This window comes from Schistocerca gregaria, chromosome 4 (genome assembly GCF_023897955.1).
Source record: "Schistocerca gregaria isolate iqSchGreg1 chromosome 4, iqSchGreg1.2, whole genome shotgun sequence".
Classification (NCBI taxonomy): domain Eukaryota; kingdom Metazoa; phylum Arthropoda; class Insecta; order Orthoptera; family Acrididae; genus Schistocerca; species Schistocerca gregaria.
In genome coordinates this window covers 49,003,814-50,157,246 of record NC_064923.1, presented here as the reverse complement: position 1 = coordinate 50,157,246, position 1,153,433 = coordinate 49,003,814, and the positions used below count along the sequence as shown (strand labels likewise).

Here is a 1,153,433-nt window from a genome sequence, read left to right as displayed (position 1 = left end):
TAGCTCTACTTGCAACAATCTGCCCACAGGCAAATATTTGTGTGTCTTTAGTCAAATAACAAGTAGCTTAGATGGACGCCGGCTCGGTAGCTCAGCGTGTTCGGTCAGAGAGCTGGTTGGTCTCTGCAATAAAAAAACTAAGTGAAAAGATCAACATCGAACTTGAATGGATGTCATGTGACTTTCGCAACGACCAACAACGACCAAAATTCAAAAAAAGAAAAACAAGAGATGGTAGAGCACCTGCCGCGAAAGGCAAAGGTCTCGAGATCGAGTCTCGGTCCGGCACAAAGTTTTAATTTGCGAGGAAGTTTCAAATAACAAGTTGCTCGCTCCTTGTATGTACCATGGTATTAAGTGATCTACAGGAAAGGTTTGGTGTTAAAACTACTGTCCAAAAATAATCCAGAATCTCCCATTACTTTTGTTTCGTAGTATGATGTATTTATGGATCGCCAATTCAATGCTTTTTCTAAAAATATCAAATAGTGTTCCAAGTATCACGTCAAATTTGTTTAATTTCCTGTTTTCCAGTTTTCTTCGTTTACTGTTTGTCCTTCGTTTACTGTTTTTTGCTGTTTCTAATGCGAACTCATCAATTTTCTTGTCTTCTCAACTCATGTCTTCTGTTTTCCCTGAAAAGTACATTTTAAGGGTTCTAATAATGTTTTTAAAATATCCGAATCCCTATTTCAGAACAGTAACTCGGAGTTTATCTTATTTTCGTGAATTCTCCTAAATACCGAATATCCACCGGACTTTCAGCCGTAATTTATTTATTCTAATGAAGGTAAATTTCCTTGCAGTTGCATTATTAATTTTATTTCAACCACGTAATACCAAGGATGACGAGCTATTGGTACCTTATGCCCCCTTCTGAAAATATCGTAATCTAGACAGTTACTATATATTTCAAAATTTAGAAAATAATTTATTGTTTTTAATTTGATTCTTCTAACAGATTCCATAAAAGTTTTAAATTTTTCAGTTAAACTTAACTCAGTAATTTAAGTTTTATTACCAGATGTCACTTACCCCTAGTGAAGCTCATAATCAATATCTTCAGGTTCAGGACCTTATTTACACAATAATATCTCTTTAAAAAGTACATTCTGAGTAAAAGCCAAGAAGAATTAACGAAATCTGCATTTTCCATTTTTTTATTTTTTGTGTGGGCATATAGTACCTCCTCCACCCTATGTAGTAGATATTATTGAAAGTGTGTTGTTAAAGCTACGTGTACGTCTAGATGGGTACTCTGCAAATCACAGTTAATTGTCTGGCAGAGGGTTCATCGAACCATCTTCACAACAATGCTCTCTTATGCCAATCTAGAACAGAGCGTTGAGGAAACGAACACCTGTAGCTTTCTGTGCAAGCGCTAATTCCCTTATTTTATTATGATGATGGTTCCTCCCTACGTAGGTCGGCGTCAACAAAATATTTTCGCATTGGTAGGAGAAAGCTAGTGATAAGAATTTCGTGAGAGGATCCCGCCGCAACAAAAAACGCCTTTGTATTTATGATGTCCACCCCAAATCCTGCATCGTGTCAGTGACACACTCTCCCCTATTTAGCGATGGTACAAAACGTGCTGCTCTTCTTTGAACTTTCTGGATGTAATCCGTTACTCCTATCTGGTAAGGATTCCACACCGCGCAAAAAAAAAAAAAAAAAAAAAAAAAAAAAAAATACTCTGAGCACTATGGGGCTTAACATCTGTGGTCATCAGTCCCTTAGAACTTAGAACTACTTAAACCTAACTAACCTAAGGACATCACACACATCCATGCCCGAGGCAGGATTCGAACCTGCGAGTTTAGCGGTCACACGGTTCCAGACTGAAGCGCCTAGATCCGCACTGCCACATCGGCCTGCTCCACACCGCGCAGCAGTACTCCAAAAAGAGATGGACAAGCGTAGTGCAGGACTTAACTGCTGAGGTCATCAGTCCCCTAGAACTTAGAACTACTTAAACCTAACTAACCTAAGGACATCACACACATCCATGCCCGAGGCAGGATTCGAACCTGCGACCGTAGCGGTCGCGCGGCTCCAGACTGTAGCGCCTAGAACCGCTCGGCCACTCTGGCCGGCACTGATTTATCGTGTAATCGAAGTTTAACGGATTCCTTTTAGCACTCATGTGGATGACCTCACACTTTTCTTTGGGTCAACTGCCAATTTTTCCACTATACAGATATCTTCTCTCAATCGTTTTGTAATTTTTTATCTTCTGACGACTTTACTAGTCGATAAACGACAGCTTCATCCGTAAACAATCTAAGACGGCTGCTCAGATTGTCTCCTAAATCGTTTATATAGATAAGGAACAGCAAAGGGTCTATAATACTACCTTGGGGAACGCCAGATATCACTTCTGTTTCACTCGATGACTATCCGTCAATTACTATTTTGACCTCTGAGAGGAAATCTCGAAACTAGCCACATAACTGATACGATATTCCACAAGCACGCAATTTCACTACAATCCACTTACGTGGTACAGTGTCAGAAGCATTCTGGGAATCTAGAAATGTGGAATCAATTTCAAATCCCTTGTCAATAGCATTCATCACTTCGTGTGAGTAAAGAGCTAGTTGTGTTTCACAAGAACAATATTTCCTAAATCCGTGCTGACTGAGGGTCAATAGACCGTTCTCTGCGAGATACTGTAAAAATATTTGTTCCATAATCCTTCTGATAAGTGTGTTAAAATACAGGGTGTACATAAAGTCTGGAAACACTTTCAAATAATTATTGAACAAGAACTAAATATTGTACAGATGTCATTCATATTGCATTTTGAAGAGAAACGCTGAAAGTCTTCTCCTTTTTTTTTTTTTTTTCAAACATTCGGTATGCGAACCATGTGTGACCCGGCAAACGTCAATATGGTAATCGAATTCTTGCCATACCCGTCCGAGCATGGCATCATAGACTGTGGCAGTCGCTTCCCTTACACTCTCCCTCTCTCCTGGAGCTCTGCTACGCCGGCCGCGGTGGTCTCGCGGTTCTAGGCGCGCAGTCCGGAACCGTGTGACTGCTACGGTCGCAGGTTCGAATCCTGCCTCGGGCATGGATGTGTGTGGTGTCCTTAAGTTAGTTAGGTTTAAGCAGTTTTAAGTTCTAGAGGACTAATGACCACAGCAGTTGAGTCCCATAGTGCTCAGAGCCATTTGAACCATTTTTGAGCCCATAGTGCTCAGAGCCATTTGAACCCTTTTTGAGCTCTGCTACATCACGTGGTAGAGGCTGTACATACACCAGATCTTTAATGTGCCAGCGAGAAGAAAGTCACACGGAGTGAGATCTGGTCATCGGGGAGGCCATTTCATGAAAGAGCTGTCCCCTTCTGTAGCACGGCCGATCCATCGATGTGGCAGATCCGTGTTTAGGTACCCACGAACTTCACCATGAAAATGGGGTGGAGTCCTGTTATTGGAGCCATTTAGAGTTCACAGGATGCACGACCCACCGATTACTTTGGAGTCCCTAAGAATGTCTCTCGTACGCGCTCCACATTCACTTCACTCGCACTGGGACGTCCTCTTCTCTTTGCTGGGCACAAGCAACCCGTCGTAACGAATTTGTTATGCCAATAGTAAATGGTCTCCTTGTTGGTGGCTTTTTACCGTACTTGGTTCTAAACATCCGTTGAACAGCTGTAGCACACTTGTTTTTGTCGAACTCCAACACACAGAAAGCTCGCTCCGAACCTCAACTCGCCATGTTTGCTACTAGCGCTGACTATCGGCAAATTACCAAACTACGCTGTGGCGGTATACATTAAAAAATTTTTTTTTCAGGGTTTCTCTTAAAAATTACATATGTATGATACGTGTACAATGTTTGGTTCTTGTGCAATAAATAACTAAAAGTATTTCCGGACTTTATGTACACCCTGTACATTTCAACGTTCTGGACACTACTGACACATCGGTATCCCTTTAAAAATTAAGTTGTTAATGTAAGTCAACAACAATTTCGTGAATTTTGTTTTAATTTTTAGGGTGGCCATATAATACCCTTCCGCCACAACCGCCGTTGGTAATGCACATTGCGGATAATGCGTTGATGTTTCTAGGGTTAATGTTTATCTCATGTACGTACAATCGATGTGGTACAAGATGCAACACAAAGCACACATGTGATTACCACAGACGTTAGTCAAGTGCTCATCAAAGACCATACATATATGTAAAATATAACATAGCAATCTAAAAAAATAGTTCTAGAAAAAATAGCTGTGGGATTTCCATAACTTTTGTCAGTTGTATGATTTTTATCCTATACGATAAGTAGGACGTTGTACAACAGAATTGCAATATTTTAAGCAAATGCCAATGCTATTGTTTTCCGTAATTATTTTATTTCAGTACTGCATGAATTTTTACATGTATGTGTATTAATTTACAAATACTTGACTAGTATCTGTATGAAAATGAAGAATCTAGTGTAGATTACCACATATATGTTTTTTTGTTGCGTAAGGACCTGTTGTCTCTAGCACAAACATGAGATAAACGTAGAAATAAAATAAAAAATAACATCTGTAAGGGAACTGTCTTTCATTTGAACACCAAAATTAGACATTATCATTAATGGAAACAGCAAAAGGAGGCTTCTTAATCTTTATTTGCAATGGAAAAAAGTTATTTATTGCTGCAAAAGAAATTCAGAGTAAATTATTATTTAATGTTACAGAGGATGACTCTCATCAGTACAGCCACACTTTAAAATATTCTTGCGCTAATAAATGCAATTACAGACTACCTTAATTGCTTTCGCACAGCTCCGTATCCCATCCTTTCTACTGATCGTAAGTGCCACACTCGTGTGCATTTCTTAATTAGTCTGATTATAATGTGCAACACGCAAGTGAATAGTTTCTAGTTAACATGCTCTTAGCTCCACAAGCTTCGTAGCGTAACATATTGACCACCACAGGCATCATCCTAAAAACATTAAGGATATGTACAAACAAAAAATTCTCATTGCCGATGATACAAACACCACGATGACGTCATTCAGAAACGCAGCTGAATGAAATTTGATAAGTGTCATTTTTGTATAAAATTGACTATCGTGATACGAAATGTTAAGATCATAGAAATTTGTGCAATTCGTTTGTATATTAGATAGTAAGCAAACATAAAGCGAATAATGAAACCAGAATGTTTGATTTGTGTGTATTTATTCGTATGTCAATATAGCTTTATTTATTTGTCTCTAGTTACAAATAATTTTATCATGTAGGCTGCTAGTATGGCTTTTAACTAATTTCTTGTGACATGGTTCGTTTTATGTTAGCCGCAGCCACTTGTTTTGATACATAAATTTCTTGGCTATACTCGTAGACTGTTTGAACCATATGTCCTGAACTTAAATAGGACATGCTCATTAAGGCGTTATTTGTTCGAACCAGAAGAGCAGTCTTGTTTTTAAATCAATGACGCAAAATACGATTTGAGGAAAGAAATACTCCAATTTAGGTGACTGTAATATAAGATGTTGCCCCTGTGTAAAATTTTGCATACCTCAAATAGGAGTATCTTTTGACGGCATTCAGAGATCGATGTCACGTATGTTTCAATAAAACAGCTTCTGGTTCTCAATTTTAAAATTTGCTTATAAGTAAGGACCATACCAATCCATTTGGACAAAGTTGAAGCACCTTAAATTGTTAGTAATTTTTTTAAAGAATTACACACATTAACTGTTAAATGACCAAATTGATTTCTGTAACAAAGCTTTCTATCGAAGTAATTTTTGATCTGTTGTGATGTCTCCAGTCACCATTTTCTTCCTTCGTTGGCGTTGTTTTTCCCGCTGGCTCATATCTGTGTAGTAGTAGCCTGATTCAGCAGTTCTTTCACTTGAGGATCGTGTCTGACGGCGAACTTCATTTCGCGCTCTTCTGGTGTACGACCATCTTATTGACACGAATACACTGGTGTGTAAAAATAATGCCGACTATTCATACAGAGAACAACTCTCAGTATAGAACAGAAGGTAACTGAACGAAATACAATGAGATGAACAGAAATTCAAGAATAGTAATTACACTGAAGTCATCGCGGTTTATGAAGACCTTCTCGACATTATACAAGGAGGGGCAAAGTTCTCAATAGGGTGTGAGATCACCATGGGCAGCAGTGCAAATCCTGTAAGGAGCTCACTTACTGGTCTCAAGGTGGATAAGGAGTTCTTGCTGTAGGGCGTACGATTCTTCCACCAGCGGGGTTGATGGTTCATAGATGGTCGTTGGTAAATGGGAACGTTCTACATAAATATCCGCAACGCATCGCACGCTTCCTCGAAGAGATTTTAATCGGAAGGGCGAGCAGGCCAGTGCATTCACCGAATATCCTGCCATTCCAGGAACCTTTCCATCAGTGCAGTTCGAGGCGGTCTCGCATTGCCATCCATTAAAATGAAGTCATGGCCGAATGCACTCCTGAAGAGAAGCACGCGGAGAAGAAGTAGCAGTGTCACAGTAACTTTTATCGGTGAGTGTACCGGGTTCGAAAATTTGGAGGTCAGTACGCCACGAAAAAATAAGCCTCAACACACCATAGCACGATGACCAACAAAACGATCGTGTTCGAAAATGTTATCAGGTACATTACGTATTCCCACCTCCCGCCATATGGTCGTACGTCCAGCATTGTCGAACACGATACTTCGTTGGTCCAGGTGTTACAGTGTGAGGAGGAATAATGTTCCACGGGCGCACTGACCTCCAAACCTTTATAAATCTACATAGATAGTCCAAAAGCCCCTTAACGGCGCGTGGCGGAGAACATCTTGTACCACTACCAGTCATTTCCTTTCCTGTTCCACTCCCATAGAGAGGGAGGGAAAAACGTCTATCTGTATGCCCCCGTATGAACCCTTATTTCTCGTATCTTATATTTGTTCCCCTTATGCCCAATGTGTGTTGACGGTAATAGAACCGTTTGGCAGTAAACTTCAATTGCCGATTCTATAAATTTCTTCAATAGAGGTCCTAGAAAATAATGCCGCCTTCTCGCCAGGGATCCAGATTTGAGTTCTCGAAACGGTTTCTTAACACTTTGGTGCTGCTCGAATCTATCGGTAACAAATCTAGGAGCCCGCCTCTGAATTGCTTCGATGTCTTTGTTTAATCCGACCTGGCACGGACCCAAATACTCGAGCACTATTCAAGAGTAGGTCGCATCAGCGTCCTATATCCGTTCTCCTTTACAGATGAATCACACTTCCCTAAAATACACCCAATAATCAGAAGTCGACCATTCGCCTTCCCTGCCAGAGTCCTCGCATGCTCATTCCATTTCACGTAGCTTTGCAGCGTTACGTCCAGATACAAACGACGTGACGTTGTCAAGCAGGACTCTACCAATGCTGTATCCGAACATCACGGGTTTGTTTTTCCTACTCGTCTACATTAACTTACGTTTTTGGACATTTAGCGCCAGTTACCCTTCATCACACCACCTGGATATTTTGTCTAAGAAGTTTTGAACACAGTACACTCACGTTCACCGTTGTCGTGATACTACTCGTTTCCAATGTGCGTCTTCTGACCGGTGCACTCGGCTATGACGTCACTTTTAAGGACGACAATGCGTGACTGCACATAGAGCAGCTCTTGGAATGGGAGGATATCTGACGAACGCAATGGCCTCCCGTTCCGCCGACTTAAATCCCCTCGAGGACCTGTAGGACGCGCTGGGTAGAGATACTGCGCCACGTCTGCATGCACCAACGACCATCTACAAGTTGTCAACCGCGATGATAGAAGGAAAAGAAGCGCCCCATAACAAGAGTTCCTTACCGACTTTGTTCAAATGGTTCAAATGGCTCTGAGCACTATGGGACTTAATATCTGAGATCATCAGTCCCCTAAAACTTACAACTCCTTAAACCTAACTAACCTAAGGACATCACACACATCCATGCTCGAGGCAGGATTCGAACCTGCGACCGTAGCGGTCGCACGGTTCCAGACTGAAGCGCCTAGAACCGCACGGCCACACCTGCCGGCTACCGTCTTTGTGACCAATATGGTAACACGTTACAGAGTGTGAACTGCTTCTATGGTGATCACACGCCTGTTCAGAACGTATGTCCCGCATTTTGTAATATCCATAAAAATCATCATAAATCGTGTTGTCTTCAGTGTAATTACTGTCATTCAATAAAAGTGTCATTTCTGTTCGTCTCATTGTGCATTTCTTTCAGTTATCTTCTGTGTGTATTATAGCGGTACTTTGTACGAATGGACCAACTTTCATCGAGCTATGTTACTTGGCAGTGATATAGTTTGGGAAACTTTTGCATACCAGTGTAGCTACGTAAATTTTTTACAAGAGCCGAATTTGAGAATGGTGTATGTCAAATGATTTTAATATTATAATTTTTAATTATATGTTTCCGATTCAAAAATTGTCATACCACTAGTTCACTTTAGTCTTCAATCACAAAGATCATAACACAGGTTGTTTACATTGACAGCACCGCGCCTGACTTGTTCAGCTGTACTTTGAAGAGTTACCATGTAACGCGTTCATCAACATCATGGAGCTCTTCCAGCAGACCAGTTAGGGTGTTTTTGAACAATTTGCCTCCATTTGTGTGTGATAGATTTCCTCCTTCCTCCCCTCCTTTCTTTTCTAGGTCTTTCTCAAATTTAATCCGTCCACCTTTTCTTGGACGTAAACTGATCTTCGCCGTGGCACGTTCCCTTCCAAGCACTGCCGATGAATTCGGTAGCGCTGCATCCGATGCACGTGACCAATCGACTCCAGTCTCACTGTGTTTAGCCCTTCTTCTCGTGGTCAGAGCCACTTGCAGGTCTCTCCTCATGAGCTCTCATCCTGCCTGTCCTCGTCTTTTGTAGAGGAAACCAAAGCAATTTCTTTTCACAAGTTCTAGTATCTCTTAGTTGCGATCCAGCTCCCCAGACTAAATGACATGATGGCCAGAAGGCCATCATGTCATTGAACGCGGTCTGCGTAACTCGTGAAGGAAAGGTGCAATAATTTGATTCCTTTGTTTACCCCGTTCAGAAGCTCATGATTGGCACGCAGACCTCTTGCCACAACACTACCAAGTTATGTGAAAATATTCATACTACCGAGATTCTTCCCCTCCAAAGATAGGTTGCGTGGTAATTATTCAAAGCTCATTTTGAGTTTGCTCAGTCCACCCGATTTGTTTGAACTTGGTATTCCACAGAAACAGTTTCCACTGTAACTCCATACAGGTTTCCCGCAAAATAGCAACAACATCTGTGAATTAAAGAGCATCTAGAGTTTTTCTACTTCCTTGATGTCCTCCATTACGGTATCCTTAAGTACGGTGAAGAGTAATGTGACCTCTGTTGCACACCTCTCTTTGTCGTAAACTACTTTCACCTGCCACCTCCTTTTTTGGACAATGCTGTCGTAATTATCATAAAATGTATAAATTTTTGTAACTAGTGAGTTTAGGAGATTCCCTTTTTCCAAGCAACAACATTTTCGAGTGTGTGTATTTGTGTGTAAAAGTTAGTTCTATTTTCTAATTGAGTTCCCTAGTACTTCATCATCCCCTTTTTTCTCTTGTTAATGAGATTATGTGATGATAGCTTGGTAAGAAATCGGAGCTAGCAATTATACTGTTTCTGTGACATGACGAAAAAACATATGTAACAACAAAACAAATGAGACTGTTTCGACATCAGCAAAATGATAGCTGTCAATAGTGCTTTTACACATTATCGCATCAAAGAGCCATTCCACGCCGCTGTATAGCTGCAACACAGTATTTCTATGCGCATATGTATGTGCGTAATTCCGGTGAGGCTGTGGCGTACACCGCATCAATGTTCCACGCGGACAAAGAACTATGCAGTCTAACGAAAGAACCAGCGTCCCCAAGCCCGCTTTAATTTAATTCCAATTGATACATACGTTTGAATATCAGAGCTTCTGTTCTGTCCACAATTTTCATCATCGTACAATGAGCATGAGGGCATCGATTTGTCCAGAATATGCAAGCACTCGTTTTGGTTCATTTTACGTCAACTGAATTCTAGTCGTAGCGATCCAACAAAACAATAGTTGGGAACAATGCGGGCATCGGAACGAATGCGTGTGTGCTGATGCGAGAAGTGTATACGGTGCGAATCACTATCTGATTTACGGTGCGAATCACTATCTGATTGCGAATTAAAATATACGAAAGGTGTCATTCGCACCCACAACAAGGTAATTCCTCCACTATCGTACCTCTTCAGCTAACATACCAACTACAGCGCAAACACGAATCACGAGAAGATTGCGCAGTGAGAAAAAGGAATACAACAACACCAGAACAGTAAATAAAAATAAGGATTCCTAACAGCAGCGTGTGTTATGAATTTTTCGAGGTTTATAAGATTCCCATACTAGTCGTACCGGCAACGTTGCAGTGAATTCATTAATTCTCTGTTACCACTAAAGCAAAGAAACGGCAGCAGGAAATGGTTTTGGAGTAGAATTCGTTAGGCTTAGAAAGGTAGGGCAATAACGGAGTTGCTGTGAACAATTGAGTGACTGGATATTTCTCATCAGAATTACCAGAAAACTAAGGCCGACAACAATAGTTCAGGTACACATGATTATATCACAGGCAGAATATGAAAAAATAGAGAAATTATGATTTTACTGAACAGATAAATCGGTATGTCAAGAGCTATGAAATTGTAATCATGGAGGATTGGAAAGCTACAGCAGGAGAAGAAATAAAAGATGGAGTTGCTAAGAAGGATGACAGTGGAGAAAGACTATTTGAATTCACCAACATACTTCAGCTATTAATAATGAATACACTGTTTGAGACATGAAAGAGGAGATGGTATGCATGCAAAAGGCTTCGAGACATGGGAAGATTCCAGTTGCATTACAAAATGGTGAGACAGGTATTCTGAAATGAATACTGGATTGCAAGGCATATCCAACAGCAGATTGAGCCGTGCACGGCTCGTGTTCATGCCATTTATTGTTTGTTCTCTTCTATTACAGAATGCAGCCTCGTTTTCTCATTCCATTTAGTGGCGTCACTGACTCCCTGTCTTACTTGTCTGTGAGTGGCAGCAGTAGCGCGTATCGATAAGTGCACTGAAGTACCGTCTGTGGAGAGACCGATAGTATTTTCGTGTGTCTAGCAGTCAGTTGGCGATGGACCAGCAGTGCAGTCAGGACGCAGCAGCAGTGAAGTCGGGGACCCAGCGCCGGTGAGGCGCCGACAGCCGGTGCTCGCCGACCGCTGGCGACACCAAGCCCCTACCACGCTGCAGCGGAGAAGCGAGGCAACTCTCCCCCAATTGAAGCAGCTGATCGCCGCCATTTGTAGGTATGAATCCTAGTACTGGGGTTGGGATATGAGACGCAACAAGAGCAAATTGAAACACAAATTAAACACATGTTTGTTTTAAAAAAATACTGAGTATTCGTGTCTATTTTGAAAGTATACTTAAATGAATCAAGTTCCCTAATTTCCGAAATACGTCTGCATAGTGAAGCGAAACTTAAGAATGTAAGGCCTTTTCCTGACAAGGTGGAACGAGTTTACATCGAGCTATTTGCATTAGATAATCACATGAAACTTTTAAAGTAGCAGACAGTATGATTATTATTTAATTCACATAATTTTCCTGTCAGGTACTGTCTGCTTTTTGCCGACTACTATGTACATTTTGCACGCTTACTTTTGTTTAGCACAGTATTGTCTACACTCGAATTTTGCTATGATTAATTGTAATAACCCATATGACTTTAAATACCGTAGGAATTTCATTCGCACATTAGTTTTTAACACTGATAGCACCTCTGAAAGTGGTTGAGTTTGCAACATTTTATCGAATATTTGACCATTTACGAAGTATAATCACCACCTGACAACACATGTTAAGTAACTAAACGCAATTATTAAAAAAAATGGTTCAAATGTCTCTGAGCACTATGGGACTTAGCAGCTGTGGTCGTCAGTCCCCTAGAACTTAGAACTACTTAAACCTAACTAACCTAAGGACATCACACACATCCATGCCCGAGGCAGGAATCGAACCTGCGACCGTAGCAGTCGCACGGTTCCGGACTGCGCGCCTAGAACCGCGAGACCACCGCGGCCGGAGCAATTATTCGACCTACTTCTGATTAATACTTAATATATATTTGATTAAAAATCTAAATACCTATCGTGTGCCTAGTTCTCCATTCAGTTCAAGTTAGTACATTAACCCTGTTAGTATTTTATATGTAAATACAATATAAGTACTTGACATGCATCAAAGTACCTTTGTATGTAATCTAACACTGCAACTTTTTCCCTATGTAACTTGCAATTTTTGTTGCAGAAAGTTTATTAGATACAGTATAAGGTGTAAATATAAACATAAGGTTAGGCTATATTACAATCTGCTGTCACCTACATTTAGCATTTGCATTAATTAGCTTTGCAAACCCAATACCTTTTCAAATGAGTTGGAAATCCAAATGCTGTCGGTATAGCATCGTCCTTCAGTTGCCATCTATTTACATAATATTCCATGTAACAATTCTCTTCAAAATGAAGAGAGCACAGTAAATGATTTGCTGTCGGTTGGAAGTTCTCTCTCCGAGTAGCAACAATCCATTTCTGATTTAGAAAATCATTTGTAAGGGGAAACCTAAGCCAAAGCAAACGCTCATGATGTATTATTTCTCCATGAAAATACTATATACAAGTAATAGAAAGTAACAAACAACCAAAAATGACTGACCTGTGAAATGTAACATTGTTTCCGTCTTCGTCTTTGCTTCCATTCTTACTGTTACAATTAAAAGCAGCACATGAACGAACCATGTTTACGCTCTGTTTCCCTGTAAACGGCGGCTTCAATCACGTTCAATGTGGGGACGCGACACTAGCGCCAATGCGCGGTCTAGTTTTTATTTAGTAAGTCTATGGGCGACACATACGAACTGGCCGACGGAGGGACGTAGGAACGGGACGACCGTTGGCTGGTCGTGCGGTTGGTCGTCTCATCGGCCGACGTATATTTGGTCCTTTCACCGTTTCCGGACCTGGGAGTCGGTCGGTTGGCGTGGAGCAGCGAGGAAATCTCCGTCACGCTTACTCTGGCCGGGGCTGCTGGCGGTGTGCACGCGCGGTTGCAGTGTGAGGTGCTGCTTGCGAGTGCTACGAAGTTCGTCGCCCACCAATTTTGGACATAAATGTTGAGTCCTCACTTAACCTACTATCGAGCCTGAACTGTTTACATTTCATCGTTTGATCCTGGTTGTCGCTTTTCGGTCATTCCCGTGAGCAACAATGTGCGTGTATTCAATTCGGCTAAGATTTCACCCGTGTTCCTGTGGAGTTTCACTTAATTTATTCCCTGTTATGGAAGTTGACCAGCGGTATCTTCTGCCTTGTGGCCGTTGACGTTCCGGTTACCCGCCCTGGTCGTTGACGTAATTTTCGACAGTGTATTTTCCTCGTCGTGTTGTTGCTGTCCAGCGCGGCGTGTAGTTGGACAGCTGAGGTGTTGTTGGTCGTTGTGGGCACCAATATTCTGTGTGCCGTTGTACTGAAATCTTGTTGTCGTTTTGCTGGTTGCGTGGAGCGGAAATGATTTTGTTGATTGGTCGGTCGGCTGTCAGCCGGTTGGGTTGCCTTCGGATTAACAAGTCGGACAGGCTGCCTGTCTCACCTAAATGGGCGTTAGAGTTACAATCTCAGGCCGATCCCTGGAAACTTCTGAGCGCCATTTCTTGTGAGTTACATAGTAATTTCCCTATGTGGGTTTTAGTTATTTGGTTAATGTGTGGCCTTCAGCGGAGTATTAATATCCCTTAAATTAGTGCTCTTGTCTGCTCTGGTAGAGCACTTGCCTGCGAAAGGCAAAGGTCCCGAGTTCGAGTCTCGGTCCGGCACACAGTTTTAATCTGCTAGGAAGATTCATATCGGCGCACCCTCCACTGCAGAGTGAAAATCTCATTCTGGATATTTTGTTGATATGTGGCCTTCACCTAAGTCTTAATATCTCTGAAATTAATGTTCTTGTTCAAAATGGCTCTGAGCACTATGGGACTTAACATCTGAGGTCATCAGTCCCCTAGAACTTAGAACTACTTAAACCTAACTAACCTAAGGACTTCACACACATCCATGCCCGAGGCAGGATTCGAACACGCGACCGTAGCAATCGCACGGTTACGGACTGAAGCGCCTAGAACCGCTCGGCCACTACGGCCGGCAATGTTCTTGTCTTGCCTTTAAGGCTGAGACTGTTATTCTTTATAGGAACCTTCAGCCGAATTTTATATGAAATGCCTTTCAAAATCGAAACTTTTCCTCTAGGGCTTAAGCCGTTAAATTAATTGCTGATGTGCGGCCTTCAGCCGAGTTTTATTATCTCTTGAATTAATGTTCTTGTCTTGCTCTTAAAGCATAAGATTGTTATGCTTGTGTATAGGGCCTTCAGCCGAATTTTGCATGAAATATTTTAAGATAAGGCCCTCTGCCTTTTGATTGAAACTCTTCTTATTGCTTAATATGTGGCCTCCAGCCAAGTTCCATTAAAATTAAATTGCTAAGGCATTCAGCCTATTTAGATTGAAGATTTAAAAAATATTTTTGGGTGAAACCTCCAGAAGAAACTTCAATTTCCTGCCTAGGCCTTGACTCTTGGATTTTGAATGTGGCCTTCAGTCGATCTAAAGTTAATCAAAGGAGGTCGATTAAAGTTTTGAGTGGTTTGCATCCTTGTTGTAATATTTTATGTTGATAAATAAAGTCTGTACGAGGGCTATCCACAAAGTACATTACGTTTTCGTTTGTGTCCGTTAGGGGCGCGGCTGGCGCGGCCATCTTGGTGTCATGGCATTCCGCCGCTCAGTCGGCATCCTGCCGTGCTAGTGAGAGCTTCGTGATGTACTCCGTTGAGTTACTGTGACAGTTTGAAATGTCACCGTTAGTTGAAAATGCCGGGAAGTGTGAACTGCGTGCTGTAATAAGGTTTCTGACTGCAAAAAACTGAACACCGATAGAAATCTATCGGCAGCTTTGTGAAGTGTATGGGGACAACATAATCAGTGAAGGTGAAGTGCGTCAATGGGTCATAAAATTTAAAAATGGCCGAACTAACGTTCACGACGAAGAGCGAAGTGGAAGACCCAGCATAGTGACTGCCGAACTTGTCGAAAAAGTCGATGCCGGGTCCGTGAAAACCGTAATTTCACAATAACAGAACTCTCTATGAGTTTTCCACAAATTTCACGAAGTTTGTTGCACGAAATCATTACCGAAAAGCTTGGTTACCACAAGTTTTGTGCAAGATGGATACCAAAAATCTTGACAGAGATTCACAGAAATCAGCGAATGGCTGCAGCGTTAACGTTTTTGGACGATTACGTGAAAGATGGGGACTCATTACACGATCGCATCGTTACTGGTGACGAAACATGGGTTAAGCATGTGAATTGCGAGACAAAATTGTACTCAATGCAGTGGGGGCACACAAATTCCCCCCAAAAACCCAAGAAATGCATGCAGACAATGTCGGCAAGGAAGGTGATGGCGGCTGTCTTTTGGGACAGAAAAGGTGCGATTTTTGTGGATTTCCTGGAATGAGGCACTACAATAAACTCTCAAAGGTATTGCCAAACTCTGCACAACCTCAGAAGAGCAATACAAAACAAGCGCAGGGGAAAGTTGGGCTCAAACATCTAGCTGATTCACGACAACGCCTGGGCCCACATGGCAAATGCCACTCGTAAAGTTTCGAATCTTTTAAGTGGGGGTTGTTTCCTCATCCGTCATACAGTCCCGACCTGGCATCGAGCGACTTCCACTTATTCCTAGCAATGAAGAAGTGGTTGGCTATGCAGCGTTTTGATGACGACGCACAGCTTCAAGAAGAGGTAACCACGTGGTTGAAGGCGCAGGCGGCCGAATTTTACGACGAAGGAATTTCCAAGCTCGTCCATCGCTACGATAAGTGCCTTAATTTAATTGGCAACTATGTAGAAAAATAGTATTTAAGTGTGGCTTTCATCTGTATATAATAAAAAAATTTCCAATACTTTATTTATTTTTAATTCCAAAACGTAATGTACTTTGTGGATAGCCCTCGTATATTGAGTGCAACTGACAGCAGCTTATTTTGGCCTCTTTCCGCAGCCTAATTCGCTCTGCACTGCTAACCGAGGCATTTAACAGATATACACCGATGAACCAAAACATCACCACCACCACCCGTTTCATAGCGTATTGTTCCAGTTTTGAAGCGCAGTACTACAGATTTTCTGCTTAGCAGGAACTCTACAAGTCTTTGACAGAATTCCGGAAGTATGTGGCAACGGATGTCTACGCACGGGGTCAAGCAATTCCTACAAATTACAGGATGGTGGTTTACAGGCATGCAGCTGGTGTCCGATGTTTTCCAATGGGTACAGGTCAGGCAGATTTGCTGGTCAGGACATCTACGTCAGTACACTGTAATGCCCCTCAAACCATTGTAGCACGATTCTGACCTTGCAACACGTATTGTTATCCTACAGGAAGATATCATCGCCATAGGGGGAGTTGCTCACTGTTGTCGCTTTCGATTACCTCATGGAAGCCCAACTCGATGTACCCCAAAGCATGATTCTGCCCTCACCGGCCTGCAGCTGTGGCGCAATGCAAGTTTCGTGCAGTCATTCGCCTCGATGACAGCGTGTAAGGACCAACCATCGACCTGGTGTTACAAGAAATGCGATTCATAAGAGAGGCGACAAGTTTCTATTGATCCACGGTGAAAACTCAGTGATGGTGTGCCCACTGCAAGCATAACTGACTACCTGACTATGTCGTTGGGTCAACACAGGAACCAGTAGAAAGAAAGATCCTTTATCATTTAGCTACAATATGGCAGGTCAGCAAATGGAAGCAGTTAATTCCATAAATTATCTGGGAGTATGCAATAGGAGTGATTTAAAATGGAATGATCATATGAAGTTGATCGTCGGTAAAGCAGATGCCAGACTGAGATCCATTGAAAGAATCCTAAGGACATGCAATCCGAAAACAAAGGAAGTAGGTTACAGTACACTTGTGCGCCCACTGCTTGAATATTGCTCACCAGTGTGGGATCTGTACCAGGTAGGGCTGATAGAAGAGATAGAGAAGATCCAACAGTGAGCAGCGCGCTTCGTTACAGGATCATTTAGTAATCGCGAAAGTGTTGTGGAAATGATAAACTCCAGTGGAAGACTATGCAGGAGAGACGCTCAGTAGCTTGGTGCGGGCGTTAGTTGAATTTTCGTGAACATACCCTCACCGAGGAGTCAAGCAGTATATTGCTCCCTCCTATGCAAAGAGACCATGAGGATAAAATCAAGGAGATTAGAGCCCACACAGAGGCATACCGAGAATCCTTCTTTCCACAAACAATACGAGACTGGAATAGAAGGGAGAACCGATAGAGGTACTCAAAGTACCCTCCGCCACACACCGTCAGGTGGCTTCCGGAGTGTGGATGTAGATGTAGATGTAGATCGTGTCACATGGAGCTTTATGATCAACAATGGCCTTTGAATGGTGTAGTCCGAAACATTTGCGTCTGCTCCAACATTGTGCATTGTCGTCGGATTTGCCACTGATCGCTGCCTATCCTGGATTACAGAGTGGGGGATCCTCTGATCTCTAAGTTTTGTGGTGAGAGGTGATGGTCCAGTGCCATACAGGCTACTCGTTATTTGACCTTCCTTCAACAATTTTTATAGGTGCTCACGACAGTAGTACATCAACAGGTGACCAGCTTCACCACTTCAGAGATTCTCATTTCCAGCTGCAGCGACAAAACAATGTGCCCTTTGTCAAAACCGCTTGTATCAGTGGATTTCCACATTTGCGGCCCGTATCTTCACTATAATGACTGCCCATTCGTCTCTCAATTACATTCCTTCCTTACTGCGTCATGTGCCTGCAGCGTCACCAGGAGGAAAAATTGGAAATTTGTGGTAAGTTCTATGGGACTGATGAGGTCATCAGTACCTAAGCTTACACACTACTTAATCTAACTTACGCAAAGGGCAACACATACACCCATGCCCGAGGGGGGACTTGAACCTCCGACTGGTACAGCCATGCGGACCGTGACAAGGCGCCTTGGACTGCACGGCACCACGAGGAGGAATTCAAGCTGTGGTGGGCAGTGGTCATAATGTTTTGGAGCATCATAATTTAGTAATGATACAGTGTTGACACACCACGAACAGCTAAAGTGGGATAAAGTGGAATACTGAAGTGCTGAGGAATCTGATGTTCATCTGAAGTTCTCTAAGGCTGTAGACACTGCGATAACGATTAGCACAGCAGGTAGTTCAGTTAAAGACAAACAAACATCTCGAAAAAGGACTGTCAGAGAAGCTGGGCAGAGAAACACAGGTACAAGGAAAACAACTGTGAAGAAAGGTTGTGTAACAGAATAAATACTTCTGCTGATCCATGAAGGAAAGAAGTACAAAAATGTTCAGGGAAATACAGGAGTACTATACTGAGGGAACCAAGATAAAATGTATGCAGGAAAAATGGGAAGAAATTTAAAAAGATATTGTACTTGAAAGGACTGGTTCAGCATATAGAAAGTTAAACAAACTTCCGTGAAATTAAAAGCTAGGGTGTCAACACTGAGTGTGAAATAAGGATTCCACTGTTAAACACAGAGGAGAGACTGGATAGGTGGAAAGAGTTCACTGAATGACTTATATTTTGTTGGAAATCCTATAAGAATGGGACTGTGACGAACTGTTAATCACTTTCCTTCGCCAAAAAATTTTACACTGAAGAATTGTTTGCTGTCAGCGTTCCACCACACCGAAGATCGATTTTGACATACCACCATTTCATCATTTATCATGTTCTGACTAAACAATTTCCAGTTTCAGAGAACACATGTGGTGACCTACTGTTGTGTCAAAAGTAGATTTGTCAAACTACATTCTAACTGTAAATTTTCAAGTTACCACCGTGGCTGACTTGCGTACTTCTTTTTGATTGCTTTTTGCCCATTATTTGGTTATATTCATTGTGCATTTTTAGCTTAATTGATACATCTGGCTCCAATTGTATTTAATTTGTTTGTGCCTTATCGACCCCCAGACATGGTCATCAACCATCTTACTACACTACTGGTCATTAAAATTGCTACACCAAGAAGAAATACAGACGATAAACGGGTATTCATTAGACAAATATATTATAGTATAACTGACATGTGATTACATTTTCACGCGCCCGCATCTCGTGGATGTGCGGTAGCGTTCTCGCTTCCCATGCCCGGGTTCCCGGGTTCGATTCACGGCGGGGTCAGGGATTTTCTCTGCCTTGTGATGGTTGGGTGTTGTGTGATGTCCTTAGGTTAGTTAGGTTTAAGTAGTTCTAAGTTCTATGGGACTGATGACCATAGATCTTATGTCCCATAGTGCTCAGAGCCATTTGAACCATTTTTGAACATTTTCACGCATTTTCGGTGCATAGATCCTGAGAAATCAGTACCCAGAACAACCACCTCTGGCCGTAATAACGGCCTTGATACTCCTGGCCATAGATTCAAACAGAGCTTGGATGGCGTGTACAGGTACAGCTCCCCATGCAGCATCAGCACTATACCACAGTTCATCAAGAGTAGTGACTGGTGTATTGTGATGAGCCAGTTGCACGGCCACCATTGACCAGACGTTTTCAGTTGGTGAGAGATCTGGAGAATGTGCTGGCCAGGGCAGCAGTCGAACATTTTCTGTATCCAGAAGGGTCTGTACAAGCCCTTCAACATGCTGTCGTGCATTGTCGTTGTTGTTGTTGTTCTGGTTTTCAGTCCTGGGACTGGTTTGATGCAGCTCTCCATGCTACCCTATCCTATGCAAGTTTATTCATCTCCCAGTGCCTACTGCAACCTACACCCTTCTGAATCTGCTTAGTGTATTCATCTCTTGGTCTCCCTCTACGATTTTTACCCTCCACGCTGGCCTGCAATGCTAAATTTATGATCCCTTGATGCCTCAGAACATGTCCTACCAACCGGTCCCTTCTTCTCGTCAAGTTGTGCCACAAACTCCTCTTCTTCCCAATTCTATTCAATACCTCCTCATTAATTATTTGATCTACCCATCTAATCTTCAGCATTCTTCTGTAGCACCAAATTTCGAAAGCTTCTATTCTTTTCCTGTCCAAACTATTTATCGTCCATGTATCACTTCCATACATGGCTACACTCCACACAAATACTTTCAGAAACGACTTATCCTGCTGAAATGTAGGGTTTAGCAGGGATCGAATGAAGGGTAGAGCCACGGGTCGTAACACACCTTAAATGTAACGTCCACTGTTCAAAGTGCCGTCAGTGCGAACAAGAGGTGACCGAGACGTGTAACCAATGGCACCCCATACCATCACGCAGGGAGATACGTCAGTATGGCAATGACGAATACACGCTTCCAATGTGAATTCACCGCGATGTCTCCAAACACAGATGCTATCATCATGATGCTGTTAACAGAACCTGGATTCATCCGAAAAAATGACGTTTTGCCATTTGTGCACCCAGGTTCGTCGTTGAGTACACCATCGCAGTCCGTCCTGTCTGCGATGCAGCGTCAAGGGTAACCGCAGCCATGGTCTCCGAGCTGAAAGTCCATGCTGCTGCAATCGTCGTCGAACTGTTCGTGCAGATGGTTGTTGTCTTCGAAACGTCCCCATCTGTTGACTCATGGATCGAGACGTGGCTGCACGATCCGTTACAGCCATACGGATAAGATGCCTGTCATCTCGACTGCTAGTGATACGAAGCCATTGCGATACAGCACGGGGTTCCGTATTACCCTCCTGAACCCACCGATTCCATATTCTGCTAGCAGTCATTGGATCTCGACCAACGCGAGCAGCAATGTCGCGATACGATAAACCGCAATCGCGCTAGGATGCTATCCGACCTTTATCAACGTCGGAAACGTGATGGTACTCATTTCTCTTCCATACACAAGGCATCACAACAACGTTTCATCAGGCAACACCAGTCAACTGCTGTTTGTGTATGAGAAATCGTTCGGAAACTTTCCTCATGTCAGCACGTTGTAGATGTCGCCACCGGCGCTAACCTTGTGTAAATGCTCTGGGAAGCTAATCATTTGCATATCGCAGCATCTTCTTGCCGTCGGTTAAATTTCGCGTCTGTAGCACGTCATCCTCATAGTGTAACAATTTTAATGGCCAGTAGTGTATTCAAGAAACTTAGAATAGTCAGGAATTTCGCTTTACAGTTGTGAACAACCAATATCAATATTTTACCATCCTGTACGTATTAAAAGTATGACTGATATGTCATAAAATCATACTTAGAGTAAAAAATAAAGCTCAATAACGAAAGTCTAATATTTTTATTTTTGCTAACACATAGCTACGCCTGAACTCGTACACTAAGTTCTATTACCGATAACGTTTCTTCTACAGGAATGGTAGTGGAACCGACATTGAGATCCTTGTCTGGTTACATCGCTGTCCATACTGCTGCACTCTTCTGAACTCTGCATGCGTGAGATGGTATCTTCCTACCTTGCAGGATGTAGGTTCAACAACAAATACCTAAAACACTCGCAGAGCGTCCTTGCCCAACCGTGGTAAGAAGATACATCAGAACCAGTCTCTCACATGTTAGAAGTTAAAACAAAATAAAAATAAAAATTATCAGAAGAACGTTAAGAATAACCATCACAATGTTCTTCCTTGTGATAATAGAACAGTAACAGAAAAGTAATACTAATAGACATGAATCAACTCTTTTGTATACGAAACAAGAATTACATTAGTGAATTCAGTTATGAAAGGGAAGAAGTCTTATTCAACGAAATCACGGTACGGGTATCTAATATTTGCGTAGAAATGGGGAACAGATTTCTGAATCTAAATATTTGACTTATAGCCCACTGCCTCGCCGCAGAACTCACACAAGTTCCCGTCGCATCACAGAAGTTGAGCATTTGTATTGGTGACCGCCGGGTGTGCCGACCGCTGTTGGCAAAGCCGGGTGTACTCAGACCTTGCGAGGTAAATTGAGGAGCTACTTGACTGAGAAGTAGCGGCTCCGGTCACGAAAACTGACAACGGCCGGGAGAGTGGTGTGTTGACCACATGCCCCTCCAAACCCGCATCCAGTGAGACCTAAAGTCTGAGGATGACACGGTGGTCGGACAGGGCGGTTAGGGTCTTCCGGAAGGAGTTTAGTGGTGTACGTGTGAATTATGGCGAGAAATGAGAGCGAGCAGTGCACAATAGCAGAACTGAAACAGATGTAGATTGAACCGTTTGTAATGTTGGGAATTAGCTGAAGTCATTAGGAAATTCAGCAATACTGGGAAGTATAAACCAAAAAAATAATTCATCATCGTTTGCTTTCGAAGCTTTAACAGCAGCTGTGTTTGCAAATTAGGTTATGGAAGTTCGGGTCCGCCTAAAATGCAGACAAATATTCTTTTTAATTTCCAGTCCAGTTTCTGCACAATTATGCCATTATCAGTGCCTACGTTTACTCAGGTCTGTAAACCGCAAACATGTTTTAAGCAATAATTTTGGAACGAAAGTTAAGCTTAAAAACCATTGTGTCTATTAGGGTTACGACCTTTTTGTCTAGAATATCAGGCTCTGTAGGACCTTCATTACACTATCACAGAATGTGGCGTCTGCAGCGAATTGACCATCTCATAACAACATAATTTTTATGTAGGACCTTCTTTACATTATTACATATGCAACGAAATGACCTCACAGTAACAACAGTATTATTTCGTTGCACCTGGAAATCTATATCATAATCTAAAGGAAGCCCTTCAGAACGTAACATTTTACAGAATAAAGTAATAATACGATTTACTACACACCCACACACACACACACACACACACACACACACACACACACACACACGCCCGAGAGAGGACTCGAACCTCCGGCGATAGGGACCGCGCCGTCAATGACATGGCGACTCTAACCGCGCGGCCAATCCCCACTATTATTACTTAACACGTGTATGCCTTTTAAAGGCTTAAATGAAACTATCCACTACGTTGCCAAAAATTTATCGAAATATTTATTTATTTATTTATTTATTTAACCTGGCAAGATTAGGGCCATCAGGCCCTCTCTTACATCTAACCAGGCATTCTACTTATTTTACAGTCATATGTTTTAGTAGGCATGTTGAACTACATCTAATACAAAAAGTGAGATAAACAATTAGAAAGGTACACCTCGAAAAATACATTATTGAAGAGAAAGATTTTAGATAGGAGTGCTGGCAGCAGGGAGTATGAGGGAGACTCATGGTGAAGGGAGGAGAAGAATAGAGAGACATGGTGAAACATGATTAAGGAAAATATAAAGGAAAAGAAGACTGCGTGGCTAATAGAGATAGATGAAGTGGAAGGCATCTCAGGAGCAAGATAGGAGACGCTAGCTTTGCTATTTGACAGATGAGAGGATTGGCCTTGCACATTAATTTTGTGGAGAATGTTATGCGGATGATAGTAGGAAATGCTTCAACTTCTTCTTAAAAGCAACAGGAGATTGAATTTTCCTCGAGGTAAGGGGCAGTTTGTTCCAGAGGCGGACAGCGGCAACTGAGAAGGAGTTTGCAAAAGTTTTTGTTTTGTGAGTGGGCACAGTTAGGATACCAGATAAGAGTGACCTCGTGTTTCGATTATGATGGCATGACAGGTTTTTAATCTCTGAAGCAAGGTACTGGGGTGCTTGCGCGACGAGGGGTCGGTGAAGTAGACATATAGTGTGGTAGTCACGCAGTTTGTCCGGCCGCAGCCACCCTAGCTCGGAGTATGAAGCACTAACATGATCATATCGGCGAATGTTGCAGGTGTAACGCACACAGGCATTCATGGTTAGCTCTAGCCGTCTTTTGTTTTCACTACTCATGCCTTGTTGAATCACATCACAGTAGTGGAGGTTCGGTAGAACGAGTGCTTGCACGAGCTGGCGTTTCACGTCCTGTGGGAATATGTTCCGAAACTTTTTGAGAGCATAGAGACAAGCAGACGTCTTTCGGCACACTGCGACTGTATTCTCCACCCAGTTGAGATGCTCGTCCAAAGTTACACCCAAGTTCTTCACTGTTTTCTGATATGGTATTGGAGTACCTTCGAGCAGAATAGGAGGTAGCCGTTCGCGGAAATCTGAACTTATTAATTTCTGATGGGCTATTAAGATTACTTGCGTCTTTTTTGCATTTAATTTAAGCCCCAGGTTTTTCGCCCATGTCACTACTGAAGACAGATCATCATTCATCAGAGCGATTGCAGTGTTTACGTCTTCAGGTCTGACGCTTAGGTAGAGCTGGAGGTCGTCGGCATAGAAATGATATTTACAGGAGGACAAAACCGACGAAATATCGTTGACATATAAAGAAAACAAAAGTCGTCCAAAGACTGATCCTTGTGGCACTCCCGAAGAAACATGTTTCCAGGAAGATTTTTCATTTGCGCAGACAACACATTGCTGTCTGTCTTTTAAGTAGCTTTCAAACCATCTCATTGCATTATCAGAGAAGTTAAGCTGTTGCATTTTTCTGAGTAATATGTCAAAGTTAACAGTGTCAAAAGCTTTGCTGAAGTCCAGTAGCGTCAATATTGTTGCCTTTCAATTGTCGATGGCATATTTCAGGTCATCAGTTACTTTAATTAGAGCAGTGTTTGTGCTGTGATGTTTACGGAAACCGGATTGAAATTTGTCATATAGACTGAATTCATGCAAGTGTTCAGCGATTTGGTCATGAACAATATATTCAAGTGCTTTGGAAACAGCAGACAGTATGCTAATTGGTCGGTAATCACTAGGCAGTTGTGGGTTTTCGATCTTAGGGATGGGTCGAATTATGCTTCTTTTCCATTCAGTGAGGTATATTCCTTGCACAAGGGAAAAATTAAATATGTCAGTTAAGACAGGTACTAAGATATCAGCAACATTCTAAATCATGGTTATACCGATACTGTCGTTGCCTATTGCATCAGAAGAGATTCTCATTATTGCTTTTCTTGCCGTATTTGTTGTTACATGTTTTAGATGGAAGGTAACGTTGTTAATTACCCTGATTGGGGATTCTTGTGGACGGTAATTATCAGCCGTGCTGGTATTCAGAGGTGCAGAGAAGAATTCATTTAATTCGTTAGCTGACACATGAAAAGTAGTTTCCGATTTTGCCTTTCCGACCCCCAAGCTACGGAGATTCTTCCATAGAGTCTTGGGTGTCAGATCGCTGCATACAAGGGAGCGAGCGTGCCTGATTTTGGCATTGCAAATGCATTGTTTCACTCTGTTCCATAGCTTTTTATATTCTTCGAAACGCTCGGGTTTCGGATCTGCCTTGAAACGCCTGTGGGCAGCATCCCTATTAGTCATCATTTGACGTAATTCAGCTGTCAGCCATGGAGAAGGAGATTTTCTTACACGGACTGTGCGCACAGGTGCATGTTTGTCATAGAGGGCAGTGAGTTTATCACCAAGTTGATTAATTTTGCCGTCGATTGTAGGTTCTCTGATTATTTGATGCCATGAGATTTCTGAGCAATCGTCTGTTAGAGCGTCAAGGTCAATACGTTTCATGTTCCTACAAGTTATGTAACGCGATTTGATCCTTGGGGGCTGCACAGAGTAGGCCAGGAATATTACATCATGTGCTGAGAGGCCAGGGGCCGATGATTGACCAACATCTCTTACTTTGTCAGTCTGTTTCGTTGCGATCACGTCTATAAGAGTATGACTGTGCGCCGTATGGTGTGTAGGTTGTAATGGAAGAATGTTCATGCTATTGCAACTAAACAATCTTCTTAGGTTTATTGCGGAGGGAGTGTCTCTTAGCAGGTCTATGTTCAAGTCACCCATTACGATGACATGTTCGTATTGACACTGAAGTGAATGTAATTCCGACTGGAAGGAACTCATTGAGCTTATTTTTGGCGGCTTGTACACGACTCCAGTCAAGAATTTCCGACTTTGTATATTTATTTCAATGAACATGAATTCAGCCTCTTTTTCTTCAGCAGGATTTGACGTACATAAGACTTTCGCTTTGAGATCTGTTCGTATATATGCGCCGACCCCGCCACCTCGCTTTTTTGATCTGTCTGCCCTAAGAAATGTGTACCCTGGGAGATGAATAGATGCAGAGGATATGTGTGGTTTCAACCACGTTTCGGATAAGAGGATTACGTGGTAGTTTAGTTGATTGAAGAGGAGGCTAAGTTCTTCGTAATGCGCAGGTAAAGACTGGATGTTGCAGTAAGCTGCTAAAAGCTCGGACGCGTTCCGCTGAGCAGCCTGGAGTAGGGTGGCAGACTGGTTTGTCCCTTTGTTAGGCACTACCTGCCGCGAGGGACACTGGCCGGTGCTTCCGCCAAGTGACATATTACAGGGGTGTCCGAGATTTTGCGCGCCCTGTTTGTGACTCCGCGAGTGCCGAAAGAAAGGCGACTGCAAGAGATTTCCTGAGGTTGCGGGAGTATAGAAAATATGTTTGAGTATTAAAAGGCATAGTTGTTCGAGTGATAGCCGCACCCGAATTCACGACTGAAACAGTAAATCCATGAAAACTCTTGACATAAGAAACAAATAGGGGTGATGCGTGCTAAGGTCAGGAGGGGCAGTTAACTTGGCACTGAAGGAGGGGGTGAAATGTACAGAGAAGGAAATATTAGGATGTGTAATATACGCTACTTGACGCAAAAGTGACTCTCACAAAAGACAAGGCTGGATGTCATTGTAGCTCTAACACGTAGACACCATAGGCGGCTGTGTAAATGATTAGAGATTGATTTCTTTTGTGACGGACAGAACGATCACCAAAATGCATTGGTATGGTTCTTGTCTGGTGCCGTTTCCAGGATTGGCAGGGTATACAGGGTGATGCCGCCACGATGTAACATCTTGCAGGGATGATGAAGGGTAAATGTACCACTTTGAGGTGAGGGACCTCGGTCAGGAAACGATCGAGAGTTAAAAGCAAAAATCGTTGTGATATCTCTGACAGTGGAACACATGTACTGGCACTGTTGTTGGTAGGACTGTATGGTAGGCAACCAAAACGAGAAAAATATATCTGGCGGAAATGCATATCTTAAGAGCTACGAGCACTTCTTCGTCTTCGATACTGTGAAACACCTCTCATCTACTGCGAGCTCTCTCATTTGCATATTTTTGGAGGACGTAACATGTGCCAATATAAGAAAATAGTCAAGTAGACATGCGCTCCATGGTCACTTGTCGGGCAGAGGAGATATTTCACGAAGATGAAAAAGTTAATAGCCATTAAGGTATGCATTTTACTGCCAATGTTTACGAGTCCTTTTTTCCTTGTTTTGGTCCATACTACCAGCTCTGAAGGTTGCCTGCCCCACAATCTTAGCAACAACAGTACTGGTACATATATTCCAGTATCAGCACGATTTTAACTTACACCTTGCGACTCGGTAGTCTCCGGACCAGCATCCCTTACCTCAAATTGAAACATTTACCCTTCTCCATCGCCCCTGTAAGTCTGTAACATCACCGAGGAGTCACCATGTAAAACAGGCATTAACACCATCATATGTTACGTGATCAGTGTGAAGGACGTCGAGATGCCACTTACACGCGTGAGTCAGCGTTATCAGAACGTGGCAGAGTTCGAAATCGGCCTCGTTGTGCGTCACCATTTGCTCGTCTGGCCGGACCCAGCAAAATTAGGATTTGTGCGGCATTCTGATGTGACAGTAGCCCGATATTAGACTGCATGGGAACTTTGAGAGCAGCTATACGCGTTGTCGAGGATACAATCTTGGTTCTTCCATTTCTCCAGGCGTATTTTATGACGAAATAAATCTCTTCTGAACAGCCTGGTATGAGTGTGCATAGGACACAATATTTCGCCAATCGACCACGTTGCCATCATCAGGTGCGATTGTCCTATTATACTTGGCCCCGGCCCACCGCCGGTCAGTACATCAGCGCACCTGATGATGGCAACGTGGTCGATTGCCGAAATGCACACTCATACCAGGCTGTTCACCCGAGATTTATTTCGTCAAGGACACAGTTGACCACATCTGACCACCAGAAGTTTTCTTGGTCAAGCATATCGTAATCTCTTCACGTCTGCTCCTGCCATCCGAGAACAAGTAATGGACTGCCTGCAACATTCTGAGCCATCCCATGCCACTGACTGGAGACTAAGATGACTACCGTCCGTTGAGTACGCTGCCATTAATACCACAGTACAAATCACAGAGTTTTGAGTAGTGCCGTGACCGAGAAGCATTGGCAGCAGGTGAGCGGCGTCACATTGTGTTCAGCGCTGAATCACAGTTCTGCGCTATCACCGTTGACAGTCGTCGGGGTCCAGTGGTTTGGTGAGTCACCGCGGCGGTGTTCCTGATCACGCGGTGTGGGCAGCGGAGCCAAGGAAATAAACGCCGGCCGATGTGGCCGTGCGGTTCTAGGTGCTCCAGTCTGGAACCGCGTGACCGCTACGGTCGCAGGTTCGAATCCTGCCTCTTGCATGGATGTGTGTGATGTCCTTAGATTAGTTAGGTTTAAGTAGTTCTTAGTTCTAGGAGACTGATGACCTCAGAAGTTCAGTCCCACAGTGCTCAGAGCCAATTGAACATTTTTTGAACAAGGAAATAAACGGCCCTCGCAACGAACTTGCGACGTCAAACTGGTCGACTTGTCCGTGCTTGGCGAATGCTTGGTTCCGACGGGACCCACGGAAATGAATACGTGACTGGAAAAGTAACCACTAGAGGTCTGAACTTCGTCGCGTGCTATCGAGAGCTTTCCTGTATGTAACCGCGCAGTCAAGAATTACTAAAATCGGCTGAAATAGTTACCCGCTCCTCGCCGGAGGCGGCTGCTGGAACTTGAAAGACCCACGGCCTGTCTTTCCCATGGGCATCAGTGAAGTATATGATGACATGGTCTGACTTGAGGTCACGGCTAGTAGTGAATGAGGGAACTCTGACGACGTCACAGACATCTTGCGTACTATTATGGCCAGAAAGATCCCCCGATCTGTCTCCGATATAAGATGCATGGCAGCACTGCTAAGTGCAACTCCGTCCCAGAGCCGGAGTCCAGGATATCAAGAACGAAGTTACATCAGTTGCTGGACAGCTTGCGTAACAACACGCGATCTAGTGTATATCAGAGGTGGTGCAACATCATACTGATAAGTAGGCTCCTCATGCTGCCAAGTTCTCTGTAAATCTGGTTAGATTTCTTCTTCTTTCTTGGCTGTACAGCTCAAAATGCGCGTTGGCCTCTTCTACAATTTCCTTCCATTTCTCTCTGTCCTTTGCCAGTACTCTTACCTATCGCCCATCTTCCTAAGATCTTCGATTACTCCATCTTCCCATCCGGCTCTTAGTCGACCACGTCCTCTCAGCCTTCCTGGCTTTCCTTGTAATATTCATTTTGGTACTTCTGTATCATTCATGCGAGCCACATGTCCCGCCCACCTCACTCTGGATGATTTCACTATCCTTCTGATGGGTTGGTCTTTGTATATGGTATACAACTCATCGTTGTATCTCCTCCTCCATCTTCTTCTTTCACAGATTGGGCCGATAATTCGTCTAAGTACCTTTCTTTCAAGTGCATCCAGTGTTTCAATACCTTTAGTTGTTAATGTCCAGGCGTCAGAGGCATATGTAAGTACTGGTCGTATAAGTGATTTATACATAGTTAATTTCGTGGTACGAGTCAGGAGCCTCAAGTCTTGTTAGGGCAAAATAGGCTCTGTAGGCCAGTATTAATATATGCTTAAGTTCATAGGAGGTGTCACTTAGATGTGTAACTGTCGAGCCCAGACACTTGAAACGTTCAATTGCCCATTGCTATTGCATTTGGCATATTTTCTCTACGTGCTTTTCCAGCTGCCATATATTTTGTTTTTTATTCATTAATAATTAACCCCATGTTCCTACTGGCCTGTTCAAGAGCTGTAAATGTCTCTTCCATGACGTTTTGGGTTTTTGTATTATATCTATGTCATCTGCATAGGCCAGTAACTGCACTGATTTTCTTTGTAGAAGTTTCTCAACAATTGTTTTTTACAGAGCGGCCTGTCAACCCTGCGTCGAACCCCTACCAGAGGACGGGTGATTTTTAATCAGGGGTTTCTTCCCTTAACCTTTGGAGACCCAACTGCAAGGCAGCAGCTATTGTTTTGCTAGTTTTGGTCCGCCCCGGGTATTTTATTTCCCCGGAGTCCTCCACATGTGGTGAACATTCCCCAATCCGCCACCTGGGGAGGCGCCCGATGGGAGACTAGTAAATTCACACGGGGGTTAGATTTTTTAGTCACTGCAACAACGTCACATGGCCTATCAACCCGTGATATTTCATTGCCTCCTTGTCTTCTGCATATATCAGTAATACTCAGTACGTCTGGGACATTATTCAGTCAGCAGCAAAGTAGCGCACAGTTTTAAATAGTTCGAAATTATGTCCTATAGCAAACTGCGCTCCACAGTTTTTGTTAGGCAGTGTGCAATACGCTGTAGATACGCAGGTCTCGAACGACTGGCAGAAGTTGGAAATATTCAAGAAGGTATGCTACCAGTAGAAGGACTAGAGACTATTATAGTAGTAATAATAAAAATAATAATATAAAAATTATAACATAAAAATAATAAAATAATCATTTGTCGTTGTTTTTTGTTTTTAGTAATTCGTTATACGTGCCAGATGGTCCAGTCATTATATTCTTGTTCTGTGACTGACGGCTACTTAGGAAGAAACGAACTACAGATGGTATTAATGAATGTTAGTGAAGAGACCAGTCTAAGAGGCCCTCGCGCAGAATCTTCCCATTGTGATTAGGGAATATTCATCTGTTTCTCCCTGGGTCCCGTTGTTGTTCCAGAACACGTCGTGAGAGCTATGGAATACGTCTATGTTACTTCTCGCCACTCCCGCCCCTTCATGTACAGTACCTTCCCCAACACGACTATTCATAACACATCTACATAGCGCTGGTACGCTTTGAACAAGGTTGAGATAAATGCCATTAATAGTGTAGGACCCAATGTTTTGCAAATATCAGTAATACTCAAGACTTGTGGGACATGATCCAATGTGCAACGATCTAACGCACAATTTTAAATAATATTATGTCCTTCAGAAAACTGTCACACTAACATGTTATCGCAAGTGGGAAATGGAAGGACCAGGCGACGCTGCGGTTGTTTCGTCCGATGAGTTTGCTCTGACCAGTCGCCGAGTTCTGCTTCTGTAAGGGCTTGCTAACTTGTCACGGGCACAGCACATTCTTCAGCATAGGCGGCTACGTTCAGTGTCGCGTCATCAGGAGAACAGACCAATGCCCTGGAGTAGCGTGGGTCGCTGCAGATGGAGGAGACAGCACTTTTCTTCTACAGCTATCCTCAGCGTCCAGTTCATGAAATTGAAGTCGACGCACCTGTAGACCTGATTCCTGGTGTCACACACATTTACAGTATTAGCCAGCTTCTAATTATTAGAATTCAATCGACTGTCCATACTGTTTACATTGCAAGTGAGTTTCGTGGTGGTAAAAGTCTGTCATTAACAGATAGCCGCCATTGGTGAAGAGTCCAGGCTAGTCCAGTGTAACCCAGCGTCCATTTGGAATTTTCTGAATTTTTTCGTCGTTTACAATGGAAAAAAAATGTAGAAGAGTCTGATGATAATGACAGGTCGATTAAATCCATTTTGGTAACCTATAAAATTCATCTATCATCATCAAATTTCATACATTTTATTTTAACTAATTGCCAGAGACTGATTTCCTCAAAAAAAAAAAAACTCTCCCATTAATGTTTGAAATCTCTGATTTACTGCTGTAATCCATCCTGCATTCATAGATTTTTATGTTGACCCAAGCGATTATGTTCTCTGTATTGCAACCTTCACTTTGCAGGCAAAGATTTAGAGTAATTCCGATTGCAGCTATTACCAATGTCAATTCAAAAATGAAACTAAAACTAATCTAACCTATGTACTTGTAATTTCTGCTACCAGTCACTATTTTATTTTTTGTTTTATGTTTAATGTAACATAATGCAACGCGTTTTGAACATATTCTGTTCATCTTCAGGAGTTTATACATTCATACAGAGAAATGTTACTTAAAAATATCCTTAACCTAGATTAACCTAGAACTTTTTGTCCATTGTTGGTTACTGTAGTGGGTGATGTGGCATTTGGGGGGAGGGGGCGTGGATGGCCAGAAATCGATGTCAGTGAAGTCTTCTACTGGATTTTCTTGTGGTTGATTATGTATGATATCACAGCGATTTCATCGCCTTGTAGTTTCACTTGCATCACTGGTGTAATGGCGGAGCTGTTGAGTAACATTACACTACTGCACTTTGTATTTTGTCACTGATTTCCGACGTTATTCACTGCACAAATTGTTTCGATATACATGTAAACATTATGCACGTAACACAAGAAGTCCGCCATCTTGTTTATTTTAGTTCAGTTACCTTACAGAAGCGTCTAGCGGTGTTTCTAGGTTTCAAGTGATTTTTGATTTTAATTAGACTCTTGCCTTCCGTTTCGACGTTACGGACTCGCCTATCCGATCACCAGTATTTTATAGCAGTGGGCAATAACGAGTAGAAAAGCATGTTCAACCAGTTATCTTTGCATTGAGAAACAAAATATTGCTTTTGCAAACTATGGGAGCATCTCACCATTTAGGCAAAGAGATCATGGGCATCCCCTAGGCTTCTTCTACGCCACAACTTGGATAATGGGAAGGGTAAAAATAATCCTCTCAGTGCGAAATCACCTCAAAATTAAATTATGTGCAACGTGTCAGAATGTTGTTGCTCTCCCCCAAGTCGCATTCCTACGCTTGCTCACTAATAAGTCGTTATTCCTTTGTAGTTGCTTCATCCTAAAAGTCGCTGTACCTCTCTGGAACTGCTTGTACCTCTTTGGAACTCACGAGTGGTTCCTTCCGCTGCTTCCATGCGACATTTTGCAGCCACCCTCCTCAATGCTCTACAGATCCTGTCTGTCAGCACATGAAATCAACCTGGTCCTTGGTATAGCTTGGCGTTTCCACTTCACAATCACGTCACCAACAGCTGACCCGGGCCGCTTCAGAAGAGCTGAAATGTCTGCGATGGATTTTGTTGTGTCTAGGAAGACTGCATCCTCGGTTCGCTAAACAAACGTTAAAACAAATCGTATTAATGAGATTTATTACAAAAAGAAAATTACAATGTTTAACTTTTGCAATTACACAGATGTGTCACAAACAAAGAGCGACATACAGAATAATCAATCTTCTTCAGTATAACAATCCCAAATCCATGCTTCACAGAGAGTACAAGCAAAGTGACCAGAGTTGAAGGTGCTATAGAACTGGGCCGTCACCAGCCGGCGTTCATACGCTCTTCACATAGGGGCCGGTGCTGTTGCGTTGTCGTCCTGGAGAGAGGTCAGTCAGCGTGTAATTGGCTGACCTCTTCTCACAGCCGTCTCTTCTCTTTCGTTCCCGACTGGCGTGCCGGCGCTTTACTTTACGCCGAAACAGATTTGTTACTCATACGAGGGGAGTCCAATAAGTAATGCAACACTTTTTTCTGAAAGCAGGTTGCTTGTATTCAGGGTTCCATAACACCACATAATCGTAAACTCTTTTGGCTACAAACCCTATTTTTAGACAGAAGCTCCATTCAATGCAACGACCTTATGCCTTCTTACTGGCTGGGTCCGTGTGGTGTGCGTACTGTAAGGCCCTCGGTACACACACCATCAGATTATTTGACTTGTCGCTCTAACGAAGAAGGCAAGTGTCAGCAATATGTCTCGTGGTCTTATCGTGGCGTGTTTACCTTCTGCCGTTGGGCCAGACGATAGAAATGCCACTTGCACACTTAGAGTAGCAGATTGACGCTGACCAACTTTAAAGAGAACTTGATTAATTTTCACACACATTTATTAAAATAATAAAAGCATAGACATTACGTAACTTGATTCTGGATGCTGTTTACAATTGATAACCTGAAGTTCCTTTGGTCTTGGAACGTTAATCTTCTTCTCACATATTTCTGTTACTTGACAAAGTGTCTATTCATTTATCTTCATGGCTATGTACAGGAAAATGGTAATATTAGGCGCAGACTGAAACTTGACTATAGACTGGTACAGACTAATGTAGACTCTTACAGACAGGTGCAGATAAATGCAGACAAACGCAGACTGGCTAATCGGAGGTCTGTACATAGGTTATAACGTCTTCCTGCGTCAATAACCTCTCCATCATCCACATACGCTTCTTGCAGTGTGCACTCTTTATTGGGAATAAACAGATGGAAGTCGGTAGTTTCGATATCCGGACTGTAGGGTAGATGAGGAAGAACAGTCAAACGAAGTTCTGTGAGCTCTTTTCGGTTGCGCAGACTTGTGAGGCCTTCTGTTGTCATACAGAAGTAGAAGTTCGTTTTCATTTTTGTGGCGACGAACACGATGAAGTCGTTTCCTTAGGCTCCTTACGGTAGCAGAATACACTTTAGAGTTGATTGTTGCTCCATGAGGGAGGTCATCAAACAGAATAATCTCTTCAGGGTCCAAGAAGACCGTCACATTAATCTGCCCGACTGAGGGTGCTGTTTCGAACTTTTTCTTCCGAGAGGAAGTAAGGTGCCGCCATTCCATGGATTGTTGTTTTGTTTCCGATTCGAGGTGGAAAGCCCATGTTTCATTGCCTGTGGATGTTCGACAAGAAAGTGTTACATGCAGCCTCGTGACGCACAAGCATCTTCACTCCGACGCTCCTTCGTTACTCTTTATGGTCTTCTTTAGGCGGCGTGGAACCCAATTTGGCACACACCTTTGAATACCCTAACTGGTGGACGAGTGTGTCAGCACTGCCACCAGAGACGTCCAGTTGAGCAGCGAGATGTTTGAGTGTGATCCGTCGAAAACCTCGAATGAGTATGTGCTCAACGGCACGTTGCATACGGACGTCCGGATAGGTTGAATGATACACAATTGTACGGAATCAACCCATAAGGTGGATCAACGTGGGGTTGTGGTAGAATGGCAGAAAGCCCAATTGTGTCTGCACTCGCCATTATCACACCGCGGATAAAGCTAGGCTATTTGTTTATTTATCACGACGAACTCTCTAACATGGGTGCAAAGAATGATACAATACTCAGTCCTACAACAAGGCGTTAAATACCTCTCTCTCAAAAATATCTTGCAAGGGGAGGATCAGAACTTTTAATTACCAGTTTTCCTGGGTCTTCGATATGTTGGAGAGTGCCTGTCCTTAGCACTTGGCTGCGGGGTTTTTCTGCGACGACCCCGAGTTTCCGTGAAGCTCAGTTTTTGTTAAGTTTTACGCGTGCCACATGCATCCGTAACTTACGTAGACTCTGATCAAGCGAGTGTAGAGCAGCGGTTAAAGTTCATGGCTATCGTGCTAGTGGAACTGGTTCAAATGTTCCCCACGTACTTCATTTTTTTTCTTCAATTTCTTCTTACAAAATATTGTTAAATTACATATTTCATGTAAAACTGTTAAAAAATAGTCATTTTCGCCGTAGTAATTTCGTTAACGAACCTGAAATTACATTAAATTTCCTTGAAATGTATATTCCGTTTGTGATTTGTAGTTAAAATTCCAATTATTTGGACTGCTCCGAATATTTCGCAGTTGAACTGTGGTGTAGTGACCCTGAAGCAGCTTAAAGCGCTGTTGAGCGGTAGGGCTGGGCCAGAGGGAAAGAATGCAGCGTTAACAGCTGAAGACAGGCGTAACATTTTATTTAAATGAATTGCAACAACCGTGTGACGACTGTAAAATAGCTTTCAAAAACAAGTAAGAAATTCAACAACTTGTCGAATATTAACGAAGAAATGAGATTAGTAATTGATGTCGGCAAAAAATCCTTTAAACAGTTAAGAAACCAAGCAGTCTGCCAAACATTAACAGGTATCTATGGTCAGCCAAGCTGCATATTAATAATCAAAACCTTAATATTTAGAATATTTTTCGACTGGCTTTTAAGTATAGAATCTCACATCATTGCAGCAGTTTCGTAACAATTAACAGAAGCCACACAATCGACGTCCGTTGGTGACGTAAGTTCAGAACCACGAGAACTTACACAGGTACAATTCAGCCCCGCGGTAGGCGGGATAATCCGACGGATAGGGTGGCCGGTGTGAGCTCACCACCCACGTGGATGTAGGTGGATGGGGCAGTTCCCGTACAACGTGAACCAAAGCTGACTAAGCACTAATGTTAGAAAACTAGTAACAGTGCACTACTTTTCAAAGGGCGGCTAATATTTCATTATATTACTATTTCAGAGCCGAGCATAAATAAATAAAAAGTAAGCATCTGCCGAATCAGCGAATACTGTAATAAGCAACTATGCCCTTAACAACTGAGTAGCACCCTGATTAAAGGAATGAGAGAACGAATAAAGTTTACGTGTCTCTTCCACTTCCACCCGCCCCCCAACGAAAAAAAATTACAATGAGTTATTTATACTAATTATGCATCAGCAACAGTCGTGAAACACTATTTTGAACCAGAAGAAAATTTAAATTCGCTGACTTCTAACGTCTTCTCCAGTAAGACACTAGCTATAAGTAATGAATCGGCCAGTGCCCACTAACGTAAAGTCCACTACTTATAATTGCTAAACAACCGAATCTCAGATGCCGTAACAACTACAGTGGAAAGTTAGATTCTTATTTTAACACAGTTTACCATAGAAGATCTCAGGGCATGTCAACTAAACCCTCAACAATTTCATTTTTACAAAGTCTTCAGTAAAATTAGAGTGAAAGGCACTCTGATTAAATTCGACCCCACTGTATTTAAAAGGAAGAACGATATACCGTTCAGCCCTCGAAATGATCAACGTTAGCCATTCGAAAGACGGCCAATGTAAAGAGGCTGTTTTGATTAATGTACCTCCTCTAGCTCTGTAACACAGACCACGCAACGTCAACACATTTCACATTCAGTTGAGACTAACGTCTGTAATGAAACGGAATCGCTTCAGTGGAGGTAAACTTCAGTCTTTTCAGAGAGAACCCTCATAAAACAACAAACACGGCAGACCTTCCGAGGAGGAGAAACTAGCCCCAGCACTACGAATTTAATAAAACAAGGCGCAGACGCCACAGAAAGAGTTTCATCAAATTTGTGATGAAACGCTAGCGAAGTGGCACTCAGAATCTGCACACGCTCGGCACAGGCAGATTTCTAGAACCCCACCGCCGTCACAGCCAGTTCAAAACACGGTCTCCGCAGGGTGATCTCTGTGCTCCGCAAAAACCTTTTACTGCCCGCTCCAGACAGCGGAGTTAAACCGGCCTCGCGCCCCTCGAGTGCTCCTTCCAAGTCGGGTGCCGGACAAAGCTCCTTGCGTGGAGAACCACCAAAGATCGCGCCACCACTACCGCGATCTAGCGATCGATTGATCGATGCGAGCCAGCACGGCTGAGGTACCGTAGGCCTTTGCGGAGCAAGGAACGCACACCGTCATTCGTCATTCCTTCAAAGCGCGGTGTGCTGTAACTGCGCCAGGAAAAATATTCCCTTAAGTTTTCCTATGTGCGCACGAACCAATCGGAAAACTTGGTCCGACTGTTCAAAAGAGAGTTCACGAGTTGACTCAATTGCGACCTATGAGAAACTGGGAAAGTTAACAAAAGTGCTGTACTTCCATGAATCAGCTGTCATTCAGCCGTACGCGGGACAAGAAAAATCCATTACATTATTCATTCATGGGCAGGGGGACTGATCACTTTACTATCAAATATTTGTAGATATAAGAAAAGAACTCAGGTACACCGTAATAGATATCGGGCGACAATTTACTCTACTTTGGCGACCCCATGATGTTTATTTTTAGAGAGACGTTAAAATGTTCACGAAAAAGTTCATAATGCTCGTGACTAGCTAAAAGCTAACAGACAAATCGCTTCGAGGGAATATTCCATTAAAACAGATTCTTCAATTCTGCATCACTTTAGTGCACCTGCTTGCACAGGAATGGTCAGATACGCGGGGCTGATGGTAGAAAGAATAATTATTTTGAATTAAAACGAACTGTGTTCTCCGATATCGCTTCTGAGAGACCCGTGTGCCTCGAAGGCAGTATCTTCCGTTAATTGTGCATGGTGCTCAATCAATTTGTTTTTTTTTTCTTTGCTTCTATGAAAAATACCATTGGGCATTCTGATCTAGCACAGCAAGCGATATCGAGGGAGAAGATTATGTAATCTATTCTGTAACAAACGGAATATACACTTGAAAATGTTTGCTATAATGACTGATTTATTTACGAAATTGCTACGGTGACTACCTTTCAGTAATTTTGTAGAGATATATTATACTCTACTGGCCATTAAAATTACTACACCACCAAGATGACGTGCTACAGACTCTAAATTTAACCGACAGGAAGAAGAAGCTGTGATATGCAAATGATTAGCTTTTCAGAGCATTCACACAAGGTTGGCGCTGGTGGCGACACCTACAACGTGCTGACATGAGGAAAGTACCCAACCGATTTCTCATTCACAAACAGCAGTTGACCGGCGTTGCCTGGTGAAGCGTCGTTCTGATGCCTCGTGTAAGTAGGACAAATGCGTACCATCACGTTTCCGACTTCGGTAATGGTCGGATTGTAGCCTATCGCGATTGCGGTTTATCGTATCGCGACATTGCTGCTCGCGTTGGTCCAGATCCAATGACTGTTAGCAGAATATGGAATCGGTGGGTTCAGGAGGGTAATACTGAATGCGGTGCTGGATCCCAACGGCCTGGTAGCACTAGCAGTCGAAATGACAGGCATCTTATCCGCATGGCTGTAACGGATCATGCAACCACGTCTAGATCCCTGAGGTAACAGATGGGGACGTTTGCAAGACAACAACCATCTGCACGAACAGTTCGACGTCGTTTGCAGCAGCATGGACTATCAGCCCGGAGACGATGGCTGCGGTTACCCTTGACGCTGCATCACAGACAAGAGCGCCGGCCGCGGTGGTCTCGCGGTTCTAGGCCCGCAGTCCGGAACCGTGCGACTGCTACGGTCGCAGGTTCGAATCCTGCCTCGGGCATGGATCTGTGTGATGACCTTGGTTAGTTAGGTTTAAGTAGTTCTAAGTTATAGGGGACTGATGACCACAGCAGTTGAGTCCCATAGTGCTCAGAGCCATTTGAACAGACAAGAGCGCCTGCGATGGTATACTCAACGACGAACCTGGGCGCACGAATATCAAAACGTCGGTTTTTCGGATGAATCCAGGTTCTGTTTACAGGATCATGATGGTCGCATCCGTGTTTGACGATATCGCGGTGAACGCACATTGGAAGCGTGTATTCGTCATCGCCATACTGGCGTATCACCCGGCGTGACGGTAAGGGGTGCCATTGGTTACGCGTCTCGGTCACCTCTTGTTCGCATTGACGGCACTTTGAACAGTGGACGTTACATTTTAGATGTGTTACGACCCGTGGCTCTACCCTTCATTCGGTCCCTGCGAAACCCTACCTTTCAGCAGGATAATGCACGACCGCATGTTGTAGGTCCCGTACGGGTCTTTCTGGATACAGAAAATGTTCGACTGCTGTCCTGGCCAGCACATTCTCCAGATCTCTCACCAATTGAAAACGTCTGGTCAATGGTGGCCGAGCAACTGGCTCGTCACAATACGCCAGTCACTACTCTTGATGAACTGTGGTATCGTGTTGAAGTTGGAAGGGCAGCTGTACCTGTACACGCCATCCAAGCTCTGTTTGACTCAATGGCCAGGCGTATCAAGGACGTTATTACGGCCAGAGACGGTTGTTCTAGGTACTGATTTCTCACGATGTATGCACTCAAATTGCGTGAAAATGTAATCACATGTCAGTTCTAGTATAATATATTTGTCCAATGAATCCATTTATCATCTACATTTCTTCTTGGTGTAGCAATTTTAATGGTCAGTAGCGTAGTATTCTATATAACGGAACTGAAAGAAAAAGGAAAGTACAGGGGCAGCATTTGAACCAATACCACCAGTTCGGCAGTCATGAATCTCAGCAGGAGCGCTACGCTCGCTTTGTCGTGCTCCGAGTAACTTTACGGATGGAGGTGTACTCGTAAAATTTAAAAATCAATTTTCTCGGAAGCTAGGGGGCGTCGTAAGAAAACCTGCTAGCCTGGTACTCAGAATAGGCCCCTATACAACATACCTAAAACGTATAAAAATCGGTGATAAAGAGTTCTGATTGTCCCCTTGTTAGCCGCCACAAAATGGACACCAGTGACAATCATTTCAAATCAGACAGGAATAGTTGCTGCCAGCTAACGCACGGCCGCCTCTACCATATGCCAGGCGCACCTTGCTAAGGGAACTGCGTATTTAGGAAATCTGTCACATGAAAAGACCCACTGTCCTCAGTAGCACATGAAGGTGCATGTCATCAGTGGGCCAATCCACATAGAAGCAATGCAGTCACAAACAGGAGGGGTGTAGTGTAGTGTAGTGTGGTCTGGTGGGACACAGTTCGCCTGTTTTGAAATGCAAGGCAATAAGGGTACTCACAGCAGTAGAATAAAAAGGAGAGTACAGACCGACCTTGACCTTGACCTTGAGTATCAGGTAGCACTGATATCCTAGATGGCCGCTCCCCCCCCCCCCCCCCCCCGCCCCCCTCCCTGCAGGAATTGACCAAGATCATCCATAGTAACGCCCTCTCCCTTCCCAATCCTCTGGACCCATGAGGATCAAGTTCTGCTTTCGTAACCGCGACGCTTGAGTTACCCCAGAGCTGGAGTGCATAGGAAGCAGTTACAGGCGGTGTCCATTTGTTCATAACAAATTATGTTAGGTGTCGTCATTTCAGCTGCATTTGTTAACTGCAGTTTAGTATTAAATCATTCGAGGTGCCAGCAGGGAGCCGACCCAGGAGGATATGCGAGTACTCTTATTTTTATGTATTTCCCAGATTTTTCGTACTTTCGCCAATTTTAAGTATTGTTCACCAATTTTTGAATTTCGCTTGGTTTTCCGCAATTTTACGTATGTATGTTGTCCAATTACAAAAGACGCACATCTCTGTCGCTTGGCATCGTGTCGACATCATTATGCTCTCAACCAATCACAATCCATCATTGTCGTACTTTATTTATCATTGATAATCCACCACTCCATACGTTCCATGTGTGTGATGCCGCAGTGCTAGAAATGGACACAACGCTAGAAATAATAACGTCATGCCATTGATGACGACACTGGAAAAGGGCACAGGTCATCCCCGTTTTCAAGAAGGTACGTCGAACAGATGTGCGGAACTATAGACCTATATCTCTAACGTCGATCAGTTGTAGAATTTTGGAACACGTATTATTTTCGATTATAATTACTTTTCTGGAAACTAGAAATCTACTCTGTAGATGCCGTGTTTATTGAGTTCCGCAAGGCGTTCGATATAGTTCCCCACAGTCGTTTGTTGAACAAAGTAAGATTATATGGACTATCAGAGCAATTGTGTGATTGAATTGAAGAGTTCCTAGATAACAGAACGCAGCGTGTCATTCTCAGTGGAGAGAAGTCTTCTGAAGTAAGAGTGATTTCAGGTGTGCCGCAGGGGAGTGTCGTAGGACCGTTGCTATTCATAATTTACCTAAATGACCTTGTGGATAATATCGGAAGTTCACTGAGGCTTTTTGCGGATAATGCTGTGATATATCGAGAGGTTGTAACAATTGAAAATTGTACTGAAATGCAGGCGGATCTGCAGCGAATTGACGCTTGGTGCAGGGAATGGCAATTGAATATCTATGTACACAAGTGTATGTGCTGCGAATACACAGATAGACCCCTTATCATTTAGCTGCAATATAGCAGATCAGCAACTGAAAGTAGTTAATTCCATAAATTATCTGGGAGTACGCATTAGGAGTGATTTAAAATGGAATGATCGTCGGTAAAGCAGATGCCAGACTGAGATTCATTGGAAGAATTCTAAGGAAATGCAATCCGAAAACAAAGGCAGTAGGCTACAGTACACTTGTTCGCCCACTGCTTGAATATTGCTCAGCTGTGTGGGATCCGTACCAGATAGGGTTGATAGAAGAGAGAGAAGATCCAACGGAGAGCAGCACGCTTCGTTACAGGATCATTTAGTAATTGCGAAAGAGTTACGGAGATGATAGATAAACTCCAGTGGAAGACTCTGCAGGAGAGGCGCTCAGTAGCTCGGTACGGGCTTTTGTTGAAGTTTCGAGAACATGCCTTCACGGAGGAGTCAAGTAATATATTGCTCCCTCCTACGTATATCTCGCGAAGAGACCATGAGGATAAAATCAGAGAGATTAGAGCCCACTCAGAGGCATAGCGACACTCTTTCTTTCCACGAACAATACGAGACTGGAATAGAAGGGAGAACCGATAGAGGTACTCAAGGTACCCTCCGCCACACACCGTCAGGTGGCTTGTGGAGTGTGGATGTAGATGTAGATGTCATTGAGAATTCTATAAACACTACAAACTTCTTACCGAATGTATTGTTATTTTAAAAAATACCACAACACAGCAGATAAGTCACCACTACATTACTAGACTGTGTCATATCATAGTAAAATTCTGATATGCCCAACCAAAGAAGCTGAATTTGTAGCACAGCGCTAGAAAATACGCACCTAGACCAGTAACTGTAACCACCCCAGAGATAAACATATCGCTGCAGGTTAGGCCGCCCCTCAAACTCTGTGGTGTGGTGGCGTAGCCGCGAATACCGATGCTTGGAGGATGTTTGTGGACACACTACCCAGCAATTACCGAAAAAGCTGCTGTTCAGTCATTTCTAGGCTGATTGCTGGCACTGCTGCTAAATCAGTTCTGGACGAGAGATCTCTTAGCCGCGGTAATAATAGCAAAGATATCTCAATACCCATTCCCTACAGCCCAAATAGGCGTTTAACTTGAAGTGAGTGGAGGATGTTGTTCAGGGTGGAGGAGCTTGTGTGCCACTCATACAAGTTATTCTGAACATGAACCGCATGTCTACTTCAGCACATCTCGGTGACCAAGTTTTGCCCTTTTTGTGCTTGCTAATGATGAGTATGCAGTGGACACTCCTGTCTTCCAAGGTGATGACAATCGCCCTCACGGAGTTGTACATATGCACTCCTGGTTTGACGAACACTCAGGCAAGCTATGGTCTCTCCTCTTGCTGGCTCGATTATTCGATCTTAATGGCACAGAAGATTTCTGGGACTGTTTTGAAAAGTTGACAAAACATCGAATTCAACATTTCCACAGTTTGGTAGCTCTCCCCTTTTTCTCGTGCCTTTGCCCCGCATCGTTGCAGGGTCGACGTGGCCAGTAAAGGACTTGGCACAGTGAGTGTCACCACTCGGCTAACCCCAGAGCAGAAAATGTGTACCCTAACTGTCTGTGTGTAGTGTTATCAATGTGAAAGTGAGTGACCGTTTTTTAAATGTTTGCGACTCATGTAACTGAGGTGGGACTGGGTTACTAGTCCAGTATTTACCTAGTGGAGTGTGGGAAACCGCCTAAAAACCACATAAAGGCTGGCCGCAACACAACCCTATTACTTAAACCCTTAAGTGACTGAATTAATTAAAATTTCACACATTATTGTAAAAATCCGTTTCCTGTTTTTTGAATCGGACACTGTATCAGGCAGTGTTCCTATATTTCGATTGTTGTTTACAGATTTATCATTATTTTACGTGGCAAAAATATGTATCCCTCAAGTCGAGGAGGAATAAATGGTTGTCGAAATTTATTCCTTCTCGAGTTCAGTGGGACACACATGTCCCACATAAATTTTACCAGAGTTCACGATCTGTAAAAAGAAGAACGTAAGTACCATTATTATGTCAAACAAATTTATATTTAGCTGTTGAATATTTTTATGAAATTCTGCAAAACATGGCTGAATAAATACTTTTAGCTTGCAGTAGTTGCATATGAAAATACTCCTTACCGCGGTGGCCGAGCGGTTCTATGCGCTCAGTCCGGAACCGAGCGACTGCTATGGTCGCAGGTTCGAATCCTACCTCGGGCATAGATGTGTGTGATGTCCTTAGGTTAGTTGGGTTTAAGTATTTCTAAGTTCTAGGGGACTGATGTCCACAGTCGGCGTTTGGGTGTTGGCAAGATAACCTGCACTTCTTGGACTCAGCCCCAAAAATCATATGGTAGCATAGTGCTCAGAGCCTGCCTTACCTCTTGCTTCTGTGTGGTGCATTGTCCCCATCGTCTACTTGTGCTCCATGATGGAAAATGTTTTCCAACCACATTTGAGCACTCGCCATCACCCATACAACAGGGCGTGTATCTACATTAAACGGCAAGATAATAAGCCAGTTATACCACCCGAAAGATGTGAGATTTCTCAAGAGACAAAATAGAGATGGTGCAACCTCTTCTATGTCCTCTCATGCATCCATAGTAGGGTACATAGCTGTAATTAGAGCTGTAGACAGGTTCTAACAGCGTTAGGGATAATACGTGTTGCCAGAAGCTCATTGCAATGGCGGCATCATCTTTTTTATTTCCTTTTGGACGTTGCCGTAGTAAGCAGTTTCACCATGTGGAACTGTAATAATAGAGGAAAATGTGACCAACTTTCTTTTCGCCTTGCTCTGGTAAGGCAGCTTTCAACTTGGGGAAACGCAAACAAAATTGGAATGCAAGCATTCATCACAGGAAACAGATAAAGAGTTCACGCAGATTTCTGTTTCATGTCAAATCAAGGGAAAGAAAAAAGATTACAACACTGAAAAAACGGTACAACTATAAAAATGTAGTCACAGATACGGACAAAAGGCACAAATAGAAATTCTATACACACATTGATCATAAGGCAGAATGACTAAACGGATTTAAATCTTTTATCAATAAATGTGTGTACAAATCTGTATATTTATAGCAAACAATGTAAAAGAGCCAACGACCTTGCAGCAGTGATAACATCGATTCCCGTCAGCCCACCAATGTTTAGCGCTGTCCGCCTGGACTATCACTTGGATGTGTAACCATTCGTCCTACTGAGCGCTGTTGGCAAGCGGGGTGCACTCAGCCCTTGTGAGGTAGACTGAGGAGCTACTTGAATGAGAAGTCGGGTCTAGTAAATTGACGTACTGCGGGGAGAGCGGTGTGCTGACCACATGCCCCTCCACATCCGCATCCATTGACGCCTGAAGGCTGAGGAGAACACGGCGGCCCGTCGATGCCGTTGGGTCTTCATGGCCTGTTCACGCACAGTTCGTCATTTTAATGTAAAAAACACAATAAATACCTTTTTTGAGATTTCCTGTCACAGGAAAAAACATTACATAAAACCAACAAAACTCGAGGCACAAAATGCGCAACTCAAACAATTACGCGATGTCTCGTGCATTATGTGCCAAAATATGGCTCCAAACAATTGATATATTCTAAGTTAGATCGCAGCACCATACATATATGGGACGCTCATATACTTGCAAACTCAGGGAAATAAACTGCTATGTGTGACACTTACGTTCTGCTGGTCACGATACGGAGCTGGCGCACCAACCCGTCCTGGTAAAAGCACACCGTCCTCAGGCCACAAGTGGCCCTTCGGAACCATCCGACCGCCGTGTCATCTTCAGTTGACGATACGGACTGGAGGAGCGTGAAGTCAGCACACCGCTCTCCCGGTTGTTGCGATGGTTTTCTTTGAGCGACCCGTCCTGGAAGAGGCTGTTTAACAGGCACAGTTATCTGGACGGGTCTCACAGTTTGGTAACTCTACGGAATTTAATCATCAATGACTGCCTCCCACTGAATGTGGCTTGCCTGGAGAAACTTATCGACGATCTTCCTCGCCGAAATGAGACCACAATTACGTAGATATGGGTATTTATATGGTGTCAGCCTGATGCATCCTACAGCTGACTAATTTTTGGCCCGATCGCTTATCAATGTTTGAACAAGTAATGGGTTCGTATAGCCAATAACTCTGAAATTTCTGTGGAATTTGTTGTGAGATATGGTGGAAAATTACCGCTTCAACCCTTATAATTTCATGAAGTTCCGATGCGTGGCGGAGCTATACGTACCCTTTAAATTGGCGTCAGTAAGAGAGATGCATTCCAAGCAGAGAGCTGCCATTGCATTTTTTTTTTTGTTGCGGAAAATCAGAGCGTCGCAGATATTTACAGGCGCTTGCAGAACGTCTACGGAGACCTGACAGTGAACAAAAGCACGTCGAGTCGTTGGGCGAGGCGACTGCAACCGTCAAAACAAGATCGCCCAATCCTGTGCGATCTCCCGCGTACTGACCGGCCTCACGCAGCTGAGACTCCTGCATAGTTCGAAGGTGGAGACACCCCTCATTCGATTTGATCGACGGATCAGATGCAAACATCTCGCTGCTCAACTGGACGTCTATGTTGGTACTGCTGACTCACTCGGCCGCCAGTTGGGTACTCAAAGGTATGTGCCCCCTGGGTTCATCGCTGGCTAACAGAATACAGTAAACAACAACGAATAAACATTTCCATGACAACATAAGGCGTCGCACAAGTAAACGCACCTGAGATGAGCTCACACAACTTCATTGTGCTGTTCTTCCTCATCCAGCCTACATACCGCATCTCACGCTTTTCGACTCGCATCTCTTTGGTCCAATAAATGACGCGGTACACGGTTGATGGGGAGCTTACTGAGGCAGCAAGACGTTGGCTACGACGGCGATGATTGGAGTCGTATATTGCAGGCACGCAGACCTTGCCAGAGAGGTGGCGTGAGATGGTCGCATGGGATGGAGATTATGACGAAACATAGAGTTTTGTAGCCAAGAAAGTGTGGAATAATATGATGTATTGGAGTCCTGGATAAAACCAACATGTTTTCAGAGAAAAATGTGTTGCATTATTGAATACCCCTCTAACTAGGGAGAATCCAGACTATTGCAACAGATTCGCAGTCGTGACCGGGTCGTTTCACGCTGGAGCGGGGACGGTGACCGCAGCCGCAGAGGTCATACGTCACGGCCGCCATTTTGCTGACCCGTCGCTGTGCCAGAGGCGTGTTTCTTATCGACGCAGACCTCAGCGGGCTCTTACCCCATGAAACGCACCGGGCGGCCTGTATCTTTTCATCAACGAATGGTGTAAACCGCCAGTAGATATTTGTTATGGAAGAATTTTTAATACAAGATTCTGTCTGGGGCTCATTTTTTTCACATCTCCCTGAGTTTTTAACACATTTTATTGTAATGCAGCATCATAAATGAGAATGTAGTAAAAATATACACAGTATTACATGAGTCTCATATTACATACATTTGTGTTTATCTATCTACTGACTGGTTTCATGAGGCCCGCCAAGAATTCCTTTACTGTACAACCTTTTCATTGCAGATTAGCACTTGCGACCTATGTCCTCAGTTATTTGTATTCCCCACAAATTTTTCTTTTTACAATCCCTCCTACAACAATGGAAGCTACTATCTGATGTTTTAACATATTTCCTACCACAGTCTCAGTCACTGCTGTTAGTGTTTTGTAAATCTTCCTTCTTCGCTGAATCTGCGGAGAACCTCCTCATTCCTTGCCTCATCAGTCCAGTTAATTTGTAACAACCTTTTGTAACACCACGTCTCAAACGCTTCGATTCCTTTCTCCTTCAGTCCCCCTACAGTGCACGAGTCCCTCCCATGCGATGCTGGGCTCCATATATACTCAAATGTAGGCTACTGTTTGAATCCAGAAGTCCATTTTGGCCAGGAATGCCCACTTTGCGTGTGCTAATCTGCGTTTTATATCCTTCGCGCATCCTCCGTCATGTGCTACTTTGCCTCGAAGGTAACACCATTCATGCACTTCATATACTGTTTGGTCACTGATTTCTATGTTCAGTTAATCTCGTTTCTACAGTTCATCACTTTCATCTATCTTAGGTTTTCCCTGAATCCTTAATCTGTACTCACTGGACTGTTCGTCCAATTCAACAAATCCTGTAGTTCTCCTTCACTTTCACTGAGCATGTATTGTGAAACTGACTTGGTACTGTGTCTCTACTTTACTTTAACGATGAAAGCCGTAAAAAGCTTGTATATTATTAGAAATATGATGTCAGCCAGATATAACCTTGTATTAGAAATATAACTATTTGCAAGTGGCATTCTCTATATGTTCAAAGTGTTAGCGAGATGGGACGTATCTCAAGCACAAACTTGTTCAGGCTTTCGTAGGCACTAGTTGTATTGCCTGCTTGGCTTTCATCTCAGGACCTCCGGCAGACATTAGTTTAACGATTTCTTTTGTTTCGCCTGCAGGAATGGCTGGGATTATCAAAAAGTCATCGTTGATTGTTGGTGGCAGTGGAGGGTGAATCTGTCATAATGCCAGCCACTTGTTCTGGCAGAACGACAGAGAAATCGTTAAACAAACGTTGGCCGAAGACCCTGAGGTGAAAGTCAAGCAGGCAATACTTCATTCCTAAAATAACATTAACGTTGTCAAGAAATGGTTCAAATGACTCTGAGCAATATGGACCTTCACATCTGAGGTCATCAGTCCCCTAGAACTTGGAACTACTTAAACCTAACTAACCTAAGGACATCACCACATCCATGCCTGAGGCAGGATTCGAATCTGCGACCTTAGCAGTCGCGTGGTTCCGGATTGAAGCGTGTAGAACAGCTCGTCCACAGCGGCGGGCTCTTTGTCAACAGAGTTCATGCTTTTGTTATTTACTCAGAAGTGATGAAAGGGAAAACTGAAGTGCGATTGTCACTCAATATAGATTGTTTTATTTGGTCAGCAGTTGAATATCAACGTATGTGATGCAATATAAATCAAAATGTTGAAACACAATAATTTCCTTAAATTAACGATTTCGTCAAAACAGCAATAACATGGGAAACGAAACAACCATTGACGTACAAGTTCAGTGTAGTATTGCTTTAATGTGTTGGAACTCGACTTACCGCCATTCAGCAGGCTGTAGTGCTGCGCTGCCGTATGAAAATCAGCTGCCCTGCAGTCCACACGTAAGCAGCAGCGAAGTGTACGCTTGAGCCCACAAAGAGACACTGCTGCGCGAAAAATATATAGCCAATGTAGGCAGCTTTGTCTAATGACGTCGAAGTATCAGTTCATGGGCCAACTGCGATGGACAGCAATTGCATCTCAAATTCATATTAAACTGTCCTCATCGTTAGTCCTTCTGCTGTTTGTAGACCTCCCAACGAATTCTGAACATAGGTTCAAAGTCCATACAAGGATGGCTCCCAGGAGCTAAATTTGCGTCAATATTTACTCTCACGGACTCGAATGAATAGGACAGCAATCCCAACGAACTAGAATCGGCAGTTGCTAAAGCCACCAGCAATTTATAACCGTTACCATAGAGTGCTTTGCGTAAAACACTTGTTAAGGCCTACACACACTCATGAACAGTTTCATTAGAGGCACCTACGTAGTAACGTGAAGCAGCTGTTTTCGTCGTAGCTACGGCAGCGACGTGTTGTGAAACGGAATCCAAGAGATAGTCAAACTGTTGTACATGCATGAGGGACGGCGTCACGACTAACAGCGCCAGCTCGAGCGGATTGTCAAGGTGGCATTTCTGTTTACCTTGGCTCCGCCTACAGCCAAGGAGCGTAAAACAGATGCGCGAAGATGAAAGGCAAGCGAGCAGTGCAACGAAGTGAACGCGATAAGCCGGCGATGGCTCAGTGTGTGACGACAGCTTACACCCAAAGTGCCAGATGTCAGGCATTCAGATCGGTACCAAACGTTCTATGTTGATAGTATCAACGGAAAGACCGATTTAGTTCGTGCTATGTGATGTGCAGTAGAACATGCGTAAACGGTAATTAAAAGTAACACGAGAGCGACGGAGGACGGGAAAAGCGTATCTGTGAATTATCCCTTTGTATATCTCGAGTGGGTGTGTTGCTAGTGTGTGAGGTGATTCTTCGTTTAAACCCCCCTTATGAACAGTTTTGTAATTGTTTACGTGTGAAACTGTTGTTTGGGAGAACATTTTTCCTGGTATGTGAAAGGACTTCTCGGATTTTGTGGCAATGTTCTTTTGGCAGTGTGCTTTCGCTTCGTTAGTTGAAAGTAGGAAACCTATAGAGTACATCTGCATAGAAGGTGCGATGTTCTGTCGGGAATGTACGACATAATAGACACCACTCTTGATGAAGCTGCTAGTGCGTTTGTAGTTTCACAGAATAAACGTAAACAATCGTAACAGTACAATAAAGAAACTGCTGCATCACACGTACGGAAATGTTATTGGTCGCATATAACATTTTGACGCATAATAAAACTGGGTTTGAACCCACGACCATCGGTACGACAGTCTAAAGCTCCACATCGACATACACGTTTGGTAACGATCTGAGTGTCTGACACCAGGTGGTTTTGGTGTTAGTACCCAGTAACCACGGAGACGAGGCTAGCACGAGGAAAACAGCTACAGACTGCACTCGTATCTTCGCAGTCAGCAAGCACACGACCGAGCTATCCAGTTGCAGAGCCGTGCATCAGGAAGGGTCTGGAGCAGTATGGACCTTAACATCTGAGGTCATCAGTCCCCTAGAACTTAGAACTACTTAAACCTAACTAAACTAAGGACATTCGTAACCGACCGAGCGGCCCGAAGACGGCCGTGTACGGCGATACGGTGTGTTCTGCGTGTGTCGTTATTGCGTGGCTCTATGGCAGTGGTCGCCAAACTGTTCTGCGAATCAAACATTCGTGCGACCAGCGGTTCTCTGTCGTATTTTATTGTAATATACGTTCAGTGATTAACTGCAGAATCAAAAAGTCAACTAACGTTATAAGCTTCTTAAGACTTAGGCTTTCGTGCTCGGTAACAAACAGAAGTACTTTAGGAGACGTTATATTTGAAGGTGTGTTTGATTTTGTGTGAAGGCAGTGAATGCGGCCAACGGCCTTGCCGCGGTAGTAACACTAGATCACCGAACTGCTAACGGTCTTGTCTAGCATTTGAATGGCTGTCCGTCCGATTTGCCCAGAGCTGTTTGCGAATGGAGTGTATTAAATCCTCGTGAGACCAACTGAGGAGCTAGTTGGCTCAGAAGTAGCGGCTCCGGTCACGAAAATTGAAAACGGCCGACCACACGCATCTCCATATCCCTGTGCATTGGCGCCTATCGACTGACGACAACACGGCGGTTGGGTTAGTACCGTAGGGCGTTCCGAGGCTTGTTTGGACGGTGGCATCGGTGAATTCGCCATTGAGCTAAGTAAAGTTGGCCGTTTATCCTAGAGGCAGAGGGATGAGCAGCAGGGCCACTGAAGTTTTCGAGAGTATGGTCCAGAAATGTTTACTAATAACCCATGGGAATGCTTTACTCGTGCCGATAACCTGCTATGTTAATAAATTTTGACACAGAAGTAACATGGATTCCTGAATGCGCATTACAGAGACGATTATCTTCAAATCTAGTACGCTAGTGGCCATTAAAATTGCTGCCTACGAAGATGACGAGCGACAGACGTGAGATTTAACTGACAGGAAGATGATCCTGTGATATGCAAATGATTAGCTTTTCAGAGCATTCACATAAGGTTGGCGCCGGTGGCAACACCCCTACAACGTGCTGACATGAGGAAAGTTTCCAACCGATTTCTCGTACACAAACAGCACTTGTCCGGCATTGCCTGGTGAAACGTTGTTGTGATGCCTTGTGTAAGGAGGAGAAATGCGTACCATCACGTTTCCGGCTTTGATACAGGTCGGATTGTAGCCTATCGCGATTGCGGTTTATCGTATCGCGACATTGCTGCTCACGTTGGTCGAGATCCAATGACTCAGCAGAATATGGAATCTGTGGATTGAGGAGGGTAACACGGAAGGCCGTGCTGGATCCCAACGGCCTCGTATCACTAGCAGTCAAGATGAGCCGCATCTTATCCTTAAGGCTGTAACGGATCGTGCAGCTACGTCTCGATCCCTGAGTCAATAGATGGGGACGTTTGCAAGACAACAACCATCTGCACGAACAGTTCGACGACGTTTACAGCAGCATGGACTGTCAGCTCGGAGACCATGGCTGGGGTTACCCTTGACGCTCCATCACAGACAGGAGCGCCTGCGATGGTGTACTCAACGACGAACCTAGGTGCACGAATGGCAGAACGTCATTTTTTTCGGATGAATCCAGGTTCTGTTTCCAGCATCATGATGGTTGCATCCGTGTTTGGCGACATCGCTGTGAACGCACATTGGAAGCGTGTATTCGTCATCGCCATACTGGCGTATCACCCGGCTTGATGGTATAGGGAGCCATTGGTTACCCGTCTCGGTCACCTCTTGTTCGCATTGACGGCACTTTGAACAGTGGACGTTACATTTCAGATGCGTTACGACCCGTGGCTCTGCCCTTCATTCGGTCCCTGCGAAACCCTACATTTCAGCAGGATAATGCACGACCGCATGTTGCATGTCCTGTACGAGCCTTTCTGGGTACAGTAAATGTTCGATTGCTGCCCTGGTCAACACATTCCCCAGATCTCACACCAATTAAAAACGTCTGGTCAATGGTGGCCGAGCAACTGGCTCGTCACAATACACCAGTCACTACTCTTGATGAACTGTCGTATCATGCTGAAGCTGCATGGGCTGCTGTACCTGTACACGCCATCCAAGCTCTGTTTGACTCAATGCCCAGGCGTATCAAGGCCGTTATTATGGCCAGAGGTGGTTGTTCTGGGTACTGATTTCTTAGGATCTATGCACCCAATTGCGTGAAAATGTAATCACATGTCAGTTCTGGTATAATATATTTGTCCAATGAATAACCGTTTATTATCTGCATTTCTTCTTGGTGTAGCAATTTTAATAGCCAGTATTGTACTTACTTCTAGAGAGGAATATATAATTGAGTCCTGTTTAATACATTGGAATGACTAGTCGAAAAATTACATTCAAGACACTTGGAAAACATCTGTGATAGTGACTCATACTGCATAATTCATTTAAATATAAACTCAATCAGTGTTAATAATTAATCATCCGCTCACTCAGACAACACAGCGACAGTTCTACAGGCAATTACAACACTGAGTGTGGCAGAAATCTGAAACGCGCAAGTCTCGACACGAGGTATTGCGCATGGTGCCGACCTAGAACGATCTGTAGTCTGGGGCCGGTGGCCAATTTATGTCTGTCTTACTATAGCTAGTGTATCGGTTTTCATAATGCACTTATTTACCAGTGAATAATATGATCAGTAAACATGCGGCGCGAAGTGCTGCCAGACACTGTCAGTATTGGCTCTTGAGCAGTTATGTGTGCCAGTCACCGCAGCGTGGTGTCGAGGTGCAGGCATTTGATATGAGCAGGTGCTTGCGCCACATCTATTGCAGCCGTCACAATCATGGCTGCTGTAGTTACCGTGCTGGATCCGTGCGTCAAAGGACAGTGGGCGTCTGATCTCTACCTGTTCACAGGCGACAGCTGCTGTTTGAATTATTTTGTAATCGTTGTGTGGTGACTTTTAGAGCTGTTGTTCGAGTCTTTTGTCGTCGCTGTCATTGTCTGGTCACTTTTGCGCAGAGCTTGTCGTAGCCTTGGGTAATGACACACAGAATAATGGGGTGCATTTTTCAAAGAAATTTTAAGGTAGTTAAATTCTTTTATGTTGCAACGTTTAAGTTTCTGCCAGAGAACGGAGGTTGCCGAAAGACTAATCTGGAAGTTTATGGTGCTTAAAAGGCACGACGGTAGTGCGTTGAATTGTCTCATTAAGTAACTGAATATTGTTAAGCTGTGCTCAGACCAATTGCCTTTTAGTCAAATTTGAAATAAAACTATTTGTTAATAATCTTAACGGTGTAATTTATTGCTGGTTCTCAAGTGTTTAACGTTTTTATTGGATTTAAGTGCTAGGGTACTCAACAACTGTTATTGCGAATTACACATGTAACAACATTACATTTTCAATATTTTGTATTTTGAAAGAATAATTGGGAGTAACCTTACTTGTAACTCTGAAGCCGTGAACAGGTAATTAGAGCTTCTTAAAAAATAATTGTTATTTTAGTGAACACAGCCATCAAAAAGCAGCACTTCCTACTTAACTCGTCCTCTGCCACCGTCCCACAAAAGCAAAGCGTGGTGCACTGCGCACACATCTTTGTCGATGCTGTCCCACTTGTGCTGAATAGTATCGAGCTCTCGTTTGACTGTGTGTGGAGGCTACACAAACATCCGCGTGGGGCCGTTCCTCAAACCATTCTGACGCAGTACCGGAGCGAAAACGTAATGTATCGATTAGGTATAGGTTGCGTATTGGATAGTTCAAGCGAAACAACGGAAACAGTACTAGGAAGCTGCAACGTTCGCGGTGAGAGAACATGGCAGTGCATTAGTGGCTTCGTAAACAGAATATACATCAGAGTAATCCGCATCACCAGTGTAAGAAGCGCACAGTTCACAAGCGTTATGCGACGACTCACGTGGCTCCCTCAGCCTGCAGTCGAAGTGTACCCATGTAGTCCGCAACTATTGTAGGACGAAGTATCTTTAAATGTGCACACCGATCTTTAAGTGGAACTGTGACGTTGCAGTTCTGTACAGATGACGTCTTTGATGCTTACGTACGTCATTACACCAGTGCGAAAGCGGACGATTTTGTAAGTTACTCAGCTATCTTCTGATATGTACGAGGGTTGGAACTTTAATAGTGGCAAATATTTATTTACAGCTCGTGCAAAATAGATACGTGTTTCAATGTGTTACTAACCTTCAAAGTAGTCACCAGCATTGGTTATATCCCGTTGCCAGCGATATGGAAGCCGTAAGATACTCTTTAGCACTGCCAATTGTGTTGACAGTTCGATCGGCGCGGTCTATTGCCCTACGAATTTGTGGCAGTTCTCAAGCGAATGCCGTGAAGTGTTTCCTTCAGTTTAGGAATCGAGTTGAACTGACGAGGGCTTAAGTCAGGGGAGAGCTGTAGGTGGTATAGCACTTAGCAGCCCCATCAGTCAAACAAATTAGTAACAGCTTGCACTGTACGCCCTCGAGCATTGTTCAGCAAAATGATGATCAGGTCCTGCAGAAAGTGTCATCACTTCTGTCTCTAGGCTGTTCATTTTTGGAAAACAACCTACGACCAGCTGCTTTGTTTGACTGATGGAGCTGCTAAGTGCCATACCTACTGCACTCCTCTGGCTTAAGCCCTCGTGAGTTCAACTCGATTTCTAAACTGAATGAAACACTTCACAGCAGTCGCTTCAGAACTGGTATAAATTCGTCGGGCAATAGACCGCGGCGCTATAACTGCCAACACAACTGGCTGTGCTAAGAGCATCCTACGACTACCACATCGCTGGCAACGGGTTATACACAATGCTGGTGACTACTTTGAAGGTCAGTAAAACTCTGAAACAAACATCTATTTTGTACGAGCTGTAAATAAATAGTTACCACTATTAAAGTTCCAACCCTCGTACTAACGTTCGTGCCAAGTGACTTGCACACTTCATACCTTGAAATCTACTCCTTGACACTGAATGAATGATAAAGTGTCAGACTTTTGATTAATGATGGAAGTTAGCAAGCTCAAGCAAAGTGCAAAGAAGCGCGAGAGCAGTTACTCGGAAGTAACACAATCTAATATTGAACACATACATGAAAAAGAGTGCTAACCACACACTGCGGAGCCTCCAAATATGATAAATCGGTTCTAGGCGCCTAAGTCTGGAACCGCGCGACCGCTACGGTCGCAGGTTCGAATCCTGCCTCGGGAATGGAGGTGTGAATGTCCTTAGGTTAGTTAAGTTTAAGTATTTCTAAGTTCTAGGGGACTGATGACCTCAGGTGTTAAATTCCATAGTGCTCTGAGCCATTTGAACCATTTTTTTTTGTGATAAATCGTATCTTACAGATCCTATTTGTGCAAGGACAATTTTTTTCGTCTGTTACTTACTTTGCCTAATAACCAGTGAACACTTAGCATGTGCGGTGAATGCAGTGATCTGCAGTTACGTAGTCTCAGCAACAGGAAATCTCGAGTGAGTGCATCAGCACCTGCTCCCTCCTGTCGACAATCTTTTACGCAACAAGAATTTCTAACAGGGAACGCATGTGGAATGTAACACTGAAGCAAGTTCAGTACAAATGCAAATAACACACAGCCCCATGAAAATATGTAAATGTTTCTTACGCAGAGGCAAATACACGCGGCGCAAATTGATAATTCCATGAAAAAGGTGTGAATTAATCAACTGCCGTAGTTCAAATGTAACAGATGAACAGTAAAATTTACCAGTAGTATATTCATACAACTTCGCCACGGTGGCGATGAATAAACAGTTGCAGCATCGCACATTCCTTCTAGCATCATCTCAGAACCACAAAATAAATGACTTTACAGGGCTATCGCCGCTCTCTGGTTATCGATCCTTGACATAAGTGTATGATTTGCCCACGGGGCCGTGGTAGACTGGTGTTCGCGTTGTCTGACGGCGGTTGGTGAAAGGGGGGTAGGGGTGTGAAGGGGGTGTGGGAGCTAAAAGTTAGGCTCGCCAGGATGAAGAGGAGAGTTGGCAGTCGGCACAGAGGGGAAGCCGAGCGCTCCGTCGTGAATCAAGCAGCGTAGCTTGTGCAATTGGCACCTTACGTCACTGAAAGACTGCTGTTGATTTCAATAATATTGCTACTCGTGGAGCCAAAGTAACACGTTTAGATGATGGTGATTGCTTCTGTTGCGGCCACATGTAGTAAGTGTTGTTTCATGCAGTGGAGAATGGCAAAACAGAGGCACGCCGGTGACCGAGGCATTGAGAAGTAGGAAAACACAGATAGCCTCGCTGATGCAAGGAAGCACACAGACCGAGCGCCGAGAGAAGCTTGGAGAGTGCTGAGTAAGGGGAAGTGGGGCCATCACACTATGTTACGCTGCAATATACTGCGGGAGCAATAACAAAACGTTACCACCGAGGGTAAAAAGCTTCCTCCTGCCAGATATAAATAGTGGAGCGCAGGCAGCAACAGACAGTAGCCATTAGGAAGCAGTTCAGATCTGAGAACGGACGTGGTCCGTGCCCGAATGTTCAATCTTCGTAGGTGACGATTCCGGAAGTCTTTTGCAGCTTGCAGGAATCATCAGTTCGCCGCCAGGTGTCAACTTCAGCTCTGGAGGTCGGCCCGAGTTCGGTCGGCACCATGGCTGACTAACTACAGCGAGAACTTCCAGCTACAGCGAGAACTTCCAGCAGGACCGGCCACAGCGCGGTCTTGGTCACAGGCGCCGCCGGGGACTGACGCCCGGACTCCACGGCAACCCGGCCCCACGACGCGAGGTCCGTCCAAGACGGGACCTCGCGGACATAGCGACTGACGGCTTCCCAGCCGCCGGTGCAGCAGGCGTCGGCAGCTGACTTCACGGCGACGCGGCTCCGTGGGCGTGCCCGTACTGGGGCGCCGAGCGGCGACGAGTTCGCCTCAACCTCAGGGCATCCTGGCTTCAGCGGAGCACTGGTGGCCTGAGGCTCCCCAGTGCCATCAGCGGCTGCGTTGCACGCGTTGTCGGAGAATCTGCACAGCAGCAGCTAGTCGGAGGGATCCGCAGGGCTGGGCAGCGACGACGAGGGAGAAATTCTAAAGAAAGCTCAATAAATGATTATAAAACTCCACTCAGTGTCAGACTCTGGCGCAGCCACTGTGTCTGCTGCTAACAAGTGGTGCAGAAGTCGTAACACTTCTGTTTCTTATGACATATGTTCTCGCCTCCGTGCATAAACCGTAGTGGACCTGTCTAACATAACCACAACATTTTGAATAGTCCGTTAGTTGCAAGTTACGACGGGAACACAAAAGTAATTGATCCTTTACCCCATTCCCTGTTCCCGAGCAGGTGATGTATTTGTTAATCAATTTCGCTTGCTCAGAAGCTTAAAATATTTGACTGTGAACTCTCCCCTTGTGGACAATTGTTGCATGTAACATTTAATATAACAGTTTAAGTGCTGTATACATTCAATTACTCCAGATTCATAAATGTTGGCATTCGTGTGGCTCTGCAGTACGCCAGAATAATAATCTAATCTGGTCTTTTAACTGTTTTAAAGTTTGGTTGTGCGGTATCGCATTGTCCTTCTGGAATTGCCAAGTCCGTCGGAATGCACAATTGACACGAATGGACGCAGGCGATCATACAGGATGCATACGTACGTGTCACCTGTCAGTCATATCTATACTTAACGGGGGTACAATTCCAACTGCTCACGCCCCAAACTATAATAGAGTCTCCACCAGCTTGAACACTCGTCTGCTGACATGCAGGGTCCATGGATTCATGAAGTTGTGTCCAAACCCGTACACATCCATCCGCTCGATACAATTTGAAACGAGATCCGTCCGACCGGGCAACATGTTTCCAGTCATCAGAGGTCCTATCTGGATGTTGGCGGGCAGAGGCGAGGCGTAAAGCTTTGCGTCGTGCAGTCATAAAGGGTACACGAGTGGGCCTTCGGCTCAGAAAGCCCATATCGATGATGTTTCGTTGAATGGTTCACTCGCTGACATTTGTTGATGGTCCAGCGTTGAAATCTGCAGCAATTTGCGGAAGGGTTACACTTCTGTCACGTTGAACGGTTCTCTTCAGTCATCGTTGGTCCCGTTCTTGCAGGATCTTTTCCCAACCGCAGTGATATCGGAGACTGGATGTTTTAACGGATTCGTGATATTTACGGTGCACTCCTGAAATGGTTGTACGGGAAACTCCCTACTTCATCGCTACCTCGGAGATGCTTTGCCCTATAGCTAGTGTGCCGACAATGACGCCACGCTCAGACTCACTTAAATCCTTAAATCTTGGTAACGTGCCATTGTACCACCAGTAACCGACCTAAGAACTGTGCCAGACGCTTGTTGTCTTATACAGGCGTTTCATTGTACGTACATCATTTTGTTGTATGCGCATTCATTATTAGTTACACCAATGCAATAGAAGTCATGTACGTGTTGGTCCGTCTTTGTCTCGAATACAGCGATAACATAGATTGAAAATTTTCTTTAGGAAACATAAACGTTAGATAAAGCTAAGAAGGTAGTAGCTTCACAGCGGCGAAGCGACCTTTTCCGTATAGACTAGCGCGGAGAGCTGCATCAGACCAGTTTTGTGACTGAAGACAACAGCAACAACTTACAATTCAGATGACACAGTTAAATAAATAATCGGGAAATGATTCATACGTCTTTTGTACAACACTGATTATTCAGGCAAATTATTTTAAGAGTTAAGATTTAGTGGTTACAAGTAGAGTTTCAACGACGGCTTATCAGTGTGATACAAAATATCAAATTACTGGAAATTAGCAAAATAAATACACTGAGGAAAAAACTGGCAGCACCGAAAATTTTTACTGTAGAGTAATGAAATTTCGGGAATAAGTTTTTCTAGGTAACGTATTTAAATGATTCACATTGCGAGATCACAGGTTAATGCAAGGGCGGGAGAAGCCATTGCAAATCTGGTACATTAGTAAGTGGTGCATTAGTAAGTGGCGTAGCCACCAGAATGTTGAATGGAAACAAAGTGAATAAATTATGTTGGACAGGGCTTGATGTCAGTTTGTGCGATGCAGTTCCATGCCTGTTGCACTTGGTCGGTCAATACGGGGACTGTTAATGCTGTTCGTGGACGACGCTGGAGTTGTCTTTCGATGACGTCCCATGCGTGCTCTATTGGAGACACATCTAAGAGGGCAAGGTAACATATCGACACTCTGTAGGGCATGTTGCAGTTCAGCGACAGTATATGGGCGAGCGTTATCCTGTTGGAAAACACCCCCATGCAATGCTTTTCGCCAGTGGCTGCACAAATGGCGGTAGTTTGGGGTCAGTAGAATGTATGCTACAGGGCGTCTGGCTTGAAGGTGTCCTTGAAGTAACAGATTTGTAACAGTTCATTGTGTCACCGATGCCAGCTGCTGGTCAAATTGGTGCTGCAAATTCAGTGCGATGCAGCAGAGACGTATGTCGAACGCGATGGTCTTCGGAAGTGCCATGTGTCGTCCATAACCCGGTCTTCTTACGACCGTAGATTCTCCTGACCCCACTGCTAGCAATCACACACAGTGGCTACATCCTGCCAAGTCTTTCTGCAGTATCGAGGAAGGAAAATCTATCTTATAGTAGCCCAATACCACGACCTCGCTCAACTCATCGAAGTGCTGATAAGGGCCTGTTCGTCGTCTTAAAGGTATTAGTAACTAACAGCAACTCACGACGTTGTTGTCGTTGTTGTCGTCTTCAGTCCTGAGCTGGTTTGATGCAGCTCTCCGCGCTACTCTCTCCTGTGCAAGCTTCTTCATCTCCCAGTACCTACTGCAACCTACATCCTTTCGAATCTGCTTAGTGTATTCATCTCCTGGTCTCCCTCTACGATTTTTACCCTCCACGCTGCCCTCCAGTACTAAATTGGTGATCCCTTGATGTCTCAGAACATGTCCTACCAACCGATCCCTTCTTCTGGCCAAGTTGTGCCACGAACTCCTCCCCAGTTCTATTCAATACCTCCTCATTGGTTACGTGATCTACCCATCTAATCTTCAGCATTCTTCTGTAGCACCACATTTCGAAAGCTTGTATTCTCTTCTTGTCTAAACTGTTTATCGCGCATGTTTCACTTCCATACTTTGAGAAACGACTTCCTGACACTTAAATCTATACTCGATATTAACAAATTTCTCTTCTTCAGATACGCTTTTCTTGCCATTGCCAGTCTACATTTTATATTCACTCTACTTCGACCATCATCAGTTATTTTGTTCCCCAAATAGCAAAACTCATTTACTACTTTAAGCGAGCATCACCCTACTTAATTCGACTACATTCCGTTATCCTAGTTTTGCTTTTGTTCATCTTATACCCTCCTTTCAAGACACTGTCCATTCCGTTCAACTGCTCTTCCAAGTCCTTTGCTGTCTCTGACAGAATTACAATGTCATCGGCGAACCTCAAAGTTTTTATTTCTTCTCCATGTATTTTAACACTTTCTCTGAACTTTTCGTTTGTTTCCTTCACTGCTTGCTCAATATACGGATTGATTAGCATGGGGGAGAGGCTACAACCCTGTCTTACTCCCTTCCCAACCACTGCTTCCCTTTCATCCCCCTCGACTCTTATAATTGCCATCTGGTTACTGTACAAATTGTAAACAGCCTTTCGCTCTCTGTATTTTACTGCTGCCACCTTCAGAATTTGAAAGAGAGTATTCCAGTCAACATTGTCAAAACTTGCTCTAAGTCTACAAATGCTAGAAACGTAGGTTTGCGTTTCCTTAATCTTTCTTCTAAGATAAGTCGTAGGGTCAGTATTGCCTCACGTGTTCCAACATTTCTACGGAATCCAAACTGATCTTCCCCGAGGTCGGCTTCTACCAGTTTTTCCATTCGTTTGTAAAGATTTCGCGTTAGTATTTTGCAGCTGTGATTTATTAAACTGATAGTTCGGTAATTTTCACATCTGTCAACACCTGCTTTCTTTGGGATAGGAATTATTATATTCTTCTCGAAGTCTGAGGGTATTTCGCCTGTCTCATACATCTTGCTCACCAGATGGTAGAGGTTTGTCAGGACTGGCTCTCCCAAGGCTGTCAGCAGTTCTAATGGAATGTTGTCTACTCCTGGGGCCTTGTTTCGACTTAGGTCTTTCAGTGGTCTGTCAAACTCTTCACGCAGTATCGTATCTCCCATTTCATCTTCATCTACATTTCTATAATATTGTCCTCAAGTACATCGCCCTTGTATAGACCCTCTATATACTCCTTCCACCTTTCTGCTCTCCCTTCTTTGCTTAGAACTGGCTTTCCATCTGAGCTTTTGATATTCATACATGTAGCTCTCTTTTCTCCAAAGGTCTCTTTAATTTTCCTGTAGGCTGTATCTATCTTACCCCTAGTGAGATAAGCCTCTACGTCCTTACATTTGTCCTCTAGCCATGCCTGCTTAGCCATTTTGCACTTCCTGTCGATCTCATTTTTGAGACGTTTGTATTCCTTTTTGCCTGCTTCATTTACTGTTTTTTTTTTTTGTATTTTCTCTTTTCATCCATTAAAAGCAGTATTTCTTCTGTTACCCAAGGATTTCTACTATCCCTCGTGTTTTTACCTACTTGATCCCTGTTGTCTTTAGCATTTCATTCCTCAAAGCTACCCATTCTTCTTCTACTGTATTTCTTTCCCCCATTCCTGCCATTTGTTCCCTTATGCTCTCCCTGAAACTCTGTACAACCTCTGGTTCTTTCACTTTATCCAGGTCCCATCTCCCTAAAATCCCACCTTTTTGCAGTTTCTTCAATTGTAATCGACAGTTCATAACCAATAGATTGTGGTCAGAGTCCACATCTGCCCCTGCAAATGACTTACAATTTAAAACCTGGTTCCTAAATCTCTGTCTTACCATTATGTAATGTATCTGAAACCTTGTGGTATGTCCAGGATTTTCCCATGTATACAGCCTTCTCACCACGTCCAACCTCAAAGGTAACTAGCGCTCACGACCGCTACAGTGCGCATTTGAAGCAAACCTGATTTGCATCCTCATAAAATGACCATCTTTCAAATGTAGAAACACGCCTCCCAACTTCCGTTTATGTCGCACAACCCCTTGTTGGTTGTGCGATACTTTTTCCGTCGGTATATATATTCGAATATGGACCAAATTTCAAAGATGGATTCAGGAAAACTCATACGATTTAGACATATTTAGTGAAATACTTGTGTCTCAGTGACGTGTTAGGTAACTTTGGGAATAACAAAAGAGTGGAAAAGTTGTAGAATTATGTAAGATCAGGGATTAAGGTACCTTCGCGAATAGTTCATAAGAGACGACCACAGGCTCGGATTGAGAAATGATGAGGAAGGCAGTCGGCCATCTCGTATGTATAGGATCCATCTCGGAATTTTCTTCGAGCCGTCTATGGAAATCAGGGAACAAGTAAATCAAAATTAGTTGACGGAGTTTGAATCGCCATCATCCCGAATGTGATTCCAGGTTCTCACCGTTGCACCACACAACTCGGTAAAAGTTGTACACATGGAAAAAATCAGGGTATTTAAATCGGGTAAACGAAAACAACGTGAATTTAAGAAGTACGCAGAGATGAGATAGTATCAAGATATAAAAGTCAGCATAAGCAGTTATTTTGAAAGTATTTAATGGACAGCTCCTTTTTTAAAATTAAGCAACTCTTTTCTTTTTGGCTTGCATCCGCCATGAACCTGTTCAGGGTAAAAACTATGTTTCTGTCCATAAATACAATTTATTTGTACATATTGACAGATTAGTTTCGACCTTGCAAGATTCAGTCGTCAAGTGAAATGCAATGAACGCGAATAATTTATTTGTAGATGTAGCAGTATTGCAGACAGTACAAATATCTGTTCTATACCCTTCTCATTCATAACACATTATCCACATTTTTTTATATTTATGACTTGCATCTTACGAACAAGTTGAGGAGCAAGTCTCCATGATCATGGAATGAGTCAGTACATGAAATTATAACAGAAATTTAATAGATAAAATGAGATGTATACGAATCCTATGCAGACATGCCGTAAGTTTAAATAAATATAATCTACAACCTAATGCAGGAATTAGGTTTTTTTTTTTTTTGTTTTTCCTGGCGTTCCTCAACAGAATAGCAGTGAGCCATGTCGAAATTCTTCAGTTCAGACTTGCAAGTGCGTGGATTACTGCAGAGATTTTTGAGTTATTGTGGCACTTTATTCAAATGCATGCCTCTCTGCGCATGAGTCAGAGGTGCCTTCCAAAAGCAGATTCGATTTCTGCCTAGTATTGAGTGAAAGCAACTGATTCTTGGGAATAATCTGATATTGTTAACATCAAACGACATTAAAGAAAATATGAAGGAAATACGTATTGAGAAACCAGTGTCAGTATTCCCACAGTATTGAACAGGGGTCGACAATATGGTCGCAAACTTACATAAGATACTGCTTGAACCCTCCCCCCCCCCCCCTTTCCTGAGTCAAAAATACCAGCTTTGAATCAGAAGAGTTACCTCAAATAATAAAGCTATACGTCATAAGTGTTGGACTCACTTACTTCATACACTATCCTAATGATACATAAAGCAGCATTTAGTTTTTGAACAAGATCCTGAAAATGGGTTTTCCACGACAGCTTACCAGTTACCTGACCACCTAGAAATGCGACCTGTTGAGTCTCATTAATCATACACAGTTCCTGCATAATCAAAATGTCAGATTTTTGTCAAATTGTGTGTCATAAACTGTAAAAACTGAGTCTTACTATGATTTAGCATCAATTTATTTTCTACAAGCCAGGAACTTATGTCTCAAAAAAAGTAACGGCCTCAGCACCGACCCCTGAGGCACGCCCACCTAATGTGCCCCACTGGGTCTGCATTTTGTAACCGTTCACTGTACTGCCGTGAATGACATTCTGCTGTACTGCCGGGAATGACCTTCTGCTGTATGTTCTTAAAGTAAGAGGCGAACCAACTGCAAGCTACTCCCCCTTGTTCCATAATGGTCCAATGTCTGCACTAATCCAACTTTTGCAGCAATGCTTTGTGATCGACGCAATCAAATGCCTTAGTTAAATCAAAGAAGATGCCTAGCTTTCGCAACCTTTTATTTAACTCGTCCTGATTCTCACAGAGAAAAGAGAAGATAGAATTTTCAGTTGTTAAACCACTTCTAAAAACCAACCTGCACATTCGACAGCAAATTATGTGAATTGAAGTGAACAATGACCCTTGTACGTGCAACGTTTTCAGTAACTTAAGCAAACACCGATGAAATAGAAATAGTTCTAAAACTGTCTACATTATCCCTTTCTCCTTTTTATACAGTGGTTTGACTACTGAACGATTGTTTTTTCTTTGACTGCAACATAACGCAAGTTACAATAAAACAGTCACAGTCAGTACCTCCTGTACCGCTTATTACAGCCATTCTCGCGATTTTATTCCATGGGCACAGAGTTCAGTATAGATCCATAATAGGTAACGTTTACTCGTTGTGTTGGCAGCGATTGACAGCAAAAGTTTTGTTAAAATTCCAAGAAGGGGCAAGCTATGTAGAATTTTCTCACCATTTCAGTACGTCTTGCAGACACTTTCCCAATAATGTCGAAGCCAGAGCGCTCAGTTTTCGCAGACGTGCAGCGATATTAAATTCCTGGAATAGTCGGTTTACGGATCTGCTGGCTGCGGATATGGATTCTCGGAAACGTCTATTTATAGCTGACCCGCAGCAGCGCCTCTGCGGATCCAGCGTAGTGTATTTCCCGTTGTTCAATAAACATCAATTTTCCTCGATTCAATACATAACAGTTACTTTAGTTTGACAATGAAAACATTCCATTTACTGCGTGTATATTTTCTCAACGGTCTTGCAAGTATGTCCTCGTTAAGAAAAAGCAACGCTTTCATATGGCCACACCTTTTCCCTGTCTGTACTACAACAACTGTATCTTATTCGATGTCTGTCACCTACCAGGAAAACATATTGAACTTGCGACGTGAACAGTGAAACAGCTACTAAAATAACTGTATTGAAATTACCAACTGCATACACTAAATAGTCCGTCGTTACATTGTACATTTGACCTCTTTTTGTTCTATGTTTCTCATCCGAAAGACTTGTGTTAAACATATGTTCTTCAGGTCCAGCAACTCTAAAATTCACTTAGCGTCTCTTTCATTAGATACACACAATAATTCAACTATAGACACTTAATTTTATTCATTTCTATTCTCTTCCCCTGCCTTGTCATCGTACCTGTTTCCTTCATTTACGGTCGTATTTCACTGTAGCTTCATGCTTCTGTATTTTAATAAAAACATGTATTTTTCGTCTTGAACTGTGTCTCTAAAAATGCATATTTGAGACTGGATATTCTGAAGGTTGCACGTGTAAAATACAGGGAGCGAAAGTCTATTAATAATTTGTACAGAAACCAGACATCAGTTACAAGAGTCGAGCACATTGAAAGGGAAGCAGTGGTTGAGAATGGAGCGAGACAGGGTTGTAGCCTACCCCTGATGTTATTCAAGCAGTAAAGGACACAAAAAATTTGGAATAGGAATTAAAATCCATGGAGAAGAAATAAAAACTATGAGGTTTCCTGGCGATGTTGTAATTCTATCAGAGACAGCAAAGGACCTGGAAGAGCAGCTGAACGAAATGGACAGTGTCTTGAAAGGAGGGTATATGATGAACATCAACAAAAGCAAAAGGAGGATAATGGAATGTAGTCGAATTAAATCGGGTGATGCTGAAGGAATTAGATTATAATATGAGACACTGAAAGTAGTAAATGAGTTTTGCTATTTCGGGAGCTAAGTAACTGATGATGGTCGAAGTAGAAAGGATGTAAAATGTAGACTGGCTATGGAAAGGAAAGCGTTTCTGAAGAAGAGAAATTTGTTAACATCGGGAAGTCTTTTCTGAAAGAATTTGTATGGGGTATAGACAAGTATGGCAGTGAAACATGGACGATGAACACTGTAGACAAGGAAACAAGATGTAAGTGGCTGTTTAGGTTTTTATGTTGGTAACGCCACCTAGCGCTCAGTATGAAAATCACTGACTGTGCTGTGTGCAGTCTGTGGCTGATTTGCATTTTTGGAATATTTGATATTGTAGTGTTGGGTAGCTGGATGTGAACAGCGCGTAGCGTTGCGCAGTTTGAGGTGAGCCGCCAGAAGTGGTGGATGTGAGGATAGAGATAGCAGAATTTAGAGAGCGGACGATCTGAACGTGTGTCCGCCAGAAAAAGGAAATTTGTAAGACTGGATATCATGAACTGATATATAATGAATTTGAACACTATTAAAGTAAATACATTGTTCTCCATCAAAATCTTTCATTTGCTAACTATGCCTATCAGTAGTTAGTGTAAAATCCTTCATTTAGCTGGTAGTTTTGACGCTCACTGTACTGCAGTAGTTCGAGTAACGAAGATTTTTGTGAGGTAAGTGATTCATGAAAGGTATGGGCTATTGTTAGTCAGGGCCATTCTTTTGTAGGGATTATTGGAAGTCAGATTGCGTTGCGCTAAAATATTGTGTCAGTTTAGTGATGATCAGAATAAGTAAAGAGAAAACTGTTTGAGTACATTGACTTTTGCTCAGCTGTTTGAAAATCAAATAACGGAAGTAGTTTACGAGTATTGTCATTCTTAATTTTTCAAACGGGACGTTTCAAATAGAACCTTTCGAAATGTGGTGCTACAGCAGAATGCTCAAGATCAGATGGGACGATCACGTAACTAATAAGGAGGTATAGAATAACGTTGGAGAGAAGAATAATTTGCCAGTCGCTATGGCCGAGTGGTTGTAGAGGCTTCAGTCCGCTACCACGCTGCTGCAACGGTCGCAGGTTCGAATCCTGCCTCGGACATGGATGTGTGTGATGTCCTTAGGTTAGTTAGGTTTAAGTAGTTCTAATTCTAGGGCTGATGACCTCAGATGTTAAGTCCCTTAGTGCTCAGAGCCATTTGAACCATTTTTTGAAGAATAATTTGTGGCACAACTTGATTAAGAGGAGGGGTCGTTTGGTATGATGCATTCTAAGGCATCAAAGTATCAACAATTTAGTATTGGAGGGAAGCGTGGAGGGTAAAAATAGTAGAGGGAGACCAAGAGATGAATACACTAAGCAGATTCAGAAGGATGCTGGTTGCAGTAGTGACTGGTAGATGAAGTGTCTTGCACAGGATAAAGTAGCATGGAGAGCGGCATCAAACCAGTTTCTGGATTAAAGATAACAACAACAAGAAGACTGAAATAAGTGTCCATCTTAAAAATACACCATTCAACAGATATTAATATGACAATCTTCTTGGTGGCTTCAATTCCTATAATTAGATTTTGCTCGCTGGAGGGTAAGTAATAGACGTGAAAACTTGACACACGTCCTATGTAGCAACCGACAAGCCGTTAGTGGGTGAGGTGGGTGGGGGGGGGGAGGGGGGTGGGGGGGAAGAGTTGGACAGGTGGAGGAGAGAGACTTGGTGGAGGTGATGTAGAGGGTGAAGAGGAGGCAGAGAATGGGAGGAGTAGGGGGGAGAGAGTGATGGTTGGGGGGAAGGGAGGAGAGTTGGGTAGGTGGTGGGATGTTGAGAGGGGTAAGGGTAGTTTCCAGTGCTTTATCTTCAATAGTACAATCGAAAAGTAGTGTGTTCTTTGCCATTTCTGTACAGTGTGACGCATTTATTTTTAAACGGGGTCAAATTTCCAGTGGCTGCGCTAATCGTCGATCCTCTGCCGATTAAATGCCGGAAATGTAATTCAACTGTATTTCGTTATCCTTGATCCGTTCCTACACAGGTGGCAGAAGTCAGACATGCAGGAATATCTTAAGCCACAATCATTTCATTTCCTACCTTCTCTCTTTCAATTTTCCTTTTTTCCCTCTTACGCTTAATTGTTTTCACTCTACTACTCCATCTCATGAATCAGCTGTCAGATGCCTGTAGGGCACTCTAATAGGAGAGAAACCATTGTGAGTGGCACAGACGTATGCATAACCATGAATGAACACTCCGTGGAGTGGTAGATAAGTTCACGTAATTAAGATATGCCACAAGCGGTAATCGGCAGGGCCAGCATTGCAAGAGCTGCGGCTACTGTGGGTGGATACAGGGAACGCATTTGCGACAGTAGCTTGCTAACATAAAATACCAAATGTTGATTGTAGAGTGTGCGCGTTGTCGGCACGCTTACTTGCGACAGTGAAACTTGGACAATCGGGACAAGACTACAGGTTGAAGACTTTTCATATTCGCCGTCCCCGACATTCTCCAGATTTCACGGAGGAACAAAATCCTGAATACCAATGTTCTGGGACGAGGAGATATGTTTAGCATGTACAGCTTATAATGCTATGACTTCAGTGTCTACGCCACGACAAAGCATCGTATGCGAATACCTAAAGCCCTGCCATACGGAAATATTTCTGAGCGTGGACGGTTACCTGGCTGGTCTCATCTTCAGAAAGGTGTGTAAAAGGAATCTAAAGGGAGCCGTCCTTCATGCAGTTTCTAGGGATTACTATAGTCAAAGGGCCTGCAACGTACTGCGAATTAAAAATTAGGTGTGTAACTAGACAGCAGTTGATCAGACTTTAATCCAAGAGCATTCTCAGTGTCTTCTGCAGCAGTCTTACTGATCTGTGTGCCTCCGGAGTTCTTTGGCTTTCCGAAGGTAGGTACCAGGACTTCGATCTGGATACTTGACATATTTACACACCTGCCAAAACTTTATGGTTACAGAGTACGTCAACCGATAGGACGTTAAGAATTCTCAGAGTATAGAACAACATACAACACTGACTGGAGAAGTCGGAGAAACGTGTGATTATATTCCTTGTAGCAATGGCATTAGGACAGCTCTGTAACTTTAAAGTCATCCATCGAATCGATGACTGCTCCTCTTTTAGCTTCCGTCTTCAAATACAACCCTTATAGTATTTTATGAATCTTATTTCATAGCAAGTATACTATCCTCCAATGTTCGTTTAACTAACATCGTTGTGAGCGATGTACTTCATTATTTTCGGATTTGAACTACTCCGTGCTCTTAGTAACGTATTTTTTCTGTACTGTTTAGAACATTAAAAAATGGTGACAGCAGATCCAGTCTGACCGAAAGCATGTGGTTACGTACCAGACAACTCTGGAGAGCGACAATGGTGTCCACCCCTTACTGCCTGTCTGGCTCTGTCGGCTGCTGACAGACCACGACGTTATTCTAAGGAGTGCCTTGGCTGTGTCCGTTGACGACCACGCCACGTGTAAGTGTGTCTAAATTGATTCGCGCACTCGAAAACAGACTAAGTTCGAACTCAGCTAGTTCTGCTAAGTAAAGTAGGCAGGAGCGTTCTACCTTGGTACACTTATGAGACTATCGTCTCTAGCCAGCCTTGAAACACAAGTTTAATAGATATTTTACTCTATTTTTAAATGACAACAGTCCCTGTACGTGCTGCAGTTTTTCTCTGAAATTACAAAAAATATTCTGAAAAATTAAGATTTTTCTACAAGTACAAACATGTTTACTGAATATAACAAGATCATGTACATAGGATCAAATATTCTATTGAAATTTAAAAGCGTTGCAGTCAAAGACGTTTTCATGCTGTATTTAGCCATCTATCTTCTGCATTATTAGTCTAGTAAGTATATCAGAAACCAGATACATGTTAAATATATTTTGAAATCGAAGCCATTGTCCATTACCAGGATTGGTAAAATAGTGTAAACATTAACGAAACAGTTAATACGCAAATATCACACGTTCTATCCTAAAATGTCTTTTGTTTCAATGCACAAGATGGCTTAAACGTCCATACGTTGTATAATTGTAGAACAACATAGAATTTTAGTTGTCATAACAATCTGTAACTGAAGAATTTATAATACACGCGAAAGGCAAAGGTCCCGAGTTCGAGTCTCGGTCGGCCACACAGTTTTAATCTGCCAGGAAGTTTCAAAGCAAAAGCTGTTCTTATGTTGAATTTCTTTCCCTTTTGCCTTCAATTTTTTGCTTATTTGCAAAAAGGTGGGAATTTAAGGAGATGGGACCTGGATAAACTGACTAAACCAGAGGTTGTACAGAGTTTCAGGGACAGCATAAGGGAACAATTGACAGGAATGGGGGAAAGAAATACAGTAGAAGACGAATGGGTAGCTCTGAGGGATGAAGTAGTGAAGGCAGCAGAGGATCAAGTAGGTAAAAAGACGAGGGCTAGTAGAAATCCTTGGGTAACAGAAGAAATATTGCATTTAATTGATGAAAGGAGAAAATATAAAAATGCAGTAAATGAAGCAGGCAAAAAGGAAATGAGATCGACAGGAAGTGCAAAATGGCTAAGCAGGGATGAATAGTGGACAAATGTAAGCATGTAGAGGCTTATCTCACTAGGGGTAAGATAGATACTGCCTACAGGAAAATTAAAGAGACCTTTGGAGAAAAGAGAGCCACTTGTATGAATATCAAGAGATCAGATGGAAAACCAGTTCTAAGCAAAGAAGGGAGAGCAGAAAGGTGGAAGGAGTATATAGAGGGTCTATACAAGGGCGATGTACTTGAGGACAATATTTTAATCTGCCAGGAAGTTTCATATCAGCGCACACTCCGCTGCAGAGTGAAAATCTCATTCTGGACACTTTTGCTTTGTTACAGCTGTGGCTATAATTTTGTAATGTAAATGCTTACAACACATAGCATTTACGAAAGGTGTTCGGAATTTGCATTGTTTGCTTAACTGTAAGTATTGCATCCTGAGTCATCCCTTCACGTACGCATGTGCACTTGCGGCGAGGTAAGTCACCTGGTGACATCAGATAATCAATATCTGTCATCCATTTCTGGGGTATTTTCCCACATATGCGGCACTGTGTTTTATATTAAATTACATGTCTCAGCGATGTCTAATTCACTTCGTGGGTTTTTAAACATTAGTAAGAATCACCCTGTACCTCCCGAATACGTCTAACATTTTATAATGCACTTTAATATGAAGTACTCGAGATATTTAAAATTGCTGCACAAAATACGTCATGTGTAACAACAAAAATTGTGGAAAGTGTCGAATACGGTTTATGGCATTCTTTAGTGTGCATTCCTCTGTGTAATTCTAAAATTAGTCTTTACTCGCATGAAGTGCCGAGTGCTATTAACAAGAGAGTTCAAACTGATTCTGTATTTCTGGATTTCCGAAAGGCTTTTGTGACTGTACAACACACGCCGCTTGTAGTGAAACTGCGTGCATATGGTATATCGCCTCAGTCATGTGAATGTATTTGGGATCCCTTTTCATAGTAATTAACGGAAAGTTATAGAGTAAAACAGAAGTGATTTTTGGCGTTCCCCAAGATTGTCTTATACGCTCTTTACTGTTAGTTGCCTACACACATCAAAAAAAGGTTTGCATCACTCCAGTTACCAGTACTCTTGAAGATAGACGTTGACCGTAGATACTGTATCACAAACACAGTCCCTTTGACTGTTCAGGGATTCACTAAACCCGCCCAAAGGTGTAAACAACTACGCATGAGCAGCGCCTATTAGACGGAGGGGACATGACGGCCCATCAGTTCCAGCCATTCTACCAGGAAGGAGGTACACGGCTCGTGTTGTCTGTAGTTCAACCATGCCTAGACGGTCAATACCGCGGTTCGATCGCGTCCGCACTGTTACTTTGTGCCAGGAAGGGCTCTCAACAAGGTAAGTGTGCAGACATCTCGGAGTGAACCAAATCAATGTTGTTCGGACGTGCAGGAGATACAGAGAGGCAAGAACTGTCAACGATATGCGTCGCTCAGGCCGCCCAAAGGCTGCTGCTACAGTGGATGACCGCTACCTACAGGTTATGTCTCGGAGGAGCCCTCACAGCAACGCCTCCATGTTGTATAATGCTTTTCGTGCAGACACAGGACGTCGTGTTAAGACTAAAACTGTGCGCAATAGGCTGCATGATGTGCAACTTCACTCCCGAGCCGCCCGGTGTGGCCTAGAGGTTCTAGGCACTTCAGCCTGGAACCGCGTTACCGCTACAGTCGCAGGCTCGAATCCTGCCTAGGGCATGGACTTGTGTGATGTCCATAGGGTAGTTAGGTTTAAGTGGTTCTAGGTTCTAGGGGACTGATGACCTTAGATATTAAGTCCCATTTTGCTCAGAGCCATTTTTTTTTCACTCCCGCTGTGCATGGCGAGGTCAATCTTTGCAACCACGACACCACGCAGCGCGGTACAGATGGGCCTAACAACTTGCCCAATGGACCGCTCAGGATTGGCATCACGTTCTCTTCACCCATGAGTGTCGCATATCCCTTCAACCAGACAATCGTCGTAGACGTGTTTGGAGGCCACCCGGTCATGTTGAACGCCTTAGACACACTGTCCAGGGAGTGCAGCAAGGTGGAGGTTCCGTCCTGTTTTGGGTGCCATTACGTGGGGCGACGTAGCCGCTGGTGGTCATGGAAGGCGCCGTAACGGTTGTACGATACGTGCATGGCGTCCTCCGATCGATAGTGCAATCATATCGGCACCATATTGGCAAGGCATTCGTCTTCATGGACGACAATTAGCGTCCCTCGTGCACACCTTCAGGATAAGGACATCGCTCGACTAGACTGGCCAACATGTTCTCCAGACATGAACACTATCAAACATGCCGGGGATAGATAAGGGCTGTTTATGGACGACGTGATTAACCAATCACTCTGACGGATCTACGCCGAATCGCCGTTTCGGAGTGGAACAATGAGGACCAAAAGTGCCTTGATAAACTTGTGGATATTATGACACGACGAATACAGGCATGCATCAATGCAAGAGGACGCTGCCACTGGGTATTAGAAGTACGGGTATGTACTGCAATCTGGACCACTTCCTCTGAAGGTCTCGCTGTATGATGGTACAACATGCAATGCGTGGTTTTTATGAGCAATAAGAAGGGCGAAAATGTTGTTTATGTTGATCTCTATTCCAGTTTTCTGTAAAGGTTCCGTAACTCTCGGAACCGACGTGATGAGAAACTTTTTTTGATGTGTGTATATGAAAGATTTGGGAGACAATCTGAGCAGCCGTCATAGGTTGTTTGCAGATGACGCTGCCGTTTATCGACTAATAAAATCATCAGAGATCAAAACAAATCGCAAAACGCTTTAGAAAAGATATATGTAAGTTGAAAAAATTGGCAATTTACCCTAAATAATGTCAAATGTGAGGCCATCCACATGAGTACTAAAAGGAATCCGTTAAACTGGGGTTACACGATAAATCAGTTAAATCTGAAGGCAGTAAATACAACTAAAATCTAGGAACTACAATTACGATCAAATTGGAAGGAACACATAGAAAATGTTGTGGGGATGGCTAACCAAAAACTGCATTGTATTGGCAGGACATGTAGAAAATGTAATATATCCACTATGGAGACTGCCTGCACTACGCTCGCCCGTCCTCTTTTAGATTACCAGAAAGGACTGACGAAGTACATCGAAAAAGTTCAAAGAAGGGCAGCATATTTTGTATTATCGCGAAATAGGGGAGGGTGTGTCTCTGAAATGAAATGATAGGGGACTTGGGGTGGACATCATTAAAACAAAGGCGTTTTTCGTTTCAGAGGAATGTTCTCTCGAAATTCCAGTCACCAACTTTCTCCTCCGAATGCGAAAATATTTTTGTGACGCCGACCTACATAGGGAGAAACGATCACCATGATAAAATAAGAGAAATCAGAGCTCGTACGGAGAGATGTAGGTGTTCATTCTTTCCACGCGTTATACGAGACTGGAAGAGTAGCCAATTGTGAAGGTGGTTCGATGAACCCTCTGCCAATCACTTGAGATGTGATTTGCAGAGTATCGATGTGGATGTAGTCACGAAGTACCGACTAAGAAACATCAAGTGCCTACTTATTTCTTCCAGATATCCTGGTGGCACTGGTGTATATAGTGGCTACAAACGGCTGTAACTATTTCCCGCTTAGCGATACATCGATAAGAATTAAAGAGAATGGGTGATACGGTTCATAAATTAAGGATAATTGCAGAATGTGGTGCCACACAACGTGGCACCACACAATACTGGCGCTAATGGCATAGGCACATAGGGAACACACACGACACATATCTGTAAGTCCACGGTATTGGCGGTGTTGAGAAAACCGTCCCGAAACCCATGTGCTACAAAACGCCACTGTTTCCTGCGCATGTGCCCCGACATCAGTATGGGATATGATCACCATGCACATGTACATAGGCCGCACAACGGGTTGGCGTACTCTGGATCAGGTGGTCGAGCAGCTGCTGGGGTATAGCCTCCCATTCTTGCACCAGTGTCTGTCGGAGCTCCTGAAGTAGTCACAGGGGTTTGAAGATGTGCAGCGATACGTCGACCGAGAGTATCCCAGACGTGCTCGATGGGGTTTAGGTCTGGCTGGCTCTGAGCACTATGCGACTTAACTTCTGAGGTTATCAGTCGCCTAGAACTTAGAACTAATTAAACCTAACCAACCTAAGGACATCACACACATCCACGCTCGAAGCAGGACTCGAACCTCCGACCTTAGCGGTCTCGCGGTTCCAGACTGACGCGCCTAGAACAGCACGGCCACATCGGCCGGCGGTTTAGGTCTGGAGAACAAGCAGACCACTCCATTCGCCTGGTACCTTCTGTTTCAAGGTACCCCCCACGATGGCAGCTCGGTGGGGCCGTGCGTTATCATCCATCAGGAGGAAGGTGCAACACACTGCACCCCTGAAAAGGCGGACATGCTGGTGCAAAATGGCGTCCCGATACACCTGACCAGTTACAGTTCTTCTGTAAAAGCCATGCAGGAGTGTACGTGGTACCGATCGTAAACCCACTCCACACCATCAAACCACTACCCCCATATAGGTATCTTTCAAGGACATTAAGTGGTTTGTATCTGGTTCGTGGTTCACGCCAGATGAAAACCCGGCGAGAATCACGGTTCAGACTATACCTGGACTCGTCCGTGAACATAACCTGGGACCACTGTTCCAATGACCATGTACTATGTTCTTGACACAAGCTTTACGGGCTCTCCTATGACCAGGGGTCAGTGGAATGCACCTTGCAGGTCTCCAGGCGAATAAACCGTATCTCTTCCGTCGTCTGTAGGCTGTGTGTCTGGAGACAACTGTGCCAGTGGTTGCGCTAAGGTCTCGAGCAAGGCTACCTGCAGCACTCCGTGGCTGTCTGCGGGCACTGATGGTGAGATATCGGTCTTCTTGTGGTGTTGAACACTGTAGCGCCTGGACAATTTTACTGTCTGCTGGAATCATTGCCATAATCTTGAGATCATACATTGTGGCACACGGAGTGCCCGTGCTACGACCTGCTGTGTTAGCCAGCCCCCAGTCGCCCTAGTATTCTACCTTTCATAATATCATTATGTGTTCTTTGAGCCATTTTCAATACACAGTCACCATTAGCACGTCCGGAAAAGTCTGCACACTTACTCGCTGCACTGTACTCTGACATGCACCAACACACCTCTGCGTATGTGTACTGCTGCCAGCGCCACCGTGGGACGACCGCAGGTCAAATGCACCACATGGTCATACCCCGAGGTGATGTAGCCCGCAACTCGCCCACCAGAGCGTTGTTTCACCATGTATCAGCATTAATTTATGAACATGAGTGTACTTTACATTGGGATATGGAAGTTCGCATATTTTTAAAACTTTTTTCGAAGGGTTGGCTCGGGCGTATTAGGCATGACGCAGTGTTCTGCACTTGACCGTCTCGATATGTAGATCTGACAACAAAGAATTTCTTTCTATGGGGCTATGTGAAAGGACTGGTGTATGTGCCACCTTCGCCGAAAATATTTCCAGAACACAAAACGCGCGTTACTAATGCGCACTCGTGTGTCACCTCCCATATACTTCTGAATGTATGGTGTGAAAGGGATTATCGCCTAGATGTTGTCGCTGTGGCGAAGGCAAGGCATGTATGTGAAAAGTATGTAAAGTTCTTTTTATCTTCACTATAAATTCGCTGTAGTTCTTACTGATGTCTCACTATGTATTAAATAGTTAAAACTGTTTATAATCACCTTATTTATTTTGAATGCCCTGCATTTCTTATAATTTTTCGAGACTGTGGTGAACACTCAGAAGAAATCAGTTACATAACCGCTCTCGCGAATTGAGAACAGAACGTGGTTTAAACATGACTAGCAAGGTGCATTTGCGGTAGAAGGCGAACGCAACCTCTGATCATATTGACTGAGTCTGTCATCTTCGCTTCGAGTGTTTGAGCTGAGGGAATCCAACATAGGGGAACTGGTACCGATCGAGTGCGGTTTGCACCTTCCTAGTCGTAAAAAGAGTAGGAGTAGCTGAATATTCAAGACACACTTAAGAGCACGAATCTGTAGAATCTGTAACACCCTGCGGTAGTGAGCCACGGCCGTTCAAATGGTTTACATCTACATCTACATTTATACTCCGCAAGCCACCCAACGGTGTGTGGCGGAGGGCACTTTACGTGCCACTGTCATAACCTCTCTTCCTGTTGCAGTCGCACATGGTTCGCGGAAGAACGACTGCCAAAAAGCCTCCGTCTGCGCTCGAATCTCTCTAATTTTACATTCGTGATCTCCTCGGGAAGTATAAGTAGGGGGAAGCAATATATTCGATACCTCACCCAGAAACGCACCCTCTCGAAACCTGGACAGCAAGCTACACCCCGACGCAGAGCGCCTCTCTTGCAGAGTCTGCCACTTGAGTTTGCTAAACATCTCCGTAACGCTATCACGCTTACCAAATAACCCTGTCACGAAACGCGTCGCTCTTCTTTGGATCTTTTCTATCACCTCTGTCAACCCGACCTGGTACGAATACCACACTGATAAGCAATACCCAAGTATAGGTCGAACGAGTGTTTTGTAAGCAACCTCCTTTGTTGATGGACTACATTTTCTAAGGACTTTCCCAATGAATCTCAACCTGGCACCCGCCTTACCAACAATTATTCAACTCCCTACACAGAAATCCCCTTAGTGCCTCATTATCTGCGATCCGTCGAATGTTTACAAAGACTGAAACTTAATAAATTCAGCTTTAGTGTGAGCGGCAGTGCCCTTGTATCCCCTCCGCTCTACAGTCTCGGGACGTTGTCGACAACGACTTCCAACCTTTCAATAGCGCGTCCTCCTTTTTAAGTAAGACAACCCCGCCTTTCTTGTGACACCGTTCAGTTAGTGAAAACGAGATGCACTACCTGCATGAGAGCCATCTACTGCCATTTCCCTGGTCAGCCTAACGTTGCTGGTTTGAGATATACACTGAAGAGCCAAAGACACTGGTACACCTGCACAATACCGCGTAGGGCCGAAGCAAGCAAGCGCAGGTATCGCAGTACGACGTGGCATTGACTCAAATAATGTCTGAGGTGATATGCAGGCAACTGACAGCATGAATCGTGCAGGGCTGTCCATAAATCTTTAAGAGTGCGAGGAGGTGTTGACTTCTTCTGAACAGCACGTTGCAATGCATCTCAGATATGCACAATGATCATTATTGAGTTTGGTGGCCAGCGGAAGTGTTTACTCAGAAGAGCTTCTCTGTAGCAATTCTGGACGTGTGGGGTGTCGCACTGTCCTGCTGGAATTGCCAAAGCCCGTCGGAATGCACAATGGACGTGAATGGATGCAGATGATCAGACAATGCTTGCGTACGTGTCACCTGTCAGAGTCCCACATCACTCAAAGTGTACACGCCCCACGACAGCTTGAACAGTCACCTGCTGACATGCAGGGTCCACGGATTCATGAGGTTGTCTCCATACCCGTACACGTTCATCCGCTCGGTACAATTTGAAACGAGACTCATCCCACCAGGCAATATTCCGTTGTCAGTGTTGACGGGCCCAGGAGAGGCGTAAAGATCAGTGTCGTGCAGTCATCAAGGGTACACGAGTGGGCCTTCGGCTCAGAAAGCCTATATCGATGATGTCTCATTGAATGGTCCGTGTGCTGGCACTTGTTGATGGCTGCAGCGATGTCGGTGCTTTTACCTGTTTCCCGATATTCGAGGTACGCTCGTGAAATGATCGTACGGGAAAATCCCCACTTCATCGCTACCTCGCTGATGCTGTGTCTCATGGCTCGTGCGCCGGCTATAACACCACGTTCAGAGTCAATCAACTTTGATTACCTGCAATTTTAGCAGCAGTAACCGAGCTAACGATTAGGCCAGACACTTGCCTTGTATAGGCGCTGCCGACCGCAGCGCCGTATTTTGCGGTTGACATGTGTCAGTATTTGAATACGAATGCCTGCACCAGTTTCTTTGGCGCTTCAGTGTAGATGACAAAAACTTCCTGGCCATTCCGATCATTCCAGATGCATCAATCTGTAGAAATTTCCCTTCGTTTTCAATTCTTTAAGAACAACTTATAACACAACGCTACACAGTAACATTGGCACAGCCTGAGAACAAGAGATATCTAAATACTGTTAATTCATTAGAATAGACACGTGGATGATAAAGTTTAAAGATAAACATAATACAGAAAAAAATATAAATGTGACAAAACGCAGATTGCCAAAACAGTTTAGCTAAACAACAAACTTTCCATCCCTGCAGCTCCCATACAATACTGCGCGAAAGTTCCACAAAACGCAGAATAATTTTCGAATAACAGAATGTAAAAGCAGCAGTTACAACTAATACATATTAAAACCATATACTCGAGAAAGGGCGAGCATCAAAATATCTTACATAGACATCTCACGGGTTCTCAGCGTCTGCACACTGCAATACAAGAGATATGTTGAACACATAAATACGTGGAAGAACATAACATATTCCTCTGTCTGCAAACCGCAAACGATAAATAAATAGAGCATACACATATCAACATCAAAATAAAACTTTTAAAACTCGTGTGAACTGAAATTTTCTCTGATGCATGAATAGTCACAGCCTCTCCGAACCAGAAATTCGTATCTGGTTTTATGTTGTTTACGGCAAACTGAACTGCCAATATAGGAGGTTCGCACACAGAATCATCGTGATCCAACAGATGTAAAATACCAGGTTTGTTTTTCGAAACGCTTCTTGAAATAAATATGGAAAATCTCAGGTGTCGCGGGATTTTTTTATAACAGCAGTAAGAATGAATTGAAATCGGGGAGAGGGTACTTTGAAAATGTGTCGTACCAGTTGGGTTTCTGTGTAGTGTGCTTCCGTGAAGGAGCTGTGAATATCCGTAACTGCAGGGACTGAGCGCGCTGCAGTAGCGAGGTAATGATTTTTCGGTGGAACTGATACAATGCATCACACTCAACAAACATGGAGCATGGAATGCTCACGGTAATTTGACAACAGCTTTAAAATATCTGCCACATCTCTCTCTCTCCCTTCGCTGGCAGCTCTACAGGAATATTCAGCGAGACAGGTGGCGCTGTGATAAAAGACAAGACTCATACACCAGACGACGGCACTTCAAATTTAGTTTTTCCGCGATTTCCGTAAAGCGCTTCAGATGAATACCGAGGTGGTTCCTTTCAAAGGGCACAGCCAATTTCCTCTCCTGTCATTTCCCACTCCACACTGTGACGCGTCTCTAATGACATCGTCGGAGGCGCATCGTTAAACCCCAATCTGCCTTTTTTTTCCTCACTGTTGTTGAGAAACTCTTCGGCGTACTGCTCTCTGAAAAGATATTGTTAAAAATTACTTTATTGGCTCTATGTGAATGAGAACAATTACAAAAAAATGTATATTTTTAAAGCATTTGTCTATTGAGAATAAACTATTCACACGTAGTTCTTAATGTATGCACAAATGTACCAGGAGGTTCAATGAAATTATTCTGTCTCAAAGTTATTTCAAGGTTTATATCAGGCCAACAGTGAGTGAAAAGAATTATTCGTCTGTCTTACACGTCAAACTGTGGCAAGAAGTATATATCCACCGCTAAGATAGTATTAAACAGTTTAATACGCCTTGAGAACAATGGATCATGTAACTCAAAGTACTTAGTCCTGAGATCCATCGTTAAATTCAGATCAATGTGTGAAATTAAATTCATCGCGCCGGCCGGAGTGGCCGAGCTGTTCCTAGGCGCTTCAGTCTGGAACCGCGCTGCTGCTACGGTCGCAGGTTCGAATCCTGCCTCGGGCATGGATGTGTGATGTCCTTAGGTTAGTTAGGTTTAATTAGTTGTAAGTTCTAGGGGACTGATGACCTCAGATGTTAAGTCCTACCGTGCTCAGAGCCATTTGAATCTTTTTTTTTTTAAATTCATCGCGATAAAGTGAAAAGATTTGTGCCTGAGGCATCAACTAAAACCAAGTTTCCTCCTCACACTCTCCAGATGGTTGTAATCCATCAGAGTGGCACTAGACTTCTCAGTAAAGAATAAATTATATCATTTCTCTTGGTCCTATTGTTCGTATCGCGTGTGTTCCTGTGTCCAAGACGCCACCGTACTAGTGTAACGGGACTGGCGTTCTTGTCAAAAGGCAGCAGTCTAAATAGTTCCATCAGTTCGTCAGAAAAGCATCATCGTTACATTACCAACGATGTCCCATGCCAATAAATGTGAAAACAATCGGACTATTTGACAAGGAATGCTCGAATACCGGAGTAATATACAGGAGAATAAAAAGAAAAGTTCTAGATGTACCGAACGAAACTCATCTTTGCTTAAAGACTGAATAAACACCATAAAATCAATTCTGGTATTGAAATTTGCTGGAAGATTAAAACTGTGCGCCGGACCGAGATTCTAACTCGGCACCTTTGCCTTTCGCGGGCAGAATTGAGGTTGTGAGGACGGGTGGTGAGTCGTGCAAGGGTAGCTCAGTCGGTTGCCGGCACAGTAGCTCAGCGTGTTCGATCAGAGGCTTAGCTACCCTCTGAAATAAAAGAACTGAGTGAACGGCTCAACGAAGAACCTGAACGGGGGTCATGGGACTGCATCCCGAACAAATACAACAAACAATCTAGAACAAAATGAGATAAAAAAGGCGGTAGAGCACTTGTCCGCGAAAGGCAAATGTCCAGAATTAAAGTCTCGGTCCGGCAACACGGTGCCCACTCCGCTGCAGAGTGAAAATCTCATTCTGGAATTCTGGTATTGTTGGTTAGTAACAGAAAGCAGACTGAAGAAAAAAAAGAAGTAAACCTTCCTAGCCTTTGCGGAGCTAGAAGAAGCGTTCGCAATTTAAGGTGAAATCAGATGTTCACAGGCATTAAAACATTCGGGCCAAAATAGAGACAACAATAATCTACAAAACTTGTCAGTCTTAAAGTCGAAGTTAACGAGGACGAGTTCACGTAAAGTAGAATGCTTAGCATCACAGTGATTCTCTTTGTAAACTAAAGAATCGTTGAAGGAAGTGGGCGTGCATACTGTATTGCCGATTCCTTGATGCCTCGGGATGTTTCCTCATCAGCCAATCCCTTCTTTTAGTCAAGTTGTGCTCCGAATTAGTTATCCGACCTACTCGTATAATATTAAGCATTCTTCTGCAGCACTGCATTTCAAAACTTTCTATTCCCTTCTTGTCTGAACTCCAGAAAAACACATTTGGAGAAGATTTCCTCACACTTCAGTTTATATTCAACTACTTTATAAAACATTTTAAAAACTGGAAATAAACTAGTCAAACACTTTTCAAGATTTATGATAACAAGGTATTTACTTTATACATCACATATATTTCTATATTATGTTAAAATATATAGTTTGTCCGTCCAAATGTTTATAAGAGCATCGCATAAAAAATCTGGAACTTTTGAGATTCTTGGTAACAACGTTAATGTCTTGTCCTTACATAGTGAAATAAGTGTTATTAAATTCCTCTTTTTCGGAACTGATATTCTTTCTCTTGCCAGCCTCTCATTCATCAGCTGTTTTGCTACCAGTAACAGAATTTATAGACTGCTTTCGGTGTTTCATTTCCTAATCTAATTACGTTACTAACGTCTCATTTAATTGCAATGCATTTCATAACCGTAGTTTTACTTTTGCTGATACTCATCTTAAAATCTCTTTTCTCAGTTCCGTTCAATTGCTCTTCCAGCTCCTAAAAAGTGTGAAATGAAACGTGGGTGTGGCTTTCTTCGCCGGGAGCCCCCTTCTGGGTTCCTGGTGCAAGTCTCTACTTCGCCGACTTGGGCGTCGATGATAATGAGATGGTGATGACAATAAACACACACAGTTCCGTGTGAAGAAAATCCCCGACCCAGTCGGGAGTCGATCCCAGAGCCCCGTGTTCAAGAGTCAGCAACAATAATCATAAAACCACTAGGTGCTGACTCTGACTCTCAGAATTACAATACCGCCAGCAAAGGATTCTGGTTCTTCACGCACATCTTCCTCCTTGGTTTCGTTTACTGCTTGGGGAATGTATAGTCGAACTAACATTGGGGACTGACTACAACCTCGTCTCGCTTCTTTCTCAAGTACTGCTTGTCTTTCATATCCTTTGACTTTTTAAACTACAGCCTTCTTTCGGTACTAGTTGTAAATAACCTTCCGTTGCTTGTATTTTATCCCTGTCACCTTGGCAATTTCCAAGTGTGTATACCTGTTAAATAATCGAAAGCTTCCTCTAGATCTACAAATGCTATAAACGTAAACTTGTCTCTCGTCAAACTGGCTCGCGTGCTCTTCGCCGGGGTCGGTTTCTATTAGTCTTTTCCATTATTCTGTAGATAATTCGTGTCAGTATTTTACAACCACGATGTAGTAAACTGATGATTCGGTAGTACTCGGGCCTGCCAGCCTCTGCATGCTTTGGTATAGGAATTATTACAGTCTACTTGAGTAAAGTATTAAACCTAAAAGACGAGGAAAGATACCTATGGCAGACCAGCATCAGAGGAGGTGAGTGGGATATCGAGTAAACAGTTAGTTAGGGGGAGAGGGGTAAGGGAGAAAGGGCGGGGGGGGGGGGGGTTGTAGCGGTGGAAGTAGCAGGGATTCGCGGAGGGGGAGGCTGCAGGGAATTGTCACGTCGGGAAGAAGAAACGATCAAAACACAGGGAAGGGTGGAGTCGACATACAGACGACTCAACACCAGAACCGATGCTGGATCACTCGTGATCCCTTCTTACTTATTTCATTCGTCACTCTTTTGCATAATTGCCTAGAGTGCTGAATTTCTGTGACTTTTATGAAATAAGGTAATTAATTACTATACTTAATTTTACATTTTATGGCAAAATCTTAAAGGAGAAACATGAAGATTCACCTAGAACCAGGGACGGGTCAGATCTGACCCCTCTGCTGCAGCCCTATAACAATCGCTTTTTCGAATAGCTTCATACTTATGATCAGATTGTATTTGATTAATAATCACGAAACTCCCTTTTAGCTCACCGCCTGATGGCGTTGCAGTTTTCCCACGGGAAGAAGATGGAGCGCAGGTTGAAATATGTCTGACCATGTATGCAAGTACTGTGCAGCCTGAGCTTTGTTCCATGAAATACGTTTTTACTAGTGAACTCTGTGTAAAAAGTACTTGCAACATGCAAAAATTTATTATGGCCAGACGAACCGAATAGGACGTTAAAAATTTGCTAAATGAGATTTTGGATCATGAAACTGAGGGCGTGCCGCTGGAATCTTCATCTGAGGAAGAATTACCACAACCTGTAGTTCCAGATTTTTCATCAGAAGATGATGTTACTCCTCAGGATGTTGTAAATATTGACGCGGAAAGTATGCATGTTTATGTGTTTGTTTTTATAATTCTTGTTGAATACATATGTTTTAGATAAACACAGATTTCAATTGTAATACTTGTGTGTATCATTGTTGCTTCCTTGAGTTTCTACAAGTCTAACATTACACTTATGAAGGTACTTTTTTCACATATTCCACGATATATTGAACACCAATGCGTGTTGTAATACTGCTTACTACTATTATATGAACTACTACCAAGAAGGCTAGACCAACTCGTGCTCGTGGGGGTCGTGGACAACGAGGTGGCCAAGGCAGCGTATTATTTGAGTTTCCTTCAGGTAGAGATATGGCGGCACCAGGTGGCACGACCCAGGAAGTTGAGGTTAGAGGTGAGTGTTCAGCTGACAACTATGGACCACAGAATGTTTTCAAAGACCATGCAGGACTATCTCGGCACGCAAAACGAAACGTGAATGAGACCTGCTACAGTGCTTGGCCTCTTACGATAACGGACAATATTTTGAAACACATTGTAAAACGCACTGAGACCGAAGCACATAGTGTTGGGCCCAGATGATTGGACTGAATGTCGAAAAACTGGGAGCTTTTATAGCTTTAATTTTATCTTGGAACTTTTCCATTTGGTCCGTGGTTGTATAGAAAAACAACAATATGGGAATCGTCAGACCGCTTTAATGCAAAACATATTTTGTTACATATTTATTCCCCAAAACAGTTCCAGTGACAAATATAACCATCATCAGTGGGTTCTTTAAATCTAAAACATGCAGGAAGTAGCATAGTTATAAAACACTGTAAAACTTTATTACATTTGTACTATTTGTTTTTAAAGTGAATACTTTCACACTTCATTATTTATTATCCGTTAGAGCATGGTTGTAAGATTATTGTCGCTTTTTGCAGCATGTTTTCTGCGTTTTTCTGTTGCCGTTTTTCTCGGCATACATCATGTCATTCGCAACTGTGCGTGCATCTGCTACTGAAGAAAAGCTAATTTTATACACAGAAAGAGAAAACTTTTGCACTTCGTCCATAAACCAAAACATTACGCCATCTTGCTGTTCGCGAGTGTCGCGAGTAATGTATCGCATGCTGCGAGACGGCTATGAAAACTGCAGCGGAAATTGTTACGATTTTTGTTCCTTGTTTATGTCTATGTGTATGGTGGGGGAGTGGCTCTTTAATGTGTGTGTGCTTTCTCTTCCGTGTCCCGGGTCAGTTGTCTAACAGCAGTGATGTTTCGAAGTGTCGTGTTTTCGTTTATTACGTTTTTTCCTTCCACAATAGCCTTTTGCACGCAGTAATTTTCTTCTATTGTTAGTTGTCGCTATAAACTGTTTCTGAGTTTCAGGATGTGCCGATCATTTTAGCCATTAGTAGGATTTGGTTTTTGTTCTCTTAAGCATCACACACAACCTCACGCACAACCAGATAAAAAGAGACACACACAAAAGAATCCTAAAGCTCCACTCTTAACACGCCACAAGCCTCTCAAAGGTTCGCAAAGCTCTCATTCTGGTCAGGTCAGTGATGGACTCCACAAAAGCCCCATCTTAATTATTTGGGAGATACCTGCACACATTCCTGCAGAAAACACACACATACACAAACTACAGAAGCCTCAAGAACACAGGAGACTTAATAGAGAAAATTAAGAATGTAAGCATCCCCCCCAATAGAAAAACTGGGTGTCTTGATATTACATCCATGTACGCACACGTACCCACAGAAGGAACTATTAACATTATAGAACAACAGCTAAAATGCAAAGAATTCCCACACATTCGTAAAAATGGAATCTCATCCATTCTTGGGCTAATAATACACTCCTGGAAATGGGAAAAAGAACACATTGACACCGGTGTGTCAGACCCACCATACTTGCTCCGGACACTGCGAGAGGGCTGTACAAGCAATGATCACACGCACGGCACAGCGGACACACAAGGAACCGCGGTGTTGGCCGTCGAATGGCGCTAGCTGCGCAGCATTTGTGCACCGCCGCCGTCACTGTCAGCCAGTTTGCCGTGGCATACGGAGCTCCATCGCAGTCTTTAATACTGGTAGCATGCCGCGACAGCGTGGACGTGAACCGTATGTGCAGTTGACGGACTTTGAGCGAGGGCGTATAGTGGGCATGCGGGAGGCCGGGTGGACGTACCGCCGAATTGCTCAACATGTGGGGCGTGAGGTCTCCACAGTACATCGATGTTGTCGCCAGTGGTCGGCGGAAGGTGCACGTGCCCGTCGACCTGGGACCGGACCGCAGCGACGCACGAATGCACGCCAAGACCGTAGGATCCTACGCAGTGCCGTAGGGGACCGCACCGCCACTTCCCAGCAAATTAGGGACACTGTTGCTCCTGGGGTATCGGCGAGGACCATTCGCAACCGTCTCCATGAAGCTGGGCTACGGTCCTGCACACCGTTAGGCCGTCTTCCGCTCACGCCCCAACATCGTGCAGCCCGCCTCCAGTGGTGTCGCGACAGGCGTGAATGGAGGGACGAATGGAGACGTGTCGTCTTCAGCGATGAGAGTCGCTTCTGCCTTGGTGCCAATGATGGTCGTATGCGTGTTTGGCGCCGTGCAGGTGAGCGCCACAAATAGGACTGCATACGACCGAGGCACACAGGGCCAACACACGGCATCATGGTGTGGGGAGCGATCTCCTACAGTGGTCGTACACCTCTGGTGATCGTCGAGGGGACACTGAATAGTGCACAGTACATCCAAACCGTCATCGAACCCATCGTTCTACCATTCCTAGACCGGCAAGGGAACTTGCTGTTCCAACAGGACAATGCACGTCCGCATGTATCCCGTGCCACCCAACGTGCTCTAGAAGGTGTAAGTCAACTACCCTGGCCAGCAAGATCTCCGGATCTGTCCCCCATTGAGCATGTTTGGGACTGGATGAAGTGTCGTCTCACGCGGTCTGCACGTCCAGCACGAACGCTGGTCCAACTGAGGCGCCAGGTGGAAATGGCATGGCAAGCCGTTCCACAGGACTACATCCAGCATCTCTACGATCGTCTCCATGGGAGAATAGCAGCCTGCATTGCTGCGAAAGGTGGATATACACTGTACTAGTGCCGACATTGTGCATGCTCCTTTGCCTGTGTCTATGTGCCTGTGGTTCTGTCAGTGTGATCATGTGATGTATCTAACCCCAGGAATGTGTCAATAAAGTTTCCCCTTCCTGGGACAATGAATTCACGGTGTTCTTATTTTTCAATTTCCAGGAGTGTAGAACAACACTACTTCACTTTCAACAAAAAGTTCTATTTTCAACAGGAGGGGCTATCCATGGGGTCTCCCATCAATAGAACTTCAACCAACAGTTTCTTGGGTCATATAAAGAACATAATATTCAGAAACATTGTGAAACAAGAAGGATACTGAATAATCTATTAGTACTGATATGTGGATGACATAATCGGCCTTTTAGATGAAATAGAAAGTAGGATAGAAGAACTACCCAGTACACCTACAAATCCACTTCACAATGGATTTAACATCAGATACACAGTATCAGAGAGACTGAAAGAAGGCAAGTTTGCTATGTTATCAGAATTCTGCTACGAGCTCATTGGAAATGCACAATGTAGCTACATATCGGGCCCGTATATAAAAATCAACGAACAACTTTTTCCTTCAAAGTGCCAGTGCGGATTCACATAGTTGATGCCTCAAACCGGGTCAAATACGGAAAAACCTATTGAATGCCAGTAGATAAAGATTCCAAATACACAGGTTGTACAAAAGAATCATCCAGTTTAAAAAATCATAATTTATGTTGTTAGAGATATATGCGTCAACAACGTACTGTTGGAAAGAGCAAACTCGCCCGTAGGTATCAGCAGTGTGCGCCCACTTCAGTTCTCGTAAAAATGGCGTCGGAACAACAGAAGAGCATTTTGTGTTCTACGTTTTGTGCAGTGCGGGTCAGTAATAACTGATCAGCGTGACTTTTCTACTAGATATGGTGTGGATCCTTAGACGATGCCATGAATAATTCCGAGAAACAGGTTCCTTGTGTAAAGGTAAATGGCCGGGTCATCCCCGAGTTCTGACACAGAAATCGAACGCACCACCATAGGTTCACAATGTGTCTGCAGAAATCCGTTCGCTGTGCAGCTCGACAGCTAAACATGCCCCAGATGTTCGTTTGGCGTGTGTTTCGCCGGCGTTTGCACATGAAACCATACAAAATTCAGCTACTGCAAGACCATTGTAAAGTTGAGAAACAAAACAGTGAGGAGTTCAGTAATTTCGTTCTTGGCAAGAAGGAGGTTGACAGTTTTATTCCACGTTTACTGTTTAGTGGTAAGGCAACATGCCATTTAAATGAAAAGATGAACCGCTGTAATGTGCGAATATGGGGTGCGGAACAACCACGTGAAGCAGTAAAAACCTGATACGAAGAATCAGTGATGTATTTCCTTCCAAAGATGGACAAACAAGCTATTTTGCTGGTGGTCACAATGTTTTCACTCATCATTTCAGCTCCTCAACACCAAATTAAAACGTTGCATTAGGAGGTGTCTGCTTCGTGCAAAAGGTCTTGAGTTCATATTGACGACAACAAGTAATTCTTCATTACAGACGTTTATTTACAAACAGAACTGACAGACTTCACAGACTCAACAACTGACTCTCAGAGCTAACCGCACTGCATATCCGAACTGGCAACTGACAACTCCTAGGTGTATTAATATCTTTCCAAACAATGAGAGTCTTTGACAATGTTTTGTTTACAATACGATAGCAATTCACGACTTAAAACTAAATTAGACATTACAGAATTTTAGTACAGATTAAAGTAAGTAAAAGGATCAGTACATATAAATTCTTACAAGCATAATTTCCAAATAGATTTTATAACATATTTCTACCAGCTTCTGGATAATCTTCACCAGATTTGTACCGATGTTTCCAGAAATATCTTGACATTTGATTCTGGATATTTCTTGAGTGATTTAGAACAACTATCTATATGTAAAATGATTTAAATGTGTTTCCAAACGCAAACAAATCTTTTTAGCAATATTTAATGATACAAATCGTCTTTCGAAATTAGATTATGAAACAGTTTTCACAAGTTTTCGTATTTTTGCGAACATAATATAGAATTTCTCCATAGAAAGTTCCAGAAGTGTGCATTAAAAGATCATTCACAGACTTTATCTTTAGCTGGTGAGTTTTTAAAAGTATCTTGTCCATATTATACGAAATAATTTAGCTCAAAACTGATAATTTATACAATTAATCAGAACTACAGCAAACAGTGAGTCTTTCTTTTACAAAATGAAATATAATTACAAAATTGAATGAAAATAGGTTACTAACACTAATATATATTTACATTAATTCTATTTTTGTTCTTTCTGTGCAAAATGTCCTAATATTGACACAGTACAATATTTAAACATCACCAAAGTTTCCCTTTACATTTTGCATATCTGTATCGACATCCCCTAAAAGTCTACAGTATCGAATACTTCAATATGTCCCAATATGTCCTGTAATGTCACAAGAGGCACAGGAGGACATAAAGAATATAGATATAAAATGTTAATAACCGTTGACTTGATTAAAGAGCTTTAAGAGTTTTCACAGAGACTTCGGAGACATTGCTTCTCAGCACACCCTGGTTACAAGTCAAGGCAGCACGTTTTACTAGGATAATCATTCGCAGCACCTGAAGAAAACTCTCTGCGAAAAATTTCGCACAATAACAAAATCGTCAACTCGGCTGAAAGTCCGGAAAGGTGCCATTACCTTTCGTGATAACGTGAGCGGTTGTTCTATATGGCTGAAACAACGGGACAGCGAATGCCTCTGGGACACGCCACCTATGTTCGTAGCTGTAGAACAGAAGTTCCTTTGTGCCTCGAGGAATCCTCCGCTGCTTGCACCATAAGGGGCAGCACTATCTTTACTGCTGGAGTCATTGTCCTTCATCGCACTTACAGATTTTTGAATGCGGACTACTTGCGTACTTCGCTATGGCCGTTCGCGATCAACGCGAGCTGACGACGGCTGGCCAGCACTTGCAGTTATCAGCTGCCCAGAGAATCCTTTACGGAGGCAACAGGATTTTATGAAGCCACCTACTTTTTTCTTAACACTAGGACCGCTGATACCTGGACGTACCTAGAACCGCGTCTGGGTCACTAATAACCCGCATATCTTTTACTTTTGTTATCCTGTGTCATGGGTTATTGTTGCTACTAATGAATCTGTTCTTTGAAGTGCTGGAAATTTTTCTATGAGATCAACGAAAACAAATGTTTTCGTAAATTATCATTTACTTTTGTCGGGCGCCTTTACCGGCTACCATCACATAATGAGCACAAATAATACTCTTTTGATGTACATTTGTTTCAGACAGTTTTCTTGCACATAAGACACTTAAATGATTTTTTTTTTCCCTTCACAGACTTTTCAAGGTAACGTGTTCACTTTTCCTGTCCGTCAGCAATGTGTTCGGGTCTGACGGAAGTGACGGCCGCGGTGGTCTAGCGGTTCTAGGCGCTCAGTCCGGAACCGCGTGACTGCTACAGTCGCAGGTTCGAATCCTGCCTCGGGCATGGATGTGTGTGATGTCCTTAGCTTAGTCAGGTTTAAGTAGTTCTAAGTTCTAGGGGACTGATGACCACAGATGTTAAGTCCCAGAGTGCTCAGAGCCATTTGAACCATTTTGAATCTGACGGAAGTGCTAGCTTTCCTGGTTGATACATACATCTCAGCAAGCTCCTCCCCAGCTGCAGCATAAAATCTCTGCATTTCAACTTTTTCTCGTTTAGAGCATTGTACAATACCCAGGCGTTTATCCCATCCAAATATAGCAAGTTGTAAAGTTTGTGAGCAGGCCAACGTCACGATGGTGCTTTGACAGTGTATTTGCGAGCCACTTGGTCGGAAAAGTTTACTCCATACTTCGAGCCGTTATAAAATGTTACTCGATCTAGCTTCTTTTTTGAACCATCTTAAATTTTAACAAAAGGATGCATAGTGCTGAGAATCAGGTCATTATTGTTGCTCTTTCCTGGTAAACAGTGTGATATCATTCTTCTTCAACAATACTGCCCTGCTTAACACTTCTTTTGCCCACTTGCTTCCAAGCCTTCAGAGAGACCCAAGGAGGTGAAAAATTGCCACATGTGAATTCATTCCTTTACTTACGTAAGGTTACATCAATTTTTTCACAACAAAATCGCCAACACGTCACTCGGCCTAGTGTGATGATTTCCTGGATAAGGAAAAGGATTGCCAATACACGGTGTATCCCTGAAACTAATAAACATATACAATGAATTTTCTTTTTTGATGAACGGGAAACACAAAGTGTTTTTCATACCTTTTCATAGGTGTTCAATATGCCCCCGCTTAAGATGCATGACCTATGCTAAAGCGGTATTCAAATTGTTCCCACATTGCAGCGAGTATGTTTTGAATTACAGCTTCCACAGCTGCTATTCAGATGGTTCAAATGGCTCTAAGCCCTATCGGACTTAACATATGAGGTCATCAGTCCCTAGAACTTAGAACTACTTAAATCTAACTAACCTAAAGACATCACACACATCCATGCCCGAGGCATGATTCTAACCTGCGACACAGCTGCTGTTATGCACTGTCTCAGTCTATTCACTGTTGCTGCTAACGGAGGGTCATAAGCAGAGTGTTTTATAAACTCCACAAGAAATAATTACATAAATTCAGGTCCGGTGACCTTTGAGTCCAGTATTGGAAGGCTGAATCATTTGGTCCATGGCGAGCGATGTATCGCTCATTAATCCTTTGATTTAAAAATTCCCGCTCTTCCAGCTGCCAGTATGGCAGCGCCCCATCCTGTTGGCAAATGAAGTCATTCGAATCAGCCTCCAACTGTGGGAAAAGAAAGTTCTCAAGTATATCGATATATGTGCTTCCTGTAACAGTGTTCTCAGCAAACAAAAATGGACCATACACCTTTTCCCACGAAACTGCTCCAAACACATTAAATTTTCACTTCGTCAGGCTTGGGACCCTGCACTCAGCCTGGAGAGAAAGGTGCGGTCCCAGAGATCGAGGACCGACCCCGAGGGCGGCAGCAGGGAGACTGCAGACCCCAGTTCAGACCCAGGCGCCACTTCCCCACCACCTCCAGTAGCCGCTGCGCCGTCCGGAACGGTGCAGGGGGTAACGGCTAGTATATATAGGGCGCCGAGAGGAACAACACGTGGGGCGTGAGGTCTCCACAGTACATCGATGTTGTCGCCAGTGGTCGGCGGAAGGTGCACGTGCCCGTCGACCTGGGACCGGACCGCAGCGACGCACGGATGCACGCCAAGACCGTAGGATCCTACGCAGTGCCGTAGGGGACCGCACCGCCACTTCCCAGCAAATTAGGGACACTGTTGCTCCTGGGGTATCGGCGAGGACCATTCGCAACCGTCTCCATGAATCTGGGCTACGGTCCCGCACACCGTTAGGCCGTCTTCCGCTCACGCCCCAACATTGTGCAGCCCGCCTCCAGTGGTGTCGCGACAGGCGTGAATGGAGGGACGAATGGAGACGTGTCGTCTTCAGCGATGAGAGTCGCTTCTGCCTTGGTGCCAATGATGGTCGTATGCGTGTTTGGCGCCGTGCAGGTGAGCGCCACAATCAGGACTGCATACGACCGAGGAACACAGGGCCAACACCCGGCATCATGGTGTGGGGAGCGATCTCCTACACTGGGCGTACACCTCTGGTGATCGTCGAGGGGACACTGAATAGTGCACGGTACATCCAAACCGTCATCGAACCCATCGTTCTACCATTCCTAGACCGGCAAGGGAACTTGCTGTTCCAACAGGACAATGCACGTCCGCATGTATCCCGTGCCACCCAACGTGCTCTAGAAGGTGTAAGTCAACTACCCTGGCCAGCAAGATCTCCGGATCTGTCCCCCATTGTGCATGTTTGGGACTGGATGAAGCGTCGTCTCACGCGGTCTGTACGTCCAGCACGAACGCTGGTCCAACTGAGGCGCCAGGTGGAAATGGCATGGCAAGCCGTTCCACAGGACTACATGCAGCATCTCTACGATCGTCTCCATGGGAGAATAGCAGCCTGCATTGCTGCAAAAGGTGGATATACACTGTACTAGTGCCGACATTGTGCCTGTGGTTCTGTCAGTGTGATCATGTGATGTATCTAACCCCAGGAATGTGTCAATAAAGTTTCCCCTTCCTGGGACAATGAATTCACGGTGTTCTTATTTCAATTTCCAGGAGTGTATTTCCTTAATTATGTTTCATCATGTCTCTCTATTCTTCTCCTCCCTTCACCATGAGTCTCCCTCATACTCCCTGCTGCCAGCACTCCTATCTAAAATCTTTCTCTTCAATAATGTATTTTTCCAGATTTACCTTTCTAATTGTTTATTTCACTTTTTGTACTAGATGTAGTTTAACATGCCTACTAAAACATATCAATGTAAAATAAGTAGAATACCTGGTTAGATGTAACAGAGGGCCTGATGGTCCTAATCTTGCCAGGTTAAATAAATAAATAAATAAAGCCTGGTGTTAAGAACACAATACTTGGTTTTTGGAACAGTGGTCCCAGGTTATGATCATGGACGTGTCCCGGTATAGTCTGAACAGTGGTTCTCTCCGGGTTTTCATCTGGAGTGAACCAGGAACCATACCAACCCCTTAATATCCTTGAAAGGGACCTGTATGGAGGATGTGGTTTGACGGTGTGGGGTGGGATTATGGTTGGTGCACGTACATCCCAGCATGTCTTTGACAGAGGAGCTGCTAAACAGGTCAGGTATATTGGGACATCATATTACACTAGTCTATCCATCTTTTCAGGGGAGCAGTGGGTCCCACCTTCCTCCTGATGGGTGATAACGCACGGCCTCACCAAACTGCCATCGTGGAGGAGTAACCTGAAACAGAAGGTATCAGGCGAATGGAGTGGCTTGCCTGTTCTCCAGACCTAAACCCTATCCAGCACGTCTAGGATGCTCTCCGTCGAAGTATCGACACTTCAGGATCTCCGACAGGCACTGGTGCAAGAAAGGGAGGCTATACCCCAGCAGCTGCTCGACGACCAGATCCAGAGTATGCCAAACTATCGTGCGGCCTGTGTATGTGTGCATGGTGAGCATATCCCATGTTGATGTCGGGGCACATGAGCAGGAAACAGTGGTGTTTTGTAGCACATGTGTTTCGGGACGGCTTTTTCAACTTATCACTATTACCGTGGACTTACAGATCTGCGTCGTGTGTGTTCCCTATGTGCCTATGCTGTTAGCGCCAGTTTTGTGTAGTGCCATGTTGTGCGGCACTACATTCTGCAATTATTCTTAATTTATGAGCATGAGTGTAGATAGTCATTCTGTTAGGAAAAGGGTGATTGATCTTTGAGACCATGATGCACAAATTTTAACATTAAAAAGCTAATGTACTCAAACAAATGTCACATACAGTCACAAACTACGTAGGAAAGCTACTCCAAGGGCAATAGTTTTTTAAACCACGTTAAGAAACACGAGTGGCAGGATGTTTATAGTCCCGATGACAAATACAATGCTTTCCTTCTCACATTTCGCACGCTTTTTGAGAGTTGATTTCCATTAGAATGTTCTAATCGGGGTACTAGCAGTAAAAGAGAGCCTGGGTGGCTTACTAATGTCATAAGGATATCATGTAGAACAAAATGGGAATCATATCAAAGTGCTAGAAGTAGTCACAATCAAGCTGCAGTAGCTCATTACAATCAGTATTGTAAGGTGCTTAAAATGTTATTAGGAATGCGAAGACTATGTGGTATGCAAACAGAATAGCTAATTCACAGGATAAAATTAAAACCATATCGTCAGTTTTGAACAATGTGTCTGGTCAGCAGCACAATATCGACGATATAAAGCCAGTTCGTAGTAAAAATATTTCTGTTACCGGTAAATCAGATATATGTACAGTATTTAACAATCATTCTCTGGGCATTGCTGGTGAATTAAATAAAAATTTAGTTTTTAGAGAGAATCATATAACTGCCTTGCAAAATGCCTTTCACAGACTCTGTGATACTGGCAAGGGGGAGACTGAGTCAATAATTAAATCACTGAAGACTAAGGACTCTCATGGTTATGGTAGAGCGCCTAGCAGTATATTAAAGTACTGTGCTGCACATGTCAGCCCCGGACTTACCCATATTTGTAATTTTTCCTTTAAGAATGGTCAGTCTCCTGAACGATATAAGTACTCAGTAGTGAAGCCGCTTTATAAAAAAGGAGAAAGGGATAAAGTAGACAATTTTAGATCTATTCCTATGCCATCAGTGTTTCCTATATTGAAGGGGCTGTGTATGTAAGGATAATTGATCATTTATATCACATAATTTGCTGTCAAATGTACAGTTTGGCTTTAGAAGTCGTTTAACAACTGAAAATGCTGTATTCTCTTTCTTCTATGGGGTAATGGATGAGTTGAACAAAAGCTTTCGAACGCTAGGCATATTTTTTGATTTAACTAAGGCGTTTGATTGTGTGGACCACAAAATATTGCTCAGAAGTCGGAGCATTACGGAATACTTGGAGTAGCTCACAATTGGTTCACCTCTTACATTAAGAACAGACAGCAAAAGATCATCATTCACGGTGTTGAGAATGGCTGTGATGTGGGGTTTGAGTGGGGTAAAGTCAAATGGGGGGGGGGGGGGGGAGGTGCCCCAGGGATCGGTATTGTGGCCACTCCCTTTCCTCCTTTATATATATGATATGCCCTTTAGTATTACAGGCAATTCTAAAATACAGTGTAAAGGAAAAGAAAATTGTGTGGCTAATAGAGATAGATGAAGAGGAAGGCATCTCAGGAGCAAGATAGGAGACGCTAGCTTTCCTATTTGACAGATGAGAGGATTGGCGTTGTACATTAATTCTGTGGAGAACTTTATGAGGATGATAGTAGGAAATGCTTCAACTTCTTCTTGAAAGCAGCAGGAGATTGAATTTTCCTCAAGGTAAGGGGCAGTTTGTCCCAGAGGCGGAGAGCAGTAACTGAGAAGGAGTTTGCAAAAGTTTTTGTTTTGTGAGTGGGCACAGTTAGGATACCAAATAAGAGTGACCTCGTGTTTCGATTATGATGGCATGACAGGTTTTTAATCTCTGAAGCAAGGTACTGGGGTGCTTGCGCGACGAGGAGTCGGTGAAGTAGACATAGAGTGTGGTAGTCACGCAATTTGTCCTGCCGCAGCCACCCTAGCTCGGAGTATGAAGCACTAACATGATCATATCAGCGAATGTTGCAGGTGTAACGCACACAGGCATTCATGGTTAGCTCTAGCCGTCTTTTGTTTTCACTACTCATGCCTTGTTGAATCACATCAAAATAGTGGAGGTTCGGTAGAACGACTGCTTGCACGAGCTGGCGTTTCAAGTCCTGTGGAAACATGTTCCGAAACCTTTTGAGAGCGTAGAGACAAGCAGACGTCTTTCGACACACTGCTACTGTATTCTCCGCCCAAGTTCTTCACTGTTTTCTGATATGGTATTGGAGTACATTCGAGCAGAATAGGAGGTAGCCTTTCGCGGAAATCTGAACTAATTAATTTCTGATGGGCTATTAAGATAACTTGCGTCTTTTTTGCATTTAGTTTAAGCCCCAAGTTTTTCGCCCATGTCACTACTGAAGACAGATCATCATTCATCAGAGCGATTGCAGTGTTTACATCTTCAGGTCTGACGCTTAGGTAGAGCTGGAGGTCGTCGGCATAGAAATGATATTTACAGGAGGACAGAACCGACGAAATATCGTTGACATATAAAGAAAACAAAAGTGGTCCTAAAACTGATCCTTGTGGCACACCCGAGGAAACATGTTTCCAGGAAGATTTTTCGTTTACGCAGACAACACATTGCTTCTGTCTTTTATGTAGCTTTCAAACCATCTCATTGCACTATCAGAGAAATTAAGCTGTTGCATTTTTCTGAGCAATATGTCAAAGTTAACAGTGTCAAAAGCTTTGCTGAAGTCCAGTAGCGTCAATATTGTTGCCTTTCGATTGTCGATGGCATATTTTAGGTCATCAGTTACTTTAATTATAGCAGTGTTTGTGCTGTGATGTTTACGGAAACTGGCTTTACGGGCTCTCCTGTGACCAGTGTTCAGTGAAATGCACCTTGCAGGTCTCTGGGTGAATAAACCATGTCTGTTCAGTCGTCTGTAGACTGTGTGTTTGGAGACAACTGTTCCAGTGGCTGTGGTAAGGTCCTGAGCAAGGCTAGCCGCAGTACTCCGTGGCTGACTGCGGGCACTGATGGTGAGATATCGTTCTTCTTGTGGTGTTGTACACTGTGGACGTCCCGTACTGTAGCGCCTGGACAAGTTTCCTGTCTGCTGGAATCGTTGCCATAATCTTGAGATCACACTTTCTGGTACACGTAGGGCCCGTGCTACGACCTGTAGTGTTTGACCAGTCTCCCGTCACCCTAGTATTCTGCCCCTCATAACGCCGTCAATATGTGTTCTTTGAGCCATTTTCAACACACAGACACCATTAGCACGTCTGAAAACATCTGCACACTTACTCGCTACACTGTACTCTAACATGCACCAATACACCTCTGTGGACAGCTGACAGCGCCACCGTGCGACGACGGCAGGTCAAATGCACCGCATGGTCATATCCCGAGCTGATTTAACCCCCGAACTACCCACCAGAGCGTTGTTTCACCATGTATGATCATTATCCTTAATTTATGAGCAAGGCTGTGCTACTGTTCCCCTACATCGTAGTTGCAAAAAGGTTTGCATCAGGTCATATGAGCTTAGGATATCTAACAGCATCCTTTTTTTGCACAGTCACATACAAAATTAGTTTTGAAGTCACCACATATAACTAATTTCTGATATTTCCTATAAAATGAATCAAGAACACTCTCTAGCTTGAGCAGAAATGCTCTGAAGTCAGATTTAGGGGACCTATAAACAACAATAATTAGAAGTTCAGTTTCACTAAATTCAACTGCCTCTGCACAACATTAAAATACCTATTCAGTGCAGTGCCGTGATACGTCTATGGACTGAAACGGAATAGTATTTTTAACGTACATGGCCACTCACCCACTCTGCCAGGAACTCCTTGAAAAACAGTCACCTAATCTTTATCCTGGTAAAGGAAGCGTCTGAATTGTCAAATTATTATACCAATAATTTCAGAGTCAACATCTTTAAGCAGTTCACTAACTTTATTTCTAATGCCTCTTATATTTTGATGGACTATGGTAACTCCTTCTCTACTTAGGTACCTGACCTCATCTGAAGGTGATTCCTTAGTTAGATGATGTTTGGTTTGTGCGGTACTCAACTGCGTGGTCATCAGCGCCTGTACATAGTCCGAATTTTTACAAGTTCAATTTTTATGCGATCCTATCTAGCTGCTGTCGCGAATGACGATGATAATGCTGGAATGGTGAGGGCAACACCCAGTCGCTAGGCAGAGAAAATCCCCAACCCGGCCGTGAATCGAACCTGGGACCCCGTGATCCAGAGGCAGCAATGCTAGCCACCGGACCACGAGCTGCGGACTTCCTTAGATAGAGGGAATTTCTTTAAGCTGGTATGCCTATCAGCTGACTTCAATCTAAAAGAGGTGCAGCTCTAACACGAGCTACTGCAGGAATTTTTCCATGAGTGATCCCACCACCAGCAACTACACTGTTACCTATAACCTTTGCCAGCCTCCCTTCCCATACCTATTGTGGTTCGGGCCATGCCTAGTGAAACCCGATCTAGTGGTAGACTCAGGTGGCACCACTGCAATGTGACCCATGCCCTCCGTCACCAGCGCCTTCTCTAGCCCCATCTTAACATGTCTAACAGCCGCATTAAGATGCCGATGGTGATGCTGAAACAGTTGCATGAAATGCACATTAGTGCCGCCAGTTTGAATAGCTATATTTACCAGGTCACCACCTTCATCATATTCCCTGTCCCTATCAAGCATGTTCCTTCCTCCTCCTCCCAGAATCAATACCTAATCCTTTTTCGTAGAATTCCTACGTAACTCCCCTACCTGAGTCAACCCTGCACTAGGCTTCACAATGCTGGTACTCGCTCCCCAACATTTCCTGCAACTGCTGGCTCACACCTCTACTTTGCCAACTACCTAGCAGCAGAACCTCCTTCTTTCTGTTAGTCTTTGCGACCAACCTCCTAAGAGCTGAAGACTGCTGTGTGTTTTCTGCACCTACAGCTACAAGAGACTCCTCTCCACTGAACTCTGACAGTTGGTTAAATCTATTGCATAAACGCAAACAGTCTGAATACTTCCTCCTCTTCCTAGCTGACTTCTTGCCAACTGCCAATTACTATTACCAGAACCCTTTAACCTCCTCAACCTATCTGTTTCCTCCTTTGCGAATTGTAATTGCACCTAATAGGCACAGATCTTACGCTCCTGCTCCTCTATCAACTTATTTCTACTACAGATTCTGCATTCGCAGGAGAGCATCTCGCTAGAATGCATACCGGCTTCCCCTGTGCATTCCCCCACCCCCCTCCCCCCAAATGAAAACACTCAAAGAAGTTAAAACAGAAAATGAAAACTTTACTGAAATAGTTCACTAGAAGCAATACGATACGTCAGCTGAAAACTACCGCACGAAATTTAGTAAACGATTTCATCGCACAAAAACTAAGAAACACAATGAGCCTAAGTTTCCATAAGTTTGTTAAACCGCCACAAATAGCACGAGACAGCATTGAAAACTACTAAATTTAACAGCTGTGTAACAATGCACAAACAACTTTGTCAGAACTTAAGAAACACAACAGCTGCAACTGCACTCCGCGAAATGTAAACACACTGCTAATATTTGGATGAACGATTGAAAACTACTAAATTTAATATTCGAAAACAGTGCACAAACAGTTTTGATAGTACTTGCCTTTATGACCAGTACAACTGGAACCGCGCGCAGCGAAATGTAAACACACTGCTGACACGTGAGGCTTGGACGAACGACGTGAGCACACTCACGAATAATAAACAGACCGTTCGAATCAATAACACAGGAAGGAAGACTAAGATTAATGAAAATTCACTGATGACCTTACTTTTGCAGCAATTTCTTCGGCTCTTCTGTGTATTTATATCATAGTAACGGGCTGTAAATTTGTAATAAAAGTATGAAATTACCTTTACATAAGTTCTTAAGTAAATATATAAAGTCTACTCTATGCCTAAGATAAGATTACCTCTTGATGGAAAGAGAGTAAAACATTAAAAAATATATAACCGTGTTCTCACTCCGGTGTGCCAATATAAAGAAGAGTCATAGGTGCCTGAGTTGACAGCAAGCTACATACTGCCGGACAGTGGGAAAACAATACAATCTCAGTCATATCGAATTGAAAATAAAATAGATAAGTTTTAGTCAGCTTTTAAGATCGGAAAAACTTATTCAAATAAGTCAGTTAAGATGAAACATTTGTTAAAGGCTGAATGAAAGACGTCAAGCGGGAAGAATACAGATAGCAGTATGAGAATCTTATGGCAGAATGGGTACTTTTACAAAGTGCAATATAATGTATTATAGTTTTCGTCTCACAGTGGACATATTGAAATTTCCGAATATAGTGCTGTTTTACATACTTGTTAAAGTGCGGTTTATCGCGCAGAATTATTTCATAACGTGTACACTGAGTGTATGTCAAAGAGAACATACGTGAAGTAGTTAATTTACAATTCCAGCCACAACGGTGTAATATTTTTGTAATTTTTGTAACCTTGGCGATCTGAAGATGGCACCTTAGCCCCACCGAAACTAGTAATCCAGTGTACGTACGTGCGACTAAGAAAATAAAAACTTCATATGTGAAGCTTTCTATACATTAAAAAGACTTGTGCTAAGCGGTCAAAAAATTCCATAACGGGGCTCCTGGCCATACGATCATCCAACAGGGTATGTGACACTGTTGGTGACCCGTTCGTCAGATGGGGCGTTGAACTCGTCGGTGACTTTACTCTTTTCCAAGAGGGCTAGGCAACAGGGCCATACGACTCTCTCTCTCGTAATTAACTCTTCATTCTGTTCATAAACTACAATAAATTACCTATAAATTCATTTTCTTCAGTGTCGACATTACGACAGAGGAACAGAATATATGACAACAGCTCTTCTCGAGCTTGAAGTCAGTCAATCAGTGGCTTTAAGAACGAATAGCGAACAATTTTCCAGATTTGTAATAGACAGGATATATCCTCGAAACTGGTCGTAAACTCACACGATGTGAGGAGCATCCGAGGGCTTTACGAATGCCTTTACGGCTACAAATACTAGAACGTGCTTGAAAGTAATGCCTCCGAAGTTTTTGTCTGAAAAGTCTTGCCTCGTGATGACTGGGTGTTGTGTGCTGTCCTTAGGTTAGTTAGGTTTAAGTAGTTCTAAGTTCTAGGGGACTGATGAGCATAGATGTTAAGTCCCATAGTGCTCAGAGCCATTTTTTGAAAAGTCTTAAAGGTTTTTAAATAAAACAAACGTTTTTAGCGTCCTATATCTTTATCATTCATGTCTACATATTTATTTCTCAACATAGTCATCCTGGCAACGAATACATTTCTCCCAACGACAGACCAATTTGTTGATACCGTCACTGTAGAATGATTGACTTCGTTGATTAGCCACAATCTCATCTCTGCTTGCACGGATTCATCACTAACAAAGTGAAGTCCTCAGAGGTGTTATTTACGTCATAGGAACATCAAAATCGAATGCGGACAAGTCGGGACTGTATGGAGGACGGTAGATCACAGTGAGCCCAAGCAGTCGGAATGTAGCAGATGCAGTGCTCGTAAGTGGTATGGAATTGTCATGCTGAAAGTTAGGGTGCTTCTAATTCGAAACTCGATTACTGTGCGCTGTGTCTCACCCACCGATATACACTGATGCGCCAAAACATTATGATCAATGCGATCTGAAGTTTTCCCGGCGTATTTCCAATTTGAACAGTTCTCTAGTATCCGATCGGGTAGCGTCGTAATTTCTCCACAATATTTCGGCAGAGGTACACGCTACCATCTTCAGGTGGTTCCTGACGAATGCTGTGCTGTTCCTCTCGGCGCCCTATATATACTAGCAGTTACCCCCTCCACCGTTCCTCTCTTGAGTGTTTGGTGAGGACGGCGCGGCGGCTACTGGAGGTGGTGGGGAAGTGGCGCCTGGGTCTGAACTGGGGTCTGCAGTCTCCCTGCTGCCGCCGTCGGGGTCGGTCCTCGATCTCTGGGAGCGCATCTTTCTCCCCAGGCTGAGTGCAGGGTTCCAAGCCTGACTAAGTCGAAAATTTAATGTGTTTGGAGCAGTTTCATGGGAAAAGGTGTATGGTCCATTTTTGTTTGCTGAGAACACTGTTACAGTAAGCACATATATCGATATACTTGAGAACTTTCTTTTCCCACAGTTGGAGACTGATTCGAATGTGAGCTTTCCACAACAGTTTACCGTCTATCTGAACACCTAGAAATTTGAACTGTTCAGTTTCACTAACCATATGCCCATTCTGTGAAATTAAAACGTCATGTTTTGTTGAATTGTGAGTTAGAAACTGTAAAAACTGAGTCTTACTGTGATTTAGCGTCAGTTTATTTTCTACAAGACATGCACTTAACGTCATGAACTGCACTATTTGAAACAGGACCATCGTTGCACACAACATCCTTTAGAACCAAGATAGTGTTCAGCAAACAGAAATACACTCCTGGAAATGGAAAAAAGAACAGATTGACACCGGTGTGTCAGACCCACCATACTTGCTCCGGACACTGCGAGAGGGCTGTACAAGCAATGATCACACGCACGGCACAGCGGACACATCAGGATCCGCGGTGTTGGCCGTCGAATGGCGCTAGCTGCGCACCATTTGTGCACCGCCGCCGTCAGTGTCAGCCAGTTTGCCGTGGCATACGGAGCTCCATCGCAGTCTTTAACACTGGTAGCATGCCGCGACAGCGTGGACGTGAACCGTATGTGCAGTTGACGGACTTTGAGCGAGGGCGTATAGTGGGCATGCGGGAGGCCGGGTGGACGAACCGCCGAATTGCTCAACACGTGGGGCGTGAGGTCTCCACAGTACATCGATGTTGTCGCCAGTGGTCGGCGGAAGATGCACGTGCCCGTCGACCAGGGACCGGACTGCAGCGACGCACGGATGCACGCCAAGACCGTAGGATCCTACGCAGTGCCATAGGGGACCGCACCGCCACTTCCCAGCAAATTAGGGACACTGTTGCTCCTGGGGTATCGGCGAGGACCATTCGCAACCGTCTCCATGAAGCTGGGCTACGGTCCCGCACACCGTTAGGCCGTCTTCCGCTCACGCCCCAACATCGTGCAGCCGCCTCCAGTGGTGTCGCGACAGGCGTGAATGGAGGGACGAATGGAGACGTGTCGTCTTCAGCGATGAGAGTCGCTTCTGCCTTGGTGCCAATGATGGTCGTATGGGTGTTTGGCGCCATGCAGGTGAGCGCCACAATCAGGACTGCATACGACCGAGGCACACAGGGCCAACACCCGGCATCATGGTGTGGGGAGCGATCTCCTACACTGGCCGTACACCTCTGGTGATCGTCGAGGGGACACTGAATAGTGCACGGTACATCCAAACCGTCATCGAACCCATCGTTCTACCATTCCTAGACCAGCAAGGGAACTTGCTGTTCCAACAGGACAATGCACGTCCGCATGTATCCCGTGCCACCCAACGTGCTCTAGGAGGTGTAAGTCAACTACCCTGGCCGGCAAGATCTCCGGATCTGTCCCCCATTGTGAATGTTTGAGACTGGATGAGGCGTCGTCTCACGCGGTCTGCACGTCCAGCACGAACGCTGGTCCAACTGAGGCGCCAGGTGGAAATGGCATGGCAAGCCGTTCCACAGGACTACATCCAGCATCTCTACGATCGTCTCCATGGGAGAATAGCAGCCTGCATTGCTGCGAAAGGTGGATATACACTGTACTAGTGCCGACATTGTGCATGCTCTGTTGCCTGTGTCTATGTGCCTGTGGGTCTGTCAGTGTGATCATGTGATGTATCTGACCCCAGGTATGTGTCAATAAAGTTTCCCCTTCCTGGGACAATGAATTTACGGTGTTCTTATTTCAATTTCCAGGAGTGTATTTCCTTAATTATGTTTCATCATGTCTCTCTATTCTTCTCCTCCCTTCACCATGAGTCTCCCTCATACTCCCTGCTGCCAGCACTCCTATCTAAAATCTTACTCTTCAATAATGTATTTTTCCAGTTGTACCTTTCTAATTGTTTATTTCACTTTTTGTACTAGATGTAGTTTAACATGCCTACTAAAACATATGAATGTAAAATAAGTAGAATGCCTGGTTAGATGTAAGAGAGGGCCTGATGGCCCTAATCTTGCCAGGTTAAATAAATAAATAAATAAAGCCTGGTGTTAAGAACACAATACATGGTTTTTGGAACAGTGGTCCCAGGTTATGTTCATGGACGTGTCCCAGTATAGTCTGAACATTGGTTCTCTCCGGGTTTTCATCTGGAGTGAACCAGGAACCATACCAACCCCTTAATATCCTTGAAAGGGACCTGTATGGAGGATGTGGTTTGACGGTGTGGGGTGGGATTATGGTTGGTGCACGTACATCCCAGCATGTCTTTGACAGAGGAGTTGCTAAACAGGTCAGGTATATTGGGACGTCATATTACACTAGTCTATCCATCTTTTCAGGGGAGCAGTGGGTCCCACCTTCCTCCTGATGGGTGATAACGCATGGCCTCACCAAGCTGCCATCGTGGAGGAGTAACCTGAAACAGAAGGTATCAGGCGAATGGAGTGGCCTGCCTGTTCTCCAGACCTAAACCCTATCCAGCACGTCTAGGATGCTCTCCGTCGAAGTATCGACACTTCAGGATCTCCGACAGGCACTGGTGCAAGAAAGGGAGGCTATACCCCAGCAGCAGCTCGACGACCGGATCCAGAGTATGCCAAACCGTCGTGCGGCCTGTGTATGTGTGCATGGTGAGCATATCCCACGTTGATGTCGGGGCACATGAGGAGGAAACAGTGGTGTTTTGTAGCACATGTGTCTCGGGACGGCTTTTTCAACTTATCACCATTACCGTGGACTTACAGATCTGTGTCGTGTGTGTTCCCTATGTGCCTATGCTATTAGCGCCAGTTTTGTGTAGTGCCACGTTGTGTGGCACTACATTCTGCAATTACCCTTAATTTATGAGCATGAGTGTAGATGGTCATTCTGTTAGGAAAAGGGTGATTGATCTTTGAGACCATGATGCACAAATTTTAACATTAAAAAGCTAATGTACTCAAACAAATGTCACATACAGTCACAAACCACGTAGGAAAGCTACTCCAAGGGCAATAGTTTTTTAAACCACGTTAAGAACCACGAGTGGCAGGATGTTTATAGTCCCGATGACAAATACAATGCTTTCCTTCTCACATTTCGCACGCTTTTTGAGAGTTGATTTCCATTAGAATGTTCTAATCGGGGTACTAGCAGTAAAAGAGAGCCTGGGTGGCTTACTAATGTCATAAGGATGTCATGTAGAACAAAATGGGAATCATATCAAAGTGCTAGAAGTAGTCACAATCAAGCTGCAGTAGCTCATTACAATCAGTATTGTAAGGTGCTTAAAATGTTATTAGGAAGGCAAAGACTATGTGGTATGCAAACAGAATAGCTAATTCACAGGATAAAATTAAAACCATATCGTCAGTTTTGAACAAAGTGTCTGGTCAGCAGCACAAGATCGACGATATAAAGCCAGTTCGTAGTAAAAATATTTCTGTTACTGGTAAATCAGATATATGTACAGTATTTAACAATCATTCTCTGGGCATTGCTGGTGAATTAAATAAAAATTTAGTTTTTAGAGGGAATCATATAACTCCCTTTCAAAATGCCTTTCACAGACTCTGTGATACTGGCAAGGGGGAGACTGAGTCAATAATTAAATCACTGAAGACTAAGGACTCTCATGGTTATGGTAGAGCGCCTAGCAGTATATTAAAGTACTGTGCTGCACATGTCAGCCCCGGACTTACCCATATTTGTAAATTTTCCTTTAAGAATGGTCAGTCTCCTGAACGATTTAAGTACTCAGTAGTGAAGCCGCTTTATAAAAAAGGAGAAAGGGATAAAGTAGACAATTTTAGATCTATTCCTATGCCATCAGTGTTTCCTATATTGAAGGGGCTGTGTATGTAAGGATAATTGATCATTTTATATCACATAATTTGCTGTCAAATGTACAGTTTGGCTTTAGAAGTCGTTTAACAACTGAAAATGCTGTATTCTCTTTCCTCTATGGGGTAATGGATGAGTTGAACAAAAGCTTTCGAACGCTAGGCATATTTTTTGATTTAACTAAGGCGTTTGATTGTGTGGACCACAAAATATTGCTCAAAAGTCGGAGCATTACGGAATACTTGGAGTAGCTCACAATTGGTTCACCTCTTACATTAAGAACAGACAGCAAAAGATCATCATTCACGGTGTTGAGAATGGCTGTGATGTGGGGTTTGAGTGGGGTAAAGTCAAATGGGGGGGGGGAGGGGCCCCATGGATCAGTATTGTGGCCACTCCCTTTCCTCCTTTATATAAATGATATGCCCTCTAGTATTACAGGCAATTCTAAAATATTTCTGTTTGCTGAACACTATCTTGGTTCTAAAGGATGTTGTGTGCAACGATGGTCCTGTTTCAAATAGTGCAGTTCATGACGTTAAGTGCATGTCTTGTAGAAAATAAACTGACGCTAAATCACAGTAAGACTCAGTTTTTACAGTTTCTAACTCACAATTCAACAAAACATGACGTTTTAATTTCACAGAATGGGCATATGGTTAGTGAAACGGAACAGTTCAAATTTCTAGGTGTTCAGATAGACGGTAAACTGTTGTGGAAAGCTCACATTCAGAATCTCGATCGCACTTCCCTAACTCTTGTGCAGAATGGTGTGCAGTATACTGCCGCATTCATTTTCAATAAGCTACCACAAGAATTCAAAAATCTTAACACTAATTCATGCGCTTTCAAATCGAAACTGAAGAGTTTCCTCATGGGTTGTTCGTATTGTGTTGAGGAGTTCCTTGAAAAATTAGTCTGATTCTTATGTTATATTGTTCATTGAGTTTACTTAAAATTACGGCTTGACTTTTTGGGTTCATAAACATTTTATTTTACCTGTTATTACTTTTATGTTCACGTTTTGACACGTTCCATGACCTAGGGGATTTGCTCCTCAATTTGGTCCTACGGAACTAGATGTGTAAAAACTGGTACACCTGCGTAATATCGTGTAGGGCCCCTGCGAGCACGCAAAAATGCCGCAACACCACGTGGTATGGACTCGACTAATGTCTGAAGCACTGCTTGTGGGAACTGACACCATGAATCCTGCAAGGGCTGCCCATAAATCCGTAAGAGTACGAGATCTCTTGTGAACAGCACGTTGCAAAGCATCCCAAAAGTCCTCAATAATGTTCATGTCTTGGTGGTCAGCGGAAGTGTTTAAACTTAGAAGAGTGTTCATGAAGCAATTCTGAAATCGTTGCCCAAGTTTGTTGAAATTCACAATTGACTTGAATGGATGCAGGTGATCAGACAGGATGTTTACGTACATATCATCTGTCACAGTCATATCTAGATGGATCAGGGTTCCCATGTCACTCCAACTGCACACGCCCAACACCATTACGGAACCTCACCAGATTGAATAGTGCCCTGCTGATATGCAGGGCCCATGGATTCATGGGGTTGCCTCTATACCCGTACACGTCCATCCGCTCGATACAATTTGAAACGAGACTCGTCCCACCAGGCAACATGTTTCCAGTCATCAACAGTCCAATGTCGGTGTTGACAGCTCCAGGCGAGGCGTCAGGCTTTACGTCGTGCAGTTGTCAAGGGTACACGAGTGGGCCTTCGGCTCCATAAGCCTTTATCGACGATGTTTCGTTGAATGGTCCACACTGTGACACTTGTTGATGGCCAAGCTTTGATATCTGCAGCAGTTTGCGGAAGGGTTGCACTTCTGTCACTTTGAGCGATTCTCTTCAGTCGTAATTGGTCACGTTCAAACAGGATGTTTTTCTGGCTGCAGCGATGTCGGATATTTGATGTTTTACCGGATTTCTGATATACACGGTACTCTCGTGAAATAGTCGTACGGTGAAAGTCCCCACTTCATCGCTACCTCGAAGATTCTGTGCCCCACCATTCGTTCGCCGACTACAATACCACGTTCAAACTCAATTAAATGTTGATAATCTACCTTTGTAGCAACAGTGACCGATCTAGCGACTGCTCCAGACACTTACTGTCTTACATAGGCGTTGCAGACAGCGGCGCCGCATTCTGCCTGTTTACATATCTCTGAATGCGCATGCCTGTACTAGTTTCTTTGGTGTTTCAGAGTATAAACGTGCGATTTAGGGCGCGGCATGATCTCATAATCTGTACACCGAGGGTATGTGAAAAAGACCATATGTATGAACCTTAATTTACGATTACAACCACAAAAATGTAATATTTTTGTAGTTTTTGCAACCTTGCAGATCTTAAAATGGCATATTAGTACTGCCGAGACTAATTATCCATTGTACCTGCAGGCGATCAAGGCAATAAGGAGCTCCAAACTGAAGCTTTCTTCACACTGAATTCGTGTCACACTCCAGCTGACTTTGTTAGGTATTTATAACAAGTCTTTTTATATGACGCTACTTCGGCGATCTGCGTGTTGATGATAATGAAATCATGACGAGGAAGACACAACACACCGTCTCCGAGTGGATAAAATCGGCCCAGCTGGGAAACGTACCCGCGAACACGCGATCTCGAAAAACGCCCACCGCGAGATCAAAAGCTGCAAAAACATCACGCGCTGTGACAGACCACAGAGAGGGTTGGATCTTAATCCCCGAGAATGGCGTAAAGTGCCAGGATAAGGACTACGGCTACATAAACGTAAACTTGCGTCTACTCCGTCCACACCCGTGGTGGCCCTGTTGGTTCCGACCGACCACCGTGTCATCCTCCACCAAGGGCGACATTGGATGGAATATGGAGGGACGTGTGGCTTAGCAAACAGCGCTCCCAGCCGGATGTTGAGTGCACCCCATTCCAGTCCTGACACCAAAGTCAAATCCCTGGCAGGACCAGGAGTCGAACTGGGGCCCTCGGCATGATAGTCAGCAGCGCTCACCAGTCAGCTTCGGAGGTGGTCGACCGAGGCTACAGAGTGGGATAAGAGTTAAGAACACTAACATCCTGCAGAGGAATTGCTGCACGAATGCAGGAACACTGCATGAAATCTAACGACACCTCAAATGACATTCTTCAATTATTCTTTGTACCGAAGCTGTGTGTCCCTCAACAGCGTGTTAACAACCATTTGGTTGTTCGTTTCTCACTTAGACAACTGAAAAATGTCTTGTTTCCAGAAGCGTAACTGGTGAAGGAAATTACATTATACTCAGAAATATTAGACTTTAATAAAGTTACGTTACCTCTTTCATATCTTAGCTTTGTAAGCTAGGATTTTTTTAGCAATTGGTGTGAGGTTTTTCAATTCGCGATAATATCCAATTATTTGCTTTTGTGTGACTTATAATATCAGAGCTAAAAACGCAGTATATAAATTTTAAAACCTGACTCACAGAGCACATTGAGAAATAGGAATCGAGACAGTAAAGACGAAAGTACAGAAAATTTCTAAGCACAGATCCAAGTGCTCTGACCGTAGAAAGCTGTATGAACGATTTATAATGTCAAAGTATACTAAATGTATACAATACACTAAGCGAAATGATCGCATACAGGCGGTTCTAGTCGCTTCAGTCCGGAACCGACCTGCTGCTACGGTCGCAGGTTCGAGTCCCGCCTCGGACATGGATGTGTGTAATGTCCCTAGGTTAGTTAGGTTTAAGTAGTTCTAAGTCTAGGGGACGGATGACCTCAGATGTTAAGTCTTAGAGCCATTTGAACTATTTAGAGCCATTTGATCGCAAAAACATATTTATAAGTGTAATTTTTATCGGGTCACTCGTAATCCTTTTAGAAGTTAAACGCGACTTGGAATGAACACCGATTTTTCATTTGCATTATTAACGAGAATTGAAATTGTAAGATATTTACAGGGGCAGATGTGGACTCTGACCACAGTTTATCGATTGTAAACTGTAGATTAAAACTGAAGAAATTGTAAGAACGCAGGAATTTAAAGAGATGGCATCTGGATAAACTGAACTTTCCTCTTCCAGCATCCTGCAGCCTACCTTCGAAATGTGAGCGGGCGAGGTGGTTCAGTGGACAGACGTACACTGGACTCGCATTCAGGAGGACTGCGGTTCAAGTCCCTCCCCAGCTATCCACCTTCAGCTATACCGTGGTTGTCCTGAAACGCTAAAACAAATCAAATTAGGAGGAAGGGCAGCGTTGGCCGTAGTTTGATGACTTTTTCTATAAGTAATAGGTGTGGTAGTGGAGGTTTCTACTAGGTTAGCGTATTTCGTACACTTGTGTCTCTCGCCAACATATCACTAATTCTTTGCAATTTGTAACAGTAGCTCTCTCATGAATGCTCTATACGATCTCTGTACCCACAACGTGCTTTTATATCATTCTGCTTTTCATAATTACGATGATTTTGTAATTAAGGCTCAGAAATAGTTATAATGTGGTAACATGTCCCAACGGGGCGAATGAGATGTGTGTATCATCATGTCTTGGGTCTTTGGTGTGACGTCACGTGTGCTGCACTGTTGTTGAAATAGCTCGTTAATATTTTGTAAATTTTAGACTCCATTTACTTATTTTAAAGTTTATTTGTTTTAATATTTGCAGTAAAAGTAACTTATTAGGGGATTTTCATTAATCTCAGTCTTTCTTCCTGTGTTATTGACTCGAGTGGTCTGTTATTTGTGAGTCTGCTTTCGTTGTTCGTCTAAGCCTCGCGCCTCAGTAGCGTGTTTACATTTTGCGGCGTGCACTGCAGCTGTAGCGGTTATAAGCTAAGTACTGGCAAACTTATTTGTGCTCTGTAATACAGTTATTACATTTAATAGAGTTCAGCGGTGTTGTGTTCCGTTTTTGGCGAAATAACGACTTAATAAACTTTTGTAATCGTTCGCTCACTGTTTTAGATAGTTTTCCGTGTGTTGAAGTCGTTAGTAATTTTCGTGCTTTAGTTTTCAACTGACGTTTATTGTTCTTTCTACTGAAATATTTCAGTAAAATTTTCATATAGTGTTTTAACTGCGGTTAGTGTTACAGTGGTAGTTGTAATTTTTTGGTTGTAGCTAATAATTTTGTGAAGTTTTGCTGGTATTGGTATCGGCTGTATTGTAGTAGTATTAATACAAATAGCTTTCTTAGTAGGCAGAGAATTTCGAGACCATTAGTGTTAGTTCTTAAATAGTTCTACTGGTGTAACTGAACTTTGGTAACGTAGACGTATAGTTTTTTTCAGTAACTGTAAACTTTACCATGAGTGAAAAGTGTGGGGTCTGTCGTAGGTTTGTGAGTAGTGGATTACGGTGTGGGATTTGTTCAACGTATTTTCATTGGGGGGGAATGCAGTGGGGAAGCCAGTGGTCATTTTAGGGAGATCCTCTCCTGGTAATGTAGAATCTGTAGTAGAAACAAGTTAATAGAGGAGCAGGAGCGTAAGATCTGTGCCCTTCAGGTGCAGTTACAATGCGCAAAGGAGGAACTAGATAGGTTGAGGAGGGTGAAGGGTGGTGGGGAATGGGAACTGGCAGTTAGCAAGAAGGCAGCTAGGAGGAGGAGGTACTCAGTTTTACTTTGCATACATGCAATAGATACGACCAACTGTCAGAGTTGAGTGGGGAGGAGCCTCGTGTAGCTGTAGATGCAGGTAACTTGCAGCAGTCCTCAGCAATTAGGAGGCCTAGGTTAGTTGCAAAGTCTAGCAGAAAGAAGGTCCTGCTGCTAGGTAGTTCCCACGGTAGAGGTGTGGGCCAGCAGTTGCAGGAAGTGTTGGGGAGTGAGTACCAGGTCACCAGCATTGTGGAAGCCTAGTGTAGGGTTGGCTCAGGTGACTGTAAGCATAGGGAAGTTACGTAAGAATTTTACGGAGAAGGATCAGGTAGTGATAGTGGGTGGAGCAGGGAACAGTCTGGATAGGGACGGGGAATATGATGCCAGTGGTGACTTGGTTAAGATAGCCACTCAAACTGGTAGTACTAATGTGTATTTCGAGCAACTGTTTCAGCGTCATGATCGGCCTCAACTTAATGCGGCTGTTAGGCGCGTTAATGTGGAGCTGGGGAGGGCACTGATGGCGGAGTGGTGGTATCACTCATGGAAAAATTCCTGTAGTAGTTGGTGTTAGAGCTGCACCTTTTTTAGACTGAAGTCAGCTGATAAGTATACGTGCTTAAAGGAAGTGCCTGTAACGGCTCATCTCCAGAGGATGCAATGTTTCAAAGTAGAGAAGGAATTAGCATATTTCATCAAAATATCACAGGTATTAAAGATAAAGTTAGTGAACTGCTCATAGATGTTAAATCTGAAATAATTGGTATATCAGAGCACCACTGAAATAATTTGATAATTCAGAGGCTTCCTTTACCAGGCTACAGATTACTGGCTGTTTCTCAAGGAGTTCCTTGCGGGGTGGGGGAGTGGCTCTGTACGTGAAAAACTATTTCATTTGAGTCCATAGACGTATCACGACACTGCACTGAACAGATATGTGAAAGTTGTGCAGCATTAGTTGAATTTAGTGAAACTAAACTTCTAATTGCTGTTGTTTATAGGTCCCCTAACTCCGACTTCAGAGCATTTTTGCTTAAACTAGAGGGCTCTTGTTTCACTTTCTAGGAAGTACCAGAAAGTAGTTCTATGTGGTGACTTCAGTTTTAATTTTGTATATGATTGTGCAAGAAAAAGGATGTTGTTAGATCTCCTAAATTCATATGATCTGATGCAAACTGTTTCTTCCAACTAGGGTGCAGGGGAACAGTAGCACAGTCATATACAATATTTTTATTCATTCTTCATTACTAGATGGACATTCTGTTAGCAAAAGCGTGAATGGCCTTTCAGACCATGATGCACAAATTTTAACACTAAAAGGTTTTTGTACTCTAACCAATGTAGTATTTAATTACAAAGTACGTAGGAAAAATTAGTCCAACACCAATAGAGTTTTTCAAAACTTGTCAAGGAACAAGAGTGGCAAGATGTTTATAGCGCCGATAACATAGATAAATACAATATTTCCATAACGCATTTCTCATGCTCTTTGAGAGTTGCTTTCCATTAGAACATTCTAAATGGGTTACTAGCAGTAATGGACAGCCCGGTTGGCTGACTAGTGGGATAAGGATATCATGTAGAACAAAGCAGGAACTATATCAAAATGTTAGAAGTAGTCACAATCAAGCCCATTACAAACAGTATTGTAAGGTGCTTAAAAATGTTATTAGCAAGGCAAAAAGTATGTGGTATGCAAATAGAATAGCTAATTCACAGGATAAAATTAAAGCCATATGGTCGGTTGTGAAGGAAGTGTCTGGTCAGCAGCACAAGGTTGACGATATAAAGTCAGTTTGTAGTAATATTTCTGTTACTGATAAATCAGATACATGTACAGTATTTAACAACCATTTTCTGAGCATTGCTGGTGAATTAAATAAAAATTTCGGATCTACAGGAAATCATATAAATTTCTTAACAAATGCCTTTCCAAGATTGACGTCTGAAATAATCCTGTGATACAGACAAGAGGGAGATTGAGACAATAATCAAATCACTGAAGACTGACTCTCATGGCTATGATGGAGTGCCTAGCAGAATATTAAAGTACTGTGCTGCGCATGTTAGCCCTGCATTTAGCCATATTTGTAATTTTTCCTTTAGGAATGATCAGTTTCTGAGCGGTTAAAGTACTCAGCAGTAAAGCCGCTGTATAAAAAGGGAGAAAGGGATAATGTAGATAATTTTAGACCTATTTCTATGCCATCAGTGTTTGCAAAAGTTATCGAAAAGACTGTGTATGTAAGGTTAATTGATCATTTTATATCACACGATTTGCTATCAAATGTACAGTTCGGCTTTAGAAGTCGTTTGACAACTGACAATGGTATATTCTGTTTTCTGTGAGGCACTGAATGGGTTAAACAAAAAGTTTCGAACGCTTTGGCGTATTATTTGATTTAACAAATACATTTGACTATTGATCACACAATATTGCTCCAGAAGTTGGACCATTACGGAATAAGGGGAGTAGCTCACAATTGGTTCACCTCTTACTTTAGCAACAGGCAGCAAAAGGTCATTATTCACAATGTTGATAACGGCTGTGATGTGGGATCTGAGTGGGGTACTGTCAAGTGGGGGGTGCCCCAGGGATCAGTGTTAGGGCCGCTCCTGTTCCTTATTTATTGATATTCCCTCTAGTATTATGGGTAACTCTAAAATATTTCTGTTTCCTGATGACACTAGCTTGGTAGTAAAGAATTTTGTGTGCAACATTGACTCGGTTTCAGGTAGAGCAGTACATGACCTCAGTTCATGGCTTGTAGAAAATAACTAACGTTAAATCACAGTATGACTCAGTTTTTACAGTTTCTAACCCACAATTCAACAAAACCTGACCCTTTTAATCTCACAGAACAGGTATATTATTAGTGAAACTGAACAGTTCAAATTCCAAGGTGTTCAGATAGTAAGCTGTCGTGGAAAGCCTACGTTCAGGATCCTGTTCAAAGACTTAATACTGCCATTTTCATTATTCGAACGATATCGAAAGTGAATGCTATTTCGACACGTAAATTAGTCTACTTTGCCTGTTTTCATTCACTAATGTCGTATGGTATTATGTTTTGGGGTAACTCTTCCCATTCTAGAAGGACATGTTTGGCTCAGAAACGGGCGGTTCGGGCAATAAGTGGTGAGAGTTCACGAACCTCTTTTCGGTCTCTTTTCACGAGTTGGGGTATTTTGACATTGGCCTCTCAATATGTATATTCCTTATTGTCGTTTCTTGTTACCAATACTAGTTTATTTCCAAGAATAAGCAGCCTTCACTCGGTTAATACTCGGCAGAAATCAAACCTCCATTTGGATCGGACTTTCTTAACTCTTGTGCAAAAAGGTGTGCAGTATACTGCTGCATCCATTTTCAATAAGCTGCCACTCGAATTCAAAAATCTTAGCAGTACTCCACGCGCTTTCAAATCGAAGCTGAAGAGTTTCCTCATGGGTCACTATTTCTATTCTGTCGAGGAGTTCCATGAAAAATTAAGATGAGTCTCATTGTATTGCTGATAGCGTTTGCTTAAACTTATGGACTGGTCTTTTATTACTTTTTACATTGTAATTTCATGTACTGCCACGTTCTATGACCTTGGAGATTTTCTCCTCAATTTGGTCCTACGGAACTTGACATTTAAATAAAATAAGTAAATGGTATGAAATACGATGGAAAAAAGGTTATTCTGCACCCTAATTTTTTTTATAAAGTATGACATACTGACCTGTTAAATCGTGTCATATATTGTACGATCACCATTATTTATGTATCTGACTTCTTGGTTTCAACGTAATATTTTACGTAAATTAAGAACTTTCCACCTCTAACTTCCACGCCAGATGGCAGTTAATGTGCTATAATATATTGTTATATTTTATGTCATGTAATTTGTATATTTTTCTTTTTTACTAGTCCTGTAATCTGAAAGCTTATAATTTTACCTGTTTCTTATTCTTGCATGTTTAAGTTGTTTTGAAAATAACACGCCAGCGTATGTTGGCAAGATGTGCATTTCCCCTTCTTTTGCTATGCATTTTTAATGTACAATTTTAAATTTGAAATATTCAATCAGTGATTTGAAAGTGCACGTTTGGCACTTTGTGGTAATCTCCTGCCGAACTGAGTAATGTTTTCATGTGACACATGCCACATACAGGGTGTTCCAAGCCCCTGCCACACCGAGGTCTGCTGTATATGTGAATGTAAACAGCGGCTTCAGTTATTGTGATCGTTTCATAGCTTCTATTAACTGCTAATAACTAGACACCACTGCATACGAGCTTTAATTGGTACGCTAAAGGTTGCTGTTACCAACAATTCGTTTAGTCAGGTGTATTTGTGGACATTTCTTTCTTATTCACTGATCGCTACGTAAAATTTTTTATCTTCCAACTCTGAAGATGATCATTATATGATCGAAAATCGATTTTTTTGTTGATAAATCAAACTTACGGCCAACGCTGACCTTCCTTCTAAATTTATTAATCCAATGGTCGTTGTGCACACATCACTCTGAGTCCCCAATCGCTTAAAACGTGTGCTGGAATGTAACAATGCAGAGTCTCGCGGCGGTAAAATACACTAGTGGCCATTAACATTGCTACACCACGAAGATGACGTGCTACGGACGCGAAATTTAACCGACAGGAAGATGATGCTGTGATACACAAACAGTTCACCGGCGTTGCCTGGTGTAAGGAGGATAAATGCGTACTATCACGTTTCCGACTTTGAGAAAGGTCAAATTGTAGCCTATCGAGATTACGGTTTATCGTATCGCGACATTGCTGGTCGCGTTGGTCGAGATCCAATGACTGTTAGCAGAATATGGACTCGGTGGGTTCAGGGGGGTTACACGGAACGCCGTGCTGTATCCCGACGGCCTCGTATCACTAGCAGTCGAAGTGACAGGCATCTTATCCGCATGGCTGTAACGGATCGTGCAGCCACTTCTCGATCCCTGAGTCAACAGACGGACGTTTGCAAGACAACAACCATCTGCACGAACAGTTTGACGACGTTTACAGCAGCATGGACTATCAGCTCGGAGACGATGGCTGCGGTTACCCTTGACGATGTACCACAGACAGGAGCGCCTGCGACGTTGTACTCAACGACGAACCTGGGTGCACCAATGGCAAAACCTCACATTTTCGGATGAATCCTGGTTCTGTTAACAGCATCATGATGGTCGCATCCGTGTTTGGCGACATCACGGTGAACGCACATTGGAAGCGTGTATTCGTCATCGCCATACTGACTTATCACCCGGCGTGATGTTATGGGGTGCCTTTGGTTAGACGTTTCGCTCACCTCTTGTTCGCGTTGACGGCACTTTGAATGGTAGTCGTTACATTTCAGATGTGTTACGACCCGTGGCTCTACCCTTCATTCGATCCCAGCGATACCTTACATTTCAGCAAGATAGTGCCCGCCCGCATGTTGCAGGTCCTGTACGGGTCTTTCTGGATACAGAAAATGTTCGACTGCTCTCCTGGCCAGCAAATTCTCCAGATCTCTCTCCAATTGAAAACGTCTGGTCAATGGTGATGAACTGTGGTATCGTGTTGAAGCTGCACGGGCACTGGTCAAGGTGGCCGAGCAACTGGTTCGTCACAATACGCCAGTCACTACTCTTGATCAATTGTGGTATCGTGCTGAAGCTGCAGGGGCAGCTGTACCTGTACACGGCATCCAAGCTCTGTTTGACTCAATGCCCTGGTGCATCAAGGCCGTTATTACGGCCAGAGGTGGTTGTTCTGGTTTCTCAGGATCTATGCACCCAAATTGCGTGAAAATGTAATCACATGTCAGTTCTAGTATAATATATTTGCCCAAAGAATACCCGTCTATCATCTGCATTTCTTCTTGTTGTTGTTGTTGTTGTTGTTGTTGTTGTTGTTGTGGTCGTGGTCTTCAGTCCTGAGAGTGGTTTGATGCAACTCTCCATGCTACTCTATCCTGTGCAAGCTTCATCTCCCAGTACCGACTGCAACCTACATCCTTCTTCTAGTCAAGTTGTGCCACAAACTTCTCCTCTCTCCAATCCTATTCAATACCTCCTCATTAGTAACGTGATCTACCCAGCTAATCTTCAGCATTTTTCTGTAGCACCACATTTCGAAAGCTTCTATTCTCTTCCTTTCCAAACTATTTATCGTCCATGTTTCACTTCCATACATGGCTACACTCCATACAAATACTTTCAGAAATGACTTCCTGACACTTAAATCTATACTCGATGTTAACAAATTTCTCTTCTTCAGAAACACTTTCCTTGCCATTGCCAGTCTACATTTTATATCCTCTCTATTTCGACCATCATCAGTTATTTTGCTCCCCAAATAGCGAAACTCCTTTACTACTTTAACTGTCTCATTTCCTAATCTAATACCCTCAGCATCTCCCGACTAAATTCGGCTACATTCCATTATCCTCGTTGCTAGAAACGTAGGATTGCCTTTCCTTAATCTAGCTTCCAAGATAAGTCGTAGGGTCAGTATTACCTCACGTGTTTCAATATTTCTACGGAATCCAAACTGATCTTCCCCGAGGTCGGCTTCAACTAGTTTTTCCATTCGTCTGTAAAGAATCTGCGTTAGTATTTTGCAGCCGTGACTTATTAAACTGATAGTTCGGTAATTTTCACATCTGTCAGCACCTGCTTTCTTTGGGATTGGAATTATTCTATTCTTATTGAAGTCTGAGGGTATTTCGCCTGTCTCATACATCTTGCTCACCAGATGGTAGAGTTTTGTCATGACTGGCTCTCCCAAGGCTGTCAGTAATTCTAATGGAATGTTGTCAACTCCCGGGGCCTTGTTTTAACTCAGGTCTTTCAGTGCTCTGTCAAACTCTTCACGCAGTATTATATCTCCCATTTCATCTTCATCCTCTTCCATCTCCATAATATTGTCCTCAGGTACATAGGCCGTCTGTGTACTCCTTCCACCTTTCTGCTTTCCCTTCTTTGCTTAGAACTTGGTTTCCATCTGAGTTTTGATATTCATACAAGTGGTTCTCTTTTCTCCAAAGGTCTCTTTAATTTTCCTCTAGGCTGTATCTATCTTACCTCTAGTGAGATAAGCCTCTACGTCCTTACATTTGTCCTCTAGCCATGCCTGCTTAAGCATTTTGCACTTCCTGTCGACCTCGTTTTTGAGACGTTTGTATTCCTTTTTGCCTTCCTCATTTACTGCATTTTTATATTTTTTCCTTTCATCTATTAAATTCAATATTTCTTCTATTACCCAAGGATTTCTACTAGCCTTCGTCTTTTTACCTACTTGATCCTCTGCTGCCTTCATTACTTCATCCCTCAAAGCTACCCATTCTTCTTCTACTGTATTTCTTTCCCCAAATACAGTCAATTGTTCCCTTATGCTGTCCCTGAAACTCTGTAAAACCTCTGGTTTATTCAGTTTACCAGCTACTCTCTCCTTAAATTCCCACCTTTTTGCACTTTCTTCTATTTTAACCTACAGGTCATAACCAATAGATGGTGGTCAGCATCCACATCTGCCCCTGGAAATGTCTTACAATTTAAAAACCTGGTTCCTAAATCTGTATTACCATTATATAATCTATCTGATACCTTCTAGTATCTTCAGGATTCCTCCATGTATACAACCTTCTTCTTGGTGTAGCAGTTTTAATGGCCAGTAGTGTAAAATAAAAACTTCTTGGGTTTCCAGCCGCGTCAAGTGACTAAAGTTACACGTGCTTTAGGCCAAGCGCTCCTTAGCCATTGTAAAGCGGAAAAAACACTGAAAGATCACCGATAACACCATATTGATAGATAGCCGCCTGCAGTTTAGTGCGCTGCTGAAGAGGACACGTCGGACGCCGAGTCGTCATACGCCCATATACTGTATGGCGATGCCGCGAGCACCAGTGACGTCACAGCTCGAAGCTAGTGTATAAAATGACGTACGAGCAGTCATTCCGCTCGTCAGTGGCCAATTAGTGCTTTGCCGAACGCTCGTGTAATTTTAGTCAATTCACAAGACTGGAACCCGAGAACTTCTTACTAAATGCTGGGATGGTCGTTTCTGAAGAGCACGTCCTATTTCTTTCCTCATCCATCTACACGGCGAGTTCTGGCTACGTTTCTGATAACCTCGTTGTCCGCTAGACGTTCCACCGTAATTTTTCGCCTTCTAGACATTTATCCGTACTCGGTAGTTACACTGCACATCATGTGCATTTAAGATACCGTATTTAGGCGATTTCAGATTGCCATGCTGGTGACTAAAATCACATTTCCGTTTCCGACGATGAACGAAAAGAATTACGAACCACATTAACAAGAACTCTGCGTGATGTGGGTCAAGTAGGACGTTAACGGACGGAGGATACTTTGAGGAGTAAAACTTACCTAGCGGTTCCAAATTACAACACAACACGTTAATCTAAATAGAAGGCACGGGAACTGATCCACGGAACGTCCGGCAGTCATCACACACCTCTATTTGTCAGAGTATCACAATGAACAAGGCTTGGAAATATTAGTGGGCTGCGTTCACAACTGCAGGATCTCTGTGGATCTCTGGTGGAGGTAGGTGGGCACGGACAACTCGAATCCTTTATTTGCCAATAGTTTATTACACAAGATCCGTACCCACGTGATAAGGGGGATGGGTAGTGGGCGTCGTGCGTACAGTCGCCAATAGGGAAGGGTAGTCGTGAGGGTGCCTGCAGACCGCAACACAGTGTGAGGCCCAGTGGCGTGGCGACCTTGCATTGTAGACTTCCAGGAAGGCAGCGGCCCTGTCCAGCCGTGGCCAGTAGGGAGCGCACACATCTGGGGCGCTAATCCCGGCCTCTGCATCTATCTCAGGGCATGTGACGTTTTCGGACGTCCAGTGGACCGGCAGTTAGGACGGCCTCGGGGTTCGACCTTCGCACCATCGCTACTGCAGATCCGCCCCCAAGTAGGCGGACCTCTCGCGATTACGGCTGAGCGATGGCGGCCCCACAGAGGACATCCACGCTACAGCAGATTTCAACTCTGTAAGTCACCGATTCGATGCCTCACCAATTCGATGAACAAGCCAGGACAGGTGGCTGGTATCTGCACAGACCAGGGCGAGGTTGTTTTGACAGGACGCCTCAGGTGCCACGTACACCTCTTACAACGGCAGTGGACAATCCTGGCTAATGTAACCGCCGTTGATCAGAAACGAGATGTGCAGGGTGACGAAACGCTATGTCCGCTGGCTACGACAAGCAGCGCAATTACAGAAACTAACCCATGTCTTTGCTTACGCCACTACGCTACTAACTACACTATAGGACAAAAAATGTAAGACTCAAAGACAAGGGCAGTTTCATGCAGCGTTTATTAGCCGGTCTGTCAGCAGTAGCAGAACTTGTATCTAGCGACTAATTTCAAACTTCACTTTTTTTCTTGTTTATCCACCAGACTTATGATTGGTTTGATGCGGCCCGCCACGAATTCCTCTCCCGTTCTAACCTCTTCATCTCAGAGTAGCACTTGCAACGTTCGTCTTCAATTATTTGCTGGATGTATTCCAATCTCTGCTACTCATGGTTTCTTCGCAGTTACCTTCTTTGTACCTGTGTTCTTTCCAGCTTCTGTGATTGCCCTTTTTAGAGATATCCAGTCCTCTTTATTCTACACTGCCTACTGAGCTATTCCTTATTGGTGTATCTATAGCCTTAGAGAAATTAAGGCGTATCTCGTCACTCCTCAGTACTTCCACATCGCACTGCTTTGCATATTGATTCTTCCTGACTAACCTCTTAAGCTTCAGCCTTCTCTTCATCACTGCTACTTTCTGATCTGAATCTAGATCTGCGCCTTGGTACACCTTACAATCTAGTATCTGATTTCGGAATCTCTGTTTCACCATATTGTAATCTGACAGGTTCCCTTATCATCCGGCCTTTTCCAGGTATGCCTTCTCATCTTGTGTTTCTTGAATTTAGTATTCGCTATTACTAGTTGAAACTTATTACAGAACTCAGTCTTTCTCCTTTCTCAATCATTGTTCCAAGCCCACATTCTGCTCTACCCTTTCCTTCTACTCCTTCCGTTACAACTGAATTCAAGTCCCCCGTGACTATTAGTTTCATCTCCCGGTATGTACTGCATTAACCTTGAAATATCCTCATATACACTATGTGATTAAAAGTATTCGGAACACGGCTGAAAATGACGTAACATTTCTTGGCGCCCTCCATCGGTAATGCTCGAATTCAGTATGGTGTTAGCCCACCCTCAGCCTTGATGACCGCTTTTACTCTCGCAGGCATACGTTCAACTAGGTACTGGAAGGTTTCTTAGGGAATGGCAGCCCATTCGTGAAGGACAGGTGCACTCAGGAGAGGTATCGATGGCGGTCGGTGAGGCCTGGCACGAAGTCGGCGTTCCAGAACATCCCAAAGGTGTTCTGTAGAATTCAGGTCATGACTCTGTGCAGACCAGTCTATTACAGGGATGTTATTGTCGTGTAACCACTACGCCATTGGCCTTGCATAATGAACAGGTGCTCGATCGTGTTCAACGATGCAATCGCCATCCCCGAAATGCTCTTCAACAGTGGGAAGCAAGAAGGTGCTTAAAACCTCAATGTAGGCCTGTGCTGTGACAGTGCCACTCAAAACAACAAGGGGTGCAAGCCCCTTCCATGAAAAACACGACCAGTGAATCACGATACGGTTTGGAGTTCCTGTGCGGATACAGTGACCTAGGGATGTTTAGGAGTGTGAATATCTCATGTACAGACGTATGACACGAGTGACATCCAATCACCTGACCACGTTCGAAGTCTCCGAGTTCCACGGAGCGCCCCATTCTGCCTGGCGATAAGTGGCAACACAATGCACCTAATATGAAAAACGTACGTTTTCGGGGGTGTCCCGATACTTTTAATCATGTAGTGCACCTGCTCTATATCGTCAGCTTGTGACGTCAGAATGTATACTTGAACTATTGTTGTCAGTTTTGGTTTGATGTCGATTCTGATAACAACCCTGTCCCTGAACTGTTCACAGTAACACACCCTCTGCCCTACCTTCCTATTCATAATGATTCCTACTCTAGTTATACCGTTTTTTGCTGCTGTTGGTATTACCTTATACTCATCTGACCTGAAATCCTTCTATTCTTTCGATTTCACTTAACTGACCCTTACTAGATCTATATTGAGCCTTTGCATTTCCATTTTCAGATTTTCTAGTTTCCCTACCGTGTTAAAAGTTCTGAAATTCCTTTTCCCAACTCGTAGAATGTTATCCTCTCATTGGTTGTTCAATCTTCTTCTCATAGTCACCTCCCGCTTGGCAGCCTCCTTCAGGAGATCCGAATGGGGCACTATTCCGGAATCTCTTCCCAGTGGAGAGATCATCCTGACACTTCCAATTGCAGGGCACATGTCCTATGGGTAAGCGTTAGGTGTATTTGATGCTGTAGTTTCCGTTGCTTTCTGCATCCTCATGCAGTTGATCATAGCTGATTCTTCCGCCTTTATGGACAGTTTCCCACGCCATGGACAAGGGACTCAGAGCTTGTTTCACTTGCTAAGGGGCACATAAAGGAGCCATAAAGATGACGAATGGCGTCTTGTGATATTGTGGTGGATTCTCGCAAGCATCTCAATTTTTAATTGCAGTAATGAATAAATGAATAAATTGCCGCTTCACTATTTCCTGTTGTCAACTGGCGAGAGATCTGCTGTTATTTCTGGCCAGGGCAGTAGTTAACAAACGATGAAGTGCTCGCTCCGGCGCAGCAGCCGTAGACAGTGGTGCGCTGTCCTGCTGAAATGCTGAAAAAGAGCATCACCTTCCTGTCGAAGAAAGAGCAGCTACTCCGGGATGTAACCTAGGGGCACTAGTTACTTTACACTGTAGAAACACCAAGTGTGACAGATAATCTAAAATAAACTTTAAACCCAAATTAGAAATAACCTTTATAACACGAAAAATCTCATAACCAACGATCATGTCTGCCGCTGGCAGCAAATAAAGAATTTTCCTGTGGCCAGGTTACAATAGTCACCACAACAACGCCAAGCACAGCTACTCTATCGTGAAAAAGTCTACCAGATGGGTAATGGCCGCTCTGTTGTCTTCAGTGATGAGATTAGGTTGTCATGTGAGTGGTGGACGTACATGGTACGGCGGAGGCTCAATAGCACACTTACGAGATTCAGGTCCCATCCCAGGATTTGTGGTGCGGAGAGTGGGGGGGGGGGGGGGGTGAATCAGCTACATCAGCTACAACTCACATTCTGACAAACTACTTGTTGTGTACATAGTTCCGCGTAGTCAGCGCGTACACAACTTTCCCCACTAGAGCGCGCCGCGCTAAGAACAACAGCGCAGGCGCAGCACTCGTCCGTCTCCGCACAATGAGAAGGCGTTGCCTTAGAGACGGGCCAAATTCTGCTTCCGCCGACCCGCGTATTAATATGTCACGCAGCCAATGAGATTTCTGCTAACGTCGAACCTTTTCTCCTCGCGTATCACACACGGGCAGTGATACCTGAACGTGCGAGGTATTATAACGAGTGTACATACCTCCGAATACTGAGACTGCATTTATCTGCACCTGTGTGTACCAGTCTGCATTAGTCTGTACCAGTCTGTATGAGTTCTACATTTATCTGTACCAGTCTATAGTCCAGATTCAGTCTGTGCCTAATAAGATTACCATATTCCTGTACATAGCTATGAAGATAAATGGATAGACACTGTTGTCGAGTATCAGAGATATATGTGAGACTAAGATTAACGTACCAATACCAAAGGAACTTCAGACTGTCAATTCTAAATAGCATCCAGAACCAAGTTCAGTAATTTTTATGCTAGTTATTATTTTAATAAATGTGTGTGAAAATTAATCAAGTTCTGTTTAAAGTTGGTCACCGTCAATCAGCTACTCGAAACGTGCAAGTGGCATTTCTATCGTCTCACCTAACGGCAGAAGATAAACGCGCCACGATAAGACCACGAGACATATTGCTGACACTCGCCTGCTTCGTTAGAGCGACAAGTCAAATAATCTGATGGTGTGTGTACCGAAGGTATTACAGTATGCACACCACTCTAATCTCATCAATGAAGACAACAGAGCGGCCATTACCCATCTGGTAGACTTTTTCAACGCGGTCGCTCTCGTATTGCAAACAGACGGTTCCCAGCGGCGCTTGGCGACGCTACAGATTTTCACCCTCGATGATGTTCGGTTGGCCACTGATATCCTATCTCGGTGTGCGTCTGTAATACGCAGTCGTCCAGAACCTGGTTTACAGGTGAGCTAATGTTCCACACAACCTATAAAGTGTGTCCAAAATGAGCAGCAATCCGTCGGTACACCCTCTCAGCTTCCCGCATGTCAACAATGCGAGCGTCGGCAGGTCATGGTCGATTCCTGGAATGCACTCACTGTTTACCACGAAACTCAGCACAGTTAGTGCAGCAGAGTCAAAACTGAGGGCCCACAGGCTGGCCTCCAGAACGCCATTTGGTCGCCGATCGCTCTGACAAACGAATCACTAAGACGACATGCTCTCAGTACGCACGTAACATACCCTGGCGCCACTGAACACAGTCCGACATGGTGTTGCATTTTTTCGACAGTGTGTTTATCGCAACCTCTATATTGAGCAAACATTAAGAAAGCAAGGACAGATCTAGTAAGTGAATTAAATTTCAGGAAGAATTCCCCCCCCCCACACACACACAAGTTATTAGGGAAAAGATAATATACTGTACTCATATGATTTTATTTCAAGAAAATTGTATTATGTACGTTATTAATATGGCCGAAATTGGATCTCTCATAGCAAGTTGTCACCACTCTTCTTCCAAAATTCTTGATACCGCTATCTTGCCGGCGCCCCTCCCCTCAAACTCTCATCTGGACGCCCTTTAAGGAATGGTAAAGGGGTTACATCTTGGATTCGTAATCAAAACGTCTTCGGTTCAGCATTCGAATCCCACAGCTGCTTAAAATTTGATAATTAATCAGCATTGCCGGCCGAGGAATTCCGCCATAAGAAGTCAGCCTCATTCTGCCAACGGTCTTGTCGAAGGGGGCGGAGGAGCGGACAGAGGTTCAGGGCACTCTCTTGTCCTAAGGGAGGGGAAACTGCCCATAAAGGTGGAAGAATCAGCAGTGATGAGGGGGCTGCCAAGGGAGAGGTTACCACGAGAAAATCAACGGAGGGATAACGTTCTACAAGTCGCCGCATGGACGTGGTAGGGAAACGAGAAAACCTGAAAACTGATACGTAAAGGCTTAGTCTAGATAGGGTCAGTGAAGTAAACTGGAAAAAAGAGATTTCTGGCCAGAAGAGTACAGGGTAATATCAACAGCAACAGAAAATGATACAACAGGAGTAGGATTCGTTATGAATAGGTAGGTAGGCCAGAGAGTTTGTTACTGTGAACAGTTCAGTGACAGGGTTGTTCTTATCAGAATCGACAGAAAACCGACACCGATAACGATAGTTCAGGTATACATTCTGACGTCACAAGCTGCAGATGAAGAGATAGAGGTGTATGAGGATATTGAAAGGTAATACAGTATGAAAAGGCGAAGGAAAATCTAATAGTCATAGATACTGTAATGCAGTTGAAGAGGAAGAAGAAAAAAATCTAGGAGAATATGGGCTTGGGACAAAGAATAAGAGAGGAGAAAGACTGAGTTCCGTAACAAGTTTCAGCTAGTAACAGCAAATACTTTGTTCAAGAATCACAAGAGGAGGAGGTACACTTGGAAAAGGCCAGGTTGTAAGGCAATATTTCAGTTGGATTACATCAGGGTCAGACAGAGATTCCAAAATCAGATGATTGTAAGGCGTACCCAAGAGCACATATAGACTCAGATCACAATATAGTAGTGATGAAGAGCAGGCTGAAGTTTGACATTAGTCAGGAAGAATCAATACACAAGGTAGTGGGATACGGAAGTACTAAGGAATAACGAGATATGCTTTAAGTTCTCTAAGGGTATAGATACAGTAATAAGGAATACCTCAGTAGCCAGTAAAGCTAAAGAAGAATGGACATCTCAAAAAAGGGCCATAACAGAAGTTGGAAAGGAGAACATAGGTACAAAGAAGCTTACTGCGAAGAAACCGTGGATAACAGAAGAAACTGATCGATGAAAGGATGAAGTACAAAAATGTTCTGGAAAACTGTAGAATACAGAAATTAAAGCCACTGAGGAATGACATAAATTGGAAGTTCAGGGAAGCTAAGCTTAAATGGCTGCAGGAAAAATGTGAAGACATCGCATCGCAAGGACAGACTCAGCATACAGGAAAGACATTAAAAGCAAGGGTGATAAAATTAAGAGTGCAACGGGAATTCCACTGTTAAATGCAGAGGAGAGCGGATAGGTGGAAAGAATACGTTGAAAGCCTCTATGAGGGGGAAGATTTCTCTGACGTGATAGAAGAAGAAACAGGAGTCGATGGAGAAGAGATAGGGGCTGCAGTATTAGAATCTGAATTTAAAAGAGCTTTGGATGACTTAAGATCAAATAAGGCAGAAAGGATAGACAATATTCCAGCAGAATTTCTAAAATTATTGGCGGAAGTGGCAAGAAAAAGACTGTTCACGTTGGTGTGTAGGATGTGTGTGTCTGGCGACATACCATCTGACTTTCGGAAAAGCATCATCCACACAATTCCGAAGACGGCAAGAGCTGACAAGTGCGAGAATTATATACAAGAATAATATACAGAAGAATGGAAACGAAAACTGAGAATGCGCTAGATGACGATCAGTTTGGCTTTAGGAAAAGTAAAGGCATGAGAGAGGCAATTCTGACGTTGCGGTTAATAATGGAAGCAAGACTGAAGAAAAATCAAGACACGTTCATAGGATTTGTCGACCTGGAAAAAGCGTTCGACAATGTAAGATGGTGCAAGCTGTTCGAAATTCTGGAAAAAGCAGGAGTAAGCTATAGGGAGAGACGGGTCATATACGATATGTCCAACAGCCAAGAGGGAATAGTAAGAGTGGACGATCAAGAACGAAGTGCTCGTATTAAGAAGGGAGTAAGACAAGACTGTAGCCTTTCGCCCCTACTCTTCAATCTGTACATCGAGGAAGCAATGATGGAAATAAAAGAACGGGTCAGGATTGGAATTAAAATTCAAAGTGAAAGGATATCAGTGATAAGATTCGCTCATGACATTGCAATCCTGACTGGAAGTGAACAAGAATTACATGATCTGATGAACGGAATGAACTGTCTAATGAGCACAGAGTATGTATTCAGAGTAATTCGAAGAAAGGAGAAGGTAATGAGAAGTAGCAGATATGAGAATAGCGAGAAAGTTATCAGGATTGATGGTCACGAAGTAGATGAAGTTAAGGAAATCTTGGCGGTAAAATAATCAGTGACGGACGGGGCAAGGGGCATATGAACAGCAGAGTATCAATGGAAAAAAGGACATTCCTGGCCAAAAGAAGTTTACTTATATTGAAAGGTTACACTGATGGGATTATATAATTGACTGAGAGTGTTGGCAAACTTTAGTGTACTAGCAACATTTATTTTCTCAAACCAGACATAAATTATGCTAAACAAGTTATCGATAGAACACCCTAAACAACTAACAGGTTATTTACTACTACACCGGATGGATCCTGGTTGGCACAGACAGTTTAAATAGGTGATCCTTAAGTCAAGCACTCTGGCCCTAAAATTGTGCATAACGCAAGCTGAATATATCTGACACTGAGCAGACTTTGGTTGATCGAATCTAAAGAAATGTTCAAATGTGTGTGAAATTTTATGGGACTTAACTGCTAAGGTCATCAGTCCCTAAGCTTACTCACTACTTAACCTAAATTATCCTAAGAACAAACACACACAGCCCCATGCCCGAGGGAGAACTCGAACCTCCGCCAGGACCAGCCGCACAGTCCATGACTGCAGCGCCCTCGACCGCTCGACTAATCCCGCGTGGCGATCAAATCTACTGACGTTTTTCTACATAGGTCTAGCTAAGAGCAAGTGGCGATTGAGATCTGTACAATGAGAATGCCAGAGCGGCAGTACGTTACCCTTTGTACTTCGTGAGGCGACGAGACTTGCAGCTGGCGAGATGTGTGCAGCGGAGGTGGTGAAACGTGGAGGCGGCACCTGTAGATCGATCTCGGCCACGAAAGATATGCAAAAATCTCACGGTCTATAGATCAGGCAGACGGATCGCAATTTACTCTCTACCAAATACCAGCCAGTGTCCCATGTACTTCACTTAGCAAACAAAGGCCATAAACTCAACCTGCTGGAAGCCCTGGAAATTAACAAACATCTTGCTCACAGTCCAGATCTCATCGTAATTGACCAGACACAGCTCAACACCTCCCCTCTCCTAAACTTCATATTGTTGTTCATTACTTCCCACACTCTCTCTTCCAACATATTCCGATTTTCCTGTATTCATTGAGTTGTTTTGTTGAAGTTGTCTTTGTATTCCACATAGACTGTAGTTTCAATAGTTAACGCTTTCTTTTAACTGGTACTTGTATCACTGTCCATGTTTCACACCCCTTGTAGTCGTCTCATCAAATACTGTTCATATTTTACTTTGCTCATTTATTTAATGAAAATTGTTACACAGCCACTGCTCTGATTATAATGTTAAATGCAATACCACCACACTCTCAAACTGTAGGTTCCATCAAAGACCTCCATGTTCCTGCATTTATTTATTTCTGTTTATCTTATTGATACTGTTTAAGTTCCTTATGTATTCTGTAGTTACATAGATAACTGTCTCTTCTTTTAATTGGTCGTGTATCACTATCCATGTTTCATACCTCCTGATGCAGCCTTGTCTAGTACTAATTTTATTTTATTAGTTTTATTTATTAATTGAAACTGTTATGTAGGCATGCTATTCCTATTTTGTGCTAAAGGTTTTCCTGTCTACTCCATTGTTTATGTACTGTTCAGTTTTTACTTTTTCATTGCAAAGATGTTACTTGCTGTATGTTTCTACTTCAGTCTAGATGTGTTACTTCTCTTCCAAAGTTGTTTGGTAACATTTAACTTCTTTGGTGATAATAGTAAATGTCTGAAGATAGCCTTGTAAGCCGAAAACCGGTTAACAATGAAAGTAATATTGTAGAACAAAAGCAAACTTGTGCTTTTCATTTATTATAATGCTGTTGTACCAAGAACCGACGGAAGATTCTGTTAATATTGTAATAAAGTCTTTAATAATTTTACGTATGCGAAAAATATGTGAGAGAGTAACTTGTCCCCTCACAATATCAGATATCGGCCTTAATTTGAGGAAGAAATTTTTGAGAATGTATGTCTGGAGTACAGCATTATATGATAGTGAAACACGGACTGTGGGAAACCGGAACAGAAGAGAATCGGAGCATTTGAGATGTGGTGCTACAGACGAATGTTGAAAATTAGTTGGACTGATAAGGTAAGGAATGAGGAGATTCTGCGTAGAATCGGAGAGGAAAGGAATTTGTTGAAAACATTGACAAGGAGAAGGGACAGGGTGACAGGAAATCTGTTAAGACATGGTGGAATGACATCCATGGTGCTAGAGAGAGCTGTAGAGGGCAAAAATTGTGGAGGAAGAGATTGGAATACATCCAGCAAATAATTGAGGATGTAGGTTGCAAGTGCTACACTGAGGAGAAATTAGCAAAGGAGAGGAATTCGTGGTGGGCCGCATCAAACCAGTGAGAAGACTGAAGAACAGAAGAAAGGGAAAAAGAGTATATTGAAATAACCTTTTGGCATTACTAATGTAAGTGAAACATGGGGAAAGAAGTGTATTCGAACAGAACCTGCCGATACTGAGAGAATTACATTAGGAAGTAAGACATTAAATAAGTAATTGAACACATTTTTTCTGGAAGCAGGTTCATTTTATTCAGAATTCCTATCCACCGTATTATACCTCACATTCTGGCTACAAACTCTATTTTTCAACTTGATCTCCGTTCAATGTGACTGCCTTACGCCACTTCACTGGGAGGGCGTGCATGGCCCCATGGTACTACCCCAATCGTCGACGTCGGCGCAAACGTCGCCCTGCATCAATAACCTCCCAGTCATGCATGTATTCCTTCACGCAGAGTGCAGTCTTGACTGGGCCAGGCAGATTGATGTCAGAAGGTGCGGGATCTGGGCTGAAGGATAGATGAGGTGCTCAGACTTTGCTGACGCCTTGCGTTGCCATAAAGGAAAAGTTAGTATGCATTTTGTCGGGGATGACCACGCTGAAGTTGTTTCTTCAATTTCCTGCTGGTAGCACAACACATTAACAGTTGATCGTTTCGCCATGAGGGATGACATCAAACAAAATAACCCCTTGAGAGTCCCAGAAGATCATCTCCACGACTTTACCAGCTCAGGGTGCGGCTTTGAACTCTTCCTGTAGAGTGTAGATTGAGTGGCGCCACTCCATGGATTGTCGTTTTTTTCTGGTTGGAAATTATGAACCCAAGTTTCACAGCCTGTTCGACAAAAACTATCACGGTCATCCTCGTAATACGTAAATAATTCCGCACAAATAATCCTTTGTTACTATTTATGGTCTTCTATTAGGTATCGAGGAAATCAAAGGGCATGCACTTTCGAGTACTCTAACTGGTGGACGAGTGTGTCGGCACTACCAACAGAGGTGCCCAGTTGGGCAGCGAGGTGTTTCAAACGTCGTTCAGCTGCAGTGAGGGCGTCAACAGGTTTCAACGATGCAGGAGTCACAGCTGTGTTGCCGGTCGGTGCGCGGGAGATCGGACAGGGTTGCGCGACCTTGTTGCGATGATTTCAGGCACCTCGCCCGTCGACTCGCCGTGCTTTTGTTCACTGTCGGTCTACGTAGACATTCTGTAAGCGTCTATGAATATCTGCGATGGTGTGGATTTCGGCCAAAAGAAACTCAGTGACAGCTCTCTGCTTGGAATGCATCTGCGTTACAAACAGCATTTGAAGGCCACATTTAGCCCCTCCACCTATCGAAACTTCATTAAACATAGGGGCTGAATCGGGTGTAGTCCACCATTTCCCACAACAAATTCTGCATTTTCTCAACCGAAACTGCCCGAGGAAAAAAATGCACTACTTTTGAACGGCCCTCGTATTCAACTTGAAAGGGCACGCCTCATTTCCTTCCTCGTCTTTCTCCAATGCGAATCTCTCGTATATCTCTAAGGACTTAGTCGCCGACGGGACATTAAATAGCAATATGTCCTTCTGTACTTAACACTCAAGTGATCTCAAGCAACGGATGTGTGTATTCGGCTGCAATTTCTGTACAACACGCGCATTGCCGCCTCCACATACAGGCGACTACAGACTGACACGCTGGCACGTACGGCTAAACTCTGTTTTCACCTACATGTACATTTATACTCTGCAAGCCACCCAACGGTGTGTGGCGGAGGGCACTTCACGTGACACTGTCATTAGCTCCCTTTTCTGTTCCAGTCGCGTATGGTTCGCGGGAAGGACGACTGTCTGAAAGCCTCCGTGCGCGCTCGAATCTCTCTAATTTTACATTCGTGATCTCCTCGGGAGGTGTACTGTAAGTAGGGGGAAGCAATATATTAGATATCTCGTCCAGAAACGCACCCTCTCGAAACCTGGACAGCAAGCTACACCGCGATGCAGAGCGCCTCTCTTGCAGAGTCTGCCACTCGAGTTTGCTAAACATCTCCGTAACGTTATCACGCTTACCACATAACCCTGTGACAAAACGCGCCACTCTCCTTTGGATCTTCTCTATCTCCTCCGTCAACCCGACCTGGTACGGATCCCACACTGATGAACAGTACTCAAGTACAGGTCGGACGAGTGTTTTGTAAGCCACCTCCTATGTTGATAGACAACATTTGCTAAAGACTCTCCCAATGAATCTCAACCTGGCACCCGCCTTACCAACAATTAATTTTATATGATCATTCCACTTCAAATCGTTCCGTACGCATACTCCCAGATATTTTACAGAAGTGACTGCTACCAGTGTTTGTTACACTATCATATAATCATACAGTAAAGGATCCTTCTTTGTATGTCGATCAGAGCAGACTAGGAGACTCGCAAACAAGAAGCCCGGGCGGCGTGGCTCTGGAGGGGCGCCTTGTTTGTGCTCAGCTCCGGCCCGGGGCGCCGCCTTTGTGGCGTTAATTACGGAGTGAGGTGCGGCGCGCGTTTTATGGCCGCCAAATGAAATCTATTGTTTCCCGGGCCAGGCAGGGCCGCCACCACAGCGGCGCCACGCTGCGTGCGACGCGTCCAAAATTTACCGCAGCGTGTTGACCTTTTCCCTTTTCCCGCCGCAGTCCCACTCGCTTGCCGGATCGCTTTGAATATTTCGCCGTCAACTCTCTCCGCGGTCGCTGCGACGTCAGCGGGCACTGTGGACAACACGGGCCGGCGGGCAGACGGCCTCAGCTGCAGAGCACGGCACGGCAGAGCGTGGCGCGGGCTGCCCTGAGTGCTTTCCGTGCGACCAGCAGTTCCACAAAAGTCACTTCGCCTCCGCAGAGTCAGAGCAAACCAGGAAGGAAAGGCTCTGTCTTTTAACAGATATACACTCCTGGAAATTGACATAAGAACACCGTGAATTCATTGTCCCAGGAAGGGGAAACTTTATTGACACATTCCTGGGTTCAGATACATCACATGATCACACTGACAGAACCACAGCCACATAGACACAGGCAACAGAGCATGCACAATGTCGGCACTAGTACAGTGTATATCCACCTTTCGCAGCAATGCAGGCTGCTATTCTCCCATGGAGACGATCGTAGAGATGCTGGATGTAGTCCTGTGCAACGGCTTGCCATGCCATTTCCACCTGGCGCCTCAGTTGGACCAGCGTTCGTGCTGGACGTGCAGACCGCGTGAGACGACGCTTCATCCAGTCCCAAACATGCTCAATGGGGGACAGATCCGGAGATCTTGCTGGCCAGGGTAGTTGACTTACACCTTCTAGAGCACGTTGGGTGGCACAGGATACATGCGGACATGCATTGTCCTGTTGGAACAGCAAGTTCCCTTGCCGGTCTAGGAATGGTAGTGCGATGGGTTCGATGACGGTTTGGATGTACCGTGCACTATTCAGTGTCCCCTCGACGATCACCAGAGGTGTACGGCCAGTGTAGGAGATCGCTCCCCACACCATGATGCCGGGTGTTGGCCCTGTGTGCCTCGGTCGTATGCAATCCTGATCGTGGCGCTCACCTGCACGGCGCCAAACACGCATACGACCATCATTGGCACCAAGGCAGAAGCGACTCTCATCGCTGAAGACGACACGTCTCCATTCGTCCCTCCATTCACGCCTGTCGCGACACCACTGGAGGCGGGCTACACGATGTTGGGGCGTGAGCGGAAGACGGCCTAACGGTGTGCGGGACCGTAGCCCAGCTTCATGGAGACGGTTGCGAATGGTCCTCGCCGATACCCCAGGAGCAACAGTGTCCCTAATTTGCTGGGAAGTGGCGGTGCGGTCCCCTACGGCACTGCGTAGGATCCTACGGTCTTGGCGTGCATCCGTGCGTCGCTGCGGTCCGGTCCCAGGTCGACGGGCACGTGCACCTTCCGCCGACCACTGGCGACAACATCGATGTACTGTGGAGACCTCACGCCCCACGTGTTGAGCAATTCGGCGGTACGTCCACCCGGCCTCCCGTATGCCCACTATACACCCTCGCTAAAAGTCCGTCAACTGCACATACGGTTCACGTCCACGCTTTCGCGGCATCCTACCAGTGTTAAAGACTGCGATGGAGCTCCGTATGCCACGGCAAAGTGGCTGACACTGACGGCGACGGTGCACAAATGCTGCGCAGCTAGCGCCATTCGACGGCCAACACCGCGGTTCCTGGTCTGTCCGCTGTGCCGTGCGTGTGATCATTGCTTGTACAGCCCTCTCGCAGTGTCCAGAGCAAGTATGGTGGGTCTGACACACCGGTGTCAATGTGTTCTTTTTTCCATTTCCAGGAGTGTATATACAATATCGTATAACAGAGGTTTCCTTTGTACAGCTGTAACAAATTTTGCCACAAAGTTCGTGAAGTTTTTTTTGGGTGAATGACAGTCCAGTTTGTCAACATCCACCACCAGATATCCAGCGAAGCACCCTCCACCGCCTTCTGTGAATTTCATTTCTCTCGAGCTTCTGTACTGACTGTGAAATCACTCATGTAGATAATTTTACAAAGAGGATGTTAATAATTTTTGATGCTTTCTTCAGTCAAGATTACTATTTCATTCTGTTTCATTTAATTTTTCTCACAGTTACGTTGCAGAGCACGTCAGGTTAGTGAGGTATTCCTTTCAGGAAAGGGCCTTGTTAATCAAGTGTCTGAGGAAATAAATCCTACCTCTAGCTTCATAATTATGTACATTCTAGGGCTGAAACTGAAGATTCATTGACATAAAATTTCTGTGTATAGTCAGAGCCACATGGGTTAATGCAGGCCACGCATAATAAAAAATCACTGAGTTATTTTATACGAGTGGTGGTCTGCAAATAACGCAACGCATTTTTTAGTCTGCCAATTTCGGTTGCAAAAATGCAGAATTTGTGGGATATCGTGGAATATCCCGGCTTCAGCCCATATAGTGTTACGACGCTCCGATAGGTTTCGCCGATGTACGTAGTTTTCAAAATGGCATCTGTAACGGAGGTTCACTCCAAACAGTGAGCTGTCGAGTTCCTTATGGTAAAAAACCAGACTATTACAGATACTCATAAGTGCTTGCACAATAACCACGGACACTTGGAGGGCCGGTCGGGGTCGCCGAGCGGTTCTAGGCGCTACAGTCTGGAACCGCGCGACCGCTACGGCCGCAGGCTCGAATCCTGCCTCGGGCATGGATGTGTGTGATGTCCTTAGTTTAGTCACGTTTAAGTAGTTCTAAGTTCTAGTGGACTGATGACCTCACAAGTTAAGTCCCATAGTGCTCATAGCCATTTGAACCATTTTTGAACACTTCGCCGTGAACAAAACAATGGTGAGTCGCTGGACGAGGTGTCTGTCATAATCGAAACAAGGTCGCACAAACCTCTCCGATCTGAGGCGTGCGGGCCCGCCGCCTGCAGCTGTGGCTCCTGCAGTGTTGTAACGTGTGGACACTCTCATTCGAGGTAATGGACGGGTCACAGTCGAACCCCTCGCTGCTCAAATGGACGTGTCTGCTGACAGTACTGATATACTCGTCCATCCGAAAAGGATACGCAAAGGCGTGTGCCTGCTGGGTTCCTAGCTGCCTTATAGAAGACCATAAAGAGCAACGAAACACCATCTGTGCGGAATTACTTGCACCTTACAAGCCTGATCGTGACAATTTTTTGTCTAATATCATCACAGGGGATGAAACTTGATTTCATCACTTCGAACTGGAAACAAAACGGCAGTCCATGTGTAAGGTGTCGAGCAAATCCAACACCTTCTATGAAAACCCTGACATAATAAGCAAATCTCGTAATATGTCACATAGCTCCGAATAAATCGTGACATTAAATTAACCAAAGTAATACGAGTAACGAGTGAGCAAATGGAATACCACAGACTAACACAATACCTAAATGCATGTCGTACCTTCCCACCGAGAGACCGACACAGTTCCGAGGGGAGAAACGAGAACAGAAGCCGAGAGCAGAACCGTGTTAAGCTAGAAGGCCCTACGATAAGGGACAGACTGGACACCCACGTCGCCAGCTAACCACTAGGGCCACACAACCCGCACGTTTTAGTGTGAATTTTTCGCGTCTCTGTTGCGTCAAGGACCACCCCCCAACCCATGTTAAAAGCTAGAGCCCTCCAGAAAACAGTATAGATCTTACGATAACACAAAAAGGGCCACTACCACCCGCAAGTTTTAGCATCAGCCTTTTCGCGTGTCTGTTACATTAGGACCACTCCCCAGCCCATGTTAAAAGATAGAGCCCTCCACAAGAACAGTATAGATCTTACGATATCGCTAAAAGCACCACACCAGCTGCAGGTTTTAGCGTGAGACTTTTTAGCGTCTCTGTTACGTTGCAAACTTTAAAAACATTGCCCCACCACGAAAAGTATAACGTTTCTCGTTGGATAGACAGAATTTTTGTAGGCGGAGCTTAAGGTTAACATTGAGACCCTGATTGGTCAGATGAAAACACAGCCAAATAGTTTTTTTTAACCAACTTCGGTAAATCGTAGTAAGGAGAAGTTAGGACAGAGTTGCTTCCGAGATTGCGAGGTGAGCGGAGTTGTGCTGCCCGCCGCTGCCCTGGCGCTGCCTAAACACCGACAAGGTAATGAACGGACGCGATGCCGCATTTTTGAGCGCATAAGGCTTCACTCAGAACTGCAGAAGTCTCATCTGTTACAACCCCTTTTTGCGTAATACTAGTGTCGATTGTTAATTAAAACTCATGGTGTTCACATTTGCCAGTTGAAGAAAAGATCTGAAACGCGATGATTTTTCTTTTATATAGTTATTGAGAAGCCACATCAGCCACTGTAATTTACGACAAGTTAAATAAGTAATTAAAGATAATTGAGGGTCACTGTAGACCATTTTGATAGTTTTCTCTTTTGTGAAACTTAATTTAAACCTAGATTATAGATGTGATATGGCATAGGTCATCCTTCGATCGATTGTAGAACTTGGAAACCCATTCAGGGAATATTCGTTCACATTTTGTTGAACGCAGTTGGTTTTTACCATCCTGTATTAAAACATTTCCATTTATCAATAGTGCAATTTATAAACGATGTTTTGTGAGTAGAATCAAATTTCCAATGGTAAATGTAACTGCTTTTTCGAATGTTATTTTACCAGCTAACTAAAAATAGGAAAGCCTTGAACCCCTTCCACTAAATTTAGTTAGTATTAAGATTCTTTTACAGGGAGTGCAGTGGAGCTGACGCTGAGATCATTAAGTATTTGGTTATATCATCGTTAGTCTCACTGAACTCTTCTGAATTCTACATGTCATGTGTGGTCTGGCGTCTCCTTACCAGCAACAGGTCCCAGGTTCAAACTAGTTAATTCCCTAAAAAACACGCTCAGAGCGTCGTTGCGCGGAAGTGGTAGGGAGACACGATATATAACAGACACCACCATGAATGTTTAGACATGCAGTGGCGCCATACCACCTCTCCTAGGAAGAAAAGTTGAAAACCATAACCTCAGCTGGGACTCTGAAGGGGTTATTCTGTTTGATGACCTTGCTCATGATGCAGTGATCAACTCTGAAGTGTTCTATGCTATCCTGAGGAAACTGAAGAAATAACTTCAGCATTTTCGTTCCCAAAAACACGCAAACGAACCCCGCCTCCTCATCGACAACCCACAACCTTGCACAAGTCCTACTTGCCGGAGGGGAGCTCCCAAAGCTTCTTTGGGCTGTTCTTCCTCATCTACCCTACTGCCCAGGTCTTGCACCTTCCGGGTTCCATCTGTTTGGCTCAATGAAGGACGCACTCCGCAGGAAGTTGGACGTCGATGGTGGGGAGATTGTTGATGCAGCAAGACCTTCACTCTGACGTCGACCAGTACAGTACGGGGACACACGCCCTCCCAGTAAGATAGCGCAAGGCTGTCGCATTGGATACTATATATGAGGGCGAGTGAAACGAAAACCTTAAATATTTTTAAAAATATTATTTACTGTGCGGAAGTGGTACAAAGCTGTATCACTTTACAACACAATCTCCCCCACGCTCAATGCAAGTACTCCAGCGCTTACAAAGTGCATAAATTCCTTTAGACGAAAATTCCTTTAGTAGTCCGCGCAACCACTCATGTACCGTGTGGCGCACCTCTTCATCAGAACGGAACTTCTTTCCTCCCACTGCGTCTTTGACTGGTCCAGACATGGAAATCACATGAGGCAAGGTCTGGTGAGTACGGTGGATGAGGAAGACACTCCAAATGCAGGTCTGTGATTGTTGCAACTGTTGTACGGGCAGGATGGGGCCTTGCTTTGTCATGCTGCAAAAGGACACCTGCTGACAGCAATCCACTTCGCTTTGATCTGATTGCACGCCGCAGATGATTTTTTAGGAGATGTGTGTGTGATGCACTGGTGACAGTGGTCCCTCTAAGCCTGTAATGCTGCAAAATTACGCCATTTTCGTCCCAAATGAGTCAGCAGAACCTTCCCTGCTGATGGTTCTGTTCGAAACTTCTTTGGTTTTGGTGATGAGGAATGGCGCCTTCTTTCCTTGCTCGCTCTCTTCGTTTCCGGTTGGTGGAAGTGAACCCAGGTTTCGTTCCCAGTAAAGATTCTTGCAAGGAAGCCATCACCTTCTCATTTAAAGCGCCGAATAAGTTCTTCACAAGCATCAACACGTCGTTCTCTCATTTCAGGAGTCAGTTGTCGTGGCATCCATCTCGCAGACACTTCGTGAAACTGGAGCACATCATGCACAATGTGATGTGCTGACCCACGACTAATCTGTAAACATGCTGCAATGTCATTCAGTGTCACTCGGCGGTTTTCCTTCACTATGGCTTCAACTGCTGCAGTGTTCTGTGGAGTTACACCTCGTTGTGCCCGACCTGGACAAGGAGCATCTTCCACTGAAGTCACACCGTTTGCGAACTTCCTACTCCATTCGTAGACTTGCTGCTGTGACAAACATGCATCACCGTATTGAACCTTCATTCGGCGATGGATTTCAATAGGTTTCACACCTTCACTACACGAAAACCGAGCAACAGAAAGCTGTTCTTCCCTATTGGAAGTCGCAAGTGGGGTGTCCATCTTTATACTGATACTGCGACAGTATGTGTGCATCTGCACTATGCTGCCATCTAAAGGCCATTCTGCACGCTGTTTTTATCACGCTTACCAACTTACAGGATAACGACGCTGAAATTTCTATTTGTTATTACAAATTTCAGGTTTTCATTTGACTCACACTCGTAGAAAAATAGTTTCTTGTAGCCAGAAGAGTGTTGAATAGGACGGTGTATTGGAATCGTGAATAAAACCAACTCGCTTTCAGAAAAAAATGTCTGCTGAACGCCCCTCCCACAAAGAGGTAACTGTCTGTATACACACTTCCCAATGCTACAGTTACTACCAGATATTAATAACTGTTGATACTTTCTTTGGCCCCGATAGATATTTAATTTGTTTTTAAGTTTTCAAGCAAAGCACCAACGACCACTTAAAGTTAATGAAGCAAACTTTTCCCGTATAGGTCCTTGCTAATCAAGTGCCTTTAACTTCATCATTGTGTACTTCGCTACACCTTAAGATAGATAATGTCAGCTCCAAAAGCGGAGAGTGGGCGCAGAAATCCCTTACCGCTCCATTACACTATCGATGAAAACTCATTGGAAATAGCAAAAACCGTAAAGTGCCCAGCACTAACTGTCCGGAGCTGCCTTAAGTCGAATGACCACATAAAAAAGTGTGCGAAAACCATAAGCCACACTGAGATTTTTTGGAAGCATATCAACTAAGGGTAATTCCTACACTTGTAAAACACTTGTTGGACCTATTCTTGAGTATTGTTCATCGATGTGGGCCAGTTACGAAATAGGATTAACGAAACACGTGAAGATACAACGAAGAGCGGCGCGTTTCGCGAGCGGATCGATAGCAGGCCTGAGAACGTCACGGAGATAGATGCTCAAAAAACTCGATTGGCAGTCGCTGCAAGAGGCGGTGTGCATCTAGGAGGAGGTTACTGTTGAAATTTCGAGAACAAGCTGTAAAGAATCGGGGAGCATATTACTTACCGAGCGAGGTGGAGCACTGGTTAGCACACTGGACTCGCATTCAGGAGGACGAGGTTCAATCCCGCGTCCGGCCATCCTGATTTAGGTTTCCCGTGATTTTCCTAAATCTCTCCAGGCAAACGCCGGGATGGATCCTTCGAAAGGGCACGGCCGACTTCCTTCCCCGTCCTTCCCTAATCCGATGTGACCGATGACCTCGCTGTCTGGTCTCCTCGTCCAAAACAACCCCAACATATTACTTATGGTTAAAATGGCTCTAAGCACTATGGGACTCAACCTCTGAGGTCATCAGTCCCCTAGACTTAGAACTACTTGAATCTAACTAACCTGATGACATCACACACATACATACCCGAGGCAGGATTCAAACCTGTGAGCGTAGGACTGAAGCATCTAGAACCGCTCGACCACAGCGGCCGGCCAACATATTACTTCCTACTATACATACATGTGGGGTACAACGGATATGCAATAGTTCGTACGTGCCGTAAGTTAAAAGCTATACCTTTGTAAAAGTAAGGTTCTTTTAAAAACAACTACTTCGGAGTCTCAAGCATAAGTTAAGATTTACGCAAAGTTTCTATCTTCATTAATGTAGCTGATGAAGTCCTGACAAATCGGATTAACCTATTAGAAGCTCCCTGTATATCTCGATCAAGAGGCCTGGCTACAAAATTAGAGCGATTCGGGTTCACACACACGTGTACCGACAATGTACTGTGTATTACCGGTGAACGGAATAGGACTGCAGGGAAGTGAGACTGATACTGTGTGTGTGTGTGCTCTCCGCCATACCCCAGTTCGATGACTTCCCGAGTACAGAAGTACATGACTTGTATGTGCAGGTTTGAATCCTGCATCGGGCATGGATGTGTGTGATGTCCTCAGGTTAGTTAGGTTCAAGTAGTTCTAAGTCTAGGGGACTGATGACCTCAGATGTTGAGTCCCATAGTGCTTAGAGCCATTTTAACCGTAAGTAATATGTTGGGGTTGTTTTGGACGAGGAGACCAGACAGCGAGGTCATCGTTCACATCGGATTAGGGAAGGACGGGGAAGGAAGTCGGCCGTGCCCTTTCGAAGGATCCATCCCGGCGTTTGCCTGGAGAGATATAGGGAAATGACGAGAAACCTAAATCAGGATGGCCGGACGCGGGATTGAACCGTCGTCCTCCTGAATGCGAGTCCAGTGTGCTAACCAGTGCCCCACCTCGCTCGGTAAGTAACTGAATTTCCGCCTCACAGAGCGACGACTCTACTTTGTCTAGACCGTCTTGTCCGACAGTTGCTGGCATGCAGATAACTCGCATGCTTCAGAAGAATTCAATGCTGAATTCAACATTTTGTACGGTGAAAGAAAAACAGATAAATACACACTACTTTATTGTGGAAAATCATATGCCATGTCAGAGGTACATGCTTGTCACATTTTTTACGAAGTTTAGTAAATTAAAATTTAGAAAATCGATATTACGCGAAAAAATCTAATAATTTGTATGCAATTACGCGTAAGTGAAATCATATCGAATGCTGATGACCTTGTAGTATATTGCAAAAATTCAAATTAAATTTTTATTATTTGATGTTAAAGAATGTATGGAGAGTCCAGTACAAAAGCGTTACGTTACAAGTAAACGAAACATGGAGTAGCAACGCATTGCACCGCCTGAACATTCGGTTGTTCTGTTATCTTATCCAGAGGTTGGTAATTTGTTCAGTGAACTAAATATGGTTGACGAGCCTTGAAATACGCTAGATAATAGTTCACCAGCAGCTTCCTAACTATATTGTATTTTTTGATTTTTTACATATATTTTTACAGGCGTGACTTTTTTCTTAGGCAGTTCTGCCTTATAAGATTTGGAGTCTGTAATATTTTTATCCCAAGTAAAGCTTCAATAAAAACAGTTAGCGTGCGCAGTGTTTCGAAGTTCCCAAACATCCATTAACATGTCTTAAGATTTGCTGCTCTAAAACACGTCAACGACAGCCTTGTGAAGTTTTCATAGTTCAGCGTCGACTTTTCATCTGATAAAACATCCCATCAACTATGCCTATAATGCGACTTTGATGTTGCCATTCCTCTGTAGCGTTTCTTATGAAATACCCGCTTCTTTCATCACATCAAAAATGTTCATCTCGCACCTGCCCCCGCTGTATAAAGTTTCATTTCCGCACAGGCGTAAATGCCGGTAATTTGGAAACTGAGCTGCGCTTCGAAATACGAACCAGCCCCTCTCTTCGTGGAATTTTCACTCGCCAGCAGGCCCTGTGCTGCCCGAGCAACGACGCCTCTAACACAGTACACATTTTTCTGTTCCCTGCTTGTTTTTGTGACTAACAGTTTTGTTTATAATAAACAATTAACATTAAAACTGAGCAGAGAAATATTATTTTTGGTATATAGTGCGCTAACCGCCCAAATAAACATGATATACTGACCAGAAACAATCATTTTAGATTACTCTAATTATACAAATATATAAAAGTTGCTTTGGCAGCTTACACGTGACGAGAGTATCACTTCAAACATTTCTAACTGAAACCTTCCAGTCTCCTCCACATCTCTTTTGTTACGCAACCTACCCTTCTACAATAACCTATTTCCCTTAGGATTTCTATCTCTTGCTTAATAATAACAAATGAAATCTTCCCTTTGAATTTAATTCTTTCTCAATCTTCGCATACAGATTTAAATGCTGCATATTAAAAATTATTTTCTGATTATTTCGACGAAACATAGAATGTGTTGTCGTCGTGGCCCTCAGTCGTTACCTACAATAACCCAAAACTGTTCCTTGCCTTTTTTACTATTACTGGATCGCCATCTGACTGCTACATAGAACTGCGACATGAATATACTTATTCTGTTTTACTATACGCTATTAGCTGCTGGTGGTCTGTCATAATAAGTGCCTGTACTTATTACCAAAGCTGACGTTATTCTTTAATTAATTAGACTGAAGTTACGTAATTCATAGTTAAACTTTTTCTTGACAACAATACAATTTTGCAAAGTTTTACGTTGATGGTTATTGGGATGGATTATAATCAGTAATGCAATATTGCTGGCAAAAATTAATTATATTCTGAATGAAATGATTTTACGAACGTTCAAATGGGACTCTCTTTTTACAATAATCTTACAAATAGCATTGCGCAAACATACTTCAGTAGTCTTGATTTCTCAAAAAAATAATTCAATAATATTAGTTCCACTTATGATAATAGTTAGCTGGTGTCTCTGTACATCCGTTTATAATCTCTTGTAAATCATAGCTGGTTGCTGGCAGGGTTACCGCTCCTCTCAACCTCTCGCTTCAGACCGGCTACCAACTCGCTTCACATTTCGCTTACTAGTGACTTCCTACGAACGCTAAAGTGCGGTCTCTCCCCCCAACAATGCTTTATGGTGCAGACAATCCCTGATATTATTACAAAATGTATCAATGCGTGATCTTTCCCGCTATTTTCTTAAAAGGTATCCATTCGCGGTCTCTGCCACCCTTTTTAAAATTATATCAATGTGCGTTCTCTCCTGCCAACAATACTTTGGTGCAGATGTTCCTAGCTACCACAACTATTACCCACATGACAAATATTAATTATTCATACTTAATCCTATTAATAAAATATAAACATCTTTCATAAATTGTGGTTTGACAATAGACAATACAAATATACACGTCTTACATAACGTATTGGGAGATGTACCGCTACTGTTGCATCAGGAAATGAACTAGTTCGTAGTAGCATGTGACTGTGACTGACTGACTTCGTCAGACGTTAAGACTGCTCACTTCAGTGACAGCCCCCTTCAAACCTCCCTCCCTCCCTCCCTCCCTCCCTCCCTCCCTCCCTCCCTCCCTTTCCAGTCATACAAAAAATAGATACGTCACTGGTAGAAATATACCTTCACGTGAATACCTACATCTCCAAGCGTCTTAGAGGCCACCCAATCGACTTTGCGCTAGACGCAGTCAATGTTCTGCTCAACAACTGTAGAGTAGCTCGGACGGGAGGGTCACATTGAAGCATTTAATTCTGATTGCCCGTGTGCAGCGCTGAATTGCTGTCTTAGCAGTAATTTGCGTTTTTGTTTTTGCAGAGGAGTTAAATGTTGTTGTTGTTGTTGTTGTTGTGATCTTCAGTCCTGAGACTGGTTTGATGCAGCTCTCAATGCTACTCTATCCTGTGCAAGCTTCTTCGTCTCCCAGTACCTACTGCAACCTACACCCTTCTGAATCTGTTTAGTGTATTCATCTCTTGGTCTCCCTCTACGATTTTTACCCTCGACGCTGCCCTCCAATACTAAATTGGTGATCCCCTGATGCCTGAGAATATATCCTACCAATCGATCCCTTCTTCTAGTGAAGTTGTGTCACAAGCTCGTCCCCAGTACAATACCTCCTCATTAGTTATGTGATCTACCCATCTAATCTTCATCAACCTTCTGTAGCACCACATTTCGAAAGCTTCTATTCTCTTCTTGTCTAAACTATTTATCGTCCACATTTCACTTCTATACATGGCTACACGCCATACAAATACTTCCAGAAACGACTTCCTGACACTTAAATCTATATTCGATGTTAACAAATTTCTCTTCTTCAGAAACGCTTTCTTCGCCATTGGCAGTCTACATTTTATATCCTCTCTACTTCAACCATCATCAGTTATTTTGCTCCCCACATAGCAAAACTCCTTTACTACTTTAAGCGTCTCATTTCCTAATCTAACACCCTCAGCATCACCTGATTTAATTCTACTACATTCCGTTATCCTCGTTTTGCTTTTGTTGATGTTCATCTTATATCCTCCTCTCAAGACGCTGTCCATTCCGTTCAACTACTGTTCCAGGTCCTTTGCTGTCTCTGACAGAATTACAATGTCATCGGCGAACCTTAAAGTTTATATTTCGCCTCCATCGATATTAATTCCTACTCCGAATTTTTCTTTTGCTCCCTTTACTGCTTGCTCAATATACAGATTGGATAACATCGGGGAGAGACTACAACCCTGTCTCACTCCCTTCCCAACCACTGCTTCCCTTTCATGTCCCTCGACTCTTATAGTTACCATCTTGTTTCTGTACAAACTGTAAATGGCCTTTCGCTCGCTGTTTTTTAACCATACAGTAAAGCTGCATGCCCTCGGGAAAAATTACGGCTGTAGTTTCCCCTTGCTTTCAGCCGTTTGCAGTACCAGCACAGCAAGTTGAACGTTATCGTCGTCTAAAAAACTTCAGGGCAAGTTGCCGTTTACTGTGTTTTTATCGACTGTCGTACGTGATTTTAGAGGCATTGAGTGGCCTGCAACGCCGTGGTCACAGCACTCCAAAATATCGTCAGCGAAAGGTCTCGGTGCGGTGGGACAGTGGGAGGTCGCCGGGCTCCGCCGGGACGCCACGCGATGAGGTTACGGCCGCAATTTCTCCGGGCGCACAGCCGCCGAGGGTCCTTCGCCAGGACCCAGTTCCGCTCCATAGCCTGTGCTCGCGGGAACTTCCCCAGAGTCCGGAGGGTTGAAAAAATTGTTACGATGCTTCCGATATTGTCGCCTACCAGTGGTCGATCAAAAATACCCTGACCGAAATGGAAAGGGTGCGAGGTGCCGGGGCTAGCAGTGTATTTAACACTAAATTTTTTTAGAATCTTCGTATGGAAATAATGCTCTAAGCCCCCCTTTTCTAACTCCGACATCTGCTGTTGCACATGTATTAAGAAGAAACGCGAACTGACTATAATCGACCCTGCAAGTGGAGTAGAAAAGAGTTTGGCAACTGCCATAATTTAATTTGATAAAGGAAAAATTCATTAACGTAGTGAGAAATGAAAGGGTTGCTTTACCGATCCACAGAGCGAAAACTCTGTCCAAAATAACAATTTGATTTATTATGACTAAACTCAAAATAACAAACAAAACACATGAAACATTTACAATACATCAAATTGGATACTCAAATAAATGCTGTGAAGGTGAAGTTGTCTATAAACTAGCTTGTGACGTTTATGACCAAGTGGTATGTGGAGCCAATTCCTTGCAACTCAAATCTTAAGAGAAACACCCAGCCAACCCAACATTAATTGCTGCTACAGTAGTGAGAACTCAGGCAATGAACATCCAAGACAGAACAACGTAAGAAAAGAGGGGAACAGGCGCGCTCTGCTGAGCTCTGATTATTACAGAGCAAATTCTCTAATCTGCCGGTGCTGCGGACATACGTTACCAAGCTGTCTTCTTAACTGCAAGGACACAATCTGGCGTACCGGAAGCGATGGCTGGTTGCTTCGATGTCCTATCATGGTGATAACAAGTTGTCCTGGTCAGGCTGTTTCAGACTAAAGACTTCCTAGGAGTACAAATGCGCCTCTAAGGGAGACGAAGAAGGCTCGCCACACAATCACTGACCGTACAGGGACTGATTTTAACAAGCTAAGTCACACAGTAACTCCGATACAGTCAACTTTAGCCAAAACTGCTCAAGACGAACAACATAGGCCGCTTGTACGCAGAACGCTCAATTGCCAACTGTACTCGGAAAGTTACGTTGAAGTCGGAACTTCAGCAACTTCGTCAAACAGTTACATTTAAATGAAAGTATATTAGACAGCCAATGGGAGGCAGGCTGACCAGAGCAGCGAGAGCTCAATCTTGTAACCTACTCCGACCGAAAGGCGAGAGCCGACCCTCACAAGAGCACCCGTACAGACCGAACACAGAACATTCCCGCCCCCACGACAGTGGCCGTGGTTAAACGTTCCAATCAGCAACTCGAAAACCGTCGGAAAATTCCACTCTATTGCCGAATCACTACCTTTCCACCAATGGAGATCCTTGGCGCCAATTTCTGCTCCGATTTTGCTACGTCACGGGGCTATGCCCTGAGCAAGCCAATCAGTTACGATTTTGCAGAAAGCGCGGGAATTTGCCCGCCAAGACTGCCTGGGAACACAAGTCATTCCCACACCTCGCTGGTAGCCCGCCAGAAAGTGTTTTTCACTCAGTTTCTGCGAAGTAACGGAATCTCTAACCCAGCCGCCCCTTCTGGCCCCTCTGGGCGTGTCGCTCCCTCTCTTATGACAATGTCGGCGTCTGGAAAGTATGCACTCGACTCCCTCACAGCCGTCGGCTTACCCCTTCATGGTCAGCAGAACTCGCCTGTCACCGGACCACCCGTGTAACAAGAGACGCTGCGTGTGAAGGAACAGCAACTTTTCAACGCATGTAACTAGAGAGGAAAATCGAATTACTCAGAACAAGATAGAAATATAAGAGGGGGCTCATGCCACCTCTCAAGGGATAAATCATCAGGCGCTGGTTAGGCATTTACCAAACTTTGTGGACATGTTCATCACAAAGGTTATCAAATGATAAAACTTCGATTCCATTTAGAACTGGTGTCCGTTAACTGCATCAGTAAGAGATGCGACACTAAGACGCAGGAATACACTCCTGTGTTTGTTGTGATGCAGACATTGTCTGAATGTCATCTTGAGGGATTTATTGAAATGTCTGAACCATATGCTGTGTCCATTCGTGAAGACTGATGACTTTTATAAAACTATACATCTTCCAATCGCATCCAGAACGTGCTGACAAATCGAGGGACCGAGCAGGCCACTGAAGGATCCGTACATTGTTAAAGGTGACTTCTATCCATAATGGATGCTGTCGAACTCTGTGACTTCCTTTATAGGGTGTAGAAAAATATCGGCTACCAGTCACAAAAAAGGTTATTTATCTGTCACACGACCGGTTTCGGGCTTGCGCCCATCCTCAGGTGTTTATACATCTAGATCCATACTCCGCAAGCCACATGACGGTGTGTGGCAGAGGGTACCTTGAGTACGTCTATCGGTTCTCCCTTCTATTCCAGCCTCGTATTGTTCGTGGAAAGAAGGATTGTCGGTATGCTTCTGTGTGGGCTCTAATCTCTCTGATTTTATCCTCATGGTCTCTTCGCGAGATAAACATAGGAGGGATCAATATACTGCTTGACTCTTCGGTGAAGAAATGTTCTCGAAATTTTAACAAAAGCCCATACCGAGCTACTGAGCGTCTCTCCTGCAGTCTTACACTGGAGTTTATCTATCATCTCTGTAACGCTTTCGCGATTACTAAATGATCCTGTAACGAAGCGCGCTGCTCTCCGTTGGATCTTCTCTCTCTTCTATCAACCCTATCTGGTACGGATCCCACACTGCTGAGCAGTATTCAAGCAGTGGGCCAACAAGTGTACTGTAACCTAGTTCCTTTGCTCTCGGATTGCATTTCTTTAGGATTCTTCCAATGAATCTGTCTGGCATCTGCTTTACCGACGATCAACTTTATATGATCATTCCATTTTAAATCACTCCTAATGCGTACTCCCAGATAATTTATGGAATTAACTGCTTCCCGTTGCTGACCAGCTATTTTGTAGTTAAATGATAAGGGATCTATCTTTCTATGTATTCGCAGCACATTCCACTAGTCTACATTGAGAATCAATTGCCATTTCCTGCACCATGCTTCAATTCTCTGCAGATCCTCCTGCATTTCAGTACAATTTTCAATTGTTACAAACTCTCGATACACCACAGCATCGTCTGGAAAAAGCCTCAGTGAACTTCCGATGTCATCCACCAGGTCATTTATGTACATTGTGAATAGCAACGGTCCTATGACACTCCCCTGCGGCATACCTGAAATGACTCTTACTTCGGAAGACTTCTCTCCATTGAGAATGACATGCTGCGTTCTGTTATCTAGGAACTCTTTAATCCAATCACACAATTGGTCTGATAGTCCATATGCTCATACTTCGTTCATTTACATGTTTATACTGTTGGAGACCAGTGTATAAATGCAAAAAAAAATTATTTGCTGGTGACTACACAGATACAAGTGGGACAATTGTAAGTGGTAAGGCAGCATGTGACGAAAATATATCTGCACTTACATAAAAATGAAGCACCATTATTATAGTTATGCTGTGGTGGTAATTTTGCCATGTAATTACACACTTACTGTCATTTTCACGTCCATATTTGTTTTATCAAGTACAGCTTCATATTTCACTATTATGATGTGCGCTCGTGAAATACACTGTGTTTACATACAAACATGTGGGCTGTGGTCAAAGAACTTAGATGTAAAGATGTTGCTCATACAGAAACTTCTAGGTTATGGTCAGAGAACATGGCCACAGGAAGTGCAAGGGTGTTGCATATATAGAAATTTAAAAAGCTATTATAGACTGCGACGTTTTCGATACACATTTTGCAATTTTTTGATTCACATTTTAGTTGGAGAACTTAGATCTAGGAAGTGCAATGATGTTACATATATGATATTACTCAAAGGTATTAGAAATTAAAAAATGAGAACTAGGACTGTTTTGAGCCACACTGTTGTCAGAGAACTTAAATCTAGGAGGTACAACAATGTTACACACATGAAATTTTGAACGCTATTACACATGATATAATGACAGTTACAGCTTGTGTTTGCAATATGACTATTACAAATTACGATAATGACACTTGGACTCTTGTATGACTGCTACATAGAATTTCTATAGCATATTACTTTGTTATTATATCAGAGGATAATTAGTGTTTTTGAATATTTCATGAAATATCTGAAGATAGGATTTGTTTGCAAACTACACTTGTTCGTTGAGAATAAGGTCTGGTGAGTTAGAGCTGTGGATATAATTTTCTAGCTCTTCAAGCAGATTCATTTTCTTTCCTTTGTTCACAGTGTGTAGTATTTGTAGGTTTTCTGCAATGGCTGTGGCTGTGTAACCATGGTGCATTGCAAAGGGGGATTTATCAAAACGATTTAGCCGGAAGGCATCCATCTGAGTAGACACCAGCAAATACTTTTTTGTATTTATACAGTGGTTTCCAACAGTATAAACACGTAAATGAATGTATAAACACCTCAGGATGGACGCAAGCCCGAAACCGGTCATGTGGCAAATAAATAACCTTTTGTACACCCTATTCTTCAAGGTGTTTCTTCTGATGTGGACTATAGGGTCTTGCATTTTCCTGTTGAAATATGCTGTTTGGCGAACTGGTCATGAAGTGTATGTATGGAACAGTCTACCATTCTTGCCACATACTGACTATCATTCAGCCATCCTTGATCAATTGCCGAATCAGCTCCGTCGTCACGCCCAGCGCTATGATTACGGGAGTAGCTGTAGTCCGCAACCCGAGGATCGCTCCTCTCAACAGATCTGTCGACCACCACCACCACAAACAAAAGCGACGCTCATCGCTCAACACCTCAAAACGTCACTCAGTGTCCCAGCTGACTCTGGCTGTACTACACTACTGGCTATTGAAATTGCTACACGACGTGCTACAGACGCGAAATTTAACCGACAGGAAGAAGATGCTCTGATATCCAAATGATTAGCTTTTCAGAGCATTCACACAAGTTGGCGACACCTACAACGTGTAACCGATTTCTCATACACAAACAGCAGTTGATCGGCGTTGCCTGGTGAAACGTTGTTGTGATACCTCGCGTAAAGAGGAGAAATGCGTACCATCACGTTTCCGACTTTGATAAACGTCAGATTGTAGCCCACCGCGATTGCGGTTTATCGTATCCCGAAATTGCTTCTCGCGTTGGTCAAGATCCAATGACTGTTAGCAGAATATCGAATCGGAGGGTTCAGGAGGGTAATACGGAACGCCATGCTGGATCCCAACGGCCTCGTATCACTAGCAGTCGAGATGACAGGCATCTAATCCGCATGGCCGTAACGGATCGTGGAGCCACGTCTCGATTCCTCAGTCAACAGATGGGGACGTTTGCAAGACAACAACCGTCTGCACGAACAGTTCGAAAACGTTTGCATTAGCAGGGACTATTAGCTCGGAGACCATGGCTGCGGTTACCCTTGCCTCTGCATCAGACAGGAGAGCCTGCGATGGTGTACTCAACGACGAACCTGGGTGCGCGAATGGCAAAACTTCATATTTTCGGATGAATCCAGGTTCTGTTTACAGCATCATGATGGTCGCATCCGTGTTTGGCGACATCGCGCTGAACCCACATTGGAACCGTGTCTTCGTCATCGCCATAATGGCGTATCACCTGGTGTGATGATATGGGGTGCCATTTGTTACACGTCTCTGTCACCTCTTGTTCACATTGACGGCACTTTCAACAATGGACGTTACGTTTCAGATTTGTTACCACCCGTGGCTCTACCCTTCATTCGATCCCTGCGAAACCCTACATCTCAGCAGGATAATGCACGATAGCATGTTGCAGTTCCTGTACGGGCCTTTCTGGATACAGAAAATGTTCGACTGCTGCCCTGGCCAGCACGTTCTCCAGATCTCTCACCAACTGTAAACGTCTGGTCAATGGTGTCAGAGCAACTGGCTCGTCACAATACGCCAGTCAGTACTCTGGATGAACTGTAGTATCGTGTTGAAGCTGCATGGGCAGCTATACCTGTACATGCCACCCAAGTCCCGTTTGACAGTGCCCAGGCGTATCAAGGTCTTTATTACGGCCAGAGGTGGTTGTTCTGGGTACTGATTCCTCAGGCTCTATGAACCCAAATTGCGTGGAAATGCAGTCACATGTAAGGTTCTAGTATAATATATTTGTCCAATGAATACCCGTTTATTATCTGCATTTCTTCTTAGTGTAGCAATTTTAATGGCCAGTAGTGTATATGTAAGCCTTTCTTGTCGATGTTACGGCGTTACCGCTAAACAATGCATCGCAACTCGAGATCCCAACGTTGCTGCCAAGAGTGTGTTCTTGACGATTCGTAGTGACGTACTGCCTGCATGTAACCTCTGCCGCGATTTCACCTGTTGTCATCGATTTATTCGTCAGAGCCAGCCGAACCATTCTGTGGCCTTCTCGTGGCGTAGTCCTTACGGGGCGACCCGTGCTCGCTCTAATTGGCATACCTTGTCCTCAGCCCGTCATCAATCGTGCTGCAGTTATTACACTACAACCAAACGTCTGTCGAATCTGCCTGTGCGGTGCTCCTCCGTCCCTAAGATTCAGATAGAGTTGAGCTGCACGTGCGAGTCCTCTGCTCATCATATGCTGTGATCTCTACCAGAGACGTCCCATCAACATTAAAAAGCAGATACGCCTTATAGCCGGCGAGTACTCAAACAATTCTTCATCCATAGCAAAGATTTTTATGCTGAAAATAAATTCTATAAGTATGAAGTTTTAATCAACGTGTCCCCCAGAAATTGAAATACTGGAGTATACGTTTGGTAGCATTCAGCAGAGAACTCACAAATGACAAGAAGTGCAACGTCCATATTACGATACGGAAACAGAACGACGATAGCGCCTCTAGTAGCCTGGCAGCGAACTCAGAATACTGGAAAATATAACGCTAGTGCTTTGCGACATAGGAGTATTAGATCATAACTATTTTCATCTATGCTTTATGGGTCGGCTTAGTAGTCGGGTAGTAAAGTGTGAAACTGAAAACATTTTTGTTACATGGTAAAGTAATATACTCGACGAATCTAAAATTAACTTCTCGTAGCCGAGGTTAAATTTTGTGAATGACGTCGTGGCCGCCTTTTCACTGTAAAATTCTACATTTATATATCACAGCACTACAGTATCGTCTGTGTGGCCATTATCAAGTGGAAAAAATTGTACTGCAGCGCATGTCAAAATCTGAAAATCATCTGATATGACCTAAAAGGACACAGAAGGTGAATTCATAGTACAGTATTCCGTTTAATTTTTGCTTGCATTCGTAATACTGGACAGGGTAAATTATTCCATATTTGTTTTTGCTTCATATGAAACAGAAGCTGGTTTCGTCGCGTAATATTCCGTGCACGCAGGTCTATTTGTCACTGATCACTGCTTGATTTCAAAGCATTGTAAGTATACTACCGGTATTCTAAGTTACTTATCTCCGCATTTGTTTTTCGTACTTCCTCGCATTTAATGGAGATCTCGGCAATTTTCACTAGAGAAGATTATTCTAGTACATTGATTTCTGCTGAAATTTATTGCCTGTTGTGCTTGATGATAACGTCTGAACACATCTATGTAACTACGGTACTTATAGCTTTTTTCAGGAACGCTGTAGTCAACAAGGCTACAAAGTATACTCATCGACTCCTACATCCGTACTTTGCACTCCACCATGAAATGCTTAGCAGAGTTACATACTCGTACTCATTCCGTGACAAAGTGCAGTAAAGTTAAATACCAATTCTGTCAAATGCGCTAATATGAAATTTTCCGTAACGTGTGATACAGTACAGACGGATGCAAACAAAAATAAAGTCAATGACAATATATTTACAATAGACTTACATCGAGCAGTTCACACAGGGATTCGTAAGCAGTAATAAATACGCGCGAGTCGACAGAACTCCAGCTTCTACTTTATATGACACAAAAACAAATATAGAACCATTTACTCCCCCCAGTATTACGAATGCGAGCAAACATCGAGCTGAATAAGATCAACATATTCACAACGCCATTCAAAGCGCACAGTACACACACGAAGTTGTAATCAAGTACAGAATACAATGCTACGGAAACAGTTACAATTTTGAAAATAAAAAAATCGCAAAGTTCGTACTAATTGACGGAAAGTCAGACTAAAATGAAAATGATTTCTAGTGTTCTCCATGGTAGAGGTATAAGTCCTCTGCTGTTCCTGATCTATACAGAAGGTTTAGGATATAATATGAGCAGCCGTTTTAGGTTGTTTACACATAATATTGCCATTTATCATCCAGTAAAGTCATAACATGGTCAAAACAAATTACAAAACGATTTATAAAAAGATGCGAAAATTGTCAATTGAACCTAAACAATGAAAAGTGTGGGGTCACACAAATGAGTGCTAAAAGGCATCCCTTAAACTTTGGTTACATGATAAATCAGCCAAATCTAAAAAACATTAATTGAACTAAATATCAAGGAATTAAAATTACAAACAACTCAAACTGGAAAGAACACACAGAAAATGCTGATGCAACAGATCTAAAAACTAGACTGACTACAGTAGGCTTGTCCGTCCTCTTTTGGAGTACTGCTGCGCGGTGTGGGATCCTTACCAGACAAAATTAACGGAGCACGTCAGAAAAATTCAAAGATGAGCAGCACGTTCCGTATTATCAGGAAACAGGGAACGAGTGTCATGACACGATACAGGCTTTGTCGTGGACATCGTTAAAACAAAGGCATTTCCTGTTGCGGTGGAATCTTCTCACGAAATGTGTCACCAACTTACACCTCCGAATGCGAAAATATTTTGTCGACGCCGACCTGCGTAGGGAGAAACGTTCATCATAATAAATGAGGGAAATAAGAGCTCTCATGGAAAGATACAGGTTTTTTCAAAGAAAATTCCGCACTGGCTGTATGAATGATTTTTATTAAATCTGCGACCGGTTTCGCAGCACTTATGACTTAACCGATATTGTCTTCCTTCGGGAAGAGAAACGGTTATTGGATGAGGGTTTATCCTATAATACAGCACACAAAATGCCGCTGCAGCAACTGGATCGGTTGGTCTGCCGTACTGATTCTGCTTTGGATGGAAAACTGATGACGACGGCTCAAAGTAATGAAGTGACTATAGGGGTAAACGAAATAGTAGAGAATTACTCTTACAGCTTAGGTTATCCTAGTCGTAGTTCTCTTATAGGATCTGAGTAGAATATTACAGTATATAGTGTGAGTGTGTGGGTTTCATTTTGTCAAGTTGCTCAATGGATTGAGCCAACAAGTACCCTTTGGCTCCTGCAAGAAATAATTTCCACCACACACTACTACAGAAGTCAGAGACGCTCCTAGTGTCCCAACAAGAACTGCAAAAAACATTCAGCAACAAATATCTTCTGGAGTCGTCCGCTGTAAGGAAAAGACACAAAAATATTCTGTATTCTTACGTAACTAGTGGATTACTTGGGTACTGGAGTAGTGCTAGTTCATGTAAGAAATATATTAAACGAACGAAAATATTATTTATTGCAAAAAAATTCTGAGAAATCAAGTGAAACATTTTCTTATAAATTAATAAAGTTCTGGGTTCTTTTCGGAACAGTAGATTGCCTCTTATGGAAAGGAATGCTATTAATTTACGAAGTATGGAAAAGTTTTTACTCCCTTTTCTTTAAGAATGTTATTTACTCGGCAAAATGGCTGAGAGCCGCGCCTACACAACTTGAATAACTTTTCTACGTATGGTCAAGGCTGTCGCGTGAGAAATGTAATGGAGTGTACTGGAGGAAAGATGGCGCTCACATACGCTGTAGCGCACAATACCGTGAGCTGCGACGACTTCTGCCTGCGTCGCTTGCTGCTGACAAATAACACAACTGTCTCTTTCTATCTGGGTTGACCTTCGCCAATCAAACTCTCCCTACGCCTTGATGAAGTCAAGGACTCCTATCTGCCCCTAGTCTAACTACTGGCGCGGTACACCGGTCAGTCCACGACGATGCCATTCAATATTCGCTCACAGGCGTTTAACTAGTACTCTGTCCGTGTTCACACTGCACAATAAATGTGGCGGGCAACACAGTGAACAACACTTAATTGTGAGCGACTCAATATAGAGTATCACTCCGATTCGCTAACGACAGAGGTGCTCTCCCAGTGAAGTACTGAGGAGAGACTTTGTTCCTCATTCTTTGCGTACATGTACCAGTACACTCGCTCTCGTTACGTATTCCCACTCCAAGAGCGACAACAGAACGGCCCCTTTTTCTGGAAAAGTTGTAAGGGTATATCTTGTCTCACTCCTCTGGCTCTTTGCATCAGAAATATTCCGCCAATCATCGTTGCTCTTTTAAGTAGGAGAATATCGTTTCGTTTAAGTCGACCAATGCAGAAAGATGGAGCATCTCCGTTAGGCGTATACTGACCCACCCCTCTGAAGGGACAGGCCTCCCAGCGGGCCAGCCGCCTCCCTAGAACGAAAATTCCTGTGGCCGTCGTGTTGTGTATGCCAGCCTCAGTATGCACTTGCGATTTACTTATTAGATTTCCATATCGCTTACATGAATTCATTCAAAATTGACTCTACCTTACCGAGTCTGGGTTCGAATGAAGCGTCTTGATGTGCAGAATACGATTGTGAGGACGGAATTTGTAAGAAATGTAGGTCAGGAGATCTCGCCACCATACAGTAGCTCCAGGAAAATGGTGCGATTATAGTGCAAGCGGATAGGTCTAAATCGATTGTAGTTATTTCGGAGGAACAGTACGTTGAGAAGATCCAGCATTTTATTGACACCAACCACATAGAGAAAAGTAGGTATGCAAACATCCCAACTGATCAGCTCCACGAAGTAATTAGTGAAAATTTAAAGAAAAATAGTGGCGTACCATTAGAAGAGAGAGAAGAGGTATTGCAGCTTCTCACATTGGTATTAGAGTATAAATATTTTAAATTTGGGGATAGTGCATACATGCAAAAACAGGGCTTGACAATGGAATCTCCAGTCTTATTGCCTTGCCAACATTTTTATGAGCATAATATGATGGTCTACTTTTGCAGGTACTGCGAAAGGACTTTTTTGGGCTAGATATGTGGATGATATAACGGTTCTTTCCAGGACTGTACCGCTTTCTTGGTGAACTAAACAAAATGACAGGCTCCAATTTACTATGGAACAGAGCGTTAATGGCACCCTTCCCTTCTTAGATCTTTCGGTCAAAATCATTGGCAACTCGGTTAATTTTGATATTTTCAGAAAGCCCGCCACTTCTGACGTCGCGATACATAGATCTTCTAATCATCCTTTGCAATTCAAAAAGGCCACATTCAGGGCTTTACTACACAGGATGCGTACGGTCCCATTATCTCAAGAAGCCAGGGATCGGTAATTTAAAGTAATACAGTTTATCGCCTTTTCGCGTGGATACGACGCGGATTTTGTTGCAAAGATTAGCAGGCGTGTATTACGGAAGATAAACATGAAACATAATACTGCTCGCACCCTACTCACACCCGGAACATTCACTTCCCTACAGCCAGCAAATAGCGGATTAGCTATTGGGCCTAAATTCCACAGGATACCCTTCTATGGTAACATTTCAAGCAGAATCGGCAAATGTTCAAGTTCTAAGGGAATAAATCCGGCGTTTTATATTCCTAAAAACAATGGACAGAAGTTCAGCCACAAGGAGGGTGCGACATGGAATAGTTTCAAGTCGTCAGGGGTATACAGTATCGCCTGAGATAATTGTGATGCTGAGTACTGTAGGCCAGACAATAAGAAGTTTCGAGACCTGCTTTAAGAAGCACATCAGCGACCCAGGCTCAAAATATGCCGTAGGTGCGCATCTGCGGGAAACGGTCACCATATCACCGATATCCAGAACAACATGCACGTGTTACACTTGGAAAGTATGAGTAACACCCTTAATGTTTTGGAAGAGGTTGAAATCTTCATGAGTTCTGAAGAAATCCTCTCGCTCCTCACTTAATGCCGAGACCGATCTGAGGCACAAGGGTCTTTTCTAAAAGTTTGATTACTTAAACAGGTAGCCTTACCCCTATAGCTTACTTGTTAGTAGGTTCTGTCCAATACATTTTTATGCGGACTCCGGGCCTTACGCATTCAGAACCACCACATTTATTATTCTTATGGTTTTAAATAACTGTGCATTTCTTGTATTGACCACCTAGTATGGTATTAAACTTTTTTAAAAAAAATTGACATAGGAACTGTTTATCAAATGTTCGGCACCCTCCACTCTTCACACCTTGTACACATCATCCGGCCTCTGGCGATTCTCGCGCCACTGCGTGTGTGCTTTCCGTGTTTCGGCCAGTCAGACCGTGTTCGCCGCCGCGCGGTTTCTCTCAACTTGCACGGTATGTTCTGATATGTTTACATGGCCATAATTCCGCTGTTTGTTCGTGTTAAGGTTGCCTACACTGGCTTTGTCCGTCCTCTGCTAGAGTACTGCCGTGCTGTGTGGGATACTTGCCAGATGGGATTGACGGAGGACACCGATAAAGCTCAAAGAAGACCGTTTTGTATTATCCCGATATAAGGGGGAGAGTGTCACAAACTTCATACATGAACTCCATATCATTAAAACATACAGGTGTTATTCCTTGTGGCGAGATCTTTTCACGAAATTTGCATCACCATCTTTCTACTCTGATATGAAAAAAAGTTGTCACCAACATACATAGTGAGAAATGATCGTCGTAATAAAATAAGATAAATCACAGCTCGTGCAGAAAGATTTAAGTGTTGCTTTTTCCCGTGCGCTGTTAGAGAGTGGAACGCTAGACAGAGAGTCTGAAGGTGGTTCGATGAACGCTCTGCCAGGCACTTAGGCGTGAATTGCAAACCAGTGATGCAGATGAACACAGTGCTCGTACATTCTGAAAAACACTTCTGCAGTCGCAGTCGATTACATTTATGATTGTTATTTGTTACCTTCAGTAAGCTCCGTCGGAGTCGTATAAAAGTGATAAAAAGTTTTTCAGGGCGTTGAAATGACGAAACTGAAGATGACAATGTCAGATTTGCTCGGATAGACAAATGTGACATTTATACTAGCCACGAGGCAACAGCTGTTTAGAGTTTGCAGTATCACAACTTCACTACAAATAATTTTCTACTCGGTTGCAATTTTGTCGATGGGTAAGTGCTAGAGTTGCACTCGACCAAAACAAGTACCAGGTTCGGTACTTTTCGTACAGCAGATATTTGACATAGTACATGGTAGAATTACCGGTAGTGTTGGTTGCATTGGAAGGAAAACAAACATAAACGAGTCAGTAAGGAACTGAGAGCGGACGATTTCTTTGTTTTTCTGTTTGGTTGTTCGATTTGCACATAATTAGTTACACGCCATTCAGTCTTAGTCCACTGAGTATTTTATATCCTGAGGAGTATAAGTTTTTTTTAAAAGGAATGAAAATTAGCTGCTTGCGTAAGTTCTGCGCTTTAATGTAACCAAAACAATTACTTTTCATGCAAGTACAGCTTACATGCAGTAACATAAAAAGATATATATATATATATATATATATATATATATATATATATATATATATATTGTCCCCAGAAAGGACAAGGTCCCGAGTTCGAGTCTCGGTCGGGCACACAGTTTTAATCTGCCAGGAAGTTTCATAATTATTGTCATTTCGTACTCAACAGAATGTTCTTCTCCATGATCAAAGCAAGAGTTACCTGTGAGACCTTAACTTTTCCCGGCGAATTGAATGTTCAAATAACTTACGGGTTTGCTGCCGGGTGACGTCGACCACCGCCGATATTTCGACAGGAGCACACCGCAACGCACGTTTAATCTGCCTCTCACTAAAACCATTCTGACGAAAGGTGACTTCGAGATGTGATAGCTCAGCCGCCAAACTTGGGCCCTGTGAACCAAGGTACGAAGTACCCCTTCACGCTGAGCTGGATGGTGACAACTATCAGCTCGCAGATACAAGTCAGTGTGGGTGGGCTTCCTATGAACAGAATGTCCCAACGTACCATCAGTCTTCCTTCTGACCAAAACATCAAGGAAGGGAAGGCATCCATTCTTCTCCACCTCCATAGTAAATTCAATATTTGGGTGGATTGAATTCAGGTGTTCCAAGAACCGGTTTAAATTCTCACTACCATGAGGCCAAACAACGAAAGTATCATCTACATATCTGAAAAAGCACCCAGGTTTCAAGACTGCTGACTCCAATGCACGTTCCTCAAAGTCCTCCATGAACAAATTGGCCACAATAGGTGACAATGGACTTCCCATTGCAACTCCGTTAGTCTGTTCGTAGTACTGACCATTGAATAAAAAGTGGAAGTCAGCACATGCCGAAAAAAATTTGTGCTGACCCTACTAAGAGTGTTGAGAGAGAGACTAATAACCTCCTGAAGAAAAGTTCTTTGTCACAGGAGACCATCAAGAGTCTTAATTCTTACTGTGCTGTACCACCTAGATTATATGGCCTTCCTGAGGTCCATAAAGAGGCTGTCCCGTTGAGGCCTATTGTTTCTAATATTGGTGCTCCTACATATCGTGTAGCTAAACATCTTGCTAGTTTGTTGATTCCACTAGTAGGTAGGTGTGAACACCACATTAAAAACTCTGCAGATTTCTTACGTCGTTTGCAGGGATTGCGCGTGAAAGACTCTGATATTTTAGTCAGTGTTGATGTGGTTTCTCTTTTCACTCGCGTTCCTCTCTCTGATTCGTTGCAGATAATTAAGGTTAAGTTTGGTGTCGAGTTTACAAATTTGTTTCGACATGTGCTGACTTCCACTCACTTTTTATTCAATGGTCAGTACTACGAACAGACTGATGGAGTTACAATGGGAAGCCCGTTGTCACCTGTTGTGGCTAATTTGTTTATGGAGGACTTTGAGCAACGTGCATTGGAGTCAGCAGTCTTGTAACCGGGGTGCTTTTTCAGATATGTAGATGATACTTTCGTTGTTTGGCCTCATGGTAGTGAGAATTTAAACCGGTTCTTGGAACACCTGAATTCAATCCACCCAAATATTGAATTTACTATGGAGGTGGAGAAGAATGGATGCCTTCCCTTCCTTGATGTTTTGGTCAGAAGGAAGACTGATGGTACATTGGGACATTCTGTTCATAGGAAGCCCACCCACACTGACTTGTATCTGCGAGCTGATAGTTGTCACCATCCAGCTCAGCGTGAATGAGTACTTCGTACCTTGGTTCACAGGGCCCACGTTATCTCAGACCCTGAAAGTTTGGCGGCTGAGCTATCACATCTCGAAGGCACCTTTCGTCAGAATGGTTTTAGTGAGAGGCAGATTAAACGTGCGTTGCGCAATCAGCCTTCTGTGCAACGGGTGAGTGATGATAGCAACGAAGTGGCACCTAAGTCTACGGCCTTTTTGCCTTACGCAGAAGCATTTCTAACAGGATTGGCCGTATTTTGCGGAAATTTGATGTGAAGTGTGTTTTTCGACCACCTTCTAAGATTAAGGCCCTGTTGGCGTCCGTAAAAGATGATCTTGGTTTGCCTAAGGCGGGTGTCTATCGTATTCCTTGCAGCTGTGGAATGTCATATATTGATCAATCAGGACTGTGGAAGACCGGTGTGTTGAACATAAGCGTCACACACGCTTACAACAGCCGAGCAAATCCGCTATTGCAGAACATTGCCTCGACACCGGTCATCCTATGGAATACAACAACACGGAGATTCTGGCTTGCACGTCCAGCTATTGGGATAGTGTTATTAAGGAAGCGGTTGAAATCAAACTATCAAGCAACCTTATCAACAGAGGTAGTGGATTTTGTCTAAATGCTGCTTGGAATCCGTCTCTGTCTCTCATCAAAAAACAGAGGGACAGAATTAGGGCTTACCTCACCTGTTGAATAATAGTAACTATCGACATTTCTGATGGTGGTTATCTTTGATTTGTTTACTTTGCGGTTACTGTGTTTGGTATCTTCCTTGTTTCTCCTCTGTGAACCGAGGTATTAAATTTCCTTGCACATTGCTTCCTTTTTGCATTTGTGCCTTGAGAATGGCAGGGTGTGCTCCTGTCGAAATATCGGCGGTGGTCGACGACGTCACCCGGCAGCAAACCCGTAAGTTATTTGAACAAGAGTTATTTGTTATTATCGATAAATGCGAAAGTTGTTTATGAGTAACTGAAGTATGTTTTATATAAGCTCGACGAAATATTGAAGTGATGTTTCGCGTCTTTATGTATTGCGTTTTTTTTATTTTATCCTTTCTTTGAGGAAATTGTGTTCTTGTGCTGTATGATAAATTTTTAATTTTTTTTGTCTTGATTATATCATCTGTTTCACGTTACAAACCTACAATTTTCGAAGAAAACCTGAATAAAAACCGAAAATTTCAATTTTGCTAGAAATACCGTTTGTTTTTTTAAGTAACAGACAGTAACTTCATAGAACAAAAATATGTCGTAGGTTATACAGCCTTTTATATAAATGCACTTAGTTTCTAAACAGTTCACTGCTTCCGGTTTCTAGGGGAATGCAGGAAAACAATGATCGGATAAGTAAACAAAGCGATCGAGATGAGGTTAAACCCGATAGGTATGCGACACATCTAATGTACGGATTATACGGGTACGATCTTAACTGACCAAGTCTAAAAATGGCTCTGAGCACTATGGGACTTAACATCTGTGGTCATCAGTCCCCTAGAACTTAGATCTACTTAAATCTGACTAACCTAAGGACATGACACACATTCATGCCCGACACAGGATTCGAACCTGCGACCGTAGCAGTCACGCGGCTCCGGACTGAGCGCCTAGAACCGCGAGACCACCGCCGCCGGCGGACCAAGTCTAGTAAGAAAACTATCGACGCCTTACTTACGATCTACTTGAGTCTATGTAGTTTCACAACAGTAATAACTGCTAATGACTCTCAGTTCCATAAATAGCGTTATCTGATAAAGTGGTCTTAACCTTAATAGCTCGACAACTCTCGTACGAATCTTCATTACATTCTTAACACATATTTTGAAAAGACTTGTAGTGTTATAACAGACAGTAAACCGTGTGTACGAATACATGCTGTGGAACTGCGATACAGAGATTATGCCGACTTTCTGCAAAATTAGCTCTCACTGGTTTTGAAAGAAGATTCTTTCAGCAAACGACAGTGAATGGTCTTCCTGTATCCTCTTAACATTTCAGCCACAAGCTGTCATGTGGGTCAACAATATCATTCTCTGAACGATGTGTTTTACCGCGTCATTTACGTTCCTTTACGGATTATATTCGATCGAATTTGTGGAAAGGCGCATGAAAAGAAGCTATTTAGTAATACTTGTCGGGGATAAAACTGCTTGTATTGCAAACATTATTGTGCAAACAAATTGGAAATAACAATACCACACTTACTGTTGTGAGCAAGGGTTGAATCGCGCAATAAAGATGTCTCCAGGAATTATGTTGAAAATTTTATTCAAGTTCTTTGAAGCAGTTTGCATCGTTAACCCATTTGTACGCTCTAGATCGTCCGACTAAGTTTCTTGTTAAATAAATTAATATACAGGCAGCTGTAGCATTACGTATTCCAACTGGAACGACGAACTTAGGTACATCCTATTTTACATCCTCTGTTTACATAGACTGATCCTCTCAAAGATTTTGGTATAGAAAGTAACGCGTTTTGTTAAGTAAGTTCTGCAACATTTACAATATTCATTAGCCAGTAAATTAGCAACTTGCATGACGTATACGGTATTGTAATATTGTATACTGCATAATTTTTAAAAGTTGATACCTCTATCTCTCTCCTAGAGAGAGCCCTTTGTAGCTTTTAAACTGAAAACTGCTGTGTACGCACTCATTTACATGCGGGGCACATATTTGTTTTGAATAACTTCTTTCTCAGTTCGAGGTTTAGGTTACGACACTCCTGAACTAATGCCAATTTCTTCTTCGGCCTTCCTATCACCAGTTCTGGAACACACATCATGGCCACTGCTTGCAATCTATTTTCTGTCATTTGTTTTTGTGTTACTTGGGAGTGGCTCTACATGGAGGTTTTGTATGGCATCAACGTTTCACTTCCTGCCTAACAACGAGCATCGGCACGTGTGCCTCAAAACCTGCAATGTGTCGTGTGCGTCCCTGTCTTATTTTATTCACAGTCGACCTTCACTTCAGTAGGCGAGAACCGGAACGGCAACAGAGTATAAAAAATGTGCCTGCCTTTAACTGTTTTATATTGTTCCATTTTTTGTAAATATTTCGACAAGTACTTCAATAATATATTCTGCGTTCATCCAGGTCTGTAGCCTCCTCAAACGAAACATAAAGTCCTAATATTTGAAATCATTTACTTGCTTTGCAATTTATTTAAAAAACTGATTATAGTTGTAGACTATACTCTCGCTCCAGTCATTTGTCTAGGAGCCTGTTGTGTTAAATTTCCATCTATTTTTTAACAAAAATAATTAAATAACGCCTAGTAATGGCGTCTTTTTGCGACGTTTAACTACTTTCCTGCTCGTATGTATACGAAACAAGTAGAAACGTCCCTTCAAGGCGAATGAACCCACATTCTCGTAAAGTATGGACAGTTTTCGGTCTTTGATATGACATAAGCTGCTAAAATAAATTTAGGCACTGACATCTCTGGCTTAATCGAGTGCGGACGTATTCCCGTGTCGCCCTCTGATGTTAGACAGAGCACACGGCAGCCACTACGCTATAAGGCACCCGATCCATGTAGGTGCTGATACGGCTGTGTAAGCACTCCGGAATGCAATACACTATTGATTAAACAGCTACTTTGGAAAAACATTTCACGGTCGAGATAGCCATAAATTTTCAAGCGGCGAGTCATTCAAACCACGACAAGAACAGAAATCCTCAGTTTTAAATGCATTTACATTCACATAATTTTTTGCAATATATATTGAAATAATCGAATTTGTCGTATAGAGAATGGCACATCTCCCTCAGTGTTTGCGACTTCATTATTCTAGAATTCGACTGTTTGCTAATTTACTGGCGCATATTTAACATCTGCAGAGAGGAACTGTAAGAAATGAAATGGGAAGATTTTGTTAGTAACTGAAAATTTGTCTAAAAGAACGGAGATTTCAGTTTTCTTTTAGTAAAAAGTAGTAGATCCGGGAATGTCACTATAGTTTCCCATCACGAAGTTCTCCAAAACTTTTAATATTAATTTTGTAATTCAGTTGTAGCTTTTGCATCATCAAATAAAGTGCAGTGTCTGACAGCCATAGGGTGCACACAATCTAAAAAAGGTAAAGCATGTCTGTAATTTAAACAACAAAACCTGAGTAAACTATTACCAATCCTCCTAAAATCTGTACGTGAATATTTCAGGAACAATTTAAAAAAAATGCTGCGGATGTCACAACGCTGATGAAAACGTGTTTGGGTATAAAACAACACAGTACTTGGGTTCTTGAAGAAAGCCGGACCTTCTGCAATTCATTGTTAAAAGACATTTCCTGTGTCGAACCTGCACTTTTTGAAATGTAGCTATAGTTACTTATTTCTCATCTCAAGTACTACCATTTTGCTTCCCTTTTTTTAAATTGTATATTACAACCGTCAATGGAAACAAGTTTTTCCCTTAGTCACCCTCATCCCATCCCGCTCCACCCTCTCGACGCTAAAACGAATCGTTTGGGCGCCCCCTGAGGACGTTTACACTTCATTTGGAACAGGAGTCACTCAGTTTCCTCGTGTTGCAACGAACGTGGTAATGGCTTCGCTTCGATACATCCTGCATACAGAATGCTACCTGTCGCCAAATTACCGTTACGTAAGCCTCGCCTTCGCAACGAAAGTTCCGGTCGGCCGCGCCAAAGCAGTCTTCAGCACGCGAGAGAAGCGCCGCGGGCTTTCCCTACCGCTTTCCCCAGCCTGCCGTGCCTCTGCTCCCAAATGTTGCTTACTCGAAAGTGTTCTACGACGTCACGGCCACTTGTTGCCAGCGCAACCAATGGCGATGTGCCCCGTGACCGAGTAGCAGTGTGGCCAACGTCGACGCCGGCAGCCGCAGTCGACGTCACTGCGCATGCGCGGGCGACAGCTCATCGAGCCGTACGCCTGCGGGCCGCCTCTCCACGTACGCAACTAATTCGCTCGTGCTTTCACCGCACGATGATGACGCACGAACGATGACTTTTCGCCCCGCCACTGGGATTACAGCTGTCGATTTCTCCTTGCCCGTTTCTGTTCACACGAAATGGCTCTGAGCAGTATGGAATTTAACATCTGAGGTCATCAGGCCCCTAGAACTTGGAACTACTTAAACCCAACTAACCTAAGGACATCACACACATCCATGCCCGAGGCAGGATTCGAACCTGCGACCGTAGCAGTCGCTGCTGCGTCACAGCTGGGACAATTGTTACCTACCAGGATATCGTTACCGTTTCCAAAAACATCGATCATGAGAGACAATAATAATCCCCAAATGCCACCAACAGAGGTAACTAGGCGATATCGCATTTCTTGATTTTTTAAAAAAAGTTTTGATCAGCATCACATCGAAGTCTACTGAAGTCAATACTTTCGCGTGAAATATGAAAATGTACACTGAGGTAGGATAGAGATATGCACATGTACAGATGGGGCAGTATAGAGTACACAAGGTATAAAAGGCCAATGCATTGGCGGAGCTTTCATTTGTATTGTGGTAATTCGTGTGAGATACGAGGGTAATCCCAAAAGTAAGGTCTCCTATTTTTTATAAGCACGTAGACCTATTTATTTCTGCGATGGTTTACATCAGTTTATAGCTTGAACATTTAGCTATTTTTTGATCAGCATCACATCGAAGACTACTAAAGTAAAGTAAAGAATATTTTCATACAATTCGTAACACTGAGGCATGTACGCTCAATCGGTTGCATCCATACAGTTTTATGTTAGCAGCACATCATCAAGAACAAATGCAGGTGACTAGAAAGCTTTTTTTAATCAAACTTGTTTTAAATACACCTCCATATTACAGCATACACTAAGTAAAGAGACTGTACAGATCGATCGATAGATACAGAAGTAACACACTTTCCTTTCACAATTTTCATTCGATTCTTCTGTGAAGAAATTACATTAACTTCATCTTCCAGTTTCTGAATACCTTTATATGTTCTTTTTAAATGCCCTTTATAGCTGGCTGCACTAATCTTGGAGCTTTCCTGCAGTACTGCTGCGTCCATCGAGCTTTATCTTCTGGTCCCCCTCTGTATGGTCATACAGCCGGAGACAGGTAGGCTAGACATATCAGAAAAACGCCTGGCACGTCATTTGTACTCAGCCGTGATTGTGAAAAAGCAGAAGTTCCGATTTCTCTATCTGTAGCAAATGCTTCCCGGATAATGCACCTAGCTCTGAGATTTCTGTGGCACACCTGAAAAATGGACAGTAAAATGCGTTAATCGTAATACGAGGCGTGAATTTTTAAAGTAAGTACCGTTTTGAAATTATAAAAAGACGTGCTAAGATAATTATTTTATTTTTACATTAAAGCCTGTACCTTAATCTACGCACTGACGCCATTACAGTCTGATTCTTCCTTGTTTACGTTGTGTACAGTGTGTCCAAGATGCCTCCGATAGCCTTGAGTCCCGCCGACTGTGAAGTACGGTCTGTTATAAGATTTCTTAGTGCTAAAGGCCTAAAAGTGATCGATATTCATGTTAAGATCTGTGCAGTTTACGGAGAAAACATTGAGTGATGGAATGGTAAGAAAGCACTTAAAGATGGCCGCACAAATGTGCATGATGAACAACTGAGTGGGCGTCCTTAGGTCGCTAATGAAAGTTTGGTGCAGGAAGTGAACAATAAAATGAGAGACAACGATTTCCTCCTTGCGTGATGACTTTCGTAATGTTTCTCGTAGTGTTTTGTATGGCACTGTGACCGAACACTTGAATTACCGAAAATTGTGCACTCGTCGGGTACCGAAAATGTTTTCGGATGTGCACAAAACCAAACGTTTAGACAGTGCATTGACTTTCCTTGAGGTATCGCAACGCCGGTGATGATTTCTTAAACCAAATTGTTACGGGCAATGAAACATGAGTGGCCTACGTCACACCAGAATGAAAGCAACAGTCCATGGAAGTTGAGCAAGGGCATCGTTTTGCTGCAAGACAATGCCCGTCCGCATGTGGCGAATCAGACCAAAGATCTCATCACATCTTTTCGATGAGAAACTCTAGATCATCATCCGTACAGCCCTGATCTTGCGCCCAGTGACTACCATCTGTTCCTGCACTTGAAGAAACACCTGGGCGGCGAGCGTCTTCAAGACGATGATGAAGTCAAAACAGTGGTGATGCAGTGGCAGTCAGGCGGCAGACTTCTATTAGGAGGGTATTCAAAAACTAGTACAACGTTATGACAAGTGCCTCAATATTGACGGAAACTATGTAGAAAAGTGGATTAAGTTACAGGCTTTCATGTAAAAATAAAATTATTGCGATATCTTAGCACGTCTTTGTTTAATTTCAAAACGGGACTTAAAAAACACGCCTCGTATATTCAAGGCAAGTGATCCGGAAAACAATACAGTATACTATAATCTAAAACATGATTACTAAATTACATTCAAAACAGGAATTACCACCGAATAATTAGTATCTACGAGAGCCTACCTTGTAATCGCGCTAGATCTGTCTCGTTACATCGTCTTTAGGAAATTTGAAGGCGTGGCCCTTATTTCCTACTGCGTAATTTATATTATCTTTTGGTACGCAACACTTCATAACCATAATGAGGATGAAACTGCATAAATGTATATTATGTTGCATTAAACTCACACAAATACAACTTAGAAACATTCAGTACGATTCTTGTTTACTAAAATAACAATTTTGTAAAGATCACATAGCACAATGGGTTTTAACACGTTCTTCATGCAAAGCAAGACAGCTGTTGACTATCGCCCCCTTCTCGCTTACGTCACAACTTCGAGTTTCCGCAGTTGTTCAGCCTTTCCGTCTACTCGGTGGTGTTGACTGCGAGTCCATCCGACCGAAGTCATTCACGCTAATCATTTTTTCCGGTTATTTTTACTCGACTTACCGTTTTCTCGCCAGTAGTTCTGTGCGGATGTCGCATGACATTTTTCAATCTGTGTGAACTTCACTGCGTGTCTTTACTTTTATTTTATTTTTTTCCCCTCTCCAGAGGTTGACCTGTCGTTTGCAGAAGGCGTCGAGAAATCATCGTACGTAATAAAATGAAAAGTGCCCTCTGCCACACACTTTGTAGTGAGAGACAGAGTAGAGGTGTAGAAGCAGACAGCTTCGCACAACAAACATGATCGGTTTTGATATTATGTTGGTAGAACTATAGTATATTTCCGATTTCAGAATACTGTTGCAGAAGCAACGAAAAAAGCCTGCCAGATTCACAGTAAAAGACTGCAGAGACTCGATACTGGCGATGTTTTACAGACGCTCCAAACTTAGTGCCGACTTCAATGTGAAACTGGATATTTGTGGCAAGTTCTACGGGACCAAACTGCCAAGGTCATCGGTCCCTAGGCTTACACACTACTCAATCTAACTTAAACTAACTTACGCTAAGGAGAACACACACACGTCCGTGGGAGGACTTCCCCGCGCGGCCTTCAATGCGAGATACTTTTAATTGTTGCGGTATTGCTTGCTTGTACGAAGGGACTTTGCATCGTACTGCTGAACAACGCAGGCACAACAATATCTTATTTATCCGTCGACACCGGGCAAGCGACTTTCAATTAAAATGTCTCTACTGTAAAGGAATATGCATAATAGATTTACGAGTGCACGTTGCAGACATATGATTGACGACAAATGAAAGTATGGGTCTGGCAGTGAAGCGTGCTCGGATAGCCTAATGGTAACGTGACCGCGAGATGCAGGGAATCTGGGTTCGAGACCTGCGCTGACACAAAGTTTCGTTGTCATTCCACTATATAGTTGATGGCTGTCCATATTCATAAGTACAAATACTATTCATGCTTTTAAAAGTTTCCACAACGAAACTGTCTCGACATTTAGCAGAAAACACAACGAGTTTCTGGTCGTATGTAAAGTACATGTGTGGCAAGAGACAATCGCTGGCTACACTGCCCGATAGCAGTGATAATGGTGCCGATGACAGCGCCACTAAAGCTGAGTTGCTAACCGCGGTTTTCCTAAACTCCTTCACCAAAGAATTCGAATCAAGGACAGCTGCAAACACGAGAAACGTAGAAGTCGATATCCTCAATGTAGCAACGTAAATCACTTAATGTAGGTAAGTCTTCTGGTTCAGATACTATATCAATTAGGCTCCTTTCGGAATATGTTGATATACAACTCCATACTATATGCAGACGTGCTCAACAAATCCGTACCTAAGAACTGAAAAATAGTACAGGCCACTCCAGAAAGGAATAAGACTAATCACTGAATTACCGACGCATATCATAGACGCGCTTCAGTCCGGAACCGCGCTGCTGCTCCAGTTGCAGGTTCGAAATCTGCCTCGGGCATGGATGTGTGTGATGTCCTTATGTTAGTTAAGTTTAAGTAGTTCTAAGTCTATGGGACTGATGACCTCAGACGTGAAGTCCCATAATGCTTAGAGCCATCTGAACCATTTTATTATGGACTCCGGTATACTTTAACATATACTGTGTTCGAACATTATGAACTACCTCGGAGAAAACGATCTATTGATACATAGCACGGATTCAGAAGCTACCGTTATTGTTAAACACAACCATCTCTATATTCACAGGCAGAAATGAATACTATGGGTAGGGATTCTCAAATCGATCCAATGTTTCTAGATTTCCAGAACGCTTTTATCATCGTTCCTCTAAAGCAGCTTCTGATGAAACTGCGTGTCTATGAACCATCGTCTCAGTTGTGTGACTGTATTCGTGATTTCCTGTCAGAGAAGCCACGGTTCATAGTAACTGACGAAAAGTCGTAGAGTAAAACAGAAGTGATTTCTGGCTATCCCCAAGGAAGTGTTACAGGCCCTCCGATGGCCCTAATTTAGATAAACGATTTAGGAGATTGTTTGCAGATGATGCTGCCGTTTACCGCCTAGAAGTCACCTGAAGGTCTAAGCCAATTGCAAAATGATGTAGACAGGGTAACTGCATGGTGTGAAAAGTGATAATTGATCTAAATAGAGAAAAGTGTGAGGTCATGAATATGAGTACTAAAAGGAAGCCGTTAAATTTATATTACACAATGTCATACAATCTAAAGGCTAAGAGGTCAACTAACCTACAGTAACCAAACAACATCAATTAGGAAGATCACAAAGAAAATGTCGCGAGGAAGGCGAACTAAAGACTGCGTTTTGTTGGCCGAACACAGTTCTACTAAAGAGACTGCTTACACTACTCTTGTCCGTCCTCTTCTGGAGTATTGCTGCACGGTATGCGGTCCTTACCAAGTAGTATTGACGGAGGAGAGCGAAAGAGACCAAAGAAGGGCAGTTCGTTTTGTACTATCGCGAAATAGGAAAGAATGTATTAGAAATATTGACAAGTGAGATGGCGTAGTAAACGTTAAAACAAAGCGTTTTTCGGTACGGAGAAATCTTTTCGTGTAATTTCAATCATCGACTTTCTCTTTCGAATTCGAAAATATTTTGCTTACGCTTACCGACATAGGGAGAACCGATCGTCGTAATAAAATAATACAAATCAGAGCGCGCACGGAAAGATTTTGGTTTTTCCCGTGCGCTATTCGGGAATGGAACGGTGGAAAAATATTCTGAAGGTGGTTCGATTTATCCTCTGCCAGGCACTTAAGTGTAAACTGGAAAGTAGCCACGTTAGACGTAGATGTAGTTGTTCATACCTATTTCTCGCCTACGTTCCAACTTTTAATACGTGGAGGGGATCTTCCCTCTTATACTACCATAAATGGATGTCTCTTCTAGGATAACACAAAGCACTGTTTAAGAAGCTAAGACGTATGTCTCAGAAGTCCAATATTTGCTTTGGTTTAGACTTTAAATAGTGATAACAAATAGAAGATGACGGTGTCCGAGATAATATTAAACAAAACAGACTGCATCAAAAAATGCCAGGAATGCACATGTTCCACATTATTGTAGTGGCCTTCAATCCGTAGGTTGCCCTGATATGTGTCTCCACACCAGTCTACCCATTACCTCTACCTAACTGCTGAATCCCATATCCAACTGAACCTCCTGACTGTTGCAGAGCCTTGGTCTTACTCTACAATTTTTATCCCCACCCACCACATTTACCACGCCAATACGTTCAGAAAAGACGTTGTAAAACTTAAATTTATATTCGGCGTTAACAATTTTTTCTCTTAAGGTTTCTTGCTATATCCATCTATATTTTATATCCACTTTACTTAAATCATCAGCAGTTACTTCTCTGCCCAGATATCAATACTCGTCTAACACTTTTAGTGTCTCATTTCCTAATCACATCTCCACAGCATCGCCTAATTTAAGTCACACTCCATTAAATTTATTTTTTTCTGATGTTTAGCGTATAAGATCGTTTCAAGACACTATCGATTTCGTTGGACTGATGTCTCTAGTCTTTTTTTCTGTCTCTGGTAGAATTATAATTAATCGCTTTTGTATTTTGCAGTCACAACTTACTAAAATTGATGGTTCGCTTATATACGCACCTGGCATACCTATGCAGCTCTTTACAGTATATTTTCGGGTGTTGGTTTCCACCTACATTTTGCACAACGCAAACAAACGCTCGTTGATGGTTAAGCTCTGTGTATATACTGTTCTAATCTATCACTGTGTCTCTGGGGTATGGTCTCAGATGTGCGACCAGGATTCATGATGTTCTGTCAGAAAGGTCACAGTTCATAGTAATTGAAGGAAAGTCGTCGGGTAAAACAGAAGCGATATCTGGCGTTCCCCGAGGAAGTGTTACAGGGCCTCCCTCATTCCTAATACGGACTATAAAAGATTTGTAAGTCAATTTGAGCAGCCCTCTCAGACTGCAGATGATCTACGCCTGGAGCAAAACACCAAAAGCGCATCAATATTACCTTCAGTAAACTGTGCCAGCCATCTCAGTGCTGGTTATTATTTACTCTGCCCCCTGGTTTTCTCGGTACTCGTCACAGGTTATTCAGCATAAATTGTTACAAACCAGACATTTACTGCTATTATTGCAAACGAGAATACTGAATTGGCTCGCAACATCAGGACTACTCACTTTGTTTAACTTCGGAGTGTTAAACTCGCGATCCTAAATTTCTTTCTCTGTTACGTAGACGTATTTGAGCAAACACCCGAGAGCTTCGAAATAACTCATCTGGCTGAATTTAGGAAAAGTGATGAGAAATAAAACTCATTTAGCTATTAGCGGGTTTTAACTTGGGAGATCAGTAAATCTGGTTGCGAACATATTTTTAGGTCTCAAGTTATAAACTGAACATTCAACTAACACACTTTTCATATATTCAAGATCAGTTTTTTTATTTCTTTCTTTCTTTTATCTCGGTTTAATTCGTCACCGTATTTAATTTATTAACTTTTCTCCCATTGTATAATTTTAATGTACTCAATTACTTAATTGTTCAGACAGAGTAAAAGATTTGTTAATTGCCTTCAGCTCACATATTTTCTGGGATTTTAATTACAACGGCACGACGATATTTTGTTTCAACAAAATGAAAAGATGTTTCAGATCTCGCTTATTAGTGTGGTATAGCGTTCTGTCCACGACAGTTAAAACAAACTTCCTTTTCGCTTCACATATTGCCTTTGCGTCGACGACTGGCTACAAAAAATAATGTAAAAACATTTTATTCGAAGGCACCACTTTATTCCTGCCAAACATAAATTACATTTGCTCCGTCACATATGCGATCTGGATACTCTGCTCTCATCCCAAAGTCCACAACTCGTCTTTAAAAATCAAATAACTCTGACGTTATTCACTCAAATTACGCAAGAAAATAAGCTCTGTTGTTGGTTATACTTCACCGTTATACCAGTAAAAGCGTGTTTTTTTCTGAAAATCCGTCTGTTCTGGACGGTAACTCCTAGTGTAATTAAAAAGGCAAAGGAACGCCGCTTTTCTCACTTTGCAATAACGCCAGACGTTGCCGTATATGCATAGACGGTTATCTTTTGTTGGCCACCTTTATTATATTTTCAGAGCAAGGCAGATTACACTCTGACTCACAACCTGGAGTAATTGCGACGGGTCCGCCCCCCTCCCCCCTCCCCCCTCCCCCCCCCCCCTCCCCCCGCAGGTGCCACAACCATCTCTTTCATGGTAAAGCTCTGTCTAGAGAGATGCAGTGCCTTACCTCATTGCTGTGGCTGATCCGGAAACATCTCTGACATCTCCGTCGCATCGTCGCTTATGCAACATCAAAAACTTACATATTTATACGAAAAGTGACATTAATTAAGCTTTACGCATGCCAGTTGGTTACGACTGATGTGAAAATACCCTAAAGAACCTTCAAATGAAAATGGGACTTTACATGTTCCCAGCCAAAGGTGGGGTATTGTTCCTCAGAACGGCACATGTGATCCCTTTTCTTCGTGGAGGCGTCCTTCCACGACGCCTCACTGGCGAGGCATATGAACACTTCCCCGGAATTCTCAACCATCCCTGCTTGTACAAGCGTACGCTTTTGATGGCGCGAAGTATTATGTGGACGCCATCTGACAGAATATGTGGCGAATTTTTGATGTGCAAAAGTAACTTTTAACGTTTAATGCGCCGATTATGTTTCTCTTTTTAAACGAAATAATGTACGTTTTCTGCGGTACTTTGTGGAAGAGGACATGAGACACACATGTGTTCAACTTGATCAAATAGTAACAAAGTAGCAGAGTAACGAAGTACTGTCCCAGTGTCAGGAGAGGTGCCCTATTGTACCAAATGTAAGCAAACATGTATTCCAGGAATTGTTTTCAATATACCTGTAAAATCAAGTGCTCAAACTGTTGGCCTTGACTACTGATACATGTAAGCATTGGCGTAAGACATGGTTAGCTGGGAAATTTCTTAATTGAGAAGGCTTTTCTTTCCTTCGACTGAAGTTGCTCAAATGTTTGCATACCACCTTCAGAGACACTGGGGTGGTGGTAAGGGGACATCTTGAGATGACAATCTAACGGGAAGTATAAGAAGTGTGCCTCAGGGGTCTTTATATGGTTGTGTATTCTGGTACGTAGTGATCGAGCCACTTCTGTAAATGATAAGAGTGCAATGGTCGGTAGCGACATTGTTCTTTCCTGTGATCACAGGATTGTACAGCTCAGGTAGAGCAAACAAGTAATGCATCTCTTTCGATGATTCAGCATTGGTGTGTACAAAGAGAACTGGCGACTTTCTACATGTTGCTGAAGGGTAAGTTGTCAGAAATGGTAATCAGATACATCATTAGGGTTGAAAATACAATTTCTACTTTTCCAAGGTCTTTAGGAAAGTCTCTCAGTTCATCCATAAAATACCCGCTACTGTAACAAATAATTTTAGGTCAGTATTGAATCTCGACAACTCTGCGTCATGCCATACACAGCTACGGTGCAGGTGTGTGGGCGTTGAGACTTCAGCAAGGGGAACGCAACGTGACATCCTTACATCTCTGGTGCCTGGCGGACGTCATCAATAGATGAGCTCATAGTGATACTTCGAATGTATCCGATCGATCAACATATCAGCAGAAGGGGTGTCGAATATTGGCTCAGAAAAGAGAAATATGATAAGTAATGAAACTTAATAACTGTGCTAAGGGCAACGGTAATGGATGTGGAACACTAGCGATACAAGAAGAGGAACATACAGTTCTCTACACAACGGCCGGCCGGAGTGGCCGAGCGGTTCTAGGCGATACAGTCTGGAACCGCGCGACTGCTACGGTCGCAGGTTCGAATCCTGCCTCGGGCATGGATGTATGTGATGTCCTTATGTTAATTAGGTTTAAATAGTTCTAAGTTCTAGGGGACTGATGACCTCAGATGTTAAGTCCCATAGTGCTCAGAGCCATTTGAACCATTTTTCTACACAACGCTAGTGAACGTGCAATAACGAGCCGTCCAGTTCTTTCGAATGGGGCGATCCACATGCTGATGGACACATGCCTTATCCCCATTATTTATACAACATTGTCATAAGAAGCAACGACAGATGCCTCTGTGGAGAAACTGGAAAACCAGGAAATGTAGTGGTAGAGTGGCTCGAAGAAAGGCTCACAGAGACATAAAGTTTAAGAGGTCTTAGTTTGTATGATATGAAACAGGACAGGGAAGTAGGCGCTGTTCTCAACAAAGCATCACACACTCATTCCAGGAGGTAAGAGACCTACACAAAAATCTCAATCTTGGGAGATGAACATAAAGCTCAATACTGTCCAGCTGCATTGCATCACTGCAGACCCAGCATCAGAGGAGACAGCGTAAAGAAACGATGACTGACGTGAGCACTTGGCATGGAGCGCATGACGTTCCCAGGATATCATGATTGCTCAGTTCCTAGTGATACGAACGGTTCTAGCTCAGTGCGCACACCAACGGAGGAAGAAAAGACAACACGTAACGTAAACAGGAGAGGACCTCATTCATACCCAGTGAATGACACCATACTTGTGAAAAGCATGAAGATCAGTGAGAACATTTGGCAGAATGGAGAAGGGCGCGTTTTACGAATCCCACACAGTGTGTCGGGGGTGCAGCAACACACTAGATACGGAATTATGGACTGCGAGTAGTAAACTGCTCTTCATCAAGTGTGAGTAAAACAATAATAAAATTATGAACAATTTCTGCTTATGCTTAGCAGTCTGAGCCGTGCACAGCTCGCGATCATGCCGTTTATTGCTCGTCATCTTGTTTTGGTGGCTCTGTCGCCTCGTTTTCTGTTATTCGATTTACTGATGTCACTAAGTTGCTGGTTTGCTTGCCGGGTGGGGGGGGGGATACTATCTCTACCGATAGTATTTCCTGGTGTCTGAAAGTTCAGTCGGGACGCAGCAACTGTGAAGTCGGGGACGGAGCGCCAATGAGGTGCGGACAACCAATGCTTGCCGACCGCTCGCGACACATGTGAACTGTTCCGACGGAAGAAGATTGGAGCGGGACAACCGTTGGTTGGTTGGTCGTTCGTTTGGTCGTCTCATCGGGCGACGTGTATTTGGTCGCCGACCGCTTGTGGAAACTCTCTGTGTGTCGAATTGGTTCGTCCTTGTTGTTCCACAGTGATTGCTTTTACGGTTGTTCGAGTTCTTGTGTAAGTGTGTTTACGTGGAACCGTGTGCAGCTTCTGTAATTTCCACTGAACAGATGAATGCTCTCTGCGTATTGGCGTAGACAGTCGGTCAGTTGAAATAGAGCAGCGAGTGTGTCGTGTGGAAGGGAACTGATTAGGCTGTAGGTTGGTTCTTCAGCCGTCCCTAGGTCGTGTTGCCACCCGATTGTTTAGTGTTACACTTGGCTGTCTGTCTCACCTAAACTGTGTCTGGAGTTTTCTCCGCAGGCCGACCCATCTAACACTCCTGAGCACCACCGTTTGTTGTTTGTGATTGTCATTTTATTTGGTCGCAGGTACTGTGCCAGGCTTTCAGCCATGTATTAATATTGTCTGTTTTATGTTTGGTATATGGCTTTCAGTCGAACCACATGTCAACTGTTTTGAGATTAGACCTTCAGCCGTGATCCATTTAAAATTCTTGTTGCTCTGCATTTAGGCCTTCGGCCGAGTTTGTTTCAGAATCTGTGGCTTTAATATGTAAATCCTTGCCTGTAAGGTTTCTGTTTAATTATCTTGAAGTCTTGAAACGACCTTCAGCCGTTTTCTGTAAATGTTTATCTTAAGGTTGCCTTTAATTATTCTTGAGTAATTGTTTGGGCTTTCAGCCGACAAGATACCTCAGGTTTTCTTAAGATGTTTTTTCTGTTGTACTGTGTAAAAGCTTATCTTTAAAGTCTCTCTTTTATTATATAAAGAATTTTTTTTAACTGGGCTTTCAGCCAAAGAATTAACTTGAATTTTACTTAATTTGGCCTTTAGCCGGAATTTGTAAATGCTTGGCTTTTGAAGAATTTCCTTAGCTGATATGAAATATTATTTCGGCCTTAAGCCGAGAATATATTGTAATTTTACTTACTTAAGGCCTTCAGCTGTTACTCTAAATCCTGGTGTTTTAAAAGCAATCATTTAAACTTATTCTGGAGAAGTTACTTGGGCCGTCAGCCGTAAATTGATGGTTGTCGTTTTAAAGAGAAAACTGTGCATTGGTTTGAGGAATAAAGTTGTGTGTGTTCTTGTATAACTAACAGTAATTAACCTTGGATCCTTTCCACAACTTGATCCGCTCTGTTTTGCGATAACCAGATTTCACAATCTAACGTAGTTACCCTTGTTTTTCCATTACTGGTAATATCTTTCCTTTATGTCTAACATCTGATTTTACTTATACAGTCCCTTGCTTCTCTCAGTATCATTGTTTTATGTCGTCTCGTTGTCTGTGTAGAGCTCTACCATGGGAGCAAGGAGAGGATATTGTTCGGTGGCCGCTATCCTCTTGCTATAACACAAACTGCACGCAGTTCTTAATTGAGTTCTTGTTAGCAAAGAGCTACTTAAAATAAGCTGAACACTATGGCGGGACACCTGCATCCCATGATGCCTGACGTCTTCCCTGACGACGGCAAAATCTTCCAACAAGTTAAGTATCCGTACCACAAGGCCATAATCGTGCTACAGTTGCTTGAGGAGAATCCTGGTGTATTCGTGTTGATGGGTTTGTGAGCGAATTCGCCTATACCGAACCGATGGAACACGTCTTGGACGCTGTCAATTGTCAGCTCCGCAATTACAAACCACAGGCTGCGTGACCCGTGTACTGTCGTAATGAGTTATAAACCACTAACGTAACTTGTGGCGGACTGCCTATCGAGAGGTGAATATTTAGTATTCTTACACTATCTATTTTCACACCTCCAATTCTGGACGCACAAAGATTCTTAAGTCTGGTCCAGGTGAGATCAACCGAAATGGGGACGTAAGACAAATCGCCAGTGAATGCACAATGGTTGATCAACATCAACATCTACATCCATACTCCGCAAGCCACCTGACGATGTGTGGCGGAGGGTACCTTGAGTACCTCTATCGGTTCTCCCTTCTATTCCATTCTCGTATAGTTCGTGGAAAGGAGGATTGTCGGTATGCTTCTGTGTGGGCTCTAATGTCTCCGATTTTATCCTCGTGGTTTCGTCGCGAGATATACGTAGGAGGGAGCAATATACTGCTTGACTCCTCGGTGAAGGTATGTTCTCGAAACTTCAACAAAAGCCCGTACCGAGCTACTGAGCGTCTCCCTGCAGTCTTCCACTGGAGTTTATCTATCATCTCTGTAACGCTTCCGCGATTACTAAATGACACTGCAACTAACCGCGCTGCTCTCCGTTGGATCTTCTCTATCTCTTCTGTCAACCCTATCTGGTACGGATCCCACACTAGTGAGCAATATTCAAGCAGTGTAACCTACCTCCTTTGTTTTCGGACTGCATTTCCTTAAGATTCTTCCACTGAATCTGTCTGGCATCTCCTTTACCGACGATCAACTTTATGTGATCATTCCATTTTAAATCACTCCTAATGCCTACTCCCAGATAATTTCTGGAATTAACTGCTTCTAATTGCTGACCTGCTATATTGTAGCTAAATGATAAAGAATCTTTCTTTCTATGTATTTGCAGCACATTACACTTATCTACATTGAGATTCAATTGCCATTCCCTGCACCATGTGTGAATTCGTTGCAGATCCTCTTGCATTTCAGTACAATTTTCCATTGTTACAACGTCTTGATAAAAAATGTCCTGAAACTAACTTCATTCCTGCATATAGAATCCAAAAGCCTCAATTTCCTAAGAATTCTTAGAGTTTTCGAGGATTAAGCGTTTTACACCGTTCATAATTATATTCCACACTTTACATGATTATGGTCGTGATCTAAATACACTCAAAAAAACGAAGCAAACACAAAGGAATTACCCGAATGGGACGGAAACTGGCAGATGTGATGTACATGTAGAGAAAAACAAATGACAACAATTCCAGAAAAAATTTGATGATTTATTCAAGAGCAAGAGTTTCACAAACTGAGCGAATCAATAACACGGTGGTCCACCTCTGCCCCTTATGCAAACAGTTATTCGGCTTCGCACTGATTGAAAGAGTTGTTGGATCTACTTCAGAGGAATATTGTGCCAACTTCTGTCCAATTGGAACGTTAGACCATCAAAATCTCGAGCTGGCTGGAGGGTCCTGTCCATAATGCTCCAAATGTTATCAGTTGGGGCAGGATCTGGCGACCTTTCTGCTCAAGGGCGTGTATGGTAAGCATGAAAACAAGCAGTAGGAACCCTCGCCGCGTGCGGATTGGCATTCTCTTGTTGAAATGTACGCCCAGGACTGCTTGCCATGAAGGGCAACAAAACGCGGCGTGGAATGTCTCGGCCTACTTCTGTGCTGCAAGGGTAACGTGGGTGACAACCAAAAGGGTCCTGCTATGAAAGGAATGGCACCCTAGACCATGAGACTGTCGGGCCGTATAGCTGGCGACAATCAGGTTGATATGCCACCGCCGTCTGCGCATGTCGACACCTATTCGGCTTGGAATCTCATTGACTGAAGAAGATTTATCTTCAGTGATGAATACCACTTACAACTGAACCTCGATGGCATGCGGAGGCGATTAGCGGTGGGATACCAACGTGACTATCGCCCACCGCAGGGCACGACAACCAGGCTTGGTGGTCTCGGGTGCCACTCGTTTTCATAGCAGGACCCCTTTGGTTGCCATTCGCGGTACCCTTACTGCACAGCCGTAACTCGACGATATTCTATGCCCCGTTCTGTTGCCATTGTTGGCAAGCCGTCGTGAACTTACACTGCAGCAGGATGATGCGCAATTTCATATGGAGAGTGTTTCTACTGCTTCAAAATGATTCAAATGGCTCTGAGCACTATGGGACTTAACAACTGAGGTCATCAGTCCCCTAGGCCGTATTTCGTGGTCGTGCGGTAGCGTTCTCGCTTCCCTCGCCCGGGTTCCCGGGTTCGATTCCCGGCGGGGCCAGGGATTTTCTCTGCCTCGTGATGGCTGGGTGTTGTGTGATGTCCTTAGGTTAGTTAGGTTTAAGTAGTTCTAAGTTCTAGGGGACTGATGACCTAAGATGTTAAGTCCCATAGTGCTCAGAGCCATTTGAACCATCATCAGTCTCCTAGAACTTAGAACTATTTAAGCCTAACTAACCTAAGGACATCACACACATCCATGCCCGAGGGAGAACCGCTCGGCCACTCCGGCCTGCTCTACTACTTCCCTTCGTGCTTGCTAAATCATATCTTGGTCAGCAAAGTCGCCGGATATCTCGCCAGTTCAGAACATTTATAGTATTAGGGGCAGGGCTTCCTAAGCAGGTGGGCCTATTGACGATCTAACGCGCCAATTGGACATAATTTGTCACGTTATCCCTCAGGAGGGTATCCAACAGCTGTGTCAATGGCGAACCGAAGAACAGCTTGCGTAAAGCCCGGACGTGGACCAACGTGTTGTTGACTTGGTTAGTTTGTGAAGCTCTTTTTCTTGAATAAATGATACCGTTTTTCTGAAACTGTCATCATTTGCTTGTCTCTATATCTACATCACATCTACCGATTTGCGTCCCATTCCTTCATCGTGGGTCGTTTTCTTGTTTTTATTTTCTTGTCTTAAAGTGTTAGATGGTTTAGACTTCATATTTTTTAATTCCATAGGCTGGCTCTGAGAACCATGGGACTTAACATTTATGGTCATCAGTCCCCTAGCACTTAGAACTACTTAAACCTAACTAAGGACAGCACACAACACCCAGTCATCACGAGGCAGAGAAAATCCCTGACCCCGCCGGGAATCGAACCTGGGCGCGGGAAGCGAGAACGCTGCCCCACGACCACGAGCTGCGGACTCCATAGGCTCAATTGAAGAAACAATTCATCCCTAAACTTCAGTCAAACTCACTGGGAAATACCGCCACTTCAATAAATTCGAACTTAAAATCACAAATACACTACTGGCCATTAAGATTGCTACACCAGGAAGAAATGCAGATGATAAACGGGTATTCATTGGACAAATATATTATACTAGAACTGACATGTGATCACATTTTCACGCAGTTTGGGTGCATAGATCCTAAGAAATCAGTACCGAGAACCACCATCTCTGGCTGTAGTAACGGCCTTGATACGCCTGGGCATTGAGTCAAACAGAGCTTGGATGGCGTGTACAGGTACAGCTGCCCGTATTTTGACGAGCTAGTTGCTCGGCCACCATTGAGCAGACATTTACAATTGGTCAGAGATTTGGAGAATGTGCTGGCCAGGGCGACAATATGGCGATGACGAATACACGCTTCCAATGTGCGTTCACCGCTATGTCGCCAAACACGGATGCGACCACCATTATGCTGTAAACATAACCTGGATTCATCCGAAAAAGTGACGTTTGGCCATTCGTGCACCTAGGTTCGTCGTTGAGTACACCATCGCAGGGGTTTCTGTCTGTGATACAGCCTCAAGGGTAACCGCAGCCATGGTCTCAGAGCTGATAGTCTGTGCTGCTGCAAACGTCGTCGAACTGTTCGTGCAGATGGTTGTTGTCTTGCAAACGTCCCCTCAGGGATCGAGAGGTGGCTGCATGATGCGTTACAGCCATGCGGATAAGATGCCTGTCATCTCGACTGCTAGTGATACGATGCCGTTGGGATCCAGCACGGCGTTCCGTATTACCCTCCTTAACCCACCGATTCCATATTCTGCTAGCAGTCATTGGATCTCAACCAACGCGAGCAGCAATGTCGCGATACGATAAACCGCAATCGCGATAGGCTACAATCCTACCTTTATCAAAGTCGGAAAACCTGATGGTACGCATTTCTCCTTCTTACACGAGGCATCACAACTACGTTGCACCAGGCAACGCCGGTCAACTTCTGTTTGTGTATAAGAAATCGGTTGGAAACTTTCCTCATGTCAGCACGTTGAAGGTGTCGCCACCGGCGCCAACCTTGTGTGAATTCTCTGAAAAACTAATCATTTGCATATCACATCATCTTCTTCCTGTCGGTTAAATTTCGCGTCTGTAGCACGTCATCTTCGTGGTGTAGCAGTTTTAATGGCCAGTAGTGTATCATTAACGCTGTAAAGAATTCTTGCACGCATTTTTAATAAAAAGATAAATGTCGTGCTCTGTATTTCTCCCGTAAAGTAATTCAGATGACTCCGAGCTAATTTCAGATCGACCCGTTATCAAGCCTGTCCCGGCGCAAAAAATAGGAGAACGTCAGTCGATTGCGAAGATATGAGCAAGACTGGCGTGCGACGATATTAATACCATTTTCGCGTTCAGCAGTGGTGGCATTCCGACATTTGTATGCTGTCGGTATGGTTCTCCTGCTGTCGCTGCCCACGCAGCCGGGTGCCAGGCAATTTCATCTTCCTAATTACCTCTAGGTACTGCGTGGCTCTTTACAATAAACAGCTTGTGCGGCATATTTTCGTTTGGCCTCTCAGCAAAATAGACCGATAAAATTTCCTTTCTTTATAATGTATACGAAGAAGAAAGGAAGCTTAGGGTGTAACATCCGTCAACATCGAGATCATTAGAGACAGAGCACAAACTCTTAATGTTTCAAGCACAGGGAAGGAAATCGGCCGTCCCCCTTCAAGGGCACCATCCCGGAATTCGCTGGTAGCGATGTAGGGTGTAAAATTATGGGCAAAGGACTTAGAAATAAAGGAAATATTGTTTCAAGGGTTAAATGATTTTTAATATTATTCTGGAATATATTGTCGGATAAAGGATGGATTTTGGCTGTCTGAGCAGTCACCGTAACTAATGACTAAAATGGAATAATAAGATTTTGTTCTGAATACATAGATATAAAAATTAAAGATGTTCTTAGGTACCTTCTTCAACGCTACGGTTACACGTTGGTGTTTCCTTCCTTTACTACTAGAGTCCTTGCGGGTCCTCACGATCGTCCAAACATTTGTTATAATGTGCTTTCATGGATTAGTAAATAAATATTCAAAGAACTTTTTAAAACTGTCCCGAATAATTTTCACACACAGCCTTTACGTAATACATTCACAGGGTTAGTAATATTTGGCGTGCGTACATTTTTTAAACAGGTAATCATATGCGTCTAGTGTCCTTCAAATCTCAACACAGATAGACAGCCACTAATTAATTAGGGCGCGCTGGATTGCTCATTAATAATCATCTCTGTCCCGCTATCTTTCATCGTTGTCACAGGAATTAACGCTGACTAGCTGTCAGAGGGCGCATATTTTAATCAGCTTAAAAATTACCGCCACAAGAGAAATCACGGCGAACATAAACCAGGATTGCCGGAGACGGATTTGAACCATGGTCCCGCCGAATGCAACAACAGTGTTCAAAACACCACGCCATTTCAGTCGGTGATGTAAACGAGGATTTAAATTGCGTACTTACGGTCGTCATAGGCGAAATGTCACGAACTTGTAATAATTTTATCACTGCCCTTTCGGCGCAGCTGATATAACTAGAGCTATATATTTGGTCTGTACATTTTGACTTAATTATTTCACAATGATGGGCAGCTTTAACTGCGCTTAGCCTTTGATAGCTTCCCCTTGCTCGATAAGCACATTTGGTAAATTATGCAGCCATAATGTTGTATCTTAAAGTGGCAATAACCTGTTACCTGGCTGAACTTCAAAAATTAGTCACTAAAAAAACGTTCTGTTGGTGCCTACAGAGAGGTGTGTTCCACTCTTCGGAGTAAATTCAGATAATTGTAATACATCCTTGACTTGCTCTGATAGTCATTCAATAATTTTATTTCCCTTATATCTTCTTGCCTAACAAGAATTCTTAACGTTAAAAAATGAGTGTCTACCTATCTCTCAAGGGCTAGCCCTTAGCACAAGACGAACTCCGTGCAGTGCTTGTAAATCATATATCATAATCACAGGACAAAATGTAGTCCTATTCAAGACTTAAACAAAAGGGTTGGTACCTTCTTTGCAATGGAGGACCGTAATAGTGGGACGAGTGAATTAGGAATGTGGGGGCTTTCTTTATTTTTATAGGTTCGCCTAGCGAGGATCCGTTGTAAAGCAATAGTTTAGTTCAGAGATTAAAATCACGTCTGAAATTAATATGTCATTCATTTATTTAAGATCTTGACGTACACTATATTAAAGTGACAGAGTTACCAACAAAATGAAAAAAATCATAGTGTTGACTAAGAAATCCAACGAAAAGAGCGCGAAGTCTTCTAAAATATTGAAACATAAAACCCTGTATAAGCTCAATTTAATAGTGAATGTCTCGCTAACAATGTGCGAGGTAGCTCAGCTAGGTGGAAAACTGCCATGGAAACGCTACAAACTTTCCAAATTTATGCAACTCGCAAACGCAAAGTAAACGAGTTCAAGAATCACAAAACAGTACAATTAATCTGGCAACTCAAGCTGCGTAGCAAATCCCGCAACTTTTAAGCAGCTCAGAAAGTGATCAGCGCTAACGCGAAACTTAGTGAAAACACAGCAAACGTGCGCCAGAGCGCTCCAGTCAGCCACGGATTAAGACAGCCGAGATGGCGGCAGGAAAGGGCAGCCACCGACGTCCGCTAGACCACGAGTGACCCAGACGGCTTCCCCACAAAAAGCGCTCAAAATTCCCCTCCTCTGAGCCTGTCTCCCGGCTCTACGAAAAGCTTTACATGGAGTGCGGGACACCCAACCACTGCCACAGTGGCCCGCGAGAATTTCGCTTTACTTAATTAATAAAAGAAACACAGCACAAATTTCCCATTTTTGGCTACTATATACACGGGATAGGCAAAAATAATGTGAACAGTGATAGTAATGGAATGGTTGTGTTTGACGACCAACAACGCAGGTGAGCCACGTGTTGCGCTGGACTGTGCGTGTTCAGTTCGGAGTAGGTATCAGTGCAGGTTGTTTACGAGTAGTGCACATTTCGTGTTTGCATTCAGAGGCCAATGTCGACGTGCAACGAAAGACCTAACTGAGTCCTAAAGAGGGCTGACTGTGAGGTCCCTATTAACTGGAGCACCAGTAACCAAGACAGCCAACTTATTGAATGCTTCAAGAGCAACTACATTACTGGCCATTAAAATTGCTACACCACGAAGATGAGGTGCTACAGACGCGAAATTTAACCGACAGGAAGAAGATGCTGTGATACGCAAATGATTAGTTTCTCAGAGCTTTCACACAAGGTTGTCTCGGTGGCGACACCTACAACCGGCTGACACGAGGAAAGTTTCCAACCGATTTCTCATACACAAACAGCAGTTGACCGGCGTTGCCTGGGGAAACGTTGTTCTGATGCCTCGTGTGAGGAGGAGAAATGCGTACCGTCACGTTTACGACTTTGATAAAGGTCGGATTGTAGCCTATCGCGATTTCAGTTTATCGTATCGCGACATTGCGGCTCACGTTGGTCGAGATCCAATGACTTAGCAGTATATGGAATCGGTGGGTTGAGAAGGGTAATACGGAACGCCGTGCTGGATCCCAACGGCCTCGTATCACTAGCAGTCAAGATGGGCGGCATCTTATCCGCAAGGCTGTAATGGATCGTGCAGCCATGTCTCGATCCCTGAGTCAATAGATGGGGACGTTTGCAAGACAACCACCATCTGCACGAACAGTTCGACGACGTTTGCAGCAGCATGGTCTATCACCTTGGAGACCATGGCTGGGGTTACCCTTGACGCTCCATCACAGACAGGAGCGCCTGCGATGGTGTACTCAACGACCAACCTAGGTGCACGAATGGCAGAATGTCATTTTTTCGGATGAATCCAGGTTCTGTTTCCAGCATCATGATGGTTGCATCCGTGTTTGGCGACATCGCGGTGAACGCACATTGGAAGCGTGAATTCGTCATCGCCATACTGGTGTATTATCCGGCGTGATGGTATAAGGTGCCATTGGTTACCAGTCTCGGTCACCTCTTGTTCGCAAAAAAAAAAAAAAAAAAAGGCTCTGAACACTATGGGACTCAACTGCTGTGGTCATCAGTCCCCTAGAACTTAGAACTACTTAAACCTAACTAGCCTAAGGACATCACACACATCCATGCCCAAGGCAGGATTCGAACCTGCGACCGTAGCAGTCGCACGGTTCCGGACTGCGCGCCTAGAACCGCGAGACCACCGCGGCCGGCTCTTGTTCGCATTGACGGCACTTCGAACAGTGGACGTTACACTTCAGATGGGTTACGACCCGTGGCTCTACCCTTCATTCGGTCCCTGCGAAACCCTACCTTTCAGCAGGATAATGCACGACCGCATGTTGCAGGTCCAGTACGGGCCTTTCTGGATACAGAATATGTTAGACAGCTGCCCTGGGCAGCACATTCTCCAGATCTCTCACAAAGTGAAAACGTCTGGTCACGGTGGCAGAGTAACTGGCACGTCACAATACGCCAGTCGCTACTCTTGATGAACTGTGGTATCGTGTTGAAGCTGCATGGGCTGCTGTATCTGTACACGCCATCCAAGCTCTGTTTCACTCAATGCCCTGGTGTATCAAGGCCGTTATTACGGCCGGAGGTGGTTGTTCTGGGTTCTGGTTTCTCAGGATCTGTGCACCCAAATTGCGTGAAATGTAATTACATGTCAGTTCTAGTATTATGTATTTGTCCAATCAATACCAGTTTATCATGTGCATTTCTTCTTGGTGTAGCAATTTTAATGGCCTGTAGTGTATTTGAACAGTTATGACAGCCTACTCAAAACATGGAAAGACATCGTGCAAACGTAATAGTGGGCGGAAATCAAAAGTAAATGGCAGAGATCGTCGTACGTCAAAACTACACAAAACTACGGCGGCTAAAATGACTGCAGAGCTCAATAGCCATCTTCGAGACCCCGTATATATCGATACTGTCCACCGAGAGCTCCATAAATCAAATATTCATGGACGAGATTCTATACCGAAACCATTAGTGACTACAACCAACGCAAAGAAGCGTAAAACATGCTGTATGGAGCGTAAATCCTGGACGCCTGTTAAGTAGAAACACGTCACACGGTCCGACGAGTCAATGCTTTCGTTATTTCCAACAACTGGCAGAATTTACGTCCTACAATCCAGATTGCTTTATTCCAACGGTTAAGCATGTGATGGCGTAGGCAGCCATATCATGGTATTCTGCTGGTCCTATCATTGCTTTCAAAGGCCGTATTACAGCCAACGATTATGTGAACATTTTAGGTGATTAGGTGCTCCCCATGATTCACTTGATTCAAATGTTGTTCCCCAGCCAGGGCAGCACAATCAAGGTATAAGAAGCATGCAACTGTACTGGAGCTTCTTCCCTGGCCAGCACAGCCCAAGACTTCAACATTATCGAACTCTTGTGGGCGGTATTGGAGTGCAGACTCCGGAGCAGATTTCCTCCTCCCTCGTCACTGTCGGAGTTAGAAGACGTTCTGATCAAAGATAACCAGATCTGGAGGAATTAGCAACGCAGTTTCTCACATTGAGCGAACGACACAGTGTCGGGTCATTTAAATCTGTGTCTAGGGAAGTGAATTCGTGATGGGCTGTTATGCTCTAGGGGCTTTCAGTGGCTTAGCGGCAGCTGCCTTCAGTGGAGAAAGCCGCCTTCGCCGCCAAGGCGAGTGGCGAGGGGCTTATCGCTGAAGTTCCCTGGGGAGCCTCTGACCCCCTCTAGAAACCTGTGACAGGCTTGTGGTCCAGTTAGACCACCGGATGGACACCTGGTCCGCTCCTTTAACAACGAGATAACATGAAGCATTCCTCCAGTGTTAGCAAGCCTTGTACTCCCCTCAAAAAATGAGCGAAATAGTAATCAGCTATTACTGAATCACATCACACTGTACTCCATGGTGATTTTAGCAACAACGCTGCACCATTTACGTTTTTTCGCACACAGCACAATGAACAAAATCGTATTGCAATACTATGAAATGAGCAACAGCAGAACAGTGAAAAACACAAATGAATTCATAAGACAGATAGAATACTTACCCATTCCAAAAACAGCATCACTCATCCCTTTTGACATAGGAGATGTACACCTCGACACCCACTGCAGATGCAGCAAAATTAATTGAAGGAATCTTACTGACATGCAAGAAACTACATCTCAAAGTTACTTACAATTTGAAAAGGATTATTTAATAAAAGGTGGCCTTCCTGTGCGATCACTCATATTAGGAACATTGGCAGCTTTATTCATCAACCACATAGAAAACACAACCTTCGATACAATCATTACAAAGAAAGGGTAAAAAATTGTTGACTGGTACAGATGTGGATGATGTAATCTGTGTAATAGTTGAACCATCACAGAAATTAACAGTTAAACTTCATATAGACACAAACAGTCTGTATAAAATCATTCAGTTCACCGTGGAAAAGAAACACAAAAGAAAATACTTATATATAGTAATAAAGAGAGACAGCAATAAGCACATATTTGATGTCTTCAGAAAACCAACAGCCACAAACACAATTATATACACCACGTCCAACACTCACAAATAAAAATTGGCGGCCGTACAACACATGTTTCACAGACTAAATAATATCCCACTCAGCAAAGAAACCTATGAAAAAGAATTACAAGCAGTACAACTCGCTGCCACAAAAATAATTATAACATCCTTACGGTACAAAAATAAACCAGAAAATCAAACTACGGCTGAAGAAAACTGAAAACAAGCAGAAAATGCAAACACCACAGAAACCCACAAACAATACAGACACTACAGAATCTCTCTCTCTCTCTCTCTCTCTCTCTCTCTCTCTCTCTCTCTCTCTCACACACACACACACACACACACACACACACACACACACACACACACGAATAAATACCAAACCACACATGAACAAGAGACGAAAGAGAACAGCAACAGTTGGCAACGCAGACACACTGTAAACACATGTTCAACAAACAGTGAAAAGTGCGAGTGAAATGATGTAATAAATATGGGCGAGAAAACGCCGAAAACCGGTCATCTAGAGTATGGAGACTGAGTAAGCATGAATTACCAACTCTGGAAATCGTAAGTAACGCAAACAATATGAAACTTCCTGGCAAAAACTGTGGGCCGAGACCTTAGTCGTTCGTGGGCAAGTGCTCTACCAGCTGAGATACCCACGCACTACTCACGACCTGTCCTCACAGCTTCAGTTCTGCCAGTACCTCGTCTCCTACCTTCCAAACTTCACAGAAGTTCTTCTGTGACGACAACTGAGGCATGCTGGGCATGTCGTTGCTACGGGAGGTACGCAACCCAGTTAATTTTGGCCTGCTGAATACGCTTCTGTTCATTGCGCATGAAAACAGTTGTAGATGGCAGGTTGCATTCAGGGCTTGAAGATGACACCAAGTGGTGTCGAAACTGGTAGCACCTCAGAAAGGGAATAAACGACGTTGCATTCAAGTACAACCGCTGGTCTTGTCATCATTATTCAAGTACTAAGTGGCCGGCTGCAGTCCCACCTCATGGATTACCAGAGTCTTCTCACTTCAAAGTCGTACACAACGTAAGGAATAACAGAAAACGAAAACATGAAGACATTGTACCGTGTTATGGCTTTACATAAAGCGAACAGTATGAATGATGGTTTTAATTAGTGCACATTTCTGTGTTGTGAAGGGAGTACAATACTGCAAGAAAAGGGACGCAGAACAACACAACACAGATGCACACATCTCTTCCAATACTCGTGTAAACCCCCACTGCACCTGAAAACAGGAATGAATTCCCGGAGCGCGTCGTGCTACGCCCGAAAAAACGTAACTGGTGCAGTGTTTGATTATTCAGCTCATTACTGGCACTGCTGCAGGCTTTCGGAAAACATCGCATATGATGAAGGAAATTAATTATTCGTAGGTACTGTTGCCTGAAACATTTATATGCGTAAACATGCAAAAGGTAATAAATCAAAAAATTGTTAGTATTGTGTTTTATTATGAGTTTTTGCTCACACTTGTCACCTCTACACTGTAGATTAATTTATGGAGAGAGAGAGAGAGAGAGAGAGAGAGAGAGAGAGAGAGAGAGAGAGAGAGAGAGCAGTTTGCATCTCATATTAGGGTAGGGATGCTTTGCTGCTCATAAGCACACTGGACAAAATATTTGTAATTCCCAGGTGACATGACACAAGTACCCAACACCACCTGCAGCCTTGATCGTGGCCTCAATAGGCGAAAAAGGGAGTTGGCAAGTTTCTTCCAGTCATGCGATTTCCGTCCGTCCCCATAGTTGAGTGGTCCTTGTAGACGTCTGCCACGTGTAAGACCCGGCTTCGATTGCCAGTACTGTCAACGATTTTCCGTTGGTGGGAGGAGTGGACTGTAGTGCAACTCTGGAGGTACCTGACTGAGAGGTAGCGGCTCCGAAGTCTAGGCGTCGACAACGGCCAGCAGAGCGGCGTGCTGACCACATGGCCCTCCATACCACGTCTGTATCTTACCACGTGCCAAGGGCGACACGGCGGCCGGCCAACATAGCGTAGTCTTCAGGGCCCTACCACGGAGTTTCGTTTTGATTTTTTCTCATGTCACATCCAGTTGAAGCCACTCATTGTTGATTATGTCTCCATAGAGCTAAAAACTGAGGGATTGTGGGTTAGTACACTTCATCCGCTTTGCAAATAGTCCTATGGGATTGAGATTGAGTGATTTAGCGGGCCAGTAGTGGCGCGAGAGGTTGAGTATTCGTCAGTGTGCGCACAGCCTTGTGAACATGGCGGTGGTAATCTTCGAAGACTACAGTGTCCACCAGGATTAATGTAGACATGATGTCTTGATGATGTATAACAAGGGCCACCGTTGGTCACTGAGAATGTTGAAATACACAAACTAGTACATATGCACGTTGACCTGAGAGACTGGGCCGCAGATGCCAAAACACCCCGCAAAACGTTACAGAACAAACTCCGTCGCTACCTACATACTCCACACTGATCAAACGTCTAGACGCCAAGAATCGTTAGAAAAAGGGCAAAATCTCGACTCGTCGGACCATACTACAAGCCCCCATTGAGATATTGTTCAGTTTTTGTGTTGAAGACGTGCAGAAGTTATTCAATTCCATGACGGTTTATTTACGATGTGTATATGTGTACAGTGTCTGCTAGTATTGTCCGGAGATTGAATAGGAGTTTCCAAGTCCTCGAAATCCGAATCGTAACGCAGTTCACAAGTTTCGTGAAACGTAAGTGTTCATGACAAGAAGCGTAAACAACGACGTAGTGTGTTCACAGAAGCTGATGTCGATGACATTGCACATCACTTGGAAAAATTCCTCTAAAAGTCTGTCAGACGTCTTTCACACTAAACACAAATTTCCTGTACCTCACACAAAGAGCTGCTGAGTTACTTAGGCTGAAGTAACAACAATGCAAGGACTTAAACCTGGTGATCTTGCATACAGGATCAGGTTTTACGAACATTGTTTGAAACAAATGGATGACGGTGAAACAGATCCTTAATTCATTCCGTTTTCAGACGAGGCTTGGTTCCATTTGCACAGGTATGCTACTTCCCAAACCCGTCGACATTAGAGCGCCGATAGACCTATTCTGCTTCATGATCACAAAATAGGAGCCCCAGTATGGTGAAAGTTATGGTGATCCTCGTGTGCAACTGCAATGGTGTTATCCTAACGTATTACGTTCCTCCACGGCAGATCGTCAGTGTACAGTATTACTGTTCGTTTTTGGAGCATAACCTGCGACCAGCTTTGCGAAATAAGCGAGGACGCGTTCTGCGCAACCCACCCATCATTTTGCACGACAAAGCGTCGACACATACAGCGCAAGCTGTGGCTGCTCTATTCAGTCTATGGGACTAGGACGTACTGTGCCATCCACCATATTACCCTGACTTATGTCTTTGTGACTTTGATTTGATTACGAAGATGAAAAACCACTTCGTGGTTTTGCTTCAAAACTGTTCCAGAGATTCGACAGGCAGTAGATCGCTCCATCCGCACCATCCACAGAACAGGCTCTGCTAACGGTATACTACGCCTTCCACATCGCTGGCAACGGGTTCTACACACCGCTGGTGACTGCTTTGAAGGACAGTAACAGGTGCAAACACGTAACTCTTTTGCATCTGTTGTGAATAAATAGTTGGCACTACTTAAGTTTCAACCCTCATATAAAACATGTTTCTGTTATCAGTTATAACAGATAACTCCTATCTTCGATCTCGATCTTGATGAAGAACTTTCTATCGACTACAAAATAACAACAATAATTATACAGATTTTTTTGTCTTTGTGTTTGTAAGCTCTACTTCCATAAAAAGTAATATTTTTGGTTACGTTGAAACGTCCCCTTCGAACAATTATACATGATTGTGCTTAAACTGACACACAATATTTTTAGCGCAACGCAATCTGACTTTCAAAAATCCCTACAAAAGAATGGCCCTGACTAACATTAACCTATACGTTTCACATATCACTTACCTCACAAAAATCTTGGTTACTCGAACTACTGCAATACAGCGAGCACCACTACTGCCAGCTAAATAAAAGATTCAAACTACGGAAGGCGCTAACTACTGATACATATAGTTAGCAAATGAAAGATTTTAATAGAGAACAAACAATGTATTTATCTTAATAGTCACAATATATATATATCAGTTCATGACTTCCATTCTTACAAATTTCAAAACTCCGCCATCTCTCTCCCCACATCCACCACTGCTGGCGGCTCAACTCCAACTGCGCAACGCTACGCGCTGTTAACATCCAGCTGCCCAACACTACAATGGCAGACAACAATGCAAACCAGCCACAGACTGCACACAGCACAGCCAGTGATTTTCAAACAGAGCGCTACGTGGCGGCGGCGTTACCAATATAAGAACCTAAACAGCCTACTTAAACGTCAAAGCTCAGAAGTTACGTGAGCAGCTAACTTTCTTACTTATAAAATGCAATAGATTAATACTGAATCAGGTGCGGTTCTAATTACACGCAATACAAATAAGCAACATAAAGAGAACTCGTCACCTCCCAGTTTGTATGACACATTCATTTATGTTTCTTGCCCCACCAGTACTACCTGTAATCTTAACATTTACTAGGTCGTTTACGTACGGTAGCAAAACTACCGAACCGTAGTTTTGTTAGAGCGTAGCTGTGTAGGGGATCTTAGACGTGTTCGGAGAAGCTTCGCCTCGTGGCAAACCTCCAGACTGGACTGTGGCAGGGCGGCACGGAAACAGAACCCAATAGAAGCGAGAGGGCAACGGTTCTGCCTCTCAGACCTGGACATCACGCAAAGCGCCCATCTGAAACAATTATTAAACCATTCCATAGAAACAGCGGTGTAAGAAAGACGAGATTAAGTTATCCAAGTTACTCGTATAATTTATTACGAGTAGCATATCACCTTTCCTAACAGAAAAGATGTTAGCAGACTGCTCATTACAGAACACGGGTGCCCATCGCTTGTGAGGTACTGTCCTTTTGCTGCTATTGGGATCGCTGGTCGTCCTCCCTTCGACATCGGGAAGAGCCCCACTTTCCTCTCTCATCGACTGCCTTTATTTCCTTTATTATTATCGAACTGACTACCAGCCAGTTCGGTCAGGGATTTTCACCTGCCTCGAGATGACTCTGTGTTTGTGTAGTCCTCATCATTTCATCATCCTTCATGAAAACGGCGAGATTGGACTGAGCAAAAGTTGGGTGTATGTACGGGCGCTGATACCCGCGCAGTTGAGCGCCCCACAAACCAAACATCGTCATCTGCCAGTCAGTTCAGTGAGCCAACTTCAGATACTGAATCTACGTCACCTGATAAACACAATTCTTGAGCGCAAACCAAGCAATATTTATTGCACTAAGACTATTTTGTTCCCAGCCAGTATCGGCATCTGAAACTGAAAGATCGTGTAGCGCTTCGTAAAGATTGAAGAACGATCTACAGTGACGCAAAATAGAATACTTCAAGAAGCAGTACTTGTTACGCAATCGACTTTGAAAAGTCAATTAAATTTGAGCGACACTTATGTCTGAACAAATCAAGGAAAGCTGTTATATTCGCTTAATGATCCATTCGTGGCAGATAGCACGCTCAAAGGCCCCCAGGAAAAGATTAGCAGATATAGAGTACTGTTCGACGTCATGTCAGAGAGGTTGACGAGACCTGCCTCACAGTCCGTACTGTCTCTACACGCCTGCTCAGAAACTTTTAGCGAACACGACATGTCCGTACGAAAATAATAATAATAATCATAATAATAATAATATAATAATAATAATAATAATAAACTTTTGTTCAGAAACAGTTTTAGTTTATTATTATACAGGATGCGGCAGCGTTCATAGCCTAATTTGACTGGCGTAGTACAGTGACGTTCTGTGGGAATGCGCGCCAGCTAGTGCCGAATTCGTGTACTAATGAGCTGCCATTTTGAGTGTGACAGTGATATGGAGCGGTGGAGTGCACAGCATCATGCCTTTGCTGTTCAAAGTTATTTCAAGGATAACGACTCTGTTATTGCTACCCAACGTCTACTTCGGCAACATTTCAACTTGGGACGTCACAGGAAAGATCCAGATGGGCGGAGCATTGTTAGGTGGGTACGTGCATTTCGAACAACAGGTTATGTTTGCAGTGGCAAACTGGAAAGAAGTGAAAGAACTGTGCTGATACCAGAAGCCGTGGAAAATGTTCGTGCTGCACTACTGCATAGCTCAAAAAGATCGGCTCCTCGTCATGCGTAAACTGTGAAAATGTCCGATCGTTCATTCAGGAGAATATTGCGTGACCTCCATTTTAACCCATATAAACTGAAGATTGAAGAGGAAATTAGGCCTCGCGATTTGGTTTCACGCGAAACATTCCGCTTAATCGTGCGTGATCTCCAACAAGACCCATAAATGTTGCACACCATCCTGATGTCAGGTGAAGCTCATTTCGAGTTACGTGGTTCAGTGAACGCGTTATTGGAGCGATGTAAACGCGCATGAAGTGCACATCAAGCCCTTGCACAGTTCTTGTGTCTCAGTGTGGTGTGGAGTTGCGTCCTGTGGGATTATTGGCCCTTACTTCTTTGAAGATGACAGCAACGTCTCTGTAACTGTCACCAGTGAACGCTACCTAAAGATGCTGCAAGACTTCGATGTGGATGTGGAACAATTGTGGTTTCAACAAGACTGAGCGCCCTCGTATACAACCGGAATTTGTATAGATTTCTTGCGACAGACATTTTCCAGTAGAGTAATTTCCCGTTTTGGTAACATTTCCTGGCCGCCTCGCTCACCTGACCTTTCATGTGCAGACTGTTTCCTTTTGGGCTACCTGAAGCAAGAAGTGTTCCGGACAAGTTGTGCCACCATTCCTGAGTTGAAGGATCGCATCAGAACACCGCCAGCAATGCCGAGTTACGGGAAACTTCCAACGCCGCTTAGATGAATGTGTCGTTCAGAGGGGACATCATTTGACAGGAGTCATATTCAAAAAGTAATCCACGCAATGGACAATGACTTACACATTAGTAAATGGCATACCTTTAACTATTAATTGACATAAGAGGTAATAAGTAAATTACAGTTACTGCCTACAATGAACGCTGCCGCCACCTGTATAAAGCACGAGCTAAAACGCTGTGATTCACAGCGACTTTGTAGGTCGGCTTTTACGTGACGAAACGGTGATACCTTGGCAGATGCAAACAGACGCTTTCGATGACACGGCAGCGGCGGACGTGGGTCAGCGTAATTCTCCTGCTACCGCTTGGCGAGACTTACGCGGACCGCCGCTAAACTGTTACAGTGATTCACTCTACTTGAACATGTAACATGTGTGTACAGTAGAACAAATAACAGCCAGGTATCCTATTGTTTCTGAATGCAGCTGAAGTTGTTACCTGTCCGAAGACCTGTTTGCTATGCTAGACAGCCTCACGTACTCATTGTTACTGAAGATTATGTTGTTCGAGAGTCTATTAGTTTTGAAAGTTCAGTACTTATAAAATATGAGAACGTACTCCTGTTAATAACTACTCTTAAACGTTTAAAGAACTTCACTCGCCACAACCATATTTCAACGGATTCTGGTCTTGCTCGGATTTCTTTTGCGACGTTTTTGCTGATAATACACTGAGAGGCGTTCTAGGGACGTGATCAGCTTGCCTTCTGCGTTTCTCAAATGCCCATCCTCGAGCTGCCACACCCGTATCGTGAGCTTGTATCAAATGCCGGACTTCTGAATTCCTTCGCTGCTCTATGGTACACACACAGCCTGACTGAAACCGTAAAGCACCCAAAAAGAGAGAAGAAACATAATCAGACTTGACGGGTTGAGAAAATATGTGATGTTATTTCGGTGATTACAATATAATTAAATTTACAAAGAACTTGACAGCATGAGCACGTATATCAATATGACGTTCGCCCTCGCTGACTCAGATGCATGTACTGACTCTGTTTCGAAGGGTGACATAAAGCCGTTGTTTCATCTCTTGAGGCAAGCGCTGTAACTGGTCGTTGATATCCTGAATACCAGCAGTGGGACGGAATTAGCGTCAGAGCTGGTTCCGCACACGTTCTATTGGCGACAGATCTAGGGGCCTAGCTGGCCATGAGACTACGTCAAAATCAAGCGGACAGTTCGCAGAGACGCGTGCCATGTGTGAGCGAGTATTGTCCTGTTGGAAAGTGGCATCACAACACTGTCATATCAGAGGTAACGTATGAAAACGCAGAATGTCTGTGAGGTATCGCTGTACCATCACAGTTCCCTCAATCATCTTAAACCATAGACGGTGGCTCTGCAAAACATTGGAAGAATAGGACCTTGCGGGACCCCCGCTACGCTACCCAATGATGGCCATCCGGCGTAGTGCAGTACCGAAAGTCATCGCTGAACACAATGCGATGCCATTCAGCAGCACCACCACAGACTCCGCTGTCAGTGTTGCAGCAGCCCTTACGTGGTACGGTAATTCCCTGGGCAAGCTGCTGCTGGTCTCCGACAAGTGGTGCAGGATAACACAGAACGTTTCAGGGACGCCATTACTTGTTTTCGTACGTCCGGCACAGAAGGGGTGTGGATGTGCTTGGTGCATAACACGGCAATCCTCCCTGGTGGTGATCAGACGCGGTCAATTAAAACTTTTCCGACGGGTATGCGAGCCCTCACGTCCCATGTCGTCCAACATCAGGTCTGTGCACATCTGGATGCCCCACAAACCTCGACACTGCACAATTTGACTGCCCGCCAAAGGTGTACACAGTGAAGCCCCTTAGATGTTGGTAACACTGTCTCACACTAAACGCATCGTCTGCGTGTGCTTTACAGCGATCACTCAGCGTCCGGCGCTGTTCACTCCTCCCTCTAGCAGGTCTGGTAACTACACTAGACTCGAACAACATTAATGCACTCTGGTGGCCGTTCTGTCACTGAGAATTGCATCTCTAATCACTTCGAAACCCGCCGATGATATGTAGATGTACGAAGTTATATTGATATCCCATCACGTCTTCTGGTTGGTTTACGTTTTTTCTCAGTCAGTGTATATTACAAAACAATGACGCAAATACGTTTAGCAAGCCAGTGCATAATTTTGGATTTGTCCATTGATTGGTTTTATTCTGAAGGGTAACGTAGACGCGTCTGTTTTACACGATTCATTGAATGATAGTCGTCATCTCGTAGCCTCTTGTTGGTTGATATACTTCAAAGGCAAGGAGCTTGAGGTCATAAGCGGCACAGATTAATGAAAGCATTTCTTCTGAAATTTTTATAGATGTCCTCTGGTATCTGGGTTAGTATAGAACTTGTCCGCAACATAATCTCACAGGTCTGACACCAGTTCGTTCTTGAGTAACTCCCACTTGGCTCCTTTCCTGGCTTGATCAGAGCGATGCCTCTTCTTCAAATCTTACAGAATTGTATGGTAGCGATAGCATTGTCCATAACCAGAGAATTGTATGGTAGCGATACCATTTCCATCACCTTCATGATCCACATGATTGTCTCTGACCTAAACTCGTTGACTTGTTCCATGCGCGGGTCATGTAACTTGGCCACCTTATCATTCATCTGTTTTGTTGCATTGTGTAACCCTTCATTAATGAATAGGCTGCCTAATGAATGGTTCATTTCCTCCTCATCTGTTTCATTATTTGTGTGCAGAATCCTTAATGTGGCTTTTCCGGTCATTACCAGTTGGTGGACTGCCTGGTCAGGTATGATGCCTCTTAAGAAATGCTGTAGAGTGGATCTCCTTGACACCTGCTCTACTTCATGACCAGATCTTCTAGTAGGTTGCACCACGTTTGTCTTTTGAGACTGCCAATGCGCCGAAGTTGACCAATTAACACCGGAGCGCTTAGAACTCTGATGACGTTGTAACAGAAAAGGTGCCATGCTTTGTTTTTGAAATTATTAATGAGCATACAACGCACTGAGAAGTGGACTGCCACCGGTTACTATACCGTAGAGGCAAATTGTAAATCTTTGGAGGTAGGAGTTCCGTCCTTTGAAAATCGCTTTCTGGTTAACTTAAAAAACAAACGCATAAAAATCGCGCAATAAAATTAAACTTCACATAACATTAACAGTAGTCAATCAGCATATTGTAATAAGCACATTCCGATTCCAGACGGGAGCTGACTAACCGGAACATTTCTCCTAACTGACTAAAAACGGATATGATTTTAAAGCAGAACCGAGACACTTCTCAAGATTAAAGAGGTGAATTAATTACTGGAAATAATTTTTGGGGTTTGAGATTACTATTGTTCGTAGATATACAAAAATAACGGATCTTCGAAAGATCATCGCCTATTTGTTAGACTATGTCGCTTGCTAACACTAATTTCACAATTGCTATTGATTTCGTTCTTCCTAACGTCACTTTTTTCCCTGCTTCGGAATCATTAAAAACTTTGGAGCTTGGCGTAGAATTACAGACCGCCGATTTGAAATACATGTTTCACGTTGTGACGGTACATTACTAACTCTTCTGCTGTTACTAATTTGTTCTCTGTAAAGTAATGAATGTCCATTTTTTGAATCGTATGCACAGTATACGTTTGATTTACGCTTTATGCTAACTAAATGGTCCTTAATATCTGCTGCTTCCCCTTGTTCAGTGCATACATAACATACTTCCTGCTTCAGTCACTTCTCCCTTGTTTTATGAAGGCCAATTCTCCTTATTAGTTTTCTTGGAATGGACTCTTCCTCTTTGGCATTTTGAATATACAGGGTGTTTCAAAAATACCCGGTATATTTGAAACGGCAATAAAAACTAAACGAGCAGCGATAGAAATACACCGTTTGTTGCAATATGCTTGGGGCAACAGTACATTTTCAGGCGGACAAACTTTCGAAATTACAGTAGTTACAATTTTCAACAACAGATGGCGCTGCAAGTGATGTGAAAGATATAGGAGACAACGCAGTCTGTGGGTGCGCCATTCTGTACGTCGTCTTTCTGCTGTAAGCGTGTGCTGTTCACAACGTGCAAGTGTGCTGCGGACAACATGGTTTATTCCTTAGAGCAGACGATTTTTCTGGTGTTGGAATTCCACCGCCTAGAACACAGTGTTGTTGCAACAAGACGAAGTTTTCAACGGAGGTTTAATGTAACCAAAGGACCGAAAAGCGATACAATAAAGGATCTGTTTGAAAAATTTAAACGGACTGGGAACGTGACGGATGAACGTGCTGGAAAGGTAGGGCGACCGCGTACGGCAACCACAGAGGGCAACGTGGAGCTAGTGCAGCAGGTGATCCAACAGCGGCCTCGGGTTTCCGTTCGCCGTGTTGCAGCTGCGGTCCAAATGACGCCAACGTCCACGTATCGTCTCATGCGCCAGAGTTTACACCTCTATCCATACAAAATTCAAACGCGGCAACCCCTCAGCGCCGCTACCATTGCGGCACGAGAGACATTCGCTAACGATATCGTGCACAGGATTGATGACGGCGATATGCATGTGGGCAGCATTTGGTTTACTGACGAAGCTTATTTTTACCTGGACGGCTTCGTCAATAAGCAGAACTGGCGCATATGGGGAACCGAAAAGCCCCATGTTGCAGTCCCATCGTCCCTGCATCCTCAAAAAGTGCTTGTCTGGGCCGCCATTTCTTCCAAAGGAATCATTGGCCCATTTTTCAGATCCGAAACGATTACTGCATCACGCTATCTGGACATTCTTCGTGAATTTGTGGCGGTACAAACTGCCTTAGACGACACTGCGAACACCTCGTGGTTTATACAAGATGGTGCCCGGCCACATCGCACGGCCGACGTCTTTAATTTCCTGAATGAATATTTCGATGATCGTGTGATTGCTTTGGGCTATCCGAAACATACAGGAGGCGGCGTGGATTGGCCTCCCTATTCGCCAGAAATGAACCCCAGTTACTTCTTTCTGTGGGGATACTTGAAAGACAAGGTGTACCGCCAGAATCCAGAAACAATTGAACAGCTGAAGCAGTACATCTCATCTGCATGTGAAGCCATTCCGCCAGACACGTTGTCTAAGGTTTCGGGTAATTTCATTCAGAGACTACGCCATATTATTACTACGCATGGTGGATATGTGGAAAATATCGTACTATAGAGTTTCCCAGACCGCAGCGCCATCTGTTGTTGACAATTGTAACTGTAATTTCGAAAGTTTGTCTGCCTGAAAATGTACTGTTGTCCCAAGCATATCGCAACAAACGGTGTATTTCTATCGCTGCTCGTTTAGTTTGTATTGCCGTTTCAAATATACCGGTCATTTTTGAAACACCCTGTACTTGAAATAAGCAAACAATTTAATAATAAATTAATCGCGGTCCTACCAGACAGAGAAAAAGAGAACCACGTTGGTGCAAAGCTTAAAGTGAACAGAGACGAAAGACAGTAATGGAGAGTCAGCAGTCTTGCCGTGCAATAATACTCCTTAAGGAACTCAGTCAGCTGCAATAATAAGAATTTTCATTATTTAGCACAAGAGCTGGAGTTGGAATATAGATCCAAGCAAGAATTTCGAGGAAAAATATATTTATAGAATGAGAATATTTCCCTGAAATCCGAAATCCGCGACGAACTGTCTCCCCAAAAAAGTATTTATCGGGACGTCGGTTTCCCTAATCTGAAAGCGGGACTGTCCGTAAAACCAGGACTTCTGGCATCCCTAGGCATGCCTTCTTCGTATGATGATGCCCTTTAAGGCAATGCCCAACAAATCGGCAATAAACCGTTCACTAAGTAGTGACTACTGCCGTAGCAGTTACAAAGAGTCACGAAAACATTCGAATAACCACCGATCAAAATACGGCCAGCGTCGAAGGAGTATGACTCACTTCCGCCTGTGGCAGCAACGACTGATGAAGAGAGCAGGGGGTAGGATACTACTCGACGCTCCTGTGGCCTGCATACAGTCAGAAACAAACATTCTGCAGGAAATGCATTTTCTTTAACATTTTACTGAATTAACAGACGCTACTTTTATCAATGAGCTTTCCCACTATCATTCTACTTTATAAGTAAAGTAACGTCAGAGAATATATTTCTTGTATCAGTACGTGTTCTGTTTATTTGTACGTGTATCACTTAAAATGTACCACCTTTGGGAACCCCTGCCTTCGAGGCATCTGTGGGCGCCGTAATTCGTCTAATCTCGTGTACGCAATCCCTATGGGAGCGATCCCTTAAAATCGGTACTTTCGCAAAATTAGGTTGGATTTCACAGCACAGCTTGCGTGTGTCTGTCAGTTCCTCTCTTTAAGCATCTCCGTTACGCTCTCCTATGGCTCAAAGAAAACTGTGACCCTTCGCGCTCCTCTTCTTAGAACACCTTCAATATCCCCTGCTATTCCTCTCGACACTGGGCTCCACAGATCTGAGCAACATCACTAGCCAACGCCCATTTTGCATCTGGGATGTGATTCATCAACTAGAATGTATTTTGATGTGTCGAATCCGAATATACCTTTCAAACTGTTCTAGCACGTACCATTTTTGAGTTTTTAGGGGTTTTTATTTCGTATTCACTATTTCGCTTTTTGCTGTTCTTCTGTTTCAATGTTCAGTTGTTTGTTTTTGATTTGCAGAGGAGAGCTAGAAGATCTACAAATCGTCAGTAAATGGTTGGTGCGGTAATCCAGTGGTGTGAAAGAGATCCTCAGTGAGTGTTTCCTGTGAAAGATAGTGCATACTTTTTCCGTTTAAAACTTACACTAAGAAAAATGGCAACTACTAAATCTCGTTGCTATCTAAACCAGCCCGACAACTTTTGTTATGTGTGCGGGAAATCACACCAAAAGCCCAAAGAAAACCAATCACTGATTTGGTTAAGAAAGCATATAAATTGTATTTTGATTGTCCTGTCGGTGATCAAGATAACAATTTTGCACCTCATATTGCCTGCATAACCTGTACTACAACCTTAAACGAGTGGTTGAAAGGAAAACGCCGAGGCATGCCATTCGCTGTTCCGATGGTGTGGTCAGAGGCTAATAACTATTACTCAGACTGTTACTTCTGTCTTACAAATATTTCGGGATATTCAAGCAAAACCAGACAAAGTATCCAAATTCATCTTCAGTGCATGTGCCTGTGCCCAATGAAGAGGGGTTGCCTGTTGCTGTCTGTAACTTCAAAGCCACGGAACCAGACACCATGTCAAGTGAATCAAAAAGTATTGAATATATAGAAGAGTACTGTACTCAGTATCATGACACATTGCCTCAGCTCTTTAATAAAAAGGAATTGAACGATTTGGTTATCGATCTAAAAACCTTCGAAACAGCAAGCTGAACTCTTGGGGTCGATACTGCAACAAGGAAACCTTCTAGCTCCAGGAAAAAAATTTCCTATTTCAGATCAAGAGGTGATTCCTTCGCTCACTATTTCCATATGCAGAATTCAGTGTGTGTATGTAAAGATGTCAATGGTCTTATGATGCAGCTATGTGTACAACATAATCCACAAGAGTGGCGACTATTTAGTGACTCCAGTAAAACCAGCTTGAAACGAATACTACTGCATAATGACAATGCCTTATCTTTGCCTTACGCAGTGGACATGAGAGACACTTATGAAACCTTGGCTTTGCTGCAAGAGGTAGTCAAATATATGGATCATGAATGGAAGCTTTGCTGTGATGTAAGAGTTGTTGCACTCCTTACAGGTTCACAAAATACTGCTGCTTTTTGTGCTTTTGGGACAGCCGTGACACCAAGAACCACTATACAGTCAAGGAATGGCCTATAAGGAAGTCATTTGTTCCTGGAAACGTAAGTGTGGACAACACCCAATTGGTTGAGCCCGATAAAATCGTTTTGCCTCCGCTTCATATCAAGTTGGGCCTTGTCAAGAACTTTGGAAAAGCTTTGTATAAAGAAGGTGAGGCATTCAATCACTTAAAAGTTTTCCAAATCAAGTGAGGCAAAGCTGAAAGAGGGTATATTCGTTGGACCACAAAATGTTCAAACGTGTATGAATTCTTAAGGGACAAACAGCTGAGGTCATCGGTCCCTAGACTTACACACCACTTAAACTAACTTATACTAATCACACACACACACACACACACACACACACACACACGCACGCACGCACGCACGCACGCACGCACGCACGCCCGAGGGTGTTTAGCAAGAGTAATAGAAGGCAGATTTCAGACTACCTAACATACCAAAACTAAAATTTTTGTTCCGACACTGACAATGTTGAGTGTTTATGGAAAAAGTTCAAGGCAATCGTAAAATGCGTTTTAGACAGGTACGTGCCGAGTAAAACTGTGCGGGACGGGAAAAACCCACCATGGTACAACAACAAAGTTAGGAAACTATTGCGAAAGCAAAGAGAGCTTCACTCCATGTTTAAACGCAGCCAAAACCTCTCAGACAAACAGAAGCTAAACGATGTCAAAGTTAGCGTAAGGAGCGTTATTCGTGAAGCGTTTAGTGAATTCAAAAGTGAAATTCTATGTGCCGACTTGACAGAAAATCCTAGGAAGTTCTGATCTTACGTTAAATCAGTAAGTGGCTCTAAACAGAATATCCAGACATTCCGGGATGATGATGGCATTGAAACAGAGAATGACACGCTTAAAGCTGAAATACTAAACACCTTTTTCCAAAGCTGTTTCACAGAGGAAGACCGCACTGCAGTTCCTTCTCTAAATCCTCGCACAAACGAAAAAAATGGCTGACATCGAAATAAGTGTCCAAGGAATAGAAAAGCAACTGGAATAACTCAACAGAGGAAAGTCCACTGGACCTGACGGGATACCAATTCTATTTTACACAGAGTACGCGAAAGAACTTGCCCCCCTTCTAACAGCCGTGTACCGCAAATCTCTAGAGGAACGGAAGGTTCCAAATAATTGGAAAAGAGCACAGGTAGTCCCAGTCTTCAAGAAGGGTCGTCGAGCAGATGCGCAAAACTATAGACCTATATCTCTGATGTCGATCTGTTCTAGAATTTAGAACATGTTTTTTGCTCGCGTATCATGTTGTTTTTGGAAACCCAGAAACTGTAGGAACCAACATGGATTCCAAAACCAGCGATCGTGTGAGACCCAACTCGCTTTATTTGTTCATGAGACCCAGAAAATATTAGATACAGGCTCCCAGGTAGATGCTATTTTCCTTGACTTCCGGTGAAACCTTCCCGTCTAATATTGGATGAACGTTTGCTTGCTGACTGAACGCTGCGTCTCTTAAAATCTTTTAACTGCTGCTCTGTCAAGACTACCTGCTGATTATTACGACGAAACATAAAATGTGTTGTCGCCGTGGCCCTCAGTCGTTACCTGAAATTATTAAGACTGATTCTTACCTTTAATTATTTATACTGGATCGCCATCTGACTGCTACAGCAAACTGTGGAATGAATATACTTACTTCTCTTTAACATAATTATAAGCTCCTGGTGGAGTTTCATAATACTTTGTGACTGGAATTCTTTAAGTTAAAGTTAATTTAGATTTGATAAAAGCTGAAGCTCAGTTTAGACTTTTCTTTTAAGATAACAATAAATTCCGTAAAGCATTTACGTGAATGATTTTGGGATAGAAAATTCTTAATGCATTTAATCTGGTAGAAGTTAACTATATTCTGAGAACGATCTTGACAAACAATTACAAGGGGTATAGTTCTTTACAAAAATTCTTAAAAAGTAGCGTTGCGCTACATACCTAATTTTCCATCAAAATTACATAACTATATTCTGAGAACGATCTTGACAAACAATTACAAGGGGCATAGTTCTTTACAAAAATTCTTAAAAACTAGCATTGCGCTACATATAGCGAGTGGCTGGCGAGCACACCGCTTCTTTTAAAGTGTTAATTCATACCTCGCTTACAGCGACCTCCTCTCATGTCTCGCTAGCTACGACTGCCTCGTCTCACATCTTACTCGCAACTGCTCGCTTCCAACGCTCAATGCTACAAAAGTGCGGTCTCGCCGCCAACAATGGTTTTTGGTGCAGACAATCCCTGCTACCATTACAGATGTATTACTGCGCGCTGTTTCCCGCTCTTTCTCAAAATGTATCTATGCGCGATTTCCCGCTCTTTCTCAATAATACACAATGCAATTTAATTAACAAAACAATTTAAATAAGAAACAGTTCAGATAATTACATGCTAAAACAGTTTAAATACGCCTATTACATAGTTACACCGGAAGGCGTTCGATACAGTTCAGCACTGTCACCTGATAAACAAAGCAAGAGCCTACGGAATATCAGACCAGCTGCGTGGCTGGATTGAAGAGTATTCAGCAAACAGAACACAGCATGTTGTTCTCAATGAAGAGATGTCTACAGACGTTAAAGTAACCTCTGGCGTGCCACAGGGGAGTGTTATGGGATCATTGCTTTTCACAATATATATAAATGACCTAGTAGATAGTGTCGGAAGTTACAAGCGGCTTTTCGCGGATTATGCTGTAGTACACAGAGAAGTTGCAGCATTAGAAAATTGCAGCGAAATGCAGGAATATCTGCAACGGATAGGCACTTGATGCAGGGAGTGGCAACTGACCCTTAACATAGACAAATGTAACGTATTGCGAATACATAGAAAGAAGGATCCTTTATTGTATGATTATATGATAGCAGAACAAACACTGGTATGTGGGAGTATGCGTGCGGAATGATTTGAAGTGGAATGATCATATAAAATTAATTGTTAAGGCGGATACCAGGTTGAGATTCATTGGGAGAGTCCTTAGAAAACGTAGCCCATCAACAAAGGAGGTGGCTTACAAAACACTCGTTCGACCTATACTTGAGTACTGCTCATTAGTGTGGGATCCGTACCAGATCGGGTTGACGGAGGAGATAGAGAATATCCAAAGAAGAGCGGCGCGTATCTTCACAGGGCTATTTCGTAACCGTGATAGCGTTACGGAGATGTTTAGCAAACTCAATTGGCAGACTCTGCAAGAGAGGCGCTGTGGATCGCGGTGTAGCTTGCTCGCCAGGTTTCGACAGGGTGCGTTTCTGGATGAGATACCGAATATATTGCTTCCCCCTATTTATACCTCCCAAGGAGATCACGAATGTAAAATTAGAGAGATTCGAGCCCGCACAGAGGCGTATGGTTCTTCCCGCGAACCATACGCGACTGGACCGGTAAAAAGGGAGGTAATGACAGTGGCACGTAAAGTGCCCTCCGCCACACACCGTTGGGTGGCTTGCGGAGTATAAATGTAGATGTAGAAGACTCGAACCTCATACGGGAGTTGGACCACAAATAATAAAATTTCTGAAAGATCTAACCTTTGATACAAAACTCTGATATCCAATTAGCTGCTTGGTCTTCTTTTAAAGCAATTGTGATGGGATTTTTGGGTGACAAAAGAGACATTTAGTGTGGTACTACCTCGCCTCCTGAGCTATGAACGGGTTGTTTAACAGGCTAACGTCTGGAGAATCTGTAAATTACCGTGGAAGCCGTTACCGACACCTCCTACCGTCTCTAATGACCTCGATGTCGACGGGACGTTAAACCAAATCTTACTTTCTTTTTTACCACCTACCATTTTTTACACTCGCAAGGCATTAAAATTGCAAAACTCTAGAGATGTCGATTTGCGTTTCTTTTTGATGGGATTAGCAGTCATCTGAAAAAGGAAAGGGCGATAGGTTTTCCCCCTTGTGTTTCCGCCAAATGCCAGGTGAAAGACGTTAGACTGGATGTGAAGGCTACTCAGGCCTATGTGCTGGCAGAGTGACTGCAGCCAGGACATGGCTGCTGTGTTTTTTTTTTTTTTCTCGGGGTGCCGCGCAGGCAGTTTCCTCGCGGCGACCGATACGCAGTGTTGGAGCGTGCCGAGGCTGCGCGATAGGCCGGTCAGGTTGTGCCCCTCTGGAAGGCATACCAAGTGGAGCGCGCCGGACAGCGGGGAAGGGATTTGTGTTCCAGCGTAGCAGAGTACTGGAGTTCAAGTAACTTACGCAAACGCAAGCGGCAGACATCCTCGATAGCCGCCGATATTGTGATAGGCGAACTCCCTCTCACAGATGAAGCACGAGATGGCTGTGAATTTCCATCGTTGATGCTCCGTTAATCAGAAAGCCCCGTACGCAGAAAGACAAGAGCAAACTGTCAACAACTAGTGCCATCACGGAACCGAAGATAAATCTCCTCAGACGTTATCGATAGTCAAACAGTGCGTAAACAAGTGACACTAACTCTGTCCTTAATACCAAGGCGGGAGCAGGATTCCAGGCAGAATTTAAACAAAAACCTCCATCTAGACTTATAAGGCCACCTCTAGTTCAATTGCAACAGCTTCCTTAGTAACACTATCCCAGTAACTGGAAGAGTGCGTCAGTATCTCTGTTATTATACACATAAGTGCCAGAGAAAAGGGTATAGCTATGCGTCTTCAAATACAGACGTATGTAAAAGGGCAGAATACGGCGCTGCTGTCGGCAACGTCTATATAAGACAAGTGTCTCGTGCAGTTGTTAGAACGTTTGCTACGCTACAATGGCAGGTTATCAAGATTCAAGTGAGTCTGAACGTGGTGTTATGGTCGGCGCACGGGTGATGGGACAGAGTATCTCTGACGCACAACCATTTCACGAGTGTACCCTGAATATCACGAATCCGGTAAAACCTCAAATATCCGACATCGCTGCGGCCGGAAAAATATATTGCAAGAACGGGATCAACGGCGATTGAAGAGAATCGTTCAACGTGACAGAAGTGCAACCCTCCTGCATGTTGCTGCAGATTTCAGTGCTGGGCCATCAACAAGTGTCAGCGTGCGAACCATTCACAGAAACATCATCGATATGGGCTTTCGGAGCGACAGGCCCTGCCGTGTACCCTTGATGAGTGCACAAGACGAACCCCGCCAGGGCCCGTCAACAGCGCCGGCCGGAGTGACCGAGCGGTTCTAGGCGCTACAGTCTGGAACCGCACGACCGCTACGGTCGCAGGTTCGAATCCTGCCTCGGGCATGGAAGTGTGTGTTGTCTGTAGGTTAGTTAGGTTTGAGTAGTTCTAAGTTCTAGGGGACTGATGACAGAAGTTAAGTCCCATAGTGCTCAGAGCCATTTGAACCATTTTGGTCCGTCAACACCGACATTGGACTGTTGATGACTGGGAACATGTTGCCTGGTCGGACGAGTCTCGTCTCAAATTGTATCGAGCGGATGGACGTGTACTGGTACGGGACAACCTCATGATTCCATGGACCCTGCATGTCAGCAGAGGACTGTTCAAGCTGGTGGAGGCTCTGTAATGGTGTGGGGCGTGTGCAGTTGGAGTGATATGGGATCCTGATACGCTAGATACGACTCTGACAGGTGACACGTACGTAAGCATCCTGTCTGATAACCTGCGTCCACTCATATCCATTGCGCATTCCAACGGACTTGGGCAATTCCAGTTGGATAGTACGACACCCCACACGACCAGAACTGCTACAGAGTGGCTCCAGAAAGACTCTTCTGTGTTTAGACACTCCCGCTGACCACACCAGACTCCGGACACATGATCATTATTGAGCATATCTGGGATACCTTCCAATATACTGTTCAGAAGAGATCTCCACCCCCTCTTACGGATTTCTAGACAGTCCTGCAGGATTCATGATGCCATTTTCCATCAGCACTTCTTCGGACATTAGTCGAGTCCATGCCACGTCGTGTTGCGGCACTTCTGCGTACTCGTGGGGGCCTTACTCAATATTAAACAGGTATACCAGTTTTTTTTGCCCCTTCAGTGAATTGAATCGGATGATCTGTAACAGCGCACTGTTCTGCAACTGCAAATTATCTCTAATGTTATACCCAAGGTGAATCGGTTATTGTCAATACAGTAGTCATCCGCAAGCTCGATGGCTTCACCGATCTACAACATGGCACAACCGAACATGATACGGTCGATACGCGCCTTATGCAATCAAGTACCATCCTTTATGGACACTAAAGTAGCCCTAATCATAGCTGGCGGTCGAAAAACACACTTCACGTAATTTCCCTCAGAATAAGACCAGTTGTATTGGAAATAACACCTGAATAAGGCAGGAAAGCCGTAGACTTTGGCGTCTCATCGTTATTCACATCAATCATCGACTTTACTGTTGGTCGATAGCTCCACGTACGTCTGATTTCTCTCTTATCGCTTGTGCGGAATTTTTGAAAAATATTTTGAAAGCGTATCCTTAGCATCTGACTGCAAATAATAAATTGTCCAAGTCACAGTTAGAGTTTCTTCTGGGTTGTGATATAGAGAAAGCTGTTTGCACGTACAGTAAGAATGAACTTATTTCATTAGATAAGAAATTTTAGGCTACTGGCATTTTCTGTGACGTGTCAAAAGCCTTTGACTGTTTGAATTATAGCATTCTCTTAAGTAAATTAGAATCTTACAGAGTCACTGTTAGTGCTGAAAAATGATTTCAGTCTTATATAACTAACAGGAAACAAAGGCTGTCTTTGCGAAATACGTGTGCAGTAAGCAGTCAGTCTTCATCTGATTGGGAATTAATTTCAAGTGGTGTTCCTCAAGGTTCCATCTTGGGTCTGTTGCTTTTTCTTGTGTACATTGAGCTCTCCTCTGTTACATTACCAGATGCTAAGTATGTTTTGTTTGCAGATGATATAAGCATTGCAAAAGTAGTGAGTCAAGTAAAGTTCTAGGAATAGTTGCTAATCAAGTTTTGACTGACAGTAATAGTTTAAAGGTGTAGTGTCTAGGAATCCAACATACTCGGATCGCAAGTCAGTCAATCAGACCAGTCGTATTAATGAGTGTTATTACAAAGAGAAATGATGTAATACTTTTACAGTTACACAGACATGTCGCAAGCAAGACCAGTATAAAAAATAATCCATCTTCTTCAGTATAAACAATTTCAGGTCTGTGCCACATAGAGAGTACAAGCGAAGTGACTAGCTTTGGCGCTGCTATCCAAGTCGCTAATCTTGAAGCTGCTATTCAACTGGGGCGTCACCAGTCGGTCGCGGCGCTTGTGTCCTCTCCACATAGGGGCCGCTGCTGTCGCGTTGTCGTTCTGGAGGGAGGTCTGATCAGCATGCGATTGGCTGACTTCTTCTCACAGCCTTCTCTTCCCTGTCATTCCCAACTGGCGTAACGGCTGTTGACTTTACGCCGTAACAAAAGGTAATTCGCTGTCATTAAACTTTGAAAAGACTTACTATATGCAATTCAGAATCCGTAAGAGATTTCCTTACAGCATGTTTTATAACATATGAAGACCTGCAGCTTGAAAAGGTTGACAATGTTAAATTTCTGGGATTACAACTCAATAATAAATTCAGTTGGGAATGGCTTACCATAGAATTGCTGAAGCGCCTAAACAAGTACGTATTTGCAGTGGGAATGATGTAAGATGCAGGAGATATAAGTATAAAAATACTTGCATACTTTGTTTGTATTGTATTGTATGTTAACTGGGGACCTAGAAACGACGCAGAGATTCCGTCCCGACATAGTGTAGCTGAGGCGGAATAAGGGGAACCAGCCTGCATTCGCAAGGGCAGACGGGAAACCGCCTAAAAACTATCCACATACTGGCCGGCTCACCGGACCTCGCCACAAGTCTGCCGGACGGATTCGTACCGGGGACCAGGCACTCCTTCCCACTCCAGAAAGCCGTGCGTTAGATCGATTGGCTAACTGGGCGCGCTATACTTTGTTTACTTTCATTCTATTATGTCATACAGGATCATATTCTGGGATAAATCATCAAACTGAACAAAAGTTTTTAATTTTCCAAAGTGTGTAATAAGAATTACTTGTGATGCAAATTCAAGAACATCATGTAGAAACCAGTTCAAGGAACTTTGTATTCTAACCACTTGTTCTAGGTATGGTCATTTCTTAATGAAATTTGTTGCAAGTAATAAATCTCTATTTCTAACAAATAGCTCAATACTAGGAATAAGAACAGTCTACATAAAGACCTAAAATCATTTTTCTTGGGCCACAAAGGGGTCCAATACTGAGGAAGGCACATTTTCGATAAATTGCCAGCAACCATTAAAAAAACGTGAAGAATTTTTTGATAGGCAACACCTTCTAGTCTGCAAATGAATAACACGGAATGTCAGACAGCATTGGGTCACAACAATCAACATTAGGTATTTTGTGTATGATGAACTTACTATAAGTGCATAACTATGTTTCATTGTGACAGAGTATTAAATCTGTATATATTTGCAGTTCCAGTTTTGCTATAATGATTCATCTACTATGACAATCTCCTGAAAAATGATGAGCGTAATGAATATTATATTCAGATGTTATTTTATATTATACTTTCTGACCTGCTCCACACCCACGAGAATCATCTCATTTCTGGGTCTATGAAACGAAAACTGAATCTAACCTCATAACGACTCGGTTGAAAGGCGACTTCGAGGTGGATATACTCAGCTGACAAACTGTCGTGGTCACAAACGGTGTGCCCCTTGTGAACTAAGATACCTCTTCATACTGACACAGACGGCGAGAACTTTCAGCCTGAAGATAAGAGTCAGTGCCAGTTGGCTTCCTATAAACGACATGTCCCAACGTGCCACCATCTTACCTCATGAACAGCACATCACTCAAATTCTGAATCTTCCTTTTCCACATTGTTCTCTCTGGCCAGTAGTCATAAATGCAACTTTAACGAAAACTACGTTGCTGACGATTAAAATTGCTGTACCACGTAGATCTGATCTCACAGACATCAAATTGGCGTTAATTGTCTACTATTCGGTTGTGCTAATGATTAGCGGTCAGGTCAGCCGTAGAAGTACGTAAGACAAATATCATCTGCGTTCTCTACATTAGGAATGTTAGGAAATATTACGCGTAGAGTTTCTCATTCAAAATTCGCATTTAAATCGTGGTTGTGTGTGCAAATCTACTCTAAGACAAAAAAAAGAGGCCCCATGAAAGAATTATTCGAAAGAGACTGAAATCAGTAGGTATTTATAAGTGTACAGACGAATGATCACACTTTCAGAAAAAAGAGAGACGAAAGAGTTCCAGAAATTGAGGTATTTTCTGTTAAAAAAGATAAACATCAACAACCATATTCACACACACACACACACACACACACACACACACACACACACACACACACACACACACACACACACTCACACCGAAAAACTGTTTTGTGGAGAGGACAAGTCTTCCCCGATCTTTAACGCTATAATCCACTCGTAAGTGGACGCATTGTCAACCAGCGGATTCACAGCCAGTAGTCCGTTTTCTGTTGAGACTACTGATGCAACATGTGCAAATACGGTGACCTTTGTAATTTCCGCGTTATTCTTTCAAGCCACGTATCACAGTCTGCTCTTTGTCATACTTGTTCCATTTGTCTGGATCTATCATCTCTACGGATGCGATCCTTTTATCCCCGGCAATGCTACACACATTCCGTACGTTGTCATACACTCTCCATTTGACCTTAGCTGACCAGTATAGAAGGTCAGTCCCAATGCACTAAAATGAAACTAAAACAACGTCGGCTTCAAGAAATTCCCCTCCCTTCACAAAATCAACGTGATCTTTTGACGAATACTGGTGATCCTCATTACTTCACACGAGCTGGCTCGTACATAAACCACGATGATTCCTGGCTATGGAACATACAGCGCAGCTGTTCAGGGCAGAAATGTGCTTGTTATACAGATAGCCAAATGAGTGTGATTGGAATGGTTGTTACAGAGAAAACACGAATTTCTGTGTCCACCCTTGTAATGAGTGGCTCGCTAGCTCATTATGGTGCATTTCTAATGAGTCGCAGTGAGAAGGTACGGGTGGGACCCATTCCATCACTTTTCCAATGATGTAATAGTTACTAAATTATCTTCATCATCATCGTCATCTCATCATTTAAGACTGATTATGCCTTTCAGCGTTCAGTCTGGAGCATAGCCCACTTATAAAATTCCTCCATGATCCCCTATTCAGTGCTAACATTGGTGCCTCTTCTGATGTTAAGCCTATTACTTCAAAATCATTCTTAACAGAATCCAGGTACGTTCTCCTTGGTCTGCCCCGACTCCTCCTACCCTCTGCTACTGAACCCATGAGTCTCTTGGGTAACCTTGCTTCTTCCATGCGCGTAACATGACCCCACCATCTAAGTCTGTTCGCCCTGACTGCTACATCTATAGAGTTCATACCCAGTTTTTCTTTGATTTCCTCATTGTGGACACCCTCCTGCCATTGTTCCCATCTACTAGTACCTGCAATCATCCTAGCTACTTTCATATCCGTAACCTCAACCTTGTTGATAAGGTAACCTGAATGCACCCAGCTTTCGCTCCCATACAACAAAGTTGATCGAAAGATTGAACGGTGCACAGATAACTTAGTCTTGGTACTGACTTCCTTCTTGCAGAAGAGAGTAGATCGTAGCTGAGCGCTCATTGCATTAGCTATGCTACACCTCGCTGCCAGTTCTTTCACTATGTTGCCATCCTGTGAGAATATGCATCCTAAGTACTTGAAACCGTCCACCTGTTCTTTGTTCCTCCTATTTGGCACTCAATCAGTTTCTATCACTTACCCACTGACATTACTTTCGTTTTAGAGATGCTAATCTTCATACCATAGTCCTTACATTTCTGATCTAGCTCTCAAATATTACTTTACAAACTTTCAATCGAATATGAGATCTCAACGAAGTCATCCGCATATGCAAGACTGCTTCTTTTGTGTTCACGTATCTTAATCTCACCCAGCCAGTCTATTGTTTTCAACATATGATCCATAAATAATATGAACAACAGTGGAGACAAGTTGCAGCCTTGTCTTACCCCTGAAACTACTCTGAACCATGAACTCAATTTATCGTCAACTCTAACTGCTGCCTTACTATGTAAAGAAATTTAATTGCTTGCAAAAGTTTGCCTCCTATTCCATAATCTCGTAGAACAGACAATAACTTCCTCCTAGGAACCCGGTCACATGCCTTTTCTATATCTATAAAGCACACTTCTCCATCATTTGCCGTAAGCTAAAAATCTGGTTCTGACAACCTGTAAGAGGCCTAAACCCACACTGATTTCCATTCAATTTGTCCTCAACTAATACTCGCACTTTCCTGCAACAATACCTGAGAAGATTTTACCCACAACACTGATTAAAGAGATACCTCTGTAGTTGTTACAATCTTTTCTGTTTCCATGTTTAAAGATTGGTGTGATTACTGCTTTCTTCCAGTCTGATGGAACGTGTCCCGACTCCCACGCCATTTCAATTATCCTGTGTAGTCATTTAAGACCTGACATTCCGCTGTATTTGATGAGTTCCAACTTAATTTCACCCACCCCAGCCGCTTTATTGCACTGCAGTCTATTGACCATTTTCTCCACTTCCTCAAATGTGATCCTATTTCCATCATCATTCATATCCCATTGTACATCGAAATCTGAAACATTACTGATCGTATTTTCACATACATTAAGCAACTCTTCAAAATATTCCATCTGCCCAAGGCATCAACAGGTTTCACTAGCAGTTTTCCTGACCTGTCCAAAATGCAATTATCTGTTTGGCTTTGTTTCTTTCTTCAACATAACTTTCTCTGTCAACCTGAGTTCTAGTATGTAGCCATTTTTGATATGCCTTCTTTTTCCTTTTACAGGCTGCCTTGACTGTGTCATTCCACCAAGCCGTTTGCTTCATCCTACCTTTACACACTACTGTTCCAAGACATTATTTAGCCACTTCTAGTACTGTGTCCCTGTACCTTGTCCATTCCTTTTCCAATGACTGTAACTTACTACACCCAACTAACTGGTACCTTTCTGAGATCACTGTTTTGTACTTGTGCCTGATTTCCTTATCCTGAAGTTTCTCCACTCTTATCCTCCTGCATATGGACCTGACCTCCTGCACTTTCATCCTCACACTACCAATTTCACTGCAGATTAAATAGTGATTAGTGTCATCAAAGAATCCCTTGAATACACGTGTGTCCCTCACAGCCTTCCTGAATTCCTTATCTGTTATTATATGGTCAATGACAGATCTGGTTCACCTTCCTTCCCAAGTACACCGGTGAACGTTCTTATGTTTAAAAAAGGAGTTAGTGATTACTAAGCCCATACTGGCAAAGAGATCCAAGAGTTTTTTCCCGTTCCTGTTGGCCTCCATATCCTCTCCAAATTTACCCATAATCTTTCCATATCCTTCTGTTCGATTTCCAATCGTGGCATTAAAATCACCCATGAGCAGAACACTGTCCTTGTCCTTTACTCTTACAACTACATCACTGAGTGTGTCATAAAAATTATCCATCTTATCTTAATCTGTCCCTTCACTATGCGAATATACTGACACAACCCTAATTTTTTTGCTAGACACTGTAAAATCTATCCACATCAGTCGTTCGTTTACATACCTTACTGCAACTACGCTGGGTTCCATATCTATCCTGATGTAAAGCCCTACACTCCATTGTGTTGATCCTGCTTTGACTCCTGACAGGTAGACCTTGTTTTCTCCCACTTCCTCTTCTATCTCACCCCTCACCCGAATGTCACTAACAGCTAAAACGTCCAACCCCATCTTACTTGCAGCCTCTGCAAGCTCTTCCTTCTTCCCATAGTAGCCCCCATTGATATTAATAGCCCCCCCCCCCCCCCCATCTCGTTACCATTCGTTTACCGAGTCGTATCTTAGGAGTCTCTGGTTTGTCAATTACAGGTGAGACTCCGTCACCTCCAAAGGTCCGAGGCATTTTGCTTTAATTGTTGCCAGCATCATATTTAAAGTACCGGGGAAGCAGGTTGCTAGCCTTACCTGCCGCGGGTTCCATTGAGTTTTACCCCTAGCAGTTGAGGGACTAACCGTTGGATTTGGTAGTCTTCACCGTCTGAGCACAAAGGTGACCACGACTCAGAATATGTCCGAGATGCCCAGCCTTACTCCAAAGTAACTGTTATCCCGACTGTCATGACCACTTACTTGCCCGCTCATACATTGCCCGTTGTTCATTAACTAGGAAATGACAACAGGAACCCACACCATGAACCACGATTTCCTCTGTCATGCTGGGTTTTTTTTCGTAGCCATTAATTCGCAGGCGAAATAGAAAATTACGTTAACATCTCGCTCTGTAAGGAACATTATTATTTAACTCTACGTCATTAGAAACGGGTCAGTGGATGCCAAAGTGCATTTAACGGTTAACTTCGGAAATGGTCAAGGGCTACTTATGTATTTGGTTGATTATTCACATTTCTAACACCTATTTAAGTAATGTGAAATGTAATCACCTGCTTTCAGGACTTACAAATGTGAAGTCTTGGGCAGAACCGAATGTTCCTACATACCACACAGACTAAATAGGGTATCACTGAGAACGAAATCGAACAAGTTCAACAAATTCATTTCAGACAAATTTACGTAAACAGCTAAAAATTGATAATGATTAGAGGACAAAAAGAAAACGTAGCTATGGTGCAATCATTTTGTGCCAGCTGCCTGTTTCTTTGCCGCTAATATGACTTGCTTTTCTTTTCATGTGGATATCGTCTCTTAGACTAGATGAAAAGCTTTTGAACTATATTGAATAAGACGTTCCTTTTTGTTTCTGAAGCGATCCACCAGATCCAGAAGATGTTTCACAAATGAATGAGAAGCAGAGAATAAAAAGTGAAACGCATACAGCAGATAGCGAAAGAGAAGATTAGTGTTTAACGTGTCAACAGTTATTCACTGGAGACGGAGCACGAGCTAGTATTGTTGGACAAGCCGGCCGCTGTGGCCGTGCGGTTCTACACGCTTCAGTCCGGAGCCGCGCTGCTGCTACGGTAGTAGGTTCGAATCCTGCCTCGGGCATGGATGTTTGTGATGTCCTTAGGTTAGGTTCTTAAAGGTACATATTCACTTGTATAGAAAGTCAAGTGATTGTCTATAGACAAACTAGATGAGCGATAGGACTGTCTACATGCATTATCTCAATCACAACTTGAATGTCTTGTTCGGCAATATTTGCTAAATATGGGTGATTTCGTTGGTATTGTGACTTGTGCATTGATAATGGAGAGTGAAAGAAATAGAGAGAGGGTTGTGGAAATGTGAACTGTTTGTGGAGGCCCTCATGTCGTTTGTAATTTACTTTCGACTTCGAAAGTAGAAGCACCTTTGTTTTCTCAACATCGCTTAATCATGCTTATTAAGTTTTCGGCCAGCTCTTCGATAACGAACTACTTCTTTTTGCGATTCCGACACACATGATGCCACGTGAGAATCTTCAATCAGCTGCAACACTCTGCCACATCTTAATAAGTAATGTTTAACCATAGGGAAAACAAAAATAATTTTAAAAATGAGGAATCGTTTTTCATGGCGCAGAGAAAATAACTAGAGGCCACATTTACAAACGCGTCCAAATTACGAAATGTTGCGCAACATTGTCTAAGAAATGTCTCATGCCTCGTATTTCAAAAAGAAGTCAAAACTTTTGCAAAAGTGCGTCTGTGGACAAGAAATGTGTCTCAATCATCTATATACAAAATCGCTCGAATGCCTACAGACTCTCTCTAGGTACAAATTATCGCTGGACTTTGTATACTAGAGTATGCAAGGCATTAGGTAAGGGTATGCCACCACTGATAAAGAGCACGCCTACTGAAGCTGTGTGGTATCCATACAAACCTTCACGTACACGGCATTTTTACCTACATATAATGACCTGTCAATAGAACTCAAGTGCCTCAGTCCATTATGACACGATCTCTCTTACTAACAAGTTTAATGCACCCAAAAGCTACTTAAATTTGAAACAATTTTTAGTAATTTTGAGTGGCAATGTACATGCAAATCTAATTTTACCTCCGTTTCACGACTGAATTCTTGAAGCTCGTTCACGAATTTCAGCGTTTTGGACACTTCCTTAATTTTAAAATAAAAATTGTTCGTTGATGAATACTTGTTGGTGTTATTAGCCAACTTTGTCAATGCGACCAGACCACAGATGAAGGGTCACTAACAGAGTCCCAACGATGTTACATTATGTAACTACACGTTTTAGCATGCCTTGGCAGTCTCAAATCCTGTGTAGTCTCCTGGCGTTTTATGAATGATTATAGACTCTCTTAATGCCATCTTCAATTTTAGTCATATGTGCTTTCTGCTGCTTCGAATCACAGATTAATAATTCCAGGATACCTTAACACATACGACACTATTCTGACCCACCTCCACATATTTGTCATTTCGCTCCATCCCTTTACTTTCAGTGACCCCTTCATTTCCTATTTTAGCTGTCCATTTACCTTTTAGCACACTTATGCAGCTCCAAATTACAAATTCTTTCAGTTTCCTCTTCACTAGTTTCCTTCCATTTCACTTCTTCCGCAGTGCTTTGTCACTGTTTGGTAAGACTGAAAATGTTTCGTTTGAAGGAAGTTTGTTTCACCTACTCCTCCCTGATTGCCTGTTCCTCACTCTGACTGTCTTCTCTAGTACTGCCTCCTAGCTAGCACAGTTCGTTTCTTTGACAATTTAATATCCAATACGTAGCAGGGAAGTACGAAACAGACAGAGCCACATTAATGAATTTATTTATCAGACTCGGAGTTTCATTCTCTTATTACACACTATTTTATCAAGTTTCAAATTAGTGCATATTTAGAAAGAAAGACGAGACCCACAATAGATGATTCATTGGTATCGAAATATCTCTTAGTAGATAAGAATAAAACAGAAAAAGTTTATTTTGCAGGAGGCGGTTTTTTAATTTACTTATTTACATTTTTCATTTAAGACACAAAAGACTCATGAAGGACACAGTTACAGTAAAATGCCATCATTATCTTTAACGGCATTGTGCCTGCTGGCAGGTCCGTAAATGGCCAAGAGAGCTCCTGCTGATTTCATTTTCGATACTTCTGAAGACAGGTTCATTTCGACAAAGAGGATGTTTACGATGTCTTACCACTCAACATTAACCTTATTTTATAAAGTCATGCAAAACCTTGGCATACTGGTCTGCTAAATTAGTCATGAATAAAGAAGTCTTCTACTGAACAGTAGCACATGAATTGCACCCAGTTTTCCTGTCAGTAATTCCATCCCTTGACAGTTTTCCGGTTTTATTCTTTATGTGAATTTCCATTCGAGGTATCGCGGAGTCTGGGCATAGTTTTAATCTGTAGCCAGACGTCCTCGTACTTCAGTATATACCTTAGTATTTGTTTTTAAGGACTCCACAATTGTATTTCCTTTATTCCTAGTATTGTAAGTAATTCACAAATGATTTTCTTCAAATAATTAAAGTTACTATCCATATACCGTTAAAAAAACGTTGAAGTAAGTTAGATCTCCAGATTGATCAACATGAGTCTCTTGGTTTTTGATTATTAATTGTTATATTTTTGACTTCACAATTTTTTCACTAATGATAATTTCATTCTTTAGTAGCTTAAGTAGCTGTGTTTCACTGTTCATCGCGTACCTAGGTCATATCATCGTTGCAAATGTCAGACTCTGCTAATTATGTTCTTAGAATTGTGTGTGTAAGACAGCGTATCGCTAATAACGTAACAGAATTTGCTGCCGTATTGAACTAGATCCATACAGAACACAGCTGCCCGGGACGAGCATCGCCCGTCAGCGAATGTGTCCCGATGACGAGGAGCAAACGCGCATCGTATATGACGTCACGCGTTCGGAGCAATCAATATTCGCACAGTGTGCAGCGGTGCGATGCAGACTGGATCGTTCATATCGGAGCGTTCGTCGTAGAAAACGGGCACTATTTCGACAGGTGCGCACCCTGTCATTTTCAAGGCGAACTTGCAGCAACTAAGCGCTGTGCAAGTGAATATAAAACGCCATTACTGTGCAAACCGAGGTTTTAATTTCACTTTCACAGAGCTTATTTGCTGCACTTTTGCCTTGAAAATGACAGGGCTTGCACCTGTCGAAATACTGACGGATTGCTATGACTTCAATCGGGCGATTCCCATAAGTTATTTCTGCTTTTACAGAAGACTTGCAGCAGAATTACCGATATACAAAAAAACTCTGATTTATAGTTAGAGTTAAGACAACATAAATATGAGCGCTAATCAAATTCCGAATGTCAAATAATATTTAAAATACAAACTCTCGTAATTTTGTTGTATTATTCGATTATAATTTTTTAAATATAACTCATTGTAATTTTCAGCAGACACAGAGAGGAATGAAGCTCAGAGCACAGCGCTCATTGAAAATTCGGTGGCATCAGTCATATTAACCAGTAGACATGTAACAGGGGGTCTGATTATTCTTTTGCAATGAAATATGAGAATAATTTACAAAATTTTATTTTTTGTGAGGAATTAATACTTCGGTGGAATTTGGTAAGTTACGTATCCTCTCAAAATGGTGCTAACATTTGAAAAAAACAGTAGTGAATCACTACATAATCGGCAGATGTGGTGCATGTCCATCAAGAGATTCCATGAGCTGAGACTGGCAATGGGCAGTTGAACTGCAATCTTTTAACACACATCGTGCATCGCGAAGAGGTTTACTCTTGAAATTTCGAGAGTGCTTTTACGTGAAGAGTAGGACAATACATTACTTGCTCCCATTTATTACTCTCAAAATGACCACAACGTGAAAATTAGAGATATTATAACTAATACACAGACTTACCGCCAATAATTCTCTCCACTCGCCGTTCGCTAACGGAACAGTGGAGGGGAAATCAGTTAGTAATAGTAGAAATACCCCCGGCCACACACCGGCAGGTGGTTAGCTGAGTATTAGTGTTGATGTAGCATTTCGTTCGCATGCCCACTACGTCGACCCAGAAAGCGAATCATTCTCATCTTCCAAACGCATCACATTTGTTGCATCTAAGACTGTAAGACCAAACTTTGTAGACAGTCAGAATTTTCCAGACTTGTCCAGTATTTCGATACTAAGTTTTGGAATGATCATATTTTTAAGTGAATGCGCACTTTTCCGACACATGCTGCTGATGGAAATGGTGATGTGTATGACAGTGTGAAACAGCGCGGCCGGCCGCGGTGGTCTCGCGGTTCTAGGCGCGCAGTCCGGAACCGTGTGACTGCTACGGTCGCAGGTTCGAATCCTGCCTCGGGCATGGATGTGTGTGATGTCCTTAGGTTAATTAGGTTTAAGTAGTTCTAAGTTCTAAGGGACTGATGACCACAGCAGTTGAGTCCCATAGTGCTCAGAGCCATTTGAACCATTTGAAACATCGCGGAATTACGTCAGTGCTACCCTGCTGGAAACGGAGCGCTTTGCATCAGAATTAGAGATCTGTTCAAACTTCACCAGTTCCTGGTTTTATCACTGAGAAATAAATTAATATGGCACTATTTCTACTAAGGCTATTATCTATTAAATGTTTCTTTTCTTTCACAACCGATTTCGGATTATGCATCCATTGTCTAGTGGTTATCTATGTGGAAACAAACACTGCGTTACCGATAAGAAACGAGAACATAATGGTGTGAAGGTAATTTAGCGGAAAAATTGTTATCTTTAAATTTGCCTAATGTCTAAATTGGCAAGGTCTTCGCAGTTTGTGTCTCCATTCATATAAGCCTACAAAAAGCAACTGTACGTGGTGTTTTGACAGTTTTGACATTTGGTTTGTGCACAGAAAAAATGAAAGATCAAATAAATAAGTCAAAGTACAAAAAAGTCCTATTCATCCATATATCAATGATAAAACTAGGAACTGTTCAAGTTAGAAGTCCGATGCAAAGCGCTTGGGCTTCAGCCAGGTAGCAGTGGTGTAATATCGTGATGTTTGATTGTCATACTCCACATCTTTCCTATCAGCAGCATATGTCCGTAAAGTTTGCATTCACTTAGCATTGTAATCATTCCAAAATTTAGTACTGGTCCAATAAATGTCTGGCTGTGGTATTCTCAATGAAAAATATTGTAGGCGTACGACGTTCTTATTTGGTCAAGAGTTCCAAAACCAGAATCCCAAGAAACACTATTACTTTAGCAGAAAATTTCAAATCAGTTAAACTAATGTAGAAACCAGTTAATTTTACAGAAAAGCGCCTCGCAACAAAATTTAATATTTATAGTATATTACTAGCAGTAACATAAACTGCTTAATTCATTTTTCTAATTATTTAAATTTTGTCTAAATGCATTTTATGTGTAATTTTTGCTTGCTTATATATCGTGCCCCAGTGTTGCGTTAGAGCACCATTCCACATACTAAAAATATTGTCAGTAAGATGCAAAGGACATTAATAGAGGAAATTCAATGATTTTCATTCGAATACTTCATGATTAAAAACTATGCACATAAAGACCATTGTGAGGCAACACTTTGTCATTCATAAAGTTTGCGAGTGCGAATATGAATTTTATTAATATCTGCATTACTCCAATATCAGAGACTTTAACACTTTTGCATAAAATCAAACTTTTTCTAGATTTCATGTGAACTCTGCTTGCCGTACACTGCACGTATTTCATTCAGAGTTCTTTAATACATGAATAAGCAATTCTCTCGGGTTATCAAAATCTTCTGTTTTTTCTCTGCACATTATCAGTTAAGTGTCGCGGACCCTTTTAATTAACCTCCTTTTTATTCGTGTGTTAGTTAAAAGTTTTCATTTTTAATTAACTTAAAATTCACCATTGGCTGTACAATACTCTTTATCGCTATTTCGAACTTTTGGTCATTTTCAACTGGGTGCAGGTGGTTATTATATCGAACGTACTGTCAGTGGCGAATATGAAGACATTAAAAAAATTCTGCAGCACTGTGAGCTGCTAACAAATACAACTGCGGAAAATTAATAGTTTAATGACTTGTTATATATTTTACCCTCCGACCCAATTTCGTAGTTCCGGAACTGACTGTGTAATTTTTGGATTTGCGAGTTGACTGAAAATGAAAAAAGAGTAGGGAATGGGAGGCGATATCTTCTGATAGTAGAAGCTTGATATCACTTGATGTCTTCATTCGTTAGAGTCCATATGACATATATGTTAAAAGAAATGTGGGCAAAAATAAAGGCACAAAATTCATTGTAAAGAGAAAAGAAAGAACTGTTGAAGACTCAATAAAGAAGACTATCACATGTAATGAATATTACACGTCGCAAAATATAATAATAAAAACGAACATATATAACATAAGGATGGAAAAGCCCTCCTAAACGAAAATACTATGTTTCTGTATTCAGTGAGTATAACAGAAATAATACACGCAATCACTAAACTAAAAATAATAGTCGTTTGGTCGTATAGAATCCCAGTCATTAATCACAGTGTAAGTAAACAGGTCCTCAACTTGCGAATGTTTCTGTTAGTAAAGTAATAGTCCCAATAGATCTTAAGCATTGACATGGTTACCTCATTTTTGAGGTTCAACGATTGCAAGGTATTTTTAACAAAAATACTTTGCAATCGGGAGCTATGGTTTTTAAATTTCTGACGGGTCTAAAACAATCAATCATAAAGTCACTTCACCAAGCGGATTACAATCATATATAAATAACGACAAGCCAGTCTCACCCTTATCTGATTTCTCTGAGAGTCAATCATGGAAGGTTATTCTTTTTATTAAAAATTTAATATTACCAGGAGTAAAGTTGAAAATGGTATCAGTAAAAAATCTGCTGAGACAACTGTATTAAACTTCTTTCAAGAAGTCCTCAGTACTAAAGACCAAGATGAATTACACAGTGAGCTCTCTCTAGATATCTCTAAAGCTTGGTATCTGATGTATCACAAAGAGCTGCTCAGGAAATTATACAAATATGGTACCCATAGAGTTGTCTACAAGTAATTATATACTTCAGGCATGTAATGGATTGTAGAAATATGACACAAAAATTAAAAATACTTTCCAGAACACGGTTTAGTTAGTCACGGAGTACTTGAAGGTTCGGTGTTAGCCATCTGTTAATCTTGTTTTTTGTTAGTATTTTACGATACCACGTGTCAGCTGCAGAGCCAGTATTGTCTGCAAATGATACCAGCGTTTTTGTTAAATGACACTGTGAAGTTCGCTAATGGACGATGGTTTCCGTGATAACAGAAGCATAAAGACTGTTTTCTAGACAATCAATACTGTAAATGAGATGAAAACAGTACGGATGAACCTGAGACATGTGAGAATAAAAACTAAAGCAATATAAAGCTAGAACTACAGCTTTGAACATCCCACACGAAGTATCTTTAAGTGTCTTTAGATGATAACAAAAGGTTGAGTATATACTTTTAGGCCTTGAGAATTCTTAGGGACTTCTATAACAGCATCATGCACTTACTAAGGAAATGGGTACTTCCAGTCATGGTGTGGTTTGCTGTTTGGGGAAATGCAACTTTCATAAAATTATCATTTAAAATTCAGAAACGAGCAAAAATGTTGACGAAACGGTTACAAATTAATCATGCAAGGACATTTTTAAAGTGTTAAAATTTATAACCCTTCGAAGATTATATCAACATAAAAGTATGGATAAATATATACAGGAAAGTGTTACCTGAAACTATATAGGTAGGTTTTTTTCCATAAAACAGTGAAGTTCACAGGTATGAAACGGAAGTAGGAATGATTTTCATAGACAAGTACCCACAGGATTCTACAAGGGTCATTCCATAAGTCATGGCACCTACGGTAAATCAACGTAATGGCCATAAATACATTCGAAAGCCCGCCGCTAGCATTACTGAAATCGACAGAGCCGGCCAGAGTGGCCGAGCGGTTCTAGGCGCTACAGTCTGGAACCGCGCGACCGCTACGGTCGCAGGTTCGAATCCTGCCTGGGGCATGGATGTGTGTGATGTCCTTAGGTTAGTTAGGTTTAAGTAGTTCTAAGTTCCAGGGGACTGATGACCTCCGAAGTTAAGTCCCATAGTGCTCAGAGCCATTTGAACCTTTTCAACAGACAGATTGCAACGGCGTACGAACATGTCACGGTACCAAAGCCTGAAACATTCAGTGTGAGATTGGCCATGCTACAAGATGGATTCCCCTTCCACCTCATTCCATAACTGAAGAAACCATTGCGTGATAGGCGCTTTGCAAACAGTGCGAATGATCTCACGTCATTTCGGCGACAGGTGGCACACATTGATGGCGATACCACTAGCATTCATCGCTTCCTCATCTTTGGCAAAGCTGCGTGTATGCAATGCGATACTATTTTGAAGCACGGTAGTTGATTTTAGTTTATCTTTGCTCCATTTTTTCTCGTGCACAATACATCTGCACCGAGTTCCAGTGCACATGTTTCATTTCCGGCTTAACCCTGACCTCAAACATTCTGCCCTACCAGTTCAGCACACATATTGGAATTTTCACGTTGCCGCATTATCGTAAGATTTACCATAGTTGCCGTGTCTTACAGGATGACCTCATATGTCAGAAAAGTTAATAAACCGATCTAAAAATGTCTTATGTGCACTACTGCATTAACAAGTAATACAGAAATTTTAGATTCATTTACGAAACGTATGATAAGAACTGAAACTTTCTATAGCATTCTGAAATCTATAACTTATTCCCACTGACACAGGTTATAACACTCCTGTCTGTCTGCTGCTGTACCATAACCTTAAAGCAGGTTGTGAAATAAAACAATCTTATTAAAGCAATTATGGTATAACGCAACAGAGCATTGTTACCTTCTGAGAGGAATTTTGTTGTGTTGACCGTGTTGTACCTAACGGAGGTGGCTTATCGCAAGTGAAAGTCAAAATTACGGAAATATTTGAACAGTAACAAACAAAATTTTGCCTATCTGCACTGTTTAACGGGTAAAGAAAACGGTCGCCAGCCTGACTAGGCAAGAGAATGATTAACATTCTCGTTCAAGAAAATAGTTATTAGTAACTTTAATGGATAAACACAACCTATATTTTGTCACACGCGAGTGCAGTGAACTCTTGACACATACGTATGTTTTAAGATTGAAGCTAACAACTGGAGCAGCACAAACTATTTGCAAAATTATAACAGATACCGAAACACACTATTACTTTCAGGGCTTACACAAACTGGATGGTCTTTATAACGTTATTATTCCTATTCACTGCAGAATCATTAATTGGATATTGGTTAAGTCTCTCTCAGTTAAATACTTTACTATTTAAATGAAAGTTAATTGGAATCCACTAACAGGTTGCTTCTCACTATCATTTCAATAAAGAAATTATGGTTTTCATAATTAATGGTCTTTCCGTTACTTGTTACCGAGCATTAACACAATAGACAAACTGTGGATCCTGGTATACTATTCATATGCACTTCTAATACACAAGAGAGACAAACACTTAGCAAACATGAGTATATAACGTTTCATACTGCAGTTTTCCACTCTTACTACATTGAGAGACAAAATTAACATATATGTAAGATACTGACTCACCTTCTGTGATTTACAACAGGCAGTAATGCGATCATTTAAGAAGCAAAACTTTATAAGACTCAGTCTTAAGAACTTTTAATTTGAAGTTTGCAACAATACATTAATAAGCAGTTTTACTAGGAAAATTATTGTCAGCAAGCATCATTAACTATAACTCACTCTCTTGCCACATTAACTTTTACTTTCATTTAACGATGGTCAAGAGGCATCAATTAGCAAAACACTGGGCTTTAACGTTCTTTCAGTAAGGACACTCGGAAATCACTTTAGTTCAAACGGAGAGGAACCTGAGAAGTGTTATGATAAGGAGAAAAATCAAAGTAGGTACATAAATTCAGTTATAAGTTACCTTATATTTGAGCACACTAACTCATCCATTTAGCTGATCCTTCACTGTACATTACTATAGTGCTCCATTACAGTAATTGCGCAATATGGTGGCGATTGCATGTTGGTATTGAAATTGCAGGTAGAATTGCTCGACTCTGTCATTTCTTGGTGGCGATGACACATACAAATTCCAGAATAGTTCCAGCTATTTATCCATCCATCCGAGGCATTGGAAAGTAGCAGAAAAAGCCTCTCTCGGGACCAGCACAATATGCAGCATTTACATGGCCGTGCACAGTTTGATAGTTCGTCGCCGATTCGTAGCTCGTCCCCGATTGGTACCTCGCCCCCGACTAACTCTTGTTCCACCTTTTCTACATGGGCCAATCACAATTTGCGCGCGCTACACAGTTTCGTTCCCGAGGGGAACCACTACTCCTTTTACATACAAACTAACTAAGAACCCTAAGTGAGGATCAGCAGTTTACATAACAGCAAACAAATACAATAAATAAAACAGAACATTTGCACATATTGACATTTCCACCAAAAATTATTCACACAAAATTACAATTATATACAGTAAGTTTTGTTCCCTCCAAATAGGACAAAGAATTTAAATGACAGATACACTACATTGCATAGAATCATATCATGACATCGAAGTTATTACAATGAAAGGTGTATACAATTTTATGTTATCGATTCAAACAAACACATTTACAGAAGCTCAATGATGTAACATTAAATAAAAGACAAGTAAACTAAATCAGTACAGCATTAGAGCTATGGTGTTACAAGGTCTTCGACTTTTTTAATAAAAAGTGTGTCGCGTTTTCATAACATGAACATTTCCGCTGCTGTTATTTTGTTTTGATTGTTTCTGTGTAGTGATCTACCTAAAAACATCAAAAAACGTTTAGCATCACCTGAACCTGTACAGAAAATTGGAACAGAGATCAACATAAACATCACGTCCGTCCTTTTCATTGCTTATGAAACCCACAACATTGCACGCTGTAACACCATACAGCGAGACCTTCGGCTTTGGTGGTCCAGATTGCTGTACACACCAGTGCCTCTAATACCCAGCAGCACGTCCTCTTGCATTGATGCATGCCTGTATTCGTCGTGGCATACTATGCACAAGTTCATCAAGCCACTGTTGGTCCAGATTGTCCCACACCTCAACGGCGAATCGGTGTAGATTCCTCAGTGGTTGGTGGGTCACATCGTCCATAAACAGTCCTTTGAAATATATCCCAGGCATGTTCGATAGGATTAATGTCTGGAGAGCATGCTGACCACTCTAGTCGAGCGATGTCGTCATCCTGAAGGAAGCCACTTACAAGATGTGCGCGATGAGGGCGCGAACTGTCGTCCATAAAGACGAATGCCCCGCTAACATTCTGCCGATATGGTTGCACTATCGGTCGGAGGACGGCATTCACGTATCGTACCGGCGGCGTACGTCGGCCACACATAATGCCGTCCCAACACAATGCCGTCCCAACACAGCAGGGAACCTCCACCTTGTTGCACTCGCTGGACAGTGTGTCTAAGGCGTTCAGCCTGACTGGCTTGCCTCCAAACACGTCTCCGACGATTGTCTCGTTAAAGGCATATGCGACACTCATCGGTGAAGAGAACGTGATGCCAATCCTGAGCGGTCCATTCTGCATGATGTTGGGCCCATCTGTACCACACTGCAAGGTGTCGTGGTTGTGAAGATGGACCTCGCCATGGACGTCGGGACTGAAATTGCTCATCATACAGCCTATCGCGCACAGTTTCAGTCGTAACAGGACGTCCTGTGGCTACACGGAAACCATTATTCAACATGGTGGCGTTGCTGTCATGGTTTCTACGACTCATAATCCGCAGGGAGCGGTCATCCACTGCAATAGTAGCCCTTAGGTGGCCTTAGCGAGGCATGTCATCAACAGTTCTTGTCTTTCTGTATCTCCTTCATGTCCGAACAACATCGCTTTGGTTCACTCCGAGATGGCTGGACACTTTTCAGAGCCCACAATGTGGACGCGATCGAACCGCGGTATTGACCGTCTAGACATGGTTGAACTACAGACAACAGGAGCCGAGTACCTCCTTCCTGGTGGAATGACTGGAACTCGTCCCCGTCCGTCTAATAGGAGCTGCTCATGCATGGTTGTTTACATCTTTGGGCGGGTTTAGTGACATCTCTGACCAGTCAAAAGAACTGTGTAATACAATATCCACAGTCAACGTCTATCATCAGTTCTGGGAACTGGGGTGAAACAAAATTTTTTCGAAGTGTGTCTAACCCTATCAACGTCAGGTTGGCGAAGAGTGATGACTGTGTGAGTGAAGTGCGTAAAGCGATGTTAGTGACATGGTATAAAGAGTAATGAGCTACGTGTAAGAACTGTAACATAAGATTGTCAGTCTTTTTGTATCTAATTAAGAGATACAAATCTGGTTACAGATTACAGAAGGTGGGCAAATATGTGGAAAGACCAAAAACAGAATAAAGTACCGTGTCTAATACGATGTAGAAGAACCGTTGGTAATCAAAACAGCTTCCAGTTGTCTCAGAATGGATAAATACAGGTCCTGCATGGTTTTAAAGGGAATCTTACGTTACTCTTTCTTCAAAATAGTGGCAAGTTCACTTAACGATGATGGAGATGGACGGCGATCACGCACGCTTCTCTCCAAAGCAGACCATAGAAGCTCAATAATTTTGTAATATGGTGATGCTGAGGGAATTACATTACAAAATGAGACACTTAAAGTAGTAAAGGAGTTTTGCTATTTGGGGAGCAAAATAACTGATGATGGTGGAAATAGAGAGGATATAAAATGTAGACCGGCAATGGCAAGGAAAGCGTTTCTGAAGAAGAGAAATTTGTTAACATCGAGTATAGATTTAAGTGTCAGGAAGTCATTTCTGAAAGTATTTGTATGGAGCGTAGCCACGTATGGAAGTGAAACATGGACGATAAATAGTGTAGACAAGAAGAGAATAGAAGCTTTCGAAATGTGGCGCTACAGAAGAATGCTGAAGATAAAATGGGTAGATCACGTAACTAATGAGGAGGTATTGAATAGAATTGGGGAGAAGAGCAGTTTGTGCCACAATTTGAAGAAGGGATCGGTTGGTAGGACATGTTCTGAGGCATCAAGGGATCACCAATTTAGTACTGGAGGGCAGCATGGAGGGTAAAAATCTTAGAGGGAGACCAAGAGATGAATACACTAAACAGAATCAGAAGGATGTAGGTTGCAGTATGTACTGGGAGATGAAGAAGCTTGCACAGGATAGAGTAGCATAGAGAGCTGCATCAAACCAGACTCAGGACTGAAGACCACAGAAACTATGGTGGCCAGGGAGGTGCGACAGTTCATCCTCCTATTCACGAAACCAGTCGTAGACGATGCTAACTTTGGTGTTGGAAAATAGCGTCACCTTGTGGCTTTGCCCGTCTGGATGAGGAGAAGGTTGTATGATACGGGGTGGCCGAGCGGTTCTAGGCGCTTCAGTCTGGAACCGCGCGACCGCTACGGTCTCACGTTCGAATCCTGCCTCGGCCATGGATGTGTGTGATGTCGTTAGGTTGGTTAGGTTTATGTAGTTCTAAGTTCTAGGGAACTGATGACCACAGCAGTTAAGTCCCACAGTGCTCAGAGACATTTGAATTATTTGTGTGGTAGGTGGGTGACAGGTTTCCTCTCACTGCAACGCAAAATGCCCACATAACTAGAATACACTTTATTACAGGGACCAATTGAGTACTTAACTTCAGTGATGTCCAGTCTGAAGTTCTGTGGTTTACAGCAATTAAACAACATGTGCTAATTCTAGAATCTTGTGCAAGTCCACCTCACGACTATATACGATGGCTAACGTTCCCCCACAGACAGCTAAGGAGCGAGCAAGTCCACTATCACTGTGGGAGACTAGAGGAGAGAGCGACGTATTGAGGTGCAGTGCGAACTGAGTCCCGAAGCGACGTAATGAGGTACTGAGATTGAGAGACTGGGACAGATCGGTCGCGGCGGCGGCGGCGGCGGCGGCGGCCCATGTGTGCGCTGCCCAGGGGGCTTTAGAGGCGCGTAGCCTGGTCTTCTTTTGCCATAGGCGCGCAGTTCACCGCCTGCTATACAATGTTTCCTAGTGCCGACTGGTGTAACAGCCGCATTACACGAGACAACGCGAGATGTATTAATTTGTTGTAAAAACTAAAGGAAACCTCCCGTTTTTGTCATTTGTTTTCGTACTGACGTAGTGCCGGAACATCACATTGCTCGCCTTTCTCTCGGGAAAGTTTACATTTATCGGCTGGAAATTTATGTCACGTATTGAGGTATCCAGTCTCTTCGTTCTGTACAAAATAGAAGTTTCTAAGTTAACGCACACGGCTAATCATCCTTACTTCTTGACAAGAACACGACCTTGCAGAATAACCAATGGGCACGTGCGATACCACTATATGTCCGTCTGAATCATGAGCGGACTCTCACCATGTTTGACTTTTGGGACGTAAGCTCGTCCAGAAGTGGGATACGGTGTGGAATGAGACCCATCCCCCATTGATGCACAATCTAGGTTTCGTGGCCTCGGCACCACGTTTCCCTGTTACCGGGCATTTGCATCACTCATGAGCAGTTTTCGAATTCCGGCTCGCCCTGCAATTGCCTACTTGAGGAGCTCACTTTCTGTTGTTTTGAGGCTGCCAAGATCCGCGGGTGTGACATTAGTTCTGCAAAGACTTTTCCAGCTGTCATTCACTTATTTTTTGTCACAATACTCATCAATGACAGTCCGTCATGATCAGTAAACACGCACTTTTGTCCGCCTGGTAACTTAACGGAAGGTGGTGTCCTACCTTTCCTGTGCTCTGTATAACTCTCGATACGATACCTCTTCAAACACGAAACACTTCGTCTACATTGGTTACTTACACGCCCACCACACAAGCACCAACATTTTGCCCACATTCGAATTCACCTACGTGTGATGTGATGCACTCACAACTGCGCAAAACACAGTTCGGGCAACGAGTGACACTCGCAACGCCGAGATGGAGTTGTGCGATATAAACGGAAGTCGGTAGACTTGTTTCCGCATCATCTTTGTTTCGGTTTCGCTCCATCCATATATGTGTGGCACTAGTAGCGCCACCTTGGCGATGCAGATCAGGTTCGCTTTAAATGCACGTTGCAACGGTCGTGAGCGTTATTTGCCTTGAAACGTCCCCTTTGAAAAATTAATACAAGACTGTGCTTAAACTGACACACAATATTTTAAGCACAACGCAATCTGACTTTCAAAAATCCCTACAAAAGAATGGCCCTGACTAACATTAACCTATACGTTTCACATATCACTTACCTCACAAAAATCTTGGTTACTCGAACTACTGCAATACAGCGAGCACCACTACTGCCAGCTATATAAAAGATTCAAACTACGGAAGGCACTAACTACTGATACATATAGTTAGCAAATGAAAGATTTTAATAGAGAACAAACAATGTATTTACCTTAATAGTCATGATATATATATATATCAGTTCATGACATCCATTCTTACAAATTTCAGAACTCCGCCATCTCTCTCCCCACGTCCACCACTGCTGGCGCCTCACCTCCAACTGCGCAACGCTACGCGCTGTTAAAATCCAGCCGCCCAACACTACAATGGCAGACAACAATGCAAACCAGCCACAGACTGCACACGGCACAGCCAGTGATTTTTCATAAAGAGCGCTACATGGCGTTACCAATAAGAAAACGTAAACAGCTTACTTTCATAGCCCCCATGCTCCCCACAAAAAATTTTTACAAATTGTTTTGGGCAGTGGCCAATACAGATTTGAAATTTTTTTTTTATAATTATGATTACAATAGCAAAGAAATCAAATGCACACACTTATTGATACAATGTTGGTCAAAAACTAAAATTTTCTCACAGTCCATAAAGACAGTCCTGATCATTCATCAAAGTAAAATTGCAGTGTTTTTCTCAAAGTCTGAGTAGTAAAAGAAAATGCACACAGAGGAAGTGGATTTCCATGCAGTCTTGAAGAAGTAGTGTTGTCCTTCCAACAGAAAGACAGTGCTGACTCTCGACATGCACACAGGTAATGGGCCACAACAGAGCAAACCCACAGCAGAGTCAGTCGACGTTGAAGACTATCGGTAGTTAGGTCATCACAGAGCAGACCCACTGTAGTCCTGGTAGAGATTATGTTATTGGTGGGCCACCAGAGGTGCAGACCCACTGCTGTCCTTGTAGAAAAAATGGTATTGGTGAGTCATCAAAGGTGTAGACCCACTTTAGTCCTTGTAGAGATGGCTAGCAGCCAACTGTTGCAACTGTGCAGGTGCACAATCACCATCGAAGAGTCTTGCGGACAATATAGCAAGTCCATGAACCACCACTTGTCGACTCACAAAGAATTTGTTTGAAATGTCCTTACAACCAGCAATGCTGTTATCCAATCCCTTACTGAATTATCAACACACTTGCAAACACTATCAATTCTTCTTCTCACATATTGTCCATATACTATGACCAACAGAAACGTGTGCAGTGAAATGTAATTTACAAGTTACTTAATTTGATGAACTGGTGTCAATTACAATTTTATAACACGAGAATACAATAACAAAGGTACAAAATATATCATTAAAGAACATAATAGTACAGATAACATTTGCAGTAATATAGGCTTTACAAAAGAATCGAAATAGCAAATACATCAGTTGTAAGTAGGCTGTTTAGGTTTTCTTATTGGTAGCGCCGCTTAGCGCTCGGTATAAAAGATCACTGGCTGTGCTGTGCGCAGTCTGTGTTTAGTTTGCATTGTTGTCTGCCATTGTAGTGTCGGGCAGCGGCAGCTGGATGCTAACAGCGCGTGGCGTTGCGCAGTTGGAGGTGAGCCGCCAGCAGAGGTGGATGTGGGGAGAGAGATGGCGGAGTTTTGAAATTTGCAAGAATTGGTGTCACGAACTGATATAATATATTATGACTATAAAGGTAAATACATTGTTTGTTCTGTATTAAAATCTTTCATTTGCTAACTATGCCTATCAGTAGTTAGTGCCTTCAGTAGTTTGAATCTTTTATTTAGCTGGCAGTAGTAGCGCTCGCTGTATTGCAGTAGCTTGAGTAACGAAGATTTTTGTGAGGTAAGTGATTTGTGAAACGTATAGGTTAATGTTAGTCAGGGCCATTCTTTCGTAGGTATTTTTGGAAGTCAGATTGCGTTGCGCTAAAAACATTGTGTGTCAGTTTAAGCACAGTCGTGTATAATTGTTCAAAGAGGACGTTTCACATAGACCAGTCTTATATAATTGTTCTGAGGGGACGTTTCATATGTCGACCCTTAGCCAAGGATATCTCACTGGAATCTTCTGATTTTTTCTTGTAGTTTGTGTAATTAATGTAGATTTTTTTATTGCTAGCGCGTAATCATAGAGGGAATTTACTTTGTAGTTGTAGTCTTTCATTGTTGTACAGTACAACAGTTGTGGCATGCATGTAGAGTTGCACCAAGTATTTCGCAGCTGCGCCTGCAATTAACTAGATATTATTTTCAGTGCTATGTTAATGTGTTCTCTTACTTTTGCTCTTCAAATTGTGCTTTTATGTGTTATCGTGTGAAATATTGTGACAATAATGGCGTGTGAAAAACGTAACACTAGGCTCCAAAGTAAACTGAGAAATAATAGTGACGACGAGCGTCGCTTATCAGCACCACTGTGTAGTGAATTAACAGACATTCGAAGTAGTAATTTGGTAATTGTGCATAGGGAAATGGAGCGGGCGGCAAACAATGGTGTAGACAATGAAACAAGTAGTGAACACGGAACAATTATCGATCGATAAGTCGGCAACAGCTCGCCTCAGGAATCCGAAATGACAGAACACAATATTGCAAATACTGTAGACTTAGGTTATGGGTCCTCACCGTTTTCTCAAATGAGTCAAGACACATTTTCTGCCTGTCAAAATGTAAATGTTGCCGGTGAAAATGCACTGGCAAAAAGCATAGAAAAACAGATTCCAGACACTAATACATTATTATTGCAATTAATGCAACAAATGGAACAAAATCAGAAACAAATGGGACAAAATCTTCATAAGATAGACACAATGGAACAAAATCTTCAAAAGTTACACACAATGGAACAAAATCAGAGACAGACACAGCAAAAGGTAGACGCAATGGAGCAAAAGCTTCCAAAGTTGGACTCAGTGGAACATATGCTTAAACAAACACTTGAAGATTTAACTACTGAATTACATAAAATCGAATCGAAACGTCAAAAAGTCTGTAATGACGTAAAAACACAAATTTGTGAGCTATTTTCCGCGGCATGAAAATGCATTACAGAATCATGAAGCAGCCATAAAAGAGCTGCAAACTATTGTTCACGAAAATCATGAAACCTTGCAAGCTGAAATTGACTCAGTTGCATCTACCGATTCGGTTACACAACTTGCAAAAACTCAAGCGAACTTAAAGGACACAGTAAATACTCCGAAAATTGGTTCAGAAAGACACATGGAGGACATTAGTTCATTATCAGTGAAAGTAGTTGAACTTTCGGATCAGCTAAATAATTTATCTACGAAGGTAGATGATAATCTGAATGACACAAAACCGGTAGTCTTTAATGACACAGAAGAGTTAGAACAAATTAGGAAATTCAAACAAAATCAAAATCAAATTAATACGCAACACCAAAGAGAAATCCGGGAAGTACAAGATCAGCTGACACAGGTAATACAAGAATTACGTATTTCAGAGGACTCTCGCACACCAATACGGGAAGAGGGACATAAAAATACCGAACTGCCACAAAATAATAACACAGGGCACTTTGGAGATTATGAAAGAAATTGGCAAAGTACACCGAATTTTGAGATGGAACCGCCGAAACGACGTAACAACGACCGACATGCGACCCGCCGACACGATGATTTTGACTATAAGCTGTTCATTACTACACGTAAATTCAAAACATTTAAGAATTCTGGCAACGACATTCATCCACAAGCGTGGCTTCATCAATTCCCCCCCAACTGGTCATTAGAGCACAGATTAGAATTTATGTGTGGCAATTTAGAGAATGAACCAGCTGTAAGAATGCGATCGGTCATTCACGATTGCCACAGTGAAGGAGAATTTTACCATGCCTTCCTCTCAGCATATTGGTCTCAAGCCACACAAGACCGAGTAAAACATGCCATCATAATGATGAAAAATTTCGAACAATCTGAATTTTCATATCTTGTGAAATATTTTGAAGACATGTTACATAAGAATCAGTATCTTTCAAATCTATACAGTCCGTCAGAACTAATCCGCATTTGCTTAATCAAATTGCCTGAACATTTACGGCATATTATCTTGGCAGGCCGTTGCAAAGACGACATTGAAGCTTTTCAGGGACTCTTACAAGAATTAGAAATTGACACTGACAATCGCGGAACGCGAAAACAGGAACACAACAATTACAGGTCACTTCCGTCGCAATTTCGCGATGAAATAAATAATAACTGGACACGACAAGGCTATTCTCACAACACAAATCGTGACCAAAACAGACACCACCCGTATGACAACCGTTGGCAGAGAAGTAATAATTACAGGGAAAGACCACCTCTCCGCAGTAGTGACTATCACAGAGACAATCAGAGAAACAGACAATATGGGAACCAAAATAATTATTATAAAGGGAGACAGAATAACTTAAGACGCAACGGTCTAGCGCGCAGTTACGATTCAGAGAGAAATTCTCGACCACGTGACCGACAAGAAAGAAACTATGGAAACTACCGACATGACGACAGACGATATGATCGTAACGACAGACCTGAATTTCATCAGAACTGGCGGGATTCAAACAGAGCAGGGCCCTCTCGACAAGGTGAATTAGGTGAATTTGTAGAAGTTAGTTCTCCTAATCCCAATAACGGCGCGCGCCAACAAAGAGACAGACAATGACTTGCACCGCAGGCAGCCACGAGCGCCGGCTGGCTTAGCGAAAAATAACATAGACGCTAACCTTGAGAAAAGTTCCAGTATTCTTTACCGACATACACCGCATGATAATTGCGTTCAAGTTGAAACTTTGAGTACTACAAAGAGTAATGGTTTACACCACATTTCACATATAAAACCGTTTATTGAAATATAATCTGCTTTTTAACTTTGTCTTTGCCATAAAACATTTCATTTCACATTTCTAGTATGCTTTGTCACACTGAGAAACTGTTAACATGCAACAATGTTTTGAAGTTAACTATCCAGTATAGAACCCAGGGAACATTTTTAAACAGAAATTATGAATGCATTGTTATAGTGAACAGCCAACACAGTGTTGTTATTTGTACATTCTTGCTTGTTAATTGCACGATTACGTAACGACTATAAGGCTTACATCCTTCGAACATATACTGTTAATGAGGTTTTAATGCAACATTTTGGTTCTGTTGAAAAGACATTCTTTATTTGAAGTACTTTCTGTGAGATTAAAGATGACTTGACGTTTGGTTTCTTTGATAGCTACACGATTATATCACGACGCTACTAATGTGTGACACAATTTACATTGTGCTTTTGCGGTGTATCTGTTTTATATCTGCACAGTTTTTCTGAATTTTTCTAGAAAGTAAAACATGTTTTAGTAGTAACGTCTGTGGTATAGCTACAATGAGACAGCCTTTTCTGTAGCACAACAATACGTACAGTACAGTACTTACTTCATCACGGCAATAAGCGTAATAACTAAGATATCTATACGCAAAGCATTTCAATTTCGTTTATCATGAGGTAAGTACATTGACTTCTGCAGAACTTAGCTTTCGGAGGACAATAACTACGACACTTCCACAGAGATTGTCTTACAGCAAGACGCACATTTAGCGCTACAGGACACGCATTAAACTATTTATTTTTCAACATATTTGAATTGCAAGGAAAGTTTTCCGTGATACATTTCATTCCATTGCTGTAATCTGTAACACATGAGGATATAATTACATTATTCCTCAGGGGGGTACACACTTACTTTGTGTACCATGTGTTTGGCAAGCACAAGGAGCCCTAGCTAATATGGTATTTGTTTATACAACTTTACACATCGGTACCATGTTTCTCTAACACACAAATTACACAGCTATCTGATCATTTAACTGAGAGAGACAAACATATACTTTACTACATCAGTGACAGATGTTTACGTAATTACACCATTGGATAACTTCACACTTACGAAGTTGTATTTTGTCTGTACTTTGTGAACTGTTCATATTTTTTCGGAACCATTGTGATACTATGAGAGCTTTGAATGACATATTTGGTATGGGATCACGATTTTTAAAGTACGTTTGAGGCAGATGACACTTTTGACATGAGCTGAGAACTTTTTTATTGGAGGAAGCTACGGAGATTTTGAGAATTTGACTGTGGTGTTATGATGTTATTATTACGACGACGATGTGAATTATGCTGCTGAAGTATGCTTAAGCTGATGCTATATGAGTTATTTGGTTATGCTATGTATCTGTTATGATGAAATATTGAAGAAGTGTCGACGAATAAGGTAAGGAATAAAGAGTACTGGTTAGGGACTCTGATTTGTGAAAAAGGTTGTTGGAAACCAGGAATCGTACTTTAAGAGTTATGAAAACTATGTATATGCGTAAATGTATCACTACGCTGTCAAAATTTTTGGACACTATTATTTTTAAATGATTTTATTTCTACAGATGTGTAACGCAAATTCTTGACCTGTGAAATTTTTTGCATGAGACTGCCACTGTAGCGGAAACTGGTGTCGTAAATATTTCGTTAAGACTGTTAAGTGACCACCTGCACGTAATGCGTCGTGGGCACCCAGCTGCGCGACAACCACCTGACAAAAGAAAGCCATTAGTGTGTGCCTTTCAGAGGCACAGGTAAAAAAAAGGCCATTATCCTCTCTATTGACATTCCTTTGTAGAAAGCACCGCAAATACGACACGCTCATTACTGAGAAAGATACTTACATCTGACACCTCATTATAACAAACGTCTTTCTACGATATTTTTATGCTTTGTCCATAGTTGCTTATTTCATTTGATATCTGTTTTCCAGCTGTGTTGCAGCTTTGGTTTTATAAAATTAAATGCATTTGCTAATGTGAACACTTTCTGTCGACAGATCTATTAAATAATTATTTTATGATCCACATTCTGCGAAAAAGGAGCTCTTGGAATGGGAAGAGCAATAAGAAGCGACTAATAACAGTAACTGTATATATAATTTTCTTTTCAAGTACTTGGTAATTTATTTCATTGAATAAGTAGTGGTGCACCATTTTAATTACATAGACATTAAGATGTGAATATACATTGTCCTTATCTGCATTGTTGTCTATAGTGTACTATTTTTTCTGCTTGTGGGTTTGTCATGTTCAGGTATAAGTTATTACATTTATTGCTGCTTGCTATGCTTACTTGCATTTTTTATTCATTGCTGTTTGTGTTAATCGTTTTGTGCTGCTGCATTGCGTCGTCCCTTAGTTTAGCATCTGAGCTCAGTAGATTTTAAGTTAGCTTAAGAGGGGGTAGACTATATAAGAAACTAACTATGATGAATTGGAAGAGAAGCATTGAGAAGCTATATGAAAATGATTTGGCCAAAAAAAGTAGTGTATAGTGGAGAAAAACTATTTTTGAAAGAGGATGAGAAAAGTACAGAAAGCAGGTATAGATAGGACTTTTTGGGAATAATGAAGAACGAAGGGAGATCTCCGAGAAGTAAAGAAAGTTTTGTTTGCAAAATACTGCAGTAAAACAAACCCTGCCCTTTCCTTGTGTTATCCCACTATGTGTTTGTGTACCCTTGTGTATTTATGTTCTTCCTATCTTTAAATGTTTATCTGATAAGACTTATGTTGCAGAATTTTTGTAATACTAAGCTACATTCACTATGATGAGGAATACTGTTATCCTCAAACATAATTTGCATTAATAACATGTTATTTACTTTGTAAAGATGTTTACACATTATTTATTCTGTTTTGTTCTAATGCTCATGTGTAACGTTGATGTTTCAAAAGTTATTCTGATCTTTTATGTATGTACTTATGTCATAATTTTTGTAACACTGATGTATTTGCTATTTCGATTCTATTGTAAAGCCTGTACTACTGCAAATGATATCTGTAGTCTTATGTTCTTTAAAGATGTATTTTGTACCTTTGTTATTGTATTCTTATGTTATAAAATTGTAATTGACACCATTTCAACAAATTAAGTAACTTGTAAATTACGTTTCACTGCACACGTTTCTGTTGGTCATAGTATATGGACAATATGTGAGAAGTACGGACTGATAGTGTTTGCACGTGTGTTAATAACTACAGTAAGGGACTGGATAACAGCATTGCTGGTTCTAAGGACTTTTCAAAAACAATTTTTGTGAGTGCACAAGTGGTGGTTGTGGACTTGCTATATTATCCGCAAGACTCTTCAATGGTGATTGTGCGCCTTCGCAGTCAAACAGATGGCTGCTGGCCATCTCTACAAGGACTACAGTGTGTCTGCACCTTCGATTGCCCACCAATACCATTATTTCTACAAGGACTGCAGTGGGTCTGCATCTCTGGTGGCCCACCAATACCCTAATCTCTACCAGGACTACAATAGGTCTGCTCTGTGATGACCTAAGTACTGATAGTCTTCTACTTCGACTGACTCTGCTGTGGGTTTGCTCTGTTGTTATTTCTACAAGGACTGCAGTGGGTCTGCATCTCTGGTGGCCCACCAATATCCTAATCTCTACCAGGACTACAATGGGTCTGCTCTGTGATGACCTGAGTACTGATAGTCTTCTACTTCGACTGACTCTGCTGTGGGTTTGCTCTGTTGTGGCCCATTACCTGTCAGCATGTCAAGAGTCAGCACTGTCTTCTGTTGGAAGGACAACACTACTTCTTCAAGACTGCATGGAAATCCACTTCCTCTGTGTGCATTTTGTTTTACTGCATAGACATTGATCAAAAACACTGCTATTTTACTATGATGAACGATCAGGACTGTTTTTATGGACTGTGAGAGAATTTTAGCTTCTGACCAACATTGTATCAATAAGTGTGTGCATTTGATATCTTTGTTATAGTAATTATGAAAAATTTTATCAAATCATTATTGGCCACTGCCCAGAACAATTTGTAAAAAATTTTTGTGGGGAGCATGGGGGCTATGTTAGTAGGCTGTTTAGGTTTTCTTATTGGTAGCGCCGCTTAGCGCTCGGTATAAAAAATCACTGGCTGTGCTGTGCGCAGTCTGTGTTTAGTTTGCATTGTTGTCTGCCATTGTAGTGTCGGGCAGTGGCAGCTGGATGCTAACAGCGCGTAGCGTTGCGCAGTTGGAGGTGAGCCGCCAGCAGTGGTGGACGTGGGGAGAGAGATGGCGGAGTTTTGAAATTTGTAAGAATTGGTGTCACGAACTGATATATATATTATGACTATAAAGGTAAATACATTGTTTGTTCTGTATTAAAATCTTTCATTTGCTAACTATGCCTATGAGTAGTTAGTGCCTTTAGTAGTTTGAATCTTTTATTTAGCTGGCAGTAGTAGCGCTCGCTGTATTGCAGTAGCTTGTGTAACGAAGATTTTTGTGAGGTAAGTGATTTGTGAAACGTATAGGTTAATGTTAGTCAGGGCCATTCTTTCGTAGGTATTTTTGGAAGTCAGATTGCGTTGCGCTAAAAATATTGTGTGTCAGTTTAAGCACAGTCGTGTATAATTTTTCTAAGGGGACGTTTCCCAGTGTTACAAAAATTATGACATAAGTACATACATAAAAGATCAGAATAACTTTTGAAACATCAACTTCACACATGAGCATTAGAACAAAACAGAATAAATAATGTGTAAACATCTTTACAAAGTAAATAACATGTTATTAATGCAAATTATATTTGAGGATAACAGTATTCCTCATCATAGTGAATGTAGCTTAGTATTACAAAAATTCTGCAACATAAGTCTTATCAGATAAACATATAAAGACAGGAAGAACATAGATACACAAGGGTACACAAACACATAGTGGGATAACACAAGGAAAGGGAAGGGTTTGTTTTACTGCAGTATTTTGCAAACAAAACTTTCTTTACTTCTCGGAGATCTCCCTTCGTTCTTCATTATTTCCAAAAAGTCCTATCTATACCTGCTTTCTGTACTTTTCTCATATAACCTCTCAGTGCATTTCTTCAAATCCATCGCAACTCATTCTCTTATATAGGCTACCCCCTCTTAAGCTAACTTAAATCTGCTGAGCTCAGATGCTTAACTAAGGGACGAGGCAATGCAGCAGCACAAAACAATTAATACAAACAGCAATGAAAAAAAAGGTGCAGGTAAGCAAAGCAAGCAGCAATAAATGTTATAACTTATATCTAAACATGGCAAAGCTGAAGCAGAAAAAATATTACAGTAAAAATGTTTAATACCTATGTCACATCTTAACACTAGAGTGATGCATCACGAGAACATACGCTAGCAGATAAGTTACCAAATCGTAAAAAAATTATTTTTGCAATTCCTGTGAAGGAAATGTCTATTTGTGCTCTCTGTTCCAAGAAAGTACATCATAAAATAATTCTTTGCCGGGTCTGCAGACAGAAAATAGTGATATTAGTACATCTATTAAATTTTATTTTAACCAATGCTGCAGTGCTGATAGAAACTGGATATTAAACAAAATGAGCAATCTCTCAGCTAGAAAGACAATAGATATAAAATGTTTCTCATCATTTCATTTCAGTAAATATCATAAATTAAGAACTCTACAGTGTAATCATGTTTTCAAGTTTGAGGGTGTCGTATTTACGATGCTTTTTACAAAGGAATGTCAATAGCGAGGATAATGGCCTCTTTTTTTTTCTCCACCTGTGCCTCTGACAGGCACACACTAACGGCTTTCTTTTGTCAGGTGGTTGTCGCGCAGCTGGGTGCCCACGACGCATTACGTGCAGGTGGTCACTTAACTGTCTTATCGAAATATTTACGACACCAGTTTCCGCTACAGCGGCAGTCTCATTTAAAAAAAAAATTCACAAGTCAAGAATTTGCGTTACCAATCTGTAGAAATAAAATCATTTAAATATAATAGTGTCCAAAAATTTTCGCCAGCATAGTGATACATTCACGCATACACACATTTCATAACTCTTAAAGTACGATTCTCGGTTTCCAACATCCTTTTTCACAAATCAGAGTCCCTAACCACTACTCATTATTCCTTACCTTATTACACATATAAATATTCATAGATACTTCTTCAATATTTCATCATAATAAATAGTAGCATAATCAAGTTCCTCATATAGCATCAGCTTATTGATCATAAACATACCACAACAGCGTAATACACATCCTCATCATAACATCATAAAATCTCAGCCAAATCTCAAAATCGTCGTAGCTTCCTCCAATAATTTCAAAACCAAAAAAAAAAAAATTCTCTGCTCATGTCAAGTGTCATCTGCCTCAAACGTACTTTAAAAATTATGATCCCATACCAAATACATCATTCAAAGCTCTCATATTATCACAATGGTTCCGAAAAAATATGAACAGTTCACAAAGTACACACAAAATACAATTTCGTAAGTGTGAAGTTATCCAACTGTGTAATTACGTAAACATCTGTCACTGATGTAGTAAAATGAATGTTTATCTCTCGCAGTTAAATGATCAGATAGCTGTGTAATTAATGTGTTAGAGAAATATGGTACCGATGTGTAAAGTTGTATAAGCAAATACCATATTAGCTAGGGCTCCTTGTGCTTGCCAAACACATTGTACACAAAGTAAGCGTGTACCCCCCTGAGGATTAATGTAATTATATCCTCAGATGTTACAAAGGTTTTCTGTGATACATTTCATTCCATTGCTGTAACCTGTATCATTGTATTTCAAATATCTTTAAAAATAAATGTTTTAAGTACAAAATTAATCACTCAAACACGTGTACTGTAGCGCTAAACTGTGCGTCATGTTGTAAGATAATCTCTGTGGAAGTGTCGTAGCTATCGTCCTCCGATAGCTAAGTTCTGCAGAAGTCAATGTACTGACCTCATGATAAACAAAAGTGAAATACTTTGGGTATAGATATCTTATTTATTACGCTTATTGCCGTGATGATGAAAGTACTGTGCTGTAACGTATTGTTGTGCTACGGAAAAGACTGTCTCCTTGTAGCTATACCACAAAAGTTACTACTAAAACATGTTTTACTTTCCAGAAAAATTCAGAAAAACTGTGCAGATATAAAACAGATAAACTGCAAAAGCAACATTGTAAATTGTCACTCATTAGTAGCGTTGTGATAAAATCGTGTAGCTGTCACATAAACTAACCACTGTGTCATCTGGTATCTCACAGAAAGTACTTTAAATCCAGAATGTATTTTCAAGTAAACCAAAATGTTGCATTAAAATCTCATTAGCAATACTGATAAATGTTAAGTATGTGAGCCTTACAGTCGTTACGTAATCGTGCAACTAACAAGCAAGAATGTACACATGCAATAACACTGTGATGTCTGTACACTATAACAATGCACTCGTAAATACTGTCTAAATATGTTCCGTAGGTTCTAGACTGGATAGTAAACTTCAAACATTGTTGCATGTTAACAGTTTCTCAGTGTGACAAAGCATACTAGAAATGTGATGTGAACAGCTTTATGGCAAAGACAAAGTTAAAAAGCAGATTATCTTTCAATAAACGGTTTTACATGTGAAATGTGGTGTAAAACTTTACTCTTCCTAGTACGCAGAGTTTCAACTTCAACGCAATTATCATGTGGTATACGTCGGTGAGGAATGCTGGAATTTTTCTCAAGGTTAGCGCCTATGTTGTTTTTCGCCTAGCCAGCCGGCGCAGGTGGCTGCCTGCGGTGCGAGTCATTGTCTGTCTCTTTGTTGGCGCGCGCCGTTATTGGGATTAGGAGACCTAACTTCTACAAATTCACCTTGCCGAGAGGGCCCAGCTCTGTTTGAATCCCGCCAGTTCTGATGAAATTCCGGTCTGTCGTTATGATTATATCGTCTGTCGTCATGTCGGCAGTTCCTGTAGTTCCTTTCCTGTCGGTTAAGTGGTGGAGAATTTCTCCCTGAGCGGTGGACCCTTGTGTCTGAAATTATTCTGTCTCCCGTGATAATAATTATTTCCGTGATAATAATTATTTTGGTTTCCATATTGCCTGTTTCTATCATTGTCTGTGTAATATTCATTACTACGGAAATGTGATCTCTCTTTGTAACTATTACTACTCTGCCAACGGTTGTCATACGGTTGGTGTCTCTTTTGGTCACGATTTGTGTTGTGAGAATGGCCTTGTCGTGTCCAGTTATTGTTTCTTTCACCGCGGAATTGCGACGGATGTGACCAGTACTGATTGTTTTCCTGTTTTCGCATCCCGCGACTGTCTGTGTTAATTTCTAATTCTTGTAAGAGTCCCTGAAAAGCTTCAATGTCGTCTTTGCAACGTCCTGCTAAAACAATATTCCTTAAATGTTCCGGCAATTTCATTAAGCAAATGCGGATGAGTTCTGACGGACTGTATGGGTTTGAAAGATACTGATTCTTATGTAACATGTCTTCAAAATATTTCACAAGACTTGAAAATTCAGATTGTTCGAAATTTTTCATCATTATGATGCCATGTTTTACTCGGTCTTGTGTGGCTTGAGACCAATATGCTGAGAGGAAGGCATGGTAAAATTCTCCTTCACTGTGGCAATCGTGAATGACCGATCGCATTCTTACAGCTGGTTCATTCTCCAAGTAGCCACACTAAATTCTAATCTGTGCTCTAATGACCAGTTGGGAGGAAAACAATGAGAGAATTGATGAAGCCACGCTTGTGGATGAATTTCGTTGCCAGAATTCTTAAATGTTTTGAATTTACGTGTAGTAATGAACAGCTTATAGTCAAAATCATCATGTCGGCGGGTCGCATGTCGGTCGTTGTTACGTCATTTCGGCGGTTCCATCTCAAAATTCGGTGTACTTTGCCAATTTCTTTCATAATATCCAACGTCCTGTGTTATTATTTTGTGGCAGTTCGGTATTTTTATGTCCCTCTTCCCGTATTGGCGTGCAAGTGTCCTCTGAAATACGTAATTCTTGTATTACCTGTGTTAGCTGATCTTGTACTTCCCGGATTTCTCTTTGTTGTTGCGTATTATTTTGATTCTGATTTTTGTTTGAATTTCCTAATTTGTTCGAACTCTTCTGTGTCATTAAAGACTACCGGTTTTGTGTCATTCAGATTATCATCTACCTTCGTAGATAAATTATTTAGCTGATCCGAAAGTTCAACTACTTTCACTGATAATGAACTAATGTCCTCCATGTGTCTTTCTGAACCAATTTTCAGAGTATTTACTGTGTCCTTTAAGTTCGCTTGAGTTTTTGCAAGTTGCGTAACCGAATCGGTAGATGCAACTGAGTCAATTTTAGCTTGCAAGGTTTCATGATTTTCGTGAACAATAGTTTGCAGCTCTTTTATGGCTGCTTCGTGATTCTGTAATGCATTATCATGCCGCGAAAAAATAGGTTGGAAATGCTCACAAATTTGTGTTTTTACATCATTACAGACTTTTTGACATTTCGATAGGATTTTATGTAATTCAGTAGTTAAATCTTCAAGTGTTTGTTCAAGCATATGTTTCACTGAGTCTAACTTTTGAAGCTTTTGTCCCATTTGTTGCATTAATTGTAATAACAGTGCACTGGTGTCTGAAACACGTTCCTCAGTGCTAGTCGGCAATGCATTGGAACCGGCAATATTTGCAGTTTGAAAAACAGAAAATGTGTCTTGACTTATTTGAGAAAACGGTGAGGACGCAAAACCTGAATCTACAGTATTTGCAAGAATGTGTCCTGTCATTTCGGAATCCTGAGGCGAGCTGTTGCCGACCGATCGATCGATACTTGTTCCCTGTTCACTACTTATTTCACTGTCTACACCATTGTTTGCAGCCCCCTCCATTTCCCTATGTACAATTACCAAATTACTACTTTGAACATTAGTTAATTCATTACTCAGTGGCGCTAACACACTGCTTTCGTCTTCACTGTCATTTCTCAATTTACTTTGGAGCCTAGTATTACGTTTTTCACACGCCATTATTGTCACAATATTTCACATGACAACACAGAAAAGCACAATTTGAAGAGCAAAAATAAGAGAACACTTTAACATAGCACTGAAAATAACATCTAGTCAATTGCAAGCGCAGCTGCGAAATACTTGGTGCAACTCTACATGCATGCCACAACTGTTGTACTCTACAACAATGAAAGATTACAACTATAAAGGAGATTCTCTCTACAATTACGCGCTAGCAATAAACAAAATCTATATTAATTACACAAACTACAAGAAAAAATCAGAAGATTCCAGTGAGGTATCCTTGGCTAAGGGTCGACATATGAAACGTCGCCTTTGAAAAATTACTACAAGACTGTGCTTAAACTGACACACAATAGTTTTTAGCGCAACGCAATCTGACTTTCAATAATCCCTACAAAAGTAATGTCCCTGACTAACATTAACCTATACGTTTCACAAGTCACTTACCTCACAAAAATCTTCGTTACTCAATCTATTGCAATACCGCGAGCACCACTACTGCCAGCTAAATAAAAGATTCAAACTACAGAAGGCACTAACTACTGATAGGCACAGTTAGCAAATGAAAGATTTTAATAGAGAACAAACCATGTATTTACCTTAATAGTCATAATATATATATTAGTTCATGACACCAATTCTTACAAATTTCAAAACTCCGCCATCTCTCTCCCCACGTCCTCCACTGCTGGCGGCTCACCTCCAACTGCGCAACGCTACGCGATGTTAACATCCAGCAGCCCAACACTACAATGGCAGACAACAATGCAAACCAGCCACAGACTGCACACGGCACAGCCAGTGATTTTTCATAAAGAGCGCTACGTGGCGTTACCAATAAGAAAACGTAAACAGCCTACTTACAGCCTTACAGACTGGACGCGGCGTGTTGATGTTAGTCAAGAATGCCTTTAAGGCGACAAAGACGCCATTATAAACACAACACTGATGCTGAATGTGTTTTCCAATACGACAGGGCCTTGTTCATACAGCTCACATCGTCCACGAATGGTTCTGCGACACTGAAGAAAGATTTCGCAGGACACTGTGCATGACTGTTGGCAGCAGTGACAGAGAGAATGTACGGTCGCCAGAAGACCAGGTTCCGGATGAGCACGTGGCACTACAGACAGGGAAGACTATAGTGTTCGCCGTATGGCTCTGGCGCGTAGTATTGCATCTGTAGCAGCCGTTGGCACTACGAACTCTTAAAAATCTGTTGCTTCATGGACAGCTCCAAGACAGACGCCCTGTAGCGTGCCTTCCACTGACCCCAAACTACGCCGTTTGCAACTTCAAGCAAAAGCTCACTGGAGTGCAGCATGGAGGTATGTTGTGTTTTCGTTGAGAGCTGGTTCTGCCTCGGTGGCGTGGTAGCCGTGTGTTGGTTACAGGCTGGCCAGTTGAGGACCTATAACCAACCTGCCTGTGTGCTGTACACGGCCTACACTCAGAGCTATTGTATGAGGTGCGACTTCGTATGACAGAAGGAGCACTCTCTTGGTTACTGCGCATACTCTGACTGCGCATACTCTGACTGCGCGTCAGTCTGGTCATTCGACCTGTTGTGCTGAACATCATCTACATCTACATCCATACTTCACAACCCACCTGACGGTGTGTGGCGGAGGGTACTTTGAGTACCTCTATCGGTTCTCCCTTCTATTCCAGTCTCGTATTGTTCGTAGAAAGGAGGATTGTCGGTATGCCTCTGTGTGGGCTCTAATCTCTGTGATTGTATCCTCATGCTCTCTTCGCGAGATATATGTAGGAGGAACCAACATTCTGCTTGACTCCTAGGTGAAGGTATATTCTCGAAAACTTCAACAAAAGCCCGTACCGAGCTACTGGGCGTCTCTCCTTCAAAGTCTTCCACTGGAGTTTATCTATCATCTCCGTAACGCTTTCGTGATCACTAAATGATCCTGTAACGAAGCGCTCTGCTCTCCGTTGGATCTTCTCTATCTCTTCTATCAACCCTGTCTGGTACGCATCCCACAATGGTGGGCAATGTTCAAGCAGTCGGCGAACAAGTGTACTGTAACCTCCTTCCTTTGTTTTCGGATTGCATTTCCTTAGGATTCTTCCAATGAATCTCAGTCTGGCATCTGCTTCACCGACGATCAACTTTATACGGTCATTCCATTTTAAATCACTCCTAATGCATACTCCCAGATAATTTATGGAATTAATTGCTTCCACTTGCTGACCTGCTATATTGTAGCTAAATGATAAAAGATCTTTTGTATTCGCAGCACATCACACTTGTCTACATTGAGATTCAATTGCCATTCCCTGCACCATGCGTCAATTCGTTGCAGATCCTCCTACATTTCAGTACAATTTTCCTTTGTTACAGCCTCTCGATATACTACATCATCATCGGCAAAAAGCCTCAGTGAACTTTCGATGTAATCCACAAGGTCATTTATGTATATTGTGAATAACGACGCTCCTACGACACTCCCCTGCGGCACAACTGAAGACACTTCGGAAGACTTCTCTCCATTGAGAATGACATGCTACGTTCTGTTATCTAGGAACTCTGAAATCCAATCATACAATTGGTCTGATAGTCTATATGCTCTTACATTGTACATTAAGCGACTGTGGGGAACTGTGTCGAACGCCTTGCGGAAGTCAAGAAACACGGCATCTACCTGGGAACCCGTGTCTATGGCCCTCTGGGCGAACAGCGCGAGCTGGGTTTCACAAGATCACATTCCAGGCGTTTTGTTCCAACAGGATAATGCTCGGCCACATACCGCTGTGGTCCAACCCATCATGCTCTACAGAGAGACGACAGGTAGGCTTGATCTACTTAATCGCCAGATCTGTCTCCAGTCGAGCACATATGGACGACAACTCTACCGTCATCCACAAAGAACATTAACCGTCCCTGTACTGGCAGACCAAGTGCAAAGGGTATGGAACTCCATCACACACACTAACATGCGGTGCCTGTACAACAGAATGCATGCCCATCTGCATGCTTGCATTCAACATTCTGGCGGCTACACCGGTTATTAATGTACCAGTACGTCACGTTTACGATGGCTTATGTCACGCTTACATTAATCTGCGACCCTGAAATGTTAATCACTTAAATTTGTTACCTAGAGAACTGTATACCCAGTATTTACTTACTCTACACTAATTATTTTTTGATGTTGCGATTTGTTTTTATCAGTATATATCAATATACAGTTCGTTGATTCTACTTTCACCGGCACAGTCCCAATTACTATCTGTCCATATTTTTACTTTTTGCAAATCTCATAAAAACCACGAACTCTTAGTATACGTTCATTTCCAACTCGCAGTCCCAATGTCAACTGTCTCTGCCTCCCACCTTCGCTTACAACACAGTGTGTCGCTATTCGAAATGTATTCGTTTCATGGACAGCTTATTTTTCCATTTATCGTTTTTTGTCCTTGGACTGTGGGTAGAAAGAGAATCTTTGCTCCCGGCTGGCGGGCACAGAGATGGCTGAGGGTCCTATTGTAGCGACAGAGTGTCGTCGTAAATCTCATTGCGCTAACCACACCCACATTGGGGTGGCCGAGACTTGCCGTCTGTTAGTGAGTTCGTTAATCAGGCTTCTCTGTCCCTGTGTCTTGAGGGCAACTGCACCGGCGTAAGTGGAACCGTTGGCAACGACGCCTCTGTTTTTCGCTCGAAAACTTTGATTCGCCCAATGACTTTACGTCAGTTCACCTAGCGCAGGTGCAGACGAACTGACCAGTGGTAAAAAACTGGGTATCAGTCCACTACCAATTTCGTGGAGGTTAAATGCGCTATTTCCCCGATTGTTCGAATTTTTATGGCATTTATCGGCTGCATGTTGGAAATAGTGTAGGGTTATCACGTCCACCTGTGATTTTTGAGAAGCTGGAAGCTGGCCAGGAAGAAGGAATTTTCCGGAGAGTCGGGAACGGATATTCTAGAGGCTTAGACTCTTAACGGTCAGAAACATGAGTCGGCGGCCATCTGTGGCTGTTTCGCAGCACACTGCTGACTTGGAGCAGAGGTAAGTTTTCGGAATCTGCGGTACCTGGGTCCGCAGTCTTTTTATGTACAGCCCATGTCGTTCACTTAACTCCAGTTTTAATTTAAGGTGTTTACTGCTGTATCAGCGAGCTGCACAGATAAAGATATCGTGGTGCTATGTCGTTCCCCCAGTTTTCCCCGCATATAGTTCGTCCCACAGTGTTAATCTCATCCACTTACTTAACCTGATTCGAAGTCGGATTACCTTAATTTCACTGCTTGCATTTGTTTCCTTCATTTTGGAACGTATAAGATTAATTGTGGTATACCCCAATGTCATTAACCCAATATCATTTAAAGTAACAAATTAAAAATTCTGTTCAAATCAAATAAAATTTGACAAGTCTAGTTCAACTCGAAATAAATACAAGTTTTGTTAAAAGCAGATTTGACCTCCATTACAAGATTCTTATTCTTCAACTTTCCTGGTTGGGTAGGACAGAGATAATCTTGTACGCTGTCAGTGTGCAAGTGAGCAATAGCCTGCAGCAAGAAAACGTGCCCGTGCTGCACTTGTGCGTTTTGTTTTTTCTGTAAGTTATCGGTGTATGTAGTCGTATTATGGGTGTTTTCATTGAAGATTAACTTACAAATTAAGATTTCTTTTGCGTGTTTCGAATGGTGATTCATTGCACTGTGTGTGATCACTTTTTCTTGTGTGTTGATTCATTTGCCTGAGCTGAATTTCGTGAAATATTTTTTTTTAATTCTTGTATACATGGACAGGATCAGCCGAGCGCAGCCGATATCAACGAGAAAGGTTTCAGCATGCGACGCACGGGCTGTATCGGAATGTCCATGTGGTGTGGATGACGAAATAAAATACAGTATCTCTCATCAAGTCGCCGAAAATTTAAGTTCTAAACTGTTCACGAGTTTTATATCAGCTCGGAGCCCCCACGTGCTACTCCACGAAAAGGTTTACCCGCAAATGCATGTTTATTTCCAATAAGAATACAGGAAAATTCGAAAGTTACACTCACAGCGAATTAATTTCAGAGCCTGACCGAGTCTCTTAAGATCTCGTAGACGGTTGAATAAACCACCATTGATTGCGTGAGTTACCTTTAGAGAACCGTTAAAGGGTCCACATATCTCAAATTCCACAATGGTTACACACGGAAATCTTCTAAGCGCGGCTTGTATCACACGCAACACGAAGAATAACAAGTCCATAAGAAGCCGAAAAATTTCTATATACAAAAGCAGGAACTCAGAATAATTCACACGCGCGGACTACGGGCTATTTTACCGCTACCGGTAATACTTTCTTCAGACCAGACTAACACAGCCTGATCGCCTCCAACGGCGTCCGAACATAGACTGCCCTCCAAAATTCCGCTCTTCACCCAGGAAACCTCGGTCAAGTACCAGTGAAGTCCTTAAACCACTGAAAATGAAAATTGCTGAAATTCATAATTTTAACCTTTTATACATATTCGATACATCAAATCACACAGAAGTTTTCCAAGAAATATTATGCTGTTATTAGTTTTCTTATATCTACCATAGTTTACTTATAAACAATAATTTACTTATAAACAATAATTTATATAGTCTTCTTCCGTTTTCGAATTTATAAGCGTAAATATCAACAAACAATTCAAATTACACATTAAAAAATTTCCTATATATCTGAAGTTTACAGTAGTGTCGCTACTTTTAAGGTATCTCTATTTATTTAGTAAGCAAAAGCGTTCTAGTTGCGCGAAATCCACTTTTTGGACTCTCATTTCAATAGGTGTATAATTTCACTAAATTTACTATCACAGTGCGATACAGTTCTACGAAATTTATCCGTAGACACATGGTTTGTTGCTGTAGCATAATGCGTTGCGAAGATATTCTCTTTTGCCGTTCAGGAATTATTTATAACATTTAACTTACAGTAACTTATAAACTAATGCAGATATCGAAGGCACGATTTCACGCGCATGATCGTGCATTATTTCAGCTTCAAATGAGCCTACTGGCTCTTCAGTAACGCATATGGTTCAATATTTATTAATTTTTGGGGCAAGCTTTAATTTTGCACCGGACGCAATAAGCGACCATGAGAAACTGGCAGCCATTGGGCTGCCCTACGGAAAGGTTTTCTCGGTCACGCTGTCACCTTAGCGCCCGGTGGAGCATAGCGTGAAACTGGGCCTCCACGTGCTCCTGTCAAGCTGATTTCAGCTGTCAATACGAATATGATCAGACCTTAGCAGCGGACCGTGCGTCTGCGATCGCATGATTGTGAATGAATAAAGTGTCACAATAGACGGCATAGGAATTTTCTACAGGATGGGCGTCCACTACACCTGCGTTGTCTGAAATCTAGGATACGGAGGCGACAGTCGAATTTAGCGGAAGTAACGAAATTCATGCGACAGAATCGTCAGTAGCGCATGGCAGCATGAACACTGCAAACATGGGAGATATTCCCCTATGGGTAACGAGAATGCCAGATATAGCAGAACCAGAGAGAAAAAAGACAGAAGACGTAAAAATGATAGAAGACATGAAAAGGATAGAAGAGAGATAGGAGAGCCGAAGAAGACAGGAAAAACGCTCCAGCGGATAGAAAGAGAGAGCAGATGAGAGATGTAAAGGCCGAAACAGAATATTAGCTAGAGAAGAGTTGGCGTCTCTGTGCGAAGAATTTAATGGCTGAATCAAGTCCTTTGACGAGAGGATGGCCGAGGTTTCAAAGACTGCCGACAACAAGTTGACCAGACGGGTGCAGGCTGAGGCAAGTCTGAAGAAAGTAAAGGAAAATATGCTTCGCTTGCGCTGATAATTTAGAGTACAAGAAGCCAACGTCTCACCGACCAAGAGAATACGAGCTCTGCAGGAACGAACTGAGTGCGAGGGCACAAAACCAGTGCGATTTTCCGAAACGAGAGGAATTTGTGTCACTAAAACAGTGTGTGGATATCATAAAAAAATAAATAGTGCGGCCGCGAGTCGTGACGCCATTAATGCCTCTAGTAGAGAGTAGCATACACCTGGCGGCACAACTGACCGAATTCAGAATCCAATGGCGCGCCGTCAGAGACTGAGGGACCACACCATTACGAGAGGGTCGTACCAGTCAATAAGATGTCAACGGACAAAACTTTATGAGAACTTTTTTTTTCAATTACGGAATTCCTCAAGTACCTGCAGGTGGAAGACTGCACAGCAAAACCAGGATAGCACAATGAACCGTGCTTGGCTCTCGTTCGTGCACTATCTCATTTAACATCCTGTTTTTACTGTTCTACCACCTCGTTATGTTAATTTCAGTTGCTAATGTCACCGAGTTGCCGCCTTGCTGACCTGTGAGCGGCAGCTGCGGCGCTTATCGATATAAGCCCTGGCGTATTATCTTTGCTGAGTGCTATTACTTCCTAGTTGTCGTGTGTTCGGAGTTAGTTCGGATCTGCCAGTGCGTTGTGAGGCGCTAGCAGTGCAGTTCGGACCTGGCAGTGTTTGACTTTGGGCGCGGCAGAAGTTCAGTCGGGGCGCGGCTGCAGTGAATTCCGGACAGCCATGACTCGCCCAACGGTTGCCGATACATATCACTTGAGTGCGGACAATTGTGGTTCGTCGTCGGTCGGTCGTCTTGTCGGACGACGTGTATGTTGAAACTTCCTGGCAGATTAAAACTGTGTGCCGGACCGAGACTCGAACTCGGGACCTTTGCCTTTCGCGGGCTAGCGCTCTACCGACTGAGCTACCGAAGCACGACTCACACCCCATGCTCACAGTTTTATTTCCGCCAGTAATTCGCCTCCTACCCTCTAAACTTTACAGAAGCTCTCCTGCGAACCTTGCACAACTAGCACTCCTGAAAGAAAGGATATTGCGGAGACATGGCTTAGCCACAGCCTGCGGGATGTTTCCAGAATGAGATTTTCACTCTGCAGCGGAGTGTGCGCTGATATGAAACTTCCTGGCAGATTAAAACTGGGCACAGGGCATGGGGCGTAGTTCGGCCGGGCCCGGGTCTCTTCGCAGTGTCGGAGTGTGTGGGGCTGTTCCCATTGCTACGAGGACCGTGGCTCACCGACCCTGGAGACGAAAGTTGAGATTGGATTTAATTTACCAGCAAGTCAAGACTGTTCACATTGTGCCGTTTGGTTCTCGTTGTTGGCTGTTGGGACATTCCCGTGAGGAACAACATGTGTGTTCCGATTTGGCGAAGGTTTAGCCACCGTCTGGTGGAGTCTAACTGTATTTGATTATTTGCAGTTGAAGTGCACCAGCGGAATTTTCTGATTTGTGGCCGTTAACGTTCCGGTTACCCCCCCCCCCCCCCCCCCTGGCCGTTGACTTAAATTTAGCCAGAGGAAACACACCGTGTTGTCGCTGTCCAGCATGGTGTGTAGTTCGACAGCTTAATGTATGCTTGGTTGTGGGTGTCCATACCTTTTACGTTTGCATTGAACTACCGGTTGTGTGCTGTTCGAGTGGAGCGCAAGTTATATTGTCGGTGGTTCCGTTGACTGTCTGTTGGTTGGGTCGTCGTCGGATCGAGAATGGTTGGGCCGACTGCCAGTCTTACCTAAGCGAACGTTAGTGTTGGAATTGCAGGCCGAGCCCCGAAACTTCTGAGCTCCGTTAGCTGCACTGCCTTTACTTATTTTCTGTTGTGTGTATTTGTATGGCCCATAGCCGATGGTTTTGCATTAAAGTTCAATTGATTTTAGTGGTGTCATGGGCCTTCAGCCGTTTCAAAACTGAAGCTCCTTACTTGTCAAGTGTTAGACGGTTTGGGGCCCTAAGCGTAATTTAAGATAAGGCTTCGTTGTTTAAATTTATTTTACCTCGAGTTTTAAGTCATGGGGCCTTCAGTTGTTTTTAAATTATGGATCTTTGTCTTTCGAGCATCAGACTGTTCGGGGCCTTCAGCCTAATTGAAGATAAGGCCTTCTGCCTTGTGTTTTTTTATTTAATTTTACCTTGGGTCTTAAATCAATGGCCTTCAGCCGTCTTCAAATTAAGGTTGTTGCTTTTCAAGTGTCAGATTTTTGGGCCTTCAGCCAAATTATAGAACTTAACGTGAGACCCTCTGACTTCTGAATATTCTTTTTGGCGTCTGAATTTTGAGTTAATGGCTTTTATCCGTTTTTTTCTTTCTTTAAAATTAAAGTGGTTGTGCCCTTAAGGCATAAGATAGTGTGATGTATTCAGCCGATAACTAAGTTCAAGAATTTGTACTGCAATGTTTGGTTAAATAACTAAAGTTATATGCATTCTAGTGTAACTGACAGACCCCCATTTTGGCGCCTTTCCACAATTGCAACTACCTGTTCTGTCCTGTGGGTTTAACAGGGCGTATCACACAACTTGGAAACAGCCTGCTGAACTCTTGACCAATCCAGAGAATATCAGTTTGTCTAGTTATGAGAGAAGAAGTTACTGCGGAAGTTTTTACTTATCGCGAAATTCGAGGCAGAAATAATGAAAATTTTCTCTAAGCAAACCAAGGAGGAAGCACCACGAAGGAATTGTTCGAAATCGGTAGATGTTTACAGGCAAACAAATTATGACAATTTCAGAAAAATTCGATGATTTATTCAAGAGAATGAGCTTCATAAACTAAGCAATTCAGGAACTCGTTGGTCCACTTCTGGCCCTTATGCCAGCAGCTGTTTGGTTTCACACTGATTGACAGATATGTACGATGTCCTCCTGAGGGATATAGCGTCAAATAATGTCCACCGGGGGGCGATAGACCGTCAAAATCACAGCTGGTTCGAGGGTTCAGCCCATAACGCTCTAAATCGTGGAGAAATCCGGAGACCTTGCTGGACAAAGCAGGGTTTGGCAAGCACGAAAACAAGCAGCAGAAAATAGTCCCGTGTGCGGGCGGGCTTTATCTTGCAGAAATGTAAGCGTAGGATGGTTAGCCATGAAGGACAACGAAACGGTTGACAAATAAAAGGTTCCTGCTATGAGAAGAAATAGCATCCCAGACCATCACTCCTGCCGAAGTATAAGGCCCCTTTCCGGGGCGTCTCCAAACTCCTCTTCGACCTAAAATCTCACTGACTCAGTAGAATTGTTTTCGACGACAAGTCCCGCACAGAACTGACCCCCCAGTCACCAGTAAAGCCGTGTCTGGAGACGGCCCAGTCATCAGTGAGATACCAACCTAACTGTCGCCCGCAATACGGCCTGGCAGCCCGGAGAAATGGCCCAGGGTGGCCTTTCATTTCGCAGCAGGATCGCTTCGGTTGTCATCTGATGCACCCTCAAAGAACAGCGGCACGCCGGAGAAATTCTACGCCCCGTTTTGTTACCCTTCATGATAAGCCATCCTAGGCTTACATTTTAGCAGGACAATGCCCTCCAGCCCACGGTGAGTGCTTCCTCTGTTTGTCTTTGGGCTTGCCAAACTCAACCTTGACCAGCATGTACGCCAGATCTCATCGCAGTTGAGAGGGTCTGGAGCGTTACAGGCGGGTCCCCGAACCAGCTCGAGGTTTTGACGATTTAACGCGTCAGTTCGACATAATACGCCACGATATCCCTTAGGAGGAGATCCACCATCTCGACCAATCAAAGCCAAGCCGATAAACTGTTTACGGAATGGCCAGAGGTGGACCAAAGTGTTATTGACTTGCTCATTTGTAAAGCTCTTTGTCTTGAAGAAATTTACCAATTTTCTTGGAATCTAAATCATTTTTCTTTCTGTACATGTATATCACATCTACCGATTTCCGTCCTATTCGGATAATTCCTTCGTTGTGTGAAGTTTTTTTTTTCTTAGAGTGTTTATTGTCGGAAACAAAACAAATCGGGATGCTATAAGCATAATAAAATTCGCACTACTAGCAGCAATAAACCTCCCTTCATATTTCCAGTATTTTGACAAGATTGTGAAGAGGAACCACCACCTCCATCATACGTACAGTCCTGGAGAACCGATCCAGGTTTTCATCATCACAATTCTAAATGAGCACAAAAGATGGCTGCTTTGTCCTGAGAAGAGTGACCTGGAGTTGTTTAACCTGGTCTCTCGATGCAGATGTACGTGAAGGTAAGGAAATGAGGTCTGTACCCCAGGCCGGCCGTTGTGGCCGAGCGGTTCTAGGCGCTTCAGTCCGGAACCGCGCTGCTACTACGGTCGCAGCTTCGACTCCTGCCTGGGACATGGATTTGTGTGATGTCGTTAGGTTAGTTAGGTTTAAGTAGTTCTAAGTCTAGGGGACTGACGACCTCAGATGTTGTCCCATAGTACTCAGAGCCATTTGAACCATTTCTGTTTCAGACAGGAATCAATACATAAATTCACGAAAGAAGCAGTGGACAAATGGGAACTTTGGAGAGAACAATGATGGCAGCTGGCAGCAAGAACAGAGTAATATTTGGAATATAATCAAGTACTACGACAGTAGGCCCTATCGAGTAAGTGATGTGCAGAGACTGTGGTGTCACCGCCAGACACCACACTTGCCAGGTGGTAGCCTTTAAATCGGCCGCGGTCCGGTAGTATACGTCGGACCCGCGTGTGGCCACTATCAGTGATTGCAGACCAAGCACCGCCACACGGCAGATCTAGAGAGACTTCCTAGCACTCGCCCCAGTTGGACAGCCGACTTTGCTAGCGATGGTTCACTGACTTCGACGCTCTCACTTGCCGAGACGATAGTTATCATAGCCTTCAGTTACGTTATTTGCTACGACCTAGCAAGGCGCCCATATCAGTTACTATTGATATTATGAATCCTGTACCGTCAAGAGCGACGTTCGTCATTAATGGATTAAAGTTGAGTATTCCAACAGCTACGTCCGTTTTTCTAAATTCTAATTTCCTTGTCCTGTTCCAGACCTCACGACAGCCTGCGTGAGCTAAAACGCGTGCCTTTCGGCCTCGTCTAGTAACGCGGTGTTGGCTCTGCAGCCAACCGCAACAGAGACCACCTGAGGAGCGAAATGACAGGGGAGTAGAAATTACTGAAATAAGAAAACTTGCCACTGATCGTAAGCAAGCAGCTTAGCTACGTAACGAGGAGGATGCGGGTGCAGGCTGAGGCTACGTCTTCACTTTGATCTAATGAAGTAGTATTAATAATTAACATTAAATAAGGGCTAATTTGGTATTTCTTGTGTGCATTTGTCAGCCTTCCTGTGGTTACGGCACCTTTGTGCAGATATTTGTCACGTTATTTGTGGCAGACCATGTGAATCTGTTGCGTAGGGCATCGGTGACAGACGCACCTACCTACACGATTTTTTGTAAGGCAAGGGGGCAGACCCCAGGTCCACCCACCACAAACCTCCACAGCGTAACAATACTACACGGCGTGAGCCTGTCGGAAGAAGTTTTTAGGCAAGGTGAAATGTACTGTATCTTTTCTCCAAGATCTTTTTGTGTAGCGTGGCTCGTCTTTTCTTTTTTTTTTACTTCTGCTCCATGTCCTGTGTAATTCTAACTTAAGTGGTAAGATATTAAATTTTCCTCGACAATAAACTTCCGGTTTACGTGGGCGTTGCGATGTATCATGCGAAGTTGAATAATTTTGAGTATGACATGAGGAGGAAATACTTTTTCTGTGGTTCAGCATGGGCAGTACGACCCCGGATGCTATGTAGTGTTGTTCAGCCTACGGACAGCTTCTTGGATTACTCTGCTGTATTGCTGAGGTGTTTAGGGTTCGTAGGATGCCAGTCTTGACGAGAGAGCGCTCAGGGATGTTGACATTCTGTCTGTTACCTGTTGCCGGCCTGAGTGACCGAGCGGTTCTAGGCGCTGCAGTCTGGAACCACGCGACCACTACGGTCACAGGTTCGAATCCTGCCTTGGGCATTGACGTGTGTGGTATCCTTAGGTTAGTCGGGTTTAAGTAGTTCTAAGTTCTAGGGGACTGATGACCTCAGAAGTTAAGTCCCATAGTGAGCAGAGCCATTTTTTCGTTACCTGTTGTCTCCTCCTCAGCGTCAGTTTTCGTGTGTGTGTGTGTGTGTGTGTGTGTGTGTGTGTGTGTGTTTGTGTGTGTAGGGGGGCGGGTCTGATAATGCTGATCATTTGCAACATGCAAGCCTCTTTTAACTTAAAAAGGTATAACTCAAATCTCACGTTGGAGAGTGTAGTGTGCACTAATATGTCAGAATTAAGACATTTTGGGGGAAATAGAACGTTCAGTATTGGGGCGATGAAAGCTTACTCAGTTCCATTCAGGCCCTGAGCGGGTCCTGGAGCTCAGTCCGCAGCCCACCCTGAATGTCGCGCCAGCTGTCGGCGGACCCCTGGCGTCTGGTGTCGACGGATGACGGCGTCGCGTGCAGTCATCCCAGTGACTCGGGATCCGATCAACCACATCGCCACTGGGGTTGCTGCCTCTACCAGGCGGCTTTGCCGGGTCCTAGAAATCTTCTGTAACCGAGTCGTTCTTCATAGGGAAGCAACCTTCCCGTTGTCAGTGGGCAAAAGACTATGCGAATACCCCGAGTTGTTACGTCAGTTTCTCGCAATCATCGTTTTTAGAACAGATGCTTACTATTAAGTATTCGATAAGGAAAACAAAAGGAACTGATTGCCAATTTCTCTGAATTCCTTTCTGTCTCATACACACGTACCATTTAGAAAGATGTGATGTTATTTTATTAAGACAATGTAACGAGTCATTGGACCCAGGCTATAGTACAAAGAAAATTCTGTAAACATCTGCTTTATGGATCACTGGGGCCTACTATTAATTTTTCATTGAGAAAAATAAAAGTTTCGGTGTTTCCAGCGTGCTGGATGAATTCGATAAGTGACAGTAAAGCAACCTGTGTCAATCAGTTTCGTGAACAAAACAGCCAAATTTTTCTTTAATTGGTGACCAGTTTTGGATTTAAGAACCCATTCTCATATCATTGAAACAAAAAGAATGGTGTAGTCCCTGATAGCAAGCAAACCATGTCAATATTGTCTAATTCAAATTTTTCAGTGACCACTGGCAGGACAAAAATACACCTGCCAATGGTAACTGAAAAACATAACTTACACAAGTATTTCAATATTAACACTTTGCGCGCTTTAACGGAATGAACTGTTTTTTTTTTTTCAGTGTGAATGATCTGAGAATGGTTTCTGATAACCGAAACCGATCATCAGCTACATAAAAGGTGCTGAATTTCACAGCTCTCGCTATTTTCTAGATCAAAAGCAAAAGTAGTTGACATACAAATTTCACTTCTTGTTTCATACACGTGTTCGACTTGGTCAGACTGGGGATATTTTTTATTAATTCCATCAAGCGAGCCTGCACTGTACCTTAGCTAAAGTATTTTTTTTTTTTTTGTAATCACCTATTTTTGAACACACGTTCCTACTATGTGAAGTTAACCTTGTTTTGCAGACGTCCAAGCTACATGCAACACGTTCTCACATTAATCGAGAAATTATCAAGCAGGCAAGGCAACACAATATTACCATGCTCCTTATCGTAAAGAAAGACTCTGGAAGACCATTTTGTAAGTTCAATGACCAGACGGGTTACGAAATTTTCTGGGGTGCCAAGCACATGCGACGTACAGAGATTGCCATTTGCGAGTTCTCTTCTTCATTTCGAAGGCGCGTTGGTGATGTGACAGTACTGTCCCACACCGCTTTGTGACGTGTATCCATTTCAGGGACAGCATGTTTTTTCCACTTTTCGTTATTGGTCTCTGGACTGCGTGTTGGAAGAAAAGTTTCGCACCGGGCTGGTGGACAAAAGGGGGGTTGAGGGTCCTATTGTAGGGACAGAGAGCCGTCTGTAAATGTCATTGCATCAACTACGCCCCCACCGTGGGTGGACAAGACTTGGCGTCAGTCTGAGAGCCTCACACCATCGCCTCTTGTGTGTTGGCGAGTCGCACCAAGGGGGCCCGTTTCGTACCTGCCTTGCTGTCCCGTGAAGGTCAGTGAGTTCTATAATGTGGCTTCTCTGTGCTTTAGTCTTGAGGACGTCTCTGTTTTTTGCTTCAGACGTTTCATTCAGTCAATGAGTTTCCACGTGTTTACCTGGCACAGCGCACGGACGAACTGATCAATCGAAAACAACTTGGTTTCAGTCCAGTACCAACGTCGTGAAGTTTAAACATGCTTGGTGTATGCAAAGAGGGGAAAGTTTGCTGTGTATTTCCTGATTTTTAGAAAAAATAGCCTTATTTCTCGGCCATCGTGTTGTTAATAGTATAGAGTTAGCCCTTCCAGCTATGATTTTTGAATGGCTGGAAGTTGGGCAGGAGGAAGGAAATTTTTGAATAGTCGGGAACGGAGTTTCGAGAGCCAGGGGCGCTGATCGTCAGAGGCAGCAGCTGCACGGCACCTGAGGCTGTTTCCTAGCACTCTCCGGACTTGGAGCGGGGATAAATTTTCCAAGGGCACATACCGTGATCTGCTTTGTGCTTTCTCTCATATCGTTTGAATGTACGACCCAAGTTGCTGACTTGACTTCAGTTTTAAATTAGGTTGTTTCTACTTTGCTGTACCGGTGTAATCCTTTGAGTACAGTGGCCAGATTAGATGTTAGGATACTGTTACTTCACTTGCTGCAGTAGAAGCAGCGTCAGCATAGATGCAGTACCACAAACTAATACCATTAAATTTATGACAACCCTCCTTCAACAGATTAATTGTTATTAGGCATAACACTTGAATCGATTTACAATAAACTCCCACCAAGAAAATATTCATAACAGTTTTATGTGTGAAGATACAATCACAAATTAACCACCTCTATCTGAACAGAAATACCTCAATGAATAAGAAATATATTTCACACTTGCAACTAAATGCATTAATTAATCAATAAGCACTGTCTAATGCAGACTAGGAAATTATAAGTTAATAAAACTTCCGTCTCAGACACGCCTGTAACACTGAGCAAAGTTATTAAACGATGAATAACAATAATGACAATTTTTAATTATTATCATCATCATCTTTATTGTTATTATACAAGCATGATATTGTAAATCAAGAAGCACCGGCTTTTAAGCTTGGTGTTCAGATTGAATGACCCAGAAAATGATGTAGTATTTTCATGTGCACTGACGAAAAGACATTGAAACACCAAAAAATAATTAATGTAAAGTAATAAAATTTCTGGAATACATTTGTCTAGGTAACATACTTAAGTCATTAACATTACGAGATGACCCACTGTAGATGTGAAATGCCGGTACGTTAATAACCGCTGTAGCCGCCAGAACGATGAATGTAAGCGAGCAAACATGTATGCATGGTGCTGTAGAGGTGCCGAATGTCAGTTTGTGGGATGGAGGTCTAAGCCTGTTCCACTGGGTCGGTCAGTACAGGGATGGTTTATGCTGTTTGTGGATGACGCCGCAGTGATCGTCCTATGATGTCCCATACGTGCTCGACTGGATAGACATCTGGTGATAGAGCTGGCCAAAGCAACATGTCGATACTCTGGTGGGCTACAACAGTGATATGTGAACGAATGCTACCTTGTTGGAAAGCAACGCGAATGTGGGAGGTGGAGACAGTTAACAGTGTACTGTGAGTCGGAAATGAAAATAAGCTAGAATTAGTGGTTTTCATGAGATTTGGAAATAGGAAAAGGAGACAAATAATAATTTGGACTGCGTCTGTAAAAGGAGTATCGAACAAAGTGTATACTGACACACAAAACGGTTCAAATGGCTCTGAATACTATCGGACTTAACATCTGAGGTCATCAGTCCCCTAGCACTTAGAACTACTGAAACCTAACTAATCTAAGGACATCACACACATCCATGCCGGTCGCGCTGTTCTAGACTGAAGCTTCTAGAACCGCTCGGCCACTGCAGCCTGCAACACTGACATACACTGACCGAAAAAAATCGCATCACTAAAAGATATTTAAATGTAGAATAATGAAATTTCGCGAATACATTTGGTTCAGATGTCTCGGAGGACTATGGGACTTAACATCTGAGGTCATCAGTCCCCTAGAACTTAGAACTACTTAAACCTAACTAACCTAAGGACAGCACACACATCCATGCCCGAGGCAGGATTGAAGCTGCGACCGCAGCAGTCGCGTGGTTCCGGGCTTAAGCGCCTAGAACCGCTCGGCCACCTCGGCCGGCCAATACATTTGTCTAGATAACATTTTTAAATGATTAACATTACAAGATCACAGTTTAATGTAAGCGCGAGATGAACCCTCTGAAATGTGAAATACTGGTACATTAATAACCGGTGTAACCGTCAGAATATCGAAGCAAGCGTGAAAACGTGCGTGCGTTGTCTTGTACATATACCGCACGTCAGTTTGTCGGACGGAGTCCCATACCTCTTGCACTTTGTCAGCCCGTACAGAAACGGTTAATGTTCATTGTGCATGACACTGGAGGTGTCGCCCGATGGTGTCCCATATGTGATCCACCGCATACAGATAAGGTCACTTAGTGGGCCAAGCCTACCAAGCCTACATGTCGATTGTAGAGCATGTTGGAAGACACCCCTTGGAGTGCTGTTCATAAATGGAGGTGCAACAGGTCGAATCACCAGACTGACGAATAAATTTGCAGCCAGGATGCGGGGGACTACCACGACAGAGCTCATGCTGTCCCACGAAATCACACCCCAAACGGTAACTCCAGGTGTAAGTCCAGTGTGTCCAGCACGCAGACAGCTTGGTTGCAGGAGCTCAACTGACCACCTCATAACCTACATACGGCCATTACTGCTATCGAGGCAGATCCAGCTTTCATCAGACCTACTCCCTGCCCTGTAAAGAGCTCTCGCGTGACAACACTGTAGTCGCAAGTGGGGTTGATTTGGAGTCAGTGGAATGCAAGCTACAGGGCGTCTGGCTCGGAGCTGTCCTTTGCGCCACTGTGGTGCCAACTGCTGTTCAGACTGCTGCTGCAGACGTAGTACAATGCGCCGGTACCATACCCCAATTACGGTGGTTCTCCCTGTCGGCAGTGCCACGTGGCCGTCAGAAGCTCGGTCTTCTTGAGACCATACATTCACTGCTTCCAGCAGTCATGTGCTGTGGCTGCATTCCTTCCAAGTCTTTCTGCAATATCGCAGAAGAAACGTCCAGCTTTTCATACACCTATTACACGACCTCGTTTGAACCCAGTGAGATATTGATAATGGCGTTGTTGTCGCCTCGGAGGCATTCTTGACTAACTTCATCTTGAAACTTCCTGACAGGTTAAAACTGTGTGCCGGACCGAGACTCGAACTTGGGACCTTTGCCCGCGAAAGGCAAAGGTCCAGAGTTCGAGTCTCGGTCCAGCAGACAGTTTTAATTGCCAGGAAGTTTCATATCAGCGCACACTCCGCTGCAGAGTGAAAATTCATTCTGGAAACATTTCCCAGGCTGTGGCTAAGCCATGTCTCTGCAATATCCCTTCTTTCAGGAGTGCTAGTTCTGCAGGTTCGCTGGAGAGCTTCTGTAAGGTTTGGAAGGTAGGAGACGAGATACTGGCAGATGTAAAGCTGTGAGGACGGGGCGTGAGTCGTGCTTGGGTAGATCAGGTGGTACAGTTCGGCGCTAGCGGCCGTGCGAAGCGGAGGTCCGAGACTTCCGCCTGTGCGGCGTGTGCGAGTGTTTGTTTACTTGTGGACTTAGTCTGCGCGCGGGCTAGTAACAACGATCATGGCGAACAAGTACAGAAAAACTACATTACGATTCAATTTCTGCAAAGACTATGAACGACCAAAGGCTTTAGCAGTGGAACGATTCATTCGAGAGTAAGTCAAGATACCGCTAAACGATATTGTCGGAATTCACCTGTCCATCATCAGTCCCACGGTGTATGTTAAGATGGTAAATGACGCGGCCTGTGAGAGAATTCTACAGGCGACAAAAGCAGGTCTCCGATTTTGCCATGGTAACGGTAATGTCGACACGGTTGCTGCAGAACATGCTGGTCTGGGTGTACGGACAATAAGTGTTTTTGAGCTGCCATTTGAGCTCTCGGCTGACGAAGTTATCGAGGCTTTTAAGTCATTCGGCACGGTACATGGTCATGGACACAATTCACCACGTACCCCGTTCTTAACGGAGTGCGACAGATCACTATTGATCTTCAGAAGCACGTATCGTCCTATCTGACAATCGGTGGTTGTCAGGCGATGGTGATTTATGATGGTCAACCACGTACAGGTTGTGACTGACGCCAGGAGGGACACCTCAGGTCGACCTGTATGCAACGGCGGATTACGCAACTGCCTTCAGATCTGCGGGAGCCGTCGCCGGCGATGACAGTACTACCGACAAACTATGCCAAAGCCCTCACTGCGTCCGCTGATGACCGAAAGGACACAGCCCCTATGGCAGATCAAGATGGCACTCTCCGAAACCTTGTAACAGACGTCGGGATGAAGAGATGCTGATCCATCGAGCATACAATCTACGGCGACATCATCACTTTAGACCGAACTCCCACCAAGCACAACGATAGTACACGAAGCAGTTCCAGCTACTACGGATGATGTTCCATCTGGAACGCACTCTGTGACGACAACATCAGTTTCGACCGAACTCCCGCCAAGTACAACGATGGGACTCGAAACACTTCCAGTTCCTACGGATGCTTTTCTGTCGGCCAGACGTGATTCCCTAAAATCTGAGAACACGGAAGGAAGGCACGCAAACAAAGTTCCCCGAAAAGGAGGAAACGGCGGCGTCGCACGACATCTCCTCGGGATGACTCCCCTTGCCCCAACGACGATGTGCCTGTGTACCAAGGCGACACAAAAGCCTCAACGCAACAGGATGAGGGAATGGAAACTGTTCGATTAGACCGGCAGCAGTCTGTCATATTGACGGTACAGGGACATGGTGATTCCGAAGAGGAATCACAGCCAGATGGCTTTCAGACGCAGATGCTGTGGCTATGGACACGAATATATCACTGCCTGAAAAGTCGTGGTATGATGATATTGAGGAGGTGCCGGACGTCATACAGAGGCAGCCGGCACTCACGAAGATGGCCTAATAATTGTTGTAGGTGAAGAGAGAGGGGCGGACGAACGTCTTCTAACTCAGCCCCGGTGCCGATGCAGGGAGATGTTGCGCCTCGACAGAGTGGGATTCAACGCCATGCGTACCGTATTGCGACATTAAATATAAATGACGTGCGTTCACCGGCCAAAATACACCTACTGAAGGAAACTATTTGGGCATCTGATGTGGATTTTGCTTTGCTGCAGGAAGTCCACATAGCGGCACTCTCATACATCGCAGGCTACCAATCCTATTCGTCACATGGAGATCACAATGGGAGTGAGGTGGCAGTTTACGTGCGAGATTGATTCCCAGTGGAAAACGTGTGTTATCTTCCGTCGGCCAGGTTCAAATGGTTCAAATGGTTCAAATGGTTCTGAGCACTATGGGACTTAATATAGGAGGTCATCAGTCCGCTAGAACTTAGAACTACTTAAACCTAACTAACCTAAGGACATCACACACATCCATGCCCGAAGCAGGATTCGAACCTGCGAACGTAGCAGTCGCGCGGTTCCGGACTGAAGTGCCTAGAACCGCTCGGCCACCGAGGCCGGCGTCGGCCAGGGGAATGGCTTTTACGGCGTTTGGGACAAGCATCATCAATCTTTATGCACCGTCGGGAAATAATCGGCGACGGGAAAGGGCGTGATTTTATGCAGAAGACATTGTCCCACTATTCCATGCATGTTATGAATGTGAGATTTTAACTGTGTTCTCAGCCAGAAAGACCAATGGCCGCAAGTAAACATCAGCCAGGAGTTGCGAATCGTTGTCAACGGCCTTGTACTTAGTGACACGTGGGAATTACGGCACGGAGATGCACTGGGATACACCTATTCGGCGAGCACATTAGATCGCATTTATATCTCACGGTCTCATGCAAATCGTGTCCAGGCCGCGGAACGCTGGCCATTGGCAGTTTTAGATCACAGCGCTTACATGTGTTCGGTGCTTCTTCCCCGTAGAGAGGTGTGGAAACTTAACATTCAACATCTACATGATCCTTAATGCCGTCAACGGATCCTTGAGACATGGACGATGTGCGCTGCCGGAAGGTATGCGACGATGCTTGATTGGTGGCTGATTTGTGCTAAACCGGCGCTTCGCCGTACGTTCGTCTCATATAGCAGAGAGATGGAATGGCGTACGACCGACTTATATTTCGCAGCACTGCGCGACCTGGATGATGGTCCGCCGGGATAGGACGTCTGGATCGAACGCAAAAGGATACAAGCTAAACTAGTGGCTTTAGCTCGGAAACATCTTCAGGGAACCATGGTGCGCGCCAGATCTCACGATACGATAAGGCACGAGATTCCTTCGATGCACCACGTCGTGAATGAACGAAAGCACCGACGACGCGTATTGGGACGAGAAATAATTACCCGCGAAGACCGAAGAGTGACGCGTCAAGCGAACATAGTCTCAGCAATTGTCGACCATTACCAACACATCTATCGGGAAGAAGCAGCCCCTGTCGATGATCTCGACCATATAGCCACGCACGTCTCCCGTACACTGACGGTGCAAGCCGCGGGAGCCTTACTGGAAGCCATTAGCTGTGAGGAAGAACATGATGCGATCGCACGAGGTGCGTTGAATCGGTCCCCAGGTATTGATGGGCTTCCTGCTGAATTTTACAGAGAATTTCGCAACTAAATGGCACCGCGATGGACGGAAATGTACAACGAGATGTTAAATTCCGATGCGCCTATTCCAACGGCTTTTATGAAAGGCCTCTTGGTGCCAGTACATAAAACTATGCCAGGGATTACGGTCACACATTATCGCCACATCACGCTGCTTAATGCTGACTATAAGGTCTTTGCACGGTTGCTAGCATCCCGATGTCGTGTGTTAATTCGTAGCGTTCTCTCTCCAGAACAGACGACACCGGGTGAATCGGTGAATGTGCAAACAGCTACTGGCGAATGCCGTGATGGGATAGCGCTTGGAGTACCGGCTTAAAGCGGCGATGGTGGTAGTTGATTTTGACAGTGCTTTTGATAAGGTGCGCCACAACTATCTCTACGATATAATATAACAAATGGGATTTCCAGACCGTTTTACTGGTCTCATTAGAAGGATTTATGGGGGCGCACAATCCTTGGTACAGGTTAATGGGCGTATAGTAGGGACCATTCAAATTCGAAGGTCCATTCGCCCTCTTTCGATGCTGACGTTTGCGATAGCGCTGGAACGATTGATTGGGAGGCTCACAAATTCTCTTTCTGTGATGGAACTACGGGGCTACACCTTCAAATAGCGTGCCTATGCGGACGACCTCCTGCTGCTCGTTCGTTCTGAGGAAGAGGTGAAGACGGTCCTTGAACTGTTGTTGGACCACAGTGTGACGACGAGTAGTGCAGTGAACGTGAACAAATCGGCGGCAATGCCGGTAGGAACGGTCCTTACGCCGGAAGAAATCAGTTCGTTTCCTTATGTGCAACGATTCCGCTATCTCGGCATAGACTTTACCTCATCTGTGAAACATACTGCAGTAGTTAACTACCGACGTACACTGCTGGAAATGGAAAAAAGAACACATTGACACCGGTGTGTCAGACCCACCATACTTGCTCCGGACACTGCGAGAGTGCTGTACAAGCAATGATCACATGCACGGCACAGCGGACACACCAAGAACCGCGGTGTTGGCCGTCGAATGGCGCTAGCTGCACAGCATTTGTGCACCGCCGCCGTCAGTGTCCGCCAGTTTGCCGTGGCATACGGAGCTCCATCGCAGTCTTTAACACTGGTAGCACGCCGCGATATCGTGGACGTGAACCGTATGTGCAGTTGACGGACTTTGAGCGAGGGCGTATAGTGGGCATGCGGGAGGCCGGGTGGACGTACCGCCGAATTGCTCAACACGTGGGGCGTGAGGTCTCCACAGTACATCGATGTTGTCGCCAGTGGTCGGCGGAAGGTGCACGTGCCCGTCGACCTGGGACCGGACCGCAGCGACGCACGGATGCACGCCAAGACTGTAGGATCCTACGCAGTGCTGTAAGGGACCGCACTGCCACTTCCCAGCAAATTAGGGACACTGTTGCTCCTGGGGTATCGGCGAGGACCATTCGCAACCGTCTCCATGAAGCTGGGCTACGGTCCTGAACACCGTTAGGCCGTCTTCCGCTCACGCCCCAACATCGTGCAGCCCGCCTCCAGTGGTGTCGCGACAGGCGTGAATGGAGGGACGAATGGAGACGTGTCGTCTTCAGCGATGAGAGTCGCTTCTGCCTTGGTGCCAACTATGGTCGTATGCGTGTTTGGCGCCGTGCAGGTGAGCGCCACAATCAGGACTGCATACGACCGAGGCACACAGGGCCAACACCCGGCATCATGGTGTGGGGAGCGATCTCCTACACTGGCCGTACACCTCTGGTGATCGTCGAGGGGACACTGAATAGTGCACGGTACATCCAAACCGTCATCGAACCCATCGTTCTACCATTCCTAGACCGGCAAGGGAACTTGCTGTTCCAATACGACAATGCACGTCCGCATATATCCCGTGCCACCCAACGTGCTCTAGAAGGTGTAGGTCAACTACCCTGGCCTGCAAGATCTCCGGATCTGTCCCCCATTGAGCATGTTTGGGACTGGATGAAGCGTCGTCTCACGCGGTCTGCACGTCCAGCACGAACGCTGGTCCAACTGAGGCGCCAGGTGGAAATGGCATGGCAAGCCGTTCCACAGGACTACATCCAGCATCTCTACGATCGTCTCCATGGGAGAACAGCAGCCTGCATTGCTGCGAAAGGTGGATATACACTGTACTAGTGCCGACACTGTGCATGCTCTGTTGCCTGTGTCTATGTGCATGCTCTGTTGCCTGTGTCTATGTGCTTGTGGTTCTGTCAGTGTGATCATGTGATGTATCTGACCCCAGGAATGTGTCAATAAAGTTTCCCCTTCCTGGGACAATGAATTCACGGTGTTCTTATTTCAATTTCCAGGAGTGTATTTTACAGACAACACATACCAACGTCCGACAACATCTCCTACGGCGCCTTGATCCTTTGCAGCGAGTCGAGTATCTGAACATTTATGTGGTTTCTCGAATGGTACACATTTCGCAGATCCTGCCCCTACCACTCACGCTCGGACGTCGACTTCAATCCGCACTAGGCTATTTTGTGATGATTGGATCGCCCATCAAGGTCCGATAGGCAACGCTCAAGGGGGGGACTCGGACTTACGAAAGTTCACTGCCGAGTGACGGCGCTCCTTCTAGCCACGATGTACAAGCAATGGCGTAGCGGGGTTTATTCCCTTACATTCCGCTTACTGGATCTCCTGGTTCCAGCGTCCCTGACACCTCCGGTGGCGGTGGGCAACATTACGCCACATTTTGCGCATGTATCAACATTTATCGTGGAATTTAGTTATATCAGAGACGAGCTTCGGCACACGAGACTGCCATGCGCGAAGGATTTTTATGTTTGGCTGTTACGACGGATAAGTGGTAATGTCATTGAACTCAAACACCCCAGGTTGCATTGGCCGAAGATTTGGAGACATGTGCACCAAAAATTCCTTCCTACCTTCGTACGGGCACTGTGGTTCTCGCCTGTGGCAAGTTCAACACCAACCAACGGCTCCATGCAACTGGACTGGTTGACACTTCCCTATGCCTCCCCCTGCGGGTCCGGGGTAAGAATAGGCCCGAGTTAATTCCTGCCTGTCGTAAGAGGCGACTAAAAGGAGATTCAACTGTTTCGGCCTTCCATGTGATGGTCCCCCTTGGGGTTTGACCTCCATGTTTCAAAATTCTACAGAAGTACGAGCCTTTTGGGGAAGGACGCCTTACGTGGTGTATCACTGGTCCTCAGTGCACTAAGACCTTGGCACTTAGCATTGTAACGGCGTTGTAACCGCACCCACTATTCCGCAAATTGGGTCTAAACGCCTGATGGGTTGCACAAGTTACGCCCAATGTGCGTCCCCATCTGCACCTACGATCATGATGGACTTTCCATGGCACCCGAAATCCAGTACGGTAGCCAGCCCGTTGTGGTGGGGTTGTCATCTACCCTCTTGGTTGTAGCCCCCTGACAACACTGGGATCGTACTGCCGATACCTGAGCTGCACCCTCCCCACTTCGGCCAAGAAGTAGATGCCCGTCTCCTTGGGGCATCAGGACTCCCGGCAACGGTCATCCTGCCAGGTGGCCCTTGCTGAGGCTGGGTGGCGCCCGTGGGGAGAGCCCCTAGTCGGAGAGGGTGGTATTGGGGCGGACGTTTCGCAGATGAAACGTCAACATGTATCAGGCCGATCTGCGGCCGAGTCTTTTAAAAGGAAGGTACTGTCTCTGGTTCTGGTTCTCCTGCCTTTCCCCCTTGGCCACTCTTTTGGAGGAAGGACAGGCCCGCCGGCTTGGGGCGAAGTACTTCCCCCGCTATTTAGTCTGTTCTGGGACCGATGGGGGACGTTCGCCACCTCCAAGCCCATGTTCTATGTCCAGTACATCGAGGACATCTTCGGGGAAATTGAGGCTCTCAGTAAAATGCGTTTGGGGTCCGTTCTTATAAAGACCACCTCCATCTCACAGTCGGCGGCGCTCCAGGCGTGCGACCGACTAGGGGACGTCCCAGTGTCCATTGTCCCGCATCTGGCACTGAATAGGACGCAGGGGGTTATTTTTCATCCAGACCTCCTGCTGCAATCTGAAGAGGAGCTCAGGGCTAACCTGGAGCGCCACAGCGTGCATTTCGTCAGGCGAGTCCAGCGCGGCCCCAAAGACCGTCGCATCGACACCGGGACCTCTATCCTCGCCTTCGAGGGCGACCTTCTCCCTGAGAAGGTTAAGGTGATGTGCTACCGGTGCGACGTGCGACCTTACGTCCCGCCTCCTATGCGCTGCTTTCGGTGTTTGCGCTTCGGGCACATGTCGTCACGGTGTGAGGCTGAGCCCCTTTGTGGCGATTGTGGAACCCTCTTTGTGAGGAAGATACATGCACCCCACCACCTCAGTGCGTCAATTGTCCTGGCCTCCACTCGCCTAGATCTTTAGACTGCCCCGTATATCAGAAGGAGAAAAAGATTCAAGAATTAAAAACTTTGGACCGTCTCTCTTATTCTGAGGCCAGGAAGAAGTATGACCGCCTCCATCCCGTGACGTTGACAACTTCGTTTGCCTCAGTCATGTCCACTCCTTCCACAGTATCCTCACCCCTATCCCGTCCCCCCTCCACCTCCTCACCCCATCCGGGGTCTATGCCTCCACCTCCCAAATCCTTCCCCTCCAAATCCTCCTCCCTCGTGGCCCCGGCCCCTCTGCCCCAGGGGCCACCCTTCCTCCTCCTCCTCCTCCTCCTCCTCCTCCTCCCCCTCCTCCCCCCTCCTCCCCCCCTCCGCCGCCTGAGAAGCGATCCTCTTCTCAGGCATCCATCAGGGAAACGTTCCGGACCCCAGCTTCGAGGTCCGGCGTTCCAAAACGGACCCCGCGCGTGAGGATCTTCTTCGGGTCCAGCCCACCATCCCTGTGCCTCATCAGACTTCCAAGAAGGCCTCCAAGAAGAAGTCTTTATCCCCCTCTCCACCCCGGCGCATTGCGTCAGACGCTCCATCCGTGAGTCGCTGCTGCCGGCCGTCCTCAATTTCGCCGGGACGCTCTGCTGCCAGGCGCTCAGCTGGCCTGTCGTCGGCGAATGATGCTGCCCCTCCTACGCAACCCAGGAATGCGGCAGCAGCTGTCGACGACTCGGTGGCACAGGATCCGCCTCCCGCCAGTCGTAGCGTTGTTCCCTCGAAACCTGGCCCTCCGCGGCCGTCGAGGTGACCAGCTCTTCACCCGTTTCGTTCCCCCCTTTTTTCTGACGAGCGATGGCTTTGTTACATTGGAAGAGGTATTCGATCTAATCGGGAGGAATTACAACTGCTCCTCCGCCTGCACTGTCCGCTCGTCCTTGGTCTCCAGGAAACCAAGTTGGGCCCAACTGACCGTATTGCTTTTACCCACTATACCTCGGAGCGGTCTGACCTCACGTCGCGTTTCTGTCCCCTGGTGGAATGAGGCTTGTACGCTATCCGTGCTCGACGACGTGATTTACGCACCTTTCGTCGCCATCCTACATTGGCGAATTGTATTGGATACAAACGACTCCGAGCGCAATGCCGTAGAGTCATCAAAGACAGCAAAAAAAGCTTGTTGGGCCTCTTTCACCAGCTCCTTTAACAGTTTTACTCCCTCTTCTGTCGTCTGGGGTGGCCTGTGCCGGTTGTCGGGCATTAAGGCCCACTCCTCGGTACCTGGCCTGACTTCATGTAATGAGGTACTTGTTGATCCTGTGGATGTCTCCAATGCCTTCGGCCGCTTTTTCGGCCTTCCTTCCCAGAAAAGAGACAGAAGAGGCAGAAGAGGCTTGGCGACCTTCCTTCCACTCGCTGAATCTGGAAAATTATAATTCCCCCTTTACTATGCGGGAAGTCGAACGTGCACTTGCACTGCCCCAGTCCTCTGCTCCGGGTCCAGATGCAATTCACGTTCAGATGCTGACACACCTTTCTCCGGCAGGCAAAAGCTTTCTTCTTGGTACCTACAATCGCGTCTGGTCAAGTCCCCATACGTTGGCGTGACGCCGTCGTTGTTCCTATACCCAAACCCGGGAAGGATAGACACCTTCCTTCTAGTTGCCGCCCCATTTCTTTTACAAGCTGTGTCTGTAAGGTGATGGAGCGCATTGTTAACCCTCGGTTAGTTTGGATTCTTGAATCTCGACGGCTGCTTACCAATGTTCAATGCTGCTTTCGTCGCCGCCGCTCCACTATTGACCACCTTGTGACCTTGTCGACATTCATCATGACCAACTTTTTGCGAAAGCGCCAAACGGTAGCCGTGTTCTTCGATTTGGAGAAGGCTTATGATACCTCCGCACTATGCACAGGTGGGGTCTACGCGGTCGCCTGCCCCCTTTTTATTGATTCCTTTTTAACAGATCGAAAGTTTAGGGTACGTGTGGGTTCCGTATTGTCCGACGTCTTCTTCCAAGAGAACAGAGTGCCTCAGGGCTCCGTCTTGAGCGTAGCCCTTTTTGCCATAGCGATCAATCCAATTATGGATTGTATTCCACCTAATGTCTCAGGCTCTCTTTTTGTCGATGACTTCGCGATCTACTGCAGTGCCCAGAGAACATGCCTCCTGGAGCACTGCCTTCAGCGTTGTCTTGACAGCCTATACTCATGGAGTGTGGCTAATGGCTTCCGGTTCTCTGACGAGAAGACGGTTTGCATCAACTTTTGGGGATATAAAGCGTTCCTTCCGCCATCCTTACATCTCAGTCCCATTGTTCTCCCATTCGTGGAAACATCTAAGTTTCTAGGGCTCACACTGGACAGGAAACTTTGTTGGTCTCCGCACGTCTCTTATTTGGCTGCCCGTTGTACACGTTCCCTTAATGTCCTCAGAGTTCTTAGTGGTTCATCCTGGGGAGCGGATCGTACTGTCCTGCTTCGCTTGTACCGGTCCATAGTCCGATCAAAGCTGGATTATGGAAGCCTCGTCTACTCGTCTGCTCAGCCATCCCTCTTACGTTGTCTCAACTCCATCCACCATTGGGGGGTTACGTCTTGCGACCGGAGCATTCTACACTAGTCCCATCGAGAGTCTTTATGCTGAAGCTGCCGAATTATCATTGACCTACCGGCGCGGCGTACTGCTTTGTCGGTATGCCTGCCGGCTGTTGTCAATGCCCGACCACCCCTCTTATCAGTCCTTCTTCGCCGATTCTCTCGACCCGACCGTCAGTATGGGTTGTACGTGTCTGCCCTGCTGCCCCCTGGAGTCCGCTTTCGTCGCCTGCTTCGACAATTGGATTTTGCCTCCCTACCACCATCAGAGAGGGTGAGAGCCCGACACCACCTTGGCTCCAGGCTCCGGTTCATATTCATCTCGACCTCAGCTCGCTCCCGAAGGAGGGTACTCCGGCTGCAGTGTATTGCTCACAGTTTGTCGAACTTCGTGCGCGACTTGCCAGTCACACCTTTATTTACACTTATGGCTCCAAAACTGACGATGGTATCGACTGTGCCTTTGTCGTCGGGGCCGTCACCTTTAAATACCGGCTCCTCGACCAGTGTTCCAGCTTTACGGCCGAGCTTTTTGCTCTCCATCAGGCCGTTCAGTATGCCCGCCGCCACCGCCATTCGTCGTATGTACTCTGCTCTGATTCACTCAGTGCTCTTCAGAGCCTTGGAGCTCCATATCTGGTCCATCCCTTGGTGCAACAGATCCAGCAGTCCCTCCATTCTTTTGCTGATGATGGCTCTCCTGTCAGCTTTCTGTGGGTTCCCGGCCATTTAGGAGTGCCTGGGAATGAGGCTGCTGATGCTACAGCCAAGGCTGCAGTCCTCCTGCCTCGGCCAGCCTCCCATTGTGTCCCGTCATCTGACATTCGTGGGGTTGTTTGTAAGAGGCTTGTGTCATTGTGGTGGGATACTTGGTCATCACTTCAAGGCAACAAGCTCCGGGCCGTAAAACCGTTCCCAACTGCTTGGACAACCTCCTCCCGACCATCGCGGCGAGCTCAGGTCCTTCTGACCAGGTTGCGGATTGGGCATCGCCGGTTTAGCCACCGCTACCTGCTCTCCGGTGACCCAGCCCCGCAGTGCCCTTGTGGTCGTGCATTGACAGTGCGCCATGTTTTATTGTCGTGTACCCGTTTTAGTCAATCTCGTGTTGTCCTGTCTCTGCCATCTACTTTACTGGATATTTTAGGTGATGACGCTCGAGCAGCTGCTCGTGTTCTTCGTTTTATTACTTTGACTGGCTTGTCCAAAGACATCTAACTCTTTCACCTATTTTATCTGCATCTTTGTAAGAACTTTCTGGTGTCCCCCCCCCCCCTTGAGTTTTACTAGATTCTACGTGCTCTTACAATTGTGACTGGGCGCTAATGACCTCAGTAGTTGAGTGCCCTTAAACCCTAAACAAAAAATCCCCTATGCCCGAAATGGATGACGACCATCACCGCTTAACTTGTATCGCGATGGAGGACGTCTGGCTCCTAGGAAGACAGATGGTAGCTTGCTACCTCCGTGTACAGAAATGGTTCAAATGGCTCTGAGCACTATGGGACTTAACATCCACGGTCATCAGTCCCCTAGAACGTAGAACTACTTAAACCTAACTAGCCTAAGGACATCACACAACACCCAGTCATTACGTCCTCCGTGTGACCCCGCAACATATTACACCAACTTTCTCCTTACAACCGGAGAGTGGCTATTTTCCGGTGACTAAATTACAGTCGATCACCTGGGTCAAAGGTTGGACGATCGAGTACCTCTATGGGGATGCTGCCAAGTCGCAACTTGACTTTTGGTATTTCTTGCAGCAAGCCCACAATGAGGTTCTTCCTCGACCCGTCACGCAGTTGGGGGTGTGCCGGGTGCAGTCGGTGTGCACATTTGACAGCTGATAATGAACCTCACGCTTCCCACACCACTCAATATCTAATGCACATTCTATACCATGAAATGATCTACATGTCCTTTTTAACAGAGTGATCTTTATTGTCAATAAATAAATAAAAGTGGAAAAAAAGGTGGTAGAGCACTTGCCCGCGAAAGGCAAAACCCCGAGTTCGAGTCTCGGTCCGGCACACAGTTTTAATCTGCCAGGAAGTTTCATATATGTGCACACTCCGCTGCAGAGTGAAAATCTCATTCTGGTAACTTCATCTTACCACGTACAATCTCAAAGGTAACTAACGCACCCTCAGCCACTAGCGCGACTGACGCGAAATTTGAATAGACATGATCTTTCAGATGAGAAACACGCCTACCAACTATCGTCCGCGTCACACAACTCCTTCTTGATACTGCGGTTTTTTTTCGACAGTGTAGCTCCGTGGTATATGTGGATAGCACACACTGTATCTAGGAAAACGAATCTGTTAGCACTTACGCAGTTCATATCTTCAGATATATATAATGGCAGTATTTTATTTTAATTTGTGATCGGTAAGAGGTCATTAGAAATGAGGTCTTGTTACGGATTCGACAAAAGAACAGAATATAGCGGTGATGTGGTTTAAAACCATAATGACGATGAATATGGCAACTGTAGCATGACAAGAACAGTGTTTAAATCAGCTTAGAGCCATACATGCTAGTGGTATTTATAAGATGCATTCGACAGCCGAGTCGACAGATAAATTGAAACTACAGGTGCAAGAACGTATTTCAAAGTCTGGAACAGGATTCGGAACCAGAGTTAAAATGGAGCAGCAGTTCTTCCATTAGCGGTAATTGCTAATGTGGAGCAGTGGCCCGTAGCGTCGCAGTGAAAGCAAAGCGCTAATTGAAACGAAGCCCGTGTAAAGCAGGGGATAATCACCGAACCTCGCTCTTCACTCTCCGGCAGTTAGAGGCGGCCTAGTTAACAACATTAGCCCTAATCGTGGGAGGTTTAACTTTTAATGACATATGATCACCTACACTGCTGGCCATTCAAACTGCAACAGCAAGAAGACGGCTTGAACAGTTGTCTACAAAGTGTACGTCGTACATGCTTGCATACGCCTGTCATTAACATTTCACTGCAGCCATATATACCTGTTATCGCTGAAACAACCGGTTTTTGGTTACACGGGTTTTTTCATCTCGAGCTTAACCTGGCTGTAAAAACCGTTCTAATATCTGATTTTCCGTTTTTTGTTGCCGTTATTTCCAACAATAAACGTAGACATCTAACAAAAATTGAAAATTTCTGCAATTTCCTCAGACTTCTGCATTGAACGTTTCTAGATGCGTAGCATCAAAACATCAAATAAAATGGGTAAACAAAAGAAGGATAATGCCGTCCATCGTTTGTTGCTTCTCTCGAAAAATAATGAAGGTTTGAAAACTAAAAAAATTCATAACTATTCTCCTGCTGATGGTAATTTTTATATATTTATTTTAGAAAACCATTAAATTGTAATCGAGGTTCATTCCGTTATTGTTAGAATAGTCAATGCTAAAGGGTAAAAACAGACAGGAGAAGTAAAACTGTGTTAAGTTGTCCGTTCCGTATTATGTAGACACAGGAAGCACACCTGCTAATTTCTATTTTTATTACAAACTATGAAAGAATTGTTAAGTTTCTAATTTGTTACTGTTGCCATAACTTCCGTTCTTTTTTATTATTTCATAGAAATTGTAGACAACTGATAAGATTTTGTGTAAAATTTGGAATGTTCTTTACTTTTTAACGTGAATTTGAATATAATAGTTTTTTGCTGACAAAACCAAGAATTCTCTTTCAAATATTTCAGATTGGCTTTTTAAACAGAGGGCATTTACCGAGAACAAGTACATGACAACAGTTCAAATTTGGGTGATGAATTAATCCTGTAGCGAATATTTATTGTTCAATTCGTTCATGAATACTCGTTCTATAATCCGTTGATCTGTAAATCGTGTTCTTTCATCAGAGGCAATACCATTCAAAGACGATATCAGTCTATCAGAAATAACAGAACATCCTGCAAAACTTGTTTTTACAAAATGTTTAATCCTAAATCAAAAAAAATTTGGACCACTGCTATGGCAGATTGATACATCGATTTTATTCCCGGTAAACATTGAAAAGACCTTGCAACAGAGATAAAACAAATACCGAGGAATACCGGTTATTCAGAACTAACATGTCGATATCGGTTTTAACCGACCAGTTTTTCCAACCCCCAGCACATACAGCAGATAGGACTAATGCCGTTCACATTCTCTATGTAAGAAAAGATTACGCAACGGTTTATCATTCAGAAGTGGCATTCGAATGTTGGTTGTCTGTGAGAAGAACGTCTTATGTCTCAATGTAAGATGGCGAAACGCCTGACGATGTATGTCACAAATCTACAGAGGCAGGGCCGTGCCTTGTAGAGACTGTGGTCTATGGCTCTGTAGTCCTGCTGTTCGCATTGGTTGGGATCCGATGACTGTGATAGGAGTACTGAATGCATACTCAACTCGACATCGTGCGGGATCTCAGCCAACAGCGGGCGACGAGGGACCATTGCTGCGGCTTCCTTTGACGATGGCCGAATCCGAATTGGAAGCTCCGAGGAGAAAGGAAGCTGCCACGCTCGCCTGGTCTGACCCACATATTGCGATGAGTACTCAGTACAGTACTTGAGGCAAACCAGACGAAGCATCCGAACTAGATTTAAGGAACATATGAACGCATGTAGCGGCAATGGCCTTGCCGCCGTGGCTGCGCCGGTTCCCATGCTATCACCGAACTTTAGCGCTGTCGGGCGTGGCCGGCACTTTGATGGGTCACCATCCAGAAAGAATATATTAAAAACAGTAAATAAACATAAATAAATAAATAAATAAAAATTCCCGCAACAGATTTTCCCTTACCTCCCTTGATTCCCAGACGGGCGACGGGGACACTGTGACCAGGCCTCGGGTTACAACCCCTGATCACTCTGCCCTCCCCGCACTCCTAAAAATAAAATAAAAGTGGTAGAGAAAAAAAAGGCCGCCATGTGCTTTTGCCATTTTTCGGGACGCACTCAGCCTCGTGATGCCAATTGACCAGCTACTAGACCGAATAGTAGTGGCTTCGATCAAGAATACCATCTTAAGACGGGGAGAGCGGTGTGCTGACCCCACGTCCCTCCTATCCGCATCCTCCATCGAGGATGACACGGCGGTCGGATGGTCCCGGTGGGCCACTCGTGGCCTGAAAACGGAGTGCTCTTTTTATATCTTATAAACGCATGTAGGTACAATTCTCCTAATAAACGGAGAACGTGCTGTGAACAACGCATACATTCTAAGACAAAAAAGAAAAAGACGCCAAACTGAGCAAGCCAATAAGGCGTTGTGGCATCTCTGGCCCTTATACAAGCAGTTATTCGGCATGTCATTGATTAGTAGAGTTTGTGGATGTCCCCCTGAAGTATATCGTGCCAAACTGTCCATCTGCTGCATTCGAGAATCAAAACCCGGAGTTGATTGGACGGCCCTAGACACAATGCGCCAAACATTCCCAGTTAGGGAGAGATATGACAACCTCACTGGCCAAGCCAGAGTTTGGCAAGCACGAATTCAAGTAGTAGAAACTCTCGTCGTGCACGGAAAACCGTTATCTTGCTGAAATAGAATCCCAGGGTGGTTTACCATTAAAGTCAACAAAACGGGGCGTAGAAAATCGTCGACGTACCGCAGTTCTCTAGAGGTGCCACGGATGACAACCAAAGAAATGGCATCGAGACAATCGCAGCTGGCTGTCGGGACATTTGGCATTTGGCAATTGGCAGTCAGGCAGGTATACCACCGCTCTGCGAGAGTTCTTCAGGCACATCTTCGGCCGGAAATCTCACTGACTGGAGCGGAATTGCGTTCAGTGATGAGTCCTATTCCGAATGACCAGCGAAGACGTGCCTAGAGAAGTACCAGACAGCAGAGGGGTACCAACTTCACTGTCACCTGCCATATGGCCCGACAACCAGTAGTGATGGTGAATGGTGCCATTTGATTTCATAGCAGGACCCCTTTAGATGTCATTGGCAGCACCCTTACAGCACTGCGGTACGTCAACGATACTGCATTAATGGCAAGCAATCTTGGCCTTTCATGTCAGAAAGACAATGCCCTTTCGCCCACGGAGAGTGTTTTATCAAATCCTGCCTTGGCCAGCAATGTCGTCAGAACTCTGCCCAACTCAGAGCATTTAAGAGCTGTGACAATAAAGTAAGGAGACTGATGTGAAAAAATGTTGCTTACCGTTTTAGTCAAGTTTAGTGTTGTCTCCTTCAAAGTAGTTCCCTTCTGCACACACTTTTCCCAACGCTTCTGCCATTGATGGTAACATTTCTGGAACTCATCTTCTGTAATATCCTCCAAGACCCTCGTCACAGCTTGTTGGACATCTTGTTTGAAAATAATCTCCCTTGACCGCCGTTTCGACTCTTGGAAATAGAAAAAAGCCGCTCTGAGCGATATCTGGTGAATAAGATGGCTGCGGTAGTATTGAAATTTGTTTTGAGGTTAAAAATTGTTGTACTGACAGAGAAGTATAGGATGGCGCATTATCGTGATGCAGAATCCAACTATCAGCAATGTTGGCATAGACACGAAGAACTCTTTTATGAAGTCTTTCTAAAATTTCTTTGTAGTGACATTGGTTAACTGTTTGTCCAGGAGGCACCCACTCTTTATGAACAACTCCCTTGGAATCAAAGCAGCACACATGCTTGCATTTCACTTTTGACTTTGACATGCGCCTTTTTTTTTTTGTTTATTTTTGTCTGCGTGATCTCCTCGAGCCCTTGCCATAACCTCCTCTCCAAAAGCCTTCTGAAGCTTACCGTAAGTTGTCGTCGCGTTTTCACCCAATTTGACGCAAAAAGAAATGGCTTACCGTTGTGCAATACTGTGCGCTTCCATTTCCGTGACGAGAGACACAAACACAGCAAAACTCACGACTGAGCAGTTGCATCGATGTGCCACTTGGACTAGAAGCAGCTTATAGACCAAGGTCAAAGATATTGTGCCTACGCAGCCCTGCAGGGTTGCCACATCTTCCAAAGAAAGTCAGTCTCAATACTTTATTGTTACACCCCGTAAAATACACTGAAAAGCCAAATAAACTGGCACACCTGCCTAATATCGTGTAGGGCCCCGCGAGCACGCAGAAGCTCCGCAACACGACGTGGCCTGGACTCGACTAATGTCGGAAGTCGTGCTGGAGGGAACTGACACCATGAATTCTGGAGGGCTTCCATAAATTCATGAGAGTGTGGGGGAGTGATCTCCTGAACAGCACTTTGCAAGATCCCAGATATGATCAATAATGTTCATGTCTGGGAATGTTGTGAGCAGCGGAAGTGTTTAAACTCAGAAGAGTGTTCCTGGAGCCACTCTGTAGCAATTCTGGACATGTGGGGTGTCGCATTGTCTTGCTGCAATTGCCCTAGTCCACCGTTCTGCATAACGGACATGAAAGAATGGAGATGAGCAGACAGGATGCTTACATACGTCTCACCTATCAGAATCATATCTAGAAGTTTCAGGGTCCCTCATCACTCAAATGTACACACCGCTCCTCATTATAGAGCCCGCACTAGCTTGAGCAGTTCCGTGCTGACATGTAGTGTCCATGGATTTATGAGGTTGTCTCCATACCAGTACGCGTCCATCTGCTCGCTATAATTTGAAACGAGACCCGTCTGACCAGGCAACATGTTTCCAGTCATCAACAGTCCAATGTCGGTGTTGATGGCCCCGGGCGGGGCGTAAAGCTTTGTGTTGTGCAGTCATCAAGGGCACACGAGTTTGCCTTCTGCTCCGAAAGCCCATGTCGATGATGTTTCGTTGAACGATCCGCATACTCAAACTTGTTGAGGGCCGAGCATTGAAATGTGCAGCAGTTTGCCGAAGGGTTGCACTTCTGTCACGTTGAACGATTCTCTTCAATCGTCGCTGGTCCCATTCTAGCAGGATCTTTTTCAGGCCACAGCGATGGAGATTTTATGTTTTACCGGATTCCTAATACTCACGGTTGTCTTAATTAGGCGTTGCCGACCGCAGAGCCGTATTATGCCTGTTTACAGACAACTGTTTCTGAATACGTTTGCCTATATCAGCTTCTATGGCGCTTTAGTGTAACTTGCTTTTGCTTGATCACTGGTCTACACATAAAAATCATACTCCTTTAGAGCGAACTATCTCTCCTGAAAAGTGTGTGACATTACATTTTGTACTACTTGAAACCAATGGATAAATTCAACCTCTGCATGTTTGCTTTTTTCCGTATCTGTAAAAGATATTCTCGCACTATCTGCAGCTACGCATTAAAGGATAGCCAGTTTTACGATAACCTGCACATAGACTGTTTGGTTGTATGCCATTATATATATATATATATATATATATATATATATATATATATATATCAATTTTCATCACCTGGTTACACGAATATGATCTTATATGCATCCCGTAAGAGTGGATACCTAGCTGAACGTCATGGACCGTTTGTAACTCCCAAGGAGTTCGCCTTCGATCTTGATAGTACAAACCTTTGTGATCAGTATGGAGCGCCAGTTTTCATGCGGTCCTCATGGCTTCTTTTGAACATTTCTTGAATATTTCTTGAATATCAACGTTGTCCATCTTGTGAAGCGTAATACGTACATGATATATAAGGTTGATCTCTGCACCTCCTGAACACTCATTTTCTGTCGGGCTCCTTGTGCACATGGTGAGTCATTAGCAGCTAACCTTTTTTCTGTCATAATTGTTAACCCAATTCTTTTAAATGAACCTTACTAAAGACTGAACTTGAGAACTCGCAAAGGGTTCCTTATTAGTACAGCCACTGAAAATAAGCGGCGCAGTCATTTGACTACAGGTGTCGCGTTTTTGTGCGGCAATCCTCGATCACACTAACCGACAAAAACGACAGAGTTGGGTCAGTTTCAATCGGACGTTGCTTAACACAATCCTTAATAGCCTATCGATTTTAAACTTTTAATGCACATAAAAAAATGATGTTTGAGTCCCATCGATTTGAGTCCCACGAAGAATTTATGCAGATGGGTAGGAGATATACGTTTAAATATGACCGATGATTATGCGGAGAAATAAGACAGAGGTGTAGTTTGCTTTACAAATACTTCAACTTCTCCGGTATTTTATTTATACTTACACGAATGTCAGTATGAGGAGGGACCCCGTATTTGTTCGACATGTTATTGACGTACAGCACTACATCAAAACTCGAAATGTAAACAGTGAAATTCACGAGCCATTATGGGTGCTGCACGGAGAGGAAAATGAAATGTAGTAAGCAAATTTGTAGAAGTCGAAATGACGGAATGTAGTGCATGAGAAAATGAAACTTTTAGAAAACAAAGTGAGAAACAGACTGGGGAATTCCTTGAAATAACACTGTTTAACTAACTGAAATTGAACATCCAGTCTGGTCAAAATTTCCGCGATACGAAAGAATTCCATTTCGTCTGGCGTTTGTGAAGCAGTTACAAAGCAACAGAGCGAGTCGTTCCTGCTGACCGTGAAAAAGATGCTACATCGACCTGAAGGAAGTGTGCTGCGTTATCGTTTTCTCAGGGCTATTAAGAGTGTAACGAGGCGTAGTAATTCGCTGGCTGCTATCTCGTGCGCCAGACGAATTCTTATCAGTCAAGCTGCGGCGTCTCCAAGACGGATCTAGTGACCTTCACTGTGCCAGATAACGCAGCCACACGCACAGCTGTAAGACGAGTTTCGGGTCCCTTGTAATAGTTGAAAAGTAATTTAGACAGATGAGATTCATTTATCCTTGCTGTGACACCAACGGCGTTATACTCAGTACAAGTAAATGTATACTCCCAGAGAGGCCGTACGTTACGCGAGGAAAAAACGAGTGCCTGTACGCATGAACACTACTACCTCAATATTTTCATGGTGGCCCTCATGCCTGCTTATGTCCCTCGCCTCGTCTCCGATATGCCCTTATGGGAGGGCTATTTTTTGAAACTGGGCTGGTACTCCCGAGAAGTTTCCCTAGTAGTTCTTATTGTTTTTAGGTTGGATTTCACAGTACTTTCAGTTTTCTTGTAAGGTGACATTATTTCCGCTGGTACAGTATATTTGCATAGAACTGTGGTTATTAACATCACAATTCGTCAATTTTCGCTATACAAACATTTTTAACAAGTGTATACATGGTAAGCCCCCCCCCCCCCCGAACCATGGACCTTGCCGTTGGTGGGGAGGCTTGCGTGCCTCAGCGATACAGATAGCCGTACCGTTGGTACAACCACAACGGAGGGGTATCTGTTGAGAGGTCAGACAAACGTGTGGTTCCTGAAGAGGGGCAGCAGCCTTTTCAGTAGTTGCAAGGGCAACAGTCTGGATGATTGACTGTTCTGGCCTTGTAACAATAACCAAAACGGCCTTGGTGTGCTGGTACTGCGAACGGCTGAAAGCAAGGGGAAACTACGGCCGTAATTTTTCCCGAGGGCATGCAGCTTTACTGTATGGAGAGCTGCATCAAACCAGTCTCAGGACTGAAGACAACAACAACAACAACAACAACAACAACAACAACAACAACAACAACATGGTAAACTTTAATAAAACCGACAAACTGCAGGAACGGTTAGCTGACTGGAAATGTCCTATGACCTTGTGTCCGGAAATGGGCGGTGTGCGTGTATCGACCACAAATCGTCCCGGAACACAGCATGGATCTGCATCGCATCCACGTCACAACAGATGATCAAAGTGGCCTCCACAGGATTGCACGTGAAAGGGATAGTAGCGGTAATCGTGCAGCATTCTCATAAATGTACTTTGGCTTCACCATGTTGGCGAGACACTTACCTGGAGCTTGTACTAGGCATCATCTCAATACCTTATAGAACCCGGTCATCCAAATCTGGTGTACGCACAGGCCGCCGCCTCCATCCACGTCCGTCCGTCTGAAAGGACCCGTGATCAGACAAACGCCCAAAAAGGGCTTGAAATGTCGTGTGATGTGGTCGGTATCTCTGAGGATACTTTTTTTGTATAGCCATGCTGCCTCTCGACCGTTTCCATCCGCGTGGCCGTACACAAACACCATCTCGGCTTGTTTCCGCCATAAATACTGGACCATGCTGCTGCTTAAAATACACTGCGTCAATCACACAGCTTGCAACACACGGCACCTAGTCAGAGGAACTTTCATTCGTCAGCGCCACCTACCGTGGCAACGATGCTTTTCCGACCACATAATCACAGGACCATTTTTCCCTCCATTTCCAGTCAGCAATCCGTCCCTGCAGTTTCTCGGTTTCATTAATGCTCACCCTGTATAAATATAAGTCATCTGGCATTCAAACAACCACCAGGCCGTCTAATCGTGCGGTTATGTTTGTAAAATCACACAAAATTATTGGGAAGCGTGCTAAAACAATATAATTTGCGTGGAAAATAATAACTAATGCTTTTTCACACAATATCATGTACACGACACATCATGAAATGCTAGTTACCGCATAGTCGATAAACCTGTAAGCAGAGCTTTGACGTTACTTGGGCCACTCGTGGATCAACTGAGGGGATAATTACTTCCTGTGTATCTCAGCACGTACCCTAACCACTGTTGTGTTGTTTTTATGAGTTTTTCGTCATTGAAGGCTATTGCATCTTATACCGATTTTCTCTCAAATATATTTTTTTTTATTTAACCAAGAACGTACTCTTTCCTTCACAGATTACAGTGCAATATTCCCGTGTATCTTACTGAGTTGGTCGTGCACGCTTTCCATTGTAGCTCCCTTTTGCAATAAAAGTTTAAAAATAAGGTTTGCAACCCGAGCTAAAATTTAAAGTACTGAGAATGTTACGCACTATTTGTCAGGTGTGTGATTTACGACATGTTTCCGAACTACGTTATCTCATTACAAAGTGATACAAAACAAGGAAACAAATCAATGCATCCTAATACTACACATGCTGACAACTTTGTAAATATTTACATCCTCCTGTAGTGTTACATACCTTAGAGCTTCTACGCCACTAAGCAACATCGAAAGTAAAAAGCCAGCAGCAAACACGAATTGTCAAACATAAAACTCTTCCTTGAACACGTATTGGCATGTCATACACTCACAAGGCTCACTTGTGAACTGAAAACAGATGCCTTGACCTCCCAAAGACAGGACTATCCTACAACTACGTATCATAGCCCCCAATGATGCTACTGTCGATCGTAAAATCTGTGGACGTCATATGTCAAGTCCTAGTAAATTCTAAAAACCAATAGTACATCTGTGTTGCAATGTGTGCGTCCATATGAACAACTGAATTTTAACGATGTCCTCCTTGAGAAGCAGCCTGTTTGTTTTTGTTTTTGGTTGGTCATTCTCAATGGATGCAATGTTGGTTTCTAGAATTTGCTATGACCTGTTATATAACGTCCAAACATTTTATGATCGATAGTAGCATCGATTGGAGCTGTGATACAAGCGTTACAGGATAGTGGTATCTTTGATAGATTGTAACACCGAAAATGCAGGATGCATGGCACCTGCTACCGAGGTATAATATTTTTTTTGTATGTAAATATTTGTAATTTAAATGCTTTCTTTTAATAAGTAAGGGCATCGCTTCACTGTTTGTGTACAATTAGAAGTCTGTTGGCGTAACATTGTGTTTATCTGTGTTTTACTGTGGAGCTTATGAGCTCTGTGAAAAAGCCAAGGGAATTGTTATTTACATCGACTAGCAACAATAATAACAGTGCTTGTGCGTTGTAAAATCTTTGGGTAGGGAGTTGCGCAGAGCGCGCGGGGAGAGCGGGAGACGTGTTCCAGCGCTGGTAGTGTGCGGAGGTGTGGTGCTAAAGCTCTCGCAGTGGAGAGTTCCATTTTCGGCGGCATCATGTAGGCGCGCCGGCCAGATGTCTAGAGCAGGAGTACGGGCAGTGGACGGGCGGAAGAGGCTGCATTAATTACGATTGCCCGTTCCTGTAATTAGCTGTGGCCCCACGAGATGCTACCGTCTTCAACAACAGCAGCAGTTCCAGCAACACAGATTCGTCGTCGGCTCCGAGTTTCGTCGTCCACACAGCACTGAAGTAAGACTGTTCATTGGTAGAAAGTATTAACGGCTAACCTCAGCAGCACAGCTGAATGTGATTTGATTAATGAACTTTATTTAAAAAATAATCAGGTTAATTCAGGGCGATTGTGTCCTCATTGCCTCCAGATATTGTTACCAAGCAGGGTTCTTGTTCCCTTTTTTTTCTTGTATGCTAACCGAAGTTTGAGAATCTAACACTGGAAAAAATCCACATCTAAAGAAAATGCACAAATTAAGAGTGCGGAAGTTTTGTTTATTTCGCATATATCTTGGAGCACATGGCTGTTTGGTTTTGTACGTATTCTAGTATTTAATTCTGTTCAAGTGAGTAAAAAAGGCTCCGTTGTTCAGTCAATACTATGAAATCCAATTTGAAAATTAAGTACCTGCAAAGTAAAAAATCCTTTCCTTTCTCTAAATTTCTCTGATGACGTTATGTTGAGGTGTCTGAAAGTCACTGTTCACGTGACGAAGTCCAATACTAACATACAATTTAAGAGAATATTTTCAAATCATTACTCGATTGCCTTTTTCAAAGTTTAATGACAAACTTAAAGTGACTTCTCAGTTTTCTTTATCATTACATACTTTAAAAAAATGGGAATTTAAGGACATGGGACGTGGATAAACTGAAAGAATCAGAGGTTGTACAGAGTTTCTGGGAGAGCATAAGGGAACAATTGTCAGGAATGGGGGAAAGAAATACATTAGAAGAAGAATGGGTAGCTTTGAGGGATGAAGTAGTGAAGGCAGCAGACGATCAAGTAGGTAAAAAGACGAGGGCTAGTAGAAATCCTGGAGTAACAGAAGAAATACTGAATTTAACTGATGAAAGGAGAAAATATAAAAATGCAGTAAATGAAGCAGGCAAAAAGGAAATGAAATCGACAGTAAGTGCAAAATGGCTAAGCAGCGATTGATAGTGGATAAATGTAAGGATGTAGAGGCTTATCTCACTAGGGTAAGATAGATACTGCCTACAGGAAAATTAAAGAGGCCTTTGAAGAAAAGAGAACCACTTGTATGAATATCAAGAGCTCAGATGGAAACCCAGTTCTAAGCAAAGAAGGGAAAGCAGAAAGGTGGAAGGAGTATATAGAGGGTCTATACAAGGGCGAAGTACTTGAGGACAATATTATGGAAATGGAAGAGGATGTAGATGAAGATGAAATGGGAGATATGATACTGCGTGAAGAGTTTGACAGAGCACTGAAAGACCTGAGTCTTAGAACTACTGACGGCCTTGGGAGTGCCAGTGTAAGGTGTCAGGCAAATCCAACACCTTCCATGAAAACCCTGACATAATAAGCAAACCTAGTAGTATGTCACATAGCTCTGAATAAATCGTGACATTAAATTAACCAAAGTAATACGAGTAACGAGTGAGCAAATGGAATACCACAGACTAACACAAGAATGCCTAAATGCATGTCGTACCTTCCCACCGTGAGACCGACGCAGTTCCAAGGGGAGAAACGAGAACAGAAGCCAAGAGCAGAACCGTGTTAAGCTAGAAGGCCCTACGATAAGGGACGGACTAGACACCCACGTCGCCAGCTAACCACTAGGGCTCACCATCCGCACGTTTTAGCGTGAGAGTTTTTCGCATCTCTGTTACATCAAGGACCACCCCCCCAGCCCATGTTAAAAGATAGAGCCCTCCAGAAAAACAGTATAGATCTTACGATAACACAAAAAGGGCCACTACCGCCCGCAAGTTTTAGCATGAGACTTTTTCGCGTCTCAGGTACGTCAAGGACCATCCCCCAGCCCATGTTAAAAGATAGAGCCCTCCAGAAAACAGTATAGATCTTACGACAACGCTCTGTTACGTTGCAAACTTTAGAAACATTGCCCCACCACGAAAAGTATAACGTTTCTCATTGGATAGACAGAATTTTTGTAGGGGGAGCTTAAGGTTAACATTGAGACCCTGATTGGTCAGATGAAAAACAGCCAGATAGTTTTTTTTAAACCAACTTCGGTAAATTGTAGTAAGGAGAAGTTAGGAGAGTTAGTTCCGAGACGGCGAGCTGGATGGCTGGTGCGCCGGCCGCTGTCGCCCTGACGCTGCCTAAACACCGACAAGGTAATGAATGCATGCGATGCCACATTTTTGAGCGCATAAGGCTTCACTCAGAACTGCAGAAGACTCGTCTGTTACACCCCTTTTTTGCGTAATACTAGTGTCGATCGTTAATTAAAACTCATGGTGTTCACATTTGCCACTTGAAGAAAAGATCTGAAACGCGATGATTTTTCTTTTATATACACTCCTGGAAATTGAAATAAGAACACCGTGAATTCATTGTCCCAGGAAGGGGAAACTTTATTGACACATTCCTGGGATCAGATACATCACATGATCACACTGACAGAACCACAGGCACATAGACATAGGCAACAGAGCATGCACAATGTCGGCACTAATACAGTGTATATCCACCTTTCGCAGCAATTCAGGCTGCTATTCTCCCATGGAGACGATCGTAGAGATGCTGGATGTAGTCCTGTGGAACGGCTTGCCATGCCATTTCCACCTGGCGCCTCAGTTGGACCAGCGTTCGTGCTGGACGTGCAGACCGCGTGAGACGACGCTTCATCCAGTCCCCAACATGCTCAATGGGGAACAGATCCGGAGATCTTGCTGGCCAGGGTAGTTGACTTACACCTTCTAGTACACGTTGGGTGACACGGTATACATGCGGACGTGCATTGTCCTGTTGGAACAGCAAGTTCCCTTGCCGGTCTAGGAATGGTAGAACGATGGGTTCGAAGACGGTTTGGATGTACCGTGCACTATTCAGTGTCCCCTCGACGATCACCAGAGGTGTACGGCCAGTGAGGAGATCGCGCCCCACACCATGATGCCGGGTGTTGGCCCTGTGTGCCTCGGTCGTATGCAGTCCTGATTGTGGCGCTCACCTGCACGGCGCCAAACACGCATACGACCTTCATTGGCACCAAGGCAGAAGCGACTCTCATCGCTGAAGACGACACGTCTCCATTCGTCCCTCCATTCACGCCTGTCGCGACACCACTTGAGGTGGGCTGCACGATGTTGGGGCGTGAGCGGAAGACGGCCTAACGGTGTGCGGGACCGTAGCCCAGCTTCATGGAGACGGTTGCGAATGGTCCTCGCCGATACCCCAGGGGCAAGAGTGTCCTTAATTTGCTGGGAAGTGGCGGTGCGGTCCCCTACGGCACTGCGTAGGATCCTACGGTCTTGGCGTCGCTGCGGTCCGGTCCCAGGTCGACGGGCACGTGCACCTTCCGCCGACCACTGGCGACAACATCGATGTACTGTGGAGACCTCACGCCCCACGTGTTGAGCAATTCGGCGGTACGTCCACCCGGCCTCCCGCATGCCCACTATACGCCCTCGCTCAAAGTCCGTCAACTGGACGTACGGTTCACGTCCACGCTGTCGCGGCATGCTACCAGTGTTAAAGACTGCGATGGAGCTCCGTATGCCACGGCAAACTGGCTGACACTGACGGCGGCGGTGCACAAATGCTGCGCAGCTAGCGCCATTCGACGGGCAACACCGCGGTTCCTGTTGTGTCCGCTGTGCCGTGCGTGTGATCATTACTTGTACAGCCCTCTCGCAAGGTCCGGAGCAAGTATGGTGGGTCTGAGAAACCGGTGTCAATGTGTTCTTTTTTCCATTTCCAGGAGTGTAGTTATTGAGAAGCCACATCAGCCACTGTAATTTACGACAAGTTAAATAAGTAATTGAAGATAATTGAGGGTCACTGTAGACCATTTTGATAGTTTTCTCTTTTGTGAAACTTAAATTAAACCTAGATTATAGATGTGATATGGCTTAGGTCATCCTTCGATCGATTGTAGAACTTGGAAACCCATTCAGGGAATATTCGTTCACATTTTTGTTGAACGCAGTTGGTTTTTACCATCCTGTATTAAAACATCTCCTTTTGTCAATAGTGCAATTTATAAACAATGTTTTGTGAGTAGAATAATTTTTTTTTAAAGTTTACCATTGGAATTTTTATTCTACTCACAAAACATCATTTATAAATTTCACTATTGATAAAAGGAAATGTTTTAATACAGGATGGTAAAAACCAACTGCGTTCAACAAAAATGTGAACTAATATTCCCTGAATGGGTTTCCAAGTTCTACAATCGGTCGAAGGATGACCTATGCCATATCACATCTATAATCTAGGTTTAATTTAAGTTTCACAAAAGAGAAAACTATCAAAATGGTCTACAGTGACCCTCAATTATCTTCCATTACTTATTTAACTTGTCGTAAATTACAGTGGCTGATGTGGCTTCTCAATAACTATATAAAAGAAAAATCATCGCGTTTCAGATCTTTTCTTCAAGTGGCAAATGTGAACACCATGAGTTTTAATTAACGATCGACACTAGTATTACGCAAAAAAGGGGTGTAACAGACGAGTCTTCTGCAGTTCTGAGTGAAGCCTTATGCGCTCAAAAATGTGGCATCGCATGCATTCATTACCTTGTCGGTGTTTAGGCAGCGTCAGGGCGACAGCGGCCGGCGCACCAGCCATCCAGCTCGCCGTCTCGGAACTAACTCTCCTAACTTCTCCTTACTACAATTTACTGAAGTTGGTTTAAAAAAACTATCTGGCTGTGTTTTCATCTGACCAATCAGGGTCTCAATGTTAACCTTAAGCTCCGCCTACAAAAATTCTGTCTATCCAATGATAATCGTTATACTTTTCGTGGTGGGGCAATGTTTTTAAAGTTTGCAACGTAACAGAGATGCTAAAAAGTTTCACGCTAAAACCTGCAGCTGGTGTGGTCCTTTTAGCGTTATCATAAGATCTATACTGTTCTTCTGGAGGGCTCTATCTTTAACATGGGCTGGGGAGGGGGGTGGTGGTCCTTGACGTACCTGAGACGCGAAAAAGTCTCATGCTAAAACTTGCGGGCGGTAGTGGCCCTTTTTGTGTTATCGTAAGATCTATACTGTTTTTCTGGAGGGCTCTAGCTTTTAACATGGGCTGGGGGGTGGTCCTTAATGTAACAGAGACGCGAAAAAGTCTCACGCTAAAATGTGTGGATGGGGAGCCCTAGTGGTTAGCTGGCAACGTGGGTGTCAAGTCCGTCCCTTATTGTAGGGCCTTCTAGCTTAACACGGTTCTGCTCTTGGCTTCTGTTCTCGTTTTTCCCCTTGGAACTGCGTCGGTCTCACGGTGGAAAGGTATGAAATGGTTCAAATGGCTCTGAGCATTATGGGACTCAACTGCTGTGGTCATTAGTCCCATAGAAATTAGAAGTATTTAAACCTAACTAACCTAAGGACATCACACACATCCATGCTGGAGGCAGGATTCGAACCTGCGACTGTAGCAGTCGCACGGTTCCGGACTGCGCGCCTAGAACTGCGAGACCACCGCGGCCGGCTGGGAAGGTACGACATGCGTTTAGGCATTCTTGTGTTAGTCTGTGGTATTCCATTTGCTCACTCGTTACTCGTATTACTTTGGTTAATTTAATGTCACGATTTATTCGGAGCTATGTGACGTACTACTAGATTTGCTTATTATGTCAGGGTTTTCATGGAAGGTGTTGGATTTGCCTGACACCTTACACCAGTCCTGACAAAACTCTGCCATCTGGTGAGCAAGATGTATGAGACAGGCGAAATACCCTCAGACTTGAAGAAGAATATAATAATTCCAATCCCAAAGAAAGCAGGTGTTGACAGAAGTGAAAATTAATGAAATAACAGTTTAATAAGGCACAGCTGCAAAATACTAACGCGAATTCTTTACAGACGAATGGAAAAACAAGTAGAAGCCGACTTTGGGGAAGATAAGTTTGGATTCCGTAGAAATATTGGAACACGTGAGGCAATACTGACCCTACGGCTTATCTTAGAAAGTAGATTAAGGAAAGGCAAACCTACGTTCCTAGCATTTGTAGACTTAGAGAAAGCTTTTGACATGTTGACTGGAATACTCTCTTTCAAATTCTGAAGGTGGCAGGGGTAAAATACAGGGAGCGAAAGGCTATTTACAATTTGTATAGGAACCAAATGGCAGGTATAAGAGTTGAGGTGCATGAAAGGGAAGCAGTGGTTGGGAAGGGAGGAGACAGGGTTGTAGCCTCTCCCAGATGTTATTCAGTCTGTATATTGAGCAAGTAGTGTAGGAAAGAAAAGAAAAATTCGGAGTAGGTATTAAAATCCATGGAGAAGAAATAAAAACTTTGAGATTCGCCGATGACATTGTAATTCTGTCAGAGACAGCAAAGGACTTGGAAGAGAAGTTGAACGGATTGGATAGTGTCATGAAAGGAGGATATAAGATGAACAAAATCAAATCGTGGATAATGGAATGTAGTCGAATTAAGTCGGGTGATGTTGACAGTATTAGATTAGGAAATGAGAAACTTAAAGTAGTAAAGGAGTTTTGCTATTTGGGGAACAAAATAACTGATGATGGTCGAAGGAGAGAGGATGTAAAATGTAGACTGGCAATGGCAAGGAAAGCGTTTCTGAAGAAGAGATATTTGTTAACATCGAGTATAGATTTAAGCGTCAGGAAGTCGTTTCTGTAAGTATTTGTATGGAGTGTATTTGAATGGAAATGAAACAGGGATGATAAATAGTTTAGACAAGAAGAGAATAGAAGCTTTCGAAATGTGGTGCTACAGAAGAATGCTGAAGATAATATGGGTAGATCACATAACTAATGGGGAGGTGTTGAATAGGGTTGGGAGAAGAGACGTTTGTGGCACAACTTGACTAGAAGACAAGGCATCAAGGGATCACTAATTTAGTATTGGAGGGCAGCGTGGAGGGTAAACATCGTAGAGGGAGACCAAGAGATGAATACACCAAGCAGATTCAGAAGGATGTAGTTTGCAGTATGTACTGGGAGATGAAGAAGCTTGCACAGGATAGAGTAGCATGGATAGCTGCATCAAACCAGTCTCAGGACTGAAGAACACAACAAGAACTTAAAATTAGTGTCGAAAAACGTGCCAACCTTCAGTTGCCACGTCAGTGTTTAATGATAATTGTTTTTGTTTCCCATCATCTTGTACAGGATTTTGGATGTAAATCGTCCTAGTGGGCTGGCGACCGTAGTTATTTCCTTTTCGTTTATTAGTGTAACTCTTGGATTGACGATCAGTGGTATCTCTTTTATGTCCAGTGTTGTTTGTGAGTGAATGCACAAAATAACTTTCATTGTTCCAATTTGTAGCCCTGTTTGGTTTAATTACTTATTTATTTTTAGTAGACTTTTCTATCAGAAAGATCCGTTGTGCACTTTCGCCGGCCTATGTGTCCGAGCGGTTGTAGGCGCTTCAGTCTGGAACCGTGCGACCGCTACGGTCGCAGGTTCGAATCCTGCCTCGGGCATGGAAGTGTGTGATGTCTTTAGGTTAGTTAGGTTTAAGTAGTTCTAAGTTATAGGGGACTCTTGTCCTCCGTTGTTAAGTCCCATGGTGCTCAGAGCCATCTGAACAATTTTTGTACACTTTTCCCCTACTTACCGGTATCACTCCTTCGGGAAAGATAGCCTTATCCAATTAGAAAAATTCCATTAGGTACACACGCGATCCACAGTCATATTTTATATCGCAAGCAAAATAGGCCGATTAGTAAGGGGGAGGTTACAAGATGAAGGCAACTTCCTTTTAGTTTACATCTGACATTGAGCTTTCTGAGTATATGATGCTCCGACGTGATATGTTGAAGGAAGGGTTTTATGTTTGACAGTGCTAATTTGCTGCCAGCGTTTTACTTTTGACGGTTCCTAAACCACAGAAGTTTCAACAAATGTTATCCTACAGGACGATACAAATATTTGCAAAGTTAGCAGTATGTGTAGTATGGCGGTGTACTGATTCGCTTCCATATTCTATAGCACTTGCAAACTGGATAACGAAGTCTCGAAACATATTGAGGTAAATACATTACACGTTTGACAACTACTGCGTGACATTCTCTCTACTGATTCATGAGACAGTTGTACGTTGGCTTGAGGTGGTCCGTTCCAGTATTAGCGGTGATGGCGTATACCACAGAATGTGTACTCTCTCCACTGACATAAAATGGATAATTAAATGCCTTTCTGTCTTCAGTAGCACACAGAGCCAGTTAGTTGTAAAATGAAATGGCTCTGAGCACTATGGGACTTAACATCTATGGTCATCAGTCCCCTAGAACTTAGAACTACTTAAACCTATCTAACCTAAGGACGACACACAACACCCAGCCATCACGAGGCAGAGAAAATCCCTGACCCCGCCGGGAATTGACCCCGGGAACCCGGGCGCGGGAAGCGAGAACGCTACCGTACGACCACGAGATGCGGGCAGGACAGTTAGTTGTACTTTGATATAGTAAGACTTGGTATTCTTTCTTCAGGTGTTATAGATTAATTAATATTGTTCAAATGGCTTCTTTTCTTGATGTAAATGACAGTGTTAACCGGTGGGACCACACGTCTTATAAATTTCTTCGTAATTACTTTATATCTGTGTTAATGGAAAGTGTATTTCAATTTCTTCTTATATACAGCAGAATCGTAGAGCCTGCCTAGTCGAGAAGAGACTGCCGCTAAAATTTCATGTAAATCGTCGTCGTCGTCGTCGTCGTCGTGAAGAATTGCTTTCTCCGTTTCACCAAAAACAATGATACGTTTTTTTCGTGAACTTCGATCAGCCACAGACACTACTTAAAGATTCTGTCGTGTAACATCCTAACATAACACTTTAAACTGTTTTTATATGAAACTTCCAATTAATATCTTTGATGAGAATTTAAGATTTGTTACTGTTTAAATCGTATGTCCACTTAAACGTTGTACACGCGTCTAAAATAAAACTGTCATCAAGTAAGCATCACGGGTTCCATTACTCGAAGTAAAGATTACCTATTGACTTATCATCAAAATCAAATTTCGACTCAAACAATTAAATGAAATTTTTTCGCTGTATTATTCAAAATTAGTTTAAAACAAGTTTTTTCCTTTCCTAATTTTACAAAATTCTGATTCAGACATTTTTTCAGAAATAGGTGTGCTTTTTGCACATATACCGACGTATCTAAATGTTTCACAAAAAAAACTTTACGATTAATATGTTTCACAGCACCTTCAACTAGCCAACATACGATTAAATTTTGAGTAATTTCCTTCCGTTGAATAGTCTAACATTGACAGGCTTTTCAAAGTTAACCACAGGTCAGTGAAACTGAAATAATTTCTGTATTGCTCGTTGGTATCACTACGGTACCCAATAGACGTAGTCACCAGACATTTAAAATAAGACACTTTTTATTCACAAAACGTTGAAATAACTCACAGTGGCCATTACAAGTTCGAGACATTTTGTAACATATTTACATAGATTCATTCTACAGGCTTCTCTTCCGCTGCTCCGGTTTGCCAACTAGCACTCAACTTGAACAGTTTCAGTTGGCGCAATATACACTCCTGGAAATTGAAATAAGAACACCGTGAATTCATTGTCCCAGGAAGGGGAAACTTTATTGACACATTCCTGGGGTCAGATACATCACATGATCACACTGACAGAACCACAGGCACATAGACACAGGCAACAGAGCATGCACAATGTCGGCACTAGTACAGTGTATATCCACCTTTCGCAGCAATGCAGGCTGCTATTCTCCCATGGAGACGATCGTAGAGATGCTGGATGTAGTCCTGTGGAACGGCTTGCCATGCCATTTCCACCTGGCGCCTCAGTTGGACCAGCGTTCGTGCTGGACGTGCAGACCGCGTGAGACGACGCTTCATCCAGTCCCAAACATGCTCAATGGGGGACAGATCCGGAGATCTTGCTGCCCAGGGTAGTTGATCTGCACCTTCTAGAGCACGTTGGGTGGCACTGGATACATGCGGACGTGCATTGTCCTGTTGGAACAGCAAGTGCCCTTGCCGGTCTAGGAATGGTAGAACGATGGCTTCGATGACGGTTTGGATGTACCTTGCACTATTCAGTGTCCCCTCGACGATCACCAGAGGTGTACGGCTAGTGTAGGAGATCGCTCCCCACACCATGATGCCGGGTGTTGGCCCTGTGTGCCTCGGTCGTATGCAGTCCTGATTGTGGCGCTCACCTGCACGGCGCCAAACACGCATACGACCATCATTGGCACCAAGGCAGAAGCGACTCTCATCGCTGAGGACGACACGTCTCCATTCGTCCCTCCATTCACGCCTGTCGCGACACCACTGGAGACGGGCTGCACGATGTTGGGGCGTGAGCGGAAGACGGCCTAACGGTGTGCGTGACCGTAGCACAGCTTCATGGAGACGGTTGCGAATGGTCCTCGCCGATACCCCAGGAGCAACAGTGTCCCTAATTTGCTGGGAAGTGGCGGTGCGGTCCCCTACGGCACTGCGTAGGATCCTACGGTCTTGGCGTGCATCCGTGCGTCGCTGCCGTCCGGTCCCAGGTCGACGGGCACGTGCACCTTCCGCCGACCACTGGCGACAACATCGATGTACTGTGGAGACCTCACGCCCCACGTGTTGAGCAATTCGGCGGTACGTCCACCCGGCCTCCCGCATGCCCACTATACGCCCTCGCTCAAAGTCCGTCAACTGCACATACGGTTCACGTCCACACTGTCGCGGCATGCTACCAGTGTTAAAGACTGCGATGGAGCTCCGTATGCCATGGCAAACTGGCTGACACTGACGGCGGCGGTGCACAAATGCTGCGCAGCTAGCGCCATTCGACGGCCAACACCGCGGTTCCTGGTGTGTCCGCTGTGCCGTTCGTGTGATCATTGCTTGTACAGCCCTCTCGCAGTGTCCGGAGCAAGTATGGTGGGTCTGACACACCGGTGTCAATGTGTTCTTTTTTCCATTTCCAGGAGTATAGTTGTGCTTATGTTTGTACATAATACTTTCACATTTGACATGCTGATCTGTAGAGAACTTCATGTTAGTGGGGTGTACATTTGCAGTGTGAAGTGATCTGTAACACTGATACACTGGATAATTCAAAAGCATACGATCCGATGGTGACAGCATAGCTCTGTCGGAACTGGTCATCCAATAAAATGCTTTTTTTAATTATCTTGGCTCCAGAAGATATCTTCAGTTATGACACAATGCAGATCGCCTCCACACTGCATTTCAGAAATACATAAAAATTCTTTAAAGAAAATTACAGGACCTGCTCCTCGCAGTATTGAACCTCTAGATGTTTAGAAAACTAATGAAAAATAACTGCGACCGTTGGCATACACAGACACATGTCGGTCAGTGCAAAACGGATACCTAACAAAGACTGACGAACAGATTTTATTAGTTTTTTCTTGTCTTCGGCTCGGCAACAGCAAGTTATGGATTAAGTACTGTGCCGTGTCTCCACCATTTTTGCACCTGTCGTTCGGTTTATTGCCAGAACTCAAAGCCACCCTGCGGTTCTGAAGCTCGTTTATGACTATATGAAACAGATTTCGTTCCACGAATATTAATAAAAAGATTTTTCCCCACTTGCTGTTCTTCTTCCTTTACGCATTAACAATTCGAAATCAATATCTTTCATCATTTATATCTGAAATTAATATTTTGCCCGAAAATAAAGACAACGTATGTAGCGAACTGTTATAATAGTAACACCCTTCACAATTGCTTCAATTTCTTCCGTTATTCATCCTCACAAGGATTCAAAATACCCAGATTTAGTGAAATATCATAGATTTAAAAGCAATTTTTATCGTATATGATCAATCATAACTCTCTTGATGATGCACATACTGGGTATTTTTCCCCTCATTATAAAAGAAAACCGTTGTTTCCATCTTCATTAGCTATAGATGGCCACCCTTTGATATCTGATTATTACGGCAAGGTGAGTTAGTCCCCACCCGCATAATTACACGATATCAGAATGTTTCACTTGTTTATTACATTTGGGAAAGCTATCTACCACCTCGGGATTCTACCTCGCATCTCTGTCTTTGGCGTGAAATGTGTTACTAGTTACGTTGTCGCAGCAACCCTACTGCATCCAATCGAAGCCATCACTTCTCAAGAGATCCTCCTCTTAATCGCAAGTCTGTCATTGTTTTTTACGCTGCATTTGTTTAGATGGGAGCTTTTACTTTCTGAGCCGGTTATGATTGTCTAAGTCTTCCATGGTTTCGTAATTTTACTTTCGCAGCATTGCTTACTCGTGACTGTAACTACAGTCGACAAGCACTGTTAGAAAATCAGTTACATCTCCCGTCGGAGTGGCCGACATTGTGTTCATCTCCGACCAGATCTCCGCACTCCGAGTGAAACAATGAATTCCTATTGTTTATAAATGCACACAGTACACACTTTGTTTTATAAATGACAATGTGGTACCCGGCCAAAGGGTTTCTGGAAGTCAGAATACATAGCAAATAATGCATACTTTGTATAATTCCCAGCAAAAAACTGCCTCATGAATTTTGTGCTAAGTCTCAGTTGTGAAACTTCCCATCAACGAATACTGACCACGCACTTAAAGGGCTTCATGTTGCAGATCCTCTGGAACTCCACAATCTGAATGTTGGTAATAATTAAGTAGTACAAAGAATACAGCGATACTGGCAGTACATAAGAGAAACTGGAATATTCATCAATGAATACGAAATCGTTATTGCTGAAATTGAGCCTGCAGGGATAATATTTTCTTATGAGCTTTATATCTGTTACTAGTTTTAAAATATCATAGGGAGCATCCTGGTACCTTGACAGTGCTTCTCGATGTAAATAGTCCTTCATGTCCTGTGCCATTACCAGTAACATTAGTAGAGAAGGTAAACACGTATAGAACTATCCCCCAGGTCATATCAAAGGTCTTGCTGGTATTGCAGCTCCTAAAGAGAGCTAGATGGCTTCTTAGTAGTTGCAGGAGCATCGATCTGAATGACTGGCCGATCTGGCCCAGTAACATAAACCAACATGACCCTCTATTGGTTTTGCGAACGGCAAAAACCAAGGGGAAACTACAGGAGCTATTGTATAGTTCCTCAACATTGCATAGCATAATACAGGAAACACTAAAAAACATGTTTTAAATTACATAATAACTAAATTATCTCTGTAATACAATAATATTTAATAATGTTAAATCATTTCATGGCACTGTACTCTAATAAAATGCGCATCTTTCCCTTCCTTCCGTATCCCAGTGACTTCTCTCCGCGAGATCTGCGGAAAACGCCTAATTTATTGAAATTTTTGTGACAAGTGGAACGCATCCCGCACTTGAAGAGCTTATCGACACAGACAGTCTCTGTATCTAGGGACTCAAAACCCCGACGACGTTCACTATTGACCGTTAAAACTGTAGCGCAATGAAAACGGAAAGTATTATTCTCGAGCGGCGCGTTATGAGGCGCCTTGCCACGGTTCGCCCGGCTGCCTCCCTTCGGAGGTTCGAGTCCTCCCTCGGGTATGTGTGTGTGTGTTTTAAATTAAGTAGTGTGTAAACCTAGGGACCTATGACCTCAGCAGTTTAGATCCATAAGAACTTACCACAAAATACAAATTTTCCAACATTCTCGAAACCAGCTCAGTGCTAAGTCGCTCCCATGCGGATTCAAGAGGTATCACTCCACAATCGATAGCCAGATCCTGCTAGTAGTAGCAATTCGCAATTCTTCTTACGTAAGGAACTCTTAGTCAATGTATTCTATGACTTGTAAAAGGCTTACGATACTACCGCACCTGCAGGCATAGTATTTTGTTGCAGCTCTACAACCGCTGTTTCCGTCGACGACTCTCATCTTCCATAGAGTCATTCCTCTCTCAGATGTGCTTTACTCGTAGATACAGAGTAGGGAATGTCCCGTCAGACCGTTATAAGTGAAGGGCATCCCTCAAGGCCAATGGATGTTTTAAGTGTAACGGCTTTCGCCATCAGGATAAACAGTATTTCCGTAGTAAGGACGTTCCTTCTTCGTGGACGACCCCTCCATCCTCTGTGCGTCCCGTAACCTTGCAAAAGCTAACCGGCGGCTAAATTTGACGATCAGGTTGTAACGTATTACAATGTTTACTACGTTTCTCATCGAGCCATATACGTTATCTCGCATTTCTAGCCGCTTCTCTCACACACTTAATGATAAAAATTCAGAAATTCAGGATCGCCACCAGCCCAAGCCCCTCCTAACCATTTAGAAAAAACCGAGCTAGAAAATTATTAGTTTAATTACCTTAATAATTTAATTACAAGTACGCAAATTTCTTTAAGCAGCCAGATAAATAGCACTCCATGTCGTGCATGAAGCAACTTGATTAATTCAGGAATGGAAATCAGAGTAAGGGGGTAAGATCGACACCAAAGAATTTATCTTTCACGTAAATTATTTATTGTAACTAAATATTCGGTTGTACACCCTAACTACACATAACTGGTGCCTGACTCTAAATATTTAAGTAAGAATTACGTGAGGATGAAACAGAGCACAATTTAACTACAGCAAGAAGAAACACAGAAGTCGGAGGTGGGAGACAATTATCTCAGTGAGATTTGCATTACTATTCTAAGCGTGCTCTATTCTGGACAGAGGTTTAACCAGTACACAAGGCTGTGCGGTAATTATTCAACATACTAACTGCGTCTGCTTCTTGCAAACGGCCGAACTAGAGCACGTGGTGCATTCTGACTCAAACTATTGTGCTCCTTTATAGAAAGCGCACGAAAGAACAGATGTTCTTGCAAAATTGTAGCTTATTAAACAAGCAAACTATTAAAATAAAGCCTACTGCGATGTCGTGGTGAACCAGAGGGGTCACTGATTACCAAACACGTGGCACAAAATCGACACGGAAAGACAAAACCAATTGCCACAAAATGTAAGATTAAAAATCATTAAAAAAATAACTCGCTTCACACGATTCAGATACGCTAAAGTTCTTAAGTATTTCAACAGTTAAACATAACGAAGTCCTAACTGAATCTTATTCCTATCACCTGAAACCCCCTTAAGAGCTACGATCCGTACTCACCAAGCCTTCACCGAAGAGTGCGTCTTTCTCTTTCCAGATTACCTAGCTCCCCGTGCAGCGGAAGCTACCAGAGGGGTAGCCCTCCGTCACCAACCTCACACACAAAAACAGCCTTCGACACAGCCCTCGACTAAGACGGGTAAACCTCTCTGTTCCGGTATTGGAAACCTAAGTTGGTCATCCTGTTCTCTCCTTTGAACTAGAAGCAACATCGTCTGCTCCCAACAGACGATGACCACTTCAGCGAGTCCCACAAAACAAAACCGTTTTAAATGTGTTTATACTAGTAGCGATATTTTGTATTTGACTAGCTCAGCGACCGCTACACATATTTTTTTTAGTTTTTCTGTATTCTAATTTTGTTGTTGTTCACAAATTGCAGCATCTTCATTTTTTACGCTAAGGCCAAGGAAGCAGGTCTTTTCCGGCCAAAAAGCGATTCTGGTAGCTGGAGTCGAAGGTCTTTCTTATTCCTGCCTTTTGAGTTCTTGTGGTGATATTTCCACAAAAACTTTCACCCCTAACACATATTTCTTTAGAAGAGAAATACCAATTTTCGTAGATTCAGCTTTTAAATATGTTTAATGTAACGAAATATTTTCATAAAAATTCTCATCTCCTATTTCATCCCCTTAGGGGTTGAATTTCCACATACCACTGAAACACGTACCTCTTATTTCTAACCGATAAACCAAGTACAAATTTTGTAATAAATATTCTTATAAACATTTTCATTCCCTGTTTCACTTACCAAAATCATTGAAAGGCTTTTTTTTATTTCTGACCGAGAAACCAAATACCAGTTGTTGCAGTTGTAGCTTCTAAATTGATTTAATAGCAATTCATCCCTTACTTCAAAAAAATTATAAAATTATAAAATAGATGTTAATGCCGAAACTCACTATTCACGCATATGCACTATCAGAAAAGCCAATCCTTGTTATATCTTTAAAAGTACATTGTAGTTAAAGCTTATTTACAAAATCATCTACATACAGGTATACGAAGGGAATTCAAAAAGTAGAGGCACATTTGTGAAAAACTGTACTTATTCTGATGATAGAAAACTGAAACATATTAATAGTATTAATACTAAGACTTATTAAAAACTTTGTGTTCGGCTCCACAAATTTAAATTATATGTAAAGTTTTACTCCAGTGCGTGGGAAATAAACATCCCAGGTTGGGATGCATAAACTAAAACCAGAGTAGGGGATGGTCTGATGCAGACGGGGGGGGGGGGGGGGGGGGAATCCCCCCATCGCCCCCTGCAAATCGCACACTGTTTCAAACCCTTAGGGATGAAATTCCGAACAATCCTCTATTAAACAACGCCAATAGTATAAGGTCAACATCCCCTCCAAATTTCAAATTTCTGCCATCAGCGACTTCCCTTGGGCGACAATGAGTCAGTGAATCAGTCAGCCACTATTTCAACCCCTTAAGGGTTTAATTTCCAAAAACAATGAAGCACGCATTTTTTTATTTGTAACAGAGAAGTTAAACACCAATTTTTATAGAAGTAGCTTTAAAAATGACTTATTTTGAAAAACGTTTCCACCCACTAGTTCACCCTCATAACGGTTAAATTCCCGAAATTCCCGAAAATGCTGAAATACCTATTTCTTTATTTTTGACCTAGATACCAAACGAAAATTTGGTAGTTTTTGCCTCAAAATTGCCTTAGTAGTAAATTATTATCAAAAATCATTTCAGCCCCTATGTCACCCCATTAGGACCGGGATTTCGAAAAGTAGTTCTTATACGACACGTACATTATAAGATCAATCCCCTCACCAAATTTCAAGTTTCTATCCTTACCTGTTTGTGCTGGGCGATGGGGAATCAGTCAGTCAGAATATTTTCTTTCGTATATAGAGATTTTATCTGGTTATTCTTTTGTGTTGTATATTTATTTTATGGATGCTCTTGTATGAATCTCCTCACCTCAGTGTTGCGTTTTACAGGCTTGACAGTCTATACAGCTTGCTTTTAAAATTTATTTTTTAATATATTTTCGCCACTCTCGTCCCTATTTATTTCATGCAAAAGCGCCCTAGAACACCAGTCACACTAAATCACATTTCTGACTACGGCGTTGCGCCCCAGAGTAATATTCTGGGCGGATATTAAAAACTGTTAAAGGTCTTCCCCGCCAACGCCAGAAGCAGAGCAAAATTAGTCAACGACCAAGCAGAATGCCTCCGAAACAGAAACGCTGATGAAACAGCAGCAAACACGGAAGCTACTGCAATAACCTGCGGAAACTGAGAGCTTAAGCAAGCAACCCAGCAAAATGACAACATGGCGACAGGAGGATATCGTCATAATGATGACTTCGCGAAGTGTTTCAAGAAAGCTCAAATCGAATTCAACAGTAACTATTCAGGAAACTGTCTGAAAGGCGAAGTTGCGACATCCTGAAGCGATCACAGTCCTGCCGAACTTAGAAAACTAGAAATTTGACGAGGACAGGGTCCACAGACTTCGTGAAATTTCTGAGTGTAGTCATTCCGCCTTAGACTGTTAAAATATTGCTTACTGCGATTGCAGTTCCGACACATAGTCACTGTCAAGCATTCCTAAAATAATCAGTCACTAAATAAAATACATGTAATTACAAAATTGACAGACGTTGAAAAATGAAAATTTTCAAATGTACTTGCGTGTGACGTTGTTACCTGTTCAATATCATAAAGTTGTGACATGCTGGAACATAGTTCCCTACAGTGTAAAAGCAAATGCATGCATCTGCTATTCCATACACCATGCGAGCACACGGTTAGAGTGTTGGTGAAATAACACTAGATATGATAAACGCTTAAGACAAAGTCTCGTGAAGCAGGCGTAGCAGATGGATCGAAATTGCGGCAAACATAAAAAGCGCATGAGTTGATAGATGTTAGTATACAGAGTCAATAAGTTTGTGAAATGTGTGCGCAGGAAGGAGAAAAGTGACCGAAATATGTGTTAAATAAAAACGGAATCGACAAATGATACTGACAATGTAAATTAAGAGTGGGTAAAAAGAAATTACCATAAAGCCAAAATAAACAACACTCATAAAATACAAGAATAGAATAGGGTCTAAAATCTCTTGAATATTTGCAGCCGGCCGCGGTGGTCTCGCGGTTCTAGGCGCGTAGTCCGGAACCGTGCGACTGCTACGGTCGCAGGTTCGAATCCTGCCTCGGGCATGGATGTGTGTGATGTCCTTAGGTTAGTTAGGTTTAAGTAGTTCTAAGTTCTAGGGGACTGATGACCACAGCAGTTTAGTCCCATAGTGCTCAGAGCCATTTGAACCATTTTGAATATTTGCATAATGGAGCTCCAGATGGATGGAGTTCGAAACATTTTACGTAAATCAACTACGCCATCAATTTCGAAGTATTGTTCCAATGTTTGCGATCAGTACCAGGAGGATTTTGGTAAGAGGGAACATAAACACACGCAACCCTAAGGCAACACGGTTCTGCACTTAAAGCAGGCTATAATGTAAGATCGCTTCAGTTTTTCGACCTATCAGTCATGTGGAATGCAGTGCTGTTATCATTACAATTTAAGAAATATATTTCCATCACATGACATACATCCTTCCTTCAGGTTTCTCTGCGATAAACTATGGTAACAAACTGTAAAATTGAAAAACCACTTCCTTAAAGTATCGAATCTGTGTGATACGTGCACATTGTAGCTTTCCCGAGATGTATAACGTCCACTGTTCACATCCAATCACGGTTCAGAAATTATTCTATGCTCGCATCAGTCCTATATAAAATGACCGTTAGTCACGGAGAATACCTCTTACAAGGAAACAGATAAACGTATAGCAGCGGCGTGCGACATGTGAAATTACACGTCATGCCACAACTAATTCTGTAAACAGGACATCTGTAAAGCAGATGTATACATGGGGATTGCAGTGTCCCACAAGCACCTATCGTTAGCTTAGAACCATATTAGTTACGAAACTGAGGTATCGATTTTATACCCAAGATGCGACAAGGGAATGGAGTACATCACGTAAATCTCCTTTCATTTAGAGGAATGTTTCTAAACAGGTTGGTCAAGTTTCATCACACATGAGATGGTAGTCCTCTGATGACGAAGAGGTTTGCTGTTAACGATCGCAAGTAGACAGTGCTCGAAGTCAAATATAGAACACGTGATTGTATACGAGTCGAACACAGACTATATGACGCGACTGATGCACCGTGACAGAACAGCGGAAACAATGGTCAAATGACGTGTGCCAACATCTCCCTCCGTCTCTAGATGCCTCATCAGTCTGCCATTAAATCGTACCTCGTTACACCTCCATCTCAATCTATCACCCCATCCACTCTCTGTGCATAAGCATGTAAGGTTAGAGGCAGACGGTTCTCTGTTTTCCTGAAAAGCGTCAAATACAGTAGCCAACTCGCTTGTATCACAGTTAACTCAATAGACACACAATAGAACGCTGCCTCAACCGAAAAAAAGTTACTATTTCCCTGGCCCCCTTCGCTTCCATGTCGAAGTTTTCTGGGATTTCTATTGCTGTCGCATGCTTGTTCCCATGTACAAGAATTGTTCTGTTCCAATTAGAAGACACGCAATTACTTCCACAATTTCCCCGCATTTCAGCGTATTTTCCCTCAATTTATAGGTATTTTCCATAATTTTTCGCAATTCTACCCCTTTGATTATGACATAACCCCTCATTCCGTGTTCTAAAACTGCTTTTAAATGTAGTACAGCTGCCAACACCTAGCGCAAATTCGCTTATTTTTCTGATCGGGAGGCGTAGTATAGCACTGTACCCGATTGCAGCCAGTCGCCTCCATCAGCATATTCCGCATTTGCAGTGCTCTTGCCCCGTTTTCTGTATGTCTGTGTATGTGCATGTGTCGCGGGCGGCTCCCAGGACCCAGTCCCACCGCTGGCGGACCAAACTTTGGACATAGAACACGTCTTCGGATGTAACGCGTGGTTGGTCCACCTGCGAGCCCTATCCAAAATGTGACGTGTGGTGGATCCGCCTCCAACATATATAGTGCGCGGTAGACCCACACTCGAACGCTAGAGCCGAAGAGAACTCACCGATTGACGGTACGGTTCGCGCGTACTTTGCAAGGCATCCTGCACTTCTGTTCAAGTCACACTGATGCATTACATTAGGTTTCGATCGACAACGAAAGTAGCGGGCACATGTCACCGGTAGGTACTGTTGCGTCGCGATATCGATCTTGACCGTGAACCCGACATGGTTCAAATGCTAATCATTTCTGCCAACATACTAATATACATGTCCTGTGAATATGAACGTCCTACCTCTAGTCGCTCAAGGGGATCTGATTTTTTATTAACGTGAGTGTAAATGTATATTTTTTATCTACCAGTTTGCAAAGAATCAGTTATTAATCCATAGCTCTATTAACAATCCAGTCAACAGATATTTGATGTACAGATAACTCTGAGCGCTATACAGACCTTCATTTAAAGCGAAAATACACTCCTGGAAATTGAAATAAGAACACCGTGAATTCGTTGTCCCAGGAAGGGGAAACTTTATTGACACATTCCTGGGGTCAGATACATCACATGATCACACTGACCTAACCACAGGCACATAGACACAGGCAACAAAGCATGCACAATGTCGGCACTAGTACAGTGTATATCCACCTTTCGCAGCAATGCAGGCTGCTATTCTCCCATGGAGACGATAGTAGAGATGCTGGATGTAGTCCAGTGGAACGGCTTGCCATGCCATTTCCACCTGGCGCCTCAGTTGGACCAGCGTTCGTGCTGGACGTGCAGACCGCGTGAGACGACGCTTCATCCAGTCCCAAACATGCTCAATGGGGGACAGATCCGGAGATCTTGCTGGCCAGGGTAGTTGACTTACACCTTCTAGAGCACGTTGTGTGGCACGGGATACATGCGGACGTGCATTGTCCTGTTGGAACAGCAAGTTCCCTTGCCGGTCTAGGAATGGTAGAACGATGGCTTCGATGACGGTTTGGATGTACCTTGCACTATTCAGTGTCCCCTCGACAATCACCAGAGGTGTACGGCCAGTGTAGGAGATCACTCCCCACACCATGATGCCGGGTGTTAGCCCTGTGTGCCTCGGTCATATGCAGTCCTGATTGTGGCGCTCACCTGCACGGCGCCAAACACGCATACGACCATCATTGGCACCAAGGCAGAAGCGACTCTCATCGCTGAAGACGACACGTCTCCATTCGTCCCTCCATTCACGCCTGTCGCGACACCACTGGAGACGGGCTGCACGATGTTGGGGCGTGAGCGGAAGACGGCCTAACGGTGTGCGAGACCATAGCCCAGCTTCATGGAGACGGTTGTGAATGGTCCTCGCCGATACCCCAGGAGCAACAGTGTCCCGAATTTGCTGGGAAGTGGCGGTGCGGTCCCCTACGGCACTGCGTAGGATCCTACGGTCTTGGCGTGCATCCGTGCGTCGCTGCCGTCCGGTCCCAGGTCGACGGGCACGTGCACCTTCCGCCGACCACTGGCGACAACATCGATGTACTGTGGAGACCTCACGCCCCACGTGTTGAGCAGTTCGGCGGTACGTCCACCCGGCCTCCCGCATGCCCACTATACGCCCTCGCTCAAAGTCCGTCAACTGCACATACGGTTCACGTCCACGCTGTCGCGGCATGCTACCAGTGTTAAAGACTGCGATGGAGCTCCGTATGCCACGGCAAACTGGCTGACACTGACGGCGGCGGTGCACAAATGCTGCGCAGCTAGCGCCATTCGACGGCCAACACCGCAGTTCCTGGTGTGTCCGCTGTGCCGTGCGTGTGATCATTGCTTGTACAGCCCTCTCGCAGTGTCCGGAGCAAGTATGGTGGGTCTGACACACCGGTGTCAATGTGTTCTTTTTTCCATTTCCAGGAGTGTAGTTTGGACAAGAAGAGAATGTGGTGCTACAGAAGAATGCTGAAGATTAGAGGGGTAGATCACATAACTAATGAGGAAGTATTGAATAGGATTGGGGAGGAGAGCAGTTTGTGGCACAACTTGACCAGAAGAAGGGATCGGTTGGTACGACATGTTCTGAGGCATCAAGGGAGCACCAATTTAGTATAGGAGGGCAGCGTGGAGGGTAAAAATCGTAGGGGGATACCAAGAGATGAATACACTAAACAGATTCAGAAGGATGTAGGTTGCAGTAGGTACTGGTAGATGAAGAAGCTTGCACAGGATAGAGTAGCAAGGAGAGCTGCATGAAACCAGTCTCAGGACTGAAGACCACAACAACAACAACTCACTTCATTTAAGAATATACCTTCACTATATAATATTAAAACGCTATTTATAATTACCTTCGATTTTTCCATCCCCTGCATTGCGGAAGCTATTGGTCCTACGGAAAAAATGAACACGTGCAATTGGAAGAAAAACAGCCCTTGGTCATTATTTTTAACAAATTAACCTGGTTTTAACACTGCTAGGAGTGTCTTCTTCAGAATTTAAAACAAAGAATGGTCTATATTCTATAACATGGTCACAGAATGCTCGAATTGAGCCGGCCGCGGTGGTCTCGCGGTTCTAGGCTCGCAGTCCGGAACCGTGCGACTGCTACGGTCGCAGGTTCGAATCCTGCCTCGGGCATGGATGTGTGTGATGCCCTTAGGTTACTTAGGTTTAAGTAGTTCTAAGTTCTAGGGGACTGATGACCACAGCAGTTGAGTCCCATAGTGCTCAGAGCCATCTGAACCATTTTTTTTTGCTCGAATTAATAGCCTCATCCTTAACGAACAGCTACAGTTGCGTAACAAACATTTTTTCAGCGGTATAAAGCCGTTACTCGATATCTGGCTTCGGGTCTCCTTATGCAGGTTGCCGAAATGTTCTTTTCCTTCTAAGGTAGTCCTATGTTTTTCAACTATCAAACTTTTCTTGGCTGCATTTCACGTCAATATTGCTTTCTACAAGTTGTCATTCAGTCCTATCTACATTTTCATAATGATGGTTTCATTTTTTATCTTAGTGTTATAAGCTTTGATGTAGTCAAAATGTTACGTTGTATGCAACTATCAAACAAACATTTGCTTTCCATTATGCACCAACTACTGTTTATTTATAATCATTTCTGCCTATATTTCAATGTGAAGTAGCCTAATTGCATCTACGGCTACTAGGTGCCGCGCTCGTTGCAGTGCGATGTTCACCTGGCCGCATTTGTTAACGCGGGCACCTCCGTCCGTTTTGCAACCTGCACCACGTAAGTAATGAGCAGCCCTTAGTGGCTCGCCATCACAGTTTTCTTTATCTTAAATATCTTTGTGACTAATGCCGTTTTGGCATATTTATTATTTTATAAATGACATATAAGTACTGTCAGTCTTTTACGATGATTCCGTACTTATACCCTACATACGTTTTTAGTCATTATTCTGTGACCATGTTATAGAATACAGACCATTCTTTGTTTTAAATTCTGAAGAAGACACTCCTAGCAGTGTTGAAACCAGGTTAATTTGTTAAAAATAGTGACCGAGGGCTGCTTTTCTTTCACTTGTAACTATTCACGGTCTCTGAACGTGCAGCCATGGACAAAATTTTGTGAAAATGAACAGGGTTTTGTTTGTATTAAATCTGACGTAGTTTACTCTTTTCGCCAGAAGCCGAGTATTCGAGTTATTCAAGAAAAACATGCCCCGCCTCCCCCCTTCTTCACATTCACATCCTGTGGGTCAGGATTCTTACTATGTTGTTCACGACATACCCCTCCCATACGAATTTTTCCCTTTTTCGACCTCTGTTGGTTTTGGTTGGCTGGGCTAAGAACTGAGATAACCCTCACGGCATAATGGGACATCACGTACACCTTTCATGGTGCAGTACTGTGTTGCAAATTTTGAACAAGACAATGTTCGTCCACACACTGCATATAGCACTATGAAATGCGAATGTGATGATGAGGCAGCTCCATGACCAGCAAGATGCCGAGATCTGTCCCCGGCAGAATGTGACTGTGTGGGACCAGCTCAGACATCAACCCTGTCCCAGTGCAGATATCCAGGACATCAGAGGACAGTTACAACAGCGGAGAGGGTACAACCGAATCAGAGCATGCGTCCAAGCCAGAGGGGGGGTGCTATATGATGCTGATATATGGGCTCATACTACAAACTTCTTTGTAAATTTGAGTCGATTTTTTTAATCAGTGAAACAACATTTCACACCCTCTCAACCCGTGAATTTTCATTTCCTCCTGTCCTATTGGGTGCTTCACTAATTTTGACAGGCAGTGTATTTCATGAATATATTCGCTGGTTAACTTTCGGTGTAATATAAGGATGATTTAATAACTATTTTTGTTAATATGTTTGTATTATTTGATACTTCACGTACTTTGAAAGGAAAAAAAAAACAGAAGCTTAGTTTCTCGCGTCCTGTCGTCAATGAGAATATTAGAGAAGGAACACGAGCTCTGATTAGTGAAGGATGAAAAGGAAAAGGGAGTGTCCTTTTCAAGGAAACTATGCCTTAACTGATTTAGGGAAATTACGAATGGTCGGACCGTGATCTGGACCGAATACTTGTCCAGTGAGCTACCCATAACCACTGCGTTGTCTCGCTCCATGTATACACTTCAGCATTTTGTTAGTTTGTTGTTGCGGCCTTCAGTCCGAAGACTGATTCGATGCAAGCTCCCCACGATACTCTGTGAAATCCCTTCACCTCTGCCTAACTCCTGCACCCTACATCCAGTATTCAAGCTTTGGTCTCCGTCCACAACTTTTAATTTGCAAAACTTAAGACACAAATATCACACTTCGAGAGGGAAAAACCCCATTTATGCCCGGAGAAAGAAAACCCTTCCAATTAGTCGATTGTACCTCACAGCCGCTACGAAACGAGTGCTTTCAGAGGTAGCTACACTGAACTTGTAGGATTTTTGTCTGAAGTGTATTGCCCTGAAATAAAAAATTGTCCAAGTGGGAATAAGACCCGCGCACTGACGGTTCCGTACGAACTTAATTGTGTGCGTAGACAATTCATCCACTCTGGGAATCCGGTCTCGATATCGATACTGGCGAGATAGCGATCCCGGAAATTCCAAGACTGTATCGAAATGTCAACTGTGGTTGTTGATGATAGCCTGGACATACAAAAAGAAGCGAACAGGAGCTTCAGTAGAGAGAAAAAGAAGATTTAATGAAATATTTTTATGTACAGACTGAAAGACAACTGCAACTTAGATTTTCTGTTTGGATGCGGTACTATTTTTCTGTTACGCTTTTGACGGATGACGAACGCAATGTAAGCTCTAATGGCAAAAATATCCTTTTTATGTGATATAATTCCAATTTAAAAATTTTCAGATTTTTTCTTTACTCGTTCTGTGAAACCTTGTTTCTTGCCAAATTTCTTCATTCTAGGTCAACGTGACGTAACCTATGGTTTTTAATAGGTGAATTTGCGAGTATCAAAATATGTCAGACAACGCGCTAAGCTTTTGAGATTATTGATTCAAATGGTTCAAATGGCTCTGAGCACTATGGGACTTAACATTTCCGGTCATCAGTCCCCTAGACTTAGAACTACTTAAACCTAACTTACCTAAGGACATCACATACATCCATGCCCGAGGCAGGATTCGAACCTCCGACCGTAGCACAGATGTTTTACACTGCCAAGGAACGGTAGACTTTAGTATGTGACATAAATTTGAACCTGATACACCCATCTGTTCCTGAGAAAAATAAGGTCTTAAGAGACAGGCAGACCGACAGGCGGATAATAAATGAAAAAAAAAATGTTCGTGTGATGTAATCACAAATTAAGAATTTTCGACTTTTTCTTTGCTTTTACTGTGAAATCTTGTTTAGTGCCAAATTTCATGATTTTAGGTCAACGGGAAGTAATTAACAGCTTTTCATGTTTGAGTTTTCGAGTATTGAAATACACCGAGGGGACAAAACCCATGGGGTAGCGATATTCACATACACACATAGAGGCAGTATCGCGTGCACAAGGCATAAAAGGGCAGTGCAATTGCGGATGTATCATTTGTACTCAGGTGATTCATGTAGAAAGGTTTCCCTCGAGATTATAGCCGCATGACAGATATTAAGAGACTTTCAACGAGGAATGGTAGCTGGAGCAAGACACATAGGACATTCCATTTCGGAAACCGGTAAGGAATTCAGTACTCAGAGTTCCACAGTGTGAAGAGTGTGTAGCGAATGCCAAATTTCGGGCACAACCTCTCATCACAGACAAGGCAGTGACCGTTGGCCTTAACGACCGAGAGCATCGGCGTTTGACGGGGATTGTCAGCTCAAGCAGACAAGTAACACTGCGTGAAATAACAGCAGAAATCGATGTGGGACGTAGGACGAACGTTTCAGTTAGGACAGTGCGACGAAATTTGGCGTTAATGGGCTGTGGCAGCAGGCGACCGCCGTCAGTTCGTTTGCTAAGAGCTCGACGCTGCCTACAGCGGCACTTCTGGGCTCCTGACCACATCGGTTCGAACCTAGATGCTCGAAAACCGTGGCCTGGTTGGGTGAGTCCCAAGTTCAGTTGGTAACGCCGGCCGCGGTGGTCTCGCGGTTCTAGGCGCGCAGTCCGGAACCGCGCGACTGCTACGGTCGCCGGTTCGAATCCTGCCTCGGGCATGGATGTGTGTGATGTCCTTAGGTTAGTAAGGTTTAAGTAGTTCTAAGTTCTAGGGAACTAATGACCACAGCAGTTGAGTCCCATAGTGCTCAGAGCCATTTGAACCATTTTCAATTGGTAACAGCTGATGATAGGGCTCGATGTGGCGCAAGGCCTACAAAGCCGTGGACCCAGATTGTCAACAAGGCACTGTGCAACCCGGTGGTGGCTCCATAATAGCGTGAGCAGAGTGGATCCTCTGGTCCAACTGAACCGATCATTGACTGGAAATCGTTATGTTCGGCATCTTGGTGACCATCTCTTCCCGTCAGATCACCGAAGTTAAGTGCTGTCGGGCTGGGCTAGCACTTGCATGGGTGACCGATCGCTGTTCGCAAGCATGGTGCAGTCAGCCTTCGTGAGGCAAACTGAGGAGCTACTTGATTGAGAAGTAGCGGCTCCGGTCTCGTAAACTGACATACGGCCGGGAGAGCGACTCTTAGCAGTGCCAGTTATGTTGACCGTTCGAGCGGCGCTGTCTATTGCCTGACGAATTTGTAGCACTTCTGAAGCGAATGCCGTGACGTGTTTCCTTGTTTGTAATACCAGGACATATTCCTGTAAATGTGGTCTACAGATGAGCACAGCTATTGTCACTACTTCGAAATCCCGTCATCAAAAAAGGCCTAAAGGGACGCGGAACAAGGTAGTCAGTACATGAGTATGCGGAAGCACCAGCTGCAGCGGTGATCTACTCACACTGATAATTAAATGAATTACTTCTATACATGTTCATGTATATATATTTTTTAAAATCTTCTTTTCCCTTTTACCACTCAACTGCTGGTTTTTTATCAAACAAAGCATATCTGTAAATATTTAAATTTCCCATTTTGATCGAACGCGGGAACGCAGTCGTATGACAGGTTGAGATTAGGAAAAAATGTGCCTCTGACCGCAAAAATGATCAGTCTCTTCGCGAAAAATGAAAAAGAAGTTGCAGTTCTATTAGTAGACAAAAGCAAATTTATTACTATCCCAGCAGTTGCATAACTTTAGACACACCGCTGTCAGCTGTCTAGAGAGAGAGTGAGACAGCTAAGGCAGTCCAAACACACATATCCAGAATAGATAAATAAATCGAGCTTTGGTTCCCAAGTTGCAGTTCTATTAGTAGACAAAAGCAAATTTATTACTATCCCAGCAGTTGTATAACTTTAGACACACCGCTGTCAGCTGTCTAGAGAGAGAGTGAGACAGCTAAGGCAGTCCAAACACGCATATCCAGAATAGATAAATAAATCGAGCTGTGGTTCCCAATAACGAGGAAGAGACGGCAAGTGCCATAACCCGATTTCCCAGAAACTTTGCTCAGTGGAAGAGTGGTCAAAATAAGCGAACACGTGTCTAGGCTTACGTGTTGCACTCGACCGTTTCTGAGAAAATGACGGTCGAAGTTTTCGAGGTACCTGATGCACCCTTTAGGGAGTAAATAGTGTAACCCAATCGGTGGCAGAGTGGCTAGCGTTCCAGATCCGTACTTTTCTGCCCCGTGTTCAAAACCCGATTATCACTTTTAATTTTTGTTCCGTTTGTCTACCCAAGTCCATAGAAGATCACTATACGAATGTGTTCCAATGTATACCGAAATAATGTTGTCTTTACTCGTCTACTAATTGTATGACTGGTGAATTAATTTTAAGAAAGCAATAAATGAACGAGAAAATTATTTGAAATTGTTTTCGGTGAAATTCCTGTAGTGTATCTCGAGTCATAATCAGGTTTTAGGAAAAGTGATCCGTTATGGGTGATTTGTCGTGGAATTATTGCCAACACGTGAAATCTTCAGGATTTTTATTGACGTTTCTTGCTCGAGTGAGATTCACACGAGGAAATGCCTTCGCCAGACGCTCGTGGTGTTCGGAATTTCTACGTATCGAGTGTTTCTACGGTGGGTATCGTCCAAGGGAATGCACCAAATCTTCCTGAAGAACAAACGTAAGAATAAACTATAAGAATTAATATAAGACTCGATATAAGAATCAAATGTGACGTAACACATATATTATACACAGTGAACCTACAGGGGTGGATTACTGACTGGAAATGGAGGAGAGAAGGACCTGTGAACATGAACATGTGTCCGGAAATACATCGTTGCTACTGTATATGGTGCTGGCGAATAAAAGCTCCTCTGACTACGTACCGTGCCTGCAGGCCACAGATGCCGATTAGGCAGATTGAAGAAGCAAGTTCTGGTATGCTTCGTCGGTATAGAGGACTGATGACAGAAATCTCATATCTGTGACGGTCTGGTGCAAGAACCGTCGACATAATCCTTCTCGTAGAGGTAAATCCGCTACTGATAATCCTGGCACTAGTTGCACGTGATAGGGATAGTAGTGGTTGTCACGCAGGATATACGTGATCGTCCTTTGCTCTTACACAATGTTGATCTGGCCGCTTGGCTGGAGCTGGTATTAGGGTTCGTCTCAACTCCTTGTAGAACCCGGTCCTCCAAATCTGGTGTACGCACAATCCACTGCCCCCCCCCCCCCCCCCATTTGTCATTCTGAAAGGACTCATGATCACACACACACACGTCAAAAAAGGGCCTGAAATGTTGTGTGCTGTGATTCGTGTCTGTTTGGCTACTAGTTTTGGGACCGAGCGAGGTGGCGCAGTAGCTAGTACACTGGACTCGCATTCGGGAAGACGACGGTTCAATCCCGCGTCCGGCCATCCTGATTTTGGTTTTCCGTGATTTCCCTAAAATCACTCCAGGCAAATGCTGGGATGGATCCTTCGTAACGGCACGGCCAACTTCCTTTTCTAATCCGACAAGACCGATGAACACGCTGTCTGGTCTCCTCCCTCAAAACAACCCAACTAGTTTTGGAATAGCCGTGATGCCTCTCGACCGTTTCCATCTGCTTGAGTGTACACAAACACCATATCGGCTTGTTCCCGACATGAACAGCGGACCATTCTGCTGCTTGCAGTATGCCGCGTCAGTCAGCAAGCCTGCAACCTACAAGAAACACACCGCACATCGGCAGAGGAACTTTTGCTCCTCAGTGCCATCTAGCATGGCAACAATGCATTTTCGGTCAGGAATCCGTCCCTGCTGTTTGTCAGTTTTATTAATGTTCACACTGTATAAAAACGCATGACATGGTGAAAACAAGTTGCAGTTTTACAGTTAATAAGACGCCCTTGTATCCCCTGACTTGATATGACACATTCGTGTAGTAACATTCTACGGACACGGGGTAGATAAATGAAAAAATAGGAAATTAAATAAATATAAACAACAATAGAGTTTTGAAGATGGGGCGGAAAAGTGAGAGGCCGCGACAGTGGCCACTGTGCTACCACTACCGCTGAGAAGCCTACGCTCATAAAGGCGGCTAAGTTACGTCGGAAAATGTGATCGTCGCCGCCCGGAGTGGCCGAACGGTTCTAGGCACTACAGTCTGGGAACAGTGCGACCGCTACGGTCGCAGGTTCCAGTCCTGCTTCGGGCATGGATGTTTGTGATGTCCTTAGGTTAGTTAGGTTTAAGCAGTTCTAAGATCTAGGGGACTGATGACCTCAGAAGTTAAGTCCCATAGTGCTCAGAGTCATTTGAACCATTTTTGTGATCGTCGCTGCAGTCATGGACTGTGCGGCTGGTCCCGGCGGAGGTTCGAGTACTCCCTCGGCCATGTGTGTGTGTGTGTGTGTGTGTGTGTGTGTGTGTGTGTGTGTGTGTGTGTGTGTGTGTCCTTTAGGGACCTTGGCAGTTAAGTCCCGTAAGATTTCGCACACATTTGAACATTTTTGTGATCGTCGTTTTCTCAGAAACGGTGCAGTATCTACGAACAAGCAGAAACCCGTGTTCGCTTATTTTGACTCCCCTTCCACTGAGCGAAGTTTCGGGGAAATCGGGTTATGGTACTTTCCGTGTTCTCCTCGTATGATATAGTTGACAATGTGTCGAACGAGCGAGTAATTTTTAACATTTACAGCTGTCAAATTGTTACACCGACCTTTTCATTTGAATGATATACGTTTTCCTGTGGCATAGGACAGAGCCATCGAAGAGGACTTCAGCGACATAACACGGATGAAGCTTCACCAAACGGTAACACGATAACAGCGGCGCAGAGCACCGTGCGACCGTCAGAAGAAGACGTCTCACGAATTTGTCTACGCTATTGCACCAAACTGAAGGAAACGCATAGCTCAGATATGGTGCATTTACCTCTGCACTAGAATCCCCTTAGGTTGTGCGATCAGATAACCTGCTCGTGAGACTTTCTCACTTCCGCAATGTATGCGAGAACCACACCCGAAAAAGTAAATACGATCTCCGTTCATAGTGAATGTCGCCAGACTCTTACAGTAATGAACTGAGAGATTCTTTATTTATTTATCTACATTATTATCTGCTGGGTTTGCATACGTCCTTCCTCCTACACTCAATTACAGGTGCGTTTCACAGCTACTGTTATTATTAAAATCCACACTGTATTAATAAATCAGAGAAATTGTAGCTCATATAGAGCTATATAGACAGTCATTCTTCCCAACCCCACTGGTGAAGAAACAGTAAAGCGAGTAAAATCTGTCTCGCGTGTGTTTCCGTCCGCCACGCAGCCTATGCTGGCTTGTAAAGTGTAGATGAAGGTACAGGTACCCTGATCGTGCCAAGCCCTCACTGTCTGCCTGTTAAAAAGCTGGAAGAATTAAAAATTAAAATACCCCAACCAAAAAGAACAGTGACTAATGAGGGAAGTACAACTAACATTTACAACGGTAACGCGTAATTCACATGTCCCTTCAAACCTGCTTGAATATGCGAATGGGACCAGCCGAAAGAGTGTTCTGGGAATATTACATTCCAACTCATTCCATCCTTTCCACATTTCGTTACGTCAACAGCTTCGTGGCAAGGACCTTCAGAATTGGTTATAGTTGTCCGAATGATACTTGCGAAAACTGTAAAATGTTGCAGCGATTCTACTAGGGGCCTTCAACAAATAATGCAACACATTTTTTCTCCGCCAATTCCGATTGAAAAATGGGGCCGTTTCAGCCCCTATATTTTCATGAAGTTCCGATATCCTGGTAGAGCTTTACGTAGGCTTCAAAATGGTATCTGTATCGAAGATGTAAAGCAAATGACAGTTCTTCTTCACGTTGAGGAGAGGGCAGTTGATTTGGCAGAACTTAAATCAAAAGTCTTTTGGTGGTATGTGGGTGACACTTTTGTGGTGTGGGCCCACGGTGAAGAAGAACCGTCACTCTTTTTGCAGCATCTGAATTCTATCCACGAGGATATCATATTTACGAAGGAAGAGGAGAAGGGCGGCTGTCTGCCATTTGTCGACGTTTTGGTCAGATGGAATGTGAATGGATCATAGTGGCATTCCCTTTACCGTGACCCCCCCCCCCCCCCCTCACACACACACACGTATTTGCAGGCGTCTATCTGCCACCATCCGTCACAAACTATGGAGGTCTTTGGAACGTTGGTTCGCTGGGCACATGTTGTGTCTGATGAAGATAGCATTGCACAGGAGCTGAAGCACCTGCAGTCAGTGTTCAACGATAATCGATATTCTCCACATCAAATCATCACAGCTTTTAGCAAGATAAAACGTGACCACCGACGCGATGAAGAGGACAGGAGCGGTTCAAGTCCAGGGCATTCCTGCCGAACGTCGGCAATATTTCTTCGAAATTAGGCAGAATACTAACAAAACAAGTAATTTTCTGCCCACCTTCAGAGACATGTGCTGTTATCGGTCCGGCAAAGGACGATCTGGGATTGCGGAAGGTTGGAATCTACAGAATTCCTCGCCAGTATGGCAGAGCCTTCACTGTTCAGACGAAGCGCAACTCGACATAGATCGCACTTCTAGCGGCGGTCTTCGGGGCTGCCTTTTCACGCCAGTTTCTTGTAGAAAGGTAGAGATGTGAAGTGCAAATCTCCAGTGCAGTGCACTCACCTGAAGATGGCTGAATAATTGTCAGCCGAAGTATCGCGTCAAGAAGTCGAGTTATCCGGCTACAATCCAGAAATTTCATGTAATAGGTCAGGCATTGTTTACAAACCAAGGACAAAAAAATCTTCAAAATATGCGCTACTACTCTATTGAAAATCCACTGTAGCTGAGAGAAATGGTTAAAAAACGCCTCTTCGTAGAGTATATTATGTACCGAACATCCATCAAGGCATTACCTCTTATTTATTCATTTCAATGAAAGTCAGTCTCCTTAAAGCTGTATTTTTCATTTCCTTGTGAGATTTGTCTCATGTACACACAATCGATTTCAAGTAAAGACCGGAAGATAAGAGAATATTGTCTTCAGATCCACTGTACATCGATTAGATAAACATCGCAGTAAAATGAAATATTGAGCTGTAAGGAGACTGACTTCCCTGGGAATAAACACTGACATTGGTCTGTCAACATCTGATGCGTACTTTTCAAGAATCGCATCTCTCGTCCCTGATTTATTGTTCTAAACAGCCGAAGGTACCTCCACTTCCTAAGAGATTTGACGCCCAAGTGATTGGGAGACTCACTCGACATAAGGCAATATAAATAGTACCAACTTCATGGATGTCCCGCCCACTCCACACAGATAATTACATATCCGCTTAGCATAACATTTGGAGGTCGTTCGAGAAATACAAATCGGCCTCAAGGCTCTCCAGTAATTAACAGTACAGAATTTTTAATTATGGAAAAAATTAAAACAAGAGCTCTACAAGCAAACGCAAATAAGGACTCTAGCACGCATGTGTCGTTCTTCATAGCACTCACGACTCCTAAGCCCAAATATATGAGGGTGAACAAAAACATTACGACCATCATCTTTATAGCGTGTTGGCCCACATTTGGAACGGAATATAGTTGCAGTTCTACGTGACATGTACTCGACAAGTCCTTGATAGGTTTCCAGAGGTATATGGTGCAAGACGTCTACGCAAAAGCAAAGCAATCCACGTGAATTACGATTGTGGTCAGGGGAGGCGAGCTAGCGCCCCACAGTGTCCGAGATGTGCTCCATCGGATTCAGATCAGGCGAATTTGGTGCCCAAGACATCAAGGTGAGTGAACACCATGCTCCTCAGGATTATTCTCGCCTTGCGACATGGGCATTTATCGTACTGGAAGATGCAATCATGTTGGAAAACATATCAAGCATGAAGCGACTGCCCGCTGGGGTGGCCGAGCGGTTCTAACTGCTACAGTCTGGAACCGCCGACCGCTACGGTCGCTGATTCGAATCCTACCTCGGGCATGGATGTGTGTAATGTCCTTAGGTTAATTAGGTTTAAGTAGTTCTAAGTTCAAAGGGACTGATGACCTCAGCAGCTAAGTCCCATAGTGCTCAGAGCCATTTGAACCATGAAGAGACTCAGGTTGTCCGGAATGATGTTCACGTAAACCACAACCGTTATGAAGTGTCCCATTAACACCACAGGTGCCATAGATGCTAAGGTGAATGTTCCCAGTAGGATAATACTTCCTCCACCGTCCTCCGTTACGTAGCGTCGTGCCCGTTTCGAGCAGCCAACGCCTGGATGACGGCGTATCTGGACACGGCCATCGATCTAGTATAAAAAGAAACGTGAGTCTCCTGACCAGGCGACATGTCTCCACTGATCCAATGCCCGATGTTTACAATCCCGTGCTCGTGGGAACACTTCACGTATTAAAAGAGGCGAATATATGACGACATGATGTATTCATTGCCATATTTTATAAGATATCAAGATAGTCAGATTGCGTAACTGTGCACTGACCAAGTGATAATTGCTTAACTGGAATTTTTATATGTCTTGATGAAGCTGTTAGCAGATCAATCACATATGAAGACCAAGATAATATATAACTCGAAAATTTTAGGTACCCATCTCCATCCCCTAACGTCAAAGGGTCACCAAGGTGGTGGAATGTGCCTTCAAGGTCAACCCCCCTCCATACACCCCTCTAATTGATAATCGAGATCCCATCAAGACCTCTGCCCATTGTTAGTTATGCAATGTATAGTAATATTACAGCTCGTCATTTACCTTAGCAATAATGATTTCATACATTGGTTAGTATGTTTTGAATAATGTCTTTAGATTAAACAGGGCATAGAGCACGCATTGACGCATCTTCTACAATCATTAAGGACGAAATATCGTGACTGACGTCCGCTTTGGGAGAAACAGCGTCTACCTCATGTGGAAGGACGTGTAAAATACTGTGGGGAAGACCAACCACATACTGCAGTTTCATGGGAGAACACTTAAATGATGCAACTACTAAAAGATCTTCGTCCTGTTCTAGAGTATTGCAGCATAGTAAGGGATCGCTACCAGATAGTGGACATTAAAAAAGTTCAAAGGAGGATAGCTAATTTGCATAATCTTGAAACTGACGAGACAGTGTCACGAACATGCTGCGTGACGGGATGACAATCTTTTCCCATGTAGGCCTACATGCCAATCAGTGGATGATTTGCTTGATCGTACTGGACTGTTTAGCGAACAATAATACACGCTTTGGGTCAGATATATGAACTGATTCGCTAACTTTCTAGTAGACAGAGAGAGCAGATAGATGAGTCATCCTTATATATACAATTCTCGCGTCACAGTGCTAGTTGCCATACTCCTCCGAAACGGCTCGATCGATTCTGATGAAATTTTACATGTATATTCGGTAGGTCTGAGAATCGGTCGTAATCTATTTTTCATACCCCTAAGTGATAAGGGTGGTCCACTCCAAAAATTATTTCTTATTTTTTGGACAGAACTTTTTATTTTTATTTTTTTATGATGTGGCATTACAAAATACACGCAACCCTAAATTTTCACCCTTCTACCACCAACCTCTATTTTCAATAGCGATTTTAGTAATTTAATAATTTTCAACCCCAGCTGATAATTGATCAATTATCACTTGGTCAGTTATCCCCGCCAGGTGTCTACCGGTGATAGTCTTTCACTATTCCATAGGTAGATAATTGAAGAAAACGTACCAAAAGCAACTACTCGAATATCTCTCTTTGAATCGACGTAACTAAACCGAGAAGTTTAACTACGTAGCACGCCAAACCGACATTTAGGTCTAGCGCACACGCATCGATTTTTATTGTACGGAAATATATCGTACAATCAAATTCGTTTAGTAAACAAAGAAGTTCCTATGCTCTCCTTTGTTCCTCTAAAAGAATTTAATCCTACAATATTTTTGCGTACGATAAAAATCGATGCGTGTGCGCTTGGCGTTATTCATAACGCTGGTGAATATGTTTCGACACAAAATTGTCATTATGTTGGTATGCACATGGACGAGCCGTGTATCGGCTACAATTGTAGAATCCGCGCGATCTACCGTAGAAACGCTGGAACTAACAGTGGCCGATACTGCCGGACTTCTCCCTAACCCTTTTTCTCACCCCCTGCACAGTTTTCGGCCATTATTATGTGTCAGGATCTCCCGCCAATAACGGCTATTATGTTACACGTATAGATTGTGTTACACGTATGCAGTATTCTTATTGACTAGAGATAGTTTATATGGCAAAACGTTTACCGGTCAGCTATAACATGTAAAGATTTTCAGAGGCGGAATGAACTTCACCGCGTATAGCTAGTATACTTCGAGGCGAAGTACTGTTGTAGGCTTCGTTACTGTTTACCATACGGCCTTCCCAGACAATACTCTTGTTTATACAAAGACTGTATCGAAAGGCAGTTGCACAACACAGATTTCATCCATTCCATTAAGAGTTCAGTATATCCCCTTGTCACTCGTGGATTGTGTAGTTAATACTAATTATACATCACTCAGGGTTTTTCACAGTCAATTTTTAAACAACAATGACACACGGATAGGAAGCATGTCACTCAGTAACCCTCGTGATGCTACAGTACCATCCCATTGGACAGAAAGCTGTCTCGACCTCATCCTAGCATTGACTATGTAGGTCACTATCACAGCGCGAAAGTACACTGCTAAAACTACATGTACAAAAGTCACAGCCACAGTCACACAGTTCTGTAAACACAACGCACATGCACATGCCGACAGGCAACCAATAAAAAGATAGAGGCTAAACAAACACCTATACTTCGAGAATAATGTATAACGAGTAAAACCAAGTAAAAATACAAACTTTTTTCATCGTGCAGTTGCTGTACTTCAAAGAATAGGATGGTGTATACGATGTAGGAGTAATTAGTACCACTATAATAACAACCACACAATCGCATGAGTATTTCTATAACATGCACGTTGCAACATTTAGGGGCTACAGAAATGTATGAAGGAAGTAACACACCCAGTGGCTTCCACCTCACCCCTACGTGTCTCTACCATAAAGGAACCGTTGACTGACTGGCGATGTGCCTGGAGATATTGCGATATGCATGCCGTGTGGAATTTTGGCTCACAGACCCGTGTTCTGAGCTATGTAGCACATTTATAAACGGGTGCTGTGGAATGCTTCTTCCTTACAAGAATCACTGTAAACCATTCCCACTTTGACATTTATGGACTATTGGCACCCTGCCAATAATTCTTTTCATATAAAAGCAGTAATAACTCTGTCTTTTAAAGGAAGATGATGACGTTGAGTTGTTTCTTTCAAATTCATGCACTTACCGTTCCTATGTAGTTTCCAGGCAACATACAACAACGGAATTGTAATTTGCAAGGTTATAGCATTCTACGACCGTAGGAGATCTGCAGAATTTCCAGACAAGTTATGGTAAATGTCGATGGAGCTACTTCAGCACAATTTCGATGCTTGTAGGCGTTTAATACACGTGAACAGCCTTCCAAAGCGTTACAAAAAACTTCTTTCTTCTGTAGAGTAATATCCTTAAGACATTTTAGGACGGTAAAAGTGCCTAGCGATACGGTATATTCCACATACATATGACTTGTACCTCGCTGGGATTCATAAAGAATACTGCAGCATTTAGAACCTAATTAAAACGTATCTGACAGCTTGTACACTTCAAATCAGAATCCACTAACAGCGGCAAGAAAATGACTTGAGGGGAATAGGCCATGGGTCAATTTGTTAGAATTTTGCTATAAACAGGTGACGTACGGGTCAAAATGACATGTAGTCTCCTCTGTACGACAGTGTAAATTAGCAGAAGATGACAAACGTTTTATTCTGCAAGACAATTTTTTTTTACCTTGGCATGGAGGTCACTACAACATATGGCTGACTTTGATGTCGTTTTTAACCGAACTAAGACGAGTTTTTGACAAATAATATAGAGAATGTAGATTTGGTAATAACCTTCTCTTACTTTGCTACGAATATCAAACTATCCTCATGCACAGGTGCACTTTACGCTGCAAGTTGGATCAACATTACTGCCACGATTTGTGTATTTTGTATTGCTACAAAGAAATCTTTATGTGTTCTCATAAATAATACAAAGAATTTCTTCATTTCTTTAATGTGTCATTCACAGATCAAACTACGGTCAAAAACAATTGTGGCTTAACCTGTAACTTGTACCAGTAGTGTCAATATGTGAGTCATGTGTAGTTTTTTACTGTTATAGAACAAGTAAGTTACAACAGTAGTGCTACACGTGTGTTTTGTACTAAAAATCTTACATATTTTGATAAATAATACAAACAATTTTTATTTTGGATGCAGGACTGAATTTTTTTCGGTTGTAATCATAAATCTATAATCGTACTTGCATATCAGATAAGTAACCAGCATGTGTTTTGTATGTACACTGTTCCTCTTTACTCCAAAACATCTACATAGGAGGCATTTAGGATTTACTTATCTACATTTTTTATATTTATTCAAGCGCCGGGAAGTTCAGCTGCTGCGAGGGCGAAGGCGTTGTGCTTTTATTTGTTAACTGTGTAGAACTAGGGACAGTACACGGCAGCCTTCTAAATTTGTGAGACTTAGGTGGAAGTGACATGAACACATGACCAAAAGTGCCCTTATCCCGGACCATAAAGTATGTGAGAAGACTTGACAGATGCTCTCAAAGTCTGCGATCGAACTGTACCCGACCAGCAACGTGCAGATGGTTAAGTCAGCGTTGACAGTGGCGCGAGGGGGGGGGGGGGAGCTGAATTCTGTCTTCCTAGCGGTGTGCCGCTGCCCGCTCTTTCCATTGGCGCATGGGTCAGTGCCTCGTTGATGCCGTTTCGCGGCTGTAGAACTGCACATCCCTCTCCGCCCCCCCCCCTCTCCCCTCAAAATTCCGCACTTTTGCAGTGTAGGGAGCGATCTTGCGACGATGGGGCAGAAGGAGGGAGGGAAGGCAGGAAGCTGTGTGGCGTGATGAGCCAGGAGCCGCAATTGGGACCGATGCCGAGCCTCCATCTACGCCCCGACATCTCTCCTGCACTCCGAGGGGAACATCTCGAAAGGCGCCCACACTCTTCCTGAGCCGGTTCGACGAAAAATGGAGAGGGGCGACGGGGATGACGACGATGCCGGCGATGGAGACGGTTCGAGCGCCGGAAGTTCAGCTGCTGCGGGGGCGAAGGCGATGTGTCCAGCTCCATCGGTTCCATAGGCGGTGCGGTGGAGGTATCCGGGGGCGCCCAGGCCGGCCACAAGATATCGGGAAAATGCGAATATGGGGACAGAAAATCTGCCGAAGAATCTCGCAATCGACAAACTCGAATCCTGTTCTGGTGGTGGCGCAGCAATCCGGCAAGAATTTGAATTAAATACATCCAAGCGCTCAAATTTCGAAGAATCGTTCCGATCTTCCATCGCCTGGTGCGTCCAAAAACTCTGAAAAGAATAGAAACATTGGGTGCAAAGCGGAGCGGGGGAGGCGACGTGCGCTGCGATGGGTGCAGCAACTGGAGCAGCGGGCGGTGGCGCCGACCATGGACGAGTAGCAGCTCCGCCAGGATGGACCGTCGAGGGGGTGTCCGCAGTAAGTTGCGAGGAAGGGCAGCAGTGCTTGCTCTCGTGTGTGCGACGCAAGTTGTTTATTCATCTGTTGCTTGAGCGTCCACACGCATCGTTGAGCTTCTCCTTTGGACTGAAGATGAAAGGTAAGGCTGTAAGTAGGCTGTTTAGGTTTTTATGTTCGTAACGTCACGTAGCGCCTGTATGAAAATCACTGGCTGTGCTGTGTGCACTCTGTGGCTGGTTGGCATTGTTGGAATATTTGCTATTGTAGTGTTGGGCAGTTTTATGTGACCAGCGCGTAGCGTTGAGCAGTTGGAGGTGAGCCGCCAGCAGTGGTGGATGTGTGGAGAGAAATGGCAGAATTTTGAGAGCGGACGATCTGGACGTGTGTCCATCAGAAAAAGTAAATTTGTAATATATAATGACTTTTGAACATTATTAAGGTAAATACATTGTTTGTTCTGTATCAAAATCTTTCATTTGCTAACTATGCCTGTCAGTAGTTAGCGCCTTCAGTAGTTAGAATATTTTGTTTAGCTGGCGCTCCCTGTATTGCAGTACTTCGAGTAACGAAGATTTTTGTGAGGTAAGTGATTCGTGAAAAGTATAGGTTAATGTTAGTCAGGGCCATTATTTTGTAGGGATTATTGAAAGTCAGGTTGCGTTGCGCTAAAAATATTGTGTGTCTGTTTAGTGTTGATCAGAATAGGTAAAGAGCGAAATGTCTGAGTACGTTCACTTCTGGTCAGCTGTTTGAAAATCAAATAATGTAAGAGGTTTATCAGCACAATCATTCATTAATTTTTCAAAGTGGAGGTTTCAAGGTGAGTGATACTATTGGCTGTACAAAACTGTTCAACGTCCTGACCGTAAACTGTGGGCTGTTGTCTGTCACGAACACTTCATGAAAACCTTCAATACTTCCAGGAAAAAAATACATGACAAAACCTGAGTGGTACCACTTGACATACTCGAGTTCATGGGCGCTAAAACGGATATTTGCTACAAGAGTCCACAATAAGAAATCGACTAATGTTGCAAAAGGGACCAGCGAAGTCAGTATGCTCTCATTGCACACGGTGATTGAGACTTTGGTCTTGATGAAAACGTTTGCGGCGGAGGCGATAGATTTTCAGCAGCTGCAGGACACGGTGACGTTCTCTGTCCAATGTGAGCGTCCGTGCCCGACTAAGTACACAGCAGACGCACTAACTGTTTTGTGCGTACAGTCCCCCAATGACCTTGGTGTAGCAATCGCAACAAATCTTTTTGCAACACTTTAGGAATAAGCAAACGCCATTGTCCAGAGTCATTTTGCAATAAAATCACACCGTGCTGGACGGAGAGACTATGCCGACGGTGCACAAAAAAATTCTGAATATTTTTCACTGAACGAGGCCAAGTAGTAAGGATGTAGTGCAACAAAAGGTTCAAATCGGGGTTTCATTCCGCGGCCTGCGGTATTTTTCTATAGACACTTCAGTGTCCTGCGCATCGGTCTGGCAACAAGATGTGGCAGCAGCATCGAATTCAGAATCGGGATCAGAAGGAAGGCGAGAAAGGGCGACAGCATTTGCATGCTTCGACGTAGGCCGGTAGAATATTTCGTACCGATACTGGGACAATAGCAAAGCCGTGTGTTGCAGCTTCTGAGGCGTGCTTGGCGGAACAGGTTTGAAAGATGAAACAAAGACTGAAGTGACTTGTGGTATGTCACTAGTTAAAACTTCCGGCCAAACAAATAGTGGTGATACTTCTTTAAGCCACAGGTAATAGCGAGAATCCTTCTCGATTTGGAAATAACTACATTGAGGCGTGGTCAATAACTTGGAAGCGAAAACAATCGGCCTGTCCGGTGAACCAAATCTGTGAAAGAACACAGCTGCGATTCCGTACGAAGAAGCGTCCACTGCCAAAACCCCAGGCTTAGCGGGATCGAAATGAAAAAGGCACCTGTCACCCAGCAAGGCATTTTTAAGAATCTGGAATGCACCCTTACACTCTTCGTTCCACACAAAAACGACATTCGCCCGGCGCAGACGATGCAACGGAACTGCGACCTCGTCTGCGTTGGGTATAAACCGGATGTAATACGTCAACTTTCTGAGAAGTGACTGCAATTCCGTCACGTTCCGCGGGGCCGAGAGATCCCGGCTGGCCAGCACTTGTGAGTAAAGGGGATGAACACCTTGGTTATTAAGAACATGGCCTAGGTACTGATATCCAAACTGAAAATAGGCGCATTTATCCAGGCGACGCTTCAGTACTGCAGCTGAAAGTACTCGATAAAGCGTACGAAAGCTACTGATATTTTTCTCCGCTGTACATCCTGACACCACAATATCGTACAAGAAATTTGAACAGAATGGAACTTATGCAGTAAGCCGTTCTAAATAGCGTTGGAATATGGCAGGCATGAAAGCGCTGCCAAAGGGTAAGCGGAAAGATTTAAACAACCCCAAATGTGTGTTGACCACAAACACTGCAAGAGGTCGCTTCCTTTATCATAAATATATGTCCAAGTGATGCTAAATGTTGTTATCTTCATATGTAGAAAAGTATTATCTTCTCTAAAATCTTCAAAGCGTGAGCTTCATCCTCAATTATTATGTATGAAATTAGTGAATTTATATATGGCACTTTTGTTGACATTGTCTGCGGTCACTTTCAGAACTCAAATTAATCATCAAGTTAAGTAATTTAGTAGAAGTGCATTCTAAACTGCCAATGTGTCCAAGTATCACCACAATAAAATAAAAACAGTGAATAGCTGGGCGAGTGTGAACGAGAAGAGAGGCGTATTTCTACATCTACATGTACATGGATACTCTGCAAATCATATTTAAGTGCCTGGCAGAGGGTTCATCGAACCACCTTCACAATTCTCTATTATTCCAATCTCGTATAGCGCGCGGGAGAAGAATGGACACCTATATCTTTCCGTACGAGCTCTGATTTCCCTTATTTTATCGTGCTGATCGTTCCTCCCTATTTAGGTCGGTGTCAACAAAATATTTTCGCATTCGAAGGAGAAAGCTGGTGATTGGAATTTCGTGAGAAGGTTCCGTCGGAATGAAAAACGCCTTTCTTTTAATGATTTCCAGCCCAAATCCTGTATCATTTCTGTGACACTCTCTCCCATATTTCGCGATAATACAAAACGTGCTGCCTTTCTTTGAACTTTTTCGATGTACTTCGTCAGTCCTATCTGGTAAGGATCCCACACCGAACAGCAGTATTCTAAAAGAGGACGGACAAGCGTAGTGTAGGCAGTCTTCTTAGTAGGTCTGTTACACTTTCTGTCCCGCCAATAAAACGCAGCCTTTGGTTTGCCTTCCCCACAACATTTTCTATGTGTTCTTTCCAATTTAAGTTGTTCGTGATTGTAATATCTAGGTATTTAGTTGAATTTACGGCTTTTAGATTAGACTGATTTATCGTGTAACAGAAGTTTAACGAGTTCCTTTTAGCAGTCATGTGGATGACCTCACACTTTTCGTTATTTAGGGTTAACTGCCACTTTTCGCACCATTCAGAAATTAAGTTTACAAAAATAGTGATAAGTTTTCATTCATCCTTTTATAACTACAAGCGATCTGATAAACCTTTAAAAAATGAGAAACGTAAATCAGGAAAGGAATAGTGCATGAATTGGGGTGGAAACTGTACAAGCTTTCCCCTTGATTAATCCAACGCAATCAGACTTGATTTACATGAGTGAGGCCAAATTCTATTCAAATGGAAAGAACTACAACCAGGCACACCACAAACTATGGTTCACGCTGAACAGGGAGCTGTGAATATCATTTAACATCCCTACGCCGCGCCGGCGCAGGTATACGTTGCCCTTTCACCTTGATTCCGGTGTCAGCAGAAAACAGCACACTGTGGGCAAGAGACGGAGCATAGCGGCAGCTGTAATGTACTGACACGTCCACGAAAACTACACGCACTGGCGTTCCTACTATTGGACAGCAGGAAACTTGCCTATCAGAGCTCAGAAATCGCGGTAGATGTCAATGTGAGGGGCACCAGTTCGTTGGTCTGACCAAATCAATTCGACTCGCAGGCAAGATGGCACATGCTGGAACTGTCAAACGTCAGACGGCCGTCTCAGGTGTAATAAGTTCACCATGACACGCAACGTGTCCAAGATGATATGCAGCCGGCCGGTGTGGCCGAGCGGTTCTAGGCTCTTCAGTCTGGAAACGCGCGACCGCTACGGTCGCAGGTTCGAATCCCGCCTCGGGCATGGATATGTGTGATGTCCGTAGGTTAGTTAGGTTTAAGTAGTTCTAAGTTCTAGGGGACTGATGACATCGATGTTAAGTACCATAGTGTTTAGAGCCATTTGAATCATTTTTTTCCACTTCCAAAAAGAATCTGGTGACTTCCTGGCATCAGAGTAGTCTTGTCTCCACTAAACACGAACACCAGCCACTCTCATCGTATCGGCCAGCATCCTAACACGAGAATGCTTCTCGTTTTATGACTGTCCTGCCATTTGCACAAAAAAAAGGTTCAAATGGCTCTGAGGACTATGGGACTTAACTTCTGAGGTCATCAGTCCCCTAGAACTTAGAACTACTTAAACCTAACTAACCTAAGGACAGCAGACACATCCATGCCCGAGGCACGATTCGAACTTGCGACCGTAGCGGTCGCTCGGTTCCAGACTGTAGCGCCTAGAACCGCTCGGACACACCGGCCGGCCCATTTGCACAATAGCTCAGATTACAGCAGTCCCTCTTCAATGGCTTCCTCCACCTACTTTCTACCATCTGACCACGTTTGCAGTGGGCTGTCACCTCGCACAAGTAAAATGTTTTGCGAGCCGAAACTGCAGCAGTTTGCTGCAACGCTACACATGCGCTCCGGTATTAATACTTCCAGGTATCCACAAACAAATTCCAAAATGTATACTGGTAGCAATGCCTCGTGTAGTACTGTACTGTACTGAACAACCCATGACTTCAGATGTAATGAGCTGCAGTTTTCTTTGTAAACTTGAAATTTCTGAATTGAGAGAAAAATATTTTACGTCAAACTATTCGTAATATTGTACCCCTGGACTTTCTCTAAATTCCGGCACCCATGCGCCAACCAATCACTGTCTGCTGTTGTACCGTCACTTCGTGTCATCAGAATCATGTGGCAATGTTTCCGTACGTCTGGGTCGTGCGGAATTCTGGTCTCGAGCTCACGGCGACGAGCTGTTGCTCCCGGCAGAATTTCTACATGAGAGTCCCGTTCGCACATTCGTCTCATCTCATCTGCCAGCTTATTCTACTGGGTAGCGAGACGTATTTGCTCGTCTTTGATTTTTAACATTTCTTCCTGTGACTTTTCAGCTACTCTCTGTCCCTGTTTTTTTAGGGCAGAAATAGCCTCCTTGGTTGTGCTCGCTTCGATCTTTGCTAGCACTGCCAGATCTCGCGCAATTTGAGCATTTTCCCGCACGTCTCATACTACTTGCTGTCTTAGCCTCACGTCTGAAATTTACCGCTATTTCTCGCATCTCATCTGAAGTTATCCAAATGCCTTCACCCTCTGCTTTTACACCCTTAACTTCATTTCTGACCTGATGTATGGTTTTGGTAAACCAATCAGCCCTCGCTTGAATTTCCTAAATTTGCTTCATTACTTCGTCCTGCCTCTCTTCCTCCGTGTCTTGTCGCTTCTGAATTTCCTTAATCTCATTCATGACGATCTTTTCTTCCCTTTCCTGTCTCTGTTTTTCGTCCTCTTGGCCTCTTCTCTGCCTCTTGTATACACTGAATGATCGATTCTAGAGAAAAGCGCCAAAGAAACTGGTAGAGAAATGCATATTCAAATGCAGAGATATGTAAACAGTCAGAATACGGCGCTACGGTCGGCAACGCCTATATAGGACAACAAGTGTCTGGCACAGTTATTAGATCGGTTACTGCTGCTACAAATGGCCCTGAGCACTATGGGACTTAATACCTGAGGTCTTCAGTTTCCTAGAACTTAGAACTACTTAAACCTAACTAACCTAAGGACATCACACACAACCGTGCCCGAGGCAGGATTCGAACCTGCGACCGTAGCTGTCGCGCGGTTCCGGACTGAAGCGCCTAGAACCGCTCGGCCACAGCGGCCGACACTGCTGTTACAGTGACAGGTTATCAAGATTTAAGTGAGTTTGAACGTGGTGTTATAGTCGGCGCATGAACACTGGGACACAGCATCTCCGAGGTAGCGATGAAGTAGGGATTTTCCCGTACAACCATTTCCCGAGTCTACCTTGAATATCAGGAATCGACATCGCTGCGGCCGGAAAAAGATCCTTAAAAACGGGACCAACGACCACTGAACAGAATCATTCGACGTGACAGAAGCGCAACCCTTCTGCAAATTGCTGCAGATTTCAGTGCTGGACCGTTAACAAGTATCAGTATACAGACCATTCAACGAAACATCATCGACGTGGGCCTTTGAAGCCTAAGGCCCACTCGTGTACCCTTGATGGCTGCACGACACAGTTTTACGCCTCGCCTGGGCCTGTCAACAGTGACTGGAAATATGTTGCCTGGTCGGAAGAATCTCCTTTCTAATTGTATAGAGCGGATGGACGTGAATACATACATGCATATCAGCAGGGATTGTTCAAGCTGGTGAAGGCGTGTGCAGTCTGAGTTATATGGGACGCCTGATAAGTCTAGATACGACTCTGACAGGTGACACGTACGTAAGCATCCTGTCTCATCACCTGCAGCCATTCATGTCCATTGTGCATTCCGACGGAGTTGGGCATTTCCAGCAGGACAATGCGACACCTCAGACGTCCAGAATCGCTACAGAGTGGGTCCAAAAACACTCTTCTGAGTTTAAACACTTCCGCTGGCCACCAAACTCCTCAGACATGAACATTATTGAGCCAATCTGGGATGCCTTCAACGTGCTGTTCAGAAGCGATCTCTTACGGACGTATGGACCACCCTGCATGATTGATGGTGTCGGTTTCCTCCAGCACTACTTCAGACATTAGTCAAGTCTATGCCATGTCATGATGCGGCACTTCTGCGTGCTCGCGGGGGCCCTACACGATATTAGGTAGGTATACCAGTTTCGTTGGTTCTTAAGTGTAATTGTGCGCTTCCAGTAACGTCCCCAGGACTAGACACTCGCGACTCAAGTGCTCTGTGGCGCACTGCCTATGAAATCGGACTGTTACTTTCCCTGACTGTACTTCTCTCCGTATCTACACACCCTAAACGACTTGCAAGCTTGGCATCGTTAACACTTTCATTTCCTGATTGAACTGACCTCTCGTCATTTGAATATCCGGCATTTGACATTTGAATCCCATTTGCAGAGTGATTTAAATGAACTTCTTTTGTCTTCCTGTCTTGTTCTGCATCAATGACTGGCTTGTGTTCCACTTTTGACAGTAGTGCACAGTCTTTCTAACTACGCTCACAGGCTTTGCCTCTTGTTAGCATTCAGATCAATTGTTATTTCTGCAAGTTTCCGACTCAAATGCATCACGTGCCACAATTCTACTTTGACCCTTTTTCAAATAATGCACACATTTATGCCTAATCCCATGAAATAAAACCTACTCTTAAATATAGTACACCTTCCTATGAACAAATTTGTTCCACAAAAGCTTGCACAATGCTTTTACCAATGACGACATCGGACAAGAAGCACAGAAGTCACAGACAAGACACAATGAAAAACGAAATAGATGATGCAGACAATACATATACTGAAATAAAAAGCACTCCGTCTTCAGGCCACAAGTGGCCCATCGGGACCATCCGACTGCCGTGTCATCCTCAGAGAGGATGCGGATAGGAGGGGCATGTGGTCAGCACACCGCTCTCCCGGTCGTTATGATGGTTTTCTGTGACCGGAGCCGCTACTATTCGGTCGAGTAGCTCATCAATTGGCATCACGAGGCTGAGTGCACCCCGAAAAATGGCAAAAGCACATGGCGGCTGGATGGTCACCCATCCAAGTACCGGCCACTCCCGACAGCGCTTAACTTCGGTGATCTCACGGGAACCGGTGTATCCACTGCGGGAAGGCCATTGTCTGAAATAAAAAGACTACATCACAATACAAATTACTGAGGTACAACACATAGCGCCAAAATCCAGTCTAAATGTTATCAGTGCCTCATAGTTTCACTTTGAAAAAATGAAAAATACGCACCTGTTCTGCAAGATAACGCGCTAACTGCCTCACAAAAGTGCCATGAATCGAGATACTGGCAGGGTCGCCAGTTGCAACTGGTAACTTGCTTTATCATAAATATATGTCCACGTGATGCTAAATGTTATTATCTTTACCTACAGATAGGTATTGTATTCTCAACAGTCTTCAAATGACAGGCTGCACCCTCAATTTTTATGTCTGAAATGAGTGAATTTACTCATGGCACGTTTGTTGCCATTGTCTGAAGTGACTTTCAGGTCTCAAATTAATCATCAAGTTATGTAATTAAGTAGGAGTGCATTCTGAATTGCTGGTTTATCCATGTGTCACCACAATAAAATGAAAACCCTAAATAGCTGGGGTAGTATGAATAAGAACAATGGTGTTGGTGTATTTAAGTTTACAAAAATAGTGATAAGGTTTCATTCATCATTTTATAACTACAAATGAGCTGATAAACCTTTAAAAAATGACAAACAAATGAGGAAAAGAATAGTGCATTCATCGGGGTGGAAACTATACAAGTTCTCCCCTGAATTAATCCCTTTTACTACGCAATCAGTCTTCGTTTACATGTATCCACTGTGAGGCCAAATTCTATTCAAATGGAATCGACTACGACCAGGTACACTACAAACTATGGTTCACGGAGAACAGGGGCTGTGAATATTATTTAACAATCCTACGCCTGTGCAGGAATACTTTAACCTTTCGTCTTGATTCAGGCAGCAGCAGAAAACAGCATGCTCTGTGCGATGGGCGGAGCGCGGCCGCTGTAATGTTCTGAGACGTGCATGAAAACTTGCAAACTACGCAGACTGGTTATCAGACACCTCCAATCCCAACAGATATCAGGACGATGTGCACCCGTTTCTTGTTCTGGCCAACCATTCGACTCACAACCATCATGGCACATGCTGCAATTGTCATACGTTAGATGGCTGGCTCTTAGGCCACCACAAGTTGCATGCAACAATTCTCACCCACTAGGGAAACACCTGAAGTTCTCCACCAGGGGAGGACCAGAAGACGAAGAAGGCAAAGAATCACAATCACTTTCCACCAAGCCTCTTACAGGAGCCGAATTAGCAGAAAAAACCTGCCTCCATGTTGTACAAACCAATCGAACTATCCTCCACTCATTGAACTCCCCTCTTGACTGTTCTTGTGGGCTGGTAGCCAATCCAGACACAGACCGGGTTTACCACGCTAGGGGAGCAAGTGTCTGCTTTGCATATCCTGAGGGAAGCCATCAGCGACTCAAATCTCTCTTATCTGGAAAAAGACTTTACGTGAGGGAGGTGTCGTTCTGATGGTAAGCATGGCTACTTTTCGGCAAAAAGCATCTACCTAGACGGGACCACAGTCCCTCATTTTCATAGAGATTTAATATTTCCAGACCGACCATTTCCAGTTCCTGAAAGAAGGCTGTTAAGCTTCCCAGACAGTTGTGCCTGTGAAATATGTTTTTCTTTTTCCCGTTCGTTACAAGAGCCTGGCGACCTCCTGGCATCAGGGAAGTTACAGTCTTGTATCCATTAAACATGTGCACCAGCCCTCTGCTTCTAACATGAGAATGCGTATAGTTTTATGAGTGTCCTGCCTTTTGCACAAAAGCTCAGATTGCAGCAGTCTCTCTTAAATGGCTTCCTCCACCTAGTTTCCGTCATCTGGCCGCCTTCGCGACAGACTTCTTTCTCCGTGTTCCCCGTCGCCTCCACTACGACCCCTCGGGTACAAGTTCTCTACAGGCTACACAGGCAGAAGCCACACATACCAAGTGTAATATTGGGGAATACGAAGACAAAAGACAAAACTCTACCATCTGGTGAGCAAGATGTACTAGACAGGCGAAATACCCTCAGACTTCAAGAAGAATATAATAATTCCAATCCCAAAGAAAGCAGGTGTTGACAGATGTGAAAATTACCGAACAATCAGTTTAATAAGTCACATGCCGCAAAACACTAACGGGAATTATTTACAGACGAATGAAAAAACTGGTCGAAGCCGACCTCGGGGAAGATCAGTTTGGATTCCGTAGAAATGTTGGAACACGTGAGGCAATACTGACCTTAGAACTTATCTTAGAAGCTAGATTAAGATAAGGCACACCTACGTTTCTAGCATTTGTAGACTTAGAGAAAGCTTTTGACAATGTTGACTGGAATACTCTCTTTCAAATTCTAAAGATGGCAGGGGTAAAATACAGGGAGCGAAAGGCTATTTACAATTTGTACAGAGGCTTGCGTGCCTCAGCGATACAGATAGCCGTACCGTAGGTACAACCACAACGGAGGGGTATCTGTTGAGAGGCCAGACAAACGTGTGGTTCCTGAAGAGGGGCAGCAGTCTTTTCAGTAGTTGCAAGGGCAACAGTCTGGATGATTGACTGATCTGGCCTTGTAACAATAACCAAAACGGCCTTGCTGTGCTGGTACTGCGAACGGCTGAAAGCAAGGGGAAACTACGGCCGTAATTTTTCCGAGAGCGTGCAGCTTGACTGTATGATTAAATGATGATGGCGTCCTCTTGGGTAAAATATTCCGGAGGTAAAATAGTCCCCCATTCGGATCTCCGGGTGGGGACTATTCAAGAGGATGCCGTTATCAGGAGAAAGAAAACTGGCGTTCTACGGATCGGAGCGTGGAATGTCAGATGCCTTAATCGGGCAGGTAGGTTACAAAATTTAAAAAGGGAAATGGATACATTAAAGTTAGATATAGTGGGAACTAGTGAAGTTCGGTGGCAGGAGGAACAAGACTTCTGGTCAGGTGAATACAGGGTTATAAACACAAAATCAAATAGGGGTAACGCAGGAGTAGGTTTAATAATGAATAGGAAAATAGGAATGCGGGTAAGCTACTACAAACAGCATAGTAAACGCATTATTGTGGCCAAGATAGATACGAAGCCCACACCTACTACAGTAGTACAAGTTTATATGCCAACTAGCTCTGCATATGACGAAGAAATTGTAGAAATGTATGATGAAATAAAAGAAATTCAGATAGTGAAGGGAGACGAAAATTTAATAGTCATGGGTGACTGGAATTCGAGTGTAGGAAAAGGGAGAGAAGGAAACGTAGTAGGGGAATATGGATTGGGGCTAAGAAATGAAAGAGGAAGCCGCCTGATAGAATTTTGCACAGAGCACAACTTAATCATAACTAACACTTGGTTTCAGAATCATGAAAGGAGGTTGTATACATGGAAGAACCCTGGAGATACTAAAAGGTATCATTTAGATTATATAATGGTAAGACAGAGATTTAGGAACCAGGTTTTAAATTGTAAGACATTTCCAGGGGTAGATGTGGACTCTGACAACAATCTATTGGTTATAAACTGTAGATTAAAACTGAAGAAACTGCAAAAAGGTGGGAATTTAAGGAGATGGGACCTGGATAAACTGAAAGAACCAGAGGTTGTACAGAGTTTCAGGGAGAGCATAAGGGAACAATTAACAGGAATGGTGGAAAGAAATACAGTAGAAGAAGAATGGGTAGCTCTGAGGGATGAAGTAGTGAAGGCAGCAGAAGATCAAGTAGGTAAAAAGACGAGGGCTAGTAGAAATCCTTGGGTAACAGAAGAAATATTGAATTTAATTGATGAAAGGAGAAAATACAAAAATGTAGTAAATGAAGCAGGCAAAAAGGAATAAAAACGTCTCAAAAATGAGATCGACAGTAAGTGCAAAATGGCTAAGCAGGGATGGCTAGAGGGCAAATGTTAAGGATGTAGAGGCTTATCTCACTAGGGGTAAAATTAAAGAGACCTTTGGAGAAAAGAGAAACACTTGTATGAATATCAAGTGCTCAGATGGATACCCAGTTCTAAGCAAAGAAGGGAAAGCAGAAAGGTGGAAGGAGTATATAGAGGGTCTATACAAGGGCGATGTACTTGAGGACAATATTATGGAAATGGAAGAGGATGTAGATGAAGATGAAATGGGAGATACGATACTGCGTGAAGAGTTTGACAGAGCACTGAAAGACCTGAGTCGAAACAAGGCCTCCGGAGTAGACAACATTCCATTGGAACTACTGACAGCCTTGGGAGAGCCAGTCCTGACAAAACTGTATCATCTGGTGAGCAAGATGTATGAAACAGGCGAAATACCCTAAGACTTCAAGAAGAATATAATAATTCCAATCCCAAAGAAAGCAGGTGTTGACAGATGTGAAAATTACCGAACAATCAGTTTAATAAGCCACAGCTGCAAAATACTAACTCGAATTCCTTACAGACGAATGGAAAAACTAGTAGAAGCCGACCTCGGGGAAGATCAGCTTGGATTCCGTAGAAATACTGGAACACGTTAGGCAATACTGACCTTACGGCTTATCTTAGAAGAAAGATTAAGGAAAGGCAAACCTACGTTTCTAGCATTTGTAGACTAAGAGAAAGCTTTTAACAATGTTGACTGGAATACCCTCTTTCAAATTTTAAAGGTGGCAGGGGTAAAATACAGGGAGCGAAAGGCTATTTACAATTTGTACAGAAACCAGATGGCAGTTATAAGAGTGGAGGGACATGAAAGGGAAGCAGTGGTTGGGAAGGGAGTGAGACAGGGTTAAAGCCTCTCCCCGACGTGATTCAATCTGTATATTGAGTAAGCAGTAAAGGAAACAAAAGAAAAATTCGGAGTAGGTATTAAAATCCAGGGAGAAGACATAAAAACTTTGAGATTCACCGATGACATTGTAATTCTGTCAGAGACAGCAAAGGATTTGGAAGAGCAGTTGAACGGAATGAACAGTGTCTTGAAAAGAGGATATTAGATGAACGCCAACAAAAGCAAAACGAGGATAATGGAATGTAGTCGAATTAAGTCGGATGATGCTGAGTTAATTAGATTAGGAAATGAGACACTTAAAGTAGTAAAGGAGTTTTGCTATTTGAGGAGCAAAATAACTAATGATGGTAGAAGTAAAGAGGATATAAAATGTAGACTGGCAATGGCAAGGAAAGCGTTTCTGAAGAAGAGAAATTTGTTAACATCGAGTATAGATTTAAGTGTCAGGAAGTCGTTTCTGAAGGTTTTTGTATGGAGTGCAGCCATGTATGGAAGTGAAACATGGACAGTAAATAGTTAAATAGCGTGGAGGGTAAAAATCGTAGAGGGAGACCAAGAGATGAATACACCAAGCAAATTCAGAAGGATGTAGGTTGCAGTAGGTACTGGGAGATGAAGGAGCTTGCACAGGATAGATTAGCATGGAGAGCTGCACCAAACCAGTCTCCGGACTGAAGACCACAAAAATAACAACACGAAGATGGTGACCTAAATACGAATATTAATCTGACCAAAGAGCGACTGGCTTGCCACCTTTCAACTCTTTCTGAGATTTCTCATATAGCCTAAGTTGCGATTTACATCACATATGTCAGTTTTTGAAAAACACCCACCTGCACCAAGCCTGTTCATTAATTTCTCAGGACGAGGGAACGGATAGGTATCAATTATTGTTTGTGCATTCACAGTGTATTTAAAGTCAACACAAAGACTAAGTCTTGCAGAAGGCTTTGGTAAGGTTAAAGCGAGAACCCCATTGACTATCCTGCATAGGAGCAATAACACCATTGTCTTGCCGTTCGTTAAGTTCACTTGTAAGTTTGTCTCTAAGTCCATGTTGGAGGTGACGTGCCAGAGAAAACTAGGGCGCACATTCTCTTTCATTGCCATGTGCGCCACAACATTATTTGCTTTGCCGGTTCCTTCAGAAAATAAATCAGCAAGCTCCTCAGTCAGTTGAGTAACACTGTACTTTAGGTTGAAAGACAAAACAGAAAGTACATTGTCCTGAATACTAAGACCAAACGAATAAAAATAATCTAACCTAAAAATATTTTTACAGTGTCGCGAACTCAAAATTATAAATATCATTGTTCTGATGTGAGACTGGAATGTGGCAGGCAAACTACAAGTACCAAGCGTTGGAATTTCCTGACCGTTACACACAGTAAGTTGAGTGCAAGATCTTGTCAACTGTGGTAAGCCCAGTTGTTTGTAAGTGGCATGATTAAGCAACGTAACAGAGGAACCAGCGTCTATCCCAAGTCGCAGAGAGCGAAGTTGACGAACAGTTTGTTTGACTGTCATCACACAGCACTCGGGCGGGGTGGAGGCACGTCCTGGATTTGGTCATTACTGGTACCGGTAGCCGGTTAAAATAAAGAACTACATTCACTGTGTTGAGAAGGTGCTCTACGCTTACGAGAGCCAACGTGGGTACAGTTCTTTTACTGTTGCAAGCACACAGATTGTACATGAGCTGGTTTTCCACAAGCAAGGCAGGTCGCATTCCGCGAAAGGCAGTGTTGTCTTTTATGCATGGAAAAACAGTGGGGACATGATTTCGCAGCGGACACACGCGTTGACACTGTTTACTCTGGCCACGGTACAGCAACGGTGGTGGGTCACAAGGCGGTACTGTTTGTCGCTTTGCGTTCACTGCAAATGGGAGCTACTTTTAAGTTTCCTGCGGCGCCATCAAACGAGCCCTGAAGTTGAGTTATTTATAACACTTACTTCAAGGTCGTATCACAATGTTTGAGAATTTGTTCACGGATCCTACTGTCTGATACACCGTACGTAATTGCATCAAGGATCATTGCGTCACCATAGCACTGTCCATAGCTACATTGAAACGACACTGTCGTGTCAGACCCTAAAGTCCAGTCACCCCCTGACGGTATCTGTGTTCTTGCTTTTTCCGCGGTCAAAGAACTTTTAACAGGCTGTAGCAACGTGTACCTGTTCCTCGTAATACTTAGTGAGGGCGGAAAGTAAATCTTCAAAATCTAACAACTCAGGCTGTAAGTAGGCTGTTTAGGTTTTTGGGGGTAACGCCACGTAATGCTCTGTATGAAAATCGCTAACTGCACTGTGGGCAGTCTGTGGCTGGTTGGACACATTGTTGGAATATTCGCTTGTGTAGTGTTGGGCAGTTAGAAGTGAACAGCGCGTAGCGTTGTGCAGTTGGAGGTGAGCCGCCAGCAGTGGTGGTGGTGGATGTGTAGAGAGAGAGAGAGATAGAGAGAGAGAGAGAGAGAGAGAGAGAGAGAGAGAGAGAGAGATGCCAGAGTTTCAAGAACGGGCGATCTGGACGTGTGTCGCCAATATATATATATATATATATATATATATATATATATATATATATATATATATATGATGACTTTTGAATACTATTAAGGTAAATACATTGCTACATTGTTTGTTGTTTGTTCTCTATCAAAATCTTTCATTTGCTAACTATGCCTATCAGTACACAGCGGCTTCAGTAGTTAGTCTTTCATTTAGCTGGCAGTATTGGCGCTCGCTGTATTGCAGTAGTTCGAGTAACGAAGATTTTTGTGAGGTAATTGACTTATGAAAGGTATCTATTAGTCAAGGCCATTCTTTTGTAAGGATAGTTGAAAGTCAGATTGTGTTGCGCTAATAAATTATTGTGTGTCAGTTTAGTGATGATCAGAATAAGTAAAGAGAGAAATGTCTGAGTACGTTCAGTTTTGCTCAGCTGCTTGAAAAACAAATAACGTCAGAGGTTTATCAGCACAGTCATTTGCAATTTTTTCAAGGGAACGTTTCATAAGGCCTACTAGTCGCAAATAACGTCTGAGCGAGGCGGTAAACTCCAGTGCTGGCCGTTGACAAGAAATAAGAAAGCTTCCACTTGACGTGTAGCACAATAAGCGTCGAACTGAGCTCGTTCCACTCCGCTTGTTGTTCATCGAAAGCTCGGAAAGATGTCCTGCCGTGTATGTGTTTGGCGGTTGTGGCGGAGTCAATGCAGCAGCGGCTTGTGCGTTACCGACCTGATGGACTGCCGTCATCAACTGCGACATTTTGTGGTTCTGAAAATGAATAAACTGCGTTACAGCAAAACCATCAGCAACCGCAGGCTTAGGCGCAGGTGGTGTAGGAGGCGGGTTAGAGGTCATTTTAATGAGAGGAGCGCCCCAACAAAGGAATTAGACACAAATAGCGAAAGTGTTGCGGCTACTCTGCAATAAAGAACACAATCAGTAGGAATGGGCCTCTGAAAGAAAAAAAGAGAAATATTAGTGACGCACTGTGACGGAGGGCCCAAAGAGTGAAGCAGCGTTGGTTCTGGACTCCACGGCCAATGGTTGCGTCGGCTAATGTGGGAATCAGCATCGAAACAAACAAGGAAAGAGAGAAGGTACGATGGCCGGTGGCAGGAATCCAAAATCATCTGTACAAGACACTTTCTAATTAACAGAAAATTTTATTTCAAGTAAGGGAAAAACATTAAGTTGAATCCTATGCTTTCTGTGCCGCCAGCATGCAATTCCTTTATTCTATATTGCTACTCGCAGAATGCAGACTAAGTAACGTCTTCCTATTACTCAATACTGATGCTCTCTGCGACCGAAGTGGGTCTGTCCAGCGATGGGCGGCTGGTTAAGTCACCGCTGAGAGGGAGCGCTGAACTCTTGTCTTCCTGGAGGTGTGGTGCTGCCCGCTCTCTCCATTGGCGCGCGGGTCAGCGCCTTCTCGATATCATTTTGCAGCACTGCGCTGGTCGGTATGCAATCGGTGCTTCAGGACTGCTTAGTGTCTTCTACTAGGTGTCCAGATACTTTGAGACATACAGTGCGTGCATGATGTCGATCACACAGTGCACTAACTGCAGATGAAAGGAGAGCAACTTCATTGTTACTGGAGTACTGACGACTCTAGGTATCAGTGGATTCTACGCTGTAAATCAAAACACAAATGTCCCCTTTCTGGAATTAATTTATGCACCAGTAACAGATTAAAACTCTGCTCACAAAGACATCATCATTGGAATGAAATGTAAATAACTGGCTTGTTAATAAAATGACTTTTATGTTACTTCCTCTCATACACATCTCGAGAAATAGCCACGATGGAAAACAAAAGTTAATATACGGGTTTACAGTCAGATATTCTTCCCATCCATCATTCACAAAAGGAAAAGGGATGGATGTTGAACTCTACACTGGGGAACTTTTTCAGGGATTGTATGTCAGGGTGATGGAATGTTGTGCATCTAAAGCAACTGCCATGTACTGTGCTCCACTAAGATAAAGTGGAAGACTTGCTCTGCAACTCAAAATTGTTTTTGCGGCAGGTGCCCTTCAATGTTTATTTGTTTAATACGTATTCACTTTAGGTGAGTTGCGAGCTACATAAGACAGTCTTCGAAGCCAGTGCGTACCTGACTATACCACAACGACATTGGCATAACAATCATTACTTATTTAAATGTACAACATCTGACGTTAAAATGTATTCTGTGCAGGAAGAAAATATGTCACTGTGTTGGAATGTTAATAATGTCTCATTTCTGGAAATATTTCCAACAGTTAAGAAGCCGAGCTTTAAAATTATGGTGTGTTTATGATTCAAGCCCACTAACTATGAATCCATACAGTGTTCAAACTGGACACTGCCTCGACTAGCGGGAAGTGGGCAGGAATAAGTGTTATCTAGTCTCTGGTGTTGGAGTGGGGGCTTAACTGTTTGTACACACGTGGTCCCCCGCCTGCTCCTGCATGTACTGGGCCACTGTACGCTGGTTGCAACATGACTTAGGAGCCTAGATATCTTCTTCACATAGTGTACGAAGAATGCAGATCAAGCTAAAAGCTGCTACGAAGAAAACAACTTCGCACAGCACACTGCTCAAATAAGTAATTAGAAATGGTTTTGTTATATGTCATACTGTAAGTACCAGCCTTCGTTTAGATACTGCCCTGGGCAGTACTGTGGCCTAGGTTAACGGGCTATCTGTTGTAACTATTGCTGGATGGAGTGAGGCAACGTATTTCTTTACTCATCATGTGTCTGCCAACACATGCCTTTCGGCATGCATATATTTCCACCGGTAGTTGTATAATAGTGCTTGTACCAGAAGGATAAGGGCCATAGCACGGAGGAGCTATGGCGCCATGCACATAGAAAGCACGTAGCTTATCATGGAGGAAACTTTCGCTCAAATTTTTGGTTGTTTGTAGTAATGATGTTATTCGTGTCCTGTGTCAATGGTGGTGGTGATGGTGGTGGTAGCACAGCTATGGAAATTTGTTTAAAATATGTGATATTAATATTAATTGTACATAGACAGATTATATTGTTCAACATTAAAATTCTCATATTTATGTGCATTTAAATGTCGATCCTGAGAAGTGGGTATTGGACTATTTGGGGAAAATTGACAAATTGGCAACACAGTGCCCCAAAATTGTAACTAATTCCCCCAAAACTGTATATATAGCAATGGAAAGTTGTCATACATTGGAAAGCGAGATAAAATCGTCAAAATTGCAACACATCGCCCCAGAATTGTGACTAATTGCCCCAAAACTGTAAATATAGAAATGGAATGTAGTCATATGTTGGAGTGCCAGAAAAAAATCAGCAAAACTGCAACACATTTCCCAGTATTGTAACTAACTGCCCAAAAACTTTAAATACAGAAATGAAAGGTGCTCATACAATGCAGAAAATGTCGATGCGTAGTCACAACATTATTTTGGGGTTATAAATTATAATAATTAATATAAGAGTGATTTAAATACAAAGGTATCCATATTTTGATAGTTGTCATAAATAATATTAAAATAATATTAAGATAAGTAGAATAACATACTGGGTCACAATCTACCGTGATAAACTACATTAATTGACCCAATAAGATAATGCTCCACCATTTTTCACAAATCCACTGTACTTTAAAAGTGTCTGACGTCGTAACTCATAGTAACTCAGGCCACCAAGTCATTTCTACGCCACCCAAATGTCCTACTGAAGTGGTGACAGGGGGTAGGCTGGGGGATCGGGGTGGGGTGGGGGGTTGGGAAGGAGAAGGAGAAGGAGAAGGAGGAGACAGCAACTTGAAAGGCCTCAGACAGAAAAACATCTGGGACTTCAATAAATAAGCAGTGAGAGCCGAAGTGGATGGTTTGTTTATATTGTCATAAATTACGCTTGCAGAAACATAAGTGACGTCATTTTTTATATTAGGAAGAGCATACATGTAATTTGTTTCCATAAGGGCCAAGGCCAAGTGATATTAATGTTTATTTGTTCTTCTTTTTGTTTTGCTAAAAAAAAAAAAAAACATGTAATAGCTTTGACCTCAAAATTAATCAACTAGGTGTAAACTCGCGTTACTCAGATATTGATTTTTAACAATACCAGACCATGTACACTGGACTAACATATCAATTGACCTGCAGTTACGTCATATCCCAAGCTAGTTGTGACTGGCAAAATACTGGAAATTATGCCTCATATTTACTGCTCTTGAGATGTTATTGGAATGCTGACTGTGTATGGGGTTCGTAGTACACTGTATCTGTGGTGAATGTTAGAGCTCTGAATACGTGCTGTAATATCGATGACTGGTTTGTTGAATACATGTGAGAATGGTGGAGCAGCTCTGGAAAAAGAAAGTTACAACAGCGGTGCAAAAATATTCTTGAGTTGATACATCTTTTTAGAGTTTTACGCCTTATTGTTTTCTTTTTTGTTTCCAGGTGCCTTTAATGTGTCAACTTCATTAAGTGGATGGCTATGTAGAGGTGCCTGCGTAGTTGAGCTTTGTGTGTCCAATGTGGTGCGTCGCATTTCGTTCAAAAAGAAAAATTATGCGCATGTATCGTGATACGGGATTCAATAAGATAGTTTTGGAGTGGGTGTACGATCGCATCCATTGTGAACCGAATGCTACAGGACCACATCGAAGAGAGAGCAATGATACATAGTCCTAGGACACTCAGGAGATTTAGAAACTACACTGTCTGAAGGGCTATTCTGATTCTTGGCGTACCTCCAGGCTGTGAGATTCATTGCTATGGCGAAAAGACATTAACAGGTTCTACGAAATTACTGATTCTAGAATCATGGAAGAAGGAAGCTTAAGACTCTAAAGTTAGACCGTGAAATATATTCATCAGTGTACAAAACTACATGCAGAGTTTCCAAAATACAGCCCATAACTTCCTTTCTTAATTCTTGACAGTGTTATACGTTTGTTTACATCTGTTATCTGAATGTATTTGTTTGTTTTACATAGTTATAAGTAGGATCTACAATGTAGTACTTGAATTAGAATGTCGGCAGTATACACGGGTTTACGAAGACTCGCGCCAGAATACACGGAGTTGATTAGATGCAGCATAGTCAGATAGGCTAGGATGCAATTAGCAAGACTCATTGCCTCTCCGAGATAGCCATGCAACCTGTAACATATATGGAATAGAAACAAAGCAGTAGTATACAGTTGAAAGTTAGTTCCATATCTTTAGTTGATAGTCGGTTATACCACTTTGGTTTTACTCTGTTTTCCTCTAGTCATTATGCTACGTTAGACATTTTGTTTTTGTACAAGTAACTATATCATTGTTATTTTAACAATAGTGCCACTTGTGAGTAAGGCGGACCAGGGTGGCAGGCTTCGATTAAATAGCAATAAATGATTGCCATGTCTAGCCTCCTATAGCAAATCTTGCACTCTGAGTGCGAATTAGAGGGGGAGGACTGACAAGAGCGATCTGCAACACGGCTCTGTCAGCCGGCCAAAGGAAGGCCGCCACGCTGCCCTGCTTCCTCCTGTGCCCTGAGCGTCATTGGTTGCTGGTATCAGAGGGGAATGTGGTTAGCAAAACGTCCTCACGGCTGTTACTGTCGGCTTTCGAAACCGCCGCCGCTATTTCTCCTCTACGTAGCTTGTCGGTTGTTCTAATTAGGTTGCGAGACTGAGAGCACGCCCTCTCCTATAGACATGCCCAGGATCCAACCAGGGTCCTCCTTGTGCCAAGAAGACACGGTGACATTTCAGCCTGTAGCTGTAACTAAAGAATATTGGCTGTAGAGTTCTTGAAACGTTATTAGAACTCCATAGGGACGAAGAACACAAGCATTATACTCTTCTTTTCATCAAACAGTAGTGGAACATATGATCTCAGTTATCCTTAATGTACTGCATAGTAATAATGAATTATCGTTGAAAATAGCTACAATTCGTTAATTACAAATACTTGCAGCTAGTTGACAATCCACTTGAATCATTAAAATTACATCCTCTTCTAGCTTAATGATTTGTTTATATCCTTTGAAATCGTCTGCTAGCTTAAACGGTTTTCAGTATTGGTTAAAAACAGTCTTGATTGCAATTTTAGTCTTTTATTTTATTTTTCAACGACTCGTTACGCCTTATTTAGGCATCTTCATGTTGTCTACATAGAAAACAGAGAACAAATACATCTATTTAAGAATCGTGATCGCGTTGTGCAGGCTTGGGTAACTTATAAGCATGTACAAACAGATCACCTATTGAAAGAGCAAATACCTTAATTTGGTATTTCTTAGGAGAATCCTTTAGTCAGTGTAGCCAAAGGGCATCGTCAAATGTGTCAGGCCAACATCGCCTTCCTTGAACTCAGTGAAAACTAGAAATATAAAATAGTAAAATCATTACCTTTTCTAGATGGACGCCAGAGGCACCAAGATCTGCATAACGCGTTCCTGTTCACAGGAGCGAGTAACAGAGTCAGATGGGGGCTGAGGTAGTAAGCATAATGTTCCATAGCGTCGTGTGTCAGTACTGAAGCCTAATACAGAATCAGCTCAAGAGGTGGCGCTGCGACACAGCAGTGATGAAATGAGAAATGGCAAACTGGATAACATACCCACTAAAACTTTATAAATGTAATGCACATAAACATTGATAAGATGGAATTACTAGGGGCAACAAAAGTTCAAATGTGTGTGAAATCTTATGGGACAACTGCTAAGGTCATCAGTCCCTAAGCTGACACACTACTTAACCTAAATTATCCTAAGGACAAACACACACACATGCCCGAGGGAGGACTCGAACCTCCGCCGGGACCAGCCGCACAGTCCATGACTGCAGCGCCTCAGACCGCTCGGCTAATCCCGCGCGGCACTAGGGGTGACACCTGTGCATAACTTATCCTAAAATTCTGACGAAGCAAAATATAAATGAAGGCGTTAAATTCAAAATGAGAATACCAGGTGTATAATGCAACACACAGATGCAGTACATAAACGGATTTTTCGTATCGTATACCACTAGAACGAGAACATTGAAAACACAGGACTATAATTTCAGATAAAGAGGCCGCCCATATAACACTCAATAGTGCGTTATTTGAAGCTAGAACTTCTAGCAAGAAAACTTTTTTTATATAATACAAGTAAAATTATTAGGCTTAAATATACACAACAAAGTGGAAGACGGACGTTATGTGGGTAAACTCCCCGCCCCAAACGAGGACTGGAAGAATTTCTAAACGGTTTTAGTTTGGTGCATGTTTACACATCTACTTCCAATTTATTATGGCCACATAAAATATACACATCATCAACGCTCCGTCTTTCATGGTTGAAAGATGGTGATTCATGAGACAGTTCTCTTGTCAGTCTGTCTCCATTTTTTCTGCTCTTCTGTATCTCGGAGTAGCTGACCCATGTGTCTTTTCCTTTACCTGAGCTGCCCATTGTGTCGGGGTCTTCCCTGCAATCTTTTCCCTTTAACCTTGCCTCGGATTATCAACTTTTCCAAGTTATCCTCGTGTCGTCGAACTGTGTGGCCTGAGAACAGCAGGATTCGCTAGAAACAAATACTGGACAACCTCTTCTCCACCCTGAGTTCTTTTAGGATTGATTTGTTGGTCCGTTTGTCCAACCATGATATTCCCAGCAACCTCCCACACACTGAGGTGACAGAAGTCACGGGATGCCTCCTCATACCGTGTCGTACCTACGTTTGCCCATCCATGATATTCCCAGCAACCTCCCACACACTGAGGTGACAGAAGTCACGGGATGCCTCCTCATACCGTGTCGTACCTACGTTTGCCCATCCATGATATCCCCAGCAACCTCCCACACACTGAGGTGACGGAAGTCACGGGATGCCTCCTCATACCGTGTCGTACCTACGTTTGTCCATCCATGATATCCCCAGCAACCTCCCACACACTGAGGTGACAGAAGTCACGGGATGCCTCCTCATACCGTGTCGTACCTACGTTTGTCCATCCATGATATCCCCAGCAACCTCCCACACACTGAGGTGACAGAAGTCACGGGATGCCTCCTCATACCGTGTCGTACCTACGTTTGTCCGACGTAGTGCAGCAACTCGACGTGGCATGCACGCAACAAGTCCAATGACAAAATACTGGGCCATGCTGCCTCCATAGACGTCCGTCGCGAAAGAATTGTCGGTGCAGGATTTGTGTACCAACTGACTAGTTGATTATGTCCCATAAACGTTCGATGGGACTCATGTCGCGCGATCTGTGTGGCCAAATCATTCGCTCGAACTGTCGAAAATATTCTTCAAACCAATCACGCACAATTGTGGCCCAGTGACATGGTGCATTTTCATGCATAAAATTTCCAGCGTTTTTTGGGAACATGAAGTTCATGAATAGCCGCAAATGGTCTCCAAGTAGCCGAACACAGTCATTTACAGGTAATGAGCGGTTCAGTTGGACCAGAGGATCCAGTCCGTCCCATGTAATCATAGCCCACACCATTATAGGGGCAGCGACAGCCTGCACAGTGCCTTGTTGACAACTTGGGTCCATGGCTTCACGAGGTCTGCGGCACACTCCAACTGAAATAGCCACTCGTCTGACCAGGCCAGGATATTCCTGTCACCCAGGGTCCAACAGATATGGTCACGAGCCCAGGAGAGGCGCTGTTAGCAGACGCACTTGCGTCGGTCGACTACTACCATAGCCCATTAAGTCGAAATTTCGCCGCACTGTCCTAAAGAATAGGTTCGTCATACGTCTGACATTGATTTCTGCGATTATTTCACTCACTGTCGCTGTCCGTTACCACTGACAACTCTTCGCAAACACCGCTGCTCTCGGCTGTGATATAAAATGATCAATTAACCTTACATACACAGCCGTTTCGATAACTTTTGCAAACACTGATGGCATAGAAATAGGTCTAAAATTATCTACATTATCCCTTTCTCCCTTTTTATACAGTGGCTTTACTACTGAGAACTTTAATCGCTCAGGAAACTGACCATTCCTAAAGGAAAAATTACGAATATGGCTAAATACAGGGCTAACATGTGCAGCACAGTAATTTAATATTCTGCTAGACACTCCATCATAGCCATGAGAGTCCTTAGTCTTCAGTGATTTAATTATTGACTCATTCTCCCTCTTGTCTGTATCACAGAGGAATATTTCAGACGTCAATCTCGGAAAGGCATCTGCTAAGAAATTTATATGATTTCCTGTAGAAACTAAATTTTTATTTAATTCACCAGCAATGCTCAGAAAATGATTGTTAAATACTGTACATATATTTGATTTATCAGTAACAGAAATATTATTACTGCGAACTGACTTTATATCATCGACCCGCATCTCGTGGTCGTGCGGTAGCATTCTCGCTTCCCACGCCCGGGTTCCCGGGTTCGATTCCCGGCGGGGTCAGGGATTTTCTCTGCCTCGTGATGGCAGGGTGTTGCGTGCTGTCCTTAGGTTAGTTAGGTTTAAGTAGTTCTAAGTTCTAGGGGACTGATGACCATAGATGTTAAGTCCCATAGTGCTCAGAGCCATTTTTTTTAAGACCGTCGGCTACTGTGTTGTCTGTGGGTGAGAGGTAATGCCTTAAATTTGGATTCTCGACAGACTTGACGCCGTAGATCTTAGAATGTTGAATTCTCTAATGATTTCCGAAATGGAATGTGTTATGATCGGCCTCACCTTAATGCGGCTGTTAGACCCGTTAATGTGGGGCTGGGGAGGGCATTGATGGCGGAGAGCATGGATCACATCTCAGTGGTGCCAGTTGGGTCTATCAGTAGATGGGGTTTCACTAGTCATGGCCTGCACCTCAATAGGTATGGGAAGGGGAGGCTGGCTAAGCTTATAGGTGACAGTGTAGTGGGTGGTGGCGGCGGTAGTGGTGTCACTCATGGAAAAATTCCTGTAGTAGTTGGTGTTAGAGCTGCACCTTTTTTAGACTGAAGTCAGCTGATAGGTATACCTGCTTAAAGGAAGTGCCTCTAAGGTCTCACCTCAAAAGGATGTAATGTTTCCAAGTAGAAAAGGAATTAGTATATTTCATCAAAATATAAGAGGTATTAGAGATAAAGTTAGTGAACTGTTAATAGGTGTTAACTCTTAATTATTGGTATATCAGAGCACCACTTAAATAATTTGATAATTCAGAGGCTTCCTTTACCAGGCTACAGATTAGCTGGATGTTTCTCAAGGAGTTCCTTGCGGGGTGGGGGAGTGGCTCTGTACGTAAAAAACAGTATTTCATTTGAATCCAAAGACGTATCACGACACTGCACTGAACAGATATTTAAAAGTTGTGCAGCATTAGTCGAATTTAGTGAAACTAAACTTCTAATTGCTGTTGTTTATAGGTCCCCTAACTCCGACTTCAGAGCATTTTTGCTTAAGCTATAGAGAGTTCTTGATTCACTTTGTACGAAGTTCCAGAAAGTAGTTATATGTGGTGACTTCAGTATTAATTTTGTACATGATTGTGCAAGAAAAAGGATGTTGTTAGATCTCCTAAATTCATATGATCTGATGCAAACTGTGTTTTTTCCAACTAGGGTGCAGAGGAACAGTAGCACAGTCATAGACAATATTTTTTTCATTCTTCATTACTAGATGGGCATTCTATTAGTAAAAAGGTGAATGGCCTTTCAGACCATCATGCACAAATTTTAACACTAAAACGTTTTTGTACTCAAACCTACGTCATATTTAATTACAAACTATGTAGGAAAGTTGATCCAACAACAATAGAGAGTTTTTTAAAACTTGTCAAGGAACAAGAGTGGCAAGATGTTTATAGTGCCGATAATATAGATGATAAATACAATGCTTTCCATAACACATTTCTCATACTCTTTGAGAGTTGCTTTCCATTAGAACATTCTAAACGGGGTACTAGCAGTAATGGACAGCCCGGTTGGCTGACTAGTTGGATAAGGATATCATGTAGGACAAAGCGGGACTTACATCAAAATAACACAATCAAGCTACAGTAGCCCATTACAAACAGTATCGTAAGGTACTTAAAAATGTTATTAGCAAGGCAAAAAGTATGTGGTATGCAAATGGAATAGCTAATTCACAGGATAAAATTAAAGCCATATGGTCAGTTGAGAAGGAAGTGTCTGGTCAGCAGCACAAGGTCGATGATATAAAGTCAGTTCGCAGTAATAATATTTCTGTTACTGATAAATCAAATATATGTACAGTATTTAACAATCATTTTCTGAGCATTGCTGGTGAATTAAATAAAAATTTAGTTTCTACAGGAAATCATATAAATTTCTTAGCAAATGCCTTTCCGAGATTGACGTCTGAAATACTTCTCTGTGGTACAGACAAGAGGGAGAATGAGTCAATAATTAAATCACTGAAGACTAAGGACTCTCATGGCTATGATGGAGTGTCTAGCAGAATATTAAATTACTGTGCTGCACATGTTAGCCCTGTATTTAGCCATATTCGTAATTTTTCCTTTAGGAATGGTCAGTTTCCTGAGCGATTAAAGTTCTCAGTAGTAAAGCCGCTGTATGAAAAGGGAGAAAGGGATAATGTAGATAATTTTAGACCTATTTCTATGCCATCAGTGTTTGCAAAAGTTATCGAAACGGCTGTGTATGTAAGGTTAATTGATCATTTTATATCACACGATTTGGTATCAAATGTACAGTTGGGCTTTAGAAGTCGTTTGACAACTGAAAATGCTATATTCTCTTTTCTCTGTGAGGTACTGGATGGGCTAAACAAAAAGTTTCGAACGCTTGGCGTATTTTTTATTTAACAAAAGCATTTGACTGTGTTGATCTCACAATATCGCTCCAGAAGTTGGACCATTACGGAATAAGGGAGTAGCTCACAATTGGTTCACCTCTTACTTTAGCAACAGGCAGCAAAAGGTCATTATTCACAATGTTGATAACGGCTGTGATGTGGGATCTGGGTGGGGTACTGTCAAGTGGGGGGTGCCCCAGATATCAGTGTTGGGGCCGTTCCTGTTCCTTATTTATATAAATGATATGCCCTCTACTGTTATGGGTAACTCTAAAATATTTCTGTTTGCTGATGACACCAGCTTGGTAGTAAAGGATGTTGTGTGCCACATTGACTCGGTTTCAAGTAGTGTAGTACATGACCTCAGTTTATGGCTTGTAGAAAATAACTAACGTTAAATCACAGTAAGACTCAGTTTTTACAGTTTCTAACACACACTTCAACAAAACCTGACGTTTTAATCTCACAGAACGGGAATATGATTAGTGAAACTGAACAGTTGAAATTTCTAGGTGTTGAGATAGATAGTAAGCTGTCGTGGAAAGCCCATGTTCAGGATCTTGTTCAAAGACTTAATACTGCCATTTTCACTATTCGAACGGCATCAAAAGTGAGTGATACTTCGACACGTAAATTAGTCTACTTTTCATATTTTCATTCACTTATGTCGTATGGTGTTATGTTTTGGGGTAACTCTTCTCATTCTAGAAGGATATTTTTGACTCAGAAACGGGCGGTTCGGGCAATAAGTGATGTGAGCTCACGAACCTATTGTCGACCTCTGTTCACGAGTCTGGGTATTTTGACATTGGTCTCTCAATATGTATATTCCTTATTGTCGTTTTTTGTTACCAATATTAGTTTATTTCCAAGAATAAGCAGCTTTCACTCGGTTAATACTCGGCAGAAATCAAACCTCCATTTGGATCGGACTTCCTTAACTCTTGTGCAAAAAGATGTGCAGTATACTACTGCATCCATTTTCAATAAGCTGCCACTCGAATTCAAAATCTTAGCAGTAATCCACGCGCTTTCAAATCGAAACTGAAGTTTGCTCATGGGTCATTCCTTCTATTCTGTCGAGGAGTTCCTTGAAAAATTAAGTTGATTCTTATTGTATTGCTGATAGCGTTTGCTTAAACTTACGGACTGAATTTTCTTCAGGTTCATAACATTTATTTTTATCAGTTATTCTTTTATGTTGTAAGTTCATGTACTGACACGTTCCATGACCTTGGAGATTTGCTCCTCAATTTGGTCCTACTGAACTTGACGTGTAAATAAATAAATAAATAAATAAATAAATCAATGTGTCCAGCTCCAACTACTATTCCACATTCAGATCCTGTTAATTACCCTTGACGTCGGAAACCTGCTGAACATCTCCGCCAACGCACAACCCTCATATACCTTATACACGCGATATTACCGCCATCTGTGTATACGCATATGGCTGGCTCATGATTCTTGTCACCTCAGTGTATGTTCACAACTGTTTTGCGGTCCCATTCAGTTGTTGTCCATGTTTCACATGTTTCAGCGCCGTTCAGGAAAACTGGAGATACCGGAGATTTTAGCACCCTCAATTCAGTATGCCTGATTAGGACTCGGTCTTTCCAAGTCACTGACAGCTTCGATGCAGCATCCCTACCCAGAAGAATTCTACGTCATATTTCCTGTGTAGGTCCACCGTCTTGCTGTCACTGAACCCAGGTAGACAAAGTGCTCAACTTCTTCATATTCTGATAGTACTTCAGTAGATGGTAGTGACTCATCTCTGACTCTTATCATGATCTCGGTCTTTTTATTATTAAATGGCAATCCACGTTTCTGGCTTTCTGCCTTGAGTCTATCCAGTAGTTCCTTAATTTCCACTTGTGATTCTGCACACAGTATGGTGTTAGCAGCGAAGCTGAAATTACTGGTTCTTCGACCGCCATTTGGGGCCCCATTAGTCCAGTCATGAAGACTTTTTCTGATCACATATTCTACATAGATATTAAATAGAACCGGTGATGGAATGCATCCCTGTCTAACTCCTTTACATGGTTCAGAAGGACTTGAAATAGTTTTGTCTAGTCTGGTTATTCCCTTAATATCAGAATAGAGATTTCTGATAAGATAAACTGGAACGCCTATTTCTGCTAGCGGCCTCCGCAGTTCTTTCCATCCACCGCAGTAGAAATCCTAATTATAGTCCAAGAAAAGAAGAACTAATGAGGTACTGAATTAGCTATATTTTTCAGTTAGCTATCTGATTGATAAATGAAAAGCGCTAGTTTGCTTTTGTTCTACAGTAATAATTCATGGTGTTAACGGGTTTTCAGCTTACAAGGACATCATCAAACATTTATTATAATGTTGTTCTACCAAGGACCGACGGAAGATTCAAATGGTTCAAATGGCTCTGAGCACTATGGGACTTAACATCTGTGGTCATCAGTCCCCTAGAACGTAGAACTACTTAAACCTAACTAACCTAAGGACATCACACACATCCATGCCCGAGGCAGGATTCGAACCTGCGACCGTAGCAGTCGCGCGGTTCCGGACTGAGTGCCTAGAATCGCGAGACCACGGCGGCCGGCACCGACGGAAGATTCGGTTAGCTGTCTGACACTGTGGATCTACTCCAGTGTACCAGTATTATGCACAAAAGTAGCTTACTCTGGTGGTGTTTCTTTATCTAAGTAAGTTATCAGGCATTCATGGACGACATTTAGAAGAATCCAGCTGGCAAGTGAAGTTAGTGAAATCGTTCTGCAGTTATCACAACGCTGTGTGTATCCTTTCTTATGAAGCGGTCTCCTTACCGACATGGTCCAGTCCTCTATCCATGTTCCACTATTCCACATACTGTTACATATCTCGTTCATGATTTCCAAACCAAAATCTGTCGATGCTTTGATCATTTCAGCGGTAATAATTATTTTTCAATTTACGTATTGCTTTGCGGATTTCTTCTTTTAAGATATTAGATTCCTTCTCTACTGGAATGTTTGCACGACCAAGTTTTGCATTTTTACACGCAACTTGTTGCAGTATGTTCTCCATCGGACGGACCACAGTCGCTTTCACCCCTGTGATATTATTGAAACTACAAACTTTTTTCGATATTTGCTCTTAAGAAGTATTAAACGAGCGATGATGTTTTCCCTTTTTATCATTTGATAAACTAGACTAAACTCCGTCCGAACAGTCCTCGGTTCGCCCAACGATAGTGAGCGAACGCCGTGTCGTCCTGAGCCTATAGCCGTCACTGAATGCGGGCATGGAGAGACATGCGGTCAACGCATCACTCTCCCGGCCGTTACCAGTTTACGAGACCGGAGTCGCTACTTTTCAGTCAAGTAGCTCCTGAATTTGCCTGAATGCCAACGGCGCTCGGCAGGCCAAATAGTCACCCACCCAAGTGATAGCCATACCCGACGACACTTAAGTTCTATATTCTGACGGAAACCGAAGTTACCAGTGTAGCAAGACCGTTGCCCTTTCCCGTCTGATGCCCATGAACAATTAACATAACTGAGCCATGTTTTTCTTATTGCTTACTAAGAGGTATCACGCTTCTGGTGTTCAACACGCATCGCATTTCTGAAATCAGCAGAAACCGTCACGGCCAGGTTTATTAGAGCCGTGTGGACACAATAGACGACTTTGGCCTTTACGGCTACTCAGTTCTTAACACAACTGTGTGCTAAACATAGAGTGGAAAGTATAATTCGCATGCTGTGTCACAGCCAAGTAACACAGCTCGTTGAAACTTGGACCATACGTAGAAAGAACTGCTACATTATAGTGCTGAAGGTAGTTGAAAGAAACTCGCAATGAGGCGAACAGAAATGACTCATTTTTTTTAAAGATCATAATTATACCTATGTCACCGCGATTCCTGATGCTCCCCTGGACGTTACAAAACGAGGACCACTGTTCTTAACAGGGTGTGTCATCACGGCTCACAGCAACTTCTGTCAGCACGGCTGCAAGGTTGGAAACGTGTTCTTGTGGTAAGGAGCTCCGTTCCTACATCAGCACGGTTGACAACTGTTAGACGGTCGTTGGTGTCTGTGGACGTTTTGCAAAACGTCTGCACAACGACGCGTCGTGCGGGCAGGCGAGATGATTCGCCGAGTATTCTCCCGTTCCGCTCCTTCGCATTTAAGCCCTACAGAGAAAGCGATTTCAATTTCAATAATAATGTGTGACATCACCAGCAGCTTTAATCTTACTACAATTAAGAGCACCTTTAACCCATGCTGACGCTGACTCGGACTCATTTAGAGCATCGACACACAGATGGCATGCCACGTTGTTATAGGAGGAGAAGGCGTTCGCGCCCGACATTGTATACAGCTGTCGATAATGTTGCCCAAGTGATTTTGCATGGCCCTTCAGTGTTTCGCGGATGTGTACGCTTACGAACGCAGACGCGAATCGACATGGTAATGGGTGTGTTATTGTGGCTGTAGTACGTGGTACTAAAGTAGACATTGTAGCAAGGATTGAGACTTTTAACAGTCGAGAAATTATTGCTTATCGGACATTTCGGATTTGTGAGGTGTGCAACAGAGATATGGGTACATCTTATTATATATCTACAATGCCGTTGGTTCTTAGGATGAGGAATGGTCGCAAAATAAATGAATCCGAGTCTGTCTCAGTATGGGTTAAAGGTGCTCTTAATTGTAGTAAGATTAAAGCTGTTAGTGATGTCATCCATTATTATAGAAATTGAAATCGCTCCCTGTGTAGGGCTTAAAAGTATTTTAAAAGACAAATTATATTAAAATAATAGCATACAACAGAAAAAGAGCCCTTTTGGGTCGTGGTTAAAGACCCATCCCAAACATCCCATTCCTGATTCATCAGAACATACTGATTGATAGACAAATACAGGGGGAGAACCCATCACAGAGAAGGGGTGGGCTTGGCCCCGTCTTCGATATATGTGTGTGTGTGTGTGTTATATATAATCTTCGATAAAATTGTATACTATGTACACGTATCATATGTTAAAATATATTAGTTTCCGATGCGGTTGCACATGGCCGCCCGTAAAAATAAAGTCAAGGATGAATGTACCCACGAAAGGCGCACACGTAGAAGGAGTACAGTGTCACAATAACGTTGTCCGATGAGCGTACCGTGTTCAAAGATTTGGAGGTCAGTATACCAAATGACACATTATGCCTCCCCACACCATAGCACTTGGACGACAAAAACGATTACGTTCCACGATGTTCCTGGGTGCGTTACGTGTTCCCACCTCTCGGTATGTGAGGGAGGTTGAAATGGTGACAGTGAAGGTCGTTGCAAACATTGTAGCATAGGACGGGTCTCGAGTTGTCAGCCATACCAAGAAGGTAGTCATGAAGGACTATAATCAATTTCGAGTAATATGTAACATTTCCTGTTGCCATGTTAAAAATTGCTTCTTTCGCATAGCAGTGTTTACAAATATTCATCACATTAATATCCTAATGCAGTAGAAATTGCTATAAAATCCGGAAACACTGTCTTATTAAACTAGCAACTGAGGGCAAGAAAGCCGCTCGGGATTAGCCGAGCGGTCTCAGGGGCTGCAGTCATAGACTGTGCGGGTGGTCCCGGCGGGGGTTCGAGTCCTCCCTCGGGCATGGGTGTGTGTGTTTGTCCGGAGGATAATTTAGATTAAGTAGTGTGTAAGCTTAGGGGCTGATGACCTTAGCAGTTAAGTCCCATAGGATGTCACACACATATGAACATTTTGAGGACAAGAAAGGTCAATTGTTCACGAAAAAGTCCATTCGAGGGAATAAAAGCAAACGTGTAACTTCCCTCATAGTATCGCAATACGCACATAAATTCTCGTTTCATCAGCTATCGATAATCCATAAAAACAGCATTATTTCAGTGGAAAAAAGTAGATGCTTGAATATCCCGGTAGATAACGAAGTTTAGCATATTAATCATATGGCAAAAGACTCTCATCTTTGTGCGCTATCATTGGCCAACATTTTGTTTCAGTACCTCAAATCATTTACGAGAACGAGGGTTCAAATGGCTCTGAACACTATGGGACTTAACGTCTGAGGTTATCAGCCCCTTGAACTTAGAACTACTAAACCTAACTAGCCTAAGGGCAACACACACATCCATGCCCGAGGCAGGATTCGAACCTGTGACCGTAGCGGTCGCGTGCTTCCAGACTGAAGCGCCTAGAACCGCTCAGCCACACCGGCCGGCAGAGAACGAGGGATTCATGAACATTTCATACTGGCTTTTTCCCTGGCGCGTCATCTTGTGATTGAGAGCCTTACAGATATTCCATTTTCTCGAGATCAAAGACAGATAGCGATATCCTTCCAAGTTTAAAGCATAATTCAGTATGTCACCTACATTTTATAAGCACAACAAATGACTAGCATGCATCAAAGGCAAACGCATTGCGACCCCTGTTTTTCACTGCAAGCTTTAAGCATTTCTTGAAGTAGTTGACAGAATACGGAAATATCAAGGTAACTATGACAATTAAGGAAATGGTAGGCAATTTATCACGATGCTGACTAATTAAGCTAAAACATGTGCGGGAATCAAAGTTTATTAGTGAGTTGTTTCTTTAAAATCATTTGAGAAAGATTGTAGACTTGCGCGACTTGCATTTCACGCAGACAAGCACACCTGCCAGGTAGGCGGCATTATCGTCACCTGATGACGCGCTCAACACACGCTGGCAACTCCGCTTCCTTCCACTCACTTCGGAATGAACTGTCAAAAGTCGCAACTAATTTTCAGCGCACTATAAATCCTAACGAGTGCGTGTGGCATGAGTTGGGGAGACGGACTGCAGCACGTCCACATGTGCCAACGATTTATCCAGCGCCGATGGAGGAATGGAACGCTCTACCACGAGACCTCCCCTTTCCCCCCTACCCCCCCCCCCCCCCCGAACTTTATAGATATCATTCATGGGAGCACTTTGCAGAGCGTGCGCTGCTGCCACGGCCTAAACCATGTTCCACCTTTTGTAATGTCCAGGGGACTTCATGAATCGCGGTGACTTCAACCTATTTATTGCCTTCCAATAAAAGAGTCACTTCAGTTCCTCTCGTCGAGTGTTTCTATCAGTTACGTTCTGTCCTATACTGTAGCAGTTCTTTCTGTTTGTCTTCAGTTTCATCGAGCTATGTTACTTGGCAGTAACACATCACGTGAAAGTTACTTTCCTACTTAAGTGTTGCACACCAGTGAATAGCACTGACGGTAACTGTACAGCGAATGGCTTTTGACTAGAGTTAAATAATTACAGTGTGTACGAAACCAGTGGCGTTAAGGTGTGCTCCACCGAAAATCGAGACAATCAAGTTCTCTTTCTGTCTAGATTGCATCTTTCACTGTTCTTGACTATTTGTAGATCAGAGCAGAACAGCAATCGTCCAACGTATTTGCTCAAGAGCGGACGCCGATATCGGACGGTTTGCAGAGGGGGAGGGCGGGGGATGAGCACATAGAGCCGCATGTCTTCCGATCTCATTATTACTTGTTAAACTACACAAATTCGTGTTTTATGAGCTCTCAATAGACCAGCTATAGTAAAGAAGTGATAAAGATGGCCGCCGGTTCCCTAGTACTGATCGTTACAAAGTCGGCACCGTTCGGAACACTTGGTGGCGGCTGTTGTGTTTCAGAATGCGGCCTCACTCGGCGACTTCAAAGTTGTGAGACTGTAACTGCCTGAAGAAGTGCTGTGTTGTCTGTGTGAGCGGACGATTGACTGATTAATAACAGTTCTTGTACTTATATGTAAATACATTAAGCGATACAACAAACGATCTCAAATGTCTATTAAATGTTTTGAATGTGAGTTTTGTTTTATTCATTGCGTTTTACTACAGCTGCTGTAGTGTAGTTTCGTTTTTCGCGCTACAAATATGTATCGCATTTGAACATGACTGTGTCTGTAGTGCGTATTCACGGATCAAAATTATTACCGTTTGAAGTTTATACTACAGCATGTGATCTGCACGAGTCGCGCACGCCTTTGAATTGCCAGTACTAGAAGACTGACTACGAAATATTAGCCCTCTCACATCCTCTAATCCCCTCAAGTACGCACAACTCACCCCTCTGCCCCTGAGGTAAGAAGCACCATACATAATTCACGGCCGTATCACCAAAGTCAATTAAAATTAAGCGCATCTTTAAGTATTACTCTCTCTGTAAGTATTTTTGTCTTTTACTGACCAGGAAAACAAAATTCTAAAGACGCTGTTGACGATAGTTGACGTTTTCCTATTTGACTGTTAGTTGTCAGATGCATATTATTGTAAAATACGGATGAGAACCGAGGGCCCCACAAGTACACTACTGGCAATTAAAATTGCAACACCAAGAAGGAATACAGATGATAAACGGGTAATCATTGGACAAATATATTATACTATAACTATTTGATTACATTTCCACTCAATTTGGGTGCATAGATCCTGAGAAATCAGTACCCAGAACAACAACCTCTGGCCGTAATAACGGCCTTGATACGCCTGGGCATTGAGTCAAAAAGAGCTTGAATGGCGTGTACAGGTACAGGTGCCCAGAGTTCAACACGATACCGCAGTTCATCTAGAGTAGTGACTGGCGTATTGTGACGAGCCAGTTGCTCGGCCACCATTGACGAAACATTCTCAATTGGTGAGAGATACGAAGAATATGCTGGCCAGGGCAGAAGTCAAACATTTTCTGTATCCAGAAAGGCCCGTTCAGGACCTGCAACATGCGGTCGTTCATTATCCTGCTGAAATGTAGAGTTTCGCAGGGATCGAATGAAGGGTAGATTCACGGGTCGTAACACATCTGAAATGTAACGTCCACTGTTCAAAGTGCCGTCAATGCGAACAAGAGGTGACCGAGACGTGTAACCAATGGCACCCCATACCATCACGACGGATGATACGCCAGTAGGGGGATGACGAATACACACTTCCAATGTGCGTTCACCGCGATGTCGCCAAACACGGATGCGACCATCATGATGCTGTAAACAGAACCTGGATTCATCCGAAAAAATGACGTTTTGCCATTCGTGCACTCAGCTTCGTCGTTGATGCAGCGTCGAGGGTAACCGCAGCCATGGTCTCCGAGCTGATAGTCCATGCTGCTGCAAACGTCGTCGAACTGTTCGTGCAGATGGTTGTTGTCTTGCAAACGTCCCCATCTGTTGACTTAGGGATCGAGACGTGGCTGCACGATCCGTCACAGCCATGCGGATAAGATGCCTGTGATCGCGAGTGCTAGTGATACGAGGCCGTTGGGATCCAGCACGGCTTTCCGTATTACCCTCCTGAACCCACCGATTCCATATTCTGCTAACAGTCATTGGATCTCGTCCAGCAGGATCAGCAATGGCGCGATACTATAAACCGCAATCGCGATAGGCTAAAATCCGACTTTTATCAAAGTCGGAAACGTTATTGTACGCATTTCTCTTCCTTACACGAAGCAACAAAACAACGTTTCACCAGGCAACGCCGGTCAACTGCTGTTTGTGTACGAGAAATCTGTTGGAAACTTTCCCCATGCCAGCACGTTGTAGGTATCGCCACCGGCGCCAACCTTGTGTGAATGCTCTGAAAAGCTAATTATTTGCATATCACAGCATCTTCGTCCTGTCGGTTAAATTTCGCGTCTGTAGCACGTAATCTTCGTGGTGTAGCAATTTTAATGGCCAGTAGTGTACTTGAATCGGGGCGCCCGGCAGCAGTTCGACGGCCACTGGAGTAGAAGAATCCAGTAAGTAAAGGCGTTTAAAATGACTGTATCCCCGTCTGAAACTTACCTACTACATGGACGACTTCCATTAGAACATTGTGGAACAATATCTAATAGAGGCTTTTTATTCCGCTCATCATTAGGGTCGTCCTCTTTATTTCTTCATTACGCTAATGTTTTCGACTGCACATGACCAAGTCCCCAACTCGTGTCTCGCGGTCGCTTTCTCGCTTTCTGAGCAGGGGTCACGGGTTCGATTGCCGGCGGGGTCAGGGATTTTCATCTGCCTCGAGATGACTAGGTGTTGGTATTGTCATCATCATTTTTGAAGGGGACGAGATTGGGCTGAGCCAAGGCTGGGAATTTGTAACGGCGCTGATAAAAACGCGGTTGAGCGCCCCACAAACCAAACATCATCATCATCATCATCTACATGCCCAAGCTACCTAACGCTCTTATTTTTCTATATTCGTCTTTATCTACCCTTACAATTCCCCCTTCCCCCCCCCCCCCTCTCCCCACCTTTATTAATTGCTCCTAAATCTCTATGCCCGATTACTCTGCCTCTTCGTGTGGCCAAAACAGTGGAAACATGTCATTCTTCTTCTGTTTCCTGATACCACATTCAAAACTTAGTGAATGGTTCATCCCACCGAAAAATTCTTTGAAGCCTTCCACACTTTCAGTCACTTCTATGTCACCTGTTAAGTTTACCATTGACATCTGGTTAGTGTTCTGGATTTTTCTTTCACGTGCTTTATTGTTTCTTCGAAATTCATGATAAACGGCAGTGTTGACAAATAACAACTCTTCCTTGCAGCTCTATTAAGAACTCATTATCATTCATTTAACATTGTTTTAATGTAGATTATTTTTTGTGTCTACATTTCATTCCTATTTCTTGTTGGAATTTTGAACATCTAACGCCACCTTACATCGTTAAGTGCTCTCTGTAGGCCCGTAAATACCATTAAGGTGTCTTCGGTTTTCGTTATCCGTACATCTACAAGAGTACAGAAGGATAAAAACGCCCATCCAGAACCTTTACTTTTCTAGGAGTAACTAATCTTCACGCGGTTATCATAGGGAACAACATTTTGTCTTGTGCAGAAAACTAATGCGATATTTTTTTTTTCATTATCACACGTTACATTGTTGATGACATCTAGGATTATCACTCCAGTGGTAATGTCATTTTGTAGTGAGTTTTCCACTCGTCATTTTCAAGATAAGACGATGAGCAGGAAATTCATTCGAAAGCATCTTTAAGCCAACACTGCCAGTGGGCTAATAACGTGAGAAGATTTCATCAGTGAAATTCTCCGAGAATCGTACCTAGACTGCTGCGACGTTTATTAAGATCATTACACTTTTTTGTCTTCCATGAACAAACATCGGTAAATAAATCTTACCATTGTGACTCCTGTAGACTTGCAACGAAGTGATTTCGACATGATAGAATGTTGGCTTAGAGAGCCAGAGATGGTTTTATTGACAAATCACAGAGAGATCGAGCGGAAAACCGCCAGGGTTTGATAGTCCAAGGAGAGTGTGAACCAGGCTAAATAGGATAAGAACGAACCACAGAAGATGTGCGGACTCCAAGTGTAAATGGCACATAGTGGCTTCTCCTGAGTGATTGTGGTGCTGAAAGACATCCCTTATTAGAAAGCCACTCTAACTGCCGATTTTCTGAAGGGGACCGAAGAGGACAGCGATTATGTTAGTAATCTGGACATATGTTTGTGATGTGCATCTTATATTTATAGACTAAGGCCTGTATCTTTATATGTATATTTATATCTTTGGGTTAGGTAGATCAGCAATCAGTCGTAGAATTAAGCTGCTTTAATATGACATTGTTAGTCACAACGCAGATCAGATTTCGACCTGTGTCAGGTCATTATCAATGCTAAAAATAAGTACAAGAGTATATATTACAATGTGATTTACAAAAGTTATAAGTCCATCACATCGTTGTCTTTTAAAGTTAATATACCAGTGCGGAATTGTAGCAGTTGTTCGCGCTCAAGTGAATGCTTACACAGTTCAACGATTACTGTCGTAAAATTATATGTTGGTCTCACAGTACACATCGGTTTCGCGTATGGCGCCCTCTTTGAGCTGCGCCTGAAGTTTACAGTTTTGGCGACATTTTTTGTAATATTTATGTTGTATAGTAACTAAGTCGTAACATGAAATTATTATGAGTAAAACTATGTAGAATTACAATTCTTACTTTTTCTCATGTCTGTAATGTGCTAGATGTTTAAAATTACTATAGCACGTAACAGTGACAGTTTACGACTCATGGGCTAAAATTAATTATAAAACTGATATGCCTACGTAAAGTACGTTATAGGAAGTATTGCATATTTTGTCGTGTTGGGACCTGTCTTAACTTAATTAGTTGTTACTTGGCAAAAGATACAACGTGAACTTTATTTACAAAATGCACTTTGTTGGCGCTAGTAGCGCTTGTAAGCATTATTTCAACATGTCGCACTTAGTGGCCGATAAATAAGAGCAATATGATAAAGCGTGATCTTTTGAACACTTATTTTGAAAAATGACAGTTTTACATATTAATTGTTGCTAATAGTTACCCTCATGAGTTTGTGTGTTATTGTAATACAATAAGTTATGTAAATATAGTGTTATGAAAGTGGTACTCGTGTAGATCTTATGCAAGTGGCTGCTACATAATGGCGTGAGGTTGCGACTGATCTTTGAGACTTTTTCACTGCTTCCAAGTACACAGTTTTCATTATGAGCTGATTATCGTTCAGGTTACACCTGGCATTTCTTTGGTGGCAAAAGGTTTCCATCTCCTCGTCTATAAGTAGCAACCTTACATATGACGTTAACATTGGCAATCTATGTTTAGATGGCAATAAATGTCATATTAAAGCAACTTAATTCTACGACTGATTGCTGCTCTACCTAACCCAATATAACCACAGTCGTTGCGTACACGCACCCCATGAAAGGCAACCTGATTCATACCTTTATTTATACTTATGTTTATATTTTTCTTTGTATATTTGTGATCTGTTTGTAACTTTTATTTGTATTCTTCTTGGCTATTTACGAAATTATGTACTTTTCCACTGCCCTTTATAAACTGTGGTTTGTGCTATACACTAAATAAATAAAATAAATATTTTCTATTCACGTATCCAGTGATGTATTTTCTGGGAGTTTTGCTCACAGCAACGTCGAAGCAACAAATGTAGTACGTTTGCGTTTACCCGCTCTATCATAACAAGTATTAGCAACTATGGAATAAGAACAAGAGGTTGTAATTTCCCCGCGGCGCGTATACCTTCACAAGTTTCTTTAGCCAGTGTAAATATTACTGAGCACTACGAGTAACTGCGCCAGGGAGAGGTTCCGGTTGTGAAACAGCTGAAGGAAAGCGGCGCCCGACGCAGGAGAAATCTTTCTGGGAAGCGGCGTGTCGCCTGCTAGGGAGTTTGGGCGCGCGCAGTTGGCAGCAGCGGGGCGCGGCTGGAGGCCGCGTGGCAGCAGGGATCGCTGGCGCCTCGTGTCTCAGTCTTCCGGCGACATGCAGCGAGTGAGCGTGCTGAGTTTTGCGTTGCTGGGAGCGCTGCTGGCCGCGGGCTGCCACGCCAAGGAGTCGGACTTCAAAGTGGAGAAACTGTTCGTGCCCGATGAGTGCACCGAGAAGTCCAAGACGGGCGACATGCTCACCATGCACTACCGCGGCACGCTGGACGACGGCAAGCAGTTCGACTCCAGGTCAGTTCTCGTCCCAACATATGCGCTAAGCCGTCGGTCGTATCTCTGAAGCGTCAATGAGCAACGCAGAGGCCATCACGCTTACAGGATAGCAGTACTTTCATTTACCTCTTAACAGCCACAATTTGTTGTGTTTCTCGAAACGGGCATAAAAAAAGAGGGTTTACTTGTTTTAGTTTAGTCAATTCAATGTCAAATTTGTTTTAGGAAGAGCAATCTGAAGTACTGTCTGAAGCTACGCCTGAAGCTACAAGTGTGGAACACATATCTTTGAAATAGAATGAAGTACTCGCGCGATCGCTGCGAACAGCTACCTGTAGCACCTTTTTTCAACGTCACAAATGGTTTCGATCCATGGCGGATTATTGCTTTCACACACGTCATAAGGTTCATACTTATTTCCTCGTACGGCGCGTTGTTCATTAATTTATCCTCAGGTTTAATACTTCGACCATATAACTTCATAGGTCCAGGTTAGTATTTGCACGTGGTGATGTTTTCGTGCAATATGACAGTTTTAGAATCGTAACAGTGGAGAGGCTCGTGTGCCGATAGCTAACTTAATTAGAAATAAATTTTGTGATATGTGTTGAACATACATTCACGAGTGAAAACTTGTTGTCGGCGCGCAAATAATGCGAACAAGTGCCGTAGGTGTGTTAATACCACACTATCAGCGTCTCTGTTCATCAACGGATCTAAGATAGCAAACGAAAACGCGCCCATTGACATCTTATTGTTGTCGATTCCTGACGACCAAATCGACGATCTGAAACAACGAAGGAGCTTCAGTAGTGACATGTTCAATTCGATGCACGTGAGTGCATGTCCAACTTGAATACGAAAATGTTTAAAGTGATGCCTTCTCTTATTCTCAGCAGGCGTACCTGACTGTGTAAACTCGACCGCAGTCGTTCGTGACTTCTCTTGTGTGTTTTAGTTGCAGCATAGGTGGGAAGTACGAGAACCGGAAATGCAACTAAAATGTTATTGTTTTGGGATTCAGTGCATGTACACGTATTTCATTGTTAGGTGGTCATTGTTGCACGCTGCCATTGCTTCGGAACTTCAGTGGAACATGCTGTTTGCCGGCCGAACGGTTCTAGGCGCTACAGTCCGGAACCGCGCGACTGCTACGGTCGTAGGTTCGAATCCTGCCTCGGTCACTGATGTGTGTGATGTCCTTAGGTTAGTTAGGTTTAAGTGGTTCTAGGGGACTGATGACGTCAGATGTGTTAAGTCCCATAGTGCTCAGAGCCATTTAAACATCCTATTTGAGAGGTACAGAACCTTCATTTCACGATAGTGTCAGTGTTAATATTTTACGAATGTCTCAGAAAGTAAAGAGTACCACACTAAAGCCGTCCCATTTCATTTCCGCATATTTCAGGTTAGAACAAAATATAATTCCGCAGCATATAGCTGAGGTAGTAATAGTCGAGCATTGTTGACTGCATCACGTCTGTTGCGAAAGGTACCGCTGGAACATAACAGTATTGTCAAGCCACTTACAAATTAATGTTGTCAGATTTTTTAACCCTGTAACGGACAAATGTTGAGTTGGGCAAAAAAGGAATTTCTTTTTTTACCCGGGACAAATGAAACCCTTTGTGATTTATTGGTCTTTATTATATTTTAATGAAGAATGTGTCAGTTTTAATATGCTTTAATTTTTACATTCTCAATGTAGTTATAATTGTAGTTGAAATTGGTCATTAACTTACTTTTTATCAAATTCGGGGTACATTTATTTAGTGCATCAGTCCATTTTAATGCCAACTGTGAAGTTATTATTTATTATAAAACAGTTGGAACTAGAGGTACTAAAGACGCACTATAAGACATGAAAAATGTTAATTTCACTATTGGAAAACCCTTCCATTTCTTAATCGCACTCTTATTTTTGACATCAAAACTCCGTGCCATGTCCAGCCTTGTTTTAATTATTTGATATTCTTCGTATAAGGAGTCCACATCCACTTGATCGATTCTTAGAACCATTTTGAAAATGGTTGTAATGTAGTGGTGATTTTAAGTTGGGACAGGTTGTTATTTGCTGAGAAATCTTATAGCGGTAACAAATATCCTACATAATTGGGGGAGAATTCGACCCGAATAGATCTTTTTAATTAGTGTTTATTCACCCATTATTTCTCTTGTCTTACTTTCGAAAAAGTTCTTTTATTCTGTGCTCAGTCTTCTCGCGAATCCAGTGCATTTCAGCATGCATCTCAACAACTGACAGAATCTGATTCAGTTTTGTTTATTCTTGTTTCTACCGAAAACATTACGTTCTGCAGAAACGACAAATACGCCAAAGTTTTTTTCTCTGCTTCTCCACATGGGATTAATTTTTCTAGCACGCGAAGACATTCATTGTTGAAATCCAGAAAATGAGGTATAAGCGCGGGCCATATTTGTAATACTCTTTAAACAGCCGTACCAAAAAATAATAATCTCGTGACAGTATGTTTTATTTTTTCGCATTGCATCTCATTCGCTTCAATTTGGAGTTGCAAGTCCTCCCTTCGTTTCCCAGGTCTCCTGAAGTGACTGCATATTTTTAGTATCATAATTTCAACAACCGCTTCTAGTTTTAACAGTAGGCCTACTGTATTTTGCAGCATTGTGGAGAATATGGACGGGGCAACTAGCTTTGACATTCTTATCATTTTCAGGTAATAGAAATGTATAAATGGGATGGTTTCTGCCGAAATTTACAAAAGCCCTTAACTCACGAGGTGTGGTCTCAAACAGCGCGATAATGTTCCAACTCGCTCTCCAAGGCCTGCTGTGGTGGAGTGCTGCTGTACTCCCCCTATCCATCTTAAATTGCCAAGCCTACGATGTTTAGTTGTCGGTTGCGTTATCGCCTTCTGTGCTTATTGTTGATACGTGTGATTGACAGGTGTTGGAGTCTCCTAGACCGCGCCTCGTGAACGACGTACCTGTTTTCCTCAGTACGGTACCGTAAGGCTCAAACTGTCGGCACGAATGTGTCATTATTTAACCTTCCGGAGTTGGATGAAATTGTTGGTCGGTTTATGGAGGAAGGTGTCAGTGGTAAAGATTTTACAGTAGCTAGTGATCACAGTTCTGCCATCGAACAAGAGTATCATTCAGAGGAACAACTTCAGGAAAGTTGTGATGGGATTTGCCTCTTTCATCAATGAAATACTTAAGTGTCTGTTAAAATCTAACGTGTTCTGATTGGTGGTAAAAATGTAGTTCCCAACAATCAATGTGAATCTGACATAGAGTAAAATGCTGCAGGCTTTTTTTAGTGTCATAAAATAAACGAGAAGCCTTTAAAAACACTTAAATAATTCTACAAATAAATGTTATATAGCATAAATTAAAAATTTCAAATTATTTTTGCCTTAAATCTCGGTTTAAACACCACGCTACCGAGAAGTCACCTCGTGTTAGTGTTAACAGCTACGAATGTCGAGACTTCATTTAAAGACAATCTTATTATTCTCCAATTTGTCTATTAATAACTTCGAAACTTGATATGCACACTCATCGTTACATTCAGCAAAGAATCTCAAGAAAATTGGAAACATTTTTCCGTTTTTTTTTTTTATTACTTGCATCTGCCGCTACAGAAAAGTATGGATTTTTTCCTTGGATCGTCTTTATAATACTTCTAGCAAATTCTTTGGCCAATACTTCGCATAGCGTAGTTTCCTCTTTTGCTCTTCCGCAGTTAAAACTTTGCAGTGATTTAAGTCACTGCAGATACATGGTAATAATTGGCGTGAACAATCCATTCCATTGTAAGTAAGAGAATGCTCTGCCGTGTAATAAACAGATGAGAGTTCTCAAGCGTAATCTTGTCTGTCTCCTAGGCAGATGGTTCAGGCTTACAGAAATATTTCAATAAGGTACTTGGTGTTCTGTTGCTAACAGTCACGTGAGACTTGGCAGATGCTTGTTTTACTTAAGGAACCTCTCCATGAGCACGAGAGAAATATTCATTGCGCAGGTGTCAGTAGTACGTCTTATGAGAGTTGTTTTATGTGTCTCAGCCAGGAATAACTATTTTCCCAGTTCAGATTATACTAAAGTCTTTTGGCTTTCTTAGAAGGTATTCCGCCACTTGTAGACGAATTGTCTGTATCACTATCATTTTGTCAATAGTTTTAGAAATAATTCGCAAGCATTACACGTTCAAAACTCAGCAGTTCTCGCAAAACAATGAAACTAGAATGATGATCAAGAAAGAATTTAATGCTACCAGTTTAACAGGCATTGACCTACCATATAAACCAGTTACCAAACGAACGTAAATGTAACACACAAAATTGTAGAAAGGAAGTGAGATGGACAGTAAACAAATAGAAGAATGTAAAACAAACACAGAGCAGCGCCGTGCGAGAGGGTGGGAATCGGTTAATATGGGCCCCGTCCGGCACTGTGATAAGACAGACAGCCGTGAGTCGTATCTTCGTGCGTCGGTAATAGCTGTGGCGCGACAGACTGCGTAGTGATGGTCGAACAGGGTTGAAGTACGGGACAGAGGGTATTTCGGTGGGACATTTAAAATTATGCTGGAAATACTGGACGTCTGGCAACAATAGTCAAATATCAAAACATTTCAGCGTTCCTAGAATTCGTCTGTGAAATAAAAAAGTTCGTGAGTAGCACATAAGTGTTTTTTTTGTAAATATCATTGCTCTGCGTTAAGAAGATACCAGTATTACAATACTGGATATAACGCCGCAATGGTTTTTCGGCATTTGGGCTGGATAAACATTTCTGCAGTATTTTCTTGCCCATATCGACCAATATTAAGTAAATAGTGTGCGGCTTGGTTTTCTTAGGCCGTATTGTATCACGTCTACATGTCTCCATTGGATAAACTGCAGACGTACTTGTTGCCTGATGTAGCAACCTTGTAAAGTTTCTTCTCGTCTGTAACATGCTTATAAAACTCTTGACCAGTTCGTATTCTGCTTTAACAAGAAATCATTGCGCTTTCCTAGCAGGAATAGAAAACACAAATTTCAGCATCCTTTATAAGTTAGGGACTGCAGTTTTAACCCATTTTTGGTCTGTTGCAATATCGAAACTTTAAGTGACACTTCTTAACACTGTGAACCCTGTCATTCAACAATTCGTAAATTTTTTTACTACGGTCATTTACATTATCTACAAGGCTATGAGAGGTCATCTCATATTTAATGCTCAGGACAGCGAAATCCTTAAAAAGGGAAGGTTTCGGAATTAAACCACTGATTTACATATGAATCAGGCTTCAGAAAGCTGTACTCCACTCGACCACTCCATAAATACAACTGCCTTTTCTACATTAACTATTACGAAAACAAGGCGACGAAATAATTAACTTTTAAACTTTTTGTTTTCGTAACATTTTGGCTTTGTCTATCAAGAATGACATGATGAACTTAATTATGTGAAATTAAAGTTATGCAGTATGATATAAAAAAGTAAAACTCTTTAATTAAACCAAGAAAGTATGGGTTTGAGGGTGTCCCGTTATACTCACGTTGGGAGACAGGACAATTATATAAAAGTAGGAACGGTTCCGGTAAAATGGGGATAGCTGGCAACCGTAGATGCAGATATTTCTGTTTGACGCCATTTTGGTGATTTGGGCATCGTAGTGATGGATATGAGATGCAATGAAGACAGCACAAACACCCAGAAGGAAAATTGACCCCGTCGTGAATGGAATATGGAACCACCAGCCGTGGACATTGTGGGGCTGGATACTGTATGATGGTACCAGGGTACTGGAAATATTTGTCTTCTGCCATGTCGTCGCTGTTTGGCATTGTAACGAAAAAGATCTGGTAAAGACAAACATCAAAACTGTTGTACATTGTGGGTTGATGTCCACAGTATCAGATACGTATGATTTGCTGTAGAGGCTTGAGGTGTGGTGGTTTCATCAAGGTTGGTGTGAACTAAAATCTCAATCTCAAATGTAAGGAGGTTTTTCAAAAAACTCAGGTTTAAACATTAGCAGCTTTTTATGAATGTTTTATTGTTATATACCTGACCGGTGCCTGCGTTTTACACGCATTGATCAAAAGTATCTGGATAACGACCCAGTTCGGTTTGGTTGCAGAGTGGCGATTCTTCTGGAAAACCTGGAATTCTCCGTTTATTACATTTTACCTGGAATTAACGTTGCACTGAAACTGAATTTTGACTTTTACAAATCATAAGTTTTGAAGTACGTAACGTTCCTTATAAAACAGTCTAGTTACTTTAGCGAACGTAGTGGTAATCAGATAGCGAAAGTTTTCTCACTTCCTTTGTCGAGTCACGTAGACATCGTTTTGATGTGGTTCTGTATGGCCTGGCCCAATCTGTCTACAAACGTTCAGTCGGTGCCAGAACCAGGCTCCGAGCAAGAAGCTCGTTACTGGCACGTTTGACGCGAAACCACTTCTCAGCAGACCCTAACCGCCATTGGATTGCCGCGTTGCCATGTTCAATCAAGCATTTCTCTACGGTAGTGGCTCCCAATCTGGGGGTTATTACCACTGAGGGTTAAAATGAAATTTTCTAAGGGAAAAAAAGTGTAGTAATGTCAGTCTCGAAACTGAACATTTAAAAAATCATCACTATTTCGTAAAACTGTAATACTGATTACGTAAGTTTCCAAATTTACATTTTTTTTATTTCAAATACTAGCGTTAACGCGTGAAACAATGTGGTGTAGGTGTTATGAACACCTACCTTGTTCCTCACATAGTCCAGCTACTGCACATATACTTAATATCACCCACCTGTGACAGTAAAATTAATACATATATGCTTAAATATCTCGTGAAAATACCTTCTCAGAGTTGTATGTAGTTCCCACAGCGGAGCAGAAACTGCTTCATGCATTATCCACTTCGCTACAATAAGCGATCTAACTGAAATCATAGCACAGCAGTAATTATGTAATGGCTACATTGATATGCGACAGTGGGCAGACGCAGAGGATTGGCAGCCTGAAGTCTTGAGATTTGTACCATTTCAGGGGCAAGAGGTCCAGGAAGTAGTGGTAGAGAAGCAGTAGGAATAGTGTTCACCGTTTGACTTGGCTGATTTTGAAGTGGGGTTGTAGGGTGTAAGAGGAGCAAATGTCACTAGGGAGAGGAGCGTTGCAGAGGAACTACATTTTGTAATAAAGATCTATATCATCAATGTGGATAATTAGCTTTCTTTTCCGGGGAGGAGCTGTAGGTAGTACTCGCGATGCACTGAGAATTGCTTGTCTTTTTTATAAATAGAATGTTGTTAGAATTCAGCTGTATCAGTTGCCTCATTGACTTATTTTAAACAAGGGAAAATACAGGATGGACTGTAACAATATTATGAAAAGGATAGTTCCTACTGACCATTTATGGAACACCAATAATTATTCATATCCCTGGCAACAATAGTTAACCTCAGCAACAACAGTCAAAATATACAGTATGATGCTGCATCAGTTGAAACTTGAATTCGGTTAGTGTTGGCATGGACTTAACGATTACTATCTATCGACTTGCGTACCACCTTGTTAGCCGCGTCGCTGCTTTATCAGAACGGATTTTTGCAAAATAAAGTCATGCTGAACGTTGAAGAGGGGACGTGTTTTTTACAGAACTCCAGCACGAATGCAGTAATAGTATAGATCCATGTCATATGCGAGCGGCTACTGACAAAAGGAAACCACGACATCTCCGGGAAACAGCAACTACACAACTTTGTAACCTCCTAGCCCACCATTGTCTATTATCAAGAGTAACAATAAACGCTAGCGGTGTGAGAGATCGCACCTGGGACATTAAGTGTTAAAGGAAACTGGTTTTCGTTACTTTTTGCATGCTGCATGCATACGACATTGTTGTAATAGCCATCTTACCTTCGTACACTATCAGTTGGAGTGGGTGATAGAATATTCATTGAGGACAATGCCGAGCCATTGTGTCCTTACAGGACCTAAAGGAACATGCGTTCCAGTTTCATGGTTACTGATGAAAACTGCTCCTGATCGTAACCTATTATCGGTCATGCCGTGATTTTGGCCCTTTAAACTCTCGTTGCTCGCATGAATGATACAGAAGTACCAAAAATAATATTACAAGGAAGGCCAGGAGGGCAGAGAGGACGTGGTCGACCAAGAGCCAGATGGGTATATGGAGTAATCGAAGATCTTAGGAAGATGGGCTATAGAAAGTGGAGAGTATTGGCAAAGGGCCGAGAGAGATGGAAGGAAATTGTAGAAGAGGCCAAGGCTCATCATGAGCTGTAGAGCCAAGAAGGAAGAAGAAGAAGAAGAAGAAGAAGAAACTCTCATTGAACCAAAATTGGGAAACATGCGGCCCCTGAAAGAACTTCCAGTTGCCTGAATGATTGTGGAGCACGAGGAACGCACGCAGTCTGCGGCCGTTGGTGTGCAGCCTGCGATAAGCCAGATAAGGCTATCAGCGGGAGCGGAAGCTCTGGAGTAGCAGTAAGATGAGGTGGCTCATCACGGCTTTTGAAGGAGCCTAGCGACCGAGCACCTGGTTTGGCTTGGGGGACTTTACGCAGTGCTACGCTGTTTTCCTGAATTGTGTTACATAACTCATTTGCAGTTTTAATTACCCAATATGTCCATATTTCACCAAAAGTTAGTTACTGGAAATTTGTAATAATCACACAACCAGAACTTTGCTTTGGTGTGGTCAGTGTAAGCTCCTCTCCAACGTAGGTCAACCCATCGTAATCAGGTTAGAGAGAAGACATTCACATCCCACACTAGATTGTCAGTTAATGGGCTTGCTTCAGTTAGCCATCGAATTAACTTGTAGAGAAGAGCTGGAATGGCCAGTTATAAAGTTGAAGAAGTAGTTACATGGGAGACTGCGAGAAATAGTCCGCCCTCCTCATACGAACGATTCCTTTACACGCACGCGTGAGTTCACCTTACTTTTGCCAAATATTGTTTCCAATTAGGGCTCTTTAACGAAGATCACTGTTAATAATTCGTGTGTTGTGGGGTATGTGCTAACGAAGGTGTGGGAGAAGGTAAAACTTGGTACCGCCATGGAGCTCCGTATACATATTTTGAAATGTCGTTACTAGGATGTCTCCTGTTTGGGGGAGCTTAGGTTTCCTTCTCATAGGACAGTGTGTACCAGTCGCGGTTTTCAGACATCTAGCTGTTTTAACGGTTCGCAGCAGCATTGGCTTGTTCAAGATGTTCGAGAGGGAACTCCGGTATATAAGTCTTATTGAATCATGATTTTTCTGCTCTTAATTTAGATTGCTCCACTGCAGTTGCACTCCGAAAAAATTCCTCGCATTTTAAATAATTGTCCATTTAGGCATACATGCTGTCAAGAAGCTAATTTCATTTCATCTCAAATCTTATTCGAGCTCGGAAACGCCCCTGAAAGATTCCTAAACATTTGTAATAAACGTGCTTGTTGTTAATTTTAAACTTGAGTGCCGCTGTACACCAAAACAAGATATAAGCGAGCCATAGTACTAGTGTACAGTTATAAAAGGTAAGTTTTTTTCGCATGAATGAAGAAGGAACCTTGTTAAGGTGTCAGTAAAATCGAAATAGAACGACGAGGAAAGACTTTCTCAGATTGGCAGTGAAAGACTTGTTTCTTTAAGATCAAACAAAGCATATTTCGACGTAGTATGGAAGACACTTCGTTCAGTGTTTTTTCTACGAGTAGATTCCATCCCTGAATTAAGATTTTGGGAGATATTCTAAGTAGCCATCTACAGTTGCCTTAAACTTGCTTAGCTCAGAACGTTCGCTAACAACAAATTCGTTTAGGTATGGAAATTGGTGGAACTCGTTGTCAGATCCGGAACCGCGCTGCTGCTACGGTCGCAGGTTCGAATCCTGTCTCGGGCATGGATGTGGGTGTGATGTCCTTAGATTAGTTAGGTTTAAATACTTCTAAGTCTAGGGGACTGATGACCTCAGATGTCAAGTCCCATAGTGCTTACAGCTATTTGAACAGTCATTGTCAGATCCGGCCAATTAGAAGGAATGCTGCAACAGTTATATTTAAAAGATACCTTTGTTTTCTCATTGCCAAAGTACATTGTTGCAAGTGTTTCGTCCTGGTAAAAAATAAACCCTTTGCGAATCTTGAATCCATTTGCGTATGTAAGAATCACTAGTTATTGGTCTGACCTGGCTTAATTTATGCCGTAGTATTGGACTTACGTCTAATTTGCATTAACACGCCCGGTAGTTGCATTCTAGCCGTTGGTAGAGCGATCGTCACAATGAAAAGATGCAGCATGGCTTACGGCCGTTTGAGTTGTCTGATGAATGTCTAGTTAGCAACCGGTTGTAGCTGTGCATGTACATTAAGTGTGGCTGTGGTTCAGTACAGTCCGTTGTTGATGTTCGCAAAGTATAGCAAAAACTAAGAGAAAAGAAGGGGAGGTGACGGTTTAATGTCCCATCGACGATCTAATACAGAATCGGATTGGGGAAAATGATGGAAAGGAACCGCCGTGTCCTTTCCAAAGGAACCTCCTGGGCATGTGCCGCAAGAGATTAGCGAAAGTGCTGAAAATACGAAGTCAAGAGCTGTAGTCCTTGAGCAAAAAGTTCTAATTTTTTGATAAGTGGTTTCTCGTTTCATGGCCGTACAACCAACCACAGTTTGTGCAGATTAGTAAGAACTGTCAGTTTTGACTATTATTTGCGTACAGAATTGAAATCAATTTATACCAGAAAAGCATAAGTTTTACAAAATTTGTGAATGTACACTCTACTAATCTATGCACAAAAATTAAATTACGTTGTTATAACAGACGGATTATTATTTTCGGGAAACTAACATATTTACTAAACACTATCGGATGGGTGTTCTCACGTCTTTGGCAGTTAGAGTCGGGAAGAAAAGTTATCTGTTTAGCTGTTGCGTCAGATTGCGGCTAAACAGCAAGCATTGAACGATAACTTGCATTTTCCTCTTCAGGACCGAAGTCTCACTCGAATGCCGAGTGAGATTTAACTGCAGACGACGAGGACGAAGGTAATACTTGAAATCTGACGCGGAAAGTTATCGAAATCTGGATCGCCAGATGGGAATTAGAACCGCCGGCATCACCACGTCACCTCGCTTGGTAGATACGAACAAAGCAGAATGTCGTAATAAAAAAAATAATAGTCACTGTCCTCCGGTCGGGACGATTGGCGAGTCTGGCACACTGGACCACCTCTTGATTGAAAGGGCTAGGCGTAAAACGAATCCAAATCACCCAGAAACAGAAGGTTCATTACAAATTATGCCCATGGCGCACGAAACAAGTGAGACAAAATTGTACGGATTGTCGTTTGGGACTAAGTGATGTTTGCGACGCCGCACGTGGGACGTCCTTGGGGTGCAGCTGGCCGGGCTGCTGGAGATCCGGCAGAGAAGGAACAGAACAGCTGCCGATCGCTGGCCGTCCTTGTGGAAGGTCGGCGAGAGGCGCCGAGGTCAGCGGGTCTCACCAGGGGAAAGCTGCTCCCCTTCTGCCCGCGCCACGCTTTCCAAACTCGACGGTATACTGCTGGAGAAGACACTAATAACCCCGCGCGGTCCAAATCTCTACTTCGCAAGGCAAAAGGCAAAGGCGGAGGGTTTTCCATCTACCACTATCACTTCTCGATTCCTCTTCCAGCATAGATTAGTGCGCGGTAAGAACGACTACTGGTAAGACTCCTTATGAAGTCGGCCTCACTGATTCTGCAGACACCAGAAATTCTTTCCAACATATTCTTAACTTTGTTGAAGTTTTGGGACGAATTCCACCTCTGAAAGTTTTGTCGGAATTCCGATTCACCCTAGATTTACGGAAGAATAGAAAAGTTGACAAACTGATTTCGGGGAAGATCGGTTCAGTTTCCGGAGAGTTGTAGAAACACGAGCGGTAGTGCTGACCCCGTCATCTTACAAGACAGGTGAAGAATGGCAAAACTACACGCATAACGTTTGTAGGTTTACAGAGAGCTTTTGGTAATGTTGGATAATTCTTTCAAATTCAGAACGCAGTAAGAATAAAATACAGGGAGTGAAAGCTTATTTGCAACTTGTTGAGAAACCAAACTGCAGTTTTAAGAATTATCATGAAAGGAAGCGGTAGCTGAGAAGGGAGTCAGGAATACAGCCTGCCCCGGTTTTATTCAGTATGTACACTGAGCAAGCAGCGAAGGAAACCATGGAGGAATGTGAATCAAAGATCACGGAGAGGAAGTAACAAAATGGTTCAAATATCTCTGAGCACTATGGGACTTAACATCTTAGGTCATCAGTCCCCTAGAACTTGAACAACTTAAACCTAACTAAGGACATCACACACATCCATGCCCGAGGCAGGATTCGAACCTGCGACCGTAGCAGTTCCGCGGTTCCGGACTGCAGCGTCTGGAACCGCACGGCCACCGCGGCCGGCAGGAAAGAACAACTCGCGATTTGCCGATGATATTGTAATTCTGTTAAAGATGACTATAACACAATAAATCAAAAGGCTGCTATGCACAAGAAATCAAGAGCCGTTTTTCTCCCCCTAGAGATGGAATAACGGTAGCCATCAAACGAGACACTATAAAACCCTAACATCCGTACATGGCTGGCCGGGGTGGCCGAGCGGTTTGAACCATTCGCACCTGTTATTCTTTCATATTGCATGGTACTACAGTCCTGATTTGTAATCATGTAACGCTAGGAATTTTTACTTCATAATAAATGTCACTCTCCCATGCGCATACTACTTGAAAACAACCCTGATTTGTATCAGCCAATGCTAGGAATTCGTGCTTGTTATATCTAGATAAGACACATAACAGAGTAAAACGGGGTGACAAAATTATGGAAATTCTAAAACTGAAGTTGATCTGGAAGGAGACTAATTGAAGCAGTTGCAGAGCAACCATGAACCTAAGAAATCGTAAATGGAAGAGGAGTAAGACAGTTGTGTTTCAGCAATTCTGTTTATAGACAAGATATGAAAGTGAAAAGATCAAATTTAACACGTTGCACGGTACATATATTTGGGGAGCGTGTTAAGTGATAACTGGACTGCTGAAACAGAAATAAGATCAAGGTTTGGCAACCTACTCTGCAGAAAAATAAATGCTTATTATGAAAAAATGGCGTTGGAGTTAAGATAGTTTAGATGCTTCGTATAGCGTGTTTTTGTGTGCTGCTGTGAAAGCTGGATATTGAAGAAAACAGGGAGAACTGAAGCATCCGAGAGGTCGGTTTCGAGAAAAATGGAGGAAATAAAATAGGCTGTTGAAATGAAGAACGGTGGATTGCTGGGAAGTGTAAAGTAGCAAAGAATTTGCTTAAACCTTGTTAAGAAAATACCAGAATCTGATCGAGAACGCAATGATATCACGACCCAGCCAACAGACAGAACACCTTAAGAAGTTGAGCGCTGGGAAGATACGGGGAACATTCAGAAAACTTACGGGCCTCACGTTGCCGATAGTGAGTGTACAGTTTCGTGATTTGTGAGCCGAACGCGGAAAGAGTGGTTGCTCTTTGGTGTAAGGAAAACAGTTGTTTACAACACGACCAAGTCTCGCCGCTTTTTCCTCCGGTCTTACATAAGCGCACCGCAGCACTCGAAAGTTCTGTTTCTAGATTCCAAAAAGCGCATTTGCATTGTAGGAAGTTTTGCGTTTATAGCTCGCTGTTAAAAATGCACAAGTTTACTCGCCATAGGTGTTGACGATGGCAACTCGGAGGCATGCAGCCGCATTGTATAGAAAAATTGGTGCACAATTTTTTTTAGTTTGACTCACGTGTGTTGTATATATGACTACGGTGTAAACGTCAGAAACTCTGCGAGGCTATATGCAATTCACACTGCTGTATTATCTAAGATGCTGCAACCACAGTAAACCATAGCGAAATGCTGGAAGACCAGCAGGGAGTGACCCTCATCATAAATTAATGTATTGCAAACAAATAGATGAAAGAGCGGTTAGCGTTATTTGTGCTGATGTCGTCGCCAGTGAAGGCTGGTTTGCTGCAGCTCTCAGCAAGCCTTTTCATCTCTGCGTATGTCAGTCTATATTCATTCGTAACTGCCTAGTGCAATCATGTTTTCTGTCCTCTGTAGTATATACTAGTCAGTTACGCAGTTGCCAAGTTGTCAATTCCTTGACGTCTCAGAAAGTGTCCTGTCAACCAAGACCTTTTAGTCAAATTGTGCCATGAATATCATTTCTCCCTAGTGCGATTCACTAAGTACACAATAAATCATTGGAAACAGTCACAACCGTAAAGTAATGGGTACCTAACTGTATCGATCTAAAGTGGAACTGCTACATAAAACTAACTGTAGGAAAGGCAGATGAAAGACAGATTCAGTGGAAGATATCGAAGAAAATAAGTGCCCTTTTAACCAATAATGTGCGAAGTTGTTGTTGTTGTTGTTGTTGTTGTTGTTGTTGTTGTTGTCTTCAGTCCTGACACTGGTTTGATGCAGCTCTCCATGCTACTCTATCCTGTGCAAGCTTCATCTCCCAGTACCTACTGCAACCTACATCCTTCTGAATCTGCTTAGTGTAGTCATCTCTTGGTCTCCCTCTACGATTTTTACCCTCCACACTGCCCTCCAATACGAAAATGGTGATCCCTTGATGCCTCAGAACATTTCCTACCAACCGATCCCTTCTTCTGGTCAAGTTGTGCCACAAACTTCTCTTCTCCCCAATCCGATTCAATACTTCCTCATTAGTTATGTGATCTACCCATCTAATCTTCAGCATTCTTCTGTAGCACCACATTTCGGAAGCTTCTATTCTCTTCTTGTCCAAACTATTTATTGTCCATGTTTCACTTCCATACATGGCTACACTCCATACAAATACTTTCAGAAATGACTTCCTGACACTTAAATCTATACTCGATGTTAACAAACTTCTCTTCTTCAGAAACGCTTTCCTTGCCATTGCCAGTCTACATTTTATATCCTCTCTACTTCGACCATCTTATATCCTCCTTTCATGACACTATCCAATCCGTTCAACTGCTCTTCTAAGTCCTTTGCTGTCTCTGACAGAATTACGATGTCATCGGCGAACCTCAAAGTTTTTATTTCTTTTCCATGGATTTTAATACCTACTCCGAATTTTTCTTTTGTTTCCTTCACTGCTTGCTCAACATACAGATTGAATAACATTGGGGAGTGACTACAACCCTGTCTCACTCCCTTCCCAACCACTGCTTCCCTTTCATGTCCCTCGACTCTTGAAACTGCCATCTGATTTCTGTACAAATTGTAAATAGCCTTTGGCACCCTGTATTTTACCCCTGCCACCTTCAGAATTTGCAAGAGAGGATTCCAGTCGACATTGTCAAAAGCTTTCTCTAAGTCTACAATTGCTAGAAACGTGGGTTTGCCTTTTCTTAATCTTTCTTCTAAGATAAGTCGTAAGGTCAGTATTGCCTCACGTGTTCCAACATTTCTACGGAATCCAAATTGATCCTCCCCGAGGTCCGCATCTATCAGTTTTTCCATTCGTCTGTAAAGAATTCGCGTTAGTATTTTGCAGCTGTGACTTATTAAACTGATAGTTCGGTAATTGTCGCATCTGTCAACACCTGCTTTCTTTGGTATTGGAATTATTATATTCTTCTTGAAGTCTGAGGGTATTTCGCCTGTCTCATACATCTTGCTCGCCAGATTCCAGAGTTTTGTCAGGACTGGCTCTCCCAAGGCCGTCAGTAGTTTCAATGGAATGTTGTCTACTCCGGGGGCCTTGTTTCGACTCAGGTCTTACAGTTCTGTCAAACTCCTCACGCAGTATCTTACCTCCCATTTCGTCTTCATCTACATCCTCTTCCATTTCCATAATATTGTCCTCAAGTACATCGCCCTTGTATAAACCTTCTATATACTCCTTCCACCTTTCTGCTTTCCCTTCTTTGCTTAGAACTGGATTGCCATCTGAGCTCTTGATATTAATATACGTGGTTCTCTTCTCTCCAACGGTCTCTTTAATTTTCCTGTAGGCAGTATCTAACTTAACCCTAGTGAGATAAGCTTCTACACCCTTACATTTGTCCTCTAGCCATACCTGCTTAGCCATTTTGCACTTCCTGTCGATCTCATTTTTGAGACGTTTGTATTCCTTTTTGCCCGCTTTATTTACTGCACTTTTATATTTTCTCCTTTCATCGATTAAATTAAATATTTCTTCTGTTACCCAAGGATTTCTACTAACCCTCGTCTTTTTACCTACCTGATCCTCTGCTGCCTTCACTACTTCATCCCTCAAAGCTACGCATTCTTCTTCTGTTGTATTTCTTTCCCCCATTCCTGTCAATTGTTCCCTTATGATCTCCTTGAATCTCCGTTCAACCTCTGGTTCTTTTAGTTTATCCAGGCCCCATCTCCTTAAATTCCCACCTTTTTGCAGTTTCTTCAGTTTTAATCAACTGGTCATAACCAACAGATTGTGGTCAGAGTCCACATCTGCTCCTGGAAATGTCTTACAATTTAAAACCTGGTTCCTAAATCTCTGTCGTACCATTATGTAATGACCTGTCAGTATCTCTGGGCTTCTTCCATGTATACAGCCTTCTTTTATGATTCTTGAACCAAGTGTTAGCTATGATTAAGTTGTGCTCTGTGCAAAATTCTATCAGGCGGCTTCCTCTTTCATTTCTTTGCTCCAGTTCATATTCACCTATTACGTTTCCTTCTCTCCCTCTTCCTACTACCGAATTCGTCACCCATGACTTATAAATTTTCGTCACCCTTCACTATCTGAATAATTTCTTTTATTTGATCATACATTTTTTTCAATTTCTTCGTCATCTGCAGAGCTAGTTGGCATATAAACTTGTACTACTGTAGTAGGTGTGGGCTTCGTATCTATCTTGGCCACAATCATGCGCTATCCTAAAAGTGAAGTATTAAAAGAAAAAGTTTCAAAAATAACTGTATTGTGTTCTAATGCCTAAGTTATAAATGAAGAAACAATCAACCGCTGCCTCCTTAGAGTCAGGTAATAGAAATGTGCTAGGAACCGTGTGGTTTCTTACACATAACCAAGATGGTCAACTTTGAGATTGTAACAAAACCGAAGTGGAGTCCCTTTTCTTTCGTTTTCAATGTCTCAATGCATTTCGTTCATATAGAGAGATTTATCTGCAGGTGAGACATTGATAACGTATTTGTATGTGCCTTGTCAGTTTAGCCTGTAATTTAAAGTCAATTCTTGCACTGAAAGACTATAGATACGGAAATGACAAATTTGTCAGATGTACGTGAATTAGCGCACTTCTGATAGTATCAGTCATTAACCAGTGTGGCGTGCTGCCCATATAAAATTTCCAACAGTCTCACTCGTTACACTGTACGGAATGTGTGAACGGTACGGGTCGCAGACAGTTTGTGCGGAGCCTTCATCCCAATCAATACCTGTACAGACATCTTCGTTTTATGCAGACGCGTTTGTTCATATTTCATTATGGTTGTTGCCCGCTGTGTTCGATTTATGCGTCACGTTGTGCGCGCGCTCTCTCTCGCTCTCACACAACACACACACACACACACACACACACACACACACACACACACACACACGTATATATGCACGTCCTACATCTCACGAAGGGGGGGGGGGGAGCTCTTTAGACCATGGTGAACTAAGCGTCACTTTATGCGAAAATAATTATTGCAGCTAAATTATCCTTTGTAAAAAAACCGCAAATATGAAAAAACTGGTATTATTATTCGATGAAAGTACCAAAAAATTAAGTTAGCTCGTATGTAATAAACATCCTGAGGTACGGAAAATCGACAATGATGAAACACAAAATTGGAGCTCTGGGTTTTTATGACGTTGTAAATGCGCAAATATTTTGCAATAGTTTAATTTATATAATCGTAAAATCGTAACTTAGTATTTCCTATCCAACCAAAAATAATTTCTGTGATACCCGGAACTGAGTCTAGCACAAAACACATGAGAATCGTATTGTCTGTTAAATACTAGCGTCAAAACGTTGTTCTTGGCGAAAATTTGCTTCGACCGGCAACCTGTGCTGGACGATTTCTGCCATGGACGTTGACCTAAAAATTGGACAGTTTTCTCAATCTTCCTTCGCACATTGTCGGCATTTTCGTCCCTTATAACGTTGTGGGTTCTATCAGCTTAAGACTCTTAGGTCACTAACACGGTTATAAAGAAAAGACTGAATGATAAAATGGTTCAGTTGACTGTATGGTAAGATACGGAATTGAATTCTAAAATTTTGTGAGAATGTATCCGCCCGTCCCCATCCATGATTTAGGAGCTGTAGAATTGTTTTGCAGTTACCTACGCGAGCGTCGTGCTCACTTCTAGAAACACGTCATTTTTTTACCAACCATCTCCGTTAACACTCGCGCGTTGATCGAATCTACCGGTAACAAATATAGCAGCACTCTTCAGAATTGGTTTGAGTAATGCTTCAATCCTATCTGGTGATGATCCCAAACACTCCATGGGTCGCAGAAGTGGTCTGTAAGCGATGTCCATTGTAGATGAGCTGTACTGGCCTAAAACTGGTCCATAAACCGAAGTCGACCATGAGCTGTGTTCTCTCTCTTATGTGCTCGTTCCATTTCATATCGCTTTGCAACGCCTCACCTAGGTATTAAAAGTGACGTCACTTTTCCAAGTTGCACACTACTAATATACTACTCATGTGCGTTGTTTTACTTCTACATTTAGAGAAAGCTATCATTCGTCACACTAAATAGAAATTCTAAGTCGTCCTGTATCGTCCGGCAGTCACTCAGTAACGGTACTTTTCTGTGTACATTCACTAGAATACCATGCCGCAACGTTGTACGAATTCAGTGTTAAACTGTAGCCCCCCCCCCCCCCTCCCTCACTAAAGCTCTGTAACTAACGAAGCTCGAAGTACAACGTATAAGTGAGCAACAGCCATACTTTTTGTGCCACGTATTATTTGTATTCCGTGAGTGTAACCCTAACGTTGTGCTGATATTAGTCCTCTTCTGGCATACTGAACACACACGTAAAAATAACGTTCCACGTAGTAATAAGTAACTTGGAAAAGAAAGCTTCAGATTTTTTGCAGATTTTATAGGACAGCCACAGACCTCAACGACGTTGCATAGAATCCAGCGTAATTTCCGATACTTTTCCTATGAGTGCTGCACTCATGTTAGATAAGATACGTGAATGAAAAGTGGGCAGATTGTCCGTTGGAGAAAACCGGTACTCCTGAATTATCGATATTTTATTATTATTCCAGTGATAACCGGTCTCGTATAACATGTTTGATCAATAGAACCGGTAGTTTCAGAGCCAGTAGTGGATTTCGGGTATTACACTCGGCGTTAATAAATCGCCAAGGTGTAGCACCTGAAACGAACTAGCTGCTGCGGAACTACTGTAACGGAACTTGTTTTTATTGCGGAAAAGCTGACTGAAATATGGTATAACGAGAAACATGAAAACCTGAAATGTGTCCAGCCCTATGGATACGGCATCGAGCGAAAAGTATCGACATATTAGCCATAAATACACTCCTGGAAATGGAAAAAAGAACACATTGACACCGGTGTGTCAGACCCACCATACTTGCTCCGGACACTGCGAGAGGGCTTTACAAGCAATGATCACACGCACGGCACAGCGGACACACCAGGAACCGCGGTGTTGGCCGTCGAATGGCGCTAGCTGCGCAGCATTCGTGCACCGCCGCCGTCAGTGTCAGCCAGTTTGCCGTGGCATACGGAGCTCCATCGCAGTCTTTAACACTGGTAGCATGCCGCGACAGCGTGGACGTGAACCGTATGTGCAGTTGACGGACTTTGAGCGAGGGCGTATAGAGGGCATGCGGGAGGCCGGGTGGACGTACCGCCGAATTGCTCAACACGTGGGGCGTGAGGTCTCCACAGTACATCTATGTTGTCGCCAGTGATCGGCGGAAGGTGCACGTGCCCGTCGACCTGGGACCGGACCGCAGCGACGCACGGATGCACGCCAAGACCGTAGGATCCTACGCAGTGCCATAGGGGACCGCACCGCCACTTCCCAGCAAATTAGGGACACTGTTGCTCCTGGGGTATCGGCGAGGACCATTCGCAACCGTCTCCATGAAGCTGGGCTACCGTCCCGCACACCGTTAGGCCGTCTTCCGCTCACGCCCCAATATCGTGCAGCCCGCCTCCAGTGGTGCCGCGACAGGCGTGAATGGAGGGACGAATGGAGACGTGTCGTCTTCAGCGATGAGAGTCGCTTCTGCCTTGGTGCCAATGATGGTCGTATGCGTGTTTGGCGCCGTGCAGGTGAGCGCCACAATCAGGACTGCATACGACCGAGGCACACAGGGCCAACACCCGGTATCATGGTGTGGGGAACGATCTCCTACACTGGCCGTACACCTCTGGTGATCGTCGAGGGGACACTGAATAGTGCACGGTACATCCAAACCGTCATTGAACCCATCGTTCTACCATTCCTAGACCGGCAAGGGAACTTGCTGTTCCAACAGGACAATGCACGTCCGCATGTATCCCGTGCCACCCAACGTGCTCTAGATGGTGTAAGTCAACTACCCTGGCCAGCAAGATGTCCGGATCTGTCCCCCATTGAGCATGTTTGAGACTGGATGAAGCGTCGTCTCACGCGGTCTGCACGTCCAGCACGAACGCTGGTCCAACTGAGGCGCCAGGTGGAAATGGCATGGCAAGCCGTCCCACAGGACTACATCCAGCATCTCTACGATCGTCTCCATGGGAGAATAGCAGCGTGCATTGCTGCGAAAGGTGGATATACACTGTACTAGTGCCGACATTGTGCATGCTCTGTTGCCTGTGTCTATGTGCCTGTGGTTCTGTCAGTGTGATCATGTGATGTATCTGACCCCAGGAATGTGTCAATAAAGTTTCCCCTTCCTGGGACAATGAATTCACGGTGTTCTTATTTCAATTTCCAGGAGTGTAGTAAGAAAAGTACCGATAACTTAATGTATTGTTGCGGCCCCTTTTTCTGTCTTAACTTGTTAGGTAAATAATTTTACCTTGCTGTTGTGGTGGGGTGTTTTCTTAAATGATCTTGTGTTTGGTGCTTTTCTCGAAGACTTCGGCAGTTTTTTTAAACCGGTGTTGCATCTCACGTCATTTACAGCCAAGTTTCACTTTTGGCAGGCGCCGTTCCGTCAGCTGATGAAGGAAAACAAAGATAAAAGAGTCAGTCGCGTAAACAAAGGGATCCAGATGAACGAACTGCGAACGAAACGTTGCCATAGTTGACGAAGCGTGGCAAGTGGTTTTTATGTTCTGTCACTCGTAAACACAGTAGTGCTCGTCCAGTTGTTGATAGCGTTGGAACTGGGCTGCCCAAATTTTGGGGTAAACGATAAAAATGCAATGAATCGTTAGTAGGCTCGTTCGTATGATACTTTGTACAAAGTATTGAGATACTTACTGCAAAGGACTGCTTACTAGTGACAGTTGAAACGTGTAGAGTATAAAAGTATGTGTATCGAAATTAAATTACTCGATACCAAGAAGTATCGTTATTTTTTCTCTGTTCTTACGCGGTACGTTAAGACTGTTGTATGGATATTATTAGACTAATGAAAACAGTTTTTCAGCCATTTTATAGTCAGGCTTTAGCTTCGAACATTTGAGCTCGACGTAATGTTACAGAATCGCCGTCGTACGCGGTACATCTCGGATCATTTGCAGGCGGTAACTGAATTACACGGCTCTGCTGCATGAAAACCAGTTGTAGGAGTGAAGCTGGAGCTGGAGGCACAAGCTCCGGACAGCGAGGCGAGGAAACCGAGCACCACTTTGCGGCCGGCACAGCGGAAACAAGTGGCGCGGCCGCTTTGATCTCCCCAGCGGAAGGGGTGGCTGTGTGTGTGTGTGGGGGGGGGGGGGGGGGGTTTGATGGCCAGACGAGGTCGCGCCGCACCCTATCCCCACACTCCCGCCGGTCGCTCCTGGAAAGGGCTCCCACTCTGAAGCACCCAGGGTGCGTTTCTTCACCTCTGCTTTTTGTTTTAGTTACACGTCTCAAACCTACGGACAGGTAGCGGGAGGTGCATCTGTTCCTGGCTCCAAGGTAGTTAGCGGAGTTAACACAAGTTTTAAACGTTTCACATAATTGAGTGGAAATTCGGGAAAAAATCCCACTGTGAAATCTCGTTTTTGGCTCAGCGGTTGAAATTGTCTACCGAGACGCCACGCTTCGTCGCCGGCACACAACTTAGCTGTTTATTTACCCTTCAGTTCATAAATTTTGTAAATTTGCTGTTTTGAAATTAGTTAAAGGCACTTTCAGAAATACAGAAGTCCTTATATTTATCAACAGCTGTTACTTACCCTTCAGTTCTCAAAATTGGCCAAGGAAATTAGGGAACTGTAAGACAACTTCACTGTGAGGAACTTGTAGCAGTCTGTGTATCGTAGAAGATACACGGAATTTGTTGAGTAAATAGACCGACGATGGGAGCTACCCCTATATTGACCTGAAAGGTCTTAGGATACCACCGAAAACTTAGATCTAGTCGCCGGAACGGGGATTCGAACCCTTCTCCTACCGCTTAAAAGGCTAGTGCTTTCACCAGTCTACCCTGGCAGGAAACAAGTATTTTTAATTTTTTACTTCTGTGGCTTAGCATTAAAGTGCCAAATTACGGATCCGAAGGTCAATGGTTCAGTCTGCGGTCTCCCCAGGTTATTTCCCTATTATTTCTGTCACGTCTGGTAAAGTGGACAATGCCGACTTGGACTGTGATTGGTAATTCACGTTAAACTTACCCTTCTAACTGGCTTGGTAAGTCAGTTCAGGGCCTATCATTTCTGAACCTAGCAGATAGTCGGCGAAAGTAGGTCGCTGACAGTTGTAATGGGCTTGTCACCGGCGGCTTACCGCCTCTACCTCAATCGTACACTTAACGCGATTTTACACAGTCTATGGCAACACCTCAGTGCTAGGAGCTGTCAGGGATCTCCTCAAAAAAATTGGATCCAATAGTATCCACCGCTTTTACCAAAAGAAAATATACACTAGACTCCCGCTAATCCTGCTCTCAGTAATCCGGCGCACATCCAAAACCACGTCCACAATGAATTATCGTGCACAACAATGCTTAGTTAAACTATGCTTTACATACTGTATTTGAAATTGTAGCTTTCTTTACAGTTTGGAATCATGGCTTCTAAAAGGAAACTCGTTACGCTAGACCTCAAGCAGAAACTCGAAATTCTAGATACGTTAAATCTGGGATCTTCGCAGAAAGCCATTGCTGCCGGGTTCAGTGTTGGACGAGCAACTGTTTATGACATCAAAAAGAAAGATGTTATTAGACAGTGAGTTGAGAAAACGGAAGGTTATGCGAAAGGGTGAGAGAATGGAGAACTGGACGTAGCTGTTTATAGGTGGTTCTTACAACAACGCAGTAAAAGAATTCGTCAGTGGTCCGATTATAAAAAAAAAGCTGCATTTAAAAAAAAAAAACTTGGCGGTTGTAACTCGTTTGCAGCGAGCGAAGGTTGGCTGTCAAACTGGAAAAAATGACTTGGCATTGGGCAACTGACAGTCACTGGGGATAGTCGCTCAGCTAACGATAAGAATGCTGATGAGTTTGTAAGCAAGATGCGAAAGGTAATAGAGGAAGATTTAACTGCTGATGTATAATGCTGATGAAAAAGGACTCTCTTACAAGTTGCTTCCTTTAGCTGCCAAGAACGAGAAGGAAGCTTGTGGTTACAAGCAACAGAAGCAGCGCGTAACATTAATGGCGTGTTGTAATGCAAATGGGAGTCATAATCTACCGCTTATGGTGAACGGAAAATCCCAACACCCACGTTGTTTTCAACACACTGACATAAATAATCTACCAGTGCAGTATTGCGCTCAGAAGAAAGCGTGGATGGACAGAAAAAATATTCTCTCGGTGGTTCCATGAAACGCTTGTACCAGCAGTGAGAAAAGAGCTAAAGAATAATTCCCATAATTTACAGTGCTCCCAGTCATCCTTCAGATGTTTCTCTAAAGTCCGATGGTATACGTGTAGAAGCACTTTGTCGCACGCAATGTGTCAGCCCTAATTCAGCCCGTAGACCAGGGAATTTTGGAATCAATTAAACATAATTATCGACATTCACTTCTCCTTCCCTTGCTGAACGAAAGTGAAAACGAATCTATCGAAACTATGTTGAAGGCGTAGAAAGCAATTAACATACGTGATGTTGTTTTCCAAGCAGCCGAAGCATCTGATAAAGTGGAGAGCGGTACCATAATGAAGAGCTGGAGGAAATTGTGGCCATCCTTTGATGAGTTGGATCCAGTAGTAAGTGACAATTACTTTGTACACTGACATGTTCTACAACCTTCCAAGAGGAGAAGAAATTGATGGTGAAGATTTTACTAAGTGGCTGAATGAGGAAATTGTGATAAGGACCAAACTTTAACAGACGAAGAAATATGTAATCAAAAGCGTGCAACAAAGTAATGATGAAAGTGATGAAGAAGACACGGTAGGAGAGAGCATGAAGATCTGCTGGTACTGAAGCTGCCGAGGTCTTCCTGGAGTATATTGCGCAACAACCAGATACATGCAGTATCGATTTAATGCGTGTAAAGAGGTTGCGTGATAAAGCACATCGTGTATCATCATTGCGACAATTAAAAATATGGGACGTGTTAGAGAGAGTGATACGACTGTATAATTATGTATAGTATACACTCAAGGACTAACTTTTATTTGAAAATAAATGTATTTCTGGATTTAATAAAATTATATCCTGTTTTAAAATTGTATGATTCGGTTTTTTATTAAAGTACCCCTACGTTTACAAAATAAATGAATTAAATAAATTATAGACACTCAGTAATCCGGCACTTCCGCTAATCTGGCACCCATAGGACGGAAACGAGAAATGAATGTCGCTACCTTAAGGTAATTTTGTGTGGAATACGTTTTAATTTCCTTTGACATCGTGTCCGTAAATACGCCTACTAGCTCCACTTCTGAGGAAAAAGTCATCTTGTGATATCTGAGGAAAAAGTCATCTTGTGATATAACGAAATTCCTGTTCTGAGAGCACACACAAATACAGACGTATTAATATAATTTTCTAGGAACATGCAACATTTCAGTTAGTGAATCGCTTTAAAACAATACATTGTTTACTAACCAGAACAATGGGTAATTTCATCCTCGGTGAACATGGCATAGAATATGTGGAATGACCTTCAGGGAGTAGATTCCCTGGTGCGCCTTTTCTCAGTATTTTAGCAGATCCAACAGTCATCCGTCACGCAGTCTTTCAGGTAACAACCCACCACAATATATAGGTATTGGGCGAGAAGTACCGTTACAGCATGAAGCTAGAGAATGGTATTCGCCGGGTTTTCTAATTTCTGGGAGAAACTCAACGCTTTTCCCCCAGCTGCAGAAGACATACGCAGTTGGTCAGGGTGTAAGTCAGACCTTCATAGTAGCTACCATCCCATGGGGATGAAATCTTGGGGCTCTTAAAGAAATTCTTTCGACCACAACATAATAACCCAGAGTAGTAAAACAAGTGTGACTTCTGGTACTATTGTTACTTCTTCCGGCCCCTATTAATTGACGAATGGTGTGTGCAGTGAAAAACTGAACTAACTTTAATATCTCAAGATTTTCTTCTCGTCATTTTGCAAGACGTGCGTGGCTGGAGGAAGTATGCTGGAAGAATCTTTTCATCAGTGTAGGCTAGCTCTTTCATCAGTTCACCATAGCGAGGGTTTCATGCTGACGAGCAGTACTCACAATCGGTCCAATAGTACACTCCTGGCAATTGAAATTGCTACTCCAAGAAGAAATGCAGATGATAAACGGGTATTCATTGGACAAATATATTATACTAGAACTGATATGTGATTACATTTTCACGCAATTTGGGTGCATAGATCCTGAGAAATCAGTACCCAGAACAACCACCTCTGGCCGTAATAACGGCCTTGATACGCCTGGGCATTGGGTCAAACAGAGCTTGGGTGGCGTGTACAGGTACAACTGCCCGTGCAGCTTCAACACGATACCGCAGTTCATCAAGAGTAGTGACTGGCGTATTGTGGGAACCAATTGCTCGGCCACTATTGACCAAACGTTTTAAATTTGTGAGCGATCTGGAGAATGTGCTGGCCAAGGCAGCAGTCGAACATTTTCTGTATCCAGAAAGGCCCGTACAGGACCTATAACGTGCGTTCGTGCGTTATCCTGCTGAAATGTAAGGTTTCGCAGCGATCGAATGAAGGGTAGAGCCACGGGAAGTAAGACATTTGAAATGTAACGTCCACTGTTCAAAGTGCCGTCAATGCGAACAAGAGGTGACAGAGACGTGTAACCAGTGGCACCCCATACCATCTCGCCGGGTGATACGCCAGTATGGCGATGACGAACACACGCTTCCAATGTGCGTTCACCGCGATGTCGCCAAACGCGGATGTGACCATCATGATGCTGTAAACAGAACCTGGATTCATCCGAAAAAATGACGTTTTGCCATTCGTGCACCCAGGTTCGTCGTCGAGTACACCATCGCAGGAGCTCCTGTCTGTGATGCAGCGTCAAGGGTAACCTGAGCCATGGCCTCAGAGCTGATAATCCATGCTGCTGCAAACGTCTTCGAACTGTTCGTGCTGATGGTTGTTGTCTTGCAAACGTCCCCATCTGTTGACTCAGGCATCGAGGCTTGGCTGCACGATCGGTTACAGCCATGCGGATAAGATTCCTGTCATCTCGACTGCTAGTGATAAGAGGCCGTTGGGATCCAGCATGACGTTCCGTATTACCCTCCTGAACCCACCGATTCCATATCATCCTAACAGTCACTGGATCTCGACCAACGCGAGCAGCAACTTCGCGATACGATAAAACTCAATCGCGATAGGCTACAATCCGACCTTTATTAAAGTCGGAAACGTGATGGTACGCATTCCTCCTCCTCACACGAGGCATCACAACAACGTTTCACCAGGCAACGCCGGTCAGCTGTGTGTTTGTGTATGAGAAATCGGTTGGAAAGTTTCCTCATGTCAGCACGTTGTAGGTGTCGCCACCGGCGCCAACCTTGTGTGACAGCATCTTCTTGCTGTCGGTTACATTTCGCGTCTGTAGCACGTCATCTTAGTGGTGTAGCAAGTTTAATGGCCAGTAGTGTATTTAGTAAGCATTTAATTCGTAGATGAATTACATTTATTGGAGATTCTTTCGACCAGTCTCAACCTGTTTTCTGTAGCTAGTTTTATGTCCACTCGAGCATTAGTTTTGCGTCCCGTGATTGTAGGGCTGATATAGCGAAGCTTCATGCCGTACTTAGCTCACCAGTGGTGGAGAACGGCTGTTGTAGCCTGTCGGTGACTGCGAACCGCAGAAAAAACCGCAGGGTCGTGGCTGCGCGGCGCCACCACCCAGACACGGCCCGGCCACGGCCACTGAACACGGCGCTCAGAGCGGAACCACCAGCCACCGGAATGCGCTGGCGGAGGGGACGACAACCTGCTCTCGTGCATTTATTTTTCCCTCCACTTCGAGGAGTAGAGCAGGCTGTTAGAGATCCAGCCCATTGAGTCGCGGGTCCCTTCAGCCACCACCAGACATGATAGTGGAACAGATGTGTTCCAGTCGGGAACAGACAGGTGTTCCACCTGACAACCAGTGGCAAATTGAAACGATTTTATTTCTGTAACAGATCTCCTTCATTGTCCCAGAGAAAAATTAAAATGTTGTGAGTATGTATTTTGTGAATGTATACTGTCGTGTTACTGCGTGGGTTGGTGACTCATACTGCACAGTCCAGCTGTAAAAACACACATATCGAGCTGAGTGGCTACTGGTCATCATTCAGTGTTGAGAATGGCTGTGATGTGGGGGAGTGCCGCAGGGATCAATGTTAGGGCGACTCCTGTTCCTTAATGATATGCCCTGTAGTATTACGGGTAACTAAAATATTTCTGTGTGCTGATGACACTAGCTTTATAGTAAAGGATGTTATGTGCAACATTGGCTCGGTTTCAGATGGTGCATTTCATGAGCTAAGTTCATGGCTTGTGGAAAATAAACTAACGCTAAATCACAGTAAGACTCAGTTTTTACAGTTTCTAACACACAATTCAACAAAACCTGACGTTTCAATTTCACAGAATGGGCATATTGTTAGTGAAACTGAACTGTTCAAATTTCTAGGTGTTCAGATTGATAGTAAACTGTCGTGGAAAGGCCACGTTCAGGATCTTGTTCAGACTTAACGCTGCATTTTTACTATTCGAACGGTATCTGAAGTGAGAGATCGTTCGACACGAAAATTAGTCTACTTTGCTTATTTTCATTCGGTTATGTTGTATAGTATTATATTTCGGGGTACCTGTTCCATTCTAAAAGGAAATTTTTCGCTCAGAAAGGGCGGTTCCGGCGATAAGTGGTGTAAGTACACGAACCCCTTGTCGACCTCTAAGATATTTTGACACTGGCCTCTCTCTCTCTCTCTCTCTCTCTCTCTCTCTCTCTCTCTCTCTCTCTCTCTCTCTCAATACTCGGCAGAAACCAAACCTGTGTTTGCATCGGACTTCCTTAACTCTTGTACAGAAAGGTGTGCAGCATACTACTGCATCCATTTTCAATAAGCTACCACTAAAATTCAGAAGTCTTAGCAGTGATCCACGCGCTTTCAAATGGAAACTGAAGTTTCCTTATGAGTCACACCTATTCTGTCGAGGAGTTTCTTGAAAAATTAAGCTGATTTGTGTTGTATTGTTGATTGCGTTTACTTAAACTTATGGCTTAACTTTTTTCGGATTCATAAATATTTTATTTTGATCTGTTGTTACTTTTATGTTGTAATTTCGTATACTAAGACGTTCCATGACCTTGGAGGTTTGCTCCTCAGTTTGGTCGTAAGGAACTTGACATGTAAATAAATATAAGTAAACTGGGTTAAAAAAATCGGTCAACAGAGGAAGGGCAGACTTCGTGTGACAACCTATACTACACTACATGAAGGGCTACCTATGATTCATCGCTCGTGCTATTTTCTTATAACTGCATTCTGCAATGCTCGACGCTCCTGTCGGTCTGCCTGTCTGGTCTTTGTTTTGCAGTGGGTGTTCCTTCGATTCTCACTTCAGTCACATCACCAACAGCTGACTTGGACAGCTTTAGAAAGGCTGCATCCAGTGGCTAGTCCACGTTCCCCATAAATGCAAATAAATAAATGTAAATAAATAACAAACATTGCGAAAAAATTGTTTGTTGAAGCTCACTCCAAAATTACAAATGCTCATGTAACTTCAAAATTGTTCAGCTTACCATTCATCAGCTATTCTTGGGCCTCATTTTCTAAAGCGGTAGTCTCTCTATCCGCAATTCTATCCTCGACGCTGCTCTAGAACGAGAGTGGTTCCGAAAGTTTGAGACGCTTCTTGGCCCTTTTCGTAGCGAATGATAAAGATATGGTGTGGGTAATGGTGTGGGTAACGACTCAGTTTCATGTTATACAGGACACCCTAATAACCGCCGTTAAAAATGACGCACGCTTGTTAGCAATTTGGACGACTTTTACACTCGAAAATGTGTCTTTTTAGATCGTAAGTCCAAATTAATGTATTCAGTGTTCCATTGTTCTGCGTATCGACTTTGGCACCTCTCCACCAAATTATCGTCAGTCAGATGTTTGTGCACATCCGCAAAAGCTTGAGTTATTTCACTTCAGTCATGGCTTATGATCAGAAGTATCCAGTGCCCGTTCATCTCAGCTTGCTTCCATTTACATCAACTTTCTGAACAGCAACCGTGCTACAGATTCATTCGTTGAACTCATTTGAAGTGTTGCTATAATTGCTTTTTTCAGCTCACTTTTATCGAAAGCGTCTACCTGAGACATATCGATGTTTTCTTCAGCCTAGAACGTTAAAATAGCTCTACACAGAAAAATATAATATAAGTCGCAAACTGTACAAGCGCCGAGAGCGGCTAGAGTGGCCTATGCACTCTTCCGTTGAAACGTGATTTTCAGTTATAAAGAATTGTTCCGCAACAAAATGCTTAGATCACATATTCTTCAGACTATACGGAATCAAAAGATGCCAAGGAAACGAGTTTTTGAAACATCGAGACCGGAACAATCCCCACAGTTAACTTACTTCCTCCGCATATCTCGCGAGAAGACCATGACTTCACCCTAACGTGGCTGTTAGAGTACGGAGTATAGATGATGATCTTAGGCAGTGTAGTGTTGGGTCGACAGTATATTATAGGCCTAGGTGATAATGGGAATGAAAGGAAGGGGAAGAAACTCGTTCCCTAAAGCACCAACCTGAACTTGATGTTCCAAAAGGATTGATTACCCCCACCAGTATCAAACACACACCATGAGTACCATAATGGGAGCGAAAGTAGTAGCGTGTACAGTCAGATGATTTGGGATTTGCATGACTTTTATTTGTACATAGATAGTACCTTTTTTCACAAGGATTTTATTTGATCGACTAACACGTTAGGGGCATGACGATGCGGGTATTGGTGACATCTACATCTACATCCTTACTCCGCAAGCCACCTGACGGTGTGTGGCGGAGGGTACCCTGAGTACCTCTATCGGTTCTCCCTTCTATTCCAGTCTCGTATTGTACGTGGAAAGAAGGATTGACGGTATGCTTCTGTGTGGGCTCTAATCTCTCTGATTTTATCCTCATGGTCTCTTCGCGAGATATACGTAGGAGGAAGCAATATACTGCATGACTCTTCGGTGAAGGTATGTTCTCGAAACTTTAACAAAAGCCCGTACCGAGCTACTGAGCGTCTCTCCTGCAGAGTCTTCCACTGGAGTTTATCTATCATCTCCGTAACGCTTTCGCAATTACTAAATGATCCTGTAACGAAGCGCGCTGCTCTCCGTTGGATCTTCTCTATCTCTTCTATCAACCCTACCTGGTGCGGATCCCACACTGCTGGGCAGTATTCAAGCATTGGGCGAACAAGCGTACTGTACCCTACTTCCTTTGTTGTCAGATTGCATTTCCTTAGGATTCTTCCAATGAATCTGTCTGGCATCTGCTTTACCGACGATCAACTTTATATGATCATTCCATTTTAAATCACTCCTAATGCGCACTCCCAGATAATTTATGGAATTAACTGCTTCCAGTTGCTGACCTGCTATTTTGTAGCTAAATGATAAGGGACCTATTTTTCTATGTATTCGCATCGCATTACACTTCGCTACATTGAGATTCAATTGCCATTCCGTGCACCATGCGTCAATTCGCTGCAGATCCTCCTGCATTTCAGTACAATTTTCCATTGTTGCAACCTCTCGATACACCACAGCATCATCTGCAAAAAGCCTCAGTGAACTTCCGATGTCATCCACCAGGTCATTTATGTATATTGTGAATAGCAACGGTCCTATGACACTCCCCTGCGGCACACCTGAAATCACTCTTACTTCGGAAGACTTTTCTCCATTGAGAATGACATGCTGCGTTCTGTTATCTAGGAACTCCTCAATCCAATCACACAATTGATCTGATAGTCCGTATGCTCTTACTTTGTTCATTAAACGACTGTGGGGAACTGTGTCAAACGCCTCGCGGAAGTCAAGAAACACGGCATCTACCTGTGAACCCGTGTCTAAGGCCCTCTGAGTCTCGTGGACGAATAGCGCGAGCTGGGTTTCACACGACCGTCTTTTTCGAAACCCATGCTGATTCCTACAGAGTAGATTTCTAGTCTCCAGAAAAGACATTATACTCGAACGTAATACGTGTTCCAAAATTCTACAACTGTCGACGTTAGAGATACAGGTCTATAGTTCTGCACATACCTGCGTAAAAGAAGTCGTCGACCCTAAAGGAAAAGTCTCCATATCCATGATAGAGATATCCGATGCTTGTGATTAAAGTAGTGGAACATTTTTTACTGCTCTTGGCTTTCTAGTGGATGAGCAGGGTTATGGAGCACGCCCATCGCGCCATTCCTGCACGAACGGCCCTGTAGTGCACACTTCGCAGATTTAAATATCCTGGTCTTATTTCCCGGCAGGAATTCCCGAGTTGTGAACCAGCGGCTGGCGGCGTTTGTCAGCTGTCGCTGTGCCCCTGGGAAATCACGTCAGCCGGCGCGCCGCTATACTGCACTTCCCAGGGATATGAAGCCCAACTCGGGAAGGTGTAAACGCTGCCCAACGACTCGGCAAAGCCACTGTCCAGGCGGCACCAGCGAGACGCTAAATGCAGAAAAACTGAAGTCTGTAGCTGTCAGGAAGTAAAGAGAGGAAAGTGCGGCGTTTAGCACGGGTAGTTTACTTACAGCTTGAAGAAGAATTGTGATTACCGTTACACTGATGGAATACCACATGCTACAGATTTCATGCGTCGCGATTAAAACTTACTAACTATATCATAAAGGGTGTTTCAAAACCCACTTTGACTTTGGAAATTCATATAAATTACTTCGTAGTATCTACAGAGGTGATTGTAGTGCATGGTCTAGCGGTTCTAGGCGCTCAGTCAGGAACCGCGCGACTCCTACGGTCGCAGGTTCGAATCATGCCTCGGGCGTGATGTCCTTAGGTTAGTTAGGTTTAAGTAGTTCTAAGTTCTAGGGGACTGATGACCACAGATGTTAAGTCCCATAGTGCTCAGAGCCATTTGATTGTAGTGCCAGTTTGTAGGGAAATGGCATCAAGTTTTGTCTCGCGTGGTTCGCTAATGCCGAATCGCACCGTAAGGAGCGCTATCGACAGTTGCGTTAAAGATGGCTGCCTTCGCCGGACCCGAGCGTGCTATCTGTGTTTTGGTTTGAAGAATCGAAATCGGCGACAACAGTTAAGCGTAATTTCTGTACCAAGTAAGTTAAAGATCCTCCTAGTATGACTACAATTTACGAATGAATGGCATAATGTTTTGTAGAAACTGGGTGCTCGGTAAGAAATGGGAAATCAGGTCGTCTAAGCACACAGTCGACGTTGTTAAACGAGTGAGACAACGTTTTGTCAACATCCGTGCTAAATCGGTCGCGGCGTGCACCTCGCAAACTACAAATCCCACACACGGTTGTTTGGCGTGTGTTAAGAAACGGTTTTCATTTGAAACCGTACAGACTGACGATCGTACAAGCAATATACACTAATAAAATTGCTCGCAAGAACTTCTGTGCAGATATTTTAAATCGATTACATAAGGATAAACATTTGTTGGACAAAATCATCCTTTCTGACGAATCGACTTATCACTTTTTTTTTAAGTGGCAAGGTTAATACAACTGTTTGATTTCGGGCAGTGAAAATCCACATAAAAAATTGCAACATGTTAGAGAGTGCCCAAAGCTGAACGTTTTCGTATTTGTGCATTGGCAAGAACAAAGTGTAGGGCCTTTCTTTTCTTTTTTTCCGTGAGAGGACGATCAATGTGGTAGTGTACCTATGTTACAACCATTGAAGAAAGAGTGAGGAACTTGTTAGACATTCCGGACTTAGAGGAAGCAGCGCCTTGATGGGTGTAGAACTGTGAATACGCGCTAAACGTAGATAGGCGAGTACTCTAAAACCTGTTTCACAAAAAGTAACAACCAACTGTGGTCAAAAAATGTAGAACAATTGTAAACTAACAATAGTTTCACTTCCTGCTGATCATTCTGCATGTAGGAGCGTTGAAAACAATGACGAAAGTAAAATTAAGGGCATTCGAACCCCGAGGGAAATCTGAGTATGTGGTAGTAATCTTAAGAATCGCGTGCATTAAATTTTAAAAGTACCAATGAAAGAATAAATTCAGTGGAAAGCTACTAGTCAAAACTGGGAAATACGGGGGATAGTGAAAGTAATAAAGGAGTGGTGCAAATTGGAGAACAAAAGTACGATGGTTTCTATAGGAATTAAAGCTTAATCAGTTGGGTCACACATACAGCGTTCTTCGATGAGCTGTTGTGAATAACATCTGAGAGACCATGTCGCCGAATACAAGTGACAAGTGGAAACAAGAAAAAACCGATGAAGAAGTATTAATATAAATAAAATGAAAGGATTAATTAAGAAATAAAGGTAAGAGAAGAAATTTGCTCTAATAATAGCAATTAATTGGTGGGGAATTTGCTGAGTTGTGAAGGCATTAAGCTGAACGGCGTAAATTGACCGTTCTCTTATTGAAGGATTTGTTTTAGCGCACATGGTATAAAAATGGTGAAAAAACAAGTTTCATGTAAATTTTATGTACTAAGATAAACGGCAGTTATCCACTCAAGGCACATGGGTATCGAGACAAAGAACTCCACTGGGCACGCCCCCTGTTCACTTTTCTACGACAAGGTGGCGACGGATTGTCTTGGAGCTCCACAGTGACATTTTGTTTTCCTTACTCGTGTGGTTTCCTGCTCAGATGAATTTTTGTGTGCTAATTCTGTTTACACTTCTCCATAGATGAAGAGGTACTTAAAAACCACTGGTCATTTCCGATGGGGTTGGTTTGTTTTGGGGAAGGAGACCAGACAGCGAGGTTATCGTTCTCATCGGATTAGGGAAGGAAGTCGGCCGTGCCCTTTCAAAGGAACTATCCCGGCATTTGCCTGGAGCGATTTAGGGAAATCACGGAAAACCTAAATCAGGATGGCCGGACGCGGGATTGAACCGTCGTCCTCCCGAATGCGAGTCAAGTGTCTACCCACTGGGCCACCTGGCTCGGTTCATTTCTGATATATCCATTACGTAACAAAGATAGCAGGGAGAAGTTTCATTCCACAATACGGATCATTTAGATTTTACATTGAGGCTGCCACCATTGAACTGTTGAATAAGTCGCCGGGGCGTAAATAACCGTGAGACGCCATGGAATAATTATTTAGTAAAAGAAAAACGGACAGTAAACAATTAACCAATGTGGTCATAATCCGACCTGAAAGCGCTGTGACGTCCTTGTTCTGGTGCTGAGAGAATGATTCTCGAGGCCTAACCTCCAATTGGCACAATATTTCGCCAAACGATCACATTGTACTGCAGAAATTACTAATGAAGAGGGGACGCACGTGTCTTTCGGAAACACGGTTAGAGGTGTAGGGACCTTCTATTGTTGCGCCGTCGGATGGTTGCACCCGGGAATGCGTCCAGTTCATAATGTGGTGCACTACCTTCGTTAGCAGCCAGTTCGTTGAGCCTCTGCTGTCTTTTTTTGCTTGTTAATTAATCAAGGTGCGGGCTCCAATGCCTTGCTATGTTTATAACTTGTTCCTGACTCGTATTCCAATCGATTCTTTTGACACAGTTCCAATTGTTCGCAGTCCGTGCCAGATTTTCTTGGCTGTTGGGGCCGACTATGCTGCTGGTGTTGGTGGCAGCTATCTTCAGCTGTGCGTGCCGTCTGCCCTACATTCGTCATTTTTTGTGGCAGCAGCTGGGCTTTTGAAAATCAAAGGACTTTTAGGCAGTGGTAGTCTTGAACACAATGAAGTAGATCCTGTGTTTTCGTAGCTCGCAGAAAAGCTTTGAGCGTTTTTTCTTTAGAATTCGTCCCCTCTTTTTGTTTTATATACGTACGGAATTAACCCGGAGAGGACCGCATTGTTCAGAGTCTGGTACTGAACGTAAATGAAAAAACCTTCATTACTTTATTTGAACGTCATTGAACAGTATAAACATCGGCTTTCGCGCTCATTATCACATGGGTGTATTTGTTAAAAAAAATTGAATGTCATTGAACAATGTTTCAATATGCAGCGGGAAATAGTTATTTTTGCGACGTGCTTTTTTTAATAACTTTTTTCTTTTTTAAGTATAGCTGGTAACTAGAGCTCAGATTTCATTTCCATAAATAAATAGTGAACTAATTTTCTATTTGTTTACTTACTCACGCCGTTTTTCAGAGACTTCAGTGTCAGGAACTTCTGCAGAGCGACGTGTGCACAATCATTCATGTATTACAGCTTTAAAAGCGTAGCGCGATCCTGCATTGAGACAGTCATGGCGAACATCGCAGACGCCAAAGGAAGAAAAACAGTGTATGCGGCGTCTTTATATCAACTTCAATGGACCGTGCGCATGACAGGTGTTTTCATTTACATACAGCACCATCTACTGACAAATTTTCACAACTTTTTCTCTTCTGCCATATGTTTTCCCCCCTTCTCCCATAATATTCCGTTGCAATTCGACATGATTCTGACCAGTGGTGTTATCCCTACAGCGTTTTGGAAGTTTAACTTATATTAATCACCCTATATATATATATATATATATATATATATATATATATATATATATATATATATATATATATATATATATATATACCACGGAATTTCTCAGCTCGTACACACCAAAACCTAACAAAATGCCTATGATTATAAAACAGTACGTTATGAGAACCAGCCCAGGGAAGGAGAGAAACTCCAGTAACTTGAAATCTAAAAATAATTCTTACAGTTAATTACAATGGTGGTTTTCGCCTCCCACAAGAATACATGTTAGATGCATCGTTTTTTCTCATTTCATTATTCTTTGACACAGATAAATGCACTTATGCATTTTTAAAATATGCGCTTCTTATGTCGTAATTCCCTCTCGTGGCAACCCTTTGAAGATTTACCTTGGTGATTGATCAGCGTCTCTCGCGGCGCGTACAAAGTAGCAGCACAGAAAGGCATTTCTGCCGTATTAAATACGGGCCGTAGTAGAAAACTGTATGTTCGTGTTCTTTCTTGTCAGCTGAGGTACACGTTGTAATGTTATAATATTCCAAAATACAGCAATGAAACTGAAGTTGGGTATCCATTCAAATGTATCCGCCAGCAATCGAAACAGAGAAATTACAGTATAATGAGGAATAATAAATATACAAACTCCAACGGAAAGGCAAAGTAAAACCTCCAGTATGTTAAAAATCTGCTTACTGTCGTGGTACAGCGGTTCATTACTGCGTCTCAATATCCGCGCCTCTACAATATCACAGAGATGAAAGCATGCGAATCTGATACTGTAAATGAGAACACAGATGATGCAAAAAGCTGGGGCTGGATTTCATTTTGAACCGAGTCACTTGGAGACGTATTACCAGCCAGCAACAACCTGACACTGCTGGTATTAAAGGTATGCGGCTCGCACTCCTGCTCAATATCGCCGAAGTAGCAGCACCATTTTCGAGATGCGGAAGCGTTAGTTAAACGCTTGTCGAAAGTGAGGTCAACCGATTTCTTCATTTCATGCAGAACATGTGTGGAAGTGAATTTATTGCAGTAGCTTTTATTTTGGAGATGTTTACAGGATAGGAACGTGGCTACTTTCAGTAAGATCCATGTTTGCAGTTCGACTTCATCTGCTACAGCCAGATACTAGGACACTGAGGCTAGTTGGTTGAAAAGTTGGGTAATGGGAGTTAACGTACTTAAGTTGTCCTGTGCAACTACAAAGTAGTTAGAAGGTTGGTATTTGTGAGGTTAATGGTGCCCAGAGGTCGTTTCAATTAACGACTGCCAAGGATAATTAAGTATGCCGTAAACTGTTCTCCCAGGTAAATGGATTCTTAGCTATTGGTTAAAGCAAAATTACTTGGGAGATGCAGATACTTAAATTCTGCCACGTTGATTGCTCCACAGAACGGGTAATTCGGATTGATGGCGACAGATAATATATTCGTAAACGTGCAACGCCCACCTCGTCTTAACGTCATCTGAAGTAGTGCATTTGGACATTTATGCAGACGTTACAGAAAGCCGTAAATATGATAGCAATATCCTCACTAAAACAAACGAGGTAAGATGCGGCCATCGAAGTTAAGTAAATCACGTTGCCCAAATAAAACTGCCGAATGAGTTGTAAAAATTAGTTCGGCACGAATTGGCAATAGTGCAAGTGATCCTCTGACGGCACCAGTCCAGCCATGCCAAGTCGTTACTGTGGCATGAATGGAAGACGAGCTAGAGGTGTGCGTGGCCATAATCCCACTGCTTGTAACCGGTTCGCAACAGTTCGTGTTGATACGTCTGGGCTCACAGGCCCCCTTATCTTTGCTGTGGTAGCTGTACGATGCAGTGTTCTTGTGACACGACGGTCCTAGCAGGCGTCTGTGCTGCGTGGACAACCAGAGCCTCGTGTACGGGTGTGGCCACTGATAACAGCATCGTTTCACAACAGACGCAACACGTCCGACTGGGGTGGCAATTCTCAGAAGGCCACATTTCAGATTCGCTCGGTTGGCGGTAGGAAGCACTAGTGAATGTCCGCGGCACGGTTGTCTGCTCGCTTCACATGTTTGTATCACACTGAGCCTTCCCTGTTAAAGAGTAGACACAGATGGCGCTCTATAGCCGTGCCAGTACGCCATCTGTTCGCGGACGACCTTAAAACCATTACCATTATATCTACTGTCTCCCAGGTTGCATATGCCACCATCGGGTCAAAATCAATGTCGTGTTTCCATGGGTAACAATATTTTTTGGGCAGTGTGTATTGTGAAAAGTAATGGTCCACGCTAGTGGGGTGTAACAAAATGTATTCCCTGTTGGGAAAAGCTCTGGCGTTGCGCTCGTAGTCATGTCTTCACTTTGATTTAAGCTCTCAGAATCTGAAAAGCGTGACCCGTGTAGAGAATCCGTAAGTATTCCTAACAGATGCAATTCAAAGGACGCCAGTTCTGGGCAGTAAGGTGAATGAACCAGTGGCGTCCAACCCAATTTGGTGATGTGTTCCCCACTCTTGAGACTTGTATGTTGCCATGCATGGATTCTTGTCACACCGAACATGCCGGAATTGGTTATCTAGTTTTTCACATGTACCTCCGAACTGATGGTGGAGGATTTTGGCAAGCCATCCCCGAGAATGAAACAATCACTGTCGCTATGACTTGAACAGCGCAGGGAGCTGCCTTCCATTTCTTCCTTTTTGGTGATTGCTGTTGGTGCATATCCAGTGACTGCCCTTTCTTCCCACCAAAAGTGATGCATGCACGCTCCGTCTGCTGCAACGATTCGTGACAGAAAGGCCAACATTTCATATCAGTCCTGCCTGTTGTCTGTGGTTAGCATTTTGAGCATACCTTTGTGTATCCAAGTGTCTTGTCTTGCACACTGTGTCGTACAATGATACATTTGTGGAGGTACATTGAGTGTCATAATTATGTGGATACTGTCTGCGAAATATGTTGCGAATATATGTTGTAAAGAAATAATGCATGAAACGGCTATTTCTTGCGCACCTCAGAGTTTGACGCCATATCTTCTGACTGTGATAGGTGCTTCTTACCCCACAGTGATTGTCACCTAGCAGTAAGCGATGTGTGTACCAAGATTGCTTAAATTCCCTCCACTGGTTTACGACGACATATTAACGGCTGTGAGAAATGGGCCAGCCGGCCGGAGTGGCCGAGCGGTTCTAGGCACTTCAGTCTGGTACCGCACGACCTCTACGGTCGCAGGTTCGAGTCCTGCCTCGGGCATGGATGTGTGTGATGTCCTTAGGTTAATTAGGTTTAAGTAGTTCTAAGTTCTAGGGGACTGATGACCTCAGAAGTTATCAGAGCCATTTGAAGCCAAGAAATGGGCCATTATTTATCAATCGACACCACGTAAAAAATCTAAACAACTGTTTCCCCAATCTCGTATATCCTCTTTAACCCTTTCAGACCTGAATTTTTTTGGAGGAAGTATAATTTTTCTTTGTGCTCTTATGTGATTTTTTAATGATTTTAGATGCAAAATTTGTGCAAATATATGTACTCATTTTCAATATGTATTTTGTGTACTTGGTTCTCTTTATGGACTAAAATAATTTTGAAATATTCAGCGTTGTAATAAATACTCCGATAATTCAAAAGTTGCCATGCAAAATAACAAGAATAATAATATTTAGTTATACAGTGGAGTATAACTAACCAACAACTTCCGTGAATTCTGGCGGTCTTAAGCTGCTGCTGCACTGTTAAATTCACTTACTGATATTTTTACAGTGATGCCAAACACCTGGGAGCGCTTATGCTTGAAAGATTGAATCTTCACAGATGTGTACATGAGATTTTCACTGAGGAAAAATGTTTGTTGCAGCCAACACGCTCTAAAATTTAATGTACACAATTGTAGCCAGAGGGTCTGAAAGGGTCAAGTCCGTTCTTAAGCTACTTTCTCCTTAGCAGCAGCCAACCACACCGCGAGCGTGCCTATGACGTCAGCGATCTATAGACTGTGGCGAGTGTGGAGTTCAAAATTTTCCAATTTCCGAGCAAACTGCGCATTGTACATGGGATTCTGACGGCGACTGTTAATATCGGAGGTTAACCTATTCTGGCGAAGGTCACTTCCATTATAGAAATGAATTTCCTGCTTTTCGTGTCTTCTTAATGTTTGTGTAATTCGCTTTGATTTTGTGACGCACTGAGGAGATTATATGGAGCCCTCTCATGTTTCCAACTAGTTCTCTCCCACAAAAAAGACAAAATACCTGGTTTTAATGGAAATTTTTCCCCATCGGTGGAAAGGTCAGCATTAATTGACGAGAAATGTAATTTTTGAAGTTATTTGCAACAAAGATTTTCGAAGTTATTTGCAACAAAGCAAAAAAAAAACGCGATACAAAGGCACTGTTCATTGCGTTCTAAATAATGTTTCATATGTTCGCTTGGATATATTTTCTCACGCAAATATATGTTTTGAAACATATGGACGACACTTTTCTATTCTTTCGGCGTATTGGGAGTGTAAGGAATATACCACACGACGTCTGACAAGAACTTCATTATTAATTCTACTTTTTCTTTACTCTTTAATAAAGGCTGTTACCATTGCTTGTTGCTTGTTGCTTGGTTGATTGGTTTGTGGGATTGAAGGGACCAGACTACAATGGCCATAGGTTCCATTGCTTGTGCCCATATCTCGTTATTATTCACTGAAGAGGCAAAGAAACTGGTGCACCTGCCTAACAGCGTGTAGGGCCTCCGTGAGCACGCAGAGGTGCAGCAACACGACGTGACATTAACTCGACAAATGTCTGAAGTAGTGCTGACTCGACTAACGTCTGAAGCAGTGCTGGAGGGAGCTGACACCATGAATCCTGCAGCACTGTCCACAAATACGTAAGAATAAGAGGGGGTGGAGATCTCTTCTGAACAGCACGTTGAAAGGCATACTAGATATAATGTTCATCTGTTTAAACTCGGCCACTCTGCAGCAATTACGGGCGTGTGAGTTGTCACATACTTCTGCTAGAATCGCCCACATACGTCGAAATGGACATGAATGGATGCAGGTGATCAGACAGGATGATTACGTACGTGTCACCTTTCAGTGGTATCTAGACGTATCAGGGATTCCATATGACTTCAATTGCACACGTCCGATACCATTACATAGCCTCCTCGAGCTTCAACAGTCCCCTGATGATATGCAGGGTTCATGAATTCATGAGGTTGTCTCCATACCCGTACACGTCCATCCGCTCGACACAATTTGAAGAGAGACTCGTCCGACCAGACAACATGTTTCCAGTCATAAACAGTCCAATATCGGTGTTAATGGGGCCAAGCGAGGCCTAAAGCTTTGTGTCGTGCAGTCATCAAGGGTACACGAGTGGGTATTCGGCTCGATGATGTTTCGTTGTGTTCACTGCGGCCCAGCATTGAAATCTGCACTAATATGCCGAAGGGTTGCACTCTTGTGAGCCGACCGGTGTGGCCGTGCGTTTCTAGGCGATGCTACGTGCTCTCTGTGATAATAAAAAACTGAGTTAAACGATCACCAACGTACTTAAACGGGTGTCTTACGACGCCCGCCCAGAGCAGATGATGCGAACATAACGAGATAAAAAAAAGCGCTTAGTATGGAACCGCGTGACCGCTACGGTCGCTGGTTCGAATCCTGCCTCGGGCATGGATGTGTGTGATGTCTTCAGGTTAGTTAGGTTTAAGCAGTTCTAAGTTCTAGGGGACTGATGACCACAGATGTTAAGTCCCATAGTGCTCAGAGCCATGTGAACCATTTTTTTGCACTCTTGTCACGTCGAATGTTCTCTTCAGTCATCGTTGGTCCCGTTCTTGCTGAAACTTTTTCCGGCCGCGGCGATGTCGGAATTTGATGTTTCACCGGATTCCTGATATTTACGTCCAGTCGTGAAATGGTCATACTGGAAAATCCCCACTTCATAGCTATCTCTGAGATGTCGTGTCCCATCGCTCGCGCGTCGACTATAACACAACGTTGAAACTCAAATCTTGAAAACCTCCCATTGTAGCAGCAGTGACCGATCTAACAACGGTGCCAGACCGGCCTTCGTGGCCGAACGGTTCTAGGCGCTTCAGTTCGGAACCGCGCTGCTACTGCGGTCGCAGGTTCGAATCCTGCCTCGGCGATGGATGTGTGTGATGTCCTTACAGGGTGTATACGACCCGGTAGATCCGGAATTTAACGTTGTTTCAGTTTTCAGTTACATTTTTGTAATTTTGACTGGTAAGAACGGATACTCTAACGAAGGATATTACTGTATCCCGCTACTGCAGAATAATACTGCAGTATTAAAACATGAACGAGAAGAAAAAAACGAAAATAAGACTTAAATTGCAAAGGAAATGTGCCATGTGAAATACCGCAGTCCTCGTACAAGCGTCTGTCAAAGGCTTTCGGAAGACTATACGATGCTTCATAACAACAAATTGCCTTCGATGAGCGTGACGTCACAATTGTTTACATTTGATTCATTTAATCAGTTGCGAGCGGGCTCATGCACACACGCAGTTGAGTCGCGTATGAGTAGTAGACTACCTTCTCCCGCTTCCGGCTACAGGAATGTGACTGTTGGCTTTGTAAGCAGCACTTGCAGCAACCAACCACATGGTTCAAATTCAAATGGTTCAAATGGCTCTGAGCACTATGGGACTTAACATCTGTGGTCATCAGTCCCCTAGAACTTAAAACTACTTAAACCTAACTAACCTAAGGACACCACACACATCCATGCCTGAGGCAGGATTCGAACCTGCGACCGTAGCAGTCGCGCGGTTCCGGAGTGAGCGCCTAGAACCGCAAGACCACCGCGGCCGGCAACCACATGGTATTCGGAAAAATTTTGCTGGCGCGCCCAAGCTGCCAGATTCACGGTTGTGCGGCAGGCCCGGATCTAGTGGGGTGTGGTGGCAAACCAGGGTACCTGAACCAGGTGGCAATTTCGGTGCGAGGGGGCAAATTCATATTCTCGAGGAAAAAAACCGTGTTTCACAAAGCACCTAGCATCCAGCTCACATCCGTCTATCGATTATTCATATGATATTTCAAACGCACCCCTGCTGGTTTTGAACACATTCTAAGTTGATTCCTGAATGAATTATATGTTGATTTTTGAATGCGTGCATAGTGTACGCGATGTCTCTCCCAGATGAATCTTCGTCACGTCTGGAAATAAACTTTCATGCAGACAAAATGGGGCGGGGCTATTGGAGATAAACGGAATAAAGCCGAACCGGTGAACGCAAACTGCTGCTTGTGTATGTGGTTGATTCGGTTTGCGAATGTTCAGCGTTGTTATAATTACTAGCGAAATCCATAGATTTAGACTACCAGAGTGGAAATAAACGATTAACAGAAATAACACGCAAGAAAGATTACGTATTATGTTCTCGGTGTATCCAAGAAAGTGAAATTTTCACAGAAAATTTTTGGCCAGATCGCTACACTACACAGGGCGGAGAATAATCGCTGGATAACTAAACCGGTGATTGTGGCAGGATTAGTAAAGTTAACCGGAGAATCAGTTTTGTCAGTGGTAGGAATAGTTAACAGAATTAGTGATGAAAAGACTATTTGTTAGAACGAGGAAGGAGCAGAAACGGGGACATCACACAAATTATGGAAGAATTGACGATTCCAGATTTATACAAAAATTTCGTTCTACTGCTTTTCCGTTTCGTGCGTGAGAAACTGGAGCATATGAATGAAATGTGAAACTATTTCCGAACGTAAAGATTTTTGCTTGTAGTAGGCCAAATAGGTATTTCGTATTGGTACTTCGTGAATTATATTTTGTCGTATTATAAAAATGACCATTATTGCCAAAACAGTCTCTTATTTGGTGTGTGTTACAATTGCTGCAATATTAGAAAGTCCTATTTTGTTTTATCCAGCACACAGTGACAAAGTAGACGTAATCAGATCGAGAAACCACACCAGTCTTGGGTACTATTTGTATTAACAGCTTCTCAGTATTAGACAACGTCATTTCTATTTTTCATGTAGCAAAACGTTTGACGAAATTTGATAAGGTAATAATAGTTCTTTCGCAGAAGGAAAGCACGCCATCTAAAGCTATAGCAAGATTAGAGAGAGAATTCACTAGGACCTAAGGGTTGAAGAAATGTGTACTGTCTTGCATTCGTCTTGTCTTTACTGGTTTTAAGTATCCTATATTTAATTTTGTCACTTCTCCTGGTTACAAATAATCTTATCCAGTATTAATTGCGAGCGTTAAAAAGAAATAAAAAATAAATAAAAAAGAGGGGGGGGGGGGGGGGGGCAGGATGTCAAACCGGCAGACTGGGAGCAGGAGAGGCCCTACAGGATATTTTCCACTGTCCTAGCTTGATGGCATCCATCACAAAATGTACACGTTTTTTTTTTTTTTTTTTTTTTTTTTTCCACAGAGCGAAATACAGTGACTTGCGGTGTAACAATGTTGTTTGAAGATACGTGGTACTGCCTTGCACACTTAAGACCAAATAACGTGTCTTATATTTCCTCGAAGGTATATGTTTTATGTATCATACTCTTCAGAAAGATGTGCCCTACAAAATGAACTTATTTTTGAAAAGTTTTTTTTTTGTAAATTTTTGACGTTCTGATGCACAGAGCTGTCTGAATTATAGTGGGAGTGGGGGGGGTTCCACGTGACCCTTTTTTACATGTAGTGATTTTTCTGTTTCCTCTTCGTTTACTGCTCTCACGTCAAATGAAAACAAAACGGATTGCTGTGGCTGGGAGCAATCGAGTTAATTAAAATACGTTTACATAATTACGGAAGGCTAAAATATGTTGCTAGTTTCAGATTTTTTATTTCCACCTTTGACAGTCAAGCACTAATCGCCTTGTAGAGCAATAAAGTTATTTTTGTCGGTTTGCAAAATAAATTTAAATTTTATTGAGCTTTCCTGCTGAGGCAGTCAATTTATTCCACACTGCTGGCTAGTTTCAACTGTTAGCTGCCTTTCAGGTGCGCGTTTTCATCTTCTAGCACGTATGGCATTGTGCCATAAAGAGTCAAACATGAGAATACAGTACTGGTACTCCAACAAAATGTACGTCCCGAAAACCACACTGAAAAGCTTCAATCAGGTCGAGGCCTACGTCATTGAGAATCTGGACATACGGATGTGCACCGTAAGGCCAACTATGCATTTTAGTATGGTTCACGAAATTCTGATGTCTTGTTTCTTTTATGGCATAATGTAAGATCTTTTAATGTTTAACACGTACGAACATACGGACTTCCTACGTCACCGTAGCTGCACGGGAAAATATTGCGAATTGTTCGAAAAGCATTAATTTCAAAGTAATGTTAAAAATTATAAATTTCATTTTACGCAAGATGAACTGTTGCGGGAATGTACGACGAATTTCTTAAATCACAGAGCGTTTGCTCTTTTAAAAATCAACTCTTTGATGACGAGCCATTTAGAAGAATGTCTAGCCCAGATCAGAGATTTATGTCGGTATTAAAAATTTTGCTGGCGTATTTGTGTGCTGTATCTTAAGTGGAGACGGAGGCAGAAATAATGAAAAAATTACAATTATTTTTATTTGCTTATTTGATAGTACATATAATTGAGATTACTATCCCAAATTTTTTCCTTGAAACTCGAACTACAAATGGAATAAAAAAAATTAAAACCCTAAGCAGCGTAATGCGCCAAGCCCGCTTTTCAATGTACCAAATGGATGAAAAATTTTACTGCAGAATTTGGCCTGTGAAACTAGAAAATATAGCTTCAGAAGGCTGTGATTTTTGTATATATAACAGCAGTGTTGTAAAGAAGGCTGTGGAGCCATTTTCTGGTCCAATCAGTGTGGTATAGAAGGCTGTGGAGTGTTGTAAACAAGTTTTTTGCTGGTCAGTGGAATTCTAGTGATGCTTGATTTATTGTGCCATTCTTTGTGTGCAAGGTTGAATCTGTTGATCCCTTTTTACAATGCCAAGGCCTGGTAAAGTATTTAAAAAATAGAGTAAGTCCCATATTTCCAATATAAAGCGAAAAACTGACACTGAGGTTAGGGTCAGGCCTGCAGACGCAAACATTAACTTGTCTCCAAAATTGCAAAGATATGGATTTACAAAAATATCAGTGCAAGACTGCCACCATCTCCCCTTAGTGTTAACATGCGCTAAACAGATCAACATATGTGAAGCTTAGCTTCTCTTGTCGCTTACTATCTTAGAGACAAATATTATATGCGAAAGCTTTTCTTTTAGCAATACTAATATGTCTAGGGGACCCATGACCTCAGATGTTAAGTTCAGTAGTGCTCAGAGCCATTTGACCATTTTTGAACTGCACCAGACACTTGTTGCGTTACGTAGCCGTTGCCGACTGCGGCACCGTATTCTGCGTGTATTCTCTCTGTATTTGAATGCGCATGCCTGTCTATACCAGTTTGGCGCTTCAGTGTATTTTGATTTTTTCGCAACGAGGATAGCCGTTCATAACCTCACTTACACAGCTCAGGTGCCAAACTGTACAAGATACCGCGCTCAATACGACCATTCGCAACAGGCGAGACTTAGTATCGGAATAAAACGCCAGGGGCGCTGCAGTAGACCCGCTTGCCCTCGTCTCGGATAGTCAATTGGGACAGACAGCCGATCGGTGCTGCAGATAGGACGGCCGTTGCTTGCTGGCGGCGGCATCGGCTCGGTGGCTGCCTGCACGCCGAGGTCAGGGCCGCGGGCACGTGTTTGCCGGCGGCGCGCACGCCGGCTGCAGGCGTAATTAAATCTGCGCGCCGCCGTAATGAAACGCGGTGCAGCCGGCCTCCTGTAATTCGCGCGAAATTGGCGCGCCCACGTCACGCTGGACCAATCGCCAACGCCTGCTGTACGCGAATCCCACTGCAGTCGTCAGGCTACGTACCGTTGGCGTTACAAACAGCTTCCAGTCGTCCCGGAATGAATGAATGAATGAGTCCTGTGCGATTTTCGAGGGAATAGAACACCATTATTCCTGCAAAATAGTGGCAACTATAGGTAACGACGACGGTAGATAGCGATCTCGCAACCTGTCTCCGAAGTAGACCACTGAGGCTCAGTAATTTTGATTGTTGTGAGCGTAGAAAATTGTAATTTTTATTCTTACTTTTGTGACCATAATAAGAGGCCAGGCTCCATAGGCAAACAGCCAGCCGACATTAAGAATAGTTCACCAGGACGTAGGAACACAATAAGCGACGGAGGCATTAACATGCGGGATGTACTTGTGTGGAACCAAATTAAGTTGTGTGCAGCTAGGAACGAAAGAGTCGTGTGAAACCGAAGGCATCCTTGCGCAAGCCGACCAATTAGAAATGAAATGGTTGTGTGAAACAAACTCGCGTGCACCCAAGTACATGAGAAACGAAATAAAAGGCCAGGCAGCGGAATAGCTAAAGGCAGAGATTCAGATGCAGATTCAGAACCAGTGCCAGCAGTTTGGAGATTTCGCAGCGAGACCCCAGCGGGGCCGAGTAGGCCCATAACAGCCGATACAGCTGATAAAGACTTCAACTGCGAGAAGACGGTGCTACTTTGGTGGACACACAGGAACTGCAGGTCAAATAGGATTTTTAGAGTTTCATTGGAACAGTGTTGAACAGAGGCAGTCAGTCTTTGTCTCAATTACTTAGAGATTTCAGTGCTAACGAAGAACGAGTGCTTTGTACTTGTTTCTTATATGTACCGTCAATTAGCTTTGAAGTAGCAAGTACGAATACATAGACCGAATCTTAATAAGGAGTTTATGGTCCAACACCCAAGTATATGTGGGGATAAACGTGATAGAAACTAACCAACCTTTTCTGCGTATTGCAATTCTGTAACCTATTTTCAGGAAACTTATTTGTTTCAAACTGATGAGTTTCTCTCCCTCTCATCTCCGATATAAAGGTTGACAGCAATTTGTAACTAACCCATTGTCGTTAACGTCCCGATTGCACTACGCAGTTCGCACTTACTCCATTGTGGTGTAGTGAGGCTGTGCCGGAGCGCGACACGATATCCGATCACTAGCGGCCACGGAAGATGCGACAATTCATCCTCGCGCTCGCAGTACGACTCCTCATGCGACCTTTGTAAACAGCGGACACGTCGTCTTGGGACACTGCATCACCATTGGGAACAAGCATTGTACTGTAGTATGGATCTAATCTACCAAAACGAACAACATAATCTTAGGTTGTATTGCGGCCTTACAGAAACCGTAGAATACCACGATGTGCCTGCCCAAATAACAACCGATCCCTCGCCATGTTTCACTCTTGGTAGGAAGCAGCCTGCTTCGGACAGCGTGTCAGACTAAGACCAAGCTTAGGAAACAGTGTGGAACAAGAGTCGTCCAACGAAATGGCCCTTCCATTGCTCCACAGTTCAGGTTTTGTTGCTTCGGTGCCACGTTTTCCTGTTAGCTTGTTGGGGGCATTTAATCAGTGATATGCCCTCAAAGGCATTGTAGCTAGAAGGAAGTGCTTCTCTGGGCGGTATAACTGGACTACTCCTTTATATTCGACCCTTCTCACCCATTAACACAGTTTTCTGACTTTACATCATGATAGACACTGTTCACGACAAGTGGCTTTCTCATTACTAATAACTTCACTTCCGAGCTTGTTTAACAGCTGAGATATGCACTCGCGACCGTTCTTTTAGAGCCGCTCCGGTTACTCGACCGTGCGTTCCGAGTGGCTCCTCGCGACTAACTCGCCCTGTCGACCCGAAGGACAAGAGAGAACCCCCCTTTCTCCCTCATCCAATAAGGACAATTCTCTCGTTTCATACATTATATATAATCTCCAAACTTTCAGCCAATAGGATTTCAGATCGGTGTTGCTAGGCAGATCTGAAGTCACGTTTGCGGACATTGTGACGGACGTTTGTCTCGGAACACTGTCTCAGAGTGTAAGATCCTACTCCCAAATAGTCGGATCTTGTCCCTACTAAGGTTGCACAACATTGCCTCGTATGATTTCATCACTAATGCTCCTTGCTGACGCTTTATTGTGAAACGTACATGTAACCTAGCTAGCTGCTAGTGAGCATTCCCGATCACATAAATATGCATAATACTTGGCTTAAACACGTGAAGGGAATGGAATGCACATATGCATTACAATATACGCTTTCGGAATTTCAGCTCGTCCTGCAGTTCCCATCTTATGGAGCACCTGTTATGATGCGAGTCGGCAATCGTTATGTTCCGAGGAGCAAAATTTTACGTGCTCGCTGCCAATGATAAATGGGTGGAAGTTGTCCAAAGGATCCGTCACCGTAGGAATCCGAACAGGCAAGCAAAAGACTAATTGACAGAAGTGCACATTAAATAAATATAATGTACTCGACTTTGCGAAAGAAGTGCCCACACTGTTGACAACTTGTGGCAGACGCAGCTAGCTAAAAGTAGAGGTCCAACACGTGTGTGGGTCTAAATACACTGAACGTTCGCTGACACAGCTAATGGTCAACATCCCACATAACGTTGGCCACCAACAAGCGACAGGCTGCTAATCTCGACTAGCAGACAGATGCCCAATGCCGCCGCTTAGAACACCGCCCTGGCAGTCGCCATTGGTCGGCGGGCTGTATCGATAAGATATATACTACGTTGTTTTGGTGCGGCAACATTCAGTTCTGCAGTGACATTTACATTTGCAGCTGACGTCCCTCTTCGATGACCTTTTTCCACTGTACCCCTGAGCGCACACAGTCGTCCATGCTGTGACGCAGCGAATGACGTTTCTTCGCTTTCCATGCATTCGGTATAAATCTTCGATACGGTGCCTCCCGAAGCACCAAACACGTCGTCTACCTCAGTTACGGAAGTACCCACCATAGAAGCACCAGTTATGTGCCCTCTCTCGAATTAGCCTGCTTAATGCACTGAAGCCTTTGCTTCCCTCTACCTCCCCCTCCTCCAATTCCTCTCCATTTCTTGATGCCGAAGGATGTGTCCTGTTAACCTATCCCTTCCTTTAGTCATGTTGTACTCTGAATTATTATCCATTCCGTTCAATTTCCTTTTTCATGTGCTTTACCGTTTGTCATCGGAAAGCCTTAAAGCTTTTATTTCTTCTCCTAGAACTGTAATTCCCTACTTAAAGTTCTCCTTGGTAAACGTCACATCTTGCTCATTGTTCTGACTGATTGACATTGGGGTAGCCTACAACCTTGCCTCACTCTTATCAGCTACCTTCTACCTTTCACGTCCTTCCACTCTTAATGACTGCGTCCGGTTTGAAAAACTTTTCCTTCCTCGTATTTAGCACCCCTCTCCCGCCCCCGCCACTTACATTCTGAATTTCAGAGAGTATATTCCATTAAACATTGTCAAGAACGTAAAACTTTGAACATAGCTGCTAAGGTTCAGTGACCGTGTCAGAATTATATAAGAACAAATAAGCCCTCGGTCACAAATATATAGTCAAAATTGACCAGGTTTCGACGCTACTATGAGCGTCGTCTTCGGAATTAGATTAACTGTTCTAAAACAAATTAGGTATATAATACATTAATAAAATTGTTTGTACTGACTGGGGAAAGATGCAATACTTAAGTCACATATTAAAAAAGACCTAAGCCGGAAAGGCGACGTCATGAATAGTTGCAAGTGAGATGGCGAGCTGCCAAGGGCTGCTCGTTCTGTGAACAAGGGTTTCGGTGTCAGTTCTAAACATGCGAAAACCATTTTTGCAATGGTTAGTACACTTCATAGCTGAGCAGCCACCCATAGTTATAATGAATTCTTCAATAAAGTTGGAAATTTCCACTCGCATCGTGACTCGTGTGTAAACAAGAATGAATATCCTATAATTTGGGGAAAACATGGTGGAACGGGTGGCTTAGTCTGACGCAAAGGCGCCTTAAAGCTAACAGCCCACAGTGCGGTTTCCGGTGCGAGGTTTTGGGGCAGACATGTATACCGTCCCATGTTGAGCATTTAACACATACATTACGCTATAGAGTGACTGGGAAGGGAGGAGAATATTGCATCAACATAGCTTCAAGGCGGTTACTTGCTTCATTTTCGAGCCTTTTCGAGATTTGCAGTCTTTGAGCTTGATGCAATGTAAAAAAAAAAAATAGCTTTTGTACCACGTGGTACAGGAAAATCGTCGGCCGGGACGGAGAATAGTAAGGAAAAGACAAATCGTTATACAGAAATATGCATATGTCTTAAAAATGTAAGTAAATTCCATTTACTGTTGTTTACATGGTGGGCTGCTTCTTATTTTAGAACAACTTAAAAAAAATATTTCTCACTTGTTTTTTTTAACTCATTCTGTTAATATCTCTACCACAGATACATTTACCAGAAAAGCGAGTAGTCAGCCGTAATTTTCACACCATGTCTCAGTATTTCCCTGTGATTCTCGCTGCTTAAGAAGAAACAAATAAGATACATATGTTTGAAACAACTGGTGTCCTCCGACTGTTTGACATATTAAATTTGGTGTTTTCTTAAGTCACCTCCGCACAGATTCAGTAAATACGAATTCATATCGCTGTTTAACCTACTTGCATTTGTTGCATCCATTTATCAATTTTTAATGAACAGTGCGACATGTAACCTCCTGTGTACTCGTTGAAGACTAAATTTACGTCATTCTGAGAGGTTGCAGTTTTACTTGTTCATGAACGCACACTAGATGCCTAATAAACATTTGTTCACCAAGATTTTCTAAATATTCCAGTGTCAGGACGTTATTACAAGAGCCTTCAAACACCGAAAACCCCATTTTTAATACACATTTATTTTCAGTATGTAGTATGTAGTAGAACAGTATGAAGTATGTAGTAGAAAAAACAAGATGTGAAACTTCTTGGCAGATTAAAACTGTGAGCCGGACTGAGACTCTAACTCGAGACATTTGCCTTTCGCGGGCAAGTGCTCTACCAACTGAGCGACCCAAGTACGACTCACGCCCCATCCTCACAGCTTTACTTTTGCCAGTACCTCGTCTCCTGCCTTCCAAACTTGAGAGCACTTGCCCGCGAAAGGCAAAGGTCCCTATTTCGAGTCTCTGTCCGTCACACAGTTTTAATCTGCCAGGAAGTTTCGTATCAGCGCACACTCCGCTGTAGAGTGAAAATCTCATTCTGAAAACAAGACGTATCAGGATAAGTCTTCCAGGACGTTCAGAGGAAGGTACAGGTACCACCAAACCATGAATTGCATTACGAACTTCACAGAATTTGTCAAGTTATAAAGAATGTCATGAGCACTATGAATAGGTTCTTAACAACGGTTGTTGGAGGCAACAAGTCTGAGGAAGAAAAACGTTCAAAACGTTCGACCATGAAATAATAATTTCAATAACTATGCGCTGTCTACTATACGGCGCTCTTCGAAAAATAAATGCGAAGATAACGCAGTTTTTCTCATAAAAAAGACGCAATATCAGTCAATCATCGTGATTTTGAATCGTTTATTGAAATAATGGGCGTCCACTATCGTATGTTTTTTTTTTTTTTTCCTCCATCAGTCTACTTACTGGTTTGATGCGGCCCGCCACGAATTCCTTTCCTGTGCTAATCTCTTCATCTCAGAGTAGCACTTGCAACCTGCGTCCTCAATTATTTGCTTGACGTATTCCAATCTCTGTCTTCCTCTACAGTTTTTGCCCTCTACAGCTCCCTCTAGTCTTAGCAGATGTCCTATCATCCTGTCCCTTCTCCTTATCAGTGTTTTCCACATATTCCTTTCCTCTCCGATTCTGCGTAGAACCTCCTCATTCCTTACCTTATCAGTCTACCTAATTTTCAACATTCGTCTATAGCACCACATCTCAAATGCTTCGATTCTCTTCTGTTCCGGTTTTCCCACAGTCCATGTTTCATTACCATACAATGCTGTACTCCAGACGTACATCCTCAGAAATTTCTTCCTCAAATTAAGGCCGGTATTTGATATTAGTAGACTTCTCTTGGCCAAAAATGCCTTTTTTGCCATAGCGAGTCTGCTTTTGATGTCCTCCTTGCTCCGTCCGTCATTAGTTATTTTACTGCCTAGGTAGCGGAATTCCTTAACTTCATTGACTGCGTGACCATCAATCCTGATGTTAGGTTTCTCGCTGTTATCATTTCTACTACTTCTCATTACCTTCGTCTTTCGCCGATTTACTCTCAAACCATACTGTGTACTCATTAGACTGTTAATTCCGTTCAGCAGATCATTTAATTCTTCTTCACTTCCACTCAGGATAGCAATGTCATCATCGAATCGTACCATTGATATCCTTTCTCCTTGTATTTTAATTCCACTCCTGACCCTTTCTTTTATTTCCATCATTGCTTCCTCGATGTACAGATTGAAGAGTAGGGGCGAAAGGCTACAGCCTTGTCTTACTCCCTTCTTAATACGAGCACTTCGTTCTTGATCGTCCTCTCTTATTATTCCGTCTTGGTTGTTGTACATATTGTATATGACCCGTCTATCCCTATAGCTTACCCCTAATTTTTTCAGAATCTTGAACAGCTTGCACCATTTTATATTCTCGAACGCTTTTTCCAGGTCGACAAATCCTATGAACGTGTCTTGATTTTTCTTTAGCCTTGCTTCCATTATTAGCCGCAACGTCAAAATTGCCTCTCTCGTGCCTTACTTTTCCTAAAACCAAACTGATCGTCACCTAGTGCATTCTCAATTTTCTTTTCCATTCTTCTGTATATTATTCTTGTAAGCAGCTTCGATGAATGAGCTGTTAAGCTGATTGTGCGATAATTCTCGCACTTGCAAGCTCTTGCCGTATGGGGTCAGAACTCGGACTTACAGCTGTTAACTGCGTGAGGGGTTTTCTTTAAAAATTTGTATCCTCTTCCCCTCTTGTTGAGATGTTATTGGATAACCCCCCCGCCGCGCCCCTATATTTCCTACAAGTGAGGTTTACCCGATAGTCTGCGAAAATTGAAATTTTGAAAATTTGTTTTGAACATTGATTAAAATATTTTAATGAAAACTGTTTTAACACGTGATTAAAAACAGTTTTAAATATGCCAATGCTGAGTTTATTCGGATATACAGATACGGACAAAAAGGCTCCCTAAAAAATTGAACTTTTAACCTTTAGTTACTTTGCAAATGAAAGACATTGTTCGTACCTTCCTTTAAACCGTATGAATACGTCCCTTGGATTTTGTGATGACTGCTGTCTTTGAACTTTAGCTTAGCTTCGTTCCGCAAACGATTAACTTCTTGCTCGCACACGTATTTCGGCATGTCGGTATGCCGCTGAACAAACGCATTGTAAAAGTTTTTATACAAATTCGTGTCAAACATAGCATCAGCTTCATACGCGTAGCAAAATATCACGACTTACTGACACGCAGTGATTTCGAACAGCCTGGGAGAGGCCTCCCCGAATGAAATCTGACACTTGTGCGGCACTTGTTTCAGATCGCGGAATCCTGGGCATGTACACATGAAAAGCATTCAGTTAGGCCATGAAGATTTGTGGGCACTTTAGTATTGTCTATACTCGGGATTAATTATGTAAAACATAATGTTACCGTTATGTAAGTGTACATTCTCTGAAATAAAAAGTTGATGTGGGGTTTTCGTAGCCCGCTTCCATAAATGAGACTTGTTGAGAGATTGGCGGACCTGCCCATTATGAGCTCGCGTAATTAGTGGACGTCCTGTGTCCCCTTGGCGCGGCAGCGGCTCGGTGACGTCACGCGGGCTACCTGTCAGCTGTCGCAGGCCTTGGGAGACGAGGGCAGGGAGCAGCCAGCTATAGCTCGCTCGCAGCGGCCGTGGCCAGTGTAGCTCTCATCTCCGCGGTCAGCCGAGGCGGAGGCGAGAACAACGCCTGCGTATCGACCCACTTTCTGCAGCCGCCGTAGCGTGATACACCCACACAGCACGTGACGCGCCAGCAAGCACGCGTTTTAATAATTGCTCAGGTGTTGCGCCAGAACGGTACGAAAACATCTCACCTGCAAAAACACCTTTTTCTAATCGCCGTATTTGACTTCTCACGTTCTGTGTTACCTGCTGTTCGTGCCTCTGAATTACCGACAGGGCAGACTAAAGTTCCGACCAGAGTGGCTGCACGCACAACCCACAAAGAGAGTCACGCACGCAGCGACAGCGTACGCCCCCAGTAATCTTGTACACAGATCGGTCACGTGCAAAATGACGCGACGTTCCAACGTAAATTGTCGGCCAGAGTGGCCGTGCGGTTCTAGGCGCTACAGTCTCTATCCGAGCGACCGCTACGGTCGCAGGTTCGAATCCTGCCTCGGGCATGGATGTGTGTGTGCTGTCCTTAGGTCAGTTAGGTTTAATTAGTTCTAGTTATAGTTTAATTAGTTCTAGGCGACTAATAACCTCTGAAGTTAAGTCGCATACTGCTCAGAGGCATTAGCCATCCAACGTCATTTATTTACGACATCACGCCGCACACTCCATTACTTCGCAGATTTGCACTACTGGCCATTAAAATTGCTACACCAAGAAGAAATGCAGATGATAAACGGGTATTCATTGGACAAATATATTATACTTGAACTTTCATGTGATTACATTTTCACGCAATTTGAGTGCATGGATCCTGCGAAATCAGTACCCAGAACAATCACCTCTGGCCATAATAACGGTCTTGATACGCCTGGGCATTGAGTCAAACAGAGCTTGGATGGCGTGTACAGGTACAGCTGCCCATACAGCTTCAACACAGTACCACAGTTCACCAAGAGTAGTGTCTGGCGTATTGTGACGAGCCAGTTGCTCGGCCACCATTGACCAGAAGTTTTCAGTTGGTAAGAGATCTGGAGAATGTGCTGGCCAGGGCAGCAGTCGAACAATTTCTGTATCCAGAAAGGCCTGTGCATTATCCTGCAACATGCGGTCGTGCATTATCCTGCTGAGATGTAGGGTTTCGCAGGGATCGAATGGAGGGTAGAGTCACGTTCGTAACACATCTGAAATGTAACGTCCACTGCGAACAAGAGGTGCCAGACGTGTAACCAATGGTACCCCATACTATCACGCCGGGCGATATGCCAGTATGGCGATGACAAATTCACGCTTCCAATGTGCGTGCATCGCGATGTCGCCAAACACGGATGTGACCATGATGTTGTAAACACAACCTGAATTCATCCGAAAAAAATGACTGTCATTCGCGCACCCAGGTTCGTCCCTGAGTACACGGTCGCAGGCGCTCCTGTCTGTGATGCAGCGTCAAGGGTAACCGCAGCCATGGTCTCCGAAGTGACAGTCCATGCTGCTGCAAACGTCGTCGAACTGTTCGTGCAGATGGTTGTCCTGCAAACGTCCCCATCTGTTGACTCAGCGATCGAGACGCGGCTGCACGATCCGTTACAGCCATGCGGATGAGATGCCTGTGATCTCGACTGCTAGTGATACGAGGCCGTTGGGATCCAGCACGGCGTTCTCTATTACCCTCATGAACCCACCGATTCCATATTCTGCTAAGTCATTGGATCTCGACCAAGGTGAGCCGCAATGTCGCGATACGATAAACTGAAATAGCGATAGGCCACAATCCGACCTTTATCAAAGTCGGAAATGTGATGGCACGCATTTCTCCTCCTTGCACGAGGCATCACAACGTTTCACCAGCCAACGTTGGTCAACTGCTATTTGTGTATGAGAAAAACTTTCCTCATGTCAGCACGTTGTAGGTGTCGCCACCGGCGCCAACCTTGTGTGAATGCTCTAAAAAGCTAATCATTTGCATATCAGAGCATCTTCTCCTGTCAGTTAAATTTCGCGTCTGTAGCACATCTTCGTGGTGTAGCAATTGTAATGGCCAATAGTGTAGTTATACTGCAAAGTAATGTAATGGAAGTAAGTATTCATACACTAAAGCGTAGAAAAGTAAACTGCCTTTATTGACAATACGAAACCAAAAACACTAACTAGATATGCACTATACACATTGGCCAGTCGCCAATGCAGCTATGCTGGTATATAGAACGACAGTGAACAAGCCTTTACAAAACATAATACAAAAACGTCGCCAAGGTCTGTACTGTGCTGGGAATTATTCATACATCAACAGAAAATGACACTTCTAACAAAGCCAGAACATGTTTAATACTTCGTATGCATACCCTTCCTATGTATTACTTCTTGCAACCTCCGTGGCATGGAATGGAACAATTTTCCTGTAGTTTCCGACGTGATACCTTCCCATTCTCGAAGGAGAGCCTCTTTCAAAGAGGCCTTACTACGGATGTCGTGTTTTCTCACTCGTGTTTCCAGCTCACTCCACAAGTGTTCCATGGGATTCAGATCCGGACTCTGAGCTGGTGTTTTAAGAGTGTGTGGCCGCCACACGACTGCACAAGTGTGGCATGCCCTCCAGGGCTGCGTCAGCCGTTTGTTTGGTTGAAAGTAGTCCGCTGTATGAACACATTTTGCCCTGTCGTAGACCGTCGGAGTGTAGCATATTTTATTTTCCCGGAATAAGATTTATGTCATACGGCAAGCTTCATTACCAAGAACGTGGTTATCTGACGCTACATCATCGTACTTGTTAGTATCGCCGCTGTGGGTGATTTACTACCCCATCGTAGTTCATCATCTACTGTATGAGTACTTATTTCCATGACTGTATGTGGATCTACATAATTAATTAACTTGGCACTTGAATTCCGACGGATGATTTCTTCACGAAAAGACCAGAGTAATGTGCGCTATTTTATGATTCTCGCCGCTCTTTCGATTTAACACATTTCAACACGAAATTCCCTATAATGTTTATTTCCTGGAGCGTTTCCTTGCCGATCAGTTGTGCCAGAATTAGTGTATTCTCCTTACAGCGTTTGCAGTGTCGCAAGAAATTCCTTCGTAATAAGTCAGTGCATGCTAGGGTGAAAACTCTGAGCACAGTATCCTTTCAAGCAAACAAGACAGTTCTCGTGAAGAGAGAAAGTAAAAACAAAAAATTGATAGACACAATATGTGGAAATACTGGCCTGGTAACGAAGCATGTGCTGGGTGGAAGCAGCCCACAGTGGTGGCGCTGTCGGTACTCGCTTAGTGGCTTCGTTACGCTCGGCTTCCGTCGCTGACTCACCAGGAGCATTCCACGGTATTTTCCTCCAGACAGGGCGCACCTGCTTCTCGCTCGCGAGTCCGGTGTTGCTTACTTTCACGATGTTGCATTAGGCAGGGCTATCCTCTTACACAGGACTGAAATTAGATACCGATGGGCAGCTAGGCATATTCCAGAATTCAAGATCCTGGCGTAGCTCCTAGCGAGACATACCGCAGTTACTGACAGTATACGTGTTCTGCATGTGTTCGTTGTTTGCGTACTGTTCGTTAGGTGCAGATAGGAAACCAGATCAGCATCTACCTAGACAAATGACGGAAATGTAAAAATCATCGAACAAGTCTGGCGTTTCAGCCGTCTGGTTTTCCTCCCTGACTCAAAAGGCAAGGTTTTACAGAATATATTGCCTAATTTGACCTAAACGGTATTACCAGTTGAACAAAACATGACGGAGACTTGCTAGCAACACAGTAAAACGTCTGGCCATCCTCTACCACAAAGTGCCGCCTTGCATGGCGAAAGGAAGGGAAATTCCGGTCTAATGTGCCGTCGATGCCAAGGTCATTAGAGATACATTGCACGCTCGTATTACAAATGGAAAAGGACGGAAATGGGTTCATATGGTTGAAATGGTTCTCAGCACTATGGGACTTAACATCTGAGGTCATCAGTCCCCTAGAACGTAGAACTACGTAAACCTAACTAACCTAAGGACATCACACACATCCATGCCCGATGTGGGATTCGAACCTGCGGCCGTAGCAGTCGCGCGGTTCCGGACTGAAGAAGCTCCTAGAACCGCTCGGCCACCGGGACGGAAATGGCCCTTAAAAGGACATACCGGCCTTCACCTTAAGCTATTTAGATAAATAATGCAGAATCTAATTCCAGGGGATTTCAACCACCGTTCTCCCGAATGGGAATGCCGTGCCTTGCGACTCCGACATGTTGCTCGGTTTTTTCGTCCGATGAGAACAGGTAATGTAGTCCGATGAAGTAGTTTCCTGTCTAAAGATATGCTCCTGTAGAGAAAGCGTATATAAAGACTTGCCGTCTGTGAAACGTGGTAAGTTACGTAATATTTTGGCTCCCGCGAATGGATTGTAGGGCCACAGTGAAAGAAAAGTTAACTTGTAAGGCCTATAAAATTTGCTCAGAGGCTAAAATTCGAAGACTGAAAGTCAGATTGGTTCGGCTATGGAATAAGGAGCATTCTGTCGCTTTCAGAATCTCCAGATTTTAATTTGACCAGGACCTCATGTACTCGCCCTCATTTGTTTCCTCCATAATTGTAGGATTTGTAATTTAGTGCTCGGAAATGTCCCCGAAACAGTACGACGCAGTTATGCAAAAAAGTGAAGAAATCGCCCTTGAAAATCGGGTTTGCATCTGCTGCTGACTAAACATTTAATGAATATTAAGTTTCTGGTACTTACGTAGCGTAAAAGTCTAGTTCTCACAGTCATTGGTTCTAATCTCGTGGGTAGAAACTTTTTTTCTTTTGGTTAAAAGTTCATAGTTTATTTTTAACAAATAGAGAAGTTAATTTAAAATATTGAATCATACATTTTGATAAAAATACCTTTCTATGAAACTTACGGGTATTCACAAAAAACTGCTCCCTGCAATGGGCGGCATTTGCATGAATGTTGTATGTTCCACATTGAATTACCGTGTGGTGTGAGGTGTCGTGACAATGATGGGAGTACATTGTAATGTAAATACTGTTTAGTGTAATAGCGCGCGCGCAGCCCACCCACCCATCGGAGGCTTGGTGGGGTGGCAGAACAAAAGAGAAAATAAGGAAAAGGACGCGTGATGTGCGTGTCTAGCTCGTGCTGCAGCACGCTTCTTGTGCAGCTTGGCACCGTCAGTGGTGATGCGTTCTTTGCCTTGGACCCTTGATGGCACACTTCTTCGCCGCGCAACACGTTTGACTAAACGAAGGCAGAAAGCTGAAACCTACCTGCTGCACTGTTCAAAGAATACTGCATGTAAACGAGACAGTTACTGAAGTAGCTTTCTGGAAAACGTTCTGCTTGTTGCCTAAAGCCGGCCCGTGTGGCCGAGAGGTTCTAGGTGCTTCAGTCCGGAACCGCGGTGCTGCTACGGTCGCAGGTTCGAATCCTGTCTCAGGCATGGTTGTGTGTGATGTACTTAGGTTAGTTAGGTTTAAGCAGTTCTAAGTCTAGGGGACTGATGACCTCATATGTTAAGTCCCATAGAGCTTAGAGCCATTTTGTTGGCTAAAAAAAAAAAAAAAATTCGATTAGCATGTTTTTTTGCTACGCTGTAATTGTTGTCAAACGATTGCTTAAAAATGGTTCAAATGGCTCTGAGAGCACTGTGGGACTTAACATCTGAGGTCATCAGTCCCCTAGAACTAAGAACTACTTAAGCCCAATAACCTAAGGATATCGCACACATCCGTGCCTGAGGCACGATTTGAACCTGCGACCGTAGCGGTCGCGCGGTTCCAGACTGAAGCGCCTAGAACCGCTCGACCACACAGGCCGGCACGATTGCTTAAAAATATTAGATTATTTCAGATTGTAAGTCTCACATCTCAGCCTGATGATGTGATTATCTTTCCGTTGTTGGTCCTATTTATTACGAAACTTCAAAGTTGAGTAAATCAGTGCCCGACGTTCGAAGAATTATCAGGTAATGAGTGTTGATTTCTATTACTAATCTGAGGTCAGTAGAAATTGAGTCATATTTCGTAATGCGTATGTGCATTGAGGTGAATGCTATGTCAAAAAGCACCACATCGTAGAGGGGAATGCTAGGTTAAAAGGCAGAGTGGAAAAAAATGACCCGGACGGGATTTGATGCCAAACTCCAGCCACAATTTATACCTCTAAATAGATCACCAGAACAGATGCGAAATACATTCCATTACTACGTTCTCGTGGTACAGGTGCTATCTCGACTTGCGTCGGCTGTTCGCTAGATGGCAGTGGTATCGTTTTCACAACTTAAATTCGGCGTATTCAGACAGTTTGTACGAAATATTTATAAATCATGTAAAAGACCCATCCCCGTGAATCAATGAATCTACGAAACAATTAACAGTCGAATGATAGCAGATTTAACTCTTAAAAAACGTAGGCGCGTTCCGAGTAATGTATATAAAATATTATTCCCTCATTTACATCCATCACCAAAAGCGTACAGCTATGTTAAAGAGCTGTAAATGTTTTGTTCGTAATAGAGGTTGGCATTAAAAAACAAAAACAAACGCGTCTTGCAGCTTCAGTGAATTGATATCAGAGCGCAGACCTTCAAATCGTTTGAATATGAATGAGAACGGAGAAGGTAGAGCATTCCTTACGGTCCCGTTCAGTGTTGGACAGTGGTCTGGATCATAGTGATCGCGCCGCGGAATGGCTGTGACAGTTCTTTCGGCGCGGATGTCTGCTCGTTCTGGGACACGTGGCGTCGCCAGCCTGCTTGCCGCGCGCGCCCGGGTCGCAGCTGCTGCGTGGGCCCGGGGTGTTGTCTCGCCGCACCGCACTCAGCTTAGCGGCTTCGGCTTAGCTCAGCAGCAGGGACTGCTTAGCGCGAGGTCGCACTCACCTGCGTCTCGCAGACACCCCAACGTGGCGTTCCCCGACCACGAGGAGCCTGTTACCCACACCCGTAAAAGCGCGCAGGGAAAACACAGCATCGCAAACAATACCTCTCCATATTTCTCTGTTGCATTCGGCCATTTACGCTGATCAGGTAGGGCCTCCAGGCTTCATATTACACCTAGTTAGACACTGTAATACTATTGTGATTGAAATGGATCTGAGCACTGTGGGACACAACATCTGAAGTCACCAGTTCCCTAGAATTTGTGACTACTTAAACTTAACTAACCTAAGGACATCACACACATCCATGCCCGAGGCAGGATTCGAACCTGCGACCGTAGTGGTCGCACGGTTCCAGATTGAAGCGCCTAGAACCTCTCGGTCACACCAGCCGGCTATTAATATCGTGAGATACTACCTACAGTCGTCCTTACGATTTTATTTCTTTAGTTTTCAATCGGTTTCGGCGCTTTAGTGCGCTATCTTCAGGCTGTAATTGATGCGGAAGGGGGTGACACTATCCCTGTGTACATTGCATCAGTGGCCAGCATAATTGGGTACGCAGTTTACCTGAAAACTTAGGAGCCCGCCAGGGTAGCCGAGAGCGCTAGCGCGCTGCTTCCTGGACTCGGATAGGCGCCCCGGCCCCGGATCGAAACCGCCCGGCAGATTAACGACGAGGGCCGATGTGCCGGCCAGCCTGGATCTGGGTTTTAGGCGGTTTTCCACATCCCGCTAGGTGAATACCGGGCTGGTCCCCGTGTTCCGCTTCAGTTACACGGCTCGCAGACATCTGAACACTTTATCGCACTATTCCATCGATTACACTCGACGCAGACAGTTGGAGTGCAATAATGAGTAATAGGAGGATGACAGGCAAGTGAGTAAGGATTGTGAGTAGGAAATTCGGTTGAAACTTACCGGCAGAGTGAAACTGTTTGCCTGAAACCCTTGCCTTTCGCGGGAAAGCCCTCTACCGACTCAGGGATTCAAGCACGACTCAAGACTCGCCCTACAGATTTACGTCTGACAGTATCACATCTCCCCAGATCCCACGTTCGAGTCCCGGTCCGGCACACAGTTTTAATCTACCAGAAAATTCCAAAATAGCGCGTCCTCCACCGAAGAATGGAAATTCATTCAGGAAATTAAGGGATTCGAGTCAGTGATCTACAGGTACTTAGTGGGTAGGCAGCTGCTGTTAATTCCAGAAGCAGGCCTGGTTGGAATTTGACTAAAACTAAGAATGTACTACGTTACCCTTCTGGGACAACGTAGCTTGCGGACTACGGATAAAATGGAAACACATATATGGAGGCCAGAGTGAATTTAAATGTAGAAAATCGTAGAGCTGACCTTTGAAAATTGATACAATAAATAAACTTTTTCTATACCTCCGAAAGACGTGCAGCTTTCGCCAGTTCAAGATATGTTCTTAATCTAGACGGTCATGACAAGATTGGTTGCTATTGCGTGTAGTTAGAAATGAATCCTTTCCAACACCAAGGGTATTAGAGCCTTTGGTCGTGTGCAAAGATTTTTTTCATCAAACTCTGGGATCTACAGTCTTTCGCATAAGTTTGTAGTCTCTTTAACTCAAGTACCACGTGCAAACATAGGCATAAACAGACAACCTTCTTTCTTTTCTGTTTTGCTGGGTCCCTACGGGGTTGCCATTGCTATACATCGGTTTTGGTAGTTTCACCAGCTCCCCCCGGAAGGAATGTCTACCACATTTTTTTCTGCATCTAATGTAGAGCTCACGTTCAGGCGTAGCGCGAAATATGGAGCACACAATACAGTGGCTTGAGAGAGAGTAAGATTTTGGCTCTTTTTTTGGGGTGGGGATGGGGGGGCGGGGGGCGGGCGAACAGTTAGCATGAACGTTTCGCTGACAGTAGCGAGAATGATACGCGCCTCCGTGTAGTATGACAGAGTCGATAAGCGGCACGGCTGTCAGTGTTCGTGTGCGCGGCCGCGGGTGTACATCACTTATTTACGGCTACAGCCAGCCTGTGGCGCATCCGTCAGCGTTGTCACCGGCCTCCCACAGACCGGTAAACGCTCACCTGTTGACGGCGCTCGTCAATCTTTCACGTCCACCTACTGTTCTTCAGTAACCAGGCGACGCACATCAGACGCTAGCGTCCTTGTTTATTTCGCGTGTCCTGTCCTGAAGGGGGTCTGGAACTCTGGTCAGGCGTACTAAAATTGGTACTTCAGCGTTGAATCTGAAGATCTGAAGCAACCTGCTGACAAGGCGAGAAACATGTCACGGGTAGACGAATACCAAACTACTTCATTAGAAATAAAGTAAGAGAAACTTTCCGTTAGACCACAGGAGCTGCAGTGAATTAGTTCAAATGGCTCTGAGCACTATGGGACTTAACATCTGAGGTCAAAAGTCCCCTAGAACTTAAAACTACTTAAACCTAACTAACCTAAGGACAGCACACAAATCGATGCCCGAGGCAGGACTCGAAGCTGCGACCGCAGCGGATAGCTACATAATCAGTTACGTGTGTGAAATTAAACGTTAGTAGTGGAACATATCACTGTGAACCTAATACGCCAGTACGGTATATATTCTCTCTCTATACGGACGACTGTTAGGATGGCTGTCCAAAATTCACCATCACAGCAGTCAGAGACGATGTGGTTAGGGTTGGAAAAAGCGGTATATCTCCGGACGGATTTCATTGTTGGGGAGTCGGAGTTGGTTAAAATTCCGGTGGGAGAGGATGGGTAGGTGGACCATGGATGTAGTCGCGCAGTACGGTAACTGAACTGGTTATTCGTGGTTGGGAAATTGGATCTTGGGACTGGGTTTTGCGGTGAATGTATCGGATCCTAAGATGAATTAGGAGGAGGTGCAGGAAATGGATGAGTTGGTACAGGACGCGAGTTGGGGAAGGTAGACGGACGCGGAAGGTAAGCTGCAGTGCATGTCTTTCCAAGATTTTAAAGGAATTACAGAATTTAGCTGAGGCAGAGATCCATGCAACGCTGGCGTAGGTTAGGATGGGGCAGATGAGGGATGTGTTGGGTAGCGCGGGGGTGGGGGGGGTGGGTTAAGTTGTCCATTGACAACGAGCTGTTCTTGTTGTCATATTGCGGTTTTTTCTTCTTCTTCTTCTTCTTCTTCTTCTTCTTCTTCTTCTTCCTCCTCACAATGCCGTGGCACCTTAGTTAATACCCGCTACCAACGCACACTTCTGTGTCGGCGATCGACGCAGAAAGTTGCCGGTTCTAATCCTGGTGATGGGTGAAATTTTCGAACATTTTGTGAGAGCAGGTACGACCAGGTCTCAAACACAGGTACGCCCTCTTCGCTGGCAGTGCAGGTGATTTTGACAGAAACCAGTGACCAGTTGAAGATAGTGCTGCAGTTTGTCAGATACATTCTTGATATCCACTTGTTCATGAAAAGTGCACTGTAACTTTCTGACATTATATCTAAGACGACAGCTATTTCTTACACCTTCATTCGACGATAGTGCAATATCGTATTTTGCATTCCCTCGATGTTTCCATTTGTGACTGTAGCTCCGGGCTCAACTGGATTATCATAAAGAGAAGCACTACATGTTTAAATCAAGTTTCATAATGTTGAAAATGTAGAATCAGGTCGTCTTGTGTAACTTCACTAACTTTGGTAGTATTTCATTTGGCGATTTTTCTTATCTGAACGGCATAGAATTTTATCCATTTGGACTAAAACACACAAGACAACTCTGAATGCCTACAAAGAAAACTATTCCACTTATCAAAATTGTTAGTAACGAAGTTGTCGAGTGCTCCAAACTCAACAACAAAAAATCATTTTAACGCTTGACTTGTGTTATAGCACTCAGATATCAACAAAATTTCATTGATATCCAACACGTACTCCGTCAGGGAAAGAAATTTTCACTGCCCAGTCAGTAGCCAGCTGTGTTAAACTTCTTACCATCAGGAGTCAATTGCCTAAAGCGTTATTTTGTGCAAATAATTTCAAAGGCTTTGCATAGTAAAACCAAAGTAGATACAACCTGTTGGCAGCGTTCGGTTAGACTTAAAAGTAGACATTGGATACTCGCTTTCGGCCCTGTTTGGCTAGTGCAGCAACAGCGCCCCCACAAACAAGCGACTGCTCAAATTTTTCGCTGAGGTGGTCTGTTGCTCCATATATTGCCGGTCGCTACGTCCTCCACAAAGCAGGATGCAAAGTAATCGGGAAATCATTTGCAAATCAGTACATGGAGGCCTTTTGCTTCGTGTAAAAGGAAACCGTCATGCTATCTTGTACAAGCAAACGCTGCGTCATTAAAATATAAACTTTGGTTTCCCGCCATCACTCGGATGCTTTAATGTAGTCACCCCCTCCCCTCCCGCTTGTTAAAAATTATATCCTTGAATTTGGGATTCTGATTTCGTTTCCAGTTGCATGTCCATTAAGTGCTGTAAGACTTACGTTGTATTGCTGACGTCGTGCAAGGTGTATGTAATTTATGGCATATTGTTGGTTGTAACTGTGTCTCTAATTTCTACTTTTACTGCTGTGTGTCTTCTTTTGACCATTTAGCGTTCATGTTGTATATTAATGTCCTTGCAGACAGTATTAATGATAACTTCGGACTGTTTGCAGATGATGCAGTCATAATAAGAGTACTGTCTGGGAAATCAGCACAAATATCGAGTCAGTTCCTGAAAAGAGTCAAGCTTGTGCAAAGATAGGCAACTTTCTTGTAAATGTATTCAAATTTAGAATTGTGCAGTTCTTAAAATTCAGAAAAGTAGTGGGTACAAGACCAATAAATCAAAATTGGAGTCAACTCAACTCGTACAAATCCGGGGTGACGATTATTGGACTACATGAAATCGTCATAACTTCTGAATGAATGGTTTGCGTTAGGACATACAAACTGCACGGGTAGTCGCGGAGCATTCATGATTTGGTTTAGCGACGAAGCCCACTTTCATTTGGATGGATACGTCAATAAGCAAAATTGGCGCATTTGGGGGACTGAGAATCTGCATTTCGCGATCGAGAAGTCTCTTCGCCCTGGAAGAATGACTCTGTGGTGTGCAATGTCCAGTCACGGAATAGTCGGTATGATATGTCTTGATGACACAATGACTGCCGAACGATACGTGAAGGTTTTGGAATATGTGACCTGATTTCGACGAGATGTGGTTCATGCAAGACGGAGCTCGACCCCATCGAAGCAGGAGAGTGTTTGATGTCCTGGAGGAGCTCTTTGGGGAGTGCACTCTGGCTCTGGGGTAACCAGATGCCACTGGAACGAGCCTCGATTGGTCGCCATATTCTCCGGATCTGTATACATGCGACTCCTTTTTGTGGAGCTATATTGAATACAAGGTGTATAGCACAACACCAAAACCATTGCTGAGCTGAAAACAGCCATTCAGGAGGTCATAGACAGCATCGATGTTCCAAAACTTCAGCGGGCCATGCAGAATATCGGTATTCGTCTGCGCCATATCATCGCCAACAATGTCAGGCACATCGAACATGTCACAACCTAAATCCGAATACTTTTAGTGACATTTGCATGTTGAATAAAGTGTGTGCACGCTGTGGTTTCTATATAATTTACATTTTTTTTTCATATAGTTCAATAATGGTCACCGTGTACTTGGTGTAACAAATTGTAGAGATACGAAATGATCACATGATCAGTCGTAGGTGAGGTGATGCAGGTGACACTTCATTTCTTTGGCAGGACACTAAAAATGCGGGTACAGTGAGTCTGCAAAGTAGACTGTCTAAGAAAGACACGTGTGGTTTCCGTCTTAAAGTAGCGCTGGTGCCAAACTCGAACCAAATACTACCAGCAGGCTAGACTGATATTGGTGCCGTAAGGGACGCGGAAACAAGATAGACGAATTACAGCACACTCGAAGCTTTTTAAAGCGTTCGTTCTTCCCGCACTAGATACGCGCGTGGAACGGGAAGTAACCGTAACATCTGATAAAATTCTGATTATCCGCTACCGTGCGTCTTGCTATGGTTTGCAGAGGAAGTGCGCAGGTGTACTGCCTCGAACCGGCACGTGTCCATCCCGTTCGACATCACCTCCCGTGCTACACTTTAGACACCCCGGAGTCTCGTTATAAACGGCCAACCGTTTAAACGCGCTGGTCTGCTATCTTACGGCTACTTAACTTGCAAATGTGAAACTAGTGATTTAGAGACATAATAATAAAAGTAATTTATGGAAATACAAGGAAATTCTGTTCCAGTTCCGATAAAGAAACAATTTTCATCGTAGTTCAGCTCACAAGCCGGTTTAAGATAGAAATCTTCATGTGGATTGCAATTACTACCAATGTTTGCTATCTAACAGTGTCGTAATTGTTACCTACATTACATACATACTCCACAATTAACCGTACGGTGCGTGGCAGAGGGTACGCTTTACCACAAGTAGCAATGTACTTTCCTGTTAACACTTGCAGACAGAGCGAGGGAAAAACGACTGTCTACATGCCTCCTCAAGACCCTCGTATCTTTTCTTCGTGGGCTCTATGCAAAATGTATGTTGGTGGCAGTAGAATCGTTGGGCAGTCAGCTTCAAATGCCAATTCTCTAAACTTTCTCAGTGTTCTTGGAAATAAATGTTTTCTTTCCTCCATGTATTCCGACTTGAGCTCCCGAAGCATATCCATAACACTTGTATGCTGATCAAACCTATCGGTATCAAATCCAGCAGTTCGCCTTTGAATTGCTTCGATATCTTCTTTCAGTCCTACCTGATACGGATCCAATATACTCGAGCAGTACTCACGAAGAGGTATCACTTGCTGTCTCTTCTACAGATGCACCACACTTAACTACAATTCTCCCAATAAACCGAAGTCGGCCACGTGCCTTCCCTACCACAATCCTCACATACTTGTTCCATTTCATATCGCTTCGCAACGTTACCCCCAGATATTTAAACGACGTGACTGTGTCAAGCAGGACACTGATAAAGCTGTAACCTAACATAACGGGTTTATTTTTCCTACTCATCCGTATTACCTTACATTTTTCTACATTAAGAGCCAGCTGCCACTCATCCCACCGACTACAAATATAACTAGTTTAATTTGATACCATATACATTGCTAAAAGTAAGAACATTTGAACATGGCCGTCTCTATAATGGGGCTCCACGAAATCTTGTTACTTTCTACCATAGCGGCTGATTGGTACAAATCAAGATGTGTTAGTACCAGACGCTAGGGCGGAAGCAGCTTCCCTTGCCCTTCGTCTCCCCGCAGCGGTCATTGTGCTCATTCCGTTCACACCCCACCCGCAGCACAGGAAGTTCTTTATAACGTGGTGGTGCTGTACTGTCTGGCCGCAACAACTTGGCCCACGGCTCTGGCCGGCACTTGTAGGCGTCGAAATCATTGTCCTGGAAATACTGTCAATCGATGTGAACTAACAGTAGATAGCGGCGCATTATTAACAGCGTGTTTTATTAAATTGTGACTGAAGATAAGAAACCACAAGTGAAGGTCAGTCGCTATCTGTAACTTCAATGAGGTCTCATACGCCTTTTATTCACAGCTAGGCCCTTAAAGTAATACAGAATGTGGCAAAATATTGCGGCAAGAAAAAAAATTTAGAGCATTGCAATCGTTTACACAGCGTATGGTAGAATACACTGAATGTATGTAGCAGCAAAATGTAATAAAGTATTCAGCAGTGTCACCTGGCAAGAAGAGACGAGATTTTTAAGTTTTCTCAGTCAACTTCTCCAATATCCTTCTTAGCATCTTCATTTTTCACTCTCTCTCTCGTCTTCCCTAGCATACTTCTCAGAAACTTCATTTCACTGGATTTTATCCTACTCTACTCTACTCTCTTCCAGTCATAGTCAGTCTCTGACTGTAAGTTAGTATGGGTGTGAAGTAAGTCTTGTATAGCACAAGCTTGCACCTCATTGGCACTTCCCCTCCCCACAACAAGCCTCTCATACACTGGTAAAATGTACTACTGTCTTGTATTCTTTTGCTAATTTCTATCTCCAAACGAGCATTCCCGATTAATAAACTTCACAAATATTTAAAGTTGTCTATCTCAATATCCCGTCCCTTAATATGAATTTGTCCCTTGCCCTCTCTATCCCCTCTGGTTACCAACATGGTCTTCCTTTTCTCCCCACTAAATTTCATTCCATATTTCTCGACCTTATCTTTTAGGATGTCTCTTTGTTTTTGTACCGCCTTACTGCTTGTTTCCTACACCACAATATCAGCAGCAAATAGTAACAACTTCATCTCCCTTCCTCTGTGAGCTTCTTTTGTCTCCTTTATTCCATCCATCACTATTATAAATAGTAGTGGTGATATCATACTTCGTCGGCCTGTGTGGCCGAGCGGTTCTAGCCGCTACAGTCTGGAACCGCGCGACCGCTACGGTCGCAGGTTCGAATCCTGCCTCGGGCATGAATGTGTGTAATGTCCTTAGGTTAGTTAGGTTTAAGTAGTTCTAGAGGACTGATGACCTTAGACGTTGTCCCATAGTGCTCAGAGCCATTTGATATCACACTTCCTTGTCTTAGTCCCGTAACGTTCTAAATCCATTCAGTTCTTCCAACTGGTGTCTGCACACAACTAGAGCTTTTTTCATACATTGGCTGGATGAATATAAGTGTCGTTCGACATTGCAACCTGGTATTGTTACATTTGTTTCCCAAATTCAGTCAAATGTTACATTAATTCTGCGATTTGTAATTATTTATATTCATAATTATTAATGGAATCTCAAATATAACGACAAATAAATTCCATCTTGCTTTTTTTAGAATAATGAATCAGGAATTCCAAACTATTAAAATTTTTGGTAAATATCTACGCCCGACGGTCCTTACTTTATTTTTCAGTGTTAAGTATTTTATGTGGAGCCCAAAAATACTATTCTTGTTCCAATGTGGCCTAAGTAAGCGTAAATGTGGGACACCTTTGGTCTGGAATTAAGTCCAATAAAGTGCATTTCTATTCCTGAGTAAAGCGTGCGAGGTGTCACTGTGAAGAAGACAGAATGAGCAATAGACGCTGGTTCACTGAAGAATTCAGTGCCACAGTTTCTCCGTCTTCCCCTAGTCTAAACTAGAATTGAACGCTAAGACGCCACTGTCGGCTGGATATTATCCGCTAAAACATTTCATTGTTTTGGAAACAAAGCTGCTTTTTCCTTCCTTTCATAATTAACTGTACATGATTTGCCTTCTGCCCATAAATAATAATCTTTATTTGTGGGAAAGAAAATAAATACTTGGTTTAGACAAGCCACCTGACGCTGAAAAACGTCTTCTGGGCAATGTTGTTGTTACCGAAGCTAAAGTTTTCGTGTCGGCTTGAGGAGTGGTTTTGGAGTCGACGTGACGTCAGATAACAAACGACGACTGTTGTGGACTAGGAAGCGGTCTGGCGTACGTGGACTGTCATCCTTTGTGCCCTGCTCTCGTAGAGTGGCGTGGACAGTTCTTTTCTGTACGTCATCAGTTACTGAACATTTTGATGCAGGTTCGTCTTCCGCAGTACGCAGGCTTTACTCCGGCCTGTTGTTCAACCAGACTGTTCAGTAGACCAAAAGTTTAGAAATGGTTGATAACCAGAGAATCGACAGCTAAAAGGATACCAATTTACTGTGTTGCTAATGCGTCACATGCAAGTTACCTTTTTTAAAAAAATCAAAATTCGTGCCCATGTTTTTACGGCATAATTTTTACATTCATTTTAATTTAGCAGGATAATACGGTCTGTCAGAGCTGATTCTGTGCCACCGTTGTCGCCATTTTCACGGAAACCGAGCGGTAAGTGAATTACGATGACTCCAGCGTTGTCAACTCTAGCGCGCGACCGTAATGTTAGCATATTTACCCAGAGAGAACTCCAGAATAATTCTCGAATAATCCCGTTGTTTAGAAAATTATGGACGCTGCATCTGAAATGTTTCTGGTCACCATCGGTTACGCGTCTGTTCATCTGATTGCCGGAAGTTTAACGATCCCTCTGGCATCGATTGAATCGCACACATTTCGTATTACCGCTAAAGGTCGCACGCTGCTAACGGATGTTTGTCTGCTGTGGAGAACGGAATTCAGCATACACATTCGGTGTTTATACAGTGTGATATCGTCTCCAGTAGTGTTTCGTTACACTTGAATTCATAATGACGTTTGATTGATTGTGGAACAGATATCTGCTTTGCAGTGCTCTTTCTCCAGTTGACAGAGCGAAACGAGTGTACTTCAGCGTGGTTGGACAAAGCGTAGAACATTGACGAGGAGGTGATTTACAAAGTTCAAGTGAAGAGGTGGCAACATACTGCCAACCAAGCTATTAGTCCTTCTTCGTCTGATTTAGAAATATCTAAAGAGTTGACGTAGAGCTAAATATTAGTGATCCGGTGCATTAGTCGGAGGATATTAGAACGAAGCAGTAGCTCACTCAAGAACAAGGCAATGGCACAAATGTGAGAATTCTGTATTTTTATGCAGTTGTCACACATTTGGAACGCTGTCAGCCGCCATCTCCGCACCCACAAACTGCCGATGCGTAGTATACGGGAATACAATCAAATATCGACGTAATTTTGGTCCCGTTGCAAGGGTACAGAGTCAAATCCGGCATTCGAGGGGTCGTATCTGCCCGTTCACGCCATTTCCTCCAGTTCAGTGCGCTTGTTTGCTACGGCGCAGCGGCATAGCTGACGGGATGCCTCATAGTTGTGGAAGGTGCGAGTTGGCGCCCAGAACTCAGTCGGCGGGAGGCAGTGAGTAAGTCGCACTGTAGCCGTGCCCGGAGCTATGACGTGTGCCGGACCGAATATGTAGAGCGCGGTCGCGGGAATTGTGTTAAAAATATTAATTTGTCGATTATGAAAAGTTTCATGTTGGATAGGGGACCGTACAGGAGGAAGTCAATGGCTAATTCATTTTATATGATGAATAATGAAGTTATGTAAATGTGGTGAGTGCGCTTAGAAACGGTGTTAAGTAATTTATAACGTAACCCACTTTCATAACATTTGGATGGGATTGTTTTGTGTTAGTATGAAATGAAATTGTTTTGCGTTAGTATGAACGGAGTAGTTGGGACATCTGTCGTAGGCTACACGGTTGAGAGACTAATTACGGATGCATGTAAGAGGGTGGTCCCATGGTATCCGAACCAACAAAGAAAACACAAAAATTAGGGAAAAAATTATTTATTTTTCAACATAATCTGCTTTCAGCTTGATAGTTTTTCCCAGCGATGTTCAATAACTTCGATACCCCCTTTTTATAATGAGAACTGTTAAACCTCTCGTAAAGCCATTAACTGCCGACATCACGTCTTCACTTGTTGCAAATCTTCGACACCTAGCAATTTTTTCGTTTTTGGGAACAGAAAATAATCAGAAGGCTAAATCTGGCGAATAAGGTGCGTGATGTAGCAATTCAAACTTTAATTCGTTAATTTTGGCCATCGCAATGACGGACTTGTAAGCTGGTGCATTGTCCTGAAGAAACACTTTCTTCTAGGTCCAAATGCGGCTGTTTTTGATTGATTTCTTCGCCCAAACGTTGCAATAAGTTCCGCATAATACTCTCCGTTGATAGTTTTTCCTTCTTCAAGGTAGTCAGTGCGGTAGAACATGCGCATCCCAAAAAATCGACGTCATGACCTTGCCTGCAGATGAAACGGCCTTTGCCTTCTTTGGAGTCGGTTCTCCAATTTGTGTTCGTTTTGATTGTGCTTTTGTCTCGGAAGTGAAGTGGTGAACCCATGTTCCATCCGTGGCTGTGAAACGGCGCAAAAAGTCAGCTTCGTTGCTGCGAAACTTCGTTAAACACTCAATCTTCACGACACTGTTTTTGCTAGGGTGAGCAAACGCGTCACAAACCTTGCACACAGTTTCCTCATGTCCAAATTTTCAGATAATATGCGATGTCCCGCACTTTTTAAAAATGAAATGCCTAGTATGCGTGCTAGCTAGCGCACTTTCAGTCAACGGTCACCCAGCACCGCTTTGTGGGTTTTCTTCACCATTTCTGGAGTAGGTCACCTCATTTGGTCGACCACTGCGATGCTCGTCTTGTCAGCTCGTACGGCCCAGTTTAAAGTGAGCTACTCAATATTTTACTGTTAACGAAGGAGCAGACTCTCCCAAAGCAGAATCTAGCTCAGCTGCGCTGAGGCCTTAAGAAAAATTGTATCACATAACAATGACCAGCTTTATCCATTTTCACAAGTTCACTCACAGCGTTCACTATTGATTGCTGCCAAACAAATGCTAAACAATGTAGCGTCTTCAAACTTGAGACATATGCTCCATTGATCGAATGCTTTCTAATCCAGAGATACTTTTCGACGACGACTGTCATCTCTCGGTCAGGCCGGGTACTTACGGGACCACCGGCGTACCGTGGGAATAAATTTCCCCCTCGAGGAATTGGCTAATCTAGTTGTCCGATGTCTTTAAAAATAACAAACGGCCATACTGAAACATTTCCAAGGGACGCTGCTCACACGTTTTACTGTTGGTATTAGATGAAACACGACACGGAAAACTACTCCTTTTGTTCGGCTGCTTGGAGAACATTTGCAGCCATTCGTGGACTTCTGTTCCCAAAGGATGGAATTTTTATGGACGACAGTGCGGCATGTCACAGGGCTATAGTTGATCCAGACTGAAGTATATTCTGGAAAGTTCGTGCGAATTTTTTGGTCACAAAAATCGCCCGATACGTATCCCATTGAACATTCATGGAACATAATAGAGAGGTCAGTTCGGCAGAGTCTTCTCAATTATGAATGGCTAAAGGGCAGTATGGCTCAGCATTTCTCCAGGGGTTTCCAACAACTTCGTGAGTCCATGCCGCGTCGAGTTTGCTGCAATATGCCACTCTGAGATCCAACACGATATTAGGTCTCCCATGACTTTTTCAATTCTGTACTTTGATATGCTGCTAATGAGTATTAAATTTCTAAGTATTTGTCACGTTTCTCTAATTTGGATTGAAGTGGCGTCATCTTGGTGTTGTTTGTTCCTAATCATATTAACATGAACTAATGTAGTTGCTGCTCAGTGTGGTTCGTACAGTGTGTTAGCTGTGTGCAGCATTGTAGGCTACTGTGAGGTATCATTGAACTGGTTAAGATGTTCAGTTTAATAACAACGTCGCAATTACAAAATTATTTATTCCAAATTCATGAACCAGAGTCGTGTCTCGAGTATGAATAACCTAAAACTTGCACCTCAAATACGTGGAAATGGAAGGTACTATTGACGTGCGGTTTTCACAGAATGGATTGATAGTCAGTGGCTTGTACTGTTAGCCAATCGAATTGTAATAAAACTTAAAAAAATATATTTTTTGTGCAAACAAAAACCTTTTTAATACAGAAATGGCTATTGAAATTAATGGTAAAAGTAGGGTAAATTAGAACGTCAGTGGTGTTTGTTGTAGGATTCCAGTGCGAGTCGTTTACAAGATGGTATTTTTAGAACACACTAGTACAATACCTGTGGTAGCACTCACTAAAGAAAAGGTGTATACGTTGGTTATGTGGATTGTGAACAGTGACGAGACAGTTGACCATCACAGATTGTGTTTAGAATGACCACCGGCAGCGACAATACACGCTCCCAGTCTCGTATGGAACGACTGCTACAGATACGCTAACGTGCATTTCAGCGGAGATGTCCGAGCAGGCTGCAGTAATACGTAGTTATGATCGGGTGTAGTTATGTCCTTGTAGACAGCGTCTTTCAGCATCCTCCTGAGAAAAGTCTGCAGTCACATCCGGGAAACGGGCCGACCAAGGCACAGGTCCTCTGCGTCGAATCCAACGATTTGAAGACTTGCTGTAGTATTTGTGCGGTGTGGTCTGAATAGCCATCATGTTTATACCACAGGTTCCTGCTATTCTGCAAAGGAACGTTGTCTTCTAGCATCTATGGACGATGGTTTGTTAGGAGGGCCTATGAGAATGTGTAGGACACTTGCCCGACTCATGCCACTCCCTCGTGGTTGCGCGGGAGCTGACGTGCGGATCAACTGTAACAGCACCAAGAACATTTATTTCTCCCTCTTGTGTACACACTTGTTCTTCTGTTCGTCGTCTGGGTGTTGCACTATCGGTTTCACTAACTACTTGAATTGAATTGAATTGTTGTCTTCAGTCCTAAGACTGGTTTGATGCAGCTCTCCATGCTACTCTATCCTGTGCAAGCTGCTTCATCTCCCAGTAACTACTGCAACCTACATCCTTCTGAATCTGCTTAGTGTACTCATCTCTCGGTCTCCCTCTACGATTTTTACCCTCCACGCTGCCCTCCAATGCTAAATTTGTGATCCCTTGATGCCTCAAAACATGTCCTACCAACCGATCCCTTCTTCTAGTCAAGTTGTGCCACAAACTTCTCTTCTCCCCAATCCTATTCAATACCTCCTCATTAGTTACGTGATCTATCCACCTTATCTTCAGTATTCTTCTGTAGCACCACATTTCGAAAGCTTCTATTCTCTTCTTGTCCAAACTAGTTATCATCCATGTTTCACTTCCATACATGGCTACACTCCAAACAAATACTTTCAGAAACGACTTCCTGATACATAAATCTATATTCGATGTTTACAAATTTCTCTTCTTCAGAAACGCTTTCCTTGCCATTGCCAGTCTACATTTTATATCCTCTCTACTTCGACCATCATCATTTATTTTACTTCCTAAATAGCAAAACTCCTTTACTACTTGAAGTGTCTCATTTCCTAATCTAATTCCCTCAGCATCACCCGATTTAATTTGACTACATTCCATTATCCTCGTTTTGCTTTTGTTAATGTTCATCTTATATCCTCCTTTCAAGACACTGTCCATTCCGTTCAACTGCTCTTCCAAGTCCTTTGCAGTCTCTGACAGAATTACAATGTCATCGGCGAACCTCAAAGTTTTTACTTCGTCTCCATGAATTTTAATACCTACTCCAAATTTTTCTTTTGTTTCCTTTACTGCTTGCTCAATATACAGATTGAATAACATCGGGGAGAGGCTACAACCCTGTCTCACTCCTTTCCCAACCACTGCTTCCCTTTCATGCCCCTCGACTCTTATTACTGCCATCTGGTTTCTGTACAAATTATAAATAGCCTTTCGCTCCCTGTATTTTACCCCTGCCACCTTTAGAATTTGAAAAAGAGTATTCCAGTCAACATTGTCAAAAGCTTTCTCTAAGTCTACAAATGCTAGAAACGTAGGTTTGCCTTTTCTTAATCTTTCTTCTAAGATAAGTCGTAAGGTCAGTATTGCCTCACGTGTTCCAACATTTCGACGGAATCCAAACTGATCCTCCCCGAGGTCTGCATCTACCAGTTTTTCCATTCGTCTGTAAAGAATTCGCGTTAGTATTTTGCAGCCGTGGCTTATTAAACTGATAGTTCGGTAATTTTCACATCTGTCAACACCTGCTTTCTTTGGGATTGGAATTATTATATTCTTCTTGAAGTCTGAGGGTATTTCGCCTGTCTCATACATCTTGCTCACCAGCTGGTAGAGTTTTGTCATGACTGGCTCTCCCAAGGCCGTCAGTAGTTCTAATGGAATGTTGTCTGCTCCGGGGGCCTTGTTTCGACTCAGGTCTTTCAGTGCTCTGTCAAACTCTTCACGCAGTATCGTATCTCCCATTTCGTCTTCATCTACATCCTCTTCTATTTCCATAATATTGTCCTCAAGTACATCGCCCTTGTATAAACCTTCTATATACTCCTTCCACCTTTCTGCCTTCCCTTCTTTGCTTAGAACTGGGCTGCCATCTGAGCTCTTGATATTCATACACGTGGTTCTCTTCTCTCCAAAGGTCTCTTTAATTTTCCTGTAGGCAGTATCTATCTTCCCCCTAGTGAGATAAGCTTCTACATCCTTACATTTGTCCTCTAGCCATCCCTGTTTAGCCATTTTGCACTTCCTGTCGATCTCATTTTTGAGACGTTTGTATTCCTTTTTGCCTGCTTCATGTACTGCATTTTTATATTTTCTCCTTTCATCAATTAAATTCAATATTTCTTCTGTTACCCAAGGATTTCTAGCAGCCCTCGTCTTTGTACCTACTTTATCCTCTGCTGCCTTCACTACTACGTCCCTCAGAGCTACCCATTCTTCTTCTACTGTATTTCTTTCCCCTATTCCTGTCAATTGTTCCCTTATGCTCTCTCTGAAACTCTGTACAACCTCTGGTTCTTTCAGTTTATCCAGGTCCCATCTCCTTAATTTCTCACATTTTTGCAGTTTCTTCAGTTTTAATCTACAGGTCATAACCAATAGATTGTGGTCAGAGTCCACATCTGCCCCTGGAAATGTCTTACAACTTAAAACCTGGTTCCTAAATCTCTGTCTTACCATTATATAATCTATCTGATACCTTTTAGTATCTCCAGGGTTCTTCCACGTATACAACCTTCTTTCATGATTCTTAAACCAAGTGTTAGCTATGATTAAGTTGTGCTCTGTGCAAAATTCTACTAGGCGGCTTCCTCTTTCATTTCTTAGCCCCAATCCATATTCACCTACTATGTTTCCTTCTCTCCCTTTTCCTACACTCGAATTCCAGTCACCCATTACTATTAAATTTTCGTCTCCTTTCACTATCTGAATAATTTCTTTTATTTCATCGTACATTTCTTCAATTTCTTCATCATCTGCAGAGCTAGTTGGCATATAAACTTGTACTACTGTAGTAGGTGTGGGCTTCGTATCTATCTTGGCCACAATAATGCGTTCACTATGCTGTTTGTAGTAGCTTACCCGCATTCCTATTTTCCTATTCATTATTAAACCTACTCCTGCATTACCCCTATTTGATTTTGTGTTTATAACCCTGTAGTCACCTGACCAGAAGTCTTGTTCCTCCTGCCACCGAACTTCACTAATCCCCACTATATCTAACTTTAACCTATCCATTTCCCTTTTTAAATTTTCTAACCTACCTGCCCGATTAAGGCATCTGACATTCCACGCTCCGATCCGTAGAATGCCAGTTTTCTTTCTCCTGATAACGACATCCTCCTGAGTAGTCCCCGCCCGGAGATCCGAATGGGGGACTATTTTACCTCCGGAATATTTTACCCAAGAGGATGCCATCATCATTTAATCATACAGTGAAGCTGCATGTCCTCGGGAAAAATTACGGCTGTAGTTTCCCCTTGCTTTCAGCCGTTCGCAGTACCAGCACAGCAAGGCCGTTTTGGTTAATGTTGGAAGGCCAGATCAGTCAATCATCCAGACTGTTGCCCCTGCAACTACTGAAAAGGCTGCTGCCCCTCTTCAGGAACCACACGTTTGTCTGGCCTCTCAACAGATACCCCTCCGTTGTGGTTGCACCTACGGTACGGCCATCTGTATCGCTGAGGCACGCAAGCCTCCCCACCAACGGCAAGGTCCATGGTTCATGGGGGGAGGACTACTTGAATAGGAAAACAAATAAGTGTCGAGATGGTCGCACATGTTGGGATATCTTCCTCATATACCGTGCAAGAACAAACTGTGTTCTTCCTACACTCTTCATACACCATGAGAATGTTGGTTTTTTTCTGCATTGGTACATCACATCGTCCACTCACGACCTACCGCTTGGACTGTTACACTGACCAGCAAGTCGCAGTGCACTCTAGGATCACGCAAGCACATTCTAAGCAAACGTAACTGCATCGTGCCTAGCAACTACGCAGGTTAAATGACACAATTATCGGGGTGGAAACTCTGCACAATACGATAGCTCGTACACCCAAATAGCTAACAGATTGCACAGTACAGTGGACTCCTGTGTAATATCGCTAAACTCCCTTGCATCACGCCAAGAAGTAAGGTCTACCGAACATACAAGACAGAACCGTTGCCGGCCTTGGTGGACGAGTGGTTCTACGGGCTACAGTCTGGAACCGCGCTACCGCTACGGTCGCAGGTTCGAATACTTCCTCGGGCACGGATGTGTGTGATGTCCTTAGGTTTAAGTAGTTCTAAGTTATAGGGGACTGATGACCTCAAAAGTTAAGTCCCGTAGAGCTCAGAGCCATTTGAACGATTTTTGAACAGAACTATTCCCAACCCAGGCTGGCCAATCTACGAGCACGATAAGGCACAAACACATTGAACAAAAGACCCGCCATGGAAGACATCTCCACGAATCACATCACCGACGAAAACCCAAATTGATGTGTATAAATATAATCAATTGAACCAACACACACAGTACCACGACCCTCTCAAGGAGCTCTGCTAGCTCTTTGTAACAGCAAATTGTAAATAGTAATTAAGACTCTACTCGTCAATCACGCCAAGTTCACCTCAGCCTTCCCTCTGCCTATCGCTATTCCTCCTCTCAAATCTAAAATGTTATCCAAATGTAAGATGCAATTGTAATAGCTAAATAAAATATGCACTTAAAAAAACGGCTCTCACCAGAATCCTGCAACAAACACCATTGACACGCTAATTTTCACTACTTTGTTTGTTAATGTCAATAGGCATTGTTCCATTTAAAAAGTATACGTTTGAACAACAAATACACTATTATTACAATCTGTTGATTATCAAACAATAAGAGCTCCTGACTACCGATCCATTTCCATAATATTTGCGGTGCAAGTGTGTGTGTGTATATATAATTTGGACTGGCGATCGGTCATTTGACATAGGGGCTGACTGAAATACGTGCCAGAATTTTTGTTGATTGTGTTTGAGTGTTCAGCCTTGAGTTGCACTTAACATTTAGGTAAAATCACGATTAAATAAAAACACAGTAGGGTTAAACAGAAAGAGTAAGGAGCATTACGAAGAATGACAGCCGGCTACGGTTACCATCTTCGGATCTCTACGCCAACGGCTTACTTCGCCCTCCTAAACGTTGTCATTGCCAGATACACTGAGAAAGGTGTTGTGAGATCGCAATCTTCGTCGCATGACACTGTTTCTGCGGAAAGGCTTGGTACATTAAAGGCGCACCATCATATTCATCGCCTTAAAGTATATCAACCGCCTTAAAGTATCATACCGTAACTTCGTTTTTGTAGCAGATCCCTGCATTCTTACGGGTTCAGGAGCGTTTTTCAGTTGGATGATTGTTGGAGAAGACTAGGCAATTGTTCTTTGAGAAATCTTTTTGCCCCTTTTCTGTTGGTGATATTTTACCACTCACGGCGCCTTTCGGTCATTTTGTTACTCTAATTGCACGACAAAATTCCTGCGCATTTAAGACGAGCTTTTTGTGCAAGTTAGTTCATGCACTATAATAGCTTTATCGTTGTGCTAATGATGTTTCTTTATTTGCAGGTAAGGAAACGGAACCATCTTGTCTGCACGAGACAGCAGCGGCGGCAGCGTAAGGTTAGTAGCAAACGAGTGCGCCGAAATTCCAGTGTGAGGGGAGATTTTGGGCTCGACATGCGCCAAGACATACATCTAAAACCACGAGGAGTTAAAAAATGTTAAGCAATATGAAAGGTAAAAACTAACTTAAGACGCTGTACTGAAATACCGAGGTACGTTTGCGACACTCATGTGTGGCCGGCCGAAGTGTCCGAGCGGTTCTAGGCGCTTCAGTCTGGAACCGCGCGATCGCTACGGTCGCAGATTCGAATCCTGCCTCGGGCATGGATGTGTGTGATGTCCTTAGGTTAGTTAGGTTTCAGTAGTTCTAAGTTCTAAGGGACTGATGACCTCAGACGTTAAGTACCATAGTGCTCAGAGCCATTTAAGTGAAATACACTCTTACACAATCGACTGCTTGCTCAGCAATATATGGCGGGCGGGGCTGTGGCGTGGTGCATGTGATCTTAGACTGTTTGTTTGATGTCAGTACAGAAGTATGGAAAATACGTGTATTGGAAAGCGTATAAGCGCGGTTTGATGCTTCTTTTTTTAAATATAAAACGAACGGAACTCCCAACACGCCAATCCTCATGTAGTGAATTTTAAACTCCGTCCGAACAGGCCTTGGAAGGCCCAACGGTATCGACCGGGCGCCGTGTCATCCTCAGCCCACAGGCGTCACTACATGTGGATACGGAGAGGCATGTGGTCAGCACACCGCTCACTCGGCCGTATGTCAGTTTACGCGACCGGAGACGAAACTTTTCAATCAAGTAGCTCCTCCGTTTGCTTCAAAAGGGCTGACTGCATCCCGCTTGCCAGCAGCGCCCGGCAGACCGGTTGGTCACCAATCCAAGTGCTAGCCCAGCCCGGCAGCGCGTAACTTCGGTGATCTGAACGGATCCGGTGTTACCACTGCGGCAAGGCCGTTGCCAGGGAATTTTAACTCAGATTTATTAAAACCTAGTTCCAATCCATTGCGTTTCTCCAGGCACAAAAAATGTAAGTGTTTATCCCAGCCGTTTGTATAAACTCTCTCCCGTAGGACAACCACAAAACTAAGGCAAATCCGGGGAGACACAGACAATACGGCAGCCCTACCCAAAACTCTAAACTATAGACACCTAACAAACTTGGTGACTCCCGGCAGACTCTTCATAATGGCATCAGTCCGCCGAGAAAGATTCCAAAGGTTTCTACAAGTATTATGCCAATTGTAGGCATTCGTTATCATCAGGTCCCGTACAGCTACTATACTGGAGGATTTAAGTTGCTACATTTCGCCAGCTGTTGCAAATACTGAAATTTTCTCTAGGATTAAGATTGATTTAGCGGGGCAGTGAAGGTACGATACGGTGCCTGAAGGTCCGTCAAACCAAGAACGTGTAGTGCAGCCCAATGGCTGTGGCTTGTGTGTGATTGTTAGTTTAATTCCTCGGGCCGCAGGTTAAATGTCACAATGGATCGCCACTGCACTCGACGCCCTGAATCCTGTGAAAAGATGCAAAATCGCTTCTCATCGGACAAAAATTCACGCCCCTTCAGCTACTGACCTATGCAGCAGTACATCTTGTGTGCTGCTGTGAGCAGAAGCCTTTTGCGAGGCACCAAATGTCCCCTTCTGAATGTTTGCTTGGATAATGGTTGAGATGGGCCTGCATTCACTGACAGCATGTCCTGTTGGGTCTGAAATCGGCTGGCATTGCACTCGTCTCCGGCCCCTGTCGATGACGACCTTGTTACGACCAGTTCTTAGTTTTTGTTACATGGCTACAAGTGGTACACAGTCCACAGAGTGATCACAAAGTCCCGTGATCCCATATAGCGTGTCCAAATACTCGTAGAGGGTCGCGTTGTATTGATGTGGGAACATGGCAGAGGTCAACTGTGACTGTTCTTTATTATTTATTTCAGAGTGTCTGTGCGTACACCGTAGTTTCCATAACGGAGTATGACTTTCCTCTATGTACGACGAAATTTTTCTCAACGTTGGCGCACGTGGAATAGTGTAACCAGCTGTCTTATAACGTGCGACAGCAACCTTTTGTTTAATGGACCCCCATCATGCATTGCATATGCAGATAAGATTTCGGGGTGGCAGTTCCACATTTATTAGGAAATGCGTCATTGAGATTTCTCTTACGGTAATAGGATAATGAGCTGGTGTTACATCCTGGTGGAACATACACGACCGAGCAGTCACGGAACTTGCAGATGTGGAATAAATAACGTAACGTGGTGAAATACGCAGTGTGGCTTCACAGCAACGTCAAAGACTTGTGGATCTACCATATTGGTTTAACGTAAATTATACTAAGGACAAACACACACACACACACACACACACACACACACACACACACACACACACACACACACACACACGCCCGAGGGACGACTCGAACCTCCGCCGGGACCAGCCGCCCGATTGCAACATGTGGTGGGTCGTGTTAGTCATCCTTTTTACTCCTGAAGTAAGTTTGTCGCTTTTGTATTGCGATATGGTGCACTGTCGTTCGAGAAAACCACGTTTCTGCTAGAAGGAAGAGTTCTAAAGAAATCGAGCTTTCCGCCCACAATCCTGATGTTTTTGCATGTGATTATCACTCAGTTCAGGTACAAACGAAAGTTTAAATGCCTTTAAGTCGGTCATTCTTCGTGTGGTTTTGTAATGTTGAGTATGGAAGTTCCTGTGACTGCTTACGAATGGACATTCTTGACAAATTTCTGCACATCCGCCCGTATTAAATAGGAAGAAATACTACAGCCGATAGGAATATTACAATTTTGAGCACTACCGTCAGCTTTACTTTCTTTATCAGTTCATTGGCAATCAGTTTCTACGATACACTTCCATCATAGTTGGAAATGAAAACCCATGCTTCTTGACAGAGCGTAGGGAAACGATATGGAAGACCTGCACCGCCGTACTAAGCAAGGTGCAGGCCAAAGACACGACCACAACGTGATGAAGGTGGTTTCCCCGTTGCCTTCCTCCGACCGTAATGGTGATGAATGATGAGTACGACACAACACCCAGTCATCTCGGGGCAGGTGAAAATACCTGACCCCGGGGTTCGAACCGAGGACCCCGTGCTCGGGAAGCCAAAACGCTACCGCGAGACCACGAGCTGCGGACCTCCGTCATCATTAGTCCTTTTAAATAGGTACTGGCTGAATTTTCCGAAAGTCATCAATCTTCTAGCCCAACATGAATGTAGCGTGTACATGTTTGCCGTCTCACCGTGTGTGGTTGCCTACAAGAACTGATATGGATCCCGGTTATTTTCACATGGAACTTTCTGATCTCTTTCGGCATAATTCAGCCACTATGTACTTAAAAGGCCTGATGATGAAGTGTACCGTCGAAACTGGTTACTAATAAATTGACAATAACATTATTTCAAATGGTAGTGTTGAAAATTGTAATCTTTTTTGGCCTACTTTCGACACACTACAGCCTCCACGTTTCCAGTCGTCTTCGTGGTAGGCTTGAGCGGTGTTTATCTTTTGTGTAGTGAGTTGCAAAGAGTTTTTTCTCCCACTGCAAAGTAATTGGTTTTGGTGGGGTTTCTGAAAACGTACAGTGAAATAGTTTAGTAATGATTGATAATTTGCTCGGCTGTTTGTATACGCTGTATCCAACGCAACTCTGTCGTCTTCAGGAACTAGCATAATTCGGATGGGGCATGAGAATGGGTCAGACAAAGGCTGTTCGGTTGTGAAATTCCTTTTTGCTTGCACCACCGAGCATCACTACCCCAAAATTTTACAGAGTATTTCCTCGCGTCAGAGTATCAAATTTGCAGTGATACAACTCATTTATCCACTCGGCAAGAAATAAATGTAGAGGCACCTGGAACACGAGGATTTCAGTGCTGTTGCGGCAGTTGAGACGGCGCGGCAGGTTCACGCTGCGCCGCCTAGGTGAGCGATATTAGAGCGCCCACGTAGCCTCTCTAAGCGATATGTGAAGACCGCGCCACGCGCGGGCGTGAAGTAAACTCCCAGGAGTCGTGCGATTCAAACGGCCACAACAGTAGCATAAAAATCACCATATTCAACGTATACTTTCTTGCCAGGTCGATTAAGGAGTTATATGACTGAAATTGCCGTCTGCATATTGATAGCTTAAGAGCTAGGAAGTACAGACTCTTGTTTTGGCGTCTTTTCTCACAAGTCCATTATTTAACCATCAGTAAATGCTCCATTCCTTAACGAATCGAACTCCCGTATATAAAACAGCTTCAGACGCCTGCTTACTATAGGATGAATTACTGTTTAAAATATTTGCACTTAAGTGTGTGAGCGGGAGGAAGGTTAAAGGTTTGAAATCACTAAATAGAACTGGGCAATACCCGTTCCACAGGCTTACAAGCTAGTAGAAGACCAGAATGCTGTTCAGTATCCCTAGTGTTATGTTTCGTAATAAAAGTTCTTGTCATAAGCTGTCTGCGCTGTTTCTATTTGTCTTGTGACTTAATCTTTGGCTAAAAAAACTACTTCCATAAGCACAGCGCATTTCTACTATAGTTCTGGTCACAGATTAAAGTTACCAAAATCGTCAAATATAAGAAAAGTGTATTAATATACGGAACATACCCCATTGCTGTAAGTAAATAGAAGACGCAATATCAACTCTTAGTGTTAACTTAAACGCTGTCGGTTTTATTGGCATGTCATACTGAGTTGATACGTCCTTGCATCCTAACAGTATGCCCTTGCCTACTGACAACTTTTTGACCGACTGTGCTGCAGCTTGCCACTCAACACATACACATGTCGTTTCCAGAGGTGAATGAGGCATTAAGCGTAAGAAAAAAAAATCTTACGCTCCATTTAATAACTGTTCGTCTATGGTTTCATTAAGGTGTGTGACTGTATGATAAGTCGTGTATCGCAACCGTGTGAATATTTTGATTGAGAGTAGCTATTGTTTTATAGGTTGTTACATATGAAGTAATTAGCATTCATCAGAATAATTTTCTTAAATTTCTTTACTTTCGAAGAACGTGGCTGCGTTTCAGCAACGATTAGAGACCGTAAATGAATCCAAAGCAGCCAGTCTGTTGCAATAAAAGGTGCTTTTAATCAACCTTTGACCATGGTTTCTACGGACGTAAACCCGTCAAGTCACTTCATTATTTGTTGTTTTTCCAATATGAATTTTTAGTTACAGGGGTTCCTTGAGAAGGCGGCTTTCAATTCGTTGAAACCGGGTCAAAAGTTGAATAAAACCACTTTTTTCCCAACTGGTTGGCTGCTTTCGATCCATTTAGTTTCTTATCACTGTCATCTAAGCAGATCTGTTAAAATTAATGTAAAGGGAAAAATATAGTTTGTCTGCTTATTACACTGTAAAATATTCTCCGTTTAGGCGAACGTATTGAATTAAAATTTTATCGCTAAATTTGTTTCACGCGACTTCGGTCATAAAGCGACAAAAGAATATACCGAACTGGTCATTGGGCAAATGACGAACTACAAGTTTAGCAGACGTATTTTTGTCTTTGACTGTAATGGAATTATAAAGAATTTACATATTTAGTTGCAGTTCACTAAATCATGATCGAAGATCCAAAAACCGTAGTGGTGACGGTTTTTAGTGGGTGACTTGATGCGTGTCGTTTCAGTTAAAGTTAATTTTCTGTCTGTCAGTGATACTACAGTATCAGTATCAGTATCGCAGCAAATTTGGTATGGTTTCCTCCTATAAATTTGCCTAACTTAGTCTCGTCCGTAACTGCCTACGACAAACATAAGTGTGTTATAAAGTATTTCCCTTATAAGCATTCTTTGGCGGGAGAAATTCACGATAACTGGTAGGTGTGGAGTATGTAAGTACTCTTCACTGATTTCGATGCCTTCCGTGATTATTTTACGCATAACCTTCAGGGTGTACATTTCTTGTCGACCGTGTTTGTGCGAACCAAATCGGAAAACGTGACTCAATTGCCAGCGTACATCATACTAGCTAAAGGAGACTTGGGACTTCCCAGATCGGCTTCAGCAAAATTCGTGTTTTATCATGTGCTTGCCTAATAAGAGCCTCGATACAAAATTTTTAATATAACACGTTTTTAAAATAGGACTAAAATAGTTTTACTTAGTCCCGTATTGATTCCTAACCGCATACATAATCCTGAAAATTTATGATTGCGTATTTTAATAGCTATGACAACCGTTGACAGCAGTTGTAAGTATGCAATACATAATTGATGCAAGAATAGTTCACCTTGTGGCTATCGTCTGTTGCGTTCACCCCACGTTTTTCGTTATAAATCTTAAAAGTATTTGCCATAGCTGTTAATAATTCGCAAGCACAGATTTTGAGGACCACCCGCATGGGGTTAGGAATCTGTATATGGCGCTAGGATAAATTATTTTATACTTTTTACTAAAATTTAAAAATGCTTATTTAAACAATTTATGCTTTTTTTAAATGTTCTGTGTGTGTGGAAATTTCTAAATGAATCTTACACATTTTGAGATTATATTCAATAACTTCTTATCCACAGCGTCTTCTCTGGATGCGTGTCACAAAATGTTGCACACATCTTCCTCCCACCGCCTCTGGGTTCATCTCCTCTTCCGCCCTATACCTACTCAGCTGTGTCCATCCACATCCACATTCTCATACCGCCTGGAACATATTCCGATACTACCCACACAGCACAACGGTCCTGCAGTGCAACTAAAGTGTGGGGTACTACTAACCTTTTTCACCCTGTCTCACCTATAGGACACAGAGCGACAAAAAAGAGAGATAACATTTCATTGTCATATAGTTCTGAGCTCTGTTTAAAATTTAGGGTCTCTTGCTCATCAGGAAATTAGCACAAAATCAGTTGCAAAATTCATGCCGATCAGACTAATAAAAACGTGTTAAAAATGTCACCATACACTGCTGAAGGAAGAGGGGACTTTCAGATAGCCGCTTTGATCAACGCACAACCAGCTATCACTGCTTCACCCTCGTAAAGCACAAATTTAATGAAAGGAAGAGATGTAGAACATACAGGTCCAGGGGTTCCCCATTACACAGGTGTCTCTTGGTATTGTTTACCATTGGTGTAGTTATTACGCTGTAGAACTACCAACAGCAACTGAGCAGCTGTAAGGCGGTGTATTCTTGGAAGTCAAGAGAGTGAGGGGAAGGTAATATTTGCATTATGGCTTCAGCACTTAACTCTGGGAGCGCCATTTAATTGGAAAAGGAACTCTGGGAGCGCCATTTAATTGGAAAAGCAGCCCTGATACCTAGTGGCTAGAGTAGCTGCCGGAGTATTCAATCTCACATCTCAGCTTGTTTCTTCGAGCGGATCTCTCTCATTATGTACAAAGAAATTGTCATAACTCCATATTCAGAACTGTGTTAACTTTCAGTACACATTATTCGGTGGAACCAAAAGACTTCAGGGCGTGGTAGCAGTTTTTACCGCTCACAGCATAGGGAATTACATTTTACGTGGAAAAAGCAGGGAATTTCATAACATCACAGGGAATTCTGAGTTTCAAACGTAGCTTTGAAACTCTAGTTTTGTAGATCACATATTTTGAAATAATGTTTCAAAGAGTGCTAATTTTAATTATTATTCCATGTAAACCACCGATGTTTAAAAGCTGTGGTTAAACTACTACCTATGATTGGTATATAGCTCAGGTGAGAGGAAAGGAAAGTCATTATTACGTATGCTACCTCCACCCCTGAACATTAATTTCCATTCACACCATCTCCCTCCTCACACCAGGAATTCTCGGGGTTTTTTCTTGTTTTCTTCCAAATTTGAGTACCCACCCTGGTGTATGAAAATGTTCTTAAAATGACTGCAAACATCTTCGGCTACTGAATTGGGTGCTTCCCCGTTAATCGCGCCACGGGGGGCAGTGTAAATATTGCACATATGAACACCAGTCGTGTAGCGACATTCCAAATGTTCCGTTCCGGCTCTGTAAATCAGCTCACACTAGTCCAGCCATTATCGACAGGAGGTTGAGATTTCGAATCCTACTCTGGAGAAATATTTGACTGCTAAAGAGAGATGTCAGTATTTGACTGCTTAGAAGTGTCAGCGTGCAGTTTGATAAAACCCCTGTGCAGTGCTTCATGTGGCGCTCTAAATCTATCTGGCATGAGTATATTTATGAATTCCTTCTCCATTTCGTTCATCTACAACCACACTCCGCAAGGTGATTGCAGAGATTACTTTACAGTGCGCCATTTATTAAGGCTTCCTCCATTCGTGTATTGGGCGCAGGATGTTCATACGTCTCTATACGCGCTGTAATGCCCTCGAGAAGCCTGCAGGAGCGATACGTAGAGGTTGTTTCATCGCATAAAACTGGTTCGTGTAACCTATGGCAGTTCGTGTCCACTTCTCTATACGTTATCACCCGTTTGCCCGTCCGCCCCTGGTAGCGGAGTGGTCAGCGCGACGGAATGTCATGCCTAACGGTCCGGGATCGATTCCCGGCTGGGTCGCTCGGGGACTGGGTGCTGTGTTGTCCTTATTATTTCATCCCCATCGACACGCAAGTCGCCGAAGTGGTGTCAATTCGAAAGGCTTTCATCAGGGGAACGGTCTACGCGAAAGGAGCCCTAGCCACAAGGCATTTCCACTTACCTGTTCCTCCTGTTTGGTACATTCACACCCTTCAGCAATATTCTAGAATGGGTCGTACGACTGTTTTGGAAGCAATCCAGTCTGCCACCTGTCGTCGCTACCATTGAGCCTATGCGATCGTCACGTTTAAAATGGTTCAAATGGCTCTGAGCACTATAGGGCTTAACATCGGAGGTCATCAGTCCCCTAGACTTCGAACTACTTGCACCTAACTAACCTAAGGACATCACACACACACAGCCATGACCAAAGCAGGATTCGAACCTGCGACCGCAACATCCGCGTAGTTTCGCACCGTAGGTCACGTTTAAAATCCCTACAAATTGTTACATAGGAGTATTTGCAAGAGTTAAGAGTCCCACTTTGAGTCGTTGACATTGTAGTCATGCAATACTGTTTGTGAAGTGAAGTGTACATTGCCATTTTCACACAAAGATGAGCAAAACCATTATGACCACCTGCTTAATAGCTTGTTTGTCCATCTGTGGAACCCATCACTGATCCGTCCTTTTGTTGGTAGGTTTGTCGACTATAAGGCATTAGATGTCTACGCAAAGGTCATTAATTCACGTATGTAATAATTCCATAGGAGTTACATCATGCGAACTTGGTCGCTGAGACATCAACGTGAGTTGACTATAATGCTCGTCAAACCACAGTAGCACGGTTCTGGCTCAGAGCCAGGAACTGTTACACTGCCGAAAGATGACGTTTGTCGTTTCACATGATGGCAACACCACCAGGGCGGCATCCAACGTGGCAGAGGTCATAATATTTTTTCTGATCAGTGTACCTTGACAGTGCTTGACACTTCTGAAACGAAGTGCTGTGTGATTAAAGTGACATGCGGCCAACAGTAGTACGGCGCCATTAAAAAATAAAACCACTTGTGTTCAGATCGACCTACGGGTCGATGATATCAGTTCTATATTTTAATGTACTCCCTTTGCCTGAAAAGTTCCAGGACAGTTTCTTTCCTTGTTTTAAGTTTCTGATCTTGCAGTACTACAAAGGAACAAATGTTTTTTTTATGTTACCTAATATGTGTGCTTCCTTGAAATGACTGGTCATGTTTCCGCACAAACTCACTAGGTGGCAGGGTTGTGCGTAGCAGCATACTGTTTTGGGTTCTTGGCGCATTAGTTACGATGGCACAATGTATGCTGATTGTGAAGAGTGAGTTGACATTTAGTTTTGCGTTAAGCTTGGAAAAGCCGCTAGTGGAACGTGGACAAGGATTAAGCAGGCATATGCAGGTGAGGCACTTTCAAGAAGTAGACACAAAAGGTGTCGTGAAGGCAGAGCTTACGTGCGAGATGTTGCCAGAGCTGGTCGCCCGTCTATAGTGCATACCGATGCGAATGTGGAGCGTGTTGATTTGAACACTGATGTGTGTGTCATAAGATTTTACGCGAAGATTTAGGGAAACGGAAGTTAATGTCTCCCACACACTAACAGACGGACAGAAAGACGAAAGCCGAAGAATTTGATCACACATTTCTGTCAAATATTGCTGGGAATGAACGTTGGTGCTACTAGTATGACTTCCACAAGAAGTGTCAAAATACTGACTGGCGGAGTCCTCTGCCACTAGGCTCAAAAAATCACACGACATCCTTCGAGAAAAAGGACAGTGTTCATCACATTCCTTGATAGCAAACGATTAGTTCGCCATGAGTATGTTCCTGTAGGTCAGTGAACCATTCTCTTTACATGTAAGTCTTGAAACGTTTGCGACAAGCAACTAGTCGCCGGCTGGATTTGTCGTATTCTCAGGACTGGCTCTTATTGCATGACAATGCAAGACCCCATATTGCTTTATCTGTCACCGAGTATGTGGCCACACATTCTGTTATTCCCATCCTACATCCATCATATTTGCCCGACCTCTCGTCTGGCGATTTTTTCTTGTTTCCGCGAGTGAAAATGCGATTGAGAGGTAAGCTTAACAGAGATATTGCAAACATCCAACAGGCTGTGACATATGACCTCCAGGAACGTCGGTAACTGTGCGCAGACAGCGAAGGGGCTACTTCGATAGGAGGATTACTTTTGAAGTAACATTTTGTATTTTTTTCCTTCAAAGAAACTTTCCTGGGAACTTTCTGACAAAGATGGTATTAACGTCTCATACAGACGCACACAAAACTGGCCCGAACCTGAATGCGAACGAGCGTGAGTAGCATTACTAGCTTGTCAGTTTCTTTGCCACCTTCCAACAGCAGTAGCGTGTGAGTAGTTCATACGGAAAGTAGTAGTCATAAACCGTATACTTCATTGTTGAAGAATATGTGCTGCCTGAATCCATTAAAGTTGTTCGTGACACTTCATCAAAAGTTTCCTGAAAGTAATATTCCTGCAAAATCAACGATTGAGGATCTAGTGACGTTCGACAGGCAGTGTTGTTAATTCAAAGAGAAATGAGGCGCAGACTCTACATACACCTTAAGTTGTGGCGAACGTGACGACACACATCGAAAGAAGTCCCTACAAGTCTTCACAGTAATGTGGAATATCTCGCTGGTCATACAAACGCGTCCTTCATGCCTTAAAAATAAAACTTTACCATGTGAGTGTTGCTCAGCAAATAAAAGTGGACTAGGTTCAAATGGCTCTGAACACTATGGGACTTAGTGTCTGAGGTCATCAGTCCCCTAGAACTTAGAACTACTTAAACCTAACTAACCTAAGGACATCACACACATCAATGCCCAAGGCAAGATTCGAACCTGCGATCGTAGCGGTCGCGCGGTTCCAGACTGTAGCGCCTAGAACCGATCGGTCACCCCGGACGGCGAAGTGGACAAGGGTAAGCGTACACATTACTGTAATTGGTTGCTGGAAAATGTCGCTGTGGGGGACATCTTGATCAGTTCCTCTTCTGGGATTTCTAAAGGCTATAGTCTACCGCCACAATCCCACAACACTTGACACATTAAAAAACAACATATGTGAAGAAATGTCGAACATTCCTCAAAGAGTACTGGAAAGTGTTTTCCTTAACATACTTCGACGTGCACAACTTTGCTTGAATGTTGGCGGAGAACATGCTTTCTAAAATATGCTTATTAAACTAATAAACGTCAATCTGTTACTTAAACTGTTAATTACATAGTTAATACTGAAACTGTACAGTAAAAATGTAAGAAAGCGATGATATACGTTGCTTTTCTTCATTCGTATTCATTTCAGCGCAGGGACCGGTTTTATGTGCGCCACTCTGTATAAATTGAAGTGTTACGAAGACTTCTTTGAAAGTATTTGGCTGTGGTGTAATGGCATGTGTTAGTTAAAAGGAAGGATCGATCTATGGGACACAGCCCGAGGCATCAAGGAATAGCCAGTCTGCTTATGGAACAGAGTGTGAGGGATAAAAAGCGTGGAGAAACGAAGATACGAATACAGTAAGTAGGTTCAAAATATGTCGGTTGCAGTAGCTACTCAGAGGTTAAGAGGCACCCAAGTATAGATTAACTTGTGAGGTGCATCAAACTAGTCTTAGGATTGAAGACAACGACGGAAAATAGTACCGTGTATGCGAGAGCTTTGGGCGCGTCTGAAACTCGAGCGAAGCACCGCGCCGTCCAATTGAAGAAAGCAAATATTTGTCCCTGCGAGACGCGCACCAGCTGTGTTCCACAGCTTAGTCGTTTCTGTTTCCTCGCCTACAAGAGAACGTGGAAGGAGGGCATCCATTCGCTTGAAATCAGAACCAAAATTGCACCATTCAGTCGCTCCACCAACCAGCTAACAGCTCTGCTGGAAACTTAAGTACCCTAGTGAGGAAGTATACACACAATCTATTTGACTTAGTGGTGATGTAAATTGCAAGACGATGAAATCTGTTTTCTGGAATGAATTTACTAGTAAATCTGAAGAAAAATTCAGCTATTTCGATGATTTTTTCCTGAGTTGAAATGATCAAAGTTGTCCACTGAAAAGATGAATCTGATAGCACATTATCCAGTCAATATTGATAAGGTTTTGAATAAAACTGGTACAGAAGAGAACTCGGAAAGTAGTCAGTGGTAATATTCAGCCTGTATCCAGCATTCCCGTGTGAAGTTTGTGCTGCTATTTAGAACACCATGCAGCGAACTGAAGTAAGTGTGGCAACGCGTTGTCTCGCCGCGACAGACCTCCTTTTAACGAATTTTCTCTCACAACCCCTCCTCAGAGTTATCTGATAAACGGCGCATGGTACGCAATAGAGCACTGGTAATCTTGAGTGTGGCGCGTCATCAGCTGAAGCCTAAGGCGGTTGCATCGTCGTTCCCATATGTCAATCTCTTTGACAAAGAATAGCTTCGAAACAAAATATATATCATGTCTATGGGGGTTCTCAGTGGTGTGATGGACACAGTGCTGTCAACTCTACACCACTGTTAGATGACCAGATCTCTTGTATACATAGGTCGTAGCGAAATGTTGCCACAGTTTTGCTTGTTGAAGTTTGGTACAGCACCAATCTAGTAAACACACAAAACTTTCAACATCCACACACACATCCTTTCTGCAAGCTACCTGAACTATCCAGGTACCAGTTTCAACTTCTTCCTTTCGCAAGTTGTACACAGGAACGATAAAGTATCGCCCTGTGTGCCCCAAGGGCGTCAAACCAACGAATCATAACCAAGAACTGGTCGAATGAAGAATTTTCTGTCATTAGTGAGGATTCGTATTCGTTTCACTCTGCCAAGCAGCTATATCTTCTATGGTTACTGTTCCTTTGTTTTGTCTTTTCAGCCATCAGCGAAGCACATTATTTCAGCTGTAGTGCTCAGTGTTCTTTGCCCGGGCATTAACTTACGCCGAGTATTACCGCATTCGTTTCCTCTTCTGTTCCTTCCACGCATCAGTCACGTTTTGCTATTATTTCGTTTTCGCTTTTGTTGCAAACTAAGGTGCTCCAGGAGTTAACGCTTTAGATAAATGCTATTCGGAGACCCTCCCGTCTTCGTCTCCATTTCTGGTATGTCTTCGTCTCCATTTCTGGTATGTCTTCGTCTCCATTTCTGGTATGTCTTCGTCTCCATTTCTGGTATGTCTTCTTCTCCATTTCTGGTATGTCTTCGTCTCCATTTCTGGTATGTCTTCTTCTCCATTTCTGGTATGTCTTCTTCTCCATTTCTGGTATGTCTTCTTCTCCATTTCTGGTATGTCTTCTTCTCCATTTCTGGTATGTCTTCTTCTCCATTTCTGGTATGTCTTCTTCTCCATTTCTGGTATGTCTTCTTCTCCATTTCTGGTATGTCTTCTTCTCCATTTCTGGTATGTCTTCTTCTCCATTTCTGGTATGTCTTCTTCTCCATTTCTGGTATGTCTTCTTCTCCATTTCTGGTATGTCTTCTTCTCCATTTCTGGTATGTCTTCTTCTCCATTTCTGGTATGTCTTCTTCTCCATTTCTGGTATGTCTTCTTCTCCATTTCTGGTATGTCTTCTTCTCCATTTCTGGTATGTCTTCTTCTCCATTTCTGGTATGTCTTCTTCTCCATTTCTGGTATGTCTTCTTCTCCATTTCTGGTATGTCTTCTTCTCCATTTCTGGTATGTCTTCTTCTCCATTTCTGGTATGTCTTCTTCTCCATTTCTGGTATGTCTTCTTCTCCATTTCTGGTATGTCTTCTTCTCCATTTCTGGTATGTCTTCTTCTCCATTTCTGGTATGTCTTCTTCTCCATTTCTGGTATGTCTTCTTCTCCATTTCTGGTATGTCTTCTTCTCCATTTCTGGTATGTCTTCTTCTCCATTTCTGGTATGTCTTCTTCTCCATTTCTGGTATGTCTTCTTCTCCATTTCTGGTATGTCTTCTTCTCCATTTCTGGTATGTCTTCTTCTCCATTTCTGGTATGTCTTCTTCTCCATTTCTGGTATGTCTTCTTCTCCATTTCTGGTATGTCTTCTTCTCCATTTCTGGTATGTCTTCTTCTCCATTTCTGGTATGTCTTCTCCTCCATTTCTGGTATGTCTTCTCCTCCATTTCTGGTATGTCTTCTCCTCCATTTCTGGTATGTCTTCTCCTCCATTTCTGGTATGTCTTCTCCTCCATTTCTGGTATGTCTTCTCCTCCATTTCTGGTATGTCTTCTCCTCCATTTCTGGTATGTCTTCTCCTCCATTTCTGGTATGTCTTCTCCTCCATTTCTGGTATGTCTTCTCCTCCATTTCTGGTATGTCTTCTCCTCCATTTCTGGTATGTCTTCTCCTCCATTTCTGGTATGTCTTCTCCTCCATTTCTGGTATGTCTTCTCCTCCATTTCTGGTATGTCTTCTCCTCCATTTCTGGTATGTCTTCTCCTCCATTTCTGGTATGTCTTCTCCTCCATTTCTGGTATGTCTTCTCCTCCATTTCTGGTATGTCTTCTCCTCCATTTCTGGTATGTCTTCTCCTCCATTTCTGGTATGTCTTCTCCTCCATTTCTGGTATGTCTTCTCCTCCATTTCTGGTATGTCTTCTCCTCCATTTCTGGTATGTCTTCTCCTCCATTTCTGGTATGTCTTCTCCTCCATTTCTGGTATGTCTTCTCCTCCATTTCTGGTATGTCTTCTCCTCCATTTCTGGTATGTCTTCTCCTCCATTTCTGGTATGTCTTCTCCTCCATTTCTGGTATGTCTTCTCCTCCATTTCTGGTACGTCTTCTCCTCCATTTCTGGTACGTCTTCTCCTCCATTTCTGGTACGTCTTCTCCTCCATTTCTGGTACGTCTTCTCCTCCATTTCTGGTACGTCTTCTCCTCCATTTCTGGTACGTCTTCTCCTCCATTTCTGGTACGTCTTCTCCTCCATTTCTGGTACGTCTTCTCCTCCATTTCTGGTACGTCTTCTCCTCCATTTCTGGTACGTCTTCTCCTCCATTTCTGGTACGTCTTCTCCTCCATTTCTGGTACGTCTTCTCCTCCATTTCTGGTACGTCTTCTCCTCCATTTCTGGTACGTCTTCTCCTCCATTTCTGGTACGTCTTCTCCTCCATTTCTGGTACGTCTTCTCCTCCATTTCTGGTACGTCTTCTCCTCCATTTCTGGTACGTCTTCTCCTCCATTTCTGGTACGTCTTCTCCTCCATTTCTGGTACGTCTTCTCCTCCATTTCTGGTACGTCTTCTCCTCCATTTCTGGTACGTCTTCTCCTCCATTTCTGGTACGTCTTCTCCTCCATTTCTGGTACGTCTTCTCCTCCATTTCTGGTACGTCTTCTCCTCCATTTCTGGTACGTCTTCTCCTCCATTTCTGGTACGTCTTCTCCTCCATTTCTGGTACGTCTTCTCCTCCATTTCTGGTACGTCTTCTCCTCCATTTCTGGTACGTCTTCTCCTCCATTTCTGGTACGTCTTCTCCTCCATTTCTGGTACGTCTTCTCCTCCATTTCTGGTACGTCTTCTCCTCCATTTCTGGTACGTCTTCTCCTCCATTTCTGGTACGTCTTCTCCTCCATTTCTGGTACGTCTTCTCCTCCATTTCTGGTACGTCTTCTCCTCCATTTCTGGTACGTCTTCTCCTCCATTTCTGGTACGTCTTCTCCTCCATTTCTGGTACGTCTTCTCCTCCATTTCTGGTACGTCTTCTCCTCCATTTCTGGTACGTCTTCTCCTCCATTTCTGGTACGTCTTCTCCTCCATTTCTGGTACGTCTTCTCCTCCATTTCTGGTACGTCTTCTCCTCCATTTCTGGTACGTCTTCTCCTCCATTTCTGGTACGTCTTCTCCTCCATTTCTGGTACGTCTTCTCCTCCATTTCTGGTACGTCTTCTCCTCCATTTCTGGTACGTCTTCTCCTCCATTTCTGGTACGTCTTCTCCTCCATTTCTGGTACGTCTTCTCCTCCATTTCTGGTACGTCTTCTCCTCCATTTCTGGTACGTCTTCTCCTCCATTTCTGGTACGTCTTCTCCTCCATTTCTGGTACGTCTTCTCCTCCATTTCTGGTACGTCTTCTCCTCCATTTCTGGTACGTCTTCTCCTCCATTTCTGGTACGTCTTCTCCTCCATTTCTGGTACGTCTTCTCCTCCATTTCTGGTACGTCTTCTCCTCCATTTCTGGTACGTCTTCTCCTCCATTTCTGGTACGTCTTCTCCTCCATTTCTGGTACGTCTTCTCCTCCATTTCTGGTACGTCTTCTCCTCCATTTCTGGTACGTCTTCTCCTCCATTTCTGGTACGTCTTCTCCTCCATTTCTGGTACGTCTTCTCCTCCATTTCTGGTACGTCTTCTCCTCCATTTCTGGTACGTCTTCTCCTCCATTTCTGGTACGTCTTCTCCTCCATTTCTGGTACGTCTTCTCCTCCATTTCTGGTACGTCTTCTCCTCCATTTCTGGTACGTCTTCTCCTCCATTTCTGGTACGTCTTCTCCTCCATTTCTGGTACGTCTTCTCCTCCATTTCTGGTACGTCTTCTCCTCCATTTCTGGTACGTCTTCTCCTCCATTTCTGGTACGTCTTCTCCTCCATTTCTGGTACGTCTTCTCCTCCATTTCTGGTACGTCTTCTCCTCCATTTCTGGTACGTCTTCTCCTCCATTTCTGGTACGTCTTCTCCTCCATTTCTGGTACGTCTTCTCCTCCATTTCTGGTACGTCTTCTCCTCCATTTCTGGTACGTCTTCTCCTCCATTTCTGGTACGTCTTCTCCTCCATTTCTGGTACGTCTTCTCCTCCATTTCTGGTACGTCTTCTCCTCCATTTCTGGTACGTCTTCTCCTCCATTTCTGGTACGTCTTCTCCTCCATTTCTGGTACGTCTTCTCCTCCATTTCTGGTACGTCTTCTCCTCCATTTCTGGTACGTCTTCTCCTCCATTTCTGGTACGTCTTCTCCTCCATTTCTGGTACGTCTTCTCCTCCATTTCTGGTACGTCTTCTCCTCCATTTCTGGTACGTCTTCTCCTCCATTTCTGGTACGTCTTCTCCTCCATTTCTGGTACGTCTTCTCCTCCATTTCTGGTACGTCTTCTCCTCCATTTCTGGTACGTCTTCTCCTCCATTTCTGGTACGTCTTCTCCTCCATTTCTGGTACGTCTTCTCCTCCATTTCTGGTACGTCTTCTCCTCCATTTCTGGTACGTCTTCTCCTCCATTTCTGGTACGTCTTCTCCTCCATTTCTGGTACGTCTTCTCCTCCATTTCTGGTACGTCTTCTCCTCCATTTCTGGTACGTCTTCTCCTCCATTTCTGGTACGTCTTCTCCTCCATTTCTGGTACGTCTTCTCCTCCATTTCTGGTACGTCTTCTCCTCCATTTCTGGTACGTCTTCTCCTCCATTTCTGGTACGTCTTCTCCTCCATTTCTGGTACGTCTTCTCCTCCATTTCTGGTACGTCTTCTCCTCCATTTCTGGTACGTCTTCTCCTCCATTTCTGGTACGTCTTCTCCTCCATTTCTGGTACGTCTTCTTTTATGTTGGTGCATCACGCCGCCTTAGCATCGTCGTTGAGAAAGTAGTGGAGGCTCAGATCGCTCAGCTCTGTAGGACTCGTCGTACGATCAACGTGGCCATGGAAAACAATGCTGCTATGAACGGTGTACACTTTCAAATGGTTCAAAGGGCTCTGAGCACTATGCGACTTAACTTCTCAGGTCATCAGTCCCCTAGAACTTGGAACTACTTAAACCTAACTAACCTAAGGACATCACACGTATCCATGCCCGAGGCAGGATTCGAACCTGCGACCGTAGCGGTCACACGGTTTCAGACTGTAGCGCCGAGAACCGCACGTCCACTACGGCCGTCGTGTACACTTTTCACGTCATCTGGACTTCTGGATTAACCATTTTATTTGACTTTATGACAGATTTTTTGAAGATACTTCTAAATTCTAGATCAGCTATCTGGAATTAAGGTGTTCGTTCTTTTTTTCCTCAAATTATGAAAACCATTCCTCTACCTTGTTTCGCATTCGTGACAAACCAAGGCGTGCTGAAAAGTAATTCCTTAGAATTTTTTATGTGAAAACTCTCTTCAAATAACACAAATGTTATTGTTCATGTCTCCGTGTGCATTATTCAACAGTCACCCTGGCAATGAAAACATTTCCTCCAACGAGAGACCAGTTTGTTGCTTGCACCGCTCCATTACTATCGAAATAAAGTCCTCGAAGGTGGTTTGGGAAGCCATGAACAGTAAGATTGGGCCAGACGGGACTGTATCGAGAATGATCGAAGACAGTGGATTAAAGGCACCATATTGTTGCCGATGTCTGGGCCGGCACTGTCATTCTGATGGACAGGGTGCTCCACGTGCGGACGGACCCTTCCGTATACTCGATTACAGCACGCTGCTTCTCACGCTGCGACGTAGTTCCGCCAAAACTATACAATTCGGAGCCCTTTAGCTGCTTGAGTCTTTGTATTAAAAATTCGGAGGTATTCATTACTTCTCAGCAAACCGTAACAGTTGTGGCAGAGTTGGAGTGCCATTTCTGTACTGAATGTCGTCACTCGTAAGTGATCGATTTGGACCCCTCCACGAACCTGACCTCGGAGGCTGTAGCCAGTCGCAGTCGGTAAGGACACGGCGCAACGATGCGTGTCCACGGACAGCGCGTGGGCGTCTGTTGGGGCCGGCCTTGGAGGAACACCCCAGCCAGACGGTCCAGTTGGGCGCGCAGCCTAGGAATACCAGTTTTCGGTTTTTCAACGCCTGTTTAACCTTAATGTTTAAACTTCTCAAAATAGCCGGTTTCTGAAGTAACCGATTTTTGAAGAAGTATTGAAAAATTTTTACTCCCTCAATTTCAGGATACGTAGTATCTAAATATTAAATAGGCACATAAAAGAAAACTTAATACGTTCACTATTCACTGCTTTTCTCGAAAAGAGAGAAGTGTTGAATACTATAAAAAAAATGTATTCTACTGACTCTAATGTTTTGAAACTCAGTTCAAAAATCACGGTGCAGTAGAGGAACATACCGCTGTTTGGGCATTATGAATTGTCAGTGCTAAAGGGCGGCAGCTAAGGTTGAACAATTGTGTTTTCGTATTAAATTGCCCATTTTCAGGGGTTACAAGCAGATACAGGCATATTATGTGCACAAAGGCAGCAGGTCAGCTGTTTTCTCTTTTTATCGTAAGTTATGAACGAATGTTAGAAGTTTCATGTTTTTCTCTCATGACGTCGCAAGTTTGTAGTGCCTCATCCCGTTCGGCCTGCCGCGGTGGACTCGCGGTTCTAGGAGCTCAGTCCGGAGCCGCGCGACTGCTACGGTCGCAGGTTCGAATCCTGCCTCGGGCATGGATGTGTGCGATGTCCTTAGGTTAGTTAGGTTTAAGTAGTTCTGAGTTCTAGGGGACTGATGACCTAAGATGTTAAGTCCCATAGTGTTCAGAACCATTTAAACCTCATCCCGTTCACTTCGTAAAATAGTTGCAGACTGTGGATGGTGCCATTTGTGATACAACCCATGACCACGACGTACCAGATGGGACAAGTCTTGCACACTCAAATGTTCTCGTAGTCTGTCATCTAATAGGCCACGCCACATGGTAATAGGTACATTATTGTCTCAGCAATGCTGTTCCATTTCTTCTGTCATGTGTATGTTACTCGTCTCTGTCTGCATTATTATTAAAATTCCATTGACTACTTCCTACTTCTTATTATAACACATTTCAAAGCAGTAGAAATTTTACGTATAGAACATAAATGTTTTGTAAAGAAGCTTTACTCAAAACCAAATATCTTGGCTCTGCTGCTACTCGCTGATTAGTAAAAATTAAAGAATATCTATTACTAACTGCTGCCAAACAAATACCGAAAAATACCTGTTGTTCAGAACTAAAATACCGGCATCAGTGTGGACCGCTCTGTTTTCTTCCCATCCCTAACACAGCTGCGCGGCGGGACGGCACGCTACAGGCACACACCCCTCCCTTCTTCCCTCCCGCCCCTCCACACACACACACACACACACACACACACACACACACACACACACACTTGGTTTACACTTCGCCTCGCCCACCCCCTGCGTGTAATGGAAATTCCGTCGCGCTTTCTCCTCACCTCTCGGCGTGCAACGGTTCCAACTTGATGTACTCTTTTTAGATCGTAGGTAGGGGAAGGAGGACGGCGTTGCTTTAAAGCTACTGCTTTTGAGGCTATGGAAAATCTATGCAAATAAGGCTATGGATAAATTATTACATCAGATTTGAAAACTTAAGGCTATTGCGGGCATCTACCAGGTGACACTCCTATGGGTCTTCAGGCGCATTTTCTCCAATGTTTGGGCAGATAGTTGCAGTTCCGTTGTTACAATGTGTGTTTGAATCAGCCCAAACAAATACCGCACGGTGAGTGTCTCGTGGGAGGCCCATTTTCGGTGGAAAGCGTCCATGTATGTCCCGTTACAATCTAAATTATTTTTAAATCGTAATTTTACATATTCATTCGACAAAGAGGTCCCAAGTTAGTCTAGTGGGCAGTAAAACACGAAGAAAAGCTGAAACTCCAGCAGCGATGGAGGAGCTCAGCTGCAGTGCTGGTTATCCTTCGTGTTTGGCTATTCACGTATCGATAAAACGAATATCGCACAAGCCTAATTTGCGACCGCTCTCTCGATGGGCATGTAACTTCAGATTCAGATACGGCTTTTTGTAACGGGCAACACACCGACGTGTTCCGTTGGCATTGAGCGTCGCATGAAAGACTGGTCTGACTCCAACTACACTTCGCAAAAACGAAACTTCATATTCCTGCCGAAATGCCAGGTACAGTATACCTGACGACTCCTAGTTAAGACAGGCTGTGTTACAGAGAGCAGTGTTGGCAAATACACACATCAACAACAGTTTTGCATCACCCCATTATTTCTAAATTCATGGCACAGGAAACAAAAAATGCCGGTGAATCATGCGTATACGGAAGGATCCAAAAAATGTATCCACTGTTTAAAAATCCGGAAGTGGCAAACTAATTGACGGAGCTGTCTCATCTTTGGTAGTGTAATAGTTTGTAGTTCCGGCAATCGCCACACAAGCGTTGTATTGCGTTGTTTTGTTTTGTCAGATGACAGTCGCCAGATAGTCAGTGTTTTGTTCGTAGCTGTACCTAGTTACTGGAGTAAACATGGCTGGCGCAAGGCTTACATTCGAAGTCAGTTTTGAAGTAGTTTTTAAGTACGAAAACATTAATGAGGTTCAATGGCAATGGCGAAATGAGTATAAGAGCCACCGACACGTTTAACGATTCGTCGCATTCGAGACAAATTTAAAGCCGAAGGCTGTGTTAAAGATATACACAAACAACGATCTGGACGACCTGTAACAGTAACAAGTCCAGCTAACTCCTGTCATGTGTTAATATTCATTCGCTCACCACCGAAGTCTGTGAGACAGTGTGCCCGTTAAATACTGGAGTGTCGCTCAAGTGTTCGGCAAATTTTGAATACAACAAAGTGGAAGTGCTACATCCAACGATTGCTACACGCAATGAACGAGGACGACCCAGATCGTAGAATGAAATACAGCGAATGGTTTACTAACATGGTGCGCAATGATGAAAGAGTTTGCAGAGATGATTGTATGGGCTGAGTCCAAACTCAATGGTGGAGTAAAACGCCACAATTGCATATACTGGGCTGCCGAAAATCCGAACGTCCATGTAGACAAAGCCGTAAATTTGCCAGGAGTAAATATGCGTCTTACCGGGGCTTGATTGGGCCATTCTTCATCGACGGCACAGTTACCGGTGACGTGTACCTTCAGAATCTTCAGACATCCATTTTACCTGCCATCCGAGACTTGTATGGAGACGGAAGAGTTTACTTTCAACAAGATGCTGCCCCCCCAGCTCACTACCAGAATCGTGTTAGGGCGTATCTCGACGAAAATAAACCAGGAAGATGGAAAGGCCGTAGAGGTGCTGTGGAGTATCCACCACGTTCCCCAGACCTACTCCTGTGGACTTTTACCTGTGGGGATACTAAAGGACGTCGTTTATCGACAAAAGCCACGAACATTGGATGAACTTCGAGAATCCATTGTACATTAATGTGCAAGTGTCTGGGAAACAGACAGACCACTCCGTTCTCGTGATCCTGATATGCTGAAGGAATGTGTTCACAAGAACACCACAAACCGCATGAGTTATCGTCCATCAAAATGACAGCGCAATTTTATCCCCGTTTCCCAGAGGAGTGAGATTGCCGTCAACAATCTCGGGAGCTGTAAAAGCCCCATGTAATGCCACACCTTAACACCACTGCACCACCACCACCACTTTCTTGCACATATGGGACGCGGTGTTGGAGGCGTTAGATATTAAAGGGTTGTCTCCAAACACGTTGTCTGCGATTATCAGGGTACAAACAGACTGGAGTGTCGTCCGTAAGCAATGTGGCTCAAATCCGGATGGTTTACTGCTCAAATTTAACGGAGCTCATGTTGTTCTGGTAATCGCATCATGCAATCGTTTGATGTAATACGGGACGTCCTGCGTAACTCCTTCGAACGTCGAACACAGTTTTGGAACAGTCAGCTCACGGTTCCTTAGACTGACTCAAATTGTAGATACCGATTGTCCTGTACATCAGTAGAGCGTAAACGGCTGTGAGGTCTAAGTCCTCAACACTACAAGTCAATTGGAACCGATTCCATGTCCGCACCACACCACTTTTTCTCCTGTACACGCCATTGGACAACTTCCCTGGTTGCCAAGCCGCCTTCGCGTAACGTGATGAATTGCACTGAATAAATAATCGCGATTGTACTTCGTGACGTGGTAGATATTCACTCCACTGTTCCAGATGCTCTAATACGTCTCTGCTGGTGCCTTACTTTCAACTGAAATCAGAACTGTTGCATTCTACCCATAGGTGGCGGTCGCGGTAACTGTTTGTGTGTTTACAGTCAATGTCAGGAGTACACGATCGTGACAGGAACATTCGCAATAGCAACACACCTGCGCGACGTAAAGAGATGATACAGCCCTTTTCGTAATGTGTGTATTTTGGCCGCAATCCAGAATTGATCGCTGAAACTGATGTCGTTGATACGATGATATGAGATTTAGAATTGTAGTCAGTAAATTCGTGCCTCTTTTCTTGGGATTACTCCTATAATATTGCAGGTTCCGATTCTTTTCTTCTGTTGGGGACGCCTCGAGTGACATCTTCGCGAATGTCAGTCTCGGAGCAGCTCATGAGCAGAGTAGAGACAGCAGTTGCACGCATGCTGCTATTTTTGAATGTCGGTCACATGAGCAGACACGCCATTGTGATGTCGAGATGCATAGCGCTTGAGTGCACTGCAGTCGACCTTTGTGCATCGTTTTGACAGTAGAAGCGTGTTAGTTTACTGTTACTGCTAAATCAGATCGATGCGATCACATAATTCCGTGTGGTAGCATGCTTTCTCATTTCTGAGCTCATTCGGAAGTGACTATTGAACTCAGTTCACGGAATTTTCATGTCCCTTAGCTGGAACGCGGTCGCACTACGTATGTATAGAAACGACGACAGAGCTAGGTACTGCAGTGTTAGCACGTTGGACTCGGATTCGGGAGGACGACGGTTCAAACCCGCTTCCGGCCATCCTGATTTAGGTTCTGCGTGATTTTCATAAATAGCATTCAAGTAAATGCTGGGATGGTTCCTTTGAAAGAGCACGGCCGATTTCCTTCCACATCCCTCCCTGATCGGAGTACGTGCTCCGCCTCTCTGTCGACGGAACATTAAACAGTAATAGCCTTTTTCAGAAACGACGATAATAGATTGGGTAATATTTCGCAGAGGCTGGAGACATGTGTTCCAATATTTGTATGACTTACGCAAACACTGCCTAAAATAAACTTAAGCCTCGAGTGGGCGCTCAGATTTTCGTAAGACGAGCGTGCGCGCGGCGTACTTTGTGCACACGTAAGGAACAGTTGGGGGGTTGTTTGGGGAAGGATACCAGACAGCGAGGTCATCGGATTAGGGAAGGACTGGGAAGGAAGTCGGTCGCGCCCTTTGAACGCGACCATCCCGGCATTTGCCAGTAGCGATTTAGGGAAATCACGTATAACCTAAGTCAGGATGGCCGGACGCGGGATTGAACCGTCTTCCTTCCTAACACGTAAAGAACAGCTGTCTTTAATATGTTACCAAGATAAACGTGTGAGAGCAAAATCATAGTTTAGTCTTCGGTTAATCAAACAACGATAAAATAAACTTTCATGGGATAAGGTAAAGTTCTGTTTAATTAAACAGTAATGAAATACAACGTTCATTATATCACAAATGTTGCCACGGACACTTGCTACCCACAGTAATGACCTGCTCGAAGCATTAAAAAGGAAAGTTGCATCAGATCCCAGCCAACCGCTTATTCAGTTACTCATTATCTCGTCGACAAAAATTCATGAAACCATAGACAACGCTCTGGACGCTCTGCACCGTTATACGACACTGATTCATTCAAGCGGGAGCGTCGGAACTAACAGTGTTAGGCGGGAGTAGAACTTGAAGAATTGCTGTACTCAGTGCTTCCCGTTATTTACCGTTCTACAGTGACGGGTGAGTGAGCGCGGAGCTGGCGTCCGATGGCGTCCCACGTGTGTTCCCACTGTCTCAGATCAGGCTAATTTGGTGCCAAAGACCGAAAATGTGAATTTTATCATCATGCACCTCAAACTACTACTGGTCGATTCTGGCTTTTGTCACACGAATAGTTTCCTGCTGAAAGATGACATAAACAGCGGGCAAAACAACCGTCACGAATGGGTGCAGGTGGTCCGCAATAATGCTTACCTAATCCGCATCTGCCATAGTGTCTTAGGTTACTGCCATGCGTCCCACGGAAGTAATATAAATACTGCTCCCATTGTGTGCATGCGTACGACGACGTTGGGTTGTCTACTGCACAACCTCGTGTTTAAAATCGTGCCTGAGATGTGTGTTCGGAAACACTTCTTCGTGCTGCAGCATTGTACTGTCGCCAAGTGTACCGTGTGTCTACAACTAACTTTCATTACAGACGAACCAGTCTGAGAGCTGGGCGTTGTGCGATTCAGTGTGCTCATCAAACCCCTTTCACCATCATTCAGCCATTGTACATACACAATGTGATCAAAAGCATCCGGACACCCCCGAAAACATATGTTTTTCATCTTAGGTGCATTGTGCTGCCAGGTACTCCATATCAGCGACCTCAGTAAGTCATTACATATCGTGAGAGAGTAGAATCGAGTGCTCCGCGGAACTCAAGGACTTCCAACGTGGTTAGGTGATTGGGTGTCACTTGTCATGTCTGTACGCTAGATTTCCACACTCCTTAACATCCCTAGGTACACTGCTTCCGATGTGATAGCGAAGTGGATACGAGAACGGATACGCACAACATAAAAGCGTACCCGCCGACCTCGTCTGTTGACTGAGAGAGATCGACAATTGAAGAGGGTCGTAACGTATAATAGACATCTATCCAGACCATCACACAGGAATTCCAAACTGCTTCATGATCCACTGCAAGTACTATGACAGTTACGCGGGAGGTGAGAAAACTTGAATTTCATGATCGAGCGGCTGCTCATAAGCCACACATCATACCGGTAAATGCCAAACGACGCCTCGCTTGGTGTAAAGAGCGTAAACATAGCACGATTGAACAGTGGAGAAACGTTGTGTGGAGTGACGAATCACGGTACCCAATGTGACGATCCGATGGCGAATGCCCGGTCAAAGTCACCTGCCAGCGTGTGCAGAGACAACATTAAAATTCGGAGGCGGTAGTGTTACGGTTTGGTCGTGGTTTTCATTGAGGGGGCTTGCACCCCTTGTTGTTCTGCGTGTCACTATCACAGCACAGGCATACATTGTTTTAAGCCCCTTTATGCTTCCCACTGTTGAAGAGCAATTCGGGGATGGCGATTGCATCTTTCAACACGATTGGGTATCTGTTCAGAATCCCCGGCCTGTAATGGACAAGCCTGCACGGAGTAATGAACTAAATCCTGTAGCACACCTTTGGGATGTTTCGGAACGCCGACTTCGTGCCTGGCCTCCCATCGACATCGTTACCTCTCCTCAGTGCAGCACCCCGTGTAGAATGGGCTGCCATTCCCCAAGAAACATTCCAGCACCTGATTGAACATGTATCTGCGAGAGTGGAAACTGTCATGAAGGCTAAGGGTGAGCCAACACCATATTGAATTTCAGCATTACCGATGTAGGGCGCCACGTACTTGTAAGTCGTTTTCAGCCATGTGTCTGGATACTTTTGATCACATAGTGAAAGATCGACGTTCCCCTTCCTAGGCAACAGGCCATAACAGTTTGACCTATGTCAAAATTACTTAAGTCTGTGGGTTTTCCGATTAGCTGCCCTTATCGTCGCTGGTGTGATTGGTCATTTGCCTCTGCTCCGCTTCTGTACTTTCCTTAACGCGTCACGTGCTACCAGAGACGGCCTTCAGTATCGTGATAAGAGGTCCTGTTCTGTCCCACCGGTGTATGTATTACGGGAGCGTACCGCACTCAAAACGCTTGTTGATTTCTACATTTGTTAGATCTGGTGATCCTCTGGCTGATTCTTTTAATAACTTCCCGCAGTCTCATTGCTAAGTCTATCTTCCAGCCTATAAGGAGCAGTCAAGACAGGTAGTTGAAGAAAAATTAAGTAAACTTGTTTATTGTTTCAAAAGTAATAGCTGTAACTATTCGTACCTTTATCCCATTTTGAGACAAGACGGTCAGTTCCTTTGCGGAAAAAAGATCGGGACTATCTGGAGGATGTGTAAGGACGTTCAGTGAACTTCTACGCCGTAGTCCAAACAACCCTGGCAACATGTGAGCGTGCCTAATTTCTCCCCAAGCGATTTCTGTATCTTTAAAGCTCTAACAAAGACTCATTTTACTAGGGTTTGAAGCTCCCCATGATGTTTTTCCGTGTTTGCGATTTAAAAATTGTTGTTTTGAAAATCAGCCAATTGCAAACACAATTTCTTTATTTTCATATTTACCCAGAGATGTTTCCACATATGTGTCATCTTATGTGGGTCAATTTTTTTATTTCTGTAAAATATAGTATCAAATTTATAATTATTTATCTATTGTAGGCCTAAGAATTCCAATATGTGCATTTTGCTTAGTTTTGTTTAGACGCCCGGAATTACCACACACAAAAAGCAATAGCACAAGGAAAAAATAGTGCTGAATGAAAATAACACTGCAACCAAACAATGTATAACACAAAGGCACCTCCCCACATAAAACATAACATTCAAACAACTCTCTTTTCCAGCGCTCTCTCTCTCTCTCTCTCTCTCTCTCTCTCTCTCTCTCACACACACACACACACACACACACACACACACACACCTCCCAGCAGCCACACCACACTAGTTGTGACAAAACGTTCAAAATGAAAGCCACAACAAACACAAGACAAGCGATGAACAGGTTAGCAGCGACAATAACGTAACACTTCTCACTGCACTGAGTATGTAGTCAGGAGTACCTGCTCAGAACAGAACCCTAGATTCACGCCTTCCACATAACGTTGCAGCACTTATCAGTGGGATTAATCGCTGTGGACCACATATGATTTTATATCACTGCAGGGTATAGATCCTCCAGTTAGTGTCCGCGGCTCGTGATCTTGCGGTCGCGTTCCCGCTTCCCGAGCACGGGATCCCGGGTTCGATTCACGGCGGGTGTCAGGGATTTTCACCTGCTTCGAGACGACTGCGTGTTTGTCTTGTCCTCATCATTTCATCATCGTCCTTAAGGTGGCGAGATTGGACTGAGCAAAGGTTGGGAATATGTACGGGTGCTGATAACTGTGCAGTTGAGCGCCCCACAAACCAAACATCATCATCCAGTTGCAGAAGCGATCATTTATCCAGATCCTCTTGAGGAGGTGGACAGAAATGTTGTAGGACTGAAGGGTTTCTCGTATGGCAAGCGAGACGGGAATCCGCGAGACACGGTCCACACACTCCAGACTGGGTTGCGACGCCGTGATTACGTCCCCGGCGTGTGTATTATTCACGGGCTGGCGCTCTGCGCCATGGCGCTTGCCGACGCCCCGAATAAAAAGTAGCTTTGATTCCACTGGAAGCGACGTAGTTGCAACCCGCGACAGACATCGGGATAGGGGGCTATGTAGCAGCTTATTGCGGCAGCTGCTTTCCCCGTCTGTATTCCGTTAACCTAGTCAAGAAATATTTGTCCCCCGCCCACAGTACCTCCCCGTTCACCGCTTCCTGTTCCATTAACTGGCGATAGACGGGAAGGAGGAATGTCGGTAATGTAACGTTAGAGGAAAGTCCCAAACGACCGCTAAGGTCGCAGGTTCGAATCCTGCCTCGGGCATGGATGTGTGTGATGTCCTTAGGTTACTTAGGTTCAAGTAGTTCTAAGTTCTTGGGGATTGATGACTTCAGATGTTGTCTCATAGTGCTCAGAGCCATTCGAACTAAATTGGTGATCCCTTGATGCCTCAGAATATGCCCTACCAACTGATCCCACCTGCTACTCAAGTTGTGCCACAAATTTATCTTCTCTCCAATTCTATTCAATACCTCCTCATTAGTTAAATGATCTATCCATCTAATCTTCAGCATTCTTCTGTAGCACTACATTTCAAAAGCTTCTATTCTCTTCTTGTCCAAACTAGTTATCGTCCATGTTTCACTTTCATACACTCCATAAAAATACTTTCACAAACGACTTCCTGACACTTAAATCTATGCTCTATGTTAACAAATTTCTCTTCTTTAGAAACAATTTCCTTGCCATTGCCAGTCTACATTTTATATCATCTCTGCTTTGACCATCATCAGTTATTTTGCTCCCCTAAAAGCAAAACTCCTTTACTACTTTAAGTGTCTCATTTCCTAATCTAATTCTCTCAGCATCACCTAATTTAATTCTACTACATTCCATTATCCTCGTTTTTTCTTTTGTTGATGTTCATTTTATACCCTCCTTTCATGACACTGTCCATTCCATTCAACTGCTCTTCCAAGTCCTTTGCTGTCAGACAGAATTAACAGTATCATCGGCGAATCTCGGTTATTATTTCTTCTCCTCGGATTTTAATACCTACTCCGAACTTTTCTTTTGTTTTCTTTACTGCTTGCTCAATATACAGATTGAATAGCATCGGGGAGAGGCTACAACCCTGTCTCACTCCCTTCCCAACCACTGCTTCCCTTTCATGTCCCTCGACTCTAACTGCCATCTGGTTTCTGTACAAATTGTAAATAGCCTTTCGCTCCCTGTATTTTACCCCCGCCACCTTTAGAATTTGAAAGAAAGTATTCCAGTCAACATTGTCAAAAGCTTTCTCTAAGTCTACAAATGCTAGAAACGTGGGTTTGCCTTTCCTTAATCTATTTCCTAAGATAAGTCGTAGGGTCAGTATTGCCTCACGTGTTCCAACATTACTGCGGAATCCAATCTGATTTTCCCCGAGGTCGGCTTCTACCAGTCTTTCCATTCGTCTGTAAAGAATTCATGTTAGTATTTTGCTGCCGTGGGTCTGCCAACACCTGCTTTCTTTGGGATTGGAATTATTATTTATTGAAGTCTGAGGCTATTTCGCCTGTCTCATACATCTTGCTCACTAAATGGTAGAGTTTTGTTAGGCCTGGCTCTCCCAAGGCTGTCATTACTTCTAATGGGATGTTTTCTACTCCTGGGGCGTTGTTTCGACTCAGGTGTTTCAGTGCTCTGTCAAACTCTTCACGCAGTGTCATATCTCCCATTTCATCTTCATCGGCGTTCTTTTCCATTTCTATAATTTTGTCTTCAAGAACATCACCCTTGTATATAGACCCTCTATATACTCCTTCCACATTTCTGCTTTCCCTTCTTTGCTTAGTACTGGGTTTCCATCTGTGCTCTTGATATTCATGCAAGTCGTCCTCTTTTCTCCAAAGATCTTTTTAATTTTCCTGTAGGCACTATCTGTCTTACCCTTCGTGGTATGTGCCTCTACATCCTTACATTTGTCCTCTAGCCATCCCTGCTTAGCCATTTGAACTTCCTGTCGATCTAATTTTCGAGACTTTTGTATTCCTTTTTGCCTGCTTCATTTAATGCGTTTTTGTATTTTCTCCTTTCATCAATTAAATTCAATATGTCTTCTATTACCCAAGGATTTCTATTAGCCTTCGTGTTTTTACCTACTTGATGATCTGCCACCTTCACTATTTCATCTCTCAAAGCTACCCATTCTTCTTCTAGTGTATTTATTTCCCCCATTCTAAAGTTTTGTGCTTTAATGACTTCAGGTTGGCATCCCTGGGATAAACTGGAAACAGCTGACAGGCTCGCGAAAAATATTTAAATGCAGGTAGAATAGTTCAAGAACAGTCGAACGACAGTGACTGAAGGGCGACGACCTGGCCGACCTGTCAAAATAGCAACCCCTTCGCTTGAAACCCGCATTGACGACATTAGCGTGAAGACCTACGTGTTATAGTTAAATATTTTGGCAAAACAGTTGTAGTAAGTACTGGCACAGTAAAAAAGCTGAAGCACAGCAGAACAAGTGCAGGGTGTGACTCGAAAGACTTACCGTAACATCGTCTGGAAACAAGACCCATAGTGTATACACACTTGAAAGAAGGGAAGGCGGCCCTTTGCTAAACCAGATTTTAACTTGTGATGAAACTTGAGTTCACCATTTTGAAACAGAGCCCAAACGACAATGCATGGAATGGAAGCACACCATTACACCTGTCCGAAAGAAATTCAGAACGCAATAATCAACGTGAAAAGTAGCGTTGATCGTCTTTTGGTATGCCCAAGGTGCCGTCTCTTGTGATTGTTTGGAAGACCAGAGTACAATAAACAGTGCCTGCTAGTCGCTCATGGTGATCAACAAAGTAAACCGAGCAATGAGAGAGAGAGGTCTCGAAATCCAAAGAAAAGACGTGGCATTGTGATATTGCTTGCCACGCAATGCTGTCAGTATCTAGACGTATCAGGGGTCGTATATCATTGAAACGAGACTCGTCCGACCCCGAAACATATTTCCAGTCATAAACATTCCAATGTCGCTGTTGGCGGGCCCAGGCGAAGCGTAGAGCTTTGTGTCGCGCACTCATCAAGTGTACACGAGTGGGTCTTCGGCTCCGAAAGCCCATATCGCTGATGTTTTGTTGAATGGTTCGCACGCACACACTTGGTGATTGCCCAGCATTGACATCTGCAGCTATTTACGGAAGAACCGCAATTCTGTCGCGTTGAACGATTCTCTTCAGTCGTCGTTGGTCCCGTTCTTGCATGAAATTTTTCTGGCCGCAGCGATGTCGGAGATTTGATGTTTTACCGGATTCCTGATATTCACGGCAAGCTCGTGAAATGGTCGTACGGGAAAATCCCCACTTCATCGCTACTTCGGAGATGGTGTGTCCCATCGCTCGTGCGCCGACTGCAACACCACGTTCAGACTCACTTAAATCTTGATAACCTGCTGTTGTAGCAGCAGTGACAGATCTAACAACGGCGCCAGACACTTGTCTTGCATACGCGTTGCCGACCGCAACTCCTTATTCTGCCTGTTTACATGTATCTGTATTTGAATACGCATGCCTATACCAGTTTCTGTGGCGCTTCAGCGTACATTATCAAGTGACAAAAGATGAAGCGACGTCATAAAGAAATATATTAAGCGATCTAGATGGATTTATTCACAAAATATCCACAACAATCGCGGACTGATAAAGGAAATAACTTTTCATGCTGTAACTAAATGACTGTTTCCAGAATGAAATGTCAGTTGCTTTCGCAGAATAATTCCTCAGCTTACGTTGTTGTTGAAGGATGATGGAGTCCTGTGCTATCCGTTTCAGCCATTCACTGCGTAATTTACGGTTAAATGTATCTCAGATACAGATGGAAGGGCTGTTTCTTCCATTATTAGAAACAATCCTGTTTATCGTGCTGTCAAAGAAAGTCTGCGGAACGCGCCAGCTTGCTGGTCGTTATGCGCCGGTAAAGGTATCTAAACATCTCAATTGGGAATTTTGTAGGCAGGTGTGAGGGCATCATAAGCATTGCTTGTGGGCATGAGACAGAAGTTGCCGAACTGTTGCCACTGCACCAACTCCGCAACATTAAAATATTTTATTGGTTAAGGAGACAAGTGAACGGTGTAAACTTAATAGGTGGCATTCAGTGGAACAGTGTGCAGGAGTGTTTGCTCACCTTGTAAGTACACGGGGCTTCAAAAAAATCATCCGCTTACACAACTCTTAAATAGTCCACAAAAAGTAGCAATCTTAACTTCATTAATAAATAGGTTCGGCCATTGCTGTCATGGTTCTGTTAAAAAATAGAATAAAACATTAGAAAAAACTAGATAACATTAAGAAACAACTGGATATGTAGATTACAATATACCAACTTTACGGGTGCTTCTTTGAATAATTGGCATCCAGCTAGATCTACAAACCATGCAGAAGTGCTGTCTGAGATAGAAGACCCATAGTTTAATGGAATGTGGCTGCCACTTCGAGGTGCGTTTGGTCGGGCAATCACAGTGTTATCTTTAGCATATGATTACACTGAAGAGTCAGACAAGCTGGTACAGGCATGCGTATTCAAATACGGAGAACTTAAAACAGGCAGAATACAGCGCTACGGTCGGCAACACCTATGTAAGACAGCAAGTGTCTGGCGCAGTTGTTAGATCGGTTACTGCTGCTACAATGGCAGATTATCGAGATTTAACTAAGTTTTAACGTGGTATTACAGTTGACGCACGAGCTATGGGACACATTATCTCTGACGTATCGATGAAGTGGGGACTTTCTCGCACGACCATTTCACGAGTGTACCGTGAACATCAGGAATCAGATAAAACATCGAATCTCCAACATCGCTGCGTCCGAAAAAAGATTCTTAAAGAATGTGACCAACGAGGTCTGAAGAGAAGTGTTGGAACGTGACAGAAGTGCAACCAACCCTTCCACAAATTTCTGCAGATTTCAGTTCCGGGCTATCAGCAAATGTCAGCGTTTGAACCATTCAACGAAACATCATCGATATCTGATTTCGAAGCCAAAGACCCGTTCGTGTGCCCTTCATGACTGCACGACACTAAGCTTTACGCCTCGCCAGGGCCCGTCAACACCGACACTGGGCTGTTGAATCCATGGAGCCTGCATGTCAGCAGGGGACTGTTAAAGATGGTGGAGGCTCTGTAATGGTGTGGGGGGTGTGTAGTTGGGATCATATGGGACCCCTGATACGTCTAGATACGACTCTTGACAGGTGACACGTACATAAGCATCCTGACCTGCATCCATTCTTAGACTATTGTGCGTTCCAACGGATTTGGGCAATTCCAGCAGAACAATGCGACACCCCACACGTCCAGAATTGCTATAGTGGCTCCAGGAACACACTTCAGAGTTTAAACACATCCGCTTGACTCTCAGACAAGAACATTATTGAGAATATCTGGGATACCTTGTAACGTGCTGTTCAGAAGAGATCTCCACCCCCCCCCCCCCCCTCCCCGTACTATTACGAATTTATGGACAGCTGGTAGGATTCATGCTGCCAATTCCCTCCAGCACTACTTCAGGCATTAGTAGAGTCCATGCCACGTCGTGTTGCGGCACTTCTGCGTACTCGCGGGGGCCCTACACGATGTTAGACAAGTGTACCAGTTTCTTTGGCTCTTCAGAGTAAAACAATTAGGTAGCTGTTGTAATATCATTAAGTACAGAACAGTGAATATTAAAATAAGTATGTAATAATGCTACCAACGACCTTGTCACAATCGTAACATCGGTTCACTTTGGTCTCCCAAGTGCTGTCGGGCTTAACTAGTACTAGAATGGGTGACCGTCCGGGCCTGTTAAGCGCTATTGGCAAGTGGGGTGGACTCAGGCCTTGTGAGGCCAATTCAGGAGCTACGTGACTGAGAATAGCGGATCCGTTCTCGAAAACTGACTTTGGTCGGGAGAGCTGTGTGCTGACCACATGCGCCTTTCGATTGAGGTTGACACGGCGGTCGGTCGGTACCGTAGCGCCTTCCGAGCCCTGTTCGGAGGCGTGCAGAAGTGACTTTCTGAACACACAATCATTCGACAGAAAGTGTACAGCAAATGAATAAAGTTGTAAATAAAACCATTAAACTTCACTGTATATTAGTAGGCATTTCCACGAATAATTTGTCCCGCATTAATTTGCAATGTTTCTGCCCTAGTATCTTCTCCCTTTTGTTTGTATACAAACTAAGAAATAAAGGAAAAGAGAGACGAGGCAGTACGATCAGGTTAATGGGAGGTTATCTGGTACAGCACTACATTTACCCAATACTTGGCGCCTTCAAAATTAACGCTGTACGCACGAGATGGAAAGAGAATGGTTGATGGTCGCTATAAAGGGAATCATACAGCAGCCTCGTAGAGATACCAACCACCCCTCAGGTCCAGGTGGCTCCTCCACAAGTTCCCGCCCGTCTGCGGAATTCTTTGTCGTATATTTATATGTTCTGTGTTAGAAATCTCCAGGGTAAGTGTAAGTTGAGTCATTTTTGGCTTAATTACCATTCTGACGCTAAAAAATTAACTGTGAGCTAAGTTAACGACTAACATTTTCGCGTCAAGTGTGCAAACAGAAAAACCAACAAATATTTTGTAGTGATTCGTAAATGACAATAACACAAAATTGATAACCTCCATTAAAATAGAAGTTTGCTATATAGGTAGAATCACGTAACCGCTATTTAGCCGTTCCATGCTGGGGCACTGGCACTTCGATGAACAGCAGCCAATCGGAGAACGCAGCCGTCCTGTACCTTTCAGGACTGTTGATATTTTTTGTAAAAAAAAAAATAAAATAAAATAAAAAAAGAAACGGAAGTCCGATATAATTACATTTAAAAAGTATTATCATCGGTCCTAACCATCGTAGAAGGTATCGATATATCGATCGAAAAAATATCGACGCACATGCCTGTAAAAAAATAAGGCCACACATTGTAAATATACTGCCATTTTTAGAGCTGTATATTTCAGTATTGATTTATAATTAGATCAACAGGCTAGCAGCCTGCTGTGTCCCCCTAATAGCAATAATTAAAAGGAAAACGATGCACTATCACGCTTGGCGACAATCATACTGCTAACAGGTGTCCAGTAAGTCGGCCGTTCGGTTTCTTCACGCATCTCATTTGTCCGGAACACTCAATGTCGCCTTCCAATGTTTTCATTTCTGCCAACGACAGTGACGTCGCAGTTGTAGTGTGAAAATTGCATAGTGAACTAAACGTTGCAGTTTGTGTCGGTAGCGCCGATTACGTCAGCATTTCCCCTTACATACTTCGCTCACCGCAAAGATCAATCTTGTCACACACAGTTTTGTTCATAATTTTCAGAGACTGTTTTTGAAGAATTTCGATGTGAAGAAATAGCAAAATGGTTCAAATGTCTCTGAACACTATGGGACTTAACATCTGAGGCCATCAGTCTCCTAGAAGTTGTTGTTGTTGTTGTTGTTGTTGTCTTCAGTCCTGAGACTGGTTTGATGCAGCTCTCCATGCTACTCTATCCTGTGCAAGCTTCTTCATCTCCCAGTACCTACTGCAACCTACATCCTTCTGAATCTGCTTAGTGTATTCATCTCTTGGTCTCCCTCTACGATTTTTACCCTCCACACTGCCCTCCAATGCTAAATTGGTGATCCCGTGATGCCTCAGAACATGTCCTACCAACCGATCCCTTCTTCTGGTAAAGTTGTGCCACAAGCTCCTCTTCTCCCCAATCCTATTCAATACCTCCTCATTAGTTATGTGATCTACCCATCTAATCTTCAGCATTCTTCTGTAGCACCACATTTCGAAAGCTTCTATTCTCTTCTTGTCCAAACTATTTATCGTCCATGTTTCACTCCCATACATGGCTACACTCCATACAAATACTTTCAGAAATGACTTCCTGACACTTAAATCTATACTCGATGTTAACAAATTTCTCTTCTTCAGAAACGCTTTCCTTGCCATTGCCAGTCTACATTTTATATCCTCTCTACTTCGACCATCATCAGTTATTTTGCTCCCCAAATAGCAAAACTCCTTTACTACTTTAAGTGTCTCATTTCCTAATCTAATTCCCTAAGCATCACCCGACTTAATTCGACTACATTCCATTATCCTCGTTTTGCTTTTGTTAATGTTCATCTTATATCCTCCTTTCAGGACACTGTCCATTCCATTCAACTGCTCTTCCAAGTCCTTTGCTGTCTCTGACAGAATTACAATGTCATCGGCGAACCTCAAAGTTTTTATTTCTTCTCCATGGACTTTGATACCTACTCCGAAATTTTCTTTTGTTTCCTTTACTGCTTGCTCAATATACAGATTGAATAACATCGGGGAGAGGTTACAACCCTGTCTCACTCCCTTCCCAACCACTGCCTCCCTTTCATGTCCCTCGACTCTTATAACTGCCAACTTAGAACTACTTAAACATAACCAACCTAAGAACATCACACACATCCATGCCTGAGGCAGGATTCGAACCTGCGACCGTACCAGTCGCGCGGCTCCGTACGGAAGCGCCTAGAACCGCTCGGTCACAAGGGCCGGCGAAGAAATAGCACACCAGTTTCGTTAATAATTGCTTTTTAACGCCACTGGTATGCTGTTTCTTCACTTCGGAAATAGTGTTATGCCATTTACATAGCCATCGGACTTCTTTTGTGCCACATATACTTGGTTCACACAGTCAAACTGAAAGACTGGACGTGATGAAAGCTCAAAGTAGCTAGTCTCCTGCACACCTTTCAACGAAACATCATCGATGTGGTCCTTCGGAACCCAAGGCCCACTTGTGTACCCTTGATGACTGCACAACACAAAGCTTTATGCCTCGCCTGGTCCCATCAACACCGACATTGGACTGTTGATGACTAAAAACATGTTGCTAGGTGGGACGAGTCCCGTTTCAAATTATATCAAGCCGATGGATGTGTACGGGTATAGAGACAAAACCTCATGAATCAATGGACCCTGCATGTCAGCAGACGAGTGTTCAAGCTGGTGGAGGCTCTGTAATGGTGTGTGGCGTGTTCAGTTGGAGTGATATGGGCCCCTTGAACTTCTAGATACGACTCTGACAGGTGACACGTACGTATGCATCCTGTCTGATCGCCTGCATCCATTCATGTCCATTGTGCATTCCGACGGACCTTGAGAATTCCAGCAGGACGATGCGACACCCCCACACCTCCAGAATTACTACAGAGTAGCTCCAGGAACACTCTTCTGAGTTTATACACTTCCGCTGACCACCAAACTCACAGGACACGAACATTGTTGGGCATATCTGGGAGGCCTTGCAACGTGCTGTTCAGAAGAGATAGTCTCCCCATCGTACTCTTACGTATTTATGGACAGTCCTGCAGTATTGAGGGTGTCAATTCTCTCCAGCACTACTCCATACATTAGTCGAGTCCATGCCAAGTCGTATTGCGGCGCTTCTGCATGCTCGCGGACCTGTACAATCAGAGCTGAGGGTACGGCTCCGTGAACATAGTCAAACATTCTGCAGTGACAATATCAATAAACTGGTTTCTTGTTGGGAGAAACGTGTTCGTTGCTAGGGTGACTATTTGAGAAATAAGTGTGTAGACACGAAGAATACAGATGTAGAATGTTAACGTTTGTTTTACTTTAAAAGTTTTAAGAGTTTTCCTATTAAAAATTCGAAGTCATAATTCAATGGTCGCACCTCGAAATTTTCTGATAGTAGTGGGGTAGCTACATGGCTTTCGACTATTCGTTTTGAAGTTGTGAAGTTTAACACGGTCAAAGCTAGGCTGGCGAACAATATGGTGATTTCATAGCGTAGACGAGCAGAGAAGTAATCCGGGTTCGGCAGTAAAAGTTTCCAACCAAATACGGGGAGCATGAAGTTCCGGAACTTCTCTCGCGCGCCACATTGCTCTGAGTGTTGTGTTTTCTGGCCATAGCCGCGGCCGTGGATGTGACTACACGCGACGCTCGCCGGTGAAGCTCCTAGCCACAGACGAAAGTGACGTTTCAGAGACAGCCGGCATTTCATTCTGCAACTAGTCGTGCAATTATTTGAAGAAAACAAGACACTCCTCGCCTATATACGAGGATGGTTTATAAGAGATCTAATAAAAAAGAAAAAGAAATCTTTGTTTGGTAAACAACCCACTTTACTTCTCTATGTAGACCCCTTTGAGGGATGTACATTTGGTCCAGTGATCCTCCAGCGTTTTCATTCCATCGTAAAAATAGGTTCTGTAGAACTCTGCAAAATACTTATTGACTGCAATCATCTCCTCCCACTTGATGAAAATTTCTTCCGAGCAAGCCAAAGCTTCAAGTTACGGATCAGGAAGAAGTCATTTGGGGTTAAGTCTGGTGAATAGGGTGCTTGAGGAACCAATTTAAAGCCCAGTTCCCGCACTCTGCTGTTATCGCTGATGTGGTAGGATGATGCATTATCCTGTTGAAAGAGCACTTTTTTGCGTGCCAGCTATATTTCTTCAGCCATCGCAAGTCACAAACGGTCCAACAATGAAGCATAATAAGGTCTAGTCATGGTCCTGCGTTTTTCCCCTTCAAGTATGAGGATTACTCCTTGGGATTCATACAAAAAACTTATACATTGTTTTGACTGCCTTTACAACTCTAGTGTGTAATGATGGATCCAGGTTTCATCCGAGTCACAGATCGGGGCAAAAATTCTTGCAGATTGCGGCTTTCGCGCTTGTTGAGATGCTTACACTCAGTAACCTCAGGAATTTTTATTCAGAGGTCTTGCATTGCCGGTCCTAATTGACATGGTGAGTCCAGCAAAATTTTGAAGGTTGTTTTGGGATATTTTCTTTGTATTTTGGTATGAGGGACTCGTGTTCACTGGCGGCTCACTAGTGTAGTTATGTAATTATGATTAAGTTGTTACCCCAGATTACCATTTTTTGTGAAAACACCTCCTCAATAGTGAATAAACCTATAACGTAAAGGATGTTGCAGGAGGAATACAGACTAAGTCGAGTAAAACAATGCAAGAAACGTGTTCAGTTTTTATTGCTTACAGCAATACAGTTGTTAGAACGAAAGCCAAACAAATACTCACAGATAAGTGAAGGCGAATGATTTAAGTTCAGAATTGATATTTCATAAATTCCAAATAAAAATGCGCTTCTGAATTCACTTGAGAACACCACATGCAACCTCTTCTGAGGTCGGCTTGGCGTTTTTTAATGAGTGCAGGGCTATTTTTAATCCAGACGACAAATTTTTCTTTTGCGTTTACCTCCTTGTAGGTTTCGCAATTAAACAATCCCCTGAGACAAAAATTTAAATGGGGTGAGGTCCACAGACCTGGGTGGCCAAAAACTTGTCAATTTGTCGTTATCCATATTCCAGGGAATGTTAGGTTTCGATTATGTATCACCTGATGAATAAAATGGGCTGGAAGAACATGCCATTCTTGTCTCCAAGGGAATTGCTTGCAGTAATGGTAGCAGCACGTTTTAAGTCTACATAACGAGGCCCTGGAAGAGGGTCTGGTAACACCAACAGGTTCCATCAAATGTAATATCATACCATACCACACTCCTACAAACAAGTGTTCCTGGAAATGACTGCATAAATGCATGTGGGTTTTTGTTGGACTACTGATGCGAGTTAAGGCTGTTACTGGTACACGAAATGTATTCGCAGTTAACGAATTTGGGCAACCATCAGGTTTATAATGGAATGAAAATAATTTGCGCCAGACGGAGACTCTAACCAGGATCTGCCGCTTATCACGAGCTGTCGCCTTACCATTAGGCAATCCCAGCTCGTGAGAAGCGGGAAATCTGGGTTAGAGTTTCTGTCCGGCACAAATTTGTATTGACGTCATTCCATTATACAGTCGATGGTTGTCCTTATTTGCAACTGCCAGTATATACCTCTTTCATAACAGCTGCACCCGCTGCAGTACCTGTTCCTTCAGGCATGCATGCACAGCAAACAACAAAATTCCTGATCATTTGCCTTCATCTACTCCTCAAATGTGTTGCATCCCGTGAAAATTATTAGAATAGAGGCCATGCATACCTAATAATGTCCACTGTTGCCTTGTATGTGAAACCGTGTTACTTCCAAACCCTGTTCTTTTACGTGTTCAGTTAAAATATGACTTCTGGGCACTACACCAGTCCTGAGCAGTTTTATGAAGACATTAGGGCATTGTCTAGCAAACTATCTGCAAGACGCTGCATTTCCATTCCAAAACCTGTACACCATACCATGTCGGCATCTCACCACTTGTAAACACTATATTATTGGTTTGGTGAATAAGTTCGCAGTATTTTTCCGTAAGTTTAATAAGCACAACAGATGTACACAACAGATACTTCAGTCATCAATTATATATTCTCATTCACTATTTACAACAGTCTGCCAACACTAGTGTAACTTTTCGACTCTGCTAATGTAGAAATCACGTGGTTTTGAAGTGAAGAACTTGTCAAGCCATATTCGAGGTGCATTTTCATCCGGAAAGGAAGTTCTTTGCAGACATTGTTTGAGTGTGGAAAAGCTGAAATCAGCTGAAAGTCAGATGAATGAGGTGGGTGCAGAATGACTTCCCAAACCAACTCCTGCATAGTTTTCCTTGTCAATCTAGCAGAATGCGAGTGGGGAGTGGGCATTATCATTGAGTAACATTACTGTCTTCCTGGTCATTGTTCTTGGTTTGTGTCTGAAAGATGTTTCAGTTGTTAACAATAAAATAATGTCAGCAGTGATGGTTACACCTTGGGGAAACAGTTTGAAGTACACAACACCATCACTGTTGCATGAGATGCGTAATATTCTTTTTCGTGGATGCGCCCAAGTTTTTGTAAGGGAGTTGCTGCTTTGTTTGGGCTCAACTATTTTATTTCTTTTCCATATGTTAGTTCAAAGACACAATTTCTTTTTACCAGAGTGAATAGGAGATTAGGAATGGTCACTGGTGTTCACGAGCCAATTGATGATGACCAAGCAGATGTGCACATATGGCAACCTGCTGATTTTTGTGATTTTGACTTAAAGCATGCGATACCCGTGTACCTGATTTTGGAGTCTTACCCATTGCATGCAAATTTCGGACAATGGTGGAATGATCACAGTTCCACATATTTGACAGTTCTCGAGTACATTCTTGTGGATGATTGAGGATTAATGATAAAATTCTCCCTGAATTTGCAAAAACGATCCTCATTAAAATGAGAAAACAATTTTCTTTCGTGCTCTGCCCAATGGCATTATCCCCATAATGGCACAAATGTTTCTGGCTGGCTCTGTTGCTGTCATCCCTCTATTGAACTCAAACAGAAGAACGTGTCAGATTCTTCCTCATGGCCCTCCATTTTCTATCGTCCACAGCCCCACACACTATGTACAAATGAGAAAATGACAGTATATAAAATCAAATAACAATAGTAAATCAAACACGAAAAATGACAACTGGTAAACAAGCGTGCAGCAACCGGAGTACAAGCTCGCAAAACAAAAATGCAACCAACATATGCACTAATCAAATATAAAATTATACTACAAATGACAATCACAGTTGTATAATACAGTAATATAAACTGAAGCACAACCTGATATCAAAATAAATCTGACAGTCAGTAAATAAATCCACAGAAACTGGAGTACCACCTCACGAAACACTCTACCTACATAACTAGCTGTATCTGTGTAACCAGTTAAAATTGGACACATGCTATATGGAACTCCTCCTGAAGCAATCTGTTTAGTTATCAAATCATACAAGGTAAGTGTTTCGTAAAATGAGTGCACATTGCTGAATAGGCCCCCACAGTACATCCCTGCTGCAGATCCCATGCCATCTTAACCTCCCCCCCTCCCCCTCCCCCTTCCCCACCGCCTCCCACAGCACGATCCATGTAAGATGGCAGTAAGTGAGAATGTCTGGGATTTCTGTATGTTGCAGCCACGACCGGGACCAGCCGTTCTCGTTCCAGCTGGGCGTGGGGCAGGTGATCAAGGGCTGGGACCAGGGCCTGGTGGACATGTGCGTTGGCGAGCGCCGCCGCCTCGTTATCCCACCTGAGCTGGCGTACGGCGACCGTGGGGCGGGTGCAGTCATCCCAGGAGGTGAGTGCTCTTCCACTTTTGGCATACCACCTTTAACGGCATGCTGCTTCCAGACAGCTGCGAGAACGAGATGTGGTGACAAAATACCATGCAGTAATGCCTCTACAGTCATTCCTTTTCCTGAAAAGATACTCTGCTCGAAAGAATTGAGGGAACATTACTTTTGCCATCTCCAATACTCCACTCGGCAATAATTGAAGACTGCGTATGTTACCGAATTATACCTTTATCTTTCACAAAGTAAGTACACAACAAAATGTGATTACATTCTCTATCATTTGGATAAAATAAACTGAAATGTGAGACTGATGTCGAAAACAAAGTGGAAACAATCATCCCACCATCTTGTCTGCTTTTCATTGGACTTAAGAGAGCTTTAATAACATATGTGCCTTCTATGAGCAATTTATCACTGCCCGATTCCTACATGGCGTACTCTGTATAAGTCTATGGCGCCAGGGCCACCCCCGTATATATCTGCTCTGGGGTATCTGTACAACGCCACAACACAGAAGTGTCCAGATGGTTTTCCCATAGGGCTGTAATGCATCAGCAAACTCTTCCACATCAACTTGTGTATTGTCCTGTCTGTGTGTCCACAACTTATGGGTGACAAATGGAGAGGGATTGACATAAGCAGCAACATGACTGAAAGTCTATCCTTTTTGGCTCAAACACATAGCGTTCGGCACTTGCATTGCATTAAGACATAGCATTCCATGTGCTTGGTTGAAAACGACATCCAAAAAATGACAACTGACATCAGAGTACCTCATAGAAAACACTGGGACATGGTTACTCATGTCCATCTGAGGGGTCATCTGGCAATATATTGCATAACCTAGCAAATAGATGGCAAATGATTTTAATTGTTGTCTGTGTTGAAAGTAGAGATCTCAAGCTATGCAATAAGACTACAGGTATCGCCTCTATCAAAATAATTGACCAACTGGGCTTTGATACATCTTTCGATTATTTTTAACAGTGTATCTACGGCCATTTTGACACTGAAGAAGAATGAGGATCCAGGTCATGATGGAATAAAAGCAGAGGTTCTGAGACATAGTCGGGCCATACCTCACAGTTACATAACGAGTACCTACTTTAAAGAAAAGTACCAGGTCTTTCGAAGACAGTGGATGTGGTCCATCTGAAAATCTGAGAGGATAATGATCAAGTAAGAGAGAAGCCATGTCAGCCAATACGCCTCCAAAATGCAATCGGGAATATTACAGAATAATTTTTCACTCTGTAACAGTGTGTGCACTGATTCTTAACATGGTCCGGGAGTGAGACACAGCTTAAGTCTGTCAGGAACTTCATAATGGGGAACTTTAAAGAAAACTTTGGTGTGAACAATTGGTAATTTTAAGGACTCTTTCAGGCATAGACTCCAAGCAGTATGGATTTTGAAATGGAAAGATAGACAGAGGACACCAGTAATTATTGGAATTTTGGTAGACTTGCAGTAGCATTTGATAATTTATAGTTCCCTGTCTTATCAAAAGTGAGGGTCATTAGTTGAATAATGGCCCCCTTTAATTGCCTATGATATTTCTGTTGTGACAGGAGAGCCAAATTGACTTCCCAGAAAGCGAATAAAGAAAGAGCTTATCAAATTATGTCTGCAAGGCTTTGTTTGCAGCCCTGTCTCTTCGAATCTTGCCCTCGAGCTGCTGATGAAGGACATTGAAAATGCAAACCAGAAATAATGGCAAACTAACTCTACAAACGCTTTCAGAATGATATGGAGAGAATAAATTTGTGATTGCCACACAAGATATTTTTCCTAGTGCCTAGAGGGAAGTTGTGAGAGCAGAAATCTGAGGGGGAAAAAAATAAAAAATAATAAAAGAAAAGTAGCCACAATGACAAGAGGCCATCAGATAACTGGGGTTGCTGTTACATGAGAAATAAAATTTCTCTTCCCCTTCAGCATGTCTGGGGAAAAAAGAAACAACTTTATATAATTAACAAATTAGCAAATATGACAGAAGAGATCTAACTCAGATTATTAAGTATCACAAAATTAGAAGACCATTCTCGAGCCATTGCAGGTTATGGATCCAATCTGCAAGTTTGGCTGTAGAAGGGAGACATCCAAATAATTATGGAAATCCTAGAAGAATCTGTGAGAACTAAACAAGAAATAAAAGTGCAGCCTCTACAAGAATTTCACCATTCTTGGGACACATCAACAACAGGTAGAAGTCTGAGGGAAATGATATTCTAATTGACAGAACATGGAACTGCATCTGCATGAACATCTATATTCCAATCGAAATCCCTGTGGCATATGGTGGAGGTTAATTTGTGTACCAATGTCATTTTCCCCTTCCCCTTTTCCTGTTCCAGTCACAAATACCTCCCGGTAAGAACAGTTGATGGTAAGCCTCTGTGTGAGTTCGTCTGTATTTTTATCTTCATGGACTTTTCATGAGATATACAAAGGAAGAAGCGATATATTGGCTGTCTCATCTAGGGTCTTACTCTGTGGAAACAGCAACAGTAAAAAACACCACGATGCAGAATGCCTCTTGTAGCATCTGCCACTGGAATTGGCTAAACATCTCCATGACACTTTACAGATTTTGGATTTTTTCTGTTTCCTCTGAATCCTGTCTAATATGGATCCCAGACTGGGAATCAGTATTAAATTATTGGTTGAACAAGTGTTTACCAAGCTACTTCATTTGTGATGGACTACATTTCTGAGGATTCTGCCAGTGAATCTGTCCGCAATCTGCAGCATCCACTATTAATTTTGTGTGTTTGTTCTCCTTCAAATCACTCTGTAAGCCTGCATTTGGAAGTAAGTGCATCCACTGGTTGCAATCACATAATCACACAATGAGTCTTTCTGTCTATGTATTTGCAATATGTTAAATTTATTTATGTTGAGTGTTAATTTCCACTCCCTGCAAAAGTGTCAATCCTCTACAGGTTTTCCTGAATTTTGCTTCAATTTTTTAGCATTTGGAACTTCTCTGTATACAACAGAATCATCCATAAAAAGCCTTACGGAACTTCTGAGGTTATTCGTTAGGTCATTTATAATTCCTGTGAAAAGGAATGGTCCTCTTGACACTTCCCTGTGCCATGCCCAATGTTACTTTGAAGTCTGGACATTTCTTTTCAGTGAGACATATTTTGTCCTCTTTGCTAGAAACCCTTCAGTCCAGTCAAAAGGTCAGTGTGATATTCCTACTCGAGCTGTTTGGAATAAACGAAAGTCAGTAGGAGTAATAGAATGCCACATAAGGTGGAAGGGGAATGCATTAGACAGTAGCTACGGATAGAGGGTGACAGGAATTTCTTCCAGTATAATACAGTCTCACTAATATTAAGAGAAAAGGCTGTTGAACAAATTTAACACAATGACAAAGGATGTTTTTTTATTGAATTAGAAATCACACAGGAGGAAAGCAGTGTTGTAGTAGCCACAGCAGTAATACATGCAGGACACTCATAGGGGTTGGCCAACCAAAACCAACAAAAGTGTGGGAAGATGATACAGTAGTGGCTCTATCACAATAAATGAGGAACACCAACAAAACAGGATACTATGCGAGGACTTCAGAGACATGTTACTTCTGATTTGCTGCAATGAGGGCCTCTTGTGGAAAGTCATGAAATTGTGGTTCCAGATACCCTGAGTGGCCTTAGCAAGGACTGGGATGAGTGCTGGAGTTTTGTGTGCAGCACCTAAGTAGATCAAATCAGCCACATACAGCCCATCTTTGTGTGACTGTCTGTCTCCATCTCCGGATTCCACTTCATGTGCCAGAAATGAGTACACATGCAGGGTGTGGTGCAGCTGTAAGGTGGGGAGGGATTTTGAAAACACCTCACATACTGTAGCCAGATTGAAACTTCTGTATGTTCCTGAGAACCAGATGGTAAGAGGTCTGGTTAATAAGCACCAGCTAGCAGGCAACATGCATAATTAGAAACACGGGTTTTGCCATTCTGTTTGTACTCAATGCATTTAATGCAGTGATTCTGAACCTTTCTGAGACTGTTATTCTCTGAACGAGATACATCATCCAATTTCGTCAAGAACATTTTAACACATGAACTAATTTCAGAAGGGAAAAAAGGAAACAACTGAACACACCAACTTTTAAAATGAAATGTAATCAGTATTGTTAGGACTCCTGTTCTGTAAAAAATCTTTTGCGTCTTTATGGAGTTCAAGAAGTTGTAGTTTGGCCTCACTTTTTCTGTATGAAAGTTGGAAAATAATTGCAATCTCTGCTGACAAATGCTACAGGATGGACAGTAAAATAAGTAAAGAAACCAGTAAAAATGGGCTGTAATGCTTTTGGCAAACAAAACCTTTTGCAGAATGACATTTTCAGCATATCTGAAACAGAAAGTCCAGACTCAGTGTATATTATCAGTTTTTATTTATGATAGTGCCCCAGATTATCAGTGTGGAAACTACACAAAAGACCACTCAGCGAGCAGTTAAGAGATGGGAAAACCAGTGGATTGAGGTAAATAAGACTCCTATGAAAATAAGTGAGTGATATATGTAGTTAGGTAAGTTGCGTACTGATGGGAGTCATAATATTTCAGTTATCACTTCCAGAAATAGTTAAACAATTAATTTTGTGTTTGCAGATACAGGTCAGTATTGAGCAAATTGAAATCCCTGTGACACAGTACCATCACAATCCACTACACAAGCCAAAGCAAAATGGGCACTGAATAGAGTCGAAGCATGACAATATAATTACTTATCTGCATTTGAAGGCTAATCAGCACTGCAAATGGAATTGGGTGGACATGCATTATTGGATGACACAGTGGTTGGTTTGTGTAGACGCTTCTTGCATAGTAGTGCAAGGCTAAATAGCCAACAATGTAGAAGCAGACCATCTGTCTGTGAACTGGGAATCGTAAAAGAAGTGGAGGCCATGTTGATACTGGAAAATTGTAAAACATCCTTGAATTGCACAATGTTACAACATCATGAAGCTCGCCACCTGCTGGGTTCCACAACAGCTCACACCTACTTATAAAGCCCACTATAGCAGTGTGCAGTTGAACCTTTGCAGTTGTGTCGTGCCACTCCAGGTGATTTCTTTAACCATTTGATCATCTTGGAAGATTGCTGGGTGTTTCGTTATGACTCAGAGACAAAGGAGTGAGTGGTGGGCAAATGTGAATTCACTGCTGCCAAAAACACCCAGATCATCAGGCTATGGCACGATGCTAACAGACGGTCCTTGTAAGCCGAAAATCGCCAGACGAGCATGCTTCTGAAATACCGAGACAGTGCCGTAGGAGGTTGTGTAGATGTAGTGTCATGGGAAGCTGACCAAGGCAGTGTTTTAGCTCCACGACAGTACCCCATGTCATTTTGCACAGGATTCAGTCGCAGATGGTGCTCCTCTGGGCTGTCAGATTTTGTCTCACCCTCTCATTTTACTTGCATGGCAGCCAGTGGCCCCCTTATCCTCTTTCCTCTGGTGAAGAACCATTGTATTACACAGACATTTAAAGTATGATGATGACGACATTTTAGAGGTGGATAGTTTCCCTAACAGACAAAATGCTGGCTTTTACACTAGCTCTCTGCCAAGTCATTTGTTTCTGTGAAAAATGTCTCAGTGAAGTCTGAATATGTAGAGGAGGATTAATGTTGCCAAATTTCATGGTCACAGCCTGACTTTTCTATTTTTATTTATTTGTTGATTGAGATTATAATTAAAGCTTTGGCTACTTCTCATAGAATCATGGGTCAATAGCGACATAAAATGTGCAAATATGGCTGAATAGAGCCAACACAATTCCAAAATTTTTTAGTTATATTTTGTGTTCTTCTTGGGTATTTCAGTGACTTTTTTTCCCCCTTCTCTAATCTTATGTTGAACCCCAACTGCCCTAATTCAAAGCAGAAAGATTTAACTGTTCAGTGATTTCTACAAGATTGCCTGTGATGACCATGAATTGAATTTGTTGGTGCAGTTTTGTTTATACCTTCGGAGTCTTAATCTCTTAAATTTAAAATAGAAGTAATTTTTACTAAATTGAAAGATATGCATTTTAATTTTCGGTGATTTTTTTTTTTTTTTTTTTTTAAACGAGTGAGAAACCTGCCAACAAAACAATTTTATCTGTAATAATTTGGCTGTAGTTCCTTAAAAACGTATCTGTATTTTTTAGTAAAGTGAGATTTGACTGTGCAGTCTTCATCTGAAGAAACTATGAGAAACATTTCAGATTCAAAACTCCAGAAACAAAATAAATTAATAATGATAAATAACAGTGTACCTCACATTACAAATGTTAAAATGGGAATAACAAGAGGAAAGGTTTCGAACATAGCATATTCATGGGCACCGTAATGGCTTTTCCTCGGATCGTTTGGAATATGCACTGTCCATCACAAAGTTCTGAGACCAGTTTTATTCCTGGCATACAAAGAACATTATCACCTTAATAGTGTTGCTAACAGCTTGTTCAAAAGTATTTTAAACTTAATTTTTGAGTTTGTAAAAGTTTGGTGGAGGTCTGTCTCATTTCTTGTATCACTGTCACAATCCACAGTAAATTATTGTTCTTGACTCTTTACTGTTTTATTCCTATTTAATTTGTAGCATCTGACATTCTTATACTCCACAAGAGTTTAAAAGAGAGCAAAAAATAAATTAGGCAATGAAATTATGAAGCAATAGGCAACACTATTGTGACCCATTGATCTTGAGTGCTGCTAGTGTTTGTTATCCTTACCACACACTATTAAAAGAGGACAGCGAAACAATTCAGAAGTTTGGTGCTATATTTGTTAAGCCAAAACACAGATATTACAGAGATGGTTCATCAACTCAAATGGGAATCCCTGAAGGAAAGATGATGTTGCTTTCATGAAACACTATTGCAAAAATTTTAAAAACATTTGCATTTTCCTGTCTCCATTTGCGAGTGGAACAGGAGAGGGAATAACGGGGAGGGGGGGGGGGGGGGGGAGGGATTGGTGGTGGTGGTGGTACAAGTTACCTTTCACCATGGCTTGCAGGTTATATATTTCAATGTAGAAAGCAAGGACCACACCAGTTTAATGCCTTTGCCTGTAAGGTTTATAAAGGAACATAAAAGCAAAACAATTATTGATGAGATGTTTGGCATAATAAAGTAGGGAGAAAAGTGAGAAAATAGACCAATTTAGAAAAAATGTTAGTATTATTTTTCTGTTCAAGTGAAGGGAAACTGCCTTTGATCCATTCAGTTAAAATTACTGCCTCCTTTCTCTTTGTCTCAGATGCTTACAGTAATTTAAAAAAAAAAATCCTGACTGTCAACTTCACTCCATTAAATTTACAAATTCTATCTAAAGCTACATAGGGAAGTCAGATGGGAACTCTAACTTTGATTTCCCACTTACCACAAGCGATCACGTTACCGTATCAGAGCTCACTCTCTGAACTGACCCAAACTTCTGTGTCGCACACCTATCTATTTCTTCTCATACATTCATCATCATTCATTTCTGTGTTTCAGGTGCAACACTGACATTTGAAGTGGAGCTTCTGAGCATTGGAGATTCACCACCGCCAGTGAATGTTTTCAAAGAAATTGATGCAGACAAGGACCAGAATCTTTCAAGGGATGAAGTAAGTAACAAAACAACAAAACTTAAAATCTGTAAAGACTGCATGTGATTATATGGGCAAGGGATTAACAGAATTCAGAAAATAGATACTGCATGTAGGTACACAGTAAAAGATTTTTTGAAGCTTTACTAACATTGGAACTAACAGTGCTGGCTTGATACAAGTTTGTTTTAAGGGATGAACTTGTGTAATAAACAAATAACATGAGTGGGACCTCAAAATTAGCAACTCTATCAAACCCTAGGGGCAGCAGAACAATGCTGATGCAGGTCACGCTGTGAATATCTTCAGGGAAATAGATGCTGATAAAGACGACAATCTTTCAAAAGATGAGGTAAGTGATACTGCAAGCTATGATCCCTTCTTGTTAAGGCACATGAGAAAATGAACTGCTAATCAGTGTAGTTTTGCCACAGTTCATTTTCTGTTTGCATTATGTAATTTTGGATGTAGATACATACATAGATATGAAATTAGAGATTGCATACAATGTGTGTTCAGCAGTTTTTTACGCATCTGCAAAATATAAGTGGTCTACCTTCTTGTGCAGATAGTATTTGGTTGTGATGATTATGATGATTATGATGATTATGATGATTATGATGATTATGATGATTATGATGATTATGATGATTATGATGATGATGATGATGATGGTTGCTCAAGACTTACCTCTGTTTTAGTCAGAGGAACTTGAAACTATTTATTCGAAATAAGCATAATAGCTGATTCTTGTACCAAAGCAGTTCTTCGGCTCACTTGTTCAAAAGTTGTAAAGATCCCAAACTATGAGGGTAAGTCAATTATTACCTGCAAAGCAGTTATAAATTTTATTGTAATCAAATAGGAAACTTACAAGAACATCATTTTTCGACATAGTCTCCTTGTGTTTCAATGGTCTTGGTCCATCATAGTACAAGCTTCCTGATGCCCTCCGAAAAGAAGGTTCTCGGTTGAGGTGCGAGCCAGGATTGCACCACTTCTTTCACTGCTTCGTCAGAGGCAAATCGACGGCCCGTTGATGCCTGTTTGAGTGAACCAAACAAGTGATAGTCAGAAGGGGCAAGATTGAGAACACTATGGAGGATTTCAAATTCTTCAAATTTGAGTTTCTGGGGCGTTTCAGCAGTGTGGGCAGCAGTATGTGGACGGGCATTGTCGTGCACCAACACAATACCTTTTGACAGCAATCCTGGACATTTGTGTCAAATTACAGGCTTTAGCCTGGCAGTAAGCAGCTCACTGTAATGTACACTGTTTATTGTTGTGCGCCTTTCCCCATAATGTTCCATTACTGGACCTTATGTGTCCCAAAAAACTGTAAGCATCAGTTTTCCTGCGGATGGTTGGGTCTTGGAAGTTTTTCTTGCACGGCATATTTGGATGTTTCCATTCCATACTCTGCCATTTACTCTCCGGCTCATAATGATGGATCCGTGTTTTGTCACCAGTAATGATCCTGTCTAAGTAATTGTCCCCTTCGTCACCATAGAGATCCAAGTGTATTTTGCAGATTTCGAAGCACGTTTGTTTATGCAACTTTGCGAGTTGTTTTGGGACCCATCTTGCACAAACTTTATGAAACACAAGCCTGTTGAGGATGATTTTGTAGGCAGAACCGTGACTAATTTGCAGACGATGTGCTACTTTGTCAAAAGTTAATTGTCCATCCAAAAGAATCATTTCACATGAACGCTCAATGGTTTTTTCATTTGTGGCAGTAAACGATCGTTTGGCTCCTTCATCGTGCATAACACTTGTGTGACCATTTCGGAATTTTCAATCCATTAGTAGAAACTCGGTTGTGACAAAGCACTGTTCCTGTGCTGTACTAAAAGTCTTCAATGATTTTTGGCACCTGATATGCCTTCTGACCACAAAAAATGGATCACTGAACATTGCTTTTCTTTGGTACAAATAGACAGCAGAGCAGCCATGATCAACAGCACAGCAGCGATAACAAAACCAACCTAGGAGCTTGAAAATTGCAAAGATATGACAACAAATAAACAAAGCATGTGTCATCAATGTAAAATGACAGTAATAACAAAATTAACAAAAATATAACCAAATTGCAGATAATAGTTGACTTAACCCTTGTATATGTAGTTTGGTAGGCTGGAGGTATGAACTTAGTGCAAGTTTCTCTGGAAAGTAAAAAAGGGAAAGATTTAATCTTTCAACAAATAAACACTTGCTGGATAGAATAACCAGGGAAGTAGTTTTCAACATTAAGACAGATATTTTGAAAATTCAGGATGATGTCTCACAATCAGATATATAGTAGTAACAAGCAGTATATGTAAAAGGAAAATAGTTCTCTGTGGAATTCAACCTTATGCCACGATGAGATGATGATGATGATGATGATGATGATGATGATGATGATGATGATGATGATGATGATGATGATGATGATGATGCATTGCAAAATTTGAGGTATATAGATCCAAGTTTTTATTAGAAGATAACTTTCTCTAATTTCAAATCAATGAGTTTGAAATTGGAAACTGGGAAATGCAAAAAGTCACTTTTTACGTCAAACAGTCCAAATATCAGGTAGAATTGCGGAATATTAGATACCCATTTGCAGTAGATACGTAGACAAGTTTAATAATGTAAACTTACACACTTTTATTTTTTCTTTGCTTTTGACTGCTTGGCTTATTTACTAATTTTTATTAATGTTTCTTCTGCAACTAGTGTTTCACTTTGTCTTCATTTAATATATTATACGTGGCTTTGTTGTAGGTCAGCGAATACCTGAAGAAACAAATGGTAGCAGCTGAAGAAGGAGGAGACAGTGAAGAAGTGAAACGCATGCTAGAGGACCATGACAAACTTGTTGATGAAATATTCCAACACGAAGACAAGGACAAGAATGGCCTCATATCTCATGATGAGTTCTCTGGTCCAAAACATGATGAACTGTAACACTGTGTGAATCTTTGTGCAAATACACGTTTACTGAAAAGACTACTGTGTGTGTGTGTGTGTGTGTGTGTGTGTGTGTGTGTGTGTGTGTGTGTGTGTGTGTGTGTGTCAAACCTTAAAAGTACATTGCTGTTTAAGAAAGGAAGATATTGTGTGTATGTGTCCTTTCCACATTACTACTACAGAAATTTTTCGATATTAAATTATTGTTCAGTGGTTTATCAGTACAGACAATTTTCAAAAATTAAATTGAGCATTGCGAGAGGTTTTTTTATATAAATATGAGAATATGTTAAAGATATGTGATGGTTAATAAAAATTGTGGAAAAATAACTTTTTTACTCTTTTACCTTAAGATGTTTGAGATATGTCTCACATCCTGGGTTCATTCCTGAAAGTTTTGTAACAGTAAAGATCATGCAAATGATATGAAGTCTATATTCAGTTTCAGGACACTTTTTAGATTACTATTGACTTGTGACCTAAGATTATCCTTCCATGTAGATATTTTCTGCTTGTTATTTTTGTTCTTATGTTAGTCAAGTTAGCAAATGCCATACTGGTTTCTTTAGTCCACTATGAAAGTGTTTTTAGAGATATTAAGGAAAGTTACTTAAACTGTAAGAACTTTGAAAGCACCACAATTAAAATACGCCAAACAAAACACTTTGGGGATCAATATTAGTAAAGTGATTTAAATTGTATTTATTGTATTTTTTTCGTATTCATCTTTGGCACCAGGTATTAAATCTATAATTTATATACAAGGCAATGCACACATATAGATAAAAGTAAGATAATACAAATCATGTTAATACAATCCACATTTGTCTGTGTACAAATTTAAATTATTATATGGTATTAAATTAGGAAGCAACACATGCATACTCCACATTTGTGAACATTGCTGCAGCAGCAGCAGATAATCTACGTAGGTGATCTTACGTGTACAATTAGTTTTGCAGTTTTGTAATACACTTCATGCTTCTGCCTGTTCAGAAGTGTTTGCCTTTGACACCAGGAAAGGTCATGGTATTAGTAAAGTGTAAGTTTTTGTTAGATCTTGTTGTGTAACAGTGTTTGCATGTCTTTAGTGCCCCCAAGAGATATAATTTTTATTCGTAGAATTATGGTTTCATCAGAAAATCTGGTTATCAGCATCCATGTTTAGCCTTAGACTATTAATTTAAATAATTCTGTTATTGAGCCTTTAGACACACCACATTTAATAAAATTATGTTCTGGTAAATATTATATAACTATTTTAAAATTATCATCAATGTGCTTCATGCTTACTGCTTGGTTACAATTACTCTGGAAGGAGATGATCCAATTATTTGACAGCCTGGAATACTGTACATTTAAAGTCCAGGGCCAGTTATTGAGGAGCCAAAGGCAGAAAGTACTTGGGGATGCCAGAATCTTAAATCTTAACATGGTCTCAGAAGGATAAATAACAAGGCAAAGAAACTTTTTACATAAATGAAGTGTGAGAATAGTTGGAAATACAAATCAATCAAAAAGAAATCTAGTGTCTTACCAAAAATTATGTGAGAAGATGTGTAACAGATGACAAATAAAGCTCTGGATTTGGTCACCTTGGGTGCATCTTTCAAAGTAACAAAGCTTGCTAGAGACAGTGCTGCCAGTTCAGTGTCTACCATACACCTCACAACACTTGAAATGTACCTACAGTGGAACTCCAATTATCTGGAGACTCAAGACTCTAACCATCCAGATATTAAGACATTTGGATAATCAGATAAATCATGAAAATAGGTCATTTCTTTAAAATAAGAGACAGAGACTAAATTTGTGTATACATACTAGTATAATATTAATTTAATTACTACATAACAATGTGGTTTAGATTTTGTACAGTACTGCACTTACATAGTGTCCGTTATTGAACATACTGGTCATTTAGTTGGTTTACTGTCTTCAGTCATTTTTGTGCAGACAAGTCTCGCAACCCCTTGACAGTTAGCAACCGTATATGGTCACATTGAAGCTATTGCTACATTCATGTGAGTGCCAGTGTCAAGACATGCAAACATCTCACCAGTTGGTCTTGTGTCCTGTTCAGTGACAGTGTCATTCTCATGGCCATCAGTTTCTTCTTCTCACAATTTGAATGGTTTCATCACCAATGAGAGTTTATGAACTAAGATTAAAGAATCACAAGCAAGCCACAAGAAATCTCCCATCTTGTAAAAGATGGGAAGTATTTTAAACATTTTTGAAAGCATGGGTTTTTTATTTTCCTGTCAACAGAAGGGGTATTTTTTTTTGAGCTGTCTTCATAGCTTTCCTCAACAAACTCCTATCTTCATTCTTGGGAGTGCACACAGTCACACAGTACAAATCTCTTTTCCTCAAAGCAATTTGGATAATTGGTGATCTGGATAGTTGGATTTCAGATAGTTGGAGTGCTACTGAATGTCTCTTTGAAAGCCCTTACAGAAACGAAAGACTTTAAAATAAATAAATAAATAAAGACAAATGTCGATAGCTGATGGCCTAACAGTTACTGTGCAACAACCTTCAATAACTTCATCAACATAGCTGAGAAAACACTAAAATAAATACATAAACAATAAGTAAAATATGAACCATAAATGCTTCACTTCTGTTTCAAAGCCAGGTGTTCCATACCTGGCTCTGGTCTTAGATATACACATGTCTGAAAGAGATGTAAGTGCGATATGTGAAAATGTCATGGATGAATGGCTTTGTGATAAACGATGACTATGCCTGAAAACGCAAGGTGAAAAAGGGGGGGGGGGGGGTTGCACTTCAAATTTATGATTCACTGTGTTAGACTTCTGATATGTCAAGATATCTCTTTTGGTGTTTGCTGTATGTTGTGCTTGGTATAAATTTACTACTCTTATCTTCTGGAAGTGGGGCGCCGTTAAGGGAGAGGGTAAGGAGTCATTCCAATCCCGGAAGCAGAAAGACTTACCTTAGGGGGGAAAAAGGATAGGTATATACACGCATTCATCCATACATATGCAGACACAAGCAGACATGGGATTGGAATGACTCCTTACCCTCTCCCTTAAAACCCACATTGTTTCGTATTTCCCTCTCCTTCCCTCTTTCCGGAAGAAGCAACCGTTGGTTGCGAAAGCTAGAAATTTTGTTTGTGTGTTATTTTATTGTGCCTGTCTACTGGCGCTTTCCCGCTTGGTAAGTCTTGGAATCTTTGACTAACAGGTAAGAAAGATTACATATTATCTTCTCGGTGTATCCAAGAAAATGAGATTTAGGCAGAAAATTTTTTGGCCAGATCGCTATACTAGCAAGGGCCAGTCGTACAGTCTCTGGCTAGCAGCCTCTTTAAGGTCTGTTCTGGAAGTAGGGAAAAAAAAAGCGTTGTACGAACATGTAACGATGCCTAACCGGAGAATAATCGCGGGATAACTAAAGTGGTGACTGGCAGTTAGTGAAGCTAACCGGTGAATAAGCTTTGACATTGGCAGGAATAGATACAGAATTAGTGATGACAACATCGTTTGTTAGAATGAGGAAGGGGAAGAAACGGGGAAATCACACAAATTATGGAAGAATAAGACTATTCCAAATTTATATAAAAATTTCGCACTACTATTTTTCGATCTCATGCTTGAGAAACTGGAGCATATGAATGAAGTGTAAAACTATTTCCTAACTTAAAGCTTTTTGCTTGTGGTAGGCCTATTAGGCATTGATATTGATACTTTGTGAATTATATTCCGCCGTGTTATAAAAATGACCATTTCTGCCGAAACAGTCTCGTTTATTTGGCGTGTGTTAAAATTGCTGCAGTACTGTAAAGGCCTATTTAATTTTATCTCGCAGACAGTGGCAAAATATAGGTAATCAGTTCGAGAAACCACACCAGTCTTGGGCCTTTTTGTAATTAAAGCTTTTTCAGTATTAGACAACGACATTCGATTTTTCATGTAGCAAAACGTGTGATGAACTTTGATGAGGTAAGAGATCCTTTTGCAGAAAGGAAAGCATGTCATGTAAAGCTGTAGCAAGATTAGAGAGAGAAAAATTCTACGAGCTAAGAACTGAAGAAATGTGTGCTGTCTTGCTTGTCTCTTCTCTTTACTGGCTTTATGTATCCTATACTTAATTTTATGTCACACAAAGAAGCAAGTTGATAGTTAATAGGGAATAAAGAGCGCAAATTTCCTGAAGAGCTTAAAAAAAAAAAAAAAAAAAAAAAAAAAAGAGAGAGAGAGAGAGAGAGAGAGAGAGGGGGGGGGGGGGGGGGGGGGGGGCAGGATGTCAAACCGGCCGACTGGAAGCAGGAGAGGCACCATAGGACATTTTAATTTCTGCTGTCCTGAATATAGTTTGATGGCATCCGGTACAAAATATACAATTTTCAATTCCACAGGCTGAAATACAGTGACGTGCGATAGAAGAATGCTGTGTGAAGAGGTGTGACACTGCACTTTGGCACACTTAAGATCAGATAACATGTCTTACAATTCCTCGGACATGTATGTTTTATGTATCCCAAGTCTTCAGAAAGATGTGCGCTACAAAATGAACGTATACCATTGCCCCGGGTCGGAAATATAGCTAAGGGTCTGATATGCAGAGCAGTCTTGAGTTATAATAGGGAAGCGGGTAGTCTCCTTGTGACCCGTGTTTGCATTTAGTGATTTTGCTGTATCCTCTGTCTACTGCAGTCTCGTCAAATGAAAACAAAATTGATTTCTTTGGCCGGGAGCTATCATGTGAATTAAAATACAGTCACATAATTACGGAAGGCTAAAATACGTTATTAGTTTCAGATTTTATTTTATTTCCACCTTTCTGACAGTCAAGCATTAATTGCCATGCAGAACAATGAAGTTATTTTTATCGGTTTGCTGAAGAAATTTTCTTTTATTAATCTTTTCCGCTGAGGCAGTCAATATATTTGAAATATATTTCAAGTGTACGTTTTCATCTTCTAGCACGTATGGCATTATGCCATAACAAAGAACCAGACATGAGATAACAGAGTGCTCGTAGCCACGGAAATTTACATCCCGAAATCACATTGAAAAACTTAATATCAGTTCGATGCCTACTTCACTGGGAATTTGGGACTCGTTTAAAAATCTGCTCTTTGATGACGAGCCACTTAGAAGAATTTATAGCCCAGAAGATCACACTTTTATGTCGTCATTAAAAAATTTACTGCCACATTTGTCTGATATATCTTAAAATGTAATACGTGCATAAAAGACCAACATTATATGTGAAAGCTTAGCTTCTCTTGCAGCGTATTGGCCTTAGAGACCAATATTATATGGGAAAGTTTTGTTTTTCTTGTAGCAACATTATATATATTAATTTAAACTTTTCCTGTTTGTGTGTTCGCACTACTTAACAGTGATGTTGCTATTGACTGACTACACCACGTGTCCGAAGCTTTCAATATTCGCAGTCATCGGCTGGCGATATCACGTGACTTGAGCTACAAAAACGCATTGCAATCTAGATTTCAATGCTTCGGAAAGTAACATGCGGTGTTTGGTGGAATTCGAATTTATACTTATGTAATACGAAAATATGCAGCGTACATGTTACTGCACATCAGACATCTTTCCAAAAGGTGTTTCGTCCTCTAAAGTGCCAGTAAATTCTACACCCATGTATAAATCCATAACCATTCAAAGGATTGATAAGTTATACTGTCAATTGATAAGTTATACTGTCAATTAACGGGGGAAAAACTATGTTTCCACCCGGGAGAAAGTGTATATTTAACCGGGAAACCCGAAAAAAAAAATTTTCTTGTCCATGTATACACCCTGTGTTGATGAGTTGTCCCAACCTATTCCACTCAGGCTTGATTGGAGACAAGTCCAGAGATTGTTCTGGCCAGGGAAGTAGCTGCACGCCTTGTAGAGCACGCTGAGTTTCACAAGCAGTGTCGGCAAGCATTATCCTGTTGAACAACACATCACCATTCCTGTTGCAAGAATGGCAAAATAATGTGTCCACCAACATTTGCATGTACCATATACTGCTTAGCGTCCCCTCCAGAAACTCAGGAGGTGAAGGGGCGTTGTAGGTTATTGCACCTATTGCACCCCAAACCATAAAGCTCAGGTTGGAGCAAGTTTGTCTTGAACGAATGCACTCTTACGTGACAGTGCTCACCAGGTATGTCCTATGCATCAAAGACCAACACTTGCAGACAAGCAGAATCTTCTTTCATTGCTGAAGACCACAGTGTGCCATTCTGTCTTCAAAGTGATTCTCTGCTGACACCAGTCCAGCCATGCAGGTCTATGCTATGGTGTGAATGGAGGTCAGACTACAGGTGTGAGTGTCCATAGACCCGCTGCTAACAACTGATTTGCAACAATTCGTGTTGACACATCTGCTGTTGTAAGCCCCTTATCTGGGCTGTTGTGGCTGATCTGTCACTGCTGCCCTTACAGTACGATAATCCTAGCTGTCATCTGTGCTGTGTGGTCATCCAGAACCTCGCCTATGGGTGAGAGAATGTTCACATGACCGCTGATATTATCAGCAATGCATAACTGACACAGCACGAGTGCATCTACACGGCATGGTCACATGCTTGCTCAACACATTTGCACTACTCTGAGCCCTCTGTCTGCGAGCACCCCCTATTACAGGCAAGACACAGATGGTGTTCTGCAGCTATGCCACTATGCTACCTTGACAGACAATGTCGAAAACATTATCAGCACTTATAATGTCTCCTAGGTGGCATCTGTTGTCATCACATCAAAACTGATATCATCTTTTCAGGTGTACTAATTTTTTTTCAGCAGTGTATTTCTTCATCCAAATTATTTTGCAATTAGAATTTCAAATTACCTTGATAGAAATTATCAAGTTCTCTAAAAGCTAAAACATCTTCTACTCTCCCTGTTGGACTATTTACTACTGAACATCTGCTGTATTATCTCCACAAACTGCAACCTTCGGATATGGGAGAGGGAGGCATGCGGTCACCACATTGACACACTGCTGTCCTGCCTGTAGTCAACTTCCCAGATCTTCAAGCCACTATTTCTCACTCGAGCAGCTCCTCTTGGCATCTGGAGACTGAGTGCACCCCATTCCAGCCCTACCACCAAGGAAAATTCGTATCAGTACTGGAAATCATGCCTGGGTCCTCTGCTTCAATAGATACATCAATATGTCTGACTGCTATGCAGACTATAAAGTTCTCTGTGGCAATAAATCCACCATCACAATTGGCATCTAATCTAATATTGTTATGTATAATACAACCAGAATTAGGTGGATGTGTGTGTGTGTGTGTGGGGGGGGGGGGGGGGGGGGGGGGGGGCTCGCGGGCATATACCTGTCCTTTTTTTCCCCCTAAGGTAAGTTTTTCTGCTCCCGGGATTGTAATGACTCCTTACCCTCCCCCTTAAAACGCACATCCTTTCATCTTTCCTTTTCCTTCCCTCTTTCCTGATGAAGCAGCCGCCGGTTGCTAAAGCTCAAATTCTGTGTGTGTGTTTGTGTTTTTTCATTGTGCCTATCTACCGGCGCTTTCCCGCTTGGTAAGTCTTGGAATCTTTGTTTTTAATATATTTTTCCCATGTGGAAGTTTCTTTCTATTTTATTTTGAACATGAAACAAATTATTTAGGAATAAAGGAGACAACTTGCCGAAAGCCAGAAGTGCTATGTTCTCGGTAGAAAAACAAACAAAGGATAAGGACCTTGGCTAGCTTTCAGAATGAACCTAGCTGTAGGAAACACACACACACACACACACACACACACACACACACACACACACACACACACACACACACACACGTCTCACCACATTGTGCTCAGTCGAATGCCAGCTCCCGTGGGGACAACTGGCACCATGTACCTCTGGAAACCTATTAAGGACTTCTTAATCCATGTCCTGAATAATTACTGCTTTATTATGGTCCAAAGGTGGAGCAACATAGTATTAAGCAGAAGCTAGCAGTTGACTGAGTAGAATGTAGGGAGACAGGGATGTGCAGTGAGTGTGGGTGAGTGTGGGTGAGTGTGGGTGAGTGTGGGTGAGTGTGGGTGGGTGTGGGTGGGTGGGTGGGTGTGGGTGGGTGGGTGGGTGGGTGGCTGAGTGTGGGTGGGTTCCCTACAGCTAGTAAAAGGAAAGTGCTTTCCAAAAGCTGGCGGGGTTTGTACCTTTTGTTTGTATTCCGATCAACAATATATTGCTTCTGCCTTTCGGAGAGTTGTCTCCTTTATTTCTAAATAATTTGTAACTTTTAACTAGTATTTTCCCTACATTATTGAATGTGTAACAAGAAACTGTTATGTAAATATTAATTTAGAGTTGAAATGGTATCTCAGTGTACATATGTATATTCTCTGGATATTTTTGGAAGTTAGGGTCTGGTAGGAAATATTTGATCTGTTTAACAAAAACTTGTGTTCAAGAAAGAAGCAGTTGACAAGTGTAATAGTTCAGTGTAGGAGTCAGTGGAGTTATAAGATAGCCAGTTCTAGCATGTTTAATTATTGGTAGAAAAGAAGTGTGATTTTGTAAGGAGATGTGTGTTATCAGAAGTAACGAGCTACAGGTGATGTTTGGCAGAAGGGTCATGCAATTTCGAAAAATGAAAGTTCAGAACAGGACCTGAGCATGTTAAGGTTGTTGGCTACAAGAGCGAACTAATGTTGTGAAAAATTAATTACTTTGTGACTAGAATAGTGTTGTGGTTGGCAGGAAAGCCAACACTGTGTTACTAGAGGAGGCCGAAAGGCACGCGATTTAGCTCAAGCAGGCTGGTATGAGGTCTGGAACAGGACAAGGAAATTAGAATTTAGAAAAACGGATGTAGCTGGTGGAATACTCAACTTTAATCGATTAATAATGAACATCGCTCTTGACATTACATGATTCACAGTATCAATAGTAACTGATAATGGCGCCTTGCTAGGTCGTAGCAAATGACGTAGCTGAAGGCTATGCTAAACTATCGTCTCGGCAAATGAGAGTGTATTTGGTCAGTGAACCATCGCTACCAAAGTCGGTTGTACAACTGGGGTGAGTGCTAGGAAGTCTCTCTAGACTAGACCTGCCGTGTGGCGGCGCTCGGTCTGCAATCATTGATAGTGGCGACACGTGAGTCCGACATATATTACCGGACTGCGGCTGATTTAAAGGCTACCACCTAGCAAGTGTGGTGTCTGGCGGTGACACCACAAATAGTTTCAGTACTAGCGGAAGGAAGAGAAATTTCGAAGATATCAGGGATAAAGACGAATACTGCACTGTTGTTGTTATAATTACTAATACTTTGGGGTAAAAGATTTTATTTCGAAGATACACATAAGTGCAAGTAGGTAAGATAATGGAGAAGAGTCAAGGACCACAAAAAATGAAGATCTATTTTCAAGATCATCACAGAAAATGTTGGGGGAAGAAGAAACTGAGTATTCCAGAACCAGCAGTGATCACACAAGGGGAGCACAATTGCAATGCAAATTTATTCACACTTTCTTTGTTAGAATAGATAGTGTGAAGGTCTAAGCTTCCAGGCATGGTATAACCTCACTAGTGCAAACTCACTTCAGATGAACTTGTGATTAACGGGAAGAAAGCTATTGGCCCCAGCAGGAATACTTAAGTTATTATGGGACGTATTATCAGTTAGCACAAATTTTGGTTAAGGCACATTACAAACTCTTTTACACTCCCTAGCATTTTTAAATTTCAATGTTACACAAACTTCTGATGTTACAGTATTTTAAGCATTATTTTTTTTAAGTGAATGCAAGAAATGTAACTACAAAGCAGACTATGCATTGCTTAACTACAAAGTTAACTACCCATTGTTAATCATTTCTAACATATTGTATATTAGTAGCCACAGTTGTCACCTCAATTAACAGTGTGTGGGTGTGTGTTACATTTAAATTAATTTAATGATATCTACATTAACATTTAGAAACATATTCAATGCCAGGTGTTCTTTTAGTCATAGCTAAATCAAGTTAGAATACTAAATAAAAATCTGTGAATGGTAGCACGTGAAACATGGCAAAGAGGAAACAGATAGCTCTAAGTGTACAGGTAAAGCTTAAGATTCTAGATGAAGTTGACTGTGGTACAAAGAAAACAGCAATAGTTTCTTGTGTTTAGCTTTGTGGTGAAACAAATAAAGGCTATAAAGAAAATGTGAATGGCTGGTTGCATGAATTCAACCTAGTGAGGGAAAAGCGTGCCTCATATGATGTGTTCAATATGGATGAAACTGGACTTTTCTACAAACTTTTTCCAAATGAAAGGTAAGTGTAACAGTGGAGAACACAGCAAACAACGTGTAACTTTTGCACTTGCATGTAATGCAGACAGCAGTGAGAAGTTTCGTCCCTGGGTTATCTGTAAATCTGAGAAACCATGTTGTTTTAAAATCTTATATATACTTTACATAGCATCTATTCTCACCATAAGAAAACTTGGATTGATGACACATTTTGCAAGTAGCTTCTAATTTTCAACAATCAAATAATTGCTCAAAACAGATATGTTGTTTTTAATATTGGACAGATGTACTGCCCATCAGAACCTAACCAACAGAAAGGTTCCGTTTTTTCCATCGAACGTGACCTGCTGAAAACAATACTGTAACCCCAAATTGGAATCTGCTTGCTGTAGAAACGCCATTGCAGCAGCCTGAACTCTGTGTGTCTGCATCATATACTGAAGTGCTTTAACAGAACTTGGAGATAGAGCAACACTGAACATGTACACGAGCTAGACAGTGCCTGGTGTATGGAGAGCCCTGCAAGATGTTGCAAATCCTGGCATTAGTTTTGAGGAATTTGTTAGTGCAGATAACAGTGTTGCTGTATGTACTTCTGCGGAATCTGATATGCCAAAAGCTGTGGCTGAAGTTCAAGATGGGTCATCAAAAGAAAGTGAGGAGGATTGGAATACAAATAACACTCCACCTATGTGCCAGGAGATGTTTACTATATTGGACAATTTAGAATGATTTGCTGGGTTGATGGATGCTGTAGTTGCAGTTGGTTGTGAAATTACAAGATGTTTTTATTCCCGTGAACCTCAGCGAACAATGCTTGAATCATTTCCAAGAAAATGGTGTAATTTGAGAGTACTCATGCTTTTACATTTACTTGATAGCATTACAAGGCTATTGTAATGTAAAGTGATAGATACTGTAATGTATTATACATTACTGTACATGTACATGTATTAAAATTCGTGTTTTTCATTTAAAACAAATTTTTTAAACACGAACTCTTGATTTTTGTTTTGGTCCCCTCGAATTCGTGTAGACAAGGTTACATTGGATTTTTGTTTTGAGTAAATTACTAAGAATGGTCTGCCAATTAAGACTCAGTTATGCAGACATTATTGCTGTAAATATAAAATTTACTAATCCAACATGTCCAGTCCCACATCTCAGTTGGAAACAGTTGCAAATTTTATTTGCAGTATAGTTTACTATTAAATGGCACATTGAGGCAACACCCAAGATTTATTTCAGTTTTGATAATTAATTCTGGCAAGATCATCATCTTGCAGCAGTTCAGCGATCTTCAAGAACAGCAGTGTCACCTGTAGCGAACTTCCTTTATGCAATGCTGACACAACTCGGACAAGTTAATGTATCAGCGACTTCAAACCCACCACCGTCATTGTTTATATGGTGTTAAAACAGAATCTTTCCACAAAAAATAATTAAATGTGGGCAGTTTACATGAATAGTGATACAATTCCTTTAAGAAGTAATTATCAATGTTACTCTAAACATCAATTAAATAACCAGTACTTAAATTTCTCACACAGTGCAAACTTCACGAACAGGTGTTACAAGCGAGTGGTGCTAGGACTTAACATTAGAGTTTATGGTCACAGCAACCCAGCACTTTAATTTAGTGAAATAATTTTGTACGCTACATCTGAGAAATTTTACATGCAATTAAAATGACAGTAGTTTGTGTTTGAACATAGTTTACAAACAGGGCTTGTGAAGTATAACAGAAACTTGCATTTAACTGACACCAATCTACAAATTAGAAACCATACAGAAATGGCTATCCCATTAACTATGTTAATTGCTTATCATTTCTTGTTGTTGCTGCTCTCCATGCTACTCTATCCTGTACAAGCCTCTTCATCTCCCAGTACCTACCGCAACCTACATCCTTCTGAATCTGCTTAGTGTATTCATCTCTTGGTCTCCCTCTATGATTTTTACCCTCAACGCTGCCCTCCAATACTAAATTGGTGATCCCTTGATGCCCCAGATCATGTCCTACCAACCGATCCCTTCTTATAGTCAAGTTCTGCCACAAACTTCTCTTCTCCCCAATCCTATTCAATACTTCCTCATTAGATATGTGATCTACCCATCTAATCTTCAGCATTTTTCTGTAGCACCACATTTCAAATGTTCTATTCTCTTCTTGTCCAGACTATTTATCGTCCATGTTTCACTTCCATACATGGCTACACTCCATACAAATACTTTCAGAAATGACTTCCCGCCACTTAAATCTATACTGGATGTTAACAAGTTTCTCTTCTTCAGAAACGCTTTCCTTGCCATTGCAAGTATACATTTTATATCCTCTCTACTTTGACCATCATCAGTTATTTTGCTCCTCACATAGCAAAACTCCTTTACTACTTTTAAGTGTCTCATTTCCTAATGCAATTCCCTCAGCATCGCCCGACTTAATTCGACTACATTCCATTATCCTCGTTTTGCTTCTGTTGATGGTCATCTTATATCCTCCTCTCAAGACACTATGCATTCCGTTCAACTGCTCTTCCAAGTCTTTTGCTGTCTCTGATACAATTTCAATGTCACTCGTGAACCTCAAAGTTTTTATTTCTTCTCCATGGATTTTAATACCTACTCCGAATTTTTCTTTTGTTTCCTTCACTGCTTGCTCAATTTACAGATTGAATAACATCAGGGATAGGCTACAGCCCTGTCTCACTCCCTTCTCAACCACTGCTTCCCTTTCATGGCCCTCGATTCTTATAACTGCCATCTGGTTTCTGTACAAATTGTAAATAGCCTTTCGCTCCCTGTATTTTACCCCTACCACCTTCAGAATTTGAAAGAGAGTATTCCAGTCAACATTGTCAAAAGCTTTCTCTATGTCTACAAATGCTAGAAACGTAGGTTTGCCTTCCTTAATTTAGCTTCTACGATGAGTCGTAGGGTCAGTATTGCCTCACATGTTCCAACATTTCTACGGAATCCAAACTGATCTTCATCTACATCCTCTTCCATGTGCATAATATTGTCCTCAAGTACATCGCCCTTGTATAGACCTTCCATATACTCCTTCCACCTTTCTGCTTTCCCTTCTTTGCTTATAACTGGGTTTCCATCTGAGCTGTTGATGTTCATGCAAGTGGTTCTCTTATCTCCAAAAGTCTCTTTAATTTTCCTGTAGGCAATATCTATCTTACCTCTAGTGAGATAAGCCTCTACATCCTTACATATGTCCTCTACCCATCCCTGCTTAGCCATTTTACACTTCCTGTCGATCTCATTTTTGAGTTGTTTGTATTCCTTTTTGCCTGCTTCATTTACTGTATTTTTATATTTTCTCCTTTTATCAGTTAAATTCAATATATCTTCTGTTACCCAAGGATTTCTGCTAGCCCTCGTCTTTTTACCTACTTGATCCTCTGCTGCCTTCACTACTTCATCCCTCAATGCTACCCATTCTTCTTCTACTGTATTTCTTTCCTCCATCCCTGTCAATTGTTCCTTTGTGCTCTCCTTGAAACTCTGTACAACCTCTGGTTCTCGTTCGTTTTGCCTTTACAAATGTCTGCTTGTGTCTGTGTATGTGCGGATGGATATGTGTGTGTGTGCGTGCGTGAGTGTATACCTGTCCTTCTTTCCCCCTAAGGTAAGTCTTTCTGCTCCCGGGATTGGAATGACTCCTTACCCTCTCCCTTAAAACCCTCATCCTTTCATCTTTCCCTCTCCTTCCCTCTTTCCTGATGAAGCAACTGTTGCTTGCGAAAGCTTGAATTTTTTGTGTATGTGTGTGTTTGTTTGTGTGTCTATCGACCTGCCAGCGCTTTCGTCTTCTTTGTTTTCTGAGAGTAAATTCTAATGTATGAATGTGTTACCTTGCTCATGTCTGCTTGCCGGGGGGTCTCATCAGAGATGTGGAGGAGGCCCTGCCAGCGGCGATAGAGAGCACTGGGTGCACACGACTGCAAATTGTTGCTCATGTAGACACCAATGACTCCTGCCATCTGGGTTCAGAGGTCATACTTAGTTCATACAGGCGGTTGGCACAGTTCGTGAAGGCAGAAAGCCTCTCTCGCGGGGTGGAATCTGAGCTAACTATTTGTAGTATCGTTCCCAGAACCGATCGCGGTCCTTTGGTTTGGAGCTGAGTGGGAGGCTTAAACCAGAGGCTCAGACGATTCTGCGGAGATCTGGGATGCAAATTTCTCGAACTCCGCTATCGGGTGGAGAAATATAGTGTCCCCCTGAATAGGTCAGGCGTGCACTACATGCAGGAAGCGGCTACAAGGGTAGCGGAATAAGTGTGGAGAGCACATGTGGGTTTTTTAGGTTAGAGAATTCCCTCCCTAGGCCCGACAAGACGCCTCCTGAGACGCGGCAAGGTAGGAGTAGGCAAAATGCAACAGGAAATAACAATATTAATCTGCTAATAGTAAACTGCAGCAGTGTCTATAGAAATGTACCAGAACTGCTCTCATTAAGAAACGGTCACAATGGCCACATAGTACTAGGGACATAAAGTTGGTTGAAACCACATGTAAACTGTAATGAAATTCTAAATTCAGATTGGGATGCATACTGCAGAGACAGGCTGTACAGTGAAGGGGGAGGCGTGTCTATAGTGATAAGAAGTGCTATAGTATAGAAGGAAATTGACGGAGATCCGAAATGTGAAATAATTTGGGTGAAAGTCATGGCTAAACCAGGCTGAGACGTGGTAATTGCATGTCTCTATGGGCCCCCTGGCTCAGCAGCTGTTGTGGCTGAGCACCTAAGGATAATTTGGAAAATATTTAGAGTAGATTTCCCCACCATGTTACAGTTCTGGGTGGAGACTTTAATTTGCCGGATATAGACTGGGAGACTCAAACGCTCATAATGGATGGCAGGGACAAAGAATCCAGTGAAATTTTTTTAAGTGCTTTATCTGAAAACTACCATGAGCAGTTAAACAGAGAACCGACTCGTGGTGATAACGTATTAGACCTTCTGGTGACAAACAGACCCGAACTATTTGAAACAGTTAACGCAGAACAGAGAATCAGTGATCAAAAAGCGGTTACTGCAGCGATGATTTCAGCCGTAAATAGAAATGTTAAAAAAGGTAGGAAGATTTTTCTGTTTAGCAAAAGTGACAAAAAGGAGATTTCAGAGTACTTAATGGCTCAACACAAAAGCTTTGTCTCAAGTACAGATAATGTTGAGGATCAGTGGACAAAGTTCAAAACCACTGTACAATATGTTTTGGATGAGTATGTGCCAAGCAAGATCGTAAGAGATGGAGAAAAGCCACCGTGGTACAACAACCAAGTTAGAAAACTGCTGCAGAAGCAAGGGGAACTTCACAGCAAACATAAACATAGCCAAAGCCTTGCAGACAAACAAAAATTACCCGAAGCGAAATGTAGTGTGAGAAGTGCTATGCGAGAGGTGTTCAATGAATTCGAAAGTAAAGTTATATGTGCTGACTTGGCAGAAAATCCTAAGAAATTTTGTTCTGATGTCAAAGCAATAGGTGGATCAAAACAAAATGTCCAGACACTCTGTGACCAAAATGGTACTGAAACAGAGGATGACAGACTAAAGGCCGAAATACTAAATGTATTTTTCCAAAGCTGTTTCACAGAGGAAGACTGCACTGTAGTTCCTTCTCTAGATTGTTGCACAGATGACAAAATGGTAGATATCGAAATAGACGACAGAGGAATAGAGAAACAATTAAAATCGCTCAAAAGAGGAAAGGCCACTGGTCCTGATGGGATACCAGTTCGATTTTACACAGAGTACGCGAAGGAACTTGCCTCTTCTTGCAGCGGTGTACCGTAGGTCTCTAGAAGAGTGAAGCGTTCCAAAGGATTGGAGAAGGGCACAGGTCATTCCCGTTTTCAAGAAGGGACGTTGAACAGATGTGCAGAACTATAGGCCTATATCTCTAACGTCTATCAGTTGTAGAATTGTGAAATATGTATTATGTTTGAGTATAATGACTTTTCTGGAGACTATAAATCTACTCTGTAGGAATCAGCATGGGTTTTGAAAAAGGCGATCGTGTGAAACCCAGCTCGCGCTATTAGTCCACGAGACTCAAGAGGGTCATAGACACGGGTTCACAGGTAGATGCCATGTTTCTTGACTTCCGCAAGGTGTTCGATACAGTTCCCACCAGTCATTTAATGAACGAAGTAAGAGCATATGGACTATCAGACCAATTGTGTGATTCGATTGAAGAGTTTCTAGATAACAGAACGCAGCATGTCATTCTCAATGGAGAGAAGTGTTACGAAATAAGAGTGATTTCAGGTGTGGCGCAGGGGAGTGTTGTAGGTCCGTTGCTATTCACAATATTTCACAATATACATAAATGACCTTGTGGATGACATCGTACGTTCACTATGGCTTTTTGCGGATGATGCTGTGGTATATCGAGAGGTTGTAACAATGGAAAATTGTACTGAAATGCAGGAGGATCTGCAGTGAATTGATGCATGGTGCAGGGAATGGAAATTGAATCTCAATGTAGACAAGTGTAATGTGCTATGAATACATGGAAAGAAAGATCCCTTATCATTTAGCTACAATATAGCAGATCAGCAACTGGAAGTAGTTAATTCCATAAATTTTCGGGGAGTACGCATTAGGAGTGATTTAAAATGGAATGATCATATAAAGTTGACAGTCGATAAAGCAGATGTCAGACTGAGATTCATTGGTAGAATCCTAAGGAAATGCAATCCGAAAACAAAGGAAGTAGGTTACAGTACACTTGTTCGACCACTGCTTGAATACTGCTGAGCAGTGTGGGATCCGTACCAGATAGGGTTGATAGAAGAGATAGAGAAGATCCAACAGAGAGCAGCGTGCTTCGTTACAGGATCATTTAGTAATCGCGAGGGCGTTATGGAGATGATAGATAAACTCCAGTGGAAGACTCTGCAGGAGAGATGCTAAGTAGCTCGGTACGGGCTTTTGTTGAAGTTTCGAGAACATACCTTCACCGAGACCTCAAGCAGTATATTGCTCCCTCCTACATATATCTTGCGAAGAGACCATGAGGATAAAATCAGAGAGATTAGAGCCCACACAGAGGCATATTGGCAATCCTTCTTTCCACGAACAATATGACACTGGAATAGAAGGGAGAACCGATAGAGGTACTCAATGTACCCTCCACCACACACCGTCAGGTGGCTTGCAGAATATGGATGTAGATGTAGATGTAGAAAGGAAGCCTCAAGATGATTTCAGAGATTTGGCCGAATTTGAAGCATCCTTTGTTAAGCTGAATCTGTCAAGGATCTGTTGCACTTAGAATTTATTTTGGTCAATAAGATGATATGTAGGCCATGTCATACACTAAGATATTTCATATTCGTGATTATACTGAACGCTTGTTATGAGAACGTGGAAGAATACTGAGTTCACTCACACTTCTTAATTACAATCAGAGCTATCGAAGATTATGTCAGTGAGTTACAAGCTCCATGATCCTTTGTAAAACTGCCTCAACCAAACCAGTAACAGTTGTAATAGTCAGGAAGCAGGTGACAATAAAGAAAGTAGTTATGGCCATTTTAGGGTGTATATCAGTGTTTGTTAGAATCTGCAAGTGACAAATTTATTCCCAAAATTTTTACCAATTGTCAGAAGAATATGCATGACTTGATTTCATGTGAACTGACATTTAACAACTGATTCCATATTTCTTCAGCTGTTAATAACTGCCAGGAAACATAAGCGTAACCAGGAAATAAAAGAGCATAGTTGCAAATAGCATGCACTGGTTTTGTAATGGAAAAATCAGCCATGAATAAACAAGTTAGCTGTAGAAAACAGTACAAGACATGTTGTTTTGTGGTCTTCAGTCCTGAGACTGGTTTGATGCAGCTCTCCGTGCTACTCTATTCTGTGCAAGGTTCTTCATCTCCCAGTACGTACTGCAACCTACATCCTTCTGAATCTGCTTAGTGTATTCATCTCTTGGTCGCCCTCTAGGATCTTTACCCTCCACGCTGCCCTCCAGTACTAAATTGGTGATCCCTTGATGCCTCAGAACATGTCCTATTAACCGATCCCTTCTCGTCAAGTTGTGCCACAAACTCCTCTTTCCCCAATTCTATTTAATACCCCCTCATTAGTTATGTGATCTACCCATCTAATCTTCAGCATTCTTCTGTAGCACCACATTTTGAAAGCTTCTACTCTTTTCTTGTCCAAACTATTTACTGTCCATGTTTCACTTCCATACATGGCTACACTCCATACAAATTCTTTCAGAAATGACTTCCTGACACTCGATGTTAGCGAATTTCTCTTCTTCAGAAATGCTTTCCTTGCCATTCCCAGTCTACATTTTACATCCTCTCTACTTCGACCATCATCAGTTATTTTGCTCCCCACATAGCAAAACTCCTTTACTACTTTAAGTGTCTCATTTGCTAATCTAATTCACTCAGCATCACCCAACTTAATTAGACTACATTCCATTATCCACGTTTTGCTTTTGTTGATGTTCATCTTACATCCTCCTCTCAAGATTCAACTGCTTTTCCAAGTCCTTTGCTGTCTCTGACAGAATTACAATGTCATTGGCGAACCTCTAAGTTTTTATTTCTTCTCCATGGATTTTAATACCTACTCCGAATGTTTTCTTTTGTTTCCCTTAGTGCTTGCTCAATATACAGATTGAATAACATTAGGGAGAGGCTACAACCCTGTCTCACTCCCTTCCCAACCACTGCTTCCCTTTCGTGCCCCTCGACTCTTATCACTGCCATCTGGTTTCTGTACAAATTGTAAATAGCCTTTCGCTCCCTGTATTTTACCCCTGTGCATAAGACATATACACATTATATTTTTGTCTTTGCAGCTGAGATCTCATCAATGGTGACGACAAATAGTAGCACAGCATTTAACACCAAAGTATTGAAAATATATTCTGCGAACAGTGCTGCGTGGCTGCAACATGCTTAAGGAATAGTATGAATTTGACAAAAGAAAATGCAATGTCATGGTTTAATTCAAATGGTCTCCTATTAAATGGGAAAATACCTAGAATATGTGCTCCAGTCTATTAAAGACTGTAAAAGTAGAAAAATAAAATACAAAAATTTTAGGTATCTTACTTGACAATAAACTAACGTGGAACTCTCAGTTGTACACACAGTGGTTAGGCTGTCAAGAGTTATGTATGCTGAAGAGACTGTTGTGTTGCATGGCATTTGAATATGTAAAGACAGTGTACTTTGCATTTTTTCAATCTGTTTTAAGGTGTGCATCAATACTTTTGGGAAACAGCGAAAAAAATAAGTGAAATTCTGGTGATCCAGAAGAAAGCAATTAGAGTAACGGCAAAGTTTGACATTACTACACATTGTAAACCATTGTTCATTAAATATAGAATATTAACATTTATTAATCTATATATTCTTGATAGCATTAACTGTAAACTTGCTGAACTATCAAATTTAGGTGTAATGAATCAAAGGCATGATTGCAATACAAGAGTCTGTACTTCTCTGCTCTGGCCACAAAATAGATTATCAAAAACGAACAATAGTCACAAGAACACGGCAATTAAAATATCTACATCTACATGATTACTCTGCAATTCACATTTAAGTGCTTGGCAAAGGGTTCACTGAACCACAATCATAGTATCTCCCTACTATTCCACTCCCGAACAGTGCGCGGGAAAAATGAACACCTAAACCTTTCTGTTCGAGCTCTCATTTCTCTTATTTTATTTTGACGATCATTCCTACCTATGTAGGTTGGGCTCAACAAAATATTTTTGCATTCGGAAGAGAAAGTTGGTGACTGAAATTTCATAAATAGATCTTTGCGCGCCGAAAAACGTCTTTGCCTTAATGACTTCCATCCAAACTCGCGTATCATATCTGCCACACTCTCTCCCCTATTACGTGATAATACAAAACGAGGTGCCCTTTTTTGCACGCTTTCGATGTCCTCCGTCAATCCCACCTGGTAAGGATCCCACGCTGCACAGCAATATTCTAACAGAGGACGAACGAGTGTAGTGTAAGTTGTCTCTTTAGTGGACTTGTTGCATCTTCTAAGTGTCCTGCCAATGAAACGCAACCTTTGGCTCGCCTTCCCCGCAATATTATCTATGTGGTCTTTCCAACTGAAGTTGTTCATAATTTTAACACCCAGGTACTTAGTTGAATTGACAGCCTTGAGAATTCTACTATTTATCGAGTAATCGAATTCCAACGGATTTCTTTTGGAACTCATGTGGATCACCTCACACTTTTCGTTATTTAGCGTCAACTGCTACCTGCCACACCATACAGCAATCTTTTCTAAATCGCTTTGCAACTGATACTGGTCTTTGGATGACCTTACTAGACGGTAAATTACAGCATCATCTGCAAACAACCTAAGAGAACTGCTCAGATTGTCACCCAGGTCATTTATATAGATCAGGAACAGCAGAGGTCCCAGGACGCTTCCCTGGGGAACACCTGATATCACTTCAGTTTTACTCAATGATTTGCCATCTACTACTACGAACTGCCCCCTTCCAGACAGGAAATCATGAATCCAGTCGCACAGCTGAGACGATACTCCATAGGCCCGCAGCTTGATTAGAAGTCACTTGTGAGGAACAGTGTCAAAAGCTTTCCGGAAATCTAGAAATACGGAATCAACTTGAGATCGCCTGTCGATAGCGGCCATTACTTCGTGCGAATAAAGAGCTAGCTGCGTTGCACAAGAATGATGTTTTCTGAAACCATGCTGATTAAGTATCAATAGATCGTTCCCTTTGAGGTGATTCATAATGTTTGAATACAGTATATGCTCCAAAACCCTACTGCAAACTGACGTCAATGATGTAGGTCTGTAGTTCGATGGATTACTCCTACTACCCTTCTTAAACACTGGTGCGACCTGCGCAATTTTCCAATCTGTAGGTACAGATCTATCGGTGAGCGAGCGATTGTATATGATTGCTAAGTAGGGAGCTATTGTATCAGCGTAATCTGAAAGTAACCTAATCGGTATACAATCTGGACCTGAAGACTTGCCCGTATCAAGTGATTTGAGTTGCTTCGCAATCCCTAAGGTATCTACTTCTAAGAAACTGATGCTAGCAGCTGTTCGTGTTTCAAATTCTGGAATATTCCATTCGTCTTCACTGGTGAAGGAATTTCGGAAAACTGCATTCAGTAACTCCGCTTTAGGGGCACAGTCATCGGTAACAGTGCCATCGGCACTGCGCAGCGATGGTTTTGACTGCGTCTTGCTACTTGCATACTTTACTACCAAATTTCAAGACAATGTTTTGTTGTGTAACCTATTAAAGGCATCTTGCATTGAAGTCCGTGCCAAATTTCACGCGTCTGTAAATTTTACCCAATCTTTGGAATTTCGCGTTCTTCTGAACTTCGCATGCTTTTTCCATTGCCTCTGCAACAGCGTTCGGACCTGTTTTGTGTACCACGGGGGATCCGTTCCATCTCTTACCAATTTATGAGGTATGAATCTGTCAATTGCTGCTGCTACTATATCTTTGAATTTGAGCCACATCTCGTCTACATTTGCATAATCAGTTTGGAAGGAATGGAGACTGTCTCTTAGGAAGGCTTCTAGTGACACTTTATCCGCTTTTTTAAATAAAATTATTTTGCGTTTGTTTCTGGTGGATTTAGAAGAAACGATATTGAACCTAGTTACAACGGTCTTGTGATCACTAATCCCTGCATCAGTCATGATGCTCTTTATTAGCTCTGGATTGTTTGTGGCTAAGAGGTCAAGTGTGTTTTCGCAACCATTTACAATTCGCATGGGTTCGTGGACTAACTGCTCGAAATAATTTTCAGAGGAAGCATTTAGGACAATCTCGGAAGATGTTTTCTGCCTACCACAGGTTTTGAACAAGTTTTTTTGCCAACATATTGAGGGAAGGTTGAAGTCCCCACCAACTATAACCGTATTAGTGGGGTATTTATTTGCTACGAGACTCAAACTTTCTCTGAACTGTTCCGCAACTATATCATCGGAGTCCGGGGGTCGGTAGAAGGAGCCAATTATTAACTTAGTTTGGCTGTTAAGTATAACCTCCACCCATGCCAATTCGCATGGAGTATCTACTTCGACTTCACTACAAGGTAAACCACTACTGACAGACACAAACACTCCACCACCAATTCTGCCTGATATATAACAAATTGTTTAAATATCCTCAAGCATGCCAATCGAAGTATTCAGGAGAAAGTTAGATGACTTCTTGTTAACTAAGCGATTGTATTCCTTAGAAGAATTGTTAGAAATGCCCAGTAGCAACTTAATAATGTAAAAATGACATGTTGCAGCTGAGTTCAATTATGTACTGGACTTAAGCCTGATATAATGATATGTTACAACCCAGAAATGGTCACCAATGACTTGTCTTTGTTTATTTGTTAAAAATCGAGTGTGGAAAGAGCACGATTTGAAGACAATTATCTGAGCAGCTCTGTCAAGTAATTACAGATTTTATTGAGCAGGGGACCCAACCAGAAACGACTGAGTGTGAGGCTCCAGGGCCTGCTCACAGTCCTCTACGTCAGTCACCATTGTGAAACATGACAGACTTTTGTGTACCTTGGAGAACAGGTATCTTGCTTAGTCATACTGATAATGACAATGACAATGGCAGAGTCAAAATATAAAGAAAAAGGAAGCATCTCAGCTGTATAGTAAATTGCATGCTGATGTAACACATGGATGTAGATTAAAGAAAATATTAGCAGCAATGTTTGGGGGACTTGATGCACCCCAGATTTTCAAAGTTATCCAAGCAACAGATAAATATTTTCCTAGTATCTTGCAGAACCAAGTATTGGTTATGCAAATGAACTCTTGGCAGTGTACAAAGTTATATTAACACCCAACCATGTCCTCTTATGGCTTCACTTTTGTGTTTTGTCAGGTAGTGCATATAGTCACGAGCAGAGGGGGCTGGGATAGTTGAAAAGTCTCATTATATGTACTCATAAATAACACTTGGGAAAGTACTGTGATGAGGAGATTGAAATCCGTCAATGCCCCCCACCCCCGCCCACTTTTTTTTTTTTTTTGAGAAAGTGCTATATTTCAGCAGGTGATCACACTTTTGCACACCAAGAATCTGAACCAATATTTTACAGTAGTGGATACTATAGGCAAGGCTTTGGAGTGAACTGATGGCACTCACATCAGTATGCTTGAACACTTCACAGATCTGAAACCCACTTTCCTCTACACCTGCTTTCTTACTGCCTGTTGCAAAAACGCTGTCGAAACACACACATTACTTGACATGATTAATACACAGTGAACTATGATGGGAATAAAATTGGAGGTTTTCTAATTAGCCTGTATACAATGTCCAGACAAAAGCTGGTACATATGCAATTTATTTTTTAAGCTTAGAATCTTTCATACCATTCTGAAAATATATTTGATGCTCTCTGTGTGACACCTTACCAAAGAAAGGAGAAACTGAACCATAAAATATAAACAAAACACTGCCCAACTCATTGTATAAGATGTTACAGGGCCAATGGAAAATTATTCTTGCAGATGTAAGCCTTAGGCCCTGATCACATAAGGGTACTCAAATTAGGTCTCCAGCTACCTAACAACCAAGAGACTGGATGACTCGAGCAGCCAATCATAGTCACACAGGCACTAAATAAGTTTCATTGGCTGTGGGCAAAGGACGTATGTAGCGTGCTGTTTTGTGTGCCATGGTCCCAGTAGTACAATGTTAGGTGACTATTAGTGATGATGATAATATTATACGCTGAAGAGCCAAAGAAAATGGTACACCTGCCCAATATTGTGTAGGACCCGGCAAGCATGCAGAATTGCCGCAACACGACTTTGCGTGGGCTCAACTAATGTCTGAAGTAGTGGTGGAGGGAACTGACACCATGAATACTGCTGGGCTGCCCATAAATCCATAAAAATACGAGAGGACAAAGATCTCTTCTGAACAGCAAATTGCAAGGTATCCCAGATATGCCAAATAATTTTCATGTCTGGGGAGTTTGGTGGCCAGCAGAAGTGTTTAAACTCAGGAAAGTGTTCCTGGAGCCTCTCTGTAGCAATTCTGGACGTATGGTGTGTTGCAGGGTCCTGATGGAATTGCCGAGGTCTGTCGGAATGCACAATGGACACAAATTGATGCAGGTAATTAAACAGGATGCTTACATATGTGTTACTTGCCAAGAGTCATATCTAGACGTATCATGGGTACCATATCACTCCAGCTGCATACGCACCACACCATTACAAAGTCCCCACCAGCTTGAACAGTCCCCTGCTCACGTTCAGGGTCCACGAACTCATGAGGTTGTCTCCATACCTGTACACGTCCATCCGCTCGATACAATTTGAAACAAGACTCGTCTGACCAGGCAACATGGTTCCAGTAACGAACAGTCCAATGTTGGTGTTGACAGACCCAGGCGAGGCATAAAACTCCGAAAGCCCATGTCAATGATGTTTTGTTCAATTGTTAACTTTGGTCCAACATTGACATCTGCAGCAATTTGTGGAAGGGTTGCACTTCTATCATATTGAATGATTCTCTTCAGCCGTTGTTGGTTCCGTTTTTGCAGGTTCTTTTTCCAGATGCATCAATGTCAGAGGTTTGATATTTTACTGTATTCCTGGTATTTAAAGTACACTTGTGAAATGGTCATATAGGAAAATCCCCACTTCATCACTACCTGGTAGATTGTGTGTCCCATCGCTCATGCATTGACTATAACGCTGCGTTCAAACTCAATTAAATCTTGATAACCTGCCATTGTAGCAGCAGTAACAGACATAACAGCTTTGCCTGACACTTCTTGTCTTATATAATCATTGCCGACTGCATGCCATATTCTGCCTGTTTATACATCTCTGTATTTGAATACACATGCCTGTAGCAGTTTCTTTGTCGCTTCAGTGTTATACAATATTATTATTGCTGAAAGTACAGAAGGAGAAAAGTGAGAAAATCGTGGGTTCACCCCTACACTGAGAATAATATAAATTGTAGGTTACGTGTTGCCTAATTGCTTGTGTGCATAGGACAGGAAACATATCTGTGTTGAAAAATACCTGGGATGGACTAACTTCAGTTATAAACAGTACCACTACACAGTACTGTTGGCATGCATTGATGCTGACCGTTTATTCATTATAATCAAAACTCATTATGCAGGTAGAAATTGTGAAGGGAAGGATATTTAGTGCTCAAGGAAGATTGAACTTGCCATTGCTTCGAGATTACCAGATGATGAAAATGAATATAATTTCCCTTATTACTCTGTAGAATTTGGGGAGCAAAATAAGTAATGATGCTTGAAGTAGAGAGGATATAAAATGTAGACTGGCAATGGCAAGGAAAGTGTTTCTGAAGAAGAGAAACTTGTTAACATCGAGTATAGATTTAAGTGTCAAGAAGTCATTTCTGAAAGTATTTGTGTGGAGCGTAGCCATGTATGGAAGTCAAACATGGACGATAAATAGTTTGGACGAGAAGAGAATAGAAGCTTTCTAATTGTGGTGCTACAGAAGAATGTTGAAGATTACATGGGTACATCACATAACTAATGAGGAGGTATTGAATAGAATTGGGGAGAAGAGGAGTTTGTGGCACAACTTGATGAGAAGAAGGGACCAGTTGGTAGGACATGTTCTGAGGAGTCAAGGGATCACCAATTTGGCATTGGAGGGCAGCGTGGAGGGTAAAAATCGTAAAGGGAGACTTAGAGATGAATACACTAAGCAGATTCAGAAGGATGTAGGTTGCAGTAAGTACTGGGAGATGAAGAAGCTTGCACAGGATAGAGTAGCATGAAGAGCTGCATCAAACCAGTCTCTGGACTGAACATCCTACTAACAACAACTACTTTGTAGAGTATGAAGTGTTTCCATTGTCACGCTACTTGATGTGACCATACCCATGAAAAATACTTGATAGTGTGAAGAGAATTTAGCATCATAGATTTAGCAGAGGAAGAAAATCTGAGGTGTCCAGAAGCAAAATACAGTGAGTGCACTAGAACATTTTTTTCAGGAAATGCAAAAAACTTCTTAATTACTTCATATGGCAGATATTCGAAATTATTTTTCATCATAGATTTATACTTACTTAAGGAGTATATTTCTGACAATCCCTGGAATATTCGGCATTTATTTTGCTAATTATTACCTAAAATAATTTTGATTTACCGAGTTTTGCCTCTGTTCCAGAGATCTACAGAGTTTTCCTTCTATGGAGATGGATGTGCACATATTATCATTACATAAAAATAAAAAGACATCTCAATACTGTTACAAAAGATTTAATGACTAAAACTGAATGTGATTACAAAGTATGTGACATTATACAATAGTTTGAAAGCAGTTAATACGCCAGAAGCTTTCAAGTCCTGTCCTGTCCCCCTCTAAATTACACTGACACCTCATTGTCCTCTGGATGAATTTCGAAGTCTGAATCTTCATCTGCATAGTTCCCAGTTGTCTGACAATGGATTACATTCTTGTAGAAAGCAAGATCTTCCTTTTCTTCCCAACTGTGCCCGAAATGTTTTTGAGCAGGAAATCAATATCCCTCACTTTAGCTTCCTTTAAGGCTCTTCCAATTCTGATACATTTGGCTCCATGGACAAGTAGGTTTTGCCTCGTCTGCATATTCCTCTTCCTTCACCAGTGTCCATTCTATAATCCACTTCACCTCTTACTAGTGCATTTCTTTGTTTACTTCTGGTGATCGAAACCCGTTTTACAGGGGCAAATCTGAAGTGCCATTGATGAGGTGGCTTAATGACATCAGCAACTGCATCCTTCCAACACAGATTGTTGACACCTACTCCTAATTGCAAAACTATTCTGTTATCCTCAAACACTTCATTGTACTCACTCTGTGAGGTAATTGTGACTTTAGACCTGAGAACCTTTTCTATTCAGCCAAAAACTCTGTTGGGTGGTAGAAACAAATGTCCAACTGTTGGATAGAATATCTTCACTAGTTACACATTGAGAGGAGCTTCTTGTGTTAGCCAATAGCACAGCATATTCAACATCATCTGGTTTTTGCTTTGCCGTCCACAACTGTCTGCATCAGACGGATGGTATGAATGTCAAGTTGTAGATGTTAACCTGTGATGTACCCAAGACACATTTTCATTGGATCCCTTTGCAAAACCTGTTTCTTTCCATGTGTATATAAATGTGTTCTCCTTGTTTTGCTGTGAACCAGATGGTCCTTGACAAATTGTAAAATTATACATGTACATTTGATGTATATAATAAGCACTTTAATCTTGCAGTTCAGGCACTGGAAGGTTTTTCTGGCAGTCAGATGTCAGGGTTATTTCACCATTGTCCTCAACTTTCAGTATATTATAAAAAGCCTTGTGTTAAGCAAGTTGAGTGGTCAATTCCTGTTTCTACACCTCATCTCCAGTTGTTTGGGTTAATTGCTTTATTTGTTGTTCTAAACTGATGCACACTGAGCAACAGTCAGTTGCTGGGGAAGCAAAACTGATATTATAATCAGATACAAAAATAGATTCGAAAAACTCGTACGTAACCTTATCCACAGTTTTCTCTGGATCCGCATTAAACATTTTCCAAAGCTTTACAATCAATAATTCACTGGACATAAAGATTCTACTGATGTTTTTTCCACGGCAGTAGTGTGATTACACTGGTTTCAGATTCTCAGTAAACTCCTTAACTGCACCTCGTTTTCCTTGATAAACATTCGTCATTCAGTCTCCACCTTGTCTTTCAATTGGAGCTTCTCCTGTCTGTAAGTACCGTCTACAGACTCTTTGTATTCTTACTGTTGATATGCCAAGAACACTAGTAAACATCTTTTGGCACACACACAATTGCTGAGTTTGTTTTACTGCTTTCAGATGGGGCAAATAGTATCTGACTGAAGTATTTATGTTTTTCCTGGAATCTGCTACTTCAGTCCGACAGCTCCTCGGAGATTTGACTGATGTGTGTATAATTATAAACTCGTCCTGTTTGATTTAGTCTGCAACTTTATAAAAGGCCTGATGTGATCTCCTTATATCCTGCAGTGATACTCTTGCACACTAATATACTGATGAAGCTGTATGCTTGCAGTTGGGACAAACTGGGAACCCACTTGTGGAATATCTACCAAAGAACAGTACTAATAAGGAGAAAGCAAGGATAATGCACTAAAAATCATATGATGTACTATGTTTTCCTAAAAAAATTATTATAAAATAAATGATGTACTGCTCATTTAAGGAAATTGTTCCTGACTGCAGCCATATGAAATGATCATAATTTATATTAACATAAATCTAACACATCAAAGTGTAACTCACTGTTTACAGAAATGTTGGTAATGAAGTTCTTATTATTTTCATGCAGTGAAATAGCACAAAATACTAGGGTTGAGGACTAAATCTTACCTCATGCGTTTTTGCTTTGTTCCTCTCCCAGTAAGAAGGATGCCAATTTTTTACAGCCTTCTTCTTTTGAAACTGATTGTACATGTCTTCCATCAGTAACATCTATGATTACAGAGGAAATGATAAAGCACGCTTCATATTTTATCCAACAACAATACCACAAATGCTCTCCATGCGCTCACAAACAAGCCAAGCCAAGAAAAACGTGCTACAGTAAAGTTTATGAAGCAATAAACTGGGAAGGCTGCATTATTCGGACAAAATACATAATGTGTACAAAGCGAGTTTTGCATCTTCAAACCTTTTTAATAATGGCACATGCTCAGGATACACCAAGTTCTGCTTCTTTATCATACAATGAATTCACTCAGTTTTGCTTTGCAACCAGAAATGGAAAGACAGAGTTTTGCATCTGTAGACAGTTTTTGAGGTACATTTTTCGGGCAGAAAAAATCTGTTTTGTTCATGTTTGAAGAGCGTAATCGATAGATGACAGGACAGAACAAAATGGTGACGCCAACTCATTTTTGAGAAAAAGTGGATTTACAGCAGTTTGCATCTGGACGCCTCATCTATGGTATGCACAGTTGGAATGCTGACACACAAGTTCCAAGTCCTGAACAGTCCTATTCATTCTTGAATTACAGAAAGAGTGGTGATATAATAAAATCTGTGTGCATACTGCATAATTTCATTCGAAAACATGAAGGTATTCAATACAGTTGTGGTGAATAACAATGCAACAACTCCGAAATGCCAACAGTCAGAAAACAGCCAAGGAAAGACATTGCACTGCATCCTCAGACTGCTGCTTATGAATTAAAGAGTTATTTAGCCAACTACTTTCTGACACATCGAGCTTCCCTCCCATGCCACTGGAAGTACTGCATCAGCAATAATCAGGATCTACTATAACTGTCCTTCGTTACAAAATTTTTTATGTTTAGTATGTATTTCTGTAACACATATAAATAAATTTCTGTACTTTTTTATCTATGTATTAATATGCCATTAAAAACATTTTCGTTATGTATTTATTACATATTTTATGTTAAAATTTCAATTACTGAAAATGCATTTGGAGACTTAAGTATCCCCGTATGAAGAGGGCCTTACACACTCCAGAGTTTGCACATTGCTTTAGAGTGCTTAAAGGTACTTAATTTTTATGTTGTGCAGTAAAAGTCCTTATAAGTGCTTATTTTGCCCTTTTTTAAATTATGATCATTATAAATCCTTATTTTTGTGCTGTCAGTTATATTCAAACTTAAAAATCGAAGTTAAAAAGCTTAAAAAAAATACTGCATGTATAGGTCGAAGGCCAAAGCAGTTATGAGGCTTGCTCAGCTATCTGATGTTTATGGCAAGAAGGGCAAAGGGGCCCTTACACATTTGATAATACTGTCAAACTGTCAATATACTGACCATCTGAAGGTTTGTATTGACGTATTGTCAGTACTATAAATATTGACAGGCTTCAAAATATTCTTAGTATTGTCAATACATAAGGTGAGCGTGTGAGGTCAGCAATTAACCATTAAACAGCGTTTTGCATTCAGATGTTGACAGAGCTTCAGGAAACAGCCATGCGACATTAGTGTGCACTGTTTATTTTTTCAATTCGCTGTCATGTATATGATACCTCAGATTCCATTTTTAAGGAGTGTTTTAACACAAGAATTTTAAGAGGCCTCTGCAAGGATAATCTATATCTATACTTTGCAAACAAACATGAGATGCATGGCAGAGGATACATCCTATTGTACCAGTTATTATTCTTCTTTTATGTAGGGTTCCTTCCTGTACCATTCTCGTATGGAGTGTGGTAAGAATGATTGTTTGAATGCCTATGTACATGCAGTGATTATTCTAATCTTATGCTTATGATACCTATGTGAGTGATATGTAGGGGGTTGTAGTATATCTCTGGAGTAACCATTTAAAACCGGTTCTTGGAACTTTGCTAATAGACTTTCTCGAGGTAGTTTACGTCAGTCTTCAAGAGACTGCCAGATCAGTTCCTTCAGTATCTCAGTGAAACACTCCTGCCGATTAAACAAACCTTTGCCCATTCATGTTGCCCTTCTCTGTGTACATTCAATAACTCCTGTTCGTCCTATCTGGTTTGGGTCCCACACACTTGAGCAATATTCTAGAACTGGGCACACAAATGATTTGTAACCAAGCTGTACACTGATTGTACTTCCCCAGCATTCTACTAATAAACAGAAATCTACCACCTGCTTTACCCATGACTGAACCTGTGTGATCATTCCATTTCATGCCCCTACAAAGTGTTAACCCAGGTATTTGTAAGAGTTGGCCAATTTCAATAGTGATTCACTGATATTATAGCCATATGATACAACATTTTTCCATTTGGTGAAGTGCAAAATTTTACATTTTTGAACATTTGAGCAAGTTTCCAATCTTTGCACAGTGTTGAAATCTTATCAAGATCTGACTGAATATTTATAAAGCTTCTCTCAGATAGTACTTCATCGTAGATAACTGCATCATGTGCAAAAAACCTGATTGTACTATTAATATTGTCTGCAAGATCATTAATATAAACATGAACATTGTGTGTCCCAACTTGGGCTGTTGATAAAATATCGGTAGTTTTTCCAAGAAATTAGATATGTATATCAGTTATACAATTGATTTGGTTAGCAAGATGTATGAGACAGCCGAAATACATTCAGACTTCAAGAAGAATATAATAATTCCAATCCCACAGAAAGCAGGTGTTGACAGATGTGAAAATTACCGAACTATCAGTTTAATAAGTCACAGCTGCAAAATACTAACGCGAATTCTTTACAGACGAATGGAAAAACTGGTAGAAGCTGACCTCGGCGAAGATCAGTTTAGATTCCGCAGAAATGTTGGAACACGTGAGGCAATACTGACCCTATGACTTATCTTAGAAAATAGATTAAGGAAAGGCAAACCTACATCCTAGCATTTGTAGACTTAGAGAAAGCTTTTGACAATGTTGACTGGAATACTCTCCTTCAAATTCTAAAGGTGGCAGGGGTAAAATACAGGGAGCAAAAGGCTATTTACAATTTGTACAGAAAGCAGATGGCAGTTATAAGAGTCGAGGGGCATGAAAGGGAATCAGTGGTTGGGAAGGGAGTAAGACAGGGTCGTAGCCTCTCCCTGATGTTATTCAATCTGTATATTAAGCAAGCAGTAAAGGAAACAAAAGAAAAATTCGGAGTATGTGTTAAAGTCCATGGAGAAGAAATAAAAACTTTGAGGTTCGCCGATGACATCGTAATTCTGTCAGAGACAGCAAAGGACTTGGAAGAGCAGTTGAACGGAATGGATAGTGTCTTGAAAGGTGGATATGAGATGACCATCAACAGAAGCAAAACGAGGATAATGGAATGTAGTCGAATTAAGTCGGGTGATGCTGAGGGAATTAGATTAGGAAGTGAGACACTTAAAGTAGTAAAGGAGTTTTGCTATTTGGGGAGCAAAATAACTGATGATGGTCGAAGTAGAGAGGATATAAAATGTAGACTGGCAATGGCAAGGAAAGTGTTTCTGAAGAAGAGAAGTTTGTTAACATCGAGTATAGATTTAAGTGTCATTTCTGAAAGTATTTGTATGGAGTGTAGCCATGTTTGGAAGTGAATCATGGACGATGAATAGTTTGAACAAGAAGAGAATAGAAGCTTTCGAAATGTGGTGCTACAGAAGAATGCTGAAGATTAGATGGTAGATCACATAACTAATGAGGAGGTATTGAATAGAATTGGGGAGAAGAGGAGTTTGTGGTACAACTTGACAAGAAGAAGGGACCGGTTGGTAGGACATGTTCTGAGGCATCAAGGGATCACCAATTTAGCATTGGAGGGCAGCGTGGAGGGTAAAAATATTAGAAGGACACCAAGAGATGAATACACCAAGCAGATTCAGAAGGATGTAGGTTGCAGTAGGTACTGGGAGATGAAGAAGCTTGCACAGGATAGAGTAGCATGGAGAGCTGCATCAAACCAGTCTCAGGACTGAAGACAACAACTATCGATATCAAAATGGTAATAATGAGTACAAAAATTTTTATTTTATATTATATTTTTTCACAATTTTTGGTAGCTATTTGAAGTTGTTCTTTTGAAATTGTAGTACACTCCTGGAAATTGAAATAAGAACACCGTGAATTCATTGTCCCAGGAAGGGGAAACTTTATTGACACATTCCTGGGGTCAGATACATCACATTATCACACTGACAGAACCACAGGCACATAGACACAGGCAACAGAGCATGCACAATGTCGGCACTAGTACAGTGTATATCCACCTTTCGCAGCAATGCAGGCTGCTATTCTCCCATGGAGACGATGGTAGAGATGCTGGATGTAGTCCTGTGGAACGGCTTGCCATGCCATTTCCACCTGGCGCCTCAGTTGGACCTGCGTTCGTGCTGGACGTGCAGACCGCGTGAGACGACGCTTCATCCAGTCCCAAACATGCTCAATGGGGGACAGATCCAGAGATCTTGCTGGCCAGGGTAGTTGACTTACACCTTCTAGAGCACGTTGGGTGGCACGGGATACATGCGGACGTGCATTGTCCTGTTGGAACAGCAAGTTCCCTTGCCGGTCTAGGAATGGTAGACCGATGGGTTCGATGACGGTTTGGATGTACCGTGCACTATTCAGTGTCCCCTCGACGATCACCAGAGGTGTACGGCCAGTGTAGGAGATCGCACCCCACACCATGATGCCGGGTGTTGGCCCTGTGTGCCTCGGTCATATGCAATCCTGATTGTGGCGCTCACCTGCACGGCGCCAAACACGCATACGACCATCATTGGCACCAAGGCAGAAGCGACTCTCATCGCTGAAGACGACACGTCTCCATTCGTCCCTCCATTCACGCCTGTCGCGACACCACTGGAGGCGGGCTGCACGATGTTGGGGCGTGAGCAGAAGATGGCCTAACGGTGTGCGGGACCGTAGCCCAGCTTCATGGAGACGGTTGCGAATGGTCCTCGCCGATACCCCAGGAGCAACAGTGTCCCTAATTTGCTAGGAAGTGGCGGTGCGGTCCCCTACGGCACTGCGTAGGATCCTACGGTCTTGGCGTGCATCTGTGTGTCGCTGCGGACCGGTCCCAGGTCAACGGGCACGTGCACCTTCCGCCGACCACTGGCGACAACATCGATGTACTGTGGAGACCTCACGCCCCACGAGTTGAGCAATTCGGCGGTATGTCCACCCGGCCTCCCGCATGCCCACTATACGCCCTCGCTCAAATTCCGTGAACTGCACATACGGTTCACGTCCACGCTGTCGCGGCGTGCTACCAGTGTTGAAGACTGCGATGGAGTTTCGTATGCCACGGCAAACTGGCTGACACTGATGGCGGCGGTGCACAAATGCTGCGCAGCTAGCGCCATTCAACGGCCAACACCGCGGTTCCTGGTGTGTCCGCTGTGCCTTGTGTGTGATCATTGCTTGTACAGCCCTCTCGCAGTGTCCAGAGCAAGTATGGTGTGTCTGACACACCGGTGTCAATGTGTTCTTTTTTCCATTTCCAGGAGTGTAGAATATAATTTTACTTTCACTGAGCTAAGAAGGAATCCTACTACTTTTTGAGCATTCATCACATCCACTCATTCTCTTTGAAAGCAACTATATGTGGTACAAAAGAAATGCACTGGGAGATAGTGGTGTGAACGGAATAGCAAGATTTCAGATGTGACAAAACAGCATAGCAGTTGTGTTAAGAAACAAGAAATGTGTGTTGTTTCTCCACATTGGCATTCTTCAGAAACCGATGATAACAATTATGAATAGATATCAAAATGACAATATCGCTCTTTACGGTGGGCAGAGGCGTGTAATGGGGAATGGAATATGCTGACATAATCAGTGCAACAGAAACTGCACCATTTAACTTCACCATACAATTTCGACACTACAGCCACTAGGTTGATGTTTGCAGGAATGAAAAAAAGGAGAAACAATATTAAATGTTCTGAACAAATGCGATGTGATGAAACTGAATGACTGACCCATCAGACACATTTCATTTTACCACTTATGAGCAATTGCCACTGTTAGCAAATTGGTTATCACCAAGCATGAACGTGCATCGATTGTCTTTCAATAGGGGGGTAGGCAGGCTGCTAGCCTTTTGATGTACAGAATCTCTAATAACAAATCAGTACTCAAATATATGGCTCTAAAACTGGTGGTATACGTACAATGTGCAGCCCATATTTTTTAGGCATGTTGTCGATATTTCTTTCATCGATATATCGACACTTTTTCTCGATATACCTAGAGTTCACTATGGCATTGTGTTAAATATCGATATATAGGATTCCTGTTATTTTTAAAAATATCAACAGTCCTACTCCCAACACATTTCTCTGGGGCACACCCAAAGTTAACTCTGCATCTGATGATGACTCTCCATCCAAGATAACGTGCTGTGTCATTGTATAAGCTGCTTTAGGATGGTTAACAGAGTATTCTCTATGACACAGCTTACGTCATTAATTTGATAATGTAGTATAGATTGTGGTGTTAGACAGCAGTTTTGAAAAATACTCCCATTTTGCAAAAATGCATCATATATGTGCAATGATTAGTAAGAGGCTTGCCCAATGCATGTCCATTCACTAAATTATCACAAAGTGTTAAAAAGTGTTTTACGTTAATTGCCTGACAAGGTCCTTATCATATGGATTTAATTGCTTGACAGGTTTTCATATAATTTTACTAACTTTACTTGCTAAGAGGACACTTAACTTTGAGCATTAGAATGACCTGTCTGCGCCAGACATCTAGAAGTTACTCCTAAACTATTGTCGAAAGCAATTGCCTCTCTCATTAACGTATTTTCCTTCCCTCTTTTATCTCATATCAACATTAATAATTTGTTGTACAGGGCAGATCTCATTGGATAATAATTTTTAAAATTTTTCTGGTCGTGATTCTGATTTCAGTCAGTAAATTAACATGTGTCAAATTGCCCCTCTTTTCAACCAATCCCAGACCCATTGTCTCTTTTTCATTATTTTCTGTTGCTTTCAAGCTATAGCTAATGAAATGCAGTAGTACACACTTTGTTTTGAGTGTTCTACATGTCGTTATTGTTGTGTTGGCAGAAGAGCCAACATCGTGTTACTAGGGGAGGCCGGAATGCACGCGTTTTAGCTCACGCAGGCTGGCGTGAGGAGGGAACGACTATACTGACGTGAGGTCTGGAACATGACAAGGAATTAGAATTCAGAAAGCGGATGTAATTAGTTTGATACTTAACTTTAATCCATTAATAATGAATGTTGCTCTTGATGGTACATGATTCACAATATTGTCAGTTCAGAATTCATTCTAATTACTGAATATGGCGCCTTGCTATGTAGTAGCAAATGACATAGCTGAAGGCTATGCTAAACTATCGTCTCTCCAAAATGAGAGTGTATGTAAGCAGTGAACCATTGCTAGCAAAGTCGGCTGTACAACTGGAGCGACTGCTAGGGAGTCTCTCTAGACTAGACCTGTCGTGCGGCGGCACTCGGTCTGCAATCACTGATAGTGGTGACATGCGGGTCCGACGTATACTAACGGACCGCGGCTAATTTAAAGGCTACCACCTAGCAAGTGTGGTGTCTGGCAGTGACATGACATTTATCATGTAGGGTTAGTTGAGAGATAACACACACTAAGTATTCAATACACATTTATTAATAACTCGTATACAACAAATAGGGCAGCTGAACATGTTACGCTACGAAAGTTTACACTGGAACAAAACTGTCCAAAGAAGCAAAGTCACTGTAGGTGATGGCCGGTGTGGGAAGTGGGGGCATTGGTGTCAGCAGTGCAGCAGCGCCGTGGTTCCAATGGCTGCACAGGCAGAGACAAATCAGCTGAAGGCAGGTGGGCTGCATCGGGCGGTAGATCGGTGAGTGACCATGCTGGTGTCAGTCGATTAACAGACACTGCCTGTGGCTGTCCATGGAGGTGAATGACAAATGTGTTTGTACCACAACGTAGCATGCAGTGAGGGCCCGAATAAGGTGGCTGTTCGCACAGTGCTGTCCTACAGCATAACAGAGTTGCACGTAGCTAGGTTCTTGTGGACGAACACAGGTGGACTGGTGTGGGGGCAGGGCAAGGGTGGTGTGGAGGTGTGTGACGTGTGTGTACCCACTCTACCAGTGCAGGGAGATCCTCGGATGTGGTGAAGGTGAATCCTTGACAAACTCAGTGGGGAGAAGGAGAGGCCTGCCATATAGAACCACGGTGAGCGAGACGTTAAGATTTTCTTTATGGGCTGAGCAAATACCTAGCGGGACCCACAGAAGGGTTTCTGACCATAGGCCTCTGTGGCACATTAGGGCAACATTGAGTGTGCGGTGTCTACCCCAATAGCTGAGTGGTCAGCGTGACGGATTGCCATCCTACGGGCCCGTGTTCGATTCCCGGCTGGGTCGGGGATTTTCTCTGCTCAGAGGCTGGGTGTTTTGTTACCTTCATCATCATTTCATCCCCATCTGGCGCACAGGTTGCCCAATGTGGCATCGAATGTAATAAGACATGCACCTAGGCAGCCAGACTTGCCCCACAAGGGACCTCCCCGCCAATGGCACTAACACTCATTTCCATGTCAGTGTGCGGTGCCACTGCTTGACTAGGCCATTTGCCTGTGGGAGGTAGTCTGTGGTATGAAATTTGGCGACACTGCAAAGTTCGCAGAGGTGTGCGAATAGGGTGGACTCAAACTGGCTACCCTGGTTGGTCATGAGACATAGAGGACAGCCAAAGGGAGCAACCCATGCTGAGATGAAGGAGCGGGCAACTGCCATGACCCAGCAGGTCATATGGTCGATGATCGATAAGATGTATCTGTAACACTCGGAAGGGGAAGGGAAGCGGCAATGTTGATAAGGACGTGCGGAAACGCCCCTTCGTAATGTCAAACTTTCCCAATGCAGGTTGAGTGTGCCTGCCAACCTTGCTGCGCTGGCACGGGATGTACGCACAGCTCCAAGTGTGACAGTCATGCTTTATGCCAGGCCAGATGCGCTCCATAACCAGCCACATTTTGGCTCATGCCCCAGGGTGAGCTAAGCCTAGCAAGGCAGTAAAGACCCTATGACAGAGGTTGGCAGGGACCAGGGGGCAGAGTGTGCCCATTGATGTGTAACATAAGACAGGGATCTTTGAACCAGATAGTATATGGGACTGGACAGAGAGCAATGAATCATTGTCTGTTATTATTCGCTATATATCATTGTCATCAGCTTGTAATAGGGTGAGCTCCTCCAGATTCAGCAATGCAGTTAAAATGCAGATGTGGATAGGTTGTCTGCCACAATGTTCTCCTCACCATGGATACAGCATGCGTCAGAAGAGTGCTGACAGATGTAGTTCATATGGTGGAAACGCCTCGACAGAAGGTCCTTAGCCGGATTACAAATAGCGTCCACGAGTGGCTTGTGATCTATATAGATTGTGAAGGGTTGCCCCTCGAGGTCACTATAGAAATGTTTAACTGCCTCATACACAGCGATGAGCTCAGTTGAAAGCCAACTACTTGCACTGGCTCTTAGTCAGTTTCCTGGAAATGAAGGGAGGGGTCGGTTAGAGTCACCGGTGTGCTGTTGTTGAACAGTGCCCACAGGTGATCACTGGAATCAGTCGTGATCGAGACATGGACCTCAGGGTCTGGGTGGGTGAGCATGACGGCTTTGGTGAGGGCAATTTTAAGGTTACCAAAAGCATCAAGCATTAGTTTGGTCCACTCCAACATGTGTTTTCCAGTGGTGTTTTTGCCAGAGAGAGCATTGGTTGGGGTCATTTGGACAGAGGCAGCTTGAGAAATATGGTGGTGGTAAAAGTTTGCCATAACCAGACAACGATGCAGCTGAGCATAGTCCACAGAAAGAGAGGAAGGCTAAGTATGGTTTTGACATGAGAACTCGGTCTGAAGCCATTGGCAGAGACAGTAGGCCCAAGGAAGGTAATGGTTGTGGAACACAGTTGAGATTTATTGTGGTTGATCATCACCTCATTGGTAGGGAGGGCCAAATGCACTGCATTGAGGTGAACTTGATGCTCCTCAGTGAGGAGGAAAAGATAAGTATATCATCTGAGTAAGCATAGGCAAATGACAGAGGGAGCAAATTGGAATCAATGAACCACTGCCACGAGTGCACAGAATTTTTCAATCTATGAGGCATGTAACAATATTCAAATAGGCAAAAAGGGTGTGGTGATGGCTGTCTTCGGATTATTTGGTGAATGGATGGGAATCTGGTGATATGTCTTCAAACAATCTAAAACGGAGAAAAAGGTAGAACCATGCAATAATTGCGTGAAATCCTGGATATGTGGCATGTGATAGTTATCAATAATGGTGCGAACATTAAGGGACCTGTAGTCCCAGCACATGCGTAAGGTGTCGTCCTTTTTGGGAAAAAGGTTAATAGGTGAAGACCAGTTGCAATCGGAAGCCAACAGATCCTGAATGATCTCCTTGGCACAGACGTTTGGAAGCGTTAAGACGCCTGGCCTTATAACGAACAGGCAGATCATCAGTGACGCAAATCCTATAACAAGTGGCATTACTGATGGCCGATCCTCGAGTAGGAGGGTCAGCGGGAAGGGTCAAGCAGTTATCTGCTGGCAACATCAGGTCATTGACCTTGGTGAACCGTAGTGTCATAGGCGAAGTATCAGCTGTAGTCAGCGATGGAAGGCATGATGCAGGAGTGAAGTGGCGTGAAGGATCTGGAGGGGTGCACGCAGGTGCATCTTGTAGATCTGCAGCGGTGTGGAAAAAACAGCAGGCAGTGGAATGCTCAAAACAGGAGCAGGCTGGTGAGTAGATGCTTTATAGGCGTGTGATGGTCTGCTTCGCTGCAGGGCTGCAGATAGGCAATCTATGGTACGCCATGAATGTGAGAATTTGGCAGAGGTGATGTGGGTGCAAAAGGCCTTATTCTGGGTACGGAGTTCATCGATTTGTGAGCGCATATGCAACAGATCAGAGACCTGTGTTATGCACTTGACCAGGGATACACACATGGAAATTAAAATCAAGGAGGCGGAGAGGGAAGTCTTGCTGAACTTGTGTGAGCATGGAACTGTAGACCCAGATGCACGGCGGAGCACAGCAGCCTGCCGGTCTGGTGAAAGTTAGTAATGGTGTAGAAAATACAACCTGATCACAGCAGTCAGCAGTGTGGAATGTCCAAGGGAAGGTGTGAACCGCTGATAGGTGAAGCAACATCTTGATGGAGCCATGGACCACTATATGAGAATGATTGGTGGCGATCAAGGTGAGGGTAGAAGGGGATAGTGCGTTGACAGCATGCTTGGCTGGGATGATGCGGACATCAGCACCAGTGTCAACAAGAAAACGGATGCCCATCAATAGGTCTGTGGCATAGAGGTGTTGCATCGCAGAAGCAAATAGTGCAGCATTGGACGATAGGTACCATGAAGGTACATGGCAGGATGTGAGGTCTAAACATGCCCGCTGGTCTGGTCTGGGTAGCACAAGGCACGTGGCGGTTGCAAGCGGCATCCCTGTAAGTAGCATGGAACCAGAACAGTGGATAGGCCAGTTGGCATGGCGGTGGGGTACAGGAAGGGGTTGCAGCTAACTGGTTCAGAGCCGGTAGCCGATCGGGTTGCTGCTCGGGAGAGGTCGGCAGTTGTCAGGAGCCTGCAGGAAGTACATCCTGTAGGCTGCTAGGTGGCAGCTCCTGACAGGCAGCTGGAGCACCGATGCAAGCGCGATGGTGACAGGGCGCAGAACCAGAGGTGCAGGTGTGCCAACTGAGGATGATGGAGGAGACATTCGTGACAGGCGGTAGCAGTGATGAATGATAGTGCAAGCTTGATCTGCCATGCGTAACTGAACCTCAAGTGGGTTGGCAACGTGAGGCAGTAGATGAAGTTGCAGATCTGAAGTCATTTTGACCACCCACAATGTCCAAAGTGCAGTGTTAGGTAAAGTTCGATCATTGATTAATGCACGTAGGTGCCGCCAAAGCTGCAAGGGGGTATGGTTGTCGAGAGGCTCCTCTTGAATAATGTGATGAGTGGTCTCTTCTGCTGTGCAATGAAGGTGCTTGGTAAGCAGTGCTTTGGCCATCGATAATTTGTGCAAGACGGGCAGTGAGAGAAGCAAGTTGCTGATCAGATCCTTATGTGTGTAGGTGGCTCACCGGGCAGACAAAATGGGCGTCATCATCCAAAATGCTGTAGAAGTCCAGTAGGTGGTCAACTAATGTAAACCGACTTTTTGGATTGTTTTTTTGTAATGTAGGTAGTTTAGGGAACCTGACAGGTAACACATGTTGAGACAGCACTGGCCGATGGGGATCGGTGCATGCAGAGCAGGACACCTCCGACGCCGGAAGTGTGGTAGTGGTGTTGCCCGAGGTCCGCATGGGGCGGTGGCTGCATGCAGCATACAGTGCGGAGTGAGTGAGTGGGTGTATTAGTCAGTGCGGTGTGTCCAATCTTCAAGCCTGACGAAGTACTCGGTGCCAGTGTAATGGCCAGTGCCATTGCATCAGTGGGTGGAGACGGTTGCGGTGGAGCCATGTTGTGGCTGACCTGGTAACCACATGGGTGGAATGGCTGGCGCCATTATGAAGGTGGTCATGGTGCAACCAGAGCGCAACAGTCGCAGAAACCAGCGCGGTCAAAGTGACCGGCATTCGGCGGGGTTGCTGCAACACCATTTATATTAGAATGTGCTAAACCGCGCATAGAAATGTACAATTTACAGTTCTTGAACTTTGTGGCAAGTCAAGCCATTTGGAAGGTAACAATGTACATGAGGATAAACCACAATGTCTTTAACTAGAAGGTCATCCATGTTGTGATTAGGCGGCAGGCACTGTCCATGTTCTGGCTGCCGTTGTGCGGCCACGCTTGCCGTGGCTGTGTGTAAATAATTGTTTGTTTTTAACCAAATTTGAGGTAGGTACACTTGTCCACTCATGTTTGCAAGTGGCATAGTTAATGGGGGCCCATTACACTTGCACTGAAAGACCTTGGTAGATCCATTGTGGCAGAAACAAAGTGGGGTGGCAGACAAAGTTCGTAAATGACGAAAACAAGGACAAAATAACTTGCGATGAGACGATGATGGTGTCGGGGTCAACACTGTGGTTATCATGTAGGATTAGTTGAGAGATAGCACACACTAAGTATTCAATACACATTTATTAATAACTCGTATATAACAAATATGGCAGTTGAACATGTTACGTGCTGAAAGTTTGCACTGGAACAAAGCAGTCCAAAGAAGTAAAAGTCTCAAAGACAGGGCACTCTGCACTAGAAGTGCCACATATATATTAACCTTGGACAATCACATTGTCAATTGATAATTTTTGGCAGTGTTGTTGACAGTGTGAGGTCGCTTCAGTATATATTGATGGTTTCACAAACTAGTACTATCAATAAATATAGAATGTTTCCAGATCTATTTAGGTTCTTCTCGCCTCAGGCATGCAGAATAGAATGGGAGTGTGATTACAAGCAATACTGGCAAGTGACACCATTTTCTGTATGTAAACTCATTACTGCAGTGCCGCTCATGGGAGATACTACAGGTTGGCGGTAAAGGCAAGGGGCGCGGAAACCTTAACTAAACAGTACATCCACAGTCTTAACATAACAGTCTCGATACTCAATCTCATTTTTATTACCCATTTAGATAGCAGTCTGTCATGACTCAGAGTGAGACTTCTGAGTGCGATATCAGATGAGTGCTAATACTATGAGTTATACTGATTTGCAAAATAGTTTTTACAATAGAGAGTGTGCCATATCGACAATAACTACAAAATGACATTACATTTGTCATTCTTTAGTTTCTTAAGGATCCTGGGAGGCATGAAACTGTAGATTACAGGACTGTTCCTTTATGATTGTATGTAATGTTATGGATACTTGTTGAAGAAAGTCATAGACCTAGCCAACAACTTCCAGCTAAATCTGTGAGTATGGAACATAGTAAACCGGTATGAAAGGTAATACCTACATTATTTAATGTAGGCCCTACCAAATAAGCCACCACGCATATAGCTGAATGGAAAACCACGTAGACCTCATAATAAAACATCAAAAAGCAATAAAACTTTTTAGCAACAGGGAAGAAACCAATTCCAAGTTGTTGCTACATCTGAGCCACAAACAGCAAGAATTTTCAACATATTTGTGTTTGAAGCAAAAATAAATACATGTACAAAACTATTTGCGTATCACAAAGTCAGATGAAGCCCAAGAACGAGCAACCATTCTACTCCATAAAAGAATTTTTATATGTCAACAGATGTGCCTGTCACAATAGAACACACAACAACAGAAATATTTGCTTGTTGGGTGTGAAATATGTATTTATATTCTCTTGTTAGCGAAATAAGCTGCAATTATTCACAAATTCAAAGGTATTTCTTCATGAACAAGTTGCAGCTTACATCACTGAATCGATGAAATTTGGCTGTTTTTAGATTTATTTAACGATAATCAATATCCCTTGGTAATTTAATAATGCATGGAACCCAAAAATATAACAATTATTTCCTTTCATTACTCAGAAAAATAAATGAAACGTACATTATCCTTGATGCATGTCACTGTCTGGTTTCTGAATGCTTGGAGCGCTGGTGTTGATCAAGCTGTCAAATGATAGCAACTTTCACACCAGCAAGTGTCACAGCTATATGTTTTAGACAGTGGAACACCTGTAACAAGAAAATATATCTGTTTTGCTATTTATAGGCCATCCCTAACATGGAAGTAAAAAAAGAAGGGAGGTGGCATTACATCACAAACTTGAAGCCAATATCCGCCATCTTAACTAGCCCAAAGCATTAGGTTCACTACATTCATACCCCCATAGTTCACTGTGGTGACACTTTCCCATGACATCACGCTGACTGTATCATATTACTAGTGTTGTGTCTAGGAAACCTGCATACTCTGTTCGCTAGCCAAAAATCAAACAACTTGTATTAATGAGTTTTATTACAAGACAAGTACAAATTCTGAACTTTTATCTAAGAATTCTTGTAGTCCTTTATTCACGATCATTCATAAGTGCGATTACACACATGTGTTGCAAGCAAAGGGGGACATACAGAATAATCAGTCTTCTTCAGAACAGACAAACACAAGTACACTTCCTGCAACCGCTACTTACAAAAGTATGTCAACTGAACTGCAGTGACTGCTGACCTCTAACTATGTTACATAAAGATTGCCAATGAAGAGGTTACTTTGTGTTGGCTAACGAAGTGGCTAATGTTGAAGCTACTATCAAAGTGAGCAGCCACCAGTCGGGCATGGTACTTATGTCGTCTCCACCTAGGGGCTGCTGCTGTTGCATTGTCATCCTGGAGGGAGGTCAGTCATTGAGCAATTGGCTCACCTCTTGTCACAGCCTACTGTTCTCTGTCATTCCTGACTGGCTTGCTGGCACTGACTCTACACCATAAAAACTAGAGCAAATATGCATTTGTGAACAGAGAAACATTCGAAATTGCCCTCCTGACACTATGTTATTTGCATAAGCTTTATAATTTTTAGTATTTATAACAGTTGTTGCTTCTCTGTGACTGGCACAGGATGCAGAAATTGCTTTAACCCATACCCATTACATGCAATGGAATATTTAAAGTGTCTACATGGAAGAAAAGGAAGTAACTGCCTATGCAAGCACTGTTATTGTACTGCAATTGACAATAAACATGTGTTTCTGCAGTCTCCCTGATTTTGAGTGGACTTAATCTGAAATGTGATTGATTTGGATATGAAGTTGAATCTAATTTGCATATAAAATGTGGCTAATTTGCATAATAACGTATCACTAGAATGGAAAGGTGAGATTATTTATAGCCCAGCACCAGAGTTATCACGCCTCTTGCACAATTGGAAATGAATTTTTCTCCATAATCGGTCTAAGTAATACTAGAGACAGTAACCAGTTTATGGCTCACAGAGACGCACACATTCACAGAGACACACAGAGACACAGGGGTATTGCAGATGACACAGAGAGCATCCCAGAGTGCCCCAGGGAGCTACAACAACAAGAAAAATCGCTTCTCAGCTTTAGGCAAGATCAATGTGTAGAGTTTTTATTCAAGGTCAACACTTTATTTACAATACTACAGAGTTAAGTCACCAACAAGTGATATATTTTCACAACAACCATGTCCTTTACACCAAAAATATATAGCCTTATTGTAATCTACCTTCCTGCAACTATGAGCCATTTCTAAAACTTTGTGGCATATATTGTATTAAAAGAAATTGGTGTGCCCTCATTTCTTCTGTGCATGACCAACGCCCCTTGCACTGTGGGAGGCCATAAGAAATGAGCGACATAGACTGAAAGCTTCAGATGTCATTAAACCAGTATCTGCAAGTGAGTGGGCAACACCTTTGGTTATTGTGGGAAAAAAAGTCGGGGAAACTACACCTGTGTGGAAACTTGATAGTCAGTTCCCAGTCAGAGATCTTTACATATCCCCTTCTGAAATCAGATGCACTTTTCTGTGCACTCACAAGAAGCCAGTATTTTTGAAAGTCAATCTTTCCAAAGCTTTCTTACAACTGTCGCTGGATGAGGAATCACAGAAAGTCCTGGTAGTTAACATGTCACACGGATTACAGCTGGAGGCAGTGTTAATGGCCTCTGACCACACAGCTTGCAAAGAATGCTACAGTGTCAACTCTGGTGAAAGTGCATAAACAGCACCTATGTTACAAACAGCTGCAAATAGTGAAAATTTAACCTACTTTGCTATACTCTGGTTCACTATGCACCACAAACTGTTTCCTGATAAATTTATTAAGTGTACTTAGAAAGTATGAGACACAAATCGGAGAACAGAATGTTTATTCAATACTTCCAAGCCATAATGAGAAGAAAAGAAACCAGTGACACAGATTCTTGTACTGCGGAATGGCTTCTATAATAAACAGTACCTTAAAGAACACATTACTCCTTTAGTTGCCTTTTACTTTATTAACAAAATGATGAAAGAATCATGTCTAAAATATCCACAGCATGATGAACAGCATTTTAAACTACATTGAATCGTAGTTAGAATAGCAAGATAAATAAAATTTCCATTACAGAACATAAAATGCTCTGAACTACTTTCTACTATAATTAAATGTGTCCTTTGAGACTCCCGTCTCGTTATTATCTCACGATAATGATCAAATATGATCGAAGCAGACTAAATGAGAAGAAAAGAAACCAGTGACACAGATTCTTGTACTGCGGAATGGCTTCTATAATAAACAGCACCTTAAAGAACACATTACTCCTTTAGTTGCCTTTTACTTTATTAACAAAATGATGAAAGAATCATGTCTACTTTCTACTAAATAGACTGCTTGTCAAAAGGTTGATGTTCCATGAAAATTACAAAATAAATTTAGATTTCATTCACTTATCTTTTTATTTGGATGTTTCACTGTCACTGCCTTCAGAACTGGAGTAACTGGACGTGGATGGCAGATTAACAATTAACTAATCCATTATGTTATCTCCAACAGCTCCACTCTGGTAATTGTCTTCTTACAGTTTATCAGTGTGACATATGCAAGCTTCCCAATCAGCAATGGTGAAGTTGTCTATTGCTTCATGGATCAGCCTTTCAGTGTCGGCTACTTTAAACATAGTATTTTATTTGCCACATATCTCTTCACTTGTCCCACACCAGTTCTATTGGATTTAATGGCAGTGATAAGTACTATCAGCCTGTGATCATGTCACAGAGCTATGGAATCAGTTTCATATTTTTCACCATTGCCTTTTGAAATCTTAACCAGCTCCAACAGTTCTGCTCTTGTTTGTGTTTCAGTATGTCATATATTATTACTTTGCACCCATGAAAGAAAATCAATATTTGTTATATTTGTAGTGGGAAGCCTGTTGGAATAACAGAGCTGTAGCTAGCATTGTACATAACAGTGACAGAGCCTCAATGCAAATAAGATAACAATTGATTCTGAAACCATTCTGAACTGTTTTTCCATTCATTTTGGAATGGTAGACAGAGTTAGTTTCTGATTTTGATCACACTGCAAGTTTACTTTGAGACACAAATCCCATAGCAGCTGAACCAGCATGACACATTATAAGATGCCCTCCTTTCCCCAGTGGAACTTCCATGCCACCTTGTCCCACTGTTGTTTGCCAAATAAAATTTGTAGTGCAGTTTTGACGTACCCAAGTTTCATCCAAGTAACACACAGTTGAAATTTCTTTTGATCTGACTTCCTGTATTGTTCTTAGAAATGTCACTTTTCTTCATTAAAATTTTACCTAATTTGGCACACTATCCTTCTCCCTGGAAACTGAAATTCTACATTTCCACTTGCCTGCTAAGAAAGCCTGACCTCCTGCACAATTCATCTCTCAGTTCACACATCAACATTGCCACTGGCTGCTGCAGTGCTTTCTTGCTTCTTGGCAACCTTGCAGACTGACTTCACCTGAATCTACCTCACAAAACTTAAAAAATAAGATCTCTTGCCTGTTTGTGAAACTCTTGACACTTTCTAGGTGTTTCAGGTATTATGAGAAAGCTTATAGAACACACAGAATACCACAGAAATCAGTCAACTGTATTTGACACACATAAAACATGATAGAATGCTCAAATATGATGGAAGTTCACGCAGTACAGAGCGGGGACAGTGACTGTGTGCTGCATGGCTATATGGGCAGCTGTCTGTTGCACATCCTGGCACAGAGACCTTCAACACTGTTGTGGACTGCAGTTTGTTTCAAATGCATAGTTTTTGGGGTGGACAGTGTCCCAAAAGTCTTTCCAAGGTTCCTTGAGTATCTGTTGCAGGATGTTCCTGGCTGCATAAATTATCTAGACAACATTGTGATGATGGGGCCAATGATGGAAGAACACTTAGGAAACTAGTAACAGAAGGTGAAGGTATTAAGCCTGCACAGATGCTTCCTTGTCCAACAAATTTAAAGGGACTCCACTCCTTCTTGGGGAAAAATAACTTACTACTGAGAATTTATCGCAGGTGTGACGTTGATTGTGCACCTGTTCAGCAACCTGCAGAGGAAGAGAATGCCTTTTTATGGTCACAGAGGCATGTGAACAAGTGTAGAACATCAAACAGGCCCTCCTATCAACACTATGTCTCTCCATATTTCAGTTGGGCAGACAGTTACCAGTTGCAGCAGATGCCTCTGAACAGGGCCTGGAGGCCATCCTGGCACATAGGGACACAGACAGCTCTGAAAATCTCATCACATTTGTTCTGAATGCACTTAATGCCATGCAGAAGAGGTATTCACTACTAAAAAAAGAAGCACTCATGGTTATCTTTGTGCTGGAGAAATTTCATGTATTCCTAGATGGAACAAAGTTTCAACTTATTGTAAATCATAAGTGTTTGATCTCCCTCTTTGGTCCTGCAGCAAAGCTACCTTAGAGGTCTGTCCACCAGCTCCAGTGCTGGGCACTCTTTCTCAGCAGGTACATTTATGAAATCCACTACTACAGTACCACTCACTACACCGATGTGCACGTTCCATCCCATGTCCCAATGTGTCTTCACCTGGAGTTTGACCAAGTCTTGTAGTCCTAGTTGGACAAAGAGGTTCAACAGGCAGTGGATGCTTTTCCCATTGGGGGGGGGGGGGGGGGGGGAGGAGCATGTGACTATAGTCATGTCCAGGGACACCATCTTACAACAGGTATGTTGCTACGTACAATGGTGTTGACTGGACCACATTTCTGGTTGGGACTCCAATCCATTATGGCCTTACTTCCAACTCCACCACTGGCTGGTCATGGTGGACAGAGCTATCCTACTGACCACCAATTGGTGATCTCCCTGATTAGTCCTGACAGAACCCCTGTGCTGACACCCTTAATGGCTATTGCACCAAGGCCACCGGCACACCTCAGGGAAAAAAACTGCTGTCCAGTGGCATGTGTACGGGCCAGATATACACTGGCAGGTTGAACATCTTGTCTGCTCCCTGCCACATGTTCTCTCTCTGTATGATGACCTTGGGAGCATGTTTGCGTTGACTTCATGGGTCCCTTCCTGGATACTACCTAGTTCATTGTCTTCTATGTATACTCTAACTTTCTGTACATGGTTGCCAGTTGGTACACAAGAGCAGAGATAGGCTACAATCACAGTGCTACTGAAGAACTTCCTCTCATATTGGTGTTAGACAATCAACCACAATTTTGGTCACAGGTTTTCAGCGAGTTCTGTTGCAGAAATGGTCCTGAAGACCAGCTGTTTCTGCCTTTCCACCCCAGTCAAATGGTGAGACCAAAATACTCATTTAAACTTTTAAAATATAGATGAAGAAATATATACCCAACGCTTCTACAGAGAAGGTGCTAACACTTTCTTTGATTTCCTACAGTTTGACACTGATAGGGGAGAAGAGTCCAGTGAAACTCCTCCATGGCTGCCAGCCCTACATGCTCCTCCATCTCATGCAGCCAATGCCTGCGGTGTCCCCAAACTTTCAGCTAGGTGCTCGCATGTGGGTGTCAGGCTTCAAACATCAGGACAAGTAGATTTGGTGGTTGTCCACCAGTAGTGGGGACACCACGTGTTCAGTCAGGCATGGGGAATTAGACAATGAGACGCCATTAAAATTAGCTCCATCTGTGGCAGGGGATCCAACCACTGCCGCCTGCAGGCCCTCCAGTAGACACACATTGTGGTGATGCCACCTTTTGTTTCTCTTTCACCAGACCCTCTCCTACACCTCCTCCTGGTCCTGAGCTGTTCCTGAACTCTGCTTCTGAGCCTTATTTGCAAGTCCCCCTGTTTGTAGGTAACCTGTAATGGACAGGATGTCAGAAGAAGATCAGGCTGCAGTACAGGTGTGACCCTCACCACTGAAGCTCCCTTCCATGCCAAGTCTTGATGTTGAGATGGTGTGGTCTCCACTACCAGCATCAGAGCAATAAAGACTCCAAATGCGCCACTGAGCAGTTACCTTCCAGCCACACACTCCCATCTGCACTGATCGGGAGCTGGTAAAACCTGAGGGGCTGTTGGACGCTTCCGAAGACATTGCCCTGGTTTGGAGTGGGGCTTAGGTGCCCAACTGAGTATGGGACAACTCGCTGAGATGCTGCTCACTGCTTAGTGATGGAAGAAGGGATGCTGTAACCCACTGATCTACCATCTAGGTGTTTAGCACCAACCAGTGTCTCCAACTTCGGCCATTGTCACACGACTGGCACATTCAATGCAACAGTCACTCCACATCCACTATTGTGAGGCAGGCCACCAGTGGCAGATATCACAGCTGAATGAACATGCATGAGAGCTGTGCCATCTCAGAGGCACCTGCAACATGCTGTCTACATACGCATTTACTGCCTGGCAATAGCCCTCAGTCTACTCTTGTTCATCGTGCTATTTACTACACAAGCCAGATCTGTACTGTATCTATTTTGGCATGTAGCTATTCAACACATTGTATTAGTTGTGAACTGTTATTCTGTGAAATCGTTAAATATACTGTTCTGGAGGTGTTGTCTTGTGTTTTTTTATGTTGTGAATTACAACAATTTATTTCAATTAGAAACATACATTCCCACTTAGTAAAAATTAGACCTGTGTTCCATGAGGCTCTGTCCTTGCCTCCTTTTTCATTGTGGCTATGAATGAACTGCCCCATTGTATGCCACAGTCTGTAACCTCCTATGCTGATGGCATAACTTTACTTATTTTGCATCACAACACCATAGCTATTCATAAGATTATGCAAGAAACTCTTGTCTTGGTATAAAATAGGTTGCAACCAATAAATTTGTTTATAATCCAGACAGAAACCAAAATCTGATGCTAGGGGTTCTAATAATAGAGAAAAAAATGTGTCACACTCTTAGGAATGTATATTGATGCCAAATTCAATTGGGAAGAGCATTTCAACTGAGTTTGTAAAAAGATCTCATGAGTGTCATGGACCATGTGAAAACTGGGATGTATGGTCAGTAATTATTATCTCTGTATAACCTATTTTGGGCTCTTCCCGTCACTTATCTCATATGGATACATTCTTTTCATATCAGTAACATCTTAAAAGTACAACAAAATTGTTCTCGTACTATGCAAGGCTGGACCTATAGAGCATTGTTACCCTCTTTTTTACTAGGCTTAGGATATTAACAGTTGTGAATCTATGTATCTGTGTGTCTGCACTCTTTGTGAGGGATTGTATTAAACAATGTGTTATGAGGGGGGCAATTCACAAACAAAATATTACAAATAAGACAAACACTGACATATCAAGACATAGGCTAGCAATAACATGAAACTCCCATGGAGCAAATGGTCTCAAAATTTCCTCTTGCTGTTTGATTTTTGCCTTTAAAAAAATTCAAAATAAAGTTATATGATTGGTTAACAAAATATCAATGTTGCAGTATGAAAGAGTTCTATGATATGGATGATGTTGAATTTAAAATTTAAGTTAATAGCTGTACATCTTCACTTGATATGTATGATGATGATTTTAGTACTTAAGGCCATAGGTGTACCATGTAATTTGATTACACAACTGTTATTTACAACTAAGTGATGCAGTGTATGAAAAATGTGTAAGGTTGGCCCCAAAGAACAATGCCATTCTTCCTTCACTGTCACCTTAGGCACAGACTGACAAACACAGGGAAATTTCACAAAATGAACTCCCTGAAGTTTGTTAATGAATTGTCACATTCTGGTCTAAACACATCTTTAAACAATTTTAACAGGTTCATTAACAATCGATTATACGGCATGAGAGAATTCTTTGACATATTTAATGATGAAACAGATATTTAAGGTTCTAATTTAAGATCTGCGTAACTCAGTAATATGTGATATTTAATTTGTATATGTAATGTGAACATTAACTAGAATATTTTGTCTGTAACTTGTAACGTTCCCTCTTTCTGTTTATTTAGGTTTGATTTGTTTGATTGTTATTCTTTATTTCTATTATTCGGAATCTTTTTTTTTTTTTATTAAATTGAGCCTGAAACTTACGTAATAAATACTTCGCGTGAAGTACGATTTGCAGCATAAACAAAAATTAATTTCGGAAAGGTAATCCACTGAATATTAAAAGTAAAGCTTTTGAACAACGCGCGTGACTGACTAGATACATTCAGAGGGTACGTACATTTGCGTGCGAGTGGTTGCGGTCTGATGAGAAATTTTCATTGTGAAATAATTTCGTCGTAACACACTCGGAGATTGCGAACGTACATTCAGAGTAGAGGCACGTACGTTCTATCATTCCCCATGGCCTGGGTAAAAGAATGGCAATTATTTAAATCTAAGAGTATTTCTTTTGCATCGGACTAGTATTTTTATAAGAAAAAGAAGATTGCAGGTTCTGAATGTCTCGGCAAAACGAATCGGAAGTAATTTTAGTGGCCACGAAAGGAAAGTAGAGAGCACAATCACGTACCTCTATTGTTGAGCAGCACCGTTTTGAAGATCTTCAGTTCCATCTAAAACTCGCCTTCTCTGCTTAACATAAATGCTCCATAGGCATGGGAATAAGGCTTGTTGTGCGATGAAAATAATATAAAACACATCTTGCGTCTTTTAACTCATTCATTTACCACACACACACACACACACACACACACACTAGTAATTAGACAGTACGACATCCCACCAGCCCATCAGAACAAAAAATAGTCGTTCATACAAGAAATAAAAAACAAAGGGCGAAATTGTTCCTATGTCTCTCAAAGATAAAAAGTTTACCAGATATTTCTCTGGTGTGTCACTGGAACAATTTTTCAGCACCTCTGCGATTAAATCACAATATTTTCAGTTCCTTTACAAACTGTAACATGCTATCACTGAGAAAGCCTTGTCTATTGCATCTGATAAATAATGTATGATCAATGGCAATTAAAGAATAAAGAGAGAATAAAGAATATGGGGGAATAAGGAATAATGGAAAAATTTTAGAAACATAGGTGCGGTGAACTGTACACCAACCAAATTTCAAGTTTTGTTAAGGGATATTTCCAGAGTATTTTCTAACAAGGTGTCCATGGCCTCTGGCAGTTTATTATAGAATAATAATGTAAAAATGGTTTATTCCATTTGTTTACTTTTCTTTCTCTGAAAATACCTTCATCATAGTGATAAATCCATTACTATTCAATATCAGAATGTACAACACAAGATACAGTAATGCAACAACCTTCAGAAAGATGCAAACATTATGTGATGTGGCTGCTGTTGTTGCAGGAACAGCTCAGCTCAGAATCAATGAGTTGCTCTCTTGTTAAATGTAGAAGTAAGACTGCCACAAAAATAAACCTGAAACAGAACCAAGCAGAACCAGGCTTGAGTTTGAAGATAAAAGTAGCTGTTATCAACAACAAGTGCCCAAGTGAATGAAAAATGTTTGTTTCCAAATCAGACACACAGTGCATACTGTCAACATTGTACTAATGTGTAGATATTTTTAGTGCAATATAGATGCAAAGATAAGTGGAGGTAAGAAATAGAACAAAATGAAATATCCCTACAATGAGCCACAGGAGACCACAGGCCTCTTACTCCAAAAATATCTCCAAGCAACCTCTGAGGTTTTGCAGCAAAGTTCAGTTTCAGCCTGCGTGTACAGGGTGGGGAAAAACTGTGTCACGAAATTTTAACCGTGGGTAGCTGACACCAGTTTGAACCAAAATTACTAATGTTGTATAGGTCAACAATGCACCATTTTTAAATTATGGAAACTTAGCACTATGGGCTCTGATTGGCTATGGGATTGCCCTGTTGCCACCGGTTGGTTGACAGGCAGAGCTATGGTTGTCGATTCACACATACAAACGTCCCTCACCCCATCATATCACGATCTCCAGAAAGGAAAGCATTCACAGTCATGCGATATCCAGAGCTTCTGGCAATGGGACAATCCCACAGCCAACCAGAGCATGTGGTGCAAGTTTCCGTAGTTTAAAAATTTTGCATTGTCGACCTACACAACATCAGTAATTTTGTTTCCTACCAGCATCAGCTATCTAGGGTTAAAATTTCGTGATACAATTTTTCTCCACCCTGTTTAATGATTAAAAAACTACATGTTCCCTGAATGGACTATAGTGTAGATAGTTAGTGTGAAAACTAATACATTTATGACACAGTGCTGATGGACTGTTGTGTATACAAACAACAACCACTCCTCAACTAGAACAGAAACTGAGCATGAATGAATAACAGGTGATGGGCCTTAATGCCAAGTGTGCTGCAGAGTTATTATTTCCACATATTCTGTTTATTTTGTCAGAGTTTGTGTCCACAAATCTGACAAAATAAGGGTATCTGATAATGATACTTTCTTTTGACACTTAACATTTGCTGGCTCATATTGGGAGGTCTAAAATAGGGCATTGGGCTATCCTTCTTTTCATCATCTTTTTTTCCAAGCAACCTAGAATACGCGCATACCAATATCCTTTTCTTGATAGGTTTCAGGAACAGGAAAATCATTTGTTGCTAGATGTTTTGAGATTGGTGATTGTCATTGGGTAGGTCATTTTGTTAAAGATATGTTGTTATTAAGTTTTACTTCTGCAATACTTCAATAAACACACTCAGCTGAAAAACAAATAAATTTATAGTTAGTTAGTTTTAGTTTGAGTTTGAACTTTATTTTACAATTAAATCCTATACATTACTGTGTAATTGATCAAAGAAATTTGTAGTCGAATACCTGTTGTGTGCCACCCTAAAGCTGACAATGAGTGATGGGTAATGTGAGTCATTCCTCCTTACATTACAATTATTTTTGAACTGTTATTAATGTTGACAACAAATTTCATAATGAAATTAATGTCCTGTGAGGCTGTTGTCAGTATGAGCAGCTACATATAAAAAAGGAAAGTGACCACTGATGTCCTCTTCCATGCCTTTCACAGAAGTCCATATTAAAGAGTCAGTCTCTTTTTCCCCTAGAGAGAGAAAGTACGACCAAATAGCTTCCCAGTGTCTTATTAAACTTGCAAGAGCTGGCAACATGGGCAACCACCAAATAGGAGTATGCCATAAAATTGTTGAATGTTCTTCTAAAAAATCAAACATTTTTTTGAGTTGATGAGTTTTCTTACCAGAAGATAAGAACTCATTGTAGACTTTCAGAACTAGACTCTCAACACTGAATTTAATCATTTTCATACATTTTTGGCCATATTATGAATAACATGACAGTTATAATTAGCTTCAAGTATATTGCTATTTAAAGATTTACAATTTTGAAAAATTAGGTGATTTTTCCAAAGTTCACTGCTGCATCGTCTACACTGAAATTTGATGTATTAAAAAGTTCCAAACTGCATTCATATAAAATAAACTTACACTTTCTGAAATTAGCTTCATATGTTTCACTGCTACCATCATAGAACCTTAGTAATTTCTGATTCACCCCAGATACACTACGTGATTAAAAGTATCCAGACACCTGGCTGAAAATGACTTACAAGTTCATGGTGCTCTCCATCAGTAATACTGGAATTGATGACAGCTTCCACTCTCACAGGCACATGCTCAATCAGGTGCTGGAAGGTTTCTTGGCGAATGGCAGCCCATTCCTCACATAGTGTTGCACTGAGGAGAGGTAACAATGTCAGTCGCTGAGGCCTGGCACGAAGTCAGTGCTCCAAAACATCCCAAAGGTGTTCTTTAGGATTCAGGTCAGGACTCTGTGCAGACCAGCCTATTATAGGGATGTTATTTTTGTATAACCACTCTGCCACAGGCCGTGCATTATCAACAGGTACTAAATCGTGTTGAAAGATGCAATCACCATCCCCGAATTGCTCTTCAACAGTGAGTAGCAAGAAAGTGCTTAAAACATCAATGTAGTGCCACACAAAACAACAAGGGGATCAGGCCCCCTCCATGAAAAACACGTCCACTTCATAACATCACCGCCTCCAAATTTTACTGTTGGCACTACATATGCTGGTCTATGATGCTCACCAGGCATTCACCATACCCACACCCTGCCATCAGATTGCTACATTGTGTAGCATGATTCGTCACTCCATACAACATTTTTCCATTGTTCAATCATCCAATTTTACACTCCTTACACCAAGCGAGGTGTTATTTGGTATTTACCGGCATGATGTGTGGCTTATGGGCAGTCACTCAACCATGAAATCCAAGTTTTCTCACCTCCTGCGTAATTGTCATAGTGGATCCTGATGCAGTTTGGAATTCCTGTGTGATGATATGGATTGATGTCTGCCTATTACACATTACAACCCTCTAACTGCTGGCGATCTCTGTCAGTCAACAGATGAGGTTGACCTTTACACTTTTGTGCTGTACGTATCCCTTGACATTTCCACTTCACTATCACATCAGGGAACAGTGGACCTAGGGATGTTTAGGAGTGTGGAAATTTTGCATAAAGACATATGACGCAAGTGACACCCAATCATCTGACCCCATTCAAAGTCCATGTGTTCTGCGGAGCACCCCATTCTGCTCTCTCATGATGTCTAATGACTACTGAGGTTGCTGATATGGACTACCTGGCAGTAGGTGGCAGCACAATGCATCTAATATGAAAAACCTACATCTTTGGGGGTGTTTGGATACTTTTGATCACACAGTGTATGTCAGAAAAATACTTTATTGACATATCTGTCAAAACAGACCAGACCCTGCCTGATTCACTCCACCCCCTCCCCACTTAACATTCCAGAGTTTCCTAGCCTTTAACATTGCCTCACAATCATTCCCAAAATGCAAGCTAACCTTACATCCACAGAATGAACCACAATCCACTACCTAATAACTGATCCTGACCTTATAACCCTGCCTGCTGACAAAGACTCCAAAATGAACTGCAAGCATTACCTGGCAGAAGGTCTATTAGCTGTAAGAGTTGACCAGCACAAACCCTGCCACAGGGACCGCATACCAAAAAACCAGCAGGATCTCCAGTCTCTCATCAAATCCTTGGGCCCATCCCAGAGTCTCTCCACTGATCTACCTCTCTCCACACCTCTATCACGTCCCACATTCCTATCTTTTACATGCTTCCTGCAGTCCATAAAACCAATCACCCAGGCCACCCCATAGTGACCAGTCACAGTGCCCCTACTGAGAGAATCTCTGCTTTCATAGACCAACAGCTTCAGCCTATTACTCGCTACCTACTCCATTACCCCATATATAAAAGGCAGCAACCATTTTCCCCACCCACTCTCCACTCTTCCTGTTCCTTTACCACACAATGTGATGCCACTCTTTTTTAAACTCACATCATTAATGCCCAGTGCCTTGCCACTGAACACTACCTTTGCCAATGCTTGGTGGGTTCCAAACCTACAACCCCTTTCCTGGTCACCCACAATTAATTCATCATTGAGAGCACAATCTAAAAACAAATTCATGGAATGGAAATGGCACCATCATATGGCAACCTATGCACTGGCAATCTCAAAGAATCCTTCCTAGCCACCCAGGATTGCAAACGGGTCAACTTGTTCAGATTCACTGATGAGATGTTAGTGATCTGGATTAAGGATGAGGACACCCTATCCACATTTCTCCAGAACCTCAACACATTCTCCCTCATCCATTTCACATGGTCCTTCTCAACACAATAAGTCATCTTCTTCAATGTTATCATCCACCCCAAAGATGGCCGCATCAGTACCTCCATCCACATCAAACATGCCAACCACCAGCTATAATACCACTTTGACAACTGCCGCCCATTCATACCAAGAAGTCCCTCCCATACAGCATAGCCATGTGTGTTGTCACATCTGGAGTGATGAGCAGTCCCTCTCCAAATGTACCATGAGTCTCACTGAGCCTTGCAGATGGAATCTACCCTCCCCACTTTGTACAGGAACAGATCTCACCACCTCCCAAAGTCCTGCTATCAGGCTTCACATAAGCATTCCCCTTCTGACTCAGTACCATCTAGAACTGGAGCAGCTGGATCACATTCTCCACCAGGGTTTTAACTATGTCTTCTCATGCCCTGAAATGAGGAATTTCCTACCCACTAACCTTCCCACCGTTCCCACAGTGGTATTTCACTGCCCACAAAACCTACACAAAATCCTCATTCATTCCTATTCCACCCTTGCTCTCAACCCCTTGCCTCATGACTCGTATCCCTATAATAGACCTAGGTGCAAGGTCTCTCTCATACATCTTCCCATCACCGCCTGCTCTAATCCAGTCACAAGCATCACCTAACCTATCAAAGACAAGGGTACCTGTGAAAGCACTCATGTGATCTACAAGTTAAGCTGCAACCTCTGTGTTGCATTCTACTTGGGCACGACAACCAACAAGCTGTCTGTCCACATGAATGGCCACTGACAAACTGTGGCAAAGAAATAGCTGGATAACCAGGTTACTGAGCACACTGCCCAACACAGTGTGCTTCACTTCAATGGCTTCTTCACATCCTGCACCCTCTGTATCCTTTGTACTAACACCAGCTTTCCAGCATTGTGCAGGTGGGAACACTTCCTGCGATATAACCTACATTCCTGTAACCCTGCTGGCCTCGACTTTTATTAGTCACTGTCCTTCACTCACCTGTCCTTTTCCTTGTTCCCACTCCAGCACTACACAACCTTCTATTCTGTCAACACACCCTCAGTCCTTATATTTCTCTCCATTCCTGCAACCCCCTCATGTCACCTGGCTATAACACCCTCCCCCCCCCTCCCATAGCTGGACTGCTATCCTCCCACTCCTCTCCCCAGCCTCCTCCTTATCACCAACACCACCACCACCACCACCACCACCACCACCTCCGTCTCCACCCAGATTGCTTCTCTCATAATGGGCTGCTTCTCTCACTGGCGCTTCACCGCTTGGGAAGTCTTGGAATCTTTGTTTTTAATTTATTTTTCCCATGTGGAATGTTTCTTTCTATTTTATACATATATAAAATAGAAAGAAACCTCCACATGGGAAAAATATATTAAAAACAAAGACTCCAAGACTTACCAAGCGGGAAAGCGCTGGCAGACAGGCACAACTAACAAAACACACAAACACACACACAGAACTTCCAGCCAGTGCAACCGATGGCCGCATCCTCAGGAAAGAGAGGAAAAGACAAAAGGATGTGGGCTTCAAGGGAGAGGGCAAGGAGCCACTCCAATCACGGGAGCGGAAAGACTTACCTTAGGGGGAAAAAAGGACAGGTATACACTCGCGCGCGCACACACACACACACACACACACATATCCATCCATACTGTGTGTGTGTGTGTGTGTGTGTGTGTGTGTGTGTGTGTGTGTGTGTGTGTGTGCGTGCGAGTGTATACCTGTCCTTTTTTCCCCCTAAGGTAAGCCTTTCCGCTCCCGGGATTGGAGTGGCTCCTTACCCTCTCCCTTGAAGCCCACATCCTTTCGTCTTTCCCTCTCCTTCCCTCTTTCCTGAGGAGGCGGCCGTCAGTTGCGAGGGCTGGAAGTTCTGTGTGTGCGTTTGTGTGTTTTGTTCATTGTGCCTGTTTGCCGGTGCTTTCCCGCTTGGTAAGTCTTGGAGTTTTTAATATATACACTCCTGGCAATTGAAATAAGAACACCGTGAATTCATTGTCCCAGGAAGGGGAAACTTTATTGACACATTCCTGGGGTCAGATACATCACATGATCACACTGACAGAACCACAGGCACATAGACACAGGCAACAGAGCATGCACAATGTCGGCACTAGTACAGTGTATATCCACCTTTCGCAGCAATGCAGGCTGCTATTCTCCCATGGAGATGATCGTAGAGATGCTGGATGTAGTCCTGTGGAACGGCTTGCCATGACATTTCCACCTGGTGCCTCAGTTGGACCAGCGTTCGTGCTGGACATGCAGACCATGTGAGACGTCGCTTCATCCAGTCCAAAACATGCTCAATGGGGGACAGATCCGGAGATCTTGCTGGCCAGGGTAGTTGACTTACACCTTCTAGAGCACGTTGGGTGGCACGGGATACATGTGGACCTGCATTGTCCTGTTGGAACAGCAAGTTCCCTTGCCAGTCTAGGAATGGTAGAACAATGGGTTCGATGACAGTTTGGATGTACCGTGCACTATTCAGTGTCCCCTCGACGATCACCAGAGGTGTACGGCTAGTGTAGGAGATCGCTCCCCACACCATGATGCCGGGTGTTGGCCCTGTGTGCCTCGGTCGTATGCAGTCCTGATTGTGGTGCTTACCTGCACGGCGCCAAACACGCATATGACCATCATTGGCACCAAGGCAGAAGCGACTCTCATCGCTGAAGACGACACGTCTCCATTCGTCCCTCCATTCACGCCTGTCGCGACACCACTGGAGGCGGGCTGCACGATGTTGGGGCGTGAGCGGAAGACGGCCTAACGGTGTGCAGGACCGTAGCTCAGCTTCATGGAGACGGTTGCGAATGGTCCTCGCCGATACCCCAGGAGCAACAGTGTCCCTAATTTGCTGGGAAGTGGCGGTGTGGTCCCCTACGGCACTGTGTAGGATCCTATGGTCTTGGCGTGCATCCGTGCTTCGCTGCGGTCCGGTCCCAGGTCGACGGGCACGTGCACCTTCCGCCGACCACTGGCGACAACATCGATGTACTGTGGAGACCTCACGCCCCACGTGTTGAGCAATTCGGCAGTACATCCACCCGGCCTCCCGCATGCCCACTATACGCCCTCGCTCAAATTCCGTCAACTGCACATACGGTTCACGTCCACGCTGTCGCGGCATGCTACCAGTGTTGAAGACTGCGATGGAGCTCCGTATACCACGGCAAACTGGCCGACACTGACGGCGGTGGTGCACAAATGCTGCGCAGCTAGCGCCATTCAACGGCCAACACCGCGGTTCCTGGTGTGTCCGCTGTGCCGTGCGTGTGATCATTGCTTGTACAGCCCTCTCGCAGTGTCCGGAGCAAGTATGGTGGGTCTGATGCACCGGTGTCAATGTGTTCTTTTTTCAATTTCCAGGAGTGTATATACATATATATGGTGTGTGTGTATATCCCATGTGGAAGTTTCTTTCTATTTTTTTAATATACATATATAAATAAAATGGAAAGAAACTTCCACATGGGAAAAATATATTAAAAACAAAGATTCCAAGGTGTACCAAGTGGTAAAGTGCCAGCAGACAGGCACAATAAAATAACACACAAACACACACAAAAATTTCTAGCTTTCGCAACCAATGGTTGCTTCTTGAGGAAAGAGGGAAGGAGAGGGAAAGACGAAAAGATGCAGGTTTTAAGGGAGAGGGTAAGGAGTCATTCCAATCCCGGGAGCGGAAAGACTTACCTTAGGGGGAAAAAAGGATAGGTATATACTCTCGCACACACACACACACACACACACACACACACACACACACACACACACACACACACACACATATCCATCCATACATATACAGACACAAGGAGACATATTTAAAGGCAAAGAGTTTGGGCAGAGATGTCAGTCGAGGTGGAAGTGCAGAGGCAAAGATAATGTAGAATGACAGGTGAGGTATGAGTGGTGGCAACTTGAAATCAGCGGAGATTGATGCCTGGTGGATAACGAGAAGAGAGTATATATTGAAAGGCAAGTTCCCATCTCCGGAAGTTTGGATAGGTTGGTGTTGGTGGGAAGCATCCAGATAACCCCGACGGTGTAACACTGTGCCAAGATGTGCTGGCCGTGCACCAAGGAATGTTTAGCCACAGGGTGATCCTCATTACCAACAAACACCGTCTGCCTGTGTCCATTCATGCGAATGGACGGTTTGTTGTTGGTCATTCCCACATAGAAAGCGTCACAGTGTAGGCAGGTCAGTTGGTGAATCACATGGGTGCTTTCACACGTGGCTCTGCCTTTGATCGTGTACACCTTCAGGGTTACAGGACTGGAGTAGGTGGTGGTGGGAGGGTGCATAGGACAGGTTTTACACCGGAGGCAGTTACAAGAGTAGGAGCCAGAGGGTAGGGAAGGTGGTATGGGGATTTCATAGGGATGAACCAAGAGGTTACAAAGGTTAGGTGGACGGCGGAAAGACACTTTTGGTGGAGTGGGGAGGATTTCATGAAGGATGGATCTCATTTTGGGGCAGGATTTTAGGAAGTCGTATCCCTGCTGGAGAGCCACATTCAGAGTCTGATCCAGTCCCGGGAAGTATCCTGTCACAAGTGGGGAACTTTGGGGGTTCTTCTGTGAGAGGTTCTGGGTTTGACGGGATGAGGAAGTGGCTCTGGTTATTTGCTTCTGTACCAGGTCGGGAGGGTAGTTGCGAGATGCAAAAGCTGTTTTCAGGTTGTTGGTGTAATGGTTCAGGGATTCAGGACTGGAGCAGATTCGTTTGCCACGAAGGCCTAGGCTGTAGGGAAGGGACTGTTTGTTATGGAATGGGTGGCAGCTGTCATAATGGAGGTACTGTTGCTTGTTGGTGGGTTTTATGTGGACGGATGTGTGAAGCTGGCCATTGGACAGATGGAGGTCAACGTAAGGAAAGTGGCATGGGATTTGGAGTAGGACCAGGTGAATATGATGGAACCAAAGGAGTTGAGGTTGGAGAGGAAATTCTGAAGTTGTTCTTCACTGTGAGTACAGATCATGAAGATGTCATCAATAAATCTGTACCACACTTTGGGTTGGCAGGCTTGGGTAACCAAGAAGGCTTACTCTAAGCGACCCATAAATAGGTTGGCATACGAGGGGGCCATCCTGGTACCCATGGCTGTTCCCTTTATTTGTTGGTATGTCTGGCCTTCAAAAGTGAAGAAGTTGTGGGTCAGGATGAGGGTGATGAGGAAAGAGGTTTTAGGTAGGGTGGCAGGTGGCAGGTGATTGGCGTGAAAGGAAGTGCTCCATTGCAGCGAGGCCCTGGACGTGCAAGATATTTGTGTATAGGGAAGTGGCATCAATGGTTACAAGGATGGTTTCTGGGGGTAACAGACTGGGTAAGGATTCCAGGCGTTCGAGAAAGTGTTTGTTGTCTTTGATGAAGGATGGGAGACTGCATGTAATGGGTTGAAGGTGTTGATCTACGTAGGCAGAGATACATTCTGTGGGAGCTTGGTAACCAGCTACAATGGGGCGGCCAGGATACAACAAGAATACAACAAGAATAAGAGTAGACACAAATGGGTGCCTGTGGTACACCTGTAGTGATTATTCCCCATCCTGAATTTGATGCTTCATTGTGTACACATCCTGGATTCCTTAATTTTGACACTCCACATACTTTTCTTTAGACAGGACAAAAACCAGTCAACAGCTAGATCTCTGATACCATTACATTTTAGCTTTTCTATGAGAATACTGTGAACCTGTACAAACAAAATGCTTTTTGCAATAGATCGTCATTTTAATTTAGTGTAATGTTATTAGTGAACTGAAAAATAGCATGTTCTGTGGAGAAAAGCGTTTGACACACAAATTAAAATGGAAGCTGTCATCAGGACAAAGATTGGTTTGAACACCACAGCTTCACTAGACATGGCCTTGTTACAGGTAATATGCTGTTGCCTTACTCCAGTCTTCAAATTGACTCACTTAACCATTTAAAAGGGAAACTACAATTTAAAGTCAACTCTGAACCATGGTGTATCATGACATTTTTCACATATCAGACATTGGGAGATGAAAGAAGTGATGAGTGATAGATATCCTAGGACTAACTGGGAATCAAACCCAAAAATTTTGGATGCAAAATGAGACTTTTTACCACTGAGCCTAAGTATCTCATTTTGAGATAAATGTGTTATGGTTCCTGCATTTATTATATTTTCCAGTACATTTGAGAAGAAGGTAAATTGTGAAACTGATTGGCAATTAATATCTGTCTTACTACCTTTCCTGTAAAGGGATCTGATAAGCATATTTCAGTCTGTCTGGAAATTAATTCTGTGACAGTGATGTGACAGTATACAGAATTTAAGTATGTTAATTGAGATAATAACAGCTTCATGACAGTTCTTGGTTTTGTTGGAGTTAATACATCCTTAATTTCTTTGACAGAGCTTGAGGTATGCTAATTGCAATTTTCCTGTACAAGTGTGGCACTGCTTCTTAAATACATTCTAATGTTTTATGACCTGTCAATTCCAATCTTCTGAACAACTTCTAGGGAGTGGTTGTTAAATACATTGTCTACATGATAGCTACTATTTATTGTTTGGCTATTGTGTTTAATAACAAAGTCCTCACATTCCTAAACTAATTTCTTGCCCTCTGATATTCAATTTTGTAACTGAATTATTAATTCCAGGCATTATACAAAGGTTTTTATTTTATTTTTAACCACTTTCCTCAAGACAATATTTCTTGTAACATGAAATATGACTTACTTCACTGTTTATCATAAACTTTCATACAGTACAACTTAATTTTCCTTAAATGTGACATTTTGATATGAGATGATTATATTTTTGTACACCAAAAATGAATTATTTGAGGGAAACCATTTTGTCCATTCACATGATACCAGAAACAAAGAAAATTTTATGCTCCCCACCCACCACCTCAGACTGTATGCCCAGGGACCTCAATGCATGGGAATGAAAATTTGTAATAAATTAAAAGGGGACAAGTTGATGCAGATGAATTTAGGTTCACTTAAAAGAAAACTATATGAGGTACTGACCCGGAAGTGTTATTACTCAGTGGATGAATTCAGGCAGGACAAACTGGAAATTTGAGATGGGTACAATGTGTTATCCTTAAAGTGCGGTTATTTATTATAGTGCTATTATTTATTAATGTAAAAATCAATGTAATTGTTTTATAAATTTTTGACATGTCTCCTGTACGCAAACCAAATTGATTGCAAATGTACATCATGAGATGAATAAAACATAATTCACAATTCACATTTCACTTCTCTTGGCCATGAATGCCCTTTTTTCCAGTTCTAGTCTGCTTTTGATGTCCTCCTTGCCCTGTCTATCATGGGTTATTTTGCTGCCTAGATAGCAGAATCCTTCAATTTCATCTACTTTGTGATCACCAATCATGATGTTGAGTTTCTTGATGTTCTCATTTCTGCTACTTCTCAACACTTCCGTGTTTTATCAGTTTACTCTTACCCATATTCTGTACTCATTAAACTGTTCATTCCATTCAGCAGGTTCTGTAATTCTTCTTTTCTTTTAATGAGGACAGTAATGTCATCACCAAAGCTTATTGACATCTTTCACTTTGAATTTTAATTCTACTCTTGAACTTTTATTTTATTTCCACCGTTGCTGCTTTGGTGTACAGATTGAACAGTAGGGGCAAAAGACTACATTCCTGTTTTACATACTTTTTAATTAGAGCGCTTCATTCTTGGTCTTCCATTCTTATTGCTCCCTCTTGGTTCTTGTACATATTTTATATTAACTGTCTTTCCTTATAGCTTACCCCTCCTTTTCTCAGAATTTCGTAGAGCTTGCACTATTCTAGATTCTCAAACGTTTTTTTCCAGGTCAACAAATCGTAAGACTCAGTCTTTATTTTTCTTCATTGTTGTTTCCATTATCAATCGCAATGTTAGAATCACCTCTCTGATGCTTTTACCTTTCCTAAAGTCAAACTAATCCTCATTTTTCTTTTCCATTCTTCTGTATATTATTCTTTTCAGCAGCTTGGATGCATGAGCTGTGCAACTAATTGTGCGACAATTTTCACACATGTCAACTGTTGCAACTTTTGGAACTGTGAGACTGATGTTTTCCTGAAAGTCAGATGCAATATGCCAGGCTCATGTATTACAAACACCAACATGAATAGATGTTTTGTTGCTACTTCCCGCAACAATTTAGAAATTCTGATGGAATGTTATCTATTCCTTCTGCCTAATTTGATCTTAAGTCTTCCAAAGCTCTTTTAAATTCTGATTCTAATACTGGATCCCCTATCTCTCCTTTATTGTTATTATTTATTTTATGGCCTTCATTGGACAACTCCAGTCAAAAATACAAAGTTAAGTTGTAAACAAGTTGTTACACAGTAACTTAATATGATATTTAGGTAATGTAATTATTAGAGTCTATTCTTATATGAACGGTGTTTTGGTCTTCTGTCTGCCCAATATTTCTTCATTCTTTCAGATATTTTCTTTCTTTCTTTATCTGAGACCACTCTTCCTGTAATCCTTTTATTGATTTACATTTGTAGTCTGGTTTGCGGGTCCTGCAGTATTCTGGTTTTCTCTGTCTTGTTTTTTTAAGTAATCTACTGTAATTTGGAGTTCTTTTATATCTTCCTTAATTTCTGTGATCCATTTAATGTCACTCTTGCTATTCCACAATGTTTGTATTATTTATTTTTATGAATTCTGTTTTCTGGAGTTCTCATCATATGTCCAAAGAATGAGATATGTTTCTTCCTGATCGTGCTCATGACTGGTTCTATTTTCTTATATACTGTTTCATTTGATGCTATTCTCCAAAGTCCATTCATTTTATGCTGTTGATTTATACATGTCCTAATTATTCTTCTTTCTATTTTTAGTATTCTGTCAATTTCTGCTGTATTGGTTGTTTCGAAGATAGTTTCAGCTGCATACATTATTTCTGGTTGTGTAACTGTTTTATAGTGTTTATAAAATAGAAAGAAACTTCCACATGGGAAAAATATATTAAAAACAAAGATTCCAAGACTTACCAAGCGGGAAAGCGCCGGTAGACAGGCACAATAAATAAAACACACAAACACACACACAGAATTTCTAGCTTTCGCAACCGACGGTTGCTTCTTCAGGAAAGAGGGAAGGAGAGGGAAAGGCGAAAGGATGTCGGTTTTAAGGGAGAGGGTAAGGAGTCATTCCAATCCCGGGAGTGGAAAGACTTACCTTAGGGGGAAAAAGGGACAGGTGTCCACTCACACACACACACATATCCATCCGCACATACACAGACACAAGCAGACATTTGTAATGGCAAAGAGTTCGGGCAGAGATGTCAGTCGAGGTTGAAGTACAGAGGCAAAGAAGTTGTTGAAAGACAGGTGAGGTATGAGCGGTGGCAACTTGAAATTAGCGGAGGTTGAGGGCTGGCGGATATCGAGAAGAGAGGATATACTGAAGGGCGAGTTCCCATCTCTGGAGTTCGGATAGGTTGGTGTTGGTGAGAAGTATCCACATAACCCGCACGGTGTAACACTGTGCCAAGATGTGCTTGCCGTGCACCAAGGCATGTTTAGCCACAGGGTGATCCTCATTACCAACAAACACTGTCTGCCTGTGTCCATTCATGTGAATGGACAGTTTGTTGCTGGTCATTCCCACATAGAAAGCATCACAGTGTAGGCAGGTCAGTTGGTAAATCACGTGGGTGCTTTCACACGTAGCTCTTCCTTTGATCATGTACACCTTCCGGGTTACAGGACTGGAGTAGGTGGTGGTGGTGGGGTGCATAGGACAGGTTTTACACCGGGGGCGGTTACAAGGGTAGGAGCCAGAGGGTAGGGAAGGTGGTTTGGGGATTTCATAGGGATGACAAACCACCTTTCCCGCTTGTTAAGTCTTGGAATCTTTGTTTTTAATATGTTTTACAGTGTTTTAAATTTGCATATATAGATAGGTTTTTTTGTTGTATGTAGTTTTGGTACTGTATTTTGTGTAGTTCAGTTTTTTAATTTTATTCTGCCATGATGGCTTTTCATTTAGATTGTATGTTATTATTTCACCTAAATATTTAAATTTATCAACAATTTTGATTTCCTGTTCTCCTATTGTAATTTTGTTTGCAAGTGGAGGATCAGTTAGCATAATCTCCGTTTTTTCAAATGATATTCTAAGGCCTACTTTCTCTGCTATTTCTTGTAGTGATTTCACTTGTTGCCTGGCTTCTTGAACAGTGTTGGCTAGGAGAGCAAGATCATTAGTGAATCCCAAGCAGTTTAAACTAATATCATCTTTTGCACTTCCAATTCTTATCATCTTTGGATTGTCCTTGTACCATTCTCTTATTATGTATTCCAGTGCACAGTTAAACAGTAATGGTGATAGGCAGTCACCTTGTCTTAAGCCTGTTTTTATGAGGAATGGTTCCGAAATTTCTCCTCTAAACTTCACTTTTGATTTGGTGTTGGTCAGAGTGAGTTGTATTATTTTAATTAGTTTTGGACGGAGTCCTAGGTTTCTTAAAATTTTTAATAATGAAGGTCTATGGACACAGATCTACAAATATTATTTCCAGAGGTTTGTTCCGGTTCTTGTAGTATGCCATAATCAATTTTAAACTAATTATCTGCTCTGCACAGCTTCTCCATGCTCTGAAACCTCCCTGATATTCCCCTAACTCCTGTTCTAATTGCTCCTTGATTCTTTCATATAGAATATGGGATAGAATTTTGTATGTGCAATCTAGGAGAGAGATTCCTATGTAGTTGTTTGTTTTGCTCTTATCTCCCTTTTTGTGTATGGGTGGATGATAGCTATGGTCCAATGTTTGGGGAATCGTTCTGTTACCCAAATTTTTGTTAGAGCCATGTGTAAGGAGGTCTTGACTGTGTCACTTGCATATGTCCACATTTCAACAAAAAGCTGATCTTCTTCACATGCCTTATAAGTTTTTGTTCTTTAAGAATTTTTTCTACTTCTTGGAAAGTTGGAGGGTCTAGTTTGTTAGGTTTGGTTTTTATTGGGGTATTTATGTTGATTTGTAAGGGTTCTTTGAGTTCTTCACAATTCAGAAGTTTGTTAAATGCTTTTGCCATGATTTCTGCATTTTCCTTGTTACTGTGTGTCATTGTTCCATCTTCATCTTTCAGTATTAGTGTAGGGGCCTCATATTGTTGTAGTTGTTTCTCAAAGATTTTATAGCAGTTCCTGGGGTTGGTTTTATGATAATTACCTTCTACAGAGTTTATAATATCTTTATGGAATCCTCTCTATTTTGCGTGAATTTTTTTCTTTCATTTTTTAGGTTGATGGCATTTTCTTCAGTTTTATGTGTCTGAAACTTCAACCATGCTTGGTGTCTATCTTCATGGAATTTGTCACATTCTGATGTCCACCATTCATATTTCCTTCGTGTGTTCAAGGGAGCTAGATTTTCTTCTTCTTCTTTAAGATTAGGCACTAGTTGTTCTAGATCATCTGTTAATTTGATGGTTTGTGTTATTTGTTGGTATTTATTATTTTTAATCACCTGATGTGGGTCAAACCCCCTTTTTATTTTATTAGTTTTTCTGGTCCTCTTCTTTAATGGAGTGAATTTGATTTTAATTTTAACTATATAATTGTCAGAGCCTGTGTCTACTCCTCTCAGCCCTTTAACGTTGTGGATCTCCTTATGAAAATTTTTGTCCATACAGACATGGTCCATACAGACATGCCATTCCCCCTTCCTCCAGTCTGGATGTTTCCATGTTTTAAGTTTACTTGGCTTCCTCTTAAAGTATGTTGATTTAGATATAAGGTTGTGTTCTCTGCAGAGTTATACAAGTCTTTGACCATTTTTGTTCGTAAATTTATGTGGACTCCATTTTCCAATTATATCTTTATATTGCCTTTCTTTTTCCAACTGAGCATTGAAATCTCCCAATAAGATTTTTACATTCTTTTTATTTACTCTGTTCACAGTTTGTTCTAGAAGGTCCCAAAATTTATCTACTTTTTCCTTTGTTTTTGCTAGACAATTTTTTTCATTTGTTGGGGCATGAGCATTTATTATTGTATAGGTTTTATTCATTGTTTTAAAGCTTAGAGTCGCAATTCTTGGTGATACTGCTTGGAAATCTGGTACTGAATCTATTATTTTTATGTTTACAAAAAACCCTGTTCCAAACTGGGGACATTGTTTCATTGCCATCGGTCCTGGTTTACCATTATAAATTCTGTATCCTTGTGATTTGAATGGGTTTTCTGTGGTGTTTTTCATTTCTTGAAACCCTGTTATTAAATGTTTTTGTTTATTTAGTTCATCTGTGAGCTCGTTGAGTTTTCCGGTCTGAAGTAGTGAGTTTGTGTTGTATGTTGCTATATAATTAATTTGCTCATGTTTAATCTTCTTTTTGTGTTTTAGTATGCATTTTGATGGTTGCAAATGCTCTGATTCATTTCCGTCTTCTAGTTGACTACCCATCGAATTCAATGTTTCCTGCCTTTTTGAGCAGGACAGTGGAATTTCTTTCCAAAAGAGCTTTCCATTTTTGACTTTCAAAGGTTGTCAACCTTAGTTTGAGGAAGCTCCGATTTACAACTATGGTTGTTAGCTGCAGAGGGTGTGTTTGGTTTGTGAGAGCTATTTTATTTAACTCAAGTCCGCTGGTAAACCGATGAGGACTTCCCTATCCACCACCTGGGACACGCCACGTAGGAGTATCACCTCTCCTCCTGCTATGACAGCATAGTAGGTTTGTGGCCCCTATCTCTTCTATATCAATCCCTATTTCTTCTTATATCATGTCATCAGACAAGTCTCCCCCCCTCCACCCCCCCCCCCCCCCGCCCCCCCTCCCACTCTTAGAGGCCTTCAATATACTCTTCACACCTGTCAGCTCTCTCTATGTTTAACAGCAGAATTCTCATTGCATTCTTAATGTTACTGCCTTTGCTTTTAATTTCACCAAAGGTTGTTTCCACCATCCTGTACACTGAGTCAGTCCTTCCAACAATCATTCTTTTTTTCCCCCTTTGCCTTAGCTTCTTTACACTTCCTATTTATTTATTTCTTAAGTGGCTTGTTTTTCTGAATTCATGATTTTTCTTGAACATTTTTGTACTTTCTTCTTTTTGTCGATCAGCTGGAGTATTTCTTCTGTTACCCATGGTTCCCTCGCAATTACCTTCCTTGTAATTTTACTTTTCTTTCCAATTTCTGTGACTGCCCTCTTTAGATATGTCCATTCCTCTTCAGCTGAACAGCCTACTGAGCTATTCCTTATTGCTCTATCTATAGCCTCAGAGAACTTCAAGTGTATCTTTTCATTCCTTAATGCTTCTGTGTCCCACTTCTTTGCATATTGATTCTTCCTGACTACTAGTCTCTTAAACTTCAACCTACTCTTCATCACTACTAAATTGTAATCTGAATCTATATCTGCTCCAGGGTATGCCTCACAAACCAGTATCTGATTTTGGAATCTGCCTGACCATGATGTAATCTAACTGAAATCTCCCCACATCTCCTGGCCTTTTCCAAGAAGAACTTGAACAGCATATTTACTATGCTGCAAGCTAATCTTGTATATGACAATAAAATGGGAAAATTTTTCAAAGTCCCAGAGTGAAGCAATTTTGCTACCTTATGACAAATTCAGCACAAGGCAGCCAAAATGAAAACATTTCGCCATTGAGCCTGGGTCAGGACATAATACGAATCAGTGTTTCTGGTGAGCCAGGCAGCAGACTTCAGGAGACTGTAGTAGGTCAGGGCAGCCAAACAGGGTCATGTCAAGGCTAAGGTGAATGCAACAAATGGTACCAACATCTGTTACAAACCATTTCTGTACTATAACAAACTCATTGAGCAAGCATAGCAGGAGGATAACTCCAGATATCTTCATAACAGGATAATGACAAATGTGTGATAATGACAAATGATGTTGGGTAAACATTAGCTACTACTTCACTCATAGATACCCCAGCAGTTTAGCTCATAAGTCAGTCAGACAGACAGATTGATGGTGTACCTTGTAAGGTAATGGGGGATAATATGGCCACACAGCAACTTTGCTGGCAATGGAAGTATCTGCTATGAAGAAATGGGTGGGATGTGAAAAGCACAAACACAAGTCAATACATTTATATATAGACTCATATTTCCCTGATAAAGAGAAGGCAGCATTCAGCAGTTTCAGATGGTTTAAATTACTTGGTTACATAATTCATATAATTACTGTACATGACTTTGCACTTAAGTAAATAATGTAGGGTGTGCTTGTAATGTGGGTCCTTCGATTTGCTGGATACATAACAATTGAAATAGAAGTCATGCAAGAACAAGCTCTTCCAAGTAGTTTGTAATTTAAATTTAAAGCACAGCAGCAGAAATAAAATGTTGGGCTGGTGTACTTCAATCAAAACGTTTCATAGTAGAATTAAGTTATAAAGATGTTTAGAACAACTGAAAAGTAAGTCATTATGAAGACACCATTCATTTTCGATCTTTGTAGTGCCAGACAAGTATTTTTATGTCTCATATATCATGCAAAGACGTCATTAAATGAAGGGAGAGGGTTGAAACTGTCCCCAAACAAGGAGTTATTCCTAATTATGTAAATCTGTTGGCATGTCAGAAATTAGTATTTATTTTAATTTTCCATGCTTAAGAATAAAATTATGTATTAAATGCAGAGTGAAAATAGTGTAATGCAAAATGGACATGAAAGTACTTGTTTCATGTTTTGATGAGCATTCATAGTCCCATTGCATAGTGTTTTATTTTTTAATTGCTACAAATTATAAAATTATGTGCTGATAAATGTGTGTAAAATTATATAATGTAATTTAGTGTAAGTATTTACAGTAAATCTTATAAAATTGTAAATGAATTGTGGCCATGTTTATGAATTACTTTGATTAATGTAGTGTCCCATGACCCGACTCAGGACTGGGGATATGAGTGTGAAAGGGTGGCTTTTGGTCATTGTCTGTTGTGGTGGTAAGTTCAGAGTGGCAAAGTGCCATGAGTGTGAGCATGGATGCTAGTGTATGCAAATAAACTGTGAAGCAACAACGTGGAAGTGTGTAGGTACGAGACAATAAACCATGTGTACAAATTGTACTGTTTATCATTTATCCAGATCAGATTTATTTGTGAACTTTAATATGCATGGCCACAAAGTTAGAAGTGCTTTTTTTAAATAAATAAGTTTCAATCTGAGCTTGTATAGTGTGTCTCATTTTGCGCAAGGTAGTGTCATAGACAATTGTGTATTCAATTCACTGCTATTCAAACGCTAGCCAATATGTGACTCAGCATTAGGTGTGCAAATGCAACCATTCACTACCAACCCCCTTTGCAGATGAGCCACATGAAAAATAGGTAGTGAATGAGCCCGATTACAGTTGCAACCTCATGTTTGCATTCGGTCCCCTGTTTGCAGCAAAGTGACATCTGGCATAAGTCTGTTATAAGTTTTCTGCATGCTAAAGAGAAACACAGGCACTACTGGGAGATATAGCTACCTTCCCATAATCACCAGGCACAGAGTTTAGCACCACAGCCTGTCTCTGTCACAGATGGGAGGACCTGGAGGTCTTTCTTTCCTACCAGGATCAGGACACCAGTGTTCCTGACATTCCAGTGGGCTGAATAGGGCCTGCTTGGATGGCAGGCCAGTATTGTTGAACTTCACAGCAACCATCATTCCAGTACAATGGATGACAAAGAGTGGTGAGTGAGAGAGGACACAGCACCTCCCAAGTCAGCAATTATGAGTTCAATGCATGTTCTGCCATCACTCACACCCACAGCGTCATAGTACTGCTGGTAGAGGTGTCACCCAGTGCAGCAGTGAGCTGGAACTAAGTGTGCAGTGTCAGCTGCCTCGAGCAGTCTGAAGGCTACTTATGACACAGATCCTCAGCAGACATTGACATTAGTTACCACCCATGAGTCGAGATGCTACCTGTATTTTTATGGAAATAAATAACTAATTCTGAACCTTCTTTCACTGTGCCTACTGGTGACCACAGGTCACTCACTACCAAAAAGAAAAACTGGCAAGGAGTGAACTGGGAGAATGCTTCCTGACACAGAACCAGTTCTACTTACACCCTCACAATAGTCACCTCTTGCAGCTATTATGGCTGAAATTTATTACAGAACTCAATTAGCCTTTCTCCTCTCTCATTCCTACTACCAAGCCTATATTGCCCCATAACCCATTCTTCTTCTCCTTCCCCTACAACTGCTTTCCAGTCCACCATGACTATTAGATTTTCATCTCCCTTTACATACTGAACTGCTCATTTTGTATCCTCATACACTCTCTCTTTCTCATTATCTTCCACTTGGTACTTTGGTGTGTATACCTGAACTATTAATGTTGGTGTTGGTTTGCTGTTGATGCTGATGAGAACAACACTATCACCGAATGCATTCCTATTCATAAAAAAATCCTACCCCCATTATACCATTTTCTGCTGCTGTCTGCTTGTATCTGTGTATGTGAGGATGGATATGTGTGTGTGTGTGTGTGTGTGTGTGTGTGTGTGTGTGTGTGTGTGCGAGTGTACACCTGTTTTTTTTCCCCCAACTGGAAGTCTTTCCGCTCCCGGGATTGGAATGACTCCTTACCCTCTCCCTTAAAACCCACATCCTTTCGTCTTTCCCTCTCCTTCCTGAAGAAGCAACCATCGGTTGCGAAAGCTAGTAATTCTGTGTGTGTGTTTGTGTGTTTTATTCATTGTGCCTGTCTGCCGGCACTTTCCCGCTTGGTAAGTCTTAAAGTCTACAGTCTGGTAAACTTGTTAGCATGAGCAACGATAAATCGGTAAGATATTTTCTTGTTGCAATAAATACATAAGTGATGTATTCATTACCATGTTACTTAATTACAGCTATAGCTTGTGAAGGTTGGGTTTAACATATACTAAAATAAAGTACTTGTTTTAGTTAAATCTGAAAATATTTCATGTGGGTTAAAAATGACCCCTTTTATGCCATTTATGGAGTGTCAGAGATTCCACTGTTCTAGTCAATTCCTTGTTTGATGCAAGTACTGATGGTGTTAAGCTATGTGTCACATCTATAAAACAATGTAATACATCATATTTAAGTGCAGTAAATATCTTATTTGAAAAATGTTTAAAAAATTTTGATATTCCTGGTATTTGATTTGTTGGCATACAGCCATGCTCCAAGGCATAGTTCTCTGACTAGCATTTCATCTTCCAATGATGGAGACTTCATCAGAGGCTTTAACATTTCAGAAAGTTATTACAGACTTAAAACAAGCTCAGTAGACTGAAATCTTTATGTGCATTCATGCAAAGCTCACTTCGTGATGTCATCAGTCCACCACCAAAGACCATGGAGTTTCACCATAAAGTTTACAACAGCCAGGTCACTTCACATGTGATGTATGCAGTGCTGACTATGTGCACTTGTAGGTCCCATGTGCAGCTCCAGAATTTCAGTTGGTCTTCACCATCAGAAAACTTGTTTTCGAGGTGTCTTTGCATTGCAACAAAAAGGTAAGGCTGGCACAAGTATTGCAATAAATAGCATGTCAAGTGTAGTTCTAGAAAGATCTGCTAATGATATTTTCATGGATATTAATAAATGGTTTAAAGCCAACTCACTGACATTAAACTTCGAAAAGACTCACTACATGCAATTCAGAACCTGTAAGAGGTTTCCACCCAGCATATGCATAAAGTACGAAGAAGAGCAGATAGAAGAGGTTGACAGTCTTAAATTCCTGGGATTACAACTTGATAATAAATTCAGTTGGGAGGAGCACACCACAGAACTGCAGAAACGCCTTAACAAATCTGTATTTGCAATTCGAGTGTTAGCAGACATAGGCGACATAAAAGTGAAAAAGCTTGCATACTTTGCCTACTTTCATTCCATAATGTCATATGGTATAATATTTTGGGGTAACTCTTCAAGTCAAACAACAGTTTTCAGAGTCCAAAAGCGTGTAATACGTGTTATTTGTGGAGTAAACTCACGGACGTGTTGTAGAAACCTCTTCAAAGAACTGCCTCTCAGTATATTTACTCCTTAATAAAATTTGTCCTAAATAATATATCTCTTTCTCCAACAAACAGCTCAGTTCATACATACAATACCAGGAACAAAAATGATCTGCACAAGGACTTAAAAGCACTTACTTTAGTTCAAAAAGGGGTTCACTACTTAGGAACACTCATCTTCAATAATTTGCCAGCAAACATAAAAAAATTAGTTACAAATAGAGATCACTTTAAAAGGAGCTTGAAAGACTTACTAGTGGCCAACTCCTTCTACTCCATTGACGAATTTTTTAATAGAAACAAATGATGTGTTGTATATACTTATACTATTAGTATTGTTATTTCAGCTTAAAAAATATATATAAAAAAATAAAAAGATGGTGACATGTTCCACATCCACGAGGATCTCCTCAACACGGATCTATGGAATGAAAAACTAATCTAAATAAACTTTCTTGACATAAAATCCGCACAATTACACTTAATCATACAATGTAGACTTTCACAGCTGGTATTTGTGATATTGCTGACATCTGAGATATGGGCAAAAGGCCGTGAGCCAAGGCATAATTCTCTGCCAAACATTTGATCTTCCACTGCTGGAGATTCACCAGAGCTTTGAAACTGAGATAGCTGTTATAGACTCAAAGCAAGCTCAGCAAACTGAACTATATACATGTATCCATGCAACAGTCAGCTTGTGACATCATCAGCCCGCTGCCTAAAATCACAGAGTTATTTTTCCTCAGAAAATGGAATTTAAACTGAGTGAAATAGAAAAGATAAAAGTTGTCTGTGCACTACAGAATGTATGTGATACGAATACTGAAACATTTTGACTTGGAAACATCGAATCCTGTATCCGTTCCAGTGGATCCAAATGTGAAACTGTACTCAGTGAATGAAAATGTATCAGTTATAGCAAAATTTCCATTCGGCAAAGCTGTTGGTTCACTTTTATTTCTCACAACTGTTAGTTGACCAGACCTGGCTTTGGCAGTGAATGTAGCAAGGAAATACTTGAACAATTATGAGAGTCATTAGCGCCTTCACACGGACATTCCTAATCGAGCAATTTAGGATGTGCCACAAAGTTCCACGCACAAGAATGTCTATGTGAACACAGTGTCATCAAAGGGGCAGGTATGAGGTTAAGCAACCACCACTGCATTTAGACATACATGCCTGATGTACAGTACTGTAATGCATACAGTTTTGTGCTTACTTGCAGATTCTTACATCACCGCATTGACAGCTGCCTGACCAATGTACATGGATGAGCTGCCACTAGACAGAATTTATAAATATGTACAAAGAACAACAGTGCTTGTGGAAAGTGAGATTCAAACACTACATAAATAAAAATGTAAAGAGAGAAGCTTATGATAAATTGGTTGCATCTGGCTAAGCAGTTTTCCTCAAAACGAACTATGATTTTGTTGCAAAAAAATATAATGCTTACAGGGGCCATTTAGAAATGAACTGAAGAAAGTTTGTGACAATAAGCATAAAGGCAGGTATTGTGATTACATTTATTATAAATTTTGTGATGCTATGGCTTGTTTTTATTTACTGTGGACCAAAGGCTGCCAAGGTTTGTGTTATGGCCAGATGAAACTGCAACCATCTGGCCATTACTGTGGGTACTTTGGTTGCTCTGGGAGGTGGCTTTTCAGAATTAGAACATATGAAACATGAAGATGCAGTAAAGTAAAAGATGTAACACATCTTGGAGAAATAAAATACAATGGAGCAAGAAAAGCTGCTTTTTCTTTACAAAACAAATACAAAATATTGGTTCACTTTATTACATGTATGATAAAAAGGTTTACTTAATTTGATACAATCCTTTGCCACAGGAATTCCGTTAATTTGCAGCTGTCATTGACTATTAAAGCATCACTTGATGCATAGAATCACAATCTTCTCTTGAAGTACAGTAATACATTTCCATCTAACAATATTAGAGAAGGAATGTAGCTACTCACCATATAGTGGAGATGCTCAGTCGCGACAGGCACAACAAAAAGATTCACACAATTATAGCTTTCGGCCATTAAGGCCTTTGTCAGCAGTAGACACACACACACACACACACACACACACACACACACACACACATGTCTGCAATCTCAGGCATCTGCAGCTAGACATTGTTAATGTCAGTGGCATTGATGTGCATTGCCAATTTGGTGAGGCAACACAATCTTTGGACAATACCACATTACCCTCCCCCAGAAAACATCTGCATCGCTATCATGTAAGGTGGATGCATGTGATGACAAAAGGGAAGAGGAGCATTGAATGCAGGCACATGATGACCTTACAGTGGCGACTGATCCACATGCATTGGTTTGGGCAGTTGGGCAACTGTTGACAGTGATAGTGGTGGCAGTGGTGGCAATGATAGCTGTGGGCCATCAATATCTATGAGCACTACAGCGGAAAGTGCCAGCTGTGACTGGTGAAGAGATGGCTGTGACCTCAGGTGCAGACTCCAGCAATGTGCTGAGTCTGTGGACAGAATATGTGTTGTGAAGCTGGTTTTGGTGGTACTGCTGAAGCCAAGCAGAACCGAGCACAACATAAGATGAGCATCTGATTACTTTGGTTATGACTCCATGCTCCTAGATCTATTTCTTAGCAATGACTAAAGATTTATTGTTCCTGCAGTGGCCACAGAAGATGTAACAGGATGCAGTCCCTTGGACAATGTAACAATTCTGCCCCTGAATTTCCATCATATGGCAAGAGGTGGTTGGAGGAGAGAAAAATATTCAGTGCCTGCTCCCAAGTATGGGAGGAATGGACTGGCTTTTGAACATTTGAATGAATTGTTCATCCCCACTGTTTGACTGTGGATGAAAAGGTGGACCTATCACTTGATGCAGGCCATTGGCAGCACAAAACTATTGGATATCAAGTAACATGAATTGTGGTCCATTGTCAGTACCAGTGAGTTCTGGGAGACTTTTAAGACAAAAAATAGAAGACAAAGCTGATACAATACTTGCAGTAGTGATGGATGCTTTGGAGACAATAAAAGGAAATTTATTGTAAGCCCCTACCACTAACCAACATTGCATATTCCAGAATGGACCCATGAACTTAATGTCCATGTGTTGCCACAGTCCAGATGGTTCTGGGCAATCAAAAAAATGTTGCAGCGGAACTGACTGATTTTCCACATAAACTTTGCGATGAGCAAACATGTGTTCAATCCAAGCATTGATTCCCTGCCAAGTATAATGATGGCGGTCTTGTTGCTTTGTGCAAACATTGCCCAATGACCTTGATGCAATAAAGACAAGACTTCTGGCTGTGGGGACTGAAGGATTACAACACACGTATCATCATTCTCTGTCCACAACAGCAGAACACCTGATCATGCAAAAAAAGCATGACAATGTAAGAAGTAGCAATGTGCCACTGGGTGGGAAATTTCTTTCAAATTGTGTGGCTACTCATGGTGCATGTATTGTAAAACAAAGTGCAAAGCCATGTCAGAAGCAGTGGCAGTGGAAACACACTGGAAATAAAGAGGAAAATTTTGAGGTCCCTCAAAATCCTGAGAATCAATATGAAAAGATTAATTCCTCAGATGAATCAAACACTGTGTTGGTACTTACTAGTAACTGGGACAATGTGTCAGCATTCGAATGTTGGGCAGTGGGCGGGTACGACAACTCATACTGATGATTAGAGAATATCAGAGCTCAGCATTGTTCCAGCATAACATCAAGCACTGGCATGATGATCGAGAGTGGAAGGGCAGAGAGGGATGTGAGACGATGTCAGCCAATAGTTCACTGATGGACCTCTCTCTAGGATGACACCGACAGGAGTGGCATCTAGTCTAAGAGAATATAAGCAGTGCTCCACCTGGCCATGGTGAGTTGAAGTCATGCTGACCTATGAATGCTACAGCAGTGACTTAGATAATGTATTGGTTCACTTGTATTATGAATTGTATATACTAAAGAGTTTGCTTATGTTTGTCTATCGCCCCTTGCTTGCGACACATCTGTACCTCACAGAGTTAAGTATTGTTATCATTTTCTTTTGTAATACACTTCATTAACATGATTTGCTTGAATTGTTGTCTAGCAATCCAAGAAAGAGGTTTCCTAAGCACCCTATATTAGATGAGTGGGCAGAACACAACACTGGCAACGAGGCGTATGATGAACCATGAGCCGACAGCCACCGCTGCTTCCCTGTTTTGACTTTTAGTGGGCTACGGTTTTGCTGGCTCTATAATTCTCTCTTGTCTTTTCTTTGCAGGGGTGTTTACTTGCTTTAACAGTCTCTTATCGTGTTTTTGCTAATCAGTGTTTTCATGTGGGCATTGCAAAAATTTTCTTTGCTTTTGTACTTAATTTTCTTGCTTTCCTTGTCTGTTTATTGCATTTGTCTCTTCCAACATGCCCACTCCACCTATCCCACCACCTGCTCAGGCACTTCAGCTGCAAGTGTTAGATGCAACACAGCTAATGCAGATGTTTCAGTTCCTAACCCAGCAAATAACTACACTGCTAAACATGGTACACCAACTATTGGCCAATGCTGCGTGCCCAACAGACCAAACTACTAATTCAGGCACAAGCAACACCTACAGCAGCTCCTAGTGCTATACTGCCTTTTTGCCAGTTTTGTGAACAAGAAAAGGAATGTCTCGTGTGGTTGAAACAGTTTGAAGCCCACTTACTTATTTACTGTCCATGGAAGGAAGTGCAGTGTTCCACCTTATTTAAGAACTCCTTCCTAATGTCAATCCTAGTAAACTTCCGTATGATCAGGTTGTGGGTTCGCTAACTAATTATTATGACCAACAAGTGAATATGGTAGCAGCTAGGCACCAATTCTTTAATTGCAAGAAATGTTCAGAACAAACGTATTGTGAGTGGGTAACAAATTTGCAGGGTGCTTGTGGTGCTTTATATTCAGATGTTATGTTGCATGATGTGATCATGTACAATGTAACGGATGTTAAATTCAGTGAACTGATTTTGAAACAGTCCGATCTATCATTTCAACAAGTAGTGCAAATACTAGATCAGTACGATTAAGGTTCCCTGTTGGCCAACAAATTGGAGCAGCCAGGCCAGCAAATTGTCAGGTTGAGTTGTACTTTGCTAGTGACCGGCCCATTAAGCAACAGCTTGCGTGTGCTACGCTCCGTGAACAATTCTCCACGCAGCATAAGCAGCTCACTAACCAGGCAGCTACACAGGCAAACAGAATTAAGTCATGCCCTCAGTATTATTCATGGCACAAACGCCAAGACTGCCCCCACCCCCACACCCACACTCCCACTGTTGTTGTGCTCCCTATACAATGATGGCCTGTCACTTTGGAGGGGGAGGGCTATGAGAAAATGTCAGCCAATAGTACACTGACAGACTCCTCTCTATGATGATACTGAGACAGGAGTGGCATCTAGGCTAAGAGAATATAAGTGCCGCTACACCTGGCTGCAGCATGTTGTAGTTGAGCTGACCTATGAACGCTACAGCAGTGATTTAGAAACTGTATCAATTCACTTGTATTATGAATTGTGTATACTGGAAAGCTCGTTTATGTTTGTCTGTTGCCCCTTGCTTGCGACATGTATATGTCTCACAAAGTTAAGTATTGTACCTATTAAGTAATTGTAATTAATTAAGTATTGTAATTATTTCCTCTTGTAATAAATTAAAAGGTATCAGATAGATTATACAATGGTAAGACAGAGATTTAGGAACCAGGTTTTAAATTGTAAGACTTTTCCAGGGGCAGATGTGGACTCTGACCACAATCTATTGGTTATGACCTGCAGATTAAAACTGAAGAAACTGCAAAAATGTGAGAAATTAAGGAGATGGGACCTGGATAAACTGAAAGAACCAGAGGTTGTACAGAGTTTCAGGGAGAGCATAAGGGTACAATTGACAGGAATGGGGGAAAGAAATACAGTAGAAGACGAATGGGTAGCTTTGAGGGATGAAGTAGTGAAGGCAGCAGAAGATCAAGTAGGTAAAAAGACGAGGGCTAGTAGAAATCCTTGGGAAACAGAAGAAATATTGAATTTAATTGATGAAAGGAGACAATATAATAATGCAGTAAATGAAGCAGGCAAAAAGGAATACAAACGTCTCAAAAATGAGATCGACAGGAAGTGCAAAATGGCTAAGCAGGGATGGCTAGATGACAAATGTAAGGATGTAGAGGCTTATATCACTAGGGGTAAGATAGATACTGCCCAGAGGAAAATTAAAGAGACCTTTGGAGATAAGAGAACCACTTGTATGAACATCAAGAGCTCACATGGAAACCAAGTTCTAAGCAAAGAAGGGAAAGCAGAAAGGTGGAAGGAGTATATAGAGGGTCTATACCAAGGCAAAGCACTTGAGGACAATATTATGGAAATGGAAGAGGATGTAGATGAAGATGAAATGGGAGATATGATATTGCGTGAAGAGTTTGATAGAGCACTGAAAGACCTGAGTCGAAACAAGGCCCCCGGAGTAGACAACATTCCATTGAAACTACTGACGGCCTTGGGAGAGCCAGTCATGACAAAACTCTACCATCTGGTGAGCAAGATGTTTGAAACAGGCGAAATTCCCTCAGACTTCAAGAAGAATATAATAATTCCAATTCCAAAGAAAACAGGTGTTGACAGATGTGAAAATTACCAAACAATCAGTTTAATAAGCCACAGCTGCAAAATACTAACACGAATTATTTACAGACGAATGGAAAAACTAGTAGAAGCCGACCTCGGGGAAGATCAGTTTGTATTCCGTAGAAACACTGGAACATGTGAGGCAATACTGACCCTACGACTTATCTTAGAAGAAAGATTAAGGAAAGGCAAACCTACGTTTCTAGCATTTGTAGACTTAGAGAAAGCTTTTGACAATGTTGACTGGAATACTCTCTTTCAATTTCTAAAGGTGGCAGGGGTAAAATACAGGGAGCGAAAGGCTATTTACAATTTGTACAGAAACCACATGGCAGTTATAAGAGTTGAGGGATGTGAAAGGGAAGCAGTGGTCGGAAAGGGAGTAAGACTGGGTTGTAGCCTCTCCTCGATGTTATTCAATCTGTATATTGAGCCAGCAGTAAAGGAAACAAAAGAAAAATTTGGAGTAGGTGTTAAAATCCACGGAGAAGAAATAAAAACTTTGAGGTTCGCCAATGAGATTGTAATTCTGTCAGAGACAGCAAAGGACTTGGAAGAGCAGTTGAATGGAATGGGCAGTGTCTTGAAAGGAGCATATAAGATGAACATCAACAAAAGCAAAACGAGGATAATGGAATGTAGTCGAATTAAGTCGGGTGATGCTGAGGGAATTAGATTAGGAAATGGGACACTTAAAGTAGTAAAGGAGTTTTGCTATTTGGGGAGCAAAATAACTGATGATGGTCAAAGTAGAGATGATATAAAATGTAGACTGGCAATGGCAAGGAAAGTGTTTCTGAATAAGAGAAATTTGTTAATATCGAGTATAGATTTAAGTGTCAGGAAGTCATTTCTGAAAGTATTTGTATGGAGTGTAGCCATGTATGGAAGTTAAACATGGACAATAAATAGCTTGGACAAGAAGAGAATAGAAGCTTTCGAAATGTGGTGCTACAGAAGAATGCTGAAGATTAGATGGGTAGACCACATAACTAATGAGGAAGTATTTAATAGGATTGGGGAGAAGAGAAGTTTGTGGCACAACTTGACCAGAAGAAGGGATCGGTTGGTAGGACATGTTCTGAGGCCTCAAGGGATTACCAATTTAGTACTGGAGGGCAGTGTGGAGGGTAAAAATCGTAGAGGGAGACCAAGAGATGAATACACTAAGCAGATTCAGAAGGATGTAGGTTGCAGTAGATACTGGGAGATGAAGAAGCTTGCACAGGATAGAGTAGCATGGAGAGCTGCATCAAGCCAGTCTCAGTACTGAAGACCGCAACAACAACAATAAACTCCATTAAGATGATTTGCTTGAATTGTTGTCTAGTGATCTGAGAAAGCAGTTTCACTAGGCATCCTATATTAGATGAGTGGGCAAATCACAACAAGCATTGTAATGTTTGCACTGTCCAAGGTAAGACGGATTTGATAGGATTGAACAAGGCCATTAAAGTATGATGATCTGTCATCAAATAGAACTTCTGGCTATTCAAATACTGGTGGAAGTTCGTAACACCATACATAATGGTGAGAGCCTTTTTTGCAAGCTGACTGTAGTTACACTGCATTTTGTTAAGAGTTTTTTTAGGCAAAAGCAAGAGATCTATCTGAAGAGCCAATCTTATGAGAGAGCAAAATAAACCAAACACCTATGACTTAACAATGCATCTTTCAGTTGCTGAACCACATTTTGGCATTCTTTGGACCACATGAAAGGAACATTTTTGTGTGGCATAGCTGGTGAAGCAGAGCAGTAATTTGCAGAGTGTTTGGAATAAATTTGACATAATAGGTAAGCTGACCCATGAGTGATTGGAGTTCGTTTATGTTGTGGGGTTCTGGCAGATCTCTAATTGAAGCCAAGTGCAAAGCAATGTAATGTATACTCTATGCATTTTCTTACATGGCCCAAATAGTTCAGTTCTTATTGAAAGAAGGAGCACTTTTCCTCGTTGCACTTTTAGCCAACAGCAGAAAGAACTCAAACAAGCAGTCTAACTTTGCTAAATGTTCATCAGGAGTACAACCCAATAGTTTGTACAAGAAGGGGCTATTGCTGTTAACTGTCGAGCTGAACCACTTCCAAATGATAATATTTGAAACTGGAACAAACCTAACTGAGTTTATTTCTAAGTATTGCTTGAACTCTTTGACGAGTGGTAGCTTGCATATACCTCCTGTAAATCTCTTTTTCAAAAAGCATCTGCCCTGGCCCATCCTGTCCATCAATTCTTTCAGACATGGAAGAGGAAAAGAATCCACTGCTGTTTATGGATTTTCTGTTGCCTTAAAGACTGCAAGCAAATGTAAAGCACATGAAACCGTCTTTAGAATGACCAAGGGTGGTGCCCGTTAGCTTGCAGAAATGTCTTGGCTAACCCTACTGTCTTGCCATCTTCCCAATTTTTGAGCAACTTGCTCTTGAAGTGCACGTGAACAGGTTGTGTGTGAGAAAGTCACAGTTATGCATTGTCTTTCACAGTGATATGTGCTTCAAAGTCTTTAGCCCTACCTATACCTGGTTCAAATAGTTCTGTGCACTTACTACACAAGTCAAAAACGTCAGTGTGAGGGACAGAAACACTGATTTGTAACACATTGTTTTGAATTCACAAATCGAACAAATCAAATACATCTAATCCAAAAATGTTTGCACTATTTCTAGAATTAAGTGCATGAAATGAAACAGATTTTGTCATAGCCAGAAACATTGCTGACAAACTATACACACCAAGGAACTGAATTTTGTGTACATTGTAGGCAGACAAAATAAAAGTACACACATCAAGAAGAGTTTTGCACCACTCTGGTTCCCAGAACTCCTGAAGATTGACATTGACTGTGGATATTGTATTACAGACACAGTCCCTCGGACTGATTAGAGATGTCACTAAACCTGCCCAAAGATGTAAACAACCAAGCATGAGCAGCGCCTATTAGACAGAGGGGGTCCAACAGATGATCACTTCCAGTCATTCCACCAGGAAGGACGTACATGGCTCATCTTGTCTGTAGTTCACCATGCCTAGATGGTCAATACCATGGTTCCATCACATCTGCATTGTTACTTTGTGCCAAAGGGCTCTCAACAAGGCGTCTCGGAGTGAACCAAAGCGCAATGTTGTTCGGATATGGAGGAGATACAGAGAGACAGGAACTGTCGATGACATGCCTCGCTCAGACTGCCCAAGGGCTACTACTGCAGTGGATGACCACTACCTACAGATTATGGCTAGGAGAAACCCTGAAAGCAATGCCTCCATGTTGAATAATGCTTTTTGTGCAGCCATACAACATCGTGTTATGACTCAAACTGTGCGCAATAGGCTGCATGATGCGCAACTTCACTCCTGATGTCCACGATACCGTGCAGCGCAAAACAGATGGGCCCAACAACATGCCAAATGGACTGCTCAGGATTGGCATCATGTTCTCTTCACTGATGAGTGTCGCATATGCCTTCAGCCAGACAATCGTCGGAGATGTGTTTGGAGGCAACCCAATCAAGCTGAATGCCTTAGACATACTATCCAGTGAGTGCAGCAAGGTGGAGGTTCCCTGTCGATTTGGGATGGCATTATGTGGGCCAACATACACTGCTGGTGGTCATGGAAGATGCCGTAATGGCTGTACAATATGTGAATGCCGTCCTCCAACAGATAGTGCAACAATATTGGCGAGGCATTCGACTTCATGGACAACAATTCGCGTCTCCTTCTTGCACATCTTGTGAATGACTTCCTTCAGGATAATGACATCACCTGGCTAGAGTGGCCATCATGTTCTCCAGACATGAACCCCGAACATGCCTGGGATAGACTGAAAAGGAATGTTTATGGATGACGTGACCCACCAACCACTCTGAGGAATCTATGTCCAGTCGCCGTTGAGGAGTGGGAGAATCTGAACCAGCAGTGCCTTGATGAACTTGTGGATAGTATTCCACAATGAATACAGGCATGCATCAGTGCAAGAGGACATGCTACTGGGTATTAAAGGTACTGGTGTGTACAGCAGTCTGGACCACCACCTCTGCAGGGCTCGCTGTATGGTAGTACAACATGCAGTGTATGGTTTTCATGAGCAATAAAAAGGGCAGAAATGATGTTTATGTTGATCTCTATTCCAGTTTTCTCTACAGGTTCTGAAACTCTCAGAACTGAGGTGATGCAAAACTGTTTTTGTTGAAGTGTTGGGCTACTGATTCTGTCATAAGTGTCCTTATTTATCAGAGAAATAGAAGCACCATTGCCTAACTGTAACTTAACTGCCTTTTGTTCCACTTTTAAAAGAACAAAAATGTTTGTTCGCCTTCTGGCATACCACAGTGGAAGATTTCTGAAATGAATGGTTTCGTTCACACCGAAGTGAGTGGTGCGGACCGTGCTGATTACACCTGCTGACAGTATAGCTGCGGTTGTTGTACACTTGCTCAACTGCGGCCGTTGTCCTGGCCTTTCTTGCCACATAAACACATTGATTGAATGTGCTCATGTCCACAAATCAGCACGGCTTTGCAAACCATCACTCGTGCAAAAACCTAGCTTGCACTTTTCTCACACAATATATTGTGAACTACGGATGAAGGGCAACAGGCAAATTCCATATTTCTAGGTTTCTGTAAAGTATTCAACACAGTACCTCACTGCAGACTGTTAACAAAGGTACTTGCAAATGGAGCAGACTCCCAGATACATGACTGGCTTCTTAAGTAATAGAACCCAGTATGTTGTCCTCGATGGCGAGTGTTTATCGGAGACAGGGATAACATCAGAAGTGCCCCAGAGAAGTGTGATGAGACCGTTGCCATTTTCTATATATACAAATGATCTGGCAGACAATATGTATAAATGATCTGCAGACTGGGTGGGCAGCAGTAGGCAATTGTTCACTGATGGTGCTGTGGTGTACAGGAAGCTGTCAAAGATAAATGACTTTAGATTGATACAAGATGACCTTGACAAAAAAATTAGTTGGTGTAATGAATGGCAGCTGGCTCTTAATGTAGAAAAATGTAAGTTAATGCCGATGAGTAGGAAAAACAAACCTGTGATGTTCAGATACAGAATTAGTAGTTTCTACTTGACACAATCACATCATGTAAATATCTGTGCATAACGTCAAGTGATATGAAATGGAATGAGCATCTGAGGATTGTGGTAGGGAAGGCAAATGGTCAGCTTTGGTTTAATGAGAGGATTTTAGGAAAGTGTGGTTCATATGTAAAGGAGACCACACATAGGATGCTAGTGTGACCTATTCTTGATTACTGCTCGAGTGTTTGGGATTTGCATCAGGTCAGGTTGGTAGAAGACATTGAAGCAATTCAAAGGCGAGCTGCTAGATTTGTTAGCAGTAGGTTCAGTCAGCATCCAGGTGTTATGGATACACTTTGGGAGCTCAAGTGGGAATTCCTGGAGAGAAGCAGACATTCATTTTGAAGAACAGTGCTGAGAAAGTTTTGAAGACCAGCATTCAAATCTGACTGTCGAACTATCCTACTGCCACCAACATATATTTCAGAAACGGACCACAGAGATAAGATATGAGAAATTAGGACTCTTATGGAGGCATATAGGCACTCATTTTCCCTCACTTTATCTGTGAGTCGAACAGGAAATGAAACAACTAGTTGTGATGTAGGGTACTGTCCACCATGTACCGTATGGTGGTTGGCAAAGTTTGTACATAGATGACCTTCATTTCCACATTGAAAGCAATTATTGTTACAACAGGGACAATCCTGCAATTGTGCCTTGAAAAGCACTGAGGACATGATTTTCTCCCACAGAGTTGTAACATGTTGTGTGCCACGAGACTGAAAGTTTTCACTTCTACTGTTTTTACTGTTCTTACTACTTGTCTGAGCTATATTCTTAATTACCTGAACACTATTCTGCACATGAGAGTGAATGTCTGGCACACTACAAGCTCGTGGAGCAATAAAGTCAACCTCTGTTTAGTCCACAATTATTTGAGATTCCACTATAGACACAAATGTTATTAAGTTACAGCAGTTTTAGAATTGCAGTGCAAATGCTTGCATCTCATATATTATGAGATATAGTTTTGTGTTAGCAGAAGAGCCAAAACCGTGTTACCAGTGGAGGCTGAAATGCACATGTTTTAGCTTATGCAAGCTGGTGTGAGGAGGGAAGAACTATACTGATGTGAGGTCTGGAACATGACAAGGAATGAGAAATCAGAAAGCGGATGTAATTAGTCTGATACTTAACTTTAATCCATTAATGATGAACATCGTTCTTGATGGTACATGATTCACAATATTATCTGTTCAGATTAGTAACTGAATATGGCGCCCTGCTAGGTCGTAGCAAATGACGTAGCGGAAGGCTATGCTAAACTGTCATCTCTCCAAATGAGAGCGTCTGTAGTCAGTGAACCAACGCTAGCAAAGTCGGCTGTACAACTGGGGCGAGAGCTAGGAAGTCTCTCTAGACTAGACATGCCGTGTGGCGACACTCGGTGTGCAATCACTGATAGTGGCGACACGTGGGTCCGACATATACTAAGGGACCGCGGCCGATTTAAAGGCTACCACCTAGCAAGTGTGGTGTCTGGCGGTGACACCACATATAGCATCATGCAATAAGACTTCACTATAGCTAATTCTACATGAATTGCAATGCCTGGCGAGGCCACTGAATTCAGCTACTCACACTTTGGTGAAGTGACCAGGTTGCTGCTTCAGATGAAAAAATTTAAACTGTACAGCTACTACACAGATTTTACTATGAAAATATTCATTCACCAATTTCATGATGTTGTCATACGTGATTTTCTTGGGAACAATTTTGGCAAATGATTTGATAGAGAGGTGATACACATCAGAACCAACAGCAGACTAAAAGTAACCATTGTGCCCCATAGCTGTTATTTTTTAGGCTACAACATGGGTCTCTAATTGTGCTCTATGGTACAACTATTCCTTGCCTCAGCCGAGGTATGGGTGAAATTTTGGAGGAGCTACTGGTGGCAGTATGCTTGCTTGTTCAGTACAGGTATCAACTGGCTGACAGCGAGCAGCAGGTGTTCCATCAGATGCGCCTGAAATTGTGTGAGCTAGGTTGAGACATTTCCTATGGCAGCTCAGACATGGTGAAATACAGTAGGGCACAAACTAATGTAACAGAGTGAAAACAAAGAAGTAGCCAGAAACACATTTTAAAGATCTTTTAAAAATTACTACTTAACTTGTGTTGGCGTGTGGTTCATTGATGTTGTGGATGCTGTGAATAATGAGAACAACACGAAAATTTCAAGCTTGAAAAATTATTTATTGACATCAGCTGATGAACAGAACTGACATAAGTGCAAAACAACTGACAAAACTGAACTGTGTTGACTCCTGAAGTAAACAAAACTTGACTGACTCCCCGCACAGCGTCACTGCGCCGCTTTAAATACCATTTTAACAATCGCTACCATTGTTAATTGTCAAATAACATGATATATTTTATCATCAGCTTGGTTTTATGTTTGAGAATTCATTCACAATCTGATTTCAACAATTATTTTGATTTTACTTCAATTTCGTAATTAATGACTGTATGGATTTTATTGCTAACATTTGTTTGAAGTACACACATCGTGTTTCGTCAGATTACATAAATTAAATACACACATATTTTCTCAAATACCAGGACTTCGTAAATTTGGGTGGTGTAACTAACAAGTGGTAAATATCTGTGTAATTTACAAGTATCATTAATTACAATGGATTATATAAAATTGAATAACAAATGAAATTACATCACTGGATAATGATTATTATTTTCATTAGACTTGTAATGAGGTTTTTGTGTTAGTGAATTTACAAATTGCAATTACCGTAATTAGAGGCATTAGTTATTTATGCTAACATTTCCACAGCCTGTTAATATTTGTTGCCAAACATATAATACTTCAGTTTCATATTCTGATGTTTAATTTGGCATATGTACACATTTTTGTTAGTGATAACACTCTATTAACAATCACAAGAATGTACGTTATTCCAGAATATTCTATATGTATTTACAAAGAAGAATAGGTTTTTGGGCAAACTGAACTGAACAATACCTACAAAAATACACATAAAATGCTCTAGGAAGCACTGAATCACATGATAAATACACGGATGCATATAAAAAAGGTGGTATCAGACAATTCATAAGTGTCACTTGATGCAAATATTTACAACTCTTCTTTTGAAGTACAATTTTCAACATTTACAAAGGTAAATTTTGATCTGAGACTTGAATAACTCTTTAGTCATACTCAATGATGTCAACTGCTTCAGCTGAGGTCACAAACTGGCTAGAGGGTTTCCATGCTGAGCTCTATGTTGAGCTTTGTGCTTGGGTGCTGCTGTGCTGATGGAGAGGACATCTTCTTGAGTCTCTCCCTTTCATTACTGCAGATAGCAGGAAGACATTGCTAATGTCTGTGGTATCGATCTGCATTGCTGACTTTGATGTAGCACCCCAATCTTTGGATGATACTACAGTTTGCTGAAAACTTGGACTACTTAGTCTGAGTTGCATGACAATAATATGTGTAAAGTAAGGCTGTTACCAGCACCATCCCATGTTTCAACAAATTTTTCTCCTTTGTCTCTTTCTAGATATGCAAAATCTCACACTTCCACTGCAGATCAAGGCATTTTTCCAAAGTGTCCCAGATTAGGGCAGTTTCACAGTAAGTCAGTTGATTACGTTCAAAAATCAATTTATTGACAACAATCAGTTTATGTTTACAAATATAAGTTCTGCAATCTGTTAGTACTTCAAAACAAATAAGAAAAATCCTTCTTAAAAATAAAGTGATGACTTCTTTGACAACTTAAAGTTCTTGGAAAACAACACAACTAAATATCTGTGGGCGAGTATCTTCTGAAAAGTTCCCTTGCAAACAAAACAGACTATCTTCTTAGATATCAACAGTAGGCACAAAATTACAGCCCCATCTCACGAGCAGTACAAGGAGTTCCAGCATCAGAGTCCATGGCCGGAGCAGCAGGTTGCAATGCACGGTGGCCCCGTCAACATTGAGTCTGGGAATCACTGTGGTGCTGACAATCTTCTAATTTTGCTGGTAGAGTTGAAAAACTGTCTGCTGCTCACCAGGTGAGGGCAATTATATCTCATGGTGGATGACTACCAGGTAGGGATTGGTCTAGCAATGTGGGCTCAGATTGGCTGAAGAAAATGGCATGGCAGATGTAGCTAAAGATCTTTAGATGTGCTAGCCTTTACTGCTCTTGCACATGCCCTCTGAACTAGCCTGCTTCCTGCAGGTTACATGAAGTTCAGCTGACTTTGGCTGGTGCACCTGTGGAGCTAGAGTAACGACCCACATAGTGACGCAGGTTTGCAGCATTGCAGGGGACCCCAGAAACACGTCAACTTCCCTTAACAAATTATACTATAAATATAGTAACTATATAACCACAGTGTAGTAACAGCAGTGAGTCTTTTTTATAATTTATAAGCAATGGCATCATTAAAAAAATTACTTGGATATCTGTGCGAGTTTTCTTCCATGAAATTTTCAGTAATTTCTTAAATAAAAAATTTTGATATGGTTACCAACATTTTTAATTGCTTATCTTCATGACCTCTGGTTACAGTGCATCATAAAGTACTTACCTTTTCTCAGGAATTATATAGAAAGCAATGATGTGGTAATTCCTGTGGTAAACATTAAATCTTCCAAAAAGTGAGAGTAGCAGTGAAACAACTTTCATTCCTTTAGCACCTTCTTAACCTTGTCTTTTTTCTGGTCTCTTGCATAGACTCCTCTTTCATTATTTCTTTCATTGTCTCATTTATTACTATACCAATTCTAGTTAGTCCTTTGCAGGTTTACTGAAATTTCATCTTGCAAGCCCATGTTATGCTCACTGGTGTTTCTAATGTATATGTGAATATTGGAGCATAACACATTCAGTATAACAATTAAAATAATCAACTTTTGACAGTATAATTTAACTCAATGGATAAATAACTGCATAGATGAAAAATCTACTCACCAAGTGGCAGCAGGATAAAGGTGTATTCGCGTACCTAAAACCTTTTTTCATATGTGTGTTCTCCTGCTGCCACTTGGTGAGCAGGTTTTTATCTGTGCAATTATTCAGTCCAACAGTTGCTTGCTTTTCAGTGGTACATCCTTGCCCCAGACAAAGCTATTTTCTGTCTGATGGCTCCAAGTGTTTGCTTTCCCCTTCCAGAAATCTCTTTATCATTCCGGCCGCTGTCTGCAGTTTCCCTCACTAGGTACTTGAAACTTGCCACATTTTTTACTACTTGCCCTCTGGTACTTACATCCATTGCTACACTCATCATATTCCTTATTGTCAAAATCACTTCACACTTATCAATAATGTTCATATTGACGCCATTTCCTCCTCTATCTTGTACACCCCCACCTCCATTTCACTGCACCATTAAATCATCTTGCTTCAGCCCATTTTTCTCATGTAATGAGTTTGGCTTCTTGATTTCCACTTTAACACAATTCACACTTTCTTGATACATTTCCTTTATTCTCCAATAGTTAGCCTTCCAGTTCCCTTTTTCTGAAGGACTTCCCGAATCTTGCTTCTTTTGAAACCATCATAAATCTTTTTGGTTCCCAGGAACATCACTACTAAGTCCTAAACCATATTTGCAGTGTCTTAATTGTAAATATGCCTCTGAAGTCACATGGAATTTTTGCTGTTGGTAGTCCTCCTGCTTTTGATGGACTTGAGGAACATTTGTTAAAGAAAGTACACAACACTGCAGCAATTTATTTTTGACATCTTCATTTTTTTTATGATCAGTTCTGAAACATTTTGGAGACACAGTGTTTTAGACAGATCAGTAAGCTACACTATTAACTAACTTGTATAAAGTTCATTGGCGGCAGATTAACATATTACTTTACACGACTCTGATAGATATTTCAGCTTCTCATTTTAACTGTTTTGTCACCAACTGACTAAGAAATACATTATGTTTAAGTGACTACTGGCACATCAGTTATCATTTAAATTACCAAGCAGGGACTGCATTAGTGTTAGTGAGCCATGCCTATCTATAGATGCATGTAACGAGAAAAATTACAGTTTGTTGAAATACAGAGGAAAAGTAAAAGCAACAAAGAGACAGCAGGAAGTGATGAAAGTTCGTTTAATTAATATCAATATTACTAGAAAATAGCACAATTATTGATATTGTTTTATATGAGAGCAATTCGTTGTGAGAGAGGTTCCCAAAATTTGCTACAGATTCTTGATAAAATGAAATTATATAACTGGAATAATTAATAAACCAACAAGTTACAAGGGCCCATCTGATATTTGTGAGCAACCCATTGTTAAAATTATAATTCCAACCATGTAACAAAAATGATTGCAGGATTGTAATCTACAGAATATTCACCAGATGTTGCCATATTGTGCCACCATTAGTGTCTGTCACATGATCATAAGCAGTATGTCCAAAATGGCAATATCAGTGCTTGTCTTCAGCAGTGCTGTGTCATTGAATTCCTTGTTAAAGAGGGAAAAAGTTCTACTGAAAGTCACCTCAGACTTCAGCGTAACTATGGAAATGTCTGAATGGGTGCCAACAGTGTTCAAAGGTGGAAACAAGAGTATCCAGGATGAGCCTCATGGTGATCACTCTTGAACTGCCTTCATGGAATGCAACAAGGAAAGATTCTGCCTGATTTTCTTGAACCATAAATGCTGCCCATTATATACAGACACAATTGAAGTTCCATTGTGCTTTTTGCACTAAATCTCTTGTAAGATCACCTGGCAGCAGGATAAGTGTGTCCTTATGCTGCTCGTGTCACTATGGAGAAGATCAGGACACATTCTCCCTACAGTACTGATGTGGCTTTCTCCAACTACCATCTTTCCAGGTCTGTTAATGAACACATGTGAGGTCAGTGCTACAATACAGCAGAGCTCATTCAGCAAGCTGTGTTTCGTGTTTTCCGGAAGCTGGAACAGAGTTCTATCATAAGGATGTTCTCAGACCAGCATAATGATGGGGAAATGTGTGCAAAGAAATGAAGATTATGTTGAAAAGTGACAAAGTATGTGTATCAAGATGATGTACTTGGTTTGTCTAAAAAATTAACATTACAAGTTTTAAAAATTGTTGCTCGTCACATTCAGTATGGCTCTTGTATTTTAGAGGAAATTCGCATTTTTTGAAACAGAAAAGTCAGGGATATAAAAATGTGGTACTGAATTTTGGAAAGAATTGAATATGAATGCCCGGCTGCGGTGGTCTCGGTGCTAGGTGCGCAGTCCGGAACCGTGCGACTGCTACGGTCACAGGTTCAAATCCTGCCTTGGGCATGCATGTGTGTGATGTCCTTAGGTTACTTAGGTTTAAGTAGTTCTAAGTTCTAGGGAACTGATGACTACAGCAGTTTAGTCTCATAGTGCTCAGAGCCATTTGAACCATTTTTTTTGTAAATATGAATAACTTTTGAAATATTGTGTTTTTCGAAAGAGTAAAAGGTTTGTTTAAAAGAGGTGTTCATATGATCTATACTAGTTTAGAAACAAATGACTCTTTGCTCATTGAAAAGTCAGCTTCTCATGGTTTGTATGCATATTAAACCAAATATTTCTTCAAATAAAATATTTCCAGGAAAACTTACTATACACTATTGTCATCAGTAACTGGGAAATTACACAGTGAAAAATAAAGTTTTATGAATTCCTGATTGTACAAGAAATTGGATATTTTGAGTAATTATTGTGTATGTATTATTACTGAAAAGAGATAAGACAAGGAAAAAATGTTGATGTCAGGAGTGGAATAAGAACAAGTAGGATAATCCCACTACGATCTGTTATACCTTGGAGCTGCCTTACGCTAAAATTACATCCACAGTCAACCCTCCTTGTCTAAATCCATATTGTTCCTCTCCCTGTCCTCCTCCTATTATCTTCTGTACTCTCTTTTCCAGGCTCTCCTCAAATCCCTTGTCAATGTGAAACATCAAAGTAACTCCCCTGCAATTCTGTCATAATTTCCTGGAACAATGGTACCTTTTTTTCCAGTCTTCATGGTCCTCCTCCTTTCCATACTGTTCTTATTGACCCAGTAGAGCCACTGCACACTAACAATGCTAGCTACTCCACCATCTCCAGACTTACGAGTATTTCATCCAGTCCAAGTGTTTTTCTCCCATTTCATGGTCTTTATCACTACCTCTAATTCTGTTCAGGTTACGTCCTCCTTGACATCCTCCGCATCCCCCAGCTTCTTATTTTCCTTTTCTATATTGCCTGTATTTAGTAACTCTTCAAAACATTCCTTCGACATCCTCTTGAGTTCCTACACCTTCTCAGCTACCTTTCTTTCTTTACTGGCTATACTAACATTTTCCACCATACCTCTCTTATTTGAAACACAAAATTCCATAAAGGAGTTTATTCTCCTCTTAGGCTTCTTCTTTCATTTTTGTTCACTCTTGCATCCATTTCCTCTTCTTCCCTGCTGCCATTTGCTAGGTCACATTTTTCTTCTCAATGTATTGCTTTTTTGTTTCCTCTGTTCTCTCTTGAAACAATTTTTGCAACTTTCTCTCTTACTCTGTCATTTGATCAGAGTGTTTAATTCCACATTTTTTACTTTTGAAAACTTTTCTGCTGTTTCCATCCCTGTTTTGAGCTTTTCCCATCCCCCCAATACTGGCTATTTGATCTTTTGGAATATTTTCTGAAAGCCTTTGCATTTCCCTTGTTCCAGTTTCCATATGGTAAACAGGAGAGCCAACGGCAGCGCGTCCAGCAGCGGGGAAGTAGCAGGTGTGGCGGGCCTGCTCTCGGCAGAAGGTTTGGCCTTGGCTACCTGTATAGCAGAGTTGGTCCACTCTGAGGTAAACACTGCGCTTCACAATAAATACAATCTCGATCTGATAGCAGGCACTATATCAGATACAGTAACAGCAGCAGTACTGGGTAAAATGAGTGAGACTGTTGAGGCCAATACTGCCAAAATTACAGCATTAAAAAAGTCTGTGTATGAATATGAGAAAATGGCTTGAGAGTTGGAAGTAAAACTATCTGCCGCAACAGATGAGCTAGAAAATTACCAAAGGCTAAATAGTCTATGACTGTTTGGAGTAACAGAAAATAAGGAAGAAGACACAGACAAACTGCTTACACAGGTTGCACGTGAAAAATTAGGTGTTGAAGTGACTAAGGCAGACATTGACAGGAGCCATCGGGTGGGACAAAAACTACCAGGTGCTACCAAACCTCGTCCAATAATAGTTAAATTTGTCTCATAACAAAAAAGGGTAGAGATCTTTACCCAGAAGCAGAGGTTAGCAAGGACAGGGCTTAGAATAAGGGAAGATCTGACACACAATCTTCAGAATGTGTGGACTCAGGACGGCATAGTAATCATTAAGACAGCAGCTGGAAAGAAGACAGTCACAAACATGACAGGACTGAATAGAATTAAGTGAAGCTACTCGAGCCAAAAGTGCAAACTTAACACCATTTGCATATTGTAACATCCAGATATACTGTCTTGTAATTGTATTAACTTTTTAATTATCTCCATATTTGTACCTTTAACTAATTGTTTTTGTATTTGTATTAACTTTGTATTATTTTTTGTACCTGTAGCTGTAACGTTTACTTAATTTTACTTACTGCTAATACTGTCTTTAGTCGCTCAGTTTATTCTCTTCCATTCTGTAATAGAACCATTGCAATTATTAGTCTCTCCCTTAGTTCATTAATCAGCCATCTCTTCTGTTTAAATTGTTCATAACAAAAATCACTATCAGTATCACTTTAGGAAATTTCAATCTAATTGTAGCTTCCTACAATAATCACTAGCAGCATCACATTAGTAAATTTCAATTTCATTCTAGCTTCCTATGATAATCTATTAGTTATTAAGCTTACTTCTTTCTGCTGGCAGCATCGGCCTTTTAAATCACTCCCCTTTTCCTTATTTCCACCCTAAGCTGTTTCAAATAAGTAATTACATCCACCTCTTACGACATAGGATACACAGTGACACACAGCCGTCACTGTTTTGGTCATATTCTTGTTTCACCGAATACCACTACTCCATTTTCTATACCCCTGCAACCCCAGGAAATCTCTTGTGATTGCCTTTCTTTTGGCCCTGGCGGAGTCACAAACAGGGTGCATAAAATCTCGGACACCCCTGTGTTATGTCACTTCGCTGAAGCAGCGGCCAGTGCCTCTCGCAACAGGTAGTGCCTAACAAAGGGACAAACCAGCCTGTCACCCTACTCCAGGCTGCCCAGCAGAATGCATGAGGTTTTAGTAGTGCACTGCAATATCCTGTCTTTACCTGCACATTATGAAGAACTTAGCCTCCTCTTCAACCAACTAAACTACCACGTAATCCTCTTATCCGAAACATTGTTAAACCCACACATATCCTCTGCAACTATTCATCTCCTAGGATACACATTTCTGAGGGCAGACAGATCAAATAAGCAAGGTGGCATGGTCGGCGCGTATATATGAACATATCTCAAAGCGAAAGTCTTATGTACGTCAAACCCTGCTGAAGGAAAAGAGGCTGAATTCATGTTCACTGAAATCAATATACAAAGTCGGAAGTTCTTGACTGGTGTTGTGTACAAGCCGCTAAAAGTAAGCTCAATGAGTTCCTTTCAGTCAGAATTACATTCACTTCAGCGTCAATATGAACATGTCGTCATAATGGGTGACTTGAATATAGACCTGCTGAGAGACACTCCCTCCACAGTAAACCTAAGAAGATTGGTTAGTTGCAATAGCATGAACATTCTTCCATTACAACCTACACACCATATGGCACACATACTCTTATAGACGTAATCACAATGAAACAGACTGACAAAGTAAGCATATGATGTAATATTCCTGGCCTACTCTGTGCAGCCCCAAAGGATCAAATCACGTTACATAACTTGTAGGAACATGAAATGTATTGACGTTGACACTCTAACAGCTGATTGCTCAGAAATCTCATGGCATCAAATAATCAGAGAACCTTCAATCGATGGCAAAACTAATGAACTTGGTGATAAACTCACTGCCCTCTATGACAAATATGAACCTGTAGGAACAATCCGTGTAAGAAAATCTCCTGCTGCATGGCTGACAGCTGAATTACGTCAAATGATGCATAATAGGGATGCTGCCTACAGGCGTTTCAAGGCAGATCTGAAACCCGTGCGTTTCGAAGAATATAGAAAGCTACAGAACAAAGTGAAACGGATCAATTGCAATGCTAAAACCAGCATGCTCACTCCCTTGAATGCAGCGATCTGACGCCCATGACTCTATGGAAGAATCTATGTAGCTTGGGGGGTCGGAAAGGCAAAATCAGAAACAGCTTTTCTTGTCTCAGCTAACGAATTAAATGAATTCTTCTCTGCACCTCTGAATACCCACATGGCTGATAATTACCGTCCACAAGAATCCCCTAACTGGATAACTACCTTCCACCTAAAACACATAGCAATAAATACAGCAAGGAAAGAAATAATGAGAATCTCTTATGACACGACAGACAATGACAGTATCAGTATAACCATGATTAACAATGTTGCCAATATCTTAGTGCATGTCTTAACTGACATATTTAATTTTTTCCTCGTGGACAGAATATAACCACTGCATGGAAAAGAAGCATAATTTGACCCATCCCTAAGATCGAAAACCCGCAATTGCCTAGTGATTACCGACCAATTAGTATACTGCCTGCTGTTTCCAAAGCACTTGAATATAATGTTCATGATCAAATCACTGAACACCTGCATGAATTCAGCCTATATGACAAATTTGAATCCGGTTTCTGTAAACATCACAGCACAAACACTGCTGTAATTAAAGTAACTGATGATCTGAAATATGCCATCGACAGCTGAAAGGCAACAATATTGATGCTACAAGATTTCAGCAAAGCTTTTGATACTGTTCACTTTGACATATTGCTCAGAAAAATGCAACAGCTTAATTTCTCAGATAGTGCAATGAGATGGTTTCAAAATTATTTAAAAGACAGACCGCAATGTGTTGTCTGCGTAAATGAAAAATCTTCCTAGAAACATGTCTCCTCGAGAGTTCCACAAGGATCAGTGTTAGGACTATTTTTGTTTTCTTTATATGTCCACGATATTTCGTCGGTTCTGTCCTCCCGTAAATATCATTTCTATGCCGACGACCTCCAGCTCTACCTAAGCATCAGACCTGAAGATATAAACACTGCAATCGCTCAGATGAATGATGATTTGTCTTCAGTAGTGACATGGACGAAAAACCTGGGGCTTAAACTAAATGCAAAAAAAGGCACAAGTAATCTTAATAGTGCATCAGATTTCCGTGAATGGCTGCCTCCTATTCTGCTTGATTGTATTCCAATACCATATCAGAAAACAGTTAAGAACTTGGGTGTAACTTTGGATGAGCATCTCAACTGGGCGGAGAACACAGTCGCAGTGTGCCGGAAGACGTCCCCTTGTCTCTATGCTCTCAAAACGCTTCAGAATGTATTTCAACAGGACTTGAAATGCCAGCTCGTGCAAGCACTTGTTCTACCGAACCTGCAGTATTGTGATGTAATTCAACAAGGCATGAGTAGTGAAAACAACTGATGGATAGAACTAACTATGAATGCATGTGTACGTTACACCTGCAAGATTCACTGATATGATCATGTTAGTGCTTGATACTCCCAGCTAGGGTGGCTGCAGCCAGACAAATTGCGTGACTTCCACACACTATGTCTACTTCACTGACTACTCGTCGCGCAAGCACCCCAGTATTTTGCTTCAGAGATTAAACACCTTTCATGGCATCATAATTGAAACACGAGGTCACTCTTATTTGGTATCCTAACTGTGCCCCCTCACAAAACAAAAACTTTTGCAGACTCCTTCTCAGTTGTCGCTGTCCACCTCTGGAACAAACTGCCCCTTACCTTGTGCAAAATTCAATCCCCTGCTGTTTTTAAGAAGAAGTTGATTCCTACTATCATCCCCATAACTTTTTCCACAAAATTAATGTACAAGGCCAATCCTCTCCTCTGTCAAATAGGAAAGCTATTGTCTCCTATCTTGCTCCTTTCTCTTTTTGCTCTTCATCTATCTCTATCAACCACAGAATCTTCTTTTCCTTTATATTTCCTTAATTATGTTACATCATGTCTCTATTCTTCTCCTCCCTTCACCATCAGTCTCCCTCATACTCCCTGCTGCTAGCACTCCTATCTAAAATCTCTCTCTTTCATAATGTTTAGTTATAATAGCACTTATCATCTATGAATATAAACTCTATATGTATGTACTTTTTCCAGTGTGCCTTTGTAATTCCTTATTTCAATTTTTTGTACTAGATGTAGTTTAACATGCCTACTAAAACACATGAATGTAAGATAAGTAGAATGCCTGGTTAGATGTAAGAGAGGGCCTGATGGCCCTAATCTTGCCAGATTAAATAAATCAATCGATAAAGAAATAAATATTCTCATTCTTATTTTGTATACTTATGCTTCTCTTTAATCCAGTCTTCACTACCAAAAGATGGTGAGCGTTATCTATGGCTTGATATCATTTGTGTCTCAGTGACATATTATGTAGTCTACTACAGATTTACTCAACACATCATTGCTGTACCAAATTACTTTATGTCTTTCTTTCTTCTTAAAACATGTTAACTGCTGGTACATTCCTTTTACAAAAGTCTCATAATTTTTTTCATCCTTCTCCATTTCTCCCTCCCCTCCCTATACATCCTCATACACTTGCCCACATGTGCATTGATACCTCCCATTTTCATTGACTTTTCTCTGGTTAATTGTCTCTGCATTTCTTCTCCACAGGCCAACTCCTCTTTAGTAGAACATCCAACTCGTGATGCATATACTTGCAGAACTTTGATTCCCTTTCATTTTGATCTGCATCATACTGTCACTCATCTCCTTCACCTCTTCTTTCAATCCTACTCTCAAAAGTACTGTCACTCCATCTCCCTTCTTCCTCTTCCCTCTCTCGAATAGCATAGCTCCACTACTCAATTCCCAGCTTCCTTTTCCCTTCCATCTGGTTTCTGAGTCTCCCAGGATAATAAATATCCTTCTGTTTATAAAGCCGACTGGTTCTTTCACCTTCCGAATCAGTTTTTGTTTATTCAGTGTCCCAAGTCGCTGGGAATAGTTGGGTCATCCTCCTTTATATCTATTGTCTCCATGGCTTGTTCCTTGCCTGAAAATATATAGTCAATATGGAATTTATTTTTACTTCTAATAATATTGTTTGAATTGTACAATTCATCCCAGATCTACTCTTGTTATCAACTACAAATATCATTACAAAGTGTATGATATGCCATGTAAGTGTATGGATCTCTAAGTACTTGAGAAGGATATGCAGTAAGTTTGATCATCAACTTTATTATTATTATTATTATTATTATTGTTATTCCTAAGGGACCAAACTGCTGAGGTCATCGGTCCCTAGACTTACGCACTACTTAAAATAACTTACGTTAACAACACCACACACCCTCGTGCCTGAGGGAGGACTCTAACCTCCGGCGGGAGGGGCCACGCAATCCGTGACATGGCGCCTCATACTGTACGGCCAATCCACATGACGATCATCAACTTTATGCAGTACTCTTACTACATGTTTCTGTAGAATAAATGCTTTTCTATGTAAACCTCACGACCCCAGAATATAATGCTAACAAACTATATTGTCTGAAAGTACACTAACAATCTTGCCTGGAAGTCAAGAGAGATATTTCTGTGTCCAGGCAGAACTGAGCTGTTTGGTTAACTTATCCACGTGCTGATGCCACCTCAGTTTATCGTACATATGAATGCCTAGATCTTCACACATAGAGCCTCATCCAGTGTGCGCCCACTGATCTTCTTACTTCCAGTATCTACAAGTAATTTTTATCTGTCTGAAATAGCTTAATATGAAGCCTTTGAAAGATTGGGCTGTTCACTATGAATGAGTTGTACCCTGTTCAATTATTAACTAGGCTGTATCTGCTATGGATGTGTCTGTGCCCTTTACTGGAATAATTTTGTCATCAGCAAACTTCACAGTCTTTGAATAGTCCTCTAATGTCCATGGTACAGCATTTATGAAGAACAACAGGACTGGGTCAAGCATCAAATTTTGTAGGACACCACATTTAATACATTCTGTTCCAAAGGTAATCTTACTCATTAATGTGATCTTCTGTTTTCTACTGCTAAAATATCACTCTATCAATGCTTTTTATATATCTTTATTGTCATAACAATAGTAGAAAAGTTCTGTCACTAAATTAACAATGTCATCGACAGGAACACGCAAAATAGAATCAAAATTGTTTGTCCAGGCAGCACAGGTGTGTGTGTGTGTGTGTGTGTGTGTGTGTGTGTGTGTGTGTGTGTGTGTGTGTGTGTGTGCGCGCGCTCTATCTCATCATCGGATTTCTTCTGAAAGCTAGCAAGTTTTCATTCTGTTTTGTGTGTGCCTGTCAACAAACATTTTTTTTAATGCCATGCTGTTTTAGTTTAAATTTTATTATCTATGCAGCAAAAGCCATGGCAAAATTACATTAATTTCCTAGAGAGTAATTTTTCTTGTTTATTTATAACAGAACTGAGTTTGAGAGATCACATGCGTTCTTTGTTGAGATATCATTAAATAAACCAAAGTGTGGTGATGTTAAAAGATTACTATTGGAAAAATGGTTCAATGTTCTTTCGCAAACTACCTCTCCAAACATTTTAGAGGAAATGGAAAGATTGGTCCTTAATTCGAGGTGAAATCCTTATCTTCAGTTTATAGATAGGTGTCAGTACCACATAATTCATTTTTTCAGGACATACACATCGACTCACTGACTGCTTACAAAGGCAACAGGAAAGTTCATATTTTTCAATAACTTAAATTTTTTTGTGATTTTTACTAGGGATTCAGCACAACTTTTGTCTACGGGTTGAGTGCACAATGCCTGTGCAAGTAAGTCTAATGGAGCGGCTTTTGAACTTTTATTTTTTTGGTCTCTGTGTTTTCAGTTACTCTTTCGAAGAATTCTTTGAATTTAGATGACAGTTATTTGAATTTAACATCATCTGTCTCAGCCTTAATGTCATCAGAGAGATGGATATCATTTGCCTCAGTGAGTTTATTTGTTTCCTGCGTAATCATGATCCAAATGTGTTTGTTTTGTTCTTGAAATATTGAATTTTACGTGCATAGCACGTGGTTTTATCCTAATTTATGAAATCATGAAGAGTTTTGCAATTCTGTTTGTAGTGCATCTTAATTCTTGATTAGAGCTAGTCCTCTTCATTAAATAAAGCTCTCTCTTCCTGGCATAAGATGCTTCAGTCCCACATATTTGTCTCTCTCTCTCTCTCTCTCATGCTTGCGTTTGACCTATTGTAAAGAAAAATTGTATACATAATGTTCCGAGAATATTTTTAGGAAATAATTAAATTTCTGTGTGTGCCATTGGCAAACTCCTTCACACTGCTCATGCAGTAAATTCTTTCAGATTCACTTTACTGAATCAGCATTCATGATCCTGTGAAACTGTACTTTCCTCTTATTTGCTAAACATGAGTTTTATTGTTGCCATTTGACCACCATTTATTATGGCAGAACATGCATGAAAGACATATTTAGAAATGAGTTATTGATTGCTGTGGCATTATGTCCTTATATTTCTGTTAAGAATATTATGATGAAAAACAACCCATTTCTGAATGTCCTTTAATCTGTATTATTTTAAATGAAATGTCCAAATATGATGAGTTCCCAATTATTTAAATACCCTGTTAGTACCACCTTTAACTGTTCAGTTTAGTTTAATACACTTGCTGTTGGGAGTCTATACACTTTAAGAATTACTATTAAGTATGTTTCTAAACCTTACAAAAGTACACACATAAAGAGGTGTTCTATGCAACCATTAATTAGGACTATGGCCTGGCACTTGATTTTACACTTTATGTATCACTCTGCTATTCCTTATGTCATGCTTAAAGTGAAGTTATACTACCTTTTGTGACATTTTATGAAATTCAAACCAGAAGCAGATTATATAGTTTCATGTGTGTGATTTAGTAGTTTAGTTTCATGAATTTCTGCATGTTAATTTAATATTTAATAGACACAGTTCTCACATTTATGTTTGCATTCAAAAGTAAACCAATTTTGTGATGTATTACAAGTTCCTAAACAGGAACAGATTATTTAGTTTCAACTGAGTGCTTTGGTAGTTTAGTTTTTGAATCTCTGTATGTTAATCTAATTTATTAGACACAGTTCTTGCATTTCTGTCTGTGCCTACAGTAGAGTTCTGGAGTGTGTGTCGATAGTCCTTTGTAGTGTAGTTTTCTACTGTTTTTAGTATGGATAGGGACTGTGATTGTTGTGTGCGGATGCAAGCCAAGTTGGTGATACTCCTCTCAGCTCCAGGCTGTATTGGCTTCAGTTAATTGGCTTGAGGCTGCAATGGATGGGCATCACTGCTGGGGAGTGAGGATCCAGAGGTTGACTTCTCATCCATGATTGAGTGGGAGGCTACCGCAGGGTATGACAGGCAGCAAAAGACTTCCCAAGGGGCCAAACATAAGGCCTCCATGGTTGGTCTGACAAAATGCTCCAGGTGCTGTTTGTGGCTGACACTGTTCCTCAGCCAGATGCAGTCGCTTGTCCTGTTTCAGAGGAAACCACTCAGCCTGCAAGATCAGGCAATCACAGAGGGTGGGGTTATTGGTAGCTGGGAGCTCCAATGTTAAACGCATTATGGAGCCCCTCAGGGACACGGCTGCTAAGGAGGGGAAGAATGCCAATGTGCAACTGGTGTGCATACTGGGTGGAGTCATCCCAGATGTGGACTGGGTGCCAAGAAGAATGCAAGGTGCAGGTCATGGCCCACATCGGTGCCAATGATGTGTGTTGCTTTGGATCAGAAGAGATCCTATCTGGATTTGAGTGGCTATCAGCAGCATAGTTGACAGGGCCAATTGTGGAACTCTGATACAAAGCCAAATGGAGGGTCTTAATCAAAGGCTGAGATGGTTCTGTGAATGAGTAGGCTGAAGATTCCTCAACTTGCACAATAGGGAGGTGCTATTTCGGAATGCACTAAATACATCAGGAGTTCATTACATGCAGGGGGTGGTTACACGAATGCATGGTCTGCATGGCATGGATTAGGCATTTTTTAAAAGTTAGATCTTGGGGAAACACAAAAAGTGCTTGTCTCAAAGGGTGCAGGTTGACCACAGGAAGAATGTAGATTTAGCAATCACTGCTATAACAGCTGCAAATTGTCGTAGCTGTGTTGGGAAAGTACCAGAGCTCCAAGCACTCATAGAAAGCACTGATGCTCAAATTGTTACAGGCACTGAAAGCTAGCTAAAGCCAGGGATAAGGTCAGCCAAAATTTTTGTAAAGGACCTAATGGTGCTCATGAAGGATAGGACACACACAGTTGGTGGTGACATGTTTCTTGCTGTTAGATGTAGTTTATCCTGTAGCAAAATTGAAGCAGATATTTCCTATGGGATAGTCATTCTTGGCAACCAGAATAAAATAATAATTGAATACTTGTACTGACCTCCCAACTCAAATGGTACAATTGCTGAAAGGTTCAAAGAAAACTTGAGTCTAATTTCAAACAAGTATCCGACTCGTAAAATTATAGTTGGTGGTGACTGCAATTTACCATCCACATGATGGCAAAAATACATGTTTAAATCTGGAGGCACACATACAACATCATCCAAAATTGTGCAAAATGCTTTATTTCAAGCAGTTAGTTCAGGAACAAACTTGAATAGTAAATGTTGGTGAAAACACTCTTGACCTCTTGGCAACAAATGATCCTTAGCTAATGAGGAGCATAAAAAAAGATACAGAGATTAGTGAACACAGGGTTGTCATAGCGAGACTAAATACTTTAACTCCCACATCCTCCAAAAATAAACGAAAAATATATCTTTTCAAAAAGACAAATAAAAATTCACTTACTGCCTTTCAGGAGGCAATCTCCACTTCTTCCAAATTAGCAATGTAAGTGTAGACCATATGTAGCTTGAATTCAAAGAAATAAATTGACAGAATTGAGAGATTTATACTGAATAAACTAACAAATGGTGGAGCTGAACCGCCTTGGTATACAAAACGGGTAAGAACACTGTTGCAGAAACAAAGAAAAAGTTTGCCAGGTTTAAACAAATGCAAAATCCCTGTCATTGGCAATCTTACAGAAGTTAGAAATTGAGCGTGGACTTCAATGTGAGGTATGTATAATAGTTTCCATGATGAATGTTGTGACTCGCCGATCTTTCAAAGTGCCGCCGCGCAGTTACGCCCATCCTCTGCATGCGGCGCTGCCTGCCAGCCATGCAGCAGCCGCGCCACCTAAGCGGCCAGCCAGCCAGCGGCCGTTAGACTTGGACTCAGTGCTGATTTGACTGTTACAGTGTACACATGTCTTACTTTGTCTACTTGATCTATGATTTCCATGTATTGTGTCGTCCTAGAAATATATCTGTTCAACTTGACGTAATTACAATTGGTGACGAGGTAGTGAATTTTTCTTTTTCATCGTTGACGCACAGGTTTCCATGGCTACTCTAGAGCAAGTATTGCCAGGTCTGATTGAACAGCAAACACTTCTCACATCTGCGATTTCGTTGCGGCATCCAATGCAGGGCATCTCTCGCCGTTGTCTCTACCTCCTTTTCCTCCTTACGACGAGACAGCAGAAGAATGGTCTGATTACGAAAAACGTCTTCGACAGCACTTCTTGGCATTTCATGTCACAGATGACCAAACATGTAAGTCTCTGTTCCTTTCATGGATTTCACCTCAAATGTATCGGTTGTTGACGCAATTGGTTCCTTTGAAAGATCCTGCGTCTTTGTCTTTTTCTGAAATGTGCTCACTTCTGTCCGTATATTTTTAAAAGCATACGCATGTGGTAGCCTCTCGTGTTACCTTTCATCGTTGTCAAAAACAACCGAATCAATCCTATTGTACTTGGGCTGATGAACTACACGGCCTCAGTCGAAAGTGTCAATTTGTTACTGACGTTCACAAAGAATCCTACGCTGATTCCATGGTACGGGATGCTATTATTGTGTTGGCGCCCGACGAAGAAGTTAGGCAACGTGCCCTTCAGTTGGCAAATCTGACTCTAGATGAAGTCCTATCCATCGCTCAGTCTTTTGAAATTTCTCGCGCCGCTGGAGAGCAAATAGAGGCATGGGGTGGGGAAGTAGAACCTCTGTGTGCTGTTGACGAAGCATGTGGCGTGTCCCCGCCAGCCAACATGGCTGCAGTACACTCCCAAACGCAGCCTCGGCTTAACCGTAAACAAACCTCTAAGAAACTGCAGCAAAACCCATGGCAACTTCCTTCCTGTCCGCAGTGTTTTATGAAACATTCAGGCGAGGATTGTACCAAAAATTGGGCCGTATGTTACAAATGCAAAAAGAAGGGTCATGTGTCATCTGTTTGCAAATCCGACCGCATTCCTGATATTCATGAATGTGACGCTGATTCTGCTTCTGTGTTGTCTGTCAATGGTACTTCTTCCCTTACAGGGAAGTTATTCCTCACTGTCCAAATCCTTGGTCTGGGTGTTTGCATGCAGGTGGATACTGGTTATGCTGCCACTATCATCAATTCTCAGACGTATCTTCAGTTGGGTTCTCCAATCCTATCACCTGTCACTAGGCAATTACAGACGTACAATAAACAGAAGATTTCCCTCTTGGGACAATTTAATGCTGAGGTGTCTTACAAATCCGTCGTTCGCACTGTTCCCGTATTTGTGGTCGACCATAGTAACAGGGACAATCTTTTCTGTTTCAATGCCTTTCACGTTTTTGGGATCTCCATAGACGACTCCGTCAATATCGTCTCTGATGCTATTCCTTATGCTCAATTGGATTCCTTGTTGACTACATTTTCGTCCCTTTTTCTCCTGGGTTAGGCCGTGCAAACTATTTTGAAGCTTATATCATGCTCAAACTCACTGCTCGGCCTAAGTTTTTTCGGGCTCGGCCTATTCCTTTGGCCCTTCGTGATAGGATCAAACGGGAGATGGATCATCTCACTGTTTCAGGGGTCTTGCTTCCTGTCACTTCAAGTCAGTGGTCCTTTCCTGTTGTTGTCGTTGCTAAGCCCAATGGCGATATTCGCCTCTGTGGCGATTTCAAAGCCACTCAATGCCTCATCGACACTTACCCTTTGCCCCGACCTGAAGAATTGTTCGCCAAACTTGCTGGAGGCCAGTATTTTTCTAAACTTGACCTGCCAGAAGCTTATCATCAACTTCCTCTCGACACTGCTTCCCGGCAGTTCCTGGTCTTTAACACGCCTTTCGGCCTCTATCAATACCTATGATTGCCATTTGGTGTTGCCAGCACCCCTGCTCTCTTTGAGCGATTCTTGGAACAATTATTGCTCCCTGTCCCTGGGTATATCAATTACATGGACGTCATTGTTGTCACTGGCTCCACCACTAAAGAACACCTTCAGAATCTCCGCACACTTTTTCATGTCTTACAGACTGCTGGTCTTAAGTGTAATCTTCAGGAATCAAATTTTTTCAGCCATCTATCACGTACTTGGGGTTTCAACTCTCTCAGGATGGTATTCGTCCGCTTCAGCAAACTGTCGCTGCAATTGATGCCCTTCCTCGCCCTACAACAGTTAAGGAACTGCAGGCCTTTTTGGGGAAAATAGGTTTTACCATCTGCGGCTTCGTTGGCTCAGATGTTGCATCACCTGTCGCATAAAAACATGCCCTTTCACTTGTCCGCGTCATGCAATGTGACTTTCCAGAAATTGAAGACTACGCTGAAACACTACCCATGCCTGGCTACTTATCGACCTGGCCAACATCTTGTTCTTGCCACGGACGCCTCTCAATAAGGGTTTGGTGCAGTCCTTGCGCACCGTTTTTCTGACAGTTCTGAACAACCCATTGCTTATGCCTCAAAAACACTCACGGATGCCCAATGAAAATATTCTCAAATTGAAAAAGAAGCTTTGGTTATTATTTATGCTCTTCATAAGTTTGGTGTTTTTCTCTATGGATCCAAATTTCATCTTTTTACAGACCACAAACCACTTGTTTCCTTGTTTCATCCATCAATGTCGCTTCCCGACAAAGCTGCACACCGCCTCCAGCGTTTGGCTCTTTACTTGTCTCGTTTCAATTATGAGATTCATTTTTGGCTGACGGCTCAACACGCGAATGCTGATGCACTGTCTTGCCTTCCCATGGGTCCTGATTTCGTGAACTTTTGTGTTTCCACCTGGATGTTTCGAGCAGCGGGTTGTGGACGGGTTCCCCATCACTGGGAACCGGCTGGCGGCTGCTACAGGTTCTGACCCTACGCTGTATTCAGAAGGGTTGGCCAGATTGTCCGTCCGCTAAGACTTATGATCCATTGCGAAACTACTACGCTTTGCATTACTACCTCATGGCTAGGGATGGTGTTATCCTCCTTTCCACCGAAAATGCTTCGCCAAGTGTTGTGGTACCTGCACCTTTGCATGCTTCGGTCTTGCGCATCCTTAACCAAGGGCACTGGGGTGTCTCTCGCACATAATGTCTGGCGCGCCCTCATGTGTACTAACCCGGCATCGACTCTGCAATTGCACACATGGTTGTTGCGTGTAGCCCTTGTGCGTCACAGGCCGCTGCCCCGAAGTCATCTTTGTCACCGTGGCCTTCGCCTGAGAAGACCTGGGAGCATATTCATACTGACTTCGCAGGACCTTTTTTAGGTACTTATTGGCTTCTTGTTATTGACACCTACTCTAACATTCCTTTCATTGTCCGTTGCACGTTGCCTACCACCGCGGCAGCCACCAATGCTCTAGCTCGCATTTTCTCTTTGGAAGGCCTTCCCTCTACTCTTGTTACTGATAATAGTCCGCAATTTACCTCTTCCAATTTTGTAGATTTTTGTGCCCTTCATGGTGTTATGCATGTCACAGCCCCTCTGTTCCACTCACAGTCAAACGGTGAGGCTGAATGACTGGTCCGCACATTTAAGGCTCAGATGAGGAAACTCCTGACTTCTTCTGCTGCTGATGATGCTCTTCTCCAATTTCTGGCTTCTTACCGTTTCACCCCCATGGGCGACCACAGCCCGGCTGAGCTCCTACATGGCCGACAGCCCCGCACGCTACTTCATCTTCTGCAGCCTTCCACCTCACAGCCGTGGGTGCCTTTGTTAGGCTGGTTCACCGCCGGCGACCTTGTATGGGTACGGGAATATGGCAGGTGGCCAAAATGAAGTCCTGGCTGCATCTTATGACACCGTGGCCGACGCCTGTGTGAAATCCAGACGGACACAGGTGTTGTAGTGCGTCATTCGGACCAGCTTCGGCCTCGTGTGCAAGCAACGCCTGTTCCAAATGCCGCTATACCACCTTCGGCTCCACTTGACGCTCAGAATACTGGACTCTCTCATTACTCACAACACAGTCCATCATATTGGTGCCAGCACAAGAACTGATGCCACCAGGAGACGTGCCCATGCAGGAACCAGATAACCATCGTTTGTCGGAGCAACTCTACTCGCCTCCTTCTCCTACGGACGCCGACACATCGCCCATGTCTCCTGTTATAACAATCGGTCTTGCCGCAATGGGCAGATTGGGGCATGGGGCCCCAGCAGATTCAACCCCCACGTCTCCTGACGTCTAGACCCGTTATCATGGGGGACACTTCCGTCTGTATGGGAAGCCTCCTCCTCGGGACTTTACAGCCAGTCAAACAACACCTCTGGACGTTAGCAATCTACAGGCTGCCTCCACCAAGACCAGTGCAAAAACTTCAAAGGGGGGAAAAGTGTTGTGACTCGCCTATCTTTCAAAGTGCCGCAGTGCACTTACGTGCGTCCTCTACATGCAGCGCTGTCTGCCAGCCATGCAGAAGCCACGCCACCTAAGTGGCCAGCATGCCAGCGGCTGCTAAACTTGGACTCAGTGCTGATTTGACTGTTACAGTGTAGACAGGTCTTACTTTGTTTACTTGATCTGTGACTTCCACGTATTGTGTCATCCTAGAAATATATTTGTTCAACCTGACATTATAACAATGAAATTTTTTGTCTTGAAACTTGGAGGAAAATCCAAAGAGATTCTCATTGTATAAATTATGTTAGCAAGATACAATCAATGCCTTCCCTGCATGATAGAAATGGAAATACTCTCGATGACAGTGCTAATAAGAAGAAGAAACACAGCCCTCCAACATTCCTTCACGAAACAAGACGAAGTAAATATTCTAGAACTTGAATCAAGAACAGCTGCCAACTTGAGTAGCTTCGAAGTAGATATCCTCGGAGTAGTAAAGCAACTAAAAAAAAAAAAAACTTAATGAAAGCAAGGCTTCTGGTCCCAACTGCTTGTCAAATGAAAGATCTGTACCCAAAGACTAGAAAGCTGTACAGGTCACACCAATATTCAAGAAAGGTAATAGGAGTAATCCACTAAATTACTGGACCATATCATCCACTAAATTACAGGCCCATATTATTAATGTCAACATGCAGCAGCATTTTGGGACATATTTAGTTTGAACATTATGAATTACCTCGAAGAGAATGGTCAATTGACACATGGTCAACATGGATTTGCAAAACATCATTATTGTGAAACAAAACTAGCTCTTCACTCACACCAAATGTTGTACCTCAGAAGTGGCTTGTTACCAAATTGCGTGCTTATGGAATATCATCTCAGTTATGTGACTGGATTTGTGATTTCCTGTCAGAGAGGTGACAGTTCACAGTAACTGATGGAAAGTCATTGAATAAGGCAGAAGTAATTTCTGGCATTCCCCAAAATAATGTAATAGGCCCTATGTTGTTCCTCATCTACATAAACAATTTAGGAGGCAATCTGAGCAACCATATTAGGTTGTTTGCAGATGTTGCTGTCATTTACCGTCTAGTAAAGTCATCAGAAGATCAAAACCTATTGCAAAATGATACAGATAAAATACCTATATGACACAAAAAGTGGCAATTGACGTAAAATAATGAAAAGTACAAGGTCATCCACCCAATAGATCAATAAAATCTAGAGGCCATAAATTCAACTAAATATCAAGGAATTGTAATTACACGCAGCTCAAACTGGAAAGAACACACACAAAATGTTGTGGGGAAGATTAACCAAGACTGTGATTTATTAGCAGAGCACTTAGAAGACGAAACATATCTACAAAATACGCTGCCAACACTATGATTGTCCACCCTCTTTTCGAGTACTACTGCCTGGTGTGGGATCCTTATCAGATAGGATAAATGGAGTACATTGAGGAAGTTCAACAAAGAGTAACATGTTTTATATTATTGAGAAAAAGGGAGAGATTGTCACAGACATGATACAGGATTTGGGGTGGACACCATTAAAACAAGCTGGCCACTGTAGCCGAGCGGTTCTAGGTGCGTCAGTCTGGAACCGTGCAACTGCTACGGTCGCAGGTTCGAATCCTGCCTCGGGCATGGATGTGTGTGATGTCATTAGGTTAGTTAGGTTTAACTAGTTCTAAGTTCACCTTGCCGTTGGTGGAAAGGCTTGTGTGCCTTAACGATACAGATAGTCGTACCATAGGTGCAACCACAACGGAGGGGTATCTGTTGAGAGGCGAAACAAACGTGTGGTTCTTGAAGAGGGGCAGCAGCCTTTTCAGTAGTTGCAGGGGCAACAGTCTGGGTGATTGACTGATCTGGCCTTGTAACACTAACCAAAACGGCCTTGCTGTTGTAGTACTGCGAACGGCTGAAAGCAAGGGGAAATTACAGCCGTAATTTTTCCCGAAGGCATGCAGCTTTACTGTAGGATTACCTACACTTGGTTTAAGAACCATGAAAGAAGGTTGTATACATGGAAGGACCCTGGAGATACTAGAAGGTTTCTGATAGATTATATAATGGTAAGACAGAGATTTAGGAACCAGGTTTTAAATTGTAAGACATTTCCAGGGGCCGATGTGGAGTTTGACCACAATCTATTGGTTATGAACTGTTGATTAAAACTGAAGAAACTGCAAAAAGGTGGGAATTTAAGGAGATGGGACCTGGATAAACTGAAAGAACCAGAGGTTGTACACAGTTTCAGGGAGAGCATAAGGGAAGAACTGACAGGAATGGGGGAAAGAAATACAGTAGAAGAAGACTGGGTAGCTCTGAGCGATGAAATAGTGAAGGCAGCAGAGGATCAAGTAGGTGAAAAGACGCGGGCTAGTAGAAATCCTTGTGTAACACAAGAGATAATGAATTTATTTGATGAAAGGAGAAAATACAAAAATGCAGTAAATGAAGCAGGCAAAAAGGAATACAAACGTCTCAAAAATGAGATCGACAGGAAGTGCAAAATGCCTAAGCAGGGATGGCTAGAGGAAAATGTAAGGATGTAGAGGCTTATCTCATGAGGGGTAAGATAGATACTGCCTACAAGAAAATTAAAGAGACCTTTGGAGAAAAGAGTACCACTTGTATGAACATCAAGAGCTCAGATGCAAACCCAGTTCTAAGCAAAGAAGGGAAAGCAGAAAGGTGGAAGGAGGATATAGAGGGTCTATACAGGGGCAATGTTCTTGAGGAGAATATTATGGACATGGAAGAGGATGTAGATGAAGATGAAATGGGGGATATGATACTGTGTGAAGAACTTGACAGAGCACTGATAGACCTAAGTCGAAACAAGGAACCTGGAGTAGACAAAATTCTATTAGAACTACTGATGGCCTTGAGAGAGCCAATCCTGACAAAACTACCATCTGGTGAACAAGATGTATCAGACAGGCGAAATTCCCACAGACTTCAAGAAGAATATAATAATTCCAATCCCAAAGAAAGCAGGTGTTGACAGATGTGAAAATTACCGAACTATCAGTTTAATAAGTCACAGCTGCAAAATACTAACCCGAATTCTTTACAGACAAATGGAAAAATTGGTAGAAGCCAACCTCGGGGGAAGATTAGTTTGGATTCCATAGAAATATTGGAACACGTGAGGCAATACTAACTTTACAACTTATCTTAGAAGAAAGATTAAGGAAAGGCAAACCTACGTTTCTAGCATTTGCAGACTTAGAGAAAGGTTTTGAAAATGTTGACTGGAATACTCTCTTTCAAATTCTGAAGGTGGCAGGGGTAAAATACAGGGAGCAAAAGGCAATTTACAATTTGTACAGAAAGCAGATGGCAGTTATAAGAGTCAAGGGACATGAAAGGGAAGCAGTAGTCGGGAAGGGAGTGAGACAGGGTTGTAGCCTCTCTCCAATGCTATTCAATCTGTATATTGAGCAAGCAGTAAAGGAAACAAAAGAAAAGTTTGGAGTAGGTATTAAAATCCATGGAGAAGAAATAAAAACTTTGAGGTTCGCCAATGAGATTGTAATTCTGTCAGAGACAGCAAAGGACTCGGAAGAGCAGTTAAATGGAATAGACACTGTCTTGAAAGGAGGGTATAAGATGAACATCAACAAAAGCAAAACGAGGATAATGAAATGTAGTCGAATTAAGTCGGGTGATGCTGAGGGAATTAGATTAGGAAATGAGACACTTAAAGTAGTAAAGGAGTTTTGCTATTTGGGGAGCAAAATAACTGATGGTGATTGAAGTAGAGAGGATATAAAATGTAGAATGGCAATGGCAAGGAACCGTTTCTGAAGAAGAGAAATTTGTTAACATCAAGTATAGATTTAAATGTCAGGAAGTCGTTTCTGAAAGTATTTGTATGGAGTGTAGCCACGTATGGAAGTGAAACATGGACGATAAATAGTTTGGACAAGAAGAGAATAGAAGCTTTTGAAATGTGGTGCTACAGAATAATGGTGAAGATTAGAGGGGTAGATCACATAACTAATGAGGAGTTATTGAACAGAATAGTGGAGAAGAGAAATTTGTGGCACAACTTGACTAGAAAAAGGATTGGTTGGTAGGACATGTTACGAGGCATCAAGGGATCACCAATTTAGTACTGGAGGGCAGTGTGGAGGGCAAAAATCGTAGTGGGAGACCAAGAGATGAATACACTAAGCAGATTCAGAAGGATGTAGGCTGCAGTAGGTACTGGGAGATGAAGAAGCTTGCACAGGATAGAGTAGCATGGAGAGCTGCATCAAACCAGTCTCAGTACTGAAGACCACAACAACAACAACAACAACAACAACAACAACAACAAAGTTGTTGATCAGTGCTCAGAGCCATTTGAACCATTTTTTGAACCATTAAAACAAAGGTGTTTCTTGTTGTGGTGTGATCTTCCCAGAAAATTTCAGCCATCAGCTTTCTCCTCCGAATACAAAAATATTTTGTTGATGCTAACTTAGATGGAGAGAAACAATAATCATAATAAAGTAAGGGATTCTACGAAAAGATACAGGAATTCGTTTTTTCCGCATGCTGTTCCAGAGTGGAATAATAGAGAATTCGTTGAACCTTCTGCCAGGCACTTAAATGTGATTTGTAAAGTATCTCTTTTGATGTAGATGTATCCATTCGGATATGCACATGTATTCCTATGACTTCAAAATGAAGTTCTTTAATGCATAGCACCTCTCTAGTAGTGATGTGAAAAGCTCAGATTTCTTAGTCAAAAAGCTTCTTATGTTTTGTAGAAAACTCCAAATTGGGTGTGATGTTTCTCTGTGTACTGTCAAAGGATTTTGTTTGCTCTGGTTGTTTCAACAAGATCAATTGTCATTCAGTGGCTCTGAATTTCTGGAACACTTACCTTAATAGACCAATGACAATATTGGAAATCACAGGGATGGTTTTGACAGACTCTGCTCTGCTTACAATGAATGCTTCAGAAATAAGTTGTGCATGTAACTTCCTCCCCCCATGAACCATGGACCTTGCCGTTGGTGGGGAGGCTTGCGTGCCTCAGCGATACAGATGGCCGTACCGTAGGTGCAACCACAACGGAGGGGTATCTGTTGAGAGGCCAGACAAACGTGTGGTTCCTGAAGAGGGGCAACAGCCTTTTCAGTAGTTGCAGGGGCAACAGTCTGGATGATTGACTGATCTGGCCTTGCAACATTGACCAAAACGGCCTTGCTGTGCTGGTACTGCGAACGGCTGAAAGCAAGGGGAAACTACAGCCGTAATTTTTCCCGAGGACATGCAGCTTTACTGTATGATTAAATGATGATGGCATCCTCTTGGGTAAAATATTCCGGAGGTAAAATAGTCCCCCATTCGGATCTCCGGGCGGGGACTACTCAGGAGGATGTCGTTATCAGGAGAAAGAAAACTGGCGTTCTACGGATCGGAGCGTGGAATGTCAGATCCCTTAATCGGGCAGGTAGGTTAGAAAATTTAAAAAGGGAAATGGATACCAGAATGAGATTTTCACTCTGCAGCGGAGTGTGCGCTGATATGAAACTTCCTGGCAGATTAAAACTGTGTGCCCGACCGAGACTCGAACTCGGGACCTTTGCCTTTCGCGGGCAAGTGCTCTACCAACTGAGCTACCGAAGCACGACTCACGTCCGGTACTCACAGCTTTACTTCTGCCAGTATCCGTCTCCTACCTTCCAAACTTTACAGAAGCTCTTCTGCGAAACTTGCAGAACTAGCACTCCTGAAAGAAAGGATACTGCGGAGACATGGCTTAGCCACAGCCTGGGGGATGTTTCCAGAATGAGATTTTCACTCTGCAGCGGAGTGTGCGCTGATATGAAACTTCCTTCACTATCTGAATAATTTCTTTTATTTCATCGTACATTTCTTCAATTTCTTCATCATCTGCAGAGCTAGTTGGCATATAAACTTGTACTACTGTAGTAGGTGTGGGCTTCGTATCTATCTTGGCCACAATAATGCGTTCACTATGCTGTTTGTAGTAGCTTACCCGCATTCCTATTTTCCTATTCATTATTAAACCTACTCCTGCATTACCCCTATTTGATTTTGTGTTTATAACCCTGTAGTCACCTGACCAGAAGTCTTGTTCCTCCTGCCACCGAACTTCACTAATTCCCACTATATCTAGCTTTAACCTATCCATTTCCCTGAAACTTCCTGGCAGATTAAAACTGTGTGCCCGACCGAGACTCGAACTCGGGACCTTTGCCTTTCGCGGGCAAGTGCTCTACCAACTGAGCTACCGAAGCACGACTCACGTCCGGTACTCACAGCTTTACTTCTGCCAGTATCCGTCTCCTACCTTCCAAACTTTACAGAAGCTCTTCTGCGAAACTTGCAGAACTAGCACTCCTGAAAGAAAGGATACTGCGGAGACATGGCTTAGCCACAGCCTGGGGGATGTTTCCAGAATGAGATTTTCACTCTGCAGCGGAGTTTTAATCTGCCAGGAAGTTTCATATCAGCGCACACTCCGCTGCAGAGTGAAAATCTCATTCTGGAAACATCCCCCAGGCTGTGGCTAAGCCATGTCTCCGCAGTATCCTTTCTTTCAGGAGTGCTAGTTCTGCAAGTTTCGCAGAAGAGCTTCTGTAAAGTTTGGAAGGTAGGAGACGGATACTGGCAGAAGTAAAGCTGTGAGTACCGGACGTGAGTCGTGCTTCGGTAGCTCAGTTGGTAGAGCACTTGCCCGCGAAAGGCAAAGGTCCCGAGTTCGAGTCTCGGTCGGGCACACAGTTTTAATCTGCCAGGAAGTTTCATATCAGCGCACACTCTGCTGCAGAGTGAAAATCTCATTCTGGAAACATCCCCCAGGCTGTGGCTAAGCCATGTCTCCACAGTATCCTTTCTTTCAGGAGTGCTAGTTCTGCAAGTTTCGCAGAAGAGCTTCTGTAAAGTTTGGAAGGTAGGAGACGGATACTGGCAGAAGTAAAGCTGTGAGTACCGGACGTGAGTCGTGCTTCGGTAGCTCAGTTGGTAGAGCACTTGCCCGCGAAAGGCAAAGGTCCCGAGTTCGAGTCTCGGTCGGGCACACAGTTTTAATCTGCCAGGAAGTTTCAGGGAAATGGATAGGTTAAAGCTAGATATAGTGGGAATTAGTGAAGTTCGGTGGCAGGAGGAACAAGACTTCTGGTCAGGTGACTACAGGGTTATAAACACAAAATCAAATAGGGGTAATGCAGGAGTAGGTTTAATAATGAATAGGAAAATAGGAATGCGGGTAAGCTACTACAAACAGCATAGTGAACGCATTATTGTGGCCAAGATAGATACGAAGCCCACACCTACTACAGTAGTACAAGTTTATATGCCAACTAGCTCTGCAGATGATGAAGAAATTGAAGAAATGTACGATGAAATAAAAGAAATTATTCAGATAGTGAAGGGAGACGAAAATTTAATAGTAATGGGTGACTGGAATTCGAGTGTAGGAAAAGGGAGAGAAGGAAACATAGTAGGTGAATATGGATTGGGGCTAAGAAATGAAAGAGGAAGCCGCCTAATAGAATTTTGCACAGAGCACAACTTAATCATAGCTAACACTTGGTTCAAGAATCATGAAAGAAGGTTGTATACGTGGAAGAACCCTGGAGATACTAAAAGGTATCAGATAGATTATATAATGGTAAGACAGAGATTTAGGAACCAGGTTTTAAATTGTAAGACATTTCCAGGGGCAGATGTGGACTCTGACCACAATCTATTGGTTATGACCTGTAGATTAAAACTGAAGAAACTGCAAAAATGTGGGAATTTAAGGAGATGGGACCTGGATAAACTGAAAGAACCAGAGGTTGTACAGAGTTTCAGAGAGAGCATAAGGGAACAAATGACAGGAATAGGGGAAAGAAATACAGTAGAAGAAGAATGGGTAGCTCTGAGGGATGTAGTAGTGAAGGCAGCAGAGGATAAAGTAGGTACAAAGACGAGGGCTGCTAGAAATCCTTGGGTAACAGAAGAAATATTGAATTTAATTGATGAAAGGAGAAAATATAAAAATGCAGTAAATGAAGCAGGCAAAAAGGAATACAAACGTCTCAAAAATGAGATCGACAGGAAGTGCAAAATGGCTAAACTGGGATGGCTAGAGGACAAATGTAAGGATGTAGGGGTAAGATAGATACTGCCTACAGGAAAATTAAAGAGACCTTTGGAGAGAAGAGAACCACGTTTATGAATATCAAGAGCTCAGATGGCAGCCCAGTTCTAAGCAAAGAAGGGAAGGCAGAAAGGTGGAAGGAGTATATAGAAGGTTTATACAAGGGCGATGTACTTGAGGACAGTATTATGGAAATAGAAGAGGATGTAGATGAAGACGAAATGGGAGATACGATACTGCGTGAAGAGTTTGACAGAGCACTGAAAGACCTGAATCGAAACAAGGCCCCCGGAGTAGACAACATTCCATTAGAACTACTGACGGCCTTGGGAGAGCCAGTCATGACAAAACTCTACCAGCTGGTGAGCAAGATGTATGAGACAGGCGAAATACCCTCAGACTTCAAGAAGAATATAATAATTCCTATCCCAAAGAAAGCAGGTGCTGACAGATGTGAAAATTACCGAACTATCAGTTTAATAAGCCACGGCTGCAAAATACTAACGCGAATTCTTTACAGACGAATGGAAAAACTGGTAGATGCAGACCTCGGGGAGGATCAGTTTGGATTCCGTCGAAATGTTGGAGCACGTGAGGCAATACTGACCTTACGACTTATCTTAGAAGAAAGATTAAGAAAAGGCAAACCTACGTTTCTAGCATTTGTAGACTTAGAGAAAGCTTTTGACAATGTTGACTGGAATACTCTTTTTCAAATTCTAAAGGTGGCAGGGGTAAAATACAGGGAGCGAAAGGCTATTTATAATTTGTACAGAAACCAGATGGCAGTAATAAGAGTCGAGGGGCATGAAAGGGAAGCAGTGGTTGGGAAAGGAGTGAGACAGGGTTGTAGCCTCTCCCCGATGTTATTCAATCTGTATATTGAGCAAGCAGTAAAGGAAACAAAAGAAAAATTTGGAGTAGGTATTAAAATTCATGGAGACGAAGTAAAAACCTTTAGGTTCGCCGATGACATTGTAATTCTGTCAGAGACAGCAAAGGACTTGGAAGAGCAGTTGAACGGAATGGACAGTGTCTTGAAAGGAGGATATAAGATGAACATTAACAAAAGCAAAACGAGGATAATGGAATGTAGTCAAATTAAATCGGGTGATGCTGAGGGAATTAGATTAGGAAATGAGACACTTAAAGTAGTAAAGGAGTTTTGCTATTTAGGAAGTAAAATAACTGATGATGGTCGAAGTAGAGAGGATATAAAATGTAGACTGGCAATGGCAAGGAAAGCGTTTCTGAAGAAGAGAAATTTGTTAACATCGAATATAGATTTATGTATCAGGAAGTCGTATTTGTTTGGAGTGTAGCCATGTATGGAAGTGAAACATGGACGATAACTAGTTTGGACAAGAAGAGAATAGAAGCTTTCGAAATGTGGTGGTAGAGAAGAATACTGAAGATAAGGTGGATAGATCACGTAACTAATGAGGAGGTATTGAATAGGATTGGGGAGAAGAGAAGTTTGTGGCACAACTTGACTAGAAGAAGGGATCGGTTGGTAGGACATGTTTTGAGGCATCAAGGGATCACAAATTTAGCATTGGAGGGCAGCGTGGAGGGTAAAAATCGTAGAGGGAGACCGAGAGATGGGTACACTAAGCAGATTCAGAAGGATGTAGGTTGCAGTAGGTACTGGGAGATGAAGCAGCTTGCACAGGATAGAGTAGCATGGAGAGCTGCATCAAACCAGTCTCAGGACTGAAGACAACAACAACAACATGTAACTTCTTACCAAAAATTGTTACTTGTAGTTCATGTTATGTGTGATGTGATTATATCTGGGGTGATGCTTCAGTCCCATCCATATGTGACTGCTGTACTCTATTCAGTGATTCCTCAAGCACTATTTGCAGTCAACAGAACAATTCATTCAGGATTTGCTGTATCATTCAAAGAATGACACTAACTTCATGTCAGTGTGATGAGCATTCCTGGCAATGTGCCCGATGCCAACCTCAATTGGGTAATTGAGCTTACAAGCCAAACTGCTCATGGATTTCCCAATAATCACAATGTGATATTCTTTATGAAGATCTTTCTCCATACACATTAAATCAAGGGTGACATTGCTGAGCCCTAAATTTGGTTTAAAAATTCTAGTTACTTGGAAATCTCTGCCCAAGGAATTCTGCTCTAGTTCAGACCTTCCCCTCCCATGACTACTCCCTAGCAGAAGGAACTTTGGCATCTGATTATTACTAGCCTTAACCTTTTCCAGTAGAATTTTTCTAACCACTGCATTCCCTCCAATTCTTATTTATATTACGCAGACAAGGATTAAGGGGTTGTGGATTGTTACACAAATGTCTTTTTTTTTTTAATTAAATGCTATGTGAGGTCACTTAGCACTTTATTTTCTTTTGCACTAGTTTTTCAAGTTGCATACAGTGCTTTTGTTTATCATTCTCTATAATTTTTTTCTTTCTGATACTGCTTAAAACATTCTCCCAGCTGAAGTCAAGGCTTCCTCTTGTCTATATTGCAGTAGAAAATTGTTTCCCTTCTTCCTCCTTTCATCTTGTGTTTGCTGAAAACTATGCAATCCTTTATTTGTTTCATTTTGCATTTCAAAATACATTTTCCTATTTCATGTCCCCTCAGTGTCACACGATGATGTCTCCTTCTCTTCTTTGAATTTCTCTCATCTGGCCGACTGGCTGTCCGATTAGATTTCTTTTATAGGAAAGGTGAATCTATAGTGGTTTTCCACATTAATTTCTGTCTATTGAGAAAAGAAGATACTGTCCACTACAGCAACTTCAATCAATCCGAGTAACAATTTTTTCTGCCACTCATATGGTTGCCTTGTAAAACCATAACAACCACAGGGCTGATCAGTCCTGTCGCTCGTCCCATAAGTTTCATGTATTCCAAAATAACAATGGGTTTTGGCAACTGCACAGGCTCTTTCTTCCTATAACCAATGATCAATTGGGTCTGAGAACCAATGAATGTACTCAACATTGTCACTAAGCTCTAGCCACGGAATGAAAGACATGATTTTCATCTCACTTTAAGAGGCACATAAGTCTTATTCAGGAAGTTTTGTCTTCAAATCACATGGAAAATCCTTCCTAGAAGGTGTAAGGTTCCTAGAAGGCTGTTGGATGAAATTTCATTTTGTGTAATTAGCGAGAAAGTTAATGGGTTGTGTAGAACCCGTAGATGTGATATCCTGAAGCACTTGCACAAACTAACAATTTATGTGCTAAATTAACCACCATTCGCTTTGCAAAAGGTAAATCAGGACAAACTCTTCTTTCTGGAGTTGCCTTTCCATAATATGGAATTTGAGGAAAAACATAACCGTTTTCTGGATCACACAGACAGAAAACTCATAAACCCCACTTCATAGGCTTCCTTCGATTGTAGCACTTAAATTGAATTCTTCCTTTTAATCCTACTGTGCTCCCATCTATAGCCACATTTCTTTTTGGTATGTAAAGTTCTTTGCATTTCCTGTCAGTATGCTCACTAACATCCTTCACTTTAATCCCTCTGCTGTGTTGGAACCTCTGAGCTGTGACAGGTGGAACTAAATGCAGCATCCAAAATACTGGAAGGGAGGGGGGAGATAGAGATAAGCCAAAACATCCTTGAAGAATGGAGTTTGTGCTAGACAGTGTTCTCTGCCTTCAAATGCAAGGCAATGTTCAGTATTACACCAGGAAAGCCTCCAGTTCTTCTAATGAAACATCCCTACATGAGTGCCACATTGAGTGTGTTGTAAGCGGAGTGACTTTTCTTTATAATACATATTCACAGCATTCACAATTTCGCTAATAAGATTGTCTGTGAAGGGAGGTTGGAAATATTCAAGTTTGGATTTTGGTCAAATATTATGAAGAATGGTGAAACCTAGTTGCTTGACAGAAAAAAGAAACTTCATGAGATCACCATCACAACAAACCTTCCAGGTAATGGCAACAGATTCTGTACCTTTATCACTTTCCACTCCTTCAGTACATTATGATTCACTAGAACTTATATCCCGCAAATGGCAGAAGTTTCTTTCCGAACATTTTTATCACTAAATTTCCCTTCATCATGTCTTGAAGAAGCTACCTGGCAATATCATAATCACTTACTTGTTTTCTACTGCCCATTATGCTACCAGAAACATTTGAGTTGTCAAGTCTTCGTGCTGCCATTTGACTAGCGAATTCCAACAATGAAACGGACAGTAAGCACATTAATGGAAATATGTCATACATCATCTGACATTGGAGGCGTAGTGGATAATCATAATGTTGAACATAGTCTGACAGTTGATCCAAAAGAATTAGCTTGCACTTTTCCTCTCCTGTCAGAGCATTGCCAAACTCTTTGGGTTATTTGAGCACTTTAACCGCAGTTTCCAAAGCAGTGAAGTTGTTGGAGACATCTAGACTTAAGCTACCAGACAGATTTGAAATACATTCACATAGAGCTAGCAGGTTTGATCATAGTCCAATCATATACTGCATTCTTAATCTTACTGCTGGTAACAACAGCTCTCAACTGATGTAATTATGCCTGTGCTACTACCAGATCAACATAAAGTTTTAAAACCAATTTCTCCTTCACCAAAATCAAGGAGGAATAAGCACACCTACAACACTGCCAAAGGCTAGCCACATCTCTATCCAGGCTGATTCCTTTACCAATATCCAACATGAAAAAAAGCAGATGCACTCTTCATACTGTTGATACTTTTTCAAATCACATACCCATTCTACAATATTTTTACAGTCTTCTCCATTGCGTTAAAAGGATTATTTTATGAGAAGGGCCGTAGCCGATGAATTACTTTTCTGGAATCAATAGCTTTACTTTATTTTTCTGCAGCATGTTGAGCACCAAACCTGGCACTACTTAATGATTAACAAAACCAAACTGAGCCATAGTACAAAACTTTTATCATGCTACAGCTGGTTTCATCCTTAGGACACAACAACTGGTTTCACTGTTAGGACATCTTCAGGTTGCTGAATTGTGGTAAAGTCATGATATCAATGCTCTAGTTGTCATGTTGTTGTTGTTGTTGTTGTTGTCCTCAGTCCTGAGACTGGTTTGATGCAGCTCTCCATGCTACTCTATCCTGTGCAAGCTTCTTCATCTCCCAGTACCTACTGCAACCTACATCCTTCTGAATCTGCTTAGTGTACTCATCTCTCGGTCTCCCTCTACGATTTTTACCCTCCACACTGACCTCCAATGCTAAATTTGTGATCCCTTGATGCCTCAAAACATGTCCCACCAACCAATCCCTTCTTCTAGTCAAGTTGTGCCACAAACTTCTCTTCTCCCCAATCCTATTCAATACCTCCTCATTAGTTACGTGATCTATCTTCAGTATTCTTCTGTAGCACCACATTTCGAAAGCTTCCATTCTCTTCTTCTCCAAACTATTTATCGTCCATGTTTCACTTCCATACATGGCTACACTCCAAACAAATACTTTCAGAAACAACTTCCTGATACATAAATCTATATTCGATGTTAACAAATTACTCTTCTTCAGAAACGCTTTCCTTGCCATTGCCAGTCTACATTTTATATCCTCTCTACTTCGACCATCATCAGTTACTTTACTTCCTAAATAGCAAAATTCCTTTACTACTTTAAGTGTCTCATTTCCTAATCTAATTCCCTCAGCATCACCCGATTTAATTTGACTACATTCCATTATCCTAGTTTTGCTTTTGTTGATGTTCATCTTATATCCTCCTTTCACGACACTGTCCATTCCGTTCAACTGCTCTTCCAAGTCCTTTGCCGTCTCTGACAGAATAACAATGTCATCGGCGAACCTCAAAGTTTTTACTTCTTCTCCTTGAATTTTAATACCTACTCCAAATTTTTCTTTTGTTTCCTTTACTGCTTGCTCAATATACAGATTGAATAACATCGGGGAGAGGCTACAACCCTGTCTCACTCCTTTCCCAACCACTGCTTCCCTTTCATGCCCCTCGACTCTTATTACTGCCATCTGGTTTCTGTACAAATTATAAATAGCCTTTCGCTCCCTGTATTTTACCCCTGCCACCTTTAGAATTTGAAAAAGAGTATTCCAGTCAACATTGTCAAAAGCTTTCTCTAAGTCTACAAATGCTAGAAACGTAGGTTTGCCTTTTCTTAATCTTTCTTCTAAGATAAGTCGTAAGGTCAGTATTGCCTCACGTGCTCCAACATTTCGACGGAATCCAAACTGATCCTCCCCGAGGTCTGCATCTACCAGTTTTTCCATTCGTCTGTAAAGAATTCGCGTTAGTATTTTGCAGCCGTGGCTTATTAAACTGATAGTTCGGTAATTTTCACATCTGTCAGCACCTGCTTTCTTTGGGATAGGAATTATTATATTCTTCTTGAAGTCTGAGGGTATTTCGCCTGTCTCATACATCTTGCTCACCAGCTGGTAGAGTTTTGTCATGACTGGCTCTCCCAAGGCCGTCAGTAGTTCTAATGGAATGTTGTCTACTCCGGGGGCCTTGTTTCGACTCAGGTCTTTCAGTGCTCTGTCAAACTCTTCACGCAGTATCGTATCTCCCATTTCGTCTTCATCTACATCCTCTTCTATTTCCATAATACTGTCCTCAAGTACATCGCCCTTGTATAAACCTTCTATATACTCCTTCCACCTTTCTGCCTTCCCTTCTTTGCTTAGAACTGGGCTGCCATCTGAGCTCTTGATATTCATACACGTGGTTCTCTTCTCTCCAAAGGTCTCTTTAATTTTCCTGTAGGCAGTATCTATCTTACCCCTAGTGAGATAAGCTTCTACATCCTTACATTTGTCCTCTAGCCATGCCTGCTTAGGCATTTTGCACTTCCTGTTGATCTCATTTTTGAGCAGTTTGTATTCCTTTTTGCCTGCTTCATTTACTGCATTTTTGTATTTTCTCCTTTCATCAAATAAATTCAGTATCTCTTGTGTTACCCAAGGATTTCTAGCAGCCCTCGTCTTTTTACCTACTTTATCCTCTGCTGCCTTCACTACTTCATCCCTCAGAGCTACCCATTCTTCTTCTACTGTATTTCTTTCCCCTATTCCTGTCAATTGTTCCCTTATGCTCTCCCTGAAACTCTGTACAACCTCTGGTTCCTTCAGTTTATCCAGGTCCCATCTCCTTAAATTCCCACATTTTTGCAGTTTCTTCAGTTTTAATCTACAGGTCATAACCAATAGATTGTGGTCAGAGTCCACATCTGCCCCTGGAAATGTCTTACAATTTAAAACCTGGTTCCTAAATCTCTGTCTTACCATTATATAATCTATCTGATACCTTTTAGTATCTAGAGGGGTTCTTCCATGTATACAACCTTCTTTCATGATTCTTAAACCAAGTGTTAGCTATGATTAAGTTGTGCTCTGTGCAAAATTCTACTAGGTGGCTTCCTCTTTCATTTCTTAGCCCCAATCCATATTCACCTACTATGTTTCCTTCTCTCCCTTTTCTTACACTCGAATTCCAGTCACCCATTACTATTAAATTTTCGTCTCCCTTAACTATCTGAATAATTTCTTTTATTTCATCGTACATTTCTTCAATTTCTTTGTCATCTGCAGAGCTATTTGGCATATAAACTTGTACTACTGTAGTAGGTGTGGGCTTCGTATCTATCTTGGCCACAATAATGCGTTCACTATGCTGTTTGTAGTAGCTTACCCACATTCCTATTTTCCTATTCATTATTGAACCTACCCCTGCATTACCCCATTTGATTTTGAGTTTATAACCCTGTAGTCACCTGACTAGAAGTCTTGTTCCTCCTGCCACCGAACTTCACTAATTCCCACTATATCTAACTTTAACCTATCCATTTCCCTTTTTAAATTTTCTAACCTACCTGCCCGATTAAGGGATTTGACATTCCATGCTCCGATCTGTAGAACGCCAGTATTCTTTCTCCTGATAACGATATCCTCTTGAGTAGTCCCCACCCGTAGATCCGAATGGGGGACTATTTTACCTCCGGAATATTTTATCCAAGAGGACACCATCATCATTTAATCATACAGTAAAGCTGCATGTCCTCGGGAAAAATTACGGCTGTAGTTTCCCCTTGCTTTCAGCCGTTCGCAGTACCAGCACAGCAAGGCCTTTCGTCTTTCCTCTCCTTCCCTCTTTCCTGAAGAAGCAACCATCGGTTGCGAAAGCTAGTAATTCTGTGTGTGTGTTTGTGTGTTTTGTTCATTGTGCCTGTCTGCCGGCACTTTCCCGCTTGGTAAGTCTTGGAATCTTTGTTTTTAATATAAAATATCATATAGTATACATAAACCAGGAAAATATGAAATTACAATGCTCTCTTAACAATTCATAACAACAAATGACACCATCAACCAATCAAGGTATATTTAACAGATGTTACAATATAATACATGTGAAAGAAATGTTACGCTATACATTCGTGTTAACACAGATCTTTGAAGAAACACTAGACAATCACTGAAAAGGAAACTGTACGATAGAAATTTTTGTTATATAATTTCTTTAAAAATGGTTATGGTATCTGCTGAAATTGTACACAGCTGTAGTCTCTAACTCGTTGTACAAAACAAAGAGCTCCAATTGTTTGAGAATAACACTTTCCATAACAAAGTGAGATAACGAACAAATACTTTAATCACAATGTTATTTGTGAACGTTTTTAAAGACACTACTGTTTTATTTCTTGTATAAGAAACTTCCTCCCATATCTATATGTCATATCATCTTTTTGCTCAGTTTTACCCCACTATTAAATTTTTCATGGCACATTGTGCAAAAGGATAAGTGGCAAAAACTGACTGCTGTGGATCAAACAATATGTGAACCACTTTTAACTCATATATGTTATTGTCATGCCATGTCGTGCATCTTACTCTGAATGGATATGCATAGAAACTTCTTTATGACTTCCAAACAACTGCCATATCACTGTAACAGGTAACAACAAAAATGTTACATGATAAACCTATCAGTTCCATTATCTACTATATTTGCATCCCAGAATAGAGTAATTTGTGTTTCTTTCGTATAAGCTATCTTATGTAGTTATATGGAACAAATGCAATAGCAACCCAGAAACACAATAAAATAACAACATCAAAAGTAATATAAATCACATAAATATCAATTGAAAAAGCCAAAAAGAATTTAAAAACTGCTTGTAGGCAGTATTCTTGGCAACATTAAACTGGTTAATTGGCTACTCTCTAAATTTTTCCAAATGTTATTTCTCCACTTTTTTTAAACAGCTTTAAGACTAGTTACTCTTGTGCAATTTTCTGTTACATGAGGTGACAGCTGGCTTGAGGTGATGAGAGGCACATGTCTACATTGGAACAAAAGTAAATTGCTCCACCCAATAAAAATCTGTAAAAGGCATGTGCAAGATTGCACCAGAATAGTTTGCAACTATTTACTTATCACAGGAATCACATTTAACTTATTACATGGAATTTCAGTAATATTAAAATATGGAATACAATCAAACACAAATAAGGCTGAAGAGTGATACGCAAAAGCCATCAACAAATAAATAGAAATAATGGACACATATCAAAGGAAGAATTAACACACAGCATTTGGTTGTGTCACACAGGCATCACAGATGTCGTACGACAGATCCAATTCATCTGTGGAATGTAATGTGATGAGACAGCTCATATTCATATTACTTTTAGTCTTGTCAAAGTTATTTTTTATTTTTATCATTCTTAGATTACTTTCAAATATTATTATAAGTATATTACATATTATATCATAAGTATCACAAAATATAATTAAAGTAACAAAATTACTCCAGTGTATTTCAATCCTATACACTTCACAGAATTTTAAAATTTCTGTTCACTTGTTTTCAGTCTTTACAATCATTCTATAATATACTACCATAACAAAACATTGGGGGGGGGGGGGGGGGAACAAAAATTGGAGTTGTAGCGTGTTAAATCAATATACTTTCAGCAAAAAATGTGAACTAAAATATTCCTCTACTATGCATTTTATCAGTTCCGTTTATAGAAGAAGCAACAATGGTCTTCATATCACTGTCAGATTAAAAAAATTACATTTTATAATGTAATAATTTTTAAAATATAATTTCTGTTTTTTGAAGTGTTGTACTCAATTTGCACTTCACAAATAAATGCCACGAGTTTCAACAAATGTAAATAATAATCTCCTAGAGGGAGGTGAAATAATTTATCAAATATCTCAATGAACTGTAATACATAATGAAATCAACAGTTTTCTAGTGAAGATTTGATATTTGTGAAGGTACAAAATGTGATGCAAAATTTTTTATCCTTTGAGTAACAGACAATTTGTGTACAATACAAAGAAGTGAAAAAATTTGTTGGCTAATATTTGTGAGGCAAACTGTTCACAGAATTCTTGAATAATATATCTGAAGCGCTCATTGCACATACTAGATACATTGCACATACTAGATATCCATGGTGAAAAATATCTGTTTCAGACAATGCAAATTTCTAATACTGACTTTCCACATTTTGCCAAAAAGAGTAACGTTTTCTAGATATGCCACCCACTGAAGTCTGTTAATACAATTTCTAGCAACATTAATGAACTGTGAACAAATCAATCACTTATGCAACACAGTTTGTTATGTTCTGGGCTGAAATCAACTAACAACAGTCTAGAAATACAAACCATGCATGTAATTAGACAGCCTCAGAAATTCCACTGAGTCACATAAATGTTTAGATTTGTTCAGACAAATTGAATTCTCTTTCCTTTTTAAATTTGACTTTACTTTATTCACAATTATATCACTTTATTTCACATAAGACCACTACACAACTCACTGAGATAGGAACTTTCTGGTGGTATATTTGATGGAGGTTCATCTTCTAATAATCTATCAAGCTCCAGAGCCTTTGGTCCATCCATTGGATCAATATTTAATGCACATTGCTGAAAAAAGAAGGTGTAGAAAGTTTACAAATAAATGTGCACACTTGTTTAATAAAATCACGACAATTTTGGCAAGCCATACAGCAAAACTTAATGCCCATGCAAGCTACAAGGAAACACAGTACATGTTGCCTTTTGATTAATCACCATTTCATATTTTGAAAATTAGGCAGTTCTGTGGATTCATGGGAAAATGGATAGTGTGAGTATAGCAGGACAAGAAAATTCAGAGACATATATAAATAAGAAATCAACATAAATGTAGGCAACGAAACTTCACTGAACTGAAGTCATTCCTTTGATGAATTAAAGGCCTGTATGATCTAAAAGGATGAAATAAACAATGCAGCACAAGATGTTTTACACTGAAAAGGTAAGCCTAAAATCTTTAGTTTCAAATCAATTATACAACCAGACATGAAAAATCAATAGTCCAGGAAAAAACTTCCTCGTTAAGCAGGAAATAATATTTCTAGTTTCCTAGATGGAACAAATGTTGTTGCAAGAAATGAAAAACAAGACCTAGTGATCTCACTTAAAAGAAGAGCAAATGAACTTAATACCTTTAAGTTTCACACCATAATGACTTGACAGAAAGGTCCTAAGCCCCCAAAAATGTGAAAAGTGTTAACATTGAGATACAACATGTATGCAGGCGACTTGTAAATGTAACAAAGGGGATCATAGAGCCAAACGATTGAACATCAAATGTTTATTCAAACTTTTATCTACGTTTCGAATGATATATAGCTGTCTTCCTCAGAATAAGTAATAACTCATGTCACATATTTTGTGAAAAGAGAAATGAAGTCATAGGGCTTAGTCAACAATAAAATGATTCGTATAAATGCTGTGGCATGGCCATTTGGATTAGCCAACAGTAAAAATGATTTGCATAAAATATAAGGTAGATGTGCATCATATACACAAACAGACAACTGCGTATATGATGCACCAACCTTAGATTTTACACGCATCATTTTTACTGATGGCTACGCCATACAATTTATATGGATCATTTTATTGTTGACTAAGCCCTAAGACTTTGTTTCTCTTTTCACACAATATATGAAGTGTTATCATGTTTGAGGAAGACAGATTTATATCTATTGAAGCCTATGTAAAGGTTTGCATTAACTCTGACCTGCAACTGGTTGCCTGTATGACTCCCACTATATCCGTAATTCTATAGTTGCTGACTACTGCCACTTTCAAGATTTGAAAATGTAACATTTGAGATACAAGCATTTTGAGAAAAAGATCCCTCACTACATACAGTTTATATCTCAATAGATCAAGGAAAAACTTTGTAACAGAAAATATTTTTAAAATAGTAAATAAGAATATAAATGTGGATTGTGATGTTTCAGAAGTTATTTCTCCAATGATAAAAATTATGTATTACGGAGAGAAGCTAGTGTGAAATGCACTTCCATCCAAATGTGACATTTTGATAGTGTAAGGAAACATCTCCAATGCCAAGTACTTCATACACAAGAACAACAGTAAGAGCATAATTGCCTGAAGTATCTACAACAACAACAGCAGCAGCAGCACCAGCAGCTGCGTCAACATTCAATAACAGTTTATCCACCACTGATCACATATAGCATAATAGGTTTGAACATTAAATATACAATTAACAATAATTTTTACAGTGAAGTTTTTACAGTTTAATTCCATATCTTTCTGTGTTCCTGTGATTTAAATTGGTTCATTATTTTGATTACTTTTTTTATTTTTCAGAATTTCACTGACATGATAAGAATGTCCCCAAAGCAGTATGCCATAGGAAAAGTGAAATAGGTGAAAATATACCACCTTCAGCATCTGTCACTTCCACATGAGACAGTATACTCTTGCAGGCTTGGCTAATATTTTACTTCCAGTTTCACTTGGAATCAGTGTGAAAGCCTAACAATTTACTGACATACTTCCCTCAACTGTAGCTAAACCCAGAATAAGTTCCTGTGTTTTATCAAGCTAACATAGGAATTCTTTGGATGAAAACCAATTCATTGCTGGTTCTAATTTTTCCTGTTCTGCCTGATGCAATTCTGTCATGTCATAGTGTGTATTGAGCAATCATATCACCTGCATAACACACTGTTAAATCTGCTCCTACATTGTATGACACATCATTAATTGCGACTATGAACACAGCAAGGATCCTGGACTGGGCCCGTGACACTCAAGTTCAAACTTCCTTCAAAGAGGAGTATCTATTTTTAACTGATACCAAAGACTGCCTGTTACTTAGCTTCCACTTGATTACAGCTAAAGATGGGTCATGTATGCTGTAACATGCCGGTTTTGCAGGTAACATATTAAACAATATACAGCTGAATGTTTTGCTGAGATCACAAACTACAACTGGTACTAGAGCCTTACGTTTAAATGCAGTCAGCATCTGGATAACAACTTCAGTGACAGCAGCAGCAATATTTTTGCCATGCTGGAATAGAAATTGTCTGTTGTAGAGGAGATTTTGCTTTCTGAAACAGTTATTTTGATGGTTCTACATTAGGTCATCAAAAACTTTGGATAAAATTGGGACAACAGAAATTGGATGATAGTTTTGGGGCAGATGCCAATCTCTTTTTTTTAAAGGCTGGTATTATCATAGGAATTTTGAATGCATGAAGGAAAACTTCACATTCTAAACACATATTAAAAATGAAATGAAGAGGTTAACAGAAAAGATTACGTAGTTAGAGAACCAGTACCAGTCCACAGAGGGCAGGTCTGTCAGCAAATCTGTCACTGCTCTCTGGTCTGAAAATAACACACAGTTTAAAACAAATTGGCACACTGTACACTACGATTCCCGCACACTGGAGTCTCTTCTTGCTACAGCAGAAGCCATGCATCATAGGGCTGTGGCCTACGCCAGGACTAGTAAGGAAAACCTTGTCCCGCCGAAGTGGCTGGAAGGAAGGACGCCCCAGCGGTGCTAAGGGCTTTACTAGATGGAGCTTATTGTCTTTCACTTCCAACAACTCATCCTCCCACCAACACAAGACCCTATATCTCAACAGCGAGGCGATAGCATGCACGTGGATGGCACACCACAATGACTGAGTATTGTGACATGCCTCCTTGGCTTCCATCCTTTCATTCCCTGCAATATCCATGTGCCCTGACACTCAGTGGAAAAATACCTCCCTCATTAGCCTTTGCAGTCAGAAGAGGGTGCCCTAGATATTTTGGACTACTTTACCTTTAGGGTACAAGTGTTATAGAGTGTGAAGGGCGCTCAGAGAATCGGAACAGACAAGGACTTTAGGACTCTAATCATGTTTCATCTGTTCCAGTGCCTGCAAGAACGCATATAATTCCACATCAAGGACAGTTAAGTCTTGAGGCAATTGGACCTTGAGGTCACAATCAGGGAAAACAATGGAGCAATCAATCAAGTCCCACTATTTCAACCCACCTGTAAAGACACCTGGAGAGTTGTGGTGTTCAGTTAAAATGTTCTTGAATAATGTACTGAAAGCATGCGCAGGAGTGCAACTTCTCCTGTTCTCCACCTAATGAATCCAGCACATGCTGCATGCAAATCTCAAAAAGCCTTGTTGCTTGTGGATGACTGGATAAAAGACACTCCAGAGGCAGAGGAGCAACAGTATGGTATGTAGGTGAATTTGGAGATGCGAGGAACTTACAAGCATCTTGAGAATCTGCCGCTGGATTGTAAGTGGCGAGTGATCCATACACTGTGCACCCATAGTCTAGCCGTGAACACACAACTCTATAAAACTGTAGCAGATGCACCCTGTCTGCTTGACCAGATCTGTGACTGACAGACTTCATGGTATTCAGTGGCTTCAGGGTTCTTGCTTTCAGACATCTTAGGTGTGGAACAACACAATTTGCAGTAAAAAATGAGGTCCCTAACCTCCACACTAAGTTCCAATTAATGAGTCACTGGAGGAGGAACAGAAAGCAGAAAAATCACTCACAAGTACGTCAGGGCTCCTTACTGTAGACGTGATACTGTTTATGGCTGTGGCAAAGATGATAATACTTAAAATATTGCCCTGAGGGACACCATTCTCCTGCTCAAAACGATCCAGCAGTGTTTCACCAAGACAGGACTTAAAAACCACTTAGGCAGAGAGAGACCATATGAAGATGGGATTCAAATTGGCTCTGAGCACTATGGGACTTATGAAGATGGGGAGCTTGCCATGAAAGCCCTACTGATGAAGTTGCTCTAGAATACTATGTCTCCAAGTAGTGTTGTATGCCTTACTGATCTCAAAGAATATACCAAGACAGTGATGTTTATGTATGAAAGCTTGCTGAATAGTGCCTCTAGCAGGCCAGGTTGTCAACACTGGATTGAAATCTCTGGAATTCCCACTGAGAACAGCTAAAGAGTGGTCTGGTCTTTAACAACCACGCCAGGGTCTTACTGACCTTGCCTCGTTAAGGTGATACTCTGGTAACTAATGGGACATGTGTGATCCTTTCATGGTTTGAGGAGAGGTTCAAAATTGCCTCTCTCCAGGAGTTGGGAAAGTGACCTGTCTGCCATATCAAATTAAAACATTTGAGGAGGATTTCCTTGGATGTTGTAGGCAAATGTTGATGCATGCAGTACCAGATTTGGTCATGACTAGGAACACTGTCAAGAGTCTCAGACGGGCCAAATCCAGTTCCCACATGGAGAAAAGGTAACTGTAAGGCTCAGAATTGGTGGATATGATGTCCAACGTGCCCTCTCTACAGTTGCATGGTAGTGGATGAAACACCAGATCCTGGCTGGCATTGGTAACAGTCTATGCAAAATGCTTTGCCAGCATCTGAATGGTGTCTGCAGGAATACTTTGCAGACTCCCCTGTTCCAGCACTGCTGCTATTTACATGCACTTACTGGAAATACTCCTGGTGGCTTCCCATACTTTTGTAGAACAAAAAGAACAGTTGATGGAGTCCAGAAACACTTGCCATGACCTTTATTTGCTCTCCTTACGTGTTGAACATTGGCTCTCACAGCCCAAAAGGCTGCGAGATGGCAGAACTTAAACTGACAAAGAGCCACACGCCTCTCCTTGGTTATTGAGTGGCACTCTCTGGACCACTAACATATGGGATGCCCCCTAAGATGACCTGAAGACTTCGGAATGGATAAGTCAGCAGCACGATGTATCACTCGTGTAATGTGGTGTACCCATTCCTGGACATTGCCGCAGTGGTCAAACACAACCAGCTGACTGAACAGTGTCCAGTTAGTCCTGCAGACCATTCATTTAGGTCGCTTCCATTCAGGTAAAGCTCCAGTTCAATAGATGGATCCACAGGGGGAAGTAGTTACTGGAATGAAGTTGCTTCCCATTGGGCTGAGACCACAAGGGTGGGGAGCAGAAAGAGAGTTCAATGTTGGATGACAATCCAGTAGTAGCAGAGCAATGAGTGTGATTGCCCATGTTGAGGACCAACAGTTCCTGAGACATATGTTCTCTGAGATTCGAACCCCAGGGCAAGTACCGTGCGAGGCCCATAATGTAATATGGGCACTGAAATAACCCAATAGGAGAAATGGGTGGGGTAGTTGTTCAATAAGGTCAGTGAGAGGCTCAGAGTTTATTGCATCCTGGGGACGTAAATAAAGGGAGAAGATAGTGATCTTCTGATCCATATGAACTGCAACAGCTACTACTTGTAGGTCAGTAACTAAGGAGACTGCAGAGCAACTCTTCCCTTGGCTCTGTCCCCAGTCAGGTCATCCTTTCAGTAGATGGTATAACACCATAGCACAGAGGCGTAAGTGGCTTTAAAATGTGTTTACAAGAAACACAAGCACAGGGGGTGTGCCTGTGTCAGCAGTTTCAGCTCCTCCACATGTGTGCTGAACCCATTAATGTTCCACTGTTGTACAGGAGCCATTTATCATGTGGGTAGCTCTTTTATCCTGCCTTCCTACCAGTGATGGGAGCCTGTAATGGGTGGAGGCTCAGTCTTGAGATGAGATGATTGCCCTAGTCCAACATCAAGATCTATTAGCACTACAGAAATATGATGAGAGGCATTAGGGAGGATGTTGTTGACATAGTCTGACTGTTTACCAGCCATGATTGTGGTAGAGGCAGCACTGGACATTATACCAGACTGAATCTTAGGAGAGGCAGGTAGCTCTGCAATGTCAGCAACCTCGGCCTTTTCTGAAGGTCTTGGAGAAGGTACAGATGTCGATATAACTGCAACTTGACAACTGCTCTGACAAACGCATATAGTAGTGGTGACACTAGTGACCTCCACTTGTGTAGCAGCATTAGCTTTCTGCACAGTCTGTTTAAGAACCGAAGTAAGGGAGGTGCCGAACATTGGGGGCAGCATGGCCTGTCTTACCACATTTGCCACAAATGACTTCCCTCTTACATTCAAGGGTAGTATGCCCAAAGCATTGGCATTTGAAACAGTACATCAGGTTGGGAGCATAAAGCCACACACTTAGATGAAGGAAACCTGCTGTAACATGCCGAAGAAGTTTCATGTACTGAACATCAGGATAAAGGAGTCAGATTTTACAACATACCCGTCCATGCTCTTCATTATATTTTTGCACGTCGACTACAACTTCTGGAGCTCACTCATCTTTCAGTTCCTCCTTGGAAATGTCCACCAGATTTCTGCACATCACAACACCTTTGATGTAATTTAAGAATGTATGTAGCTTAGTTTTAATGGCATATTCCTCAAGGCATTGAGCTTTCTTTACTTGTTGGGAACTGGAAGTTACTACCAACAGTGCCCCATTTCACAATCACATGACTAATTCTAAGGTACCAGCAATGCCATCTATGCCATTTTGAATAAAGAAAGGTGAAACTTTCTCAAAGCTGTCCTCTTTCCTTTTCACTATTAAAACACATCCTGGCTATTGACATTCATTCTGTTACTTTAAAAAATGCTTTTAGAATGTATTCCAAGGCCAGGAGGACTGGCTACGCAAGCCCTCTTGTTTGATTGGGTGTTGGTACCTATCAGCAGTCCACCCTTTCCACTGGGAGGAGATGGAGAGAATTTCGGGGGGTTTCATATTGGTCCCACAAGCAAATTGGGAAATAAAAGTTCACCTAGACAGAGCCCCACACGCCTAGGTAGACATTATACTATTGAACTGCGACAGGTTCATCAGAGGTTGCCCACTAACAACTGTTCCACCTCGATAGCCATGCATCTCACTGGTGTGCAGCACACCTTGAGGTTGCAGTTTTTTTCGTAGAGGTTTTTACCACCCTCGTGATCCAGGTGGTCAAGCCAAGACCACTGTTCCCTGAGACACACAACATCCCACCTATGTGTCTTACAGAGGCTGCTGAAGCATGCACAGAGCTTATGGTGACAGAGGACTGGTGGTATTTACCAGTCCCCAGTTCAGGGGGCCTTTTTTTTAGGGGTGGGGGGAGCAGAAAATAAGTAAAGTTTGCTTGATTAGTCTACAAGTTCATTTGTGTTACATACCCGTAGAAAGCAAGCACACTTTTCCACATGGCGTCTGTCAGCTTCACATGCAAATACAGTTCATCGTTACGTTGTCTTCTGTACTTGCTGTTCTTTTTTGCTGGAACTAATATCTTTTTCCCATAGAGTCCAACTTATTATTCACAGTTTCATAACATACCACAATGTCCAGAGCCATTGGTAGAATTAATAACAATACTACCTCAGCTTGGCATCAAATAACAATGAATGGACACCTCTACTCACTTGGTATGTCACTACCATCTTCCTGATCCGAGATGTAGAGGCTTCTTGCTCAGTAATGTTCAGTTCAGTTCAATGCGTTGCCCCTGGTACCTGCACTTTTCTGTCATGTCAAATCTCCCCTGGTCTACATGTAAGCTCTCCAGTCATTCAATTAATATTAATTATAAACTCCTTGTTATGACAGCAGACCTGAAGGTCACACTGGTCCTTGTATTTCGAGTTCACTGACTTGTTTTTCAGTTGGTCCTAGGGAATCACATGAGACTGCAATGTTACCAGCAAAAGCTAGGTAGTTCATTGCCAGGTCTACAATGCTCTGGCTAATTCAGACTGCATTTTTGAGCCAAGAATGCTGCTGCTCTGGGCCAAAACAGTAGGGAGAGGTTTGCCCTCTACAATCATTTTGTATAACAAAAAATAAATAAAGGGACTGTTATTGTTTCTTATAATAACAACTCATAGCTATTTTTTTATTGCTAGTTCATCATCTGTGATACAAGATGTAGGGCAGACTGCACAGGTCTAAACAGTACATTCCATAAATATATGGTCCACTGCCAAGGAGCTACCACATTCACATACGAGTTGATCTCCTTGTTTAAGGATAAAATTATAGGTGCACTTGGTGTGGCCAGTGTATCTGCATAACATGATGAATTCTTTCTGCGAGATGCTTTGGCAGGACATGTATGCAGCGGGGGTTCACTTAATCAGTGGTAATTTGCTAAGGGTTGTTGGGACTGTCATTCCTGTTCTAAAACTTTTAAAACTAAATGCCTCAGCCATATTTTTTGTAATATCCTACTTGGTTTTTTGATCAACATGTTCATTTTTTGGATGCTTACATGACAGAGATGCTAACACCATGAATTTCTGCTAGCCAGTACTGGATGTTAGGTGCCAGTGTATTATAAGTGACTATTTGTTGATGATTCATAGGCCTCTCATTGAATCACTTAGTAATAGGAGGCTCATACTCTCCTGAGTTCTGATGTGATGCAGGACCTCCATGATGAGTAGTTCAGTGATAAACATGATATGTGCATTCACCAGAAATCATTTCTCCGAGCCAACAATGTACAAGTGCAACACAGACTTAGTCTTTGATTCAAGAGTTGCCTTTGCATGCAGTTTCTTAGTTGCTGTAGTCTTTGAGAAGTGAGTGACATATTTATCAGAAGGTTGTTAAATCAATGTTATCTTTGAACTCTGGAACAGGTATGGGTGCATCATGAGACAAGTTACTTGCCACAGAGTCACCCGTGTGTATGTTTGGTGTTTTCATTATATTGGGGCATGCAACCTCCAGAGCTTTCTATTCTCTGCAGAGTGCCTGCCTTTTCACTTATGGGCACCTTCCAATAGTACTTCAGTTGGACTTCCCCAACACTCCTGTTCTCCTGTTGTGGAAGTTTCCCGATAAGCCTGGTCCCACTAGGTCCTTCAGCAGTGGGGTCCTTTTTCTCAGCAATGTCCTTGCATGGTTCTCGTTTATCAGGTTTGCTTCTTGCTGATGATGCCACCATCTCTCCCTTGGGAGGGCGTGTGTGTGGGAAGGGGGGGGGGGGGGAGGATGGGGGGGGGGGGGGGAGATGCTGTACCCTTGGCTGTCACCTACATCACATCAGCAGACTTTAAAGTGAGGTGGTTCCAACATCTCCTCTGTAGGTAAGAAGAATGTGGTATCTGTGACTGGCGCCTTTCAATCCAGCCACCAACCGCACAGCAGTGTGTCACAATTGCCCCCACCCCCTCTCCCCCATCCCAACCCAAGCACCTGCAACTCACTGCAACTAATAAAGCCTGTAGCAACCTTTGTGATAGCTGCTGGTGCCACGTCTGCTGAATACAGTTCTTTTATCATCAGCACCAGTTCATCTCCATGAGCCACATTTGGCACGATTCTCTGGTAAATCTCAGCAAAGTGGTTTTATAGGATGTTGACCTACTGCTCTTAAATCAGTTCAACATTGGAAGCTAACACTGTGGTTCTCTGGGCAAAGAGCTGACCGCACAAGCAGTCCCACAATCAGAGTTACTTTTGTCGGAGTGCAGCAGATGTCAGTCGGAGCCTGCGTCTTCATGTATTGTGTCCAATCCTCTGTGGCATCACTAGTGCATCATCGAAGGACTATGCGGACTTTGCCTACATCAGTATTGGTCTACTAGGGCAGACAGTATACTCAGGCTTTGAGATGTACAAACTGTTATTGCGTTGGTGATGAACTCTTATCCTCAGATCCTGATAATCTTTAGTTGTATTACTTCAGTAACTGTTTCAGTTTAACTGCTCAAGGTATTGTGTGATAAAGTTCATTTGTCCTTTTGGCTACCTGGGCACATATATTCATTGGAATGTGCACCACCAAGAATGGGATTTAACAATTCCATTCAGGAGTTCCCATTATTGTTGTAAAACATATACACAGATAACCATGTCTATGGCAATGCAGTTCTTTGCAGACGGGCACAACAGTGCTTCATTTTCATAGTAGTACTATTTAAAACTGTACAATGTGTCTGCCACTCACATGGAGTATCTGGGTTCTGTTCTCAGTAATGTCAAGGACATTTGCTGGTGAGAAGGCAGGAATAGAGTGCATTAAGCCTCATGATGCAACTGCGGAGCTACTTGACAGTAAAGCATCAATTAAAAGGAATGGGAAACTTACAATAGTTTGGAGAGCAGACTGCATCAGAAAGATGTCACTGCTAGAGGATGATACAGCAGCTAGTCAACAGTGAATGGCCCATCAGAACCAGAACGTGGAGTTGGAATTTAAAAATGAAGAGCAGTCTTCAATGATGTGTACAATAACATGTTCAACAATCATATCCTTATGACCATCAAATTACAGACAAACACAACAAGAGAGATGACAGGTACAAGAATAAAGTTCTTCAGCAAAGGAACCATGCTACAATCAGTTATCATTTTTAAATGATAAACAATTAAAAAACAAAGAAAATTATGAAAGTACTGTTTTGGAGCACTGTAGTGTGTAGAAATTAAGGGCATATAATATGAAACTGTATTATTAGCAACTAGAAACACTTTAGATGTGATGCAATGCAATAAGGATAAAAAGAAAGTGAATATATATAGCAAAAAATGAAGTAGTACTGGTTTGTTGTTGTTGTGGTCTTCAGTCCTGAGACTGGTTTGATGCAGCTCTCCATGTTGCCCTATCCTGTGCAAGCTACTTCATCTCCCAGAACCTACTGCAACCTACGTCCTTCTGAATCTGCTTAGTGTATTCATCTCTTGGTCTCCCTCTACAATTTTTACCCTCCACCCTGCCCTCCAATACTAAATTGGTGATCTCTTGATGCCTCAGAACATGTCTTACCAACCGATCCCTTCTTCTAGTCAAGTTGTGCCACAAACTTCTCTTCTCCCGAATCCTATTCAATACTTCCTCATTAGTTATTTGATCTACCCATCCAATCTTCAGCATTCTTCTGTAGCACCACATTTTGAAAGCTTCTATTCTCTTCTTGTCCAAACTATTTATCGTCCATGTTTCACTTCCATACATGGCTACATTCCATACAAATACTTTCAGAAACGACTTCCTGACACTTAAATCTATACTCGATGTCAACAAATTTCTCTTCTTCAGAAACGCTTTCCTTGCCATTGCCAGTCTACATTTTATATCCTCTCTACTACGACCATCATCAGTTATTTTGCTCCCCAAACAGCAAAACTCATTTACTACTTTCAGTGTCTCATTTCCTAATCTAATTCCCTCAGCATCACCTGACTTAATTCGACTACATTTCATTATACTTGTTTTGCTTTTGTTCATGTTTATCTTATATCTTCCTTTCAAGACACTATCCATTCTGTTCAACTGCTCTTCCAAGTCCTTTGCTGTCTCTGACAGAATTACAATGTCATCGACAAACCTCAACGTTTTTATTTCGTCTCCATGGATTTTAATACCTACTCCAAATTTTTCTTTTGTTTCCTTCACTGCTTGCTCAATATAGAGATTGAATAACATCAGGGAGAGGCTACAACCCTGTCTCAGAGGCTACAACCCTGTCTCACTCCCTTCCCAACCACTGCTTCCCTTTCATGCCCTTCGACTCTTATAACTGCCATCTGGTTTCTGTACAAATTGTAAATAGCTTTTTGCTCTCTGTACTTTACCCCTGCCACCTTCAGAATATGAAAGAGAGTATTCCAGTCAACATTGTCAAAAGCTTTCTCTAATTCTACAAATGCTAGAAACGTAGGTTTGCCCTACCTTAACCTAGCTTCTAAGATAAGTCGTAAGGCCAGTATTGCCTCACATGTTCTGATATTTTTACAGAATCCAAACTGATTTTCCCCGAGGTCAACTTCTACTAGTTTTTCCATTTGTCTGTCTTATATAATCTGAAGGGGCAAAATATAAAATAATACATGCTGCACTGGTTACTCTGACAAAAAAGGTGTTAGCATAGGGGAGCAAAATGGAATGGTGCAATCCGATTGGCAAAAATATCACAGACTACTGAAAATGTAAGATATAGCAGGTAGGAAAAAAAATGAAGAGAAGAAGAAATTAAATAACACAAAAAGCCATAATATTGTTATTCATTAGATATAGCATTTTACTTTGAAGTACCAAATACACTAATTCAGAATTGTCCTTACTTTATTTTTAACACAAAACTAACACCTAGCACAAGTAAACTTCCAAGTACTAAAGATACTATCTGTGCTATGGTGCATATTTCGGAGAACCAGCTACTAAGTTTTCTTCAAGGTAAAAAAATATAATAATAATAATAATAATAATAATAATAATATAAATTACAAGAACATCTTCCCAAACAGAATAAAAGTTGCAAAAATATGCTAGTTGCATGTTTAATCAAGAAAAATTCACAAAATTCTAAATTTGAAGAAATTTAGAATCTCAAAGAACCAGGCAATGGGTGAAGTGCACAACACAAATTACTTTGAAGATTTAGAATATTTTGTGTACTCACCAGCTCACTGAGTCTTTTCACATAATTGTTGTAATGTTCAAGAGTCTGGCAATGTTGTTCTGCTTGTTCATACTCCAGGAAAAATTTATGACACATTCTACATCTCAGCCCCAGAGTCCACTTTAGAAGCGACCTGCCTGAGAAAAAGAACCAGTCAGTTTGATTACAGTGAAATATTAACAAATCAGAAACACTGAGTTAAAATCTATGAATTGTTTAGGAATAAAGGAGATGACTCGCCAAAAGGCAGAAGTGCTGCTTTGTTGACAGGTACACAAACAAAAGGTACAGAGCTTTGACCTTTTCTAGCTTTGAATGAAATTCCTTTTTCAATCTGTAGGAGAAACATTTATGTGCGTGCGCCCACACACACACAAACACACACACACACACACACACACACACACACACACACACACACACCTGTCCCTTTGCACTGTGATCGGTCAACTCAACTGCCAGCTTTTTCCTGGTCCACTGTGATAGTATGGATGTTGTGAGGTGAGGGTGCAGGGTGAGTTGGGTGAGGGATGGAGAGAGGCAGTGGGAGGCAGGGAGAGGGTTGGGGAGAAGCGTCTAGTGGCTGGGGGAAAGTGGGGAGCCGTCTGTGGGCTAGCTAGGGGTGCAGATGTAGGAGGCAGGTGGCAGAGGCTGGGAAAGCGATTCCACAGACTAGTATATGAGCTCGCAACACCCAACTAGCTGACATGTATTGGGAGGGCGTACTCACTGTTTGAGAGTAATGAATTATTTAGGAGTGGTTGTGTGCATTTTTCTCCAACAGCTTGAGAATGAAATTTCATTCTAAAAGCTAGCTAAGCTCTGTACCTTTTGTTTGTGTTCCTGTCAATGACGCAGCACCTCTGCCTTTTGGTGAGTCATCTCCTTTATTCCTAAATAATTCATTAGTCTCAACCTGAACTGATCCGAGATAACTGTACTGTTTTTACATTTCTTAGAAAATCATGTAATTTGACTTTATTACACAACTTCAGTGATGAAATGTTACACAATTTTTTTGCTTCATCTGAAGAAAGACTTAATTCTACAATAGGCACATGTGATATATGGATACCCAGAAAAATGCTGAATTTTAAATATCTCGGGAGGTTATAAACAATCAACAGGCACACTTTACTGCTGTTGTCATTACTGTTGCAACTAAAGTTTTCATAAAAACTAGAAAACACACCAATCACACCAAAAATTACACGTCACAAATGATGTGCTAACAAAGAAACACAGTATTCATCGAAAAAACAAGGTGATTATATAATGGAGAAAACAGAAAATAATGCAAACAATGAAATATATTATCGTGCAATATGCAGATAGCTCTTTAAGCCTTTCATCATACTGACATCAGCTTCATAGTACTTGCTACTGCCATACACTTCACAGTGATTTATGGAGTATAGATGAAAAATAGAATTGCGGTATTCAGCCATAACCTACCCAGTGATGTAAAGAAATAAGTAGACAGTAAAATTAACTATAAAAAAAGCTGTAATCATATCTGAATGTGTAGCAGTACTGCTACAAGCCATCTTATTGAATGTGGTGGAGGGTACTTGTGACACCTCTAACTGATACCTCTTTCCCTGTTCCATTCCTGAATGGTGCATAAGAAGAATGAGTATTCTCAAAGTGGTCATTTCTTGTGATGTACACAGCAGGAAGCAATATATTGTGTCACTATTCCCGGTAAGTACTTTCTTTGTAGTTCAATAGTAAACCTCTCTGTGATGCAGAATGCCTCAGGACTAAGGCCAAAAGATGATATATCTATAAGAAAACTCTAAAAGAAGAGATCATTCTGGGGCAGAGAAGGAAAAAAAACTAGGAGAACGCCACAAGAGACACATACATTGCATTAAGCCCCAGTAAATGAGCTGAAACACATTACATCGATATGAAAGAATGGGAGACACACTTTGACAGTGTACTGAACAAGGAAGGACTATAGGTCAGACAGGATGCAATGGTACAAGCAACTGTGGAAAGGATCCAAATGGCCACAGAAGAGGTCAAAGATGCTATTAACAGCACAAAGAACAAAAAGGCTGCAAGCCCTAACAGGCTTTATAGTGAATATTTAAAAGACACTGCCCAAATACTAATGCCAATGTGGACAAAACTTTACAATAGGTGCATAGAAACAGCGTCCATTCCAGAACAGTGGAGACAGTCAATAGTACAAGTGCCATATAAAGGGAATGGAGACCCCATAGACCCTAGCAAATACAGAGGCATATAGCCCTAGACAATTTACCTTTCAAAGTATTCGGAAAAGTAATAACAGAAAGAATAAAGTAAACAATCGATGAATACCTACCCAAAAGCCAAATGGGATTTACGAAAGGAAGATCAGCTCTGACCCAAATAGAACCCCTGCTAAAGAGAGTATGGGAAGCCATTGAAGACGGGTGAAAGTTTTATGTAGTATTTATAGACTTCACTTAAGTCTTTGACTTTATAAACAGAAAATTAGTGGCCAAAAAACTAGAGGAAACCCTAAATGAAAACAACGTATTGACATTAACGATAACTGCAATATTGCGATGGAACGAAATAAGGATCTTGGACAACTTCCCCCTATCAGAGCTGATACTCTAATCAGAATACTTCAGGGAGACTCACTTAGCCCTCTGTTGTTTATCCTTGCCACAGAAGAAATTGTAAGAATACCCTAATGGGAGGGTGTAATCTTGCATGCACATGCAGATGATATTGTAATAGGCGAAAAGGACATTGAAAAAAGTTACAACAAGCAATAACCTGTCAGAAAATGAGGTTTAGGTTGACAAGGCCTTCATAAAACACACACACACATGCACACACCAGAAATGTAACTTACACACTCATGACCACAATCTCTTGCTGCTGAGGCCACACTACGAACAGCAGCTCAGGATGGGAGATGAAACTGGGTGGTGGGGTTAGGGAGGAGGCTAAGGCAGGGATGTGGAGGGTTAGCAGGGTAGGGATGCAGGACAGTAAAGTGATGTCTGTGGAAGCATACAAGGACAAAGTGGAAAGAGGGTAGGGCAGCTAGGTACAGTTGGGATGTTAGACAGAGGGTGAGGGAGGGTTTGTGAAAAAGGAGAGAGATAAAAAGGCTGTGGGTGCATTGGTGGAATAGAGAACAGTACAGTGCTGGAATGGGAACAAGGAAGGGCTACAGGATGAGGACAAAGACAAACAAAGGTTGATGCCAGGAGGGTGTCTTGAAAGTAGGATATATTGCAGGGAGAGGTCCCACCTCTGCAACTCAGAAAAGCTGATGCTCGTGGGAAGGATCCAGCTGGCACAGGCTATGAAGCAATCATTGGAATGAAGAAAACTGTGTTTGGTGGCATGCTCAGCAGTGGGGTCGTCCAGCTGTTTCTTGTCCACAGTTTGTTGGTTACCATCCTTGCAGACAGACAGCTTGTTGGTTGTTATAGCCATGTAGAATGCAGTTCAGTGGTTGCAGCTCAGCTTGTAGATCACATGACTGGTTTCACAGGTAGCTCTACATGATGGGGTAGGTGATACTTTTGACCGGACCAGAGTCAGTGATCGTGGGAGGATGTATGGGACAGGTCTTGCCTATTACAGGGATGTGAGCCATGAGATATGGAGTTGGGAGTAGAAATTGTGTTGGGATGGATGAGGATGTTGTATAAGTATGGTGGGCAGCAGAATACCACTGTGGGAGGTGTGGGAAGAGTAATGGGTAGCACTGTCCTCATTTCAGGGCACAATGAGAGGTAGTCGAAACACTGGAGGAGAATGTGATTCAGTTGCTCCAGTCCTGGGTGCTACAGAGTCACGAAGAGAATGCTCCTCTGTGGCTGGACGGTGGGACTTTGGAGGTGGTGGGAGACTGGAAAGATAAGGCATGGAAGATTTGTTTTTGTACAAGGTTGGGAGGATAATTATGGTCTGTGAAGGCCACAGTGAGGTCCTTGGTGTATTTTGACAGTAAGTGCTCGTCACTACAGATGCAATGACCAGGGTAGCTAGGTTGTGTGGAAGTTACTTCTTTAGTGTGGAATTGGTCGCAGCTTTTGAAGTGAAGTTATTGCTGGTGGTTGGTAGGTTTGATAATGACAGATGTACTGATGTAGCCACCCTTGAGGTGGAGGTCAACAGTGAGGAAGGTAGCTTGTCAGGTTGAGTGAATGGGGGAGAAGGTGTTTAGGGTGTGGAGGAATGCAGATACGATATCCTCACCCTCGACCTAGATCATGAAGATGTTATCAATGAATCTGAACCTGGTGAAAGGTCTGGGTTTCTGGGTGTTTAGGAAGGATTACTCTAGATGGCACATAAATAGGTTGGCATTGGATGGTGCCAAGCAAGTGCCGATAGCCATACCCTGGATTTGTTTGTAGCTAATGCCTTCAAAGGAGAAGTGATTGTGTGTGAGGATCTAGTTGGTCCTGGTGATTAGGAAGGTGGTTGTAGGCTTGAAATCCATTGGACAATGCCACCTCAAAAAAACTTTCCACCCTTTTCATTCCCTGCTCCCGCCTTGGACTACCACTACCCACCTCCAATACGACAGCCTCCAAACCTCCCCCACATCATGTCATAGCTGACAAACAATACCTGCAGACTTACTACATTTACCTCACCCTCAAAAACTCCCTCCCACTACCATACAGAATCTGAAACTGAACAGACCTGAAACATAGTCATGGTCCTTTCCTCCAAAAGCCTTAGCCCTGCAGAAGTATCAATCCTTTCCACAGGCCTTTTCTTTTGCCTCATTCCCAAATTCAATCAAGCAGGACTTGTTAAAGATCTTCTCTCCTCCTTCTGGTCCATACAGTAGAAAAACTTTTTCCCCACCCATCCTACCAATCATGTTCAACCAAAGACCAATTTTGAGCCCTGCCCTGCTCCCGCCTTGGACTACCACTACCCACCTCCAATACGACAGCCTCCAAACCTCCCCCACATCATGTCATAGCTGACAAACAATACCTGCAGACTTACTACATTTACCTCACCCTCAAAAACTCCCTCCCACTACCATACAGAATCTGAAACTGAACAGACCTGAAACATAGTCATGGTCCTTTCCTCCAAAAGCCTTAGCCCTGCAGAAGTATCAATCCTTTCCACAGGCCTTTTCTTTTGCCTCATTCCCAAATTCAATCAAGCAGGACTTGTTAAAGATCTTCTCTCCTCCTTCTGGTCCATACAGTAGAAAAACTTTTTCCCCACCCATCCTACCAATCATGTTCAACCAAAGACCAATTTTGAGCCCTGCCTGAATCAGTTGACTCTGCCATCAAATCGTGATCCACTCCCACAACTCACCAAATCACCCTCTGCTAACTTTCTAGAATTTCTTGACCTCGAACCTTGCCTCATCATCATTTCCCAAATCCCTACACATGCAAACTAAACTTACTTCATGGAAAGAACCACAATTCACCATCTAAAAACTTATCCTAACCTTGTAATCCTACCTGCTGCAAAGGCTCCACCATCCTTGTTTTGAACCGCATGGATAACCTGGTGGAAGGGCTCCACCAGCTGTCAGATTCATCCACCTACAAACCCTGCCAGAGTGACTCCATTCCAGAAATCCAGCAGGACCTCCTTTCTCTCCTCAAATCCATAGGCCCATCCCAGAACCTCAACCCAGAGTCCATATCTCTACTTACCCCTACCACTCCCTGCACCCCCACCTCCTTCATGCTTCCTAAAGTTCATAAACCCAACCACCCAGGATGACCCATTGTGGCCAGTTGTTGTGCTCCATCTGAGAAAATCTCTGTTCTAGTAGACCAACACCTTCAACCTATTACCCAGAACCTATATAAGATACCGACCATTTCCTTGATCGACTCTCCACAGTTCCTGTTCCTTTACCACATGAGACCCTGCTCGTCACTACCAATGCCACCTCCCTTTACACTAACATCCCTAATGCCCCTATCTTTCCCAATTACTGGTGGATTCCGAACCTGAAACCTCCTTCCTAATCACCATGACTGACTCTATCCCCACCCACAATTACTTCTCATTTGAAGGCACTTCAGGGTACAGCTGAGGGCACTCACATGGCACCATCCTATGCCAACCTTTTCATAGGCCATCTACAGGAATCCTTCCTAAACACCCTGAATCCCAGACCCCTCACCTGGTTCAGATTCACTGATGATGTCTTCATGATCTGGATTGAAAGTGAGAACATCCTATCCACATTCCTCCACAGACTCACACCTTCTCCCGCATTTGCTTCAACTGGTCGTATTCAACTCAACAATCCACCTTCCTTGTTGTCGGACTCCACCTCAAAGATGGGTACATCACTATCTCTGTCCATATCAAACCTAACAACTACCAGCAATACCTCCACTTTGACAGCTGCCACCCATTCCATATCAAGAAACCCCCTTCCAACAGCCTAGCCACCTGTGGCCATTGTTGTAATTATGAGTAGTCCCTCTCGAAAATACACCAAGGGTCTCAGTGAGGCCTATACATACTGTAATTATCGTTTAAACTTTGTAGAAAAACAGATCACCCATGCGTTACCTCTCCAGTCACCCTCCACCTCCAAAGGTTGCACCGTCCAGCCACATAAGAGCATTCCTTTTGTGACTCAGTAGCACTGAGGATAGGAGCAACTGAATAATATTGTAGAACAAAAGCAAACTCGTGCTTTTCATTTATTATTATAATGTTGTTCTACCAAGAACCGATGGAAGATTCTGTTAATATGAATCACATTCTTTGCCAGGGTTTTGACTACCTCTCATCGTGCCCTGAAATGAGAAATTTCCTCCTCAATACCCTTCCCACCCCTTCCACAGCGATATTCCACCACCCACTGAACCTACACAATATGCTCATCCATCCCTACACAACTCCTGCTCCCAACCTCTTACCTCATGGCTCACATCCCTGTAGTAGACCAAGATGGAAGACCTGTCCCATACATCCTCTCACCACCACTTACTCCAGTCCGCTCACAGGCATTACCTGCCCCATCATGACAAGGCTACCAATGAAACCATTCATGTGATCTACAAGCTGAGCTGCAGCCACTGTGCTGCATTCTACATGGTTATGACAATCAACAAGCTGTATATCGGCATGAATGACCACAGACAAGCTGTGGACAAGAAACAGCTGGACCATCCTACTGCTGGGCACACTGCCCAACATAACATTCTTCATTCCAGTTACTGCTTCACAGCCTGTGCCATCTGGATCCTTCCCACCAACACCAGCTTTTCTGAAGTGAATAAGTGGAAACTCTCCCTGCAATACATCCTCTGTTCCTGTAACCCTCCTGGTCTCAACTTTCGTTAGTCTTTGTCCTTACCCCTGTAGCCCCTTTCCTGTTCCCATACCAGCACTACACAGTCCTCGATTCCACCAATGCACCCACAGAATTTTTACTTCTTTCCTTTTCCACTAACCCTCCCCTGCCCTCTGTCTAAACTCCTAACTGCATCTAGCTGCCCTACCATCTTTCCATCTCGTCTCTGTATGCTCCCTAACTGCACTTTACCGTCCTCCATCCCAACCCTGCTAAACCTCCTCCTCTCTGCCTCAGCCTTCTCCCTACCCCCACCACCCAATTGCATCTCCCATCATGCACTGCTGCTTGCAATGTGGCCTCAGCAGCCAAACAGCCAGAGACTGTGTGTGTGTGTGTGTGTGTGTGTGTGTGTGTGTGTGTTCTATCTCTGACAAAGGCCTTGTTGGCCAAAAGCTCATTTTGTGGCAGTTTTTTGTTGTGCCTATCTGCGTCTCTGCATCTCCGCTGCATGGTGAATAGCAACTATCCTTTTCATAACATAGTTATACATCCTGTATTTTCCATTGTTGAAGAAACAATAAATGATATGGGCAACTGGTGCATCTAACACAGCCTCAAAACAAATGTGGCAAAAACAGAAATGATGGTGCTCTGAAATAGCGGAAGAGCACCCGCATCAGGTGAGATCTCCATATGGGAGAGAAAACTGAGAATTGTACCAGACGTCAGGTACCTAAGGGTACACTACAAACAACTGCAAAGTGTTTCACAATGGTTGTAACAGAGAAAGCAATGCAGGCGACAATGGCTATCCATGAGAGCCAAAATCTTCCCAATACTGATGTATGACGTAGAAATTATTGGACCACATCTCACAGTGAAAAGGTAATGACACTAGAAAGGGTAAAGGTGACCTATATAAAGAATACAATTGGAGTGTTCAAAACAACACAATCCAGACCTGTGCATCTTCTGGCAAGGGAATCCTTCGTTGAAGACAAACCTGATGCTACCCAGAAGTAGTGCTTCGAAAAGTCTACAAAAAGCACTGAAGGAAAAAAGGGAAGATTTACCTCCAGAATTTTTAAGCACAGACACCATGACTGATGAAACTTGGACAAAGGAAAACTTGGAAATGAGACACATTATAACTAGAATGGTGGTCCACGGTTTCCACCAACTTATTTGGAACAACGCATCATACCATGAACCAAACACAATGTGCACGTGTAAGCTGTGTCGTCAAATATGCAAACGTTACCACATGGAACTCTGTACTTAAAAGGAGATGGTCAATAAGTGACTATGCACACCACAATATATAAAATTTCTAATTTTGTGTGTTATCATCATTGTAAATCAAACTTGTATAGCTATTTGGCTGCAATAAACTTATTATTACAATGCCTCTCTTGTGGCATCTGCCACTGGAGTTTGTTGATCATCTCTGTAACGCTCTCACACTGACCAATGACTCTGTGGTGAAATGCACCACTGTTTGTTGGATCTTCTCTCTCTCTTTTATCAGTCCCACCTGGCAAGACTCCCAGACTGATGAACAGTACTCAAGAATTGGTCAAGTAAGTGGCTTACAAGACACTTCTTTCATGGTTGAGTTACATTTCCTCAAGATACTTCCTATCAATCTCAGTCTGGCACCTGCTTTTACCACTACTTGTTTAAAATGGCCATACTACTTAAGGTCACTCTGGATAGCTACTCCTAGATATTTTACAGTAGATACTGTTTCCAGAAGTTTGTCATCAATAGTGTAGTTGTATAGCAGAGAGAGTTTCTTTTCCTATGTATATGCAGTATGTTACATTTATTCACATTAAGGTCAGCTGACAGAGCCTGCACATTTATCAATTCTCTGCAGGTCATTCTGCAAACTGATACTGTCTTCTATCATTACTACTTTCTTACAGACAATCGTATTATCTGCAAACAGCCTTAAAGGGATTTCAATGGTTCCTACTAGATCATTTATGCACGAGGGGCGCTTGAAAAGTCCGTGCAAAGTCCAAGACATGGTACCACCGGCACATATCAAGGTCATGTTTAGTTAATAGCATCTTTGGAAAAAACACACACCAAGTTTCAGCCATCTGGGCCTATTTCTTTGTGTTTGGCATTCGTGTGAATCAAGGAAGTCAAGTAATTGTAAAAAAATGGACCAAGAAGAATTTCATTTGGTGATTAAACATTACTTTATGAAAGGCAAAACGCCTCAGGAGAGTAAAGAGAAGCTTGATAAACATTACGGTGACTCTGCACCTTCGATTAGAACAATTTATAAATGGTTTCAAAAGTTTCGGAGTGACCATGTGGGCACAAGTGATGCTGAACATTCTGGATGCCAAGTGGAGGTTACAACTCCAGAAATCACTGATAAAATCCTTGATATGGTGATGAATGACAGAAGGGTTAAGGTGCGTGAGATTGCTAGTGCTGTGGCCATCTCAAATGAATGGGTTCGTAACATTTTGCATAAGCATTTGGACATGAGAAAGCTATCAGCAAGATGGGTTCTGCAATTGCTCACGCTTGACCAAAAACAGAATCATGTCAAGTGTTGCAAGGATGATTTGCAGCTGTTCAGAAAGAATCCATAGGACTTTAAGCATCGTTTTGTCACTGTGGATAAAACATAGATAGATTACTATATTGCTGAGACCAAACAACAATCTAAACAAGGGATAATCTGCACCAAAAAGGCAAAGATCAGTTAATTGCCTGGAAAGGTTATGGCGACTGTCTTTTGGGATTCGCAAGGGATAATCCTCATCGACTATCTGGAAAAAAGTAAAACTATTACAGGTGCATATTATTAATTGTTTTTGGACCGTTTGAAATCCGAGGTGCAAGAAAAATGCTGACGATTGGACTGCAGAAGAGTCCTTTTCCATCACAACAATGCACCAGCACACACCTCAGCAGTTGTGGTCACAAAATTAATGTAAAGAGGATTCCAACTTGTTTCACTCCCCCCCCCCCCCTCCCCCACCCTATTCTCCAGACTTGGTTCCCTCGGAATACTGTTTGTTCCCCAATTTGAAGAAATGGCTGGCAGGACAAAGATTTTATTCAAACTAATAGCTATTTTGCACACTTGGACAATTCCTATTATTCGGAAGGGATCAACAAATTAGAACAGCATTGGACAAAGTGTATAAGTCTAAAAGGAGAGTATGTCGAAAAATAAAAAAAGGTTTACCCCAAACACGTAAGTAGTTTTTATTTCTGCACGGACTTTTCAAACACCCCTCATACATTGTATACAGCAACAGTCCTATGACACTCACTAGGTGTACTCCCGAAATTATCTTCACATCTATCAACTTTGTTCCATTAAAAGCGGCATGTTGAGTTCTGTCTGCAAGGAAGATCCAGTCACAAGTCTGATTCGATACTTGATAAGCTCTTATCTTTTCACCAAACAGCCGTGCAGGACAGGGCCAAATGCCTTCCTGAAGGCAAGGAACACAGAAACTACCTGAACGCCATTGTCTACAGCATCATGTATCTCGTGGAGTAATGGAGATTTTTTTATTCTCCAAAATAATTCTTGAACATATAGGCCTCTAATTATGTGCTTCTGTTCTATGACCGTTCTTGAAAACGGGAATTACCTGAGTTTCTTTCCAGTCACTACATATTTTGTTACTCTAGTGAACTACATTAATTGAACTGCTACTGGAAGTGGAGCAAGTTCTTTTGCATAATGTTTGTAGAATCTTACAGGTATATCACCTGGTTCTGATGCCTTTCTGCTACTAAGCGATAGTAGTTGCTTTTCTATTTCATGATCAATTATCTCTGATTCTGCCATTTCAACATTTGTACACTGATTGAAAGCAGAGACCCTATTAAATCTTCCATGGTTAAACAACTTTGGAAGATCAAATTCAGTATTTTGTCCCCCTCTTTGCTATCTCCCTTTTCTGTGCTAGCATGGTCCCTGAGTGACCAAATGATTAATTTTGAAATGCTTGCTGATTTCACTTGAAGAAAAAACCTCTTAGGATTTTTAGTCAGATTAATTGACAAAACTTTACTTTCAAAGTTACTGAATGTTTGTCTCATTGTTCACCTTCCACTCATTTTCATTTCGTTTGGCTTTGGTTTGTCAGATAGGTTTTAACTTCTCTTGGATCTGTGATGAAGCTCTCTTTGCTTATGTAGCAGTTCTCTAACATGGTTATTAAACCATGCCAGGACTTTCCTGTGCCTTAAGACATTGCTCAGTACACACATATCGAAGGTCAATGAACAATCCTTTTAAATTTTTTTTCATTTGTGCTCCACGACTTCGTGATCATCTCTTGACTACTCAAATACTCTGCAGTTTGTTTATCTACATTTTTTAACATTCGTTGTAATACATGTAGTCAGTTGCTATGACAGCTTTCCGATCGCTGATATCTTCCTCTACGTTAACGGATTTGACAAGTTCAGGTCCATTTGATTTTAGGAGGTCTAAGATGTTACCTTCATGAGGTGGTTCTCAATTACCTGCTCAATGTAATTTTTGGACAAGACATTCTGAATAATGTCAAACAAATTGCCTGTCTCTGGAACCAATTTTGATAACATGACTCTCCCAATCTATACCTGGCACATTGAAATCACTCCCCATTAACGGCAACATCAGTTCTCTCTGAAGCGTTCTACCACCACAGCTCCTGATCCAGGCATATTATAAAAGCAATCAATTACTATTTTTGACCAACATTTGTTGATTAATTTCACCCAGATGGATTCACATTTGGAATCCGTGATAACGTCACTAGATATTATTGAATTCTTTACTGCGATAAATATGCTGTCACTGTTGGCAGGTAACCTACTCTTACAACAAATATTCCAAACTGAACTAAGGAGTTCGCTGCTTTTCACTTACAGCCCCAACCACCTTTCTGTTCCTAACACTATGTGGGCATTATAGCCTTCAATAAACGATACTAATTCTTGGACCCTCCCTTGGATGCTCCTGTAGATTAATAATATCATATTAACCTTTTCTGTATCCGATCTGCTAGATAAAGAATTCTCTGAGAGAACTGTGGCTGATGTATCTTCAATTATGGCAGGCAATTCATCTCTTGCTCCCAAGGGGGTGTTCATCTAACTTTAAAAAAAAAAAAAAAAATATTGTGCCCATCACACATACTCAGCTACCATTGTAGCTGCTACCTGTTTGTAGTGCATGCCTGACCTGTCAATGAGAACCCTACAATTCTCCACCTGATAGTGGAGGTCTAGAAATTCACATCTGATACTGTCGCAAAATTATCTGGGACTCTGTTAGATCTTCCACTCCATTCCAAATCAGAGGACTGTGATCAACCTGGGTACGATGCTACAAACAGTAAGCTTATCTTTCACCGCATGTGTGATGCTAGTAAGCTACACCAAATCAGCCACCCACTGAAAGGGATTGAGGAAGACTTCAGGAGCCAAGTGGCAACTGTTATTTGCACCGGTGTGTGCCACTATGTGCAGCTGGTTGCAGTCAGCGCACTTGACAGCCGCCGGCAGTGCCTCCTCCACATATTGGATGGAGATCACCTAGCAAATATTCTGAGTGCACACTGGCATTGTTACCGGCCCTGTTTGCTATTTCCCTAAAGCCATCCTCACACAGGATACGGCAATTAAAGTTAACATAGACAGGGCATCTAATATATGGAGAAAGCATGCCTTCGGCACATGCTGAGGGGTAACATGTCATTCATAGAATGTCAATACAGAAAATACATTGAGTTCAACTTCTCTGCATGTGTTATTCCACAGCAACAAGAAAAGTGTCTTATCATTTTTGACTCAATTGACTGAAATCCATGGAAGAGAAGCTGTGATGCAGTTCAAGGATACTGAACAGAAGGACCCTTGTAACATTGGTATTGTATGGGGAAAAGGAAAAAAAGTACTAATACCCCTATTAGGGAAATAAAGACCATGGAAAAATTCCAACGGGATGGGCTGGTTAACAATGATAATGATCTGTGCTCTCTGCACTCTTCCTTGGCCATGGTTGGTTTTATTTGCCTTGCAAACAGCACAGCTCCTTTACAAGAATCAATGCATGTAAAATAACTGCTATAAGTGACTTTCAAAGAAGAGCGGAGAAAATCATGAAGAAGACTTTGGTCTCATTAATGGCTTGAACAGCAAATTACTGTTTGAAAAACATTGCATAATGCTGTACAGCAATCTGAGATACGTACAAGTTATTTGTTGTTGTTGTTGTTGTTGTTGTTGTCTTCAGTCCTGAGACTGATTTGATGCAGCTCTCCATGCTAATCTATCCTGTGCAAGCACCTTCATCTCCCAGTACTTACTGCAACCTACATCCTTCTGTATTTGCTTAGTGTATTCATCTCTCGGTCTCCATCTCTGATTTTTACCCTCCACGCTGCCCTCCAATGCTAAATTTGTGATCCCTTGACACATCAGGACATGTCCTACCAACCGATCCCTTCTTCTAGTCAAGTTGTGCCACAAACTTCTCTTCTCCCCAATCCTATTCAATACCTCCTCATTAGTTACGTGATCTACCCACCTAACCTTCAACATTCTTCTGTAGCACCACATTTCGAAAGCTTCTATTCTCTTCTTGTCCAAACTATTTATTGTCCATGTTTCACTTCAATACAGGGCTACACTCCATACAAATACTTTCAGAAACGACTTCCTGACACTTAAATCTATACTCGATGTCAACAAATTTCTCTTCTTCAGAAACGCTTTCCTTGCCATTGCCAGTCTACATTTTATATCCTCTCTACTACGACCATCATCAGTTATTTTGCTCCCCAAACAGCAAAACTCATTTACTACTTTAAGTGTCTCATTTCCTAATCTAATTCCCTCAGCATCACCCGACTTAATTCGACTACATTCCATTATCCCCGTTTTGCTTTTGTTGATGTTCATCTTATATCCTCCTTTAAAGACACTGTCCATTCCGTTCAACTGCTCTTCCAAGTCCTTTGCTGTCTCTGACAGAATTACAATGTCATCGGCGAACCTCAAAGGTTTTATTTCTTCTCCATGGATTTTAACACCTACTCCGAATTTTTCTTTTGTTTCCTTGACTGCTTGCTCAATATACAGATTGAATAACTTCGGGGAGAGGCTACAACCCTGTCTCACTCCCTCCCCAACCACTGCTTCCCTTTCATGCCCCTCAACTCATAACTGCTATCTGGTTTCTGTACAAATTGTAAATAGCCTTTCGATCCCTGTATTTTACCTGTGCCACCTTCAGAATTTGAAAGAGAGTATTCCAGTCAACACTGTCAAAAGCTTTCTCTAAGTCTACAAATGCTAGTAACATAGGTTTGCCTTTCCTTAATCTTTCTTCTAGGATAAGTCGTAAGGTCAGTATTGCCTCATGTGTTCCAACATTTCTACAGAATCCAAACTGATCTTCCCCGAGGCTGGCTTCTACCAGTTTTTCCATTCGTCTGTAAAGAATTTGTGTCAGTATTTTGCAGCTGTGACTTATTAAACTGATAGTTCGATAATTTTCACATCTGTCAACACCTGCTTTCTTTGGGATTGGAATTATTACATTCTTCTTGATGTCTCAGGGTATTTCGCTTGTCTCGTATATCTTGCTCACCAGATGGTAGAGTTTTGTCAGGACTGGTTCTCCCAAGGCCGCCAGTAGTTCTAATGGAATGTTGTCTACTCCCGGAGCCTTGTTTCGACTCAGGTCTTTCAGTGCTCTGTCAAACTCTTCACGCAGTATCGTATTTCCCATTTCATCTTCATCTACATCCTCTTCCATTTCAGTAAAATTGTCCTCAAGTACCGCGCCCTTGTATAGACCCTCTATATACTCCTTCCACCTTTCTGCTTTCCCCTCTTTGCTTAGAACTGTGTTTCCATCCAAGCTCTTATTATTCAGACAAGTGGCTCTGTTTTCTCCAAGGGTCTCTTTCATTTTCCTGTAGGCAGTATCTATCTTACCCCTAGTGAGATAAGCCTCTACGTCCTTACATTTGTCCTCTAGCCATGCCTGCTTAGGCATTTTGCACTTCCTGTTGATCTCATTTTTGAGCAGTTTGTATTCCTTTTTGTCTGCTTCATTTACTGCATTTTTATATTGTCTCCTTTCAGCAATTAAATTCAATATTTCTTCTGATACCCAGGGATTTCTACTAGCCATCGTCTTTTTACCTACTTGATCATCTGCTGCCTCCTCTACTTCATCCCTCAGAGCTACCCATTCGTCTTCTACTGTATTTCTTTCCCCCATTCCTGTCAATTGTTCCCTTATGCTGTCCCTGAATCTCTAGTTTAGTCAGTTTATCCAGGTCCCATCTCCTTAAATTCCCACCTTTTTGCAATTTCTTCAGTTTTAATGTAGAGTTCATAACCAATAGATTGTGGTCAGTTATTCATTAACTCACGCAAATGTTCATCCCAAATTTGGTTTTAAATTGAATACAGTTGAGGTCATTTTGTGCATGCACAATATCTATGTTCTCAGTGTTGCAATGACTACCAAAACTGTGAAATAACATACTTCATAAACATATTTAAAGATCGAGATATGTTCTGTAATTTCATGCAAATGGAAGAGCAGATTTTTTTTCAAAACTGCAACCTATAATTGAAAAAATATTTCCTGGCAATATACAAGCATGAGCCAGTGCATAAGCCCACAGGTAGGTATACATATTTTACAGATAGTTTCATAATAGCAAAACTGTACACTGTAATTTGTGTTTACTTTAGGCATAGACTAGCAATCTTGTTGAGACCTATGGCCATGGGGAAACATTCTAATCTTTAGCCTTTCAAATAAGATTTGCAGCAAATACTGCACATTACTTATAAGAAATAACATTGACTACTGAGATAATGTTCCCATTAAATGATTAAAATGGGCCCAGAATCTTTAAGGAAACACACACAAAAAAAGGGAAAGAGATGGATGCAAACCTACTACCTTTTTCATCACAACTGAGCTCATGACACTATCAACTGCGCGACAGCTGCAGCACTGCTACAATGCCCTCATATGTGGAATACAGCGCAGAAAGACTGAATCTAAAGGTGTCATAATTTGATACTTAATATGCTAACTGCACCAAAAAGATGTGCTTTCGATAGGATATCATTGTGCTGTAGGATTGAAATGGTATATTTTTGTAGCAAACAAGTTATAACACTAAGAAGATAAACTACAGAAAGCCTTTACCTACCAATATGTAGCTTCCTGTAATTTTATTATAACAAATTTTATCTAAAATGAAGCATTTTCGAGAAATCCTCAATTTGCTGATGCTCTGATGCAGCTTAAATTCATACTACTTACTCTGCTAGGAAGAAAAAGCCACCAAATAAATATAGTTTAACATAATACATTATGGTGGCTCCTATGTTTTGCTTGTGGTGTAAACAATGTCACATTATATTGGCCATGTTTTCCTTCACGAGGTAAAAAATCTGACATGAAATTCAAAATTTCCTGCTCTACACTTCAGTGGGAAATGGAATTTCACACTGTGACAATACCAGCTCCTTGCCCACCTGTGTTTTCACATTCTGTGGAACAACTTTGGCTCCATCATCTGCCTAATACTGGAGCTCCAAATTACTAGCCTACATGACCTCTGTACTTGTCTGGACTGGGCAGGAAAGTAGGCTACTGGCCAACAGAAGAGGCATTCCCTGCTGGCTCATAAGTATTGTCAGAAGTATGGGTAGCAACTTGTACCTGTTGCTAAGACATAAGGAGCCACCTATGTGGCCCGTTCCCTCTTTTGCCTTCGGCCCAGTGACATTTGAACCCTCCACTGTCCGCCACTCATTCTCGATGGACCAGTCAGATGTTGCACATTGAAAGAAGCAGCAACAAACAGGTCACTAGGGGATTACAATGGTACCAAAGTTATAGTGATTAAAATTCTTCTGGGTATTATGCCGTGTCATTGCTAAAAAGTAACAATAATAATAAACTAAAACCAACATTTCAGCCGAATTGCAATGGCCTTCCTCAGGGCATGGCTGGTTTTGCATGGGGATAGGTGCTTCTATTTAGTACAGACTATCGATGTCTTAAAGAGCCTGCACAAAAATATAAAGTTCACACATGAGACTGAAAACAGTGGCACCTTGCCATTTCTGGATTTGGAAGTATACAGAGCTGCCAAAGGTAAACTGGGACACAAAGTGTACCACAAACCAACACACACTAATCGGTACCTGCATGCGGAGAGCCACCACCACCCAGCTTAAAAGTATTCTGTTCTGCATACGTTAACTGCCCGAGCCTACCGGATAAGTGATGAAAATAACATCAAAGAAGACTTAAAGAAGCTACAACACACATTTCGTGCCAACGGCTATGATGACAGTGGTTGCCACCGCCAACACCACACTTGCTAGATGGTAGCCTTTAAATGGCCGCAGTCCATTAGTATACATCGGACCCGTGTGTCCCCACTATCAGTGATTGCAGACTGAGTGCCGCCACACGGCAGGTCTATTCTAGAGAGACTCCCTAGCAATCACCCCAGTTGTACAGCTGACTTTGCTAGCGATGGTTCACTGACTACATACGCTCTCATTTGCAGAGATGACAGTAGCATAGCCTTCAGCTACGTCATTTGCTGTGACCTAGCAAGGCGCCATATTCAGTTACTAATCTGAACAGATAATATTGTGAATCATGTACCATCAAGAACGATGTTCATCATTAATGGATTAAAGTTAAGTATCAGACTAATTACATCTGCTTTCTGAATTCTAAGTCCTTGTCATGTTTTGGACCTCACGTCGGTATAGTTCTTCCCTCCTCACGCCACCATGCGTAAAGTAAAACGCATGCATTCGGCCTCCTCTAGTATCATAGTGTTGGCTCTTCAGCCAACACAACATTGGCAAATTTTATCGTTTACAGAATCAGCAGACGCAGGCGTTACTGGATGCCCTTGGACAGCTCGTGCAGTGTCAATGTGATGCAGATACTATGGTATGTGATGCAATTGCACAGAACGTTTCTGATGTTTGTATAAGGGAACAGATTTTGAAATTAGTCAATCCCTCCCTTCAAAAAGTGATGGACATATTGGATTGGCAGGACACACTTGACTTTGCTCAGGAATCATTTGAAACTTCACCAGTCGTGTGTCAGGTTAACCGGCCCGCCGGGCAAGCTGCACGGAGCAGTACAGAGCCCTCGCGCCCAGCCACGCCGCTGCCACCAGGCTTTCAGCCAAGTGTGCTGCGCCAGCAAGCAAATGCAATGCTCAAATCATGCCCGCGGTGTGCTACAGAACATTCGCGTGAGAACTGCCTGTCACGCCTAGCCATTTGCTTTCACTGTAATAAAAAAGGACATGTTCAGAGTGTTTGCCAGAAAAAGCTCAGATCGGACACTCAAAACCATTCCAGGCCCTTTGCTTCACGTCGGAATCAGAATCGAACCAAGGATACTCTGGCTAACGAAACTTCGCCCATGGAAATTCATGCCATTCATTCCACTCCGCCCAGTGCTACTCTCTCTAACAGTGACTGTGTTCATCCCACAAATAGTGTGCGTCGACATCGACGGAACTCCCGTCGGGTCGCAAGTGATTTTGTACCAGTGTTAGTTCACAATGCAGGAGACAGTAGCTCTTGTCGTCAGCAGGACAATAAACTTTTTGTAGACTTGGACATTAATGGCAAAGTGATACCATTCCAGCTCGATGCCGGAGCTGCAGTTTCACTGATCAATCAAGACACAAACAGCTCGGCACACCTCCGTTGCGTGCCGCAAATGTTACGTTAACTAGCTATTCAGGTCAAGAGATCCCTGTGTTGGGACAGTGCAGTCTTCTTGCAACATACACAGGACAAACAAAACTTGTGTCATTTTACGTCCTTTGTTCTTCTTCTGCAATTTGGTTTCGATTCATTTCAGTTGTTCAACTTGAATATAGTAAATCAGGTCCTATCAGTGAACCAGACTGTGCCTTCAGACAGTGTTTCTCATCTTTGTGAAGAATTTGAAGACATTTTTGCACTGGGCCTCGGTTGCGCTAAGAACTATAAAGCACATTTGGAACTGAAAGTACCCACGCAACCGAAATTTTTCAGAGTGCGCAATGTTCCTCACGCATTGCGGGATGAGGTCGCAAACACATGACACGATTTGGAATCACAAGGTGTAATTGAAGGTGTGCAGGCTTCTCTCTGGACATCACCCTTAGAAATTTTGCCAAAACCTTTGGGAAAACTGAGACTTTGTGTGGGCTTCAAGGCAACAGTGAATCCACAACTAGTGATTGCAACTTTTCCTTTACCCCGCCCGGAAGATCTTTTTGACAAACTGTGCCCTGGTAAATATTTTTCGAAGTTGGACCTAGCAGATGCGTACTTGCAAATACCGGTGGACGAAGAATCCCAGTGCCTTTTGGTGGTTAACACACATCTTGGTTTGTATCAATTCAAACGACTGCCATTCGGGTCTGCATCCACCCCTGCACTGTTTCAGCTATATCTACAAACAGTTTGTGCATCGGTCCCTACTGCAGCAAACTATCTGGACGATATTGTGGTCTCCGGAAAGACGGAAGAAGAACATTTAGCCAATCTCAGAACATTATTTCAGGTCTTGCGACATAATGGTCTTCGCTTACGGAAGGACAAATGTGTGTTTTTTGCTTGTGACTTGCCATACCTGGGACATTTACTCAATGCCCAAGGCATATATCCCAGTCCCATGCACCTCCGTGCCATAAAAGACTTGCCTTTGCCACAGAATCTGAAGCAGCTACAGAGTGTGTTGGGAAAAATCAACTATTATCACAGATATGTTCCATACGCCTCTTCCATTTCAGCTTCGCTTCATCGCTTATGCCGTAAAGGTGTTCCGTTTGTCTGGACGACGGAATGCGAACGCGCCTTTTGCCGGTTGAAGTCAGCGTTGCTTTCCAATACTTGCCTTACACCATTCGATCCCCAGAAGCCCCTTTTGTTGATGGTGGATGCGTCGGATTTCGAAATCGGTGCTATGCTTGTGCACAAAGATGGCTCACACGACCGCCCTACAGCCTTTGCGTCCAAATTGCTCTCGTCTGCGCAAAGAAATTATTCACAGATCGAGAAAGAAGCATTGGCTCTCGTATTTCGTGTTACAAAGTTTCATAACTTCTTGTATGGTCGTCACTTCACCATAATCACAGACCACAAACCTTTGACATCGCTTTTTCATCCAAACAAGCCTGTACCACCACATACAGTGAAGAAATTCATTCGCTGGTCTATTTTCCTCTCGCAGTACCGCTACGATATCTTGTATCACTCCACTGCTAAGCATGTAAACGCCAATGCGTTGTCCTGTTTACCTGTTGCTGAGGATAGGGCATTCGATTCCTCCGAACTTGCTTGTATGTTCATTGTTTCGGCAACCGATGAATCGTTTTCGATTGATTTTCGTCGTGTAGCTACAGCCACAACTGCCGCCCCTGTCCTTGCTACCGTTCTGCATTTTGTTGCTACGCAATGGCCCTTGTCAAAGTCACAGATCGGGGACCCGTTGGTTCGCCGATGTTTTGCTCACAAGGAGAAACTTTTTGCTCGACGTGGTGTTTTGATGTTGCATTCTGAAAATGATCAGTCCAGGGTCGTGGTCCCACATTCGTTACAGTCCTCTGTCTTAAAGCTTCCCCACCAAGGACATTGGGGTATAGTGAGAATGAAACAACTTGCTCCTCAGCACTATACTTGGTTCGGAATTGATGCTGCAATTACGATTATGTTCTCTTCTTGCATGGTGTGTGCCGAACAACAATCAGCACCACTGTGGAAATTCTTTGCATGGCCAAAAGCCACTTTCCCTTGGCAACGCTTACACATCGATTTTGCTGGTCCATTCTGGAATGCTCGTTGGTTGGTTGTGATAGATTCATTCAGTAATTTTCCTTTTGTTGTCCGGATGACATCATCTGCCACCATCCAAGCGTTATCTGCTATCTTTTGCTTTGAAGATCTTACCCAGACTATTGTTTCCGACAATGGCTCACAATTCATGTCCGCAGAATTTCAGTCATTCTGCAAGGCCAATGGTATTCAACATCTGACGTCCGCGTCGTTTTCGCCACAGTCAAACGGTGCCGCTGAACGATTGGTCAGGACTTTCAAGTCACAGATGTTGAAGTTGAAAGAGTCGCATTCTTGTGAGGGTGTGTTATTGCTCTTTTTGTCCTCGTATCGCTCTCAGCCCCGAGATGGTCGCTCGCCAGCTGAGTTGCTCCATGGTCGCTATCATCGAACCTTGATGTCTTTGCTACATCCGCCACATCAGGTTCCTGTACAGCGGTAGACACCTGCTTTTGCCCCAGGTGACATTGTCTACTACCGCCACTATCGAGGTTTACGGTGTTGGTTTGAAGGATGCAATCTTCGCTGCCTCGGATGCGCTTTGTATCTGGTTTTGGGGGCCTCTGGTGAGGTGCACCAGCATCTCAATCAGCTGCGCCTCTGTCATCGCATGGGATCTGCAGCTCGCAGTCTGCTTTCAACGACGGTGCCATCCAGTCAGCGCCCTGGGGACCCATCTACTGGCTCACCTCAGCCGCAGGTGTTACCGACGCTGCCTTCCATTTTGCCCCATGATGAAGCGCTGCCGCCTGTTCCCCCACTGGCAGGGCCCGCAGTGGACGCACCGCTGCGGCCGCCGGGCGCCCCCCTGAGTCACGCACCGCCGATCGCTCCCCAAGACCAGTTGTCCTCTGACATGGAACTCTTGCCCGCTCCGGACTATATGTTGTCTTCACCCGTCGGGTGTCCTGGCCCGATGGGGGTCGACCCTTCGGCCCCTCCTGTCTCTCTACGGGCGCATACACCGCATGTTGGCGTGCACCCTGGAGTAGATTTCCAGGCGTTCCCTAGCTCCCCACGGTCCTAATGGCAGGGTGCGGGTGGCACAGCCTCGCCTGTTGTTAGGCTCCCCACCTCGTGGCATACGCCAACATGGGGTCGTCTCCATGGCGGACGGAGGCCTTAAACCACAACCGTACGTCGATTTGCAGAGGAGGAATTTGGTGTCACCACCAGACACCACACTTGCTAGGTGATAGCCTTTAAATGGCCGCGGTCTGTTAGTATACGTCGAACCCGCGTGTCGCCAATATCAGTAATTTCAGACCGAGCGCAGCCACATGGCAGGTCTATTCTAGAGAGACTCCCTAGCACTCACCCCAGTTGTACAGCCGACTTTGCTAGCGATGGTTCACTGACTACATACGCTCTCATTTGCAGAGACGACAGTAGCACAGCCTTCAGCTACGTCATTTGCTATGACCTAGCAAGGTGCCATATTCAGTTACTATTCTGAAGAGATAATATTGTGAATCATGTACCGTCAAGAGCGACGTTCATAATTAATGGATTAAAGATAAGTATCAAAGTAATTATGTCCACTTTCTGAATTCTAATTCCTTGTCATGTTTTGGACCTCATGTCAGTATAGTTCTTCTCTCCTCACGCCAGCCTGCATGAGCTAAAACACGTGCATTTCGGCCTCCTCTAGTAACACGGTGTTGGCTCTTCAGCCAACACAACAATGCCAACATCATAAGAAAGGTAGCTAAAATCAAAGGTTGCAGAACACAAGAAGAAGGCAAAGAAGAGAAGCTTACACTGGTACACTTACCATATGTAAAAGGCATCAGTTAACGCCTAAGCAACATCCTCTGCTGATGAGGTTTCAAACCGATTTTTTGAAGCAGTCACAGGATCCACGAAATGATAGGTTCCACCAAGGATGTAGTGAACAATCTTAACACTGTAAGTGTTTATGAGCTACAGTGTGAGTGCAGAGCTGCCTACATAGGAGAAACAGGGAGACCTGTCAGCTTTCGAGTAGCAGAACATGAATGCTATGTACGATTACAACAACATTATAAACCGGCGATAGCGTAACACCACCGTGACTGTAGACAACCTATCAGGGTCCAGGAAGCTCGAGTATTGGTGAATGAATAGTGGATACGAGAATGTAAAATACGGGAGGCGATCGAAATTATTAACCAACCTGACAACATCAACAGAGAAAATAGCTACAAACTCCTAGCGTCCTGGCTGCCGGCCATCACAGTGCAACGGGGGCCATGAGCGATCATGGGGCAGAAGCTACACGCGACACGGACGTATCTGCACAAACAACTGTAGAGCAACTGTCAGTCCACTTCCGCGCACACCAGGAGGAAAACTTGCCGGCCAGAAGCTGAACGCTGATTGGCAGACAGCTACCAATCGTTGACGACATGGACATCTACGAATAGCCTCTTTCCTTCCATATTCCTTTACAGGGCAAATTAAAAGTTTTACAACAGTCATGACAGACATTGATAGTCTGTAATAAATAGAAGCACCTATCCCCATGCAAAACCAGTCGTGCCCTGAGGAAGGCCATTGCAATTCAGCCGAAACGTCTGTTTTAGTTTTGTTATTGTTGTTAGCTTTTAGCAATGACGCAGCATAATACCCACTATCACTATGATACCGGCCGTGGAAGCCTACATTCTTATATCAGTACCAAAGTTGTTGCAGGTCTCATCACTGGTGCCCCAATGATACTGCAGTTTTGAGCAGTAGCCACAAGTTCTGTCGACCATGGCGAAAGTAGCTTCCAGCTCTTTGACTGCAGTCAATTTTCCTTGGGTCTGTTCACAATAAGCAGAGTTCCTATCCATGTCATACTGTGTAAAAAAACTGAAGAATATTTCAAAAAATACAAACGGTGCAGCCAGGAGTAACTGAGAAAGTACAAAGGGACCTCGCAAAAGAGGTAATTACTAGCCTGCAGCACTACAGTCTGTATTGTACACACTATATAAATGAGGAGAATATACCAACATAAAAATCTGCTCTGTAGAGTTCTCACTAAAGCCTAAAATAAATATTAGCTCACTGAATGCACATGGACAGCACACAAACAGACAAACTGAAACTACCAACTGACTTCTCTAGAATGTTCAAACTACTTGGCTGTGGCTTTTCACGCAACAGAACTCTACACTACTAAAACTACGACACACACAAAACAAGAAAACTGAAACTAGCTTTCATTGTCTTTTAGACTACACTGACGGTGTACTAATAATCACTGTTACAAAATGAAACACACAGGCTGCTAGACAGGGTGAGTCTGGAGGAAAGATTGGTTGGTTGAACTGAGGGGGAGGGGGAAACCAAACAGTACCGGTTCCATCGGATTAAGGAAGGGTGGAGAAGGAAGTCGGCCATGCCCTTTCAAAGGGACAATTCCCGCATGTGCCTGAAATGATTTAGACAAATCATGGAAATCCTAAATCAGGATGACTGGACACAGGTTTGGACCATCACCTCCTGAATGCAAGTCCAGTGTGATAACCACTGCACCACCTAACTGGGATGGGGTGCGGGTGTGTGTTCAAGGTGGGGAGGGGGCAAGGGGGGGGGGGGGGGGGGGTGAGGTTATAGTATTAGTGATTCTGAACAAAATGTCATATGTACATATGATTATTCAGATCAGCTTCCAAGATAGAACACATTCAATGTACTTTGGTATTTATTTTTGTATTATTCAAATGTTGTCATTGTTTACAATGTACCACAGTTATGTAGAGGAAGATGAGATGAACAGTTTGGTACTGGACACTTTTGGTCTATCAAGTCAATAAATTACCTCAAATTGACCTATAGAAAGTTCCTAAGCTACAATGCAAGAGTGTCATACGAGATTTGAAATACTCTCATCATGCAAACTATAAGTCCATAGGAAAATACTGAATATGATCTTTTTTATGATATTTAATGCAGTTTAATTTTGTAATACAACATATTTTCACTGAAGGGAGCAGTTTTTGAGTTATTGAATAAAAATGTACAAAAGTGATATTAAATGTGTTCTACCTTAAAGATGCTAGCCACCATATAGTGGAGATGCCGAGTCGCAGATAGGCACAATAAAAAGACTGTCACAAATCGCAACTCACACACACAACTGCAGTCTCAGGCCACGAAGCTGCAGTTGCGTTTGCGTCAGTGTGTATGTTTGTCTCTGTCATCTAATTCTGATGAAGGCCTTACAGGCTGAAAGCTATATTTGTGACAATCTTTACGTTGCACCTTTGTGCGACTTAGCATCTCTGCTACATGGTGAGTAGCAACTTTCTTTTTCATAATATTGTTACATTCCATCCTGGATTTTCTGTCTTGGAAACCATTTTAAATAGGGCATATGTCCACACGAAGCTTTTTATTCAGAATCACCAATACTATCATTGCTCAAAGCATGTATCTTTCCTCCTGACTCATGCTGTTTAAGTGTTAGCTCACTGAACACAAGTGGACAGCACACAGGCAGATAACGAACTGAGGGTAGAAAGATGCTGAAAATATGTAAATAACAAAATAATAAAAAATGGAATGTAATTTAAGAAATAATATAAATGGTCAGCATGTTGCCATACTTTTCACCGAGAATGTGTACTAGAACTGTAAAACTAACGCATTCTGCAACACGTCAAGAGGTCAATATTATGATCCACGATACATACTTCTGTAGCTCCCAATTAGATTACAAAAGTTATTTACTAATGATTGCAGATTATACTGAAACATGAAACAAATGATGCATTGATCATAAATACTGCTGAATTCATGTTGTGCTGCTGCCAACTGTTGTAGTCCTAGACAGTTCACAGATGAATAAGACTTATTATTATCACTTGTAGAATACACTGCAAATAAAATGAATGATTATGCACTATTCATAGGCGTAATTGTCTAGGACTATAAATGAAAACAATCTGTAGTAGCACATGTTGCATTACATCGCTGCAAGGTGGAAAAATATCACGTAGCTGAATGGTATTAATAGCAGTCGGTGGACTTCACAATACCCAGATCCTAAGCAGGCCTGGTCATAACACAAAACTGTCCACAAAATAACTGGCATACAGCAGATTTCTCAACAATACTTCAGTTGGCTGTAGAGATGAACACATTCATTTGTGGACAGAACTGAGGTTGATTTAGTGTCTGCTTGATATTAAATTGTCATGCTGGCAAACTCACTTGACTGCTGGCTAGACACCCTATGTTGTTCTGCCAGACGTAGATGTAGTGAAGCTTATCAATTGTATGTCATCATCCATCAACACATCCAGTGGGATTACAAGATATAGAACTAAATAATTAACTCCTATGAGCTAGGACATTTCAGATCTGAATCAAAGTTATAAGAAAGCAACAGGGAAACGCAAACTCACTGTTATTGCTAACTGTACACATATTTAGAAAATCCACAGAAATACTGTTAAGTCAATGGAGATACAAATACGGAGGATGGAGAGGGGAGTGAGGTGGGGGTGGACGAGAAGAAATAAGATGGATGGAGGGAATGGGACAAGCAATGAGTGGAAATGAGGACATTTGTACATTTTTGTATCATGTCTGAGACACCTTGGGAAAATCATGTTCCCTAAATAGCCAGAAATAAATGAAATTTATTTATACCCAAACTGGATACAATAAAACACACATACAGATTTGAATATACACTATTTGGTTCAATTCCATGGATGTTGCACAGGGAGACTTCTTACAAGGGCAACGTCTGGGCAGTCATATCAGTGGAGAGCAGTAGGTCTTGAGAACAGGCCAGGAGAGAGTTTCTGGCAAGGCGGAAGCTTGTAGCTGGTTGGAGGTAGACATGGCTGCTGCATAGAGATGGTTGCCTTGGACAGACCAATGGCAGAGTAGGGAGCGATGGCAAGCTGCACACAGATGGGCTACAGGTGCAGCAGATGTAGAGGCCAGTGTGGAGAACTTCGATGAGATGCTGAGTGATGACTCGGGCTGGAGGACTGAGTGTAGGCATTGGGGACCAGTGTTGAATGAGATGCAGAGTGAAGGCTCAGAACATAGCCTGGAGTGAAGACATCAGTGACTGATATGGTGAACTTGGATGGTATGTGGAGTGAAGTGCTGGGCAATGGGAGGTATGATTTATGGGCTGGCGATTGCCGTCGGGATTCTGGTCTGAAGTGACCTCTGATATGCAATGGCTCTTGCTGGCTGGGCAGCACCCTTTATAGTAGATGTATGTGTGTGTTTGGATCTGATGGGTGCCCAACGGCTAGGTCATCAGTGCCCTTACACTTATGAAAGCAAACGAATGTGGAGATGAACTAAAGGTGTTTGTACACGCATGCACTCGAAATGACCACACAGTCCCTCTGTATCACATGCTCTCTCACATGCATTAAAACCAATTAGGAGGGAAGAGAGCTAATCAAGGACTTAAAACACAGAGAAAACAAAACACGGAAGAACTAAAAGAAAAGCACAGAGGAATGTGAATGGTTGACCACTTACAAAAAACTAGGCTGAGCCAGCCACCCTTCGACACATTAAGAACACCACCCTAAATGCTAGTTAAAAATGTTGTACAATTCACAAAACTTTAAAACCCTAACCACATTTGTTTGATCATTACATAAAATAGACAGCAGATCCGCTGGCAAATCCATTGCAGTCTGCTGGTCGGCATATGCAGTCCAATAAAAGGTTCTCACCTTGGTCTGCACACCACAAGCACCACACATTGGAGAGTCCTTTTGCCGGAGTAGGAATCCATGTGTCATAGGGCTGTGGCCTATGTGAAGATGAGTAAGAAGCGCCCCATTTTGCCGATGTCGCTGGATGGTAGTAGTCCACGGCTGAGTTGTGGACTTGATGACATGGAGCTTGTTATCAGTCACTGCCAGCCACTTGTCTCCCCATCTACACATGACTTTGTACCTGTACAGCGAGGTGATAGCATGCAGGGGGATAGCACACTGAAATACCAGAGGGTCACGACATGCCTCCTTGACTGCTCGCTCCACCCTTTTATTCCCTGCAATTCCAATGTGCCCAGGTACCCAGCAGAAAGACACCACCTTCCCCAGTCGTTGTAGTTGTAGGAGGGCATCCTGAATATTCTGGGTTACTGTATCTGCTTGGTACAAATGTTGGAGGGAGTATAGGGCACTCAGGGAATCTGAACAGACAAGGAGTCTAACACTGGAAGAATGTCTCATCTGCTCCAGTGCTCACACGATCACATATAATTCTACATTGAAGATGGTAAATTCTGGAGGCAGTCTGATCTTGATGACATGAACCAGGAAAATGACAGAGCAACCAACAGAGTCCCCCTGCTTAGACCCGTCTGTAAAAACAGTTACATGGTCATGATACTCACATAAAATATCAGAGAATATCGCATTAAAACTGGAAGCAGGAGTGCTGTCTCTCCTGTGCTGCACCAAATGTAAAATCACTCTGGGCCTCTCCAGTAACCAGGGTGGCAGACAGTTAAAACCTTGGATTTGGAGTTGTACTGGCAACGCCCTTACTGGGGTTGAGAGAGGTGTGCATCTCAACAACAATATCATAGTCACCAATTTTATGCAATTTCTTAAGGTATACTTGCTTTGACGTGTTAGTTTCAACCAAAAAGAGGTGGCAGAGCTGGCTTGAAAGTGAAGATGCTGCTGCAAAGAGGAGGCAACCTGAGACTGGTGAACCTGTGGTGGCAGCAGCAACAGCAGCAGTTGATAATGAGAGGCAATGCATGATCAACAGTGGTCACTATAGACATGGTGTGCTCACAATCTGTGTTATGTAGCACTGATGCAGCTGACAGGAAGGGGCTGCCCCGATTGGGGATCTGTGCACGGCTGTCATGAAGGAAGCTGGCTAGTCACTGGGAGGCAGCGATGGTGATGAGACCAGATGAGACACAAGGTATAGCATCAAAACTTCCACAAGCACCCTACCATATGCCAGAGGAAAACGATAAGGAATGGGAGCAAAAGTTCAAGCATGGACGATACAACAGGGCAACCATGTAGGAATGGAAGGAGGCGAAAAGAGGACATGATGGTAACTCTGAAAGGGCCAGTGGGAGTACGGTGGCAATGGAGGTGGTGAATCAATGGAGGTTACCAGTGGTGGCATTAGTGGCAGAGGATAGAAAACATTTCTGCAGGCGTCCAAGATGACAACAGTGCAGCAACAGGTGTGGCTGTAATGGAGCCTGCGGTGGCAGAACTGGCTGTACCGGAGAGCACTGTGGTGGCAATAAGCACAGCAGGAGGCTAGGTGGAATCTGCTAGTGGGGTCAAAAAGCCAGCAGAGGAGACGTTGATAATGCAGGTGCTTGACCCAACACCAAGCAGCGGCAGGTAATGGGTTGGTGGGACGTCGGTAGCATGCCAACAGCAGTCTCGGATGGAAAACAACAGGCCAGTGGCATGTTGGCGGGGGAGCAATGGGTTTGGCCAGATGAATGTCAGGCCAGTGTGACACTGGCTGGGAAGAAATGACATTGGCCAGATAAGTGTTGCATTAGTGGGGTGTCAGATAGGAAACAATGGGCCCACATGGACGTTGATGCACCACTAGGATATCACCAATGTGCAGATGGGCTTGGCTGAGAGAGATGGCGAGGGCCTCGCTCAAGGTGATGAGCAACATGCAGATTAGCTTCTGCTGAACATTGTTCCATTGTACGCACTGTAGTAGCAGCAGCAGCAACTGTGCTGGTACAGTTGAAGGCAATGAAGTCATACTAAATGAGACACACACGTGGTGAGAGACAAACATGCAACCATCGTGAATAGTGCACTGAGTTGGATGGCTACACTAAGTGAGCACACAAAAAAGTCTAACTGTCTGTGGTGGGATGAGATAACATATGTGGTTGTCAGATGTGCATTTTGCAAAATAACTACTGGGACAACACCAGTATATTTGAAGTAACAGTTATTTATCTTGTTGGTATACAGCCCAACAAAGCGTCTTATCCTTAAGTGAAATGTGGCATTTATTAAGTACTCACCCTGACAAAAGACATTTGCAGTAGCAGCAGCAAGATCAAGAGTGTCAGCGTGTGGAGGAGTTGGCTGCACTGCAACAGTGACACCAGAGCAGCTACAAATTTGGTTTGAAGGAGAGGGACAACCTACGGTGCAACTCCAAGACTTGCCACAGTCACAGAAACAGGAACACGTGTCTGGCCACCAGCAGACAACACCTGTTCTACCTGTTCCATGGGCATGATTCTAACTGCAGCAGCAAGTCTGGCGAGTCTTACCATCTGCACCCCATCCCCTGGAACTGTCCAAGCAACACAAGTGAACTGTAGGGTATTTAAAGCACCAGGGCTCAGGACAGATTGTCCATCATTTTGGTTCACCCACATAGAAAGCCATTTCAGCAGCTCAAGTATGACGCAAGACTCCACCAAATTGTGGATGTAATGGTACTACTAAACAACCCTTAGCTAGTGAGGTTAGCAATGTCCTCACAAACTTGCCTGCCTCTGGAAAGTAAGAGTTATTAGCAGGCGATTGCGTTTGGTGGTTTTCTCACTCTAGCATACAACTCTTAGGCCAAATGTTGCACAAGAAGGAAACTGGTGACAGGAAGCTTGCACAGATCCTGCAACACCTCCACAGCTCGACTGGTCCAGACATCCTGAACCAACTCCTACTGTCCATATGACTCTCTCACTTGACAGAGATGCATTGCACCCTACTCTCAGTAACTCAAGAGATGAATTTGAGCACCTAGCAGAGATCACAGACAAAGTATCTGAGGTGCCTTCCCACAGGTGTTTACTACAATGCCCACTGTAGAGAGGATGGACTACATCACCTCTCATCTCTATGAACTGACATGCAGTTCACAGTGTATACAAATGACAAAACCATTACAAACAGCCATCTGGGAATCTGCAGTAGAAGGGCATTAGTAATACAGCATTTTTCTTGGCCTGGTATACAGAAGGACAACCATACATGGACTCAGAATTGCATCCATTGCAAGAAGTGCAAAGTAACAAGGCACATATGAGCTCCACTCAAGTTTTGATGTCCTAGGGGTGTGATTCTCACATGTCCATATGGACTTGGTAGCACTGCTCACTGTCACATGTAACTACCAGTATTGCCTCACTGTGATTGGACAGACGTGGACGTGGCCAGAGGTACTCCATTGGCAACACAAACTGCTGAAAATGTGATACAAGCATTCATCTGTAATTGGATTTCATATTTTGGCTGTCTCCAGCAAGTGACTTCTGATCAGCAACAGCAGTGGAATGCAGAAATATTCTGTGGAATGGCTCAGCTGTATGGGACACATGTGACAAGGACTTCACTGTATCATGCAGCCTCAAACAGCATTGTTGAGTGCCTACACCATTCCTTGATGGCCACTACAATATGCCACTTGATATATTTGTGGATTGACACCCTCCCAGTAGTACCCTGGGGATCGTGCAGTGCACTATAAGAAAACTGTAAGCCTTCCCAGTGGAGGTGGCAATGGCAAATCTCTGAGTCTACCATGGCATGTTTTCCAAACAACAACTTGGCCCTCCATGTTCCACTCAAGATTTCCTCTTGGAATTCTGGAGGCAAATGGAGACCATGCAACTGAGTGGCACTACATGACATGGAAAAAAGGCTACTTTTGTTTTCAGAAACCTGCCAATGGCAAAATACGTTTTCCTCCAAAATGGCTCATTTCATCCATCACTGGAGTCACCTTACCAAGCCCATACAGGGCAAAACGATAGGACACTCATGCTCTTCATGAAAGTGGTAGACACAGTATTGTCCACTGGCCACTAAATCCACCTTTCGAAGTGCAGAAGACACTGGCCAAATGCATAGCATCACTGGATACAGAACACACGTAACATCACAGCTGCTGGCAATGCAAAGTTGTCTAGAGTGCAGCAGACCATCCATATGCAGCAGTCACCTTCAAGACCAAACAACCAAACACCAACCAGACACAACAGAAACTCGACATGGATGAAAAATGTGGTTGCATTTTCATCCCACAGACCTTTCTTCACACATTTTACTGTATAAATTAGTATTTACCAAATTACTCTAAGTTTTGCTTTTTCGTAAATCTTACTGTGTATCCTTGTGTGAGGCAGCTTCCTCATGTAATTTTTCCACCAGCAGAAGCAACACATCACCTGACTACATCAAAATCTCATGATAGTATACCGCACATAGTTTAGATCAGAGCATTTGAGTTCACATATTTAATTCCTGCAGTAGCTTTTGCATAAGCAGTTTGTCTAGTAAAACATAACTGTTGATAACTCGATTTTCAGTAGAGAAATTCATTTCTTTCTTAAGAACTTGCATATCTTGCTGTTTCGAGCTACAGTGAAACTTTGCAGAGCTGCTTTTATTGTTGGTTTATTCTCCTTGTAACATTTTGCGTACATTCCAACCTCAGTAGCACCACAGTCTGCTCACTTACTCTTTTGTGGTAAACTGTATCTTTTCAGTTACTCCCCATTGCTTTGCTTGTATTACTCAATTTCTTTACACAGTATGATATGGCTAGACACAGTGCTTGTTGTGAGTGGAAACAGAGAATTAGCTGCTGTCCGTGATCAGCTAGAAGTTGCTTTGGCCACGGTTGACAGGTTTCTGGCTATTGCTAAACCCTGTGGCAACATTGGAGCACCAGTGATGAGACCAGTGACATCTTTGGTGCCCTGGTGGGCTAGTTGTTGCTGCGTCTTCTGATATGCAAAATCAGACCAGTCTATCCTCACTCTAGAGTGAGTGTTGGACAGGTATGAGGGGCTTCCCAGTGTTGATAATACTTCTGAACCAACACAGGATACCTCTTCCAATGGGCCAGTGGCCCACTTTACTGCCCAGTTCGGGTAAGTGCAGAGGGCGAGTATGCTGATCTTGTGGAGCTCCAATGACAGGCAGGTAATGGAATCCCTCAGGGAAACAGCATGCAGTGTGGGAAAGAATGTCAGTGCACACTCAGTATGTTTGGCAGGATGGTGTGGGGGGTCACATTCACAATGAGGAAAAGGCCCACCTCAAGCAAATCAAGCAGACTGGGTGCAACTGGTTGCAAATAGTGACACAGCTTGGCATGTATGATACCTGCCGCTTGGGTTCTGAGGCCATCCTCAGCTCCTTTTGACAGATGGCTGATTTGGTGAAGGCAATTAGTATCACATATGTGGTATCAGCTTTGATTTGTAATCAAAATATCTTCCGTCCTGGGCTCAAAACCCCCCACTGCTTAAATTTTGATTAATAATCAGCATTGGCGACCAAAGACTTATGTCATAATAAATCACCCTCTTTTTGTCAACATACTTGTCAAAGAGGGCAGAGGAGTGGACAGAGGTTCAGGGCACACTCTTGTCCTTGGAGTGGGAAACTGCCCCTAAAGGCAGAAGAATCAACAATGATCAATGGCATGAGGATGCAGAAGGCAATGGAAACCACTGCATTAAAGACACACAATGTGTATCCACAGGTCATGTGGCCTTTAATTGAAAAAGTGTCATGATGATCTCTCCATTGGCAAGAGATTCAAGAATAGTCTCCCATTTAGATCTCTGGGAGGAGACTGCCAAGAGGGAGGTGACAATGAGAAAAAGATTGAACAACCAAGGAAAGGATAATGTTCTACAAGTTGGGGCATGGAATGTCAGAAACTGGAACGTGGTAGGAAAGCTAGAAAATCTGAAAAGCGAAATGCAAAAGCTCAATCTAGGTATAGTAGGGGTCACTGACGCGAAAAGAGTACAAGAATTTCTGGCCAGATGAGTATAGGGCAGTATGTTGTAATGGGAGTAGGATTCATTATGACTAGATGGTAGGGCAGAGAGTATGTTATTGTGAACGGTTCAATGATAGGGTTGTTTTTATCAGAATCGACAGCAAACCAACACCAACAACGATACTTCAGGTATACCTTCTGACGTCGCAAGCTAGAGAGAGAGAGAGAGAGAGAGAGAGAGAGAGAGAGAGAGAGAGAGAGAGAGAATATGTCGATGAGGATACTGGAAGGGCAATACAGTACGTAAAGGAAGTTGAAAATCTAATAGTCATGGGGCACTGGAAAGCAGTTGTAGAGGAAGGAGTTGAAGAAATGATTACAGGATAAATGGCCTTGGGGCAAGCAATTAGAGAGGAAAAAGACTAATTGAGTTCTGTACTAATAAATTTCAGCTAATAATAGTACCCTGTTCAAGAATCACAAGAGGAGGAGGTATACTTGGAAAATGCCATGTGATATGGAAAGATGTCAGTTAGTTCACATCATGGTCAGACAGAGTTTCTGAACTCAGATACTGGATTTCAAGGCATATCTATGAGACGATATACACTCAGATAACAATGTAGTAGTGAAGTTTAAGAGATTAGTCAGGAAGAATCAGTAGGTGAAGAAGTGGGATACAGAAGTAATAAGGAATGACAAGATATGCTTGAAGTTCTCTAAGGCCATAGATACAGCAATAAGGAATTGCACAGTACGCAGTATGGTTGAAGAGGAGTGGGCATCTCTAAAAAGGGCAATGACTTCTGCAGAGCAACATCTGCATGGTCATCATTCTTGTAATACAGCTTTCCAAGCAGAGTGCGGTCCTGCATTGAGACAGTCACGGTGAACATTGCAGATGTGCAAGGAGGAAAAGCCACGTACCCGACGTGTTTTCATTTACGTATTCTTACACATATAGCATCTATTGATCAATTTTCACACTATTTTTTTTTCTTCTGTCATACGTTTTCTCCCTTCTCCGATAACATTCCGTTGCAATTTGATGTCATTCTGACCAGTAGTGTTATTTCTTCAGCATTTTGAAAGTTTAACTTTAATTATAATCGCCCTGTACTTCAAGCACTTGTTTACAGTCTAACTGCACTGTAACGTTATGAGAAATCCAGCCAGAGACAAATATCAAATGTAGTTCTGAGTTTACAGCATAGTTTGTCAATAGAATGATAACCAGCACATGTCTAGCAAGCATGTAGTGATGAATACTAGAATGAATTGCTGTCACTAAGTGGGCAACTGTATTTCGTTCTGGAGACCATGGAATCACATCATGTGTCATGATATGGTGAAGGAGGGCATGTCTCTGCCAGTTCCTGAGCACTCACTGTCTGCTGCAAGTGTATGGGCCCATCGGTTGTGAAGACGAGTGCATAGTTTTGTTCTCTGAGTTGCTGGCTACAGCACAGTCTTTATCATCCATGGCAATAATGAGAGGAGTCTACAAGCAATCATCTCAAAACTTTGAGCTTTGAATGTCTTGTCACGATGATGACATTTCACCTGTGCTGCTAAAAGAATGCAAAAGAAAATCATGCCTTTGGCACACCTAACAAATAACTCACTCTGGCATAAAGAATTCTTTGACATCTTGAAAATCTCTGAAATTCTGCAAATGTATAAAAAAGAGAATAAAAAAAGGACTCAAAAATCACACATCAATATCATTAACTTGGTAGATTGTTAGAGGCAGTAATACTGAATCAAGCTGAGGTGTGTTCCATAAAATTTAATGTATTCAGTAATCTACAGCACTGTTTTAGGAAATGGAGATCTACCTTAACAGTAGTATACTTTTATACATGAAATATTAAAATGGATAAAGGAGGCAAACAACAAGCAATTTTGTGGACATGATGAAAGATGTTTGTATTGTAAATCACAGAATTTTAATGTATGAATTAGAAAAATATGAGATGAGAGGAGTAGACTTAAAAATAGTTAACTGTTATTTAACAGACAGGAAACAGAGTGCTAGGCAAACACACACACACACACACACACACACACACACACACACACACACACACACACAGAGAGAGAGAGAGAGAGAGAGAGAGAGAGAGAGAGAGAGAGAGAGAGAACTTCCAGTGGGATGGGAATCAGTAGATGCGATGTACAGACAAACAAATGATTACAGTTTCAGAAAAAATGGATGATTTATTCAAGAGTAGGAGCTTCACAAATTGAGCAAGTCAGTAATGCACTAAAGCACCTCTGGTTCTTATCTAACCAGTTATTCAGCTTGGTATTGATTGATAAAAAGTTTTTGGATGCCCTCGTGAGCAACATCATGTCAAATTCTGTTCAATTGGCACATTAGGTTGTCAAAAGCCCAAGCTGGTTGGAGGGTCCTGCCTGTAATGCTCCAAACATTCTCAATTGGCAAGAGTTCCAGTAACCTTGATGAAGATATGCAGTAGAAACTCTTGCCATTTGCAGGTGGACATAATCTTGCTTAAATGTAAGATCTGGATGGCTTACCATGAAGGGCAACAAAACAGAGTGTACAATATGGTCACCATACTGCTGCACTGTAAGGGAGCCACAGACAATGACCCAAGGGGCCCTGCCATGAAATGAAACATCACCTCAGACAATCACTGCTGGCTGTCAGACCGTATGGCAGGCAACAGTCAGGTTGGTACCACACCGCTGTATGGGGCATCTCCAGACAAATCTTCGGCCAGGAATCTCACTGACTGGAATACAATTGTCATCAGTGATCAGTTAGCCCAATGCCCAGTGAAGATATGTCTGGAGGTGCTCCAGACAGCAATGGGCAGTGGAATACCAACCTGATGTAGCCTGTCATACGGCTTGACAACCAGACTGAGAGGCTGGGCTGCCATTTCATTTCACAGCAAGATACCTTTGCTTGTCATCTGCAGCACTGTGGTACATGAACGATAGTCTACACCCTATTTTATTGCTGCCCATGGTAAGCCATCCTGAGCTTACATTTCAGCAAGATAATGCCTGGCCACATGTGCTGAAAATGCTCAGAACATTGTGCACAGGACCCTCGAACCACACTGGGATTCTCATAATCTAATGTGCCAGTTTGACAGAATTTAGCACAATATCCCTAAGGAAGACATCCAATAACTCTATCAATCATTGCTAAGCCAAATAACTGTTTTCAGAAGGGTCACAGGTGGACCAACACATTATTGACTTGCTCACTTTGTAAAGCTTTCTCTCTTGAATAAATCATCCAATTTTTCTGAAGTTGTAATCATATGTTCATCTGAATATGTACATTGCATCTACTGATTTCCATCCAATTTGGGTAATTCCTTTATTGTGCATATTCTTCTTTTTTTTTGTTCTTAGAGTGTGTATAAGGAATATGTACATTGCATCTACTGATTTCCATCCAATTTGGGTAATTCCTTTATTGTGCATCTTCTTCTTTTTTTTTTGTTCTTAGAGTGTGCATAAGGAATGAACTGTTGCCAACGACTAAATCATGTGTACCTCAAGGAAATACATTAGGGCCATGGGAACCATGGAATATTTCAGTCTGCATTTAGCTTAGCCTGCACCTCTCAGTGGTATGATTTGCTAGGAATGACATGTGGTTCAAATTCATATTAAAACTACATATCTCCATTCCTCAGGAGGATACTGGTGTGTAGGTTTCAGGAGAGTACCTTTTCAGGATGTACATTGAAGTGGGTGTCCAATACATGTAGGAATAAAACAGCCAGTTCAAGAGATAAAAATACTGTATAATCTGAAATTACTGGTTACAGCAGGTGCACCCTTGGGTCAATGAACAAGTCATTAGTCAATCTCAATGGTAGACAACTGGTGATAGAGTAAAAGCTGAAGGTCAATTGGTGGGGGTGGGGGGATTTCTGTTAAGTCAAGCTGAAAGCTAAGAGCAAAGACACAGATGCCTTCTCAGAAGATGTTCTGCTTGCATATCTACCATCAGCTTAAGATACCTCCTCCACTCATCTTCTCATCTTATTGGCTGCTACAGATATCATGACCTATCTTTAACTAGAAAGAACCCTTTTCCGGCTGAAATGATTGTTGAATCTGCCATGTAGGCTATGGGAGCAAGCACAAAAGTACTGCATGTGAAGAAATATTTTTAAACTGTTAAAAGGATAGCTACTACTCACTATATAGTGGGTATACTGAGTCATAGAAAGGCCTGACAATAAGACAGTCAGAAAGTTAGCTTTTGACCAACTCGGCCTTTGTCAAAAATAGAACACACACACACACACACACACACACACACGCACGCACACGCACACACACACACACATGACCACAGTCTCCGGTAGCTGGAGTCTGGCTCCATCCTGGATTTTCCATTGTTTGAATTGTTAATATATTAGTCCCAGTACCCTCTCTATTGATGATGGCTTCCACACTGGGGCAGGTTCGGTCCAATAGAAGGACTTGCCATTGATCCATATGAAAGTATTATTATTATTATTATTATTATTATTATTATTATTATTATTATCATTATTAAATTATTACTACTACTACTAGTACTATTACTACCATAATTTGTACAGAAGTCCGTGCGAATATATATTTACTAAAATGGGCCACAGTCTTCTTGAACCATGATACTTTATGGCAAATAAGAAGCAATTACGAGTAGTAGCTAAGATACACAACAAATAAGAGGGGTATCTACGATACATAAGACATAGCCTTGTAATAAAGTGATTTACATACGTAACTACAACATATGTGGTAGAGAGAACTTCCACAGAATTACAAATAATAAAAACGGTGCAGAAGGCAGCCTACATGTAATAGGAACTACTACTTTCATTTTCTTTCTTTCTCTTTCTTCTTTTTTATAACAGACTATCATTTGATTTTAAGATAGCTAATTGAAGACATCTTAAAGAAAAGGTTTTATTCAATAGAATATTCCAAACTACTGCGTAACCTTGTAACATTTTAGTGAATACAGCAATAAGCTTCTTTTTGTAACAGAAAACTGATAATTTCTGATCCACTCTTCTTATATCAGTGTATGCATTTGTCTTTTACTGGTAACAGGAGTACAATTAGTACAAATGTGTACATATAAGAGACAAAGCTATGACAATGTCTAAAAACTGATTTTTAGAGAGACAGCAAATAAATAAATATGCTTTGGACCAAGGTGTATACCAAGACAGGTGGTGCAGTGGTTAGCATGATTTCCCTAAATCACTGAAGGCAAATGCTTTGATTGTTCCATTGAAAAGGCACACCCACTTTCTTTTCCTACCCTGGAAACACTCACAACTTGTGTTCCACCTCTAATGACCTTGATATCAATGAGATGTTAAACCCTAATCTTTTTGCTGTCTTTCCAAGCTATAGGGCTCATTCTACGGAGAAGATTTTGACCTTTGCACATGATGTGTTCAGTGGGTTTCCATCATTGCAAGAACATCATTGATTACAATTCTACAAATGATGAAAATATACTTAACTTCTGAACTAAAAAAAGATGAGCTAGCCATTCTATAGCACACTAAAAACCTCCAATCCAAAGATTTAGAGCAGAGACTACACAAAGTTTTAAAAGCTATATCAATTCATCTTGTTGGATTGAAAATATGACCAACAATAAATTTGCTGCTGTTTTCTTGTCCCGACATGAAGTTAAACTGTTAAAATGTGATGTGCAGTATTTTTAATGCTATAGGCATTACATACACAGAGGTTGTTCTACTTAAGTACGAAACTAACAATGAAAACTCCCCATCGACCCCTTTCAGATTTAGTGGTAAGACAGCCCAGTGGATGACTCAGCATAAACTGAACACAGTTCAAGGACAAAAAGAGGAAAAGGTATAATGAACTGTGAAAAAAGAAGCAAAATTTGAAACAGTGAATAGTCCAAGCACAAGATGTGCAACGTTAAAAACAATAGAATACCTATGGTGTCATGGTTCTGTGGTCACCATGTTGGGCTGTGTTCAAATCTCCCTTCTGTGCCACATTTTTTTTCAGACGTACGTGCCTCCTGTTAATTCTACACAAGTACCACATGTTATAACTCTTGTGATCTGTTTTGGAAGTTTGACTCGAATTCCTTTATTGTAATGTAGTTCACACTCATCTATTTGTTGTTTTCATTTCTGTGAGAGGTCTATGTGGGATCTTTTTTGCTCTCACTATTTATTACATTTACTTTTGATGGTAAAATATTCGCACCACATGACTCATTTTCTATAACCGATTTATAGTATGACAATTCCCAAGGCTACAGAAGAAGAGACATGTCAATGGCCAGATGGAAAGTTCATAATTTCGTGGTGAGGAGAGGAAAAAAAAGGAAGAAGAGATGAGAAGAGAAGAGGCATGAGGGAGATTTAAACTAGGATTTTCCACATTGCAGTCCAACATAATAATCACACAACCACAATACCATGATTCCTGCAACTCACTCTATGTTGCAAATCTTGAGCTTGGATCATTCACTGTTTCTATTTGGCTTCCTTTCTCACAGTTCATAAACCTTCTTTCTGTTTTCACGCTTGATCCAAGTTCAGTTTTTGATGGGCTATCAACTGGGCCTTAATACCACTAAATCTGAGGGGTGTGTGATGGGGAGCTTCCCTTGTAAGTGTAAAAGGATAGTGCCCAATTTATAGGCAGATCAGGATGAGATCAACTCTCTGGAGTGATTAGAGTGAGGTATGTTATGGTAGACCAGTCACTTTCACAGGCTGCAGCTACATGTTTACCATCTGTCATTCCTCCTTCCACCTAAAAATAACTCTCTAACTCAATAGTAAGATGACAGCCTGCAAGGGAATGGCACACTGAGACATACTGTGTTTACTGAAGGCTCCTTAGTTGTTTACAACTGATTGCTCTTTTCCTTGTTTGTAATGTGCCATGGTGTTCAGCAGAATAGTATTTGTCATTCAGTGGTTGTAGCAAGAAGGGAATACTATTAATTTTGTATTATTTTTGCTACTAAATATATCTGTTTTGTCACCTTTAAAACATCAATACAAAATTTCTTGCTTCAATAATGCTTTAGCCACTTCAGTTCCTTCAGGATTGCATGTAGTTCAGCACCAAATACTTAAAAAAACATTAAAAATAGGAAGACATACTTGAGGAAAACATCTGAATAGTCAGAGCTATCTTTTGCTTTTAATCATCAGCAGAAATTGCACGACACATTCCTCATACATAGACGAAGATATTATGCTATATGAACATTGGTCTGCAAATGCTTTGTTTCCATATTAAACTAATTTTCTCCAACTCATTAATAACAGGAAACACATAAGAACAGAACATTAGAACCATAGTGAACACTCTTGGTGACATCTGGTTACACAGTTCACTGACGTGACTCACTGTGGTGAGTTGCAACTTTCCTTTCATAATATTGTTACTGGCAATATTTTGTGTTTTATATGTCCCTGTTGCCATGCAACATACGTCATTGTTTATAGGTAACATGAACTGTTCCAGTGATCAGTACGATTGTTGCAAGCCCATAGGTTACTACATTCAGTTAATCACAGACATGGCTCATGCAATGGCAGTGTACACAAACACAGAGGTGGTAGATCCCCATTTGATGTAGGGATTATCTGACAGCAATGATATTCACACCCAATGTTTATACTGGGAGAAATTTCCACAGCAGGATAACATTTGAAGCCATTTATCATCAATTTAGGGAAACTGGGGCATTTAAACCTGATACTCATGACCAGGGGAGACAAGAACGACAAGGACACCGCAAAGAGGGGCAGCAATTCTTCATGCAGTTGACGGTAACCCTAGTGACAGTGCAAGACATGTAGCTGCAACACTGAATGTTGATGACACGACTGTCTGGCAAGTGTTACATGAGGATCAGCTGTATACATACCATTTACTGCATGTGTAGGCACTACCAGCAGCTGATTTTCCTGCACAGGTATTTTTCTGTAAATAGTATATTCAACAAACTGTTGTTTTGGTGCAACCATGCTCTTCACAGATGAGGCATCATTTCAGCGAGATCAGATTGTAAATTTTCACAATCAGCATGTATGTGCAGACGTCAGTCCTCATTCAACTGTTGAACCAAGTCATCAACAAAGATTTTCTATCGGTATTTGAGTGAGCATTGTTGGTGACTGTTTGGTAGGGCCTCACTTTCTTCCACCCAGGTTCAACAGACAAAATTATCACTATATTGTAGAGAATGTTCTACATGATCTGTTAGCAGATGTGCCTTTAGCTGTGGGGAAAAAACACGTACTTCATGCATGATGGAGCAACTCGTTTTTTTAGCATCAATAATAACAAGTTTGGTGAGAGATGTACAGGCAGATGTGCACCAATTGCCCGGCCTCCACCCTCTCTGGACCTAAATGAACTGGACCCAAAAATTTAACAATTTAGCACAAAAGTCAAAGATTCTTCAAACAACAAACACAAACATTTAATGATTTTTAGGAATCATGCAACACAAAAATTTCTGGGGCTTTCAAAGAAACAAATGCAAAAATCTGTTGGCCTAAGTAAAAAGTCGTGCACTGATCTGTCAAATGATTTAATATGTACATTGTCCGAAATGAGAAAAGATTTAAAAAGGGAGTTATTCACAGATCTGTCTCAGGAAATAGAAAAAGAAAGTAGAAAGGTGATGTTGACAAGGCACAAGAGGAAATGGCAGGTAAGTTGAAAAACATGAGCAACATACATATTAAAATGCAGGAGGCTCAATTAGGAATTAATAAAAGTGTGAAGCATATGCAAGATATTATTACTGAGTTGCACACTCTATGTAAAGATTTGCCTGAAGAAGTGCAGGAACTGGCTGTAGAACTGAATAATTTGAAATTGAGCAGTAAGTTCATAAAGAAACCCCAAGAAAGAACTGATAAGGATTAAAGAATTTAATGGAGACAGCTGAAACAGAATTACTAGAAAGGGTATTGATACTAGCACAGAAAGTAGTGCAAGAGCATAAGACCTATGTAGAAGAGGTTGAAGAGGTAGTCAAGGACAAGGAAAATGAACTAATGGCCAGAACTGCATCAGGTTTAAAGGTGGCAGGAAAAAAAATGTGGAACAGTTTAACTAGTGGTACTGATATCACAAAAGAGCCACTAATCATAAAGCAATCAGGTGTAGTCAGGCAGAATAGAGAGCTGCGACTGTTATTTACCACTAGTCCTTCAGGCGGAGAGGAAGGGTACTATAAAATGCAACAGTTGCACCATCATACATGGAGTATACCCATATGCAGTCGAACAATACGATGATAGTATCAGATGGTACCTCCTGCCTGTCTATTCTCCACTTGTCAAAGGGTTACTCTGATACAGACAGTTTCCAATTTTTACTACAGAGGGTAAAAGACCGAACCCTTTGGTGTTCATCAGAGCCTTCCATAATGTGTTACCAAGCAACTGGACCGAGGCACAGATTAGGTTCGTTGTGGGCTACACCTAAGGCATTGCTGTATTGTGGGCAACCAATACGGCTGAGTGGTGCCATACTTATGAACAGTTTGAGTGTGCCTTCTTGGACAAATTCTGCTCATATCAGTCCAAGAGCGGCTATGATGAGAAGTATTTACCCCAGAACCACAATAGTAAAAACGGGGGACTATGAAAGTATTTTGAAAAATACCTGAGAAAAACTAGGTACATGCGGAATACTTTTTATCCATTCCGGATTTGACTGACTTGATTTACGAACAGGAGCAATTGCAACCTCGGAACAATAATGTGCAAAATGAACCTACACGATTCAGTGATTCGCAAAGTAGTAACGGTGGAAGCAACCAACACGGAGGGCACCCACACCACTTGGGTAACAATAATCACACAAGAGGTAACTATCACAGCACGGAAACCAAGGATACAGATGAGTTCTTAAAGATACCATAACACTACTTACAACGGATCAGCATATACCAACAGAGGAGTTTCAGACAAAAAATTCAAAATGTAACCCCAGTGGGCAGTGATAACTAATATAATAACTGGCAAGAGCCGACCTGTAGTAGATGGTCGGGCAATCCTCCTCCTGGTAGCTACAGCCAGCAGAACAACAGCTACAAACTGGCCAGAGGTCAAGAGCAAAGAGAATTTAATTCATGGGCTTCGCAAGACACAGATTGGAGAAGTCAAGACCACTCTGTGCATATAGTGGAGGTTACCCAGAATGAAGAGATTACATTCCCCCCATTACACCTCTCCCCCATCCCCTCCCAATTATTCAGAAAACCAAAACACATCACGATACGCACCCATACGCAGAGCGAGGAAGGGGATGGGGCATACAATTAATTCCTAATTATTTCCTGAGATACGATGAAGAAGTGGATATCAAGTACAACTTGCGTAAGGAAAATGTGGACAGTTTAGAAGAAAATAGAAGGGAGTACACAGCCTTTGTATGTGGGGGCAAAAGCCATATATTTTGTCTTGGTTTTCAGCTTAAATGTGAGTGCAGTTGTCTTCAATTCTGCATCAGACAACGTTTTAGGTCCAGAACAACTTAATGAAGTTACTGTTTATGTGGATGACTTGCTAATAGCAACACTAACCTGGGAAGAGAATTTGCGACTTTTGGGACTAGTACTATACCATTTCTCAGAATATGGGGTTACAGAAAATTTAAAGAAGTCTGAATTTGGGAAGGAGAAGGTCAAATTCCTATAACAAATCATATTACTCCAACGTATTTTGCCAGATCCAGGGAAACTAGACATAATCAGACAATTTCCCCTGCAGCAGAACAAAAAACAACTCAAAGCTTACCTTGGGTTAGTGTCTTTCTTTAGAAATTTCATTCCTGACAAAATGCTGAAAAGCTTGTTACAGAAGAATAACCTCTTTACCTCAGGTTAGTGTGTTTCCTTAGAAAATTTATTCCTGAGATGTTGCTGAAAAGCGAAACCCTGTTAAACTTGTTACAGAAGAATAACTCATGGATATGGGCCAATTAGTGTCAAACCAACTCTGAAAGCATGAATGAAGCTCTACTCACTGCAAATATATTGCATCATCCAGGCATCTCACAAGAGTTTTGTTTAAGCACTGAGGCATCTTAACGGGGTCAGGGGGTACAGAAAGAAGAGAATAACAGTGTAAAAAACTACTGGGTCTTAAAATAGACCAAAGGATGTCATGGGATGACCATATAAGCTATCTGACAGGCAAACTTGCAAGTGTGATATTCCTGCTATATAAACTACGATATTCTGTCAGTGAAAGTTACCCTCTCCCTTAAAAACCAGATCCTTTCATCTTTCCTTCTCCTTCCCTTTTTCCTGACGAAGCAACTGCCGGTTGCGAAAGCTAGTAATGTAGTGTGTGTGTGTGTGTTTTTGTGTGTTATTTTATTGTGCCTGTCTACTGGCGCTTTCCCGCTTGGTAAGTCTTGGAATCTTTGTTTTTAATATAATATATTTTACCCATGTGGAATATATATATATATATATATATATATATATATATATATATATATATATATAGGCACATGAACAAAACACAAACACACACACAGAATTACTAGCTTTCGCAACCGATGGTTGCTTCTTCAGGAAGGAGAGGGAAAGACGAAAGGATGTGGGTTTTAAGGGAGAGGGTAAGGAGTCATTCCAATCCCGGGAGCGGAAAGACTTCCCTTAGGGGAAAAAAAGGACAGGTGTACACTCGCGTACACACACACACACACACACACACACACATATCCATCTGCACATACACAGACACAAGCAGACATATTTAAAGGCAAAGAGTAAGGGCAGAGATGTCAGTCGAGGCGGAAGTACAGAGGCAAAGAAGTTGTTGAAAGACAGGTGAGGTATGAGCGGCGGCAACTTGAAATTAGCGGAGGTTGAGGCCTGGCGGATATCGGGAAGAGAGGATATACTGAAGGGCGAGTTCCAATCTCCGGAGTTCGGATAGGTTGGTGTTGGTGGGAAGTATCCAGATAACTTGGACGGTGTAACACTGTGCCAAGATGTGCTGGCCATGCATCAAGGCATGTTTAGCCACAGGGTGATCCTCATTACCAACAAACACTGTCTGCCTGTGTCCATTCATGCAAATGGACAGTTTGTTGCAGGTCATTCCCACATAGAAAGCGTCACAGTGCAGGCAGGTCAGTTGGTAAATCACGTGGGTGCTTTCACAAGTGGCTCTGCCTTTGATCGTGTACACCTTCCGGGTTACAGGACTGGAGTAAGTGGTGGTGGGAGGTGCATAGGACAGGTTTTACACCGGGGGCGGTTACAAGGGTAGGAGCCAGAGGGTAGGGAAGGTGGTTTGGGGATTTCATAGGGATGAACAAAGAGGTTACGAAGGTTAGGTGGATGGCGGACAGACACTCTTAGTGGAGTGGGGAGGATTTCATGAAGGATAGATCTCATTTCGGGGAAGGATTTTAGGAAGTCGTATCCCTGCTGGAGAGCCACATTCAAAGTCTGATCCAGTCCCGGGATGTACTCTGTCACAAGTGGGGTACTTTTGGGGTTCTTCTGTGCGAGGTTCTGGGTTTCAGGGGATGAGGAAGTGGCTCTGGTTATCTGGTTCTGTACCAGGTCGGGAGGGTAGTTGCGGGATGCAAAAGCTGTTTTCAGGTTGTTGGTGTAATGGTCGAGGGATTCAGGACTGGAACAGATTCGTTTGCCACAAAGGCCTAGGCTGTAGGGAAGGGACCGTTTGATATGGAATGGGTGGCAGCTGTCATAATGGAGGTACTGTTGCTTGTTGGTGGGTTTGATGTGGAAGGATATGTGAAGCTGGCCATTGGACAGATGGAGGTCAACGTCAAGGAAAGTGGCATGGGATTTGGAGTAGGACCAGGTGAATCTGATGGAACCAAAGGAGAAATTCTGGAGTTGTTCTTCACTGTGAGTCCAGATCATGAAGATGTCATCAATAAATCTGTACCAAACTTTGGGTTGGCAGGCTTGGGTAACCAAGAAGGCTTACTCTAAGCGACCCATAAATAGGTTGGCATACGAGGGGGCCATCCTGGTACCCATGGCTGTTCCCTTTAATTGTTGGTATGTCTGGCCTTCAAAAGTGAAGAAATTGTGGGTCAGGATGAAACTGGCTAAGGTGATGAGGAAAGAGGTTTTAGGTAGGGTGGCAGGTGATCGGCGTGAAAGGAAGTGCTCCATTGCAGCGAGGCCCTGGACGTGCGGGATATTTGTGTATAGGGTGTATCAATGGTTACAAGGATGGTTTCCGGAGGTAACAGACTGGGTACGGATTCCAGGCGTTCCAGAAAGTGGTTGGTGTCTTTGATGAAGGATGGGAGACTGCATGTAATGGGTTGAAGGTGTTGATCTACGTAGGCAGAGATACGTTCTGTGGGGGCTTGGTAACCAGCTACAATGGGGCGGCCAGGATGTTTGGGTTTGTGAATTTTAGGAAGTAGGTAGAAGGTAGGAGTGCGAGGTGTCGGTGTGGTCAGGAGTTTGATGGAGTCAGGTGAAAGGTTTTGTAGGGGGCCTAAGGTTCTGAGGATTCCTTGAAGCTCCACCAGGACATCAGGAATGGGATTACCTTGGCAAACTTTGTATGTGGAGTTGTCTGAAAGCTGTCGCAGTCCCTCAGACACATACTCCCGACGATCAAGTACCACGGTCGTGGAACCCTCGTCCGCCGGAAGAATGATGATGGATCGGTCAGCTTTCAGATCACGGATAGCCTGGGCTTCGGCTGTGGTGATGTTGGGAGTAGGATTAAGGTTTTTCAAGAAAGATTGAGAGGCAAGGCTGGAAGTGAGAAATTCCTGGAAGATTTGGAGAGGGTGATTTTGAGGAAGAGGAGGTGGGTCCCGCCGCTGTGATGGAGGACGGAACTGTTCCAGGCAGGGTTCAATTTGGAGAGTGTCTTGGGGAGTTGGATCATTAGGAGTGGGATCAGAATTATTTTTCTTCATGGAAAAGTGATATTTCCAGCAGAGACTACGAGTGTAAGACAGTAAATCTTTGACAAGGGCAGTTTGGTTGATCCTGGGAGTGGGGCTGAAGGTCAGGCCTTTGGATAGGACAGACATTTCGGATTGGGAGAGAGGTTTGGAGGAAAGGTTAACTACTGAATTGGGATGTTGTGGTTCCAGATTGTGTTGACTAGAATTCTGAGGTGTTGGGGGGATTGGAGATGGAAGTGGGAGATTGAGTAGACGGGAGAGACTGGGTCTGTGTGCAATGAGAGGAGGTTGCCTAATTATTCTCAATAATACGTAATTTACTTCCAAACCATAACCTAAAAATTTTTAACACTTTCAACACAACCGCTGCTATAAAATCCACTGCCTCAAGTTTACAAACATTTCGTGTAAACTCGTGAATACTATTTCACCCATTAAACAACCATCTCAGCTATTTCCAACTTCTTTCGTTTTATTTCCATTCCCGTTTTTTCCCACATAACCGATCATTTTTTAGCAGCTTCCCATAGGTTTAAACGTTATTATTTCTTCATCAAACAATTGTGAGCCTCATTCTCATAACCTGCCAGTACACAACCAGTCCTTTGAATACATTTACATGCATATTTTTCGAGATTTTATCTGAAAATTTTTTTCGAAATTTTATTTTTTCGGAAATGTTTTTCGAAACTTTTTTCGAAAAAATTTTTCTTTTTTTCTTTCGAAACTTTTTTCGAAATTTTGCTGAATTTCCCCCACGCATTAATGTATTTTGGAGACAACACAACTACCTAACCTTTGCACCCATTGTTGCTCACCAACCTAAGTTCAGCACAGGATCAACATAGCTCATCTCAAACCAACACTTTTTCGATTTTTTTCACACCTTTATCTCTCCCTATATAAATTTCTATTTATTTTCACTTTAACCTCATATTACCCTTTCCACATTCTCATACCATGTCAACCTCACAACATCCCTACAACGACCCCATTACATTTTATTTACATTCCCTCCGCAAACATGCCTTCACCCTAGCCAGATTACGCTCCCATATTTTATTTACTCAGGCTTGTCTGACATTTGGCATTACCCCCAAAGGCCTCACACTTAAAGTTCCCATCTCTGGCTGCAATCCTTCTTTCCATCAGTCCTTATACCAGTTCCAAACAGCACAATCCATAGCCCTCACCCGCCTAATCCTTCACCTATACCTCGACTCGGCCAATGAACACACTCGTCAACTCCTATGCCAAAACAAAGTCCTCAATCTTTCCTCTCCCACATCCACACCGGCTGTTCATAGCATCCTCCTACAGGCCAACCGAAAATTAGAACAGCATGCCACCCTCCACCTCAAAAAACTATCCAATCTCCTGGTTTCCCACCTCCGGAAAGGCAACTCACTCACCCTCCACAACCTTTCCAACAAACCTCAACCTCATCTCATTGCTCACAGACCCAGTCTCTCCCATCTACTCAATCTCCCACTTCCAGCTCCACTCCCCCCAACACCTCAGAATTCTAGTCAACACAATCTGGAACCACAATGCCCCAATTCAGTAGTTAACCTTTCCTCCAAACCTCTCTCCCAATCCGAAACGTCTGTCCTATACAAAGGCCTCACCTTCAGCCCCACTCCCAGGTTCAAACAAACTGCCCTTGTCAAAGATTTACTGTCTTACACTCGTAGTCTCTGCTGGAAATATCACTTTGGCACGAAGAAAAATACACTAATGGAAATTGAAATAAGAACACCGTGAATTCATTGTCTCAGGAAGGGGAAACTTTATTGACACATTCCTGGGGTCAGATACATCACATGATCACACTGACAGAACCACAGGCACATAGACACAGGCAACAGAGCATGCACAATGTCGGCACTAGTACAGTGTATATCCACCTTTCGCAGCAATGCAGGCTGCTATTCTCCCATGGAGACGATCGTAGAGATGCTGGATGTAGTCCTGTGGAACGGCTTGCCATGCCATTTCCACCTGGCACCTCAGTTGGACCAGCGTTCATGCTGGACGTGCAGACCGCGTGAGACGACGCTTCATCCAGTCCCAAACATGCTCAATGGGGGACAGATCCGGAGATCTTGCTGGCCAGGGTAGTTGACTTACACCTTCTAGAGCACGTTGGGTGGAACGGGATACATGCGGACGTGCATTGTCCTGTTGGAACAGCAAGTTCCCTTGCCGGTCTAGGAATTGTAGAACGATGGGATCGATGACGGTTTGGATGTACCGTGCACTATTCAGTGTCCCTTCGACGATCACCAGAAGTGTACGGCCAGTGTAGGAGATCGCTCCCCACACCATGATGCCGGGTGTTGGCCCTGTGTGCCTCGGTCGTATGCAGTCCTGATTGTGGCGCTCACCTGCACGGCGCCAAACACGCATACGACCATCATTGGCACCAAGGCAGAAGCTACTCTCAGCGCTGAAGACGACACGTCTCCATTCGTCCCTCCATTCACGCCTGTCGCGACACCACTGGAGGCGGGCTGCACGATGTTGGGGCATGAGCGGAAGACGGCCTAACGGTGTGCGGGACCGTAGCCCATCTTCATGGAGACGGTTGGGAATGGTCCTCGCTGATACCCCAGGAGCAACAGTGTCACTAATTTGCTGGGAAGTGACGGTGCGGTCCCCTACGGCACTGGCTAGGATCCTACGGTCTTGGCGTGCATCCGTGCGTCGCTGCGGTCCGGTCCCAGGTCGACGGGCACGTGCACCTTCTGCCGACCACTGGCGACAACATCGATGTACTGTGGAGACCTCACGCCCCACGTGTTGAGCAATTCGGCGGTACGTCCACCCGGCCTCCCGCATGCCCACTATACGCCCTCGCTCAAAGTCCGTCAACTGCACATACGGTTCACGTCCACGCTGTCGCGGCATGCTACCAGTGTTAAAGACTGCGATGGAGCTCCGTATGCCACAGCAAACTGGCTGACACTGACGGCGGCGGTGCACAAATGCTGCGCAGCTAGCGCCATTCGACGGCCAACACTGCGGTTCCTGGTGTGTCCGCTGTGCCGTGCGTGTGATCATTGCTTGTACAGCCCTCTCGCAGTGTCCAGAGCAAGTATGGTGGGTCTGACACACCGGTGTCAATGTGTTCTTTTTTCCATTTCCAGGAGTGTAATCCTGATCCCATACCTAATGATCCAACTCCCCAAGACACTATCCAAATTGAACCCTGCCTGGAACAGTTCCGTCCTCCATCACAGCGGCGGGACCCACCTCCTCTTCCTCAAAATCACCCTCTCCAAACCTTCCAGGAATTTCTAACTTCCAGCCTTGCCTCTCAATCTTTCTTGAAAAACCTTAATCCTACTCCCAACATCACCACAGCCGAAGCCCAGGCTATCCGTGATCTGAAAGCTGACCGATCCATCATCATTCTTCTGGCTGACAAGGGTTCCACGACCGTGGTACTTGATCATCGGGAGTATGTGTCTGAGGGACTGCGACAGCTTTCAGACAACTCCACATACAAAGTTTGCCAAGGTAATCCCATTCCTGATGTCCTGGCGGAGCTTCAAGGAATCCTCAGAACCTTAGGCCCCCTACAAAACCTTTCACCTGACTCCATCAAACTCCTGACCACACCGACACCTCGCACTCCTACCTTCTACCTACTTCCTAAAATTCACAAACCCAAACATCCTGGCCGCCCCATTGTAGCTGGTTACCAAGCCCCCACAGAATGTATCTCTGCCTACGTAGATCAACTCCTTCAACCCATTACATGCAGTCTCCCATCCTTCATCAAAGACACCAATCACTTTCTGGAACGCCTGGAAACCATACCCAGTCTGTTACCCCCGGAAACCATCCTTGTAACCATTGATGCCACTTCCCTATCCACAAATATCCCGCACATCCAGGGCCACGCTGCAATGGAGCACTTCCTTTCACGCCGATCACCTGCCACCCTACCTAAAACCTCTTTCCTCGTCATCTTAGCCAGCTTCATCCTGACCCACAATTTCTTCACTTTTGAAGGCCAGACATACCAACAATTAAAGGGAACAGCCATGGGTACCAGGATGGCCCCCTCGTATGCCAACCTATTTATGGGTCGCTTAGAGTAAGCCTTCTTGGTTACCCAAGCCTGCCAACCCAAAATGTGGTACAGATTTATTGATGACATCTTCATGATCTGTACTCACAGTGAAGAACAACTTCAGAATTTCCTCTCCAACCTCAACTCCTTTGGTTCCATCATATTCACCTGGTCCTACTCCAAATCCCATGCCACTTTCCTTGACGTTGACCTCCATCTGTCCAGTGGCCAGCTTCACACATCCGTCCACATCAAACCCACCAACAAGCAACAGTACCTCCATTATGACAGCTGCCACCCATTCCATATCAAACGGTCCCTTCCCTACAGCCTAGGCCTTCGTGGCAAACGAATCTGCTCCAGTCCTGAATCCCTCGACCATTACACCAACAACCTGAAAACAGCTTTCGCATCCCACAACTACCCTCCCGACCTGGTACAGAACCAGATAACCAGAGCCACTTCCTCATTCCCTCAAACCCAGAACCTCGCACAGAAGAACCCCAAAAGTGCCCCACTTGTGACAGAATACTTCTCGGGACTGGATCAGACTCTGAATGTGGCTCTCCAGCAGGGATATGACTTCCTAAAATCCTGCCTCGAAATGAGATCCATCCTTCATGAAATCCTCCCCACTCCATTAAGAGTGTCTTTCCGCTGTCCACCTAACCTTCGTAACCTCTTGGTTCATCCCTATGAAATCCCCAAACCACCTTCCCTACCCTCTGGCTCCTACCCTTGTAACCGCTCCCGGTGTAAAACCTGTCCTATGCACCCCACCACCACTACCTACCCCAGTCCTGTAACCCGGAAGGTGTACACGATCAAAGGCAGAGCCACTTGTGAAAGCACCCACGTGATTTACCAACTGACCTGCCTACACTGTGATGCTTTCTATGTGGGAATGACCAGCAACAAACTGTCCATTCGTATGAATGGACACAGGCAGACAGTGTTTGTTGGTAATGAGGATCACCCTGTGGCTAAACATGCCTTGGTGCACAGCCAGCACATCTTGGCACAGTGTTACACCATCCGAGTTATCTGGATACTTCCCACCAACACCAACCTATCCGAACTCCGGAGATGGGAACTTGCCCTTCAATATATCCTCTCTTCTCGTTATCCACCAGGCCTCAATCTCCGGTAATTTCAAGTTGCCGCCACTCATACCTCGCCTGTCATTCAACATCATCTTTGCCTCCACACTTCCACCTCGACTTACATCTCTGTCCTTACTCTTTGCCTTTAAATATGTCTGCTTGTGTCTGTGTATGTATGGATGGATATGTGTGTGTTTGTGTGCGTGCAAGTATATACCTATCCTTTTTCCCCCCCCTAAGGTAAGTCTTTCTGCTCCCGGGATTGGAATGACTCCTTACCCTCTCCCTTAAAACCCACATCCTTTCATCTTTCCTTTTCCTTCCCTCTTTCCTGAGGAAGCAGCCACTGGTTGCGGAAGCTCGAAATTCTGTGTGTGTGTTTTATTCATTGTGCCTATCTACCGGCGCTTTCCCGCTTGGTAAGTCTTGGAATCTTTGTTCTTATTATATACAAAGATGATGTGACTTACCAAACAAAAGCGCTGGCAGGTCAATAGACACACAAACAAACACAAACATACACACAAAATTCAAGCTTTCGCAACCAGCGGTTTCTTCTTCAGGAAAGAGGGAAGGAGAGGGAAAGACGAAAGGATGTGGGTTTCAAGGGAGAGGGTAAGGAGTCATTCCAATCCCGGGAGCGGAGAGACTTACCTTAGGAGGAAAAAACGACAGGTGTACACTCGCGCGCGCGTGCGCGCTTGCACACACACATATCCCTCCGCACAAACACAGACACAAGCAGACACTGGCACCTCATCCAGACTACCCCAAAGATTAAATGAATTTTTAGAGCCCACCGAACAGAATTCTAAAATCCGTGTCCTACTTATGCAAGACAAAACACACCAGCCCTATTATGTAAAAATGTGCAATAGCCTGTGGCAACTGCAAGAAGAAGATCCACACTGGGAAATGGTAAGACTCAAACTAGGAGAAGGAGATGATGATAATAACTTTAAAAATGTTATACTATTTATAAAAGAGCATTGTTTCACCAATGTACACCTAACCAAGAACGGTCGTGCATATGTTTACTTCAAAAGTTGGTAGATGAATTCATTCTTTACAGTCACATATGGGGTCATTATGGAGTTTCGAAATGCACCAATAAGGTGAGCACGTACTGCTACTTCCCCATTATGGGGTGCCGAATTCTCCATGTAATTCAAAAATGTATTACTTGTCAGAAGATCAAACACTTCAACAGATCAAAATTAACTGAACTGCATCCAATAGTTTGCACAAAACCTTTAGAATTAGTATCATTGGATGCTGTCAGTCCTTATCCAAAAGGAAAAGGCAGTTTAAGTATTTAACTGCCTTTTATGACATTTTTTTCCAAGTATGTTTGAGTTGTATGCAGTGAGGTCAGTGAGCGCTAGTTCTATTATTATAAGAATTGGAGATGACTATCTCCTGAGAGTAGGGAGTCCCAGATACTGTTAACTGATAATGCATTGTACTTTACAGATGAAAGATGGAAGGAATTATGACCACAAATAAAATAAAACACATACTGTTATCACAATTCTATCCTGAAGGAAGCCCATTGCAAGGGTGTTTATGGAATCTTATAGATTTGTATGCTGCTACACACCACAAAAACATACAAAATGGATCGAGTTTACCTTGCCATTTCAGCAAATCATTAATAACTTGCCACATACTTTGACAAGTTTTACACAAACTGCATTAATGTTTAAGAGACATTAAATGGATGAGTGGGGAAAAAAACAACAACCTATTGTACCCATGGGAGACATGTCATTTAATATATGTTAAGTCTTGATTAATTTAGGAGAAAAGACTGAGTAGAGAGAAAGTTTTATGACAAAAGATTAAGGCGCAATGTACAATTTCATAGAGGACAAGAAGTATTGTTGCAAATGCTGCCAAAGTCTACCAAACATGGAAAACTTAACTGCAAATGGCAGCTCTTATACAGTGGCCCATTTATGATTACGCAAGTCCCTGATTCAAGATCATATAGATTAGCTTACCCTATAAGTGGATAGGTCAAGGGACTTTATCCACACAAGGATGTAAAATAATTTGGAATTTGTACGCTGAATGGGTTGAAAAAAGGTTAAACCAACTCGTGAAGTTATTGCGCTTAAGTATAGCGAAAATATTTCAGTAGAAAATTATGAAAGTTGTTCACTTCGTTCCTCTTTTGTTATTTATTTACGTGTAAATGGAAGCAAGGTAAGTCATTACTTATTTAAGATTTGTTCACTGACAAAAGGATGTTGTGAGATAAGTAATAATTGGAATTTAATTACCATGATGGGAATTCGCTGCTAAAAGATAGACACCTTCCAACCACAAAGTGATAAATGTGATGGGGAATTTGCATCACAGGACAGTGACCTTGGTGCATGTGTGAGGGCAAAATGAATCCAATGTGCTGCTTAACACACCAGACACTCAGCTAAGATTGGTGGCTGTACACCAAGTAGAATATACTCAAAAGATATGGAATACAAATTGATTACTAAAATAAGAATTAAACTAATATAATGAAAAGAGAACTAAGATAAGGACACATTTACATTAGAATATTGCTGCGCGGTGTGGGATCCTTACCAGGTGGGATTGACGGAGGACATCGATAGGGTGCAAAAAAGGGCAGCTCGTTTTGTATTATCACGTTATAGGGGAGAGAGTGTGGCAGATATGATACACGAGTTGGGATGGAAGTCATTACAGCATAGACGTTTTTCGTCGCGGCGAGACCTTTTTACGAAATTTCAGTCACCAACTTTCTCTTCCGAATGCGAAAATATTTTGTTGAGCCCAACCTACATAGGTAGGAATGATCATCAAAATAAAATAAAAGAAATCAGAGCTCGAACAGAAAGGTTTAGGTGCTTGTTTTTCCCGCTCGCTGTTCGGGAGTGGAATAGTAGAGAGATAGTATGATTGTGGTTCGATGAACCCTCTGCCAAGCACTTAAATGTGAATTGCAGAGTAGTCATGTAGATGTAGATGTAGAAGGAAAGAAAATGAACTAATTATGGGAATATATCTACAAACTAGCTTACTATTTGCATTATACACACAAAAATCTACATTACGGCTACATACAAAATATACTGAGCACTGTGGTATAGGAAACCCGTATACACAATGAAAGAATGAATAATTTGCTCTGAATAAGCTACGAGAGGGGGTTTTGATCTGTGCCTCATCTAGGAAGATACCTATTAGTTTTTTGTGCACTCATTGTATGAATATGCAAGAGACGGAAAAGGTAAACTAAAGTAGTAGACATGCTGTTAATATTTGCTGTCTCACAAAAAAGGGTGGAATTCTAACAATCAGTCAGAAAATAATGAACTAAAAACATTCACATACTGGATGAAAATATATTAGTTTATAAGTAACCTTAAGTTTTTAAAAGAGAACAATGCACGGTCATGTCCCAGTAATGAGGAGAAAGAGAATGTAGGTAGCTAAGAAATGGGCTGCACCACAATATGAATAATTACTACATAAATATGTGTATGAATGGATAGTGTGAATGTTATATGTCAATATAAAATAGTTTTAGTACGCAAAATATTGTGAAATGAAGTACCTGTAATGATTGTACTTCAGAGTACTTAATTTATACTTTTCACTCCTCTGTATGATAATAAAGGATAAAAATGGGTCCGACCATACAATGAAGAATACTAGTAACAGATATGAATGCCAAATGCAAGTGTTGAAGACATAATTATACATGATCATAGCTTATCTCAATGTCTTTCTACAAACATTTCCTTTGACACAACTTTTATAGCAAAGTATTTGCATATAGACATATTATCATACAGAGGAGTGAAAAGTATAAATTAAGTACTCTGAAGTACAATCATTACAGGTACTTCTAAGCAAATGACATAAGTAAACTAGTATGACACAATGAGGTTAGCCTTTTATCTATAGTGCCGCAAACACCGAGTGAATAGTTTGTTGCAAAACACACATAGCATTCACAGAGAATTTGCTCAATCATTGTGTGACGTACAGATGAATAATTTCAGCATGAGACGATAAATACTTCTTTATATTCTCCATCACAGCTCCCAGTAAATTCGTAGACCGCCTTAGAATTGAGAGAGGCTTGGCCAAGCATAGTTATGCTTGTTTGTGTTGGAAACACAAGAGTGTATCAGTCTGGAATTACAAATACTTGAGTTAACAGAGATGAGGACAGTAGATCTGCAGGTTACACACACACACACACACACACACACACTTGTATATATAAATGATCTATTAATGATGAGAATTAATATGAAATAATTTGTCAGAGAAATGTTGCCTTATGAATTTTGAAGGTGAAAACGACTTCTTAAATGTTATTCACTTGAGCTTAAATATTGTTAAGCAAACAGTGAAAATGATGTGACAAATTCATATATAAACTTGTATACAAGTGAAACGTATTTGGCCTCGCGTGTCAGCTAATGTCAAAATTACATTTATGTGTAGTTATAAGGAGCAAATTTACATCATGTTTTATAAGGAGCAAATTTACATCATGTTTTAATTTCTTTATGTAAGGCATATAAAATTTTATGCATTTGTACAAAGGCATAGAAGGAAAACTATATATGAAAAGAGTGTTTAACATACTTGAAATGAAAAGGGACATTAGGAAAAACTGTCCACATATCTTACGTTAAGTGTGTGGTGAATGAGGAACACACACTTTTGTGAAGCGGTGACTAAACTTGCGTGTACCTACAATGATAAAAACATTCTTAGTGTTCTTTGCAGTGGCACTGGATGCTGAACTTTACTATGAGGGAGAAACTAAAGTAAGTAATTTATGGACTTGCCTAGAATACACTGAGCTCTCAACATGATGCCAATGATATGAGAAGGCCTTTGGATGGCGAAACATGTGGTAGACGATTTGGTCTATACAACTATGGTCAGAACTTTATGGCTTTTCCATCACAGCATCAAACTCTTTAACCAAACACACATCAATATACACTGATCCTACAGAGTTAACAGACTCTATAACATGCAATTTGTCACTGTTTACAAAGTTACAGACCCAAGGCTAAACTGTTCTCCGTAGTTGCATTAATGGTACTACAAGGCACATGCACAACAAACGCCACTTAGCATATGAAGATGTGGCAAACTATGGGTGGCAGTTACACGTCAGTAACGGAACAAAAGACTCTCATTCAAACATGCCATTTGTCGAGCCATGTTCTGTCAGAAACTGAGCCCTTAATTTTTTGTAAATTTCATGTAAGTTAATTGTAATGAAGCTGACATGTGAAGGGGTTAATAGTACATAAACTTGGCCACAAATGAAGGGATTTGATCCCCAGCCAGACCAGAAAGTAGTTAAGTGGTACTTCCATATGAAATTTGATTACTTATATTATGTATGTTTGTAAAATGCACCACTACTGTGTACTGTTGTCCAGTACTCATGGAAATTGCCAGTATAAAGTACAGGGGCAGTTGTGATAAATCTTATGTTGATTTAGCCATAAAGTATGTCATTCAATAAGTATCACAACACTGTACGGGGGAAAGATGCACTACAAATATGCCTGCACCAGAAAGAGAAAAGTACAAAGCTGATATCAAATGTTTCGCTCGTCAGCTATCTGTCTCTTCCTGTGCGTGATTCTAAGTGTATGTATCAAGTATATACGAGACACAATATATATGTTTGTGTAAAAGTTTTGTAATATATCTTCTGGAATGGGATGTAGTTTCTTTCATTTCTAAATTGCTCCTCCTGAAAATGATACCTGGATAACGTACCCTGCAATCTGGATAGAATGGTGACATTATTTATGATTGTATTATATTCATTCTTTACCATGGAGGTGGACGGTGCATTCTTTTCTTCAAGAAAGAAGAGATAAGTATCACTCTATTTAGAGGAGAATTTTAATATATTAATCGACTTAGACTGCCACAGAGGTAATCGTAACAAGGTACTGTGGAAGTGCGAACTTAGAGGAGTGAATCACTGCTGGTAGAATTATCTGCAAGCCACACACTTTGAAATAATCGAAATTACCCACTCCTCCTTATGGCGCTAGTACCTAAATACTGGTGTAATGTATTTCATCTCCAAATGGTGCAGTTATTGCACCCCTCTGACCATCATGCATATAAGCATTTTGTACAGTGGTTTCTGCGTGGCCAAGATGTATCAAGCTATTGGTTGGAAATAGAGATATATTACTTGCAACAAATTTCATTAAGGAATACATATACTGAGAAGCAGTGGTTAGAATACAAAGTTCCTTGAACAGGTTTCTACATTATGTTCTTGAATTTACACCACAAATGATTTTTATCACATGCTTTTGCATCCTAAAAACTTTTGCTCGGTTTGATGAGTTGCTCCAGAATATGATCCCATATGACATAATAGAATGAAAGTAAGTAAAGTATGTAAGGTTTTTATATATTTATATTTCTTACATTTGACATCATTCTCACAGCAAATACAGACGTGTTTAGGCACTTAAGCAATTCTCTTGTATGCCCTTCCCAACTGAAGTTATTATCGAGTTGTAATCCCAGAATTTTAACACTGTCAAAGTCTTCGATCTGCATGTCTTCTTATATTATACACATGATGGAAGGAAATCTCTTACAGGTTCTGAACTGCATACGGTGGGTCTTCTCAAAGTTTAGTGACAGCGAATTAGCTTTAAACCACTTATTAATGTCAGTGAAAATTTGATTAACAACTATTTCTAAATCTGTACTTAACTTGCTACTTATTGCAATGCTTGTATCATCTGCAAACAAAACAAACTTAGCATCTGGCACTGTAACAAATGAAAGGTCATTAATGTACACAAGAAAAAGCAATGGGCCCAAGATGGAACTGTGAGGAACACCACATGTGATTAATTCCCAGTCAGATGAAGACAGACTGCTTCCTGCACAGGTATTTTGCTACGACACCCTTTGTTTCCTGTTAGATAGTTAAGACTCAAACCATTTTGCAGCATTGCCAGTGACACCAAATATTCTAATTTATTTTTAACAAAATACTATGGTTCACACAGTCAAAGGTTTTCAACAAGTCACAGAAAAAGCCAGTAGCCTCTAATTTATTATCTAATGAATTAACTACATTCTCACTGTAAGTGTAAATAGCTTTCTCTATGTCACAACACTTAAAAAATCCAAACACTGACTTGGAAAATATATTACTTGCAGTCAGATGCTTAAGGAGACACTTGAACATGACCTTTTCAAATATTTTTGAGAAAGCTGGCAAAAGAGAAACTGGTCGATAGTTTGATGGTATCTCTTTATCACCCTTCTTATAAAGAGGTTTAACTTCATCATATTTTAGCCATTTTAATGGATGCAAGACTAAAGAAAATCAAATTGCATTCATGTGGCTGGTCAACCCAGGAACAGAATTTAGTGACATAAAGTGGTAAAAGATGTTCAAAATTCTCAAAAATGTAGGAGTAAGCCATAAGGAAAAAGAGGTAATATACAATATGTACAAGAACCAAGAATTAACGATAAGATTGCAAGACCAAGAACAAAGAGCTCGGGTTAAAAAAGAGTGTAATGCATGGAGGCAGTCTTTCCTCCATAGTTCAATCTTCACGTTGAAGAAGCAATGATGAAAATAAGAGATAGGTTCAGGAGTGAAATTAAAGTTAAGGGAGAAAGAACATCAACAATAAATTCCCCTACAATAATGCTAATCACAGTGAATATGAGGAAGAATTACAGGACATACTCAATGAAATGAACAGTTTACTGAGCAAGTAGTTTTGATTAAGAGTAATTTAGAAAGGCAATAGTATTGAGTTGCAAAAATGAGATAAATAATAAACTTAACATCAAACTTGTGGATCAGAAGTGTGGCTACCTCGGAAACAAAATAGCATATGATGGATGAAGCAAGGAGGATGTAAAATGCTGACCACCACAGGCAAAGAGGTCATTCTTGGCCAAAGTAAGTCAACTAGATTCAAACAATGGCCTTAATTCAAGGAAAAAATTCTGAGAATAAGCATTTCGAGTGCACAGTTGTATGTAAGTGAATCACAGACTGGGAAAACCAGAAAAGAAGAGAATCAAAGTATCTGATATGTGATGTTACAGAAGGATGCTGAACATTATGTGGATTGATAAAATAAAAAATGAGGTTCTCCACAGTACTGGAGAAGAAACCCACATCCTTTCATCTGTCCTTCTCCTTCCCTCTTTCCTGATGAAGCAACTGCCGGTTGCGAAAACTCGTAATTTTGTGTGTGTGTTTGTGTGTTATTTTATTGTGCCTGTCTACCGGCGCTTTCCCGCTTGGTAAGTCTTGGAATCTTTATATATAATGTGTGTTTGGTAATGTCTTGTGAATACTTAAACTACAAAACTTCCGTTTATATTCTCCTCCTGTTCCTCAGGTCATATCACTGGTGATATGTATTAAAACAAAGGGGGACTTCTGGTACACCTGCAGCAAATGTTCCACTTCTTCCTTAAGAATGACAACAACTTAACTGTTAGTAGAAATGTGGCTCATAGTGGCTCAGTTGCCTCCTGAGTCATGTCATATGGCAAATATATCAGTGAACTTGGTCTGCGAAGTTCAGATTTGATAAACAAAGGGTTCTCTAGCTCAAAGCTAGTCAGCACTGTCATTCCTCTATCTTCATAATCTCTGGGTATGTTTTAGTGTACATTCTTCCAGTGACCGGTGATATGTGCTATGGCTTGTATGAATCAGAATGATGTCAATCTTTATTAGTTCATCTCAGCCCCAAAGTGAACTATGTGCCAAAGTGGTTTATAGCTTGTAAGACAAAGCTGTGGTCTGTGGGCAATGTCTAGGGTATCTACTACATCCCCTGTAACATCTTGATGGAGTCATATATAGATTCACACAAATTTAAAAGGAAAAAAAGCCTTAACTGTTTGGGCAGACTGACTGAGAACACTAATATCGCTTGTACAAAGGGGCTTCACAGAAGACATCATGAAAGTTTACTATTACTTGTCGAATACATCAATGTTGAATTAATTTGTCTCAAAGTAAGACTTTATTTATGTATCTGAGAATGTTGTTATTAATGTTTGAATTATGGTCATACTGCATCATTCTGTAAAAGGAAGGAAAAATGTGGGCGATGCAGGAACGATACCCACAGAGTGCAGAAATATGTTTACACTGTTTGGAAGAAGACAGTATACGTGGTAGAAAGTAAGTTACAAAAATGAAAGCAGCAAAATAAATTCTGTGTATTAAAACAAAGATGGAGGCTGCAAAATAAAAACCACTGAAGGGATTGTAAAGCCATTGCCTACAGAAGAAGGTGTAGTGGCTGCAAGAGTGCTGAGGCATCAAACACGTAGCTAGAGAGATGTGGGTGTAATCACACATGATGACAGAGTGGGCACGTGCACAGCTGACCTTCCTCTGCACTCAATCATCCTGAAAACAAAAAAATGGTGACTTCAAAAGAAGAAGAATGGCATATAGGGTGTTATCTGTCAGTGGAAAGAGTGTAGGGAATGGAAATTCATCAAGGAATAGCACATGTGTACAAAGGACACCGCATGTCCATTGCACAGATCAAGGCATGGCACAAGTAGTTCAAGGAAGGAAGAATGTTGTTGGTCAATGTGCATGATCTGGAATGACATACTACATGATTATTACCATTCTCCAGCAGGTGGATGTCCTCATTATTGATAACAGGTGAGATACGGTGGCAGTCATTGCCCCAAAGATCAGACTGAGCTTCGGAATTGCAATGGTCATGCAGTGCTGTCCATACAGTTGTCCCATTCTTTGATGAATTTCCATTCTCCGCACTCCTTCACTGTGAGGAAACACTACACCCCTTTGCTTTTCTTTTGAAGTCTCCATTTCTGCTGTTTTTGGCACTCATGAGTCTAGTGGATGGTGAATGTATGCACATGCTTACTCAGTTGACACAGGGTGTGCGTCCGTGTCCCTCTAGGGTAGAGTTGGGGCCTCAGTGCTCTCATAGGGACCACTACTGCTTCCAGATTAAGACCAATATTAATAACTGATTTTGACCTCTCTCACTAACTGTGACATCTATCTTTTACATTTCTATCTACATTAAAAAAAAGCTTCTCCAAACAAGGAGTCACGGGGACAAAATGTCCATTTCACGAATGTCTTTGGTATTGAAATGTAAGCTCATTATTTTCACAACTCATGCAGAACAACTTAGGTCATTGTGTACCAGAAATTTCAATCATATGCATCCCCCGGAAACCATCCTTGTAACCATAGATGCCACTTCCCTATACACAAATATCCCGCACGCCCAGGGCCTCGCTGCACTGGAGCACTTCCTTTCACGCCGATCACTTGCCACCCTACCTAAAACCTCTTTCCTCGTCACCTTAGCCAGCTTCATCCTGACCCACAACTTCTTCACTTTTGAAGGCCAGACATACCAACAATTAAAGGGAACAGCCATGGGTACCAGGATGGCCCCCTCGTATGCCAACCTATTTATGGGTCGCTTAGAGTAAGCCTTCTTGGTTACCCAAGCCTGCCAACCCAAAGTTTGGTACAGATTTATTGATGACATCTTCATGATCTGGACTCACAGTGAAGAACAACTCCAGAATTTCCTCTCCAACCTCAACTCCTTTGGTTCCATCAGATTCACCTGATCCTACTCCAAATCCCATGCCACTTTCCTTGACGTTGACCTCCATCTGTCCAATGGCCAGCTTCACACATCCATCCACATCAAACCCACCAACAAGCAACAGTACCTCCATTATGACAGCTGCCACCCATTCCATATCAAACGGTCCCTTCCCTACAGCCTAGGCCTTCGTGGCAAACGAATCTGCTCCAGTCCTGAATCCCTCGACCATTACACCAACAACCTGAAAACAGCTTTCGCATCCCGCAACTACCCTCCCGAACTGGTACAGAACCAGATAACCAGAGCCACTTCCTCATCCCCTCAAACCCAGAACCTCGCACAGAAGAACCCCAAAAGTGCCCCACTTGTGACAGAATACTTCCCGGGACTGGATCAGACTCTGAATGTGGCTCTACAGCAGGGATACGACTTCCTAAAATCCTGCCCCGAAATGAGATCCATCCTTCATGAAATCCTCCCCACTCCACCAAGAGTGTCTTTTCGCCGTCCACCTAACCTTCGTAACCTCTTTGTTCATCCCTATGAAATCCCCAAACCACCTTTCCTACCCTCTGGCTCCTACCCGTGCAACCGCCCCTGGTGTAAAACCTGTCCTATGCACCCTCCCACCACTATCTGCCCCAGTCCTGTAACCCGGAAGGTGTACACGATCAAAGGCAGAGCCACTTGTGAAAGCACCCACGTGATTTACCAACTGACCTGCCTACACTGTGACGCTTTCTATGTGGGAATGACCAGCAACAAACTGTCCATTCGCATGAATGGACACAGGCAGACAGTGTTTGTTGGTAATGAGGATCACTCTGTGGCTAAACATGCCTTGGTGCACAGCCAGCACATCTTGGCACAGTGTTACACCGTCCGAGTTATCTGGATACTTCCCACCAACACCAACCTATCCGAACTCCGGAGATGGGAACTTGCCCTTCAATATATCCTCTCTTCTCGTTATCCACCAGGCCTCAAACTCCGCTAATTTCAAGTTGCCGCCACTCATACCTCACCAGTCATTCAATATCATCTTTGCCTCTGTACTTCCGCCTCGACTGACATCTCTGCCCTTACTCTTTGCGTTTAAATATGTCTGCTTGTGTCTGTGTATGTGCAGATGGATATGTGTGTGTGTGTGTGTGTGTGTGTGTGTGTGTGTGTGTGTGTGTGTGTGCGCGCGCGCGAGTGTACACCTGTCCTTTTTTTCCCCTAAGGGAAGTCTTTCCGCTCCCGGGATTGGAATGACTCCTTACCCTCTCCCTTAAAACCCACATCCTTCCATCTTTCCTTTTCCTTCCCTCTTTCCTGAGGAAGCAGCCACCGGTTGCGGAAGCTCGAAATTCTGTGTGTGTGTTTTATTCATTGTGCCTATCTACCGGCGCTTTCCCGCTTGGTAAGTCTTGGAATCTTTGTTCTTATTATATACAAAGATGATGTGACTTACCAAACAAAAGCGCTGGCAGGTCAATAGACACACAAACAAACACAAACATACACACAAAATTCAAGCTTTCGCAACCAGCGGTTTCTTCTTCAGGAAAGAGGGAAGGAGAGGGAAAGACGAAAGGATGTGGGTTTTAAGGGAGAGGGTAAGGAGTCATTCCAATCCCGGGAGCGGAGAGACTTACCTTAGGAGGAAAAAACGACAGGTGTACACTCGCGCGCGCGCGTGCGCGCTTGCACACACACATATCCCTCCGCACAAACACAGACACAAGCAGACACTGGCACCTCATCCAGACTACCCCAAAGATTAAATGAATTTTTAGAGCCCACCGAACAGAATTCTAAAATCCGTGTCCTACTTATGCAAGACAAAACACACCAGCCCTATTATGTAAAAATGTGCAATAGCCTGTGGCAACTGCAAGAAGAAGATCCACACTGGGAAATGGTAAGACTCAAACTAGGAGAAGGAGATGATGATAATAACTTTAAAAATGTTATACTATTTATAAAAGAGCATTGTTTCACCAATGTACACCTAACCAAGAACGGTCGTGCATATGTTTACTTCAAAAGTTGGTAGATGAATTCATTCTTTACAGTCACATATGGGGTCATTATGGAGTTTCGAAATGCACCAATAAGGTGAGCACGTACTGCTACTTCCCCATTATGGGGTGCCGAATTCTCCATGTAATTCAAAAATGTATTACTTGTCAGAAGATCAAACACTTCAACAGATCAAAATTAACTGAACTGCATCCAATAGTTTGCACAAAACCTTTAGAATTAGTATCATTGGATGCTGTCAGTCCTTATCCAAAAGGAAAAGGCAGTTTAAGTATTTAACTGCCTTTTATGACATTTTTTTCCAAGTATGTTTGAGTTGTATGCAGTGAGGTCAGTGAGCCGGTGTGGATGTGGGAGAGGAAAGACTGAGGACTTTGATTTGGAATAGGAGTTGACGGGTGTGTTCATTGGCTGACTTGATGTGTAGGTGAAGGATCAGGTGGGTGAGGGCAATGGATTGTTCACTTTGGAACTGGTATAAGGACTGATGGAAAGAAGGATTGCAGCCAGAGATGGGAACTTTAAGTGCGAGGCCTTTGGTGGTAACGCCAAATGTCAGACAAGCCTGAGAAAATAAAATATGGGAGCATAATCCGGCTAGGGCGAAGGCATGTTTGCGGAGGGAATGTAAATAAAACTTAATGGGGTCGTTGTGGGGGTGTTGTGAGGGTGACATGGTATTAGAAGGGGAAAGTGTAACATGAGACTGAAATGAAAATGAAAATAAAAATATATGGGGAGAGATAAAGGTGAACTAGAAAGCAACTGGAAATCTGGTGTGAAGAAAGGCGAAAAAGTGTTGGTTAAAGTTGGGCTAAGTTGATCCTGTGGTGAACTTGTGTTGGTAGACAACGATGTGCATAAAGGTTAGGTGGTTGTGTTACCACCAAAACACATTAAAGGGTGGAGAAATTTGGGAAAATTTCGAAAAACTACGTGTAAATGTATTAAAAGCCAGAGTCACGTGTGAAAGCACCCACGTGATTTTCCAACTGACCTGCCTACACTATGAAGCTTTCTATGTGGGAATGACCAGCAACAAACTGTCCATTCGCATGAATGGACACAGGCAAACAGTGTTTGTTGGTAATGAGGATCACCCTGTGGCTCAACATGTCTTGTTGCACGGCTAGGACATCTTGGGACAGTGTTACACCATCCGGGTTATCTGGATACTTCCCACTAACACCAACCTGTCAGAACTCCGGAGATGGGAACTTGCCCTTCAGTATATCCTCTCTTCTTGTTAACCGCGATGCCTCAACCTCCGCTAATTTCAAGTTGCTGCTGCTCATACCTCACCTGTCTTTCAACAACATCTTTGCCTCTGTACTTCCGCCTCGACTGGCATCTCTGCCCAAACTCTTTGCCTTTACAAATGCCTGATATATATATATATATATATATATATATGTGTGTGTGTGTGTGTGTGTGTGTGTGTGTGTGTGTATACCTGTAGGTAAGTCTTTCCGCTCCCGGGACTGGAATGACTCCTAACGCTCTCCCTTAAAACCCACATCCTTTCGTCTTTCCCTCTCCTTCCCTCTTTCCTGAAGAAGCAAGCGTTGGTTGCGAAAGCTTGAATTTTGTGTGTATGTTTGTTTGGTAAGTCACATCATCTTTGATTTTAGATATATTTCTCCCACATGGAATGTTTCCCTTATCAACATACCAACGCTTTCATTTGGTCAGTTACAGCAATGAAAAAACATAGGCTCCAATCAGGATGTTATAGAAGTTAAGGGAGACAGCCGGGATCTGAACCATATAACAGAATACATTTGAAAATATTTTTTGAGAATAAGTACATATTTTCCAGACTAAAATAAGATACTACTTTTGCATGCAATTCCATGTTGTATTTTTATAAATTTCTTAATGTGAAACTCCTGTAACATACGTCAATTAAAAAACAATGAGCCACTATTACACCTAAGCTTTGCTTTTATATAGGATATTTTTGCAATGACAAATTAAAACAAATTTTGTTGGAATAATAAATATAGTAAATTAACTAGAGATATTTCAGCCAAAGTATCCCATTATTATAAAGTATGAGCCAACACACTTTCAAAATTATAACTAAGATCTGATAACAAAAGTCAGTCAAATGGCAAAAGTGTGCCTCTAAATTCCACTGAAAAGCAAAGTTAGAAGAAAGGCATTAAGCATTACTTACCTACCGGAACATCAGAGTTATATTCAGGTAAATCGGGTTGCTGCTGTGCTGCTTTTTCATCAGCATGTTTACTATTAGCGTCTTTGGTGCATTCAATATTACCAATACATTCACCTGCTGACTGTTGGTCTGTGTTTATATTGACTTCATGTTCAACACTTCTTGTCTCAACAGCCTTCTCTCTTTGGTCATTGTTGTGAATGCTGCCTTCTCCTTCCTCTCTTTCATCATCATTCTCATGAATGTCACTATCACCATCACTACCACTACCCTCCTCCTCCTCCTCTTCCTCCTCCTCATCCTCCACCATTTTCTCTTCTTCCTCCTCTTCCTCTCGGAAGCTGCGGAGCCTATGATTTCTCTCACCAGCTGCAAATGTTTTACAAATGAAACAGTTCGATTAGTATTTCTTGTAGCCATAATCATTCACAGACTATTAAAACAATAAGGGGCATAAAAATCTGAAAAGTTCTGGAACTTCAAGAGAACATAACTTTTTCAATAATGCTATGCAGTAAGTCCCAAAATAAGTTTATTTCAGTCTGCGATTGAAGTTAATTTTATTATACAGGGTGAGTGACATTGAATGACCTAACATCCCTTTTATTTCGTGAATGATTACACATACTGAAAAGCAGTTTTCAGCAGATGTTTGAGTGTTGAGCAGCACATTTTTTTTTGTTTGGTCAGTGTTTTTAGTGCTGGTATCAATGGAGATACTGAAGCAAGTATGTTTTTTAAACTGAATGTATAATTTTTATAAATACATTCAATAGCTCTAGAGAAGACTATTACAGTGATCTGTTAATGCTGACATTGAAATCTGTAGTAAAAAAAAAACCAGAAATGTCCTAGAATTTGACAGCATGGTGGCTGGAATCAGCATTAGCGGTGCAAACACTGCCAATCAATTGCCTGTCTACTTCTCTGCACTGCAGGCCACTTAATTCTGCTTCAACATTCCTTGTGTGCAGGCATGTAAATCAATGATGATAAGTTTGATATAGTACTTTTCTAGGGTAAATGTAAAAGAAATGCCATAAAAACAACATAGTGGTGTAGAGCTATCTATCCAGTTTGCCTACGTCTCATGTGCCACGCAACTGGACCAGTTATTAAGACACTAGTGCAGACACGCTACTTGAACATCAAAAAGAGGACAAGAAAGAAGGTTGGAACTGACAGAGAACACAAAGAAGTTATTCTGCTTATGATGCTAATGAATCTTAACAGTGGTGCCAAGTGCCATTGCATCCTGCATCTACCCCTATCATCTGTCACTACATCATGCACTTAATGACTGTGATTTCAGACAATGTACAGAATTATGTCAGTTTACCCTTCAGCAACTGAGAGACAACCTATGTTTTTCCAACATGTGCTCTCTACCAACGAAGCAACATTTACTAACCACACTAATGCAAATCTGCATAAAATGCACTGCTGAGCAGCAAAATTCATATTGGTTTCGTCAGGTGTAGCATCAACAGACATGGAGCACAAACACATGGTGCGGCATCATAAGAAAATTGCATTGTGATCTTACTTTATCCCAGGCATTCTAAATGGATATTCATATGCACAGTTTCTGATGAAAATTCTGCTGGTTTTTCTAGATGAGGTATCACTCGATATTCGACAGTGTATGTGGCTGCAACACAACAGTTGTCCAACTCACTCATCCCATGTTGCAATGCAAAGCCTTCCTGGATGTTGGATAGGATGAAATTTGAATTGCCAGAGCATTCACTACCATATCATTCACTGTAATTCCACCTGTTCATCATTCTTTCGAATGGCAGCTGCAAATATGCCTTTCAGTCCATGATCAACAGTTTGAACACATGTTTAAATAAATGATAAAGTTATTTTTTTGGAAGGCAAAATCCATGTTACGTGATCTGAGTGGTTACCAAATCACTGATAGTAAATTATTTACTTCATTTACATGTGTATAAAATTGCATTGTAATGTCAAATAAGTTCGACATCATGTACTGCATGGTAACTCTGTTATTACATGCTTCCGTTTAGCATTAAACCACAAAAGAATATTTATTTTGTGGTGCTAAGGTAATCACCAAAGTATTTTCAATAAAAGTTTTAGGTCAACGAATGTATCCCATATGATATAATTTAGAGCTGCGTAGGTAGAAACAGTTGTCTGACAGGACTACTTTACCTCTACGAAGCACACAGAGTCATGTACAGGAAAACATAGGTCAAATCATCCTTCTGATATTTAGATATTTAATACAGTAGTTTCTTTTTGCAGCATATAAGATCTATTTATTTTTGAAGGGTGAACAGCTGACTTCTCTGTTTCAGCTGACATAAATCTGGGAGGATACACTAATGTGAAATATTTTTCCTAAACCTTTTGTGATGTGCTAGAGTCTCGCATACATCGTATTTTGATATACAACATTTGCAGGGGAATCTGCATCTAGGTCATAAGTTGGTTCAAGGGCCTACCTTGAGATATACAATTACACAGTCAGCTCAGCAGTGTTTGCACTGCAAATGCCATTTCCAACCACTTTGCTCTCACACTCTAGGACATTTCTCTCTCTCTCTCTCTCTCTCTCTCTCTCTCTCTCTCTTTTTATGACAGGTTTCAATGTCAGCATTAACAAATGCTATATAACTGTAATTGTCTTCTCAAGAGCTATTGAATGCAGTTATAAAAAATTATGTGGTTTCATTAAAAAAAATACTGTTTTCTGTATCTCCTTTGATAACAGTGCTAGAAATATTAACCAAACAGAAACCTACATGTCCCTCGACACTACACTCTAATATTTGCTGAAAAATCACATTTCGATATGTGTTAACGTTCACAAAGTAAAAGGCGTGTTACATCTTATGTGTATCACCCTGCACATTAGATTATGCACATCAATGGACACTTGGCCAAAGAGGTTTATGGGTGAATACCTAGCTTCTTTCTTTACCACATTTCGCAATAGTGATTGATAGTGTAAGTCATTTCTCCACTGTGTACTATATCACAAATGTTACTGTTGTTTTGGAACAGTAACTGGCTATGAATTGAAAACACAAATAACTGTAACTAGTCACTAAAATTATACTTTCATCTTTTGGTGAATTTATTTAAATTGACAAGACATAGATGATCTGTATACACATCTTTTCTGAGTAATCCTTGACAATGTCTGACCGTAGAAGACACACAATTACTTTTAAACATAACTGAAAAGTTACATGGTGGCTTTGATTTCATAGATAATGAGTAATATACTACGAATACCTTTAAATGATCACAGGCTGATTCTTGAGTTGTTAAAACTTCAAACAGAAGCTTCTCTAAAGTGGAGCTACAGATAACTGCTAAAGATTGTATGGAAAAGGGACCAATTTTATAAGATACAACCAGAGGTATCAATGAACAGACAATTTGATAATGGAGATAGTGTTTGTAAACAGAAGGTGGGGAAGTTTAAAATTCTAGAGGGAGACTAAAGCTTGACTTCAATAAGCACTAGAAAAGGAAATCAGCAAAGACTGTGTAATGAGCATTAGAAGCTAACAAGTACAGCGAGTGTATTATATTGGGTTGGTGCAAAAGTTCATAGCATTTTTCTGTAAGTTTAATGAACACAACAGATACACATAAAGAAGACTTTAGTCATCAATAATATATTCTCCTTCACTATTTAGAACAGTCTGCTGACACTGGAGTAACTTTCCTACTCTGTGACTGTAGAAATCATGTGGTATTGAGGCAGAGAACTCATTGAGCCATGTTTGGAGCCCATTTCCCTAGAAAAAGGAAATTTGTTGCAGGTTGTTTGATAGAGAGCAGGAAAGATGAAATCTGAGAGTGCAAGATCAGGTAAATAAAGTGAATGCAGAATGACTTCCCAACCCAACTCCTGTATATTGCTCTTTGTCATCTGGCAGATGGGCATTATCATGGAGTAGCATCTCTTCACGCAGTCTTCCTGGTTGGTGTTCTTGGATTGTGTCTGCAAGACATCTCAGTTGTTGACAAGGAAAGCAATTTGTAGTCCACCATTGTCGCTACTCCATCAGATGCAGAACATTACCTGTTGTGGGTGCCAGTGGGTCACTGAATGGGGAGTCGCTACTTTGTTTGGTCCAACCATTTCTTTGTTTTCCTTATGTTAGTATAAAAACACATTCTCTCATTATCAGTAACAATACAGATCAGGAATAGTTGGTCAGGAATGGTAGGTGTTGTTCATGAGCCAACTGATGACAAGCAAACTGAGATGCATATATGGTCACCTGCTGATATTTGTAATATCAGCTTAAAGGATGCAGTACCCATGCACCCAATTTTTTAAACATGTAACACGTCAGCCTCAGTTGCAAATGAGAAACGAAACTTCACCCAGGTTTCAGCCAAAATAATTTGGCCTTCTTCAGAAGCAGTTTATTGTCACTTCTGAAGAAGGCCAAATTATTTTGGCTGAAACCTGGGTAAAGTTTGGATTCTATTTGCAGCTGAGGCTGACATGTTACACGTTCAATTATCACAGTTGCTGACAGGGCTGCACAATGTTAAAAATTCCAATTTTTTAATCTTCCCCATTGCATAGAAATATCACATGGTGGTGGAATGATCACAGTTCATCACATATACCAGTTCTTGAGTACAGCGATATGGATCACTGTGGATTAATATGTTTAAATGATCTTTATCAAATCCCAAAGGTCTTCCTGAATGTAAATAGTCACTAATGTCAAAACGTTCCTCCTTAAAATGAGAAAACCATTTTGTTGCTGTGCTCCGTCCAATTGCTTATCCCCATACATGGCACAAATGCTTCCGGCTACCTCCGCTACTGTCACCTCTCTACTGGACTCGAACAGAAGGATATGCCAGAAATGTTCCAATTTCTCCACTTGGAACTCCATTTGCTACTGTCCACAGCTCTACTGACTATGGCAAAATGACAATATGTAAACTCAGGCAGCAACAGTGAACTACAAATAAAAAATGAAAATTGATAAATAAACACATAGCAAGTGGAATACCAAATTTCTATTTTTTTTTTAAATCTTGTGTTGACTGACTCTCTCTCTCTCTCTCTCTCTCTCTCTCTCTCTGTCTGTCTGTGTGTGTGTGTGTGTGTGTGTGGGGGGGGGGGGGGGGGGAGGGGGGGGGCGAGTAAGCACACATGATGTGTGAGTGTAATTGAGTTTTTCTGTGTGTTTCCTGTGGGGCTGCTACAGTAACTTGCATTGTCAATTTGTTTTATTATTAACTTTATCTGCATATAGTGATCACTGGATGCGTTATAGTGGTTCCACCTGCTTTTATTTTCCTTTTCTTTTTTGTCCTCAGTGTTGATGTACTGGCTAAAAAATGGGTTGCGGAAGTCAAACACTGACTACTTTCAACGATGTAGCCAACAGATGTTCAGTTACGTTTCCCTGTCTTTTCCTTTCACTTTTCACAAGATCCCATACACACATTTATATGGCCAGTGCACTATTGTTTAACTTTTGATAAGCCTCATTAATAGTTTGCACGCAAACCTCCACATACTGCTACAATAGTTTACTACTGAACACCTACGAGCAGTAAAAACATCGTCATTGTTTTTACAATTGGCCTAATTGTTTAACACTTATTCCACAGTTAAGTCGAAGCATTTTTGTTGTCCTAACCAACACAGGTTTCTCATCTGAAACTCGACCGTGGACTGACTGTCTTGCGACTAAAAATCAGGCCTTTATATATCGTCACAATAATAGGCCCAGAAAGTACACATTGTTCGATGTTTAATTTCAGAAATTACAAATAAAACTTAACTCATTCGATTAACTGAATACATTGAAAAAATAGTTCTTTTTAACAGATTCCTCTATTACAGGAGTTAGGCCAAATTATTTGTTTACATCATGAAATTAACAAATATAGTTACGTAAACAATACTTTTGACAAAACTTTGGAATTAATTAAGGGCTGGCTTTGCAAACATGTTTTCAAATAGAGCTAAATAGATACCTTAAGATTACTAGTATTTTGTCTTCCAAAAGTTTATAACTATTACAGAATTTATATTTGTTTATATGTCAACAATAGAATTTAAGTTACGAAACAATTACTGATTTCACCCTATAACAAAATATACTAACTAGGAATAGTCAAAATAAATTAGAAAATCAATTACATACCTAAAACTAAGCACAAAATTAGATCTGGTGCTATAGTCTTTAAAACGAAGTGCTAATCTTTCCCTTTTATGAAAATGCAGAGTATATTCACGTATGTTAATGATAAATAGTTAATCATGAAAAAAGGAATTTAAGGAGACAGATGGTGGGAATTAAAATTACCCCTGCTTGCTTTGTCACAATGTTTATTGAGTTAGTACAAAAATACTGCCTATCTGTGTGCTGGGGATTGCAAGAAGAGTGACAGATAGCAGTGAGAGTCCTTGAGGATCTCTAATAAACTTCAAAATAGGATTTTCTTTATTCTGTAACTAAATACTTATGGGTAGGAAGTCATGTGTTTGGTACTCCAAGGCAAACTTTATATTTTTGTGGAGCTGTTTCGAAGTTTTATGTATTTCAATTAGCAAATCATATTGACCGAAATTGCCAAGCCATCTGTTTGTTTGTAGAACTTGTAGCTGAATTTGAAATATTCTGTCTGACAAAATAGTGAAGCCTCCACAAGGGGAAGAGGAAATGAAATGAAATCAAACATTGCAGTTTGAGAGAGTATGTAATGTTATTTCATTGATTACAAAACCAAGTCAAATTTACACATAACTTGTCAATATGGGTCCACTTATCAGTGTGGAACTGCGCAACCCCTGGTTCAAACACACACACTGATACGGCAGGGGAGGGTGTCATAAGGCCTCTGTATCCTCTCCTGAAGCAAGCTGGCCCACAACTGTTGTAACCCGTACTTGACATCCTCGATACTGGCACTGGGACATAGTTGAGGTCCAAGAGTATCCCACACATTTCTTCAGGGACAAATCTGAGGATCCTGTTGGTTATGCGAGTACCTCAACATCGTGCAAAAGTTCACAGACACATATGTCGTGTGGATGAAAATGCTGAAAAATGGCATCACAACAGAACTGCATGAGGTAACACATGGATGCAGAACATCTGTAAAATATCACTGTGCCAACTATGTTCCCTCAATCACTACTAGTCACATTTGATGATTCCCCACACCATGATGCCACAAATGACAAAGCTATATGTCTACAAAAAAAATTGGAAGAATGGGACCTCTCCCTGGGTCATCATCATGTTAGCAGACGATGGTCATCCTGGACAGTGCAAAACCCTGATTCACTATTCGGCAGCTTCCATGTCACAGCATCATTCCAAACACAGCTGTTTGTGTTTTGATTTTAACGGCACCCTTTGCTTGTTATGGTAGTTCCCTTGTCTGGCTGCAGCTAGTCTCTCACCAAGAGTGCAGATGACACATATGTTGAAAGGAGTTGTCAAATGGCAGATAATGGGAGGGTTTACAATATGCACAATGCACAATATGGTGATCCTCCCTTGTGATGACAGATGTGGTTGACCAGAGCCCTAAAAATGAGTATGACTGTCCCCACATCTCCATGCAGATCACCAATGGGCCACTGTCACATCCTAAAGCCCCACAAATCCAGATACTGCATGATTTCACCAGCTGGTCGTATGAGAACCACAATGAGGCCCTTTTTAAACTGTGTCATGCGATGATATTGCTGTCTCACATGAGTTAATAGCACCTCTGTGTCCTTCAAAGTGATCACTGTTCACGCCCCTATATACCACATCAAGACTGGTAATAACACTAAACATGAACAATGCAAACTCACTCAGGTGTAGCACTAATTATTTACGTACCTGCTGATGGATGAAGAGATTGATGAAATATATGATGAGATAAAAGAAATTATTCAGACAGTGAAGGGAGACAAAAATTTAACAGTCATGGGTGTCTGGAATTTGGTAGTAGGAAAAGGAAGAGAAGGAAACATAGTAGGCGAATATGGAATGGGGGTAAGGAATGAAAGAGGAAGCCGCCTGGTAGAATTTTGCACAGAGCACAACTTAATCATAGCTAACACTTGGTTCAAGAGTCATGAAAGAAGGTTGTTTACATGGAAGAGGCCTGGATATACTAGAAGGTTTCAGATAGATTATCTAATGTTAAGACAGAGATTTAGGAACCAGATTTTAAATTGTAAGACATTTCCAGGGACAGATGTGGATTCTGACCACAATCTATTGGTTATGAACTGTAGATTAAAACTGAAGAAATTGGAAAAAAGGTGGGAATTTAAGAAGATGGGACCTGGATAAACTAACTAAACCAGAGGTTGTACAGAGTTTCAGGGAGAGCATAAGGGAACAAATGACAGGAATGGGGGCAAGAAATACAGAAGGAGAAGAATGGGTAGCTTTAAGAGATGAAATAGTGAAAGCAGCAGAAGATCAAGTAGGTAAAAAAAAAAAAAAAAAAAAAGGGCTAGTAGAAATCCTGGCGTAACAGTAGATACTTTGAATTTAATTGATGGAAGGACAAAATACAAAAATGCAGTAAATGAAGCAGGCAAAAAGAAATACAAACATCTCAAAAATGAGATCGACAGGAAAAGCAAAATGGCTAAGCAGGGATGGTCAGAGGACAAATGTAAGCATGTAGAGGCATATATCACTAGGGGTAAGATAGATACTGCCTACAGCAAAATTAGAGAGACCTTTGGAGACAAGAGAACCACTTGCATGAATATCAAGAGTTCAGACGGAAACACAGTTCTAAGCAAAGGGAAAGCAGAAAGCTGGAAGGAGTATATAGAGGGTCTATACAAGGATGCTGTACTTGAGGACTTTATTAGGGAAGTGGAAGAGAATGTTGATGAAGATGAAATGGGAGATATGATACTGCATGAAGAGTTTGACAGAGCACTGAAAGACCTATGTCGAAACAAGGCCCCGGGAGTAGACAACATTCCATTAGATTTACTGATAGCATTGGGAGAGCCAGCCCTGACAAAACTCTAACATCTGGTTAGTAAGATGTACGAGACACAGCAAAGTACCCTCAGATTTCAAGGAGAACTTAATAATTCCAATCCCAAAGAAAGCAGGTGGTGAAAGATGTGAAAATTACCGAACAATCAGTTTAATAAGTCACGGCTGCAAAATACTAGCACGAATTCTTTACAGATGAATGGAAAAACTAGTAGAATCCGACTTTGTGGAAGATCAGTTTGGATTCCGTAGAAATGTTGGAACACGTGAGGCAATACTGACCTTACGACTTATCTTAGAAGAAAGATTAAGAAAAGGCAAACCTATGTTTCTAGCATTTGTAGACTTAGAGAAAGCTTTTGACAATGTTGACTGGAATACTCTCTTTCAAGTTCTAAAAGTGGCAGGGGTAAAGGGAGCGAAAGGCTATTTACAATCTGTACAGAAACCAGATGGCAGTTATGAGTTGAGGGATGTGAAAGGGAAGCAGTGGTCGGGAAGGGAGTGAGACAGGGTTGTAGCCTCTCCCTGATGTTATTCAATCTGTATGTTGAACAAGCAGTAAAGGAAACAAAAGAAAAATTCAGAGTAGGTATTAAAATTCATGGAGAAGAAATAAAAACTTTGAGGTTCACCAATGACATTGTAATTCTGTCAGAGACGGCAAAGGACTTGGAAGAGCAGTTGAACGGAATGGACAGTGTCTTGAAAGGAGGATATAAGATGAACATCAACAAAAGCAAAACGAGGATAATGGAATGCAGTCAAATTAAATCGGGTGATGCTGAGGGAATTAGATTAGGAAATGAGACACTTAAAGTAGTAAAGGAGTTTTGCTATTTAGGGAGTAAAATAACTGATGATGGTCGAAGTAAAGAGGATATCAAATGTAGACTGGCAATTGGAAGCAAAGCGTATCTAAAGAAGAGAAATGTGTTAACATCGAGTATAGATTTAAGTGTCAGGAAGTTGTTTCTGAAAGTATTTGTATGGAGTGTAGTCATATATGGAAGTGAAACATGGACGATAAATAGTTTGGACATGAAGAGAATAGAAGCTTTCGAAATGTGGTGCTACAGAAGAATGCTGAAGATTAGATGGGTAGATCACATAACTAATGAGGAGGTACTGAATAGTATTGGGGAGAAGTCAAGTTTGTGGCAGAACTTGACTAGAAGAAAGGATCGGTTGGTAAGACATGTTATGAGGCATCAAGGGATCACAAATTTAGCACTGGAGGGCAGCGTGGAAGGTAAAAATTGTAGATGGAGACCAAGAATACTCTAAGCAGATTCAGAAGGATGTAGGTTGCAGTAAGTACTGGGAGATGAAGAAGTTTGCACAGGATAGAGTAGCATGGAGAGCTGCATCCAACCAGTCTCTGGACTGAAGACCACAACAACAAACTGCTGATGGTATATATATGTAAGAAGTTACATTATTTAGGAATAAAGAAGATGACTCACTGAAATACACAGGCACTGTGTTGTTGACAGGTACACAAAGAAAAGGTACAGAGCTTTGCTTTGCTAGCTTTGGAAAGAGAGTCCTCTCTCTCTCTCTCTCTCTCTCTCTCTCTCTCTCACACACACACACACACACACACACACACATTACACACTACACACGCCTGTCTCCTTACATTGAGCTCACTTGACTCACTTGACTGCCAGCTCTTTTCTGGCCCTCAGTGTGAGTACTGGGGTGAGTTGGGGCTGGAGGGTGGGGTGGGGTGGGATGAGGGATGGAGAGAGGCGGGAGGCAGGAATGGGGTTGGGGGGAAGCATGAAGAGGCTCATGGGAGAATTCTATTCAATACCTCCTCATTAGTTATGTGATCTACCCATCTAATCTTCAGCATTCTTCCGTAGCACCACATTTCGAAAGCTTCTATTGTCTTCTTGTCCAAACTATTTGTTTCATTTCCATACATGGCTACACTCCATACAAATACTTTCAGAAACGACTTCCTGACACTTAAATCTATACTCTATGTTAACAAATTTCTATTCTTCAGGAATGCTTTCCTTGCCATTGCCAGTCTACATTTTATATCCTGGAACTGAGGAAGTGGAACTGTTAAAAGAACTAGTAAATGAAAACCAGCTAGCTTCTGTGCTATGCTGAAGAACACGATGACAATGTGCATGCAACTGTTTATAATAAATGCAGCTTGTCATCGTAGGGTGACAGTTAAAATCATGGAGAGCACATCTCTGTGCACGAATTGCATTGCAGCATTCTGTAATGATTCGAGAATGTCTGTGTAAATTCTAGAACCACTCAGCCTTCTACCATCTCAAAGCCACGATATTCTGGATATGTGTGTGGGATGGTAGAATCCTACCTACTGTGCATCACATGTTTGTTTGTGCAGGTTTAAAATCAGTCGAGGGAAGAAAGTAGATGCGGTGGATGAACAGCACTGACAACTACCTGTCGGGCAATCCATAGATGTTTTAGTGAGTGTGTAAGGAAGAACCATGGAGTTTACATGCAGCTATGTGCTTATTGTGTCATTGACTATTGTTATTAAAACAAGGACAGTTGAAAAATAACTCTTGACACAAGCTTGCTATAGGCAAGACTTATTTTCTGATTCCTGTCAAGAAAAGTTACGGTATCTAAGGCAACTTTCTTTTAACTGTAACTCAATTTGTTTCTGACATTCGGCTGTACGAGAGACTTACAGGAAGTTACATATTTATGTGGAAAGTGAGAGTTTTATTGTGTATGGAGGGTAAATACATCGTTAATTGATAAAAAGTAAAGTTTGTATGTCTACTTATTTCATAAGTAGAATGAGTCTAAAAATTCCTGTACCTAGTGTTATTCAATGGAGAAGAAGTTAAGAGAGTTTCCTGCAACCAGCTAGCCAGTAAAGAAGAGTGGCTGCAAATTCCAAGTAAGTTGGACTTGAGGTTGGGTTGGGTTGTTTGGGGAAGGAGAGCAGACAGCGCAGTCATCGGTCTCATCGGATTAGGGAAGGATGAGGAAGGAAGTCAGCCGTGCCCTTTCAAAGGAACCATCCTGGCATTTGCCTGGAGTGATTTAGGGAAATCACGGAAAACCTAAATCAGGATGGCCAGACGCGGGATTGAACCATCGTCCTCCCGAATTCGAGTCCAGTGTCTAACCACGGTGCCAGCTCGCTCGGTTCCAAGTAAGTAACCTCGTAAAGAAGTGGAAGGTGGTTTGGGGGAATAAACCAATATAATCCAGATTCACACTCATACTTTAAGTCATTAGAATGTAGGATGTCTCAGTTCACCAAGGGACCAGGACACGGCATGGTAAAGAGGAAGTGCGAGGAAAGGAAAGTTCTATGGTGGTAAGAATAATGTTTGTAAGATATTCTACCTGGTCATCACAACTGGGGAAATTATGTTTGTTGAAGGTCACCAGGGAGGAGTAATGCCTCCTTTTGGCTTTAGAAAGCTGCCATTTGGGTGTGCAAGCTGGGCAGTGCAGAAGGAGAGGTCCAAATGGAAATACATGCGCCTCCAGTCTGAAAGGAATGTGGGTTCTCCTGTGTTAAGTCAAATGAGGTTAAGTTGATTGAGAAGGACCAACAGGAGGGCACCACTCAGACAGGTTCTGGGAGAGTGCAAAAGGAGATGGTGTGCACTGAAGTCACCTAACAGCAGAAAGGAGTGAGGGAGTAAGCTGGAGGAAGTCTGCCCTGGTGACACCGAATGATGGAGGGATGTAAATAGTATGAAAGGAAAATGTGAAGTGAGGAACGGAAATGCTGACTGCATCAATTTGAAGCTGGGCAGGCAGGGAGATAGTATGAATATACATGTCATCCCGGATAAGCAGCATGACTCCCTCATGAGACAGAATACCATCATCCTTGGAGGGAAGGTGAAGTTGGACCAGAAAGAAATGCGAGATATCAAAGCCAACGTGAGGATGCAATTTTGTTTCCACAAGGCAGAGAACTGCGATTTAAAGTCCTCTTTGTTGGATCTAAGCCACGAACATTCCATTGGAGGAGAGTCATGGCAAGGAAAGGGGAGGAGGGAAAAATTGAGAGGGGTGTTAACTTGGCAGCTGCTGAATGCCAGCCTCTGAAGACACTCTGCTACAGGGCTCAGAGGCTGGAGGATCCTGCTCCACGAGATCTATATAGGCATCAGCATTCTCCTTCTGTCGGTCTGCAGTCCAGGGCAGAAAAACAGTTCGCGGTGCACAGCAGCAACAGGTAGGTTGGCCGGGTGAGAGTATCATGTGGTGACACCATTGAAGATGATCTCCACATCAGTGAAGGAGAAGACCATTTGCCTTTGCCTGATTTCTTAGAGCCCTTCTGGTTGGTGGAGGAAGACTCTGATGTTTGTTGGCTGGACGGATGAAAGAAGGCTTTGTGGGAGTATTCCTGCTTCCTTTCAGCCTGCCAGTTGTGTAGCAGGTGACCTCACCCCTTGAGGCAGAAGTTCATGGCCTGTTGCACAGCTGGAGTGGAAGACAGGGATGCTAATGTGACATTGGGTGACTTTACAAGTGTGTTGCTGAATTTGAGGTTGCATGTCTGCAAGGCCATGTCCTTTGTGGAATGAAATGTAGCAGGAACCGTGCTTTAAGTGCTTGATGGTACAATGCAGGGTTTCAACTAGCCAACACCTTGTGAGTGACTGGGTAAGGCAATTTTTTCTTCACCTGGATCTCCTAAATGGGCCACTCACCGAGATTTATGGGTCAATCTCAGGAGGACGTTGCATGGTCGCATTGCAATTGATGCAGCAGGGAAAAAGAGGCAGACAATCGCCCTCGTGAGCATCCCTACCACAGGTTACACAATTGGCCGGGTGTTAACAGGACATCCCAGTAGCAGTGCATCAGGTTCAGAATGTACAGTCAGACTGTGAAAACTTCATTGCCTGCTTTGACCTTTGACGAAAGCATTGCTCTAGCAAAAGTGAGAAAAAGAGTATGTGTGGGCAGGGATGCATCTACTTTTTTCATCACACAATGGACTGCAATGACACCGGGGTTTGATGAGGGCTGAGGTATGGATGGAGACATCTGAGAGGAGGAGATTGATGTCTAAGAAGATGGTGTGATGGGTGGAGAAGGACCAGGTGAAGTAGATGGGAGAGAAGGCTTTGAGATTGTGGAATAATGAGGATAAGGTGTCGTGGCTTTGGGTCCAGATTATAAACATATCATCAATAAACCTGAACCAGACCGGGGTTTGGGGTAGCTAGGAATGTTTCCTCTAGGTGCCCCATTAAGTGGTTGCCAGGCGTGCCCATGGCTGTGCCAGAAATTTGTTTGTATACCTTCCCGTAAAGGTGGAGTAGTTACGGACTGGGATGTAGTTGGTTAGGTGTACGAGGAATGAACTGGTGTGTTTGGAATACGTAGAGCACTGAGATAGGTATTGTTCAATCGCTGTAAGGCCATGGGCATGAGGGATGTTGGTGTATAAGGAGCTTGCATGTACAGTGACGAGTAAGGACCTGGGAGGTAAGGGTGTGTAGACTGTGGAGAGCCATTGCAGGAGTGGTTGGTATCTTTAATGTGAAAGGCTAGGTTTTGGACAGTTGATTGCAGATATTGGTCAATGAGGGCCAAAATTCTGTTGGTGGGGTCACTGTAACCAGCCACAATTGGGTGCCCAGGATTGTTAGGTTTGAGGATTTTGGGGAGCACGTAGAAGGTGGGTGTGTGGGCTGTTTTTTGGATGAGCAGGAAGATGGATTCAGGGAAGGGGTTCTGGGAAGGACCTACAGATTCCATCAAGGATTGGGGTTATGTTGGGCTTCTGGGATGGAGTCACTTTGGTAGAGCTTGTAGGTGGAGGTGTTGGACAACTGGCAGGGACCCTCTGCCAGGCAGTCACTCCGGTTCATCACAACAGTAGTGGAACTTTTGTCTTCCAGGAGGATGATCAGATCAGGATCTGTTTATAGGCTGTGTAGGACAGTACTTTTTTCTGCTGAAAGGGACCTGGGGAAGGATGGTGAGGCCAGATTGGATGTTAGGAATTCCTGGAAGGTGACCAGGGGAAGGTTACGTGTGAGTGTAGGAGGGTCACGGTTGGATAGTGGTATTAACTGGGACAGGCAGGATTTGAAGTTGGCCCTTGAAATAGCAAACACTTCTTCCACTATGTCAACAATACTTTCATGGTGTGGGAGCATACCAGACAGGCACTGGATGGATTTCTCGATCTCTTTAACAGTACCCACCAAAACATTACATTCGCTGCGCAGGGTAGCCACACAGTCTGAGACGCCTTGTCACAGTCTGTCAGAGGTTCAAGGCTTCCCTCGGGCATGGGTGTGAGTGTTGTCATTAGCGTAAGTTAGATTAAGTAGTGTGTAAGCTTAGGGACCAATGACCTCAGCAGTTTGGTCCCATAAGATCTTACCACATTACATTCAGTATGGAAATATAGGAGAATGGTTGTCTCCCTTTATTACACATACTAATAACGAAGGCAGATGGTACACTAGACCAAGAAATACATAGGAGGAAGACTCACACAGATCTGTACCTGCTACAGCTGTATGCAATGAGCTGTCATCATACAGCACAATGGCACACAGTGCTACCAACAATGTAAAATAGAGCACAAGTCACAGTCGACAAAGACACAAAACACCTGTCAGCCTACAACACTTGCTGAAGAAAGTGTTCTCCAAAAATAAGTGAAACACAGCACAGATTAGTAGGGCATTTGAGAAGAGGAAAGATGCAACAAACCAGGAAAAGTGGAGGGGGTGGGGAGAGGAGAAAGACAAGAGACTCCCTCTCAGTCAAAATTGTGAGGCTGATTGCTGACTGAAAAATCCAACATAAAAACCATCTTCCAGCCACCGCTTATGATAAAAGAGTGCTTTGGCTCTGTGAAGGACTCACTAAAACTAAACGTTTTAGGATATACAGCATCTCATGTGAATCTGGCTATCCATGCATCAGGCAAACACAAGCACGCCAGTGTATCGCTAAACGCAGTAAGGAGCTCATCAAGGCATGTACATATGTGTCGCAAAGAGCAATCAGTGATAACAGACCAAAGCATAAAGTGAGATACCAAGCAACTGGCTGTAGGGAGAGCATTATCAAGATTTCCACTGAAATAAGGATTCATGAATCTGGTCAGTAGGGATGAAGAATACCAAATTAACTTGAGAAGGAATCCTGTGCTGGTGGCAATACAACCAACAACATCCAGCATGCAAGATGTGTCTAGAATGCCTGACAGAGATTCAAACACAGCTTCTGCTGCAACCCCTTGCCTATTTTGTGAGCAGATAGTACCCCACCACCCCCAGACATGTGGAGGGGATGCGTCTCGAGTATAAATATTATGACATCTTGATACTTCATCAGAAAATGAGTAGCATGACTCTCTTCATGCATTATATGTTCTTTGCACTTAGTAGTTTTGAATACAGTAATTTCAGATTATAGAAAGTGTATGTAATGTAAATATGACTCTAAAAACAACATGTAAGCACTGCACAAGTTTAAACTCCGATACCAGACCCTGAGTAATATGAAAGATCCATGAACCAAGTCACCTCGGCTGAAGTAAAGAAAGAAGGCAGCCCAAGAACAAAAGTAACATAGCATTTAGGCAAAGCATTCATCAAGTGGGGTTGTACCATTACAAAAGGATGAAGTTCATTATGACAAAAATTTATTACTGTTCAATCTCTATGTCTTCTATTAGAAAACATAATGACACTTCATTGCATGTCATTGGGTCCTGCATTGGAGGTATGATGCAATCCATGGAAGAAAATGACTGAGATTCACAATGACATCACATGAATAAGAAAGAAACTGTTATTTGTGATATTCAATATGAGTCCGATAGCTTAAACAGGTAGTTTTGGGCATAGTCCATATTTAGGTATTTGTGATGTTCTGAATAACGAGCAAACTTTGTTATACATGGCCTTTGTAAATGAGGGTATAACATACACTGATGAGCCAAAACATTATGACCCCATCACGAGGCTGGATGCTCCATGGTTGCACTGAGGGTACAAGATGTGGTATGAGAAGTATATGAGTGGAGCACAGGTCAATTTGGAATCATTCTAGTGATGACAAGTGGCACAATGCAGAAATCCCCAACTTAAGTGACTTTGACAAAAGCCAGATCATTGTGGCCCAGTGCCTGGGAGTGAGTATCTCACAAATGGCGAAGCTCATCAGCAGTTCACATGCTACTGTCATGAGCATCAATGAATAGTGGTTGAAGAATGGTGAACCCATGAATAGGAGCCAAGAAGTTGAACATCCATACCTCATCACAGAACATAGGGATCAGAGGCTTACCCTCTCCCTAAAGCAGGATAGGCAGCAATTTGTGGTAAATCTTATGACAGAGTCTCATGCTGCTGCAGGTACAAGTGTTTTGGAGCACATTGTTCAGTGCACAGTGTTAAACACAGTGTTCTGCAGCTGACGTCCCTTATGTGTTCCAGCGTTGAAACAACAACTCTGTCAATTATGATTACAGAAGCACATGGTATCATCAAGATTGGACTGCAGATCAATGGAACTGTCACCAGATCAGATGAAACCCATTTATTGTTAAACCAGGTTGATTGTAGTGGCCACATACGTTATCATCCAAGAGAAAGGCTCCTCGAAACATGCACCTGGCCACGGACGCAGGCCAGTGGAACTGTACTATGTTATGGGAGACATTCGCCTGGGCTTCCATAGTCCTGAGCAGGTTTGATGCAGCTCTCCATGCTACAATATCCTGTGAAAGCTTCTTCATCTCTCAGTACCTACTGCAGCCTACATCCTTCTGAATCTGCTTCGTGTATTTATCTCTTGGTCTCCCTCTACAATTTTTACCCTCCACGCTGCCCTCCAATACTAAATTGGTGATCCCTTGATGTCTCAGAACATGTCCTGCCAACCAATCCCTTCTTCTAGTCAAGTTGTGCCACAAGCTCCTCTTCTCCCCAATTCTATTCAATACCTCCTCATTAGTTACGTGATCTACCTATCTAATATTCAGCATTCTTCTATAGCACCACATTTCGAAAGATTCTATTCTCTTCTTGTCCAAACTATTTATTGTCCATGTTTCACTTCCATGCAGGGCTACACTCCATACAAATACTTGCAGAAACGACTTCCTTGCACTTAAATCTATACTCGATGTTAACAAATTTTTCTTCTTCAGAAACGCTTTCTTTGCCACTACCAGTATACATTTTATATCCTCTCTACTTCGATCATCATCAGTTATTTTGCTCCCCAAATACCAAAACTCCTTTACTACTTTCAGTGTCTCATTTCCTAATCTAATTCCCTCAGCATCACCCGACTTAATTCGACTACATTCCATTATCCTGTTGTTGCTCATCAGTGAACCTCAAAGTTTTTATTTCTTGTCTATGGATTTTAATTCCTACTCCACATTTTTCTTTTGTTTCCTTTACTGCTTGTTCAGTATACAGATTGAATAACATCGGGGATAAGCTGCAACCCTGTCTCACTCCCTTCCAAACCACTGCTTCCCTTTCATGCCCCCTTGACTCTTATAACTGCTATCTGTCTTTTGTATAAATTATAAATAGCCTTTCGCACCATGTATTTTACTCCTGTCACCTTTAGAATTTGAAAGAGACTATTCCAGTCAACATTGTCAAAAGCTTTTTCTAAGTCTACTAATGCTAGAAACATAGGTTTGCCTTTCCTTAATCTTTCTTCTAAAATAACTCGTAAGGTCAGTATTGCTTCACGTGTTCCAACATTTCTATAGAATCCAAACTGATGTTCCCCGAGGTCAGCTTCTACCAGTTTTTCTATTCATCTGTAAAGAATTAGTGTTAGAATTTTGCAGCTGTGACTTATTAAACTGTTAGTTTGGTAATTTTCACATCTGTTAACACTTGCTTTCTTTGGGATTGGAATAATTATAATCTTCTTGAAGTCTGAGGGTATTTCGTCTGTCTCATACATCTTGCTCACCAGATGGTAGAGTTTTGTCAGGACTGGCTCTCCCAAGGCTGTCAGTAGTTCTAATAGAATTTTGTCTATTCTCGGGGCCTTGTTTCGACTCGGGTCTTTCAGTGCTCTGTCAAACTTTCCACGCAGTATCATATCTACCATTTCATCTTCATCTATATCCTCTTCCATTTTCATAATATTGTCCTCAAGTACATCACCCTAGTATAGACCCTCTACATACTGCTTCCACCTTCCTGCTTTCCCTTCTTTGCTTAGAACTGGGTTTCCATATGCGCTCTTGATATTCATACAAGTGGTTCTCTTTTCTCCAAAGGTCTCTCTGATTTTTCTGTAGGCAGTTTATATCTTACCCCTCATGAGATAAGCCTCTACATCCCTCCCCCCATTAATCACGGACCTTGGCGTTGGAGGGGAGGCTTGCGTGCCTCAACGATACAGATAGCCGTACCGTAGGTGCAACCACAATGGAGGGGTATCTGTTGAGAAGCCAGACAAACGTGTGGCTCCTGAAGAGGGGCAGCAGCCTCTTCAGTAGTTGCAGGGGCAACAGTCTGGATGATTGACTGATCTGGCTTTGTAACACTAACCAAAATAGCCTTGCTGTTCTGGTACTGCGAACGGCTGAAAGCAAGGGGAAACCACAGCCGTAATTTTTCCTGAGGGCATGCAACTTTACTGTATAATTAAATGATGATGGCGTCCTCTTGGGTAAAATATTCCGGAGGTAAAATAGTCCCCCATTCGGATCTCCGGGTGGGAACTACTCAGGAGGACGTTGTTATCAGGAGAAAGAAAACTGGCATTCTATGGATCGGAGCGTGGAATGTCATATCCCTTAACTGGGCAGGAAGGTTAGAAAATTTGAAAAGGGAAATGGATAGGTTAAAGTTAGATATAGTGGGAATTAGTGAAGTTCGGTGGCAGGAGGAACAAGACTTTTGGTCAGGTGAATACAGAGTTATAAATATAAAATCAAATAGGGGTAATGTAGGAGTAGGTTTAATAATGAATCAAAAAAAATAGGAGTACGGGTAAGCTACTACAAACAGCACAGTGAACGCATTATTGTGGCCAAGATAGACACGAAGCCCATGCCTGCTACAGTAGTACAAGTTTATATGCCAACTAGCTCTGCAGATAATGAAGAAATTGATTAAATGTATGAGGAGATAAAAGAAATTATTCAAATAGTGAAGGGAGATGAAAATTTAATAGTCATGGGTGACTGGAATTCGAGTGTAAGAAAAGGGAGAGAAGGAAACATAGTAGGTGACTATGGATTGGGGCTAAGAAATGAAAGAGGAAGCCGCCTGGCAGAATTTTGCACAGAGCACAACTTAATCATAGCTAACACTTGATTTAAGAATCATGAAAGAAGGTTGTATACATGGAAGAACCCTGGTGATACTATTTCATCTCTTAAAGCTACCCATTCTTCTTCTACTGTATTTCTTTCCCCCATTCCTGTCAATTGTTCCCTTATGGTCTCCCTGAAACTCTGTGCAACCTCTGGTTCTTTCAGTTTATCCAGGTCCCATCTCCTTAAATTCCCACCTTTTTTCAGTTTCTTCAGTTTTAATCTACAGTTCATAACCAATAGATTGTGGTCAGAGTCCACATCTGCCCCTGGGAATGTCTTACAACTTAAAACCTGGTTCCTAAATCTATGTCTTACCATTATATAATCTATCTGATACCTTTTAGTATCACCAGGGTTCTTCCATGTATACAACCAACTTTCATGATTCTTGAACCAAGTGTTAGTTATGATTAAGTTATGCTCTGCACAAAATCTACCAGTTAGCTTCCTCTTTCATTTCTTAGCCCCAATCCATATTCACCTACTATGTTTCCTTCTCTCTTTTTCCTACTCTCGAATTCCTGTAACCCATCACTATTAAAATTTCATCTCCCTTCACTGCCTAAATAATTTCTTTTATCTTATCATACATTTCATCAATTTCTTCATCATCTGCAGAGTTAGTTGGCATATAAACTTGTACTACTGTAGTAGGTGTGGGCTTTGTGTCTATCTTGGCTACAATAATGCGTTCACTATGCTGTTTGTAGCGCTTTAAGTAGGTGGTCCTAATGTTTTGGCTCATCAGTATGTGACTTGTTGTTTCTGAGAAGCATTGTATTTATTTTGAAATTTTGGATACTAGACTGAACTCTCAATTTCCAGCAATAGCTGCAATACTTTGAGAAATGAAGTCTAATTTAGAGGTATTGACAAGTGTGAAGAAATAGGATAAGAAATATCATGAACAACAGGAAACTGCTGATGAATAACAGGAAATCGCAACTCCCCAGCAAATTAAATTGTTGAAGAAGGTTGGTAAATTTATTGTATGAGTATCTACCCGAGTTGACAGCTGTAGCCTTAGCAATGGAGGTCAACAGCCAAGATTACACTCCTGCACAAAAGCAACTGACAGTGCTGCAACTTAACAATACTGAAGAGATTAGAGTACTTGATGAACAATTATTAAATTGTCTGACTGTAATTACAACGAAAAAGAAACTAGCTAGTCCACGAGTCAGAAGAGCTTTGACTACAATTTCAGAGGGCTTCAGAGGTACCATTTGCCCCATAAGTTTGCAGCAGGCATCGTAGATCACAGCTGTGACTTATCAACCTCCAGCAACAGCAATGGCAGCTACACACTCATTCATGACAATGCAATCCAACTGTTACATTGATCCGGCTTCCTGTCAGCATCTTGACAGCAGTGATAAGAGGCATACAGGCACTAGTGTGACAATGGTTTATTACTAATTAAAAACTGGAATAGAAACAAAAAATACTGCACTCTAGCAGCACATCAGCGAGTCCCATCAGGAAAGACAAGAGATTCACATTAAATGTGACACCTTCCAGCTTACCAGAGGAGTTAAATTATGAGGTAGTTAAACAGTGGGATTCAGTTCATAATGAAGCAATTTAGAATTGTGGGCAAGGACTTAAAATCATTAAAACAATTAAATGGGCAGGAGCTTAACGCAGTGCACAAACGAATCTTAGACACACAAAGGAAGTTAAGAGTGCTGGAGCAAAGCAAAGATTTGTTAGCTTGGAGGAGCATATAGTTAACTTGATTTATCATAAAGTACCAGGAAAGATTGAATCCTCTATCAGCACACCTCATCCTAATGTAGAGAAGAAGAGAACAGAGGACAAATTACTCAATCTAAGTATAAATAAAGCAACTAAGGAGATAAATGAGTTAAAAGTTCTACATGTATAAAGGTATGGGTAAAGTTACTGGCTTCCTCTCTCAATCATCCATCGTCGTTTCGTGTCCGTCCTTTCTGTTCATTTGTTTGTTCGCGGGCCGCTCTCTGTTTGGTCCCACTGCACTTTCTTGGCCACCCACATTTTTTGGTGACAAGGTAAACGGTGGTAATTGTTAGCATGGAGGTAAAATTGATCTATCTTCTGGAGCAACAGCAGCAGCTCATGCAGCAGCTCCAGTTAGACATCTTACAACAGTCACTGTGGTTGCTAATGGACAAAGTCGATGCCCGGGACGCGTTACCACAATGGCTTCTGAGTCCTTAGGTGTCCAATGCTTTCCACAGCCGCCATCGTTCCCGCCCTTTAATGACACTAAAGAGGACTGGGAAACCTATTTACATCGGCTGAAACAACATTTAATGGTTTTTCAAGACACAGACGACTCCTCGGAGCGATCGTTATTTTTGTCTTGGGTCTCCCCAGACACATTCTTTCTTCTCCACAAGTTGGCACTGTTGTCCAATCCTGTGGCTCTCTCTCTCTCCAGGAGATATGCCTTTTGCTGACATACTATTATTCCCAACACTACCATGTGGCCAGTCGCCTTTTGGCTGGAGTTCCACCAGTACCATAAACAGCCTGGTCAATCATATCATTCCTGGGTCACGTACTTGCAGGGTCTCAGCTGTCGATGTGATTTTACATGCACCAATCAGCAGTGTAAGGCTTCATATGCAGAGCTCCTTCATGGGCGACAGCCGCGGACGCTGCTCCATTTGATGATGCCATCCCCCTTCCGTCCTCACAGCATTATGCCCCCAGTGTGGCCATGTGGGCCCATGAGTACAGGTGCAAGGTGGGTTGGAAGCCCGCCACAGTCGTCTCGGTCCATGGGCGGCATCTGACGTTGCTGCAGATGTTGAAAGGGTTGGAGCACCGCCATCATAATCAGCTCTGTCCGCGTGCCCCTGCGGGACTCGTGCCGCCGCCTCCTCCCTACCCTCTTTGGGTACAGACGTGGTCGTCGAGTTGCCGCCCCTGCCCTTGGTTGCCGTCTCCCCGTGGACCTGCCGACGGCCCTCCCCATCCCTGGGTGGATCGGCAGCTCCCTCCCCCACCCTGGACTCTGGGCTGGCTGTCATGGATATCTCAGGCGTCCCTTCCTCACTGCCAATAGCGGTTGATGGGCTCGGCTCTTCTTTCCACTGCTGCCCATCTCAGCACTGTCTGGGGCGGGCGTTTCCTCCCCTACGCGCAAGTTCGAGGGGGGATGGATCTGCTACTGCGTGCTGTGGATTTGGGATACGTGCCAGATGGCATGGACGTCAAAGACTCCTAGAGGTCTTTGCACCATCACGCTGTAAGCCATGTCGGCACACGCCTCCTGGCCCACGGTTAAACTTAGGGCGCAGCAGTGGCTCACGTGTTCGCAGCAGCCAATAGTGGCACCCCAATCACGTATTTAAGCGCCTGCCTCTCGCTCAACCAGTGTGTCTAATTGTTGCATGCGTCTTGACATATCGACTTCACAACAGACAGCGTGTTTACCATTCTTTGTTTTCATTACTAGTGGACGTCTTGGATTCATTTGGTTGTCTCTGTCACTCCATTGCTTCTTGCGTGTTGTCATTGTAAGGTCTCTCTCGATCGTCCGTCTTTGTTTCATGTCCGTCCTTTCCGTACGTTTGTTTGTTCGTGGGCCGCTCTCCGTTTGGTCCCACCACGCTTTCTCGGCTACCCTGCGACTGTTCAGGTCGCAGTTACAACACCTTCGATAAGGCATCATACCACATACGGTCCAGGAATAAACAGTACTAACGTGGATGGACCAGGTAGTTTCAATTTCCTACATGGAAAAGGTGCAATTGTATGCTTCTTAGTTGGTCAAAGTGAATACCAAGTTCCTTAAGATTCCCCTCATGCTGCATTGCACGCAACATAAATGTAAACTGTAGTCCACATATGTGCTTGTTTCAACCAAGTTATAAATGCCACAAAGACGTAACAAATTTTTAAATGTTATATATATCTCTTGCCAGTTTTTTGGTGGAACATGAGGTGTTATTGTTATTTTATAGTTCTTATAAGTTATTAAAGACAAAAATCCCTAACAGAGATAATATATTGTGAAGTGGTAGTTGGTTGCTTCCTGACATGTCTACAAGAAGTTTGATGTTAAACAACACATAACACCCATATTACAATATCAGTTCTTGCTTTGTTGCCTTCAGATAGTCATTAACAGAGAGCAAAGAAAGCAAGTTCCATGTCACAGCAGCTCCAAGAAGTGTAAAAGGTAGACAGATATTAACACAAAGCAAAGAAAACAAGTTCCTTAAGATTCCCCTCATGCTGCATTGCACGCAACATAAATGTAAACTGTAGTCCACATATGTGCTTGTTTCAACCAAGTTATAAATGCCACAAAGACGTAACAAATTTTTATATGTTATATATATCTGAAACTAAAATGAATGTTTCAAGAATATGTCATGGTGTTCCTACAATGGACTAGGAATTGCTTCCTTATGCAATTTGCACAAAACACACCAAATGAAATGCTATAAAAGAAATACACAATTAAAAGTTATGTTGTGGCTACATAAAGGCCAGTAAAAATTGATGGCATAAATCACCCAACACATTTCTGTTGATTCAGAAACAGAGAAGTGAGAGATAAACAAATTAAGAGATAGCACATGTTTATGTGCAGAGAGAAACTTATGATTATATGTAGAATTATTACAGTACCTTGTTATAGAAAACAACCATTATTGCTATTTTATTGCTCCTGGTGCATGTACACATGAGCCTCAACTTTTATGTAGTGTGCCTTGTAAGATGCAGTTGTTCATAAATCTGACGCAATTATGCATTTTTCCATTTGAGACTCTTTGAATATGTGATTCTCCTACTCATTATGATTTAATTCCTCTTCGTCCTCCAAAATGACATTCATCAAAATATATTTGAAGATCCTCCAGCCAAGAGCGTGCACTCATTTTGTATCGTCATAACACAACAAAATCGTTGTGGCTCTCCAGCAAGTTCTTATGCTGTTTTCACAACCTCTATGGCTCTTGGCAAACCTCTTATCCTATTCTAACTGATCAAAATAAAGTGTGCAAAACAGCTGTATATATTCTGCTATCAATATCTTAATATGTGGGATTGTCTGAGGAAATAACATAACTTTCATTCTGGAAAATGCCCAAAATGTTTTTCTTTTCATTTCCAATTCTTATATGGTTAGTTGGAGACTTTCTACTAAGCTCAAACTCAATGGAATAAAAATAGGGAAAGTTGGCTTACTTTGTAATATTCTAATTACAAAAGCAAGAAAGCATGCACAATGGAAAAATTAATTAATTTAACCATTTCAGTTCAAGAAAACGTTTACTCAGCTTCAATTCCCTTAATCCTGTTAATTGAATATTACAAATTTTATCTTTTCTGTTAGAAACCATGTTCTTTTTAAGCAAAGGCAGTTTTCATCAACTACAGAATTTGAACAGTCAGATGGATACCAGACCAAAACATTGTGGAATAAAAACATATGCATGAAAAACATTAAACACAAAATACTAATGTTCCAGCCTTCAAAATTAATGAACCAGCTATATCTACCTACTATGAGTATAAGAATCAGTTGAGATTCTCACAACCTAAAAGCATATCACTCTACGACAGTGTTTACCAACTTTGCTGAGACCATAACGCCTGGGTGTAATCAAGTATTAGTTGGTAAACTCCCCCCCACCCCACCCCCCCCCACCCCCCCCCCCCACACCTAAAAAAAAAATCACATCAACATTAGTGCCTAACTAAACTTCAGAATGAAAATGATTTTTATTTGAACATTTATATTTTTAAAATGATGAAAGATAACTGATATTTAGTTTCCATAAGTCTTTTATGAACTAATGAGTAAATGTCAATGTCAGTGTAGCAGTTGTTGCATAGCTGACAGCAAGCACCTGGGATGGTTTCTGTTTTCTATGTAATATTTAGTTTAGTTTCTGCATAGAAACGAATTATACCTGTGATCTCACTCTGTAGTTTGGATGGCTGGTTGTTTTAAAGGAGGGGGAAATGGACCAAACTACGAGGTGATCGGTCCCTTGTTCCTGATAAAACAATGCCACAAGCGTGAGAATAAAACAAATGAGACATATAACACAACACAGAAAGGAAAGACCACAAGAACGAAGGAAAGTCAACGAACACTAAAAGGAACAAAAGGACAAGAAAACAACAGAGAGATGCAAGAAACTTTCAAAAGAGAGTAAAACAAGGAAGCAGATTACAGTGGCTGGCTGAGCACGAAAATAAAAAGGAAAAGCCAGTCATCCTGTAACAAATTAAAACCTCCACCCTAAAAGCACTAGGGTGGAGGACACAGAGGGAGAAAGGACATGTGCTAAAACTTAGATCAAATGATAAAACCTACTCTCACGATTAAAATGTAAAACTATATCAGCCAATGAGGCGTTGGCTGACTTAGTTTTATGTTTTATTTATGAGAGCACGTTTTATCATTTGATTTAAGTGCATACTAACTAACTCTTACTCTAAGTTGTCGTTTTTTTTTCCTTTTTTGAATAAATTTTCCACATATTAGCTTTGTGTGAACTGGCTTTGGAGTGTAGTATGAACTGAATGTAGTCTAACAGGAGAACTAAGATTGCACCCAATGACTTGAGCTGGTAGTACATCACTTGTGATACAGACAAAAACTGTACGAAGATGGTTAGGGACTGTGCCTGCTTGGTATGTGTGCAGGATGAATTGCCAATTGTACATCAACAGCTGAAAGCTGTGTTGGCCACAATCAACAGACTTCAGAGTGCTGCCTTGGGCTGTGATGGCAGTGGGACACCTGAGACAAATGCTTTAGCATTGCCTGGGATTCCTAACATAGCTGTGCCTTCCAATTTGCATGTCCCAGGCACTCAACACTTGCCTGACTCTGACTGGCAAACAGTGGTGGGTTTACGAATCTCTAGACAGAAATGGGTACTGGCAACATGACTGTTCGTTTATACCTTAAAACAAGTCTGAGATGTTGCCCAATGCTGAACTCGCCTGATGGCACTGTGACCAACCTACCAGAGAGATTTGTACAAGTGCCGAGAGTGGAACTGCATGTCACTAGGAGCTCCAATGTTTGGGAGATGCTTAAGTTCTTAGAGGAACAGCAGGCATGTTGGAAAAGGAGGTCAGTGTCTACTCTGTTTACTCGCTGGAAGGTCTTGTTCAAGATGTGGAGGAGGTTCTGATGGCACCCAGTTGCAAACTGCAGCTCATGTCAGCATGAATGATGCCTGTTGCCTGGGTTCAGAGGCAATTCTTGGATCTTACATTGAAAGGTGCGGAGCAAGTAAAATACAAGGTTTACTGTGTGTGCTTAAAAAAAAAGTTCTTAACATCTAAGAGTTTATATAAAAATAAAATATATTTGTAAGGTAGGTTGACATAGTAACATATCAAGTGTGTATAGTTTTTTTTTTTTACTTTGTGTCTAAGGACGTGTGTTATTACATTCACATAAAGTTACAATAAAATTAAGATAAAAATCACAGCAGGTTATGGGCCCAGAGCAATGAGAAAATAGAAAAGCTAAAAACAGAAGACAAGAAAAAGGAAGAAAAATAGTTAAAGATGTTTCAAAAAAATGAAGAATTTCATGATATACAAGTGCTTAAAGATAGTAGTACATTCAATCTGTGGGATGTTTAAATTAGAATATTATTTAATACACAAGACCTGTGTGATATTGTGGATGGAACTGAAACTCTGGAAAACTGCAAAACTTTAGAAAAACAAAAAAAAATGGCAGCAAACATTTTATAATGAGAACAATTGATAAAAAGGTAAAGCCACATGTATTGTGTTGTGAAACTTCGAAGGCAATGTATGATAAACTTAAAACAATTTATGAAAGAGATGTGTTTCAAAGAAATCATCAGTTGCTTCAAGAGTTTTACAGTTTCAAGTATGATAAAGCCAGAGACATAGCAAGTAATATATGTGCACTACAGAATATAATATTTGAACTGAAACGTCTCCAATCAGAAAATATGACAGATATTATGATCATACCCGAGATATAGTCTATTTTGCCAGAAGAATACAAACGCTTTTCTCCGGCATAGGATTCGTCACCCAGTGGTGAGAAGACTATGGAAAATCTAATTGCAAGGCTTATAGGAGAAGAGGAATGACTGAAAAACAATAATCTAGAAGAGAGTATTGCCTTTGATGTTGGGTTTAACAAAAATAAAATAAAAGATATAATTTGTAAAACTTGTGGTGAACATGGACATTTTGCAAGAGAATGCAGGAAGCCTAAGAAGAAAGAACACTGTTCTATATGCAAGAGGAATAATCACAAAGAAGAAGAGCGTTACTTTAAAAATAAAAATAAAATTCAAGAATCAAAATTGAGATCTTTCAAGCCCTGTCCTCATTGCAAAAAGACTAACCACAAAGAAGAAGATTGTTATTTTAAGAACAAAGACAGCGAAAGAATATCATTTTGCACTTTTGAAAACATAGAAGAAGATCTAGTCACTCAAGAAAACAAGAAACAAGACATTGATGAAGAAAAGAAGATGGAAGACACTGCACATATTGCATATGAATGTAACAAAGGAAAGATTCCACAAGAAGCCAATGAGAAAGAAGATATGGTCATGGTTGTTGATTGTGCATGTACAGGACATTTGTGTAATGAAGTGGACCAGTTAACAAATGCGAGACATTATGATAGTATTGTAAAAGTTGCCAAACAAGGTGGATCAATGAAAATAGTTTCAATAGGAAACTTTGTAGGAGATAACTGTGTTCTAAAAGATGTTATGTATGTTTCTGAACTGAGCAGAAATCTGATGTCTGTAAATGCAATCGCTGGAAAAGATTGTACAGTTGTATTTACTAAACATTCTGTTCAAATCTATAAAGGTGAAATACCTGTTCTGAAATAAAAAACAAGAAAGGGTTGTATGGAGTGAACATTAAATCAGAAATGCAATCACTACGGACACAAGAAGAAAAACAAGAATGGCATAATAAACTAAGTCATCCAGGCATATGCTGTACTTCAAAGATCAAGAGAATGTGTGAAGGAGTTCCTAATAGTATATGCTCAGCAAAACAATTGTGCGAAGCATTTTCTACTGTGAGAGAAAGAGCAACAAGACCTCTTGAAATCGTACACACTCAAAAAAATGAAATAGAAGATCATGAAAATCAAGGAGACAAAAATCAAGAAGACAAAAATCAAGAAGTAATAACATGCAATGAAGACAAGAAACTACAACCTTAGGAAAAGATCTAGTTTGAAAAAAACTGTAAAATATAATGATTATGAAACAGCTTTACTTACCTATGAAGAATGTATGAATGGTCCAGACAAAGAAAATTGCTTAAAAGCAATTGAAAAAGAAAGGAGATCTCTTCAACAGAATGAAACATGGTTGGAACTTGGTTTGTCCAGAGGAAGCAAAAGGGAAAGAAATCTTAACAAGTAAATGGATCTTTAAAGTCAAAGATGATAGACAATATAAGGCCAAACGAGTTATCAGAGGTTGTCAACAAGAAAAGGATATAGATTTCAAGGAATTATTCAGCCCAGTACTAGGTTTATGTTCACTGAGACTGTTGTGTGCACTGGCAGCAGAGAAAAGTTTCCATATGAGAGTGTTTGATGTCAAAACAGCAGTTCTCTATGGGAAACTGGACGAAGAAATTTTTATGAAGATACCTGAAGGATACAAAGAAGCTGGAAAAATGTGTGTTTTGAAGAAAGCTGTGTATGGACTTAAACAAGCCCCATCCAGATGGAATAAAACTTTGACAGATTTCTTAAAACCAGAAGGACTAATTCAATTGAAATCCGATCAGTGCATATTTAAAGATGCAACTGAAGAAATGTACAAGGCTGTACATGTTGATGTCGGAATCATAATAGGAAAAAAGTTGGAGAAAATTGAAAATATACTACAGAAACATAAGAAGAAATTTGAAATGGTTGTGGCAGAAAATCCAGATATGTACTTAGGGATACAAATTATGAAGACAAAGGATGGAATATTTTTACACCAAGAACAGTATGCAAAGAAAATACTGGAAAAATTCAATATGACTGACTGTAAGGCCATGAAGATTCCATTAGTTCCAGAGGGAAAGACAAATGAAGAAAATCAAGAAAACGAACACATTGAATTTGCATATCGCGAAGCCATAGGGAAGCGATCTTAATCAAGAAAACGAATACACAGAATTTGCATATCGTGAAGCCATAGGAAGCCTTCTTTATTTGTCAAGTAAAACCACACCAGATCATGGATTTACAGTAAATTAAGAGAGCCACTTCACAGAAGACACAAAGAAAAGAGATTACAAAAATGTAAAAAGAACTCTTAGATATCTACAAGGTTCCAAGAAATATGGTCTTTTCTATAAGAAAAAATAAAGTGAAGAAGATGACAGTATTCATCTAAATGTTTATTGTGATGCTGATTATGCACAAGATTTAAGAGACAGAAAAAGTACAAGTGCATACATAGTTCTTTATAATGGTGCTCCCATTAGCTGGTGTTCCAAGAAGCAAAGTGTGACAGCTACTTCATCAACTGAAGCAGAATACATTTCAGCAGCAGAATGCACCAAAGAAATAAAACACATCAATACCCTAATACAAGAGTTAACCAGAAGAAAAGAGAAAATCATTCTTCATGTAGACAATCAAAGTGCTATCCAAATGATCAAATCAGGGAAATTTTACATCTATATGTTTGCTTTGCCTAACCAACTCTCCTATGTTAGCGAACAATACAGAGAAGGTTTGTTCGAGACAAAATATTGTGATACGGAAGAGCAATTAGCAGACATACTGACCAAAGCCCTACAAAGATAAAAATTTGAGAAATTTAGAAATGCTATTATGAAACAATTACCATGACTGTGTGATAACTAAATTTGTGAAGCTTGTGATTTAGAGTAATTAAAAACAAACATTGTACTTTAAGGGGGGATGTTGAAAGGTGCGGAGCAAGTAAAATAGTAATTAACATCTAAAGCAAGTAAAATAGTAATTAACATCTAAGAGCTCACATAAAAATAAAATATATCTGTAAGGTTGACATAGCAACATATCAAGTGTGTATAGTGTTTTTTTTTTTTTACTTTGTGTCTATGTATGTGTGTTATTACATTCACATAAAGTTACAATAAAATTAAGATAAAAATCACAGCATCTTACAGTGCTGATTTAGTGAAGACAGCTAGCCTCATTCATGGAACTGAAGCAGAGCTATCATTTTGTAGCATCTTTCTCAGAACTGATCATGGTGTTCTTATTTGGAACTGAGTGGAAGGCTTGAACAAGAGGATCAGATGATTCTGTGATGATCTTGGATGTAGATTTCTTGACCTTTGGTACTGTGCAGTTAAATGTGAGGAGCTCTCTTAATAGATCAGACGTGCACTACCCACAGGAAACGGCTACTAGAGCAGTGGAGTATGTGTGGTATGCACTGTGTAAGTTTTAGGATACAGAAATCCCTCAACAGGCCCGCTGAGCTGCATTATGACCACAGACAGGGTTGCATTCATCCTAGTGGTGTAGAAAGAAAATGTTAATATAGTATGAGTTAACTACAGAAATGTTCAGAAACTACTCTTGCTTATAAACATTAACAACACCCACATACTACTAGGGACAGAAATCTGCCCAAAACCAGATGTTATTAATAATGAAATTCTAAACTCTAAGCAGAATGTACGTCAAAAAGATAGGTTGAACACTAGTCGTGAGTGCTTGTTTATAGACATAATAATATGAGATCAGTTCAGATTCAGAATGTAAAATAATTTCGATGAAGATGAGTGATAAAGGTGGATGAAACATATTCACTGGATGCTTTCATAGACCCTCTGCCTCAGCAGCATTGTGGTGAAACGTTTCAGGAGAATCTTGGAGAATACTTTGCATAAATTTCCTGGTTTTACGTGGAGATTTCAACTTACCAGATAGTACTGGGGTACTTGAGTGATTACAGTGGATAAGAGCGTCTAAAAATAGTGTGAAGTTATTCTAAGTGCCTTATCTGAAAATTAACTTGAGCAGCAGATAATCAGATAACTGAGTCATTAAGGTAACATGTTAGACATGCTGATCACAAATAGACCCGAACCTTTTCACTCAGCGCAACAGGAAGTCAATGATTGTCTAAGTCTGTTAGTGTGTCAGTGAATACAGCTGTAAATAGCAATACATAGAAAGGTAGGAAGATCTTCCTGTTTAGCAAAAGTAACAAGAAACAATCTCTTGTTATCAAATAGGTCTATATAAAAAATTTCATCTCCAGCACTGACACAGTTGAGCATCAATGGACAAAGTTGAAGACTATTATACAAGGACTTTAGACAGATACGTGATGAGCAAAGTTGTGAGGAATGGAAAGTGGCTGTTGTGGCTTGACAATCATGTCAGAAAGCTTCTATAAAAACAAAGAGAGTTTTACTACTACTACTACTACTACTACTACTACTACAAATTAAAATGTAAGAAAAAAACTCAGAGATAAGTAAACACTAAACGAAGCCAAAATTAGATTAATGAGGGCCAAGTGTGAGGCATTCAGTGTACTAGAAAATAAAATTCTGTCTTCTGACATGACACAAAATTCTAATAAATTTTGGTCTGATGTTAAATTAGTAATCAAATCAAAGCCGTCTGTTTAGACATTCTGTGACCATAATAGCCCTGAAATGAATGATGACAAAGAAAAGGTCAAAAATGAAATGTTGTTTTCCAAAACTGATCCACAGAGGAAAATCACACTGCAGTTCCTGCCTTAAATCATCACACAAATGATAAAATGACATATCAGAATAAGTGACTATGGAATGGAAAAGCAACTGAAATCCCTAAACAGAGGAAAGACCACTGGACCTTATGGGAAACCAATAGGATTCTATGTAGAGTATGTGAAAAAACATTCGTTTCTCCTCGCAGCACTGTACTTAGGTTCCCAGAGGAGTTATTGGAAAATGTACAGCTCTTCCCATTTTCAAGAAGGTATGTGAAATGGACTCATAAAACTATAGGTCTGTATCTCTGATGTCAGTCAGTTGCAGAATTTTGAAACATGTTTCATGCTCGCTTATCATGACATTTCTGGAGCCCAAAAATTTCCTCTGTAGGAACCCACATGGGTTCTGAAAACAATGATTGTGTGAAACCCAGTTCCCTCTGCTCACCCACCAGATTCAGAAAGTAGCAGATAGAGGTGATAGGTAGATGCTGTCTTTAATTTTTGGAAGGTGGTTCTGCACTACTGCCTAATGAACAAAATAGTATTACGGATTTCAGACCAACTTTGTGACTATACCGAGGAGTTTCTGGCAAACGGAACACAGCATGTCATTCTCAAGGGAGAGAAATCTTCATACATAAAAAGCTATAGGTAAGGAGACCTGCAGAGGATTTATGCTTGGTGCAGGAAGTGGTAAGTGACCCACAACATACAAGATTTAAAAAATTGCATGTACACAGACAGAAAGACTCATTATTGTACGATAACGTGATTGCAGAAAAATTTCTGGAAGCAGTTACCTCCATAGAATATCTAGGAAAGTGCGCACGGAGTGATTTTTAAGTGGTACAACAACATAAAACTAATCACAGGAAAGGCAGATGCAAGACTGAGGTTCATTGGAACAACACCCAGGATATATATATTCCATCAATAAAGGGATTAGTTTACAAGACCCTCGTTTGACCAATATTTGAATATTACTCATCAGTATGGAATACATACCAGACAGTATAGAAAGATGAAGTAGAGAACATACAAGGAAGAACAGTAGTTTAAGTTACAAGTTCATTTCATAAGGGTGAAACTGTCACAGAGATGCTCAGCCAACTCCAGTGGTAAATACTGCAAGAGAGGCATTCTGCATCACTGTGTGGTTTACTGTTAACAGTTCCATGGGTGTACATTCCTGGAAGAGTCAACCAATATACTGCTTCCTCCTACGTACATCTCACAGAAACAGCATGAAAATAAAATCAGAGAGACTTCAGCCAATGTGGAGGCTCACCAGCAATTATTCTTCCCATGAACTGTTTGTGATTGGAATGGGAAAATGGGGAAGTGACATTGGTACACCAAGTACATGCCATAACACATGGCAAGATCACTTGTAGAGTACAGATGTTGACGCAGATGTAGAATTGGTGCTGCTTACTTTTAACATTATTTTTAACAGAATGATGAAGCAATTCTCAGTGCATTGTTAGTGCTACCTACAACTATGTCTCATAGAAGAAAGCTAACTATCCACTCTGAGCATGGACATATGTTACAAAACAATTCTGCATCATGCTCTTCCCCGGTGACACTAGCTTCATCCTGCCCTGCACCCCCATTTAAAATACAGGGTGTCCCATTTATCTTGACCACCCTACATAATTGTTTGTCCAGATGCAAATTACAAAATGTTTCAAGCAAATGTTCTTTAGCCATCAGGGGGACATCAATCAGCATGATTGCCTTCATTGTAACTTTGTTTTTTACAAAGATACATACAGTGGTATTACTTTTTTAAATGGCACCCTGTATTTTTTATTTGGTAGTTGATTTCCTCTCCTAAAGACCTCTTCAAAAATGTATTGCAGTGTACCATTCACTGAAGCACTTATTAATTACATAACACAACAGTGACTTTGAGCCCATGGTCATAAACTCCTCCACTTACTGTAGTTCCTTCTCTAGATTGTCGCACAGATGACAAAATGGTAGATATCGAAATTGATGACAGAAGAATAGAAAAACAATTAAAATTGCTCAAAAGAGGAAAGGCCGCTGGAACTGATGGGATACCAGTTTGATTTTACACAGAGTACATGAAGGAACTTGCCCCCCTTCTTGCAACGGTGTACTGTAGGTCTCTAGAAGAGCGTAGTGTTCCAAAAGATTGGAAAAGGGCACAGGACATCCGCGTTATTAAGAAGGGACATCGAACAGATGTGCAGAACTATAGACATATATCTCTAACATCGATCAGTTGTAGAATTTTGGAACACGTATTATGTTCGAGTATAAAGACTTTTCTGGAGATTAGAAATCTATTCTGTAGGAATCAGCAAGGGTTTTGAAAAAGATGATTGCGTGAAATCCAGCTTGCACTATTCGTCCAAGAGACTCAGAGGGCCGTAGACACGGGTTCCCAGGTAGATGCCATGTTTATTGACTTCTGCAAGGCGTTTGATATAGTTCCCCACAGTTGTTTAATGAACAAAATAAGAACATATGGACTATCAGACCTATTATGTGATTGGATTGAAGAGTTCCTTGATAACAGAACGCACCATGTCATTCTCAATGGAGAGAAGTCTTCCAAAGCAAGAGTGATTTCAGGTGTGCCGCAGGGGACTGTCATAGGACCGATGCTATTCACAATATATATAAATGACCTTGTGGATAACATCTGAAGTTCACTGAGACTTTTTGCGGATGATACTGTAGTATACTGAAAGGTTGTAACAATGGAAAATTGTACTGAAATGCAGGAGGATCTGCAACGAATTGACGCATGATGCAGGGAATGGCAATTGAATCTCAATGTAGACAAGTGTAATGTGCTGTGAATATATAGAAAGAAAGATCCTTTATCATTTAGCTACAATATAGCAGGTCAGCAACTGGAAGTGGTTAACTCCATAAATTATCTGGGAGTAGACATTAGGAGTGATTTAAAATGGAATGACCATATAAAATTAATCGTTGGTAAAGCAGATGCCAGACTAAGATTCATCAGAAGAATCCTAAGGAAATGCAGTCTAAAAACAAAGGAAGTATGTTAAGGTACACTTGTTCACCCACTGCTTGAATACTGCTCACCGGTGTAGGATCCGTACCAGATAGGGTTGATAGAAGAGATAGAGAAGATCCAACAGACAGCAGCACGCTTCACTACAGGATCATTTAGTAATCCCGAAAGCGTTACGGAGATGATAGATAAACTCCAGTGGAAGACTCTGCAAGAGATACTCTCAGTAGCTCGGTACGGGCTTTTGTTGAAGTTTCGAGAACATACCTTCACTGAGGAGTCAAGCAGTATATTACTCCCTTCCACATATATGTTGCGAAGAGACCATGAGGATAAAATCAGAGAGATTACAGCACACACAGAGGCATACCAACAATCTTTCTTTCCACGAACAATACGAGACTACAATAGAAGGGAGAACTGATAGAGGTACTCCAGGTATCCTCCGCCACACATTGTTGGGTGGCTTGTGGAGTATGGACTAGATGTAGATGTAGAAAACAAATGAAAACCAAGTAAAAACATAACACAAAATTGACTTTGACTCTGCTGTACCATTGCTCAGGAGTAGAACATTCAAAGGTGCTCAAAGTGGTGACCCTGGACACCGATACACTGGTGCACTTGTTGAATGAATGAATTATGTACCGCTTCCAGTGTTGCCTCCTGAAGAGAATTATAAGCAAGCACGATACGTTCCTGCATGTCCTCTGGAGTTGTTGGAATATCGTGCTAGACAATGTCTTCAATGCAACCCCAAAGAAAAACGTCTGAAGGATTTAAATCAGGAGACCTAGCAGGCCACGTAACTGTTCTTCCTCGACCAATCCATCTGGCAGGCCAATAATTGTAGTACGAAGCATCCCACACCACTCATGCTGATATTCCACCTGTCTAAGCCATTGTTGGTTGTCGCTGGACCAATAATGCATGTTACTTGTATTTACCTGACCTTTGTTTGAGAAGGAACATTCATCAGTAAACAGAACATGGGAGAAGAAGTTTGGGTTGGCGAGGGTTTGCTGCTATGCCCACTGATATAACTGTACAAAATTCTGTAAATCATTCTCATGCAATTCTTGATGTAGGTGGTCATGTTAAGGATGGAACCAGTGACATGTAAGAATACCATGTACACTGGTTTTAGGAATGTTAATCTCATGTCCAAGATGACGTGTGCTCGCATGTGGATGGATTCATAGCAATGGAAGCAAGAACAGTAACTTCGGTAGCTTCATCTGTGTGAGTGCTACTACAATTGCATTGTCGTGTGTTGAAACTTCCCACTTCCTGAAGTGTCGTAACATGACAAAACGTTCCCGGAAAGGTGGGTTCTTGTCAGGATATTGCTCTCTGTACAGTTCTGCTGCCTGCTTAGCATTTCGCCTACCTTCAACAACGACAGTGAAAGAAACATTATGTTGATGCAGTTTGTAGGAAGGACAGCCTTTACTGTAGGCCTACTCTACACAACAGTATTTAAAAGGAGTAAACTGTTGTACTAAATATACCCGTACATAAGAAAACAGTATTGCAATTACTGTTCTGATAACTTACATTCGCCCCCTAGACGAGTAGCATTTGTACCTTCATTTTGTTGGTGTACATTTCTACTCACATAACTCTTCAACTGATGATGGTTGACGGAATGACGGGTGTGAATTCTACTTATGTTTACATTTGTCCTCTGTCAATGTCAGTGCGTGGACATGTTCCATTACCCCGAGTACCTGCACTAAGCGCTGGAGCGTCAACGTCAGTGTTGTGTTATGTAATTAATAAGTGCTTCAGTGAATAGTACACTGTGATACATTTTTGAATAGGTCTTTAGAAGAGGAAACGAATTACCAAATAAAAAATAAGGATGCCATTTAAAAAAGTCATACAGCTGTTCATATCTTTGGGAAAAGAAAGAGCTACAACGAAGGCAATCATGCTGATTGCTGTCCCCCTGACAACTAAAGAACATTTGCTTGAAACATTTTGTAATTTGCATCTGGACAAACAGTTATTTAGGGTGGTAAAGATAAACAGGACACCCCGTATACCAAGTTAAAATGCATTCACAATACATAGGCCACTGTTTCACTTGACTGTTAAATGCCTTACTATTGAGTGGTGGAAACTGGAAAACTTTAGGCTGCCAATACCTTGTTTATGAACACTGCCATTAATGATAATAATAATAATAATAATAATAATAATACTGTGTTGGCTCTACAGCAGAGTAGTAGCTGTTAAATACTTACTGTTGTGTTGTGCTGTCAATTAGTTCATTTATTATTGTGAAGTAAATAATGAAGCAACGTCTGACATACAGCAGAAACTATTTAAACCTTGGAGAAGGCATTTTCACAAGATATTTAAGCATATCTGATGTACATATCTCAGTTTTTCTGTCAAAGATGCATGGTAGAAAGGATGTGTATAGTTGGTGGTCTACATTAGGAAAATGATGTTTACTCATTTGTTACACATGCTGTAAGCACCACCACACTGTTACATATGTTAATGCTAGTATTCGGAGAAAAAAGTAATTATTGGTAACTTATGTAATCAGTATTATAGTCTTTGAAAATAGTAGTAACAGCAATCATCTGCTAATAATAATTTAGTTTTGTGTGCGAAACACAAATGGATCCTTTCATATTTAACCCCCAGAAAACTGAACTTTAGCTCTCAGGGGATAACTACACCCAGGTTGGGAACCACTGCTTTACAGGATACAAAGGTAGAAATATTCACTTACTGTCCAAGATACATACCTTTATGACCATGTGTTCTCTCTGCATTTGCATTTAACACCGTTCTTGTAATACCACTTAAAGGAGTAAGACTTCTGTTTAATGGTACATCCTCAAGTGGAGTTAACTGCCAATTTCTGCTGGCACTCTGATCATTTCCATTTCTCGTAACAGCTAAAAAGGAAACAGCCTTAGTATAGCATGATAAACTTTTTGAGACAAACACCATCTCCTATATTTCAGGAAGATTGTGTCCCATTGCTCCTAAATATTTGAGAAAAGTCATACTTCAGAACCACTAGTAGCAGCTTACGAACTAAATTTTATCAAACACCAGTTTCAATAAAGCAGTCATCATCAACAGGTACCATAAAATTATTTACACCAGGAAGCATGACAATGATCTTACTGTGGTGTCAAAAATAAAAGACCACCATGCCTCACGGAAACTGCCTTAAATAGAAAAATGCAAGCATATAGTCAACACTAAAATTCAGTGGTATAGTTAAATAACCTTTTGTACACAATGTCATATTCATGTTAGCACTAAATCTTCCTGGGCGCAGTACAATCTGTATACTGATGATTATCTGATTCAAGTATACAACTGGTTTCTGTACACAATTGCATACTGATCAGTATACAGCCTGTCATCCATGAAAAAGACAGAACCTGAGAATAACAATATGTAAGAGACTATTTGATTATACCAACACATTTTACTGTTCACTTTATTTGTGTATTTTACTACTTTACTTCAATTTCAGTGACTCAGGAATCGTTTTTTATTTCATTTTTGGCACCATGATAAGAATGATGCCTTATCAGCTAATTAAACCAATTTTACCGCAATTGTGATGATCTCTTGACCAACACTGATAGTTAATAGAAATTTATTTCATCAGCCCATCTTGGCAGTTCTGAAATATGAATATTTTTAACTTTACTCACTGCAAAACTCACATAACACCTAATCTTTCTGTTTTAAAACACAAGACGTTATTCTGTACGCAGTTTACCACTTGTTCTCAATATTTAAATATTTATGATATTTGATCTATTTCTATATTTTACCTGTTTCATTCCTGCTTCTACATCTACATTTACATCTACATCTATACTCTGCAAACCACCATGAGGCACATGGCAGAGAGTAAGTCGCATTGTACCAGTTATTAAAAGTTTCTTCCTGTTCCATTCACATGTGGAATGTGGTATTAGATTAGATTAGATTAGATTCAGTCTTCATTCCATATGCCCAAAAAATGAGATGATTCTCATGGGTGTGGGACATGTCAGAAAATATAACACAGAACATCTGAATATAATATTTACTACCTTGATCATTTCTCAGGAGATTGTCGAAATAGCTAAATACAATGCGGTAAACTGGAACATCTAATATTTAAGAATTAACAAGCTGTCAGAGTGAAACATGATATGCACTATTAATAAATTTATCATACACAAAATATTTAATCTTGACTGTTGTGACCAAGTGCTGTCAAAACAGAAATCTAACAGATAGTTTTACTTAAGCTGGCTAAACAGTCTCTGTTAAGGCATTCATCTATAAAGTAGAAGGAGTTGCCTATCAAAAAGTCTTTCAAACTCTGTTTAAACCGTGCTTTATCTGAATCCAAGTTTTTAATGGTTGCTGGCAATTTATTGAAAATGTGTGTTCCTGAATACTGGACCCCTTTTTGGACCAAGGTAAGTCATTTTAGATCTTTATGTAGACTGTTCTCATTTCTTGTAGTGATAGTATGTATTGAGCATTGATTAGAAACAGAGATGTATTATTTGCAACAAAATTAATTGAGGAATAAATATGCAGAGAAGCAGTAGTTCACCCGCCAGGTTAGCCGACAGCGATAATGCACTGCTTCCTGGAGTCAGGTAGGCACGCTGGCCCCGGATCGAATCCACCTGGCGGTTTAATGATGAGGGCTGGTGTGCTGGCCAGCGTAGATGTGGTTTTTAGGCAGTTTTCCACATCCCACTAGGTCAATACTGGGCTGATCCCTATGTCCCACCTCAGTTACAAGATTCGCAGACAATTTAAAACGTTTGCACTCTTTCATGGCTTACACTAGATACATACAGCTGGGGTACACTTAATCCTGTCCCGGGGGTACGGGGTGCAACATGGAAAAGCATCCGGCCACCCTCTCATTCTAGCATTGCCAAATCCATAGTAACAGGGTCGACCCCATGTTGAAGTGGGACAAAGGCCAAAGAATACTGAGAAACAGTGGTTAGAATACAAAGTTACAGGTTTCTACATGATGCTCTAGAATATACACCACAAATGATTCTTATCACACACTTTTGCACCCTAAAAACTTTTGCTCAGTGTTGCCCCAGAATATGATCCCATATGACATAATAGAATGAAAGTAAGCAAAGTATGCAAGTTTTTTATATTTATATCTCCTACATCTAACATCATTCTCACGGCAAATACAGACTTGTTGAGGCACTTAAGCAATTCTCTGGTATGCCCTTCACAACTGAATTTATTATTGAATTGTAATCCCAGAAATTTAACACTGTCAAAGTCTTCGATCTGCATATCTTCATATGTTACACAAATGTTGGAAGGAAATCTCTTACAGGTTCCGAACTGCATATAGTGGGTCTTCTCAAAGTTTAATGAATTAGCTTTAAACCACTTATTAATGTCAGTGAAAATTTGATTAACAGCTATTTCTAAATCTGTACTTGACTTGCTACTTATTGCAATGTTTGTATCATCTGCAAACAAAACAAACTTAGCATCTGGCAAAAAAATAGCCAACCACCAAGAACACATTAAAAACTCAGTTTAAAATCGGAGGCTAAAAGCCAGAATCAACACTTCACACAGTCTAAGGCTTTTGACAGGTCACAGAAAACGCCAGTAGCCTGTAATTTATTATCTAATGAATTAAGTACATTCTCACTGTAAGTGTAAATAGCTTTCTCTATATCAGAACCTTTAAGAAATACAAACTATGACTTGGACAATGTATTATTTGCAGTCAGATGCTCAAGGAGACGCTTGAACGCAACATTTTCAAATATTTTTGAGAAAACCAGCAAAAGTGAAACTGGTCTATAGTTTTATGGTATCTCTTTATCTCCTTTCTTGTAAAGAGGCTTACCTTTAGCATATTGTAGCCAGTCTGGAAATGTTCCACTGAATAGAGATTGATTACACAAATAACTTAAGACAGAACTCAATTTGCATGAGCACTCTTTGATTAATTTCATTGATACGTTATCATACCCATTGGAATACTTAAAATTTAAGTATTTTATGATGAAGGCTACTTCTTTTGGAGATGTGTGTGTTGTTTCCGTTTTACTGAAGTTATTTTTAAAGAATGATTGTCCGAATACCTGTGTGCATGCAGTAATTATTCTATCTTTTCCTCATGATCCCTATATGAGTGATATGTAAGGGGTTGTAGTATATCCCTACAGTTATCAATTAAATACAGTTCTTGAAACTTTGTCCATAGACTATCTCTGGATGGTTTACATCTGTCTTCAACAGTTTGCCAGTTCCATCCCTTCAAGATCTGTGAGACACTCTCCCAGGGATTAAACAAATCTGTGACCATTTGTGATGCCCTTCTCTGTATACATTTAATATCCCCTGTTAGTCCTATCTGGTACGGCTTAACAGACTTCAGCAATTCCTAGAACTGGTTGCACAAGTGATTTGTAAGCAATCTCTTTTTCAGACTGATTGCACTTCCCCAGTATTCTACCAATTGACTGAAGACTACCACCTGCTTCACCCACAACTGAACCTATGTGATCATCTCATTTCATTTCCTTACAAAGTGTTACACCCAGGTATTTGTACAAGTTGGCCAATTCCAACGGTGACTCATTGTTTTGTTTAGTGCAAAATTTACATTTCTTATCAAGATCTAACTGAATATTTATGCAGCTGCTCTCAGATAGTACTTCACTATAGATAATTGTATCATTTGCAGGAAGTCTGATAATACTACACACATCAAAAAGAGTTTCGCATCACCACAGTTCCGAGAGTTCCAGAACCTGAGCAGAAAATTGGAACAGAGATCAACATAAACATCATTTCCACCCTTTTTATTGCTGTTGAAAACTAAACATTGCATGTAGTACCACCATACAGCAAAACCTTCAGAGGTGGTGGTCCATACCGGTACCTCTACTACCTGGTAGTACGTCCTCTTGCATTGAAACCTGCCTCAAGATGACTGGGTGTTTGTGTTGTCCTCATGATTTCATCATCACTCATGAAAGTGGCGAGATTGGGCTGATCAAAGATTGGGAATTTGTGGGGCACTGATAACTGTGCAGTTGAGTGCCCCACAAATCAATCATCATCATCATCATCATCATCATCATCATGAATTGATGCATGACTGAATTCGTCGTGGCATACTATCCACAAGTTCATCAAGGCATTGTTGGTCCAGACTGTCCCACTGCTCAACAAAGATTTGGAGTAGATCCCCCAGAGTTGTTGGTTGGTCACATCATTTATAAACAGCACTTTTCACGTCACACTTCATACACCCTCACTGAGAAAAAAGATGTCACATGAGCCATCTTAATCGACTAATTTTAATAACATTATTTACATTTAATGTCCTTTGGACCTGCACAAACTTTTATAATGTTACTACTAAAATAGATAACACTCTAGCTCTTCTCTTTGAATCCCGGTTTTTCTTTCGTTTCTGTCTTTATTAATAGCAGTCTTGTTTACAGAACACCCTTTTTATATTTATCATGTACACTGTCTTTCATCACATTGTTTCACGTATCTCACAATAGCCATAATATCATTTAACATTTCCCTGTACACATGACTGTAACCATAAAACCATCGGGATGGAATGTAACAATATTGTGAAAAGGAAAGTAGCCACTCACCATATAGCAGAGATGCTGAGTCACAGATATGGTTGTTGTTGTTGTTGTTGTTGTTGTTGTGGTGGTGGTGGTGGTGGTGGTGGTGGTGGTCATTGGTCCTGAGACTGGTTTTATGCAGCTCTCCATGCTACTCTACCTGTGCAAGATTCTTCATCTCCCAGTACCTACTGCAGCCTACATCCTTCTGAATCTGCTTAGTGTACTCATCTCTCGGTCTCCCTCTACGATTTTTACCCTCCACACTGCCCTCCAATGCTAAATTTGTGATCCCTTGATGCCTCAAAACATGTCCCACCAATCAATCCCTTCTTCTAGTCAAGTTGTGCCACAAACTTCTCTTCTACCCAATCCTATTCAATACCTCCTCATTAGTTACGTGATCTATCCACCTTATCTTCAGTATTCTTCTGTAGCACCACATTTTGAAAGCTTCCATTCTCTTCTTGTCCAAACTAGTTATCGTCCATGTTTCACTTCCATACATGGCTACACTCCAAACAAATACTTTCAGAAACAACTTCCTGATACATAAATCTATATTCGATGTTAACAAATTACTCTTCTTCAGAAACGCTTTCCTTGCCATGGCCAGTCTACATTTTATATCCTCTCTACTTCGACCATCATCAGTTATTTTACTTCCTAAATAGCAAAATTCCTTTACTACTTTAAGTGTCTCATTTCCTAATCTAATTCCCTCAGCATCACCCGATTTAATTTGACTACATTCCATTATCCTAGTTTTGCTTTTGTTGATCTTCATCTTATACCCTCCTTTCAAGACACTGTCCATTCCGTTCAACTGCTCTTCCAAGTCCTTTCCTGTCTCCGACAGAATTACAATATCTTCGGCAAATCTCAAAGTTTTTATTTCTTCTCCATGGATTTTAATACCTACTCTGAACTTTTCTTTTGTTTCCTTTACTGCTTGCTAAATACACAGACTGAATAGCATCGGGGAGAGGGTACAACCCTCTCTCACTCCCTTCCCAACCACTGCTTCCCTTTCATGTCCCTCGACTCTTGTAACTGCCATCTGATTTCTGTACAAATTGTAAATAGCCTTTTGCTCCCTGTATTTTACCCCTGCCACCTTCAGAATTTGCAAGAGAGGATTCCAGTCAACATTGTCAAAAGCTTTCTCTAAGTCTACAAATGCTAGAAACTTAGGTTTGCCTTTCCTTAATCTTTCTTCTAAGATAAGTCATAGGGTCAGTATTGCCTCACATGTTCCAACATTTCTACGGAATCCAAACTGATCTTCCCCGAGGTCAGCTTCTATCAGTTTTTCCATTCGTTTGTAAAGAATTAGCATTAGTATTTTGCAGCTGTGACTTATTAAACTGGTAGTTTGGTAATTTTCACTTCTGTCAAAACCTGCTTTCTTTGGTATTGGAATTATTATATTCTTCTTGAAGTCTGAGGGAATTTCGCCTGTCTAATACATCTTGCTCACCAGATGGTAGTTTTGTCAGGACTGGGTCACCCAAGGCTTTCAGTAGTTCTAATGGAATGTTGTCTACTCCCAGGGCATTGTTTCGACTTAGGTCTTTCAGTGCTCTGTCAAACTCTTCACGCAGTATCATATCTCCAATTTCATCTTCATCTACCTCCTTCTCCATTTTCATAATATTGTCCTCAAGAACATCACCCCTGTATAGACCCTCTATATACTACTTCCACCTTTCTGCTTTCTCTTCTTTGCTTAGAACTGGTTTTCCATCTGCAAGCGGTTCTCTTTTCTGCAAAGGTCTCTTTAATTTTACTGTAAGCAGTATCTATCTTACCCCTCATGAGAAAAGCCTCTACTTCCTTACATTTGTCCTCTAGCCATCCCTGCTTAGCCGTTTTGCACTTCCAGTCGATCTCAATTTTGAGACGTTTGTATTCCGTTTTGCCTGCTCCAATTATTGCATTTTTGTATTTTCACCTTTCATCAATTAAATTCAATATCTCTTCTGTTACTCAAGGATTTCTACTAGCCCTTGTCTTTTTACCCGCCGGCCGCAGTGGTCTCGCGGTTCTAGGCGCTCAGTCCGGAGCCGCGCGAGTGCTACGGTCGCAGGTTCGAATCTTGCCTCGGGCATGGATGTGTGTGATGTCGTTAGGTTAGTTAGGTTTAAGTAGTTCTAAGTTCTAGGGGACTGATGGCCACAGATGTTAAGTCCCATAGTGCTCAGAGCCATTTGAACCATCTTTTTACCTACTTAATCCTCTGCTGCCTTCACTGTTTCATTCCTCAAAGCTACCCATTCTTCTTCCACTGTATTTCTTCCCCCCATTCCTGTTAATTGTTCCCTTATGCTCTCCCTGAAACTCTGTACAACCTCTGGTTCTTTCAGTTTATCCAGGTCCCATCTCCTTAAATTCCCACCTTTTTGCAGTTTCTTCAGTTTTAATCTACAGTTTATAACCAATAGATTGTTGTCAGAGTCCACATCTGCCCCTGGGAATGTCTTACAATTTAAAACCTGGTTCCTAAATTTCTGTCTTACCATTATATAATCTATCTGATACCTTTTAGTGTCTCCAGGGTACTTCCATGTATACAACCTTCTTTCATGATTCTTGAACCAAGTGTTAGCTAGGGTTAAGTTATGCTCTGTGCAAAATTCTACCAGGCGGCTTCCTCTTTCTTTTCTTAACCCCAATCCATATTCACCTACTACCTTTCCTTCTCTCCCTTTTCCTACACTCAAATTCCAGTCAGCCATGACTATTAAATTTTCGACTCCCTTCACTACTTGAATAATTTCTTTTATCTCAGCACACATTTCATCAATTTCTTCATCATCTGCAGAGCTAGTTGGCATGTAAACTTGTACTACTGTAGTAGGTGTGGGCTTCGTATCTATCTTGGCCACAATAATGCGTTCACTATGTTGTTTGTAGTAGCTTACCCGCATTCCTATTTTCCTATTCATTATTAAACCTACTCCTGCATTACCCCTATTTGATTTTGTGTTTATAACCCTGTAGTCATCTGACCAGAAGTCTTGTTCCTCCCTCACCGAACTTCACTAATTCCCACTACATCTAACTTTAACCTATCCGTTTTCCTTTTTAAATTTTCTAACCTACCTGCCCGATTAAGGGATCTGACATTCCACGCTCCGACCCGTAGAACGCCAGTTTTCTTTCTCCTGATAACGACATCCTCTTGAGTAGTCCCCGCCCGGAGATTCGAATGGGGGACTATTTTACCTCCGGAATATTTTACCCAAGCGGACGCATCATCATTTAATCATACAGTAAAGCTGCATGCCCTCGGGAAAAATTACGGCTGTAGTTTCCCCTTGCTTTCAGCCGTTCACAGTACCAGCACAGCAAGGCTGTTTTGGTTATTGTTACAAGGCCAGATCAGTCAATCATCCAGACTGTTGCCCCTGCAACTACTGAAAAGGCTGCTGCCCCTCTTCAGGAACCACACGTTTGTCTGGTCTCTGAACAGATACTCCTCAGTCGTGGATGCAACTACGGTACAGCTATCTATACCGTTGAGGCACGCAAGCCTCCCCACCAACGGCAAGCTCCATGGTTCATGGGAGGAGAAGAGTGATAGTGTTAGTTAATACTACTTAGTCCTGTACTGTATGTTTTGCAAACTCCTGTTACTGTTCCTACAAATTACATAAACCCTCTGGTTTTCTAAGTATTTCTCCAAATCCTTTGCATTTTTCTATTGCCATAATACTTTTTTACTTTCTTTAAGATTTGATCCTTAAAAGGTTTGAATTCTTCAACAGCAAACTAACTTACATTGTTAATCCTGCAATCTAATTCTTGAAACTGGTCTTCAATTTCCTCTCAAACTAAATTGCTTTGGTTATATATATCATCCTTCTACTTTTTAGTTAACCTTATCAAAGTGTTTTTTAAATTCATTAACTTAGTTTCTATTGCAGTAGTTATTTCTTTCTTAGTGGACTCCAACTTGGTTCTTACTGATTCTACTGTATTTGTTAATTCTTCCTTGGTGGACTCTAACTTAGTGCTTAGATCCTTAATTTGTTGTATCAAGCCCTGTAGCCAGTCGGGAGCCTCTGTGTCCACACTACATGTGAGTACTATCATATAATGCAAACATACACTTTTCTTTTGTTCACCTGTTACTTGGCTAGGTAAATTGTCACCTCACACAGTTTGCATTAACCCAATAACACAAAAACAGTGTCACACTACCTCAACAAAATGTTTTATAGATCTGAATTTTAACAGCTGTTATTGGTGGAAGGTAAAACAATGTTGTTGTTGTTGTGGTCTTCAGTCCTGAGAATGGTTTGATGCAGCTCTCCATGCTACTCTAACCTGTGCAAGCTTCTTCATCTCCCAGTACCTACTGCAACCTACATCCTTCTGAATCTGTTTAGTGTATTCATCTCTTGGTCTCCCTATACAATTTTTACCCTCCACGCTGCCCTTCAATACTAAATTGGTGATCCCTTGATGTCTGGCAACATGTCCTACCAACCCTTCTTCTAGTCAAGTTGTGTCACAAACTCCTCTTCTCCCCAATGCTATTCAGTACCTCCTCATTAGTTACGTGATCTACCCATCTAATCTTCAGCATTCTTCTGTAGCACTACATTTCAAAAGCTTCTATTCTCTTCTTGTCTAAACTATTTATTGTCCATGTTTCACTTCCGTACATGGCTACACTCCATACAAATAATTTCAGAAACGACTTCCTGATACTTAAATCTCTACTTGATGTTAACAAATTTCTCTTCTTCAGAAATGCTTTACTTGCCATTGCCAGTCTACATTTTATCTACTCTAATTATGAAATAAGGTCAACATTTCATCACTCACTGTCTTGTATTTGTTTCTGCGAGTGTACAGATCACAAGCTGAGCAGATACTATTTAATTCAAAAATGTTCAAATGTGTGTGAAATCTTATGGGACTTATCTGCTAAGGTCATCAGTCCCTAAGCTTACACACTACTTAACCTAAATTATCCTAAGGACAAATACTCACACCCATGCCCGAGGGAGGACTTGAACCTCCGCCGGGATCAGCCAGACTGTCCATGACTGCAGTGCCTTAGACCGCTCTGCTAATCCCGCGCGGTATTTAATTCAGACATAACATCCGCCTTGAAGTTTCAACAAAAAGTAGTTCGTAAACAAGTCACATTTTATTTTAGAACTTCCTTTGTTCGTTGCTGTTTACAGTTTTCAAGAGGGTGTCTGCTCCTTGACAGTCAAGTCACCACCATGATGTTGAAACATGAAACACCCTGCCCACAACAGTTAAAGATGTTTACTCAACATTGCATCTTGCTGACTACTCAAAACGCTAACCTGTCGATTAAACTCTGCACAAACGTGAAACAAAACAACCATGCACAGTACAGGCTTTATGACTTATTCCCTATCTAATACTGCTTTATTATTTTGCCATAGTTATCTTTACTTGTCATAAATAGGCAGTGCCACATGTAATTTGCCTAAATGGCATGTAATATTACACTTCAGTGACAAGAAACAGATGTGCTACGCTATTTCTTTTCACTCGTGTGTCAGCACATCACAATCTTCTTTAGCCAATGGATTCCTTAACACATTCCCTCTTTCAGTTGGTGTTGCTAACATGTTTTTAAACAATAAATTCATCATAAGTAATAACAAGTACATTGTTTTTGTTCTAATAATTTTTGTTTATTTCAAACTATCTTTTGGCTTATCAGGCCAACTAGCTTGTCAGTTGTTTCCTGAAGATGGCCTAATGAGCTGAAAACTAGGTTTAAATAAACAAGAACAGAGTACTTATTATTCAGCTTTACATGTGGAATTGTCCCACCAACAAGTAACGGAAAAATCCGTAAATTAGTTCCAGTCATCAGTTTTTATGTCTTTAGGCACTTCCAGTATTTTACCACTGCATAGCTGCCAACTGTGAGAAGATGCTGTCAGTAACCATGTGGCAAGTATGGATGGGACTCTGGGAGCCAACCCTGGAAATTTTTAAAAATTAGAAGCCTGGTTTAGGCCCTTATATGCTATATTTCAGACACTTTCCAATCCTAAATAAAGAAGATTTGCCAGGAATAAAAACTATTGTAAACGAAAAAAATCAGCTTACAGAGAAATACCTAGAACATTATTACATTACTTGGTTTGAAAGTAGTTTTATACCTATCCCTTATTCTGACAAGTGCAGAACGAAAAATTTTCATCTTCACTCAGCATAACCTACCTCAACAAGCTGTACTGACAAATTCATTTGTAGATAGGTTAACTATGTGTTCAGAAAGGAAACCATTACAGTCTATAAAACATTTTAGTACCATATGATTAGCGAAATGTAAACAGTATCTCTTATTATTTTTTTAGAACATCAAATTGTAAAATGCTATTTCTGTAAAAATTATGGTCAAACCACAATAGCTGGAAGCCACGCCACTGACAAAATGATGAGGGTTGCCCAGAAAGTAATACACAACATTTTTTGAACTCAAAAATTCTTTATTGAATATAATGAAAAACACACACACACAAAAGAATGATGTTTTATCTACACACCCTATTTTTCCACGTACTCTTAATCCCGTTCTATGGCCTTCCTCCAGCACAAAACAAGGGCATGTTGGTACCAGTAATGGTCTTGGTGGTGTAACCAGTGCTTCAGTGTGTGAATCACCTCCTCATTGTTCTCAAAATGCTTCCCACAAATTGCATCCTTTAATGACCCAAACAAGTGGAAGTCCAAGGGGACTAGGTCAGGACTGTCAGGTGTGACAGGTGTGGATGGTCTCCCAACCGCTGCAAATCATCGAGCTCTGCCGAGCCGCCTTCTGATGACCTAACCCTCAGTGGCCAGCAACTAACGGCACTTTGGTCAACAGCAGATGCTCCATAGACTACATGTGTTTGTGAATATTTCCCACAGTTTCTTTCTGTGCAGTGAGAAATTCAATGACGGCACATTGCTTGTAATATACATCACCTACAGACATCATTTTGAAACTGTTATACAGTTGCGTTACCTGTCAGAATTGATGGAAACTTCGGACGCTCACTCAGGAGACTTCAAATAAAATATACATAATGTTTCACATTCGTAGCATTGTCTTCAGCTGAGGAAAATAATGCAGTGCATTACTTTATGGGCAACCCTCGTAAGTAAGTATGTGGTGACAAAGCATTTCATCTCTGTCATATGTACTTCTGTACTTGGTGATATAGTATCTAATCTACTATAACTACTTTTATTAATACTTTTCGGTATACCCATAACAATTTAACATTTGTAGTATTCCATTGCATCCAACATCACAGCAGCACTCCATCTTCAGTGATCATCTTTAAACTGCTTAATCTAACAGCTGATTCCTTGTTGCATAGTATAAAATCTCTCCTTTAACTTTAAGGAACCATTAAATAAATAGGTAATAAGGCTACAGAGTCAGAGGTAAGCAATAAAAATAAATGAAATAGTAAAAATTCAATCTACAGCTTTAAAATAAAGCCTAGTCTTTTCTCCAGTTTGACAGCTGGTTAACTTGAGGCATACTCTGCATCAGACCATCCGCTCCTCTGGTTTTAGTTTATGCATCCCAATGTTTATTTCCCACGCACTGGAGTAAAACTTTACATATAATTTAAATTTGTGGAGCCGAACACTGAAAGTTTTTAATAAGTCTTACTATTAATACTATTAATATGTTTCAGTTTTCTATCATCAGAATAAGTACTGCTTTTCACAAATGTGCCTCTACTTTTTGAATTCCCCTCGTATAACTGTATGTAGATGATTTTGTAAATAAGCTTTATCTATAATGTACTTTTAAAGATATCACAAGGGATGGATTTTCTGATAGTGCATACAAGTGAATAGTGAGTTTTGGCATTAACATCTATTTATAAATAGCTGTTTAACCATGCATAATGCCAAGGTCCAAGCTAGTAACATATATAATTCAACTAACCCCCTAAGACATCCCCTCCCCCCCCCCAACCCCCCCCCCCCCCTCTCCCCACTGGTAAAAGCACAAATTGCACCCTGGGCATACTGCATCTGGAAAATCTGTAGGTGCCCTCAACATAACATAGGATACAAGGCGTCGATCATATAATTACACACCTAAAGCCTCTTCCCGCTTCTCTGCTAAACCATCCACTTTGTACGAGTTTATATGTGTGATTACACAGCATATATTACAAACTTCACTCCCCCAATCGGCAGTAATTCACATAATAACTTAAGAAAGACACATCCATAGCTTAAAGCTTCTTTCAAGTACTTGTTGGTGTTTATACTCTTATTACCACAAAATTTAAGTCCAGTGCACAAATGAACCTCCTGTGTACATCAGTGAGCTACAATTTCAAAACTTCATCCGCATTTTCATTACAAGTTAAATATTTATCATATTAGATTTACAATCATTGAAAACTTTAGTAAGTTCAACCAGATAGTTAAATTCTCTCTTTATGGCTCCACTGAACTGACACAATATCTTAAAACTGTTCTGGTATTTGCATCAATCCTAGTTCTTCACATAACTTTTGAAACTCTTTATGATTTTCTGCTATATCACTCACACAATTAGTTGCAACACTGTCAGATTCTACTTTTTCTTGTACTTTCTGCTCCATTAATTCCTGTAGCTGCTACTCCAAACTAGTTCATGTGTTCAGAGGATTGAGTGTTTTGTTAAATTCTCTGCCCTTCTCTAAAATTTCTGCCCATCCTTGCATATTTGAGATTTGGTCATTTAATGTCTTCAGTCCATCATGTACCTCCTTAAATTGCTCATTCACTTCACTTCTTATCAGGTGCCCACTGTTGTTTACATCTTCAGCAGTATAACACAATTAGGACAATGGTGCAGTGTTTTGGGGAGAGGGGGGGAGTGCTGGAATACACCTTCATCAGCACACCGATCAGCACTTCGAAACATTGTATATCAGACACTGAACTAAGCGCGCTTATGACAAGAGAAGACCAAGACACGCCCTCAGGCTACACGCTGATAACGCACCCTGGGCACCATGCACAAAGGCTGCTCCCGCCGACCAAGCTGTCTCATTCTATTAGTCTCTCAATCTCAGTACCTCAGTATGTTGCATCAGGACTCAGTTCCCATTGCACCTCAGTATGTCGCACTGTGCTCTAGTCTTCTATAGTGATAGTCGTTGCCTCGCACCTTAGCCAGCTGTGAGGGAAAATTAGTCATTGTATATAGTTGTGATATGGGCACAGACAACATTCAAGAGTTAGTACATGTTAAATGGTTGCTGTTAATCAAAGAACTTAAGATTGGACATGACTGAAATTAAGTACTCAATCGATTCCTGTGACAAGCGTATTTTAACCACCCATCTAACATACCACCCTCTCCTCAGCCAGCCAGGAATCACAAAACATTACAACAGTTTAGAACTGAACTGAATCAATATAGATATTTGTTTCTTCAAGAATTAAATCAATCAATGGATTGCTAAAAAATAACTGCTATGATTCTAATGGTGAATGGACATTCATTGCACCTCAAGTACTTCAGGCAAATGTATGGTAATTATGTTGTGATGTCTTGTTCGAACACTTTGTGAGAAACAAGCTTTTCTCAATTTAGTTTCTCTGTTCCTTCCTTTATAAAAGTGCATAGGTGATGCACCTGAGTCAGTTACAGGAGTTGTACTTGAATCAATAACAGCATGTGCATCAGTGCTGGCAGAAGGCCGAACATCTTCCTCTTCACCATCACTTATTTCACTGTTACTGTCATTATCACTGTTTATTTCGAAGTCTGGGTTCACAACAGAATCATCTACTTCACTCTCATCATTATCATACAAAATTCTGTAAATCTGACTGTATGAAAGATTTTCTGTTGCCATTTTATACTGTAACTATTGACAACGATAATTCTGTTTTAGGATATCACAAATGGTTTTCAAACTAAAGTGCACTGGCAGAAATTAGTAATGTAAACAGTTGAGCTGTGTCTGCCAGATCCACGAGTTTTATAGAAAATTGCAAAACAGTGGCTAAACAAAGCAAAACCTCATTCACAAAATGTACAAGTTCTCTTGGATGATTTAGGAAGCTAGCAGAGCACTCAAATCAAATTAGCAGCTATAAGAATATAGATTCAGTGAAACACAAACTAGTGGGTCTTACAGATCCAGCCTGAGTGTTTTAGGGGTAAAGTAGCCAAGTGGCCACCTCAAATAGAAACTGAAGCCAAAGAAGCACAGAATACAGTGAAGGAAAATTGACAAAGGATGGTGGAAAAAATATTACAAAAATGCAATGAAAAATCAATTACACCTCCAATCCAAGGTAATGATTTATATAAGTTAATGGTTTCTATCGTAGTTCCATTTCAAAAGGAAACAAGCACATTTTTTCCACATTACATGGGACCCTTTAAGGTGCTGGGTCTACTTCACGTAAAAGCAGTATTTTTAGTAGATAAAGAGACTGGCCAAGAAAATGTGTTGTACAATACTGACATGCTAAATTCATATCCCCATGAGAACTTGTGGTCTTAGCAGATCTGGCAGACTCACAGCCATCAGGTGTCCTAGTAAACTGTTTCAGTAGTTCACATTTTCTTATCTCTGAAGCAGTTTCTTCTTCTCTTGCTGATGATACAACATCTACATCTATAGATGGCAGTTTGTGGCAGAGGGTACCTTGTGTACCATTGTCACTCCCCCACCTTTTCCGGCTTCAGAAAGAAAAATTCACGAGATGAACAACTGCCAAGTTGCCAGCAAGCCTGTGTGGGGGCTTCTCTGTGACATGCACAGGAGGACTGTACTCTCTTGGAACTTTAACTATAAACCACACTGTGAAACAGAATGCCTCTTTTGCAGCATCTGCCACTGGGATTGGCTTATCATCTCTGTGAAATTTTCATGCTAACTAAATGATCCTTTAATGAAACCTGCTGCTCTGTTTTGGGTTTGCTGCTCTTTTTGAATCTTCTCAATTTTCTCTATCAGTCCTATCTGGTATGAATGCCATACTAATGAGCAACATTCAAGTACTGGTCAAACAAGAGTTTTGTAAGATACATCCCCTGATGAAGGACACCATTTCCTGAGGATTCCTCCAATGAATCACAGTCTGGCATCTGTCTTCCTCATCATTAATTTCATGTGGTAATTCCAATTCAAAACACTTTGTACTTATACTCTTAGATATTTTATGAAAATAACTGCTTTCAGTGATTCTGGTCTGGTTTTGTTTTGCTTTCGAGTAAAAAACAACGGGGGTTGTATGCACCCAAATCAAAACTATATTACACGAAGACAGAGAGGAGCTAAAAAAACTACTATACCTCAGTCCCACAGTTAAATAGAGGCACATGGAAAAAGGGCTAAAAAGAAAAATCACCACACAGAAATGGATGTCCAAAACTAGAAATTAAATGGCCTTCGGCATATTGCTTTGGCGGATAGAAAGCAAAACACGGTCGACAGCTCGTGCACCACTTGCTAAAATAGCCGATAACTCAGATGGCAAACCCAAGTGGGAACATAAGCGGTTAAACAATGGGCAGTCCATCAGGAAGTGGTGGACAGTTAAAACTTGGGCACAATGTGTACAGAGTGGTGAGTACCGCCACTTATAAAATGACGATGGCTAGAACGACAAGTGCCCAATACGCAGCCCACTTAAAATGACCTCCCAGTGGGAGGGCCGAGAGAAAGTAGTCCAAGCCACTGGGAGAGGCTTCATAGGCCAGAGCTTATTCCCTTGAAGTGGGGACCAGTGGCGATGCCAAAGGGATAGCACCTCCTGACAGACTGCAGCACACAGATCATCAGAGGGAATATAGGAACTCATGGGCTGAGGTACGAGGACTGCAGCTTTGGCAGCAGCATCAGCAGCCTCGTCTCATGGCAGACCGACATGACCAGGAACCCACAGAAACATCACAATGGCTCCACCAAGAGTGAGCAAGTGACCGTTTTGCTGGACCCAGTGCACTAAGGGTTGGGCGGTGTACAGAGAACATAGACTTTGAAGGGCGCTGAGTGAGTCTGGGCAGAGGACTGAATTGAAAAGGCTGTGTTGCCGGATGTACTCCGTGGCCCGATACAGGGTGAAGAGCTGCTGTAAATACTGAGCAGTGTGCTGGAAGCCGACATCAAAAACCACGGGTGCTAATGATGAAGGCACACCCGACCCCACAGCCAATTTGAGAGCCATCAGTGTATACAAAGGTACTATCACGAAGTTCCACGAGGTGGTCGTGGAACTGAAGGTGATAGAACAAGGCTGGAGTAGTGTCCTCAGGAGGTGAATAAAGGACAAGGTTAACATGGGTCACTTCACGAAGCCAAGGTGGTGAAGGGTTCACACCCACTTGGAAAGGTGCAGGTAGTGTGAAGTTAAGCCGCCATAGCAAGGGCCGAAAGCCGACTCCAGGAGGTAACAGAGAAGAGGGAAGCACCCCATACTGGTGATCAAAGGAATCATGAAAAAAGGAGGCATAGGATGGGTGGTCACTCATGGCAGATAAACGACACGCATACCTGCTGAGAAGAAAGTCACGGCAGTATGACAGTGGTAGTTCAGCAGCTTCAACATACAGACTCTCAGCTGGAATAGTGTAAAAGGTGCCCTTGGCCAAACAAATGCCATGATGGTGGATAGTGTTGAGATGGCGTATGATGGTTGGACGTGCAGATGCATAAACAAAGCATCCATAGTCAAGTTTCGAACGAACAAGGGACCAGTACAAATGAAGGAGGGTGCTTCGATCGCCGGGCTGCCAGATAAGATGCATGGGAAGACCAGGAGAGTTTCCTATCGAGCGTGAGCCCCAGGAATTTTGTACTTTCTGTGAGCGGAAGGGCAACAGACTCAGGATGTAAAGATGGTGGGAGAAACCAATTGCGATGCCAGAAATTCATACAGACGGTTTTGTGAGTGGAAAAGTGAAAGCCATTGCTGAGTTTCCAGGAGTAAAGATGAGCAATACATTGCTGAAGAAGATGCTCACTGAGACAGGTCCGTAGAGAACTGCAAAAGATGGCAACATTGTCAACAAAAAGGAAACCGCCCATTATACGGTAAATGGCGATAGGAAAGACGACGATGTTTAGAATAGAACCCTGAGGCATACTGTTTTCCTGAATAAAGGTGTCTGACAAGGCAGAACCTTCACACTCCTGTAAAACTTGGTCTTTTAAAAATGCCCGAAGAAAACAGAGCAGACAGCCACGGAAGCCCCACATGTAAAGAGTACGAAGGATTCCAGTTCTCCAGCACGTGTCATAGGATTTCTCCAAATCAGAAAACATGGCCACAGTCTGGGATTTCCGCAGAAAACTATTCATGGCATGGGTGGACAAAGTAACGATATGGTCCACTGCAGAACGCCGTGCTCGAAATCCACACTGTGCATTCAACAGTAAATTGTGAGGCTCGATCCACCATACCAACTGGGCATGAAACACACATTCCATCACCTTGCAAATGCAGCTGGTAAGAGAATGGGGCGGTAGCTAGAAGGAAGGTTTTTGTTCTTATATGGGCTTAGACATGGGAATGACAGTGGATTCACACCAGTATCTGGGAAATGTGCTCTCTGCCCAGATACAGTTGTACGTGTTAAGCAGAAAGCGCTTGTCCACAAGAGAAAGGTGCTGCAACATCTGAATGTGGATGGCGTCTGGCCCTGGGGTGGAAGATCAGTATGAATTGAGAGCATGATCCAGTTCCACCATAGTAAAGGTGGCATTGTAGCACTCACGATTTGGAGAGGAGAAGGGCATCCCCCAAGCCTCCACCACTCATATCGAACAGAGGAAGGCAGGGTGATAGTGGGAGAAGCACGAAACTTCCACAAAATGGCGACCCAAGGTGTTGGAGATGGCAACAGGGTCTACAAGGCCATCGTCTGCTGCGGTCAAGCCGAAAACTGGGCAATGTATCTTGGTTCCAGAGAGCCATCGGTGGTTGGCCCACACAACAGAGGAAGTGCTTTTTTGCTGTCCCGAAGAATGCAACAACACTTTGCACACATTTGTTTGTAATGAATGGAGTTTGCCATTGTAGGAAGATGGTTAAAAATGTGAAGAGAATGTCTCTGTGCACGAATTGCGTAGTGGCATGCCTCAGTCCACCAAAGACTGGGACATGACGTGGTAAAGAGGAAGTGTGAGGAATGGAATGTTCAGCAGCAGTAAGGATAACATTTTTTGAGATATTCCAGCTGGTCACCACAACTGGGGAAATCCTGTTCTTTGAAGGTCGCCAAGGAGGAGTAAACCCGCCAGTCAACTTTAGACAGATGCCATTTGAGCATGCATGCGGATGGGGTAGGAGTCAGCAAATGGATAGCACACGGGAAATGGTTGCTCGAGTAGGTGTCAGAAAGAATGGACCACTCAAGACCATGGGCAAGCTGGGCAGTGCCGAAAGATAGGTCTACATGGAAATAAGTGTGCGAGGAGTCAGAAAGGAAAGTGGGTGCTTCAGTGTTATAGCAAAAGAGGTTAAGTAGGTTAAGAAGGTCAGTCAAGAGGGCACATCTCTGACAGGTCTTCGGAGAACCCCAAAGGGGATGAGCATTAAAGTCACCGAGTAGCAGAAATGGGGGAGGTAGCTGTCCAATAAGCTGAAAGATGTTGCCCTGGTGACATCAAATGATGGAGGGATGTAAATGGTAGAGAGGGAAAAAGTCAGGTGGAGAAGGAAAAGGCGAACTGCAACAGCTTGAAGATGGGTAGCCAGGGAGATGGGTTGACTATGAAGGTCATCCTGTATGAGCAGCATGATTCCCCCCATGAGATGGAATGCCAACCTCAGTGGGAGGGTCAAAACTAATTGGTAAGCAATGTGAAAGCTCAAAGCGGTCGCAAGGGCACAATTTCATTTCCTGAAGACAGAGTACAAGGGGATGTTGCAATGTTAAGAGCAGCTGTAAATCCTCTCTGTGGGACCGAATGCCGCGAATGTTCCATTGGAGGACAGCCATGAGGAGGAAAATATGTAGGGGTGTAAACTCGGCGGATGTTGAGTGACAACTGGTGTGGAGATGCCATTACAGAGCAGAGAAGCAGGAGGATTGTGCTCCATGGGGTCCCGAGAAGTATCGGCTTGATTGTGCGGTCGGTCCTTGGAGCCCAACGCTGAAAAACGGTTGGTGGTGCACACTGGCAACATGGAGGATGGCCGGGCTAGGGTATCACGTGGAAATACCGTCAAAGGGGATCTTTGATTTGGCAAAGGAGAAGACCATTTGCCTTTGGTGAACTTCTTTGAGCCTTTCCGTTTAGAGGAAGACTCGGGTATTGTTTGGCTGGAGGTGCGGAGGAAGTCTTCACGGGAGTACTCCTTCTATCCTTTTCAGCCAACTGGTTGTATAGCTGGTGGCTTTTCCAGTTGAGGCGAGAGTTTGATGGCTTGTTGCACAGCTGGACAGATGGGGGGAGGGGGGATGCTAACTTGACACTGGGAGATCTCAAAATCTCAGAACATAATTGGAGGTCACACGTCCTTCATGGAGCAAGGGGTAACAAGAACAGAACCAAAGGTGCCAGACAGGAGAATGCAGTGTTTGCGAATATCCAGTAACTTGTGAGCTACTGGGTAAGGCACTTTTTCCTTTACCCAGCTCTCTTGGACAGCCCGAACATCAAGATACAAAGAAGGAGGAGGGGGACAGTTGCCTTTGTGCACATCCCTATCATAGGTTACACATTTGGTTGGGTGTTGACAAGACTTTCTGGTAGCAGTGCATCAGGTTCGGAACGTACGGCCAGACTGTGGTAATTTCATAGCCTGCTTTGACCTTGGATGGAAGCACCACTCTCACAAAGGTGAGAAAAAGAGTGCAGGTGGGCACTAAGGAAGAATATACTTTTTTCATTTCATGATGGATGGCAGTGAAACCCTGATCAGAGAGATAAGATTGAATTTCGGCCTTGGGTTAGACCGTCAAGAGCCTGGTGTAAATTACACCATGGGAAGAATTCAAAGTTCTATGGGCCTCAACACAAAGAGGGTAACCATGGAAAAGTGGGGCAGCAAGCAGTAGTTGTGCTTGAGAATCAGAAGTAGTCTCCAAAAGCAAAGTGCCATTCCATAAACGAGAGTAGGATCATGGGGCCAGCAATTGCATCAACACCTTTCTGAATAATAAACGATTTACTGTGGTGAAGGACTGACTGTCTTGAGTACATGAGACCATGAGGAACCATGGTGCAACAGGAAGGGTCTTTGAATCATTAGCCTCATTACGTTTATGTTTTGTAGAAGCTGATTGACTCATCATGTGGAAATCCCCCATGATTGCCAATGTCTCCAATGGCGTGTTCGTTCCAACTGGGGCCGTCCTTCACAAGGGGGTGTGCCCGCCTTAGGTGATTGTTCAAACCTCAGGTCACACCTCCTGAACACTTGACAGAGGGACCAATTGGCAATTTGGGAAGGTTGCAGCTCAGGCAATCACCTCCCCTGGGACCTGGCCTGTACCAGGGGTATGTGCGAACCCTACCTGTCGACACGGGGCCTGGAATTACACATTACCCAGTCACCTGTTACACATCAGATGCTTGGGTTGGCCTTCAGGAGGGGACAGGGAGGAAGAAGAGAAAGAGGAACATGGAACACCAAAGCAGAGGAACGAGAGGAGAAGGGAAACAAAGATAGGAAAAGGGTGCAAAAAACAAAGGTGAGACTGTTCTTACGACAGTGACAGACAATGCAGAACATTCCCAATAACATCCCAGATATGTTCCCCAACTGAGGGGAAGAAGAATAGCAGGTGGAGAGACACGCAGCACAGAGGGGGAAAATGCTGCAAATGCTTGAGCCCCGTGGCAGCCAAGTACGACCCCACCAAAGAGTGGCAGTGCAGTGACTGATCTTCATTATGTAATCAAACAATAAAGGGTCTTTCTCGGTGTGTATTTGCAATATATTACATCTGTTTATGTTGTGGATCAATTGCACTCCCAGCAGCACGCATCAATCTTCTATAGGTCTTCCTTCATTTCGCTACAATTCTTTAGTAAGAAAATAACATTACTCCATCTTTTGGCTTATGATACAGCAGCATCTTGAGACGGCCAAGAAATAATAGGTAATCTCGGTTGCAAAATGTTTTTTTTCTTTTTTATTTATTTATTTATTTATTTTTTAATTATTTGTGAGACGTTTCACTCTCACAGTAGCATCATAAGAAATCTGGGGGAAAACTAGTTTCCTCATTACAAATTTATGAGCCAGGAATAAGCTATAAAGTTACATTTTCTTTTAACTAGAGAAACTGGGAAACCATGACCCAAGCTATGAGAAGAGTGTAACCAATGACGAACTCAGTGGGTAAAAATACTTGTGGGTCACTGGCAAGTACACAGAACATCCCATAATCACCCAAAATGGTACGTCATCCAGTAAAATATACAGGAAATATCCACCTACAGTGATAAGTAAGAGTATGTTTCAAGGCGAGGAGTGGTGCTTCCTCATTTTTACTTTTTTTTAAAGGGATCTAAGTTTATAATTAGTCTGTAAACACATACTCAGTTTTTCCATCTGGTGGCACCATCTAGTACATTATTGGTCATTTTGCTTCACAGCTCTGTACTAGGAGCCATAAACGGGTGCAATACCAATGCTTTATACTCCTGGTCTATGCTATAAACATGACCTGTCAAGGGCGAGGATGTGTAAACACAAGTAATGTGTGGCGACTCTTATACAATTTTATTCCTTATATGAATCACATACTCTGTGGGCCAAGGCCGCTTAGCTCTCAATATTTGTTGCTTTATTTCCACCTCTATTTATGTGATTTCTTATGTTTATTCTGTGTACCACTATTTGCCATGAAACATATTCTTATTTATTTCTATAGGTGTGTGTGTCCTGTATATAGCATTGTATGATGTGCCACTTTGGTGATTGTGGGGCTTTCTGTATGCTTGCCAGTGGTCTGAGAATGCTTTTATCCAGTGAGTTCGTCTTTGGTTGGGCTCTTTTCACAACTCGGGTTGTGGTTTCCCAGTTGCTTTATTTAACTGACAATGTAGCTTTATAACTGTTCCCTACCTCATAAATTTGTACCGAGGAAACTTGCGGCAGTATGTTGCATGGGTCACTGAGGTAGCCTTCCATACCAAGCTGTTTTGCAGACAGCAAAGTGGCATCCTCGGCATCGCTGGACCCTGTGACACAGACACAGAACAACACAGCACTGTAAAGGGGAATAATAAAACACTTGAAGATCATGACCGAGTTTTAATATGGCCCATCCTGACAGTTTCCATCCACATCCAACATTCCTCCACCGCACGCCAATATCTACATTTGGCAGTGGCAGCTAGCAGGCGTCATCTGTACAGTATAACGTTCAAGCCCACCACCTGCATTACAGCCACAAATTGTGGTGAGTGTTGACCAGTTTTTCTTTTTGAGTGTTGAGCGTTTTCTTTCTTTGCATTGTCAGAGTAAGTGTTAGTGTGTTTGGGGCAGTAAGATTTTTTTTGTGGCATTTAATTACGTTTGTATTGGAGTGAGTATGATGTTTTATTTATGTCCTCCTATTACATCTACACATCAAATGTAAGAGGAGATACTGAGCTGTAAGAAGTCATTTTATTTTTTTAGTTAAATGTTTTGTTTCTGTGGGATTTTAATAGGTTGAAATGGGGCTAAGTGGGTATGAAAGCAACACAATGGAGAGTCCGGGATGCAAGGTGTGTCAGAACCAGAAGCAGTACGGATTTTGTTGGAAAAGGTAGCACAATTGACAGCGGACAGTACGCAGTTGGGAAGTGAATTAACATCTAGGAGTGCGCTGGAAACTGGATCTGATCAGTCATTGTTGCCTAAGGTGCTGCAGCAAGAGATTGATCCAGCTGCCGTGAGTCTGATTATTCCATTTTCTGACAAGGCATCTGAGGACAGACGTTCACCTGTGGAAAACTTGGAAACTTCAGCTGTGATGAATGGTTGGTCTGATGAACGTTTGTTACGTCTAGCCAAGATTATATTAGCGAGTGAAGCTAAGACATATGTAAGGTGTTCTCAGGACTTAAGGAAGGCAGGAAAGTTTAACCAGTTGAAGGAATGGCTTTTAGAGAGGCACAAGAAACAGAATAGCACTCAGTACTTTAGGGAGAGGTTGAGTACAATGGTGAGGAGACAGAGGGAAACGGTAGAGAAATTTGCAGACAGAATAAGAGAAATTAACAAGTACACATATGAGTTGGGTCAAGGCAACGAAGCGAATGGTGTTCTGTTGCAGGAGGCCGAGCAAAGGGCACTTGATGTATTTTTGACGGGGTTACCAGTGCATGTTGTTGTTGTGGTCTTCAGTCCAGAGACTGGTTTGATGCAGCTCTCCATGCTACTCTATTCTGTGCAAGCTTCTTCATCTCCCGGTACCTACTGCAACCTAAATCCGTCTGAATCTGCTTAGTGTATTCATCTCTTGGTCTCCCTCTACGATTTTTACCCTCCATGCTGCCCTCCAATACTAAATTCATGATCCCCTGATGCCTCAGAACATGTCCTACCAACCAATCCCTTCTTCTAGTCAAGGTGTGCCACAAATTTCTCTTCTCCCTAATTCTATTCAATACCTCCTCACTAGTTATGTGATCTACCCGTCTAATCCTAAGCATTCTTCTGAAACACAACATTTTGAAAGCTTCTATTCTCTTCTTGTCCAAACTATTTATCGTCCACGTTTCACTTCCATACTCCATACGAATACTTTCAGAAACGACTTCCTGACATGAATCTATACTCGATGTTAAAAAATTTCTCTTCTTCAGAAATGATTTCCTTGTCATTGCCAGTCTACATTTTATATCTTCTCTACTTGAATCATCATCAGTTATTTTGCTCCCCAAATAGCAAAACTCAGTGTCAGTGGCTGCTAAGAGTTTAATAGGACGAAAGAAGTTAGACCTACCATGTTATAGGTTGGGTGGAATGGCAGATAAGGAGGTCACACCTTTGGGGTCAGTGCCAGTTGGCTTTCGCATGAGGAAAGTCTGAATTGGTGCATGCATGGAGGTAGTACCATGGGTAAGCGAGAGCTACGACATGATCCTAGGAGTAGATTTCTTGCATCAACGTCATGCCAAAATTGACCTCGGACAACGAATTGTGGAACTTGGTGGAATATTATTTCAGCTAGGGGAAACTGTTGTCAATTCAGAACTGTTGCGAGAGGCGTTCAACGTAATGAACAAACCAACTGAGCTGCGTACGTTAGCATAAGGCTTAATTCGCATGAGTGTGTGTGTGTAGTGGCACCGGAAAGTCGCTTTGGGTAAGGGTAGAGTCAAATCTACCTGTGTTATTGAACCATTGAAGGATAATGAAGCTTTGGATCCATTAGGTTGTTTTGTGAAACATAGTATTGTACGCATGCAAGAAGGAAACAACAGGTGAGTAGTCCCCATGAAAATGTATAATTTTAGCACTGTAGATGCGAATTTGGGAAAAGGAGTTTTAGTAGTGAATTTGGATGTACCAGAGGACGAAGACGTGTCCGAGAGGTAGGCATAGTGATCAACCACTAATTGCCGATATAACTGCATTGCATAGCAGAGTTAAGCATTTGAAAGGAGGAGAAAAAGAGAATATGGAAGAATTATTGTGGGAATTTAAGGATTTGTTTTTTCCGCGAGGGCCATTACCAGCAACTCCATTAGTTCAACACAGGATACCAACAGGGAACGAAGCACCTGTTTACCATAAACCACACAGAATACCGAGGTATTTGCAGCTGACTGTGGAGGATTTCATTTATCAGCAGCTTGCGGACGGTACTATAGAGCATAGTAATAGGAATTACGATATACATGTTCTGTTGTGACTACCGATACCTCAATAATAAGACAGTGATAGACACATACTCTATTACATACCTCAATAATAAGACAGTAACAGACACATACCCTATTCCAAACATATTGGAGACTTTGGGTCACTCAGGACAGTGCCAGTACTTTTCTATGATGGATTTGACAAGTGGTTATCATCAGTTGGAGGTGGCTCCAAAGGATCGTCCAAAACTGCTTTCTCTAGTTCTAGGGGCCATTACTAGTACATCAGAATGTCATTCGGTTTGAAAAACACACCAGCTACATTTCAGAGGTTGCTAGACAGTGTTTTTTTTAACTTTTTTTGTGGTTTTAGGGCGCACAACTACGATGGTCATTAGCGCCCTGACTAAGTTAGGAATGCACCGCGAGGCACAAGGTTAAAACAGCAATTAAAAGGGATGACACTATAAAAGACGTATTAACAGGCATATGGTTAAAAAACAACAGCATAATCAAATGTCCTTATACAGGTGTGTCAAGTTGATAAAACGAAGAATGCGAGCAGCAGCTCCTGGGTCATCTGCTAAAATTGCATCCAGAGTACATGGCAGGCCAAGATCAAGACGCAGTGTAGTAAAATCCAGACAGGACATTAAAATGTGGCGGACAGGCGCCGGCGCAGCCATCAGCAGATGGCGATGGCTGAACCGGCAGTGTCCAATTCGTAGCCGGGCCAAAACGACCTCCTCCCGCCGAGGACGTGAGGAGGACGTCCAAGCCGTGGGAAGAGGTTTCAAGGCCCGAAGCTTGTTGTCTGTAAGTGCAGCCCAATCGGCATGCCACAGCGATAAAATGCGCCAACAAATGACCCTGCTACAATCTGATGAAGGGACACAACAAGAAGCCGTCCGAAGCTGGAGGACCGCAGCCTTAGCTGTGGCATCTGCAACTTCGTTCCCAGGGATACCGACATGGCCAGGAACCAACATAAAGCTAACTGGAGACCCGTCGTCCACCAGCTGCTGAAGAGAGCATTGGATCCGGTGCACGAAAGGGTGAACCGGATATGGATCACAGAGGCTCAGGATGGCGCTCAGAGAATCGGATTAGATGACATAAACAGAATGTCGGTGGCGACAGACGAAAAGAACAGCCTGGTAGAGGGCAAAGAGCTCAGCTATGAAGACCGAACAATGGCCATGTAGCCGGTATTTGAAACTTTGTGCCCCGACAATAAAAGAACACCCGATCCCGTCATTGGTCTTAGAGCCATCTGTATAAATGAAGGTCATATTAATGAACTTCGAACGAAGTTCGACAAAACGGGAGTGGTATACCGAACCGAGGGTAACCTCCTTTGGGAGCAAGTTAAGGTCAAGGTGAACATGAACCTAAGCCTGGAGCCAAGGTAGCGTGTGGCTCTCGCCCACCCTAAAGGTTGCAGGGAGTGAAAAATCAAGATGTTGAAGGAGGCGACGAAAGCAAACTCCAGGGGGTAGCAGAGCAGAGACATACAACCCGTACTGACGGTCGAGAGAGTCGTCAAAAAAGGAACGATACGATGGGTGCTCGGGCATTGACAGTAGCCGACAGGCATAACGGCAAGCAGTATATTGCGCCAGTAGGTGAGTGGCAATTCACCGGCTTCAGCATGAAGACTCTCGTCAGGACTAGTATAAAACGCTCCGATCGCAAGACGTAAATCCCGATGTTGTATGGGGTTGAGGCGGCGTAAGATGGACAGCTGTACAGAGGAGTATACGAAGCTCCCATAATCCAGCTTGGAGCGGACGATCGACCGATATAGGTGAAATAGGACGGTTCGGTCCGCTCCCCACGACATACCACTGAGAACACGGAGGACATTTAGAGAACGGGTACAATGGGCAGCCAAATATGACACATGTGGAGACCAGCTAAGTTTCCTGTCAAATGTAAGACCTAAAGATTTTGTTGTCTCCACAAATGGGAGAGCAACGGGACCGAGTCAAAAGGACGGTGGGAGAAACTCTTTGTAGCACCAGAAGTTAATACAGACTGTCTTCTCGGCAGAAAAACGGAAGCCATTGGCGACACTGCAGGAGTAAAGATGGTCAAGAGAACGCTGAAGACAGCGCCCCAGGAAACATGTACGCTGCGCGCTGCAATAGATGGTAAAATCGTCCATGAAAAGGGAGCCTGATACATCAGCTGGGAGGGAATCCATTATTGGATTGAGCGACGCTCAAAACTGAGCCCTGTGGCATCCCATTCTCCTGGCGAAAGGTGTCTGACAGGACAGAACCCACATGTATCCTGAACTGTCGATCCATTAAAAAGGAACAAATAAAAAGAGGGAGACGACCGCGAAGACCCATGTATGCATGGCGCGGAGAATGCCCGCCCTCCAACAGGTGTCGTAAGCCTTCTCCAAATCAAAGAACACAGCCGCGGTCGGGCACTTCCGCAAGAAGTTATTCATAATGAAGGTCGACAAGGTAACCATATGGTCAACAGCAGAGCGGTGCCTACGAAATTCACATTGTACAGTGATAAGTAGGCATTGAGATTCGAGCAGCCAAACCAAACGAGAGCTAACCATTCGCTCCATCACCTTACATACACAGCTGGTAAGTGAGATGGGTCGATAACTGGAAGGCAAGTGTTGTCCTTCCCCGGTTTAGGAATCGGTACAACAATGGACTCCCGCCAGCATGCAGGAACATGTCCCTTAATCCAGATGCGAATGTCAGTATGAAGAAGGAAACCTTTACCCACAGGAGAAAGGTTCTTCAGCATCTGAAAATGAATAGAATCAGGCCCTGGAGCGCAGGACCGTGACCGGGCAAGTGCATTTTCGAGTTCCATCATGGAGAATGGGGCATTATAACTTTCACGATTCGAGGAGTGGAAGTTAGGTGGCCTTGCCTCCTCTGCCTGTTTTCGGGGGAGGAAGGCAGGGTGGTAATGAGCGGAGCTCGAAACCTCTGCGAAAAAGGGGCCGAAGGCATTGGAGACATCCTCAGGGGCCACAACGACGTCATTCGCAACCGTCAAGCCAGAAAGTGGTGAGTGGACCTTAGTGTCAGATAGCCGGCGCAGGCTCCCCCAGACAACAGAAGAAGGAGTAAAACTGTTGAAGATGCTTGTGAAAGCAGCCCAGCTGGCTTTCTTGCTTTCTTTAATAATACGATGACACTGCACACGTAATCGTTTATAATTGATACGATTCGCCACTGTAGGGTGGCATTTAAAGGTGTGTAAAGGCCGTCGACGAGAACGTAAAGCATCTCTACATGCTGCGGTCCACCAGGGGACCGGTACACGGCGTGGAGAAGAAGTAGTGTGAGAGATGGAATATTCAGCAGCAGTGAGAATGACTTCTGTGAGGTGTGCGGCCTGACTATCGCAGTTTGTGAAGGTTTAATCCTGAAAGGTCACCCTGTAAGAGAAGAGCCCCCAGTCTGCTTTGGAAATGTTCCAACTAGTTGAGTATGGAGAGGGGGTATGATGCAGGAGATGGAGAACACACGGGAAGTGGTCGCTCGAATATGTATCAGAAAGTGCATACCACTCAAACCGGTGTGAAAGTTGGGTAGTACATACAGAGAGGTCTAAATGGGAATAGGTGTGAGATGTGTCTGAAAGAAAAGTAGGGGTGCCAGTATTGAGGCAGACAAGATAGAGCTGGTTGAAAACGTCTGCTGACAGTGAGCCCCTCGGACAGGATGCTGGGGAGCCCCAAAGAGGATGGTGAGCATTGAAGTATCCAGTTAACAAAAATGGTGCAGGTAGCTGAGCAATAATTTGCATCATGTCTGCCCTGGTAACGGCAGACGACGATTGAGTGTAAACGGTACAAATGTAAAATGTAAAAGTGGGGTGAGTAATGCGGACGGCAACTGCCTGCAGGCCGGTGTGCAATGTGATGGGATCATAGTAGATATCATCCCGGACCAGCAACATAACCCCTCCATAAGCCGGAATACCTGCCACAGGAGGTAGGTCAAAACGCACAGAGGTGTAGTGTGCCAAGGCAATGTGTTCGCATGGGCGTAGCTAAGTTTCCTGGAGGGCTACGACGAGCACAAGGTGCAAGCGGAGCAGCAATTTCAAGTCCTCTCGGTTGGAGCGAATGCTGCAAATATTCCAGTGAATAAGTGCCATCGTGAGAAGAAGAAGAAACAAGAAGGGGTCATCTCAAAGGCCGCTGAGGGCCCGGCTTTGAGCGAGCACTGCCGCCGCTAGCAGTAGGCGAACAGTCATCGTCCATTTGTTCTATAGGTTCATCGGCCATCTTGTTAAGATGGCCGGGAGGGGGAGCTTCCTCCGCTGGTGAACGGCCAGATGTTCGGCTACCAGCGGTGCGGCCAGGTGAAACGGATGACGGCCTGGGGCGGTAACCGCTGGGTGGCACAGAAGAAGAAATGCGCCGTGGCGGGGAAGGAGAACTGTGCTTCCTATGAGCCTTCTTGGAAGATCGTTTTGTGGAGGAATTGGTCGATGTCTGAGAGTTCGAGGTACATAGGAGGGCTGCACGAGACGGTTCCTTCTTGAAGGCCCGTGCATCTGACTTCTGGGTCTTCGTCTTGGCAGAAGCTGATAAAGGTGCTTGTGTCTGAGGGGTGATGGGAGGACAAGGAGACGTCGACCGGGGGATCTTATCACTGGCCAAACGGACGACCGTAGTGCTGAACGTCAGATCGCATGTCTGCATCGCCACCTGCCTGGTAGTCAGAGGAGAGGCGAGGACAGTACTGTATTTCCCCGCTGGGAGCAGTGTGGGCTTCCTACTAGCAAATAGCTTGCGAGCAGCCGAGGTGGACACTTTCTCTTTGACCCGAATTTCTTGGATACAGCGTTCTTCCTTGTAGATGGGACAGTCGCGGGAGGACGCTGCATGGTCACCCTGACAGTTCACACAATGAGGAGACAGAGGTGGACAGTCACCCTCATGGGCACCCCTGCCAAAAGTGACACATGTAGCCGCGTTGGAACAAGACTGGCAAGTGTGATTAAAATGCTGACACTGGTAGCAGCGCGTAGGTGTCGGGAAAGAGGGGCGAACAGAAATAACCTCGTAGCCTGCTTTGACGCAGGACGGCAGCTGAACACTATCAAAGGTCAAGAAGTGTGTCCTGGTCGGTACAAGGTCATTGTTGACCTTTTTCATGACCCTATAGACAGCCGTCACGCCCTGCTCAGCGAGGAAAGACTGAATCCCCTCGTCAATCTGTCGAGTGATCTAGTATATACCACACCACGAGACGAATTTAAAGTGCGGTGAGCCTCCACCTGGACAGGGAACGTGTACAGGAGTGTGGCCCGAAGCAGTTTTTGTGCCTGAAAGGCGCTCTCAGTTTCTAGTAACAAGGTACTGTTACGCAACCTGGACAAGACTTGCCGATCCGGCTATGGCATCTACGCCCTTCAGGATAACGAAAGGGTTAACAGAGGAAAAATCCTTTCCGTCCTCAGATCGAGAAACTACGAGGAACTGTGGGGCAGGCGGTAGAACTTTTGTCACTGGTAGCTGGTCAAGTTTCCGTTTGTGGGCATAAGTTGAGAGAGAAGAAGAAGAGAAATCTATTGCGGAGGAATCCCCCATGATTGCCAGCATCTCTGATGGCGCGCTCCTTCCTTGTGGGGACCCTCTCAGAGGGCACTCACGCCTTAGGTGATTGTACACACCTCGGGTCACACCTCCCAAGAAACGGACAGAGGGACCAATCGGCATGGTCGAAAGGTGTCAGCTCAGGCAATCACCCCTCCCTGGGCCTGGCCTTTACCAGGGGGTAAGTGCGTGCCTTACTTGTCTACCCAGGGTGGGGACTTACGCGTTACCCTGTCACCAGCTACGCGTGCGAACGCATGAGTCGGCCCTCAGGCACGCACAGGGAGGAAGGAAGAAGAGGAAAAAGAAAGGAGAGAGGGAAAGAAAGGACAGACTGTCTCAAACACCAAGGTGGAGACCAAAGTAGGCAAGGAGAAGAAGGCAAGGGAAAGAGTAAGTAAGACAGTGAGATGGAGAAGAAGAAAGAAAGGAACCAACCAAAAGAAGGAAGAAACCAGAAGATGTGAACAAACCAAAATGACCACAAATGTAGGTTGTGGAACCGTCCGTCTCTGGACGCAGGCGCTAACTGCCCCCTTGAGGGGGAGGGACTCCTTTTAGTTGCCTCTTACAACAGGCAGGAGTACCTCGGGCCTATTCTAACCCCCAGACCCACAAGGGGGGGGGGGGGGGGGGGGGGGGCTAGGCAGTGTGTTGAGGGGTTTGAAACCACATCAGTGTCTTGTCTATTTTGATGACATTACAGTGTTTTAAAGTAGTATGGAGCAGTATAGACAGCAGTTAAGGGAAGTCTTTATGAGGTCAAGAGCAGCTCATTTCAGTTTGAGCCTGGAGAAGTGTCATTTGGCATTGGAAGATTTCAAATATTTAGGTCATATCATCAGTAAGGGCGGAATGCGAACAGATCCAAGGTTGGTACTGGCTGTAAGGGATTTTCTGGAGCCGAAAACAGTTAAGGAAGTGCAATCATTCATCGGAATTTGCAATTTCTATCGAAAGTTTGTGAAGGATTTTACAGATTTAGCACAGCCATTGACACAATTGTTACAGAGGGGTGTGAAATTTGAGCGGACAGAAGAGTGTCAGAAAGAGTTTGACAAACTGAAAGGACTGTTAACATCAAGTTCAGTTCTTGTCTTTCCAGATTTTGAAAAGGAATTTATTTTAGTATATGATGCATCAAATTAAGCATTAGGGTGTGTTGTTGGTCAGGAAATTGATGGGAAAGAACATCCTGTAGCCTATGTGCATAGGCAATTGAATGCAGCAGAGAGGAATTACTGAAAACAGAGAGGGAGACGCTTAGCGTAATCTATGGAATCACCTATTTTAAATATTAACTGTATGGGAGAAGATTTTGGGTAGTGAAAGATCATGCTGCATTGAAGTGGTTGCTGGGTTTGAAGGATCAGTCCATTAGATTCGCTAGGTGGGCTGTGAGGATTAGTGAATTCAACCACGAGGTGGTGCACACGCCTGGGAAGAAGCACGGTAATGTGGATGCACTGAGTAGAAAGATGGCAAAAGTAGAAGCCATAGGTTATGACCTAGCGGTATGGCAAGAATTAAGGGATGCTGACAACGATTGTAAATTGTATCAGACACAGTGACAATTTAATACATACAACGGTCTTTTGTGCAGGGAAACGAAGTTAGGGCCAAGGGTAGTGGTGCCAGCGAAGATGAGAGATGAGCTTTTAAAGAGAGCACATGATCAAGTGTTATGTGGTCATGGTGGGAGTAGAGTGATGAACAGGAGAGTGGCAAAGAAGTATTGGTGGAGAGGTAGGAAAGTAGATGTGGATCAGTATGTCAAGAATTGTATACCATGTGCACAGACAGCAGATTTGAGTCGGAAACGGATACAGCTACTACGATTGCCGGAACCGACATGTCCATTTTCTATGTTGGGAACTGACGTGTTAGGACTTTTCACTCAAACACCACTGAGGAACAGATACGTTCTGACAACATTAGACCATTTTTCGAGTTATGTGGAGATGGTGACTATGTCAAATCAACAAACAAGCAGCACATAAGCGTTAATAAACAACTGGATTTTGAAGTTTAGTGTACCAGAGACAATAATTACTGACCAAGGGACCAACTTCATGTTGGATTTAATGAAGAAACTGTGTAAATTATTGAACGTAAAGAAATTGAGGACGAGCGCGTTGCATCCACAGGTTAACAGAAGGACAGAACGGGTACACAGAACAACCGGGAAGATGCTGAGTTTTTATGTGGATTCTCATCAGTGTGAGTGGGACGAGTATTTGAAGCATATTGTATGCAAAAATCCATACCAATACTGGTTTGTCTCCGTTTGAGGTAGTGTATGGACAAAAAATTCTGTCACCATTTGAATTAGTAAAGCTAAAGAAAGGAAGGACCAATGAATCTGTACATCAATTTGCAAGGACAATTCAGAATGTTTGGAAATGGGTACAAGAAGCGAATGCAAAGTCTTTGGAAAGGCAGGAAGACACAGTGAAGCGGAAAGGAAGTTTACTGCAGTATAGAGTAGGGCAATGGGTAATGCTATGCAGTCCCTATATGCCAAATCAGAAAACGAAGAAGTTCGCCACGATGTATCAAGGGCCATACCAATTAGTTGAAACCACATCCACTGTTAATGTTAAGCTTCAGGTACCAACTAGATCAACGATAGTACACATTGGGCGGTTGCAGCCATTTAAGCGTTGTCTGGATGTGATTCCAGGTATATCACAGGAAGTAATGAGGAAGAAAGAGAGAGTGGAGAGAGGATTTAAGCGCAGGGAAAACCAGGAAGATAATAATATAGCATGATGTACCGTATTCTTTGTGATCCAGAAAGCAGTAGAGTATTTGCAGTTGTTTGTTTTCTTGTTATGTATCATTGGGTTTGCATAGATTGATTAAGCATTATACTTTCATATGTTGTATGTGTTTTTGAATATTGTGAGCCTGCTGGGGACAGCACTCTTTTTGAAGAGGGAGGAAGGGTGATGGTGATCCCTGTCCTCAGGTCACCAAAAAGGGGAGTGTTGGTTGTAATTCATCTCCTTGGGGTGGATGCCTTGCGGCTGCAGCACCTGGATGGAGGTGTGCTGTGCTCAAGGCAGGAAGATGTGGTGGTGTCAAGTCACCAATGGGCATTAAGGTTGGTATGGAATGTATGGGAAATGCAGAATGAAGTAAGTAGGATTGAGGAACTGTTTGAAGAGCTTAGGCAATGTGCAGAGGGAAAGGGAATGATGGAGGAAGTAGCCAGGGAGTGCAAGAAATTGCATGAGGCTTATGAGACGCTATGGAAGCAGGTAGCATGGACGGAGGAAGCAGTGCCACGGGTAAGACGGGAATGAGGGGGCTGAACACAGGGGGGGAAAATTTTGAAAACAGCCTTTGGAACTGCGGACGAAAATGATATAAAGGAGCTGAACAACATAGCGGAAGCAGTGAGGCAACTTGCAGAGGAGAGGAGAGTGGCAGAAGCTTGGCACACAACCCAGATAGGGACATTTGAAGGGGAAGTCCTGAATCACACATGTTTACTCCACTCATTAGCAGGGCAGGTAGTGGAATACGGTAAGCCGTCCAAAGACGTAATAAATGGTAACCTGGGAACCTTATAGGGGCATCTAAAAGTCCTAGATAACCAGGTGGTGTTAACTAGACTTCTGCAGGGGGTAGCTGACAGTGTGTGGGATGTACAGGGAGTGATAACGAATCTGCAAGAAGCGCTGCATCACACATTGCGAGGCCAGATAAGTACTGATTTGTTACCGCCGAACCAATATTTACGCAGGTTGCGCAAGGTGCAGAAGTAACTACCATCAGGGTTATATTTAATAATGGAGCCCAGCGACCAAAATTTGCCATTTTTCAACAATGTTGCAACAGTAAAGGTAACAACCGACCGCGCATGAGTATATTTTGGTCCAATGCCCAGTTATGGGAAAAAACGCGAGGTTTCAATGTTACACGGTCCACCCGTATCCAGTGAAGTGGGGAGCATTGAGCAAGTTTGTAGAAGTAAAAACTGAGGAGATATTGCTGATATCAACAGTTAACAGCCGGTACACCGAGATGACAAGGGAGGAATTACGGACCTGCCATAGAGGGAAGGTAACAGTATGTCCAGCAAGGGTGATAGACACTAATATGGACATGGGCATGGTACAGTTATGTTTAGCCAAGAGCGAAGAAATAGACTGTCCAAGTGAAATCATGGAGCCAAAATTGAGCTTGCAACGGGTTAGGATGCATTGGATCTTCTCCACCTACGAAAATTTTTTCGAGCAGGGAGTATTTGCAAAAACAAAACGTATAGAGCTCGAGAGGAGAAGAATTTTAATCGATGGAACTGAGTGTAATATAATAGACCAATCTTCCATATGCCAGCATCAATTTCAGGAGTCACACAATTGAATGTTGCACAGCCACAGCTGTACTGGCCAGAAGTAACTTAAAAGTTTTTGCCAAAGCAGAATCTGACCTTGTTAAATCAAACTCTGGAGTCAGGTCTGTTGAGATCCATACACCAGTTCATTTTAGAGCAAGAGGGGCACATATCAGCCAAACAGCTTGTGCAGCATATCACTCAATATAGGGAAAGGCAACGAACCTCTGTGCCAAGTGCCATTGCAGCCTTACTTTGTTGTGTGTTGTTTTCAATATGATCAGGCAAAGAGCCAATTCCAAGAGGGAACCGATGATAGTCCAAATCCCAGTGGATTGGATATCGAGGGCATAAGACGGTGGGTAAGGTGTTGATCGAGCATTAAGTGGAGTGGTCATCCAGTAAGGAATTTTTACGTTTTGTCTCACATCATGCGTTTTAAGAGGACTAGACCCTAGGTTTTCTAATACTAGTAGTAAATATGTCATAAGTATGTGCTGACCCAAACAAGATTAAGAGTAGTAAGAGGTTGACCTGGGGACTGGGTCTTTCTGAAGGGGGGAATAATGCAACAGCACCACCATTTAAGATAGGAAAAGTTAGATTCAGTGCAATATTTATGAGATCACAAGTTACAGCCAGGTGTGAGCCTGTTGACAGTAAGTTACGCTTACCAGTGGTTGTGAAGTAAAATGGAGGCCATAGGGCCGTAGAACTGCTGAAAAGAGTAAACGCAGCAGTTTGCATGGCGCAAGTTACAGGCAGAAGGGGCCCACTGGCCCAACCTAGGTGTTATGAGTACATGACTCAGAGTGGCGCGTTAGCAAAATGGAGACGCACAGCCATGTATAAATAGGTGCCTGTTTTCTAACGAGGGGGATTTAAGTGTTGCAGCTCTCCTGGATGGTGGGGCTTGTCACACCACCAGCTACACACAGCAGCAAATGGAGCGCCAGTGTTCAAGTCCACGGTGGGTCACTGGTTCGACTCTCTGATGCCAATGCGGGGTCCATAGCCAGCCAGCGGTGAGACACTGAACGGCTCGCTACTGCGAGAAGTCTTGTTGGCTCCCAACACACGCCGTGAACCTAGAATTTTCAAAGTTAAATTTCTGTTTATAGAATGATTTTAACAGACTCGCAAATGTGGAGAAAGTACGACAAATCAATATCAAATCACATTTATTCTTGTGGCAATGAAATGTATAAAATACCGTGTATCAGTTTTCAACATAGAATTAAAAATGGGTTTGACATATTCCATACCAATGTTTTCTAAATTATATGAAGTTTTTTTGGTGCATATGCATCCCGATAAATACATCCTTATGTAAAATGAGCAGAGTTACTGCAAGGAATTGTAATGGTTCATAAGACGTCTATGATGTATAAGGAAACTAGGGGAGGCACCCCAAGGCGAGAGCTGCAGATGTGCGTGTCAGATCACAGGCACTTGTTGTCGCCCATAATCTCAACCACAATGGCGAAGAAGCATGCAGCGGAGCGCCCTGCGGCTCCCAGTGGGCAGTGCTGAGGCAATGGGGATGAAGGCTGATGAGTCAGGTGCCAGCACATCCTGATGTCATCAAAACAATGCAGCTGTACACAGCCAGCACGTCGCAGTACGTTGCACGGGTCGTTGAGGTAGCCTTCAGCGCAAAGCTGTTTTGCAGACAGCAAAGTTGTGTCCTAGGCATCGTGGGACCCTCCGACGCAGACAGAGAGGAACGAAGCACTAAAGCAGGGAATAACAAAACACTTTCAGATCACCGCCAAGTTTTAAAGCGGCGCATCCTGACAGTTTCCATCAAGACCAACATTCCTCCACTGCACGCCAACATCTACATTTGGCAGTGACAACTACATGTTGCAACATTTCATTTAAATGGAAAGGTGAAATGTCAAAGTGAGAATATGGGATACGAAACAACCAGATGAAGTTGTACAGCATCAGGGAGACTCTCCAACGATTTGTGTCTTTTGTGTAGTTTCATGGGAAAAGGTGTATGGTCCATTTTTCTTTACTGAGTTCACTGTTATAGGAAACACACATCTCGATATGCTTGAGAACTTTTTTTTCCCCACAGCTGAAGACTGATTCAAATGACTTCATTTACCAACAGGATGGGGCACCACCATACAGACATGCAGAGGTGCAGGAATTTTTAAATCAAAGGATCAGTGAATGAAGGATTGGTCACAATGGACTAAATGATGCAGCCTTACATTACTGGCCTCCAAGGTCACCAGACCTGATTGCGTCTGATTATTTCTTGTGGGGGATTATGTAAGACTCTGTTTATGTGCTTCCATTACCAGCAATAATGAATGAACTGAGAAAGCACATGACGGAAGCTGTAACTCATGACATGTTCGCTGCAGTATGGGCACAAAGTGATTACCACACTGACATATGCCACGCATCTCAAGAGGGGCATATTAAATGAAAAGGTATGAAAAAAAAGCATTTCGAGTTTCCTGTTCATCAAAAAACCAAACTGACTGTATATGTTTATTGGTTTCAGAAATATAGATGTGCCAAATCAGATGATTCTTTTTGATACACCCTGTATTTTCACATTCGGAGAAGAGAAACTGTGGTTGAAAGCTGTTGAGAAGAACCTGCTGCAACAAAAAAATCTTCACTTCAATGATTCATGCCAAATCATATATCACGTTCATCACACACTCTCCCACGATTCTTCATATCACAAAATGTGCTGCCCTTCTTTGAACTTCCTTGATGTACTCGATTAAACCTATCTGGTAAGGGTTGGGTTGGGTTGTTTGGGGGAGGAGGCCAGAGTGCGAGGTCATCAGTCTCATCAGATTAGGGAAGGATCTGGAAGGAAGTTGGCCATGCCCTTTTGAAGGAACGATCCCAACATTTGCCTGGAGCGATTTGGGGAAATCACAGTAAACCTAAATAAGGATGGCTGGACGCAGGATTGAACCATCGTCCTCCCGAATGCGAGTCCAGTGTGCTAACCACTGCGCCATCTCACTTGGTTATCTGGTTAGGATCCCACACAGTATTCAGCAGCATTCCAAAAGAGATGGACAAGCATAGCATAGGCAGTCTCTTTAGTAGATCTGCTGCATCTTCCAAGTGTTCTGCCAATAAAATGAAGTCTTTGGTTTGCCTTCCCCACATTTTCTGTGTGTTGTTTCCAGTTTAATTTGTTTGTAATTGTAATTTCTAGGTGTTTAGTTGTAATTATGACCTTTAGGTTTGACAAATTTATCGTGAAACTGAAGTTTAACAGATTCCTTGTATCACTCATATGGATGACCTCACACTTTTAATTATTTTGGGTCAACCGCCAGTTTTCACACCATACAGATATCTTATCTAAATCATTTTTATGTTGATTTTGATCATCTGATGACTTTGCTAGATGAAAACAACAGCATCATCTGCAAACAACCTAAGATGGCTGCTTAGATTGTCTCCTAAATCATTTATATACACTCCTGGAAATGGAAATAAGAACACATTGACACCGGTGTGTCAGACCCACCATACTTGCTCAGGACACTGCGAGAGGGCTATACAAGCAATGATCACACGCACGGCACAGCGGACAGACCAGGAACCGCGGTGTTGGCCGTCGAATGGCGCTAGCTGCGCAGCATTTGTGCACCGCCGCCGTCAGTGTCAGCCAGTTTTCCGTGGCATACGGAGCTCCATCGCAGTCTTTAACACTGGTAGCATGCCGCGACAGCGTGGACGTGAACCGTATATGCAGTTGACGGACTTTGAGCGAGGGCGTATAGTGGGCATGCGGGAGGCCGGGTGGACGTACCGCCGAATTGCTCAACACGTGGGGCGTGAGGTCTCCACAGTACATCGATGTTGTCGCCAGTGGTCGGCGGAAGGTGCACGTGCCCGTCGACCTGGGACTGGACCGCAGCGACGCATGGATGTACGCTCAGACCGTAGGATCCTACGCAGTGCCATAGGGGACCACACCGCCACTTCCCAGCAAATTAGGGACACTGTTGCTCCTGGGGTATCGGCGAGGACCATTCGCAACCGTCTCCATGAAGCTGGGCTACGGTCCCGCACACCGTTAGACCGTCTTCCGCTCACGCCCCAACATCGTGCCGCCCGCCTCCAGTGGTGTCGCGACAGGCGTGAATGGAGGGACGAATGGAAACGTGTCGTCTTCAGCGATGAGAGTCGCTTCTGCCTTGGTGCCAATGATGGTCGTATGCGTGTTTGGCGCTGTGCAGGTGAGCGCCACAATCAGGACTGCATACGACCGAGGCACACAGGGCCAACACCCGGCATCATGGTGTGGGGAGCGATCTCCTACACTGGCCGTACACCTCTGGTGATCGTCGAAGGGACACTGAATAGTGCACGGTACATCCAAACCGTCATCGAACCCATCGTTCTACCATTCCTAGACCGGCAAGGGAACTTGCTGTTCCAACAGGACAATGCACGTCCGCATGTATCCCGTGCCACCCAAAGTGCTCTAGAAGGTGTAAGTCAACTACCCTGGCCAGCAAGATCTCCGGATCTGTCCCCCACTGAGCATGTTTGGGACTGGATGAAGCGTCGTCTCACGCGGTCTGCACGTCCAGCACGAACGCTGGTCCAACTGAGGTGCCAGGTGGAAATGGCATGGCAAGCCGTTCCACAGGACTACATCCAGCATCTCTACGATCGTCTCCATGGGAGAATAGCAGCCTGCATTGCTGCGAAAGGTGGATATACACTGTACTAGTGCCGACATTTGCATGCTCTGTTGCCTGTGTCTATGTGCCTGTGGTTCTGTCAGTGTGATCATGTGATGTATCTGACCCCAGGAATGTGTCAATAAAGTTTCCCCTTCCTGGGACAATGAATTCACGGTGTTCTTATTTCAATTTCCAGGAGTGTAGATAAGGAACAGCAGAGGGCCTATTACACTAGCTTCAGGGACACCAAAGATCACTCCTTTTTACTCTATGACTTTCTGAGAGTTACTACAAACTGTGACCTCTCTGAAAGGGAATAATGAATTAAGTCATATACTTGAGACAATATTCCATAAGCACACAATCTGATTACAACCTGTGTGTGAGGTACAGTTTCAAAAGCATTCTTGAAATCTAGAAATATGGAATCATTGTCAATAGCACTCAGTACTTTGTGCGAGTAAAGAGCTAGTTGTGTTTCACAAGAAATATGTTTTCTAAATCTGTGTTGACTACGTTTTAATAGATTGTCCTCTTCAAGGTAGCTCACAGTGTTTGAACAGAGTATATGTTCGAAAATCCTGTTTCATATCAACATTAATTATATGAGTCTATAATTTAATGAATTATTCCTACTGCCTTTCTTGTATATTAGTGTGATCTGCACAAGTTTCCAGTCACTGGGTACAGATCTTTCATCGAGTGAGCAATTGTATATGACTGTTTAACATGGAGTTATTGCATCAGTGTACTCGGAAATGAACGTAACTGGTGTACAGTCTGGACGAGAAGACTTGCTTTTGTTAAGTGATTCAAGTTGCTTTACTACTCCGAGGATATCTATTTCTAAGTTACTCCTGTATGCAACTGTTCTTGATTAGAAATCTGCTTTAGTGGCACTGTCATAGATAATATTTCCATTGCTATAGCAAAGAGAAGGCATTAATTGTGTCTTGCCATTTGCATACTTTACATACAACCACAATCTCTGTGGATTTTCTGCCAGGCTTTGAAACAAAGTTTCATTGTGGAAACTATTATCCACATCTTGTACTGAAGCTCACACTAAACTTTGATATTTCCATAAAAGACTATCAATGTTGCAAATTTTGCATTCATTTAAATTTGGCATTGATTTTTTCATTGTTTCTGCAACAGTGTTCTGGTGGGTTTTGTGTAACATGGGGGATCAGTTACATCTTTTGTCAATTTATTTGGTATAAATCTCTTCAATTGCTGTTGATACTATTTGTTGACTTCAAGCCACATCTGGTCTACACCCACACTAAAAAATCTTCTTAGTACTACTTCATTTTGTACTTCACCTGTCCACTTAATTTTTGACGTTCTTTGATAGTACCACTTTCTTCTTCCTCCTCCTCTTCCAGTGGTCCACAAAATGCCATCTGCAGATATACACTTCCAGGAACTTCTTCCTCAATTCCATATCAATATCTGATTTCAGTCGAGCTCATTCAAAGAAGAAAGCTCTCTTATTTACCTGTGCTAATCTGCTTCTGATATCTTCATGCCATGTAATCTTGCTTTCCAATCAGCTTGTGGTAATTTTCACAGTTATTTTGGAGTGCCAGTGAGTATATTTGTCCAGGATCACACTAATTAAGTGTTATATTTGTTGACAGTAATTCCAGTCGCAGAATGCTGGTAAGCATTGTTCAGTTTTCAGAACTCATTTTTCCACTGCTTTGAAAGTCAACAAGTTGCAAGTGATAGCTAAGCACATTGTACAAAAAATTAGTCACATCCAGATGATGTCCTGGTAAAATCCTGTAACAGCACTTCCAGTCTTGATAATGGCCTCAAATAGGTGAGAAAGAGTGTCCACAATTTTCTTCAGATATTCCACATCCAGCTGAAGCCACACTTTAATGTTTATCCACAAATTGTGGGGACATTGACAGATAATTTCACTTGCTGCTCCAAGTAGTTCCAAACTTTTTTATGGTATGGGTTTAAGGTAATTTGTGTCCAGTCAAGATATGGCAGCACATGGTCACTGATGTGTGGAAACAAGCACCCTGGTTCAGTTTGTTGGTAATTTGAAAGAGTGGGTCCAAGTCATGGTATGAAAAACAACTCAAAACATCACAGAACCACATCTGACCAAAACTACAACCTTCACGAATTGCAAGTTAAACACCTAATTACGAATTGGTGCATCTGGCACTTCATATGACTGAAAAGAAAGAAAATTTTGACTTGTCAGACCACACTAAGGGCTTTTGGACTACTGCCGTCCACTTTTTGTCTTGGTTGGCTCCCTGATAAGCTGCAGCTTTATGTGCTACTATAAACAATGAACTTTTGTGAGATACCTCAATTTCAGGTGTTCAATATGTACAGTTTCCTCTCTCACTGTTTGCTCGGAAACTTTTTAAGATGGATCTGCATTTCCTAAAAGTATTGACTCCAGTTGCATTTGAAATTGACTGTCACTGATAAGCTGTGCACAGACAGCCAGACACACACACACACACACACACACACACACACACACACACACACACACACGCACGCACCTTTTGTGCCTTCTGGGCACTGAAGCCTGGCATACTTTCCATTTTTTAATGACAAAATAGACCACATACAAGGTAAAGACTCTTCAAATGCCGAGATTTTAAGAGTAAACTGGAAATGCATTTGTAACAAAGTCCCTGAATTTCCTGTCCCTAGGAAAGATGTTGCTCTCAACAAATTCTTGGAACTGAGAGAAGGGGTGAAACCTCAAGAGGAAAGCTCCAAAATATTTAACCATGCATGAAACATATAACAGACACATAGTTTATGTGTAATAGGAGGGGGAAGGGGGGTGGAGGTGTTCATTAGTTGACAAAACTGTCATGTCTACCAAGGTCATAATTACAGCTAAGTGAGTGACATGACAAAGTGCACTACAATTAATCAATCATAGGACGTTTTATCATCTTCCAAAGAAAGCAGGGTTGCTACAAGTTTCCCACTGATTTCCCAAGTTTTGGCATTTTCCCTCACAAATTTAGAGATATTAAGCATTGATTAAGACTTAGATTGACAAAAAGGTATAGACTTCTTTATTTCTAAACATGTGAGTAAAAATCTTAAGTACTAACATCATCATCCTTTGCAATGAACTGTTTATAGATGGAGAAAGCAAAACCAAATACCATATGTGTTTCATTTTAAATGCCGTGTGACTAGGACCTCCTGTCGGGTGCAAGTCTTTCAATTTGATGCTACTTCGGTGACTTGAGCATCAATGGGGATGAAATGATGATGATTAGGACAACACAATACCCAGTCCCTGAGCGGAAAAAATTTCCAACCCAGCCGGGAATTGAACCCGGGCCCTTAGGATTGACATTCTGTCGCGCTGACCACTCAGCTACGGGGGGCAGACATGTGTTTCATTAAGGTGTGCAAACCGTGACACGACACTTCAGACACTGCGGCTACCCTGCGTGATTTTGCATTGTGAATTCACATTCAACTTTGATAACTGTGATTAACTGACAATGGTGTGCTGCTACGATAACAATCCAATGCAGCAACAATCTTAACAGTGTGGACATACTTTCACTGTGCAGCCTCATTTATTTGTGGTGTATTTTGCTCAGCCTGAAAACCAGTGTGTTATTCTGGTGAAATTATTCTGCTACCTAACACAGTGGCTAATCTTGTTATTATAATGTTAATTGTTCTTATGCCACACTAAACAGTCTCTACTTATCATGCTTAGGTCAACAGCACTAGGACTGTATAGCAGTTTGTAGCTATTCATCTACCTGCATGACTGGCCATCAACTGTAAAGTATATAAAAATGTTATTAAATGTCACAGAAATTCAGCCCTATATAATGCATGGTTTACATTATTGGAATCATTCTATTGTCACCAAATGTTTTCAACCAGTTTCAATGATCCGGAAAGAGGTGCTAGCTAATGAGGGGAACTAAGTAGGTAAGATGGATTAGTAAGACCTCAACTCAGAAGTAGTTGCAGAGATAGATAACTTAACTAGTTACCAAATGTGTGCAAGCCTGCAGTTCAATGTCTATTCTATGTGTGAGTGATGTTCTATGCTAGCAGGAATATTTAAAAATTAGTACTAAGTGTTCCTGATGATTTCTTAATCACATAACATCTTTCAGTACTCGTGAGAACTAAGGTACATACCTGAGTGAACTGATAAAACTGCAATACAGAGATGATATCATAGTCTTATAAAACTAGAAACTACCAATAACAATTATTAAATACTTATGTGAAGTAACTACTTACAACTTGGTGTTTCTTCTGCAAAATTAGATACAGTTCTAGTAATCTGTGTAATGGGGCCATCTCCAACTCGGTTTTCTTGAATATATGCTGATTTGTGAGTACTGGAAGGAGCACTTTCACTGTTTGGCATAACAGATGACTCACAGGCAATCCTTTTTATTTTTGCTCTTTTACGAACATTCCTTCTTTTTTTCTTTATTCCATCTATGGCAGAGTCAGTGTTTTTAGCAGGAGATACAGAACCCTTTCTTTTCCTAGATCTTGGTTGGCGCATTTCAGAATGAGCCTTCTTAGTTTTATACCCATTTTCGTTAGACAGATTTGATCCTGTTCTCCATTCATTTCCACGTCTGATATTTCTCTCTCTCTTTTCACCTGTTCAATCACAAAAATATTTAGAATTGCTTTGGTCCTCTCCACTTGTGCTTACCCACTCAAATTATCAAAATAACTTCAATTAAAAATTCAATAACAATTTACAAATGGTAACACTAACCCACATCTGTATAGTCTGAACAGCTGGAGTGGATTTTTTGACTGTTCTGTTTGAAGAATAGCTGCAAAACCAAGACAGAAAGCTAATATTACTTTTGATGAATCACAGTAATTAACCACACACACACACACACACACAAACACACACACACACACACACACACACACACACACACACACACACACACACAGAGAGAGAGAGAGAGAGAGAGAGAGAGAGAGAGAGAGAGAGAGAGAGAGAGAGAGAGAGAGAGGGGGGGGGGGGGGGGAGAAGACATGGCCATATCTCTGTCTAACTTCATAATATATATCACTCACAGATATGTAAAAGACTAAAGTTACGAATTTCAAGCTCAAGGTATATACTGCATCAAAATCTAACATGATCCAAGGAATTTTCAAATTTCTGGTGAAGTCCCTGGAAGTCTACGCTAAGCTAGTTGATGACCATGTAACACTTTTTTCTTGCAGAAAAACACTTATTTCATCATCTTAATTTCATTTTCCGTTGTTCCTTAGTTGCATCAAAAGTTATAGATGTATGTCCTGTCTTTGCAACTAAATGAAAGACAGTCTGTTTTTTGCCTTACACATTTTTTACTTCTTTTATTTATGAAGCATCTTCATTAGTGATTTCACACGCGCGCGTGCGCACACACACACACACACACACACACACACACACACACACACACACACAGACACAAGCAGACATTTGTAAACATCTGTAAAGGCAAAGAGTGTGTGTGTGTGTGTGTGTGTGTGTGTGTGCACGCGAGTGTATACCTGTCCTTATTTCCCCTTAAGGTAAGTCTTTCCGCTCCCGGGGTTGGAATGACTCCTTACCCTCTCCCTTAAAACCCATATCCTTTCGTCTTTCCCTCTCCTTCCCCCTTTCCTGAAGAAGCAACTGTTGGTTGCAAAAGCTTGAATTTTGTGTGTATGTTTGTGTATCTATCGACCTGCCAGTGCTTTTGTTTGATAAGTCACATCAACTTTGTTTTTAGATATATTTTTCCCACATGGAAAGTTTCCCTATATATATATATATATATAATGTAAATAAAATAGAAAGAAACTGCCACATGGGAAAAATATATTAAAAACAAAGATTCCAAGACTTACCAAGCTGGAAAGCACCGGTAGACAGGCACAATAAAATAACACACAAACACACACACAAAATTTCTAGCTTTCGCAACCAATGGTTGTTTCTTCAGGAAAGAGGGAAGGAGAGGAAAAGATGAAAGGATGTGGGTTTTAAGGGAGAGGGTAAGGAGTCATTCCAATCCCGGGAACGGAAAGACTTACTGTAGGGGGAAAAAAGGACAGGTGTACACTCGCACATACACACACATATCCATCCGCACATAATTTTGCTTCTAGGTACATGCGAGGAAAGTATGTTTATTTTCTGATGTCATGATGTTTGGAAGCAAGAGGGAAAGAAAATGCGAAGGTAGAAATATTATGATGATGATTAAACTGTACATGTGATAAATGTGTACACTTTTCATTGCAGGCCATGTCATACTTCACAGATTTCTCTACAGCTGTGAGTGTGACGGTTGCCTCATTCGAACAATGAGTTTCTTGCTAGCCCACTCTCAAAGAGTTGCGAAAGTCATAAGTAATGATTGAGTTTTGTGTATGTGCTAACCACCTCTGTTATGGAGTGCATCTAGGTATAGGGCTGGTAGGATGTGTTGTTACAGGCACTGCAGCATACCAGAACTGATAATTGGGAAGGGGGAAAGAATGGGCTTGTTGGAATTTAGTTTTTGGGTAGTGGATGATATATAGACGTGTTCAATGTGGGTGGGGGGGATGCGGGATAGGAATTTTATGTGAAGAAAAACACCATTAATACAGAACAAATTACTGATCAGTCCACTACTACACTTCACTATAGAAAACTATCTTAATTTTAAAAAAGACTTTATGTTTTGGCATATTCTTTATAATTTGTGTGTTTTATACAGGGTGTATCAAAAAGAATTATCCATTTATAAAAAAAGTCATAACTATTATGTTCTTTGAGATATGTGCACGAAAAACCTACTTTTGGAAAGAGCAAACTCTCCGAGTTTTACATGGTTACCACTATTTGCAGCAGTGCGTGCCCACATCAGTCCTAGTAAAAATGGTGTCTGGACAACAGAAAGCATTTTGTGTTCTATATTTTGCGCAGTGCGGGTCAGAAATAACAGTCCAGCATGACTTTCATACTAGGTATGGTGTGGAGCCTCCTACAGTACAGAGCATTAGATGATCGCATGAACAATTCCAAGAAACAGGTTGTCTGTGTAAAGGCAAATCAACCCGAGTGTCTGATACAGGTGTGGCATGCATCTACCATATCTCGATATGCTTGAGAACTTTTTTCCCCCCCACAGTTGAAAACTGATTCAAATGACCATTTACCAACAGGATGGGGCACCACCACACAGGCATGCGGAAGTGCAGGGATTTTTAAATCAAAGTATTACTGAACGATGGATCAGTTGCACTGGACTAAATGATTCAGACTTACATTACTGGCCTCCAAGGTCACCAGACCTGATCGTATGTGATTATTTATTGTGGGGTTTTATGAAAAACTCTGGTTATGTGCCTCCATTACCAACAATAATGAGTGAACTGAGACATGGCATGATAGCAACTGAGGTAGCTGTAACTCAATACACGTTCGCTGCAGTGTGCGAACAATTTGAATACTGACCTGACATATACTAGGCAACTCAAGGGGAGGCATATTGTACAACTATGAAAAGGTATGAAAAAAACTTTTTGAGTTTGTTGTTCATCAAAAAAACAAAGTTCATTGTATATGTTTATTAGTTTCAGAAATTTAGATGTCCAAATTGGATTATTCTTTCTGATACACCCTGTATTCATCTCTACTACTGGTTTCTTGTTGTCTAACATGGTCTTTTTTCTTTACTTGCATGTATTACTTTGTTCAACTATAGCGAAAATAGTGATCACAATGTTTTAAGAGGAGTTAATACAACTGGAAATTCGTAAATCAATCATGTGAAATCAGGCTCATACCTTGTTTTCTCCATTGTTTGTATTCCTTCTTGAATCGGTGTCATATGTCCTTCGACACCTGCAAGCAGAGCTTTTTTTCTCATTAAATATTCAGAAAAAATGACAAACATCAACAAAAAATCACATGTTGCACCAACATTCTTCAAGACTAGAGAATAAAATGCTACACTCAACATACAATTCCAGGAATTACAGATTTCATAATGATCAAATTATAGGGTACTTTGATATGCAAACAGTTTGTATTTATACTTTGCTATTTATATCACTAAACTGCAGATTTATGGGTAGGACATAGAGGCACTTAACAGATCACAAGAAACATTAGTTGGCATTTGTTTTTCTATAGCAGATGAGGGTCAGAAGACATGTTGGATATGGAAGAGGTAGAGATATACCTGATTTTTGAGACCCATACATTATTTAATTGAATGGAAGGGTTATAAATAACAAGTGACATGTAGCAAATCTATTTAATAATCATTTCTTAATCATAGAAGACAACATAGGGACCAAGAGTTCAATAGAAAGATCACAGCAATATTTTGAAGTAACTCTCATAAAATTACATCATACGAATGTACCACCAGCTCCTACTTCTGTAATTAAGAGGGTCATACATTCTCTCAAAAATAAAAGCTCTTCTGGTTTTGATGGTGTTTCCAACAGAGTACTAAAGATTTGTTCCCACACAATAAGTCCAGTATTGTCCGAAATATGTAAGCCATTTTTCCAGAGTGACTAAAATATGCCATTGTTAGACCCCTCTGTAAGAAAGGTGATAGGACCTATTTCACTACTGACATTATTTTCCAAAATTTTTGAGGTGGTGCTATATTCTACAATGGTATCTCACCCTGGGAATAATAATATCCTCAGCAAATCACAGTTTGGGTTTCAGAAGTGTTGCTCTACTAAGAATGCCATTTACATTTTCACACACCACATATTATAACCATTAAATAACAAAATAGCACTTGTAGGTATTTTCTGTGACATACCCAAGACACCTGATTTTTGAATCTTAGATAAATTGAAGTTTTATGGGATTGATGATATAGCCAACCAATGGAACTTGGTAGTAATTCAACCAAAAGAATCTACAGACATAATTCTGACTGGGAAGAAATCACATACGTGCTTCATGTCCACTACTGTTTCTCATATATGTAAATGATCTACAGTCTAATGTAAAACAAGCAGAATTAGTTCTTTTTGCAGATGACACCAGTATTGTAATCACTCCCAGCACACATACAGAAATGGAAGAAACTATGAACAAAGTTCTCAGAAGTATCATCGACTGGTTTTCTGTGAATGGTCTCACCCTGAATTTTAAAAGGCCACATCATATTCAGTTTTGCACCTCTAGAGGTGCTGCACCAGTGATAAGTGTAACACATGGTGATGAAATAATACATAGGATGGGAACTTCAAAATTCTTAGGTCTCCATACTAATGAGAATTTAAATGAAAAGAAAAAAAAAACACATTTTGGAACTCCTAAAACAAACTTAGCTCAGCCACATTTGCACTTAGAATCCAAGAAAATTTTGGAGAGAGAGAGAGAGAGAAATCAGTAACTTGACATATTTTGCTTATTTTAATACGGTAGTGTCATGTGGAATAATGTTCTGGGGTAACTCATCTTTAAGAAAGAAGATCTTCATTGCCCAAACATGTGGAGTTGGGCATTCTGACTACTGCTTCACAGGATATTTATTCCCTCATGAAGTTTGATGTAAATAATCCACTACAGTTCAAAAGGAACAATGAGGTACATGATTACAATACTAGAAGAAAAAATGAAATTCATAACTCAACTGGGAGTGGCAGATAGTCAAGTGCTGCAGTTTAGAGGGAGAGCAGGAGAGAAAGTGCGGAGAGGGGAGGGGGTAAGTAGCAGAAAGGAGAGAAATAAAAGAAATTAAAAGACTGGGTGTGGCAGTGAAATGACAGCTGTGTAGTGATGGAATGGGAACAGGGAGAGAGCTGGATGGGTTAGGACAGTGACTAACTAAGGTTGAGGCCAGGAGGGTTACAGGAACGTAGGATGTATTGCAGGGAAATTTCCCACCTGCACAATTCAGAAAAGCTGGTGTTGGTGGGAAGGATCCATACGGCACAGGCTGTGAAGCAGTCATTAAGATGAGGGATATCATGTTTGGCAGTGTGTTCAGCAACAGGGTGGTCCACTTGTTTCCTGGCCACAGTTTGTCGGTGGCCGTTCATGCAGACAGACAGCTTGTTGGTTGTCATGCCTACATAGAATGCAGCATAGAGGTTGCAGCTTAGCTTGTAAATCACATGATGGGTTTCACAGGTGGCCCTGCCTTTGATGGGATAGGTTATATTAGTGATCGGACTGGAGTAGGTGGAGGTAGGAGGATGTATGGGACAGGTCTTGCATCTAGGTCTATTACAGGGGTATGAGCCATGAGGTAAGGAATTGAGGGATTGGGAGCAGGAGTTGTGTATGGATGGACAAGTATACTGTGTCGATTCGGTGGACAGCGGAAGACCACGGTAGGAAGGGTGGGAAGGATAGTGAGCAGGACATTTCTCATTTCAGGGCGCGACGGAAGGTAACCGAAACCCTGGCGGAGAATGTAATTCAGTTGCTGCAGTAGTCGATGGTATTGAGTTACGAGGCGAATGCTCCTCTGTGGCCGGATTGTGGGACTTTGGGAGGGGGTGGAAGACTGAAAAGGTAAGGCACGGGAGATTTGTTTTTCTACAAGGATGGGAGGACAATTATGGTCAGTGAAGGCTTCAGTGAGACCCTCGGTATATTTTGAGAGGGACTGCTTGTCACAAGATGCGATGACCATTGGGGGGCCAGGCTGTACGGAAGGGACTTCTTGGTATGGAATGGGTGGCAGCTGTTGAAGTGGAGGTATTGCTGGTGGTTAGTAGGTTTGATATGGACAGAGGTACTGATGGAGCCATCTCTGAGGTGAAGATCAACATCTAGGAAGGTGGCTCGTTGGGTTGAGCAGGACCAGGTGAAGCAAACAGGGGAGAAGTTGTTGAAGTTATGGAGGAATGTGAATAAGGTGTCCTCACCTTTAATCCAGATAGCAAAGATTTCATCAATGAATCTGAGCCAGGTGAGGGGTTTAGAATTCAGGGTTTTTAGGAAGGATTTCTCTAGATGGCCCATGAATAGGTTAGCATAGGATGGTGCCATGCAGGTGCCCGTAGCCGTACTGCAGATTTATTTGTAGGTAATGCCTTCAAAGGAGAAGTAATTGAGGATGAGGATATAGTTGGTCATGGAGACTACGAAGGATGTTGTTGGTTTGGAATCCATAGGGCATCTGGAAAGGTAGTGTTCGACAGCAGTAAGGCCATGGGCATTAGGAATGTTAGTGTACAGGGAGGTGGCATCAATAGTGCTGAGGAGGGCACCATGTGGTAAAGGACAGGAGCTGTGGAGAGTCGGTGGTGGAAATTGTTTCTAACTTTTATATAGGAGTATAGGTTCCAGGTAACAGATTGAATGTGTTGGGTCTATGAGAGCAGAGATTCTCTCAGTGGGGGCACAGTAACCAGCCACAATGGGGCATCCTGGGTTGTTAGGTTTATGGACTTTAGGAAGCATGTAGATGGTATGAGTGCAGGGAGTGGTAGGGGTGAGTAGAGAGATGGACTCCAGGGAGAGGTTCTGGGATGAGCCTAAGGATTTGAGTAGTGACTGGAGATCCTGCTGGATTACTGGAAAGGGGTCACAGTGGCAAGGTTTGTAGGTGGAAGTATCTGACAGCTGGCAGAATCCTTCCATCAAGTAATCTTGCAGTTCAAAACAGCAGTGGTGGAGCCTTTGTCTGCAGGTAGGATTTTACCGTCAGGATCAGTTTTTATATAGTGGGCTGCGATTATTTCTGTGGATGCATCTGCATGTTGAGGGATTTGGGGAATGATAGTGAGGCAAGGTTCAAGGTAAAGAAATTCTGGAAAGTTAACGGGGATGATTTGGGGACAATGGGGGTGGATCATGGCTGGATGGAGGAGTGAACTGAGTCTCTGGTTGACTCTGATTGGTATGATTGGTGACAAAAAAGTGTTTCTACTGTAAGGACCAGGAGAAGGAGAGAAAGTCTTTAACAAGTCCTGCATGACAGAATTTGGGAGTGGGGCAAAAAGGAGAGGACTGATATTTCTGTGGGGCTACGGTTTCTGGAGGAAAGGTTCATGAATGTGTTGCGGGATTGTTTAGGTACTGGATTCTGTTTGGTGGTGGAAGGGAGTTTTGGAGGGTGGGGTAAGTGTACTAGGTCTGTGAGATAGGGTTTTTGTCAGCTATGATGGGACGTGGGGGAGGTTTGGAGGTGGTTGTAGAGGTGGTGGACGGTGGTACTCCAAGGTGGGAGTAGGAAATAAAAAGGTTGGACAGCTTTTTGAGGTGGTGTTGTGCATATTGCTCAAGTTCCTGCAGGGCAAGAGTTTCAATGTGTGTTTGGGTTAGAGGAATTTGGGATTGCATAGCAGGAGAATTTTGGGGATGGAGAGAAGGTACTGCAAGGAGGTTCGGGCTTACCGAGCGAGGTGGCGCAGTGGTTAGCACACTGGACTCGCATTCGGGAGGACGACGGTTCAATCCCGTCTCCAGCCATCCTGATTTAGGTTTTCCGTGATTACCCTAAATCGTTTCAGGCAAATGCCGGGATGGATCCTTTGAAAGGGCACGGCCGATTTCCTTCTCAATCCTTCCCTAAACCCGAGCTTGCGCTCCGTCTCTAATGACCTCGTTGTCGACGGGACGTTAAACACTAACCACCACCACACACACAGGTTCGGGCTTGATTGACATGGTTTTGCAGGACTATGTTGGTCAGGGCTAAGGATCGGCAGAATCTGGACTGGTGGAGGTCATTGTGGAAGGAGGGGTGGCAGACAGAGATGGGTAAATTGATGGTAAGGTCATTAGGGGGATTCCATGAAGTAAGCAACAATGCAGGAACAATATGTGTGACTGAGATCTGGCTAGGGATAAGGAAACTTTCCTGTACTGCCGCAGATGGAAGGAACAAGAATCAATGGTGGTGGAAAAATGCGAAAAATTTCATAAATACTGAAGAATAACGTCCAAAAAATTTCGCAAAAATACACCCAAATACGTGTGAAAAATCTCGAAAAGGATGAAATGGATGCAAAAGGTGGAAACAAGATGAAATCTGAGGGACTCAACAATAGCAAAAGGCGAAAACTCACTAAAATAGGAGAGAAGTCACAAGGATCAATGTAATGGCTAACTAATAAAAAAATATACATTTCTGTGGGTAGCAGATCTGAGGGTGAATAAGTGTGAATGGGGGAGGGGATGGTAGATGTGACTGGATGGTGGAATTAGTGAGTGTGAACTGAAATAGAATGGAGAAAGTGTGTGGGGTGGGGAGAGGTTCATAGGATGAGATACAATATTGTGTGGCACTGGAAAGGTGCAGGAGGTAACATGAAAAAATATGGGAAATGACACAGAGAGAGTGACAAATTTGAAAGTATAGTATTAATTATATCGATGGGAGTAATGTGAGACATAAGATGCAGCACCAACAATCAGCATGGTCTTGTAGCCATCTTTTGTGCGTGGCCGAGACGGCTGATACAGTGTAGCTCATGAGTAGAGTGTGTAGTGCGGTTTGTGAGGCGAGAAGAGAAAAACAGGAAAGAAGAGATAAAGGACGGACAGTGAGTATAGTGATGCAAAAGAAAATAGCAACAAAGGAAAACAGCACTGGGTTAGGATCGAAGAAAAGCCATCAGGCAAAAATCAAAGGAAAATCCAGGATCGAATGTAACAATATTATGAGAAGGAAAGTTGCTAATCACCATATAGCAGAGATGCCATCCATCACCATATCATAGATTTTATCAAAGATTTCTGGAGTCGTAACCTCCACAGAGTGTCCAGAATGTTCAGCATCACTTGTGCCCATATGGCCACCCCGAAAACAACTGATAAACTGTTCTAATCGAAGGTGCAGAGCCACTGTAATGTTTATCAAGCTTCTCTTTAGTCTCCTGAGGTGTTTCGCCTTTCACAAAGTAATGTTTAATCACCACACGAAAGTTTTCTTCATCCATTTTTAGACAATCACTCGACTTCCTTGATTCACAAAAATGGCAAGCACAAAGAAATAGACCAATATGGCTGAAACTTGGTGTGCGTTCTATCCAAAGATGCTACTAACTAAACATGACCTTGATACAAGCCGGTGGTGCCATCTCTTGAACGCTGCATGGACTTTTCAAACGTCCCTCATATGATGATCCTGTAACACCATGGCTCAAAAACTAGTTAATGGTACAATAGTTCATATCTAAAATCCGAAAAAGTGACTGGCTGCACATTTATACCCAGATAAATTGCCAATTTAAATCATAGTGGCAGTTCGTCATCCATAATGTATATACTGAAAATATTTACTAGTGTCAGAGGAGGTGATGACATCGGAGGTCTATTTATGGATGAGCTGGATAGAATACTCCCTGTCAATGAAGTCTCTGGTAAGATTATCAGTATATCTTGACAGCTCCTGCCTTCTGTTGTGGATGCAGCTTTCATAGGTGGCAAGGCTGTCAGAAAAAGACTTTTTGACATGGAAGGAGTGACAGATGTCAAAGTGGAGATACTGATGGTGGTTAGTGTGCATGATATGAACAGACCTATTTATGAAGCCATATCAAGTGCACCAACCACCAACAGTACTCGTATCACTTCTTTGTCAGCTATCACCTGTTTTCGAAATTCTTCAGGCTCATCTTCAGATGGTGCACATAGAATTTATACATTAATTTCCAAAGTGTGATGCTGGGTGCTCGCTCTGAGCCACGAAGATAGACAAAACAACTTTTAATATGTGCCATGAGTAATGTTTATACAGAGAGTTGCATTGGTAAAAGGATCTGTACTAACTGCAACAGTGTGAGAAGTTTTGTAATTGTTACACACCTGGCAGATTCCACGGTAGTTGCCAATTTGCTACAGATCATTCACTTTCCACTATGGATATAGATACTGGTGGCAGCAATTAAAGTTCCAGTTTCAAAATGCTGTCGAAAGAAAACCAATGCTCAGCATGTTGTCAAATTACAACAGGCACACTGCCAAACACACAGCACATTGCTTCTCCTCAGTTCGCGTCCGAGACACCTAACATGACTGTCTCCAAGAAGCATTGCAGGGGAGACTGAGCAGTGGTGGGCAAACATGCAGTGCACAGGGAATTGCCTGAACATTGGATATGCCTGCGAATATGGTCCATAAAATCCTACAAAACATCCTGCATAGCTATCTGTGCAAAATCATCCAAGTTCCCTTCCTCCTGACCTCCCAGCAAGACAGACATTCACTCTGGTATTTATTGCTTGCACAGAAATCAACAATGAATCGCTGTGGTACATTCTGTGGACAGACAAAGCCGATTTCCATCTCCAAGGACACGATAATAGAAAGACATACAGAATATGGACAATAGAAAATCTGCACAAGGAGATGAGTCTTGCAGGTCCTGTTGCCTGTACTGTCACTGGTAAATGCTATGAGAGTCATTGAAACACTTTAATAGCATAGATGCATGCATAGGATCATTTTTTGCAAGTTGGCACCCTTCTGACAATTTCACAGCCAGGTACGTCACTGCTGCAGAGGCAATTGAGAAAGGCTACAATTATCAGACTTCATTTTCCCATAGCCTGGCCATCCAGATCACCTGATCTTAATCTGCATGACTTTTGACTGTGTGGTTATCTGAAAGATCTACATCTACATCTATGTGATTACTCTTCTATTCACAATAGAGTGCCTGGCAGAGGGTTCAATGAACCACCTTCAAGCTGCCTCTCTACAGTTCCACTCTTGAGCGGCGCGTGGGAAAATGAGCTCTCAAATTTTTCTGTGTGAGCCCTGATTTCTCTTATTTTATTGTGATGGTCATTTCTTCCTATGTAGGTGGGTGCCAACAAAATGTTTTCACAATTGGAGGAGAAAACTGGATCCCGTCACAACGAAAAATGCTTTTGTTTTAATGATTGCCACTCCAATTTCAGTATCATGTCTGTGGCACTCTCTCTTCTATTTCCTGATAATACAAAATGAGGTGCCCTTCTTTGAACTTTTCTGATGTCATCCATCAGTCCCACCTGATGTGTTTCCCACACCGCGAAATCAATATTCCAGAATATGGTGGACAAGTGATGTGTGAGCAGTCTCTTTAGTAGACCTGTTGCACCTTCTAAGTGTTCTGCCGCTGAATCGCAGTCTTTGGTTTGCTCTGCCCACAAAATTATCTATTCCAATTTAGGTTATTTGTAATTGTAATCACTAAGTATTTAGTTGAATTTACAGCCTTCAGATCTGTGCGACTTTTAGCATAACTGAAAGTTAGCAGGTTTTTTAGTACTCATGTGAATAACTTCACACTTTTCTTTATTCAGGATCAATTGCTACTTTTTGCACCATACTCATTTTGCAATTTGTTTTGGTCATCTGATAATTTTACAAGACAGTAAATGACGTCACCATCTGTAAACAATTTAAGAGGGCTACTCAAATTGTCTCCTATGTCATTAATATAGATCAGGAACAACAGAGGGACTATAACACTCCCTTGGGGAATGCCAGATATTACTTCTGTTTTACTCAATGACTTTCAGTCTATTACTACGAACTCTTACCTTTCTGACAGGAAATCACGAATCCATTTGCACTACTGAGGCAATATTCCATAGGCATGCAGTTTGGTTAGAAGACGAATGTGAGGAACAGTGTTGAAAGCACTCATTACTTCACAAATACATGAATATAAAGAGCTAGTTGTGTTTCACAAGAATGATACTTTCTGAATCCCTACTGGCTATGTGTCAATAAATCGTTTTCTTTGAGGTAATTCATAATGTTGAAACTCAGTATATGTTCCAGAACACTACTGCAAATCGGCGTTAGTGATATGGACCTGTAATTCAACGAAGTACTCCTATTTCCCGTTTTATTGGTGTGACTTGAGCAATTTTCCAGTCTTTAGGTATGGATCTTTCTGTAAGCAAGCGGTTGTATATAACTGCTAAATATGGAGCTATTGTATCAGCGTACTCTCAAAGGAACCTGACTGGTATACAATCTGGACCGGAGGCCTTACCTTTATTAAGTGATTTAAGCAGCTTCGCTACACCGAGGATATCTACTTCTGTTTTTCATCTTGGCAGTTTTTCTTTATTCGAATTCAGGAATATTTACTTCATCTTCTTTGGTGAAGGAGTTTCTGAAAATTGTGTTTAATAACTCTGCTTTGGTGGCACTGTCATAATTGATGTCACTGTTGTTATCGTGAAGTGAAGGTATTGATTGCGTCTTACCACTGGTGTGTTTTGTGTATGGGGAGAATCTCTTTGGGTTTTGTGCCAGATTCGGAGATGATGTGTTCAGTGCTTCAATTAGAAACAGGATTGAACTGAAGGCACACACTATTCAATGCACTGTGAACCTGACTCTTGTGGAAAATGCTATTTCTCAATTTGATACTGTGGCAGAAAATGGTGGACAGCATCCTGACCATGTCTTGCACAAGTCTCACAACAATTTGAAACTGATGTCATTTTGTTCCATAAAGCTTTAAACATCACATGATGTCTTTTTGCTTCTTATGCAGATTTTGGCACCAGGACAGTTAAAAATGGGTTTTAACAATCAAATGTAGTACGAGCTTGCCAAGGTGGATGAGCTTACTTAACTAACAGTGCCACAACCATTGACTGCTGAACATTTGCAGTCTTCCACAGTGAATAGTACTGGTGGTGTGATATGCAACTCAAACCATAGCCATCACATTGCAATTCATCTGTCATTTGTAGCCTTTTACGTTAACATGCTTACAGTACCATCTATTAGCAAATTTTTTGTTTTGTTTTGTTTACAACCATAACATTCTATTCAAATTTCATGTCATTCTGAGCCGTAGTTCTCTTTCTACAGTGTTTTGACACTGGAACTTTAATTATGTAATTCATGTATATACCAATCGTCATGATGAATCACCAGCATCCAGCATGTGCTCAACATGTGCTGGATGTTACAAAGATCTTCACTCAAATGTGTGACATACTTCGATAAGACACAATTATTTGTTTTTGTGTGCATATAATGCAATCATTATGTGGGTAAACACTTTGCTCTGAAATGGTATTAACATGAATGCCAAAAAATAAGAGAATTATTGCCCCCCCCCCCCCCCCCCCCACACGTACATATCCCTTTACCTCTTCACTTTTATTTCTCTCCCACCTGCTTTCTACAACTCCCCTCCTCTTCCTCATCTCTCTATCTGTCCATCTTCTCACCTCTCTCTCAGTCCATCTCCTCTTCATTCCCTCACTCTGTCAATCTCCCCCCTCCTCTCTCTCTCTCTCTCTCTCTCTCTCTCTCTCTCTCTCTCTCTCTCTCTCTCTCTGCCCATCTTCTATGTCACCCTGTTTTCACTCCCACATTCACCTCAATGGGAGATAGGTGGTTCTTATCCTGATAGTGCTTCTTTTGTTCACCCATTATAATATACTAGCAAACTCAGCAATGTTTTGCAACTGTTAAATATGTATGGGAACTTAATATACATCCTTATCTTAGGTACCTCTGGAAATTGTGCCAGGACAAAATTTTCGACTATTACCTGCGACTTCACCCACTCTGGAGGTATGGAGCTTAAAACCAAAATAAATAATATAGAATATGAATGTAAAAGACTTGTTTCTTTTTTGTTCATTATAGTATTTTTTAATTTTTTTGTACACAACACAATTACAAAGTTTCACAATATACATCATCTTTCATTTTTCATATACTGCGTGATAAAAGCGTGAACTGGTTTACCGAACTACCAGTTTGTGTAAGGGCAACATACAACTGACCATCCAAAAAAAACACCATTATCGTAAATAAGTTACAATATACTTGGATGTCTGACGTTGAACCTTGTTTATCGTTATTGCAAACAAAACCTTGATTGGGGACTGAAGTCACTTAAAATGAATGGCTATATTGGGTGGGATCATAAGTATACAGGGTATGACAACAACCTCTCCTGCTACTAAACCTGTGAGGACAGTAGCTTCAATGATATTACTTTTGTAGTTTTAATCTGCAAACAGATACCATTACAAGGATTTAGAGGATTGAGATCGTGTAGCGATATTACAGGAATGGCATCATTAAGCCACAAACTGAGTAGCAGAAAGCCAGTCGGGTTCACTGAATCCAGATTTTCTTGTGGATACAGAACTGCATCTTCAGTGCTGACTAGTGTGTCAACTGACTGGCATTCCTTGTGTTCACTTATTATTTTTCACAAAATAATATTTTTTGCTTCAGATGCAATAAAGAGTTTCAGATGATTCAGGTTGCGTAGTAGCATTATAATCATAAGCTGTTAAGTCATAAACACATCTGCCCTAATAACATGTTTCGTGTTAAAATTTACTGTTGGAAAGAAAACAAATTAGCGTATTGTTGCATACACATTTTTTGTTCAAAATTAAAGATACACAGAAACTATATAAATAGGAGAAACAATTTGTCTTACTGTTTAAAAGACCTGCTATTGGAGTGGGAACTGACTATGAGGGGGGAAAAAAAACAGTACACTTTCACAACATGTCACACCACAACATTTTCTTTCTTGTAGTTAGTTTCAACAGGAAACCTGTACATTGCTTTTTTTCTTTTTTTAAAATATATTGTCTATGTCTGTCCAAATATTTATTAGATTATTGTGTAAAAATTCCAAGTAAATCCAACATGAACTTTTCTAGATTTATGTACATGAGTAATAAGTGGCTTAAGCTGTAGGAAACTTAGATATTTAGCTACCTAGTACAACAAAATCTGGTAGGTTACTTGCCGAGATAGAAATTTTGTTACAATGTAAAGAGAGGGATACAGAGGAGATGCGGGGGGTAGTGAGGTTGCATGTGGAGTTGGTTGGCTAATTAGCTGTTTTGGATTCGTGTCCTTGAAGTACTGAAGGCAAATTTTTTTCCTCAGTTGTTTGTCTGTTAAGGTAATCTGCTGCTATATTAACATTGATAAAGACCTAAATTTCTTCAAGAAGGTAAGGCTTTACACCTTTGTTAGCTAGATGAAGTACCTGAAGGTTCTGTCATGCTATTTACAAAATGACTATTTTGGGCCAGATGTGTGGAAAAGCTGGATTTGTTCAGGTTGTTAAGAAAGAGTGCATTCATGTGCTCTTTGAATCTTGTGAAGCACTGTCTACTGTACAAAGTCAGACTTGAGTTAAAAATGATTTTGTAAATGCCTTATTTTTTATATTGTTGCATAGTAGTTTTGGTACGGTGGAGGGTTTTATTTATACTCTGCTCATGATAAGAATAAACCTGATGTAAACATTACATCATACATTCTTCTGCATTTGCTTGAAAATCATTGGATATCCTTTCAAGCAGAAGCCAGGCTGTGTCCAGAACAGTCAAGTACAATCATAAGGATCCGTTTTATGCTGTATGACACGCACACAGACCAATCGATAATGCAGGATGACAGATTTACCAGCGCATTTAACTTGGACAGCACTGGCTAGCCAGATGATCCAACTAACTAGCAGTGATGTGCGCAGTTGCAGTTCAGACACAAAAAGCAGCAAGCAGAGAAACAATATTACTTCAAATGTTATTCAGTTTTTAAAGAGAGTGAAATAATATTCGGCAAAACTAAAGCACTACCGCATGCTTCTTAGGTGACCAGACAGAAAGCATAAAATGCTCTCATTCTCACCTAACACAGTATTCTAATCACAAAGGAGAGAGATGAAAATTACTAAATTAAACACAGGGTAATTTTTTCTGAGCAAGCTATGTGCGAAGCAAAAGCATACTGTAGAGACAAAGCTATACCGCAGGCAATTCACCATGTTGTTGAATACTGAAGCCACTGACTGGTAATCTCTTAGCTCCTTCCCTATCCGAATCTGAGAAACACATTTCATTTATGGAACTGTCATCTGCTACATTGATAATGAGTCAATCTCAACAGAATCCATGAAGCTAACCAGGTACTGCATTTTCTCCTCTTCTTTTACAATGTGCTTTCTATATCCCACTAGCATTTGGTAGTGACATGTGAAAAGGATGCGAGCATTAGTTCCAATACATCTGGCAGGTTTAAATCTTTTTATGTCTTGAGACAAATCCCTTAACTTGGCTCCACAGCAGTTCTGTTGGGTTCAAATTGTAATGGTTCAGCGGCAAATGTAAAAATGCAGCATTTGTGCTCGATGCTGTCAAAAATTGTTTTTCATGTTTCTGCAACACTTATCACTCTGGTTCGTGTGAGACTACATCTGTAGCATAAAACAATGCACATAGTCCAAATGAGTATTTGGTTTTTCATTTTTGTTCTAAGAATTGAACTGTTATGTTTTATTAATTTAAGGATTCTTTGTTAACAATCTTTCATAAAATATTGTTAATTAAGAGTTTATATTAGAAATACAGGCAATGTGTAATTAAAAACAAGAAAACATGTATTATTCATAAAAATGATTATGAATTTTACATTTACAAGATGAAGGTATTTCAATATGATCAGACTTGAACCAGCGATCCCTGTACTTTAGCAGTTTATTCATCTACTACACTTTATTATTCTATACATCCAGTTTGTATGTATAAGTCAACTGCAGTTAAGTATACTCCTCCAGAAAACTTCAAAGCTGATTTTTTCTGTAGATTTATGAAAAACATCAAGACCAACTGTTCCTTGGCACTTTTTAACTGTGCGTGTTTCACTATGAAGCAGTAAGCAGCCTTAGCCATTTGCATACTGCAAATTAACCACACGGCAACCAAAGCACAACAGTACAGAGACTGTGACTTTACATAATTTTTGTAACACAAAGGACATAATTAAAGCGTGATTAAAGAAGAACATTGATGACTGTTTCTACATTAGAATATCTTAAAGTTTCTTTTAATATAACTTAGTAATAAGATACCTAATAGGTGAGAGCGTAACAACACCAGTGTACAGTGTACTTGTGCTACGGCTTGACCGTTCATCGCAGTTGTGTTCATTTACATCAGGTTTATTCTTATGATGAACAGAGTATAGTATTTTGTTGTTGCTGAAGAAGCTAATTCTTATGTTGTGTGCCTTAAAGAGATTGGGAATTTGGTAGGAGATCTTCCCTATGAAAGATAAGATTACAAATGTGGTTTTCTTGTTTCTGTGTGTGTGTGTGTGTGTGTGTGTGTGTGTGTGTGTGTGTGTGTGTGTGTGTTTGAGGTTTACAGGCGCTAAACAGCATGGTCATCAGTGCCCAAACGCATAAAAACAGGAACACATGCGGTGACGGGACTAAGACGGACAGTGAACAAGGTGAACGGCTAAAAGACACAGACCTGACACAGTTCCAAATCCTCACATACAGAGGCAAAACAAGACGAGAAGAAACACACTAAAGAGGGAAAGGAAACACAAGGAAAACAGAACAGAAACCGAAGTGAAACAAGGAGGTAATCGTGACTGGTGGACCTCTTACCTAAAATCTGGGGGAGCCAGTTACCCAGCAGCACATTAAAACCCTCTCCCTAAAATCTGCGGCAACAAATTGGACAGGACACAAAACCGTAAGACCTTAACCACAGTCGTTGCGTCGTATTGCAAAATAGATGGCAAATCCGGAAGCAAATAAACCACTGCCCTCTGGTCAGAGAATAAAAGACAATCAAGTAAAATGTGACGAACAGTAATCTGGACGCCACAAGCACTGCAGATTGGGGGGTCCTCCCGCCGGAGTAAAAATCCATGCGTTAATGGACTGTGCCCGATGTGGAGGCGAGTGAGGAGAACCTCATCCCACCTGCATGACTGGTAGGATGTACGCCATGGCCGAGTGGTGGTCTTGACCAGACGCAGCTTATTTTCACCAACTGCCAGCCACTCCTCTTCCCATTGACGCATAACATGAAAATGCAAGAGGGAGGCAACAGCATGGAGGAGGACAGCACATTCAACAATGTGAGGGAGGGAACATCCATCTTTGGCAGCCACATCAGCCAGTTTGTTTCCCCTAATACCCACGTGCCCTGGCACACAGCAGAAAGAAACCTCCTTCCCATGCTGTTGCAGGTGGAGTAGGGCATCATTGATGTTCTGGACGACCGTATCCGCTGGGTATAAGTGTTGCATGGTCTGAAGGGCACTCAGGGAGTCAGAACAGATAAGAAACTTATGACTGGGAACACACCTCATCTGCTCTTATGCCCGCAAGATCGCAAACAATTCGGCATCAAAGATGGTAAACACCGCGGAAAGCCGTAACTTGACAACTCGATCAGGGTAAACAACAGCACAAGCAACAGAGTTCCCCTGTTTAGAGCCATCCGTAAATACTGGTACACAGTCGGGATGCTGGTGTAAAATATTGTAAAATAAGGAGGTAAAAACAAACGCAGGAGTGCAGCTCCTCCGGTACTCCGATAAGTCTAAAAGGATGCTGGACCTCTGGATAAACCAGGGAGGCAGGAAGGTAAAACCTTGGAGTTGGGGGGCCACACGCTCCACAGCAAGGGACTCAAGAAAATGCTTGGCACAAATCCCAAATGGTATTGTTGCCCTGGGACGACTGGAAAGGAGACTTCCATAGGCAGTCGGGCAATGGTAGGGTACGCAGGGGATGTAGGACAGGCAAGGAATTGAGACACCCGTCGCACCTTGAGGAGTTTCCGCCGGATGGCGAGCGGCGGTTCCCCTGCCTCAGCACACAGGCTGGGGATGGGACTGGTACGGAAGGCACCAGTGGCCAGTCTGTTACCCTCATGGTGTACTGCATCAAGAATCTTCAGATACTAAGGCCTCGCTGAACCATACACGATGCAACCATAGTCAAGACGTGATCGGACGAAAGCCCTATAAAACTGCAGCAGACCCGCCCGATCTGCTCCCCAGGACCGATGGCTCAGACACTTCAAAATATTCAGTGCCTTCAGGGCCCGCACCTTGAGGTCTTCAAGGTGAGGCAACCATGACAACTTGGAATCAAAAGTGAGGCCCAGGAACCTCACAGTGTCACTAAAAGGAAAAATGGTGTCCCTCAGACACAATTCAGAGGTGGTAAAAAGATGTCGAGAATGATTAAAATGAACACACACTCATTTGTCTGCAGAATAGGTAAAACCCATCTTCTCAGTCCATGCCTCTAATCGCTTTATTGTAAGCTGCAACTGCCGACTAGCAGTGACAAGACTGGAGGAAGAACAGAAAACAGCAAAATCATCCACAAACAAGGAGCATTGGGCAGGACTCCGGATAGTGGGTGTGATACTGTTAATGGCGATGGCAAAGAGGGTGACAGTTAAACCGCTTCCCTGAGGAACACCATTCTCCTGCACGTACAAATCAGACAGCACATTACCAACCCAATATCGAAAGAGGCGATGGGAAAGAAAGGACCGAACGAAGATGGGGAGACGGCCACGAGAGCCCCACTGATGGAGTTGATTGAGGATAAGGCGGCGCCAAGTAGTGTCATACGCCTTATTGATGTCAAAGAATACACCTAGACAATGCTGGTTACGGAGGAAGGCCTGCTGGATGGCTGCCTCAAGCAGGGTCAAGTTGTCTATAAAACTTCCTGGCAGATTAAAACTGTATGCCCGACCGAGACTCGAACTTGGGACCTTTGCCTTTCGCGGGCAAGTGCTCTACCAACTGAGCTACCGAAGCACGACTCACGACCGGTACTCACAGCTTTACTTCTGCCAGTATCCGTCTCCTACCTTCCAAACTTTACAGAAGCTCTTCTGCATGTTTCGCAGAAGAGCTTCTGTAAAGTTTGGAAGGTAGGAGACGGATACTGGCAGAAGTAAAGCTGTGAGTACCGGTCGTGAGTCGTGCATCGGTAGCTCAGTTGGTAGAACACTTGCCCGCGAAAGGCAAAGGTCCCGAGTTCGAGTCTCGGTCGGGCACACAGTTTTAATCTGCCAGGAAGTTTCATATCAGCGCACACTCCGCTGCAGAGTGAAAATCTCATTCTGGAAACATCCCCCAGGCTGTGGCTAAGCCATGTCTCCACAGTATCCTTTCTTTCAGGAGTGCTAGTTCTGCATGTTTCGCAGAAGAGCTTCTGTAAAGTTTGGAAGGTACGAGACGGATACTGGCAGAAGTAAAGCTGTGAGTACCGGTCATGCTTCGGTAGCTCAGTTGGTAGAGCACTTGCCCGCGAAAGGCAAAGGTCCCGAGTTCGAGTCTCGGTCGGGCACACAGTTTTAATCTGCCAGGAAGTTTCATATCAGCGCACACTCCGCTGCAGAGTGAAAATCTCATTCTGGAAGTTGTCTATAGTTGAACAACATCTCCAAAAGCCACACTGAGAGGGGCTAAGGAGCTGCCTGGTCTCTAGCTGCCAAACCAGGCGACGGTTGACCATGTGTTCCAACATCTTTCCGACACAGCTCGTCAAAGCAATACTTCGATAACTACTGGGATGCATTCAGTCCTTCCTCGGTTTGAGGAGGGGAATCAAAATCGCCTCCCTCCACGAGTCAGGAGGGAACGTGCCAGATAACCATATCATATTAAAACAATTCAGGAGAACTTCCTTGGATGGCAGCAACAAGTGCTGCAGCATGCTGTACCGGATTTGATCATGACCAGGGGCAGTATCATGAGCCACTGACAGCACCAAATCCAGTTCCCATATTGTGAAGGGGCAGTTGTAGGGTTCAGAATTTGGAGACCGGCAGTCCAAGTGACCCCTCTCGATGGCAGTGCGGTAGCGGCAGAAATCTGGATCACAGTTAATAGTGGCGGTAGATTCCACAAAATGCATGGCCAGTGTCTGGGCAATGCCTCTCGGCGCCGTAAGAGGACATCCCTGATGCAGCAATGCCGTGACAGGTAGTTGGCTGAGTTTCCCGGAAATCATCCTGATGGCTTCCCACACTTTCGTAGAACTAGTGGAGCGGAAGATGGAGTTCAAGAACGATTGCCACGACCGTCGTTTGCTCTCTTTAATCACTCGCTGTGCCTTGGCCCTTGCCGCCCGAAAGGTCGCAAGATTGTCAGCTGAGTGATGGCACTTGAAGCGGCACAGAGCTGCACGGTGGGCTCGGATGGCTGAGCGGCACTCAGTGGTCCACCAACGGACAGGACCCCTCTTGGGATGACTGGATGACCGTGGGATTGACAATTCAGCAGCACGGGAGATCATGGCTGTAACGTGGTCGACCCATTCGTGGACACTGGCACGGTGTTCCAAAACAGCCAGTTGGCTGAAAAGTGTCCAGTCAGCTCTGCAGAGGTGCCACCAGGGCAGCAATGGTAATGCCACAGTCTCATCCAGGAGGCGAATCCAAAGGGGGAAGTGGTCACTAGAATGGAGGTCAGCAGCAACCTACCACAGAGCAGAATCCGCGAGTGCTGGAGAGCAAAAGGAAAGGTCAATAGCTGATGATGACCCAGAAGCAGTACAGAAATGAGTGGGAGCACCAGAGTTGCGGATGCACAGTTCTTCAGACATCATGAGGCTTTCCAGAACGAGACCCTTGGGGCAAGTAGTCGGAGAGCCCCATAAGACATTATGAGCATTGAAGTCTCCCAGAAGAAGAAATAGGTGGGGAGTTGACTAATAAGGTCTGTGAGAGCCTCAGAGTCTATTGCATCCTGAGGTGGTGAGTAAACTGAACAGACTGTGAGCCTCCGACTCACAAGAAGGTCAATTGCAATTGCTTGCAAGTCTGTAACGAGAGGGAGTTCAGATGAGTGGTGCATGTCACTGACAAAAACCGCAATACCACCCTTTGCCCTTTTCCCCCGTCAGATCATCTTTTCGATATACGGTATAGCCCCGTAAAGAAAGAGCATCAGTGGCCCGAAAATGTGTCTCTTGGAGACATAAGCACAAAGGTCACTCTCGTACAAGGAGTTGTAATTCGGCCACATGCATCCTGAACCCATTCAGGTTCCACTGTAATATGGGAGCCAGTGATCAGGGTGGCTGAACTTTCGTCCTGCCTCTGTGCTTTGGAGGAGAGCCCGTACTGGCCGGAGATTTATTCCTGGTGCAAGAAGGTCGCCCCCGGTCGACATCAATGTCCATCAGCTCTGATGGGTTGGGGAAATATGGCCGTACTGGCAAAAGTAAGAAACCTGCTTTAACATGCTCTGGGAGTCACGGGAAACTGAACGTGAGAATAAACAAGTCGGATTTGACTAGGCCCCATCGACTCATTTCATAATATGCTGCATGTCAACAATACCTTCGTCAGCCCACTCAGATTTTAAATCGTCTGTGGCAATATCCACCAAGTCCCTACCTGTAACAACACCCTTACTACAGTTCAAAGTGGAGTGGAGCTTGGTCTCGATAGCATACTCTCTGAGACAGGTTGGTTTCCAAAGAGAAGGAACTTGACGGGAACTAGAAGTCTTAACTAACAGAGTCCCATTGTGCAGTCGCTTCACAGATTTCAGTGTTCCTGCAATTCCCTCAAGACCCTTGTGGATGTAAAAGGGAGAAACCCTCTCAAAGCTACCCTCCTTCCATTTAACAATCAAAAACACATTCTGATTATCAGCATGTGCTCTGTTACGACAGTGTGATAAATCTCTAGCAACACCAGGTGCTGGAGGACTCGCAGCACGAAGTTGCTTTTTCAATGGGGTGTGCTTTCCTACCAGTGGCCCACTCAATCCACTGGTAGGGGGAAATGTAGAGGTCGAAGGGTCCATTGCGCTCCCACGAGCAGCTAGGGAACTAAAGGTCCGCTCAGACAGAGCCCCGCGTGCCTGAGTAAGTCTTATACAACTGGGGTGCGGCAGGTGCCCCAGAGGTTGCCTGCTTGCAACTGTTCCATCCCAACAGCCATGCATCTTACAGGAGCAGAGCACACCATAAGATTGAAGGGTTTTTATAGAGGTTGGCCTTCCTTGCAATCCAGGCAGTCAAGCCAAGATTACCATTCCCCGCAGCACACAACATTCCACCGCCTCACCATACGGTGGTCGCTGAAGTGTGTCCGGGGGTGACGGTGACGGTGATGGTGACGAGAGACTGGCTGCGCTACCCAGTCCCCAGCTCAGGACCCCGGGGTTGCCAAGCTTGTACTCAGCAAATGAATGCTGAGCCCCAGGGGGCCGTGTTTGTGAATGGTTGTTCAGCAATTGGTTGGTTTAATTTTGTTGTATGGATTAGTTCAGCTATTGAAGCACGATTCAATTCATTTATGGAGGCATCTGAGTTTATATACATATATTTTTCATTTCTGTGTTTCACTTGTACTTATCACAGTATTAAGCACATGATTAATCATCAATTCGAAGAATGTCTTTTTGTGTTGGTCTGGATGGCAAGGATATTTATGACTGCTGATGCTGATAGATGTTAGTTTTTTTCAAAATTATGCATTTGAGTTTTTATTAGAGTGGTGTTTCATGTTCTACAGCAAATTGAATTTTGTGGTGTAACTTGTACGTTCCTTGGCTAAAATTTCTATTTATTCTGTCGTTCAATTAAACAGAATAAGGATGTCATCAACATATCATTTGTAGTAAAGCAGCTGTTGTTTCAATTGGGTTTGAGATCTAAAGTTATCAAAGATTTCTGCTGTATCCATTGTTCTATGTTTTAAATCATTTTATTATATCAATCATTTCTTTGATAGATATTATGGTATATACACTGAAGGGGCAAAGAAACTGATACACCTGCCTAATATCGTGTAGGTCCCCCACGAACATGCAGAAGTGCTAAAACACGAGATAGCATGGACTCAACTAATGTCTGAAATAGCGCTAGAGGAAAGTGACACCATGAATCCTGCATGGCTGTCCATAAATCTTTAAGAGTACGCGGGGGTGATCTCTTCTGAACAGCACATTGCATGGCATCCCAGATATTCTCAATAATGTTCATGTCTGATGAGTTTGGTGGGCAGCAGATGTGTTTAAACTCAAAAGAGTGTTCCTGGAGCCACTCTGTAGCAATTCTGGATGTATGGGGTGTCACACTGCCCTGCTGGATTTCCCTAAGTCTGTCAGAATACACAATGGACATGAATGGATGCAGGTGATCAGACAGGAAGCTTACGTACAGGATGCTTATGTATGGGTCACCTGTCAGAGCATATCTAGACATATCAGGGGTCCCATATCACTCCAACTGGATACGGCCCACAACATTTCAGAGCCTCCACCAGCTTGAACAGTCCCCTGCAGACATGCAGGGTCCATGGATTTATGAGGTTATCTCCATACCCATACACATCCATCCGCTCGATACAATTTGAAACGAAACTCGTCCGACTAGGCAACATATTTCCAATCATCAACAGCCAATGTTGGTGTTCATGAGTCCAGGAGAGGCATAAAGCTTTGTGATGTGCAGTCATCAAGGGTACACAAGTGGGCCATTGGCTCTGAAAGCCTATATCGATCATGTTTCAATGCAGGGTTTGCATGCTCACCTTGTTGATGGCCCGGAACTGTAATCTGCAGCAATTTGTAGAAGGGTTGCACTTTTGTTATATTAAATGATTCTCTTCAGTCGTCTTGATCCCGTTCTTGGAGGACATTTTTCTGGCCGCAGCAATTTTGGGAAGTTTGATGTTTTACCGGATTCCTGATATTCAAAGTACATCCGTGAAATGGTCATGTGAGAAAATCCCCACTTCACTGCTACCTTGGAGATGCTGGATCCCATCGCTAGTGTGCCGACTACAACACCTTGTTCCAACTCACTTAATTCTCGATAACCTGTCATTGTAACAGCAATAACTGATCTAACAACTGCACAGACACTTGTTGTCGTATATAGGCATTGACAATCACAGTGCCATACTCTGCCTGTTTACATATCTCTGTATTTGAATACGCTTGCTTAACCCTGTCTCTCTGGCGTTTCAGTGTAAGTTGACTATGTCAAGAGATGCAAATTTATCTGTGGCTTGGTGGGGATATATTTTCTGTTACTGATGAGCTCATAACTGTTACTGGCACAGAAGCTTTTTTAAATATCTTCACTTACAACTTCCAAGCTGATAGGCCATGGTTGATGTATAAAACTTGTATCGTCTCCGACTGCAGAAGACATCCTCCGAAGTAAAGTGGCAATCTGTGGTGGTGGTGGTGGTGGTGGTGGTGCTGGTGATAGTAGTACCCCGTGGAGAGAGAGAGAGAGAGAGAGAGAGAGAGAGAGAGAGAGAGAGAGAGAGAGAGAGAGAGAGAGAGAGAGAGAGAGAGTGTTCAGAATGGCGGAGACGACGTGTGTAGAAGTGAGTAGTGTCCTTGCGAAAAATGAAAATAATGTCGATAAAAATACAGTTTGTGTAAATTGTAGGAACGAAATTATGAAGCTACATGAGAGTATTTCTAGCCTTCAGCAAATCATCAGTGTATTGAGCAGTAATGGAAATGCCGTGTGGCTAGGGCCTCCCAGTGCGTACAGCATTTGCCTGGTGCAAGTCTTTCAAGTTGACACCACTTAGGTGACTTGCTTGTTGATGGGGATGAAATGATGATGATAAGGAAAATACAACTCCTACTCCCTGAATGTTGAAAATATCTGACCCAGCCGGGAATCGAACCTGGGCCATGAGGTATGACATTCTGTCGCGCTGACCACTCAGCTACCAGGGGCGGACTATTGAGTAACGAGATGTCTAAAATTAGAAAAGTAATAGGTGAGCCATTAGTCAAACAAAAGTCCATTTCTCTTCTGCAAAAAAATCTCTAACGAAATACAAGCTCTAAGTTCAGCATTGAGGCAAACAGTAGTGGTGAGAAATTGAGGATGCCATCTTTTGCACGTAGTAATGAGACGAAAGAGAAAGACAATATCAACAAAAACATACAACAGTGCAAACTTGAACGTAGTGAATTATTTTTAACGGACAGTCATAGCAAAACCATGACGAGACTTTCTAAGAAAACAAAAAATATAATGCAACAATTTGTCGACTTACCCAATAGGATGTCAGGAAAAACTGACTGTCATGTGTTAAGTGGTTGCAAATGATATTGCAAAAAATGAAGCAACTGCCTACTGGAACTAAAAAGGTTCCTGGAATGCAATAAACAATGAAATACAATAGTTGTAACATACCACACAGATATGATCTAATGTATCACTCATGTGTCAACAAATAAATTTGAAAAACTAACATTAAAATAAAACAAATGTGTTCTTTGTTTGGAAAATGTAGCGTCCTTGATAAATCCAAATTGGACAGATGCCAGCATACCAAATATGAAATTTATCTAAATTACGAAGGAAAAAACTTTATGTGTAAAATGATAAATGAAATCATTGCGATGGAACCAGTCTCAGCAGCAGAAGAATCATCAGTGGCAGGACCAACAACTGAAACATCAACATGTGTAGTAGAAACTGTTGCCCATCCTACACCCAACAGAAAGTAAACACAGCATTTTTTTGTGGTGAGGTAACATGAGAGAAAAGGATTCCAAGTTGCGTGAAACATCTTTCTCATGTGTTCAATATGTGTATTCCACACCTCAACCCGTGTGCTGGAAAAAGCCACTTCTAGCAAACATCATGCAAATGCAGGGGTGGGCAAAAATTAAACTTTGTCTTTATTGCACCGAAATATATCTAGTCTGAAGAATAAAATAGAGCAGTTGCTAATAAATTTAAAGGACGAGTGTGAAAGTGAACCTCATATACAATGTTTCTCAGAACATCATGTTATGAGTGGAATCCACATGCTACAAATTGAGAACTTTAATTTAGCTGCACATTACTGTAGATGTATTATGAGAAAAGGTGATGTTGCAATATTTTTTAAAAAAATGTAGTGTATAAATCTCTAGATTTAAGCAAATACTGTGATGAACAGCATTTTGAGGTGTGTAGCATTGAGTTGACAGCAGACAGTGCAACAGTTATTGTACCAACTATTTACAGGGCACCTGCTGGAAATCTGATTGTATTTCTGAGACAATTAGAATCACTTCTGTCCCATCTATGTAGGAAAACTAAATCAACCATTATTATGGGTGACTTCAATGTGGGCTTTTTAACAGAAAATAGAAACAAATTTGAACACCTGATGTACTGTTACAACTTAGTACCAGTGGTGAACACTCCAACTAGAGTAACAGCCAGTTCTAGCACTTTTATACATAATGTTTTTGTTGATAAGGGTATTTACAATAATTTAACTGTGAAAAATATTATAAATGATCTCTCTGATCATGAAGAGTAATTCCTCTCTCTAAACCAAATAAATGTACACAGGAAAGAAAATTTAATTTGGAAAAAACTTTAGGATTACAAACGAACACACCAATGAAAGCTTTAATCAGCAATTACAGCTAGTGGACTTATTTCCTGTGTGTGCTGCAATTGATGTTAACTCAAAATTTAATATATTTATCAATGAATTTATGAGTATTATTAAAGAAACCTTTCCAAAAAAGTCAGTGAGAGAAAACCTGTTAAAATCTGGAAACAAAACCTTGGATTACTAAAAGCATCAAAATTTCTTGTAAAACAAGAAGAGAACTATATGCTGCAGCCAAGAGATCAAATGATCCCAGTAGGGGTATGCACTATAAACTCTACATAAAGTTCTGAATAAGTCCATACAAGCAGCAAAGGTCATGTGCTCGAAGGCAGAAATTGATTACTCAAACAATACAGTAAAAACTATTTGAAATTTTGGAAAGAAGTAAAAAAGGAAAAATGCAGTTTGTAGTGAAAATATTCAAATAAAACGTGAATATCATCTTGTTAGCAATCCAAAAATAGTTGCAGAAACATTAAACAAACATTTTTAACAGTAACAGGGCAAATAGGCTTACAAGGCTCCATGAACCAAGCCATCAATCTTTTGAAAGCCAAAGTACCTAGCTCAGTACAACACATGAAGGTAACAACAGTCACTGTTCAAGAAATTGAAAGAGTTATAAAATCAGTGAAAAGTAAAAACTCTACTGAAATTGACAATATTTCTAATAAATTATTAAAATACTGCTGCAGCAATGTAAGTAAAGGCCTTTGCCACATTTCTGATGCATCACTCAAACAAGGAATAGTTCCTGATTGGCTTAAGTATGCAGTTGTAAAACCGCTGTATAAGAAAGGAGATAAGACGGATGCTGCTAACAATCGACCAATATCACTACTGACAAGTTTTTCAAATGTTTTAGAGAAACTAATACATCTCAGGGATCAAAATATCCTCAGCAAAAGTCAATTTCAATTTCAGAAAGGTTTGTCAACAGAAGATACAATATTTGCATTGGCTGGAAATCTATCAACAAAAAACTGAAGGTGGTTGGAATTTTTTGGGACCTAACAAAAGTGAGTGACTGCGTCAGTCACCAGATTCTTTTGCAAAAAGATGCACATCTCAGTATAAGTGGTTCATTAGGGAAATGGCTTGTCTCGTACCTGTCAAACAGGAAACAGGAAGTTGTAGTGGTGTCCCATTATCTTCAGAATGGGGTACCATCACATATGGAGTGCCACAAGGCTCAGTTCTGGGCTCCTACTTTTTATTATCTTTATAAATGATCTGCCTCTCTGGATGGAATATTGTAGATTCACCATTTTTGCTGATGATACTACAGCAGTTATTGATAATTCCGTAAATAGACTTGAGAAAACGGCAAGTAACATTTTAAGTGAAACAGTGAACTGGTTTAACATTACTGGCCCTACTTTAAATTACACTAAAACAAAACATTTTCAGTCCCACACAAGGTTCAAAGATGAAGAAATAGTAGTAAAAATAGGTGAGCAGTTAATAACCAGGGTGGATACAGGGGAGAAAAAAAAAAGAAAAAGAAAAAAAAACCTAGGCAGCAAACTGAGATGGTCAAACTATATCCTGGATCTATGGAAAAGACTGAGTTCAGCAACTTACACCTTTTTCTTCTTATAGATTTATGGAAACCATGGAAGTCAGCCTATTATGGTTATTTTCATCCCATTATGGCATAAGGAATTATATTTTGAGAAAATCAGTCACTGGCTAAAAAAAGTACTGTGTGCACAAAAAAGAGCCATAGGGATCATGTTCAGAGTCCATCCTAGAGCCAAATGCAGGAATCTTTTTTATGAAACTTGGAACCCTTATATTCACTGTGCAATATATATTCTCTTTGATGTGCTACATAAGGAGAGAAAAATCCATTTTTAAACTCAATAGTGAGTATCATAGTTATGAGACAAGAAGAAAACATTATATCCACTACAAACAGGCGAATCAAAGTATGGTACAGAAAGAAGTCCATTTCACTGGCTGTAGGATTTTTAACACCCTCCCTTCAAGAAATAAGTGTTTGGTAGAAGATGAGCTCTTGTTTAAAAAGCTTTAAGGCAGTTCCTATTACAAGGATCATTTTGTATGATAGAAGAGTTTCTGAACTATAGTGTTCAGATTTTTCTTGTATTGTTAACTGCCAATACATGCACTAATCTACATTTGTAATCCTGACTATCCTTTGCTGTAAACACATATTTTGCATTATTTATTTTCTTTAACACTTATTATTTTGTAATATTTATTTATTTCTCAAAATTGATCTTCTGTAGTAGAACATAAGTTACTGTTTACTGTAATATGAAATCATTTTGTTTTGTTTTTATGTGCTATCACAGATTTCTGACATGTTCGGTATCATGTGATATTGTCACAATGTGGATCACTGGAAACCGAAATAAATAAATCATAACACCACACACACTGTCTTGGAACTAGGTGCTTGTGTTGTCCTCATCATTTCATTATCATTCGTTAATGTGGTGAGATTGGACTGTGTAAAGATTGGGACTTTGTGAGGGCAATGATAACCATGCAGTTGAGCGCCCCACAAACCAATCACCACCACCACCACCACCACCACCACCACCACCGCCACCGCCACCACCACCACCGCCACACACACTCTCACCTAATGCCAGGACCATTTGTGCACTGCAACTTCCCATTTGCTAGTCGGGAACAGTCAGTCAGTATCCCCATATAACAAGTGAGATCTTGAGCTTGGAAAGAGGATAAAGCGTTGGGAGTCAATTTTTTCAGAGAAGGAAAAATATAGTGTGAAAGTGTTGTGAGCCTTGAGCAGCCGCTAATGAAGTATCAGTGCAGCAGCAGTGAAGTAGCGAGTCGCATATTTAGCTTTCATATTTCTTTTGTAGTTTGATTCTTAATTCCTTTCTGAGTGTTTGTGCGCTTGCATGTTTAATTACATAAAATCCTTGCGTATTCTCGTATTTGAAAGGAGTAATTCACTTATTGATAGCTGTAGAGTATAAATTCGTGGAGTCGTCAGTCCGTTGCTTGTTTTGGACAGCCAGTGCGCTTCTGACACAGCTGAGTGAGCCTTGAGCAACCGCTGGTGAAGTATCAGTGCAGCAGCAGTGCAGTAGCGAGTTGCATATTTAGCTTTCATATTTCTTTTGTAGTTTGATTCTTAATTTCTTTCTGAGTGTTTGTGCACTTGCATGTTTAATTACATAAAATCCTTGCGTATTCTCGTATTTGAGAGGAGTAATTTGCTTATTGATAGCTATAGAGTATAAATTCATGGAGTCGTTAGTCCGTTTTTTGTTTTGGACAGCCAGTGCACTTTTGACACAGCTCAGTGAGCCTTGAGCAGCCACTGGTGAAGTATCAGTGCAACAGCAGTGCAGTAGCAAGTCATATATTTAGCTTTCATATTTCTTTTGTAGTTTGATTATTAATTTCTTTCCAAGTGTTTGTGCACTTGCATTTTTAATTACATAAAATCCTTGCGTATTCTAGTATTTGAGAGGAATAATATTGATTATTGACAGCCGTACAGTATAAATTCGCAGAGTCGTTAGATATTAGCAGTAGGATGGATAGGGTGTGAGCGTGCTGTGTGTGGGCGCAGGAGGAACTGGCCACGGTTGGCGAGCAGCTGAGCGTGCTGTTGCCACGGTCAGCAGCCTTCAGGCTGCTGCCTTGAGGTGCGGCGACAGCAGAGGGTCTGGCGCGTCACTTGAGACACCCCAGGTGTCATTTGCTGCGTCGGCTGACTCAGCCACTGAGGCATCTTCTAGTGTACCCGGCACGTTGGGGCCGCCCTTGCCTCAGGGTAAGTGGCGGACTGCAACGCATTCACGTCGCTCGAGGCGGAGGGCCAATGTGGAGGCTGGCCAGCTGGCCTTGCCCGTTCATCTTGTCAGTGGGCAGGTGGCCGCTCCTTCAGCAGGGCCCGAGCAGGCACACGGCGACAAAGGCTTGCTGTTTATTGGGAGCTTCAACGTTAGGCAGGTAATGGAGACCCTTAGGGAAATAGTGTACAGGGCTGTAAAGAAATCCAATGTGCACTCAGTTTGTCTGCTGGAGGGCCTCATCCAAGATCTGGAGGTGGCCTTGCCTGGAGCTATCGAGCATATGGGGTGCAGTCGTCTGCAAGTAGTTGCTGTCGCTTGGGTTCTGAGGCGATCCTCAGTTCGTACGGGTGGCTGGCGGATTTGGTGAAGACTGCTGGCCTCGCACGCGGGGTGATAGCAGAGCTCTCTATTTGCAGCATAATTCCCAGAGAGGCTCGGGGTCCTTTGGTTTGGAGCCGAGTGGAGGGTCTCAACCAGAGGCTTCGTCGACTCTGTGACGGTCTTGGTGGCAGATTTTTAGACTTGCAATATTGGGTGGGGAATTGTAGGATGCCCCTAGATAGGTCAGGGGTGCACTACACAAAGGAAGCGGCTACTCAGGTAGCAGAGTACTTGTGGGGTGCACATGAGGGTCTTTTAGGCTAGGCAGTAGAGCGAGGTGTCCTGATGAACACTCACCAACCGACGTGCAGGCAGGGAAATCAGGACGGGCTCAGTGTAAAGACACTTCAGCTATCAATATATTAGCAGTAAATACTAAGAGTGTTCAAAATAATGTTCCTGAATTTAGTGCCCTCCAGGAAGAGAGTGACGAGCAAATTATTCTCGGGACTGAGACCTGGCTGAACCCTGAGATAGGAAGTTCTGAAATATTTAGTGAGGGTTGGAGCATGTATTGAAAAGACAGATTAGATGCTGTAAGAGGTGGTGTCTTCATTGCAGCTGACAAAAATACTGTCTCTACTGACGTCAAAGTAGAATGTGATTGTGAAGATGTCTGGACACGTTTAACAGGTCTAGGGGAAATACAGTTAATTGTGGGGTGTTATTACCGGCCACCAGGTTCCACCATGACATTTCTAGAATGATTCAAAGGGAGTCTACATTCTGTATTGCAGAAGTACCCAGATCATGCTATATTAGTCTGAGGCGACTTCAACCTACCTAGTATAGACTGGTATGTCTATGTATTCATTACAGGTGGCACAGACAAGCCGTCATGTGAAGCACTTTTGAACACATTATCTGAAAGCTGTCCTGAGCAGCTAAATCGACAGCCAACGCATAATGGAAATATTTTAGATTTAGATCTGGTAGCCATGAACAGACCAGACCTCACTGATGGTGTCAGTGTTGAGACAGGGATTAGTGATCATGATGTTGTCATTACGACTATGGTTACAAAAGTTAAAAAGTCGGTCAAGAAGGCTAGGAGTGTATTCTTACTAGAAAGAGCAGATAAGCAGTTGTTAGCATCCCACTTAGTACATGAATCGACTTCATTTACTTCCGGTACGATCAGTGATGTCTATACTACCTGGATGTTGAACTTCAGCTATCTGATCATGCCAGCCATAGATGCTCATATTTAGTTTCTTGCCAAACTACAACATGGCTGCTAGGAACTGTCACTAGAATACGAAAAGAAAATACTTTTCAATTCTGCTCGCTCAACAGCCTATTACATCATATGTTGACATAAAGTTCAAAACAAGAAATCAATCTGCAATTCTTTGTCACATGCAGAATGACAGAAATTTGTTTGCCAAACTACAATATGGCGGACGATGCAAAGCACGTGTATTTGCAGACACGCTGCAGTTCTCTACTCAGAGACCAGACTTCTACATCCAGGTCGTATAGAGATCACTGGGTACGAAGGACGAAGAATTATAGGCAAATTTTAAACACATTGTAAATCACGCATTGGACAAGTATGTGCCGAAAAAGTGGGTTATGGACGGAAAAGACCCACCGTGGTTTAACAGCGCAATTCGGAGAATGCTCAGAAAGCAAATGCTGTTGCACTCACGGTACAAGAAAGATCTGGAGAATGAGAACAAGCAAAAGTTAGTAGAGATTCGTGCTGCTGTAAAAATAGCATTGCGCAAAGCATTCAACCACTGCCACCATCATACCTTAGCAAAAGATCTTGCTGAAAACCCAAGGAAATTTTGGTCTTAGGTAAAATCGGTAAGCGGGTCGAAGGCTTCCATCCAGTCACTCACTGATCAGTCTGGCCTGGAAATGGAAGACAGCAAAATGAAAGCTGAAATTTTAAACATAGCATTTGAGAAATCTTTCACGCAGGAGGATCGTACAAACATACCGCCATTTGAGTCTCGTACAGATTCCCGTATGGAGGATATAGTGATAGACATCCTTGGGGTTGTGAAGCAGCTGAATGGGTTGAAAATAAATAATCGCCAGGTCCTGATGGGATTCCAATTCGGTTTTACAGACTGTACTCTACTGGATTGGCTCCTTACTTAGCTTGCATTTATTGCGAATCTTTTGTCCAATGTAAAGTCCTGAGCAACTGGAAAAAAGCGCAGGTGACACCTGTATATAAGAAGGGTAGAAGGACAGATCCTCAAAATTACAGACCAATAGCCTTAACATCGGTTTGTTGCAGGATTCTTGAACATATTCTCAATTCGAATATAATGAATTTCCTTGACACAGAGAAGTTGCTGTCCATGCATCAGCACGGCTTTAGAAAGTATCGCTCCTGCGAAACGCAACTTGCCTTTTTTTCACACGATATCCTGCGAACCATGGATGAAGGGTATCAGACGGATGCCATATTCCTTGACTTCTGGAAAGCGTTTGACTTGGTGCCCCACTGCAGACTTCTAACTAAGGTACGAGCATATGGGATTGGTTCCCAAGTATGTAAGTGGCTCGAAGACTTCTTAAGTAATAGAACCCAGTACGTTGTCCTTGATGGCGAGTGTTCATCGGAGGTGAGGGTATCATCTGGAGTGCCTCAGGGAAGTGTAGTAGATCCGCTGTTGTTTTCTATCTACATAAATGATGTTTTGGATAGGGTGGATAGCAATGTGCGGCTGTTTGCTGATGATGCTGTGGTGTACAGGAAGGTGTCGTCGTTGAGTGACTGTAGGAGGATACAAGATGACTTGGACAGGATTTGTGATTGTTGTAAAGAATGTCAGCTACTCTAAATATAGATAAATGTAAATTAATGCAGATGAATAGGAAAAAGAATCCTGTAATGTTTGAATACTCCATTAGTAGTGTAGCACTTGACACAGTCACGTCGATTAAATATTTGGGCGTAACATTGCAGAGGGATATGAAGTGGGACAAGCACGTAATGGCAGTTGTGGGAAAGGCGGATAGTTGTCTTCCGTTTATTGGTAGAACTTTGGGAAGATGTGGTTCATCTATAAAGGAGACCGCTTATAAAACACTAATATGACCTATTCTTAAGTACTGCTCGAACGTTTGGGATCCCTATCAGGTTGGATTGAGGGAGGACATAGAAGCAATTCAGAGGCGGGCTGCTAGATTTGTCGCTGGTAGGTTTGATCATCACATGAGTGTTACGGAAATGCTTCAGGAACTCGAGTGGGAGTCTCTAGAGGAAAAGAGGTGTTCTTTTCATGAATCACTACTGAGGAAATTTAGGCTGACTGCAGTACAATTTTACTGCCGCCAACTTACTTTTCGCGGAAAGATCACAAAGATAAGATAAGAGAGATTAGGGCTCATACAGAGGCATATAGGCAGTCATTGTTCCCTCGTTCTGTATGGGAGTGGAACAGGGAAAGAAGATGCTAGTTGTGGTACGAGGTACCCTCCACCACGTACCGTATGGTGGATTGCGGAGTATGTATGTAGATGTAGATGTAGATGTAGATGTTATGTGTAATAAGACATGTTATACTATTGTTATTATTTTTGTTGTTGTTGTTGATATTTGTGTTACAGTTTTCACCAATCATCATCTATGTTATCTAAATAACACGCCATTGAAGAGAAAATTTGGATACCAGGTACTTTTAACTACCTCTTTAAATTGGTTTGTTTTACCAGTATATTTAATCTCCTTTGATAATTTATTGTTCAGTTTTATTTCTTAGTAGAAAATGCTGTTTTGAGTTTTATGTTTATTCTTTCTTGGTGAATTAAGTTCAGACTAGATCCTTGATTGATAGTCATGGAGAGAGAGCTGTGCTAATATTATTTTTTATGCATACAACATATTGGTAAATGCATCTACATGGTACAGTTGAGATCCCCAGTGTTTTACAATGAGCTCTACTACTGTTTTTTGTCATTATTCTTAAGGCCAATTTCTGAGGTTTGAGAGCTGTGTTCATATTTTGTGTATTTATTCTCTAGAAAAGAATGCCATAGCAAAGAATGATCTTTTCTCATTTCTTATAGTTTTTGACAATATTGTACTGCAATTTGATGTGTTTTTCTTTAATTACATGAAGTGTACCTAGTACAGCAGGAAAGGTAACTGACTCTTGGTGTAATTCCTTTTTAGGATGCTGCTGTCCTCATAACAAAGGTATTTACACTGTATTTTGATTTAGTCAACAATCACTTCCTCGAATGATGAAAAAGCACATTGCTGGAAAGATTTCTGAGCTGGACACTATAAAACAGTTTTTAACCTGTAATTTCAGTGTTGCTGTTGTTACTCGCCTCATTAGTTAGATTGGGTTTTTTGCCTGTAAAAGGAATTCATAATGAAACTGAGTCAACATTGTCTTACTAATGATAATATTTGGCGATCTGGAACTCAGATCTAGGCTACGAAAGTGACTCATTCATTCAGGTGGTGAGTATCTTCCAGAGTCAATGAAGGTAGTGAGATTAAGGAAGGATTACTGTCAGTAGGTGTGTCCATACCTGGATTATTTTCTCAACAATCTCAGGAGTCAAATGATGCAGTGTGTTCAGTGAAGCTGTTTCCTACGAGAAGGCCCAGTTTGAATATCCTGAAGGAGAGAGGAGGGACCACTACATACTTTTGACACTGAACAGACAACCATGTTACCAGTGCCTTCCAGCTTCTTTTGGTTGCCAATACTGCATGTTACAAAAACCCTACAGAATCAAATGCTCATAATGAAAAAAATCACCACCATCACTTAGACTATCAATGGAAGAATTGAAGACAATGATTGGTATCATGTACACCAGAAGTAGGTTTTGTTATAAGTGTGATTTGTTGGATGACCTTCGGTAAGTGCTTAGGGGCCTAATTTTATGAGGCATGAAATGACGAGAAGGATTCCGTGAACTCACAGGATTCCTCTGCATCAATGAGAAGTCATTTGGAGTTAAACACACCCATGTTGACGGGTCCACCCATACTTCTGAAATACACAAAAACATCATGCTAAATTGCCTCAACTGGAGAAAATATTGCAACGGGTAAGGAGTTACAGGAAAATAAAGCAAGGTACAGGTTTACTGACTTTATGCTAAACAAAACTAACAAATATAGAATCAAGATTTGGATAACTGCAGATGTAGCACCTAATTACATTTACAATTCCATCTGATGTCTTGGTAAGGAGGAAAGTTCGCCAGATGAACCATTAGGATAGTAGGCCGTTTCTTGTTTCATGGAACCATTTTTAAACTAAGGAAGGAACGTCATAACAGACAACTCCTCACATCCCTTCAGATTGCCAAGAAATTTCAACAAAGGAAAATGTCATTAATGGGAACAAGGAACACGATTCTCTGAGAAATTCCTGACTGCATGATGAAGATCAAATCTGTCTTTCATTCTACAACCATTTTGAAAAAGACAGATAAGCCAGAGTGCACCCTAACATTGTACTAGGGAAAGAAGAATAAGAATGTCATTATTTCAGCACAATACATCCTCAAGCAGCAGTGAGTGAAGAAGAAAACAACGACACCAGAAACTGTTACTTCCTATAACACCACAAAGGGTGCTGTGGACATAATTGGTCAACTGATTCATAAATACCGTATTTACTCAAATCTAAGCACTTTTTTCCAATTTTTGTAATCCAAAAAACTGCCTACAGCTTAGAATCGAGTGCAAAGTAAGTAGAAGTTCTGAAAAATGTTGGTAGGTGCTGCCACAACTAACATCTGCTGTCGAATATATGTAGTGCTACACAGGCGTGCTTTGAAGGCACAAAGATAAACACTGGTGCCAAAACCTCCACGTATATAAATAAATTTTTTTTAAAAAAAGGTAGAAGATGAGCTGCTTTTCTCTGCCCCAAGTTTCGACCACTTCATTTTCATACATTATCCAACGGAGTAAAAAGAAATTCCGTATTGTTTATCTTCAAAAATAGCAGCCTATCAAACACTTGTAGCAACAAAAATAAATTACTTTACACAAAAATACCAACAATACACAAGGCTTTAGGATTGTTGCATGAGTTGATACACTGAGGCTCATTAAGATTTCACGTAGCGGCACCTATTGCTTCGTGGAATTTTGCGAAGTGCTTGTTGGTGTAAATGAACCATAAAGAGGAGTTTCCATTATAGTACCAAATTCAAGAGGGGAGTTCTAATCCTGCAGCAGGTCTGCGATACGCGATTGATGAGAGCAACGTCAGGGGATGGCAGCTGCAGAGAGACACATTATTTGAATGTTCAAGTAGTAGGAAAGCATTCAAGGGCCAAAGTGTGGCCGATATCATGCACTAGAAGTGATTTTAAATTAATTTGTTAAGGAACAGCATCAGAAATTCCTGCCTGTTAATGCCAAAATTTTAAAAATTAAGGCACATGAAATTGCTAGAGAGCAAAAAATTGAAAAGTTTAAGGCTAGTCGCAGCTGGATTGATCTGTTTATGAAGTGCTGGGGTTTTTCACTTTGGAGGCGAATTTCAGTTGCACAGATGCTGTCGAAAAATTATGAAGAATTTCAGCGCTTTCGTGATTAGGCGGCATACAGAAAAGCAATACCTTTTTTGTTAGATAGGAATTGCCGACCAAACTCCTGTATATTTTGACATGCCATAAAATTATACGGTTGACGCCAAAGGAAAGAAAGACATAAGTGTTCTTATATCAGGGGATGAAAAACAGCAGATGACCGTCATGCTTGTTTGCACAGCAGATGGACATAAATTACACCCATTCATAGTTTTCAAGCGAAAGACTTTACCGAAATTGGAAGTTTTTTCAAAAACTGTAACTGTACGAGTGGGTGATTTTCAGAGGACATGGTGCTGGAATGGATTAGACTTGTGGGGAATCATCATCCTGGCGCATTGCTTGGTTTACGCAGTCTGTTGGTATAAGATGTGTACACAGGCCAGATAACACATGCACTAAAACGAAAATTAGAGGACAGCAAAACAGATTTGGCAGTAATTCCAGATGGGATGACGTCAATTGTGCAACCACTTGATGTCTGTTTGAATAAACAATTTAAGGACAAGCTGAAGAGCATGTACACAGACCCGCCTTCGAAAAGCAACAGACAACTGACATCAACAGGATGTGTCAAATGCGCAAGTTTGTCACAAGTGTGCCAATGGATTTATGATGCATGGAAGTGTGTTCCAAATCAGACTGTGCAACAAGCATTTAAAAAATTTTCACTATCCAATGTACTAGATGGTACAGAGGACGATGCTCTGTAAGCAGAAATGAACAACGAAGAATTGAGTGACTGTGATTCAGAATCATGACTGATACTTTAAACATCTCGTATACGATGTATTACAAACCTAATAAAATTTTGTTTTAAATTTCAGTGTTTAATTTCAAAGTTATTTTCATTCTTATTTTATAAGTGTTGCTAATCTGCATTGCACAGGATAGAAAAGCGTGGAGAGCTGCATCAAACCAGTCTACGGACTGAAGACGACAACAACAATACACTCTGCATTTGAAGTCATCACTAAAAATCTACTACAAAAATCTGACTAGCAAGACTGTTTGGAAAGTATGTCAATATGACCAACACTATGTTCTGAATTTTTTCCTACCTGTGACAAGAGATAGTTGTTAATAGGAACTTTTATGAATCATACATCACGTGCAGTATTCTCGTCACCATAAGAATAACATGAATGTAAACATTATTCCATGTATTCTTTCATGTTTGCTGCTATCTCATTTAAATCCTGTCTGCCTAATAAACTACGAAAGTAGAGTGAGACAACAGCAAATGTGGAAGAATGTACATATCATGCCGTGTTTATATTCATATTATTCTTATGCTGAATAGTGATACAGTCAGAAATGAAGCAAGGCAACTGACTAGATTTTTAAATCTAAGATGACTAATTTCTGTGCAGAATGTAATGTACTAAAGAGGCGTCTGCAAAGATTTTCAAATGAAGAAAAATTTACACTAAACTCTTGTTCAGAACGTCACCTATCAGACACAGTCTATTATTTGGTTCTTGTTGATAATTATCAAAGAAAGCAACAATGTAAGTAACAGCACATAGCAGTCTCTTGCCATTGTTTCACTAATGAGACAATTCCTCTCTTTTTTTTTATTGTAAGCGGCGGTAGTGCGCACAAAACCAAGCCATGCCATGAATGGAAACAGGTCGTAAACACTCATTATCAGAATGTGACAAACAATGCATGACATCACATCAGGTAATGGACAAAATGTGATGATTGTGTCTGTGTATTAATCATTCCAACAAACACGTGCAAGTGAGGGAGGAGCTATCTGCAGCTTCTTTCTGAAATACATAACATTAGGTAATAGACGAAATGCGATGATTCTGGGATTGTAGTAAACATACCTACAAACAAATGCAAAGGAGTGAGGAGCTTTCTGTGGCTTCCCTGAGAAATACTTCACATCAGTTAATGGACGAAATGTGATGTTTGTGTCTGTGTATTAATCATTCCAACAAACAGATGCAAGTGAGGGAGGAGCTTTCTGCAGGTTCTCTCTGAAGTACATTACATAGGGTAATGGATGAAATGTAATGATTCTGGCTTCGTAGTAACCATTCCAACAAACAAACGCAAATGAGGGAGGGGCTTTCTGTTGCTTCCCTCAGAAATACTTCACATCAGGTAATGGATGAAATGTAATGATTGTGTCTTAGTACTAATCATACCAACATACAGAGCAAGTGAGGGAGGAGCTTTCTGCTACTCCTCTCTGAAATACCTCACATAGGGTAATAGATCAAATGCGATGATTCTGGCTTTGTAGTAGCCATAGCAACAAACAAATGCAAATGATGGAGGAGCTTTCTGTAGCTATACTCAGAAATACTTCACATAGGGTAGCAGATGAAATGCGATGATTCTGGCTTCGTAGTAACCATACCAACAAACAAATGCAAATTAGGGAGGAGCTTTCTGTAGCATCCCTCAGAAATACTTCACATCATGTAATAAATGAAATGTAATGTTTGTGTCTCTGTACTAATCATACAACAGACAGATGCATGTGAAGGAGGAGCTTTCTGTATCTTCTCTCTGAAATACATCACATTGGGTAATAAATGAAATGGGATGATTCTGTCTTTGTAGTAACCATACCAACAAACATTTGCAAATTAGGGAGCTGCTTTCAGAGCATACCTGAGAAATACTTCACATCATGTAGTAAATGAAATTTAATGTTTGTGTATGTGTACTAATAATACCAACAAACAGATGCAAGTGAGGGAAGAGCTTTCTGCTACTTCTCCCTGAAATACATCACATAGAGTAATAAATGAAATGCAATGATTCTGGTTTTGTAGTAAGAATACCAACAAACAGATGCAAGTGAGGGAGGAGCTTTCTGTTGCTTCTCTCTGAAATACATCACATAGGGTAATAGATGAAATGCGATGATTCTGGTTTTGTAGTAACCATACCAACAAATAAACGCAAATAATGGAGGAGCTTTCTGTAGCTTCACTCAGAAATACTTCACATCAGGTAATGGATGAAATTTAATGATTGTGTCTGAGTACTAATCATACCAACAAACAGATGCCAGTGAGTGAGGAGCTTTCTGCAGCTTTCCTCAGAAATACTTCACATAGGATAATAAATGAAATGCAATGATTCTGGCTTTGTAGTAACCATACCAACAAAGAAACACAAATGAGGGAGGAGTTTTATGCAGTTTTTTTCAGAAATACTTCACATTGTGTAATAGATGAAATGCGATGATTCTGGCTTTGTAGTAACCACACCAACAAACAAACGCAAATGGCACTTGAGCAAAAATGCATTTTCAGCTAGAGCAACATATATACCTATAACAAAGAGAATGGCACTTATCAAATTAAAGCAAAATAAGCAATTGATTCAAACCAGATGAAGCATGTGAAAATGGAAGGGTACCCGTATAAATATGGATGGAGCACCTGACACATAGCAATAGCTACATGGTGAAACGTAACTGCTAAGCTTACCAATCGAACCAAACTACTGTAGCTGTATCTTCAGCCATTCGACCTAAATTGTGTCTCATGTTACAATGAACCAACTTTATTTCGATTTGGAGGTGTGGTCTAAAACGTTCTCTCGCCTTGAATTTAGAGTCTCAAATTTCAGGTGCGACTTAGATTCGGGAAAATTTCTTTTTCCTCGATTCCGAGTCTCATTTTTCAGGTGCGGCTTAGATTCAAGTAAATACGGTACTCAACTATTGTTGCTTGCAGAAGATGGCTGTCGCATGTATTTTACAGTATCCTAGACACAGTAGCAATCAATTGGTGTATCATCTACAATCAAATAACCAAAAATAACTTGGAGAGGAAAACATTCATACTACAGCTGATAAATACGTGAATCGGAAACAACACAGAGTGGGGCAGGAGCAAGAAAGCCAATCTAATCCAGAAGTAGTTGTAGGACTGGATGAATCAAAAGAGTGAAAGAAGTGTCCAATTGGAATATGCAAAGGAAAGAAGACCAAGAACACCTGTGAGAAATTGCAAACAAGCTGTCTGTGGAAAATGTGTACCAAAAATAACAACAATCCGCTCAAAGTGCGATTTCTGTTTTTAGAATTAAATAAATGAAGTAAATGAAGAAATGTTGGGAATTTTAGACATAGGTCACATTTCTGGATGTACATAAAACACTATCCTTATAGTATTAAAGTTTCAAAGTAAGCCTTTGACTGACATGTGTGCACAAGATAGAAATGAAGGGGAGAAATTAAGGTCTTACTTTAACAATACTGTAGATTTTTAATGTAAATTTTATTAGAAGTCATCTTCCTACTGTTCTAGGCAGGTCACATTTTCCACTGTTCTAGTGTTACAGTATTTATCTATTTCATTGTTGCAGAGACAGTACCCAGCATCACACTGCCAAAATAAACACATAACTTCCACGTGCCCCATCTCAAAACATCCTGGAAAAGTTCAAAAACTGGTCAATAGTAAAAAGAAATATTTCAAAATAAAAAAAAATGACTGGTTACATTTTTTTTGTTTTATGTCAGGATTCCATGTTTTATGTCATGGACTCCATAATATCCACAGTGGATAAGCTTAATGTGTTGCTACCTAACCAGATAGCTGAAAGAGTGTGTGTATTTTGGACATGTAAACTTAAACCGATGAAACTACCCTTCCAATAATATTTAATAAAAATATGCCTCTCTGAAAACTATACCAGAATATAACTAACAAGTCAAATCAAGTCAGTCAATATAGTGAAAAAAGTGAAATTATTTGGTTAAAACCAGATATCATATCTCTTTACAAGAACATAGATTTTAATTCAGAACTGTACAGGGAACATATTAACATCTCAACATCAGAAAAAGGAAATGGAGGAGGGGGGGGGGGGGCACAGTGCAATTCATTGCTAGAGATGTTTCGTTTTCTACTCAGTAAAATGCTGCTGAAACTGTTTTAATGTTGAAAACAGAATACCAAGAAGATGCTATTGGAAAAAACTCATGTGTACAAGTAGTTTGCTTTATTTAAAAATGATGACATGTTGATTCATGACAAACTTCAGTCTGGATTTCCACCAACTGCCCAAATCGAAGAAAATATTTAAAAAATTCGAGTGCTTGTGCTCACAGACCGTTTTAAGTAGATTGTGCAACAGTGATTCTGTAAAAAGACTCAATTCGTGGCAGACAGGAGACTGGTTATTCCATCACATCACATCTACACACACACACACACACACACACACACACACACACACACAGCAACCTCTGCTAGACAGATTTTGACTAAAAATGGCATGGTTCTGCTACCCCACACACCATACTTACCAGACCTGGCTCCGGGAGACTTTCTTATTTCCACACATGGAAAGGGGCGTGAAAAGACACCAACTTGACAACACTGAAGAAGACAAGAAAAAAAACAGGGGAGGCACTCTTAGCCATTTCTAAAACTGACTATCAAAAATGTTTCGAACAGTGGAAGGACTGTTCAGACAAATATTTTAGTTTGAATGAAACTTTTTTGAAGAGAATAAAGTTGTTTACTAAACAGTTTTAAAATATATAGCTTTTACAATATAAATCAGTTTCTCTTTTTGGGTAACCCCCTGTAGGATGCTACGTGACATAGAAATGACTTTTGAGTTGCAGAGCCATGTGGAGTGGTTGCATGGTTTAAGGCAACATGTCACGAAATGCATCGCCCCTCCTGCCGGAGGTTCGAGTCCTCCGTGGGGCATGGGTGTGTGTGTGTGTGTGTGTGTGTGTGTGTGTGTGTGTATATGATGTTCTTTGTGTAAGTTAGTTTAAGCTGTGTAAGTTAGGGACCGATGAGTTCAGCAGTTTGGTTTCTTAGGAATTCACACACATTTAAAAAAAAATTTCAGAGTTACAGAGAGGCCCAATGAAAAGACTGTCACACACACACACACACACACACACACACACACACACACACACACACACACAAATATGCGCACCTAATTCACACATGACTGCTACCAATGGCGATTCTGAACAGAATGTGATTGTCACATGAAGGAGAGGGATAGCAGGTTCAAATGACTCTGAGCGCTATGGGACTTAACTTCTGAGGTCATCAGTCCCCTAGAACTTAGAACTACTTAAATCAAACTAACCTAAGGACATCACACACATCCATGCCCAAGGCAGGATTCAAACCTGCGAGCACAGCGGTCATGCGAGGGATAGCAGGGTATCTATATCTACATCATAGTGTGTTTGAAGAATGATTGTCTATAATTTCTCTAACTTTCTCCTTATGGTCAATACACGAGATGTACATAAGGAGGGGGGAGCGGGGGCAGGGAAGTAATATGTTGTCCAACTCCTCCTGAAAAGTGCAGATGGGGGAGAGAAGAGTGGTGTCGGGCAGGGCTTGCAGGGACTAAAGACTGCCAGGTGAGATTAGAGGAAGAAAGGCGAACGGAAGGCGGGGTGAGCAGAAGGGGGGAGCGGTGGGGGGCGAAGAGTGGTGGTAGGGCAGTCGAAGGTGGTGGCGGGGTGGGTGGGCGAGCAGAAGGTTGGGGGACAAGTGGAAGATGGGGGGACAAGCAGCAGAAGAGGAGGCGTGGGGTGCGAGAGGAGGCGTGGGGTGCGAGAGGAAGCGTGGGGTGCGAGAGGAGGCGTGGGGTGCGAGAGGAGGCGTGCGGTGCGAGAGGAGGCGTGCGGTGCGAGAGGAGGCGTGCGGTGCGAGAGGAGGCGTGCGGTGCGAGAGGAGGCGTGCGGTGCGAGAGGAGGCGTGCGGTGCGAGAGGAGGCGTGCGGTGCGAGAGGAGGCGTGCGGTGCGAGAGGAGGCGTGCAGCGGGAGAGGAGAGGAGAAGGGATGGGGGCAGGATGGGTGGGTACATTGGCAGAGGGTACCACACAAAGACAGTTAAGGAATATAAAAAAGGAAGGAGGTGCTATTAAGGGGGAAGGAGCAAATTGTTGTCAGAAGGTGTAGGGACAGTAGTTTACCTTAGGTTGAGGATGGGATGATTTTGGGAGCATAGAATGTGTTGTAAGGATAACTCCCATCTGCATAATTCAGAAAAGCTGGTGGTGGAGGTGAGGGTTGAGATTACCTGGGTTGTCAAGCAGCAATTGAAATCAAACACATTGTGTTCAGCTGCTTGTTGTGCCACCAGGTCGTCTACTTTGCTTTTGACCACAGTTTGGTGGTAGCCATTCATCCTGGTGGACACATGGTTGGTAGTGATGCCAATATAAATAGCTTGCAATGATTGCACCAGAGCTGGTATATGACTTCACTCACTCCACTTCGGAGTTTAAACAGTTGACATAACAAAAACAGTAATCACGAAACCATTGCTAAATGAACATGGGATGTTTATTAAGAATCTTGATATAGACTAATAGTTTTCTGGAATAGTTTAGTAAATTAATACAATAACGACTGATCTCCTTGGCATAACATTCATGCAGTTGACATAAGGAACACAAATTTTTCTAAAGTATTGCATTAGAACACTAGGTGTCATGATCTAGGGTTAAAGTCTGAGCCTAGGACTCGAAGTGAATTAACAGATAGTGCTCAAAGCCATAGATTTTTTTGCCTCTACTAGCAATTAATTATATACACATATTTCAATCATGCATTGTGAGACAGAGATAGTGCGGTGCCCAGTATTAAGTCCACCTGAAAAGTGCAAGTACTGTGGTAAAGATTGCTTAACCTATGTACTAATCATCAAAGTTACTGAATGCAAAAAGTGTTCAACTACAAATGGCATTGCTGACATAAAGTTGTCCCAATCCACAAGGATTCCATACATAAATATAATTCTAAGATTTCCTCCAAGAATCACATGTTAAATTAATTAGTAATTAATTTAACTAATATAAAACCAGTTATTCATGTATTTACAAACATTAGTAAAAGATAAGCAAGATTAATCATTACTGTACATATTTCTTAAGACCATGATGAAAATATAGTTCCTTTATTTTGTTGATTCTAGGATAGGCTAACACGTAGCTCCCTTCATGAGGAGTTCTGATTCATTTGTACGGACCTGTGTAATGTACAAGGGCTGTTCTCCCCCCCCCCCCCCCCCCCCCATTACCCTCGGTCACTTAGTACATAACCTATACGAGCAGCAGAAAGTGGACATGTGCTGTAGGCTACTGCACTACTTTCACAGTACACACTCCGCCACTGCCAACCTCAAGGCATCAGACCATATTGCAGTACAGCCATGTAAACACGGCTGCTGTCATTGTTGCTCTCACCAAGTGTGAATTACGAAGTGTAATTCTGGTTCTGCAAGCAGAAGGGAATAGTGCAGCAGAATTTCATCGGAGAATGACCCGAGTGTATGGTGATAACTTTATGACTGATGGTGTTGTGCATGAATGGTGCTGAAAGTTTGAAGATGGCTGAAATGACGTGCACGATGGGGATCGTTACAGCCGCCGTTGTTGTTGATCGAGTTGACAGAATGGTTAGAGAAAATCGTAGGTTCACCATAACTGCTTTGTCTATGGAAATTCCAGTAGTTTCAAGATCTGTCATACACACTATCATTACTGGACATTTAGGCTCCAAAAAACTTTTTGCTCGTTGATGGATGCCCACAAAAGTCACCAAATGGTGTCAGCGTTGAATTTCCTTTACCATTATCACAATGAAGGGGAGAACTTTCTGAAATCAACCCAAATTCACACACAAAAACATTCAAACGAACATTCAACAACAGAAAGGTTATGGCTGCCATGTTTTGGAGCCAAAAAGGTGTGTTGCTTGTAGGGTTTATGCAGCCCAGAACCACTATCAATGCAGCTTCTTATTGTGAAACTTTATAACGTTTGGGGAGAACCATTCAAAACAAACAAAGAGGAATGCTGACTTCAGGAATTGTGTTGATCCATGACAACACTCGTCCACACACTGCTGGAACAACCCAATGGCTCCGTGAACAATTTCAATGGGAATTTTCGATCATCCACCGTACAGTCCTGACCTGGCACACAGCGACTTTCATCTTTTCCCTGAACTGAAGATGTGGCTAGGAGAGCAGCATTTTCAAACCGACGAAGATCTTCAGAACAAGATCAATGCTCATTTGAAATCACTGGCGGCAACATTTTTTCAAGTGGGTATTGCAAAGCTTGTCCACAGGTACGATGCATGTCTCAATCTTTTCGCTGATTATGTTGAGAAGTAACCATAAGTGTACAAAACTTCTGGTAGTAAAATAATTGTTTTCTATAAACTTGTCTGTTATTTACAGCCTATCAGAGGTCGGGGGGGGGGGGGGGGGGAGGGGGGGAAGCTCTCGTAATTGCCATTAACAGTTATTACAGTTATTATGTTGGAGAAGAGAAGATTCTGGGCGAGTTTTCTAAAGTATACAGTCTCCTACCCCATATTTTTGCATATGGCCAAGCTTATTCTCAATGATAAGTTTTCTTGACTTGTGCTTGTTCTGTAAGTGTCACTAAAGTTTGCCTTACTTTATCTTCTCAAGTGCATTCTTCTCTGGGAAGATGCAGAAGAAGATCTATAAACCTGTTTCTTTCCTTTATCTTACATTCAAGTTCAGACACCTTTACATGTAGAATAATGTGGCAAATTGTTTACTGTTTGCTCAAATACTCCACAATATTCTAATCAATGTGTTTGTTGGTTAGCTGCGTAAGAGCACATAAATCTATTAAACTCACAAAATATTGTCTTGTTAGTTAAACAGACATGATCTAGACCTAAATTTTCTGAGTTGTAAATACTTAAAAACCTAACCAAACAGTCTTAGTACTACAAATTCTCTAAATACAAAGGACCTACTAATTCATTCTTCTGTCATTATATATCTAAATCAGCAAATTGCATGTACTTGACAAACTTTACACAGTCTTTGAAGTCAAATTTAATTCTTCTTTCAAAATGTACCATGTGTGGGAGCTGTTATAGTGTAGTGAGGAGGGGATTTGTTGCAAATATCATAGGAAATATTTTCACTGGGAGGGGTTCAGTGGGAAAACAGAAGAGGCTCTATCCTGGAACTGCAGAGTATGCAGTAGGGACATTTTGATTGAGGGACAGGAAAGGAAACTCTGTGCCCTTCAGGCACAGTCGGAAGAAGCACAGGAGGAACTTATCAAGATCAAGGGAGATAGTGCGGAGAAGGATGGCTGGGAACGGGCTGTTGTTAAGAAGACAAGGAGAAAGAGAACACAGTTTGATAGTATCATTATCAACACTAGAAATGTGTTCTACACCTGCCAGGGTTAAGTGAAAAAGAGTATCGTGCAAGACTAGGAGAAGACTAGGAGAAGAATGTGCAGCACTCTTCAACCAATATCAGAAAGCCTAGGAATGCTGCTGCTGCTGCTGCTGCTGCTGCTGCTGCTGCAGCCATGGGCGAGATGTAGGGCCTCAAATACAGGAAAGTTTAGAGGAAGTGTACCAGGTTACCAGCATTTTCAAACCAAACGTAGAGCTAAGTCAGGTGACAGAGGACTTTGAGTCTTTACGTAAGGATTTTTCCAAAAGAGGACCAAGTAGTGACAGTGGTTGGCACAGGAAACAGTTTGGACAGGAATGGTGCATATGACATAGGTGGTTGTAGCTGTTCACCTTCTTTATTTCTTTGTTGATTGTCCTCAGTGCCAACGTACTGTATTGCTACACTGACTGAAAAATGGGCTGTGGATTCTGACACTGACTACTGTAAATAACATAGCCGATAGGTGCACAGTTGCGTTTCACAGTACTTTAATTTCACTGTTCACAACCCCCTAATAATACACAGTTGCATGACTGCTGCACTATTGTTTAACTTTAGAGAAGTCTCATTAATAGTGTGCAGGCAAACCTCGACATACTGCTACAATAGTTTACTGATGAACATCTACAAACAGTAAAAACCTAACCACAAAGTTCACAGTTCTTGAAGAATAGAAAGGTACATATGGAGCAGACACTGCCATTGGTTCAAGGCACATTTTATTGCTGTAACACTTATTTCACTGTTAAATTGATGCATTGTTGACATTCTAACCAACACAGGTTCCTTGTCTGAAACTCGGCCATGGACTGACTGTCTCGTGACCAAAAATTGGACCCTTATGTATCATAACAATAATAGCCACTGACACTACACATTGTTTGAAGTTAAATTTATAGAAATTACAATTAAAACTTAATTCAAGAAATTAAGTGAATACATCGAAAAATTCGTTCCTTTTAACACTTCCTTCTACTACAATGTTTAGGCCGAATTATTTGATTAAATGATGAAATTGACATATATAATTATGCAAACAATACTTTTGACAAAACTGGAAATTACTTTGGAATTAATTAAGGGCTGGTTTTGCTAACATGTTTCCGAATAGAGCCAAATAGATCCTTTAAGAATGCTAATGTTTCAGAATGCTAATGTTTAATCTTCCAAACATTTATAATTATTACAGAATTTATGTTTGTTTATATGTCAACAATAAAATTTAAGTGCAACAATAGAATTGAAGTGCAGAAACAATTACTGATTTCACCATATAACAAAAGATACTAACAGTCATAATAAATAGTCATAATAAATCAGAAAATCAATTACATACATAAAACTAAGCACAAAATTAGATCTGCTGCTATATTCTTTAAAACTAAGCCCCAACCTTTCTCTTTTATGGAAATGCAGATTATATTCACATATGTTAATGGTAATTTGTTAAAATTGAAAAAATGAATTTGAAGGAGGCAGACGGTGAAACGTAAGGGGAAGTAAAAATATCCCAGCTTCCTTCGTCGCATTGTGACCTGGAAAAAGCCACCTTTCCTGTGTCCTTTGGAATTACTGCATTCTTCTAGATGTATACAGGTATTTTGACTGTCTCATACATCTTGTGCACCAGATGGAACAGTTTCAGAACGGCCAACTCCCTCAAGGATCTCAATAGTTTTGATGGAATGTCCTCTACCTCAGATACCTTGTTTTGACTAAGGTCTTTCAGTGCTTAGTCAAAGTCTCTCACAGTCTCATACCTCCCACCTAATCTTCATCTATTTCGTCTACCCTTGTATAGCACTTCTATGCATACCTTCCACATCTCTGCTTTCCCTACTTTGCTTTGTACTGCCCTGTCCTGACCCCCCCCCCCCCCCCCCCATTTCTTGCTATTCATACAGTTGCTTCTCTTTTCTCTAGGTGCATATATCTTTCACCTAGTCATATATGCTTCCGTAGCTTTGCATTTGTCCTTTAGCCAAACCCACTTAGTCATTTTGCACTTGTGGTCAATCTCTTTTTTTTAGATTTTGGATTCCTTTTAAATGATTCATTCACCACATTTTTACATATTCTTTTTGTTAGTTAAATCTAATATCTTCTATGTTATATAACGCCTTGCCTTTTTACCTAATCATTTCTCTGCTGCATTCAACATTTAATTTCTCAGAGCTACCCATTCAACTTCAATTGTATTTATTTCCTCTGTTTTAGTCAATCATTGCCTAATTTTACCTCTGAAATCTCCTTATTTTTGCAATTCCTTCAATTTTAATCTGCTGTTAATAACCAATAAATTATGGTCAGAATCCACATATACCCTTCATTCAATTTAAAATCAGTTTTTAAAGCACAAATAGCACAGTTTAAATTTATTTGGTTATATACTGTAATTTAAGCAATATTCAGAATACTTCCATATGAGAACTCGTAAAAGTCAATCACATTTTTATACTGAAACTAATAACATATTTCTCTGTGAATTGCAGTTCCAACATGCTTAGGGTTGAAATAAACATCTTACAATCTAGTAATTAAACAACGAAAATATTATAACCTTTGAATGCAGTGTTTATGTCCTTTTTACTGACACACAATCCTTTGCCAAACATTGTACTACAGATTTCTGAATACTTAACTAATGTTATAAAACCAAGAGAAACTTAATTTTTACAAATTCAATTGTTTCAAATAAATCCATATGATGGGCACTTTTATAAAGATGGATCCAGAATTGTGCAATAAAATAGTTACTGTAGAGCGAAACTAAGTGAAAGGAATGCAGTAAATGAGGGATACATTCTCTACAAAAATACTACCACACAGAATAAAAAGCACAGAATGATACACATTTAGAAATAAATTAAAAAAAATACTTAACCTCAACCATCTATTAAGACAGCAACATTTTGGCAAAAAGAATATTTTTGTTGTAAAAGAGTACCTATTCAGATGAAATGTATATCGTGTAAATGATATATCCTTGTATATGGACTTTTCTGCTCAGGATATTTATTATGGTTTCAGTTACCTTCAAATGTGTAATAGATTGCTGAAGATAGTCAAGCACAGGACACAAGAAATGAGTGAACTGGAGTGAGTGATTTGAGAGTTAAGTGCAAGAGAGACAGTGTACAATAATAGCCATGTGGGTATGGTAACTAATTAGAATAATGTTGTAATACAACAACAATTCTACTATGTTGAAACATATTTCTCTGTAACTTGCACTATTTAATAGCGCTGTGCAAAACATCTCAGGGAAAACTACAGTGCTGCTGCTGCTGCTGTTGCTGCTACTACTACTACTAATACAACCACTATGACAACGACCACCACCACCACCATTGCCACAATTTACAAGTAGATTGATCACAATTTTTAAACTCACCCTAGCTCGGGCCCTACACTCTTGCTTCGGTATCTGCTGCACCTAAATAGATCATAGATAACAAATGTATATTAATATTATCTATATAATACACACACTGGCTTGAGAGAGAGAGAGAGAGAGAGAGAGAGAGAGAGAGAGAGAGAGAGAGAGAGAGAGAGAATTGCTAACATTCAAAACTGAATATGTGTAGCATTTGGAAACTGTCAAAGATAAACTATAGCAACATACGCATTCTCAAAGAAGTATGAGCAGTGAAACTAAACAGATATGCACATATCTAAAAAATACAAGTACAAAAACATGCAAATTAACACACATTCCAAAACAAATGCGGTACATGAGACATGGCATAACAGCAGCAGACCTAATTCTTACTTTCTTTCAGAGTGTGGTCCTTTCAATTGCTAGGAAGGATACGCTTGCGTATAAACAGTTGTCTTTTGCATCTCTCTGAATAAGGTGGAAAATCTGTAGCCAACACTATTTCAGGGTGGTATGATATTTCATATCCAATTATAGAGTCAAGTTACACTGGGAAATAGTACCCTGGGTCATTTTAAGTCGTCGGTAGGAGCCTTCAGTAACTGGACTACCATTTAGAAAAGTACAAAGAAGCAAAGTTTACAACTGAACAGAGGCTGTTGCTCTTATTAGGACAGAGGTATTCTGTATCATTTCCGAAGCTCTCCTCAGTATGTTCTATGATGAATGTTGGTTAAAGAGGTTCTGCCAAACATTCTGGTAAAAACTAAATATGGTGGGTAATACCACCCTCCATTCTGACAGTGCTCTCCCTTCTCCCATGCTATAGCCAAGGATGAAGATGCAACAGGCTTGTAATAGTCAGCATCATAATTACACTGCATAGCCAAACAGACCTCCCCCCATGAACCATGGACCATGCCGTTGGTGGGGAGGCTTGCATGCCTCAGCGATACAGATAGCAACCACAACGGAGGGGTATCTGTTGAGAAGCCAGACAAACGTGTGGTTTCTGAAGAGGGGCAGCAGCCTTTTCAGTAGTTGCAATGGCAACAGTCTGGATGATTGACTGACCTGGCCTTGTAACAATAACCAAAACGGCCTTGCTGCGCTGGTACTGCGAACGGCTGAAAGCAAGGGGAAACTATGGCCGTAATTTTTTCCGAGGGCATGCAGCTTTACTGTATGATTAAATTATGATGGCGTACTCTTGGGTAAAATATTCCGGAGGTAAAATAGTCCCCAAGTCGGATCTCCAGGCGGAGACTACTCAAGAGGATGCCGTTATCAAGAGAAAGAAAATTGGTGTTCTACGGATCGGAGCGTGGAATGTCAGATCACTCAATCGGGCAGGTAGGTTAGAAAATTTAAAAAGGGAAATGGATAGGTTAAAGTTAGATATAGTGGGAATTAGTGAAGTTCGGTGGCAGGAGGAACAAGACTTCTGGTCAGGTGACTACAGGGTTATAAACACAAAATCAAATAGGGGTAATGCAGGAGTAGGTTTAATAATGAATAGGAAAATAGGAATGTGGGTAAGCTACTACAAACAGCATAGTGAACACATTATTTTGGCCAAGATAGATACGAAGCCCACACCTACTACAGTAATACAAGTTTATATGCCAACTAGCTCTGCAGATGACGAAGAAATTGAAGAAATGTATGATGAAATAAAAGAAATTATTCAGATAGTGAAGGGAGACAAAAAATTTAATAGTCATGGGTGACTGGAATTCGGTTATAGGAAAAGGGAGAGAAGGAAATGTAGTAGGTGAATATGGACTGGGGGAGAGAAATGAAAGAGGAAGCCACCTAGTAGAATTTTGCACACAGCACAACTTAATCATAGCTAACACTTGGTTTAAGAATCATGAAAGAAGGTTGCATACATGGAAGAACCCCTCTAGATACTAAAAGGTATCAGATAGATTATATAATGGTAAGACAGAGATTTAGGAAACAGGTTTTAAATTGTAAGACATTTCCAGGGGCAGATGTGGACTCTGGCCACAATCTATTGGTTATGACCTGTAGATTACAACTGAAGAAACTGCAAAAAGGTGGGAATTTAAGGAGATGGGACCTGGATAAACTGAAAGAAGCAGAGGTTGCACAGATTTTCAGGGAGAGCATAAGGGAACAATTGACAGGAATGGGGGAAAGAAATACAGTAGAAGAAGAATGGGTAGCTTGAGGGATGAAGTAGTGAAGGCAGCGGAGGATCAAGTAGGTAAAAAGACGAGGGATAGTAGAAATCCTTGGGTAACAGAAGAAATATTAAATTGAATTGATGAAAGGAGAAAATATAAAAATGCAGTAAATGAAGCAGGCAAAAAGGAATACAAACATCTCAAAAATGAGATAGACAGGAAGTGCAAAATGGCTAAGCAGGGATGGCTAGAGGACAAATGTAAGGATGTAGAGGCTTATCTCACTAGGGGTAAGATAGATACTGCCTACAGGAAAATTAAAGAGACCTTTGGAGATAAGAGAACCACTTGTATGAACATCAAGAGCTCAGATGGAAACCCAGTTCTAAGCAAAGAAGGGAAAGCAGAAAGGTGGGTGGAGTATACAGAGGGTCTATACAAGGGCAATGTACTTGAGGACAATATTATGGAAATGGAGGAGGATGTGGATGAGGATGAGATGGGAGATGCGATACTGCGTGAAGAGTTTGACAGAGCATTGAAAGACCTGAGTCGAAACAAGGCCCCCGGAGTAGACAACATTCCATTAGAACTACTGACGGCCTTGGCAGAGCCAGTTCTGACAAAACTCTACCATCTGGTGAGCAAGGTGTATGAAACAGGTGAAATACCCTCAGACTTCAAGAAGAACATAACAATTCCAATCCCAAAGAAAGCAGGTGTTGACAAATGTGAAAATTACCGAACAATCAGTCTAATAAGCCACAGCTGCAAAATACTAACACGAATTCTTTACAGACGAATGGAAAAACTAATAAAAGCGTACCTCAGGGAAGATCAGTTTGGATTCCGTAGAAATACTGGAACACGTGAGGCAATACTGACCTTACGACTTATCTTAGAAGAAAGATTAGGGAAAGGCAAACCTACGTTTCTACCATTCGTAGACTTAGAGAAAGCTTTTGACAATGTTGACTGGAATACTCTCTTTCAAATTCTAAAGGTGGCAGGCGTAAAATACAGGGAGCGAAAGGCTATTTACAATTTGTACAGAAACCAGATGGCAGTTATAAGAGTTGAGGGACATGAAAGGGAAGCAGTTGTTGGGAAGGGAGTAAGACAGGGTTGTAGCCTCTCCCCAATGTTATTCAATCTGTATATTGAGCAAGCAGTAAAGCAAACAAAAGAAAAGTTCGGAGTAGGTATTAAGATCCATGGAGAAGAAATAAAAACTTTGAGGTTTGCTGATGACATTGTAATTCTGTCAGAGACAGCAAAGGACTTGGAAGAGCAGTTGAACGGAATGGACAGTGTCTTGAAAGGAGGGTATAAGATGAACATGAACAAAAGCAAAACGAGGATAATGGAATGTAGTCAAATTAAGTCGGGTGATGCTGAGGGAATTAGATTAGGAAATGAGACACTTAAAGTAGTAATGAAGTTTTGCTATTTGGGGAACAAAATAACTGATGATGGTCGAAGTAGAGAGGATATAAAATGTAGACTGGCAATGGCAAGGAAAGCGTTTCTGAAGAAGAGAAATTTGTTAACATCAAGTATAGATTTAAGTGTCAGGAAGTCGTTTCTGAAAGTATTTGCATGGAGTGTAGCCATGTACGGAAGTAAGTGAAACATTGACGATAAATAGTTTGGACAAGAAGAGAATAGAAGCTTTCGAAACATGGTGCTATAGAAGAATGCTGAATATTAGATGGGTAGATCACATAACTAACGGCGACGGCGGCGACGGCGACGACGACGACGACAACAGCCTGCTCAGGCCTCAAACCCTCTGGTTTCAGACTGTTTAATTCATTTCATTACAGATTATCCTCCCTGATGGCACACACTAAGTAGGATGGTACAGGCTAAGTAGGGGCTCTCTCCACAGCTGGCACACTGGTGTGGAGGGTATTGCCCTGTGTTCTAGTGCCCCAGAGAAGACAGGCACACACTCCTTGGGAGAGTTCTCAATTTAGATACCATTAATGCATTCAGGACATCAACTGTGCAAGTACATGGTGCACCTCCCCACTTCCCCATCTCTCTCAAATACTGATAATCTGACATATGGTTTCAGGTGCAGCAGGTGATTTGTCACGAGCAGGTGATTATGTGCCAAATTTGGTGCCTTTCCTTACACAACTCACATTTCAGAAGAACTTTTAAGCAAGCAGAGGTCAAATTGTGGTAGGTACAATGTACATGGAACTCATGTTGTTGGCAGTCTCTCAAAAATTTCAAAGATACTTACGATGTCACACTCAAGTACCTTTGTTCATCACAACAGATAGAATTCAGTGAATTTTTTATATAGCAGAATAGAACTGATGCTTTAAAAATGAAAACATCATCATCCACAACATAACCAAATTTCAACATCTGAACTCGAAACTGTTACAGTGCAGAAGTGCTGTAACAAATATGTCACAAAAGGTCATGCATAGAACTGTTGTTAGGGAGGTCTTAGTGCTCAGTTCCTATTTAAGCTAGGAACATGGGGTAAATGCTTTTGATTTAGCCCAGATCAGCGCCCACTTGTATAGTCAATTGAACATTTGTCTTATTATAGCTATGTTACAGTATACAGTATTTAGCAAGTGTTTGAGCAAAGAACTGGAGCTGACCCACAGGGCATATTGTATAACTCGATAAATTCCTTTTACAAAAGATTTGAATTGAGCTGAAATTAATACTCTGCTAATGGGACCATCTATATGTGCACAGTTTGAATTTTACGTGCAAAAGGCGTCACCCTTAAATAACTCCAGACCAGAGTGAGACTGATGGTTCAAATTTCGTCCACTGATGTACTGGACTTTGTCTAAGATAAGCTTTAACCTTTCGAAAAATCTTGCTTTGTTTGAATTTTATGTGGTTTGAACTTTCCACGAAGGTATATAAATGAATAAATATGAAACAAATTTTTTTGTATCTTTATCCATTGTTGAGATATGATGATTTCAAATCGAGCTAAATGTACACTACTGGCCATTAAAATTGCTGCACCACGAAAATGATGTGCTACAGACATAAAATCTAACCGACAGGAAGAAGATGCTGTGATATGCAAATGATTTGCTTTTCAGAGTATTCACACAAGGCTGGCACTGCTGGCAACACCTACAACGTGCTGACATGAGGAAAGTTTCCAACCAATTTCTCATACACAAACAGCAGTTCACCGGCATTGTCTGGTGAAACGTTGTTGTGATGTCTCATGCAAGGAGGAGAAATGTGTACCATCACATTTCCGACTTTGATAAAGGTCGGATTATACCTCATCGCAATTGTGGTTTATCTTATAGCAACATTGCTGCTCGCATTGGTTGAGATCCATAAACTGTTAGCAGAATATGGAATTGGTGGGTTCTGGAGGGTAATACGGAACGCCGTTCTCGATCCCAACAGCGTCGTTTCACTACCAGTCGAGATGACAGGCATCTTGCAGCAGCATGGACTATCAGCAGGCTGTGGTTACCCTTAATGCTGCATCACAAACAGGAGCATCTCTGATGGTGTACTCAAAGATGAACCTGGGTGCACGAATGGCAAGACATCATTTCTTCGGATGAATCCAGGTTCTGTTTACAGCATCATGATGGTCGCATCCGTGTTTGATGACATCGCGGTGAACACACATTAGAAGTGTGTATTCGTCATTGACATACTAGCATATTACCCGGCGTGATGGTATGGGGTGCCATTGGTTACATGTCTCCGTCACCTCTTGTTCTCATTGATGGCACTTTGAGCAGTGGACGTTACATTTCATTTCAGATGTGTTACGACCTGTGGCTTTACCCTTCATTCAATCACTGCGAAACCCTAAATTTCAGCAGGATAATGCACGACCACATGTTGCACATCCTGAACAGGCCTTTCTGGATACAGAAAATGTTCAACTGCTGCCCTGGTCAGCACATTCTCCAGATCTCTCATCAACTGAAAATGTCTGGTCAATGGTGGCCAAGCAACTGGCTCGTGACAATACGCCAGTCACTACTCTTGATGAACTGTGGTATTGTGTTGAAGCTACATGGGCAGCTGTACCCGTACACGCCATCCAAGTTCTGTTTGACTCAATGCCCAGGAGTATCAAGGCTGTTATTACGGCTAGAGGTGGTTGTTCTGGGTACTGATTTCTCAGGACCTATGCACCCAAATTGCGTCAAAATGTAATCACATGTCAGTTCTAGTATAATGTATTTGTCCAATGAATACCCATTTATCATCTGCATTTCTTATTGGTGTAGCAATTTTAATGGCCAGTAATGTAGTAAGTAAAATTCATTCTTTCATGAACTGAATGTGCAGAAACAGTTTAAAGAGTATCAAATAAATAAAAAATGCATCCTTTCAACAAAATTAAAAATTTGCTTTCAAAAATCTAACTTTATTCGAATTTTATGTGCAAAAACGTTTTTGCGAGGTTTTTTTCACACGGTGCTTCTATGTTTCATACTTGTGCAAATAAGTTCAAGTTTTGGAGGAAGGTACACAGATACATCTCATTAACGGACACCCTGTTCTTTCTTGAAGGTTTTATCCATTGCCACCATATAAGCCACATGGTTCAAAAGACATATACCAGATCAGCTGTCAGCTGAGTCAACAAAAATCTATATCAGTTGCCAAGCTATGGCAGTGAAATGTCAAAATTAAGGGAACCAGAATGAAACATCCTCCTATCATAGCACAGAGAAAGACAAACATGTCCTGGGTAGAGTTAGGGATGTAAAAGAAGGAAACTAGCTTTTCCACTTATATGGCAGCTTCAACGCATTTAAATCAAAACATCCTGACATATTAGCACTTTCTTTTGAGTTAACCTTCTTCTGAAGCACATTGGGCTCTCCAGACCCACTCCCTATTACATGTATGGCGAGGGAAGTAAGATAAACAGACACAAATTTATATGGTTTCAGAGAGTGGGATGCATCTGCAATAGGAAGTATCTGAGAGGGGAGAGGGGTTGGGGTGCACCTGTTAGAGGAAGTATCCCAGAGTATGATACTGTTTCATACCACACAACATGACAAATGCCATATTATACAACATGACATCTTGTATCATGTTACTTTACTTCACATGCTTCACATGGTGCATTATATCACATAACATAGGTACTAACACTAACAAGTAAAAAGGTGTGAATATGTCAAAATGTTTTGATTTAAATATCTTTTAAACTGCCAGACAACGCAAAAAGTTAGTTCTCTTTTTATTACATCACTTCCCTCTGCCCAGGACGCATTCACCTGTTATTGTGCTAAGTCAGGAGCTTTTTAATTCTGGTGAGAGATATATCAGTCTTAAAATATTGCTTCAATGATTTTGATGACATTTAGTGCATCATAATGTAAAACTGGTGTTTTCTTGTTGTCGTCAATAATTAAAGAACCAGGAAACACTTCAATGAAGTAATATAATGAAAAGGAAAGGAACGTCTATTTCTGACAAACGTCTGTTTCTGACGAAGGCCTTATTGGCTCACTTGTGACAGTCTTTTTGTTTTGCTTATCTGCGACTCAGCATCTCGCTACTCAATGAGTAGCAACTTTTCTTTTCATAATATTGTTACATTCCAGCCTGGATTTTCCATTGTTCAATTAAGTAACAATTATAGACGAAAAACTCTGATTGTTTGGTTGGTTGGTTTGAAGAGAGAGAAGGAACCAAACTACAAGGCCATCGGTCCCTTGTTCCTAATAAAACAATGCCACAAGGGTGAGAAAAAATGGACAAAACATATAACACAAAATTGAAAGAAAGGAAAAGCCACAAGAACGAAAGGAAGGCAACAAATACTAAAGGGAACAAAAGAGGACAAGAAAACAAGAGAGACGCTAGAAACAGAAGGAAGTGGAACATGAAAGCAGATTACAGTGGCTGGCCAACCACAAGAATAAAAAGGGAAAGCCAGCCACTCTGCAACACATTACAACCACCAAACTAAAAGCATTTGGGTGGAGAACACAAAGGGACAAATGACATGCACTAAAACCTACATAGTAGTATAAAACCCACTCTCATGAATAAAACGTAAAACTAAAGCTGTCGAGGAGGCATTGTTGCCCAACACCCAAGGCATGGTGCTGGGAAAGTTAAAAGCTTCACACAGAGCAGCTAAAAGAGGGCAGCCCACCAAGAGGTCGACGACTGTCATTTGGGAGTCACAGCGACACTGAGATGTGTCCTCACAATGGATTAGGTAACCATGTGGTAACCTCATATGGCCAATGTGGAGCTGGCAGAGGACAACTGATTCCCTGCAAGAGGCCTGCATGGAAGACTTCCTCACATTCATAGTCTCCTTAACGACACACAGTTTGTTATGCGTGCTGTTACGCCATTCTGTCTCCCACAGCTAGAAAACCCTGCGGTGTAAGAAAGAACGCAGGTCAGCTTCGGAGATACTATCTCCAGAAGTGGTTTCCGCGTTGCCTGTTTGGCCAGCCTGTCGGCATATTCATTGTCAGGGATTCAGACGTGTCCTGGGGTCCACACAAACACCACGGAATGCTGGGACTGTTCCAGGGCATATATGGACTCCTGAACGGACACTACCAGAGGGCTGGTGAGGGTAGCACTGGTCAATAGTTTGTAGAATGCTCAATGAGTCAGTACACAGGAGAAACGACTCGCCAGGGCATGAGCGGATGTACTCAAGAGCACAAGATATGGCCGCTGGCTCTGCAGTGAAAACACTGCAGCCATCTGGCAAAGAGTGCTGTTCAACATGTCCTCCATGAACATATGCAAAGCCTACGTGACTAACAGCCATTGAGCTGTTGGTGTAAACCACTTCAGAGCCCCGGAACATGTCAAGAATCGAGAGTAAATGAAAGCGGAGAGCAGTGGGGTTAACGGAGTCCTTAGGTCCATGCAAAAGGTCCGGACGAAGCTGCAGCCGAGGCGAATACCATGGAGGCGTACATGAATGGACCGCAAGTAGAGGTGGTAAAGGGAACGACTCCAGTTTGGATAGAAGAGAACGCATGTGAACCACAATCGTTAGCCCCGATCAAGGCCGCCGATGCAGGGGATGGACAGCCGTGGGCGGGAAAAGGAGACAGTAATTCAGATGCTCGGGGGAACTATGAATGAGTGTCGTTTTAGTGTGCACAACTACAGTGGTCATTAGTGCCCAGACTAAATTATGAATTCACTGTGAGGCACAATGTTAAAACAGCAACTAAAAAGGACAACACTATAAAAGGCACATTAACAGGCAAGGGATTAAAAGAAAACACGATAATCAAATGTCCTTGGACAGGTTTGTCAAGATGATAAAACAAAAAACACAAGCAGCTGCTCCTGGGTCATCCACAAAACTTCCATCTAGAGTACATGGCAGGCCAAGATCAATGCGCAGTGTATTAAAATTTGGACAGGACGTTAAAATGTGGCGTACCGACAGCAATTGCTCACATGGGCAGAACGGCACCGGCGCAGCCGTCAGCAGATGGCAGTACCTCAACCAGCAGTGTCCAATCTGTAACCGGGCCAAAACGACCTCCTCCCGCCGAGAAGGGCGTCAGTGGTCGTCCAAGCTGTGGAGAGAGGTTTCAAGGCCCGAAGCTTGTTGTCCGTTAAGTGTAGCCCATTCGGCATGCCACAGCGATAAAATGCGCTGACAAATGACCCTGCTACAATTGAATGAAGAGACACAAGTAGCTATCTGAGGCTGGAGGACCACAGCCTTGGCCGCGGCATCTGCAGCTTTGTTCCCAGGGATACCAACATGGCCAGAAACCCACATAAAGGTAACCGGAGAACCATCGTCTGCCAGCTGCTGAAGAGTGTTGGATCCAATGCATGAAAGGGTGAACCGGATACGGATCACTGAGGCTCTGGATGGCACTCAGGGAACCAGAGCAGATGACATAAGCAGAATGTCGGTGGCGGCAGATGTAAAAAACAGCCCGATAAGAGGGCAAACAGCTCAGCTGTGAAGACCAAACAATAGCCATGGAGCCGGTATTTGAAACTGTGTGCCCCGACAATAAAAGAACACCCGACACCATCATTGGTCTGAGAGCCATCTGTATAAATGAAGATCGTATTAATGAACTTCGAACGAAGTTCGACAAACTGGGAGTAGTATACCAAAGCTGGGGTAACCTCCTTTGGGAGCGAGCTGAGGTCAAGGTGAACGCGAACCTGAGCCTGGAGCCAAAGTGGCATTTGGCTCTCGCCCACTCTAAAGGTTGCATGGAGTGGAAAATCAAGTTGCTGAAGGAGGCGACGAAAGCAAACTCCAGGGGGTAGCAGGGCAGATACATACAGCCCGTATTTATGGTTGAGAGAGTCGTCGAAAAAGGAACGATAAGACGGGTGGTTGGGCATTGATAATAGCCGACAGGCATACCGACAAAGCAGTATATCGCGGCAGTAGGTTAGGGGCAATTCACCGGCTTATGCACGAAGACTCTCGACGGGACTAGTATAGAACGCTCCGATCGCAAGACGTAACCCCCGATGATGCATAGAGTTGAGGCGTTGTAAGATGGACGGCCGTGCAGAGGAGTATACAAAGCTCCCATAATCCAGCTTTGAGCAGACGATCGACCGATAGAGGCGAAGTAGGACGGTTCGATCTGCTCCCCACGACGTACCGCTGAGAAAATGGAGGACATTTAGAGAAGGGGTACAATGGGCAGGCATATATGACACATGTGGAGACCAGCTAAGTTTCCTGTCAAATGTAAGACCTAAAGATTTAGTTGTCTCCACAAATGGGAGCGGGACCGAGATGTAAGGTCGTTGGGAGAAACTCTTTGTAGTGCTAGTAGTTAATACAGACCGTCTTCTCAGCAGAAAAACAGAAGCCATTGGCAACACTCCAGGAGTAAATATGGTCAAGACAACGCTAAAGACAGTGCTTCAGGAAACATGTAGGCTCCGTGCTGCAGTAGATGGTAAAATCGTATACAAAAAAGGAGCCTGATACATCAGCTGAGAGGCAATCCATTATTGGATTGATCGCTATGGCGATGAGAGTGATACCCAAATTTGATACCCGCAAAAGCCCCATGTATGTATGGTGCGGAGAATACCCGCCCTCCAACAGGTGTCGTAAACCTTCTCCAAATCAAAGAACACAGCCGCGGTCGGGTGCTTCCGCAAGAAGTTATTCATAATGAAGATCGACAAGGTAACCAGATGGTCAACAGCAGAGCAGCGCCTACGAAATCCACATTGTACATCGGTAAGTAGGCGTTGAGATTCGAGCAGCCAAACCAAACGAGAGTTAACCATTCGTTCCAACACCTTACAGACACAGCTGGTAAGCAAGTGCTTGTCCTTAACCGGCTTAGGAATCATGACAACAACGGAATCGCGCTAGCATGTGAGAACATGACCCTCAATCCAGATGCGATTATAAGTACGAAGAAGAAAACCTTCACCCGCAGGAGAAAGGTTCTTCAGCATCTGAAGTGTGCTCCCTGCGGCCGTTGGATAAGCAGCTGGAGCAGCAAGTCGTATACTCCTAGTTCACTCATTTGTTACATAGTTTAATTCTTAATTATTTGCGTGTTTTCGGTACCTGCATTGTTTAATTCGTAAATTTCGGGCGTATTATAGTACTTGAGAGTTGTAGCATCGCGTTTTAGTACCTGAATAGTGTAAATTTGCGTAGTCGTCTGTCTTCTGTTTTGTTTTGAACGGCCAATATCGGTTGGTCAGTCAGTGTGCTCCCTGCCGCCGTTGGATAAGCAGCTGCAGCAAGTCGTATACTCCTAGCTCACTCATTTGTTACATAGTTTAATACTTAATTTCTTTGCGTGTCTTTGGTACTTGCATTGTTTAATTCATAAATTTCGGGTGTATTATAGTACTTGAGAGTTGTAGCATCCTGTTTTAGTATTTAAAGAGTGTAAAATCGCGTAGTCTCCTTCCGCCGCCAAGCAGTGTGTCAGCAGTGCGCAAGTAGCAGCATTACTGCATTTACTAGGCAGTCTTGTATTTTAATAACCGTTTAAATTTTGTGTCGAATTGTTTGTGCTCTCAGTAGATTAATTCAGACGTTCTTTGCACAACAGTTTTTAGCACGGATAGGGACTGCAACTGCTGTGTTCGGATGCAGGCTGAGTTGGCATCCCTTCGTTCCCAGCTTCAGGCAGTGTTGGCTTCGGTCACACAGCTTGAGGCTGTTGCCAATGGGCATCACTGTGGGGGTCCGAATGGGGGTTTGTCGGGGACGGCCAGCTCGTCCCATGCATCCCCCGCTCTGACTACGACTGTGGCTGCCCGGGATACTGCCCACATTGAGGCTGATCCCTCACCTGTGGTAGAGTGGGAGGTTGTCTCGAGGTGTGGCAGGGGGTGACAGACATACCGGAGGGCTTAACAGAAGGCCTCACCAGTTTGTCTGACAAACCGGTTTCACGCTCTGTCTCCAGCTGTTACTGATGTTTGGCCGGAGATGTCTGCTTGTCCTGTTCCAGAGGTTGCCCCTCAGTCTGCAAGATCCGGGCAGTAGCAGAGGGTGGGCTTACTGGTAGTTGGGAGCTCCAATGTCAGGAGCGTAATGGGGCCCCTTAGGGATATGGCAGCAAGAGAGGGGAAGAAAACCAATGTGCACTCCGTGTGCATACCGAGGGGGAGTCATTCCAGATGTGGAAAGGGTCCTTCCGGTTGCCATGAAGGGTAAAGGGTGCACCCATCTGCAGGTGGTCGCTCATGTCGGCACCAATGATGTGCGTCACTATGGATTGGAGGAAATCCTCTCTGGCTTCCGGCGGCTACCTGATTTGGTGAAGACTGCCAGTCTCGCTAGCGGGATGAAAGCAGAGCTCAGCATCTGTAACATCGTCGACAGGACTGCCTACGGACCTTTGGTACAGAGCCGAGTGGAGGGTCTGAATCAGAGGCTGAGACGGTTCTGCGATCGTGTGGGCTGCAGATTCCTCGACTTGCGCCATAGGGTGGTGGGGTTTTGGGTTCCGCTGGATAGGTCAGGAGTCCACTACATGCAGCAAGCAGCCACACGGGTAGCAGGGGCTGTGTGGCATGGACTGGGCGGTTTTTTAGGTTAGATGGCCTCTGGCAAGTACAGAAAGGGCAACAGCCTCAAAGGGTGCGGGTGAAGTCCAGACATGCGGGGACCAAGCAGCAATCGGTATTGTAATTGTAAACTGTCGAAGCGGCATTGGTAAAGTACCGGAACTTCAAGCGCTGATAGAAAGCACCGAAGGTGAAATCGTTGTAGGTACAGAAAGCTGTCTGAAGCCAGAGATAAATTCAGCCGAACTTTTTAGAAAAGCACAGACGGTGTTTAGAAAGGATAGATTGCATGCAACTGGTGGTGGCGTGTTTGTCGCTGTTAGTAGTAGACTATCCTGTAGTGAAGTAGAAGTGGATAGTTCCTGTGAAATATTATGGGTGGAGGTTACACTCAACAACCGAGCTAGGTTAATAATTGGCTCCTTTTACCGACCTCCTGACTCAGCAGCTTTAGTGGCAGAACAGCTGCGAGAAAATTTGGAACACATTTCACATAAATTTTCTCAGCATATTATAGTCTTAGGTGGAGATTTCAATTTACCAGATATAGACTGGGACACTCAGATGTTTAGGACGGGTGGTAGGGACAGCGCATCAAGTGACATTATACTGAGTGTACTATCTGAAAATTACCTTGAGCAATTAAACAGAGAACCGACTCGTGGAGATAACATCTTGGACCTACTGATAACAAACAGACCCGAACTTTTCGACTCTGTAAGCGCAGAACAGGAAATCAGTGATCATAATGCCGTGGCAGCATCCCTGAATATGGAAGTTACTAGGAATATAAAAAAAAGGGAGGAAGGTTTATCTGCTTAGCAAGAGTAATAGAAGGCAGATTTCAGACTACCTAACAGATGAAAACGAAAATTTCTGTTCTGACACTGACAATGTTGAGTGTTTATGGAAAAAGTTTAAGGCAATTGCAAAATGTGTTTTAGACAGGTATGTGCCGATTAAAACTGTGAGGGACGAGAAAACCCACTGTGGTTCAACAACAAAGTTAGGAAACTACTGCGGAAGCAAAGAGAGCTTCACTCCAAGTTTAAACGCAGCCAAAGCCTCTCAGACAAACAGAACGTAAACGATTACAAAGTTAGCGCAAGGAGGACTATGCGTGAAGCGTTCAGTGAATTTGAAAGTAAAATTCTATGTACCGACTTGACAGAAAATCCTAGGAAGTTCTGGTTTTACATTAAATCAGTAAGTGGCTCGAAACAGCATATCCAGACACTCCGGGATGATGATGGCTTTGAAACAGAGGATGACACGCGTAAAGCTGAAATACTAAACGCCTTTTTCCAAAGCTGTTTCACAGGGGAAAACTGCACTGCAGCTCCTTTTCTAAATCCTCGCACAAATGGAAAAATGGCTGACACCGGAATAAGTGTCCAAGGAATAGAAAAGCAACTGAAATCACTTAACAGAGGAAAGTCCACTGGACCTGACGGAATACCAATTCGATTCTACACAGAGTACGTGAAAGAATTTGCCCCCCTTCTAACAGCCGTGTACCGCAAGTCTCTAGAGGAACGGAAGGTTCCAAATGATTAGAAAAGAGCACAGGTAGTCCCAGTCTTCAAGAAGGGTCGTCGAGCAGATGCGCAGAACTATAGACCCATATCTCTGACGTCTATCTGTTGTAGAATTTTAGAACATATTTTTTGCTCGAGTATCATGTCGTTTTTGGAAACCCAGAATCTACTCTGTAGGAATCAACATGGATTCTGGAAACAGCGATCGTGTGAGACCCAATTCGCTTTATTTGTTCATGAGACCCAGAAATTATTAGATACAGGCTCCCAGGTAGATGCTATTTTCCTAGACTTCCAGAAGGCGTTCGATACAGTTCCGCACTGTCGCCTGATAAACAAAGTAAGAGCCTTCGGAATATCAGACCAGCTGTGTGGCTGGATTGAAGAGTTTTTAGCAAACAGAACACAGCATGTTGTTATCAATGGAGAGACGTCTGCAGATGTTAAAGTAACCTCTGGCGTGCTACAGGGGAGTGTTATGGGACCATTGCTTTTCACAATATATATAAATGACCTAGTAAATAGTGTCGGAAGTTCCATGCGGCTTTTCGCGGATGATGCTGTAGTATACAGAGAAGTTGCAGCATTAGAAAATTGTAGCGAAATGCAAGAAGATCTGCAGCGGATAGGCACTTGGTGTAGGGAGTGGCAACTGACCCTTAACATAGACAAATGTAATGTATTGCGAATACATAGAAAGAAGGATCCTTTATTGTATGATTATATGATAGCGGAACAAACACTGGTAGCAGTTACTTCTGTTAAATAGCTGGGAGTACGCGTGCGGAACGATCTGAAATGGAATGATCATATAAAATTAATTGTTGGTAAGGCGGGTACCAGTTTGAGATTCATTGGGAGAGTCCTTAGAAAATGTAGTCCATCAACAAAGGAGGTAGCTTACAAAACACTCCTTCGACCTATACTTGAGTATTGCTCATCAGTGTGGGATCTGTACCAGATCGGGTTGACGGAGGAGATAGAGAAGATCCAAAGAAGAGCAGCGCGTTTCATCACAGGGTTATTTGGTAACCGTGATAGTGTTACGGAGATGTTCAGCAAACTCAAGTGGCAGACTCTGCAAGAGAGGCGCTCTGCATCGCGGTGTAGCTTGCTCGCCTGGTTTCGAGAGGGTGCGTTTCTGGATGAGGTATCTAATATACTGCTTCCCCCTCCTTATACCTCCCGTGGAGATCACGAATGTAAAATCAGAGAGATTTGAGCACGCATGGAGGCTTTCAGACAGTCGTTCTTCCCATGAACCATATGCGACTGGAACAGAAAAGGGAGGTAATGACAGTGGCACGTACAGTGCCCTCCGCCACACACCGTTGGGTGGCTTGCGGAGTATGAATGTACATGTAGATGTAGAATATGAATAGAATCAGGGCCTGGAGCAGAGGACCGTGACCAGGCAAATGCACTTTCGAGTTCCTGCATGGTGAATGTGGCATTCTAACTTTCGAGGAGTGGAAGTTAGGTGGCCTTGCCTCCTCTGCCTGTTTTCGGGGGAGGAAGGCAGGGTGGTAACGAGCGGAGCTCGAAACCTCTGCGAAAAAGCGGCCGAAGGCATTGGAGACATCCTCAGGGGCCACAAGAATGTCATTCATGACCGTCAAGCCAGAAACTGGTGAGTGGACCTTAGTGCCAGATAGCCAGCGCAGGCTACCCCAGACAACAGAAGAAGGAGTAAAACTGTTGAAGGAGCTTGTAAAAGCAGCCCAGCTGGCTTTCTTGCTTTCTTTAATAATGCGACAGCACTGTGCACGTAATCATTTATACTTAAGATAATTTGCCATCTTAGGGTGGCACTTAAGGGTGCGTAAAGCATGTCGACATGCACATATAGTGTCTCTACATGCTGCGGTCCACCAGGGGACTGGTACGCGATGGGGGCAAGTAGTAGTATGAGGGATGGAATATTCAGCAGCGGTGAGAATGACTTCCGTGAGGTGTGCGACCTGACTATCGCAGCTTGCGAAGTTTTGATCCTGAAATGTTGGCCTGAAAGAGAACCCCCAGTCTGCTTTGGAGATGTTCCAAGTAGTTGAGCATGGAGATGGGGTATGATGCAGGAGATGGATAACACAAGGGAAGTGATTGGTCGAATACGTATCAGATAGAGCGTACCACTCACACCGACGTGCAAGTTTGGTAATACATATAGAGAGGTATAAATGGGAATAGGTGTGAGTTTAGTCTGAAAGAAAAGTAGGGGCGCCAGTATTTAGGCAGACAAGATTGATGCGGTTGAAAAGTGTCCGGGTCGGTACAAGGTCATTGTCGACCTTTTTCATAACCCTATGGACAGCTGTCACGCCCTGCTCAGCGAGGAAAGACTGAATCTCCTCGTCAGTCAATTCGTCGAATGATCTAGTAGATGCCACACCACACGACAAATTCTAAGTGTGGTGAGCCTCCACCCGGACAGGGAACGTGTACAGGAGTGTGGCCCGAAGGAGTTTTTGTGCCTGAAAGGCGCTCTCAGTTTCCAACAATAAGGTACTGTTACACATCCTGGTACAAGACTTGACAGGTCTGGCTAGGGCATCTACACCCTTCTGAATAACGAAAGGGTTGACAGATGAAAAATCCTTTCTGTCCTCAGATCTAGAAACTACGAGGAACTGTGGGGCAGGAAGTAGTACTTTTGTCACTGGTGGCTGGTCAAGTTTGTGTTTTTGGGCGGAAGTCGAGAGAGGAGGAGGAGGAGGAGGAGGAGGAGAAGAAGAGGAGAAATCCATTGTTAATTTATCCCCCATGATTGCCAGCATCTCCGATAGCGCGCTCCTACCTTGTGGGGACCCTCTCAGAGGGTGCTCCCCCCTTAGGTGAATGTTTACACCTCAGATCACACCTCCCGGGAAATGGACGGAGGGACCAATCGGCATGGTCAGAACGTGTCATCTCGGGCAATTAGCCCTCTCCGGGCCTGGCCTTTACCAGGGGGTACCCATGGGCCCTACTTGTCTACCCAGGGCGGGGAATTAAACTTAACCACGTCACTGGTTACGCGTGCAAATGCACAGAGAGGAAAGAAGAATAGGAAAAACAAGGGGGAGAGAGGGAGAGAAAGAACAGACTGTCTCAAACGCCAAGGCAGAGACCATAAGGTGGAGAAGAAGACAAGGAGAAGAAGGCAAGGAGAAGGAGGCAAGGTAAAAAGTAAGGAAGACAGTGAGAGTGGGAGAAGGACAAAGAAAGGAAACAAAGGAAGGAAGAAACTAGAATAAGTGAAAAACCAAAGTGACCACAAATGTATGTCATTGAACCGTCCATCTCCGGACGCAGGTGCGAACTACCCCCTTGAGGGGAAGGGACTCCTTTTAGTCGCCTCTTACGACAGGCAGGAATACCTCGGGCCTATTCTTACCCCGGACCCACAGGGGGTGCGCACATCTGATCTGCAGTGGAGGGACACCAGCCTCCACCAGTACGCTGGTCACCGGACTTGTCCTAAAAGTTCCTGTCGCTAATCAAACCCCACAGTGGTGCACAGGGTCGAGTAAATGCAATGCTGATGGCGCTGCCGAGCCATAAACCACACTTCAATAGTCAATTCATGATTGGACAAGGGTTCCGCACAGCTGTAACAGTGTACAGCGATCTGCACCCCAATTGGCGTTGCTCAAGCAATGGAGGGCATTGAGGTGGTGCCAGCATATCTGCTTAAGCTGATGAAGATGAGAAAGCCAAGTCAATCAAGCATCGAAAACAAGTCCTACGAATTGATATGTCTCCACTACTAGTGAGTGGGTCATCATTAAGATAAACTGTGGGTTCCGGATGAACAGTATGACGCCGACATGACACATGACTTTGCAGCTGAAAACTGGAAGCCGTGGGCTGGAGCACATGACTGTGCCTGGTGGATGGCTCCCTGGAGGTGCTACTCAGCAACAACAGTACTGGAGCAGCAGTACGAAATGCAGAAGTCATCTGCATACAGAGAAGGTGAGACAGAGGGCCCGAGTGGTCATTACCACACAGGTTGTCTAGTGCTCACCAGTGAATCGATGGGAGAAGTCCTGGGCTGGAAACTGATAAATCAGTGGCCGAGTAACTACCATGAGCCACACTGAAATGTGTGGCGCCCCTGGTATTTAAGAGGCAGAGGGCGAATTGCATCAGTAAAGTTTCGACATCTCTGCCTCGGACAGTAAGCATGGTACCACCCCACAAGGGATTATGTGCATTAAAATCTCCCAGAAGTAGGAAAGGTTTAGGGAGTTGGTCAATCAGTACAGCTAATACATTCAGGGGTACTGCACCATCTGGAGGAAGATATACTTTGCAGACAGTTATTTCTTGTGTCGTCCTTATTCTGACAGCCACAGCTTCAAGAGGGGTTTGAAGGGGCACTTGTTCACTACAGACCGAGTTTAGGACATAATCGCAAACTCTGCCTGACACTCAATTATAGTCGCCATTGTTCCTGTAATATCCCTTATAGCTGTGGAGGGCAGGGGTCTGCATTGCTGGGAACCACGTTTCCTGGGGGGTAATGCAGATAGCACGTGTAAAGATTGACAGTTGCCGTAGCTCAGCCAGGCGGTGGAAAAAAACACCGCAATTCCACTCGAGGATGACATCGTTAGACTGTGAAGGCATGGAACATTCAATGAGGTAGTTTACGCCTCAGAGTCACCTGCTGCCACTGATTTATTGCCTGAACAGTGTATATCCATTGTGTCTGAGGGTCTGGCAAGATCTAGGTCCTCAGCAGATGCCAAAATCTCCACCCCACCCTCAACCGGCAGACTTTGTAGGTAGCTGTGATGTGGGTGCCACCACAATTTCCTTGGTCTTAGCGGCTTTCTTGTTGGATTACTCGCGCTGCTCCTTGGGTTTCCCTGGTTGGAAGGACTTCACTGGCACAGTCTCCGGGACTGAGGATGAGTGTGAAGCCGTATGACCAACTGCTTTTGGGCTCTTCAGCCACTGGTTGGTGTCGTCTTTCCCACTAGAAGAAACCTGGGAAGGGAGTGACCCAAGGGACCCCTTCTTAGCAAGAGAATCTGAAGAAGACTTACGCTTCTCCAGCTTAGAAGTGGGGATGGATATCCCCAATGGTTGGGGTGGGGGGTTGCTCCCAAAGTAGGTGGTGCAGGAGCAACAGGGAGGGAAATGCCCCCCACCATCAAGGGGGCAGGTGTAGTCTTAAGGCTCTGAGAGGTGACCTGGGTTGGCGAAGCCGATGGTGCCAGAACTATTGTAGTGGCAGTGTAAGATGATGTCATATGCATAGGATGCAGGCGTTCAAATTTTCTCTCAGCCTCAGTGTAGGTCAATCTGTCCAGGGTCTTGTACTCCATTATTTTCCTTTCTTTCTGGAGCAAGTCGAATGGTGTGCATCTGCTACCTTGGCATGTGATGTTGGAAGTACAGAGAGAAGACATATGGCTGAACTTCCAGCACTTGAAAGCATCACATCGGGGGAGGGATATAGGGCTTTACATCACACTGGTAGACCATCACCTTGGCCTTTGAGGGTGATACATTGCCCGACAAGGTCAAGATGAAGGCACTGGTGGCAACCTGATTACCTTTCGGAACCCGGTGGACATGCCAGATGTAATGTACACCTTGCTGCTCTAAATTGGCGCACAGCTCATTGTTGGACTGCAGAAGGAGGTCTCTCTGAAATATTATACCCTGGACCATATTTAAGCTCTTATGGGGCGTGATGGTTACATCCCCCAGCTTGTCACAAGCGAGTAGCTTCCGTGACTGGGCAGAGGATGTTGTTTTGATCAAGACTGACCCTGATCTCATTTTGGACAAGCCCTCCACCTCCCCAAACTTGTCCTCTAAATGCTCAACAAAAAACTGAGGCTTCATCCTCATGAATGACTCCCCATCATCTCTCAAACATACAAGGTACCAGGGCCCACCTGCCATCCCTAGCCTGACGTTCCTCCCATGATGTGGCCAGGGAGGGCAATGATTTGGGGTCATACTTCTGTGCATTGAATTGAGTTTGTGATAGCTTAGAAACTGCTGGTGTTTCACCACCAGCAAGAGATGATGGACTACAATTCATCATGTGTCATCTACTCTGATGCCACCCACTCCGACCAAGGGCCCTCTCCATGGACGCCACCCAGCCGCAGCAAAGGCCACCTGGCAGGATGGCCATTGGCGGAAGTCCCAATGCCCCAGGGGGGGATGGACATCTACCTCTTGGCACACGTGGAGAGTTAAAAAGGCGCAGGCATCAACAGAGCGATCCATTTGTGGTCAGGGGGCTACAACCAACAGGGTACATAGTGGCCCCACCCCAGTGGACTGGCTACCGTGCTGGATATCAGGTGAAGAAAATTCCATGGTCTTCATCGACACAGAAATCTGCACTGCATAATGCATAGTGCATGGTGGAAATTGCACTCAAGGAGGGGTCCTCGCCCAAGAGATGGAGAGTGGGCAGGAGTGCAATGCGACAACTACAATGTGGGCTAAATATCTCAATGCACGATGGACACAATGCACCTGGTAAGGCGCCCTTCCCCAATTGGCTCGCTCTTCGGGAAACTTCTGAAGAATGGAGGTCAAACCATACAGGGGACCATCACATAAAGGCCAAAATGTGTGAAACTCCTTTTAGTTGCCTCATACAACAGGCAGGAATACCTCGGGACTATCCTAACCTCCAGACATGGAGAGGGTGAGAAACTCTGATGAAAAATTCAAAAACAGCTGTTTACTTTTTGCTCAAAAGTGACCTGTTTCAAGTGAATTACATCTAACTATTTGTACATCCATACCCTGCATTCCACCTGATGAGGTATGGTGGAGGGTACTTCTTTTACCACTAACAGAGGCTCTCTTCCCTATTCCACTCACAAATCACATGTGGGAAGAGTGACTGTTGGTAAGCCTCTGTAGTAGCTTCCTTGCATTTTCTTGCTGTGGTCATTCTGTGATATGTATGTGGGAGGAAGTAATATGTTGTCAGACTCTTCGCAGAAGAATGATTGAGAGATGTATTTATACTTCTGCTGCCACATCTGCTACATTTTTAAGGCCACTTACAGATTTATCTATATACATACTCTGAAACCCCCTGTGAAGTGCACAAAAGAGGATACATAGCATTGTACCACACGTTAGAGTTTCTTCCCATTCCAGTAGCATATGGAGTATGGGAAGAATGACTGCTTAAATGCCTTTGTGTGCACTGTAAATTTTTGGGTAATTAATCAAACCAAGCTAAAGTTTTCCATGCACACAAACATGCAATAAGAGTTATATATGTTGTGAACTCAAGAACATCCTGCAGAGGCCTGTTTAGGGAACAAGGGATACTAACTACTGCTTCCCAATATATTTATTCCTTAATGAAATTTGTCATTAAAAATGTATCACTTTTTTCAAACCAATAGCTCAGTTCATGGAATCAATACTAGAAATAAGAATAATCTTCATAAGGATTTAAAGTCACTTGCCCTTGTACAAAAAGGTGTGCATTATTCATGAACGCACATTTTCTATAACTTGCCAGCAGCCATAAAAAGCTTAACAACCAATGAAATTCAGTTTAAGAGAAGCCTAAAGGATTTATTGGTGGCCAACTCCTTTTACTCCACTGATGAATTTCTCAGTAGAACCAACTGGTCTATGTACAATCTAACTTCTGCACCATTTCAGTGCAGTAATGTATTCATCGTAAATAAGTATCGTAGTAGGACTATGATATGGTCATTATCTTATTTAAAAAACTTTTAAATTCAGTGCATTAATGCGACCTTAGTGAATGAGTTTGTAAAATGATCCTTTCATATTAGTGTTCATTAAAAAAAGCTTATTTGTTTTTGTTGTAAATATTTGTCATGTGCAGTTTTTCTGACATGTTTTACATCCTGGAAGGCCCCCTCACTACAGATCAAATGGAATGAAAGTAAATCTAATGTAATCTAATCTAATATTGTCAATCCAGTCTGTAAGGAAGTGATAAACAGGAGCTGAACAGTATCTTCAGATTCTTCACTTCAGAACATTGAAAGTAGGCTTTTGCAAAACAACTGGTGTCTATATTCTGATGCCTGACAGTTCAGATGTTTTAGAATTTTAGTAACACACTCCCACAAGGCAAAAAAATCTGTAACAATTCAAGCCAACCTTCTTTGCATGTATTCAATGTTCCTTGTTAATCCAATTGAGCACAGGTCCCTTATAATTCAAATATATTCTAAGATGCGATGAACAGTTGAACTTTGAGCAGTCTCCTTTTTAGAATGATTATATTTTCCCAGTAACCTGCCAATGAATCTAGGTCTACCATCTTCATTACATACAGATAAACCTATATTAGCATTCCATTTCATAGTTCCACAAATTTTATACCCAGGCATTTGTAAGAGCTGACTGATTCTAATTATGACTCATGAACATTTTAGTGATAGGTTACTAATTTTCTGCATTTTGTGATGTGCACCTTTTACATATTTTGAACATTTAAAGCAACGTAAACAATACAAAACTCTGCACCTCATAAAACAAACAAAACCAGTATCCTATCACAACAACATCAATGAGTCACCATTGTAATCAGTGAAATAATCTGTAGGGATATATAAACAGAATGACTGCGTAGGCTCAGTTGTAGGAAAGGCATGTGAGAGTCTCTGGTTCACTACCAGAATACTGTAAAAAAGCAATCAACCTATACAGAAGATAGCTAACAATTATCTTTGCATCTCATCTTACAAGGAGAGGTCTCCAGCAGTGGGATCGACTTTTTGAAACCAAATATATGGCGATATAGGTTAGGTTAAGATTCTAGGTATCATATCCTGCAGCCATCCACCCTGGTCAGCTCTTGTTTGAAACCAACTGATGAAAAATATTTCAAAATTTTGCATAATGCTTAGCAGCTTTAAAAAAGTTTTATTACATGGAATGTCTGTGTGCTATACTGGTTGTGTGAGGTAATGGATAGAGTAAGGACTCTCCATGCTGGAGGTTGTGGTTTGCGGTCATTTGCCCCCTAGACAGTCACTTCTTAGTGGTTAGATCACCCCCATTAAAAATCCATGCAAATGAATTTGAGCTTCTGCTTTAGCTCATAGACTTGTCAATTCCTAGTGCTTTGGTTACCTTCCTTAAGATTCCGGCAAATAAAGCCAAAGCTGACATATGCATTCTACTTCAGCTTGTTCCAGATGCTTACTGATAGGTATTTTACGGCAGTTAACACTTTCAATGACAGTGTACAGGATTACTATTCCTATTAACGTGCAATAGATTTAGGTACGCTCAGGTCAACAACCAACTCCACCACATGTCTTCCAACATAATTACAGACAACTCCACCACCTATTAACATCACACATCTAAAACAAATACATTGTGAGTGGCTATACACTGCACAGTGGCAGATACATCACTCCAGTATTATCAGTTACCCTTCTATACAAATCTCAACTCTGATCAAGTAAAAACTTGCCTATATACATCCAAACATACCCTAATCCACGCCCTATGTTTCTGGGAGGTTTTTTTTTTTTTTTTTTTTTTTTTTTTTTTTTTTTTTTTTTTTTTTGTCACATATTCGAAATTTACAGATATTTTCCTCCTATTACGAGTATACAAAGACAAAGCAGAAGTCGACATATAAGCAGATTTACCAAAGTCTTTATTAGCAAGTTCGGCCATATGATAGGTGCGAAATGCAATAATGTCTCTGTCAACGAAACTTTCAAGTCCACCAACATTGGGTGGTGTACGATTCTTCTTGTCTCCAGATGTTGTAGCAAACTCAATGTTCTCGATGGTTTTGTGCACTGTCTTTGTATACTCGTAATAGGAGGAAAATATCTGTAAATGAGTCTGTATTCATTTGGGTAAAAGGTAAAGGAGTATGTGAATATGTAAAGTTTGTTGGTGACTGTACTGTATATTTTCATAAATAAATCTACTTATATGTCGACTTCTGCTTGGTCTTTGTATACTCGTAATAGGAGTAGCAGATCCATATTTTTTGTTTTTTGTTTTTTGCTTCACAGATCAGTCACATAACTGAACAGACGTGGGCTCAAAGGATTGGTAGACAGTGCAGTGTCAAGCTGTCGTATCAACATTACTGTTCACCGATACGTATCACTTAATCACAAACTGATCTTATTATTTTTAAAACTGTATTGAAATGAGTTTGATAATATTTTTTATTCAATTAGTTGATTTAAATATAATTTTTTATTTCTATTCCTTTCTCACATAAATTTAATCACCATATGAACTTTTTCATTTGTTTCATTTTTATCTTTATATCATACTTTTTCCACTTGCAGTTTTTGTGAATGTGAATTTAACTATATTTATCTGTTGTAATATTCAGTTCCTATTGTATCGTGGACAAAGTAATGCAGAGGGGTTTATAAGTAAACCAAAATTCACACAAAAATGAGGAATAGATATAATGAAACTAATTACTTGGTCAAAAAATAGGACGACAAAAAAAGAAGTTAAATAAAAAAGAATAGATAAAATTAATTAAAAAACACATGAACTAAGTTTTCAAGTGGGAAAAGAATGACAGACAGAAATTGAGAGCAAGAAGAAGTTAATATTATGATTAAAATGATGTGAGAAAGGAAAGGAAATGAAAAATAAAACATGTTTTTCTTTTTCACATTTTCAGATTTTTATCTCATTATAGAATTTGCAATTTTCTGAATAAAGTGATTATATACATCACTTACAAACTCACATGGGAAGTATTTTATTTCGTTTTTTAAAATATAGTCTACACTGGTTGAAAATGTTAAAATTTTACATGCATTACTTCAAGATCTAATAAAATCAGTAATTTTTTATATCAATGGCTGTGGATTGCTGTGTTACAAAGGTTAAATTACATATTTGTACTGGTAGCACTGTCAAAAACAGTTCGTATTGTTTCATAATATACACATGCGTTATATGTTGAAGTGCTAACATTCTTCTAAGGAAAAGTGATGAATAGATTGGTAAAGCTCTCAAAAAGTAAAGTATAATACCAAAACGAAGTGTTTTTAAGAAACGTGGGTTCCATAGTAACAGATTTTGGAATAAAGGGAAACATTGTGTTCAACATGTGACGTGTGAAGTTACAGACAATGAAATGCAGGCAAACTCGTCAGTATCTAGAGAAACACCCATTAGTGCTTCAAAGATTAAAATAAAACGCCATGATACACAGTTTTATCAAAACAAAAGTGATGTACATTGTAGGTTAGGTTATATTCTGATAGAGTTACACATCCTAACAAGTGTGTCAGGTGAATGTGTGTGTGTTGTAAAATATGTGGAGGGCCAGTCAGTTTACATGAAGCCATTGAGGTATCAAATCGACTAGCCAGGAAACTTATCATTAATTCTGCCAGTTGTAAATATACTCATTCATTTTGGAATTCTGATAAGTGGAAGATAATTATTTTGAAGTAAATGTTAGGTGGTTTTATGGATTAAGAGCTACTGGCAAAGGACACACTTTAGCAGAAACAATGCGTGCAGTGATGAATATGCCACCCAGTACTCAAACAGTCCATACAGGGAAGCCAAATCACTAAATTTAACATTGTCAGGATAGGGCATTCCAACTCTCCTTATATCAGTTAACTGAATAAAAATGATGACCAAAGTTATTTCAATAAAGATTTAAAAAAAAAAAAAAAATAATTAATGCATCTGACAAGATTTGAACCCAGAAACTTACCTAATCTATTAACTCCAAGCACCAAGTCTATGTAAAAGAACTTTCTTAATGCTACTGAGCATCACGCAAAATTTTGAACCTCTTTTTTCATAAATTGCTCACAAATGAAGGCCCACCAGGGTGAATCGCTGCAGTGTGCGATATATGGGATGTTAACCTACGTAACCATATACACTGTTTCAAAAAGTCAGTCCCACTACTTGAGAATCTTCTTGTTAGAATATAGCTTAAATGTGTGAGACCCATGACAATCAGCACCAACAGGGGTACACAAATTGTCACAGGCTTTTCTGTTGTAGAGCATCATGGAAATGTTGAAACATCTGAATTGACAACCTCTTGGACACAGACATGTACATGTTTGTATAGGCGCATGACAGCAAAGTCTTTAGCGCCTGCACGAAAATAGATTGAGATGAGTGCCAGAAAAATACACAAAACAGGAAAATAAAACACCACATAAAACACATAATGAAAGTTGGAAAACTATGTGCATACCCACACAGAACCCACGGAACGAAGTAGTAGTAAAACATAAATGACACAGGAAGAAAGGTATAAGGAGCTAGAACAATACATTAGAAGGACGAGTGTGGCTGACCACAAGAATATAAAAAGGAGAAGTCAGTCAATCTGCAACACACTAATACCTCCAGCCTAAAAGTTTGGACCAGATTCTGCACACATATAAAACTTTAAAACCTTAGTCACACTCATCTTATCATCAGCTAAAACAGAGGGCAGTTCCCCTCCAGTATTTGCTTCTACCCTTGCAGCACGATAAAAAATACACTCCATTAAAATATGGTGGGTAGAGATGTGCATGCCACAAGCATCACAAAAGGCACCGTATTAAAAAGCTATGTGTGGGAGGGCAGTGCCCAATTCTAAGACACGTGAGGGTCACTTCATCCCACACGAGCATTTGGCAAGAGGAACGCCATTGCCACATTGTTGACTTCACCAACTGAAGCTTATTGGCTGTCGCCGCCAGCCATTCCTCGTCCCACAACTGCATGCACTTCCTGTGTAGCACAGAAATGACAGCCTGCAAGGAAATAGGACACTGTGCTACATACTGTCCTCTGCACGCCTCCTTGGCAGCCTGATCAGCCTGTGTATTTCCCCATATTCCTACATGACCTGGCACCCAGCAAAACGACACCTGCTTACCCTGCATCGGGAAAATACAGCTGGTCGTATATCAGCTGGACCAACCCCTCAGCCGGGTACAGGTTCTCTAATGATTGTAAAGCACTAAGGGAATTGGAGTACATGAGAAACCATTGCCCCGAATACGAAGCATCTGCTCCAGTGCCTTAGGAATCGCGTGGAGCTCTGATGAGAAAATGGTATACTCAGCAGGAAGGTGAATCCTGATGACATGGTTGGGGAACACAGCAGAGCATTCAAGGGAATTCCCTTGCTTAGAGCCATCGGTGTTCACTACTGTGAAACGGTGATGCATATCTAAAATGTTAAAAAACAGAGGTTCAAATGTAAATCTCACATGTGATCTTCCTTAAAATTCATCAAGTCTAAAATAAGTCTGGGCCTCCAGAGAAGTCAAGGTGGAAATCTCCTCCCACCGCAATGTAAAACATGAAGACTGGCCACACCCATCTCTGGTAGACAATCTTGTGCACGAATCGCATAAGACCTCGTTGCCATTGCTGGTTACGAAAAAGTCTTTCTAGTGGAGGATGAGCAACAGTATGGTAGGCACGTCTGTATGGTGTGGACTACGTTTTATATGCTTGGGGCACTGTAAGTAGCTGTTGCTGACGTGAAGTGGCGGGCCATCAGCCTCTGCACAGAATCTTGGTGTAGGGCTTCTTCTGAATGCCCCGGTGGCCAATAAAATCCCTTCATGATGCACCATGTCCAACATCTTTAAATAACAGGGTCTCGCAGACCCATAATCGACCTGAGATTGCACAAATGCCCTGTAAAACTGGAGCAGACAAGCTCTGTCTATTCCCCATGTACTGTAGCTAACGCATTTTAAAATACTTAAAGCCTTAAGTGACCATTTTTTCAGGTCCTTGGGATGTGGTAGCCATGTAAGCTTAGAGTCAAATAAGAGGCCCAAAAATCTCACTGTGTCTTTAAAAGTAAGGACAGTGTCCCACATCCTCAACTCAGGAAAGTTTAAAATAGAATAAGAACAGTTAAAAATAACGGACACAGACTTCTTGGTGGAAAATTTAAAACCACTCTTCTGTACCCATTCATCCAAACAACAGTTAGTTGCAACTGACGTGTTGTCTTTGCAAGGCTTGAAGAAGAGCAAACCACAGAGACGTCATCAACTAACAAAGAAAACTGAACAGGACTTTTCACTATGGACATAAGGCTATTAATAGCTATGTCAAAGACAATCACACTTAACATGCTACCTTGAGGGACACCATTCTCTTGCTCAAAGCGATCAGACAGGACATCACCGACTCCATATCTAAAATATTGTGGCGAGAGAAAGGACTGAATAAAAATGGGAAGACAACCATGAAAACTCCAGCTGTGAAGCTGCTCCAGAATATGATGCCTCCAAGTAGTATTGTAGGCCTTTTCAATGTCAAAAAATATACCTAAAAGTTGATGGCGACATAGGAAAACCTGCTGTATACCCTCCTCCAGAAGGGCAAGGTTATCAACAGTGGAGCAATACCTCCTGAACCCACACTGAAAGCGACTAAGGAGTTGCCTGGATTCTAAGATCTAGACAAGGTGGTGGTTAACAATCTGCTACATGGTCTTAGCCATACAGTTAGTGAGGGCAAAACTAGGGCAATTACTTGGGTATGTGTGGTCTTTCCCAGGTTTCAAGAGATGGATTAAAATTGCTTCATACCAAGAGTTGGGAAAGTGACCTGACACCCAAATGGCATTAAAAAGTGTGAGGAGGATATCTTTGTTTCGCCTTGTGAGGTGCTGCAGCATACTGTAATGGACCCTGTCATGACCAGGGGACATATCACAACCTGCCGACAATGCAAAATCCAGCTCCCACATCGAAATTGTGCAGTTTTAATCTTCATCAGAGGTGGACCAAAAGTTCAAACTACACTTCTCGGCAACTGCTCTGTGGCACTGAAAACCTGAATCCTGACTGGCTGTTGCAGTAACTGTGGCAAAATGCGCCGGCACAGTCTGCACAATGTCTTGCGGATTTGTTTGGAGAGTGCCGTTCCCCATTATAGCAGCCATGGGGCACCTGACTCTTCTCCCAGAAATTATCCTGATGGTCTCCCACACAATGGAACTTTTGATGGAATGGTTAATGTTGTTCAGGAACTGTTGTCATGATCTCTTCTTGCTCTCTTGAATAATTTGGTGACACTTTGCCTTCGCTAAGGGAAGGCTGCAAGATTATCTGCAGTTGGCCGACACTGAACCTATGCAGAGCCGTATGCCTGGTCCTGATTGCAGAGTGGCATTCGGCACTCGACCAAGGGACAGGTTGCCCCTTCTGATGTCCCATGGACTGTAGAATGGATGCTGCAATGGTGTGGTGGATTATTTTGGTAATATGATCCATCCATGACCTGACATTCGCATGACGTACGAACTGGGCCAAGTCACTATAATGTGTCCAGTCACCTCTACTGAGTACCCATTATGGCAGTTTCTTTTCAGGTTCCACCCTATTGGGTGGGTGAATCCAGATCAGGGAGAAGTCTCTTCTGTGCAAGTCATCGACCTCTTCCCATTGAGCAGTGTGAGCAAGAGCTCGAGAGCAACTAGTTGCATGTGCATTGAAATCATCACAGAGGATGAATGGGGAGGGGGAGCTGTGTAATAAGGTCAGTTAGGGCCTCGTCATTAAATGGTGGTGGATGTTTGTACACAGGATGACATTTGTGTTGAGGTGTCGACCTTAGCAACAGGGTTCTGTGCAACAGAAGCATAAGAAGTGGTAAAGACAGGAAGTTTGGAGCCTCATATTCCTTTTTGGCTTCTGCTTGGTGACTTTCAGTTCCTGAATTTTTTGTTTCTCTTCAAAAATAGGTTAGTCTCAGCTCCTGACTGAGTGGCTCCTAGAGCAGTTAATGCAGACTGCTGGAGATGGACAGTCAATCACAGCTTCAAGCGTTGCCTTTCCACATTTCCCACAGGTCGCTTCACCCCCGCAACTCAGCATTGTGTAACCAAAATTCTGTCATTTGTAGTACTGCATAGGTTTAGGTGCATAATGCCTAACCCCAAGTCTGAGGAAACCATGAAGTGGTGAGACAACACTGGAGAATTAAAGGTAACAATGAAGATGGTGGTCTTCCAAATTTTTCCATCATTCCTACGCATCCTTTGCTCTACGTACACTATCCCCTGCAATGCCCACTCTTGTTTAAGTTTGGTTATGTCGATATCCATAATGTCGTGGCAAGTGACCACAGCCTTGCTAGATTTAAGGGGGTTATGCAATTCAACAGTTACATCACATTCACCCAACTTTTCTGTTGTTGTAAGTAGTTCCACCTGCTTTGTCCTGTTAGTCTCGACCAGTAGGGAACCATTCCACAGCTGCTTAGTATACTCAGGCTTCCTGCAACTACTTCCCAGCCTTTATAGATATAGAAGGGGGACACTTTTTCGAACGTCCCCTCCTTGCTCTTAGTGACCAAAAACAAATTTTAGTTTATGACTCCTTGAGCCCTGTTACTGTAATTCAACTGATGCAGATACCAGAAGAGCTAGCCTCTCTCATTCATTTGCATTGGAGCATTGGGTGGGAATGCTCCCAGGCAGTACATCCTTCCCACTGGGAGGAGAAGATGATGATTTTGAGGGTTCGATCTCAGTCCCGTCAGTAGCTAGGGAAACAATAGTCCATTCAGATAGAGCCCCCCTGGCCTAAGTAAGCCTTATACAACTGAGGTATGGCAGGTTCCCCAGAGGTTGTCCACTAATGACTGTTCCACCTCAACAGCCATGCTTCTCATCAGTGCACAGCACACTTTGAGATTGAGGTTTTCTCTCTCTCTCTCTCTCTCTCTCTCTCTCTCTCTCTCTCTCTCTCTCTCTCTCTCTCTCTCTTTTTTTTTTTTTTGGCCAGCCTCACAATCCAGGTCCAGCCAAGATCCCCATTCCCTGTGACACACAACATTCCACTGCCATGCCATACAGTGGTCATCGAAGCATGCCCAGGGCTTACGGTAACAGGAGACTGGTGGTACTTACGAGTTCCTAGATCAGGAACCCCAGGGTTGCCAAGCCCATATTCAACATATGAATGCTGAGATGAGAAACCTATTATCTCACACTGGCTACTTATTAAGTTTCACAAATCAGTATTAAGTGAAGAATTTAGAGATTTTATTAAGCCCCCAAGGTTTTGCTCCTGTACAGACTGCATTGACAAAATCTGACTAATTACAGTATGATGCACATACGCATTGGGAGTCCCTGGAACACAGCTAAAGACAAAATTGTGATAATTATGATAAGAACACAATTTGTAACATAGCCGCTGCGTAAGCCTGGCTATTCTGGAGCTAAATGGAGATTTATAAAGAAATATAGGCACAGCATGGGATTCTTAATGGAGTGAAATCTTGTGATGTAGGGCCAGCTTCAGGCTTACTCGCTTGGAGTGTTACAGAATACTAAAAACATTGCTATTTGTAGCATACAAATAACTTAGCGTACAATGTTAGAAGCTTGATGAGCCTATTCATGGATTATGTTGGTGTATATAGAAAGCTGACATGCTAGTAAATTGCAGAAAAGACAGAAAGTCTTGACAAGAATGAACTCTTGTTGCAGAGATTGGCAACTGTGCTAAACGCAAACAAATTTAACATACCACACGGAAACAAGTGAAGTGGCACATTGTTCTTGGATCACAATGTTGCCACATAATCACTGGAAACAGTGAGGTAATCAAGGAGAACTGGAGTGAGAGGAGGTAAGGAGTGCCCCACCCCACAGAGATGAGTAGAAACCACCTCCGCAGGTGAAATGTAAAACCAGGGCAGTCACTTTGGCATCGGCTGCTAACACTAGACACAGCACATCAGTAAGTTCAAGATATCAGCACAAAGCAGCCAAATTTGGGCTGCCCAGTAGGATGTGGGCTGTCATGTGGCAGGCAACATCTCAGCAGTAAGGTAGGTCCTCACATCATAGAAAGTGGCAAGTGTAACCAATGAATAGCCAACAAAGGACAGTGGATTCTCTGTGAGAAGTGCAAAGGGAAGACTGCCAAGTGGTTGTGGTATCAGTTTGTTTCGGGAGACCAGAATGAACCATTCCAAGTTTCATACATCCAACAACTTATAGTGTAGAGTTGACTGAAGATCCAATTCTGAGAATCTCATTTCCAAAATTGGCATCCTGGTGGCGAACTTTTCCAAGTGGTTGGCAAGTTGATTCCCCGAGATCCCAACACGTCCAAAGTTCCAGACAAAGAGTCGTGGTCATTCAGCTTGATGGAAGTCAGAAAGAAGATCCTTGATAGTCTTGAGTAATGGGTGATGAGGGTAACACTTATCTACAGCCTGAAGCCTACTCAGGAAATCACTACAGATTAGAAGCCACTTGTCAGTGCAAGAACAAACATGGTGAAGGGCTTTTTTGATGGCTGCCAATTCAGTAACGGAGACATTGCATCTATTCAGCAAGGAGCATGGTTCACTGCATGTTGCATGTGTGTATGCAGAATCAGTTCATCCATTGAACATTGAGCCATCAGTGTATACCACTTTCAAATCTGGAAATACATCAAGGATAGCGAGGAACAGGTGGCAAAACACCTTTCTGTCAAAAGACTAAACTGACACACATCCAAGGTCGGGGTACAAGCCACGGTGGTTTACACAATCGCTCCCTGACAAGAGGCAACAAATTGGAGTACAGAGCACAGACACTGTAGTCGAACTGAAATTGTGAACCCAGTTGCAGGTCTCTGTTGTGGGAGGTGGAAACCCTAATAGGAAAAAGGACATTATAACTTTTTTTAGGCTGCAAAAACAACTAGTTTCATAGGAGCCCATGTCAAAGCTATAGAACATGAAGACAAAGAGAGGAGTTAAAAATAATTACACATCAATCCTAATCAACGGAAGAGAAGACAACTGAAAACAGGAATGTGGAGGAAGGTCTATAAAAATATGCAATAGAGAAACAGAGGTACAGAACACAAAATTAAATGGACTTCTCCATATTGCTATGATGGATAAAAAGTACAATGCGGTCGACAGCAAAAAGGCCAATAACTCTGGCAGCAAACACAAATAGGAACGTAAGCAGTTAAAAAAAAAGGGCATTCCGCTGGGAAACGGCAGACAGCCAAAAGTTCAGTGCAATGTTCACAAAGTGGTGGCGGAGCACAATTTACAAATGGTGATGACTAAAAAGACAGTGCCCAACACACAACCTACTAAAAGTGATCTCCCTAGTGGCGAGAGTGCTGAGAGGTGGTCTCATCCAAGCTGCTGGGAGAGGCTTGATAACCTGCAGCTTGTTCCCAGGAAGGGGGGACCAGTGGTGATACCAAAGTGATACCACCAGCTTACAGACAGCAACACAGAGATCATCGAAGGGAATGTAAGAACTAGCAGATTGAGGTATGATGACTGCAGCCTTGGCAGCAGCATCAGGGGCCTTGTTTCCGGACGCACAGACGTAACCAGGAACGCACATAAACATCACAGTGGCTCCACTGAGAGAGAGCAAGTGACAGCTTTCTTGGACCTGTTGCACTATGGGATCGACGGTATACAGCACACAGAGGCTTTGAAGGGTGCTGCGAGAGTCTGAGCAGATGGCGCAAAGGAAAAGCCTATGACACTGTATGTATTGCATGGTCTGATACAGAGTGCAGAGATCTGCTGCAAATACTGAGCAGTGTTCCATAAGCCAATACTAAAAAATGTCAGCGCCAGTGACGAAGGCACACCTGACACAACGATCTGTCCGAGAGCCAGTAGTGTACACAAAGGTAGTAACGTGCAGATCCATGCAAAGGTCATGAAACTGACCGAACAATAGAGTGACACTGCAGTAGTGTCCTCAGGAAGCAAATGAAGGCCAAGATGAACATCTACCGCACACAGCCAAGGTCATGAAGGGTACATCCACTGGAAAAGTTGCATGTAGTGTGAAGTGAAGCTGCCTGAGCAAGAGCCGAAAGTGAACACCACTAGGTAACAGAGAAGAGGGATGCACCCCATACTGGGGATCAAAGGAGTCATCGAAGGAGGCACAGGGTGGGTGGCCACACATGGCAGACAAACAGCATGCAGGAGAAGGTCACAGCAGTAGGACACTGGCAATTGAGACATCACTGAAGATGTTGCTCAATGAGACAGGTCCGTGGAGAACTGCAATAGATGGCATAATTTTCAATGAAAATGGAGCCAGAGATTCCCAGCAGAAGACGGGCCATTATAGGGTTACTGTCGATAGTAAAGAGGATGACAATCAGTATGGAAATCTGAGGCACACCGTTTTCCTAGATGAAGGTGTCTGACAAGGCAGAACCCGCATGGCCTTAAAAACTCGTTTTTATAAAAATTGCTGAAGGAAACGGGCAAGCGTCCATGGAAGCCCCACCTGTAGAGAGTACTGATGATACCAATCCTCCAGCAGGTGTCGTAGGCTTTCTACAAATCGAAAAATATGGCTTCAGTCTGGCATTTCCGCAGAAAACCTTTCATTGCACAGGTGAACAAAGTGCCAAGATTGTCAACTGCAAAACGGTGCACCCGAAATCCACATTGTGCAATGGTTAGTAAATTGTGAGGCTCGAACCATCATACCAGCTGGGCATAAATAATATGTTCCATCACCTTGCAAACACAGCTGGTGAGAGAAAGTGGGCAGTAGCTAGGAGGAAGGTGTTTGGCTGTACCGGGCTTAAGTGTCGGCATGACAGTGGCTTCATGCCAGGACCTGGGACACACGCACTCTGCCCAAATGCAGTTGTACATATTAAGCATAACGTGCTTGCCCGCAAGAGAAAGGTGCTGAATGTTAACGGCTTCTGGTCCTGATTCTGAAAAAAGAAGGGTATCACCTGAGTTTACTCCACTCATTCCCAATGTAAGACGGCAGGCTGATAGTGGGAGGAGCTCGAGATCTCCGCAAAATGGTGGCCCAAGGTGCTGGAGATAGCAATAGGGTCGAATATGACATCGTCTGATACTGTTAGGCTGGAAATTGGGGAATGGATCTTGGCCCCAGAGAGATGTTGGAGGTTTGCCCACACGGCAGAAGAGGGACTGGATCTGTTAAAAAAAAACTAGTGAATGAAATCCAGCTAGCTTTTTTGCTACCCTAAATAACATGACAACTCGCTGAATGCAACTGTTTATAATGAATGCAGTTAAAAACGCGGAGAGCACATCTCTGTAAGCAAACTGCGTCGTGTGATGCCTCAGTCCATCAAAGGAATGGGACATGGTGTGGTAAAGAGCAAGTGCAAGGAATGGGATGTTCTGCAGTGGTAAGGATAAAGTCTGTAAGATCTTCTACATGGTCATCAAACTGGGGAAATGTTGTTCGTCAAATGTCGCCAGGGAGGAGTAAAGCCTCCAGTCGGCCTTAGCAAGCCTTCATTTGGGTGTGCACTTAGGTGGGGTAGGACTCAGTAAGTGGATAGCACTTGGGAAATGGTCGCTTTAGTATGAATCAGAGAGAACAGACCACTCGAGATGATAGGGAAGCTGGGCAGTGCAGAAGGATAAATCCAAATGGGAATAGTTGTGTGTAGAATCTGAAAGGAATGTCGGCGCTCCTGTGTTAAGGCAGAAGAGTTCAGTTGATTAAGAAGATCAGCCAAGCGGGCATGTCTTGGACAGGTTCTGGGAGAACCCCAAAGGCGATGGAGTGCATTAAAATCACTGAGCAGCAGAAAGGGGTGAGTAAGCTGGGGGAAGTCTGCCCTAGTGAGATCGAATGACAGAGGGATGTAAATGGCACAAAGGGAAAATTTCAAGTGAGGAAGGAAAAGGTGAACTGCAACAGCTTGAAGGCAGATAGTCAGGGAGATGGGTTGACTATGAACATCATCCAATACAAGCAACATGACTCCCCCATGCAATGGAATGCCGACCTTGGGAGGGGTCAAAACGGAAAGGGGAAGAAATGCAAAAGCTGAAAGTGACCGTGAGGATGCAATTTCATTTCCTAAAGGAAAAGAACAAGTGGATGCTGCAATTCTAAGAGCAGTTAAAAATCCTCTTGGTTGGATCGATGGCCTTGAACATTCCATTCGAGGAGAGTCACAACAAGGAAAAAATGAAGGAGTGTCACCTCGGCAGCAGCCAAGTGCCAGCCTGCAAAGACTTGCTGCTACAGGGCACAGAGGTAGGAGGATCCTGCTCCATGAGGTCTACAGGAATGTTCTTCTGTTGTCGGCCTGCAGAGTTGAATGCAGAAAAATGGCTGGTGGTGCACACCGGCAACATGCAGGTCGGCTGCGTGGCCATGTCCTTTATTGAGTGAGAGGTAGCAAGAACAGTACTGTAGCTGCCAGATGGTAAAACGCTATGTTTCTCACTAGCCAACAACTTGCGAATGACTGGGTAAGGCACTTTTTCCTACACCCGGATCTCACGGACAGTCCACTCATTGAGATACATGGGACATCACGGGCGGAGGTGGCATGGTTGCCACGGTAGATTATGCAGTGGGAAGGAGGTGGTGGACAATCGGCCTCATCAGCATCCTACCACAGGTTACACAGGACTCTCGAGTGTGGTTGTAACGATGACTGTGGTAGCAGTGCATCGGTTTTGGAATACACAGTCTGACTGTGACGACTTCATAACCTGCTTTGATCTCTTGACAGAAGAACCATTCTATTAATAGTGAGAAAGAGATTGCATATGGGCACTAAGGAGGCATCTACTTTTTTCATCAAACGAGGGACTGCAATGACACCCTGATCAGAGAGGGACATTTGGATTTCCACCTTGGTCAGACCATCGAGCATCCTATTGTAAATAACAAGCATCCTAGTGTAAATAACATCATGCGAAGAATTCAGCGTTCGATGGGCCTTGACATGAACAGGATAGCCATGGATGAGCGTAGCTGCAAGCAGTTGTGCTTGAGAATCTAATGTAGTCTTCAAAAGCAAAGTGCCATTGCATAAACGAGAGCAGGATTTCACAGGGCCAGCAATTGAATCAACACTTTACTGAATAATAAACAGATTTACCATAACAAAGGAATGACTGCCTTCAGTAGGTGAAACCACGAAGAACCTTGGTAAAATTGGCAGTCTCTCTGAATTGTTAGCCTAATCCTGTTTATGTTTCATAGCCACTGACTGTGAAGATGATTGACTCACTCCAAGAAAACCCCCATGATTACCAGCATCTCTGATGGCGGATTCCTTCCAACTAGGGCCCCCATTCAGAAGTGGATGCATCGCCCTTAGGTGATTGTTCACACCTCAGGTCACACCTCCTGAATACCTGACGGAGGGGCCAAATGGTAATTTGGGAAGGTAGCATCTAAGGCAATCATCCCTCCCTGGACCTGGCATGTACCAGGAGGTACATGTGAACCCTACCTTTTGACCTGGGGCTTTGAATTACGCATCACCCAGTTATCTGTTACACGTCGGATGTATGCGCTGGCCTTCAGGAGCACACAAGGAGGAAGAAGAAAAAGAGGGTCCTCAGATGCTGAAGCGAATGAAAGATAGGAAAATGTGAATGAAGTAAGACAAAAGGAATGAAAAACAGTGGAGAGTATTTTGATACTGACAACAGAAAAAGCGGAATACATTTCCGAAACAGCCCAGACATGTTACCCAAGGGAGAGGAAAAAGAGCAGCAAGAGAATAGACATGCTGCAAGAAAGGGAAAAAATGCTGCAAAGGTGGGGGTCCCATGGTAGCTAAGCATGAACCTGCCAAAGAGCAGCAAGCCCCCCGGGGCTACACTACAGCTTGGATGTTTATGGAAGCTGCAAAAATGTACAGCATGACTGAGTAGCTGTTGTTGGCACCTGATCTAGTGGAAGGACCTCAGCCTCTGTGAGTAGGCTGTCGACAAGGCTAGTCTGAATGACTCATGTTGATGAAAGTCAGATCCCACTGTGGAGTGTCAGGTCCAGTGACAACAATGCTGGGGGAAATGCCGAATCATATGCCAGACTCCCATAACCAAGAGGGCAGGATCAGTGATTTGTAAGACTGCAGAAGGGTAGTGTGGGATGCATTTCAGATGATGTCACTGAGGCAGCAAAATGTATTAAGGTGCAGCCAGCACCTTTGCTCGAGTTGGCAAAGATGGGGAAGCCATATCAGCCGGGCAACTATACCAGTCCCAAAAAGTGAAAAGTTTCCACCAGATTAAGTAATTGGCCCTCAAGGTAAAATTCCTGTTGTGGATGAACAATACGATGGCGACAGAAGTGCACGACACAAATCGTGGTGGCAGGAAACTGAAAGCTGTGGGTGAGGGCCCATAATTGCGCATTTCGAGTGGCACCCTGCAGTCAACATTCAGCAACACCCACACTAGAGGAACAATAGTAAAAGCAAAAACTGTCAGTATAAAGGAGGGTGAAACTGAAGACCCCACAGCTGCTCCTAAACCACTAATAAGGGAGGGACACTCAACACAACACCCTGCAGGACTCCATTCTCTTGGATATGGGGGTACTGTGGGAAGCACCAACTTGAACCTGGAATGTATGGTGTGACAAGAAGTCCTGGGCGCAAATCTAAAGTGGGCCCAGAGACCACACCCATGTAAGGCAGCAAGGATGTGGTGTCCCCATGTGATAAGCCTTTGTAGGTTGAAGAAGGCAGCAATAATGTGTTAACATCAGTCAAAAGCTGTCCGGATGGCTGACTCTAGACAAACCAAATTATCAGTAGTGGTACAGCCTTGGCAAAAACTGCCCTGGGACAGAGTCAGAAGGCCCTGAGATTCTAGGAGCCAACACAGCTGCTGGTTCACCACATGTTTGGGCAACATACAGAGAACACTGGTGAGATTAATTGGGCTATAGCTGTCCATCTCTAGGGGATGCTTATCTGGTTTCAGTAGTGGGATGATGATGCTCTCCGGTCACTGAGATGGGAGCTCACTCTCACCCCAGATATGGTTGAAGACTGTAAGGAGGTGACACTGACAATCCAATGACAGGGGTTGCAGCATTTGGCTGTGGAAATGGTCCGGTCCTAGGGTTGTATCAGGGAAAAGGTCACTGAAGAATTCCCACTCACTGACTGGGTATAGGACTCCAGACAGCGTCCAGTGAAAGATAAGTGCAATTGCTCATTCTACTGCTTAAGGACATGAAAAGTAAGTTGATAGTTCTCAGATGCAGAGGCTCGAGCATAATTCAGAGCAAAATGTTCGGCTACAGCATCTGGGTCAGTGAAAACTGCACCATTCAAGGAATGGCTAAACATCTCATGAAATAAGCCTCAAACAAAAAAAAAACTACACAGAATGAAACTTGTCTAGCTTAAAGGGGGAAACCAGTTGGCGCTATGGTTGGCCCGCTAGATTGCCATAGATCAAACAGATATCAACTGTATGTTTTTAAAATAGGAACTCACATTTTTTATTATTCGTGTAGTACGTAAAGAAATATGAATGTTTTAGTTGGACCACTTTTTTTTGCTTTGTGATAAATGCTGCTGTAATAGTCACAAACGTATAAGTACGTGGTATCACGTAACATTCCGCCAGTGCGGACGGTATTTGCTTTGTGATATATTAGCCGTGTTAAAATGGACCGTTTACCAATTGCGGAAAAATTCGATATCGTGTAGATGTATGGCTATTGTGATCAAAATGCCCAACGGGCATGTGCTATGTATGCTGCTCGGTATCCTGGATGACATCATCCAATTGTGAAGACCGTTTACTGTATAGTTACGTTATTTAAGGAAACAGGAAGTGTTTAACCACATGTGAAATGTCAACCACGACCTGCAACAAACGATGATGCCAAGCAGGTGTTTTAGCTGCTGTCGCAGCTAATCTGCATATCAGTAGCAGACAAACTGCATGAGAATGGGAATCTCAAAAACGTCAGTGTTGAGAATGCTACATCAACATCGACTGCACCTGTACCATATATCTATGTACCAGGAATTGCATGGCAACGACTTTGATCGTCGTGTACAGTTCTGCCACTGGGTACAAGAGAAATTACAGCACGATGACAGATTTTTTGCAAGCATTCTATTTAGGGACAAAGCATCATTCACCAACAGCGGTAAGGTAAACAAGCATAATATGCACTACTGGGCAATTGAAAACCCATGATGTCTGTGACAAGTGGAACATCAGTAACCTTGGCGGGTTAATGTATGGTGCGGCATTATGGGAGGAAGGATAATTGGCCCCTATTTTATCTATGGCAATCTAAATGGTGCAATGTATGCTGATTTCCTATGTAATGTTCTACCGATGTTACTACAAGATGTTTCACTGCATGGCAGAATGGCGATGTACTTTCAACATGATGGATGTCTGGCACACAGCTCACATGCGGTTGAAGCGGTATTGAATAGCATGTTTCAAGACAGGTGGATTGGTCGTCGAAGCACCATACCATGGCCTGCACGTTCACCGGATCTGACGTCCCTGGATTTCTTTCTGTGGGGAAAGTTGAAGGATATTTGCTATTGTGTTCCACCAACAACGCCTGACAACATGCGTCAGCGCATTGTCAATGCATGTGCGAACATTACACAAGGCAAACTACTTGCTGTGGAGAGGAATGTCATTACACATATTGCCAAATGCATTGAGGTTGACAGACACCATTTTGAGCATTTATTGCATTAATGTGGTATTTACAGGTAGTCATGCTGTAACGGCATGCGTTCTCAGAAATGGTAAGTTCACAAAGGTACATGTATCACATTGGAACAACCGAAATAAAATGTTCAAACGTACCTACGTTCTGTATTTTAATTTAAAAAACCTACCTGTCACCAACTGTTTGTCTAAAATTGTGAGCCATCTATTTTCGACTATTACAGCGCAATGTATCACAAAGCGAAAAAAGTGGTCCAGCTGAAACATTCATATTTCTTTACATACTACACGAATATGTAATAAAAATGGGGGTTCCTATTTAAAAAAACGCAGTTGATATCTGTTTGACCTATGGCAGCACCATCTAGCGCGCCACCTATCACAAGTGAAAAATGTGATCTAACTGAAACATTCGTATTTCTTTACGTTCTACACGAATATGTAATAAAAAATGGGGGTTCCTATTTTAAAAAAAATGCAGCTGATATCCGTTTGACCTATGGAAATGTCATCTAGCCGGACAACCATAGCACCATCTGGTTTCCCCATTCAAGCTAGACAAGTTTTGTTCTTTGTAGTTTTTTTGTTTCAACTTATTCTGTGAGATATTTGGCCTGGTCATGATTAATGGACTACCCTTTAAAGTCAAATGTTTGAAATGTATCATAGCCAGCATTCTTGCTTCCGTCACTCTATTAAGTGGGGGATCTGAGCCTGGAGCCATTTAAAGGCACTGATGTGCTCAACTGTTGCATGATGCTTATGGCATTGGAGAGCCCATCTATGATCTCTAATAGCATCGGCAATTTCCAAGGTCCACCAAGGCAATAGCTCCCAATAGGGAGATCCCGAAGAATATGGGATAGCTAAGTCATCTGCTAATAGAATAGCTGCTATTGGACTGGCCTCAGGACAGCCTTGTCAATGTCTCCATTTAGCAGGGAGCTCAGAATGACATTGGAGGTGAAAACATCACAGTTGGTATTGAGGAGAGCCAATCTAGGGTGCTCAGGGGAGTGAAGCTCAGAGAGGGAAAGGAAGATTGGGAAGTTGTCACTACCACACAGATACATCGTGGACCCACCCGTTGATGGATGGGAGAAGATGAGAGCTGCAGATATAAAGTTCAATGTCTGAGTAATTTCCACATGCCGCACTGAAGTGTGTGGAGGCACCAATATTCAAGAGACACAGGTCAAGATCTGCCAGTACATTTTCGATGTCTTTATTGTGGTCATTGATGCATGGTTCAATCCCACAAAGGATGGTTTAACCTCACAAAGGGTTATGTGCTCTGAAACTGCCCCAGATCAAAAAGGTGAGGGGAGCCGAGAAACAAATGCAGACAATATGTTCTGAGGAACTCCATCTTCAGGAGAGAGATAAACATTACAGATAATAAAATCCTGAAATGCTCTTACTTGAACAGTCACAGACTCCAAAGTTGTATCAAGATGCACAAGTTCACTATATACACAGTATGGAACGCAGAAACAAAATTCACCTGACACCCTATCACAATTGGCATGATTCTTAAAATATCCCTGTTAGCCATGAGGGACAGGATTCACAATGTTGGAAATCAAGTATCCAAGTATCCTACAGGGGAATGCATAAAGCAGGTGTGAAGCATAAAAGATGTCATAGCTCATCTAGGTACTGGAGAAAGCCACAACAATTCCACTGGAAAATGAAGCTGTTGGTATACTGAGAGGGCTTGAAGGGACCAAGGAAACAAGTTACAAGGTGTACAACTTTGCTTCCACCATTTTTCCCCTACATTTGAGGCTTAAATGAAATAAATTGGTTACACATGTATCATTCAGAGTATTTCCATCAATGGCCACTACTTTCTCCTATCTTCCACATCAAAAAAATTGTTCATCCAGAATCCACGAATCAATCCAATTTGTGACTTCTTCATGAGATTGTAAGTGTTGGTCAGCCAGGCCATGCACCATGATCTAAACAGGTGATAGCCAGAGGGAGCAATGTCTGGAGAATATGGTGGGTGAGGTAGGTTTTCCCATTTTAACATTTCCAAAGACGTTTTGACCTCTTTTGCAACGTGGGGTCAAGCATTGTCATGCTGTAAAATTACTTTATCATGCCTCTCACTGTAATGCAGCTGTTTTTCTTTTAATGCTCTATTCAAACACATTAATTCCGTTCGATAAGAAGCACCTGTGATTGTTTCACTTGGTTTTAACACCTCATAGTACACAAAACCGAGCTGGTACACCAAATGATCTTGGAGCCGTGAATATTCAGTTTGCCGTTGAAGTGGAAGCATAGCCGGGATATCCCCATGATTTTCTGCGTTTAGGGTTATCGTAATGAACCCACTTTTAGTCCCTGGTCACAATGCAATGCAGAAATCCCTTCCGTTTTTCTCTCTGAAGCACCTGTTCACAAACACAAAAAAGCTTGGTTTCAGCTCACCCAGAACACAAGTTCCTTCTTTCTGAATCATGCCCATAGCCTTGAGACATTTTGAAATGGTTTGCTGTGTCACTCCCACTAATCATGCCTATTCTTCTTGAGTTTAACACAAGTCTTCACTCAGCAATGTCTCCAATTCTGCATCTTCGAAAACATTCTCTCTTCCACCACTATGCCGGTCTACAATGTTAATATCACTGTTCTTGAAGCATTGGAACCACTCACAACACATTCTTTCCCTAACCGCATACATATCAAACGTACCTGAGAGCATTCAATGAGACTCAGCCATTTTTTCTTCATATTGAAACAAAACAGTAACACCTCCCGCAAGTGATGAGAATTACGCTCATAAACTGACATTTTCAATCAAGAACAACTTTATGATGCAGACTAATATTTGAATGAGGTTATTTTGACCGAAATCCAAGCTAACTGCCTGATGCCTGCAATCTGTTTCTTTCAACCGCTGCTTACCATTGTCACCACCTATCAGAGCAAACGGCAGAAGTAAAGTTGTACACCTCGTATGTCCGAGGGTCGCTGCTGACCCTGGTTGAGAGGGTATGGTATCAAAACACATAGGTTATGAGACATGTCACATGGTGCAATCTGGTGTCCCATGGACAATTGGGATCGCTGCTGTGCCCACGGAACCAGAACATGGGAGATATGGTGGCATGGGGGCTACTGGAATTTCGTTCATCTTGGAAGACTACTTTTTGTGTTTCTTTTCTTTAGGGGGTTTGGATGACTGGGAGGGCTTCTCTGAATTAGTTTCAGGGACTGAAGAAGCTCGTGAAGCCCTATGACCAGCAGCTTGCAGCTCCTTCTGCCACTGGCTGGTATCCAGTTGCAGACCGGCAGGTACTTGGAGGGGAGTGTCCCATGGGGCTCCTTCCTGGTGTGAGAACCTGGATGAAGATGATGTGTCTTCAGCTGAAGAATGGGGATCGGTATCCACAGTGGGTGGGTAGCCATTGTTCCCACAGTGGGTGTGGTGGAAGCTGCAGGAGGAGAGCCTCCAACCATCAGGGGGGCAGGCACAATACAGTGGCCCTGAGGGCTCGCTGTAGGATGCATAATGGAAGAGAGTACCATCGGCAGTGAGAGCGACATCATCATAGCCGTAAAATATGACCTTGTCATGCATGTGGAATGTAGATGTTCATACTTTTTCTTGGTCTCTTGCTATGTCAGTCTGTTCGGAGTATAATATTCTTGTATTTTTTCACTCTCTGAAAGACAATGCAGTCAGGTGAGTCAGATGCAAATGCCATACAGGCTGGACAAGCCTCACAGCGTGAAGACATGTGGCTGTATTTCATACATATGAATCACTGTATCAAGGGGGTGAGTGGGTGTATGGTTTCACGTCATTTAGGTATACCATCACTTTGATCTTTTCAGGCACTGAATCATCCTCAAAGGCCAAGATGAAGACCCTGGTAGCAATCCCATTGTCCTTTGCTGCCCTATGGACATGACAGAAAGTGTACACCCCATCGCTCTGAGTTGGCACAAAGCTCATTGTCAGACTTCAAGATGCCTTGAACCATGTTTAGACTACTATGGTGAGTGACAGTCACCGGAATATTACCGAGCTTGTCACAAGCAACTAATGCTCATGACTGGGCAGGGGATGCAGACTTAATCAAAACTGACCCATTCTTCATTTTAGAGATTGGTGAAACTTCCCAAAACTTGTACTTTATAGTCTCCACAAAGAAAATAAGGCTTTGTAACGAAAAAGGAATCCTCATCCATTCTTTTACAAATCAGGAACTGGGGGTCGTATTTCTCTGCTTGTCACTTTGTCTGATGTTCTTCCCATAGCGTAGCTAAGGAAGGAAACATTTTGGGGTTGTATCTCTCTGTATTGAATAAGTTCTTTCTGTTGGAAGAGACTACTGGGGCTGTGTTACCAGCCATTGAAGAAAGTACCATCTGCTTCATATGCAAGACATTTGCCATGGTACCAACCACTCCGAACAGCAGTTTACCCATGGATGCCACTCAATGTTACCAAACCAATAGTCTGTTGCTTGGAGTCCCTATGCCTCTGTCTTAATGGGTACACAGCCCTTGGCATACATGGGGGAGGTATCAGCTCTGGCATCAACAGTGCAATCTCTGCGTGGTCAAAGGGCTACTATCTTGCAGGTACTTGATGGCCCTCCCCCCACAACGGAGGGCTGCAGTGCTGGGTTTTGCAGGATTACTTTGTTGGAAAGGAAGGGTGCTAAGGTGGAACGGACACCACATTGGAAGCAGAACATGTGGGATATGGTGGCAAGGAGGCCACTGGAATTTCGTTCATCTTGGAAGACTTCTTTTTGTGTTTCTTTTCTTTAGGGGGTTTGGATGACTGGGAGGGCTTCTCTGAATTAGTTTCAGGGACTGAAGAAGCTCGTGAAGCCCTATGACCAGCAGCTTGAGGCTCCTTCTGCCACTGGCTGGTATCCAGTTGCAGACTGGCAGGTACTTGGAGGGGAGTGTCCCAAGGGGCCCCTTCATGGTGTGAGAACCTGGACGAAGATGATGTGTCTTTGGCTGGGGAATGGGGATCGGCATCCCCAGTGGGTGGGTAGCCATTGTTCCAACAGTGGGTGTAGGGGAAGCTGCAGGAGGAGAGCCTCCACCCACACTTCTGAAAAATCTGGAAAAGTGGTGGCAGGTCAAACCCAACAATGGAGACCATGTATTTATTGATGAAAAGATGTAGAGAGCACTGGAAGCGAAATGGAAAACCAGCATTCTACATCATGTATCCAATCCAAACTGGGTCTACACCACGTATGTATTTAGACAGGGACTGTTCGTCACTACAGGTGTGATGGCCACAGGTAGCTAGGTCATATGGGAGGGACATTCTGGTATGAAATTGGTGGCAACTGTTGAAGTGGAGATATTGCTGGTGGTTGGTAGGTTTGATATGGATGGAGGTACTGATGTAGCCATCTTTGAGATGGAGGTCAGTGTTGGGAAAGGTTGCTTGTTTGGTTGAGGAGGACCATGGTAAGCGAATGGGGGAGAAGGCATTGAGATTTTGGAGGAATGTGGACAAGGTGTCCTCACCCTTGATTCAGATTGTGAAGATGTCATCAGTGAATGTGAACCAAGTGAAGGGTTTGGGATTCTGGACAGTTAGAAAGGACTTCAACAAGATGGCCAATGAATAGGCTGGCATAGCATGGTGCCATGTGGGTGCCCACAGCCATACCCTGGATTTGTTTGTAGGTGATGCTTTCAAAGGAGAAGTAATTGTGGTTGAAGATATAGTTGATCGTGGTGAATAGGAAAGAGATTTTAAATTTTGAATCCATCAGGAGCTGGGAGAGTTATTGTTCAATAATGGCAAGGTCCTGGACATTACGGATGTTAGTGTGAATGGAAGTGGCATCAATGTAATTTGTTTTCTGTTTGTTTGGAGGCACACTGAAATCTCCATACCACAGTACCATAGCACATCACTACAGGGACAAAAAGAAAATGGTATAGCCTCCAATAAATTGGAGTCTTATGTGGTAATTTTCTGCCTTTGAAGAGGGAAATACTGTAAAAATCCTTGTTGAATTGGTGGCAGCAATGCTCCTTCATGCAATACAGTAGTCAGTTTGCGCAGACAATTCCACATCAGGTAAAGAAGTACGATTGCTGAAGAACGAAGTGAATATATGTCTGTGTATAATCAGGAATCCTAAGAGAAATGAAGATCTGGTGCTCAAATACCCACGTATCACAACTGAGTCGATAGTGGAAAAAGTTAAAATCAGTCACCTTGAAGCAAATATTAAACACGAGAAAGGGCACCATCTCCCGGGTTCCATGACTGCTCACACACATTCAAAAGTTTGGCAAACCAAGGCAGTAGCTGTGTCAGGCCACTGCAGACAAATTAGATGCTTAATCAACACAGGTAATTGCTGGCTGTATAACTATGACCTTGAGATAAAGGAGCTAAGGAATCTTTGGAAATACATGGATTCATCAATGCCGTAAGACAAAGAAAATAAATATGGTTGGGGAAGGTCATGCTGATTGTTTTTTGGAACTGTCAATGCACCATTTCACTGCTCAGGACACAGACACATCTGGCTGTTTTAAAAAGCACTGTTCATGTGAAACTCAGTGCGCCCTTTTCTCATCCAATATTCTGCAACCTATGGACTAAGGGCAAAAGGCAGATTCAATATTTCTAGATTTCCACAAAGTATTTGACATAGTGCCCCATTGCAAGCTGTTAAAGAAGGCAAGAGAACATGGAAGAGGTTCACAGATGTACGAGTCGCTCAACAACAAACACTTTGCCATCCGCACGTCTCGTACAAATTTATTCGCTTGGCACCGGCAGCTCTAATTCAGATTACTTGGCTTGTCGCCGGCTGGTTTTGACATTATCAAGCGATAACAAATTGTTACATGTTACTAATCTCATTGTTAGTCGTCCTATGTTATCAACCCTGTTCCCTTACTTTCGTAAAATTTTGAAGATATAAGTACGTAAATAAGTACAAAATTTGTTTCATATATTTGTTTATTTGCATTGTCTTTGATACTTAGTATTTCTCTTTCATAGGATATGCGGCAAAACAGTCTCCAAGATGTAGCGAAGCTCCACAAGACTTGCACATTAAGTGTAATTTTGTTGTTGTTGTTGTTTTTGGAACATACATGGCAGTTTCTTCAGTTTTGTTTATCGTTTCAGAAATACATAGGCCTATTAGTTGGTGTTGCTTTCTGTGACAGGAAAGTCTGTTAACCGGATCACCATGAGACAATGTTGTGGCAACCTGAAAGTTTTGCTCCGTGCATTCATCGTAAATAATTGTATCGTCTATTTCGGTCTGTCATGATGGAAGGGGACAAGTACCTATAAAAACAAAAAACTTGTTGACGTGTGTAACTTATTGTTACCTAAACAAAACACCAACCGAACACAATAGATGCTACAGTGCTGTCACCGGCTACTGCAGGATACTATGCTCACGACAACACTGTGGTGTCTGGGCGATAATATGCAGAAGACACCACTGTGGTGTCGCCAGATGGCAGAGTGTTAAATTATAAAACCAAGTATGTTGTCCTCGATGGTGAGTGTTCATCAGAGGCAAGGGTATTGTCAGGAGAGCCCCAGGGAAGTGTGATAGGACCACCATTATTCTCTATACAAATAAATGATTTGGTGGGTAGGGTGGGTGGTGATCTGCGATTGTTTGCTGATGATGCCATGGTGAACGGTATGGTGTGGGAGTTGAGCAACTGTAGGAGGACACGGGATGATTTAGACAAAATTTCTAATTGGTATGATGAATGGCAGTGCATTCTATACGTAGAAAAATGTAGATTAATGCGAATGAGCAAGAAAAACAAAACCCATAATGTTCAGATACAGCATTAGTAGCGTCCTGCTTGACACAATCATGTCATTTAAATATATGGACTTAACATTGCAAACTGATATGAAATGGAACAAGCAAGTGAGGACTGCGGTGGGAAAGGTGATTGGTTAACTTCAGTTTATTACAAGAATTTTAGGAAAGTGTGGTTCATCTGCAAAGGAGAGTGCATATAGGTTGATAGTGCAATCTATTCTTGAGTACTGCTCAACTGTTTAGGATCAGTACCAGAGTGGATTAAAGGAAGAAGACATTGAAGCAATTCTGAGGCAGCTTGCCAGATTTGTTTATTGGTGGGTTCGAACAACATGCAAGATGCTTATGGAACTCCAATGGGAATGTGTGGTGGGAAAGCAATGTTCTTTTCAAAGAACGTGATTGAGAATATTCTGAGAACTGGTGTTTGAAGCTGACTGTAGAACAATACTACTGCCACCAACATACATTTCATGTAAGGACCAGGAAGATAACCCTTTCAAGACTCACTGGCTACAACTATTTACATTAAATTTTACTGTATCTTAGTTGCAAGAGAAATATTTTTCCACAGTGGAAATCTCATCTACACATTTTTGAATGTTCAATCACTTTATCAGTACCTAGAGCTGCCAACTATAGGGATTCACTGTAAAAATATCAACAAGTCAACACAGCAGTGCGCGGCAGCTTGACATCCAGAATACTTGGAAGTGGTTGGTTAGGTTTCTTCCACTGCATTAATGAATATTATTTTGCATGGTAATTATTAAATGATCAGATTATTTATTACAACATTGAATATTTCAAAATTACTTAATTTAGGCCATAAAACAAAGCCAAGTGTACAAAGTATTATTTGAAAAAGGGTACATATTTTTGTAAAAATCTTGCATCTAAAACCATTTTAAAAAATCGCCTAAGAGCAATACAGCATAAAGAAAAATTTTACTTCCTCCAGAAAAAATTAATGTCTGAAAGGGATAAGATATGAGAATTTGGGGCTCATATAGAGGCATATAGATAAGTCATTTTTCCCTCACTATTTGCAAGAGAAACGGGAAAGAACATTACTAGTAGTGGTACCATACGCTGTATGGTGGACAGTGGAGTATCAATTTAGATGTAGATTTAGTTTTAGATTCTGCATCTTTGGGCTACAAAATTTTGCTTTACCTCTAAAATTCTTCTGACAGGGCATCCAGGAATTCCATTTGTCTCGGATGATGAAGCAATTGTGTCATAGACATTTCTGGAATGATTAAGGGTGATTTACTAGGTGGAATGTTTCCTGAACAGCCAAAATGTAGACTTCTTCATATAAGATCCATGTTAAGTCATTCAGAGGTTGGACACATTGATAAGGACCATCATCATCACCCAGTTTCATGGTCACTATTTGATTATTTGAAAGTGACAACAGAAACTTTATGACCAACCCTCAAAAGTGGACAAAATATTCATGGAAGCTCTTTCTTGCCATCAACTAAGATTACCTAAAAACAAACTTATATGTACTGTATAAAAAGTGGAGTCGCAAGTACACACTCACACGCGCGCCTACTCACCTAAGCGCGCGCACACTCAAGTGCGCACGCGCGCACACACGCAAGAGCACATGCGTGCGCGCGCACGCACACACACACGCAAGAGCACATGCGTGCGCGCGCGCGCGCGCACACACACACACAAGAGCACATGCGTGCGCGCGCGCGCGCGCGCGCACACACACACACACACACACACACACACACACACACACACACACAGTATATGGAGGTGGATCAATGCTTCTTCTGTCATAAAAATTTTAATAATGGATGTATAACAGTTGAATTAGTACAGATCACAGCCTGATCTCTTCTTGACACAACAGCAGCAATCAACATAGTCACCACTTCTGAAAGATGAGCTGCATGGTTACAGATTCATTGGTATGGATGAGGTTAAAACAGCTTTAAAAACATGGCCCAAGCAGCAAAACCCTGAATTTTTCCAAACTGGGTTTGATGCCAGGATTCAATTATGGTGCAAATGTGTACAAATGCATGGTGACTATGTTGAAAGGAAGTGTTGTGTGGAGGACAGGCAGGCTGTGATCTATCGGGATGGGGGAGAGGAGGGGGGGGGGGGGGGGGGGAGAGACGGTTGACATGAATTATTTAACTATTCACCTCTTATCTGGCCCAACACTTCGGTCCCTGGGACTCCTGTGATATTCGTGCTGTCTCTCGAATGTTGAACAAGATTCTTGAGCATGCCACATCCTCCTTCGAAACTCATTACTCTGCTGAAACAAAAAACAACCTGAAAGCATCTCGTGGTATTGATAATTTAATAGAACAATTTACAAGTCAGATCCTTTCCCAAAAGGTAGTTGGTAATGGAAATGCAATACGAAATTATTTCCACTTCTCTCTTACTCATTTTTATTTCCTCTGAACACGGAAATTTAAGACAAAGAACTTTCCATCAATTGCATCAAGAAGAGGTCCCCAGAAGTGGGATCACTTATTTGAAACCATCTATACAGTAATGTAGGTTAAGATCCCACACAGCCTGCAGCCACACCTCCTAGTGAGCCACATTTGTGACACACACACACACACACACACACACACACACACACACACACACACACACACACACACGCATGGTGCTCATTAGCATTAAAAAGTACTGAAAGGTTGGTTATACACTGGTTGTCCAGTGTAATGAATAGGGTAAGAGCATCACATGCAGACGATTGAGAGGTGCTACAATTAAGTCTTTATTGAAATGACTGATCTATTCAATTAATTCACTTAAATGTAATTTTTTTTATATCTACTTCTTTGTCACACCATTTTAATTATCAAAACAACATTTTAATTTGTCTCCTTTTTCTCTGTATCATTCTTTTCCCACTTGGAAACTTTCTTATTTGATTTTAATTAATTTCATGTCTTAATTTTTATTTAATTTCTTTCCATTTGTCGTACTATATTTTCGTCCATGTTATTGGTTCAAATCAAATGGCTCTGAGCACTATGGGACTTAACATCTGAGGTCATCATTCCCCTAGAACTTAGAACTACTTAAACCTAACTAATCTAAGGACATCACATACATCCATGCCAAAGGCAGGTTTCGAATCTGCGACCGTAGCAGTCGGGCGGCACCAGAATGTAGCGCCTAGAACTGCTCGGCCACTCCGGACGGCTTCATGTTATTGCTTTCATTATTTCTAGTCCTCACATTTTGATTGAATTTTGTTTTACTTATAATCCCTACTTTTGTTTAAATCTTCATCTGCATTATTTTGTCCAAAATGCAATAGTAATTTGTGTTTTAAATGTGTGTAACACAATTACCACACAAAAAATGCACAATTTGTAATGAAAAACATTTTTGACACCACTGCAGAGTCAATAGAAATATATTATTTCATCTTTTGTATTTTAATTGGTACATTGGCAGTTTTACATGTTGGAATATTATAATCGGCAAATAAATACAATTAAATCCACATTCACAAAAGTTCTGAGTGGAAAAACAATGATATAAAGAAAAAACGAGAACAAATAAAAAAAGTTCATATGGTGACTAAAATTATGTGACAAATGAATAAAAACAAAAAAATTCATTTAAACCAAGTAACTGAATAAAAATAATGATAAAATCATTATAATAAGAATTTAAAAATAAGAAAATGTTGGGCACTTAATGAAATTCAAATTCACAATATTCTGCACATGAGGCCCTTACCCTATCCATTATGCTATAAAACCAGTTCACATATCAGTACTTAATTTACGCTAATGAGAGTCATGCAAAATTCTGAATTTTAATTAATCATCACAAACGAGGGCCCATCAGCATGAATGGCTGCAGGGTGCGATGCCTGTGATCTTAACCTATATCACTGTACAGATAGTTTCAAGAAGTCAATGTCACTGCTCAAGACCTCTTCTTGTTGGTTCAAAGCACCATGCACCACACATTATTCATGTAACATTTGTATAGGAATATGTCTCATTTAGTTTCTGATTTGATAGGCATAAGAAAAATAAACAAAAAAAACATAAAAATAAAATTGAAACATCTCAAATGAAATTATGGCACCAACAATACAGTTGTCTTTATTACAATGGATAATTATAATTCAAAATCACACATAAGAAACAATTGTGAAATATTCTGCGATATGTTTCAGGTGTTTGTTGTGGAGAGTACTGGATATTTTTATTTGCCAAGTGCATGTGTAAATAGATCATTTCAGTGTGCAACATTCTCCAGCTAATTTGCAGCAATACTTCGATCCTAAATATACACTTAAAATTACTACGGGTATGCTTATCTTTCATGTATTACATTTACTAGTCCAGCATATCAATGCTAAGAAAATATATTGCCCAACTTGAAATTGTGCATACATCTGCATGTGGATGCATCACCATCCATCAGTACAGTTTCATAAACTAATTGTTAATTATAAGCTGCTTTGTAGAAGAATGAAAAGTCAAAAATAGATTAAAATAAAATTATACAAATGTTGGGTGTACAACCACTTATATGCAGTTAAAAATTGTGTTAACATTTCTACAAACTATACTTCCTCTAACAATTCACAGAGGTGGTCTAATAACATTCTCATCTGATCAGTGCCAAAAAACTATATCAATATGGTAGTGGAAAGTCCTTGGCTGACTGTACATAATGGCATAATGGAAGGACTAAAGGTAACAGCTTACCAAACAAACAGCTGAGGTGGTGTGTGATAAACAGGCACATAAACATGACTGAGTTTGTTGATAGCTTTTGGGTGTCATCCTCCAGACCTGTAGAGGACTCTCTCTCTCTCTCTCTCTCTCTCTCTCTCTCTCTCTGTGCTGGGGCTCCAGCTTGTCCAGAGTGATCACTTGTATTGGGTGGAGTTGGCAGCAGCTGCACGAAATAGGAATATGGTAACAGTGAATTTGTTTTAGTCACAAATAAGAGGAGTTGTGCAGCAGAGGAGGGATTTGGAGGAGGAGGTAGAACTGTGGAAGACAGTAATCATGTCTTTTATATGGGAAGCTTGGCTGTGGATGATGGGTTGCAGGTGTCGGTCAACAGGAGGCAAGCTAGTGTCAGTTTTGGTGAGGATGGAAGGCAGATCTCCAGCCAACCTGGGGGCTGATCTGACCCGATGTCAGCATATAAGACACACAAAGCCAAAATATGCTGAACTGAGAGTGGCACACCACAAAATTCACAGAATGGTGGATCCTCCTGCCAGAGGAGGAAACCATGTGTTAAAGAAATATGTCCTAACTTCAGTCTGAAAAGCACCACTTCCTGCCACCAGTTAGGTTAGTATGAAGTCTGCCATACCTGTGTGGTTGATTTGAATGATGACAGTTTGTTTTCTACCCCCTCCAACCATCAGTTTCCTAATGAAGCATGATTCATCTGTCAGATAGTGAGATGATGGTGAGCAAGGGCACAGCAACTCAAGTTACAACACCATCCTGATATCCTTCTTTGGCTACTTTGTCAGCTAAGTCACTTCACTGCATTATGATGTGTACAGGAATGTAGAAAAAAAAAATCACTACCTTGGAACAATACCGGACCCATTGTAAAAAATTATGGATGAGCTGAATCAACTGGTGTACTGGATACATTTGGTGGATTGCTTGTAGTGCACTGAGTCAGAACAGATGAGAAATCTTGTATGGTGATGCCTGTGAATCCAGTCCAGTGCCATCTTAATGCCATATAATTCACATCACAATTTTTAAATTGTTTCAGAAGGTACACTTTGAAAACCACTTTGAAAACCCTATCAGGGAATATAGCTGAACAACCAAGGGAATCTGTATAAATAACAATAAACCTGTAATACAAACTAAAAACTGAAGAATCCAATGTCATAAAAAAGTAACTTGGAGTAAAAGTTTATTTGTGCAGTGTCAAGATTAAAATCACTTTAGGCCTCTGAAGATGACAAGACAGCAGTTTGTTCCGTAACTGGCTGTGTATTCGGAGGTCAGATATATCCAGATCTTTGAGACAGTCAGTAGCATGTAACCCAAACAGACTGGTCACATGAGGCAAATTTCTGAAGTGCCGTTCAAAGTTTGGGTAGACTGCCATACTAAATACTAATGAATGAGGCAACACTGAGCTTTTCAGTGCCAGAAAGTGGTGGTGCTGAATCCAGTGTGATGTTTCACCAGCCTGTGCTCACAGACTCTGAACTGGACTGGTCCAAAACACTCCAGTCGATAGCCAAATGCCCTCATAGCAGACAATATATAAGTTCTTAAAGCAGGAAATATGGGCTCATCCATAAACCATACTACCATAATCTAACTGTGACTTGACAAATGCCCTATAGAACTGTAGGAGGAGGGACCTGTCAGCTTCCACACATCCCTCCTGAGGCATATGAATGTTTTCAATATTTCAAGCCATTTGTTTGCATCTCTTTCAGGTTTGGGTGCCAGCTTAATTTTGAGTCAAATATTAGACCCAAAAAGTCCACAGTGTCCATAAAATATAAGATAATGTCCCCCTCTGCGAGCTCAGGCTGGTTAAGCTCAGATTAGCATTGTTAAAATTGATACGAGTGGTTTTCTCTGGCAAGGAGCTAAAACTAGTTTTATTGGCCCTAGCTTCCAGCCTCCTGATAATCAGCTGTAGTTGACTCTTGTTGTTGAAAGATTTGAGGAAGAGTAGAAGATTATAAAGCTATCCACAAAGAGCACTTAACTGGGCTCCTGACTGCAGATGACATGCCATAGATAGCGAATGCAAACCATATGTCACTGAGTACACTGCCTTGCAGGACTCCATTCTCCTGAACAGAGCAATCACACAAGGCATCATCAGCGTGAATCAAAAGTGCCGGTTGTTGAGGAAGGACTGGATAAAAAGTGACAGATGTCCACACAGTCCATGTTCCTGGAGTAGCAAAGGATGTTGTACCTGCAGGTGGTGTCATACACTTGTTTTGAGGTCAAAAAACAAACCAACCAAATGGTTCTGGCATAAGAAGGAATCCTGTATCATTGTCTCTAGTTGAATTAAGTTGTCAAGAGATGAAAGGCAGCACCCAAAATGGCACCTGAAGTGGCACAGGCTACTTCATGATTCAAGGAGCAGAAGAGGTAACGGTTGACTATGTGCTCAAGAGTCTTACTCATACAACTCTTAGGGGCTACAGTCTGGTAACTGTTAGGGTCGCTACAAATCTTGTCTGGTTTCCATAATACAATTAATATTGCCTCCTTCCAAGTCACTGGATACTGTCCATCAAACCAGATCTGATTGTAACAAGATAGAAGTTCCCTCTGGCTCCAGGAATGAGATGACAGAGAATGGCATGATGAATCTTATCCGGTCCTGGAGCAGTGTTTCCGGTCGTGGGCAAAGCTGATTCCAATTCCCACATGGAGAATGGAAGAGTGTAGACCTCATTACACAAGAAGACAAAGACCCACCTCATCTCCACAGTCCTATGGAACACTTGGAATGCAAGAGTTTGTCAGGATGATGCAGGGACACTAAGAATGTAGTCTTCTAATACCTGAGGCATGGCTTTGGGCACGGCCATCAACAATCCATTACTCAACAAGACTATAAGAGGAGATGTATTGCCCTTGTCTGAAATCCATCTTACTTAGTCCCAAACTTGTGATGTGGAAGTGGACCGATTTATGGAAGTTACGAATTCCTTCCAGGAGTCCCTCTAATGTTCTTTTATCACTTACCTCATAGTGCCTCCACAGATCTGAAATCACAAAGGTTTTCTGTAGTTGTAAGGTATTTGAATTTCAACAAAGCAGTACACCTGGCTCTGATTGCTGAGTAACATTCAACATTCCACCACTGGATAGGCAGTAATCTCTGGTGGTTGCTGGATTGGTAATGGAATCCCCACTAGTTCATTGGATCTCACAGGTGATACAGTCCATCTCCTGGAAACAATCCTGATGTCTGAAGAAGACCTGCTGACTGTATCACAACCAATTTGCCCTTTGAATGATCCATATTTACGTTCTCCTGTCAATCACAGTCCGAGTCAATAAAACTACATCAGAAAATGTTCACTGGAATGCAAGTCTGTGACGACTTCCCACTGGATTGTGTCTGCAATAGCTGGGAAGCAAAAACAAAAGAAAACGGCTGATAGTGACCCTATAGTGTCAAAAAGTGCATCATCTGACCAGAGTTCAATAGCCAGATAAGGTATTTTACGGACTACGAGACACATCTTTTTCTCTGAAAAATTGCCTCCATAATTCAGATGAACCTTACACTAAAATTAATACAAAAATATCCACGGTTTAATTTAAAATTCCTGTCAGCTTTAAAAATGGCCATATTTTCAATGCAGAAGGAAACTTCTCTCTATCTGGTAACATTGGATTCAAGTGGCAGCAGAAGTGCACAGATGCCAGAAACATGAGTTGCGGGGATTCAAAAGCTTGCTAACACTGTCTCCCTCTCACCCCACAATTACAAACAGCAGAACAGTGACTAGCCTATGGTGTGTCATTGCAGTCTATGGTGCCAGTGAACTTGAACTGAAAGTTCTTTGTGCTATCGGTAACAGTAGAATATTTTTTTCAGTAGCTAGTTTCGTAATGAAAAAAATAAAAGATATTCATATAAAACTGGCTATCAATTGAAAGCTATAACAAATGCAAAAGAATATGGAAACAGAGCAGCTGAGTGGAATTTCAGCCCTCCAGCAACAGAAAAAAAACCATACACGATTGGCAGGCTAGGAAAGAACAACTGACAAAAGTGAAGACTAAATGTGTATATAAAGGACGGAATGCAAAATGGCAAAAATAAGATGATGACTATTTTCAGATATTTTATGGGGCAGTTTGGCTTTTAAAACTATGATTTTTTTAGTCTTGCTTTGCAATCTAATAAAAAAATGGTAAAAATGTTATTTTTTTTAAATTGCTTAAAAATTAAGGTGTGTCTTAGTGTCTGTAGTGTCTTAATAGTCCATAAAATATGCTATAAAAATGAACACATGATGTGCTTGATAATTTGACAACTGGAGCAAGTTACCTGAGAACCACACATCATTGTGTGCATTCAAGTCACCCACAAGGAGGTATGGGCAGGGCAGTTCCCAGAAGCACTCTGTTGTTGCAGCTACATCCAATGGATCATGAGATGGAAGATATAAAGAACACATTGTGATTTTAACTGGTGTGAAAACTTACACTGCAATTACTTATAGGGCCATAGTAAGAGGGACAGGAGAGGACTGGCATCAGGACTGGCAACTGTCATCACCAAAAACAGCCACTCCACCCTTAGCCTTTTCTCCAGCAACATCATCCTTCCCGTAGGAACGATAGCCCCTTAACTTAGGTGTGTCTGTGACTTGTAAGCAGATGTAGAATGGTCCCTCTCCCTATTCCAAATGCGATTGGTGTCCATTTAAGTTCTACTGTGACACAGAAATCATTGGGGCAGCCACTGACTAGCAATGGTTGTCCCTGATGGGCCTCGGTTCTCCAGTTTCTCCATGTGGATATCAATATCCTCATCAGTATCATCACCTTCATGGGAGGGGGGCAGGGCTGTGAAGTGGTGAAGTGCAGCTTGTGGGAGCATACAGGGACAAGATGGGGAGAGTATAGGACAGCTATGTAGCTAGGTGCTAGGTGTAGTCAAGAGGTTAATGGCAGGTGGGGGAGGGGGGGGGGGGGGGCTTTGGAAAAGGAGAGAACTAAAAAGGCTGTGAGTGTGTTAGTGGAATAGAGGGCAGTGTGTGCTCTGGAACAGGAAAAGGGGTAGATGGGTAAGGACAATGTGACTTACGAAGGTTGTGGCCAGGAGGGTTATGGTAACGTAGGATATATTGCAGAGAGTGTTTCCACCTGCACAATTCAGATAAGTGGGTGTTGATGGGAAGGATCCAGATGGCACAGGCCTGTGAAGCAGTCATTGAAATAGAGAATGTTGTGTGGGTGGTGTGCTCAGCAACAGAGTGGTGCATCTGTTTTTCGCCTCAGTTTGTTGCTGGCCATTCATGCAGACAGACAGCGTGTTGGTTAGCATAGGCACGGTAGAATGCAGCACAATGGTTGCAGCTTAGCTTGTTCATCACATTACTAGTTTGATGGGATACGTGATGCTTGTGACCAGACTGGAGTAAGTGGTGGTGGGAGCATCTATCGCATAAGTCTTGCATCTGGGTCTATTATAAGGATATGAGCAAAGAAGAAAGGAGCTGGGAGTAAGAGTTCTGTATGGATCAATGAGGATATTGTGTAGGTTCAGTGGGTGGTGCAAATGATACATTGGGAGGGGTGGAAGGATAGTGGATAGGACATTCCTCGTTTCAGTGCACGACGAGAGGTTGTTGAAACCCTTGCAGAGAATGTGATTCAGTTGCTCCAGTCTAGTGGTACTTAGTCATAAGGGTAATGCTCCTCTGTGGCCATACAGTGGGACTTTGGGAGGTTGTGGATGACTGGAGAGACAAGTCACCTTCCTTGGTGTTGACCTCATAGATGGCTACATCAGTACCTCTGGCATAACAAACCTACCAACCACCAGCAATACCTCCACTTCGACAGCTGCCATTCATTCCAGTCCCTTCTGTACAGCCCAGCCACCCATGGCTGTCACATCTGTAGTGACAAGCACTCCCTCTTGGACCGAGCTTCTCACTGAGGACTTCACAGTGATAATTACCCTTCCATCCTTGTACAAAAACAAATCTCCCATGCCTTACCTCTCCTGTCACCTACCATCTACAGAGGAGCATTCCCCTCATGACTCAGTACCCCCAGGACTGGAGCAACTGAAACACATCTTCTGCCAGTTTCGACTATGTTTCATCATGCCCTGAAATGAGGAATGTCCTACCCACTATTCTTTCGACCCTCCGACAGTGGTTTTCTGCCACCCTCCAAACCTACACAATATTCTCTTCCATCCTACACAACTCCTTGCCTCATGGCTCATATCCTTGCAATTAACCTGGATGCAAGATCTGTGCCATACATCTTCCACAACCATCTACTCCAGTCTGGTCACAGGCATCACCTATCCCATAAAGGAAGGGCTACGTGTGAAACCAGTCATGTGATCTACAAGTTAAACTGCAACCACTGTGTTGCATTCTACATGGGCAAGACAATCAACACGCTGTCTGCATGCATGAATGGCCACTGACAATCTGTGGAAAGAAACAGCTGGACCACTCAGTTGTTAAGCACACTGCCCAACACAACATTCTTTATCTCAGTGACTGCTTCATAGGCTTGGGCCATCTGGATCCTTCCCACCAACACCAGCTTTTCGAAATTTCGCAGACGGGAACTTTCCCTGCAATATATCATACATTCCCATAGCCCTCCTAGGCTCAACCTTGGGTAGTCATTGTCCTTACCCATCTAGCCCCTTTTCTGTTCTCATTCCAGAGCACACAAAGTCCTCTATTCCACCCGTGCTCTCACAGCCTTAATGTCTTTGGTCTTCCATTAACAAACCTATTCCTGCCCTTCTTCTAACCTCCCAACTGGACCCGACTGCCCTGCCCTCTCTCCACTTCATCCCTGTATGCTTCAACAAGCAGCACTTTACCAGCCCCCAACTTGCTACCCCTCTGACCCCCTGCCCCATCCTTCTCCTTACCCCCACCACCTGGTTGCTCCTCCCATTATGCACTGCTGCTCGCAGTGTAGCCTCGGCTGCCACAGACTGCAGTCTCGTGTGTGTATGTGGGGGGAAGGAGGGGCGGGGGGGTCTGTTTCTGAAGAAAGGCCTCAATGGCTGAAAACTTATTTTCTGAAAGTCTTTTTGTTGTGCCTATCTTCAACTCAGCACCTCCAATATATGGTGAGTAGCAACTATCCTTATCAAGATATTTTTAAATTCCATCCTAGATTTTCCATTGTTCACTTTTTCTTTATTTATGGAAGAAGTTGCTAGCATGTGTAGAGAGGACAGCTTAGTGGGTTTCTATGGTGTGCAGTGGTATATGGCCAAAGTTTCAAGTCTGTAGCCAATGGCTTCCAAATGATTTTGGGTTCAAGTGTAATTTCTCCCCCTTCACCACATCCCCAAGGGTCCTCTGTCAAGTGCATGTACTCATACTTGAATCTGCAGTCTGGTTTGTGTGGAGACACACCACTTGGTAACTAGCTCGTTAAGTGCCGATGCAAATGAAATACACTCCTGGAAATGGAAAAAAGAACACATTGACACCGGTGTGTCAGACCCACCATACTGCTCCGGACACTGCGAGAGGGCTGTACAAGCAATGATCACACGCACGGCACAGCGGACACACCAGGAACCGCGGTGTTGGCCGTCGAATGGCCCTAGCTGCGCAGCATTTGTGCACCGCCGCCGTCAGTGTCAGCCAGTTTGCCGTGGCATACGGAGCTCCATCGCAGTCTTTAACACTGGTAGCATGCCGCGACAGCGTGGACGTGAACCGTATGTGCAGTTGACAGACTTTGAGCGAGGGCGTATAGTGGACATGCGGGAGGCCAGGTGGACGTACCGCCGAATTGCTCAACACGTGGGGCATGAGGTCTCCACAGTACATCGATGTTGTCGCCAGTGGTCGGCGGAAGGTGCACGTGCCCGTCGACCTTGGACCGGACCGCAGCGACGCACGGATGCACGCCAAGACCGTAGGATCCTACGCAGTGCCATAGGGGACCGCACCGCCACTTCCCAGCAAATTAGGGACACTGTTGCTCCTGGGGTATCGGCGAGGACCATTCGCAACCGTCTCCATGAAGCTGGGCTACGATCCCGCACACCGTTAGGCCGTCTTCCGCTCACGCCCCAACATTGTGCAGCCCGCTTCCAGTGGTGTCGCGACAGGCGTGAATGGAGGGACGAATGGAGACGTGTCGACTTCAGCGATGAGAGTCGCTTCTGCCTTGGTGCCAGTGATGGTCGTATGCGTGTTTAGCGCCGTGCAGGTGAGCGCCACAATCAGGACTGCATACGACCGAGGCACACAGGGCCAACACCCGGCATCATGGTGTGGGGAGCGATCTCCTACACTGGCCGTACACCTCTGGTGATCGTCGAGGGGACACTGAATAGTGCACGGTACATCCAAACCGTCATCGAACCCATCGTTCTACCATTCCTAGACCAGCAAGGGAACTTGCTGTTCCAACAGGACAATGCACGTCCGCATGTATCCCGTGCCACCCAATGTGCTCTAGAAGGTGTAAGTCAACTACCCTGGCCAGCAAGATCTCCGGATCTGTCCCCCATTGAGCATGTTTGGGACTGGATGAAGCGTCGTCTCAAGCGGTCTGCACGAACGCTGGTCCAACTGAGGCGCCAGGTGGAAATGGCATGGCAAGCCGTTCCACAGGACTACATCCAGCATCTCTACGATCGTCTCCATGGGAGAATAGCAGCCTGCATTGCTGCGATAGGTGGATATACACTGTACTAGTGCCGACATTGTGCATGCTCTGTTGCCTGTGCCTATGTGCCTGTGGTTCTGTCAGTGTGATCATGTGATGTATCTGACCCCAGGAATGTGTCAATAAAGTTTCCCCTTCCTGGGACAATGAATTCACGGTGTTCTTATTTCAATTTCCAGGAGTGTACCAAACACCAGAGGTCTCATAGTTTTGAATGCTTTTTTAGCTTGACCATAGGGTATGCATCTCTCTAACTTTCATATCCTCAATTTTTCTGTCCTTTTCTTCATATAAATGCCATACTTTCTGCTCCACACTAGGTGATTCCCAGAGCAGTTAATACATTTCGAAGGAAGTCTACAAGAGACACCTGATTTGTGAACTGTGCCTCCACAATTTCCACATGGATTCCTCCTGCTACATGCCATAGTGGTATGATCAAATCTCTGACATTTGAAGCATAACACTGGGTTGGAATGAATGGTCAAACCTTGGATATGTTCTTGCAATTCTGGAGTGTTGAACATTAGAATTAATATTGCAGTTTTTTTCTAATGAGCCATTGATTCTCCTCATATAGTTCTGCACTTTCATCATACCAATATTTTTCCATTCTTCACGTAGCTCCTCAGGGTCCATCTCCATTATATTGGAGCAGCAACAACACCTTTACCGAAGTTCAGAATGTGATGCAACTCAGCCACAACATTACAGACACTTATATACTTGGTCTGACATGGCAGTTTCCAATACAGGTGCTACATTGCAAAGCCATTTAACACTTTCTAAGTACCCAGCAATGCCTTGCGAATATAGAAAGGACAGACCTTCCTGAAGTTTCATCCTGTCATCTTGATTAAAATGAAAGGGTTATGGCAAACCAATACCTTGTAAGTATAGTTCTGAAATTACTTCTCAGGTGAACTGACCACCCGAGATATCTCTGTTGGGTGGGTGTAGGTGCTACCCTGTGGTATATACATCTCGTCATGAGTACATATGAACTAAGGTTGCTCCATAGGGATCCCTCTAGTCACTAGGGAAACAAGTGTTGATCCAGACAGGGCCCCACATGCCTGAAGAAGCATAATACAACATGGGTGGGGTGGGGTGGGGGGAGGAGAGAGATTTGCACATCAGGTGCCCCAAAGGTTGATACTAGAGACTGACTTACCTCAACAGCCAGTCCTCATTAATTCATAGCAGACCTAGAGCCCCTTTTTTCTTTTTCTTTTTTTAGTTGTGTACCTTCCCTGCAGTCCAGGCAGTGAAGCCAAGGCCCCCATTCTCCGTAACCCACAACGTTCTACACGTACACCTGATGATGGTCCCCTGAAGTATGCCTAGAGTTTCCCATAGAATAGGTCCGGCAGTACTGGCCAGTCCTCAGCTTTGTCACCATACGTGAATCCAACCACTGCTGGTGGAGCTCTCTGAGAAACACACAGCCTTCCTTTCCCTAATTTCTTCATCAGATCCCTCTGGCCTGGGCTACTTTGCCAGTAACTATGCTACTGCCAGCATAGCCCTCACCATCCCTGATACATGCAAACCCTGCCATCCGGCACTAAAGGTGCATACAATATGGCAGTGTCCCCCAGAAGGGGAAGTTATGGGATGGATAAGTGGGAGTGTGCAACAATCATGGCTGGACAGAGGTATGAACTGAGAGATGCAAAGTTAACTGTTGGATTTATGTTTGATATGGTTGGAGGGGTTGATGGCAAAAGAGGGTTTCTACTTTTGGAATCAGGAGGAGGAGAGCAGTTCTTTGTCAAATGTAGCATGATTCAACTATGGTGTGGTGCTGAATGTGAGGCTTTTGGATAGGACTGGCCCACACAGTGTGACACAAATTCAAGTGCTTGTGCACTCCTAGACTTTTACTTGTGTTGTGCCTGGGTTCAATAAATGTGATGTCGCGCCAAATCAGAACATTGGTAACAAGACCATACAAATCCACAGTGTTGCATAATGGACCCAGGCAAGCGACACCAGCAATAGATGGCCATACAACAGCAGCAAATGGCTTTGTTACAACAACCATTTGGTGCTCACAAGAAGCAGCACCAGCAGTACATGGCCTTGATGCATCATTGTCATTATGATCATCATCATTAGCAGCAGCAGCAGCAGTTTCAACAGTTAGTAGTGTTGGCAACCACCCTTGGCAAAACCTGCAGTTCCACAGTTCCTGTCATTTCAAGATGGTACTGATGACTAGGAAACGAGTAACCATCAACTACACTATTATTTTGCCTCTTTCTAAGTAAACAATCATGATCATGAGAAATTATTATTCTCATCTTTGTTACCAAAGTGCTTGGTGTATGTTTTTCCAAAACCTAAACCTGCTGATGATACCAATAAGTTGCGATTCTCCAGGATCTAAGACATGCATATTCAGGCACTAAAGTTTTTAAATCTGTCTTTCAATGAAGTTTTCAGAATGGCACAGTTTTGAGTTCTCTCAAGATACTGAAAAGTAATGGCAAACACATACTGAGGTTTCCACAGCTTGGGTGGTGCGGAAGTAGCCTGCAGTTAGGGATAGAAATTGTAAATAGCAGTGTTCATGATAAGATCATACAATATGTGTGCTAATTATTCTGCGAACCCTTAAACTACACTTTCTTCTGCACATCCCTTCAATTTTCATTTTACTGCATCATTCTCGGAATGGATGTTGATTCAATCACTTTTCATGGACAGCACAACCCATATTTGACTTTACACGAGACTACTTATGGTAATCATAGCAATTAATGATACCTAAAATAGCTTTAAATAAAAACCAAATATTGGTAATTAAATATAGGGATAAACTACAATGACCAGAACGTTACATAAAGCTTGTACAGAAACCACACTGCAGTTGTAAAAAAGTTGAAGGGCTTATAAGAGAAACAGTAGATGAGAAGGGAGCGAGAGTGTGTTTTAGCTTATACAATGTTATACAATCTGTACTTTGAGTAAGCAGTTAAGGAAAGCAAGGAGAAATTTGGAAAAGGAATGTAGGTTCCAGGAGAAGAATTAAAAACTTTGTGGTTTGCTGATGTTATTGTAATTCCATCAGAGACAGCTAAGGATTTTGGAACATTGCTCACCTGCAATTTCATATTCTGTCCTTTATGCCTCTTTGGCAGATGGTCACAATACTGCTGAAAACCAGTTTTGTGGAAAGTTGTCCAATAATGTACACCAAAACAGGTTAAATGACTTTAACTATCTTTTGCATTTATTGCCTCTGAAACGATGACTAACTGCAGATCTTACATAAAAGTTTATTATAGGTAAACAACTCTCCAATCCCAAACAATAGTGCAACTGTGACTATGTAATCACAGTGTAATTCAGTAGACACAGAGTGACAGAGTAACAGTCATAACATTCTTGGTGCATGGTGCACAGAGTTTGTTGACACATTCTGTTTCCAAAAATGCAACATAAACACACTGTCTTTCATAATGTTGACACAATTAAGCAACTTAATGTTTCTGACAAGTGAAAGGTAGGACATGTCCCTACAAAGTTCTTGATTGTACGGAAACAAACAACAGATTTTAATGAAGATGTTACATGTACAGGCTGTTGATAATGTTAATGCGGGCATGTTGACCGTGTGAGAGACTTCCGCTAACTTCCCACCACATTGGTATTCCTTGAGTTAATTCTCGTGATAGATTGAATATTTTGTGGTGGGGTCAGTCTTATGAAGACTGGTGCTCAAATATTTGCCGATTTCAGAACCTACAAAATAAACTGAAAAATGGCTAGGTTAAATTTTATGGCTTTGGATGGACTATACACTTAACCTACAACCCGGTATTCAAAATACGTTGCAGGTTAGAGAATTAGAAAAGTTCTTGGCACTATTTTATGCATCCATATTGGAAATACCAGAACTACAAGTATGGCAGCCATATTTAAATTTATCATGCTTTACATTAATTTTATCTTTTTTTTTCATTACGATCTTAACTGCTTAATGAAGGGTGTCATTTGTCCAGAAAAATTAAGTCTACAAAAGTGTAAAGGATATCCTTGTACCCTACCAAGTACCGGAAGTATGGCACAGACAAAAATAGTTAAGTGTGGCTTAAAACAAATACAATGGAAAATTCAGGATGTAACATAACAATATTACGAGAAGGAAAGTTGCTACTCACCATATAGCAGAGAGGCTTGCAGATAGGCACAACAAAATGACTCTCGCAATTAAAGCTTTCGACCATTAGGGCCTTCATCAACAACACACACACACACACACACACACACACACACACACACACAAATGACACACTCACACATGACTCGTGAGAGTCTTTTTGTTGCACCTAACTGTGAGTCAGCATCTCTGCTATATGGTGAGTAGCAACTTTTCTTCTCACAATATTGTTAAAACAAATACAAATATCTAAAACAAATACAAATATCTAAAACAAATACAAATATCTAAAACAAATACAAATATCTAAAACAAATAAAAATATCTAAAACAAATACAAATATCTAAAACAAATACAAATATCTAAAACAAATACAAAGATCTAAAACAAATACAAATATATCTCAAGTTAATTACTTTCCAGCAAATCAAAACATGTTCTCAGATGGAGTAAAATGTGTACTTTAGATTGAACAGTGTTAATATTTTAGATTGGGCTAATTAGCACAAGATGTTTTTCCATTACACTTTGTTCCTGCAACTTCAATTACTTATAACTTTTAATCAAGAAAGTTTCCAGTCAGTCTACATATATTATTACCATCAATGGTCAACCAATTACCAGAACAACAACATTATGTACCCACCGCTCATACACAATGTATGTAATTAATTTTCAATGAAAATTGGTGAAAAAAACCAGTAATTTATGAGGCACAGAAGCGTAACAGATTGGAATAATTCAACTCGCTATGTCAAAATTTGTAACAGCAGTGGAACGGAATGGTCAGCATCTTAAAAACAGATTCTAATATGAACATGAGTAAAAGAAAAATAGGACAATGCCAGAGAGTCAGAGTTAAAAGGGAACAGATTTGAAAATGTGGCACTAAAAGTAGAACATGAGTTCTGTACATTGTACAGGAAAGTAACTGATGGATCAGGTAAGGAAGATATAAAATGCAGACTGGCAAGAAAATAATTTCCAAAGAAAGAGTAATTTTTTAGCATCTAAGACGAATTTTAAGTATGCGGAAAGCTTTTCTGATTGTATTTGTACAGAGTGTAACGTACGGAAGTTAAATGTGGATGATAAGTAATTCAGACAAGAAGATAGAATCTTTTGTAATGTGGTGCTAAGAATGCTGAAAACTAGATGGGTAAATCAAATAACAAATGAGGAGCCACTGAATCAAAGGCAGGGGAAAAAAAATTTATGGTGCAACTTGATAGGATACATCCTGAGACATCAAGTACTTATCCATATGGTGATGGAAGGAGAAGAAAGGGGGGAGGGGAAGAGTGTGAGTGTGTGTGTGTGTGTGTGTGTGTGTGTGTGATGTTGATTTGGGGAGGGAGGGACAATCATAGAGGGAGACCAAGGCTTGAATATGAGATCTGTTCAAAAAATTCCGCAACTTTGTCCACAATTTTTTTTTTATACATACCTTTTATTTATTGTTTGTGGTCTCCTTTGAAATACTCTCCTCCACAAATGGTACACCGCTCCAAATGCTGTTTCCACTTCCAGAAGCAGTTTTGGTACACCTCTTTCCAGATCGCGCAAACCGCCATCTGTGAATTTTCTTTTGTCTCGTCTGTCATTGTATATCTTCATTCTTTGGAAGGAGTTTTCAACTTTGGAGGGAGAAAAAGTCCACAGAAGCCAGGTCTGGAGAGTACATAGGATGAGGCAGCACAGTGATTTTGTTTTTTGTGCAATAGTCGTGTAGCAACAGGGATGAATGTGTGGATGCGTTAATGTGATGCAAGAGCCATGAACACTCACACCGCCTCTCTGGCCGTTTCCTTCACATGTGACCCAAGTGAAATGTTACATTCTGCTGCAAACTCTTGAAAAGTCAGTCTTTGATTGGCAATCACTATTTTGTTGACATTCCTGACATGAGTGTCATCGGTAGATGTTGAAATGCGTGCTGAACGGTAATCTTAATCTTCTGTCAAGCCATTTTTAAACTGTGTGGACCATTTGTAACGCTAAATTTGGTTTAAGCACTCATCACTATAGGTTTCCAGCATCATTTGGTGTGTGTCTATAAAGGTATTTTTGAGTTTCATACAAAATTTAATGCAAATGCATTGCTCCCTTAACTTAGCCATCTCAAAATTCGCAAATTGTGGGGCACAATGTTTTACTCGATAGAGCATTGAACAATAACTAACAGACATATCACAATGAAACTTGTGACAGTACACATTAAACAAAAGTGTGTGCAGCCTGCCAACCGCATTTTTCTCCAACACACCATTGGCACGAAATTATGAATGTTCCAGAATTTTTTGAACAGACCTCATACAGTGTGCAGGTTCAATTGCAGGTAGGTTGTAGTAGTTCAGCAGATAAGAAGAGGCTTGCACCGGACAGACTAGCAGGGAAAGCTCCATCAAACCAATCCTCTGACTGAAGACCACCAACAACAACAGTAAATAAAGCATTTCAAATGTACCTCGAGGTTTGTGTAATCAGAAGTCAGCAGATAACAGATAGCTGCCAACTGTAATAAAACTAGCTACACTTAAACCTAATCTGGGTTATGCTGTACATAATCTAACATGTTTTCCATTGGGCCAAAAGACAACAGTGATTTTTGCAGTTTCAACAGATTTCCAACAGAACACGTACTAATGCCTAATTAATTTATCTCTGTACCAATAACATAAATAAAGAATGTTAATAAGTAATACATATCTTGACTACAAGAACATATTAAAATATAATATCTGTGCCACTTCATCAGCTACCATGTCTTGCCACTTGCTTGATAATAACTGACCAGAAGGCAAATAAGTGACTATTAAAAAGGAATGATTGGCAGTACTGGTCAAACAGTGGTGTGGTATGCTATGTGCAATTGTTATACAAATTTGACTCAATATGTAGGAGTTTAAATAACATTTTGTATTTAATGGCAATCCAAAGCATCACACTTGGTATTCACCCACAAAAATGCTGGCTGCCAGATAGTGATCACCAATGTAGAATGACATCAGCAATGTGGCCATCACTGTAGGACAATGGGTGAGTCACATACTTTCGTTACTAAAGAATTGGTCATACATTTTGTTACCTATATATCATCTTCAGCTTTTTAGGACATTCCAGAGCAAATGGCACTTACAAGCTGTGCTTGTTATTACTGGCAGATAGTCAACAATTCTCTGTGTGTGTAGTGTAACAACAGCATGCTCCCTCTGAGGCAGTTCCTTTCAGTTAGTGATCAAGATTGATTGTGGGATGTACTGATGTTGACAAGATGTTTAAAAGTTATGAGCAAGACTGACAATCTCGCAGTAATGTATATATCCATCGATACTGTATGTGCACCCACATTGCCACTCTGCACAAAATTATAATGGCAGTGTATTCTAATAATTTAAACAATCACAACAACAAAAGTAAGCACAACATTGTATGCCTAGAGTATGCCATCATCATGTGCTAAGTACAACACTGAGTTTGAAATTTACCAACATTTAGAAACTTTAAGAATTAACTTAATTTTGTGAGAGGGGTCAGAGGTTGAGTGGGTGTTTAAGAGAGCACTCAAGTACAGGGTAAATACAATATTTGTTAAAATAATACTCACTCATTCTTATCCATGTCCACCTGCTTATTCACACCATCACTATCCTGCCAGTAAATTAAACTTCGAAGAACCTCAAATTCTGTACCGCTTTTATCTCAAAGTTTGCTACCAAAAGGGCAGATCTGTAGGTAAATTAGTGACCACACTTCTATCTGAACATAAAACACAGTTAATTAAAATGTGGTGCACTGTGCTCAGTTTGCCAGAAGTACCACACACTAGAGTGTCCCAATTCTGGAGTAAGAAGACAAGAATCATTGGACTGGGACCAAATGCCCACCTGCAGGAGAAAGAGTGACATTATCTCATCTATGTGGCTGGAAGGAGATACACCACAGCAAAACTGGTAACTTTAATACCTGCAGTTTGGTATCTGTTACTTCCATTCACTAATCTGCCCTTCTATGCATGACTCTGTAACTCAACAAGTATTTATTCATTAGTAGAAACTTACAAATTTTGTGGAAGTTGTCTGTTATTGGTACAATGTTTCTTAGTAAATAAACATACAAGGATTCTTACAATTTTTAGAGCTCTTATAATTAGTATTACAAGAATTATAAGAATGGTGGTATAGTGTTGTTAAACATATTGGATATCTACATCTACATCTACATCCATACTCCGCAGGCCACCTGATGGTGTGTGGCGGAGGGTACCCTGAGTACCTCTATCGGTTCTCCCTTCTATTCCAGTCTCGTATTGTTCGTGGAAAGAAGGATTGTCGGTATGCTTCTGTGTGGGCTCTAATCTCTCTGATTTTCTCCTCATGGTCTCTTCGCGAGATATACGTAGGAGGGAGCAATATACTGCTTGACTCTTCGGTGAAGGTATGTTCTCGAAACTTTAACAAAAGCCCATACCGAGCTACCGAGCGTCTCTCCTGCAGAGTCTTCCACTGGAGTTTATCTATCATTTCCGTAATGCTTTCGCGATTACTAAATGATCCTGTAACAAAGTGCGCTGCTCTCCATTGGATCTTCTCTATCTCGTCTATCAACCCTATCTGGTGCGGATCCCACACTGTTGAGCAGTATTCAAGCAGTGGGCGAACAAGCGTACTGTAACCTACTGCCTTCATTTTCGGATTGAATTTCCTTAGGATTCTTCCAATGAATCTCAGTCTGGCATCTGCTTTACCGACGATCAACTTTATATGATCATTCCATTTTAAATCATTCCTAATGCGTACTCCCAGATAATTTATGGAATTAACTGCTTCCAGTTGCTGACCTGCTATTTTGTAGCTAAATGATAAGGGATCTATCTTTCTATGTATTCGCAGCACATTACACTTGTCTACATTGAGATTCAATTGCCATTCCCTGCACCATGCGTCAATTCGCTGCAGATCCTCCTGCATTTCAGTACAATTTTTCATTGTTGCAACCTCTCGATACACCACAGCATCATCTGCAAAAAGCCTCAGTGAACTTTCGATGTCATCCACCAGGTCATATATGTATATTGTGAATAGCAACGGTCCTATGACACTCCCCTGCGGCACACCTGAAATCATTCTTACTTTGGAAGACTTCTCTCCATTGAGAATGACATGCTGCGTTCTGTTATCTAGGAACTCCTCAATCCAATCACACAATTGATCTGATAGTCCGTATGCTCTTACTTTGTTCATTAAATGACTGTGGGAAACTGTGTCAAACGCCTTGCAGAAGTCAAGAAACATGGCATCTACCTGTGAACCCGTGTCTATGGCCCTCAGTCTCGTGGACGAATAGTGCGAGCTGGGTTTCACACGACCGTCTTTTTTTAAACCCATGCTGATTCCTACAGAGTAGATTTCTAGTCTCCAGAAAAGACATTATACTCGAACATAATACGTGTTCCCAAATTCTACAACTGATCGACGTTAGAGATATATGTCTATAGTTCTCCACATCTGTTCGACGTCCCTTCTTGAAAACGGGGATGACCTGTGCCCTTTTCCAATTCTTTGGAACACTTTGCTCTTCTAGAAACGTACAGTACACCGCTGCAAGAAGGGGCAAGTTCCTTCGCGTACTCTGTGTAAAATCTAACTGGTATCCCATCAGGTCCAGCAGCCTTTCCTCTTTTGAGCGATTTTAATTGTTTCTCTATCCCTCTGTCGTCTATTTCGACATCTACCATATTGTCATCTGTGCGACAATCTAGAGAAGGAACTACAGTGCAGTCTTCCTCTGTGAAACAGCTTTGGAAGAAGACATTTAGTATTTCAGCCTTTAGTCTGTCATTCTCTGTTTCAGTACCATTTTGGTCACAGAGTGTCTGGACATTTTGTTTTGATCCACCTACCGCTTTGACATAGGACCAAAATTTCTTAGGTTTTCTGCCAAGTCAGTACATAGAACATTACTTTCAAATTCATTGAACGCCTCCCGCATAGCCCTCCTCACACTACATTTCGCTTCGCGTGATTTTTGTTTGTGTGCAAGGCTTTGGCTATGTTTATGTTTGCTGTGAAGTTCACTTTGCTTCCGCAGCAGTTTTCTAACTCAGTTGTTGTACCACGGTGACTGTTTTCCATCTCTTACGATCTTGCTTGGCACATACTCATCTAATGCATATTGTACGATGGTTTTGAATTTTGTCCACTGATCCTCAACACTATCTATACTTGAGACAAAACTTTTGTGTTGACCCATCAGGTACTCTGAAATCTGCTTTTTGTCACTTTTGCTAAACAGAAAAATCTTCCTACCTTTTTTAATATTTCTATTTACGGCTGAAATCATCGATGCAATAACCGCTTTATGATCGCTGATCCCCTGTTCTGCATTAACTGATTCAAATAGTTCGGGTCTGTTTGTCACCAGAAGGTCTAATATGTTATCGCCACGAGTCGGTTTTCTGTTTAACTGCTCAAGGTAGTTTTCAGATAAAGCACTTAAAAATATTTCACTGGATTCTTTTTCCCTGCCGCCCGTTATAAACGTTTAAGTCTCCCAGTCTATATTCGGCAAATTAAAACCTCCACCCAGAACTATAACATGGTGGGGAAATCTACTTGAAATATTTTCCAAATTATTCTTCAGGTGCTCAGCCACAACAGCTGCTGAGCCCGGGGGCCCATAGAGACATCCAGTTACCATGTCTGAGCCTGCTTTAACCGTGACCTTCACCCAAATCATTTCACAATTGAGATCTCCGTCAATTTCCTTCGATACTATAGCACTTCTTATCGCAATAAACACGCCTCCTCCTTCACTGTCCAGCCTGTCTCTGCGGTATACATTCCAATCTGAGTTTAGGATTTCATTACTGTTTACGTCTGGTTTAAGCCAACTTTCTGTCCCTAGTACTATATGGGCGTTGTGACCGTTTATTAATGAGAGCAGTTCTGGGACCTTTCTATAGACGCTCCTGCAGTTTACTATTAGCACATTAATATTGTTATTCCCTGTTGCATTTTGCCTACTCCTACCTTGCTGTGTCTCAGGAGGCGTCTTGTCGGGCCTAGGGAAGGAATTCTCTAACCTAAAAAACCCCCATGTGCAATATTCATTAACATTAAGTGGCTGTCTAAAATTATTCTAAATATTTTGCGTAATACATGTTTTTTGCCTTTGACTAAAGGTATGGAGTTCATTGGTATACTATTCTATGTGTTTTTATTTCTCTTCTCTCTTTTAAGTATAAGCTGTGGCTGAATCTAGTTTCATCGTCATGCATTAAGCTGTTGTTAGTACACAGATGACTATTTTTTCTTATGTACATTCTAGTCTGGAAAATGAATGCACATGGGATGATCAGACTTTCTGGCTTTTTGAATAAACGAGTACAAGTGGCACTATTGTTATTATCCATGCACCACTTTTCTGTACCTTGAAAACAGTCCGAATATTCCAAGCACTTGCTCCCCAAAACACGATTCCATAACTGAGGATTTAATGTGTGTATCTAAAATAGATCACTTTAAGGCACATCGGCGCCAGTATTCATAAGGCATAACATGCTGTGGATAGTCTCTTTGCCGGAGCTTGTACATGTTCTGTCCCTTTCAGCTGACAGTCTACATTCAACCCCAAGAATTTGGTGTCTGTTAGCACATTCTAAAACATACAATGGAAAATCCAGGATGAAATAATGGCAATTTTATGAAGACAGATTGCAACTTACCATATAGAGGAGAGACTGTTTGCAGACGAGCACAGTAAAAAGACACCTATTCATTTGAACTTAAAGCCAAAAGACCTTCTTCTAAAGTTGGGGAAACACACACACACGACCACTGTCTGGCCACTAAGGCTGGACATCAAGGATAAGGAAAGGTGCTGTGCTGCTTGTAGGAGCCTGCACAGATGTACTGAGGACAAGGTAGAGGCGATAGGTGCTAAGGGTGGAAGTGGCAGGGCGGGAGGGGGGAGGGGGGCGTGTGGAGCTCTTAGGGGGGCAGAGGTAGAAAAAAGCAAGAAAGAAGCAGAGGAGGGTGCACTGGTGGAATAGAATGCTGTATAGTGCTGGCATGGGAGCACAACAGGGGATAGGTGGGTGAATGACAGTGATTAGCAAATGTTGAGGCCAAGGAGGTTATGAGAATGTAAGCTATATTGCAGTGAGAATTCTCATCTGTACAACAGAGAAAATTTGGTGCTGGCAAGAAAGATCAAGATTACACTGCAGTCGTTGTAGTGAAGCACACTGTGTTGGGCAGCATGTTTAGCAACTGGGTGGTCTAGTTATTCTCTACCCCTTGCCTCATGCCTCATATCCCTGAAATGAACCTACATGCAAGACCTGCCCCAAATAGCCTACCACCATGACCTACTCCAGTCCAGGCACAGGGATCAACTATCCCATGAAAGGCAGGGCTACCTGTGAAGGCAGTCAAGTGATCAACAAACTAAGCTGAAACCACTGTGATGCTTTCTACGTGTGCATAACAACCAACAATCTGTCTGTCCCTTTGAATGGTCACCGACAAACCGTGCCCAAGAAACAGCTGTACCACCCAGTTTTTGACATGCTGCCCAACACAATGTGCTTTACCGCAATGACTGCTTCACAGTATGTGCCATCTGAATCCTTCCTATGAACACCAGCTTTTCTGAACTGTGAAACTGCAATATATCCAACGTTCCTGTACACCCTCCCCCCCCTCCCCCTCCCGTCCCCCAGCCTCACCGTTACATAGTCCCTGTCCTTCATCCACCTATCCATTCCTTGCCACCATTTCAGCACTACATAGCCTTCTATCCACCAACACACCCACTAGTCTTTTTTCTCTCCTTGATTTCTTGCCTACATCTACATGACTACTCTGCAATTCACATTTAAGTGCTTGGCAGAGGGTTCATCGAACCACAATCATACTATCTCTCTACTATTCCACTCCCGAACAGCGAGCGGGAAAAACGAACACCTAAACCTTTCTGTTCGAGCTCTGATTTCTCTTATTTTATTTTGATGATCATTCCTACCTATGTAGGTTGGGCTCAACAAAATATTTTCGCATTCGGAAGAGAAAGTTGGTGACTGAAATTTCGTAAAAAGCTCTCGCCGCGACGAAAAACGTCTATGCTGTAATGACTTCCATCCCAACTCGTGTATCATATCTGCCACACTCTCTCCTCTATAACGCGATAATACAAAACGAGCTGCCCTTCTTTGCACCCTCTCGATGTCCTCCGTCAATCCCACCTGGTAAGGATCCCACACCGCGCAGCAATATTCTAACAGAGGACGAACGAGTGCAGTGTAAGCTGTCTCTTTAGTGGACTTGTTGCATCTTCTAAGTGTCCTGCCAATGAAACGCAACCTTTGGCTCGCCTTCCCGACAATATTATCTATGTGGTCCTTCCAACTGAAGTTGTTCGTAATTTTAACACCCAGGTACTTAGTTGAATTGACAGCCTTGAGAATTGTACTATTTATCGAGTAATCGAATTCCAACGGAGTTCTTTTGGAACTCATGTGGATCATCTCACACTTTTCGTTATTTAGCGTCAACTGCCACCTGACACACCATACAGCAATCTTTTCTAAATCGCTTTGCAGCTGATACTGGTCTTCGGATGACCTTACTAGACGGTAAATTACAGCATCATCTGCGAACAACCTAAGAGAACTGCTCAGATTGTCACCCAGGTCATTTATATAGATCAGGAACAGTAGAGGTCCCAGGACGCTTCCCTGGGGAACACCTGATATCACTTCAGTTTTACTCGATGATTTGCCGTCTATTACTACGAACTGCGACCTTCCTGACAGGAAATCACGAATCCAGTCGCACAACTGAGACGATACCCCATAGCTCCGCAGCTTGATTAGAAGTCGCTTGTGAGGAACGGTGTCAAAAGCTTTCCGGAAATCTAGAAATACGGAATCAACTTGAGATCCCCTGTCGATAGCGGCCATTACTTCGTGCGAATAAAGAGCTAGCTGCGTTGCACAAGAGCGATGTTTTCTGAAGCCATGCTGATTATGTGTCAATAGATCGTTCTCTTCGAGGTGATTCATAATGTTTGAATACAGTATATGCTCCAAAACCCTACTGCAAACCGACGTCAATGATATAGGTCTGTAGTTAAATGGATTACTCCTACTACCCTTCTTGAACACTGGTGCGACCTGCGCAATTTTCCAATCTGTAGGTACAGATCTATCGGTGAGCGAGCGGTTGTATATGAGTGCTAAGTAGGGAGCTATAGTATCAGCGTAATCTGAAAGGAACCTAATCGGTATACAATCTGGACCTGAAGACTTGCCCGTATCAAGCGATTTGAGTTGCTTCGCAACCCCTAAGGTATCTACTTCTAAGAAACTCATGCTAGCAGATGTTCGTGTTTCAAATTCTGGAATATTCCATTCGTCTTCCCTGGTGAAGGAATTTCGGAAAACTGCGTTCAGTAACTCCGCTTTAGCGGCACAGTCGTCGATAACAGTACCATCGGCACTGCGCAGCGTAGGTATTGACTGCGTCTTGCCGCTTGTGTACTTTACATACGACCAGAATTTCTTCGGATTTTCTACCAAATTTCGAGACAATGTTTCGTTGTGGAACCTATTAAAGGCATCTCGCATCGAAGTACGTGCCAAATTTCGCGCGTCTGTAAATTTTAGCCCATCTTCAGGATTTCGCATTCTTCTGAACTTCGCATGCTTTTTCCGTTGCCTCTGCAACAGCGTTCGGACCTTTTTTGTGTACCACGGGGGATCCTTTTCTGTCTCCTCCCACCCTCCCCCTGTTTGTAACACCTAGGACCTCTATACTGTCCCTGCATGCTCCCACAAGCAGCATGATACCTCCCCCCACCTCTACCCTGCTATTCCTCCCCCTCGCAATCCCAAACTCAATTCTTATTCCTACCCTCACTACCCACGGATTGCTTCTTCCACCAAGTCCAGTTGGCTATACGCAGCCCTGCCTCAGTGGTGAGAGAGAGTGGTCATGTGTGAGAGTTCCGATTGCATGAATGTGTAAAGTGTTTTCTACTTTAGAAGGAGGTCTTTTGGGTGAAAGCTCAAATGTCTAGCTATGATGTTGTGGGTGTCTGCAACTCAGCACCTACTCTATGTGGTGAAAAGCAATTTCTTCTATTCATAATACACACATTCTAAGCCATGATAATTAATTATTAATACTGCATAATCGTGTTTTAATTCCACATTAGTACATACAATGCTTGAAGTTACTTTGAGGGTGCACATGTAAACAAGGAAAAAACTTCCTGAATTTCCTGGTTAAAAATACAATTTTTCCTGGATGAAGATATGCTACACTCCTACAGAAAATATGTTGGTTTTTTTCCAATGTTAAGTGTCACTCTACTTGTCCTCAGAGCTGTAAAACTTATCAATTCTTTATATAGTAAAGGTATTATACACTGGCACAGAACATACCGGCGGCAAGTTAGGAAATTAAGCCCAGCAAAAACAATGCACTTTCTTATGTGCACTTACAGAACGTATTTTCATATTACGAAAGTATAAATATGAATTCTATCAAATACATTATGGTAGCTTGCAAAGAACCAAAATCAAGATTGTGATGTGCTTTGGTCAGTTCATGTCGTGATTTCACCAGCCAATTGCAGCAGATATTCAGAGCATAGAACATTTTATGTAGTCAGTTAATAGCAACACCATTCTTAAGTAGCATGAACACACAGATAGGGAAAGCTATTGGTTTAAATTAATTTACATACGTATAGCTACAAGGAGAGCTAAGCTATCACATGTAATACTGTTCATCAAAAAATTTTTTGTTTTTCTTTTTTCCTTAGAACAGGGTTAGAGCACAGTTTGAATTGCAGCAGCTGAATATTCCCAACAAGCACAGTTATAAATTTCACTGCTGGACACCAAACATTTTGTGGGTTACCTGGCTGAATAAATATTCTGTCAAGCACTTTCACTTTTCCATAAAAAGTCCAAAATATGTATGCAGTTCCTCAAGAACTCCTTTTTTTTTAAGGACAATTATTTTTTTGCCATTCTTGCTGCATAATTTGTAATCTAGGAAAGAATTAAAATAAATATGAAAAACTAGCCTTGAAGTTTGGTATTTTTTTGTGTTTCAACCTTTAAGATAAATTAAATGCAAATGTGCCAGTAAAATTTTAAATAACAGCATAAACGGCTCGTCTTCTGGGCCTGAAACGTTTCTATATGGTTGGTGCTCAGTATTATGTTTTGAATGGCAGTTTTTTTGTTGTGGTTTTGGGGCGCACAACCACAATGGTCATTAGCGCCCAGACTAAGTTACGAATGCACTGCTAGGCACAAGGTTAAAACAGCAACTGAAAGGGACAACACTATAAAAGACATTAACAGGCATAGGATTTAAAAACAGCATAATTAAATGTCCTTAAACTGGTTTGTCAAGTGGATAAAATGAAGAACGCGAGCAGCTGCTCCTTGGTCATCCGCTACAATGGCATCCAGAGTACATGGCAGGCCAAGACCAACGCGCAGCGTATTAAAATTCGGACAGGATGTTAAAATGTGGCATACGGTCAGCAATTGCCCACATGGGCAGAATGGTGCCGGCGCAGCCGTCAGCAGATGGCGATGGCTCAACCAGCAGTGTCCAATTCGTAACTGGGCCAAAACAACCTCCTCTTGCCGAGAAGAGCATGAAGAGGTCATCCAAGCCATGGAAAGAGGTTTAAATGCCCGAAGCTTGTTGTCTGTTAAGTGTAGCCCAATCGGCATGCCACAGCGATAAAATGCACTGACAAATGACCCTGCTACAGTCGGATGAAGGGACATAACAAGAAGCTGTCTGAGGCTGGAGGACCGCAGCCTTGGCTGCGGCATCTGCAGCTTTGTTCCCACATTCCCAGGGATACCTACATGGCCAGGAACCCACTTACAGGTAACCGGGGGACCGTTGTCCGCCAGCTGCTGAAGAGAGCGTTGGATCTGGTGCACAAAAAGGTGAACCGGATACAGATCACTGAGGCTCTGGATCGCGTACAGGAAATCGGAGCAGATGACATAAGCAGAATGTTGGTGGCGGCAGATGTAAAGAACAGCCTGGTAGGGGGCAAATAGCTCAGCTGTGAAGACCGAACAATGGGCATGGAGCCGGTATTTAAAACTGTGTGCCCCGACAATAAAAGAACACCCGACACCATCATTGGTCTGAGAGCCATCTGTATAAGTGAAGATCGTATTAATGAACTTCGAACAAAGTTCAACAAACGGTGAGCCGTATACCGAAGCTGAGGTAACCTCCTTTGGGAGTGAGCTGAGGCCAAGGTGAACGCGAACCTGAGCCTGGAGCCAAAGTGGCATTTGGCTCTCGCCCACTCTAAAGGTTGCAGGGAGCGAAAAATCGAGGTGCTGAAGGAGGCGACGAAAGCGAAATCCAGGGGGTAGAAGGGCAGATACATAAAACCCATATTGACGGTCGAGAGAGTCATCAAAAAAGGAACGATAAGACGGGTGGTTAGGCATTGATAATAGCCGACAGGCATACCGACAAAGCAGTATATAGCGCCAGTAGGTTAGTGGCAATTCACCGGCTTCAGCATGAAGACTTTTGACAGGACTAGTATAAAACACTCCGATCGCAAGATGTAAGCCCCTATGTTGTATAGAGTTGAGGCGGCGTAAGATGGATGGCTGTGCAGAGGAGTATACGAAACTCCCATAATCCAGTTTTGAGCGGGCGATCAACCGACAGAGGCGAAGTAGGACGGTTCAATCTGCTCCCCACAACATACTGCTGAGAACACAGAGGACATTTAGAGAACGGGTACAACCAGCAGCCAAGTATGAAACATGTGGAGACCAGCTGAGTTTCCTGTCAAATGTAAGACCTAAAAATTTTGTTATCTCCATGAATGGGAGAGCAATGGGACTGAGTCGTAAAGACAGTGGGAGAAACTCTTTGCAGCACTGGAAGTTAATACACACAGTCTTCTCGGCAGAAAAGCGGAAGCCATTGGCGACACTCCAGGAATAAAGACAGTCAAGACAACACTGAAGACAGCACTCTAGAAAACATGTACACAGTGTGCTGCAAGAGATGGTAAAATCGTCTACAAGAAGGAGCCTGATACATCAGCTGAGAGGCAATCCATTATTGGATTGATCGCTATGGCGATGAGAGTGATACCCAAACCTGAGCCCTGTGCCACCCCATTCTCCTGGCGAAAGGTATTGGACAGGACAGTACCCACACATACCCTGAGATTTCGATACATTAAAAATGCACGAATAAAAAGAGGGAGGCGACCGCAAAAGCCCCATGTATGTATGGTGCGGAGAATGCCCGCCCTCCAACAGGTGTCGAAAGCCTTCTCCAAATCAAAGAACACAGCCGGGGTTGGGCGCTTCCGCAAGAAGTTATTCATAATGAAGGTCGATAAGGTAACCAGATGGTCAACAGCAGAGCGGCGCCTACGAAATCCACATTGTACATTTGTAAGTAGGCGTCGAGATTCGAGCAGCCAAACCAAACGAGAGTTAACCATTCGTTCCATCACCTTACAGACACAGCTGGTAAGGGAGACAGTCGATAACTGGAAGCCAAGTGCTTGTCCTTTCCCAGCTTAGGAATCGGGACAAAAATTGATGCACACCAGCATGAAGGAACATGACCCTCAATCCAGATGCGAAGAAGAAAACCTTTATCCGCAGGAGAAAGGTTCTTCAGCGTCTGAATATGAATAGAATCAGGACCCTGGAGGGCAGGACCGTGACCGTGTAAGTGCATTTTCGAGTTCCCTCATGGAGAATGGGGCATTATAACTTTCATGATTAGAGGAGTGGAAGTTAGGTGGCCTTGCCTCCTCTGCCTGTTTTCGAGGGAGGAAGGCAGGGTGGTAATGAGCGGAGCTCGAAACCTCTGCGAAAAAGCGGCCGAAGGCATTGGAGACATCCTCAGGGGGCACAAGGACGTCATTAGCGGCCATCAAGCCAGAAACTGGTGAGTGGACCTTAGTGCCAGATAGCCGGCGCAGGCTATCACAGGCAACAGAAGAAGGAGTAAAACTGTTGAAGGTGCTTGTGAAAGCAGCCCAGCTGGCTTTCTTGCTTTCTTTAATAAGACAACAACATTGTGCACGTAATCTTTTATAATTGATACAATTTGCCATCATAGGGTGGCGTTTAAAGGTGCGTAAAATACATCGATGAGCACATAAAGTGCCTCTACATGCTGCGGTCCACCAGGGGACCGGTACGCGACATGGAGAACAAGTAGTGTGACGGATGGAATATTCAGCAGCAGTGAGAATGACTTCCGTGAGGTGTGCGGCCTGACTATCGCAGCTTGTGAAGGTATGATCCTGAAAGGTCGCCCTGGAAGAGAAGAGCCCCCAGTCTGCTTTGGAGATGATCCAACTAGTTGAGCACGGAGAGGGGGTATGATGCAGGAGATGGATAACACAAGAGAAGTGGTCACTCGAATACGTATCAGAAAGTGCGTATCACTCAAACCGGCGTGCAAGTTGGGTAGTACATATAGGGAGGTCTAAATGGGAACAAGTGTGCGTTGCGTCCGAAACAGAAGTAGGGGTGCCAGTACTGAGGCAGACAAGATTGAGGTGGTTGAAAAGGTGTGCTAACAGGGAGCCTCTCGGACAGGATGTTGGAGAGCCCCAAAGGGTGGGCATTGAAGTTTCCAGTCAACAATAATGGTGCAGGTAGCTGAGCAATAATCTGCATCATGTCTGCCCTGGTAACAGCAGACGATGATGGAGTGTAAACGGTCCTCTTGGTTGGAGCGAACACTGCGAATATTCCAATGAAGAAGTGCCATTGTGAGAAGAAAAAGAAAAAGGAGAAGCAAGATGGGATCACCTCAAAGGACACTGAGGGCCTGGCTTCAAGCGAGCACGGCTGCCACTATCAATAGGTGGAGATTCATCGTCCATTTGTTCAATAGGTTCGTAGGCCATCTTGTTAAGATGGCCAGGAGGGGGAGCTTCCTCCGCCAGTGAACGGCCAGATGTTTGGCTACCAGCGGTGTGGCCAGGCGAAACGGATGACGGCCTGGGTTGGCAACCGCTAGGTGGCGCAGGGGAAGAAACACGCCGTGGCGGAGAAGAAGAACTTTGCTTCCTATGAGCCTTCTTGATAGCTCATTTAGTGGAAGTACTGGTCGATGGCTGGGAGTTCGAGGTACGTAGGAAGTCTGCACGGAACGGTTCCTTCTTGAAGGCCCGTGCATCTGACTTCTGGGTCTTAGTCTTGGCAGAAGCTGATGAAGGTGCTTGTGTCTTAGGGGTGACGGGAGGAAGAGGAGATGTTGACAGGGCGATCTTAGCACTGGCCGAATGGACGACCGTAGTGCTAAAGGTCAGATCGCAAGTCTGCGTCAACACCTCCCTGGTAGTCCGAGGAGAGGCGAGGACAGTACTGTATTTCACCGCTGGGAGCAGTGTGGGCGTCCTACTTGCAAATAGCTTGTGAGCAGCCGAGGTGGACACTTTCTCTTTGACCCGAATTTCCTATATACAGTATTCATCCTTGTAGATGGGACAGTCGCGAGAGGACGCTGCATGGTCACCCTGACAGTTCAGGCAATGGGAAGACTGAGGTGGACAGTCACCCTCATGGGCATCCCTGCCACAAGTGACAGATTTAGCAGCATTAGAACCAAGACTGGCGAGTGTGATTAAAACGCTGACACTGATAGCAGCGCGTAGGTGTCGGGACATAGGGGTGAACAGAAATAACCTCATAGCCCGCTTTGATGCGCGACGGCAGCTGAACACTATCAAAGGTCAAGAAAAGTGTCTGGGTCGGTACAAGGTCATTGTCGACCTTTTTAATGACTCTATGAACAGCCATCATGCCCTGCTCAGCGAGGAAAGACTGAATCTCCTCATCAGTCGATCCGTCGAGTGATCTAGTATATACCACACCATGTGACGAATTCAAAGTGCGGTGAGACTCCACCCGGACAGGGAACGTGTACAGGAGTGTGGCCCGAAGCAGTTTTTGTGCATCCTGGTACAAGACTTGACAGGTCCGGCTATGGCATCTACGCCCTTCTGAATAACGAAAGGGTTGACAGATGAATAATCCTTTCTGTCCTCAGATCTAGAAACTACGAGGAACTTTGGGGCAGGAGATAGTACTTTTGCCACTGGTGGCTGGTCAAGTTTACGTTAAAGAAATCGAGAGAGAAGAAGAAGAAGAAGAAGAAGAAGAAGAAGAAGAGAAATCCATTGCGGAGGAATCCCCCAGCATCTCCGATGGCGCACTCCTTCCTTGTGGGGACCCTCTCAGAGGGCACTCCCGCCTTAGGTGAATGTTTATACCTCAGGTCACACCTCCCGAGAAACGGATGGAGGGACCAATCAGCACGGTCGGAAGGTATCAGCCCAGGCAATCCCTCCTCCCTGGGCCTGGCCTTTACCAGGGGGTAAGTGCGTGCCTTACTTGTCTACCCAGGACGGAGAATTACGCGTTACCCTGTCACCGGCAAAGTGTGCGAACGCGTGGGTCGGCCTTCAGGCACACACAGGGAGAAAAGAAGAAGAGGGGAAAAAATGTAGAGAGGGAGAGAAAGGACAGATCGTCTCAAATGCTGAGGCGGAGGCCAGAGGGTGGAGAAGAAGGCAAGGAGAAGGGGGCAAGGAGAAGGGGGCAAGGAGAAGAAGGCAAGGAGAAGGGGGCAAGGAGAAGAAGGCAAGGTAAGACAGTGAGAGGGAGGACAAAGAAAGGAACCAAACAAAGGAAGGAAGAAACAAGAATAAGCGAAAAACCAAAAGGACCACAAATATAAGTCATGGAACCGTCTGTCTCTGGATGCAGGTGCAAACTACCCCCTTGAGGGAGAGGGATTCCTTTTAATCACCTCTTGCGACAGGCAGGAATACCTCGGGCCTATTCTAACCCTCGGACCCGCACAGGGATTGAATGGCAGTGTAACACCCCATGATTTAAGAAATTCATCACACAGCCTCAAACAAAACATAATTCATTTTGCATACACGGAAATTTACCTTGAAAGTAATGCTTCTCGAACTACCATTCACAATATTTTCCCGTGATCTGTTAGAAATATAGACAGTTATGACATCACACTCATTGAAAACAGTTTGCTGTTACGAAGTGTTACAGAGTCTTTGATACATTTTTCTGTCGGCAGGCATTTACATGTGCACCGAGTTTTGTTGTTGCAAATGACGTATTTTCTTTGCAATTGAAGTTTTTATTTCGGTGGTGTTCTCTTGCTTATATTTTATTGCTGCACTATTGTTCTGCAGTAGTGGGCTAGAGTAAAATTTTTTTGTCCGTGTATCAGCATACTAAAACAATGAAAAATATCCAGAATTCTAAAAAATTCCTGGATTTCTCAGTTGTCCTGGGGCACATACATCCCGTTTATTCTTCAATGACCAGTTGCGGATGTCTCTGAGGAGTGCATTAACCTTTTCTGTCAACTGTGTGTGAGTTTTAGCTCTTATCACTATGTTGCTATTCTCAGTAAACACTATTTTTTCTCCGCAATCTGGCACACTTTTGGAAATCATTAATGTAAATAAGAAAAAGGACTGGACATAATACACTTCCCTGTGGGATGCCTATATTAATATATTTTGGATTTGACATATGTTTTACAAAAAATCCTTGATCATCTGAGTATGCTGTACCTTTACCAGGCCTGCAACAATGTTGTTCACTGCAGAGTAAGTTATAGTTTGCTATATTTTCTGCATTATCATTTTTAAGTATGGGTATTACTTTTGCTTGCTTTAGGTACTCGAGAAATAGCCAGATGTGAACGATTCCTTTATTAATTTTGCTTTTCTAGTATATGCACATTCTTTAAGGACACACACTGGGATTTCCTCTAGAACATCTGATGTTTTATCTTTTAATTGGTGTATAACTTGGGCCACCTCCCTCTGTTGCTGGATAGAGTATGACTGAGTTTGGTGTCTGGTCCTGTGTGGGTAGGACATATGTTTCATGTAATTTCTTAACAATGTAGTTGAAGTGAACATTCACAAACTCTACACCCTCCCTCTCTCTCTCTCTCTCTCTCTCTCTCTCTCTCTCTCTCTCTCTCTCTCTCTCTTTCTTTTGGTGGCTTATTTGACTCTATCCTTGTTTTAATTTGTGAAATCAAGTACTTCTGCTCAACATTTGCAGTCTTCCACTTGATAATGTTCCAGCTGCTTTACCTTTGTTTTAAGCCTGCAATAGTACTTTATGGTTTGTAAGTTTTTTTGCTGCTAGCAATATCTTTCTATAATTTCTCCTACAGTTTTTATAAAACTACAAAAAGGTGGGGGCCAGTCTGAATATTTTTGATTGAAGTGAGATACCTAAGAATTTCAGAGGATGTTTTGATACCTCTGGTCACCCATATATTTCTTTCTGAAGTTGCAATGGAATTGCAACTGTTGGGCCATATGAAAATACGTAAGCTGGCATAACTGTGTGTCCTTTGGTCAGCTATGAGACGAGATTGACTGGAACAATGGCAATGTTCTGACTGACTGACTGACTGTCTGACTGACTGACTGACTGACTTCATCATCGTCCAGCCCAAACAGCTAAGGATAGGTGTTGATCTTATATTTGTAATATCCACACCTATATTTTATTCAAAATAATATTCATGACAGGATTGTAAGTGGAACGTGACCGAACTTTGTTCCTATTCTCATAATATGAATAAAAAGGACTTTATCATTAATAAAACAGTAAGTAATTATTGTCAGTGACATAATTTAATATTTTGTAAAGATTGTATCTCAGACAATACCAATGTAATAAAATAAGTAAATTATTAATCTTTTATTATCTATGATTTTGTAGAAAAATCCTTCTTCTTCTTGTTCGAACTATTGTGCTCATAGGTGGTGACTAATGTCTTGCAACACAGAGGTCTGTAAAAAGCTGTACTAAAATATTGTTATGTTGCTAACCGATAGCTGGCCGCAGTGGCCAAGTGGTTCTAGGCGTTTCAGTCCGGAACCTTGCAACTGCTACGGTTGCAGGTTCGAATCCGGCCTCGGGCATGGATGTATGTGATGTCCTTAAGTTTGTTAGGTTTAAGTAGTTCTAAGTTCTAGGGGACTGATGACCTCAGATGTTAAGTCCCATAGAGCTCAGAGCCATTTGAACCATTTTTTTGCTAACCGATATTTGAAAATAGTATTTATATTTTATTGAAATGAATCTTCTTTGTTTGAAGTTTTACTTCATTGTAATTCTCATCCTGTATAAATGTTAAGTTTTGTGCTCAGCTACCAAAGAGCGCATCCATTAATGCTACTGATCTACAGCACAGTTTAATGGTAAATGGTTAATATTAATGTGTCTTGTAAGATTGAGAAATATTTTCAAATGTTGATGCACATGGTGTAGGTGAGAGAAGATTTACTATATATTATTTATTACAAGTAAAACACAGACTGAAGCAGAATAAATAAGTGATTGTCTTATGTTAGCCACCATCTTAGTGAAATGTTGCAGCAGCAGTTTTAAATTGATTTTCTGTACAGACTTAAATTTTGTTGGTTATAATTGCAATAATGACTGTGTACTAGTGGCCAAGAACCCACTCTGAGGTAATAAATTCCAGTTAGAATGTGAATACATCGAAATTCTATGAATGAAAACAGCATCTTACGTGATCTTATCTGCTGATGTATGAAGCCTGGTAATTTCATAACAGCTTTTATGTAATATATTTACAGGAAAATACATTCAGTGTTGTGTACGTGAAGTACTGTGTGACAAAACTATTCATTTTGCTTAAAGAAAAGTGTTGCCACCTCGAGTTAACAGTAGCATTAATTCTGATAAATGATCTACAACTAGCAAAGAGTCTTTTAAATAACAGCACTGAAATTACAAAAAATCATTGATGGTGCTTAGTTCAGATTACTTATCATACATTCAGCTTGTTTGTAGGTTATAAATGATAACTTCTGTGAATGAACTTAGTTTCATTTACACTGCTTGACAGACAACATTGCTACATGTTCCCAAGTGGAGATTTCTTTAACAAAATAACGTTCATTAGCCAGGAAAAGCAGTGATTAAAGAAAACCTCATATTACATTATTAATAAGTACTTAATTTTATTGAAATCTTGCTGAACTTGTACAACACACACACGAACAATTACACCACTCATCACATACTGTATGTGTCATTTATGAAGGGATTTTTCGAAATTCTATGCCTATGGGAATTAAATAGGGGATGAAAGGTTTTTTGAAAGTTGTTGCTGTAACATCAGTTTTGAAGCTACAGTTACAAAAATTGGTATTTAGCTTCTCAATCAGAAATAAAGAAATATGTGTTTCAGCATTTTTGGGAATTCTGCACCTAAAGGGATGAAATAATACGTGTTAGTTTATTTTGAAAATAAATGATTATTAAAAAGCTACTAAAGTATTTTTAATGTTACATCCCTGAAAACTTGTATTTGACTTCTCAGTTACAAATAGAAAAAAAAATTCCACAGTTTTTGGAAATTCAACCCCTTTGGCAGTGTAATAGGGGATGAAAGTTTTTATGGAAATATTTCATAATGCAAGCATTTTTTAAGCCAAATCAATGTAATTTTGTACTTGGCTTCTCTGTTAGAAATAAAAAATATACATTCCATTGTTTTTGGAAATTCAACCACTAAGGGGGTGAGATAAAGGGGTGAAATTATTTCATAAAACATTTCATTGTGAAAGTATTTTTAAAGCTATATCTTTGGAAATTGGTTTGTGGCTTTTTGGTTAGAAATGAAACAATCCATGTATCACTATTTTCAGAAATTCAAACCCTAAGAGGGTGAAAAAGGGCCAGACTGATTCACTGACTCCTTATCATCCAGCCCAAACACTAAGGATAGAACTTGAAATTTAGAGAGAGTTTGGATTTTTTTACTGTAGACATCATTTAAGAAGGGGCTGTTCAAAATTCCACTCCTAAGGGGGTGAAATACGGAATGAAAAGCTTTCCCGAATATGTCGCTATTACAGTAATTTTGAATCTAGAATAACAAACATTGGTATTTTGTTTCCCAGTCAGAAATAAAAAAATGTGTGTTTCAGCATTTTTGGAAATGCAGTCACTAAGGGGATAAAATAATGTGCTGAAGTTTTTCCTTCTATAAATTGAATCATTATTAAAAAATTACTTAAGTATTTTTAATACTATAGCTATGAAAATTAGTATCTGACTTCTAGACTACACATAAAAAATGTCTCTCACTGTTTTTGGAAATTCAACTCCGTTAAGGGAGTGAAACAATATTATGAGAAGGAAAGTTGCTACTCACCATATACCAGAGGTGCTGAGTTGCAAATAGGCACAGCAAAAAGACTCTCACAATTAAAGCTTCTTTACTATTTTCTTTTGTGCAGAGAAGCAACTTCCTTCTCATAATATTGTTACATTCCATCCTGAATTTTTCATTGTTTGCCTTAAGGGAGTGAAATAGATGATGAAAAGCTTGATTAAATAATTTCATTATGAAAGCATTTTCAACAATAATCTATGAAAATTTGTGTTTGACTTCTCTGTTTGAAACAAAAACATATGGGTTTCATTGTTTCGAGAGATTTAATCCCTAAGGGAGTGAAATAAGGGATCAAAAATTTAAAGAAAATATCTTTTATATTAAAAAAGTTTTAAAGCTATATCTATGACAGTTATTTCACTTCTATGTTAGATATAAACAAATATGTGCTAGAGGATTAAAGTTTCTATGGGAGTATCACCACAATAATACAAAAACCATGATTAACAAAAACCTTTGACTCCAGCTACCACGATCGCATTTTGGTCAGAAGTACATTCAGAAAATACCATGCTGCTTCTATGGCCTTCATTAGTATGAAAAGTTTAAAAGGTATTCCTATTTGTGAACAACATAAAAATTTGATTAATGAAAAACAATAACAACCTGTGCAGACAGACTATACGAGCAAAGCATCGGGCACTTAGCTAATCACTCTGCGATTTCATTGCGAAGTGTCAACCTTGTTTGTGCATGCTGATCTTTGGACGACACCGTGAAAATGCTTTGGAAAATGCTTCTTGTAATTTTAGTTTAAATATGGACATGAAACTGAGTCAGTCATTTTGAAAAGGCCATATATCCACCAAGGTAAAATTTTCAGTAAGAAGAAATCTGTCTGGATTGCAGAACTGAAATGCAAAATATGTTCATTTATATTTACGCTATAGTGTAGAACAATCTAACATAATTTGACCATAAAATTGTGTACCAAAACAATGTATGACCTGTGTAACGGTTGAGCAAACAATGCAGAGATATGACCTTTTTGAGTGGAATCGTTCTCATGAAAAATAACATTCTACAAATTGTCAATACCTTGCAGCTGTGTCAAGTAAATAAGTGATAAAAATGCAAGTAATACAGAATGCAGCAAGATGCATATGTTTGTATGCTTTTTATTACACAATCTTTTAAGTTTAGAACAGTACAATACAGAAAATCTGTTAATCATCAAAAGTCTTCTTCATGATCATTCAGGGTATTCGTAGGCCACTGACAAATTTTGTTGTAGAAGTGTAATTTGTCATCGGGTATGTACTGTATCAATTTCCTAATGCCTGCACTTTTTTCGTACTGATTGGAAGCTTTCCTTTGTATGCAGAAGTGTTTAGTACTTCGAGGATGGTCCCCACAGGTTTTGCTACCAAAAAATCTTCTCATGGCAAGCCATCGATCAGCTGATATGCTTTCAACAAACCATGTTCACTTGCACAATATTCACACATCATATATTGTGACAGTTTCTGGGCCATTTTCTGTTCACATGGAATTCTGGCCAGTAATTACCTCAATAGGAGAGTTTTTCTAACATTTAGACTGCCATGCCTTTTTATCAATGATGTCATTAGTTTGCACTGGATGAAATTGGTACGTGCTTTTTCTATTGTGTGCTGATTTTACCTGGTGTGTATATTTGATCAGTCTTGTGAATAAGTCTCTTTGTTGTGACAAAATCCCTATCACAAGACAGGAACAAATGTCCTCTGACGGGAAAATAATGAGTAATGTTTTCAAACTGCCCAGGCAATGCTGCAGCTAACAAAAATCTTACCATGGTGCTGTTTTTATTTTGACCTGGGCATCCATCTGAGAAGATAAGCAGCAATATTTTCATGAGAATACTTGCTTAACAATCAATGGACTTCAATGGGTCCTTTACGAGCCTGCTCTTCACGCTATGAGAAGAACATTCTCTTATGATCCCGCAAATTGACAATGCAAAATTCAAAAACCCATAAGTGTCTATAATAAAACACTTCCTGCACTGGAATATCCAGCAGTGGGTTGTTCTGCATGTAGTAAATAGTATTGACTACAAACACTACTGTTTTCCAGTGCAAGCTACTTGACTGCATCAATTTTTTTGTAAAATTTCTTGGTTCTGTTTTTATGTACTACGAGTTCTGTTGTAACCACTCTCTTTGCATTGGCGTTCAAATGCAGGATTTCAATTTTTTGTTTCATCTCTTTACATGTCATGCAAGTGTCACTCTGTGGTTTTTCAAATTTGTAATCAAAAGTTTCCTTGAAGAATTTCAAATAATTCATCCATTTGTTTCACACTGAACTTTGCTCATAAATATTTTCTTCACGTGTTGTTCAAATAATGGGCTAAACGTACACAGAATGATTCAATATGGCCTTAATCAGGGAACATACTTCTCTGGCCATTAAGTTATGTCTTGAACCCTTGGAGTTGCCCAGCATGTCAACAAGTGAGATGTCTAGCAGCAGCAGACGATTTAAATGAGGAACATGTTTCTCACTATTCCATGGAGACTCGAGAATGCATTTTCACAAACTTGGGTTCGTCTTCAGTCAGTGCTCACATGATAACAACAGTTAGCCATTAGTGCTTTGGGATTTATAGTATTTGACTTCTTTTCTCTTTTTATTGATGTGCTTCAATTAGACATGTAAATAACCAACCTGAGTATCTTTATCAGCAAAACTAATCACATGTGTCAATATCTGCATTTTGATTCCTCTGTCACACTTTCCTGTACACCTGAAAACACCAGAACAATCAATCAACTTGTGGTCAAACAGCCCATTTTTCGGCTTAGCTGCAGGCCAATTAAGATAGGATTTTTGAGAGTATTGCCAAATACAGCAGTAAGTTATCACCTAAGGTACAGCTGTTGTGTTTGAGTCTCAATGTCAGTAACTACGCCTACCTGCATTGTGGTCCCATTTAGTGTGCTGGTATGACATTTACATTGTAGCTTACATGTTGTTTCCATTAGACTTCTGTTCCTTTTATTCCATCACATTTACACAAAACTACCCTTTTTCCTTCTCTCTACACCCTCACAATCTGAAACTACCACTTTGACTCATTGTAAACAAAAGCATAACATAATCCCATGAGGAAGTACTTCCATTTGTCTATGCAAACATACGCTCAGCGCGCAGCACTTGCAGTGGTCAAATGTGACCTAACAGAAGGTACCTCTGAAAATGCCACCTAGCAGGAGATACGACTTTTTTCCATGGAATGTGAAATACGGTTCTTAGTATCAACCACACAGTAGTGAGTGGGATTTGGCCTTTTCATAGGGAAGCACATTTCTTCGAGCACTTCCAGATTTTGAACTAAAATGTAAATGTCGTGGGGATGGACATATGGCATTTTCAAAATGACATTTGTTTCAGCATACATTTCCTCCCACCCTTAATGTTGTAACTGGGACAAAAATTCATGCAGGCCTTACGTTGAGAAGGCCCTTTTGTAAACATTTAATATCTAACACAGATGATCTAGCAGGCCTATATTTTGAACATGTACAGAGTTTATCTGTTACTACATTGTCTATCTATGTATAAGATTATTTGTTATTCCAGTGGGACAATTTACAGTTGAAGACACGCCATAACTGTACAGAATATTTAAGTAGGTATTGCTGACATCATCTGGCTTCACTGTATTGACATTTAAATCCCCACAGATGGTCAGGTTTGTTTTTGAACAAGATACCTTACCTAGTGTCTGGTTTAGTTTTGATAAAAAAAATTGTCCACATCACCACTGGGAGATCAGTACACATGTAATACAATTAATTTTTTTTACTCACGTAATGTTCTCTTCTTCCGCAGCTTATATTTCAAAATATTTATCAGGACTTAATGCAATAAGGTGATTTCAAATGAAATAACTATTTTCACATAAATACATGTGAGCCTACTATAGGATCACGCAAGTTCATATGAGGGTAAAGAAAATTTAAAAATTTTATTCTGTTTACACTAGTGTTCAGCAGTAAATTGAGGTGTCTAGTGTTAGCAAATTTACTTCTAGTTGTTGAATTTTGTTTCTTATGGATTGTATATATTGGTAGAAGACTATAGAACTTTTAGTTGGATTTATTGTGGTGGTCTCCTCCTCTTCCAACTCCTCCTCCTTATACGTTAAAAAATCCTTTACGTGGGATGGAGACACTGTTTTTCACTTGCTGGTTATACTGTCTATTTCACTGGGTGTTGTTTCCTTTTCTTCTTGTGGTGCTGCTCTTTGTCACGTACTGATGCTGCTGTTGTTCATGTAGACGTAAATGTTAATTCTTATTATATTCTTACACAATTCACAAGAAGCCAATAAGCCATCAACTTAACATTGTCTCACTTTCGATGAGGGCCTAAGATGAAACATGCAGCCACCTAGGATAAATTGGCTAACCTCTCTGACCACAGAGAAAAGTGTGTATTTGAAGCTGATATCCAAGTTCTAACAGGAAGATACTAGATTACAACTGTGGCTACTATGCCAAGTGCAACACTGTTTCAACATAGCCTACATTGGCACCACTGTACTTTGCCACAGGCAAAGTGTTTATCCAGCCACATGCTGTGTTCATTGAGTGGATCCATAAAGACAAAGATGGTTGCTCAGCAGCTGGGACAGAAGTTGGCAGTGGTCTTGTTGCTATGCAGCAATCTGCATGCACAGAGTTATTTTGAGCCTGCAGAGCTGACCCATCTTGAGGTGATGAAACCTATGGTTTATGGATTTTCTGATAGTGTGTCTGTGTTCCGTATATGTCTGGCATGCAGAGTTATATTGTGGCCACCATGTGTGCGTAACTGAATGTGACAACAACTTTAAATTTCTGAACAGGTACTGTAATCTGATGGAAACTATAACTGCTATTATCTAACAAGTACCTAAGTGCAATGTGTTCACAGACTGTGTTAATAACTGTACTGAACTGATGGCCCACAGTGTTTTAAGGCCTTGAACAAGTGTATGTTGTCAGCCGATGATTGGCCTGTTAGATTTTGTGTGTTATGATTAGCACTACTTCTGAACTGAAGAAAAAAAGATTGGGTTGACCATCCCTTTGACGATGAGGTCATTAGAGATGGAGCACAAGCTCCAATTGTGTCACAGGTGAGGAAGGAAATCAGCCATGTCCTTTCAAAGGAACCATCCTGGCATTTGCCTGAAGCGATTTCCCTAAGTCATGGAAAACCTACATCTGACTGGCCGGACATGGGTTTGAACCGCTATCCTCCTGAATGTGAGTTCAGTGTGCTAACCACTACACCACCTCATGCTTTCATACTGGCTGGCTGCACCAGCAGTAGCTCCTTTTACTAATAGAAGGGTCAGTTGTTTTCTATTCCTAATACTGATCTGTTTCAGGTTAGCTTTTGATGTATTTCTTATGCCTTGTATGTGCTGGTGGACTGAGGTTCAAGTATGAAGGTGTATAAGACAGCAGTATTCAGACAGCAAATATCCTGATTTCTGCAGAAAAGAAAGTTTCATTTTTAATTCTATTTACGCTCTTTCTGTTCTTAATTGGTTTTTATTGTACGCAAAGCAAATTTTTTGTTCTTTTCAATTCAGTATAGGTTTGAACTTGCTTGCACCAGCTTGTTGTCATACTGAAAACAGTAGTAATGAAAATAAATATTGTCTTATCCTTTTTTTCTTTGTCATTTGTGGATTAACATTTAGACCAGGAAGCATGCAATTCAATTAAATTTAAATCAATTTAATGAATGCAACTTATTGTTCAGAACAAGCCAAATTTATAGTTTTATGAAGCTCACTTATGTTCTAAATAAATGGATAAATATTCTGCTGTTAACCCGAACTCAATTGATTCCACCCTTTTATCCTAAGGGCCCTACTACACATATCATTTTATCAAAGTTTTTGCTGGCAAAATGAGAAGTCAGGTTGCCTATGATGATATTCGACAAACTGCTAGGTAGGAGGTAATGTGTGACAGAGCAGAGTGCCACAAGAAAGCCCAGTTATAACAGCAGTAACGATTCAGCCACTGATTCAGTACTGCCTGAAAGACAAAGTTACGAAGTCTAAAGCCTCTGCGAGAACTAACCACATGAGAAAGCTAGTACACATGATGTCACTATTACCCTCACTGCAGCAGAGTGCTCAGAATGTTCCAGCATAAGTACTACACCTTACTTAATCTAACTCTCAAGCGCAGCAGACCTCTGGTACTGGGGAGGCTATCACAGTCAACCTTGTGCATGCCTAATTGTCTACAGTCATCTGTGAAATTTCAAGTGTTGCTGGAGAGACTCTGCCATTGCAAACTGCAGCTCCAAATACCGACTCTTCACTGATGGGGTACAGAGATCGTCATCAATCTGCTGGCCTACTGGAGGCTCGATCAGCAGGGCCAGGAAGCTGCATGCCATACATCAATCTGAGGGGGAGCCACTGCTGCTGCTGCTGCTCACCCCATTCCAGCAGCCGACACCGAATATGCCAGCCTCAGTCTGTCTCCTAACTGGAGACTGCAAGTCAGACTCTAAATGATGAATATTTCAGGCTGGTATGGAGGGTGAGTCTCCTGGATGCATATCCTCAATGAGAATGCTTTAGAGAGTGGTGTACAGAGGCTGCTGTTCACTGCTGTCCAGCCATGTCTGCTGGACCTGGGTGCCACCAATTGAGCCATGATGTACAGGCTGCAACATGAGTCTTACACAACACAACAGATCTGCAGGCAACACATGCTCACCTCTACTGGTTGGGTTTGCACTCCACTGGCCCCACGGAATTGCCAGCACCTAGGGAAGACAATGCTGTACTTCTAATTAATAAATGTTTTGTTGGGAATAATAGTTTCTTAATGCTCTCAAGCATTAACAGAGCCTTCACATGCACCCTGCTTGGTTCAATCCTAACAACCACAGGGGTCTGGGTCTGGACCCCTATATCTGGCATCAAAAGTGGCCAACTCCACTGTATCTGGAATCAGTGAGTGGCTGCCAGCAGTAGAGATGTGTATGCTTGGTACCATACCCACAGTTCCACAACAGCAGCAGCTGACATCCGTCAGCACAGCTTTGCTGTGAGGTCAATGGCTACAGACTGCAGTTTGCAATGATGCCTTGTGTTGAGTAACGGGTAGTTGTTGGCCTCCTCCTCCTTGTGTCTTTTGGTAGCGTGCTTGTTGAATCATAAGGACCTCCACAGTACATTAAAATTTTCAACTGTTAGGTCACAAGAATCTGCAGATTTGCTAACTTCCAACATGCTGGAATAGCTGTGGGTCAGCAACTTCTGTTAATCCAACTCCGTCCGAACAGGCCGTGCAAGGCCCAATGGTACCCGCCTGGCCGCCATGTCATCCTCAGCCCACAGGCGTCACTGGATATGGATTTAGAGGGGCACGTGTTCCACACACTACTCTTTCAGCTTTATGTCACTTTACGAGACCGGAGCAGCTACTTCTCAATCAAGAAGCTCCTCAGTTTGCCTCACAACGGCTGTGTGCACCCTGATTGCCAAAAGTGCTTGGCAGACCAGATGGTCACCCATCCAAGTGCTAGCCCAGCCCGACAGCACTTAACTTTGGTAATCTGAGGTGAACTGATGCTACCATTGTGGCAAGCCTGTTGGCAACTTCTGTTAATTAATACAACAACAAAAAACCAATCAAAAGCTGTAATTGCATTTTTTATTCACTTGATGACCACCTACATACACAGATAACTGCATGCAATGTAACTGTTTGCACATTTTTGAAATGGTTTCTGCATTTTCGGGGATACCATTTTTGACTATGTTACGATGATTTGAAAATGGGTAAAAGCCCAAAACTCGTCAACGAGTGAAAGTGAAATTTGCAACTTTGGACTGGTTTTTTTGTAGTACTAATTGCAGATTTGTCTTTATATTATGGAAATACTAGGAATGTTTTCTGGAGCCAGTGAGATGTCAGTATTAGAAAAATTTATCTGGGTACGACTTGCCATGTGTCAAGCTGTGTCAGTTATGTGTAGAGTACATGTAGGTGCTTTGGTCATGAGGCACAGCAGTGCTCAGAGTCCTGTTAGGGCATGATACAGCACAAAGAGTAGCTCCAGTTTGTTCGTATTTATTCATTTATTGGGTGTACTGTTTCTGTATTTTTCTTGTATAACAGCAGATGGAGGTTGTACAAATGCAACACACACAGGCAGCACCTATAAATGATTCCAAAGACTACAGCCCTACAAAAACAGGACAACAAAGCATTGTGTAAAAGGGCAGAGAAATGCGAAGCTGCTGGTGGACAAATATGATCTGATTTGGAGAAGACCAAAACTGTTGATGGTACCTATTCCTTCCATTCATCCTGTGGCAGCTAACCTTATAAAGCCGTTTTCAGGAAATGCAACTGAAGACGTATCTAATTTTATTGCTGATGTGAAATCTGCCACCAAATTGGAATAATGTTTGGAGGAAATGGCCTTGAATATGGCTAAATTGTGGTTAGTTGGCAATTCATATGTAACATGCCAAGAGACTTAGTGCGGCCTGTAAGTTTGGCGAGTTGTCTAACAATCTTGTTCAGCACTACCATAAGCAGAACTGCACAGAAACATGGTGAATCAGTGGGGTCATTCCCTGACTGAATTAGGAAACAGAATGTGCTAACAGACAAGTTAACACACAATGTTGTGGTCTACAGAGTCATCCTCCATGAGGCAGAAAAAAGGGGTTTTCATGTATTTGTAAGGCATATTTCTACTACTATCTGAAGGAGACTCAGAACTGACTACCGAAGTGATTTATCTGCTGCCATTACAGTTGCCATGCAAATAGAGGAAATCAACATTGCTACACAGAGGCAGAGTGACTGGGATGTCTCCTCCTTTGACACAAAGTGTCACAGGTGTGGGCATTCGGACCACATCAGGCTGCAGTGTCATGAACCAGAATGTTATGAAAGTGGGGAGGTGTAGGTGTGCCACAATGCACTTGATAGCCAAAAGAAAATGCACGACAGGGTATGTCCGAATAATCACTCATTAAATGGTGACTGGGTGGCTCATCCATTGGACAGCATTCCAACAGAACATGAGAATGCAAAAATGTGTGCAGAGATAAAATGCTACTTGTTAGGGACCAATACATACCAAGCAGACCAGCACCGGTTGCTTGACCATCTCAGAAAAATTTTATATTTTCTGGGTGAATTCCCCAATGTTTAGTAGTTACAAAAATATTTTCTTAAAAAAATTATTGTTTATTATTTTGAAATGGCAGCCATATTTGTTCCAGGCTGCATGCATTTTTTTCATATTTGCAAGCACCTACATTTTTTACAATTATTCAGTAGTGGATTTTCCTAAGCCTTTCAGATAAAAAGCATTTAATTCAACACACTCTGGTTTACAAATTAACATCATTATCACTTAGCTGAACGTATTATTTAAAAAAATTGTAATAGTTCAAAGTCATCAACCACAAATTAAAAAAACTCAATTTTTGAAAGTAGTTTATCAAAGAAAGATCAATTTCTCAGCTTTAATATTTTTCTACTATTAGACTGCATAGTATAGTTACTTTTTATAAAGTATCAACAGTGAGCAGCTTACACTTAAAAAAACACTATTTTAAAAAATGGATTTTATTTTTTAATTTTTCCATTTTGTGGCCTGCAATATCTTTGTTGGGGGGCCAAACAAAAATCTGAACATTTCACAGTTAATAGACCTTTATGATATCAAACTTCAGTATAAATTTCAACTTTGAGATTCAATTGGAAGTTATGGGAAAAAAAGACTACAAACACGAGTCAAAAATACGTTTTTTAACATCTGCGATATCTGGTAGGCTAATCAAATAAAGTATACCACTTGCATAATGTAACACACCACATTATACTATCTAATGATTATTTGTCATAAAAATGCTGTGGTAATTGTTTCAGGAGGCTAACTATTGCATCCGCAAACCTATACAAGTCTGATTGTTGTCTTCCCCATTACACCAACAAGTGTCTAGTCACACTTATTTAGCTAGAAGTTTTTGAAGCATGCAGTTGAAAAATGGTGTCCCAGTGTTCTGTTGGTGTTTTATTAATGAAGCATGTCATGAAAGTGTGTATGGAGTGTATCCTAAAGACATTACTGTAATCTCAGATTTTTTTACTTACGAGTCGGCCTAGAGGTCAAATCAACATGCAAGTACCATGAAATGAAATACTTAAACATTTCATCATCTTTTTTGTCAGTCTTGCATGGGCTTTGTTTGAGAAACATGAAAAACCTATAACAAAAGGTCTGCGAGAAATAACATTTGATCATTATTCTAAAAATAAAAGTCCTTTTGTCAATCTCATACCAGGAAAATCATTGTGTCCAACATGTCATTCTAAGATATTTGTAATTCACAAGAGAAAGGATAGTGAAATCTTAGATACAGAATTATGTGACTTGTCAGCAACGATTAAAAAAGTAGAAACAGCTTGTGTAATCCGGGGTATACCACCTGCTAGTAAAGTTTGGAAGGTAGGAGACAGATACTGGCAGAAGTAAAGCTGTGAGTACCGGGCGTGAGTCTTGCTTCGGTAGCTCAGATGGTAGAGCACTTGCCCGTGAAAGGCAAAGGTCCCGAGTTCGAGTCTCAGTCGGGCACACAGTTTTAATCTGCCAGGAAGTTTCATATCAGCGCACACTCCTCTGCAGAGTGGAAATCTCATTCTGGAAACATCCCCCAGGCTGTGGCTAAGCCATGTCTCCGCAATATCCTTTCTTTCAGGAATGCTAGTTCTGCAAGGTTCGCAGGAGAGCTTATGTAAAGTTTGGAAGGTAGGAGACGGATACTGGCAGAAGTAAAGCTGTGAGTTCCGGGCGTGAGTCGTGCTTCGGTAGCTCAGATGGTAGAGCCTGCGAAAGGCAAAGGTCCTGAGTTCGAGTCTCGGTCGGGCACACAAGTTTTAATCTGCCAGGAAGTTTCAAAATTAAGATTATCAGTTTACTGCCGAATTCTTGGAGTCAAGCAAAAGTTAGTGATGAATTTAATGTGTCACAACATCTTGTTAAGTTAACAAGGCAATTAGTAAAAGAACAGGGAATTTTACCAGCATTGCAAAAGAAAAGTTGTTCTAATTTTGTAGATGAAAACATAATCAATAAAGTTGTTAAGTATTATGACAATGACAATAACAGCCACTTGGTGTCTGGCAAAAAAAGAGACTGTTTCTGTGAAAGAAAATAGTTCTAAGATTCAAACACAAAAAAGGTTAATACTGTGTAATTTAAATTAACTAGTCACTGAATTTAAAAAAAAAAATCCTGACATTAAAATTGGAAGATGAAAGTTTTGCGAGTTGAGACCAAGATGGTGTATTGTTGCAGGGGCATCTGGCACCCATAATGTTTATGTTGGTTAGTAGTGTCAGAATGTACAGTCAATGATAGATGGGGCCAGTCTTAAAGTTGACTATAAAGACCTTTTCGAAGTTATGGTATGCAATATTGACGGTTACAATTGTATGATCAAGGGAAAATGTGAAGATTGTCCAGGCAAACAAGCCTTACTTGACATGTCTGACGAATCCAAAGAAGACAATTTGATTCCTGACAATATAAAATACAACAATGGGTGACACAAGACAGAACTGAAATGCCGACAGTCATATAATCGCGAGAAGAGTTTTTTGAAGTATTCATGGCTAACCTTGAAAATCTGAAAATGCATCATTTTATTGCAAAAGCTCAAAGTAAATTTTTGAAACTCAGAAAGCAAACCTTGGCAGCTGATGAATGCTTAGTTCTTGCTTACTTTTCGGAAAATTATTCCTTTGTTGTTCAAGATAAAGTACAAGGGCACCACCGGGTAAACAAACAGGTCACAGTTCATCTATTTGTATTCAACTATAAAGATGAAAATAAACTAATGAGCAAGAGCCTTCGCGTCGTGACTACCTTGAACACAACACTACAGCAGTGCACATTTTTCAACCAAAATTTACAAACTACATTAAATAATTAATTAAACTGATTTAATTTTCAGATGGGGCAGCATGTCAATATATACAGTATATAATTGTATATATTTACATGTCCTTTCATAAAAAGATTTTGGGTTTGATGTACAATAGCACTTTTTCATTTCATGCCATGGGAAGAATGCTTCTGACAGTGTGGGGTGGTACAACAAAGCGAGCTGTCACAAAGCAAGTCTGCAGCGGACAGATGACAATCATATAACACCTCAAGAAATGTTTGAATTCTGTAAAAAACATATCAAAGGAATTACCTATGTTTTTGTACTATGTGAGGAAATACGAGAAGTCTATGACAGTGTCTTGAAGGAAAGGTACAACACTTGTCAGAAGATTAAAGGCACTCGATCTTTTCATTCTTTCGTACCCCATTCACACAACTTACTGAAGTGTAACATCACACCAACTTCGCCTGATAGTTAACTTCATTGGTGTGGAAAACCTGTACAATTGGTTCTTCGAAATAAAGACATAGTGGCTTGTGTTTACAATAAACAATGGTGGACTGGCAAAGTTGATAATATTGATTTTTCAAAACCGAGATGTAAATGTTGTATTTTATCACCCTCCAGGACCAAGGACATTTTATAAAAAAATGAGGACGATCAAGTTTGGATGCCACTTAAAAAGGTACAAAAAAGCTGTCTCCCATGGCATTTACAACTGTGACTGGGCAAACTTATAATCTAACACCCAACCTGAGTGAACAAATTTCTCAAATGTTCAATAAGTGATGTACTAAAAACGAATAACAAGAGAACTGTATAATGTAATTAGCAGGCTTATTTTCAATTTTAAAAAAGTAACTAATCATAGATATGATTAAATTGTGTACTGTTACTGAAATAAGCCTAGATATCACAGATGTTAAAAAATGTATTTTTGATTTTGTTTGTAATTATTTACCATACCTTTCAATTGAATCTCAAAGCTGAAATTTATACCTAAGTTTGATATCATAAAGGTCTATTAACTGTGAAATTTTCAGATTTTTATTTGGTCCCCCAACAAAGACATTGCAGGCCACAAAATGGAAAAATTAAAAAAAAATCAATTTTTTAAGTGTAAGCTGTTCACCACTGATACTCAATAAAAAGTACCTATACTACACAGTGTAATAACAGAAAATACATTAAAGCTGAAAAATTAATATTTCTTTGTAAAACTACTGGTCAAAAATTGTATTTTTTAATTTGTGGCTGATAACTATGAAATATTAAAAATTTATTAAAGAATGCATTCAGCTAAGTGATAATGATGTTAATTTGTAGCCCAGAGTGTGTTGAACTAAATGCATTTTATCTGAAAGACTTAGGAGAATCCACTACTGAACAATTGCAAAAAATGTAGATGCTTGCAAATACGCAAAAACAGATGCGGCCTGTAACAAATATGGCCTCCATTTCAAAATAATAAAACAATAAAATTTTTTAAAAATATTTTTGTGACTACTAAACATTGCGGAATTCACCCAGCAAATATAAATTTTTTCGGATATGGTCAAGCAACCAATTATTTTTTTCTTGGAGCACTTGTTATGGATTTATCCTTAGGCAAAGTGGACAGGAAGGAACATAAACACAGGGTCTCGTGTCAGTTGAAAGTCTGGATGTCTTTGCAGAAAGAGGCCGAGGTCTCTAAGGTATAGGTTGTGTGCATAGAGAGACAAATTCTCTGTTAAATGTTATACAACAAATGACCTTCCACAGCACACAGAGCGGGGGATTAGGGGGTGGGAGGAGACGCACATTGGTTCCTCTAGAGACAACAACTGCAAGTGTCATGATGCCACCAAGGTTCACCAGTCATGACTACGGACACAAGCACTAACGACCAATTCACACAATACAATACCGCAAGGTGCAGGGAAGTTGATTGGTACAGACTTGCTGCGGTGTAGAGGCATTGGAAACCGATAAGAAATTGAGTAAGTCACCCTTTTCTGTATGCATAAATACAGCACATGTCAGTGACATGAATGGAGATTTTGTAGTCCCAGTCAGTGTCAATAGTTTTGGATGGATGAAGTGATTCTGCTGAAGGATCTGTTGACTGCTAATTTGGATGTTGTCCATTTGGTCCCAAGAAGTCGCCAAATGGCACTATGAAATACACATTTTACATTCCATGATGTATGAACGATCACTGATGCATATCTCACACCAAACATAACGGATAGTCTTGAGAATTTGGGTCACTGCTAATATTTCTCCACCATGGATTTAAAGCACGAGTATCATCAACTGGAGGTATAACCAGATGATCAGCCGAAGACACCTTTTACCATCTGCAGGGGTCATTTTTAGTACCATCAAATGCCATTCAGACTCAAGAGTGTGACCACCACTTTCCAAGGATTATTGGATAGGGTACTTAGAAAATTGGAGGCTATGCACTGTGTAGTGTATCTGGATGACACCGTCATCTTTTCAAAGGACGTGGAACAGCATGTGCAATGGCTGGAGAAAGTGTTCAAAAGACTAAGGACAGCACGAGTAAAGCTCAGCATTGATAAATGTCATTTTGCAGCAACAGAAGTAAATTATCTTGGGCAAGGAATTAGTCAGGAAAAGTGAGAAGAGATACACGATTAATATCAGCAAACAATTACACAGACGCAAATAAGATTGCAATTGTTTAACTATTATTGTAAATTTGTGAAAAACTTTGCTGAAATTGTCGAACCTTTGAATTGTTTGTTATGGAAAGGAGAAAAATTTGAATTGTCTACTGAATGTGAAACAGTATTTAAGACGTTGATAGCAGATTTGACATCAGGTTCAATCTTCAAAACAGAATTTATTCTGTCTTCCAATGCAATAAATACAGCAGTAGGATGTGTGCTTAACCAGAGTACAGATGATAGTGAACATGCCTATTATTTAGTAAATTTGATTATGAAGTAGTTCACAAGCTGGGAAAGAGGAACACGAATGCACATTGTTCCAGTAGGAATATTGCAGTCCTATAGTGAAAGGATCAGGCAGCTGACACAGACTGTCAGATATTCAAGTCACAACTGCAGTTTATCGTGCATGATGGTTAATTGCGCGAACAATAAAGTTTGGACTAAGACTGGTGTACCTGCAGTGTTTTGGGATGAAGTTTGAAACAAGCACATGGTCATCTTTATGTCATGGAAGGCCATGGTGGGCAAAAAGCAACTGATAAATGAGTTGCCAGGAAAGTCTGGTGGATTACCAGGAATAAAGATGTCAAGTAATACGTAAGTAACTGTGTAACAAAAGGCTACCACATGTGTCTCAGCCATTTTCATATTTCAGGCCCTCTTAATAAGACACAGCAGGAAATATATACATATTGACCATACTAGACCATTTCTCACAATATATTGTGATGACTGCAATCCCTGACCAACAAGTGGGTACAGTTGCCTAAGGAATGGTGGATGACTGGTGGCTCACATCAGGTGTTTCAGATACGGTAATCGCAGATCAGAGCACTCATTGTATGTTGAATTTGATTAGAAATTGTGTCGACAGCTCCACATTTGCAAGTTGCAGATTAGCCATTTTCACCTTCAAGCCAATAGAAGAATATAACCAGTTCATAGCATGATTTTGAAGTTGTTGAGTTAGCATGTTAATAGTAATCGCAACTAGAATGTGTACCTAAGTTATGTGACTACTGCATACTATTTTAAAATTCACATGGCTACCAGTCTTTTGCTACCCACATTATATTATGTGTTTATTGTACATTTTGCTCCCACACAGCAGTATGGGAGAAATATGTCTTCATGTTCTGAAGTGATGAAACAAAAAAATTGGAACTAATGCTGGATTGGTGACAAAATTCACAAAAAGCTTGCAAAAGGTTTGACAACAAGTGAAATAGGCAAACACAAAGGCTTCAGGACACCAGGAGCAGATAGGACAATACATGGGGAAGTTGCTACAATGTAGGGTTGGCCAGTGGGTGTTGGTGACAAACCCACACATACCTAATGGTGTAACACAGAAACTCAAGACACAATACTACAGACCTGACTGAGTACTAGAAATGACATTACCTACCAATTTATGATACAGACACCAACAAAAACTTCGATTAGTTATCCATATTGGGTGAATTAAGCCATTTAAAGGAGCTGTGTCTGCCTTGCCACAAGCATAATCACTGTCTGCAGTATAGAATACGAAATATAGGATCACGAAGAAGAACAGACTACTTGTGAATAAAGTACCTTGTGAAATAAGTACCTTGTGAATAAAGTACCTTGTGAATAAAGTACCTTGTGAATAAAGTACCTTGTGAATAAAGTATAAGGATTGTTTTTTAAGTAAGGGCCGTTCGTGCGTATAGTCCCGCAGTTCGCGCAGACACCGCAACAAGCCACCGCGCCACTTGCCAACATCCTTCCCGTTCACACTGCTGCAAGTTGCAGCTCTGTAGCTGACATGTACGCATCGCTGTGCTACTTTATAATGTTTACGATTATTGAATCGCCTGCCGCGTGTAAGACACGGTCAGTGATACGTGTTTTGACTGCGAGAAGCCTATCAGCTGCAGAAATTCATTGTCGGTTAACAGAAGTTTATGGCTTAAATGCAATGAGTGAAGGTAAAGTGCGTCAATGGGTTAGAGAGTTTAAAAATGGCCGTCAAAATGTCCATGACGAAGAAAGCTCAGGCCGGCCCTCTGTGATCAATGATGATTTGGTGGCTGCAGTCGAAACAAAGATTCGTGAGGACAGAAGATTCACAATTTCCACTCTTTCTTTGGAATTTCCATAAGTTTCAAGATCGGTTTTGTACAAAATTGTGTCTGAAAACCTAAACTTTAAGAAACTGTGTTCTCGGTGGGTACCCAGACTCCTCACAGAGGACCACAAAGGGAAGAAATTTGCCACTTCATTGGACTTTTTGATTCGTTACAAGGAAGAAGGGGATGACATGTTGAGTCAAATTGTCACTGGAGATGAAACATGGGTATCCCATATCACTCCCGAAAGCAAGTGACAATCAATGGAATGGCGACACACAACCTCACCCGTCAAGGTCAAAGCCAAATAGACACTGTCAAAGCGCAAGATTATGGCAACTGTGTTCTGGGACCGGCGCGGTGTTTTGCTAGTGGACTTTATGCCACGAGGAACGACAATCATTCTCAGATGCCTACTGTGCAACTCTAAAGAAGCTCCGCAGAGCAATTCAAAACAAAAAGAGCAGCATGCTGCCAAAAGGACTTCTGCTCCTGCACGATAACACTAGGCCTCACAGCACTCAAAAGACTCGAGATTTGATTGATTCTTTTGGCTGGGAAGTTTTGGACCATGAATAAAGTACCTTGTGAATAAAGTACCTTGTGAATAAAGTACCTTGTGAATAAAGTACCTTGTGAATAAAGTACCTTGTGAATAAAGTACCTTGTGAATAAAGTACCTTGTGAATAAAGTATGAGGATTGTTTTTTAAGTAAGGGCCGTTCGTGCGTATAGTCCCGTAGTTCGCGCGGACACCGCAACAAGCCACCGACCTTGCTCCTAGCGATTTTCACCTTTTCCGGTACCTGAAACACCATGTTGGCGGGCATCGCTTCAATGACGACGATGAAGTGAAAGCAGCCGTGAGCTCTTGGCTGTCGGAGCAGGCGGCCGAATTCTTTGAAGAGGGAATTAAAAACTTAGTTGTACGGTATGACAAGTGCGTAAATAAACAAGGCAACTATGTAGACAAATAGGTAAAAGTGTGTAGAATCAGAAAATAAAAGTTTTTTTACAAAAGTATTTGTATCTTTTTTTTTTTTTTTTTAATGGCCCTTACTTAAAAAACAACTCTCGAACCTTGTGGATAAAGCACCTTGTGAATAAAATGCCTTGTGAATAAAGTGCCTTGTGAATAAAGTGCATTGTGAATAAAGTGCATTGTGAATAAAGTGCATTGTGAATAAAGTGCCTTGTGAATAAAGTGCCTTGTGAATAAAGTGCCTTGTGAATAAAGTATATCTGACATGCCTTATGCACTTTGACCGTGTCGATAGATAGGGTTTCAGATTACCATTCGATTATATTTTACTGCATTTGTTTTTATTTAAATTATTGGAGTGTATTTTTGTTGTCATTCTATTCATAGTATGTTTTAGGTGTCTGTTAACTTTTCTTTCTTTGTTCATATCACATATTGAGGGATAGTATGAGAATTAACTGCTGAACTAATGCAAAGTACATGAGATACTGTATGGATTTTGAATAGATACTTAGAAGCAGCACCAAACTGACTGAACACGATGGACAGAAGAATTAACTGTGTTGAGGTTGCTCCAAGCACTAACAGACAGTCTGAATGACACAAGGGTGGAAGTAACTGTGTTACAAGAGGCAATACACCACACCATGCACGGGCAAGTAAGTTCTACACAGTTATCACCCCAGCAATTCTTAACTAGACAACGCGAAGGGCAAAAGGATTTACCCCAGAGTAACAGCACCCAACTAACTGAAAGAAACTTGGCACTATTCTATATAATGTGGCCACAGTGGAAATGAGAACCGATGATGCCAGATCACATGTATCAATTCAATTTCCAATAGCAGCCATGAAAGTGACATTATCAGAGCTTTTCAGTACATCCTTAACCAGTGATGTGAGAAATAACAGGGAAATGGGCACAGGTACAAACTAAGGAAGTTTGGAACAAAGGGAGAGCCTCGCTTTTGTGGCATTGGAAGATTTATTGGGAAAGTCAGACTGAAAGTATTATATGATACAGATGCCAACAAAAACTGCGCACCAAACACTCACTGATTGTTTTGAAAATAAAGATAGGGAATAGTAAAAGGTTGTGTATAAACTGATAGACAAACTTTTAATTATATGGAATTTGTGTCAGCGATAGTAATATTACAGGATAATATAGACTGGTATATGAAAATGCAAAGTACGGGGCAAGCTGAAGCAAGTGAATGTCAAAGGAAAGCGTTAATGCCACGTCCAAAATTCCAGAGTGGACATACACTGGGTTTAATGGCTAGTACAGAGTTATGAATGAACGGAATACCAATAAATGGTATAGTTTGTGACATAGCAGAAACGACATTTTGTCAACCAGTTACAGTCGCTGGTATAACCACACTCAAGCAGACACAGCTTATGGCGAAAAGGCACTAGAAGTGCTGCCTATTCAAAACTTAACCTTCCTGAATAAGACCCTAAACTGGGACATCCCACACTCACTCGATAACCTAGTAGCAATGCAGGCAGGGAGAATTATGGCAGAGTAAATGCTCTGGCACATACTGGAATATCGCAATAGACAATCTCACAATATCACCACTACAAGCGTAACATCGGCCAACATTGTACTGGTTCTGATTGCAATTTGTGTAATCTACTCCTATTTAGAGTAAGCATATCAGTCACATTTACCTGTACATCAAATACAAGTTGACTGGTTTATAAATGAACTGAGGGAATAGTAAGGCGTTATGTATATACAGTTACATAAACTTCTAATTATATGAAATTTGTATCAGCAAATAAGGAATAGCTTTGATAAGGATCAAGGTTCTTAACTCAAGGAGTTGGACACAGACTATAATGCTTATGAATTAGGTGTCAGTCCAAGAAATCATGAGATTCAGTTTTATTTGTATGGAAGGATAATTACGATGAGCAATGTATAAATGTTACTGTGAAATGTGGGTGGTGAGACTAACACAATCACTAAAAATTTGCCAATGGTCTTCACTGGTTACACCAGAAGACAAGTCATCCGAGTCACTGATCAGCAAACTGTCAGCTAGGAGGCAATGTTGTGCAGACCAAGGCAAACACAGAAGTGACTGCAACATGTGGAACCAGCTTGGCACCCAAGTCCACAAGTTAGGCACAATGGCATCATGGCAAAAAGACAGATATTGTGATACTGGTGACAGAGCAGAGTGTCACAAGAAAGCCCAGTTATAACACAGCAGAACTATTCAGCCACTGCCTGAAAGTTACTAAGTCTGAAGCCTCTGCAAGAACTGACCACACGAGAAAACTAGTACACACGATGTCACTAATACACATGATGTCAATTTTCCAGCATAAATACTACACCTTTCATAATCTCACTCTCAGGTGCAGCTATGTCAGTCAACCTCCTGCATGCCTAATAGTCTACAATCATCTATGAAGTTATGAGTCTTGCTGGAGAGACTCTGCAAATGCAAGCTGCAGCTCCAACTAAAGACTCTTCACTGATGGGGTGCAGAGACCACCATCAATCTGCTGGCCTACTGCAGGTTGACCAGCAGGGCCAGGAACCTGCACGCCATTCATCATTGTGAGATTGAGCCACTGCTGCTGATCACCCCATTCCTGCAGCTAAAATTGATACTGCAGGCCTCTGTCTCCAAACTGAAGGCTGCAGGTCAGACTCTACATGATGAAGACTTCCTCAGGCTGAGCTGGAGGGTAAGTTTCTTGGGTGCACAACCTCAATGAAAGCACTTCAAAGATTGGCCCATAGAGGCTGCTGTCCACTGCTGGCCAGTGAGAGCTGCGTCAGTTGGCACCTTGGGGCCATCAACTGAGCTGTGACGTAATGGCTGCCACATGAGCCTTTCGCAACACAGCAGAGGTTGCCACCACCTGGGGAAGACAATCCCATACTTCTTATTATTGAATGTTTTGTTGTGAATAATGTTTTCTTCACCCTCTCTAATGTGATCGGATCCTTCTCACCACACCCTACTTGGTTTAATCCTGACAACCACAGGGGTCTGTGTCTGGGCTCCAGATCCCTAAGACATTTGTGCAATTAGATGGGGTAGTACATCAAATACACACAATGGAATTTCTGGATTGGCACTGGTATAACTAAGCTGTAACAGGAAGAGCTTGGGAGTGTAAAGAGTTAGACAGGAGAACAAAACTTTTATAGAGAAGCATGCAAAGGAACTGGTAATTCACAATGGCTTTCATCTCAGCTAATGTGTTGGAATTGTGGCAAGCCTATAAGGAAGGAATGTGTAGGAAGGAGAGCCAAAACCAAGAATTATCATGATTACAGCTAGGGCAGGGTAGATTGATTAGTGCCATAAAGGATAAGGGAAGTCCACATTCACACTTTGTATGTGTGGCTATGAGTAATGGAACAGTCTGAATGTTGCTTGATTTAGGCAGTATGATCTCAGCAGTTGATTATAAATCGTTCTTGGAGCTTAAAGTAAACTGTAATTGGAAGAAGTTGGTAGTAGATAAGAGGAAATATCTGAATACAGATGAAATGAGATTGCTGTGAGTGTTTACAAATCAAGGTCATGATTGGGGAGCTTGCTTGGAAGGTTAGCATGTGTACTCTGGCGGCAGATTTTATTGCTAAGATGGGTCTGCTTCATAAGAGGATGGTGCAACAATTTAAGTTTAAGCTGCAGTGCCAATTCAGTTTTTCCGGCATGGGTGGTGTGTGTGTGTGTGTGTGTGTGTGTGTGTGTGTGTGTGTGTGTGTGTGGAAGGGGGGGGGGGGGTGATTACAGAGGCATATGACGAATCCAGTACGGAAGCAGGTAGTCTGGAAAGTCAGATGCTCAGAGTTCACGATAGTATTAGAATATCATACTGCATTAAGTGATCAGGTTCTGATCCAGATGCCAGCCTAAAGACTGTCACCACTGAGAATGAAAGTATTACGACAACATGTGGAAATTAAGATTTAACTGCACCATTTAAATCCCCATCTGCTACTAAAATATTCTTGGTGCCTAAATAAAATGCCAAGCACTGCTCCGTAGTGGACTACCGTGAACTAAATAAAAAGATAGTACTGAGACCAGTGCAGTTGCCAGATTTGTATTCATTTTTCTGGTGGTTTAAGGGAGTGCAGGTATTTGCCACCTTAGATCTTATAATCAGATGTCTTTATATGAAGATTTAAAGCCAGTTATAGCCTTCATGACAGACTAGAACTTACTTGAATTTAACCATGTCCATTTTGCGTGGGCAACAAGTGCTGCTATCCTCCCGCAGCTCAGAGGCACCATGTTTTCCGACATCAAATTGAGGTATTCTCAGCATTATCTCGAGGATTTGGTGGTACATAGTAGCTCGGCCCAGTCACATATGCAGCATTTGCAGAAGGTTTTTTGAATGATTAAAAAACAGTGGGATTTACAGTTAATCCACATACTTATTCCACAAGCCATCATATGGTTCATGGTATACTGCACCTTATATTACTTCCAGTCACTTCCTTTCCTGTTCCAGTCACAAATAGAGCAAGGGAAAAATGACTGCCTATACTCCTCCATATGAATTTTAATTTCTCTTATCTTTGAGGTCCTTATGCAAAACATACATTGGCAGCAGTAGAATAATTCTGTAATCAGCTTCAAATTGTTGTTCTCTAAATTTCTCAATAGCATTCCATGAAGATAAAGTTCTCTTACCTTCAGGAAGACCAACCTGAATTCACAAAACATCTCCATAATACCTGCAAGTTGATCAAACCTACCAGTAACATATCTAGTAGCCTGCCTCTGAATTGCTTTAGTGTCTTCTTTCAGTCCAACCTGGTGGGCATCTCAAACACTCTAGCAGTGATCAAGAATAGGTTGCACTTGTGTTCTATATGCAGTTTCTTTGACAGATGAACCACACATTCCTAAAATTCTATCAATAAACTGAAGTCAACCACTCACTTTGCCTACTATAGTCCTCTTTCATGCTCGTTCCATTTAATATCATTTTGTGATGTTACACCAAGATATTTAACCAACATCACTGTGTCAAGCAGTAGATTATTAAAATTGTATATCAAAATTCCTCTAATAAGTTGCTAGGTGAAGGAATTTATATTAACCAAAAGAGAGAGGAAACCATTAAGCAGTTCCCACTATCGCAAAATGTCAAGCCAGGCTTAGCAGCATTGCATTTTTTTTTTTTTTTTTTTTTTTTTTTTTTTTTTTTTTTTTTTTTTTTTTTTTTTAGGGAAGTTCATTACTGGTTTCATGGATAATGCAGCTCCATTTAACAAGTTACACTGAAAGGATGTAATTTCTTTCGGGGTCTTTCCAGGAAGCCTCATTTTTGGCAGTAAGCACTGAAGTCAGCACTGATATTAGAATTACCGAACTTCTACACAGAATGCTTTCTACAGACGGGTGTGTTGGCTCTAGGGACAGGATGGTTTTGTTGCAAGAGCAATAAGGGATAAGGAGGCCATATCTGTGTTTCAAGGGGTTTAAATAAACTAGATGGACAGTACAGTTTCCTACGAATTGGAGGCTGTAGCCATGTTATTTGTCATGGAGGCATTTTGATATTATCTCAAATACCGAGTTCATCCTGGAAACTATCAATCATATGCTCAGCTGGGTGTTTGTCAGGCCAAGAAAAACTGAGTGCATTACCGGGTGAGCAATGGGCATTTTGTCCTTTAAATTTGAGATCTATAACATTAGGGGCTCAGAGAATATGGTCACAGATGGTACAAGTTGTATGTTTTAGTGCGATGAGAATAATCCAGGAGACAATCAGCTGGTGGTAGACTGTGGTTTGTGCATGGTGGTGATAGGCAGGATTCTGTCGCTATTCCAGTATTTCCATGAATCTTCTGTGGTATTTTTTAAAGAATATACACCATCATGATTTTGATATCACAACATATTGTAGAAAATAAAATAAGCTCCAAATCACATCTTAGTAAGATGATGACAAAATTTTAGAAAATGAAAAAATTGGCGGAAAGTTGCATCTTAGTTAAAACAGAAACAATCAATTCTAGAAAATGAAACTGGCTGAAAATTGCTTTTAAGTAACATCAACCTTAACACTTTTCATCAACTCAAAATTGTTCCCAGCTTCTTCCTCATTATGAGGGCTGGCAGTGGCAGGAATGACTGTGAATGCCTTCCTGCTCGCCAAACACCTCAGTGTAGAATTTGAATTTGTCATTGGCTGCCTAATTTTCACCAAAGCCGTGCTCCAAAATCTTTTTGAGATCTCCAAGTTTGACTTTTGGAAGTTCTACACCAGCTGTGATTGGTGCTGGACTGTTTGCATTGCTGAGACTTTTCTCTTTCTACAGGATGCTCTTCCCTCTCCAGCTTCAAACTGTAAAAGGTCTCTCTATGAAGTAGACAAATCATCTAGATTCTCAGAAGCTTCAAGAAGAAACCATCGATGTAGTGTGCTAATTATTTTATGTTTTTATTCTGATCCCCACATCCATCAGAAAATAACAGAAGTTTTTTCACACTTTCGAAGTTTAGGTGAGTTAGTCTGTGATGAACCATTGATGCTGTTTGGTTTGATCTCTTGGCTTATTCATGTTCCAACCAAGTACACGAAAACAATGTCTGTTTTGGTTGCAGACTGTAAACATGTAAAGGTACATTTATGGGAATAATAGACCACTTGGTCTGGCACTTCTGGTAGTACTAGTTTCTTTTGCCAGTCACAGCTGAGAGTTAACTCACCCTTGTTATTTTCTTTCAGCATTGTGCAGAACATGACAGGTTTCATTCTGTGGATTTGGACTGGGTTTGCAGGCTTTGCTTTTTGGTACTTCATTTTTCCTCTTCAATATGATTTTCCAGCAATGAGCATGTCTAACAGGTAGCACTCCTGTAGTAATAGTACTTGACAACATTTTCACAGTTCTCTTCAATACATGATCCACAATTTCATTATGCTCAGCTTGCTACTTAAATACACTCTTTGGGTGTTTGTTCCTTGAGAATAGTGACGTTCTAAGGGGATAAACTTTTTAATGTCATTTTTTACAAATTCTTTTCTTCAAACAACTTCGTTCTTCTATCATCTCCTCTTATCTCAGCACTGCATCTTAGTCTACAATTTTGTGGCACAACGCAGTAACCCTACATTTCTTAACTTGAAAAGCTGAAATGTCACTTTGCAAACAGAAACATTCTCAATCTCCTCACCCCTCTTTTTTTTTGTCATCCCACTGAATCTTCCTTTAGGGAACGTGGTAGAAACATGTTGAGCTATGTAGCTGTTCTGCCATTCGCAGATTCTTTCTGGTAAAACATTTGCTAATTTGTTGTGTCTTTCATGGTAAGTTCATTACATCTTAATTTTCCGAAGGGATGTTTGCAATCAGGCAGCTCTGGGAAGGAATTAGGTTTATATCTGAAACAAAGTTCCATGCTTAAGCATGCAGAAGCAGTAAACGGTGATGGAGACATAGGGGTGGAGTGGGAGGGAGGGGGGGAGGGGGGGGGGGGGGGGGGAGACAGTGCCATGATGACACCATTACAGGTCTTGAGAGGCAGACACGACTCTCTGCACAGAGGTAAAATTAAAGGGGTAGTATGCACGACGAGCTAAGTTAAAAACCAGGTAGCATACATAATAAGGCATTGTTATACCATACGATTGGTAGAAAATTTCATTTCTTACTGCCAGCACCCCACCTCCCACAGTGGTTGCTTATAATCCTCACCAACGGACAATTCCTGCAAAATTGAAACTGGGAGCAATCTGGAAACAGGGCAAGTCTAGTATATAGCACAACTACATAGGATTGCGCACACTTCTTGCTGCTCCTTCGACATGTGCTGCATTTAACACAAATTTTCTTTAGTTCTGCTATACACTGGATTCTTACTTCGTTGCCAGATAGCTACTGGTTTCAGTTTTGCAGAAATGTCCATTAAATTGGTCAGAGTACACCACTGTGTAGTGGAGAGTACAGATTGTACCATGAATTTGTTGAGGTTCTGTCATAACAATTAGAGCCAACACAGCTGGGTAGTGTGACCAACTCAAAATCAACAAAAAATGCATTTAGCAGGTTTTACATCTGGGCTACTCATTTATAAAACAGTAGCTATTTGTGATGGTTTTGCTGTCAATAATGCAGACCAGAAGAGGAGAATAGGATATTTGGTGACCAAGTCAGTGGACAGGCCTTTTCAGTGAATGTATATCAGTTTTGTGGACCCATTGCATAAGTCTAATGCAGGAAACAGGATTATTTTGGTTTGTGTTGATGCATTTATGGGATTTGTCCAATTATTGTCCTATGCTAACAGCAGCTCATGTAGCAATCCAAAAATTACAGACGATTTTCAGTACCTCTGAGCCTTAATGATGGTGTGCAATTTATGGTCTATTGATGATCTCTTGCTTGAAAAAGAGTTTGGCTAAAAGATAATTCAGGAGGCTCATAAGAGGGGAGCCACACATTTTAATAGGGAGCAGAAGTCAAACACTTACCAACTTGTTGGCAAGGTCTTTGTTAGGAATTTTCAGGGTGTTACCATCCCTTCTGGATGGATGACCAAGAAGTTGTGCAGATTTAAGGGTCCCTTGGAGACTGAAAGGTTTCTTATTCCATCACTATTTTGCTAAGTGATATAATTAAGGAGAAGGAAATCAGGGTTCACATTAACCCCCAGTTCTCAGGGCTCCCAGACTGTTGCTGGATTAAGGGCGGAATGTTCCAAGTGTGGCACTATTTTGACTTAGCCTTCTAGGTTGGCATCAATTCCTGTACTCTGCCACTAGTGAGTGCAGTTTGTCTCTCTGGTTTGGAAGTGTTTATCTGGCTGTGCACTGTGAGCAGTGAACGGGGCCAATGAAACAGACATGGTACCTCTGCAACCAAGTCATAAGTTGATAGTGGGCTTGTTGGTATGTTATTGTGGGCCTGCACAGAACAGAACAGTCTTGAGGTGCTGCAATCTGTGGTTTACAGATTTTCTGATAGTGATCTATGTTCCATATACCTCAAACAAGGGAAAGTCTAAGTTGGAATATCACACACACACACACACACACACACACACCTACTACCAGCCGCTCCAGCTAGAGAGCAACAGAAATACACTGAATGGCAGCATCAATCCGGAGCAGGGTGGAGAAGGGGGAGGGATGTTTGGGGAAGAGGGATCAGCGTTGCCTGGTGGAGCACGCAGGTGGTAAGAGAGGGCTGACAGGCAACTGTCAGCTCTCTCCTGCCACCTGCACGGTCCATCAGGCAGCACTGATTCCTCTTCTGCCCATCTGCACCCTGTTATCCCTCTCCCTCACTCTCCTCCCCCCCCCCCCCCCCTCTTGCTCTCTGGACTGTTGCTCCCATTCAACACATTTCTGTTGCTCTCTGACTGGAGTGGCCAGTAGTATGTATCGTGCGTGTGTGTCTAATGTGTTTGTTCATATCAATATGTGACACACAAAGTTATGTTGTGGCCACTACGTGTGCATAATAGATCATGGCAAGCAACATTCAATTCTGGAGAGGTACTGTAATCTGCTAGATAACTGCAGTTATATCATCCATCAACTGCCTATATACAGTGCATCAGTGCTGTGTTAAAACAGATTATATTGAACTGGTGATCCACAGTGGTTGAAGTTTGCTGTATAATTATACAGACATTGGATGAGTATGTTGTCAATGGACAGCTGGCTTGCTAGATTTTGTATGTTATGATTAGCGTACTTGTACTGGTTGGCTGCACTAACCTGTAGCTCCTGTTACTAATAGAAGGCACAGTTATTTTCTGTTCCTAATACCGAGCTGTTTCAAGTCAGTTTTTGAGGTATATTTTGTGCCTTGTATGTTCCAGCAGATAGAGGTTCAACCATCAAGTTTTATGTTACAGCAGTAGTTAGAAGGCAAAGAACCAGGCTTCTGCAAAAGGGTGGCTTCATTCTTAATTGTATTTATATTCTTATTTGGTTTTAATTGTATACAATAAAATCTTGATTCTTTTTGACACATTGTAGTTCTGAACTTTCTTGCACCGGCTTGTCATTCTGTGCTGTGTAACACTGAACACAGTGCTAAATTAAAATAAATATTGTTTCATCAACACTTTTTCTTTTTATTGCTTCTGGAGTAACATTTAGCTCAGCAAGCAAGCAAGCTATTTAACCTGAGCTATTTAATCTGAACTTCATCGATCAATTCCACCCACTTTGCATATCACTTCAGACTTGGACTTGGTGTCACAATCTGGTTTGTGTTAAAGGTATTGCAGCACAATGGATTTAATTACAACAACTTGACAAACTTTCATTGTGTTAATTACTTACCACATTTTGTTTTTGTCTCCTTAGTAATAATTTTTTCAGTGAAAATGCATTTCATAGCACTGCTCTTGCATTGGCAAGCATAAAATTATTTAATGTTGTAAGGTGAATTTCTGTGCAAAATATCTATGATGAACTCTAAAAACACTGTGCAGTAACAACTGCTATACATGCCCATGGGGCATGCACTGGGACGAACATCAGAGTATGTAACCAACAGTTATCACTAAAATTTATATACAAATATTAGGCTAATGAATTAGTTCAAAGAATTTTTGTTTAGTGTCTTGTTTTGAAAGTTCCTACGAGTGTATTTGTCAATTATCATTGATGACAACTTAATATTTATGCACAGTTATTTCCCACCTTAAATGCACTGGCTGTTTGTAACATTCCTACTATAATCTGCAATCCATCATAAACAGTCGCACATTGTGCAAGTTTGCTGCGATTTTCCAAGCGAACACTGCAAAACTGTTTACAAAGCCAAATCGAGTTGTGTCAGTAAGTAAAGGTCTTAATAAGTATAACAACCTAAACGTAAAACCTATAACGTAAAATTAGTACAGTTTCTTGTAAAATAACCACACCAAGCTGTTAAAAGTCATTCACATAATGGTCATCTTCTGGCAGAAACCATCCTGTGAACTGCTGTTGCCACTTCATAAAAATGCTTGTGTCTGGCTTAGATAGAAACTCATGTCAGAATCTCCCAGAAAACTGTTTTCATTTGAAGTGTGAGTTTCCACTGAAGCTAGCCACAGATGGCTGTATATAGTTGGCCGACAGCTGTTTGCACACAGCTGTATGCAGCTGATAATGTGATTGCCGGACCATTTCTGCCAGATGGCCATTAAGTTGAAACTAGTTGCAGAGTAATAAAACAAAAACCTTTTATGCCTTGGTGTGGTTATTTTAAAATAAAATGTCTTTATATGCAAGCTATGCTGCACAATTTTAAGACAATTTTAAAATTGCTTTCTGGATATACTTGACAAAAGAAAAAATTGACATTTTGCTTTCCATTCACATCAGTGCTGCATTTTTTGTGCTTTTAACCACATAGAAATGTCAGTTGGCCATATAGTACTTGCAACACTTGTTTCAGTGCATATTAGGCAGTGCATGAAATGAAAGTTACTAATCCATTACATATCTTACACATCCTTCAGGCCTTACCTCATCCAAAAATCTTCTCTGTTTTTCTTCAGTGAGAAAAATTTCTGACCTATCATCATGATATGGAAATCTATTTTGCAGTCTTTTGTAGTACAGGCCATTATGTCTGTAATCAGTGTCTGTTGCCGGTTGGACATTTCTTGTGGGCAAAACCTCATTGTACAGTCCACTTCGTGCCTCATACACCTAAAAAGAGAAGTACGTATGATTATAAGATCATCTAGTGTTCTTCCCGAATCACAACACAAAGTACAGAAACAAAAAATTATGTCTCCAGCTGGGACATCACAAAAATACATGAAAAAGTGAGGCAGAGAGAAAGACAAGTAAGAAAAAGGATATGGGATAGGATAGGGTGGGAGTGGGAAAGAAAGATCGGGGGGGGGGGGGGGGGGGAGGAAAGGGGGCAAGTGAGACAGGGCACAGAGCATGGGAGGAGTGGTTGACAAATTGGATGCGATGATGTGGGATGGGGGGAGGTGCCTGAGAGAGGGAGTGATGGCAGAGGACAGAGACATGGAGCAGCCACATAGGCAGGCTGACAAGAGTGCTTGGTTAATGGCTGGCATGGAGGCAAGAGAGATGGGGTGGTGGCGGAGGGCAAGAGATCAGAGAGACAGGCTGGTGACTGTGGAGTGGGAGGGATGACAGTGGAGAGGCAGGAAACAGAGACAGGGTGACAGCATGGGGTGGGGGGTGGGAGTGGGGAAGGGTCAGTGACATGGGGAGGCGGCAGTGAAGGGGTAAGAGAGGCAACAAGGGAGGTGGAAGAGAGATGGCATGGTTGTCAGGGTGAGGAGGAGAGAGGACAGTAGAGGCTAGATTAGTGGGGTAAATTATAATTTACTACTACTACTACTACTACTACTACTAATAATAATAATAATAATAATAATAATAATAATAAGTGTCAGAGTCAGCAGTATTGCTTTGCACATGTATGGATATACTGTTATTGATACCCTTACCAGTGAGCTACCTAGCAAGATGCACTAGCTGCTGAGACTCATCTTCCAGAATTTTCTGTCATTTCATGCCTTTTACTGACGAATATGCCACTGTCATGTCAAGTCGACAATGCTAGGGAGTAGAGAGTAGAAGAGTGCAGTGCAGTGCAGTGCAGTGCAGTGCAGTGCAGATCACACACTGTAATTTGGCCTCTGTCTAATCAGTGAAAGCCACCTGACTTCATGCCACTCTGGATGTTGACACTTGTAGCAACCTTAATTACGTAACAGTTTTGTGCGCCATCAACTTCTGTGTCACATCTAAGATGCATTAACCCATTACATGTTTGTTTCTTTTATAAGCTGTAAGCTGGCTGCTGTCGGAGGAGGAGACAGGCTTGTCTCAGGAGTCAATGTGTTACAAGCTCATCACAAGCTTTAGCTCCTAGCATCCTCAGTCAGGGACCACTGTAACGTGGGCAATCTGTACTGGGTTTGAATCAGTCGAGTGAGTATCAGATGAAAGAGTTATGGGACAGGAATAGGCGAAATTAAAATGGAAAGTGTTCAATAGTTGTGTTGAGGGGTGTGGTTAATTGATATAGGAAGATACTGCAGTCTGCAGCTTTCCAGAGTAAATGGATTTCATCAACTTGAACAAGCAAGATATACTGTTGGGAGTACAATAAGCTAATTAAACTGACATCTTTTATTGCAAAAGTCCCTTATCATCTTTTATGATTATCCTTTGTCGTAGATAATTAAAGACATTTCATATATAGTTAGGGCAGAACTTATCTGCTATGTAGTCATTGTCATTTGTAAGTTGTCTCCCTTGAAGATCCAATAGCCAAAACCTTAGTAACACAGTTGTTTGAATTAGAACTTCTATGGGAGAGATAACAAGTGGTATAACATGTCATAATGCAATCTTCAGGCTAAAGCATTGAGGAAAGGAAATGTGTTAAACTATGCAAGGCAAGAATGTGGATGTACCACATCCACAAATGGCATGCAGTGGGTCACAATGCAGTAGTATTGCTTAGTAGAAGTACAAGTCTATTTTACATATGTGTTGCAAATAAACTAATGTACAATGTCAGGAAGTGAAAATCAGTATAACAAGGCTGAAGAAGTATAAGTCATCAAGAAATGTATTGAGATAGGTAGTGAACAGAATTTTAAGTTATACAGGCTGGGAGCAGAAATGGAAAGGAAAATACAGATTCCGGAACAGCAGAAATGTCAGGAATAAGTGTGATACACAATGGATGAGATGGGGAAGTGAAAACCAGTAATACACCACTTTCATGATAGTGGCAAGAAGACTTACAATGAGAACCCATACAAAAAAGTACCGGAAGGTCACATATACAGACACTCCTAGCAACAGTAATGAAAAAGATGGAGGAAAACACTAAGCACCTAATGGATACGATTATGTCAGGCATGAAAGAAATGGATGAGATAAGGAAAACTTAGCCGATATAGAGAAAAAATGAAGGACAGCCCAGCTGAAATGGAGAAAAAGATAGAGAAAAAAATAGATGAAAACACTAGGCACCTTGGCAAAAAGACAGAGAAAAACACGGCTGAAATGAGAGAAGTAAAGACCCAGCAAGTGGAATCTATATTGCTGAAACACTATCTTGAAACCTGTTACCAGGTGCAGCATAGGTGCAACAAAAATTTGATTTTCAGTAATTTCACATAACTATTGAGCAAATTTAAAAAGCTGTCACAATCTACTCATTAAGAAGCATAATCTTTAAGAAGCATAATCTTCAGTTAAAAGTTTAACACTATAAAACAAGTAAAACAGTTAGAAAATGTGTGTGTCTTGAGACAGCGTAACTGACCGTGAGAAAATAACACAAGCTTCATTCATCCAGTATTTGATGATGAAAGTAAAAATATTTATTACTTGCTACATTTTCATTGTTCCTGAAGTCATATTTGCAACACACTTTACTGACAGTATCTACATATATCACTGAATGTACTTGCAAAATTATATCCTTGTACAAAAAACAGTCCAGGAGCTGAATATTGAGCTGCTTGAAAAATCTACCTTCGCTCCAAATGGAGTGCGCATGCAGTGCTTCATAATGAGAGCACTTAGCAACTTTCAACCAATTTTAAGAATAATTTCAAACTTTTTCTCACTTATATGCTTAAAGATGAATATTTAACATAGTAACTCATTTTTAAAACAATCAGACATCTGAAGCTACATTATACATTGGACTTTGATTCTTTAAGAAATTGCATACTTGGTTCATCACTAAGTGTAATAAGTGAATAAAAATACGAATGAGTTGCAGTAAAGACTATAGCCAACTCGGCACACAGCACGGCAAATACAACAGCACAAAGAGCAACTAAAGTTAGGGAAAACAGTGAGGTGGAAATCACCAAGGTCAAGGTGGAGTTAACAACACAAGTAAAGCTGGGAACATCAGCACAGGGGTGAACAGCATAGTAGTAAATTGATTATAAGAAGTGTAAGCTGTAAGCTTCTGATGACCATAAGAGAGACTACACTGAAGTCTACCTGGCAGTGGTGGGCTGCTTCTTCTGCATAGGACAGATGGCAGCAGTTGGCTGTGGCGAGGATGCAGGCCACTGACAGCTTAGTAAAGCAATGTTAACATACAGTCCATGCAGCTACATTCTGATACTACAATGCAGAACACCTTTCTGGGTGCATGGTGTGGAGGGCGCATGCAACACAGTGGCTGCTGGTGACCAGCCGGTGGATCCTGATGTGTGCATCTTGGAATACTGATGCCTTCGACAAGCTAGGAGCATACAACTCAATTCGGCATGCCACGCTACATGCCGAAACACCTGCAGAGGATGCCAGCTTACCAGTGGGAAGACCTGCCTCTAAAAATGGTGATGTGAAGCACTGTGGCTCCCGCATCATTAATAGGAAGAAGAACGGCTGAACCACAGTGATCATGACCTGCTGCCCCCTGGGTAAGAGTCTAGTTGGTGCTGCAGTGAGAAAGGAAGTGGTACACTAGCAGAAGGTACCAAGTCCCAGCTTTACTTGTGGTGGTGGCAGCTGACCAGGGTCATGGGGGGCTGCTTGCTGCCCCATGATATAGCAGCCCCTGGCATAGCCCCAGCATCGTAGTTGGTCTGCCAGGCTGTGTATATCTCCAATAAAAAATTCTGTTATTTGTACAGGATAGAGGCTCCTTTGTTGTGCCAATGTACCAATCCAGTCATGTTCCTGACAACATGTTGGGGACCATTGGAGGGGAAAACCATGTGGACCATTATGTAGGAATCCTGTCTTACTGCTCAACTGAGAGATTTTTGATGCCATGCCTCGCCTGTCACACAATGCATAAACAACCCTGTTGCTGTAACTTGCATGCCAACATCCTGAACTCACTTGTTACCAATGGCTACTGCAATGCTGCACTGCTATGCTTCAACAAAATTGCCAAAAAATAGTAGTGGTACTGAGTGGCCAAAAATGTACAATATCTACAAAAAAATTTTTGTAAGTACTAGGTAGCTTGAACCACAATGTTCAGAGGCTGTGATTGTAACCTACAATGCTTAGCCTGTTAGATCCTTACTTACAACTAGAATGTTACATCTTTGTCACATATCTTCAGAGGTTGTGATTGTACGCTACAATTCTTAGCCCAGCAGATTCTTACTTACAACTACAAGGTTATATCTTTGTCACATTAATTAGCAATCCATTAGTTCACGTGAGAAAGCACAAATCTGTGTACAACTACTAACATCCTGCTAGTCTTCTCATCTAGACAACTCTATGTGCTACTTAATATCTCATCACACTTCTTAAGATCCTCATGGCCTGTTCAATACCCCTACAACTTCTTAAATGTTAGGAAATACATTTCTTAGTACCAAGCACATTGTAATGTCACCCATACTCCAATTATCTTTTACCTCTCATTTTCTACTTACAGTTAAAAATGATACTGAAAAACTAACTCTCTTTCTCTCTCTCTCTCTCTCTCTCTCTCTCTCTCTCTCTCTCTCTCTCTCTCTCTCTCTCTCTCAATAAATTACCAAGAACAAATATTCTTCAACATCACTTGGTCTGGCTCTATTAAATTCTTTATGTCAGGTATCTCAATTGTCTCTCCAATGAATTTTTTAATCCTTTTTTTAACATCACTCAGAACTTTGTCTCTGTGACAACTTATTCCCAGATCTATCCTTGCACATGAATTACATGTGGTACTATCACACACAATACATTGACAAGTAATCCCTCTTACCTGTAATGCTAACCAGAAACTGAATTTCTCACGCAATGCTCCATTTTTGATGCTCCTGCTCTCCCAAAGCAACTAGCTAATATATTGTGGCACCGTATCATACAAATTAAGCCTTAGGGTTTTGTACACAGTGTAATCGATTCATTACTTAATGTGGAAAACATTGCGCAAATACTCCACTGATGACAATTTTCCATAGCTGTACTTTTGTCCCTCTAAATTTCATCATGAGTCACTGAATGTCAATTCTAGAATGATGTTTGGGCATTAAGTTTACTCTCAGGTTTATCTTGTACCATTGACATTTATTACGCTCATCATGAACCTCAGACTGCGTCCATGTTCTGACCAGCTTGCACGGAGCATCGGCAGGTTGCTTTACAATGCTGTGACATAGTGCTGGCCCAATTGTTACATTCTCAATCCGAGGCACACACTCCTACAAAGATTCAGCCCCGTGGACTTGATCACTCACTTTATGAACACTTCTCCCCTTCCTTTTCCTACATTCACCCCCTTTATGATGAAATATATGAGTCTGTACCACTTCTTCCAAGACATCTGTAGCACTACCATGAACTCAATAGTTTCCTGTACATTTTGGTGTAGTACCTACAATAACATCACTGTCTGCAGTGTCTCTATGCATGATGCAAAAATCTGTGGCAAATGCACTTCCTTGTGCATCTGACCCAGGTGCCACAGTCTATAAACAACACCCATTATTACACAACAGGGTAGATACTACTGCACTTAAATCACTCATGTTGGTATCCACACACTTGCCTGCTCCATTATGCTACCAGTGGTAGCTTAGTAAAACAACACTGACACGCCATTCACGTTATGCACATACTGGTACACCATGATGCCTCCCTTACCCACCCCTACCCCCACCCCCCATGCCCCCTCTGAGGACATGGCACCATAGGCTCATGATGCACCCTGGTGACAGTTGACAACCAGCAGGTGGGTCCTGATGGATGTAACTGTAATGTTGACATCTGCGTCCAGCTAGCAGCGTGCAACTCAGTTATACATGCCACACTGCATGTGGTTCATGCCAGTGGTGCTGAAGATGACTACAACACTTGCAGTGGAAGCCAGTCTTCCAGTGTGAAATCTCACCTCTGGAGTGGTAGTGTGAGGCATCATGGCTCTTGCATCAGTGTACAAGCGAGAGAGCTGTATTGTCCTCGTTAATATCTGCTGCCCCTTGAGCAGGAGTTGAGCTATTGTTGGAGTGAGCTTGGAAATGGCTCATCATTGGAGAGGCACTAAATCCCAGGACGACGACTTGGTGCTAGAAGATGATGTGACAATGGCACCTGACCAGGCTCAAGGTGGTTGCTTGTTGACCCATAGTGTGTAGTGTCTTGCGTAGCCCCGTTGTCATAGTCTGCTGCCAGGCTGTGAATATCTCTGTTAAAAAGTGACAATTATTTACAGAGGATAGTAGTTCATTAGTTGTGCCGATATACTGTTTCCAGCCACATTCCTGACATTTCCATGGACTACCAAAGGAGAAACCACTTGACTCGTTCTGTAAGAACCCTCTCTTACTGCTTTACTGTCATGTTGTGATGATAGGCCTGGTCTCTCTTGCAATGTGTTAACAGATCTGTTGCTGCAGATGGGGAAAGGAGCAGAAGTCTGAGCACATTTCCTGTATTTAGATAGAATAATGTACAATGAGTTTCGAAAAGTCTTTGCAGGTAAATATTTTTCTCGGGAATTGTAAAAAATGATCAAGGATGAACTGAGGTTGAAAGAATGTAACAGACAGATAAGTGTATCACTAGCAGGCATGCTTGAGAAGTCACGGGTGTTAAATAGATATTTGGACGTCAGTGGGAGCACAGAATGGAGATATATGATAATGCCTGATGATCAAAAAGAAGAAAGCGAGCAAAGATGATTTTAAAATGCATAGAAGAAAGAGCACACAGGGAGGTTATAACTGCAATAAAAATAACACGGACCTCAATTACTGAAACCATAACACAGAGGTGAACAACCTGGCAACAATAGGCAGCACTAAGTGTGGTATAGTGGCTACGCAAGGGGAAATTTCTAAGGGCAATGGGGCTAAAATAGTGATATCATGGGAGCAGGCTTTCAACCACAGCCACTGGTGTACAAAGCCAGATATGAAGAGAACCACAAGAATGGGGTCATCTGTGCAGAGACATTAGTTGTGACAAGAGAGACTACTTCATGCTGAGAGCAGAAGAAATGTGTACACCCTGGATCAAAAACAAGAGAGAGGAACAGAAACCAGGAAAACAGATTAGTTTTAGCTCAGCCCCACCCTGGGCCACATTGTGCCATTATATTCATAAAGTTGGAAAGACAAGATACAAAACTGAAATACAATCATGGAAGTAAACTTCAACAAAACTGAGATACAATCATAGAAGTAAACTTCAACAAGTAATCGATGATATGGATAATACCACAAAGAAGCCTGTGGATAATAGTTAAAGAAAGTGACACCACAGTAGCTAACATACATGAAAATGCAGTTGGTGGTATTATCAGAGTCCAGTCAGTTAAAGATGATGTTATGGTTAATGAAGAGATTACGACCGGTTTTACAGGAGGAAGAAAATACCAATGAAGATGATCCAGGAGTATTAAAAGATACAGTTTTAAAGGTATCAAACATCTCTAATTACGAGCCACTGAGTAATACTGCAACATTATTTGAAGCAGTGGATGATGTATATGCTGAAAAAAATGGGTGCCTCAAGAAAAAAGTGTATCTGTGAAGACCACTTCAATAACAGCATTTGCAGTGCAGAGGCTGTAATTAAAGAAGAGAGACCAAATATTAATGAGGACAAGGCACACATCATAACATTATCAGAGATGTTGCACACAAATATAGGCATTCAAACTGAACCTTGTGTCTCCAGAATCAGATCCAGCAAATGTTTCTCAATTAAAGAAAAGGTATCATGGTTTGAAATCAAATCTCTGCACTACAAAAAAGAAGTATGAAAAGGCAAAAGAAGGAAAGGAAGATTATTATGAGGTAAATAAATGTTTAAAATACATGTTTTGTATCAAAAGTAGGGAATTGGAAGCTGCCACAATGAAAATTGAAGAGATGAAAATGGGTGTGGTCCATCCCCAAAAACCAAAGGAAGATAGCAAGAAGACAGGAGTATGAGTGACACTGCAAAATCCACTGGTTTCAAATGCAGTCAGATCGGAACAATACAGCAGAAGAAATATGAATAATGATGACTAAAAAAAAAAATTTTTTTTGAATGCCACCTCAAAGAACAGATGACAATGAAATAAGAGACAGAATAAACCAACACACAGACATCAAAGAGTGGTACAGAAACTTGGAATACTCAAAAGTACTAAAAGAAAGAAAAGAAGACTCATCAAGATATTCAAAGCAATGGGTGAATGAAGAAAAATGGCAACATCACGCATCAGCTGTAAATTGGCAGTGGAATGAAAGAGATATTGTGATATGATTTGTGGTGGTCATTTGTCGTCTCTTTGTGCATGAGGGATACTTGTGAAGTATGATGATAAAGTGTATCAGATTAGGCAGTAGAAGCAGTGCCATGGCAAGTCCAATTTAAAAAACAATGTAATTTTGCGAATGGATGAATGTAGGAAGTGACTCGACTGAGCCATACTGTGCCAGTTTATGCTAGGAAAATAACATGCTGTGAATGGACTATTCTGAAGTGTCAGTGAACATGCTTGTTTTCTCTTTTATATTGTGCCATAGTGGTTTTCCAGGGTCTGTGTGCAAGGGAACAATGACATCACGCACACATAAAATGTGCAGTGGACTGGCTAGCAGGCTGCTGCAGCTCAGTGGGTTGCTGCAATTGTTGTCAAAACAAACTGTCTTCAGGTTGCAACCACACCCTCTCCCTCCTTTGCTGATAAGACTCTACCAGTAGCAGCTTACTGAACGCATCAACAAAGGTGGTCTGAGCCCTTTCATTTATGAACAGTGTTGTGTTCACAGATGCAACTGCGAGTGCTCTCTGAGTGATCCGCTGCACCGTGAGGTTGCTGCACCGGGCATAGTCCAGTAACATTGTCATGAAAAGTTACGGAAGGAGGGGGGAGGGGGGGGGCACCGTGCATCAAGTGGCGGTAGAAGCTTTTTTCTCTCTCTTGTATGGGATGTGACAGATATGCAAAACCCAATTTTCAACTTTTGCAGCCCCCTGGATCACTTCTGAATATTCCCAAAATTGCTGAAGTTTGAATTATTCCAGATTTTTACCATTTTTACCATGAAGGTGCATATTTTAAACAAAGACCATTCCATAAGTTTTTAAACTAGACCCAATTTGGTACAATTTGAGGCCAACATGATCTTGGAAGACCTAATAGTTCCTGAGATACAGCTTTTCAAAGTCAAGAAAATTTTCCGAACTTGAAAAATTTAAGCTAATTTTCATGTTTAAGCATTTATTCAATTTAATATTTTGAAGGGGGAGGATACACAGATATAGCAATGACAATACATAATGAGAGATAGGAACCAAATAATGACCTCCATGAGCCTAATATTAAAAACCAGTTTATAAAAAATATTTTGAAGAAATTTACTGCTTTACAAAATCACTATGTCAAAATGATGTAGTGGAAATGATGTTTACAGGAACAAACTAAGGCAGTCTGGGCATATAGTGTCTTTAGAGTATGTGAGTTGGTGGCATCAGCTGTGAATGGACAAAGAAGTCCCAGTGGCACTGTAACAGTGGGCAACAAAAGAAAGATTTCCCCCTTGACCCCTTACTGTACATTGTTTCCATTGCTTTCAGAACCTCCCCCCCCCCCCCCCCCCCAATCCCAATTCCCTCCTCTACTCTCTACTCCACTCAGCTGATAGCTAAGGCTCGAATGGTAACATGTTGTTGATTTACTTGTTAATACCATGACTTGAAATTAGTTATTTGTGCCACTGAAATCCAAAATTCTCACTGCATCAGAGCTAGGATCGTCCATAAATTCTACATATTTCATACATACAGAGAGCTTAAAAGAAGGTGATATAGTGTTGGCAAAAGAAAATGAGTTAAAACCCTACAAGACTCCGGAGCTGCATTTGGAAATAGTGATAATGAACATGTGTGTACAGTATACCAGAAATGTTACAAAAATCCTAAGTTGATAAAAGAAGATGTTAAACATGGAGACACAAATGTCACAAGATCTACAAGCGCTTCTACTGAGAAATTCAGTTCCAGAGAGAAGTTTTTCCCATGTGATGTCATAACAAAAGAGTACACTGAAGCTCAAAAAAAAACTGTGACCACTGTTGGGAAAGAGCAGAACCTAAACATAATTAAAACAGTTGAAAGAAGAGGTGATGAACAAAGGAACAAATTTCAGAAGATACTGATTTGATAGCACCTGACATGAGATACCATCTGCATAAAGGATGCTGTATAAAGCACCATGCAAAGGACTTCCAAGCAGTGGTTGTTCATAGTCTACTGTTGGTGAAGCCACAAGGGCGATTTTTGCTCATCTTCAAGAGCATGCAGATGAGCGCCAGTTTTCATTTCCTTTACTCATTGACCTCACAAACAAAAAAGCCTGATACTTGAACCATAAAGAAATGATGGTTTGACAAGTGCAGCAATGACATACTCATCACAAACATTGCATTAACAGACCTAAACCAAAGTTGTAAATTTCTGTAAACTTTCAATCCATGAAAGAGTTGGAGTTTTTTAAAGCCACAAGTGAGGGTTTAACCAAAGATGACAGCCAAGTTTTTTGATGCTGGGGTGTTTGTTTATAAATTTCATGGGGTTTTTGAATTTTTATTTTTGCCTAAACTTACATTTTTGAAAAGAATTGAGGGTAGTCATATATAGGTGCTGTTATCAATACCCTTACCAGCAAGCTACTTAGTAACATGCGCTAGATGGCAAACCTCAGCATCCAGAATTTTCTGTCATTTCCGACCTTTCCTGGCAGATAGGATATTGCCGCATACACCACACTAGCAAGTGCTTGAGGTCACTAGGGGGATAGAGTTGGTTAAGTGAGCATCTGATGAAAGAGACAGTGGACATGAATACAGGAAATTAAAGTTGCATGTGTTTAGTAGTCCCGTTGACAGATGTAGTTAACTGATAAAAGAAGCTTGAGAGGTCTGCGGCTGTCTGCAGTGAATGGATTTGGATTTGTGAATTCCATAAACGTGTGTGCCAAGTCCAACAGCACGGTTCCTTTCTTGACTATGTGCTGCTGGTGCCACCAGAGTGTGGCTGTTGCAAGATGTGTGACTGATGGGAGTGCTGCTGTGGCTGTGTTGGGGGGAAGCGTGGAGGATAGTGGATGGACAGCTGGGCTCAACTAGAGAAGTTGCACCTCCCAGAAGCAAATGCTAGAGTCTGTGGCTGGGGCCAGTGGCATGCTGTCGACAGTTTGATTGGCACAAAGGGCTCTGGCAGTGGTCGAGACTGCAGACTCGGCATGTGATTAGAGATGGACGGTCAATAATCGAGTTGTTGGACATCACAGAAAGCAATTTTGTGGGAAGCCAAGTCGAAGGATGTCTCCGAGTTGGCAAGTGCTTCGACATTATATGGACATGGTAAGCAGAAGTGGTGATTGTGTGTGGACAACAAGCCTGTTGGCGCACATCCTATTTTCTCTGGTCGCACACTGCAGGGAGGTGAGGAAGAGCTCCAACAGATTGCAGGAACACAATCAGAATAATTTTGAGCTAATGGTATCCTGTTCGAGGTGAGACACAGTGTTACATGTAAAGGCGTAACACCTGAAATCAGCTGTGGCTCACTTTGTCTGGAAGTTTTGAGAGTTGAATTACAGCTTGTTATGACTATTGCATGTGGGGAATTGCTCAGTGGTTGGTTGGTTTAAAGGAGCGTGGGAGGGGGTGGGGAGGGGGAGGGGGGGAGGGGGAATGAGGACCACACTGTGAGGTCATTGGTCCTGGTCCCTTGTTCCCAGTAAAATAATTACACAAGGGAAAGAAGAAAGCAAAGGAGATATACAGCACAATAACAGGAGAATGGAAGAACCAGAAGAATGACAGAAGGATGACCAACACTATAGACAAAACAGGAAAAGAAAACCACAGAAAAAAGCAAGAAACAGGTAGAAGGGATAAAAACAAACGAGCAGATGACCGTGGTTGGCCAACCACGAGGATAAAAAGGAAAAGCCAGCCACTCTGCAACACATTACAACATCCAGCCTAAAAGCATTTGAGTGGAGAACACACAAGGACAAAGGACATGTGTGAAAACTTATACAGAATGATAAAAACCACTGTCATGTATAAAACATAAAACTAAATTAGCCGATGAGGTGTTGTCAGTTAAAATTAATGGCAATGAGTCCGGTAACTGAAGAGTCCATTATAGGGCAGCCACAGGAGGACAGCTCACCAAGATATGGGCCACTGTCAGCCAGGCGCCACACCGACACTGAGGTGGGTCATCATGGTGCAGGAGGTATCCGTGTGTCACCCAAATGTGGCCAATGTGGAGCCGACAGAGAACCATAGAGGCATGGAGGTCTTCCACACATTCATAGTCTCCTTAATGGCACGCAGTTTGTTGTGCGTATTGAGGTTATATCATTCCATCTCCAAAAGCCGCAAAACCTTGCGGTGTAGTACTGAATGCAGGTCAGTTGCAGAGGGGCCAATCTCCATAAGCAGTTTCCCCATAGCCTGTTTGGTCAGCATGTCAGCAAATTCGTTGCCTGGGATTCCGATATGTCCTGGGGTCCAGACAAACACCACTGAACGACTGGACCGTTCCAGGGCATAGATGGACTCCTGGATGGTTGCTACCAAAGGATGACAAGGGTAGCACTCGTCAATAGCTTGTAGGCTGCTCGAGGAGTCACTAACACAGAAGAAATGATTCCCCACGGCATGAATGGCTGTGCTCAAGAGCACAAGATATTGCCACCAGCTCAGCAGTGAAAACACTGAAGCCATTGGGCAAGGAATGCTGTTCAGTATGTCCCCCATGAACATATGCGAACTCAATGTGATCATCAGCCATCGATTAGTCGGTGTAAACCACTTCATGGTCTTGGTAAATGACAAGAATCGAGAGGAAGTGGCAGCAGAAAGCTGTAGGTTTAACTGAGACCTTACAGCCATCTGAAAGGTCCAGGCAAAGCCGCAGCCTAGATGTACACCATGGAGGTGTACATGAATGGACCTCAAGTATAGGAAGGCAAGAACTCCAGTTTGGAAAGAAGGGATTGGACACCAACTGCAACTGGAAGCCCTGACCTGGGCCACCAATGCAGGAGATGAACCTCCATGGGTGGGAAAAGGAGACAGTAATTTGGATGCACAGGAGAACTACGAATGTGTGCAATGTAACAGGCAAGCAGTTGTGCATGCCTAAATTGCAATGAAGGAACTCTGGGCTCCACCAGGACACTGGTCACTGGACTCGTCCTAGAAGCTCCTGTCACTAGGCAAATGCCACAGTTGTGCACTGGGTCGAGTAAACGCAATGCTGAGGGTGCCGCCGAACCATAAACCAGACTCCCATAGTCAAGGCAGGATTTAACAAAGGCTTTGCAGCAGCATAGAGCGATCTGCACCCCAGTTGATGTTTCTCAGGCAGTGGAGGGCATTCAGGTGCTGCCAGCACTTCCGCTTAAGCTGATGAAGGCGAGGAAGCCAAGTCAATCGGGTGTAAAAAACCAGTCCTAAGAATTGATACGTCTCCTCTACAGTGAGTGGATCAACATTAAGGTAATGTTATGGTTCCGGATGAACAGTATGACACCGACAGAAGTGCATAACACACAACTCTGTAGCCAAAAACTGGAAACCAAGGGCTAGAGCCCATGAATGTGCCTTGTGGCTGGCTCCCTGTAGGTGTTGCTCAGCAACACCAGTACTGGTGGTACAGTACGAAATGCAAAAGTCGTCAGCATATAGAGAAGGTGAGACGAATGGCCCTACAGCTGCTGCTAGACCATTAATAGCCACTAAAAATAGAGATATACTCAATACAGAGCCCTGCGGGACCCCACTCTCCTGGAGAAGGGGGGGGGGGGGGGGGGGAAGTATGGGAGGCACCAACTTGGGACATGGAAAGTACGGAGGGACAGAAAGCTTTGGATAAAAATCGGGAGTGGGCCCCAGAGACAGCACTCATACAATGTGGCAAGGATATGACGTCGCCAGGTCCTGTCATATGCTTTTTGTAAATCAAAAAAAGACTGAAACCAGGTGTTGGTGTCTGGAAAGGGCTGCTTGGATGGCAGACTTGAGGGACACAAGACTATCAGTGGTACAGCGACCCTGGCAGAAGCTGCCCTGACATGGAGCCAGTAGGCCACATGACTCCAGGACCCAACCCAACCATCGACACACCATACATTCCAGCAGCTTACAAAGAACATTGGTGAGACTGATGGGCCAATAGCTATCCACATCAAGTGCGTTTTTACCGCCGTTATGAAGGAAAGACACCATCGCACCAGATCTGGTTAAAGATGACGAGGAGATGTCACTTGAAGTCCGATTAGAGATGTTTAATCATCCGACTGTGGATCTGATCTGGCCCTGGAGCAGTGTTGAGGCAATGTGCAAGGGCACTGTGGAGCTCCGATTCTGTAAATGAGGCGGTATAGGATTCACTGTGGCGTGTAGTGAATGAGAGGACTTTCTCTTCCAGCGCCGAAAGTGCGAAAGGCTGGGGGTAATTCTCCAATGCAGAGGCTTGAGCAAAGTGCTCGGCAACGTGCTCGGCAACGTCCTTGGCAATTGCGATTGCATCGGTAGATAACACAGCATTTATGTTAACACTGGGAAGACTTGTTGGAGTCTGGTACCTGAAACCAAATTTGATCCTTGCCCAGACTTGGGAAGGTGATGTATGGCACACAATGGTCGAGACTTATCTCTCCCAGCACTCCTGCTTCCGTCATTTGATAAGTTGGCAAATGCGGGCACAGAGCATGTTTAAAGGCTATAAGGTGCTCCAGGGAAGGGTGCTGCTTATGCCGCTGTAGAGCTCGCCAATACTCCTTAATTACTTCAGCGACTTCTGGTGACCACCAAGGAACTACTTTTCGCCAGGGGCACCCTAACGAGCGAGAGACCATGTTTTCTGCCACAGAAAGGATTGTTGTCATCACCTTCTCAACTATCACATCAATATTATCATGTGGCAGAGATTCAACAGTGACGGCAGAGGTGAAAGTTTCCCAGTCCGCCTTTTTTAAAGCCCATCTGGACAGGTGTCCATGGGCCTGATGCTGGGCTGTGACAGGAAGATGGGCAAGGGGTCACTACCTCACAGGTCATCATGTGCTCTCCAGTGGATAGATGAGAGAAATCCTGGGCTTCAAAGTGATAAATCAATGGATGATTAACCTGAACCACAATGAAATGTGTGAGAGTCCCAGTATTTAAGAGGCAGAGGTCGAACTGAGAAAATAAAGTTTTGACATCTCTGCCTTGGCCAGTAAGCAAGGTGCCACCTCACAAGGGGAGATGGGTGTTAAAATCTCCCAAAAGTAGGAAACGTTTATGGAGTTGCAGCTAATACATTCAGGGGCACTGAACCATCTGGAGGAAGATATACATTGCAGACAGTTATTTCCTGTGTCGTCCTTATTCTGGCAGCCACAGTTTCAAGAGGAGTTTGAAGTGCCACAGTTTCACTAAGACTGAGTTTAGGACATAAACACAAACTCTGCCTGACACTCAATTATAGTCACTATGGATCTTGTAATATCCCTTATAGCTGCGAAGGGCAGGGGTCTGCATTGCCAGGAACCAGGTCTCCTGGAGAGCAATGCAGAAAGCTTAACAGTTGCTGCAGCTCAGCCAGGCGGTGGAAAAAACCGCCGCAATTCCACTGTAGGATGACACCATCGTGAGACTGGGAAGGCATGAAACATTCAATGAGGCAGTTTACACCTCAGGGTCACCTGCTGCCACTGACTTAGTGCCTGAACAGTTTATATCCATTGTATCTGAAGACCTCAATGGATGCCAGAACCTCCACCTCATCCACAGATGCAGACACAGAGCTTGTAGGCAGCAGTGGTGTGGGTGCCACTGCAATTCCCTTGGTCTTGAGGATCTTCTTTTTGGATTTTTCTCCCTACTCCTCGGGTTTTCCTGGCTGGGAGGACTTCACTAATTCCGCCTCTGGAACAGAGGATGAGCATGAAGCCCTATGACCAGCTGCTTTTATGCTCTTCAGCCACTGGTGGGTGTCATCTTTCCCATTAGCAGAAATCTGGGAAGGGAGTGACCCAAGGAACCCCTTCCTAGAGAGAGGAGCCAAAGAATACTTTCACTTCTCCGGTGCATAAGCGGGGACTGATATCCTTGATGGTTGGGGTAGTGTTACCCCCGAAGTAAGTGGAGCAGGTGCAACAGGGAGGGAAGTGTCCTGACAATCAACAGGGCAGGTGTAGTCTTCCGGCTCTGAGAGGTGACCTGGGTTGGCGGTGTAAGATGATGTCATACGTATAGGATGTAGGGGTTCAGATTTCCTCTTAACCTGAGTGTAGGTCAGTCGGTCCAGGGATTTTTACTCCATGATTTTCCTTTCTTTCTGGAGAATCCTGGTCAGCTGAGCAAGGCAAATTGTGCTCTCCACAGTTGACAGATAAGGGAGGCGGGGTACAAGGAGTATTGGGATGTGGTGGGCATCCACAATCTTGACATGTGACACTGTTAGTACAGTGGGAAGACATATGGCCAAACTTCCAGCATTTAAAGCACTGGATTGGGGGAGGGATATAGGTTTTTCCATCACGGCGGTAGACCATCACCTTAACCTTCTCGGGTAATGTATCACCCTCGAAGGCCAAGATGAAGGCACCAGTGGCAACCCAATTATCCCTCGGACATCGGTGGACATACCAAAAGAAATGTACACCTTGCTGCTCTAAATTGGCACACAGCTCATCATGAGACTGCAAAAGAAGGTCCCTGTGAAATATGACACCTTGGGCTATATGTAAGCTCCTAAGGCGTATGTTGGTTACCGAAACATCCCCCAGATTGTCACAAGCGAATAACACCTGTGACTTGGCAGAGGATGCTGTTTTGATCAAGACTTACCAAGATCTCATTTTGGACAAGCCCCTGACCTCCCCGAACTTGTCCTCTAAATACTCAACAAAAAACTGAGGACTCGTCATCCTGAAAGATTCCCCACCAGCTCTCAAACATACAAGGTACCGGGGCGAATAAGAGCCACTGGCATCATTACTTGACATTCCTCCTGTGGTGTGGCCAGGGAGGAGAACAATTTGGGGGTCGTACTTCTGTGTGTTGAATTGAGCCCGTGAATGCTTAGATATTGCTGGTGTCTGACCACCAGCAAGACATGATGTACTACGCTTCATCGCGTGCCACCCGCCCTGATATCACCCACTCCAACCAGGGGCCCTCCTCATGGGCGCCACCCAGCCACAGCAAAGGCCACCCAGCAGGATGGCCATTGCCAGGAGTCCCAATGCCCCAGGGTGACAGGCACCTACTCCTGAGCATACATGGGGAGTTAACAGCGCAGGCATCGGCAGATCCACGTCGACGAAGGATGCGATAGGCCTCAGCACATGATGGATCCGACACACAATGTAAGGTTGTAAGGTGCCCTTCCCCAATTGACTCACTCTTCAGGAGAATTTTGAACAATGGAGGTCCAACCCTACAGGGGACCATCACATAAAGGCCAAAACATATGAGACTCCTTTTAGTCGCCTTTTACAACAGGTGGGAATACCTCGGGCCTATTCTAACCTCTGGACCCACAGGGGGGAATCGCTCGGTCAATATTGTATATTGTTGTGCAAACATGAATACGACACGATGAACCAAGCCAGTTCATATCATTATGCACAAGGAGTGTTACAACTATGTATCTATTCTGTTGTTTTAATGTGGATTCAGTAGGGATCTTGTTATTGAACCTTTGGTTCATTTGTGTGTACTGTAAACTGCTATATTTTCTTAATCATACGAATTTCTTAAATTCAAAACTGGAGTACTGATCACTTAGATATAAGTGTGTGTAGCTGAGAAGTATATTGGTAGTTGGTGTCTTCATGATTGGGATAGCTAGTAGTAGCCAGCCAATAAGTAGCTAGGAATGACTTTACTCAGTTTTCTATTATAGATCAGTGGATATTCTCTCGTATAATAAGATGGAAGAATCAGCAACAATCAACAAAATGAGGACGCAGAAGTAATGAAAACCACTGCATTAAAGACACACAAGATGTATCTACAGGACATGTGACTTGTGATTGAGAAGTATCATCATGATCTCTCTGTTCCATTAGGCCTCAATATGGATCTCTAGGAGAGGAGTGCTAAGGGAGTGGGGTTAGGGAGGGTGAGGAGGGGGAGGGGATAGGGGGAGGGGGAGGGGATAGGGGGAGGGGATGATTGGAGGGGATAGGGGGAGGGGATAGGGGGGATGGGGGGGATAGGGGGAGGGAGAGGTAACCATGAAACAAAGGTGGCATAACCAACAACATGGTAAGATCCAAGTCAGATTGTGGAACGCCCGAAGTCTGAATGTGGTAGGGAAGTAATAAAATCTGAAAAGGTAAATGTAAGGGTTCATTCTAGATAGAGTACGAGTCAGCAAAGTGAAATAGAAGGATCTCTGGTCAGAAGAATATGGGTAAAACATCAACAGCAGCAGATAATGGTATATCAGGAGCAGGATTCATTACACAGGGAACAAAAATGATTTTTTTCTGAATTGTAAAGTTTATGGAGTCTATTTAAGTACATATGATAATGAAGTACTTAGTCTATAAATTATTTAGTTCGACAGATTCTGGTTTTCACATGATAAACCTTTTCATAAAAAAATACACTGACATGTTTTTTGTATACATATTTTTAAGTAAAGTAACTGTACTCAATATGGCCTAGTGCCTTTGTCTTAGTAACTATGACAGGAATCGAACAAATGGCATCTCATGTGTATTTGACAAACTACATTAACTATCTTTGCTTCTCAAAGAGAGAGCCATGGCTATCAGTCATTTCACAGGTGAGCTTTTGTTATTTGCCATTCAGTCATTATTACTTTGTGCAGGTAGGCCTCTTACGTTACTCATTCGTTACAAGTTTTCTACAAACGTCATACAGTTCAAATGGCTCTGAGCACTATGGGACTTAACTTCTGAGGTCATCAGTCCCCTAGAACTTAGAACTACTTAAACCTAACCAACCTAAGGACATCACACACATCCATGCTCGAGGCAGGATTCGAACGTGCGACCGTAGCAGTAACGCGGTTCCAAACTGAAGCACCTAGAACCGCACGGCCACACCGGCCGGCTCGTCATACAGTGTCAGGTACTTCATGCAACTGTCCTGTTTGGGCATTTCTATTACACAAAGTATGAATTCTTCACAGAAGTCTTGTGTTAATAACACCGAACATTGTTGCTATGTATGTGGTAAATATTGTCAAGAAAAGCAACAACAGGATATACAAGACTTTTTAAAACAAAGCTATTGGGCATATTGTAAGACAATTTGGACAACAAGAGAAATGTTGGGCTCCACACAAAGTTTGTAAGACTTGCATGGATTCACTTCAGTATTGGAGTCTAGGAGCACAAAAAGGACTTCTGTTTGGAATATCAATGACATCGATAGAGCCAAGAAACCATCTCTATGATTGCTACTTTTGTGCTGAATGTAAAATGTATCAATCAATACAAAAATCAGTCTAGGGCTTACTGAATGTGCAATTTGCTAAGCCACCACTCCTGTATAGTAAGGATTTGCCAATACTGGTATTTACTTCCTTATCAGACAACTACTGTGAATGATGTTGAAATGTTTGACAGAGTAAATGCAAAAGTTAAAGTGAATTTGGAGCATGTAGGCCTGCATTGCAAGGCTTTTCTCATGGTGAGCTAAACAACTTGATTTGAGATTTAAATTTATCAGAGAAATCACCTGAGATTCTTGCATCAAGACTAAAAATCGGAAATCTGGAAGTTCCTGTGGGACCAAACTGCTGAGGTCATCGGTCCCTAGGCTTACACACTACTTAATCTAACTTAAACTGACTTACATGAAGGACACCACACACACCCATGTCCGAGGGAAAACTCTAACCTCCGACGTGGGAGCCGCGCAAAACTGTGGCAAGGCGCCTCAGAGCGCAAGGCTACCTCATACAGCCAAGACTAAAAGAAAAACTATTGCCATCAGCCTGGGGTATCAATAACACCCTATTGAATTGAGAGTGTGCAACATTCTTCCATATTTTAATGAGATGAATTATATCATATATTGTAGTGATATTTCTGGACTTTTAAATTTAATGACTCTTCGAGCATACCAACTGCAAAACTGACGACTTTTCCTAGATTGGTCAAAAAACAGTTTTAAGTACGTGTTACTGCATAATGGAAATAAACTTGCTTTGATTCTAATAGCTCATTAAAGTACCCTCAGGAAGAACATCAAAATATTAAACTTGTTTTAGAGAAAACATCATTTTAACACCATCAGTGGTCAGTGCATGTAGATTTAAAAATGGTAAATATTTTGTTGGGTCAGCAAAGTGAAAATACTAAATAGCCATTTTCTTTGTATGTGGGTCATGCTAAAAATGAACATTGGAATAGGAAGGAGTGGCCACCAAGGATGAACCTGACTATAGGAAAAGATAACACCGTGCATGAACCATTTGTCAGTGGGGGGAAAATCATTCTTCCACCATTACATATTGATCTTGGGTTTATAAAAAAGTTTGCTATAGTTTTAGATAGTAATGGCAATTGCTTAAAATAAGCATGTCAATCATTACCTCATCTCAGTATAGAAATGCTAAAAATAGGAATTTTTTATGAGTCACAAATTCATACTCTTACAAAAAACAACGATTTCACAAACCACATGATTCAAGTTGAAATGGTGTAAATCATCAAAATTTTTTTGGGAAATTGCAAATCTGAATAATATTCCAAAGTAGTGGACAAAATGCTCCAGAATTTCCAAAATCTTGGAGGTAGTATGAGTGTCAAATTGCTTTTTTTGCACAGTCATTTAGATAAATTTCCTGACACCTCGGGCGATACAGCGAAGAATAAGGGGAACAATTCCACCAGAATATCAAAATTATGGAGGAAAGATATCAAGGCCATTGGAATCTCCATATGATGGCAGACTACTGCTGGAACTTGCACAGACACTGTCTGGACCAAACACACAGAAGAAAATCGCATACAAGACTTTTTTCTTAAATCTTACTTAGCTGTTTTTGTTTTTATGATTAATTTTATAATTCTTTTTATAATTTATACCATTTTGTTGAGTTGAAATCACCTGATAACTTTTAAATAAACATTTAAAAAATATTCTCCTCTTTTTTTACAATTTAATTTCCAGTATCTCAAAAATATTATTATTTTCACATTCAGCAGACAAAAATTACCTGAAATTAATTAATAAATCATATGCTGCAGAATCAGTGCTACCCTGTGTTACAAATAGGAAGGTAGGGCAGGGAGTGAGTTATTGTGAACTGTTCAGTTATGAAGTGATTGTAATCAGATTCGACATTAAACCAACACCAGCAACAATATCCAGAATGAAATTTCAACTCTGCAGCAGAGTGTGGCTGATATGAAACTTCCTGACAGAATAAAACTGTGTGCCAGACCGAGACTATAACTCTGGACCTTTGCCTTCCACGGGCAAGTGCATGAAACTTCCTGACAGAATAAAACTGTGTGCCAGAGCGAGACTAGAACTCCGGCCATTTGCCTTCCGCGGGCAAGTGCTCTACCAACTGATCTACCTAAGCATGACTCATGACCCGTCCCCACAGCTTCAATTCTGCCAGTACCTCATCTCCTACCTTTCAAACTTCACAGAAGCTGTTCTGTGAACCTTGCAGAACTAGCACTCCTGGAAGAAAGGATATTGCGGAGACATGGCTTAGCCACAGCCTAGGGGATGTTTCCAGAATGTGATTTTCACTCTGCACCAGAGTGTGCACTGGCACAGGTCCCGAGTTCAAGTCTCAGTCTGGCACACAGTTTCAATCTGTCAGGAAGTTTCATATCAGCTCACACTCTGCTGCAGAGTGAAAATCTCATTCTGGAAACATCCCCTAGGCTGTGGCTAAGCCATGTCTCCACAATATCCTTTCTTCCAGGAGTGCTAGTTCTGCAAGGTTCACAGAAGAGTTTCTGTGAAGTTTGGATGGTAGGAAATGAGATATTGGCAGAATTGAAGCTGTGAGGACGGGTCGTGAGTCGTGTTTGGGTAGCTCAGTTGGTAGAGCACTTGCCCGCGAAAGGCAAAGGTCCCGAGTTCGAGTCTCAGTCTGGAACACAGTTTTAATCTGTCAGGAAGTTTCACAAACAACAATAGTTCAGATTCACATGCCGATGTTGCAATCAGAAGATGGAGAGAGAGAGAGAGAGAGAGAGAGAGAAAGTATATGGGGATATTGAAGAAAGAGTAATTAATATGTAACGGGAGATGAAAATCTAGCAGTCAAGGGGGATTGTAATGCAGTTGTAGGGGAAGCAGCAAACAAAAGAGTTACAGGAGAATAAGGGCTTGGTAGTAGAATGAAGAGAGAAGAAAGATTAACTGAGTTCTACAATCAGTTTCAGCTAATAATATGGAATACTATGTTCAAGAATCACGAGAAAATATGCTATGTACTTGGAAAAGGCCCAGACCACCAGAAGGCTCCAGCTGAATTACATCATGGTCAAACAGAGATCATGAAATCAGATATCTGAGTGTAAGTCATGCATAGGAGTGAATATTGATTCATGTAACAATTCAGTAATGATGAATAATTGTCTGGAAGAACCAGTGTGAATCTAAGTGGGACACTAAAATTGTTAAGAATGATGAGATGCATTTGAAGTTTGCTAAAGATTTCGATACTGGGATAAGGGAATCCATGGAAGGCAGTTCAGTTAAAGAGGAGTGGACATCTCCAAAAAGAGCAATCATTGATGTTGAGCAAACACATATATGTACAACAAAGGTAACAGTGAAGATACATCGGGTAACAGGAGAAATACTTCAACTGATCAACAAAAGAAGGAAGTACAAAAATGTTCAGATAGAGACAGAAACATAAATCATTTAGAAATGAAACAAAAGAGAAGAGCAGGGATGCCAAAGTGAAATGGGTGCAGGAAAAATATAAAGAAATTGATAGAAATGATCATCAGAAGGACTGATTCAGCACATAGAAAAGTCAAAACAAACTTCCATGAAATTAAAAGCAAAAGTGGCAACATTAAGAGTGCAATGTGAATCCCACTGTTAAATGGAGATGAGAGAGTAGTTAGGTAGTAAGAGTCTATCAAAGACCTATTTGAGGAGGAGGAATTCTCTGATGACATGATATAATATATTGGAGTTGATATGAAAGAGACTTGGGATCCACTATAAGGGTCAGAATTTAAAAGAGCTATGGAAAGACTTGAGATCAAAAATGGCAGAATGGATAGATAACATTCCCTAGGATTTCTAAAATCACTGAGGGACGTGGTAACCATGACTATTCAAAGCTGGTGCACAGGCTCTATGGGACAGGAGACATACCATCAGACTTTCGCAAAAATATCGTGCACACAATTCCAATGGTAGGAAGACCAGATAGGTGAGAGAACTATCACACGATTGATAGCTTATGCCTCCAAGTTTCTGACAAACATAATATACAGAAGAATGGGATAGCAAATGGAGGATCTGTTAGATGATGATCAGTTTGGCTTTAGGAAAGGTAAGGGCACTGGAGAGGCAGTCCTGATGGTGCAGCTGATAATGGAAGTTATTAATTTTAATTTTAAAAACCAACAGCCTCAGCTCTAACGTTTACCTAGCTTTACCTAGGTTTCACCTGACATAACCCAACCCCCAAGAACCATTGACCGGGCCGTTGGTGGGGAGGCTTGCGTGCCTCAGCGATACAGATAGCCATACCGTAAGTGCAACCACAATGGAGGGGTATCTGTTGAGAGGCCAGACAAACGTATGGTTCCTGAAGAGGGGCAGCAGCCTTTTCAGTCGTTGCAGGCAACAGTCTGGATGATTGACTGACCTGGCCTTGTAATACTAACCAAAGCAGCCTTGCTGTGCTGGTACTACAAACGGCTGAAAGCAAGGGGAAACTACGGCCGTAATTTTTCCTGAGGGCATGCAGCTTTACTGTATGATTCCAGAGGTAAAATAGTCCCCCATTCGGATCTCCGGGCGGGGACTACTCAAGAGGAGTCATTATCAGGAGAAAGAAAATTGGTGTTCTACGGACCGGAGCGTGGAATGTCAGATCCCTTAATCGGGCAGGTAGGTTAGAAAAATTTAAAAAGGGAAATGGGTAGATTAAAGTTAGATATAGTGGGTATAAGTGAAGTTCGGTGGTAAGAGGAACAATACTTCTGGTCAGGTGAATACAGGGTTATAAATACAAAATCAAATAGGGGTAATGCAGAAGTCGGTTTAATAATGAATAGGAAAATAGGAATGCGGGTAAGCTACTACAAACAGCATACTGAACCCTTAATTGTGGCAAAGATAGATACAAAGCCCACACCTACCACAGTAGTTCAAGTTTATATGCCAACTAGCTCTGCAGATGACGAAGAAATTGAAGAAATGTATGATGAAATAAATGAAATTATTCAGATAGTGAAGGGAGACGAAAATTGAATAGTCATGGGTGACTGGAATTCGGTAGTAGGAAAAGGGAGAGAAGGAAACATAGCAGGTGAATATGGATTGGGGCCGAAAGAGGAAGCCGCCTGTTAGAATTTTGCACAGAGCACAACTTAATCATAGCTAACACTTTGTTCAAGAATCAGGAAATAAGGTTGTATACATGGAAGAAGCCTGAAGATACTGACAAGTTTCAGATAGATTACATAATGGTAAGACAGAGATTTAGGAAGCAGGTTTTAAATTGTAAGACATTTCCAGGGGCAGATGTGGACTCTGACCACAATCTATTGGTTATGAACTGTAGATCAAAACTGAAGAAACTGCAAACAGGAGGGAATTTAAGGAGATGGGACCTGGATAAACTGAAAGAACCAGAGTTTGTACAGAGTTTCAGAGCGAGCATAAGGGAACAACTGACAGGAATGGGGGAAAGAAACACATTAGAAGAGTGGGTAGCTTTGAGAGATGAAGTAGTGTAGGCACCAGAGGACAAGGTAGGTAAAAACACGAGGGCTAGTAGAAATCCTTGGGTAACAGAATAAATACTGAATTTAACTGATGAAAGGAGAAAATATAAAAATGCAGTAAATGAAGCAGGCAAAAAGGAATACAAACGTCTCAAAAATGAGATCGATAGGAAGTGCAAAATGGCTAAGCAGGGATGGCTATAGGACAAATGTAAGGATGTAGAGGCTTATCTCACTAGGGGTAAGATAGATACTGCCTACAGGAAAATTAAAGAGACCGTTGGAGATAAGAGAAACCACTTGTATGAACATCAAGAGCTCAGAAGGAAACCGAGTTCTAAGCAAAGAAGGGAAAGCAGAAAGGTGGAAGGAGTATATAGAGGGTCTATACAAGGGCAATGTACTTGAGGACAATATTATGGAAATGGAGGAGGATGTGGATGAGGATGAGATGGGAGATGCGATACTGCGTGAAGAGTTTTACAGAGCACTGAAAGACCTGAGTCGAAACAAGGCCCCAGGAGTAGACAACATTCCATTAGAACTACTGACAGCCTTGGGAGAGCCAGTCCTGACAAAACTCTACCATCTGGTGATCAAGATGTATGAGACAGGCTAAATACCCTCAGAAGAATATAATATTTCCAATCCCAAAGAAAGCAGGTGCCGACAGATATGAAAATTACTGAACAATCAGTTTAATAAGTCACACCTGCAAAATACTAATGCAAATTCTTTACAGACGAATGGAAAAACTGGTAGAAGCCGACCTCGGGGAAGATCAGTTTGGATTCTGTAGAAACGTTGGAACACGTGAGGCAATACTGACCCTACGACTTATCTTAGAAGAAAGATTAAGGAAATACAAACCTACGTTTCTAGCATTTGTAGACTTAGAGAAAGCTTTTGACGATGTTTGCTGGAATACTCTTTTTCTAATTCTGAAGGTGGCAGGGGTAAAATACAGGGAGCGAAAGGCTATTTACAAGCAGTGGTTGGGAAGGGAGTGATACAGGGTTGTAACCTCTCTCCGATGTTATTCAATCTGTATATTGAGCAAGCAGTAAAGGAAACAAAAGAAAATTTCGGAGTAGGTATCAAAGTCCATGGATAAGAAATAAAAACTTTGAGGTTCGCCGATGACATTGTAATTCTGTCAGAGACAGCAAAGGACTTGGAAGAGCAGTTGAATGGAATGGACAGTGTCATGAAAGGATGGTATAAAATGAACATCAACAAAAGCAAAATGAGGATAATGGAATGTAGTCGAATTAAGTCGGGTGATGCTGAGGGAATTAGATTAGGAAATGAGACACTTAAAGTAGTAAAGGAGTTTTGCTATTTGGGGAGCAAAATAACTGATGATGGTAAAAATATAGAGGATATAAAATGTAGACTGGCAATAGCAAGGAAAGTGTTTCTGAAGAAGAGAAATTTGTTAACATCGAGTATAGATTTAAGTGTCAGGAAGTCGTTTCCGAAAGTATTTGTATGGAGTGTAGCCATGTATGGAAGTGAAACATGGACGATAAATAGTTTGGACAAGAAGAGAATAGAAGCTTTCGAAATGTGGTGCTACAGAAGAATGCTGAAGAATAGATGGGTAGATCACATAACTAATGAGGAGGTATTGAATAGAATTGGGGAGAAGAGAAATTTGTGGCACAACTTGACTAGAAGAAGGGATCAGTTGATAGGACATGTTCTGAGGTATCCAAGGATCACCAATTTAGTACTGGAGGGCAGCATGGAGGGTAAAAATCATAGAGGGAGAGCAAGAGATGAATACACTAAGCAGATTCAGAAGGATGTAGGTTGTAGTAGGTACTGGGAGATGAAGCAACTTGCAAGGGATAGAGTAGCATGGAGAGCTGCATCAAACCAGTCTCAGGAGTGAAGACCACAACAACAACAATAATCCAACTTGCTTGAGGATGAAAGTAACTACGATTTGTCCATAGTGGACATAGTCAATCTAAAACTACAAATCCATGAATTATCGTCAGACTGTAAAAACGTATCTGAAACTGCCTCGGCCACACTACACAACCGTGATGCGGCAGCCACGAGTGCTGTCCAAGAAATGACCGTAGTGTCATGAGGCCTGCCTAGTTGGACACGATTCCTTGCACCTGTGCATAAACTGTGTGATGGGTATTTGTTATGTTAATAAAAAGTTGTGTATGACTAGGTGGTGGCATCACTGCTATCACATACACATAATATTGACCACAGTCGGTCATATTGAAGGATTATGTGGTAGCACCTATATTCTACAATAGGGTAGTGACATGGTGATCGTCATTCTGGTTACTCCACATACATGCTATTGACCAATGAAGTTATTATCCACTAATTAAATCAAGTGCTGGAACTGTTCTTAACTCTAGAACATGCATACTGAATATCGGTTGACCATCTGCATGCATGTTCAATGCGTTCAATATGCCAAGTATTAACCATTTATGCTGTTACCCTATATAATAATGAAATATTAATTCGGTAACTGAATATTCCTATATAACAATAGACACCTTCATAGATGCGCCCAAAAGTTTTTTATGGTATCAAACTAATACACCTAGCTATTGAACCTATGGGAGTAAAGACGTATGTTGGCAAGGGTAAAGCATAACCCGCATTAACATTACGGTGGATGGAACTAGGTTTGTAAACCTTTAAAGAAGCTTTTATTTCGCAGCTGCAGTTGATCGTTGACAAGGTTGTTCTTGGCATGTAGTAAATGTTTAAAAATTTGCATTTCCTCTAAAATGTCTCACTTTGCACCTTTTACTTCACAATGCAAAATCCAAGTATTGTGGGGGGGAGGGGGAGCACATGAGCCAATTGCACTAAATGTTCAGCAAATGTCGAACCATGTGTGCAGTCTCCAGTTTTAGTTGGAATATGCTCCTTGTACCGTGTTAATAAGGCGCTTACTGTTTGGCCAATATAAAATTTTGGACAGTCGCCACACGTGATCTTGTATACTCTGGATATTCTGAATAATATTATTAGTGGAAAAAACTGTCTTACGAGGTGCATTCAAGTTCTAAGGCCGCAGATTTTTTTTTTTCTAATTAACTACTCACCCGAAATCGATGAAACTGGCGTTACTTCTCGACGTAATCGCCCTGCAGACGTACACATTTTTCACAACGCTGATGCCATGATTCCATGGCAGCGGCGAAGGCTTCTTTAGGAGTCTGTTTTGATCACTGGAAAATCACTGAGGCAATAGCAGCATGGCTGGTGAATGTGCGGCAACGGAGAGTGTCTTTCACTGTTTGAAAAAGTCAAGAGTCACTAGGAGCCAGGTCAGGTGAGTAGGGAGCATGAGGAATCACTTCAAAGTTGTTACCACGAAGAAACTGTTGCGTAATGTTAGCTCGATGTGCGGGTGCGTTGTCTTGATGAAACAGCACATGCACAGCCCTTCCCAGACGTTTTTGTTGCAGTGCAGGAAGGAATTTGTTCTTCAAAACATTTTCGTAGGATGCACCTGTTACCGTAGTGCCCTTTGGAACGCAATGGGTAAGGAATACGCCCTCGCTGTCCCAGAACATGGACACCATCATTTTTTCAGCACTGGCAGTCCCCCGAAATGTTTTTGTTGGCGGTGAATCTGTGTGCTTCCTTTGAACTGACTGGTGCTTTGTTTCAGGATTGAAAAGTGGCATCCACGTCTCATCCATTGTCACAACCGACGAAAAGATAGTCCCATTCATGCTGTCGTTGTGCGTCAACATTGCTTTGCAGCATGCCACACGGGCAGCCGTGTGGTCATCTGCCAGCATTCGTGGCACCCACCTGGATGATACTTTTCGCATTTTCAGGTCGTAATGCAGGATGGTGTGCACAGAACCCACAGAAATGCCAACTCTGGAGGCGATCTGTTGAACAGTCATTCGGCGATCCCCCGAAACAATTCCCTCCACTTTCTCGATCATGTCATCAGACCGGCTTGTGCGAGCCCGAGGTTGTTTTGATTTGTTGTCACACGATGTTCTGCCTTCATTAAACTGTCGCACCCACGAACACAGTTTCGACAGATCCCTAACTCCATCACCACATGTCTCCTTCAACTGTCAATGAATTTCAATTGGTTTCACACTACACAAATTCAGAAAACGAATGATTGAACACTGTTCAAGTAAGAAAAACGTAGCCATTTTAAGTATTTAAAACGGTTCTCATTCTTGCCGCTGGTGGTAAAATTCCATCTGCCGTACGGTGCTGCCATTTCTGGGACGTATTGTCAATGAACGCGGCCTCATTTTAAAACAATGCGCATGTTTCTATCTCTTTCCAGTCCGGAGAAAAATTTGGAGGCCTTAGAACTTGAATGCACCTCACAAATCCCTGATTTTTCAAAAGACGCCCTATTTTATATGAAACTTTGCCTATAAAAGAAATAGGTACTACGACAGATGGAGTAACATCTGGCATGGTGCCTAACGTAGAAGCTGTCATCATTCTGTTATTGTTTACTTTCTTGTTATAGAGCCGTCTCACAATTTCGGGCTCATATCTGTTATTTCGGCCCATTGTTTCAAGAGTTACCAGTTTGTGTTCCAAGGCTTCTGCAGATAAAGGAACCGACATCACTCTACGCAAAATAGAACGGAAAAATCAAATTATCCGAAAACATACATTTCCTAAAGATGTCATATTCTATGTGATTATCTACTATAGATACTGTCTGATCTAAGTAGTTCAATGTCCTATTGGGTGACTCCTTCTCAAGAGTAAAATTAATTTTCTCATGGAGATCGTTACATCCTAAAAGTGTCTGACCTATGTCTTCCTGGGACCCTTCAATTACTAAGAGAATATCATCTACATATCTTGCATGGAACTGTATTTTCTCGGCTTCTACATTACTTGCATGAAAATTGAGATTCCAACGCGTTCATAAAAACATCAGAAAGAATGCCTGCTAGCGGGCTACCCGTTGTGAACCCATATGGCTGGCAATATAAATTATCATTGAAAGAAAAATAGTTATATTTCAGAACAATGTGCAGGAAATTCATGAGCTCATCAATTTCAACATCTGGTAACTTCTTATGACAACGTAAGTTGCGCTGTAAAATATTTAAAGACTGATCTACAGGTATATTGGCGTCCCTATCAATTTATTGGTATTCTGTAAACCTGTTCTTATCTCCTTCAGTAAAGCTTGAGTATGAGCTGAAGCCATGGGAGTTATACCATTTTGACTAAAAAATGCCTCTTGTTTTCTCTATGTATTCTGCTTTGGACGCTACGATTAACAAGTTCTTCTTATCGGCTTTTGTAATTAAAGCGCTATTATTCTGCAGTTTATGGTTAATGCTTTCTACTGTTCTATATATGTAAGGTTTTGATTGAGCAACTGATAGGTCATTTTCCAAAAATCTACAGGATTCATAGGCTAGTCGTGTTAGCACATTCTTCGGTGCTTTCACATGTTCTAAATCTAATTTAAGATCTGCTATAAAATGGTATACCACATATGGTTTTTAAATCGCAGGTACAACATTGAATTTTAGCCCTTTGGAAAGTAACTGGGTTTCAGCTGATGAAAACACAATGTCAGTTTTATTAATAATATGTTCATAGAATTTGGGTGTCAATCCTATATTACTGCCCCCTCCTCGTTGACTACCTCTTACATCCCCCTTCGACAATTTTGACAAATTTTTTCACATGTCCTGCTGCAATTTCTTAATTCTGTTTAGCTATGTATTCATTGGCTTGTGCCCAAAATTCATCTAATAGATAGTTGTAGTGTACCGAAAAATATTTCGATATTTCAAGAAATAGCATATAGGCTTCTTCATTTAACCTATCTTTCTTTGTACACAATTCTGCAATTCTGTTATTGAGAATCTGACCAATGAACTTCTTTTTAAATACTGTCGACTTATAGAACAATTTTCCTAAATATCCGTTTACGAATTTTGGGGTGACACTGTTTTTTTACACTTGTTAATAAATAGGAGAGCGGGTAAGCTACTACAAACAGCATAGTGAATGCATTATTGTGGCCAAGATAGACACGAAGCCCACGCCTACTACAGTAGTACAAGTTTATATGCCAACTAGCTCTGCAGAAGATGAAGAAATTGATAAACGTATGATGAGATAAAAGAAATTATTCAGGTAGTGAAGGGAGATGAAAATTTAATAGTCATGGCTGACTGGAATTCAACAGAAGGTAAAGGAAGAGAAGGAAACATAGTAGGTGAATATCGACTGGGGTTAAGAAATGAAAGAGGAAGCCACCTAGTAGAATTTTGCACAGAGCATAACTTAATCATAGCTAACACTTGGTTCAAGAATCATGAAAGAAGGTTGGTAACAGAAGAGATACTGAATTTAATTGATGAAAGGAAAAAAACACAAAAATGCAGTAAGTAAAGCAGGCGAAAAGGAATACAAACGTCTCAAAAATGAGATCGACATGAAGTGCAAAATGGCTAAGCAGGGATGGCTAGAGGACAAATGTAAGGATGTAGAGGCTTATCTCACTATGGGTAAGATAGATACTGCCTACAGGAAAATTAAAGAGACCTTTGGAGAAAAGAGAACCACTAGTATGAATATCAAGAGCTCAGATGAAAGATCAGTTTTAAGCAAAGAAGGGAAAGCAGAAAGGTGGAAGGAGTATATAGAGGGTCTATACAAAGTCAATGTACTTGAGAACAATATTATGGAAATGGAAGAGGATGTAGATGAAGATGAAATGGGGGATATGATACTGTGTGAAGAACTTGACAGAGCACTGATAGACCTAAGTCGAAACAAGGCCCCTGGAGTAGACAAAATTCTATTAGAACTACTGATGGCCTTGAGAGAGCCAATCATGACAAAACTACCATCTGGTGAACAAGATGTATCAGACAGGCGAAATTCCCACAGACTTCAAGAAGAATATAATAATTCCAATCCCAAAGAAAGCAGGTGTTGACAGATGTGAAAATTACCGAACTACCAGTTTAATAAGTCACACCTGCAAAATACTAATGCAAATTATTTACAGACGAATGGAAAAGCCAACCTCAGGGAAGATCAGTTTGGATTCTGTAGAATAGTTGGAACACGTGAGGCAATACTGCCTCTATGACTTATCTTAGAAGAAAGATTAAGGAAATGCAAACCTACGTTTCTAGCATTTATAGACTTAGAGAAAGCTTTTGACAATGTTGACTGGAATACTCTCTTTCTAATTCTGAAGGTGGCAGGGGTAAAATACAGGGAGCGAAAGGCTATTTACAAGCAGTGGTTGGGAAGGGAGTGATACAGGGCTGTAGCCTATCACCGATGTTATTCAATCTGTATATTGAGCAAACATTGAAGGAAACAAAAGAAAAATTTGGAGTAGGTATGAAAATCCATGGAGAAGAAATAAAAACTTTGAGGTTCGCCGATGACATTGTCATTCTGTCAGAGACAGCAAGGGACTTGGAAGAGCAGTTGAATGGAATGGACAGTGTCTTGAAAGGAGGATATAAGATAAACATCAACAAAAGTAAAACGAGGATAATGGAATGTAGTCCATTTAAGTCGGGTGATGCTGAGGGAATTAGATTAGGAAATGAGACACTTAAAGTAGTGGACCATAAATAGTTTAGCCAAGAAGAGAATAGAAGCTTTCGAAATGTGGTCCTACAGAAGAATGCTGAAGATTTGATGGGTAGATCATATAACTAATGAGGAGGTATTGAATAGAATTGGGGAGAAGAGAAATTTGTGGCACAACTTGACTAGAAGAAGGGATCAGTTGATAGGACATGTTCTGAGGTATCCAAGGATCACCAATTTAGTACTGGAGGGCAGCATGGAGGGTAAAAATCATAGAGGGAGAGCAAGAGATGAATACACTAAGCAGATTCAGAAGGATGTAGGTTGTAGTAGGTACTGGGAGATGAAGAAGCTTGCACAGGATAGAGTAGCAAGGAGAGCTGCAGCAAACCAGTCTCAGGACTGAAGACCATAACAACAACCACAACAACAACAAAAATAAATAAAATTGCCATACTAGTATTCGCAATTTTTAACCTTGTATCTAAATACTTGTTAGCCTCACCAGAAACTTCGGCAGGTAAGAACTTAAATATTTTCAACATTTTGCGGCCCTGTCAGCAACAGCCACAAAATAGAAGCTTCTTTGAAGGTTTACAACCATTGTTTCATCCAACGTAATGTTAATGCAGGGTATGCTTTACCCTCCCCAACATATGTCTGTACTCCCATAGGTTCAATAGCTAGGTATATTAGTTTGTCACCGTAAAAAATTTCTGAACCCATCTATGAAGGTGTCTATTGTTATATAGGAATATTCAGTTACCTAATTAATATTTCATTATTATATAGGGTAGCAGTGTAAATGGTTAATATTTGGCATATTGAAAATGCATACAGATGGTCAACTGATATTCAGCATGCACATTGTAGAGTTAAGAATGGTTTCAAAACTTGATTTAATTAGTGGATAATAACATCGTCAGTCAATAGCATGTACGTGGAGTAGCCGGAGTGACAATCACCAAGTCACTACCCCATTATAGAGTGTAGGTGCTACCACATAATCCTTAAATATGACCGACTGGTCAATATTATGTGTATATGATAGCAGCGATGCCATCACCTAGTCATACACAACCTTTTATTAACATAATTAAAGGCAGTCATATCCATATAAGTATCGCAGGAGGGTTACATCACCTTGCCACAATCTACTGGATACGAAATTTTGGTTCAGACTAGGCGGATCAGTTTGAATTGATCTTACTCAATGACATTTAAAGGTGCCCTTTGGAGCGTTGTTTGCCAAATCACATCATAATTGAACCATTTTCCCGTCATCCTCCCATAGTTTACAGTAGTTCTTAAAGTACATATTGACCTTTGTCGGTCAATTATTTTAAATGTGTTGACTGGAGTGATGTTCGCGAAGTCACACATTCAATTTGAGCATAATTGACCTTTGTCGGTCAAGTTTGTTGACCACAGCAATGTTCGCCAAGTCACACTTTAGCTTTAAATATAATTCTGCTGTCATTCCCTAAGTTCAATGGCAGTGGTCACCAGGCCCGAATTATGATGGCAGTGTTCCAGACACAGTTTTTACAATACGTGTGTGGATCACCTCCATGAAGACAAATTGAGTACCCCATTGCTGCCACATTATCCCCTACTTTAGTGTTTTCTTCAACTCATAACCATAACTTCATCATGAAGCTCAATCAGGCACGTGCATTAGTTTATTTTGACTCAATAGACCATTTCAGGTCAAATATATTAATCTTAAATAATCACCATCTAATTTATATGGCCCGTTTCGCTGGATGTTACAGATTAGATGTAGTCTTGTTCATAAGTTCATTCATGACCATTTGTGTGCTAAGTCAATAGGATGTTCATGTACTGTAACCATAGCTAAACAAATGCTTAACATTTACATCTCAAGAAAAAATTAGACCTAGTCATAATAATGACGATGTTGGCTTTATATTATCCTTTCCACTCCTACGTCTTTGTTAGGTGATTAAACTTTGTGCTTAAGCAAAAAATTTTCCTAGACAGGCCAGATGTTGTAAGCACATGATGTCTTCCTCATATCATGACCAACAAATTCTTCATAAATGTTAAGACAGTCGATTTAAGTACATTCTGCACAGGATACCATATACGCCCTTTTCCTCAGCTGTACCTTTCTTTTATTTCACTGTGGTACTAAATTAAAAGACAGGAGTTAGGTTCACGTCTTGTCCCAACAAGTACCCATCACACAGTGTATGCACAGGCGCAAGGTAACATATCCGCCTAGGCGGGCCTCACAACGCTACGGTCAGTTCTAGTACAGCACTCGTGGCTGCCGCATCACGGTTGCGTAGTGGGGCGGAGGCAGTTTCAGATAAGTTTATACAGTCTGCTGATAATTCATGGATTTGTAGTTTTAGCTTGACAATGTCCACTATGGACAAACAGTAGTTACTTTTATTCTGAAGAAGGTTGGGTTATGCCGACTGTAGCCTAGATAAAGTTAGTTAAACTTTGCAACTAAGGCTGTTGGTTTTTGAAGTTAAAATTAATATTTATGTAGTTGCTGACAAGGCCACGAAATGTTGAAAATATTTAAGATAATGGAAGCAATATTGAAGAAAAACTGAGGCATGTTCCTAGGATTTGTCAACCTAGAAAAAGCATTCAAGAACATAAAATGATAGAAGATGTACACAATTGTGAGAAAAATATAAGTAAGCTGTTGGCAATGACAGGTAATACACATTATGTAAAAGAACCAAGAGGGAAGATCTAAAATGAAATGCTCAGATTAAAAAGGTTATAAGACAGACATTCAGTCTTTTGTCCCTACTGTTCAATCTATACATAGAAGAAACAATGACAGAAATGAAAGATAGGTTCAAGCGTGGGATTAAAATTCACTGAAGGATATCAATGAAAAGGGGGCAGGGCTGGGAGTGGCGGCAGGGGGAGGGGGAAGTGTGCAGTGTTCACCAACAGTGCTTTGAGGAAGCTAAGTGAGTCACTTTACAGTAAACGAACAGTTTGGTGAATACATTAACAGGGTTATGCACACATTTTGTATCCATGCCAGGGAAACTGAGATGGTTGCTCATATTACACAAGATAGGGCTTGGATTATGTTTTGCACTACCACAGCGTACACTTAGCAATCTAGAAGATTTAGCACAACAGAGTGGAGGATTTTGGTATGTAGATCAGGGTAGAGAAACTGATCTTCCTATGAATGAGGTTGATGGCCAAGGGTAGCGAGACAGAAGTACTACATCCTATCGGTGTTTCTCATGTGAGGTGAAAGGACATTTGAGAAGTGAATGCATGCAAAAAGGGAAACACCAGAATGTGTATTTATGTACCCTGGCACCATATCCTTGTCCTTGACTATGTGGTACTCATGCCGCCAGAGTGCAGTCACTGCAAGACATGGGACCTATGGGAGCACTGCCACAGCTATGCTGGGAAGAGGCCCGGGTGATATCAGGCAGTCAGCTGGACTCAAGTATAAGGAACATATCTCTTGAAAGCAAGCACCGAATCTGCGGTCAGGGTCGGCAGCACACCACTGACAATCAGCACGGGGCATGGAGGGATATAGTTGCTGCCAAGGTTGGAGATTTGGCCTTTGCTTGGAGATGGATGGTCAGAAACGGAGAATAGCTGGAGAGACACCAAGAAAATCAATTCTGTAGAAGGTCAAGTCCAAGATATCACCGAGATGGCCTGGACATTGACTCTGGATGGGCACAGTCAGCATAGGCAGTGCTACCACGTGGACAAAAATATGTTGTAGGGAGACTTGTTTTCTCTGGTCGCATACACACAGCACTGCAGAAGGGCAAGGAATGGCTTCCGCAGGTTGCAGGAGAACAATCAGAGTGGTTTTGTTCTAATGTTGGAGCCTGGTGCTCTTGTGTTCACATTGAGTCAGTGTTATATGTAAAGGCGAATTAATTGGTGTCAACTTTGCTCACTTCATCTGAAGCTGTCAGCATTGAGTTACAGCTTGTTATGGCTACTGCATGTGCTGCACACTAAGTGAATATTGCGTATTACACATGAGGTATGTTCAAGTAAATACTGTACCACAAAGCAAGCCGGTTTGTATCAGTATGTGCAGTGCATGTGATTGTGCAAAAGTTAAAAGCAATTGAAAATCTTGTCACAACTGTGCATTTGTTTTGTACTCTGTGGTTCTAATGTCAATTCAGTAGTGATATTGTTTTTGAACCTGCAATTCATTTATGTATATTGTGACTTGTAATAGTCCCTTGTATGAGATATGATCAAAAAGTAATGGGAATTTTTGTTTTTCTTTACAAAATCTTTATTTATTTATTTATTTATTTATTAACACCACCTTTGTCCCCTTCAAAGTAATGTCCCTCAGATATAACACACTTGTGCCAGCACTTCTTCCAATCTTGGAAGCACTTCTGAAACTCACTTTTCATTATGAAGTTCACCTCCATTGGCAATTCTGTTTTTATCTCATCAGTGGTGGCAAAACAATGTCCTTTCACGGTTCCCTTCAGCCATGGGAATGAAAAGAAGTCGCAGCCGGCCAAGACCAGCGAATACAATGGCTGAGGCAATAAAATGGTTTCAAGCAAGCACTGAGGTGTGAGCCGGATTATTATCGTGATGCAACTTCCATGAGCAGTTTTGAAACAATTCTGGTCATTTTCTTTGGATTGCTTCACACAAATGGCATGTAACTTCCAGGCAGTATTCCCTATTGACCATATGACCATAAGACAAAAACTCAAGATGCACTATCCCATTTTAATCAAAGAAAACAGTGAGAAAAACTTTTACATGTGATCGAACTTGCCAAATTTTTTTCTGTCTTGGTTCTTCAGGCATTTTCCACTGGGATGATTGGGCCATATACCCATGTTTCATCACCTGTTATGATCTCCTTTAGAACTTCTGGATCGCTGTTATCTTCATTCAGCAATTCCTGAGTGATGTCTGTGCAATATCGTTTTTGATCGAAGTTCAACAATTTTGGAACAATCTCTGCTGCTACACATTTCATGTCCAAAACATGAAAAAATTTCTTTTTCAGGAGCCAAAAGATATGCCGTCATCATAAATAATCTCTCTGGTGGTGATTAGACAATTGTTCAGAACCATTCTTCTTCATTACTTCTTCCACATTGTCACCAGTAATTGATGTGCAAGAGCATACAAAGCGACCATTGTTTTCAACGTCTTGTTGATCCTCTCTGAAACATTTATACTACTCAACCTCTTGTCTTACTCACAGTAGATTTGCTGCATTTTATTTCACTTTTCAAAAGTTAATATTTGGTGAGCAGTCAAAAACCGGATTATAAAGGCTGCAAAATTAAAAAATTACCATTACTATTCGATTACACCTCACCTGAATGAATTCCTTGCATATGTGACTGGTGTACTGATCACTTAGACGTAAGTGTGGGTATTTGAGTCACATATCAGTAGACAGTTTCTTGGTGATTGGGATAGCTATTAGTAGCCAGGCTAGAAGCAGCTAGTAGCTATTTTACTTGGTTTTCTATTATAGATAAGTGAATATTTTCTGTTATAATAAGTTACTGTTGTTGTCACTATTGAAGGCCAAAGGCCACATATTTGGAGTACTACATCCATCATGTATCATGTTTCTGGCTGGAGAAAGTGTTCATGTGTGCGTGAGGTGTGCTAGCTTGTGTGTGTGTGTGTGTGTGTGTGTGTGTGTGTGTGTGTGTGTGTGTGTGTGTGTGTGGGAGTGGGGGGGGGGGGGGGGTTGAAGAAGGCTTTGGCTCTGTAACTCTGTGTGTCATTTTTCTGGTGAGTAGCAATCTATCGTTTTTCTAATGTTCTTCATATTTCATTTATAATAGCATTTTCTAAATTGTTACATCAGTCTTTGTAAGGCAAATAAAGTATTGCTGAAAAGACTGGGCCTGCTCAACCTCCAGCCCAAACATCACTCCACCTGAATGCTATACTTGCCATACTACACATGAAAGAAAGACACAGTTAGCCATGTTATACTGTTGGGAGACAAGTAAATTGAGTAAACAGACATAATCTTTTATTGCAAAATTCCATTACCATAATTTATGATTAATTTTTGTGGTAGATATTAGGTTTGTAAACAAGTTCATAGCATTTTTGTTTTACTTCTTGGTATTCTGGTTGCTATGGATTTATTTATCAACTGTATTTTTTTTATTTGTTGTCCACTGTTGTTATTTGAGTTTACATCATCTGGAGGTAGTGAGTGGAGCTGTGGATGCTAGAAAATGGAGTGCCAAATGGAGAAATCTGAACATCGGTGACATATTTTTCTATCTGGATAGAAGAGAGGGGTGACAGCAGCAGAGACAGTCAGAAAAATTTGTGCCAAGTATGAGGAAAATGCATTGGACAGACTTTTGTGAGACTTCACTTTCAGGAAGACCTTTGGTGTTTGATGAACATCATTTAAACTCATTAATCCACAGTGTCTAGGGGTAGCGTCTTTGATTCATAATCAACACGTCTTCAGTCCCGGGTTCGATCCCCGCCACTGCCTAAATTTTGATAAATACTCAGCATTGGCGGCCGAAGACTTCCGGCATAAGAAGTCAGCCTCATTCTGCCAACGGCCTTGTCAAAGAGGGCGGAGGAGCGGATAGAGGTTCAGGGCACTCTCTTGTCCTTGGGGTGGGAAATTGCCCCTAAAGGCGGAAGAATCAGCAATGATCAATGACATGAGCATGCAGAAAGCAATGGAAACCACTGCATTAAAGACATGTAATGTGTATCCACAGGACATGTGGCCTGTAGTTGAAGAAGTGTCATGATGATCTCTCCATTGGCAAAAGATTCCGGAATAGTCCCCCATTCGGATCTCCGGGAGAGGACTGCCAAGGGGGAGGTTACCATGAGAAAAAGATTGAATGATTAACGAAAGGATAATGTTCTACGAGTCGGGGCGTGGAATGTCAGAAGCTTGAACGTGGTAGGGAAACTAGAAAATCTGAAAAGGGAAATGCAAAGGCTCAATCTAGATACAGTAGGGGTCAGTGAAGTGAAGTGGAAGGAAGACATGGATTTCTGGTCAGATGAGTATTGGGTAATATCAACAGCAGCGGAAAATGGTATAACAGGTGTAGGATTCATTATGAATAGGAAGGTAGGGCAGAGGGTGTTTTACTGTGAACAGTTCAGTGACCGGGTTGTTCTAAGCAGAATCGACAGCAGGCCAACACCGACAATGATACTTCAGGTATACATGCCGACGTCGCAAGCTGAAGATGAACAGATAGAGAAAGTGTGTGATGATATTGAAAGGGTAATGCAGTATGTAAAGGGGGACGAAAATCTAATAGTCATGGGCGACTGGAATGCAGTTGTAGGGGAAGGAGTAGAAGAAAAGGTTACAGGGGAATATGGCCTTGGGAGAAGGAATGAATGAGGAGAAAGACTAATTGAGTTCTGTAACAAGTTTCAGCTAGTAATAGTGAATACCTTGTTCAAGAATCACAAGAGGAGGAGGTATACTTGGAAAAGGCCAGGAGATACAGGAATATTTCAATTACATTACATCATGGTCAGACAGAGATTCCGAAATCATATACTGGGTTGTAAGGAGTACATAGGAGCAGATATAGACTCAGATCACAATATAGTAGTGATGAAGAGTAGGCTGAAGTTCAAGACATTAGTCAGGAAGAATCAATACACTAAGAAGTGGGATACGGAAGTTCTAAGGAATGATGAGATATGTTTTAAGTTCTCTAAAGCTATAGATACAGCAATAAGGAATAGCGCAGTAGGCAACACAGTTGAAGAGGAATGGACGTCTCTAAAAAGGGCCATCACAGAAGTTGGGAAGGAAAACATAGGTACAAAGAAGGTAGCTGCGAAGAAACCATGGGTAACAGAAGAAATACTGCAGTTGATTGATGAAAGGAGGAAGTACAAACATGTTCCGGGAAAATCAGGAATACAGAAATACAAGTCGCAGAGGAATGAAATAAATAGGAAGTGCAGGGAAGCTAAGACGAAATGGCTGCAGGAAAAATGTGAAGACATCGAAAAAGATATGATTGTCGGAAGGACAGACTCAGCTTACAGGAGAGTCAAAACAACCTTTGGTGACATTAAAAGCAAAGATGGTAACATTAAGAGTGCAACGGGAATTCCACTGTTAAATGCAGAGGAGAGAGCAGATAGGTGGAAGGAATAGATTGAAAGCCTCTATGAGGCTGAAGATTTGTCTGATGTGGTAGAAGAAGAAACAGGAGTCAATTTAGAAGAGATAGGGGATCCAGTATTAGAATCGGAATTTAAAAGAGCTTTGGAGGACTTACAGTCAAATAAGACAGAAGGGATAGGTAACATTCCATCAGAATGTCTAAAATCATTAGGGGAGGTGGCAACAAAACAACTATTCACATTAGTGTGTAGAATATAGGAGTCTGGCGACATACCATCTGACTTTCGGAAAAGAATCATCCACGCAATTCCGAAGACAGCAAGAGCTGACAAGTGCGAGAATTATCGCACAATCAGCTTAACAACTCATGCATTGAAGCTGCTTACAAGAATAATATACAGAAAAATGGAAAAGAAAATTGAGAATGTGCTAGGTGACGATCAGTTTGACTTTAGGGAAAGTAAAGGCACGAGAGAGAAATTCTGACGTTACGGCTAATAATGGAAGCAAGGCTAAAGAAAAATCAAGACACGTTCATAGGATTTGTCGACCTGGAAAAAGCGTTCGACAATATAAAGTGGTGCAAGCTGTTCGAGATTCTGAAAAAAGTAGGGGTAAGCTATAGGGAGAGATGGCTCATATACAATATGTACAACAACCAAGAAGGAATAATAAGAGTGGACGATCAAGAACGAAGTGCTCGTATTAAGAAGGGTGTAAGACAAGGCTGCAGCCTTTCGCCTCTACTCTTCAATCTGTACATCGAGGAAGCAATGATGGAAATAAAAGAAAGGGTCAGGAGTGGAATTAAAATACAAGGTGAAAGGATATCAATGATACGATTCGCTGGTGACATTGCTATCCTGAGTGAAAGTGAAGAAGAATTAAATGATCTGCTGAACGGAATGAACAGTCTAATGAGTACACAGTATGGTTTGAGAGTAAATCGGAGAAAGACGAAGGTAATGAGAAGTAGTAGAAATGAGAACAGTGAGAAACTTAACATCAGGATTGATAGTCACGAAGTCAATGAGGTTAAGGAATTCTGCTACCTAGGCAGTAAAATAACCAATGACGGACGGAGCAAGGAGGACATCAAAAGCAGACTCGCTATGGCAAAAAAGGCATTTCTGGCCAAGAGAAGTCTACTAATATCAAATACCGGTCTTAATTTGAGGAAGAAATTTCTGAGGATGTACGTCTGGAGTACAGCATTGTTTGGTAGTGAAACATGGACTGTGGGAAAACCGGAACAGAAGAGAATAGAAGCAATTGAGATGTGGTGCTATAGACGAATGTTGAAAATTAGGTGGACTGATAAGGTAAGGAATGAGGAGGTTCTACGCACAATCTGAGAGGAAAGGAATATGTGGAAAACACTGATAAGGAGAAGGGACAGGATAATAGGACATCTGCTAAGACATGAGGGAATGACTTCCATGGTACTAGAGGGAGCTGTAGAGAGCAAAAACTGTAGAGGAAGACAGAGATTGGAATATGTCAAGCAAATAATTGAGGACGTAGGTTGCAAGTGCTACTCTGAGATGAAGAGGTTAGCACAGGTAAGGAATTCATGGCGGGCCGCATCAAACCAGTCAGTAGACTGATGACAAAAAAAAAAAATCCACAGTGATCCTTATCAGTGTACTTAAGAACTGACAAACATAATGAACTCTGATCATACCACCATCATGTCACATTTGGACGCAATGGGGAACATTCAAAAATCATGTGCATGGGTAATTCATTCTCTAAGCCAAGATCAAATAAATCACCAGGTGGCCTTAGGTTCATCTCTGCTTGCTCATCATCAAATGGTTAGTGAACAACACCGACCATTCCTATCATATATCGTTACTGGTGACAAGAAATGGTGTCTTTGCATCAACATAAGGAAAAGAAAAGAATGGTCGAGCCCAACCAAAGACCTGCATGCATCCACAAAACATAATGTGAAAGAGTGACAGTGTTGCGTACTACGAACTGCTTCCTCAAGGTGTAACCATCACTGATGACACGGTCCAAGAACAACAACCAGAAAGAATGCATGAAGTGATACCACTCCACAATAACACCCACTCGATTCTTTGTCTGACAAAAAACACGAGTTGGGTTGGGAACTCATTCTGCATTCACATTATTCACCTGATTGTGTGGCCTCCGATTGTCACCTCTTCTGCTCTCTACCTAACATTCTTCAAGGAACTTCCTTTCTGGATGAAAATGCATCTTGACACAGCTCGTCAAGATCTTCACCACAAGACCATGTGATTTCTATGGTCGCGGGATCTAAAAGTTACCCCAGCATTGGCAGACTATTGTTAATAGTGACAGAGAATACATCACTGATGACTGAAGTCTCTCTTATGTGTATCTGATATGTTTAAAATATATTAAAAACAAAGATTCCAAGACTTACCAAACGGGAAAGCGCCGGTAGATAGGCACAATGAATAAAACACACAAACACACACACAGAATTTCGAGCTTTCGCAACCGGCGGCTGCTTCGTCAGGAAAGAGGGAAGGAAAAGGAAAGATGAAAGGATGTGGGTTTTAAGGGAGAGGGTAAGGAGTCATTCCAATCCCGGGAGCGGAAAGACTTACCTTAGGGGGAAAAACGGATAGGTATATACTCGCGCGCGCACACACACACACACACACACACACACACACACACACACACATCCATCCATACGTACACAGACACAAGCAGACATATTTAAAGGCATTATGGAAAAACGCTACGATCTTATGCACCAACCCATCATGCACAGTTAGACAAGAACATATTTGCTATATTGGTCGTGGTCTGTTCTAAGTTGTCTCACAAAACCTTAGGAACATGGTAATATTAACTAGATTCCCTAAGGAAGACGTTAGAACATTATAGCATGTCATTTATACCCTTAGTACTACAGTCTAAAATTTGTTTGTAAATTAAAACATCAGTGAAAAACTGATCATCTATTGGAATACAACAAAGGATTAAAGACACAACGGAGATGGAAGACACATAAACAGTTAAAAATTGTTCATCCTTACCTCATTTAATAATCTTCGGTTTCCATGGCCAGGATGAAATACTTCAGTTCTTGTTTCATGGAATGGAAAGTCGTTTCCTTTTCCTTCATGATATAGGACACTATGTCTGTTATCATTATGTATTGTCCTCCTTGTATTTCTAGCTGGGAGCGTATCTTCATATAGTTCTCTTTGTGCAGCACATGCCTACAATGAAAATTATGAATGATTTGATGATGTTTGTGTCAATTATATTAATACTGAAAGTGTAGCACTACACACAATAAATGGCTTTATACCTGCTCTGTATAAAGTATAATTTCCGTAATACTTAATATATTAATATGTCATGTGAGATTTACTCACTACAACAGGAACTGTAATGACCTATACTTCATGAGTCTCACAGATTAGATTAGATTAGATTAGATTAGATTAATACTTGTTCCATAGATTATGAATACGACACTTCGTAATGATGTGGAACGTGTCAGGTTAATGAAAGATGTCTGTACACGATATTACATTACACAAAATATTGCATGACACTGATGTTTAAGTTAGTTTTTTTCCCTCCCTTAATTTATATCTAAAAATTCAGCGAATGAGTAGAAGTTGTTGTCATCTAGAAGTTCTTTTAATTTATTTTTAAATGTTGGTTGACTATCTGTCAGGCTTTTGATGCTGTTTGGTAGGTGACCAAAAACTTTTGTGGCAGCATAATTTACCCCTTTCTGTGCCAAAGTCAGATTTAACCCTGCATAGTGAAGATCATCCTTTCTCCTGGTGTTATAGCTATGCACACTGCTATTACTTTTGAACTGGGTCGGATTATTAACAACAAATTTCATAAGTGAGGATATATACTGTGAGGTTACTGTGAGGATCCCATGATCCTTAAATAGATGTCTGCAGGATGACCGTAGGTGGGCTCCAGCAATTATTCTGATTACACATTTTTGAGCAATGAATATTTTTCTACTCAACGATGAATTACCCCAGAATATGATGCCATACGAAAGCAGTGAATGAAAGAAGGCATAGTAAGCTAATTTACTGAGATTCTTATCACCAAAATTTGCAATAACCCTAATAGCATACATAGCTGAACTCAGATGTTTCAGCAGACCATCAATATGTTGCTTCCAGTTTAACCTCTCACAATGGACACACCTAAAAATTTTGAAAATTCTACCTTAGCTACAGACTTCTGTTCAAAGTCTGTATTATTACTGGAGTTGTGCCATTTACTGTACGGAATTGTATATACTGTGTTTTATCAAAATTTAAAGAGAGTCCGTTTGCTGAGAACCACTTAATAATTTTGTGAAAAACATCATTTACAATTACATCACTTAGTTCTTGGTTTTTGGATGTTATTACTATACTTGTATCATCAGCAAAAAGAACTAACTTTGTATCTTCATCAATATGGAATGGAAAGTCATTAATGTATATCAAGAACAGTAAAGGACCTAAGACCGAACCCTGTGGGACCCCGTACTAGATAGCCCCCAGTTTGAGGAATCAGCTGTTGTTTTAACATTACATGAACCACTTATTTCAACTTTCTGGATTCTTCCAGTTAAGTATGAATTAAACCATTTCTGCACTGCCCCCTTCAAACCATAATGATTTAGCTTATCTAAAAGAATTCCATTATTTACACAATCAAAGGCCTTTGAGAGATCACAAAAAATACCAATGGGTGATGTCCGGTTATTCAGAGCATTTAATATTTGATCAGTGAAAGCGTATACAGCATTTTCTGTTGAAAAGCCTTTCTGAAAACCAAACTGACTTTTTGTTAGTACTTTATTTTTACAAATATGGGAGGCTACTCTTGAATACATTACTTTCTCAAAAAATTTTTATAGAGCTGTCAGAAGAGAGATTGGGCAGTAGTTGTTGACATCCGACGTATCCCCCTTGTTATGCAATGGTTTTACAATGGCATATTTCAGTCTATCGGGGAAAACACCCTGCTCCAAAGAGCTATTACATACGTGGCTGAGGATCCTACTTATCTGTGGGGAACAAGCTTTAAGTACCTGTCTGGAAATGCCATCCATTCCGTAAGAGCTTTTACTTTTCAGTGAGTTTATTATTTTACTGATTTCAGAGGGAGAGGTTGGTGGAAATACAGTTGTTTCAAACTGCACAGGTATGGCCTCTTCTATTAGAAGCCTTGCCTCTTCTAGTGAAGATCTAGATCCTATTTTCTCCACAACATTTAAAAAATGATTATTGAAAATATTTCCAATTTCTGATTGTTTGTTAGCACACTTGTCATTCAGTTTTATGGCACTACAGTCTTCCTGTGCTCTTGGTTGCCCTGTTTCCCTTTCAATAATATTCCAAATTGCTTCAATTTTATTATCAGAGTTACTGATCTCAGACATGATACACATACATGCTTCTGGACTTTTTAATAACTTTTTCTTAGTACCGCACAATAGTTTTTATAATATTTAACAATTTCGGGGTCAGTATTCCCTCTTGTTGTTAGATACAGTTCTCTTTTACGGTTGCAAGATATTCTTATTTCTTTAGTTAGACAAGGTTTTTTATATGTTTTCTTGGAACTATGTTTAACAGATCAAGTAAGATCGTATATGAGATATTGAGACACTAGAACTGCAACAGATCTTTATGAATGTGCACACTAATCACAGCCTGTATTTGTGTCATGGATGATTTACTTATATTTCTCATTTCGGAAGACTTTCTAGCACTGTGCCATTCAATGTCAAAACGAAAGAATGGAGGGTCAAAGTTGGGGCTGAATCTGTAGGGAAGGACAGAGGGTGGGAGGAAATGCACATTAAATTCGTGACAGAAACCCAAAGGTGACTTATTGGTGTGGTCACAAGTTGAAACAGATGATGTTGAACAGAAGAAGAGTGTACGAGACAAGCTGAAAGTAGGGAATACATTTAACCTACATGCCGAAAAACTGGCATACTTCCTGATACATCAGACTAATGGCTAATGAATCAACATTGCTGAATGAATACTAATAAGCTGTGATCATGAAATTATTACAAAATAATGCTAAATTTTGTCAAGTCTGTGCGTTTCTGAGTGTGTGTGTGTGTGGGGGGGGGGGGGGGGGGGGGGGGGCACGCATGCATGTACAGCAGCCAACTGCCATACTGAAACCCTGTCATGTTACCAGTTAACTAGTTAACGATGAGTTGACATCACTTTATTTCCCCTGTTTGTTGCGAGTGTAAAATGACAGAGGGAAAGAAGATTAAATCCAGATATATTGCTGGATGAAAGAGAATTGTAGAAAAATACTGGTGCTAAATTGGTGTTGAAATGTCAATGGTGTCAGATTGGAAGAATAAAAGAAAAGAAATTGAATTTTATTTCAAAATGATTACAAAACCTAGTTTATACGCCATTTTATATGCAAAGAACAAATAGCTAGACGATTCATTTTCATGCTGTTTACTGCAAAGATGGAGAGTGATGGTATGATTTAAGATGTGATATTGGAGGAAGAGTGATAAATTTAAACAAGATCTTTTCTAAAAGCCAGCTCCATTTCGTTAAAAAGGTGGAACACATCAGCTGTCACAGATGCAGATGAATATTTTGAAAATGAATTCAAAAATCTTACTTCCTTTATCACATTCATTTCTGATTAACTTTACAATGCTAATGAATCAGATGGTATGCAGTAACATATTAGCTACCATATTACATGATTCTGCAAAAGGCTTTAAAAATTAAAGGAATATAATTTCAACCAGCAGAAAAATGATCCTATCAGAACAAGCAGAAAGATATATATGTTCAGTAAAATAGATAAAAAATCAGTGATATCATATCTCAATGAGGAACTTGAAACTTTCAGCAAGGTCAGGAGCATGTAGAGGAACTCTGGCTCAAGTTTAAGAGAATAGTTGACCACACACTGGATAGTGTAAAGGGAGGGAACCTCCATGGTGTACAGTGACTGTTAAAAGACATCTAAGGAAACAGAGATAACTGCATAACAGGTGTAAAACAAAGTGAAGGGCTATAGATAGAGAGATGCTGAATGAAAAGTGAAAAGAGCAATGCATGATGCCTTCAATGACTACCATAGCAGAATACTGTAAAATGAAATTACACAACATCCAAAGAAATTCTGGTCATATGTATAGGTTGTAAGTGGCACCAAATTTAGTGTCCAGTCCCTAGTGAATGAGACAGGAACTGAAATTGAGTATAGCAAAGCAAAAGCTGAAATGCTTAACTCGATCTTCAAATATTCCTTTAAAAAGGAAAACCCAAGAGAACTACCCCAATTTAATCCCCATGCCACTGAAAAGATGAATGAAATAAGTACTAGTGTCAGTGGTGTTGAGAAACAATTGAAATTGTTGCGGCCACATGTAGTAAGCGTTGCTTCACACAGCGGAGAATGGCAACACAGAAGCAGCCAACGACCGAGGCGTTGTGAAGTAAGTACGGCACAGATAGCCTTGCTGACAGCAACAGTCTACCAACCGGCTGACACAAGGACGCACACAGACCGAGTGCTGAGCGAAGCCTGGAGAGTGCTGAGTAAGGGGAAGTGAGGCCCGCACACTAAGTTACACTGCAATATACTGAGGGAGTAATAACAAAAAGCTACCACCGAGGGTAAAAAATGTCCTCCTGCAGGATATAAATAGTGGAGCGCAGGCAGCAACAGACAGAGGCCATTAGGAAGCAGTTCGGATCTGAGGATGGACGTGGTCCATGTCCAAATGTTCAATCTTCGTAGGTGACGATTCCGGAAGTCTGTTCCAGCTCGCAGGAGTCATCCATTTGCCCCCGGATGTCAACTTCAGCTCTGGTGGTCAGCCCGAGTTCAGTCGGCACCATGGCTGACTAACTACAGCGAGAACTTCCAGCAAGACCGGTCGCAACGCGGTCTTGGTCACAAGCGCCGCCGGGGACTGACACCCGGACTTCACGGCAACCATAGCGTGTGGTCCATCCATGACGCGACCTCACGGACATCGCGGGGGCTTCCCAGCCGCTGGTGCAGCATGCTTCAGCAGCTGACCTCACGGAGAGGAGTTCATCTCAACCACAGGGCATCCTCGCTTCAGTGGAGCACTGGTGTCCTGAGGCTCCAAATGCGAACAGCAGCACGCATTGCGCGCATTGTCGAAGAATGTACGGAGTAGCAGCCAGGCGGAGGGATCCGAGGGAGAAATTGTAAAGATGAGGGAGAAATTGTAAAGACGAGGGAGAAATTGTAAAAAAAAGTTTAATAAATAATTGTAAAACTCCACGCCATCTCAGTCTTTGGCGCAGCCACTGTGTCTGCTGCTAACAAGTGGCCATCTGTCGTAACAAGTATTGGAAGCTCTGTAACAAGTGGTGTCAGGCGCACCCACGCCAAGACTTTGACTAGCACCATGCGGTGCAACCGAAAAACACCGAATAAGGTGAGTCCAGCAATTGCCTTCTCTCTATGTTTTCTGTGTAACTAGATATGTCAAGGGTAGCGTTAAGATATGTGAGAGTGTCACTGAAGGGCCTAGCAGCCTTGTAGACTTATTGCAGTTTCGTGGGAATGATAGTCATATTAACTTAATACCATCTAAATGTGTAGTGTGTGGATTAACAGGTCACATGGCTCCTTGCGATAAATTTGTACCAAGCACTTGTGATGTGTGTGGCTTCTATGGTCATGTAATGGGGCAATGTGGTAAGTCTAGATGGATTGCCATTAGACGTGCTAGGAATTAACTTGCTTCTGCGTAATACAATTTTATTTTTGTGAGGTGAGGTATACCACACGGAAAATGCCAGAGACATGTGCAAGTGATGCCAAGTTGCATTGACAGAGTAAGTTAAGAAACTGATTGAAGAAAGTAAGTTGCAAAAGCAGCAAATGCAGAGGATGGTGCAACAACTGTTGCAAAATACTCAATCAGGCTCAGGAAGCGATAGTGTAGAATGCAAGGGTACTGTCTTTTCCGGTGTGGCAGATTGTTCAGCAGCTAATTTGATACCTTCCTTCTCGGGTAAAACATCAGAGAATGTGAATGTTTTCATTGGTGACGTACATAGTTCGACTAGACTGGTGGCTGGTCAGATGGAATGTGTTTGCAAATGGCGAGGTTACGGTTAGTAGGTGACGCAAAGACTTATGTGGCATACCACAAAGGATTAATGGATGCTACTACGTTCAGAGTTGGCTGAGGGATTATTGCAAAGGTTTAGGAAATAAACAGTGCCAGATTTTGTAGAGAAAAATTTGGGAGGATGATGCAAAAAATGGGTGAAATGGTAAAAGAATTTTCAGGCAGAATTAGGAGAACGAATGCGCCCACGTATGAGTTAACACAAGATGCGAGTGCAAATGAAGTTCTATTGAAAGACGCAGAGAACAGAGCTTTAGATGCATTTTTGCGAGGGGTCTCGCCGGATTTTTCACACTGGATACAGATGGAAAATCCAAGTGACTTAGCAGCAGCATTGTGCGTAGCTACACATTTGCAGGAAGTGGATAGCACCACTAGAAGTCGCAATGACAAGAAATTTTTTTCGTCTTCCAAAGAGTGTTACCATTGTGGGAAGCAAGGTAATTTTAAGGGACAGTGTTGGGAACCGCAGTGTTTCAATTGTCACAAAATAGGGCATAAGGCACAGCAGTGTAAAGCCAAAAAACGGGTTAATGATACAGCAGGTAAAAAACTGTTAAACGAAAAAGGGAGTGTTCCTGCCATCATGCATTTCCAGTAAAAAGAGGTACTCAGAGAGTGCACGAAGAGGCAGATTGTAGTTTAATGGTTTGGATAAAAGATAAGTGGCGAAGAGTTTTAGTGGATACTGGAGCGCATGTATCAGTTGTCAGTGTGGACCTCGTGGGCAAGAAAGGATTGGAAGCTCCGACATACAGATTGCGCACAGTAGGTGATAAAAAATTAGATGCACTACAGACAGCACAGCTCATGTGGTTCTGGGAGCAAATGGAGGTGTTGTCAACTGTGGTACAGGGATTTTCAGCAATAATTGGGCTGGACTTTCTGATTAAAATCACGCCAAAATTGACCTTTCGCAACATATGCTGGAACTCGATAGGAACTTGTTCTCAATTAGTACAGCTGTTGCAAATGTTTCAGAGTCGCAAGGTGAACCAACAGCTAAGGTGCACCAATAGCTAAGATGATACCAACTAACTGCGCACAAGTGCATTAAAGGTGATTTTGTGTGACAAAGTACGAACAGGTACAAGGAAGTTGATCTGGGTACCGGTGGATGTCAATGTGCCACAGCAGGGGTTATTCTTGGTAGAGCCACTACCAAGTAATGAGGTTTTAGACAAATAGCATTGCTTTATTCGTAGGAGTGTATCACGGGTCACGGACATAAACGGGCAGTTTATGGTACGGCGAGTTTAGATAACTTCGGGCGGGATGATGTCGATCTGCCGAAGGGATTAGTAATAGCCACAGTAGAGTTAATTGTTGAAGAGGACATCGATAGTTCGAGGCTAGACTATGATGTAAAGCAAACCGTCAGCACGTCTGCGCTTCATGACAAGGTAAATAATTTGAGAGGAAATGATCGTTCGGGTATGGAAGCATTATTGCTAAAGTATAAAGCATTGTTTGAAGCACAGAGTACGTTACCTGCTACACCAATAACACAGCATCATATTTCGACAGGGAATCACGCTCCGATGTATGGTAAGCCATACAGACTACCGAAACAATTACAACCAGTAGTAGAGCAATTAATAGAGCAGCAACTGGAAGATGGGATAATCCAGCACAGTAATAGTCCTTGGTCTAGTAGCATGGTCCTAGTTCTGAAGAAGACATCGACTGGGTCGAAAAAATTTCGCTACTGTTGTGACTACAGACATTTGAATGAATGGACAGTGGCGGACGTATATCCGATTCCGAATATCATGGAAACGTTAAGACAACCTAGGGCAGTGTACATTTTTCTCCACTATGGATTTGCGAAGCAGTTATCACCAGATTGAAGTATGTCCGGAGGACAGGCCAAAAACAGCATTTACGATGCATTGTGGTCATTTCGAGTTTAAATGAATGCCATTTGGACTAAAAAAAGCTCTAGCACCATTTCAGAGGTTGTTGGATGGAGTCCTTTGTGGGTTAAAACCGAAAAAACGCATGGTGTATCTGGATGACATTATAGGTTTTTCAAGAGATATAGAGCAGCAAGTGGAACAGTTAGAGGAGGTGTTTAAAAGATTAGAGGCAGCACGGCTAACATTACGTTTGGACAAATGCCCTTTTGCGCAAGCACAAGTAAATTATCTTGGGCATGTTATCAGTCAGGACGGGGTACAGACAGATCCTCGTCTCACTTCTGCAGCACGAGATTTTCCATTTCCGCAAACTGTTAAACAACTGCAATCGTATATTGGTCTTGCGAGCTATTATCGAAAATTCGTATAGGGATTCGCAGAAACAGCGAGGCCATTTACTAAGTTGCTAAGAAAAGGTGTTACCTTCCAGTGGATGTCAGACTGCGAGAAAGCATTTCAAGAGTTGAAACAGATACTGACATCAGATACAGTTTTGAAGTTTTTAGACTTTTCAAAGGAGTTTTTACTACAACGTGACGCATCCAATCACGCTCTTGGGGTTGTACTTGGGCAAGAAATTGATGGCAAAGAATATCTGATTGCATTCGCGTCTTGTCAACTTAACAAGGCGGAAGAAAATTACTCCACGACGGAAAAGGAACTGTTAGCGGTAATATACGGTATTTCGTACTTTTGATGTTATCTGTAGGGTAGAACGTTTAAGGTTGTGACAGATCATTCAGCTCTGAAGTGGTTACTAGGTCTGAAACACCCAGCGAGTAGGTTAGTGAGATGGGCACTGAAACTCAGTGAGTTTGATTATGAGGTAATACACAAGCCAGGTGTGAAACATGCCAATGCTGACACATTGAGCAGGAAAGTGGCAGTATTACAAGTAATAGAGGTGACTGAAAATGAGTGGAAAAAGGCACAAGCCTTGGATAGTGATTGCCAATTATTCAGAAAGCAACCACAGAAGTTTTGCAACTGGCGCATGACCATAGGCGGATAGAGGAGAAGTTTTGGTGGAGGACACGATGTCAAGACGTGGACGAGTACGTCAGGAATTGTGTGCCATGTATACAGCGTGCGGACTTGAGCCATCAAAAGATTCAGCTTCAAAGACTACCAGAGGCAGACTGAGCTTTCCAACAAATCAGAATTGATATATTAGGCTCATTTAATAGGAGTGCAGCAGGGAATAAGTATGCGTTAACGCTTTTCTAGGTATTTAGTCATGGTCGCATTACCAGATCAGAAAGCAAGTACGGTGGCACAAGCTTTAGTTAATAATTGGTTACTCAGGTATGGGATAGCTCAGTCCTTAATCTCGGATCAAGGTACTAATTTCACGTCTGATCTGATGAAGCAATTGTGTAAGTTACTGAGGGTAAAGAAGCTATGGACTAGTCCATTCCATCCGCAAGCAAACGGACAAACGGAGAGAGTGCACTGCACGAACACTAAGATGTTGAGTAACTATGTAAATAGTCAACACACTGACTGGGATGTGTACTTGCAATTCGTAACTAGTGCATATAATAGTAAGGTACATACATCGACAGGGTTGTTGCCGTACGAAGTGGTGTATGGGTGAAGATGCCATCACCTTTTGACATGCTTCGTCCAAGGCTGGAAGCGGAGGGTGAGCATGTAAGGCAATTTGCGAAAACCATTACAGAAGTATGGCAGACGAGCTAACAAGAAAGCGTTGGAACGACAAGAACGGATGGGAGGTACAACGAGGAAGTTGCCACAGTACAGAGTAGGCCAATGGGTGCTACTAGCTAATCCGTATGTTCCAAAAGGGAGAACCAAGAAGTTCACAAACAAGTTCCAGAGACCGTACCAGGTAGTGGAAATGACATCACCTGTCAATGTAAAATTACAATTGCCTACCAAGACAACGGTGGTTCACGTCAGCAGAGTTAAGCCGTTCCAGGGGGTAGTAGATTTATGTATATGTACTTCTCCTTCTGGCAGAAAGCGAAAAGAAGCGCCGGAAGCAGACAGTAAACTGGGTATTAAGTGTAAGTTGCGTTCGAGGGATGTGTAGTTAGCAGTAATTATCATGTGTGTATTATTTTTGTGCACGGGTTAGGGTTATTTTATTGGTATTAAGGGGTAGTGATGGGAGTATTTCCTTCTCTCTCCATTCTGTAGGTGACACAGGATGGGGTACAAGTGGGTACACACACAACAGAGATACTGGGATTAGGTACAGAGTTGTTGAATGTGATACACTTGGGGCGTGGGATGGCTACAGGGTTATGAGCATAAATAGAACAAACACAGAAATTATTGAATATGGATCTGGAACAGGTACAAACGCGATTTGATATAGTGGAAAGGAAGCTGGAAATGGCTAAATTGCTATGGGACTGGTTAACAGCATTGGTGATGCACTAGTGCGGATGGATGAACTGCAAGAGGCAGTACATCACACATTACATGGGCAGGTGAGAGTGACGTTGAGGTCACCAGAAAAATTCAGACAGAGTCTGAAGCATGCAGAGGGGGAGTTTCCAGAGGGGGTAGAGGATGTAGTGCCGATAATTAAAGTGAGTATGTCACTTTGTTATCATATGTCTAGGATTAAGGTAACAATGGATCTAGTTAAGATATATATAGAGATTAGATTTCCAGCAACTAGTGTGGGGAGACAGTATCACTGTTACACAGTGCATCCTTATCCGGTCAGATGGGAGTGCATGGGAAAGGCCTTCAGTTTAGAACACAGGAGGTTTTATTAATTTCTAAGGAGGGGGTACTCATGCTATTATGTCGAGTTTAGAGTTGAGTAGATATCTAACAGAGTCAGTTTCTATTTGTCCATCACGGGTTGTTTTCATGGGCAAGGGGTCATGTGAGATCCAGTTATTTAGGACAGAAGCAAAAGATTCGGAGTGTCGGAGAATAATAGTGAAGCCTACGCCACATTTTCAGCAAGTTGGGAGGCATTCGTTGTATTCAGTATTCGCTACGGAGAGGATATCAGATAAGTGTTATGACAACGGGAATTGGACAGCAACCACAGAGATGGAATTACGGGACAGTGGTTTGCTAATCAACAAGACAAATTGTGAAATAGTAGGGGATCGTTTCGGCTTACCAGCGACAGTCACGTGAGTCACCAAGGTTACAGATACTCATCTGACGTTGTACTGGCCAGATGCGTCAATCAGTATTGCTCCAGGAGAAAATTTGACGTATATTAACAACACCTTGGATGCTACACTATTGCAAATGATAGATAAACTAGTAGATTCAGAGAAAGGTCAAATTTCAATGCAACAATTATTAAGGCATGTGGAGGAGTACGATACCAGGCAGAAACGTAGCATAGTGAAAATTGGTATTTCAACCAGTACTATTACTGTGTTGATTGTATTTATCGCTGTGGTATATGTCTTATTAAAACAGAGGATTCAGCAAGTTAATGCAAGACCACTCCATGAGATTCCTGTAGAATTGATTACCAGTAGGGCATGAGTCAGGGCAACCTGGATGTAGAATATGGGATAGAACTAGAGTGAACGTATAGGGTAAATTTGGGGACGAATTTAATTTTTAGGAGGAGGCAGTGTTGCGACCACATGTAGTATGCGTTGCTTCACGCAGTGGAGAATGGCAAAACAGAGGCAGCCAACGACCGAGGTGTTGTGAAGTAAGTGCGGCATAGATAGCCTTGCTGACAGCAACAGTCTACCAACCGGCTGTTGCAAGGACACACACAAACCAAGTGCCGAGCGAAGCCTGGAGAGCGCTGAGTAAGGGGAAGTGAGGCCCGCACGCTAAGTTACGCTGCAATGTACTGGGGTAGTAATAACAAAAAGCTACCATTGAGGGTAAAAAATGTCCTCCTGCCGGATATGAATAGTGGAGCAACAGACAGAAGCCAAGAGGAAGAAGTTCGGATCTGAGGACGGACATGTTCCATGCGCGAATGTTCAATTTTTTTAGGTGACGATTCCGGAAGTCTGTTCCAGCTCGCAGGAGTCATCCGTTCGCTGCCAGATGTCAACTTCCTCTCTGGTGGTCAGACCAAGTTCGGTCGGCACCGTGGCTGACTAACTACAGCGAGAACTTCCAGCACGACCGGCCGCAGCGCAGTCTTTGTCACAAGTGCCGCCGGGGACTGAAACCCGGACTTCACGGCAACCACAGCGCGTGGTCCGTTCATGACAGGATCTTACGGACATCACGACTGACAGCTTCCCAGCCGTCAGTGCAGCAGGTGTCGGCAGCTGACCTCAGGGCATCCTGGCTTCAGCGGAGCACTGGTGGCCTGAGGCTCCGCACGCAATAAGTGGTGCATGTTTCACGCATTGTTGGAGAATCTACACAGCAGCAACCAAGCGGAGGGATCCACAGGACTGGGCAGCGACGATGAGGGAGAAATTGTAAAGAAAGTTCAATAAATAATTGTAAAACTCCACACGGTCTCAGTCTTTGGTGCAGCCACTGTGTCTGCTGCTAACAACTGGCCATCTGTCGTAACAAGTAGTGGTGAAGAAGACGTAACAAAATCATTAAAACTGACAAAGCTCCAGGGCCCAAAGGAATCCCTGTCAGATTCCATACTGAATTTGCAGCTGAGTTGACGCCTCTTCTCACTATAATCTATTGTAGATCCCTCGAACAAAAACACCACGCCCAATTCATGGAAAAATGCATAGGTCACAAGAAAGGTAGTAGAATTGATTCACAGAACTACTGTTCAATATCCTTGACATCGATTTGTTGTAGAATCTTAGACCATATTCTGAGCTCAGACATAATGAGGTATCTTGAACAGAATGACCTTCTCAATGCAACCAGTATAGTTTTCGAAAACACAAATCATGTGAAACCCAACTTGCACTTTTCTCACATGACATACTGAGAGCTTTGGATCAAGGTAACCAGGTAGATGCAGTGTTTATTGATTTCCGAAAAGCATCTGACTTAATGCCATGTCTATGCTTCTTGTCAAAAGTAAGATCCTATGGGGTATCAAGTGAAATTTGTGGCTGGACTGGGGAATTTTTGGTAGGTAGGACACAGCATGTTATCTTGCATCGAGAGTCATCATCAGATGTAGCAGTAACTTCAGATATGCCCTGGGAAGTGTGTTGGGACCTTGCTGTTCATGTTGTATATAATGACGTTGCAGACCATATTAATAGTCAAACTGAACTTTTTGCAGATGATGCAGTTATTTACAATTAAGTACTATCTGAGAGCAGCTGCAAAAATATTCAGTCAGATCTTGGTAATATTTCAACATGGTGTAGAAATTGACAACTTGCTCTAAATGTTCAGAAATGTAAAATTTTGCACTTTGCAAAATAAAAAAAAAAGATGTATCCTATGACTATAATATCAACGAGTCACTGCTGAAATCAGCCAATTCATACAAATACCTGGGTATAAAATTTTGTAGGGTATGACATGGAATTATCACATAGGTTCAATCATGGATAAAGTAGGTAGCAGACGTTGGTTTATTGGTATAATACTAGGGAAGGGCAATCAGTTTACAAAAGAGATTGCTTACAAATTGGCCAGGCAACCCATCCTACAGTATTGCTCGAGTATACGGAACATGACCAGGTAGGACTAACGGGAATATTGAATGTATACAGAGAAGGCCAGCATGAATGCTCACAGGTTTGTTCAATCTGTTGGAGAATGTCAGAGGTACTGAAGGAACTGAAATGGCAGACTCTTGAAGATAGATGTAAACTGTCTCGAGAAAGTCTATTGACAAAGTTTCAAGAACTGGCATTAAATCATTACTCTGGGGACATACTGCAACCCCTACATATCACCCACACAAGGATTGTGAGGATAAGATTAGAATAATTACTGCACACACAGAGGCATTCAAAACAATCATTCTTCCCACACTTCATATGTGAATGGGACAGGAACAAACCCTACTAACTGTTACAATGGGACATACCCTCTGCCATGCACATAATGGCAGTTTGCAAAGTATAGATGTAGATGGTCAGGGAGGAAAGTCTTGCGTCCTTCCCCGACAGTGATTCAGAGTACCTCTGTAAAGAATGGACAACAATGTCATGTTTATGAGCCAAAGATATGAACACAGTATCACAGATCCAGAAGCATCCACTTAATATGGCCTCCTGTACTTAATCCCAGTCTTGGGACTGAACCTAAAAGTTAGATCATTACCACAGTTTAGCAACTTCTTATCCTTTGCTAACTGCCACATTCACGTCTATTAGATGCTACAGTATTACCGAGAATGGCCATGACTACAAACTTTTCTTGTGATACGCTGCTACAGACAACTGGATTTTTTTTTTTTCTTAAGATGAATGCAGGCTTATCTTATGAACTTGACTTGAGCAGCACTTTCAAACTATTTAAACCATTGCTTATGTAGATAATCTTGCTTACCTAGGTTTGTATGTCTGTTTCAATCTGTAACTGTGACATAATGTGTATCTTTCTAACAAAAACAATAAAAATTGAGTACTACAGCCATAGTTTAGAAGGGAGTGAGACAGGGTTGTAGCCTGTTCCAGTGTTTTTCAGCCTTTACAGTGAGCAAGAAGTAAAGGAAACCAAGAAGAAATTGGGAAAGGGAATTGAAGTTCAGGCAGGAAAACCACGAGGTTTACGAATGAGACTGTAATTGTGTCCGTGGTGGCAATGGGATAGGAAGAGCACTTGAATGGAATGAATAGTGTCTTGAAAAAAGGTTACAGATGAACTCAATACATGTAAAACAACAGTAATGGGAAGTAATCAAATTAATTAGGTGGTGCTGAGGAAAATAGGTTAGGAAATGAAGTACTAAATGAAGTCAATAAATTTTCCTATTTTCCTGCAGCAAAATGACATGATGTCTCACTAGATGACTGGAAACAGCAAGAGAAACATTTCTGGGAAAAAAAGGAATATGTTATCACCGAGTACAAATTTCGGTGCTACGAAATCTTTTCTGAAGGAATTTCTCTGGAGAGTAGCCTCATACGGAAACAAAACATGGATGATAAACAGTTCATATGTGAAGAGAATAGAAGTTTTTGAAATATGGTACTACACAATAATGTATAAGTTTACATAGACAGATTGAATAACTAATTAAGTACTGAACTGAATTGGGAGAAGGAAGAAATTTATCCAGCAACTTGATTAAATGAAGAGACTGGTTGACGGAACACATTCTTAAGTAACAAGGACTTGTCATTTGTATGGTAAACAGGCAGTCTGGTTGTCTCAGGAGACTAATGGCAGCCAAGCAGGCCAGTTGGCTGGGTTTTTGCATGTCACCAACCGGTTATTTCCCCAGCCCTCCAATTTCATTAATCATTCAGCAATCCTGTCACCTCTGCCACATTACATTTTGCTCCCATCTTAAAACTCTGTATTTACCTTCCTATATTGTAATTTCCATAAACCATAAAGGGTAGGTGGGTAACAGTTTCAGTCACTGCTCAAACTTGAAAGCTTCACAGCAGTGCCACTTTATACATTTTTTTTTATTACCTCCAGCTCTTTACAGCATCATCATAGATATTTCTATTGTGATTATAAGAGGTATGTAACAGCAAAGATAGATACAGGCCATTACTGCGGGTAAATTGATAAGTTCCAAATAGTACATATTAAGCATACAATGGCAGAATTAAAGGAATTTCATTATTATAGGTGAGGAATTTTCTTGTAGTGGGTTGATTTTAAGTGACTGATAGATTGCAGGATGCCAAGTCTTTACTCATTTCCTGTAATAACAATTGTCATCTTTTCTGAATTTCCCAGTCGCCATCTTGTTTTCTCTTGATGTTGTGGTCCTACTACATATTTGACCATAGACTTCTTTCCCGAGTGCAGAGGTCAAAGGCTATAAGAGAGCTAATACATTTAAACTACTCACTACGAAATGACGAAACAGATTTCCGTAATTCTTCTACATTAAAAAAAGTTCACAACTAACAACAACTGATAATTAACAAAGCTTTTCAGACAACAAGTTCATACATCATGCTTCAATGCTCAACCAAAACCATAAGTTCATACTTAACTAAAGATAGTATAGCATACAGTCTACATAACAACATTCATTTTTCTTTAGTGCTGAACCATTATCATCAGGCCCCTTTCTTCTTTGGAGTCCACAGCATCCCCAAAGCATGACTGTAAAGTGCAATTGACTCCTCACTGGCCAGTCCAAATTACACATCTATCATCTCTTTCAGTGCTGTGCCCACATTTTTCTTTTTCATATTTGCACATAAATTCCAGAAATACCTGGGCACAATAGATGCTCTTTATGCTACTATCAGTTAAAGTCACATTTTTCACATGCACATCTTTCATCAGTCTAGTAAAAGGAAAATAAGACATGCTGCTAAGCTTTATAGCAACATGTACCACTGCAGATTCCCCCACTAAGATGAAAGCTGTCATGTGGAATAACTTACACAACTAAAGACAGCGTGCGTGGCTTATCTTATAAGCAGTCCATAAATTAATTTCACTTTTATACTGCGATCTCCTGTGACCTAAATTGAATGTGTTACTTTCCTTTCAACTTCAAATTGATTCACACAGTCATCAGTTTTCTTACGTAAGTCATCATGGCTTAAAACTAATTTGATTTGTGACCATGTGAAGTTTCTGACTTTGTACTTCATAAAATACTTAGTATCGTAAAACTATACTTAATTAAACAAGAGGCAGTTTATATCCCTTTTCTCCAACTTTCACACTATACTTGTTTAAGATCATTATTTTAATAACATGGTTTGTTTAATTATCAGGAAATGCTAAATTTACCCTGCCATTTACCTTACGAAGTTACATTTGGCATTTCATCTTATCTTAGTTTCTACATTTACAAATCTCAGAATTGTTCTTATTCAATGTGTATTCATGAAGGAAATGTCTAAGGGATCAGTTAAGTCCCAGTATGTCCATATGCTTTAAATATTTTGGAGAATACTTACCGATTTTCATTTAGTTTACTTTCCTAGTTTTGAATTTTTTTTTATTCACTGTACTCTCATCCAAGTCTCTGGACAGATACACTGAACATGCTGTACTGTTTTCACAAGGTAAGTGCTCATAACTTAGCTTATATTAGTACGCCACTTTGTAATTTCTTAAAATATGATAGAGAGTTGTGTGTATGGAGGGACAGCAGGGGAATGCTCAGTGAGGTGTTTCTCGGTCAAGAAATGAGGATGGTAATTACTGTAAGTGACACTTCAGTGAATTGTGTCACAAAATATCTGGCACATACCATGGGATCAGTGCAGATGTGGATCACATAGGTGATATATACATGTATTGCGCCCAACACTCCTGCTTCCTTTTCTTTATTAAAAACTGTGCTTTCATCTGGAGTCTCCTGAATGCTTATGAATTACACATAAAGGTATGGTGCTTGTGCCACTGAAGTACCCTGCAGCATTCCCTGATAGCTGTGGCTATGTTTACAGTACAGTCGTTGGAATGAGCTGGAGTAGTAGGGTATCATTGCTGCTGCAGTATGAATAGTAGTTACAGTAGTACCCTGTATAATTTTGTAGGTATCCACCACACGACTGGCTGCAAAAGTGTCTGTAGAGAAAGCCTACCAATCAGCTTTCCCAAGTGACCAACGTGGAGCATATTCCAGATATCTTTGAGTGGAGAGGGAGAGAACGATAGAAAAATGGTTGCTGTCACAAAGATTGCCATGGACTGAATCATGGGTAAGATACTTGGGCTGCAAGTTGTGAGGTCAATATTCGAGTATGTTACATGGTCACACTGAAATGTGTTGCAGCTCCAGAGTCGAGTAGGCCGATACCCAATTCTGAAAGGACGTGTCCTAGTATTTAGCCTCTGCATGAAATAGTATCACCCCTCACAGAGAATTGTGAGCATTAAAGTCTCCCAGTTAAGAGGAACAAGGGAGGCAGTTGTTCCAACAACTCTAAAAGCTATTGGTAATGGAAAGGCCCATCTGCAGGTAGATAAACATTACAGATTGTCATCTGAACTGAAAAATAGACACTAACAGCCACAGCCTCTAGTTAAGTGATAAGGGGGACCTGCTCAATGAAAATATCAGAGTATATGAGGGTACAAATCCCACTGGACCCTCTCTTGACATTGATGCAATTGTACAGTAGAGTTTGCTGTTTTATACAGCACACAGGAGTGTTGCCATATACCATGCTTCCTGAAATGCTGTGTCAGTTACAAAATAAGTAGCCAGTAAATGGAGGTTGATCAGATGGCGAAAGTAGCTGCTACAGTTCCACTGAAGGAGCATTGGAGTCAGGCCTGAGAAAGTGGTGATTGGAAAAGTTGGGTGTGATTACTTCGCTATTAGGTCACAGTCCATCTGACTCTGTGATCCATCACCACTATGCAGACGCTCGATCTTTCAGGGGTGGTGAGTGGAATGTCCAAAGTCTCAGAAAATGGTTTATCTTTCTGCTTTTCCTTCTCATGCTTGTAAGACTTGGACTTCTGTGAAGATTTCCCCATTTTATCTTCTAGGAGAGAAGAGGATCATGCTTTTCTTCAGAATGCAGCCTGTGGCTGCAGGTCCTTGTCTTGAGACGGGGACACCTTGACAGGTGTCTTCATCCCTGATGATGCCAGAGGATGATTAGGAATCTTTGGCCACATCAGTGGTGAGGGAACCACAGGTACCGTATGGGTAGGGGGTGTGCGAGCTGACATTCCCTCCTCCAACTGTGAGGCAGGCCCTGGAATACGACCAGGGCCAAGAGATGTCGTGCGAGACTTTGTAATTGCATGAGGTATGGACTGTGACACAAGTCACAAAATTTTAGACCATATCAGTTGGATGAAGTCTTTCAAGCTTTTCCTTTGCATCTTGATAAGACAGGCAGTCAAGTGTTTTATACTCTTGAATTCTCTTCTCACTTTTAAACACTGAGCATTGTGGTGAAAGAGGAGGGTGCAGTTCCAGACAGTTGATACATCGAGGCTGTTGGTCACAAGGACTGCCCTCATGGGATGTCCATCCATATACCTGACAGATAGTCTCATTAGAACAGGACGACGACGTATGTTCTGGCACTTAAAACATCTCATCGGCTGAGGAAAATGAAGTCTGACATCACACCTACAAACCATGACCTTAAGCTTTACAAGGAAAATGTTGCTGCTGAAAGCTAGGATAAAAGCCCCAGTGTCCACTCTATTATCTTTGGGTCCTTTCTGGATGTGGCAAACAAAATGAACACTATGCCACGCGAGATTAGTGCGCACCTCTTCATCAGTCTGTAGCTTTAGGTCCCGATGGAAGATGACGTGTTGAACTCTATTGAGCTCGATATGAGGAGAAATGGTGACTGGTATATCTCCTATCTTGATACAGGCCTGAAGTGTCTGTGATAGGTTGGCATGCGATATTTTGATCAGCATCTTGCTAATCTTTTCAACTGCTTCAACCTCCACAAATCAGTCTTCAATATTTTTGACAAAAAACAGTGGCATTTGTAGCGAAAGATCCACTATCAGTTTGGGAACAAACCAAGAACCCAGCAAACTGTCCACTTCCATTTCTCCTTACCTAGCTTTCACCTTGATGCATGGTCAATGATGAAATGGCATAGGAATGTAAACATCTGCATTAAAATCACTGCTTCTGACTGTTTAAATGGGCAAGTTGATCCATTTCACAGTAGATCATCCGCCCAGATGCCACTCCCTCCAATTGAGGGTGTCACCCTGCTTAGACAAAGCCCACCTGGCACAGTAACCGATGCTCCAAGTCCCAGTAACCCAAAGTTGATAGCACCTACTCCTTGGGTAACACAGTGATGTTGCAGCACAGGTAACGATAGTGTGATCCGTGCATTGTCAGGACGTTACAACTGAGAGGTTACATGACAACCTCACCATGAAGGACTGGCTACAGTGCTAGATTTAGAGTGCAGAGGTAGATACACTTGATTGAGAGGTGCAAAAGACAACAGTGCACAGTGGACAGTTAATGCACCACAGCAAGGCGTGATCCCCCGAATGACCCACATGTCTGTAAAATTTGGGAAGTGGACATCAAACCTAAAATGGGGACCAGACTTTCAAAAGCCAAAAAGAATGAGGGGAAAAAGCATTAAAAAAAGTTAAATGAGAAAAAACCTTCAGGAGTCCAAAGAATAGCCAAAATACCAAAGTAAAAATGTGACCAAATACAAAGACTCCTATTAGTAGCCTCTTATGACAGGCAACAATGGGCTGAGGGTCTATTCTAGCCCCCAGCATCACCGGGGAGATCTGTGTTGTGTTAAGACCTTGAAAATTATGTTAGAGGTACAGTCATAGCGTGTAACTCAGTTTACAGAGATGAATGTACAACTCTATATACAGAGACTGAAGTGACAACTCTCTAGCAGAGAGATGGCTACAGCAGCAGCAGCAGCAGCAGCAGCTGCCGCCGCCGCCGCCACCACCGACACTGGCCATTCTGCAGCCTGTGCCAATGTCCATGTAGGGGCTATCCCCAGAGAGCTACTGCACCACCCCAGAAGATCCCCTTGCTGTCTGTCTGACCACAGCTCTGCATCACTGGATGCAAGTGTTCTCCCTAAGTCCAGTTGTTTTGGCTGGTGTTCTCAGTCATTCAAAAGGTGGGAAGCCAAGGTGCGGACAGAAAATTGCCATCAGCTGTCGTTCCCCCTGCCTCTCCTCATCTTCATCAACATTTGAGGCTACTTCTGCCCCCACCCCCTCTATCCTTTGGAACTTTTATTTGAAAATTTTCTCAGGAGAACATTCTTCTGAATGGGTAGTTCCCCGTTCCATGGCATCACCTACAAGGTGCTGAATGCAAAATATATTTTCTTGGGAGTCCTCTCATTTCTTAGGTAATAATCCGAAAAAAATAGATAGGATGTACTTCCCCATCAACCTCGAATTTAGGAAATTGGTTAGAACGACTTCAATTACGACCAGGCATCAATTTATGAAACAATCACCTGTCATCCAATTATTACCTGTAATTGATCTCAAACTAAGCTCACCTTGGGTCTTTCCCAACTCTTTCCACAACTTTTGAAGCTCTCTTTTGTTTTCTTTCATATCACCCATAGAATTAGGTGCACTGCTAGTAGATTTACTTTTTCTTGTATTTCAGCTCCACAAATTCCTATAGCTCTTCTTCCAAACAAGTCAATGCTTTCTAAGCATTCTGTTAAATTCTCTACTTTTTTCTAATACCTCTACTCATCCTTACATATCTGAGATTTCATCATTTAATGTCTTAAGTTCATTGTGTACCTCTTTAAACTGCACATTCATTTCACTTCTTACTAGATTACACTGTTTATTTACTTCAGTCTGTAATTCCTCAGGCAAACGTGAAGTTTTATCAACATGTACACACATCAAAAAAATGTTTTGCATCACCTCGATTCTGAGAGTTCTCGAACCCGTACAGAAAATTGGAATAGAGATCAACATAAACATCATTTCTGCCCTTTTTAATGCTCATGAAAACCACGCATTGCATGTTGTACCACCATACAGAGGGGCCTTCAGAGGTGGTGGTCCAGATTGCCGTAAACACCGCTACCTCCAACACCCAGTAACGCACCCTCTTGCACTGATGCATGCCTGTTTTCGTCATGGCATACTATCCACAAGTTCCTCGAGGCACTGTTGGTCCAGATTGTCCCACATCTCAGTGGTGATTTGGCACAGATCCCTCAGAGAGGTTGGTGGGTCACATTGCCCATAAACAGCCCTTTTCACTCTATCCCTGGCATGTTCAATACGGTTTATGTCTGGAGAACATGCTGGCCCCTCTAGTCGTCGTTATCCTGAAGGAAGTCATTTACAAGATGTGCATGATGGGGGCACGAATTGTCATCCACAAAGATGAATGCCTCACCAATATGCTGCCAATATGGTTTAATAATGAATAGGAAAATAGGAACGCGGGTAAGCTACTACAAACAGCATAGTGAACGCATTATTGTGGCCAAGATAGATACGAAGCCCACACCTACTACAGTAGTACAAGTTTATATGCCAACTAGCTCTGCAGATGACGAAGAAATTGAAGAAATGTATGATGAAATAAAAGAAATTATTCAGATAGTGAAGGGAGATGAAAATTTAATAGTCATGCGTGATTGGAATTCGAGTGTAGGAAAAGGGAGAGCAGGAAACGTTGTAGGTGGATATGGATTGGGGCTAATCATAGCTAATACTTGGTTTAAGAATCATGAAAGAAGGTTGTATACATGGAAGAACCCTGGAGATACTAAAAGGTATCAGATAGATTATGTAATGGTAAGGCAGAGATTTAGGAACCAGGTTTTAAATTGTAAGACATTTCCAGGGGCAGATGTGGACTCTGGCCACAATCTATTGGTTATGACCTGTAGATTAAAACTGAAGAAACTGCAAAAAGGTGGGAATTTAAGGAGATGGGACATGGATAAAATGAAAGAAGCACAGGTTGCACAGATTTTCAGGGAGAGCATAAGGGAACAATTGACAGGAATGGGGGAAAGAAATACAGTAGAAGAAGAATGGGTAACTTTGAGGGATGAAGTAGTGAAAGCAGCGGAGGATCAAGTAGGTAAAAAGACGGGGGCTAGTAGAAATCCTTGGGTAACAGAAGAAATATTAAATGTAATTGATGAAAGGAGAATATATAAAAATGCAGTAAATGAAGCAGGCAAAAAGGAATACAAACGTCTCAAAAATGAGATCGATAGGAAGCGCAAAATGGCTAAGCAGGGATGGCTAGAGGACAAATGTAAGGATGTAGAGGCTTATCTCACTAGGGGTAAGATAGATACTGCCTACAGGAAAATTAAAGAGACCTTTGGAGATAAGAGAACCACTTGTATGAACATCAAGAGCTCAGAAGGAAACCGAGTTCTAAGCAAAGAAGGGAAAGCAGAAAGGTGGGTGGAGTATATAGAGGGTCTATACAAGGGCAATGTACTTGAGGACAATATTATGGAAATGGAGGAGGATGTGGATGAGGATGAGATGGGAGATGCGATACTGCGTGAAGAGTTTGACAGAGCATTGAAAGACCTGAGTCGAAACAAGGCCCCCGGAGTAGACAACATTCCATTAGAACTACTGACGGCCTTGGCAGAGCCAGTCCTGACAAAACTCTACCATCTGGTGAGCAAGATGTATGAAACAGGCAAAATACCCTCAGACTTCAAGAAGAATATAATAATTCCAATCCCAAAGAAAGCAGGTGCCGACAGATATGAAAATTACTGAACAATCAGTTTAATAAGTCACACCTGCAAAATACTAACGCGAATTCTTTACAGACAAATGGAAAAACTGGTAGAAGCCGACCTCGGGGAAGATCAGTTTGGATTCTGTAGAAACGTTGGAACACGTGAGGCAATACTGACCTTACGACTTATCTTAGAAGAAAGATTAAGGAAAGGCAAACCCACATTTCTAGCATTTGTAGATTTAGAGAAAGCTTTTGACAATGTTGACTGGAATACTCTCTTACAAATTCTAAAGGTGGCAGGGGTAAAATACAGGGAGCGAAAGGCTATTTACAATTTGTACAGAAACCAGATGGCAGTTATAAGAGTCGAGGGGCATGAAAGGGAAGCAGTGGTTGGGAAGGGAGTAAGACAGGGTTGTAGCCTCTCCCCGATTTTATTCAATCTGTATATTGAGCAAGCAATAAAGGAAACAAAAGAAAATTTTGGAGTAGGTATTAAAGTCCATGGAGAAGAAATAAAAACTTTGAGATTCGCCGATGACATTGTCATTCTATCAGGGACAGCAAGGGACTTGGAAGAGCAACTGAATGGAATGGACAATGTCTTGAGAGAAGTATATAAGATAAACATCAACAAAAGCAAAACAAGGATAATGGAATGTAGTCGAATTAAGTCGGGTGATGCTGAGGGAATTAGATTAGGAAATGAGACACTTAAAGTAGTAAAGGAGTTTTGCTATTTAGGGAGTAAAATAACTGATGATGGTCGAAGTAAAGAGGATATCAAATGTAGACTGGCAATTGGAAGCAAAGCTTATCTAAAGAAGAAAAATGTGTTAACATCGAGTATAGATTTAAGTGTCAGGAAGTCGTTTCTGAAAGTATTTGTATGGAGTGTAGTCATATATGGAAGTGAAACATGGACGATAAATAGTTTGGACATGAAGAGAATAGAAGCTTTCGAAATGTGGTGCTACAGAAGAATGCTGAAGATTAGATGGGTAGATCACATAACTAATGAGGAGGTACTGAATAGTATTGGGGAGAAGTCAAGTTTGTGGCAGAACTTGACTAGAAGAAGGGATCGGTTGGTAGGACATGTTCTGAGGCATCAAGGGAGCACCAATTTAATATTGGAGGGCAGCGTGGAGGGTAAAAATCGTAGAGGGAGACCAAGAGATGAATACACTAAGCAGATTCAGAAGGATGTAGGTTGCAGTAGGTACTGGGAGATGAAGCAACTTGCAAGGGATAGAGTAGCATGGAGAGCTGCATCAAACCAGTCTCAGGACTGAAGACCACAACAACAACAATTTTACAATGATATGAATAATAAGTCTCATGCTAGGAAACAAATATCTTTTAAATATGGTTTCATGAGATACTTTTGCTCCTGTGCTTTATTTACACTATGCACAGGATCAGAATGAACAGCATTCAGCCACCGCTTTCGTGATTATAAACTGAACGTGACTGCAATAAAGAAGGGAACGTGTGTGTGTGTGTGTGTGTGTGTGTGTGTGTGTGTGTGTGTGTGTGTGTGTGTGTGTGTGTGTGGAGGGGGGGATATGGGGGGGGGGGGAGGAGGGGGACATGTAAACAACATAGTAAAAACAAGTTTTCATTTGATATTTATTTGACTGCATTTCCTTATAAATACACTGAAGAGCCAAAGAAACTAATACACCTGTCTAACATCATGTAGGGTCCACGCAAGCATGCAGAATTGCTGCAACACGATGTGGCATGGACTCGACTAACATCTGAAGTAGTGCTGGAGGGAACTGACACCGTGACTCCTGCAGTAGTTGTTGTTGTTGTTGTTGTTGTTGTTGTTGTCGTCGTCTTCAGTCCTGAGACTGGTTTGATGCAGCCCTCCATGCTACTCTATCCTGTGCAAGCTTCTTCATCTCCCAGTACTTATTGCAACTTACATCCTTCTGAATCTGCTTAGTGTATTCATCTCTCGGTCTCCCTCTACGATTTTTTCCCTCCACGCTGCCCTCCAATGCTAAATTGGTGATCCCTTGATGCCTCAGAACATTTCCTAACAACCGGTCCCTTCTTCTTGTCAAGTTGGGCCACTAACTCCTCTTCTCCCACATTCTAGTCAATACTCATCATTAGTTATGTGATCTATACATTTAATCTTCAGAATTCTTCTGCAGCACCACATTTCAAAAGCTTGTATTCTCTTCTTGTCCAAACTATTTATTGTCCATGTTTCACTTCCATACAGAGCTACACTCCATGCAAATACTTTCAGAAACGACTTCCTGACACTTAAATCTATACTCGATGTTAACAAATTTCTCTTCTTCAGAAAAGCTTTCCTTGCCATTGCCAGTCTACATTTTATATCCTCTCTACTTTGACTCCTGCAGGGCTGTCCATAAATCCATAACAATATGAGGGGGTGGCGATCTTTTCTGAATGGTATGTTGCAAGGCATCCCAGATATGCTCAATAATGATCATGTCTGGGGAGTTTGGTGGCCAGCAGAAGTGTTGAAACTCAGAAAAGTATTTCTGGAGTCACTCTTTGGCAATTCTGGATGTGTTGAGTGTCGCATTGTCCTGCTGGAATTGTCCAAATCTGTTGGAATGCAATGGACATGAATGGATGAAGGTGACCAGACAGGATGCTTGTATGTGTGTCACGTATCAGAGTCGTATCTACATGTATCAGTAGCCCCATATCACTCCAACTGCACATGCTTCACACCTTTACAGAGGCTCCACCAGCTTGAACGGTCCCCTGCTGACATGCAGGGTCCATGGATTCATGAGATTGTCTTCATACCCATACACGTCCATTTGCTCGATACAATGTAAAACAAGACTCGTCTGACCAGCCAACGTGTTTCCAGTGATCAACAGTCCATTGTCGGTTTTGACAAGCCCAGGTGAGGGGGTAAGCTTTGTGTCATGCAGCCATCAAGGTTACACAAGTGAGCCTTTGGCTCTGAAAGCCCATATTGATGATGTTTCGTTGAATCGTTTGCATGCTGACACTTGTTGATGGCCCACCATCAAAATCTGCTGCAATTTGCGGAAGGCTTGCACTTCTGTCACGTTGAACGATTCTCTTCAAGTCTTCCCGTTATCACAGGGTCTTTTTCCAGCCACAACAATGTCGGAGATTTGATGTTTTACTAGATTCCTGATATTCAAGGTACACTTGTGAAATGGTCATATGGGATATCCCCAATTCATCGCTACCTTGGAGATGCCATGTCCCACTGCTCGTGCGCCGACTATAACACCATGTTCAAACTCACTCAAATCTTGATGATCTGCCATTGTAGCAGCAGTAACCACTCTAGTAACTGCACCAGTCACTTATTGCCTCATATAGGCTTTACCAACTGCAAGGCCATAATCAGCCTCTTTACATATCTATATATTTGAATATGGATACCTATACCAGTTTCTTTGGCATTCCAATTTATATGTAATGCATAAAACACTAATCTAATGTCATTGTCTTTGGATAAGCAGCAAATTATGTACAAATTACACAAAACTCTTATTCTATAATAAATAACTTAAAATTAATGCAGTACTTAAAGGAAAGTCTAACCTGTGAATGAACTGATTCACTTACGAGTGAAGAGGACACATCTAGCCATGGTGATGGAACTCTTCTTTGCAATGGATACTGCAACTGCTGCTGATGGTGTTGCTGGACATCATGTTGCAGCTGTTGATGGTGCTGCTGCTGATGTAACTGCGTCTGTGGGAGCTGATGTTGATATTCATGTACCCACCGAATTGGTAGTTGTTGCTGCTGTTGTTGTCGCTGCTGCTGTTGCTGCTGCTGAAGGGTTAGTAGTGTAGCAATTTGCTGAGGGTTGTTAACTTGCCATCTCCATGACATTTTCAAGAGAAGCTAATCTGCACGGTTAAAATCAAAACCGTTTGGAGATTCTGAAATTAGTAGAATAGATACATCTGAATTTAACCATCAGTCACCTTGTACCTAAAGACAACAAAATTACTTTCAGACTTTACTAATAATTACTTACAAAAAGAAAGAGGAAGAAAAAGAAAAATAGTAGAACATGGACTGGGGGGAAATAATGAAAGAGGAACCCTGCTGGTTGAACTTTTCACAGAACAACATTTATTTATCACTAACACTGCAGGGTCAATCCACACCAAGTGGTCCACCAGTGGTTGCTTGACCACCTCAGAAAATTTTTATATTTGCTGAGTGAATTCCCCAATTTTTAGTAGTCACAAAAATATTTTTTTTAATTTATTGTTTATTATTTTTAAATGGCAGCCATATTTGTTCCAGGCTGCATTCGTTCTTTTGTATTTGCAAATATCTACATTTTTTACAATTATTCAGTAGAGGATTGTCCTAAGCCTTTCAGATAAAATGCATTTAGTTCAACACACTCTGGGCTACAAATTAACATCATTATCACTTAGCTGAAAGTATTCTTTAATATATTTTTAATAGTTCAAAATTATCAGCCACAAATTAAAAAAACTGAATTTTTGAACAGTAGTTTTCCAAAGAAAGATTAATTTGTCAGTTTTAATTTTTTTCTGCTATTATGTTGTATAGTATAGTTACTTTTTATAGAGTATCAATGGTCAGCAGCTTACACTTAAAAAAATACACTATTTTAAAAATGGATTTTATTTTTTAATTTTTCCATTTTGTGGCCTGCAATATCTTTGTTGGGGGACCAAATAAAAATCTAAAAATTTCACAATTAATATACCTTTATGATATCATACTTCACTATAAATTACAACTTTGAGATTCAATTGGAAGTTATGGAAAAAAGATTACAAACACGAGTCAAAAATACGTTTTTTAACATCTGCAATATCTGGTAGGCTAATCAAATAATGTATACCAATTGCATAATGTAACACACCACATTACACTACCTAATGATTATTTGTCGAAACAATGCTGTGTTATTTGTTTCAACAGGCCAACAATTGCATCTGAAAGCCTATACAAGTCTGACTTGTCTTCCCCCTTAGACCAACAATTGTCTATTCACAATTATTTAGCTAGATGTTCTTGAAGCATGCAGTTGAAAAATGGTGTCTCAGTGTTCTGTTGGTGTTATTATTAATGAAGCGTGTCATAAAAGTATGTATGGAGTGTATCCTAAAAACATTACTTTAATTGAAGATTACAGTGAAGAAGAAAAAGGGTTGTTTTACTTACAAGTCAGTCCAGAGGTCAAATCAACATGCAAGTTCCATGACATGAAATACTTTTAAAAAATTTCATCACCTTTTTTGTCAGTCTTGTAAGGACGCTTTTGAGACACATAAATAACCTATAACAAAAGGTCTGCGAGAAATAACATTTGATCATTATTCTAAAAATGAAGGCCCTTTTGTCAATCTCATACCAGGAAAATCATTGTGTCCAAATGTTATTCTAAGATATTTGTAATTAACAAGAGAAAGGATAGTAAAACCTCAGATACAGAATTATGTGACTTATTAGCAACCATTAAAAAAGTAGATACAGCTTGTGAAATCCTGGGTATATCACCTGCTAGTAAAATTAGAAAACTAAGTCAAGATTAAAGACCAAGTGCCTTGAATACAAAAACTGAGAAAGTGGCAGCTACAGTCAAAAAGAATTTGGAAGTATCAGTTCAAAATACAATTTGTACTAAAACAGATGGAAGTTCTAAAACTTCACCAACCAAATATGACAATTTGATAGAAAAACTAAAAACTAAATGCAGTACTTCAAACAAAGAGGATAAAATTAAGATTATCAGTTTACTGCCGAATTCTTGGAGTCGAGCAAAAGTTGGTGATGAATTTAATGTGTCAGAACGTCTTGTTAAATTAACAAGGCAATTAGTAAAAGAACAGGGAGTTTCACCAGCATTACAAAAGAAAAGTTCTTCTAATTTGGTAGATGAAAACATAATCAATAAAGTTATTAAGTATTATGACGATGACAATAACAGCCACTTGATGTCTGGCAAAAAAGACAGTGTTTCTGTGAAAGAAAATGGTTCTAAGATTCAAAGACAAAAAAGGTTAATGTTGTGTAATTTAAATGAACTAGTCACTGAATTTAAAAAAGAAAATCCTGACATTAAAATTGGAAGATCAAAGTTTTGCAAGTTGAGACCAAGATGGTGTATTGTTGCAGGGGCATCTGGTACCCACAATGTTTGTGTTTTTTTTATCATCAGAATGTACAGTCAATGATAGATGGGGCCAATCTTAGAGTTGACTATAAAGACCTTTTTGACGTTATGATATGCAATATTGACAGTTACAATTGTGTGATCAAGGGAAAAATGTGAAGATTGCCGAGGCAAACAAGCCTTACTTGACGTGTCTGAAGAATCCGAAGAAGACGATTTGATGCCTGACAATATAAAATATGAACAATGGGTGACACAAGACAGAACTGAAATGCCGACAGTCATAAAATCATGAGAAGAGTTTTTTGAAGTATTGGTGACTAACCTTGAAAATTTGAAAATGCATCATTTTATTGCAAAAGCTCAAAGTAAATTTTTGATAGACAAAAAGCAAACCTAGGCAGCTGATGAATGCTTAGTTCTTGTTTACTTTTCGGAAAATTATTCCTTTGTTGTTCAAGATAAAGTACAAGGGCACCACCGGGTAAACAAACAGGTCACAGTTCATCCATTTGTATTCTACTATAAAGATGAAAATAAACTAATGAGCCACAGCTTTTGTGACTACCTTGAACACAAAACTACAGCAGCGCACAAAATTAACAAACTACATTAAATAATTAATTAAACTGATTTAATTTTCAGATGGGGCAGCATATATATAAAACAAAGATTCCAAGACTTACCAAGCGGGAAAGTGCCGGTAGACATGCACAATAAATAAAACACACAAACACACACACACAGAATTTCTAGCTTTCGCAACCGACGGTTGCTTCTTCAGGAAAGAGGGAAGGAGAGGGAAAGACCAAAGGATGTGGGTTGTAAGGGAGAGGGTAAGGAGTCATTCCAATCCCGGGAGCGGAAAGACTTACCTTAGGGGGAAAAAAGGACAGGTGTACACTCGCGCGCACACACACGTATCCACCCGCACATACACAGACACAAGCGGACATTTGTAAAGGCAATGAGTTCGGGCAGAGATGTCAGTCGAGGCGGAAGTACAGAGGCAAAGAAGTTGTTGAAAGGCAGTTGAGGTATGAGCGGCAGCAACTTGAAATTAGCGGAGGTTGAGGCCTGGCGGATATCGAGAAGAGAGGATATACTGAAGGGCGAGTTCCCATCTCCGGAGTTCGGATAGGTTGGTGTTGGTGGGAAGTATCCAGATAACTCGGATGGTGTAACACTGTGCCAAGATGTGCTGGCCGTGCACCAAGGCATGTTTAGCCACAGGGTGAACCTCATTACCAACAAACACTGTCTGCCTGTGTCCATTCATGCAAATGGACAGTTTGTTGCTGGTCTCACAGTGAAGAACAACTCCTGAATTTCCTCTCCAACCTTAACTCCTTTGGTTCCATCAGATTCACCTGGTCCTACTCCAAATCCCATGCCACTTTCCTTGACGTTGACCTCCATCTGTCCAATGGCCAGCTTCACACATCCGTCCACATTAAACCCACCAACAAGCAACAGTACCTCCATTATGACAGCTGCCACCCATTCCATATCAAACGGACCCTTCCCTACAGCCTAGGCCTTCGTGGCAAACGAATCTGCTCCAGTCCTGAATCCCTGAACCATTACACCAACAACCTGAAAACAGCTTTCGCATCCCGCAACTACCCTCCTGACCTGGTACAGAAGCAAATAACCAGAGCCACTTCCCTATCCCCTGAAACCCAGAACCTCTCACAGAACCACCCTAAAAGTGGCCCACTTGTGACAGGATACTTCCCGGGACTGGATCAGACTCTGAATGTGGCTCTCCAGCAGGGATACAACTTCCTAAAATCCTGCCCCAAAATGAGATCCATCCTTCATGAAATCCTCCCCACTCCACCAAGAGTGTCTTTCCGCCGTCCACCTAACCTTCGTAACCTCTTGGTTCATCCCTATGAAATCCCCAAACCACCTTCCCTACCCTCTGGCTCCTACCCTTGTAACCGCCCCCTGTGTAAAACCTGTCCTATGCACCCTCCCACCACCACCTACTCCAGTCCTGTAACCCGGAAGGTGTACACGATCAAAGGAAGAGCCAGTTGTGAAAGCACCCAGGTGATTTACCAACTGACCTGCCTACACTGTGACACTTTCTATGTGGGAATGACCAGCAACAAACTGTCCATTCGCATGAATGGACACAGGCAGACAGTGTTTGTTGGTAATGAGGATCACCCTGTGGCTAAACATGCCTTGGTGCACAGCCAGCACATCTTGGCACAGTGTTACACCGTCCGGGTTATCTGGATACTTCCCACCAACACCAACCTATCCGAACTCCGGAGATGGGAACTCGCCCTTCAGTATATCCTCTCTTCTCGATATCCGCCAGGCCTCAACCTCCGCTAATTTCAAGTTGCCGCCGCTCATACCTCACCTGTCTTTCAACAACTTCTTTGCCTCTGTACTTCCGCCTCGACTGACATCTCTGCCCGAACTCTTTGCCTTTACAAATGTCTGATTGTGTCTGTGTATGTGTGGATGGATACGTGTGTGTGTGCGCGAGTGTACACCTGTCCTTTTTTCCCCCTAAGGTAAGTCTTTCCGCTCCCGGGATTGTAATGACTCCTTACCCTCTCCCTTAAAACCCACATCCTTTCATCTTTCCTTTTCCTTCCCTCTTTCCTGACGAAGCAGCCGCCGGTTGCGAAGGCTCGAAATTCAGTGTGTGTGTGTTTGTGTGTTTTATTCATTGTGCCTATCTACCGGCGCTTTCCCGCTTGGTAAGTCTTGGAATCTTTGTTTTTAATATATTTTTCCCATGTGGAAGTTTCTTTCTATTATAAAAAGAGTTTAGGTTTGATGTACAATGGCACTTTTTCACTTCATGCCATGGGAAGAATGCTTCTGACAGTGTCGGGGGTACAACAAAGCGAGCTGTCACAAAAGCAAGTCTGCAGCGGACCGATGACAATCATATAACACCTCAAGAAATGTTTGAATTCTGTAAAAAAATATCAAAGGAATTACCTATGTTTTTGTACAATGCGAGGAAATACAAGGAGTCTATGACAGTGTCTTGAAGGAAAGGTACAACACTTGTCAGAAGATTAAAGGCACTCGATCTTTTCATTTTTTCGTATCCCATTCACACAACTTACTGTAGTTTAAGATCACATCAGCTTCGCCTGATAGTTAACTTCATTGGTATGGAAAATTTGTACAACTGGTTCTTCAAAATAAAGACATAGTGTCTTGTGTTTACAATAAACAGTGGTGGATTGGCAAAGTTGATAATATTGACTGTCAAAACTAATATGTAAATGTTGTATTTTATCACCCTCCAGGACCAAGGACATTTTATAAAAAAATGAGGAGGATCAAGTTTGGATGCCACTTAAAAATGTAGTAAGGAAGCTGCCTCCCATGGCATTTACAACTGTGACTGGGCGAACTTATAATCTAACACCAAAGGTGAGTGAACAAATTTCTCAAATGTTCAATGAGCGATGTACTAAAAACGAATAACAAGAGAACTATATAATGTAATTAGCAGACTTATTTTCAATTAAAAAAAGTAAGTAATAATAGATATGATTAAATTATGTGCTGTAACTGATGGTTCATGGTGTGGGTTCCTGTAGTCATGTCCTAGTTCATGAACCACGGGCAATGTATGAGTGGCCAAGTAAGTGGTCCCGACAGTCGGGATACCAGTTACTTTGGAATAAGGCTGGGCATCTCTGACATATTCTGAGTCGTGGTCGCCTTTGTGCTCATACGGCAAAGACTACCAAATCCACCGGTTAGTCCCTCAACCGTTAGGGGTAAAACTCAATGGGACTCGGGGCAAGTAAGGCTAGCAACCTGCTTCCCCGATACTTTAAATATGATGCTGGCAACAATCAGAGCAAAATGCCTCGGACCTTTGGAGGTGACGGAGTCCCACCTCTAACTGACAAACCAGGGACTCCTAAGATACGACTTCGCAAACAAATGGTAATGAGATGGGGAGCTATTAATATCAATGGGGGCTACCCTGGGAAGAAGGTAGAGCTGGCAGAGGCTGCAAGTAAGACGGGGCTGGACGTTTTAGCTGTTAGTGACATTCGGGTAAGGGGGTGAGAAAGAAGAGGAAGTGGGAGAATACAAGGTCTACCGGTCAGGAGTCAAAGCAGGAATAGCACAATGGGGTGTAGGGCTTTACATCAGGAAAGAAATGGAACCCAGCGTAGTTGCAGTAAGGTATGTAAACGAACGACTGATGTGGATAGATTTGATAGTGTCCAGCAAGAAAATTAGGATTGTGTCAGTATATTCGCATTGTGAAGGGACAGATCAAGATAAGATGGATAGTTTTTATGAGGCACTCACTGATGTAGTTGTTAGAGTAAAGGAGAAGGACAGTATTCTGCTCATGGGTGATTTTAATGCCAGGATTGGAAATTGAACAGAAGGGTATGAAAAGGTTATGGGTAAATTTGGAGGGGATATGGAGGCCAACAGGAACGGGAAACAACTCTTAGATTTCTGTGCCAGTATGGGCTTAGTAATCACAAACTCCTTTTTTAAACATAGGAACATTCACTGGTATACTTGGGAAGGCAGGGGAACCACATCTGTCATTGACTATATAATAACAGATCAGGAATTCAGGAAGGCTGTGAGGGACACACGTGTATTCAAGGCATTCTCTGATGACACTGATCATTATTTAATCTGAAGTGAAATTGGGATTGTGAGGCCGAAAGTGCAGGAGGTCAGGTCCATATGTAGGAGGATAAGAGTGGAGAAACTTCAGGATAAGGAAATCAGGCACAAGTACATAACAGCAATCTCAGAAAGGTACCAGTTAGTTGAATGTAGTCAGTTACAGTCATTGGAAAAGGAATGGACAAGGTACAGGGACACAGTACTAGAAGTGGCTAAAGAATGTCTTGGAACAGTAGTGTGTAAAAGTAGGATGAAGCAAACAGCTTGGTGGAATGACACAGTCAAGGCAGCCTGTAAAAGGAAAAAGAAGGCGTATCAAAAATGGCTACATACTAGAACTCAGGAAGACAGAGAATGTTATGTTGAAGAAAGAAACAAAGCCAAACAGATAATTGCAGCATCCAAGAAGAAATCTTGGGAAGACTTTGGAAACAGGTTGGAGACTATGGGTCAAGCTGCTGGAAAACCATTCTGGAGTGTAATTAGCAGTCTTCGAAAGGGAGGTACGAAGGAAATGACAAGTATTTTGGACAGGTCAGGAAAACTGCTGGTGAATCCTGTGGATGCCTTGGGCAGATGGAGGGAATATTTTGAAGAGTTGCTCAATGTAGGTGAAAATACGATCAGCAATGTTTCAGATTTCGAGGTAGAATGGGATAGGAATGATGATACAAATAGGATCACATTTGAGGAAGTGGAGAAAATGGTCAATAGATTGCAGTGCAATAAAGCAGCTGGGGTGGATGAAATTAAGTCGGAACTCAACAAATACAGTGGAACGTCAGGTCTTAAATGGCTACACAGGATAATTGAAATGGCCTGGGAATTGGGACAGGTTCCATCAGACTGGACAAAAGCAGTAATCACACCAATCTTTAAACATGGAAACAGAAAAGATTGTAACAACTACAGAGGTATCTCTTTAATCAGTGTTGTGGGTAAAATCTTCTCAGGTATTGTTGAAAGGAAAGTGCGAGTATTAGTTGAGGAACAATTGGATGAAAATCAGTGTGGGTTTAGGCCTCTTAGGGGTTGTCAGGAGCAGATCTTTAGCTTACGGCAAATAATGGAGACATGTTATGAGTGGAACAGGGAACTGTATCTATGCTTTATAGATCTAGAAAAGGCGTATGACCGGGTTCCTAGGAGGAAGTTATTGTCTGTTCTACGAGATTATGGAATAGGAGGCAAACTTTTGCAAGCAATTAAAGGTCTTTACATGGATAGTCAGGCAGCAGTTAGAGTTGATGGTAAATTGAGTTCATGGTTCAGAGTAGTTTCAGGGGTAAGACAAGGCTGCAACCTGTCTCCAATGTTGTTCATATTATTTATGGATCATATGTTGAAAACAATAGACTGGTTGGGTGAGATTAAGATACGTGAACGCAAAATAAGCAGTCTTGCATATGCGGATGACTTAGTTGTGATGGCAGATTCGATTGAAAGTTTACAAAGTAATATTTCAGAGCTAGATCGGAAATGTAAGGACTATGGTATGAAGATTAGCATCTCCAAAACGAAAGTAATGCCAGTGGGAAAGAAATATAAACGGATTGAGTGCCAAAGTTAGAACAGGTGGACAGTTTCAAGTACTTAGGATGCATATTCTCACAGGATGGCAACATAGTGAAAGAACTGGAAGCGAGGTGTAGTAAAAGCTAATGCAGTGAGCGGTCAGCTATGATCTATTTTCTTCTGCAAGAAGGAAGTCAGTACCAAGACTAAGTTATCTGTGCACCGTTCAGTCTTTCGACCAACTTTGTTGTATGGGAGTGAAAGCTGGGTGGATTCGGGTTACCTTATCAACAAGGTTGAGGTTATGGATATGAAAGTAGCTAGGATGATTGCAGGTACTAGTAGATGGGAACAATGGCAGGAGGGTGTCCACAATGAGGAAATCAAAGAAAAACTGGGAATGAACTCTATAGATGTAGCAGTCAGAATGAACAGGCTTAGATGGTGGGGTCATGTTACACGCATGGGAGAAGCAAGGTTACCCAAGAGACTCATTGGTCCAGCAGTAGAGGGTAGGAGGAATCGGGGCAGACCAAGGAGAAGGTACCTGGATTCGGTTAAGAATGATTTTGAAGTAATGGGTTTAACATCGGAAGAGGCACCAATGTTAGCACTGAATAGGGGAACATGGAGGAATTTTATAAGGGGGCTATGCTACAGACTGAACGCTGAAAGGCATAGTCAGTCTTAAATGATGATGATGACTGATATTTTTTATTCCATAAGCCTAGATATAGCAGATGTTAAAAAACGTATTTTGATCTTGTTTGTAATTTTATACCCTAACTTTCAATTGAATCTCAAAGTTGAAATTTATACTGAAGTTGATATCATAAAGGTCTATTAACTGTGAAATTATAAGATTTTTATTTGGTCCCCCAACAAAGATATTGCAGACCACAAAATGGAAAAATTAAAAAATCCATTTTTTTAAATAGTGTATCTTTTTAAGTGTAAGCTGCTCACCATTGATACTCTATAAAAAGTAACTATACTATACAGTGTAATAGCAGAAAAAATATTAAAACTGAGAAATTAATCTTTCTTTGGAAAGCTATTGTTCAAAAATTGTGTTGTTTTTTAATTTGTGGCTGATAACTATTAACTATAAAAAAATATATTAAAGAATACATTCAGCTAAATGATCATGATGTTAATTTGTAGCCCAGAGTGCGTTGAACTAAATGCACTTTATCTGAAAGGCTTAGGAAAATCCACTACTGAATAATTGTAAGACATGTAGATGCTTGCAAATACGAAAAAACGCATGCAGCCTGGAATAAATATGGCCTCCATTTCAAAATAATGAACAATATTTTTTTTAAAAGAAATATTTTTGTGCCTACTAAACATTGGGAAATTCACCCAGAAAATATAACTTTATCTGAGATGGTCAAGCAACCAATTATTTTTTTCTTGGACCACTTGGTATGGACTGACCCTGCATTTAAGAATCACGAAAAAAGGTTAAGTACATGGAAGACACATGCGGAAACTGTAAAGTTTTAGATTGATTACTTAATGGTAACACAGGAATTTCAAAAAACAGATTATAAAGTATAAGACATTTCTATCAGCAGATTTTGTCTCTGGCCGTAATTTATTGATTATGAGCTCAACACAAACTGTAGCACATGCAAAATGTAGGAAATTAACAAGTTGGTGTAACACAGTAGATTATTCCGAGTTGCAGTGAACTACGCAATCTTAGAATGTGTCTTGTCCTGTAGGTGGAATGGCTGGTCGTTCTCTCTCTCTCTCTCTCTCTCTCTCTCTCTCTCTCTCTCTCTCTCTCTCTCACCCCCCCCCCCCTTTCCGCCATCTGTACAGCTGATGATATCCCCTCGGGTTGTGAACCAGTATGGCATACAATCGAAATGCATATTCACACTCCCTATCAATCCGTAGTGGTATTATTAATTTTTACTCAATCTTTTTCATACTCCAAGCACAGTCTCTGTTGCTACTATAACAGCACTGTTAAAAACCTCAGCTCCTTACATTCAGTACTTTCTGAGATACAAAATTTTACCTGAAAACTATGATAACTTTTTTTGTACTGCAAAACGTTAAGGACTGGACTATATTTGCTTATAATCTGATCTGAAACTGTAACTAGTAAGATCAGTTATATAAATTGTTTATTTAAAATTATCTTTGTTTTCACTACAATATGTTGTTGAAGTGATCATTTTGAAAGTATTATTTAGTTATCAGGTCAGTCCATGTAAAATCCAGCAACGTTCTGGTTACTGATATCTGAGATTTTTATAATTTTTTGTACATTTGTAGTAGTAGTTGTTTGCATGAAAAACCCAAATTTAAATTTTTAGGGCCTCTCATTTTTGAATCACCAATTTTTAAAACATGCAAAATTTATTTGTTAAAGTGTGTGCCACAATTCAAGAAGGTGTTCCAGTGGTAACATATCAAAATAAATTTCATACTGCCAATAAGAGCAGCACATAGTGCATAGTTTGTAGAGCTTCGGACTTGTTACTAAGATACAATATGTTAGTAAAACAAACAAGGCTGGCAAACCATTATTATTTATTTAGTGACAATTTATTACTTTTGTAAACCCTCATCACCAGTTTTTGTTAAGGTCTCATCCCTACTACTGTGGAGGCTGAGTCTGCATGTTCATGAAACACTTCTGGTGCAGTACACCACCAAGACAATTTCTCCCTGCCACTATCACACAGCTGTGCCCCACAGTCAGACAACAGAACAGGAGAACAAACGTTCTACAACACTCCAACAAATGAGTAACGATGTCACACAACTGAGTTAAAAGGTTTACTGATCTGTGTGTCTTGACGAATAAGAAGTCTGCAACAGAACTTGTAATATGACACAAAGAAAGGCCCTCAATGGCTAAGTGCACATAATCGTAGGTAGACTTCATAGTACACAGCAAATGCAATTTTACAACAACCGTCTGTTCACTTCAAGGCACTAAATGATGTTCCCTGTCTAAGACAGCTCTGGACGATGATCCATAACCAAGTGGGCAACGGCTGCTCTTTCATCTTCCTAGTAGGCTTCTGTCTGTTGTCGTCCGTTCATTGGCGGATTGTATTCAGACAGCAACTGGCCGAGGCGAAGTCGATAACTTCATCCACAGCACCGCCCGTGGTGCTGGTGGACCTCGTGCACGTGGTGAGTCACTATGGCAGTGGCGCCAGTCCGCATCTTTTGTGCCTGCTGTGCTTTGCCCAGGCTGTGTCTTGTTCGGACGACACCGCAACCATATTATTACAATTATACACTTCAATTTAAATTAACATTTGGCTTTCCAAATCAACTGTGAAGATATTTTAACATAAACCAAACGAAACATACTTATAAAAAGACTGAATAATTTACTTAATTACACCTTCATTTTACAAATACATTAATATTAAGCAATTTTACTAATTAAACAATGATGTAGCTATTATTATTTCGCAGTGTTTTATTTGAATGCCTCATAAAGAGAAACGTTTCAAACATCTTCATGAAGAAAGAAATTGTGGTGATAAAGTAACGATCTTTAATATTAAAGTCTAAGATTATGTACTGCAGTTTTCTTTGAAATGACATAATCCAGTTCTTCCGGACAATGTTGACAGATTACTGGTGTAACAACACGTTCTCTCCAAATACAATCTGAGGCTTTTCACAGCTCTTCATCTGATGGTCTATATTGCCCTACCAGTGGCAACCATGGGATTTAATTCACTAAGTATGAAGTTTTTAAATTGCAGTCAATTTATCAGGTCTTTTCGGTTATTGATCATTCCATGTGAAATCTGCCAATAAGTAAATAAATTTGAATCCTTGATGATTTCTATTTTTTTTCCATTTTATTTTCCAAAATAAGACAAAAATCAATAATTAAAGATGTTTTGGACATTTCGTTTTTGAGTTGATAATTTTTACAGTTCCCTAAACTGTGCAAATTTTTGGCATATTTCAAAACCCTAAATGGTCATACATCAAACAGTATTTGATGTTAAGACCTGAAATTTATACCATTTTGTTCAGCTTACTGTAGGCTTTAAAAATAAGTGTTGCTTGACCAAGTTCAATAAAATGCAAAATTTTACCAAACCAAAACTTTTGCCACATAACAGGTAACGTGCAACCTCTGACAAAGTTTGGTGAATAGTCCTCCAACATTAATGTAGATGAACTATGAACTACAGTTACCTTACTGTCCTTCAAAATCGTCACCTCCCAGAACTATGGACTGCTGAGCTCTGCGATGCATTTCCTGGAAATTTGCAAAAATTCATCCTTTGGGATGGTGTTCAAAAACCATGCCACATTTCACTGGATGCAACGAATATTGTCAAATCTCTTTCCTTTCCAAGTGCGTTTGAGTCAAGGGAATAGGAAGAAGTCTGGAGGATTGAGACCGGCAAGTAAGGTGGATGTTAAAGTTGTAATACCCCCTTTTTTGCCAGGAACTGTTTGATGATGTTGGCTGTGTGAGCAAGCCTTGTCGTGAGCAAAAAACCAGGACTCTTGTTGTGCATACTGGGGTCGTACCCTGAGTAGACATTGCATGAAACGAGTCAAAATTTCAACATACCATGCAGAGTTCAACGCCATTCCTTCAGGTAGGAATTCCTTGTGGATAAAGCCTTGACTACTGAAAAAGGTGATGAGCATCATTTTCATGCACGATTTTTTGGCTCTGACCTTTTTCCAACGAGGTGATGTTGGAGATTGCTGAACCATGCTTTGCCGTTTTGTTTCAGGGTCATACTGGAGACACCAGGTTTCATCCTCAGTGACAATACAGTTCAAGAAGTTGGGTGTCACATCCACTGTTTCGACAAAATCCTGCAAATCCTCTAAATGTGCCTGCTTCTGATCGTCAGTCAAGTGATGTGGCACAAGACAACAACACATTTTCCTCGTCACTAACTCCTGGGTAAGGATTTGTTGCATGGATTCATGGGTCATCTACAGTTCATCCACTATCATGTGCACAGTTAACTGACAGTTGTTCATGATTAATGGCCTCAGTTTCTCAATGTTTTCGTCACTGATAGCAGTCGCCAGTCGTCCACTACAGGAATTGTCAGAACCACTTTCCTAGCCTCCTTGAAAGCAGGAAAACCACTCGTACACATACTTCATGGACAGTGCTTGATCCCCATAAACACATACCAGCATTGTATGCTTTTCTTTTGGTGTCTTGCCAAGCTTAAAACAAAACTTTAAATTCATCCTTTGCTCATTCACTGTAAACAGGCACTTTGTCCAACAGGTTTAACATGGAACACACACAATGCTCAACTGAACTACAGTGGGGACAGATACTCAACAACGGCCGCTACTCAGGTGCAGCGTTTTGAGTTGCCAGTGTTGCCTGATCAACTGTTCTGACTTCATTTACCAAAGTTTATTGTGAGATGTTGTACATCTTGTTAGGAGTAGTATGTATTTTCCACTTTACATAACTTCTAATTTACAGGAGTTTAGTTTACATAATAAAACAAAAACAATCACTTCTATTGACAGCAACTCACCTCAGTAGAGATGACTTGTTGAGATAAAATTAGAAAAAGTGTGGTGAGCAAAAGAGGACCAGGTTAATGTGTGCACATATATCTCATTAAGCACACATACTCAGGTAATAAAGTGGCAGAAAAAGGATGCTGGTGTCAGGATTTAAAACGCTTAATCACCCAATGAAATGTTGAAAGGCCCACGTTCAAACAAGTGAGTGGAGTCATATACTTGTTATATTCCAGCAAGCGCACTTCAACATTTGTTGAGACATTAGGCATTTATATCACATTTGTCCCACTTTGTCACCCGATGGTGTTCATACAGTATAAAACCATGGCTTAATAAGTGCAAAAAGAATAAAATATGAATAACTGAAGTTGTTTTCTTAACATTCATATTAATCAGTTGTGAAAGCACAACATGATCAAATATTACCTCTCTTCAAATTGAGTGAGATAAAGTATACACACTGTCATTTGTTTCTACGTGGCAAAAGACAGGCATTCAACATAAAAAAAAAGCTTAGCTAAAATATTTTATAGAGCAACAGCAGTCACAGGAACTCAAATGTACCATGAATTTAGTCCTACGAGCAAAGCCTAAAGTAAAGGTAAAGCAAAAATTATTTCTGATTTTAAGGATTTGATGTTCATAAAATTCAACTGGATTCAGATACTGCAGCATCTGAACAATTACAGGACTTATTGCTTGTGTCTACGACAATAGATGGTGATTGCCTTCTGTGCTATTGAGAGATGAAAAATGAGAAGCAAACCTTTTATTTATACATCCCTGTTGACCAATTCTTTCTTTATAATTTTATGTTGGTAAGTATTGTGGACAGAGCAAAAGTGTGTGTGGAAAACATACATAAAACATGGATGTTTTATTTCATTGAAAACAGTATGACATACGTCCAGGTGCATGCTTTTGTACAAAAGCAGCCATAATAAAAGTTAGGTGGTAAAGGAATTAAATTTTAATTCTAGGAATAATTCAAAGTTTACTTTGTTTTTATTTCAATTTGTTTTCTCAAATTGAAAAGTGCTGTCATAGTTACTTTCTGCAATGGTATTGAATGAATTATGGATTATCCCCAAATATTTGAGGGCACGAGCTTTTGTGATTGGATGTTCAGATCACCACCCAATGGGAATGAAGCATTTCCCGCACTTAGTATAGTGCTTTTTGCTGCAGTTCTGTGTCTTGAGGAATCACTCAGAAACCAGATTGGTAAACAGAATACGTGGAACCGTGCCACCTAAATTGTGTCTAAGATGAAGAAAATCATTCATCCATTTGGTCCTTTTATCATAATTGTGAAGAGACTTCAGTCTTAAATCTTCTAGTGAAATTTTGAGATTTTTATTTTAATTCATTTGGAGTTACTTGCATGTGAAATTCCTGGTCAATTTACAGCTCCATGTGGTGTGTTTCATGAATTTTCATAGAATATTATGGCATGCACTTCTTTCAAAGGAGACCACTAAACGATCTGACGTAGTATCTCGTACATAGCTGTGCATCAGTGACTTTTAGATCAAGGAATTTATTTGGGTTGGATGTGTACAGTCTGTCTGCTTAACATGTGAGAACCTGTGTAACAACAGCAGAGAACTTGTAAAGATAAGAGTTTCTAGTCATGAACACAGACTTGATGGCTGCTTCAGATTTGTTTCAGAGGCAATAAAGCCTAATTAATTGAATGTTAAACCTTTTATGCAAGTAGTTAACATCAAATAATTTCTTACGAACTTACAGATATTGCCCAGAAGCTCAAGTTACGTGGCCTGTATTTGGTAAGTACTTTGTTGCTTTCCATCAGCTGAGCCAGTATCTGTCAACATAAAGTTAAAGGAGTGGACTTTACGAAGCCCATCAAGGTATGCGGACGGAATTATCTGCACTAAAACTTTTTTTTATGATTTTAGGGCGCAAAACTGCTATGGTCATAAGCACCCATTCCATGGCTTAGTGACAGGTAAAAAACCGAAATTTAAATCAGCAGCAATGGGAGCGAAACTCAAGGAGGGAAACTAAAAACGGAAGGAAATCTTAGAAAATTGCTATTGAAAGGGGGTTGTTTTCCCTGAAAAGAGCTTAAAATGACCGATGTCATCTCACTAACACTAATAAGCTCAAGGATGTGATTGGATGAGCGTGCGTCATCTGCTAAAAGGCTAGATATACCAGGTGACAGCTGTAAACGGGCGCTTAGCAAATTAAAATAGGGGCACTGAAGTAAAAGGTGTCTCACCGTCCACGATTGAGAGCAGCAGGGACAAAAGCCGGCAGGAAGAAGTACAAGCACAGGGAAGAGGTTTTATGTCTCATAATTTATTATCGGGAAGTGCAGACCAATGTGTGTGAGATAAAAGAGCTACATGACAACATAAAACGCTCTATAGATGGGTAAAGGGAACCATGCAAACGGCCGGCTGAGGAAGAGAAACAGCAGCCTTTGCCATTATATTAGGTGCCTCATTTCCGCAGATACCAACATGCTACCAACATGACCTGGGATCCAGAGGAATGCCACAGAGATGCCCCCCCAAGTGGAGCTTGTGGAGGAAGTCACAAATCCAGTGCACCAGAGGGTGGACAGGATAAAGAGCTTGAAGGCTGAGAAGAGAGCTGAGCAAATCCGAGCATATAATATAACGTATCCACTGATGGTGGCGGATGTATCAGACAGCCTGGAGAACAGCATAAAGCTCTGCAGTAAAAACCGAACACTGGTCAGGAAGCTGAAATCTAATAGGCGTGTTACCATAATGTAGGCACTCCTGACACCAAAGATGGTGTTGGAGCCATCAGTGTAAATAGATGTGGCATCCTCGATTTGTGCGCACAGAGCACCAAAAACTACAGGGAGGAGGGAGAGGGGGTGGGGGGAGGGTGCTATCATTGAGAAGCTAACAAAGGTCACGGAGAAGGCAGGTCTGGATGCGAAGCCAAGGTGGTATTGTACCCCCATTTGTCAAGAAAGTTTTAGGAAATTGGAAGGAAATGGAATGTAGCAGTTGATGAAAGCAGACTCCCAGTGGTAGTAGAGAGGAAGGGCGACCTGCATACCCTAAATCAAAGAAAGCATGAAAAAAGGGTATGGAAGACAGATGACCAGCATAACGACTCAGAAGGACAGCTCACCAACTGGACAGCGGAGGTTCAGCTTCTCAGCATAAAGGCTCTGCATGAGGCTGATGTAAAAATCTCCAGATGCTAAATGCAATCCACGGTGATGGACAGAGTCTAGACCTCAAAGAACAGACGGCCGTGCAGAGGAGTAAACTATGCTTCCATAGTCCAATTTCGAGGGCACTAAGGCATGATATAGGCAGAGGAGGACCACTCGGTCTGCACCCCAGGAGGTACCAATCAGAACAGGGAGGGTGCTGAGAGATTGCAGACAGCAAGCCGAAAGATATGAAATGTCAGAAGACCAGCACAGTTTTCTGTCAAACGTAAGTCCCAAGTATTTGGCGACATCCACAAACAGAATGGGAACAGGGCCTAGATGTATTGGGAGAAAATAGGAAGCCAGTTTCGATGCTTCATGAGTGGAGGTGATTGTGACATCCTTGAAGATGACATTCAAGGAAAGACTCGTGGGTAATTAGAACAGTTCAAAATCTCAGCAATGTGTCAACTCAATGAGTTAGAGATTGCGACTGGGTCCACAAAGGACAGTTAGACCAGAGATTGGTGAGAGCTGTAGTAGATCGCAAAATCGTCGACAAAGAGGGAGCCCAAGACATTGAGATGGAGAGAGTCCATAATTGGATTTATGGCAATGGCAAACAGTACAACACTTAGCACAGAAGCTTGGGGTACCCTGTCTTCTTGGGAGAAGGTATGGGATAGAGTAGTGCTCACCCGCACCTTAAATGTGCGCTCTGTCATAAATTTATGGATGAAAAGGGGCAGCCGACCTCAAAAGCCGCAAGAGAACAGTGTGTGGAGGATGCCTGTCCTCCAACAGGTATCGTATGCCCTCTCCAAATCAAAAAATAATACTTGTGAGAGAGATTGGTGGATAGCTGGAGGGGAGATGTTTGTCCTTCCAGGTTTCAGACCAGGAATGGTGATAGCTTCCCACCATCTGCTGGGAAATGTAGTATCGACCCAAAGTCAGTTATAAAGGCGAAGGAGGTAGTACAGACTACGGTATGATAGATGCAGCAACATTTGGACATGGATACCATCAGGTCCCGGAGCAGAAGGGCAAGAGGAGGAGAGTGCATGTCTGAGTTCCCACACAGAAAAAAAACAGCATTATAGCTTTTGCGATTTAGAGAGTAAAAAGCAAGAGGTCGCTCTTCCATTATCCATTTCTTTGGGAGAAAGACTCGTGGGTTATTAGAACAGCTCAAAATCTCAGCAACGTGTCAACCCAATGAGTTAGAGATTGCGACTGGGTCCACAAAGGACTGATGAAGGAGTAAAGGTATTAAAGGAGCTGGTAAATAAGTCCCAGCTTCCTTCTTGCTATCACGTATGATGCAATGGCATCATGCACGTAGCAGCTTATAGCGGATACAGTTGGCCAACATAGGATGATGGTAGAAAACGCAAAGAGCACATCTCCACTTTTGTATTATGTCACAGCACACTTCGTTCCACCAATGAACTTGGGGGCACCGGGGAAAAGGGGAGGTACGGAGTATCGAACGTCCCACAGCTGTAAGAATAACTTCCATAATATGAGTGACCTGATCGTCAATGCTAGGAAACTGATGGTCATGAAATGTTGCTAGAGAGGAGAAAAGTGTCCAATCAACTTGGTTTGGTTCTTGTTTTGTTTTGCTTTAGGGCGCAAAAACAACTGGGGTCATATGCGCTCAAGTCAAAACTAAAGAACACGATGACAGAGAGGAGTTAAGAAACGACTATACATCAGTCCCAATTAACATGAGAGAAGACAGCTAAAAAAAGGACATGGAGAAAGGGCTAAATAAAACACCATACTGAAAAGAGGTCCAAAACTAAAAATTGGATAGTCTTAATCATATTGATCTGGCGGATAAAAAGTAAAATGCAGTCGACAGCAAGCGCATCATTTGCTAAAATGGCTGATAACTCTGACGGCAAACCGAAGCGGGAACGTGAACGGTTAAAAAATGGGAATTCCATCAGGAAGTGGCAGACAGTTGAAACTCTGACACAATGTGTACAAAGTGGTGGGGTAGTGCCACTTATCAAGTGATGATGGCTAAAAAGGCATTGGCCAATACACAGCCTAGTTAAAATTGCCTCCTCCATGCAGGAGAGCCGAGAGGAGGTCGTCCAAGCTGCTGGGGGAGGCTTAATAAGCCGGAGCTTATTCCTGTGAAGGGAGGACCATTGGCGATGGCAAAGGGACACCACCTCCTGACAGACAGCAACACAGAGATAATTAGAGGGAATATAGGAACTAGCAGACCACGGCAGGAGGACTGAATCCTTGGCAGCATCATCAGCAGGCTCATTTCCTGGCAGACCGATGTGACCAGAAACTCTCATAAATATCACAGTGGCTTCACCGAGAGTGAGCAAGAGACAATTTTATTGGACTGTTGCACTAAGGGATGGGCAGTGTACAGTGCACATAGACTTTGAAGGGCACTGAATGAGTCTGCGCGGATGACACAACTGAAAAGTCTGTGTCACCAGATGAACTCCGTAGCATGATACAGGGCAAAGAGATCAGCTGTAAATACTGCACAGTGTGCTGGAAGCCAATATTGAAAGACATGGGCGCCAATGATTAAGGCACACGTGACCCCACGGTCAATCCGAGAGGCATCAGTGTGCACAAAGGTACTACTGCAAAACTCCATGCGAAGGTCATGAAACTGAAGGCGATAAGAGTGAGGCTGGAGTAGTGTCCTTAGGAAGTGAATTAAGACAAATGTTAACATGGGCCGCTTCATGAAGCCAAGGTGGTGAAGAGTTCACAGCCACCAAGAAAGTTGCAGGTAGTGTGAAGTTAAGCCGTCATACCAAGTGCTGAAATTGGACTCCAGGAGGCAACAAAGAAAGAGGACGTGTCCCATAGTGGCGACCAAAGGAATCATGAAAGAAGGAGGCATAGGATGGGTGGCCACGCATGGCAAAAAAATGGAATGCATACCTGCTGAAAAGAAAATCACGGCAGTAGGTCAGTGGTAGTTCAGCAGCTTCAGCATACAGTCTCTCAACGAGGCTAGTATAAAAGGCGCCAGTGGCCAAATAGATGCCACGATGGTGGATAGTGGTGAGACGGTGTAAGAGGAGTGGACATCCAGATGCATACACAAAGCACCCGTAGTCAAGATTCAAACAGACAAAAGACCGGCACAAACGGAGGAGTGTGGTTCGATCGGCGCCACAGGAAGTACCATTGAGGACATGTAGGACATTGAGGAACCACATACGAAAGGCTGCCATATAAGACACATGGGAGAACCAAGAGAGTTTCCTCTATTGAGCATGAGCACCAGGAGTTATGTAGTTTCAACGAACGGAAGAGCAACAGGCATAAGATGTAAAGATGGTGGGAGAAACCATTTGCGCCGATAGAAATTCATACAGACAGTTTTGTCAGTGGAAAACCAAAAGCCATTGTCGAGGCTCCAGAAGTAAAGACAATCAAGACATCACTGACAACACCCCACAGTGAGTCAGGTCCGTGGAGAACTGCAATAGATGGCAAAATGGTCAACAAAAACGGGGCCGGAGGTGCACAGAGAGAGACAGGCCATTATAGGGTTAGGGGCGATAGCGAAGAGGATGATGCTCAGGATGGAACACTGAAGGACACAGTTTTCCTGGATAAAGGTGTCCAACAAGGCAGGACCCACACACACCTTGAAAACACCATCTTTTAAAAATTCCTGAAGAAAACAGGACAGGAGGCCACGGAAGCCACACTTGTAAAGAGTATGGAGGACACCCATTCTCCAGCAGGTGTCGTAGGCCTTCCCCAAATCAAAAACCGTGGCCACAGTCTGTAATTTCCACATGGGGGACAAAATAACGAGATGGTCAACTGCAGAACGCTGTGCTTGAAATCCACACTGTGCATTCGTTAGTAAAATGTAAGACTTAAGCCACCATATTAGCCAGGCATGAATCGTACATTACATCACCTTGCAAATACAGCTGGTGAGAGAGACAGGGCAGTAGATAGAGGGAAGGTTTTTGTCCTTACTGAGCTATGATGGTGGCTTCGCGCCAAAGTCTGGGAACTGTGCCCTCTGCCCAGATGCGATTGTACATGTTAAGCAGAAAGTGCTTGCCCGCAAGAGAAAGGTGCTGCAACATCTGAATGTGGACAGCATCTGGCCCTGGGGCAGAGGACTGGGAAGAACTGAGAGCATGCTCTAGCTCCTCCATAGTAAATGCAGCATTGTAGCACTCACGATTCTGAGAAGAGAAGGGTAGCCCCTGAGCCTCCTCCATTTTTTTCCGATGGAGGAAGGCAGGGTGATACTGGGAAGAGCTCAAAACTTCCACAAACTTGCAGCTCAAGGTGTTGGAGATAGCAGTAGAGTCCATGATTAACATCGCCTGCTACTGTTAGGCCGAAAATTGGCGAATGGATCTTGGTCCCGGAGAGCCGTTGGAAGTTGGCGCACATGACAAAGGAAGGGGTGGAACTGTTAAAAGAACTAGTGTATGAAATCTGGGTAGATTTTTTGCTATACCGAGGAACGTGATGACACTTTGCCCACATTAATGCAGTTTGCCAATGTAGGATGACAGTTAAAAATGTGGATGAGCACATCCCCGTGCGAGAATTGCATCGCAACACACCTCAGCCCACCTAGGGACTGGGATACGTACAGCATCGTAAAGAGGAAGTGCGGGGAATGGAACATTCTGCAGCAGTAAAGGTAACATTTGTGAGATATTCCACCTGGTCATCACAACTGGGGAAATCTTGTTCTTTGAAGGTTGCAAGGGAGGAGTAAACCCGCCAGTCAGCCTCAGTAAGCTGCCATTCGGATGTGCACGCAGGTGGGGTACGAGTCAGCAATTATGGGAAATGGTCGCTTGAGTAGGTTGCAGAAAGAGTAGACCGTTCAAGATTATGGACAAGCTTGGCAGTGCAGAAGGATAGGTCTAAATGGGAATAGGTGTGCAAGGAGTTGGAAAGGAAAGTGGGTGCTCAGTGTTACGGCAGAAAAAGTTGAGTTCATTAAGATCAGTCAAGAGGGCATCTCTCTGCAAGTTCTGGAAGAACCCCAAAGTGGATGTTGCACATTAAAGTCACTGAGTAGCAGCCCAAAAAGCAGAACGAAGTCAGCCCTGGTGACATCAAATGACGGAGGCATATGAATGGTATGGAGGGAAAAAGTCAGGTGGGGAAGGAAAAGGTGAACTGCAACAGCTAGTCCGGGAGATGGGCTGACTATGAATGTCATTCAATATGAGCAGCAAGACACCCTCATGAGATGGAATGCCGACCTCAGGGGGAAAGTCAAAACAAACTGGGAAGAAATGTGAAAGCTCCAAGCAGTCATGAGGGCAGAGTAAAAGGGGATGCTGCGATGCTAAAAGCAGCTGTAAATCCTCTTTGTGGGACCGAAGGCTGCAAACCTTCAATTGTAGGAGAGTCATGATGAGGAAGAGATGTAGGAGTGTCACCAAGGCGGCTATAGAGTTACAATCTGTGAATAGTCACTGCTACGGTCACATGGAACATGGCACAGGGCACACGGCACAGAGCACAGGGTACAGAAGCAGGGGGATCCTGCTCCATGGGGTCCACAGAAGCACCGGCTTGCGTGTGATGTTGGTCTGTGGAGTCCAACACTGAAAAACAGTTGGTGGTGCACACCGGCAACATAGAGGCTAGCCGGGCTAAGGTATCACATGGCAACACCATCAGAGTATCTCCGAGTCGGCATAGGAGAAGACCATTTGCCTTTGGTGGACTTCTTCGAGCCTTTCTGGTTAGAGGAAGACTCGGGAGGTGTTTGGCTGGAGGGACGTAGGAAGTCTTCACAAGAGTACTCCTTCTGTCCTACTTGTCGTGTAGCTGGTGGCTTCGCCCCTTGAGGTGAGAGTTTGATGGCATATTGCACAGCTGAACAGGGGGAGGGTGGCTGCTACCTTGACACTGGGTGATTCCGCAACCTCAGAGCCGAATTTGTGGTCGCACTTCTGCATGGCCGTGTCCTTCATGGAGCGAGGGATAACAAGAACAGAACTGTAGGTGACACATGGGAGAACACAGGTTTTGCGAGTGACTGGGTGAGGCACCTTTTCCTTTACCCGAGTCTCTTGAACAGCTCACTCATGAAGATATGGCGAATCTCTTGCCCAATATAAAGTCCCAAGCAACTGGAAAACAGCGCAGGTGACGCCTGTATATAAGAAGGGTAGAAGGACGGATCCTCAGAATTACAGACTGATATCCTTAACAGGATTTTCAAACATATTCTCAGTTCGAATATGATGAATTTCTTTGAGACAGAGAAGTTGCTGTCCATGCATCAGCACAGCTTTAGAAAGCATTGCTCCTGCGAAATGCAACTCACCTGTTTTTGACATGATATCTTGTGAACCATGGATGAAGGGTGTCAGACAGATGCCATATTCCTTGACTTCCGGAAAGCGTTTAACTCGGTGCCCCACTGCAGACTCCTAAGATACGAACATATGGGTTTGGTTCCCAAGTATGTGAGTGGCTCGAAGACTTCTTAAGTAATGGAACCCAGTACGTTGTCCTCGATGGTGAGTGTTCATCGGAGGTGAGGGTGTCATCTGCAGTGCCCCAGGTAAGTGTGGTAGGTCCGCTGTTGTTTTCTATCTACACAAATGATCTTTTGGATAGGGTGGATTGCAATGTGCGGCTGTTTGCTGATGATGCTGTAGTGTACGGGAAGGTGGCATCATTGAGTGACTGTAGGAGGATACAAGATGACTTGGGCAGGATTTGTGAAAGGTGTAATGAATGGCAGCTAACTCTAAATAAAGATAAATGTAAATTAATGCAGATGAATAGGAAAAAGAATCCTGTAATGTTTGAATACTCCATTAGTAGTGTAGCACTTGACACAGTCACGTCGATTAAATATTTGGGCGTAACATTGCAGAGCGATATGAAGTGGGACAAGCACGTAATGGCAGTTGTGGGAAAGGCGGATAGTTGTCTTTGGTTCATTGGTAGAATTTTGGGAAGATGTGGTTCATCTGTAAAGCAGACCACTTATAAAACATTAATACGACCTATTCTTGAGTACTGCTCGAGTGTTTGGAATCCCTATCAGGTCGGATTGAGGGAGGACATAATAGCAATTCAGAGGCGGGCTGCTAGATTTGTTACTGGTAGGTTTGATCATCACGTGAGTGTTACGGAAATGCTTCAGGAATTCGGGTGGGAGTCTCTAGAGGAAAGGAGGCGTTCTTTTCGTGAATCGCTACTGAGGAAATTTAGAGAACCAGCATTTGAGGCTGACTGCAGTACAATTTTACTGCCATCAACTTATATTTCACGGAAAGACCACAAAGATAAGATAAGAGAGATTAGGGCTCCTACAGAGGCATATAGGAGGTCATTTTTACCTCGTTCTGTTTGGGAGTGGAACAGGGAGATATGATGCTAGCTGTGGTAGAGGTACCCTCCACCACGCGCCGTATGGTGGATTGCGGAGTACGTATGTAGATGTAGATGTAGCTACATATATGCGACAATCCAGAGAGGAGGTGGCAAGGCCGCTATTGGATTTGATACAGGAGGGAGGAGGAGGCGGACAATCACCCAAATGCGCACCCCTACCACAGGTTCCACATTTGCCTGGGTATTTACAGGATGCATTAGTGTGGTTGACATGAAGCACTGATAGCAGCACAGTGGGTTCAGAACGTACGGCCAGACTGTGGTAATTTCATAGCCTGCATTGATCTTGGATGAAAGCACCACTCTGTCAAAGGTGAGGAAAAGAGTGCATCTGGGCCCTAAGGAGGAATCTACCTTTTTCATTACACGATGGACAGAAATGACACCCTGATCAGAGAGGTAAGATTGGTTTTCGGACTTGGGTTAGACTATTGACCTTCCTGCTGTAAATTACACCACGGGAAGAATTCAAAGTTCTATGAGCCTCGACACAAACAGGCTAGCCATGGAGAAGTGAGGCAGCGAGCAGAAGTAGTCTCCAAAAACAAAGTGCCATTCCATAAATGAGAGCAGGATTTCACAGGGCTGGCAATTGCATCAACACCTTTCCGAATAATTTACCATGGCGAAAGACTGACCGTTTTCAGTATGTGAGACCACGAGGAACTGAGGTGCAGTGAGAATGGTCTCTGAACCACTAGCCTCATTACATTTACGTTTTGTAGACGTTGATCATGAAGATGACTGACTCATCGCGAGGAAATCCCCCACAACTGGTAGCATCCGAACACTTGACAGAGGGACCAATTGGCAATTTGGGAAGTTTGCTGCTCAGGCAATCACCTCTCCCTGGGCCTGGCCTTTACCGGGCGATACGTGCGAACCCTGCCTGTCAACCCAGGGCTGGAATTATGCGTTACCCAGTCACCCATTATGTGTTAGACGCATGGGCCGACCTTCAGGAACACACAGGGCGGAAGAAGAAAAAGAGGAACCTCAAACGCTGAAGTGAAGGAACGAGAGGAGAAGGGAAACAAAGAAAGGAGAAGAGCGAGAAACAGTGGTGAGACTGTTCTTTCGTCAGCAACAGACAATGCAGAACATTTCGAATAACACCCCTGACATGTTCCCCAAAGGAGGGGAAAAAGAATAGCAAGAGGATAGACATTCAGCACAGAAGGGAAAAGATGCTGCAAAAGGTGGGGCCCCTTGATAGCCAAGCACGAATCCGCCAATGAGTGGTGAGCTCCCTGGTAGGTCCAATCGGCTTTGGAAAACTTCCAGCGCCTTGGGCGCATAGATGGCAGTCGTGGATATAATCAAAGGACACATGGAAAATGGTCACCTGAGCGTGTATCAGGAAGAGTAAACTATTCAAAGCACTAAGCTAGCTGAACGGTACCAACCAAAAGGTCCAAATGAGAATAGGTTGACGTGGAGGTGGACAAAAATGTAGGTTCCCCAGTGTTGAGGCAATTAAGGTCCGCTTGGTGGAAGAGGTCAATCAACAAGGAGCCTCTTGGATATGGATGCAGAGTGGTGGGTGTTGAAGTCCCCAACCAGCAAATAGGGGGGTGGGAACAGACCAAGGAGATGAAGGTGATCAGCTCTTGCCACTGGTGTGGACAATGGAATATATATGGTACAAAGAGAGAAGGTGAATTTAGAAAGGGAGAGATGTACAGTGACAGCTTGGAAGGAACTGTGTAAGTATACTGTATGATAAGGGATAGTATCGTGGAGGAGAATCTTAAGTCGCCCGTGTGCCGGAATGCCAGCAACAGTGGAGAGATCAAACTGGACTGTTTGGAAATGAGGGAAGGCAAAGCGATCTTGGGGACGTAGCTTTATTTCCTGGAAGACAGATGACCAGGGAGTAGAATCGTACGAGGATCGACGGTTCATCCCGATTGGAGCAAATACTGCAGATAATCCAATGGATAATTGACATAGGATGGACGGAAAAAAAGGAAAAATCTCACCACAGTTGCCGTCAACTCAGCAACTGCAGAGAGCTGGTGGCCGACAGTGTGGAATGGCATTCAGCGATAGTCAGAAGATCCTGATCCATCGGTTGTTCAGGGACAGCTCCTGCCGCCAGTGATCGGCTGATTGATCGGCCACCAGCAGTGCATCTCAGTGACACAGAGGCCGAGGGCGTCTACCACTGGGTGACACTGTAAAAGAGACGCGGAGGAGAGCAACTGTGGTTCTTACCAGCCTTCTTGGAAACAGGACGTTGAGATGGAGGAGGAGTGGAAGGTTGCAAGGTCTGGGAACATAAAAAATTTTCACGAGTAGGCTCTTTATTGATAGTCCGGGTGTTCAATTTTGGGGCCCGTGCTTTAGCAGGAGTCGATGAAGGTTGAGCCTTAGAATGAGCGGGTGATAGTGGGAAGTGGAACGGGTGATCTTGGGGCTGGCCGATCTGACAACCATGGCACTAAAGGTAAGATCACAAGTCTGCTACCTCCTTATGAGGTCGAGGAGGGGCGAGGACAGTGCTATATTTACCTGCTGGGAGCACAGTGGGCTTCCTACTGGTGAATAACTTATGAGCAGCAAAGGTAGATACCTTTTCCTTCACTTGGCTGTCCTGAATAATTCATTCATCTTTTAAAATAGGACAATCTCCTAAAGGAAGTAGCATGGTTGCCCATACAGTTGATGCAGCGAGGGGATAGGGGTGGACAATCACCCTCATGGGCATCCCTGCCACAGGTAATGCATCTGGCTGTATTGGAACGTGACTGGCTGGTATCTCTGACACCAATAGCAAGTGTAGGGTTGAGGATGTAGGCGCAAACAGATATTACCTCATACCCACTTTAATGGTTGATGGAAGTTGAACTCTGTCAAACGTCAAGAAGAGAGTGCAGATTAATACCAGTTCCTTTTCAACCCTTTTCATTAATCAATGTACGGCCATTACTCCCTAATCGGACAGATAATTTTGAATATCCCTGTTTGATAATCCATTGAGTGATTCGGTATAAACCACCCCGCGCGATGAGTTTAACATAGTGCGCTTCCACCTGGACATGGAAGGTGTGTGGCAGTGTAGTTCGAAGCAATTTTTGTGCCTGGAGGACACTGTGTGTTTCTAACAACAAGGTGCCATTTCGTAATCAGGAAAAAGACTTTAAAGGACCTGCAATTGTGCCAACACCTTCCTAAACAATGAAAGGGTTTACTGTTGAGAAGTCTTGACTTCGTCAAACCGAGAAACAACTAGGAACTTTTGCACTGAGGGACGAATTTTCTGTGGCTGACACTCACCTAACTTTCTATCGTGGGCAGAAGTTGTAGAAGTAGAAGAAATCAATTGCGAAAGAATTCCCACAAATACCAGCTTCTCCGATGGCATGCCCCTTCCTAGTGGGGGCCTTCTCTGAGAGCACTCCCGCCTTAGGTGATTGTCCACATCTCATGTCACACCTTCCGAGAAATGGATGGAGGGACCAATTGTCATGTTCGAAAGGTACCAGCTTGGGTAATCACCCCTCCCTGAGCCTGACCTTTACCAAGAGGTATAGTATGTCCTATTTCTCTACCTGGGTGGGGAATTACACATCACCCCGTCACTGGCTTCGCGTGGATCAGCCTTCAGACATGCACAAGAAGGAAAGAAAGAAAAAGAGAGGGAAAAAAGGGAAGAATTCTCAAACGTAGCAGCGGGGAAGAACGTAAAGAGAAGAAGCACGGAAAAGAACAGAACAAAGTAAGGATAGAGACTTTCCATTATAGAGATTAAAAAAGAGAAACTACATCATACATTCACAAGTGTCCGTTCTCTGGACGTAGGCACAAAACATACTCCCAAAGAGAAAGACAAGAGAAAGGAAAGGGGTGCGGGGGAGGGGAGGGAAGGGGGGAGGGGAGGGATGTGGAAAGGGAAGGTATGCAGCCAAGAAAGGAAAAAGAGCTACACTAGCTCGGGGTCCCACGTTCACCACGACCATATCTACAAAAAACTTATGGACCCCTGGAGGGGGCCTGAAACTTTGAATGCGGACTTTTAGATCGAACTAGAGAAAGGTGCAGGATAGTACAGGAAAGAATTCTGCTGCACCACATATCTGGGGCCCAGGAATAATAAAGTTCAAGTGGTTGTGAACTTTAAAAGTGGCAGCATAGAATGGAAAAAGACACATGTGTAGAATGATTTTTCACTTTAAAGGGCAGAACAACAACAACTTAAAATTGAAGTAGATACATTGTTCAGAGAACAATATTTGTGGCACGTTAAGAAACAGCAGGCCGAGACAACTAGCTGGGAGGACCAGCAGACCACAACTAAAGCAGCAGAGCAGCAAGCTGTAGCAGACTAAGAGGCAAATGCAGTTATCAGCAATGAATAGAGTGGAGATCCATAAACTATACCAGCACTGTAAGAGCTTGACTGACGGACTCTCAGTAACATGTCATTGTGCCATCAGCAAAAAGGAAAAGCTAAGAAGTGTATTTGTGTGTGTGTGTGTGTGTGTGTGTGTGTGTGTGTGTGTGTGTGTGTGTGTGTGTCAAGAAACTTGTGAACGAGTGGGGAGGGGAAAAAAAAAGACAATAATTCTGTAATAAGTGAAGAGAAGGATGGGATACATTTGGATAAGACAATATTGCAAATGATAGTATGAGTCATGAATTTAGTTTTCAGATATCACAAACAAATAATACTGGCAATTCCAAAGTCAATGTCTGTTAATTATGGGTCAATTAAGGAACAAGACACGGTGGAGGCTGATGTTAAGTCTGCACCACTTCCTCTTCAAGAAATAAAAAGGAAGCCTGAATTTGAAACTTAGAAGCAAAAGGAGAGTATGAGAATAATGTTACAAAGTGTTATGATGTATATTGGGGACAACTATACTATAGTACAAGTTACGGACAATAACAAAAGTATTGTGAGTCGAGTGAAGCCTGCAATAAATGGATTGGTTTCTGAGATTAACCAAGGGATTAACAAACAGTCAGCAGAATTTTATGCTAAGTTAAACATTTTTGAAGGTGAAATACAGGGGAACTGGAAAACAAAATTTCTAATTTAAGAGGTACACTGAAAAATTATGTCACAATTTAATGACTCTCAAAAGGACAAATTTGTTAAGTTAAACAGATACGTAATGATACTATTGTGACAGTGACAAGCAAATTTCTGAAGAGGTCAAACAGTTTAGGTAACAGGTGTCGCCTTGAATAAAATACAGGTACATGTAAATAATGTTGAAAAACAATGTGATGATTAAAAAAAAATTGAAAAGAGAATTACAGAAGAAAAAGATAAGTGTGCACAGTCTGGTGTACAAATTTATGCAAGATTACTAACCTGGAAACTAACCTAAGACAATTTATTACAACTCTGTGTGATAATTTGCATGAGCATGATTGTAGACTAAAAAGAGTAGAACAAAATGTAACTAACAGCAATTGTCATGTGCCACGTAGTGGTGTTGCAGAATCATCTGAAATTGCATGTGTTACCCACAGACAATTTTTGAACTTTGATCCCAATAAAAGTGTGCATCCTAAGAAATTATCGAGTGATTGCGAGGTTGTATTGCCTAGATTGTGGAACAATAAGCGGAAGATAGGACTGGTAGTTTCAAATGTTACAGGAGAAGCTAATTTGTGGAGAAATTTAGCAGCAGAGACAGATGACAACAAGGAAAATTTTAAACAGGCATTTTTGTGGAATATTCTAGTGAACAAAATCAAATAGAAGAGTTGAATAATTTTTTGTTGGGTGAGAAATGAAATAAATATTCTATATAAGTGATTTGTTGGTAACAACTTTACACTATTTCAACATACAATTAGAAATTGAGCAAATTATTTTGGGAATTGAGAATAACTGGCTTTGTATTGGAAAAATAAAACAATCTCTGCACTCAGAGGTGACATAATAAGTTTATGCTTTGTCTGGAGAGAGCAGAACAGCTCGTAAAGGAAAAGGCAAACAGAGATTATAGGCCTCCTATTAGACAAAATGAGAACAAGATCTGATGTATCTCTACTCATGATGTGCATGATTTCAGAGATTGCACATCCAACAGTTCACAGGCCCACTTATAGAGGCCACCTCGGTCAGCCCCCTGGCATGCTTTGGTGAGCTGCCAAGGAAACTATATTATTTAAGCGATTCCAAATGAGTGCTCAGCCTATTATGTAAGCAATATTAATGTTGTCTAAAGTGTTCAGTGCTACACACAACCTGTACTTCATTGTATTTTATGTTGGCTCTGCAAAATACTATGTTCCATAAATATTGTTTGTTCTTGCTATAACAAACTTGGCAACAAGTGAGGGTTAAGTTTTCTCCGCTTGTTAGTGTCAGTGCTATATCACCCAACACACATCTCAATGGAAGAAATACTCCAATGTATCATTACGCAGCAGCAAGCTTTCACAAGACAACAGCAGGCTCTCACCACCACTCTCAATAAAGTGGCATCCGCGTGTTTGTGGCAGGTTACTCTTTCGTCAGTGCTATCATCACCCTTTTTGGCACATGATAAATTGGCTAAAGATTGGGACTCCTATGAGATACAATTCCACCAACATTTCCAGGTTTTTCATATGGGTGATGCAAACCTGTGTAGCACTTTCTTTCTTTCTCTCTTTCCTGGCTTTTGCCACACATGTATCTCTTGGCACAACAACTTGCGCCTTTGCAAGAACCGACCAGCTTATCATTTGATAAAATGTGCAATCTTCTCTCAACATATTACTATGACAGAACATATGTTCTTGCAATGCATGTAGAATTTTACTGTTGTCAGAAACACTCAAACCAATCTTACAAAGTCTGGGCTGCAGAATTACATGGGCTGAGGCATTGTAAATTTGTCACTAGTAAACCATCACAAAATCTATGCTGATCACATGGTGCATGATGCTGTTATTCGTGTGGCCCTGGATAGGGAAAACCATGAAAACCACATCAATGTGAGAATCTAATGCTTACGGATGTGCCCAATATAGCACAACCCTTTGAAGTGTCACAAGCCACAGGCGATCAGATTGCTGCGTGGGGGATTTGCAGTCAACCTCTGTTAGGAATGCTGCAAGTGCTCAGGACAAAGGAGAAGCTGTTGCAGCAGTACAGCCTTCGATTCACTGTCATACGGGGCAGTGTCGGTTATGGCCACAGCAGCAACAGGCCGTGTCAGAACAGCAGCTGCGTGCCTCTTTTCTATCTTGCCCATATCGCTTCGTCCAACATGAGTGAGCTGTGAGCCCAAAGCATTGCACCTTTTGCAACAAGTGTCGAAAGAAAGGCCATACAGCATTGGCATGTAACCCCTCTTCAAACGAGGTGGACACAGGAGTACCAATGGACATGACTGTCCCCTGAACAAATTGTTTATTGATTTGCACGTGCCTAATAAATAGCTAAAAATGCAAGTGGACACAGGAGCTGCCGTGACTTTAGTAAAACCAGAAACGTATGTGGACTTGGAATCCCCTCCCCTCACCAGGTTTCACAGAAGTTAGTTAGCTACAATAAACAGCAGATTTCGATCCTAGGTCAGTTCTCCATTCCTGTCTCTTACAAATCTCTTATTTGTGCTCTCACTTTCCTTTTTGTGGATCATTCTCATACTGCAGACCTGTCTGGGATAGATGAGTTTAATGCTTTAGGGTTCTCCATTGCCGATGAGATAAATTTAGTGTCAGATCAAGTTCCTTATCAGCAACTAGAATTCCTCTGCTCTGTATTTTCATCTCTGGACCAGCCTTCAAGCCCACATTACCACGAGAGAGTCTGCCCAACCTTATTTTCCTTTTGGGCACGACAGGGGCCTGTCACATTGTGTGATTCTGTCAAGACTGAATTAGACCATTTAATGTAACTCATTTCATTGTCATTCAGCCTATTTCTTCCAGTGAATGGGCTACACCATAGGTCACATTAAGAAGTGACTCCATTGTCAAGATTAATGCACAGTACACGATACATACACAGCATTTGCCCCACACTGACGAGTTGTCCGCAAAATTATCAGGTGACCACCACTTTTCCAAGACTGATTTATCAGAAGCATACCTCCAGCTCCCCTTGGATGAGGCCCATAGGCAGCTTCTTGTTGTCTATGCACCTTTTGGCTTGTACTAATATCAACCCTTGCCTTGTGGCATCACAATTTTTCAGTGTTCTTTAGAACAGTTGATAGCCTCTGTACCTGGTTACTTCATTGTTTTGAGTTTTTCCACTGAAGAACAACTTCGTATTCTCCAATCGTCATCTCCTGTTTTGCAGTCTGCAGGTCTCAAATGCAATCTTGCCAGATCTCAATTTTTTTCAGCTATCAATTGAGTAGTTAGGTTTTGAGCTTTCTCGCACAGGGATCAAGCCATTGTGTCACCATGTCGACACAACTGTGACTTTGCCGCTGCTAACCTCCGTTAAGGAATTGTAGGCATGTAACAATATTATAAAAAAGGAAAGTGCAATAGTCTTTTTGTTGTGCCTATCTGTGACTCAGAATCTCCACCATACGGTGAATAGCAACTTTCCGTTTCATAATATTGTGTACTACAAGTTTTTACCTGACTCTTCCACTGTAGCTCAGCCCTCACATGCAGTTTTGCATAAACATGTGTCTTTTTTCTGGTCCCCTGCTTGTGATTGAGCATTTGCGTCACTTAAATCTAAGCTTCTATCTGCCCTGTGTTGGGCAGTTTTCAACCGGGTCAGGATCTCAACAGATGCCTGTCAACAAAATCTTGGTGTGGTGTTGGTGCATACACAGACGGGTCTCAACAACCCATTGCTTGCTCTTCTAAGACTAACTCCCGCTCAGCAGCTGTGTTCTCAGATTGGAAAGGAGGCTTCAGCGATTGTGTTCACCCTCAAGAAATTTCACGTCTTCTTGTGTGGTTCTAAGTTCCATTGCTCTTTTTAGCCCTTCAGCTTCCATGCCGGACAAGGCAGTGCATCATTTGCAATAGTGAGTTCCTCTCCATTATTATCATCATTTCCATTACTGGCTGGTGGTGTAAAACACCAACATCAAAGACTTATTTTGCCTTCCAATCGAGCTAGACCCAGCATTTGATAAGGATTTGTTGCTTTGTTTTTATTTAGATATCAAGAATCCCATACTTAGTCAGGTCCTCTCTTTTGTGCACCACAAACTCCCAGGCTGTTCTGTGTTTGATGGGGTTCCTTTGTTAGCTACGGAGGACGCTGCTCCCTGGGTCATGGTTCCCTTCCTTACACCATAATGGACTGCAATCTCTGCATGTCAGACACATTGAAGGATCTCTTGCATTAAAGCTTTGGCTCACCAGAATGTGAATTGGCTGGGCACAGATGGGGACATTACATGGCTAATCACCATTTGCACTCACTGTGTTCAGCAACAGGTGGCCCCACGGACATCTTGTTCCCACTGGGTAACACCGCAAGACCCTTGAGACTGTCTACATGTCAATTTTAATGGGTCCTTCCTACATCAGGATTGGCTCATTGTAGTGGATGCTTATTCCAAGTTTCCCTATGTGATGTGTCATCCATCTGTGTCCACAGTGACCTCTGTTTTGGGCCCCTCTAAGCTTCTTGCAATTCAGGGACTCCCATTTACCATGGCTACTGATAATGGCCCCCAGTTTGTTTCTCGAGACTTCGCATCTCTTTGTCAGGCTAGTCATGTTTGCCATCTCACAGCTCTCCTGTTTATCCTCAATCTAATGGCAAGGCCAAACACACGGTTTGGAGATTACAAACTCAAATGCAGAAGTATGCATCCTACAAATCCCCTGAAGCTGCTTTAGACTGTTTTTTGCGTAAGTACCATTTCAATTTCGTGGGGGACAAGAGAGAGATGGAGCCGCTACATGGATGCCAACCATGGACCTCCCTTCATCTGCTGCCTCCTATGCCACATCCTCTGGCATTGCTGGCCTTGTACACCTGTCTGGGCTCACTGTTTCGGCCACAGGCTGAACTGGGTTCCTGCCGCCATTAAGCGTTGCTGGAGCCAGCGCCTCTGCAACCACACTCTTGATGGATTGAAATCCCACCACTTAAACCAGCTGTGGCAGCACACGGAAGGTGTGTGTTCCAGTGACCCCTGCCTCTGCTGCCTGTTCCTGTGTTGCAGACGGTCCAGTTCATGCCACAGCAGGGATCGTTGCCTGGCTGACCACAGTCTGGGGTCCCTGCTTCCATCCCCCACTCTTTGACTGCCGTCACCTGTGCAGCCACACCACAGCCGCCTCTCTTACTGGATCCTGTGAGGCCATTGTCGCAGAATCTTCTGACGACTCCTCTGGTGCCAGCCGCTGACCTCAACGAGGACATTGCTATAGAGACACCATCCCCAGTCCTGCTCTACAGCCTCTTCAAAACAGGGTACAATGTAGTAGTAAACTGACCTCATCATCACTTCTACTGCTATTCACCAGTGGCTGCCTGCCAAATGCTGCAGCAGCTACCACTGCCTGGCAATGAAATGGATGTCAGCACCATCACTGGTATTTTTCATGACTAGTAATCTCAGTGCCCTGCGAGACAAGTGCTTTTTATGGTACCACGTATTTTTCTCTGTGCCATGTACCTATTTCTGCGCTTAGTGTTTTCAGGTATGCATGTAGTTTTCGCACCCCGTAGAAGGTAGGAATGATGTACCTCCACTCTTGATGGACACAATTTCAGAGGTCAAACATCCATACAGTTCACAGGCCCACTTTTAGACGCTACCTGGGTCGACCCCCTAGCACACTCTGGTATGCCGCCACAGAAACAGTATTATTTAAGCGATCAAAAATGAGTACTCAGCCTATTCTGTAACCTGTATTACTGTTGTCCACACAATGTGTTCAGTGCTACGTGCAATCTGTACTTCACTGTATCTTATATTGGCTCTATAAAGTACTATGTTCCATAAATTGTGTTTGTTTTTGCTATGTACTTCACTGTATGCTATATTGGCTCTATAGAGTACTATTTTCCATAAAGGGTGTTTGTTTTTGCTGTAACAGGATCTAAGCACATGTAAACAGAATAGGAGTACAAAAATCAAACAATTACAAAGGAAGATACAGAGGATGAAGGGGTTCTGCTGGAGGTAGATATGACAACATGGAAAGGATGGACAATTAGCAACATCAGAAAACAGCAGAATGGGCAGAGCAACTTTCTAGACCACTGACAGAATGTAAAGCCAGAGTGAGAGGAAAACTAATAGATGCCTGGAAGGGTGCTAGGATTTACAGGCTTCCAAGCACAGATTAAATCCGTGAGCAAAACACTTTTTTACCAACAACCAACAAAACATCGTGGTAACATTACAGCATGAAGTAGTATAAAAGAAAAAGGGGATGAAGTATATGTACCTACTTTTCAGGGAAATATGACAGATTTTTGTAAAAGTAAAGATAATAACCATAATTCTAGGATCCAAGCTAACGAGGAGCAGCAGTTGTGAATGCAAAATGGTAGGGGCTATTAACCATTGGCAGCACAAACATGCAGCGAATAATGATACCCCTTAGGAAAATGGCAGCAAGAGACAGGAAAGGACACCAGGTGTGCTCAGTGTGCACGATTAGATTCTGAAGAGACTATTCCAGCAATTATTCAGCAAACAAGGATGCAATCAATGCAGATTGTGGCACATACTGTAATAACAATGACTGTTGTTTGGGCTCTGAGGTCATACTTGGATCATTTCAGCAATTGGCAGAGAAAATGCAGAAGACCAGCCTTGCACATGCGAGCGAGGTGGCGCAGTGGTTAGAACCCTGGCCTTGCATTAGGGATGATGACCGTTCTGTGTCCAACCATCCTGAATCAACGAACCAACCAACCAACCAACCAACCAACCAACCAACCAACCAACCAACGAACCAACCTTGCACATGGAATTTCAATGAAGCTCACAATTTGCAATGTTGTCCCCAGAACTGATTATAGCCTCCTTATTCTGAGTCGAGCAGAAGGACTGAATCAGAGACAAAGGGTGTGGTTTCCTGAACTTGCACCACAGGGTTGATCACTGTATGTTCCTCAAAGATGGGTTAGATGAGCATTACACATCAGAGGCTGCTACCCAGTTAGCTGACTGTGTAGGTGCACGTAAGGTTTTTTTAGGTTAAGGGCTCCTCATTGGTCCAGACAACAATAGCTGTAGGAAACCCAGAAGTATCAGTGTACGATCTGAAAGAATGCTCCCTACAGGCAAGAGTTTTAAAATCTTTGTAGTTAGCTGCCAAAGCATCTGCAACAAAGTGCCAAAGTTTGAAGCACTCCTGAAAAGCATTGAAGCTAAACATAACACTAGTTACAGAAAGCTGGTTGAAACCAGAAATTGATAGTAGCGATATTTTTGGGGAGAATTTAAATGTCTATCAACAGGGTAGTCTAGTGGGAAATGGAGATGGCGGATTTGTCCCAGTACACAAGAAGCTCAAACTCATCGAGATGGAAATTGAAGTTGCATACGACACTGTTTGGGCAATACCCAGTATTTGGGATGACAATAAAAGGGTAACTGGATCCTTCTGTCACTCACCTGACCCACTTCCTGATGTAATCAGAAACTTCAGTTTCCTTGTATGTGAGTTCCATAATTATAACATAACCATTGATGGAGACTTCAATCAGTGATCAATCAACTGGGAAAATTATAATTTCATTAGTAGTGGGAGTGGCAAGACAATGTGTGAAACATTGCTATGTGTCTTCTCTGAAAAGTACCTAGAACAGATAAGTCGGAACCCAACTCACAATGGAAATATATTAGATCCAATGGCAACAAACAGACCTGACCTCTTTGAAGATATCCACACTGAAACTGGTATCAGTGACCATGATGCGATTGTGCCAACAATGATTACCAAAGTACAAAGGACAACTAAAACAAAGTAGGAAGGTATATGTATTCAGTAAACTAGACAAAAAAAGCAGTAATGTCATCTATCAAAGAGGAGCTTGAAACTTTCAAGACATGACAGGAGCATGTAGAGGAGCTACAGCTGAAGTTCAAAAGAATAGTTCACCACACACTGGATAGATGTGTAGCCAGTAGAACAGTTCATAATGGGAGGGACCCCTTCATGCTATACAGTCATTCTGAAGAAACTTCTAAAGAAACACAAACCACTGCATAACTGATATAAAACAAAGCATAGGGCAGTAGATAGAGATGTTGAATGAAACACAATTGGCAGTAGAGAGGAATGTGTGAACCCTTCAGTGACCACCATCGCAGAACATTGTCAAATAATCTTTCACGAAACCCAATGAAATTATGGTTGTATGTAAAAGCTGTCCGCAGCTCGTGGTCTCGCGGTAGCGTTCTCGCTTCCCGAGCACGGGGTCCCGGGTTCGATTCCCGGCGGGGTCAGGGATTTTTCACCTGCCTCGTGATGACTGGGTGTTTGTGTCGTCTTCATCATCATCATCATCAATCATCCCCATTACGGTCGGAGGAAGGCAATGGCAAACCACCTCCACTAGGACCTTGCCTAGTATGGCGGCGCGGGTCTCCCGCGTCGCTCCCCTACGCTCGGTAAACGGAGTATGGGACTCATCATCATCATCATGTAAAAGCTGTTAGTAGCAGCAAAGTTAGTGTCCAGTCACTTATGAGAGACAGGAACTGAAATTCAGGATAGCAGACCAAAAGCTGAAATGCTCAACTTTGTTTTCAAATGTTCCTTCACAAAGTATAACCCAGGAAAACTGCCCCAATTTAATAATCGTACCATTGAAAAGATGAGTGAAATAAGTATCACTGTCAGTGGTGTTGAGAACCAGCTGAAATGGTTAAAATTGAACAAAGCTCCAGGCCCAATGGAACCCTTACCAGATTCTATACTGAATTTGTGGCAGAGTTGGCCCCTATTCTAACTATAATCTATCGCAGATCCCTTTGAGAATTAACCACGTACAGTAGTTGGAAGAAAGCACACATCACATCCATTTACAAGACGGGTAATGAAAGTGGCACACAAAACTACCATCCAATATCCTTGACATTGAATTGTTGTAGAATCTTTGAACGAAGCACAAACATAATGAGGTATCTCAAACAGAATGACCTCGTTGATGCCAACCAGCACAGATACCAAAAACATTTATAATGCAAAATACACCCCAAACTTTTCTCACACGAAGTACCGAAAGCTTTGGATCAAGGCAGTCAGGTAGACACAGTATTCCTCGTTTTTTGAAAAGTAATCAACTCAGTATGACATCTACACTTATTATCAAAAGTATGATCATATGGGGTATAAAATGAAAGTGTGACTGGATTGAGGATTTCTTGGTGGGGAGGATGCAGCATGTTATCTTGGATGGAGAGTCACTTACAGATGTGGAAGTAACATCAGGTGTACCCCAGGAAATTATGTTGGGGTCCTTGCTGTTCATGTTGTATGTTAATGATCTTGCAGACAATATTAATACTAACTTCAGACTTTTACACATGAGTTATCTGTGATAAAGTATAGTCTGAAAGTAGTTGTACAAATATTCAGTCAGATTTTGATAAAATTTAAAAGAGGTGCAAAAATTGGCAGCTTGCTTTAAATATCCAGAAACGTTTAATTGTGTACTTAAAACAAAAACATGACTTGTATGTTACGACTAGAACATCAATGAGCCCCAACTCTAAACGGACAACTTCTACAAATACTCAAGTGCAACACTTCGTAGGGATATGAAATGGTATGACCACATCGGCTCAGTAGTGGGTAAGTCAGATGGTAGACTTTGGTTTATTCGTAGAATACTGAAAAAATTCAATCAGTCTACAAAGGAGACTGCTTAAAAATCACTTATGTAGCCCATTGTGGAATATTGCTCAAGTGTGTGGGACCTGTACCAAATAGTACTAACAGGTGATACTGAACATATACAGAGACAAGCAATATGAATGGTCACAGGTTAGTTTGGCTCATGGGAGGATGTCAGAGAGAGGCTGAAGAAACTGAACTGGCAGATTCTTCAAGACAGATGTAAACTACCCTGAGAAAGCCTACTTGCAAAGGCTTTAAATGATGATTCTAGAACTATACTACAACCCCCCTCATTATCACCAGTCACAGAGGGATCGTGGGGACAAGATTAGATTAATTACAGAGCCCCCCTCCCCACACATACATACATACATACATACACACACGTTTAAACAGTCATTCTTCCCATGCTCAATATGTGAATGGAATGGGACAAAAACCTTGGGACCTACCTTCTGCCATGCAGTTCACAGTGGTTCACAGAGACAGATGTACATAATGAAGTTTTGGAGTAGGATTATAATGTAAATTACCATTGGAATACTAATGAGGATCCTATATAGAATTTTGGAGAAAGCACTGTAAACGAGGAGCAGCTTTAAGTAAAATGGAAGAAATATTGTCTGATAATGACAAAGTAGTGACGGATGTAGGAGAAACTTGAGGTTATTTTGAAACTTTTGACAACATTGAAGAAATAGCTGTAGAGTCTGATAGGATTAGAGAGAGAGAGAGAGAGAGAGAGAGAGAGAGAGAGAGAGAGAGATGTGGCACTTAAGTAGGATGAAGATATTAAATCTCTCTCTCTCTCTCTCTCTCTCTCTCTCTCTCTCTCTCTCTCTCTCTCACACACACACACACACACACACACACACACACGACCACAGCTCATGTGGCTGCCGAGCCAGGTTATGCCTTGACAGCCAGAGACTGGAGAGACTGGTCATGCATGTATTAGTTGTGTTTGAATGAGAGAGAGAGAGAGAGAGAGAGAGAGAGAGAGAGAGAGAGAGAGAGCGCACCTAAGCTTAGGTGTTTTGACAGTGCCCAATACCCAACCTAGCTAAGATGATCACCTTGTAGTGAGAGGGCCTAGAAGAGGCTGGACAAGCTGCTGGGAGAAATTTAATTCCATGAAGGAAAGACTAGTAGTGATGCCAAAGTGACACCAGCTGCTGACAAATGGTGACAGAGAGATATTCGGAAGGAATGGAAGAACTAATGGACCAATGTAGGAGGGCTACAGATTTGGCAGCAGCAGCAGCAGTAGCCTCATTCCCCACCAAATTGACGTGACTAGAGAACCACATAAAAATTGCACTGGCACCCTCAACAGTGACCAAGTGGAAGCTTTCTTGAACTTGTTGCACTAAGGGATGGACTGTATACAGCACACAGAGGCACTGAAGAGCACTGCGAGAATCAGAGGAGATGACACAATTGAAAAGCCTGTGTTGTCGGATGTACTGCATGGCCTGATACAGTGTGAGTAACTCTACTGTAAATGCTAAGCAATGTTCCAGAAACCAATACTAAAACCATTGATACCAGTAACGAAAGCACACCTAACATCATAGTCAGTCCGACAGCCATCAGTGTACACAAAGGTACTATTGCTAAGTTCTGTGCACAGGTTGAGAAACCCAAAGCAATATATCGAACCTGCAGTTGTTTCCTTAGAAAGCGAATGGAGTCCAAGGTGAACACTGGCCGCTGCAAAAAGCCAATGTGGTGAAGGGTTCATGCACATAGCAAAAAGTGGCAGGGAGTCTGTAGTTAAGCTGCTGGAGCAATAGCCAAAACCAAACTCCAGGAGGTAACAGAGACAAGGGACGTGCCTCATACTGATGGTTAATGGAGTTGTCAAAGGAGGCAGCACAGGATGGGTGGCCGGACATGCCAGAGAAACGGCATGCGTATCAGCTGACAGGAACATCAAGCCGAAATGAAAGTGGTAGTTTGGCAGCTTTTGCATAGATACTCTCAACTGCGTCAGAGTAAAAAGTGCTAGTGGCCGCACGGATTCGATGCTGACAGATTGTATTCAGACAGTGCAAAATGGACTACCATGCTGATGGATAAATGAAACATCCACAGTCTAGTTTCGAACAGACAAGGGATCAGTACAAATGGAAGAGCATGGTCTGATCCACTCCCAGGAAGTACTGCTTTGGACATGTAGGACATTGAGGGACTGCATACAGCTGGCAGCCAGGTAAGACACATTAGAGGACCAACAAAGTTTTCTATCAAGCATGAGCCTCAGGAATTTCGTAGTTTCCGCAAATTGAAGAGCAACAGACCCAAGATGTAAATATGGTGGAAGAAACCGACTATGTGACAAGAAATTCATAAAAGCGTTTTCGTCAGTGGAAAAGTGAAAGCCTTTGTCAATGCTCCACGAGTAAACATGATCGAGACATCACTGAAGACGCTGCTCAAGGAGACAAGTATGTGGAGAAGTGAAGTAGTTCACAAAGTCATTGACGAAAAGGAAGCCGGAGATGCCCGGGGAACACAGACCGTAATCTGGTTAATGTTTATAGAGAAGATGACGACACTCAGGACTCAACCCTGAGGCACACTGTTTTCATGAATAAGGGCATCCTACAAGGCAGAACCCACACTGGCCTTGAAAACTCTGTCTTTTAAAAATTCAAGAAGAAATGTGGCAGCCGTGCCTCAGAAGACCCATGTGTAGTGAGTACAGAGGATACCACTATGACATCATCTGCTATGGTCAGGCCGGAAATTGGGAAATCAACATCTATACCAGAGAGCAGTCAGAGGCTGGTCCACACAAAGGACGATGGTGCGTTACTGTTAAAAGAACTAGTACATGAAACCCAGCCAGCTTTTTTGGTATCTTTAAGAACACAACACTGAGAATGCAACTGTTTATAACTAACAGTTCACAATCGCAGAATGATGTTTAAAACATGGAGACCACATCTCCATGTGCATATTGCATCACGGCACACCTCAGTCCACAAATGGACCGGAACCCAGCATGGTAAAGATGAAATGCGAGGAATGGAATGTTCCACGACGGTAAGGATAACAATGGTAAGGTATTTTCCCCAGTATCACAACCAGGGAAAAGTTGTCCGTTGAAGGTTGCCAGGGAGGTGTAAAGCCTCCAGTCAGCCTTAGAAAGCTGCCATTTGGGTTTGCATGTAGGTGGGATAGGAGTCAGCAAACTGATAGCACATGGTAAATGGTCACTAGAGTATGAGTCAGAGAGGACTGACCACTCAAGACGATGCAGAAGTTGTGAAGTGCATACGGACGTCTAAATGGGAATAGGTGTGCATGGAGTCTGAAACGAACATGGATGCTCCAGTATTAAGATAGATGAGTTTGAGTTAATTGAGATGGTCAGCCAAAAGGGCACCTCTCAGACAGGTTCTGGGAGAGCCCCCAAAGGGGATGGTGTGCATTTAAGTCACCAAGCAGCAAAAAGGGGTGAGGGAGTTGCCCAATAAGCTGGAGGAAATATGCCCTGGTGGCACCGAATGACAGATGGTACAAAGGGAAAAGGTGAAATGAGGAAGGGAAATGCGGACAGCAACAGCTTGCAGCTGGGTGGTCAAGGAGATAGTTTGAATGTGAACATAATCCTGGGTGAGCAGTGTGACTTCCCTACAAGATGGAATGCTGTCTAAGAGGAGGGGGGCAGGGGGTGGGGAGGGGGGTGATCAAAGCGGACCAGAAAGAAACACAAAGTGGTCATGAGGACGGAATTTTGTTTCCTGGAAGCAGAAAACAAGTGGACACTGCGATTCCAGGAGCAGTCATAATTCCTTCTTGCTAGATCAAATATCGTGAACATTCCATTGAAGGAGTCATGACAGGGAAAGGGAAGGAGAGAAAAAATGAAGGGTCATCACCTTGGTGGCTGCCAAGTGCCAGCCTTTGAAGACTTACTCCTACAGGGCACAGAGGCTGGAGGATCCTGTTTCATGAGGTCTACAGAGTTGGGGCATTCTCACTGGGTCAGCCTGCAGATTCCAGTGCAGAAAAATGGTTGGCAGTGCACACTGGTGAAATGAAAGTCAGCAGGGAGAGAGTATCACGGAGTGACACAATAAAGAGAATTTTTGAGTCAATGAAGGAGAAGACCGCTTGCCTTTGTTGGATTTCTTGGAGCCTATGCAGTTGACAGATGAAGACTCAGATGTTTGTTGTCAGGAGGAATGTAAAAAGTTTTTGCAGGAGTATTCTTTTTGTCCTTTCCAGCCTGCTGGTTGTGTTACAAGTGATTTTTCCACCAGGAGTAAAGATTTGGTGGCTTGTTGTTGCACAGCTGGAGGAGAAGGAGATGGGTATGCTACTGTGACACTGGACAATTTGACAGTCATGGTGCTGAATTTGAGGTCACAAGTTTGCATGTCCATGTCCTTTGTGGAGCGAGGAGTAACAAGAATGGTACTGTTAAGTGCCAGATGGTAAAATGCATAGTTTTCGCATAGCCAACAACTTGCGACTGACAGGGTAAAAACTTATTCCTTCATCTGGATGTACTGGAATGCCTGCTCATCAAGATACACAGGAATTTCTCAGGATGAGGCTGCATAGTCGCCATTGTAATTGATACAGCGGGGAGATGGAGGCAGGCAGGCAATACTGTGAATGTCCCTACAGCAAGTAACACATTTGGCTGTGTTTTGACAGGACATTTGAGTATTGTTGTAACACTGATACTGGTAGTAGGGCATTGAGTTTGGAATGTATGGTTGGACCATGACCACTTCATAGCCTGCTTTGATTTTTGATGGAAGAACTACTCTATCAAATGTGAGAAAAAGAGTGTGTACATGAACTAAGGTTGCATCAACCTTTTTCACTATGGTGGACTGTAATGATAAACTGACCAGAGTGTTAAGTCTGGATTTCTCACTCAGCTGGACTATCGATCAGCATCATGTAAATAACACCACATGGAGAATTCAGTGTTCAATGGGCCTCAACACGAACAGGATAGCCATGGCGGAGTGAAACTGCAAGCAGTTGTTTGGTTTGAAAATCACATTGGGCTCAAAAGCAATGTGCCATTATGTAAACAAGAGCAGTATTTCACAGGACCTGCCACTACAACAACACCTTTCTCAATAATAAGCATAGCAAAGGCCTGACCAACTTCAGTACATGATACTACGAGGAACTGAGGTGCAGCTGGGAGAGTCTTGGAATCTTTAGCCTCATTCTGTTTACACTTAGTAGACATAGACTGAGATGATAACTGGCTCATCGCAAGAGAATCCCCCACGACAGTGTCTCTGATGGTGCATTCCTTCTAACTGGGGGTGCTCCCTCAGATGGGACTCACGTGCCTTAGGTAACCATTCACACATCAGGCCATACCTCTTGAACTTCTGACAGAGGGACCAACTGGCAATTAAGCCATCACCCCTCCTAGGCCTGGTCTGTACCAGGGGATATGAGCAAACCCAATTGTTGACCCAGGGCAGAGAATTACACATTATCCAGTCACCTGTTATGCAGCAAAAGCCTGGGACAGCCTTCAGGAGTGTGCACGGAGGAAGAAGAAAGAAAGAGGAACCTCAAATGATGAAGCAAAGGAAGGGTAGGAGTTGGAGAATGAAGAAAGAAAGAATAAACAGATGAGGGGCTGTTCCAATGTAAGGCTACTAAAGTGTCAGAACACATTCCCAAAAATATCCGAGACATGTCCCCCCAAAGGAGGGAAAAAGGAATAGCAGAAGGATAGACATACAGCATGGAAACAGAAAAGGTGCAGCAAAGGCAGGGGGCCCATAGTAGCCAAGCAAGAACTCACCGACGAGTGGTGAGCCCCCTGGTTGGAAATGGCATGTGAGACCTGTTTGTGGATTAGGTCTTGGGGATAGTGCCTATATTTGAAGGCCTTTGTTGAGGCCCTCAATGTACTGGGCAATGGAGTTCTTGTCACTGTAGATATGCTGTCCCAGGGTGGCCACGCTGTATGGAAGAGTGTTGAAGGCATGACAGCTGTTGAAACGCAGGTACCGTACATGGTTGGTGGGTTTAATGTGGACAGAGGAGGTGGTCAACATCCACAAGGGTATACAAACAAATCTGCAGTACAGCCACAGGCACCTGCATAGCACCTTCAGATGAAAATCTGTTTATGGGGTTTTTAGTGGAGGCTTTCCAACACTCCCAAAATGCAAAACCCTTGACTGGTCCACATTTGTTGATATCTTCATGATCTGGGCTCAGGGCCAAATAAACCTTTTCCTCATTCCTTCAAACTTCCAACACTTCCTTTCGCATCCAGTTCACCTGTTCCTCCTCAGCCATGTGTGCCACCTTCTTGGATGTTGACCACCTCCTCTCTGACGGCTCCATCTGTTGGGTTGGCAGAAGAGCCAACACTGTGTTACTAGAGTAGGCTGAAATGCATGTGTTTTAGCTCACGCAGGCTGGCATGAGGAGGGAGGAACTATACTGACGTGAGGTCTGTAACATGACAAGGAATTAGAATTTAGAAAGCAGTCGTAATTACTTTGATACTTAACTTTAATCCATTACTGATGAATGTCACTGTTGACGGTACATGATTCACAATATTATCTGTTCAGAGTAGCAACTGAATATGGCGCCTTGCTAGGACGTAGCAGATGACGTAGCTGAAGGCTATGTTAAACTGTCGTCTCTGCAAATGGGAACATATGTAGGCAGTGAACCATCACTAGCAAAGTCGGCTCTACAACTGGGGCGAGTGCTAGTGGAGTGTCTCTAGATTAGTCCTGCCATGTGGCTGCGCTCGGTCTGCAATCACTGATAGTGGCGACACGCGGGTCCGACGTATACTAATGGACCATGGCCGATTTAAAGGCTACCACCTAGAAAGTGTGGTGTCTGGCGGTGACACCACACCATCCAAATCTCTGTCCACATTAAACCCACCAATCACCAAAAGTACCTGCATGTCAACAGCTGTCATCCTTTCCTCACAAAAAATTCCCTTGCCACCTGGAGATAGCATATCTGCAGTTACAAGAACTCTCTTCCCCATTATGCTGTAGGTCTCACCATCACCTCCACAGATAGGCACTATCACTCCAGACCTAATCCACATTTAGATCTCCCATGCCATTCCCTCCCCCTCCCCCCCTCCACCCAATCATCCACCACCCCTATGAACAAGCTAAAAAGGGGGCTTCGATTACCTATCATCACACCCTGAAAGGAGGGACATCTCACCCAAGACCACCCACCCCACCTCCAAAAGTGGTATCCGTTGCCTGCCCAAATGCCATAACATACCAGTTCACCCCTATGCCACTCCCAATTCCAATCCCTTGCTATAGGGATCATATCTCTGTGGAACACCCAGGTGCAATATCTGCACAAACCACTTCCTATTCCAGGCATGTCACAGGCTTATACTCCACCTTCAGAAGCTGGTCCACCTGTGAAAGTAGCCTTGTTGCATACTACCTCTGCTGTAATTATTACACAGCTTTTTAATATTGGTGTGACCACCAACCAGCTTCCAAACTGTGGCCAAGAGCAAAGTAGACCACCCTGAGGCACAACATGCAGCTCTGTGTAACACACTGGATTTCAAGGACTCCTTCACTACCCAAGCCATCTGGTTCCTACCCTCCACCACCAGCTTTCCTGAACTGCACAGATGGGAGTTATCCTTGCAACACATTCTCCGCTTCCGAAATTATTCTGGCCTCGACCTACGGCAACCTACTGTCCCCACACCCTCCATCCAACAGTTTCCACCCCTTGTGTCCTGTCACCACCTTATTCTCATCTTTGTGTGCTGCCCTCTGCCAATACACCCGCCCATCTTTCCTCTTCCCTACTCCTCTCCTTTTTTGCTTCCTCCCCCCCCCCCCCCCCCCTCCCTTCCCTACAGCTTCCCGACGCTGTGCCAGTGGCAATCTACTCCCTGCACACCCTACACCAGACAGCACTCTTCTCTCCACTCACCCACACACTCTATCCCTTCCCCTTCCCTGCCCACTCCAGATTGTTGCTTCAGTTGTGTGTGACAGTTGCATTCCAGTCTGAGCTGCTGGAGATGGCTGTGTGTGTGCGTGCACGCGCGTGTGTGCTTTTTCTGAAGAAGACTCTGGCTGAAAGCTAATGTGTAAGTGTCTTTTTGTACCTGTCTGCAACTCGGCACGTCAGCTTTATGCTGAGTAGCAATCTATTCTTTCCTAGATTGCTGATATTCTGGAGTTTCTATTGGTTGATTTTCTTCTTCTATCTCTGTGATCGATTTCTTCTCTGCTTCCTATTTCTTTCCTTTGCAGATGATGTCTACCTCTTTCCTTTTCTTCATGAATTCTTTTATTTGATGCAGCCTGTTTGTGTGATGCTGTCTGTCTGCATAAGGTTGAACAGTTTTGTGGTGTTAGGGATAATATTCTGGGGAAACTCATTGCATAGATAAAAAATACTCATTGCACAAAATAATGTAATTAGAATTTATGCACAGTTTACATGTGTACATCTTGCAGGTATCATTTTAAGCAGCTGAGAATATTAACCACAATGTCCCAGTCCAGTTACTCACTTATCAAATTTGTTATCAACAATGTATCTAAATTTGAAGGTAACAAAGATATTCTCAAGTACAACACTAGAAGGAAATATTACCCTCTAATGGATCTACCTTTGGCACAGAAAGGGGTGAAATATGCACCTATGAAACACTCTAACAATCTACGCATAAAAACATCTATCAGATAGCACAAGTATTTTCAAATGTATATTAAAGATGTTTATCCTTAACAACTCCATCTTGTGTAGGTTCTTTAAATGGTCTACACATATAAATAAATATTTGTAATGATTCTTATTCATGCCATCCCCATGTGGCATAGATATTGTAGGGAGGTATGATCATACTTGAGTAAGCTGACAGAAAATTGAAAGTGATACTAACCTTTTGTTTTTTGCATATGTCTTTTTTTTACATATGTCTTTTTTTTTACATATGTCTTTTTTTTACATATGTCTTTTTTTTACACATGTATTTTTTTATCTATCTCAGTGTCTTATCAGTGTTTTGAGCTGGTGTGATAAAGATGTTTGTACATGCACTCTCTCAATATTGTGTTAATTAAGAGTTATAATACATGGAAGCTGCAAGTTTTCATTCCCTTACCAAGCTACGTCCTAATCTCCACGTCCTGATGCTTCGAGGGCTTGCATTCTGAAATGGACCCTTTCAGAGAAGAAGTCAACATGAAGAGGGAATAGCCAACACTGTTGTACATCGTTGGGGAGACTAGGTCAATATCAGGCCGTACACCAAAACTCAAAGGAATTAATCTTCAACCAATGTTCCAGAAATGCCACAATGTTTCTTAACTCACACACATCCATACTTGTGTGTTTCTGGACTTACAGTTTCTGGTGCGACTAAATGTGCATAACTACGTCAGCTCTGAACAATTCACATCTCTCTCACTAACCACAATAATCTATACTATAGAAGAACTCTCGGGTAGAGATAATTAGTCATATTTAAAGAAAAAAAAACTAAATTGTCATCATTTAGCCATATCAAAAATATTTTTAGGTGGCTATAAGAGTTCCATGTTTATCTTGTTGATAGACTGCATGTCATAATGTTTATCATGAATTTGATGCACAGTACAAGTAATAACTAACCAGCTTCATGGCTGAAGGTTGTCTCTGCAATCTGGCAGTAATTTCTGCTGGAACTGGTTTAGAAGTAGCTGCAGGTTTAGTAGTATAGCTATTATTGCATGCAGAGTTACATGTAGTTGTACTTATGCCAATACCTATTGCCTGTGTTTGCTTGGCAGCACTGACTTTGACTACAGCTTTTCTTAGAGTGGTAGCAACAACAGAGCAGAAGGTTGCAGGAGTAAAGATTCTTTATTTTTTGCCTCAACACATAAAATTCTCTTGGTCACTTCAGTTTCTTCAATTTTCTTTTCTTCTAGAATCACCATGCAGTTTATTCAGAAGTGTGGCATTCAGGATAATGACTCTGCTTAATGACTCTGCTTCATGAGTGTCTTCCTCACATGTTGCCAAACCCTACCGTACAACGACAATACCTTTGCTATTACAACACCGAATCAGACTAGACAGGAAAGGTCTTACCTTCAGTCAAATAAATCCAGCCACAATGTGCTATCAAAACACGACGAATTTCAGTTTAGGATGAAATTGGCCATTTTGCAACTCACCATTCATTCTCTTCATATGCTGCAAATCTCTCTTCCACCTTGCACTTCCTATTCTTTTTGCAGTTCATCAGTGTCTGTGAACATGTTCTCTACAACTTATGATGTCCTCACTGAAGTTGTGTTGTGCTTTTCTGCAGCTACAATTAACTTACCAAAATTTTTAAAGTACAGTAGTGTGGTTGTTTGCCAAGACGAAGCAGTTTCAACCAAAAGTGCCCTGTTGCAAAGCCATCTGACTTTAAAGTTCCAACAATACTGTCTAACATTTTGTTGAAACAGAAGGGGGATCATTCTTGAAAGACCACTAGTCTATATACATCAATAAAGCCATTATGACACTGTTGTGTACTGTTAAAATTATCAAGGTTTGATTTTCATAAAGCAATTCCTTGGGACTATTCTGTTAAGCCCTCTTAGTTGTGTGGGTGTTGGTGATCTCTAACGGCCCACCTATACAGTTCAGAATCTTTTTTGAGATTCCATAGAGACCCCACAAACAGCTAGGGACCCATACAGTCAACCCAGACAGAGTTCCATTTACCTGGTAAGCCTTATACAACTGAGGAGCAACATATTGTCCAAAGGCTGCTCATTAACAACTGTGCTGCCTCGGCAGCCATTGATCATGTTGGTCCACAGCACACCTTGAGATTAAGGTTCCTTTTTTTTTTTTTTTTTTTTTTTTTTTTTTAATCCAAGAAGTTAAGTCAATACTTTCGCTCTCTGAAACACACACTGCTCCACCACCACTCCCCACAGTAGTTGTTGAAGCATGTCGTGAGTTTATGGCAAGAAAAGACTGGTGGTCTTTCCAACATATACAGCTAAAGAACTCCAGGTTTGCTATGCCCTAACCCAGCTATCACTAGCTGAAGGCCTGAAAGAAGAAATGAGTGAGGTAAGGTCAGTCACACTTTCCTTTTCTGAAGTTAATCCAATTTTTTTAGCTGTTGCGCTCCCTCTCATAGATGACAAATCCTAACATGAACAGTGATGTGCTGATATGTGTGATCAACTTCCACAGTGCATTGAACTAGAAAGTGATGTCTTCCATTAGAGAATTATCTCTGAGGACAGAAGTTGTAACGAAGACAGCAAGTAAAGAATTTAACTATTTTTCATCAGACACCAAACTAGTCTCAAATGCAGTCATACCATCAGCCAGGAAGGTTATGCCGACACTTTTTTAAGGTGGAAAAAAACTTCATCTCTCAACAGTATACGTTGTAAGGTTTCACTATCACTAGTGCTTCATAAGCAGACATCGTAAACAGCCATCTTCAGATTGCGAAACAAGTCAAAACAACATGGTGTTCTGTTGCTTCAAGAGAAATGACAGTACCCCACTGGCCTGAGCAACAGTTGCAACCATCACATACCTTCAGTTTGCGTTCATGCTGTGTTTACACAATCAGCACCTCGCACCTGCCATTCATCACTGCCTCACAAAATTCAGAAATGTTGTCACTCCAATCCCCATAATGACTATCATCAAGCTGCACTATGAACAAACGCCATATCCTGATTAATGGGATTATAAACACTGGCAAGTTCCAAAGTAAAGTATGACCATTCTGTTTGCAAGTCAGGACAAAAGAAGGCACTACTCACAAATTGTTGTTTAGGTGTTTTCAACCTGTCAAAGAGTATTATAATCACATTTCAGGGTTGTTATGAATGTATTGTTAACATATGAAATTTCACTTTTGAGAAGCAGATGGATATAGCAAAGTGAGTAGCTGGGAAAAATTTTTGAAGTGCTGGTTCTACCAGTGAAATGGATATTAAGGATATGTTCTTGATAAGTAACAGTTATCATTCACCAGAAAACTTTTTGTTTCATCAGAGAAAAGATAACCACCCAGAAGAAGTTAAGTAGGTCAACTAACAGTTTCAATTCTTCATAATATTAATTTCTCTGCCACAGATATGCAGCAAATACGGAGAATCATTTCAACCATTTCAAATAGCAGAGCATTGAAAGGTGTGGAGGAATTCTAATGCTGTGGTACTGTGTTTTGTCTGAATCTGTAGGGAGCTAACTTAATGCTAAAGTGGTAAAATACTAAAGTCAGATTAGCTATCAGTATAGGCTGAGAACTGTGGTAGAATGTGAGCAATACGAAGTAGGGACCAACACATGGCGAACGTTAATCACTTATTCTTGTCTCAGAAAATTATGTCTAATGTGGGCATTTCACATTAGCCCAATATCTCAAGATTAATCCCTGTGGTTGGGTTGGGTTGTTTGGGGGAAGAGACCGAACAGCGAGGTCATTGGTCTCATCGGATTAGGTAATGGTAGGGATGGAAGTCGCCCGTGCCCTTTCAAATGAACCATCCCGGCATTTGCCTGGAGCGATTTAGGGAAATCGCGGGAAACCTAAATCAGGATGGCCGAACACAAGATTGAAACGTCGTTCTCCCGAACGCGAGTCCAGTGTGCTAACAACTGCGCCACCTCGCTCGGTAATCCTAGAGGTCATGCAGTTCATATTACTGATTTCAGTGAGGCTTTTGATTTCATATGATCTCCCAAATGCATCCACTGAACATGGTTTTGCACACATTTGAGCAACAAACTTGGCAGCCTGAAATTTGTGAGGTGATACTGCTTGTTCACTTTTTATCAGCTAATTGTTCAGTATTATTATAATATGAACTAGTCTTTGTCAGATATCCTGCAGACATGTAGCTCTTGATAAAGAGGCACACATATTGTAATAATTTAACAGATGGATGTAGGTAAGCTTTAACATCAGAAGTAATCAGGATTCAACACTGGGCTGAGGATCTGATCTAGAGGGAAACATTGCAGTTTTCTGTTTGGTCCACAACCTCAATCTTCAAACAAATTTATGGCCGTAAAGTGTAACGCAGTGCTTAGATAATCTGTGATGAAGGATCTGGAATTCTAATAGTGTGAAGCTTATGTATCTGTATAGAATGAGGTGACAGACGTCATGGGGTACCTTCTAATATCATGTCAGACTTCCTTTTGCCCAGCATATTGCAACTCGAAGTGGCATGGAATCAAATAGTCACTGGAAGTCACCTACAGAACTACTGAACCAGCTGTCTCTACTGTCACCCATAAACGCAAAAATGGTGCTGGTGCAGGATTTTGTGCATGAACTAACATCTGGATTATGTCCCATAAATGTTCGATGGGATTTATGCTGGGCATCTAGGTGGCAAATCATTTGCTCAAACTGCTCAGAATGTTCTTCAAACCAATTTCGATCTGTGGCCCAGCGACATGGTGCATTGTCATTCATGAACATTCCATTGTTGTTTGGGAACATTAAGTCCATGAATGGCTGCAAATGGTCTCCAAGTAGCCATACGTAACCAGTTCCAGTCAGTGATTGGTTTAGTTGGACCAGAGGATCCAGTCTATTCCATTTGAACACAGCCCACTCCATTATGGAGCCACCACCAGCTTGTACAATGCCTTCTTGAAAATTTGGGTCCACGGCTTCATGGGATCTGTGCCACACTTTAACCCTACTATCAGCTCCTACCAACTGAAATCAGGACTCATCTGACAAGGTTGTGATTTTCCAGTCATCTAGGGTCCAATTAATATCGTCGAGTTCAAGAAAGGCACTGCAGGTGATATAGTGTTAGCAAAGGCACACGCATTGGTTGTCTGCTGCCAAAGTTGTCTGCTGCTATAGTCCATTAATGCCAAATTTCGTCCACACACTGACTTCTGCAGTTACTTCCTGCAGTGTCAACTGTCTGTTAGCACTGTCAACTCTATGCAAACATCGCTGCCCTCAGTCATTACATGCAGGCCATTGGACATTGTGTTGTCCACAATGAGAGATAGCGTCTTAAATCTGGTACTCTCAACAAACTCTTTACGCTGTAGCTCTCAGAATACTGAATTTCCTAATGATTTCCAAAACAGAATGTCCTACGCATCTGGCTCCAACTACCATTCCATGTTCAAAATTGTTGATTTCCATCATGCAGCCATAATCACATCAGAAATCTTTTCACATGAATCACCTGAGAACAAATGACAGCTCCTCCAATGCCCTGTCCTTTTATACCTTTACATGTTACCAACATACATACACAGGGTGTTACAAAAAGGTGCAGCCAAACTTTCAGGAAACATTCCTCACACACAAATAAAGAAAAGATGTTCTGTGGATGTGTGTCAAGAAACACTTAATTTCCATGTTAGAGCTCATTTTAGTTTCGTCCACCTACGCTCAATGGAGCACGTTATCATGATTTCATACGGGATACTCTACCTGTGCTGCTAGAACATGTGCCTTTACAAGTACGACACAACATGTGGTTCATGCACGATGGAGCTCCTGCACATTTCAGTCGAAGTGTTCGTATGCTTCTCAACAACAGATTCGGTGACCGATGGATTGGTAGAGGTGGTCCAATTCCATGGACTCAACGCTCTCCTGACCTCAACCCTCTTGACTTTCATTTATGGGGGCATTTGAAATCTCTTGCCTACGCAACCCGGGTACCAAATGTAGAGACTCTTCGTGCTCGTATTGTGGACGGCTGTGATACAATACGCCATTCTCCAGGGCTGCATCAGGGATTCCATGCGACGGACGGTGGATGCATGTATCCTCGCTAACGGAGGACATTTTGAACATTTCCTGTAACAAAGTGTTTGAAGTCATGCTGGTACGTTCTGTTGCTGTGTGTTTCCATTCCATGATTAATGTGATTTGAATAGAAGTAATAAAATGAGCTCTAACATGGAAAGTAAGCGTTTTCGGACACATGTCCACATAACATATTTTTCTTTCTTTGTGTGTGAGGAATGTTTCCTGAAAGTTTGGCCGTACCTTTTTGTAACACCCTGTATGTGCATATTGCTATCCGATGACTTTGTCATCTCGGTGTATGAGTTTGTGCTTCATCACGTATCACTTAAAAGATGACTGTAAGAGGAAGAACCACTGGAAAATGCAGATAAGATGTCAATTGTTAATACTGCACAGTTATCTTAAGTCAACCTTTCTCTTCTGAACCTATTTTGTATTATACACAATAAGCAGCTGTGACTCAACCAAAATCCCAATTGTGTGTCACAACCCATTCGAAAGGGGCAGGATGGATGAGGACAGTGACTAACCCTTTCCCTGTTCCCATTCCAGCACTATACAGCTGTCATTCCGCCATCACACCCAGTCTTTTTACTTCTCTCCTTTTCGGCTACCCCTCTCCAAATCTCACCAGCCCTCCGTCAAACCTGCAGCACTTCACTGTCAGCCACCCCCACCACACTATCCCTCCCCTCCCCGCCCTAGCCTCCTCCTCACTCCCACCCAGTCACCACTCCCATCAAGCAGTGCTGCTGCTCGCAATGTGGTTTCAGTTGCCTGAGGCTGCAATCACGTGAGAGTTGTGTTTGTGTTGTCTATTGCTGACGAAGGCCTTAATGGCTGAAAGCTTTATTTGTGACAGTCTTTTTGTTGTGCCTATCTGTGACAACTCAGCATCTTCACTACATGGTGAGTAGCAACTTTCCTTTTCATAATATTGTTGCATCATCAGGGTTTTTTCCCAGCAATTTGGAAGTTTCATTTATTTCCAGTTTAAGTTCCTATGTAGTAATGGTGGTGCACAGAACATGATCCTCCAACATGAGATTAAATGAAATTTCTTAAGGGTTAATGGATGGTGGAACAAATGTGTCTGCAGATTATTCTATCCAGCCTGTGCCTGCACCTCCAATGACACAAGTGTGTTTCCTATTTCTGAGCTACTTCATTCTTTGCTGCTTTTCTGTCATGTTAGCAACATGGTTGAATGAGGCACAGAATGACTCCCAAATGTCTCTGGCATTGTATCAAGAATTGTTTGATCCTAGCTTAATCATAAATGCAGTTTCAGTAACTTTTCTCATAATGCTGATCATATTAAACCAATGACTCCAGAGTAATTCTGGGTTGCACCACATTGTATGCTCACTTCTGCAGGGCAGCAATCTGTTTTCTCTGGAATGGATATAGAATCTGACATCTAATGCATCCACAAAACAGTCAAACATCATACATCCAACTATAAAAACAAGATGGGGAGTGAAACTAATCATTATCTCTTTTTATCTGTGTCAAATCTGGAATTGAAGCAGTGAGTTTGATGTCAAAGTAATCAGAATCAGATAATCATCCGTGATCGGGTATTCCAAAACTTCCCAGTCATTTGTCAGAGTGAGAAATGGAGAATGTGGGAAAAGATCACGCACTGAGTTAATTTGACGAACGTACCACCATGGGCAAAAGGTTGTTTAAGAATACAAGGTTTAGACATTCTGTTAATAAAAAAAATGCTGTACCAGTTTGGTCAGCTGTCTGGAAGCTCCAGATTCCAGAATGACAATTATGACTTATGCAAACTATGTTAATTGCTGAATTTGAGAAAATGAATTTGAGAATGCATCATTTCATCTGACTTTACCATCAACTCTAATGCAATACAACTGCACATGAAGTAACTCGTCCTCACAAAACCAGTCCTGGAAACTGCAAATTGTGTGAACAGGGGTCCTGTTCTCTTGGAACACAGGTAGTTTTATGCATGCTGCATTAAACTGAACTGATGTTCATACTGTAGACAATACCATTAATCACTGGTAAGCTATAGTTTTGTGGATGAATGCGCTCTTGCCACACTGCTCGATAAATGGTATGTACCACATGAGCATGCCTTCTCTGTCAGAACTCGTTGACAATGTATCCAATTTGTCATGACAAAGATCCAGAGGATTAACTCCTATAAGTGGTCTGACATTTAGATCTAGTTGACTTTTGACATGCTGATTTATTAATACTACAAAAAGTTTGTGCAAGTCATCAGTTAGGTCTTGATTATGAAAGGTGTAGGTGAAAATAATTTGAGTCCTCTCTTATATCCCAAGTTCCTTTATTTTGTACAATTTTGCTTCTAGGCATCCTCATTCTTTCATTTTCAGTGCTCATCTCCGGTCAGTTATGGTTACATCCGCAGCATGATGTCAATTTGCTTGATGCACTCTAGTTCACTGAAAAGTGGAACACTTTTGCCTAATTCTTTTTGTAGTGAACTTGGCCTAATATGACTGTCATGATTGTGTCAGTAAGTTTGCAGAAGCTTGGAGCCCTGTCCAAAGTTTCCACCGTGCTCAAACACCCCACTAAACCTGGTGAGTTACTGACAAGTGAGAAAACTAAACAGCATATCACTCCATCTTCAGGCCACAAGTGGCCCATTGGGACCATCAGACCGCCATGTCATTCTCAGCTGAGGATGCGGAGAGGAGGAGGCGTGTAATAAACACATCGCTCTCCCGATCGTTATGATGGCTTTCTTTGACCAGAGCCACTACTACCTGGTCGAGTAGCTCCTCAGTTGGCATCATGAGGCTGACTGCGCCCAGAAAAATTACAACAGCACATGGCGGCCCGGATGGTCACCCATTGAAGTGTTGGCCAGGCCCGACAGCGCTTAACTTCGGTGATCTGGGGGGAACCAGTTTATCCAATGCAGCAAGTCAGTTGCCAATTAACTGCATAACAATAAATTGAGTATGATTAACACAGTACCTCTGACAAAATCAAGTCTACAAACTTCAGTAGCTCAACAGTAACTGCGTAGCATACCACGCTCACAAGTGATGTACATACCACCACTTCTAGAATTAACCCAAATAATTCTAAATGATCCAAGTACTAACTTGGGTGGTGACTTCTACAGACTGGCATTTAGTGGCCAAATTAACAATGAATAGTTATGTAGGCCATCTCAAATCTATAAGTCAAAGGTATGCAAGAATTGGAAACTCCATGTAATTTGTGATAAAGAGAAGTAAAAGGCATAAATAACAACAATCATTTATACCTCAAAGCAAACAAGACTGCACATGCATTCTTCAGGCATATTACTCTTTTAAGATATAGTGAAGTCTCGTTCACCCACATCTGATCACTGATTCCTTACCTTAAAATAGTCCATTCAGTGTCATTTGCCACCTGTATAGCTTTGATTACTAAAATCAAAAGCATTCAGCAGATCTCAGAATCATAGTTAACATAGCTACCTCCTTGAATTGATAATGTAAATGTAAAATTTCGTCCTGCTTCCAGTACCAATCTGATATATCCTGCAATTTCTTGTACCGTTGTATACTGTGAGATGATAAGAGTGTCATTATTTACTGTGGCCTATACTGGGTTAGTTTTCTTATTTTTTCATAGATCTCTCCAGTCCTTTTGTCAGCAGAATGTGTTAAAAAAGGTAGTAGTAGTAGTAGTAGTAGTAGTAGTAGTAGTATCAGTTTTAAAGTATTACAATAGTAAATCATAAAAATGTGGATAGCAAATAACGTAAAAAACTGGACCAAGTCAACCACTGAAAACACACTAAATACTCTGTAACAACAACGACGAACTTGTGAAGTGATGAATGTATCACACCTCAAATACAGTTTACTGGTAGGCCCTCTCACATCAGCATGAATCTATGCTTTATTGTTCAATTTTCAAGTTGTCGTTAGATTTGGCAACTTTATCCCTTTAGAACAGTCAAGAAGTGCATCATGGTCGACTGGTAAGATTTCAATAACTGCAGCTTACATTCTTACCCACTCTTTCATTGATACACAACTCTATCTCTATTAGAAGGTCACTAAATGCAGGGTAATGACCCATCAAATTAGTGTTCACATTACAAGCATCATAAGCAAGAACATCTGCAAGTTCCTTACCCCAGATTCCCAACTGTCATGCCATTCAGGAGAATGGACATATTGCTACCTTTGCAAGTGTAACATTATGTATCAATAATATGTTCTCCTATTGTCTACTAACCCAAAACTGCTTTAAATTGTGCAAACATTAAATGTTTACAATAATACAGATGAGTGAGACTTTTCAATATTTTTTGAAGATTTTCTGGAACACTTCTCCAAGCACATGCAATTTGTGCCCATCCATATGAAATTCATGTAATATAGAAATCAGGATGGTCAATCATACAGAAGACATGGGGGGGGGGGGGGGGGGGGGAGAAAAGAAAAGAGAGAGAGAGAGAGAGAAAGAGAAAGAGAAAGAGAGAGAGAGAGAGAGAGAGAGAGAGAGAGAGAGAGAGAGAGAGAGGAGGAGGAGGAGGAGGAGGAGGAGGAGAAGAAGAAAGAAAGAAAGAAAAAGATAGGCTAGCTTTGTAAATAGCAGTAAAAGTGCAAGTGTCCAAGTGTCTTCTAATGGGTTAGCCAAAGTTTGCAGTGACACTTTGACCAGTGATGTGATTGTATCGTCTTATGCGATGTCATGGTGGTGCAGCATACCTGAAACGGATCGTGTTTGCTCAGGACATGTGGAGTACAAAGTGGCATTCTCTAGTGAGGAATGTTTATTTTCGAAAGTGTTTGTGAGTGATGTTAGTGATGCACTGGCCTCTGTCAGTGTTGTTTGTGAGAACAAATTTGGAAGAGTTTGTGACCGGCCTGTTAGTGAGCTATTTTGATGCTGGCACTTTTGTGCAATTTTCACATTTGGAATTGTTACTGTGTGTGTTGTTTATGGTTGGAGATTTAATTTTATGTTTTGTTTTTTGTTCATTGTTGATATGACAACACAGTTCACAATAGTTTTCTACATGCACAATGGCGGATGATGTGGACGATGATTAAATTCCTACAGTTATTTGGTTTAATTGATAAGTATGTGAAATGTCAATTTGTGGAGAAGGTATGAGATTGATCAAAATTGCTGCATTTTTTTACCAGTGATCAGTACATGCGGTAATGGTGTTTGTGGGACAACACATGATATTCTATTCAGAGGAGTTCCTTGTTTGATAAGTCCAGGCTGGCTGTCCGAGACATTGTGACAAACCATTTTGGTATTGCCAGCTATGTATATAGACTGACTAGCATGTTTTTACTTCTTTATTAATATGTAAGGCATGTGTGTTAGTGTGTATAACTGTGTGTTTCTTGTGTATCAGAATAGTTCATGCAATTTTTTTATGAAGTTTTGGGATGTTGTTGGTGTTGTTGTTGTTGGTAACACTGTTGGGCTGAGATTGGTACATACTATGGAATTTGTTTGGAGAGGTTAGGTTTTCAATATTAATTATTTGAGCACATTTGGTTTGTGGTATTGTGGAGTTTGTTTTAGCTATATCCAGGGTAATTACAACTGAAGTTCCAGTTTCAAAATGCTGTATAAAAAGAACTATTGCTCGTAGACGTCAAATTTGAACTGAATATAGTTCAAGGGGGAAATATTATGGGAGGGGGGATTAATGAAAATTTTACCACTAGATGGCACTGTAACTGTCAATATACAGAAAATAAAAGATGTGGGGCACACGGCTGTTCCTCAATTTTCATCTGAGATGCTCAGCATTAGTAACTGAATGCTGGATTGTGCACTGCTGGTAAAGCTCTTTTACAAGAATGGTGACTGCCAGTAGCTATGCAGAAGTTTAGGATACCCAAGTGTATGAAAAAAAGGTGTTGGTCTGCTGTTTGCCAAAGGTCTGGAAAAACTGATTTCAAAATTTGAAGAGACGGGTCTTCGTAAGTGCTATGTGGCAGAGGGAGAAAGACAAATGATCTAACATCAGCAGCAGATGTGGCCACAGCATTCCAAAAGAGGCTGAGGAATGGTGTGCAAACACAGTGCACAGGGAACTGACCAACCCTGGGGCATGCCTGTGAGCATGGGGCATAAAATTCTACAAAACATCCTGCAATGCTATCCACACAAAATTACCCACTTCATACTGACCTGCCAGTAAGACAAACATCTGCTCTAGAGTTTCGTGGTTGAATGGAAGTGGACAATGAATAGCTGTGAAATATTCTGTGGACAGACAAAGCCCAATTACATTGCCAATATATTTCCAGAATAGCAGAATGTGGGAAATGGAATATCTACTCACACATCAATCAGTGCTGCCTCATTCTGCAAAGGTAGCTGTGTAGTGTGGGTTGACAGCACCATTTAGAGTAGGGCCATATTTCTTTGAGGACATGGGTCCTGCAGGTCCTGTTGCCCATACAGCCATTGGTAAATGCTATGAAAGTCTTCTGCACACAAACATTATTCCAACCTTTCAACAGCATCATCGTGTTGGTAGGGGATGGCACAGTCAGTGAAGCAGTTGCTGCAGAGGCATTCAGGAAATGCTAGAATTATTTGCCGCAATTTCTCTACAGTCTGACCATCCAGATCACTTCATCTTAATCCATGTGACTTCTGGCTATTGAGTTATCTGAAAAGCTCCATGTCCAGTCCTCTGACTGCTAGTGTAGCTGAACTGAAGGCACACATTACGCAATGCATTCTAATTGTGGACACTGAGAAGATCCAATTTTTTTATATCAACTTCTGGCAGAAAATGATGTATACATAATGGACTTGTCTTTCACCAGTCTAATAAAAATGGTTCAAATGGCTCTGAGCACTATGGGACTTAACATCTGAGGTCATCAGTCCCCTAGAATTTAGAACTAACTAACCTAAGGACATTACACACATCCATGCCCGAGGCAGAATTCGAACCAGTGACCGTAGCGGTCGTGTGGTTCCAGACTGTAACACCTAGAACAGCTCAGCCACTCCGGCCGGCTCAGCACTCTAATAACAAAAAGTGAGGTTGCTTTCTATACAGATTTTGGCCTCAGGACAAGTAAAACTCAATTTTTCCCATTCAATGTGGTACACTTATCTAATTAACAGTGCCACAACTGATGAATGCCAAACTTGTGTGGTCATGCACTTTGTACAGCATAGCCAGTTTCATGTGCAATTGACACTGTATCTGTCATAATGCTATTAATTTGCCATTTGTAGGCAAATTCATTTACATTATGACGCTTACAGCACCATTTAGTAGAGAGATTATCATTAATTTTTTTTGTTTCCATAACGCCTCCCCCTTCTTCTATAACATTCGATTAAAATCTGACATTATTCTGAGCAGCAGTTCTTTTTTCTACAGCGTTTTGAAACTGGAACAACTTTAATTATAATAACCCTGTAGCTCAAGTGAAATGTCAGATACATGATTTGTCAAGTTGTACGAGATTTTGCAATATCATGGATTTCATTAGAGGTATATTGGTCAAGTGAAGTATCCAGTATTGGGTTTTTGAGCCATGTGTATGCTTGTGGTATCGTGGACTTTGTCTAAGCCAGCCCATATAGGTCAAGGGAAATTTCTGATACCAGTTTTTTGCAGGTCTTGCTGACAGTTGAGGATTTTGATTGCTTGATTGTTGCATTAGTATGTGTTCTGCTATGTTTTCATTATTAGGACTGTTATATTTATTTTGTCCACATCCACAACCACCTAATTCAAACAGTTAACCCACTAATTTTATTGTATTTCTGCAGTTAAATATTACTATTATTTGTATCTGCTTGCATGTGTAATAAGTGACGTCATGATCACCATACAGTATACACTTGAAATAGGAGTGTCCAGCTGATGGGTGGTGCCACAATCTGTGTTTTTGTCCTGCCATCTAATAAAAGATGTTGTTAGCTCTGATCCACATAAGGAGATCCAAATTCAAAGTTGCTCTGTCTATTTTTGTTTGACCACAATATTATTATTTGTCAGCTAAGTTCAGAAAATTATGTATTTGCAATTGTTTCCAAAACTACTGCTGATTAATGTATTAGCCACTGTACAAAGAAATAAAATTTTCCCAAGAAGCTCAAAATTCAGTTTTTGCTGTACTAAAAGTTCATCAACTGAAACAGATTAAAAGGCATCTTCAAGATAAGAATTTAGAAAATTAGTGTTGTTCCACACTGTTTGCTAAGTGTACAGGGCAAGCCTCTATTGTCACGAAGAGTAACTGCAAAAGTATGATAGGAGCTGAAAAGTTTGTTGGGCAAATGTTGCGACAGGCCAATGGGGGCCATAATATAATATTGGTTTTTTGTTGCTAGGTGGGGTCGCATCAGAGATATGAAGCTCAACTTTGCTTTTTTTTTTTTTTTTTTTTTTTAAATGGGATGCTATAATTTGGTGCTTATTTTCTGATAGTGGCTATCGAGACGAATCCAATGATGTGTAACAGTAAGATCTTTGAAGGGAATCCAATGACGTGTAACAGTAAGATCTTTGAAGGTCAACAAAAGTCAAAAAGGTGGCATGAACGTCCATTTACAGAGGGTGCTCAAAGTCATGACCAGTGGTATTAATGCAGTGCTGCAATCTTTTTATTATGTGAGTGGTATTTCTTATCACATCTGCACTTATTGAAGCAAATGCTTCGACAATTCTCTCTTGCATATCTTCAGTAGTAGTTAGAACATCTTAATAAACAATGTCTTTTACTACTTGCCGCAAGAAAAAAAATCCAGAAGCGCTAAGTCTGGCAAACGAGCCAGCCACAGCACATCACCTTTCCATCCAATCCAACAATTTGTGAATTGTCCCTGCAACTCATTTCCAGCCATCAGCGAAAAATGTGCAAGATACCCATCATGTTGATAGCACATTCTGTTCTTTTATCCTAAAGGTAGTTCTTCCAATAACAGACCTAATGTTTCTTGCATGAATGTGGTGTACTTCCTACCATTAAGATTTCCTTTGATGAAACAGGGGTCTATAATTCCATCCTCCAGAATCCCACACCATACATTCACATTCACCAACCACGGCTTTTGTATGCAACTTGCTGCAGCCAACATGGATTTTCAGTGGCCCAATAATGCATGTTACGCAAATTAACATTTCCATAGTTCATGAATGTAGCCTCGTCAGTAAATAAAATCAAATTAATAAATGGGTCATCCCTATGAAACTGAAGAATGAGAAGCAAATTGATCTGTTCTTCAAAAGAATGCATTATTCACATTCACTTGATTTGACGATTCTAGTCTTACCGTTTCTATTAGTGTTGTATTGCGAAAACCGTCAAATGGTGTGTACATGTCAATGGCACGATAGATGGATAAACCGTATTCAGCGAATATTTACTATCTGCATGATATACGAGAGAGAATCGTCAGAGCTTCAATAAGTGTCAATGTTATAAGGAATATCACTCAATCCGTAATAAGATGATTGCAGCACTGCACTGATACCAATGGTCATCGCTTCCAACACCTTCTGTAAATGGACGTTCATGCCACCTAAGTGACCTTCATATCTCTGACGCAACCCCACCTAGCGACAAAAAACCAACATCATATTATGGGCCCCATTGCCCCACGTAACATTTGTCCCACAAACTTTCTGAGTTATTCTAGGTGGCAACAGTTAGGGACACTCCCTGTATAGTAAGGCACTGAAACAGTACTGTCAAGATCACTGTTGATCAAAATAAACATCCTCCTTTAACATATCAGATAATACCAATACCTGTAAGAAAATGGCACTACTGCATCTTTCGTTGTCTGTATACTACTTTTTATTGTACAACAATAATTCCCATGGGAGCACACAGCCATCCCACCCTCCCCCACTCAAGGAAAATTCTGACAACTCAGCAATGCAAACAGCATAAGAGCATGTTGTAAACAATATAGCACCTGAAAAACCGATGAAACAGAACAGCCAAGCCAGCAGAATCCCAACTAAATACCGGTGGATTATACTTCCTGATCACCCTCGAAATTTAGAGGAAGTTACAGAATTACTCACTGTTATAAAACAGAGCAGCATATTTTAAGGTACAGTAAGTAGAAAAAACACTTACAGAACAATTGTTGAGATGGTTACAAAGGAGAAAGTAAAGCTTTTTTCAACTATTCATTAGTATCATTCATAATACAAAACATATTCAGATATTTCCGAAATTTGGTTTCCAAGTTCACGTCTCTTTGCCCAGGGACATGGTCAATACTACACAATGATCTCTTCTATGCATTAGCATATTTGTTGATGTTTGAGTAACTGGTATAGGATATGCAGTTAATTACGAAGTATGTGTTTGCTATCACTCTCTCCATATTCCACCCATTAAGTCTCCTGATCCGTGGTTCTAGGCAACTGTTACATAGCTCTTCCCGCATCCCACACCTCCCTGCCTCCTTTCCCTTTGTCCCTCTTGTTTCACTTTAATTTCAGAAGGAGCTACTGGCCCTGAAACAGGTTTGCCAGTAAACAACATATCAGTAACATAGAATCATCATTTTAGGACACTAAAGTGCAACATAAAGAAGTGCTGTTTCTACCTAGGACAATGAAGCATATACTATGCAGAGACAGATTAAAATATATTGATAGTGTGACAATTACCTGCACCTCATAATCTAAAAGGGTTCCTTCATAAATGTATGGCAACAGAAAATTGTAGGCCAGTAGAACACTGCTTACATCTCCTACCCATTAAAAATATTTAGGAAGAATGAAATAAAACTTAGGTTGTAAAATGCGTACAATATGGTTTTCAATTCCTCCAAAACAAAACTTCAAACAGAACAATAAACATAAAACATCAATTAATATTAGTCACAGACACTTCCAAATGTTTCAAAAAACAATTTCTTTGCAAACTTTGAGAAAGCCATTGTGTTCACCTAGAAAATCCTAAACAAAGCATAATCAAATACTCATAAATTAGGGCCTTTTTTTCAATAATCAATGGCATAAATAAATTTCACATAATCTTTTACAGCACAAACCTTCACTAAACAAGATGTCACAAGCCATCAGCTGTGCTATCTTGCACAAAAGCAGTTGTGATTGCCTAGGGGTCTGACCAGGAATTTGAGGCAAGGAAAAAAATATATATGTGCTTCCAACTTGAGAGCAATTGACAAGAAACCATCAGACACTTACCCTGCACCCCACAGTCTGTTGGACAAGTAATAGACACTGACCAGTTATGGTGCAAAGCAACAAATAATGCCTTTACAGAGTGGCCAGAATGTTTTCCAATGGGTTCTTGCAAATACAGAAGCGTCCGATTCCACCCGATTCTTTGACATATGACGTCACAAATACGGTGGAAGCGACCATACAGCACGACTCCAATATGGCGCCTATGATGTCATTACATAAACATGGCAACAAACACGAAAATACATTGAAAAACCAACTCACACACATTCCACAAAAAACCTAATGACACTAATGGGACAAGTGTGGGAAATTGGGGGTGGGAGGGGGGGGGGGGGAGAGACAAAGTAAATATAAACAAATTTAGACACACACCACCATACCAAATCACACAAATCAACAACAAAAACTAACACAAAACTCCCCAAATTCCACTAAACACAATATCCTCTGGAACTGGACACTTCCCTTGACCCCCCACACACAACCACAAACCAACGAAAAAATACACAACAAAAAGGAAGACCCAACCTACCCACACCCCACCCCCCCCCCCCCAACCCAACCTCCCCCCTCACCGAAAAATAAAATACCAATAAACAAAAACCAAACACAAAATAAAAAATCTCAATCACACACTACAACTCAACAAAAACTGCAACAAAATAGATCCTCTACAACCAAATCACAAACCAATCTCCCCCCCACCCCCCCCCACACACACACACACACACAAACAGTACCAACAAGGCCGATCGGTAAGACTAGCTCCGACTGGCAGGAACTGCACATTACTGGGAACTGAATGGCTTCATACTAGCAGAGCCAATCCATTACAGATACATGCAGGCAGGTCAATGAACCATGGACCTTGTCGTTGGTGGGAAGGCTTGCGTACCTCAGTGATACAGATAGCCGTACCGTAGGTGCAACCACAACAGAGGGGTATCTGTTGAGAGGCCAGACAAATGTGTGGTTCCTGAAGAGGGGCAGCAGCCTTTTCAGTAGTTGCAAGGGCAACAGTCTGGATGATTGACTGATCTGGCCTCGTAACAATAACCAAAACGGCCTTGCTGTGCTGGTACTGCGAACGGCTGAAAGCAAGGGGAAACTACGGCCGTAATTTTTCCCGAGGGCATGCAGTTTTACTGTATGATTAAATGATGATGGCGTCCTCTTGGGTAAAATATTCCGGAGGTAAAATAGTCCCCCATTCGGATCTCTGGGTGGGAACTATTCAAGAGGATGTCATTATCAGGAGAAAGAAAACTGGTGTTCTATGGATCGGAGCATGGAATGTCAGATCCCTTAATCGGGCAGGTAGGTTAGAAAATTTAAAAAGGGGAATGGATAGGTTAAAGTTAGATATAGTGGGAATTAGTGAAGTTCAGTGGCAGGAGGAACAAGACATCTGGTCAGGTGAATACAGGGTTATAAATACAAAATCAAATAGGGGTAATGCAGGAGTCGGTTTAATAATGAATAAAAAATAGGAGTATGGGTAAGCTACTACAAACAGCATAGTGAACGCATTATTGTGGCCAAGATAGATACAAAGCCCACGTTTACCATAGTAGTACAAGTTTATATGCCAACTAGCTCTGCAGATGACGAGAAATTGAAGAAATGTATGATTAAATAAAAGAAATTATTCAGATAGTGAAGGGAGAAGAAAATGTAATAGTCATGGGTGACTGGAATTCGTCAGTAGGAAAAGGGAGGGAAGGAAACATATGGATTGGGACTAAGAAATGAAAGAGGAAGCCGTCTGGTAGAATTTTGCACAGAGCATAACTTAATCATAGCTAACATTTTGTTCAAGAACCATGAAATAAGATTGTATACATGGAAGAAGCCTGGAGATACTGACAGGTTTCAGATACATTATATAATGGTAAGACAGAGATTTAGGAACCAGGTTTTAAATTGTAAGACATTTCCAGGGGCAGATGTGGACTCTGACCACAATCTGTTGGTTATGAACTGTAGATTAAGACTGAAGAAACTACAAAAAGGTGGTAATTTAAGGAAATGGAACCTGAATAAACTGAAAGAACCCGAGTTTGTACAGAGTTTCAGGGAGAGCATAAGGGAACAATTGACAAGAATGGGGGAAAGAAATACAGTAGAAGAAGAGTGGGTAGCTTTGAGAGATGAAGTAGTGTAGGGAGCAGAGGACAAGGTAGGTAAAAACACGAGGGCTAGTAGAAATCCTTGGGTAACAGGAGAAATATTGAATTTAATTGATGAAAGGAGAAAATATAAAAATGCAGTAAATGAAGCAGGCAAAAAGGAATAAAAATGTCTCAAAAATGAAATCAACAGGAAGTGCAAAATGGCTAACCAGGGATGGCTAGAGATAATGTAAGGATGTAGAGGCTTATCTCACTAGGGGTAAGACAGATACTGCATACAGGAAAATTAAAGATACCTTTGGAGAAAAGACAACCACTTGTATGAATACCAAGAGCTCAGATGGAAACCCACTTCTAAGCAAAGAAGGGAAAGCAGAAAGATGGAAGGAGTATATATAGGGTCCATACAAGGTCGATGTACTTGAGGACAATATTATGGAAATGGAATAGGATGTAAATGAAGATGAAATGGGAGATATAATACTGCATGAAGAGTTTGACAGAGCACTTAAAGACCTGAGTTGAAACAAGGCCCCGGGAGTAGACAACATTTCATTAGAACTACTGACATCCTTGGGAGAGACAATCCTTACAAAACTCTACCATCTAGTAAGCAAGATGTGGGAGACAGGCGAAATACCCTCAGGCTTCAAGAAGAATATAATAATTCCAATCCCAAAGAAAGCAGGTGTTGACAGATGTGAAAATTACCGAACTATCAGTTTAATAAGTCACAGCTGCAAAATACTAATGCGAATTATTTACAGACGAATGCAAAAACTGGTAGAAGCGGACCTTGGGGAAGATCAGTTTGGATTCCGCAGAAATGTTGGAACACGTGAGGCAATACTGACCCTACAAGTTATCTTAGAAGCTAGATTAATGAAAGGCAAACCTACGTTTCTAGCATTTATAGACTTCGAGAAAGCTTTTGACAATGTTGACTGAGATACTCTTTTTCAAAGTCTGAAGGTGGCAGGGGTAAAATACAGGGAGCGAAAAGCTATTTACAATTTGTACAGATACCAGATGGCAGTTATAAGAGTCGAGGGGCATGAAAGGGAAGCAGTGATTGGGAAGGGAGTGAGACAGGGTTGTAGCCTCTTCCCGATGTTATTCAATCTGTATATTGGGCAAGCAGTATGTAATATTTACTAAAGAAAATCCTTATACTTGAATGCGCCTGTGATGCAGTTGCAGATTACGAATTCATAGGTCGTGGGTTAGATCTCTAGTCACATCATTTTCAGCTTTCGCAGTCTTTGTTAACGCAAAAAATGCTGAACTGATTTAGAGCACACGTTACACTATAGATCTCCGCTTAACTGGCTAGGTAACCATATTCCAAAGTCGAAGGAAGGCAACAGCAGACCACCTCCCCACCTCCAATAGGACGATGTTTAATAAAGCACTGTGGTGTGTCCAAACCAATCTTGGGGTTCATGAGAGCTTTACTACTTCTGTATTTGATCAGCGTGAGAGTCAAGAATTCAACTAAAATGTGATAAGCGTTCGTACCGGACCCCCCCCCCCCCCCCCGAAATCTTAATTAGGCTGACAAAGTGATTTGTAGTATAGTCCGAGGTCCAAGTGTAGTTGCAGCTCATTGGATCAGCCTTACAATTTTCCTGCTAGCTCATCTCCTTTCGATAAAATAAAAAAAAAATTGTCTTACTGTATCATTGATGCGGGTACCACAAAATGTAAATTGTGTGTATGTAATAGAAAATTGAACATCACTGCCCATGGGCAATGAGTAAACATCAACGTATTACCACTGTACCCAATTTCGTTGATGACTGTCCACAATATCCATGAGCGCTCACTCATTCTCTCACATTGTTGAATGTATCATATCCGCAATACATACGATTCGTCAAGTCACGAATCCAAAATAATTTACTAGCCGAAACCGTGAAGTTCGTATTCGATGTGAAAGAAATCATCAAATTTTGTTCACTCTTACCTTCCCTCTAATTATTTTCCCGTCTCATTTTAGTTCAAATGAGCGAATCCATATAATCTTTGTCATAAATACACGCTGTGTCTATTGACAGCACACAACAAGGAACTGCAGAGACAATACACTTGTTGGAATTCAATTCACCATAAGCTAAAAAGTTTCTGCTAAACGCAAAAGTTGCCACAAGTGGTTCGTCGTTCCGAAATTCCTTCCTCGGCATCTATTCTGCTTGCATTCAAATTCTGCATCACCAGAGATGTAACTAGCATCACAACAAAAGAAAATTCAAAGTTGTTAAGCTGTGGGGGCTCGGAAAAAATTCTGCCAAATCGCAAATCAGAAACGATCAAAACCAACAATAAAGTTAGTGTGAATCCACTAATATATTTTTTGTGCTGCCTAACAACAGCTGCTTGAAAGATCAGAAAATTAATTATTTCTCTAATAATTTAATAAGAAACTGACCATGAACAGAAACGCAAGTTTCCTATCTTAATCAAGATATGACTGTCCGAAAGAAGCTGCATAAATATTCAGTCAGGTCTCGAAAAGATTTCAAAGTGATGCAAAGACTGACAGCTTGCCTGAAATGTTACGTAAAATTGTGTACTTTCAAAAACGAAAAGGTATAGGTTACTATAATCTCAAGTGCGTCATAGTGCCAATCGGCACAAATAGCAACATCTGTGGTAACACTTTGTAGCGATATGAAATGAAATTATCCCTCAGGCTCAGTCGTGGGTAAAGAAGGTGGTTAACTTCGGTTTACTGGTAGAAAACTGGGTAAGTGGAATCAAGGTTAAACGATACAAAAGTACATTTAAGAAAGATGTCAAAGCAGCAAAGCAAATGACAAATAATAAATTAATCTTAAAACATGAGAATAAATCAAAGGCAATGTGGTTAGCCGTAAAACACGAATTAGGTATCAAAGCCTCTAAACATGGAATTAGTACAATTAAGCTTGAAGATGAGATCATTGTAAATCCGGCTCAAATTTGAGAATGCTTCAATGAGTTCTTCATTAATGTAGTGAAACCAGAGGTTAATGTTACAGATTATGAGAACAATGTATGTCCTTTTGGACTAAATCATAATTGTGAGCAGACCGAGCGAGGTGGTGCAGTGGTAAGCACACTGGACTCGCATTCGGGAGGACGACGGCTCAATTCCACGTCCGGCAATGCGGATTTAGGTTTTCCGTGATTTCTCTCCAGGAAAATGCCGGGATGGTTTCTTTGTAAGGGCACGGGCGACTACCATCCCCATCCTTCCCTAATCCGATGAGACCGATGACCTCGCTGTTTGGTCTCTTCTCCTAAACAACCCACCCCAACCCAGAATTCTGAATGCCTCACAAAATTCAAAACAGTTTTAACAATACATGTAGAAAAAATTATATTACAACTAAAAAACGAAAATTATCCAGGTTGGGATAGAATACCAGCAAAAGTCCTTAAATTTGTGTGTAAAATAATAGGATACCCACTATCTAAAATAATAAACCAATCCTTTGAACAAGGAAGCTTCCCAGAGGTGCTGAAGTATGTCAAGAGAGAATATGGGAAATTATCGTCCCATCCCCCTCCTTCCAGTCCTATCAAAAGCCTCTGAAAATGCTGCTGCTATGCAGATTCGAAATTTTTTGGAGAAATATGATATTATTACAGAAAACCAATTTGGACTGCAGTGTGGCAAAAGTACTATTGATGGAAGTAACAAGTTTATCGATCAGCACATCAATAGACAACCATAATAAAGTTGAAGGAATGTTTTGCGATCTCACAAAAGCCTTTGACTCTGTAAATCATGCACTGCTCATCTATAATCTTGACAAGTATGGGATCAAGGGTAATGTTCTAAATTGGCTTACTTCATACTTATCAAATAGGAAACAAAGAGTTATTGTCTCATCAAATGGAGCAAATTACTATTCAAAATGGAAAACAGTAGCCCAAGGCGTCCCTCAAGGCTCGATTCTAGGATCTATTTTGAGTTTGTTGTATGTTAATGATTTAACGAATAATATAAATGCTCCGTCGATTTTCTTTGCAGATAAACACAATGAACAAACTAGAAACATGGTTCAAACTGAATGGATTAAGATTGAACATCCCCAAAATCCACATAGTCCAACTCAGAACAAAACAGTCAAAGCCCCAATAAATTAAAATAACTCATAAAAATCAAGATATATAAGAATTGGATTCTGTGAAGTTTTTAGGGTTAAACCTAGATAAAAATTTAAACTGGAATAAACATGATGACTACCTGTTAAACAAATTATGTAGCTTTGCATTTGCTATGAAAATATTAGCTGCTGCAACAGACATGAATACAAGGAAAATTGCGTACCACCGCTACTTTCAATCAGTTGTAAGGTATTGTATTATTTTTTGGGGAAATTCAAGCACTATATTGCGCATACTAAAGTTACAGAAAAGAATAATAAGGAACATGTGTGCCACCCATCCAAGGTTATCATGTCTCCCACTATTTGAAAAACAATCGTCATTAACAGTTCCCTCCTTATACATCTATGATATTATCATCTTTCTACACAGCAATTTCGAGTTATTCGAGAAAAACTGTTTCAGTCACACATATAACATCAGAAACAAAGACAATTTTATGCTTCCCACTCATCGCTTAAACCTATATGCACAGTCTCCTCAATATATGGCAATGAAAATTCATAACTAGCTAAAAGGAAAGAATGCTCTGAGTATGAACCTAGAGACACTGAAAACAAAGCTATATGATATACTTCTCAAACGCCGCTACTACACTGTTGATGAGTTCATGAAGGATGAACTGAACATTTGACCAGGATGAATTTACATATTGTCTTGTGTGTAAACGTAGCTGCCCTTCACAAAAGGGAGGAATAAAAAACAAAAGTTTATATTAATGTAAAAATTCTTTGTACCAATTAGGCCTAAGTTGTGTTATCCATTTTTTTGGCGTATCTCCTGTACACTAATCATATGATTAGAAATGTTATGAGATGAATAAAACACTATTCACTATTCACTAGTCTACAAAGGAGATTGCTTACAAATCACTTGTATGAAGACATCTAGAATACTAGGCAAGTGTGTGGAACCCACACCTAACAAGACTACCAGGAGATATTGAACATATACGGAGAAAGGCATTACTATGAATGGTCACAGGTTTGCTTGACCCGTATTTGTCCCATGGGAGAGTGTCACAGAGATGCTAAAGACACTTGGAAGACTTTTGAAGACATGTAAACTATTCTTAATAAGCCTACTCACAAAATTTCAATAAATGGCTTCAATTGATGACTCTACAAATATGTAGCACTCACATAAGGATCTTGAGGACAAGAGTGGATTAATTACAGCACACACAGACATTTAAATACTCATTCTTCCCATGCTCTAAGTGAATGGAACGGAAACAAGCCCTAATAACTGATACAATGGGACATACATACCATCTTCCATGCACATAATAATGGTTTGCGGAATGTACAAGGAGAGACAAAGAGAACTCTACAACTTTGGCGTGATATAGAAACTTATTGAGGTAACTTACAGAATCGGTAGATGTGTAATTTTGTAGCAAACAATCTCAGGTTCGCTTCACGTAGTGCCTGGGTACCCATTCTGCCACGAAGAGCGCCAGCGTACTGCACAGTTAAAATGGCTACTTCCATTGGTGCAGAGAATGCTCACTGTCTTTTTTTGGTTTCATGAAACCGACTTTGCAAAACTGTTCAGCGTAATTTTCGCACAGAATGCGCTAAATAACCTCCAAGCAGGCCTACAATTTACTCTTGGCACAAGAAGTTTGTTGATACGGTTTGTTCACTGTGACATGATAAGTCACCGGTTCGTCATCGTGTTGGTAACGATGTCGAGCTGGTTACGGACAGCTTTGCCTGCAGTCCACAAAAATCAACGTGACTTGTGTCTCGCAAGACTGGCATTCCACAAAAGACTGTTTCGTGAGTACTGCCCAAAGACGTTTACACTTGAAACCATAGAGATTCACAATGACGAAGTACATAACTGGTGTAGATAGGGTTGGTTGCTCGTGGGGAATTCTGTGTACAAATATTGTATTGGATAGAGGACAAAGAGACATTCATGAACACAATAATCTTCAGCAATGAGTCAACACTACATATCAGTGACATGGTGAACACCCACAACTGCAGAATATGGGGCAGTAAAAATCCATATACAACCCTGGTATGCGTTCATGACAGTCCCAAAGTTCATGTATTTTCTGCCCTTAGAAAACTGAAAGTGTACAGCTCTTTCTTCTTCATGGTGAAAACATTTGTACTGTGTATCTGGATATACTGGAAAACTTTTAAATTGCATAGAACAATGAAGAAATCCGAGATGGAATGGTTTACTAAAAGCACCTCATTTTCTCAAGGAAGTTCGGGCTTTTCTCGATAATCGCTTCCCAGATCGCTGGATTGGTCATGAAGGACCAATTGCATGGCCACCTCGCTCTTCAGAGCTGACACCACTGGATTTCTTTCTCTGGGGTTTCATTAAAGAGCGTCTGTATGTTCCTCCTCTACCAAACACTTTAGCTGATCTGAAAAATAGAATCTACGCTGCTATTGCCCATATTACGCCCGATTTGTTGCGATGGTTGTAGGAAGAAACTAATTACAGGTGGAAAGTTTGCCGCATCACAAATAGCTGTCACACTCAACCAAAATGACACTTGACACTGTTATGTGAAACTTGGAATTCGTGCCAGAGTTTAGTCTTATTTATCTGTAGGGTGTGTAAGTAGGCTGTTTGGTTTTTTTTATTGGTAACGCCGCCACCACGTAGCGCTCTGTATGAAAAATCACTGGCTGTGCTGTGTGCAGTCAGTGGCTGGTTGGCATTGTTGTAATACTCGCCATTGTAGTGTTGGGCGGCTGTATGTTAACAGCGCGTAGCGTTGCGCAGTTGGAGGTGAGCCGCCAGCAGTGGTGGACGTGGGGAGAGAGATGGCGGAGTTTTGAAATTTGTAAGACTGGATGTCATGAACTGCTATATATATTATGACTATTAAGGTAAATACATTGTTTGTTCTCTATCAAAATCTTTCATTTGCTAACTATGCCTATCAGTAGCTAGTGCCTTCAGTAGTTTGAATCTTTTATTTAGTTGGCAGTAGTGGCGCTCGCTGTATTGCAGTAGTTTGAGTAACGAAGATTTTTGTGAGGTAAGTGATTTGTGAAAGGTATAGGTTAATGTTAGCCAGGGCCATTCGTTTTAGGGGTTTTTGAAAGTCAGATTGCGTTGCGCTAAAAATATTGTGTGTCAGCTTAAGTACAGTGATGCACAATTTTTCTAAGGGGATGTTTCAAGTGTAACAATTCCTGCAGTACAATAGTGGAAAAGACTGTTTCGTTTTATTTAGTAGTGCCTCAATCGACTTTTGAAGAACCACACCAGTTATGGATACTATTTGTATTAACAATTGTATCAGTTGTACACAAAGCACTGATTTTTCATGTAGATAAACGTTATGATAAAACGTCTGTGCTCCAATTTCTTTCAGCCACATTACTTCAATAACAGAAAATGTTGTTCCTCTCTGTTTTCTATTAGGAATGACTACTTCTGTATATACCACACCAGTGTCAGAACAGTTTTTGCCTTTTAAAGAAAATATTAGGGTAGCAGGACCATTAATGCATGAGAGCAACAGCATTGTCTCCCACCTACTATTACTCACTGAAGCCTGTGAAGTATCTGTGCTTGCTCAAGCTAAGTTTAACATAGTGAAATGAACAGTAAAGTGAATATTTAAAAAGTATGATGCCTCTTCAAGTACAGAACACAGCTGTTATAATTCTCAGCTATCAGTACTATCTACATAAGCCCATCCATATTTATCATAAAATAACAGCTATGTGTGTATGTTATAGGAGCAGACCAGGAATCTAGTTAATGAATCTACATGGTTGTAGCATACAGGACTGACTGCCTGGAGTTGTATGTTTTTATCTTTCCTTGAATATCAAGTTATTTTCTGTGTCCTCCATTATATCAGATTACAGCTAGCTGATGGTACCATTTTTCTGAAAGTGATGACTTATTATGACTATTTAATGTAACAAAAAGTTTGGTAGAATACTAATGGCTAGAGTTCACTCAGCCACATTTATAGCAGAAAATATTGTTCACTCTTATCTCCCATTGGGCAACAACTTTCCATCTTACAGAGAATGCTTCAGAGCAAAAAAAATCATGCACCACCTAGAATTATTCCTATAAATATATAAATTATTTGAGCTTACTCGAGCTAAGATTAACACAATAAAATTAACAGGAAAGACTATCTTTTTAAGAAAGCTGTAGGATATGGCTGTTGTGTTTTCAGTTATTAGTATTATCCAAACAACTACATCCATATTTATTATAAAGTAATTGTTATCTGTGTATCATAAGAACATAGTTACTTATCATTCAGCTGACAGGGAATATTTAGTTATTGAATCTACATAATCATAACAGTAGATGGAGTGGCTAGCAAGTTACGTTTCAAAATTTCTCTCGAATTGTCAAATTGCCTCATGTCATTTTTTTGTTTCCCTCAGAAATGACCGTTCCAGCAATGAAGCAGCTACTATTGACAATCAAATATTTCGCTCTGGTGGTTTTTCTGTGTCCATTGGAGGTTTCATTGGTATTGACAAGGGGGCTGCCAGCAGGATTGTTAAAAGGATGTACATGACACTGGAGAACATCCACAAGAGACAATTTTGTTAATTATTTCATTTCTGTGATAATAATAATAATAATAATAATAATGTCATGTGATGACTGCCTCCTGTCGGGTAGACCGTTTGGCTGGTGCAAGGCTTTCGAGCTGACGCCACTGTGGCGACTTGCCCGTCGATGGGGATGAAATGATGATGATTAGGACAACAAAACACCCTGTCCCTGAGTGGAGAAAATTTCTGACCCAGCCGGGAACTGAACCTGGACCGTTAGGATTTGACAGTCTGTCGCGCCGACCACTCAACTACCGGGAACGGACATTTCTCTGATGTAATTAAGTGAAAAAAAATTAAATGCACATACACTCCTGGAAATGGAAAAAAGAACACATTGACACCGGTGTGTCAGACCCACCATACTTGCTCCGGACACTGCGAGAGGGCTGTACAAGCAATGATCACACGCACGGCACAGCGGACACACCAGGAACCGCGGTGTTGGCCGTCGAATGGCGCTAGCTGCACAGCATTTGTGCACCGCCGCCGTCAGTGTCAGCCAGTTTGCCGTGGCATACGGAGCTCCATCGCAGTCTTTAACACTGGTAGCATGCCGCGACAGCGTGGACGTGAACCGTATGTGCAGTTGACGGACTTTGAGCGAGGGCGTATAGTGGGCATGCGGGAGGCCGGGTGGACGTACCGCCGAATTGCTCAACACGTGGGGCGTGAGGTCTCCACAGTACATCGATGTTGTCGCCAGTGGTCGGCGGAAGGTGCACGTGCCCGTCGACCTGGGACCGGACGGCAGCGAACCACGGATGGAACGCCAAGACCATAGGATCCTACACAGTGCCGTAGGGGACCGCACCACCACTTCCCAGCAAATTAGGGACACTGTTACTCCTGGTGTATCGGCGAGGACCATTCGCAACCGTCTCCATGAAGCTGGGCTACGGTCCCGCACACCATTAGGCCGTCTTCCGCTCACGCCCCAACATCGTGCAGCCCGCCTCCAGTGGTGTCGCAACGGGCGTGAATGGAGGGACGAATGGAGACGTGTCGTCTTCAGCGATGAGAGTCGCTTCTGCCTTGGTGCCAATGATGGTCGTATGCGTGTTTGGCGCCGTGCAGGTGAGCGCCACAATCAGGACTGCATACGACTGAGGCACACAGGGCCAACACCCGGCATCATGGTGTGGGGAGCGATCTCCTACACTGGCCGTACACCTCTGGTGATCGTTGAGGGGACACTGAATAGTGCACGGTACATACAAACCGTCATCGAACCTATCGTTCTACCATTCCTAGACCGGCAAGGGAACTTGCTGTTCCAACAGGACAATGCACGTCCGCATGTATCCCGTGCCACCCAACATGCTCTAGAAGGTGTAAGTCAACTACCCTGGCCAGCAAGATCTCCGGATCTGTCCCCCATTGAGCATGTTTGGGACTGGATGAAGCGTCGTCTCACGCGGTCTGCACGTCCAGCACGAACGCTGGTCCAACTGAGGCGCCAGGTGGAAATCGCATGGCAAGCCGTTCCACAGGACTACATCCAGCATCTCTACGATCGTCTCCATGGGAGAATAGCAGCCTGCATTGCTGCGAAAGGTGGATATACACTGTACTAGTGCCGACATTGTGCATGCTCTGTTTCCTGTGTCTATGTGCCTGTGGTTCTGTCAGTGTGATCATGTGATGTATCTGACCCCAGGAATGTGTCAATAAAGTGTCCCCTTCCTGGGACAATGAATTCACGGTGTTCTTATTTCAATTTCCAGGAGTGTATATGGAATAATGCAGAGTCTGGCAGAAAAATGTAAACACTCTTCGTCAGGCTCTATCGAGATATCGATATTATCGTTCATTTTGAGTTACAAGTGTGTTGTAGTATGGTCTTTGGCCCAATAGATGTAAGTTCTTCCATCTCAGTTTGAGAAAACAAGATGCGTGGAGCATGCTTGACATTCAAACAACGAAAATGTTTTGTGAAGTGGTTTTCAAGTTTGATAACGCTGTTGAAGTGCAACGTCAGTCGAGGCGGGAGTTTGGAAGGGAACCGCCAACCCACCTAACAATAAAACACATCACTGTCAATTTTGAATTGCATGGAACAATTTGTGATATTCACAAAGGAAGATCAAGAAGACAGTGTACAGCTAGAAGTCCTGTTTTGTAGGCTCTCGTGCTGGAAACGTTTGTCAATTTTCCACAGAGGTATGCTACACTATGTGTACATTAAGTGGGGGTTAGCAGGATAAGTGTACGATGGCTCCAATGGCTCTTAACACTATGGGACTTAACGTCTGAGGTCATCAGTCCCCTAGAACATAGGACTACTTAAACATAACTAACCTAAGGACATCACACACATCCATTCCCGAGGCAGGATTCGAACCTGCGACCGTAGCGGTCGCGCGGTTCCAGACTGTAGAGCCTAGAAGCGTTCGGCCACTCCAGCCGACTAAGTGTGCGAAGAATTCTGAAAACTGCAAAGTGGAAAGTTTAAATTCCATGATTACTGCACATGATTAATGATGACGATGCCGATCGCCAAATGCAATTTTGCGAATGGTTATCATCAAATGGTAACCGATGACGAACAATTTGTGACGAAGGTAGTGTGGAGTAACGAGGCACAATTTAATCTTAATCGAACCATGAATCGGCACAACAGTGTGCACAGGGCATCAGAAAATCCGCATGCTTATGTGGATAAAGCGGTCAATCTACCAGGGGTTCACATATGGTGTGGACTACCATCTAGGGGTTTAGTAGGAACCTTTTTCTTTGATGGTACTGTCACTGGAGAAGTGTACCTGGAAATGTTACACACATAAATATTGCAAGGGATACATGCAGTTTATGGAGCTGATGAAGACATCTTCTACCTACAGGATGGGGCGCCACCACACTACCACCTAGCCATACAAGCTTTCCTGGGTGATAATTTTCCAGGGCATTGGATTAGACAAAGAGGGCCCACGAGTTCCCTCCACGGTCGCCAGATCTAACACCTACGGACTTTTACTTGTACGGAACTGTGTAAGATAACGTCTATTAACATAAGCCATGCACACTGGAGGAACTTCGACAGGAGATTCCAGTGACATGTGCAGCGATCTCCACTGTAACACTGACTGACGTATTTACGATGATGTAGTTGTGGCGACCGCGCATCGTTTTGTTATGTGTATCGCCTTCAATGGTGAACATTTTGAACATTTAATGTAACCATGTGCTAAACTGAAAGTTGTACAGCATGTGTGATCAATTATTAAATGTAAAATAAATACATAAGTAACAACTTTTGTTCCATTTTTCTGGCAGAATCTGTACACTGTTGTTCTGAAATCATTTGTTTCATACGTTTTTCTTGATCCTAATTTTGAACTTTATGCTCTTTTTTTAACCAATACAGTTCTTCTCCCTTCTCTGGTTCTTATCATGCTACTTTTGAAACAGCACCATCTGCAACTCTGCTAATTCTTTCACATTTGAGAACATGCATTTTAACTCTGAAAACAAAACTGTCAGTTTTAAGCTGAGATGACTGTAGAAAAGGAAGAACACAGTGAAGGTATCATACCTACAGTTACTTCTCCTTTCCTACCAGATTACATATAGCTGTTGAAGATGATTGCAGAAGCCAAAAGTTTGTACGAAATCGTTAATGTTCTTCAAATATTTAGGTTGAGATTCAATAACAGCTTCCAGTTTCGATATGTGCCTTAGGTACTTTTCTACCCCAGGATTATAGAAAAGATTATGGTTGTTTACTGTAAGTTGGCATCTTATTCTTCATATATATATAGGGTGGCCCATTGACGGTGACCAGACCAAATATCTCACGAAATAAGCATTAAACGGAAACACTACAAAGAAATAAACTTGTCCAGCTTGAAGGGGGAAACCAGATGGCGCTATGGTTGGCCTGGTAGATGGCGCTGCCATAGGTCAAACGGATGTCAACTGCATTTTTTAAAATAGAACCCCCATTTTTTATTACATATTCGTGTAGAACATAAAGAAATATGAATGTTTTAGTTGGACTACTTTTATCGCATTGCGATAGATGGCACTGTAATAGTCACAAAGATATGGCTCACAATTTTAGACGAGCAGTTGGTAACAGGTAGGATTTTTAAATCAAAATACAGAACGTAGGTACGTTCGAAGATTTTATTTCTGTTTTCCCAATGTGATACATGTACCTTTGTGAATTTATCATCTCTGAGAACGCGTGTTGTTACAACATGATTACCTGTAAATACCACATTAATGCAATAAATGCTCAAAATGATGTCCAACAACCTCAACGCATTTGGCAATACATGTAACGATATTCTTCTCAACAGCGAGTAGTTCACCTTTCGTAATGTTCGCACACGCATTGACAATACGCTGACGCATATTTTCAGGTGTCGTCGGTGGATCACAATAGCAAATATCTTTCAACTACCCCACAGAAAGAAATCTGGGGGCGTCAGATCCGATGAATGTGTGGGCCATGGTATGGCGCTTCGACCACCAATCCACTTGTCAAGAAATATGCTATTCAATACCGCTTCAATCGCATGTGAGCTATGTGCCGGACATCCATCATGTTGGAAGTACATCGTCATTCTGTTATGCAGTGAAGCATCTTGTAGTAACATCGGTAGAACATTACGTAGGAAATCAGCATACATTGCACCATTCAGATTGCCATCGATAAAACGGGGACCAATTATCCTTCCTCCCATAATGCCGCACCATACATTAACCCCACTTGTAGCAGCCATCGTGGATTTTCCGTTGCCCAATAGCGCATATTATGCCGGCTTACGTTACCGCTGTTGGTGAATGACGCTTCGTCGCTAAATAGAACGCGTGCTAAAAATCTGTCATCGTCCCTTAATTTCTCTTGTGCCTAGTAGCAGAACTGTAGACGGCGTTCGAAGTCGTCGCCATGCAATTCCTGGTGCATAGAAATGTGGTACGGGTGCAATCGATGTTGATGTAGCATTCTAAACACCGACGTTTTTGAGATTCCCGATTTTCGCTCAATTTTTTTGCTACTGATGTACGGATTAGCTGCAACAGCAACTAAAACACCTACTTGGCATCATCATTTGTTGCAGGTCGTGGTTGACGTTTCACATGTGGCTGAACACTTCCTGTTTTCTTAAATAACGTAACTATCTGGCAAACGGTATGGACACTTGGATGATGTCGTCCAGGATACCGAGGAGCACACATGGCACACACCCGCTGGGCATTTTGATCACAATAGCCATACATCAACACGATATCGAACTTTTCTGCAATTGGTAAATAGTCAATTTTAAAACGGGTAATGTATCACAAAGCAAATACCGTCCGCGCTGGCGGAATGTTACGTGATACCACCTACTTGCACGTTTGTGACTATTACAGCACCATCTATCACATAGCTAAAAAGTGATCCAACTAAAACATTCATATTTCTTTATGTACTACACGAATACGTAATAAAAAATGGGGGTTCCTATTTTAAAAAACGCAGTTGACCTCCGTTTGACCTATGGCAGCGCCATATTTTGTTCTGGATGCAAGGAAACGTTCCAATGGATAAGGTTGAACCCAGCACCTATAAATACGACAAAGTTAATAGAACTGTAGTGCTTTACAAGCAAAAACGCCACACCACCGAGTGTCGCTAAAGGAGATAGTTTAAATCAGGCTTCCTGCATATCACTCTTCTTTTAATCTGAGAATATATGGGCTTACGTGAAAAGTAATGTGGCAAAAAAAAACTAGAAGTTGAAGTTGAAATGCTGGCAGTAGAAGCCATTGCATATGTTACATCACACAGCAGGTCTCGAGTTGTCGGCTATACCTGGAAGGTAGTTAAGGAGAAATGGGTTAGTGAAGGACCATGATAAGGTTGAATAATATGTAACTTCTCTTGTTGCCATGTTAAAAGCTGCTTTTTTTGCCAAAACACACAAGTGTTTACAAATATTTATCTCACTAATATTCTAATACTGTTGAAACTGTGACAAAATCCTGAAACAGCCTATTAGTAAATTTGCTACTATGGGCAAGTAAGATCAATAGTTAATGGAAAAGCCCACTCTCAGAACAAAAATAAACGTCTAACTTCAGTTATATTGTCGCAAAACCCACAGCAATTCTCGTTTCAATAGTTATTGATGGTGCTTAAAAATTACATCATTTCATTGAAGAAAATCTCTAGTTTGCTTGAATATTGCAGTAGTTATGGAAGGTTTGCATGTTAATCTGAGGGCAAAATATTCTCCTCTTTGTGTGCTGTCACTTGCCAAAATCTTGTTGGGATATCTCAAATCCTTTATGAGACGCAAGGGATTTATGAATATTTCATTCTGGCTTTCTCACTGGCACATGAGTTTGCAATGCAACGGTTTACACACATTGCACTTTCTTGAGACTGGAGACAGATAGCATATCCGCCCAAGTTTAAAGAATAATGTAATCTGTTACCTACATTTTATATGCAGGAAGATGTGACCCATATGTACCATATGCATGAAGCCGACGAATTAAGCTATAAGATGTGCGGGAATGAGAGTTTATTAGGAAATAGTTCCTTTTCTCGTAAAATCGTTTGAGGAAGATTGCAGATCAGCTGGCTTGCGCGACTTGCATTACACGCAATCATGTTAACCTACCAGAAAGCCCTGGCATTATTGTCACCTGATAATATGTTTAGTACACGCTGGCAACTATGCTTCCTTCCACTCAGCTGTCAAAAGTCGTAATTAATTGAAATGACATACGCAAAAATCCTCAGTGTGCTCTTAAATTGCTGGCAACATAACTTGACGGAAACGGTATTCAGAGAATAACTAACCAAGGGATACAATGGTGTCATATGATGTGTGCTCCAAGTTAACCTATGGTCAGTCTATTCCTCGGTTAGCTCTCCTTGGATTTTACCTGAGATTGTGCAACTGGTCCTTAAGTGGTGATTGGGTTATCAGGTTGAATGTATGGCGCATACACCAGTAGCAGTTAAAGAAACTATTGTAGATTTATCAAACATGCTTAGTTCTGCCTGCTTGCACTCTCTCATTACGTTGAGCAGCATACTTTCACTCAGTACTGTCATACGTCATAATGTTTGGTGGCAGTGTAGCTAAAATCACAACAAGTATTTATTCTACAGAAAAGTGCAGTCAGAATATTGTATTAAGATCATAAAGGAATGTATTACAGCAGTTTCTTCAGGGACATACCGATTCTTATACTTGTGTGTCAATACATTTGCTCTGTAGTTAAATCTGTTTTCATAGCAAAAGTGAGTTATAGGTAAGTTGTACCATTTACTACTTCAATATTAAAGTAAAATTTTCTATATACACTATGAATCCCTATCTAGAGTCCATATTAAATAACTGAGATTTTTCACCTATTTCATCAATCATAATTCCTGACAATCTGTACAGCTTCACATGTGTTAGGTCTTATTTAGCACATTGCTTGTTTGAACATTAGTGTCAAAACTGCAAAATCATTGTTACTTCTTCCACATGCCAGGAATCACAATAACGCTATCAGCCATACATGTGAAAATATTCTCCTAATACAAGTAGTTCTACGTGTTTTTCGAGGAGTTCCAACCATTAATAGATATTTATAAGTCTCCATGTCCCTTTGCAAATAATTTCGCCATTCGTCAGGTTCACTCCCCATTTGCGCCAGTACAGTAGCAAACACCAATCAGGCTAAATGTAATTTATGTCTGTACAGTGGCGTGAAACCGCAATGTTAAATAATGTCCCACCACATAATACACCATACGGGGGCTAATCAAGGCAGAAATTCCCATATAACTTCAAGAGGCCACAGGCGAATCACAAAACTATTCATCAATTCAGATTTTCCAGCTTGCTAACCAGATGTGACAGGGACCCATTTTCACATCAACAAGCCTTGTCTCTACAAGAACAGCGAGATCTCTCCAGATGTAATCAGATGGTGGCTCAGCCCTTAAGACCCAAAATCTGCTAGCTAGGCACCTGATGGTACCTTACACCACACCACATGAGTGGCCCTACCGCCATCGCAAGCCAGAGTTATAATCGTCCGAGGGGCGAGCAGACTGCCCCATTATTCCCAGTGTTGTGTGCCTCAGCCTTTCCCAATTCCTGGGGAAACAAACTGCAAGGTTCCCATGAATCCCCTTGGCCAAAGGGTAGACAACCTCTGGATTTTTTTTTGTGAAATGCAATACTCTGAATGAAATACAGTAATCAGAGTGAAACAAAGTGCCGCAAATCATGTGTCCTGCATATCTTGAGTTATGCCAAGGAGCAGATAGCATTAACTTATTAATGGAAGCAGGCAAACTAGATCGCTTGTAACCTTTCATAACCTCCCCCTTCTGATAAAATTTTGACTGGAGTTGTTCTACTGAGGTAGGACAGTGAAGCAACTGAAAGCAAAGTTTCCATGAATAAGGAATGACAAGTCTGACAAGACATTCACACTAGCTTGTTCAGGGTCAACATTTGCTATAAAGGTATCAGCTCGAGCTCTGGTGTCATTGTATAGGCTACTGTTCTTCAGAAATGACCAAATCATACATAAGGTGACAGAAGATCCATTCACACAAGACTTTATAATATCCAATTAGCTCACTGATATATTACACAGAAGTGATTATTGATGTCTCTTTCAGTTGCAGGAATGAAAGAAAGCCCTTTGCTAAAGTATCGGAAAATGGTCTAAGTTAAATAATGATCACTGGATACCAAGACACACAGACATATAGATAATGAGTTTAAACACTTTATAAACATTTGCCAGTTCCAGTTTTTGGGTGATCATATGTAAATGAAATCATTCATACTAAATTGTGACATCATTAATTGGAAACTGAATAGATGCATACCTATAAACATTTCAATGATCCAAACAATCACAATCATTCTTTAAAGACTCAACTGGTCAGAAATGTATGGTAATTCATAATTATACATGTAAATAACCCATTTAGATATGAAAATATTGATCAGTCTCCATTAAATAAGGTACACATACATAGCAAGCACAACGGACAAACAAGAGACATATAAAACACAAATTAATGAGCTCCCATATATATTTCTTGAATATTTAGGTCCTTATCATTATTAACTTTGCATGAAAGTTATATTTTGTCAAAGAGATTTAATGTGTTGGGGATTAGTGTTTGGGATGTCCTAATATAGCAGGTAAATGTGACCTATAACAAATGAACAAGGAATGAGTCACTGATGCTGACTTAATACTAACACATAATTAATGAAACAAGTTCTTTACGTGACTGGGTGCAATGTCTTCTGCAAAGAAACACAACCACACTAAATGTATAATCTAACCTAGTTTTTTTCTTTCAACAGCATCAAACAACAGACAATGGGGTGTGTCGCTGTTACACAGTCACACTTTCGGACTACCAGGTCGGCATGGCATAGTGAGTGTGCCTGTACATAGGTCGTGGTAAGCCAGTGGAGAGTGTGTCAGTGGGCGAGAATCTAGTGTGAGGCCCATTACCTCCATCATCTATCTCGTCTGATGCTCTGGTCTCATTGGCTAGAAGTCCTCCTGGACCACTACTATCATGGGCAGTGGTAACAGTTGTAGTTCAGCTTCGAACATTCTCAACAGCTGACACAGACCTCAGGACAACTAGCTGAAAGCTGTTCCCTAGGACCCTCCCGTGGTGCCAACGCATCTGTACCGAAGCAGAGACTTTTGAACACTCATGCAAGAGCTAAAAACTGCTTGAACTTGTTACAATAGGGTCCACAATATGTGCACTAATAGAAGCTTTCGAAATTTGGTGCTACAGAAGAATGCTGAAGATTAGATGGGTAGATCACACAACTGATGAGGAGGTATTGAATAGAATTGGGGAGAAGAGGAGTTTGTGGCACAACTTGACAAAAAGAAGGGACCAGTTGGTAGGACACCTTCTGAGGCATCAAGGGATCACAAATTTGGAGGGCAGTGTGGAGGGTAAAAACCGTAGAGAGAGACCAAGAGATGAATACACTAAGCAGATTCAGTAGGATGTAGATTGCAGTAAGTACTGGGAGATGAAGAAGCTTGCACAGGATAGAATAGCATGGAGAGCTGCATCAAACCAGTCTCACAACAACTAAAGATCTGAAATATAATACAGTTTGCTGATTCAACAGTGACATAAGGCTGACAATTTGGGTGTAGTCTCCTAGTACTGGGAGATGAAGAAGCTTGCACAGGATAGAATAGCATGGAGAGCTGCATCAAACCAGTCTCACAACAACTAAAGATCTGAAATATAATACAGTTTGCTGATTCAACAGTGACATAAGGCTGACAATTTGGGTGTAGTCTCCTAGTACTGGGAGATGAAGAAGCTTGCACAGGATAGAATAGCATGGAGAGCTGCATCAAACCAGTCTCACAACAACTAAAGATCTGAAATATAATACAGTTTGCTGATTCAACAGTGACATAAGGCTGACAGTTTGGGTGTAGTCTCCTAGATACAGACCTGTTAGTTTCTGCAATGACAGAAAACACAGAGCTGCAAGGTTATAGACTGGCTGATTGAGTGCTCCACTAGGGAGAGAGAAAAGGAACATATTCAGCATCATGTTGCCATGCAAAACGTCAGGCCACTCTGTCCTTGAAAGCATGTGACAAAACAGGAAGATGTGGATTAACTAGCTGACTCTGTCAACTCACCAACGTAAAAAAATTTTCTGGTTGACGAGCACACCCCTATGCACAGGTCCACTGATATGGAGTCACCAGACATCCAGGCATGTCCTGGTTGCTTGTGCAGCCCCACTAGAAGTCACCTTTGCCCTCGTTTGAATCACTTTGTCTGGATGTCTCTGCATATTACTAATGCCGAAAGTCACAAACAAGACAAAGCTGCATTCATACAATTCATTTTGACAATTTACATGAAATAATCAAAAATATAGCATTAACCATATTTAATACTAAGCCTATTGCAGAATGACATTTTCCTCTGTGGCAGAGTGTGGCTGATATGAAATTTCCTGGCAGATTAAAACTGTGTGCAGGACTGATACCCAAACTCGGGACCTTTGTCTTTCCCAGGTAAGTGCTCTACCAGCTTGCCCACGAAAGGTAAAAGTCCTAAGTTCGAGTCTTGGTTTGGCACACACTTTTAATCTGTCAGGAAGTTTCACTAAGCCTATTTTTGCATTAAATCTATGCCATGGCGCTTATCTAAATATAACATGCACATATATTTCCATTCATACAACACTCACACACAACATGTTGTATAAGTAGTGTTATTGTTAATCAGACTAATTACCCCACCACCTACTCTGTTAGTAAAGTACATGCAATTCTACCCTGGTAAAGCTCCCTCATAGTTGTCACAGCAATGGAAGGCAACATGGAAATCGACTCATGATGGTTCTGATATACCTTCTTCCAGCCCTTTGGTCCATTGACTGTGTAGCGAATATTCATTATCGGTCATGCCATTGGTTCCTTATGTAATCATATATTTGATGATCCACCCCTTCCTCCATTTGTGGCAGCACCTATAAGATGGCTTCAAGTACATATGATATTATATATTTTAAACATATAAATGTACAAGGTACAAAGGATATGCACAGGTATTCTAAATTAAACAGGCAGACACATTCCTTTTGGAGGGTATACTCTCACTCTTATGACCTTTAACCTCTTTCTAGTAATTTGTTCCATTCTATATTGTGATGGTTATTATTGCTGATCATTCTTCTCATGTTTTCCAAATTGATACCTAATCATATCTTGTCTCCTGTTCATAATGTTATGGTAAGAAACCTCTGTAAAACATATGTTCCAATAAGTTCTCAATCGAAGCGATCATTCCAAAGGTAGAGCGTTCCTGAGAACAAAGCATTGATTTATGTTGTATTGCTTCTCTTGTAGACTGAGTTTCCTCGCTTACGATGCTGTACATTCCGTCCTACTAAATTAGAAACAAAAAATTCCTACAATAATTCGTGATAGGTGCAAATGCTCTCTGGCAATGCACCACAATAAAGGAAAAAAAATCGCCACTGCTAAGCTATGGGTCCATAAAACGGTGGCGTGGATTAGTCAGAAAATACATAATTCGTCGACCTATGAATGTACCACTGATGCATGCTACAACACCAAACCAATGAAGGCTTACATTGCTTCAATTCTTCCTATCCGTTAGATGCAAGCCAGAAACCAGATGGTTCTCCCTTTCTCACAGCCAACTCGGCGACAGATGTCCCCAGTTCCTCCAACACCCGAAGTTCTGAAAGTAAAAACATCAGACAACGTGTCTTCTCTCCTCCATCACTCTTATTAATTTGAAACTCTCCTACCTTCCAGACCAGTGCTCCTACGAGGTGACACATAAAATGAAGCCCCAACATTTCATCATGGAATGCAAAACACAACACCTATGTACAGAGTTTGAAGGAACACATACCCACCTTCAATTCACAGAAAATTCCTGGAATGCGGAACATAACACAATTATTATGTATTAACAGAAGTATAAACTAAACTATTGTTATTACGCCCTAATTAGCTACTCTATTCGATGAATGGTTTCAAATGCCCAATTTCGAGCAGTTTGGTGAGCACCTTAGTGGCCTCGGCGAATCTCAGTTACTGTCTCATGTTCTCTATTTTGCTCGGGAGCAAATCTGTTCCGTTCAGAGTGTCGCACATTACCGCTTCTGTTGCAGTAGTGGTTGTTCCAGCCTCCTTTCTGATGTGGATAGTTGCGATGGCGTCTGCTGTCACCAGATGTCCTGTCCCTGTTCACATGCCGATTATCCCCATTATTATTCTACCTCTGCTGGATGTTACCATGAAATCAGTGCCTGTCTGCAATCCCTAGCTTTTGCTCATCATGTGTGAATTTCAGTTCTCTTAAAATGTCCCTAAATGCTTCTACATCATTTTCACATCTGCCTATCAACAACTGTTGCTGGTTTGTTGAGAAATTCATATGTCAGAAGTGGATAATTTCTGCAATGCCGTACAGATCATCAAGGAACTGGTTATTTTTAACCAGATCCTCAAAGAATTGTACAAGGATCTTGAATTCTAAGGCAATTAGGTCCTTACCGGCCAAAATATTATGTTTAATTCGTTCTTGCATATTAGACAACCAGTAGTTCGCCAAGAACATATCCCTAAATTCCTTGTCTGACGTGCACATTGCAACGATCATGCACAGTTTTTTCTGCGACGCTGTCCTCAGGGTGCTCACAGACAAAATCTAATTTCATTCGAGTGATGGAGATAGTAATAGGTCGAATTGTGAAATAAAAATCTTCGGATGCAATGTGTTGCCGTTATCTCTATAATTTTGGATTTTCCAGACCGATACAGTGTTTGAAATCAAATCCACCATACGTTCATCCACGTAATATCGATACTGCGAGGCTGTCATGCACTGATTAGTTCTCAAAATACCATTGTTGATCACTAGCAGACTCACTACATTTGTCGGCTGATCATCGGTTCTGAGGAGTTGTACGCAGTCATCTATAACACTCGTGGTTCACCTTCCTGCTAACAACTGCTCTATGCATTCCCCATAATTTTGTGTACTAATTTACTAATTCTCCACAAGTCATTGGATTTCACATCTGGTTTTTTTTCTCTCTCCCTTCATCAACTCTTGACCCCAGTTTCTCACCTGCTGAATATCTGGTGACATTTTCTTGATTTCCTTGTATGCCTTCTCCACGTCCATGTCCGCTGCCATTGCAAACAGGTTTGCCTCCTGTGCTTTCTTGAAGGCTTGCACATATAACGTTCAGGTGCTTTTACCTTCCTCTTTTACTTCTATTCTAATTGTCTTGATCATTCCCCTTGCCCTTTTTTCCATGTCACCTTTTACTTTTTTTAAATTAATTTATCGATTGTTTCTTAAATTCTTGTTCATCTTCACCGCCCTGTCTTCCATTTTGTTTTCCCCTTTTATTACCCTGTCTTCTATTTTCTTTATAAAGGTTAACATATCGGCTTCGTGTTGCTCGAATTCCATTGTATTGCAATGTGAGAATGTATCTGAATGTGATCGTGAGACTGGGTGAACAGACGTGACGGATCTCACTTTGATCTGAGCCTGACAGCCCATTATGTTCTCTGGACCTTTATCATGTCAAGACGCAACATCTTTTTATCTTCTTTCCCGCTGTTATCCCTGTAGTGTACATCTTCCTCAAACTGGATTCGATCTGAATCAATTGCGTGGTTATCTCTCTCATTTGAGTTTGACTGTTTGTCAGAAAAACCTGTCTGATCCTCTCTTGTGTTTGTGAAACTGCGCCCCATGGTCCCTCTATCCCATCAATTTTGTTAAAAGCTTCCTGTACCCTAGATTTTTTCACGTGATCATAAGGAATAGAATAACAAATTACTTAAGACTTTCAAACTTTGCGGTATAACAAAAATGATTTGTCAAAGACTAACATAACTATAAAATTGCTAGTCACAATACACATCAATCATATAAAAAGAAAAAGAAACAGAAGAACAAAACCCTTTCGAAACTACAATACTGTTGTTGACACAAAGAAGCAACAAAGAAACATGGGATAGAACCCACAAAACAAAAAATACAACCACACATAGATGCGTAATTTAAATTAATAATACATGCCAGCACCTATAACTAGCACAGATCTAAAAGAAATTTGCCACACTTATTCACAAAATAATTTTTAAACACTACGAAATCTTACAATGAAATCCTACAAGCTGGCTGTGAATAAATACCTAAAACAGAAAAATAAATCTGAATGCATAATGTTACGTTTATTCACTCCTGACTGCCCACAGAATTTCCCACAGGGGGAATACTGAGCAGAGACCCCACTTTATGCAGTAACCTACATGTGAGAGCTTAGAAATTGTTATTGGAGTCGGAGACTATCTAGACTCTGACACACCCCCAAATACCCAATGTTGACACACTTAACACAATGGAAATACGCTATCTGAAATTCGGCCCTAACTTGGGGGCAGAAGGTTGGAAATTGTTATAAAATCAATTAATAGCTGTATTTTTAAAATAATTGATAATAAAAATGAGACGAAAGAAACTCAACCTGCTTTAGGTGAAGTTCAAATCAAAATAAACTGCTCATTTATTATAAACGTTCGACTGCATACACATGAAAACTAACAGACTGACAGTACGATCTAACATGATCAACGCTTGATCTGCACAGGTGTGATTTGCAGGGAAGGACACTGGATTCAAACTGCTCAATCCCTCAATGTTGTGAATAAATAGCATGAAACTGAATATGACTATGCAGTGATTGATTGTTTAAACTAAAATGAAAAGAGCCTATCTTCGTAACAGAAATCTAACGACACAATGGCGTTGGTGTGCCATCTCTTCTTGCCTCAATGGACGTGGAGATGTAAGTTAGCAAGGGATTTGCACCAGCCCAGAGTCTGTAGATCACGTCGGTATGACGTCCCAGTATGGAATGCCAAAACGATCGTGCCCTCAGCGGACAAGCACATGAAGTGCCCTCTAAGACGACCAATCCCATTGTCACTGATCATGCTTCCCTTCAGCCGACTCCCCAATTTGTGTTGGCAGGATAGAAAACACGAATCAGATAAAGTGTTAATTACGTCTGTCATATGGCGTGAAACTGCAACGTTAAATAATTTCCCACCACGGAACATATCAAGTAGAGGGCCAATGTTTGTTGCAAAAATTCCCATCTGACGCCAAGAGGTGATAGACGAATCACAGTTTTATTTCAAATGGCTCTAAGCACTATGAGACTTAACATCTGAGGTCATCAGTCCCCTACAGTTAGAACTACTTAAACCTAACTAACCTAAGGACATCACACATCCTTGCCCAAGGCAGGATTCGAACCTGCGACTGTAGCAGCCGCGAGGTTCCGGACTGAAGAACCTAGAAACGCTCAATCACATCGGCCGCCAGAGTGGTATTTACACAGCTCAGAATTTCCAATATGCCAAGGAACATGACAGGACCTCCCCCAGGTCCCGTTCTCACAACAGCAAGCCTGGCCTCTTCAAGAATAGCAAGGTCTCTCCAGGCATTATCAGGTGGCAATCGAGCGCTTAAGAGCCAAAAACCCACTGGCCGGGCACTTGACAGTATCCTATGCCACAACACCGAATATATCGTCCTTCTTTGAAAAACATGAGCGTCCCGTCAGCTTCATCGAGGAGCTCTAACAGCTGCATGAGATAGCGACTTACCTGAGTGGCGAGCGGACTGCCCCGTTATTCACAGTGTTGCGTACCTCGGCCATTCTCCAAACCCTGGGGAAATGAACTGTAAAGTTCTATTGAACTCCACTTGACGAAGTGACATATGTTCACACAGACAACCTCTGCAGTTCTTAATCATTGAAGACAGTACTCAAAATCAAGTACGGTAATCAGAGTTAAACAAAGTGACGAAAATCATGTGTCCCGCTTATATCCAGTTATGACAAGTAACATATTGTGCTCCTTTAATGGAAGTAGGCAAGTCATATGACATGTAACCTTTCAATTGTATTAATCTTGTCACAGCTCTAGCAGCACTGTCACCAGATCTGTCAGCTCTAGATTTGGAGAAGAAGACATGTGGATGAAATAATGAAGGGGAAAGATGCTGTCAGAAAACACCTCATTAAGTCACAAGAAGAAGAAAAATTGAAGCGTGGTAAGTGTCATAAGAATATTTAATCAGGTAACAGAGATCCTAATCGCTTTATTTTTCGGTGTTATAACTGTTAGCTGAAAGGGCACAAAACCCAGATTGCAAAAAAAAAAAAAAAAAAAAAAAAAAAGCAAAAAAAAAAAAAACAGGAGAGCAAGGCACAGGATTAAAATTCCATAGGGGTAGCCTCTGAGCTTCTGAACATGAAGATGGATAATTACAAAAATTCGGCAATATCGACTTAAATTAAATGGTATGTGGATTCTGGAGCTACAGAGAATTTAATAAATCGTAATATATAATAAATAGTAATATACACTTGAAAAACACGAAAAGACTTCAAGAGCCAATTAAAATTAATGTTAATTAAGTCTGGAACATTTCTATACGTTAAATGTGCTGGTGAAATTCTAGTTATGACTAATGTAAATGATGAGGAAACTCCGCAGATATTCCTTTGAGTTGAAGTCCTTAGCTAGAAAAATTGTTCAAATGTGTGTGAAATCTTATGGGGCTTAACTGCTAAGGTCATCAGTCCCTGAGCTTACACACTACTTAACCTAAATTATCCTGAGGACAAACATACACACCCATGCCTGAGGCAGGACTCGAACCTCCGCCGGGATCAGCCGCATAGTGCATGACTAAAGCGCCAGACCGCTCGGCTAATCCCGCACGGCCCTTAGCTAGAGCATGCTGTCAGTACGTAAACTACACTGAAGGCCAATGAAACTGACTCAGCTGCCTAATATTGTGTAGTGCCCCGTGAGCACGCAGAAGCGTCGCAACACGACGTGGCATGGATTCAACTAAAGTCTGAACTAGTGCTGGAGGGAACTGACACGATGAATCGTGCAGGGCTGTCCATAAATTTGTAAAAGTACGAGGGGATGGAGATCTCTTCTGAATAGCTCGTTGCAAGGAATCCCAGATATGCTCAATAACATTCATGTCTGGGGAGTCTGGTGGCCAGCGGATGTGTTTAAACTCAGAAGAATCTTCCTGGAGCCTCTCTGTAACAATTCTGGACGTTTGGGGTGTCGCATTGTCCTCCTGCTATTGCCCAAGTTCGTTAGAATGCCTAATGTACATGAATGGATGCAGATGATCAGATAGGATGCTTACGTACGTGTCACCTGTCAGAATGGTATCTAGACGTATCAGGGGTCCCATATCACTGCAACTGCACATACCCCACACCATTAGAGAGCCTCCATCAGCTTGAACAGTCTCCTGCTGACATCAGGATCTATGAATTCATGAGGTTGTCTCCATACCCGTAAACGTCCATCTGCTCAATTGAAACGAAACTCGTTCGATCAGGCAACATGTTTCCAGTCATCAGCAGTCCAATGTCGGTGTTGACAGGCCCAGGTGAGGTGCGAGGCTTTGTGTTGTGCAGTCATCAAGGCAACATAGCGGGCCTTCGACTCCGAAAACCCGTGTCGATGATGTTTCGCGGAAAAGTTCGGACGCTGCACTTGTTGATATCCCAGCATTGAAATCTGCAGCAATTTGCGAAAGGGTTGCACTTCTGTCGCGTTGAACGATCCTCTTCAGTCGTCGTTGGAGCTATTCTTGCAGGATCTTTTTCCGGCCGCAGCCATGTCAGAATTTCATGTATTACCAGACTGCTGTTATTCACGGTACACTTGTGAAATGATCGAACGGGAAAATCCCTACTTCATCGATACCTCGAAGATGCTGTGTTCCATCACTCGTGCGCCGACTATGACCCCGTTCAAACTCGCTTAAATCTTGATAACCTGCCATTGTAGCAGCACTTATTCTGTTATATAGGCGTTGCCGACCGCAGTGCCTGTTTACATATCTCTATTTGAATACGTATACCTATACCAATTTCTTTTGTGCTTCAGTGTAGAATCCATAGGTTGGCGCACAGTTTTTGAGAATGGTAGTGGTACTGTTCGAAATGGAAACATGACTCTTGCCATTTCACAAAGAAGTGAGTCAAACATGTACACACTAAATTTTAGCCATAAGAAACTGCAATGTCTTGCACTTCACTAACAGTGATGACTGGATTATGATGTGAGTGGTTGGTTCATCTGAGTTACGACAGTATTCATAAGTAGCAGTTGCATTTTGATGGCTTTAAATTCAAATCAATAGGGATCTATCTGGACCACTTGCTCCAAATTCAGGTGTTAGTAAAAGGTATGTTTTAACATTCGTCGATTTCCTTACTTGTTTTTCTTGTATCGATTTTATCAAAACAAAGGCAGCAGTGCCAAAATTCTTCAAAATTTTTGAAGCTATGTCTACAGCTCATTTTAATTTGGAAATAAGTCTTCTTCATTGTGACAATAGGCGATCTTACATATTGAATGAACTGCAAACACTCTGTGAAGACCTGGTCGTTCAATTCGAGTTCACAGTGTGATGTACACCACAGCAGAAAGAGTTTTCTGAACGTGTAAATAGGACTATTTTGGATAAAGTTTGTTTCTCAAATAAAAACTTGACAAGAGTTTCTGGATGGAAGCAGTGTTGCCTACAGTCTGTATTACAAATAGTTGGTCAACTACAGCCATGGAAAGAAACATGCGAAAACCCTTGCAAGTAAAAATATTTAACCCGACCCAGAAAGTTAGTTACAAGTCAAACACACCCTAAAGACACAAACTGTAATTATTGAGCACAATATGAAGAATTTACGGCTGTAGCTACGAACTGTAAAGCGGTGAATTGCAAAGCAATAAATGTAATATGAATGGAATGCGTTAACAGAAACAAGCTTTGGATTAATATCTTAACTTATTCACTTAAAACACGCATTAAATAGCTTTGACTATGAAAGAATATCAGTTGACCTTATAAATATCCCTGTGCGAATTTTACCAAGTAAACTTTCTGGTTTTCAGCATTACTTGAATGAACAAGGAAATGTGCCCCTTAGATGCATCTGACGTTCTGAAAATTACTCACTGATTATTAGCCAAACAAATGTAGTCACTGTTGACCTGACAGTTATCGACTAACTCATGCATCTACTAAAGTAATGCTGAACTTAAGACTGATGATTGCAATGGCGTGGACAAATGTGGACGAAGAGTTGTCCTATTATGAAAGTGCTGCTTATTATGCTCACTATAATTAATGAACGTGAGACGTGCAGAATACCGCTGTTGTAGGTGTGGTTCTGCAGTGCAGCTTCTGTCGACACGAATTCTGGACCCACTGTGCTAAGGTGGGTGTTAAATGCACATCACTGAATGGACACTACTGAGTCGCACAAGATGGGCACACGTCCCAATTTCTCAACGAACTCCGATACTGTTAGTTGAACCAGTCAGCGTGCTATCCCTTTTCGCCAAACAGAACACGCCCACCAGTCGCAGAATATGAACACTCAGCTGACCAATGACGAGATTCTTTTGTGCCAAAAATCCCGCTAAGAAAAACACTCCACAATAAAACGCCAGTCAACGACTTTTCGATTCACACTTCTTCTTTCAAAACGCTGCTGTTTCTGCTGGGTCTCCGTGAAGTCATGAACGTTTTTACCAATCGTGCTTTTTCACCCCCACCACCTAGCCTTGCATCAGAGGTCCTCTAAAACTAAAAACAGAGGCCTTGGCTAGGCTCCTATTTTTGTGCAGACAGCGTTTCTTTTGAAAAGCGTAAGTTGTTATCCACCGCTGAAGGCATTCTTCAGAGCACGAGAAAGCACCAGCCTCCTGCAGACAGAATCTTCCCTTTCCTCAGCTTGGTCGAAGGGCAAGGCACTGTCATAAACGCGCAATAGTTGACACACCGCTGGTTGGCGCAGCGTGGCAACTTACATCTAGTCGACATCGGAGGGTTCCTGCCTGTGCCGATACCTGAGGACTGCTTTTATTCTTACATCAGTCACTGCCTGGCCTGTCTCTCATCCAGTGTGCTTCCCATACTCACACACTCACAGAAAGCATAGAGAACCAACAACGGAGGCCTGCACCATGTTAAAAATATTGACATGAAGTTAGAAGTCAGTGCATACTGCCACTATAATCCAGTTCATTTTAATAAAACATTATTGTCATACTCTTCTCCATTATTATTTTCTAACCAGTGTGTTATTCTCATACTGAATAAAAGGGGCATGTAAAATGGCCTTCCACTTTACAAAAGCGCCAGTGCCTCTATGGTGTGGAAGGAGACCCAGTTTGGAGAAGATGGAGGTTTTTGGTGTTGTAGCCTTTTTAAAAATTTCAGAGGAACTTTTAGTTAGAGAGTTTGATTCTCGTTAACTTAAATGCATTTATTGTTGCCTAAATGTTTATAGATTTGGCGTCGAGAGCTGAAGAGAGTAATTTCAGGGGAGGGTGCAATTTTTGATGAAACGAAACTTACTTTTGGAGCTACAACTAGTGAACAGTGATTTCAGGAAAACAAGAAAACAGGACAGAAGAATACAAGATAGACGGAAACAGAAAAACACAATACAGATGAAAACAAGAAAGGAGGAAAGGAGACTGAAAAGTTGAGAAAACTGGTCAAGATGCCTGAAAAGGTACAAAATCTTCCGCGAAACAAAAGGAATAGAAGGATGCCTGTATGATTTGACGATTATGGAGTACTGCTCTTGCATACTGAATCTTTTGTTGATAATGTTCATGGATGATGTGAATATATACAAGGGAGACATGATGAACATGAATGGAGGGAAACAATCAATGAAGAAATAAAAGCATTGAAATTTAATGAGCTTAGGGAGTTACATTACTGGCCATTAAAATTGTTACACTAAGAAGAAATGCAGATGATAAACGGGTATTCATTGGACAAATATATTATACTACAACTGACATGTGATTACAGTTACACGCAATTTGGGTGCATAGATCCTGAGAAATCAGTACCCACAACAACCACCTCTGGCTGTAATAACGGCCTTCATACACCTGGGCATTGAGTCAAACAGAGCTTGGATGGCGTGTACAGGTACAAGTGCCCATGCAGCTTCAACACAATACCACAGTTCGTAAAGAGTAGTGACTGGCGTATTGTGACGAGCCAGTTGCTCAGCCACCATTGACCAGACGCTTACAATTGGTGAGAGATCTGGAGAATGTGCTGGCCAGTGGAGCAGTCGCACATTTTCTGTATCCAGAAAGGGCCGTACAGGACCTGAAACATGCGGTCGTCCATTATCCTGCTGACATGTAGGGTTTCGCAGGGATCGAATGAAGGGTAGAGCCACGGGTCGTAACACATCTGAAATGTGACGTCCACTGTTCAAAGTGCCGTCAATGCGAACAAGAGGTGACCGAGACGTGCACCCCATACCATCACGCCAGGTGATACGCCAGTATGGCGATGACGAATACACGCTTCCAATGTGCGTTCACAGCAATATCGCCAAACACGGATGAGACCATCATGATGCTGTAAACAGAACCTGGATTCATCCGAAAAAATGACATTTTGCCATTCGTGCACCCAGGTTCGTCGTTGAGTACACCATCGCATTGCACAAATGGATGGAGCGTCAAGGGTAACTGCAGCCATGGTCTCCGAGCTGATAGTCCGTGCTGCTGCCAACGTCGTCGATCTGTTCGTGCAGATGGTTGTTGTCTTGCAAACGTCCCCATCTGTTGACTCAGGGATCGAGACGTGGCTGCAAGATCCGTTACAGCCATGCGGATAAGATGCCTGTCATCTCGACTGCTAGTGATAGAGGCCGTTGGGATCCAGCACAGCGTTCCGTATTACCCTCCTGAACCCACCGAGACCATATTCTGCTAACAGTCATTGGATCTCGACCAACATGAGCACCAATGTCGCGATACAATAAACCGCAATCGCGATAGGCTACAATCCGACCTTTATCAAAGTCGGAAACGTGATGGTACGCATTTCTCCTCCATACAACAGGCATCACAACAACGTTTCACCAGGCAACGCCGGTCAGCTGCTGTTTGTGTATGAGAAATCGGTTGGAAACTTTCCTCATGTCAGCATGTGGCAGGTGTCGCCACCGGCGCCAACCTTGTGTGAATGCTCTGAAAAGCTAATCATTTGCATATCACAGCATCTTCTTCCTGTCTGTAGCACGTCATCTTCGTGGTGTAGCAATTTTAATGGCCAGTAGTGTCATTGAATGATGTCCATTGACAGAAAATGGGTCTTCAAAATAAAACGTGACAAAGACGGAGGAACTGAAAGAAGCTTGTGATCAAAGACTGTACTCAAAGGAAGGGCTACTATTATGATGAAACGTACGCTCCTGTTGCATGTTTGGCTACATGAGAACACTGCTATCAATCATCATTGAAAAGGATCTTTATACATACTAAATAGATGTCAAAATGCCTTTCTACATGGGGAACTATACGAAGATGTCTTCATGATGATCCCTCAAGTTGTCATAGGCCTAAAGAACCAAATTTTCTAATTAAAGAAGACCTTGTACGTATTGAAACAGGCTCCTCGCTTGTGGAATGCGACATTTAACAGTTCTGTCAAAACTATTGGCCTCCTACATCTACATGAACATGAATACTCCACAATTCACACTTAAGTGACTGGCGGAGAGTTCACGAAACCACATTCACAACATTTCTCTACCGTTCCACTCTTCAACAGCGCTTGGAAAAAACTAACATTTAAATCTTCCTGTGCGATCAATGATTTCTCTCATTTTATTACAATTTAATTTTTCTCTGTGTAGATAGGTATCAACAAAATATTTTCGCAGTTGGAGGAGAAAGTCAGAGACTGAAATTTGGTAAAAGATATCGACGCAACGAAAAAACCAATTGCTTTAATGCTTGCCGCCCCAACTCGTGTATCATATCCGTGACACTCTCGCCCCTGTTTCGCAATGATACAAAATGAGCTGACCTTCTTTGAACTTTTTCTATGTCTTCCTTCAGTCCCTTCTGGTAAAGGTTTCTACTGCACAGCAGTACCGTACTCTAGCAGACGACAGAGAAGTTTAGTGAAAGCAGCCTCTTTGGTAGACCTGTTCTATCTCCTAGGTGTTCTGCCAATAAAATGGAAACTTTGATTTGCCTTCTGCACATTATACATGTGATGGTTCAAGTGTAAGTTGTTCATAGTTATAGTTCCTAGATATTTTGTTGGATGGACAGCCTTAACATTAGTGAGATGTATCATGTAACCAAAATTTTACAGATTTCTTTTGTTATCCATGTGGAGACCTCATGCTTTTCATTATTTAGGATCAACTGTCACTTTTACCACCCTACATATACGATGCCTAAATCATTTTGCCATTGGTTTTGATCTTCTGATGACAACATAATCTGCAAACAATCTAAGTTGCCTGTTCAGATTGCCTCATAAAACGCTTATATAGATTAGGAACAGCGTAGGGCCTATTATACTTTCTTGGGGAAAACCAGATATCGCTTCTATTTTACTTGATGACTTTCCATCAATTACTACAAAGTGTTGTCTTTCCGACAGGAAATTACGAATCCAGTCGCACAACCGAAACCATACTCCATAGGCACACAACTTCGTTATAAGTTGTTTGTGAGGAACTGTAGCAAAAGTCTTTTGTAAGTCCAGAAATATGGAATCAAGCTAAGATCTCTTTTCGATAGCACCCATTACTTCTTGAGGATAAAGAGCTAGTTATCTTTCACAAGAACGCTACTTTCTGAGTCTGTGATGGATGTGTGTCAAGGGATCATTCCCTTGAGGTAATTCATAATTCTGGTATTTGGACACCAAAATCCTGCTGATAATCGACGCCTGTTTGTATATGATTGATGGTGCCGAGTGGCAATAGTAATTCACATGTAAAGAGCAAAGAAATAGTTAAAGGCACGTAAATAGTTTTGGTGTGTAGTTTACGGTGTAGAAAATCGTTTCAGAACGATTGTATAGGATTGAGTAACAGTGAAGCTCGTGCAGTGACGTCTTCAAAAGAGAGAATTAAGTAGCAAACGAAAACTCAGTAATAAGGGTGTTACAAAAAGAATAACCTGGTTTTGAACGGTAATAATTACGAAACATGGGACGTGCAAACAAGAAAATGTGTCTTATTTGAATGAGCGTAGGCTAGAATTTCAATAATTCGCCTTCAGATGCCAATCAGTGGATCTTCTCAATTTTCAGTAAACAGAAGTAAGATGACGTCCGCTCAAGAGAAGGTGTTTTGTGTGCTGGAGTTTGCAAAGAGTGAGTCAGCGATTTCGCTCAAGAGTGCTTTTCGTCGGAGTTCTGACATTGATGCGCTTGCACCCAAAAGCATTCACCGTTTTTAACGCCAGCTTGAAGAGACAGGTTGCTTGTGCAAAGGTACGAGACCAAGTCGATCTAGGACTTCTGATGACTTGGAAAGTATTTAGGAAACGTTTGAGTGGAGTCCACGAAAGTCTATTCAACCTAAGTAGAGAACTGGCAATGCCTCATACGACTGTTTTAAGGGAACCACACGGTGGTTCGGGTCGAAAAAAATCGATTTTAGGTTTCCATCATATTTCGATTGATTAAGGTTTTATTTAAGTACTCCGAAAAGGATTTTGCTTAAAAAAAATTTTCGAGCATGTAAAGAGCATTTTCCTCCCATGTGTATTTATGTGCCACACCCACCTTTCTGTCACCCACTTTTCTGCATATATTTTAAATCTTTATATCCCCTATATTGCTCGTTAGGGATTTTTTTACTCCCGAGTGTGTTGGCTATCCTTGGAATGTAACGGTCGGTATTCTTTTGTTTTTACTGTTTGTAAACGACACACTTTCAAACACACGGTTAGTTTTGTGCAAGTGTGATTGCGAGTAGTTGTTATACTTACGTTTACAGTGCTTGTTTACGTGTGTTTTTGTATTTATTGAAGATGACGAAACGTAAAGCCATTTTCAAGAAATGAACATTTAGAGGAAACAAGTTTAGAAAGCTTTCTGTACAAGAGCTTATGTCACCTGGCAACGATGTTTCTAATTGCAATTCTTGAACAAGTGCATCATCAAAGAAGCTCTCCCCATTTCAAGAGAGTTACAACGAATTTACTGTTAGTGACAAGGGGTGCAGTAACATTATTATAAATTTGAGAATATTATCATATATAATTTCTAAATTTGTACTATGTAGATAGCGTGGTGAGTCACAGATTGTGAAAATTTGTGAGAGTGCCAGTGGGAGAAAAGGCCTAGCAATTGCTTTGGGTTTAATTTGCACTAAATGCTCAGCTATTATTTCACTTATGAGTTCTTAAAAACCAGATGCAATTGGCCCTTATAAAGTCAATACTAGATTAGTTTATGCCTTACAATCCATTGGCAAGGCCATGGCTGCAGGGAGAAGATTTTGTTCATTGATGAACTTACATCAACCACCAAATAAATTTGAAAACTGACTGCAATATTAAAGAAATCTGTATGTGAGGTCAGTGAGGAAAGCATGAAACTGGGTGATAGGGAAGCAGTGGAAGAAAATGATGACTGTTCGGATATTGCAGTTTCACTTGATGGAAGTTGGCAGAAAAGAGGACACACTTCTCTGAATGGAGTAGTGACTGCCCGAGTATAGACACCGGTAAAGTGTTAGATGTGGAGATAATGTCTAAATATTGCACATGTTGTAAAGTCAATGAACATAAAGAACACAACTGTGTGGCTAATTTTAGAGGAACAAGTGGTGATATGGGAGTTCATGGAGTACAACAAATATCTCATTCAAACCAATAGATTACTCACAGTACAATGGTTTTTGACACATGCATTTCATATGTTTCTCTTTAGCTTCAGCGGTCATGTGTGAACAAAGGTACTGCTTAAGATCGTCAATATGTATACTATTCACATGTAGGGAGTCTACAACTTCACTGTATGCGGCCTCTATGCTAGGCAACCAATGATTCAGTCTTTCCAGTGCAAGCCGCATGGCAGAGTCTAGATCGTATAATTTTATAACTGACGGGTGTTTTAGATAAATGCAGTTTTCACCTGATTTCACTCATAACTCACAGTCATCATACACCGTAGTAATAGAAAGTGCCGCATCAGTAAGACAAATGTCGGGGGGAGAATGAGTTGGATAATATTCGATGGTCATCTGCTGATTGATGTAGCGCTCTGCACCACATATTTCATCCAAGTCGATCATGGAAATTGGCACTTTAACACATTTGGATACTTTTTCAATTTCAATTCTAGCATGCAAACCCCAGACATGATGCGCCTGTATGGCAATGTTCACACATTTGGATCCACTGGAAGTTAAATTGCATGGAGGTGAAAAGCGTGGCTGCACTCGATGTCTTCTTCTTATTTACAGTATCTGCACTCTATAGGTGCGCTATCATAGGAATATTCTGCTGGGATGAGCCATATGTTGGCACCCGTACTGGCCTCTATCTTGTTGTTGTTTAACACCGCCAGTGGCAGCATTCAATGTATTTATGCTGGTCATGTATCATCATCACACAAGTCGATGAGTGGGACAGAGAGCAGCAACTCCTTGTCCTGCTCCAACAAGTGGGCTATGTACGCTACAGGATTCCATGATGCCACTAATGGTTCATATGTGGCGGGGCTGTTGCTGTAGATCTTGATGAGGTGGCAGTCGAGGTAGATGCAGGTCCGGATGTGTCTGTAGAGCTAGGTATATTGGCGCTCGACCCTGTCGAACAAAGATGAGGAAGAATTAGATATGTGCCAATAGATGAAAACTTTGAAAAATAATAAGGCTAACAAGGGAGACAATAATTTGATGTGTGACACTTACTTTTGCTTTTAATCCAGTTCTTCATGACTGTCATGGAGTTCGACTGCTATTGGCGCTTCATGGTTCTCCTTCTCTTGTTGACTGACTGAACAAGACTGAGGCCCCGGAGCTGCTGAGCTTGACTTATATTTCCTACAATGACGTCATCAGATACTTCAATCATATTGGCTGAAGTCGAACACGTGACTCGATTAAGGGCTCCTATTGGCTCCCGCCATTTCCCCCAACCCAGAACGTCATGAGCTGACGTCACAGCAGAGCCTTTTGGTGGTGGTGATATGAACTAGACCCACACCACATGGTAGACACACACAGTACACTGCCATCTTGAATAACGGTACTTGTGTCATGATCTGACATCAGGACAGTGCCCTCTGGTGGCACCAATATGAACTAAGCCAGTTGGAGTCCAGATCCAGTGGAGAGCAGATCTGCTTGAAACTGGTTAAATAATAATAAATAGTAAGTCCTTTTTTCCCACGAATCCTTAGGAGGAAGTCGGTTTAGTGCAAGCGTCCTTTCTTTAGTGCCATTTTCTTTGCTCAATAGAGATAACCAGGGTATAATGCATTATCCTGCTGGAATTTGAACTTAGCGCCATTTTTCTGGGGGAGGGGGGGTTAGATTAGTGGAGGTGGCCCAACTGACCTTCATCCCGCCAAAATTCAAACTTCCCGCCAAAATCCGCCATCTTGATTGATATCATCCTAGCCATATTGGATGACGTCATCGCTGCCATCTTGGATAACGCTTCTTTGGCGTGGGAACGCCCTTGCCCCAATACTGGCGTGTACACTGCTTGGATTCAGCATGAAAGGTATACGCTGTGTAAAGTGCACTGCATTCACATCTCTTAGTGATAGCAAATAATTATTTATAATATTTAGATGAGGAGGTTTGTCCCAGTATTTGTGATTTTTCCCTCAACTCCTATTTTCATGTGAACAAAGTTGCAATAATATGAAGTATCTACACCTGCTGTTTCTCAATAGCCTAGTTTGAGCATCCTCTAATTACGCTGAACATTTTTATACTGAACATATTAAAACAAAAATAAAAATACAGTTCAAAGTTGGGAGGCAAGAGAGGGGGGGTAGATTGTCAGATAAAATACATAGACATGATGAAATACAAAGGCATGAGGGCAGAGCCCCAAAAACTTAACCTAAATACAATAAACATTTTCATGTATAATTTTAGTAGTAGCTTTAGCAGGGGCTGTTGCCATACTTTCCTCCCATTACCTCCGCTGTCATTTACTTCTGCTTATAGGTTGGTGCACTAAGTGATCAAAAGTATCCGGACACCTGGATGAAAATGACTTACAAGTTCATGGCGCTCTCCATTGGTAAGGCTGAAATTCATTCTGATGTTGGCCCACCCTTAGCATTTATGACAGGTTCCACTCTCGCAGATATACGCTCAATCAGGTGCTGGAAGGTTGCTTGGGGAATGGAAGCCCATTCTTCATGGAGTGCTGCACTGAGGAGAGGTATCGATGTCAACGGTGAGGCCTGGCACGAAGTTGCGGTGTTCCAAAACATCCCAAAGGTTTTATAGGATTCACGTCAGGACTCTGTGCAGATCAGTCCATCACAGGGATGTTATTGTCGTGTAACCACTCCGCCACAGGCCGTGCGTTATGAACAAGTGCTCCATAGTATTGAAAGATGCAACCCCATCCCCGAATTGTTCTTCAACAGTGGGAATCAAGAAGGTTCTTAAAACATCAATGTAGGCCCGTGTTGTGATAGGGACACGAAAAACAACCAGGGATGCAAGCCCCCTCCATGAAAAACACAACGACACCATAACACCACTGTTTCCGAATTTTACTGTTGGCACTACACACACTGGCAAATTACTTTCACCGGGCATTCGCCATACCCGCACCCTGCCATCTGATCGTCACAGTGTGTACCATGAGTCGATCTCCAGACAACGTTTTTCCACTGTTCAATTGTCCAATGTTTACGCTTTTTGCACCAAGCGAGACGTCGTTTGGCATATACTGGCGCATGTGTGGCTTATGAGCAGCAACTTGACTACGAAATTCAAGTTTTCTCACGCCTGACTAAGTTTTCTCACGCCTAACTGTCATAGTACTTGCACTGAATCCTGATGCAGTTTGGGATTCCTGTGTGATGGCCGGGATAGAAGTATGCCTATTACACATTACGACACTCTTCTAGTGTCGGCAGTCTCTGTCAGTCAACAGACGGGGTCGACCTGTACGCTTTTGTGCTGTACATGTGCCTTCTCGTTTCCACTTCACTATCACATTGGAAACAGTGGACCTAGGGATTTTTTGGGAGTGTGGAAATCTTGTCTACAGATATATGACACAAGTGACACGCAGTCGCCTCACCACATACGAAGTCTGTGAGTTCAGCGGAGCTCCCTATTCTGCACTCTCACGATGTCTAATGACTACTGAGGTCGCTGATATGGACTAACTGACAATAGGTGGCAGCACAATGCACCTTATATGAAAAACGTATTTTTGGGGGATGTCCAGATACTTTTGATTAAATAGTGTATATTTCACATGGAAGAACGGAGCAATGTGCACCTAACAGTTCTTCTGTACCTTAAGATGCATCATGAATTACGATAATACTTCTGCTTGTTGCTAAGACATGATCTTCTTAAGAATATTTGGCTCTCTCAAATGCTTTAATACTGGGTGATTGAGGATCTTATATCCATCTAGAGGGTTCGATACCTTCCTTTGCAGATGACAGATTACAGAACCTGGGCTACTCTCAGAGTGAAATCTACGTTTTGTCTGCCTGCCTGCCTGCCTACCTGCCAGCCCTAGCCGTCCGTCCGCCAGAGCTGCCACCTGCCGCTGTAGCCATCCATCCGTCTGTCTGCCTGCCCGTCTGCCAGGTTGCCTGTTCACCACAGCCCGGTGCTTGTCGTCACTGCCGCCGCTGCCCGAGGATCCTGGGCCAACCCCTTTTTTCTGTCGTCATCCAGCCGCTGCCTGGAGGGATTAGCTGGACTGCCTTCATCGCCTGCCAGAGGGGCTGCCGCTCTCTCTCACTGACGGCTCCTTCACCGACGCCGCCATCACCGCCACCGCCGTCGTCCTTCAGCGCCGCCCTTCGCAGCTGCCGCTGTTTCTCGTCCCTGCCACCGACACCGTCATCACTGTCTCCGTCTTCACCCCCTACTTGCACGCCACCACCATGCCCACCCCACCACTTCCATCATTGTCAGTTCCCGCTCAACTGCTCCAACCACCATCACATGGAGCTCATCCACTGCCCCAATCCCTGTCATTCCTTCCCTCCCTGTATCGCCATCTGCGCCACCTATGACAGGCTCCCAGCTGACACAGATTTCCGCCTTCTGCCCCACAGGCTCTGTGCCACCCGCACCCCCACTCCCTGCATCACTCGCTCCTCAGGGAGGACCTGCATCCTGCCATTTCCCCCTGCAACACATCCCCCACCCCCACCTCTACCCTGTCCTGTCCAAGCAACGTTCTAAATGCCCTAATGTTGACCCTTCCCCTGCCCTCTCCACAATGAAAACCCCTGATCCCCGTGACCCACCCACCCCCATGGACGTGACCCCGTCCCCCACTCCTGCCACCCCTTACACGCACTTCTTTGTCCTCTCCAATCCTGACACACTATTCCTGGACACCCGCACCCTCACCCTGGCCATCCTTAAATACTTCCCCAATGCCCCCATCTCATTCTTCACAAGGACTTAGTCTTCAATAAATCCCCCAATGCTTCCCTCCACACTGATATCCTCTCCAAAATCCCATGTATCCAATTTGGCCAATGAGCCACCCTCACCCACTACGACACACCATTATCTCGCCAACAGCCTCAACCTCCCCAACATCCACCTATCTTTACTGCCGTCATCATGAAGCTTAGCCCCATGGTCACAGATGCTGAGGTGTTGGTGGAACTAAATTCCCATCCAAAAATCCGCTTGGACCATCACATCTTTAATGATGCTGAGCCGACTTACATAATGCAGATATTCACCAAATCCTCCTCCTCCATTGACCACCTCCTTACGGATGGAGCCCTCATCTACAATCGCTGTCATAAAGTGCACTCCTCCCATTCCCCCGTCCAGTCCTATCGCTGCCAGTGCTGCCTAAGTACAATGACCACTGCCTACAACAGCCCCCCTACCTGTCCCCAAAGCAAAGCTACCACTTCATGTAGAACTCACCTCTCCCCCCTCCTGTAATAGCTGTAACGAACCCCATCCTACCTACTCGAAATGTAAAGCAAAACCTCATCCTGTCACCCCTGAGCTCACTGTCCCTGTCAGTCTCGTCAATGGCCCCATCCACCTCAACAATTTGCTCCACCCTCCCCCTACTGCAAAGGACATCTTCCATCTTACCACCTATGCCACCTACTCCCACAGCCAGGCCCACTTCACCTTCACCCCTCTCACCACCCTCGTCTAAATCTCCCCTCCCATGGTGTGACAATATTACCATATCCTGTACCATAATATCCGCTCCCTGCCCACCCACAAACTCTTCTTCCTCCACACCCTCCATCAACACCGAGTGGATGCCTTCATCCTAAATGAAACCTTCCTTCAACCCCATATCTCCATCTCCACAGCTTCGTACATCCTTCACCACACCGATAACCCATACCCTCTGGCGAGTGGTGGGGTTGCTATCGGCCTCCGTGTTCGGCCACTACCTCTGCTCAACAATCCTGCCGAGCATCTCACCTTCAGCCCCTTCTTCCCCACCCTTACCGTCACATGTGCAACCATTTATGTCTTTCCTCATACCCCTTCCCATACAATTTCCTGGTCTACATTGACAACACTTCTCTACCTATGTGATTGCCACTGACCTAAGTATCTCTAACCATGTTCATGCCAAACACCAGCAGTGGCACCGATTTATCACCACCCTTCAGGGAGACCTGGTTCCCCTCCCCCAGCACAACCAACTCAAATCCAACACCACTCCCAATGGGTTCCTAGCCTCTCCCAACCTCCTTGGGCACATCACCATGGATGTCCTTGACCTCAGTGGCAGTGACCATGCCCTTGTCCTCATTTTCTCTGATGGTCGCCATCCGCGCCCCGCTCCTCGCTCTGACACCCCTCCTAAACTTGTGCATGATTACACCCATGCCAACTGGGATGCCTATCGGGACTCCATAAACACCCAGGTCGAACACCGCGACCTTACCCTCCAATCTCCTGATGACATCTCCCGTGCTGCTGCCTTCCTCCACCAGACCTTGTCTGACGCCGTCGCCACCCGCATCCCTACCAAAGCCATTCACCCTCACTACCCAGCTTTGTCTTTCTCCTTCGTGAATCCCGCCGTCTCTACCTCTCGTTTCTCCACACTTGTGACACTCACCCATGACCAGCAATTACAACAACACATCCACAACATGCTTACTGCGAAGAAGCCTCGTGCTTGGCGACAGCCATGCACACAACTCAACGCCACGCTCCCAATAAACTCTTCAAAGTATTAGTCTGCTTTCCACTGCCTTAATGGGAACCACCCTGCCTCACAGTACCCTGTCCTGCTTGATGACGTCCCCTTCCTGACAACCCCAGTAAGGCCAACCACTTTGCCTCCCACCTCTTTGATATCTTTTCCATTCCAGATAATCCCCAATTTGATTATTCCCACTTCTCTGACATCATCGAATGTACGGATACCTCTGTTCTCCTGCCTTGCTTCTAGCTTCCAGTACTTGGGCCACCATCTGAACTTAACATTCCCATCAATACACAGGACATCAGCCTCACACGCCAAACTAAACGCAACACTGCTCCTGGCCATGATCGCATTACCTACCACCATTCCAAACACTGCCCTCCCTCCTTCCCTGCAGTCCTTACCACCCTCTACAATGTAATCCTTGCCATCGGCTTCTACCCCAACCTGAGGAAAACCTCCCATATCCTGATGTTCTCCAAACCCAACAAGCCTCCATCTGATGCCTCTTCCTATTGCTCTGTATATCTCACCTCTGTGTTCAGCAAGCTCTTGGAATTAATCCTTACCCGACGAATCCATCACCACCTCGACCGACACCACCTGCTCCCCAACACCCAATGTGGCTTACGACCTTCCTTCTCTGCTGATGACCAACTCCTACGCTCACTCGTATTCTCTCCTTCCAGCTTAACTCCCGTCGCTCCACGATTTTTGTCTCTCTCGACCTCAAAAAGGCCTACTACTGTGTATGGCATCCCAGGCTCCTGTTTAAAATCCATACCTATGCCCTTCCTATCAACTCTCTCCATCTGATTGCCTCCTTCCTCTCCTGTCGCCCCTCCTACGTTACCATCCATAATGCTGATTCCCACACCTACCCCTCTGCGGGCGTGCCTCAGGGCTCTGTCCTCTCCCATCACCTCTACCTCCCATGCACGGCAGATATGCCCCTCCAGTACACCTCCTGTAGTATGCCAAATAACACCGCCTACCTTGCCCTCGCTCCTACCCTTCAACAGTCCCAACGCCTTCTCCAGAATCACCTTGACCTTTTTACCGCATGGTGTAACCAGTGGGTCCTGAAAATCAATCCTTCCAAGACCCAGGCAATCATCGCAGGTCGTACCACGCACTGCTTCTGACTCCTTGATTTTTCCCTTACCACCTGTGCCCGTGCTGTCCACCTCTCCCTCACCCTTGCCTACCTAGGCCTCACCATTGACCGTCACCTTGCCTGGATCCCTCATCTCTACTCTATCCAATCCAAATCCCACAACCACCTCCAACTCCTTAATGCTCTGGCTGGACATGGGGTTGAACCCCTCTACCATCCTCCACACCTACAAATCCTAAATCCATCACATCCCCTGTTTTGTCAATCACGCCGGGATATCTGCCCCCGCCCCAAAAAAACTCTATAAGTCCCTCCAGATCCTCAAGCATCATGCATTCTGCCTTGCCTTCTGTATACGCCTCCCACTGCCCACATGGATCCTCTAACATCTGATTCCTTTGCTCCAACACTCCTTTTCCTAGAACGTATCTGAACCCTCTACACCTCCTACTGCCTTGATCGCACTCATCCCGTGGTTGCTACTCTCCTCTCCAACCGCTGCCCATTGCCACTCCTTCACTGTTGTGTCCCCCTACCCTCCACCTTTACACACTTTATCTCCTTTCCCGAGGTGGCTTCTACCAGCTCCCCCTCCCAGATGATGCCCTCTCTCCCTCAATTTCTCCCTCCTATCAACTCTGATCCTCACCTCCCCCTCTCCCTCTTCCCAGGCTCCCTCTGCCCCTCCTTCCATTCCGTTCTTCCCCACCTACCCTCTCTTTGACTATCTTCTCTCCCCCGAGTCCTTTTGCTTTCCGCTCCACTGCCTTCCCCATTCCTTCTCACATCCACCCTTGCCCCCTTTTTCTATGTCCTCTTCCCCCATTGGCTTATCCCCTTTTTTTCCCCTCATAGGTCCAGATCCTCTCCCTACCCCCATCTGCCGCCGTGTCACCTATGGTGTGGTTTTTTGTGAATGTTCAATGTTGCGCATCTCCTGTCAGTGTTGCGAATGGCCACCATACTCTTGTGTTTTTTATCTCGTGCAAACAGAAACCAGACTATCGCCGTGATTTTTTTTTTTTTACTGTGCCTGTCTCCTTGCTGTGTGTCTTCATCCACATCATCAACGCCGTGTTTTTCTATTTTAAATTCCACAACTTTCCCCCGTTTTACAGTTTTTTTACAATGTCACCGTTTTATCGACTGTTTTCTTATTTGTTTCTCTTCTAGTTATATTTTTTAACTTTTCTGTAGGCTGTAGAGCAGGCTTCATATGGCGGCCACTGAGTGACGCGCGTTTCTTCGGCTCGCGAGTTTTTCCCGCTCATTGAAGGTGTTACAGAGAAGTGCGGCAGTCCACAACGTGTGCATCCGACTAAACAAGTGTTACTTGCCGTGGTGTATTGTTCTCCGTTGATTACCACAAGCGATAAGTGATAAGTGAGTGAAAAATGGGAAGAGCACGAGTAAGCGGCAGCAGGCGAGGCTACAGGGGTGCAGGCAGCGCGGGCGCCCGGTCTCCGGCGGCAGGTGAGGCCCCGCTTCCCGACATCGGGGAGCTCGTCCGGTCCCAGGTGAGTGCGGCGCTGCACAGCAAAGACACACTAGACGTAATCGTCCAATCCATCACGCACTCCGTGACGGCCGCGGTCATGGACAAACTACAAGAGTCTGTCGGGCGCAACAGCACCGAAATCCAATCTCTTAGAAAGTCCCTGGCCGCACAAGAGAAAAAAGCCGCCGACCTAGAGGCTAAACGGTCTGCTGCCACCGATGAAATTGAGCAGTATCAGCGAAGGAACAGCTTGCGCTTGTTCGGGGTAGCTGAAAACGATCGCGAAAACACCGACGACCTGGCCATTAGCCTCGTGCGTGAGAAACTTGGCGTGCAGATCGACGTGGCCGATATTGACAGAAGCCACCGTGTTGGGCGCAGGACACCAGGTGCCATGAAACCCAGGCCCATAATAATTAAATTTGTGTCTTACCGGAAAAGAGCTGAAGTGTTTGCTCAGAAAAGAAAACTCGCCAAGAGTGGGGTTACCCTGAGGGAAGATCTGACGCGCGAAAGACTAAAAGTTTTGAACGCTGCGATCACACAGTTTGGCCTTCAAAATGTATGGACCCAGGATGGCAGGATCGTAATCAAGACGGAAGGAGGGAGGAAAACGGTGACAAACATGTTCGAACTGAAAGACTGAGCGAAATCTCGCGAGACACAAAGTCTCATATTGTAATCTGTCTAATATAAGTTAATTTTTTTTAATTCTTTCTTTTCATTTTTTTAGCTTAAATACTGCTCCGTTATTTCTATAAGTACCATAAGTACTGTATTTAAAATCAGTCAATTGTTTCACAAAAATATTGTTTCTTTATTTGTCTATTATAAGTGCTCATGTATATTCATATTGTCAGTCAAATGGGAATTAACATCCTCCATTAACAGGAATCTCCTTACAACCGCCTTTCTATATCTGTTATTTCCATCTTCGCCACTACCACTACTACTACTACTATCTTTTTCGTAACTACTACTGCCACTTTCCATCTTTCTTTTCACTCCCTTCTTAGATACTTCCAGCGTGTTTTTCACCTTTAGTCCACAGACGCTTGAGTCAGTCACGACCTTGGACACACCTGTAAATATGTCTTGCCCCGCGAAATCCAGCTTTTGTCCCTCTTCCGGCCAGCAGGTAAACGGAGCGCGTTCGGTCCTACAGGCGGCCACAATGGGACGGACCGGTTCCGGCGGCGGGCTCTTTGTGGCCCACGCGAACGCGCAGTCGCTAACGGCTCACTTCGACGAGTTCTGTGACCTGTTCTGCCAATCGCTGTTCCACATTATCCTCGTCTCTGAAACTTGGTTGAAACCAAACATTTCTTCCGACGCTATCCGAATCGCTGGTTACTCTCTCCTAAGGGCAGATCGTGAAACACGACGCGGGGGTGGTGTGGGTGCCTATGTTCGCTCTGATCTGACACCTACTGTGCTATGCACATCGGATGCAAAGGGCGAAGGAGAAGCAGAGTTCTTGTTTTTCGAAATAAATACATCAAATCAGAAACTGCTAATTGGAGTAATCTATAAACCTCCAAACGTCGGTGCCATGTCCTCCTTTCAGTCTGCCCTGTCCTCACTCGTGACACAGTATGAACACATAATCATTATGGGCGACACAAACATCGACTTACA

General features: G+C 42.2%; 2 protein-coding genes and 3 non-coding genes across 7 annotated transcripts; 4 read left to right on the top strand and 1 right to left on the bottom strand.

The window, feature by feature from the left end:
• Window positions 1–370,172: 370,172 nt before the first annotated feature.
• LOC126266930 (FK506-binding protein 2) lies at window positions 370,173–505,145 on the top strand. Of its 2 annotated transcripts, XM_049971621.1 has the most exons (5): window positions 370,186–370,428; window positions 494,093–494,256; window positions 501,766–501,878; window positions 502,123–502,212; window positions 504,630–505,145. In XM_049971621.1, exons 1-5 carry the CDS (start codon window positions 370,235–370,237, stop codon window positions 504,810–504,812), a joined length of 744 nt encoding a protein of 247 aa, XP_049827578.1. In that variant the 5' UTR covers window positions 370,186–370,234; the 3' UTR covers window positions 504,813–505,145. The 2 variants fall into 2 exon arrangements, with proteins under 2 accessions (XP_049827579.1, XP_049827578.1); XM_049971622.1 differs by lacking the exon at window positions 502,123–502,212 and having other exon boundaries at window positions 370,173–370,428.
• Window positions 505,146–622,419: 117,274 nt separating this feature from the next.
• On the top strand, window positions 622,420–622,494 carry Trnas-cga (transfer RNA serine (anticodon CGA)). Its single transcript has one exon. It is a non-coding gene; the product is annotated as a tRNA-Ser (tRNA).
• A 225-nt stretch (window positions 622,495–622,719) lies between these two features.
• Window positions 622,720–622,794, top strand: Trnas-cga (transfer RNA serine (anticodon CGA)). The gene has a single exon. It is a non-coding gene; the product is annotated as a tRNA-Ser (tRNA).
• Window positions 622,795–632,242: 9,448 nt separating this feature from the next.
• On the bottom strand, window positions 632,243–1,109,909 carry LOC126267533 (glutamic acid-rich protein-like). 2 transcript variants are annotated; one of them, XM_049972835.1, is made up of 13 exons: window positions 1,109,583–1,109,909; window positions 1,039,952–1,040,274; window positions 1,013,106–1,013,291; window positions 968,954–969,139; window positions 902,047–902,159; window positions 850,928–850,969; window positions 802,283–802,340; window positions 799,230–799,290; window positions 798,734–799,108; window positions 754,169–754,321; window positions 715,371–715,739; window positions 647,486–647,622; window positions 632,243–634,780 (listed from the first exon to the last, which is right to left on the bottom strand). In XM_049972835.1, the coding sequence occupies exons 2-13, from the start codon at window positions 1,040,222–1,040,224 to the stop codon at window positions 634,646–634,648; spliced, it is 2,088 nt and encodes a 695-aa protein (XP_049828792.1). In that variant the 5' UTR covers window positions 1,040,225–1,040,274; window positions 1,109,583–1,109,909; the 3' UTR covers window positions 632,243–634,645. The 2 variants fall into 2 exon arrangements, with proteins under 2 accessions (XP_049828792.1, XP_049828791.1); XM_049972834.1 differs by having other exon boundaries at window positions 902,047–902,162; window positions 1,109,583–1,109,851.
• On the top strand, window positions 819,479–819,553 carry Trnas-cga (transfer RNA serine (anticodon CGA)). The gene has a single exon. It is a non-coding gene; the product is annotated as a tRNA-Ser (tRNA).
• Window positions 1,109,910–1,153,433: the final 43,524 nt, after the last annotated feature.

Bases quoted from the DNA above. Each gene is read 5' to 3' on its own strand.
- LOC126266930 (XM_049971621.1), top strand. From the start codon at position 370,235: ATGCAGCGAGTGAGCGTGCTGAGTTTTGCGTTGCTGGGAGCGCTGCTG. The intron at 494,257-501,765 runs GTGAGTGCTCTT...TCTGTGTTTCAG, and splicing joins GGGTGCAGTCATCCCAGGAG to GTGCAACACTGACATTTGAA. The intron at 502,213-504,629 runs GTAAGTGATACT...GCTTTGTTGTAG, and splicing joins ACAATCTTTCAAAAGATGAG to GTCAGCGAATACCTGAAGAA.
- LOC126267533 (XM_049972834.1), bottom strand. From the start codon at position 1,040,224: ATGTCATGGAGATGGCAAGTTAACAACCCTCAGCAAATTGCTACACTA. The intron at 1,013,292-1,039,951 runs GTAAGTGAATCA...TTTTCATTGTAG, and splicing joins TAGATGTGTCCTCTTCACTC to GCATGTGCTGCACAAAGAGA. The intron at 850,970-902,046 runs GTGAATAGTTAA...TGATCTATTTAG, and splicing joins AGTGTTGGGCCAGATAAGAG to GTGCAGCAGATACCGAAGCA.